Genomic DNA, 1,153,433 nt, shown 5'->3' on the forward strand with positions numbered 1-1,153,433 from the left:
CTCGGGGAGGAAAGGGTTAATCAGATTACACTTCCACAACACTGTTCATCATCAAAAGAAATCAGAACAGTAATTCAAACAGCACAATCCTGGAGGCAGGAACTGATGCAGAGGCCATGAAGGTGAGTTGCTCACTGGTTTGCTCCCCACGCCTTGCTCAGCATGCTTTCTTATAGAACCCAGAACCACCTGACCAGGGATGGCACCACCCATGATGGGCTGGGTTCTACCCATCAATCATGAATTAAGAAAATGGCCTACAGACTTCCCTATAGCCCTGATCATATGGAGGCATTTTCTTCATTGAGGTTCTCCCCTCTCAGATAACTATAGTTTGTGTCAAGTTCAAATAAATCTGGCCAACAGAATATCGAAATTTGAAATAGTAAAATGGACAAAATTTGGGCAAAATAAATTAGGAAAATAAAGACACAAATAAATAATGTAAGATATGTTTATTTGTAACTCAAACATTCAATAAAATTAATTAGACTTTGGTTAGGCATATAGTTATTCAGCTAAAATCATTACTAGCTAATAAATCAAAATAAGGAGGCACAATTGGATAGAAAGAACCAGAAAAATTGTAAAATACTGACTATAATATTTAATTGCATTCTAATATGGAATTAAAATTTCCAACATGTAATGAAATAATTTTTGTCTATGCTTTAAGGGGCATTAACAGTAGCGTTTCAATAAGAAAACGTCCCAAAGCATAACGTAGTTCTGTAGATTCCACAGTCGACTTCCAAACCATAAAGAACCAGCCATCTGCAAAAATTGAAACACATATATTTGAAGATAGTTAAGAAAATATAAGCACTATCAGAATATCAAAATTACATGAGTAAAAATGCACTGTAATTATTTATACAGTTATTCTGTTGCTTTTTTAATAGTGTACTAAGTTAATTCTATTTTTATAATTGCATTCAATTTATCTAAAATTAAAATTATTATAATAATAATTCCTGTTGAGTGAGCTATTAAATATTCAGATCTCATGTGGCTTTGACTCATTTAGGTTTTGGTCATACTTCAAAATCATACCTGTGACTTTATTTAGATAAGGCATAAATTTTACTAAAGTAAGAAATGCCTTTTCCCGTGTTCTGAAGTTCTTGTTTGAAGCTATGTTTTCTCCATCTTTAAGTAGCTTGCGTGGGAAACCCAAAAGAAAGGATTTTGAAGAATTAAAATCTGAGTGGTATATTGTGTTCTCACAAAACTCCATGAAGTTTAGAAAGTCCACGGTGAAGTTTCTTTCAGATACTGAAGAGTACCATGACCTAAAAAACACAATTAAATAGCATGTGTTTAAAAAATAAAATCCTTTCTAAATAAATCTTGAATTCCAAATGTTTTCTTTCCTCCCATGTTCTATTCCTGAGAACTATTACGTAATTTGATGAACAGTACATGAATACAGTTGTTGGGTAAGTCAGAAGAAGACAACTCCCCTGGAGCTGGAGTTGCATGCATGCATGTAACTGGAAATGCTGGGAGCTGAACTCTGATCTTCTGCAAGAGCAGTATGTGCTCTAATCACTGAGCTATCTTCCCAGTTCCTCAAGTTTAGACCCCATGTTTCCTTATTGAATTTTCTGATTCTGGTTGTGAGTACCATGTGATTGCTAGGAATTGAACTCAGGATATCTGAAAAAGTAGTCAGTGCTTTTAACTGCTAAGCCCTTAATCTCTCCAGCCCTTCTGTATTTCTTAAACAATGCAGAGCAACAGTTTCGACAGCATAAAGGAACTGGGTGTGTTATAATCAATCTAGAAATTATGTAAAGCACTCAAAAGAATGCATGTCTAATGTAAATACTACTGATTTTACACAAATTGTTTAAATATCTATTATTTATTTGAAACAGTCTTTTCATGAAGCCCAGCCTGAACTCATGTTCCTCCTGCCTGGGTTTTGTGAATGTTAGTAACAGTTACGTGCCACAAGAGTCAACTGTGTGGATGTGTGTAATTATAGAGTCTAGAACCAATATTCTATGGAATATTGAAATATGGAATGTGGGATAAAAGAAAGTGTGTGTATGTGTATATGTGAGTGTATGTGTGTAATCAGAAATCCAACAACAGAAAATTATTTCATGCTGCATTCATAAGACGTTGCTTATGCTTAGTGAACTACTTTATTTTAAACAGTTCTTTCAGAGAATGTTGTGGACCTTTTTTGGAAAGATATAAATATGTTCAACTGACCTTTCATTTTATTCTTTGCTGGTTTACCAAATGATTAGCAGATTAAATAAATGGAAAATAAACTTCCTAAAACATTCTAGAAAATAGGAGAACTGAATTCTGAGACAAAAATCCTATGTGTTATTGTTTATAGTGCTAGGAAAAAGTGGAGAGAAGGTTGTATAAAAGAAAGCAGTTATCTTACATGTTAGAGAACTTTGGTAATCCAGTATCAATAGCTGCCCGATGGGCCTTCCACATTAGATGGGTTGCTCTATCTTCACTTGTGTTATAAACAGAAACACTGCCAAGAGCTGGCCTCGTGGACTGTAAATACTACAAAATAAACAAGGGGATTTATGAGAATAGAACTCATATAAAACTCAAATCATTTTAATAACTGAGCTCACATATTGGTAAACAGATTACTTTGAAATATTCGTGCAGTTACTTTTAGAGAAATAGATTTTATTATCAAAATAAATTTAAGACTCGAAGGTGTCATTTAATTTTCTTATTTGTTCTATATTCATATTTATGTTAGTTCAGTTGCATAGACAAAATTTGAAAATTACTATATCAATTTTTAAAACTTTATAAATTCAGTCATGCTAAGTTACTGCTAATTATCCATTTAGCAACATTTCAGAAAACCAACCTGAATTCCAGAAAAAAAAAGTATCGTTCTATACATGTAGTTTATCTCCTACACAAATATTAAGCTCAGTATATTTTTCAACTGTAGCTGTAATGGATGTTCTTCTCCATCTTCATATATCCTACTCAGACGAAAAAAGCAGTAATTGCATTGTTTTACCCGATAAAACTCTACGACTGCATCCATAGCTTCTGGGTATGATGCCCTGCATTCCTTTACAGAATAACAGAAGTCAGACTTGTTTTCCCCTCGAGATGCTAGCATTATCTCATGTGGTACATTCAAAAACTTTGATTCTACTGCAGCAAGGAAATTCATAACAATCACAAAGAAGTTAATACCTGCAATGGAGCAGAAGGAAAGTATCTGGAATTACCCACCACCTACTCAAAATAGTGATATAACAAAATAGATAAAACTCTGCCTAAATAGTTTAGCCACTTGCACCACAAACCATTCTGTTGAAACTGTTTACCCTAGGAAACACAAGCTACTAGAAGAGCTCAAGGAACTTTGGTAGAGATAACACACAAATCATGTCTTTCTTTGTGCTAATATTACATAATAATACAACATAATAAGCTATGTTTTTATAATTATTTTATTTCATTGTGAGAGTACTTTTCATGTACACATGTAAGGGCACTGTGTGATTGCCTTGTGCCTATGAAGACTAGAAGGAGGCTCTATATGTCCTGTCATTGGCATTACCAATGGTTATAAGGCACCATGTTGTGCTGGAAATTGAACCTGCAAGAACAACAAAACTATTAATTACTGAGCCATCTCTCCAACCATGTTATGTTGGATTCATTACTATAATTTTATAACATAATTTGGAACCTGGTATTGTACTAATTCTAGCCTGGCTTATTTTAGTTAGCATTGCTTTGTCTATCCAGCGTCATGATTTGAATTGGGATTGCATTGAATCTATGAATTGCTTTTGGTAGGGTGGTCATTTTCACAGTAATAATTCCACCAACCCATGAGCGTGGGAGGTCTTTCCACTTCTCATATCCTCCTCAATTTTTTTCTTCAGAGACTTAAATTTTTCATTGTAGAAGTCATTCACTTCCTTGCTTAGGTTTATCCCTAGACATTTGATTGTTGTTGAGGCTATTGTGAATGAGATATGAATTTTACTTCGAGCTAACTGTAATAGAATTAAAGTAATTTTGTTCATTATAAAACATGACCATTGGTTTGAAATGAGGATTTAGATAACTCACCTTTAGAATTTTACCTTCAATGGGATTTAATTATGAAGGGGCCTCTGATGACCATTGAGTCTCTCAGAATCAGGCTAGTGTCATGCTCTTCTGTCAGGCCCAAAAGTGACTGAGCTAGTTTGAATACAAGTTCATAAGCAACTTTTTTGTCTATTTGTTTCAGCAGAAGAAAGATTTAGCGGAATAATGGGCTAGCAGAAGAAAACTTTAGAAATCAATGTATAATAAAAAAAGGTTTTGGAATAGAAGGATAAAGAAATAAATTGTTCAATTGCTTTCAGCATCTAACTGTGTTGTGGAAATACTAACGCTGTCATCAAAACTGATTTGAAACATGCCTCTGTAGAGTTTTACTGAACCATGTAGTACACTTCCAAGCAGAATAGATAGTAGTTGATAGAAATAGAACCAACAAGATGGAGAATAAGCAGCTCAAATCCTGAGCACTCAAGGAGAAAGAAATTTATCATTTTCAACACTCAAGGCAACAATGGACTGTGTATCTTAATTCAGAATAGGTTACAGTAAGAACTACTTTTATTTTTTTTATTTGATTTGTACCAAAGAAAACTGAAGAGAAACTTGTGCATCTTCTCTAAGGAAATGGTAGTATTCACCTCAGCTAGTCAATCTCACACCATAAAGAAACAAGTATCATGCCCACAGATCAGTAAAGGCACATAGGACAAAGAGAACACTTACCTCCCCAGCCACTCTTGACTGATATATAGCCAGGCGATCCAGCATCGTAAACATATGCTGAGTTACTGGAAGGGTCTGAAAATCTACCTGCAGGGCAAAAAGAGTAGGTAAAAGAGTCCAGCACAAAGGTTCAGGCTTTTAATAGAGACTCATGAGAATGGGCAGAACATTAAAAAAGCAAATGTAGGAAGAAAGGGTCCTTGCTGGTGAAAAGAGGCACATGGCGTTTCATCTGCTTCCAGGGGCTTTGTCAGTTGGAAAGCAGTCTGAGATTCATCTGCAAAAGTCCCTATTGACACCACAAGAATACTCAGAGAATTAACTAACCTGGGCTCATAGGGGCTCACAGAGATGAACCGATAACCAGGGAGTCTGTGTGGGATTGATGTAAGCACTCTGCTTATATGTTACAGTTGTATAATTTGAAGCCTCTTGTGGGACTACTAACAGTGGGAATAAAGGCTGTCTCTGACTCTTTTACTGGCTTTTGGGACCCTATCCCTCTTACTCAGTCACCTTGCCCAGCCTTAATACATGAGGAGTTACTTAGCCATACTGCAACTTGATATGTAATGTTTTGTTGATATTCACGGGAGACCTGTCCTTTCCTAAACTTAAAAAGGGAGGAGGAATGGATTGGGAGTTTGAAACTCTCCGGCTGAGAGAGGAGGGGAAAGGGAAAACTTCTGCCTGGATGAAAAACAAACAAACAAACAAACAAACAAATAAATAAATGTATCTCTTTTTAAAAATCCTTATGCAGAAGCTTACACTTCACACTTACACTAAGAGCCAAGTCATTCTTCCCACAAAGGCTGAGCACTTCATGAAGCAACAGTAATCAACAGTAACGGAATTTCTGCAACAATATGTGACGTTCTAGCATTGTTTCATTCTATGCTTGCTCTGAGTCTATTCACAGTCAATGAAGACAAGTTGGGAAAAAAATATCACGAATGGGGAAGCTACTCAACTTTAGAAAGCTTCAGTGGTAATAAAACTGATTCAAGGATCTTAGAAAAGATGCACTGGATAAAAAAAATAGCTAAAAACACAGGAAAAAAAGAAAATGACTTTTCAGAAACATGGTTTCCAGGTGAAGCCCTGTATCTCTAAATGGTTACCCATTTTTCTTGTTTCAGTATAAAGAGTGGGTGACTCAGCAACTGTCATCTCACTCTCCTTCAAGAACACCGCAGAAAGTATCACATCTTAGATTTTGTTCCTGTTAAAATGAGACAAAATCCAGGCATTTAAGGAAAAGTATATTCTTGTACATTTGTTCTTTGTAAGAAATTTCACTTTGATATTTTAGTGAACTGATGTTTTGTAATATTTTCTGCAATAATCATGATTCTTGAGATAAAAGTATTTGTAGTGCCAATTTCTCCAAGAAGATGGTCAGGCTGGGCCATGGTGTCTGGGGATTGTTGATTTAGAGGGGATATTTCTTCTCCATGCTATGTGCACCTGTAGCTTATGGAACAAGGATTTACAGTAAAGACTGTACTTCCTCTCATACCAGAAAGATATGAAGTGTAAAGACAAGTATGCTATATAATACTACAGAAATCATTAACCCAAAACCATAGTAATTTCTTCACGGGTGGAGAAATGGTTGTAATAGCAGTAACACTTAAACATATTTCAGAACTTAATAATGAAAAAAAAAGTATTGGAAAGCATTAAAATGTACGTACCTGTTTTATATAGCTTTCCATAAGTTAAGGTGAGAGCCCACAGTACGTTGCCTGTATCATTTGCTCCAATATGCACAAAATATTTGTTTGTTTGTGTTATGAGAATCTTATACATCTGTAGTCGATCCACATAATTCCAGATATTAATGATGATTTTGTTATCCTTCACTGGAAATGCTGCTATATCTCCACTAGCTTTATCCCAAAAAGGAGGATAGGTTTTACTTATAGCTCTGAATGACTCTGAATTTGAGGTCAATCCTACTGCAAAAAGACTGGGTAACAAAAAAGCAGGGATTGCAAGAGCAGACCACATCTTCTCTCTGTTCCTTGAGCTAGATTCTTTGAGTGACAGAGAAGCTCATTATATAACAGCAGACACATCACTTAGACACTCTTATCACTTAGAGGATGCCAGATCTCTGAGCAAAGCATCTAGGGAGCCACTGAGTCAAGAAAGAGCATTTGCCAGTGCGGATTTAATAAATGACTAAGGCTTACTGCAGAATGCCCTAGGTAAGTAGTATCATCATGCTATTTACTACAGATAAAGAAGTGGCCCATTATTCCTTATGATGTAAACTATCTGAAGATGGGCAGCTTCTCCAAAGAAACGTCTTAACTATTCGCTTAAAAATAAATATACTCAGTATTTCATAAATGTTATCTCCCAGACGATATTAACCAATAAAAAAGAAAATGAAAATAAAGAAAGCTATTTTGGATTTGACAGAAAGTAAAGATAAAACTATTCTCTATGTCTGTGTTGTTGGCTTGATAATCTACAGGTAAGAAAGGAAGAGAATTGGTGTTTAACTTTGCTTAACTACCAAGGCCAGTTGGACTAAGACTGAACGAGGACGCGATCCAACCAGATTCTCAGAATGTGGCTGGATTCTCTGAATGTGGCTGGCCCGGAGTCTTTCTGAAAAGCCATTGACAATGACACTGGGACTTATTTCCTCTGCATATACTGGATTTTGGGGATCCAGTCTGTCTGGACACTCACCTTCCTGGACCTGGAGGGAGTGGGGGAGGAACTGGAACTTCCCACAGGGCAGGAAACCCTGACTGCTCTTTGGGATGGAGAGGGAGGAGGAGAGGGAGTGGGGGGGAGTGGGAGGGTGTTGGGAAGAGGGGCGGAAATGGAAACTTTTATAATTTAATAAAATTACTTTCAAAAAAAAAATTTGCTTAACCAACTCTTTAAAATTGGTATTTCATGAGAGTTTTAATCATTCTAAGAACTCTCCAAGGGATATACATTAATACTAATATTTTAAATATTATAAGACATAGAAGACAGCAAAAGATATTTAAGTACTATTTCCACAGGCTTATATGTCATGGATATGCCTAAAAGGTAGATATGAAAATGTTATAAGTGAAAGACCATGGTGTATCTGGAGTAATCTTGCACCCATTCTATGTGATAAATGCAAGACTCAATTTTTAAAGTTTTAATTTTATTTCATTACATTGATATATACCTACATGTGTATTTTAAAGTTCTTGTTAAATAAACTATTGTCAAAACATACATACATTCATGTATATAATATTTATATCACAAATAGAATTAACATCCAAACAGTAAAACTGTCCTTCTCTAACATCCCAACAGTAGTTTCTTCATAATAAAATTGTAAACTAAAGCACATATTATGAAATAAATCATTTAATAAAAATCAGCAAAAAACCACAGCAGTGAGACATTTGCCTTTATTTAGTAACTTAAGATTACAAGAATGATTTTCTGTTGTAGGAAGTCACTTATTTGTTTCCAACTGCCCAGACCACAAAATAATCACTCAGAAACCATATTATTTCAACCACTGCTTGGTCAATTGCTTAATTGTATTACTACTTAGCTCTTACATCTAGAATTAACTCATTTCCGTTATTGTATATTTTACCACAAGGTTTGTGACCTACTGGCAAGGTTTCAACTGGCAGCCCACATCTTTCCTCTCTCACAGCTACATGGTGTCTCGTGACTCTGCCTTTTTTCTCCCAGTATTCAGTTTAGTTTTCCCTACCTAGCTCTGTTCTGATCTATCACAGGCAAAGCCAGCTTCTTTATTCATTAACCAAAAAAAAAAAACCCACATATACAGAAGGATTTCCCACACGATTTCCCATTTTATGTTTAAATAAAAAGGAAGGCTTTAACTTTTACATAGTAAAATTACATATAACAAAACAGGAATCAAACAAGAATTACAGTTACAATATTTATATCTACTTCATTTCTTATTTTAACTAAGAAAAAACTATAATTATAACTATTCTTCAAAGACTCCAGAAGGATATAATATTGCCTAGGTAAACAGGAAGTGCAATGTAAGCAACTTCATAAACTCTAGAATTGACAGAGACACCTTGTTGTTTGGACAATCACCGAAAGTTTTTCTGTACTATTGCAGCATCCATCTTCAGCCTGCAGGCCCATGGTATCCGGAATACTTTTCAATGATGCAGAAAATATCAAAGACCGTTCCACCTATATTGGCAGTTTGTCAGTCACTTTCTTCTATGTCCTGCAGAATGTCTGGTTGACTCTTCAAAGAAGCAGGAATTCTGAAGGACTGTCTCACCATCTTTAGGTAACTTCAGAAGTCATTTTTCTGTATATCATGCATGCCCAGTTCATACAGCATACCATCAAGCAGTCTAGAAAAGATCACTTTCTCACCCAAATGGCTAATAAACTCTATAAGGCATCTTTTTGATGCCCATCATTTTGAAGTAGATTGGTGTTTCCAGGGGCATATGTGTCTCATTGTCATAAAATGTCTTAAGTTATTAAAAAATTTCAAATGCCATTTCTGTAGTCTTTGAAATATCTGAAGAATATCGATATCTCCGTATGTCTAGAAAACCCAATTAATGTGACTACAAGCTTGACTATTTTAGATGATTATCTATTAACCTATATTTCTTAATTATACTTTAAATTTTTAAATGAGTTATACAAACACAATACCTTAATCAAGATACACACACATACACACACACACACACACACACACACACACACACACACACACACACATATATATATATATATATATATATATATATATATAATTGACCTTAAATTTGTATCACTAAACCAAGATCTATATCAACGCAAGGTATCCATCTCTGTAGCATATCCCCCTTTAAATGTAAGGAGACATTTATAAACAATCATTTAGGGAATTTGGGTGTAGTTCTATCCAAACTGCTTCTCGCTTTCTTGTTGGGTGAAGTAATTTTGGGGGGGCATTCACAGTGACCTTTTGAGGGGTCCTGGTCTATCAAACCACATTAGTCTGAAAAGTATCCATAGATTCTCATCCTCTGTGGAAACAAAAGAAGAACCTCTTTTCCAAAACAACATATCCTTAGATCCATATTTGGAAGACAAGACAATTTTAATGTATATATATTGGTTACTTAACTCCTTCATAGTAAAAAACATTCAAAGAAAACACAATAATATACATAATCCAGACGCTCCGTGTATATTCTATCTTACATGGCTTGTTTTTCTTACTCTAATTTTTACAAGTTTAATATTTATTTTATTATCTTTACTCCTTTAATCTATGACTTCTGTATTCTTTTATATTGCATTCACTGTTGCTTTACTCTTTTTCTTTTCTCTCCCAAGTATACATATTTCTTTTTTTTAAAACACACTGTGTCTCATATAGAGGTCTTTTATTTCTGAATCTGTCCTAATGTGTATCTGTAATCTTTTTCTGTCCAGTAGTACTTCTTAAAATGCTACGCACGTCTTGAAAAGTTAAGCGTTGGCATGACTCAAACTAATACTTTTTTGACTTTTGGCTCCACCCAGTCTAACATGGTGGAGCTATGCTTACTACCTCTGCAAGCCATACACACCACCCCAGTTCCAAGTATGCAGCAGGTCTATGTTGAGGCATTAAGCACTTTGTAATATGCTTTCTTACAAACCCCATTTAAATGATTCTTGGCTGGACCTCCCGAAAGAGTCAGAGTTGTTTGTGCTGGAGAACTATGATGCCACCGTTTTGAAACCTCGTGGCTTTTCTTTTCCTGCTACTGCTGAATTAGGAAGACCTCTCTTAACAGAGCTGCAACAAGCAGAGCCCATACAAAAAATTTTAAAAAAATGCAACTTAAACTTTGGTTTTTAAGTGTCTAGAATGCTGTTTACTTCAAAAATACAAGCAAAGCTATTCTAGAATGTAATGGAATTTAAAAAGACTTGGAATAAACAAGTATTAATTTTAAAAAACAACAAAATTAAAGAGCTCATATTTCCCACTTGTATAAACTCATTGTAAAACTGGGTATCATTTTCTCTTGCTTGTAATCCATCTGACATTCAACACTTTTGTTCACTGTGTTAAATTTTGGGATAGAATCCATTTTAAATAATTAATCACAACTCTACTGTCAGATATGGAGTAAAAAAATAAGCGACTATGGATATCAGGAAGCAAGCTTGTTTACTCTTGCTTTATAGTCTAGAGTACAGATACAACATCCAAAGTCACTTTTTGCAGTGCCATTTATAGTCCATCTTAAAGGAATGGAGTAATTTTAGGTACATTCAAAGCATTTTTAAGTTTTGTGTGTCTCTTCACTTACTCAGTAATTCATATAGCACAAGGACAATGCTGTGTAAATGGGGTAATAGAGTGGGATTCTAGAGCAAAACAGAGTGGAATTCATTATTATCATTTCTGGAGGTGCAGTTAGTCCCTGGAAAGAAAGAAAGGGAGAGAAAGGGAGGAAAAGAGAGAGAGAGAGAGAGAGAGAGAGAGAGAGAGAGAGAGAGAGAGAGAGAGAGATTGATTTAGGAAAGAAAAGAAAAGGAAAGGAAAGGAAAGGAAAGGAAAGGAAAGGAAAGGAAAGGAAAGGAAAGGAAAGGAAAGGAAAGGAAAGGAAAGGAAAGGAAAGGAAAGGAAAGGAAAGGAAAGGAAAGGAAAGGGGGAAAAAATTAGTTACTTTGCCCGACAAGGAAGAGAACATGAATACTGGGACCAGAAAGTTTTGAAACAGATTATACCCCTCTCTGTTCAAGTATTTGTGTACAATTTTTCCAGAGGAAAAAACACCCACTCATCCTCTCTCTCTCTCTCTCTCTCTCTCTCTCTCTCTCTCTCTCTCTCTCTCTCTCTGTCTCCCTCCCTCCCTCTCCTTCCCTCCCTCCCTCCCTCCCCCCTCCTCCCCCTCCAAAGAAGCTGATCTTAACATCTGTCCATCTCCTATTTAGACACAATTCACAGTCTCGATAATTGTGCACTCCTAACAAAAAGATCCAGATGGAACACCTCACGATAAATAAGAAATTTCTTCCCCCACAGTGTGAACTAGAAAGCAGTTATGGTGATATTCCTATGTAATCTCAGGATGAGAACACTGGATGCTGGAAGACCTCTTGTTCCAGGGAAGCCAAAGAAACACAGATATTGAAACCAGTGCAAACTACAAAGTGACAAGCTGTCACAAACAAAACAAAACCCACAGATACAAAAATAGAGACAAGGAGAGTGTGAGAAAGAAGTGAGAAAGATTGTGGGAAGGAAGGAAGGAGGACGGGAGAGGAGAGATAGAAGAGGGATATAAGTAAGGACAGATACATACAGGCAGAGTTCTACAATACTTTGAACATTAACTAGTATATACTAGTCTGTGATGGGAAATCTTTGCCAACCAATTAACTTTAAGAGATAGGACAAAGTTAGGCTGTGGCTTTCAGAGACCCTGAGCAAAATGGCACATGGCCCAGGTATCCTCTCTGTGTGTGCTTCCCTTGCAGCACAGCTGAGTTTGAGCTTCTCATTCCTGTTTCATGAGTTTTATCCTTACAATAAATAAAAATATAATTGTTTTACCTTTTAACTAGCCTGGTTATTTCCAGAATCAAGCTAACTTCTACAGTTGGTCCCCAACATGGGGGGTGGGTCTCCAGCTGCTCATTTGGGTATAGAATTCCCTCGCAGTGGCTCCGAGTAGCTGCTAGATGCAGTGCTTCATTTCTTCTCATTAAACGCCTCAGAGCCAATCCAAGTCATCAGGCACCTGGACCACTTGCGACTGTGCTGCTGACTTCTGGGTCTATTTTTTCTGTCACTCGCAGAAGCCCAGGTGGGATGCAGGATTCTCTGGTTGCCTCCTTCAGCAAACCCTACTGGTGTGCGCCACCACCCACAATGTGACAACTATACAATTAGTAAGTAAATCATATAGAGTTGGGGCAGAGTTCTGCACTTGCCTTTACAGAAAAATACACATCTGCAAAAACTCAAGAGACCCTGGAGGTTTGGACACTGACAGAAGGAAAAATAACTATCCAGTAAGTATCATCAAGAAAAAGGAATATTATTTATGAGGACAGGTGGTCAAAGCATATATATATATATATATATATATATATATATATATATATGAATATATGATATATAGAGCTGAATTTGGAGTTGGACAATGGCTCTGTACTTCTCTAAGTCCAACCATGTTGTTAAAAGAAGCATTCAGAATTTCTGTCTCATGTCAGGAGTCATCAGGTATAGGACAGAGGGAAGACTTTAGGAAAAATTTTTTTTTTCTCCTTGCCTATTTTGTCTATATCATATTCTTCATTGAATGTATGTCTATATGAATAATGTTTAAGTTTTCCACGATGAACAATGGAGTTTCCTACAGATCCTTTTCCTTCAGTAATCTTTGAAGCTTCCAGGAAGAAGATGGGGCCCCACAGCAACAACTTCACCTGGTTGGGAAGACATTGTGATGCTGATAGTGTTACTACAAGACCAATTTTTGGGTACCAGTTGCTGAAATGGTGCAACTTCTCATAACATTTTGACCAGAACTCCAAATAAGAACTTGGGGAAAGCCCTATCAACTTCTCAGAAATTGTTTGTAGCAATACTAGACAGTAATCTTGAAACTTAACCATCACCTTACTTTTACCGGATCCCATAAAAAGAACGTCACCCCCATGACAGCTGGAAGCAATTCTAGAAGATGACGTCCCCTCTCCCAACAAATTTGTCCTCAGGGTTATGAACACCTTTAGGGGTTGTTGATTATTGCTTGTATAATGTAGAGGGTTGGGGTAAAAACTATATAGGCCTAAAGAAGGGGAAAAATCAAATGGGATAATAGATAATTTAGTATGAACTTATTCACACTATTAATAATAGTGGGTAATAGAGTGAATACTTGTGAGCTATTATTTATGGAAAATTTAAATTGGTATAGTTTTTTGTATAGTGATACAAGTTCAAATTATATTTGTTATTTTTGTTTACAATATTTGTACACCTATGCAAAGTTATTCTGTCAGATTGTACACATGCAGGTTTCTACCTATGTTTAGGGTATTTTGTATATTGTTACAACTTTAGGATATAATTTTGTATTGCATTATATATTACTCTTACCTCTGGTCAAGATACTTATATGTTGTTTACATTTTGAGGTCCTTGTCCTCATTTGCTGCAAATTTGTTTACAGATTATATAATGATCTGACATGAAAATTTGGTCTTTAAGTTATACAGGTGTTAAATATTATAGGTCAATAGTTGTTCGTGTTTGTTATACATATAGTCATGTTAATTAGATTCTTTAGATAACTAGAGATTGTATTCTGCCTAGACAGATAATCTTTAACCATTTCACGGATTTGTAGAACATGGCATTTAAATAATTTAGGGTTCTGTTGACATGAGACATGATTATTCCTGATAGTACCAATCTATTCCTGAAAGAGTTTTGAGCACCAAAGACACTCCACTCAGAGTTTGTTTTCTTCTTGACAAAATTGGCCTTTGGGCAAGCAATTGCCCATGCCTCAACCATTGACAAAGTATATGGTATCTGGAGTGGATAAACGGGACACAAGAAAAAGGACTGCCAAACCTTGCCAAGACAGGATGAGACGGTTCTAAAAAATTTTCTGCCTCTGAAAATGGTCTGTCAGTTACACTAGATATTAGCCAAAGTTGGTTGCTTCAAAATTGCAAATGAGGCTTTGGGTGATTGCTCAGGTAGCCAATTGTCTCCATCATATACTGTTTCATTTGGAAGCTGCTTGGTTATACTTTCTGCCTGCTCAAGTAATATTATCTCCCTTTTCAGCCCTTAGATGGGGTTAAAGATCAGATAGTTGTAGTTACCATTCTCTTATGGTTTAGCCAAGCCTATTTCTGATGCAAGACTTAGACACTTTGGAATAAAATGTCTATTAAAACATTTATCATGTGTTCATTGGTTAATATTGTTTATGTTGGTTGTAATTTTATACTTGATATCTGTTCCTGTTGTATATAGTTTTGTATTTTGTTTAGATTGCTCTTATTTAGACAAAAAAGGGGAGGTGATGAAGAATCTTTGCCAACCAATTATCTTTAAGAGGAGGGACCAAGTTAGGGTGGGGCTTTCGGGGACCCAGAGAAAAACAGCACACAGCCCAGGTGCCCTTTCTCTGTGTGATTCCATCACAGCACAGCTGAGCTTTGACTTCTCATTCCTGTTTCATGAGTTTTCCTTTTATAATAAATAAAAATATAATTGTTTTACTTTTAGCTATCCTGGTTTTTTCCTGAATCAAACTAACTTGTACAAGCCTGAATCTTTTCATGAACATTATTTAATATTTGTAACAGTAGTAAACAATAGGCAAAATTGTCCTTATTGTTGAGCACAAAAAACTTTGAAGTCATGTATCATGTACAAGTTAATTACACCTAACAAGTAGCTAAAACAGATATAAACTTGAAACTTTCTATCTTCCATGCTTACCGTCTATACAGGATAGTCTGAGAAATGCCAAAGAAATACTGTATTATATTGCAGGAGAAGGAGCCACTTGTTTGTCCTGGCCACCCATCCGAAATAACCACACAAACATTGTATTAGCTAAAACACTGCTTGGCCCATTTGCTCTAGCCTCTCATTGGCTAACACTCACATCTTGATTTAAACCATTTCTATTAATCTGTATATCACCATCTGGAAGTGGCTTCCTGGGAAAGATTCAGCATGTCTGATTCTGACGGCTCCATGGTATCTGTCTGATTCTGACGGCTCCATGATGACTCTCTCCTTTTCTTCATCTTTCTTTTTCCCAACACTCAGTTCTGTCTTCCTGGCCTACCTTAGTTCTGCCCTATCAACTACTTTCTTTATTCATTAACCAATGAACGCAACACACAAACAGAAGGAACTCCTACACCATTACCCCTTTTCTGTTCAAACAAAAAGGAAGGCTTTAACTTTAACATAGGAAAATTACATATAACAAAACAGGTATTAAATAAGAATTACAGTTACAATACTTATATCTACTTTATCTTTTATCATAACTAAGGAGAACTATAACTATAACTACAAATTCTTCAACTCCATCAAAGATACCAGAAGGATATAACATTACCTAAGTAAACAGAAAATGCATTGCAAGCAACTTCCAAAATTCCAGACTTGACAGAGACATCTTATGCCCAGACAGTCACCCAAAGCTTTTTGTAGTGTTGGGTCATCCATCTTCAGCCTACAGACCCATAGTGTCCAGCAGATTTTTCCATGAAGCGGGAAATTTCAAAGACAGTTCGGTCACTTTCTTTTGTATCCTGTAGAATGTCTCACAGACTCTTTCATGAAGCAGGAACCTTGAAGGATCATTTCACCTTTAGGCAAGTTTAGCAGTCACTTCTTTGTGGGTCCTGCATGTACAGTGAAGCAGATCAGGCAAGAGAAGTTCTGTGTCTAAATGGCTAACAAACTCCACAAGAAACCTCTTCGATGCTCATCTTCCTCTTGAAGTAGATTGGTGCTGCCAGGAGCAGATGTGTCTCACTGTCATGAAAAGTCCTAAATTTTTAAAACACTTAAATGCCATATTCTGAAGGTCTCTGAAAGATTTGAAGAATACCTAATTAACTGAAATATATCTCCATACATCTAGAAAATCTAACATGACTACAAACTTGACTTGACTATTATAGATGATTATCTATTAACCTATATTTCTTAATTATACATTACATTTTTAGATGAACTACACAATCATAATACCTTAATCAAGAACAGAAATATACATATACCAAAATTGACCTTAAATTTGTATCAATAAAACAAGATCCATACCATTGCCAATCTCTACAGAATATCCTTCTTTAAATGTAAACAAACATTTATAGACAATATTTGGCAATATGGGTGTGGTGTAGTTCTGTCCATACTGCTTCCTGCTGTTTGGGGATGCTGTTAATCAGGTCTTTCATGGTGTGTCCAGTGTGCAAGGTTCATCTCAGTTAGCAGTTGGGCAAAGTAATTTTTTGAGGGTGTTCACGGTGACCTTTCAAGGGGGCATGGTCTATCAAACCATATTTGTCTGGAAGTATTCCACAAGTTCTCATCTTCTGTAAAAACAAAAGAAAAACCTCTTTTCCAAAGTAACGTAGTCTTAGACTCAAGTTTTGGAAACAAGATACCTTTAGAACATATATGCTGGTTTAGCTTAACAACCCATATAATGAAATGTTTCTCTGTACTTAGCTCCTTCACAGTCAAAAATTAAATAAAAAAACCACAATATACATTGTAACATGAAGCCCTGCTTGTTGGGGGTTTCTGTCCTGCCTGGTACCCCCAGCTGTTTGGTCCCAAAGAAAATCACACAGAGATCTCTATAAGTTATAAAGCTGATTGGCACATTAGCTCAAGCTACTTATTAACTCTTGTAGCTTAGATTAACCCATTATTCTGATCTATTTTAGTCATGTGGCTTAGTACCTTTTTCAGTGGGGCAGATCACGTCCTGTTACTTCGGTGATCTGCGCAGGAGTGTGAGGAATCAACTTCTTCCTTCCCAGAATTCTCCTGTTCTCATTGCATCATTTCTACTTCCTGTCTGGTTTTCCTACCCATACTTTCCGCACCAATAAATAATCCAGACTCTCTGTGAATTTTCCATTTTTATGTGTCTTATTTTTCTTTACTCCTTTTTATCTATGACGATCTGTACTCTGTCTCATTAAAGTATTTTTAAAGCATTAACTTTATTTTATTTGATGACTCTCTATACTCTTTTTCTTCTCTCTCCCAAGCCTACATACATTTATCCAACACTGTGACCCATTTAGAGGTTTTTTATGTCTGAATCTGTCCTATTATGAGTCTGTAATTCTTTACTGACCAGGAGCACTTTTTAAAATGCTAAGTGCTTCTTAAAAACTTAAGTTGCACCATTAGTAGGTATAATATGGTACCATCTGTTTGACTTCCCAGTCTAAAACTTAAGCTGCACTATTTTTATGATAAATATAATAGTTCCTGCTTGGTGTTCTGCACAGTTCAGCATGGCTGAGCCACTTGTGCCTCTGAGTTGCTTGTACTTGTGAGCTGCATGCATTTTCTCACTTCTAGGCACAGAACAAGTCCATGTTTCCATCAAGCAAACTGTAGCACTTTACTCACAAATCCTATCCAAATGCTCTGTCGTCCACGACAGACAGAGGTTGCACAAGCAGCATAGTCCAGAAAGTCAGCATTTGAAAACTGCAGGGCTTTTCTTCTGCTGTGGCTGAGTCAGGAAAATGTCCCTCGAAGGAGCTGTGGCATACTGCCAGCAAGCAGCAAAAAGCTATGTTAAACTCTGTTTGTGTGTGTTTGTATGTGTGTGTTTAAAATTAAGCTCTCTCAGGTTTTTAAGTGGATTTAGTCTTCATCGTGTTGGTGCCAATTGTTGTAGAAGTCTCTGCTGGGGTCATTTGTTGACTGAGTTTTTTGTCCTGTCTGGTTCCTGCAGTCATTATGTCCTAAAGAAATCACACAGAGGACTACATTAACTATAAACTGATTGGCCCATTAACTCAGCCTTCTTATTAACTCTTATATCTTATACTAGACCATTATTCGAAATAAAAATAAAAGCTCTTTGCTTTCACAAGGAGACTCGATCTCCTTTTTGGTTTTTGGGCTACTCCACAATCTGGGCATAACACTTAGATGATCATGCATTTTTAGTGTGTATTTGTTTGATTTTCCTTAAAAACTTCACTTTGTATTAGTAAAATACATTGATCAGTGTTTATATAAGTGTGGATTTTATCTGAATACAATTGTAATTGGCATGAAAGTTGGGATTTCTTTTAAGTGGGTTCTTAAATAGTAAGTAACATATAATGAGATGTTGCTTCGCACAATAGTGGAATAAGATTGCAAATATGTGGAAATGCTACCCCTGCCCTCAGTTGCCCTCAGTATTGAAGCAGTGTTTTCACAGAAACATCCCTAGAATCTGTCGTAGAATTCTATCCTCCAATAACCCTGTTCTCTACTCATTTATTCCAGAGAATGATAAAAGCTTCTCTTATTTATTGGGAGAACATAACTTTACTGAGAAAACAGAGCTTACTCCAAACTCAGCAACATATTCTGATTCAATAAAATGCAGCTCTAGTGAAGAAAGACATTAGTGAACTACCAGGCCTGCCTGTTGTCCATAGCCATATCATTTGGATATTCATCCAAATGATGAATGTAGATGTCCTCTTTTCTTTATTTTGATCTCAACTGCCAACAAAGTAAACAAATAAACAAAGATTGTCAAGGTGAGTGTGGAGGTATTTGTGCACTGCATCCATTTCCATTTCTCTGGGGTTATCATTTCCCTCTTGATAATTTTAGTTCCCTTTGATACCCTACAAAACTCCCCAATGGACTAGTCAACTATAAAACAACAAATGAGAGAATATCAAGGAATGTTTTAAAAATACAAGTAAGTAAATAGCCAAGAAAATATACCATCTTTGAAGGTAGTCATTTTTGAAATTTATCATGAGAGGCTTTGTAGGTATCATGATACCCTACAAAACTCCCCAATGGACTAGTCAACTATAAAACAACAAATGAGAGAATATCAAGGAATGCTTTAAAAATACAAGTAAGTAAATAGCCAAGAAAATACACCATCTTTGAAGGTAGTCATTTCTGAAATTTATCATGAGAGGCTTGTCTTTTCTACTTCTATTGTGGTCTTTAAGGAATACACCAAGAGTTTGCTGCTAAAGCATCTGCACTAACACATCGCTGTGTTGGATAACTGCAGGCTTTCAGCACTTTCTTTGTTTTTCAGTTGTAACTGTTGAGTTAGAAATGTGTAAGAGAAGTTTATGAATGTCAGGAAAGTTTTTCCCCACCACCTTTGTGGAGAATTCATCCTATCTAATGTTCTTTATCCAAGCCCCACAGCTCTTCTCATACTTCCCTCAGGTATATTATAAGAAGCTCTGAAAGGTAATTGCTCTCATTCTTGTTCAGTGGAAACACTTTTGGGATTCCACGTGATTATGGCATCAGCAGACCACAACATAAAGAAGAAACCAACAGAAGAAATTGTGAGTTTACCACACCAGTGAAGGGGAGTCGTTGCCCCAATTGACTCCTTTGATTCACATGAAGTCAAGCCAGACAGAGAAAAATCAACATGTACTATGCTTTTGTGAAAAAGCACAGAGAAAATCTTACAAAGCAACACACATGGGTTCCTACAGGCCTTTCCACATATCAAGACCAGATCCTTTAACAGCCCTTCCATTGCAATATTGAGTATTCTCATCAGGAGCCGGTATTACATGATATGACCAAAGTATAGTCATGTAATAGACAGGTAGGAGCTACAGAGATGGCTCAGTGCTTAGGAGGTTCTACAGAGAAAAAAAAAGATCCCAGCATCCATGTTCAGTGTTTACAACTTCCTCTCTATCCAGAGGATCCAATACCCCCTTTTCACTTCTTTGTGCTTAAAAATCCACAAATATACATATAATTCAAATATTTCTTTTAAATCAGGCATGTGTTTTATAAATAGGAAAGTAAATCCATAGCTTGTATATCAACCTCAGTCAATTGTCAAATCCTCCTGACCCACCAAGTTCCAGTATGAATTTCATTACACTCACAGTGTTCTTTGCAGGCAAATGACAAGCGTTGGGTAGAAGAGTTTTAGAACAAAACAGTAAAAAGCAAACCAACAAAAACTCTGGTGTCCCAACAATTCCAATAGGATGGGGTCAGTCTCAAATCTAAATATGCCAATTTAAGAGATGACCAATAATGAATCAGAGAATATTTAGCCAATGTGACCACAATGAAGATGGACAGGTACAGGGACCAGTAACCCCAAGTTCATCTTTGGGCAGAGTAAAGAAGCATACACAAAGTAGTCCTGGTCACCAAAATGTGATCTGATTGACCTTTGACGTAGTTCTAATTCTGAAAAGAGGTCCTGAACATGTTATCACCATTACTGCTCCAGAGTAATAATCTGTTTCTCCTGACTTACTCTATTCCCACAGGCACCTTCTTTGCCTAAAAGTTGCCTAGGGGTTGTATAAGTCTCTTGTTATGGAACGTATTTTCAGTTCTGTCTATAGATACTCAGGAAGGGGTAAAGCCTTGGGAGCCCTTCATCTCTACAAGAGTCATTCCTTGACAGTTAAAGGAGAATGTCTTCCCCTAGATCCCCTGACCACTTAGAGAGCCCTTTGCAAATAAGTAGAATGACTAGGTGGATATTTCAAAGTAGTATCCACTCAGTGTTACACCACAGAAAGCGTAAGAGGTCAGTCTATAAACAGGATAGACTGGATTTGATTCTGACCAAGGAAAAGGTGAATGAAGCAGAGTCTAAGCAATGTCTCACATGCTTATGTAAGCTTTCTTGTCTGAATCTAGGCCTTTGAAATATCTAGGAGATTACTCTTTGTTCCGTAGAGAGTCAGGGTTTTATTTTTTTTATTTTTATTATTATTATTTTTTTTTTGGTGTAGGGGGACCTTTACCTTCTTTACTTGGGTGTGATAGATCGATATTTTGAAACTTGTCAAGTGTTAAAGACATATGTGAGAGGTTAAAAACACTTTGCCCTTTTCTATTAATTGATCTTCTGGGCCCTGTTTTCTCTGAAAGGTGCTAGTGGGTTCTTGGAATGCAATCTTATCCTAGAGAAAAAAGATCACACATACAGACTAGAATTTAATCGAGCTGTTGCACATAACACTTCCTTCTACTTTCATATTCTAAGTATGTGGAAAGTATCCTCATTGTAAAATATTTTTTTTAAAATTCTCCATACATATTTCCATAAGAACTCAATTGCAATCCACTTCTAAGAGGAAAGAAGGGAGATACACAGAATCATCTTCAATGTTAGATTTGTCTCTTAACATACTTTGTCCAAAATCATTTTTAGAGTATGGTTTATTCACACCTCACCAGTAGATTGAAGGCTCCAGGATGCATACAGTTTCCAGTAGACTCCTGAGGCATTTAAGTCCCTGTGTTACTGTGAGAGCCAAAGTTATGTTTTCAGTTTTAATTACTATGCCCAAGAGATCCATGAAACAAAATGTCTCTGATCTTCAAGCCCCTTGTCCAAGGATGGATAGTTCCTGAAATGCAGAAGACTATTGTTTATGGGAGATAACAGGCAACATTTTCACTCCTCTAAACAAGTTTTTTGACTATCTGCACATAATACGCTTAATCACACGGGGGCAGAAAATATGTCAGAATGTACCCTTGTCCCTGATTGGATGTAGGCAGAAGGTATACAAGCAGAAAAAAAACAGCAGGATATATGCTTACTCCTGACTGGACCTCATGGAAAATGAGGTGAATTATGGATTTGCCTTCTTAAGCCCCCATAAAATGTGACTTTGGGACATTTTCTGGGAAACCAGAGATGAACCTGCCCAAAGAGTTCATCTACTTGGCCAGTATTTAATCTACACTTGCCTCAAATTTGACTTTAAATTGTGGTAGTGATCTTATTCTTGGCTACTGGGATTAACATTACCTTGCAGTGAAAAGCAGGGCTCCTGTCTTTTGAATGGAGTTGGACATGCCATACTAGAAAATTATATGTTTTAGCAGAACCCACATCATTACTAAGGGTTTTCTGTCCCAATGGAATGTGTTTCAACCCAACTGGATATGTATCATTAGAACTAGTCAATACTAGAAGTTTGCAAAGTCTTCAGTGTACTGGTAAAGTGCACTTCACAATCTCCAAAGCCAGTAATATTGGATCCCCTGAGCACTTGGTGAGTTTTCTTGTTTTTGAGTTGTTCATGACACGAAGTTGTCACCACCAAATTTTCTCTTTTATTGCTAGATATAATTCTAGTCCTCGGAAGTATGACCTGACAAAATGCTCACCACCCATCATGAAAGCCTTGATGGGTCTCGTTAGTTACAGCAAACACAAGTTTCTCAGAAAGGGCCCCTCAGTGGATGTTTACTTTCTAGTACAAAGAACAATTCTGCACTTCAAAAGCCTAATCTTGGCTACAGAGATGGGTGCTTGTGTAAAGTGCTTGCTGTTCGAGCCTAAAGACTTCATTTTGAACCCCCAACACCCATACGGAAGCCAAGTGTGGATGTACACCTATAGCCCTAGTGCTGGTGGAATCAGCATGCCTGGAAGAAATGAGAATATTCTAAAGAACCGCTTTGTCTTTCATTCTGGCTTTCTAACTGTTGAAACAAGGCACCTCAAGAATCTGTAACACCCCTTTCCCCTTGTGCCAAGAAACTCAGGTTAAGAGAAAAAGAAGGGTCAATCTTGGTGGCATCACCATATACACTGGAAATGATGAGCTTCACGGAGCCTGCACAGTTAGCTGTTTGACACAGCTCCAGCAAAGTTGAGCGAAAGGCTGTGATGTCTGCCATGCTGTCTCTCGTTTTCAGTTTTGGACTCTGTGTGCCAAATTCTTGGGTGGGGGGCTTTTAGTCTTATGATTAATTTTATGTCTTTTGCTGAGGAAATTATGTCTGAGTCTCTTTAATAAAGTCCTAGACATACTGCCACTTCTGCTTGCAGGGAAATTACCTTATCTGGACATATGCCCTGGAGATTGTGATAAGTTCAAAGCCACTATTCTTTATGAGACCATGGTTCCTGGATATTCTTGGTACATCTGCCCTTAAGCAAACTCAGAAACAATACAATCAAAACAGGATAAACTTAGAAGAAGCTGACAGGTTCCAACCGGTTAGGAGAATTGGCAACAAATTAGCATCCTTCTACAATATGCTTAGAGTTTCCTGAAAATGTAGCTTACAAGATAGGGGGTCTTACAGGGTATGTCCCTAGAGGAAAAGAACACAGTACAAGGCTAGATTGGCTAAAATGACCATTTCCTTACATAAAAGTTTTCATAGTTGATGTAAAAATATAAGAAAAGGAGTTAGGTGCCTAAGAAAGTTCTCAGACTCAAGCTGACTTGCAAGTAGCATTTTGACTACAAAGGATTATTAACACGTTGCTCAATTCATAGTGATTCACATGAGCTTGCTCAGATATTTTCTATTTGTCTAGAATTTTGAAACTGTAGACTGAGTTTTCCTGTCCCAGTTTTCCAGTCCACTTCCAAATTACCAGATAGAGTCTTAACATTAAATATAAATGCTCAGCCAATAGCTCAGGCTTATTACTAACTAGCTCTTATATTTCAAATTAACCCATATTCATTATTTATGCTCTGTCATGTGGTGGTAGCACTATTACCATGGCATATTCATCCTGTTCTTTCTGCGTTTGTTTCTCTGGTGACTTCTGACCCTGTCCTTATTCCTCCCATCATTCTCAGTTTGACTCTCCCACCTCTCTGTATTCACCTTTTGAGCAGTCAGCTCCTTTATTAAACCAATGAGATTAATACATATACACAGTGTACAGAGGATTATTCCACAACATTTCCACACTGAATGTCATTGTTCATTTCTCAATGTGTTCATATTGAATAAAATAATGAGTAGCAAAATCTGGCTTGTGAGGAATGCAGAGATACCAGTTATACCCTAACTCTTCTACCATTAGGAGACTGTGATGGGTAGAGATCTTAAATCCTACTGAAAATGTTGATATTTTGTGTTTACAATCAATCTACTTGAAAAGTCTATCACTTTCCATTGTGAAATTCTTTCCATTGTCTGTTGGTTATAATTTGGTGTTGGATCAATTTCCAAAGATTTGCATTTCTTCAGAGCTATTTTAATTTGTGCCATGTGACCACTCTATGGTCAACCTGAGACACGTGCAAGGATTATTTACTCAGTTCTCACAACCATTAGAACACCAATTATAACCAATTCTATGTATTCCTATGCTGAAGTCAGTACAGATGATTTTGAAAAGCTTTGTGAATGCCTTTATGAATTCTTCCATCTTTCAGCATCTGTAATTGGTATCTAACAGTTTGACAACTGGTGACCTATTGGAATCAACAGAATAATTAGAAATATAACTAAATATCATGTGTAAAATTATCTCTCCAGCTAAAATATATAAACAAAAATATAGAAGGAAAAAGAAATCAAACATAGAAAGCATGACTTTTTAAAACCTGAACTGCCCTAAATTTTAGTCTTGTGTGATATCACTACTCTTTGGCAGTTAATATTTACTTTAGGATTTAATAACAGTGTAAACCAAATATTTCTCTAGGGTTTTCTTTTGACTCTGTCTTGTCAAAAACATGATGATGGCGTCTATGGTACCAATGATGATGATGATGGTGATGATGATGTACCTAGTTTAAATGGGTAGCTTTTAATTCTACAACATACAGTAGATGGTAGACATGGCTCACTAGTTGGTTCACATTACACAGAGACAATAAAAAAAAACATGACAGTAAAAACATGGGTTAGTTAGAACTGGGATATGTCACATCATTAATCTTTTCAAGGTTAAGTTAGACCCAGCTTTTTAAAGATTCTACTTCTGGCAGAATAAGTTCTATTTAATTCGTGGCTCTAAGCACGTTTTCAGAAAATTAGTCTGTATAATCACCTTGGTACATGTCTAATTTTCTAAGAGCCAAAACCTATACCAATTGTGACTGAAACAGATGTCATTAATCTTAGTTTTTATATTTGAGGGTTTTATTATATTTTAATTATATTTCCTCCTTCTTTTTCCTCCTTCCAAACACTCTCATATACCTCACCACATTTTTTTTCATTTTCATCAATTATTCATCAATTGTTATTGCAGGCATATATGTATTTGGATATATGGTGTGGACCACATGGCAGCCACTGCTGCTTGACTAATTTCCAGCATTTCAACTTTGTTCAATTCAATTCTCCAGTACCTTTTTACTTTCATTTTCAATGATTCTCACTATTATGCTTTGGGCTTCAATGGAGCATGAGTTTACAGCATCTTTAAACAATATACTTCTTTGGAAAATATCCTCACCACAATGAAATTATATAGTATGAGAACTCTGTTTACTCCACATGAGTTAACACCAAGCTGTTAAAAATTTAAATAAGTAACATATGCTTGTTAAATAAAGTATACTTGATAATCAAGATTTATAAATTCCTAAAGTCTACTCAGGTTCATGGTAATATTTGTCTAGCTTCATCTTTGCTTATTATAAGCTTTAGCTATTTGATAAACCGAGTTATATTTTAAAAACTACAATATTTTATAATGAAGTGTCTGATCCCCCGAGAAAGTCCTTTTCCCCAGGACAAACATTTAGCCAAAAGTGCCCATTCCCTCAGGGGTTTGAAAAAAGTTTCTGATTGCCAAAAAGGTAATTATTAACTTTGGCAAGATGAACTTGTGGCCCTTCAATTAATATAAGACCGGTGCCTATTAACTTGTCAAGATTAATACTAACTTCCTCAATTCCTGCTCATGAACCAGACCCCAGCTCATATGCCCCCTTTCTCTCATTTAGTCCTTTTTGCAATTATACAGTATGAAAGGTGTACTCTTTTTCCAATAAATGGGCCGATATCCCAATTCACCCTCAATATCCTTCTTCCCTTCATCGACTCCCCATCTCCTCTTTAGGACTTGAACTCTGCTGGAGCTGGACTCTCGCATATATACATACAGACATATTCTAAAACATAGCCTGTCAAGTTCATATAATGTTACTTTTATGCATGTTGTCAGGCCTGACCATTTGGTACTGGATTATCAGTTAATATGTTCTTCCCTGAAGCGGGAGTTCACCTCTCCTGGCCATTTGCCTATAGTACTTTGTATTTGGTTGAGGTTTTCATGGTACCAGAAGGTACCATGCAAGTTTTCAAAGGAGGGAGGTAAGCAAAAGTCCCACAGAGCTATTATGTCATGTATATGAATCACATACCACTAATCTTACAAGATAATGACAGTCTCTTGTGTAAGTATTACACTGATGTATCAACAGGCCTATCCATTAAAGTGCAGGGTAAGCCCAGAAACACATTGACATTTCTTCAGCTATGAAATAGGTATCCTTATCAGAATCAGTATTGTGTAAATACCTAAAGAACAATTGAGACATTGAAAATCTAAAAAGCAGGCAGGGATCTTGTAAACAGGTAGAGCAAATGCCTAATGAAAACGTTATCTCCCTAAGTCCACATTTCAGTAGAGACAGAGTATTCTAGAATCTACCTGCCAGGAAACTGTCCAGTAACCCAAGACTGTTCTATTGGATGTTTACAATTGTCTTATATACGGACCAAGTCAATCTTGGTGTGGGGAAACTTAAGCTTTCAACCCTATGTACAATCTTTCTCATGCAAGCACTGCCAGTTGTGTGCTTCTAAGTGTCTGTTGATCAACGTAAAACTTAACAGACTTATAGCTCTGGTATGTCCCTTTCTGAATAAAGTCAATGATGAACACATATTGAAGTTTAAAAAATGGATAATTAGTATTACATTTTCTTTTAGTACCATCTTTCAATATGACACAGACTTCATATATGTTTACTTCTGACTGCTAATCACCTGCCATGCATAAAGAGTCTTTAATATTTAATATTCTTTAATTCTCCATTTCTTCTCTTCCTTTCCTTCCTTCTTTCTTTCCTTCTTTATTTCTCACTTTTTCTTTCTTTATTTGCTTTTTTAGATAGGTTGTCACTGGAACTTGCTATATATAGGCCAGGCTGGCCTTAAACTCATAGTGTTGATTCCTCTGCCCATCTCCTGAGTACTGGATTAAAGGTATGCCCACAATACCCAGGAATATAGCAGATTTTTAAAATTATTTCATGTGAAGACACCTATAGCCATTTTTTCTTTATTCACCAGTTTGAAATAAGAAATTCCCTTGAGGCCACAGAAAACTCTCTGCTTTCCAAGGTATTTATCAATATCACAACACTGGCTTTGTGGGGAACTACTTATAAATGAGTTGTTACAAGGGCAGTAACAATTGAGCATTTGTCAGCTAGATGCGCATATTCTATTCAGTTTTAGACATAGACAAGGAAAATTTGTCTACTTATTGCACAGTTCCTAAATAGCCACTTTTATTTCATCCTGGATGGAACTACACATCGCTCATACAGATACGCATGCTTTTTTTGCTTTAATGAAGAATGGATGAAAAGAAAACGTAGTATTACCTTACTGTAATCAAAGGCTCTTTTCTATATATGAAGAAGATTATGGTTTTCCTTTGTTTCTAGTTCATTTTCAGTTTGATTCATGGTAAAGAAAATAAGAAGAAAGATTTGTTTTAAGAAGTCAATAAAAAATGTCATACTTTACAAAAGTATATAAATGATGAGGGACAAACATACACTTCTCTAGATAGCCCAGGCTGACAAAAAACTTTGCCATGTAACTCAGACTAGCAGACTGTTCTGGAACATCTGATGGTCCTTTTTTCAATCTTCAGGGTAGTAAGAACCACTCACCATGCATGACTGTCTTCTACAGAACAATCTACTCAATAGCTTCTTCTTACCAACACAGGAATATTCTCCAGAGCGGTTCACACCGGTCTCCTTCAGGATATACTATACAGCTCTGGAATCAGTGAGACAATAAATATACGGGACAATGGGACGAAACAGACAAATCAAGAAGCAGAGCCACACAGTAAAGGCACTTGACCTTTGATGGAGCAACAAAGGTGGGGCAGTCTCTTTAACAAATAGCTTTGAAACAAGTAGCATCTACAGACAACAGAAGTAAACCCAGACATAGACCTTCACAAAAATTCAAGTAAATCATTTGGTCGAAGGATAAAACACAAGATGATGGGGAACGAGAGCCATAAATGGGCAGAACACAGGGGACTTTGAATTCCCTGAACCATTCTAGAGGTGATAAAAATGATAATAGCAGTGAATCATTTGGTCGAAGGATAAAACACAAGATGATGGGGAACGAGAGCCATAAATGGGCAGAACACAGGGGACTTTGAATTCCCTGAACCATTCTAGAGGTGATAAAAATGATAATAGCAGTGAATATACTAGAAGGCCCTGAAGATCATTGAAGCTGGCTTGACTGTGGAGTGTAAGCCCCTGGGCCTTTGATCTGCCTTTTGAAAACTGTTAACTTTTGTGTTCACTATCTTCTATTTGAAGTATGTATATCTTATATGAGTGTTGCCTAAAATCTTTGCAAAACTTGGTTTCTGGGGACTTGGAACACCAAGATGCTATGTGATTGAGAATTGCTTTGGCATTTGTCTGCTTGCGGAGTTTCAGATAAGAGGCTTTGGTATGTGGAAATTGACCTGCTAGGTGTAAATTCTATAAAAATAAAAAGTCTTTTGCCAACAGTTTACATGCATTCAGTTTGTCAACAGCTGACTTCCCTGCCAGTGACTGAAAAAAAAAAATCCTAAGAGCGAACCTTTTTCTTCCATGGACCCACATGAAACCTCACACTACACATGGCTCCCACTTCACGGGACTTGAAAGAAAAAGGGACCCAGAAACTCTAGGACTGGAGGTAAAAAAAGTATGCTTTCAGGGTAATAGAATGCCAGGATTTGGTCAGGGTCATGGGGGAATTTAAACTCCTCATCTCAGGATCAACAAAATGTACAGTTGCTAAAATACTTGTTAAAAAACATTGACTGCACAATTATTACAATATTAAAGATAGAAATAGAATGGCTCCTGAGATAAAGAATAAAATGAAGGGAAAGGGCCCTTCTCAGTAGAAAAGATAGAAGGAAAACAAATTTCTCAGTAGAAAAAGGAGAAATGTGTAATCAAGAAAAAAGGATTTTCTGGTAGAGAAGGGGAATATGTTGAATCAAGACCTACAGATTAAAAGGTCCCATACATAAACACTAAAGTGGGGGAGACTTTGTACAAGTAGAAAGAAAGGAAGAACAAATGGCTTTTTCTGATAAAAGAAAGAAATTTAGGTGGACCTCAAAACTCACAACTGCATGCTGTTTCAGCCAAGAGCCCACCACCACAGAACTGTGGTCTATGAATTTTAAAGAAAGACAGGTGAGGTCTCACTGCAGCAGCCTGAGGTAGCACAGCTGCCCCGAGCTTAGAATTTTCTTGTTATTAGTTTGCTTAATTTTGGACTAAATTTGTTTTGTTTTGTTTTCCTTCAAATCAGAAATAACTCAGTATTAAAGTGCCCTTCATGAGAAATGCTTTCTTTCTTTTTTTCTTAATAGAAGGAAGAGCTCATTATCTATGATCCCTTCATGGGAGAACGAAAAAAATAAAAGAAGCTTAACTTCTAGTGGGGAAAAAAAAACAGTCAGGGCATAAAGCCAACACTGTTTGAATTTCCAGAGGCATTAGTCATTCATTGTATGGAGGAGGATGTGTTCTTCTCTTGATTGTCTAACTAACGTTTGGACGACTGTTTAGTTTTCATAGTGGATGAAATAAAAGAGCAAATGTCATGATTTCAGACTGTATTCCAGGGTATGCTCTTGCCTGTTTATTACAATGAGAAATTTAAATTGCTTTCTGGAAACTCTTGGTTACACTCTGTAAAATGTAACATCTGAAACAGAGCAGGATGTTAGCTAATTAAATAATGCTGCGACTGACACAAAAAGCTCATAAAAATAAACTCTTACTGATAAAGAACTTACAAAAATGATTTTTTTTCGCTAAATAAGATGCAGGTAAATTCTTTGTTCTACACTGCTAATAATTGGCAAGTTATTAACATGTTACTTGTAATCTAAAAAAAAATGATACTCTTTTTTAAGATTTCATAAAAATACCCATGGGTATTGACTAAAGTCACCTCTTAAAATACTGTAGAGATTTCTTTATTGTTTTATAAATGGCTTAGGTAAAAGGGACTCTACAGATAGAGGTTGGTTAAAGAAGTGCTCAATTGTTATTACTCCCATATTTTAAAGGCAAACTCTTAATATGTGAGACAAGAGGTTTTATAAATACTGGACAGAAAGTATTTTGACAAAGTGTTGTTAATGATGAGAGGCCAAAGATAAAATTACAAGTAAAGGACACTGAGATTAAAAGTTTTACTAAATACAGAAGCTGATGTATTTATAATCTCTCAAGAATCTTGAAATCCCACCTGGCTTTTATAAGAAGTCTCCAGTCAGTTTGGAGGCATCGGAACATTACCTCAGGTTAAAGAAGGTGTAGAGTGTGTGTGTGTGTGTGTGTGTGTGTGTGTGTGTGTGTGTGTATGTACAGGACCTGAAGGGCAGGTAGAGAAATTAAAGCCTTATGTGGCTGATATAGCAATGAATTCACGGGAAAAAGATTTGTTACAATTGCAACTGAAAATAATATTTCCACAACTTTAAAACCAGCTTGAATAATGCTGCTAAATATGATACATTCCTAGAAAAGGTATTAGGAAATATTATCAAAGAAAATCACAGTCTATATAAGTTGTCCAACAACAGGACAAAAGAGAATTGGCTATACAAATTTGGAGTAAGGATCACTGCCGCTAACCCAAGTGTTCTGCCTTTAAAATGGCTAACTAATTAATAAGGCTGTATGGGTGGAGAAATGGTCCTTAAGTTAAGAAAAATTACAGGCTATTGAAGAACTACTTTTAAAAAACCATTTAGAAGCTTAGCAAGTTGAGGAAACTATTAGTCCTTGGAATTCTCCTGTATTTTTAATTAAAAACTGATTTGAAAGCTTTAAATATGATAATTCAATATAAGGGATCGTTACAGCCTTAAATTTTCACCTTTATTATTACCTAAAGATTGGCCTATTACAGTTAGTGATTTGTGTAAACAGAGGCTGTTCATCATTTCCAGGCAACTCTGACATGAATAATCATACAGAAACTATATTAACTGAAACAGTGTTTGGCCAACAGATCAGGCATATTTATAGCTAGCTCTTATATTTTAAGATTTTATTCTTATTTTTATTCTATTTTTGTCTGCCTACTCTCTCTATATATCTGTTCAGATTTCCTGCCTCACTTTACTCTCCTGAGCCATTGACCACAATAGCCTTATTCATCAATCAATAAAAGCAACACATATACAGAAAAACATCCAATATCATTTTCCCTTTTCTGTCTAATATGAAGGTTAACTTATTAACTTATTTAATATTAACTTAAATATAGTAAAATTATGTATAATAAAATAGGTATCAAGCAAGAATTACAGTTACAATAATTAGTCCCTATTTGTATCTAGAAAAATTTAAGAAAATATACTATCATCTATCTTATCTTTGTGAGTCTAAAGTTTTATACCTATTTTATCTTCTATCATAACTAAAGAAAACTATAAGTAAAACTACCTGTCTTCAACTCTTCAAAGACCCCAGAAAGATATAATATTACCTAAGTAAACAAGATGTGCATTGTAAGCAATTTCTAAAACTTTAGAATTGACAGAGATAACTTTATACCTGGACATTCATCCAAAGTTCTGTAATTTTGGGGCATCCATCTTCAGCCTACAGGCCCATAATATCTCGAAGACTTTCCTGTAAATTTGAAGATCCGATATACCTTTTACTGAGAAAGTTTGTCAGTTGCTTTCTTCTGTGTGCTGCAGAATGTCAGACAGTTTCTTCTGTGAAACAGAAACCCTGAAGGATCATTCTGTCCTTTGGAAATCTCAGGAGTCATTTTTTGTGGGTCTTGCATGTCCAGTTCATACAGTATATCATCAAACAGTTCATACAAGAGCAGTTTCTTGCCCAAACAACTAGACTTGTCACATTGAAGGCAAATTTCATAAGTTTTTTCAAAGCCCATCCACCTCTCTGAAGTAACTGATGCTACCAGAAACAGATATATCTCACTGTTATGAAAAGTCTATAATTTTTTAAACGCCATATTTTATAAGTCTTTGAAGTGTTGAAGGTTGTATATCTAAATGAAATATATCTCTATATGTCTAGAAAACATAAATACCATGACTACAAGTTTGACTACTATAAATTATTATCTATTAATCTGTATTTCTTAATTATACATTACATTTTTAAATGAGATACACAAACATAATACCTTAAATAAGAGTGTGTATACACACACACGCACAGTGTAACAAAATTGACTTTAAGTTTGTATGAATAGAACAAGATTCATACAAATACAAAGTATTCATCTCTATATAATATCCCCCTTTAAATGAAAATAAACATTTATAAACAATCATTTTGGGAATTTGGGCATTGCTTTCTCCAAACTTCTTACTGCTGGTTGTTGGGCAAAGTATTTTTAGGGTTCATGGAGACCTTTCGGAGAGGTTTTATTCCATCAAACCACATTAAACTGGAAAGAATCCACAGGTTCTCATTCTCTGTGGAAACAAAAGCAGAACCTCTTTTCCAAAGTAATATATCCTTAGACTCAAATTTTGAACTCAAAATATATATGTTGGTTTAGCTTAGCAACAATTAAATGTCTCTCTGTAGTTAGCTCATGAACAGTTGAAAATTTAAAGAAAATGCAATAGTATACATAATCCAGACTTTGTGTATTTTCCATCTTTATGTGTTTTATTTTTCTTTACTCCTTTACCATCTCTTTAAAGACTTTGTTATGTTACTTTTTCACATAGTGAAAAATAACACCTATTTCTGGGGGTCATATTCAAAACCATATGCTTCAGTTAAAAATTCAAAAACCATATGCTTCAGTTAAAAAAATCAGTTATATGTAATTTGAACAGTCTTATTAGACTTTACTGAATCTTCTAATATAATTACTAATTCTCTGTTGTGGGATTCCCCTCTGTATGTTGTGAATATATTTTATTACCATTGGTTAATAAAGAAGCTTCTTTGGATGATAGCAGGGCAGAATATAGCAAGGCAGGAACTCCAAGCAGAGATAGATGAGAAAAGAAGGTGGAGTCAGAGAGATTTCATGTAGCTGTTGAAAGAGAAAGACGCCAGAACTGTACTGGTAAACAACAGCCTTGTGGTGATACACAGATTAATAGAAATTGGTTAGTTTAAGATATAAGAGCTAGCTAGAAATACACCTGAGCCATTGACCAAGAAGTGTTGTGACTAATATAGTTTCTGTGATTATTCGGGTCTGGGCAGTCAGGAAGTGAAAAGGCAGTCTCCATTTACAGTTCTCCATATGCTGAACGAGTTGTATTGCATATGAAAACAGCTGAACCTATTGTAATAATTCAAAATTAGCTTTGCTATTCATGCAACTGCAACAGAAAGTCTGGAACAGAAATTATCCACAATATATCATTCATATTTGGTGTCATATTTGATTGCCTGGGCCATTAGTAAAAGGATGTGTAGAAATTGTTAAATTACTGATAGGACACGTGTTGGCAGCTTCAGCATTTCATAAGAAACATACGTTAATAGTAAAGACTTAAAATATTTTTCCATACCTGGCATCAAGTTAAGAAAACTCTAAAAAGCTGTCCTGTTTATACTTTGTGTATTCAAGTTCCTTTAACCACACACAGGAAGTAATCTGGAAAGTACACACACAAAAGAATGAAATTGAGCAAATGGTTGTATTTCACTTAACAGAATTTGAAAAATTAAAATGTATTCATCATACTATTGATACATGTTCTGGAGTTCAATCAATGGGCATCTGCCTTAAGTTATGAAAAAAACTCACTCTATAATTACACATTTATTAGATGCAATGGTGTAATTGGCATACCAATATAAATAAAAGTGATAATGTCCCAGATTATGTTTCTGGTAAAATGGAAGAATTTTTTTGTACATTACAGTACAAAACACTTTGCAGGGATACCATATAATTCTACAGGAAAAACAATTGTTGAAAGATCTACTTGCACTCTAAAAGAGTTGCTTTTTCAAACAGAAGGAGGATATGAGGACCCCCAGGGAGAAATTGCATAATGCTTTTAACTAAATTTTTTAAATACTTTTGAAACCGGAACCACAGTTTCTGAAAGACATTGGATTGTGGAGGAAAAAAATGCTAAGCTGATACAGCCTGTGTATTATAAGGATGTTTTAACATCAGAATGGAAAGCAGGGAGAATGTTAAGATGAGATCAAGGGTATGCTTATGTTTCTGTAGGAGAAGTTATGGACACCATCGAAACTGATAAAAAGTTTGACAGAACCTTTGAATGCTACAACCCTGGTCCTTGCTAAGCTACTTGTGGTAACTTTACAGGTAATGGTAACCAACTACACATATTGGGCCTATGTTCCTAATCCTCCAATTAACATAGGAATAAATTGGGGAGATATGGGTATCTGGGTGGTAATTAATGAATCACCTTGGATACCTGGCTCTTATGACAACGAAGTACTTGCTAAGACTACAGAGTAGGGTAAGGAAATTATAAATTGTACTGTGGAGTACAAGGAATTCTTATTTGTATGGAAAATGGAATTCAATGTATAAATAAACTCTCCAATGGTGGCATAGTTAATACCACCCAGAATTTTCAAAATAAGGTTTATATGCTTCAGGCATCTCATTTTAGAGGACAAGGGATTAATGTTACTAGTTCCATAACTCTATTATTCTGTGAGATGTGGGTTACCAATAAGGAATCTGACTTGGTATATTGATAACAACGTAAGAGTGAGAAATCCTGAGTGATAATTAATATCTCACATGGAGAGATCATCAGTTGGAGCCCAATGGCTTCTAGTTCCCTCCTTTCTCAAGGAAAATATTCTCACTCAGAATTAATCTGGCACAGATACAGTTCTGTAGAAATCAGTTCTACCGTTAATGAACCTATTCAATGGGATGGAATTGGGATGGCAAGTCTGTTTGGTTTGAGTCTCCAGCTCACCCCTGCTTGATCCAGCCATTCCTCTCTCTCCAAACCCCACCTTCTCAGATAAGCCACAAAATGGCAGCTTTTCCTCCGACGCTGTCAATTCCTCAAATCCCCACCCAGCTGGGCACAAACCCAGCATGTTTAGGCTGCGTCATTGCTCTGCACCTACAGGTTATGTAAGTCCTCTCCTCTAGAAGGACCATGTGATTTCTCTCCTGTCCTCATTCTCCACCTCATTCTCTGGGGACTGGAGAACTCACCTGGGAAGCTTTGCCCATATATACCTGATTTTTTTCCTTTTTATTTGGCTTGATCTGGCTTACTTCCTTGCTGGAGAAACCTATTATTGGGGTACAGGAAATTTATAGAAGTCCTCTACTATAATTTGGCAATTTGATTCAGACTAGCAAAAACTAACAAGTGCTTTCCACCCTCTTTAAGCTTGGGAAGGGAGGCTAAGCATTAAAGATAATAAGTAATTTCATCTTTTATACTAAAAGTCATCCTTTACAGCATGTGTATCATTACCTTATTTGCTACTAAAGGGGCCTGTACAGTGGCACCCTAATAATTATAATAAACTTGTGAAGACTGTTATACCTGTGTTAATTCTAATATGTCTTTAACTGTAACCTTTTGAAAGCTTAAACCTTTTTAGAGCAAAGCCAGTACTCTAGATACCCGTGAAGTTGTTGAGGTCATGGCAAGACTCACCTGTGATGATCCTAGTACAGAAACTTGCTAAAAGAATATTAAGAAGAACTTGTCAAATGCTTGGTCTGGTCATCATTATAGTTATGGGAATTCTTGCATTGACTGCTACTGTTAACAACAATTGGACTGGCACTTCATAAATTCAAGCTGCTGAGTTCTTTAGACACTGACATCACCACTCTGTAGAACTTTGGACTCAACAAAATAAAATAGATAGTGAGATAGTTAATGAAACAGTTGATCTGAGACAAGATGTTCTATTGGGAGATCAGTTAGAAATATTGAGGGAAACAGATAAAATTAAAATGTTACATCTTAATATTATACCATTAAGGTTCAACAATAGCAGGTATGACTGGGACATGATTGAGATGCATTTGATGGATCACCCTTATTATTCTCAAATGATTTATGATTTACCAGAAGAAATTAAGAAAACTTTCACAAAAGAGTTAGCTGATGTAAGAGGAATGGATGTTATGGAAAGCCTTGCAGACACATTAGACTTGTTAAACCCTATAAAACACTTTAATAGATTTATTGTTCTGGTGATTGTTATTCTTGTTCTAGCTATAATAAATTTATTGGCTTTAAAATGTAGTTTGGCTTACTTGCATAAGATTGTGAAACAAAATGATAGAGAAAAGGCTTTATTTACAGTAAGGCTGCATGATCTGCAACATAGCTAGGTGTAGCCTAAAAGAAGGGGGAGATCCTACAGAGCCTTCCAGCTGGCTTGATCCTGGAGTGTAAGCACCTGAGCCCTTGATCTGCCTTTCGTGAACTGTTGCCTGTTGTGTTCACTACCTTCTGTTTGAAGTATGTAAATCTTATATGAGTGCTTTCTAAAAGATTCAAAATCTTTGCAAAACTTGGTTTCTGGAGACTTAGATTGCCAAGATACCATGTGACTGAGAATTTCTATGTCATTTGTTTCTTTGGGGAGCTTCAGATAAGAGGTTTTGGTATTGGGAAATTGACCTGCTAAGGTGTAAATTGTGTAACAATGAAAACAAACCTTTTGTCAAGCAACATGCAGTCAGTTTGCCAGAAGTTGGCTCCCTGCCTGTGGCTACAAAAGACAAAATTCATCCTATAGTGAATCTACTACTTCCATGGACCCATGTGAAACCCAACACCTGACACTACAGGTGGGCGATTAGTAGGGCTTTACCTGGTGAGCTATGTGAGAAAGGACCTCAGTAGAAGGACAGTACAGGAGCCCTTTAAAAGGGAAAGTTCTTGTTGCAGACTCGAGCAGCCAAAAGGACTCGGAAAGGAGTATAAAGCAGTAATAATACTATGACACATGCTAATATTCATGCACATACACGTACACATATACACATACATTTGCAGATACACTTGTTTCTTTGTGGGTGGCATTGTTTGGAGAGGTGGTCTAGCCTTGCTGGAGGGAATCCATTTGTGTGTTGGGGGGGGGGCGCGCACACATGCGTGCACGTGCACATACTAAAATATTTCTCCTGAGTAAAAGTGAGCTTTCCAAGACTGCCCCTAGAAACTTAACATGCTTTCAGGAGAATAGTATCACATAACAGATTCCATGAATCTGGCCAAAACGTTGTCCCTGCATCCTTGGTTTTTAACTGTATTTCTGAGAGGTACTATTTTACCATTGTTATGATAGCATCACTTGATAATCCAATTTATTGGATGTTTGTGGTGGTTTGAATGAGCAATGTCTCTCCAAGATTCACTTATTTGATCACTTGATCACTAGTAAGTGGTGTTTTAGGTTTGTAGCCTTGTTGAAGGGAATACATCACTGTAGATTAACTTTCAGAGTCTATAGATTTAACCCACTTCCAGTTCTTCTTCCTCTTCCTGCTTGTGGATGGTAATGAATCTCTCACCTTCATATTTCTGTCATGAATCTTCTGCTTGCTGCCATGTGCCCTCACCAAAGGTGGCCTCTTAACCCTCTGGAAATGTAAGCCAAAATAAATTCCTTCTTTCATAACTCACTTTTGGTCATGGTGTTTCATCATAGCAATAGAAAAGTAACTGCTACAATATTATTGCATAAGGGAAAATAAATGAAAAATTAGACATTTGATGAAATGATCAGCATAATGGATTAAGAATAAAGTTTAACATTCATTTAAAATAAAGATCAATGTCTCTACCATCTCCCAATGTATGTATTCTATTTAAAAAAATTCATGGATTTACTGGAAGGACATGTAAATAACCATCTAATCATATTTCTTAAGAATGATGGAAGATGAAATCAGTTTGAATTTTCACTATCTTTAAGGTTTGAAAATCATAAAGCAGATCTGTGAAAGGCTAGTATAAAAGGCTAATGTCACTCTCACTTTGGTGGTGTCTTGACTCACCCAGGAGAAGTCCACTAGCACATCTGTGATGAATTGTCTAGGTTAGAAGATTTTCAGTGGACAGACCCACCTTAGCTGTGGTGGTACCTGCCCATGGGTTGGGGTTCTGGTCAGGAGATAAAGGAGAAAGTGAACTGAGCACTCGTTCTGTCAATGGTCTACTTTCTGGCTATGGATACACTATAACAAGCTGCCTCAAGTTCCTGCTGCCGTGATTTCTTCTGACATTGATGGTCCCCTGAACTGTGAGCCAAGACAAACCTTTCCCATTATCAGTTTGCTTCCTGTCAGTCATTTCCTTACAGTAATGAGACAAGAAACTAATACACTGGTGCCTTGGAGGATTACAATCATCAGAGATGAAACCTCTATTCATTTTCTGAGGCTTAGAGTTATTTCTTTGTTGATAGCCAGGTCAATCCAAGGCTTTATTAAAGGCCCATATGAAAGCATAAAGGAAGCCTAGTTTTTCATCTTTGCCTAGGGGCAGACTTGACAATGTCTGGTCTGGGGCTAGAGCCAGACTCCCAAAGAAGTTCAGGTTTGAGTTCCAGGTAACTGGATTTTTCCCCCTGAAGACACTGGAGTTACTAGCCCCAAAGCCACTGTGTACTCGGTCTCTGATGCATTTGAGACACCATGTGTTACCCTTGTACAGTACTGTTTGATTAGCTTTCTGTTGACTTCGTCCCAGTGTATGATAATTTTCTTCCAATTTTATCCAATTTCTCCCCTTAAAACTGTAGATATGGTCCCATGTTTATTAATAAAACTGATCAGCATAAGATATAGCTTGTGTAAGGTCTCCTTATCCCAGCCATCTTTTCTCTGTCTTCTCACTTCCTGGTCCTTTCTTTTATGACCCTATCACTGAAGAACATCAGCTGGTTCAGGTCACTTCCTTGTTTATTATTCAACAGAAAAAAGTTAAACATAGAAACGTGCCTGATTAATGGAAGCAGTAATCAAAATGACTTTAATATAATTTGACAGTTTTATAGATATCAAATACAAACAAGAGATGCCTTACATCCTAGTTCTGTGCATTAAGCTGTCCCAACTCCTAGGACATATAGCAAGGAAAACAGAAGCAAATGGAAATTTAAAAATTACTCACTTAGCCCATTGCCAGAATAAGCATTCTCGTCTGAGTCATTTATAATCAAATGATTTGTAATGTTGCAAAAAAATAAAAATTAGCCAAGATATAGAAGAAGGGGAATTATACATTCCTTAAAGTGCATTAAGATATGGAGATTTAAATTATATTTCAGATATTATAACTATATTTTAGGTAAGGACAAAAGGTTTGTGAAGAGTTAAATGTATTTTAAGCATGGATATTACCAATTTTATCTCTTAATATGATCTGCTTTTGCTCAAAGTTGGCATTGTGTTAGATAATTTTGCTTAGAAGGGTTTTTTTCATGATCCGCATACTTACTTTTCATCAAATGTCTTAATAATATAGAGTTTTAAACTACCAAACCATGGCTGAGAACCTGAAAAAATAAGATGGTGCAAATGACAGCCCCATTCACCAATCATAGGGCTATTAAAACTGGATTTCTGTGTACTTTTATCATTTTACCATTTTAAGAAGCCTTAAGGGTCAGTATCTACCTCCACTGCCAGTGTAGGTCTCCAATCGGGTGCAGCTGTAAGCAACCGTCTTCATACTTCTCTCATCCCACCTCTTGATACCACAGTCACATGGGACTTGCTTCTTCACTCTGAGTTAGAGATGTTTTAGTGTAAAACCGGAAGACTCAACCTTGCAGCTGCTGAGATTTACAAACTAGTTGACTAGCTACATCTAGTGGCCATTTCTGTGACCACAGTCTGTCTATATTTTCGTTGTTAAAAAGTTACAATTCAAAGACATTGGCAATTTGGATGAAGTAAAATCAAATTTTTACGAAGTCCAACCAACAAACAAAAGTTTCAGAAAACTAAAACTAAGCATTTGCTTTAATGTTTATGAAATACGAATAAATAGCACATTAACTTATTTGCAACTGTCTGTGATTAATAGGATTGTTTGTTTGGTTGGTTGGTTGGTTTCGTTTTTTGAGACAAGGTTGTTCATCTGTGTAGCTTTGGTGCCTGTTCAAGAACTTGCTCTGTAGACCAGGCTGGCCTTGAACTTAGAGATCTGCCCGCCCCTGCCTTCCAAGTGCTGGGATTAAAGGCTTGTGCCACCACTGCCTGGCGATTAAGATTTTCTTAATATTTGAATAAATCAACCCTTTTGAGGAGGCCTGTAATTTTGCTATATACAGGGAAAAGGAATTAATTTTACCAAATTTAACCTTAGAAGTCAAATGGACATTATAGCGCCCCTGTTATGAGGAACTCTCCACTGCTTTAACTGGCAGGCTGAGTATGAATTCTGGGATTGTTTCGTTTTTGCTGTTGTTTGTATTGAGTTATGGCAACAACAGGTTTCCATCTGTGAATCATCAGACAATGAGAGTTCTTTTGCATGCTGAGAGGATTAATCTTGATGGTCAGTTTTGTTGTGCGGGGAAGAGATTAAGAGATTAGGAAAAAGCACTGTTCCTGGCTGTGTCTACAAGGGTACTTCTGGACGGAATAACGTGCATGTGGGGAGGACCAGGCTGCAAACTGTGACCCATGTAGACAGGTGGAACAGAAAAGTATCCCTGTCCCACCTCTTCGCATTCTTTCTCCTTGCCTCCCTCCCTCCCACCCTGATCTTGGCTGCCATCTTGTGGACTGCTCTTTTTTTCCCCCACAGCACACTCCACACCATAATGATCTGGAATTGAGAGCAAAGTAAATCCTTCCTCTCTTACTGGTTCAGGTCTTACAACAGAGACAAAAGGGCCGACACTTTAAGAAATAATAGCAGCTGAAAATTATTTGTTGGCAAGAAAAAATTGCAATCAGGGTTTTCAAATTTTTCATGGCGAATATAGAAATAAACAAGCAAACGTTGAAAATATTAAAAATACACCACAAACAAATGTTCTATTGCTAACATAATTGCAGTACTCTAAATTGTATCTTATGAACAAATCTCATTGACATTAATAATTAAATTAATAATAATTTTAGTTTTGAAATTGCAATTTAGAAGCAGAGAAGAGAAAGTGGCAGGAATAGAATAACAATCATTCCACATATTTCGAGAGTTGAGCATGGGAAAAGGTGTACCAGCGCTTCATTTCCATCCATGTCTTTCTTCAACCACCTATCAACTCCGTAAGCTCCCGAGGGAGGGAGGCAAGGAGGAAGAATGCGAAGAGGTGGGACAGAGATACTGTTCTGTTCCACCTGTCTCCATGGGTCACAGTTTGCAGCTTGGCCTTATCAATAGATAAAAACCTAAAGGGACCTCACTCCTGCAAAACACAAATGTAGATCTGCATTCAGACCAGTAGGATTAAAATCATATTCTTCACAGATTGCATCAACTCATAGATACCAAACGTATAGTCTGAACAAAAGATAGTGTCAGTATTTTTTTTTAGCATGGTCGTGTTTTGCACACTCTGAAAATTGCAGCATTTCATATTTCAGCATCACATATTCTCACTCAAGATGCTCCAAAGGTCAAAGTTGACTTCCTTCCATCAGCGAACAAAGCCTTTCATTTCACTTCCTAATTCAGTTATTGTGTCAGGCATTCATTGGACTAGAGAACAAAATAGACTGAGTGCTGCCCTTGTGAACCTTATTGCTTACTTGGACAGATAGAAAGACATGATTAAAAAGGTAACTTAACTGTGCTAAATCTGAAAAGGACAAATATGCAGTATTTGAAACTTTTATCTGTGGAACAAAACTCCCACTAATAACATTATTCTTGAGACTGGAGAGATGCCCCCACAGTTAAGAGCCTGGCTGCTCTCTCAGAAGACCCTAGTTGAGCTCCCAGCACCCACATAGTGATGTGAGATGTCCTTCTGTGTATATGTTGCACTTATTGAATAAAGAATAAAGCTGTTTCAGCCTATGACAGGAGAGAATACAGCCAGGCTGGAAGAGTTATAGACAGAGAGTAGGCAGAGTCAAAGATCTACCATGTAACTGTTTGCCTGCGCTGATATATCAACAGGCAAACATTTGCAATTTGTCTTTAGATTTCTTTATTTATATTTTTCATATGTATAGTTGTTTCTTCTGTCATTGTGCCATCTACTGCATCCAAAGAGGGTTCAGGAATCCTGAATTTGGAGTTTAGATGAATATGAACTGCCGTGTGGGTGCCTGGAGCTCAACTTCAAATTTGAACTAGAGTTAGAAAAGTAAAGTTATTCAATTTGTACATTATTTAGAAGTGTATTTGCTTCACAAAATTACATTGCACAGACCTACAGTATGTCTCAGAAGACACACGTTCATGATACCAACAGCCTAAATGCCAGGAGGTCAGTTAAAATATAGTATTTAAGTAGATGGTCAACATTATAAGGAGACGTCATTATGTAATATCTACTACAGTAGTAAGGAAAAGGAGAATGAGGCTGTCTTCTAAATCAAGCAAGAGTCCCAGGGAAAATAAAAACTGAACTCTTCAGCCTGCTCCTACAATTGAGCTGAGATGAAAAACCACAGTGGTTAGGAAGCACAATACATACAAAAACAAGAAAGAAATGAGAAGTAGATGGATTGGGGAGCTTTTTCTGGGGCAATAGCACGTCAAGTGTAACAGTACCTCATGGTGATTGGATCATCTATCATCCCCCAGCAGGAGAGCCTGGTGACGGAGACAAAGCTCTCTAGACTTGGATGTATTTACTAGCCAAGACTGACAGGCTTCACTTCCTGACAGCGTTCCCAAACACGTGGTCAGCGTGTTTTCTGTTCCAGGAAAACTTGCTATGAATACAGGGGCAATATGTTCATTAGTAATCTTTTAAAAAATATAGCACACCTATCATCAAACAGTTCAACTACATGCCTCCGTAATCGAGGTTTCCAAAACATATTGTGCATATTAGTGGGTATCAGGGCCATATTTCCACCATATACCTATTTTAGTCACTGATTAAATTCAACCTCACCCACCCACCCACAGGACTTCTTTTTGTTCATTTGCGAGTGCCACCTGTGCCTGGCTCCTGCAGTACTCAATGTCTGCTACTCACTAATTCACTTTTCAGACTGACTAGGAAGGGGCACTTTTGCACATTTTCTCTATGGTTTAAAAATAAAATTTGAAAAACTGTACACAGTTCTCATGTACACAAACTGCCTACAATGTACCTACAACTGTTTCTGAATCTATTTCATGTTTGTGTGACTGGTAGATCATGGCAGATGCAGGAATTGTTTATAACTTTATATAGTTGGGAGAAGGTTTATCAGGGTTCCCTTTTCTTGGCATAATTTCTGGTTTTAACCTGGAGTAAATCTTTCCAGTAATCTGGTAATAGAAAAGACAACTGAGTTTTAATTGATTTTGTCAAATGATATACAAAATTTTTGTTGTTTCATGTACGCGCCAAAATCACATCAAAGCAATGTTTCTCTACAACTCACTCAATATGGGAGTGCTTAAATGTATGCCACTGTGTGGCTGAAGAAAAGGCGCAGGGGTTAAGAGTTCTTGCCGAGGACCTGAACTTGGCTTCCAGCATCCACATCTGACGGCTCATAACCACCTGTAACTCCAGCTCCACAGTCTCTGAAACCATCTTCCGACCTCTGAAAGCACTTTACATTCACATGTGCACATACATACATACAAACACACACGTACATAATTCAAAAAATAAAATAAATTTATGCCTTTGCAATAGGTGAGACACGGTATTTGAATGTCTGTATAATTTGCTGTCAGTTTATGGGTTTACATAGTATTTTTTCCTTCACTATTTATTTATTTATTCATCCATCCATCCATTTATATATTTATTTATTTATAGAAAGACCCTTCTGTGTAACCTTGCCTGGTCTGGGACTTGCTATGTAGACCAAACTAGTCTCAAACTCACAGAAACATTCCTCTGTCTGCTTCCCGGATACTGGAATTAAAGGTAAACACCACCATACCCAGTTTACTTCACTGTTTATGTTGATCATTTTGTTTTTCTAACTCAGAAGCAGAGAGGAAAAAGGTAACTGGTGTACAGCAGGCAAGACAGGGGATTTTGATCTGTGAATTTAACACTTCAGTGAACAAGTTCTAGAGATTACGCCAATGTACATACAGCACAGGAAGGTGAGCTGATGATAATGCATTGGACACCTGAAAATTGCCATGAGAAAATGGCTCCAAAGTGTGCTTACCTTAGAAATACAGATAATTACATGGTATGAAAACATGTTAGTTAGTCCAATATTGGATATATATCCTAAAATGTATAATTTTTATATCTCAACTATAAGCAAATTAGGGAGAATGAATAATTGAGAAAAAAATCAGATTTGAGGAATTCCTAAGATTTCTCATAAATTCTATTCTTTAATGCTTAAATCCCTAGTCTTACTATCTTTGATAAATTTGGAAACAAATTTTAGCAGTTTTATTTTTTTCTTTACTTTAGCAGTCATTGACTTCTAAATTAACTTAAAATCTACTTGGGATTCTCATTTCTGTGGCTCAGTGTTCTGGAATTAGATTTCTATTGAACTCATACATCCTGCTGTCCCAGAATACTTTCCTATCTAAGGTTCACTTTACAGAAAAAAATTGTTGTGAACATGGGTTATATTATTGTTTTGAGTATGCTTGGTCCTATGCATCACTGGCTTGAACCCATCTCAAATCAAAACTGTTTTCAAGTATATCTATACTGAACAATATAGCCTTTATATTGCCATTATTTACTAAATATGAATGCATGATAACTATTAAATGTTCACATAACATTTATATTATATTTAGTTTTATAGATAATAGATTATTTAAAGTGTAAAAGAGAGTCTGGATAGTTTTGCAAAAAAAAATAATATCATTTTATTTAAAGGATTTGCACATCGTGGATATTGACATTCTCATGGGTTCTCAAGGCAACACCAAAGAAAGTTTGTACATCTTTTATGTACAATAACCTATTCAAGTATATGCAACAATAATAATAACAAGAGAACAAGAGAGATGTAGAAACATAGGTGGTCTTTTTGCTACATTTCATAAAATAAGCTTATTTTTCATGGGCTGTTCTAATTTAAATATATTTTTAAGTTTTATTATTTAAATGTGAGATTCATATGGGAAGACTTTGCACGACCATACTTTTCAACTCTAAACCAGAACTCTCCATGTTTGAGGGGAGGAAGATACAGGAGAGCTCTTCTGAGAGTTTACTGTTCTATAGTCAAGCAGGTGGGTGCTTGAGGCCCCTTCCTACTAACTTACTATGAATAGCTAACATAGAAAAACAACTCCACATGCACATTTTCATGCATTAGAAAAGCTCAAGCCAAGTTTTGGTGCTTTTCAAAATTCACAAAGGCCAAAAGAAAGTGTCAAGGTTATCTCCAACTGTGAATAGATACCATATGCATTAAGTGCCGTGAACTTAGATTGTACAGACTGAAGAGTTTAGTTTTCGTTCTTCAATACTAAAGAAGATAAGATTGTTGACAAACAGCATAGAAAGAATTTATTTTTAACAAAAGTGTTTTGGGCATTTTAAAGAACATGCTGAAGAAAATGTACTCCTTATCTTTCATTAGCATGTGGGATAAATACAAGAAAATATTTATGAGACCACCCGAGTGGAAAACACATCTCAACCAGAGTAGAGAAACAGACTATGCCAGAGAACATTATAATATGATCAAATAAATTGCATACAAAAGAGTCTTGTGCATATTATGCAGATTTGTGGAACATTAACCCTTCTGTTAATCAGGACAAACAGCAATGCTATTCCTGTGTCATTGTTTTCCCCTATTATGATATAATTCATATGCATAAAGCATTATGCACATATAATAAATAAGAAATTTAACACTGTTAATTCACTGTTAGTTCCTAACCTATCTCTTCTTTGGCCTTTACATCAGGTGAATTTAGTATGAGATTTGTGTTCCCCATGTCTTTACTTTATCACATACATGCAGTGATGTGCACCATTCTGAAGATGAAAGTTTAAAGAATGCAAGTCTACTTCCATATAACTATACCAAGGACTAATAATTGGAATTTCCAGATCACCAGGAAGTGTTAGGGTGTCCTCACCATATCTGAACAAGCAAAGAACATCCCCCTTTTAACCTTGAAACAGTGTTGTCTACTTCAAAATTTACATGCATGCAGTCATATATCATGTGTTATCATTCTGTCCGTTTCTACCATTGACACCTAAGGGTTTGAAATACACTCATATATGTATATGTGTGTGTATACATATATACATATACATATGTCAGTGGATTACCCTTCACTGTTGCATCCTAACCATTGTGTAATTTCCTGTTATGAGCCACGGGCTGTTGGCAGTTTGGAGACATTTTAAATAAAGCGTCTACAAACATATTCCTTCATAATTTTCAAGGGCACTGCTTTTAAAAAATATCAGATTTCTGGAGTAGAAATTGGAGTTAAATACAGGTCTACATTTAGCTTTAGTGTATCTATAGCTACAGTGTAGATCTGTATTTAGATGGATCAGTTTAAACTCCCATCAGGAACACAGGAGAAATCCCGTTGCTCCATAATTTCTTCAAAACTTATCCTTATCTTTTCTTTTTTCTTTAAATTTTAATTGTCTGCTGTTTTTGTGATGTTATATCTGTGGTTTTAATCTGTGTTTCCTTTGATTACCTGTGACTCTGAGTGCATTGTTGCTGCCACCTAGGGGTGTAGAATGGGATTTGTTTTCCCCACCAGCTGAAAACTTAAAAAACAATAAAGAGGTGCTTCTGGAAATCTTGGGATGTCCCAGCAGAGCCACCGTTTTCCTCCATACCAGAGAAATTGGAATTACTCTTGGTGTTCTCTGTGTCATTAATGAAAAACATAATAAACAGACTCAAATGGAAGCTCAATTTGAGATTAAACGAAAAGTCCTGTCCATGTTGGCATGTCAACTGGTATAATTATGTTCATCTTGTTCAGGCATGCTGCTGAGAGTCAAGGCTGTGGTTTTCCTTTTGCATACAGAAGACACTATCTGACTGCAGGCTTTATGGTCTTCACACCCTGATGATCTTACTGCTTCTTCTTCTGTGATTTTTCGTGAGTGCCAGGTCTTTTGCACAGCCTCTAGGGGCTTTGACTAGCTGGGAAAGAGAGAAAATGAAGAAAAGACAGATACACACACACACAGACACACACACACACACACACACACAGAGAGAGAGAGAGAGAGAGAGAGAGAGAGAGAGAGAAAGAGAAAGAGAGGGAGAGAGAGAGAGAGAGAGAGAGAGAGAGAGAGAGAGAGGGCTGGTATAAGATGGTCTGATCTTTCTGATGGAAAAACTATAGCACCTAGGAAGTTCAGCTTGTTCATTATACAGAGTTGAACAGAGAGGTGGGGTTGTCATACATAGCTGAACAAAGAGATGAGGTTATACAGATAAACAAGTAGGCAGAGATTATGGTATACAACTGGACCAATGGACCAGGTTTAATAAATCTCCACCAAACAGTTTCTGTAGGTGAGCAGTCTCTCTGTATGAGGCTGTAAGCATCAAAGAAGTGGAGAAAGCTATGGTGGACATTTTCTGCATATATGACCAACATCCACACATGGACCAGAGGAAGGCATTGCCGTTTTCCTCAAATCATGTTCTTTGGAGAGTGCTTTTTCATTCTTTTGTGGGTCTGTGGTTCTGAGTTCCTTGACATGATCATTTCCATGTCAACAAGTACACAAATATTTACATGGGACTTCCTCTGCTCCCCACATCTGAGCCTGATGTGTAGGGGTTGACTGTGGAACAGGATAAGGTTAGGCAGGAGAGCAAACTGAGAATACTAGGAAAAAGAAGGGCTGAGTCTGGAGTCTTCAGCAGATGCAGAGAGAAACAATATGGACATGCTGTACTGAGAAAAGGTACCAAGTCACATGACAAAGCATAGAAAGAAATATGGATTGATTATACGTAAGAGTTAGCTAGCAAAAAGCCTAAGCTATTGGTTGAGCACTTACAATTAATATTAATCCTCTGCATGATTACTTGTGAGTGGCTTGTGGGACAAAAATTTCTATGTAAAGTTGACAAAATTCCACATAGTTCCACTGCTAGATGAAGATCTAGAGGCAGTCAATACTGCAGAAAGATATGGAGTCGGTATCCTTTTGGATGAACTTCCATATAGACTGTTCAATCCCAAGTGATCAGCCATAGGCATTTATGTATAAGCAAAGAAAATGGACTCAGTACGTTTATATACGTGCATGCATACTTATGTATGCTTATATGTTTACATATCTAAAGAGTGAAGGAGTCAGCAGAGTTGGGGATGTAGAAGTGATATCAATGCAGCACTAATATATAAAGTTGTCAAAGAATTCATATTAATATATAACTATTAATCTATGTACATGGGTTCTATTAACTATTATGAATAATTATTTATTATAAAAATAAAAAAGTAAAAGAAAGAATGAACCTCCTGGGTAGGCAAGCTGTCACTCTTGCAGCTGATGGGAGGAGAGAAATGGAGAAGATAATCCAGCATGGAGACCAACTGCGTGACAAAAAAAGGGATCTTTAGAGAAAGAACAAAGAAGCACAAAGCATTGAGGAATTCGCTGCTTACTTAGGCTCTGGACAAAACCAGAGAGCATAGGACAGGAGAGAGGAAAATATCTCCATGAATACAGAAAGACAGAGTCTCCTGGTTGCTGAAAGGGCCTGCAGCGGGTGTGGGAATTCTGGAAAGAAAAAGTACATTATCTGAAGGTAAACCTACTTTTCTCGGTCCCTTAACTAGGTCTTTGACCTGGCAACTGACTTAACTCACAGGAGCGGAGACAATAGCATGCTTCCACCTTGAGGTGGAATCCGTTTTTCACCATTACATTCTCCTACGTTCATTATCATTGTTTGCAGAGAATCATTGGGGAAGTGGCTGCATAAGCTCTTTGTCCTATCTTAAAATTAGGTTGCCTGCAATTAACTATCTACCAGAATTAACTTAATCTGTGAGTTTTTCTTATATATTCTGCATAGAATTCTCTGTACACTCTATCACAAATGCCTAAGGTCCAATGAGGCCTATTTCAATACCCAGTTCCTTTTGAGTTCTCAAGTCTTTGCAGGATTGATTTTCTCTTTTAGAGTACACAAATTAAATTTTTTTTACACTAAAAAGATTTAATTAACTATAAACTGTGTTTTTGCTAATTAAAAAAGTGCTTTTATTCTAATTTTGATGATTATATAATGGAAATCACAGTTCTCACTTGAGATTTCAGCAGCACGCAGACCCCTAGTTTTGTTCTGACCTACATCTTGTGTGCCCAGCTGATAACTCGTTTTATCTTTGTGTCTGTCTTCTCAAATCTCGCCCATATGCCATGGGGATGAACTTTTTACATTCCCTGACTTATGCTTGTGTTTCTGAAAGTTCTCAGGCATTATTCTTTGGAATACTGCTTTGCCTCTTCTTCTATTATCTCTCCAATTTCTCCCACAAACTCCAACTAAATGTATTACAGACTTCCACAGTCTCTTTAATGTCTTCCCATGTTGCTTGTGTGTTACTCAAAGTTCCATCTTTATTGCTTGCTGGACAACCACTTATGTCTCCTACATCATAAACTGTATCTTGCTATGCCTAACCTGAGTTAGTTTGTTTTCAATTATTATAATTATAATACTTTTATGTTTTCTCTGCACTATATCACAGATAGATAAACGAAGGTGAATCCCCTGAAACTAAGTTCATTTACCTCTGAACAAAATAAGAAACATAAAACAATATCATAATCTATGTGCATGGCCACAAATCTATGTTACTTTAGAGACATAAAGAATACAGGGTATGGGATCTTGGGTATCCCTCTAATATACCGTTTATTTATCAGTTCCTTTCCCACAATAATTCAATATAGAGAGGTATCTGGCAACGAAGTAGGTCATATAGCAATCCTAATTATAGCCAATATATCTTTATTAGGTCCGCTTTGCAAATCTTTATTATATACTATGTGAACTTTGATCTGGTAAACAAATAAATTTTAGTACCTAAAGAAGTATGAAAACAATTTTTCCAGCTTTAACTCCAGTGAAACATCAACTTTCCGGCTTTGCCATCACAGAATCCAAACAACCAGCCACCCAGAAATATCACCTCCTAATCCAAGTCCAATCACATCATTATGAGCTTGTGGGGACTATTTTCATTCAAGACACCACATCCTCTAAGAGAAAAATAATTTTTGACAGTCTATAGGTATTGAACTATTAGCTTATCCTGCGATGCTATCTATATACAATACCTTTGACTGGGTAATTTGCTTACCTATATGTTTACTACTATTATTTTTTCCAGTTAAGAGCCTGTGTAAACCAGGAACCTTACATTCTTTATATAACCTAGGATGACCTTGAACTTCTGATTCCCCCCTAACTCTGCTTCCTCAGTACTTGAATTACTGCCAAATACCACACCATTCCCAGTCTATTCAATGAGGGAGCTCTAAGCCCAGTATTTCACACAAGCTAGGCAAGCACTCTACCAACTGAGTTACATCCTCAGTAAATTACAGAAGTTTATTACTATAAATTAAAGTTCTGAAGAAATGTAAATCCGTATGTCAGCTGATTTAGTGTCTGGTAAAGACTCTACTCAAAGGTGGCACCTCATGTATCCTAACATGACAAAATGGGGAGGGTACCCTCCTTATATATTTTTTTTATTAATACTAATTCCATTCAAGTGAACTGAGCTTTCAGGGCTGGTGTTTATTTAAGATGCCACCTTAATATTTGTAGCATTGAATATCAATAGTCTAGCACTGAATCTCAACAGGAATTTTCAGAGAGCACCAACATTCTGAGTATAGTTTAAACACTGATGACTCTTTACACTATGATACACAGTACTTTGTAGATCTACTTGGCTTCTAGAAGTAGCATACCAGACTTACCTGTAGTGTTCTGGATTCTGGAAGAGATAGAAATGGCTGGTGGTGTTGCATGAGATCCAGAAGAAAGCACACTACCAGTGTGTCAGGCATGTGATTTGAGCAGAATTCCATCTCTAGCATGTGATTCTGACAACTCTGTGATACTAACACTCTCTCTGGCAAATAGAGTACATAAAATCTTCAGTAAGTCCTAATAGATAAGTTTCTTTACAGCCCATGGAGCATGGCCATGACATTTTATCACAGAACTATGCATTATTTCAAAGCAGTTGTCATCCACTACTGAGACTGAGTGTACAACAGTACACTGTGTCATATATGACCAGAGAGACTTCATGGCTGTTGTTGCACACACCAATTCATAAAAATCAGGTAAGCCTAGCTGCAGACTACCGTAAGGTCCAAGTGGCATGTGTGAGCTTGGAAGTGAAGGGGTCCAAATGATGCAAGCGAGCCATTATGAATGAGTGATCAAGACCTTTAAGATGTGCCACACTTCCACTCAGCTTATACTTAGGAAGCTAATGAGGAAATTCTCTATAAGCAACTAATAAAATGAATTACACTGTTATATGGATCAGTAAACCTTAAATTCCCTTTCACAGGTGAACCTGAAAGACAATGGCAATGGAAAGTCCTCCCACTAGGAAAAGCTCCAGGCACTATACCTGTATTTCCTTAGCTGTCTAGTTGGCCCTCAGAGGAAAAAATATCTACAGTAAGAATATGAATAAATTTGGGAAAGTTTATTTATCTCTTTCTGTTTCAGAGTCCTTTATAGACAAAACATTATTTGAAATAATTTTAGACATTTTGACTTTTATTCCGAGCAAAGTGGGAAGCTTGTATGGCAGACGGTATAATATTTCCATTCTGCATACAACGGTGGACCAGCTTGATCTGTATCAAGGACAAGAATGGGGAGGATGTTACAAGGTTATCCAAATACACCAAAGGAATTCTTTGGCGTTTGAATTATGACAATAGAAATGAAAACAGTAAATGGTAAAATCCTATAAATACTTTGATGGTAAATTTTTAAAAAATATATTCAACCTACTGGATTTCATTTTTAGTATCCTAAATTATCAAAGTCCCTTTATATCCCAATTCTAACTCTTTCCTCCCACAAATTTATATATTCTATCCTAATTAGCCTCCTCTTGAATAAACTGTAGTGTAATGACCTGAAAGCCACATTAAATGCTGACTTTGAGTTTAAAACAGTTTTAATATTAAAGTTGGGTTATAAGAATCTAGCCAGTCCGTTTTAGAGAAATTACATTTTTCACCTTCATAGTTCCTTCCTTTCTTAGGTTGCTATGAAAAAAAAAAACTCTCTTTTTTAAAGAAAATCATTGTAAGAAAGGATGGATTTATTTGGACATAGGTTCCAGGGTATAGTCCCTCAAGTCAGGGAAGCTGTCGGGTGGAGCACTGGAGACGTTGGAGAGGCTTTTGGTTCCATTGCACCTGCAGTCAGGAGGCAGAAGAAGCTGCAAGCTGGTACTCAGCTAGCTCACTCCTTTATTTGCATCTAAGCTTAGGCAATGTTGCTGCCTTCCTTTATTCAGGGTGGTCATTCTCACCTCCATCAACCTAATCAACATGATCCCTCACAAGCTAACCTGGTCTAAACAATCCTTCACCGGTGTGCCTTAAAGATTCTCTCCTTTCTAGAGCATGTCAAGTTGATTCTAGATCATGTCAAGTTTACAAGTTAACACTAACCTTCCCATGTGCCATCTGTCCTGTGGGGCCAACACTAACCTTCCCAGGTGCCATCTGACCTGGTTAGTCAACACTAACTTTCTCAGGTGCCATCTCTTCTGGATAATCAACACTAACCTTTCCAGATACCATTTGTCCTAGCTAGTGAGCACTAATCTTCCCAGGTACCATCAGTCCTGACTAGTCAAGAGGAGCCTTTCCAGATGCTGTCCGTCCTGGCTAGCAAACACTAACCTTCCTAGGTGCCATCTTTCCTGACTGGTTTTATGTAGACTTGAGACAAACCAGAGTCATCTGAAAGAAAGGAACCTCAACTGAGAGAAAAATGCCTGCATAGGATCCATCTGTAAGGCATTTTCTTAATTACTGATTGATGGGGTGGGGCACAGCCCATTGTGGCTGGTGCCACCCCTGGACTGGTGGTGCTGGGTTCTCTAAGAAAGCAGGGTGAGCAAGCCATGGGGAGCATGCCAGTGAGCAGTCCTTCATGACCACTGCATCAGCTCCTATTTCCAGGTTCCTTCCCTTGGTGTGTTCCTGATGGTAAGTTGTTGAGCGAAATAAACCCTTTTCTTCTAAACTTGCTTTTCGTCATGGTGCTATATCATAGCAATAGTAACTCTAACTGAGACAGCATCCCTCAATCATTCCATATTAGGGAAGGCAACTTTTTAATTAGTAGAATTAGTATACAGCAGTCCTGACATCATCCATGCGTCATGACCATACTGTGAAAACTGGTTGTCATGACTGAGTCCATCACTGCGACCCCACAGTGGGTGGAAATGTAGGCGTAATTCTTCCTGACATCTTTAAAACAGGCAGCCTCCTCAGTGGTGAAAAACTGGTTTCAGTTCTAGTTAAAGAATAATTTTACTTAATTGTTAGAGAAAATAAGTTGTTTCACAGTTAAGCATGACCAGAAACACATTCAGGTAAAAATCAGGAATTTTATTTCCAATTTTTCAAGATCTTGGATAGGTCATAAAGTTTATTACATTTCTGATATCAAGATATAAACAGATCATGCAAAGGGACTTACATTAAGTTAGAAATGGTAGACATGATTTCCCATGGAAAGTCCTTGATGATTCACAACAAAAGGAGAATTCATTTTCTTATTTTAGTCAAAGACATGGACTTACAAAAAGAACAAACTCAATTGTGCTCATACAGCAAAGCACAAATACCCAGTGCTCACCGTTAACTGAAAAATGACAAATTTTATAGATCCCATAGCATCCACATATCATCCACAGTCTAGCTTTTCTTGGCTGTGTGGTTGCGTCATATTCTCTATGGTGTTCAAATACTCAAATACAGAGATGTAAATTTTAAATTTTCCTTCTCAAGTAGGTACAAACTGGAAAAAACAGATAAAAGCGAAACAATCTTCTAAAATTTTAGAAATTATAGACAACTCAGATATTATAACAGTGAAGTCATTAAGCAAACTTCAAAGCATTGGAATCAAAATTTGTTATCACTTAAAGAAAAAAAGATGAGAGAAGGCAAGAAATAGAATATAAACACTATATGAAAGATCTCTAGCTGTGATTATTTATATAATGAAAATTCTCTCATGATTTATTATCTTGAGAGAGTCTTATGTACTAAATCATCAAACAAGTTCTCTCAACTTATAAATTAATTATGAGATCAGAATTAAGTTCTGTGGAAAATCTGACCTATGAACAAAACCTAAGCCTTCTCATTATTCTCTAACTAGAAAAATTCTCAATGTCTCTTTTTGCTGTGAGAGACAAAATAGTATTATTCCTGTGTATTTAATACATGGTAAGAAAACTTATAAAAATGTGTTTGACCTTAATTTTTACAGGCATACAACAACAAGTACTATTCTATTATCTATTCATTAAGACTTATTTTGGCTTCTTTCAGCTACGTTTATATGGCTTGTTACAATTATGTTGTCTTTTTCTTCCTATCAAATATTATGGCTGACTAAATGGTTTGCTACAATTCTAATAAGCATTCATTCAAAGCATTGTGGAATATACAGTGCATAAAATACAAGACGGATTATAAGAACCTGGGTGATGCTTCACTCAGGAGCTCTCTCTTTTAGAAGTAGAAAGAGGAGGTCAGAAGGGGTTCTGTGACTCACAATGGCTTTGACTGTTGAGACTTGACATTTATTTACAGTGTATTTATAAAACAAATTGAAAATGTGAGTTCACAGTTCCCAGGGAACCACGGAAGAAACTTGAGCATTTTAAGTCACTCTCAGATGTAATTAATTTTCCTTGATTCTTAGCAGAAATGATGATAACACTAGAAAAATGGGAAGAAAATTGCCAGAAAAAGACTGAAAATTCAGTGAGAGTTTAGACTTTCAAAATAGGATTTTCCTCAATAATTGAAGTGTTAATTTATCTCAAATTGCTAATTGTTGATAATAAAAGTAAGAGACAAAATGTATGCACATAAATGTCTTAAACATCACAGAAACAGAACACGTGGATTTCAGGAAACAGAATAGACAATTTAAATTTTATATCATGGGTGTATCTTTGAGCCTTATGAGTTAAAACCTTTTAAGTTTGTTTTTGTCTTTGCCCTGGCCTGTCCAGATTCTTCTAGAGGCCACTGGGGGATAGCTGTTTTTCACCTAGAAGGCTAGGCTTCCTTTATCATTGCAACATTTATGTTCACTGTCCAAGTGGCTTCCATCGCATCGTGTTACTTTTGATGTTTTCAGTTTTGAAGAGTTCTATATGTGAAGAAAAAGGTAAGAGGAATCCATCAGGAGGCTGTACTGGCTGCTTGCAAAGGCTGTTTATAGGATTCCTGCACACATATTTCTTTTTGAGAAATAATGGGGTGAGGTCAAAGTAAGAAAAACCAAAAAGTAAAATAAGAGGAAGGCATGTAAATTATTCAGGGACAAAGTAGATATTTATGAGACAGAAAATAATACTGTAGATTTATAATGTGCTTATAGTTGAAAGCCACAGTTTTACATGCATTTCCCCCGTCATAACACATCTGTTTTAGGAGAAAGTAAGGCAGGAAACTGAGGAAATAGTAAAGTTGTAGCCTGCTCAGCTAGCCACAGCTAGAGAGGGACTGAAGCTATGTTTAGTCTATAGTTGGGATTCTAGATGCAGTCTTCGTTGACTGTGATAATCAACCTGTAAGGCAAAACAGAAACATAGTGTCATTCTATGAGTAAAGAGGCACCTGTGAACATTAAAATGAAGCAAATGCTTCGTTCTCAAGCAACAGTCAAACCATCTCAAGCTCCAGTTACCATGTAAATAGACTCATGTTGGCACAGCATCCTACCGAACTCCAAAGAGAAGCAGAGAGCTCTCTGTTCTCAGACAAGATGCTTCATTCTTTCCCACTATGGTGCTGTTATTTTTGAGAGATAGGATGAGTGATGGAGGAGGGTCATCTGTCTATGTGTTACTTTCATTGGTTAATAAAGAAACTGCCTTGGCCCTTTGATAGGACAGAAAATTAGGTAGGTGGAGTAAACAGAACAGAATGTTGGGAGGAAGAAAGCAGTGAGGCAGTCGCCATAACTCTCCTCTCTGAGCCAGATGCAGGTTAGGATCTTTCTCAGTAAGCCACCACCTCATGGTGCTACACAGATTACTAAATATGGGTAAAAGCAAGATGTGAGAATTAGCCAATAAGAGGCTGAAACTAATGGACCAGGTCGTGTTTAAAAGAATACAGTTTCCGTGAAATTATTTCGGGTAAAGCGAGCCAGGAGCCAGGTGGCGGGACGCAGCCTGCCGTTCCTTTAACAGGATGAGTAGCATAAAATAAACAAACAAAACCAAAAAAGAGCAAGTAGGGAGTGCTGCACTAACAAGGTCAAGAGTTCCCCAAATCTGAGATTTCTCTGACTTGTTTGTGCCTGGATCTGCAAACTTATTACTAGTTCTGGATAGACCCTTCCTGAGCTCATTGTCCTATGGTGTCTCTTTTTCCTCCCAGCTTCCTTTTTTCCTATTCCTTCTTTTTTCCTTCCCTTCTCTCTTTCTCTCATACTTCCTGCCCTCCTTTTTCCCCTCTGCTACCCCTTCCCTTCTTCCCATTCTGTCATTACCTAATTTTATGGAATTATTTCTTCATCTTTAAAGATAAGAGGGAGTGAGATATAATAATACCAATTGTACAGGGCTAAAATTAAATGAGTTACTATCAAGAGCCTGAAACTGTCTCATCACTGTTACCAGTTTTTATAATGTGAGAGAAATATAAAGACAAAACCTACAGTTTTCTGACTTTCTAAGGAGGTCACAGTCTGATTGGGAAAGGAGAGGATTTCCAACGAGAAAGTTAAACAGTTTCTCTACACATCATATTCCTTCCCATAATGTGTTAATATCTCCATTCAGTGTTGTCATGGACTGGTGGATACGATGCTAGGTGTCTTCATTCAGAATGTGCCTAGGTCCTATGTTCTCTTGGGTTTTGTTCCCTCCCTTCCTCACCAATTATAGTCCCTAGCAGCAGCCTTTAGATTTTTTGATCTTTCTCAAATCAAAAATAGCTTCATACCACCCAGGGTAAAGCATGCATTAAAATAAAGTTTTCAGCCTGTATGCCCAGATTAATTTCTACTCCCATCACCATCTTTCAGATATTTTCTACAAAAAGGATAACAATTTTTCCCTCACAGTTTTTCTTTTCTTGCTGATGGAAAAAAAGTAAATGTAAATAATTATACTATAGAAAGAATGGAGGATGTAGACTTAGCCCTGAGCCCCGAGAATACAACTAAGGGCTGGCTGCATGTCTTGACAAAACTTTGTATTTTATTTCCTTGTTAGTGAATGAGTTTTGATGATAACTACTGAGACATAAAATTGAAAAATATCAAATGAAATAATGTATCTCAAGTGATTTTTAAAATATATAACACAACAGAAATATCACCTGCTATTATAGTCCTATCCTCACATAAAAGGATTACAGGCCTACGGTGAGAGAAGTCAGTCTGTCATCTCTCTCCTGTCTATAAACTGATTTATAATAGTACATAGTAAAGCAGAAAAATGGGAGGTGAGGATATTAGAATAATTATATCATCTCAAACTGAAACAATGGCTATAAGCCAGATTCATTTTAAAGGAGACTGTCTAGGTCACTTCGGACAGTCTGATCTTGTTCGTTCTTGCTCCTGCTCACCACTCCGGTGACCTCTCCCATGGACAGAGCCAAGTTCATGATGAAGTGAAGTTTGTTCCTGCCATACTCTCACTTGTAAGAGATCTGAAAGTGGACAGGAACCATTTTTTCTGACAATTGCTTAGATTTTAGAATGCAAATTGATATGAAAACTTTTACTTTGAGGCATTTATCATCCATTCTTTTGGAAATACCACAAGTTTAATACAGAGGTGATTGTTTTTACATTGAATTGCAGATGCGCTGAACCAATTATTTAGTTGATGTGATTAACTGAGGAATTTGGAATCACACAGAGAAGTTCCTCGGAGATTAAAACAAATCATTCATCACTTGAACAGATATAAAGGAGTTTTATTTCATTTTCTTTCTAAAAAGTATAAGCTAAGCAAATGCCCTTCACTAGAAGGAATACACATCTCCAAAACTAACCTGCCACTCCAGCTAAAAATAAAAATTAAAAAAATGCATAAAGTCAACTGTTTGAGAAGATAAAAATGAAGGAAAATCTCTATTTTTACCTTTTTTTGTCTACATCAAGCTGCAATACATCTAAAACTGATTTAAATTATTTTATAAAATTGGTATTTTCTAAAACATTATTAAATCAAGACTACAGACATCCCACTTTCCTTGAGAACCAAGATTCCTAATGCTAAGTCTGAGACTGAGCTGCTAAACTGTGAGCCAGCATGCTTTAGGGAGGAGTCCCACGACACCCTCAGTCACTTCTGAGTCCTCTATGGGATAACTCCTGAACATTTTCAACGGGGTTTTCATCCACACCTCAATGATGTGCCAACTGTTTGCTTTCCCTTCTCTGGCACATTTTGAAATTTAGCTATGGGCTAAGATCAAGTACCAAATAACACGTGTGAACAGCTGCTACCTCTCTCTCTCGTTTGTGATGATTAATTCATAGTTTTTCAAAGCTAGAGCTAAGTCTTAGGTTTCTGTTCTTGGAGATTGTTTTTACTTATTTTTTTAAATATAATGTTTGAGAAGTGTCACACATTGTCTATAAAGTACAGAATAGCAATCTGAAGGGCATTTCTTTGTTCAAGAAATATTGAGAGTTCACCTCACACCCAATACTTTCTTAGTGTCTAAAATTAGAACAAGGTGGAAATGTAAAAAAAAAAAATCCCTGTAATCATGGTACCCATATGTGGTGCAGGAGGATAATCATCAAAATTTAAAAGGAAAGCATATGCTACTTTATCTGAAAGAAAGAGGCAGAGTCAGCAAAAAGTTTATCATTTCAGGCAAGATGATTATAGGAGAGACCTCCAAAATTGCTCAAGGCTGGTCTACAGGAGGGTACAGGGAGAGCCATCTTAATTTCAGAACAAAGTGTATGACTGGTATTCCTTTTGGGGCTTTGAGAAATGGGAATCCAATGAAACTTGAACAAAGATGGATAGAAATAGGACATTACTGTGGGATATTCTCAGGATTTCTTGGATTGACTTAGGATTCAGCAGGTTGCACCTGCCTATTGCACTGAAAGTAAGCATCTTGGAAGAAAGGAAAAAAATGATAAGTTAGTTGGCCGACTTAAGAATCCTGGTCATCCATGTTATAGTACATGCCTGCAATTCCAGCCCTCAGTAGACACAGACTGGAAGACTCCGAGTTCAAGGTCAGTCTAGACAATCTAGTAAGACATTATTTAAGAAGAAAAAAGGTTCTGAAACAATGATTGATAATAGCAGATATTTGAATTAACATGATAGCAGTAGAGAATATTTGAGAAAATATCAAAGTCATATCCTATAGACTAAGGGTAAAATGGATAAAATTTGCTGATGCAGTAGGCATGATAGGTGAGAATAAGAAAAATACTCTTCTCTGTTTCTCTTCTGTGTCACTGTTTAAAATGTGGTTCCTAAACATCTCTTCTATCAGAATCACAAGATAAACATGCTTAAGTGAATTATTGGTATAACCAAGAACCAATAACTTTTTTCTAGTGCACAGATTAGAGAACATTTCCTCTGTAGTGCTAGATAGTAAATATCTGTTACAGCCACTCAACTTTGCTCCCATAGCACCAAAGCCGCCATAGACCACATATAGAGGTACCAATGTAGCTATGTCCTAATACAATACTACTTATAGGCATTGAAATTTAAATTTTATATTTTTTTCCATACAAGAAAATACTATTTTGTCTTTCCTTTCTAAGGACTTAGAAGTAAGAACAAACATTCATTAACTTCTGAGCTGTTCAGAAATAGGCATTAGGATATATCACCCACAGGTCATAGTTTCTAATTCTGCTCTCTAGAATAAGCATCCCACATCTATATTTCAATGTTCACATGATTTCTTTGTGCGCAAGAGTATTCTTGTGGTGTAGGAATTTATATGCCAATTTAAAATTTAGAGGCAAAATCACAGGTCATGACATTGAGGTAGAGTTCACTCTTAGGTCTTTCTGGTTGCAAAGTCGCCTCACTTGCCACAACACATCCTGCTACTAAAAGACCTGTTTTGTTAGTAGTTCATGATCTTGTGGAGACACAGACTAAGGAGAAGGTGAGGTGAAAGAAAAAGTAAAAGATCACTTTGTCCAGAAAGCTGTTGTTTCTTCTCTGTGCCGTACATTGTGCTGCTCTTTTAATTACCAGTCTGCTGATGAGAACTCCCATCGGTGAAGACTGACAGTGAAGTTCTCTACAAAGAACAAGCACTGCAGAAAATAAATTAATCTCCAGGGAAGAAGAGGGGCAAGCTTGTCAGTGCTCACCAACTGCTAATGGAAAATGATAATTCAGAATTTGTCAAACGATGCATGACTATAAACTATATAGTTTATATAGAATATGATGAGAAGAGGTCAAAGGCTTAAAGCACAAAAAAGGATGAGGTAGCAAAACCTAGTTATCCTTGTTTGATCAGTACATGTGTGCACATGCTGAAATTCCACACTGTACCTATGATGCTGTATAGAAGACTTCAGTTAGGCAAGTAAAAATGGAATTGTATTTAGCATATAACCCAACAATAATAAAAACCAGATGTTGGTGGTCAGTTTTAAGTTGTCTAACATTTTAAATGATAGGTTTTCTAGTTTGGGGATTAGATACTCTTCCCGAGCTTAGATCACCATTGAACAGCACTGAACCATAGTGTTGGTATTTCCTTAAAATTGAGAAACGAACATATGTTTTATCAGAGGAGGAGTGGATGAGGTGGGGCAGAGGAAAGGTTGGCAGGGAGTGGCCGAGAGGAGAAGAGGAAGGAGAAACTGTGGTCAGGATGTAAATAAATAAATAAATATTAAAAAATATGTTTTGTGATGTTAATATCTGAAGTAAAACCTCCAGACACAGTATAAGAAAGTTGTCAATCAAAGTGTTAAATACAGAATCCCTAATTTATCTAGGTCTTAAAATAATCCTCATAAGGAACTCTTTTGTGCCCTATTTCTCATCATGCGAGTGAAACTTAGTTTAGGTTACACATTTAAGCCAAACCAATGTCCATACAAATACTTCTTTAGATTCTTTCTTGTCCAGTCTTTATTGTCTGGGTTCCACCCTGGCCTTAGAGGAGAACTTTCCCATAGGGTTTAGTTCTTTTCAACTGTTTGCTCAGTCCACCCACCGAAGTGAGAATTCGAGGTAAAGAACAACCCAAATGAATCTTAGTCTATAAATGAAGACTGCTCGTTTGTTCCCAGCCACCCAGACCCAAATCATCACACAGAAACTATATTAATTATGAAACTGCTTGACCTACTAGCTCAAGATTCTTATTAATTAACTCTTACATCTTGAATTAACCCATTTCTATTAATCTGTATATTGGTATGGAGCTGTGGCTTACTGATAAGGATCGGGCATCTGTCTCCTTCAGCATCTACATGCATCTACTTGACTCCTGCCTACTCTCTCTATATATCTCTGTTTGAATTGCCCACCTGACTTTACTCTGCCAAGCCATTGGCCAAAACAGCTTCTTTATTAAACAATAGTCATAAAACATTTTCATAGCATGCAGAGGAGAATCCCACATCATTGTTCTGATAAGGGACTCTTTGGGGCCAACTACCTCAATGTTCTATCAGTAGAGGGTGTTGCATCATAATCGCTCAAAACTGTTGGGCATGAAGCTTGCCTTCAAGGTTGGCAAAGAAAGTGAAACTTGGAGACCAGAAATAGCTTGTGTACACACTGTAGATTTAGGTTTGGGAAGGGCTTAGACTAGAAAGAAAGGCACTTCTGTTTTGTTTTCTGGCTTTGTACTCCTCTCATTGGTTGAGTGATCTAATTTATAAAGGGCAAGTAATGACAGATTTCATCCAACCATTTGGGATAATTCAAGAAACATAGCTGAGGAATCAAAAGGAAAGAAATTACATTAGAGATCGTGAATCAAGAAAGCATAACATTTATTTAATAGGTAACATCTATGCATCCCACGAAAGCATAACATTTATTTAATAGGTAACATCTATGCATCCCACAAAGATTTCAGCTTCCAGAGGGACACAAAAGGAAGAAAGAAGAAATAGGTCCCTGTGCATCCAGGGAATTTACCAGAAGCAATCATAGCAATTAATATGGAATGCAGATAATAACAAGTTCCTCCTCCCAGGAAAATATTAATCTTCTTATCCTGAATGACTTTGCTCTGGGTCCAAAGAAGCCCCCTTATTCGTAGTCACAGCCTGTGGCAGGAACAGCTACATGCAATGATTGACTGATGCAGAGAGTACAGCGGACTGCTCCAACACTGGGCACCTCCAAAGACTCATGCCCATTCGAGAGCTCCCTGAGATACACCCAGAAGTTTTTGTAGTGATTATATCAGGATTCATCTTCTCCCTCTGCCCAAGCCTGTGTCTGTCACTCTGCCTTGAGTGTTTTTCCTGAGAACACTCCCCAATCAACTTGCATTGTGCAAATCAGCTCAGGGATTTGGGTGGGCAAAAAAACCTGCTTAATGCAAACGTTTCCACTTAACACCTGTCAGCTACTTAAAATAGCTCTCGAGCTGATTAAACAGCAAAGCACTGTGCTCTTGTTTAGCCATCACTGCCAAGGAGGAAGAGAACAGCATCAGGGATCCAGTTAACGTCATCATAGTAATGTTTCCTATACTCGGGAACTAGTGATGGAGCTAAGGAACGTTTCTCATCCCCTCCCTTGCCCGTAGCTATAAAAATCCCAAGATGGCCCAATTCTCAAAGGAACAAAACATAAACTAAGCCTCAATGCCCGCAGGAGCCACAATATCAGGACTTCTCAGAGGTCCTGTTGGAAAATAAAGTTTTCTTAGAAATCAACTCATGGGGTCAGTAGTTTCTTGTAGCACTGACATAGTTGGAGTTTACTATGTATTAAATTAACTTTGACCTGCTTTATCTAATAAGTTCTTCAGCATTGCCTATGGGGTAGAATACATATGGACCCAACTTGAAAATTACAAAAAATTTAGCAAATTGTTCATGGCACACTACCAGTAAGTAGAGCAGCAAGTTTTTAAATCCAGAAGTCACTACTAAGACTGCAGAGGTCTGAACTTTACCCTCACACCATATGCACATGGTATTTTCAGAGAGCTGTGCTTCTATTTATAGACAAAACATGCAGAGTTAAAGATGATGTTGCTGAAAGATGATGAGAGAATCACCAAGCTATTAGAGTAAATTAAGGGCCCACAGAAGGTCATCTAGGAGTTCAACAAAGCACTCTCAACAGCATCTTAGAGAAAGGAGCTGGGACTGGCAATCCTGTCCAGAGTCAGTTTCTCTGCATCTGACTATAGTGGATTCCATTGCTATTGCATAGTTCCTGTTTGGCTACTTAGAAAAATCCTTCTAATTGTTTACAATGACTATCTAACTCAATAATATTCTATACTTTATCATCAGATATATATCAGTAAAGGCTCCACTTCCTGTATCTGATGAACAAATCTGCATATCCTGGAGACACAAAATGAGAATATTTCTAAGACTTGATTGGTGAGGCAGAAGGATCGTAAGTTCAAGGTCAGCTAGGCAATGTAGCAATACCCTGTCTCAAAGAAAGAAGAAAAAAAAGTGGGAAAAGTGACTTAGAAGGGATCTCATTTTCTCCTCCTGAACTCAGAAGAGGCTACTGCATATTCAGAGAAAAGCAATCTACACGGGGTGAGTGTGAATCCAATTGGCCAATGCCTTTAAATAAGGGTATGTATACTACATGAAATAAAACAAAATTGGCAAGGTTCCTTTGTCGTCTACTTTCCCTTTTTATTTTTATGTATAGAACTGTCATACCATGATAGTACATACTGAAGATTCCAACTTGGTTGTCTTTGAAGGTGGAAAAGCAAATAGAAATACTCTGTGGACACTTATAGTGGATAATTTTCAAGCTCCTGCATGTTGAAATTGACCCGTAACAGGAAATTTCACTTTAGTCTGTTGTAGGAAGCTAGAAAGTCTCACTAGCCTAGACCTATTATTTTAATCTGAGGTTCCTTTCGTCCTTAAAGCCATCACTTATGAGCACAGTGTAAGACTGGGTGCTTCCCTGGCCTATGAAATACTCTGCATTATTCACTCAGGGAACAGCTGGGGGCAACCGCTGTACAATTCCAGAAACGCACACGCTGGGAAGATTAGATACCCAAGTTCCCTGTGATTGAAACAAAAAACTTTGATCTCAGGAATAGTGTTATCTGGTACTTTGTAGGATCCATAATCTTAAAGAAAAAAATAGTTTTCAATGAATTAATAATGGCTTGAGTCTCAACCCGCTCCACCAATTTTCACTGCAGCGGTTGTATCTTTTATAGTCACACTTGATTAGTGTTTGAAATGTGGAGGAATTGCAATATGCATGGCTTTCAAAGCCCTTTACAGAATTTCATTTTATCACTCGGAGAGAGTCAATGAAAACGTAATAAGGAAAGCTCTATGGGATATTTTTATAGAAGTGTCAGAAGCCAGTAAGCTAACTACTTGAAAGAACTCAGTACAGACAGGGTTGGGAGCAGAAACACTTCAGAGACTTTAGATCCAGTATTTTGTCTTTTATATGTCCTTGGAGGAAAAAAATATCATATGCACTACAGTATCAAATAAGGAGGGGAGGGAGGAACTAACCATATGCTTAAGAATAATTAATTTCAATTTTTCTGTGAACTAAATGTGAAGTTTTGAAGATAAGTGTCATAGGAACTGAGCTGATTTGCTGCATCTAAAATATTGCCAAAAAAGGCGAAAATCCTCATTTCCCTTGCAAAGACATGCCAGAGTCCCACCATATGGAAGTGAGTCTGGTTACTTAGTTGATTGTGATTAGTCCCGCACAACTTCATTTGATCTTCTTTTGCCTTCAGCAGTGATGGAAAATATCACATCACCTTCTCTACAAAGTAAACCACCAAAATTCAAGACTGCATTTGATTAGTAATATAATTTTTAATATTTTTACTAATTCTTTGTGACTTTTATAGTCTCTATTTTGACCACATTCACCCACAACTCGTCCCCTTAATTCTTTCCAGATCATCTCTACCTCCCTACTCACCCCAAATTGTTGGGTTTTTTTTTCCTTTTTTTCCATTTTTAAATTTATTTCCCTAGTAACCCATTGACTCCCATGTGTACTGTGCATTTATTCCTGGGTATGGAGCCATCCAGTGGAGGGTAGGGTGGTTGGTCTGTCAGAAACTATACCCATAAAGAAAACAAATTCTTCCTCCTCCATAAGTTACCTGTCGATGATAACTTGATGAACCTCTTTCACTGCATGCTAAACTGAAGATGAACTTGGTCCTTGTGCAGCTCTTGTACAGGCAGCAACAACCACCGTGAGTTTACAAGCACAGTCACACTGTTGTGTCCAGAAGACACTTGCTCTGATTCTCCCCCAACCTCTGGGTCTCACCATCCTTACACTGTATCTCCATGATGATCCCTGAGCTTCCTGGCACAAGACATTGATATCCCATTTGTGTCTGAGTGTCTACGTTGACTGTGAGTTTCTGTGTTTAGCCATCATCCACGGAATGAAGAAACTTCTCTGTGGTAAGGTCTGAGCATTGGTTGAAAGTCAGTTACCATCAGCTCTTTCAACCCATTTAAACTTTCTTATTCATCTAGTGAAAATATAGAATATTATGATTGGGGCTTGGGAGATGGCTGTCACAAAATTTTCTTCTGCAAGGCTTGAGGACCTGAGTTTAGAGTCCGGGCAGTCTCATAGAGAGGCAGGAACAAAGATGTGCTTGAGTAACTCCACAGTTGGAGGGAGCAGAGACAGGAAGATCCCTGGATAGCCAGCCAGCCTGGATGAATTGATGAGATCCAGGTTCAGAGAGAGACCTTGCCTCATAAAATAAATTGGAGAACTCCATGGACCTTTTAGTGCTTGAGTACTTGAGTGTTGTTCTCATAGAGGGCTCAGGTTCTCTCAGTACCTATAGGGTGAATATACTTCTCTGTACTTCCAATCTCTGGAGACCTGACTCCCTCTTCTAGCCTTCCAGGACTCTGAATGCATGCGATACACAAATAAACATGCAGGCAAAACCCATTTACACAAAATAAAAAGAAATGTCTTAAAAAAGAAAAATAAACAAAAGGTAAAGAGCCCCCCAAAAGATTCCCAACATTTGCCTCTGATTTCTACACACATGCTGTGTATTCCAAACAATATGGAAGCAATAACTTCTGCATTGTCCCCTTGTCAGGTAGGTAATTAACAATAGTGAATGGCTTAACTGACCTGCAATTACCTTGCTGCTTGCTACTCCAGTGGGCCCTGCTTGTTCTTCTGCCTCTCCACATCAACCAGATCATTTCGAAAACCCACTGGTATTCTTGAATCCGGGCCACCTTGAGCTGGGTGAAGTTTCTTGACTCTTTCTGCATGGTGACTCTGAAATGGCAAGCATGTTAATGTAAATTATTAGCCCCAAATAAATGCCTGTTAGAGATATGACAAGGGTAAACATTTATGATATGGCAAATCACTACTCTGTATCTGAAAGAGAAGGCTCTGTATGCCAAATCAAGCTACAAAATCATGTGTTTATTGATATAGTTTAGGAATCTAGGTGTGGGAGTTCTGAGGTAGCCAAGCGACTAGAATAGAAAGGTTGTTTAGCTTGGGGTTTTGTGGGACTTCTAACAGTGGGAGTGGGGACACTCTTACCCAGTTGGTATCTTGACAGTCAAGCGACCCAGTACTCTTTCATTTATTACATAATTACAAACCAAGTCTGCATTAGTTTTATTCTTCTTTAAAATTGATTTTTATTTTAAAATTTTATATGTACAAGTGCTTTGCCTGTATGTCTGTGTCTGTATCACCTGAATGCCTGGTACTCAAGGAGACCAGAAGATGGCATTGGATCCCCTAGAGCTAGAGGTACAGACAGTTGTGAGATTTTACATGGGTACTAGGAATCAAACCCAGGTTCTCTGCAAGAGCAGCAAGTTGTTTTCACCACAGAACCATATCTCCAGCCCCATTTATCTCTATGCTTTATTTAGAAGAAAAATTAATATCTGCTCTAAATTTATATGCATTTTAGTAAGTAGTTTGAAATTTTGACAAAGTCATTTGTCCAATTTAAGGATAATGACTCATCATAATGATTAATTATTAAGGCACACACCGAATGGTCCCCTGTAACTCACATAGGATAAATCATAATGTTTGACATTATACTGATACATTGCATACTTCAAAAGATACATCCCACATCCAAAGCCTAAGGGGGAAATTAAACTTTAGACCTTAGCTTCATAATCAAATCCAGACTAGAAACTTAAGAGTTTGAATGTGATTATAAAATATTAGCAGATTTGTAGTTTAAATTGACCAGCCAAATTTGGCCATTTACACTTGCAAATTTAGCGCCAAGGACAACACATTGAGTTTGTCTCTAAAGTTCCTTCTACATATTATGTATAGGATTTAACACATTAAATCTTGGTTCTATAGAACAAAAAGCTTATGAATCTTGGGAAGTATATAGAAAGAAATGAGAGGCAAGTATGATGACCTGATTCACCCAAGCTAACAAAGAAAAAAACGGTGCAGCTATAACTAATAGCCACCACCACCATAATCTTTATGTCATTCTGTAACTCATTTGTCCTGTCTGTCTGCACAGAATAGTGACCTCACTGAAGGTTACAGATCAGTTGTGTCCTTGTTATCAGTGTCCATTGCATGCAATTTTATCAGGCCCTATTGCTTTAACTTTTCACTTACCCACATGGCTTTCTTTTGAATCAACAGGATATTGACACATCTGGAGGGTGAACAGTCCACACTATTGTTTATTTTCTCAGGCCTGCATTCCCATGAAGTGATAAGAACATGTGTAGCATAGCATGAGGGAAGTTGACTATGAGCTGCCATTCAGTTATGGTACCAATTGTGTAAGCTGAGGTGAGATACATCTATAGGAGTCCAGTTTAGACCAACAGAAACCAGTTCAGGTTGGCTCAACCCCACAGCTTCATGAACCAATTGAATGTGATTTGAACTGTATGCCATGAGCTTTTTCAGGTATTCATGCAACATCATGTGGTGATAAAACATCTATCCCAGACACTGTTGTGTGGCAGTGCAAATATATGACAGCCTCAGACTGTCAAATACAGCGTCTCAAAATGTTTATGTAGAGGATTAAAATAATGCAGTGAGTCATTGATAGACAATTCTCAAGACCCCTTTCTAAAATCAAAGGATGGATGCTTAGCAATACTGCCAGGGACTTCTCAAAGGACCATTTGAGTACTGATAGTAAACGCAACTATTTAGCATCATACGGCTTACATTCAATTCGCTTACAAACTGAAAAATATACACCCATGACATATTATGAAATTTTAAATCTGTTGTCAAGTCAGGATCATCACACAGTTTTTGAAACTATGAAGATATCTGCATAGCCTTTTGATTTGTAATTACATGCTTTTGGAAAATATATTCATGCCAAGATAGATGTTAAATCATAGTTTCTCAGTAGTGAAAAATAAGCTAGATTAATGGAAAAAATAGTTTAATGACTTTCTTCATACCAAATTCAATTGATAACACTAAAACATCGAGAGACCCCTGAGATGACAGTGGATAAAGGCACTTGTTGCCAAGCATGATGACCTGTGTTTGGTCCCTGGGATTCACAAGTTTTTATTTGATGACTTTACATTTGACTCATTCACAAACCACAAAACAACTAAGAAAACTGAACTCTGTAAATTTTCCTCTGATCTCCATTTGTGCACTGTGTGTGTTCCATTCTTGCTCCTTCTCTCATACCCATACGATACAAAAAAATAAAACAAAAACAAAAACCCCACATCTCCAATGCTTTACGCAAATGAATAAATAAAAATAATTGTGAAAATCTAGCAGTTTGTGGAAATTATGAATCCTTTACTATACTCCAAATTCTAAAGAAGAAACTTTAGACATTCTTAGTTTGAGACCTTTGTCATAAAGTCACAGTGGAAAAAAAAATAACTAACTGATCAGGATGGTCTAGTGTTTATAAAAAAAAAATCCCTGCACTTCTTAGAACAAACATTTCTAGAAGTGGATATTTTAGAAACACAATAGCATTTCATAAATTAATAACTTCCTTCTACTAACAGAACTTCCTAAGTAGTCTTGAAGCCCTGTGGGGTTTTCTAAGGCTTTGCTTTACTCATAACAAGGTCCTGACCCCAGTACCCAGCCTCAAACAAAGGAACTGCATGTCCTGTAAGTCACTGACCCAATCCCATCTTCTCATCCCTTTTCACTGAGTTTGGATATCAGGAGTCTGGGTTTACCATATCTTAAATTTCATTTATTTTCTGCTACAATAAAATTCCCACAGTGTTCATTCTCCATTGCCCAACTGCCATCTGTCAACTTTCAGTTCTCTCATTTCCCAGGTCCCCTTTTATGGTTCTCAAATGCTTCTACTATGAATTTCCCTTTCGCTTCACAGATGACAGACTTCACTCCGCTACATATTCAGCTTTCTTTTAGAACACAGTTCCTACCTTCATGTGTTGACTAGAAGTGCCACCGGAGACCCACTTATTCTGTAAATGGTGATAGCTGTCCTCCAGTTATCCTTGGGCTGGTGGTTCACGTCCCCTGAATTCTGGGCACCGCATCCTTACTTCCTACTGTTTTTGTGCTTGCCATTTCCCTATCTACTGAGCCTCTTATTGTTGCTATTGTTTATCTGCTAACCTGTAGTTAACAGGGATCCTGGACTGATGTTGTCTCATTCAGTCTTAATGTGGAGAAAATTCTGAGTGCTAGTCACAGCTAGGGAAACTCCTTGCTCAACATCCCAACTGTATCTCGACATTACAGTCAAACTTTTCTCTACCTCAGGCATTCATTTTATCCATTAAATATGTATTTCAAATTCTGAGCTTTTAAGCATGCCAATTATTGCAGTTATTGAACTATATGACTATATAGTATCCTATATATCTCTAATTCAAAATCCACTGGTCTTCAAGCGAAAATTATGGTCATATTAGGTAAAGTGAGAATCAAGAACTGAGTGTGAACACAGAACCTTGGGCTTGAGAGAACTGCCTGATAACTGACATAAAAAGGGGGTCACTGCTTGGCACTGCCTGGATATCAAACCTTCGAACTGAAGGTAGAGATCGAAAGGAAACTGATAAAATTTGTGCAAAGAGTCGGTGAACTGGCACAGATTTGGAATGTCATGCATCCGGTCTGTGTTACAACTCTTTGTTACACAATCAAAAGAAATAATTTGTTCTGCGGGATTTCCAATGAACTAGTCATAAAAAATCCTGACCAATGATATTAAAGGACCATTGCATTACTTTTGGTGCTATTCTTCTTATGTTTTAAAGCCAAATTCTTAGTTTTAATTGTGTATGTGTCAGCAGGTTGTATATCCATGCGATAACACCAGGGGACAGAAGAGAATACCCCGATTAGACATCTTACTGTGTAAAAGAGCAATCATTTCCAACCTGATTTATTTTTTTAAAAAAAATCAGCTCCTCCACGTTCATAAAGCAGTGCTCTGTGCCAACATCTGAGCTATTTCTCTTCAGACAGTCAGCTTAAGTGGTAACTCTGAGGAAACGTCCAGGGTTATTAAGGGATTTCTTTGTTAACTTTCTTCCTGTGGTTTCTTAGCCTTTGTGCTCCCACCAAGTGTAACCTCCTTCCTGAGAAATCCTAGGTTTGCTAAAGTAACACTAATTCTGGGACTGAACACTATATGCTCCCAGACCACCCACAGGAGACTGAGGCTGGCAGCTCATGTCCCGACTGCCCCGAGTTCTCGAGAAGTGGATGCAGGCCTTGGAGCAAACTTCCTTCATTCTCTGAATGCAAGGGCTTCTTTTTCTTTGCCTTATGTTTTGAATGGTGATAATAATTCAATTATCAATGATATTGCTAATTTTTTTTAAACTTAGTAAGAATATGGAAGTCCTGAAAGTAATTTTTCTTCTTTGTCATGTGCCTTTATTTGTGTGTTCTCTTTGGTCACATGGCTTCAGCACAATAAAAAATTTAGATCAAGTGGATTTAGAAAGCAAGACATTTCTCATTACGCATTGTAAGACTCTAATTTAATTTGATACTTCTAGGGAAAATACTAAACTTCTAGGGAAAATACTAAGCAAGAAAGAACACAGACTGTGAAAATTGATCTAGATCCGACCATCCACACAGTCCTCTCTGCCAGACAGCATTCTAAGGTTTCACACGATTATTCACATATGGTCACAGAACCCATTCTCCGCCCAGAATATACTCCTTTTCATATCGACGGGGAGGGGCACATCCAGCTGCTACTCCTGATTTTAAAAACAAGGCGTCGCTTTGCACCCTTCTGCTTCTTTCCGTTTCATTTAGCTTTCTATTGCTTCCTAAAGTCTGTTTAGGCCCACACACAATAGGCCTTGCTACATTGCCACATCAGAAGCTGAGTTCCAACTTTTCTACAGCCTCAGTTTATAGCTTCCTCATATTTGGACTCTGGGCCACCATCACTCACCCTCCAGTCCCCGGGCTCCAAACTTTGACCACACCAGCTGGGTCCCAACCCACAGCTGATGAGGAACTCTATCAACAGCGGAGGTTGCATAGATCTTGACACCGAGATCTTCTTGGGCCCAGTTCGCTTGACAGACAGTCCAGTCTGTCTGTTTGATTAGACATTTGATAGGGCTCCTATCTCTCCATTCCTTTCTCTTGGATCGAAGAATCAACAGTCAATTTTTAGGAAATGAATATATAAGTATCTATTTACTGTATTGCCCTGATAAGAGATAACAGTCCCCATTACAGCCCTTCAAGAACTACCTCTTCCTCTCAAACTGATTGCCATTATATCAAAGTAAAGCCATCTCTGTTGAAGCCATGATTATAAAACCTTGTCATGTATCATATATTAAACATCTTACTGTGTTCTTTTGGATACAAGCCTTTCAACTTGCTGTTCAGACTGTTTTAAATCCCCACTTTCAAAGACATGCTCCAAGAGTACATTTTCTATATCTGACCAGCTCGATTCATTCCTCCTCGCTCCTCTAAAATTCCATGAAGTGAGCAGAAGACGGTGTAAGTATTAGGGGCACTGCTGAGCCAAAATATTTCTGTCGTAAAATGAGAATAGAATGGATAGCTAATTTATCCAACTGTTATTCTGAGATGAGCAAGACGCCCTACAGTCTTCAAAGATGATATTCCTGTTACACCACATACTAGGAAAACTTGCACAAGAATTGGCTGCTTTCTAGCTGGTGTGGCAAGCACCGGTTCTGCAGATGCCAAGGTTGGCTTACTTCAGATGTTGATGTCATGAACACCGCAATGGATCTTGGTGCACAGGCAAATCTTTCTCGTTCTTCACTATGTAACTCTCCTGCAAATCTTAAAGGAATTGGTTTGCATGGTTATGGTCCACATGTTTCATAGTTTCTGTTTTAATGGAAAAATCACAGCTCTCAGGTTCTGGGAGGGTAATTGGTGGCTAAATGGCAGACAAATCATCTTATTTAGAAATCAAAAAAAAAAACCAGAAAGTACAATGCTGTGAAAATGATGTGGCACTGTTTTGGCTAAATTAGTCTGGGTGCAATTAGTTTTGAATTAGGGGCCATATGAGGAGCATTTAAATAGTGTCCAGCAGAGCCGTCCTTGCTGCACATGTCAGATGGGAGCTGCAGCGGACCATATAATAGGTCTGTAGCAAGCAAAATTATTTTGAAATTGTTTCTTAAAAATTATATTTTCAATCAGTTCAATTTTCTGAGGACCCACGCTTTGCCAGGAAACTTTAAGAAGCAGAGACTATGACAACTTGGTCTAAAACAGTGTCACTTAGTCGACTGAGCTGGGAACGGTTCTGATGAGTCTGACTCAAGCGTTCACACTGTAGAAATGCTAAGTGGCATATCCTTGCACTAAAATGTTGCCAAAACTACAAAGCTTGTGTGTCTGTGAAGAAGTGGCCAACACAGGGTAAGGTCTGTGCAAGCTGCTGTCTGTCACTTCACTCTGACACAGTCCCGACAACATCCTGCCACTTGCTGCTCTTCTGACTGCTTCTTGCCCACAGTGGTTGCTGCTGTCTTCATTGTTTGTTTATGGGACAGGGTCGCACACATCGCGGTCTGGTCTTGAAATAAGTTATGTAGCCACTGATGACTTTGAGCTCCAAATCCTCCTGACTCTATCTTGCAGATAGATTGTAGGACCTGCAACTATGAACTATGTTTGGTTCATGCAGTGCTATCGACCAACTTGGGGTGTCTTGTGGGCTAGACAAGGACTCTACCGACTGAGCAACATCACCCGTCAAATTGATTCTTGATAATATTTACAAATGTTTTAAGGTGAAATTTATTTCTAATGGATGGGAAAACACAAGATGTCTAAATTGACAATAATATGTGATGTTCCATACATGCTATATAGCGTGAGTTGTCGAAAGGATTACTAGGCACCTGTATGAAACACTTCTCCAAACTATAGCTGAATCCCAGGCATAGACTTTCTTTTCCGGGTCACCCCCACACTCTGTTCCTGATAGCATCCTCGGCTCTTGACTCTACCTTTGTGCCTTTCTTCCAATAGAACTTGAAGGGACCCTGCATTCGTATCTTTGTTCAACTCTTTTTCTTGTTTGTTTTTAACCCCTTGTATCTATGGAATGTAGTCTTTATTGCCCTTTAGAACTCCCCATCCTCAAAGTCTCGACCCTCTCACTCTCCTCTGCTCACACACACACACTCCTGCCAACACTGTCCTTCCCCCTCCATCCTGAAACCTTGCCTGCCTTCTCTTGGCCTCACTCCCCGCCCCTTCCAGGCTGCCTTTGAAGCCCTATGCCAACAGCTGGACTGTGGTGATTACAAACAAGGTCCTCAGTTTCTGCTCATCCATTATTTGCCAGTCCCTAAATTTTTCTCTCACCAATCCCCAACCTTTTGGAATTCACTGCTTGTCTCTGATATAAATTAATGCCCCCGCTGACAACTCAGTTATCTCAGGATCTGTTTGATACCAGGCCCGTTCCTCTTATCTGACATGTGATCTCTGCAGTTTAGAAATCCTTGGACTTATGAAACTCCCTAACCACTTAATCAACTGTGACAGGGCTAGGTGAAACCTGATTCTCCATCTCTTATCTTCCCTGTTGCGTGTAGATCTGTCTTCTGGCCAGTCATGGCCTCTTGAACTGTCAGCTGTGATACCAAAAGGAGTTCTGCTCAAAATCGAGCATGATTTTCTTCTGTCATGGGTTTTGGGCTCTCAAGGTTGGTTCCTTCCTCAAGATTTATAAGTGTTCGTGGTTACTAAGGGAGAAAGAGTTCCTGGGAACTCGACCTTCCCCAACAAAATACCGATAGTCAATCCTTGCTAGAGAGGTAGGTCTCTTTGGTTCAGTCATGTAGCAGCCTATAAATTTCCCTTGTTCCTGCAAATAATCCCTCTCTCACCTTCATGTAACTAACTGGGGGTAGACTCATAGATTCATCCAGCCAACATGAGTAGAACTTTGATCTATTTATGTCTGTGGTGCTTTGTCTGGGGTGAGAAAATAGTTTGTTGATGTCTCAGAGAAAAGTTACCCAATTACTGACTTACAATGTGCTCTCTTGCCTTCCTTGAGTTCCACCACCCAGTAGTGTGGCTGTTCCCCTTCCTCCCTCACCCCGACTTCCCAAATCAATTGCTCTTCTTACAGTTTTCATCCGTTGACTCTCCTCTAACACGCTCTGACTTGGTCCTAACTTTAGTAATACCACCCTGCTCTTCCAGCTCCTTCTCCCTCTCTCCCATTCTCCTGGCTCTGCAGAGTGACAATCCGTTTCCTACTTGATGGCTGCACTGACGACACTTTCACCGGTAACATTCCACATCACACAGGCTTTTTGAAGATCCCATGGTTCCTCCTCTTCCTTCAGCTGGACTAAGCTCCTCATCAGTTCTGAAAATTTTTTGCCCTCTGCCTGCACACATGCCATTCCCTTCTGTTTCCAGGATTTTTGTGTGTTAATCTCTTCTATGTGTATTTTGTTGCTGTTGTTTCTTTTTGTTTTCATTTTGTAATAGCTTCTAAATCAATCATCTGTACAGCACTTATTACTTATCTGTTTTGGTCTTGGGGCTTTTGTTTGTTGTTGTTTGCTTTTCAAGACAGAGTTTCTCTGTGTAACAGTCTTGGCTGTCCTGGAACTCACTTTGGAGACCAGGTTGACCTCTAACTCATAGATATCCACCTGTCTCTGCTTCCCCAGTATTAGGATTAAAGGCATGCACCACCATGCTAAACTATCTGATTATATATTCTTTGTAAAAAAACTTTTGAATACAAAGTTTCCATATTTGTACATTAAATTGCATATACATACTTCAGAAACAAATATATAGTATATGTCTTTGTTCTAATGATATACCACAAACATTTTTTAAAACTCAGTTGAGATTTTAAAAGAAAAATAGTTCAAATAAAAGCACTTTAAATGAAAGTTTTATTTAGTGATATATTTAGGAAATATTTGATCGTCATCAACTTCTTGGTTTAAAATTTTATGGTATATAAATTCAACTATTTGATCATAATTCAGATGATTGATAAACTAAGAGAGATAATGACTCTCCCTAATAGACATGAGTCCTCTCAAAAATACATGGATCTAAAGAGAAAAAGTCTCTCATTAGTTGCTTCTGTGTGGGCAGGAAATCTGAACTCAGTTCTTCATGCTTATATAGCAAGCACTTGACTAAGGAACCTCCTCAAGTCTGTTTCCACAGTTTTAAAGTTTGAAATAGTTCAGGCTGTAAAGATTATAGTCTGTTTTCATCAGTGAAGGAACACAAAATCAGAAATATGCCCAAACAATTGATCTTTAAAATGATCTTTGCAAGACAGCTTTTTTATTACAGTAACTTCTTAGTCTTTTTCAATCAAAAGTAACTCAGGTATGTTCATTCATGTTCTCACTACTTTCAGATATTTAGTATAAATCAGATGAACTTGGAAAATATGCCTGAATACTAGTAGATACATCTTTCATTTTAAATAGAATGTTTTGTCATCAAGATAATCAGCAAATCTCTAAAAGATGCAAATGAATACTAATGACATTCCCCTTACTTGGGTGATTCTACTATATTTTATAGCTTAGTTCTTAAATTAATAATATTCAAAACATCATGTAGAAAAATCTTTGGAAATTCCTGGCTACAATGTCTTGCCCTAGTAACTTGTCTATAATGAAGCTGCAAATGTATTCCAAAAGTAAACTCATGTTTAACCATCTTTAGTATAATTTTTAAAATTCCAGACAGTGGTTATATTTATTCAATTTATCCAGAAAGCAATGTTTTCCCTAAAGAAGACATCAGAGACAGAATAATGGCATAATGCTTAAAAATCTTCTTCATGTATTTCATTATTGAACACAATCTAGCCACACAGAAAATACATTTGTCAGTGAATAACCTGGATTTTCATGCAGCTATATAGATAGCCTCCCTTGGTGAGTTACATTTTTATACAAATAATAACTGCCTAAATTTATTTTGAGCTTTCTAAGCACTGAATGCTATTCCAGGCTGTTTACAAGTATTTGTCTAGTGAGAACTTCAGCATTTTGTAAATTTCTTCACAAACATTTCTTAAATAAATGGTCTTAATTTGCCATTACATTGTTTCTTTGTATCATTTTAGCAATTTTTGGAAATTACGAGTGTGCCCAATAATATATAACACTTTAACTCTGCTTTTTAAGGGCAAAGAAGTTGGTATTTTTTCTGAATTTTAAATGGAACAAAGCATTGAACTGACACTGACGGTCTTAATCAATAGAAAATTACAGGCAAGTAAGTTCACATCCCTATTCCTTAGCTTAAAATATATCACTAATTATAACAACCTATTTTTTCTCCAAGGATAACATTAAATAAACAGAATAAAATGTGTTGAAGTTGTCACATAAGAGTGTTTGAAAGCTTCATTTTATTCTTCCTTATAATTTCATTTTGACTGAAATCTTGAAAGCAATAAGTACATGTTTTTTCCCTCTTAATGTAACTGATAGAAAAGTATAAGGAGTGTGGAAAAACTGCTAGTTTTACATGTTTTAAAAAAGATTTATTTTGCTTATAAGCACAATTTATAAATTTATTTACTGTAGTATATAGTACTTTTATTTTTTTTAGTTTTCCTTTTTTTCTTTTTTTTAAAGTTTATTAAAATATAAAAGTTTCCATTTTCGCCCCTCCTCCCAACACCCTCCCACTCCCCCCACTCCCTCTCCTCTTCCCTCTCCATCCCTAAGAGCAGTCCGGGTTTCCTGCCCTGTGGGTAGTTCAAGTTCCTCCCCGCTCCCTCCAGGTCCAGGAAGGTGAGTATATATAGTACTTTTAATGAACTAATAAAAGAAACACAATATAATGACTGAATGCAGATCAAATTCACCCATGGACTTACCACCCCGGGAAGTAGAACATTCCCACCTCAACACAATTGCATTTCAAGCAGTTGAAATCAAGCTAAGCACCATCCTAGCCTAGTTTATTTTCATTACTGTTTAGAGTTCCATACACTTTGAATCACGCAGTATGCTCTACTTTCTGGTTGGGTTCTTTCTTTATAGATATAACATAGGATATTCCTCGAATGAATATAATGAATAGGAACTAAAGGGGTTGGGTTGATTCTAACTTTTAGCTATTATAAAAAAGATACTATATCAATATTTATTATTTCTCTGCTTCTTTTTTGCACATTTTTGTTAGGTGAACATACATGCAGATTTCTGTAAAGATGCATGAAAGTTAAGTTTAATTATCAACTTACGAGTATCAAGATGATACATGTTTATATTTCTGTGAGGGATTTTCCAGAGAAGATTTGGGGAGTACAACCTGTGAATGAAGTTACCATCATCCCAAGTCTGGGGCTCCCAGACAGAAGTAAATTGGCTGAGCTCCAGCAATGTTCTTTCTCTGCCTCGTGATATGAGCAAACATGCCCCACTGCCACACCTTCATCCCCATAACAAACTTTGTCCTCTCAGACCGAGAACCAAAATAAAGTCCCCTCCCTTGGGGTTGCTTTCTGATGGTCATTTCTCACATCAGTGAGCACAGTGACAAATGCAACATGTTTTTCGCTGGGTGCATACTCTAGCTTCATAGACCCTGCAAAAGATTTTCCTGGAAAAATAGATTCAGGAATGTGTGAAATTTCAGTTTCTCCATATTGGGAGTTGTAACTGTCTCTTCAAAAATCCTAGAGATTCTGAAGTGTCAGTGTTACCTCCTCATGGTTTTAATTGGTATTTCCCAGTTCACTTAGAGCCTAAATAGCTTTATGTGGGTTGTGGCAGTTCTTTTTCTGATCACCTAGAACATCACTTAGACATTTTAATTCTGTGACAAACGCTTGAAGAAACAATGTATGGAGGGAAAGGTTTAATTGCTCACAGCTTCTGAAGTTTCAGTCTATTATGGAAGGAGGGGTACAAACCGAAATAGTTAGCATGGTATCCGACAAAATAAAGCAAGAGAGAATTTCTATTTTCACTGGTTTTCTAAATTCCCATTTTTATGCTATCATGGCCCCTAGCCAATGAAATGTCATCACTCCTATTCAAGGGAGGGCATTCTTTCCAATTATTCTGCTCTGGAGACATCTGTGCTCACTTCCTAGACTATTTCAATTCACTAAGGGTGACAGTCCAAACCAAATATCTAAATTTCACACTATGTATACAGTAAGTAGTTGAGCATTTTGTCCACTTTCTCCACCCCTCTGTGTTTTGTTACTGGATATATATACATATGTACTTGCATGTATATGCTATATATTTATAAATAACTTGTTTTCAGAATATATATTTCAGAATTTTTGATACACTTTAGCTATTAATATTATCAAATATTTCTTTCTCATATGAATCTTGTCTTTCACTTCTGAACAGTGTTTTCTACAGGTTGATTTTAACAATGTTTTAAAAAATACTTGTTCATTTTATCTGGGTTAATTTCATTTAAACAAAAAATGTAATCATTACCTTATTATATTCATTGAGTCTATAATAATTCAATGTAATTTCATGAAGTCAAGAGTGGATGGAATTTTATGTTCCGACTTGAGAGATACTGGAAACAAAACCAAGACCTAGTAACCATAACTCTCCTGTGACTTTGAAATAATGATCACGAACTACTAACTTAAAAAAAAAGAAAGAAGGAAGAAAGACATTTTATAAATCCCACTGAAATGTACAACCCTGGCTGTATTCTTTTAAGTAAACAATCTGACTTTCAAGTCTTGGAAATTAACTACAAATAAACAGAAAAACAGGACAAAGGACACTTTGGGAAGATTCTTCTTCATAGGCAAGTCTTTGAATATATGCTATCTCCGTTTATGATATCTGACTTGTGATAACAAGGAAGGAAACTGACAAAATAAGTAAGAAGTTAAGGGAAGAAACTGGGGATGCTTGGCAAACAGAAAAGAGCCCTTAAAATGTCACCAGTTAATTTGAGTTTGTCTGTGCTCACTATGTGACTGCCATTCGGAATCATGTTCACTTGTAGCCACAGGAATACAACCAACAAAATCCAAGCTGTGGGCTTCTCTATAGAAAACATCCTCTTTCCTTCCAGGTACTGAGAAAAAAAGTAGAAGGAAATACATATTCAAAAAGACAAAAAATTAGGTGCCAGTAATATGGCCTAGTTGGTAAAGTCACTCACAATCAACCTCAAAAACCTGCGTTTGATTCCGAGAACTCACACAAGGAAGAGGACCAACTCCTTCAAACTACCCTTTAATCTCCCAGTGTACACAGTAGCGCATGTGATCCAATCCGCCAAAAATAAAAGTTCAAAAATGATAAGACAGAAATATATGCCAGTCAATTGTAATACATGAAGGTCCTTTAGAGCATGACTCAAACTCTAAGAAACATTTTGTGAGGCAGCTAAGCAAATTTTTGTCTTTACCTGACTCATGATGACATTGATAAGGAATTACTGCTAATGTCTCAAGTATGGTATGGAATTGATTGTTTTAAATATCTCTATCACAGAGAGTTACCCATAAAGTAGTTTATGGGTGAAGCTAAATGAAATGATAACTGATTTATTTCTTATACACTCCAGTTGCAGTATACCATAAAGATACAGATGGGATTACATTAGCTTTCGACTGACAGTTGGTGGAGTCAAGAGACAGTACGTGGGGGTTCATCATGATATTCTAATTATTTTGAGGGCATTCTTGTATTTTTCCCATTTTAAGTAAAAAAAAAATTTTAAATATAGTTTTTCCTAAGATATTCAATCAAGACAATAATATACTTATATCTAATATAAGGAAACATCTACTGTATTTCAGAAACTTTTAACTCTTGAGGTGAATGTCAGTGATTGATACAAGGATGGGCTGATAATGCTAGATTTTCTGTGTCCTTAGAGGACTTGACTCAATATATCTCCAGACAGGCAAAAGAAGCCCACAGTGTGGGAGTTTTGCAAAGGGGAGAGCAAAGGTTGTGAAATAGACAGCTGGACTTTTGGTTGGCTTTTTTTTATTATTTTTTTAAGTTTATTAAATTATGAAAGTTTTCATTTCCGCCCCTCCTCCCAACACCCTCCCACTCCCCCCACCCCCTCCTCCTCCCTCTTCATCCCTAAGAGCAGTCAGGGTTTCCTGCCCTGTGGGAAGTCTAAGTTCCTCCCCCCTCCTTCCAGGTCCCTGAAGGTGAGTATCCGAACAGACTGGATCCCAAAAATCCAGTATATGCAGAGGAAACAAGTCCCAGTGTCATTGTCAGTGGCTTTTCAAAAAGGCTCCGGGCCAGCCACATTCAGAAAATCTGGTTGGATCACATGCTCGTTCAGTCCCAGTCCAACTGGCCTTGGTGAACTCTCATTAGATCAGTCCCCTTGTATCAGTGGGTGATCGCATTGGCTTTTTAAGGAAGGGTTTTACTTTCTCTTGCAATTTAAGGAGAGATGCAGTCCACTGCGGCAGGAAGGCATGGCAGTGGGAATGTGAGGTGACTGGTCACCACTATGTCTGTAGTGAAAAAGCAGATAAAGAAAAATACTGGTGCTCGGTTTATTTCCTCCCCCTCACCCGCCACCTTTTTTCTTGAATGGAGGCAAAGAATTACAGCTTCACAGAGTTAACAATTGAAGCATAAAAGCATACAACACATCTTTGTACCATTAAAACAAATGGTTCATAGCATAAACAAATGTAACACTGGAAAAAATGTAAGACTGGAAATTTTCTATTTCAAATCAAGAAGGTATTTACATGCTAAGCTAAGCAGAGGCGGGCAATGGACAATCAATCAAGTATGTACACTTTCTTCAAAACAATTAGCATGTGCAGCATTAGGAAGAAATAAGCCCACGGGACAGCGGGTAGAACGAAACGCTCAGCTGACATTCTCAATGACTTTGTCATACAGGCTTGGATGTGTGCCTGTGTCATTTGAAAGGCATAATAACATAACCAAGGTGCCTATAGTTCCACCAAGTTATCCCCATGCAACATGCTATGGAATTTATTCAAAAGTGTGGATATCTTGAGAGAAGATATCAGATAACAAGAAAAAAAAAACCCTGAAGTTACTATAACAATCAGTGTTTTTGTTTTGTTTAAACTTCAAACTGGGCATTAAGGGAGCAGAGGCTCTCAATGAAAAAGAAAGCTGTGGCCAGCAGGCAACACAACCTCATGGTCATGGTGAGGGTTTCTGTTCAAGACCGATTGTTCATTAGATGAAGTTCTTCAAATACAGGGAGCACAAGAATTCTTTCATATTCTCAACACACTGAGACAATCCCATTCTATCAGTTTCAAAGGTCATGTTTCTAAGGCATGAATTTTGTGCCTTTCTTTTACTCGCTTGTTCAAAACAACCTGGTCAGTTCTTCTCCAGCCGTGTATAACATATTTAGGGCATCAAGCCTTTGAATAAATGGGGCACAGTGTTTTTAGAACCCACGTTTGCAAATCACGGGAGGCTTTGGGAAAAACAAGCCAGTCCCGCGAACCCTGTGATCACGTGGCTCTAGGCCGGAATGACGAAAACAGAGAATTTGTCATGACGACCGAGAGCCTCTGGAAGCCCATTGCCAGGACAGTTCCTCCAAATCACAGGCATCAGTGGGTGAGGACACTTTTCTCTGGCACACTCTGCGTTGTTTACTTTGGGATTCGGAATACTAGTGTTTGTTTATTTAACGAAAGGTCAACGATGCTTCCAAGGAATGCTGGAGAAGTCTTCCTTCTAGCGTCAGTGCTTTCTGAAGACCTTCAGCTATGAACCCCAAAGAAGTCATTAAACTACTATATCCCCCGATAAGGAAATCAGTATTCCAGCTGAGGGGTTTGACAAATGCAGCCCCTCTGTCTGACAAGCTGAACCGATGACTTAGAACAGAAGGTTCTGGATGAACAGTGCATGCAGAGACTGTCTCAGAGCTTTCCTTATTTACATAAATGCAGATCTTCCATCAGTCATCCCGAAACTCCTTCCAGCGAGTGTCATCAACCAAGAAAGATTAACTCAGGAATACAGAGGAAAAGATGAGGTTGACACCACCTCAGGACACACTATCACTTATTCCTCTGAGGGAATAGACCTTGCTCTGAGACATGCTTTATTACCTGAGCAACCTCTTAACCTATATAACAGGACACCCTTTACCTACCACGTCTTTCCTCACCAAGTACCAATTTCAGTATCCAAGAATGCTTTATAAGCTTCAAGTGTCTGATAGCATATTTTGTGAATTCCAGCACACAAATATGTTAATTAATTATGGCTTTTCTTCTATTAATTTTTTTTTGTATCAATTCAGTTTTTTTCTTTGGATCAAATTGAATCCTTGGAAAGACTTACAGGGTTACAGCAACATAGATCAGATGGTGCACAGTAGCCAAGCTCTGCATCCGGAAAATCACTTCAGAGTCCTTAATTAAGGGGTAAATGAAGGAAGAGTTTTTGGATTCACTGCCTTTTATACCTATGTATGAAATTCCCCAACCAGAAAGCTTGCTATTTTTCTATTGGCATGAGTAAATAAATTATAAATAAATAAATATTTAAAGTCATGTATTGAAAGTTAACTTTGTTATATATAATTTGCAAACTAAATTGAAAGATAAATTACTCAAAGATCTAGGTGATTATAAACTAAGCATGCACTGTATTTGAAACTGCAAAAAAATTCAACCTACTCCTGTATTTATTCTGGATATAGGACACTGAATAAGGCCGAGGACAAAAATAATAAGGGGGCTAGCAAGTTATAGATATGCGTTAAAAATACCCCAGGATCATACAAGAATTTTAAGTGCATTAAAAATGCAAGATCCATAGTAAACATTAGTCCAGCGAAGGAGATAAAAGTCAAAAGCTAATAAGTAAAACACAATTATAAAAGACCTAAACAGCATTCACATGTATAAAAGAAACACAAGGGTCTAAACCCTATCATTTGCAGACTTATGTTACATGTTATATAACAAACACCCATGATATTTTTCTTTTTTGCCATTTTATGACTTCTCTATTCTTTATATCCTAAGGTGGTGTGAGTTGAGTACTCTTTTGATATTTTCTTTTTGGTAATAACAGGGCTTATATTAGTGTTTGAAATCTAGGATATGATGGCTAAGGAAAAAATTAAATGATCAAAAGAATAAAAGAAAATATTTAGATCTTCATCAGCATTATTTTATTAATGCTACCAAAAGAAAAGTAGAACAATGTACAATATAAGAAGTACCTTGTTCAATAGTAATTATGTTTGTTAATTAAAATAGTCTTCATTTCTAGGGCATAACTAGAAGCTTCACCATTGCTAACTAGTATTCAAGATTCTGGAAGGTACTTTCCATGTTACTGGAAGAAAAGTCATCATTAATTTCACCAAGTACAAATCCTGTGACATACACAATATATTGGTGCAATAGTGGCACAAATATTATAGGAGTGACCAATCACTTTTTTAAAAGAAGAAAAGTGTATTTAAGGCACACTTCATGAGAACAAACCCATAGCCAACACTGATAAATCAGCCAAGAACTGAAATTAGGTAGGTCATAAACTTAGGGGAAAACTTAATGTTATTATTCTGCAAAGGAGCATAGCAATAAAATGACCTCTAATGACATGTGGTTACACCCATAAAACAGAGCATTATTAACCCTTATCAGAGAAGCCTTTTCTTGCAGTAGACAGTAATTAACCAAGAGATTCACAGATAGAGAGTATGCAGAGAATGAGACACTTAGGAGGTCTTCGTGGGATGTCTTTATCAAATCCTTCCCCTCAAGGTATATTGATCTAGGTACAAGAGTAGACAGGAAGATTGTTGAGAGCCAGAGAAACAGTGTCTTCCTGACACAGAACCCAGGACTGACACATATATGAAGTCACAGAGATTACAGCACACACAGCACCTGCATAGGTTCAAACCAGACAAGGCCCCAACATTGGGAAGGGAAAACAGACATAAAGTCCCATCTACAAACAAGAAGCTATTTCCAGTTAATACTTACTGGGGAAGAGATAATCAGTTTTCTCCAATGAAGTGTAATTGAGTTTATTAACTACACTCCAGAACAAGCCCCAACCCCAGATGACCAATGCAAAATGACCTCCTTATTTGTTCGTTGGTCTTTATTGCTGTCATGTGCATGCTTTTGCATTGTTTTTTTTTGTGGTTTTTTTTTTTAGGTTTTTGTCTTCTGATTTCTGTTCTTCGTTTTCTGATTTGTTGTTTTACTTGTTTTCATGTGGGGTATTTTTGTTTTGTTTTAAGACAAAGAGAACATGAATTTGGATGGGTAGGAAGGTATGGAGGGTCTGTTAGGAATTGGGAGAGGGGATAGGATATGATCAAGATATAGTATATGAAAAATATTAGGTAATGTTTTTAAATAGGGGAAAGTAACAATATTTTCTTACAATGCCTCATAAAAAATCTACATGTTTCTTTGTCTCAAAAGAATAAATAAAACAAAATATTATTCATTTGACCTCTGTGTGGTATTCAAGTCTAAAATTTACAGTTGCCTTAAAAGGTAGGTTATTGCCTTTCTGGTTCTGAATTACCTCACTCAAAATAGTTTTTTTTCTATTCATTTACTTTCAAATTTCAAGATGTCATTTTCTTTCACTAATGAGTAGCACTCCATTGTATAAATGTACCACGTTTTCTTTATCCATTCTTCAGTTGAGGGGCATCTTGGTTGTTTCCAGGTTCTGAATATTACAAATAATACTACTATGAACACAGTTGAGAAAATGTCATGTGGTATGGGTATGCATCCTTTAGTTATATGCCCATGAGTGGTATTGATGGGTCTTGAGGTAGACTGATTACCAATTTTTTGAGAAATCACTATACTGATTTCCAAGATAGCTGTACGAGTATGCACTCCCACCAGCAATGGAGGAGTAGTCTCCTCACTTCAAATCCTCTCCAGCATAAGCTATCATTGGTGGTTTTGTTGTTAGCCATTTTGACCTGTGTAAAATGGTATCTCAGAGTCGTTTTGATATGCATTTCCCCAATGGCTAAGAATGCTGAACAATACCTTAAGTGTCTTTTGGCCATTTGGGATTCTTCGGAGATATTGAGAATTCTCTGTTTATATCTGTACCCCATTTTTAATAAGATTATTTGGTATTTTGGTGTCTAGTTTGTTGAGTCTTTATATATTTTGGAGAACAATCTCTGTCTGATGAGGGGTTGGTGACGAACTTTTTCCTATTCAGTTGCCTTCTGACAAACACAGTATGTATTCACTCATAAGTAGGTTTTAGAAGTAAAGCAAAGGATAACCAGCCTATATTCCACGACCACAGAGAAGCTAGGTAACAAGGAGAACCCTAAGAGAGACATACATGGATCCCCTGGGAAAGGTAAAAAGACATGCTCTTCTGAGGACATGGGGAGCATGGGGTGAGGGGAAAAGAGAAGGTGGAAGAGGAGGTAGAAGGAAGAACGGGAGTGGGGAAGAGAACTTGAGGAAACGAGATGACCGAGATGGGGGAATGACAGAGAGGGAGAGCAAGGAAAGAGATATCTTGATTGATGGAGCCATTAAAAGGCTAGCAAGAAACCTGACAATTGGGAAATTCCCATGAATTCACAAGGATGACCCCTAAGCAATAGTACCTGAACAAGCCTTCCCTTGTCATCAGATTGATGACAACCTTTATTGTCATCATAGAACCTTCATCCAGAAACTGATGGAAGCAGATGCAGAGATACACAGGTAAGCACTTGGCCAAGCTCCCAGAGTTCAGTGAAAGAGAGGGAGGAGCAAAGGGGGTCAAGACTAGAACAGGAATAACCACAGAAATGCCTAACTTCAGCTAGTGAGAACTCACTAACTCCAGACTGACAGTGGGGGGACCTGCATAGGACCAAACTAGACCCTCTGAATGTTGGTGACAGATGTGTGGATGGGACAGTCTGTGGGGGTCACTGACAGTGGAACCAGGACTTATCCTGAGTTCTTGAACTGGCTCGTTGAAGCCCATTCTCTTTGGAGGAATACCTTGCTCTACCTAGATTAGGGGGAGGACCTTTGTCCTGCCTTAAGTGATACATGCCAGACATTGTTGACTTCCCATGGGAAACCTTACCCTTTCTGAAAAATGGATGAGGGTGGGGGGAAATAGGGGAGGCAATGGAAGGAGGGGAGGGAGTGCTTACTGTCATAGGTATGTAAAATGAGAAAGGCTGAACCCCAATTTCTATCTCTGAGTTTTTATTGCTTGTGCTTTATGCATGTATGTGAATGTCACATAAGAAACTATTTGTTTTTATAATTAACCAAATAGCAAGTTCATAATTGAATATCTGTCAAAGTTAGGCTTTAGATAACCAGAGGGATTTGGGTAGTAACTTTATATGACCACCAGATGGCAGTCCTCCCCATTGTATCTAGCTATTTGCAGCTGACTAAGCAATGACATTATATCTGTGGTTGGATTTGAATGTGGGAAATTCGCCAGGAGTCTTTTGCTCTGGGATTGAATGTCTTTGATTTGAAAAGCGACTTTCATGGGCAAAGGTGCTTTTTCTTTTTTTCAGTCATACCCACACCTTCAGTACAAAGACTATTTACATGAACTCCAGACTACACTGGACCCTCCTAGGAGTGCAAGAAGATCCCTCCCTTGACTGTGAGGACTCCAGCAGACTGGTAAGTGCACCAATGAGTGCCTCAGAGTATTGTGCTTCTGAAATCACAGCCAAGTGAGAAATTTTCAAATGCCACCCATACCCCAAGTACTCTTATCTCAGCTCTGGGAATATTTACTTAAAACATTTTCATTTTCTTGGCAAACAGCTATGTAAATACATTTAATTTTACCTTTTTAAAAAGATGCATATGTCCCCGAGACATATGACTAACGTACTGGCTTTGAGGATTTCACTCTCTAACTACATAGGCACAAATATATCACAGACTAATTCAAGAATTAGAAGCTTAACGCTGTGATCACTGACATTTGCATTCGGGAATTACAAGCAATAGAGAATTCATCAACTACCTTCACTGCAAGAGATAACTTGACTGCAATTTCTGACTTAAAAATTTATACCTCTAACAAATTCCTGCTTCTGACATGAATCAGTATTAGTGAAATACTCAGTACAGGGATTCATATAATCTTGAAATGCTGTCTGTATTTTATTTAGGGAACAGAGGAGGATCATTGTGGGGGACACTGGACACAGCAAGGGATGGGGTTTCCAGGAAAGTGATATCCCTGGGGGCGGGGAGAAGGCAATGATTTGGCAGGAGTAGCTTTCTTTCCACCTTGGCTTCTTCCTATTCTCACTAGCAGAGATGAGAGCACAGCTAAAGATGAACCCTACCCTGGTATTGTTCCCTTTCTGTCCCTCACCAGCATGGCAAACAATGCTGTATGCTATACATTTGGAGAATGCAAACTATTTTTAAGATACCTAATATAAAACAAGTGTAGGAATTCGGTATAAATTTAAGTAACAAAAGTACTCATTACCCAGAACTAAATTCATAGTCATCCACAGAGAACTGAACTGTAATCCAATTTCCAAATACTGTAGCATATGTGGATATAATCATGCATAGAAAAAGAACTATTTTATATGGATGGGGACTTTGGGAGCAAATTATTCAGGTAAACAAGGCAACATAGAGAGGCCAGACAATAGCAAGTTTCACCCTACTTCAGGTGCAAGGAGCCATGTTTGTCACATAAAATTATGGTTGTCAATTTCTCAACTCTGTGTAGTACCTCTGTGACTCCTATTCCACTGCACACACAAATTTCAGTCTTCTGCCCAGAACCTTGTGGATTATTTTGCCACCCCATCTAATGCTTTCCTGCTATACTCAGCTGTGGAATCAGTAAATCTCAAGTTTGACAGCTTTCAAGTCCATCCTACTGGGCAGTGGGCTCCCGGCAATGCTTCTGCTGATCCAACTTTCAATTTCTGTGGAGCCCTCAATACATGTGTGATAAATCAATTAATCAAATAAGTAACTCATGGGAGTTTTCTGGCTAGCCAATTTTTGGCAAAATTCCAAAACGTCTAGAAAACACATGCCTGTTCACAGGTTCAGAGTTCTGAATATTCGTACACTGTATTTTTTTTCCCCAAGACAGGGTTTCTCTGTAGCTTTAGGTGCCTGTCCTCGAACTCACTCTGTACATCAGGCTGGCCTTGAACTCACAGCGATATGCTTATCTCTGCCTCCCAAGTGTTGGGATTAAAGGCCTCTGCCACCACTGCACGGCTCACTGTGTTGGTTTCTATAGCTACAACCGAAAACTATCACACAGTTATTGGTCTGAAATATTATCCTCTAAATTCCCAAGGGTGGGAACAGTGGTGGCACTATTCTACTCATAGCCAGTACCTTCCCGCTGATCATTTCACCCTGCTGGTCTGGGTCCTGATTTCCTCCTCTGCTTCTCATCTTCAGGGAATCCACACTAGGGTTCCCTAGCTACCCCATAATAAACCTCTCCCCCTTTAAACTGCATCACATTTTTCTAAAAACAAGGATATTTGAGGAGCACGAAGAGAGTGTCATTTGGGATCTAAGACAATATGAGGCGATGAATTTTATTTACTAAAAAGGAAAGCATTGGGAAATTGAGCGATTTGTGGCAGAGCAACCCTGGCAGGGGCCCTGGTGCTTGGAAGACTGCAGCGGGTGGAAGACAGACAGATATGCCACTTAGGTGTAGAATTTATTTAGTGGGGATTGGAAAGGGTATAGGGGTAAGGGGATTATGGAGGTAAGGGGCGGGGAGAAGGGGGAAGGACGGAGGGAGATGCAAAGGGACACAGAGATAGAAGAGATGGAGAGAAGGCTAGAGATCAGCTTGCCTCAGTAGGAAGGGGGAGTTTGGACATGGGCAGAATTTTTCTCTAAAAGGGACAGGGTACCCAGGTGACAGGAAAGGTCAGCAGAATGATAGCAGAAATAATAAGCAAGAAGAAACAAATGATGAGTGGAAATTTAACAATTAGCTGTCTTCAGGCCAAAGATTGAAAGAAGATGCTTCAGGGAAGAAGCTCAATTGCCTTGCAAACAACAAGAAAGAGTTGCAAGCCATGCAAGAAGATCCAAGTTCTATCGCCAGAACCCACATAAAAAAGCAGGGGACCAGCCAGAAGCTTAAAAAGCATAAAGATAATTGTTGTCCTGTGTCTAATCTCCAGAACCCACATGATAGAAAGAGAACTGATTGACTCTGAAGTATTGCCCTCTGACCTATTCTTGGGTGTCACTGCACACATACAGGCACACACATACATATGGGGGGGGGGAGGGAGGGAAGGAGGGAGGGAGGGAGAGGACTTATTTTTTTTAATTGTTGGTTTGGTGGAATGTACTTGTAATCGCAGGGTTGTAAACACAGAGAGAGGTGAATTTCCAGGACTCACTGGCCAATCAATTAAGACTAATGGGAGAGCTACAGGAGAATGAGAGACCCTGTCTGAGGAGATGGATGGCCTTCCTCACGATGAGACCTGAGGTTATCCCCTAGCTTCCATTCATGTACAGTCACATAGGCATGTACACACTTGCACACACACACACACATGCACACACACACATAAGCATAAAAAAGAAGAAAAGAAACTGAAGAAGGCGGTGACTCTGTAAGACAGAAAGACCCTAGGCACCCTACTCTACTGTGCCCAGCTTATAAACTGTAAGATCCCAATGATCACGTACTCTAAGATTCTATTGTACTAATAGGTAAAATACAGAGTGTCTTCAAATATTGTGCATTTCAGGGCTGCCATTTAGCTTGTATTTATTGCTGCTACACAGCAGGCAAGCAACCATTCTCGGCAACGCATGCTCTGATTGGCCAGCATCCATAGCAAGTTTCTCTCCTTTCAATGTGGACCGTGCCTTGAGACATGAAGGACGGGATTGGAAGAGAGTCACTGGGGAAGGGAGAGGCAGAATCTCCCCAGGGAGGAGAAGCAGGAAATTAGAGTAGTTGCAATAGAAACTTGGTTTTTTGTTGGTTTTAGTTTTGTCCTACTGCTTTGTATATCTTTCCTGGACTCATACGAAAAGTTGACCACAAAAAAACTTTTAAAAATCTCTTTGAACACCTAAGTTAGTAGGTAATGGAAGCTCAAATATGTTCAGAGACCATGAAGCAGAACTCAGACAGAGAAAGGAAAATACTGATATTTGTGACTGATTTGTGACTGACGCCACTGTTACGGCTATTAGTTGGTGATCTCGTATAAATGACAGCTGGTGGCTTGTTGGGAAAATGTTGCAAAAGAAGCCCCTCGTTGATTGGAGCACAACTAAAATCTTATTGAATGTAAAGTTCAAACCATTAATAGGAATTATTCTGAAATGCAGCAAATGTTATCTATTCCAATCCAACTAACTAGCCAATCCCTGGTTCTTAGCCCAATATAAGATCAACTCTTTTTCTCTGAGTTGCTATGGAAGATATAGCAACATAAATAACTCAGCTTTTGCTTCCCTTAAATCCAAGGTAGTGTGTGGTCACCAATGGCTGTGAGAAAGAAGAGGGTTTACTAACTGAAGGACATAGTGTTATCTCTACGAGTTACTAGGACTCCACAGGATAAACGATAAGCTCATTATTAGCTTGTTTTTAAGAGAGGAAAAGAACGAAATTTAGAGGGGGTTCTATGGTGTGCTTTTCTCATATTTCCCAACAAGTACTCTAAAATTCAAAAGCCTTTTAAAAAATTTGCTTTTATAATCACGCCTGAAAATACCTCCTCCCCTCCCTTCCATCCTATAAAAAGATAATTGGATATGTTTGCTTGCCCACCTCCAAAAGTGCTTAAATTTTATAGATACCATCTTTGAGAAAACAATAAAAAAAACCCTACAAATACTGTAGCTTGGTAGAAAATTCACTTCGAAATCTGAAAATACAGAATCCAGCTTTACTGTTTCTCAGCCTGTGGTTTACAGACACAGTTCACACAGCAGAAGCTATCATCGCAAGGGTCAGCTTGCCATTTGCGTGAAAGCTAAATGCGCTGTCTTGTGCATTTTATATTCTTCTTAGGAGTCACGAAAGGTCTAACCTTTATTTAAATGTGGAATATCATTTTTATTTCCTTCGGTATCTCTTTGGATCTTGAAAGTAGCTGATACGACAGCGTTGTTTGATGTTGTTCATCAAATTTCCCTTAAGTATGGAATTAGAATCAAAGCGAAAGGAAGAGCCTGCCAGACAGAGGATGCGCTGGACTACATAACAAGGGAAAGATGCACAACTTGGGTGAAAGACCTCGGAAAATGGTTGAGTTTGATAATGTATTTGCTGGGCAAGCAGGAGAACCTAAACTCAGACACACAGCGTATTCATTAAAGTCGGGCATACTGTATTTGTAATCCTGTTGAGAGGGAGGCAAAGGCAGGTGGATTCCTGATGCCATTGGTCAGGCAGCCGAGTTGAATTAATGAGCTCCACATTCAGTGAGACAGATTATTTGGACAAACAATATAGAAAGCAATCGAGGAAGAGACTGAAATTGACCTCTGACCCCCACGAGCACATGTATGTTCATATATATGTATGCCTACTTGAATATGCATGCACACAGGAACACAAAGATTCATCCCACATGCACACACACTCTCACACACACACTGTGGGATGAAACAAGAAAATAATAAAACTAATGAAAAACAACAGATCCGTAGAGAATTAATTCTTAAAGCTCGAAGCATATGAAAAGCACAATAGAAAAGTATTCAAGTAGGAAGCTAGTAGCCTGGATTGTACAGCCATTGTTGCAGTTACTGAAGTGATCCGTGATGTCATCATGGTCACCCTGCCTCTCAGGTCATCCTTTTCTACATGAACTCATTATTGTAACAAATTTGATCAAAGAAATAATTTCTTGAGATGCTCAATGGGAATAGTAGTCTTGACCAGCTACAAGAACAGGGCACAGTTATGGGACATGCTCAGGCCAAAAGGAAGACAGAGAAATCATTGAAATTCATCAGCATCAGTTGCTCACAAGCAATGAACAAACTGGTATTTCTGAACAATGACAAAGAAAATAATTGGGACAGAAAAAATAAATGAAGTTTGTTCAATGGTATAATCAATCATGTCAAGCACTGGAAAAAATGGAAAATGGACAAAAAGATGTGAGCCACCATGAAAGCACTAGAAAATTTCTCAAGAGATTATCATTTTATCTGAGAAGTCCAATTTTCGTTATATAACTTGGAAAATTTAGGTAGTTTATACTGCATATCTGAAATCTCAACAGAGGAAGCTGAAGCAGGAAGACTGTAAATTCTGGCCTATCCTTGGCCATATTGTATGATGTGTCTCAAAAAATGAAATTATACTCAATTTAAAAATCTGACAAGAATATTCTAAGAAAGAAAAACTAAGAACAAAGTTGCTCATGGATCTAAGCACATAAATAACTAATAAAGTATCAGCCAACAGAATCTGATGCGTAACTGATAGTATCTTTTTTAAAATATAGTAGGGGGCAGGCTTTGTTGGTAAAATTACTTGCTGTACATGTCTGTCAACAAAAATCCAGATCCCTGGAACACACATGAAAAGCTAGACACGGGAGTACAAGTGTCCACAATCCTACTTTATTCCTACAGGGCGGTGAGCAAGGGAGACAGGTTCCACAAGCCCAGAGGCCAGCTAGCCTGACTTCTGCAGCAGCAAGTCCCCCTGTCCCAAAAAGAGAAAAACAATGAACAATACTGGAAGACTGGTTTCTGATATCCACATGCACACAATGGAACACATGGGCCCACAATCACCCATGAGAAAACAAGCAAGCATGCGTGCACGCATGCACACACACAGACACGAAGAAATAAAAGCAGATATTAGAATAGACACTTGAAGATCTGCTTTCATAGGTTCCTCCTTACTCATAGTAGCCAAGATATAACATTGATCCAAGTATGGACTGGTGGATGAATGGGTAAACATGTTATGTTATCTATATGTGGTGAAATAATATCTAACATTAAACCAGAGGACATCCTGATGCACGCTGCAGCATAGATAACCTTAAAGGAATTGTGTCTAGTGAAGTGATGACATAAAAGGCAGAACGGCAGTTACCAGATGATGGGAAAGGTAACCAGGGAGGGCTTGGGCAGGTTAATTAGGGGGAATGTACTAGAGTTACACAAAGGGATGAAGTCCTAGGGTTATTTTCCACAGTGGATCCCTGCAGTTAGAATTTACTTTATATCATTTCAAACTTTCTGTGTGGAAAAACAGCAAAAAAGGTACCTGCTGAGGAGCTGGGTATGCCAATGACCCTGATTTAATAACACTTGGTGTCCTCACGTGGGCCCCGCCACCATAATTTATGAATTGTGAACTTATCATATATGAATTAACTAATACATGCAAATATGTTTTTTCTTAGATTTTTTCAAAACTCAAGAAATGTGTTAATAAAAAGGCAAATGTTTAAAGAAACATATTATTTTTACTAATACTGCTGAGCCTGAGGAAGATGGTTGATGGGTGGAAACCGAGCTGCTCTCCTGGTGAAAGTCATCATGCTAATAAGGGCCCAGTGACAAGTATTAAAAGGCAAGACATGCCATCAGGCAGCTGCCATTTACCGGAATAAACGGTGTTGATACCTTAGCTCCAGTGAAGGTTTTGCGTGGGAGTCCTTTAATTCTGAGTTTCCCAGTTGTCTGCTAATCGTGTGGGCATCAAACACCACAGAGATAAAGTCTGAGCCTGGGGAAATGCCGGTCCGCTCGATGTTTCTCCCACTCAAAGCCAATCGAAATGAAAAAGTCTGCTTGACATTTCGAAACAAACGGAACTGAATGAAAGGAAGTAAGATGCTCATGTTAGAAATATTCTCGGTGTTTAAGAGGAGCAAGAGAATGAGATTTCAGGAGAAGGGGTTGGAGTGAAATGAGTGTTCGGAGATGTCCTATTCATTCTTTCAAAAGAAAGGACAGAATAAAAGGTTCCTTAGATAGGCTCTCTAAAGGAAAACGTACAAGTGTTGCTGGGCTGCTCTGTGGACAGATGCTGAATTCAAAAAAAACTATAGACATCTTTTTGTGCCCCAGGCTGCCTGACATACATGCAAGGATGAAAAAGTTGATGATTAAATCAATGCCTTTCATAATTCCTAGCTTAAATTTCTCAGATGCACAAAGCATCAAAAAAGCAAATCTTTTACCTAGCATCGGTTCTGTTGTGAACAATGTATAAGTTGTAGCTAAGAAGCCTATGGCTTTCAGTGGTATTCGAGTCATTTCTGAACTTTACCTGGAGGTGTTTTCTTGGGTAAAGGAACAATTCACTAGGTTTTGCATTCAATAATATAGTATGTCATCCCCTGAAATTTTATTTGGGTCCAGAACCAAATAAATAGTAAAGACAAATAATTGAGATCTAGAAATAGAACTTTTATTAAATCCTTGAACTTAATCAACATTCCAATATAAGATATCAGGTGAAAAGCCCAGGGTTGCCCACAAAACACACTATGTATTGATTGCCTGGGAAATTGCCTCACAGCAAACCACAGAAGCCCCATGTTTTCTTTGGTTGTCAGAGTCATCTGGTCATTTTCTCAGAAAGTTCAGCAGGGTTGATCCTTGGAAATTTTTTGGAGGAAACAAAATTTTTCTCTTATTGTCTGTTCTGATTCTATTGATTTTCCAATGTCCTCTGATATCCAATTATCTTGGACACTTCAAACTGTGTTTAATCCAATGTATGAGGGGGACAGTTGGACACAGGGATATTAGCAATCACATGTCCATTGCAGTAATAGCTACACTAACCAGATGTAGAACAACCCAAATGCCCATCCATACATAAGAAGACTAAGAAAACAGCAAAATACACACATGCACTCCTCTGTACTCACATGCACAAGTGCATGCGTGCACACAAACACACACACACACACACAAAGAGAGAGAGAGAGAGAAATATTATTCAGTCTTCAGCCTCTAAAAAATGTTATCTTACCATTTATGGCATAAATGAGGAATCTATAATGTACCATGACAAATTTAATGTCTGTCACGAGTAAATGAGAATGATTACTGTATGATTCTACTCATGTGAGACATCAACAACAGGTAAACTTGAGGTTGGAGTGATGGCTCTGCAGCTAAGAGTATTTGCTGTTCTTGCAGAGGATCCAGATTTAATTCCCAGCAACTATAAGCAGCTCCCAACGGGCTGACATTCCTGTTCCAGAAGATCCAAACAGTTTTCTGACCTCCATAGCCACCAGATACACATGTAGTGCACAGAAATATATGCATGCGAAACACTCATAAACACAAAAATTTTAAAAATTAGAATGAGGAGAAAAAAATTAATTGCAAAAAGTTATAAGAAAGTGTTAGCAGCTCTAGGTATGCCGATTGTCTTGACTGTGGTAATTGATATGATTTGCACGTGTCCGAAATTATCAAACTGTGTATGTTAAATACATGTAGTTTTATTACATATAAATTATGTTGTGATGGAGTGTCAACCGGCTATATAAGTCACATCTCAGGGTAAGTCCCATCCTAAGCAGGGAATGGCCAAAACAAAACAAACTCAGTGGCGTTTTTGTCTTATATTGTTTTGTTTGGGCATTAAAAATTCCTACTGGGCCTTTTGCTTTCATATGCTCTGGTTTCTAGAAAACAAAAAAGAAAGGAAATTATACTATACTAATATTATGATTAGTAGGACTCATGTCAAAAGTACTTTTGAGTTTAGAGTTATTTAAATTGAGTCTTCTGCTTAGCCACACACATAGAAAAAGCAAAACTTATCTAAAAACTACTCAAAATCATCTAATTCCAGACAATCTTTTCCTCACCTGGGGACAACAATTTGTTAAAATGCATTCAAGTCTTTAATGTGACTATAACCTTGATTGATAACTCTTTCTATAAAAATATACTTAAGAAACAAATCATAAGTATGAAATAATTTATAAGAAAGATAGTGAATCCATCAAGTGTATTGCTTACCTGTTTGTTTCCTTTGAAGCATGGTCTCTCCATGCTGCCCAGATTAGTCTGAACTAGTTGACTCAAATGTTTCAGCTGTCTAGGTCTATTAAGTAGTTGGAACCACAAGAATGTACTAACATACTTGGCTATATGAAGTAGTTCTGAAACAACTTGAAAAGATAGTCTTTAATGTTTATAGGAATTTGGATGCTATATTTTTATACAAATAAAGCCAAAGGCAATGTTTGTATGGTAATAGAAAATCCATTCTCCTCTGACAAGCTTCAAGGGCTGGTATGCAGTATTAGCATAGTATATTATCATTGCATCCTTAAGATGGATTCAATTTTAAATACTAATTCTACATATTCAACTCCACACTGCCTAGTTCAACAGGTGGGGAGCAGGGAGAGAGGTGAAACTATGAGTCATCACTGTGGATTAATGTTTTTGCACACTGTAAAAATTTGTTATTGTCTTGGTTTAATAAAGTGCCAGTAGCCAGGCAGGAAGTGTAGGTGGGGTGACCAAACAAGGAGAATTCTGGAAAGAGGAAAGGCAGAGACACAGTTGCCAGTCTGCAGAGGAAGCAAGATGAGAATGCTATACTGAGAAGAGGTAAGAAAACTTAAGCCACAAGAGTTAATTTAAGTTATAAGAGCTACTTAGTAATAATCCTGAGCAATAGGACAAAGAGTTTATAATTAATATAAGTCTCTGTGTGTTTATTTGGGACTGAATATCTGTGGAACCAGGTGGGACAGAAACTTCTGTCTACAGGTTGTTGTTTTTATTATTATTTTTATTTTTTGCTGTTTTTTTTCTTAAAAAAAAGCTGGGGCTGGAGAGATGGCTCAGTGGTTAAGAGCACAGGCTGCTCTTCCAGAGGACCTGAGTTCAATTCCCAGCAACCACATGGTGGCTCAAAACCATCTGAAATGAGATCTGGGCTCTCTTCCGGTGCTTGGGCATACATGGAGGGAGAATGTTGTATACATAATAAAAATAAATAAATAAATCTTAAAAAACAAGCTTTTTCTAAAAAAAAATCTTAAGCAAATTCAGTCTAATTTTATTGAGTCATTTATTGCTCTTAATTTTTATTTATAGTTAGTAGATAATAGATAATAATCATTGTGTGCTACATGCATGCAAAATTATAGCTCTTACACAGGGCACTTGCATTTACAGTGATGCAGTTTATAGCATTAAAATAAGACTTTTATACTTGAATTCTGCATTGAGGTAAAGAATTTAACAAATCACATTTATTTAAATAAATACTACACTACCTAGACCTAGACTTAGAGTTAGAGTTGCTCTAACTCTAAATATGGGTAGACTTTTCAAAGATTTGCCAAATTGCTAACATGAAATATCAGAAGCATATCTTCCTGAATTTAGTATGAATAACAATAATGAAATGACTTGTTTCACACTCATTTTTGGTTTTTTGTTTTTCTTTTTTCTTGACTATTCTCCTTTCAATGAATAGCTATGTATTAAATGCGATTGGGCTTGGTCTACATGTGAAAGACAAATCAAAATACTAGTGGTCCAATGAGGAGATATTTTTCTTTTGCACACTATAGTGTATAGGTAGGCTGCCCAGGACTGACGTGAACTACATCATCTTAGCAACACAGCTGGAGCTCTCTTTCTTTTTCTGTTCATAACCTCCGCAGGATACTGGTTCCCCCTTTGGTCAAGATGGCTTCTGTAGTTCCATCCATCCTACGTACTCCAGTGACCAGCCTTCCACGCGAACCTCTCTCAGAAACAAATCTTGGAATCTGCATACAGCATTTCCAACTTTGTTCTCTAACCAACATACATGTAAGAAACACTGGGAAAGATAATGTCTATAATATAAGTCACCTTAAAAATGAGGAATTCTATCTTATTAAGGAGGAAATAAAAACAAAATGAATATACATTTCATTAAATGTATATTTAATGAAATGTTAAATTAATTAATTACATACATTATTAAATACATATTAAATACATTTATATGTATTTATATGTATACATTTATATGCATTAATTAAATACATATAAATGTATTTAATATACATTAAAAATAAACATTCTAACACAGCCATCACCCTTTAATATAGTACAGTGCTGAGCAAAATCTGTGAGGGCCAGCGAGAAGGCACAGCAGACAAAAAGATGTGAGATGTGAGTGTAAGTGTAAACAAGCCTAATGACCTAAGAGCCATCTCCAGAACCTGGCGTGGAAGTAGAGAACTGACTGTTGAGAATTGTCCTTTGACATACAAGTACACACCATGGAACCAGTGCACACTTTATGTACACACAACAGTAATAATAGGTATATTTTAAAGAAAGTTTTGAGAAATTTTGTCTTTACAGTTTGGCTCAGACGAAGTAATATTATTCATTCACACATTTCGAATATAATCTAGAAATGACAATTCTAGTCATGTTCACTAAGCATTATCTAGTCATTTATCAAAATATGCTGAAAGAGCTAACAAGAGTATATTACATATAAATACAGCTTTATGATAAGAAATTATTAGCGATAAGTGATAAATGGTACTAGATTTAGCAGTAAATGGAAAATAATAGAAGATTTGTTATCTACCCAGGACATAAAATATGCATAGAAAATGTTAGTTGTATAAGATATTAACCTAAAAGAATTAGTTATAAATCAAATTGAGCAAGGGTAAGGAAAATAGAGATTTGTCAAAATTAACTATGCTTTGAACTATATAGGCATCTTTATTTCACTTTGTTCTGTTTCTCTTCAGAAATATTTTATACAATATTCATTTCTGCATATAAATTACTCATAGGATAGTTATTTTTTATAATTATATTAGTTCAGTGGGAGGGGTGTGATATGAGTTGGAGAAGAGAGTATGGGGTGGATTTTAGCAAAACATATTGTGTGCATATGAGAAATTCTCAAAGAATAAATAAAATCATTTTTAAGTTATATGGAAAGGACTTGGGTGTGGTTCAGAGGTAAAATGCTTGCTTAGCACGTGCAAGGTCCTGAGCTCAAGCACTAGTATTGCAAAAATAAATATATAAAAACAGAAATTCCCTGAACTGTGTAACACGAGCCCCAAAAGAGGCTGATGCTCATAGACTACACTGAACACAATGTATGTTGTTCCCATTCCGACTAAAGGAAACCAGAGGGACTCAAGATATTTTCATCTTTATATTTTCCATAGAATGCATTTCTATACATTCCTCTCAATCTCTCTTAGATACTCTGTTTATCAGAAATGCCTACTTCACACCCCCTCACAAGCACGCCATGCAAACCCTGCACCAAATGCTAGGTAGCTAAAATGAAGAAAGGTAAAAATAATGAATTTCAAGGGCAAACAAAAGCAATAGTATAAACCAAAGGAACCTTTCAAAGGCCACATTATGAAGACAGCACTCACGGAAAACCAGTTTCTCGGAGCCTGAACTTCTAAGTAAACCTTTAATAACATGACTGTGTAATGTGTTGATGCTTTATTGAGTGAAAACTTGCTATTCAGAAAGTTCACATGCAAAGTTCTTTCATATTGAAACATTTGACTCGAAAGTGAGACCGAAATATGCATGAGCTCAGATTTCAGTGTTCAGGCTCAGTTCCACTTTAGATGTTTTACTCTTACTAAGCTATGTCTCGGGGACTAAACGTCCGTCTGCAAATAAAGAAGTGTGAAACAACCAATGCTATGTTTCATCCAGCTTAGTTAGCACCCTTTGAATCTGACTTTGGTGGAAAATCCATATCCCAGATTATTCCTTTCAGTAAAAATCTCCTCCTAGTAATACTTGATCCTGTCCGGAGGCTGCCATGAGTTCCAAATCTAGGGATTGCCATGAGGAGAAAGGTCTGCTTCATTCAACTGAAGAAACACAGGATTGTCCAGGCTCTGCACTCTACAGAGCTGGCACCTTCTTCGGTGTCGGTAGTTCAGATCTGACAAGACCCAAAAGGCCTATGGCAGTTAAGTCTAACTGGAAGCAAAGAGACTGTGCCAGGATTTACTCAGACGGAAGATGGAAGTGCACTGTGTAGAGCTGACAGAGAAACAAAGTTGCCGCGAAGTCAGCTATGAGGAGCTGTGGATCCACACCAGAGTCTTTTGAAAGAGAGATGTCAACAACAAAGACATTCAGAAAGAATTCCCATCTCATTCTCAGTGTCCCCCATAGGGATGTTGCTGTGTGTGCCCTATGTTTTAGCGGGACATGGCATATTGATAAGGAGGCAAACGTGCAGGCACATGAAAAACATGCTGTGAGCAGATGGGGGATTTCAGAAAACTTGTGAAATAAGGTTAAGGTGCCAATTAAATCACCTTATTGGATGACACCCCGTCAAAGCCTTGCTAGACTATGAGCTTAAAGATTGGAGATAAAATTTAAACTGTAAAATAGGCCTCACCCTCAGACATCCTGCAGAATAGAAAGGTAATTAAAATATCATAGATGATGAGCACTGCTGCTGGTACCTTTGATCACAGTAACAAGTATTACAGAATACACAAATAGATTTGGAGGCTTTATTAGAACATGAAATGACCCCTACGATCTGAATAGTGTGTGCATCAGCAGAAGCTATGCAGGCCAGAAGGCTGTGGGACGGCATATTAGAAGTGCTGAAAGAGAAAATAAACAAACAAAACCAAAAAGAAAAAAGTGACAACTAAGAGTATTTTCCCAGTCAACGCTGGCCTTCAGAAATACAGGGAGAAAAAAAGAGTTTTTCCAGAGAACCAAAAGCTGAAAGAACTAATCATTCCTACACTTACCTTACAGAAGTGAGAGTAGAAATGAAAAAGATCCTAATTAAAAACACTAAAATTTAAATACAGAATGCTCTCTGACTATCAAGAAGGTGAATCAACTGCTTTTCACTATGTTCTAAAAGCTAAGTGACAAATTTTAAAATAACCATAGCTATGATAATTTGTTAATAGGCACTATAAAAAATTGTAAATAGCAACAACAATAACAAGATGTGCTCCTGGGAGGAAACAGAAGTATGGGATTCTTGTATGAGATCCAGGTACTTGCTGTCAGCTTTAAATACTCTGCTATGATTTTGAAATATTTTATGTAAGGTTTGGTAAACCCAAAGAACATGCCTATACTAGGCAGAGGAAAGAATCACAGCATATCACTATGAAAATTATCTAGTCACAAAAGAAAACAGGGAGAAAAGAACAAAGAAATTTTACTTAAATTGCAAAGAAAAATGCTGGTGAATGTTTAGAGATGACAGAAAATATTCTATGCAGACTAACCAAATAAAAGCAGGGATGATGATGCTTATACTTTACAAAATAACTTTAAATTTAAAATTTATCACAGGAGACAAAAAGATTATTACAGAGTTCATCAGATGGTTATAATAGTTATATATATGTTTATATATACACATATACATACACACTGAAGGTCTTAAGCATAAAAAACAAATATTAAGAGAACTTAACAGATAGACAACAATCAATAACAGAAGGAATACTTAGTACTTTGCTACCAACATGGTTTCTCACCCACTCATAGAAACACTTTGGAAATGGTGAACTCAACAAAAATAGAAACCAAGTTGACCTACCAGACACGTATAGTATATCACAAAACATCAGACCACATAATCTTCTCAAACAAACATTCTCCTACATGGATCATATTAGGCCACAAGCCATTTATAAAACATTTGAGAAGTTTGAAGGTGAGAGAAACAGCTCAGGGCTATAGTATCAGCCTAGTATATAGGATTGGGGTTTAATTCCTGGTACTTAAAAATCTCTCAAAGATCAAAACTATGTTGAAAATGTTTCCTAAGCTTCTAATATAAAACTAGACGCAGGAAGAAAAATTGACACTCTTAGACAGTCAATGAAACAAAGATGAAATAAAAAGGCTATCACCACAATCTTGACACCAAATGAAAATGCAGTACATCAAAATTTATGAATTGAAGCAAAATTTGTGTTAAGGTAAAAGTTTATAGCTATACATGTCTGCATTAATAAAGATGACATGGGAGATGCGGCAGTCAATGCCTGTTAGTCCAGCACTTAAAAGCCACAGGCAGAAGGACCCTGACTGGAGGAATATACACAACCAGCTTTAGAATAGTCTGAGCAGCATAAGAAGGCCCCTCTCTCTCTCTCTCTCTCTCTCTCTCTCTCTCTCTCTCTCTCTCTCTCTCTCTCTCTCACACACACACACACACACACACACACAATGACAGAGAAAGGAATAGAGAGATGGCAAGTGTACAGTCTTTACATCTAAAGAAACTAGTGAGATTAACAAAACCCAAAGTTAACAAAGAAAAACACTATCTGTAGAAAGGAGCTGCGGGCAGGCCTGCTTTTTGCCTCACCCGGCTCCTGCACGGCTAGCTTAGCCCCGGAAATAACAACACACAAATTGTATTCATTTAAGCACTGCCTGGCCCATTATCTCTAGAGAGTTAGTTACTGGCTAACTCTCACATCTTGATTAACCCATTTCTAACCATCTGTGTAGCATCACGAGGTCGTGGCTTACCGGGAGAGATTTAGCATGTCTGACCTGGTGGCTGGCTCCATGGCTTTTGCCTCAATTCCCTCTTCCCAGCATTCTGTTCTGTTTACTCCGCCTACCTAACTTTCTGTCCTATCAAGGGGCCAAGGCAGTCTCTTTATTGACCAATGAAAATAACACAATAGACAGATAACCCTCCTCCATCAACTATCAGAATAGAAACAACTGGAATCAAGACTAGAGAAGCAAAGGGACAAGTCAATTAAACTGAAAGTTGTTCTTCAAAGGAAAAAAAATAACAAAATTTACCTTACCTAGATGAGAGAATATAAAGGAAGACAGAAATAAATATAATAAATAAAAAAGACATCACAATGGATAACACAGAAATACAAAGTATGACGACAAAACACCATGAACAATTACCAACGACTAAGAAACCTGAAGGAACTGGTGCAGTATTAGACACATTCAACCTATAGTGACTGAATCATGAGAGAATAGAAAGGCTGAACTGACCTTCAGTGATTAATCCTCATCAATAAGTAAATACTTTTCATTGAAGGAAAATCCAGGAATTTCTCTGGTAAATGCTATGAGTGTTAAGTAAGAATAATGCTGAATTTTCCTTAGGCTCTTCCAAAATATTTGACAGGAAGGCATAATTATAAACTTATTTTACAAAGCCAGGATTATCTGCTACCAAAGCCCAATAAGGATATTCTAGAGCAAAAGAAAACACCCCTGATTTTCTAATGCAGATCCAGTTGTTCTTAACAAAATATTAGCAAAGTGTGTGCAAAGTGTGTTGGTTTGTTAAAGAGCTCACAAACCAAGATCAAGCTGCACTTACAGTGTACCATCTATTAGAAGGCAAAACCTAGAGGTAATAATGATAGGTATTGGGTTCCTAACTACAAAATTCTCCAATTCTTCTCAAATTAAAGGTTTTTATTAAGTCAATGAGGTGACTCAATGAGTAAAAACAGTAACAGTGGAAGCTTGCTGACCTGTATTTTATCCCTGAAACCCACAGTGGAAGGAGAGACCCAACTCCTGGAGAAAGTTATCCTCTCTCCAAACACACACAGTGTCGTAACTGTGTACCCTAACACATACAAAATGATGATATCAGTAATAGGAATAATTTTTAAGTTTTTTTTTAAATAAGAGACTGGTTAGTTTGATTTAGGTCTAAGCACTACTTGGGTTGCTACTGAGACAAAACAGGTCATAGAACAAGAACTGTGATGTTTCCAATATAGCATTTACCATTCCTCAGTTTCATCCACAGTGTTTTCTGAAGTTCCATAGGTTGTTGGTGGGAACCATCTGGGATAGCAGGATACTGTCCTAGCAGGATACCGTCTTCTGGACAGTATGGTATCCTTTAAATCTTGGTGCCCACTTAACTATTACTTTATTTGTGTGTGTGCTACAGAAATGTGTCCCACAAGATAATATTGGGAAACAACAATACCCTCATTCTGTACATTATAATTCAGTAGTAGATAGCTTACAGTAATCTGAGTACACAAAAGGATTCACAGTATGTAACCAAGATAAGTTACCAAATGAGCCCCCAGGAAAAGGAAGGGAAAGAAAGGAAGAGAATGAAGAGAGTCGGTGGTCTCTCAGTTTCATTTCTGTTGTTGGGAGGAAACAACAAAAATGCACCTCATGGGAGAAAGGGTTCACTTGCCTCACAGTTTCGGGTTACAAACTATTACTATGGGAAGACAAGGACAGAGGAGGAATGGCACATGTTTCTTCCTTGCTTGCTTGCTTTCAGCCTTCTCTCTTATGCTATCCAAGACACTGTGCCTGGGGTGTTCTGCTGCTGGAAATGGCCTGAATCAGTTAATAACCAAACACCCACTACTCAGACGTGTCCACTGGCCATCCTGATCTGCATAATGCCTCAGTAAGAGGCTCCTTCTGGGAGATCCTAAATTGTGTCGAGTTGACAATAAAACTAGCCTGTCTGTCCTAGTCACAATCTCACCTAAAAAAATTAGGAACACTAGTACCCAAAGTTTCCATTATTTCGTTCCAACAGATTAGCTTTCTAGAAGTCTGCACAGGAAAATATCAACATGCCAGCAAGCACTCATTTGTATGATTACACAGTACAAGTGAACAAAGTTGCTGTCAGTTAGATACGGTAGCACAGAAACAGTCAGCTAAACTCGAAGATCAATGCCAGAAACATCACGCTGAAATGGTTGACAAACTCCACTATAGCTCTGAATTACACCACAAGGTGATTTCTCATCAACTTTACTTCTGCAGCAGCAGCATGAAAGATGGAAGCTACTGTGTGACCGTCTCCAGCACAATGGCTCCAGGACCAGCTTCCACTTGATTCAAGATGGCTGTCGGCCAGGATCCTCTAATGGCTACATTTGACAAGACGTTAATAAAAAATGAAGAGTCCTGAGTGATCAGTATACAAAACATTTCAGAAAAATTTTCTAGTACTTTTAGAGGAAGTTGTGACTTTTTCCTTTCAAGGCCTCTGTCACTCATCCACATAGTCTCGTACCTTTTGTTAATTAGTTATTTCCTAAAATGACAGTTGCTTTATTCAGCTGGAAGGGGGAGCGAAAATGATAGTACATTGCAGAGCATTTTACTATGCTATTCAAATTCATTTCTGAGGTGAGTTACACAAGAGCATCTCTGTGCTGAGCTTTTATAAGGAAACGGGAACATCACCTTGAACTCAGAAGTGCACTATTCTGCAATCCAATTATTCCCATCCCAATAGAAAAGGTGATCACAATTAATCTTGGATTATTTGAGGGGAAGGGGTAAGCCTATAATATGTCACAATGTTTCAAATCAGACATTTTCCTATTAGAACATTTCTGTCAGTTTGTGATTGTTCTGTGGTAAAAGTAATGAAAACCAGGCACCACCATAAAAAGAGTCATTCTATTTTCAAAGAGAAAAGTGAGGAAATAAAAATATCTGTGCTTCAAGGCAGCAGAACATTTTTCATTCCACAACAAAATTTTCCAGCAAAACTTTCTGTGATATTGTAATAGAAGCATCTATTTTTTGCATAGATTATAAAATGGTTTGAGAAAAAAAAGAATTTCTGGTTTTTTTTTCAAGGAAAAGTACATTAAAGAAAGAACAGAGAGGTGTCATTTAAGAGCACTGAGTGAAGTGAGTCCTCAAATCTGTGTGAAGCAACAAAACCTTGGGATTAAACTATTTTTGATCTGTCATATGAATTATATAGTGCTTTCTAACTTACTGAATTTTTTCATGTAAACTCCAGGGTTAGCACATCAAAAATAAAGATTTTTATTGTTTCTGGTGTTTAATTGAATTAGCTTATGAACATGGCCCTAAACAAAAGCAGTTACTTTTTAACACCCCCAAAAAGAGGTGGGTCCTCCAGACAGGTGTTCCTGAGCATAATAAACTAAATTATTATTAAAATTGATTTCAAAACAAAACCAAGTATTTATCCTAGGTTTGCTGCCATATTTATCATATATGACTTATGAAGGAGAAAAAAAAAAACCTCTACTTGCAAATGTTTGAAAATGTGGTCACTGAAAAAGAAACTTTCATCATTCACCTTTAGTTCATTCCCTCTTCCCACAGATCTGTACCGCTTTATATGTAACTACTGGTCCTAAGGCTTGAAATGAGGCTATTCAAACCAAGAAATGTGTATGTTTATAACATGCCGAGAACTTTTAAAACTCTAAAAAAGTATAAATCATCAGTCACAGGCCATATACTAATACTATAATGTTCTGAGAAGAGACACAGCTACACAAGTCCTATACACCACAAGAAGCTAGTTTGGGCAGATAAGACTGGCGAGTACAGAAGCCGACCAAAGTGTCTAACATCAGCAGCAGGTCGCTCTTCTGATGGAGAAAGCAATTACGCAGGCAACTTTGAGGAACAGAGAAGTTTCAAAGTGAAAATGCTAAACTGGAGAAAGAAACTGAAGGCCCAAAACGGGAGCTCATCCAGGCAGAAAGTCAAAATGGAGGAAGACTTCACTAGTTTAGAAAAAACAGGGAAGTGGGCAGGATAATCCCTGTGATAAGATTGACAATTGAAAACGTTTACAATTGGTAACTTTTACGGAGTGTTCACTGGGTACCTGACATTGCATGTACTCTATATCATTTAATAATTACAAAATTCTTGAAGTAGGTCTCTGCCTAAATCTGGGTGCTTCTGCTCTAACTGTTCTTCACTGCTTTGTGTTTTTGTGAATTTTTTTTCATAATAGCCAATGATGTTATTCAGAAGAGTCAAAGACTGATGAGTGTAGAAGCCGACCAAAGTGTCTAACATCAGCAGCAGGTCGCTCTTCTGATGGATAAAGCAATTATGCAGGCAACTTTGAGGAACAGAGAAGTTTCAAAGTGAAAATGCTAAACTGGAGAAAGAAACTGAAGGCCCAAAACGGGAGCTCATCCAGGCAGAAAGTCAAAATGGAGGAAAACAAATCCCATTTCCATTCCTCGGCAAGCTAACTTTGAAGCTTCTGCAAATACAGCACAACCCACTGTAGCGACAGCTACCTCTTCTGGTCCAGAAGAGAAAATTAAAGGAGGAGGAAAAGAAAGAAATAAGGGGAGAGAGAAAATAGAAAAAAGAAGGTTCTGGCAGCTCAAAACCATCTGTGATTCCTGTTCCAGGAATTCTGACACATTCTCCTTGTCTCTCAGTCACACATGTGGTGCATAAACATACAGGCAGGAAAAAAAAAACCACTCATGCACATAAGGTTTTACATATATATATATATATATATATATATATATATATATATATATATATATATATATGAATGAAAAGGGGTAAAAGAAAGAAAAAATTCAGTAGTCATTTGTGGCAAGTGCTGACTTGACTAAGTCAATAGATGTTTCTCCTCTGGATCTTCAGAAACAACCTGATGCAGGGTCTTAGTATGTTGAAGAAATAGACATCCTCAAGGACGATTGTCAATGGAATGGTGAGTCATGTTCCTTTAGAACAGCCAAAGAGGAAGGTGGCTTCACTTTGGAATCTGCCACGATGATAGAGTACTACTATCCAAGCAAAGAGTGGTATGTGAGTTTACCATAGAGAGGGGCAAATTTGGCTGCTTCTAAAGGATCCAATCTGAAGATGAATTATCTCCAGTACTTTCATTGGAGCCTGACAAGGAGCTGAATCCTGGGAAGAAGATGTGGGAGCAGATCCAGCGCAGTGCATTTGATGATGACGAGTGTGTGGCCACATACAGAGGAGGTCCCTTAAATGTGAAGAGAAAGGGATGTGCAAGGCTCAAGCCATGACAACAGAATTAGATAAGATAGCATCCTCTATTACTGAAAGACATGGGGGAAAATACCTTAGTAACAATAAAAGGAGTGCATTTGTGACTTAAACAGAAAACCAAATATAAGACCAAACCCATTTCCTGTATATGTTCCCATAGCCACTGCCAGCAGTTGACATTTGCCAACATTTGTCTTTCCTTTTCATTTCACTGGAGAATGGAAACTTCCTAGCTTCCCTTTAACTTCGGGCAAGAGTCATTGAAAGGGAGTGATTTGAAGGGATTTATTGAGAAGAGCCTCATGATCAAGGTGGTTAGATGGCCAAGACACACTTCTTTATTGCCTCCCAAGTAATCGTCACTTCAAAGATAGCATGTGTGGGTTACACATCCACAGACACTTGCCCCGCCCACGGCTTATCTGTTTCAAATGCTCCCTGAAACACACACTTGCCCATACCATTTATCCAGGCAGTCCCTATGGGAAAGAACTGAATGCTGGCCTCACCCAAGACAACAGCATTTGTTGGAAATGGTTGTGTCTTTCAATGTCTTAATCTGCTATTGGCTTTTGAGTATGTTATTTTCTTGCATATTCAAGGCTGTTAGAAATCTTTTGTTGAGTCACTTTTATGAAAAATTGGAGTCACCTCCAATCACAGCAGAAGCATATATTTCATTTTGTTCTGATGTCTTCATTTGTAAAGGAAATTGAAAGAAACTTCTTAAACTGTGCATTATGAAGTTTCATGTCAACTCCAAGAATCCTAAAATCCAATACAGTTATAGGGTGCTCTGGTATGCCAATGGGACACTTGCCGAAGCTTTTAAGAACTCTCCAATTCAAGAATACAGTTAAAACTTATACTGTCTTCCTCAAAACTTCAGTAAGGCAAATGAATGAATGTAAGTGGTCTCTCAGGTGCTCAGCATTTTGTAGCCTCAAGACTAAATTCACAAGGAAAATTCTTTTAGAGGTAAAATTTACAACTTTTTTTTATATCTCTTTATTGATCAATGACTTTATCTGTTAGCTGTTTCTCAGGAAACATTTCACAAAGCAACACAGTTTTCATCATGCTATAAATTCTACAAGAAGAAAACAAGATGAATAATAAAGGTTCATATCGCAGTGAATTCTCAAATATGAAAATGGATGTAAACACTGACCTCACTGACCCTCAAGAGATTTGACTACAAGGGTGGCAAGTGATGGCATGCTATTGAACTTGAAGATCCTTTCTAAACAATGAAGAGGATTTTGTAATTCCAGATGAAAGGAACGACTTCTCAAGTTACACAGAGGAAATAGAAAAGCATCATGTACGCTTGAATGCTGGGTTACCAATACAAACCCACTTGCAAAGAAACCTACAAATATTATGAAATAAATTCTCATTGCTACCCAATTCATGACTAAGCTTTATCAAGAGATTAAAAGTAGCCTAGAACCACAGAGATTAAATTTAGCCTCCAAAAGGCAGATCATCAAGCCTGATGACTTTCAACCTGTCACTGAAAGTCAGCTTAAAATTATTTTTCAATGACATCTTGATATGAGAACTCTAACAAATTTTCAGCTCTCTTTCTATAGGCCCAATTAAATTTCATCCTTAGTTCTTCTAATAACCACTTATATGTTTATGATGTCCACAAAAAGTTTCTAGGGGAATTTTACACACTTCATGTACTTTTTCTACTTGTTTTATATACTAACTATCAGTGTTTCATAAATATCAAATGGATGATGAGTTATTGCATAAAATTTATAAATCTTTATTTTAAAACATTCATTTTAAAATGAGTTAAAAAATAGCGTTGTCTTCTACTGCCCATACACAGACCTAAGGTTTTTCTCTGCTCCATTCAACATCTTTTCTATTTTATCTCTAATATTAAGAAAGTTAGTTCCCCTCTTCACGTAGCTAAACGTATAAATATGTTCAACAGGACCAATATAATAACCGGAACTTGCTGATGGTTTATTGGTGTGTTGCATGAGAATGGCTCCTATAGGCTTACCCATCCATGTACTTGGCCTCCAGTTAGAACTGATTGGGAATGGTTAGAAGGTGTGGCTTTTCTTTGTGTCACTGCTGGTGGCCTTTCTGGTTTCAAAAGCCCCCTGTCATTCCCAGTGTGTCTCTTTCTGCCTGCTGCTCAACGATCAAGATTTGAGGTCTTAGCTGTTCCTCCCATCATTCCTTCAGTTCTCCATCTTGGATTCTAAACCTCTGAAGCCATCAGCCCAAACAAATGCCTTCTTTTATAAGTTGTCTTGGACATGGTGCTTTGCCATTGCAATAGGAAAGTAACTGAGATAGTTTAAGAGGGAGTTTCCCCAAATTATAAATATACTTTCCATTCTTTTTAAAACTTTTGCTGGGAAAGCAGCACTTAGAGGCACACAAACGCACATGCTACTTTGATCCTCAGCGTAGATCGGGAATGATGCTTTCACCCACGGATATTATACTGTTCTCATTTAATGAAAGAAGTACAATTTCATTGTGAAACAAATAGTAACTAACATTATTTGTATTCCAGGGTTTTGTCTCCCATATCTTCTAACTTACTTAAATGTCGTGGTGTGTTTCCTGATTCATTAGCGACTCCAAGGCACATTTTCCTACCCCTCGACTCTATCAACCCAGCAAGCTGTTCCCTCTAACTTCAAAGTGTAAATATTTTTGCTTCATCATTGGTTTGGTAGTCTAAAGGGTGGCTTGGCTTACCTGAAAAGAAGCCATATTTTGCAAAGAAAACAACAGAATAGAGACACTAATCAAAGCTTCCTTTTAGATTATGAATTTTCTTTTAAAAAAAAGACTAGGGTAATTTCTTTTATGAAACAATAAAAACAAACTGAGAATGATTCCGTCAAAGAGGATTAATTTTATTTTGAAACTCAAGTTGATTAAAAATGACAGTTACCTGAATTATTTATAATATTTGTATGATTATTCTGATCAGAAATCTAATAACTCTAAAAATATTAGAATGTCTTCAAACAGAAGTTCCAGAGTTACTCACAGTGTTTAAAGTTACCTGATGATGAAGGCTAAAGTTTTATTCCTATGCTTCCTTTTCTTCTGGAAAGTTCTATTCTTTTGGCAGCCTTAACAGGTGGTCATTTCTGAGGAGTCTTTCAATGAGAAATAGAATAAGGCTGTGCTCTGCTTGAAATGGAAATGCTCAGGGCTTGTGACACACCATCAGAAAATAACATGGATTCCAAATCACTTTGCAAATGTCTATAGCCAGGTTGCGTCCTAAATTTTAGCTGACTTTTACCACAACAGGAAAATGAAAACTATAATCATACTTTAGGTGATTTATTTCTTAAGGTGATAGATCAAATGAAGATTTTAATAAGAAACAAACAATATAAACGGTTTATGGATAAAACATTTTTATTTTATTTTGGTTTGGTTTGGTTAATTTTTGTTTTTCTTTGTTTGGCGTTTTGTTTGCTTTTTAATTTTGCTTTGTTTCATTTTGTTTTTGTTTTTTGAGATAGGGTTTCTCTGTGGACAACCCTGGCTGTCCTGGAACTTTCTCTGTATACCAGGATGACCTCAAACTCACAGAGATTGGCTTGTCTTTCCTTCTGATTGCTGGGACTAAAGCACTTTATGCACGACCATAGGGCAAAAAGCATGTAATGTTTAAGAATCTCACAGAATTGGTCAAATGTTTTGAGTTCATGGTCCTTCGCTCTCTTTACATTAAACAGAAAAAAAATGGTTTAAACTGTTGAAATTGTATTCATCTTGAATAAGAGAAAACTGGTGACAGAATGGGGGCCTGTCATCTGCTTGGCTGTGTTGGAAATGCTGTCCAATAATAACCTGCTTGCATTCCCCTACATGCTTGCTAGATAGAAAGATGCAGAGGGGATCCCACATGCTCCTCAGCCTATAGTTTCCCTACTCGGGCATTGCCCTCTATTGCCCATCATGTTTATTGCACAGACTTAAGGATTGTCTCTGCTCCATTAAATAAAGACACTTAGCAGTTAATAACCTTTAAATTCCATAGCTGTCACTAACCTCATATTGGATGTTGAAACTAAATCTAAAGTCAGTAAATACTTTTTTCTTCAATGACTAGAACCTACAGAAAGATAATCAATACCCCTAAAAGACACAGTGCACTATAGAGCCAGACTATACCTTATGAAACTACATGCTTTACCCAGTGTATCTTTGTTGTTGTTTTTAAGATAAACTTCATATATTTGTTTATTCATTTTAGAAACAGAGACCTTGTAACCCAGGTTAGCATTGAACTCATAATCCTTTGTCCGTAGTTTCAACTGTAGGGGCATGCCATCTTAGTGGCTTTACCCATTTATATTTGTAGGTTTTGCTATAGAAATAATAACATTTCATTTAAAACCCTCTAAGAGCACTTGGGAGGCAGAGGCAGGTGGATTTCTGAAACTATGAAAATATTTTTAATTTACAATTTACTTAAGCATCAGTAGAAGCAAGAATGGACTTTTAAAAAGTTACATTATGGATTTTTCCATACTTTTTTCTTTTTCACAATCAAAAAATTCACATATTCATAACCCTTACTTCACTATTTTCTCTCCTCCTTCCCCAGGGCAACTGCAAATAATTCTCTGTGTGTGTGGGTGTGTGTGTGTTTCTGTGTGTGTGCGCGCACGCATGCACGCGCATATCACGTCCTATAGAGATGTATATGATCATATCAAAACATGTAATTTTTGTCTGGGATTTTTAATAAAAGGAAGAACAATGTAAATTTTGCTTCACAACTTACTATTTTCATGTTATAAATTGTCTTGAGGACTATTTTAAAACCTACACACATTTGCATTAGCATTTGAATGCTTCTCAATATAGCCTTCTTTGGCTTACCTAATCTTTCTTCCATCAATATTTACCTGGATTACTTGAATATGTTCAGTATTTAAAGCAATCCAAAACTGATTTTTCCTATGAACATGTAATTGATGGTTTCTCTAAAACAAATAACTATTCAATGGGACTGCCAGGCCCAAAAGCACACATGTAGGGCATTCAAGAATCTGCATCCTCACCCTCTGGAGGTTTAGCCTTTCCTTCATTTTGTCCTGAGTGGATTCAAATTTCTCATTTTAATAACTGCATATGCTTGATTTTTCCTGAGATTAGCATTATTTCCCACAGCTATTGATTATTCACACTTCGGCAAGTTTCCCATCACTTTTGTTTTCCTTCACAATGTACAAGGGAGAAATAGGCTCTTGGGCCCATTTTGCAAAAATAGCCTTCATCTGCTGACTGAGACTCCTTCAGGATACCTGCATCTTCCTGCTTGTTTTTCTGCTTAATGATCAAGTTCTTGAGGCCAGCCTTTAAAATACTGTGGCTGTAGCATTGGGGTTTGTATATAGCCAGAAAACTCAACTGTGTTCTCGTAAAGCCATTCTGAAACTCCTTTTCCTGTTACCGGTGTGCTTGCCAACAGATTCTTAATTCACATTGCTCTTCCTCGAAAATAGCTATTCTATTTCTCAAGTCCAGATCATTAGAATGTTCACACTGTCAGAGAACTCTAAGCCTGTAAGATGTTCTTCTGAATGGCAGAGATCTGATCCCTCCAATTATCTGGCTCGCTAAAAGCATGGGAAAGCTCAGCTCCATCGAGAAGGGATTCTTACTCGTCAGGGAGTCGAAGTTGGTTAGCCCCCTCCTGGCTTCATCGATCAAGATATACTTAGAAAAAAATTAAAGTTAAGTTAAATCGATGTGATAGCACTAGGTAAGTTCCAGAATTCAATGTCAGTTTGTATGTAAAGATATACTAACTCCAAGTAAGTATTTGGAGCTCATAAGTAACTTTTTGCATGACTGGCGCTGTTAAAATATAATTAAGAAACTGAGGATGATTTCAAGATTTTTCAGTAAAAGAATAAGATCTTCGGCCTGGAATATACTTCCTTGGGGACTAAGACAAAGAATGTAGATTTTTATAACAGTTCCACATAAGGAAGCCAATGCGAAGGCACCAAGACCTGCTGGCAAGCTTTTAGAGGCGTGTCTTGGGTTTCTGATCCTCAGACACATTCCTGATATGCCACTAGCTGCCAAGGTCTAACACTTGACTCTTCCCAAAGAAGGATTTACATTTTTTTAGAGTGTGCTGAACCTTTTTATCTCATTTCTGATATTAAAATGGGAACACTGTTAAAAAATATTCATAGATCTTAAAAATAGTTATTGAAGAATTGTCTATCTCTTTATGACTGATAAGTTTCTACAATTCTAAACTTCCGCTTTGAGATGAAATACCCTGTCACGACAACAGGCAGATTACGGGAATCTTCATCACAGGCAGGACATCTGCTATCTTTTCTGCCTGCCAAGATCTATAAATGGCTTAAAATATCACTCTGTAAAAAGCCACCTTATTAAAGAAGCCCAAAAAAACTAAAACATAATTAATAGAGCTCTGACTCTGTGTGGCTCTAATACCAGCTGCCACATCATTATATGCTACAGAAAACATTTAAGGTGAACTAAAGTTTAGAAGAAGACACTCACAATTACCACATTTATTAATTCTCAATCTGTATCATTTTGTGTTCTTATACAGCCAGTGACTAAATGGCTAAGTTAAGCGTCTCCAAGTAACAAATCACCCCAAGATCCAGGCATTTTACACAGTGTTGTTTCATTATTCGCATTACTATGAAGCAACCAGCTCCTGATGATATCACGTGGGTCACTTCACCCATGATGTCTCATTCTCTGACTGACGATGTAGTTAAAATAGGCTCTGCTAGGATGCTCTGACAATTGAGTATCCCAATCATCTCTCCAATCACACAGCCAACTCTTTTTCTTGGCAGATTGGGGTTTCCTTAAAGAACAAAGGAGAAACTCCCCAACCTTGTATGGCTCAGCAAGAGAGCTAGACCAATGATGCTGTCAGCACAGTTCTGTTGATTACTGAAGCAACAAAAGGGGAAGCATGAACCCAACAGAGAGCTGTATTAGTTACTTTCCTCAACGTTTGACAAAATGACAAGAATCAGTCTAAGGAAGGTGTGGTATATTCTGGTTTACATTTCAAGGTGATAAATTCCATCATCTCCGGAAAGCGTCCTGGCAGGAGCAGGAGACTGACTGGTTTTATATGCAGAGTTGGAAAGCCGGGAGTGAGCAGCGGGAAGTGGTCCCAAGCTACAACACCTCAGAGCCATCCCTTGTGAACTCTCTTTCTCCACCGAGGCTCCACAACCAAACCAAATGGCACCAGAAACTAGAAAACAAGTGTTGAAATATATGAGTCAAAAGGGGACATTTCACATCTGAACTACAGGAGTAAACAGGAGAAGGGCTTCAGATCAGGCAGGCCTGGGGCTCAGTTTTGAAGAGTAGCTTCCACAGGCTTTCTCCTTTAGCCAAAGATGATTCCTGTTTCTCACACTTTAAAGATATACTTACAGACCTCCCGAAACCCCCAAAGCCCTTTCTCCATCCAGATCATTCCTTGAGTCCAGGATCTCTTCATATGAATCAAACCCGTGAAAATAAACTGCATTTTCAAACAGTAGATGGGTCTTTCCCATAGAATTTGATTTGGAAATAAATGACTATCTTTTATTTTAATTTAGTTGTGTAATATGGGGGGTGCTACATCTCCTCTGCTAGGAGACCAACAGAGGCCATTGATTCTCTGGAAATGAAGTTGCATGTAGTCATGAGTTGCCTACTACGGCTGCTGGGAAATAAATTTGGGTGCCATATAAGGTCAGTAAGTATCCTAAACTGTCTTTACAGCTCCAAGCAACTGTCTCCTAATACAAAGAATGTATTTGCCTATTGAATCCCATGAATATTTTTGCTGAAAGCATGTTGGCATGCATTAATGGGCTTGTTTCTGTCTTCTGCATTACCTTTTCTTCTCATGTCAGTGCCACACGGTTTTGATTACTGTACCTTTATTGATAATATTATTTACTCTATGTATTGCTTCCTTTTATAAAATTACTTTCACTACTTACGGTTCTTTATTCTGTTATCTACATTTAGTATTAATTTGTCAATTGCTAATTTTATGAATTCAACTGGAATTTTTATCTGAATTATAATGAGTACATGGATTAAGTTGGGAGAGAGATAATCAACAGCCAACAATACTGAATCTTCTAATTCATGATCATATATGTTTTTCTATTAATTCGGCCTTTAAGAGGTTTTTGTTTTGTGTTTTTTTTTACTTCAGCTATTATCTTTATTAATATCTGTTCCTTGCTCTTTTCTCTTATTCTGAATTCTTAAGGTAGAAGACATTGTTGTTATGAGGAATTAAAGCCACCATACTAATTGCACTACAGAATTTCAATGTCATGCTTTGTGTTTTAAAAATTTAAATTATTTTCTGATTGTCTTTGTAATTTCTGTCTCTGATACGTAAATTCTTTAGAAGCTGGCCTTGTGAGCCATGTTATCAGGAATTGTTCTAAATTACTTTGTTATTGATTAACCCCAATGTAATCAAAGAATTTACTATCTATGGTTTATCTGCTCATTGCCTAAATCTGCAAATAGTCTTCAGTGTTCTAGACTTTAGGAGATAAACTCAACTCCGAGCCGTCAGTTCCTCCTGTGCTCATTCTCTCACGCAATTCCCCGACTTTGAACCAGCTTTTACTAGTAGAATAAAGCAGACACGGGAGGCTGCGTTACAGAGAGAATTCATCTTCCTGCAGTCTGCTAATCGGGTAACAGTTTGGTGGAGATGTGTGTGTGTGTGTATGTGGCCGTAGGTTAGAGCCCCAGTCGCCTGCCTTGGTACACAATGACATAGGAGGAAGAGTTTCAGATGTAGAAAACCTTAGCTGGAGCCTTGACTGAGTATCGATAGAGATCCTGAACCAGACTGTCCACTTAAGTGCCTGGATTCCTGGACTCACAGGAACTGTGGAATAATGAACGTGCTTCTTTCCAGAGAGTGTCTATTGGTATAGCTTTTTTGGGGTGTTAAAAATAGATAACTGAAACCTGGGCAGTGGTATCGCACACCTTTTCTTTCAGCACTCGGGAGGCAGAGGCAGGTGGACCTCTGGGAGTTTTGAGGCCAGCCTCGTCCACAGAGGGAGTTCCAGGACAGGTCTCAAAGCTACAGAAACCCTGTCTCAAAAAACAAAAATAAATAAATAAGTAAAAGGAAACAAAAAATAGATAGCTAATGTGGATGTTAGTTATATTTCTCATGAATATTCTAGGACTTACAAAGAAAGCATGCTTTTGTAATGGGATGTTAAATAAAAAAAGGCAACCAATTCAGATTCACTTTTTAAATTTTTCCTATAACCAAACTCTTTTTTCTTTTTTTCTCTGCCTTGACCACTGTTCTTTTTCTTTTGAAAGTAATTTTATTAAATTATAAAAGTTTCCATTTCCGCCCCTCCTCCCAACACCCTCCCACTCCCCCCACTCCCTCTCCTCCTCCCTCTTCATCCCTAAGAGCAGTCAGGGTTTCCTGCCCTGTGGGAAGTTCAAGTTCCTCTCCCCTCCCTCCAGGTCCAGAAAGGTGAGTATCCAAACAGACTGGATCCCCAAAATCCAGTATATGCAGAGGAAACAAGTCCCAGTGTCATTGTCAATGGCTTTTCAGAAAGACTCCGGGCCAGCCACATTCAGAGAATCTGGCCACATTTGTATACAATATTCTATCTGTGTGTATGCCTGCAGGCCAGAAGAGGGCACCAGACCCCATTACAGATGGTTGTGAGCCACCATGTGGTTGCTGGGAATTGAACTCAGACCCTTTGGAAGAGCAGGCAATGCTCTTAATCGCTGAGCCATCTCTCCAGCCCTTGACCACTGTTCTATGGCGATGAAGAGGTACCATTACCAATGCAACTCTTATAAAGGAAAACATTGAATTGGGGGCCTGTTTCATTATCAAGGCCGGAAGCAAGGAGGGGCATGGGAGCAGTCATAGTGCTGGAGCTGGAGCTGAGAGAGCTACATTCTGATCTCCAGAATCAGAGAGAGAGAGAGAGAGAGAGAGAGAGAGAGAGAGAGAGAGAGAGAGAGAGAGAGAGAATGGGACATGGGCCTGGCATGTGTTGTGGAATATTAGTGAAAGATGTGTTACATTTGGTCATGTTGCAAATGTATGTTGCATTTGCTTAACTCTGTAAAGCTCTGCTGCTTTGCTCATTTAAAACACAATTGGTCCAACAAAGAGTTGGAGGATAGGCAGGGCTGGCAGACAGAGAATAAACAGAAGGAGAAATCTGGGAAGTGAAGCATGATTAATAAAAACTCAGGGTCAGAATTTGGGCTTCAACCTGAAGATCCGAAAAGCCAGTCAGTGGCTCTTACCTCGCCCTCAGTCTGAAGTGGTGATCCTGCCTCCAGGAATCTCAGAATGAGTCTGTGTTTTGAGAGCTGTTTCCTCCTGTTTTATAATCCTCTCTAGGGCTGGGATTAAAGGCGTGCACCTCATATGGCAACTAGTGTGGCTACTGGGATTAAAGGTACCTGTCATTATGGCTACTGGGATTAAAGATGTGTGTTACCATAACCTGGTCTGTAAGGCTGACTGGTGGGACTGTTTTACTCTCAGATCTTCAGGCAGTCTTTATTTTTTAAAATACAATTGAAATGCCACTACAGTGAAGAGAATATGGAGGAACAAGAAAGGGAGGAGGCCATCAGGGGCCAGCCACCCAGCTACACAACAAGCCATGGAGTAAGAAGTAAAAAAAGGTATACAGAAATAGAGAAAGGTAAAAACCCAGAGACAAAAGGTAGGTGGGATAACTTAAATTAGAAAAGCTGGTTAGAAACGAGCCAAGCTAAGGCCGGGCATTCATAAGAAAAAATAAGACTCTGTGTGCATTTATTTGGGAGTTGGGTGACAGAACCCCAAAGAGAAAAGAGGAAAACAGGAAAACAAGCAACTACAAGCATTTAAAACCTCAATGCTCATCCTCAAAGCCTACCCTTAGTGCCAGCAAGGCCAATCCCCCTAATCCTTCTACTCCTTCTCTAAGAGTGCTGCTCCCTGGAGACTAAGCACTTAAATATGTGACCCAATGGGGGACATTTTTACTCAAAGCACCACATTCCCTTTCCTTCTATCAATTAGTATTAGTATTACAGACATGTTCCAATTTCCAGCTGTAATTGTGAATTCGTTTCTTTTTCTCTAACAGGTTTTTATTTTATGGGTGTCAAACTATTAGGTACATATACAATAAAACCATAGTATCAGTCAGGCAGTGGTGGCTCATGTCTTTAATCCCAGAACTTGGGAGACAAAGGCAGGTGGATCTCTGTGAGTTTGAGGCCAGCCTGGTTGACAAGAGCTAGTTTCAAGGCAGACCCCAAAGCTATAGAGAAACCCTGTCTCAAAAAAAAAACAACCCCCCCCCAAAAAACCCAAACCAAACCAAACCAAAAGAAGCATGGTAACTTCCTAAAGAACTGACATTTTGTCAGTATAAAATTTCTTTTTCTATGCTCAGCCATATTCGTTGCTGTGATGTGTTTGTGATACACAGTTTCAAAGTTTTTTAAATAATATTTAATAATATTTTATAGTATTTACTGCCTCCCCCAATTCTTTGAATTTGAAACTGTGCATATATATTTTCTATGTATTTTCTGTAGGCAACATATTTGAAACTTTATTTAACAGTCTTATGCTGTAGGTACAGTACTTAACCACCTACATTAAATTGTTTACTGAAATGACAGAGTTTAAATGCACAACATTCTCAAAATGTACCTGTTGTCCCTTATTCTTGGCTTTCATTAATCACTAACACTTTCAAGGTTTGGGTTTTTTTCTAAAACTCGGTTATCTGTGTCTTTTCCTCCTTTTATTTTCAAAATTTGTTTTATAGTTTATAAATGCCTACCTGTGACAAGGCTGATCAAACAATATTGTAGCACTTTTGATCTATGGAATAGTCTTCATAATAACACCTGAGACATTATGAAAAGGAAAACATATTTTCAACTCAAACTTTCAGAACTCAAAATATCAAAAGGAACAAAAGATTGTACATGAAAAATAGGCTAAGAAAGACTAAATTTCTATTCAAATAATTGTGCTTAAAATGAAAAAAAATTTTGGCATTTGGAAGTAATATGCTAATTAGGTCATTCTTTTGAACTATGCCCAAATATTTCAGGGGCTGGGGAGATATTTTTGTTGGTTTAGGATCTAATCTGTGTTCAGAACTTTTGCATCCACGTAAAAAGCCAGGCACAACTGTGAACCTAGCACGGGAGGTAACAAAGACTGCCAGGTGCCTGGAGATTGTTGATCAGTCTAGCCAATCAGTGAGCTCAGGCTCAGTACAAGAACTTATCTCCAAAAATAAGATAGAGAGCGAATGTGGAGGACATACAGTGTCAACAACTGACCTCCACACACATGTGAACACACACACACACACACACACACATATGAATACACAATAACACAAAATAAAAATGTGAGTGCTGGATAAAGAATTGGAAAGCAATCACCCACTCTGTGGCGAGAGAGATGGGGGCAAAGCACCATTGCTGCCTGAGCTCTGCTGCTTTCACTCTATCTGGTGCTTCCATAATCAATGGGGAATTGTTTGTCTGATAAAAGGAGTGGGTATTTGTCATAGTCCAAACATTATCTGGGCTCTCTGAACAGGATGGTTTACCAATGAGTAGATTTTCGCTTCAAGGTGTATAGGGAATGAATGGCTGGAATTTGAGAGTTTTCTCAAAAGGAATGACTGGTTTTCCTACCACAGGATCCACTGGAAACGGTTCATTGGGAAATGAAGATGGCGGCGAGGCTGCTCTCGTCACTGTTGCTGAGGTTGGAATCTCACGCAAAAGGCAAAATACTCCAGGGTGGTTTTCTGGAGTTTTGTCAATCTAAATAAATTTCAAAGCATTCACAAAGCTGGAAGGCCCAATAAACTAATAAAATAAAAAGTATGTATATGTGTGTGTGTGTGTGTGTGTGTGGTGTGAAAGCCCGTAATCAGAATAGAAAATCGAACAAATATGAAAGAAAAGGCCTCTGACCATCTTCTCTACAGCACAAGGTAAATAATACCAGGACTAAATTAGATTTACAAAATGAAAATTACCTTTCATTTTTTTTAAAATTCCTCCTCCTCAATGACAGGTATGTGTATAACCATGCGTATCTTTCTGTTCTTTTACATTTAACCTATGTCATTGTAATGAATATTGATTATCTATAAAGAGCAGACACTTGGGTTTTTATTTTTCTGATGACTTTTGGCATTTAGAAACTGTTTACCCATTTCTGTTTAATGTGATTATAGATGCTTTCCGAGGAATCTAGTCATCAGCTAAACTTTGAATGTTTCTCACTTTTTTAACCTTTTTAAATTTACCAGTTCCTTAGAGCCACCAGAATATTGAAGATATGTATGACAGTAATCCCTTTTGTCATATATAAACCAGATTTTCATTAAAAGGAAGCCACCAGAGCATAATGCTTCATTTTCTTTATGTGTGCAGTTTTGCATCTTATTTTTAGTAAGTGATGTATGACAGTATTTCATCCAGCCAGACTACTTTGAAGTGTTTATTAAAGTCTGGTCCTAAAAGCCATTGAGATGGAAAAAAAATTTTTTTCTTTTAAATAGACGAAGTGAAAGGAAGGGAGAATAAAGAACTAATACCCTTCAGAGGGCGGCCACTATGTCTTTGTCATGACCGAGTCAGTCAACTCTGGAACTGTCTTTGGAGCCTAATAATCAGTACTTCCACATTTTTCTCAGACATTAAATATTTGCCTCCAAAAATCAAGGATACAAGATTAAAATAATAAGGATGTGGGAACAGATAATAGATTCCAATATAAGTTAGGTACTATATCCTTAAGTCCAAAATCTAGAACTGAGGAGCTGTGGTATTCAGACATGGTTCTCCAGCACCTATGTAAATGTGGAAAACTGGAGGCGCTACATCTCAAATCCCCCAGGGGGCATAGCTGTGGCCTAACTTCAGAAGGCATAAAAGCCATGGCTTCATTCTGTACGGATGAAAGGATGTCACAGTGCTACCAGTGAAGGAGTCCTTGCTCTTGCACTCAATTTCCAGCTGCTAAAGATCTTTGATTTTGGTAGTTGCTTAAGTTTTACTGTTGTCCTTACATACATTAGGAAAAAAATTGCCCATGTTTGCAATGTGCTTACTCAGGTAAATGAGATGTAGAATTGACACATACAAATTATGTGCTGTCTGAATTATTATCCATACTAATCAGAATATTGTAATTAGTTCCTTTATTATTGTCAAAATTGTTATCTATTTTATGATTTAGGGGAGGTGAGAATGATTTTTCTGAAATGCCTCTGGTAGCTTACCTTCGACAAACAGAACATTCACCAAAGTTTGTAAAACCAAGTTAATCATATTAAACTATTTACTTTTGAGATCATTTAAAACTATATACTGTGTACTAGACTTGTTGAAACATAAGTTACCTTCAAGAAAAACAATGTATCCAATCTTACTATACTTCGGACTTTCCATGTAAACAACTTTTACAAGTGAGGCTGAATGCATAGCTTTGATCTCAAACTACACTCCGTTTTTCTGCTCATAGCCACTCCAAGCCTGGATGCAGAATAATGGACATGTCTCCAGCATGGCCCTTTGCTGTCACCTAAGAACAATGTGTGCATAAGGTGTGGTCCTTAGACCGAAGGCCAGTCTTACAAATGACCCACAGAAAATGTTGAAATAAACTTGTAGACCTATGATAACAACATATCAACATTTGTTGATAACACCAAAGAATATAGAAAAAAGGAATACCTGCTAAGTTGCTTGCACCCAAATTTCCATTTATGCAGTCAATTTTTAGAAAAAAAATTTACACAGAAGCAGATTTATCAAACTTAGGTGCCACTTCCTATCTACATCTATAGAAAGTACCCTCAGAGTAATGGCAAAATCCTCTCTTCCCTACGAAACAAAGACAGGGATTGTATGAAACAAAATTTCTACAGAAAGCCAAAGCTACAGACACCCTCCATGTGATCAGTCTATCGTCAAAATGATAGTTACTGAGCACTCTCAGTGCTCAGCGAATGCCTCTAAGTGCTTGATCGCTCTTGCTTGCAACTTTATCATCTTTCAGAAAGCCCTGAAAGCCTTTCTCCCAGACTAATTTTTCTCTATGCATTAAATGATAAACTGCACCTTTAAGTGGAGGTTCACTTCAGAGACAGTCCCTGTAACATCATTCCTACCTCTGGTCTCTTGGGGACTTAACAGTTTTGAACTGTTTCTGAAGTGTGCATTACCTCCCAGAATGGAGACATACAGGCAGCTTGTTCAAATCAATATTGGGATAATGAGATTAGCATAGTCTTTTGGATTTCCAGTTGCATGGAGTCAATCATCAATCACTTATTCATTCATCTCGCTTTGCTCATTTACTTAGCAAATAAAATCTAAATCACGGGAGAAAAAAATGCCATACTTTGAAGAATAAAACACCTGCCTTGAAGGACTCAGATGAAAGATAGTATTTCTAATGCCATGCAGTAAGATGCAATAAAAGTCTGAATAGATGTCTATAATTCACCTTTCTCTTTTAAAAAAGTGAGCCTGTCAAACTGAGGCTAAATCAGGTGGAGCTGTATGACTTAGGACCAGTCTTGCAACCTCTCTGGCCTCTAGTTACTCCACTGATGACAGACATTTAGAAGAGGCCCCTTTTTCAAACTTAATGCCCTTAAAGATACCATTCTACTTTACTTCTCAAAAAGCAAAAGTTTCATAAGGAATTGCCATAAAAGAGTATTTCCTGGAGCCTGGAGACGGTTCAGCAGTTAAGAGCACTGACTGCTCATCATGGGTTTGGATTTTAGCATCCACATGACAATTCATAATCATCTGTCTGTAGTTCCAGGCTTAGCATATCTGGCATCCTCTTCTGGCCTCTGATTGGACAAGGCATACAAATGGTTCACACACATACATGCATGCAGAACACCCAAGCACATAAAATTAAGATAAAAATAATACTTCTCTCGTGGTAACATTCTCTATTAGAAATTTGTCTCCCCTGAACCCATTTTCCTTCTTGAACTAGTGATCTTGCTCTCATATAGGGCTCATCCTTCTCAGTACAGATGCTGCCTACAGAGCAGAAAATGTGAAGCTGACTTGTCAAAAAACATGCTGCAAACACTTCCCTACAACACAAACAATACATATGTACCCATATAGCTAGCCACTCACACACATCCACTCGCCTTACATAGAAACATATAGTCACTGGCTCAAAACAATGCACACACACACACACATACACACACACACACACACACACACACACATACTTTCACACACAGGCCCACACAGTCATATACACATACACCATACACACACATACATACACTCTAACACAGTACACACATGCTCATATATGCATATTCTCTCTCTCTCTCTCTCTCTCTCTCTCTCTCTCTCTCACACACACACACACACACACACACACTCACACACACACACATATATATTTATTTGCACATTTACAGTCACTATTCAGAGATTCCTATGTGACCCATAACCAAACCAGGAAATATGAAACTCCGTTCTGTTAGTTTGAAGCAGAAATCTTTGCCTAACTATACAAACATCCCTTACTCTTGCTCCATACTTCTGCTATCTCACTTCATTTTGAGGCAAGACCTCACTCTGAAGCTCTATGATAGCCCTGAACTTGCAGACTTACTACTTAGCCCAAGCTAACACCAAACTCACAATTCTTAGGCTTCAGATTGTGGAGTTCTAGGATTAAGGTAAGCAATCTTGTTCTGGCCAATTTTGCTTTTTCAAATCTGACATAGTTTGGTATGTATCACATAAAAAGATTTTAGAAGTCAAATCACAACAATGTTTCTGCTAACTTTTACAAATGAATGCTGGAGAACTGGTCCCAAGTCTTCCCTTACTTACTCAAATATCAGTGCCTTAAAAGTGTTAACAAAAACAGAACAGACTAAAGCCAAGAATATCTTCAGTTAGGTAAATGTTATATGTATTGTCATTTTTATAGGAAAGAGTGAATGACTATCATCATAACTAATGCATCACTACATATTCTTAACCATTGTTTGTAATTGGATACTAAGTCCATCAGGGAAACCATTAACAGGCTTGAGTTTGTCAAAATTACAGACATTGAAAGAGTTCTATATTCTAATGCCCAAATGCCCTAGGTGAGGGTGGGGTCTCCTGAGAAACAGCTATGTCAATAAAATGCAGACATTCGAAGAGACTATCAACAGCACTGACAGCTGTAAGTATCCCATAAGACACTTCACATTTTTTTTGCCCTAAGATGACCATCTCTAAAGCATACTTCTGTACACAACATTGAAAATGTAACATTAGTTTTCTTTTTGAAGTAACAAAAGGCTGAAGTAGTCTAGAATGTATGTTCTGCAGCCTACGTATTTGAGAAGTAAATAGGATCCCCATCCCTCCGACAGCTTGGCCATCTGTTCTTGCTTCAGGAAGCATCAGGGGATATTCAGTGTAATGGAATGTAAACAACATTATCAACTGCTGGGAAGACTCTGTGGAGCAATCAGAAAACACAGCACACTACTTTAGGAATGCAAACCCAGAATTTGGAAAAATGAAGGATATGATTATTAATATTTAAGCATATTAATAATGTATTTTAGTGTTTATTTTCAATGAGTACATAGAAATATCAAAGTTACACCTATCATGTTTTGGTATATGTACACACTACATATATTTAAATTAGATTACATATCTTTATCTTCAAACATTTGTCATTTCCCCTATGCGAAACTTGTCAAACTCTTCCTTTTAGGTCCCAGTCATGCATAGTTCTTTATTTCAGTGTAGTTATTTTACTGTGCAATAGAGTACCAGAAGTGCTCACTTCTGTGTAGCTGCACCTTTGTTCCTATTGCTAACCTTCCCCCAGACTCTTAAAACAACCATTTCACTGCCAAATCCTAAGAGATGACTTTTTACGTGCTGGGTGCAAGTGAGATCATACAATGCTTGTCAATGTGTGCTTGCTGTATGTTTTTTCCAGCCCCAACCACAGTAGCACAAATAGCAGGATTTAGCTCTTTTAGGACTGGATAATATTCAACTGTGTATCTGTACAACATCTGACTGATGCTTGAGTTGATTACTCATGTTGGCAACCGGGAGGAGTCTGCTGTGGACACTGGAAGACAGGCATCTCTCCAGCAGCATTTCCTCAGCGGAAACACCCAGTACAAGGATTATTGGACCACTCCCTTTTTAACTTTCTGGGGAAGTTCCATACTGCTTTCATTTATAGAAATAGTTTACATCCCACCAACAGTATGTAAAGAAATTAAAGTCCTGCCTACACTTAATATTTCTTAGTCTATTATCCATTGTAATTGCGTTTTGTTGTTGTTGCAGTTATCCAAGTCTATACAGATAGACCTGAATATCTATATCTATACAGATAGACCTAGATAACAGTGTCTTTTGGTATATTTTGTTAATACATGTAGTAAATATTTTGTGTAACACTTGTAAATATTTTCTTCCATTCTATAGGTTGTCTCTCCATTCTGCTGTCTCCTTTGCTATGTAGAAGATTATCAGTTCATTGTTACCCCATTTATCTATTTGATCTTAAGTATTTAAAATGAATTTGCCTAGGTCATGTGACTGGCAGAAGTGGATTATATTCCAAGTGCTATTCTAAGCATTTTTCCTAAATGAACATGCTCAATCCTCACAGCAGCTCTCTCAAGCATATTATTGCCTTTGTTTTCTGAATCAGAAAATTGAGGAAAGGGGAGACTACATTCTTGACCTATAATTAACAATTACCATGACTAAATAAAAAAATTCGATCCTTCATAAAAACAGAAAATTACTAGCAAAATTCATCAAAACCATCTTTTCCAAAACTCTAGGAACAAAATTGTAACACTCTAGCAAGCATTTGCAAAGGGGTAATTATGGATTATTAATATGTGAGTAGGTAGATAATAAATGATACATAATTACCCTAGTTGATAAATTTATTGAATTTATTGAAAAGATAGAAGATAGATAGATAGATAGATAGATAGATAGATAGATAGATAGATAGATAGATAAACAACTTAATTCATGATAGCCAGGACCTGGAACAACCTAGATGCTTCTTAATCTAAGGAATGGATGAAGAAATTATGATACATTTCCACAATGAAACATTACTCAGTGGTTAAAAAACAATAACATCATGAAATTTTCAGACAAATGATGGAATAAGAAAAAAATTATCTTGAGTGAGATAACTCAGATCCAGAAAGACAGGCATTGTGTCTACTCACTCATAAGTGGATATTAGCTGTAAAATAAAGAATAACTATGCTGCAATCCACAGAGCCAGAGAGACTATGTAAGAAGGAGGTTCAAGGAGTCAGGCAGGATTTCCCCTGAGAAGGGAAAATAGAAGTGATCTCCTGGGTAGACTGGGGGCAAGAGGGGAAGGGAACATGAGCAATCACATTGGGGAGATGGAGGAAGAGTGTACTGAAAGAAATGATTGGAAAAGGGAGGGGCATTTCAGGGTTGGGTAAAAACATGGCACAAGGGAATTTCCCAGGAATCTACCCAGCTAAGACTCCTTGCTGATATGGGGCCTGAACAGGCCATCTACTGGGACCAGGCAAGATTCCTGGTGCAAGGAATCGTTGCCAGTAATCTTTCTTCAAGAAGTCAGACAGTGTTATTAAGATGAAAGATGGAGCTTCGGTTCCTAATAATTTTGTTCAGGGGTTGAGGCTAAATGTCTGGTGCCATTTTCTAATATATTGTGTACTTTTCTTTTTCAAAGGTTTATTTTTATCGTGTGTGTGTGTGTGTGTGTGTGTGTGGGTGGGTGGGTGGGTGTGGAGGGTACAGGTCAGCCAGAAGAGGGCAATGGATCCTCTAGAGCTGGAATCGCAGTCCGGTTGTAAGCCACCTACTGGAAACTGAACTCAGATCTTCAAGAAGAGCACCAAGGTCACTAGACCACTGAGCCATCTCTCCAATCCATCCTCAGTAGTTTTCTATTATTGAATAACAGAAGTTAGAGCCCCAATGTAAATTCTAATTTCTATTCCACAAGACAAAAAGGAAAACTGCTTTCTTTCCCACTGTCAACGTTCTCATTTAATCTATGAGTGAAATGCATAGTTAATGCCTTATTCTCCACTACTCAGACCTTTAAAGGTAACAATTTAGTGCTAATTATAAGGAACTAATTATATTGCAGACTGCAGCATTCTACTTGAAAATAAATCCTTAAAAAAATTCATCTTTGAATATTTTTTAGAGATCCAAAAATATAATGATTCCAGTGGAGATCTTCTTTTTTAGTGTGATCATACAATATATTTTTATAATTTATAAATTCTGCTTAGGCAGGGCTATTTTATTTAATCTTTATCCATTCTTGTTCTTCCCCAAAGTAATGAAATATTAGAGGAATAAAATGTATTTACTTTAAAGGAGTCGAAATATTTTCAAATATATGTCAAAAGCAAATGAAAATGGCATTAATGTGCAGATAAAGCTGTAGGAAGAACATCACATTTCCAGTGTTAAAAGTCTAGAAATACCTTCAAATCATGGCAATTCTTGAGTCTTCATGATTGCAGAGCAAATGTTCTTAACCACTGAGCCATTGCTCTGGGCCTGCAATAAATTTTTATTAAGACATAGTCATGGGCAGTGGTGGCACACACCTTTAATCCCAGCACTCAGGAGGCAGAGGCAGTCAGATCTCTGTGAGTTTAAGGTCAGCCTGATCTCAAGAGTGAGTTCCAGGACAGCTAGGACTGTAACACAGGGAAACCCTATCTGGAAAGGGAGGGGATTCTCACTCTATAGGTTGACCTGGAACTTGTAACAATCCTCCTGCCTCAAGAGTCATCTCACTTTTCTGCCCCAAAGCTTTGAAGGCTTCCAATTTCATTTGTGGAGGGAAAAAAAAGAGTCCTCCCCGTGGTCTGTGATAACTGTACACAGCCTGAGGGACCATTGTTCTCTTTTGTTTGGTTATCAGCCTCTACTTATCCCAACCTACCAAGTATGGTTTGTGTGCACGAGAGAAAGATATCTGAGCCATGCTTAGTTTTTGCACCAAAACTGTGAGAATTATGTGTATGATTAAAATATTTTCAGTGTGAGATTTTTCACAGCGTGAAAATTTATTCTCTTGTCCAATAACTAGACAAAGACTAATTAAGCATCCCTTGAGAACAGTTATACACATGTTCAGAACACGGTATCTGCTGTGCAGAATCTCTCAGATCTCTGATAAGACAGGTACACCAGTAATAAGACTATCAAATAAATCCTCAAAAGAAAAAAAAAACATAAATTGCTGAGAAAATTCAATGAAACACTGATCAAGTTCCCTTGGGTCCTTGATTAATTGTCCTCTGTAAAATTCTCCTCGGTGAAGAGAGAACTACCCAGAATTGTCATTGTGGTCAGAGGAAAGAGAGCAGACAGAGAGGCATCTGTATTGGCTCCACCTCCTGCTCAGCACTTACAGCTACAAATTTACTAGGAGATGCTATAAAACACTGTCTTTCCAACAATGTCGCACAGTTTTATTTTTGCATGCAAAAAATATATTCTTGTTTCTATGTTTGTTATTGTTTCTAGGCCCAATATTCTTCACCTAAAAGAAAGAGCTTTATTTCAAGTCATAAAATTTGTAAATTTAACTCATAAAGTTTTCTCTTTGGTGAGGCTATATAATTCCCTTTGTGTGTGTGTGTGTGTGTGTGTGTGTGTGTGTGTGTGTGTGTGTGTGTGTTTCTGTGTGTAAAAATGAGCAATATATATTTTGGAATAAACATGTATGGATTAGTGTGCTGTTTCTTATGATTTTCTCTTTTTAATCATGCAAGGATGAAAGTGATATTGTACTATGAATGGCAGATGCAAGCACAGCATCCCCAAAAGGAGCCCAAGAGAAAAACCATTGAAACTGATGCACACACATCGCCTTTCCAATACGTATCATGGATCTGCAGGCCAGAGGCTGGAAAACTGATGGTGGACCTTGGAAATTTGGATAAGATACTTCAGCTACAAAAGATGACCAGAAAACCTGTGAACTATCTCACGGGTTTATGCCACAGTAGGTCAAAGCAGTGAAGTTTTAAAAAGTTGGAGTGTTTTACCAATATTGTTTAGGAAAGGCACATGTATTTTTTAGAAAGTGCAATATATTTATCAATGTGACCTGATGTCCTAAAAATTCTGGGAAATGTCCATTTGGCGTGTATTTGTTTTTCCTCTATTTTATTTTTAAATTGTTCCCTGAAAAGCCCATGTCACCAATCAAACCGGAATTACTGTTCCCCTCTGCAAGACTACTCCGCTAAAGACTGATTACCTTTTAACTGTGATTCGAGATTTAGTTTTCAGAATAGGAAATAACAGTTTCACAGAGTGGTCTGGCCGAGCTTTAGAGAACAGTTTCACTCAGGCTGACATGTGCTTTTATTAACTATATTTCCTGTAGCTGCACAGACAATGAGAAATCCACTTCAGTGAGCAGAGCCAATTATAATAGAGCAGGTACATTTTTTCCCCTGGCCTGGTCATGATGTCAAATGTGTGATTAGAAAGGCCTTGTGCTTTTAGCTAAATGAGGCTAAATTTCTTTCCATTTGCAAGAACAAGCTATTCCTACCTTTCACTGCACAGCCTCTTGCTGTCTTAATTCTAGTCTCTCTATGGCAAATAGAGTCATAAATATAACACCCTTGAGATGGAGAAAACCATATTGTTATGTTTATTTGCAAGCAAATTTGCTTAGTTTCAGAAAGGAATAGCCAGCACCACCACATGAAATCAATGCATTGTTGCACCATATAATACAGGAGGCAGGAGGGACAGGTTGCCCATGAGGAATGGCTCTTTGTGGAGCTAACACGGGTACCAAACTTTTAGGCAATGAGAGGAAGCTTAAGAAGAAACATCACGGATGAATAATAAGGGGATGTTCATTTCAATGTATGGATGTCTGGTAGAAGTAGAGTCCTGCAGAATTAGGGAAAGGATGCCAGCATTCAATCAGGTTTCTGAGATGTGGAACTGAGACAAGGAATCATGGTGGTGGTTCTAAACAGGAGAACTTCATGTAAAGAGTCTCGCAAGGTAGATAGAGGAAGATGAAAACAGAAGCCCAGCTCCCCACTATATGAAAAATGGTCCCCATTAAATCGTGCATCACTGTATACACTTTGGATACCAAAGACACAGAAATTTATAGTACATTGCCAGAAAAACCACAATCCTCCAACATACAATAAGAAAGTCTAGAGACCCTTCTTGTTTTGTCTCTTTAGGGTTTTTCAGCTACAACAAGGCATCCTGTTGATATTTTAAGATATTCAAATAATTAGTTTTAATATCAGCTCTTTAATATATAGTGTGCAAATACAAAATCCTAAGTGTGTGCAATGTGTAAGCTAGAGGAAAGGGTTCTGGTCGTTCACGGTAACCTTTTAAGTTTATAGGCAAGGATACTGCAATGATCTCAAATCGCACTGCAAATGAGTAACAAGTTTAGGGCAAAACCCATAGTCTCTTAATTTTCCAGAATATTGTTTTAAATCATAGTTACCTAAACTCATATGAAATGTTCAATATTTTCCACAGACTTAAGTTTATTTAAAGCCTAAGAAAAGACAGTTCTGTTAATAAAAGAACTCAGGTGGGAATAAGCTAAATTTTAAAGGTCAGCAGTCAAGTTATGAAATGAAGATTCTTTATTAAAAGTAGGAGTGGAAGTGCAGTCAGGGAGAGGCAGCTTTTGTTTTTGTACTCAAATAGACATGATCTTAACTGCTACTTAGGGCCTTCATCACTGTCCTCCTGCCCCAATGTCCTCTTGCTTGAACATTTCTTCTTCTATCATTGCTCCATACTGCCATGGTCTAATCACAGTCCCAAACTAGAATGAGACCTATAAAAGGGGACTTTGTTCCCAACATTGCTCCATTCAATCCTTCATTTACTTCACATCTCCTCCTCTTAAGTAACTGCAGAAACCCCAATACCAGCCCACACACCACAGTCTTTTCCCACTTCATTTCATTCCACACTCTGTCCTTTCTAAACTCGGAGAATTGACAGAAATTTCTAGAGAGATTCACGTGCCATTAATAAGAAAATTCCACTGGATGGGCTGTCAAACCACTTAACACGATGCAAAACTCAAATCTAAAAGATCAAATTATCCAAATGATTGTTTAATTTCTTTTTAATCAAATTATCACAAGGTATTTGTTTTAAGTCAAAGAGGTCCTTTAAGAAGTCAATAAGCAGAATGAAGTAACTGAGAGTCTACATTGCTACTGAAAAAATAATGTATGTGAAAGAGAAGACTTTAAAAACAAACAATCACACACACACACACACACACACACGCACACACACACACACGTACACATATATAAATGCCACAATAGAATTATACATTGTATAATACAGAGTAGTGAAATTGAATCAAGAAAATGTGGGATGATTCTGAGTCAGAACAAAATGGTTTCTGTTACATTAAAGAAACAATACTCAAGGAGGGTTCAGATTCAGATATTGGCCATCAAAGTGCAGAACATTTATTTCCTGTTCATAACTGTCATCAGACTTAAATACATCTATGTTTAGCTCTAAGTGCACTTTTAATGGTTCCTTTAAAAATATGAGAATAGATTTCATTTCATAGTTTTGGAAGTTAAGATGAGGAAAACCTCATATCTCATATCTACATGGAAATGCGCTAATCTGACTGGAAACTAAACAAGGAAAAAAAACAAAGAGTAAAACATCAAAGGACACGAACAAGGAATACAAACTAAGTTTTCACATAAATATTTTTGAATTACAGAGAGACAAAACCTATTTGAAATGGAGAGCTGACCTTTTGATTAGCAGTTTCTAAAAACCTTGACATACAGGACCATGAACCGGAATAACTGCATGGAGCATACCAACTCATATCTGAATGAATACTCAGATAAATACAAAGTATGTCCTTCAACAGCACAAATACCCATGCTCCTAAGGGGCAGACTTAGCAAACTCATATAGTTTATCCAGAATCAACTTGACTCTTGCTTTTGTACATCACTTCAAGTTACAATTATAACAACCTTAAAAGACCTCTTGAGAGGATTATTAGTAAGCAAATAGTTTTTCTGAAATTGACATTTGTTGGGCTAAGAATATTCCTCAGTGTACAAATTGCAAAGTGCTTGTTTTCCAAGAATGAGGACCTGAGTTTGAAATCAAAGCATGCATGGAGCTATGCAAGCATGTCTGTGCAAGCCTGTAACTCCAGTACTGGGGCTTAGATTTCAGGAGATCCAGCCAGAAGGTCTATCCAAAATGGTAAGCCCTGACAGTGGGAGCATTTCTCTAAAGACAATGAGATAAAGAGGGATGGGGAAGTATGCCTGATATTCTTCATTGGAGTCCTCATACATGCACATAGACATATGTGGCTGCACTAGCACATACCACACACATGCACCACACATCCATCAACATTTACCATTAGCATATATATATATAATTATATATATATAATTTTGGTTCTCTTTAGTACAACAAAAAAAACTCAATTCTTCCTTACACATTCTAGTCTATAGCAAAAAACTAAGAATGGATAATTTCTCAGTAGTAGTATTTCTTTATTCATTAAATTTCCTTTTTGACTCTCAGCATACAGCTTAGATGAAAAGGAGAATACGTACAAAGAGCAATTACTCTCAGGGCATTGTTGTATATTGGTATACATGGAAGGATCGAGCAATGCCCTTTCTTCATGTGAAATGTCTGCACGTTACTTGGCAGTTGTATGTTCGAACTGAAGGTTCCTGACTAAGGTCATTACTTCTAGCTGCCACTCCCAGCTAATCTGCTCCAGAAAAATGAACTAAACACGGTTCCTTCTCCTCACTCAGGTTCATGTCCTCACTCCAGAGAACCTACATCATCACTGTGACATTTCTCGAAGTGACTTTTTTTGTTTGTTTAATTCTTGCCAGGTAGGGGGAAGCTCCAGGCATAGCCTCTTCAGAATATATATATATATATATATATATATATATATGTGTGTGTGTGTGTGTGTGTGTGTGTGTGTGTGTGTGTGTTCCTATTATCCTCAATATCTCATGGCCCAATAGGAAGGCACCAAAGAGATCACATGAAGTCATATCATTTAGCATCAGAGGACCAGAGATGAAGAGTCAGTTTCCTCTATCCACAATGTTCAACATGAAATCATTCAAAATATAGTCAGCAAATTCCTGAAAAATGGTCTTTTCTCCCATTCTGCTAACTTCCCCATCACTCTTTTCCTAGGTCTGAGATGTGAAGAAGACTTTAGTCTTTGCCACTTTAAAGGCATTTGCTCCTGTGCCAAGCTGGGAGGGTGCTTTATAGTGCTGAACCTGACTATAGGTTCTAAGTCCTGCCTAAGTGGACAGTCCAGCAACCCAGCTTTAAACGTGGGGCTACATAAACCTGCATTTAATTTTTAGGCTTTGGGATCATCTGTATGATTATAGAGTCATATATTAGGTTATATACATGTATACACATAATCATGTGTCCATACATCCCTTTATTGCCGGGAAGCCAAATGGAATCATGCATGAATTTGACCCTGAGTCTATAAAGGCATGAATGGTGAAAATATAAAATAGATGGAACAAAATATTAATTGTATAAAGTTGTTGCTAATTTCAACTTGGTTTTTTTATTGCTTAATGAATAAGCCATCCCTTCCTATAACAGTCACACAAGTACATGACAACATATGAAAACATAATGAATCTTTATTGAAGCTATGGTTTTAGTTTAACATGCCAGTGCTGGGATATGGTTGAGTGTGAGAATGCTTACCTAGAATACGTGAGTCCTTGAGTTTGATTCCCAGCACAGACAGAGAAAAGAGAGAGAGGGAAAGGGGAAGGTGCCTGAGAGGAAAGGAGAGGAGAGAGAGAGGTCAGTCTAGGAATGTAGATTAGATTAGAAGAGTATGCCTGCCTAACAGACATGATTCCTTGAGTTTGACTCCCAGTAAGAGAAGCTCATTCTAATAATGTAACTTAGTTTTAGGGTGCTTGCCTAGCATGTAATTAAATGAAATAAGTAATGAGATGAAACACCAGCATGGTCAAAGATAAATAAATAAAATAACCCCTGTAAAATAGGTAAATTGATTTTCACATAAATGCAGTGTAGCAAAGCATAAGAAAGTTCTAAGCATTAGTTAGTAAGTAGTATCAATATATTTTAAATAATCCCATAGTAAATAACAAACAAATTCAACAATGCATAAAACACAGATATACAAATATACATATACACACTCTATGTATATATTGTATATATGCATCCACATATATGCTTGCATGTATATGCAATATGATTCCAAAAAAGTCCACACACATAGGCATGAGTCAATATATGTTTATAAAACAAAACTTTCTTTGAAAAAGTAGCAGTGAAAAGAATTGATGAAATATATTGATGACTTGTATATGGGTAAGTTTTAAAGAAATGTATTTCCAGGCTTCTAAAGCATGGACTTTAGTTGAGAAGATAGAAATATAAAAGAATATTTTGGCACTCTATAGTAAATAAGTAAGCTATGGTAGTAATTTGTGTGATCTGTAGTAGAAACCCTAAATAGGAGCACCAAGCACAGGTCTGGGAGCTGAGAGGTAGGGGAGTGCCAGGAAAATTTTAGAAGTCTAGCTCTAAGCCAGGCTTGCCCATGCATGCTTTTAATCCCAGTTCTCAGGAGACAGTGTCAGGAGAATGGAGAGTTCAAGACCAGCAGAGACTACATAGTAAGATACTTATGTCATAAAATAAAACAAATAATTCTAGCTTTAACACTAAATGATAGCTCCCTTTGAGCAAAAAGATACTTTTTTGAATTTATTAAAACTTCATTTAAAAAAAATTTTGGCACTGGAGAGATTCTCGGGGATCCTCAAGGATGACCCCAGCTAAGACCCTAAGCAATAGAGGAGAGAGAGTGTCGGAACTGGTCTTGCCCTGTAGTCAGACTGATGAATATCTTAAATGTCATCATAGAACCTTCATACAGCGACTGACAGAAGCAGAGGCAGAGACCCACAGCGGAGCACTTGACTGAGCTCCCAAAGTCCAGCTGAAGAGTGGGAGGACTAAGAATATAAGCAAAGAGGTCAAGACCAAGATGGGGACACGCACTGAAACAGTCTACCTGAGCTAATGGGTGCTCACCAACTCCAGGCAGACAGGGAGAGAACCACATAGGTGCAAACTAGACCCTCTGACTGTGGTTGACAGTTGTATAAATGGGGCAGACTGCCGGGCCATCGGTGGTGGCACCAGGGTTTGCTTGTCCTTACTGCTTGTACTGGCTTTTTGGGAACCTATTCTTCTTGGATGAATGACTTGCTCAGCCTGGATATAGTGGGGAGGGCCTTGGACCTTACCCAAAGCAATGTACCTTGCCCTCTCTGAGGAGTGGATGGGGGTGGGGAGGGAGGTGGAGGAAGTGGGAGAAGGGGAGGGAGTGGGAATGAGGATTGGTATGTAAAATAAAAAAAGAGAGTTTATTTTCTTTTTAAAATATAAAATAAATTAAATCAAGAAAGAAGAAATCTAACAAACAAACAGAAATTAACTAGATCCAAAATCTAGACACCTCAGTGGACTTCCATACAGAACAGCCATTCCGAAGCTGTGGTGGTGTTGGAGGTCCTGCTGTCTATGTATTGCTTTTATTGGTTAATGAATAAAGAAATTGGCTTGGCCTATAGCATGTGAGGAAAAGGCTGAGTTAGAGAGATTTCATGTAGCCCTGCCGGAGACAGACACCACAACTTTAGCCAGTAAGCCAAAGCCATGGGGCCCTACACAGATTAATGGAAATGAGTTGAATTAATATAAGAGTTAGTTGATAAGAAACTAGAGCTAATGGGCCAAGTAGTGATTTAATTAATAGAGTTTAGTGTGATTATTTTGGGTCTAAACTAGCTGGGCGACCAGAAACCAACAAATGGCCTTCCTCCTACACTGTGGAGTTTCAACACTGGATTTTACCTTTCCAGTATCAAATATATTTTTATAGACTTAGCCACTACTTCCAAACCAAAAATTCCAGATCAGAATTAAAATTAAACAACAACAACAGCAAAAACACTATATCCTATTTCATGACTCATGTCCGTTTCCTGTACTAAGTTCTAGTATGTGCCCTTCCTTGCTCTCCTCTGTACATATTATATTATACTAACATCTACACTGTTTGTATGTAAGTATATGTCAGCCTATAACACTCAGGTTTCTTGTCTATCAACTGAAGATACTAATAACATGAAGAAACCCTTAAAAAGACAATAATTATTGGAAATTAAATATAGCTACAGCCAATAGTGGGAAATCCTGAACACAGCAGGACTACACAGAAGATAGCCATCTGAAAGTCACACAGGCAGAAGTCTCTCTTAAAATGATAAAGAAGTTAGCAAAATGGATAATTAATTTGAGTATTTCATGAAAAGAAGCAGAAAGAATAGTTACACGTAGAACTCAAAAATGCAAACCAGAAATGATGGGATTCCGTGCTGAGGAAGTGTGAAATCTCAGCAGTGTTCAAGAGACGTAAAGGGAGTGGAATCAACAGGAATAACAGTTGCTAAAAGCAAAGAAGACAGAAAACAAAAGACCATTTCCAGATGCCTGCTTTAGATGAGCCAATGAGCCAATAGATTGTGCTGGTACTCCCAAAGATGAAAATTGATAAAGCAGCTTTAATGTTAAGGAGTGATTTCTTTGTTTGCTTGCTTTTTTTGTTTGCTCGTTTTCTTTGTTTCAGAGAGCACAGCAATTGTTATATTGTGCTCTAGTACCCAATTCCTGTGTCTGGGAACATTCAGAGGATCCTGAGCCCTCTTCTCAGCACTGGGCCAAAATAAAAAGTCCTCAGAATAGCAGACCCATATCTGTGGGTTCTGTGCCAGCACAAAGTATTTTCACATCCTGATGACTTTCTGGATCTTTAAATATCCTGCAGAGGGAGTTGTAAACTCACTGCATATCAGGTAGTATCTGGTACTTCTCTAGCACAGAACTTTCTTTAGCAGATGATTTTTAAACACATTTAATATATTTAAAAATATTTAAATAGGTTGTTTAGATTATTTTATTTCTTATTTACATGCATGAATGTGTGTGTCTGTGTGTGCAGGTATGGGTGTAAATATAAGGGTACCAAGCAGACTTTTAGAACAACAGGATCTAATAGCTGCTATAAAAAAAAAAAGAAGAAAGAAAACAAAAGACCATTTCTAAAAGCCTGCTTTAGATGAGTCAATAAATTATACTTGTATTTCCAAAGATAGGAATATAGATAATACAGTATATAGATATATATATATATATACTGTATGTATGTTTATGTATATATACTTATATAGACATATAGAGAGTGAAAGTGAGAAATAGAGATGTAGTGAGTTTTCAGTGACTACAGATTGACCACCTAATAAATCCATATTAAGCTCAATGATTGTGGACACTACAATCCTTATTGTTGTTATGAAAAGCTGGTGGTTCCAGTAGCCTCATTTTCACACACTGTGTATTGAATATTATAAACTTCTATTATTTTTCAAACAGGGATTTTTGTATGCCATTTAACTTTAAAAATGAAAGCTAATCTAATTGTCTTAAAAGCTAGAAATCTAATGCAAAATCATTTATTCCAATTTTAACTTAATTTTTTTTACTAATATACTGAAAAACAATTTTTTTAATTTCATTTTTTTTCCTATGGGTAACAGGTAATAGTCACTGTTAGTGATCACATGGTAGTCACAAATTTGGAAATATTTTAGTTCCTGGTGCCACAGGTAAAGGGTAGAAAAGAATTGTAACTAAGAATCTTAAAATATCATTTCCTGGTGAGAACTCATTAGTGTTCCTAACTGATCACAGATACCCAACACAGATGGATGTGACGAATGTTTACTACATCTTAGATTCTTATTCTTCACCTATCTTTACTCTACACTTCTGATGAGAGGGTATTCAACTGTTTGGAGTTCAAAAAAAGCCAAAATTTCTCTCAAACATTTTCAAATGTGTGTCCCACTTCAGTCATGCCATAAGACCAATTTTACACATAAATTCTACAGAGAAAATTTGTCTATTTTTCTAGTTTGGTGAGGTATTCGTCATTTGTTGAAATTCTATTGAAATGAGTCCCTATTTTGGACTGTCTTCCTAAATTTTAATAGTTCTTTTATATCCAAAGTACTAAATCCAGACATCAGAGCTCTGACTAGGAGTAACAGCACACCATGACCAAACCAAACATTCAGACTTCGTACTCCTCTCCCACTTGGAGAAGTCAGAAACAGCTTTCAGGGGTTCTGCACACTCTGGAGAACACAGATCTCCCGGTCCAGCTGTGACTCAAGGTTGACCAGTTTTGGACCCAGCACTTCCTTTTTTTCATGCTCAACCCAACTGTTCCATCATTTTCACTGGTTTCTGGGTAATTTACATTCCAATGGGGTACACTCCAAACTCAGGTAACTTGAAAATGCTGACTTACTCATCTGTGTCATGCTGTAAGAACAAGAGATAAGTATCTGATTTTTTTTTATGTGTAAAACTTGTATCTCCTAACTAAGAATTACCATGTTTTCTGAGAGACTCCCCCATGCCCTCCATTTGTCTTATCTCCAGATTCAAATTTGGAGTGTTTTAGGATCTCTGTTTCTATCTTCAATGCCTATGGTCTTTGAAAACTGCTATGACGAAAATCGCCATTTAGAAAGAAAGTAGATTCACAGCTTCTCTGACAGACGTCTCTTTCGATACTCCTAATGCCTACAGCACATCCGGTGAATGAGAAAGAAAACAAAAATCGCAGCATTTGGGATGGAATCCTGTCAATTACAACTGAGTGTCTGTCACGTTCCTCTCCGTGTAGCCCAGGAGCCTGGATTTCTTTAATAAGATTCCGCTGTCGCAGCCAAGATCAGAAGTGACAGGCCAGTAGCAGCAGATGAGCAGGCGTTCTTTCTGCCGTGCGCAGACCCTGGCTCTCCTTCTGCCTTTTGCAGTACCAGCTCTCGCTCTGCAGCAGCCTTCCAACTTTGCTTGTTGCACAGAACTTTGCCATCACTGCCTCCCGCTTGCCTCTTGCCTTAATGTCTCCTGTGGGTGTTCTTGTCCACAGAAGTCTAGAAATTCCAGGAACAAGTGGACACAGGGGCATTAAACGGCCAAACAGAGTTCATGAAATGTAAGATTTCTGGGCCCAGCTACAGTCTCTGAAGATGGGGAATAACTCATCTTTCAACCAAAGGTTTGTTTTTCTCTCTGGTTATAGGCCTTTTCATCAGAACATAGGAGTTCCATTTCTCCTTTGTGGTAGTCAAAAGCTATAGCCATATATATCCATGACAGGCAAAACCCCATCGAGTCTATGTTCTTCAGAGCTATTTGAAACTAGTTCAGACACAAAAAAAAAACCCTACCTGTGAGCAGGAGTTTACCCTACTCACAGTAGAAGTAGAGGCATGGTTTTGGTTTTTCAGCCACTTTATAACACATGTCTGTATAATTAAAACTCCAATTGCATAAAAATTAAAGGTTTTATTTTCCATTATGTCATCAGCATAAAAGAATTGTCCAGATTTCCTGGAACTCCCTAGCTACATTTAGATTTTGTGCATTATTACCCATATACTAATATGTTAACATTGTTACAGCATGATGTGGGATTTTCATCTGCATGCTGTGAATGTGTTTGGTTAATGAATAAGGAATCTGCTTTGGCCTGTTGCAGGGCAGAATAGAGCTAGGCAGAAACACTAAACTGAATGCTGGGAGAAAGAAGGCATAGTCAGTGAGATACCATGTAGCTGCCAGAGGACAAAGATACAAGTTGCCAGCTGGAAACTTGCCGGTAGGCCATGAGTCTTGTAGTAAAATATAAAATGGTAGAAATGGGTTAATTTAAGATGTAAGAGCTAGCTAGAAAGACACCCAAGGTAATGGCCAAGCAGTGATTTAATCAATAAAGTTTCTGTGTAACTATTTTGGGCCAGGGCAGCAGGGAAACCAATGAGCAGCTTCCAACTACAATGGCAAGTGATAAAATTCATGTAAAACTACTTGATGTAGTTCATCTTGATATATAGTATTTCTTCATATACTTCTGCCTGTACTTAAATCATAGTCTTCAAGTTTCTACTGCCGTTTCGTTTGTCCTTATTGAGGTATTGCTAAAACAAGAGAATACTTGGTAATCTTACCATGGCAAAGAATTATTTAGTTAACCTAGTTCTTATAAGATGCCCCCATATATTCTTAGAAACATCTCAGATGAACTCATAGTGTTCCTAACTGACCAAAGATTCCCACCACAGATGGATTTTTACTAATGTTTAATACATCGTAGAATCTTACTTTTAGTCTACCCTGTTGTTTAGCAATGCAAGAAATGATCTAGTATCTTTCCCATTAGGAAAGCAAAAGTAAAGCTATATAATGAAGCATCTAGTACTTTTCTCTGTGCATATAAAGAGGCATTTTAATAAGTTAAATGAATCTTAATATTTAAACTCTGAATAGCCCTCACAAATTGTTCTTCAAATTTAAATCAGTATCCCATGAAAAGCCCCAAGACTTAGAGGGTTGTTCTAAATGGCTTCTACCTAATGTTAAGCATTAAGAATCTTCAAACCAATTATTTCAAAAGTATACATGAGAGAAAAGCATTAATGCAGTTATCTCAGGGAATATAAAAGACATGGAGGAGTGAAACCGGGACAATAAGAAACCATTGGTTTTCAACACTTCTGGGTATATTACACAGAAATTGACAGATCTGTGTTCCATCTACAATCCACTGAGCAAACCCCAGGCTCCATGGTGGGTAAAAATTATTGAAAAGGAGGAGGCCAGTAGGTCTGAATGGTAACACCAGTGATGTTTTTAAGAGACTTCAGAGAAAATAACAGTACTTTGTTTTTACTCACATGACAATTGATGGAACTAACTGAAACAAGAAATTTTGTGTTCTTCTCAATGGTTTGATGAGTCATTCACCAACATCACCCTTGACCCACCATCCCTGTTTTCTACTCTAACCTTTTTTTTTCTTTTTCTGTCATGGGAAGTCTGTCACAACATTACTTCATCAAATGTGCTCACCCTTCAACTCAACCAGTGATATGGGATTCCCCTCTGTATGTTGTGATTACCATTAATGAATAAAGAACTGCTTTGGGCCTATAGGGAAAACTAATCATAATGCTGGGAGAAAGAAGGGCAGAGTTGGAGAGAAGCCATGGAGCCACCACCAGGGACAGACATGCTGCAGCCTTGCTGGGAGGCCACGAGCCTTGTGGTAAAATACAAAATACTAGAAATGGACTAAATTAAAATGTAAGAGTTAGCCAATAAGAAGCTAGAGCTAAAGAGCCAAGCAGTGGTTTAATCAATACAGTTTAGTCTTTCAAATTTAATTGTCCTCCAATTCTTGCTTCTCAAATAAAAATAGTTCCAGAACTTTATAATATCTTGACAATTCTTCACCAACTCCAAACATAATGTGATAGTCACCTCTGTGTGCAATTACAATTACCATTAATGAATAAAGAAACTGCCTTGACCTGTTGATAGGGCAGAACTTAGGTAGGCGGGGAGGACTGGACTGAATGCTGGAAGAAAGAAGGGTGGAGTCAGAGGGACACCATGGATCTGCAGCTGAAGATAGATGTGCTGAAACTTTGCTGGTAGGCCAGGACATCATGGTTGATATACAGATTAATAAAAATGGGTTAAATTAAGATGTAAGAGTTAACCAGTAAGAAGCTAGAACTAATGGACCAAGCGGTGATTTCATTAATACAGTTTCTGTGTGATTATTTTGGTTCTGAGCAGCCAGGATGAACAAGCGGTTCCTTAAAACACAAAATATCATTGTTCAGAGCGAGGCTCAGATCTCAACACCATAAACTCACGTGGGATCTGGACAGAGATCTGTTCTATGGCTTTGCTTTGAATATTGCTTTCTTGGTATTCTTGCAAATACATAAATTTTTGACCTCACTCTTGAAATAAGATGCCAAGAACTTAGGAGCGCTAGACCTACACCCTGACCACCAGTGATACTATCTTTAAAACTAAGTGAGAAATATATGCTAAGTCTGAAAAATCAAAGAGACCATTTACTTTAGCTAATCAAAGTTATTTTGAAACTGTTTTATTCAGTCATTTTTTAAAAAATTAGTTTTCTAGAAAGGAAATTTTTGCTGGTTTTAACTTTTTTTTCCCCTTGGGAGAGAAAATGAATTTAGTAATCCTTAAAGATTCCTTTAGCATACAATTAGAACAGTCTTTGCTATATACAACCACAAGCACATCCACATCTATATATGAGTCTTGATGCCCAGTGCTACCATTGCTCCTAAATATGAGGTGAGAATAGATAGTATCTCTTTTACCGATTGTTTTGTTTCTTGTACTTCTAGCAATCTGTTGGGACAGAACACACTCTGCTTCCATAAACCATAGAGCCTCAGCCACACACACACAGACATGTATGCCCTAGGTGAGGGCAAGCTTAGTTCAAGTAGCCAGCAGGCAGCGGTTAAGAATCAAGATCAAGTAGAAATGATACTGGACGACTGTCTAACATCTCGAGCAGTTGTGGATTTGCCAGTTCCATAGAGATCCCGAGGTGCCTGTAGGCTTATTGATTTTATTTTTTCAGTAGAACTGCTAAAGATTACAATTCTAAGAGGCACTATGTGGGCAGATGCTCACATTCTCACACGTAGTTCTGCCAAGATATCTTTACATCTTTCTGCACACAAAACAAAACGAAGGCATGTGTTAGAGATGCATGTTACTAGTAAACTCCTACCCTCTCCCCCCACCAGAAGATAGGAGTTTATCGTACACTCATTTTCTGGATGAAGTATTAAGAGAATTCTACCTGAGAAAAATGAACCACACTTCCACAATCAAAGGAAATTCCTTCTGAGGTCTCTTATTAAACATGTTCAGTTGTCAACTGGAATGGCAATGTTGTGCAGCCGTGGCCAAATGTTATCACTTCTATTTCTAACTCAATACAGATTTCATGCTACTTCCACTGGTGAAGTCTCCAAGTATAAACTGCTGCAGCAGCTTTCTCCTCTGTAGATGTTCATTCGCCTAGCATGCATCAGAGAGGCTTGTTTCAAATCGGTACAAAAGAAGGAAAGGAAAGGAAGTAAAAGGCAAACTCAGAAGCACCTCGAAACTCATTGTCCTGAGACGAGAAAAATCCGTGATGTCTTACCTTGGGAGACTTGGGCAGATCTATTGTTCTTTCTTCTGCTAAGCTGAGCAAGGTTAACCTCATCTCCTCTGCTGAGGGGTTCTTGGGAGGGCGAGGTGGGGGATGCGAGGGAGAACTTTCGTACCTCCTCATCATGTAATATTGTTCTTCTGTGATCTCTTCTACCAGAGTCCTAACTTGAATTGGTCCTGTGTCCATAGACAAATTACTACTACTAACTAACTGAACAGTCATATTCAGTCGGCCCATAGGAATTTCCCAACATTCTCCGGGGTTGGCAAAGTCACTAACAAGTAGGTAAGAGTCTGTGATATCCTCTTCCAACTGCAGTCCTGGGGTAGCGGCCAAAATGTCATCTTTCATGAAGAGATCTCTCACAGACACCTTTACATTGAAGGGCCAGCGGAACTGTGTACAGAGCTCTGAAATCTGGTACTGCTTCTTATCATGAATCACCTCTACAAAACCTCCTTCCATGTACAGAGGAAGCCAGGCTGCCTCGTAGGACTTACTGAGGATTTTTTCACAGCCCAGAACGTTCACTTTTCTTGTTCCCTCAAAGACAACTTCTGTGGTCTCTGAGTGATGCACTAGAAACTGGTCCCCAACAGACACAGAGGACAGCTCCTTGTGAAGTGTGTGGAAGGCTTTGGTGGCTACCACGTGGAGAGTTTCCTTCTCAGTCTTAGATATCTGCAGGTCATAGGCCGTTGGGAACTCCCGGGGTCTCCTTTTGAACTTGCCTTTGTAGCTGCTAGGAATCAAGAAGTGTCTTTTAGGGAAATTACTTCGAATTTCTGAAGCTAGGATCCTCGAAGCCTGATACTTTTTGTGGATAATAATTGTTTGCCCAGGCTGTAGAATACTCTGCGGCAGCTGGTTCCCTTGAACTACTTCGATTACTTCGGCTACTATAGGGAACTCTTTGCTGGCCATTTCCAAAAGATCTTCAGTAGACAGTAGCTGAAGAAACCAGTTAGCATCAGAAGAGTCAGTAATATCTTTGACTTCAACATCTAAACTGGGGAGAAGCCGGACTATGTCCTTTTGAACTGAAAATGAAAAGGAAAAGACAACTGACATTTTGTTCAAAGTGCTTTCTTTGAAATGGTCTCCTGGAAGCAGGAATACATTTCAATTAGAAGGGGATAAAGGAACTAAAATAATCATGATAGAATTTTGCTTATGTGAGACTTTTCAGCTTTGAAATTTTATGATAAAAATGATACATAAGCCAACATGTTTAGCTTAAGAAATAGACACTATCAAATCCCTCATACCCTATAAACATTACCAAAACCCACTTCCTCCTTACGACTACAAATGGCAATCACTCTCCTGCCTCAAATGCTACTCAGCCTTGCAATTATTGTATTATGACATGTATCATATTTTATGAAGATGTATATAAATAAATAAATCTGAGTCTTTTCATTGTTTGATTTTAAGTCTTAATTTTGAGATCCAGGGATTGTACATAAAATCATTAAAGAAACCAGTTTGGTAATTCAGGTGAAGCTCACGTATAAAGCCCCAAGCACAGCTCTTAACACTAATCTTATCCTACAAGGTTTAACAACACATGACAAAAAAACCAAAACAAAAAAAAGAAAAGAAAAGAAACAAAATGCAATATACTTTAAGTATAGCATAAAAGATTTTTTTAAATGTCAAAATTAACTTTTTTTTTCACCAGTGCTATATTTTACCTAAATAGAACTGGTGTTTTAGGGTGGATCAAAGTCAAAGATTACATGTGGCAAGATGGTGGATACACAACAGCTATATCACTGAGAACAATTGACTCGGGATTCTAAGAACTATTTGAGACTTTGGAATCACTTAAAACATTGGTGCATAGTATTTAATTGTTCTCAATTACATAATACTTAGTTTACCCGAAAATATTGCTATGAATATTCTTGAATTAAACATGACTTCATAACAGCATATATTCTGGCATCATTCTGATACAAGTTTTATAAACATTTTCATAAATTCATATTGTTTTCCCCTATCTTGAGTTACTATAAGTCAGTGTTCTTGTTTGTTTGTGTTCTTAGTCACTTGGTTGTTGCTTTTTTGTCGGGGGGTGGGGGAGTGGGTCATGTGGAACTGGGTACAGTTGTGTACTGTGGAATTTCTTATTGGTGTTTGTTTGTTTGAAAAGGCCTAATTTTGTAGCCAAGGCTAATAACCTGGTACTCACTGTATATTCCAATCATGCCTCCCCAAGTAGAGTAGCAATTTACTTGCCTTTTCCTCCAGAGTACCAATATTATGGGCATGTGACACCACATTAGAGACTTTACCAATGTTCTTGAAAATGAAAAGTGCGAAAGCTTAGAACATATTTTTCTTATACAACATTGCATGTTATTTTTAAATATCATTAATCATTTATTCAGGATTTGAAAATACAACCTATATAATGTATGTCACTTCCCATATATTCTTTTAAATGGAGTTTATGATGACATAGCATAAAACATGTAATTTTATTTAGTAGAAAAATAAAGTCAAATAAGTGGTGACCTCTACAATAAAGTGCTGTAAAATTTATAGGTTCATTTAAAATAAGAAATAACAAAAAGAAGAGCTCTAATAAAAATAAACCCCAATTTCTCGTATTTTTCAGTTTATTTTATAAAGTGTATTCTCAAACTTGATAATATGTGTCATGGGAATTCTTAAATCCAGGCAATTTTAGAAACTAAAATCTTGTTCATTGAATAAAAATAACCAGTTTTCAGAACTTTAGAATAAGCTGTAGATGGTCATCCTAGTCTTTAAACACAGGAAGAAGTATAGATTGGTAGACTAGATGTCATTGGGATTTTGAGGGATCTCTGAATTATCCCATCAGAATCTCAAGGCCATATGCAAACCATGTCCTTACCTACATTGCTTCATAGTGGGTGCAGTGGGCAAGAGTACCTTTCTTATTTTTGGAGAATGCCATGACCTGTGAAGAAATCTCAGGCCAAGCTGAATAACTCCTATATTCAAATTTTCAGTGTCTAATTACTGACCTTCAGTACTTCTTTTTGTTTCTTAATTTTTTTTTTAGTAATTCAAGATTTTCATACATTGTATTGTGATTATGTTCAATTTCCCATCTACTCCCATACTAATCCCCTATATCATACCCACCCAACTTAGGGACCTCATTTATTTTTTGTAAATCCATCAAGTCAAATTTAGGGCTGCCTATATATACTTTGGTTTATAGCCAACTAGTAGAGTATGTTAGAGCTACAGGAAGCCAATATTCTTAAAAATAAAACAAAACAAATTTCTCTTTCCCAGCAGCCATTAATTACCAATAGCTTCTCAGCTGGGAATGAAACTCCATGCTCTTCTTCCCTCTCTGTGTTATGATTTGGGCTGGCTTGACTTTGCACAGGCTTCATACATGCTATCGAAACTGCCATGTGTTCATATGACAGCTGCCCAACTGTGTGCAGAAAGTACTGTTTCCTTGTAGTCATGCACTGCCTGTGGGTCTTACAGTCTTTCTGCACCCTCTTCAGCACCAATTCCTGAGTTTGGGAGAAGGGGTGTGATATAGATGTCCTTATTATGTCTGAGTACTCCACAGTCGCTTGCTCTCTACACTTTGGCCCATTACTGTCTCTGTGTTAGCCTCCATCTACTGCCAAATGAAGTGTCTCTGATGAGGGTTAGGAGATGCCCCAATCTATGAGTATAATAAAAATTCGCTGTGAGTTGGTCCTTGGATTTATAACTCTTCTAAAGTGATGCTAGTCCATATCATTTTGCATAACATGCCAATAGCATTTGACAAAGCAGGTTTGATTTTTTTTTTTCTACTTTGGTCAATTTTCCCCTTTTCTACGTATGATCCCTTTTATTTTCTTTTTGTTTCTTTACTTTCCACACCACCCACTGCCCATGTACACATACCCTTTAAAGTTTCTTGGCTGCTGTTCTCTATCTATGCCCTTCACCTACAATTCTCTGTCTAGCACCTTCACGTTACATGTTCTAGTCAAATAATGCCCCTCAGTTTCACGTATCTATTTAAGACCTTTATTTGCACATATAGTTGGTATCTCAGAATTAACAGTTTTGAAGTAAAGTCTGCCCTTCCTCACAAAGCAAACATTATCCAATGCTTTCTCCATCTTCTTTATCTTTCTTCATTTTACCAAGCCCAGAGATGCCTTCAAATCTCCTTTCTTTCTACTACCTGGGGACCATCACCTCAATCAAGACAATTCTTGTCTGTGCCACATTATTTCTTACCTGGTTTGTTGCAAGTATTCCTAATGAGTCTCCATAATGCCAGATCTCAAAAGAGTAGACAGATATTCTGTTTAGGTCCTAAATCAATTATATCTACCATCTGTTCATAGAACCACAGTATCAAGCAAAGGCAAGTCCTTACCTGGTCCTTGGTACTGCTTTGAGATCCTCTGCTGAGTTGTCTCATTCTAACTCATTGACTTCTCTCTGAGCTCTTGTCAATTCTTTTGTCTTTGCACACTGTGACTCATCTGCCTATAGGTCCTCATGGTGGAGCGCTCTTCAATCTGCTCAAACATTGCCTCCTAAATGTAATCTACTCTAACTCCCCTCTTTTTGAGACAGGGTTTCTCTATGTAACAGCCTTGGCTGTCCTGGAACTACCTCTTGTAGACCAGGATGGCCTCGAACTCACAGATATCTGCCTACCTCTGCCTCCCCAGTTTGGGGATTAAATTTATGTACCACAACCACCTGGCTCCTCAATGTAATCTATCCTAAATATCCTGTTTACAATGATAATCCTTGCCTGCCCTGTGTCCTCAGTTTCTGCAGTTACCATGCCTTCTTTCACTTCCAATCATTTCACAGAACTTACACTTTCATTATGGCCATTTCCTATTATTTATTACCTCAAAGTAGAACATATTCACCAAGATCAGAAGTCTTTCACTGTTTTGCCCGTCAATATATTCCAGTCTAGAATGATGTCTCCGTCACAGGAGATAAAGAACAAAATGAGAGAAAAGCAGATGTCACCCCACTGTCCCTTAAATGAACACTAAAAGTAACGATTAAGTAAAATATACTTTCATTTAAAATTTTATTAGGTAAAATAGTTTTACTGTAATAGCATATTGTACTTCATTTAAGATGAATCCCTTAAAGTTATAATTTCTCTCATTCTATTTCTATTCTATGAAATGAGCATTTGTCAAATTTCTACAAAATAATAGAGACGTAAGAGTCTAAAAATATTGGCAAAGTGAACTCTTCTATGCCCAAAACTTTATTACTCAACAAAAACAAACAAACAAACAAAAAGTACGGAACAAAATCACTTTGTGTATGCCTGTGCACAGGGAAATGGCATAGGCAACATGCTCTAGGTCCTTCAGAGAGGGGAGGTCATAGGGAAGCAGAACACCTGAAACTATAGCATAGATGATGCAGTGTCACAGATCACTGACCCTGGTGACAATGTTAAAGGGGTATTGATTAGCTGTGGGAGTCGAAGAATGTACTGGAGACTAACACTGAAGGGCTGTGCTTTGCAAGGCCCCTTACTCTTTCATGAACCTTCTTTCCAGAAAGCACACCTGATTCTCTAGGTGAAGGCTAGAGAAAGTCCCCTTGTGTATTTTTTAGAATGAAGAAAATTAGTCTGTTACCAGAACCTCTGATCTCCTTAGAAGACTGATCTAGGGACATTTATTTTATCAGAATCTAACCAGCATGTGGTGTTTTATCAAAGCCTAATCAACTGGAAGAAAGGACTTACCCAACCTAAGTCAATTTTATCTTAGTTTCTACTTGGGAAAATGGAAATACCCAACCACCTCTTCTATAACCACATAGGAGAAGGGGAATACCCGCTCCAGCTCAGGATAGACATTCTGTCTCCCCTGTAAGGAGGGGAACCTAGGGGCTGAGAAACACTTATGATTATGAAAACCATGCCCCAGACACACAGGCTCACTGAATAACTGAACCCTAATTATGAGATACTGCAGTACCTCACCTGCAAACATTTTTGACTACTCCTATACAATAACAGGATTCTGAATGGAAGAACGACATCTAAGATCTTAGCTACAAAGGTGTCGCTAGCGAAATGCAAGCAGGGCTGACCAGACATTACAGGAAATTGTGGACTTTGACACAGCTACAAACATGCTTTAAAAAGTTTTAAAAAAAATCACCTTCTTCCTAGCCTTATAAACATAGAAACATCACACTACTCAGTATTTAATTTTGTTTCTTCCACTTGAAACATCTTGTCTGGCTTCCCATGGTGAATAATTAGGAGATAAATTGTAAAAGACAAAAGTAAATTTGATAGAGCAAAACACATGCCAAAACCCAATTCAAGTTTAATGCATACCTGTGATCCCAACCCTTAGAAGATGGAAGCAGGAGAATCAGAAATGATGTAGGATATCCCTCTGTATGCTGTGAATACCACTAGTTAATAAAGAAATTGCTTTGGGCCTATAGCAGAGCTACAGGGGAACAGAGCTAGGTGGGGAAAACTAAGCTGAGTGCTGGGAAAAATGAGGTGGAGTCAGAGGGAAGCCATGTAGCCCTGACAGAAACAGACGCTGGAACTTTAGCCGGTAAGTCACAGCCATAGGACGATTCACAGATTAATAGAAATGAGTTAAATGAATATGTAAGAGTTAGCCAATAAGAAGCTAGAGCTAATGGTCCAAGCAGTGATTTAAATAATATGGTTTCTGTGTGATTATTTCAGTTCTGGGTGGCCGGGACGAACAAGCAGCCCCTTTCAGGAATTCATGGCTATCTTCAGGGCAACTTGAGCTCACAAGACCCTCATTATCAACAAACCAGTAATTCAGGAAACAAACGAAATTCAAGCATGGAAGAGATTTTGGAATATCTGACCAAGTATTTACTGAATGGTCAGTAGGCAAAGAGAGACATTGAAGAAAAAAAAATAAAGATGGGTAATACAAAAGAGAGGTGGGAATTCTAGGGAAAAGGTAATTGGGACAGAAACAAAGAACGACTTGATGAATTACATGAAAGACTAGACACCACCAAGCAATGGATAGAGAAGCTGGAGGATTAGCTAAGACAATGTCCTAAAGGAAAGGCAAAGAGGGTTGAAAGGAATGAAGCAGAGAAGCCAAGAACTGTGGGACAGTTACAAAAGATGTGTCACACATGACATGGGAACCCTAGGAAGAAGAGAAAGTGGGGAACAGAAGAACTGTTAGAATTAGCAGGAGAATGCCTTCCAAAATTCATTTAATGGGAAACACTGAAGGCAATACATACCCAAAATCTCCATCTTGGAATATCCTGTTCAAATAACATGAACACAAGATATTGCGAATTCTTTGTTATAAATTGAAAGCTGCTGTTTTTAGCAGGCAGATCACCAAGATTGAGCAAAACTTGGTATCCTATGTTTTTAACGTGGGGTAGATGTAACTATTAAGTACTGTTACAGCAAAGAATCAGCCCCAGATCTCTCCTGCTCTTTCATTTTTCTCAGAAAACAATATAACATTCTTTTATTTAAATTATCCATAGTAGGAGAAGGAAAAATCACATTTTAAATAAATTTATAAATCACTTTGATTACCTGATTACATTTTGTAAAATATAGTTCTGGGTGTTTACATGTGTGTGCACTTGCGTGTGTGTGTGTGTGTGTATGTGTGTGTGTGTGTGTGTGTGTATGTGTGTGTTATGAGTTCTTTTAACAAGCATTTGTTATTTTACAATAGAAAAAGTGCAATCTTCTCCCTTGATAAAAAGGATATAGAGAGAATGTAAGGTAAGTTAGAAAATGTCACTTGCTGAAGCGCTGTCTTTGACTTCAAAATGATAGACAGATAAGACAGGAGTAACTCAGCATGAGAGGCATTCCTGGAGGTATTTGTTGCAAATTTTCTAGTTTGAAACTAGACTGAAGGAGAAGCAATATGTATTTGACAATTGTAGTTTAGACTTCCCAAATTTTCCTTCTGGGTAAATATGAATTATTCTGGCCGGGTATGTTATCAGGATATCTAAAGGGAGTTGTTATGAAAAACAATTTGATTCCATTTTCTCCAAGAAACCAAGACTTGTTCGTCTCTGTGCACCTAAGTTATTTTACACACACTACTTGTTTTTTCAGGCGAAGGCAAACGTTATTCAGAGGCTTCTACCTTTATGCATGGCCCACCAGAGAGGCCCTGTTATCTCAGTCTGAGTTTTGAGAACCTCACTCAGAAGTGTCTTTCAAGAGAAAACAAACAATTACATTTAATCTTGGTTGGTGTTGGGCAATGCATGTTTCCTTGGATACATAATTTTCACTTGTAGAAAACTGAACATTTGTTTGAATGGTCTTACTGAGAACATGAATGCAGGGGATGCTAAGCGAAGCAAGTTCTCGTAAGTCACAGCCATATTATATTTCTCCTATATTGTTATTTAATAGGAAGGTTGGTTACTTACCCATTGGGAGGTTTAACTTTGTAAGCTTGATTTCTTTGTCAGTTGCCTTTTAAGGCTACATGTTTGCTTTATCATGAAAGCAGTTCTATAAATTTCCTCCCCATATATCAGCCAGTGAATAGTTTTATTACATTCTCAGAATGTATAATACTCTTTATTCCACCTCAGTTATGAGTCTAACTGGTGATTTCTCAGTTCTGAGTTATTTCAGACTCTTAAATTAAAATTTGGTTTCTAGTTCAACCATTTTAACCTAAATTTTCTTGGTACTAATTTTGTGATTTTTTAAAAATTTATTCAAATTTATTCCAAGTGAACAAAGGTTATACTCTGGAATTTTCTAGATAGTCACCTCTAACTTTTCATTTTCATGTTTTATTTACTTAATTTTTAAGGTTTTTAAAATTTATTTTTACTTATTTGTTTGTTTGTTTATTTATATTTGGGTTTTTTGAAACAGGGTCTCACTATGTAACTCTAACTATCCTGGAACTCACTGTGTAGACCAGCGTGGCCTCAGACTCACAGAGATGTGTCTCCCTATGCCTCCCAAAATTTCAGATTAAAAGTGGGCACCCACACGGAAGCTCATAGCAGTCTGTGGCTCCAGTTCCAGGGTACCCAATACCCTCATGCAGGCAGAACACCAATGCACATTTTAAAAAAAACATTGGCCACCACTATGCCCAGTTAATACATGTTCATATTTTTAAACATCAAAGAAATAATATGATAGGATTGTTATAAATTGATAATTCAATAAAATATCCCATTACCCTCATTGAGACATTGAGTCATTTAAAAGTGAAGATATGTGTGCTTCTTATTTTTATTTACAACACCATTTTACCTTTCGTGTTTTGTTCTCTTTTTTTATCAAATCTGAAGAAAATGTGTCATAAAAGTTTTTTGTACTAGATGATATATTTCACTATTTTTTTCCCTTAGTTTGTTTTTTTGTTTTGTTTTGTTTTTAAGGCAGGGTTTCCCTATCAGCCTCATGATGACTATTTTTACATGTATACAGGATTAGGCTAGAATTCCTGCTTCATTAAGCACTAACCTAAGGTTGGCTGTGAAGATGCCAAGTCTCTGCAAATAACACCTGGACTCACTTGAAGGTCTTAGACAAAAGGTTTCCTAGAAATAAGAAATTCTGCCTCAAGTTACAGCATTAACTCACACGTGAGATTCCACCCTGCTGGCGTGCTCTCCAGGATAAGAACTTACTATCAACTCCACATGTGCAAAAGTCAATTATTTTAAATAAATAAATAACACTACATATATTGGCCGACCATATGTATGGATATGTATATATACATGCATATATTTCTCTGAAGAATACTAACAAAAAAATCTTAGTATTTGATAGTCTAAAAACAAATATGTACCTAAAGAAATATTTGCCTTCTCCTGCTTGCCTTTTGATATTTCTGTTAGCGGTAATGAAATAAGTGAAATGAACTCTAACTAGTCTATGCACAGGTGTTTGATATCATGTCATCCCAGAATTTCATGATGCATCAAGGAAAGCACCAATCACCAAAACAATCAGATAGTAAGAATATAAGCAATAGCAACTGCAGTGTCATGAAGCTGGCATTCTTCTTAACCATTAAAATCACAAATACGTCATCATAGTAAATCAAATCCACATATGCTGGGTCAGAAAAAAAGCTGCTGTTACCTAAATGGGATCTACTGTATAGTGTTATTTAAATATTTGTTCATAAACAATATTTTATTGTTTTAATCACTCACTCTTGTACTTGACTTACTGAGTGCTTATGAAGGTTTGCTGTATCAGAAGCTTTAAAATAAATGTAAAAACCATAGAAATTTCTTTATGCACTAAAGTTGTTTTACTAAAATGCTGTGTATTTATATAATACATTCATATTTGCAATACTATCATCCAGTCCTTTCAGAATTTACGGTGGGTCTAGCTAACATTCTGGGCTGACTAATTAAGCAAGTAGAGAGGTTTATGGGTAAAATGTTTCTTTCCAATCCTCTTGTCCCTCAAACTTACAAGAAGGATAAAATAATAAAACAGAGAGAAAGAAAAGCAAACAAAAACCTACTCAAAGAGTCAGAATCAATATGTTTGACACCTGCAAAGTGAAATCAAGGAAGCTAGAAATCTTACGAAAGGCCGTGAAAAGGCTTAGTAGAATGGGACAAGGAATGAGCATGTGCCAGACGACACAGACACAGGGAAAAGTATGCCTTGTTTGTTCCACAGAATTCCCAAAATGTTTAGGAATTTGAGACATACAAGCCCTTTAAATGTGAAAATGAAGCTAGTGGTTAAAAACAAGGAGTTTATTTTAATGCCCGAATATTAAACTCAGGTCTTCACAGTATTCTAGGGACAGTGGAACCCTCTCCCTGCTGCTACATCTCTATCCAGGAAACAGGAAAGAACCTCAGAACCTGGGGTAACAGAAGAACGTTTCAGTTGGGAAACAGTAGTGTTAAGTCTAAAAGCATAGGAACCATGGTGAGCCCTTCGGCTACTCACTACTGAGATTAAATATAACCCCAGGAGACAACAGGCAACGTCTCAGTGAAACTAAGTAAATTCCGGAAGAAAAAAAATCATAGAACTGGTCCAGGCAATGCCCAGCTACAGTGAAAAAGCCTAGAACTCAAACACAAAGACTGTACACAAGTGGTACGTCCGCTAGAACTTTTTAAAAGTGCCTCACATGTAAATAAGGACGCATGGCAAATAGCAGGTGCTTAACGGAACCACTTAATCAGATTGATAAATCACAACTTGAAGCAAGAATAAAACAGACAAAGCAGCAACAAACACCAAGTGAAGGCTATAAAATGCAGGTAATAGCGTTAAAACTATGGGAAAATAAAAAAAAATTCTCTGGAATAAAATACCATGCTGCATTCTTAAAACTAAATTGGGGCAGCATATTTTAAATAGATATATTACATTATTACATAACCCTTAGAAATTAAAATTATGAGATCTGAAATTTAAAATTCATCATTATGGTAGAACTGTAGTTAAGGAAATTGCCATGAAGGTAAACCAAATCAAGGCGGCAAGATAAAGAAGCCTTAGTTTGGGGTTGAGACTTTAATTTGCCATTGGAAGTTAAAGCCAGAACACAAATATTACTGAGAAGATATCAAAAAAAAAGTCTTTTCAGAAAATAAACACATAAACTTCTAGATCTAAAATTATCATCACTATGAAAAAATAGACCACCACAGCCCACAGTGGAGACCACAGGAAGCCACAGTCCCTCAGACCAATCACGGAAGAGGGAGGAGTAGAGACTTCAGAAAACTTGTCCACCTAGAGTTTTACAGTGGCTAAACTGCCAGCCATGTGTGTGGGCATGGGGGATAAAAGGTTTTCACACCTGCAGTTTCTTTACTTTTCTGAGGGTGCATGTGGAGGATGGGCCTTGCCAGGACTCTAAGACAAGGAAGAAAGGGGAATTTCCTTATTTGATTATAGAAACAGCTTTCAACCAACGCAAGGCAGAGGAAGACACTGTCAGGATGGCTGTAATGGAAGCCCCTACTTAATACTCTATGGCAGCAGATTAAGGCTGGAGTGAAAGGATGGGGGAACTCTGGAGCACATACCCTCAGGGGAAAATCACAACACATAGAGACCTACTAAAATCTTCACTCTGGGAAATTCCATTTTCTTTTTTCTTCCTTTCCACAGATATTTTGGAGATCTGGGAAAGGATTGAAAAAAATCCAAGCCGAAACAAGGTCATCATGACAGTAAAGGAATTATACTCATCGTAAACGACTTGGGTCAGTGTCATATTAACAAAAATACTGGTGTTGAGACTTGACACCATGTATTGAGAGCTTGGAAATGGGAAATAAGGATAGAAAAGAGTTATAAGGATCCATGACCATATAAAAAAGTTAGTTATTACTATCTTAAATGGTCCATGACTTGAAAAACACTAATGGTCCTAACATTTGGGAATAGGAAGGAAAATACCAGAAAGCAGGGAAGAAAATACTAAAAATGAGTTACCTCGGAGTACGGGAGTATAGGAAAATTTGAGAACAGTTTAGCCTAAGGTCTTAGCAAACTACAAATGAAAGCGTTTTTCTTCCATTCAGTTATTGTCAAAAATGCAACATCGAGAACTTTCTTTCTGAGTCTCCATGTTACCTCGTGTTTTCAGTCATCTGCTGTGACTCTATATAATTTTTTGAAGACTGGGCCCCCAAGCTTTGGGGAGCATTAAGCTTTCCTGTAAAAGACTTCATTAGAAAGGCATCTTATGAGCTGAAATTTTTTTTAATTAAGAAGGAACTAGCTATTAACCCATGCATCAAAACATAATATTAACAAAGTCAATATTCAAGACCTCTATCTTTTTTTATAAAGAAAACTTAAATGACTCAGTTTTCATTTATAAATACTGAACTGCCTTCCATGTGCCCAATCTCATTAATTTCATATTATTAAAAAAAAACCAGAAAAACTGTGGTGGTTTGAATATAGTTGGCTCCCAATACATTCATAGGAAATAACACTATTAGAAAGTGTGAATTTTTTGGAGTAGGAATGGGCTTGTTGGAAGAAATTTGTCATGTAAGGGTGGACTTTGAGGTCTCATATATGTTCAAGCCAAGCCCAGTGCCCCAGACCTCTTCCTGTTGCTTGTGAATCCTCAGCTAGCATACTGCCGTGCTTCTTGTCATAATGACTGTAGTAAAAGAGGAGCAGGCTGCTTTTCGTCCCACCAGGCTCCCAGCTGCCTGACTAGCTTTACCCGAAATAATTATACAGAAACTGTATTCATTTAAATACTGCCTGGCCCATTAGTTTTAGCCTCTTATTGGCTAACTCTCACATCTTGATTCAACCCCTTTCAAATCATCTATATGTCACCACGAGCTTGTGACTTACTGGGAAAGATTCAGCATGTCTGACCTGGCAGCTTTATGGCAGGTGGCTCTCTGCCTGCCTCCTTCCTCCCAGCATTCAGTTCTGTCTCCCTGCCTATCTAAGCTTTGCCCTATCAAAAGTCCAAGGCAGCTTCTTTATTTAACCAATGAAAGCAACACATAAAAAGAAGACCCTCCTACTAAACCTCTGAACTGTTAGTGATACACCCAATAAAATGTTTTTCTTTCTAAGAGTTACCATGGACAAGGTGTCTCTTCACAGCAACAGAAACCCTAACTAAAACACACATAGGGAAAAGATTTATATGAGACCAAAAGTTACAGGTTTGGGATATTTGCTTATCCTGAGAATGTAGTAACACTTGAACCAATCTCTGAGTGTATCTGATAGCCAGGAAGATAATAGGCCTAGGACTGAATTGTGACCAGAAACCAGGAACATATTTTCCCCTTCAACACAGAGGTTCTCAACCTTCTTAATGCTGTTACCATTTAATACAGTTCTTCATGTTGTGGTGATCCCTAACCATAAAATTATCTTCACTGCTACTTCATATCCACAATTTTGCTGCTATTATGAATCACAATGCAGAATCTGTCTTTTCCGATGGTCTTAAGCAATCCCTGTGAAAGGGTCACTTGACACCCAAGGGGTTAGGACCCAGAGACTGAGAACTGCCTCATTGTTTCTGTTGCTTTTCTTTTCTCTGGGATATATAAATTGCCACATTAGTAACATACTAAAAATCAGCTATAAGAGTAAAATATTTGTAGTCTACTGTTTTAGTTACTTGCCATTTTCTTTTTTTCTTCAGAAAATCAATATTTATAATCCTCTAATGTTCCATAATTTTCCATATACCTCCAAAATTAAGCATTCTATCCCTCCAAGACCAGTTTTTTCTTCCTGTCACTTTGGGGAAATAAAAGCACTCAAGCTCAAGGAGTTTAGACTGATACCCAGGCAGGGCAAAAGCAACTGTGCAATGTCTCTTGAGTTCAAGAAGTATCTGACCTCAATCTAAAAGAAAAATATAATGCAAAAGAAAAGTGCAATGGAGTGAAAGCAATCATTTCCTTGTCATATTTAGGTAAAATACCTATAACACAAACTTTTTTTTTAATGGGATGCTTAGGGCAGGTTCCCATTCTTTGCTTTCATGAAATATTCTATAGTCTGTATACATGCAAGCTAGTCTCACACAGTATGTATCCTGAGCTACCAATACAGTTAAGAAGTAACATTAAAAATTTTTCTACAAAAGTGACCTAGCACAAGGAACATGAAAATTTAATTCTAATAAATAGTAGGAAAAGGCTAGGGCTAAAACATTTCATGAATGTTGTTTAACCAGAAGTTGCTTCTTGGTTAGAAAAAAATTTAATTAAATCTACCTAAACAATTATTTTAACAAACCCTGCTCTTTGGCTGTTCATATTTAATAAATGCATGTCCGTTCACCCAGCAGATGAAATCAAAGGCTGAGAAGAGTTTGATCTGTTGACCAAGTTCCCATCCAATAGTCGTTGAGACCCTGTTTAAGGTACACCTTGCACATACATAAGCCCGTCTATGTTTTCTGCATTTCCCATTGCTGTGTCCATCGGACAGAATTCTACTCCAGCTGAATTTCCCGCTGGAATTACTATGCTCCTGTGTTCTGCCCCTCCCAGCTTAACAATCTTTCTTGACTAGAATAAAACTCAAGTTTATCTCTTTGAATAGATTTCATGACCTTCTGTGGATGGTTACACACACACGCACACACACACACACACACACACACGTGTATTCTTACATTTATTTCTGTTTATGCAGCTGGGCTGAATGTCCACTCACTTATCCACTTTCTGAAATGCCGCCTTTGCAGCGGATCTTTAAAATTAGTTCTTGCATCACTTGACTACCTCCCATCCACCTATGAGCACTTGATTCCTAATCCAAAGTTATTAAATGTTCTAACCTCTCAGTCCATACGTTTGACTTCTGGGTTTGTCCTCACTTGCAAGCAGGTGATAGGTAGAAGATGATAATTTTAGAAAATCCACTAACTTGAAAATAAGAAAATGTTATCTATCGTTTATGAAGAGTAAGAAAAACTCAGTCACTCATCTCAGCTGCTTGCTTTGGGGCAGCTACAGAACGCTACTGTGAGTGCTAAAATTTGCAGTGGTCTCAATATTTTATAGAATCAAATCACACGGACTATTTCTATACCTTTAGTTCAAAATCAATTGATTGAATTTTAATTGAATTTTTTTAGCATGATAGAATTTAACACATAATTCTAAAACCTGCTGGAAGAGTCATATTATTTCATTTTGTGAGTGTGAAAGAGGGCAGAGAAAAATCAATTTGGAGACATTTAAGGAGGCAACTTTGGGCAAAGCTTAGTGGTCTTGAGTTCTTTAGTGATCTTTAGTACTATTTCAGTTCACTTTCGAAACAACTCTATGAGGCCAAACCCAACTCACTCAAGGCTCTCGTTTTGAATGTTATTGAGCCTTGGACCTCACCTACATTAGGCAATTGTCCTCATCTGTATTCTGTGTTCCATTATGTTTTTTTTTTTATTTGAGACAGAGTCTTGCTAATTTGACCAGGATGGTCTTGAACTCTCTGTCATCCAGGCAGGCTTAAACTTGCTATCCTTTTCCCTCAGCCTCCAGAAAAGCTAGGATTATTGGGCATGCTATCAGGTTTTTCTAAAACCAGTTCAGAAGTCTGTAATCTAATAATTGCTCCATTTACATATCATAAGTTTGAAATTTTATTAATATATTAGTATCTTTGGAATGGTAATGCCTTTAGCAGATACTTTTAAAATATAGAAAGCTCAATGAAGATTGTTTATTGGAATATACCAGTGTGAAAATTAATTTACCATATCATCTTCTTTAAGTCAGAGAATCTATGTAAAAAGAAATTGTGACCAGTCAGAAGAGACAGGGATTTTTTAAAAAAGGTTGTCATGGTTTTAAAAACCAAGAAAACTGCTTTTGGATGCTCATTCTAAAAATTAAGACTTAACAACCAATTAAAAAGAACAAACATTTTAGTCTACCTGTAGCTGATAGTTACAGTGTCCTGTGCTTGGATAGCATTATACAGGTTATAATATAACCTGCATACTCACTATTTAATTAGTTCCTTAAGACAGATCTATCTGTGGCTTTCTTAAGTACAGATGCAGAATCTAAGAGACTTAATGAATGACAGGGACAGGATCTCGTTCTTAAGTTTCTAACTCCATTGTGGGGTTCTACACCAACCTCCACCATGTTCCCTCACCCAGAATATCATTCTCGGTGTATACTTACATTTCATCACACCTTGGATTTCATAAACAGGCTTGAGAATCACAGTTCCGTGAAAGTCTTCAGGGAATGGATTGGGTGAGTCCCACTTATTTGAAAAATTTGTAAGTTTCACAGTACGTGTTCTGTTCTTCGGTATCTTCCATTCAACAATTTCTTTTAGGGTATAAATATGTTCATCCTCACACTCATAGAATTCTCCTTCTTGTGACAATGGCAAAGTGAATGAAAGACTCTGATGATTCCTTACCACACTGCAATTCACCAGTTCTTCTCCGTCAATCTCTTCAATTGAGTTGAGCCTTATTGGCTCACCCTGCTTTATGGTAAGATTCTCTACTTTTATATCCTTCAGGTGATAAAAGCAAGGATGTCCTAGTCTACTAGGTCCAATCTGAATGGTTCTTGTGATTTCTTCCACTGTAAGGTACGGAGTTTTATCAGCCATGACCTTAAATAGACCTAAGAACAGAATCATGTGATTAGAGTTATTTCAAGGAAAGTTGTCATAAGAAAATCATGATGACAAAGTCATAAGTCAAGCATAGTATAATGTTGAAATATTAGGTACGTATTTTATGCATATGTGTATGGACATGGTTATACCGGAGGGCATGCACATGTGTGTGGAGGCCAAAGGATCACTTCTGTATCACTGTCCTTTGAGACAAGGTCTCTTTTTGGCCTGGAGCTTACCAAATAGGCTCTCCAGTGAGGACCAGGGTCCATCGTCATTTCCTTAGACCTGGGATTCTAGGCTCCAGGCCCAACTTTCTTACCTAGAATCTCAGGGTAGAACTTGGCCCTCAAGCTTGCTATGCAAACATTTTACTAACTGTGCTATATCCTCAGTCCAGTATGCTTACTTGAATCTTAAACACTTATATGAAAAATGTCAACGTATTCTTCTTAGATTATTAAATAATCTAAACAGGAACTGAAATTAAAACAAGGGAAGTTTCTTGAAATGCCAAATAACCTGTCCTGAGAAATAGGAAACCCGACTCAGATGTATGCTGTCGTAACTACCAGTGTGATTTTAAGAAAGTCATTTAATCTCTCAACATTTTTCTAATTTTTAAAAAAGAGAAGATTTGGTTAGTTTTTCCACGAATATATTCTCCTTTAGACGCACCAAATTAAAAAGTGAAATACATTTCCCAGAGGGAAATAGATTCAGTCAGATTTTGATTGAAAAGCTGTACAGCTGGAACTAGAGGATGAATGTACTAAATGTAACTGAACCATATGCTTTAAAATACATTTCATGTTGTGTATACTTTACCATAATGAAAAATAATTGCATCATTATAATTAATGTAAGAGTTCTTAGCTACTTTTGAAGCACTATGACTCTCCAAAGGGAAATTTGACATGTAGAATGCCCAATTTTTCTTTCCTTGTAAAATTCTCGGAGGAAAACACACATTGATAAATCATAATGTAATGGATCGCAGTATATCAGCACTCCCCAAAAGGCTTCATGGAATTACACCTGCTTAGATTGTTGCTGGGACTGACTTTGTGCGAGTGTACATTGATGAGTTGTGAGTGTTGATATTTGTTCTCAAGGGTGTGCCCACCTGTATGTGATGGTGTGCGTGCATGTGTGCACATGTCTGTGGAAAGACAGGAACTGACAGAGGGTGACATCCTCAATGTCCTGCACTTTATTTATTGATGCAGCTTCTGTCACGTAAAACCGGAACTCACTGATTATTTAGCCTAACTAGCCAGCTTGTCCCACACATCCCTTGAATTTGCCTCGCCAGTACTGGGATGGGAGACGGTCATTTTGCCTGCCCTGACTTTTTACTTGCTTATAGGGATTTAAGGGTTCCCGTAATATGGAAATTCCTGGGAATCTCCTCTGTCTTAGTCACGGCTTTATTCCTGTGAAGGGACAATATGACCACAGTAACTCTTATCAGTAGCATTTAATTGGGCTGGCTTACAGTTCAGAGATTTAGTCCATTGTTGTCATTGTGGACAGCATGGTAGGATACAGAAAGACATGGTACTAAAAAGGTAAAAAATTGAACCTCGTGTTTGTATGGCAAGCATTTTTTCCACTGAGGCACCTGACCATCCCTCAGGACTGATACATCTTAAATGTATCATTCTTCCTTTGTATTACTTCTCTATTTTTAAAAACTAAAATATAATTATATCATTTTTCCTTCCTTTCCTCACTCTATCCCTTTGCATGTATATCCCACACCATTCTTCTGCTCAAAATCATGGCCTGCTTATCTTTAGTTGTTACTAGCATGTGTGCATATGTGTGTGTGCACGCGCACGCATATGTGTGTGTAATTACAAATACAGCCTGCTCAATGCATTTAGTGTTAATAGTATATGATTTCAGAGCTCACCAGTTAGCATTTGATAGCCAGTTAAAGGGCACACCCCTGGGAAGGACTACTTCTCCCTCTTTCAGCATCCCTTAGTTGCCTGTAGTTTCCTGTCTGGGGTGGGGCATTTTCCTCTTCCATGTTAGCCACATCTACTGGTGCTATGCTCCTTCAGGCCTTGTTTAGGCAGCTGCACTGCTGAGATATCACTGGTGAAGGTGCCCTGGGCTTTTGAGGAGAAACTATTTCACAGCAGTTTTCCTGGTCCTCTGGCTGTTACAATCTTTCCACCCCATCTTCTGTGATGTCCCTGAGCCGCAGGTATGGAGATTGTGTTACAGATCAGTTTCTCTAATTTTTCTACTGAATTATCAGTATTTCCATTATCATAACAATTTATAGCTTACTAGTTTCATATTCTGAATTTTTCTTGATATCACTGTCTTGAACTTTTATTGCTTGAGGCATAATTTTCACAGCTGCATGCTAAGGAATTTCTTTCTTTAAGCTATTTTTTTTCTATTCCAGCTACTTTTTTCTGTTTGTGGACGTGTGTGCTTTGTGTTTGTTAGATAGCTTTTACTATATGCTATAGATAATAAAAACAAAATCGCTTGCTTTCTCATATAAAATATATAAAGAATACATTATATACTGGCAGGCTCTAAAAGGATAGCATATTTGTAAGGCTTACATGATATAGCATGGAAGGATAACTTGGTGGTTTACTCAACAAACATGTTCTAATTAAATTTATCTGTGTAACAGATTAATCGAGTTGTGGTTTCTTTTATGTGCATTTATAATTATTTTTCTAATTCTGAGAAATTTTCTTTAAATCTAAATCTGGTTGATCTATCACACAAAGTGAAAAGGATTTTAGGTTATTTTTTGATACAATTTCTTGAAAAGATAGCAGTACCTTTTGTATAGTGAATAGCTACTGGAGTACTGAACGAAAACCCGATTCCAGGGACTTAAAACTTTTCTATATTGAAAAGTGTTCATGTGCCACATGATAAACATGAAGACTACTGAAAAAGAAGCAGTTTCTTTGCAGGAGTTTTTGGTTTTGTTTTTGTTTTGTTTTGTTTTAGGAAGTCTTTTATCAAGTAAAATTCAATACATTGTATTCTTGAATTTGCCATGCTACCTGAATCTGTATGTGAGCATGTGTGAACCCACATGTGTTTAATCTCATTTGCTAGTGTATAAAGAGTTACTAGTGAGACTCCACAATCATTATAAATAAGTAGAATGTGTCAGTCATTCTGTGGAATTCTTTTCAAAGACCTATCTAGAAGCTCATGGAGCAGTTTATTTATGTTATAGGTATATGGATGCCATGAGCCACAGAAGAATTATTTAGAGTCATCTTTCTTAAAGAGTAGAGATCACCTAAGGTAATAGCAGACTTAAAGTATTAAGGATTATCAGGTAAATCACTGTCCTCATTCCATCTTATTGGGTGTCTTATTGCAAGAAGCTATATCTATGAATGTGTATGTTTTTTCCTAGGAGGTGACGTAGAACACAGTTTAATATACCAAATGATAAGATGCAGGGAAACGATCGGATTAACTTAGCTCTTCTTCCACTATTGCAACTCGTCCAACGAGGCCCGCCTAATGAGTAGCCACTGGTGTCATGTCCAATGGCGCAGGTTTGCTTTTGCTGAGTATGACGTCACAATTGCAAATCCAGTTTACAGTGTAAGAAGCTGAACGCAAAATTAAACACCATCAAGACTGATCTGTTGTGAATTTCATCGCCTCTAACCATCTGTTTCCACAAAGAATATAAGAATTTGAAATAGAGAAAAATAAAACTCTTTGCCCCACTCCTAGTTAAGCAGTGATCTTGCTGTTCCTGCCTACCTACTTGTCTAATCATGGAGTTCAAATAGCATGTTTCCTTTATAAGGTATATTTTTCAGATTGTGGGAAACAATCCTGGTCCTCAGCAGTGGGAGCATCTTTTTATAGAAGGCTGGCCACACACTTGTCTACTGCAACCATGGTCCCCGTTGACCTCCATTTCTGTAGGGAACTATTTAGAACAAATTGATCAGCTCTCTCTAACAGTCACTTTGATACCTTACCAATCACAATGTTTAGGGATATGATTCCAATAACTTCACAATTAGAGTTTCCTTCATGGACATGCTTTTTCCTAATAGTGTGTGCTAGTCTTTCTTCCCATTGATTTATTTAGTGTGCCTGTGTGTGTGACACACATGCCGTGAGAAGCATGTGAAAGTCAGAGGCTAGCTTGCAGGGTTGGGTTTTTACCTTTTTATCAGGTGGGTCTCAGGGACTCAGTTTGGTGACAAATGCCTTTCCCTGCTAAGCCATTTTGTTCGCTCCATCATTATTCATATATTAGGAGAAAAATTTCTTTTAGAATGAACACGTCACTTGAAAAAAAATTATAAGGAAAATGAAGCAAATTGAAGTGTTGGAGTTAGTTAATAAGTGAATATATTCTCTAAATCCTTTTATTTTACATTTTGAGGGAGTTATAACTTGCAATTTTTATTATATTTATATGCACATATTTTTATGGGAGAGCCCATCCCATGGCATATGTGGGGAGCTCAGAAGGCAACTTTGAGGAGTCAGTTCTTTCCTTCTATGATATCTGTCCTATCAATCAAAAGTCAGATCTATCAGACTTGCCAGCAATTGCCTTTACCCTCTGAGCAAACTTGTCAGTCCGTAACCAATACTCAGTAATGTTCAAAACACTAAGCAGTGAGACATTTTTAGAAATATACAAGTCTGAATAATTTCTTCATATTGTTTGTCTTGACAATTATCTTTTCAGAAGAGTAAAACAAACATTACTACTGGGAAACATGGAAAAGGCCACAATTTTCAAAGCCGAATCATGGCTCTAAAAATCTCTAATCAGAACTGTGACATCCAAATTCCTCCTCTCTCCAGCAAGCCAATCTGTCTCCCTGTTATACACATGACTCACAAGGACACTCTTCACAAGAACGATGTGCTTATTCTGAGCCAAAGGACGTGTTTGTCTGCAGCTCTTCAAGGTGGCCTTCGCTTTGTACAGACTAGTCAGTCTCCCCCAATCCCAGAAAGAAGGGATCACTTATTGTTAGTTCTCTGTGCATGGTTTATTCCCTTCAGATAATTGTCTGCCTTTTTCCCTTCTCTGTAATTAATTTAAAAGTTACGTTTCTTCAAAATATATCAGAGCATAACTTTGAATCCACTATATAAAATTGTTTAGAAGGTTCCTGAGGTTTTTTTTTTCTCTAGTCTAGCCTTTAAGCATCTTAACCAATTTCAACCAAATCTAGTTCCTCCATCTCTAACATAAATAATTTTGAAATAAAATTTAGCTACTTTTTCTCATCTTCTTCTCATATCAACAATATTAGAGTTTTTAACTTATTAACGGTTCACTGTGGGCAGCAATTTGCATGCATGATACGATTTTATTTTCAAAATAGCAACATAAAATAGTTCACATTAATAAAACATGAACATTTCACAAATAAAGATGTGAACTTTTGAATAAATTTTCCCTTATCACAAACTCATAGAAACATATTAGAGTTGGGGCTTTCAAAAGTACAAAGGCTTAATCACAGCTGTGCACTTCAATTTTACGTCATTATTTCAAATCATCAGCTGCCTAGCTTTTCATAAGATCACACAGGCGACGTCCACATGGGTACTGATCTTCCCTTGGGGCGTAGAAAGGGGTAGAATTTTCAAAATTCGGCAAGAGAAGGAAGGGAAAATCAGTAATCTTTAGGACATTGTCTGGTACTAATCCCTGGTATTGGGTGGTACTCTACCTCTGACGCAGCCTTGCGGAGAGGAGGTACTAGGGACTCCACCAAGCAGGTGAGGAGGCAGCACTGCCCAGTCAAGTTCATGTACATTAGTGTGCTGTAGGTCACTAGACATATTGAAGCATATTTTAAAAATATATGATTATAGATTTCAAATACAGGGATCCTCATGAAACAGGCTAACACTTTTCACGTGCCTTATAAGAAACCATGTACTGAAAGCAGTACTATCACAAACACGTGGGAACAAATCTAAACAGGACAAAGTTAGCCTTTCTTCTCCCACCTAAGTTTTCCCTCAACCATATGATGAGGTATAATAATTAATATTCCAGCCTAATAAAACAGGAAAATAGGATGAACGTTCCTTAATACTTCAAAGTTAATAAATATAAATGTATATTCATTGTTATCATAAAAAACTTTTATCTCTGTGATACAAGTAAAATCTAATATATACAAACAGAAGCAAGCAAACTTTGTCTAAAATCATATATAATATAAATGTCTTTGTATATATGTGTGTGTGTTTGTGTGTGATGCTTGAATTCTTTAAAGGAACGATGCCTGTGAAGGAGCTGGCTGGGAGATAGATTTTTCGGTTGTATATTTCTGTGAATCTTGTCTTAAAGCAGAAGCTTTCTCTAGTAATCTTTAAACATGGTATGATTTGCAATTAAATTCCTAAACATCCTTGTTATTCAGTATTTGTCTATAAGAATTCTCACTTCACATGTTTCTTGTTGCTTTTCTATAATTTGTTGCATTGCCAAGACATTTTCTAATATATCTGTGTATCCCTATGAAAACTTTTGACACCTCAAACCCAGTGTTTCAGTAGAATTTCCATAGACTATTCACACTCCAGAATATCACACTGGGATTTGTTGGAGGGTCTTCAAAATGCTATACATTTATTGAATTTGATAAGGGTTAGGTAGTTTCAACTGGGGATTACCAATTCTGAAAACTGGGGTTCAATTCTAGCCCAGCCCTTTCCGCACTGCATGTGAGAACATAAACCTTTGCAGATACAATGTCTTCTTCTAAAAAGTAGAGGAAATGACATCACCTACCTTATAAAGTCATTATGACATTTAAATTCAAATAAGTAGCATATTTAGACAATACATAAAGAAACTGCTTATTGTCACTCTTGTTTCCCCTCACTCGGGTTCAAAGCCATTGCAGGTTGACTATGAGGTCAGATGGTATAATATCACTACAAGTTCAATGCCAACTAAAACACACTATACATTCTAGACTGACTCCAATAGACAACACAAGCCCTACACTCGGTCCCTAGCACACATAGAGCATATTTTCCCAGTGATGATAATTTCCACAGATTTCACCTGTGTTTGCAAATGGAAATAAGCCTCAGGTAATGTGGGATTCCTCTTTTTATGCTGTGAATGCCATTAGTTAATAAAGAAACTGGCTTGGGCTAATAGGGTAGAACAGAGCTAGACTGGGGGGGGGGAACTAAACTGAATGCTGGGAGAAAGGAGGTGGAGTCAGAGAGAAGCCTTGGAACCCCTCCGAGACAGACATGCCAAAACTTTGCCAGTAAACCACTGCCACGTGGTGATACACAGATTAATGGACATGGGTTAAATTAAGATGTAATTAAGATGGATGAGTTAGCCAATAAGAAGCTAGAGGTAATGGGCCAAGCAGTGATTTAAATAATATAGTTTCTGTGTGATTGTTTTGGGTCTGAGCTGCCGGGCACCTGGGAAACAAGTGGTCTCCTTACAACACTCAGGTGGTGTGTTTAGGTGGCCCACCTTGGGAGAAATATTTCCGGGTTCCATTCAGGAATCCAAACCTATGCTTTGATAAAAGACTGAAAATTTAACCACCATAATTTTATGTTCATAAAGAGCAGTGGTGGAGAGAGAGAAAGGACCATTGTAAGCACATTTAAATGCGCATGTTGTGCTGCTTGTAGTATTTACGAGGTAGGCATTATGCACAGCTCCCAAAGTTACTCTGAACAAAAGAAGCCACAAAATGCCAAGGTGTTTTTTGAAACGCATTTTATTCAGAACTCTGAAAGGTAGTTGAAGCCATCGATGGGGGGGGACTACCCCTCGCTCTGTTTTAATGGTCTTAATTTGCTAATGGAATGTTCGCGGCAAGATTTTGGGAGCCATGTGGAGCTGATTGTGTTGTTCAGTATTGATGTTTCCTGCAAATTAAATGTACCTAAGTAGCCACCTGTTTGTGCTTATGATTATGCAAAGCCCCATATGTTTCCCTCTCGACACATGGGAGGTAAATATTGAAAAAATTATTCTGGTGTGAAGGGTGAAAACAGCAGCAATTCTTTTGTAACTGTCAACATATGCCATCGTATTTCTGGGGATTGTGGTGCTTTGTTTGACATATTTGCTGATTTTTGCCATGTAGTCAGTGTTGTTGTTGTTTTTTTAATCTGTTACCCATAGTTATGCAAAAACAACTAAGATCCGTTTACATTAAATTCAAATTAAGAGAGGTATAATTTTCTGAGATAACTGTAAGTTTTAAATGGATGTTGCAGATTGCAATGTAAATTGTTTGATTTGCAAGATAAAGAAAACAGAATGACTTTCCCTCGCCTAAATTCCCCAGCCTAAAATAGAAACCCTTTTCTTCAAGCGTAGCCCTTCAGTTCCAGACAACAGGAATTTGAGATACCACCTAAATTTGACATATTCAAGGGTGGGCAGCCTGTGCTGCCCATGAGACTTACCTGGAAAGCCACTGTCACCCTCTGACAGTCCTCCTCCAGCCATCTAAAAAGCCATTGAGTCAAAGACTTAGTCAGTCTTCCTGTGGACACATGGCTTCCCAATTGCACTGGGGTTTTTCACGATTCCTTCATCATCCTTCCTCCTGTTCAACCCTCAGCCTATACCTCCCTGCTCCCATTGCCTCCTCTGGGAGGGCTAATCGTTGACAGTCTTCAAGGCCTGTGGGCATCTGCCACTGTTTGGAGGATGCGTCTCCTGTTTTCTTAGCCCACTTGGTCTTTATTAATGCGTAGGCAGTTTATACTGTTTCATATAATGAAAGTACCGTATTGGTGTTTCCTAAAAACTAATTTCAACTTTACGAATAAAGTCAGATTTGAAAAACAAAAGACCAAAAGTCTCAGACTTGCTGCTGTGATGACTTTGCACAAGGAAGGTAAACCAACTACACTTTCTACCTATGGCATATAACTAGTAAGGTTATTGACAATCTAACAGCCCTCTTCAACTCTTCAACTTCCAGATAAAAATTTTACTTATAACGGTGATGGAAAATATCAAAACTATATCATCAAGAACTAATTTCTTAAAAAAAATAAGACAGTTGAGCTGAATTTAATAAATAAAAAAAACTCCCTATGTATTTTTAAAAGGTAATCACAGTAAAAGCAGTCATGGCATACTTGCTTGTGTTGCGTGCCAAGGTACATGATAAACTCTTATGACGTTAATGTTTTACAGCTCAGTGCATGAGGAAACCGACGAGTTGAAGAACATAGCTACAAGTTCACCCAAGCTTTCTTTTCCTTTTTTTTATTGAGCTTTCTTTTTAACTTGTGGAGTGACACTGTGTGTCTTTAGGATTCATCTAAACAGACATATTCACTATTAAAATTACTCATGTTCTCACTAGACTAAAAGAGCCTCTTTAATTTTGACATATACTTATCAATCTTTATGTATATACAAGTAAAAAGGTTTTTTCAAAAACACCGAAACATTGCCATTTGTATAGACTTTCTCTCTTTAGTATCAAACCATAACTAAAACTAATGTTTTAAGAATCTTTAACAAATAAAACTTTTAGTGGCTGAATAACATAATGTAACATTTTTTATGACTACATTTTTTTGCACCTGAGCTTTTAAGTTGATTATGTTATCTTTCCCTAATAGCAATTCTAAAATAATTATTGCTTTAGAATTTACTCTGATGTGTAGAGCATTGGATTAACGTTTAAAACATTAGAAGGCCTTTCCTTCTGTAGACTGCCATTCTAGGAAGGTTGGACCAAGGGACAGACAAGCACAATGCAGTCCTTAACCATAATCTCTGCACATGTAGAAAGTGAGCATTTGCTAGTTGATTAACCGGTAGAACCTGAAGAATATCAAATCTTTTCTGAAGGACTAGGCAATCTATTGCTGAATTTCATTTCATATAGTGTATGATTTAACCTTCAGTTTGATTGGAGAGTGGCCATTTTTTTTGAAACTTCATTCAGTCAGAATGAATGTAGCTAAATCAGAAAAATGTAGCTAAATTACATAGGTTAAAGTTTTCACAATTGCATTAATTTATACTAGTGAGTACAAACTAGATTCTACATGGGTAGAAGCCATTTGAATTACCTCTGTCCATTGCTCACTTCTCAGTTAACTTCCCACTAAATTTGTTTTTTTGCTTATATTTGAGTGTGTGTGTGTGTGTGTGTGTGTGTGTGTATTTGTAAAAATTGAACCTAGAGTCCCACACATGCAAGCCAAGTGTTCTGTACTAATTTACACCCTCAACCCATTTTCTTTATTTATTTATTTACATTTTTGGGAAAGGGTCTAGATAAGATGTTCAATCCAGCCTTAAATTCACTCTAAAGTCCAGGAAGATCTTGACTTTGGTGATTGCCCTGCCTCAAATACCAGTATTATAGCTGAGATTACAGACCTGCCTCATCAAAGTTAGCTTTTATTGACTTTTTGGTTTAAAGTTTAGTTTTAACCAGTCTTAACATTTGCAATTGAAAAGCTGTTTCAAATATAATTAGTATTAGCTACGCGTTCATTTTTTCATTTACTTCTATTATTTTCTATGTATTAGAAGTTGATGATCCAATTTACTATGCTTTTTCTGAATTGCATGTAACTATTAATGGAGAGACATTCTGTTGTAGATTAGAAGGCTCAAGATAATAAACATCTTAATTCTCCACCCCAAAGTAATATTCTGCTTCCATAAAGTATAATATAACTTATAGGTTTATATTAGGTACTAATATTGGTAGAAAAATACTTCCTCAACACTCCATTTTGAATAATATTTAAATATTATTGCTCTTTTATTCTCCAAAATGAACTTCACAGTTATATCCTCAAGGACCAATATTGGCATAATTGCTATTATAAAACATAAGTTACATTTATCATTGAGCTAAACATAAACAAATGGATGTATTTGCAAAATTCAAATTTCTGATTCAAAATATTAAATATATCTAACTATTTTTAATATGTTTTCTCTAAATTTTGTGGTTCTTTGAAAATGTATTTTCTCTTTTTTTATATCTACCTATTTGTGTTGAGTGTATTCATTCCCTAACCACCTCCCTGCCTTTGTTCACCTTCTCCCCCTCTCCATTTCCTATTATCCCCTTAGACATTTGCAGTTCTCTATTTGGGTCACATATACACACGTGATCAAGCCAAATAAATATTCAATACGTAGTGCTAAGATATACTAAACAGTTGTTTTTATTTATAAATATGTTTATGTCTCTGTTACTGTTTTACGCCCTTTTTGTAATTCATCATCTTAGAAAGCTTGCTTAATTAAGAAAATTCTCAACTTTTTCTTTCATTGAATTTTACTTGTATTTCTGTGTGTTATTATTATCTGTAAATAATGGTCATCATCTCAATGTTGGATGTTTTCCAACTCACTAACCCTGGGCATCTTTACTTATCCCCATTTTTAAGGCAATACCAAATAGGATGCAAGACAGGCACCCTGGCGCCCCGGCTGAAGAGCTGTATACAGGGTGTCCATACCCGCCTGCGGTTCTCTGTGAGCTGTGCAGCCTCTGCAGTCCATCTCAAGCCTCACTACTCTTTTCAACTCCAGTTAAATTATAAATTTAATTAGAGGGTGTTTTTTAAAAAATTATTGTATGGGACATGGATGCCAATGATCACAGAATCACATTCTTTAAGCACGTAGGTTTTGTTATATTAAGTCAAGTTCTAATACATATCAAGCCCCATTAAAAAGAAAGGATTCATTAATCTATGAAAAACTATGAAAAACCCTTAAGTTCTTTTAGGGAATGAACAAAGGAAATCTGAAAAGGCTGTGACGTTTAGAAAAAGTAAGACTTCATAGTCAGTAAAGTGTATGGGAGTATAGAAGTATAAATGGTGTACAGAGGACTTTCAAGGCAGTGAAACTATTTCATATGATACTATTATGATGAATATGTATCATTATTCATTTATCAAAACCCATAGACTGTACAACACCAAGAGTAATCAATGACTTCAGAGTAAGGTCCTTCCATCATAAAATTTGTATCACTCTAGTGTAAATGTTGATCTTGATGGACACTGTGCATATTGGTTTGTGGAGTCAAGAAGGAGATGAAAACCTTCTTTCATTGGTTGTGTTCATTGGAACGGGTTGTGTTCCAATGACTCTTGCTAAAAGAAGCAAGATATAAGACAGAATTTGCACTATCTTTATAGCTATATTATCATGGGGGAATGTTATAAACAGCCTCTAAATGCTTGAAATAGCATTGAGTATAAATAAAATAGCAAACTGCACTATATCTTTTCTGTTAAGAGTGAGATACCTGAAGACCAATATTCACAGTTTTAAAGGGCAATTCAGTTGCTCTCATAATGGTCTTTCCATGGTAATGCTGAAAGACAACATCGTTAGCAGAATTACACATACAGGGAAAAAAATGAACACAGAATGATAAAATAGAGCTCAGAAGCAGACGTGAAATGTCAAAGAGCAACGTCAGCTCTGGATTTGCCCATTTTCATACCATTGTACTCAAAACAAAATTCTGGTCCAATGCTAAGAATTAAAAATACACATGGGTGGAAAGCAAAATACTATTTTAACCTAGAACTTTGCAATCTATTTGTCCTTAAAGTGGTATATGTTATTGCTAACCAAAGGCTAGAAACTAAGAAAATTAATCTTATTATGGTTTAAATACACAACACAATTGACCCTAAAATTAAAACAGTAAACTACCACAAAAGCTGACTTTCTTTTGCATGTTAATTTGCATTTTCTCACATAGTTTGTATATAAAACTCCCTTTGACCAGGAAAAAATTTCATATAGTAGTAACAGCTGAGTTTATTTTGCTTAAGTGGGAATGGGAATGATATGGTTTAGAAAATGTGGGAAAATAACCCCTGCTTCTTTGGATCGCAAGCCCCATGAGGAACAGAGTTCTGTACCATGATGCTTTCAACTCCACTTTATCCTGACAGCCCGATGGAAAAAGCAATCCTTCCCTACATCTTGCTTCTTTTAACAAAACTCCCTCGAAAACCAAAAGATCAAGTTACTATTTCTCATTAACATGCATTTTAAGTATTTTTACATTATGTTTTGTCAGATTATTTTAGAGACTCATATTTTTTAGTCAAATGAACAATTCCCTGCGATTATAAAGTGGCAATGTTGGAAGAGATGCTCAGTGGTAGGCTGAAATGCAAGGACTCACTACCTGTCTTAGACTTCCTGCTACCCTGATGAACACCATGGCCCAGAGGAACTTGGGGAAGAAATGGGTTTATTTCAGTTCACAACTCTCAGGTCACATTCTGTCACTCAGGGAGGTCAGGACCGAAAGACAAGCCAGGAACCTGGAAGTGGGAACTGAAGCAGAGGTCCTGGAGGAACACGGCCTTCTTAAGCCTGCTTTATATACCATGGATGGCCCCGTCCACAGTGAGCTGGGCCCTCCCACATCAACCATTAATCAGGAAAACAAACAGTGCTAGCTTACCAGACAATCTTACAGAGGCATTTTTCTCACTTGAGGCTCCCTCCTCTCTGATGACTCAACTTTGCCAGCACCCCTTGAATGTAGATTATTGTTATTCCATTAATTAAATTTATGAGTCTCCAAATGAAACAATGGGAAAATTCATTTTGAAAAATGTTAAGAATTTGGACCTTTTAACACCCAGGCAAAAGGCACATAATTATTTGATAATTTTTTATCATTTTACCATAATCAATTTTATATAGAAGCACTTATATTCAGAGAGCTTTAGTCACAAGTTACTACTAATAGTTTTTTTTTTAACTTTTCACATGCTCAAGAAAAGGATGTGAGATGATTTTGTCTTAAGCTTCTGAATTTGGGAGTATTTTTTTATGCAGCACTGCATAATATATTAATGTGGCTACTAGAATTTTTTAATTATTTGTGTAACTTATTTCTATTGAACAGAGCTAGTGCAGATTTAATAAAAAAACATTTGCTAAGTATATGGCTTTGGGCAGGTTACTCTGCCTCCTATTACCTGGATGTTTCATCTGTCAAAAACGAATTGGTTCTAAAGCTTACATATACACACATATATTAAGAATACCATCTGACACAGCATCATCTCACCTTCATGAGTGAGAAGGCTGGCTTAGTGCATGGAGGAGCAAGGGGTATGCCATCTCTAAGCTCTGATTTTGCATTCCTTGCACACTGCCTGTCTCCTGAAATAAGATTCCTCCACAGTAATACAATTCATAGACTAGGATATAAAAATTCGAGGAGAAAAATTTCTTCAATCTAGTCTTGTAATTTTAGCAGAGGTTTTACAGATGGATCCACAGCTCTCCTTGAGCATATGGTTTAGAGACACAATGTAAAAGGCAAAAGATTTATAAGATTTCAAGGGAAACCAGTGCATAGGAGACACAATGTACAATTGCTATTTGGGAAAAAAAAAAAGCATCATTGTTCATCATAAAGATGTAGGGAAACATTTTCTTCCAGGGTATTTCTCAAGACCAACCAGGAGATGTTTGTGATTCACACTTCATCACACCACAGAAGAGGAATAAATCTTTCTAGAAAGTAATCTAGGAATTTGGATCCTCACTATAAACCAAATATGATGTGATTTACCAATCTATGGGGATAATGCAATCAGCTACCAAGCATTAGGATATATTTCTGTTGTGTTTGGCAGCAACGGCCAAGTTTTTTAGTTCAGCAAAGAGAGCTGTCTTCGGAAAGAACAAACTGTGCTTCTTGGGCAGTTTGTTTATTCTCACAGAGGAATGGAATATTCACTTTTTATCTTCTAATGTATTTGAACATTTGGGAGGTGACAAAATAGAGACAGATGAAAGCATTATATTATAGGTTGTGAAATGGTGTATATTGAAAGTTTGCTTTCCTGTCGACCTTTTAGCAAAAAAGATTTGCAGCTGTTCCCTAATACTGTCCTTCCTAAAGCCCTGCAAATCTTTCCTGCTTGGACACTTGCTGGAACCTTGATGCTTGCTGGAGCATTGACGTTTGCTAGGGCAAACTGCTACACCGTTCTTGGCACAAAGGCCAGTAGCTTTTGTAAGTAGATTATGTTTATTTACAAATGAAACCCTGTAGGATCCATCCCTTGGGTCTCATCAGAAGGTTTCAATTAATATCTGAGAGTATCTGTGTTTAAGTATTTCAACACAGGGTGACAGAAGTCATCAAAATGATGAAGCAGGTCTCAGAAAAGGGATCTTTTTCAGGACTCTAGAAATTAACCATAGAGTTGAAGCAGTCTCAGAAGAATCATGGAGGTGACTGAATCTCAATAAGTAGAACAAATGTGGTGTGTAAGCCTGCTCTGTCCCCATTCTCCCACCATCCCCATCCAAGCTCCACAGCAGTTTGAAAACCAGTAGTCTGAGAAACAACACAGTGGAAGGATATAATTGAAGCTTATTCAGTCCCAAGTCCAGAAAACTCTACTGAATATTTCTAGAAGCTCTCTGGAAAGCTATACCAGAGTCATCTCTATTTTACTAATTTCTAGTTCATTCCAGGACAAAAACCTTATCCTGAAAGCATTTTTCAAATACTTTAGTAGATAGTGCCTGCCATTCTTAGCTGCCTGCAATGGCAGGAAAGAACAAGAATGTAAGAGGAACAGGCTCTTAAAAGTTGGGTATGTGAGATGTCTTAAGGACACCAGGATGCTTCAATAAAACTGCAGAGAATTTGAAAGGCCATATACTCATTATAGTTCTGCACACGTCTAGGATTGAGTGCACACCCAGTATAAACCTTGGAGACCATGGCATCTTAGTCCTGCTTTTCTCTGAGGCTGTTCCTGAGCAGATTGCACCTGAATTGTGAGGACACACCCCAAACAAAGACAGAAATCACTGAACAAAAACTGAAGACTTGTAGGTTTCATTTGAAGAAAAAAAAGACTATCTGTTGTCTACAAAGCAAAGAATTTAGTAGCCACACAAGACAAAAAAATAGGGACTACAGTAAGAAAAATACAGTTAGGAACAAGAGGAAGAGTAGGATTTTGAGTGTTTTAGTTTCAGTTCTTTGAAACAATCAGAGTTTAGGGGTTGGTGGATGTGGAGGGCCGCAACTACATTCTCCATTGCTTCAAGGGACAAAGGTAGAGATTGACCTCTGTGACCTCAAGGTGTGGTGGTACACGCCTTTAGTCCTGATGCCTGGGAGGCAGAGGCAGATTGACCTCTGTGACCTCAAGGTGTGGTAGTACACGCCTTTGGTCCCAATGCCTGGGAGGCAGAGACAGGCAGATCTCTGTGAGTTCAAGGTGTTGTAGCACACGCCTTTAATCCCAGAGCATGTGCTTGGTAACTCTCTACTGCTGCATCCCTGCCTACTTCCGAGGCATCATCTGGGATAATGGGCAGTGGACCAATCCAAGAGTGACACGTCAGAAGCGAGGACTGTTTCCTTTATAAGGGCTGGGTTCCCCTCATTCTGGGTCTCCGCTTTGGAAGCTGATGCTCTCCCTCTCAAGACGCATTAAAGCTTTACTGCAGAAGAATCCTAAGTGCCCCGCGTCGTTCTTGCTGGCGAGAAGGTAGCGCGGGACAGGTGGATGGATGGAATAACACTGGGGTAAAGGCATCTATTGCTGATCCTGGTAACTTGTTAGATTCCTGGATCCATACAGCAGAGGGAGAGAACCAACTCTTGCAAGTTGCCCTCCAAACTCCTCATGGTCACTGTGGCATGTATGTGTCCCCATATGCACTCGCACAAAACAAGTAAAAACTGCATTAAAATATTGAATTTTAACAAAAAGAATGAATCAGACACAAAAAGAGCATGGTCCATATATGGGGATGGGGAATCCATTGAATCCAGTAGTTGCTGTGCCTGAGGAAGTGTAGACAATCAAACTAAAGAAATGATTTGTGATAGTTTAGATTGAAGAAAATTGGGTATATAGATAAATAGACATGAGAATGCCTGCTCCAAAACTAGATAACTGGTCACATTTTAGATAATTATAATTGCACAAACTGAGGGACAAAGTATGAAGAAGACAGAGTGAATATAGCAATAAGATCTATCAGATAAAAATGCTACATAAGTTGATGCTCTTAGATTCTCATAAAAGGTCATCAAGTGGATGAAGAACAGAGTAGAAGTCATGTATGAGGTTTAACATTTCCTAGAACATGAGAAATGGTGTAGGGAGTATCCCTAAGAAGGCTGAGTGATATTAGTCCCAACCCTGAGACATTGTATAGGAAACCCCTTGAGAATCAGGGAATGATGTGGGCACCAACAGCCGGAGCAAGGAAGACTTCTGATATGTTATGCCAGATGGGATCTATTAGAAAGCAAACATTTCCTCTAATTCACCATTCGAACATAGTTTTCTGAATATTTTGTAACTCAACTTCCTTAAGATTACATGGTATCATAATTCACCTCCTGTGTTTCATAAAGACTCTCATGAGAAAAAAAATGCTACATAAAAGATTATATAATCTTCAGGACATGTGCTAAAAATAGCTTAAAAGTCTATTTTTTTTTTTAAAGTTTGGAATCCTAAATGTCTATGAAGCATGTGAGCTCAGAAGTCTAATCTGACATTAAGTACATATCTGTGATTTAGGGAAGAAGTCTGGGCTGAAGTCCAAAATACCCACAAGAAACACTAATTTATCACCTCATAAATGATTGGAATTTTGTTAAAGCGTAACTAACCCGAGGCAAGGATGATAACACTAACCTCTCAACTTTAGAAGAGAGAACTACCCATCTGCACAAATGCAGTCCACTGCAGCCAATTTGTCCCACTAAAGAGGAGGGCAGGCTCTTGTGAAAGTCACAGTTCAGAGGCACAGGCTCAACGCAGGAATGAGACTGACAAACTGCATTTCCTCATCTGTGCCTTGTCATCCCATCACTATAGGAATATTTGCAACAGCAACATGCATGAATATCAAGAAAAAATTATAAAGCATTCACACTCAAAGAGAAATACACACTTTGATGAAACAAAATAACACCAGAGTCGGGCTTACATATTTGAATCACTGCAATAAGAATGCCTTTGACAGGCTGGCTAATAGATTTGGTGTAAGCTAGAAAAATAATCAGACTCTTCTTGAAAAACAAAAAGGAAATAAAGCAATGTCTTTGAAATCCCAGAACATCCAAGAACCATGAACAACAAAAGGTACAAAATGTTCATAATGGGAATATCAGAAAAAAGAACAGATTAGAACGAAAGTTGAAGAAATAATGAGAAATATTTTTTTCCAAATTAATGTTAGACATAACAGCAGATTCTGAAAACTCAGAGAGCACCAAACAAAGCAAAGGACAAAAACTGCACCTTCTCATACTATAGAATAATCACTAAAGGATTTAGGGGGTTGAAATATTTGTGATAGAACAACCTAGGCATTGAATCTACTGAAACCATAAAATGAGAGAGTGGAGTGAAATTCATAGAGTATTTAAAGAAAACATCCTGTAATTAGTGAAAATGGCCTTCAGTTGTGACAGAAAATCAAAAACATGACTGATTAAAATTAAGGAACTGTGCTGTCAGTAGAGAATTGCCTCTCAAAGAAAGAGCTAAAACTTATTCAATGTATGTGTGCACATCTGTGCATGGCTGTGTGCGTGCATGCGTGAGTGCATGTGTACACATGTGGATGAGTAGTTGTGTGGGTGGGAACCCACAGAAGTGGGTCCGCTCCACCTTGACTGAAGGCCAGAGAGCTTAAGCCTACTCTGGCTTTCAAAGTGATTGACAAGAAGTCTGACTTCAGGAGCAGCTACAAAGGTGTCTGGACCTAGGGTGTGGTTATTTGGTATTTAGGGTTTTAAGAGGGTTCCCAGTGGACCTGTTCCACCTTGACTGAAGGTCAGAGAGTTTAAACCTATTTATTGATAAAAGATTTAACTTATGGTGTGACTACTAACAAAGATATCTTGACGAAGGGTGTGATTTCTTGGCTGTTTGGGTATTCAGATGGTAATCACTTTGTTCCTTGTATCTTGATGAAAAAAGTCTTTTGCTTTCTTCCCCTTCCCTTTTTTTTGGATTGGGGTATTTAGAGATCATAAGAAACAAACACAGGTGGATTGAGTATTCACTGAGCTGCCCTCCTGGTACTATCCCATGTCTCTGTATTTCTTTTACATCTCTGTTCATTCTGCCTAACATTTCCACATCTCTTTTCATTCTAACATTTCACATGCATCGAGGCAGAACCCCGATGGGTGTGTTTATATATGTGTGTGTACATAGGCACATCTGCATATGTTTGCATGTGTGTATATGAACATGTATCTATGTGTGCAAAAAAGAAAGAAACAAAGAAACTCTCCTGCAGGAAACAAGAAATTGAAACAAATTATATCCAATAAATGACAAAAATAAATAAAAAATGAGATAAGAAATAATTAATTGGAAAAAACAGAAATTAAAAAAAATAGAAAAAAGAAAGCATCTTCAACAAATGGTGCTGGTGTAACTGGATGTCAACTTGTAGAAGAATGCGTATAGATCCATGTCTATCCCCATTCACAAAACTTATGTTCAAATGGATCAAAGACCTCAACATAAGTCCAGCCACACTGAACCTCATAGAAGAGAAAGCGAGAAGTAGCATTGAATACATAGGCACAGAAGACCACTTCCTAAATATAACACCAGTAGCATAGACACTGAGAGCAACAATTAATAAATGGGACCTTCTGAAACTGAGAAACTTCTGTAAGGCAAAGGACACAATCCCTAAAACAAAATGGCAGCCTACAAAATGGGAAAAGATCACTAATCCCACAGAGGACTGATCTCCAAAATATACAAAGAACTCAAAAAACTAGACATTAAAATTATCAAATAATCCAATTAAAAATGGGATACAGATCTAAACAGATAATTCTCAACAGAAGACACTTAAGAAATTACTCAACATCCTTCACCATCGGGAAATGTAAATTAAAACAACTCTGAGAAACCATCTTACACAAGTCAAAAGGGTTATGATTAAAAACACCAATGATGGCTTATACTGGACAGGATGTGGAGTAAAGAGACCACTCCTCCATTGCTGGTGGGAGTGCAAACTCTTACAGCTACTTTGGAAATCAGTGTGGCAGGATCTCAGAAAACTGAGAATCAATCTATTTCAAGACCCAGAAATATCACTCTTGGTCATATACCCAAAGGATATACACTCATACCACAAGGACATTTCCTCAACTGTGTTTATAGCAGCATTATTCATAACAACCAGAACCTGGAAACAGCCTAGGAGTACCTCAACCAAAGAGTGGATAAAGAAAATGTGTTACATTTGCACAATGGAGTACTTCTCAGCAGTAAAAAATATAATGACAATTTAAAATTTGCTTGCAAATAAATGGAACTAGAAAAAAACATCCTGAGTGAGGTAATCTAGACCCAGATAAACAACATGGTATGCACTTACTCATAATTGGATATTAGATGAAAAGCAAAGAATAACCAGCCTATAGTTCATGATTCCAGAGAAGCTAAGTAACAAGGAGAATCCTGAGACATGGATCCCCCTGGAAAGGGGAAACAGACAAGCTCTTTTGAGAAAATTGGGAGGGAGAGAAGAGAGGGTGAAAGGGGAGATACAGGGAAGAAGGGAGGGAGGATGAGAACATGAGGGAGCAAGCTGGACACTCAAGATGGAGGAAGGATGGAGAGAAAGGAAAGAGATATCTTGATAGAGGGAGCCATTAAGGGGCTGGCGAGAAACAACACTGGGGAAATTCTATACAAGGATGACTCCAGCTTAGACTCTAAGCAAGAGTAGAGAGGATGCCTAAACTGGCCTTCCCCTGTAATCACATTGATGACTCCCTTAATTGCCATCATAGAACCTTCACCCAAAATTAATAGAAACAGATACAGAGATGCACACCAAAGCACTGTGCCATGCGTCCAGAGACTAGTCCAAGAGAGGGAGGAGCAATAGTACGAGCAATGAGGTCAAAACCATGATGGGGACTCTCATAGAAACAACTGACCTGAGCTAGTGAGCTCACTGACTCTGGATTGATAGTGGTGGGACCTGCATAGGATCAAACGAGGTCTACTGAATATGGGGAATTAATAGCTAAAAATAAAAAAAAAACCAAAAGATCAAGAAAATAGAATAACATTTAGCCAGAATACCCAAAACAAAGGGAGAGAGTAGACAAAGATACCTCAAATCAAAACAGAGAGATTCTGTAGCTCCTGTGGCTTGCCAGCCTAACAATGCATCTATGAACAAGCATGTTCTCACCATCTTGCCAACCTATTTGCAATAGTCACCTTTTTGAAAGACACAATCTACAAAAACTCATCAAAAAAGAAACTGGCTCTCTCAACGGACCTACATTTATCAAAGACATTGAATTAATGATTAATGACTTCCAGACCAGAAAATGCCAGGCCCAGATGGGATTCACTGCTAATTTCTTCCAAACAGTTAAGAAAACTATGAGACACCTTATGTTTTTTCCTAAAGATAAGAACATGGGGATACTTTTTGATTCAATATAGGTAAGCATTGCTCTCATGCCTATAGAATAAGAACCTATACATCACTATCTCCCATTACTATAAATGTAAGAATCCTCAAAAATATCATCAAATTAAATCCTACACTGAATTAAAAAAAGGGGGCGATTATACTGCATGATCACTGTGGTTTTCTTATTTACTAATGCAAGAATGTTTTGACATTTGAAATTTAATTAATGTAATTTATCATAGACAGAAGCTAAAGAAGAAGAATCATATGATCACACCAATAGATAGATTAAAAAGCATTTGACAAAACCCCATGTCCATTGAGTGCAAAAACGATAATACAATACAAACCTCAGCACTTTAGACTACAAGGCTACTTGACAACACACTGGAGAGCTTACTAACTAGATGGGGTGGGAAGGCAGCATATCCATGTCCTCTTTAGCCTCCTTTTTAACATTTTGCTGATCACTAATACTAAGAGGCTCAAACAAAAGTGTCTTTGTTCACAGATGACACATTCATACAAAAAATCTTAAAGGGTCAGCAAAATAATCCAAGACAGTGTCTAAGAAAACAACAACCTCCACAAAGAACAATTAGAGCCAGCATAAAAAAGTTTTGTTTGGTTTTTTTAATTACTTGCTTTTATAAGCAATAATTAAGAAGAATTTGAAATTTAAAACTTTCCATAACTATCATCAAAAGGATGGGCTGACAAGATGGTTCAGGGAATAAAGGTGCCTGCCATCAAACATGATGACCTGCATTTGAGCCTCTGGAGCCATGTGGTATAAGGAAAACTGACTCTGTTAAGCTCTCCTCTGGCTCCTACATGCACATCTTGGCATGTGTAATCCCTCTCCCAATAAACAAATATAAATGTAGCAAAAGTTAAATATCTCTAAATGCAATAGTTATGAATATATTAAATTATGTATTAATTCTCTATGAGGAAGACTATAAAATCCTGATAAAAGCAAAACTATATAAACAAAGAGAGCGATATTCTACATCCATGGCTAGAAAGTTTCACTATTGTAAGAAAAAGTCAATTCTTCCCAGTTGCATTTGTTAATTAATTATAAGTACAGTCAAAATCTTGGGAAATTATTTTATGAATATTAACAAAACTTGAAAGAGTTGACATGGAAAAGCAAAGAACCACAGAAGAGGCAACATTCTGAATATTAACAAATTCAGGCGAATGCTCCTACCTGACATTATAAAGACCTATTATAAAGTTTCAACATTATAGAGAAAGTGGTGCTAGCAAAAGAATAAAGATTGGCGAATCTGACACAAGAATAGCATGGGAATTATTTCAGAGAAATAGAGCCAACTAAAGGGAGCAAAGGAAACACAATGAGGCAGATGTATTGTTTGCAACAAACAATTCTAGACTATTGCATGCAGGTGAATAGAGGCACAGAACTTACACCCGTACTCAATATATATTAACCCAATATAAATCAACAGGCCTAAATGTGAAACCCCAAAACACCAGGTAACAGTTTGAGAAACTCTAGATGACATTGGATTTACAGATGAACTTTAGGTACAATCATAAAGCACAATCTAAGAAAGAAATAAACGGTAAGCAAGACTTTATTAAAAATATTTTCACATTGGAACACTGGACTTAACTCCCTAGGTCCAAATGAGAAGCAGAAGGAGGGAGAATGTGAGCAAGGAAGTCAGGACCACGAGGGGCGCGTTCACTCACTGATACAAGGGGACTGATCTAATGAGAGCTCACCAAGGCCAGCTGGACTGGGACTGAACAAGCATGTGATCAAACCGGATTCTCTGAATGTGGCAGACTTGGGGGCTGACTGAGAAGACATTGATAATGGCACTGGGACTTGTTTTGTCTGCATGTTCTGGCTTTTTGGGACTCTAGTCTGTTTGGATGCTCACCTTCCTAGACCTGGAGGGAGGGAGGAGTAACTTGAACTTCCCACAGGGCAGGAAACCCTGACTGCTCTTAGGACTGGAGAGGAAGGAGGAGAGGGAGTGGGGGGAGTGGGAGGGTACTGGGAGGAGGGGCAGAAGTGGAAATTTTTATAAATTAATATTAAGTTTATAAAATAAAAAAAATATTCTCAAAAATGACACTATCAAGAGAATGAGAAGATGAGCCATAAAAGCCATAGATTTAAGAGAAAATATTTGCAAAGGCTAAATGTGACAAAAGGTTATCATCCGTAAGAAAATCTATCACACATTTTGAATGGACAAAAATCAAGAGATTCCTCACCAAAGAAAGTATATTTAAATATACCCATTAGTACTAAAGTTCCATCTGGGAAGTGCAGATTAAAACCAGATTAAGTTCAGATTACATGGATACTATAGGTGTACAAGTACTGAATGATCAAATGCGGACACTAATAGAGTCAATTACTGGTAAGGACATGGAAAAAGAAGGCTCATTCATTGTTCATAGTAGTAAAAAATAACAAAGTCATTTTGCAAAACAGTCTAGTACTCTGTTAAAATAAATATTCTGTTACCACATTTACTATGTAATTCAACAATCATAATGAGGTCTTTCTCTCTTTCTTTTTTTCTTTCTTTTTTGATATGTTTGGTTGGGAGATTGGTTGACTTTGGTATTTTGGAGACTGAGTCTCCTTGAAGAGTTTCCTAGTCAAGTTTGTTATGAACCCAAAGCTGTTCTATAGGAAAAAGCTATTAAAGTTCAACAAAAACTAAAGAGGAAGATTGAAAATGCTTATATACAGAAAGTAAACAGTAATGAAGCAACAGAAGAGTAGAAAACATGAAAAGTAGGAAAAAATAACGGTCATAAATTCTGTATTATCAGTTATGATATTAGCTAAAAGTGGATAAATAATAATTAAAAGGAAGTTTGGTGTGATAGGAGAAAATTATTAAAGCATATGCTATGTGTTACAAAAGACAGACTTTACAAAACCATAGGCATTTTGAGTTTAAAAAAGGTAGATTGACTGTGTAATTAGTTGCAAAAAAGAAAATAAAGACAAAACAAACTGGAATAATTGTTTTAAATCAGACAAAATACAGCAGAGCAAGCTAGTGCACACCTGTAATCCCAGCTCTCAGTAGGTTACAGCAGGAATATTGTGTATTCAGTGCCAAGCTTAGCAGTAGATCAAGATGCTGTTTGAAAAAATCAATAAGTCAAAAAATGTAAAAAATTGAACCAAATTTACTTTTAAAGTGTTTTTATTGAAAAAGAAGGTTATATGAAGTTAAAAGAGATACTCCACTCAAAATCAGTAGCAATTATAAATATAGATGTATATTTCAAGACAGTCAAAGTACATTAAACAAAAATGACAGAATTTTAAGGAACTATATAATTGAATAATAATAATTGGAGTAATTAGCATCATTACATTTTTAATATATATGTTATGTGTGGTTTGATGAGCATATTTTACCCCTCAATCTGTCCTACTGATTCCCCTTTCTTATCCCTATCTTTCCTGTTTTCTTTTTCCTTAAATAACTTTTCTCTATTTTCGTTTAATATATACATACATGATTTCAACAGTAGTTATGTTGCTATGAAGGAACAGCTAAGAAATGAACAGAACATCCCTACAAATGAGCCATTAAATGTCTTTAATGGACTTCTATATAAATAGGACACATATTTTTCTATATAGAGTATATATTTATAAAACAAATCTCAGTATATTTTTAAAATTCATAATTTCAGAAAGTTTGTCCTCTAACAATTGAATAAATTAGAAATCAGCCACAAAAAGAATTTTTAAGAGTTAAGCTAATATGACAGGATATTTTAAAACACCTTTGGAGGGGTATAACATGAGGGGCCAGCTTGTTTGGGTTTTTGTCTGAGCCCAGTTCCCCACAGCTAGTTTGTTGGGGTTTTCTGTCCTGCCTGGCCCCCCAGCTATTTAGTCCCAGAGAAAAATCACACAAAGATCTCTTTAAGTTATAAAGCTGATTGGCCCATTAGGTCTAGCTTCTTACTGACTAACTCTCACATCTTGATTAACCCATTTTTCTGATCTATTTTAGCCATATGGCTCAGTACCTTTCTCAGCGGGGCAGATCACATCCTGCTGCTTCAGTGATCTGGGCAGGAGTGGGAGGAATCAACTTCCTCTTCCCCAGAATTCCTCCTGTTCTCCTTCCATCATTTCCACTTCCTGTCTGGTTTTCCTACCTACACCTCCTGCTTGGCCAATCAGCATTTATTTAAAACATGATTGACAGAATAAAGAATATTCTCCTGCACCAGAGGGGTCTTCCCCTTGTTTAGTATCTTTTAAAATGTGTTTATTCAGTGTTTAAAATTGTCATTAGAGATTTCTTTTACTACATAGATTTGGCTTAGTTGAAAAAATTTTGAAGCTGTGTAAATGCTGTAGAATTAAAAATTTCTAAACAGCAAAGAAAACAATTCAGTGAAGAGAAAACTTAAGAATAGAAGAAAATCTTTGACAGCTACATAGAGGATTAAAATTTAGAATACATAAAGAACGAAATTCCACACAGTATATGGGTCAATGTATCAAACAAAGATAAAGTACCAATGATCAATAAAAATATGATTGAAATGTTCAAAATCCTTAGCCTACCAAAAATATACAAAATAAAACAGTGTTCAGATTTTATCCCATCCTAGTCAGAATGGTTATCATTAAGAAAATAAATAACAATAAACACTAGCATGGAAAAGTTATTTATTGGAAATTAATATGGAAGTTCCTCAATAAGCTAAAAATAGGACTAGCATATGACCCAAATACATTACTTCTAGGTAAACATACAAAGTCACTAAGTCCACATATTACAGAGATGTTGTCACCTGTATATTTATTGCTACACTATCCACAGGAGCCAAGTTATAGAATCATCTTTAGTGTTCGTCAATAAATAAACTGATAAAGAATTTTGCTGTGCATGCACAGTGGAATTATATTTAACCTTAAAGAAGAATTAAATTATATCATTTGCAGGAAAGTAGACACAACTGACAATATCACATGTTTTTTATTGCTCATTAATTTGTGGATCCTAGATTTTCATGCAGATATATAAAATTATATGTATGTAATATATTATATGCAATATATGTATATTATATATATATAATCATGTGTTTATGGAGAAACAAAATTTGGAGAATGGATGGCAAGAATGGGAGAGGTGATAAAAGGAAGAGGGAATGAATGTACTCAAAGTACATGATATAGTTATATGAAATGAAGCCTATCACTATGCATAATGAATGTATGTCAATAAAATTTTGTGTTAAAACATTAAAGAAATTTTAAATTTTAAAATATGATTGTAGTTCAGATGAAATATTTTAATACAGACCATTAAATTGGGATTCATGAAAAATGCCCTTGACTCTGACCTCCCCCCCAGTGAAATGACAAAGAAAGATCTATATATGATCGTAGAGTCTTTTCTGTAAGAAAACATTCCATAACCATCGTAGTCATCATATCCCTCTATTCTAATTCTGACCCTTATAATAACACTCACTTGTAAGCATGTCTTTAAACATTTGCTCAATTAATGATAACTGGCAGCTCAAAGGAAGTTCCAAATAGTGATAACCTAAACTAGATGTCAGTCAAAAGCCAAGTGTTTCCACTGGTCCAATAAGACATTCTTCTACTATCTGAAAATTCTGAACATTTTAACTAAGTCAATGTTTATTCTGTATATCAATGTTCTGATTACTGAAAGTTACAGCAGTAAATGATTTCACTTCTGCTCTTAGCCACCTTTATTATCTATTAGATCATGCTAGTCCAAAAAGCACAAAAATAACTGCAGTTACATATAAATTGCTTTAAGTGCAATAAATGTGGCATAAAATACAGTGATTTTCATTGGGTATGGAAGCATTTGCATCTAATCCCAACATTTTGGAAGCAGGGGCAGGCTCTCTATGTGAGTTTGAGGAATGACTCTTCTACAAAGGAAGTTCTAAGCCAGCCTGAGTTGCATAGATATATGAGACATGAGCAGGCAGTATATAAACAGAAAGAGAGAGAGATTAATTGCTGATTAAGAAATTATATCTAACTTTATTACTTAGAAATACTTCTTTAAAGCACTTTTTCTCAACCTCAGGTACACCTTGGAAGCTGTGAGAACACTTCGTGACCAGACTTCACCCAAATAAATCATTATGTCTCATGCATCATGACTTTCTACTCTCCCTACATGAGCCCACTGCATAGCCCGGTTTTAAAACCATGTTATGAAAGACCAGGAAGCATAGACAAGCTTTTGGTTCAAAGGGACAGAGAATGGCACTTGGAAGAATCTTCTCCTAAATATACCTAATTTATTTTTACTCTCTAAACCTCAATTATCACATTCTCTGAAGTGTATTTTGGACCCCTCTAATGATATTCATGAGAGTCCTGATAATGCTAATGTAAGTTATCGCTACTTTGTAGATTTTGTTATATTCCAAGATGCTACAACAAGCACTTTAATTGTATTTCAATATTACCCTCCTCCAAGATACTAGGAGCTATATAGCAGTATGAGTATTTACTTTACAATTGGTGAAAAAGGAAATAATTTGTCAAGGTAACACAAGTAAAAACTGGTGGAGCTGGAAATACAACTACCAAATCCATGTTCGAAAACAGGACCTACTGATCCTATGTAGCTCAGATTTACATTAATCACACTGTGAAACATATTGTATTGTAATACATTTGTGATTTGCATTCACTACTCATTTTGTTCATCCAGTTGACCCGAGTTGAGTTTGTTCTCAGTGTACTTGGTGCTAGAAATATGAAGTCTGGGTAATAGAAGTGTAGAGCACACATCAGCAAATAAGTTGACTGGTTAAATCCTGTCAGCCACTTCTTTTTCATAAATAAAGCTTTTGATGGCTCTCAACCACAACCACTGGTTGACTGGTTTCCTACCTGTAGTGACCTTCATGCTACAAGATTGCAGTAGAGTAGTTAGAAGAAACAATTTACCCACAAAACCTTAAAAATGTGATGGTCTGACCATTTCTAGAAAGTTTGACTGTCCGTAGTCTAGAGCACAAGACAAATGAATCACTAGTGACTACCCAATGATATGCATGCTGTGTTATTCACACATAGGTATATAAAAAATCAAATATATATAATAGGGTCGGATGTAGGGCAACCAGTTCCTACAAGACACGGTATTGGAAAGCTTGGTCGAGTTACCTATGTAAAAGAGATCAACCAGATCAGTAAGATCATGTGGGCAGTGAGGCAAGGAACTACTGCAACTCTTTAAAAAATAAAATAGATAGGTTTAAGTGATGCTAATTAGTTTTATATGCTTCATGAAAATGTAGTTTTGATTTCTTTTTCATTTTTATCATTTTGTTGGAGAGGGATATTTGGACAGGGCCTTGTTATGTGATCCAGGTTGTCCTTGAAGGCATGATTTTCCTGTTTCAAAGTGCTGGACTCATAGATATGCACCGCCATGCTCAGCTAACAGATTTTATTTTGACGCTCACTAGACCATCTAATGATGCACGTGACAAAATGCCCTCCTAGCGAATCAGAAGTTGTGATATGTTGTTGCACAGTAAGATGACTAAGGTTAAGTATGTACCGTACATTTCGAAAAACTAACAGGTGTTCCTACAATGTTCACTGTAAGGAAAAACTAAATAATTGAGACTATAGCCATCTTTACCTTGATTGAAATATTATGGATGCATTCATGAATGAAAATATTACATTCTTTCATGAATATTATGTTTATGTTGCTATTTATAAGTTAAAATAAACTAGCTTTAAAGATACACAACACTTGTAAATAGGAAGTTATTTGCTAACTCAAGTGACTAGTTCCTGTGCTGAAGAAGAATGAAAAATGTATAGCATGGTTGCCTTTTGTAGTTCTTGAATTGATTGGCTTATAAGAATTCTATCTTCTTCAACCCACACAACTGCGCAGTCTCCCCCAGGCAGCTAGCACCATTGTAGACTTGGAAATTCAACACTCAGTCACCCAGGTAGGACAGTCTGAAATTCAAGGTCAATCTGGATCACATAATGAGAACCTGTCTCAAAACCACAGCAGCAGCAGCAACAACAAAAATGGTATGGAAGGTGCCATTTTTTTCTTTGTTTCCAGTTGTTTTGATTGCATATAATTATTAATACCATGTTGAGTTGTTGAAGTTGACTGTACCTGGAAAATTCATGGGCAGTTCAAAGGGCTTCTGAGACTTGGAATCTCTAGAGTTAGCCTCGCAAATTTCAGCCATTATCTTCTTAATTTTGAGACCTGTGATTTTAATCACTTCCCCTGTTGACAAACAGCATTCATTGCCGAACATTTCATAAATAGACCCTGAAAAGAAAGGAAATAATCTTTAAAAAAAAAGGAAAGGTTAAACAGTAAAGAACAAAATCACTGCCAAGTACCTCATGTACAATGTTTTCACTTAGTTCCTCCCTTAGCCATCTAATAAACTGGAATTAAATCTGACTATCCCAGAATGTACACCATGCACCAGGAAACATATTGGATTTTCACTTTATCCACCGGGCAAAGTATAAACAATCTTGGGGGTTTTTTTTATTATTTTAAATTGAATTTATGGTTTGCTCATCACCTTCAGCTCATTTACCCAAGGTCAAACCACAGTCAGGTCTCCCATTGCCAGGATTTATGGCACATTTTTGCCAGGTCACAGAATTAGGCCCATATGAGTCAACAGCAATTTGTGTCAGTACTGCAAACAGAGCTATAACACAGTCCAAGCAAAGACAGAGATGCTTGTGTACCGAGGCTTCATACTAACAGCTTCCTATTTATTTTTCAGATCTAGTTCTCTTCATCATCATGAGTTTAATTTAAGTCTTCTTGCCCATTTTTATCTGTGGCTTTTTGACAAACTGGAGACAGCACTCAATACCTTTGTGGCAATAGGTGGCAGAACAGCCCAGCTAAACAGAGCAGCTGCACTTTGTCTCGCAGTTTCGGCCTTCTTCTTGACAAACCTTTCATCATAGCTATCATAGTAAGGTTTTCATTCATGCATTGTCTTTCTATGTCTCCAGAGAGAAGGTGAATGGGCTGTGAAACAATTGGACTATGATCATCAGGAAAGATGAGAGGTCATAGTTCAAAACAGTCAGCCCTAGTCAAAAGAGAACAGCTCAAGGCAGAATCTCTGGAAGACAATTGCATCACAAATGAACAGTCGCTTATACGCTTATACCGGTGTAAGGAGCATTACAGGACTGCAAGCATTTAAATACAATAGTGGTTTGTCCCTCCCTCTAGGTGGCTTAAGCTTTTTGATCACACTAAACGTAAGGCTATAAGGGCAAATGCTGGCTTTGTCTGTTTTCTGAATTTTCTGTTTTGAAAAGTCAATTTTCTAGTTCCCTTTTTTTAGTGCCCTCACAGACTCTAGCTATATATGTGTGTGTAAACATACATATATGTAGATAGATAGATAGATAGATAGATAGATAGGTAGATAGATAGATAGATAGATAGATAGATAGATAGATAGATAGATAGACAGATAGGTTATAACCCTCTTATTATGGCATTCATGGTTTTCATAAAAATTTTTAAATCTGACGTTTCACCCAGTTCAAAGCACTCTATGATTATATCAGTGCCTCAACAGGTAGCATGGCATGACACAATCAGAGAAATCTGAAGGATCTTGACTTCCTTAAGGACAATTTACACAGAGACACAGCCACCTCTAGGCAACCTAAGAAAGCAGATGTCCTGACTCTCATTGTTCTTCAAGAGTACCTCTGTGACCAGATTCTACCAGAGGCCAAAGGGCAAGAGAGCAGCTAGCAGCCTGGCAAAGGTGTGCCTCCCGGCAGAGTGGGGATGGAAGTGCCCCGTGTGAGACCTTCCAATCTGCACAGAGCGCATCAGTCCTGAGGACCAGCTTGGCTGGCTGACCTGTTAGCATCTTATCCCAAACCCCATCTGTCTTCTCACACCGTTCTCTTAACTATTTATGCTGTTGTACGTTCATTAGCCTGAGGACATAGAACTACTAGTCCCAAGTTCTTTTTTGAACAAGCGGAGGTATGAAATAAATAATTTAAAAAATCCAAGCAACATTTTCTGTCAGTAAACTCAGAACACTTATATGCCATGATAAATCTCATACTGACATTCTGTATCACTACCATTGTATCATCCTGCATTTAACTTTTCGTGAGTTTGGTTTTTATTATTACTAATTCAAGTTTAAGGTTCATTAGAAAAATAACAATTGAATTATATTTTTTGTATGATTGCAACTCAACCAGGCCCCCTTTACACTCACTGAGTCAGTAGACTAACTGTGTGAGGTCTTGCGACTGGTAGTAGGCATCAGGGATAAAAGGTCTAGTTTGTCCCTCAGAGGCATAGTTCTGCAAAGAGTAGGCAGGAAGCCAGTCCATTGCAAAAGACCCAGGGTGTGGGGAGCTGTATTATAGGAAATGCGGAGTGTTGTGAAGTGGCAGAGGCATCTCCGTTTCCATGGGAAAGAGAAAGCAGGAATGAATCCTGGAGGACACAACAGCCGATGTGGGCCTTAAACGAAGAGTCACTTGGTGCAAAAATGGGCAGAAGCAATAGTATTAGGAAGGTACTGAGATATGAAAAAAAAAACTGATGCATTCTGGAAACTTTAAGTAGTTTCTTGTGTTTAAATTATAAAGTAAGAGAGGTGAGGGGTTGCTTAGGTTTTGTTTTGTTTTAAGAAGGAATATGTGGAGGGGTAAAAATAATGCTGTTTTTTTTATTAGATTTGCAATGCACAAAACAACGGGCTGAAGTAACTTTAAAGGCAGGGAATCTACATCTTCAGTTATCAGGGTGCAAGAAGAAATCCCAGTTTAATAAGAGGCCATTTGTACTCTAGACATTAACTACCCAAACTGTGGTCCACTGTGCCGCCCGGGAGCTTGTTAGAATCTTGGTCAAGTTGCTGAATCAGAACCTGCATTTTTAACAAGCTCCCCAGATGATTAATAAGTACATTAAGGTTCGTAAAGCTCTGGTCTGCTCTGCAAGCACACAGCTGAAGTAACCTATTTTGAGATTGTTGCAAAACAAATCAGAGGAAAACGTGCCATCCGCCCACAGAAAACCTTGGGTGTCCATGAAGTGGGGAACAAGTGAAGGATTTGAGACATGTAAGTGTTAAGGAGTGATTTTTCTTTATCAGGAGAAATAGGACATCATTTAACTGAACACCTTTTAGCTGGAAGTCTTGAACTTAATTTCTGTACAATGAGTGTCTATTCTTCAGTACAATTTATAGCCAACTCACGGGCAGGGAATGCCATCTTTTATAGATTCAAAAGGATCCAAAATTCAAAAGACAAATTTGCGCAAGATTATATATCAGTTTGAAAGGGCGGGAAGCCAGAGAATTCTATGACAATAAAATTATGCATTCTAGCCAACACATTGAAAGTTTCTAGTCTCTTCCTAAACATCTACTTCTCTCCGTAAAAAATAGAAAAGAAATGCATTTTATTAACATTAGGAAAAGAGCATCATGCAAATACTAATAGGAAACTCTTCATTTAACATGTGACCATCATTTTGCTTCTAACCAGGAAAGTCTCTCTCTCTCTCTCTCTCTCTCTCTCTCTCTCTCTCTCTCTCTCTCTCTCTCTGTGTGTGTGTGTGTGTGTGTGTGTGTGTGTGTGTGTGTGTCTTTTTCTCTTGTTGCATAATATTTTGTTTGTGTTCTGACAAACAAAGCTTACCTGGAGATCAGAGGACAGAGCTAGCCACTAGTTAACTATAGAGGACAGAGAGTGATGACACACCCATTTAATCCTAGCACTTGGGAAGAGGAAGCAGGAAGATCTGGAGTTCAAGGCCACCCTGGGCTACAGAAGATTGAACCAGTCTAAAAGAGAAACAGTCTGCTGCTGATGGTGGCTCACACCGTTGATTCTAGCACATGGGACCTCATGCTTTTGATCCCAGCAATTGGGAGGCTCATGCCTTTAATCCCAGTATGAGGGATGTGGAGATAGGAATATAAAACGGTTGGAGACAGGATCTGGCGCCAATTCAATCTGAGGATTCTAGAGACAATTTCAGTCTAGGAATCAAAGAGACAGGCACCCCCATTCAGTTGGAGATTTAATAGAGGTAAGAAGTTTCTGGTAGCTGGCTGTTCTGCTTCTCTGATCTTTCAGCTTTCACCCTAATGTCTGACTCTGGGTTTTAGTTTTAAGACTAAGTAGAAACATGCTTCACTCTCCATCTTTCCCTTTAGAAAAGGTCTTGTATAGTCCAGGCTGGTCTTCAACTAGCGATGCAGGCTAAGAAGTGCATTAACTTCTGATGCATGGGCTTGGGACTGCATCTTATGCTGCTGCACGCCGTTGGCATGGGGTTGGAGATCCACCCCAGGGCTATGTGCACAGGAGGCAAACACATTGCCAGCCGAAGCACATCCTCACTACTTCTGTACTTGAAAGGCTGCTCAGGGGCGCCCAAAATGAAGAAGCTGTGTCAGCGACAGGTAACAAGGGCATATAGCTACTTGTAGAACCCTGAAATAAGCAAGCTTCCCATAGTTAGTTCTTATCAACATAAAGTCTCCTAAAATATACTTGTCCCTGAGTTTTCATATAATGATGAATTTTAAAAATAGGCAACTTCCACGATCTCAGAATAAACACATATGTGTGACTCCTTTTTAAACTTTTGCTGAGATACATGTCTGAAGTATGTTTGCCTATGTACAGACATACATATTCAAGTAGTCTTCCTCCCATTTTAGCCAGGAGACATGTATTTTGAATATGCAAGTCTCAAATCTCTTCAATCTTTGCAGTCTGATTCTCTTCAAGTCAGAGCATATGTATTCAGGATAATGCCAAACATCAGAGTGAACTGGAACAAAGCAGCCTGTTTTCAGTGATCAAACATTGCCCCTGAAGACTGTAATGAAAGAGCCATGTGCCTTTGAAATCACCTCTTCTGTAATACTACTTTTCTCGATAAAAATGACACATTAATATCCTTTTATGAGCTCTTCCCTTGCTTGACAATCCATATAAGCAATGCTATGATCACATAGGAACAGTCGAAACAATTGGTTCAGTAGGCTTTTCCCCCTTCCATTCTAGTCAAAATTAAAAACGTGTGGCAGTCAGGAAAGAGGAAGGTTTTCTTATCTGTGTTCAAACACACCATGTCCCAAACAACGTCGTGCCTTTCATTCCTTTACCTCCTCATTGACCTGTCCAAGCTTAACCAACCCTAAAGATTCAGCTAACGCTCCTCCTCAAAGCCACTTCATATCCAACAAAAGAAATGTTCATTCCCTCCTGCACTCTAATAGCACTTTGTATACACTCCCTCACAGAGCTTTGGGGATTACCATTAAACCTGGATTTGGGGTGATTTTTATTATTGATACTATATACATTTGGGGATTTATTATAACTTCCTAGAAAAAAGAAAATATGTTATCTAAATATACAAACTTTTCCCTCATCACCCTACCGCACAGAGCTACTATGCAATTTTTGTTCATACTAGATCCCATATGAATGTTTTCATTATTAGCCTTTACTGTAAGTGATTCATAGGACAGTAACTGTCTTTCTATGTCAGTGTGACGTACGAAAGTGTTGGTGTGAGGTATATTTTCTCTTTGTATGTTTACTATCAAAGAGTCAAGCACAATTAAGATTATCTGGCTGCTTTCTGGGTACTTTAAAAAATGTAACGGGCAGGAAGTTCTTTGATGTGATTTCTACTTTTATTTTTCCACATTAGGTACAGGGGTTGAAACTATGGACTATGCATGTTGAGTAATGTTGTGAGATATATGTACCCTGTGTGAGATATACTTCTGTGATTGATTTAATCAAAAACTGAATGGTCAATAGAGAAAGTGGGAGATGAATCTAGATGTAGGAGAGACACTAAGAGATGCAGAAGAAGCAGGAGGAGCTGTATGTGACAGTATGTAGATTAATAAAAATGGGCTATTTTAAGTTATAAGAGATAGTTAAAAACAAGTCTAAGCTAAAGACAAGCTTTCATAATTAATGAGTCTCTGTGCTGTTATTTGGGTGTTGACTGGCAGAAAAAGAAAGACTTTTGTAAGATTACAGGGTAATCATTCCAAAGCTAGACAACTTAGTCACCCCTTTTCACTTTTAATTTTAAGACAGGATCTCACAAAATTGATCAGGCTGATCTAAAACTTGCAGGTTCAACCTCTTGAGTATATGGGATTAGAGGCAAACACCACCAGGCTTGATTGCTACTTTTCTTTATGTTTTGTTGTATATGTTTTACAGTGGAGTTCATATAAAGATTTGTGATAGATATGGATGCATTAGAAAGTCTTGCCTGAAAAATATGATTGCTATATATGGCAATGTATAAGAATCATGCCAGTTGCCTATGAGGATTCTGTATTCAAGAATATAATGTATTTTCAGGAAGCAGCAAGTCCATAAATGAAACCTCTAAATATGAAATTGTTATATTACATTTATATCCCAAAACATTGTAGTTGATAGACATTAAAGATACTATTAGAGAGAGCTCTTCAATTTTTCTAGAAAGTTTGCCATACAAATGAAGTTTAGAAGGAGCTGTGACTGGAATCGATATTTGTATGGCCAGCCTTCTAAAAAAGAAGTTCCTCACTCATCCATTGTTAGTGGGAATGCAAACTTGTGCAACCACTTTGGAAACCAGTGTGGCGGTTTCTCGGGAAACTGGGAGTCAACCTACCTCAGGACCCAGCAATTCCACTCTTGGGAATATACGCAAGATATGCCCAATCATACTACAAAAACATTTGTTCAACTATGTTCATAGCAGCACTATTTGTACTAGCCAGAACCTGGAAACAACCTAGGTGCCCCTCAATAGAAGAATGGATAAAGAAGGTGTGGCACATATACACTTTAGAGTTTTACTCAGCGGTAAAAAACAATGACATCTTGAATTTTGCATGCAAATGGATGGAAATAGAAAACACTTTACTGAGTGAGATAACCCAGACTCAAAAATATGAATATGGTATGTACTCACTCATAAGTGGATTCTAACCATAAATAAAGGACATTGAGTATATAATTCATGATCCTAGAGAATGTAAATAAGAAGGTGAACCCAAAGAAAAACATATATTTATTCTCCTGGATATTGGAAGTAGACAAGATCGTCAGGCAAAAGTTGGGAGCACGGAGGTGGGGGTGAGGTGGGAGTAAGGGGAGAGTGGGAGAGAGAAGGGAGAAGGAGAGGATTGGGGAGAGCTTGGGGGAATGGGATGGTTGAAATGGACGAAGGGTGGATATGGGAGCAGGGACGTAGATATCTTAATTAAGGGAGGCATTTTAGTGTTGGCAAGAGACTTGACTCTAGAGGGGTTCCCAGGTGTTGAAAAAGATATCACTAGTTTGTTGCTTGGGCAGCAGAGGAGAGGGTGCCTGAACTGGCCTTATCTCATAGCCACACTGATGAATATCTGGCATATCACCATAGAACCTTGATCTGGTGATGGATGGAGATAAAGACAGAGACCCACATTGGAGCACTGGACTGAGCTCCCAAGGTCCAAATGAAGAGCAGAAGGAGGAAGAACATGAGCAAGGAAATCAGGACCATGAGGGGTGCATCCACCCACTGAGGCAGTAGGACTGTTCTAATGGGAGCTCACCAAGGCCAGCTGGACTGGGACTGAAGGAGCATGTGATCAAACCAGACTCTCTGAATGTGGCTGACAAGGAGGGCTGACTGAGAAACCAAGGACAATGGTTCTGGGATTTGATTCTACTGCATGGACTGGCTTTGTGGGAGCCTAGTGTGTTTGGATGCTCACCTTCCTAGACCTGGATGGAGGGGGGAGGACCTTGGACTTCCCACAGGGCAGGGAACCCTGACTGCTCTTAGGACTGGAGAAGGAGGGGAAGAGGAGTGGGGGAAGTGGGGGGAGTGGGAGGAAAATGGAAGGAGGTGGAAATTTTTAATAAATTTAAAAATATTTTAAAAAAGAAGTTCCTATCCACTCCAAAACCAGACAAATTCTTTCTCAGCATCTGAAAAAATATACCTAAAAGTAAATGAACTTGCTGTCTCAATGCATTGCTGAGATCACTGGGCACATGAATTAGTGAGCCTGTTGCTTACCTAGCAGTAGAACAAGACCCTGACTGTTAATAACAACTAATCTTCCAAGTTCATGCTTTTCTTACCCCAACATATCAATCAAAAGAATAGTAAAAGTAAGGATGACAGCACTTAAAAGAATTAGGGAATGGTTTGTACACCATGAGGAATATAGGAATCTCTAGTTAATTAAAGGTTAAAATTTTATTCAGGAAATGAGGCCTAAAAACAGGAGTGTGCAAGACATTGGAGTGTATGCAGTTGAGCTTTTAAAAATCTGCATTTGAGGCTAGGGGTGCTGGCATAGGCTTTTACTCTCAGCACTCAGGACACACAGGCAGGCATAGTTCTGTGAGTTGAAGGCCAGTCTATTCTATAAAGCAAGTTCAAGGCCAGTCATGGCTACATACTGAAACATTATCTCAAATAAAATAAAATAAATTCTGAAAAAAACAAAGCAATGAAAGACCTTATGGATTGGAAAAGACTGAACTTTCAAAGAAAATATAAAGAAAAGAAAAAAGATTAAAATGTTAGGACCAGGGATTTAAATGAGAGCTGAATTTTCTAGCTACATTGAGTGATACAAATTCAATCAAAAGAGTTTTACTCATTGTACATATGGGGGAGGGATAATTCAGTTTCTTAAATGTCTAAGTCTTAACATAATCTTTAAGACTGTAGTATAGGGTTACATACATGCTCATTATTACTGATGTGGTTTTTGGGTTCTCCGTGTCAATGATTGCCAGAGTAGAAAGATTGAAGGGTGTATATATATGGATGAGCATTTCTCCTATGTAACCACAAATCCTTTTCTATTCAATGATGGTGGCACAGATATGTAGTTCTTCATCACTTGATATTATTGTTGACCAAATATCCCTACATTTTACTCAAATTTCATGCAACAAAAAGACATCACAAATTATAAAGTTTCTTGGAAGTTGATGCATTGTTTTAGTAAGGATTTGGTTTCGAATATAGGTAATGACTATTCAAAGCCTGCCTGTACCTTATTACCTAGATGTTAAGTAGAGCTGTTACAGACCAAAAGTCATAAAGCTGTTCTCTACATCTCGTTTAATGAATATGAATGTACTGGCTATGTTGATTATCCAGGGCCTCAAATGTACTGTAAAATGCACACAAAATACATAAAAGTAAAGCTCTATCATGGTATATATTTCCCAAAGGTTATTAGCATTAATAAAGTACTTAATTAGCTATTATGCTTATGAACCAAGAGTAAAGTTTTTAGAATTTTTATAGGCATTTTGAAGATGAGGTTCCTTGAAATATGTAATAAAAATTAGTATTTTGTGTGTATTTTTCCTCAATTTTTATAATTCATTTTAATTGTAGTTTATCAAAATATAAGTATAGAATGGACTAGAATAACAAAATAAATTGGGCTTTCAGTATAGAGAAGCATCTCATGAATATTCAGTAGAAACATATGACCACATCCAAACATGGCTGCAGAGGTACTCTCAATCAGTTCAAGAGTCAAAAAAAAAAGAAAGCTAATACACAGAGAGTTTATTGGTGTTGTTAACTTGACTCCCTTGATGGTACCAGGAACCTGGACACTCTGATTATACACATTTTGATCAACAGGACAGTAATAGTTCTAACTGCAAATTATTACAGCAAGATTATGATTCCTGCATCATTCTCCTCTGAGTTGTGTTGGAGAGTGCTTGAGCACAATTGACTTGGGATGCAATGAGCTGCTGTATCAATATAGCCATGAGCAGGTTTGTCCAGTATTCTCCATGAGCAAAATGACAAATATCTGTACTATATTCTAATAGTTGGTGTTGTTATAATAATTCAACTATGACACGTTTCCAATGCACTCAGACATGACCTAATAATTATCATCCACATAAAGTTCCTGGTGACCCTCCATCATTTAAAGATTGCTTTCCAAGGATGATTTATCTCCAGAGTGTCTTGCTCTCTGACTTAGCTTGTTTCCTTTAATCCCTCTTGGATATCATTTACTTTTAAAGATTTTAATCCTTGGATCAATTTGCTAGCAAACTCTTTATCAAAAGAAACATAGCAAAAGAATACAGTCACCCATATTCCCTTTATTCTAAGGCAATTGTTTACACAAAGTCACAAAATTGATAATTACCATAGATTTATATTTAAATATATATATATTCTTAATAAATACATAATATGTATTAAAGATAGCTATAATATGAAGTTAAATCTAAGAATATGTTGAATTTTAACATCTCAGTGTGAGCTGGGAACTCAGCTACAATCTCGTGTTACTAATGTACTACCAAGATTGACTCTACAATTGCAGTTCTGCTGATTGACTGTCCAAACTATCTCTGAGCCTGTTCAGTGAAGCAATTCATTGGTTTTAAGTATTTAAACAAGAATTAATTTACAGTGCCTTTTTTTATCCTTTAGTAATTCATGTTGCTGAAACACTCTTCATTGTACTAAGAATAATTTCTATTCCTACAGGATAGACGTAAAAACGTTTCTAGCCCTTGGGATTATGTAGAAAACAATGACTTTAACTTTTCTACATAGAGATTTTGAATTTTGAAAGAAGGTTGTAACCAGTTGTCTGTCCCAAAAAGGAACATTGTCAACCCCATTAGCGGTGGCTCAGAGGTTTGGTTCCTTGTAGATGGCTTATTGTGTAACTATTTGAACTTTATCTTTGATGAATGTGAAAGTTGTCTTGAAGGTTGTACAGTATAATAGTATCCTGCCTAAAGGAAGTTAAAAGGGATACTAAGACTAACCAGCCATTTTAAGGCAGTCTTTGACATTGTCAGCTGGGATGTTTAGTCTTCACTGTCAGCTTGGAAGATATGGAATTGCCCAGGAGTCACACCTTGGTGATTCTTTGAGCGTGTTTCCAGAAATATCTACCTGAGGAAGGAAGACAGTCCCTGAGGTTTCCCATATGATTTGTCGATACGGACAGAAGTAGTTGGGCACACTCATCACTGTTGCCATGCCTCACATATCCCCGCTGAACAGACCCTTCTTCCTTAAAACTACTTCTTCTTAGGTCTTTGGCCACAAAAAAGAGAGAGAGAGAGAGAGAGAGAGAGAGAGAGAGAGAGAGAGAGAGAGAGAGAAATGTGACTAATGCACCAATAAAAAGCAAAAATTACGCCTAAAAATAAGAAAATTAAAATAACTGAAAGCCAAGTAGTAAATTTAGAAAAATACTATCTATAAGTAGCCAAATTCTTCCTTTATATACACTACTCTGTTAAAACTGAAACATGAACATTACTCACTCAGGGAAGATGGCAGAAGTTTCTGTCATTCTTTGGTTGTGAGACCCAAACTTTTTGAATGTTGCAAAATAAGAATCTTGAAAATATCATTTTTATTTAAAGATAAAAGTTTTTTCACAATAGCCTAAATCTTTTTATGTGAATATAAGAATAAAAAATGGATGATTATTACATGACATATTTTAGTCCAAGAGGGATGCAGTGTGTATATAAAGGGATTTCTTTACAATGCTGAAAAGAAAATAGGAAAACAATTTCTCAGTTGCAAAGAGAAAGAAAACCAGATATAATGTGCCAGTTTTTACTTTCAAAGTCCCTTCTTTGTGTCGCATCAGGAAAAAAAAATGCTTTGGATATCAAAGCTTTTGTGCTACACGACGTTTCTTACTATGGGAAGAAAAGCCCAGGTCATGAAGAAGAAAGTCACAGAATTTATGTTTTGCTGGAAGACTGGGAAGAGAGCAAAGGATTCTGGTATTTGAGAGGTTGTGGATCAGTGACTGAAAGTAGGGTATGCTACAACACCAACGCTGAGCTAGCTTTAATGTTTCACTCCTCTCTCATTTAAAGAGTTTAAATTTCCCATGCAACCACTTTATGTGTATACTAGATGTTGTTTTTAGATAAATATTGCTTTATTGATCAAATACTGGTTGTGGAACATTTGGGTTTGATTTTCAAAATGACTGATCATTCATAACAGACTCCTGGAAAGGCAATGATAAGGTGCATCTGTAATGCTACCTTTAGTTGGACATGTGGAGCACTGAAAGCCTTGACAGCTACTGTAGGTTTTAATACTCTTTTCTTTTCAAAATTTGTTTTTCTTTGTTTTGCATTCTGTTTCACTGGTTTTTTTCATTTGTTTTGTTTTAGCACAAAGAAGAGAAGGTTAAAGGTCTAATGTGGCCTCATCACAATCAACATTAAGCCATGTGTGGTGACACACACCTGTCACTCCAGCACTGAGGTGGCAAAGGAAGGAAGATCACAAGGTTTAGACAAACCTTACTGAGATAGACAATAGGAAGTTGTTTTGAGACACAAACAAAGCAATATACATACATATGTGTATATATACCATGTAACTTTATACAGTACAATGTTGATTTTCATTTACCTACTTCCATTTTTATAGTTTCATTTTATGGTTGTTTTGCAGTGATTTAATCTAAAGTAAACTGATTGTCAACATTGCTTAATAATTTATTATAGTTCTGCACAAACTTTTTCTTGTAAGAATTTTCCTCATTGTGCCAAACCTACAACAAATAGAATGTCTATATCATTTGAAGAGTGGCAACTCTTTTTAAACTTGGTGTTCTGATCAATTAGAAATTTAAAATTCATTGTGATAAGACAACATCCCACTACTCTGTCCAGGCTACCCTTGGATTTACAACCTTTTTATCATAGTTTCAAAGGTAGTTCAGATTTAAAACCATGGCCAAAATATCTGGCAGGAAAACATACATCAAAAAACCTAAATCATATATTAGATGTCAGATTTATCTTTCATGAAAGAACTTTCTGTATCCATATTCTACCAAAAATTTTTAAACAGTTTGTAAAGTTTCATACCAAATTGAGTTGGTGGTGGAATATGCAGGAATTGTCAATAAAACTTTTTAAAGTTTCTATCACAGAGTAGCTAATATCTTCTAATTCTCAATATTAAATCAGAATCCATATAAAGAAACAAACAAGAACAAATGATCTACTTTCTTTTTTTAAAAAGCTCACATTGTTGGGAGCTGGAGAGAGAAGGCATGCAAATATACAGGAAAAAACATCAAGGGAGAAAACATAGGGAGACATTAGTATACAGAGGGTGAAGGCAGTTTATGCAGAAGGAAGAGGGGTAAGAAGAGATAACACCAAGGAAGTTTAAAAATTCCATAGGAAAACTAATTATTTAATAAGTTTACTTGAAAGTGTACTAATAATATATGTGTGACAAATTTTTGTATTGTTCTTTAAGACAAGAACATGGGGGACAGAAGAGGTACAGTTATTAAAAGCAATGGCTGCTCTCACAGAAGACACGGGATCAATTTCCAGAACCAACATTTTAGCTTACAAGGATCTTTAATTTCAATTTCAGAGGATCTGACACCTTCTTCTGCCTCTTGTGGGCACCAGGCACACACTTGATCCACAGACATGCATGCAGGCAAAATACCAATACACATAAAAATACAATGAAATAATTTGAAAATAAAATCAAGAAATTTATATGAAGAAAATGAAACATCAACTGTCTCTTTGATCCTATTAAAGAATTCACAGAATTTTATAAGGTATAATACACACACACACACACACACACAGAAACACTTAATGGAGCTACCACACAAGATGACAGTCTAACAAAACTGCAGTGGGAAGCACGATAACACTCCCTTCAAACTGTTGACTGGTCAAGGAAATCTAAAAGAGCTCCAAAAGAACATAGACTTTCACATTGTCCTTAGTTGCCTTCTAGAGCTTGAGTAAGATCCTATTGATTAAGACATCACAAACTTAAGTGCAGGCCTTGGAGGAATTGAACTGGAACTGATCTGGAAACAACTTTGTGAGGACTACATTTCATGGTTTCAGAAAGTAATGTACAAGCTGTCTAAGAAGAGGAGAAATCAATAATCTTACTGGGGTGGTTTGAAGGAGAATGGCTCCCATAAGACCATATATTTGTGTTCTTAGTCATCAGGGCTGGAACTGTTTGCGAAGAATTAGGTGTAGCTGTGTTGGAGGATGTGTGCCTTTGGGAATGGGCATTGAGAGTTTTAAAGGTCAAGACCAGGCCCAGCCTCTCTCTCTCTCTCTCTCTCTCTCTCTCTCTCTCTCTCTTTCTCCCTCTCTCTCTCTCTCTCTCTCTTTCTTCATGGATCAGGATGTAAAGGTCTCAGCTATTTTTTTCAGCACCATGCCTGTTTGTTTCCTTCTATAAGGATCATGGACTAGCCCGCTAAATCTGTAAGCAAGTTCCCAATTAAATGCTTTCCTAATAGTTACCTTGGTCATGGTGTCTCTTCACAGCAATAGAGCAATAACTAAGATGCCTAGATAGCTATAAAGCCTATGAATTACAGCAGCAACTGGCTTGGCAAGATAACCCCTATGGTGTAACAGTGGTACTTTTATTTTGGGGGTAACCAATAGCTGTCTAACTGTACGTAAAATTCACTTAACTGGATGTAATTTATGTTTGGTGCTATAAACATAGCTTACTACCTATTACTGGAAAGGTCAAAGGCTCTAGAAGAGAATCTGCTACTGCTATTTTCCTAAGCCAATATAATTTCTAACTATAATGTAAATATTTATTATATCTACAGTTAAGTGAAAAATCTCAGCCATCATAAAACATGCTTATTTGTGCAGCCGATGATAACTATTACAGAAATCTACACAAGTGCAAAATACATAAAATAAGTGATTGTGGTGTACATAGCCCCCTTTGGTCCATCTACACTGATACCTCTACACTTAAGGCACAGAGGACACTGAGTAAGAGGAAGTAGAAAGTAGAAAGCCAAGAGGAAGCAGAAAGATCAAGACACTTGCTTAGAGTGTCTTCTAGATATGATAGGGAATTTGAACCCATCAAATCTCAACAACAAGGTCACCTAAACAAGACCTGCCTAAAAGCAACTTTTGTAAATATGACATAACTGATGTGGAATATTCCACAAGCCACAAGCCCTAGAGGAAGACCTAGAAAGAATCAGTGACTGCTGAGAGAAGGAGACTCAGTCTTCTACAGGAAAGCTGTCCCTGGTAGGTTGTCCAATTCCAAATAGTCATCCCTAAACATATACATAAGAGCACCATTAAATGGACTCAGTAGGTTGTGTATGTGTGAGTGTGAGCATGTCACTGTGCATAAATTTAAAAAAAATGAGAAAACACTATTACCAGATATAAATACAACTAAAACTTTGGCTACAACTAAAACTTTTTTCCTTTTATCTTTGATATATATGCTATTAGCCAAGAAAAAGTAATTTTCTCTTAAAATTACATATGGATACTCATTTCTTTTAGAGAAATTTTTTAGCTCAATAAACATTGTCATCCTTGAGAAAACTGTGAGTTGATAATTGATATGAATGTAGTGTTTAGTCAAGCAATTTATTTCCACTAAAACCTATGCTTAATTCTTTGGAATAAAAAATGAAAAATGGAAGCACTGATCGTAAAGCCCACTCTAAGAACATCTATTCAACCGATGAAACAAATCAAAAACAAAAGTTCCTTAAGCGAGAACTTCTTGTTTCACATTTATTTTAATTCGTAGATATGAATGCATGTACTAGTGGGTGGAAATATGCCATGGTGGGCATGTGAGAGCAGAGGACAATTTATTGGAGTACATTCTCTTCTTCAATCATGAAGAATCAATCTCAAGCCATCCGTCCCGGTGGAAGGTGTATTTATCTACTATGTCAGTGTTTCTCAACCTGTGGATCACAGAATCACAATCCCTGGGGATGAATGAGCCTTTCTCACGGATAGCATATCAGATATCATGCATATCAAATATTTACATTATGATTTAAGACAGTAGCAAAATTGCTGTTATGAAGTAGCAAAAATAATTAATTTTATGGTTGGGGGTTCACCACAACATGAGGAACTATATTAAAGGGTCACATATTTAAGAGATTTGAGAAGCACTGCACTAAGCCATCTTCCTGGCCCTAAAATAAGAAAATCAATTTTTCTCTATTAGGTACAATCAGTTGGAAGTACCAAAGGTTTATGGGGTATCTTCATAAGACCATCTGTTTCTTATGTACTGTCCAGTCTTTCCTCCATCTCACATGTTCTAATATGACCCAGGGTTTCCATCAGTACATCGATATTTAAGTTATAAGAAGAACCATGGGGAAAATAAAATATTCCTTTCATTTAAGCAGCATGCACAAAACATTTTACACATCAAATACCTTTACGACTCAACAGACAAAGCTCAAAGAAGTAGACACAATTAAGCTTCAAGAAAACAGTAAAATATTACCTTTAGTTGAAAGTGCTGCCGAAAGGGAAATGTATTATTGGAGAGCTAAAGACAGTTGTGCAACCAAAAACCAGAAAGAAATGTATTTAAATATTATATTATGTAAATTAGCCCATGCTGCGCCTATAAAATCTTGCATTGTCAAATGGAAAAACAGATGTGTCTTTTACTTAAAATACTGAAGACAGGAAGTCTGTTGCTATGGGTAAGAAGACAGAATGAGTTTGTAGAATTGATGACTATATCCAGTGAGAAAATAACAGAAAGAGAGAGAGACAGAGACAGACAGAGACAGCAAGGGACTTTTCCGGTTTATTCTTGAGCTTAACTAGGGAAATGCTATAAGTAAGGACATCTTCTAACAAGGTTGTGGTTTGCATAGAAGTGTGTGTTCAGTATGTAGAAGTGTTTAGCTTAAATCCCTAGTGCAGAGGAATGAAGAAAGGGATGAAAGGAGAGAATGAGAAAAAGGAATGATAAATGACCGAATGCCTACTCTAGAGCCAAGTTGAAATCTAGAATCTCCATTTATTGACTTTAGGTAAATTTTTCATCTGCTAATTTTAGTTTGAACCTCAGTTCTCTTAACTTTATGAGAAAATAGTATTGCCTCAGCTAGTTATTTTGAGGGTCAAGTAAGATAACTGTAAATGCATATTTTGCATATGTATTTACCACATCCATGTGTTGGGTGAGTAGTTAAGTGCTCTGATAATGCAGAAAATACATTGCTACCTTTCCTGTAGAAATTGACTAAAATGTAACAAGGCAAGACATAAATCTGTAGGCAGAAGCTGCTTGTTCATTCCTCACATTGGGTGCCAATTTGTAGACAGAAGCTGCTCATTTGTTCCCGGCCACTTAGACCCAAAATAATCACTCAGAAAGTATATTATTTGCAATACTGTTGGCACAATAGCTTAAGTGTATTGCTAGCTAGCTCTTACATCTAGAATTAACCAATTTCCATTATTTTATATTTTACCATGAGGTTCATGGGTTAATGGCAAGGTTCCTGCAGGCAGCTTGTGTTTTTCCCCTCTGGTGGCTACATGGCATCTTGCTGACTTTGCCTACCCCCCTCTATATGTGTGTGTGTGTGTGTGTGTGTGTGTGTGTGTGTGTGTGTGTGTGTGTATTCCAGTCTGGCTATATTCTGTTAAGCCATTGGCTGAGAGCAGCTTCTTTATTTTTTTAATTAACCAATAAAAGCAACAACACATATACAGAAGGCCTTTCCACACCATAAATCTCTATAGCATTCATGAAGAATCTGTACTTGGGGTGGAACGTAAAGAAGAGGGAATAGAGAAGAAAGGTGGGATGGAAGAAGAATCAAAGTAAGAATGCAGAAAAAAAGTTATGTGGAAACCTACTGTTTTATAAACTAAGATATATTACATATTATATATGATACTTCATATATAATATCGCGTATATCATATAGAATATAGGCTATGATATAATTTTCAAAAACTTTGAACAGAGCTACCCTGCAAAGTTGGATAATGCTGTTTGCATAATCTGTAAGTGTATTAAACAAAAATCCCAGTGCTGGGGTGAATTGTTGGTCATTGAGGCTCCAGAGGTTCCCCCAAAGCAATACAAGCTACTGCCATTGCTCTTGATTGCCCTCAAAACTAGACGGCAAGCCCCTATCACTAAAGACACACTTACTTTAGTTGCAGGACATAGAGAACTCGGGCTGGATCTCAACTGGATATTTCTTCCTTTCTTATCTAGCTTTCATAGCGCCAGAAGGTGCTGTGGAAGCTTCTAGGTGAGAAACGCCACCAACAGACAGTCTTACCTAGATATGAATCTTGTGAACTACAGTACCCACATGCCAGACATGAAGCACTGTAATAGTGTCATGACTATTATGGGGATAAACAATCACTTTCTGATTGGCCTTGATGACTTCTTCACAGGAGAAAATTCATGACAGATACTGTAAACCTGTTCAGAAGCCCCTGACTAGGTAGTTCAGGGGCCCTAGGGGGAATTCTAGCACTGCTAAATGCACATGATGCCATATTGACTTCTCAATAATTCTGTTTCCCTCCATAGATTATTGTTGCTCTCAACTTTGGCCAGTCAAGCTTCTTTTTGAATTTGGCAACAGTTAGAACAGAAACTCATAAACGAGTGCTGAGAATTAAGGGCTGTTAAGTTCTCAGACTTAAGTGAGACATCTGGATTAACCCCTTCAAGCGTCAAGGACCATGAAGGAAAGGGATGAAAAGAGGGTAAGAGCTGGAGAACAGGGAAGAATGCTATGTAGTGCTGTCTAAATATGGCATGACCGTTGCACCTGTAAGCTTATAGCAGCCCATGTTTGCCTGCACAAGACAAAAGAGATGGTACAGAGACACACGAGGTCCCACCTGCTCATAAGGAGCTATTGGCTCCAATGACTGCTGAGGCAGCAAGAGACATTTTCGTCAACAGCACACCATCAGTTAGTTGCTCTTGCTTCACTGAATAACTCCCACCCATGCTTAGGAAATCAGTCCCAATTAAACACAGAGAGTCATAAAAAGGAGCAAAAGGATGTAAAAATAGGAGGGGGGTTAGTGAGAAGAAATGGGTCAGGAAGAATGGGAGGGGTATAAGAGAGGGCGGCTGTAGTGAAAATGACCAAATACTTTACATTCATGCATGAAAACTGACAAAGAATAACAAAAAGTTAAAAGAAGCTTTTAAACTAACTCTTTCTCTTTATTGACTTACATCTTTATTTTATGATTAATAAATTAATTGAATATATGCATTTTTCAAATAAAAGAATTATGTTGTTCACTTGCTTCTATATTGCTAAATAAATATAAATTATTAATATCCATCTACATGAAATTTTAACAGTGCAATACATTAATCAAATGATCATGTATATGCATGTTTATAAAGTATAGTTACAATGAAGATGATATTAGGAGAAAGTATCTGAAATTCTAAATTCAGAGAATATTATTATTATGGTTTTTATAAGCCACCCAACAGGATTTTATTAGCATTGAACAATCATTTATTGAGTTCGAGACATATTAATCTTACATTTGCTATGAAATCTTATTAAGAGGCTTCTGCATCCGAGAAGATAGACGTGCATTTCTTTACCCTCATGTACTCCAGATCTAAAGCTGAAAAAGTTGACAATCTAAAATGCCAAATGAGTACAGATGAAATATGCTGAAGTTCACACGGTTGTATAATCTTAGCCCTCAATATGCTGAGTCACCTTGAGTTTAAGTTCACCCCTTGCTATGCATTAACAAAAAGTTGGGGGCTGACCTTGGCTATATAGCAATAACCTGTCTCAATGCAAAACAAAATCCTCATTAAAGCCTGTTAGCTCTAGCTGAAAGATTAAGAAGCAACATGTAGGCAATAGCTACTCTACTGTAGACAAATGTCCCCCCAAAAAAATAAAAATAAAAAGGCTGGGTTCCACTCATTTCAGCAAAAGATAGTAGATACCATAGACTCCTTTTCCTGGAAAACTGTCACAGACACCCTGCACCTGCTCTCACCCCTATCCTTTCCCTGGGTTGTATCAGAAAAAGTATAGCTCAGTGCTGGGGCCTACTTTCTATTGAGGTAGTACTAATTTCCCCAATTCTGCGTGGAAACTACACAAAGATCTTGGGTTCTCAGTATCTCCATAAAGCACTGTCAAGTTCCTTCTCCTCCCACTGGGGTGATGTCTAGTGGAAAAGCAGGAATTTTTTCACTAGCCAGAGTTGTAAAGCTTCTATGTACCAGACAGTGTAAGAACAGAGTTTCCCAGACCCAAGAATCTGTTCTCTTACAGACTCCAAGCTCGTGTCAGGGAAGTGTGAGGGGTTCCTATCTGTTATCTCTCCCTAAGGTGTCCAGGAGGCTTGCTTCCACTGTAATAATGTAGGAGAATTCAAAGAAGGCTTGGAAAAGATACGCCAAGCAAACATTTATCAAAGAAAATGAAAAGTGGTATTTATTAAAGTAAAATTTGCAGCAAAAATATCTAATACAGACAAAGAAAAAAAGAAGATGGTTAAGGAATTAGTTTGCTAAGGGGCTATGGTGGTGTTTGGCACGCGTTTACCAAGTCAGAGAACTGAAAAACTCACTGTGATAATTGAATGAAGGAAACACAAGTCACAACTGCACCTAGAAACTCCAGCACCCTCCCTCAGCAACTGACCAAAGTGCTAGACAGATTATCAGTTGAATCACAGAGGAACTCTGTGACATTGTCAACTACCAAGTCCAGTCTCCACGGAAAGAACGTTCTGCCTAATAGTGGCAAAATACACCTGTATGCAAGTGCTCACAAGGACATTCACAGAGATGAACTGTGCCTTAAAAGAAAGTTTATGAGGGTAGGGGTGGAAAAGAGATGGTTCATCAGTGAATAGTACTGGCTGCTCTTCCAGAGGACCAGGATTCTACTCCCAGACCACACTGTGCCTTACAACCTTATGTGTCTCCAGTTCAAAGGATCTGTTACTCCTTTCTGGTTTCCACAGTCACCAGACATGTAAGGGGTACACAGTCACACAGGTAGACAAAGTACCACACTTATGAAACAAAATAAAATCACAGTTAAGGAAAGCTTGGCAAAGTTAAAAGAACTGGATCACAATAATCTATGACCATAAAGAAACAAACAGAAAATCAAATCAAAATGCTCACAGGAAACTCTCCTGGTACTTAAAAAACAGACACCATGCAGTCAAGTCATGGATTGAAATAAGTGAAAATGAACATATAATCTTTCAAGCTTTGTGTGACACAACTATTTAAGTTCTGAGAGGGAAAGTTTTAGCATTGGTGACTTATTTTAGAAGACAGCAAAAGTTTCAAATTGGTAAGCTCCTACCACCTTAAGAACATAAAAGAAAGATAGGAACAACAGGAAAAGTCACTGAAGTAAATAAAAGATTTAAAATTGCAATGAAGAGAAGAAGGGATACTTTATGAAGGAGTGGAATGAAATGGAGCAATGTTTTATACCTGCCAGATATCATGAAAATAAGAAGAGCATTTTATCCACAATTTTCCTTACACAATTTTATCAATTTGGTAAGGCAAACCAATTCCTCAAACATCCTTACTCATTCAATATACCTACCTCATTCAATATGAAACAGGTGTTTTGGTCACCCCTATTCCTATTCAAACTTCCCCCAAAGGAAATAAAGTGCAGAGCGAAAGGAGAAGACAGCCTGACACAGATCTTTAACCTCCACATATGCATGAACTGACATAAGGGACATACGCCACCCTCCCCCATAGGATTGTCTGATATTCACTGGATATTCAAGATGATCTTCTAACTAAACGTCTACCATTGGAGAGAACTCATCAGGAGTAGATTTGTAAGATAAGCTATGAGGTGTTTTTCCAAGAAAGCTTCTGGAAGACTCATCTGCTTGCAGAGTGACAAGAGACATTAGGAGCAAATGAGATGTAGAGTGACACAGGCATGCACAAGAACCTAAATACAAAAAGCAGAAAACCAAATACAAAGAAAGAAATTTGTAAGTTGAGACTTCAGGCTACTAAGAAAACCACAGGTGCTAGGGTTCATTGAAAAGGAAAGGTTGGGAAAGAGGCAACGAGTTCCATGTCCAATGTATGTCTCATAAAAAATCACCATCATTCAGCAGGGTGGTCCTGTCTCCTTCCTTTCAACTCTGTAGGCAGGCTGTGTGAGAATCAGAAGAGGGTTTTTTCTAGATAAATTTCTGGGCTACCCTCCAATATTATAAAAGTAAAAGTACAGCATAACCTGTAATTTTATGAATGCATTCCTTGACACTTTCATGCATGTAGTATGATACCAATACTGTCTGGCCACACTCATCGCTCTACACTCTTACTCCTTCCCACATCAACCAACCTCCATCCCTTCCTTCACCAATATTTTCAAATTCCCCGACCCTCCAGATGTTGTTCCCAAAGCTCGCATAAATTTATTCACACCCCTAGGGTCTCTCTGGCCTCCAGATAACTATTCCGAAGAGCTGAGGGTCACCCACTGCTCACCAAAAGTTGAATCCCTCCTCCCCCCCATCAACAAGATACAACTGACTACAGACACATAGCATAGTCCCACATTAACCAAGCCTGCTGCCTCAAATTGGGACTTCATTCCCCTCCCTGGGAAACCTTTAGCATTGATTCCCTGCTTTGTCTGGCAGGACCAAAGCCTCTCTTCAGATCTCCCACTGTCATCTGCAGTGTTAATAAATCTGTTACTCTGAAGGAGAATTCATCTCAGTGACTTTCTCTGTTTCCTCTCTTCTCCATCCATATAACCCAAGATGTAGTAGATTGCAAGTTAAGTTCATTTTGTAAACACTGTTCTACATCAAGAAGAAAAAAGAAAAGGGTTATCATAATACTGTATATCAGCCTGTAATAGCATAAAGATTTAAGTATACATCAAAATTGTAAGAATGACATCGAAATAGATGAGAGTAACTAACTCTATGCCTAGATCTTCTTCACTAAGAATAAGAATGAAGCTCCTGAAAGATGTTTAGAAATAAATGTTTATGCTTCTCGTAAGATGTATGTAATTTGCCTAACATATTCTAGCCTAGAAAATGAGATACATAGATTCAACAGTTTTAGCTCTGAGAGAAGGATAAGGAAAATACTGTTTAACATTTGAAGTGCATTAATTAGAAACATAAATGCACGGTAGGGCTGCTTAATGTGAAAAATCTCAAGCACAAGTCCCAAGCTACCAGAAATGTCATCTATTTTTATCTTACGCTAACAAAGGTTTTGTTCTCTAGGATAACGATTGTGGGATGCCTGCTTCATGGGAGGTAATCAATAAGTGGTATTCAAATAAGCTAACTGGCTCCAAATAGAACATGGGCACTCCAGTACCTGCAAAGGACTGCAAAAAGATTGTATAGGGAATCAATATTGGCACTAGTTTAGTTACATTCCTGTGGCCGTGACAAAATACCCTGAGGAGAGCCACTTCAAGAAAAAGGGGTAATCCTGGCTCACCATTCAAAAGTAAAGTCTCCAGTGCCAAGGCAGTCAAGCCGGCAGAAACTTGAAGCAGCTGGCCGCCTTGCATTCAAAATCAGGAAGCAGGCAGCAATGAGTGCACCCTGCTGATCACCTTCCCTTTTCCACTTGTATAGTCCAGGCTCCCAAGTAGAGAAGGGCCCCACCCACAATGGATAGGCCTTCCCATTTCAGTGCAATTCACTGATGCCCAAGCTCCCAGGCCCACCTCCCAGGTAAATTTAGATCTTTTCAAGTTGTCGCACTAACGATGACAGGCCCTGTACTTGACCCTCCATCTCAGTGGCTGAGTCAAGGCAAATTTGTTATCTAACCAGAATAGTACTAAAACCCAGGATAAACACAGCTGCACAGATCATTGAAGAACTGCACGTGAAGGTACTGTCTGAGAGCTTCCAAAGACTAACAGCTGAGATGGCATCATGCTGACCCAGGGGCCAGATGACTGCTTTAATCCTGATTGCAAACATAAAAAAGGATGTTTTGCACATGTGGTCAAATTTGGTCTCAGGCTTTCTTGAATTGTACTAGATCAGTATGTTTGTGGCAAAAGTGACTCAGAACGGCCATTTACTTCCAAGGACTGAAGGTTATCAATATCTCCCAAGAATCTAATAACAGTGGATGGTTAAATCAATTCTTGTCACTTTGCAACAAAAGGCATTTTCTCTGGGAAGTCTGGCATAATGATTTTTCCCTAGTATTTTATAATTTATTTATTTTTGATAGTTTCTCTCGCACACACATGCTGTGGATCTTGAGCACATCTTCCTCCCACAGTCTCCTTCCCCATTTATTTATTATAAAAAAAAATTAAGTCTGCACTAGGTTGCTTTAATAAATAGGGGTGGTGGAATTTCACTGAACGGGAGCCTATGACATATTTCTAACCATATCAAAGCATACATTCTGTCTTGTGTGGTTCTTCACCATTTTGAAAAGGATTCTTAATTCAGATAGTAATTAGAATGAAAGCCAACAGAAAAAATATAATGCTAGAGGCCATTTGTTCTTAGGAATGGAACCCATCAATAGTTTAATTGAATTGTCAGTAGTTTAATAGCTTACCAATGGATGGATTTTTTTTCTTAGTAAGACTAGAATGTCCTAAATAGCAGATGTTAAAATTCCATTCCTCTATTGTTAGTGGAGTAAAACACTCATTTAAACATTAAAAGATAATATTAACTTGCTAAATATTCTATTAAAAGGAAAAACTTTTTCAAAATATTATTTCTGTATAGAGAAAAGACAAATGCTTTGGAGGCATATTCTGAGAAGAGTTCAGGTGGTCAAATTAATAATTGACAGAAGCACTATCAATCTAGGAATTGTCTGACCACTTGAACATACATTATCATAGTGCATCCCTTAAAATAGTTTTACCACTTTTGCCTGTCTCCATCATAGATCTCTCACTATGAAAGCAACTGTGAATATAAAGGACTTTTTTTCATCCTTCTCTCCATTAATAGTAAATGAATGCAATGACAGATGGGTGGTGAGATATCTATCAGCTGCTGAAGGCACTTGCTGTACAAGTCTGGTAAACCTGGGTTTGATCCCTAGAACACACGTTAAGATACAAGGAAAGAACTAACTAATTCCACAAAGTGGTCCTCTGAGTTCCACATGGTCACACACACACACACACACACACACACACACACACACACACACACGATTAAAAAAAGAAAACACAACTTTACATCTTACTGGACTTGGATAAGTGTATCTCTTAAAATCAAAAAATTAGTTTGGGTGATTTAGGATCTTTTCTTGTTCTAAAGTAATGTTCATTTACAATAAAGAAAAGAGACTTTAATAGACAAATGGTTCAGAAGAATAATGTTAAGAAAAAAAGAATGTTTAGACACATGATTCATTTTAAACATCAGAGAGGTCTTGCTTATGATTTCAAAATTAACACAACGACATTTCAAAAGTTCTAGGTGAAAAGCTATTTTAGTATGTCTAAACTTTTCCTGGTGCAACGGTGAGGCTTTAGTTGTTGTTGCTGATATTATGGCACTTGGGTATGTGCTAAGAATCCCGACATCATTCTTGGGCAGGTGTTCATTCCTGACAACTCAAACACCATATCTCTAAAACCAATTCTATGAGCCGCAGAAAATCTCTCTTCATCCCTGACTATTTTATTAAGAAATAGAAATTATAATTACATCGATTAGGAGATAATTGGGCTAAGAAACCTTCTGACCAATTATTTTTTAAAAAAGTTACAAAAATGGTATTGTCAAATTGTGGTGATTATCTTGTGAAAAGATGTAGTAGGTTTTCTTACATAGCTTTGATTAAAATCTCAACTTTTAAATTGAAATGTGAATTAGAACTAAACCAAAATAGATGTTTGAATAAACATGTGAGGTTTTGAACTTCAGGAGTGCAGAGGTTGTATAAAGACATTTTCCAAAACAAGTCTTATAGTTTTCTCAGACTGGCTGGGGGCTGCATTCTCACTTGCACACTGGTTTGCTCATCATTTAGTGGTACCTAACAGAGCCAGTCAGTGCCAACAAATGCACAGCCACTACTCCTGAGACAAAGATTCTGCATTTTCTCTTTAAAAATTTTATGCAGTGGTAAATAATTGGCCAAACACTTGCACCTGCTAAGTTGTGAGCAATTCATAGAGATAGCGAAGTCATGGAGTCCATCACTTTTACAAAGGCAACAACTAATAAAATTAAAATCGTGTTTCTTTTTGTTCTTCACTGTTCCTTTATTGGTAGAAGATGAAGAAAGCACGTACGACCAATCAGTTCCCAAACTCCATTTGGCTGCATTTTATTCCATAGTCAAGGCTGATATTTAACAACATATAAGTGAGAAATTTTCAAGTGTGACTACCCCCACTATAGATGTAAATAACATCTACATTTGGCACAGCTCCATTTAAGTAAACAACATTAAAAGTACTGGCAGTCATTTTCTTTTACAACTTCTGGGGGGAAAAAACTGAAATCACTTCTCCCCAAGCTTCTCTGCTTGTTTGTAATGCACCTGTTTTAGAGCTCTTTCCTAAATTACGAGACCTGTTTAAGATAAACTATAGGAAGAAATGCATTCTACTCAAGCACACACATACACACACACACACACAAACACACACACACACACAGAGGCACAAACTTTGTTTGCTTTTGTTCTTACTTTAGATGTAATATCTAATTATATTAAAGTGTAACTTTGTATTGACCAAAAGTCTAAAGTCTCAAATATTAGCAAATGGAAAACAAAAGCTGTTCCAAAGTTTGCATAGGAAAAAAATCAAACATCACTCAAAGAAAAAAAATATGTTTTTTAAGAAAGTAGCCTGAAGTAGAACTTTGCACACAAATAAATAAACCAGTAGGTCTTGAAACTGCATTGAACATTTAAGGTGTGCAAATTCTATCTCACAGTCATATATTGATCAACTCTATACAAGTGTCACAGGAAAAATTAATATTTATTTCATAATTACTGGTTTTAAGTTTCTCCATTTTTAGGCCCTATGACTAGAGGTTGCTTGGCTCTGAAGCTCAGCTCCACATCTGAGAATTTAACAGAGCACATAAATATGTGAAAAACTGTATTCCAGAATTTAAATAATGGTTCTTAACAAGTCTCTACAAATATAAGCTCATTTAGAAAAATATTAGTTTTCTTTGGCTGATTTTTTTAGTGTGACAGTCCATATGCCATTTAACTCTACATGCTTTCATTTCTCTTGACTCACTGCAAACCAGTATCAGTGTTAAAAATTCATATAAAAAATTCAAAAGTTTTGGGGCATAAATACATACAATCTGTAAAATATAAGTAGATCTAACTAGAATATCACTCTATAATTTTCAGATTTTCTCTGCTTTCACTGCCATGGCCCTGATTCATTCAGTTTAGGTAGAAAAACATTAAGCTCAATTATCCATAAAATAAAATGTATGTGGATACTCAAATAGGCAGGATTTTGTCATCTGAATTCTCATGCAAACATTAAAGCCACAAAAATGTGTATCCATATTTGGAATAACTTGCTAAATATCATCATTTAATATACTTGTTCAACCAGTTTTAGACTGAATTCTTCCTTGTCAAATTTCTCAAACTGTAACAAATGAGTAATAATGTATTAAAAGACAAGGCAAATATGGAGCAATTTCTTATCTGCGATGCATGTTTCTCAGAAATCAAACCTGAATGGGCAGCTGCCATTAGTGTAGGGTTATGAGATATTCTTGAATCGATGGCTTTTTTTCTGTGATGGCAATCATGTTAAGATTTCTCATTTAAACTCCTTTGGATACAGAACAAGAATTAATTTCACTATAAATTTAGCTCTTGAAGAGGCCAATATTAACAGATAATTGACCCTGAAAATGGCTATCATATTATCAATAATAATTATTACCTCACAAATGACTTCCAAGAATTAAATAACAAAAGCATAAGAATAAACTAAATTATTAATATTAATATGTGTGCACATATATGCAATGGGTACTATTGTTGTGTGTAGAAAAGATCATATAAAACATTCATTAATAACTTCATTATATTTATATATGAAGCATTATTTAATATATTTCATTTTATATATACTTACATATTTATGTGGAGAGATGGGTATATAAAACATATACATTGAATATGCTTACATATCTAAATCTACATTCACACCCCAGTTTCCATGCCACAGTAAGCCTTTAATACATTAACGATCACTACTTTTAACACCTTGTAATAAACTACCTGCTAAACCCAAGCGTCTCTCCCTCACACTCTCTCTGTGCCGCCGTTTTATATTACCTCTTTCATCCATAATCTGTTCTACTATTAGCTCCTTGTCTTCCGAAACGGACGGGTGTTTGGTTGTACCTGCTTCATTAGGTTTCGGTTTGGTTTTGCTTTTTGTTTTATAAGGCCCTCTTCTACTCACGTCGCCCATGTTGGTGTCCTAGGCAACTCATAGGATACAAAGCATGGTGCAGTCCCTGAAATAAATGCCTCCCCTCCCCCTGCCGCCCTGCAAATCTGTGACACCAAGCCTGTCAGCTCTGACCCTTGTTGGGTCTCTGATCTACATTTCTGGCTGCCTGAGGGGTTATTTGTGCCACTGTCTTATAAAGGCTTCAAGCCCATTGGACTGCAACAAATACATTAGTGTTGGCCTCCATCCACCACCCACGCTGCTAGTTCAGAAATTCTAACATCTTCCTTGCTGGCTGTCGACCAGGAGTTCAGAAACCGAGACGATTTCAAACGACCACAAAACTCAGTTTCGACGCTCCTCTTTGGTCCTTCTCATCTCTTTCATATCCACCCAGTCTACCACCACCAGAATGGATGTTTGCCTTAAACATTCCAGATATTTATGGATATTTTTCCCTCTAGTTTTCAAGTTAATTCCAACGAACGCGTCTTGATTTGGGGATGAGAAAAGAGAGCTTGCTAGCGGCAGCATGGCTGTGACAAAGGCTGCAGCAACAGGTACCTGTTTCCTCGCCGCTGTTGGACTGCAAGTCTGCGATACGTTTACGACTTTAGATTCTAGAGAGGACACTCTTCCTGGTTTGATTACTGCTACCTTCTCCTGCTAATTTTATGTGATCTTAATGCATGCATGTAAACACGGAGACAGACACTGACAGGCAGAAAACAAGGATGATGTCTGGTGCCTGTTTCTTATGAGGGTACTCCAGTCGCCAATGCCCCACCATTACGACCTCAATGGAGCCTATATAGGAACTCAATATCTTTTGTTTAACTAAAGAGCCATTTAAAACGTGATCACAAATGACCCAGCTATCCAGAATTCCCTGATTGGACCACATTTGGAATTTTATAGTTGGATAGCCTTCTATTAAGCAGTTGTCTCTCATTCTAAAAGTTCCTTTTTGCTTAGTCATCTTCTCTTTAGGCTATGAATTCAGAAATATCATCATCACTTCTCTGTGAACACCCTCTGACTCTCCATCACTCACCAGGGCTCCAAGAGTTGTTTTGTCCTATGCAGCACTTTTCACACTATGTTAAGAAAAAAAAATTAAAAATACATGTCTCTCTTTTTTCAGGTCACAGAGTCCTTTAGGGCAACACCACTTCATGTATTTTTTAGAAGAAACCAAGGAAGAAGTGAAGAGACATAATTTTAAGAAATAATTTCTATGGTTTCAGCATATGTCTTCAAGAACAAGCATTATTATAATAGTTATACTATTCAAAACATGGTACTTAAATTTACTTTTACTTCCAGGAGTAAAAAATACATTTAACAATTGCTGTAAGAAGCACTTTGCACGTTATGTTTATGAACTTAGCCCAAATTATGCTTTAGCTTCTGCAAATGTGTGTGTGGTTTCATCAACATTATCTTTCTTGATCAAGAGTGGAAAGAAATGTTTTCTACTATCTAAACAGTGTGAAGAAAACTCTTCACATTTTTAACTGAGCCTTGCTTTTTTAGGTCAGTATCTCCAGAAATGCTATGCTCTGCTAAAGGACTGCTAGGGTTTTCCACCACTTCCGGCCCCATCGTTCCCTCCTTCTTGCCTCACAGACCCCTCATTTTCTCCAAAATATGCTAATACACACTTCCCCTAAAATATTACTGGATGATAATCAATTATCACTTGGAAAAATGACAGCTTCTGTAAATTCTGTGAGTCTAGAAAATCCTCAAATTTGAGTCTTTAGAATCCTTTTCCTGCCCACATCAAAAAAAGAAAAGGAAGAAAATTCTATGACTTTGGGTTAGTCAACATGATAACAAAAGAATGAGCTGTAAAAGGGGGGAAAGTTTTTTTATAAGTTGGACTTAATTGAAGGCTAAAACCTTTTTCTTCAAGGAATACATTTAGAAAGGAACAGGTGGATCGTAAAGAGATAATATCTACACATTGCACATTTGGAAAACTTTGCAAATCAAATACATAGAATATGTAAAATATTTATATAATTCAACACCAAAGAGAACACAATTAAATAAAGTGTTGGTAAATAATACAAAGAAATGTTTTATTGAAAAAAGAAAAACATGGTGCTAATCAATGTAAGATAAAGTGTCCATAGTTATAATTATTAAGAAATTCAAATTAAAACTACAAGAAGAAGTAATAAAAAGGTAACACTAAGCTTCAATGAAGATGTGGTAAAATTGGTTCTTCGTGCATAGTGAATGGAATATTATCCAAAATATCTCTGAATGTGAAGCAATCTAAGTGTCTGTCTTGGGCCTTAAACAAAGAAAATGTGATGCATTCCATATAATAAAGTACTATTAGGAGCAAAAAGAAACAAAATATTAAGTTTTATGACATGGATGAACCACAAAAGCATGATACTAAGTGAAAGATGCTGGGAGCCATAGAAGAGGTGACACATGACTCATATATGAATTGTTTATGGAAGGCAAATATTCAGACAATAAGCCTAGCAGTGGTTGTTTCAGACTGGAATAGAGAGCGAGGATTGCTGGAAAACCACTCAAGCTAGCTTTGTGATGTGATGAAAATGGTCTTAACTAGGCAATGATGGCACAGTATTATCTATCACCCTGCAAGAAACCACTGACTTGTATACTCAAGAGCAGGTTCTATACGATGTAAATTATACCTCAATAAAGACGCCAGAAAAAATAGAATGGAAAGAGGTCCCTGACGTTAAAAGTCTGGATGCATGAAGGAGATAGGTATTTTGGTAAAACCTCAAGAGCAGGAAATGGAAGACAAAGGATACGGGAAAATTGTATGTTTAGCAATCTTCAAAGACAAGTGGCTTAGCCAAACGGATGTGTGATATAGGAGTTTTACAAGACATGAAGAGAATTCTAGCAAAACTTTAATGAGACTAGCCTTGACAATGTGTGATTCAAATATGCTATTGTGTAATTACTTTTTAATTGATAAAGACTTCACCCCGATCATAATAAATATAACATTGTGTCATTGTTCTGGTGAGAATGATTAGGTTATGTTAAAGGTTGCATTTTCTAAAGAACCTCAAAATAGTAGTGATTTCAGCAATAAGACATGCAGTTTAGTGTACTGCATATTCAGTAGAGGCAGATGAGGACTGGGTCTCTCTTAATTGTAGTTACTTAGCAACTAAAACTTTGGGGGTTCCATTTTAACAGTCTACAAAGTCTACAAGGATAGAATATGTGAAATTATTCATTGATTCTTGAAGTATGCATTCCTAAATGGAAGTAACTAGAGCTCATATAGTCAGCAGTGTAACTAAACCATATGATCCCAAAAGGGTACGAAAAGACAAGTCATCCACACATTCAAAAGTAGAATAAATTAAGACATTTTTCTCCTTTTTATTTCTTCACTGTAAACTATCTTTCAAATAATTGAAGATGATAATGATTACAGAGATTAACCTTTCTATAACTTGTTATAATTAGACAGGGCTTGAACCCCAAATAGTTGATGTGTCTATGGTAAAGATAATTTTGGAATTGTTGTTCTCTAACTACTTATTACAAGATAGACAATCACTATGCAAGATGTCTACAGAGAAGCTTGAGAGTTGGAGATTTCAGATTAGATAAAGAAGGAAACACTCACACTAACCCGAGCATTTCAGTAGGGCGCAATCCATCGCTATCTAAGATAAGTAAAACTAGAATTAGGAAGATTGTTGCACATGTGACCTGATGTCTCTTGCCCTCCAGTATCTTCTGGAGTATCCTCCTGTATCTTCTCTGCTTTTCAGAAAATCTTTCCTGACTGCCTCATCTTACATGGAGCCCTGTTTGCATCAGCCACCTCTGCCCCAAGCTATGTTATCAATGAGTAAAGCCTCCCATGCGTCAACCAACTTTGTCTTCTGCACCTCTCCCCTCAACTGCTTTGCTTCAATCCCATTACTCTCATCCCCGCCCTGTTTGTTAACCACATGAAGCAAGCTCTTCACAAGTCTGTACTTGCTGTCCTCAACAAGAAGCTGGTTTCCCCAGATATTTGCAGTGCTTGCTTTCTGCGTGGATTCAGACCCCTGTTCAAATTGCATTTCATCAGAAATGTCTTACCCCAAGGGGAAAATGCTGGGGCCCTGGATGAGGTTTAAGGGACATGGAAACTTCAACCTACATTCTGAGAATAGAAATGTAAGGACTTGTTCATATGTGGGAAGAATAAAGTTAAGGGGTGAGTCCTGATCACCCTGGTAAAAGCATGCCTCGCCCTTCTGCCGCAATGGCTCTATTAACATGCATTTAAAAGTGTAATTTCTCCAAAGAGAAAGGAGCTTTGCATTTTGTTCCTATATGTAATTCTGGCCTCATGAACAATAATTTCTGATGATGAATTTTTAAAATTTGTGCACTGTATCCCATGCTGATACAAGCATAATATTTGTCTATAAAACATCTTTCAATAAACCTTCTCATTTAGTTACTACTTTTTATTCTTTGCAATTATGTTTTGAAGTTAATTTGTAAAGGTCTGGTATTTGTGCACGTTTTATATGAGAATTGGATTACCTAATTGCCACATAAAATGCCAGTGAGGCTTATATACCTATCACCTGACTCATCTTGGTTCTGCTCATGCATGCCTACGTGTGGCTAACCTAGTTGCTTTTCATTTTGGTTTTCGATACAAGGTATCACTACGCAGCCCAGGAGGGCCTCCCAGTTGAGATCTTCCTACTTCCTGCTTTTGCCTGCTGAGCGTGGACTATGGGAGTGTCACACCCTACTGGCTTCCTGCACAGAGTTTTATGAATCATTCTTGTACCTTTCACTTTTAAAAGATAAATGATGATTTATCATTTCATGACCATTTTGTCAGTAGTGCACACTCATACACACACAATGAAGGAAAATGTAAAAATCTCTTATGTGGCATAAGAACTAGTCTCCAATTTTGCTAATTTTTACATTTTTAAATTTACTTAACTCAATACTGGCAGAAATTAGGAAGCCAGGATATTACATCCTGTCTACTGCATCTGTTGTGGATATAGCTTTTATCTGTAGTTCATCCTCTTCCACATTCTTAATTTGGTTCTTTTTTTTTTGGTATATAGATTTTTTAAGTTTAAAATATTTTAAATGTATTTAGATTTTTTTTTATTTGTACGAATGATCTGCATTCATTTCTGTCTATGGGTCACACACGCCCTTGGTGCCAAGGAAGTGATAAGAGGGAGTTGGCCCCTCCTTTAACTGAACTTACACAGACTGTGTAAGCTATGAGCTGCCAGATGCGTGCTGGGAACCGAACCTGTGTCCTCCGCATGAGCCAGGCAGCAAGTCTCTTCACACTGAGCCTTGTTTATGGCACCCTAGAATTTACTTTCTTGAGTTTTTAGCCTCATATTTTTGAGGATTTTTAGTGAGTTTTTGTTAATGTCTTAAATGTTACTGGGGTGGTTTTTTTTTTTTTTCATTTTTTGGCTTTGTTTTTTTTATCTTTGTCTATGTTCTGTAGGAATCAGTATGATTCAAATTGCCTGGGCTTTTGTTGTTGTGGTGATGGGTTTTTTGTTGTTGTTGTTGTTGTTGTTTTTGTTTTGAAATGGCTAATAAGTTTTCCTTGCCATATATCACTATTTATGTAGTAATAATAGTTTTTATGATTCTCAAGATAACTATGAGTTACTTGTCTATCTAAATGTGTTCACCTTATCTTACCAACCTTCAGGGTGAGGGCAATCCTCCCGTGACAGAGGCCAAGGCAAATGCTGCAGGGTTAAGTCAAGGACATTGCTCACATTGAACTGACCCAGGGAGCTGAGTCCTGCGTTTATAACCTACACTTTTGCCTCACCTTAGTAGGACAGGAGTACATTCCAAATATGAGTAATGGGCCCGTTAGAATGTTCTAGCATGGTTCCTGTTACCGTGGTGGTTTTCAGTTCAAAGAATTTAGTCTAGTACCGCAGAACATGATATCACCTGTCAGCTGCTTCCAATTTCAACTTCTGTGTCTTAAAGTAGGGCATACTTCATACCATAAAGTAAACGAAAAGTCAGACTATTAAAAGGCCACAATACCTTGTTTTCCAATGAAAAAGAATAAAACTAATTTAAAGCAAAAGATAGCTAAATTAAATCTCATATGAATAATCAACAAATAGCCACAGAATTTAAAAGAAAGTAAATAGTAATTAGAATTAAGATAGTGAGCCCAAAAGTGATCGTTCACGCTTGTAATCGCAGCAAGGTAGCCTGGAAACTAAAGGAAGAGGACCCAGTCTAAGGCCTACCTGGCTCTTTCTCAAATAATGAAAAGGAACTGAGCAGAATGATGATGAGATTGGTCTCAGACTGGGCTACAGGGCAGGGTTCTATCTGAAAATGTCACGTGACAAAAGTACCTAGATATACATTTTAATATTAAATAGATTTATCAAGAAGGAAGTAATAATTTTAAATGACGCAGTTCAACACAGAGCATCAGAGAGTCCAAGAAAGCAAATGGAGATTCAGGAGCAGAAAATCATGGTGATCGCCTTTGATCCCAGCACATGGGCAGCAGAAGGAGGCAGATCTATGAGTCTGAGCCAGCCTAGTCTACAAATAGAGTGCCAGGACAGTCAGGACTACAAAGAAAAACCCTGTCTAGAAAAACAAAAAATAAAAAGGAGGAGGAGGAGGAAAAAAAAGAAAATTAGGTCAGAAATCAATGAAAGACACCAAACACCAGAGACTCTTAGTAAAACCAAACTCATTTCTCTCCAAATAACTCTATATTTGGGAGTCCTTACACGTGAGTTCTACCAACTTTGCGAGAAGTTAGAGAAGTTAGAAAATAATTTTTGGAACATTACCTTAGAAAATAGAAAAGAGTAAAATCTACAGAGCTCATTTCAGAAAGATAAGGCTAACACAGAGCTAAAATAGATGTCTACTGGCTAATTTAATTATGGTTAAATGTGGAGAGAGAGAGAGAGAGAAAGAGAGAGAGAGAGAGAGAGAGAGAGAGAGAGAGAGAGAGAGAGAGAGAGAATACAATGAGCCTTGATAGCTCAGTGGACAAAGTGGACAGTCTGATTGTGGCTGTGGTGCTGAGACCAGCCATGGTCTACTGAGATGATGGAGGACATCTTGTTGGTCCTAATTTAGGATTCTAAATAGTGATTTCTATTCCAGGAGAATGCTAGCCACTAAGGAGAGCGTCCCAGACCCAGGTTACCGAAGCTGTTAACAATACCCATGAGGAAGCTATTGACATCAGTCTCAAAGGAGGACTGTTTCTCAGGTCCATCTGCAATGTGCTACCTTCAATGAACAAATGAGACCCTGAGACCCTCTAATAAGGTTCTTCCCTTTCATCTCTTGTCCTATGGAAAGAGTGGGACACCCCAACTGCCCTGACACATGGCCTCACACATATAACAAGCTCTCACCCAAAGCTCTTCAAGCACTTCCCTGATAAATATTTAAAGACAATTTATCATGTGGTTGCTGGGAATTGAACTAAGGACCTTTGAAAGAACAGACAGTGTTCTTAGCCACCAAACCATCTCTCCAGTTTAAAGATAAACAGCATTAACTTTAAAACCAACTTATCATGTAAATACCTATAAAATATGGAAAAGGGGAATTTCTTTAAGTAAAAATTAAATGCCAGTGCTTAGAACTTAATGAAAGGATTTTAGATGATTTTCTTTATGACTAGGATAAGACAAGGATTCCCACTCCCGGGATAGCCCTGCCCTCTACTACAAAGGTAAGAAGAAACACAAAAAATAGCTATGATCAAGAGCAAGTCTTGAGGACTTCTAAGGATATCAGTCTCTACTTAGGTGAGCCAATAAAATAAAAAAAAAGATACACGGCTGGAATTCATACGAGAATTCTTCAATACGCTGACAGTCTTTCATTGTATCTTCTATTTTACTGGGAAAAGAATATGGAAAGTGAAGTAAATTGTTATCGGGTTACTATAGAAACAGACGAACTTGTGTGCTTGTGAGTATGTTCTGGGAACTGTCTTAGGAAAGATGACAATGATACTGGCATTTTCTAAACTCTAATAAACGGTCTAGAAATTGCTTTATATTTTGATCCTTTTAAAGGATTTATTTTAGTATTTTTAATTATACGAATGTGTATAAGACACTGTGGGATATTTACTTGTGAGTGCAGGTGCCCACAGAGGCCAGGGACAGGTCCTCTGGACCTGGAATTTCAGGTGGTTATGAACCACCTGACATGGGTGCTGGGAACCAAACTTCGGTCCTCTAAAGGGCACTATGTTTTCTGAATCAATGAGTCATCTCTTTAGACATTGTTTTCAATAAAAAAAAATTCCTGGATCAGATGACCTTGCTAAAGAACTGAGAACATAATTAAAATTATTAGTTTTTAGAAGTCCCTGCTTAAAATGTCCTTATTGGCATGGTCCTAGCATGAGCAGGGTCTGTATTGACGTCTACGGCCCATGTTGCCACCACAAGCCACAGGATACATAGGGTGTAGGCTGCAACCTCTGGTCATGTGTGTGTCTGGAGGCTGTGCTGCAGCCAGGGCCATGGTGATCTGAGTGATCTGTGCTGTCACCCAGGGCCATAGTGTCATCAATTGGGGCCAGGACTGCTGCCAAGGGCCATGTCTGGTGGCTCTACAACAGCCGGGGTCTGAGTTGATGTACCTGGTGCCTTTTACCACTGAGGGCGGTCCAGATGACCAGGCTCTGATCAGCCACCTGAGACCATGTTAGTGTCGGAGGGCCATGGTGCTACAAGGATCACACGGATCTGGGTGACGTTACTTCCCCAGGTCCGGGCTGTTGCCAAGGGCCATGAGGACTTAGTCCGTGGTACAGTTGTGACTGGGGTCTGTACTGATGTCCATTGTCCATGTTGCCATAAAGATCATCGGAGCCAAGCTTGTTGAAATCCAAAGGCTGAGGTGATCTGGCCTTGCCCTTACTGACCCTGGGATAGCTGGCCCTGCCCATCACCGGAACAAGAGTGTTGGCCCCTGCAACCAAGAAAGATGACTTCACCCCTCACCACAGACTGGCACCTCACATGGGCAGCACTAGAGTTGACACTGTTATAGGGGACACAACCTTAAGAGAGTGAGCATAGCAGAGCTGACCCTGCTCTGCCCTTGCCAACCATGTGACGGCATGTATGAGGAAAAGATGCTCCCCCTCGCTACCCACAGCAAGTTAGAATGTTGGGCCTGGAATTCCCTCACTGGCTGCAGCAAATGGAAGAGCAGAGCTGGTAACCCATCTGGGTACTACACTAGAACTGACCCTGTTGGCAGTGGCACAGATGACCTGACCCTGAGGCCTTGAGAGTCATGAGAGGAGGAGACACGACTCTCCCCACTCCAGTCTGCCATATGGTAGCAATGGGTGAGAGAAAGAGGCCCTCCCTTCTACTCCCACACCCCATCCCACCCTCCTGGCCAGCTACCTGAGACAGGCATGATATCCCCAACCTGGGTCAGGTGAGTGTATGAACTAGCGCTGCCCCTCACTAGCTGCAACAACAGGAGAGTTGGCCCTGCACCCGACCAGGATAGCAGCCTTGAGCTGATCCTGTTTGAGGGCATGAAGGTGAGTCAATCCTAAGGGCCTGAAAGGAGGAGAGCTGACATGCCCCCAACACACACACACTCCCCCTACAGCGAGTGAGAGAGAGAGAGAGAGAGAGAGAGAGAGAGAGAGAGAGAGACAGAGACAGAGACAGAGACAGAGAGACAGAGACAGAAATGACCCTGCACCTTGCCTGGGAAAGACAGTGAAGCTGACTTTGGTGGTGTGAGTGTGGATGAGCCTGACCCAAGGGCCTGATAGCAAGAGAGCTGATCCCACTCCTTGCTTCAGGCTGCATTGGGTGGGCTGGCTGATACAGTGCTGGAGAGCTCACCCTGGTGGAGATAATGGAGAAAATTGGCCAGTGGACCAGACCAGCTACCAGCCAGGCCCGGAACAAGGGCTGTGATTTGGCCCACCCCAGCATCCATTTCACTGGGGCATATGGAGGCAATAAACCTACAGATCCAAAGTTGTAGGATCTCCACAACACAGGACAGTGACAGAACATCCAAGAGGAGCCTAGTGAGGACCCAATATGGAAAGTGTAGCCAGAGACCTCAAACCAATTGCAAACAAAGACGAAAGGACAAAAGATGAGCTATAGCTACCATAGCTACAAGACTATTCTTATTTTTTGCTTGTTTGCTTTTTGTTTTGTTGGTTTGTTTTTGTTTTTGTTTTGTTTTGTTTGCTTCTTTGTTTGGTTTTTGATTTTTGTTTGGTTTTGGGGGGAGTTTGCCAGGTGAAGGGCAAATGAGGGTAATGGGAAGATGGGTAGGATAGGAATGCATGATGTGAAATCCACAAAGAAGCAATAAAAGTTTTTTTAAAAAATTACTGTATTAGAAATTCTACTAAATAGTTACAGAAGAAATGGCATCAAGTTTTCTCCAAATCTTTACAAGAAAAGACTTCTAACTAAAAGTTCAGTTAAGCAGGGCGGTAGTGGCACACGCCTTTAATCCCAGCACTTGGAAGGCAGAGACAGGTAGATCTCTGTGATTTCAAGGCCAGCCTGATCTACTAGAGCTAGTTCCAGGACAGACTTCAAAGCTACAGAGAAACCCTGTCTCGAAAAACCAAACACACAAACGCACACACACACACACACACACACACACACACACACACAAGTTTAGTTACAGAGTAGTTGATTAGTGTGGATGAGGTTGTGGATTCACTTCCCAGAATCACAAGGAAAATGACATGAGAAACTCAGACAAGGGGTCATTTTGCCAGCTGTAGAATACAGGCCCATGACCCCACTGCTCAGGAGCCTAAGGCAGAAGGATCGCATTTGAACTACATAGCAAGACCCTGTCTCAAAACAACAACAACAAAGTTTGATCCTCGATCCAACCTTACATGAATCCTGGTGGCAACTATACAAAGAATAAAAATTTAAAGTCAGTAATGTTCTCTAAAATAAATACAAAGTTGTTTTAATATTAAAAACCAATTCAGCAATATCTAACTAATCTGATTATGCTGCATATGCAAAGCCTTGCTTGATATTAATCAATGTAGAAACTTATGGAATCATTATACAAGCTACAGGGGGAATATTTAATAAAAACACATACTCGGGGATTTTATTTTAAAAACCCATTGCTAACAAGGAGACAATGTTCTGTAACCTAAAGTGCACAGCCTCAATGGTGAGTTACGGGTGTTTTCTGTGACTGTAAATGTGATAGGGTTTTGACTCTCACTGTTAGCCTTGCTTCATTTTCTGCTAGAAACACTAACCAGCATTTCAATGGAAAAATGAAGTACAGTTCTGGGAAGGAGAAATAAGTTCTTACAAAATTTGAAGTGTCTAAAAAAAATCAATAATCTAAAAAGACATATTTTTATTAGAGACATATTTTCTTAAAATTCAGCAAACACAACAAACAAAAATGAAAATGTGGAAGCATTCCCAGTTTGTTTGCTTGTGTTTGACTTGGTGTTTTGGGGATGGGTTCCTATATCTTAGGCTGGCCTGAGGCTATTTGTCTCAGGATGGCCTTCAGTCTTTGGCCTCAGTCTCCCTACTACTGGGATTATGGGTATGTGTAATTGCAGCTGCTTAAAATACCATTCATTAACACAGCAATGTGAAAAAACTACTCAGAAAAAATGTCAAAACAGTGAAGATACAAAAAAATTTTACAAACATTACTTACCAAAAAGAAAGACGTAACTTGAGAGACATATCCAGTTCATAGAGCAGAATTTTATAGATCATAACCTCATTGATTTTCAAGAATGTTAATTCTTGTCTAAATATACACTGCTCATCAGAATTCAGGTAGGACTTTTGTGGAGGTTGACGAGTGAATTCTAAAATGTATATGACCATTCAAAGAGTCCAACTTGAAGAATAAGAACACATTATTCCGCAGCAGTCACTTCCAGTTTGGCTGCACTTTCTAGTCATCTGGGAGACGTCTCGGGACAGTGACACCTTACCTCCTACATAATTAAATCTGCACTTGTAAAGGGACAAGCAGACACTGATAATCTTAAAGACGTGTCAGATGTTTCAAACGTGCAGTCAAGTTTGAGAACCACAGCCCTGCAGCATATTCTTACGCATCATGTAGGATGAGCGTGCAGTAACGCTCCAGATCCGCATGCATTAAGACTGATACACTGTCTTAATATGAGGTTAAAGTAAACAGCCCTGTGACTGTGCCTGGAGAAGCAGAGAAGCCACGAGAGGAAATCTTGGTCTGAAACACAGTGTTTATGACTAGGGAACACGATACAGCATGAACTAAGGGAGCTTTTCGACCAGGTAGGGTGTGGGACCCCTCTAATGCTATCACGTGGAAAGCAGATGGTATCTGTGAGTTCAGTGCCAGCTTGGTGCATACAGAGGATTCCTGTCCAGCCGGAGTTACAAAGTAAGATGCTTTCTCACTTTCTTTCCTTTCACTGTCGCTGTACTAATTAGCCCTCTCTAGATCTTGGCCCTCATGTCATAGCGTATACAAAGCAATTGATTTCAGGCAGACAACAGATACAAAGACTAAATAATTGAACTTCAAGAGACTAACAGAGTATTTTCATAATTTACAACAAATAAAAATTTTTTAGCAACATGTAATAGAATTGTAATGCAAACGGATCACTCTAACAGTAAAATTGAAAACTTCCCCTCATGAATGGGTATTCCTAAGAAAATCAAATGGTAAACTTCATAGACGAGAAGGTATTTACACCAGAAAACTAATTATCATATACATATATATACATATATATATATATGTATATATATCATCAAGTCATTAACACAAATTTATAAACCCTAATATAAATGAGTCAGACCCAGGAACCATTGTCCTAAAGAGAATCTTCAAGCATCACAGAAGTGAGAAGAGGGTTGGGGCTATTGCCTAGTGGTAGTGCACTTGCCTAGCATGCATAAGGCCTTAGTTTTGGTCCCCAGTACTGAAATAAGAAAAGAAAGAGAGAAAGAAGGAAAGGAAGAGAGAGAGAAAAAGAGAGAGAGAGAGAGAGAGAGAGAGAGAGAGAGAGAGAGAGAGAGAAAGAGAGAAAGAAAAAAAAGAAAGAGAAGAAAAATCAGAAAAAGAGAAAAAAAAGAGAAAAGAGAGGAAAGCAAAACATAAATTGTAAAGAATAATATAGATAAACTTTACAATACATGTAAGCCAGGCAAAAGAGTACATACTATAATTTTCCATTTACATGAAGTTTATAAATAAACAAAAGTCATGGAATATTGGTTAATTTGGGGAAGAAAGTAGATAACAATTGAAAAGCATTTAAGATGTGTCTTCTAGAGCACTATTTTTCTATATCTTGAGTGACTGTTACATGAATGTACTTACTGTGGAAATTCATTTTAATTAAGTGATAGCATAGTAGTATAAAGTATAAAGGAGGAAGACAGTAATGGATCAAGTTTCTTTTCTGAAACAACTTACTGCTTCTTTAAGTTAATATATAAAACCAAGATTTCTAAGAAATCTCTTCGTTAGATTTCCTAGAGAAGCAGTTGTTATTTATTAAATGTACTTTAAGTCCCTGAACAGCAAAGTCAGCTTTAGAATATGGAGCCAAAACAAGGGAATCAGATGCACCCTGAACATATATTAACACTCATCTCTCAGCTGTCATTCAAAAAAATCAAATGACTGGGCACAAATAATGAAAACATCAACTCACAGACCAGAAGAGGCATTTATTTCCAGGACAAAGGATGCACGTGTGAGCATATTATCTGATGGTACTGAGAAATCTGACCTAACTTGTAAAAAAAAAAAAAATGTAAAAATGGATCCCTGTACATCTCATAGCAATGCGTCCTGAAAATAAACGAAGGACCAAATATAAAATCTGAAACTGTGAAGATGTTACAAAAAAATTCTTCATAGGTATACAGAAAGACTTCTTCTGTAAAGCCCTAAAAGCATTAACTGTGAGATGAGAAGCAATGGATGGACGTCTTAGAAGTGTAAATTCTGATGTGAAAGGGAGTAGATGTGATGAAAGATGGCCTAATCCCAAATAGCAGTTCACAAACTTGAGTAAACCCTGAGGGCGACTAGTACAAACTCGGGAGTTTGGAGGTATGATGGTGTGCATGTGTCAACCTTTTTTTTAAGGTAAAACTGAATAATTGCTTCCTAATTTGTGATAGGGATACATCTTAATAAACCCACTGGAAACTGAAAACATCCAAACTCCCAAATACATTGCATACATTAACCAACTCATGATCATAGCTCAAACCTATTCCATTCCAATCACGTACAGAACATACATTAGAAGAGCAAAGGAAATCAATTCCTTTGTTGTTGCTGTTTGTTTACTCTTTGAGACAGGGTTTCTCTGTGCAACCCTGGACTGGAACATTTTTGTAGACCAGGCTGACCACAAACTCAAAGATCTGCCTGCCTCTGCCTCCAGAGTGCTGGGATTAAAGACATGTACCACCTAAACCTGCTGCAAAATGCCCATTTTAAAACCAAGTGTTTAATGCCCCATGTAACTGATTGACTACTGTACTTAAAATGAAAAAAGGAAACCAGAATGGCTGTGCATTTCTACTACCCTGCAAAGTCAAAAAATTGGAAATCTAACCATGGGAAGTCAGGGACAGGTTGTGAGTGGGAAAGCCAAGCATTCTTTAATTTCCTAATAGTTTCAGTAGACCCAATTCTTTGTTTTGTTTTAATTCTCCTGTTCTTATAAGCAGAAACAGATATCTACCTAGAAAATTTTTTTCAGTTTTTCAGTGCCTTATATGTAATCAAACTAACTTCAAAATGCTAGAAAACATATTGGGGATTTTACTTATAGCAGTAAGTTATACCAAAATTCACCAGCCTAGTTTTCAATAATTTTCAGTGAACTTTAACTCTTCAACACAGAGTTTTAAAGGAATTTTGTGGTCATTGGGTGCTAATTTGTATATCTTTACATAGAATTTGCCACCATTTAAGGAGCTTAGTGGGGTCACTACAGAAAGAGGAGCATGAATGCAAGGCACGCTTAGAAGTCCTTCTGAACTTGGCAGTACTTATTTGTAAGAACTTTGCTTTGATGTCACATTCAGTTTGGGTGAAGCAAAGCAAATTCAGCTGTTCTTTTCTCCTCTAGAAACAAGTATCGACGACATTTTTTGGTTACACCTAACCAACCCTTGATCATAGCTCAATCTGTTCCATTCTGATCAAGTGAAGAACATGCATTATTACAGGGAACAAAATCCTTTTATGATGTTTGTTTGCTTTTTGAGACAGGGTTTCTCTGTATTGCCCTGGTCATCCTGAAATTTGTTCTCTAGACCAGGATAGCCTTGAAGTCAGACATCTGGCCTGCGTTTGCCTTCCAAGTGCTGGGATTAAAGATGTGCCACCACTGCCTGCTACATCTGACAAATGCCCACTTTATACCGATTTTTGAACGCCATTTTATACTCTCCCTCCCCCCCTTTTTTTTAACGCAATCGTAACTATATTCAAAGAGTAGGCAGAAGTAGCACATCATATGTGTTGACTTGTTGAATTCTTATCAAAAAGGATCACAATTCACATAGTTGGACATCACCATCAACTAGAGCCTCAGTTTCTCCCTCCTTCACCAGCTGCTGGGTCTTCACTATTCAACAGTTTGTTACATTTGTGTATGTGTGCACGTGCATGTGTGCTCACATTTTCTTTGGAAAACTCAAGATTTGTGTTTGTGGGTACAATGAGGTTCGAACCTAATCGCCACGCTAGGCCACATACACAGCCTTTCATGTATTTTTTGTTAAAAATCTCTCCCACAAATTCCCAAGAGACTTTAAAAAAAAAAGAAGAAGAACTTTCCAGCAAATTAAAAAAGTAGACAAATGCTTACCTTCAAAGTAGATGCCTGACTGGATTTCTAAGACCCTGGGAAGGGTCCTTAGATCAAGGGAGTGAACAAATTCTTCCAGCGATACCGCCATGGCTCTGTCTTGGTTGGTAAATAGATCTGATTTTTTACAGAAACTTGTGGCTTCTGGATGTCAATTGTCTGCAGTCGCTTTCTTTGCTCATAATTCCTCCTTCTAACAGGCAGAATGTCAAAGGGGAGCCAAACCAGGGCAGAACAACCCTAGGTGGACTTGTCCGTGGTGGTTGCTCTTCACACTTTCTACCTGGGGCAGAGAGGATGTCACACTGCAGTCAAGCTCAGGAGGAACAACTAGAGCAGGGGACGGTAGAGAACAGGCAGGAGGCAGAGTGGGTAAAGCCCTTTTTCTTCTTGCGGCTTCATTTCCTTCTGACACTGAAGCAGGTGTGGGGGTGGGGTGTGTTTGTCTGAACTGACACCACCCAAAGTAATGAGGTTGGCAAGTTGCCAGTGCCTGTGCATCCACAGTGGTGGTGAGACTGTGAAGAAACAGGCACCTGTGGTGTGTGACCACTGCACATGGCCAGAAGGCAGGAGCAGTGTCTCACCTTAAGGGTGGCATGACATCAGTTCATTACCTCTCTGCATCTGGAGTTTAGCTTGGTGTTTTATTTGCATACTCTTGGTGCTTTTATATTAAACTTGATTACAAAAGAGGCCTGTGTCAGCTGTTTTTAGAAACCTGATCCTCAGAAGAGGGTGGGAAACAATCTTCATCTTTTCACATTAAAATTTTTGCTGAACCTTAAAGGAGGGTGGGGTAGAGTGCTATATGAAAACTGGCTCAGGAATTACTGCAGTAGACAATGGGAACCTTCTGGTCTCCACAGTGTGCAGGAAAGTCTTCAAGGGCAATGCTTAGAAACATGACTCCTGGGCTTCGCACAGCTTCCCACTCGCAAACGTTTTTTCAGAACTCACTTGTTAGTTAAATGTAGATTTAAAAACTAAATAAATAAGCTGCACAAGCCCTAAATTCCACAATTCTGCTCTGATGATCAAAGTTTAAAGTTAAAAATGCCCAAAGCCAAAGAAAACAAGAGAAACCTTGCAAAAACTAATCTTTAACCATCAAAAACAGTCTTTCTGTTTGTTTTCATTTTTGTTTTTTTGAAACAAAATTTTTTTGAAACAATATTGGACTGGGATTGCAAGCATGTGTCATGTCGTGTGCTGGAATTACAGACATGTGCCTTGTGCTGGAATTAAAGACATGAGTCATGTGTTGGCGTTACATGTTTGTGTCTTGTGCTGGGATTACAGGCATGTCTCATGTGCTGGACTTATAACCATGTATCATGTGCTGGGATTACAGGCATGTGTCATATTCTGAGATTGCAGGCATGTGTCATCACATCCATTCTAAAGCAGATTTGTTGTTATTGGATTTCTTTTCCTAATTTAACTTTTATTGTTTCTTTGTGTATTTTTTTGCCTTTGAGTAGATTTGTTTTAATTATTTTTAAATTCATTTTACATACCAACAACAGTTACCCCTCTCTCCCCATCTCCTTCCCCACTAGCTCCAGCCTACCCCCTATCCACTCCTCAGAAAGAATAAGACTTCCCATGGGGAGTCAGCAAAGTCTGGCATTAAGTTAAGGCTGGAACAAGCATCTTCATCCTACATCAAGGCAGAGCAAGGCATCCCATCATAGGGAATAGGTTTGAAAAGCCAGTTCATGCACCAGGGAGAGATCCTGGTCCCACTTCTAGGGTCCCCTCAGACAGACCAAGATACACTCTGTGGTCCATATGCAGAGGGTCTATTTATTTCCCATGAAGGCTATACAGCTGTCAGCCTAGAGTCTGTGAATTCCTATGAGCTCCATCTGGTCAGCTGTCTCCATGGCATGGCATGTTCTTCACACACACACACACACACACACACACACACACACACACACACACAAACACACTCATATAATCTTTTCTCTCTTTCTTCCACAAAATTCAACACCTCTTTATGATAACGGTCTCAGCGGGATCAAAGATGCAAAGAGCATACCTAAACATAGTAAAGATAATTTAGAGCAACTGACAGCCAACATCAAATTAAATGGAGAGAAACTCAATGTGATTCTACTAAAATCAGAAACAAGATAAAGCTTTCCACTTTCTCCATATCTATTCAATGCAGTACCCGAAGTTCTAGCTACAGCAGTAAGACAACAAAAGGAGATCAAGGGGATACAAATTAGAAAGGAAGAAGTCAAACTATCTCTATTTGCAGATGATGTGATAGTATACATTAGTGACCCCAAAGAATTCTACCAGGGAACTCCTACAGCTAATAAACACCTTCAGTAATGTGGCAGGATAAAAGATGAAATAGAAAAATCAGTATCCTTCCTATATACAAATGATTAATAAGCCAAGAAATAAATGAGAGAAACATTACCCTTGACAATAGCCACAAATAATATAAAATATCATGGGGTAACTCTAACCAAACAAGTGAAATGCATATATGACAAGAACTTTAAGATTTTGGAAAAAGAAATTGAAGAAGATATCAGAAAATGGAAAGATCCCTTATGCTCTTGGATAGGTAGGATCAACACAATGAAAATGGAAAATTTTTATTAACACATTTACCAAAATTACCAAATGCAATCTACAGATGATTCTATGAAATCCCCATCAAAATTCTAACGCGATTCTTAGTGGATTTCACAACACGCATCTCAATCACGTTCATTTCCCCATCTCTTCACATCACCCTGTGCCCTTGGAACTCCCCTACAAAATAAAACAAAATAAAATTTAAAAGAAAAAAAAATCTCATCGTGGAAGCTGTAGCATAACATTGTGAGTCACACAGTATACCCTATCATCCATATGTCTTAATTTCAAGTGTTCACTACACCAAGTCAGTGGCCTAGTTCAAGGCCTCCAACCTTGATATTATACCCTCACTGGGACTCCTCTTGAATATCCTTTTATTGCCCTGTGTCGTAGAGATCCTGCAACTTTGGGTCCTCAGGACCAGCCTGTAGATGGAGTCAATTTTAGGATTACCAACTCATATAGCCCTGGTTCTGGGCCTGGGTGGTTGCTGGGTTGGTTAGCCTGCCAGCTCTCCCTCATCTTCAACAGCACGGTGAGATCTCCAACACCATCTGGCTAGCTCACCCCCTGCAGCAAGCAGCAACGGTGAGGTTGGTTCTCCTGATTTCACACCCTCAGGGTTGGCACACCCACACCTATACCACCAGAGCTAGCTCTATTGTGTTGCCCAAACCAGATGAAGGGACCACTTTGCCAAGTGCTGCTCCTTGTGAGAGTCAGGGACAGCTCTCTCACTCTTGTTTCCTCAGGGACAGCTCTTCTACTTGCAGGGGCTTGTCTCCTTCCTCCAGTCACCATATAGAAGATGAGCGGTTAGGTCAGATTTCTCATACTCAAATTCTCATGGTCAGCTCACCTCACTAGCACCCTCTGTCGACTGGATCATCTCTACTGTGCTGCCCAGGTAAGGTGCAGGGCCTGATCTCCCAAGTGCTACAGTCAGTGAGGGCTAGGACCAGTTCCTTCACTATCATGACACAGGGACCCACTTTCTGACCTGGAGCAGGCAGGGAAGGTCAAAGGGAACATCTCTCCCTCCTCCATATCAGCTAATGGTTACTCACAACCTCAGGACCAGCTCTGTCACCTGACACAGGTGGTAAGGGACAAGAGGGGGAATTTCTCCCGCTTGCTCACAACACCATATGGCAAATGAGGGGTAACACCAGATTTCCAAACTCACATTCTCCAAGATGGCTCACCTGTGAAGAGAGTCAGCTTGTTGTGACTTTCTATGCTTTCTTTCCTTTGTATTTAATTCAAACTGTATTTTAGAGGTTGCATATACAATAGGAAGTGAGAGTATCAATGGTTTTGGTAGGCAAATAAAGGAAGATTGGTTTAAGTGAGTAGAGTGGAAATATGCTGGAGTTGTTTATTCTCCTCACAGACTGGGTTCTGGACTTCAGCCTGACCGTGGTATAACATCAAAAAAAAATCTTTATAGTCATGTTTGGCCCTTACAGCAATTTGCCAACCATCATTCCATGCAAAACTAGGGTTAATGGCAAATTGCATCAAATGTTTTCTGCCAGTATCGTCTACATAATCACTTGAAACATTTTGTCCCCTAAATCTCCCAAGCTTGATTAATCCATCTTCTCTTCCCTTCTTGCCTAAGTCTGGGTCTCTCCCTTGACTACAAACACTGTGTATAGCCTAGTGTCATATTTTATATGGCTTTAAAATATGGAAAGGGCTGCCTCTTGAAAATCACACACTTATTAGAGTTGGTGCCGCAATAAATTTTGTTTAGTACGTAATCAGCGCTGCATTTCACTTGATGTCTTTAACTTTCAATGACAGTTTCTGCCCTTCTAGCCAAAGCTAGAACTGTGCCTTTGTTGGTGTTGTTGTTGGCCCAGAATGGAATGTGAGAGGAAACTGAGAAGGTTCGTTATTTTGCATTTCCGTTTGACCAAATGTTATTCAAGCTCACACTGTTAGACAAGACAAGAATTATGGGTTAATTTCAGCTGTGAGAGCTAGTTAATAATAAGCCAGAGTTAACAGGCCAAATACTTTATAATTAATATAAACCTCCGTGTGTTTCTTTCGCATTGAACAGCTGTGGGACTGGGTGGAACAGAAACTGCATCTATGACAACTTTAATGCAGATCTTAAAAGCTAGAAGATAAGAAGAATTTCCACAGAAAAAAAGACACATAAAAAGACAGAGTTGAAAAATATAGTAATTACAATGAAGAATAAACGTTAGGTTTTATACCAGATGAGATCAACAGTAAGAGGACTGTTGGACAGAAAGTAGGGGAGTAGACACTTTTATGTTCTAGAGAGGGCTTTGTTTCTTTTGGGGGGTTGTTACTGTTTTCTTTATTTTTATATATTTTATTATTTAAACTTAAACGTATTTTGATCACATTCTTCCCTTCCCCAAAGTCCTTCAAGATCCTCTCCCCATCACTAACCACCCAACTTTAAGTTCTTTCCCCCCAAACAAACAAAAGCCCAATACAACAACAAACATCCCAAAGCACAACCAGAACTACATCTAAAAAGAAAAAAACAAATCAAACAAACAACAATAGCAAAAGCACCAACTTGCAAACAAATAAAAGCACAGGGGAAAAAAAGCCTGTGGAGTTTATATGTTGATCAGCGTCATCTGTCCTGGAGTAGTTGTTATACCCAGTGTCACTCTATTGGATAAAACTGATCTTTCATCTCCCAGCAGGTATAAGTGACAGTTTAGTTGTTAAACTTTACCCTAGAGGCTAGATTTCATTCATTCATTCATTCATTTTTAAAGAATGTGAAAAGCAAAATTTAATAAGATAAAACAAAAACTATCATATCAAACTTGGACAAGACAAACTAACAGAAGGAAAATAATCCAAGAAAAGGTACAAGCATTAGAAACCCACTAGAGTTTGCACACTCAGGAATCCTATTTTTTAAAAAAACATGAAACTGGAAATCATAATATATAGAGAGAAGGCCTGGTGCAGATTCATGAAAGCCCTGTGCATCCTGTTTTAAACTATGTGAGTTCAAATGAAATGTGCTTGTGTTGACTTAAAAGGTCTTGTTTTCTTAGTGTCCTTCATTCCCTCTCGTTTTTATACTATTTCTGTCTCCTCTTCTGAGGGGTTCACTGAACTCTGAGGGATTTGTTGGAGATATCCCATTTAGGATTGAGTCTACAAGATTTCTCACTCTCTGTAATATCTGACAGTGAGACTTTATTTGTTCCCATATTCTACAGGAGGAAGCTCCTCTGATGATGTCTGAGCAAGGAACTTATCTGTGAGGAGAGCAGAATATCACTGGAAGTCATTTATCACTACATTTTTTTTAAGATCAATTATTTTTACTCAGGTACACGTGTTATCTAGTTGCAGGTACTATCCCAAGCAGTGTTAGTTGTGGGTTTCATCTGGAGTGGACCTTAAGTCAAATTATATATTAGTTGGTTGCTCCTACAAACATTGTGTCACTATTACCCTAGCATATCCTGCAGGCAAGATGTTATTGTAGATAAGGGTTTCTTTCTCTTTTAAAGTAGAAAATACAGAGAATGTAGGAGACTCTCAGTTACAGTGAATAAGTTTTGTATATTAAGTGAGCACTAATAGAAGAAGAAAAAGAATAAGAAAAGAAATTGCATTTTAAGAGATAATGACTGGCAACTATCCTAAGCCCCAAAAGTCAGAAGCCCACAAATTCAGGAATCATCTGGAACATCACAAAGAAAAACAAACCATGGCACATAATATGACATTTTCCAAAACCAAAGTCAAAGTCAAACACTTTAAATGTAATTTTCTGGGTATGCAGGGTGAGCCTGATCACCTTCACAGATCAACAGCAACACTACAGCTTAATTTAACAATGACAAAGCAACATGGCTTCCAAATAGTGAAAGAAAAACTTACCATGGTCAGCGTAAGAGGCATTCGCACACTCACCTGAGTATTAGCAGGACAAGATATCTGACTAGGAACATCCATCATGCTGAGGGTACAGCATGCAGTTACTCCTGCATACTGTTACCTGCAGTGTTCTACACTAAAATCAATTTGGTCTGATTTTCCAACTACATATAATCATATATTGTATTAGTCAGGGTTCACCAGAATAACAAAACTTATAGAATAAATTTCTCTCTGTATATGTATGTATACCCATATACACACCACACATACACACATAAACACACACACACACATACACACATACACACATACACAGGAGATTCACTGGAATGACTTACAGACTAATCTAACAATGGCTGGCAGTAAATGGAAAGTCCAAAAATCCACAAGGTTGAATAGCTCCTCTGATCTTCAGTATATGCTGTTATCCCAAAGAAGTAGGCTTCAATGCCAGTGAAGAAATGGACTTGCTAACAAGAAAAAGAGCAAAAACTTCCTTCTTTTATGTCCTTATTTAGGCTTCCAGAAGAAGGCTTGGCCAGATTAAAAGTGTGTCTTCCTGACTCAAGATCTTGTTCAAAGGCAGATGATTTCCTACCTCAAAGGTCCAGACTAGAAGTGGATCCACCCACTTCAAACCAACCAAAACTAATGTCTAACAGGTGTGGTCTCCATTTCTGGATTGAAGCTCTAGGTGTAGTGAAGTAGACAACCAAGAATAACCATCAAGATATTCACTAATATTCACATGCATCTTTAAAGAAAACTCTTAAATGTTTAGCTGGCCCAAAAGGAGGGGAATGTAACCAGCAGTATTTCAATTTATTCAACAGAACCTGGGAGAGTTCTTCTTGAGTAAAACCATGTGTATGTTCTAGGCTTGCTCCTCAGTACTTGGGATCAATACCTTCCTCCTCAATGTGTCTCAGTAGCTCTTCTGAGGAGCAGAAGAAGCTCAATCCTTGAAGTGATGATTAAACACCTCAGGAGGATGTTTAGTCAGCAAAGTGCTAGCCATGGAAGTGGAAGGGCCTGAGCTCATACTCCAGAGCCAACATAAAAATCAGGCATGGAGGTGGGTATGAGTCATTGGACTTGTAATGCCAGTGATGGAGAGATACAGATGTACAGATCACTGGGACTGGCCAAGCAATAAACCTAGCTAAATTTGTGAGCCTCAGACACCACGGAGAGACCAAGTCTCCAAACTCAACATCTATGGTGCCTGAGAAACAACACCAGAGTTGACTTCTGGCCTCCACACACATGTGCACACTCACAAGCACACACATACTCAGAGCCCCTCCAAAACAAAATGATGACAGAGTTATAGTCAGTGTCAGAACTTTTAATGTTTTCTGTCCAAAACAAAAGAATGAGAAACTTTAAAGCGAGCCAAAAAATCACAGTTGCACATTCCTATGGTAAATTTTCTGCAACTGTTTTCCTATATAATTAGCAGACCTGGATAAATATTTTATTATTAATTATTTCACAATTAGCACACTTGAAAAGCAAGGCTAAAAACTAGTATATAGTACTTAAATATGATGCTGTACTCCTTTGAGTGAAGAATAAACCTAAGATCATGTTTATTAGTGTCTCACATTCTTTATTTTCTGAAACTTCCCTCTCATTGTTTATTTCTAAAGAAGTAAATATCAGACCCACCCACCTTGAAAATAGGAATTCTCTTTGATTTGGGCTTACAAGTGCGATACTCATTGGTTCATGTCTCTGAAAGGTGGCACACAGTGCTAGTGTTAGATAAAAGCATTGAACATCACCAGGGCATCAGACTATTGTCTCCTTCTTGAGCTGTGCTTCTCAGAGATCATGTCATTGTCACAAGCCATGGCAGTCCTCAGTGTAATAAGAAAAACTGCCAGGAAAGACCCAGCACGGGCCCTTATTAATTCAACTTGGATCACACATTCATGTGTCAGCAAAGCCCTAGACCTGAGGAAGAGGAACTTGTTTATTTCCCAGGTCATTTCCTATGTTCTGCTTACACCATGCAATGTGATCTCAGGACTGTAATAGACAGGAATTTGTCATATAGATCCAGCTATCAGAAAGTTCTGCATGTACATGCTCCCAGAAAAAACCAGTAAACTTTTTCCCAAACCAAAGGAATCAATGTCAGGCAGGCAAAATAGTACTTACTGTGAGTGATCCCAATGTCCATGAATGACCCCCTAATTGTAATATCTTCATCATCATGTTCTTCTGTCCCCAACTGTGTATTCAAATAAGGATAAATATGGATTTATTTCATAATCCAGAAAGAAAATTAAATCCTGCTATTAAAAACTGCTCTCCTTTCTCTGTAGCTTCAACAAGCCCTGAGAAAATGAGACGGGCCTTAGAGCAGTTGCATTTTAGTAGACCAATGATTCTCATCCTTCCTAGTGCTGAGACCCTTTAATATACTCATCATGTTGTGATGACATCCAACCATAAAATTATTTTCATTGCTACTTCACAACTGTAATTTTGCTACCATTATGAATCATAATGCAACTTTTGGGTTTTCTGATGATCTTAGTTGACCCCTGTGATAAGGCCATTTGACCCCCCCAAAGGGGTCACTCCCCACATGTTGAGAACTGCTGTAGTAGAGTAGTCATAGAGGCTAAGAATCAGTCTGCCTCACAAAGTTCACTACAGAAATGAGCTGGTGACTTCATGGGAAGACACAAAGAGGAATAACTAACTCAAGAACCTCAAGAGAGAAACCAGTTCTCTGAAGCCAGTCTTTCTTGGACTTTCATAACAGCTAGCAGGTAGAGAGATGAGCCTGCTCTCCTTGTGATAAATCTTTCTCCATTGAGTGAGTCTGCATAGCCCTTGCTGTTAATGGTGGGACAAGGACATGGGTTAAAAGTCAGTGTTAGGAAGAGGGACCAGACAAATGTCCATTATGATAAACATCCTGCCCTTATGTTTCCCTGGTAGGACTCAACTCTTCCATTATAATGACAAAACCATGAGGATTGGTCAAAGTATCAACCCTTTCATTCTGTAAAGGTTGTAAATTCCCCTTTCTGATGGTGGAGGTTCTATGAGTGTTCCAATACTACCCTCACACCTCTTAACAGTATATTTGAAAAGCTTCCCTGGTATGCATCTGTAGAAGGGACAGTCTTGCTTTAACAGCCTGTTGGTCTTTTCACACATTAGGTACATATTATACTGAAAGAAAAATCAAGGGTGATGTATGTTTTTCCTGGGATATCATCTTAGAGCCTTGGGAGACTGAGCCCTTCAAAACCTTATTAAGAATAGTTCCAAACATTTCACTAATATTCTATTAGAAATTAAACCCTAATAAGATGCTAATACTTTAAAAATCAGATCTTTCCATTTCAATTTCAAGCCTAAAAATAAAAACCATGTATAATGAAATATATACAAAATACCTCAAGTTACATTAAGAATAAATTATTTGCCTTGACAAATTTGAATTATGGATTTCAATCGAGTCAGTTTTTTGAGGAGCTAGACCTACTGGCCAAACCTTAAGGTGTACATATAAATCTGCTAATTACTGGCAATTTCTTTCTCTCTCTCTCTCTCTCTCTCTCTCTCTCTCTCTCTCTCTCTCATGATACTGTCAGTGTTAGGACGTAATGTTCCAAGGAACCTACAATATTAGAAACAATCAATTGTTATAGCAAAGATGTTGTCAGTGGCTTCAGATTGATAATGGAAAAAGTGACATTTTTAGATTTAAGATTTTAAATACAGATCAGGAATGGTGGTATTCAGCTGGCATGTGGCACGTAAGAGGCAGAAGCAGGATGATCACAAGTTTGAGGCCAGCTTGGGCTACCTAGGAGGTCCTGTTGCTAAACCAAAGTAAAACAAAATTTTAAAAAAAAACCTTATAAAATGACAACTACACACATAATCTCAATCTCTGCCTCTACCCCCCTGTCTTTCTCTTTCTCCCTGACTGTCTCCCTCCTTCCCATTGGAAGATAAGCAATACACAGGAGAAACCATTATTTGTCTCAAATGGGTCTCTGCCTCATGCACCAGGCACACGACTCAGCATTTGACTGCGCTTAGCTTCAAGATGGAGAAGGTGGATCCTGTAAGAGGGAGACCGAGGGCCAGAACCACTTTTTTTAAAAAAAATCACCCTATTGGGAAAGTACCTTCTGAGTGAAAATCTGAAAGAAAGGGATTAAAAGGGTAGGGGCAGTGCCAACGGTTACAGATCTACTTAATAGAAAAAAGAATGACTTCAGATTTCATTACTTTCCAGTGTATCCCATTTCCTTTTCCTTTTTCCTTTTTGATGTATATGAAATAGCTAGGAATAAATGAAGTAAAAGCCAGTTACAGATGATGATTTCTCAGAAAGATTTGGAATCATAGCTCCAATTACCTTTACGGTGACTATGCTTTTCAATTAAGCTCTGAAAACACCGTGGCAAGCCCTATCCCTGTGCGAGCTCACTGTTTTAGATCTATTAATTTTGTCCCAGGAACTGTGAAGTTAACTTTCACAGTGTGCTGTCAGTCAAAAATATTCTCGAGGCAAATAGTCACAGTAGTGTTATATGAAGGTTTGTTTTCCTGATAGCATGGATTAAAAAAATAATTTAATATGTATCCATTTCTTGCAACATTATTTTCAGCATAAAAATGTCTTCACTGAAGTAAGGTGTCTGGGAGAATCCTTACCACCATGCCTCAAGCAAGGGAACTAGAGGACTTTGCATGTGAAGTAAATTTATATAGAGAGTAGCCATCATTTAAAAATATATTTAAATAGCTATCTTTTAACACTTTTTAGCTTTGTGGGTAATCAGCAAATAGTGTGGCACGCCAGGCTTGCTTCTTGTTTAATACTCAGCATGCCAAGGTGCATGTGCCACAGCTCAAACCCAACACGGAGCTATTACTACAAATTAAAATGTATCCTACGTTGAGATATTATTGCAAATTAAAAGTCCTCCTACACTGAGATATTATTACAGTTTAAAAGCCATCCTTTCCTGAATTTTCATCTTTTTGTGTTTTTCTGAGCTCTTCCTTTTTTAGGTCCCACTTAAGCTCCTTGTCGAGGTTGGTCATTATGTCTCCCCAGGCCATCTGGACTCTCAGTCTGGCTCTGCATTTGATGGTTCTGGCAAATTGAGGAAGACTGGTCTAGCATTTTGTAAAACTCTACCCACAGACCGTCTTCTATTTAGCCTGGGCTTACATTTTTAAGAAGGACGACCTTAGAGGTGAAGTTCTCAGTCTCTCCTTATACCAATGGATCTTGTCATCAATGTGGTTTTTTAAGGTGATGTGAACTTCAGTGATCTCACTGCTTCTGGACAGATGATGTTTGAGTGTGACCTCCAAGATTCCATGTACTTACAGCTTTGTCCCCTGGGTGCCTGTAGGAAAGACATGGAATCTTCATGGTGTGATGCAGCAAAGAAAGCCTTGGCAAGCTGCTCCCAAGAAGAATTTGATGAAACTGACTTGTGGTATCTGTGTGTGTGTGTGTGTGTGTGTGTGTGTGTGTGTGTGTGTGTGTCAGAGAGAGAGAGAAAGAGAAAGAGAATGAGAGATTGCTGTTATGTAAGGAACAAAAGCAGAAAGTCTCTGGCTTCCCATGTTCTCATATTGCTTTTTTTGATGTGCGTGTCCCAACCATTGTGATACTGTGTGTCAGGAAACCCTCACCAAATCTGAGTGTAAGCCAACAACACAGTCTTGGCTTTCTATAACTTATGAGATAATAAAAATCTCTTTTCTTTAGAACTTACTTAGCAGTGTGTGTGAATGTGTGTATGTGCACGTGTGTGTGCATGCGCATGCGTGTGTGTGTGTGTGTGTGTGTGTCTGTGTGTGTGTGTGTGTGTTTGAAGGTGGAAGGGCTACATGTCAAAGCCCAAGTGCAGATGTCAGAAGACAGTCTGGGGTGTCAGTCCCCTTTCTGTTAGCCACTGTGTGGCCTAAGAGCTTCCATGGATTCTCTTGTCCTAACCTCAGATCTCACTAGGGAACACTAAGATTCCAGACTGACTGCTGTGCCTGGCAGATATTTGAGTTTTGTGGAGTCGAACTCAAATCTTCATATTCAAATGAAAATTGTTTTACCCACTGAGTCATTTCCCAAGTCCCTCAAACATTTTTATTTTTAGATTTTTTAATGTATTTTATATTTATAGGTGTTTTGCTTGCATATCTGTGAACCACTTGTATGTCTTATGACCCACTGAGACCAGAAGACAGTGATGAATGCAGAAGGAGGCCGCTTGTTTGTCCCAGCCACCCAGAGCCAAAATAATCACACAGAAACTGTATTTATTAAATCACTGCTTGGCCCATTAGCTCTAGCTTCTTATTGGCTAACTCTTACGTCTTAATTTAACCCATTTCTATTAATTTCTATATGGCCACATGTCAGTAGCTTACCGGCAAAGTTTCAGCATGTCTGACTCTGGTGACTCCATGGCATCTATAGACTCTACCCTTCTTTCTCCCAGCATTCAGTTCTGTTTTTCCTGCCTACCTAATTTCTTACCTATCAACAGGCCAAGGCAGTTTCTTTATTCACTAATGGTAATCACAGTACACAGAGGGGACTCCCACATCAGATGAATTCTCTGGAACTGGAGTTACAGACAGTTGTGAGTCACTGTAAGGGTGCTGGGAACTGAACCCAGGACCCCTAGGAAAGAGATCTTTTAAACGATTTTCTTAACCACTGAACCAGGTTAATACTCCAGGTCCTGCTAATGTGTTTTTTTGTTTTTGTTTTTTGGGTTTTTTTTTAACAGTCAGTAGTAGAAAACACATGTACTCACTGGGCCTGATAGTAATTTGCAGATTTCTCCACAGCCATGCTACACCCTGAGCTCCTAACCATCTCAGCGGAAAGCAGTCATCAGCTGTCACCCACATATTCTCCACTCTTTCCACAGGCGTACCTAAGTAATTTGCAAATTTTCAGCATGGGAGATTTGTGTTATCTCCTCTACTGCTTGTTTATTCAATCATGTATTTACATCAGCATAGATTCACAGATATTTATTTGATATTTTGTGATAGACTCAATATTTGATGGAGGAGGGCCTTCTGTGTATTTGTTACTTTCATTGGTTAATTAAGAAAGAAAACTGCCTGTCCTGATAGGTCAGAACATAGGTAGGCAGGGAAGACAGAACTGAATGCTGGGAAGAAGGCAATGAGGCAGACATCATAGCTCTCCTCCCTGAGATGGACCCCGGTTACACTCGTCCCGGTAAGCCACAGTCAAGTGGCAACGCACATTAATAGAAATGGGTTGAATCAATATGTAAGAGCTAGCCAATAAGAGGTTATAACTAATGGGTCAAGCAGTGTTTAAATGAATACAGTTTCCGTGTAATTATTTCGAGTAAAGCTAGCAGGGTGGAGGGAACGCAGCGCGCCCCTTCTCTACAAATATTACTCCTTATTTTTATAGCTCAGATTGTTTCCTTATATATGCACATATCCATTAAATGCTTACATACATACTCATATGTATCCATATCATAATTTTAATGGAAATCCATTCTGATAACTTCAGTTTTAATACAATACTTCATTTTTATTCTAAATCTCTGATTTTGCTTATTTTATACCTTTCCCCAATTGTGGGACGCCTGAGTCCAACCGACACATCACTCAACTCTTCTTTGTTCAAGTGTATTCCCATGTTTGGAAGGGTTAAGCAAGACATAATCACCTGTGTCATGAAATACTTTAGACACAAGGCAAACCATTTATTAGATTATCTTTTGTCTTTGTCTCCTCAGTTTTCATTCCTCTTCTTAATGAATATGAAATCAGTCTTCTTCCCTCGCCTCCTCCAACAGGGTTAGACACATCTGACATAGGTGTTGATTTTCGTCACACGGCTAACTTCATCCTGAGGTACCATTAGGTCACTGGCTCCCACCTGTGGGTCATAACCCCCAAAGGATTTGCATATGAGATAGTTATATGACTACTCATAATAGTAGCAAAATTATAGTTATGAAGTAGCAATGAAAATAACTTTTTGGTTGAAGGTCATCACAACGTGAGGAACTGTATTAAGGGGTCTCAGCATTCGGAAGGTTGGGAGCCACTGCTTTAGACATCATCCCACTTACAAGTTTTAATCATTTAGCAGTGACATTCTTAACTAATGTTTCTATAATACAGAAGAGATGTATGCATTTTAAACTATAAATTAATCTGGTTATGGTACCAGTAATCACAGAACTTGAAACGTAGAGGCAGGAGGATCAGGAGATTGTCACCATCTTCTCCATTGCAAGCTGGAAACCAACTTGTTCATTAAAAATAAAAATATATTATCCTAATAATAAGCTCAACTTTGAAGAAATTCAAATGCTCATTAACATATGAATGTGTGGTGCACTCAGACTTATGAAGAATATTTTTATCTCATGGGTCTACTTGGAAGAGGAGATGGAAAGATGGTAGGAGCTAGAAGTTGTGACAACTGCATAGAATTGGCATTTTCCAGTCACAACAGGGCTGGGGTATATGTGAACTGGCAGTGACTGAGATGGCATGCACAAGGCACACACAATAGCTCAGCAAGGGAAATCATATTTCTTGGTGGTCTAGCCACAAATAAGTCACCTTTAAATAACTCCCTACTCATATCCATGTAAATAATCCTATTTAAATGCAGAGGGCACACTCACAAAATAAAAATAATATTGAAGTAAGAAGGGGTTTCACTGAGGACAGGAAGGACAGGAAGGGGATTCAATAGGAAGAATATGCATCAGCAATCCTCCACTTGGGAATCAGAGGCAGGAGGATTACTGTAAATTGGATGCAGGCCTGCTTTGCACAGCAGCTTCCAGTACAGACAGGGCTATGGATAGAAACCCTGTCTGTATAAAATGAAGGAAACAAGAAGAATTCCTAATCTTTCACCTCTATGAAGGCTTTCCTAGGCTCAAGCTATCCAGCTCCCTCTATGAAGTCCCATGATCCAAATGCATCTTATGTGAATTTTGCACTCTTTCCCCTCTATGGCTGGGACACACCCTCCTTCTGGAGAAGGATCTGTGTTCGACGGCTTATGCTCCATGTCTCATAACACTATGTAAAGAAATATTTCTTTTAAAAAGGCAACTGAATAGTATCCACATATTTGTTGTGTTTAGTGGAGTCTTCTGAAATGGAGCCAGGCTGAGTTCTGCTTCCACTGTCCATGTTTTCCATTCAAGATGACAGAGTAAATTATGACCAGGAGTGAACACAGGCCAAGACTGGGAAATCTGTCTCATGGAGAGAGTTCTCAGAGGAAATAAGAATGTAAATTCTAGTTTTAAATCCTGAGCAGTATTTAATCTTCATTTGAGGTAAATTTTAACCATAATTAGAAGATTAGTGTTTTTTTCTGTGCTGTAAGGTTTTACACCTTATACCTTCCAGGTCAATCCTATGGTCTACATACCAGCATTGATTGTTAATGGCAATTAAGAACTTTGTTCTTCCACACATTTACTCTGGATTGAGCATTGTTTTCAGATGCCTTCAGTGACAGGCAAGGAGGAATGATGGAGACCAAGACTTAAGCGGCTACCCAAGTATATGTTTGTAAAGAGACTAAGAAAAATTAGATTCATGATGTCACTTTGTAAACTTTGTAAACTTTCTGTGAAATCTCCCTCATGGCAGTATATCACTTCAACTAACCAAGGAAAAAAAGGAACTTCTAAATGCACCCAAAAGGCCCAATCGCACATGCTATGCTCTGCATTTTTAAGATTCTCTGTTTTTCAAAGTAGGGAAGCTACATACACTTTTTGAAGGTAAGTTGTGTTGAAACAAAACAATAAATATAATAAAATTTCAGGTACAGCATTTTATAAGCGTATCTTTAATTTATATGTTAAAGGTGAATCTGAGGAGCTACTGGGTTGTTAATAAACATTTTCAAAATCTTGTTCTTATAGTAGCAATCTCCAATCTCTTGAATGTTTCCTGATTCATTACAGTTGATGTTCTTAGCCCTCCCCTTAGGAAGTTTGCTTTGGAAGAACCACATTCTTCCACATACCCTTTTCCAGGTTTTATTGAGGTATTACATGGGTAATAATACAACTCCCCTTTAAGGATAAACAATTGAGAATGAAGATGACTTTGTGGTACTATTTTATTGTTTGCTTGTGCAGTTGGGCTAAAGATCATATCATTGGTCATGAACTAAAATCTGTGCCTCCAAAGACTAGAATCTCCAAATCTGTATCTCCAAAGTCGAGAAGTTGGTATGGACAGTTGAAAGAGCTGAAGTACCATATTCAATTAATAGAAGGAGGTACAACCTCCACCACACACCTTCAAACCTACCCCTTATGTGGGAGTCCCCTTTGTGAGCTATGATTACCATTAATGAATAAAGAAACTACTTTGGACCTATAAAAAGGCAGAACTTAGGTAGGCAGGAAAAGCTAGGCTGAATGCTGGGAAAAAGAAGGGCAGAGTCAGAAAGAAGCCATGGAACTGGCAGAGACAGATACTGGGAACTTTACCCAGTAAACCGCAGCCACATGACAATAAACAGATGAATAGAAATGGGTTAAATTAATATAAGAGTTAGCCAATAAGAAGCTAGAGCTAATGGGCCAAGCAGTGATTTAATTAATACACTTTTCGTGTGAGATGTTGGGGTTAAGCAGCTGGGAACCAACAAGCAGCCCTCCTTGCAACATACCCTGGGAAACAGGCCTTGGCCCATGATACAGTGCTCTGCTAGAGGTGTGAGAATGGGGGATGAATGAGGCAGCGAGACATAGAGACACATGACACTATACTGCACTTTATGCCAATCTTCCAGAAAGGAAAAAAATACATATAAAAATAAAAGTGCAAACTTTATTTCACTATTTAAAGAGCAAATGTTCCTAATTTATGACTGGAGAGAATATATTTGAGAACAAGGACTTTAAATAATATGGGGCATGGTGGCAGACAGTAGTGGAGACTGGATAGGCAATTACTTTTACTGTAAAGTCACCAAAATTTTTGTCAATAGAAGTAATTTATTACAATTGAATATATATGATACAATTACCCGGTATTCATCACCGAGCCCCACACTGTCTGATGGTCTGATGTTCTTTTCCTCGTAGCAGAAAGATGCTACCTACTGAAAAGAAAAGCATGATTAGTAGATTAATAGTGGTGCCTTCTAATTAAAGTCTCCATTCAGATGGTTGACACAGAGTCCTTCTGCCTGGCTCAAAGAGGGAATCACATGACCAAGGCTCTAACCAAATCCTCTCGCTGGGAAACTAATGACAAATATAGAATGAAAAAGAGAGAAAAACAGATAGATGGTGTGTACTCATTTAGCATCTTTCAATGCTCAGACAAGACACTGTGTTACCTCCTGTTGTGAAGTTACATTCTAAATCCAATGCTTCCACATTTGAGTCAACTCTTCAATGTCCATAGCATAAATTTTATTTTTGCTTAAGTAGAGCCAGTTTCTGTTGCCTGCAGCCAGTGACTTCAAATGATACATTGCCAGGCAATTGCTTCAGATGGCCTTCAGTCACAGCACAAGATAGCAAGCATTAAGCTGATGGAAAGGTTGGAACCTCTAAATTCAAGTCTGTGAATAAGAAGCTAGCTTCATGGCCAAGATGAAAATTAAGAACGTGATTCTATAGGCACTCATGCTGAAATCTAGTCTCCAAAGCCTAGAAAATGGAAATGGATAGAAGTAAGCAAACAAAACGTATAAAAGTTTGCTTTCCAGAGAAAACAAAGCCCGCAGCATGAACTGCAATATAGCTTAGCCTCAGAAATAACCACAAGGTTCATATACTGCAGAACATGTAATCCCCAAGTCTGTGGTCTGTAGGTCCAAGTAAAGAGAAGAGGGCCAATCATCCAGTAATATTGAGAATTGATTCTGCGTGTAGGTGGTTTGGGTGCCAAACTTTGTATCAGTTAAAAATCTTTTGGACACAAATAACGCATGCCAAAACCGAGGATTCTGTTTACAAAACTGACTGACCAGCACAAGAAAAGAAGTGGGCAGTGACATTTCAATGTATGAGCATCACACCTCGTCTTTCACACAAACCCCCAAGTTAACAGTCACAAGTGAGCTCCTATCACAGCTCCTTGGGATGACTGCTGTTTAAGTGCTATATCTATCTGCTCAACCCTATTTCTTATAACTCCCTTTCTCTTGCAATGACCAAAAAAAAAGTGCTTCCGGATCACACAACACATCATTTGATCACTTCCCAGACCATAGTTGAAAGCGGACATGCCTGAAACAGGGTGGAGCAATCATAGATGCTTAGCCAGAAATTTAACATTAGAATTGGTTTGTGCATGGAAATTGGTGCTTGGGTATGGTCTGCGCCTAATCTGGGACCCAGAGGAGAGCACCCTTCAGTACACAGGTGCCTTCGATAGAACTTGAAGAACAAAAATGAAACTGTTTTTTGTATTTTTTTGATGTCTTTATTCTAAAAGCTTGGTGGTAAAACATTTAAATGACTTCTGTGATATAACATAATGGGTTTAAAACAAACATCTCTTTTTTATTTACATTAGTATGATCCAGTTTATAGCTAATGCAACACTGACAACATCAATTCATAGTTAAATTCCCGTTACAAGGTTTATTGTGAATTTTAAGATTCATGGTTAGGCTAACTTTGGAAACCACGTACATTCATCAGTTCTATCACTGCAGAATGTTTGCTACAATTAAGTTAGAAGTAAAAGGGGTCATTGTTCTGGAAGTTTCAGGATAAGACTGGATGGACCCACTGCCATGGTCTTTTGATGGGGGAGACAGACAGCAAGGGTGGGGAAATGCACGGCAGAGAATATTTTCCACTCCATCAGGCAAAAAGCAAGGAAAAAGAGGAAGAGCAAAGGTCCCAAATCTCTTTGGAAGGCATGCAGTAACCTAGCACCCACTTCCAAAGATCTACAACTTCTTCTGACAGCATCTAGAAGATCAAACTTTAACACAGAACTGTATTTAAATGGCTATTACCATGCTGCTTTGGTTGCCTTCCTAGATATGCCTCAGCCCCAGTGTAAACAGTGCTTTGTCTTCAGCTACAAAGGGCAGGTTTCCTGCCAGGATGATAATGTACTAAATTTCTGAACGCTAAGTAACCCCCAATTAAATGCTTTCTTTTGTCAAAGTTGTCATGGTCATGATGTCTCTTCACAGCAATGGAACACTGACTAAAACAGAGACAAAAGCATTCTGATTTCTTTGGGTTCAAGGACAGCCCGGTCTACAGAGTGAGTTCCAGAACAGCTGGACATACATAATGAAACCCTGTCTCAAAATAACAACAACAACAAGCATGCAGTTGGAGATCAGGAAAAAACTAGAGCCACAACTGAAAGCATTCTGAAAGTTTGTCTTCTCTTTGGGCTATCATAGCTTGTCCATGTTCACTGAACTCTTCTATAAAGGACATAAATTGAAATCCAAATCTTTTGACTATGGTTTTGAGTAATTTGCATTTCATTTTACTCTCTGCTTTGAGAGTAACTACAATCAGCTGTGCAAATCTAACTCCTTCTACCAAAAAAAATTTACCAAATGGCAAATTACACTCAATGAATCGATATTAAATGAGGTAGATGAATATTTGCATGAAGTCCATCTGATTACCATTTTCCCACCCTGTCTGCTCCTGCCCGGACACAGTAATAGAATTGGAATAATTAACTTTGAAGTCATATAATCTCAGCTCTGCCCATTACTATGGGCATTCCCAAAGCCATAAATGTATATTTTCTGAATCTCAGGTTTCTCATCTTTTGAGGAAAGCCGTAGGTGAGGCATGTATCTCTCCCTGGTATAGCTACGAGAGCTCTTGAGGAGATAAGGTGCCCAAATGACATTCACAGAATTCTTATACCAGGAAAATCACATGGGGAGTTTGAGTCATGAAATTGTAACTTCCACATCATTTCCAAACAGTTCCATCATCCTATCTCCAGCTCTAAAAACAACACCGAGTTCTTAAAGATATTCAAAGTAGGATACTAATCTCACAAAAACAACCATTCAATGTTTTTGTAGAGAAACAGGTGACAAGAACAGATGAGCTGACATTCATCAATGCCCTAACCCAAGTATCAAAAATCTAGTTTCCCCAATAGAATGGCTAGTATGGTTTATTTAAATGCCAAAAGCACCTACTGAGTTAACCTTTGGCATTTACCAAAACGAACCCCCACCAAAAACAAATCTCTCTCTCCCTGGCAGGCTGAATAAGAGACAAGCATGAATTAAACATTTACTGAGACCCTTTATTAAAGTCACAGGTAACAGGAAGTGTTTTGGGATTTAGTTGGCATATTTTAAGTGTACATGAGATGAGGGGAGACACACAGGGGATGCAGCTGTTTTTTTCTTTCCTTCTTTCTTACCCTTTGCCCCCTCTGTTACTTTAACACTGCAATTCATTTTTAAAGAGGCATCAATGGATGGCATAGCAAATTTTAAAATAAATGTTTACACCCGGATAAGCACTATTAAAAGGAAGGATACTGAATTCATTTAAACGCATTTGCAAAAGATTGATTTCCCCAAGGGAGTATACATACTCTATGTCTTTAATTATTCTTGAAGCTTTGCCTATCAGCTGACAATTTCTTACAGAAGGGAAGACAAACAGACTGGCTCTCCTGACAGCAAAGAGTAATAATAACCCTAGACTAAAACCTGGAGTGCCACTCATAGTATCTGTTCTAATGTCAGAGTTACCCGTCATCAGGAATGTAATAGAAGCTCATGTTAGGGAACACAGTTGCTCAGAATATATTAAACCAGTTGGTGAATTCGATGTCAATCTTCTCCAGTTTGTAAAGAGTGGAGATTCATTCTAAAGTAGCTGATATGATGGGTTCTACAGAACTAGAACGAAAAAGAGCCCTATTTTTTTCCCCTGCTGGTCCCTACATCACCTGTAGCTTTATTAGAATAAGTTCTCTATCCAGAAATGAGACTGTTTTCTGTGCATTGGGATGATTGATCTTTGTGCTAAGACAGTTTGCTGTCTTCTGTTTTAGCCTGTGTTTGCACATGTGACTGTGGAGCTGTGATGAGTCCCATCTATGTTTTCCGTGCATAAAGATGGCCTTGCTTCACCATGTTATGGCCGCTGACAACAGGGTTTCTCCCCAACCCCTGATTCTGGTATCAAACGCTTTTCAAACCTATACCACTGGTAGGTTACCAGCCCCATACCTGCCTTCCTTCTTAGCACAGTTCCTCTTTGGGGACAGTGGTTTCTTTAACACTTATCATGGTTCAGGTCTTCTAGCACCTGGTTTTGCACAAAGCATAACTGCCTCTGTTTGAGAGACACAGTGGTTACATAGTTTGGTTTCATGAAGCTGGAGAATACATTTAAAATACCAGATTGTGTTTTAGACATATTTGCCACTGTAGTAATTATCTTCAGCTTTTATTCCTTGGTGGCACAAATGCTCTCTTCCCAGAGGACCTAGCTATGTCTTTCCAATAGAGCTGTTCTCTTATCTTTATATGCCAAAGGCACGGGCTTTCTGAGCTAATTAAAAATATGCAAAATCAAATTGGCCATTATGCCTTTTCCTTTCTCCTTCAAGAGGTAAAGGAAAATGACCTTCACCTTGAATCTCTGTGGGATTATGATGTATTTGGAACCCTTCAAATGTAGCAGATATCAGGTTTGGCCAATTGTGAAGTTCAGTGATACAGGTGTTTCTTAAACGCTTACCTTTGATCCCTGAACAGCAAGTTGAGATGCCCATTTCTGATGCCATCATGTGGTGAGGAAGCCTATAGTAACCTACAAAGAAAGAGCAATGGAAAAGTGCTAAGACCATATCAAAGGAGCAGCATACAGTTCTTGGCTCCTCTCACTGTCTGATTGTGACTATATAAGATCCTGAGCCAAAAATACACAGTCACACCCCTCCTAAATCCAGCACATACACACACACACACACACACACACACACACAGACACAGAGCGAGAGAGAGAGAGAGAGAGAGAGAGAGAGAGAGAGAGAGAGAGAGAGAGACTAGAAAAGAGAGTAAACATAAACTTGAATCCACACATATTTATTATCAAAAAATAGATTCAGGAGCTCCAGCAATTCAATCAGTTAGCGTGCAGTACTTATATGAAACAACAGATTCCTCAAACTGGTTATAACACCACAAACTGGAATCTGGCAGTAATACCCAAACCAGAGTACACTAGTTTGCTAATGAGGGAAAACTGGAGGAATATATAGCCATCAATAAGGAAAGCATCAAAAGGCTGGAAGAAAAGTTCAGCAGAATATTAAGGCACCCCAAGGGGCTTCAATGAAAGGAAACCATTCCTAGAAGGCTAAGAAACAGAGACTCCTCCATGGGGTATCAGAGGGGTTAAGCCTGAAGGTAAACTGAAGGCATGTGGAAAGTGTCAAATGTAACTAATGAACACCATCTACCAAAGGAGATCACCAGGAAATGTGGACCACTTGACTTCTTCCACTTGCCCACAATAAAATGAGGAAAAAGAGAAAAACTAAGACGAAACAAGAACAGTGTTGGCTACTTTATGCCAACTTGACACAAGCTGGAGTCATCTCAGAGGAGGAAACCACAAATTGAGAACCTGTCTCCCCAAGATCCAGCTAGAGTCAAGCTATTGGGCATTTCCCTAATTTGTGATTCAACTATTATGTGTGGTGCCGTCTTGGACTGGTGGTTCTGGGTTCTATAAGAAAGCAGGCTAAGCAAGCCATGGGAAGCAAGCCAGTAAGCAGCACTCCTCAATGGTCTCTGCATCAGCTCCTGCCTAAGGTTCCTGTTGAATTTGAGTCTTTACCTTGGCTTGTCTCAGTGGATTACCATTTAGGATATGTAAACCAAACAACCCAAACACATTGTTTTGCTTGTGATGTTTTACTACAACAGTCATTCTAACTAAGACAAACAACAGCAAAAAGTCAGGTTTTGAATGGAATTTAAATAGCTGTAAAAACACAGGTTTCTAAAAAGTCTTTCAGGTAGGGAAAGCTCCATAGAAAGGTCCTGACCAATGAGAAAACTCCAAATGTGACTAAGGGATTATCAGAGAAAAATGTCAAGAACACTTTCAGACTAAAGAGTTGGGGTGTAAAGACAGGAAAGTCTGTGAGTATGTCTTCCCGCCCCCCAGACACTGGCTGAAGGCTCTTACCTACTGAAAAGCAAGAATTTTCCCCTCAATTATCATTTGCTGTGGTTTGCTACATGTAGAACATTTCTTTTGGATAAATATATGTGTAATGGATTATTAAAAATGCTGCAGATCCCCCGTGGTGGCACGCAGCAGAAACGTTACAGGTCTCCAAGTAGTGTTAGCAGGCCATGTGACAACAGGCAGCAGGCCCCGAGAACAGCCAGTCCCAGGCAGGGATGGCTACAGGTCCTCGAGCTGTGGCTGGTTCAGGGCAGGGAGACACATGGTGGCCAGCAAGAGACAGAGACATAGATAGGCATGGATAGGCCATGCAGAATGAGGTTGGATATTTATTAAGTGGATTATGGAAAGGAAGGGGGAGAAGGAGAAGAGCAGAGGGAGAGAGAGAGAGAGAGAGAGAAAGAGAGAGAGAGAGAGAGAGAGAGAGAGAGAGAGAGAGAGGGAGAGAGAGGGAGGAAGGGAGAGAGAGAGATGGGAGAGACAGAGGGGGAGGGGGAGAAGTGTGGAGAGGCAGAAGCTGCCTCTTTGAGAGGGAGACGGAAAAGAGGAGGAACTCAGACTGGAATCTGAAGATCAGCCTGTCTCAGCAGACAAGGGAGGGAGTAGGTGTGGCTTGTCTCTTAAAGAGACAGAACAGATCATTAAAATATGCAAATGAACATTTTGTATTGAAACATCTATGAACCAGGCTTAGACCTGAATGTGAATATCTTGGATATGGACTCTCTCTGTGAATCTGAAAGGAGCAGGTGAATTTTTGTTTGAAGTTCCTGAATCCTTGAGCTCTCACTTTAGTTTATTGAATGTAATCCTGTCAGGAGCCTAGAGGGAACCACCCTGTCATCTTATGTGGATTCTTTATCCTTCTGAAGACAGCAATTCACAAATAACTAAAATGGTACATAAAGTTTTTGCAAGGACGACGAATGGGGACCCTTTCTTTGAGAAACCCACACCCATGCTCTGGAGTCTTATGTTCTTCAATAGCATCTTCTCTCTCTTAATCCCATGCGTAAAAACCTATATTAAAATCTATCTGGGGTAAGTTAGTTGGCTCAACATGTTGGCTGTGGACCTGAGTTTAATCTTGGGACCTATGTGGCAGAAGAAGAAGAGGATTGTGCAAGTTGTTCTCTGGCCTCCACAGGAGTGCCTGCGAGGACCTGACTCTGCAAACTCCATTTTTAAAGAAGGGGTTTTGTCTTAAGCCATCTCAGTGGGCCATCTCAGCTCCAGGAATGTGCGGTGATAGGAACGTGTGAACAGATACCCTGAAAATAGCCAACTAAGGAGCAAGGGAGCAGGGCCATAAAATTTAACAAGGTCCAGATGCTCCTAGGAGGCATTCTATTCTTGAAGATACCTTGTCAGTTATTAATGACCCTTTGTTAGGGTTTTCATCTCCAGAAACTGACCAATGGTTTCAGAAACTACCTTTCCCTATACCTTCCTTACCCAAACCAAAAGGACAGGACATGAACTTTCCTGATTATGATGTTTCCCTTTTCAAAGTTTACCCTTTCTCTGGGCTCAAGGCTGCACTTCCCTCACCCACTGGCTGGTGCGGTGGAGGTGTGGTCCTAACTCAATTTTAAATATTAAAAACTCTGTTGTGCTCTACATCACAATCCAGTTACACTGAGTTTCTCTTGGGAGATAATTAACTTGGGCATAACATTCCTAGATACACACACACACACACACACACACATACACACACACACATACACACACACACATACACACACACACATACACACACACATACACACACACATACACACATACACACACACACACAAACACACACACACACACATACACACACACACACACACACACACTCATCCCACTCTCCACTCCATGCATACACTCACACAAATCTTAATTGTGCTTTACGATGGCTTTGCGGGCTTTTCTAAGTCTTAATGAAGGGGTTCCTAAAAGTGTGAGGGAACTCCTTAGTCAGCTGTAGGTGACAACATGAACGCCTATTGTTATTCCTGTTACCAAATTTTTATCTTCCCTGCTATGATAAGGTCATCTGTAACCCAGGTTGGCCTCGAACTTGCTAAGTAGCTGAAGATAACCTTGAATTTCTGAGCCTCTTGCTTTCAGTCCCTGAGGGCTGAGTATTAAGATTACAAGCTTGAACAATCACAACCAGTTTAAGGATTTACCTTCAAGGCATGCCTCAAGGGATCAGATCAATTAAACAGAGGTCCACTCTACCTAAAGCCATAGTCTAAGCAATATCACTGGTACGCGCTGGGCAGAAAATGGTTTATCTTGAGAAGACTTGTGGGCCTAATGTTGTCTTAAAGGGTTGATTAGAAGTTAATGAACAGAAAGACTAGGAAACTTTTTTTTAAGTACTAAAAAAAATTTCAAAATTAAAAGAAACTCTTGAACTTGTAAATGCAGAAACTCACCAACCGCAGACACAAATGACTTTTCCTGAAAATGACGACTCAAAGCGTAGAATGAAAGGCTCAGGTGGAGGCACTAAGGCACGGAGGACAATCCTCAGGAAGCAGGAATATAAGCTAATCAACGCCCTGTACCTTACTGAATCCAAAAGTGCTCCAGAGCATGTATGCTTCCCTGTCGTCCAGAGTCAACGAGATCTCATGGTGCAGTGGCAGAAGCAGGAGAATCAACCCAGGAAAGATGTAAGAAAACCCCACATAGAAACCTCGTACTTTATAAGCTAAAGTTAAGAATAATTTTTCTAATAATACAAGAAAGTCGAAGCAAGGAGATAGATCAGGCAGTACATGAGCCACACAGACATTCCCAGCACCAGGATAACGAAGAGTCTAGAAATAAGAATGAAAATATAGGAATAGAACTATCAACACCAAAGATTAGAATATAGAAGTTTAGGATATAGGAAAAAGACACATAAAGCTGTAAATCTAAGCAAACTACCAATAGCTTTATCAGCACATCAAGGATCAACCATTCACAGTGAGCTATTTTCTCAGCCTAAGAAGCTTCCATCAGTTTAGGTCATTTCATTTTACAACTAGCTGGTCATTTACAAGGCTGGAGCTTCTCTCTGCAAACTGAGAGCAGTTTCCTGGCCATCCTTGATCAACAACAGATATGAGCAGAGTTAACCTTTAGGAGACAGACATTCATGACCTCTGAGTTAGGCATTGCCCCTGCTATGGGAAACTGGCAGCATTGAAGAGAGAGCACAGGGTTTCAGTAAACAGTGCCTGAAAGCACCAAGGAACTGTAAAATGAAGATTGTAAAGTAAGGCAATCTGTATCTGAGTTTTACCTCCGATTGTAAAAATTCCTTTATTCAGACCTAATGTTTGGTACTTCTTACTATAAAAAGAGGACCTTGAAGGCCTGTTTTTTTGCCACAGTGTCAGAAACCAGAACCCTGCCTGTGGTATCAGCTAGCTGATAAGCTTCTGTGCCCCATGGTGTTTTTCTTTTCATTTTTTTTTATTTTTAACTTTGCTTCTGGTTTAGACTTTGGTGGTCTGTCCCCATCTTTGCACAACACCCCTGGACCCAACAGATAAACTCTGAGGGAGCATAGCAACCTCCATCCAATCCCAGTAACACTCAATAGACAGAGACCAAGGATCCCTAGAGTAAGTGGCTGTGTAGACTAGTGGATGCACTTCTGGGGTTGAGCTGAGAGACCCTGCCTCAGTGAATAAGGTAGAAAGTGATCAAAAAGATCTCAAACATCAGCTTGGGCCTCCAAATGCCTAATCACAAATAAGCATGTTCACCTGCCCACACTGCACACACACACACACACACACACACACACACACACACACAGAGAGAGAGAGAGAGAGAGAGAGAGAGAGAGAGAGAGAGAGAGAGAGAATACATACTCATGTAACAAAAAAAGAAAAAAAGAACTTATAAAGAAAAGAAAGGATTTCTGACTGCATTACAGAGTTGTTATACCAACTACATCCTTGAGTTACTATGCCTTACAAATTGCTGTGTTGTTAAATTCCTCTTAATCTATTTTTCTCATTCTTCCTGCCAGAGTGCAGCTGTGATAAATGAGAGTAGAAGGCCTCAAGGGGTAAGGATGGCAGATCCTAACAATTGTAAAGGGGGCAAATTTACTGAGAATTTGAAAGAATCATTTAGTTTGCACAATTGAAGAAGAGCTCAAATTTATTGTTTCACTGTGGAAAAAATATTTTAAGAACACAAATATTAGAGTCTGGAGAAACTCGGTGATAGTAGTGAGGTTTTTAGGAAATAAAAGGGTAAGAACAAAGCTGACTAAGAAACTGGGAAGAAATCTTTAAGATTTGGTATGGGAGGAGGTAAAGCGACACAAAAATTCACGTCGTAATAGTCAAGGCTACCTGTCCTGCCCAAGGCCTTCACAGACTCATTTCTGTTGGTTATATTTGATACTTTTTCTGTCTGCAGGACAAAGAACTGAGAAATCCATGTGACCCTTACTTCTTGGTTACAAGGGGTTACAACCATTTTTTTTTTTAATATTAGATTGTTCTCTGCATACTACTTTGCGTTTCTTGGGGAGAAACGTCTTCCATAGATTCAGATATCTGAACACTTGGTGCCCAGCTGGTGCCCACTGTTTGGGAAGGTTTAAGAAGTGTGGTGTTGGTAGAGGAAGTATGTCACTAGGGGTGGATTTGAAAGATAAAAGCTTTCTGCGACGTTCAGTTTGCTGTCTCTGCTGTGTACTTGAGTCTGAAGATGTAAAGACCCAGTTTCTAGCTCCTACTATCACGCATGACTTGCTGCCTTGCTTCCCAGCCAGGATGGACTCATCCTTCCAGACTCACAAGCCCAATAAATTCTGTCTTCTACAAGTTGTGTTGGTCATAATGTTTCATTACAGTAACAGAGAAATAATTAACACTGGCCCTTCCTGTTAATCAAGTTAATTCAACCAAGCTCAAAGAGGCTTACTATCTTCACATAATGAATCAAAGAGGGAAAAAACAAACCAAAAAACAATTAAAGAAAAATCGTGATGACCACTTATATGAGGGAAAGCAAAACAGACCCTCAACGAGGCCAGAAACAGAAAAGCAGAACAGAAGTGCCAAGCAAATCCTGAGGTGACACCCGTACTAGGGCTATGGCAAAGCAATGGGGAGACCAGGATTTTGCTACTGAGCACTCATGGAGGAACACTGTGCTGGACCACATACAGAAACTTTGGTTCCAAAGGGATAAGAGTTCATCATGTTGGAGAAGCATGGCAGCAAGCAACAGGAATAATCAGAGTAGGAAGTTTAAAGTTTCAATCTTGAGCACAGTAACATCTGTTTGAAGCCCTATCTCTTCCTCTTGAAGTCTGAAGGGTCCGCCCACATCATTCTCCCAGGGATTTCATGGAGAGATAATTGTGCTCAAAATTGTGAATACTCTAGAAGTGAGAGGGATTCTAGAGAGAAACCTGGCACTTTGTTTCCTCTTTAGAAATCCCCATGCCTCATTTTATAAATTAAAAACTTGGCACGATACATTTAATTGCAATTTCTTCCTCGGCCTATGCAAAGTTCAATCTGAAACAATTTCAGAACATTTCATTTTAATGACTGAAATGTGTATTCAATTCCTATAAAAATCCAGAGCTCCATTCCAAATGCAGTTGACATTCTCCAGCACATCATTTCAATTTCTCTGAGTAATTTCCTGCCGTCTGTGAGACAGTGATAGTCTACTGCCTCAAGGCATTTTGCATATTTTGTGGATTTTAACATTTCAAGTCCTGGTGGGTTTTACTCTCTCATTATGCCCTTGTTCGTATCCCACATTTCCCTTCATTTCTCTCTAGGAAACAATGGAAAACTTTAAACAATTTGCATGCTTTTAAAAAGCATTTTCTGTGAGACAGGAATAAGTGAGGATTTGAGACAAAAGTAAAGAAGAAGATGTCAGGAACGGAAAAAGTATTCTAGTTATGGCAGGTGAAGGACAATGTCATAGAATGGCTCCACTGACATGTGGAGTCCTGAAAATAGGTGGAGGCTAAGGACCAGACCATGTTCACATAAAACTAAATACACTGAAATCTCTCAGGTAAGAGGATAGGAAAGAAATCACTCTCTAAATCCATTAGCTTTCCAAATATAAACTCTGTGGAAAGGAGAAGAATATTTCGGTGAAAAAAGAGAGAAAAGAATAATCTTACCCAAAGTCAAAGCTAGGAGTCATTGTCTATAGTAACTTACATAAGGGAAGAATTTCCATTCAGCAGTGTAAAAAGGAAGGGTTCCTCATATTTATTTTTATAACTGGAAAATAAATATTATTCTTATATAGTATTACATTTAACATCAAATATCTAAACTATGAATGCATACCAAGATATTGAAATTTCTTAATAGTGAAATTACCAATAGATACTTTTATTTTTAGTTTTTAATCTTTGATTTCTTCTTATATCTGTATATTTAAGTCTCCATATTTTTATGTACCCATCTTTCTAGCAAATAATTATGAGAAAATAAGAATCATAACTGTTGATACATAAACACACTTCACACTAAGAGCTGAGGGTCTGTCCCCAGTTCTTGTGGATACAGGTGTGTTTGGAAATCTCTCTGAACTATTACAAAAATCTAAAATATTATCTGGTTCTTTGAACAAGGACTTGAAAAAGTAAGAGTTTCTATTTTCTTTAAATGATTGTTCTTAGAGATGGAAGCCAGCACAGTACAGGAAATTTAAGGACTCTGAGTTTAAGACATATGAAACCCAAAGTAGGCAGTTGCAAAGGCCACAGGGAGAAGGAGACCAGCAAGTCTTGGTGACAGACCAATAGGTAAAGATGAATCCTGATGATTCTCAGTCATGGGTTATCTATCTTTAACACATAAATTACTGTTGTATTAGTTTTCATGAGTCTGATTAAATATGACACCAAGGAATTCGACTTTAAGGAGAAAGTTTTCTTTTGGCTTGTAGTTTTCCACGTTTCAGGACACAATTGATTTGTCTCATTGCTCTTTGGCTTGTGCAAAGGCAGAAATATCAGAGCAAATGGTGAAATGAAATGGTGAAAGAAATCTGTTCACGTACCTAATGGTATCCAGAAAGAAGAGAACAAGGTGGTGGGAGAGGAAGTGCTGGAGATCAGATATAGTCTTCAATGGTACACACCCCCCAGTCCATCCAAGAAGCCCATTTCCTAAGAGTCAATCCTGCTATTTTAGGCAGAAACTGCTCATTCATTCCTGGCTGCCCAGACCCAAAATAAACACACAGAAACTGTATTAATTAAAACACTGCTTAGGCTATTAGTTTATGCATATTCCTGGCTATTATATCTTAAATTAACCCATTTCTATTAATCTGTGTATTGCCACCTGGTTGTGACCTACAATTAAGGTTCCATCCAGTGTCCAGTGTTTGTCTCCTGCAGTGGCTACATGGTATATCCCTGACTCCACCTACTCTCTCCCAGCATTCAATTTAGTTTTCCCTGCCTAGCTCTATTATGTTTTCCCATAGGCCCAAGTAGCTTCTTTATTCATTAACCAATAAAAGCAAAACATATACAGAAGGACTTCCCACTTCATCTCCCCTTTTTGTCTAAATAAAAATGTAGGTTTTAGTTTTAACATAGTAAAATTACATATAAAAAACAAATATTAAGCAAAAATTATGGTTACAATACTTATATCTACTATACTTTTTATCATAACTATGGAAAACTATAACTATCTATTCCTCAACTCCATCAAACATTCCAGAAGGATACAATATCACCTAAGTTAATAGGAAGCTCATTGCAAGCAACTTCTAAAACTCTAGAATTGTCCCAGTGCCAGGTGTCACCCTGGTGCCAACCATCACGGGTTAGAATCCTGCCTGCGCTATCGATAGTCATGCTACATCGATAATAATTGTGCTGAATCGATGGTAAATATGATAAGTCTGCAGATTAATAATCGGAAAAAAAAGTTTTAAAACTCTAGAATTGGCAGAGACACCTTGTTGCCTGGTCACCCAAAGTTTTTCTGTAAATTGGGGTACCCATCTTTAGCCTACAGGTCCATATATATGGCAGACTTTTTCATGAAGCAAGAAATTTCAAACACCTATATATTGGCATCTTGTCAGTCACTTTTGTCTGTGTCCTACAGAATCACTTGCAGACTCTTTCATGAAGCAAGAATCCTAAAGGACTGTCTCACCTTCAAGCAAGTTTAGCAGCCATTTTTCTGTGGGTCCTGCATGTCCAGTTCATATAGCATGACATCAAGCAGTCTAAGCAAAAAGCATTTTCTTGTCCAAATGGCTAGCAAACTTCATAACACGCTTCTTTGATGCCCATCTTCCTCTTGAAGTAATTGGTGCTGTCAGAAGCAAATGTGTCTCATTGTCATGAAAAGTCCTTTTTCTTAGAACATTTAAATTCCAAATTTTGTTAGTCTTTGAAAGGTTTGAAGAATACCTATCCATTTGAAATCTATCTTTGTACATCTAGAAAACCTAGCTAACATGACTATAAGCTTGACTATTTTAGATGGTTATCTATTAACCTATATTTCTTAATTATACATTACATTTTAAATGAGCTGTAAAAACACAATGCCTTAATCAAGAGCAGAAATACACATATAACAAAATTAACCTTAAATTTGTGTCAATAGACCAAGGATTCATACCAATGCAAAGTATTCATCTCTATCCCTTTTAAATGTAAACAAGTATTAATAAACAATATTTGAGAAATTGGATGTTATTCTCTCCAAACTGCTTCCTATTTTTTGTTGGGCAAAGTAATTTTGGACTTCACAGAGACCTTTCAAGGGGTATAGGTCCATCAAACCACATTAGCCTTGAAGGAATCCACATGTTCTTATCTTCTGTGGAAATAAAAGCAAAACCTCTTCTCTAATGTAACATATCTTTTTACTTAAATTTTGAAGTGAAGTCATTTTCAAAATGTCTATGTTGGATTAACCCAGAAGAATTTATCATCAAATGTCTTTTAGCAACTGCTGCTCCTTTCTCAGCCATCAAACAATTCAAAGATAATACAACAACATACAGTATCCAGATTTTCTGTACTTTCCATCATTACATGAGTTTATTTTAAACTCTCTTTTATTATTATTTTTAATTTTTGGTTTTTGAGTCATAGTTTTTCTGTCTATCTTTGGTTATCCTTGAACTCACAGAGATCCACCTGCCTTTGCCTCCCAAGGACTTTAAATTAAAGATGTGTGCCACCTGATAGGGGAATTCCTTTTGTATATCTGTTGCTTTTATTGGTTAATGAATAAAGAAGCTGCTTGGTCCTACATCAGGGGAGAATAAAGCTAGGCAGAAAAAAAAAACAACTAAATTAAATGTCAGGGGAGAGTAGGCAGATTCAGGGAGACACCATGTAGCTGCCACAGAAAACAGATGCTGGATGCCAGACAAAACCTTAATGGTAAGCCATGACCAGGTGGCAATACACAGATTAATAGAATTAGATTAATTTAAGATATAAGAGTTAGTCAGGAATATGCCTAAGTATAAGCAGCATTTTAATTAATACAGTTTCTGTATGGTTATTTCAGGTCTGTGAAACCAGAAATGAATGAGCAGTGTCTACTAACAAATGACTCCAACAAGGGCAATGACATATACATAAAATCTGAGAGAGCTTGGAAAGTAATTCTAGACAGAAAAGACAGAGTTAGACATGACTTGGTAGCAGCATTTTCTTGGGTGGGCTCTGTTTGCTAGAGGCAAGAATGTCTCATTTAAGAGAGACTTCCTGACTCATCTTTAGCTGCAAAAATCTTGCAGCTTTTTTAAGAGGCCACACCACAAAACATTTAAATGGTGTCTATGAATAGCCAATGGCATGCTTCTTGGTGGTGGCAGGGACCTTGAAACTCCATAGAGTTGTGGCTATCAAAATGCCTCCTGCTAGTAGCTCCTCCATGAAGCTAGACTCTCAGAAAGCTAAGGAATGGGGTGGATCTAGCCATCAAAGTCACAGTTTTAATCCTAGCCACATCACCTAGCAGATTAAAGACTCATGTGTCAGAAAAAGAGAGACATACAGTAAAGATAGATTCAGATCTTAAAAAATCCTTTAAATGATTTACAGTATGTTTCAAAATATAAGTAAGTTTAGGAGAAAAAAAGAATAAACTCCGTAAAAGAGTAGTTGGGTATGGTAGCATACACCTTTAATCCCAGCACTTAGGAGGCAGAAGCAGGTGAATCTCTGTGAGTTCAAGAAAAAACAAAAATACACAGAGAAACTCTGACTCAAAAAAAATCAAAAATTAAAAATAAAAATATAAGAGAGTTTAAAATAAAGTCATGTAAAAACAGAAAATACACAGCGAATCTGGATACTGTTGCTATTGTGTTGTCTTTGGATTATTTGATTGCTGAGGAAGGAGCAGAAGCTGCTAAAGGACATTTGATTATAAATGTTGCTGGATTACTCCAACACAGATATTTTGAAAATGCCTTCACTTCAAAATTTAAATTACTTTGGAGAAGAGGTTTTGCTTTTGTTTCTACAGAAAATAAAAGACTGTGGGTTTTTTCTGGGTTAAGAAAAATCAGATTTGATCAAGGAAGACCACCTGAAAAATCTCTGAAAGGAGTGGAAAGCCCAGATGATCCAACATTAAAGAGGACCTCTGAGTTTTACATCCAGAACAACCTCAAGACTGCTGGATGAGATGATCAAGTCTCACAGAATATTCCAGTCAGGATTTGACAATAATCCTAAATTTTCCTTAGGTCCCCATAAGATTATTAATACCCCCAATCAGTAGGAAGTACTCTAAAAATCTATGCCCACATTACCAAAAAATGGATTATGAATGTTTGTCTTTGTTTAGAGTGTTGGCTACACATTGTTATGGAAATGGTGAGGAAGAAAAGCTAAACAAAGGAGATTAGATTCAGAGTTCTTGTTTTGAAAAGAAAAAAAGGGGAGAAGTACTGTAGGACAATGGTCTTGAGCCCTGTAAAGATTTGTCACTCATATTGGTTTAATAAAATGTTGATTGGCAAGTATCCAGGCAGGAAGTATGGGTGGGGCAACCAGACTAGGAGAATTCTGGGAAGAGTAAAGGCTCAGTCAGGAGTCGTCACCCAGACACAGAAAATGCAAGCCATGTGGCTAACACAGAAGAATTATGGGTTAATTTAAGATGTAAAAGTTAGTTAATAAGAAGCCTGAGATAATAGGCCAGTCAGTTTATAATTATGTGTTTCTTTGGGACTGAATAGCTGTGGGACCAGGCAGGGCAGAAACCTTTGTCAACATGCTGTGAATTCATCAGTAGAGTTAGAGTTCAATCAATGGCAGAGTCTACCAGTAGAGTTAGAGCTCTATCAGTGGCAGAGTCTACCAGTGGAGATAGAGCCCTATCAATGAAAGAGTCATCTACCAGTGGAGTTAGGACCCGATTAGTGGTAGAGTCTACCAGTGGAGTTAGAGCCATTGTGACCCAATCTCTGCTCAAATGTCTGTCACTGGGCAGGCAAGCTTTTGTTAACACATGAGATTTGAGTGGACATTTTGAGACTCATACAGTACAGTGACCCTAACAAAGAACACATCACCAAATGTGCCAGAACTCTCTCTCTCTCTCTCTCTCTCTCTCTCTCTCTCTCTCTCTTTCTCTCTCTCTCTCTCTCAGTTTAGGGTAGATTGTTATATAATAATAGCCAGAATAACTAGACAAATTCATGAAAGATACATACAAAGTAAAAATAAGACATCCCAGAAACCAAAAGCAGAAAAGATCTGATTTGTCATTTGTTTGTTTTTGAGACAGTGTCTCACTACATTGTCTAAGCCTTCTAAGGAACTGGAGCAACAAGAACTCTCCATCACCTGAAGTTTAGAAAAGATCTTTAACCATTGTTATGAGAAATACTAAAAACCTCAACTAAATCTAGGGAATGTAGACAGACAAGCCATCATTTCAGTCAGATTTTATTACACATCTGGTTGATTCTAAATTTCATCCTGCCTATTATGTCACTGGTTCTTAACAAATAATAAAATTTAATTTAAACTCAAATTAACAGTTTATTATACTTTGTTCATTTTGGTAAGTAGAAATTTTTAAAAATTACATAATCTTTATCTGAAAGTCACATTTAACTTGGTATCTTGCTTTTTTCTGCAGACTTATAATATCATTTCAGCTATAATACTTAAAAGTTTCTATGTGGAATGTGTGTGTAGGGGTGTATGCATGTTTGTGCATGTGCATGTGATCCTGCAAACTGACCCCCAGAGCTTCAGACACTTTAGGCAAGGCAAGTACTCTACCTCTGAATTATACCCTCAGGCCTATTTAATTTTAAACTCACAAACTGAGTACCACAACTTTAGATACTTCTTATTTCTTTTGTTAGCCAAACAGTACTAGACAGAGGGATTCTCTTCTTATAAGACATTTTCCACCCCTCGACTTATACATCAAAGTGTTCCTTGAGAAAAAACACCTGTCTCATTCATGTTTGTGTCTTCCAACAATATGCAAGAAGCCTCTTACCACACACACACACCCAAAACAATGCCTATGGGAATAAAGCAGGATTCAAGTGCTCTTAGGGACTCTCTAGATGGGGAGACTGTGTAGTGAGGGAATGTTTAGCAAATGGTGTGAGAGTTGCAGCTGTGAAGATGCAAGAAGCCCACATAGCTTTCCAGTAAGGGAAAAGTTTGCAGCACTTGGTCTATAATCCGAAGAACTTCAAATCCACTCGACCAACCTTTAACTAAATACATTGACCATTCTCTCTCACATTGAAGCCCTAAACAGACACAACACACTGACAACAGCATGTGTGGAACAGGAAAAAATAGAGAGCAAAATTCAATTCAAAGTTACTTTACAAGAGAAAAAAAATCACCACCACTAGCACACTGGGGCCATGTACATAAAATACCATCTTCCAAATGCCATTCAGAAAGATTAAAAACTGAGGACATTTTTGAGGAAGCAAAAAAGAAGTTCTGGGTAGTCATGTGGAAGAGTGACTTCAGAAATACAATTGTCACAAGAGATAGGGAGAACAATTGGTATCCAGGGAAGAGGAAGGAATTATTAGCATAAAAGATGGAAATGTTAGAAGGATGGCTAACATTAGGGAGCTGAAACAGCAGCCATTCTTAGGGGATGTGGGCTGATGCCTCTGTGAACGTGACCACTGATTTCATTGTAGGTAGTTTCCTCTTCTATAATGCACACAGTTTTTTTTTTTACCGTCTTTGTACTTTCATTCTTCTCCCATGGTGACTTTACAAGCGGTACCTTTTGCTTGTCATATGAGTCATATGATGTAACATGAGGGGACCTGCTTGTTTGTGTTTCTGTCCTGCCCAGTTTCCTACAGCTGTTTAGTCCCAGAGAAAAATCACACACAGATCTCTGTAAGTTATAAAGCTGATTGACCCATTAGATCAGGCTTCTTATTGGCTAGCTCTCACATCTTGATTAACCCATTTTTCTGATCTATGTTAGCCATGTGGTTCAGTACCTTTTTCAGTGGGGCAGCTCACATCCTGCTGCTTCTGTGATCTGGGCAGGAGTACAAAGAATCAGCTTCCTCCTCCCCAGAATTCTCCTGCTCTCCTTGCATCTCCTTGCATTTCCACTTCCTGTCTGGTTTTCCTGCCTATACCTCCTGCCTGGCCAATCAGCGTTTTATTTAAAACATGATTGACAGAATACAGACAATTCTCCTGCACCACTTCCCCCTCTTTAAAAAAAAAAAAAAAAAAAAAAAAAAAAACAAAGGAAAATATTTATAGTCAATTTTTTGGGAATGTGGGCTTAGTATTCCAGGCTACTTCCAGCAGTTGGGGGCGCTGATAATCTTATGGGAACCTAAAGAAAATTTAGAGTTATAATCAAGTCCTGACTGAAGTATCCTGTGAGTCTTGATCATCTCAGGCAGCAACAGGCCCCTCATGTTACAATATGAATCACTGCTTAGCTGCTTAGTTTACTTGTTTTTAATAAAGGACACTGTATTAGGCAATGATGGGGCTTTATCATAGAACAAGAAGCTGTCATCTTGAAAACCCAAAACAGTTTGGAGTTTGTAGTTCCTTGACTTTATACTCAGGAAATGAGAAAATGTCCTTCTTTGATGAGACATGTGCCCCAGGCAGCAGGAGCGAATTCTCAGTCTTTCTAGCTTTCCTGTGACAGCAACTTGGACCAAATTCTCTAGCAGAGTATTAGAGCATCCAGAAAACTGGTGATAAGATAGGTTTAGATCACTCTCTATATCTGAGTGGGTACCAGGCTTAGTACCAGTTCTGAGACTGAGAAGTGAGCGAGACAAACTACTCCAGCCTGTGCTAACTATGAAAGAATTCCCAGACCTGTAGATGGGACAAAGGACACTGGACCTTTGCACTCCTTCAAAACTCTAAGTGTGGTCACCTTATGTCATGACACAGACACCGGAAATCCAAGTATCGGGTACTTATTCTGCAAGGAACAGAGAAACTCTTGGATGAAGGGTAGAGAGATGGCATTTCTGGGATAAGAGAGAAGAGCAAGCCAGATGTGGCTTCTGCCTGTAATCCCAAATATGGCAGCTGAAAATGGAGGTTAAAGAGTTCAGGAGCAGCTCCAACCAAGTACACAGAAAATTCAAGGTTATTCTGGGTTACAGGAGATTCTCATCCAAAATCTTAGTAGGCAAGGGGGCAATATATTCTCTTAATATGCTTATCTGCTACAGGCCGCAGGTGCAATTCTGGTTATATTTCCCATTCCGGTAAAGGGGAGGAGGGCATGCCTCTCGCATCCCCTTTCTCATGTCATATCCATGTTTTTCTTAAATTCTAGAACCTAAAGTTACAATGTTTTTGCTTCTTTATTTATGATATGTAGTGTGTTTTAATTATTCAGGAACTCCTACATGTTATTAGTGTTAGAATTTTGATAACAGAATAACAGTAGGCAACGTTTCAGGTAAAAACAGATATTCAAAGACAAACAGCATTTCTTTACCATTTGAGTAGCTCTTGTTTATTTTAACTTTAAAAAATTCATTAAAAAGAAATAAAACCTCCACACCTCAAACTAACCCTTTGTCTGCTTTCCCCCTCCTTCTGCCCAGTGGGTCATCTTGCTGAGTCATTATTTCTGTGACTGTTGTAATCTAAAGTGATAGAGTCCCTTACTTTGTGATTTGCTTTGTGTCTACTGTGATCCTGTAAACCAACAGCTTCCTAGTTAAAACACAGTTACTGCTGTTCCTTTTCTTTACAACCTTCAGTTCTCAATGCAAACACTGTTATCACAATTTATAAGAAGATGACAACGGACGCTGCTCTTTCAACACTTCCAGGAAAATATTTAGTGGTGCATTTGGGGATACAGTGATGTCAACACATTTGTCTGTCTTTCAGCTGAATCAAATGGCAACTCAGAATATTGTACTTACTGAAGCGTGTAAGTGCTGCCTTCAACGCTCCTCAACATGGGCTAGACCAAATGCTACAAGTGTGAATTCACAATGCCACTTTATGCAGAACAATTTAACTATTGATTTTCCCACAGAGGGGATACAATCACTGAAGATTATTTTATCAACAAGTTTTCAAACTCAAGCAGTTAAATTACTAAAAAACCTCTTTTTCCTTTCTTGAGATAGAAGCTCATGTATCCCAGGTTGGCCTTTAAGGTAGGAATCGTTTAACAGCATAAAGATGACTTTGAACTCTGATCCTTCTGCTTCTCCTCCTCAAGTGCTAGGAATGCAGGTGTATGTCACCGTATTAGGTTGAGCATCTCTCTGCCAGTGAGGCACGTGCAAGCTTTCCCAGGAAGCGATGACTAAGAACTCAGTAGGTAAGATGGCTCGGTATACTTTGTCTATGATAACGTAGTTCAGAATGAAGTAAATATCCTCAATTACATAAATACACACACAACTGCAAAATAAGTTGTTTTCAGAGGCTTTAGAACACCACTGAGTTTAAGAACCCAAGACACAGAAAATCATAATAAACTATCAAGTAATATTATACTGTCTCATGAAAGTATTCCTTCCAAACACTGTCAGGGGGTTATGGGTTTTTTGGGGGTGGTGTTTTTCTATTATTATTGATTTTATTGACCTGTATGTTTTTATCTGTTCCCCTCCCTTCCTATCCCCTCCCCTCTAACCCTCTCCCATGGTACCCATGGTCCCAATTTACTCAGGAGATCTTGTCTTTTTCTACTTTCCATGTAGATTAGATCCATGTATGTCTCTCTTAGGGTCATCATTGTTGTCTAGGTTTTCTGGGATTGTGAATTGTAGAGTGTTTTCTTTGCTTCATGTCTAAAACCCACATATGAGTGAGTACATATGATATTTGTCTTTCTGGTTCTGGGTTACCTCACTCATTGTTTTCAAGATCCATCCATTTGCCTGAAAGTTTCAAGATGTCATTCTTTTTTTCTGCTGTGTAGTACTCCATTGTGCAAATGTACCATAGTCTAGAGCCCTAGCCCCATTTGTCTTGGTTAGTTTTTAAGTGTTTCCCCATTCCTCCTTTCTCTTAACTGTGTAGACCTTTTGTGGTGATATGAATAAGAATGACCCCAAAGGCTCATATATTTGAATGCTGAGTCATTAGGAAGTGGTACTACTTGACAGGGATCAGGAGGTATGGCTTGTTAGGGTAGGTATGACCTTGTTGGAGGAAGTGGATCATTGGAGTTGGCTTTGAAGTTTCAAACGCTCAAGCCAGGTCCAATGTCTCTTCTGCTGCCTGGGAATCTGAATGTCTAGCTCTCAGCTACCTCTCCAGCAGCTTGTCTGCCTGCACACTGCCATGCTCCCCCACCATGATGATAATGAGCTAAAACTGAAATTCTAAGTCAGCCCCAATGAAATGTTTTCCATTATAAGAGTTCTGAGGAGTGGATAGGGGGTGGGATGGAGGGAAGCGGAGGTGGAAGAAGGGCAGGGAGCAAGAACTGGAGCTGGTATGTAAAATGAAAAAAAAATTAATTAAAGAGAAAAAGAGTTGCCGTGGTCATAGTGTCTCTTCACAGCAAAAAATAAAATAAAATAAAATAAAGTATTCCTAAGAATACTTAAGTGTTAATTTAAGTGCTGAAACTATTTTGAGTAAAATCCCTAAGCGAGACTACTCTCTGGAAGAGCCCTAAATATGCCACATGATCCTGAGCTAAAGATTATCTCTCTGCTCCTGAAAACAGTGTTAGCGGAGGTGTCCAGAGCTGTTTCTCTGTATACATCACAATTTCAGGATTTTTTTTGTTGTCGTTGTTGTTGTTTCTTTATTTGGTTTTTCCCAGAAAAACTCAAGCCAACTGGAGGTCAAGGCTACTTCCTGCTAATCTGCTTCGGGTCCTGCCAACATTTAATAAAGACTCCATTTTGACTTACTTAGGCCTCAAGGTTCGGGAGGGGATTCTTTTCTGGCACCCCATAACAAAAGGAGGAAAAGGAGCAATTTCTTTTTTGCATTAGACAAATTTTCAAGCACAAGAGAGCAAGAAGAAAGAGATGCATCTAACGAATATTTTCAAACATCAAGGCCTTAGAGAAAAGCAACTTGAGCGTAAGACCAAACAACACTCAAAACTAGCAGATGGTTTAAATAACATCAGTTGCCTAAATTGAAGAGACCTGACAATGTCAAAGCACGGGTGAGCATGTCACTCTTACCACACAGCTCAGGAGGATCTGGAGGGATGCTGTCCCAGTACACATCTTCTCAGCACTCAGTGTCTCTGGCAGAAAAGATAAACATTCCACTCTATAATCATCTTTAGCGGTTATGTTCCTTCCGAGGGATACATCAACTTCTGAAAAGATGTGCACTTTAGGGCACCGCAGCCTGCTGTTTACATCATGTTTTAAGATTTTTGTAGTTCTAGTAATTAAATTCAAAGCCTTGCTCATGGTTAAATTCTTCACCACTAAACAGTATCCTGACCCTAAAAGCACTATTCCAACAGAGAAAAATGGTATGCAATCCAGATGTTCATCTCAGCATTGGAATTCATCACACACATACTCAATGTGAAAAACTGTAAATGCAGTAAGGAGGATGGATGAACTCTTCTACCTGTAATAGCACAGCTTAAACCAACAATGTGAAGCTGACTGAAAGAAGCCAGACACCAAGTATACTTCCTATTTGACTTTAATTGTTACAAGGTTCAAAACCAGGCAAAAGCAATCTTTGCTGTTAGAATTAAGAAAATCACTCTGTTACAGAGTAATGGAGCAGATGAGGTTATCAGGAAGGTTCTAGGATGTTTTCATTCCTGATCACATAATTGGCCATACAATTCATTCCTCTTTGTGAATATTTATCAAGACAAAAACAATGTTTTGCTAGTAGATATTATATGCCAGATACGTTTTTAGAAGTAAATTGCTTTTTAGAACCAAGTCTTATTCTCTGTACTTGTGAGGGTTTATTTTGATACAAACTGGGAATTTTATTATCGATGTATATTACATTTTAATATTATTTATTTATTTAATTATTAGAAATTTTCACTTACTCCCATTTCCCTCCTGCTTCCCCCACCCCCCTCCCCCTCCCTCTCCAGTCCTAAGAGAAGTCAGGGTGCCCTGCCCTGTGGGAAGTCCAAGGCCCTCCCCCCTCCATCCAGGTTCAGGAAGGTGTGCATCCAAACAGACTAGGCTCCCAAAAAGCCACTACATGCAGTAGAATCAAAACCCAGTGCCATTATCATTGGCTTCTCAGTCAGCCCTAATTGTCAGTCATATTCATAGTGTCCCATTTGATCACATGCTCATTCAGCCCCAGTCCAGCTGGCCTTGGTGAGCTCCCATTAGATCAGTCCCACTATCTCCGTGGGTGTACGCATCCCTCGCGGTCCTGACTTCCTTGCTCATGTTCTCCCTCCTTCTCTCTTCATCTGAACCTTGGGAGCTCAGTCCACTGCTCCAACGTGGATCTCTGTCTCTATGACCATCCATCGCCGAATGAAGGTTCTATGGTGGTATGCAAGATATTCATCAGTGTGGCTATGGGATAAGACCAGTTCAGGCACCCTCTCCTTTGCTGCCCAAGGACCTAGGAGAAGATCTTCACCAACCCTGCATCAGATAAAGGTCTGATCTCCAAAATATATAAAGAACTCAAGAAACTAGACATTAAAGCTCTAATTAACCCAATTAACAAACAGGGTACTGAACTGAGCAGAGAAGTTCTTCTCAACAGTAGAAGTTCAAATAGCCAAAAGACACTTAAGGTCATGTTCAACTTCTTTAGCAATCAGGGAAATGCAAATCAAAACAACTTTGATACCATCTTACACCTGTCAGAATGTCTAAATTCAAAAACACCAATGATAGCCTATGCTGGAGAGGATGTGGAGTAAGGGGAACACTCATCCATTGCTGGTGGGAATGCAAACTTGTGCAACCACTTTGGAAATCAGTGTGGCAGTTTCTCAGGAAACTGGGAGTCAACCTACCTCAGGATCCAGCAATTCCACTCTTGGGAATATACCCAAGAGATGCCCAATTATACTACAAAAACATTTGTTCAACTATGTTAACAGCAGCACTATTTGTAATAGTCAGAACCTGGAAACAACCTAGGTGCCCCTCAATAGAAGAATGGTTAGAGAAGGTGTGGCACATATACACTTTAGAGTTCTACTCAGTGGTAAAAAACAATGACATCTTGAATTTTGCATACAAATGGATGGAAATAGAAAGCACTTTACTGAGTGAGATAACCCAGACCCAAAAAGAGGAATATGGTATGTACTCACTCATAAGTGGATTCTAGTCATAAACAAAGGGCATTGAGCCTGTAATTCATGATCCCAGAGAAGCTAAATAAGAAGGTGAACCCAAAGAAAAACATATAGTTATCCTCCTGGATAATGGAAGTAGACAAGATTGCCAGGCAAAAGTTGGAAGCACAGGGGTGGGGGGATGGGGGAAAGGGGAGATGGGGAGAGAGAAGGAAGAAGGAGAGGATTGGGGAGAGCTTGGGGGAAATGGGATGGTTGAGATGGAGGAAGGGTGGATATGGGAGCAGGGAAGAAGATATCTTAATTAAGGGAGCCATTTTAGGGTTGGCAAGAGACTTAGCTCTAGAGGGGTTCCCAGGTGTCCAAGAAGATGTCCCCAGCTAGGTCCTTGTACTCATGAGTTTTAACTCTAGGAACCCTACCTGGCTTTCTTATTGAACAGTAAAGAAATATGCTATTTCTTCCCAGGGACCCAGTAACAAACTGAGGTGATAGGTTGCTTTCAGGACTGTGGGTGTTCCTCCCACTGCAGGCTGTACCTGAAAAGTCCTACTCACTAGGAATAGTCCTGTGGATGGAGCCTCTATCAATGGAGTTTTCCTGTTCTGGCAACTGTTTCCCAAATAAGCGCACTGAGGTTTAATATTTATTATAAATGCATGGCCAATAGTTCAAGCTTATTACTAGTTAACTCTTACATTTAAATTAACCCATATTTCTTATCTATGCTCTGCCAAATAACTTGGTACCTTTTCTTAGTACAGCATGCCCATCTTGCTTCTCTCTGTCTCTGCTGATGACTCCTCTGACCCTGCCCTTCTCCATCCCAGAGTCCTTAGTTTGGTTGTCCTGCCTATTCTTCCTGCATGGCTACCAGCCAGTCAGTTAATTAATAACTAGTGAGTGTAATAGATGTTCGCAACATAGAGAAGGATTATTCCACAGCAAATCTCCACTAGTCTAGCTCTTCCCCATAGACTCCATGCAGGTAAAGCAGTTGAGCACAACAGAGATCCTCAAGGTAAGGAACAGAGATCCTCAAGAGGGAATCCCTTGACTCTCTGAACTCCTCTGTGCATAGGGTCATAAACCAGCAGGAAACCCAACTAGGATGCTCTTCTGTAAGGGGTATGGTTGAATTCCCCAAGATGGCAGGTATTAGTCTGGTAGGTCAGCCACTCACAACATTTGGTTCTGAGAGAAGGATGACAATATATAACCATTGGAAATTCACAGAGATCCTCTTCATGGAAATGATCTGCTCCTCATTGGTACTGAGGAGTGAAGATGGGAATGATCTCCTTCTGATTCCTCCAGTGCTTCTCTAAACAAAGATTCAGAGACTGGAGAATATGGAGAAAGCTAAGGTACATGTAAAGACCAAAACCTAGCAGCAGACACTGGGTGCCATCAGCAGATTAGAGACCACTTCTTTTCCAGTTTTACCACCCTATAACTGCAAAACCTTACAGTGAGAAGAACTGCAGCAGGTTAACTCTGTATAAGAAGGTGTTCTTGGCGATAACAGTGACAAAGAACTGCTGGGAGAAGGAAGTCAGTTCTCTCCAATAGAACGAAACTGAGTATATTAACCACTCCAGGGCAGATCTCATGTTTAAGAGTAGTTCACCAACAAAGAATGGACTCCACAGTTTAAAAAACAAAATGGAAGCCAATGAAAGAACACTGGTGAAAACAGCAAACATCGTCAATAAATAAACATATACCACTCAACTCCTCACTGATTAAAAAAGGCATCTCATGCTATATGTATATTACCACACTTTCTATTAGATTTTATCTTCCTTTAAAGAACAGAAAAAGCCTCACAGAGTACATTAAAAAGAAAGAAAAAAGGCCTCCAGAATAGGATAATATACAATTTCTCATATGGCATATTGACAATTCCTATTCACCTACTCTTTAAAAGATGATTTCCTACTTTGGCTATAAGACTCAGTCACCTGCTTGAATTAAAATAGTATCAAGCTTTCAGAGGTGGTAAAACTGAATTTAATTAACACGTTTTCTGTTAACATGCAGAATTTCTTGCGTCTCTGCTCAAATGTCAGCTCATCAGTAGTCCTTCTATCACTTGACTGAGAAACACTTGCCGGAGTCCTGGTTTGCTCTCCCTGCTGTCCCTTCTCCATAGCACATATCTCTGCCTGATAATTACATTTTCGTTTTCTACTTGTCTCCCTCATTAAAATGTAAGCTTTGTGGATTGACCTCTCCCAAGTGTTTATAACAGTTAAGTAATTCACAAATGTATATTGAATAAATGAATACATGTACATACATCAGCATTCATCTGTAGTTAAACACATGTAGCATGCTGTATAATGGGAAACACTTATGAAGAGCCATGTTAAACATCTAGGAAGCGTGCACATATTCCTCTATTTATGCAGTCACACATGTAGGTACCAAAAAGAACAGAGAGACTGAATAAACCGTCCAGTGTCCTCAGGAGATAAACTGATCCTTTCGAATTCTTTGAAATATTGGCTGAATTACCTAAACTGTAAATGAAGGGCATCTGCCTGCCTAAAAAAGAACCAATGTTAGAAGGCTTTAGAAGGAGAGTCAGGCAACCACAACATTATCAGATCATCATCTATGGTCAAAATTCGTTGAGAAGATGAGAAATTAGGAAGGGGTTTTTCAGAAGTGGTTATTTCAGGTGGTTCCCGGTGATCGATGATGAGATCTGCATCTTTCTCCACCTGCATGCTCCTTCTTTTGGCATGGAGGGTTTTGAGAACCAAGGGGAGAATCTAGATACTTTCATCCTTCTCCCATGCTTGCTAACTTCATAAACTCATGGACTCTAGCTCTCTACACTACTCTAAAGTGCCCTGAGAGAGTGCTAAGTGCCTTAACTGGTGTTCTCTGGTGTTTGAGATCCACACATGAACATGGAACCAGGTATCAGTCTCTCTCTCAGCTGGGTTATTCTGGAGTTAAATTGAGAACCAAGTAGCCTCAGATAGCAGGGACTGTAAACAAGGAGCCTTGCATACAACTGCTACTTTCTAGAAGTTTGCTAGAGCATGGCCAGCATTCTTCCAGTTTGAAGTGCCATATTAATAAGACGTTGTTTTTACTGGCATGGATTGAAATAATATTGTGGTCTGCATTGGAACTTTAAAACTTACTAATTATATCTTCTAATTGAAGGCCATCATAAATCTATGAAATTTGTCAGTCGTAAATATCATTAAGGGTTGAAGAAGGCAAGATCAAATAAAATAAGCTAAAGCAAAAGTAGAAAATAATTAACTTTTCTTCCCACCCCTGCCAAGATCAGATTATTATATCAGATAATAATAATAATAATATCAATGTTAATAAGACCAGGATTAATGTACAAAAAAATTCTAAACTAAAATGGAATATATAATAACATATAATAATTCTCTTGAGTTCTAGTTCTACTTTTATATTTTAAAATCTGAATTTGAGCATCAATTTTCTTACTTGATACCTATATACTAGATTGGTTGTATCAGGTCCACCATAAGTTAGTCCTGTTGATGGTGAAGACTCAATTTCAGGTCACCATTTTACATTTGTTCCACTGGACTCCATCTTCTAAGAGAAAATCTTGTTTATATTATCAGTTAGGTATCAAAATTTCCTATTTGATAAAACAAGAGCCACTATCATTGCTTGGCGCATGCTAGACACTTTTTAACTGATCCCACACAACCCATGAATGAACATGCAGTATTATTTCCATTCCACAGAAGTGAAAATTGAGGAGGCTCAGAGAAAACATTAAGAAGATTGCTTGATGCCCATAGAGTAGGTAGAAGACAGATTTAATCTATACCTCTTCTACTACTTATGCAAAGGAGTTATTTCAAGTGGCAAAACAGAACTCATAAAAATTTCTCAAAGGTATCAATATATTATATGAGAGTCACTCTCCTGCGTTTCCTTAAAAATCCAGAACTCTTAATGCCAGTGGTGTCAGTTTTGAATATTTTTCTCAGTCCAAAGATGATTATCGCATTATTATAAAATTCTCAGTGCATGTCTCCTCTGGTTCTTCAAACCCACTATGGTGTTCAGGGACTTCTTTAAAGTCAAATTTAGCTGGAGGGGAAATATTAATCATTAAAGGTGGACTGGCCCCAAAGGCCCAGTGTTTCTGCTCTTTTATCTTTGCCGTTCTTGTAATACAAATATTAACAAGATTGTCTATTTCTGCATATTTTTCTTTTCTTAAAACCTAATGTCCATTTGTTTTACATGTTCAGCATCATTTTAGTGGCCTCCAACTGAAATGAACACGAAATATTCAGGACAATTGCACCAATTCCCCAGCTGCTCAGCGTGTGGCTTGCCAGTGACTTCTGGGTCAGTTTCTCTCTAGGAACTTCTTTTGGCTGGTAGACATCACCTCAGGTCAAGATTCAGACACTACTTTGAGGGTTGTTTGAGCTTAACTGGTATTCATGGCTATGATAGAAATATCTTTATTCTCTTGCTGGCATTTAATTCTGAAGGACTACCTCGATTCCAGTAACTTCCATTAGATAAAGTGGGGTTCCTGTTGCAACTCAACACAGTCTGAATTTGTCTTTTCCTCTATTTTATATACTTAATCTCTGACTTATATCATTCTACAGTAAAAGGATTCACCCAAAAAAACTGCCTGCTCGTGCCATTCTCAGAGTTTGCCTTCTAAAGAATTGGAGAACTCTAGGTTGCTATTCACTAAGAACTGTGATTCTGAGTTTAGTCCCACTGCTGCCCATGTGACATTAAGACACCATCACTCTGAGCAGAAGACAGACATATACTTGCAGTGTTGTTACCATTGGTGACCTGGAATGTTGTATGTTGGTCATTCTGTGATGGAGGAGGGTTATCTGTCTATTGTGTTATTTTCATTGGTCAATAAAGAAACTGCCTTGGCCCTTTGATAGGACAGAAAATTAGGCAGGCGGAGTAAACAGAACAGAATGCTGGGAAGAGGGCTGTGAGGCAGACGCCATGAAACCAGCCACCAGGTCAGACATGCTGAATCTTTCCCGGTAAGCCACACCTCGTGGTGTTATACAGATTATTAGAAATGGGTTAATATCAAGATATGAGAGTTAGTCAGTAACTAACTCTCTAGAGATAATGGGCCAGGCAGTGCTTAAATGAATGCAATTTGTGTGTTGTTATTTCTGGGACTAAGCTAGCCGGGTAAGGCGAAAAGCAGACCTGCCCTGCAGTTCCTTACTACAATTCTGATGCCCTAGCAGTTATATTGTCTTTGAATTTTAAGAGATTTGGGGTTACAAATACTTATAAGAATGACAGGGTCAAATAATTATTAATGTGATAAATGTCATATTAGAAAAGGATGATGATTAGTCATCAAGGTAAGGTAAAGTGACAAAGACAGAGTCCCCTGGAAACCACATGGACAGTCTCATTCTTCAATTAATGAGTTTAAAAGGGCTGAGAGTCAGACCCAGGATGTAATTACAAGGGGACCTTGTAAAGAGCAGGCTGCATCCTCAAACCTATGAGGTCTGGTCTGTCCAAATCATAGCACTGAATTGAGAAAGACTAGAACTTCTAGCTTCATAGACCCTGATACAACAATAGATCATCTACCTGAACTACAGCCCAATATTTTCTCCTGGATGCTACAAAAGTATCTAGGACGGCTTCTCAGTACAGCCAGCCAGGGCTTACTAAAAGAAAAAAGTAAGGAAGTATCTTGCAATAGCTATGGCACAGCCTGAAAATCATTTCCTTGAGAAGATTAATCATCTTATTCCATTTATTTATTTATTTATTTATTTATTTATTTATTTATTTATTCACTTGTCTTTTGAGATATGTATTGCTATATAACCCAATTTGGGCTGGGTTAAGCTTAGACTCCTCCTGCCTCAGTCTATTCAGTACTAGGATAATAGGTGCATTCCACCATACCCAGCTTAGTCCATCGCCATTCAATTGAGCCTCACTCAAAGTCTCAGGAAGCAGAGCCACTGGCAGAAGTTGATCACCCGCTGGTGGCCAGGGAGAGACAGCGAGACAGCCTGCACTAACAGGTTCTTTCTTCAGTTTGATTCCATACCAGTCCTCTGGCTATTGAAGGGTGCTGTTCATAGTTGGGGGGAATATTTCCTCTGTTATTTGACCCTGAGGAAGTTTCCTCAAAGAAATGAGCAGCAGTTTGTTCTGCTGACCTTCTAGGTGCAAATCAACTAGGTATTTATCACTTCTGTCAAACCAACAATGAAAATTAGCCATGACAGGTAATATTAATAGTCTCCCAGGCTGCAGCTCACAGTGAATCCTTGTAGCCCATGGGCACACCTTGGAGTCAGCTGTCTGGTCTGCAAAGGTCTGAATCAAATCTTCACATTAGTTTATTGACTTGTGAGGTAAAAAACTATTTCTTTCAAAATAAGAGCTTCTTTTTATTTTTAGCATTTGTGTTTGAGTATGAGTATACACTACATGTGGGGGAGGGTGACTGTGAGACCAGAACGGGATATCAAATTTCTTGAGTTGGACTTAATCTGTGGTTACGAGCCACCAAAAATGGATGCTGGGAGCCATGCTTTGGAGGAGCAGGAAGCGTTCTAAATTACTAAGTCATCTATCTCTCTGGCTTTCAAGAATGATTTCAGTAGGGAAAAAAGCAAGGAAGGTTCTCTGATATTCCCTCACTGAAGAATAAAACAAAAATAATGTTTCCCAACTGTATGCATGTACTAGAAAGCATCAATTTGTGTGTTTTAAATGGTCAAATTGTCTGATTGATCGATTACTGCTCTAAAAGATTCTGTAAAAGCTGTAAAAGCTATTTGGCTAGGCAGTGGTGGCACATGCCTTTAATCCCAGGTCTTGGGAGGCAGAGGTAAGGGATCTCTGTGAGTTCAAGGCCAGCCTGGCTCACAGAGCAAGCTCCAGGACAGCCAAGGCTACACAGAGAAACCCTGTCTTAAAAAACTAACAAACAAAAAAAGTAGCAGCTTTGGAAAATGGCATACACATTTCACCCTTAGCACTCAGAAGATCCATGTATGCTGGTTCCTCTGAGGACCAGCAGGAGAAGATTTTGTTGAAACCAGGACAGAAATGCCTTGCCTCTTCTCCTTCACTGGGACAGCTCTGGGGGACCACAGAACTATGCTCTCACAAGCACACTGTACCTAAGTTCTTCATTCCCGCCAAGGCTCCTTTCTTTACCTGCCAGGTAAGTGTTTCTAGGGACCACTCCCAAGTAACCCACCTGCATGCTGAACCCCCGGCCTTACCCCATGTACTAATTCTATTGGTGTACTGCTAATTTTTGCTTACCTGGCCACTACAACTATCTATGGATTTATTTAACAGATGGCGCTCATCTTTCAAAGACATTAAGAGCCCTTTTAAATTTAAGCAAATTCCTTCTTGTACCTGGAAGCACTGATGTCATTTCATTCAGCCTCCTTCTCCTTGCCCTGTTCACAGTGTAAGATTATCAGACCTGGCTAACTGTAGATGACACAGCCTAAGACATCTGGCCTGTACTCCCTCCTGTTCACACGTTCCATTACCTATACAGCAATGACTTCAAAAGACTCTTGTAACAGCTCCTGTTAATATGAAACAACTCAAAGCTTTGACTTTACCAAAGCCACGGGTTTCCTGTGTCTTCAAGCCTCAGTCTCGCTTCATGAACCGCAGAACCCCACCATTAATAAAAGACAAGACTTTCTCAGCCTTAATTCAAGTCCAATATTTCAATTGAAGTTTTACCACAGAAAACGTCTCTGGTAAGTACCTTTGGGGCTGCCCAGAGAAATGCTTTTCAGCACCAAAATAAAGTCTAATCCCTTGCCATGCCAGATCCCTGGCACTCTGTCTTCAAATCGCCACTATGCCCCGGGGGAACCTACGGATTTGACGTCACTGAAATATCTTGTCCTTTCTAGTCCCGCCTTTTTCTCTCATTTGTCCACTCTTTAGCCAAGCCCTATCTTTATGGTACCCGTGAAACAGTTTTCAGGGCCTAAAGAAAACAAACGCCATGACTTCTGAGAGAAAAATCATAACCGCTCCCCAGCCTAGAAGGACTTAGAGTGTCCCATCCCTTTGTTTCACACTTGTCCTAAGTTCCCTCACCTCCACCACTTTCCTCTCTATAGCAGGAGCATCTCTCCTACATGCTTGTGTGCTTCTGCAGCACAAGAGCTTAGATGGAGTGGTTTACCAAGAGTAGATGCCCACACTTCTTAAGGATGGAAACCTCAAGGTCAAGGTGTTCGCATCTGGTAAGGACCTTCTTGAAGCGTCATCACGTGATCGAAGACAAGGCTGAAAGAACAAGCAGAGGGTGGAGGCCTTGGCCCTTCACAGTCCAAAGACTTCTCACAAGTTCTACCTCCAAACATTGCCAAGATGGCCATCAGGTCTCAGCCTGGACGCGGGCTGGTCAATCATTCAGAACAAGCAGTATCAGTGTTCCGCTAGAGCGACTTGCACACAGTACTGCCTTCTTACAACACCTTCTCTCCCCTCAAAACCCCAGACGTCCGCCCGAAGACTCCAGGTCCTTGCTATATCTTTCCAATCTAAGATCACCCCCAAGGAAACATCTTCTTTCTCTGCCAAATAGGTAATAATTCTTTTATGATATGCCTTTTCTCAGCACAGTTCTTATCACTGTATTTGAGTGCTAGATATTGATTTCTTGTTTTAATTGAATTATTGCTTTTCCCTATCAATCCAGTCATACTTCATGCTAAGATCTAAAGCTATATCATCATGAAGGTCAGTATGGAGTTTCCTCAAAAGAAAAAAAAAACAACTAAAAATAGACCAACCACACAGATGCTTGTTCGTCCATGTTCATTACTGCATTATTCACAGTAGCTAAGAAAAAAGACTAGTTTAGATGTCAACCAAGAGATGAATGGATAAACAAAATGTGATACATACCACACAATACAATTGTATTCAACTGTAATGAAAAAATTAAATATGACTTTTTTAAGAAAAGAGATGTAATTGATATAAAAAAACACTATGTAGGGAAATAGCTGTCTGGAAACTCAATACCTTGTTTCTAGTCATAAAATGTATTAAAAAGGAAAACAAAAGCATGAAGCATGGTGGTTAATGTTGATTGTCTACTAAATAGAATACTAGAATACATTGTCACCTAGGAGACAAACTTCAGCAAACCTGTGTGAGGGAGTTTCCAGATTAGGTTAACCAAAGTGGGCTGACCCACCTTAAAGGTGGATAACATTACTCTGTGGGGTGGTGTCCAGGACTAAATAAGAAGGAAAAAAGGAGAAATCTGAGAAGCAGCATTCCTCTCCCTTACCTCTTTCTCTCTCTGTGTCTCTCTTCTTTGCTTCTCCTCCTCCTCCTTCTTCCTAACTACAGAAGTAATGTTACCAGCTGCCTGATACTCCTTCCATGACTTCACCACCAATACGGACTGTATCCTGAAACTTGGAACCTTCCTCCTGAGCTTTGGGCAAGTACTTTTTGTCATTAACAGTGAGCATAGTTGCTATAGAGAAAGATCTCCACTCTACAGATGCTTGGGAAGATGGGTTCAGTATAGGAATGCAGGACTTACACAAACCATTGGGAAGGTAGAAGAGAGAAGCCTGGGAGAAAACAGCTATCAGAATTTAAAAATATAAACAGCAGGAGTCATATCCCATCACTGATCATTTGGAAAAGATTACCTACCCACTGCTTACCAAACTTCTACCCTTAGCCCCCCAAACCCTGTGAGGTTTGCTTCTATCATGTAAGGGCATACGAGTTTTCTGATTTTCATCTTTTCACTATCCTGTAAGCACTTCTCTTTAATAGGATCTAATACACTTGTAAAAATGCTGACCTTCACCAGGTGGTGATGGCACACACCTTTAATCCCAGCACTCAGGAGGCAGCGGCAGAAGGACCTCTATGAGTTCAAGGCCAGGTCTGTGAGTTTGAGGCCAGCTTGGTCTACAAGTACTAGTTCCAGATCTGGTTCCAAAGCAACACAGAGAAACCCTGTCTTGGAAAAAAAAAGAATTCTGGGCTTCTAAATCAGGTTTAATAAATGCTTTCTATAAACAGCCAGCTATTTTAAGTTTTGCTATGCAAAGCTGCCACAGAGGCTAACATTTGAATCTCAGATAATGTTTACATGTTACATATTCTTAGTTTTTTTCTTTTTTTCTAGAAGCCACTTAAAAATGTGAAATCCACCCTCGGCTGGGGAGCAATATGGAACAGGTGGCAGTCTGCTCGTGGCTCACAAGCAGTTGTTTGCCAACCCTTGTCCTCAGTGCTGCGAAACAAGGAGAGTGAAAGAGACACCGGCGTGCCAAGCAACTATTGGCTCTCTATGTAACAAAACCACAGACATTTCTGCATCTTAGCAATGTGAGTTCGGGGAGAGGCAATGAGGAGCAGGTGCAGAAGCAAGAGGGAGCTGAGCCGTTCTGCCAGAAATGTGATTTCTTCAGTCGCCTGGGCACGGTCTTCCAGAGGCTGCTTGTGTTTAACACTGGAGCACGCATCTAAGTTTGTAATGCCTAGGGTCAGATAATGCTCAGTTTCGTTGATTGTTTCATATCCATCATCCCTTGGATGTTCCAGGCTATCATCAGCAGCCCTTGTTCTACAAATGCCAAGTAGCTAACTAGAGCTCCCTTACCGGTGGGAGCAAGCAGTTGGCAGAAGGTAAATTAGACCTCCAGAGGACCTATAGTGTGATGTCTCCGTGGTTGGCAACAGAGTTTATATCCTTTTGTTAAAACACTTCAAGTACTCTACTGTCTCCTAGAACACAGATATAAGTGGTGCAGGAGATCAGCTGCAGAGAAACTTGGGTCTTCTGCAGAAACCTCTCTTGTTACAGATATTTCTTAGTATGGTAGCTTTAAAATTACACGGTAGATGGACCATCGTGCTGGTTAGTTTTTTTTGTTAACTTGACCGAAGCTGGAGTCTTCTGGGAAGATGGAATCCATTAGACTGACCTTTTAGACAAGTAAACAGAAGATATTCTTGATTAAAGGCTGATGTACAAGTCTAACCCACAGTGGGTGGACCCACCCTTTAGCCAGGTGCCCTTGGGTTATAGAGAAGAAAGCAGACTGAGGGAGCCAGGGGAACAAGTCAATAAGTGGTGCTCCTCCACAATCTCTGCCTCAGTTTCTGCCTCCAGTTTCCTATCCTGCTGGATTCCCTGATTTGGCTTCTTTTCATGACAACATGTAAGCGATAAGATGAAATAAACTCTTTTCTTCCAAAGTTACTTTTGGTCTTAGTGTTTATCACAACAGTGAAAAGCCACGTAGGACAACACCTAGACAGATTTGTTTCTTCTCAATCGCAGCGAGATAAACCAAGTGCTGGACTCTTCTGCTGTTGCCTTCCCAAAGACGAGCAACCTTTTATTACTTAGAAGCTATAGGCTGACCCTTTATGATCCATATCACAGTCTCTCCCATGGATTTTTCTCAGTCTTGCGATCACAATCTGGGGCGTCTCCCAATTAGCTTCTTTCTGATGCCGTTATAGAGTGGGGATATTCCAACACGAATATTGTGCTGGGCAATAAGATGCTCAGATTGCCAGGGAGGAGGACCTGTCTGCATTATGAGTGTGTAAATTGATACTTTGTTCCCTAATAAAACAGATAATCCTTTGAAGGAAAAAGAATGCCTACTGCAACAATGGGCTTAGTGACATAGTTCTCATTCTGGTATAGACTTCCTGAGTCTCCAGGGACAAATGTGAAGATTAGAGCAGACACTGGTTCCCAGGCAACACTTTGAGGACCATTGCTCTAGTCTAGACCCTGACATGACAGAGATCAGACATCACTTGGATAAAAGACAGCAAGGCTGTACTGCTGAAACTCTGGGTTAAAGGTGAGGCCTTGTAGGTTATAGTTACTGATGAAAACTAAAAGGAAAGCATTTGCTAGGTCAGTGGGTCACATGCCAGAGGCTGACACGTTTTAAAAAAGAGACCAGCCATTGCTTGTCTGATATTCCCGGAGTCTTCTTGCCCCTGGCAAAAGTGTTGTGCGTTCATCAAACAGATGAGTGACCCAATGCCCTAATGGAACTTGATGGGTGTGCTTAAGAGCTACTTAGGGCTATTCACAGTGGCTCCAGCAAGGTTAGCAAGCAGAGCAGCAAGTTTAAGAAAAACACCTAGAAACAGCAAAAAAAGAAGAAAAAAAAACTGGAACTCTGTGTCATCCCTGAACCTGAGGCATCAAAGGATAATGCAGTGTTATTGGAATATGGGAAGCTAGAAATATAGAAAATTACCCACCATTAGGTCAGTGATAGAGAAATTATGGTTGTCATAAAAACTTTAGATTGTAGAAGAACCTTCTCCTCCAGCAAGTCGATCTCCTAATGGTAAGTCACTTGGCTTAATCTGACTGTGATTCAGAGAGGAAGGTAATTCTAGTGTTGCTGTAATCTGAGTCCATCTTCTAAGGACACACACAGCAGTTTGAAAATGGCAGAAATCAGAGCCTAAAACACAGACAGAACATGGTATGCATTTTTGGAAGGCAAAAACGTATTCATTCATCCAAAACTGACAGAATAACTGTAGCCAGTGTCCTACAGAAATTTAAAAGATGTAAATATCCTATGTAAATAGATCTCAGGCACATCAGAGAAAACCAGTAAGAAGCAACACACTTATAGAATAACATCTATACTACATTTAATGATCAGTAAAATGTATTTTATGAGGACACAAATACCCAAGAAAAAGGTATCTTAGTAATAATCACTGGGTATACCGTTCTGTGTGTATCATTGTTATGAACGAAATGTGTCTGAAAATATGTTCAGGTCACTTTCATATATGAATAATTTGAGAGAGTGTATGTGATTTTTATCCACACCATGTGTCACACAGTGACAGTATATTCTAAGTCCCAATTGGCAGACTTTGACCTTATTTGAAAATAGGGTCATCCTTATTAAATGAGGTTAAAATGAGGTCATACTATAAAGTGATTATAGTATGTTGATTCATTATGACATGCATCATAAGAAGCAGAAGTTGAGGAAGCCCTGATGGATGTACAGGCCAGGAATGGAGTGGGCCTGCTCTAAGCAGGGGGCAGCCAGAAGCCAGGAACAGGCAAGAAAGGATTCTCTCTTAAAGTTTTCTGAGGGAGCAGGGGCCTCCAAACACCTGCTTCCGACTTTCAGCCTGCAGAACGGAGACATGTGTTTCTGATTTTTGAGATCCTACCTCTCTTTAACACTTTGTGAGGGCAGTTCTAGGGATCTATCAAAATCTAAAAGCTCTAACAAGGTGAATGACACGTTCCAAAGTGGTCAGACCCCAATAGGTTCTGTGGGGGAGAGCTTGTTATTTAATCTTGGGTATCTTTTCTTACCCCAGCTGTAGTGGTTCAGGCCTCAGCTATGCAGATGTGGTGTACAGATGATGTTTTTACTCTTTGGGGTCCCACCCTCCAGCTCCTGAATAAATACATGTAGACTTATTCTTACTTATGAATGTCTGGTCTTAGCTTGGCTTGTTTTTAGCCAGCTTTTCTAACTCAAATTATTCTGTTTCTCTTCTACGGTTTGTCTCTGGTCTTTGCTGTAGGAATTCCTACTCCCAGTATCCTTTAAGCTACCTGCCCACTTGGGCATGGCCCCTTATACTATTTAAGCCCATGTAAAATGCATTCGCACTCTTTTCCAGCTGCGGGATTCCGTTGCTGTTCCCCATTCCAGCAGAGGATTGTAATCTGTGAGTCTACCCCTAAATAAATAACCCTAGTGTGGGATTTCTTTTAAGCATCCTTCTTCAGGTCTTCAGGTCTTTTTAACTTTCTTTATTCGACATACCTTTCTTTTCTTCTTACTCCATGTTGGCTGGATGACTGACTGCCGGGGTCCTCCTCTCCTTTTAATCTCACCCCTCGCTCTTTTTTTCTGTTATTTGTTCTCTATTCCTGCCAACCCCTCCTATTTCTCTCTCCTGCCTAGTTATCGTATATTCAGCTTTCTATTAGACCAATCAGGTATTTCAGACAGCCAAAGTAACTCAGCTTTAGAGAGCTAAACAGATGCAACATAAAAGAATGCAATACATATTTGCATCATTAACTATTCCACAGCATAAATGAATGTAGCACATTTTAAACTAATATTCCATTGGTGGAACTTGATCCCAGACACGGATTACCTGAAGCTGAAGCTGTGTATCAAGCCTCGGTACTTCGGCTTGAAAACAGTCAGCTGGTGTTCGCTTCGGCAGCACATATACTAGAATTGGAACATTCCAGAGAAGATCAGCATGGCCCCTGCACAGATAACATGCAAATTTGTGAAGCATTCATTCTATATTTTTTTGACAGTTGTTTGACTGGGGCAGACTGCGGGGCCACTAGCAGTGGGACCAGGATTTCTCCCTACTGCGTGCACTGGCTTTTGGAGCCCATTCTCTTTGGAAGGATACCTTGCTCAGCCCAGGAGGGAGGGCCTTCGTCCTTTCTCAAAGCAATGTGCTAGACTTAGTTGACTCCCTATGGGAAGCTTTGCCCTCTCTGAGGAGAGGATTGGGGGCTGGGGGGGTGGTGAGGGAAGGGGAGGAGGAGAGGGAGTGGGAGCTGGAATTGGTATATAAAATGAGAAAAGACAGTTTTCTAAAAATTAAATAAAATTTGGGAGGGAGGAGGGTGAGTGAGGGAGTGGGAGAGAAATGGGAGGAGGGGAGGAAGTGTAAATTTTTGAATGGAAAAAATAAAAAAATAAAAATAAATAAATACAAAAGAAAGAAAATAACCAGCTGCTATGGCTACTTGAAAAAAAAAAGTGTCTTGATTTCTTTTGTATGCGAGTTCTCATCCTAGTTTTTATAGTAGGCTCTGTGTTTCTAAAATACGTTTATATGCTGTATCATTTATGAGTTTGGACTGGATGGAGGAATATTTTGTTTATATTCAATCAGTGATATTGAACTGGATGTATGCCATAGTCTCTTTAAACCCAGATTTATTTTTTGTTTCTCATGGTCCTGAGTCAAATTACTTACTAAGGAGCTCATTGAATTCATGAATACTATAAACAGAGTGCCAAAGTACTTAGGGGAATGAGCTACCCAGTGTGCTTCAAGTAGGATCCTGGGAAAGTCCCAGGAGCAGATGCTTTTGGGTTTCATTTATTTATACACTTCCTTTTAGTAGAGACACTATTTGATATAGAGGGGAAAATACAGGGAGAGAAAAATGCTTGGATAATAGACCTAACTTAAATTGTGTCTGGAAACATTTGTTGAAATCTACCACGTTCAATTAAGAGAAATGCATGGAACATGATGATGTGGTAGTTCCTTCTGTATATGTGTTGCTTTTATTGGTTAGTGAATAAAGAATCTGCTTGGGGCTATGACAGGGCAGAATAGAGTTAGGCAGGAAAACTAGATAAATGCTGGGAGAAACAATGCAGAGTGAGATGCCACCAGAGGAGAAAGAAGTGAGCTGTCAGCCTGAACCTTGTCAGTAGGCCACAAACCTCGTGGTAAAATATAAAATAATGGAATGGGTTAATTTAAGATGTACGAACTAGCCAATAAGAAGATGGAGCTAATAGGCCAAGCAGTGATTTAATTAATCCAGTTTCTGTGTTGTTATTTCAAATCTGGGTGGCAGGAAATGAACGCGCGGCCTCTGCCAACAGAACATGATTATGCAGAATGAGGTAACAGAGAATAGAGCCCAATGATGTATCAAACATTTTAACTCTGCTTGTAAAGGCCTGTAGACTCTTGATGAACTCAGTATGCTTCAGTCTTACTAGACATTTTCTACCCATGTATCCATCAAGCATCCTCCCATTTTTAGTTTATGGGTTGAAAGGATTCTCATTCTTGTTCTCCTCAACAGCCAGGCCATTTCCAAGACTGTCATATCACCAAAGTCATTTTGCAAAACATATTCACTGTCTAACATTTATTGTGTATATTTAGTATATATGGTTTGCTGATCTTTCTGCCTTCCCTGTCTGGTTTCATTCCCTTGGACATATCTTGGCCAAGCATAAGATTTTGATATACAATCTGCTCTTTAATTTCTTGCCTCTCGTCACTACTCTGAGCACCATAAGAAAGAATATGCTGTAGAAGTTCTCTTTTCCCACTCGGAAAAGAGACTATGGCCACAGAGGTAGATGATTAATATAGTTTCCTTTCTACTAAATAGAGTTGACTGAATTATTTCTCTCAGTGGAGAGCTTAAAGATTTTTGTAATTGCTGACTGGATATAGTTAGATCATCTAGTAGGTTGTATTGGGAGCATGTTAGAAATATGTACCTGAACATATATGCACATATTCATATGGCATCCTGAATTTCTTAGTCTTCTAGATCTAAGTGTTTCCCTCATTTGGCTGCTCTGCTGATTCCTGGCCCTGTTTGACTATAATTAAAGCGTGGAGTGAGAACAAGGCAGACTTCTTTGATATCACAGCCAATAACACAATCAGACCACTCTGCTTTTCATCACTGTACTTTAGCATTATTAATCTTAGAATCTTATTTCTCAGAGGTCACAATAATGGTTTATTGAGCTGGAAGTTGAGTCTGCCATCTGGTCTTCTAGCCTTCTTAGGGCAAGGGAACGTCGAGCTATGTTGGCTTTTATATTTGATAGATGATTAATCCTAATTATCAAGTATAAATAGGACTTCTGGAGCCAGAAATAACTATGTTTAGAACACAAAGGTTTTCTAAGAAAAAAAGTATGGCAATTTAGAACCTGTGAATATAGTCATATTAGAAAAGGAGGTCTTTCTCTCTCTCTTTTGATTAAATTAAGAGGTCTTGAAGTCAGATCATTTTGGAATACAGAGATGGTCCCTAAGTTAATGGGAAGTATCCTTACAAGAAAGGGAAAAAACACAGAAAATACCATGTGAAACAGGATGCAGAGATTAAAGTGACACATTTGAAGTCAAAGAATGAGAAGCATAAGAACCCACCATCAAAAGCTTGGAGGGCAACCACGGGAGACCCCTCCTGAACAGCTGCAGAACAAAGTCAGCCCATTGTTACCTTGGCTTTGGACTTCCGGCCGCTGGAGCTGTGATAGCATGAATTTCTTTCACATGGAAACAGCTTGTCTTTGGTTGTTACAGCAGTCTCGGGAAGTGTGAGCACTCTGTCAGTGTTTCTTCCTGCCGCTTGTCTAGTAGTGGCAATTCAATGAGCATTCAAACCACACACCCAAGTATTATCTAGGTTTCAGATCCGTTAAAGCACCTGTATTACCTACCCTACCCTGCAATACTGGCTGATGGGCAACAGAGCATGGAATGTGTATCTTGTGTTCAATGAAGAGGAAGCCAAGAAGACCGTTTACAGAAATAAGGATTATAGAAGCTATGAGTGTTTTATTTCCAGTTTGTAATGTACAGTTTATGGGGGTTTTTTTAGTGTGTGTATGTGTGTGTGTGTGTGTGTGTGTGTGTGTGTGCGTACATGTACATGTGTGTGTGTGTACGCATGCGCGCATTTGTGGTGCGTACATGGTTTCTATGGGTCTCTGTCTATGATAGTAGAATGTCATGGTAGAGTTCATTCATGGCTGTTAGGTGCATGTGGTGGCTGCTCATTTACACTACAGCTGCTGGTAAGCACTGAGCAAACTGGGATGAGAAGTGGGTATAGGCTTCTGAAGTCCACCAAGGGATCCGCTTCCACCAGCCAGGTCCTACCTCCTGAAGATTCCACAGCCTTCAAAACAGCAACATGAACTATAGGTGGAGCATTCAAAATATCAATGAGCCCCAGGAGGACATTTCCTGTTCAGAACACAGCACGCAGGTCTTCTGTATCTTTCTCAGGATTTGGTGTATAATGTGGCCGCTAGTTTTATGTAGCTATATTAATTTGTATTTTCCTAAATGAGTAAAAATATTGAACTTTTTCTGTGGTTTTCTTCTGTTTCTTCTTTAGTAAAGTTTCTTCTAGTGTCATGGGTTTATATTCTACTTGCATATTTTTCTTGTCTGCATTTGGAGAGTTCTTCATAAACATCAAATAGTCATGTTTTTGTCAGATGCATAATTAGTGGGTATTTTCTTCTTTCCTAAAACCAAAGCTCTTTGTTTCAGTGAGCTCCAGTTTTTCATTTACTTTTTAGGGATTAATATTGGAGGGCCAACTAAGAGCCCTGCGTAGTTCTAAGCCAAAAAACTGTTTTGAGTTTATTTTTCTAAAATGTATCTCACACTCTCCTGACTGCTATATTTATATAGTAATCCTTAGCACTGAATGCGTTCCTCCAACTGGTCAAGGCTACTTTAGCTCTCCTAATCCTCTGGGTTTCTATACACATTTTATGATCAGTTTGACCATGCCAACAAGCTTCTTCTTGTGATTTTTATAGGAATTGCATTAAATTACATTAGCTCAATTTGGAAGGAACTTAGAGTTTGACTATGCAAATTCTTCCAACTCATGAACATACATCTTTCCACTTATTTACATGCACATCAGGATTTTATAATTGTAGCATATGTGTCCTAAATATGTCTCTATATGTGCATGGATTTAATTTTCTTTAAAGTAATTGAAAAACATAACAGCACTTTTCATATTTGTGATGCTGCTAGTAGAAATACAATTAATACTCTGTGGTGATCTCATATACTCTTTGAACTTATTTGACTACTTTTTTACTTTTTTAGAATTCAACCCATTAATTAATTAATTAATTTGGTGTATACTTTGGGATTTTTTTACACAACCACATCACCTATAAATAGTAATGTTTCACTTTATTTTTCTCATCTATATATCTCTCCTCCCTTCCTTATTTTCCTCCCTCCCTCCCTCTTTTTCTTTTTTCTTTCTTTCTTTCTTTTTTTTCTTTCTTTTTCTCTATCTCTCTCTACACACACACATGCACATACATATATAATATATAGATCGTAGTTATACATAAAGAATATACACACAAACAGTATATACATATATATACATGCATATATTGTCTGTGTACACATACACAGACAAAGGGAGGGGGGGAGCACATGTCTATGTGTTTTCCACAGCAATTATGAGGATACCAGAGGATGACTTTTGGGAGTTGGTTTTCTCCTACCACTGTGTGGGATTTGGGGATCAAATTTAAACTCAGGTCACCAGGATTAGCAACACATGTCTTTATATATAGAGCCATTTGTCAGGTATCCATCTTATATTTTCAAAAAAATTTTTACACTGAACCCAGAGCTCACCAATTTGACTAGTTTGGTTGATCAGTAAGACCCAAGGAAAGTACTGTCCCTATCTCCCCAGTATGCCTGCCTTTTTATGTGTCTCCTAGAGATCCAATCTCAGATCCTCATGTTTAGCAGCCAACATTTTATCAGCTGAGCCAACACTCCAAACCCAACATTTATTCTTTCACTATGTATCACACACACACACACACACACACACACACACACACACACACACACACACACATACACATATTCAGGAACTACAAATAAGAGAGAACTTGTAATGACTGCCTTTATGAGTTTGGTTTATTTATTTTATTGATGAAGGTATGTCACATCCAGTTTCCAGAAAATACCAAGATGCCATGCTCTAAATAGCACACTTTTTTTTCCCCCATTCACTTGGTCATTGACACCTAGGCCGATACAATAACTCAACTATTCTGAATGTTGTTGAAACCAACCAACCAACCAACCAAACAAACAAACAAACAAAACAAAAAACCAGATGTCCAGGCATTTTTGTGGTGTTGACTTAGAGTTCTTCAGGTGTATTCTCAAAGGCTCTAACTAAGCTATAAGGGAGTTTTATATTTAGGGTTTATTTTGTTGTTGTTTTAACAGCTCATGGTTCAGAAATTGATCACTTTTTCTATAACCTTTTTTAGTAGACTCTCATTTTTCTGTTGGCTGTCATATTTCTAGTGATGCTCTTTTTGATCATCATGCTGGTAATTTATGAATTCCTTTTTGTTTGTCTTGTTAGATGTTTATCATTTATTTTAGATATATTTGAATAGTTCAATCCATTGATCTTTCCTCTATTTTTATTTCTTTTGATTTCCACTTATTATTTCCTCCTACTTGCTTTCTCGCTTTGCTTTTTTCTTTTCCCTTCTCTTAATAAATTATTTAAATGATTTATTGAGACTTTACTTCATGTCAAATAGGTATCTAGTTACCTACCAGCTCTGCTTTGTCACATAACATGTTAAAATATGTTGTACTCTTTATTTTCTTTCATAATTTACTTGAAATATTTTATTTGTTTAACGAATTACATAGTACAATGTAGTTAATTTGCATATCTTTGAAAACTTTTATATTGTCTTTCTTTTATTGAATTTTGGTTTGAGAGAGTTTTCTGGCCAGATTAAATACTCCAGACATTTATTTCAATTACTATTAAATTTGTTGTGCTTTATTTCATGACTTAAGAGATAATCTTGGCAACTGCATAATGAGAGCTCGAATAAAGTATATTCTGTTGATTCTTCATTTGAACCATTGATCAAATGTGTTACTAGGCTTTTTTACACCTTAGTTAGTTTTCTGTTTAGTAGTTCTGTGTGTTGAAGAGGGGAGACATACCGTTTCCAACCACAGCAGTGAATTTGTTTGCTCCTTTCAGTTTCATCAGGATTGACTTAATGAATGTTTAGGCTCCATACCTTAATGTACGCACAGTTAGACTCACTCTAGAATGTTTATGGCTTGATCTCCTTATTATAACAACATAATCTTCTATGGCTGTGTATTCTATCTACTCAGAAGTATACTGATAAGGTACTACTACAGCCATTGTAGCATATATCATGGTATACATTTTTGAGTCTTTCCTAATTTCAACCCATTCAATTCATTAATGAAGGAATAGATTTCTGATATATAAACTGGGTCATGAATTTATAAAATTTATCACTGACAATTGAGATGGTCTAAAAATATTACTGATATGTTAGCACGTAAATCTGTCATTCCTATTCTTGTGGGATTCCATCTTGACTACTGTGCTCTTGTGCATTGTTTGGTACATTGTTCCCAGTTATTCCTCTGGATATCCACTTCGGTATTTGACTTATGACAGTCTAATACCACTAATACTTTTGGTTGTTTTCTACTTTAAACCACAATCTTCCTCTCAAATCATCAAATATGATTAATAAAACCAAGATATCAGAATGCTCTATACACCCATAATTAAGTTTTCCCACTGCTCCCCTTTACTCTCTACTGCTTAGCCCTCCTATCTCATCATCCCTTCTCTATTGGGAGAAACACCTTTGGTCAAGATAAGGTGATGACTTGGGGCAGCAAAGGAGACAGAGCCTCTACTTTCTATCATATAACTCTTTCGGCACAGATATATGGGTTCTCTAGATTTTAATTTCTTAACCTTACTAACAAGGCCATTGGATTTGGTATTCTTCGGTGTCTCTAACATTTTATCATTACACTGAGAAAATGAATCATTTGATTTCTTATGTGAAAAGAGACCTCTTTCCCCACCTGCCCCAACGACATTTGATCCTGGGCAATAAAGAGTTTGACATTGGAAAATAAGTAATTAACAAATACTTTATCATGCCAAGAATGAAGCATGAAGGTGAAAAGAAATCAATTTCAGTCTGCTGACGGTGCTTCAGGCAATTAGATTTATGGAAGGAGAAGGCAGGGTCCCATTGTGGGCAACCAAGAGCCCATACTGTTTGCACCTGCCACGGATGTCCGCACACACAGTCACAATCTGGGATGCGGGTGATCCACAGATGCTGTTCTGCACTCGTGACTGAAGCAGCTCAGGCCAAGCCATGGCTCAGAGACGCATGCTCCTTCTGAGTTTGCACTGTTATTTCCAGAAGAATTACGTTCTCCTCCTCATTTTGAGAAGCTGACTGCGAGAAATGTGAGCTATGTCATGAAATCTGCTTTTTCTGATCTCACCCTGGCATGAGAGAAGAGACACATTTATCTTTTTCCTTTCTTATTCTCATTGGGTCTTTTGGAGTAGGATCTTCCTCTGTAGCCTGGATTGATCTAGAACTCACCATGTAGTCCAGACTGACCTCAGAATTTCAGCCATTGTTCTTCCACAGCCTCCTGAGCAATGGCATTGTAGGTGTGAGCCACCATGCCCAGCTCCTACCCACTGCCACCTAACTTTTTCTATCTTTAAGAGTTAAGTTTTATTTATATATGGTTTGTCTTTCTGGATAAAATTAAATAGAGAAAAACAACTAATTTTGTTACTAGCTGAAAAAATACAGAAAACGTATTCAAGCTTGATAGCCAAAATCTCAAATATACTATTGTTATTTTGTAAAACCACCTTATCTTACATATCCGAAATCTATCTGGCTGCTACAGAGTTCTCATATTAATTTACAAGGGTGGGTCCATGTTTAGTAGCAGCATAGTTCTGATTTTTCTAATGAAATGGGGCCTAATGAAAAAGATTTTTACTGGCGCTTCCTCTTTTGTTGTGGTGATGAGTGGATCTAAAATCAGCCAGAGTAGTTTTTAAAACAGAAGAAACGCTACACTCAACTAGCAGTGAAAACAAAAACAAACAAACAAATAAAAAGTCACTTTCTAAGAGAGTGCCTATATGGTTTTTTGTAGGGAGGTCCTTTTGCTGTTTTAAATTAATGTTTAGTGTGCATGTGTGGGTTTATGTGAGACCATAGATCAATGCCAAGTGACTTCTTCAATAGCATTTGTGCTTATTCTTTAAGATTGGGTCTTTCTACTGAACTTGAAGCTCATAGCTACTTCTATGCTGGTAGACTAGCAGGACCCAGAGATCCCATTGTCTATACCATCATCCCCGACTTTCACATGATGCCTGGAATTGAACACAGGTCCTTAAGCTTGAATGTTTTACTATTTAAGGGTATATTGAATACAGAGAAGGTGTCATCGAGATGTCTTCATACGAGTACATCATGTCTTTTGACTATATTCCCTCTCAGATACTTCCTCTTCTAATGTTTGTCTCCAAGTTTCAAATAGATACAGGCATAAAAAAATAAGACCAGTGGATAAAGGTCCAGTTATAGCCTTTTTCGGACAATGCTGTGGGACAATGGTTTGTCACTTGTACTGGTTTAATAAAATGCTGATTGTCCAGTAGCCAGGCAGAAAGTTTAGGTGGGATGACCAGAACAACAGAATTCTGGGAAGAGAAAAGGTTCGGTCTACAGTTGTCACCCAGATACAGAGGAAGCAAAATGAGAATGTGTTACTGATAAAAGGTACCAAGCCATGTGGCTAACACAGACAAAAATTATAGGTTAATGTAATATGTAAGAATTAGTTAATAAGAAAGTCTGAGCTAATAGGCCAACCAGTTTATAATTAATGTAGGCCTGTGTGTGTTTCTTTGGGACTGAACAGTTGGCTATGAGATTGGGTGGGAATGAAACCTCCATCAACAAATGGTACCAACCTGGACAACTATATCTACATAAAATCTGAGAGAACTTGGGAAGTAATTCTAGACAGAAAAGAACAGAGTTAAGCACAGCTTCTTGATACCAACATCTTCTCATGTGGGTTCTGCTTGCTAGAGGCAAGTGTATCTCATTTAAAAGAGGCTTCCTGACTCCATTTTAGCTGCAAAAACCTTGCCGCTGTTTTTAAGAGGCCAGGCCAGCAAATACTTAAATGGTGTTTATGAATAACTGACAGCATACTTTTTGGTGGTGGTAGGATCCTCGAAACTACATAGAGTTGTGTTAATAAACATAACTCTTGCCAGTAGAGTCATGAAGCTAGACTCTCAAAAGGAATGGGGTGAATCCAGCTGTCAAAGCCATGGCTTTAATCCTAGCCATATTGCTTAGCAAATTAAAGACTCATATGGTCGGAAAAAAGAGAGTTATACAGCAAAGATAGATTCAGATGAAAAGAAAACCTTCTAAACAGTTTAGAGTATGTTTAAAAATATATGTAGACTTGTAAGAGAAAAGAAAAAGGATAAAATCCTTATAAAAGAGAGAGAGAGGGAGAAGTTGGGTATGATGGCATACACCTTTACTCCCAGCACCTAGGAGGCAGAGGCAGGCAGATCTCTGTGAGTTCAAGGACAACCTGGTCTATAGAGTGAGTTCCAGGACAGCCAATGATACACAGAGAAACCCTGACTCAAAATATCAAAAATTAAAACTAAAAATAAATGAGATAGAGTTTAAAATAAAGCCATGTAAAAATGGAAAATATACAGAATCTGGATACTGTATGTTATTGTGTTGTCTTTGGATTGTTTGATGGTTGAGGAAGGAAGAACAGTTGCTAAAAGACAGTTGATTATAAATGCTGCTGGATTAATCCAACATATGTATTTTTAAAATGTCCTGATTTCAAATTTTAAGTCAAAACATATGTTGCTTTGTAGAAGAGGTTTTGCTTTTGTTTCCACAGGAAACGAGAAGCTGTGAATTCATTCTGGGTTAAGAAAAAAATTAGATTTGACCGAGGAAAACCCCTGGAAAAATCTCCCATAGGAGCAGATGGCCCAGATGATCTAACATTTCAGAGGACCTCTGTTGGGATTTCGTCTGAGTTCTATATCCAGAACAGCCTCAGAACTGCTTTCTGAGATGATCAAGCCTCACAGAATATTCCAGTCAAGATTTGTCCATAATCCTAAATTTTTTTAGGTTGCCATAAAAACCTAATTATCAGGGTGATTATCAGCACCCCCAGTCAGCAGGAAGTAGCCCAGGAATCTACACCCACATCCCCCAAAAATGGATTATGGATGTTTGTCTTTGTTTAGAATGTTGGTTACAAGTTGTTATAGATAATAGTCAGGAAAAAAAGCTAAGCAAAGGAGATTAGATTCAGAGTTCTTGTTTCGAAAATGGGGGGGAGTACTGTGGGACAATGGTCTCGTACACTGTAAAGGTTTTGTCACTTGTACTGGTTTAATAAAATGCTGTTTGGCCAATAGCCACACAGGAATTATAGGCAGGATGACCAGAACAGGAGAATTCTGGGAAGAGGAAAGGCTGTCTACAGTCATCATCCAGACACAGAGAAAGAAAGACGAGAATGCCTCACTGATAAAAGGTTTCAAACCATGTGGCCAACACAAACAAGAATTTTGGGTTAATATAAGATGTAAGAGTTAGTTAATAAGAAAGCCTGAGCTAATAGGCCAGCCAGTTTATAATTAATGTAGGCCTCTGTGTGTTTCTTTGGGACTGAATGGCTGTAGGACCTGGTGGGACAGAAGCCTCTGTCAGTAGGACAACTAAACTCCTATTTCTTCCCAATTATGTATAAATGACAAAATGGCAAAACACATTATTCTATAATGGGGGTCACTAACCAAGAGCCTGGAGCTCTCACGCAACAGATGCCGGCTTCAGAGACTGTTCTGTAGTTGGAGTAGCTTTTTATTATGCTTTCAAAACCCAAATTACTTGTTAACATTAACAATTCTCAGAATATGAAATTTTAATTTTTTTTTTTACGTTGTCTTGAACAATGAAGCATGAATGAGTCAGAATGGGTCTGTGTTCCCATTCACGACATGCTGGGTGACATCTGTTGTATCCTTTGGTTGTGGACATAATTCTGAGTCCAGGAGAGGCTTGCTGACTTCCGAACACTGCTTCCTTCTGCCTTCTATGTCAAGTGGCCATGCCAATAGCTGTCACTCACACAACTGTGCTATTGGCAGCAGAGCTGGGAAGGTCAAAGCAGCTAGCATCCATTTCTCAAGACAGAGTAGAAAACTTAGAATATTTTAAGAGATGAAAATTATGGAGGAAAACAAAAGATAAAGGCACCCACTGCAATATGACCCCATTGATCATTTAAAAAGACAAAAAACAAAACAACAAAAACAAAACAAAAGATGGCCCCAGACTCTCACCTGCAGCATCAGAGAGTCTAACCATGAGTGTACCCCTCTTTTCAACAAGAGGAAGGGCATAGCCTTCATACTTTTTTTAATTTACCAGGTGGACAGTGTGTCTCCATGATTCCCCAAGCAAGCTTCATCCATGGCACTTCCCTGCCTGTAGTCTAATTTCTGTTTAAGAAAACAAGTTAGAAGTGACTGGATTTGAATTTCTTATTCCCACATATGGATATACTAAATACACATCTCTAAGTATTCTTTCTTCTTCAAAGCTTTTTGATCCAAATTCTATATACTCAGGGCAGAGTCAAGACTAACAAAACCCAAGCTATTAATCTGGTATGTCATCAGTACCATTTTGTATTATTTTCTGGGGAATTGTATATTATTTTGTGTAACTGACAAGTGTACTCTGAGAGATATTAGCTATCATAAAACGTGTCCCTGCTTCTCTCCCTAGACAGATTTTAACATTAAAGAAAGAGCTTTGAGATATACTATAGAGATCTTTAGTGGTTTAGAAGTGCATCCATTACTTACTTTTAGGATTTGAAACAACAGTGTCTCCCTGGTGTTTGCTCCCTTTCAGGTTAGCATTTCAAATCACTTTGGATGGAAGTGCTGAAATGTTATGTATCTATCAAATTCTTATTGATCTTTGGGCAGTTTATATTCTAGAAGTAAGTCAAAGCTTATGGTAGATCCCAAGAAAGAGCTTTTCCTTTTGATTTCAGAGATAATATTCTAAAACACAGCAGACTGTTTGATTAGGCTAGTGCCGTGGAAATATTCAGACGTCACTCATTCCTCTAGCTTCCTTAAACTATAGGGAGAGATTGTTGAGCAAGGGACAATTAATAATCACAAGCTGTCTTTTCACTTGGTTTAGCAGAGCACTAGATAAATCAAAGAGAGAGTCTTTATGAAATCAGTGTTTACTAAAACACCATGAATCTAGAAAGGTTGTTAAGTTTCTGCTGCCGGTAATATTTTCTGGGTAAATACTGATAACAACACTTGGGTATGTGGCAGACTACGGATTTACGACTATTTGTTAAGAAAGAATGCCCGTGGAAGCTCATTGAGATGAAACACAAACAAGGAATGGTTAATCACCAAAGACTGTCCTCCTGAGTAACCAGACCATGTCTTCCTTCCACTTGAGCTATAGGTGTATTCTCCTGCACTTTATCATCCCTGGTTGTTGGGTAAGTGGAGCATATTTGATAAGGAATAGTTATCGATGTCTACATTTCAAAGCCTGGGCCTAGATTCAGATAGGGTCTCAGTAACATAAATATTCGATGAGCAACATTGCCGAGAGGCAAACTTATGCTCCCCATGTCTGGGGAAGGGGTCCCCTTGTTTACACATTCACACCAGAGATCACATGGCTGTGCCGCTTTTTCTCTGAGGTCCTTTCCTTTGTTCAGAGACTAAAAACACTAGAAAAGGTTTGCATAGGTAGCTCAGACTAGAATACTAGCACATTTCAAAAGACTTGGTTAAAACTCATATGTTCCCAACAGCTTCTGTGTCTGTGGATCATAGATTTCCAGCATCTCCCCAGCAATGATATACAGGACAAAGATCTGAAGAGTCAGCATTATGATTGATATTTCAGGAGAAACAGCCACAGGGAAATGAAAGGGTTAGCTGCTAAAAGCGTGTGCATGACAAAATGACTGATGGAAGCAACTTAAAGAAAGGATAGATTAATGTTAGCTCCTAAGGTTTTACTTTTTGGTTGCTGAGTGCTCTTGTCTCTACATGTGGATGGGCAGAACATCACAGGGAGTGTGCTACAGGGCAAAGAAGCCTATCTCCTGGCAGCCAGAGAGCAAGCAGAGCAGAGTGAGAACGAAGTGCCAGGAATGATACACCCTTCTGGGCATGCTCTCTGCCGTACACATCCTCCAATGAGGAACCAATTCTTAGTGTTTGTTTTCACACACAGTCCTTCCCTCCCTTTCTCCTTTTCTGTAGCGAGTCAATATAATAGATCATATTCAAATGCCCTTTGTTCTTGACATAGTTTTTCAGAGTACCTGGAGCTTACCTGGTGTAGGAGGTCCTTTTTTTATGTGTTGCTTTCATTGGTTGAATAAAGAACTGTCTTGGCCTTTTGTTTTTTTTTTTTTCTTTCTCAGCAAATTTTATTAAACTATAAAAGTCTCCATTTCCACCCCCCCTCCCAACACCCTCCCACTCCCCCCACTCCCCCTCCCCCTCCCTCTTCGTCCCCCAGGGCAGTCAGGGCCCCCTGCCCTGTGGGAAGCTCCAGCTCCCTCCCCCTCCCTCCAGGTCCAGGAAGGTGAGTGTCCAAACAGACTGGATCCCCAAAATCCATTACATGTAGAGGAAACAGGTCCCAGTGTCATAGTCAATGGCCCTCCAGAAAGACTTCGGGTCAGCCACAGTCAGAGAATCCGGCCAAATTCGGAGAGTCTGGTTAGATCACGTCCTCTTTCAGTCCCAGTCCAACTGGCCCTGGCGTGTCTTGGCCTTTTGATAGGGCAGAAACAGGCAGGCGGGAAAGACAGAACTGGATGCTGGGAGAAAGAGGGCAGGCAGAGAGCCACCCACCATAAAGCTGCCAGGTCAGACATGCTGAATCTTTCCCCGTAAGCCACAACCTCATGGTTCTACACAGATTATTAGAAATGGATTGAATCAAGATGTAAGAATTAGCCAAGAAGAGGCTAGATATAATGGGCCAGGCAGTGTTTAAATGAATACAATTTGTGTGTTGTTATTTTGTGGTATAAGTTAGCCAGGCGGTGGGACACAGCCCACTGCTCCTCCATACTACACTTTGCAATTCAGACAGAATGGCTGGCCAGTAAGCTCCAAGAATCCAAACTTGGGTCTTTATGCTCACATGACAGGTACTTTAATGGCTGAGTCCTCTTCCCAGATCTCCAACTACTAGTTTATAACACTTCTCAATAATGTTATCAAATTATGAATCTATTTTTGGAATGCTGGATAAATAAGGCTAGAGTGCTCAGGATGCATGTATGTCCTCAAAGCGCATCAGTAGGCAACCAAATTTATAACACACAAGCACACTGGAGACATTTCAAATTCAAAATATAAGATGCTTATAGTCCAGAGCTTTGCCAGAACATCTTTCCAGAAGGACACGATTGGGCAAAGACATAAACACACATGGGTCTGCTAAGGGAGGTTTTTAAGGATAGGAAGTGTAAGTTTATGAATATGGATATTCAGAAAAACATAGTTAGGCCTTTAATACTGATGTTTTCTTAGATAGTTGACAGAAAGCAACTAATACAAACTGTGACAATATAAATAAAGAGAATCAAAGAAAAAGATGTAAAAAAGACACTTAAACCCCTAGCTATTTCCCCCCTTATTGACCTGGACCATGCAATGTGCAGTGTAGGAAACAAAACTATGACAAACTACACGTTGGATGTGAAACATGCTTTCAGAATAATTTTTGTGGCAAGCTCATATTGAATCATAGACAGCCTATTTGTTTGGGAATCAAGCCATGAAAATTTAGAAGAGAAAATGATGTGCAATCAATAAATGTCATAATTATAAAAACTTTATTTCACTCTTACTTTAATTAAATCTTGATAAGCACCACGTCATGGACTGGTAATCTAGAAAGGACACCGGACTGCTTCAGTTAATAAGAAACTGCAGCCCGATGATGTGACGTTACAGCTACATGGAGCCTGGGAACGAGACCACACTTAGAAAACTTCACTGGGGAATCTCATAAAAGCAGGCAACAGGAATTGGGCATCGATCCGTTCACACTTTTGATGGTAGAAATCCAAAGCTTGCACTTGGAAACATCAAAAAGAACACTGTGTTACCTTGACAGTTCACAGTTTGCTAAAACTTGCCCCTGAATGCATCATAGTGCTATCCTGTGTTCCTTAACAGTGCTAGGCCACAGGCTGAGAAGTCCAACTCCTTTAAAGCACTTGAAGGTGTTTTTCAACAGTGGGCAAGCTACCCACGGTGTCCTCTGCTGTGTGCATTTCTCCTATGCAACCATCAAGCCATCATTTACCTAATGAAACTGGGAAAAACTACAGTTTCAGCAAAACATTTTAATTTGGTCCTCTATTCAAAGACAATTGCCAAGATGTTTTACATAAATTTAATTCACAAGCATGTACACAAGGGAACCACTACAAAGAACATTGCTTCCTGGTTTAGGAATAAAAAGTTTATCCTCTACTTACACTAAACATACAAAAAATAATCTACAAAAATTGTTTACCATTGATTTTTAGCTAAAGAAAAAGCTTTCTTCTGAAGCAAAAATGATTGTGTGGTGGTGGTATTTTAGCCATCAAAAATGTAATGTAAGTAACCAATAAATATAATGTGCTTCTTCCATATAGACATATTTACACTTGAGTCTTTGGCTTATGGTATTTTCTAAAAAGAACTTTAAATGATCCAGCCATCATTGCACATTGAAAGAAAATAAACCGGTTATATATATATACTTATATATAATTTATACATTTATATAGAGCTCTGCTACACTTTGAACATAGAAAAATGAAGCTGATTATGAATTTGCACAGCTTTTGTTTTCTTCCCCACTTCAAGATTCCACAGCATTTATTTGTTTTAAGGGAGGGAAATGCTGCTTTAAAAGTGCATGCAATGTGTGGTGGCTGCTCTACTGAAAGCAGAAGCCAACAGGCTGCGTGTTTCCCGGACAGACCAGGTCATCCCTCATCGGATTCCGCCTCTTCGTAAAGATGATCTGAGTGGCACAAAATGTGGATGCTCTCGTACAGTCATAGAAACGGACCAAGTCCTTTTTATTAAGATACACAACTTCATAAGAAAAATACGTTTGCCTCTCCAATGTAAAAGCCTCCCACCCCCCACATTAAAATCTCTCTGTGCAGGTGTAACAGGTCCAACAGCTGCTGGCTCAGCAGGCGAATGGGTCTCTGCTGGGGTGCTCTGCAAACAGCGTCTCCTCACTACGAGGACTCCAGGTACTCCAAAGCCACGTCATAGCAGAAACGATACTGTTCCTGCAACATGTTAGCACAGAAGGGATGAACAGAGTTAGCAAGAGGCTAATAGTGAATAATGGCATCTGTGTGAATTCTTGACATCCAATTGAGATTATTTAAGAGTCGCAAATTACTTATTCTGTACATAACAGGAACATCTGGGCATACATATTTTATACTCGAGGCTAATGATCCCTACTTAAGAAAAAGGGGCAACAACAACAAAAAGGTATTTTAGTTTTTGTCTTTGATTTTCTATCATTTAATATAATACTCGGAATTTTTGTGTGATTAAAATAGCTGTGCCTCACCATCAGAATGTTTCGCAGCTTACAAAAATGTAAAGAACCAGGGCAGGAGCTGCCATTAGGAGCAATTGTTAAACAACACCTTGGTTTACCTCAGTTGTTGTCAGTACATGATGAAATAACAATGAACCAGAGTGAATAAAATGACCGTAGAGCACAAGATGATTTTATGTTATACAGCTTTAGGCCACACAATTCCAAGTCTTTTTATATTACACAAAGATGTACCACATGAATTATTTGCTAGATTACTTCAATATTTTCTTGTTTTATGCTGCTGCTGGGGTGTGCCAATGCTTTCCTCCACATCCCAAATCATCTCTTTAGATGAGAGAGAGAGAGAGAGAGAGAGAGAGAGAGAGAGAGAGAGAACAACCCACTTTAAACAACCTTTTGTAATTTCATGTTTTACATTTTTCCACGGCTGATATTCTGTCAGAGTATCACTTAAACAAATTTTCAAAAAACTTCAGGAATTTTCAAAAACCTTTCAGCTTATTTATGCCTAAAAATTGATTGCTGCTACCTCTCCCTTAATAGTACAACTTGCTTGTTAACCTACCATTTGAGTTAAAACTAGACTTTGAGTCTGGCCACATACTTAATCCATTACCGGGAACTTACAAAAGTCTCGGGACTATGATGTAAATGACTTACACCATGGAAACCACTGAAAATTTCCCACCTCAGTTCAAGAGGGCAAAATTGAGGCTGAACTGGAGAATCTAAAAGGAATCCTGTTTCTAAAGAGACTATCCAGAGTCTCTAGAATAAGCATGGTATTTCTTTTACTGTAACTACCGAAGTAAATACACTTTACATTAGCTCCTCGTGGGGGATGTGTGGTGCCCGAAGAACTTCAATAAGAGCCTGTAACCAGCCAGAGCCTCTCAATTTTGTTTAATTCGAAATTCCCTTACCAAACTCAGCCTAAACCCTTAACAAACTTTTCGAATCATGCTTTACTGAGCAGAGTGGTCTGTCAATTCTGTCAGGATTTGTGGGGCATGAAGATGAAGGAAAACAGCAACTCACTGGAAGGTTTGATAACAAATGTTCAACTACAGACTTACAGGTTAAAGAAAGGACGATATATTAAAGATAAATTTGGAGATAAAAGTTACTTCTGTAGGCAACAGCAATCCTCGTGGGCTTTGAAATACTTCAGGCAGCGTGTATTTCACAGGTTACACACCTGCGAAACTAGAGCCATGGCTACTTCCTGACCATTTTGTATGTAAATCCTCTCTCAAATCCATACTCTTTGTCTCTCTCAATCGTCAGCACCCCAGAGAGGTGCAACCCGATCTTGTCCTAGGTGGACTCCCCAATAAGGACCTGAGACAGGAAGAAGTAAGCTGCCTTTTGTCAAAGTGAAACAGCATAAACCAGGGTCCTTAGATGTTTGTCTCAGGAAGCAATGCACCTCCTGTGTGAACAGCCCAGAGCAGGAAGTGGTGAACACACACTGGCGAGCTGACTGAATCGCTTCTTTCTCTTCTCCTTTGTGCTATCTGATCATCTTGATAAAGTAGGGGCAAGCGGCAGTGATGCTCTGGGGTTTCTGGTTTACTGCGCTGTGGGGGCCACAGCTGCTCTTCACCTGATCCCACTGTACCAGCATGTAACCCCCAAGGAAGATAGGCGACAGAGGCGACAACTGTCCCTCCTACTTGGTACTCAGCTCCACTCGGGTGAATCCTTCTTCGCATATCCCATCAGTCCCTACGTTCCAAGCTTTATGAACTCAGGAGAACTCACGTCACACTGCGGGGACTGAACTTCAAAGTTGCTCAATTAAGCTGAAAATTGTGAGCAAGGACAACCTGACAATGGACAGTTCTATTAGACAGTGAAGGATTGCCGATACCGACTGCAATAGACTTCAGCTGTTCTCTCAAAACACTTGAGTGTCAGGTCTGCGGGTATAGGCTAACTGTAGAATATCTTGCCTAGCATGTTTGAGGTCCTGGTGCCATACCTAGCAATGCACACACGCACGCATGCACACACACATGCGCCCATGCACCAAAACAAGTCAGATAAAATGTAGAGTGAATGAATAAATGGAAAAAAAACAGGTGTCTAAACTGCTGAGGTGACCCATGAGCATAAATACTAGTTCACTCAATCTGCTTTAACAAGAGAAACGGGACTATACGTTAGCAGGATTTATGCTTATAGAGCTACTATAAGAGTTTGCTGCACCACCAATTTATTGTCTATAAGGAGAAAAAGCCCTACACATTTCTCAAATTAAATCAGAGTGTCTCCTTCATTCAACAGTTCACGTGATAAGCAATGTGTTGATATGAGTGGAGGCAGATTCGCTACAGTCTACCTATCAGGCACAAATCCCAGCAAGGCTCATTTCCCGTGTGTCTGTGAAGTCAAACCAGTACATAGGTCCATGACTAAGTTGTCACTGAGGCCCTCCTGGGACCATGTGACTCACCGGGGCTTCCACCATGTTTGGCTTGCTGTTCCTCAGGGTCTTTACTGCATGGAAAACATCCACCACGTTTTGCCGCTTCACCATCTCAACAACAATGCCTATGGCACAGAACATGCCGCTGCGGCCACCGCCATTCCTGAAAGCACAGATATGGTGTGAGCACCTTCGGGGGACTCGCACGTCACATCATCACATTCGTCTGGGAAAGGAAATTCGTCTTTAATACTTTTTCCATGTCTTTGGCCTCTGATTTAGGTTTGTGCATGCACATGTGAAGGGCAGAGAGGAATGGACTAGAAGATAAAGTTAGCTCAGGTGCTTAGAAGTGGACACATATAACAAGCATAAATTCTACAATGTAGATATGTTGTGATCCTAATGTATTTGCAACCTTATGAATCAAAGAGGTTGCTCGCGTAGGGGTTTGAAAGAGAAATCATATAACAACTGCCTAACTTTCATTATTTTATTCGTGCATGTTTATTTGTGGACCACATGCATGCTGTGCCCATGGAGGGCAGAAGAGGGCATCGGGTGTCCGGGAACTAGAGTCAGAGAGGGTAGCGAGCCACCAAGTGAGTACTGGGAATCGAACCCGGGTCCTCTGGAAAAGTAGCCAATGATCTTAACTACTGAGCCATCTCTCTAACTCCAAGTATATCATATTTAATAGTTAGAAGACAAAACAAAACAAAAAACCCTAAAACTAGTAGTAAATTATTCATTCATGAGACCAGATTTCTATTTTGGAAGAGGACCTATGGTAGGCCTGACAGGATTTGAACAGTGCCTTTTTAACGTAAGAGAAACAAACGTGAATGAGGAATGAACTCATGAACTCCAAGGTCCCTGGCATGGCCAGGACATGCTGCTCTCCTCTACTCACAAGCAGTGGATGATCGTCCGGCCTTCCCCTTCCTCACATTCCTCCTGCCATTTCTCCACCTGCAGTATCAGTTTCAAAAACGAGCGTTTGGAGCCAGGCACTTCCCGATGAGAAGCCCAGCCGAGGTACTGAAATTGCTGCACCATCAGGTAACCTTCCTGGGGCTGGAGAGAAAGCAAGGATTTTCATGGGAATCAGGATAAGAATACTGAGGGAAATACCTACTGGACGGAGTCTAGTTGACAACAGTTCAGGTGCTTTGACAGAAACATTCTGCACTGTAAGTGTGAGAACAAACAACTTGTCCTTTTGACCTGCCCGTGATGGTTTATACTGACTGTCAACTAACTCATAGGATCCGGAATTACCTCAGAGACAAATATTTGGGCATGCCTGTGGAGAATTATCTACACTCAGATAATTGAAATGGGAAGAGCCCCCCTAACTTTGGGCAGTAGCATTCCACAGGCTGGGGTCCTGGTCGGCCTCAAAAGGAAGAAAGCAAGCTGAACAAAAGACAGCCGTCTCTGCCAGCTTCCAGACTGTGGATGTGATGTGACCACCTGCACTAGAGTCTTGCTGACATCATCCTTGCCGTGACGGACTGTATCTCTCAAACTGTCAGCTGAAGTAAATGTATCTCACCCAATTTGCTTCTTGTTAGAGATTTTGTCACAGGAAAAAAAGGAAAATAACTAAGATGATGCATCTTCCTCACCTACAAAACCTTGAATAAGACACTCAAGTCCTGCTCTCCAACTTCCTAAAGCCTTGAAAATCCGCTGTCCCTTTATTGCCTCAACCCACACAAGTTGTGGTAACTCTGTCCTGGTGATGACGCTTACTGCCTTCTATCTCCCTGCCATCCACTCTTAGTACAGACATTATGATTATGCTGACGTTTAAAAAATTATCTTGTCACTCTTAAAACCAATGACTCCCTAATGTTCTTAGCAATCTGCAGTGACCTAAAACTCCTTTCATGATCTGGTTCACCTGGCCTCCCAACCTCCTTTCCCTCCTTTGGAGACACTCTGCCTTCCGTTAGCTCCTTTGCCACTTTACTTCTTGCCTTGGAGCCTTTGAAGAGGATGTCCCTGTTCGTTTTGAAAACGTCTTGCTATAGTGCTCTTCTCACTATCAAGTAGAAAAGCTAACTTGACCCAGGTTTGCCTGGGGACTTTCCTGAGAGGGCACAGAACCAAAGTATCCCGGGGAAAAGTTCTCTGCCTCTGGCTATCCCACCGACAAATAATACCTACTAACTCTTCAAAGTTTTTCTTAAATCCCCTTTTCTTCAGAAGTTCTCTGGTCACTTAGCTATGCCTGATGGTCCAGGTAAACAATTTCTATTCCGTGCTTCTCCTCTGACACATGTACATCATGTCAGTAAATAGACACTTGCACAATGAGTAGCGTGATGCCAGCCTTCTCTGGTAACGTGTAGATTCCTTGAAGACAAGGAATGCTCTCCTTCACCTTAAGCTAGGTATTGAGAGAACTTTGCATGGTACTTTCAAAACAGCAGTGCTGCTGGGATAAATAGAAACCCAAGACCCTGAGTAGAAAATACAGAGAAGAGTCCATAGTACACTGAGTGCCCTTTTCAAAGGGTATCCTATCGTGAACTTCACATGGAAGGGCTCATGCACCCCTTGGTAGGGCAAAGACCGTATCTACCCTCATTCCCCATTTGCATACTAAACTCACAATGAAGTGAGTGATACAAAATAATTATACTGAGAATAAAAACATCAGGTGTAAATAAGCACCAGAATATAACATATGCACAGAAATAACCAAACCAATATATTTCCTGAAAAAAATTCCACAGATTTCAAATCATTCTAGAAAACTCTCTATAGAAAGACCGCGGCTCACAGATGAGTGTTGCTTCTGCACTTGAACAGCTACTGTTGCTTAGTTAAAATATGACAAGACAGAAATCGAAGCAGATGTGCAGACATAATGAGATTCCATTTAAACTGAAGTCTAAGATATGCACGAATATTATGACATGGTTGAATTCATTCCTCTTTTTTCTCCACTGCAATGAGTGATAGAATTGGTTATGAGTTTATCCCCTGTTCCTAGTTATATTCACATAGGCTAATTAACAAGACACACATATAGTCATTTTGATATAAGAAATATGACAGCCCTGATCACGCACTTAAAATCATTGTCTTAAGCAGACCTGATGACTTTGAAACAGGACAGTCTCTTCTCCTTAACGTACTATGTCATGGAGGTTACTATTTTCAAATTCGGCTTACTATCTTGTTGAAAGCTAAATGGTTTTACTAGTGTATTGTTGGTTGGTTTTTAGGAAAAGGCCTTCAGAGTTGCTATTGTATAAACCATGTCAGGGAAAGAAAAAACCCCTCTGGGACACAACTGCCAATCAGCTGCTGGCAAAAGGCACAGCAGAGGCAACCCTGATTCCTCCTTTGGAGCTGGGCAGAATCAGATGCTGCAATGTTCAGAGCATCAGACGTCAAAACAAGTAGGCGGGCGAAGATTTAGCAATAGATGTGGCTGACTTCTCCCTCAGGGTCGGGTTTCCCATTACACACTGGTCCTGAAATAGTAACACGCAAGTCTCCTGTGATGTCTGCCCTGTTTCATGCTGCCCCTCTCTGTGGTTACCATGATTATCCTTCCTTTTCACCGGTATGCTCCTTTTTTTCTAGGCTGAAGGTCAATATTAATAATTAGGAAATATATCATCCTCTACCTAAGTCCACAGGTGCTCTGGGGCCAGGCCCAGACTGTAAAAGCTGATTGAGAGACTGCATCTGACTCTGTTACTGTACTCACTGACTGGAGAACCTAAGCTTTCAGCATTATAGATTTCCTGCATCTCGAATACCTTTTGTCCTGGAACTAAGACATAAGGCGATCAGTGACTCTGGCCTGGACCATGTGGGTGCTTATTAATTCTTCTCTCCCTATTGTCTGGATAGAATTAGGTCCCATCAGGATCACAACCTCCTTGGTCTGAAGCAGGTCAGTTAGAATGACCCGAGAAAGACTTACCCTGGTTAGGTTGCATATCCTAAAAATCCGATTGATCACATCACAGTCCATTGAACAAGACATACACTCCACTTGGATGGGGCCATATCGCAGCATCCCTTCTTCTGGCCAGTACTGAGGGCAGCCCTACATGATTAACATTTGGAAAAGAAAGAGAAGAGGTCTGGTTTTGTTTTAAAGTTCTACAAACTAGAAAATGGAATTTGTTACTATTCCGTTAGGATGCATCCAGAACCACAAAATTAACCCACGGCCACCAACCTGGGACAAGTCCACTTCATTTAGCATCACGATGGAGGTACAGCCATAATCGTACACTAGTCTCCAGAAATCCTTGACAGTGTTCGGCAGTGGGTACTGTGTGACAATGAAAGCCGCTGGCTGCCTGTAGCTCTGTGGAGAGGCAGGAGAGTTGAGAAATGTAAGAGCTTACAATGTAAAGGGGGCTGGACATGATCATATTTTCATTGTACATATTTATGAAATTCTTTATGAAGAAATAAAAATAAATAAATGCACAATGAGTTATGCAAACATATTCAATGTACTCCATCGCAGGATCAGGTAGGTGGCAGTTGCTTTCAAGAGAGAGGAAGCCACAGTGCCTCCTAAGCCATGGTACCACTGGGTTGTAATGGAACCAGGAATGAGTAAATGACATAGACTTTGATGTCGCTACTGTATTTGAGTCCCAGCTTTATTTCACTGAGGAATATTAATACAGGACAAACACACAGGAGGACAGAAACCCCAAGCAGGCCCTCAAGTTACAAATGGCTGCTCAGCATGTGGACAACTGCATCCACATAAAGCCTGAAAGAGCTTGGGAAGTAATTCTAGATAGAAAAGAATAGAATAAAGCATGGCTTCTTGGTAGCAGCAATTTCTCAGGTCTGCTCTGTTTGCTAGAGGCAAGCAAGTGCTCTCATTTAAGAGAGGTTTCCTGACTCAGCTTTAGCTGTAAAACCTTGCAGCTCTTTAAGAGGTCCTGCCACGAAACACTTAAATGGTATTGTTAAAAAGCTAACCACATGCCTTTTGGTTTTCAGCCATAGCAGGAAAAAAAGCTGTGCTGTTTTAAAATGCTGACTTTCTGGACCATCCTGCCAGAGCAAACTCTGACTCTTTCAGGCAGGCGGTCCGACTGCAGAGCATTTGAATGTTGTTTGTGGACACACTGTTGCAGCTTGCTTGCCGGCAAGACCTTGAAATGCCATAGAGTTGTGGCAATAAACATGGCTCCAGCTGGTACCTCTGCCAGGAGGCTGGAATCTCAGAAAGCTAAGAAATGGGCTGGATCTAGCTGTCAAAGCCATGGCTTTAATTCTCTCCATATTATTTAGCAAATTAAAGACTCATGTGGTCAGAAAAAGAGAGAAAGACACAGTAAAGAGAGATTCAAAGACAAAGAAAACCTCTAAATGGTTTACAATCTGTTAAAAAATATATGCGGGCTTGGGAGAGAAAAGAAAAAGGTTAAAGCCCTTAAAATTAAAAAAGAAAGAAAGAGAGTAGTTGGGTGTGGTACCACACACCTTTAATCCCAAAGCTTGGGAGGGGGAAGTGGTGTGGGACAATTGTCTAAATTCAGGGAGGGGAAAGACTCCTATAGTTTCCTTGCTATTGTTTCATCAGCAAAATGAAAAAGAAATAAAAGTGATAAATTGTCTTAAGGATGCTGAATCTTGTCTGCTTTCTTGCTTCTTCCCAAGATAACAAAGTAAGATCACTAGTGACACAATTTCAAATCCCCTTTCCTGTTGTTCTGTTTCTGGGCAAGTGGCCCACAGAGGATGTGTGAGAGCAGCGGCAGGGGGTCAAAATAAGTGTTCTCCTGATGATGATTTATTTTCTTAACATGATATTGCTGATGTCTTCCTTAGTCATTTCTAAATAGTTTACTAAATAAAATTAGTTACCTTTAAATGATTAAAACACTGAGCATCATAGATAAATATTTCCAAATGAAAACCCCACACTTTGGTAAGATATGGCATTCTGTGATTTTAAAATGTATTCCCACTACTCAAAAAGGTATGGTATGAGTCTTGCTTCTCAAAATAATTAAGGTAAAAAATATAACTCATATTTTTCTATAGGATAATACAACTATCAAACTTCAAATCGACACTACACCTATAAAAATTAGATTTGCTAAGAATCTCTGGAGGTGCAACCTCAAATCCTTTTCTAAACAATTTGTATTTCACTGACAGTTTCTAATTTTCCATTCTAGTCTATCTTATAATTCCAAGAAATGAAAAGTAGCCAGTGTTCAGTTGCATTACAGAGATTCTCGGGGCATTTTTTTACTAACAAAGAGTCAGTCTCTTACATCCATAAGAGCAGCATTGATGTAGTTACTGCTCTCCCCATCAATTGTAATTAAAAAAGGCAGACATCTGTCAGGTGGGAGCATGTCCATGAAACGGTTCTTGTCATGGTTCCTTGGCAGGCAGGCGATGCTGCAGTCTTCAGCTTGGAGTCGAGGGGTAACAGAATTCAGAGTCTGAGAAAAGAGAACCCAGGTTAAAAGACAGGGACCCACTGAATAGCATAGCGCAGACCCACCAAGTATTTGGGAAGCCAGGTGGAAGGTGAAGGGTTTGTGGAAGGCAATGGCAGTTGTGCCTCTGTGACCGCGGCTAATGGACTTTTTAGTTAAGTGAATGGAGCCTGTGAAGGGAGGCAGTCACGGGACACATTTTATTCACATGCCTCTTCTCAAAAGGAAAGAACAGCTAAACTACACATCTCTCCATGAAACGCACTCCCCAGACAAAGAAAATACAAGGGCCATCCACGGAGGTAATGATGGGCTTCAAATGGAAAGCGGCCATTTGCAATCACATTTTGTCATGCTAGAACACTACACCGAGAATCTAGGGAGCAGTTTCTCAGGCCACGTGTGAACTCATTTTCTTCCACATTGAAGGTTGTATAAAAGCAGTGAACACACTGGAGCTAAGACAATGTTTAGTGCAAATCTCAGCTATTATTATTAATATGCTGATCTCACATTGAGCATGCCATTAAAGGCCAAAATAGTAAGGCTGTATGGAGGAAAGGAAAAACTTATAAATACAAAAATCATAACCAGATTTGACTGTTATAATATCTTTTTCTCATACCCTTTTCAGAATATGAATTCATCTGCCCTTCAGGACATAGCAGATATCAGTGCAAATGAATTCATAATGTACATAATGAAAGACAAAAATCTCATATTATAGTTGCAGAAGGGTCAAAGGTTATATATTTGACCTGAAAGACCTTTTCTAAAAGAGTTATTAGTGCCCAGGACAAACTGGAAAAGTTTTAATAGAAACCTTAGAAACAGTCAATACCTGAAATTCATCTTTGAGATGGGAGGAGTTAGTTTGAGAGTCTATTCTAATCATATCAAAATATGCAGCTTTAAATTCACAGACAGGGATGGCAGTCTCTCCACATAAGCAAGCTTCTAAAATGGCATCATGAATAAAAATGTACTGCTCCTATCAAAAGAAAAAAAGAGACAATTTCATACTAGTTTAGCAATGTTTAGTTTAGAGGAGATAGAGAATATACCAAAAAGGCACTATTATTGAAGATAACGGTTCCTCTATGATTTAATGAGTCAATATTGATTATATACTAAGAAATAAGTAAATTTCATTTGGTAAAAAGGAAAATAAAGACAGATTAAGGGCGAGACGATCTACCTCTGTCTGAACCATATTGATGCGGCGCGATCTTAAGGCTTTGACACAGTTGTAGATGTCAACCACACCCTCTCTTTCAGCCATGTCCAGCATGATGTCAATCACAATGTAGCATCCTGTGCGCCCAGCACCAGCGCTGAGAAAACGAGAGAAGTATGAGAAGCATGTTTCTCTGCGTAAGCTTCAGTCTCTAGTCTACCTTGAGCTACATGAAGTCGAACTGACTTATCAGAATGCAAACACATAACTTTATATGTCACACAAAAACATACTAATGCATAGACAACTATGTGGAGTGTCTGATTTGGCATGGTGTACTTAGGTCAGAACGAGAGTTGCAAATTATTTCCACACTGAACAGAAAGACTACGTATTGTTCAAGCTGCACACCTCTATCACACGACCTTCACTTCATGCGAATTTAAATGTGACAATTTTATATTATTTTTATAATTTCACACTCGTGGGACTGAAACAGTATTGGCATCAAGCTACGAAATTTAGCTCCACATTGAGTTTCCTTCATGCTCCTGTCGTCAGTCATCCAGCAGTTGCGGGATCTAGTTATCCTAGCTGGACTCATGTAAACAAACACCAAGGCCACTGATCCTAGAACCTTCCGATGGGAAAGGAAATGAGAGGAGCCACAGTTCACAGGAAATGCCAAGGGAGATGGTTGGAGGAGAGAGGGATACAACCAGAGAGGAGAAAGTCCCCAAAGAGAAAGAATATTTAATACTATCTGAAGGGAAGCTGAAATTGTTCTGTGAATTAGAGTGTGATCTCTCTCTGGTCAGGGTGCTAGCCAGCATTTAAAAATGTATTCTCCATACTTACTTCAGTATTTTCACTGTATAAATGTCTTGCTTGTATGTATGTTTACCATGTGCATGCCTGGTGCCTCTGGACACGAGAAGAGGGCATGGGACTTCCAGGACTGGAGTTACAGTTAGTTGTGAGCGGCCACATGGGCTCTGAGAATTGAAACCGAGGCCTCTGCAAGAGCAGCCAGTGCTCCTAACTACTGGGCCAACACCAACCTGATAGCCACTCTGCTGTTTCATTTCTAAAGCAGAATCACATGCTTTCAAAAAGAAGCATAATATGAAGATTTCCCTCTTTGGAACAATTACAGGCAATAAAATAGAGAACACAACCGAGGGGTGGGGAGGGGTAGGGGAGGGGGTGAAGGATTCTCTATCCAGCCAGTCTTCATTTCTCTACATACAAAGATGACATCATGAAATGGAAAATGTCATCTCTGGTTCTGGGACCCGGAAAATCCAGAGCCCTTTCGAAGCAAGCAATTCATGAAAACACAAACCCTCCTGATGAATCAAGAAGTCACTGAATTCCAAACCTATTTATTTCACTTTCTAAACGCTCATCTGTGCTCCTGGCATGATTTCTTTGTTAGCCAAGTGTGGTCATCTCGCTTACACTTGCTATTCTTTTATGTTTAACCAAAGACAGTCGGGTATCACGATTTCTCCCAATCCTGCTTCTCAATCACTGTTCCCAGTGTCTGTGACGGGGAAATAATTGAAGAGTCCATCAGATTTCTGGAAGATTGAAGGGATGGATTTCCCCCTTTAGATATGTCCCGAGTCTGATCCTGATGGGATGCAGCATCCCTTACCTTTGTTTATTTTCTTTCTTTCTTTTTTAAAAGGTCATTGCAATTCTGAATTGTTTGGATTTTACAAAAGGAAAAACAAAGACGCTGAAGTTCAATGTGGGAAGTAGCTGGGAAGGAAGGAGAACGATCTGAGAACGGTGTGCGGCCTTCAGAGCTGCTTTTTAGGATCTGTCCTTGTTCTTCTGGCCCTGTTTCAAAATGAGCCATGCAGTTTGCTTTCGTGCCTTAAATTGCTTCTTTTTTCTTGTCCCTCAAAGAAGTTTTTAATCAGAAGGAATCTGGATTCAATATTCATGTTCTTGGCATCTATTTGCTGAATCGCAGCAATGTGCTTTTTTAGGTCCTCTGATGGATAGTGATTTGTTTGTTTGTTTTTAAAGTTACACACCTGTTTCATAGCCCCAACTCTTGCAAGTTAGGCCATTTAGTAATCTCAAATTCAGCTTTAAAAGCTGTGATTCTACTGGGAATTAAGTGGACTGGAAAAAAAGATCTCTATTCTAATATCGTTCTTTACAGTACGGGATTTTCCAAAGTGATAAAACTGGCCAACACAGGGGTTCCCACTAAGAGACCCTTTCCACACTTGGACCTGAGAGCAACACCGTACCAGGATGATTGTGTGGCTCTGGAAGTTCCTAGCTTATGTCCTACACAAGGTCAGTTTTTAGTTCTGCTTCCCGTTGTCTGTAGGATAGGCAAACGCGAGCCTGGAAAGCGACATCTAGCTGTCAGGCTGAGCAGCCCTGTCTGGACAGTCATTTGAAGCTGGGGGTATCACTCACCTGCAGTGTACGACAATGGGCCCAGCACTAGGCGGGTTGGACAGCTTGACTCTCCTGATAAAGGAGAGAAGCCCCGTGGCGTGGTATGGAACCCCATGGTCAGGCCAGCCAGTGAAGTGGAACTGTTTGACTTCTCGGATTTCGTTATAGCCTCTCTGTGCAAAGATAGAAAACAGAGCCTTAGAAAGGATCCAGAGAAAGTCATCAAATTCACTCAATTTGAGGGACCATGAAAACAACATTTATTTTACTTATTTTTTTTAAAGGGTACTGGTCTAACATGGCTTGGGGACTTAACCTTTATCACCACAGAACTGCCAGGAAAGGAACTTAGTTTTGTTCGCTTCCCGGGGTAAATTTTTATTTGCCTTGACAGCTTGCTTCTTACTGGGAATGATACCACATGAAATTATTGGGGGGACAAGGAAGAAATGGAAAAGTCCCCCTGATCTGGGACACTGAGTTTTCAAGTGGAGATTTCAATACCTTGCTTATCCATGTTGAAAATGGTTTTGAAGCATGGTATGTAGGATTTTCCAGGACAGTGCCACACTAGATTGGTTTGTGAAAATACACACGCAGCTAAACTGTTCTCTGGGTAAATGATCGTTTCTCAGCTCTGTGAAATAATTTGGCCCACCAAGCATTATCTCTAGTAACAACACAATAAAAGAAGTGAAGCGTCCGCTGCTCTTTCTCTCCCCTTCCAGGTTAATCGAAGGAAACCTCATAAAGGTTTCTACAAAACCCTCTCCCGTTTCATAAGAGAAACCGGAGGTTTGAGGAAGCATCGGCACTGTAAATAAAATACTGAAAAATTCATTTTTAGGATCTGTCTTCCTACAAAAGAAAAAAATCTATATCAATCTAACTTTAGTGTGCGCTACCAGTGAAGATATTAATCTTACTTGTTCAATCAGGAAAAGCAAAAACATATGAACTAAATAAATCAATTTGAGAATGGCAGTTTATCTTCATAGCCTGTCTTACAGAAATCAGAGTTATCAAAACCTCAGGAGCTAGGAATCATGCCTTATAATTCTTTCCAATATTAATTCCTAGCACACTACGCTACACAAAGAAGGGATCCACAAATAACCTCAACAGTCCCATGACAAAAGTCATCCTGAAATCACAAATATGGGAAAATCACCTTCTTTTTTTGCTACTTTTCACATCCTCTATATTAAACTACTTCGCCAGACTGGTTCCATGGGCTGCACTCTCTTTCTTCTCCCTCCGGTGACATGCCAAAGTCTGAATTCTAAAAAATAATTTTTTCCTATCTGGTAGTGAACATCTCACCAGGAACCTTTCATTTAGAAATCTCTGTGTAGCTGGGGATGTAGCTCAGTGGAAGAGCATTTGCTTGATGTGCACAAGGCATGGGTTTAATCCCTAGTACTGCCAAATACATAATACATACAAACATACATACATACATACATACATACATACTACATACATGAAATTTCTGACTAATGACCAAACTGTGTTCTACTTCCAAAACCACTGCTTTATATTATCCATAACAGAAAGAAAAAAGTTCAGACTCTAGTGGCATTCTGTTTAGAATGTAGATAAACCTGTGTGGTGACTAAGATCTCACACATCCCACAGTCTGGGGCACTTGTTGCCTCTCATTTTATGACATCTGATATTAACCAAATATATTTTGTTAATTTTAATTAGCTTCTCTGGCTAAAAGAACGGACAAGCACATTCTTTCAAAGGATAAAGGACAAAAATCTCAATTGCAAAACCACAGCTCCATTTCAATGGTAAATTTAACAATTCTTTTTCCCTTTCCCCTCCCATCTGTTCACCCTTATTTTTGAGCCAGTTTTTGAGAAATAAAATTTGCTGGACAATCGGTGTGTCTGGACCAAAATGCATGTCTGTATGTCAAAGTTTATGCATGACTTTAAGAGTAACTTTTCTGACGGTAAATGTGATTCTAGTTTACCTATTCTTCTTGCTTTCCGGTAAGGTGCACTTTACACAATGTTTGAAATTTTTCATTGCGCTTCATTTAGAATTAGTGATTTAGGTATTTTATTGATCATTTTAAGCAAGGGCTTTAAATGTATTTTTCCTAGTTGGCATTCCTCTTTAATATATAACTTGTCTTTATGCTATTATTATTTTTCTGAGTTTCTAATTTTGTAATATTTTGTGTGTATGATGATTTGACTTTTTTTTACTATTCCATGTTTTCAGCTATCTAGAATTTTCCAAAAATACAAATGAGGATGACGTCCCCTCTCCTAGCAAAGTTTGCCCTCAGGCTTAGGGACATCATTTAGGGGTTGATTATAATTGGTATACAGTTGAGGGATGGGGAGGAATTTTATAGGCTCAGGGATCTTTCTTGGAAAAAATAAAGAGGGATAATTGAATGATGGGATAATAGATTGGTACTTGTGAGTTATTGTTTTTAGACAATTATATTGGTATCGATTCTTATATATTGATACAAAGTTAAATTATATTGAATATTGTATGCATGTACGCTTCTACCTCTGTTTAAAGCATTATTTATGTATTGATATATATTTACCACATTGCAGTGTACATTGCTACCTCTGGTCAAGATACTTACACATTTGAAGGTCTTTGTCCTCATTTATTGCACAGTTGTTTATTGTCTTTGTCTTTAAGTTAGATAGGTATTGAGAAGTATATAGATCAATAGTCATCTGTGTTTGTCATATTTATAATTAGACTAATCAGGTTCTTTAGATACATAGAGATTATATTCAGTATAGATAGATAATCTTCAACCTCTTCAAAGAGCTGTAAAAAAATGGCTTTTAATCTAACTCAGAGTTCCGTGGTAGGGAGACACAATCGCTCCTGGCAACACCGATCTATTCCCGAGACAATGTTGAGCACCAAAGACACTCCACCTGGAGCCTTTCTTCTTGGCAGAACTGGCCTTTGGGTAAAGAAATGCACATACCTCAATCACTGACAGAGATACAGAGTATCTGTAAGTGGATAAAACAGGACTGTCATATCCTGCCAAGACAGGATAAGATAGTTTTAAAAGTTTCTTGCCTTTAAAAATGGTATGTCAGTTACGTTAGGCCTTAGCCAAAGTTGGTTGCTTCAACACTGCAAGTGAGACTTTGGGTGATTGCCCAGGTAGCCAGTTGTCTCTGTCATTTGTTGCACATTTTGGAAGTTTCTCGATTGTACTTCCTGTTCACTCAAGTAATATTGTTTCCCTTCTCAGATATTTGATGGAGTTGAAGAGTAGGTAATTGTAGCTACCTTCCTCATGATTTAGCCAAGCTTAATTTCAATGCAATATTTAGACTCCTTGAAATAGAATGCTTAGTAAAACTTTTGTTATGCGTTTCTTGCTTAATATTGTTTATTGCTTGTAATTTTATATTTGGTATCTATTCCTTCTGTATATAGTTGTATTGGGTTTGGCTCAATCTTGTTTAGACAAAAGGGGGAGATGAAGGGGAAACTATCAACCAATCACATTTAATTAGGGTGTGGCAACCTGAGACCCAAGTAGAAATACTGGGAGATCCAGGTGCGCCACTCTCTCTGCGCGGTGCTCGCTGGACTGATAGGATTTCGGACCTCCCACTCTTGTAGCATGAGTTTCCCCTGTTCAACTATCAAAATACAACTGTTGTTCTTGAGCTTGTCTGGTTATTTATCATGCCGACCTAATTCACCAGCAAAGCATTACATATAAATACATTCCTAAGTATAGACTTAAGATAGGTAAATGATTTAAAAACCTAGATGTTTAAGAAATTCTACAGACAAACTGTTATACTGATTTGTAGAGACCCAAAGTATTTGAACTCTGATCACTAATGAATGCAGTATCTAAGTGATCACACACAATCAATGAGGATTATTATTCTTTGTAAAATTTCTTGCTCATTTGAAAGTACAAAACAGTATATCCATATTCATTGAGCATTCTCCATAGGCAGTTTTGTAGCTGCCTGTCTTCGGAGATTCCAGTGTCTCATTTGCATTAACACTACAAATTGATCTTACTGATATCCGTAGACTTGCATGCCCCTTTGTTTACATGTTTGTGTGTTCTACTATCTGTTAAGCACTTCTGCAGTGTCCATGGCTCTCGGCCTATGCCTGGCTTTTCAAAGCGCTCTCCGTCTCTCACTTCTTTAGTACGTCACTTTAAATGCAGCCGGTCACAACACGAGTAAAATTTATGAGTAAAGGAAAAGGAGAGAGAACTGACAGGGGTAGGAGGTAGGAATAATTAGAATGCATTTTAGACTGTGACAATATCAAGGAAAACTTCAATTAATGAAAATAAAACTAAACATTGATGAGGTATTCTCACCTTCAAAGCCCTCCAATGGCCACCTAACTCACACGCTAAAATCACATGGGTGCCGACTAGACCTGGACATCTGGCTGCGTGATTCTTGTCTTGAATACTTCCTTTACCATTAATTACCTATCTCTGACATCTTCTGCATGAGTCACTTCCCAGAACAGGAAAAAACTAAGGCTTAGGGCTAAGGCGTGACTCAGTTCTTGCAGGAATACCTTCCCCTGACATAATCTCGGACCCTCCGTTCCATCAGGCCCCATGCCATTTTAAATGTTTTCTTCCCCATAACCCCTTTATATTTGTCAAGTGTTTTCTCTTCTACCTCAGTAATATTTCTTATTTCAATTCCCAAAGGCTACTTTATCACAGAGCTCTGCAGCTATATAACATAATCTCTTGTTTACAGTTTTTGTCTGTCCCCCTTCAGGTGAGGACTCACGAGTTGGGATTTTAATATATGTCCCAAGGCTCAGCTCTCAAAATAGAATTTGTAGCTTGCTGAGTTTAGTGGCATATGCCTTTAATCTTAGCACTTGAAAGGCAGAGGCAGGCAAATCTCTGTGAGTTTGAGGCCAGCCTGGTCTACGTAGTGAGTTCCAGGATATGCAGAGCTATGTAACGAGACACTGCCACGAGGAAAGCTAAAACATCAGCAGCAACAACGATAAAACCCCAAACAACAACACCCCCTCCAAACAAAACAAAGCAAAATGAATTTGTAAACTAATGGATGGATGGGTGGATGGACTTCTTAGTAATTAAAACAAAAACTTGGTAGTGTTTTTTTTTTAAAAAAACTGCAGTAGTCACATTTTCAATATAAGCTTTTTAACGCTTACCCTCTCCAAGGTGAATGTCCTAACGACGTATTCAGCAAGGGGTTCCATTTCTACACAGGTCACTTTGAAGTCACCATAAACCTCGGTATCATCAGGCCAATATTTATAGCATTTCACCTAACGATAAGAAGAATGCATAGGTATAGATTTATCTGAACACATACCCAGTAGCCAAGATGACTTCATTCCACTGATGCATTTAGGTCACAATTCGAACACAGCTGAGAACACGTCACACAATAAACAGACTGTGCGCTTTCAAAGACTTTTAAGTCTAATAGCTAAGCTATATTTCAGTACAAAATTCAAGCTTGCATTACTTCCTCCAGGCATTCCTTCATAAGTGGTCTAGTCCCAAGTAACCAGCCCTACTCATAGGCATATATGAGCAATGCTGTATGGACAAAGTAGGCTGTATAAACATGTAAAGAAGAGACTGTGAATTTGGGAGCAGGATGTAAGGAAGGAGTTGGAGAAGGCTGGGGAGTGGTCATAAATAAAGTTTCCAAAAATTATCTTTAAAATTTTAAATGTTATTTTATTACCCAGTGAGACACCAAATATTTTTCATTCATTGAAAATTCACTTAGGAGCATTCAATTGAAATGTTCTGAGTATGAAATATTCTTTTTCATTACTTAAATTTATTCATTTACTTTTACATCCAAACCTGTTTCCTCTCTCTTCTTCCCTCTCATTCCTTTATCCCCCCTCCCCTCGGTCCCTCTTCCCCCAATCCATTCCTCTGCTGCTTCTGTATAGTAAAGGGCAGGCCTTCCATGGGTGTCAACAAAGCATGGAATATCAAGTGGAGGAAGGGCTAAACTTCTTGCCTTGTAGTATGTCTGTGCAAGGCAACCCAATATGAGAAATAGGTTACCAAAAGCCAGCCAAAGCATTAGGGACAGGGTTCCCACAGCTAGGGTTCCCACAAACAGACCAAGCTATACAACTGTCCATGTATAGAGTGCCTAGGTCTGATCTATGTACGATTCTTGGCTGTTGGTCTAGACTCTGTAAGCTTCTTATGAGCCCAGGTTGCTGCTTCTGTGGGTTCCCGGGTGATGTCCTTCAAGCGTGACCAAATGCTTGGCTGTGTGTGGGTCTCCACACCTGTTTCCATAGTTACTGGACAAAGGTTATCTGATGGCAACTGGAGTTGCCACCAACCTGTCCTTCAGACTGGTGTGGACTGTCATGTGACGTATTCTTAAACTACTGGATAGTATTCTCTAAGTGAGTTGATTATTGCTTTCCAAGAATACCCATAAAAGTATCAAAAAGAAAAAATTAACATAGTTTTCTCTTACCCGGCCAACCTCCACTAAATTAGTCACCATGACAATACAGGCAGACTGTTCTTGCCACACCATCCTCCAGAAGTCATAGACGGTCTCATGAACTGGGCCTATGAACACAGTTTTTCCGTATTGTGTTATCAAAAACATAGTTAATAAAAAGTTTAGATAACGCAAAAGGTATGTGAGAAGAGCTAAAAGAGATAAGACTCTAATTCAGAGTAGAACCAGAACCACTTAATTTCCATTCCTACCAGAACATACACTACACAAAACATGGTAGGCATGTCCACTCTTCTCTTCAGGTTTCTTCTACACTTAGCAATCCATAAGACGGAACCACTACTTTCTAACGTGTTATTTCTGTCCCTTTCTTTGGCACTCCACTGTACATGTGCATGTATGTGGATACAGAACTCTCTGGACGCTTGGCAGAGGAGCAGCTGATATTGCTAAATTAAATAATCGTCCATCATTTATGAAGAGTGCATGAGTGAAATTAGATGCCATATCCTTACCTCCTATTATTACGATTGCTATTATTCTACATGGTGATCTACCTTCAAAGGCATGTGCTGCTCTGTCATTCACTCAGAACCACAAAACTGGTGTCGGGGTCAGCACAATAGTGCATATCTCTAACTGGGAAGAATACTTATTCAATTAAACCCAATGACACAAAAACAAAGGGGAAAATCTGGACAAAATGACCTCAGCTAAAAGAGCAAATGCCAGGAAATAAATTTAAGTCCCTGGTAGCATTGGCCTGGCAGGCACAAGGCCCTGGGCTATGCATTCATCACTGAAGGAAGAGATGAGCAAAGCAAAGCTAAACACAACAAAACCCCAGTAAATGAGTAAACATGTCTTTGGTCATGCTCGGTCTTCTTTGGAAGACATGTTGAGGAGATTACAGACTTGTATACTTGTTTCGATACTTTTCGTTTCCTAGAGCACCATGAGACGATCGACCTACTTCATTTTTATGTTCCATAAGGAACACACTTTACTACAGTCCCTTGGGTCTATGTTTTATTCAGTCTTGATTTGTCAAAAATTGCCAGATGACATCATAATTATTGGTCTGTGTCTTACTGCTTTGCAGACTGACAGAATTGACTGCAAGATGCCAGTCACCCAAGGCAGAGAGAACAACACACTCCCTATTTATCAAAAGTAAGTAGTTCCTCTTCCCAGTACTACTGACTAGTGTGTTGAGACATCTGACCACCAAAGATCAGATCACAGAAATAATCAGAGGATTTTAATTTAGAAAAGAATCAAAATCAAGTTTTTCTAAGTTATGAACAAGTATTTATACTACACAATTTAGGAAGAGCCAAAATTTTTCAAAAGATCAAATTACAAAATAAAATTCCCTACTGGATAATAATAAAGATGAATATAATATTCAATATAAATAATTATAAATACAGTATTTAACAGACAAAGTTTTACCTTGAGTGGCAATGTAGTGGCTTGGTCTCTGGTAGCCCTAAAGTAGGAAAGCAAATTGGTTATCATTTTAAATAGCTGCCAAAAATAAATAAATGAAGGCATAAAAAAGGGGAAGACAACCACTTGTCAAAATTAGATTACAATAAAAAGACCAAACTGAGTAGCGAACACAGAGTTCACTTCTCAAACCTACGTTATATAAAAGGAAACAGAAAACAAGGCTTAATTATATTAAAGGCTCTGATTAGAATTTAAATCATATAGTTGAATTTTGTTTGTCACAGAATAACCTCAGAGATGGAGTTCAGTTTCACTGAAATGTTTATGCCTTCATATAAATTTTAAATCACTCATTCTTGGTAAGATTCTGCTCAAAAACATTAATTCTTATTGTATCATCCAAAAGTACAACACACCGCATTACAAATGGACAAGGACATATTAGAACCAGAAAAAAAAAAAGAAAGAAAGAAAAGAAACAGATCATTCCAATGTTAGAGCTGGACAATGCATGTGTGCTCAAGTCAAAGTCCTGCCGAAATTAATTTTTATTCGCTCTGTAACATGTTCAGGAATCTGTAGGCACTATTTTGTGTGTGCTGATAATGATATTTACACACACATATATAGGGAAAAACAATTTAAAACTGCACTTTTCCTTGAACAAAAATTTTAGTGCTTCCTTTTCGGTGTACACATGCTGTGCATAAACATTTAATATACTGCTTCCATGGATTCTTCCTGATAAAGAATGATTTGTTTGTTAGGTGCTCTCAGTGGGTCAACTTGCCAGAGATGTGTTGAAAAATACTGATGGCATGATAGGGTTAAATTGTAAATTTGCTTGCTTTCACCTAAGGCTATAGGAAGAATCTGTTAAGATGTGTCCATATTTGGTATGGTCAGCTCTGAACATACACAATGAAATGTGAAAGGCAGGCTCTGATCTAAGAAGGAACACAGTGTGCACCAGACTGTTGAAAATACTGAAAATTAAAATTATTATTATTAATATTTTCAGACAGGTTCTCACTAACCCTGGCTGGCCTGGAACTCACTATATAGCAGGCTGGCCTCTAACTCACAGAAATCCACCTACCTCAGACTACTAGGTACTAGGATTAAAGGTGAGCATCGTCACGCCCAGTTGACTTTGATTTCTGAGTAAGTCAATACTGCATCATGATTCATAGAAACATGTTTCAAAGTTTCATAAGCATTTCGTGCTCTGTTTTTAAATGAGATCTACCAAATGCAGATGTATTTTGTGTATAACAAACAAACAAGAAAGGGAAATTATAAGATCGCACTGTGTTTAGCCAAAATATACTGGGATCTTAACAGAGTTGTATTACAAATCTCATTTAGAATAAAGTCCTACCCAATGAACCATAAAATAGTACTATGGCAAGGATCTCATGTATCTCCATCATGGCAGAAGACCCAGGCTGAACTAAATAGCTAAGAACAATGACAAAGTTGTAAGAGAAATGTTGATGTCTTTTAATCTAGAGAACATGTTTGACAAAACTTAAAAACGTTATGAAAATAAAATTATGATGAAAAAATTAACCAATACACTTATAGACTATTCTTAATACATGAAATTGATTGGCTATAATTGCTGAAATATCTGTAAAACATGAAGTTCGTAAGGGTGGCAAATAATCCTATTTGTAGAATTTAGACGAGGTGGGGTTTACATGACATCTTTATATGAACACTGATAGTATGTACATGCTGCAGTACTATATTATACACTGACTTAAAATAAGCATGCTATGATTCAATTCATTCAGAGCTTGGGTTTTTAATTATTAATAGCTGAAATCCAGCAAGTGCTAAATGCATGTTAGTCACTGCAATAGAGGCGCTATCTGCATTACTTTGTTACGTTTCCACAGCAAACTGATAAGCCTCAAACTATCAGGATCTCAATATGCAGATGAGGAAACTGAAGCAAATCATATCCCCAAGACCTCCATGATTTTATTATTCATGTTTATTTTATTGTATTTATGTGAGTGTTTGCCTGAATGAATGTACATACACCATGAAAGTCTTGGTATTCAACAAGGCCCAAAGAGGGTATAAGATAATCCTGAACTGGAGCCACCGATCGTTGTGAACTCCACGTGGGTGCTGGGAACCATGGCTGGGTCATCTGCAATAAGAGCAAATGTTTTTAAATGCTGATGGCCCCATCTCTCTAGACCCTCTAGTGTAATTTTAAACCAGGTAATAGAGTCAAAAAGCCAGATCTTACATATAATACAATGTATTTCTTCTTGGCACTAAGTTTTATTTTATTTGATAATTACTGTCACTTACCTAAAAAATTTCCCTGTCTATATGTATAACCAAATTTAACAGTGCAATATGTAATGAAAGCAGACTTTAGTGGTATGATTCGATATATATATGTGTGATACATATGTTTCAAATATAATATAGAAATCATATTTGCCCTAAGAATTTTTACTTTACAAACCAATATCACACACCACAAAATAGTCTTCCTACTATTTTATTTATTTATAATTTTGCGATAGGGTCTTATTTAGCCCAAACTGGCCTTGAATTCACTATGTCTTTTAGGATGCCTTTGCACTTCTAATCCTTCTGCCTCCATCTCCCAAGTGCTGGGATTACAGGCATGAGCCACCGAGCCTGGTTAATGCAGTATTTGGGACTGAACTCAGGGCTTCCTGCGTGCTCAGCAAGCATTTTACCAACTGAGTCACATCCCTGGCCCCATTCTTATCTTTTAGTATCAAAAATCAATATAAAAGGTGAAATTTCAAAACCACTAATACACATCATACTATCCAGCTTCTCACATATGCTTGGGAAAGGTAAGAATAAAAGCCAGAGACAGAAATCATCAACAAATAAAATTCAAATGCATAATAAATTGTCGAAGCCAGAAATAGCCCTGTTTTGCTACACAAGAAAGGGGAAGGAGGTCGAATAGCTCTTTACACAACGTAAAATAATTACAAAAAAAAAAAAAAGAAACACAAATATACTGTATGAGACTAATTAGGTGATGCATGCAGAAACAACTAGACTAAGCATTAGTAGTAACTGTGATTAAGGGTATTTATAGTAAATATTTATCATAGGGTGCTGTTATGTACATATAGTGGTACTTACATCCCTGTACAGCCAAATCTACAGCCCAAACCAAAGTCAGGTGTGAAAGAAAGCACAACAGCGTCAGTAAGTACTAGGATGTAGAACAAGGAAAAGTGTACAGTTTGTTCTTTACTTTACAGCTAGCATTAAAGTCACAGGTAATAACAGGCATCAAGCTCCCAGACGGGAGCTGATATAGTGGGCGCCCTAGGGAAACACCCTGGAAGGACACTTACATCGATGTAGTTGGCATTAATGTAATCTGAAGAGGGGTCGTCCTCCACGGGTTGCAGAATGACTCTGGAGTGATCATCTGAAAGGTTTAAATAATCAAATGCAAGCTGTTCAAATTCCTCTGGTTTGAGACAATGTCAGTGGTAAAGACTTAAGGACAAATTTGGTCTGTATAATCCACACTTGCAATACTCTGCATTATTGTCAAATCAGTCCTTTGGGAGAAAAGCCAGAACTATATGGGGCTCACTACTTACACCAGTTACAACTATGAACAGACATTCAATGGCTTGCCTTTCAGATTAGGAAGCTTGTAGGCAGCATAGTATGGTCTGGATGGCTCTTCATTTGAGATTTGGACTTGACTACAGGACTTGCGTGGCTTCTAATTTTGTTTCTCAGGAATGCTTTTTAGCTGGAGGAATTCCTTTCCCTCTGGATTTTACGGCAGAATGAGCCACATAACTAGACTGTGAATTCTGAATCTATTTCTCCTTTATTCCTTGAAAGACAGGCTACGTCTGAATGTATTTTACATAGTTTAAAATGATTTCAAACCAGAGTAGACTGGCTTAAGGAAAACAGCAGATAATTAAAAGTCAGACCATCTGCTCTCCTCAGTACTCCCAAGGTTGCCCCTAGTGATGACTTGGCTTTTTGCATGTCCTCCTCATGAAGACATCATCTGAAAGGAAATTCTGAGCGATTAATGACTCGCGGTTACTGGGGGTCAAGACAGAAGGGCACGTGGAAGAAATACCTTCAGGAACCTCGACTAGGCCCAACATGAGTGTTACATCAGTCCAAAAGTGAAAAAGAAGTTTGGCATTTCCCCAATATCAATATTCTTAGACATTTGATAACAATCCCCATGGATTTATAAAAAAAAACTTAAAACAACAAATTTCTCAAAGGGTGAGATTGAATTTGGTGAGGGTGATGGCAATTTCAGAGTCAGCTAAGATTACTTTTAATATCCTATAGACCAGTTAACAGACCAGTGTGCACCACTTGGGTTCCCTAACCTCAAAACCATAAAGCTGTGAGTCACTGTACATTTTACACATGCAGTGTTTACATGTACCAGGAATTCTTAGGGAACTTACATGCAATAATGTTTCCATATCGGTTTTTTGCTCGGTTTTGATCTTTTTTAGCTACATCCCAAGATGCTGACTGACCTTCAAAGAAGCTCTGAAAAAAAAAAAAGTTAGCAAGCAGACCTAATTTAATTCTGTTTCTCACAACAGGTTTATCTGCCCTACAAACTGAAATAGTGAAAGCCACATTTGTGGTGTTGGGGGCAGGGCTGCCTGCAGTAGTAAATACATTTCCTGCTCAGCCCTCAGGCCTGTTTTGTGGGATGTTAGGTTGGGTGAAACTCATCTGAAAGATTGGCAGTAACTTTAGAGAAACATAGAACCTTGAAAAATCTTTCCATTTTAAGATAGCTATAATTTTGTGAGTTACAAGTAGAAGGGGCATCAGTCTTTTTCAAAAAATTCTAAATAATAGTATACCCAAATTTGCAAATCTGCTTTTAACGATGGCTATCTTTCAAAGGTGTGTTCATCAGCACTTATAATGGAGGGAAAAAAAAAATCACTCGTATATGATCTGTCATCTTTCTCTCTTTGAAGGTCATGAAGACTGGGTCTTTCATTAGGGTACAGACTTATAAAGATTCTTGTTCTGTTCTCCAAGCATCTACAGACAGATGGGTTCTTTGGTGGCTTCATTATGCAGAAATTTAAAATATGGGTAAAGATCTTTTTTTTTGTAGAAAAACTTGAACTTTGCTCAACACAGGAAGTAGGGTCTTCAAAGAGCCTGCTTTGAAGCAGAGTACACAGGAATGTACATGAAATGAACGAACAGAACCAGCTCCGGCAGAATATTCTAATTCTTTGCTCTTATTTTGGGTGTTTCAGCACATATCTAAAGGCAGCATTCAAAATTTCAAGATAATTTTTCTCACCTCAAATAAAGTGTACAGGTGGTCCACATACAGAATGTAAAACTTAAAAGTCTTCCCTTGAAGTTGAATGTATTTTGGTTGCTCTTTGAAATAAAGTATGCTTGGCACCTTCTGCTTTAACCATGTGTGTGTGTCTGTGCAATTCTATACTTTGTGCAGAAGTATAACTCAGCTTCAGTGTCCACAATGAAATTTTGAAGCAAGCCTTTTACCTTTTTGCTGTTTATTGGGATGTTTGATTTAAGTCACTTTTTTTTTTTGTTAGATAAAGCCTGGTATTTTGGTCTGAGTGGGAAAGAGAAATACGCTGGGAGAAGAAATGTCCCACATCTGATTTTGTTGTTTAGATACTGTTTATTTGCTTTGTGACACTCAGCTTTTCTTCCCTGCCATCCTCAGCCAACAGTTCGCAAAATTAAGGGGACCGTGGCAAGCAGCATATTTAACTTTAAAGAGTATGTAAGCAAGGACACAGAAAAACACTCGGAATTTAAGCCAACCAGTGATAACAAACCTAATATTACAAGAGGTCTCTGGGAATCTTGTGCTTAACTTTTGAAAGGAAGAAATGTAGGGAGATCGAGCAAAGGGTTCATGATAACACACTGAAACATTACTGAATCCGTTCTCAAGAATCTTACAATGAATGTAGCTCCAAATACATTCCAAGGGAACATTCTTTTCTTTCATTTCACCCCCTTCTCAACACATATATTTGATGGCATACTCAATGCTGGATTAGTGAGGTTGTAGTGTGCCCCACTCTTGGAATGTTAAAGGGAAGAAAAATGCTACATGTCATTGAGCATCAGTTAAAAAATCAGATTCAATACAGTATTGAAGTTTTCACCTCATATTCCTCTTTGAATCCATAGCTGTCTGATGTCTTCATGAGGTTGATGTGCTGCAGTAAATCGGCCACTCTGATGGCTGGGTGCAGCTGTCCTGTCTGGTAAGGGGACTCTGTCCCTTCACAGAGGTAGCGAGGAACATCCAGAAGGCGACTAGACTCGGCAGTGGCACTGTGGTTCTCATCTGGCAGATTTCATATTCCAGAACATTAAGAAAGAGATAAAGTTATCTTGTTTAATAGACATCTGTGCAAAAGAGATTTAAAGACCTTAAGATCCTTCCGGTAGTAGAAGGAAGGAAAAGAAAAGCCAGCCGTGGGGGTGGAGGTGGGGCCTTGGGCAGCATCGCTCATAAAGACAAAGCCATCACCTTTCATTTCGACTCAAGGGTTAAGGTCAGAGTATATATGTCTTTCAGTAATACAGAGGATGCTGGGAGAAGCAGAGAGACACTGGATTCACTTTTAAAAAGTATAGGCAGGACATTTAGCTGAGTCAACTCTGTTTTTAGCATTTGAAGTTACAGCGGCATAGGCTGGGACCAGAGGACAGAGCTGCCAACTGGAAAAACGTTTTCACCATTGACTGTGTTGGATGAACTCTTCCACACTCAAATTCCAACCTCCCTGAGAGACTCCATTTAGACAACCCATCCCCGCAGGGCCTCTCATCTTGCCTCCTTTTCCCTCCTTTTTTCTACCAGCTGGGGTTCTCAATCAGCACAACCCCAACACACCAGCACAAAACCCCATTCCCACCCTTCTGCCCACTAGGAGGTTTTCCTCCTTGGATTCCTGTCACTACCAGTATTGTTTTGATTGCCAGTACACTTTGACTCCTCTCTCAGCCATGTGAGAGAAACCAGGAGTACTGGAGATAAATACAGGCACCTCCCTTCTATTCCCAGCCCCTCCATGATGCAATATCAGGCGATTTCTTAGTTTCCGAGACTTCCAGATTCCTTGCATGCTACTTTCTTGCCCTGTATTTTAATCATTTATTTACTTATCTGGCATTTTTGGAGATAGACTCATGTACTAGAAATTCAGCAAATATTCAATGAATTAATAAATTCAACAGAAGCCTCCACCACCCACATTTAAGTGTAGACCACATCCCCATGGTTTTAGTTCAAAACAGAAAGAGACTTTTAATGCTCTTTCTGCCATGAAGATGAAGAAAGAACCAAGAACATTTTGCCTATAAAGAATAAACAGCATTTTAATGACCAAAGAACTAAGCATTACAATGAGAAACATGCTTATATTAATCACATTTAAACTTACCACTTTAAAAAAAAACAAACGTTGAAGGGGTGTTACTTTGAAAAGCATAATACGGTCACACTCATTAACAGAAAGGAAAGTACACTTTTAGGGGAACTTGCATTTGAAATGATAATGCATACTGCAGAGAATGATATTTAGTGAACAGTGAAACATATTTCAAGGGCTGGTACATCTGCCTGCCCTATCGCCAACTCTACAAATAGGATATGGCAAAAAATGAATTGTTGTCCCCATGACAAACACTTTTTCTTCCTGGAGAAGGAAAAACAAAAAAGAACCCTACAATCAGATTTGTATGCCTCTATAATTTAGCTTGATTGCATTTATCTTTACTCTCTCTTATTAAACTGATTTTTTTGGCATTCATGTCTAAAGATAGCACACACTAAAGAAAAAAAAAACAATAAAGAAAATAACATCAACAGAAAAAGGAAGCCCTTGGAGCCTGTTATGACCTAAGCACTCAAGAGAACTGCTGCCTTTTATTCAGGTTTTACCCACTACTCTACTTACAAACATTTGCTAGCAAACATGATTGGCTTCAGTTCCCCCTGCCTTCTGTGAGACTGCAGTCAACTGGTCTACCGTCACTAAAATATCACAATCAATAGACTGGCATAAGGAATATAAACATCGCCCAGTAAGATTAAATTCAGAAGCAACTGGTTAAGGCTCTGTCACAGGGTATACAATCAATTAGGGGAGGTCAAAGTAAGAATGTGGCGGGGTGGAGGGTGCGGAATACAAGCACCTAGACAGTGGGAAGGTAGACAGGAAACCCTAGACAGAGCTCATTTCGAACCTGCTGGAACAGCAGAAGTTTGACAATTTTAAGAGGCTCAGAAACAAACTTTACTCACATTGCACATCTTACAAATGACTGTATCCTAGCATGAAATAGTATTGCCTCTGTGTGGCATTAGGCTTGAATACAATAGTACAAAAGGCAGCAAGGTCTCAAGAATAATCACATATGAATTATTAATTTCAATATATTTCTACCTCATTAAACTACGTAATAACATGAGTCCTAGCAAGGGTGCCTGCGCTTATCATTATCCTTATTATACACTGAAGAATAATAACTTCAACTATGGCTTGATTGAAAGGTTTCTAGAGTTCTTTGTAATATACTTACCCGTTATAGGGACTTAAGCCCAATGAAGCAGTAAGACACAAAAGACAAAAATATGAATCAATATGAAAATTTTCTGAGCTTTTCAAAGTCATCAAGTAGATATCAATATGAAACAATGTTTGAAATTATTTCAAAAAATTGCTGTATAAAATGAACGGATGAAAACAACCATAAACACCACAATCCTAAGAACAATGAAAAATGGAAGAGATTAATCTGATGTCTAATGGAACTAATGAGAATTACCTTTCAAAGAAAGCTAATCATTTTTAAACCAAATATGCCCAATTTCAAAATGAAATAAAATGTGTACAAATAGGTCAGATGACACTACTGGGCTAGCTCTACCTTTCCCTAAGCATGACCAACCCTTTCCATTTGGAATATTTTAAGAACAGCTTAGTCTTTGTAGTTTGTAAAGCTCACACGCATTATCTCGTTTGCTCTCTACAATTCTGAGCGGGGAAAGCATGACAGGAGTGGTTACCCCGTCTAGAGGGAGAGGAGAAAACCTGTGAAGTCATTTTCTAAGTTCATATTGTAATTCTATATAGACCTCGCAATTTAGAATGAATTCTCTATGCCATTAGAAAAGTACAATGATGAACTTTAACATTTAGGCAAGCCATCTTTTCAGATTTACTATTTTCATTTAAGTGAACTCTACTTATCAACGCTAGGTACTGATAATATCTACAATCTTCAAGAGAAGACAGCATATGTAGGGGCAGGTGATAATGTGATACAATGTGATACCTTCCCTATGAGCACCCGTTAGAGCTCCTCCCTACGGAATCATGTCACCTGTTAACGAAAATGCCTTAGTTCACCTCTGTCTCACTGTTGTTGTGCACAGCACAGGGAAAGTGCAATTAGAATACAGATTCTATTGGAGCCTTTACTATTCATAGAAGCTCTAAAATTATAATTCAATATGATTATTTTAGTTCACGAAGTACATTTTACTTAACTGATCAGTTGCAAAATTGCAAAAATATTTTGTAGTAGACTTTTAAATTGAATAACTATGTAAGCAAAGAGATGCATAAGCTAATTTCCATATTCACAATAATTATTAAATATGAATGATAAATATAATGTGGGATAATGTTAAATATATGAGTATTGATAATCTGCTACTTTTAGGTAAGCAGAACCACTAGGGTGTTACTGATAGAGAACCTATGAACATACGATGCATGCTGAACAAATGATTGTTGGAGAATTTGTCAAGAAATAGGAAGCAATTTGAAATTAAACTTGTTTTGCTTTGAAATATATAGGCTTAAAAATTAATGCCATTTTACACTGAGAGGCCAGAATCATCACAGGTGACACCTATTTCCTTAGATGTGACCCAGGTAAACAGGGATTTCTTTTAACTTCTTGAAACACAATACTACTTATCATGGAGTGTATTGTCTATGCCAAACCCCTGCATCAAGATTCTAGCAACTTCCTCACTTTAGCAAACTATTAAAAGAACAAAGTCAAAGCAAATGAACAGAGTCGCCCTTTTCACCTCTGACTGCATCTTTAATTGCTCTAAAGTTGAAGGACTTAGACAATCCCTTTGCTAAAACTGCCTTTCCCGCATCAGCTAGTTGCTCAGTCCCTCCTGGCCCCTGGGAGTGGAGGTGTTTGGGTTTATTCCCATTAGTTATCCATTAGGGGCAATTGCACTTCTGCTCCAAATCCAACACAGCGTAAAGCTGGTGTGTTGTTCTAAACAGTGTGCCTACAATTCAGATCCACAAGACCCAAATGTGTTGAACAAAGTTGGCTGTCTCTGTCAGAACTCTGGGGATCTATCTGAAACACCAAGGGACTTCCGAAAGGCAAGGGGTTACTATGTGGACAAGACACAACCCATGCAAGGAGTTGTAATGCATGCAAAAGAGGAAAATAAAATACAGACTGGTGATAAAGGTTCTGGGCCTCACCTAACACAGCAGTCGGCACAAGTGGATCATTGGGCACTGTGGGAAAACAGAGCTCGTGAAGCAATGCTTGGCTCTAAACTCTACTTTTCATGCGATGTTTATACGTTTATAATAATCTTTACAATTGATTTATATTTTCTTAAAAGTATTGTGACACAAATTGCTTTGATTTCTGTATTTTGCAAGGGTAACATTCCTTTTTTTTACCAGGGTTATTGTAAATTGTCAAGAGAGTTGTATCTATAATTATAGTCCAGGTCTCTCTTCAATTTAAAAAGCCAGATTATTCACCTTGACATTATAAAAATGATAAAATTAGGAGAAATGGAAACATGCATTTTAGATCTATCAAGTGTAAGTAAGGTATTTACAGAAACAAAGATCTTATATTCATTCTAATCATTTTTCTCAGTTAATTGTGGGGAATAGATTTAATCATTTTTCTAAGTTCATAACTGGATATTTATAGATACACACTCAGAATTGTCGCTTTATACTCAGGTACTGACATGGGTAGCCTACAGAAGACTCTGTGGAACAAAAATACAGTCAGAACTACAACCAAGTAAATATTGAATCAAGTACTTGGAGAGATGATATACTCATATTTTAAGCAAACTTTCTTTTAAAAGCCACAGAATCTTATGTCCTTCTCTGTTGTTAAATCTTAATAGCGAAACAAAAAGAAGACAGGCCACAAAGGCCCTATCATGTCTAAAACTGAATTCCAAAATGACTGACAACATAGTACTTCGAACTTCCACTCAGTGTGAATAGACACAAGAAAAATGACAGCTTGTATTCAAGGTCAACAATTACTGAAAAATTTTACCAGCTAAAGGTTTTAAAAAAATTCCCTTTATGAAATGACATAAAAACATAGTCTAAAATATTGCGCAACCTTATCATTTCTTAAGTTTATGATTTGCATATAAATATGAAATTTATTATTTACTTCTTGTTTCTTTATACCCATGTTTACCAAATTAGGGTGCTACCAAAATATGAATGTTAATGACAAACTTGATTTGTCCATCTCAATCATCAATTTTACCTGAAGATTTGAAGAAATGACTTAGGCATGTTAACTTAAACAAAGCTAATTTAAAAACATAAAGCTTGGAAAGAGAATAATTTTTATGTGAAATTCAAATTATGCAATTATCCAAATCCCCCATGCTTAAATAAGACTTAGATGAAAACATTTCCAAAGCACTTTCTTCAATAGGTCAACATTAGTAATACTGAAAGAATCTATGCTTGGGGGAATGGAAAGATGAGCGTGGATGTGATCTCATTAATCTTTGTGAGCCAGGTAGCACAAGTATACTTTTAGTTTCCATACTCGATACTTAGAAACGTAAAAGACTAATCTTTCAAGTAGTTACTCTATTTCTTGTTTGGATGGTATGTGTGAATGTAGGCATGTTGCCATGTGTGAGGACACACTTGTGTGGCTCCAAAGAAGTTGATCTTATGTGGTTTCTTCAGTCTTCCAGGTAAAACCTAGTCTCAGGTTTACTGAGATAGGGTCTCAGGAAACCTGAAGCTCACCAATTCCAGCTATTCCAGTTAGTCAGCTTTCCCAGGGGACATCTACGCCTCCCAAGTGGTAGGATTACAGGTGGATGCCACACCTGCCTGGCTTCTATATGGGTTCTGGGAATCTGAACTCCAGTTTTCATGCCTGTCTCGTAAATACTTTCTCCAGCGACTTAGCTCCCCATCTATGTGATTTGTTTTTTAGTATTGGAATGGCCCAGGACAAATATTAGATTACCTTAATGGAATAATTACTTATGTCGCTAATTCCTAGAAAGCATTACTGTGTTTCTTCTTATCTCTAATAAGCATTTATCTTCTATAAAGGAAAAGACAAAAGTATAAATTGACGAACACTAATTTTATGTGGAAAACACCATTTTTTAGCTTAATTCAATGACACATGCTGCCTTAGTATCTTATTTTGGAATGTTTCTTATACTTTCATAACAAAAACACTAGTTTAAAGTTAAACTAAATCCTGTACCAAACTGAACAAAGGTCTTTTGTAAATTCCATCTTACTCTTCTCAGCTGGTTTGTCTTCTGGCTGCTTCTTTCATTATTCAAAAGATATTGTGGAAAATTAAATGCACTTAATAAGCCTCCAAATCATTAAGCAGAACTGTAATGAACAACTTACATCTTGGGCTGAAGTTATGCTGGTCCATGAAGGTGAGGGAGAGGGGGTCCTCCGCGTGCAGGGTGCTCTGATCCGCATAACTTCGGTCCATAGCATTCACCATGTGAGTCATCTCCTGCCGCGTGTTCCCCATCGCGTCTTTGCGCTTTTTAGCAAGCTTGCTGCCAAAGCAAATACAAAAGGGAGCCCTGAGTGTGGTGGGCCTTGAGGGACAGCTGACACAAGCAATAAAGAAGCTCAAGCGAGCCAGAGTACAAGGCTACAGACATGTATTGGAAAACCTACGAACTGTTCATAATCTCAGGAGTCAAGGCAACACACAAACCATTACATCGGCTGGTTGATGTAGCACACTTAGTATTTGTTAGATCCTTAAAATTCAAGATGCCAAACAATCATTTCTTCTATTTGGGTCTGGGATCAGAGAGAAAAAAATGGAGTAAAATGAGGGTATGGGAAGGTCGATATAATCATACTACATTGTTTATATGTATGAAATTGTCAAAAAATAAAAAAATAAATAATTTTCATGAAAACGTGTCTTCAAGAGTATAAACAAATGCTTCTAAAGTACAGTTAATTCACAGATGACTTAAGGAAAAACTTTAAAAATTCAAGTTCCTCCTGAGTGACAACTGCCTTTGATCAAATGTTTAAAGGTCTTGCCAACAACATGACCTACCTTTGCTTTAGCAGGGCCAGCCAACAGAAACAAGGAAAAGGCCCATTCTCCTCTCTGCTGCTCCCAAGTAAAAACACAAACACACAGAGCATGGACACACTGAGCAGCGTCTTTACAGCACCCATCACAACTAATCCAAAATCTTTGAAAATCAGCCCTGGCCATATATGATCGAAAAACTCATAAAAAGATCAAACTGAATCATGTGCTGTGTAAGACAGGTACTAGGGAAAATTTGAAAACTGTTATGCAAAGTTGGAATATCGATTATTGTTATCTTGGAGAGTTAACAAGGTCAAACCCTACAATGTATTTTAGACTTCTCATGCATACTATCCACTACAGAAATGTCTGGTGACTACCGCAGGAGAAGGATTTAGGGTTGTGAAAGTCAGCGATAACATTGCAAACTGCACAAATAGTAAGTCTTTGATCTTCCACATCGAGAACGTATCTTTTTGTTTCTCTGTTATCCATGAGACACGCACCCAAAATCTACTAAATGCATATAAAATATTTAACTCATATTCACCAGGAAATGTATGCCCAGAGGCGCTGTAAAGCACTGTCCACTTTAAACTCCCATCACTCACTTTATGGTGGCAATTAACGCTGCCTGGGAAATACTCCCTGGTTGTTAGGAATGCCATTTCGGAGGTCGATGGCAAGGCATTCTCCTCTGGTCCCCCACTACTGTCTATATTAAACATATCACTAGTACTACAAAGGTTCATTGCATAGACGGAGTTTATGTCCATAGGCTGAGAGTTGCTCCAGTCTATTTTTCTCTGAGATTTGCAGTCGTTGACCACAAGGGTACACAGCCAACACACAGAACACAAAAACCAGATCTCACTCACAACTGAATAAAGCAGGTATAAACATGACTTTCTGAGGGCACCCCTCAAGCATTTAAAAGGAACAGTAGGTATTAGTAATATTAAAAACAAGGACAAAGGATTATTATCTACCGCGACCAGAACGATTCCTACACCATCACCACCATCACAGTCATCACCACTGTCGCTTATTGACAGCATTTGCTGCCCACACTGAAAGTGCTACCAACTCTCCCTCCTTGGCCAGAGGTAAAGCCTGAAGAATTATAAAGATCTAGACAGAGCGTCCAGATCTAGGTGAGAGGTGAGACACTGTGCGGGAGGTGATAACTGGGGAAATGGGGAACAGCTTAGGGGTGGCAGTTGACCCAAGACTCGTAACACTTGACCCAAATGTTGAAATGGCTTGAAGTTGTAAAAATATAAGCAGTGTTTTAAAATGGGTATCTTAGTTTTCTTAATCATTTTCAGGAGTTTTTATTTTATTAAAGCTCTCTCTCTCTCTCTCTCTTTCTCTCCCCGTGTGAGTGTTTGTGTGTGTGTTTGTGTGTGTATGTGTGTGTGTGTGTGAGTGAGTGTGTACACACCTACATGAGCACAGTTCCCTGCAGAGGAACATCTCATGCCTCAAAAGTTTGAGTTAGAGACACAGTTGTAAACTGCCTGACAATGCTGTTGCGAACTAAACTCAGGTCCTCTGCAAGAGCAGTGTCTGCTCTCAACAGCTGAGTCATCTCTCTGCTCCCTGGTTTTATTTTTCCAAACTTGAACAGCTTATTCATTTGATATTAGAAACAATGATTGTCATTTCAAAGTTAAATGGACAGAAGAAAAATACAATGGCTAGTACAACTAAATAATTTACTTATTTAATTGTGTTTGTTTACTTATTTATGGGGGGGCATTTGAGACAGGGTTCCTCTGTGTACCCCTGACTGTCCTGGAACTCTCCTGTAGATGAGGCTATCCTTAAATTCACAGAGATCCACCTCCCTCTGCCTCCTTAGTGCTGGGATTAAAGGCTTGTACCACCGCTGCTCTGCAATGATTTTATTTTATTTTTTTTTAAAAAGTGTCTTACTCTAATTAAATACAACTAGGCTGTATGGAGCTGACAGACTTATGAATTCCAAACTTCCTGCTAGTTAGCCATCATTTTTGTTAGCAATATTTTTGTCCTTAGGCCTACAACATCATTAAGTCTCTAAAATCTGGCTAGTTTCTATTCACTGCGACTCCAAATAAACTTCCTTGGAAAGGCTTGATATGGCTGCTCCAAGTGCCATCTGATTCAGGTGATTTTTATAGTAACGTGCTCATCTCTTGAGATGACACTAGTCACGCGTCACCAGATCATTTTTCAGTCATTTTCCCAACTGTGTGCTCAATAAAGAAAGATCACCTGTACATTCTGGGCATCAAAAGAGTGATAGAACACTTAAGACACAAAGCAGGCTCTCAATAAATACTTGTGGAAGAGATAAATTGGGCCTGTTATATACTTGGCACTTTCCATTGGTTAACTCAATTAATTCTCGGATCAATCCACTGAAAACTGTTTAAGGATTCTCATCATATAGATGAGTTCATTGAGGCTTAGGGGAGTAAAATAACTTGCCCAAGGTTGCTTATCTAATAAGCAATGAAGAATGACCTCATTCCATAGCTTAAGCTACTACACAATACCCAGCTGTTCATACTATGTTTACTGCCACACTAGGCAGCCTACTGCAGTGGTTAAACACCAGTTGCTAAGCATTAGAATAAAATATGAATCTAGTGCAAATACGCTGTCATTTTACATTTTGAAACAGCAGGGAACAAATGCTTGACAAATAAGTTCTAGCCAGGGGTGGTGTTGCCCATCTCCAATCCCAGTAAGTAGAAGTAGATAGTGGAGCCAGGGACTTTCAAAGTTTTCCTGAACTGGGATTCATGGCAAGACCTTGTCTCAAAAACCAACAAGTGAAACTTTCAATTTTCCTTCAAATCTTTGTGCTTTGGCCAAGGTTAAAGTGTTGATTCATTTCTTTAAAAATGTGAGAGATCAATTTGAAGAAAAATAGGACAATCTGAAATTTGGATTCCATGTAACGTTAAAATTTAAAGATGGGTATGCAGAAAACGGCAAATGGAAATGATGACTCCAAACTTTCCAGGATTTACGAATGAATCATTTATCTGTCTTTCATGAATGGGTAAAATTAAAAAGTATTTTTCCAGAAACAGAAAGGGAAAGTGTTCTCGCAAGGGTGTTCCAGATTCATACAAAGTCAGAGAGTGAGCAAACTGCGCTAGTCTATAACCTTTATGAATAACTGAAGAGTCGGGCACAATCAGACAGTCCCGTGCGCCTCCACCCTCACAACAACCCTGAGAGCAGGCTTTCATGTAGGGCATTCTGAATTGCCAGGAGCAAACATCAGTGCTAAATGCTTCCATGTATGTAAAAAAAAAAAAGTTATTGTGACATAATGACATTAAAATTAACTCAAACATCGTAGGAGGATTCTCTTTAATTTTCTATTCTACTTTATTCCTCCCCTTTATAAAAGAAATCAGATTGAGATTAGTAACCCTAGGTGTGCTTAAGTAACCTTTAAAAGTATACATCCCTAGGACATTAAGGTGCCAGTAACTCTAAGTGTCAATCACAGCGAAGTATAAACTGCTACACTGTCTGGAAGAGAGATGGTAACTGTGCACCAAAAAATGAAAACCCATTCTAATTTCACAGATACATTGACAGATAGTGGTAGGTTTATTTACATTCTTGTAACTAAATACATATTGATTCTAGTATGTCTCATACTTTGTCTGCCCCAGAGCCATGAGCACATGCAACGTGCACTGGAGGGCGGTTAAAACAATTCATTTTGCTAGTTTGAGTTTGACAGATGTGCAAATGACTTTCATTGTCAAAACAGCCAACAGCATAAACTTCTGCAGGTGGATGTATGGGTGGGCCGTAAAGGGGGAATGTACTCCATCATTGTATGAGATTGTATGGTTAATTACCATCGGCTTCATCAAACATGATTTAACAAGCATATTATGATTCATCACAGTAAGCTAAGAGCACTGTTATTTTACACCTGCTTGTTTTAGCAGACTGTGGGAAGCCAAATGCTTGTAATATTCAAAATGTTGGCAGAGTTGTATTGAAGTGATTGACTCGTAAAATTTTGCTGTAAAGCTAGCGAAAACCTTACCTACTGATATCGACACTGCAGGCTGTGTGCCTCAAACAATCTGAATTCTTGAGCCTTGGACAGTGCTGTATCCTTTGAACTGAATGGCTAACTATCTTGGATTCTAAAAACACGAACTGAAAATGGCTTAGGAAGTTGACTAGCCAATATTCTCCCTGCTGATATAAAGAAGACTTACCGTACCTTAGTCTTGGGTGAGTTGGAGATTGCAAAAAACTGTCAAAATGTGATATCTCTGTTCCTCAGTAGGTTGACAGGTTTTGTTTTGGCTTAGTTTTATACAGTCTTTATTTAAATTGCAATAAACAAACTCCTTTTTCCTACCCTACAAAAGATGTACTTATGTCTCTGCCTTCACTACATTATGATTTTATCAGTTTATTTGGCAAGACCATTATAAATGGTTTTAATGGGCAGCAAGGATATCTTGTTATGATCTTTTTGAATACCTGGTGAGGTAAAAAGCGATGTTATCAAATGCAGGCCTGATATGGCTCACACCCTTCAAGGACAGTCTGGATGCTGCACAAATATCTCACTAGGCTCATTTTCTCAAATGTAATACATTATGATATAGCTTGGGATTAGGAAGCTAAAACCACATTTGTCACGAGATGCATAAAGTATCATATTGCTAAGAGAGCTCAAACTTGACATAAGTAAAGAAATGATGCTCTTAGCTGCAGACTAAAGCTTCTTATGAAAAACTGTAATTAAAAATTAAAAGTAGCTGAACACACAGAAACACAATATCCCTTTTAAAAAAGAGAATCACAATAGATAACAGGCTATAGTTTTAGGGTCCAGAAGGTTACAGATTTTGAAACACCACCAAACACACACTGTTTCTGTGGGTTTTTTGAAAGGGATATTGCAATTGGACACATGTAAAGTTGTAATGACCCATTTTCTACTTACAGGTAGTAGGAGTAAGAATAGTAGCTCCTCCTGGCAAGCAGATCACAGACAGTGGGAAAAGAGAAGCAATGGTGAATGAGAAGCGTGACTCCGTCACATCCAATAGAGCAGAAAAATGTGCGTTAAAAAGAAAACGAAACAAAATGAAATTTGTGGGGTTTTTTTTTTTTTGCTTTGCCATTTTAATTTGCCCATGCGTTGTTAGCATTCTTATGCCATGCAGTTAAACAGACAGATATGCAGCAAAAAATAAAATTTTTAATACAGGATTAGGAAAAAAAAGTAACATGCTGACATTTCCTATATTGCCAAAGGACTGAAAAATTAAATGGCGTGTGTGTTTTTCAACATGCAGTTAAAGCATAATGTCATCCATTGCCATCAAAATGTCATGACTGATGGATCAGCTATGTGTAGGATGTGTATACTAAACATAGGAGTTTATTTTAAATACAAAACATAAAGATATGATATTAATATATACAAAGTACTACATTTTTACACACCGGGTATATCTTAATGGTACACAGTATATACATGTTGTGTGAATACAGGTACCATATGCTACATATACATGAAGGTATTCCTACAGTAGATGCATGTGAACATGATATACACACACATTTACTGTATTGAAACATGATTTCAAGTGGATGTTTGGAAGTTTTAATGTGTTCATGCTGTGCATTTAAATTATACACAATCAATGAAAAATGGCATATAACTGGAAATAATTCAACAGCAATTAAACTGAAAGAAGAATGACATTGCGTTCTGAAAGTTGCAATATTCCTTTCACAGCCTAAGAACTTACTTTCTATATAATCTCAGCCATAAAGTTTTAGTTGGTTGAATTCTAAGCTATTCTTTTGCAACCCAAATCACATGGAACTATTTTCAGCGAAGCAAATAATCCTACATTTATTATTCACACTGAGGGATAGTCTAAAGAAACTTTACAATTTCACATGAAAACGCAGATGGTAAGAGGGTTCCCATTTCCACTGTTTTTACTGTAACTTTCTATACTCAAAAGGAACTACAGAGTATCACAAAATTTTAAGCTAAACTCTGTCTTATCCAGGACTGCTTCATGCTTTTGGGCAACGATAATAACCTACCCTGGCTTAAAAAACACAGGATGCATGTGTGTGACGTACACAATCCATGATTTGAAGCCCTTATGAATGTGCTGAGGTAAGCAATGAGTTCAAGTAATTTAGGCATGATATAACCAGAAGGCAGCAAACACAATCTCATCTGTCTGTAAGAGTATGGTCTTCGCCGGTCACATTAATGTTACCAAGGCAGGTAAAAGTTCAGAAGACTTTCTATCCAGTAAAACAGTTATGGAAACTTAAATATGAAAGATTTTAGTGGAGGCCTAGTTATGCGATCATTGGAAACGTAAACCAGAAGAATCAGCAAAGATGTGCTATGTTAGCGCACTGTTAGAACATATCCCCCAAGCCCCATGCTTGCTTTAGTGACTGCAAGCTTAACAACTTGAAGGACCTTAGTTTTCATTAGTCATTCTTAGTACAAATCCAGCAAAAGGAGGCTACTCAAAAACAAACAAGTTTTCAGATCAACAACAAATGCAAGTAGATTGAATTCCATTCTGAGGAGGGCACAGTCAGAAGCCATTCTCGAGCATCCAATCGGATGTGACAATCCTTTTAATGAAGAAGCAGCGTTAAGTGGGTTCTCTAAGCTATTTGGCTTTTTTGCTCTCCGAGTACAGATTTAATTTAAACAGAGATATAAGGTTTGAAGGTTCTATTCCATGATTTTTATGGAGGTTCACTGGTAAACTAGTGTTTCTCAAAGACTTAAGTCTTCTTGCCTCGCCTAAGATGGGTTTTCCAGTCACAGAGGTAGACAACAGCCGAGAAAAAGCACCGTTTGGAGGAAGCACATATGTAGCTAATTGAACACAGAACGCTGTAGTGCATACCTAATATTTCTAATGCAGATGTGTCTTCTCCAACATACATGTCTCCGGGGACAAGTGTAAAGAGGCAATATATTAAAATCGATGCTCATGGAATTGTTATTAACATATGAGTCTTAGCCACAATGCTAATGTCTTATTTCAAGTAGAAAGCAATAATAATTGGACACTATGAGAACTCATGTAATATAAGCAACATCATTTATTATACAATCGGTACAATTCATAGAGCAAAACCACTTCTATAAGCTGCTGGAATGCACTCTGCATGTAATTTTTCTTTCAAAAGTCCTTCTAAATTGTAGAATTATCCAAAATGTTTGCTTGGAAGGAATGAGATGTCATCCTAGTTTCAAAGAAGACGACATACAGATTCTGAAAACTTACACAAATGGTCAAATAGCTCCAAGCATTAAAAACTGTGCTGCATTTCGAAAATGCATTTGAGCAAGAGTGTACTCTCATCTCTAGAATACAAATTTAAGTTCCAGGAAGTTATATCTTTACAAAAACCCAGGAGGTGGCGACATTTACTGACATAGTATAATAGATAAGGCTCAATTCACGCATTTACTCTTCTTTTTAAAAATTTTAGTCAGTGAATATTTAATATGTAATGTCATTTAAAAAAGTTTCTATTATCTCCATGCCTCATATTTAACGCATATTTATGAAAATATAGATTAAGAATAAAAATAATTCTGACTTTGGTCCAAGCACCATAATTGTATAACCATCAATTGTATTACGCTTAATAATAACAACACCTAAAATAAGATGAATTTCTCATGTATTTCTGAAAATTCAAATAATTTACAGTTTTATATAAAATACATGTTAACAAAACAAACTTATATCCCAGAACAAACTGCAAATAACTAAATAAGATTTTACTCAAAAATCCCAAGTAAGAAGGGACCGAGGGGCAGACAATCTTGTTAGAACTTGTCAAAGAGTTTGAGGGAAAAACGTGAAAATCAGTGGCAAACACATGAGTGTACGGTTCAGGACACTATTGGATCTTACCTCTTTTTCACAATTACTATGACAACCAGGAGGAGGAGGATGAACACCAGGATCCCAGCACTGATGCCCGCAATTTTCACCACTCTGTCTGTCTGCTTCGCAGGGTCCGGGATCACCTCTGGCTCTTCTGTTGCTGCTGCTAAACAAAGCAGAGAAACAGGTGACTAGAAGCCTCCACCATGCACAGGAGACTGCCCCCAGGCAGAAATGGCCAAAGCAGGACAGGCTGGAGCAGCAATAACCTGGACACAGAAATCTAGAAATGGGCTCCTCTAAAGCACGAAAGACTTAGGGTCATGATAGGGGAAAAGTCTTCACTCCAGTTTTATTTTGCTGCTCTGTTTTAACATAAGAAATAAGAAGAAAACCACAGAAATTAATTTGAAAAGGGATGGTGGGCTACTTTTCTTCAAATGCCTTCAAAATTCAGGACAAGAGTTTCAGAACTAGTACACTGGGAAGAGATGGGATATAGATGACCATTCATCAGTTTATTTCCTAAAATAACCTCCTGATTGGCTCTGGTGGCTCATGTTGTTGCCTATAATTCCAAGACTCAGGAGCCTGAAGAGGAAGCATTGAGAGTTTCAGGCTAGTAGGAATTTGCTTATAATCCATTATAAAAGTTGAAATAAATAGTTTAGCATAAGGAAAGAAAAAATAAGGAATGTACCCAGGAATATTTCACATCCTCTCACTAGATAATAAACGTGGGAAATGACTTGAAGAAGATTATAGGCCCTTCCTTTTTTTTTCTCTCAAAAATCGTGCTCAGCCCTCATGAAGGTACACAATTAAAATAGAAAACTTTAATCAATACATAAGCCCTGGAAAGCTTTGGAAGACATTTTCCTTTTACCTCATTTACCTTGAAACTGGCAAAGAAACTACTATTATCTGTACTTTACAGATACAAAACCCCCGAGGCTTAGAGAATTAAGGCTAGCTTATGAATTGCTGAAGGGCAGAAACAGAATCTAATACATCTTCTACCTTCTAAAACAGCATTTCTCAGTTTTCATGTTTGGGGGCCCCCACTGTTGAGATTATATACGACAAAAGCTGGGCAGTGCTATGGATGAAGCATATTGGAAATCGGGTTTGAATCTCCAATCACAGTGCCTGGGACTTAGAGTTCAGAGACCCCAGCTGAATAAATATGCTACCAACAAGGCCTGTAATCTGAGTCGGTTTATCTCCAGGACAACATGTCTATTCTCTTGAGAAGGTTATCCATCTATTCCTGTTTCAATTCTTCCGTTTTCAGTTCCTTCAGTTGATTTCTTTCTCTCCAACACCCGGGAGTCTACGATCTCAACGTCTGCTTGAGTTTTTTTTCCCCCACTGCCAAGTTGCTGCCATGAGATTAGCATAATTTTTCAAAGTAAAATCAAAAATTAGGAAGCAAACATCTTCGACTAATATTTTCATAGATGTTTTACTTGATATCTATGCAGAAGATACACTTTTGAAAAGGTGCAAGTTTGTAAAATAGTCCACTGAACCATCTTTGTTTCAGTCGCACGGGTTAACTATCCCAATAGTTTAGAAACTGGAACCTGTTCTTCTCAAGAGGAGACTGCAAGTCCACAGCTTGCTTTTTGTATGAAGTGTAATGAGCTCGCTGGGCAAGGCCATTCCCATCCTTGCAGCGGGAGAGAACTCCCAGCCTTAATTAGGAGTAGGGGGTCACTCAGTGCATACTACATGGCCAACTATCTCACTGTCTACAACGCATTCAAACCTGCCCTAACTCTGCTGGCATTCCTTTCCTTGTGTGGCTTAATGAATGCATACACAAATCCACACGCGCTGCAATCATAAATACCTAAAACAGGTGGAGTGTCTTCCTAAATTGCACGCAAAAATCTAAAAGCAAAATGTTTATTGCTTGCAATTATCAAACATTTGGTTTACAGAGATACGCTTTCACACAGGAATAAAATAAAGTGATTTAGAAATCTCCTAAGAGAAACTCAACTGTGGGATAATTTCTACAGTTCACTCACTAAAGTCTCCTCTGATCATGTTCTTTGCTACACTTGACTCTCACAGGACAGAGATGACAATCAGTTGGTACTCTGACATACCTAACCTGTGGAGTTAACTGCTAGTGTTTGACAATCAGTTCTTAGTTCTTGTTTGATGCATGCTTTCTCTCTCTCTCTCTCTCTCTCTCTCTCTCTCTCTCTCTCTCTCTCTCTCTCTGTGTGTGTGTATTTATGTGTTCACATTCATGTGTTTACATGGGAACATGGGTGTCTTCCTCAAGCGATAGAATTTTTGAAATCGAATTTCTTGCTGGACTGTTAGGAAAGGGATCCACTGAAGATTACAGCTTCTTCAGTGCTAGGATTCCGGGTGACACAACTTTTTACATGGGTGTTACAGATTTGAACTTAGCTTCTCAATCAGCTCCTCATGCCTGTGTAGCTTGCACTTTACCAACGGGTTATCTTCCCAACCCCAGCACTTTTTGTCTGCCCTTGATTAACATGGCATAGTTCCATTACATAGACACCATTCTGAAAACACTCTTGAGATTCTCTCATATTGTGAAAATGCTTTGCAAATATTGTTAGGAATTATGTGTAGACTTTAGTAGTTTGGATAATGATGACTTGAGGATCAGACTGAAGTCCTCTTGCTTTTACAGAATGTTACCAATTGTATCATCTCTCAGCCAAGGTCCATCTCTTTAATATGTTTTAATTCGATTGTCACATGTAGGTAGCATGCTATATTTTATAGGAAACTTCAGAACATAAAAATGCACACAGGGACAGATAAAATGGGCATCGTGAATATAGGTTCAGAAATAATTTACCACCTGAAGAAGCTGAAATACTATCTATGCTGTATCATTAAATAACTCCCATAAAAAATGGTAGGCAAGAAATTCAAATTCAGAGGCTAAAATTTTTTTTTTAAAGAAAGTTTTACTAAAAAGAGTATTTCTGTTAAACTGATCTAAATATATTCCTGGGAGTGGAATGTCAAATCTAAAATTTAATGTTTGAACAAAGAGACTGTTAATCTTGCAAGTGTGTTCCTTGTACAAGGTGTTAGGATAATTCATGAATTGTGTAAATCCACGTGCAATTTAAAGTGATAATCTGTGGCTTTCTTGGAGATGGACCTTATTTATAGTTACCTGGGCAGGTATGCTCTGTGGGTCATGATTACAATCCATGTGCAGATTATTGACCAATTGTCAATATAATTACCAAACTTGAATGAGAGTCTCTGTGTATGTGTGAAGTGATAACTCTTTTCCCTGAACTAGAAACTTTCCTTAGAGGATTCACCAGTTATTATTACTGATACCACCCATAACTGTGCTTTTTAAAAGAAAACGTGCAATTTTATTAATCTGTATGCTTGTCTTTGGGGGACAGCACCATCCTACAAAACTCGGGTTGGTCTCGAACTCATTATGCAGCAGAGAGTAACATGCAATCCTCCTGCCTCATCCCACATGGGTGGCTTCCTCTGTACGCTTCAGTCACATTTATTTTTTTAGGTTTTGCTCAGTAGAACCAAAGAGTATAAAACAAAATTTTCCATTTTTAGATGATTCGTTAATAGAAATACACAATAACTTTTAAGTGAGCTTTCGTTTCCTAGTTTCTTCAAAGACACAGGAAACCTATTACAGTGGCTGCACCTCTGGGCCTCATATAATAAATGCATGCACAAAGGCAATGGAGAGCGTCATTTTCAGAAAGTCAAAAAATTGGTTCGTATTTTATTTGTCAGAGAGCATCCAAAGAACCCCTAGGTTTTCAGAAGTCTAGAGTGGTGTAATTCTTTGCACAATGGGGAGGGAAAAAGCCAGAATCTTATTTTTATTTATTTTTTTTAAATATTTATTTGTTTCGTATACAATATTCTGTCTACACATATGCCTGCAGGCCAGAAAAGGGCACCAGACCTCATTACAGATAGTTGTGAGTCACCATGTGGTTGCTGGGAATTGAACTCAGGACCTTTGGAAGCAATGCTCTTAACCACTGAGCCATCTCCCCAGCCCCAGAATCTTATTTTTAATAAGCACATTTATGAAATACGGTTTTGAGGGAAGGGAAATAGTTAAGGAACCTTTTTATATACCATACTCTTGCTCCCATGAATAAAATAATTTTGTTCCAACTCTAGACCAAAAAAGTAAAGTCACATAAATTTCCACAGAAGTCAAAACTATTCTAATTTCTATGATCAAACAGAATCATTTCCCCTCCATGATGGATATTACAGACGACATCTCGAAGCATAGTCTTCTAGGGAATCTTCCAGTGTTTTAAGACATCGCACTCAAATTCTACACATCCTCCTGAAGCATTATGGATGTTTTTCCTTTTTCGGCTGTAAATTTAGAAAACCATTCAAACGTATATCAGTCATTTCTTAAAATCCCCAAACAAGGGCTACAACCCCCACTGCAAGCAAGGCAGCAGCATCAGCAGCACTGACTAACTAGTGACTGGAATTCCAGAGGCACATGTCTCTCTATCTGAATTCCAGAAGCCACTGACTTTCCGGACCACTAACTATTGGCAACACAGTCCTTTTATGGGAAGTCCTCTGCAGCGTTCCTGATAGTCTCATGACGTCATCTTTTCAAGGCACTGTTTATCCAGAACTTTTTTTTTTTTTGTAAATGTCCCCTGCTTTGTTCATCCATGCAGAGTAGGTGTCATTTTTAGTTTCTCAAGGGCCTCGGCTTCTTGTTGTGGTTGTTCACACTTTCTGACTTAGTGATGTCATGGTCCCATCACTTTGGTTACCATCCATTCCGATCATCTCAAAGCCATGCATTTCTGACCAACATCTCCTTGATCTCCTGACCCTGCAATGGCTTGATTATTGACTTCTCTCATATGTATGATTCCCCTTCAACACACTGTGTCTAGATTTGAGCCTGTACGTTCTCCTTACAGCCCCCATCCACTTCCGCCCCCTTGTAGTACATGGCTCTGCCACTGGCTTCTTGAAGCTGAAAACCTGGGCAGCATCCTTTTGTCCTTCTCCTTCTCTTTATCTCTGTATAAGCGTATACTTTATTATCCGCACCTGGATGATTTTGAATGTGCAGATATTAATAATTATGAAAAGATAAAATGGAAACAGGTATGTCTGGGTAGACATAGAAACAAAGCCTCTGTTCTGTGCAAGAATTATAAAGTACTAGTCCTTCGTAAGTATCCACTTCCTACCCTTTCTCTGCCCCTCTGCTACATCATTAGCCCAGACCAGCATCTTCTCCCATGTACAGGACAACGGTTTACTTTTCCTCTGCATCCTGCCTGTCCTTCAGCAAAGCACACGTTGCATTTCCCATATTAGGATGGTCCAATCACTCCACCGATTACAGCCTTCTCATGGTTTCCCATTCATAACACAAAGATTATTAAGGCAAGAACCACTTATACTTTGTTGTATTTTTTTTTTTTTTGTCTAGCAGGGCTTGGGAAGGAGCCACAACACAAAAATATTAAGCGAATAAAAGAAAGAATGGCACTATGCATGCATAAAACAAACTGAATGGGCATACAAAAATCAGATAGTTCCCTTAAAACATAAGGATTTGCTGTGTTTTACTGCTCGAGATCTAGTTTGAGGTAAAGCCAGACATAAAAGGATACCAGTTAGTCTTTCCTTAACAGGGCTGTTTCCATCTTCTGTCCCAAACCAAGTTCAAGTACATCCCAAGGTGAGACTGCATGGAATCTGGTATTGATAAGACCAATTCATTCCACTATTTGGAAAGGCATGCTACCAGTTAGCTTTAGACCTGAAGAAGTTACCCAGGGTTTGGTCTATGGAGCTAAGATCTCAGCAGAAGAGAATTAAGCACATGCCTGTCATGCATTATATAGGTTTGAGAACTATAGTAGTTAAAAACATGAAATGCTATAATGGAAATGATTTTCTGGCTTTGGGAAATAATGTAAAACCTAGAAAGCGACCCCTGCAACTATGTAAAGAATGACGCAGGAAGAACTGGCTTTGCGGCACACCAAGTCAGTATAAGGCTTGCATACATACAACTAGACATTTATGAGAGACACAAGGAGCCTTGGACTACTTTGCTAACATTGTGTTAAAACACGATGACCAAGGCAATCTACTGTAGAAGGCCGCAACCACACTCTCCACCATAGATGGCGCTGCACCGCCAGGTGAGCTAGAAAGCTCACACGTGTTGGTATTTTTCCACTACTCCCAAGGTTTCACCTGGGACTGGGAGCAGTTGACCAATCCAGGAATGACACGTCCAGAGCAGGGGCTGTTTCCTTTATAAGGGATGGGTTCCATCTTATCTGGGTCCCCGGCCATGTTGGCTTATGCTCTAGCTCCCAAGAGGATTAAAGCCATTCCTGCAGAAGGATCCTAGTGTTCCGCGTGGTTCTTGCTGGCGAGACGGTAGCGTGGGACAACTGGTGCCGAAACCCTCGGGACGCCGAGGAATCCTGACCACCGCACCGACGGGGATCTCTTGGATTCACCTTGGATTCAGGAAGGATTCAGAACTGCGGGTCTGCATAATCAGAGAGGTAATGTCTGTTCCTGGATTTTTCGGTTTTGAGCTTGACTTGTCTCCGCATTGGGAAGGTTTCATACAGGCCTTGATGCTTATCTTAGCAATTCTCTTATTTTCCGTCAGAAATTGCTTAAAAGATGAATCTTGCCAAGCGGTTGTTGCAAGGGCGGAGGAAATTCAGGACAGAATATCAGAAACTGAATACAGTGGGAGGTTAGACGCGCGCGTGAGAAAAAAAATTAAGGAAAAAGGACCCTCCAGGAATTCTAAGGAAGTAAAAATGGGGGAGAACATTGGCCCACAAGGCCAAAAGCTTTCTGGTAATGCAGGTTTGGCTGCAGCCATCATGCAGTCACAAAAACACCCTTTTAAAGGGCCAGACAGAAGAGTTTGCTTTAAATGCGGGAAGCCAGGACACTTAAAAAGGGACTATAGGTCATCAGAAAAGGAGAGAGCGCCCCCTATGCTTTGCTCACGCTGTGGTAAAGGTTATCATAGGGCAGAGCTCTGCCGCTCCGTTAGGGACGCCCATGGTAAAATCCTCCCACCATTAGGAAACCCACAGATTGATGATCCAAAAAACGGGATGGCGGGCCCTCGATCCCAGGGCCCCCAAAAATATGGGAACAAGTTCGTCAGGGCAACGACCGAGGGACCCTCGGAGGCAGAACAAGAGTGGACTTGTGTGCCTCCACCAACTTCTTATTAATGCCTCAAATGGGGGTACAGCCCGTCCCTGTGCAGCTGCCTGAGCCCCTACCCCCTGGAAGCGTGGGCCTGCTTTTAGGACGTGGCTCGCTTACCCTACAGGGATTAATCATCTACCCAGGTCTTGTTGATAGTCAGCACACTGCTGAGATACAAGCCCTATGCTCTTGCCCTAGTGGAGTTTTTTCCATCAGTAAAGGAGACAGGATAGCTCAGTTACTGTTTCTCCCGGCAGACATCCACCAGAGGCCGGAGAATAGATTAATGGGGTCAACAGGACAGGATTCAGCCTACTTGGTTGTTAGCCTTCAAGATTGACCCAAACTGCCCCTTTGGGTCAATGGTAAATGCTTCGAAGGCATTTTGGACACCGGCGCGGACAAAAGTATTATCTCATCGCGCTGGTGGCCACAGTCCTGGCCAGTTACTGAGTCGTCTCATGCCCTACAGGGCTTGGGCTACAGTGCAAACCCCACCATTAGCTCCACCAGATTAACCTGGGAAACAGATGAAGGGCAGTCAGGATATTTTACACCATATGTCCTCCCCCTGCCGGTCAACTTATGGGGAAGAGACATGATGCAGGGCATGGGATTGACCCTATCTAATGCATATTCATCTCAGGCCCAAGATATAATGATCAGAATGGGTCATAGGCCAGGAAGGGGCTTGGGTCGCTCCCAGCAAGGAATACGGGAGCCAATAAATCTTAAACCTTATATCAACAAACAGGGCCTGGGTTTTTCCTAGGCGCCACTGGGACAGCACGGCCTATACCATGAAAAACAGAGACCCTCAATCAGTTATCTACCACAGTGGCTACAGCCCTGGATCAGCAGGCTACCATAGATACATCTATTAGAGGTGGAATAATGGTTCTTAATTAAAGAATTGACCTAATGCAAGAACAGGTGGATAGCTTATGACAGCTTGCCCAATTGGGCTGTGAATGGAAAACTCCAGCCTTATGTGTGACCAATGTACCATATGAGAACTTTATAAAAATGGCTAACTTGTCCCGAGAATTGTCTTTGTATCTTACAGGAGAATTTTGATGATTTGCTGTCCTCCTTGAGACGGTCCATCATGACAATCAACTCCACGCGAGTGGACATAAGCTTGGCCGAAGGATTCCAGTCCTGAATTATGTCCTTCATCCCCTACTTCAAAGAATGGGTGGGGGTGGAAATGTTTTGGAACAGTCCTATGTTATGGATTAGTGTTTCTCCTCTGGATGGTCTGCTGACTCAAATCCCAAAGTCGTAGGGACAAAGTGGTTATTGCACAAGCTCTGGCTGCCCTGGAACAGGGGGCCTCTACTGATGTGTGGTTATCTATGTTAAAGCAGTAAGGTTTAAGCCAACCAGCTCCTGCACCCCTAGGACTGTGGTCCATTGCACAGGGTGGAGTGCTTGGCTTAGCTAGCCCTGAAGGTTGTCGAGCTTAAGAGCATCGCACAGAGAATGACCCTCTCTGAGAGATAAGTCGCTCTGCTTAAGGGTTTCCTGCCGTATATTCCCTTTCCCAGAAAATTGGCAGAGGGCAGGCCGGATAGGTTCCAGGTGTCATGAGCCTAGGGACAGATTCCGAGTAAGCCCATTTTAATGTTTTCATTTTGGGAAGTGCGACCTCTATCTTTACCTTCCTAGGGAGTTGCCTTTCTGCAAAGAAGTAAAATTAGGGGGAGATGTAGAAGGCCGCAACCACACTCTCCACCATAGATGGCGCTGCACCGCCAGGTGAGCTAGAAAGCTCACACGTGTTGGTATTTTTCCACTACTCCCAAGGTTTCACCTGGGACTGGGAGCAGTTGACCAATCCAGGAATGACACGTCCAGAGCAGGGGCTGTTTCCTTTATAAGGGATGGGTTCCATCTTATCTGGGTCCCCGGCCATGTTGGCTTATGCTCTAGCTCCCAAGAGGATTAAAGCCATTCCTGCAGAAGGATCCTAGTGTTCCGCGTGGTTCTTGCTGGCGAGACGGTAGCGTGGGACAACCTACAGAAAATGTCTACTTGGGCTTACAGCACTCAAAAGGGGAGAGTTCACGATGGCAGAGTGGAGGTAGCAGGGGGCAGATACTGAGGCTGGAGCAGAAGCTGAGGGCTCACGTCATCTTGAACCATAGTACGAAGTGGAGACAGTGAACTACAAATGATCAGCTCTAGAAACCCCCAAAGCTCACTCCCAGTGACTGAATTCCTCTAGCAAGGCTACATCTCCTGAACCTACCAAAACCAGGTAGGTCGTCAAATACTAGCACGAGGGATATTTACCATTCAAACCACTACAGACCCTAATGTATATTTACCTGCTGCCATCGTCCTAAGGATACAATTTACCACTGATCCAAGATAGTGGCATAGCAACCAGATAGAGCTGACACCTTCCGAAAGAATAACTATATGATGTGCCTTTTAGGGATGTCAAGTTGCTTAATGCTGTGAGGTGATTTTATAAATGGAAACATATAATAGAAGTGTGAGCAGACAGGATGGCAATGACAAGAGGTTAGCCTTTGAATCCATCATGTAAGAATGAAAACCTGCAAATAAACCAACTGACATCAGTTAAAAAAATAGTTTTAAAAAAATTAGCAGTCTGTCATATAAATAGATAATGATGGGTTTTGTAAAGTACATGTTATTACTTAAATAGTCCACCACTGCAGACTTCTAAGCCTTAGGGGCATCTTGAAGTATTTATTATTTAACTCAATGATCCTTTGATGTCATCTTGCTTTATCACCTCGCATGAACCTATGATGAAATTTATTCCCTCTTAGATTGCTGATTATTAGAAAAGGTCACTCAGAGGTTTTGATTGTTGAAGCAAGGAAACAGTCAGATCTCATACATTGATTTTGTTGTAAGAGTTGAGAAATATTTTTGTTGTTTAACAAAGAAACTTTCTTGAAAATTTATAATGTTGAGAATGTAAGAAAAGAAGATCATGAAGATCTAAAATTATAAAACAAAAGTATGCCTTCCTATTACAAATATTTCAGGCTAATTTCACACAGTTTAAGGTATCTTCTTCAAGTCTGAGATTTTCAGATTTGTTTTTGTTTAGCAATGATAGCACATAAATGCTACCAAAATTCTAAATAAATAATAGATACATTTTTTTCATGAACACATTAGTGTCACATTTCAGGAGTATACTTAACAATAAAAAAAGCAGAAAGCGGTATTCCACTTTATTTTCTTTTGAGAACAGATATTTGATTGCACATATGAATTTTTCATTAAGCTTCCCATTTCCCGATATGCAGGAAGTGGGCAAGATAGAACCATGGTGTGCTGTCTTACTACTTAAACACAGTTGGGTCTAGTCACAACATTTTCTTGAAAATCTGCCTTGACCTCTCTCTTCCAACTCCTGCTGCATTCAAAACTCAATTATCTTGTTTTTTTTATAAAATTTTTAAAATAGGCCCTATGACTTCCCGCATCAGCTTTCTCCAATTTTGCCTGTTTTCTGCTACCAGGGTGAGTTTTCTAAAACGTGAATTTAATGAAATAGCCACTCCAACCACTTCAAACATACAAGACTTTCCCAAACTCAGCTGCAGTCAACCCTTAGATCCTCAGCCACTGACAAATACATTATGTTACCATATACCGTAATTGTCTAGAACCAGTGGCCCATCATCAAATAATCTAGTCACACCTCACTTTACTTCCGGGGTTAGCAGTCTGTGACTCAGGGATTATACCCATTACTGTGATGGAAACAAACACAGAAAACACTCGGCTTTGCACGGATGTAACTTGTGACTCATTGTTCCGTCCACCAGCATTGTATGCAATCTCCACGCAAATGATGTCGTAGCTCAGCACCATCAGGCCTTTCATGTGTTTTAAACATGCTGTTGAAATATGCTCTCTAATATTCACTTGACAAAAAATGGCCTAGAGATATTTGAATATTTAAACCTGTTTCTTCTATGAACAGCCATGTGAACACCTGTTACCTATTTTTTTGTGACTTAATAATACACACACACATACACACACAGTGAGAGAGAAGATTCAGTTATGTACCACTGACTGACTGTGAATTCCCTAGGCAGATCAGGCTGGCCTTGAACTAACAGAGATACACCTCTCTGTCTCTGGAGTGCTAGACTAAAGCAATGCACTACCACACCCAGCCTTCATCTATTTTTAAGAATTTGTTCTTACCTTTTTGGCTTTATGTAGATACTAACTTGCTGTCTTTTACTTGTGTTGCGAATCCCTTCCTCTGTTGAGCAGCACAAGAGGAAAACATATCTTTGTATTTTAACCTCTAAATTCACCAATTAAACCTCTATAACTAAAGATCAATAAAAGTATAAACATTAGTGTGTGTGTGTGTGTGTGTTCTCGCGTGCATGCCTGCCTGTGCGTGAGCATGCGCAGATGCTTCTGAAGCCTGTGTACAGACCAGAAGAGGAAGAGCTGGGCGGTTACCTTGATCCCTTTCTGCCTGTCACCTTATTCCCTTGTGACAGTGAATCTCAGTGACCCTGGAGAGGTCTTTCTTTTGGCTACACTGGCTAGCCTGGAAGCCCAAGCAATTCTTTCTCGGTAGCCTACTCCCAGTACTGGGGTCACGCGCATACACAGACATTTTCAGCATTTTATGTGGATGTTTGGTAGCTGAACTCGGGTCCTCACACTTGCACACTGAGCATTCGTACCCAGGGAGCCTCCTTTCTAACACTGCAGTATGTTTTATATGATATGGGAGGCTTCGTAAGGAAATGAGGACTCACAGCCATAGACAGCTCTGAGTGCTTTCTGAGTGGATCCCATGAAGTATGCACCATCAAACAGAAAACAACACTACCAGCAAAGGAGGACACAGAATGAGAGTTGGTAAACAAGGGGGTCTAGCAAGGCCTTTGTTCACAAATTCCTTTCCTCTAATTACAAGGCAAGGCACCCCAAGTTCAGGGCTCATGCTATTTCTGGTAAAATGAAGGAAATCCTTCCTGAGACTTGCAGACTCCTTCTGAGGGAAGGTAAGGAGAAAGCCAAAGAGACCTGTTCAGCTCCGTCATTTCTTCACACAGAACAGCACCCTCTCTAATTCAAAGCTCCACTGCAACTTCAAGTAGTTGAACACTGCCACATTTTGGAGTAAAGTGCCCTGAACTCCATGGCTTTTCATCTTACTTTATTCATGGTATAAAAGTGAATTATTGTTTTAATATTAATGAAGTAAAATACATTAGTCTATGTTTTATGAGTGGTGCTTAGCATTCAGTAACTTTTCCAAGGCTGAATTTATTAATTTTTTTTCATTTTTCCCCTAAAAATTGTAAAAGCTGTGCATGCCATATCTAATCCCGGATTTATGCTGGTCTGCTTCCCCAGCAGCATGGACAAGAGGAGGCATCTCAGCCCCACCACCGTCCATGCTATTAAGCACATAATTTCCGCACAATACTTTGGGATGGACGTAAAGGTCTTTGAAGCTGCGTCTGTTCATATCAAAACACGAAATTGCAGGAGTCACTGTTTAGATTTATCTACTTTTTAAGTCCATCTTATGCTAGCATGACATAGTTTGAGTCAGATGGACTGAACACGCTGTGGTATGGGTAACATGTTCTTATTATGGTTCTTTTCTTGAGCATATGTTCACTTTTCTCCATAGATCTCACTCTGAGCATCTTCTTTAGAGATAAACCATCTCTCTTTTACTTTCCTTCTAGGACTGTCATTATGATTCGTTCCCCCTTCCCCCTCCTAAAGAAGGCTCATGTGTTGAAAGCTTGGAGGCCAGCTGGCCACCGTGGGATGAAGCATGAAGGATTTGACCTAACTAATGACTTCCCACACCATTATTGGGAAGCAGGGCCTGGTTGATGGAAACAGGTCCCTGGAAAGGTCTGCCTCATCCCCGGACTCCTTTTGCATCATGTTCTCTGCATCTACCTACCATGAGGTGATCCACTTGGCCCACTACATGTCCTGACCTCATACCCCAAAGCAACAGAGCTAAGTGACCATAGGTTGGAACCTCTCAAGTTCTGAGCCCAAATAAGTCTTCCTCTATGTTGTTTTCTCAGTGTAAGGCTGATGAGCACACCTCAATTCAGTTACTTTTAAACTTGGACAAGTATGGTTTTCTAGCCTACAAATTCTATTCAGATCATGGTATACAGTTCTTTGTTTGGTAAATGATGACAACATCTTGTTAATCTTTATTCGTACATAGTCTGGAAAAGTGTTTTGTATGCAGCAATTTTATATTTTGACTCCACAGTCAATACCTGCAGTCCTGGGAGGACTTAGGGGGTGTTTCTACTAACTCCCACTGTGACATACTTTCAAGAATGCTTGGTGACCTTTGATTGTGAGTTAATTGCTTTATGTTAGTCTGCAGGACTCCCGCAGGCCTGAATTGATCATGCTTTCATCTTAAACAGAATTTGCACCTCCTTGTACCAGCAGCCAGAAGGTACCTATGGATTTAGGCTATCTCGGCCAGCTTTGTATAGAAATCTCTTGCTATGCAACTCCCATTGCTAGCCCAGTGATCAAAGCTTCAAGATTTCCCCTACAATGAACACTAAATTATCATTTGGCTTCACTCTCCTCAACTCTCCCCTCCACTCCTTTCCTTTTCCATTCTCCTATCTCCTTTCCTCTTGTAGATGCTGTGAGCTCAGCAATGTGCAAAAAATTGTTTTCTCCCCACAGTGGGCCTGTTCTACAGAGATGCCCTGAGCACATAATCTGCTGAGCTTCCAAAACAGTAACTGACATCATGGATTCTATTTGGTTTTGCAGTGCTGGGGTTTAAACCCAGGGCATTTTGCATGATTGGCAAGTGTTCCACTACTGAACCAGGACCCTTGGCCTCAGATCACGGATCTCAATCCAGTTCTTTCTTTTATCAAAGATTTACTCTCTTAACTTAAAACATCAGTCCATTATTTTCCCATGACCCGCAAACAAGATTTTGCTGACAGTATTTTTTTTTCAGCAAAGGTGTAACAAACAGATTAAGAGCTAAAACTGGTTAATAAAAATTCAATCATAATTTTAACATTTAAGATTTCATGATGACCAACAAACTGAAAAGTGTTGAGGTGCATTAACTAAAAGAGTATATATCACCTATCACCTATCGTATACTATAAATTTCTAGATTTTTAAAAGAAATCCATTAATGATAAGGTTAAAAACTAGTTTATAACTCTAACATATTTTAAGGAAAAAAAACACTTTTCACAGTCCCACTATTACTCGATATATAATCTATATCATTCAATTAATTATATATGCTATTCTACTATATATCATGTATTAATGTATTTATAATAATTATACAGTATATAGTTAAAAACAAAAGGTATTCTTCTTGACCCCATACTTGCGCCTTTTACTTGGGAAGAAGTATGATCAACCTAGCATTTCTAGCAGCGCCTTAAAGACACAAACAAATGAGGTAGGAGGAGGGCAATATATTATTGATGTCAACCTGAATCACTAACTCATAGAAAGAACGAGGAGGAGATAGAAATATAAATGAACCGGGAGTTAGTTGTATCAACTCCTCTTAGGAGATAAAGTAAGCTAAAATGGGAGAACTGATCCTGAGAGAGAGCAAGAAAGGATCACAAGAAGTAAACTGAAGGCAAGGACAACATACTCCCCCTTGCACTTAAATCCACAAATAAGGCATCTGTAGCATTGCTTTATTTTCACCAACTCTCCTCCTTACATGCCCAATATATTCCTAGTCCTTGCAAAATTATTACTGGGTAAGATGGATGCTATCTTTGCAGCTGCTGTCGCTGAGGGATTCTGAGAAGTTGTGCACAAGGAAACCAGTACCCCTTGGTACAGAGAGAGCATATGTGTGTGTGCCCCTAACATGGGGTGTCTTACTCAATCACTATACAAGTCATTTTTGTGAGACATGGTCTCACACTGAATTTTGAGCTCACTCTTTTGCCTTGGGGGCCTGGCTAGCAAGCCCCAGGGATCCTATTGTCTCTACACCCTGGACACGGTGAATTGAATAAGAATGGTCCCCACAGACTCATATCTATTTACCAGGGAGTGGGACTGTTTGAAAGGATTAGAAAAAGGAAGTGTGTCCTTGTTGGGAGAGTCGTAGCCTTGTTAGAGGAAGTGCATCTCTAGGGATGGGTTTTTAGAATTTAAAAACCCACACCAGGTCTCCCCCCCCCCCCTTCCTACTGCTATTGAATCTGGATGTAAATCTCTCAGCTGCTTCTGTAGTGTCAGGGAAGCTACCATTCCCCCCACTGTGATGATAATGGACTAACCTCTCAAATACAAACAAGCCCCTATTAAATGGTTTCCTTTATAAGAGTTGCCTTGGTCATGGTGTCTCTTCGCAGCAGTAGATCAGTGACTTAAGATGCTGGAGATAGAATGATAGGTTCTCATTGCTGGGCTCACCTTTTCACATATGAGCTAGGCATCCAAACTCAGGTCTTACTGGCTGTGTAGTAAGCACTTTACTTACTAAGCCACCTCTCTCCCCAGGACTGGCACTAAGGAATTCTACATTTGGAGAGCCACTCAGTGACCATGTCAGAGGTGGACAAGAGGGAAGACATTTCAGAAGATGGTCTGGGGGTAGATGGTGGAGCCTCATCTAAGCTTGGATGCAATGTATCACTAGCACCACGGCTTGGTTGAATCTGTGCAGTTGGCCTTAAAGGGAGTACAGAGTATTGGAGCCACTTATTGACAAAAACAAAAACAAAAACAAAAACAAAAAAAATCCTCATTTCAAGTAATAAAAGATAGAAAGGGGGCAAGGAAAATATCAGTAATAGTGATTAGCCCTCTACACACAACTAGACTGTTGAGACATCTCAGTTGCAATGGTCTATTCAGAGTAAAGTGGGTTTGGCTAAATATTACTGGGAAGTAAGAGAAAAGAGTTCAAATAAAATGCTGGCCCTTGCATCCTATTCACACACAGTGTTTATAGCAAAGAAAGCTACCAACGACTAACTATAACCTTCAAGTGAAATGTTTGTAAATGATCAACGTGGGTAGCTGCAGACATCAGGGAAAAACAACCCTGATAATGTCAGTGGTATTTTTTCTTCCCCCTTCCACAAACGGCAGGATCAGAAAAGTCTCTTCCTCAGGGAAAACTCTGGAATATTAAAATGTAGGCACTGCATGTAATTAAAAGGCAAATGCACTTGACATTTTTGTTGGCACAAACTCAGAATGCCAGATCTGGGCCAGTCATCCAAACATGCCATTCAAAGCCCAAGCAGCAAAATTAAAACAACAACAACAAAAAAAGGATTTAATTTGAATATTAGAAAAACAAACAGAAGTCAAGCAAATTCTTTAACAATTTTCATATGATAAGGCTGAAATATGATCTAAAATACTAAACAGGACCTACCTTTTGACCTATTTCCACTGTTCTTTCTTGTAAACTCAAGGATTAAAAGTTCTTGCTATTTTGGCTGCTTTTAGTTATGAATTTTATTTTCCTTCTGAGCAGGTCATTTTCCACCAAGGCTTAGATAATTCATTAATCTGGCATATCTCAGGAGAACACACAACAGGGTTTAAATCACATTAATAGAGGTTGCACTGCAATTTTCTAAGGTGTTTATTTACTAAATTAGAGACTGCCCTGATATGGGATGGAGGGACCAGGAATTTTGGGGTTGGTTTTTTTTTTTAAATGATTTTATTTGAGTCACAGCTGTTCCAAGATAATTTAGTATAAGGTTTAAATTATTAATAAATGCTTTAGAATTTGAGATTGATTTTTAATCCTAAAATGTCATTTGGCCTCAAGTGAATGAGTAAATCAGAGCCACATTTTTTTTTAATCTCCTTCCCTCCCATGGTGTGTGTGTGTGTGTGTGTGTGTGTGTGTGTGTGAGTTTAGATAGACTAAACTCAGGTCACCAATTTTAGTAGGAAATGCTTTACCTGGCTGAGACTGGTCCCAGAATCACATCTTGAAATGGTTCTGATAGTCTAAAATTATCCAATCACCAACTTTCAATTGTCAAAATATTACTTATATCCAATGAATAGATTATGTTGGTCCACTTACAGATAATAAACCCAGTTTTACTTAATAGTCCCAATAGGACTCTTTTCATATAAGAAAGGCACCATGAAGTCTTCCCCAGAATTTTCTCATCTTGGTCTTCTGAATTTCTTGGCTCTTGTTGGTGCTACACCACACAGACACCCCCCCCCCCACATGCCCCCCCCCACACACCCCAAATACATAACACATATATATCATATATCATAGCATGATGGTGGTAGAGGGTTTGCACTTTCTTGCTGCTTGACACCACTGAGAAATCAAAAGCAGATTCTAGGACTTCACAGCCTCTGGGCAGATGCTCTACTCTGAGATACTTATTTCCTGGACCTAGAGTGGGGTGGCTTTTATTTGTCTTATCTTTTCCTTAAGCAAGACCTTGCTGTTGCCCTGTGTCGCCTGGACATCATGTAGAGCAGGCTAGTCTGGATCTCAGACAGCTACTTGTCTCTTCCACTTGAGTCCTGGGATTAAATAAGACAGAGTTTTAAAAGGAGCAAACAAAAAATTCTGAAGCCTCTCCTCACTGATATTTAAACTTGGGTATTTATATAACTTCTCTGAATCTTAGTTTTTTCTATATTCTACATTGAAGGAAGCTTCAAAGAAGCTGGTATGTTTTCCACGTCTGTCTTCTTTGAGGGGACAGACCAGCATTTTCACTCTCCAGCAAAAAACAAACAAACAAACAAAAAACAGATTACAGAATTACACACTTTCTAAATTCCACACTTTTACATTACTGTTTGGTCTAATTTGCCACCTGTTGGAACATATAGTTTTATAGCATATATGCAAATCGCTGTTAACCTTTTGCCTACAATTCCACAAGCTTTAGCAGTTGGTAGAAACAAGTGGCCAACAGCAGGATCATTAGCTTTCTAGTACTCTGAGCCATACATTTTTCTTCTTCAAGGCTACATTAGGCTTTCTATGTTCCCATTGTAGTAGTTTAACTTTTGGGGGTCTTAGTAATGGTGTCACCCAAACTTGTTCAGACTTGCCAGAGACTTTCAACAATTGACTTCCTTGTCCTTTGACCTTTTGTTTATTTGTTTTTTCAGTGCCCAGCTCCTGAGATAACTGCTCACAGGCTTCTTCCACTTACTGTTTGGCTACCTTAAAGATACTGGGTTGGGGAATATTATTTTCAGGTGTGTGACTTTTGTTTATGTTGCATTTGTTTAACTCTGGGAAACTGTGTTACTGTGAGTGTCTAAAACATCGAACAGTTCTAATAAAGAGATGAAAGGCCAATAGCAAGGCAGGAGCAAGGCAAGGCAGGACTGGCGGGCGAGAGGATAAATAGAAGGAGAAATATGATAGAAGGGAGAATGAGGAGCAAGAGAACACAGAGAGGAGGACATCAGGGCCCAGTCACCCAGTCACCCTGCCAGCCACGGAGTAAGAAGGAAATTAGAATATACAAAATTAAGCAAGATAAAAGCCCAGAGGCAAAGGGTAGTCAGGATAATTTAATATAGGAAAAACTGGCAAGAAATAAGCCAAGCTAAGGTCAGGCATTCATAACTAAGAATAAGCCTCTGTGTGGGACTTTTCTGGGAGCTGGGTGGCAGGCCTCTCAAAAGGCCAAAACTACTACTCACACAATAGTAGTAGGTATCATGCTCCAAATGAGTCCTTAGGTATAGAGGAAGGAAAATGTTCATGTATTCTGAAGGAATCCCCAAGGCATGACTCTCCAGAAAGACTGGGGGTTCTCTGAAGTTGGGCTCAACAGGGTACATGCCAGCTCCTCTTTACCCACTGGCTACAGTGTGATTTTTGCTCCTTTCTGATTAATATGCATTCCATAGTCCTCCTACCCCTAATATATTTTTTTGTATATTTTGGAAGACTAGACAGCGCAGCTTTTCTATGGAAAACCTCTTGTAGTAGTTATATTTATGTTGCTGTGATAAGGCACCATGCTCAAGGCAACTTACAGAAAAAAAGTTTATTTGAGCTTATGGTTCCAGATGATTGGAGTCTGTTATGGTGGGGAGGCATTTTATCAAACAGTAGGCATAGCAGCTGTAATAGAAGCTGACCAAGGGAAGGGGGAGGAGAGGGGAAGGGGAAAAACAGAGAGTGTGTGTGTTTGTGTGTGTGTGTGTGTGTGTGTGTGTGTGTGTGTGTGAGAGAGAGAGAGAGAGAGAGAGAGAGAGAGAGAGAGAGAGAGAGAGAATACTAAAATGGCAGGAAACTTTGAAACCACAAGACTGCTTTAGATATCCTTCAGCAGGGCCAAACCTCAAGACCTCCCCAAATAGTGCTGCCAACTGAGGACCAACCAAGTGCTGAAATATATGATCTTATGGGGGACTTTTTTATTCAAGTCACTACATCTTTTCTACATTTTACATATCCTCAGTAGAATTGGATTTAGATTCTTCCTAACCTTAGCTATGAATTGATACTTCTAAACCAATACCCTAACAAAGGAAAGAGAGAGAGAGAGAGAGAGAGAGAGAGAGAGAGAGAGAAAGAAAGAAAACGCAAATACTCAATCTCATTCCCAGAGCATTTTCTTCTGCTTCTGAACAACTTTTCTGATGTCCAGCGAATTGAGAAGTGGGTCTGAAGAGGAAAGGGCAAGGAGGAGTTAAAACAGAGACTACCATCTGAAAGTTAGAGCAGAATATGAAAAACAGATCCATACTTATTCCAAAATGGTGAAGACTAAGGAGTTCTAAGTGTCTCGATTTGAAGCTGCAGTGGAGAATTAATGAAGTCATAGCCTTTACTTTTCTTTTCCTTACTACTTTCTTTTGCAAGAATAACAATTCCTTCAGTTCTGCAAGAACAAAATGTTCCGTCCTTCAGTTCTTCGTCCTTCGTTTCCTCTCGCAAAGGCACACGCTGCTTCACGTTTCTCGCTGTAACACAGGAGCCATGGCATGTTTGCATAAGCTACTCTCCTGTTTGCTGAAAATGTCTGTAAGTTTACTTCCCACTTGTGAATGTCATGCTACAGTCATGGTGAAGTGAACTCACCACATTCTAACCACTGTGCTTGCCAGAAAGAGGCTCAGAGTCAAAGGACCCCTGAGAGCAAAATGAATAATGAATAATGAGGCATCTCTTGCAAATGGGCAGATTTCAGAAGAAGGAAGGGAACACAAGGTTCCTTTGCACAATGATGGACATGCCTAGAAGCTGTAGGCCTCATTTATTAACTGGTGAGACCTGCAATCATGCTGACAGGTGAATCATCCTATTTGGGTTTAGATTGTGTTAGATGCATAGGAAAATTATTCTTACTTTTGGAAACTATCTGTAATGGTTAGATTTTTGTTAACTTGGCACAAGGAGTCAATTGAGAAAAGATAACTCAATTTAAAAAGGGGGGGGCAAAAGACTGACCCGTAGATAAGTCTGTGAAATATTTTCTTGATTTATTTAATGATTGGTATGGGAATGCTTGGATCACTAGAGTGGGGCCATCCTGAGCATCTGAGCTTGGGTGGTAAAAGAAAGCAAACTGATCATCCATGAGAAGTGAGCTAGTGTGCAGTGTTCCCCCATGGCCTCTGATTCTGTTCCTGCCCTGATTTCCCTCAGTGATGAAATGTAATTGACATGTTAGATGGTCATTCCTTTTATCACACCAATATAAAGTAATCCAGGACAGGATCCTTAGATCACAAAGAATTTAGTAAAGAGGGCTAACCACTACGTCCCCTAGCTGGGAGAGAAACTCTCTTGGAGTTTGAGCTCCCCTAGCCTTACATGATACGTACAACTGCAATCTGTCTTCACACCATCCTCACACTTGACTGAAGACGTGGAGTAAGGAGACATCTGACCAATGTGGGAGGGCTTCACTTCACAACGTGTAAAAGAGATGGAAGGTTGGTACCTTTTTGAGGAAATGCCTGCAGGGAAGGATCAAGTCTCCAAAGAGTCCCAGAGGAGTCATGAGAAGGTAAGGCTAGCAACAGGAGAAGGAATTGTCCTTAACAGAACTTCAAAGAAGTCTAAATATAGAAAAAGGCTTCTCATAGTGGTGAAAATCATAGGCTACATTAACTCGCTCAAAATACCCACACTTAACATTTCTTCACTGTTATATATACAGTTTTCTGTCTGGGTAGAATAAGACCTTGGACAGCTGTATTTACAGTTTGAATTTTTGGTCTGATGGAAGAAAAGGGACTTGGCTAGGAAATGAGAACCAATATCACTTTTTGTGAATCTAGAAAATCTCTTGCTTCTTAAAATGATTATTATAAACCATACTATTCAACAGCAGTCTTTAAAAATAAATAAAATATTCTTAAAATGAGGATACAAAGGGGTGACTTGGAAATGGGGATAGATGTGGGCAGAGTTGAAGGGAGGAGCATGAGTACATTCAAAACACGTACAGAACTCCCAAAGAACTAATAAAAATAAAGAAATGTACAATTGTGAAAGCTGGGCTTTCTTTTTCATCCCTTGACCACTGGGGTACAGGACTCAAACCTGACTAGACACTAGATAGAGTTGTCACTTAGAAAAAGTGATTTGAAAACTATTTCACAGGAAGGGTTTTGTAGCCTGAATTTTTTTTTCCATTTGCTTTCTGCTCGAAACTCTACTAAATTATTCTATTACAGTGTTAATGTGCAAACTGCACTGTTATGTACAGGATAAATTATGGCTTTTAAAAATTAAAATAGCATGGTTTCCTTATTGCAAGTTTGTCATTACCAAAAAATGTCTAAGCTCAATACATTATTTGAGCAGCGTACATGTATAGTATCTTAGGTTGACTGGGGTTTAAATTCACCAAAAGTGAATTTTCAGAGAACTCTGGGCAGCACCCCACTGAAATGACACAGGTTTTTGTTTGTTTGTTTGCTTTGATGTTCTGTACAGCTGAATAAAGAGAGCCCCTTTTGGACAGGACCATATTAAAGGTCCAGTTAAGAGAGAAAGGAACGTATGGAACCATTGTTTGAGATCAGTGGGCCCTGGTCTTCTGAGAATTTCTGTGCCCTAAACATAAATATGGAAACCAGCCCTGCTCTTCAGGGACCTCATTCTGTCTGACATGTCTGAATGACCTCATTCTGTCTGGATGTCCCCACCAAGGTCACAATGATGTACTATGACTTTGAGTAGAAACTCCATCTGATGTATTTGGAGATGGGAGTGATTTGGGGTCATGAGGATGGGAAGAGGCCATGTGGATGTGACCCTATAAATACATGTGTGGCTTTATAGGAGGAAGAGAGAGTAACTAAGAGGGATGTTTCATTGTATTATTGTATGCACTATCTTGGAGTACCCACTAGCAAGAAGCCCTCTGCAGAATCAACTATGGCATTTTAGTTCAAAGAGATGAATAAATGAAGACCAACCACTGTAAGATATTTGACCTGTGATATTCAGTTAAATCAACAGAAAAGAGACTAAGATTATTCCTGTTTTTAATGAAAGAAAGTCTTGTTACATGTACACTGACTTCTGACTTTGAATTTATACATTTCTGAAATTAAATAATCAAAATGAAATTTCTCTGCAAGCTAAGTACACAGTCTCTGTCGCTCTAACTTTCTCTGCTGCTCCTCGGTCTGAATGGATGTTTCTTCCCTTCTGATCCTCCATTTCAGATTCTCTTCAACACAGAACATACTCTCATTGCATCTCATTTTTAGTTATAGATTTCCATTAAAATTCCACTAAGATATATTCTTTTAAAAATATGATAAAAGCAAAGAAACATATCACTTTTTTTTAAAAAAAAACAAAATTTATTTATTGTGCATACAGTATTCTTCCTAATGCATACCTGCAAGCCAGAAGAGGGCACCAGATCTCTCATTACAGATGGTTATGAGCCACCATGTGGTTGCTGGGAATTGAACTCAGGACCTCTAGACAAGCAGGCAGTGCTCTTAACCACTGAGCCATCTCTCCAGCCCCTCACTTCTCTTTTAATGTGTTTTTAACAAAGATGATTTCATCTCTTACTATTTTTAAGTAAAGAACATTTCTAGGGCAACCAGAAAAGTTGTCACAGATTTTAGTCTCTATTTGTGGTCCATCCCCCCCCTTAAACAGACTTGTAGTTCAAAGCCCTAAAACATTCCCAGTCATAGCAGTAACTTACCCTTCAGGTATGTAACCTGAATAAAAACACTAAACATAATTCCTTGCGTGAGCCCAGCAACCATCTGGACACATTGGACCTTGCCGCTTCACTGCGTATTTACTATACTACTACAAGCACATGACCCCAAGTACTGGCATTGTAAGAGATGATGTTTGCAGTATTAGAATGTTGCTATGGTCTCAGCAAATCACACTCCCAGGGAATCTCTTGTTTACCAGGAATGTTTTCAAGAAGACGAAAAGGATTGATGGCTGCTGGTACCATGTTTACATGAACAATAAATGTAAATTTAGCATCAAGTATGAAAATTAATGAGAATATTTTTCCTGATGTGCAGGACCAGAACTAAATTTTACATAATCTCTGATAACATGCTGAATTTCTCAGTAGACTGAAGCACTCATGGCAAAACTTTGCATGCATTAAGAGTGGCCAGAGAAAGGTGGCGGCGGGGAGGTGGTTACTGGTGAGCTGAAGTTTTTGCATTTCCAGCTATGGTCACGTCAGTCTATTTTATTTTACACTGTAATACATGTATATCATCAATGCAATACAGTAAATTATGCCGGCTGTTCTAGTTAGTGATGCTATTGCTGGGATGACATACTATGATCAAATGAAACCTGGGATGTAAAGTATTTATTTGTTTACATAGCCGGAGTCAAAGTCTACTGAGGGATGCCAAGGCAGGAACTCAAACTAGGCAAACACCTGGAGGTAGGAGCTGATGCAGAGGCCATGAAGCTCCTTACTAACCTGTGTCTCATTTTTTACTCAGCCTGCATTCTTAGAGCAACTACCAGTCCAGGTGTGGCCCCACCCACAGTAGGTTGGGTCCTCCCACATGGACCACTAATTAAGAAAACACTCTATAGACTTGTGTACAGCTGGATCTTATGGAGACATTTTCTTAATTGAGAATCCCTCCTCACTGATGATTCTACCTTGTGTCAAGTTGACATAACACTAGCCAGCACTTCAGTCAACAGCATTTTCCATTCTTTTAAAATGAAAGTATCACAAAGTCTTCCTAGATCCCAAACAAATGGTGAAATATACTTTTGCATTCAGCATGTATGAACTTGGCTCACGACACAGATTTGCATAAGACATTCTCTCCCACAGAGACCAGGTTTTGTTTTCCTTCATTAGTCTGTATGCATTCATATTCCAACGTCTCTGAGAAAGATTGTTTTCTCCAACCTTTGTTATATCAAAGTCATTTAAGATGAACCTCAAAGGATGCAACACATAAATCTTTGGCTAAATTTTTTTACCTTATGGAAAAAGAATAAGTAAACACATTTAAATAAGGATGAAAATCAATGTTTTTTAGATGAGAAAAGTCTGATTTTTATTCCATCTGTATAAGATGCTGACTAAACACTGCGAGGAAAGGTCATAAAGTAATTTTGTGTGTGCATCTAGGTTTCCTGCAGCCACTGTTTGGTATTTCAAGTCTGGTAGCTAAAATAATATACCCTGATTGCAGTCTGGGAATGAGAAATCCAAAGGCAGCACAAAGGGGTCAAACCAGATGTCAGTCCCTCCCAAGACTTTAGGGGAGCATGCTTTCCTAGCCTCTTCCTGCTGCCTATGGCTGTGGGCACCCCTTGACATGGAGCCGCATCACTTGGATCTCTGCCACTGTGGTCACGGTCACACTGATATGAGAAACAAGTGACCCTTGAAATTGGTTCCCTGCCCTCCATACATGCACACCACAGCACAGCATGCATATGTGTACACGGACAATCCCCCAGGCACTGGAGAGATAGCTCAGTGCTGAAAGGCACTGAAGGCCCTTTCAGAGGCTCCAGGATCAATTCCCAGCCCCCACACAGCAGTTCATACTTGTCTGTAACTCTAGTTTCAGGGAACTTGATGCCCTCTCACACACAGGCTGGCAAAACACCAGTGCACATAAAAATAAAATAAATTATAATCCCCCAGTCACATATAAAATAAATGAATGTAATAAAATATTTAAAAATATTTTAAAACATGACTTGGAGAGTAATTGATGACTACAGTTGATGTCAACCTCAGGATACACACAGGAGGCAAGCACACATGAACATACATGGATGTGTGCATATACATACCCCTTCTAAAACTACCAACTGCCCTATCTGCCAGACCTAGGCAGGCATATTTTTATAACATTGTGCTTAACTGGTTTTTTTTAATTATTGCTTGCAGAATCTGTTTTCAATCTTCACTCATTTAAATTTTTGCCGTATAATTTGTCAGGCTTTTCCTCTTGGATCTACCCTTCACTTTTCACCCACTGGTTAATTTGTCAAGTGATCTCCCTTCATATCACATAAAATAAGTCTGGTCATGATAGCTGTTTTTCAATAGCCAAAATGATCGCACTTGTATTAAGGGTGGAAATCTCAACAGATATAAACTGATACACTTTGAAAATGTATCCAAAAGGAAAAAACAAACAAACACATGACTTTATGATCTAGGACAAATGATTCTACCTACTTTCAAGACCCGGGTCTCTCATTTTCAAAATGAGAAGAGCCGTTCCTACTCTGTTTTGAAGATCAGTGACTGTATAGTGAAGTACCTAGACATTCTTGGCACTTAGTTGGAACTCACTCAACACAGTTATCACTACTATGAAAGGGAAGTAAGAAATTACTAGGATGTAACACATCTTTGCAGTGTTATAAAATTTGAATGAAGCATAATTGTGCATGTTCTTATTTACTGGCTCATTCACAAGAGTCTTTTTGCTGCTGTTTCTTTGCGTATGCAGCAGCAGTTGAGGAGGGCACTCCTCAGCACCTGCCTCCCCACTGTGCAGAGCAGAGCACAGCATCACTGACACTGTCCGTGACCCAGAACTCTAACCAGTGCCCCATTTCATTCACCCGTTTAATAAATATTTTCTTCATCTGCTGTGTCACCCGTTGGGGCAGGCTTCAACAAATAATTTCAGTGTAACATAGCAAAAAGGACAATGACTCCTTTTCTTAATCCCTCATATCAGATTGCCCAGGGGAGTTTTCGTGACAGCTCTCACCATCAACCGCCTCTTTACTGCTAACAGATAGTTTTCCTGGCAGAAAGGGCAACATTTACAGAGGTAAGTTGATCACGATGTGTTTATCCATCCCATCCTGGACTATATATGTATTAAGTCATTAATTCTACTACCATATTTCCCACTGGGCATCTTTCTAGACAGTCAATCAACAGGTAGGTACTGGCTGGACATTCATTACTATTCACTGAAGTCAGTCATATAGTGTGGTGATCACATGACATGAATAACACCTCTCCCACATTCAGAGTTCAGGGTCTTCAGAAAACTAGACAGATGCCTAAGAAAGTGACCTTTTAAATTCTTGTCCACAGCCTCTTCGATTGACTTCATTTAGAAGTCATTAATGTCATCTTCTGTTAATATATTATTTCAATTAACTTTCACAAGCAACCCTGGGCTTGCTGGATCTCCTTTCACAGGAAAGGCTGTGAACCCAGAGGCTGGTACCCCACACTTGTTCTCCACACAGCAGGGGCTCCCTTACCGTCAGTTCTGAACACCACATCACTTTACTCCCAATCCAAACACAGCTCTCATGTGTGCTTAATTTACAAAGACTTAAATATGATCTATTATTGTCCTGCTTAAAGTCATGCATGGAAAGTACGAAAATGGGGAATGTAGGTAATAGTAACCACATGACTTATAACTGTCTTTAACCCTTAAAAAGAAAACCTGCAGTAAAATAAAACATGCAACAATGTGGGGAAACAGCAGGAAAAAAATCTCATCTCTTATTACAAATAACTACAAATCATGATCGCTGTAAGTATGAAAAGTGTTTTAAACATTTAAAGAAGAACACAGAGGAGTGAATGGTAAAAGATTTTGGAGCACTTGATTTTGTTTTGTGGAAAGGAAGTGCGGAGACAGGGTTTTGCTAAGCAACCTCAGCGGCTCTGGTGATTTCCATGTAGCTGAGTCTGGCCTCCAATTTGTGGCCATCCTCCTGCCTCACCCTCCCTCATGCTGGGACTGCAAGCACTCACTACCTCATCCAGCTTGAAGAATACTTTAAAAGTTTACAAAATTATTAAAACAACTTTTACAGTAGAGAGGATGAATCCCTAAAACACGCTGGTGATTGCCCCTGCTCTCAAGGAAGTCAATCTTCAGTCACAATGTCCTCCTTTGACAGCTTACTATAAGCACATATTCTAACCAAAATTGTTAACAATTTCTCTGGATCTCTTTCCTGAACCTTTCATGTTCATGTACTCTTGCACCTGTTCCCTACATGAATAGGTTCCTCATGTTTTCTATGTAGAAATAGAAGTCTCTAGACCTTACTATCCTCTCTCTCTCTCTCTCTCTCTCTCTCTCTCTCTCTCTCTCTCTCTCCAGAGACACAGACAGAGAAATTTTAGTGGTTTCTGCCTAATAGAATATTAAACACATTCCATCTTGATTTTACAGTCATCATAGTCCTCGATCCTACCATGTTCCTGATACTTTAGTGACCTGAAATTCAAATCAAGAGCAGGCTAGAACAGTGATGAACTGCTGTAACTTCAATTATTCACCTTCTACTGTGAGCACTTGGAAAATTTAAGGTAAGATGTCTTAATTTGAACACTTTTCAAAAAACTTTTGATTTCCGTATTTCTTGGGCTAGGGAGTAACTATGATTGGTAAAATGTGTCAGAATTCTGTTCTCGGATTCACTGTCTGAAATCAGACTCCTTTGAAGCAGAGCCTGGGGCATGGACTGAGGTACGCAGGATTCGTAATGGGCGTGTGCTTGGTTGAAAAAGAGAGAGAGAAGCAAGATAGATAGGGTAAGCAGTTGAGGAAAGATGCGGTCTAGGCTGGAGTCTGGATTCCACTTGATCTCATAGCGAGTGCTGAAACAGCTGTATCTTGAAGTACGAGGATCAATCTTTGCCTCATCCCTTTACAGTAGGGGGCTGCTAAGGCTGGAAAACAGGAACACTGATCAAGTCCCTAGGCTTAGATAGACAGATCTCTCTGCTGGCAGTCTCAGTCTTGAACACTTAGAGAAAAAGGGAACGTTATAAGCTGTGTTAAAGGAATCTGGCCAGAAGATCAAAGGGAACTAGAGTCACACAAGAGTTCAACCTTCAGTTGACAGTATAATTGGCACTTCAGGATTAATATAGACCAGGAAAGAAAACTCTCTCTTTCTCTCTCTCTCTCTCTCTCTCTCTCTCTCTCTCTCTCTCTCTCTCTCTCTTTCTCTCTCTCTCTCTCTCTCTCTGAAAAACAAAAATCATTGAATATGTAATTTAGGTTTCTAGCTCAGCCAGAAATGGCTTAGGTCACCATCTGGTGAATCAGGGACATGGGTGTGTCTTAGATCCCCCCACCTCTTCCAGTTAATCTTCAGACCTTTGCTCCCTTGGAATATGTTATCTTATCAAAGCCTTCTGTGTGACTCAAACTGGTAAGAGGAGGGCACCTTGACTTTCACAGCATGAGTGTGGTCCATCAGAGAGCAGTAGGGTTTGTCTTGGAGAAGCAAGTTCACATCAGGTTTGTCTTCTACTATCCTAAGTCAGAAATCAAGTTCAAGAAGAACTTCATGCTCCCTATACTATAAAATGTCTTCTCAAAAAGATGCCATGCCAGTCTCACATCAAGCCTTTGACGTGGGAGTTATCTGGGCCTCTGAACATTGTGTCATGAACCACAGAACTTGTTTTGAACTCTCTACAAATATTTCTTAGACGGATTAGGTTCAAAGATGAGTGAAATGACAAGAGAAATGACAAATTTGAAGAAAATGCTACATTACAAAAAAACTGCTGCAAGATCACCATACAGGGAAGCTTAGTAGGAAAAAAGAAATTGAGACAGAGTCGTATTACTGAAACCAGGGCAACCTTGAATTTTTGATCAGCCTGCCTCGGCCTCCCAACTGCTGGGACTGTAGGCGTGCAACATTGTAGGCATAGAATAGTTGATATGAAAAATGGAAATAAACCTGCATGTAGGAGCTCAATATTTAAAATGATGGAGAGGACATGGTAATTGAAGCGGAAATAAGGGAATTCCAGTTTGGAATATGACTACTTATCTCATTCATCTGTATTTATAGTTTATGTAACCTAAACATGAACAAATCACTTGGCCAAGGCCACACAATGTGTTGGAAGATTCCAGATCATTGAATTCCATCCTGGTACATAACATAAATTTTTCCTAGGTGCAGTTAAAAGAAATAATGGTTACATCTGGTTTGGAAAATGAGAAAAGTACAAATATTACCCAGGTGCCTTGTAAATATTGTAGGATCAAAACTGCGGATCCACAGGAAGAGGGGATGTGAAGTTAAAAGGACCTACATCCACAGAAGGGGGTGAAGTGTGGGTAAGAATGGACGGAATAATGACCTCCTGGTGGCGCTCTTGGGTAGGAAGCAAATGATGAGCCATGAAAATGCAAATTCCACACTTCTGCATTAATTATGCCCGACTCCCAATAAACTATCCACCCTTAAATGTTTTTCTAAATCACAGTGTTTGATCTTGTCCTTAGTTTTGCCCTCCTTTCAATTTGTGGATCTTGAACTTAACAAAGACATTTACCTCCATATTACCATCCCAATAGGAAGAATAACGGTAATGTCCAAAGTCTGTCTGATGCAGCCTCCTTGAACTCAGTGTCTTTTTTCATTTTTATTTATTTTTTAATGTGCCCTCCCCAAGTGTTCTCCAAGTGTGAAAAGCTACCAAGTAGCCAGTGTGGTACGGTTCCACAGATAGGGTGAAAGTAGATCCACAGCAAGGCTTCCTGTGGAAGGCAGATGTTATTTGAACATTTCAAAGTCTCTGATGTTCTGTGCCTACTCTCATCTCAAGGCCTGTTCCCAATTTCCAGCTCCTAGACAGTGCAGATCCCAAAGGCTACATAGAGCTTCTTGCTATGACTTGACTCCTAATTCCTGTTCCTTCACTTATCCTTCTCTTCTGTTGGGTTTGGCTCTACCCCAGCCTCCGTGTTTGTGTTTTTCTGCGCTGTTTTTCAGCCTTTTGTGGTTTTCCTTCTCCTGGTTTCTGGTTCTGTTTGAAAGATGAGGCTGTTTCCCACAAATATAGCCACTTATGAAATTCAGATCAGCAGACGTGCTTGGCTTCAGGTTTGTAAGGGTCATCACACCAAGAGGCTCATCAGTCATACTTCCTGAGGATTGAGGGACGGTCTCAGAGATGTTCCACTGCATATATGCATTGTTACTCATAACGACACAATGACCTTTCCATTATAAGATACAGAAATGTTAAGGAAATACCAAATACAGCTCATTCAACTATGGGGAAAACCTCAAACCTTTCCCTTTCTACAAAGGATGAGATGATTTAGCAATTCCTACTTCTTAGTTGAAAGGACTCCAAGGTTTGGTAGGTTCTACATTTTTAATATTTTAGTTCATTCCCACGAAGAAAGGAATCAGAAACATTGGTCACAGATATGCATCTAGTGTCTAGGGGAACACCAGCCATACGAAGGCCAAAACGTCTTAGCATATTTATTGGAACTTTAGAGGATAAATATTTTTCGGAACTCAACTGGGACACACAGGTCCACCCCGAAACCAATTTATGCTATGCAAGCTTCTGGGGTAGAACGAAGTTATGTGAAGATAATATAAAGATGGTGGGAAGTGGAGGAGGTGAGAGATAAAGGACCAGCCAGGAAAGGGGACTTATTTTACATGTTTCTACCTCTTTTCTGGTAGCCCATACTGCTCAGGAGGCAAAGTAGGGAAATTTTACTGATTTGGGAAGGAGAATGAGGATGCACTTAGGCTTGGGCACCTACCCTCTCAGTTGGAGAGTGGCTGCAGATACCAACACCTGACTATACTGTTTCATAAAATCAGGGAAGATAGTGGCAAGCGTTTGCTGTAGGAAAACAGTCTTTTATCCTGTCACGTGTATTATTTTTTAATAAAATGATGATTAGCCATTAGCCAGACAGGAAGTATAGGCATGGCAACCAGGCAAGAAGTAGAGACAGGGCAATGAGAACAGGAGAATTCTGGGAAAGGAAAGCTCAGTCTGTAACCCTCATCCAGACAGAGAAGAAGCAAGATGTGACTGCCTTGCTGGAAAAGGCATTAAGCCACATGGCTAACTCAGACAAGACTTATGGGTTAATGACAGAAACCTCTGTCAACAGAGTGGCACTTGGTCAACAAATGGTGCCCAATGTGTGGACAACTGCATCCACATAAAACCTGAAAGAACTTGGGAAGTAATTCTAGACACAAAATAACAGTGTTAAGCATGGCTTCTTGATAGCAGCACTTTCTTGGGTTTTGTTCTGCTTGCTAGAGGCAAGCGCATCTCATTTAAGAGAGGCTTCCTGACTCAGCTTTAGCTGCAAAACCTTGTAGCTCTTTTAAGAGGTCCTGCCATAAAACACTTAAATGGTGTTGATGAAAAGCTGACCGCATACTTTCTGGTGGTGGCGGCAGGGGCCTTGAAACACCATAGAGTTGTGGCAATAAACATGGCTCCAGCCAGTACCTCTACCATGAGGCTGGAATCTCAAGAAAGCTAAGGAATGGGCTGGATCCAGCCATCAAAGCCACAGCTTTAATCCTAGCCATATTGCTTAGCAAATGAAAGACTCGTGTGGTCAGAAAAAGAGAGATATACAATAAAGATAGATTCAAAGACAAAGAAAATCTCTAAATGGTTTACAGTGTGTTTAAAAATATATTGAGCCTTGGGAGAGGGAAAAAAAAGATTAAAATCCTTAAAAGAAAAAAGAAAAACGAGAGTAGTTGGGTGTGGTGACATACACCTTTAATCCCAACACTTGGGAGGTAGAGGCAGGCAAATCTCTATGAGTTCAAGGAGTAGCCAAAGATACATAGAGAAACCTAGTCTCAAAAATCCAAAAATTAAAAATAAAAATAAAAGAAATAGAGTTTAAAATAAAGTCACTTAAAGATGGAAAACACACAGAGAATCTGGATACTGTATATTATTATGTTCTCTTTCAATTATTTGAATGTTGAGTAAGGAGAAAAAGCTGCTAAAAGATAATTGAATATAAATGCTGCTGATTAATCCATTATATATATATATATATATATATATATATATATATTGAAAATGCTTTGACTTTAAAATTTAAGTCAAAAGATATGTTACTTCAGAGAAGAGGTTTTGCTTTTGTTTCCACAGGAAATGAGAGACTGTGGATTCAATCTGTGTTAAGAAAAATCAGGTTTGACCAAGGAAGACCCCTTGAAAAATCTCCGATAGGAGAAATGGCCCAGATGTCTGAGTTCTACATCCAGAACAGTTCAAAGACTGCTGCCTGAGATATTCAAGCCTCACAGGATACTACAGTCAGGGTTGATCATAATTCTAAATTTTCGTTAGGTCCCCATAAAATTACCAGCACCCCCAATCAGCAGGAAATAGCCTAGAAAACTATGCACACATTCCACAAAAATGAACTATAGGTATTTTCCTTTGTTTAGAATGTTGGTTACAAGTTGTTATGGATAATGGTCAGAAGAAAAGCTAAACAAAGGATATTAGATTTGGAGCTCTTGTTTAAAAAAAGGGGGGGGAATAATGAAGGACAGTAGTCTTTTATCCTGTCACTTGTATTATGTTTAACAAAATGCTGATTGGTCAGTAGCCAGGCAGGAAGTAGAGGTGGGACAATGAGAACGCCGGATGAGGGAAGCACACCCAGCCACAGAGGAAAAAAGATGTGATTGCCTCGCTGAAAATGGTACCAAGCCACGTGGCTAACAGACAAGAATTATGGGCTAATATAAGTTATAAGAGTTAATAAGAAGTCTGAGATAGTAGGCCAATAAGTTTATAATTAATTTAGACCTCTGTGTGTTTTTTAGGACTCAACAACTGTGGGAATGGGGCAGGACAGAGACCTCAGACAACAGAAGATGTCAGGGTTCAAATGTGAGCAGCTGACTGACTCAAATACCTCTTTTGAAATACTTCATGCTTCTCTTCAAAGTTCTCAGGGCCAAACCCAGCTTCACAGCTGTCCCATTTCAAGATCCCTGATGAAACCAGAGTGTGTCTGCCACGACTGCAATGCAGCCAACTGTCCTGCTTGGCTTACACATCAATTCAGACATTACATGAAATGATGGGTGCATAGTTACTGAAAGAGGAAGAACAAGGAGCATTTGAAGGTCACTAGTCACAGGTCAGGCAGAGTTGACACAGCCCTGTGTCTGACCCAGATCCTGTGAGCACCATGGAGGATGTGAGATCTTTTGATGACACCCTTCTTCACAGAAAGGGAAACAGTCCCTTCATGAAGAACTCCCTCCATGAACACAGACTAGATTGCTAGTAAAAACTGTGCCTTGCCAACACCCATCTCAATTATCTTCAAAATTAAATTATAGAGGCTAGTCCATTTAAAAAATCCAGAGAAATAGCTATACACATAATTATTTAACTGTACAAACAAATTCACTTCATTAGAGGGGAAGGGATCTAGGCAACCCCATCAGTACCCTTCCGTGTCTTCAGAAGTAGCCCTGCAGGACAGAAGAGCAGGGCTATGCATTCAAACTGATAAATAAGTTTTGATCAGCAGAATTTCAGTTAGGAAAGTGTTTAGTAAAGTTTTCCTTGGATAAAAAAAAATCAGTAAAATCTTCATTGATGAAATATATTTACACATTTTAACAAAAAATCCAATTAGGAAAAAATATTAAGTAGTCAGATTACTGTAAATACCCTGGGCTTAGGGACTGCAATAAAATAAAAATAACAGTTCAAGTTTTATGAAACTGATAGTCCCCTTAATACAACTAAGCAGCTATCAGAAGGTAAAAAACAAAACTGCCGACGTGGTATAATGTTTAAACGGTGCTTTCTGCTTCACTTTTAATTTCAATAAAACGGGGTAGGTGATCCTAAATTATGGGTGCAGGGATGTACGACTGAAACATGAATTGGATCGTGTGAAGTGGATGAACTTAATAAATGCTCATGGACCAGCTGAGTTACATGTTTAAATCGCAGTGAAACATGAAAGGCGCAGGTTTCCACAGTAACAGCAGGTGTCTGGCCGTGGTGTCAAGAAAGAAAAAGTGCACAAGCAGGATGAAGGGAAACAAGCGCAAACATTTTGAAACTCTTTGTGGCAGTCACAGAAAACTTAGGATGTCCTCTTCCCCTGCTTAAAACACGGCCTACCACGCGAGTGCTATTAACAAGCCTCTTAGCTAAAAATTACTGATTCCCTCTGTGTGCTCTGCCAACGTAACCTGAGCACAAGATGACAATATGGGAGTGATGCACTGTCAGGAAAGTCAAAATTTCACTTTCTGGTTCATCACTGAAGTTGCATTCATTAAAAAACGAAACAAAAACAAACATACAAACAATCACGTTCAAGTCAAAGGGAACAAGACTGAGGGCAAAATCTTCAGAAAGACAGACGTCAAAAAAGAGCAAGGGTGTGGACATTAACCCTCTACAGCAAGGTCCTCAGGTGGATATTGTGTCTTGTTCTTGTCATTATAATCGAGGCTCTATATCAGTGAGTCTCAACCTGTGGGCATCAAAGGATCTTTTCACAGGGGTCGCATAAGACCACTGGGAAACACAGATATTTGCATTACAATTCATCACAGTAGGAAAATTACAGTTATGAAGTAGATCGAAAATAATTTCATTGTTGGGGGTCACCACCACATGAGGAAGTGTATTAAAGGGTCACAGCATTAGGAAAGTTGAGAACTATGCTGTTCAGCTCAGGGCAGTTCAGTGAAATAGGAAGAGATACACTGAGACAATCAGGGCAGTCCGCATTAGTTTTTTTCTGTGAGTCCAAGAGAAAGGCCCACATTGACGACTCCTCCCACTTGCTAATGTGCCTATGTTCAATTACTGCATTACATACCTACTGACCTAGTCTTTTAGCTCTGTTCAAACATTTATTTATTTAGTTTGTGAGTATGTATGTACCATGGAATGTCTTAACCTGCTGAGCCATCTAACTAGCCTGCCGGCTCTTTTTTTTTTTTTTTTTTTTTTTTTTTTTACATTAAAGTTTGAAAAGCCTGTGTAGCTTTAAAAATAATGGATGCTAGTACATGGAACACACTTCAGTGTATGAGAGTAAAAATGGGCTCAGGAGTCAGGACAGAGTTGTCATACTTGCTGTCTGGTTGAGTGGGTGATGGCTGTTCTGTTGGAATGTCTCAAGATAAGAAGGAAAAGAAGTACTGGCAATAATACATATTATTATACTACTATATATGTCTATGCATGAGTACATATGCGTGGCGTATGTGTGGTGGCCACAGGATAAGAGATTGTGTCTGTCCTCAGACCCCGTCCATCTTGTCCATCTTTTCTTTCTGAGAAAGGCAGGGGCTGCTCACTGGCCTGATCCGGGGAACAGCAGGGCTTTTCCTGTTTCTGCCTCCCCAGTATTGGGATTACAAGAGCCTGCCACCACATCTAACTCTTTTAAAACATTGAATCCGAGGACCAAACTCCTATGGTAAGTACTAACTGACGTATTTGTTTCCCCAGCCTCTCAAGGAGGACTTTGGAAAGATACTTAGTCTTATGGATGGCCAAACTATCAGCAGAATAGTGGAGAGAGGATAGCAATTTTATAGATCCCCAAACAGCCAAATACTGGTTCAATGATTAGCCACGTACTAAGGAGGAGACAAATTTCCCCCACTGAACGTGGCAAGAGGAAGAATATGAGATGGTACCACGATGTGAGGGCCTGGAGGTGACAACAGACATCTTGCTGGTGTTTAAGGTTCCCGAGCATAGCTATACTTCCTGACATTGCAAATGCATAACCAAAGACATTTCTGAACTAAATACAAAACCAAGCGAGTAAAAGGCAAAAACAGACAGATCAAAAATTACAAAGGATGCCAGGAAAGGGAACGCTAGACTTCAAACGCAGACAGCACAATTTGCCAGTGTTTTTTCTAGCTTATTATCATATTTGTGCTGGGAGGTGCATCTTGTTTCCTGGGTGGGTGCTCCATACTCCTCCCCTTTATTTTGGATCAGTCCTGTTTTTCTTCCTGCTCCCTAAATAGGCCTGCTCACTTGATCTCCAGATTTAGATCTCGATGACTGGTAGGTTCTCTTTGGGAGAAGATAAAGAGACAGAAACACTAAGTCATTTAAGTCACTTCTTATTACAATGGAACTAACTGGCATCTCACGGGGCATCTTGAAACCAGTATCTCTTATTCTTCTCTCATTCTACTTGCTGCAGAAGTATTCATTAGGGCACCCTTTATGAAGAACAGCTGTTCGCAGGAACGGAAAAAACCAAAAGTGACACAAATGTGGGACGAGTCAAGTATCTGGCACTTACTCAACACTGAGTCTCCTACAACATTTATCTCTCATGGTTTTAGAATGCCAATATGAAAACAATGTTGTTGTTGTTGTTTTCTTTTAAATCAGTCTTGAGATCATTATTTATTTAAAACTAATACATTCAGGAAATAAGCCTAGCATGATAAAGACATTACTGCAAACTTATTTCATGAAGTCTGGATTAGATAAACAATAACAGAAAGCCATCTGCCAAAATTAAGTCAGCATTGTTGACTGGAAATAAATATGTTACCTATGAGAATAGATTACAGGGAACATGTTCCTGATTATTTTCTAGTCTTTACCTGCTCTGAAACAACAAGAAAACAAACAAATAACACTGATTCGAACAATAAAAATCCTCTGTCATTTTTCTCTGCAATACATCTCCTATAATTATTCAATATTTCACAGTGAAATATGACACTGCTTCTTAAGTTTTTTGAAACAATCATTTAGGGAAAAACTACATTTGGGGTTTGTGAAAATTTAACATTGATTTTCAAAACCATATCAACAAGCAGGAACTATAGATTAGATGTTTCCCTGAAAAATGAGCCCTAGAACATCATTAGACTGAAAAGATTCCTATCAAAACATCTGGTAAACAGCAGTCAGAGAGTGACAGGCGTATTTTCCTGACTTTTGTTTTCAACCTGCTATACATCTTCGAAGAGATACATGTATTTATTTTTCAGGAAATTTAAGATACTAATGTACATCATGCATTTCTTTATGACTGTTTTGACAACCATCTTGTAGTCACTCTTCAAAGAATTATGTGTGAATTTTTTGAATAGTGACTTCAAGCCAGACTTTTTAAAAAGCAGTTATCTTCACAGCAAATTTAAAAATATTCTCCACAGTTGCTTCTGCCAACTGGCTTAAATGATGTATCCCAAATCATTTGTGTGGCTATGTAAGTTTTCCTCACTTTTTTTTTTTTGACACATTTTAGTTTTATTTAAAAACAAAGTAGAGTTTTTGCACCTTCTGGGGACATGGCCCCACTCAAGGAAAATGTCTGAAGAATTCTGATATCAGAGACTAACAAGGAATGATAAATTTATTTTACAAACTTAGACAATTTAGAACCTATTGTGGCTTAGGAAATGACAGGGCCATTATACACTTAAAGGAATACTGTAGCAAACTGAAACAGCTCTAGGATTCCCTAAGGAACATCCATCAATAAAAAGCTTTGCACGTTTACTGAATTTTTTTTCATCATCCACTTGAAACAAAATGCACCACATAAATTGAATAGTTAACTGTGTTCTTATCTTTGTTCTTTATGGGACGTTTTATATTGGCAATGAGTAATACTATTATCTAAGTCATTTAACAATAAAACATCACAAAATGGGAACAATATCTGTGTGTCAGACAGTGCCAACTAGTAATGAGAAGAGTATAGAGAAATAACCATTAAATATATGACATGGAATATAAATTTGTGCAATTCTTATTTAGAGGATTTGGGCTATATCTTAAAGTAGACATATATGATGATTAGATAGTACTGATTCTAGGAACTCCTCCTACTGTAGAGTTCAACCAATGAATTTTTTCTATAACTACTAGAAACCGAAACAACATAAATTGCCACCACCAAGACAGAAAGAAATTTACATAGACTCAAAGGGTCACCTATAGTTTTGAATATGAAGTATACCCAAGATACAGTTTAAGTTAAAAGCCGCAAGCTTTAGATCATTGTTTGAGTATGAAAGAAAACATAAAACATCTTTATATCTAAAGATTGATACAGAAATATCGATAACTCTGTGGGTTTCTGGAGGCAAGGGTACTTGTGGTACAAGCCTAATGACCTGAGTTAGATCCTTGGAATGCAAGAAAAGGTAGCAGAAAAAAACTGAGTACACAAAATTGTTCTTTGATCTGGACACACGTGACTTATCATGTGTGTCTGCACACACATATATGGCGGCCAGACATGATAAGCAAAGTCTGGACAGGTCATTCAAAGAAAGTTCTTTACTTTCAACCATTATCACCTGCCAGAGCAGAACTGGGTCCTCAATAAATTTAGGGCCGAGTCTCAGTAGTTTACCCTGAAGCAATACCTGGTAGCAGGTATTACCAGACCACTGCCCAGGAGCAGACCATTCAAAGGAAATGCCAAACATTCCAACCGCTGAAGGTAGGATCACCTGCCAGTGCACCTCACCAGGACACCTCTAGACAAATGTCAGCCAATCAGGGGTCCTGAACCTTAGAGACCCTCTCACCCTCACTTTTACTACTATAAAAACCCAATTAGGGAGGGAAATGGGAGGAGGGGAGGAGGAGATAAATTTTTAATAATAATAATAATAATAATAATAATAATAATAAAACCTGAAAAAAAACAATTCTAATTGAACTCAGGGCTCTCGGATTATTCAAATACATTGGATATATGGAGAGACCGAGTTTGCAAACGTGATTAAAATGAAGGCTCTTTGCTTTTACATATGGGAATCAGTTTCCTTGTTGGCCTTGAGGGGACTTCACAGATTTGGGCATACCAACAAACATGGACATCAAGCACACACCATAATAACAACATTAATAATGAAAACTAGCCAGATCTTGAAAGATATCCACACAATAGTCAAATATATAAAAAATGCAAAGTATTAAAAAAGCAAACTTGTAAAAATTTCTGTCTATAACACAACAGTAAATTGGTGACTTGTTTTACAAAGTCAAAACCCAAACAATCTGTATTTATTTTAAATAAGAATACATGTGGCTCATAGAGTTGATGAACCAACTCTATGTTATAAGAATTTCATGAAATGCTACTTCATGAATGGACCGTGCTTAAAAAAATTGGAAAAGAAAAAGAATGGGCTGCACTGAGTTGGGGAGTCACTGACAGAATGATCTTATTTCATGGCTTGTTAGAGACACAGCCTCTGTCTCCCACCATGTATGCAGAAGTCATACTGTCCTTTCAAGGACACATTTCCTGGGCCTCGGTATGATGACGTGAAAATGGTGTTAAAGGAATCGCACACCAGGAAAGTAGTGTCTGCCCATAGTGTTATAAGAATGTCACCCAGAGAAAGTCCAAAGTAATGAGACATTGTCTCATCCTGCAGGCTTCATATGCTTTACATATGTTAGCTTTCTCCTAAGCTTCTTGTTTGCTACAGACCCTTCTACAGAGACAGGTTAACACAAAATTACAGTTATTTCAAACCATCTCTCCTAGCGACTGAACTTGCCCAAAGAGTAATAATTGCATAAGGTAAAGTGGGTTCTTCTATGGGATTCAAAATGAAGGGGACAGTTTTCAGTGTGAATGAGGCAAAGCCTGTCCCAGGTGGGTTTTCTTGGGGTAAACAGCGGCAAATTGGAAATGCACAAGACTTGGGTGGCTTCCTCAAACAAAGGCAGGCTGGAAGGTTAAGGACACAGATGCACAGTCAGGTGTTGTAAACAGCAGCAGCAGCCAGCACCTTGAGCACTGCCTTGGAGCCAACCACAGGGAAGGCACCTGCATATGCAAACTTATCCAGAGACCGTGCATTTAAAAGGACAACTGGGAGTTTTCCCACCGGGTCAGTGGTATTCATTCTGCAAACTTCTGCCACTCCCAGGGCTGCACAAAAGCTAAAAGGATCATTGTATCATGCACATGTCTGCGTTTCTGTAGACACCGGGAATATGGACAATGGCTTTTCACAGACTTATGTGAAACGCTGGAAACCATGACCTCTTTCCCAGTGGACTCAGCAAGAGCTGTGAAATATAGAAAAGTACATGTAAAAAGTAGGAACAAGATCCTAAAATGGAGCTCGGCCAATTCAAGTGTGAGACAACAAACCAACAACTATTCAGATATTGAGAAAATATTTTCTCTGTCCTTAAAATGGAAGCACACTAAATATTACACGTGTTCCAGTATGTGTCATCTTTTTCTATATTATGCTCTGAAACTAAAAAGAATTTTTTGATAAATTACAATTTTGCCATGAGTTTTGCAAGTGTAAAAGTGGTCACATCATTTATGTAAAATAAAAAAAGAGCATACCAAAGTCATTTTCTGTTCGGAAATAATTTTAAACATATAAGACAAACTCAAAATACATCATTTATTATCTTTTCATCCAATCAATCACTCATCATGGTCACTGCTCATTCAAGAAAGATTCAATTAACTGTCTACTCTAATGCCATTTATTAAATCAGAGATAATCTTCAAAGTAATCCGCATTTCATTAAAATCTGAATAGAATCCATAATTTCAGACACCAAACTGATAGAGGATAAAGAATATTTTGTTTGTCTATAATAGAGCAATGATCATAAACCAGTGTTCTATAATACTCTGCAAATGTGTCTTGATGAGACCAAATGGGATTTTAATTTCTTTCCCTACAATAGGATAAATATAGAAAGGTCGGCAAAGAGAGCATTGCTATAATATCGCAGTGTGAAGTATATAATCCCTCTAAGGCAGGGATTCACTCTAAAGACCCATTTTTAATTGCTGGGAACAAAACACAAGCTTTTCTGTGACTTAGCATCTACCTTTTCAAACAAAGGATTGAATCTAGGCATCTATTCTAACACTGTATTGATAACAGAGTCAGGAATTCAGGAGTTATGCTTCAGTGAGAGATGCTTCAGTGGTTAAGGGCACTTGCTACTCTTGTAGACGACCCAGGTTGGGTTCCCAGTACACATGCAGATTCTCCCCAACAGCTGGGACTGTAGTTTCAGTGGATCCGATGCCTTTTCCTGGCCTCACTGAGCACCAAACACGTATGTGGTGTACATATATACATGTAGGCAAATGCTCATATACATAAAATGAAATTTAAGTCCTTAAGGGTTGGAAACATGGCTCAGAGGTTAAGCTTATATAAGCACTCACACCAAATAGCCAGTAAGTCTAACTTTAAAGCATGTGACACTTTGTTCTGGACCCTGCAAGGACTTGCACTCACATCCAAATACACACACACACACATACACACACACACACACACACACTTAAAATATATTTAAAAATAATTTATATTATGTATATGTTTCTATGTTGTACTAACATTATGTATATGTTTCAATGCTTCATATATATGTATTAACAGATATACATACACACTTAGTATATGAGTGTGACTATGTGTCTGTGCATGTGTGTATCTGTTTCTTGGAAAGAGTATGTCTTCGGTATTTTTTGGAAACCTCTTTACCTCATAATCAAGTTAATGTTTCATAGATTTTACTTCCTAGGCTACAGCATGACACAATTCAGTTGGATTTCTGATCTGAAATGATTCACTTCCCTCCACTTTCCAGTGACAAGTTCTTCATCTTTCTCTGAGCCTTGCTGGAGAGACCTCTCTACTAACAGCTTTGGGAGTGCAATCCAGACTTTTGCCTCTCTGCTCTTCACAATTCTGGAAAGCTTTGCTCACTGCTCAATCCCAAAGTCACTTCCACGTCCACCGGTATTTTACAGTTGGATTCTATTTCTAGGTGTCAAAAACCTTTCCTTGATGGGTTTAGTGGCACACACCTTTAAGCCCAGCACTTAGGAGGCAGAGGCAGGCAGAACTCTGTGAGTTTAAGGCAAGCTCAGTCTCCATGGTGAGTTCCAGGACAGCCAGAGCTACATAGTGAGACCTGTCTTGAAAATAAACAAAGAACCAAAGAATAAACAAGCTAAACACATTCCTTATTAATTAGTCAGTTTGTTACCATGACGATGACTGATTTGTGGGCCAAAGGAGCATAAACATTATCTTATTTCTGAAACGGTGAATTCATAAACAAGTTCTGTAAAGCTACTATCCAGATATCGGTGTGGTTTGACTCTCTGAGATGCAAGGGGGATTTCCTGGCTTTCTTGAGCCCCCACAGGCGACCTGAATTCCTACACCCAAGCTTCTTTCTGCTTCAGAGCCCATCATCTTTCCAGCTTTTGTTTCTGTCAGCAGGTTCCTTCGATGACTTTGACTCTCTACTTATCAAGAATTTACAACATTGAGCATACCCGAAGAATCAAACATAATTTTGCTATCATAACATCCACAATGGTCAATGCCCACTTTACTACAAAAGATCACATACATATGGAATTAGAATATCAATCATGAGAAACTTAATCTACATTAATCAATATGAGTTAATGTTAAATGTTACAGTTTTGATTGACACCTTCAAAACGGATCAAGGGAGGGGAAACTTTTGTCATCTTTGCCCTGTCATAAGTACCTATGCCAGTTGTAAAGTTATTCCTGTCCTATTAGTCACTCAAGGCAACTTTTCTAGAATTGAATTTAGACTCCTGCTGCTGGTATTATTTGAATGAAGTGCTCCATGTTAAAAATCTCTCCAGCGAACAAATGGCACCCTTAGTTTCATGGCGATACTAGTCTCCAGATTGCTCTTTAATTACTAGAGAGCTGTGTGCGTTAGAATGGGCCACTGTGATTGTACTGGCCTGGTTGACATGACGGTGGACACTGAAGGAAAATAGTATTTGAGCTAATAATTGTGGCATGTCCTGCATAATAAATGTGTTTTGTGGAAAAGGTACAGGGAATTGATATTGGATCCCAAAAGACCTGATTTACCAACGGAAACCAAATTATCAGTGAACACTGGACTCACTAGAGTAAGAAGGCATTGACTTATGTCAGAATTTCTGAAAAGTTAGCATAAAAGCATTTTGTAAAAGAGAGGAAAAAGTGGACTATACCTATTTTATTGTTTCTACATTAAAGCTTACTTCTTACAAGATTATTTTTATTTTTTATTGTAAATCCCATCAGCACAAACAGATTTCCAGGGGCCAACTTGAATTCAGAGGGCAAGTGAGCCAAAAGCAATTTATGATCACTCTCTACTCAAATATTATTTCTTTTTGCTCATTAACAAATATTGAGTCTCAACTAATGCTGTCACTGTAGCAGCTTCCTTCACAATTTTAAGGTGCATTTAGTATATATTATTGTAAAACTTAAATGAAGATATTCATTAGTGTTTGGAAAATAGCACATTTGTACATAAAATCATTATTGTCAATTTTAGAAATAGTTTATTATAACAATAAATCATGGACAGGAGGACATGCTCATCAGGTAAAAAGCATTTGTTGTGCAAACTCACAACCTGAGTTCAGTTCCAAGAAAGCCAGATGTATTGGCTCACAACAGTGAATGGCAACCGGCAACTGTGCTATGGCAAGAAGGGAAGCAGAGACAGAAGGATTGGCCCAAACCTTCTATATGCTTATAGCATCATAAACAAAAGAGACCTTGCCTCAAAAAAGGTAGCAGAGTTGTTCTCTGATCTCCACACATGTGCTGTGGTGCATGTGAGCTTGCACACACACACACACACACACACACACACACACACACACACACACACACACACGACACATACTAGAAATCCCTACATTTTTTGCAAAATAATCCAGGTATATCTTTGGATTATATATACTTCATAAATAACTTCTGAAATCTGAAAACTCCACGATTGTATTTTATCATGAAGAATGATTCTTTTTCTCCATGAAACACCCCACCCCCTGGTACCCATTCTTTCTGTGATGTTTAGGGTTACCTGTCATTTTGATGGGATCTAGATTTACCAAGGAGATAAACCTCTGGGTACACCTGTGTGGGACTGGAATTAAAGTTAGTTTCTGACAGTATCTGTGAGGTGTTGTTTTGGGTTAATTAATGTGGGAAACCTGATTTTAACTGTGGGCAAGGCCACTCATGGGATCCTATTTATATAAGATGGAGAATATTAGCTGAGCCCAAGAGTTCACTGTGCTCTGCTTCTGGACTGTGGAAGCAATATGTGGAAGCTGCTTCCAGAATTTGCTGGTTGACTTCTCTACTATGATGACAATAGTACCCTTGAACTGTGAGCTGAGAGAAGCCCTTTCTCCCGGACGCTGTTTTTGTCAAGGTGTTGCTATCACAGCATCAGGAACAAGAAACTAAGATCCATTCTTCCTTCATTTCTTCCATCCTTCCTTCTTTATGTCCTTCCTACGCCAGTCCCTTATACATGCTGAGTAAACACTCAACCACCAAGCTATGTTTAAGTCTTCAAGTCCTAGATTTTCAATTTCCATATTTTCCAAACAGTAGGAAAATACTTCATGAATATCAAAGACAATTGCTCTACAATATTATACAACCAAATTAAATAGGAAATTCATTCACTTAATTGCACCAGTCAAAATTCTGCCTACCTTAATTTTTCTATTTTCATATACCAAATTTAATCTAATCAAGAAGTCCTATTAGCTTTATTTCTTGTTTCCACTGCCATTGATTTAGTCCTGCTACCAACATGCCTAGCATTTAAAGATCGCAATAGCATTCCTAACATGTACCCTCTTAACAGAAGCTGACATTGTCATCCATTCTCTGGATCATCCAGAGTAATCCTTAAAAGCAAGAAGAAAATCCTAATTCCCCACTTAAATTCCACAGTGGCTTTCCTTTATATCTAGATCAACACACACACTCAGCATGGCTTACTAGCCACCATAAGCTCCATTATTCCCTGGATATTCATTTGGTCCTAGGCCCTTGTTTGCTGTCCCTTCTCTTTGGTAAGCTTTTCAGGCAATTTATACAACAGGCTCTCTATACTTTTCTCATTTACGTCTTAGCTCAAATATCACTTGAGAGCATTTATTTGAAATCCTATAAGAATTAGCTTCATTTAGAGAAGTCACTTGAAATCACATCAGACAATTCTGTTTTCTTCATTGAATGTGTAATGAATTTAAAATGAGATTATTTCACTTGTAGGTATATGCTGTCTGTTGTGATTTGAATGAGAACTATCCTCTACAGCCTCATGTATCTGAATAATTGTTGGTGAATTATTTAGGGCAGTTATGGACCTTTTTGATGTGGAGCCTTGCTGGAGGAAGTAGTCTCTGGGGTGGGCATTAAGGGTTTTTGGCCTTGCCCCACATCCTCTCTGCTTCTTCTGTTGAGATGTGATCTCTGAGCACCTTGCTTCTATGCCTTGTGTCCCATTACAGACACCCTGCACGTATACGACAAAATAAAAACCAAAACCCACAAACACTCATCCTTAAGTGGACTGAGCTATGATATTTTATCTCAGCAGCAGAAATATAACTCATACAGTCTCCCCACCAAAATAAGAGTTCCTTTAAGGAACACATGCCAATTCTGTGGCTTAGAATGATTCTGACACCTAAATGGTATTTGACTCATCTGCTTATGTTTTATGATTTCATTGAATAAATGAATGAACTTATAGGGAGAATTCCTCAAGGAACTTGTTAGCTACAACTTTGCTGTTGGATCTTTTGACAGTTAAGTGGCTAAACGTTCAGCTGATCTATAAAGCTGGCAATCAGAACTCATTACTTTCCTGACATTTTCCCTGTGAGAGAATTCCTCTTTTTCAAGTCTTTAATATGTTAGGTGGATATCTACAGCCCTGCACACAATGCACATACTTACACAAAATGCTTTTTAATTAAAAGAATTACATTAAAGCATTAATTTTTTAAACCAGAAAAGTTTAGATTGGAAGAACTCCTAAAAATACATAGAATTTCTGTTTCTGATTTTTGCCTGTCTCTTTTATAATTAAAAGAAAGTGAACACTTGACATTGTTTTTAATAGTCACCAACTGAAAAGTCTAGCTAGAACATACCTGATACATCTTCAGAGCAGTGAAAAGAATAATCCTAACGAGCATCAGAAAATTTTGTAAGATAAACAGTAAAATGGAATAACTTACTTCATTCTGTCACTCAGGTATTTTAAAAAGATGGGCAGATTTATATTACACATCATGTGTAGATTTCAATATAAGCAGAGTGTCACCTTCCACCCATGTAAACCATACACACCATCCAGACAGGTCACTGTGGTGGGATTTTCTTAATAATAACTCCTGTGACCACTTAGCCTTTGAATCCATTGTGGAAATAGTGCATGTTGTCTACTCTAGTTTTTCAGCAACAAATGGTATTTTAGATTTGCAAATGGGCTTTAAAATCTATTTGCTATTAACTTTTAGGAATATTTCTCTCCATTTTAAAAGTAAAAAGTTGACAACGCTATGAACTTTGACAGAGCGAATGAAAACATTGGTGCCTAACAGGTTGTTCGTGTAAACCAGGACTATGCTCAGAACTTTATTAAAATTACGTGTTCCTGACTTGATGTCATTTAGAGATACCATCATTTTTCCCCAGGGAATAGTCTAAACTCTAAAATTAAATGGACTTTTCTCTAGCTTTCTTTCTCTGAATTAAGGAGAAAGAAAATCACCAATCAGATTAATTTTTGAAAATAGGAGCACAGACAATGCACAGGAAGAGATACTTGGGAAGAGCATGAGCTCCAGCAAGGACACAGCTCAGGCATGCAGCAAAGGTGACAACCGATCTCTCTGGGTACCAGCTTCCCGATGGGTAGATAGTTTCTTTATAGCTGATCTACCCCAAAGACAAAAGACAGCCAGGCTCCAGCCCAGAGTATTTTCTTTCTCATTTCTAGAAATGCATTTATTTTTATGGGTGTGGGTGCTTTGCCTGCATGTGTGTGCATTTAACACATGTGTTCAGTGCTCTAAGAAGCCAGAAGAGGGCATTGGATCCCACAAGACTGCAGGTACAGGTAACAGTGAGCTGCCATGTGGGTGATGGAGACTGAAGCTCTTTATCACTGAGTCATGTCTCCAGCAGACATTTTCAGTGGCTGAAGGAAACTATGACAGGTTTCCCCATTTCCACCTGCAAAATGATCTCACAGGAAGAGGTAAGAAACAGTGCTTAGGACCTTAGCAGCTGAAGCCCACTGAATGGCTGACTTCGGCCTTAGCTCTGCTGCTAAGGCGTCCTTTGCAGCTATATTTTGTAAGGGATGAAGCACGGGAAGCTAAAGGTAAAGAGTCTAATTCTATAATATGGAAAAATATAAACAACTCAATATCCTACATATGACTTAAAGATTAAAATAAAATTCAACTGAAATGAGTGTCATGTTAATTGGTTCAATGTGAATTAAAATATGTCTAGAATTGTACTTTTAACAATAAACTGCTACCCAGTAAAACACTCCTTCCCTCCAAATTTTATTCACAGTATAAACTATAAACATTATGGCATAAGATTCATAGTTACTAATCTGGGAGTGTGAGAAAAGCACATCAATTGGTTACCTAATACCATACGGTCAGCCCTAAAAACATACACACAAATAATGTTATGCAGACAGAGCAGCTTGTATTTAGGAATAGACATGTATGTACTTATACACACTTATACATGCAATAACAATTCATGAACAAAGAGGCCATGAATTTGAATGAGAGCAGGGAGAGGAATGTGGAAAGTTTTGTGGGGAGAAAAGGGAAGGGAGAAATGCTATAGCTATATTATATTCCTAAAAACAAAACAATAACAAAAACCCAAAACAACAACAAAAACCGCTAAGATTCTTAGGTGCTAACACGCATGGCTGTGTGTGTATATACTGAATTGGGATGCTGTAAATCACATTTCAAAAGAAAGAGCAAGCCAGTATCAACTAAAACCCATACCTTCCATTAGATACCTAAGCCTGATTCTCTTAGGCACACAGGCTACAAGAAGTGCCCATCTCATTGTACGAGAAAACGCATGAAAAGTTCCAGTTCCACCTGCGACGGTCCCTGCTCTCTTGCTGGAATCTCTCATCTCCTTAAGAAGCCCAGTTTACTTTCATCAGTCAATGGTATGGAGCACTGGGTACCTACTGAGCTTGCTGCAATTCAGGCAGTCCCGTTCCCAGGTGTTCCTATGAACTGAAGTTACAGACTGCATAGACAGATAACTGCACTCACTTATGCTCCTCTCTTTCTTGCCCTCCTCCTTTCTCTCCCTGTCTTTTTTGTCACTTTGCCCTCTGTGCTAAACAACAGAGGTTTGACAACCTATTGCAAAGGAACAAATTTCATCATCTTTAGTTAATAAAGATGACAAAGTTAAAGTTGGCAAAAGGTAAAGTCAAATTCACCCTTTCAAGTATACATCCTCAGAGCACTCTAGGAATAAAATATAATAATAAAAGAGAAAGGAAGAAAAAAAAGGAAGAAACATTAGTTTTACTTGTGTAGTGTAAATACGGCTTAAACTTTCCATAACGAGCAAAGAGTATGATAGGTCTTTCCATCCTGATATTTGGTCTTCAGATAGATCTGGGCTAGGTGAGACCTTCATTTCCTCTTGCTCCCCTTAGCTCTATGCTGATCTTAACTATGAGTTAAGGGAGCTGTAAGCAGCTCTGGGAACTTTCCCTTTGCTTTTCTTTTCTTATGTGCTCTTCAATTTCTCTGGTTTCAGCTGTGTTCAGTATATATCACATCTGCCTAGGGATAATTCATCAACAAAGACCTGTTTCTACATATCATGTCTCTACAAATCACAAATTATGCATTATTATTTAGTTTAGTGCAATTTTATGTTGATTTATTTTCTTACGTTTGAAACAGGTTCTTGAACAGCTCTATTTAATCTATTCAGGTAAGATAAAAAAAGATGACGCTGTACAGGTACTGAGTATGAATAACAGTGTAAGCATATATGGACGATGAGGAAACATAATTGCTCTATGATTCTGCAGAGAGTAACTACTAATAAATGGTGGTATAATCAGGTGTTTTGTTCTAAAGGCAAAAGCCTCAATAGATATTGTTTCTTAGACAATTCTAAAGAGGATTTTTAAGAAATTCTTCTTCGGGTGTTTTCAAAAGCTTGAGCAGGCTTTGAGGAGATAAAGACCATCTCTTGCATGGATTCTCTTTAACAGGGGTCATGAAATCACCACCCAGGACTCGCCTTTATTATACCCCCTCTCTCCAATTAGAATTGAATTCCAACTAGATTCATTTCAGTCACATTTCATGTGTTAATTTTTAATTTCATTGATTATAGACAGATATAACATTTGAGATTCTCTTCAATTTCTTCAAACATTAAAAGAAAAAAATGAACTATTTCTTGGGACAACTGATGAAATAGTTTCAGTGTTATTCACACCTAGTAAATAAATACTTCTCTTTATACACAGGTATATAAAGATAAGTGGAGTTCTCACCCCTCGTTAATGAAACTTCTTTTTGCAACAGAAGGGGATTATTACAAAAACCAACAAACAAAAACAAAACAACAACAAAAACAATTGAAATGCAGAGAACAAGAGAAGGTAGGGTGCCCATTCCTAACTCATAAATCTACAACATAAACCTTGTACCTAAGGCTCAGGGATCACTGTGCAAGGGGAGTGGGGACATTGTGAGAGTCAGAGGAACACAAAGTTTACTATGAGATTATTCCTCCTAGAGATTTCACAAAAGCTACAGTCATGAAGTTGCACAAACATGAGTGCCTGTACAAGACCTGAACAATGACACCAAAGGGTGTGCTAATATGGAGAGTGGGAGCTTGCACGATCTCATCCCTACACAAAGAACCAGAGAATGGTCAGAGTGGGAGAAAAGACTTTCCTTGGAGAAGAGTCTCCCAATGGGTTGCCAATCCAATACTAAAATCCCTGAGATCAAACACATAGAGATGACATTCTGTGGACTGAGTAGGTTGTATTTATGCACTAGGAATGTGTGTGCTTATGTGTGTGTGCACATGTGTGTGTCTGTGCGTGTGTGTGTGTGTGTGTGTGTGTGTGATGTGTGTGTAACAATAATCAACAGCAAAGAACAAGATGTGAATTTCAGAGTTGAATGGATGGATCTGAAGAGAAGAAAGAGAAAGGGGGAAATGATGTAGTTATCATTTTAAAAATAAAATATTGAAAAATTGTTTTTTTTCTACAGTTTTCAGGGCAGATGTATTGTCTATCTATCTATCTATTTTTTCTGTTTTTATTAGATATATTATATATTCATAAATTGTTGTTCTGCTTGCTCCTGTTAATTTTTAATTTGTTTTTGTTTTGAGAATCTCACTAAGTAGCCTGTGTTTGATACAAACCAAATAGGCCAAGTTGGCCTTGAAGTTATGGTGATCTTCCTGCCTGTGCTTGCCAAGTGTTGTGATTAGAGCTACACACCACCATACCAACCTAAGCTATTGAATATTTTAAAATATTAGTTCTATATAATATAAACTCTTTTTTTTCTTTTTAGTATTTAAGAAAGGGTTCTCTGTGTAGCTGTGGTTGTCCTGGAACTTCCTTTAAAGACCAGAGTGGCCTCTAACTCAGAGCTCTGCCTGCCTCTGCCTCCCCAGTGCTGAGATTAACGGTGTGTGCCACTGCCACCACACAGCTTCTGAATTATCCAAACTTATTGCTTCTTTTTCTGCATTAGATTATCAGTTCTTTCTGAATTACTGTCTTTCTAGTTTCTCACGAATTCTTTACTGCAGTATTATGATTTCGGTTGAATTTTTTAATTATAAAAGAGGAGTTTTATTGAAAGCAAGTCAAAATATCAACTACGTCATAGAGAATTATATCCCTAAATTTGTAGTTATAGAAACCCATAGCTTCATATGGAATAATAATAGTGTCCTTCCATTTATGTTAAGATGCTGACACTACGCACATTACATGCTAATTCAACATTCTAAGAGAGGTTATCAACAATTTGAATCAAGTTCAAGCAAGTTATCTAAAGTGAGGAAGTTGATTACATCCATTATTAAAAACCATAATCCACCAATCTGCAGTTTTAAAACGGCCTCTAATTATTTGAGGTCAATTTGGAAAAGTTTCCAATCAACTAGTCTAAGCTGCTAGCCCTTTCCTATTCTGACATTTAATTAGTGTTTAAATACGTTTATGGCATAAGAATGAACCGCTCAGAAGCGCCTTTCTCCTCTCCAAACCCCAGCAATTTAGGTGAAAAACAAATGGCAGCGAAGGAGTATCTAAGTGTGTGTCTGTCCATAGCTTTGAGCGATGGCTTGGCAAGCCGGAGCCATGATGCCATCCTCTCTCTCCAGACTCTATCATGAATGTGATTTATCTCTTTTAAGGAAGTGCTGGCGACAGGTCAAGGTCATCTCGTGAAACAAGTGAACTCCAAAGAGTGAAAATGCTGGAGTTATTTCTAAGCGGTCATGGCAAGAATATGCAGCTAGAACTAAATGTTGACTAATAGGCACTCACTCTGACAGTCACTCAACTGTCTACCTATGTCTGATCAGGAAGCAGACCACAGGGATAGATGTACAGATTCCATTAAGGCAGCTGAAAAAATGAACGCTACACAAGCAAAGTGTTCACTCTAATATTATAGCTGATATAGAGCCGGGAGAGTGTGAACAAGATCCTCTGAAGTTCAGTGTCTTTCATGTTTCATGAGCAATACATAGCGGGTGGGGGTGGAAAATCTACTTATGAAAAAGCCTGTACACTCATATTCATGTGACTGAAGGAAAAGGAAACATTAGAAGAAGAATATTTCTGGGATGTAGTGCTTATTGGGGAAACTGACACAGAACTTGAGGAATAGTTTAAATAATAAGAAATGAAAACTCAGCAAAAACCCTTGTTAACTTTATGCTTCAATTTTGTAATTAATATTCGAGCTTAATTAATTTGTAATTAGTATTAGTTGCAGTTATGATTTTAATACGCCCAACTGAAGTCCAAGAGGTTCACATCAGTAAAACACGGTACATTCTTGTGCTGCTAAGTAGCACTCATTTGTGTGATGTTTAATGGAATTTTTAATCATTCATCATAATGGCTACCTACAGAGAATCAGAGGAGTAAGAGATTTCCTTTAGAGTTTCTGCTTGGCTACATTAAATCATTTAATTCTTGTTAGAACACTAGACTAGTACCCTCACACTGGAGATCAACAGAGTTACAGCCATAAGTCGCAGTGACCAAGTTGAACAGTTTCAGTTAAACAGGCTTCCTAGTTATGTACACAGTTAGCCATTTGAATGAAGAAATCATACATTGTCACTTATCCCAGTGGGACGCTCAGTCAAATAAAATGCATATTAAACTTAATACACACCAATTTACAAATGCTATTTCTAAGTAACTACAGACTCACACAGAATCTCATCCTTGGAATTTTTTGTAAAATGTAAGGGGACCTATAAATTCACATTGCAAGAAACAAAGAAACCGTCCCAGTTGCACACGCCACTCACCACATACAAGTACTCTGATACTTTTCCGAATTGCAGGCAGTGCTGCAACCATTTTGATTAAATATTAAAAGCAAAAACGTGTACCTCAAATTTAAATTCAATTACCAATTCAACAAATATTTGTTGTACATAATAAGACTTTCATCTTGTACTCGTTCTTGGAATATAGTGATATATGAGACTACTGAATCACAGAATTAAACTTGACTAAGCAATTAAGTTACAATAACTACATATGAATACATATTGTCTAACAAAATTAAATATAAAAGGCCCGTGGAAAGGAGAATGTCTTACAGCAGAGACATCCGGACTTCTAGAGAATCATGCTCTTTTTAGCAAAACTGACTTATATATGAAGGACATTAGGAAAGCTGGACCCCACTTTCTTAGTACTTCTAGCTGAGGGGATAGAGGTGAAGATGAAGGCAGGGTTTTAGTAATGGAGAACACAGGGATGCCATAGGGATGCCACACAGGATCCAACAGATTCCAATTTTTCTGGTCAGCCCAGTCATTTCTGGCTTGGCTGTCCTCTATTGACACTATCTGAAAAATGACATGTTTTTGCTTCCCTGAGCATCAGGGGCAGCCTTCTGTGAAAGCTAGCAAGATTTTATACACACACACACACACACACACACACACACAGTCCTGCCATAGATTCACCTATGGACTCAGCATTGCTTCTACCATGCTGATACAGTTCTCATTACTTTGTTACCTTAAAAAAAAATCAAGGAACTACTCATGAGCCCATATATGTATGTATGTATGTATGTATGTGTGTATATATACACAAGCACACACACTCACACAACAGCAAAGCCCACAAATCTCAAATATGTAGTAACAGTGAGGCCCACATATCTCAACATAGAATTTAATTAATCTTTTACAAAAGTGTACTCTTGCTCAACAAGCTAGTCTTTTACTAGTAGGCTTCTTTCTATCCCTTCACAAGCACCATGGTTCTATCATTTTGACTAGTAATTAAGTCTTCAAGATCCTGTGTCTGAAATTTTTTTTTTTGCCATTCTGAATGATTTTAGACAAAAAGACAACTATATTTCCATGGTGTTAGTTTAGCTGCACTCAGTCAATAAGGCAATGTTACTTTACTAAAGTGTGCTTTTTCATAGGTAGAAAAATGTCAAAATTCAGAGCAAGAAATGGATTAGATCTTGTTAGAAATATTAAATCACAAAAATTTACTCCTAATAAATTTCTATCTCCAATTTAAGTCTACTTTAGTATTTATGGTTTTTCCCCCTCATAACTGCATATGATGATTGATGTGGTTCAAAGGCAAGGTAAAACATGTTCATTTAGGGACTAGGCATGGCAATTTTCTAGATTTACAATAGTAACAGAAAACACAGAGGCTCTTCCATGAGCCTCTGGGGAAGTCCATTAGTGAGGACAATGCCGTACTTTATAATTGACACGAGAAGACAGTGGCTACCATGTGTAATATGTAAAATGTGCCAGGGCTCATTCAAGCACGCTTTGTGCATAAGAGCTCCTTTAACTGTGGCAGCTGTGTTCCAAGAACCTTGGTAGATGACTAAAGCCACAAATAATATCAAATTCTGCCGCTACTACTTCTTCCACATGTGCAAACTTATGTTAAAGCTTACTATCCATATGAGATTACCAATTATGAATAGTGAATAGAACATTTGAACTTTGAAGCCACTAATCAATCAGGTAGGGTTTCAAAACACACACACAACAATACAGCAACAGGTGGTTACTGAGTTACTTGACAGGTGGGTAGTATATTCACCACAAATGCTGCGGACAAAGGGGCGCTCGGGTCCTGGGACAAGTAGAGTAAGAGAGTGAAAACTTGCATTATGCTACTGCCAGTGGCATGCAAAATTTAACATTTATGAATTTTTTATTTCTGGAATTTTTCATTTAATATTTTCCGGCTATGGTTTGCTACAGATATCTTAAATCATGGAAGAAAAAAAAATCCTAGGTGAGGAAGAAGTAGTCTTTATGTTCCCCAAATCCTCAAAATAATAAGGGCGAAGCACTTGGCTACTCTCCTTTGGCGAATGGAGCTTTTGTAATTTGCCTTGAAGCTAGCAGACAAGGTCAAGATCTAAGCTCAGATAGTCTAAGACCAGAGTCCTTCTCACACTGATTATGCCACTCTGTCAACCAGAGGTCCTGAGTGCCTCGGGATGCATGAGAACAGGGGAATGACCACAAACGGAAGGAAGCCTTCTCAGCACCCTCTGTGCTGCTACCAAATGTCACATGCTAAGATCGAATTCCACGATCTATAACCCTCCCTGGAGCATAAATATCAGATAATATTTGCTATCCTGCTTTTATTGGTATCCAAAAGGGGATAAAGTGACCCCAAAACAATTCACGAAAGCAGTGAATGAGAAGGAAATTCTGGCTGGCAATCGCTTCAGCTCTTTTGTCCTTTTATTGTTTTCCTATCTAAAGAACTTTCTGCCTGGATGGTGGGGGCACACGTCTTTAATCCCAGCACTCAGGAGGCAGAGACAGGGGCATCTCTGTGACTTCAAGGCCAGCTTGGTCAACAGAATGAGTTTCAGGACAGTTAGTGCTGTTACTCTAAGAAACCCTGTCTCAGAAAGACAAACAAACAAACAAAAAACAAAAACAAAAAAAACCCTTTTTTTTAGCAGCCTGCTATGATTACCTTTTACATTCTAGCATCTGCTTTAAATCTAGAAAAGCAGAGGTAACAACAGACTGCCAAATGTCTTTTGCGGCTAACTTCCAGAAATTTCAACTTGAACTCCTGATTTTCAAGCCAATTCTTAAAATAAAAACAAACAAACAAACAAATAAACCAAAAACAACCCAAGAAACAAAAAACCCGCTAGCACACTGCTTCTGCATATATTTTTCTTTTTTTTCCCCACTAGCATTGTTTACTTATTTTTTATTATCATGAGGAATCTTAGTATCTGAATGGAAATCAGTAGGTTTTTTTCTCCCATCTGTGAAGTTTCTTTATTAGTCCCATGAGTCAAGGGGAAACTCTTTATTGCTTGCACAAATCAAGAGAAAAACAAATGCTAATTGAGCAGATTGATAGAGGGAGAAAAAGATGAAAGGCAAGATGCCAACATAAACAGAATATGGCTATTCATTGTTACCCCCAGTGAATCAGCTACGCTCACAAATGTGCATCAAATACTAACTATGGCAACAGAGCTCCCAGCGGAACAAACCTCTGTGGAGGCTCAGGCAGGCGTGCAGACAGCTATTCCTTCTCCGCTAGAACAGACAAAGCGGTAGCCTCTCCCTTGTTGGACCATTCCATTTTTAAAGGACAATATAAAGAGAGGTATAGGAGCCTGCTCCAAATACTCTTTTAAAGATGACAATACATTCTTTCTTATCACAGCAGCTAAGTCATGGCAGCCAGGGTCAGCAGGCAGTGTTTTGCTTCTAGCCTTCACAGAAAGAATTTCCCAATGTTAGTTGAATCAAAAAGAAAAATTAAAATGTCTTCCTTGGAGTGATGAAATCGTGGAGCTGTTCTTCCCCCTCCGGTGCTCCTGCGGTGTTAAACTGGCTTTGTTCCTTTTAAATCAGAACCAAATGCAAATGAAGTGCTCACCTGAGTGTGTAGACTCATCAGAGCCGAACCTGTTTGATCTGTCTAGCACACAGAGTGATGGAGGTTTCCAAGTAAAGTGACTTGTACTTTGAGCTGCTATGGCTGATTTTTTTCCAAATAGGCTGATGGGCGGCATAAGGCCTCTCAGGCCCTAAATCCAAAGCTAAGCTGTTCTAAGGTTTCTAAGACCATCTTAACATCCTAACAAGGTTCCTTTAGTTAAGCACTAGTGATGGGATGAAGGGCTCCCATTCATCTTCAAGACACCCAAGTGTTCAGAGAACTTAGGGTTTAACTGGGTCCCAGTACAAATACCTTGTAATAGAGACACCACACTGTATTGGCCTGAAGCCGGGAACAAAACCCTTTCATGTTGGAAAGGAGTAGAGAATGGAGCTAAAAACAAAAACAAAATAAAAAAAGCAAACTCTTACCTTTTGTAGCAATTCGTACACACTGGGTTTTAGTTTCCTGGTTGAGTGAAATCAAAAGAAAATCATCAATATATAGATAATGTTTTCTGATCTGTAAATTATTATTATAATTCTTATCACAACACATCAAGGGTTAACAATAAGATTATGACTAAAGAACTATAATAACAAGGGAATTTCTTTCTCAATATATAGTTTTAGATAGTATTTTAAAAATTTGAAGGAGGTTTCTAGTAATTGCTAGAGATGTCTGTATCTGTTTCACTTTGTCATAAAGCAAACTGGTATGGCAGAGACAAGTTGGATGGCCTGCTATTTGCATTTTTGTTGCTTCTTGAGCTATCAGAAAGAGATACGGATCTGCAAAGCTAAAATAAATCAGAACCATATACAAATCTAATTTTCATCTGACAGCTCCAGACTTGGAACAAACCTGAAGATGATATACTCTCACTTGGATCTCGGCATGACTAAACAGCTAAACGATAGTTGTTAAGAAAGATTATTAAGACATCACATAGTAGTTTAGATGTAATTTATATGCGCTTCCTTTCCTGGAAATTTAGCTGTCAGCAACTAAATTTTTTTTCCTACCTCTCATTACCAAGGTAGATAGAGAAAATAGAAATGTAAGGGGAAGCAGCAAGAATGGTTAGTGCTGTGGGTACAAAGAGACACAAGGCCCTGCAGGCTGTCTTGGGCTCTGCTCCCTTCTCAGACACCGACTTCAGTCATGGTTGATCTCTGCTTGCCTTAGCTTTCTTTCTTCCTTTTCTTCCTTTCCCCTACTACTCCCTTTCCTCCCTGACAAGGTCTTGTTACATTGTCCTCCTCCATGAGTTCTCCCATGTGTTCCAAACCCTACAGAACAAAGGTTCTATAGTGGTGAGTTTCTCTGGTCACTGCCACCTGGGCTAGCTGTTGCTTAGGTGACACTGGACAACATAGTTTAGGAAGAGATCTGGGTATATTATAGCTGGACAGGGCTCAGCACACCATCCCTTCCTTCTGCCTCAGGGTATGAACAGACTGTTGTCCCCGGAATCCTAATAAATTGCTTTTGTGCAATCCTGGATCTACCTAATGTTGTTCTCTCTGTTCTGTTCTTTTACTTGTGTTAGCCAGGGTTCACATACTAGAAACATGAGTTTTTATGAAAGAGAGGTTATCTTTAAGAGGTATTTATAACTCTATCTTCAATGGCTTTATACTTTGATAAATAATAAACCAAATTTATATAATTCCTTCTCAAGCATTTACTTTGGAAGTCTAAAATATAGAACTAGAAGAAGAAATGTGTTCTTCTGTTTCTTCACTGTGGCTGACCTTAAGAATTGGCTGCAGGAGACTTTCATGAGCCAATGTAGACCCCAAGGGATTTTGATCTCCTAAAAGCAGTCATTGTTGAGTCTCTGTAGGCGTCACCAGCCTCTGCTGGTGCAAGGCTCATCAATGTCAAAACTCTTTGAAAATGATATGATTGCCAATACTCACAACCCATGGCTCTCAACCTTCCCAATGCTGCGACCCTTTACTACAGATTCTTATGTTGTTGTGATCCCCAACCATAAAATTATTTTTATTGCCACTTTATAGCTGTAATTTTGCTACTGCTATGAGTTATAATGTAAATATCTGTGGTTTCTGACGGTCTCCGGTGTCTCCTGTGAAAGGGTCATTTGATTGCCAAAGGGATCGTGACCCACAGGTTGAAAACCACTGTAAAATTTGATCAAATAGTAGTGTAGCTAAAGAATGTCAGAGAAAATCCCTTGTAAGTACACACGTTCATAGGTACTCCTGACACTCAACAGAGGGATTAACAAGAGTTGACTTGGAAACTATCACTTCTTTGAAGATGAAAACTCAAACCTGGAACTGCCTCCTGCCTGTGTGCTATTTGTGTTTGGGGGCAGGTTATCAACTTTTATCATGTCTCTGTTTTGAATAACCTAATTAGACAAGTAGTTTTTGCAAATGTGTGTGGTATGTGTATGTACCAAGGGTTCGTTAATCTTGAATGTCATTTTGATGGGATTTATCACCATGGAAACAAACCTTTGGGCATGTCTGTGAGGTATTATCTATAAATTAATTGAAGCAGAAAGACCTACCCTAAATATAGATCGCATTATTTGATGGACTGAGGGTCTCACGTTAGAGGGAGAGGTTGGGAAGAACACCAGGATATTTTGGTTCCTGCTCCCTGAATAAGGACCCATGAGACTAGTCGCTTCCTACTCTTTCCACCATGCCTTGCACTCCATGGACTTAACTTTCACTGTGAACTGAAATAAATCCTTTATCTCTTCCAATGCTTCTTGCCAGGCATTTTTTGCCAGAGCCAGTAAAATAACTAATACAACTTGGTGTGGACGCTAAAGAATCAAGTTATATAGGGGAAAAATGAGCAGGGAAAAACATCCTCAACTCTGCACGGAGACTACCTATTTAAAGTATCTCTGGCATTTTTCTTTGTCCTGTACTGTACAATGGTCACACTGGTAGGCAGAAAAGTACAGCTTGCGTGTAAAATCAATATTCGTATTGTCATGGCCCCTGTAGAGATACAAATTGGTTGTCTCCCAATTAAACTCTCCTATGAGCTAATATGACTCATACAACTGCTTGTCACATACTTCCTGTCCTCTCCCAGATGCCACCAATTATACAAAACCAAACCACTTCTCATGCAGCTACAAGTCCATCAAAATGCCAGTGTTCATCTGGATATGAAATTGTTAACAGTTTCTCTTCTCAACATGCTTTTTCTATCCTGCCCGCCTTTGTCCAAACTAGAAATAAATAAATAAATAAAAACAACATTAAGTCGCTGGGAAGAAAAGTCTTTCAAAGGTAACCAGCATGAGAGCAAAAGGCTAGGTTGTTTCTCTCTACATGCCCTGCTGTGCTTTCCGCTTCAATATTCATTTGGGATCAGCAGCGGTGCTCCACGACAACTGTGTCCAAAATAGGAAAAGGAGGGGCAGTCGGGGCCAGGGCCAGCCAACTTCTGTAATGGCTCAGCACCCAGCCTTCGCAGGCAGTCTTCTGTTTAGGGTCTGTCAGCTGGACCGCGGGCGTCCCATTACTTTGTAATCAGAGGATTGTTACTTGTTATTTACTATTTGGCTTGTACCCCCTGAAAAGCTTATAAAGGTTTATTAGTCCGCTGCAGAACACGTATTCTGTTTATCCTGAAGTAAATTTAATCTTTTGAAGCGGCCACTCCTGAGCAAGTGAGGCAGAACAATGGCGGGAATTTACTGGGGGTGGAGTCCCGGTGGCAGCACACCCACCTTTTCAAATCACTTCCCTCACAGTTGCACTGTGGGCATTCCTGAAGACGGAGCAAGTTGCAGTTGTTACTAGGAAACGGAGATCCTGTGAAATGCTGCTGGCTTACAGCCTGGGGCCTTCAGTCAACGTGCACGTTGCTGGCAACGGGAGAGACACTATACACCGATTTTTCCCTCTATCTATCTATCTATCTATCTATCTATCTATCTATCTATCTATCTATCTATCTTTCTTTCTTTCTTTCTTTCTTTCTATCTATCTATCTATCTATCTATCTATCTATCTATCTATCTATCTTTCTTTCTATCTATCTATCTATCTATCTATCTATCTATCTATCTATCTAGTCTCTCTCTCTCTCTCTCTCTCTCTCTCTCTCTCTCTCTCTTCAATTTTCCTTGGCAAACGCTACTGAGTGTTCATAAAATATAGCCATAGCTTTACAAACGATCGAGGGAAAAATCAAACGTCAATGGCATCTCACCTTCTCCACGCTGCTCATGGCTTGGAAATAGATGTTGTATCCTTTGCGAGGAGCCAGCGGAGGGTTCCAAAAGCCTTTATAGGTCCGGTTGTCACCCACGGTGAAGGGGGCAGGCTCAGGAAGATTCCCAGGGGGGAGTTCTGCAGCAAAGTAATAGTTTGCACCCCCACTCAGGGCGTTCTGGTATGTGACGGGTACCTGGTAGCACTCCATGGCCCCTGCTTCTCGCTTGGTCCGATGCGGATGCAGCTGCTCGACGACAATTTGGTAAGCACTTTGGGGAAGGGAAAGAAATGCTTGCGATTAGAAAACCATCAAGACATTGAGATTTGGGGGAAGGAACAAGGGGTTCAGCATGGGCACGCTGTCTCAGTGTATGTAACCAACACGCATCCCGTTTGCCATAAAACAGTTTCTCATGGGCTCAGATGCCCACAGTGCTGAGCTTACCATAAAGTCTTAATCACCATAAAGCGGTTCACATTTGCAGGAACTGAAAACGAAGGCCTGCTAATGAGGACGCTGGCGTTAACTATAGTCATGTCCTATTTTTCAGTGGAAAAGTTAACATTTTCCTGAGAGATTACATCAGGGAAGGCCCAGCTCCAAGGCCCACCAGAATGACGGCCTCCGGGAGGCAGTGGAAGCTGTTGGAGGCAGTTGTCACAGGCTCGGGGACTCAAAGCACTGACAGGCTTCTCCACCTCCTGACCTGGCCTCCATCTCCACTGCCTTACAGCTATGCAGATCCAAAGTACAAGTGACATGCGACAAGGCGGGCACAGATGGACAGAAATCTGTCCCCACAACAGAAATAGACTGCCTCCTTCTTCTGGGCTTGTTAATAATGAAATGTTACAAATTGGAGAGACAGATGGCATGTGGCCTATTAAAACTCCAATCTGAACCACAAACCCTTTTCTTTAAACACCTTAGAACTTTTCTACAACCACTGTTATTTTAGAGGGGTAATAAAAGAAAGAAGACCCTGAAAATTTAAAATAACGATCTCTGGATCACTAATAACTATGCACTGTCAACTTCTCGAACTCATATGTCAATAATATCCTTCCTTAGTGGAAAATGGCTCATGGGAAAAATTAGGTTAAGACTATCTATGAAGCTTGCCATTATTATTAATACGTTACATGTACTTTTAATGGCAGATAATTAATACAGTTACAAATTTCTGAAAACTGAAGGAAAATGAATTGTGGTGGTTTGTTTAAATTCAGTAGGAATAAGCTATGTGTGGGGCTCCATGCAAAATCTTGAGACCCTTAGGTAAATGTGCTCCATCTCGGTCTCCCAGAGGGGGAAGACAGCCAACAGATCTGTAGTAGGGAAGAAGACTGTTTGTTATGAGTCTCCCAGAGAGACTAAGAGAGAAAAACAAAGTTTGTTTCTAGGAAAATGAAAAAGTTCAGATCTAGAGCAAAATTCCAATTTAAATATAAGCTGTTATACTTAGAAGCGAAAGACCCCAGAGCCTCAAAGAAAGGATTACATTTAATTTAAAACTACAGTTTTATTTTCCTCCTAAATATTGAAGTTCTCACCCGCTGGTTTTTTTTTAATCAAAATATTGCTAAAATTTTAAAAAGCTTGTTATTTATTTCTTGCTCATTTGAGAGGGGACAAAGATCATATTAATGGCAGAGATTTGACCAAGTAACCAAGGCAGAAGTCGCTGTGATTTCTGATTGCTGACACTGCACCATCCTCTACAACTCAGCCAAGTTGGGTCACCAAGCTTGGAGGAATGTTACTGACAGGAAGGGTGCTCTCTGTCTCATCTAGAAAATGACATTTGTCAATTTTAAATTTAGGAAACAGCAAGCAGAGCCCCAGAGACACAAAGAAGAATAGAGCAAAGTTGATAAGTGCTTGCTAGGTGGACCTAGTCCTTATTTTATTTTGATTTTATTATTCATATTTATGTTACATGCTTCTATACTATGTATAAATCCACACACATATGCACAAATTAATAGATATATCATACTCTCCAGACAAATCTAACTTTATGCTCTTACCCTAATGAACAATAATGACAGTTAGCTATCTTGGTTAATAGCCTAAGCTAACCTTTGAAAACAAAATTCTTAATTATGCCATACACCTAAAAAAAAATCTAGTATACATCAAATCTCAACTCATTCCATTAAGTTGACATATTTAACATTTCATTTTCATGTTTTTCCATTTCAGTTAAATATAGGAAATATGCAAGACAGCCTGTAGCTCTCCAGATTTATTTGGAGCAAAGCAAACTGTTACCGGGGGAGAGAAGGAAAGACAGAAAGGTACAGTCTGCACTTTAGAAACCTTGAGTGTGGGTCCATCTGAGATTAAAATCAACAGCTTGGAACAAGCTTTAAGATTTGACATATCCCATTTAAAGAGAAAGTTTAGAATAGGACTGATTCTATAAGACATAGAAAATCAGAAAAATTCCCACTTATGCGTAGGAATGTTTTATTAGTATGGACTTTAATCTTTAGTATATCTTTTATGTAATAATACATATTATCCAAGAAATGAAGCACATCTTTATTGCTACTACAGAGAGACTGGAGAAAGAGATCTGAGCTCCTAGTGAAGTCTATGTGTGTCTCACTTGCTTCCTTCTTGTCCCAGCAAATGTCTGGGACCCCTCTCCACAGTTCTTACGTGCTGTGGTATTTGGAGATGGGCATCTATGGAAAGCAACGTGGGTTAGATGAGTGAGTGGTCTCAGCAAGTATTGATTTTGCCATCTCAGACTTCCCTGTGAGCTATGAAGAATACATGAATGTTCTTTGAGTCACCAAGGATTTGTCATGACAGCCTAAGGCTGATTATATAAATATTTCTTCCTTTAGAAAGCTTGCCTCCAAGAATATTGCCTTGGTTCCTATCTGTGCAATGACTGGAATAAGGTGAGAAGTTAGGGGAGACAACGTGACCTTACTCCACCCCCTTTCACTCCGCTCTCTGCCCTGCCAAGTGCAGCACCTACCCTGTCTTGGACTCGGCTCGATGGCTGAGTAGTTCTCAAACTACTCAGCAGTGATTATTCCATGGGCCGATACAGGAGCCACTTAATTTTATATTGAAATGGAATATTTTCAAATGGAATCATGGGCATTTAACTAGGCATGGGTAGTATGAACAAATCACTTTTGATTTTTCTGGTGATGTCTTTACTTAGAATCTATCCAAAACATTCTTTTTTTCCCCCATACAACGACGACCTCTTATGCTTCAGAAGTTCTCAACACTATTTGAATAATGAAGGTATCCTTAGTTAGCTTTCTTCCTAGGAATTTGAATCTGTCCATTCTTTCACTGACTTTATTCAACAATGAAGCCTTGGGCACTGATACTGAGGTGAAAAATTACCCCTCACTGTCAACTTTCTATTTGCTTTTCTGTTGTTGACATTACCAAAATTCTTTCTGTTATTTAAATGCTTTGTAACACCCAGAAGTATGATACACACACACACACCCCACACACAATGCTATCATCTTTAAAATCTCTCTACTTACAAACCGTGACTTTCCTTGGTTGATGGCTACAAGAAAGCAACTCACAAGTACACCTCTCGTCACCTTAACTCAGCTCCACACTTCTTTTTCTTCCTAACATTTAAACCAAGTTCAAGGTGATTTCCTTTTTTCTCTTCTATGACATCACTGGAAATACCTTTCTGGTATCCAAAATCTTGGTTCACGATACTGTATTTTTGTTTCTTTGTTTCTTCTGCCAGCACATTAGAAAACTCAGGTGTCTTTCCAGGAAATTATACTGGTCAAAGTCTTTCAGGGCGTGCTTTACTGTCATTATGGAGTACAGCCTTCAGTCAGTCCCCACCTCCACCCGGAGGCTAAACCCTTGTGTGTCTTTCTCTCCCTTTCTCTGGGTACAGGGAGAAGGCCTGTATATTATCTGTGCTGACCTGACTGCAACTGCAGTGAATTCATAAAAAATGTTCGCATGCAGCAAAATGTGCATCGAAACAACCAAATATCGCTACAGTGAGAACTACCCTAGGGGTTCAGATCGAACCCAAACAACCGCTGAGAAAGGCAGAAATCCCTTCACTGGCCAGTCTGAGAAGATGTGCCTCAGACACATGTCCCACTTCGAAAAAAAAAAAAATCTACTTTGAGGCTTTCTTACTTCTTACATGTTAATTCAAATTAATCAAAGGGCAGATAAATCAAACTAGGACTGGACTGACGGGTGACCGGAAATGGTCCTATGCTTTCATTTCTTAAAGTTTTAACTCTAGCTAAGTTTAAAATACTAGTGGAGCTTAGGACTCTAGCAATTAAATTTTAATTAAATTAAATCCATAAATTAAATAGTAATTAAATTAAATCCATAATATTTAATATGGTTGTTCATTGGCTAATCTTTCCTATTCATTTTTATTCAAAGTATGATATTTTTCTCTCTGCATAAAGACTATCAGCTACCGAATCACCAGAGTCAAAATCCTGGCATTAACTTAACGAAGTCCTCACTTCCTGTGATCTTTCCTCGTCTTTTAGCATGCGATTTCTTTCCATTCTCTTCCTTTATTTTACAAGTCGGACTCTATACTTTATCCTGGGATTAGTATTATATCGAATCCTTGTCCTTCATCTTCTCTCTTGATCTCACTATTTTTGGATATGTATTATTCATTTGAAGCAAGGACGTAAATACTGTCAAGCATCTTCTCAAGAATGTTCACAGAGTTAAGATACTTCTGTCAGGAATAATTCTCTGACTGTTTCCCTCCCCAATGTAGTCTTCTAGATTCAAGGCATACATACTTTGAGGTGTAGGGAATATATGGAGGCATCATAATTACACTAATTCTCTTTAAACATAGTCAGTAATTTACCAATCCCATTCATGATGCCATAGTCTCATTGGTCAGAACCCTCAGGACATGCCTCAGAAATTCTGGAACTGAAACAGGAAGACCACTGTTTTAATAAAATGTACTGCCTTCATGGTGAACATTGTACATGATGAACACAGTGTGATTACACTGTCATAAATACTGCATCTGACATGCCTCTTCCTTACTAGATTATGAGTTCATGAAAGACAGCAGCTATCGTATTTTTAAGTTTAGTATCTCTACTTAATCATTTATGAAATATCTGTTATATGCTGTGGAATATTTTTAAGTGGTGTGGTCTCCCTACTCTCCAGAGGCTGAACCTTTAGGAATATATATATATATATCGCACACCACATACACAAACTCACTATTTGTAAAGAAGAAATAAGTTTTCTGGAGAAAGACAGAAAGATAAAGAAGGGGCTGGAGAGACAGAGCAGTGGTTAAGAACACTGGATGTTCTCACTGAGGACCTGAGTTTGATTCCCGGTACCCACATGGCAGCTCACAAAAGTCTATAACTCCAGTTCCCAGGAATTATTTACCTGGTTGAGTTGGATGCTGATCTTTATGTTTAAAAAACAACACAGAGAAATTTTGTCCATCAATGCTTCAGTTTTAACACATGTTTAGTTAGAAGTCAGGTCAGTTCACCATGATGATGATCAAGACAACCAAGAAGTATTTGCTATCTTTAACATGTGGGGTGCAGTACACTGTCCACCAGTGGATGTCAATGGCCACACTAACGCTGCCTGTGCACATGCGGTGAGGGACCAGACCATCAGCATACACGGTTGGCGTGGATCACCTCTATATTGTGATCTGTGTTTCTGTTACATTCTCGCTTAAATCATTAGACAATTTCTTCTTAATCTAAGAAAAATTCTGGTTCTCACTGTAGTTCATGACTACATCTTAATTTCTTCACTAAACACATGTAGTGCTTAGACCCCAAATTTGATGATCCCCCCTCCCCATGCTAGGATGGGTTCTTGACTACCTAAAATACAGAGTTTGTATTCGGAAAATTCTGTAAAAAAATTTGCATCCATTTGTAATACCTTACCAGAAACTCAGCATCAACACAAAGAAAACCCATATATTTATAATATTCTGCTACCTAGAAAAAAATTAAGAGAAATTATGTGCTTAAAAAAACCTATCTTACGAGCCATGAACACTTCAAGTCATGGCAATGACTGTCAAATGTCAAAAAGTCATTTGGAGTTCTAGGCAAGGCAGGCATCAAGTTTACATCTTTCATATGATTATAAAAGTTAAAAAAATATGTTGAAGAATCACACTTGCCAGGACAGAATTACACACATTGTTCATTAACAGCCCCGGGGAAGCTTGGTACACGACGAGAAACCGGAGAGACAGCTCATGCTGAGCGCCTCATTTAGGTTGTTTGTAAACTGAAGAGTGTGTTATTTCTTTCCTGAGAACCAAGATCTCTCAGAAATAATAGTCACTGAAAATATCGATAAGGTAGGTAAAATATACAAAGTAACTATGGTTTTTGAAAAATACATATTTTTGATTTATGATAACAAACTGAAATTATTAGCGTTCCTTCAATAACCTTGAAAACCAGAATTGGCGTTGTTGATAAATGACTCTGCACTGTGTCACTTTAGGGTGTGGCTCCACCTCCCTTCCTTCTAAGCTTCACACAGCCTAGTGTGAGTGGTGCTTTCATTTCCACTGCTACCGTGTTGCTATGGTCCACAAACACTTTGCCCTAGGAGCATCCCAGCCTCAGCCTGAATTGGCTTCAGCCTGATCTCTGTTTCTACCAGAGTGTGCCTTCCACCCAAGAGGATAGCTCAAGGCAAAAGCTGCTATAGTCCTGTGGCCACCTTTCGTATTCAAGCTGCCAGTAAACAGTCTCACTCCCTGGCCTCTGTTATGGCTCCAGCTTCAGCTGCTGTCAATTTGCCTACATCCAACTTCAATGACCTCAACTACTTGATGTTCTAGGTCGAACATCCCATGTCCTATCATTTGCTTGCAATCTCTTGAAACACCCACCATCCCTTCCTTCTCCAAGTAAACCTCATTTCTTCCAGTCCTCAAAATTTCAGGTCTAACCCCAACTTTGTCTATGTGGTCATTGTCTTACCAGTGAGGCAGTCACACTCCAAACAGTCACACATGGAGGACTATTCCATGTATTCAGATAAACTCCTGGTATGAATGAATTGCTATGGAATCTCTAAATTTATGGGAACCATTGCTAAGTTTAGTTTTTTCATAAGACTATACTAAAGTAAATATATAAACTCCGAATACCGAGGACTTCTTGGTTACTATAACATGGCATTGGAGTGGGACATTTGGGAGACCAGGAAAAAGAATGTCCATCTGTACTAGAGTTGGGACAAATGGACAGTAAAATGCAAAGCAACAGAGGCTAACTGTATTACAACAAAGGGAAGATGATTCATTCAGGGTTGGGAGCAGAGGACAGGTGGATGCTTTCAGGTTTAGCTAGAGGTTAAGAAAGCTGGCATTCTTGGGAAGACGCGGAGCAGAATGGCAGCAAAATTTACATCAGTAACAAAATTTCAGGAACTAAGCCCGAAGAAACTGGGCAGAAAGGAAAGTAGTTTAAAGCAAAGCTGAAAGGCATGATGGAATCCAAGAAAAAGATTTGTAGAACCAGACCGTACTCTCAGGGCTAGGAAAATTATGCCAACAATTGAGACCGTCACTTTAAAGTAATTAGGACACTGAACTAGACCACCTCATGATCAGGCCCCATTGTCTGCGTGGATGCTGGAGGGAGGACGTGGTGAGGACACTGGATGTATAGACACCAGTGTCTGTGTGGATGGTTGGAGGGAGGAACGTGGTTAAGACACTGGACAAGACAACCCTATGGTCAGGCCCCATTATCTGCTTGGATGGCTGGACAGAGGAACATGGTCAGAGGGAAAGAAGATGCCACCCAACTTAAGGATCCCAAAAGCAAGGGAATCAAAGTTCAAACTCATCAAAGGTCAAAGTGCTGCCCTAACAGCACAAGTTTATCCCCCTGCCTATTGGCTCCACCTGCAGGTGCACTGTGCAAATGCAGCTAAACAAAGATGGCCTTGACTGGATTAACTCCTTAGAAATTATATACTGGTTTTCCCTTTTAGCAACACTCATCAGCTTTATCAAATGCTCATGTTAACTTATTTCTTACTCTAATAGTCTAGTAGATATTCACTTTTGTGTTTGGACATGTGAGATGTGTGTGTGTGTGTGTATGTGTGGCATATGCGCAAGTATGCAACCATATACACATATGCAGGTGAAGGTCAGAAGAATTTGTTGAGCTTCATCGTCTTTTACTCTTCACCTTACTTTTTGGGATAAGGTTCCTCACTGATCCTACTGCTTGTCATTTCAGCGATGCTGGCTGACCAATGAGCTCCTGGGATGGGCCTTTCTGTACACTTCAATGCTGGAATTATAGCAAATGTGCCCATATATGACTTTCACAGGGATCATTGGCCAATTCTTCAAACTCATGTCCTCTTGCCTGTGTAGCGGTCGGTCGTACCTACTGAGCCAACTCTCTGGCCCCTCAACTTGTTTTCTGGGCATTATCCAACTATACTATATAATTTGGAGTTCCTAGTCACTGGGCTCAAATCCTAGAAAGGTCAAATGTGTTGCCAAGAAATATAATGAAGTACATTTCCATGCCAGGGAAAGAGAAATGACGATTAAGAATTATTTTTGTATAATTATGATTTCAGATGAATCCGTAGTAGTTAGAAATTATGGACACATAAAGGCAAAAGAAGAAAATTTAATCAAACATGTAGAAAACACACAGAATTCCTGAACATTGTCTATGAGCACAGGATCTATAGAGTGAAACAAGCCTTGATATCCTAAGAAACCTGGGTAGAGGTACTGTTATGTGTTTCGGTATGGTCGGTGAATTTAGATTTATAATTGCAAGAAGGGTGATACGTACAAAGTCTGCAGAAAAATTTTGACAAAGTTAGCAAAGAGTTAATTATATAAGCACAGTGTTACTATGATGATATAATAATAATAATAATAATAATAATAATAATAATAATAATAATAATAATAATGTGAAGAAAAGCTCAATTCTCCTAAAATTTTTTAAAGATTTAAATTTTTTTTGGAATTTTATTTTATTTACTTAGTTTTATTTGTTTGAAAGTATGCCTCTGTATTACATGCTTTTTTTCTGTGGATGCCAGATAAGACATCTGATTCCCTAAGACTAGAGTTAAAGACATTTGTGAGTCAATATATGGGTGCTGGGGATTGAACCAGTTTCCTCTGGAGGAGAAGTCAGTTGTCTTAACTACCAGGCCTTCTCTCCAGATCCTAACAAACTCTAAAAGCCAAATCCATGTACCTGGAGCCCACTTAAACATCAGGAACAGGATGGCCACCTATGCAGCAAATTTTGTCACGGGTAGGGAGATGTCAATGACCACAATTACTTGCCAATAGAGAAGGCATGCCCACATCCAAGTGAGCATGACATTGCTTCTTCTTCTTCGCATCTGCAACCACCATGGCTCACAATCATGGACACACAAACACCATTGGACACTGACTTGGAATTCTCGAGCAGCTGCTCTCGCCGAAGCATGCATGTTACAGCCACCTTAGCCACCTCTCTTGCTCCACAATGTGGCAATGAGTCTGCTCAGTCTCGGGTAGACAGGAAGTACAAGCTTTCTTTGTGACTCATGCTCTTCTATCAATTATTTTTTAATTACGAAAAAGTATTTGTACAACTTTGATAAAAGAAAAAGACATCAGTTTCATTGGGTCAAGTGTGTCTGTCTTACATCCAGAAAGATGAATCTGCCTTTAAAGGAATTCACAAAGAGCATGACATAAGTCGGTTCTGCTGTCTATTGGGTCTTGATGTTGTATCTATCTGATTTTCTTATCAATACCAATAACAAAATGCCCACATATCTGTCTGTTTCAAATAGAAGTTTGATGAGGTCTTGAAGATTCATCTAATTACATTTCTTCAACATTTAAAAGGCTGAGGTAATTTGACCTAATTCCTAAAAATGACATGGATCAGATTTTTTTTAAATATTAGCAGTAATATGAGAGGTAATATGAAAGATTTTCATATTAAAAAGATAAAGGAACTAGCAGGCTGAACTTTAATATTTATCATGGAATTTCCGATAATTTAAGAAGTGAAAGGCCACGGAGGCTTCATTTGCGTTTATTTCCTCAGAGCTTCCTACTGATTCAGTCACTCACATGAAATTATCCATTACAGACACACGGAGGTGGACAGGCGCGCCTTCCTCATCCCCTTTGACAAACATTTTCAAGGCCTTTCCAGCACAGACACCAACACAGGAAGTGAAGTGAAGTGGGGATAAAGGAAAATGAAGAGAAAGAGTAATAGCTTCACACAGCCCAGAAAAGCCTTAAGAATTCCCGCTTTTAGCCATATTATAATCTTCCTTCAAATAAAGAAGGAATAAACAAAAACAAAAGAAGAAAAATCAAAGCATCCCTGACATTCACTATGAAATGAACGGCTTTTCAATGAGTTAGGCAACGGCAGGAGACAGTTCTCCCACTGGCTGCCTTTCCTCTTAACTATGCCCCCTCTTACCTGATAGGGGCACCTTTGGCTTGAGCTGGTCTCAGTAATACTGTGATTGTGGTGGCAGTTTCATTCAGAGAGGCATCAACTCCTTCATAGTCAGGTAAAGTCGGAGCTGAAAAAAGATCAACGAGGTGAAAAGAAAGTTCAATTGATTCGTGGCGATATATGATAGGCTGCTATGAATAAATGATCCTACCTTCAGGGAAAATCAATTTAATTCCTAATTAACTGCAGTGATCCTTATTTTATGGCATGACACTGAACCTTAACTGGGGGCAGAAGAAGCTAGGAAGGCGAGGGTGCCGGATTTTTAAAAGCTGTCTGGAGACTTAAACTCATCATATTCCGAACACTTTGTGTAGACCCATGGGTTTCAGCTTCCCAAGCTCTTTAAGCTGGCAAGCAAGACGTGGGAGAGTGGACAAGGAGAGTCAGCACTGGCTGGACAGTCACACATGAGACTTGGACTGCGCATGGCAGAAGGGAGGTAATGGGCTGCCTACTGGCCAGGCAAAAGAAAGGTCCAGTATTCTTTTCTGGACTAGTTCCATGTGAGCACACAGGAAACATGCTAGTCAGCTGTGGTGCATTGGAAAGGAGATTCTACTTTTCAATTACTAAGACCTAGTTCATTAACTGGCAAATAGTTAAAAACATAAATTTTCAACATGGAGGAGAGTGTTTGTGTTCTATGAGTTTTCCAACCTTGAGATGAATGAAATTTCAACTGCCTTTTACTATATAGATGAATATATACGGGAATGACCCATTGAAACATGTAGATTATTATTTAACCTTGACAAGTCAGGTAATACTTAACAAAAAAAGTAAACAAAACAAAAAATCTTTATCAAAAAACTTGCTGAATTCAAAGCATATGCAAAGTTTTATGAGCTGTGATAGAGTCACGAAGACAAAACACAGTCACTGACACAGAATCAAGATTAAGAATTAACCTTTTATGAAGCCAAGTAGTATAAACCAAAAATATACACACAGTAAACTTTCACATAATCGAAAGATGCAAACTTCTAAGCTCACAAAACCGTGGCACACTTTCATACAAATTCTAATTATTCTGTTATTTTGTTTGCATAGGTGTTTTGCCTGGATGTTTGTTTGTGCACCTGGTGCCTGTGAACATCAGAGGATGGCATCAGATTCCAGAAATTGGAGTTAGACGGTTATAGGATGCCCTGTGGGTGCTGGGAATCAAAACCACATCCATGGGAAGAGCAGCCAGTGCTGTCCACTGCAGAACCATCACCCCGATCCCCGAAACTAATGCTTTCAATGCTGGGAAATACAATGGCTAGATGAAAGGGGTAGAGAGGCATACACTATCTCAAAATGTATACAGCATCACATTGATCAGACGCTCCCCAAGCACAGCCACAGAAACGAGGCTTTTAAAGTGACAAGAAAAGGCCCCCTGCTTTCTAGCTGCAATAGGAAAACTGAAATCAAACAATTCAGAGGGAAAAAGAAAGCAAGAAGGGTGTTTCTGTCTACAATGAGAAATCTTCTGTTCGACATCATGTTGAACAGGGTATCTAAGACTTCAAAATGTATATGCGTATGCGTGTCTGTGCATTTATATATAAGAAAAGCATAGTTGCTCAGTGTCCTATTTTAAAAGATTATGTAGATTTTACATAAATTTCTATTGAAAATTTCAGTTGTCACTAATGCTAGAAGGGAAAAAGTTTGTCGTGACATTTACCAAGTCTTATTTTTCTAACAAAGTACTTTAATAAATATTTTAAATCAATGAATGCCATTAGGTTATAAAATGACAGTTTAATATACTATCATTTCTTAATATAAAGGATGATGTTAAAACATCAATTTTACCGGAATACTAATATAAGTCAAATCAGATGCAAATGAATACATTGGAATTACTCTTATTCATGATTTAAATTTTTAAATGTTATATTTTATTTAATACATTTCCAAATAAAACAATTTATATACATATATCTTACTCTTGGTGTAAATTTTTGGTTCAGGACAATGTTAAAAGTATATAATGTGGGTCTCTGCACCTGCTTCCATCAGTTACTGGATGAAGGTTCTAAGATGACAATTAGAGTAGTCACAAGTCTGATTACAGGAGAAGGCCAGCTCAGGCTCCCTCTCCACTATTGCTAGGAGTCTTCTGAGTTCTTAGAGCCCAGTCGAAAAGAGAGGGGAGGGATTATGTGGGCAAGGGTGTGTGTGTTAAGACCATGAATGGGAAACTCACAGAAACAGCTGACCCAAGCTAGTGGGAGCCCACAGACTCTGGACTGACAGGTGGGGAGCCTGCATGGGATCAGACTAGGCCCTCTGAATGTGGGTGACAATTCTGTGACTTGGTCTTTGGTGGGGTCCCTGGCAGTGGGACCGGGATGTATCCTTGGTGGATGACCTGGGTTTTTAGAACCCCTTCCCTATGGTAGAATACCATGCTCAGCCTTGCTACAGGGAGGAGTGGCTTGGTCCTGCCACAACTTGATATACAGAGGGGAGGGGAGGGAGGAGGAACTATGGTTGGTATGTCAAACGAATAAAGAAAATTTAAAAAAAAACGTGCAATGTGAATTGAGAGTGGCTGCTGTTATATATCAAATAGAATTAAAAAGGATTCACTAAATTAAAATGTGCTTAATACACTATGTGGTTTACCTTCAAAAGACCATTTTCAAATTTAACTCTATAGTTACACATAGCTCATAGATATTTTTGTAGTGTTAAACATGATGAACTATTTTATGAACTAGAGTAGACTTAGGGAGCATCATGATGCTAACATCAGCTGGAACCTAATCAGGGTGAATGGGCAATTTGACTAAAGGAGAATTAATACTCGCAAACGATCTAGTCAAATGCAAATTATAAAAGTAAATGTAATAAAAAGTGAAATTTAGTTATATTTACTTATCAATTCAAGAGTTTCTTGCATGTTCTAATTCTGAAAATTAGAGGCATTTATGTGAGGTGTTTTGTGAGCAGGAAAGGAAGGTCAGCATTTGTTAAAATTAGCATAATATTAGGGAAAAGGGGGCAGACAAGGTGGGAGGTGTTCCAATACGAGAGTGAAAGACCACAAGAACTTTTTAGACACCATCCATTTATAGCACACAACTGATACCATACTTAGTACCTCATTGAAAGCATAAGAAAGGTCCATAGTCATTTACAGTGAACTTGGAAAGGCTTGAAGTAAAGAAATGATGTAACCTTTTAAGACTACTATCATGTTTGTGACTGCCTGAAAAGTGTTTGGATTAGAACGTATCACCAGGAATGATTCATTCTCAAATGGTTGAAGAAACTGCCCTTGACCTCTTGTAATGACGTAATGACTCAGTAGGCTACACGATAACACAGCACATATCTCAGTGTCTAGAATATGTTATTGCAAACCAAGAGTATGGACTGCTCAGCTTCTATGTTACTCATTTGCTTACCTGAGATATTTGTAGTCACATTGATGGCTGTGGCAGGCCCAAAGCCTTTGACAGTGCTGGCTCTTATGAAAAACTGGTAGGTGGTCCCAGGGTGGAGATGCATAAATACATGGTGTGTACTATTCCATAAATTTGATACAGTCTGTGGAGGTCCAGCCACTGGAACTGCGGGGTCAAATGATCTTATGCTGCTATAGCTCACCTAGTGTAGAAAATATAGTTCCCATTACATATCAACTGAAGGCCATAATAAATAATAAGCAAGCCCTTTCTAAACAATATAGCGCGCAAGAGCCTCAAGTGATCATTACTTTCCTCTTCTTTTTCTTTTATTTTGGTATGGTTATTTCTGGCATCTCTCATCCGTCCGTCCGTCCATCCATCCATCCACTCTACATATCTATGTCTGTCTGTCTGTCTGTCTGTCTGTCTGTCTGTCTATCTATCTATCTATCTATCTATCTATCTATCTATCTATCATCTATCATCTATCTCTATCTATTTTTATATTGGCATTGTTATTTCTGGCATTTCTCATCCACCTATCTATCATCTGTCTATCTGTCTATTGTTTGTCATTTATTGCTCTATTTAAACTATCTCACTATTTCTCTATCACCGACAACCTACCTAATGATATAAGTAGCTGTATACTTAATTTGTCAAATATTTATATTTTTAAAAAGTCTATTAATAAACTGATATACTTAAATATGCATACTACATATAAAATTTCTTGTTGCCCACTTTAATGCATGTGAAAACAGAAAGTTGTCATCAAAAGTATGTTATTCTTCTCTTTTTTGTCTAAGGAACACAGAAAATTCTAGAAACATTAGCAGCACAGGCTTGTGATCTGAACTACTTGGGAGAGGAACACAAGCTCAAGGTCAGCCTGAGTTACAGAGAGATTTCATGGCCATTTTGTATTAACTTAGTAAAACTGTGCCTCAAAACAAATTAAAGGACACTAGCGTGCAAACATGCTAAAATAGTCAAAAACATTCATTCTTATTCCTATAATTTATTCTTAGGCATAAGATATAGAAATGCTTATTCTATAATCAGCACAGACTAACTACATAGCCGAAAACTTCACAACTGTGTAATTAAGAATATCCATTTGAAAGCGATGGGGGAAAGGAAGAAAATTGTCTTTCAATAAAAACATATTTAGAAATTCATTTATTCTCCATACCTTCTTATTTGAAAATATAGTGATTTAAATTCAAAGGTACAATGAAATTCTGAAATGGGTTTTTAATCTGTTTTGCTTTGGGGGGCTATTAATTACTTACTTTGAAAAACAGGCCATTCAATGGCCTCTCCTAAAGCACAGTGTGATACTGGTTTCTTAATTTTAGAAAAAGGGACTTAGCAATTTTACATGTAATTATTCATTACAAACATTAATTGGGTTTGACAAGGACATAGTCCAGTTACACACAACTATAGACACAAAACTAGCATATATTCCAAGAATTTGAAAATCTTTGCTATTGTACAGTGATTAATTTTAAAATCAAATACTTTGTGAACTAGAACAAAGAGAGCTGATGATGTGTTACTATTCTCTTCTCCATCCTTTCTTCCCTATTATTTCCACCCAGCCGTCTCCTTGGCCTCTTGGTATCTACACCTTCTCCTCATACCTCATACTGAGTGATGATTCCGTTTGGTTCCAGTGGCTCTTTCCAGTTCAAGAAGATCTTGTTTTCAAAGGAAGTTCCTTGGAGGGATTTGACTGGCACAGGCCCGGGAACTACAAATAACACACATTGGAAATAAGAACCCTTACAATCAAGGTAAACACAATTTAAAGTAGATGTCATGGAGCAAAAATATATCTTTAAAAATAACATGAGCACATGAACGGTATTCAGACTTGACCCTGATAATGGACACCAATCGTCAGCCTGTAAGTTTCTAAAGCAGGAAATGTAGCAGTGTAAAGTTATTGTTATTCAAATGAATATTCAATCACCTTGGAGAGTGGCATAGTGATGTAGTCTGCTGTTCTCTCTTGTATACCCCTAATAACATGAAGTTCTTATTTGTAATTTGCTCTGAGAACAGAGATGCACTTCCCTAAAAGATTTCTAGAAGATTATGATAATCCCCTAAAGAGGCTCCATCAACGAAGTTCATAAAATAATGAATTATAATCATAATTAACGCTCCTTAGACTCAAAAGCCAAATCATACAGCACTGACTTGAAATGCCCATTAAAAATCATCCTGACTTTTGTAGCGATACTTATTAAATTTTCTATAATTAAAAAGATAGCAAATGATTATTACATTTTTAAAAGTTGTTAGAGATGAATACACTAAAATGTACCTCCTTCATGCTTTTACTTTTTCTCAGCTAAGGAAGAGCTTATTAAGATCAAGCTGGTTTAGGATTCAAGGACCTCTTGATTTGCTTTCTTCATTTGGCAGAGCCTGGCAAATGCAAGCCAGCGCTCTCCCACTGAGCCATCTCAATACCTCACTGTACTCTTTCTCTCTGACGACAGGCATGGGCCTCCATGCTCCGTCTTATGCCACATCTGTGTTGGGTCCTTAATTCAGAACTCCGTGTATGTTAGGCAAGAATTACAACCCCTGAGTAACAGTGCTCCAGTCCTTATTTGCGAAGGCCTCATAAGTTTCAAAATTCTGTCATTAATCAGCCATGTATTAGTTACTATTGACAAGCTACAAGATATTTCTGTTACTGTGTATTTCTCTTTTTGTAGATCTTACTTTAAAACCTGGCTGTTTATTCACACAACCCAGATTCTTCTAATCGTGCTTAACAATACATATTACCTCACACTCTTGACTTAAAAACTTCTTTTTTTAAAATACCAACTCGGTATTGGGCAACTACGGTTTTTAATTAATATTTTCCCCGAATCAAACGTTTCAGTGAACTTCACACATGACATTATCTAGAAATGCCGTTTCAAAGTACAGAGCAATTTCATGAGGATTGAAATAAATTAAAAACCACTGGATCAAAGGAAATGTATTTCTTCATGGCTAGCAGCAGCAAGAAATTCTGAATGATATGCCACCAGATGAAGATTTATTTCATTCTACAAGGAGACTATGAATGATGCTATGACCTCTGAGGCAGGCAACATGAGGTGACTCATAAAAGAAAGTAATCCAGAAGAATAAAAGAAAAAGAAATCCATACTAAAAGTAGCATGGTAGCCCTTAACTTTGGACATGTTCATGGCCCTGTCGGTTAACCATCCCTTACCCATCCATGTCCCATGCTGTCAGCACAGGCTACTGTGCTCAGCAGGGCAGAGAGCCTAACAAGGATTCTTTGCAGTTTCTGGCAACGCCAAGGCCCCCAGAGACATAGGTTCATTGTGCAAGAGGATATCTGTGTATGTGTTGATTCTGTTTAGGACTGCAATCAAGGAAAATATATTTCTTCACACGTTTGTCAGGGAAAGTGGCAGCTATAGGTAGGAAGAGTCAAAACACCAAATAGTGAGGACGTGTTATAAAAAGTCCTGTGTCTATCTACCATAATTTGTTCTATAAATACTATGAAATAGAATGAATATATTTTAAATTATTCTTATTTAGGGATGGTTCAAAATAGTTGTGTAATTCTGCACTGAAAGATGGGCAGAAGTGGTAAATTGTTTCCCTGCAACATTGATATGATCTCCTTCTTCTCACACATATTCTACATTGTCATAAATCTGCCTGAAGTATTTACAAGTTCCATTTTTCAAGACTGGAAATGTGGGAGAAGAATCATGCCCAAGATAGGCCACAGAAGTGATCATGACTTGGATTAATAAGTACTCCAATAACAACCACATAAAGGAAATGTGGATGAGCTATGGGCACAGACCAACTTCGTTCATGTATGTTCTGCACCTGAGCAGAGATGATGCCTCTATACACAAAGACAATGTCTCAGTTCAGTGATGATTTGCCTAAATGCAGCATGAAGTGCTTAAAGTCATTTCATGCCCAGCTTCAGACTGTGGGGATTCACGTCACATTTCCACACCGACGACTTTTAGTGGAGACAGAATGCTGACTCCCATTCCTGTGCTTGTGATTTATTGGAGAGCCGTTCCAGCTAATTTTGTTTGGAGCATGAGAAAGTCCTTCAAATATAACTTCAAAAATGGAAAAGAAAAATGAAAGAGGTGTGGAGAAAGATTATATTAAATAAGCATTATAGCCTCTAAAACATAATAAATGTACATTTAAAAATGACTTTGTAGCTTTAAAAAATGTCCCCAAACCAGGGTTTTCTGCTGAGTTAACTTCATAATATTGATTTCCATGAATGCTGGAATAAAAAATGAAAATGGAATCTTATAGAAAAAAATTCTGCCCATGCATTAAAAAGCACATGTAATAAATTAAGCATAAATTCTACCCTAAGGTTCTAGTTGGAAATGGTTCTAGCTTTGGGAGTTTGATTTATGGACGTCCCCAGAATTCTTTTCACACAATTATATCTTTTTATTAGGTGGTTGATAATTTATTCTTTTTCTATGCATATAGGGCAGCAGTAATTTAGTAAGACTGACTTAACCAGATCATCACGATCCATTGATCTTTGCAACAATAAGCATGATTTAGTTTTTCTTCCTCACCTCAGAATATCGAAATACATCAAGTATTCTGTATAGAAACTCAAGCTCATATGAGCAGCCCTGAAGAATGACTTACAAATAGTCCATGGAAGTTTCTTCATCAGTCGTTAAGAACAACTTATAGAAGAGAAAACCAACGAAGAAAGGAAATAACCTACCATATGGGATACAACCGCAGGGGTTACTCTGTAGTCATATTATGTAACAATAATGTGCAACTTCATATAACTGAAGCTTATACAAAAAAGCATTCAACACAGAAACTAAAATAAAAGTAGACTCGAAAATGGTACTGAAAATAAATGTAGAAAAAAATTTATTCTACACAACATGAACCTTGCCGTTATGAGTTTGATTGGTTTAGGTCAAAATTCCACAGTAATTTCATTCCCTGAGTATTAACATAGCCATTTACGTAACCAAATATTGTTTAAAAACATATTGCAATTAAAAAGGAACATTATAAAAGCCTGACTGTCTTTTTTGTTTGTGGGAAAGAAAAGCAAGATAAACTACATCAAAGGATAACACCATAGGAAATTGCATTGTTGGAGGATGACTAGATAAAAACCAACAAAAATATCAAACTCATGTAGCTGGATCTAAACGTTATCAATCCAGACATCCTGGCCTTAAATGCTGACAGCAATCCAGATAAATGTGACTATAGTCTTATTATTAAAAGCATGTGTTATAAAATGCCTAGCATGACACAGACACTAAAACCTTCACCACTCTTCAGAAGATGTACAATTCCTCAGGATATTTGTGTAGCTAGTTTTGGACTTTCATTGATAATGGTGATGCCCGAATCCATTACCGTTACCTCTTCTCTTCTGCACAGGTAAGCGTTGCATTATGGGAGGGTGGGGCTAACACTGGAGATGGGGGTGAGAGCTTTATAATCATGTTTGAGCTGATGTATTCTTTAAATAATGTTGCCAGATTGGTTTCAATGTAATGAACTAATGTAGTAACTGCAAGAGGACCCTTTGGTTAACTCAAACACAATAACAGACTCCTCTTAAGTCTCAGGGTTTTGACTCTCGAATTTTCGTAATACGAGGAGGACCCCAGAGATCATGGTGTGCAGTCCAAACTGGGTAAGGTTCTCACTTCTCTAGGACAGCAAGGCAACAGATCAACCAGAGTCATTTTCAAATTTCACAGGAGAAGAGCTGAAATGAGCATTTCTAGAAATTATAGCACACTTACTTACTTTATGGCCATCTCATTCCTATTTGTTAGGTACCATAAGATACACAGTAGCCATGTGAATACATGAAGGGAGGTGTGTAAGAGGGAAGTCTGATTGTAAACTACACCCTTTACTCTGAAACTCAAATAAAAATACGGGCCTCTTATCAAGCTGTTGAAGAAAATATTAAGAAGGAATAGGAGCACAGAGACCTCATGACTTGGTTCCTTTACTTGAGCATATAACTAGAGAGACAGAAGAATTTACTGATTATGGAAACGATTGGTAAACCCCAAGTTCTGCTAAGACTGGCCTGAGATCATTACATTTTCTACCAACATACATTCATTTATAAAAGATCATCAACAAAATAAAGTGTCACCCTAAAATATACAGTTGTTAGTAAAGTAATAGCTTTGGGATTTTTGTATATTATTTTTATTCAACAAAGAACAGTATTCATATTCCTATTAATGATGTGCCATACTATTAGAGAAAAGGCATCCATATTATAGTGTTAATACAAATATGCATTCTTATTACTTAATTTTTATATGTATCATTTCTTAGATTGTAATAAAAGATTATAAAAGATTATGGCCTGTTATTTCCTTATGAGGATCTTTATTTGGACTAAAAAATGTCCTGTGTGATGGAAGAGGGTTATCTGTCTATTGTGTTATTTTCATTGGTCAATAAAGAGACTGCCTTGGCCCTTTTATAGGACAGAAAATTAGGTAGGCGGAGTAAACAGAACAGAATGCTGGAAAGAGGGCTGTGAGGCAGACGCCATGAAACCAGCCACCAGGTCAGACATGCTGAATCTTTTCCAGTAAGCCACCATCTCGTGGTGCTACACAGATTATTAGAAATGGGTTAATCAAGATGTGAGAGTTAGCCAGTAACTAACTCTCTAGAGATAATGGGCCAGGCAATGTTTAAATGAATACAATTTGTGTGTTGTTATTTCTGGGGCTAAGCTAGCTGTGCAGGAATGGGGTGGGATGAAAAGCAGGCCTGCCCGCAGCTCCTCACTACACCTGTGTCTTCTGTGTTTTAATTCAATCAATCAAATGGAGTATTTTGTCTTCAAATATTGGGAAAACAATAGCATCTTGCATGATTTATAAAATGCACACACAATTTGTAAGAAAGTGAATTTTATCAATTTTTCACATTTGGTAAGAAAGTCTTTATTTAGGCTTTAAGCACCATTGCCACTTCTACTATCATTATTTAAAAGGTCATCCTGGGTGCATGCAATTTAGTATCTGTATTACTTTCTGAAACCACAAAGTCTGCTATAGGTAATCCAGCTGAGACAACCTGGTAGATTTTTGAATTCAGTACTGGACAATGTGTGTGTGTGTGGGGGGGGTGTAAATTTAAAGAAAGGACAGTATTCTCTGCCCTCTTTGTGAAGACACCAAAAGGAGCATACCATCTTCATCAGTCTGAATGATCGTCTCCTCACTCTCCTTCCTGCCCTCTGGATTGGTTAGGATCATCTTGAGGCTGACATTTGTATAAGGTGGCAGGTGGTTCACAACGTGCTGAGGGGCTTTGGGGTCCATGTCCAAGCAGTCTGCCCTGCTTTCATTGTGGCCACGGAAGTAGTGGTAGCAGATCGTGACATTGAAAGTATGGCAGCGTGTGATGTTGTAACCCAAGGACTCCCAGTCCACAGCGATGCGCCGTGCCTGGATTTCAGCAATCTTCAAAGTCTTCGGGGTCCGCATAGGCTCTGCAAAATAAACACAGACAGCTGTCAATTCTATTATAAATTCCTTCTGGAGAGGGAAATACTGAGCACAACACAGCATATTCAAGTCCAGCGCATGTCAAGAGAATCTTTGGCTTTTAGTGTTTTGTCAAGAGAATCTTTGGGTTTTAATGTTTTGCCTATTCATAGTTTCATGCTGGTAAGTTCTGACTGATTCAACAGAAAAAAAAAAAAGAAAAAAAAACCTTAAAAGTGAAATGATAACAATCACTAGTACTGATGAACTTAGCAGAGAAAACCAGCAGAAAATATAGAAACAATGTCTGACAGTTGTCGCTGTCCCGTTCCTGTCCGCTTCCTTTGCCACGACTGACCAAGCAGATTAGCTCATATATCAGAAGGGACAAGAGTCAGTGTGCTCTGCTCAGCGATTTGTCATGTCACTAAGCCATGGTGTGTACTAATTAGTCTAATTGGAACACTAAACTACCATTTACCAAAATGACACAGATATTAATTAACACTAATTATTCCAGTAATGATGTTGTTCATCAAAGCAAATAAAACTTTAGAAAAATTACAAGAACACATGTGGATATTAACACCAACCACCTTCTCTCCTTCTTGATCTCTTTGTAACTTATTTTCTAGAAAATACTCAGGCCTAACCACCCATGCACTGTCATACAAACCGAACTAGAAGCTGAGTTGTCATTCAGCTGAAAAACCCTGGCAGGATTGAACACTCAGAAGACCGGAGTCCATCCATCACTGACTCCCAGTGGATAGTATCCATTCCTCATGCAAGACTGACTTTAATCGTCTAACTTAATCAAAATAATTACTCTATGAAAGCCAGGGCCATGGCGAACCCCATACAGCACAGAAACCAGAACACAGCAAAATGTTAAGACATTGATTAGACACAACTAAAGAAGCTGAGGCCAAGTTCAAGGTCTTGCTGGTTTCTTCCTTAACTCACTTACGATGGTCAATACTATTGCTAACTGGAAATCAGCAGGGATAAAAGGAAAACAAATGTAAAAAGCCCATTCGTGTGTTCTTATACATTTTTATATTTGAGATTAGAATCCCAGTCCTATAAAAATAATGAGGATGCAACCCAGATGGCAAGCCCAAATTGGGAATCCAGTTCAATGGCTGTAGTGTGGAATGGGAAACAATCCCAAGTCGGGAGTATTTTAAAATTTCAAAACTAAAAATTCCCCATGTACACATGCAAATTAAACTCTGGTAGAAACTAATGCTTAGGCTTCAAATGTGAGCAGGCAATCTTCCGACTTCAGTCTGCCTGCTGGATCCGATTTGTTTTGTGTACTGTCTTAAATCCATAGAGAGCCCGAGAGGAAGAAGTGGCTTTTTAATCATACGTGCCGTGCCATTGTATATCTAACCCTATGCTAATACTCCCCCACTGGGCGAACCATACCAAGAATGGGTCATTCTTTCATTTTGGATCAATGTTTGTCTCTGGTGTCCAGCGGCTGACCAAATAATAACAGCTAGATTAACTAAACCATCTCAAGAGAATCCGTAATTTTACTACTGCTGGATAACAAGACTTTTTTTTAGTGGCCAGAGTCAACTTAAACCATACGCTGTTACAAAGTATTCATTTGTATCCAGAAGGAGGAAGTAAGAAACTATCTAGAATATATGAATGAGCGATTCCTAGGCATCAATGGTAGAAAACACCACTGATGAAATTGCCTGGTTAGGAAGGCTACTTTCTTACACTGATTCCCTCTTTTGGAATCTAAGCATTTCTCTGTCTCTGAGCCACCAGCCTCTTTCACCATTTTTTCCCCATTTTGTTTCACTGTTCACCTTGTAGCTATTTCACAGTCTAATACCATTTCACACACCATGAAAGAAACCAGTGCCTATGTGCACCCTATGTTCCCGCATAAGCTCAGAGTTAGCAGAAGATGTAATAATTACTGGGCTAGTTAATTGTTGTCAAACCTAGAGACACCTGGGAGGAAGGCATCTTAATTGAAGAACTGCCTTCATTAGACTGGCCTGAGGGCAAGGATATGAGGCATTTCCTTGATGTTTATTGATGTGGGAGGGAACAGGGCACCAGGGCTGTGCCACCCCTGGGCAGGTGGTCCTGGGCTCTGTAAGAAAGCAAGCAGAACAAGCTGTGTGGCATAAGCAGGTAAATACTTTACCCCCATAGCCTCTGCTTTGGGTCTTGCTTTCAGATTTCTGCTTGAGCTCCTGCCATGGCTTCCCTTGATAATGGAGCCTAATTGCAAGAAGTAATAAACCCTTTTCTCTTTAAGTTGTTCTGGTCAGTTTTATTTCCTTACTTATTTGTTTGTTTAACTCATTCATTCCTTTACATTACAGCAAAAGAAACCAAACTTGGACAATTAGTTACTAGATAAAAGTGCACTGGTGAACCTGGATAATTTAGCTTGTGTGCACTTGAATGCTGCTTATTTGATTGGCATTAATCGTGAATAACACATGAAACTCAATACAACTCAGAAAAAAAATACACTGTTCATACTATGCATGTTTGTCACCACCAAAATTTCAGTGCCAATACGTAGTTAACAAAATAATTTTTGGCATAATTTTCTAAGATAAGCGAGTCTCTCAACAAAGTCAGCATGTTACTTGCAATTCTGCTTCCGTAGATTGAATTATGTGATCAATTACCCTATTCTTGTTAAGTTGAGATTTAAACATAATTCTACATCCTTTTGTTTTGCTGCAGACGGGTTTGGAACCCAGTTCCTTCTCATGCTCATATAAAAGAAATGTAGGCAAAACAAGAATTGAAAAATGTGATACAGAACCATAGGCAGAAAGACAATAATGCAGAGGCCTTAGAGCAGCAAACAGTCACATAAAAATGCCTACCAGTTACTCATCTATTATGAAACAAAAATGGACTCTTATAAAGGTATGCAAAATGATAGAGACAGCAGCAAAATGAATAAAACATAATAGTGTTAGGCCTAAGGAGCTTACCTCTTATTTATTAAAGATGATAAAACAAGAAAAAGATTATATTTTGATATAAGGGAGACATGAACGGAACATAACAGTATCTCTGAACTCATGAGGGAGTGATAACTTTTCCCTGTCAAATAGAGGAGACATGTGCACTGGATCTCAGCAGACAGAGCCTAGATCTACAGACATATTTTGGATAAATAATACAATAGCAAAAGAAGTAAGATGAAAAGAAATGTGGAACGTAATTGAGAAAAAGAAAACTACAAATTCCCATTTGGTAACTTTACAAATACCCAGCTGGATAAAAATTGTAGGAAAAATTGGTTGGACAAAAAGCAAACAAACTTTGATGGTGTCATGGAGGCTGAGTTGAACTTGAAGTAAGGGTTTCTGGGCAGAAAGTTAACACAGCTGCTTTAGAAAGAGACAAACTGGAGGCTATGTCATAGGTAGACATTGGGGTAGAGAAATTCAAATTCTGCAGCATGTAAGGAGATAATACGGGCTGAACAAGAAGGGGGACATGAGAGATGGACAGACTAGATACCACATTGGAGGAAACAGCTGAAACACTGGGTGACCATTGGGATTCAACATATAAAAATTGGTAATACATAACTGTTGTGTTCAGACAGAATGACATAGAAAATCATGGTGCTCTAAAAAGAAGCAAAAAAAAAATCAAGATACCATATACTAAGAGGTGAAATATATAGTGACTCAATACCATTTACATATTGCTTTCTGTTAGCCATTAAGTGCACTAGAAACGAGGAATGTGAAGATTGATTTAACCATATCCTAATTTAAGAAGCAAGGTAAACAAGAAATAATTGAACTAAGTAAAGCATATATGCAATCATTGGAGCACTTTATGTTTTAACTAACTGGGAAGCATGCTGAAGAAGAGATCTGATAAGAGGCATTGGTCTACCTTAATAAAGGGAAGGATACGCACATTCTTTCAGACGCAGAAGGACAAGGAAGAACGGTAACAGCAAGAGAGGGAGTAGAAGAGGCTAAGAGGGTGAATGGGAAATGGAGGGAGACTGTGAGGGAAAGAGAGAAACAGAACTGAGGTAGAACACTAGTGTGTTACAGAGCATGAGAGGGGCCATAGACCTGAAAAAGGAGAGAGTGTTAACAAGACATAACTACAAATTCATTCCAAAAGAACCTGAAAGAGTCCATCACAGTCTAACATCGATTTTAATCCCACCATTTTCTAAACAAATATATTCTTAGAGTGAGCTGCTTTTCTAGAGACCCACTAGCTAAAGGACCAGCAGAAGTCAAACAGAAACCAGGTCTTCAGACAGCCATGGCATCCTATTCCTCCCAGGGTCAGCTAGCCAGGAGTTACCCCAGTCTATAAACACTGGCCATGTTCTGTGGGCCCTCCAGGATTATTTAAAAAATACTGTGTTCCGAGCCCATCTTCTTATAGATTAAGGAAGCATCAACACCAGGCAGCCAGATCTTTTGTTTGTAAAGATACTAATACTTATGTAATGGGTTTTTTGTTGTTGTTGTTGTCCTTAGAACCCTAGTCCTAAAAAATTAAGCATGGTTTACTGATATTGTTCAGAATGGAGAAGTTTTGTCTTTGTTGTTGTGGTGGTGATTTTGTGATTTTTAATTGACCCCTAAATTAGTGAAACAAATTGCTCTGAATCATATTTTATTATTTTGCCTCCTCAATGATAGGATTTGTGTGTGTGTGTGTGTGTGTGTGTGTGTGTGTGTGTGTGTGCATATTTTAAACTGAAATGGACAAACCAAATGCCCCAAACATGAACACCAAAATGCTAAAAGCTCAGATTCATTCTCACATGTGGGGAAAAAAAAATCCCGGACAGTGTTATTCTTCTTCATAAAATGTTAGGTGATTAGATCATTGAAGAGAAGAGATTCAGGAAAGTGTATACACACACACACACACACACACACACATATACACAACACATTCATATCTACAGCATCAACTGCAGGAGAGTCTGGAGAAAGGCTGGAAACTGCTTTTGTTTCTAAGGTCAGATGAGATGTTGTATTTTCCTCTATTAACTCCGTCTTTGGGTCTGTCGATTGCAAAATTTGTTTCTCCTATTTTAAGATTTGAAAATATATTTTTGTAACAAGCATAATCTTGTCACACATCTCTAAAATTATTGTACCCTTTTTGATGGAAGAAAATAACAGCTACATATCTCCCTACCCCATCCCTGCGTGTTTGTGTCTTAAAAGAAAATAACTGATTGTTTAATAAAAAGTAAGAATTCAGCTTAGGGACATGAACTTATATACTTAGTAGAATCAGCCAACACGGTAGTTGACTCTCCTTCCATCCTTTTTGATGTTAAGCATTAAAACCAAAGCCCCCAGCATGCCTAGAAAGAAATCTATCCCCCAGCTACACCCTTAAATCCACCAATACAGCTTAGTCATTCATTAAACAGTTACTATGCACAACAGAAAAAAACAGTGCTTTTATCTGAGTTTGGAAATTATCAAGTTAGGAACTCCTCCACATTAAGATGATAAAAAACAAACAAAAATAAAAGCAAACAAAGTAAATTCACATGGTCAACATTATTGGACTATTCAACTTATTTCTTGAAACACTGTTGACTGAACACATTCCTTCAACTTCTCTTCTAGGCTGTCAACTAAGAGGTGAGGCTGGGCAGATACTGTGTCTTTCAGACTGGCAGAGGACCTGAGAGTTCCTGCACTCTGCTGTCATAAACAGTGCTGAAAGAAGAGGAAGAAAAAGAACAGGAAAGAGATGCCAAGTCCAGTCCTTTTCACAGCCTGAGGAACTTCAAGACCTCTTAATAGAGATAACGCATAGTAACAGATAGGCACAAACCTCTATCCTACTTTCCTTTCCCATGGATTCAAGGAGAATTATTTCCTACTACGTTTTTCCATTTACTTATGTAGTGCATGTCTGTACATATACAGGTACCAAAGTGCATACAGAGAGAGAGAAAAAATATTATGGGAATCCATCCCCTTCCACCACAAAGAACTAGCTGCCAGACTTCTTAACAAGGTTTGGTGCTAGCTAAGCCATCCTCCTATTCGTAATTCCCCTTCTTCTTTTTTTTCTTAATGTAGTGAGAAATGTCAGAATTAGAAATTTTCTTCTAGCTGACTAAACGTTGATCAGTATTTATTGTCCATTTATTTTTTAACAATTTCAGTAATAATAGGTAATATTACATCTAGCTAAACTACAAGGAAATGTCAAAAATGGTATCCAAACCTACAGGCAGTATTAGATAATTAGCATGTAGGTAAGGAAGTCATGTTTCATTGAATTCATTTCAATTCTAAACAGATCAAAGCTGGGATTTACACCTCCAAGAGCGATATGTCGTATTTGATAGGAGAAAAGGAGGAACTACGTTGATCCTTCTAGAAAGGTTAGTACAAGGAAAGGTCACATGGACAGAGGGGACCTGTTGACTTTCAGTTACCTCCTTATATCAAGAAAAAGCTCTACACATCAACAAATGAAAGAGAAGTATTTTCCTTCCTTTTTTTTGGGGGGGTGACGACTTGCTAAACAATGTGACACAGGACAGGTCAATATTTATATCTTTTTGTAGCACCAATCCCTGGTTATTCTGAAAGAGTTATGACAACAAAAGCTTTAGCAGCCGTAAGAGAACAGAGGCCAGGGATCCTATATCTCTAGAATCAGTTTTTAATGATAAAACTTATTAGCCAGCTGTCAGTCAGAGGAAATCCCAAAGCTCACGAGGAAAAAAAAAAAAAAAAAGGAAGATCTTGTCAATGCTGTACACAGACTGAGGACACTGAAGCATGACGGGAGCTACTTGCTCCTGGCTGTCTTCTCATCAGAAGCTTTAGAAGCTTGCTGCAAAACACACTTTCCATTCGTTCGTTGAAACAAATACAAGGAAAGTGAATTTTCTGCCTGGCAGAGAAGGCATCTGCCAGTGTGAGCTAAAATAGGATGGAAAGAAAATGTTGGAACATGAGTTAATTAAAAAATTAATAAAAAAAATGATGCTGCACCTTGGGAAAGGGGACTGTGAGATCCTAAGATGGTATTTCCTATTCTTACCTTAAAGTGCTTGGGTTCTCGCTCTTAACCTCATGGTAAGAACCGAGTGTGATCACGGCTTTACATTTCATGTCTTTTCAATGTGACAGCATCATTAGCCATGCCCAAACAATTTCATCTCTGCTCCCACGGGTCAAATTGCGTTAATGGCAAGTTGAGGGGATGACTTGATTAGCGCTGTAACATGAGGGAGCCTCAGGACCAGGAATAATCACATAGCAACTGTCAGTTCTTTTGGTTTTCTGGCTGAGTGGTTGAAGTGACATGCTTAGACTCAAGGGAAGCACAGTGACAGAGGGCGTCTGGCTCACTCAGCTATCCTGCAGAGTTCCCGTAATATTTACCAGGTGCCATCGTCCCATTACAAGACAAGCCATTCCCATGACCCCCTAGATCCTTCCTGACACTCACGAGATGCTACACACATTAGGACACGCTCTGTAATAACACTAAACAAACAGTTGATTTTAAAAAAAGAATAAAATTAACAAAATAGCATGAACTAAAAAGAAAAAGACAATGGTTCTCTTTTCCAATGGATGCATCTTCCCAACAGACCCAGTTTTCACAATGTGGCTAACTGAGAATTCAGGAACCCCTTGTTAAGTTTCCTTTACCTATGTGTTGTTACAGTGTGTTAGGTCATGCAACTTAACTCAAGGGACACGCTTTGATTCATCTTACATTGTATATCACACATGTTACTTAATGAAAATTTAAAGATACCCCTATAGGTAATTGTCTATATTTGGAGAAAAAAAAAGGGGGAATTGAATTTACAGAAGAAAAGGACATTCTTTGCTCGTGTAGAAACAAGCTTCATTTTTTTTTCATAAAAAATTTTAGCATTAGGACAAGTCAAAATCATAAGAGTGTGGTAAGTTCTGTTACCCTTAAAATGCAAATTGTAAAGTGCAGTTTCATAGCACATGGTATCAGCACAGTGACATCACTGCAGATGAACGACAAATAGCAAGATCTAAGAGGGGGTTTTCAACGTCTTGTTGTCCCTTACCAGAAATAAGCTACCTTCTTCATAGGATGGCCTGAAAAGTGACATGAATACTTGGTACACTTTCCACAGACACTGGCCCACAACATTTGCTGGCAAGCTGTAAAATTTATGAACGAAAGAGCAGATACTTTCACTTAGAGAGGTAAGGAAAATAAGGCCTCGAACACTCATTTCCCCCTCTAAGATCTATAAGATAACTCTAATTCATCCTTGTTAGATTCCCAGTTCTCTCGTCACCTAACAGTCTCTCACAAAGCAGACAGTGCTCTATTTCCCCATCCTCTGGGATCAGCCCTGTCTCCTATGACTTGCTTCAGTTACTAGGGTGAGGAAACAAGAGAATATGTTGGCTTTTTGCCAGTATCTCATTAAACCCAATACTCTCCTGTTTGTTCATACACCTTCTAGAACAATGGTTCTCAATCTGTGGGTCATGACCCCATGAGGTTTCAAATGACCCTTGCACAGGGGCCACCTAAGACCATCAGAAAATACAGATACTTACATTACGATCCCTAGCAGTAGCAAATTAACAGTAACGAAGAAGTAAGGAAAGTAATTTTATGGCTGGGGGTCATCACAACATGAGGAACTGTATTAAAGAGTTGTAGCATTAGGAAGCTTGAGAACCTCTGCTCTAGACTATGAGATGGCTGACCTGAACCACAAGGGCTATACCAGCATCAGACACTCATCAGCAGGCTTCTGCATCAACCAAGAACATCAGTATCTAAAGTACATACCTGATCTATGCTTCTATGCCTCGATAGTGACACAATATTTATAGCTATTCACTATACTTAGTAAATCAATTTGAATATATATATATATATATATATATATATATATATATATCACACACACACACATGCTACAAGCACAGTCCAATAATTTAAAAGTTTGATTTCATTACTAATGGGGTGCTCTGAACAACTACATGCTTATTTAATCGTCTGCTTTTAGCAATAAGAAATGTCTATTAGCCGCGTGGTAGTGGCGCATGCCTTTACTCCCAGCACTTGGGAGGCAGAAGAGGCGGATCTTTTTGAGTTAGAGGCCAGCCTGGTCTACAACAAAAGCTAGTTCCAGGACTGGCTCCAAAAGTGACACAGAGAAACCCTGCCTCGAAAAAATAAAATAAAATAAAAAAGAAATGTCTATTAAATGACTGATGTGTCACACACTATCATAGTTTGGTATGTGCTTTAAAACGCATCTTTCTGGAGAAGCAAACAGTTGGTCAGAATCAATTCCTGGGCTAAGAGATAGCCCTTTAAAAAGGTAGAACCACCTTTAGGAAAGAGGGTCACCCTAAGACATACTGAAGAGATAGACAGAATAATTATTCCTTCACTAAGATAACGGACATTCCCTTCCCAGATTTCTGCCCCAGGTCAGTAGCTTACCCCATCCCAGTCATGAGTACTCCTAATTCTTTGAATTAGAAATGTTCTAAGCATGTCTTCCTCCAGACTCTAGGCTACACTCTTTATGTAAACCTCTCCCTCCCACCATGTGGCTATGTGTCTCCATGTGGCTGACACCTTTCCTGCCTTAACTCAAATCACATGGTCTTTCTTCCCCACCCCCCCCCCTTTTCTTTTCCATTCCTCTCTATCACACAGATGGTGGACGGACACATTGCTTGCTCTGGAGTTTTTCTTATTAAACTCTAATAAACTTCCCTGGCTTAAAAACAAAACAAACACCAGTAAAACCACATGACGTACAAATAGATTCGTTTTATCTTTCATTCCTGAGGCTCTGTGGAGGCAGGTTAATTTCTTCACTGTTCCCAGAAAGACTAATAATGTTGAAATAATAACACTTCTGAGTTTAGTACCACTTTGACACTGTGGCTTCCCAGTGGCCTTCGCCACCACTGTAGCTGGCACTTGGAAAAATATTTTAACTTTGTACGTCAGCGAGTTCATGATGTCTCTAAAAGCCTGTCTGCAGTATAGTTCAATATCTTTATGTTGAATGATTGGGTATGCATATTCTTACCCAAACTCTAACGGTAAGTTTTAACTATAGGACCCCATCAGTCAATTATAATGGGTGGTATATCACTTGATGCAGTGTTCCACGGGCACAAACTGACATGGAACTCTTTCTCTGCATCTCCAAAAATTTACCATAAATACTACATCATCTAACAGTTCAAGTATATATCATTAAAATAACAGTGAGTTCAATGTTACAATGAAACTTCTTCCATTCCTTCTAGATACTGATTACAGAGACTGAATTGCATCAGACACATATCTGGAGAAAATAGACTTCTGAAGTATAATAGAAAAACGGTAGAGTGGGCAAGTGTCAAAAGTGATCACAGCCATTGATCCGCTTTAACACACACCTTGATTCCATAAACACAAATGCCTGGCTATGTGCTTGCATCAGCGGGGCTAAAGGAAAGATAAGGGCTGTGCAGCAAGTGATGCTTAGTGCTTTTCCTTTGCCGAAGCCACCATTTATTTTGTGCTTTCATGCATGATTAACAGCTTGTGGATCCTTCACATGTAATCAATAGTTGTGAGGTTTTATATTAGGTTTGGAGATTAGACAGCCTTGATTATAAATTTTATCGATTTGCCCAGCTTAGCTGCAGAAATCCCTGGACATTTTCAAAGATTAAATTAAAAGGAGATATATGGCCTGCACATACTAGAAGTGTTTGCTTGTTTATAAGATCTGACCTCTTTATACTCATTCCTCTAGATGAATAAAACTTATCTACTTCACTAAAACATGAATCAGTGTGTCAACAAGCATCAAGCTGAGATAGTAAACACAGAGAAAATGTGACAAAAAGAATTACAAAATTGCTCACAAATCTGCCTGAGACTGTAATTAATACAGGCAACCTGCAAGCATTAATTGCTTCAGCTCATTTGTAAATTAGGAAATTGACAGAGAGAAGAATAATGAACTCTTTAACTTCTACCTGGCAGTTCTGCTCCCATGTTAAAACTGAAGATTCATGAGCTCCTTTGAAATAATGGAAAGATAACATTGCTTTGATGCCTAGAGAAGTAAATATGGCTATCTTAAAGACAATAAATAATGTGTTGATTATAAAATCCATAATTAAAGTTGTTCTGTGATACTGTCACCTTTAAAACCAATGTATCAAGGCTTTATAGTCTATGTCCAGTATTTCAAATTCTAAGGCTATGCATAACAAATGTTAATAAATATCAGGTCAGGTTAATATTTTTAAACTAACTCCAAAAGATTAATTTTCACCCATTTCATGTTGCATTGTGAAATCTGTAATTACCATATCAGGTTTTTTCCTTTGAGAAATAAATATCATTCAACAATTAATCTGATCATATTCTGGATCTATATATGCTCTAATATGATGAGGAATATACCAGAAATACTAAAGTATTTATCTTGATAGGAATCCTGAAAGTATTCATCTTTGTTCTGAAAAATATCCTGCAGTAGGTTTTACTAAATGTACCTCCTTGAGTTTGTTTGTGTGGCAAATTATATGCTCCCTGTGATGGCCTTGACAAAAGAGGAAATCTGCTTAAGATATATAAGTAAAAGAGCAATCATGTATCACCGACTATTTTATGGAAGATATTTGGTACAGATATTTTCGTTTATATCTACTAATGGCTCTAAATGTTTCCAGAGGAAAACACACACACACACACACACACACACACACACACACACACACACACACACAAAATAACCAACATACTCTCTCTGTTCCTGCATGCAACATCCTGACAAAACAGCAGTTTAAATCTTATGAGGAAATTCCTGGTTTCTATATTCACAGAAGAATGGCGAACATGAAAAAAATTGTGGAAAAGCATAAACACACTGGGATATTATTTTATGTTTTTCTATACACATGCTACTTTTGGAATTGTGGTCTTTCCTCTTCTCAATCTGCATTACCCCTTCAATCTATCACTTGAATTCTGGCTCCAAATTTCCACAGTCTGTAGGGTTCCATGTGGATGCTGACATAGAACATCGCTATCTTTCACTGAGTGCCCGTTCTAACTTTCCAGCTTCTCTCAAAGGCATGAGTCCCTGGACTAGAGCCTTGTACATGTCATTGGCTGCCCCGCTTGCCACATTGCCCCTCATCTGTTGACAAGTCTACTTAATACATCAGCTCCTTTTCCTCCTGTGAAATTTCTTCACACCTGAACTATTAAGAATGTTTGTTCCTGCCAATATTTCCAGAATATTCTTTAGGCATATATTTCAAAATGCAGTTTTTATGCATGACTTATCCATTCAAAAATTTCTGGAGGTTTCCCAAGTTAAACAAATAAATAGAAAGTCCTTCCATTTACTAGAAACCAAAGCTATCTTAATACAGTGTTTAACTATCTTATTTAACTATTTAAAATCTTGCCACATTTTTGACAATCTTTCATTGCATACAAAGTCTAAGCAAAGGTCTACTTTTAGTATCATTATTCATTCCATTCCATGTCATTAAAGCACATTTTCCTTTGTAGATCTCCTTACCTAAGACTTTCAATGCCAACTGAAACTATTCCAGACTATACAATTAATAATGCTCAGATTGTTCTCAGTCTCTCCATCTAATGTGTAGGGCCTTTCATTCATTCTATGCATCTGTCTGTTCAAGTGGCCAATGTCATCACATAAACTATTATCTTATATGCACATATGCTGAGTTCATATAAACTTGGACATAATTAAATAGTTCTTAATGAAATATTGAAATAATGAATAATCATTTTCTAATGTATATTTTTGAAGCAGAATAAACTGTAAAATCAGTTCCTATTGACATTTAAATACCAAAACAATTATCTCCATAAGATATTCACAAATAAATATAAATGGGTCAGTCAAAGAGGACAAGTTGTCTAGACTAGTTGCTTAAGATTCAAATGTGGTTGATGAAGACATGGTTTCTCTTGTCTTTCAACTCACACTGTGATGCAAACACAGACCCCTACACAGGGTCTAAAGAATTCATGAATAGAAAAAACAGGTCAATGAAATATAAAAAGTTATGTTGGGACATTTAACATGTTTCTCCATGGGGTAACAATGAGGATGCTATCTAAAGAATGGCTAGACACTTTCTTTGTGGTGGTAGCTTTTTATGGAAGATATGACAGGATTACAGTCAATTCACACCCCATAGTAGTTTCAGAAGGTGTTATCTGTTTAGACTGTTTGTATTTCTCTGCTGCTGTGTCCCTTCATCCCATGTATACTTGGGGAAGTTGAGCATTTCTGAATATTAGTCTTCAGTGGAACTGTTCCCTCCGCTCTAGATTTATAACCCACTGCATGTCAAGCATCTCAGATTAGATGTTCTGTTGAGCCTTTTCCACTAAAACACCCAATCAGAACAAATGTCATCATCTCAGGAAAACAACTCCAATTTCTAATTCTAGTTGTTCAGGTCAGAAACGTTGAACACATCCAAAGCTTTCTCTTATCTGACATGACCCATCCATTGCAGCAGTTTTCCTCCTCTGTGTGTTTAAAATCTGACCACTGGCTTTTTCTTTGGCCATAGTCATCGTCACCTGGACGCAGTGAGGGAAATAGTCATCTACCTAAGTCTGGGGAAAAAGAGAGCCTTGGTGATCACCATGCACAGTAACCTTGCTCCTCACCATCTGACCTTGGTTGATACTATGTGGCCACAGCAGCTACCTCTCTTGCCTCTTCTCCACCTAGAAAGCATCCTGCCATTCACTTGCCTCACTCCCTCAGGGCTATATTCAAATGAATCCTTGATGAGACTTCCTGGACCACCTTTCCTAAAATCCATTTACTTTTACACTTTTCTCTTGTGGATTTTTCACCATCTAAATCACGTAGATTTTACTTATTTATGGTCATCATTTTTATTTTCCTGCACCAATCTGGCTTTAGACTGGGAAACACTTGGTTGAATGAATGCATGAATGAATATAAGCAGCCAGCAAGTCCTGTAACATGAGTTCCCTATGCTGCTGGTTGAGTATTTCTCATTAATAAAACAAAAACCACCAAAAGAAATATGTATATGAATTTAGTTATGGGATGATAAAACCTGAGCAGCCCATCTTCTTAGAGTAGCTTTAACAGCGAGTGTTGAAAGCACAATGAGGATTCCAAGGTGAGTACAAAGATGGCAAGTTCCTGGGCGACACAGAATGACAGGCCAGGCCAGGTTTATCATGGCTTCCTTGGAAATGAGGGTGAAAAACCCCAAAGAGGAAGAAATGAACACTTAAGATGGGTACTTGAAAAGCATTTAAACCCTTTCTCATGAAGTTAGACTAAGTTAATGGTACTTGTTATGAACAGCCTTTTTCGCTTTTGTTTTTTTGACCTTTCAAATATTTTCCATTTCATTTTCAATGAGAGAATAAGATTCTCCAGGGCAGGAAACCAGTGAATCTATTAACTTGAAGTAATTTTCCCTTTAAAGGAGATATCATGAAACCCAAGGGATATTTACATAAAAATTATCAAAGTAAACTTTTTCAAGATATAAAGAAAACAGCCTGGAAGTCAGTGAACCAGTAAGTTCAGAACACGGGAAGATTCACAATCTTAGATTTCTTCATAACCCAGTTCAAAAATGAGATATTCTACAGAAACCAAGTTTAATTTATAAACAATTGGTTTTTAGGTCACATTGTAGAACAGATGGTGCCATTAAATACACATTAAATTTCCTTCTCATTGGCACAGAGACATAAAAGTTAGTTCTCTAATTGGAGCCTAAAACATTACTGTTTACCAAGAGTTTCCTGTCAATCACGCTCTCCGACTCCTGTGGTCATGGTATCTCTCGGTGGATGCTGCTTGTAAGTGTTCTCAGCCTGCTTATTACAGGGACACAGTACAAGTATTCTGGCTTTTATGTGTTTGTATATGTTACATACATCCTAAAAGAATAAATGTAGTGATGCTGGAGGCATAAGTTTTTCACTTCCCCTCAAATCTTTCCACCCCAAACACAGTGACTTAGGGGCTAGGCAGTGGAACCAGACTTCATATAACTTAAATGACGGCTACTTCATATTCATATCCAAAAATGCCAAAGCCATGATGTAGGCATCAAACGAGTTTGTAGCTCAGGAAATAACAGTAAGAGAAGGCAACTTGCTACTCATAAAGCGCTTAGAAGGTGTTCTTGTTGGTTTTGTGGTGGTGTATATTTCTGATGAGAGGCAACGCCTCCTCTCAGCTTGGATGCCTCGAAGGACTTGGAAAGAGTTGTGGTCTTGCTCTGTTCTTGTCCTCAACTCCAGGATGCAACATCTGAAGCAATTTATTCACCTTCTCCTCAACACAGAGACAACAAAATAAAAAATTTCTGGATTTCAAGATGATTTTTCTCTCAGAAGACACAAATTTCTGGATTATCTTCACTATCCTAAGTCTTTAAAAAAAAAATCTACGGGACATAGGATGCTAGTAGAAACTCCTGAGTGGAAATAAAAGCAGTGCTAAGAGTCTAACAGTCACCCAACACGTCGAAAACTTTACAAAAGAATAGGTAATTTCCGTAATCACAAAGCTTTTCTATAATGCTAAATCCCCTGGGCGAACTCACTCATCTTCATACATGAATACAAACTGTTTTTCCACCACTGAAACTTTCAATATGTCATTAAATGTTAATGATGACTATTTCAAGAATTCATGTTCTGAATATAAAGCTATAGGGAGAATTGTTTAAAAGTTTTTGCTGTTTATTTGTCTTTTAAGAGTGGGGACTCAAGGACATTTCCAGCACCCAATGTCAAGATCAAACCATAGCTACTTGTATTGCATTATTCTGATATTTTTTTTTATGCTTTGGGGGGAATGTTGCAGAATGCTCTCTGCAAATATGAAAAGGAAACCAAACATACAAAAATATGAACACACAGTAGAGTAATAGGACTTCTTTAAAACTGGATTTAAAGAAATATCTATTTAGAATGCTAGGCATGGTGACCCACAAAACTCTATCCCCTAGTCCTTGGAATACTGGGAAAGGAAGATAACTCAAGAGTTCATATCCAGCCTGGGCTGCACAGAGAGGCCTTGTTTCAGACTCCAAACCCGTAAAAATTCATCTACATTTAATTTTCTGATGACATAAATTGTTCTGAAGATTTGTATGAAAAGAAGTCTAAAATATGTCCAGACAGTCAGTAATGTGTTTAGATAAATAATCCAACTTTAATTTAACAATTAAGGTTATTAATGGGTTAGCAGCAAAATGTAGCTAATTGAAGAGCCTTAAGTAAATCATAAAATAAAGTGCTTAGGAATTGGGTTACAGCAGTTTGTTTTCAAGTTTTCTTTTCTATGCCTTAAAACTAGATTTCCAGCAGGGCAGTGGTGGCACACGCCTTTAATCCCAGCACTCAGGAGGCAGAGGCATGCCAATCTCTGTGAATTTGAGGCCAGCCTGGTCTACAAGAGCTAGTTCCAGGATAGGTTCCAAAGCTATAGAGAAACCTTGTCTCACAAATTAAAAAAAATAAATTTCATGATGATTTTCTAAAGGAAAAAAGGTAATTGATTACTATAAGTCATCAAAGAATGAAGAAATATAGATTTTTAAAACATTCTGATTTTTTTTTGTAAGGCAGAAACTTAATAATTCCTCTGGGTGTACCTTGCAAAGTTACATAGAAATAAATAGTATTTGCTCAATGTCTTCAACTGTAATTCATATTGAATTAAAAATGTGATTATAGCAGGGCATGAGAGTGCATGCCTTTAGTCGGGTGATCTCTGTGTGTTCAAGGCCAACATGGTCTACAGGCTGAGACAGTGAGGCCAGGGTGACACAGTGAGGCTCTCCCTTCTATTGTAAATAAAAGAATGACCAATTATTCTATTAAAAATTGAGACAAAATCATTAACAGTACATCAGTTTGTTTTAATTTATAAGCATGCTATTCCATCATATTTCTATTTAAAATGTAATAAAATACCTGTGTAAAATCATAGTAATCTGCAATAATTTGAAGGCACGAAGACATTTCAGCATGCAGTGGAAACCTTGATTCCTTCCTTGTAGCCCCATGTCTTTGGGCGGGACTCACACTGGGAAACATAATTGCACTGTCACCTCCCACTGATTCAGACAGCAGTCCCCTGCATGGTTTCCTGCCAGGCAATGGGCTCCAAGGGGCCATGATTTCCTCTTTTACACATTCACTTCCCTTTCATTTGTCAACAGTTTCCATCCATGCAATTTTCTTTTAATTTCACAAGAGTCTGAAAGTGATCTCGCCACTGCTTTATTATGTCACCAGTGCATGATGCCAAGAGAGAACCAAAGCCCTAATTAGCAAAATATCTCCCCTTCTTACACACACACACACACACACACACACACACACACACACAGGAAATTATTTCCCAACTGTGCTTAAGTGTCAATATCACTTGATACACAAGTAGAAGAGTCATCTACCATCTGACAGTCATTCTACCTTTGGGATTGGTGCTTCTTCCTTGTAAGGTGAATTAGTGATTTCAGTGGTCCAAACTATCTAAAGGGAGGAGTCATTAGAGGCATCTAGGTCACATAGTGCTTCTGCAAAGGGGCTTGAAATGTACTCCTTCATCTGAAGCTGACACTGACTCTAAAATCTAAGTACTTTCCCCTTTAGACTTCATGCAGGAGAACAGCTCTGAGAGGAGAGTATTTCATGGGCAGTTACACAAGAATTCAATTCTGATTTTAATGCACACGATAAAACTCCTGTGACACCCCCCCCAATTCATACCTCCCAAACACCAGGATCAGTCCACAGATATTTAGCTCTTATCACACAGGAAGAGATGAAAAGCTATGAGCACAGTAAGTGAAGATGGAGGTGACTACTCTGGCAAGAGGAACATTTTCTTTACAGTGCTGTGAATCTTCCGAATACCGGCGCTTCAATGTAATCGCATCAATTTTCTAAGTAAATATCCCATTTGCACCCATCCCTTCCCATATGTCTTGGAAGATAAATTATAGTCTTCAATGGGCCCCACCGTCCTTACTAAATGTGTGGCTCACATCTTACTGGCCCACAGCATTTTGACGATGTATGTTATTTGCCGACATCAAATGTACTTTTTAAAATATTACTGCTTTGTTTTTACAGTGTGTCAATTAAAAGTGTGTTTACTAATGATGTATGTTTCAGCCTACAAACAGTGATGAGCAGAGGCAGGCCCTTGACATAATGAACATAACTTTAATACTAGGTGTATTATCATAAAGTGTTAAAATGTAATGTCTTTCATCCACGGGAAGTAGTAATAAAAGAAGAAAGAAAAAAAAGCTCAATTTAAGTATTAAACTTGGATTTTCCCTTGTTGGTGATCTCTAGCTCTCAGTGCACAGTACAAATAAAGTGTTTCCAAATATTGACTTAAGTCCAGGGAGACCTTTTCATTCCTAAAACAAGCTCAATGACCAGCGGAGCAAACCAAACAAGGCTCACAGAAAAATCAGGGGAAAAGGTTTTCATCATGAAAGGGAACCTTTTAGTTACCAAAACAAGAAAGGACAAAATTCAGACACTTCAACTTGATTCTCTTAGGATCAAAAATGCATGCGTATTACCTGAGTGTTTTTGCAAGGCCACTGAGAAAAATTAATAATAACTAGTGTACACTTAAAAATTATTGGAAAAACGTCCACACCAATGAACACTGCTCACATCACATGCCACCAGATTGGAGGACTCAGCCAGTGTGGAGAAGCAGGGCTTCTCTCTTCGAAGCAGTTATAGACATTCCATTAAACAGCTGAACCAGTGTTTGGGCACTCTGTCCTTGATGGGTGCATGGAATAGATGGGAGGGCAAAAGGCTCCCTAACTTTTTAAGTCAAGAACCAGGACCACCCACACAGGCTAGATGCAGGACTACCCACAGATTAGATGCAGGACCACCCATATAGGTTAGATGCAGGGCCACCCACACAGGTTACATACAGTACCACCCACACAGGTTAGATGCAGGGCCACCCACACAGGTTAGATGCAGGACCACCCACACAGGTTAGATTCAGGACCACCCATACAGTTTAGATGCAGGGCCACCCACGCAGGTTAGATGCAGGGCCACCCACACAGGTTACATACAGTACCACCCGCACAAGTTAGATGCAGGGCCACCCACACAGGTTACATACGGTACCACCCACACAGGTTAGAAGCAGAGTCACCTACACACGTTAGATGCAGGGCCACCCACACAGGTTAGATGCAGGGCCACCCACACAGGTTAGATGCAGGGCCACCCACACAGGTTAGATGCAGGACTACCCCTACAGGTTAGATGCAGTACCACCCACACAGGTTAGATGCAGGACTACCCCTACAGGTTAGATGCAGTACCACCCGCACAGGTTAGATGCAGGACCACCCACACAGGTTAGATGCAGGGCCACCCACACAGGTTAGATGTCAGCACAGCAATGAGTGCTAAAGGGAAAGTAGACACTTTGAAAAATAACTAAATAAAACGCAAATGTCAATACAGACATTTTATTCATCTCAGAACAGCCAGGAGTTAAGCATAATACATACCATTTGTTCTGGAGTCAATGCTGAATGAAATAATAAAAACTGTGAATAAAATCATCATACTGAGAAAAAAAGTGGGTAATGAGCAGAAGACTCCTATCGGATGGTTCATGAGGGTTTTCAAAGAAGGGTCAAGCCAACACATTTGACCACACCTTTAAAGAGTGACTTCAAGTATCACACCCAAATTACACTCTTTGGGCTGTGACTAATATGTTTGTCTTATAACACAGTCTAAATCCATCATATCTTAACCACAAAACCACAGCATTTTACTTTGAGGACTAGAAAGATTTCTTAAATGATTATTGTAGAAAGGAAATAATAACTGCTAGGCTAACACAATGACTTTCTGTACTTTTAGCCAAAATTAGATAGATCTAAAAACATATCTAATGTTTCAATAAAACATGAAAAAAATAGAGTATCTCTGAGTGCAACAAAACACAGGCAAGGTCCTTAGATGAAAATAATTAATCTTTTAGCCTCTGAGGAAGATATATTGCCAATCTTGGCCGCTCACAAAAACAGCTTTCCAGTAAAATATTTCATTTCTGGGTCCACATTAGATCTAAATGCTCACAAGTGCCAGCCACCAAATACTTGCTAGAGATCATTTTCATCGGCCTATAATTCTGGGTTACTACTTGGTAAGTCAGAGAGATAAAAGCAAGACACTAGACTAGAAGTGTTCCCTATCTCCAAGCAGTCACCCTAAGCGCACACAAAAACTATTCTGCCATCACATCCCGAATGGTAAGCAAGATGAAAAGCATTTGTAGTTGTATTTCCTTAAAAAACAAAAGAGTAAAAACAAAAAACTTCAAACCCTTTATCTGTTCCAAGTGTATTTTTGTGTGTATGTGTGGGCATGTGTGGCGGTCACTGGACAGTCTATGGAAATTCGCTTTTTCCATCCGTCTATTTAGGTACCCAAGATTGAATTCAGGTCATCAGGCTGAGTGCATGCCACAGGACTTGATGAAATGTCTCTCTAGTCCCGGAACTGAGTTTTCTAAGTACTATTAAATTGTGCCTTCGACAATCTTTAGGTATTAAAACTGGGATGAACGTTAACCTGCGCCATTCAGGAAAATTCCCTAGGAAAGCACACAAATTCATCAGCAACCTGGGCTCCCTTTACCTCTGCACTGTCTTCTTTTCAAACCTGCTCCCACCCTCTTGTTTTTGGAATACTTGACTGTTTCCTTCCTTTCTCTCTCTCATACGCACCAACACACATACTTACAGCATCCCACCCCAACCCCTGTAGCCACAGGCAGTTTCTTTTCCCCACAATTCTTCCCCTGCTGTTTCCTCTAATACCATGAAAAGTGCTGACAGACCCAGCCCTCTGACTAACTCTCCCTATCAACCTCTAAGACCACAAAGATCAAGGGCTCTCTGCTCCCAAAACTCTACATTCAAACTGCTGCCTCTGAGATGTGTTCTGATATGATATCAGATATCTTGTATTTTTAAATTACGCGTTTATATGCCTGTTCCTTTTTGTGGACTATGAGTGCCTCTAACTTCATTTCCATTTTTATATCCCCAGAATCCGGGATGATAGCTAACACATAGGATGTGCAGCCATAAATGACCTACAACTGAATGAATGCTCAATTTCACCTGTGAAGACAGAGGGGGGGAAGGTGTTGGTAAAAGTTTTACAGCATTAATAAATTTATTCTTCTAATGTTGGCTCTGTTCACACTATCTCTGCACATGAATGGTGAAGTAAATCTTGATGAATCAGACAGCTGGCTGGGAGGGATGTTTGCTGAGCACATAAGTTACATTTAGAAACTGAACTGTGGCTTACTCCCTACATTCTATATCATTCTTAATGTACGTTCTGAAAGGTCTGTGTGGACGGTATTCCATGGTATGCATGTGGAGGTCAGAGGATGACCTCAGGCATTGGTTCTTGCCTTCAATCTTGATAGATTTCTTGTTGTCCAGCACTGCCTATACCTAGCTAGCTGGCTTGTGAGCTTGCAGGGATTCTTCTGCTTTCACCTCTCTTTTCATTACAATTACAGCTGCATATTACCGCACCCAAATTTACATGACATCCGATCTTCATGTTTGTACATTAAGCACTTTACCCATTAAGCCATCTGTCCAGTCCTTAATATATGCTTTATTTTATGGAAATAAACTCCTGGTTTTCTGTACTTTATATTGGATTGGTAGCAGAAAGTTTTATTAAAAAGAATGAAGAAAATATGCAAAATAATAGCGTCCAATATCAGTATATAGGGTATAGCTTCTTAAACTGTTTATTGCTTTCTTGGTAGAACCCATGTTAAAAATGTTAAGAGATTAAAGAACTGGTACTTTTTCCACTAATGTAAGTTCTTTGCACTTGATTTTATCATGGAGAGTATAAACCAGAGCAAATGATAATAATATTTTTTCTGGTTTAGCAAGGGAAAACATCATTCATGAAATCCACAGCACAGCAGAAACATGTGATATTATTACCACCACCACCACAACAAGAAAAGAAGCACGTTACAGGTTCAGAAGACTGGAAGAGTTCTCGACAGGTAATCCAGAATGGCAATTGCTCTGCCAGGGCAAGATCATTGTCAAAACACAGCAGACAAGTGCTTCAGAGTGCTTATATAGTATCTCCAGGGGAAGAGGAGCCATAATCTCCCTGAATAATTTACTAAGCCTTTACTAACATAGGGGCTAAATATAGTTTAGCACATAGAGTTCAGAGGCCATGTTCTTTTGCTTTCTCTTCTTCAGTGAATTAGAATAAAATAAGTCCCTGAATGTGGTTTGATTTCTTGAAGGCAATTCAAACTCTTTTTCAGCACTGAATTTATCTTCCCCTGACTCCCTTTACAATATGCAATTCCACAGTCACTTCCACACTCTGTAAAATCAGAGCATGTGCTGAATGTACTATGTCCTCTCCACAACACTTAGATGAAGCCAGGCTCCGACTTGGCCCCTACACTCCCTGAAACCTTCCTCAGATTTCCAGTTCTCATGGAGAGGAATGAAATCACATCTTTACCTATTTCCTATATCCTACATCGTTGCTGGTCAATTATAAAGGAAAATACTCTTATTTGGTATAATAGTTACACAAAATGGACAAAACGTAACTCGACATAGAAATACATATATGGGTTCACAAACAGAAGGGGAAATGAAAAGGATTGTACCAAATTCTTAAAAGACGTTGAGTGCACACTCTCAATTATAGAGTGATAACAACATTATCAAATCGCAACAGAAACCTCATGTATGTGAAATTACCTCCAAAGAAAGAACAGTTGTTAACTCCCTACACACACACACACACCTATATGCACATATCTGCATCCACGCACACTAGCCTTAATATTCCAATGCATTATTCGCATATCCCAACAGTGCTTTACATAGTTTGATTCAATGCTAAAAAGGGCAGCCAAAAAGGAATGATTACGACAGACGACAAGGGAACTTTGAGAAACAGGCTTGAAGAAAGTCTTCATCGAAGAATGAGCTCACATTGCACCCTGGAAGATAAACAGAAGGCACTGATTTCTCAGAGGTGGCAGAGAAGTGTTTCACACAGACTTCCTAGTGGAAAGTCCCCAGGCAGGGCAGGCAGCACAGGCCAAGGGGCCACGAAGGCGATGACAGGAGTGAATGGACAGGAGACGTGGCGTCCATATGAAGTGCTGCTGGGTACATATCACAACTTTGACGCTTTTACCATCACCTTTCGCTGCTTGTGTCTTAATTGTTAAAGATAAAATTCCCAGGACTGACAATCCGAAAATACAATTCCCATCATTCACTCCTCTGCTCCTTATCATGTCCAAGCTAATGACCAGGGCTGAGGATTCGCTTAGCTGGTAGAATGCTCACTCCTGCCTAAATCAGGTGTGGTAGGGCTCTCCTGAAATCCTGTCACTGGGAAGGAGAACCTCAATGCCATCCTTGGCTACAGAGTGTGTTTAAAGCCAGCATGGGCTCTAAGAGACCTTGTTTCTGCCATCTCTCCCCAAATTATGAAACAATATCAAATACTCTAGTATGTGCTTTAAATATAAAGCATTCTGGCAAGTTCAGGCTATTGCCCTGTACCTCATTATACATCCCAAAATCCAGCTAAGTACCAGGCAATCTGAAGAGTTTATTGACCCTGACTCAACAGTTACTTTTGGTGTCTAACTCAGATCCGCGTACCCTCTAGGGCTCAGTGTCCTATTTACATAGGACATTCAGAACAAAGGGCTCCGTTCCTGGAGCAGTGTCCCCAGGCAACACAATTCCCACAGTCACACAGGCAGTCAGGAGTGACCACCTTACCTCCACCTACCTACGGGTCTCCCTGGCACAATTTATACACACGTAGGTAGCAGTGAGCAGAATGCTGCTGAAATATAGGAATAGGCAGATGCCACAAGGGAAATTTATTAAGGAAGATCGACTATAAAAAGGAAATTAGCAAATAATCACTTACTTTTAATAATAACCATTTAAGATGAATTAAAACAGTAAAGACAAAATCTCATACTCAAGTAGGAAATTTTTAGACACACTCCCTTTTCAGTCATTTAACTAGCAATGCTTATACACATTTTGAAACACGCTGGAAGTTGAGTTGATACTGAGTAAAGTACAAAATGGATTCTGAAATATGATATGCATAAAATATATTTTATTACTAGTGTTGAACCTAGAATTGCAAGTCAAAAGTTAACACCCACATGCTTTTATATTGAATAAATCACACTTTAAGATATATTAGATAGGAAATATGGGAATTTGCTATGCAGTACAATGCAATGCATATCTTTTAAACATATTTGGTGTGTGTGTATGTGTGTCGATTTGTGTGTATGTGTGTGTGTGTATTTAGAGGCCTAGAGGCCAGAGGTCAAACTTGGAAGATTCCTCAGAGGTCTCAGGGACCATAAGGTTTGTTTTTCACACAGAGACTGTCATTGGGCTGAAGCTTATCAGGTATAGCATTAGAATTACACCCGGATGGCACACCATGCTGAGTTTTCGATGCCCTTTGTGCACTGTGAGGGCTGAACTCAGGACCTCATGCTAGGGTGGCAAGGGCTACCCATCCTAGTTTTACTGCACACTACTCTTATATGTAAACGCATGTTGTAACCTTAGCAGTTTTAAAGTTGCAAAAGCTAGACAGAATAACAACATACATTGCCAAGAACAACCCTCTCCACTAGGCCCTGACGCTTCACTCCTGGTACCTCAGCATTCCTCCCTGACCTAATCCCGAAGGACAAACAAGTGGTTCCACGTTTGACACTTTTATATATAGTTTACTGTTTATCACAAGACTTCCTACTCCTTTTGTCACTGTTAAGTTTGTTTGTGGTGTTTCTAACTGGACCTTAATTACTAAAAGGCCTAATCTCTCCTCTATTTATAGTTTCAGTTATGGATCAGATTAGGTTAAAGTTAGAAGAGGCAAAAATCATTTAAATTAAGATAGAGTTCTAAACCTTTTAGATGACGTAAGTTGTTGGATCCTTCTCTTAATGATGTTCTAATTAGTTGGTGTGATCTATACCTAATCTCTAAAAATACTCTACTAAATATTTAAAACAGCATTTAGATTTCCTTTTAGACTAGGTAATATTCCTGCTGAAAAGAAAAAGATGCTAATATGTTCACAGTTTTATTTCTGCAAGAAATGACCAAGAATTTTCTAAAGTAATCTTTCTAAGATACCATGCTTAACAACCAAAGGAAAATGCCCAAGATGGGCTGGTAAGTCATGCTCAACCACAGAAGAAGAAATCCAAAGCATGGATAAAAACGTATCTAGCTATTCTTTCTAAGTCTTTACTAGCCATCCATACTTTTGAATGGAAGTGCAGGATAAGAGCAAGGTCACTGGAGGTGAACAGTTAAACACCAATCAGACCTGTGATTAGCTGCATGAACACAGTTAGTGTCATAAAGCTTTCTGAGTTGTTGCAATACGGTTGTTGCAGTAAGGCAGCCCGCTTGCTGTTTGCCAGCTACCTGACTAGCTCAGCCGGTAGAGCACGAAACTCTTAATCTCAGGCTTTTAAGTAGATTTGGTCAGCCCCACATTGGACAAAATTTTGTATTTTGAGGTTTCTATCCCGCCTTGTCCTGAAGTATTTATTAGTCCCAAATAAATACACAGAGGTCTACATTAATTATAACACTGATTGGCCAGTACCCAGGCAGGAAGTATAGGCAGAATGACCAGGCAGGAAGTAGAGGTGGGGGCAATAAGAAGTCTGGGAAGAGGTAAGTTTCAGTCTGCAGTCACCCAGACAGAGAGAAAGCCAGACACACAAGAGCCAAGATGTAGCTGCCTTGTCAAATAAAATACCAAGCCACGTGGCTAAAAAAGACAAGAATAATGGGCTAATATAAGTTATAAGAGTGAAAAAGAAGCCTGAGTTACTAGGCCAATCACTTTATAATTAATGTAGAACTCTGTGTATTTATTTGCAACTAATTGGCTTCAGGATTGGGTGGGACAGAAACCTCAAAAAACACTGAGGCACAGGTCACGTGACAAAAAGATAATGGTAGAGATATGAGTTGAAATATAAACATAAAAAATTGAAGTTTAATTTTAAATTCTAAAATTCTGAAATGGATTTGAAGCATTTATGAAAATAGTAAAGCCTTCTGATGAACAGTCCTATTTCATTCTAGACTATAGATGGGTGATAGCATTCATCGTGGCTTACAGATCTCCAGAAAGAAATATTTCTGTCAAGTAGAGCCGGAGAAGCCTTTCTCTATATTAAGGTTAGTACATATCGAAAATAACCATAGCAATTGAATAAAACAAGCAGATTAGGCAATCCCACTGCAAGGAAACTGACATCTGTTCCTGTATAGATTTTTAAGCTGGAGAATAGTCTCAAATTACTAAGGATAGTAGCACTAGCTGTAATAACAGAGGTTTTATAAGCACTAACATTTTAAAATCTGTTATATTAAAATTCTGTAGCTTTCTAAATTTTCACCTCCCTAAGATAATTTACTTTATAATTTTCTCATGCAGCCTCTTATCTAATTTCAGGAAATAAGCAACTGCACTATTAAGTCATCATTTACTTTTATAACACAACTATGTAATTTTGATAGGGTAAATATGCAAACTCCGCAAAAGACCAATGGCCAACTCATCACCTGGAGACTTTGGATTGCAACATACTCACAAGCAGAACCAACAATGTCAATATCAGTCATAGTGTTGGATGTGATTCAAGTAATTCCACTCATTCTTGATCTAGATGTAATATTTTAAAAAACTTATGGAGCGATTACACCTGTTGGTGACACATCTATGACCATGGACTTGCATGCACGTGGCTGCTCTTTATTGCTTAAATACGCTGGCACTAGCCTCAGCTACTCCAGGTAACAGGCAAGAGAAGTAAAGAAACAGAGTGTTCTTCTCTAACATACATAACATGTTTTATGCATGACTCTGTGCATCTCTGTACTTTTTTTCTCTACTATGGAGACCTCTGAAAAATCGGAGAGAGATTTCAGAAAAGCAATAAAAATGACAAATTTGTCTTAAATGAACATAAAGCTTTACAAGTTTCTGGGTGCACATGTTAATCAAGTACTTGGAAGGCAGGGTCAAAAGAACTCCTATTTGGAGGCCAACCTGAGCTACTCAGCAAGTTCCAGGCCAGTCTGACTTACATGGAAAGTCCTTGTTTCCAAACAAAGAAAGAACAAAACAAACAAAAGAGCCTAAATAAAATTAAAACAAACAAAATAAAATTACAAAACAACAAAAATAAAATTATCTCTAGCAATTTTCTTTGAATCATTAATATGAAAGGACATGATAGTCCAAAGTTTGGAATTAACTGTTTTGAAATCGAACTTTTCCACGGCTAAAAATGTGAGCTTTGTTTTAGCTGCTTTGTTATGTTTTTCACTATGGTAACTATAATGATTCTTCGGAATGATTAGCAAATTAAAGCTCCTAGCGCTCAAACTGTCCAGAGGCATCCCTACAACTCAGCTCTTACTGTAAGTCCAATAGTACTCCCAAGGTCTCAGTGTGGCAGACCAAATTTTGCTCCTTCAAGAATTTATTATAAATCAATGAAATGGGGAAGCAAGTGCTCACTAACAATCAAACAGTTCTTAATTAAAGTTATCTGTACCCTTTCATTTTATGCAATTTTGTTCTCATAATACAATTTCGACTTTATTTTATTTCTCAAGGATGATTACAGCTGCTTCTTTTACAAGGAAGATCTAGGGTTTTTATTTCTGTGCAAAGGTATTCTTAAGCAGAAGATTAAAAATCATACACCTGAAAACATTCTTCACATTCCTCTCTTACTATCAAGAACTACGTGAATCTATAATAGTGTGTTTAAAAGATATAGCATAGAATTACATCATTTGTTTTGTTTTGTTCACAAAGCAATTCATATCCTAGAAACTGATGTATTTTCAACCTAAAGCAAGTTTGAATGCTCACCTTCCTAGACCTGGAGGGAGGAGGGAGAGGAACTTGAATTTCCCACAGGGCAGGAAACCCTGAGGGCTCTTAGGGCTGGAGAGGGAGGAGGAGAGGGAGTGGGGGGAGTGGGAGGGTATTTGGAGGAGGGGCGGAAGTGGAAAACTTTTATAAATTAATAATAAAAAAAAGAAAGGTAGTTATGGCTGCAGATGCTCTGCAGTTAAGGTCTACAATTGAGTTGCGGCTCTTTGGAGTGGAAATGTACATGTGTTGTTAATAAAGGACATTTGAAAAAAAAAGAAAATACACGGACATCGATCTTTTGTCAAATTTAGATTATTCATTTTGGAGACAGCAACCCTCCAGAAACAAACAAACAAACAAACCAAAAGGGTTAAAGACATAGCTCATCCCCATGACAAGCATCACATCTTGAAAATCATTCAATGATTATGCGTGCATGTGTGTGTTTCACTCAGAATCAAATTCAGGGCCCAAGTTATATAAAACAAACACCCTATACTGAGCTGCATTCCCAAATACATTTAATAGAAATGGATGGTTAGACTCAAAAACTAGAAATGAGAAGAGTAAATATTTGGACCAATGACCACACTTTAAAAATGTGACAATATGTGTTCTTATGTATGTTTGTGGGGAATTTATTTATTGATTATTCACAGTGACCAAGACTGAAGCTTTTTTTTTGTAAACAAACATGAAAAGTTGTCAGGATGACTGGAGACATCTGAGAGAACAGAAAAAAATCAGTTCAGCTTTATACAGTTTATTTCAACACACCGAAATGCACACAATTCTTACCATAGGAAATATAATCTTAACGGAAATTTATAACACATTTAAGTAAAGAGACATGTACATTACTAAAAATATATTTTTCACTCCAGGTGAAAAAAATAATATGGCAAAATCAACATTTAACCTTTTATTATCCTGTCTTTGTGTATCAGTGCCTTTGAAACTTGTGTGCACCCAAGTACGTTTTGAAATAAGAAACTAATCAATACAATTTTTTTTTAGTCCTCAGTTTTAAGGGGGAAAAATGCGTGGTCTCTTTCTTATATAGGACTAACAGGAAAAAGTCAGTTTTAGAAAGTGAGGAGAGGACACTGGGGAAGGTGGCAGAAGGCCTAGAGTCCTAGCTCAAAAGCCTGAGGCCATCCTCAACAACACAATTAGGCTCCCATCTCCAAGAAGAAGAAAAGGGGGAGGAGAAGGAGAGGAGACAGGAGAAAGGATAAGTGGAGGGAAAGAATATCGGTTTGTACAGATCAATAAAAAACATTTAGAATGAAAATCTCTTTCTAGAATAAAGTACCCCCAAGCAGTCACACTTGTGCAGAAACATTAGGAAATGGCCGCTGAAGTACAACCTTGTTAAACAACAAGCACTCCAGAGTGCCGCTTAATAAAGACAGCAAAGGGCAGTCACAGAGGTATGTGTACACATATGTATATATACATACATCATGTCCTCAGATGCAGTGCAGAGGAAGGCTCCAATAAGATTTGGAGGGTTGGACATTTAAAGCAGAGATGGGGGTGGGTGGTGGGTAGTGTGTGTGTGTGTGTGTGTGTGTGTCTGTGTGTGTGTTTGTAGGGATTTCCCCATTTTAATGGAAATATTCCCAGTAGGGGGTAAACTTTCTCAGCTGAAAGATTCTACCTAATTCAAATGTTAAGGAAAGCAAGCAACTATCTTCATAAGGAAATGAACTGTTTGAACGACCTAATTTGTGTGTGTCTTTAAATATTAGGCTATCTAGATTTTCAAATAATTTTTGTCAAAATAAGAGATTTAAAAATAGTAAAAAATTTTTAGAATCATATTCTATTACAATCTTCTTAAGGCTCCGAAGAACAAACATATCCACACAGAAAACATTATTTTATAAAAGGTGGCCCAAAAGTACTGCTTTACATATGAAACTCGGGCAATTAAAAAAAAATTCAAAGGAATAAGTCATAACAGCTGCTACCTTTTCCATAAATGATTGCCTGTTTGGACTTTGTACCTTGCAAATGCTGAGTGAATTTTAAATGGCTTTTAATGTGCAGCGTTTACCCACCCAAGCAATCAACGTGAAGACTGCATCACACCTGCTCTCCCATTAAAGTTTCACTTTTTGTGAGCTTAGCCTGAGACTCCAAGAACTGAATTTAGCTTTCTGGTTGATGTCTTAAAAAAAAAAAAATGAGCCAATGGAGTGTTTGCTAATTTGTGACCATCCATCAGTTAACTGTGCCTCTCTAGTGCTCAGAGATGTCTCATTCTAGGATCCAAGGGCAGTTAACACCTGTAAGGTAATTATATCTACCAAATGCTGTTGGCCAGAGCTATGAATATGTAATTGTTCCTGCCATCTGTTAATTGTTCTATTTGAATCACTTACTTCATCACAACCATCTCTCTCGCAGCTCCCTATTTATAATGGCTTCTGGCAATGGTTCATTTCTTCACAGCAGAGTTTACCAGTCTTCCCATTATTAAGAATTAATTTTTCAGCCTTTGGGGGAGACAAAAATGAAATGGCTACAAGCGCACACTGGGGCCTGTGGGGTGGAGGCACTGCAAGGTTACACCTATGGGAGCGGAACCTGAACAAGCAAGTCCAGAGGGATGGGAGTAGTAAAGAAGGAGGAGTGGGAAGAAGTTAGATAATGGTGGTGGGATTTGACCAGAATTCCTGAAATTACAGGAACGTGAGTGCTCTACGTCAGGACGTCCTCTTAGCTGCAAGACTGGTAAGTTTTCACACAGAGAAGCTGATAATATCTTTCATGTACACATCCTCTCCCATGCCTGTCCACCGAGAATGTCGGAGAAGCAGTTTGGTAATTATTGTAAAAACGGTTAACACAGGATGGGGATTCAGCAGCTCCCTGACTTCAGGCACACTTCTTTGGTCTTGGGGCTGTGGTTTCAGCTACAAATAAAGGAAAATCAAAACACAAAAACTAAAAGAAGGCATGAACAGAACACTCCTGTCAGTGAGTGGCACACTATGGCATGTGAAGAACCGCTTCCTATTGTCAGATGTAGCTTGTGTTCCCGTGTGCACTACAACTAATGTGTTTTCTTTCGCATACCCATGGGAGTACTTCAATATCTTATAGCTGTGACCCATTAGAAATGATTTAAATAGTTGTTTCCCCCACCCCCGAAAAGGTAACAGTGTCTTCAGCTTGGGCTTCACTGGAATTATGTTCTTTTCAGAGGCAAGGAAAGGCTAGCAGGAAACTATCACACAGGTTTGGATGTGTCGTGGGTGAAAGGATGCCTGTCACTTGGAATCCAGAAAGCAGAAAGCAGAAAGCAGAGTAACATGAGAAGCAGGCACAGTGAAGACAGAGGCAGATGTCGGAGCAGTGCATTTGAAAGTTCAGGAAAAATATTAAGGAAAGTCGTCAAAATCAGAAAGGAAAGGGTGGCTCAGACCCAGCAGCACTTTGCAGCTGAACACAACCCCAGAGACACTCATCTCAGACTGCTGGCCCTCAGGATGCTGTGAGAATAGACGGAGCCATTTGAATACAATTCAGACTGGATATGTCTACACCGGCCTTCCTCAAGACAACCCAATAGGTTCACTCCAAAACAATGCCCAAGCAATAACATTAAAAAATAAGAAATGCATAAATAAGAAAGTCATAAACTTCTACAGGAAATTTGCAGACTGTCCCACATTTATATAAAATCCAGTTTCCTATTATGATTGCTGTTAAAATTAAAGGATGTCTTGATACATTACCAAATGCCTTAACCTGACTTATTCTGAGTTTACCCAATGTCATTTTCCTTTGCCTCATGTCCCCTTCATTTTCCTTTCTTCTGGGATATAAACTTTGTTGAAATGTGGTTTCTTGATAGTTTGGGGAATTCTCCTAAGGCATTTTGTAGAATATCCCTGTAACAAGTTTTACCAGTTGTTTTCCCAGTAATTAGGCTTCACATATAGATGACATGTGAGAAAGCAGGAAGGTGCATTTCTACTTTCCCGCATATTAAGTGAACATGTTACCAGTGTGATGCTCACCTTCATTGCGTGGCTCAAATGTTTGTGTGATCCACTCATTTGAGTCCCCAATAGAAACCCATGTAACCCTTTCCTTTTCCTTTCATGGCATCTGTTCTTCTGAGTCACACCCATTCAAGTTCAATATGAGTCCTTACATAAAGTTGTGCCCATGATGTAACCACGAAAAGCCACGTTTACACGTTCGGAGGATGAGCATGTGTTTGTTTCTTTATTAGAGGGTTCCCACTCAACCTACTATTGTTGCTTCATTGCCTTCAAAGACCTCCAGCGCCTCTCCTGTATCTCTTGCCCTGGAACATAGGTTAACCACTGACCTCCGTTGACTGGAATTGTTAATTCTATATGTCAACACGGAAGGTGTTCTTAGTTGATAGTATGGAATCAACTGGTGAAGCTGGTGTAATACAGTGCCCTAGTCCTTTTCAGCGTTGTTATAGCTCAGCCAAACAGTTTGATAACTAAAAAGACCTAACAAAACTGGGGTCTAGAAGACAAGAAATTCCCAGCACACTGCCTCCAGACTTCATCTACAGGACCGGCTCCTCATACATCAGCTGAGCACTGGCTCCTCGGGGGTCGAGGAATTGTGAATTCTTGTCACTTCTCTGGGGTTCTCAAACTGTCAGCCTTCTCTGGCCTGAGCTACATATTTACGACTCACCAGACACCTAGCAAGCTAATTTTTTTTTCAGCAAATCGCCTCTAGATACAGACACAATCTACTGATTCTCAGCCTGCCCCTAGTGGAATGAGAACCTAACACATTGTCATTATAGTTTCATTTTTTAAAAAAAAAGTCTTTTTTTCCCTCTTAGAATTATATCTGTAACTTCATGTTATGTTCCTCACACTGAATATTCTTGTCTCTCTGGTTTTTATGCCTTCAATTACTGTCTTCGCACCGCACTCATGTAAAGTGGCCACCACTCTCAAAAATGCCTTAGCTGCAATCTTGCATTTTAAGATTTCAGTGATCTGCAGCCAACTGAGATGTGAAAGCACTAAATGGAGTGTTCCTGGAAGAAACAATTAATGACTTTAAATTACACAACCTTTTGAGTAACATGACAAACCCTCCGAGCTATCTAGATATTCCTGGGATATAAATCATCCCTGCGTCCAGAATTTCCATGGTGTCTTTAATTCCATCAGCTAGCCATATAGCAGTCACTGTGACTGTGTTCTAGTAACACATCAATAATGTCTTCCAGATCCCAGACTAGCCATGTTGGATTTTTATTACAGTATGTAGCTACAACTGTTGTGCTTTATTGTCAGTGTTGTTCATCATATCATTATCAGTCTATAAAATAATGAAGAACAAATGCCCAGAAAGGGTTTGCTACTATCTGTGTGTGATGCAGGAGTCTTCTAGAGATTGGACCACAGGTCTCCTGTGGATAAGGGGGAGATTACAGTTGTCAGAGTTTATTTCTTCACCAACTGGAGGTTATCATGATTTCTTGTAGTCTGGAGGGACTACATATACAGCACCTGTAAAATACGCTTTATTCCTCACTGGCTGGAAGAGAATGCAATTGCCAGACAATGTGGCATAATTGCCACATTGCAAAACAAAGCCAAACATTTGGGCTAAATTCATATGAGTTTCTTTAGCATTCTCTAATGGACTGCACTGATAAGTCCATTCTGTCTCTCATATTATATCATTTAACTCATTAAGATTTTAGACATTCTTTAAATTCAAGGATAGAAGCCTGCCAGCTTGTTCTCTTCCTTCAGTACTATGTCAGGTATTCTAGAACCTCTATTACAAAAATTTTAGAACCAATTTATTGATATCAACTTAAGAATTTTGATTAATTTAAAAAATGAAGCCATGGCAGATTCTAGTAATAAAGACTATCATTTCCATTTACACTGATAAATATCTATTTTTTATTAATACTGTATAACTGCTATATATAGAACTGTGCTAGATTTATATTTAAGAACCCACATTACTAAAATACCTTATTTAAAAGGCATTTATTTTTAAATTAAACCTACCCACAACTGTCATAAGAAAAGGAAAATAACATTCAAAAAAACTGACCAATTTGTATATGACACTATGAGATGTACTGCTATTTTTAGGAGATTTTTGGTAGAATCATCGTGGCAATTATAGCATGTATAAATAAAAATGATTTCCTTTGAATTCTTTTAAATTATTTCTTTTCTTTTCTGATTATTTATCATAAATCATGGAGTATCTGTATAATCCCACAATATTGGATACCAGACATCTACAGCCAAAGCATTGGCAGGGTTGGCTCCCCTCTATGACGGCAACACGGAAACTATCCCTTGCCTATCTCCTATATTCTGAGGGTTGCTGAACATCCCTAAGGCCCCATCATTTGAATTAACATGGCTTCAAATTTTATCTCTTATTTGGTTATTAATTTTGTATTTTTCTTTTCTTGATAAAGACATTATTGGATTCACGATCTACCCTAATCTGGTAAAATGTCAACTTCTTTATACCTTAGTTATATATGCCAAACAGATCCCATTTTCAAGTAAGAATCAGCATCATGAACACCAAGGGTTATGGCATAAGTGTATATACTGAACACACTACACGTACTACAGTGGAGTTCTCATAAAAATACCCACCATGACATGCAACTAGAATGAACTTAGTACTTGGTTAGGTTGCTGAGAATCAAGATTATAAAGTGAAGCCTATTGTGAGCTCACTAAGGCAGCAGTGGGAGTAAGCACAGTCTCTCACACCTCCTGGATGCTAAGTCCAATGACTTTCAGTGTGAGATAACTCAGTGTAGTACTTTGTATCACCAGAAGTCTTTCAATGACAGTGATTCTGAGAATGTTATCAGAAACCAGTGCTCATCATTAAGAATGAGGCACGCTACCGGTGGACTACTAAAGGTAAAATGGTTGTTCTTGTTTTCCTAAGAGCTTGAAGAGCATTGGTAAGTTGTTTATTTGAGAACCAACCCAACCACAAATCTACAGACGGAACAGAAGCAGGTCGTAAATTACCGAAATGGATGCAAATAGGACAATACAAAGGAGCACTGTCATAAAGAGCTGGGTCCTCGAAAAGATTCAAAACCCTTAGCCAAGGGGCTGGAGAGATGGCTCAGTGGTTAAGAGCATTGCCTGCTCTTCCAAAGGTCCTGAGTTCAATTCCCAGCAACCACATGGTGGTTCACAACTATCTGTAATTAGGTCTGGTGGCCTCTTCTGGCTTTCAGGCATACACACAGACAGAATTATGCATACATAAAAAATAAATAAATAAATATTAAAAAAGTCTATGTTTAAAAAAAACCTTTAGCCAAATTCACTAAGAGAAACACATCACCTAATTAATAGTTTATATTAATAAAGCTAACGAAATGGGAGACATTAGAGGGCATACTAACTAAAGTTACAGGATCATTAGAATATAATTTGAAAACTTATAGTCCAGTAAATGAGAAAACAGAAAAATAAAAGAAATGAATGATTAGTTTTCTGATTTTAGCTCTCAAGAGACACAAGGAAAATGTCTCTGATGCAATGTATGCTAATTTCTCTACTGGAACAATGCACTGGATGATACATATGTCACTACTTTAAAATGGTACCGTTTAGGTTTCTGGTTCATTCCACGCACATCTGTACCAGCCAGTTAGCACCGGAGAGCAGCAGTAAAACTTTTCAGTGTCTCAGCAAGAAAACCCACATTTTCTAATTATCGCACTCTCAGCTTAATAAGAGATTATCCTTGAATGGCAAATAAACTATTAATTATGTTTTTTCAATTATGTATTATCTATCTGAATGAGGATTTTACTGACACTGCCAAAACTAAACAAAATGAAGAAATCAAATGGACACTAAAGATTATTTAAGATGTCAATTGTCATCGGAAGCTAATAACAAACACTTTTGTTTTTATCAGAGTATTCTGTTTAAACTCATTACTTTAAAAATGTTGATAAACTTCAATGAACTATAAATTAATGTAAGTATTCACCATGTTTCTTCGAAGAACTCACTTTTCTATTGAAAAGAGATCTTTTTCTCACATAATGGATCCTGATTAGAGTTCCTCTTCCCTCTACTCCTCCCAGTTTCCTCACACCTCCCCTCCCATCTGGATCCATACCCATTCTGTCTCTCGCTGGAAAGCAAACAGGCTTCTATGCAATAATAAGAAAATATAACGCAATAAGATAAAACAAAATTGGACAAAAGAAACAGAAGGAAAAGAGTCCAATATGAGGAATAATAATTGGAGACCCACTCCTTCACACACCCAGGAATCTTATAAAAAAGACTCTCATTTAAAGTCTGACTGCCAGAGTAAAGGACTCCCTAACATACTACATAGATACAGACTGAAATCAACAGCCCGTGTAGTGAGGCAATCAATGTGGTCACTGGTCACCATTCCATCTACTTTAGCCACTCTCCCTCCGGCTGCTGGGTTAGGCACTGTACTGCAGCCTGGAAGGTTCTCCCCTTTTCTATGCATCTATCCACAAAAAGAGCTTTGACCACTATGTACGGCTCAGCTAACATTGTTCTTCACAGTGGAAACATGTGGAGTCACAGAGCCCCGATTAAGACTCCAAAAGTCCTTGGGATCAACACCACAAAGTCACTCCTCAGAGACCTCTGTACATCTGCACGGCACTGTCCCACATTAGACGATGTGTGCAGTCCTTGTACACGAGAGACACTGTGCCACAAGTGTGGGTGTCGTTCACCTGTTGGAAACAGTGAGGATGTCTTCTAGAGGGAAACACGAACGATGTTGGGATGGTTTCCACTAAGACACCAGAAGAAGAGGGTAAGATTGACACAAATTGTCAAGGTGCAGCAGAAATTTTCTAAACAATTTCTCAGTTGAACGTCCCATTATACTCACCACTTTCCCAGAACTAGCCCATTACTACTTTTTTTTAATATTGAAGTGATTTGACAGGAAAACTTAAAGACCAAGTTAATTTGCATATTCACAGGCTATCACTTATCAAAATGAATTTTGGTAAAGATAGAAGTGACTTGTTGTTAACAGGAGGAACTCAAATAACCTGGAGTATACTCCCATAGTGCTTCCTATTGAAGATGTCACCGTGCGCTTTCTGCAAAATGGTTAAAAGGGGCCAACTGCAGTCCAATCATTGCAGCATAGTATTCTATCAGAGTTAAAACCGTCTTTAGTCAGTCTTCACTTGTTCTGAAATATCACATGCTTGAATGGCCTAGATTCCCCCCTTCATTTTAGTGGGCTTGTGCTGTTATTCTGCTATTATCCTTCTAAATCCTTCCATTTATACCTCTAAAGAGTGTTTCCTCAGGTGACATCTTGCCACTTCTCATGTTTTGCCAGCTCACCACAGCTAGCTGCTCAAGACATGTCATATGTAGGGTAATTTTCCATGCTAACTTGGCTCATTCAGAAACTAATACCTTGTTTCTCTGCATCTACTGATCATAAGAAACACAGTTCATTTTGTAAAAATTTCATTATGGACTAGTTTTGATTGTCAGGAATTAAGAACTCACACAAAGCAAGCTGAAGCTGTGTGCCCCTCTCTTTTTGTGAGTGACATTCATATAAAAAGCACTTTCCAATGTACATGAAACAGAAAAATTATTCATGCAAAGCTCACCAGATTGTGCTGGGAAGAACATGAAATGCCAACACTTTCCTGTGATGGAGGAGTGAAGGCAAATGCGAGGTGATTTATGATTCCCAAGAAAACCAATATGTATATCTAAGTGTATAAACATTATGGTTTCTATAATACATTTACAAGTTGAACATCATTACCTCCAGAACAATATCAAACTAATAGTATTTAGGAGAAGAATTAAGGTGATGCATTTTATTAGGCACATTCTGACTCCCGCTCTGCCCAGACTGTATTGTCACTTCACAGCCTGAGGTGTCATTATGTCAGCTGAGAACATTAATCTTGCCTAGACCTCAGATTGTGTAGGGGGGGCATCATCCAAGGAGAGCAATGAAGCATTCCACTCTATCTCTTATGTTTAAAAGCTTTCCGGGTGTCATCAGATAATGTCACATTCAGACAGCCATCTTACCAGTTCTGAATATACAGTTCTGCTGAAACTGTATGACAGGAAGGTGAAAGAATGTGGTGAGATTTCTATATGCTAGGTTTCCTCTAAGGCATCGTGTGTGTTCCAATGACAACAGTGCAGAAACGAATTCCTAAGGTTAAAAGTTTAAGTTTCTCCATCGAAATGTGGTTTATTCCACTTCGTTCTTGTTGTAATGTTTGCCTCATATTTTAAAGACCAAAAGCCTCACCTACTTTGCATATCAAATCCATTTCAGAGCAAACAGTACACTTTATTGAAGGCTGTATTCTCAGAAATAAATCTTATACAGTATAGACACACCTGCCTTTTTAAAATAAAGAATACAAGCCACAATTTTTACTGTCATGACAGACGTGAAAGTCAACATAGATTTGCATGTCCTGTTGAAAGCACACCCCACCAACCACTACACACCCCAAATCCAGCAAACTGTTCATGTTCATGCCATGGTTCCTCTGAGCGGTCTGACCACCTCTTTGCCTTGTGTCTCTAAAAGCCATTAATTCTCTATCTATACGTTAATCCATTGGAGTCTGATCAAAGCAGGAAAAAGACCATAGACTGTTTTTTTTTTAAATTATTACATTAAATGAATCAAACCAGTCTAGTGCCACAAGAAAATTATTTATCAGTTGTATTACAGACGGATACTACCTGATTGGGCAGTATACTACTTTCCCACAAATGGGGTATGGTATTGATATAGAAATAAAAAGATTTCAGACAAGCCATATTTGGTGGATAGAGAACATATTCAAATAACTGAATAATTACAACTTATATAAGGGAATCCGAAATGAAATCTGTGGCCTAGAGATCAGCTCTTGCTCACAGACCCACATGAGACCTGTTGCATGAGTGAACCATGATTGTCTTAGGTCATAATTTCCCTCCATTTTCAGTCTCATGGGATTCTAAATGCCTATTTCCCCCTTTCCTCTCTTTCATTTTAAATGGAGAGAACCCAGGGAAAGGTGGTCCACAGTAAAGAAAAACCAGTTTCCTAGGAAGCAATAAAAAAGCACCACTGAAATCATGTGTCAGGTATCACACAGGACAGAGCTCTGAGCACTCAATTCATAAACAGGCTTTCCTGTTTCGTCACTGCGAGACGAAGGAGCAAATGCACTACAGCCATTTTCCAAATCTACTTCTCTGGTAGGAAAAAGATGGACAATAGGGTGAGATCTGAGCAAAGGATGTCCTAATAAAAATAAGAATAATCCTGAAGAGCAGCTACATCATTTGTGACACCTTCAATCAAGAACTCTCTAGTCTGCTCTCTGTGGGATGACAGATAACCAATTAATTATTATTCAACAGTAAAATTAGTTCAGTGCTGCTCCTAGGCAGGGGGCATCTTAGAACATAACAGAAATTCATTTCTCACTGAGGTCTGGCTGAAATTCTTCCAATGTCCCTCAGCTAGAAGTAAAAATCTGATAGGGTAAAATGTCTTCTTTAAATCAAGTAGGGGCAATGGATTTTGTTGTTGCTATTTTTCTTTGTTTGCTTTAAGCACTGAACTGGTCTTTAAAGTGTTGACCGCCCTGTTTATAAGGAACCCTATCTCTTCAAGCATTCGTTTCTTCACTATATTTACTTAACGCCAAGTAAAAGGCAGCAGACTTTGTGACGGCCTGAAACAGGAGGTGAAGCTGGAGCTCTCACCCACCAGTGGGGCTGCTCATAAGCCTCTCTCTCGTTGTGGAAGGAAAATGTTGTTCTATTCAGCAATTTGTGTATGAACAATTTAAGTGAATTAATTCCACTGATGCACAAAGAATTTGTGCTGAGCGCTCAAATCAAATTTTCAGACAAATAATTACAAACTACTGTAGAGCTAAAAACTCTACTGTAATCAAAGTAGTAAAAAAGTACACTAAAGACAGATCAGAGAGTGAGTCAAGAGTTGAAGCACTTACGGGCTCTGATCTCATAAAACAAGGACTGTGCCATGGGTCCCAGGGACTCCCTTTGATTCCAATGTGTCTCATCATTATACCGAGCTACCCTGCAGTTACTTTTGCAATCACACCAATAAGCCACAACCAGATGAACAAAATATAGTGGCATTTGTTAAATTTACCATATACTTCATTTTATTGAAATCCCTAATCCAAAATTCTGTCTAAACCAAACCTCAGCAAAAATAGTTATTATTGTGTAAAATCTGGGTCTTCTTTATGCACACGTACCTCATAAAAGACCAAACTGGAGCAGACCTGAGTGGCCATCTCCCATGAATCTCTGTGTAGCCTTGAAAGCATACTCACACTAAAAAAATGGGCTTGATTTTCCCAACAGTAATATTTGAAGGCCTGTTGTCAGCATCTTCCATTGCAGTAAAGGAGAACATTTCTATAGATCCTCAAAATATTTGAAGCCTAAGATTTGTACTCACATCACACTACTACATAATAAAATAGAGATATAAAATAATAAAGTTCATTAGGTATGTAAGTCCTAATGAGGAGGTATGGTAGCGCACACATGTAATCCTACCACGAAGAGAGGCTGAGACAGGAAGAGTCAAAGATTAAGGTCAGTCTGAAACACACAGCAACACCATGTCTCCAATGCCAAACCGAAGAACAACAAAAGAAAAGAAAAAATGAAAATTTTTTGGTATTAAGAGTTAGGAATAAAGTGGGAGGTTCAGTGGTCGAGGTTTGGCCTCATGTGAAGAAGGGCATTTGTTCAGTTTGCAGCACAGGAATAAAAAATAAGCAGTGAGAAAATTAATCTTTAGAAAATGAAGAGCAGGGGTTGGAGAGATTTGTCAGCAGAAGCGAGCATTCTTTTCATGTCCTGCATCAACATGGTGGTGGCTCACATTTCTTAGCTTCAGTTCCAAGAAATCTGACACCCTCTTCTGGCTTCCTTGGACATACCAGGCACACATGTGGTACACAGATATACACGAAGGCAAAACACACACAGCCATAAAACGCATACATTGAAAAGCAGCTACAGAGGAACAGCTGAAAACTGTATGGAACCAAGGGCGTTTGTGTGGGTGGAAAGTACTACCACCTACTTAAAACTCGTCATTGGAAGGAAAATGGTTTGCACAAACATTTTTTTGTGTACATCTGTTTGGCACATTTTCCTGTCTTTTCGGTGCTGTGACCAGGTACCTGAGAAGAAACAATCTAGGGAGGTTTATTTGGTTCATCCAGGATCTGGGAATCTGGCCCACGATGATGAGGAAGGCATGGGACAGAGATGCTGCGGGCTCACTCTTGGTGGAACAGGAAACAGAGAAGAGAGGGAATGGAGTCAACCAAATTCGGGAGAAATCTTTGCCCTGAGTTAATCCCCTTGGAGACACTCACATAGATCCTAAGGGCGCTTCACCTATGTCCAAGGTACGTCCTACTCAGGATGGCAGGCAAAGTTAGCCTCCTCAGTTTCTCTTACTGAGCAGTAATCTCATCTTGCAAGGGTCAAAAAGACCGGTGTGATTTGCAAAATGCCACCTGAAAGCAGTGCATGAATGATTTTTTCTGGCTTTGAAATTCACACTGGTTTAATGTTTAAAGCAAGCATAAGAAACACTAAATGTCTTCCTGTTTCTGGTGTGGCACACAAGGGTTAAAAGCTGAGCCTGAAAAGACCCTTGGTGTTGTTCATGGGCAGGGAAAAAACTTTTCACAGTATGCAGAAAATTTAGATTTCATTTTTTTTTTATAACTTCAAATCCTTCTGGAGTGATTACATTAGACTCAAGTTTATGTGTTCATGACTGATGAGCAACGTTATCACCAAGCTATCATTTTTAGCCTCTTCTGCAGAATAAGAAAGACAAGATTTATATTCTGAGGAAATGTATTCTACCAGATAAAACTGAAAGTGGGTATCTCGGCGTGCCATTAAGTAGAAAAGCTAAAAACAAGCAAAAACTATACTTTTATAATAACTAAGAAAAATTTTAAAAATTTGAAAGCTAAAACACTGAAGACTTCACATATTTAGGGAATGCTTCATCATCTCTTTTCTACAACAGTCTAAATTTAAAAACTTTACTCTTTTGTAGATATATATTAGTAGCAAAACATAAAATTCCAAATACTTTGGGTAAACATGAGTTCTTTTTGGCTCTGAATGGCTCTCATCTAATACAACTACAATGTCAAATATGAGTATTCCCTAGAGATCACTAATGGAAGAAGGGTAAATCATGAATTATTTATAGGGCTAGAGCTATTCCTATTTACATGTTCAGATGTACCCACATTCTTAGGGTGGAAGGCTTCCTTGGGGGCAGCCTTAATCCATTTTTGAACCTGTATTATAAAGTTCCAACAGTGACTTTGGAACAAAATTTCTCTAAATTTAGAGACAAAAATTTCTCTAAAGAGCATTGAAACTACAATTTCCAGTACTTTAGACTTCAGTGTGAATGGTGTTGACTTTATTGGCTGAATATCAGCAGCTTCCCATAACACACATGCCGGTTAGTTTCATATTTCGACTTGGGCAGGCTCTGAGACGCTGGGCCAGCAGAATATAGACGCTATGCAAATTCTTTCTGAGATGGGAGGAACATTTAAGGAGTAGAGGCAGTAAAATGGGCAATAGCCTAGGTCTGTGGGGCTGTGGGAGGAAAGGAGCGCACAAGGAGGGGAGAGGAAAAGATGTCATGCGCGGGAAGGAATATGAATTAGATTAAGGACCTTAATACAGGAGAAAGTTTTATCTGGAGATGACCTTAGATGATAAGACTTTGACAACAACCACTTCAAGAACTCCAAAAGTGCTAGTGTGTCCAGCAGATTTGAGACTTACCTGTCCCCACGATTACGGGAGATAATTTCTCTTTGTGTGTTGGCAGTTTAGTTATCTCTGTATATGTTGTCACACACATATTTTCTCTGTAAAAACTTTAAACACTATCATTTTTTTCAGTTGTCTTGGATGTAGCAGGGTCTACCCAGGATAAATTTGGAGTCATTAAAATGTCACTTGAGATCTCTTATCCACTCCAGGTTCTCACAGTTGTCCTCCGACCTTTTGACGGGTTAGAGAGCTTGGTGCTGTAAATGACAGAACCAGGGCTATAGTTCTCTTGACCAGAAAACTGCTAAAACTGATTCAATGTTTTATCTCTTCTGTAGACTCCCTCCAGTATGAAGAGTTGTATGTTTAAGAAACACATTGTTCCTCCTAAAATAACAGCAAAAATCCTGTGGACCTTTTGCTCGTTGTCACACACATGTAAACCATGACCTTTCCTACTGGTCACTGTCAATGCTACAGGTTTTTCTAGAAACTAAACCTGATGTTGTCATGATATCTTGTTCCTCTCCATCCTTGTGTACTTCCAAGGGCTGTACAGTGACTGTTTTGTTCATTTCCTTTAATGAAGAATATCTTCTTGGCTAGTTGCTATGATCTGACTGTGTCTCCCATACTCACATGTGTTGATGTTGTTAAAAGAACATAAGGTTATAAAGAATCGCCCTTCCCCTTTGATACTAACAAAATTATGAAGAGATAAAGGGAAGTAGATCTGCCTTTTTGTCCATTTATCCCAATGTCGTAACATTGTCCCTACATCAAACATAGGACTTATCACTACTCGAGACTCAACAAGGCACCATTTTGCAAGCAGTGGCTTGGCCCTTCCTAAGCCTTGAATGTCCTATCTTCAGAGTTGTGAGGATACACATTTCTGCTCCTTATGAATTAACTAATTTCAGGTATTTTGTTACAAGAGCAAAGTCCAAGTCACTAGCTTCGCACTAGGATCATGTCCCTGCTTCTGTGCTACTGATTCCAAAAGCTGCGGATAAAAGATGCTCACATGAAGCCTGTGTGCTCTGTGTTTTCTGTGAGGATTATAACCATTCTTAGAGTTGGTCTTCATCATATAGTCCTCAAACAGATGAATGCCTGCTATCACAGGATCCCCCAGATGTTTCAATGTATACAGGGCTGTGGGCTACATTCTCCACAGTCATTGTTTTCTATAGCTAAGTCTTAAATCTCAGGATTTCAGAATATGAATACCTTTGGAAATTAGGACAAACACAGTTGAAAGGGTCATAAGGATGAGCTCTAGCCTAAGAATTGAAGGGAATTTAGACACATAGACACCATAGATGTCATGGATGCATGTTATCGAGCAAGAGTTCGGCATGGATATACGCGTGCAGGGAAGCACAATCAGAAGGTAGACATCTTCCAGACAATAAGACAGGGGTCAGAAACCAAACATTTAAGCTACCCTGATCTTGAACTTTTCTCTCTCCACACGGAGACACTAAAGCCTGCTCTTTAGGCCACACATTATTTTTTAATGGGACCTCAATTACACTAATATGCATGGCATCAGAAAACGAAGGAGTAGTAGACCGTCTGAGAAAGGTGTTAGAAATACGTCTCAAGGAGCATTTCTGGGAGATACAGTATATTTTCTGAACACACATCCCGTCCAAACCTGTTAGAACTGGGAGTCAAATACGAAGGGAACATAACAAGGAATCTGGGGGCTTTTATTGTGGAAACACAGAGGTGACATGAAAGTGCATTTTCTTCTGAGCTTGCTGATCTTCATCAACACACTGCGGATGCGTTCTCATTTGATTTACAATTTCCCCCACGTTGTTTCTTTCTGCTTACATATTTTGAGACAGGACTGGTAGACCTACGCTACATGTGGGGTGCCGGCCAAGAAAGATGACACATACTTGCTTTTGGTCTCATTCCATTAATTATCATGAAGGGAACGCGTCCTTTGGTCAGGAGTATAGAGATTGTCCATGGACAATCTCAATTCCTATGTAAATTGAAAAATACACACTAGTGGAATGTCAGTGCTTTAAGGAGACCCTTCCTGTCCCACTGTCCAATGAGCTCACATCTTTTTCCTGAAGAGCATGCAAAATGCCAGTAGCTGCTACATGAACCACTACCTACCTATACTCCCTGCCCCCTTTGTAGATCTATGTTCTACAGGTGGCAAGCACTTTTATTTATTAGGCCATTTTACTGGCCCTTGAGTGGGTTTCAAAATGTGTACTTACCAAAGGGCTTACTTTTTTTTTTTTAAAGAGAGCAATCTGTGAAAACTGTGTAGCTTTCTACCATGAAGAAGCAGTCTTTTAAGGCATATTTGATTTGCGTTTCTACTATTTTCTTATTGCAAGATTAGATCTACTTATAAAACTGTGAGACGGGTAAGACATCAGTTTGCATTTTAAAACCCAGATCCCTCAAGAGAGACAAAAAGGCAGATAAGTAAGCGATAGGGTAAGAGATGGAGGATATGGCATAAGGTAATAATGGCACAACCCAGGTGAGAGGAGAGAAAGAGAGGGAAGAGTATAAAGAGTACTTCAAGTGTGTACTTTTGAAATCCTAAGTAAATATATACAAATATCAATATGAACTTCTTCTATATCCTAGCAATAGGCTACCCGCCTAGCTAGGTTTCTCCATGGTTTAAACTATTGTATAGTTTGTGTTCCATATTCAGTTTACCAGAAAATTGAAAGAGGGTGGATCTCAAATCTTGTTTTAATTAGACTACTAATCAAATACCACTTAAAAATAATCTCATACGTTCTCACTCTACCATGCCCAAACATTATAAAAACTTTTCTACAAAAGAAAAGTTTCACCATCAAAAAGAGCCAAGTAATTATAGCAAATAGCACCAATTGTAAAAATTACATACACTAATGCAATACACAGTCTACCTGAAGTGTCCCAAGTAGTGAAAGAATATAATCAATCTCTGAGGAATCATTCTGAAAAAATATTGTGTATCAGTGAAGAAAAATAAATGAGAATCATGTTTCAAATTTGTTGTTTTCCAGGCCAGGGTATTTCCACTCCATCTAGAAAATAAGCATTTGCCTTATATTTATAAAGATGAAATGTTTGAATATATACCACTATAAAAATAAAGTCACTTTTATTAAGACAAGACAGGTATGTGGTATTATGACATTAATTATCTTCACAGGAACTAATATATATCAAGTCTCCGAGTAAAACTAAAACTAGCCTTTGTGCCTCACTTAGGTGTTAAAAAGTAGAAAGGACACATTGAGCATAAATGGTCACTATCAATATCAGTGATGAGCAAGGATAATTTTACCGTCCTTGAGAGCAGAGAAGGTTTTCTGCTGGCCAAAATGAATATAAAATCACTACATAAATTAGGTCATGGTTCTCACTCTTGCCTCTTTTGGTTCTTTCCCTCAGAGAAGAATAGGCACACAAAGAGTATTGATGAGTAACGAGCAACCAAGATGGAGAAGCCTCATGAGCTCTCTTATATTGTAAGTATTTCCGAACTTTATATCTTATTCCAGAAGATTCATACTCTTGGACTTATTCGACTATATTCTTTATTGGTGTTTTTACTATATTCATTTACATTTTTTGCTTCTCAAAAACACTGGTCTGAATTGTCTCATCTTTCTTCCTTCAGTGAAATTTAATCACCTTTGGTCTTCTTTATTTTCATTTGACACGCTAAATAATTTTACTTTTATATGTAAAGCATGGTTTTTTTAACCAATCACCTGGAACGCCAGGGGACCAGAGAGTTTATCCCTGAAGCAGAAGCAATACTTCTTTCAGAGCCTCTGTTTGGTTCTGAGAGTGGAAGACTAATGGGAGATAACGTGGGGGGCTGTGCTCGCGAAATGTGATGGACACATTGAATAATCACTTGAGTGTTTTTTCCACACAGAAAACGCATCAGACAAATCACGTGGGAAATAAAAAAGAAGCGATACAACTTCTGTCTCCCTCAGAGACTTCAACCAAATGGGGGTTGGAGGGGGTTGACCTGGCTAATTAAGCAACACATGCGGCGGCTGGCTGTCTACTGTCACATTTCAGTAGAGGGACAAACAGTGTGAGCAACAGCAGCTCAGAGTAAGCAGCATGAGGTCAGGAAGGAGAGGGCTGGGTCTAGTGGGAGACTATGCTTTCCTGAGATAACAATGGGAGGCAGAAACAGCCCACGAACAACCATCTGATGAAGAACTTTAAACACCGGATGAAAATTTGGACTTGCTGCAAGCAAAAAAACACCTTGGCAAATTTTAAATACAGGACAGAATGATGTCAAAAACAATGTGAGTCAAATGCCTACCTGAAACTGTTTAGATTTCTTTCCTAGAAAAATCTCAGAAAGGTAGGAATGGTGTGCTATGGGATGTTTGCACACTGTGTGACAATACGTTTCTGTGATTGGTTTAATAAAGACGCAGAATGAGTTGGACACACAGAATGGAGAGAAGTAAAGGCCACATGGTAGAACACAGATGAATAAAAATATGGGTTAATTTAAGTTACGAGAGCTAGTGGGGACAAGTTTAAGAGAAGGACAAACTTCTGTAACTAATAAGCTTCCGTGTTATTACTTGTGAGCTGGCTCATGGGACAGAGAAAGACCTGCTATAATGCTGCCTAGTGCTTAATGTCAACTTGACACAGCTAGAATTATCTGATAGGAAAGAACCTCAAATGATGAAACGCTTCCATAAAAGATAGGGCTGTAGGCAAGACTGAAGGGCACTGTATTGTGTAAGAATTGATGTGGGAGGGCCCATCTCATGGTAAGTGAGGACCGTACTGGGATGGGGTCTTGGGTTCTACTACAAGAGTAGACTGAGCAAGCCATGATGATCGAGCCCATAAATAACACTCACCCATGCCCTCTGAGTCATTTGCTGCCTCCATGTTCCTACCCTGCTTGAATTCCTGTCCTGACTTCCCTCAGTGATGAAACACATGCAAAATAAAATAAGCCCAGAAACCATAAGTTGTGGAGGGCCGCAACCACATTCTCCATTGCTTCAAGGGACAAAGGCAGAGATTGACCTCTGTGACCTCAAGGTGTGGTAGTATACGCCTTTGGTCCCAATGCCTGGGAGGCAGAGACAGGCAGATCTCTGTGAGTTCAAGGTGTTGTAGCACAGGCCTTTAATCCCAGCGCATGTGCTTGGTAACTCTCTACTGCTGCGTCCCTGCCTACTTCCGAGGCATCATCTGGGATAATGGGCAGCGGACCAATCCAAGAGTGACACGTCAGAAGCGAGGACTGTTTCCTTTATAAGGGCTGGATTCCCCTCATTCTGGGTCTCCGCAATGTAAGCTTATGCTCTCCCTCTCAAGACGCATAAAAGCTTTGCTGCAGAAGGATCCTAAGTGTCCCGCGTCGTTCTTGCTGGCAAGGCCGAGCGCGGGGCAATAAGTAAGAGAAGGGGCGAACCTAGTAAAGAGTTCAGTAGGCCATCGGTGGAGTCCTGCGGACAAAAAAGTGTTAGAGGGATCTCATCTGCTGAAAAGAGAAAATCAGGAGGGGCTATAACTAACTGGTAGAGTGGTTGCCTGGAACACATGAAGTCCTGGGTCCCCTCTCCAGGACTCACATAAACCAGATGTGCTGAGGCATGTTTGTAACTCCAGGACTGGGGAGGAAGAAATCAGACGTTCAGACATTTGAGGTTATGACTGACTGTGCAGAAAGTTCAAACATATTCTCAGATATGTGAGACTTGGTCTCAGAAAATTACAACTACACGAGAAGATAAAAATTTGCTCACCCACAGAGTTACTACCATAATGAGGGGAATTTTCATGAAACTGAAGTTTAATTGGAATCCCAAGTTTTGCTAAAAACCTGCAATGGAGATCAGAGTTAGGAATCCTGAAACATGTAACTTTGAAGTTAATCTTTTGAATGTCAGGGTTTTTTATTTTTTACCTTGTAAATTCAAAAGCATGAATGCATCTTCCAACCTCTCCTACCATTTTTTATTCTAATGAGTATACCATACATAAATCCTGGTGTCCTTACATTGACACGTTTCTGATGACCATTCTGGACCTGACAGTCAAAATCCAATTTTAAGCAAAAGGCAGGCTACCGAATAAAGTGGGGGGGGGGCCTCTGTCTCCCACCTCACTTTATAGAACAACTGTTCTGTAAAAAAAATGGTACATTGGTTTCCCTGAGATTTCTCCAGGATTTTTTTTTAAAGTCTAGATACACTAACAATGATTTGTTAAAAATCAAATTAAAAGCTGATCTGGGCAGCTCAGATTTGCAATCACAGCACTCAAAAGGCCGAGACAGGGTGACTGTCACGAGATGGATGACAGCCTGAGCTACACAGTTAGCTCCAAGCAGCCTGAGCTATAAAGTGAGATAAAAGATTAAAAGATAAAGAAAGGTGGAAAGACAGGAAGACAGAAAGAAAAAAGAAAGAAAAAGGAAGGAAGGAAGGAAGGAAGGAAGGAAGGAAGGAAGGAAGAAAGAAAGGAAGAAAGAAGGAAAGAAAGAAAGAAAGAAAGAAAGAGGAAGAAACTAAGAAAGGAAGGAAGAAAACAAGGAAGGACAGAAGGATAGAAGGATGGAAGGAAGGAAGGAAGGAAGGAAGGAAGGAAGGAAGGAAGGAAGGAAGGAAGGAAATATTTAAAGAAAATGAAATTGAGAGCTCAGAAACTACCAAGAATGACTTAGCACTACAATGTCATTCCTATTCTTTTTCAGCAACAAAGGAAGCCAATGGCCTAATTCATGATCAAAATTCTACTAATCCCACTGTTGTTTGCAAATTCATTAATTCTCCCTGGCTCCATTACATTGCCATACAGAATTCAGGAAAAATACCAAGTTACACTGAAGATGACAGCACATTTTTCAAATTACTTTGAAGAAGAAACCTGTATATAAGACATTATAGATAAAAAATAAAAGCAAATGTAAGTTTTATCAGAAGAGGTACAATTTCTATAGGAAGTCTTTGAAATTGGTAGAACAAGAAAAATATTCATGCAAATGTTTTTACTTATAAACATAAATTTAAAAACAAGTATGTCAATGTAAGACTTTCTATTTCTCAAGACCACATTGTAAAAGTCAAGAGATTGTTCAAGCAGTTCTATTTTACAATCCTAGTGCTGATACTCATTACTGTGGAGATTTTATGAAAGCTTGATTTGCACCAGGAACTTGATCTCAACATACTGACCACTGAGTCATGCTCTTTACAGCAGTTTTTGGTTTTGGTTTTGTTTTAAACAAAGTGCTTCTTTCTTCACGACAGAATAAATCCGAGGAGCATTTTAAAATGCATTGAGCAGGTCAAGATAAAGGAGAAAGATAAATATAGCTATCCTCTCAGGTTGCATTTCTTCATTACATCTTACCCTAGAAACTATTCAAAACTCATATAAATGCTAAATTTTCATGAGAAAGTATTACATCAATAAAAATGTTTCAATATTTTTAAATGGGCAAATTAGTTATTCGAAGACAAAATAAGAAGGATATGGGTTAACCAGACAACACGCTATTTATTTCTAACCTATGAACTTGGAAGAACTATTTTGATGATGCCCAGCCCCTCCTGCTCAGTTTTTCTCTGGTATGTCAGCGTACTAACACTTTTACATAGGAAGATAATGTGGGAGTCCCCTCTCTGTATGCTATGAACATGTTTTATTACCATAAAGAAGATACTTTGGCCTATGGCAGGACAGAATAGAGTTAGGCAGGAAAGCTAAACAAAATATGGGGAGAAAAAAGGCGGAGTCAGGTAGATGCCATGTGGCTGCTACAGGACAAAGACACTGGAACCTTACAGGTAGGCCGCAATGTCACGGTGACACATAGATTAATAGAAATGGTTAAGATGTAAGAGCTAGCTAAAAATATGCCTGAACTATCAGCCAAATAGTGTTGTAATTAATATAGTTTCTGTGTGAGTATTCAGGTCTGGTCATCGGGAAAACAAATGCACAGTCTCTATTTATATAAAGGTGCCCGATTCCGCAGTAGGTGGAACTTGCTATCTTGATCAGGGAGAAAATTCCAATTTCTTCTTTTACAGATTAAAACATATTCAGTTATGTTTCTATGCGTGTATCTTGAGGAAGGGATGGTATGTGGACATAAAGAGCAAGTGCTGACAGGAACCAGAAAAAGGAGGTTGATTCCCTGGAGTAGGAATTATAAGAAATACCTTAATGTGCTTGCTGGCAACTGAACTTTGGTTTGTCGCAAAAGTAGCATGTGCTCTGAACTGTTGAGTTATCTCTCCAGCCCCTCAATCTAACTTCTTAATGAAATTAACTACAAAAATTGAAATATATCATTTTATACTGATCAATGCTTTTATAAAAAGTTATCAAAATTAGTGTGGTGCACATGAAATTTTCAAAAACTATCTACTACAGTGTTATACTGATTTAAACTTCCTTATGGCTCAGGGAAACACAGTTGCTCAAAAAACACATTTTCAGTATATATTATTGACAAATATCATCACACTTCTGCAAACAAAATAATATGTTTTATATGCTATGACAAAGAGATATCTGTTATAAACTTCCATGGAACAAATATTTACATCTTCCACTACTTCTTAAAGAGCTACAAACTGCCACGGGAGAAATATTTACATCTTCCCCTACTTTCGAAAGAAGACAGTCAAGTACACTAAGAGGTAATACATGTGTGAGGAGAATTTAGAGCAATTTAATCATTCGCATATGCCACAGGAAAATAAATCAAAATATAAACAGCCAGATGTGGCGGTTCACACCTGTAATCTCAGACCCTGTGGGCAAAGACAACTTAATTCAAAGTAAGCCTGAACTACAGAGCAAGATTCTTCCCCTACTGACCTCCATCAAAAAACAAAAACAAAAACAAACAACCAAGAATAAAGATTTCTGTGACCAAGGTCTGAGGGACTTTTGCCGAACAGCTCTTCCAATACCACAAGAATCATCGAACAATGCAGTTCTATGGGCAGAGTTCAGCTACACCTTTCTTTGCGACTTTTTACCTTCTCCACTATGTGCCAAATCAACTGCTGTCAAATGGCTCCTGACGGACTAATTCCACTCTGGTTACAAAAGCGTTTTATACTTATTAATTTTTTAAATGATATTATGCCATCCCATTTTGGCCTTAGTCTCAGGAAACTCAATTTTTTATGTGTAGAAATGAGTTTAATGATCTGTTTATCACTCCTTACACACAGAAGGCAAAATATAAACAATGAAATAGTTGTTTGTAAGGAAGTTCATTCTGAAATGATAAATCAAGATAAGCCTTTCTTAACTGCAAATACCATTTTTCCCCTTGGTACCCAAAAAGTCATATCTCTCCTAAAGACACACAAAAAAGACTACATAGTAGCATTCATGTGCGTGTTATCAGTGCATGCATTTGGACCAATATGCCTATTAATATATGAATGCATAAGTGCATACACATATGTGCATGCATATTTATAAAACCCACATAGTATAATGCATCCCTTGGAAGTGATGATCCTGAACTTGAGTTCTGTTTCCTCGTTATCATTCTGAACCAGGAAGCAGGAGTCATTCAGAACATGAGCTCAACAAGCAACACAAATATATTCACTTTTACTTCCAAATTCAGGCAGAGAAGCCTGCAAAGGCGCTGATAAGCTGTTTGGTAGAGCATAAGGCATACCACAGGCCTTAAGATCTTGCCCAGGTGGGTTACGTTTAATGAACTAAAAGGGATAAATACCATGTAAGGTGAAGAAATACATCACACCTCTGACACAGGCAAGGTGAACATCAGAAGCACACAAAAAATTATGAATATAACATAACAGCACAAATACCTCAAAAAGGGCATATATAGTTGCTATCATGGATATGACTTACAAATGTAGCTATACTGGTGACAGATGAAAAAAAATAGGAAACATTTGAGGTGTCTATTATTTGTATATATTTCTTATTCAAGAAAATTAGAACAAGCAAATACGAAAACATCATTCTGATTTTTCAATGAATGTTCTTATCTTTACTTGGTGTTTCATCACCTAGGTCTTTGGGTAAAATAGCAGGGTTCAGACACAAAGCAAAGGACTTAGTATTCTTGTGGTGTATTCAGCATACCACGGCTGACGCAAAAGCCAACTGTAACCTCACACATGGTTGGTAAGGACATGTCAAATTACTTTAACATAGGTCTCACAGAGTCTTATGGCTTCAAATTTAAAGTATTGTTTTACTTTTCAGATACTTTTGCAGTTAGAAACATTGAAAAAAATTCGACAACTCATTACATTTCATTATTTTATATAGATGTTTTAGCTGCATGTGTGTTCTGTCCCTTCTTGCCTGGTACCCAGAGAGGCTAGAAAACTGTGTCAGGTTTCCTGCAATGTATGTACAGAATGTCGTATGCAGCCACATTGGTGCTGTGAATCAAACCCAGGTCCTCTGAAAGAATACAGCCTATTAACCACTGAGCCATCTCTCCAACTCCGGCATTATTTTTTCCAAATATGAATGATGCCATAGTGTAGTACATTATCTCCTTTCATTCTGATAGCTAAAAATTCTCAACAATAAATCCCCTGCCCTCTCATCCCAGACAAAGGGAAGCATACAAGAGTCAAAAATCCTGACACTAAGCTCCACGCTAGCAGACAATTCCTTCTGTATCCTCCTTCTTTCAAACAATCTCAGTCTTCACCATGTTTTCACCTTCAAATTAGTTTCCCTTACAGTGGCTACACAGAAACAACTAAAACAAATTCAAGGAAAGCATCAGAGGGCCGGGGTATGGCTCAGTGATGCTTGCCACAACATCTACAATACCCCAGGTTGGCTGTTCATCACCACCAACAAAATGGAAGGGGGGGAGAGAAGAAAAGAGAGAAAAGGAGGAGGAGAAAAGAGAGAGAGGAGGAGGAGTAAGGAGGGATTGGAGGGATGGAGAAAACTTAACCAAACAACATTTTCAATTAACAGATGTAAGTAAACTGTTTACACATGTCTTATTAGGACCCTAATCTCTTCTTCCTGACGATGACTGGCCAATCTAAATTCTCCTGCTGTAACACTACTGTTTATAATATAATGAGGCTGAGTGCTTTACAACTATGCAAAATGATATGACCTCTTTGTAACCTGCTGAATTACCAGTAATTACAAGTCAAAAATGCCAGTGTGACCTGAGCTCTCACTGCCCTCCTGTTTCTCACCGCCTGCCTTCAGGTGTGCGGGCTCTATTAGTCTCATTTCTGGGATCTTTGATTTTCCTGACGATTGCACTGGCCACTGTGCACAGCGCTCTCAAGTCTCCGTCCACTCAGCTAAATCCCAAACACATCAGTGGAACTCCATTTATAACCTCAACTCGCTTTTCCCTCTTGATATTTGGGTTAGGCACCCTCATCACCCTGGTACATTCTGTTTTCTGGTGTGATGGAAATGAAGGATGTTAAAAAAAATACTGAAAGCCACACCAAAACCAAAAGGCAATGGGATGAGGCTCTCCATGCAAAGTTTTGACTAAAGACCAGAGATAAGGCCTCACCACAGTCAACTGTACGATGACCACGGCCCATGGCCTCCCCACGGAGCATCACATCTCTCTCCTTACACCCTATCTGTCCCAGTCACACTTGCTCAGCTTAATTCTTTAGAATCAGAGAACATGACTCTCTGTTCTCCTGCAGTAGGTTGAACCCGGGTCTTCTCTCTCATAACCCACACCACAACTCCCTCTTCCTCTAACCCAGGAGTTCATAGTAACTGCAGTATAGATCCAGCCCTAGCTTCCGCCATCTTGAGTGAACGTGGTTTTGTAAAAATACAATGAAAATAAATGATTAAATAATAAAATAAGAGAGTAAACATATGTAACACTTATCTCACTGAAAGCACACAAGCACTTCATCCAATTACTACCCTCTCCATCAAGGTTTGGTCTTCTGCTGTACATCAGCAGTAAATGACCAGTCCAGAGACACAAGTGTGTAGCCAGCCGTAACACAAACAATTGCCCAGGTCAGACCCAGCTCTGGCCACCTGCTGAACAATTGGTTCCTGAAGTGTGCCAAAGTGGCGCCTTCCTTACCTTTTTCACTTCAGTCCCAGTTCCTGACCTCAACCGGTGCCACAGTCTCCCCAGATACCTCTCTTCATCAGCCTGCGTCTTGTCGCCAGTGATGCGTTTCTTCACAGCACTGACAATCTCCTTGGCATTCTTACCTAGTCACTGTTCACGCTTTCTCTCTCCACCTAATCTCAGCTCTTGGAAGACAATGGCTTTATTTCTATGCTACAGGGCGCCCAATGTTTAAATTAAAATATTACTTCACATTACTTAAGGGTATTGGATGGATACATAAACTGCACACAAAAAAGCTAACTGCAGCTAGCTAGCATGCAATTATCAGGCAGTTTGGTGGGAGGATGGGAATGCAAAAGGCTCCTCGGATGCATTTCATAAACACCGACACAGATTCCACCATGATAACAAAAGTGTGACGCTTTTCGGCCATGCACTCAAAGACTAAGGGTCTAACATCTGCCTTTCAGGAAGGCAGTATTGTGAAGGTAGGAATAATATTTTTTTATGATCTATTTATTTTTATTTTATGAACATGAAGTCTTGCTTTAAAAATGCATGTTCACTATATTCATGCTGGTATGTGCAGAGGTCAAAAGAGGGCATTGCATCTCCTGGAGTTGGTGGCTAAGAATGTCAATGTGGGTGCTGGGAATTGAACCCAGGTCCTTTGCCAGTGCAGTGAAGTGCTCTTAGCGATTAAGCCATCTCGCCAGCTTCAGGCGCTAAATTTTTGCTGCTAATTGTGCTCTTTAAAAGAAAGTTAACTTCCTAACAGTTAGACAATAACATGGATTTCCATTTTGGGGGAGCAATTAGGGTGAAATAAAAACTAACATGCTTTGATATGAGGAAACTCATAACACAAAGAAAGAATGAGCCATGAATGTGTGTTGCCTTTCAAGAAAGCAGTGGATTTATACCATTATTGTTTTTATTTATTTATTAAGAGGGTAGAACTTACTTTAAGTGTTTTTAGTACACAACGGGAAAACAACAAAATTAAAGGAGCACAAGAAAGTGTCTAGGAGATGGGCAGAGGCGTGACAGGGCTGATGCTCCCACGGTGTGTACTTATCTCCAACCCATTACCTCATGTTCATTACTAACGCACGGCTTTGAGTGCAAAAGTGATGCTCAGTGAAGCAGTTCCATGTTAAAAAAAAATCAATCAGGTTCCTTTTTTTTATACAAGACTTTCAATAAATCTACTCTAATCCAAAATGAGTTTACTTGTAACTTTGGAATCTCTCCTGGAACTAGCTCTTGTAGATCAGGCTGGCCTTGAACTCACAGAGATCTGCCTGCCTCTGTCTCACGAGTGCTGGGATTAAAGGCATGAGCTACCACCACCAGGTTCCAAAATAAATTTATTCTTTATTTATTACATTAACCAAAATATTTAAAGGAAATTCAGATTTTGGAGTAAACAATTTGAAGAAACAATAATATTTTTTACTCCTGATGTTAAAGGAATAAAACCCTTATATTTAAAGACTAAAAAGGAATTGGGAATATTGGTGCATGTCTTTTATTCAGGCAATTGGATGTAGAGGCAGACAGATCTCTGTGAGCTCAATGACAGCCTGATCTACATTGTGAGTTCCAGGACAGCAAGGGCTACATGGAGAAAGCCTGTCTCAAATAAGAACAATAACAACAAGCATTAAAAATGACAAGACAAAAACTGACTTTTTTTTCCAAAACACCATATTCAATTTCTGAAGCTCTTACTGACTATCTGTGGGCCCTAGATCCTTATGTTGGAAACAACATAGACCCCATTATCTTACAAAATAGTCATCTTGGACATACATGGTGAAAGTTCTTGTCTTAAGAAACACACCAAGTTTACTCTTTTAGTTCAAACCCATTGAGTGCTCTCTCTCTATATATATACATATATAATGCATATATTTTTATATATTTTATTACTGTTTTTATATATTTATTAAATATATATGCATATATGTTATATGCATATATAAAATATGCTCTGTCTATCTATCTATCCATCCATCCATCCATCTGTTTTAAGCTTCATGTGTGAGATTCCTGCCTAAGAGATTAATGCAGTGGCCTTCTGGGAAATGTTTGCTTCCTCCCTCTGTAGAGTAAGATCTCCTTCTCCATCTTCAGGACACAAAGAAACTGCTAGGTTGTATTGCTGGGATGGCAGCTGTTGGGAGGGTCCCTGCCTAGCCTGTGAACATAAGGCCCTTTCCAGTAGATCTGTGGAAAGGCTCACTCCCTTTTGGTACTGCGTGCTGGGGACTTCTGATGGAACCAGCACAGAAGTGTCATGCCAAGCATGAGCAAACTTCCTTGGGATGACAGAAATACACTAGAACTTGATTATGCAGTGACCTGTGAAATTCGTAAATTCAAAGAAAAAAGGGGAAATTTTATGCCATATAAATTGTAAGTTACTAATTTTAAGATGAAAATCCTAACACACTGCTTTATATCTTCCATTGTTTTCTGGAATTATAGTTTACTTGGTAGCTCTAGAGATGTTTTGATGCATTTCCCAATTTGGTACATGTATTATTATATTTTTTTGAGGTTTCTTCTGTATATATGATAAAAGATGCCATGGCACGGAGAAAAAAATTAAAACTTTCATATCAGAATTGTTCAGTGTATAATATTCAACAATTTCATATCTCATTTGAAAAATCTACAAGCACCATAAAATTGCCTCAATTAAGAACATGTTTTAATGCAAATGAATGGCCTGGAAAAATGGGCACTTGAGAACCAAACTGAGAAAATTTCTCTTGTTCCAATCTAATTAGCTGTTTCTTCTACAGTTTGTTATCTTCCCAAGTATTGTCTTTGTACAGAAAGAACACCGCGTCTGTTATAAATAGCATCCCTACGTAGTAAATAATGCTACTAAATAACTGTAACTGCTTATATTCATATATAAGGATATGCAACTTAGAATATAGATAGATATAAGAAACACCTTGAGGAAAAACAACAATTAGAAACATTTTAACATTCTAATAATGCAGCATTCTGTTTAAGAGCAAGAGATTTAATAACTTTTCCTATGGTCTTTTCTTCTGAAATTGTAAGAAACCAAGGGCCGTTTATGGTTTTGGACAAATTAGCCCTCATCACTCTTCTTCCAGGGCAGCCCTTCAGTTGTCCATCACTGAGGCACACTTCCCAGTGGATCTCCCATGGAAAAAACTGTTTTCAAGAATCTGAGTCCTTAGTATCTCAACACATCAGAATCGACAGAAACCCCAAGACGTATGACTGTAATGTTCTTGAGAGGTAACAAGTGCACTTGGTAACCCAACCATTTCCAACTTTTTTTTCAAAGTTTATTAAATTATGAAAGTTTCCATTTCCAACTTTTATACTGAGCAAAACAGTATAGAGGAAAAGAGTGTAATCTTAACAGTTTCCAACTTTCATACCCAGAAGTTGCCCATCAGTAGTAGAATGGTTCAGAGGGACAGAGTCTGATGCAGAATCTTCCAGGTATTTTTTTTTTAATTTTCTCTGATGCATATGTGGGTGGAGACTTCAGTTCAAGAATAAGTAATATGAAAACAACGTAAAGAAACCTGACAACTGCGAAGGTCTTCAGAATAAGAAAAATATTTAATGAGAGCTAAAGATGTAGCTCATTAGAAATACATGTGTGAAGCATGCAGCCTCCCAAAGAATGGCAGGAGGAAAAAGGAAAGAAAATCTCTTCAGTTCAAAATCATGCCGACTCTCTCCTCTTCCATGCTTCAAAAGACTTTCTTGCCTGCTCAGTTTCCTCCACTTCACACCTCAGAAAAATGTACAGGCTTAAAGACAGTGTGTAGAGGTTAAAATGCCAGTTTAGGTATAACCTTGAATGTTATGGAGAGAAGGAAGCAGAAGTGCATTGGGATCTGAATGGGATATACTACTTGAACAAGTAAAACACTCAGAGTAGAATGGGATCTTAGGAAGCAGAGGTACAAGCACATTAGGTTGTACCGCTGCTGATGAAGTAAACAGTCTATGCCCTATTTTACGAGGGACATTGATGACTTATTTTGAATGGTCAGCTTCTGAGGGACTATCCACTGAGGAGGAAGAAGCAGAATGTGGCTTCATTATCAGGATGGCAGTAGAGGGTAGCTGTTCATTATTAGGATGGCAGAAATACATTTTAGTAAAAGTTGAACTTTATCTAAAATAAAAGGGTTACTTTGTGAGCTTGGATACACCAGGCTACTGAAATTTACAAATAGTCATGGAAAAATAGTTTAGCATATGCTAAGAAAAAGACTATGCAGTCTGTTATGAAACAATAGAAGACAATAGTAATAAGAACACAATGGTCTTTCCCCAAAGAATTTCTACTATACCCATCTTCTGGTAGGTATCAATAATTGTGTGGAAATAAGGAGAGAAGATACTCGTTCAGCTGGAGGAGGACACAAATGATCCTCTCGAATCCTTTTCGATTCAAATGCCTCCTGCTGACCATTAACGTCTTATTATGCCTTTCCTGAAGAGACTTGATAAGCCTTAACAGGTTACATACACATATTAGCATTTCTTCAATGTACCAATCAGAGCAGAAACTAAGAATTGGCTGATTGTGCAAAAAGAATACATTAGGCTTTCACTTCTTCCTTCTGCAAATTTTTCATATCATTTTGGAGTTATCAAAAAAATCTGTTAAAAAGTTCTATGTCAAGATAGATTGATTTACTTAGCACGAGCAATCACTTGTTGTAGGAAATTTATTTGCATGCCCATTAAAGCTGGGGGAATGAGACCAGTTTACTCCATTATGTAATGTCTAACTAACAAACAAAAAGAACAAAGTCAGAATTTGGAAAAATGACAGAATTTAATTACCCGTTTCCAAGATTTCAAAAAAATTCATTGACCATAGCTTCCATGAACGATTGATGCATTTTAATCAAAGGCAACTGTGAACTTAATCAGCTTGCTTTGATACAGTGGTGTAGACTGACACTGAATATCAAACAAATTCCCTATAGCACAGCAGAGCCAATAAATTTAAAAGAATAACATTGAAAATAACTTGTAAGCAGAATGATTTACTAAAGGTGAAACGCACTGTAATGATGTTTTCGATGTGACTTACTTAATATTTTAATGTTCTAACAGTTTTCCTTTATTGTTCTAATGCAGTGTCACAAACACACACACACACACACACACACACGCACACACACACACGCAGGAGACAGCGTGGCTACAGTTTCAATCTCCCTAAAGTATTTCTTCATTTATTTTAAATGAGATTAGGCACATACATCATCGGGCAGCTGAAAAATTAAAACAGATAAGGTTATCTGTAAAACAGTTCATTGAAAAAGTGTAGAACTTGGCAGTACCCCAGGACGGAAGCTGTCTGATATGTGCACGCTGAGTTTCAAAGGTGAGAGCTGGAGCCCATTTGAATTGCCATGTGCATTCCTTCGCTCTAACCTCTCAGGAGAAATCAGCACTAGAATCCTATCTGTATAAATGGTAGGAGAAGTCCTCACCCATAGAAGTCTTTTAAATTGAGATCACGTTTGCAACTCATAGATGCGTACTATGGGGAATTGAAGGTTGATAACACACTGCCATTTCCTAGGGATTACGGAAATCTTCAATAACCCCGAGTAGCGACACAGACAGAATGCCGAGGCCTGGGTGAAAAACATGTCATCTTGGGACACATATTATGATCAATTTGAGGTTTGAATATGGCTACAATTCAGTGAATCTGACTTTTTTTTTTTTTGCAGCCAATGCAATAGTAATCGAACCAACCAACCAATCGATCAATCAATTAATCCTATAGGAGTAGTGTTACAATGAATAAAAGATTGATAATTACTTCACAGGGCTTGGTTACGCTTCTTTAAGCATGAATGTGACACAAAATCATCTCAGATTTTACTCCTTTTGGCTTACATGCATACTTGAAATGAAAGGGGGTGACTAACTCTTCCACTGTTTGTACAGCAGAACCCAGGACAGACAGTGACATGGGTCCTTTGGCCAGCTTCCTTGGGCTCTGAAAGTTCCAAGCTCAGCATTCACATTACTCCTTAAGAAATATGCTACCCTTCCCTCTCCTGTCTGTTCAGTTCATCTTTCCAGAGGCGACTGCAATGCTCCCCTTTGGTCTAGCCCTACCCTTCAAACTTCAATACTGACTGCAGTTCGTTCTTTGACAGCATGCCTGTTATGGCACTATAAAAAATTCTGTTTATCTTTTCTGCTCTAGATATCATATTTCCAGGGAAGGGTCACAAGTGTATAAATTTGCAAATGTGGGCTGAGTCCGGCGTAAAGCTTTAATAAGACTGATTAAATCAAGGTTAAATCTTGGCCAGGTCTACAATTAAGTCTTCTGAGTTTATTCCTCGTTCCTGGAAACTAAGAACATCAAACACACAGATCTGTTTTTGAGGAGCAAGTTAGAAAAATAATCAAATGACTAGTGTGATATTTTGCGAGAAATTATGTTTTTGAATGTCACTTATTGTTATGATTGGCGTTAGTTACTCAACGATGAAGTACCATGGGACAAGTGAATTGGAAGGAAAAGAAACAAAGGAATGCAGGGAACCAAAGTGATTGCATTTGGAACAGTGCAATGCTTGTTATTTAAACAGGATTTTAAGTTATGACAACTCAAGTAGTTTACATGTAATTAGTGTACAAGATTTGATCTTAGGATTGCGTGCGATGATTGTATATTTGAAGCTCTTACCACTCAAGCAGCTTACATGTGATTGATAGACAGGTTTTCTTTTAGGATTGTGTGTGACAATTGTAAAGGCAATTAATCAAGGAAGGAGTTAGCGAATGAGAAGCACTGTTCTACTAAGATCACAACTTTAAACATGCTTGTAATATGTCATTTTGATATCCCAGGTATAAAAAGAACATAAGTGGTAAGAGAAAAACTGCTACAGGTAAGTACAAAGCAAATGAAGTGCCCATACAACTTACACATATGAGTGAGGATGTGGAGTAAGGGGAACACTCTTCCATTGCTGGTGGGAATGCAAACTTGTGCAACCACTTTGGAAATCAGTGTGTTGGTTTCTCAGGAAATTGGGAGTCAACCTACCTCAGGATCCAGCAATATCACTCTTGGGAATATACCCAAGAGACGCCTTATCATACTACAAAAGCATTTGTTCAACTGAGTTCATAGCAGCATTATTTGTAATAGCCAGAACCTGGAAACAACCTAGATGCCCCTCAATGGAAGAATGGATAGCGAAAGTGTGGAATATATAGGCATTAGAGTACTACTCAGCGGTAAAAAACAATGACATCTTGAATTTTGCATGCAAATGGATGGAAATAGAAAATACTATCTTGAGTTAGATAACCCAGACCCAAAAAGATGAATATGGTATTAACTCACTCATTTGTGGACTCTAGCCATAAACCAAGGACATTAAGCCTATAATTCACAAGCCTAGAGAAGCCAAATAACAAGGTGAACCCAAAGAAAAACATAAATAGATCCTCCTGGAAATTGGAAGCAAATAAGATTGCTGGGCAAAAATTGGGAGCATGGGGGTGGGGACAGGGGTGGGGATGAAGTTGGGGAAAGGGGAGAGGGGGAGAGGGAAAGGAGAAGGGAAAACCTAGGGAGAGCTTGGGGAGTGGGAGGGTAGAGATGGAAGGGCAGATATAGGAGCAGGGAAGATATCTACATTAAGGGAGTCATTTTAGGGTTGGCAAGAGACTTTTCTCTAGGTGGGATCCAAGGTGTCCACAGGGATTTCCCCAGCTAGGTTCTTGGGCAGCAGAGGAGAGGGTGCCTGAACTGTCTTTGCCCCACTATCACAATGATGATTATGTCAAATATTACCATAGAATCTTCGTCCAGCGACGGATGGAGATAGAGACAGAGACCCTCATCAGAGCAACAGACTGAGCTCCCAGGGTCCAGTTGAAGGGCAGAAGGAGGGAGAAGATGAGCAAGGAAGTCTGGACGGTGAGGGGTTGGTCCACCAACTGAGGCAGTATGCCTGTTCTAATGGGAGCGCACCAAATCCAGCTGGACTGGGACTGAACAAGCGTGTGGTCAAACCGGACTCTCTGATTGTGGCTGATAATGGAGGCTGACTGAGAAGCCATTGATAAAGGCACTGGGACTTGTTTTTACAGCATGTTCTGGCTTTTTGGGATCCTAGTCTATATGGATGCACAGCTTCCTAGGCCTGGATGTAGGGGGGAGGGCCTTGGACTTCTCACAGGGCAGGGTTCCCTGCCCTCTGTTAAGAAGGGAGGGGGAGGGAAGAGGGTGAGTGGGAAAGTGGGAGGGGATTCGGAAGAGGGGAGGAAGTGTAAATTTTTGAATGAAAAAAAATTGAAAAGAAGAAAATTTTTGATTAGGAGTGCTGATGTAGCTCAGTTGGCTGAGAAATTCCCTGGCATCCACAAAGTCCAGATTCTATCCTAACCACCAACTCCCAGACTGGACTTGAGACCTGCACGAGAAGAAGGAAATCACACCTGCTATGGGCACCTAGCTGTCTGCCCAGGGCTCATGGATTCATGGATCTTGGATAAGAATCTACAGCTGCCATTTTAGTAGATCAGAATAATCGTAACTCTGTTCTAAGTTTTTGTTCTTGTACCCACAGATAAGAGTAGTCCATAGCCCACATCTTAAAAAGCTGTTTGTGTTTTTTAAAGCAACAAATGAAGACTCTTACAGAAAACTGGAAGCAATCAATCAAAATGCATAGTTGTAGAGCTCAGTATATATGCCAAATGGATACATTTACAATAAAAGTTCTGCAGTTACGGTTCCAGCGTCATTGAAGAATAGTGAGTGCAAAGATTGTAAGAGTCAGGGGATCATGAAATTTGCTTTGAGATTGTGTCTTCTAGAAAACTCGGAAGCTACACCCATAAAGTCAAACCATCAAGACTGCCTACATGTGACAGACTTTGGAGCGCGCAGCAGTAAATGAGATGTCTTTATCAAACCCTTCCCCCAAGGGCCAGTGATCTATATAGGAGAGAAGGGAGAAAGACTGTGAGAGCTAGGGGTGGTGGATGATGCCAAGGCAACAGTGTTTTCTAGACATTCCAAGTCTGATGCATATAGGAACTCCCAGCATCTGTACAAAACCTGCACAGGTTCAAACCCCAGCACTGAGAAGAGGAAGTGGCCAGAGTCACATCCTTAACAGATAGCTCGTTGCAGTTGATACCTTTAAAAGAAAGAAAGAAAACAAGGAAGAAGGAAGGAAGGAAGGAAGGAAGGAAGGAAGGAAGGAAGGAAGGAAGGAAAAAGGAAGGAAGGAAGGAAGGAAGGAAGGAAGGAAGGAAGGAAGGAAGGAAGGAAGGAAGAAAGAAAGAAAGAAAAAACACAAACTCAGGTTTAGAAATATGACTCAGCAATTAAGAGTTAAGAATGCTCTTGCAAAGGACCCAAGTTTATTTCCCAGTACTCACATGGTGGGTCACAACTGTCTATAACTACAATTCCAGGAGACTCACACCCTTTTGGAGTGTACCTTTAGGTTTTTTGTTTGTTTTTTAGTTTGGATATTTTGTCTTATTTTTTGTTTGTTTTAATTTTTTCTTTGAGAAACAGAGAAAGAGGATAAAGTTGAGTGAGTACAGATGTGAGAAAGATCAAACAAACAAAAAAGCAGTATTGGAGAAATGTGACATCTAACTGGTGACAAAAATCAACTATGATGAAGGAGTAAAAAGAAATCAGGTAAGAGCCAATGAGTTAAAGCAGTGTCTAAAAATGTAAGGGATGGCTGAGAGCTGGGAGATCCAAAGGAAGGGAGGTGACAGAAATAACAGGGACCCACCTCAGCCTCGGGGACAGCCTGCATCAGGAGAAAGCTCAACATGTTTGAAGAACTCATCCCTTAACCCAACCAAACTCTGATAAAATCAGAGTTCAGTTTGTCCTGTGACTTCCACTTCCTAGCTACAAGGGAGAAAAGGATCCAAAAGAAGAGGCAGTTTTTGCCTTCATGGACAATATAATAGGTATGAAAAGAAATCAGCTGATGAACAAGATATCACATAAATAACTGCTCTGTATTATGTGTGAAATAAAAAAAACAGATGAGAGAATCAGAGCTGCTGTACATTAAAATGGAACAATGAGAGGACGGAGAGAGCAGCTGACACACAACTTTGTCGGTGTTATAGCACCGTAAGTTACCAACACTGAGACACTGTTGAGAAAGCTATGAACATAAAGGAGAAGAGTCATGAGTAAATCTGTTTAATTATTCTTGTCATTCATTTGCATGTGGATTTTCATGTGAGCAAAAACATGCTTGCTACAGGAGAAAGAAAATGTTTTCTAGAGTTTGATTTAAATGACCACCAGAAGGAATGGCAAATTGAAAGTACCGCTGTTCAGGGAAGCTCTACAACTTAAAAAGAAAAACAACCAACCAAATTAGAAAGAGTTTAAGATAGACACAATACAACATTGTTCTGATAATAATATTGTTTGAGATATTATGAAAGACCTAATAAAGTGCTATGATTGATGAAAATTTATTCATTCTATTTTCCCAAATGAAAATATCCTTTTTCTCTAAAACACTAAAATACACAAAGACTTTGGATGTCTAGCAGGAAGGTACATGCCAGGCTTTGGATGTCTAACATGAGTGTACATTTCAGGCTTTGGAAGTCTAGTATGAGGCTCTATGTCAGGTTTCCATTCATCTAAACGTGTTTATTCTTCGTGGTCCAAAGGAAAAAGGCGAAATTGCAATGTTAGTGTCAGCAATGATACAGGAAGCCTACACATTTGGAAATGTGCATTCTTCAGCTAAGAATTAATTTATGATTAGAAAAGTTCATGGAAGTTTTAAAAGAACTTCACAACCATAAAACAGCTGTCAGAGTTATATAAAAAATAATATTGCATTAAAATGATGCCAAGTTTAACTCGGTGATCTCATTTACATGTCATATCTCACAGAAAAATTTGTGAAAAATAGATATTATTAAATGAGATATTGAGTACTGACAGAAAGGAGAATTCAATTCAATAGACAAATGTGAGAAATACAGATCTCTATTGAAGTTTATTGCATACAAGTATCTACAGAAAAATATTAGAAAAGAGAGAAAACAAAGTCATAATTATTTAATTTCATTTTTAAATCTGTACCCACAAATTGATTAAGTTCCTGAGGTCTGACCTCAGAACTACAGATGTTCCAAGCAACTGTATACTGTTATGCTCTACAGAGCTCAATTTTGTTATTATTAATGCCTATGGTTAACATTTAAAGATACCTGAAACAAAATGTCACATAGCTGGCTTCAACAACAGTAAGGAGAGTTTAATAACCATACTCTGTTTTAGAGGAAACGTCTTCCTTTCAAAGAGTCAGTTCAGTCCCTGGTAATGAAAAAAAATCCATGCGTAATCTTTGCAAAGACAAATTAACCTAGTTAATAAAGAAGTTTAAAAACTTCAAAAGGGCATAAATTAATTACACTACCTCACGTCCCATTTTCCAACCATAATGTAACATGGGCAATTAAAATTAATCAAGAATGTTAAAAAAAAACCAGTGGCTCATGTAAGGAATTACTTCATCAGAGGAAATAAATATATTAAGAAATTAGTGATGATTTTAAAAATAATGAAAATGACAACCGAGTCTCAGCTGTTGGGGATATACTGATTTGCTAGTTGGGTAATAATACAAGTAGAAAATATAATTAGATGCACAATTATGTTTCATTGTTATGATTCTTCTACAAATGCTAAACGTATAGGCAAATAGAAGAATGTGATGAATCCTCATGCATGTAACTGATAATTAACGGCTTTGCCCGAATCAGGATCAAAAAGAAGCGCACATATCTTTGGCAGATAATAAGTTGGCAAACTATCAATTGGTAGACTCTCGCTCTTTGTCTCCCTCTTCCTCTTCCTCTGCACTTGACTGATTACTGAGCCCAGATTATTTCTACAGGTTCCTACATCCCATAGCTTTCTGCTTGTATATGTTTTGTGTTACTTGCCCCAAACTTCCTATCAGTTAAACAGACAGCAAAGTCTGACTAAATTGAGGTATGGGTATTTTTGGGAAAGAGTGTTGTATGGATACTGTGATGCTAAGTGTCATCTAAGACCATCAATAATCTATGACTTTACTTTCATGGCTAGGAAAACATCTGTCCTATCCCTTTTTCTTTCTCACTAGCTGGAATAATTCTTCATGAAGAGTGTCTCTTTTTACTCATTAGTCACAATGAGGTACATTTCATGGACGAGGTGGAGTAGTGTGGGGCAGTCTGCTCCCACTCCTCAGATTTGGGATCTGCAAATTCCTCAGCACGAAAAGTTGTGACAGTAATTTTGGAAACTGTGACTTTTGAACTGATATTTGTTTTCACTTTTTGCAAACTGTGGTTGTGCCCTTGTATTTTTGCATTTTACTTTCCAATCTTATTTTCTTGCAAAGTTTTGGTTAGTTGCAGTTACCTGGCTACTTCATGATAAATGCAGTGATTTACTTGTTTTCTGGCATGACTAGACATGTAAGGATCTTTTATATTCTCTGGCCCAGATTTGATATCAACCCTTTTCCACAAAGCAGCAGAAAGCTGATAACAATATGTACTGAAAAATGAAGGATCAATAGTATGACATTACATACTTAAGGAGCATTCTCAAAGCTGATGCTATTAGAAAAAGAATTTTTTTTTTCAGCTGATTCGTCTCTTTATTCCAACATGAGATCATGGATACTTCATAAAACTAACTGAAAATAAAGCAATTGCTCTGATTTATTTTTCCACAACTAAATGTTCTTGTGTGTGTGTGTGTGTGTGTGAGTGTATGTGTTTGTGTGTGTATGCGTGTTGTGTGTATGTATGGGTGTCATACTGTGTGTGGGTACAGGAAGACGTCAGAAGAAAACAGAATCCCTGAGCAGTGGTTCTCAACCTTCCGGATGATGAGACCTTTGAGTACAGTTCCTCATGCTGTGTGACCCCAAGCATGAAACTATTTTAGTTTGCACTCCATAACTATAATTTTGCTCCTGTTATGAATCATAATATAAATATCTGTGTTTTCCAATGGTCTCAGGTGAGCCTTGTGAAAGGGGTCATGACCACATGTTTGAGAGTCCCTGTCCTGGAGCTAGGGTGACATGAAGTGAGTGGCAGGTCCAGGGTGACAGGAGTCACACTCAAGTCCTCTGGAAGCACAAGTGTGCTTAATCTCTAGCCATCTCCACACTTCCCAAGCCTGCATGTTTTTTTTAAAAAAAAGTTACGGTTTTGTTCTCCTTGTTTGCTGTCAGTACTTGCACTTGGTTAATTAAATATTTCTGCTTATTCATTAGCCCTAAAGTTACAAACTTTAGTGTGAGTCGGTAGTTTATAACAACTAAATATGAAAAACATGAAACACTTGATGAAAATAGAAGAGAAAATATAATTAGTAGCAATAATGGGATGTTATTCTCTGATGACTTAGTGTGTGAGTAGATAGATCAAATTAGTGTGTCAGTAAAGAAATAGTTAAAAAGCATCAGAGTTTCCCAAATAAACCACAGGCACTATAAATAACATCACCTCCCCAGCGGCAGGTGATCTGACATTTGTTGGAATTATTAGGCACGTGATTATTCAAAACATTCGTCAAACAACACTGACTTTTACATTTCTTTTAAAGGCATTAAATACAGCTGGGTGATGGTGGCGCACACCTTTAATCACAGCACTCGGGAGGCAGAGGCAGGTGGATCTCTGTGAGTTCGAGGCCAGTCTGGTCTACAAGAGCTAGTTCCAGGACTAGACCCCAAAGCTACAGAGAAACCTTGTCTCGAAAAACTAAAAATAAATTTTAAAAAATTAAAAAGACATGAAACACAATCTCAAAATATCATTTAACCTGATGATGACAATATTGTAAATGAATGGCTTCTCTGTGGAGTTCAAACTGATGGGGTTGCATTTACCCTGGGACAGGAACAAAACATAATACAGGTAGGTCAAGGTTACTGCACTAAGTTTAAAGGCATTAGGCACATTATCCTCGTCCAATGATATAAAATAAATGGCAGGGAGTTATCTTATGCAAGTAGGCAGAGGCTTCCTGGATTTAACTACATGCATAGGAAGCAGCAATGCTCTCAAACACAGCGTCTCAGAAATTGCAAACACACTGCATGGTAGACACTTTAGCTTTCAATAGTCCCACGAATCTGTTTCAGACACATGTGTGTGGCTTTATATTTTTTCCTTGAACCTGATGCCCATTTAATTTTCCTATTGTTAGTAACATGCATGCACGTGTATTTGTTGTTTTTAATATATCTTCATTCTTTTAAAAATTCTATTAATATGTATGTATGTTGAGTCTGCATGAATGCTTGTGGACCTCCTCAAGAATGCTTGGTGTCCACTGAAGCCAGAAGATGGTGCTGAAGCACCTGGGACCAGAGTTACGGACAGCTAACTGCAATGTGAGTGTTGGGAATTGAACCTAGGACTTCTGGAAGAGCAGTCAGTGCTTTTACAAGCTGCACCTCTCCAGGCCCACAGTGAATCTTTTTAAAATGTCCTTTAAAAATGTTGACATATATGCATTACTCATAGGTAATAATTTCTGAAATTCCTCTTAGCTCCCAGAATTAATATATATGAAAATGACTTGAAAGTTGAGAGTGCTGTCCTTGACTTACTGTCGGGCTCTCCCTTTGGTGTCTGAGTGCATGAGATCTGGCACAAGTGGTTGAGATGTTTTCAGGGCAAAAGAATATACTGAATTGCTTTTTGTATTCAGAAAGGTTTGGAAACACAGAACAGAAAAAAAGACATCTTTCACGGAATAAATGAGTAAGACTTGTTATAGGAGTAAGTAAGTGGTTTTTAAATATGAACAGTCTTGAATACTTAGAAAAAGATAATTTTTAAAAAGATGTGAGGGCATACACACACACACACACTCCAAAGTTCCACTCATGATGTTTAGGAGTGAATGAAGCAGATTAAAGACCACAATGTGAACTTTCCCAAAAGTATACACATCAAAGCTCTCAGTAGCTTCCACCATGTGGTGGGCTTTGCCTCTCATGAGATTCTACAAGACAAGTTTGTGACCAACTTTTGAAGTTTTGCAGAATATGACAAAATGGGATATATTCAGTTACTGCAGTTTCTTTGGCACTTGCTATAAAATGATTTTATACTTAAGGTACAAAATAACAGTTGTGGAAAGCCCGCTATTTGAATTCTTTATAAAGCATCATAATCTGAAATGGTTTTGAAAGGAATTACAGAATAAAAGCCAAGTTTTTTGTAACTTTTGAAAGTACTAACTTGTAACGTGCAGGTTCTAGAAGGACAGGAAAACCAACATAAAGAGAGGGGCATTATCTTGAAAAGGCCACTGGTGCCAATAAAGTCTATATTTTTCCTGACAATCTCCTTTTTAAAAGTGCCGCAAAGACATGAAGATAAATGTGAGATATCAATCATTTCCATGGCAATAGATTGTGATGTCAAAACAGAGAGGAACATGAATTTATAGAAAGAATGGGTTGGCTGCAGAGAAACAAAATTTGGCATAAGGTCTTAAAAACAGACAAAAGACCCAATTATACCTATTTATATTGAGATTATTTTCATAGCAAAAGTTGTATATTGTTACACAAGTATCAGACTTCAATTATAAGCTAGCAGTTATAAAATTTTTCAAAATTATTCTTATATCAGGACAATGAAGAACTTAGATAACTTAAATCACGGTTATTACTGTAATTTTTTAATAGTCATCACACCCTAGGAAAATAATAACTAAAAATATACGTTTGTATATTCCTCCCTTGGAGACAATTCCACTCCAGAGTACTTTCTCATTTTTCTTTAATAAATCTATGTTTCTTTCATTCAAACAATAGAAAGAAAAATCCTAAGCTTAGGCAATGAAAAGTTAAATATAGATATACTCTATGTGGTCTCAAAGGAGAAATCGCTCCCAGGGTGAATAACAATTCCCAGAGGAGGCAATGATGCATTGCTTTTTGCTTATGCACAGTAAAATGCATAGTCGAATAGCGATTACAAAATCTCACTATGAGAGACTGGGAAGGAAGAATCATTCTGAACAGTCCAGAAGGGCCAATGATGACAAGGAGATGGAGGAACACAAGTTACATCCTCAGTAACTGGAGACAACAGGTGGGATAAAGTGGTAAACGCAAGAGCCCCAGGAAGTTAGTCTCAGAAGGAAAAGTTCTGGTACTCATAGAGTAAGGAGGTACTTCAGACTGAGATCACTGGGGTTGAAAATATCAATAGAAGACAGAAAATCCTAGATGAGCCTTTGACACTGTCAAGTTTTCTTAAGTTGCCTTCTGAGATTTACAAACATAATTAATTCATCTACCTGATACAGTAATACTTAATCCAAAGGTTAATGAATTGGAATAATAGATAATTCATGTTATAAATAAATATGATATAATTTGTTAATATGTTTATATTGATTGACTGAAATATTAAACCTAAATTTATTCTTTAAGTCTTATCCAATGCATATACAAAACAGATTTCAATGAAGAAGATGATAAAAATATAGATTTCCATAGATCACAGAGTGATCAAATTAAAATATGAGCCACAGAATAAAACTTCAGTGCCTCTATTTATGAAATTTAGGTGCACACATGGCCATCTGTTTAGGATGATGAAAATATTTATGAGTCTTAAGAAGAAGGGCTAATCCAGATGTTTGTAAATCCTCTTTCACCTCTATTAGTCTAAAACCTCCAATCGTTTGTGCTAATCAAACACGCCACTTCAAAATAGCATATGTTCGATGTCATGCCAAGGGTAAGACATGTAAAAAACACGGTGGCTGACATTTCCAAGCAATTCGCTTGGCCTGTGAAACATAGCACAAAAGGTAGGGAGCACTGACAATTAAGAGGACATCCCCTTGTTGAATACAAATCAGAAAGCAACAACATTTTATTAACGTTATTTCAGAAAGGTCTCATTCTTCTGGCCCTATGAGAGTTGAGCCGGTGCATTCCACAGCTCATTGTGATTTATCTTCATCAGCCATAGGCCAAAATTACCAGACTCCCATTCTTTTGCTTTTCACTTTCAAGAAAAAAAGAGGGAAATTATGTCAGTCCTACCACAGGAGATGGCTAAAAGTGCCTGAGGAAGCGAAAGTCATCTCCTATTCCCTGACAATCACTGCCTGAAAGTCGTTCGCATTAACAACCATTCAAACTTGTTTAGTGCATGCCAATTGCTTCCATTTCCCCCTTGCCAGTTACAAAAGCGCCAATTCGAATTTAACCCTTCTAAAAATTAAGAAAATGAAATAATGTAAGACTCTCTTAAATTAGGCCAAGGCCGCTTGAGGATCCTGAGAGCACATAATATTTCTTAATAGAGCGAGTTTAATATAATAGTGTGTAAATTTTAAGAAAGAACATTCTTGATGAGGGATTAAATATATTCTCCAAAATAGAAAATATCAAAACAAATTTATACACTTATTCTATCTATAGCAAAAGAAGAGAAGAAAAAACTAAATTGTCCCTAATTACAACTAGGGCCATGTCATATTTATGATGATGAGGAAGTAACCAAATTATATTTCAAACTGCATAATATAATCCAATATTCTTTCACTAAGAACTATTAAACTCATATAACAGACCATTAACTTCCAGACAATTTAGAGCTTACATCAGGTTAACATCGGTGCCACAAAAAGGAAATTGGGATGACATTTAAAGAACAGCAAGCGCCAATACACCACTATGAAACCTGAAGAGGGCCCTGGTTCTGATGTACACCTATTATATTGAATTAGGAGACATTCACATTTTACAAGGTGGTTTACTATTTGCTTTTCATTCTTTAAGATCTAAATTTTAATAGTGTGATCAAAATATATGGTGTTTATAATACAAGTGCACAAAAATAGAATCTTACATTTTCCCATGCAATTTTTCTTAAATTTACTTGATAGTCTAAGAGTTTGTATGTAAAAGGAAAACAAAGTAGGGAGGAGACACTGGCTGGAATTTTCTAGGATTTACTTGGCCAAAAAAAGAAAAAGAAAAGAAAAGAAAAACCCAGAGTGTTGTTATAATTCATACATTACCTAAGACTGCCTTATCACACACAGGAAAACAGCCTGAGGCAAAAGCAATAGACTCAAATATGTTTAGAAAGAATTCACTGTCAAACCTTTAGAAGGAACATTCCAAGTCAAGAATGAGCCGATACCATTTTATATGTTTGACTAACATAAAAAGAAAAGACTTGCCTAGCTAAAACACTCTATCTGGGAGAAATCTATTAATGACGGAAACTGAGCAATCAAACCATGTTTAGAAAAGTACAAATACAGACAAACATGCATAGGTGAAACTCAGAGGTGGTAAGCAGTTACTAAGTAGCAACACATAACACTGGCAAGAGCTTTGCTTTCCAGAGAGGAGAGGAGGGGTGGGGTGGGGAGGGGGAGGGGCAGGGAGGAGAGGAGAGTAGAAAGAGAGAGAGGAAAGGAGGGGAGGGGAAGGGAGGGGAGGGAAGAGGACAGGGAAGTGGAGGGGAGGGGAGAAGAGGATAGAGGAGAGGAGAGGAGGGGAGGGGAGGGGAAGAGAGGGGAGGGGAGGGGGGAGGAGAGGGGAGGGGAGGGGAGGGGAGGGGAGGGGAGGGGAGAGGAGGAGAGGGGAGGGGAGGAGAAAAGTACTTTCTACATTGTTTTATAGAGGAAATCACTGGTGTTACTGACAAAGTTATAGCTTGTGGGCAATTTATAATGAAAGAAGATTCTGGTACAAAGATGCAAATTTGTGGAAACAGGAATTTTCATATTTCAGTTCTCTAATTGCCAAAATAAAATTCATGGACTTCAAGAAAAGAACTCATTAGAAGAGAACTTGTAGTTCCTCCGTTAGCATCCCATGACATACAAGTCCCCTTTACTCATCTTCCTCAGGAGGGCTTTCCATGGCTGCCTCTAACTAGGGTAGGTTCCTTGCTGTAGTAGATACCACAGGCACTGCTATCAACATGCTCTACCCGATATACACAGATACTCGTATGTGAACAACGTTATTTGCAAGGAAACATAAATGATGAACTCAGAGACAGCGATTAGAGTTCAAAGGTGCTGCTCTGCACAAGAAATATAAACCTGAAAGAAGCGAAAGTCTCGACTTTTCATGAATCCTAATTCCACATTTATTCCCAGATGTGTTATTCACAACAGCGATTGTCACCCACTAGTTATACTGGCATGTGTAGAGCTTTCGATTTTATACGAGCCATTTAAAATGAAATTACTATTAAATTGGCTGTCCAGTTCAATCATGATCTATTCTGGTTAAATTGCAATTCTCCACTACCTACAACTACAGTAAAGAATTAAACAATATGCATTTGCCATTAGTCAATTGATCAGTGCCATTAATCCTGGGCCAGTACCATCACCTTTAAAGCTCTGGGGAGTCGAGATCTAAGTTTAAGTTAATTTCTACTTTTCAGTCGTTAGCTGTAATGAACTCATGGCTGACAAGCCTAGAACGGCCATTGCTTTAAAAATGTAATTAAATAAAAGAACGGTGGAGATGAGAGAGGACAAGAGAACTTAAGAGCCTGTTGAGAAGGAGAAGAGACTGGAAATATGGACAGTAGAAAAACATATATGGAAGTGTGTGTAATATAAATAATAAAGTGACCAAAGAAAGACACGGAAACATCCAAATGGTTTCCGCACTTTCAGAGGAATTCCAGACACTCAAGTTCCTCGAGTGAATCACAATGAGCATCTGAAAGAGCAAAATTAGATACTAAGGGAGCAGATGGACATAGCTGGACAGATGCACAGAAAGGCACAGCACTAACAAATGCCATGTCTGAGTCCTGAATACTCGGTAAACAGGCAAACCTGAATAAAGAAAAACCAATCACCACTCAATTTTCAGCTTTAAGATCAGACTAACAGGCTGACGTCATGTTTTGTAAATTAAAGGTATTATATTTAAAACTCCAAGTCTAGTAGATTAGACTTACTAATAAGTAAAAACTTTGGAGATGGGCTTGAAAATGTGTACTAAAAAAATCAAAATGGTTATAGCATATGAAACTACCATTATAGTTTGATTTATATGTCATGGGTATGTTTTCTTAAAGGTATAGTCAAGTATGTTCACAACTGCGTTGCTTATATTTTTAAAAACTGTGAAAATAATTACAATAACAAATAGTGGATGGATAGCTAAGTGGTTGAGTCACAGAAATCAGATAATTATAGACATACAACTCAAGGTTTTCATATTCATGAATACAGAAATCTAAAGTAAGAGAAAAAGTATTATATGTATTTCTAAAGTTTATACTTAGTATTTACCAAAATTTTCCATGGTTGATCAATTTCTCATTTAACTCTTAATTAGAAGAGTGTCCCTGCTTGATGCTCATAAGGACAGTCACTCAGATGCCGCCAAATACAACTTCCCTGCACAAATTATGAACTGTTCTTAGGAGAGGTGCCTTTTGAAAATCAATTTTCTTATGGCTTTGAGACCAAGAACTAGTAGTGACAGGGATGTTCCCAAGGACGGCAGGAGAATGTCCAGGATGGAACTACTGTGTGCAGTCCCCTCTTTGTTCTTGAATAAAACCTAAACACTGAGCTACGGTTCTTTTCTTACCCTCAGACTCAAGAGAAGTCTACGTTTATTCAGGTTTACTTCCTGATGAAAACAATGGCATCCTTTAAGGCTTTTGGAGTCCTGTTTGCCAGTAGCAGCCTGTGTTATCTCAACAAAGACAGGACTCAGGTACGGTTTGGGGGAAAATATGGCGCCTTGTTGGGTCCTTGTAATGATTAAATACATAGCCTTGTGTCAACGACTGAGCAGTTTGCAATTTGGGAGACTGTGAGTATCAGATATGGTGAACATAATAATACACACTGTAATCATGATTGTGAAGATTTTGCTGTTATTTGCAATTAATTCAGGATCTATTGTTTCCTGCAAACATGCCTGAGGTTCAGAAAAGCTCTATTGTTTCCTTCTATTATCCAATTCACTTTCCTTAACTTTAATGTCAAACTTTATACAAGATTGCTTGCCAATTCCATAACCTGTTACAATTGTAAGGTATGGTAATCGTAAATTAATATTTTAAACTAGTAAGAGTAGAAAAATGTATGCCTTTCAGTGTAAGTGAAACAAAGACTACTTCAATAACATATTCTGAAAACTTTACACTGCTATTATGAATTTTGTAAGCACAGAGTCACTGTGTTCTGAAAATTTCCAGAAATCATTAGCAATAAAGTACACACACTTTAGATAAAATATCCAGTTCCTACCATCCACAATCAGCACTTCAAAAGACTCAAGCAGCTTTGCTAGAAATCAGCCCAGTGTCATACGTGTTTTGTTATACTGAAGTATAAGGGAAGCATGCACCCCCATTACCTGAACTGTTACAACTTGTATGATGACCCAGAATGTATTTAGGGAGATGAAAATAATACTTAAAGTAAATATTACAATGACATGTTGTTTGATAGAAATAGCTCTAAAAATGAAATTAATTTTCAATTTCTAAGTTATAATAAATTGCTAGATCACATGTTAACATATCCAATTATTTTCATATTTGCCAGGAAGCCTTATATACCTTATTTTTAAATTTAATAAAAACATAGAAAATTACTTTTTGAATGTCTTCCGACTGTCCTTTTTAAACAGATTTTCCTGACATTGAGTTTTTATTAATGTCTCTTAAATACGTCCAAATTATCAGCCTCCTTCAATTAAGATTAAATTGTGTTTTGTTGCTACCTCAAAATGATCACTGAGCTGTATAACCTAAGTAGATGTTGTTGGATTAAAGGAAACATTTACAATACTACCTATAAATCTACACATCACTGCAGAGGGCACGTAGGAGTATAAAACTTAAAGTAATCAAATCAATTTGCAGCATGCAGAATACTCACATCTTCCAAGAACTGATGTATCAGACATGAGAAACAATGAATAATTGGTCTTTTCAGAAATCGAGGTCATATGTGAGCTGGTATGTGTACAGATACACATTAACTTCCTTCTATGTGACATGGCTCAGTATAATAATTTCACATATTTGTAATAAACAAGGAATGTGGAGCAATCTGAACCCAGTAACTGAAGAAAGAGTGGGGTAAGTAGAAGAAAGAAAAACAAAAGGTAAAAAGTTAAATATGTCAAATAAAATTCTCTTTTTGATTAATTCGGTTAATCCAGAGCCATTTCAGGCAGCAAGTCACAAACTGCTTAGACATGGGTGAAGTACCTGTGACAAAAATTTGCCAAGCCAGAAGTGAGGCAGTATTTGTCAAAAAGATTAAACTGCATTTTCACATTAATTCAAAAATATGACAGTGCACGATTATTGCCACAAGTTTTTTGGGGGCTAAGGCAAGCACCTCAGCAGTGGACAGTGATGGAAAATGTCTAAGTTGCTTTCTTTCCTTTCATGGCAGGTGCTTGTAATGTGCCTTGTTAGTCTGCCAAACTATTTCTCTCTCCCAAATACTTAAATGCCACCTGTCCAAGCCGAGAACACATTTTTAAATGACGACATATGCAAAATTACTTGCTGAAAAGAACAATATAACAAATGCCTTACTGGTCTCAGGAAAATTAAAATGTGTGCATAGGAACAGGTATCTTTCTCATTCTTCTGCAGGCAGGTACATATTATTTCTCTTACTCAGACACTGGGGGTTCTACACTGCTGGGCTACAACTGCATCCTTTTGGATATGAAAAGGAGAGTATTTCCAATTGCGAACAAATTTCATCGGCACAATTCTTGATCTTAGAATTGAGATAAGGGTAGCACTGTCCCAGTTTAACTACAGTGTCTCTAGTTCACCTATACATTCTTCTGTCAAATATGTCTTCTAGGGCTTGGTAGAGTTCCAGATCTGTTTCTCTCATAACCAGTCTCTCCAAAGCAATGGCATGAATACATGGTTTTACATGCACATTAATGCACTGACCAAACAACTTGAGGGGATTTGCCAGAGTACAGCATCTGAGCCTTCCCACAGCACAGCACTGGCAAAGGCTTGGTTTCCAGAGTGGTACTCAGGTGAGGTAGGGGAAGCTTTAAGTGGGGGTGGCAGGCTGTGATTACTCAAATCTGATAGCCTAGAAAATAAAAACTTTTGTCTTAGAATGCCTGGCAATTTCGCCGGTTATATACCAGACCACAACGTAAGTGGACACAAGGTAAGTGACTTATGCATGCTTCAAAGGGGATTGTGGGAAATCCCACCCCTTCATCTTTCCTTCTTCCTTTCTTCCTTCACTTCCCTACCTCTTTTTTGACCACAAGAGAGCAGGTCAATTCAGCAACACACTACTGCAAGGATGGGCTACTGCAAACCCCTAATATCATGACCAACCAATCACAGACTTAATCCTCTAAGACCATAAAGCAAAGCAACCCTTCCCTATTACACTGAAAATACCAGGAATCTGATAAAGAAACAGAAAGTTGGCTGGCCTATTATTTGGCGGAATCCTTTCCAGAACTGTACCCGACTGAATTATGATTTGACTGACCATAGCTTCAAAGGGGGCTTATTGGCAATTTCCAAAATAATAAAAACACTGTCAATGAAAAGAAATCATCTTAAATCGTGGCAGCAAAACGCCTTACCCTGTATGTTTCACATTACAGCCAAAGCCTGTTTTGGGAATGAGTCACTGGCATGTACCCCATCTTTTCTTCCCAATAACCGGCAACTGTGGAGTTATTTCCTTAAGAGATCCATTCTGGAGATCTTAGAACTAAATAACGCAGTTTTGCTGACCTACTTTCCTCAGTTTATAAGAACATTCCAGTGGAGTCAGAGAGATATAAACATCCGTACTTTCTCCTGAGTCTAGATATATACTTATTTGCCCTGCTCTGGTCAAAAATCCCCAGGAAGTCTAAATATTTACTTTTGTTCTACAGAGGCTTCTGATTTGAGGCTTTGCAGAATTAGACTGTATAGACCATAATCAAAGTGCTCATAGTTGGAATGGGGGAGGAGGATTACTACCACGGAAGCATCAGGCACTCACTACCACACTATCTGTTGTATCTAGTAGCCCACAAAGTAAGAAGGAACATGGGTAGGTGGCTGCTATTCACCATTCATATGTTCTTGGGGTGTCCCAAGGAGATGACGAATACTGCAACTTTAGCAAACAGAAATCAATAGCCTTAACCCGAGTGAGAGAGCCCTGCTGTAAAGAAGAGAGAAACAGGAACTGAACAGTAGCTACTTGCAAGACAGCCTAGCATTGGCTGTGGAAGCCGACGAAAGCGGAAGTCCACACTGTCAATGCTAGCCATAGAGTTACCATGATGCTCTGTCTGTCCATTAGTGAGAACACGTATGATGCACCAAGGCAGGCCACAGTTCACCAAACGGGGGGCTCTGTGTAAGGATACACTGAGCAAGTTTCATTCTTAAACACAACCCAATCTATTACACATTTTACTGCTTTCTATGTGAGTCATTAACCGTTTCCATATCTAAACCCATATGATTAGATTCTGTTCAAAAGTCGAGCTAAGAGACAATTTGGTGTCTAATTCAAGGAAGTCAGAGTGCACTGTGACATCAGAAAAGGAATGAAATGGTGAAACACTCAAATCTGTACGCACTACTCTCGGCCTTGTTTGTTAAACCGCGGATCCATGAATATAATTGCCTTCCCACTATCTCATTTCTCAAAAAAGCAGATATTTTCTTTATGAGACTGCCCCAAACTTTCACCCCTTAAGTGAAAGCCTGTCACTACACCTTAATTTCCCAAGCTGTAATTCACTTCCAATGTGTCACCAAATTCTACTGATTACACATCTCTTCCAGCCTTGCCTGCTCATTGGAATGCTTATCTCCACGGCTTCAGCCCAAGTGCTGATCAATTTTTGCTGAGACTGAAGAAGCAGTCTTCCAATCTCTCAGAAATCTCTCACTCCTTTCTGTAGACCACAACTAGAGAATTACCTCTGGAAAACAAGCCATAGCAAATATTCTAAGAAAACATTCAAAACCATTGATTCTTTTAAGAAAACTGTCCTTTGCATTAATAGTCAATGTATTCATAGAAGGATGCAAAGATATATGCAGGGTATCCGTCTCAGAGCACAACACAAACTGTAATGACTGTTGATGACATGGTTTTTTGTTTGTTTGTTTTTAGATTCTCTGCATACTTAGACTCTTCATAATGTAAGGAGGGATGTCTTCAATGAAATAGCTTATCTGATAATAAGGCTTACTTGTTTCTTGTGTGTTTAAAACAGCATTAAAGATTGAATATTCCTAATAGGGGGCAGAAAACATGTAACACTTTTAAATATTCTTTCTGTCCTTCCATAGAGGTGATGAAGGGAAGCTGCACTAACCACTGCTTCATTCTTTGGCACTGCTGCTACTACAGCTCTCATTTGCCAAGACCAAGAGTGAAGCATTACATAGTATTTCCAACAGAAAGGTAGACCACACACTGATAGCTTTAGGAACATATACGGTCAATCGCTATAGGCAAAGATACAAGACGAATTTGGTGCATATACCTCTGAGTAAAATCATTAACACACTAACTAAGACATTCATCTACTTCATTTAAAAAAGTCATTTCATAACCAGAGACACAATTCCTGGAAAATGCAGAACCAATGCTGGAGTGTAGCACATGGCTCACTGATTAATTAGCTCCCAAACATGAGAGGGGTAATTTCAATTATTCGCCCTTATTGTACAAAACAAAGATGAGACATTAGAGAGACTGGGTGAGTTATTCATTGGGAGGCACATGGGCCACATTCAAATATAGAGTTTACCAATGACCAAGCCTTAAATTACAAACAGGAACTCTCTCAATCTGCTGCTTTCATAAAACTCTAGCTGTCTTTCAGAGACACAGCATGCACGGCCAGAGAGCTCATCTATGTAAACTTTATCACAACCATTTTCTAAACGATGGGAACTGTATTTAGAAATTGAGTAACTCAGCACAGACCAGCACGTATGGAGCCCTGACCTTCAGCCAAGAGCTTAATGCTCTGCCTAGCACATCGTAAGCCCAGATCCAGGTTACAGATTATGATTCTTCAGACTGCCCCGAAAGAACATTCAGCTTAGAATAGCAGTCTGATTCGGTAGTGTCTGCCATACCCACAGGAGACACAAAGAAAGCGTAATGTGAACAACCCTCTTCCTTTATAACCTAGTGGCTTTGTGATATTGATCAAGTCAATGGACTAATGAGCCCAATTGTCCAGAGTAGTGATTCATGGGGAAGCTGCAGATGAAGAATTACAAAATACTTCCTCTCAACCATGGCATGGGGGAATGCATCTGTTTGTTCATAACGGCATCATTAGAATATTTGGGGGAAGATAAATAAGTGAACACTGTGTGTCAAAACCACATTTAAGACATGGAAAGATAATCACAAGATTTTTATTCTAGAATTCACAGTGGCTAGTTAGACCAACCTGCCAGTGATAGAAGAAAGGCTAAATAAATCTCAGCACATGTATGTAATAGAATATTAGATAGTGGTGAGACTGTCCAGCAGAAACAGGGGCGGGGGAAGATGACAGCTAAAATAGGCAGAACATAATATTACGTGTACTTTATTCAATTAAAGAAACTCCGACAGGCATAGCCATAGGAAAATGAAGCCAGACAATATTGTCACAACATTCATATAAATATGATGGCACTAAGAAGGGTTTTAAAATGTTCTTTGTAGGCTGGCAATTTTGCTAAGTGTGTAAACACATGTATTAGTTGCAAGCATGATGACCTGACATCCCAACATCCATGGATGTTGGAAAGACCAGTGTATGAAATTATCCTCTGGCCTATGCATGCACACAAGGAACAGAGAAACACACAACCAGGTTAAACATAGTAGAACTTTAAGCCAATTTATAAAAACTTAAAAATTATTTTTAAATGCTCCTGACAAATGTTCCTGTTCACATGAACAAGTGTGCTCACGTGCATGCATGTTGAGACCAGAATTTACTCTAGAGTGTTGTTTTTCAAATATTCAAACAAATAGACATATATTTTAAGACAGGGAGTCTCCCTCACCTGGAGCTCATCAAGCAGGCAAGGCTTGCCCTCTAGTGAGCTTCCTTCCCATCCCAGCACTAGTATTACAATCATGTGTCACCATGTCTGCTTTAAAAAAATAAATAAACATGGGTTCCACAAATTGAACTCAAGTGTTCCGAGTACATTACCAATAATATTGTTTTGTATGCACATTTGATAAAAATAATTTTGGTACGTGAATTTTCATATAGTCTAAGAAGCATGAGATTTTCAGTAAGGAAGCTCCAAAGATATAGAGTTGGAGCATCAGTGTTATATCTTGTATAGCTCATCTGAATAGGGATGATGGATTGGAAGTGAGGCACGTGCGTAATTTTCATAGATATCTATACTGCAGAATTTGCCAGAAGTGAGAGAAAGGAAAGAGGAGCAGGAGAATGACTCTGCAACAAAGAGTTACTGTGTAATCTCCGTCAGCATCGCCTTTCAAATGCTTCCTAATCACCCCCACAAAAATTACCCATAAAAGGAAATATGCTAGCCTTAGAAAAGAATACACCCTTGCTACACATACCTTACTTGGTAATAAAATATAGGCTTACCTATAATAGTATAAATTATTAGGAAAACATATGCTGAATGTAGAGAATATATCTATAAATGACTTAGTAAATAAATTATGGTAAGCAACAGATGAAATATTTTTCTGATTTCTTATTATATTATTTAAAAAGAAAATATGTAGCAATCCATAAAGATAACATGACTGACCAGAAAATAGAAGTTATCATTTAAAACGACCCTCACTGAGAAGATTCATCTGAGACAATTAAAATGGACATCACCCGGTGATTTCTAGGCCACGTCATACGTAGTGACAGATGAATTTGCACAGATCCTGCCTGAGGTTACATGAAAAGCATCAGTTCCTACCCTTAAGAGTTCATTTTCTACTGGGATCACAGAATATAATATAACTTTTAAGACTCTAAAATAAAATTCACTTATTATCTCTTTCTCTTGAGTAAGCTTTCCCCTCTCCTCTGGTACCATGAATGTAAAATGAAATTTAAAAAAGATTTTTAAAAAATCATTAAATAAATAAAACATATTTTTTTTGAAAAAAACAACGAAGAAAGAATCACTATGTACAATGATACCATAAGTCAGAAGCAGACAGTAAAGATGAGAGAGTGACTTCTTCTTTAGTAGGGGAGTGGGCAGACAGGGTTTCTTTGTGTAGCCCTGGCTGTTCTAGAACTCGCTCTGTAGAACAGGCTCTCTTTGAACTCACAGAGATCTACCTACTTCTATCTGTTTCCCAAGTGCTGGGATTAAAGGCGTGCACTACCACTGCCCAGTGGGAAAGTTACTTCAGTGGATGGTCTCATGTTTAGATCTATATTGAGTTAAGCAAAATGATGGAATGATTTTTATCATGAAGAAACTGTGCAGAGTGACTGAAGCTCCTCAAAGTACTAATTGGATAAATACAGTTAATGGGTTCCAAAAATACCAAATAGCGTTACCTCAGCACCACCCATGCAAATGCAATGAATGAGTGAATATGTTCGAGAATGAATAATTATAAATGATTTTATGTTTTTTGCCTCAGTATGATTCGTTTTTTATTCTAAATCAAAGAACACATGTTATAATTAAATAAGGAATTGAACACAGAATGATAATTGAAGGCAGAAGTAACTTATAATCAAGGAAAAAATTGAACTATTGTCATGATTCACTGAGGTTGGAGGCTAACTGGCTGCCCCTCTTGAACTTGTTCCCATAATTAACTCATTTTTTTCCTCAAGTTAGTTCTACATTCTCTTTAATTGTACTTAGGTTATTTTGTTCATCAGACAAGGATGTAGAATTATTGTTTAAGACATTACTAATGTATCATTTTTGGGTTTAAAATATGGTTGTCTCCTTGCTTTATAAAATTCTATTTGCTGCCCAGTGGTGATGGTACAAGCCTTTAAACCCAGCATTTGGGAGGCAGAGGTGGGTGGATCTCTGGGAGTTTGAGGTCAGCTTGGTTTACAAGAACCAGATCCAGGACAGGCTTCAAAATTTACAGAGAAACCCTGTCTCAAAAAACAAAACAAATCAAAACAAAACAAAAATTCTATTTGCTATCAATAACAAATAAAAGTTCTAGGCTTTGAGAGGAAGTCTGACATAGCATAAGATTGATGATTATTTCCACCTGTCAGCTTGAGTGTACTATGCGAAACTCAATAGAAAAGCAAATGAAGCCAATAAAAAGTACTTAATGATACCATTAACAAACTCAACATGTGGTAAAGCACTAAAGATAAATATGCACAGTGTCACTTTCATGAGTTTCCAAATGCTTTTCATCAACAATGCAAGCCGGCTGAGAAATTACAATGCTGAGGACAACCGAACCCTAGTTAGTGAAGGTAATTACATTTTTACTGAGGCTGTTACCTTTACGGAATTGTGAAGAGAACTGAGATGTGTGGACCACTGCACATCCTGTTCCTAAGCCCATTACCCTACAACTAAGAAAGTTCTGTATGTGTTCCTCTGTCATGACTCTGGGGCCAAGGGACCCAAGTCCAGTCGCCCATTGGCAGAACCATCCTGTCAGCTTCCTGGCACCCGTGCCTAAAGTACAGAATATACTTCCAGAAATTATGAGTTCTACGGACAGTTGCAAAATTGGCAGCATTCTGATGACTGAAATTATGGAGTAGATTATTATCTTTGATGAAAATATCTTTTAGTATTTTCTTCATTATTATAGATTGGCTCAGGACAGTAGAAGGATCAACTGAATGACCTTCATGGTCACATGGACAGGGGTTATTATATGCATTATATTACAAGTAAGGACTTGGGAATAAATAGGCTTGGGGTCGTTGCAAAGCAACTACGAGACCATCTCTGTTTAGAAAGTTAATAGTGCTTGAAGAAAATTTATTTACTGATGAGAAGTTGCCCCATATTTCTGATTTTTTTTTTAAATCCCCCTTTCTTGTTGGGGAATAACCTTCAGTGACTCACAAGTGTTAGACGTGCCTGCATCTCTGAGCAACATACCAAACAACAGTTTGCATTTGTTTGTTTGTTTGTTTAGGGTGTGCTTATAATATTAGAGTCTTGGAAGTAAAACTCTATCATATTGTCGTATCATGCGATCAAATGCATGAAATGAATGTATCCTCAAACAAACCTAGAAGATCAAAGAACCAGGAGTGGAGCAGCCGCCAGTCATTTCCTTCCTCTCTAGTTCTTTAGTCCAAAAAGAGCTGAGATCTTTTCTATACCCCACCTTATCCCTTCCTGTCTCTACCTCCCAAGTGCTGGGATTAAAAGCACTGGCCACCACTGCCTGGTTTCTAAGGATTTCTACTGCTAGTAATCTGCCTGCTGATCTCCACGCAAGCTTTATTTGTCAGAACACAAAATATCACACAACAAAGGTTTTGCTACAAGCAGTTTGTACCAAAGGTTTCATAAGCATATTAATGAAACTGGGAAACCCACAGACTTGAAAACAAAAGGTATTTCGACCAAACATAAATAAATAAGTAAGTAATAAGAGCACTTACAGAGCTCTTGTAAAATATCTCTTTGAGAATTACCAGGAATGACAGGATTTATAGATTGACTATTAATTATTTGATATAATATAAGATTACAGGATATGCCTTTTCTGTAACACACACACACACACACACACACACACACACACACCCTACAATCTTCTCCGTAGCAGTATTAATAAAAGCACGCATGCATAAGCAATTATAGATGCATGTTCATGTTTTGCCTGCTATTGGATCTTCCTTGGATCACACTCCTCAGGAATGGAATGATCTTTGTAAAAATCAAAGCTGATAATTTCAGTCTGCTCGATCCAAAACACATGTTAGAGCTGACCACAGCTTAGCAGCAGCCACAATTCAACCACAACCCTAGGGCTGGTCAACACCCCCCTGAATCCATCATCTATATTCAGAGCCACAGATGACCAACAGTGTTCACACCCGAGTGAAGCATGCACTTCCCTCTGCTTGGAATGTTCCTAGCATGTCCTTGCTCTTCACTCTGTTTACAAGTCAGGATTGACATCCAAGACATGACCTGTGTCACGCTGAAGCGTGGACACTTACATTAGGTCTGTAAACAAAGAAGCCAGCTATGAACACGTCTTGGGAACAAGTGCTTTTCAAATAGAATAAAGACTAGACAACCTGAACAACAAAGTGAAATCATTATTCACTCAAAAGAAAGAAACGGAATGGGGCATAACTTTGTGACTGCTAAGGAAATCGGTGAACTGTTTTTCATTACTTTTATATTTCCTCTCACATATGCATGCAGCATTCATCTCTGTGTATTATGAACGTTCACCTAAGTATAAGTGCACATATACGTGTAGGTATGGATGCACATGAGTGGTAAACGTGTATGCGAAAGCCATAGGTTGACATCTGGAGTGTCTCCTGCCTGCTTTGACCTTATTCATTGAGGTCAGAGTCTCTCATCTGAACCAAGAGTTTATTGATAAAGTAGGTTTACAGAGGGATCTAGTCTTGCATGTCTTCAGCTTTCCTGTGACTAGAATAACAGGTAAGCCATAATGCCCAACCAGCACATATGTGAAACCTTTCCCCACAGTTGCTGCTTATACAGTAAACGCCATAACCACTGAGCATCTCCCAAGCCCCATACCAGGTTTACTAGAGATTTTATCTTTTGCTTTTTTTACTTTCATTAAAAAAATAGGCATCTGTATGTGTCTCTGTATGTGAAGTATACACATGGTCATGCCTGTGGAGGCTAGGAAGGCATCAGATACCCAGTAGTTGGAGTTACAGAGGTTGCAAGCTGACTAATAGGGTTGCTAAGAACCAAATGCAGATTCATGTGTCCTCAACGGCTGAGCGCTTAGTCCAGCACCAGCTTTAGTTTCCTTGACCTCAATAACAGAATCATTGTTTTTATTAAATTCATACTCAAAAATGATTTTAATAACACATAAGTCATATGCAAGTTGAAATACTTTTTTGAAAAATGAAAAAAAAACACATTAACACAAGCCTTCAATTTAAACTGAAGAAATAGCCATGCTAACACTATTAGAACAAACCAATTTTTACAATCCAATTTTATTTTGTTCCAAGCTCTAAGCTGAGTGTTAGCGGTAACTAGTCTTTGAGACAGATAAGTATCTTGGACCAGAGTAAAAATCAATATTCCTATGCTGATGAAGCTATAGCTAAAGGGTGGAAATTCAATCCCACAAACTGCGAAATCTGGAAAACGCCCATCTATGATTTCTTTTCTTCTCCTCTGGATTCAGGGCAGAAGAAGTACATGCTCAGTAAATGTTCCTTTTAAAGGAGGACCTTCTCCCTCCCACGGTTTCATAGATCTACATGTCTGCTAAAAACCGCCGAGAGCATTAAACTTTAATAGAAGAGGACAGAGTAGTAACCCCAAATGTGTAAATACATTACGTTGTGGACACTCTAAACGACTGACCTTGCCTATGAAGGAGATGTTGCCAAAAGTCAGTTATCATTAATCAGTTCCACGATGGCTTCTCTGGACGCAGAAGCTAATTTAAAGAAACAGTTTTAATGTGCAATTGAGCAGGCGTGCAATGCAGACAGTTCCTGGGGATGGCATATTTTATTTCCATTTGATAAGAAGGAGAAACTGTATTTTTGTTCTGCCTATAAACCAGATGGTATGCCCAGAGGAAACAGACAGAAGGGGGAACAAAAAGCAAGTATACATTCTCAGATTGTTCAATAGAATCTTTGAGTTACTTCCCACTTAAGGCAACTTCACATTTGGGGCACTTTTTAAAATTTATAAAAACCCTGAAGAAACATTATGTGAACAGTGACATGCGTCGGCTTGTAGACTAACGGTGAAATAATCACTTGCCCCGGGTTTGTGGAGAAGCATGAAACGAAGCGTAGGTGGCTTCAGTCACTACAATGCATAATTACCACCTCTCCCAACTTGAGACCTTGAAGCAGGTAATTGCATCTACCAAATGATTTTAATGTGCCTCAGAAGGTAAACAAAAATGTTTTACCAACTAGGCAGGACATTTTCAGAAAACGGTGAACTAATCCACTTTGGGATGGTAGGGGTTATAAAACATGGCATGTATATTTGAGTGTTCAACATCAATCTCTGTTGCTTTCAATACGGGTAAAGCTGAGAGCACTAAGCAGTGCAGTTTCGGGGAATAAGTTAGTCATGCATGTGACCCAGGTTTTATCGGCTACAATTTTTGTTCATTCATCTTCTATTCGTCTATTCATTCATCTAGGATTGGTGAGATTACATCATGTGACACATAACTTTATGTCTAAAGTCGTACTAATCAGTATTTAGCCATAAGTCTTATACTATGTAAGCTTGTAAACAATGTGCACAGTGAAAGCCTTTCATGGTTGGGCAATTATTCTCTGTCAGATGTCTTCCAAAGGACTTTCACCGCTACTAGACACAAATTATCAAAAGTTTAAAAGTGGACTAAAGTGAAATTTGAAAATAAATTGTGTATGGTAATTAATTCACTCTTTGGCTGGCATTATTCTTGGTATAATATAACAAGACACAGTAAGACTGTCTTAATGGCAAAAAATGATATTATCCCTTTAAAATTACAATGATTTCACATATATAAATCAAAAAATACACACATATATACATAGAGAGACAAACAGAAATGTAAAGCAAAAGAAACAGAGGGAGACAGACAGACAGACAGAGAGAACATATGAAAAAAACCTTTAAGGTTTTTTTAATGATTTACCAGACTTAGCACACAGTGTATAAAAAATATCTGAAAATAAATAACAATCATTCAATATACTGTCTTTCCTGATTAAAGAGGATGTTTTGTAGATCTAGAACTCAACTCTGTGTAAATACTATTACTCATGGCAAGTACAGTTTGACAGCATTTGATGGGAATTTTCATCTTGAAGTCTCAAAGGGATCATTTCTGTGAATTACAAAGCATTTTTAAGCTTCTGAAATTTCTGCTAAAAAAAAAAATCAGCTAGTAGCACGGTTTGTGTGGGTTGTATTGCAGTTTACTGCTTTGTGGTCTCTGCTTGAGGCCAAAGGTGAGTCCATAATGACTTAGGGAGCTGCAGTTTGGAGAAAAGGAAATGAATCTTGAAAAGAGGTGGGAGAAGGGGTGAAGAGATGGAGGAGGAATCACTTTATGATTTTTCAAAATTATGTTCTGATTTAGCTATTCAGGGAATGATTAAAATAACTACATGAGCTTTCCCTATTTTCCAAATGTCAGGTGTTAATACTGACCTTAAGTTGACCTTGGTCGGTAACCACGTCTTCTCTAATACACACTTGAAAAAAATCTAGTCTATAGCTCATTTCCCCTAAAAATCTAGATCAGAGTAACTTTGGAAAGATACTAATTGCAACAAACATTGGCAATGGTTTATTATGGGTTCAAGATGGTCTGAAATTCCTATATTTTAAAGAAAAAGACAACTGATTGGGCCTGATATCATTCAAATTCATCATGAATACACAAATTAAATGTTTCTCAAATAAGGAACCAGATTAAAGGGCCCATATACTTCCTAAATGTCAAGACATTTCTAAGTCGTCAATAGCTATGACTGGGAGATATTCGTATGCTGCTGCCTCCCTCAAACGAGGCTATGCTTGTAGTGATTTCCAGTCATAGTTTCCTTTTGTTGGTTCAATACACTCTGAACACACGCATCAATACGGAACAAATCAATGTTCATTAACACGACGTTTTCACCCACTTAATACAGCATGATGGCCCTCAGAACATTCGCCTGTAATCTTCGCAACTCACTCACCAATAATGAGTGTCAAGCAATTTTGAGGTTAAACGGTTTCATAAAAATTCGTTGTGCAGCTGCTAATTCCTAATGGCCTGTTCTGATGAAATAAAATTAAGAAAGCACAAGAGATACGTGAAAGGAAGTGCAGACAAAGTCAAGAGGAAGACTACTGGAATAGCATACTGCTATCAACTATTAGAATTTTATTAGAATTTATGAAGATTAATTGTTCAAAGACTAATTTCTATAAAAAACATGCATCGTTGCTATGTTTAGCAAAATAAACTCTCAGCTGTCATTGGTGTTAGCATGAGATAATAATTTCAGAGTAGAGAGTAAGTTTGTCAAGTTCCTCACGTTTTTCCCTTTGCAGTGACTTCTCTGACTAGCTGAGGCTGTGAGGTCAGCCTGCCTTCCCTGCAGAAAGTTGCTATAAGAACAGTTTCTCACAAAACCTGGAAGAAGAGGTCACAGATCTATACAGAGTATCTACAAACTAACTTTGAAGCTGAGCCACGGGCCAACATGAACTAGAGGAAACCTTCTCTGAAGCTTGCAACTGCCAGATGTAAGGAGATGTCGACCAACACATTAGTGGACTCTACTTTCTCACTGCCACTGCAGTGACTCAACAGTTTAATGCCCCGAAGTTTAAAACATTCAACACAGGTGTTAGTCATTTCTATAAACTTCATTGCAACAAAAATATTTATCGACTACTGTGTGCCAAACCAGAATTCTTGGTGAATAGCCCAATAAAATTGTAAATAATAAGCAGATGTTCAAGAAGATATTTTATAAGTATTTAATAGTCTCATAGCTTCCCATGGTGTTGATTTCCATTTTCAAAAATTGCCTATTTAAGTATTCCATACGTGTGTATGTGAGCGTGTGTATGTGAGTGTGTGCATGCATATTTTCACCTAATGCTCCACTGATACAAAAATGTCCCCTTAAACTGAAAATTGTCATTTTGACAATTATTAAAGTAAAAATGTGCTCAAATAATAGATGGTCAAGTGTTTTATCTTTGCATAGCTAAGAATATTTCTCCAGTAGTATAGCATAGACCATATTATGTTGCAGTTTTCTTATGTTTTATGAGGGCATTGTTTTCAGCACTCATTTTCAGGCAGAATTAGAGCAGTACTGTAGTAACAGTTCATTTGTGTTTTAATATAGAAAGCTTGCCTGAAGATCAGAGAGTGAAACAGCTCCCACTGGTCAGTCTTATAGACCAGGCAGTGGTAACACACACTTTTAATCCTAGTAGCCATACTAGTTTGCCATAAAAACCAGGCGGTGCATGACTTTAATCCCAGCCCCAGAGAGGATTTAAAGTGGAAGGAGACAGCTCTCAGATTCAGTCTCATTCTGAGATCACTGGAGGCAGGACAGTCATTTCGGACTGAGGCTGAGGTAAGAGTCAGTGACTGGCTGTTTTGCTTTTTCTGGTCTTCAGGTTGAACCCCAATTTCTCTCTCTGAGTTTTAATTAATCCTGCTTCACAGTACCAGAGAGGAAACTTCCTGCATTCTCTAGGAGGTGTCAAGCTACTGGGCTAATCATCAACAGGATCTCCCACACTCAGCAGTTATGTCACTGAGGTACCCTGTACAATTATTTTTCATTTGTTTCTATTTTTATCATGTGTGCACATCGAGGCCAGAGGTTGACATGGGGCACCTTTCTCTATTATTTCTACTGAGTTCTTTGAGGCAGGCTCTCACACCTCTCTCTCCGGTAAGAACTCACAGACTGCCTCCAGTCAGTGAGGCCTGGGGATTGATTGGCCTGTCTTTGAATCCCAGAGGAGGAGTTACAGTTGCACATAAACACACCCAGCATTCCTGTGGGGGCTGGGATCTGAACTGTTTTCATGTTTGTTGGTCCAGGCACCGTAGCAAATGATCTCTCTCTCTAGTCCTAGAGTCAATTTTCTTATCTCTATTATGTGACCTCTACACTGAAGATAAAAATCAATGAGGTAGATCATTTCTATATGGTTAGAAGGTTTACAGTATTAACTTGATGGGAAAATGCTCTAGAGCTACCTGAGATATTCTGCACAGAAAACAAAGTTCATCAAAGTTACTGTGCAAGAAAACACTCTGACAATAGTATCAAATAGTAGGATAGTTTCAAAGAAGCACTCGATCTGCTCCTAAATCAGGCATATTATTACATAAAGAAGGTGGAGAATGAACAAATTCAATAAAATTCTTAGAAGGGTAGACCCTGGGGTCAGGGATCTCAACAATAAGAATTCACATTACACATAGGTGGAATTGTCAAATAAAAAAATTCAATAAAAATTATATGTCTAAATCAAACACCAAATAATCAAAACTTTTAATCCCATATGTGTGCTAATTATGCTTGTGAGACTCCTTTACCTGGGATCACGCCTTACCTGCACACTTGGTTCTGGTTATGAGCGGTGGTCCTGGGAGTCCAGTGCCTCCTTCACCAGGTCTGGTGAGCAAAACACGGATCTCATATTCTGTGTCTGGATCTAAATGCCATAACTTGTAGGTTGGAGCATTGACTGCATGGGTTTCTGTCCAAGATCCTGATGTCATTCGATACTCCACTTCTTTCAGGATAATAGGGCCATCACCAATGATGGAGTTCGCGTTTAGTTGGATCAGCAAGTAAGTAGGCCCAACGCCAAGCAGCTGGGGAGGAGCAATGGGTCTCGGTGGTTCTGGGAAAGACAGGTATGTGCACACTCTAGTTAGACAAGAATTTAAACTCCAGAACAGAGATATATTAACAGTAACATATATATTGTAAGTAAAGAAGTTCCATATAATATCCATATGTAACCAAAGGCTTAATAAACAATTTGGAAACACATGATAAATGTTAAATAGCTAGCCAAATCAGGGTTGGTGGAGCAGGCTTGCGATCCCAACACAGAGGGTGCAGAGGTTGAGGGAGTATTGCAAACAGGAGGTCAGCATGGTGACCAGACTGGGGTAAGTGGTAGGACATGTCCCCCCAAAAAAATGAAGGAAAAGAAGGAAAGGAAGGATGGAACAAACGGAAATAAAATAAAATATAAACTAGACAGCAATGATGTAGCAAGTATATTTTAAAGAGCTATTGGTTTTATGAAGGCCTTTAGCCAATTGAGCAAAAGACGCGCATTTCCAGGAGAGAAAGTGGCAAATGCATAGCAGTAAACAGGGATATAAAGCAAGCACTGGAGAGGAGCAGGTCTCCTCAGATGCGGAGGAGGTGAGCTCTGATATTATCTTCTCTTTCTTTATTTTTGCTTCTGCTCTTGCTTTGTTTCTTGCAACTTCAAAGTTCCCACAGATGAGCTAACGACGAGGCACAGCAAGCTTGAAGGAAAGCTGGTGCCATACTCCCACCGCACAGAGTAGGAGATTGAAATTTACACCGAGAAGAAATCCCCAATCACTATATATCACTGGCCCACGTGGCAGCAGGAGATAGGTAATATGTCACTTATTAAGCTCAAATGTCAAAGGGACATTGCAATTTAATTTTGGGAGGCTTAAGATATTTTGCTTGACAGAAACTTTGGAAAATATTATTTCAACATCTGAACTTATGGAATGATGAATAATGCATTAGAGCAGGTTTTTCCCCAATGGCAATGTTGGTGAAAGACTGGGCTGTCTCTGGAGGACTCTACAGAGCTTGCTCTGTCTGCCCAGCCTTCCCACTGGAATACAGAGCATAGGGGCCTCTTTAGTAGACTGTCACCAAGTGGTGTTTCCTTTCAACTTCTGGACCATTCTCGCACTTCTCATGGAGTTGAAAGGTTTTAAAAGAAAGTATTAATCTTAATAAGGCGATAATCGTCCCAAAATTGATTGAAAAATGCATGCTTAAAAGTCATAGGAAATCAGAAACAGGAAAGCTACTAGCATCAGTAGTAGCTACTAGCTACAGTGCTCTGAGCTGGAGTGGGCTCGAAAACAAGCAAGTCAAAACTACACGGAGAGTAACTTTTGAACTATTAATGGCAATACAAAATGGGAGGGATGAATTCCACAGAAAGAACCTCAAGACCGTAGGCAAGTTTAAATGGATCAAGAATTTTCAGATAGGGTTCACCATTTGGGTTTTATTTATGGTTTTTAAAAGGTTACTAACATAAAAAATCCTCTGAATCACAAATATCCACAAAGCTGGGTCAAGACTATCTGGCCTGGATCTACAGATGGACTAAAATTAGTTTTGAGAACGCAACTTCAAAGTTTAAGAGACTAAAAACATACAACATATTTACTTACTACTGATGACTAATTTCTGTATATTGGGTATTTGCGTAATATGAGGGGACTTTGTTATTTTTAAATGGGGGTTGTATATAAAAAAAACAGTTTACAGAAGTAAAGAATAGTAGACAAAAAAATGAGCATTTCCCTATTGGAAATAACAATGAACATAAGTAGTCTCTTCCTATAATGGTCCGTCCATTAAGAAAATAGCTTTCAGACTGGCTGTCAAAAAGTAATGTAAGTTGTGATTTACCAGCCTCATATGTAAAGTGAGAACAACCCTAACTACTGTGTGTTATATGTGCCATAGGCATCCAGCACTATTTCTACAGGAAGACGTTCCTAATGTCTGCTCTGTAAACTCTACCCATGCATATCTTTTCTAATGGATTGGAAAAAAAATTGTAATGGCTGAAGTTTTTTCCAAGGTGAACGATGGCCTGTTTCACAAATGAATTCAGTGAAATTCACCTCAAAAGGAAACACTGGAACCATACCAACATTTTAGAGTTTTCATTTCTCAGATAAAATAAGATAGAGGCTAATTTTATTTTATCTGAAGAAACTGCACTAATTAGCCTGACAACTTCCAACTCAGAGCTTACAAAACTGTTATTAGATGGGAAGACAGATAGGCAATGCATTCTCTACATGCTAAGCTGAAATGGAACCAAGAGATGAACATCCCAGGAAATGCCGTTATCTCTCAAGCATTCTAATTACCAATAAGCTGGACTGCTTCATATATATATATATATATATATATATATATATATATACACACATAATGAAGACATATATATGTCATATATATATATGTCATATATGTGTCTGTTTTCACTCCAGACGGCTCATCTACTGACTAATTTTTGTTACAGTAGGAAACCATGTTAAAGTCACAGCTCAGAGAGACTCCCCCACCAAGCAACAATGTCTCACTCATTTCAAGACTCACCAATGACATGGAGGTCTGATACTTAATTCAATGAATGAAGAGAAAAAAAAACGGTAAATGATTGAAAAATTGCATACCTTACTACCTTACTTAAACTCCCACTGTACGGATACTCGAAACCTCACCTATTGTGTGTGCATCAAATGCTAGATCTCACACATCCAAAGCTTGCCCACGTCCACCAGAGAAAACAAACAACGGAAGAGGAAAGGAGATAGAAAGAAAAGGAAGAGGTGAGGGACGTGGGCAAAGTCAGCATAAACCAGCGTTAGGAACAAGCACAGGCTTTCTGCCATTTCTGTTAGAAACAATAACATATTAAGTGAAATCTGGAGCCAGGAGGCCAACTTTTGAAAACAAAAGCCTTCGCGTTAATGACAATGGTGCGGGAGAATTGTCTGTATTCTGTCAATCATATTTTAAATAAAACGCTTATTGGCCAGGCAGGAAGTATAGGCAGGAAAGCCAGATAGGAAGTAGAGGTGGAGCAAAGAGACTGGGAGTATTCTAGGAAGCAGGAAGCTCCCTCCACCATTCCTGCCCAGACCACCGAAGAGGCAACATGTGAGCTGACAGTTGAAAAAGGTACCAAGCCATATGGCTAACATAGATCAGAATAATGGGTTAATATAAGCTATAAGAGTTAACAAGAAGCCTGAGCTAATGGGTCAATCAGTTTATAATCTTATGGAGCCTTGTGTGTGATTTTTTTGGGGGTTTGACGACTTGTTGGGGTATCGGGCAAGAACAGATACCCCAACAAGCCGGCCCTCATGCTACATGACAAGGTGAACGTGAGTGTATTATTTAACTTTGCACAGAGCCTTTTCACACGTAGACTAACTATCATGGGAGAATCTAAGAAACTAAATTTTGAAAATGCACCAAAAGACTCTGTGTGATGCTGTTTGTGTTATTTTTGGTTTTTGTTTATTTGCTTTCATGACCTCCCACCAAAATAAACAACTTAGAGTTAGGAATTAATATTGAATCTAGTGGTGTATGTAGGTGAAGTAATGAGTTTGATGTGTTGTGTGCCCTGGCCTGAAGAATGGCAACAGCACACTAACCAGGTTGATTTTACTTGCTATGGTCCAATATGCAAAACGAGAGCAGTCAATAATCAAAGACCAGCTCAAAGCGGGAACTGTCACAATATGCAAAACAGCTGAGAAGCACACACATTGGTTAACGGCATGATTATAAGTGAAACTCACATTAAGGAGACTAATATCCCACTACATAGTAAATTTTTGATGTTGGTGGTAAAAAGAAACCTTATATTAGCATATGTATTTTGTTTTTGGACCCCAGAGAACCAGGAGATTTATTTATAAAATCTCTATTCATTTCAATAAATTATGCATGAATTTTAATCAGTTAGCAAATGAACAAGTAATTGTTTTGCAGCAATGCTAATATTCTTCATAACTTAATATGCTCCTAGACCCAGAGGTGTGGTGCAAATAAATCCCAAATGTACACTAGGTATCAAGTGAAGCATGCAATGCTCAAAATACAAGATAAACTTTGCCAACGTTCCCAATTAACTTTCCATTAATGACTTACATTCATTATTCTGGAGCCAAACTATGATGAGAAAATCTCAATTATATATTCAGCCCGCTTTACTTGTTTAGTATTTGAAATAATGTTTAAATGTCTTGAAATCAAGAAAGCCATTATGAAAGGATATTCTCCCTCAATTATTTCTATTATAATCGTTTTTTTTCAGACGTGTCAGTTATCAAAATCCAGTCAATCAATAAAACTGCAAAACTCAGAAGCAGAAGCCAGAAAGTTGGAAAATGTCAGTAACATAGAAAGTGTCAAGACTAAAGGCACTTCCATGTCCAGCTTTTGAAAAAGGTAAAGTAAAAGTCTGTCTCAGTCCTATCTGCCTCCCCATTGTTTTATTGCTTTCTCAGGGGGATAGCTTCAGAAGGAGCCCTAGGTTAGCACTCCTACCATAGCAGCTGTTTGGGCGTCACATTACTGTCCTCCGACCGCTGTGACAAACCACCACAAGCTCAATGTATTTAATAAAACTCATCCTCTAAGAGTCTTTGAAACCAAAAAACTAAAATTAGTAAGAGTGGACAGGAGAGAACTATGGTATCAGGAAGGTTCCTGCCTCACAGAGAGTCTAGATAAAACTTGATACTTGCTTTTCCCGTCTTCTGGGAGCTGCTGGAGGCACAGCCCTTCCAGCACATTCCTGAGTGGCTGCTGTGCTATGACGTCCTTTTCACTTATTTCTGCTCTACACAAAGTCAAATCTCCCTGTTGCCCACTAGTGTAGACAGTAGGGTTTTCATGAGAAACCATGTGAAAGACACCAGATTATGTGACCATTTCAAATTCTCTGACATGACCACATATAGAAAAAACTGTGTTACCACTGGCAGGCCCCATGTGTAGAGAACACAGTAAATCTGGAAGGCATTTCTCAGTTGACTGCAGACATGGAAAGTGGTTTCCTCCCTCCTGGGAGACTGTTCCTGTCTCCTTCTTCCAAGTGGCCAAGAAGGCTGCAGACTGGCACTATTGTACATGAGAAAATTTTACAGCTATGCTGAAAGAAGTGGAAATATAGGAAGTTCCACTTCTATGTAGATATAAGCTTATCTACACTTATATGTAGATATAAGCTACATCTGTATATTTTACCTATTTAATTGTTTTCAAAGAAAACAAAATTAGAGCAGATGCTTTTGTTTTATTTTGTTTTTCAAGACAGGGATTCTTTGTATATTCTTGGCTGTCATGGAACTAGCTCTGTAGACCAGGCTGGCCTCAAACACACAGAGATCTGCCTGCCTCTGTCTCCCAAGTGCTGAGATTAAAGGCATGCACCACCACCAACAGACACAAGCAGATAGTTGCTAAAGGACTACAGGTACTACTACCCTTTGCCATATGTAAACTCTCATGGGACTCAACCTAAGAATATTACATGGAGACAGACTATTTTTTTAATTTCCTAACATTTGATGAAAAGAAATGTTCAGTTCAAAGTCAGTTTGATTTTTTCGATTTATTATTTCTTTCTGGAATGTGAATCCACTTCTAGTTTTTGCTAAATCATAGATTCACATGTCATGTTTGCTCTGTAGTCTACTGGATGTTTAATCAAGGGGGATGCACATCAGAGAAACTCACAGGAGGAAGAAAAATGTTACTGCACCACACTTATTAGCTCAGTTGTGACCTCCCTATGGTAGACTTAAATCATTTGTACTTGTAGCTCAGTGAGCTAGCAACCCAATGGCACTTAAGTATCTTAAAGTCAAATCACAACTTTGAAACACATGCCTTACGCATCCTTAGAAACAGAAGCCATGTCATTCACAACTAGAATCGTGTCTTTTGTACATTAACTATCAGGTATATGACAATAGAATAACTTACATTGGATGTATAGAGTATGCTGTAAGTTGATGCTCATTTAGCAAGGCTTTCAGGTTTCTGTTTTATGAGCTTAACCTGGGCATACTTACAAAACACATAATGCTGCCTCATGTTATCTCATAATACTATTCATCCACTACTTTTTGACACTTGACTTCCCAGGGCTAACATATTCTTTAGGCAGTCACAAAATTTCTCAATTTCCATTTCTGTCCACTGCCTTGCAATATTTACTAATATGAACGAGGTTGCCAACAATGTTCATATATTTCCTTTCACAAAACTTAACTCATCATATTTAACATATGGAAATTCTTAATCTTAAGTTTTAAACACGCTTTATTTGAAAACCCTGTTTACACTTTAGCAGTCTAACTGGTGTATACACACTCAAATTATATCACTCAACTAACTCATAGGAATGACTCACATGGACAACGAAGGACCAGAAAGACAAAGAACTTAAGCAGACCAAATCTGAAGGCTCTATGCCATCAACCACACATCACTCAAAGAGACCTATTGCAACTGCTGTCTTCCCATGAAAAGTAGACAGCTATTCTGAGCTATGGGTAGAGTATGGTTTCCCAGGCACTCAAATTTTGCCCATTAATAACTTCTGCAGGCCATGAAGCACAAAGGCACGGTGTCGAGCAATAAGCAATGACATAGCTGCTTGTGGTGACCTGAATTCCATCACTTACTTCCCCACTTAGACAAAGAGCAGTGGCTACAACTTTAGTAGTACAAGGTTAACCATTTACTCAACAGGCTAGGTTAGTGCCAAGGAGACAGAGAGAAATGAGCATTCATGGACCCAGCTTCCACAATCCCAGACAAGTGTACAGGCAATGATTTCTGAAAAACAATCTTCCAACACACATAAAAAAGGAAAAATGTCTTGGAAAATACAAGCGAATTCCATTCACATCTAGAACTCTATTATAAGGGAGTTTGGAATCTTTTTCAGAACAGTACTTGAACATGAACCACAGTCAATTAACAGTATTGCATTATGGGTGAAGTAGGAGAAACCTTACTATTCTGGCTAGGTTTCTGCCAACTTGACAACAGCTGGAATCCTCTTAAAGGAGGAAGCCTCCGTTGTGAAAATGCTTCCACAAGACCCAGCTGTAGAGCATCTTCTTAAATAGTGATTGATGGGGGAGGCTCCAGTCCATTGTGGGGGGTACCCTCCCTAGACTGGAGGATCTGGGTTCTAAGAGAAAGTAGGCTGAGCAAGGCACAAGGAGCAAGCAAGCAAGCAGCATTCTTCTGTGGCCTCTGGACCAGTTCCTGGCTCCTGAGCTGCTTGAGTTCTTGTCCTGACTTCCTCCAGTGAAGAACAGAGACAGGGAAATGAGACAAATGAATCCTTCCCTCCTCAGCTTAGTTCTGATCATGGTGTTTCATTGCTTCAATAATAAACCTGAATAAGAGTTACTTTTCAGGTACTAGAGATATATTTCAGCATGTTTACCTAGGGTGCATGAAGTACTGGATTAATTCCCAGTGTCACATAAATCCAGGCATGGTGGCGTGTGCATCTAATTACAAAACATGGGACATGGAGGCAAGAAGACCAAGGGTTCAAAGTTAACCTTAGCTAAATGCTGAGGTGCGAAAACTTTCTCATGCATACACATTCTAAATGTCACATAGATGAAAATGGAGAGGAAGAGATATAGATAGAAGTTACTAGCTTTCCTTTTGAAATGGAACTATTATTCACCTAAGCAGAAAAACTAATTGGCATCATCGGGAAAAGGAAATTTTCCAGCATCCAACATCAGGGACTGGGTTCGGTGAAACCCACATGGGTTAGTTTTTCTTTTCTTTTCTGTAATGCAATTAAGAATTGTACTTGGTCTACAAAATTTCTCTTCCTTGTTTTTATTCGCAGCATTCCCGCAAAACTATGAATACCATAGTTACCGTGACCGGATAGTTAGCCAAGATCCGAAGATGATATTTCTAAACTATGTGTATGGGCTTTGCATGTTCCATGAAGAATTCCTAGACTTCAGTCTAGGAATGAAGACGTGGGGATTTCTGTTTTATTAAGCTTGTTTTCTGAGGCTGAAATGAAGTCCTCAGAGAGTAAGATTTACTACTTCCTACTTTGAACTAACCATATAGCTGGCCAATTGTTCTGACATTGATACACAGCACCCACAAAATGTTACTATTTAATTAAAGGAGTTAGTTGACCGGAACAAAAGAACACTTTCTAAGCAATTGCTCAGTGACCAAGAGGCAATCCATGATTTATCCAGCTTGTAAAAAAAAAAAAAAAAAGCCACAATAACAGACCTAACCATAATATTCCTTTTTATCTTCAGGTCAAAGATGACCAATTAAAATGTTTTCTTTTTTAAATCTTTCTCTTAGAAAAATTTTCTGTGATGTAATTCTTAATGTGAATTATACTATGAATCAGAATAGGTGTAACATAATTATACTAAATTATTGATATAATATAATAAATGTTATGTCATAAATTATAATATAATGTTATATCATACGTAGTGGCATTTCATTCTATTTTAATAAATAAAGCTTTCCTGGAGATCAGAGAGTAAAACAACCCAACTGGTCAGCATTACAGGCCACGCAGTGGTAACACACACTTTTCATCCCAGTTGTCACTCTAGATTGCCACAGAAACCAGGCAGTGTATGTCTTTAATCCGAGTGATGCATGCCTTCATCCCAGAACTAGAAAGGATTATAAAATGGAAGGAAACAGCACTCAGGCTCAGGCTCTTTCTGAGGTTTCCTGGAGGAAAGGATCACCATTTTCAGACTGAGGATGAGGTCAAAGCAAGTGGCTGGATGTTTTTCTTTTCTGGTCTTCATGCTGAACCGCAATATCTGGCCCTGAGTTTTTATTAATAGTGCATACATAATGTATCATATATTATGTTATACTGTAGTATAATGAGGTGATATCTCACATATATATCATATACATACAATATCTCACGCATACCTACATATATACATATGTAGTTAAGCTTAGAAGGAAATTCTTAGGCTAAATTTCCATTCTTCATATTAAGGAGTGTCTCTTCATCTCAATTCAGTGTGATGTGTGTTCACACTCTGAAGGATCAGGTTTTTCCTCCCCAGGCTGCTGCTCTCTCGGGCAGCCTCAAGTGCTCAAATACAAAGAATCACTTTGGTGATGAAACTACCCATTTTGCATACTGGATTTTATATCCTATGTACTACCATGGTGTTTCAGTCACTGCGATTTGAAAACATTGTGGCAATCACTTTAATACCTCGTTGAAATAAAAAGGCTCAGAGCAGTGTGGTCTTTTAGAGCTGTCAGCAAAAACTGAGGCAAAATTCACATCTATGGTATAGGTAAGAATGAGGGAACTGTTGGCATATAAAGTTTATTACACTGTGGTATGAACATGAATTTGTATCTCATTTTGTCAATACACTACCCTTTTTTCTGTTTACCATCTATGCAAGGAATTGACTCAGAATTTGCAATTATTATAATAACTTAATAGTTTTACTAAGCATTTCTCAATGTTATAATTGACATGGAAATCAATGACGTGACACGTTATAATAAAATCATAGGGGATCCCGAATGTGTCACGTGGTAATTGATGCAGAAGCCGTCTCTTATTGTAGTTTAATTCCTCAAGTTAGCTTTGTCAGAGCTCAAACTGCTCCCAGCATTTCAAGGAAAGAGCATCCAGGTAGTTCCAGGAATAACAATCAACTTGGTAGTAAAAGTAGAAAAGCCATCAAGTCTACACTGAGTTCCCTGTAAGCCTAGAGACATAAACAGGTCAGCAGATCACAATCTCATCAGTCACCTTTATGAGGGAGAAGAAGAAAATCTATGGAGGGAGGATAGAGGGGAACTGGAACAATTGCAATAAATGTCAATTTATTGCAGTAGCATGTTCAATACACCTAGGGCACACAGTACAGGCTTTCAGGCCTTTCTTCACTGGGACAAAAGATATGGAGTCCAAGAACGTTGTTTATATTCATTTCATATTGATATATATTAAAAGACAACGAATAGCTGGATCTACTAAATTTGTTTTAATTTTTACAATGTTATGATCTTTCTACTGTGTTATAAACAACTATTTATACCTATATATATATATATGTGATGTATATGTGTAAATTCTAGAAAAATATTATTGGTGGATATTCTGAATATTTTACATGTAAAAAATTTATTACGATATCCCATGAGCTATAACCTCAAGTTTGTGGGGTTTTAATGAATTCCACATCAAGTGTAACCAAGTACATGGTTTGTCAACTTGTTCCTGGGTCTAAACACTCTATATGGTGTTAAATCACTGTAATAAAATGTGTTAAGTATATGTTCATGATAAATGCATCATTTGTGCTCATTCCAAACTGATTAAAAATGATACATGAGGTATTCATGCTAACGGATTCTTACACAGATGGCTTCCACTCTCCCCCACCCCAACTATAGTGATTGAGATTACCAATGGAATCAGGAGACACTGCGAACAATGGTGACCCTGAGTTTCAGAAAGGCATGCAAAATTCCAAGATTTACTTGCCCCAGGTCACTAAGACATGTGACCATTAGACTGATACTTTTACATCACTTACATGGGTACAACATAGGTTCTTCATGAAGGAAGAGGCAACAGTTATTTCCTTCTAATGCAACAAATGGCGGCCTTTGGTTTTTTTATGAAAATAATCCTAATGACATAGTAAAGCCAACTAAACAAGAACATTACATAAGAGAGACATGGGCACTGTCTCCGTAAGAGAACAGACGTTATAGAAATATTAGTAACTCTAAGGCAGTTAAAAAAAAGCATTTTCATTTCAAAAAGCATAAATCAATTTGTTAGAAAAATTATACGGTGGAATAAACTAGATTGTTGGTTTATAGAGTCCAACATAATTTTGGAAAAACTTTCATCACATATAAATTCATCACAAATAATGAACAAAGGCAACTGTCAAACATTTTCTCCAGTTGAGAATTCATAATGACAATAATAGTCATAGTAAAACATAAATTATGCATTCCATTGTTTTTTTTTTTCTTTAAGGGTTCTGGATTACCATCCGGAAACAGTGTTTCCAGTGAGAAGAGAATACATCCACTATGGTCATTAATTCAAGGTAAGCTGTTCCTAATGACAGCTATTTAGGTGTTTGGAATAACGATCAGAGACGAGATGACAGATTCCTATGCACTAGTGCTAAGAATTTATCAGCAGGGAAGAAGCGTTTAACAGGACGAGCAATGTGAGCGAGGCTATAGGACGTTTAAGAGACAGAGGGCATCTACTGGAAAGTTCTTCAGTCAAGGAGGACACTGTTCCTATAAGGGACTAAGTTACAGATCCAGGAACTCTTGAGTTTTTTCACGTGTAAGACCAGAAATGTGTACATAAGTGTGTTTGTTTGCATGTGTTCTCTTCTCTCTCTCTCTCTCTCTCTCTCTCTCTCTCTCTCTCTCTCTCTCTCTCTCTCTCACACACACACACACACACACACACAACTATGTCATCTCCTCAGAGGATTCATGCAGTTTCCTCGCAAAATTTGGAGCATGTTGCTTTGACTTTCAATTTCCCAAATTATAAGCTAAACTAGCTTCTTTTCTTTACAGGGATTTAGCCTAGAGTGGGTCATTATAGCAATGGAGAACTGATTACCACCATCCTCCAATTCCATGAATACCTTTTTTGAAGGCCAAAAATCTGTTTCCAATGGCCAGGATGAAATTAACAGTAAAATCAGTAGACAGAATTGTATAACTCAGTGGAATCAGGAGGTAAGCAGGAATAATTATGCAGTGCTGGATAAAGTAATATTTTTGATGATATACTAAAGGTGTTTAATCATGTGAAAAGCTACCAGATCAATAACATTTTACACTAACGTGACAAGCCAGTCGGCCAAAGACCTTTCATTTTCAGTTCCTTCATATACCCCCAACGTTCTCATCATAACAGGATACCAATATTTAAAGTACTGAAATAACACAAACAATGGGAAGTACTCTGATCAGTAAAAGGAAAGAACGCCTAGATTTTGTGGTTTTTTTTTAAAGCTTTCGAGAATTCACACTTAAAGCTGAAGGGTGTACTATTCCTTCACACCGGACATTCCAAAAAAAAACAAAAAACAAAAAAAAACCTCAAGTCTACTTTGACAGATACCATGGATTTAAAAATACGGGCTTGAAGTGGCTCCTAATCCTGAAAAGTCATATTTTCTTTTAACCCCTAAGCTCCATATCACGCCAAAAATTTATCTCCACCAACTGAAAATTTTCAAAAGGAAAAGTTTTATAACAAGAAACAGTATGTTAATATTTTCATGGCCACTGAAGAAATATACACAGAACCTTCATCGATCGATAGGCAAAGAACTGAGAAAGGAAGCCTGCTGTTGACACAGTTGAAGAGGAGACTAGATTGTGTGTTTTCTTGCAATCTTTCTTTTTGCATTTTCATCCAATGGCACTCAGCATTTTCCATACTATAAGTGAAGGACACCATTTCTGAATCCAAAATTTCAGGCTTTTCAATTTTTGCAACATACGTCACCATGTCTGTGTTTTGAGATTGAGTGATGACGTTAACATTGGACATGTTAGGGCAGCTAGCTCACAAATCAGAAATTGAAGAACACATGTAGCATTACCAGAAAGCCTGACAGTTTGCTCAAAGGTATTAATTGGAACTTTACTTCCCTCTCTCAAAAGTAATTTTTGTTTTTCAAATGTAAATGAAAATCACATTAAAAGGATAAAACTCTTCACTTTATTTTCCTCTGAATAAAAGTACATGTCATAAAGATATCAATACCCACAGTTGTCCCAGTTAGGAGATGTTCAAATCATAAGAAAAATGTACTAGGGTGTGTGGAGTATGCTAGACTTTCTGTTTATTCCATTATTAAAAACACCACAGAAAAAATGAAACAGAGGCATTCAATAGAATCATCACTGGGGAGTGATAGCACCCCACACATTCTCATTTAGTACTGCAATTAGGAAGCTGGGGTTGCTCCAACTCTTGAAGTTTTAGTGACCTCAATCCTGCCTCAAGTAGAGCCTAGGCAAGAGATGGAAAGAGACTTCTGAGGCATCTCCCAAAAGGCCAGGCATCCCACCCTCTGACTGCTGGAGCCTAGATTACTTCTTGGGGCTTAAGACTAAGTATGTTATATTTACAATTAACTGGAAAACCTATCAGAGCCCAAGTGCCAGGAATGTGCACACAGAGGTTGCCAGATGTTTCTGATCTGCAGGAGTCTAAATCACTTTAAGCTGTTCATTCTAAGATGTCGCAGAACAGGGCCAAAGTGTCAATGGCACAGAAAAAGCATCCCCTGGGGACTTCCAAATTCTGCAACACAGAATGAGTAGATTATACCAGTGATGTTTGTGACATTTAAATGCACACCATTGGGTAGAGTGTAACAACAAGTCTGCCAAAGGGTAATACACTATGATACTGGGAGACTAATAATTTTTTATTTAAAAAAAAGGTAATAACAAACGAGAGTCTGAGATTTTTATTTCAAATGACCACATTTTGTTGAGCAAAGCCAACAAGGGAAGGGAGTTTTTGTATTTTAGAGACAGAGTTTCTCTTTGTAACATCCTTGGCTGGAGCTGGCTCTGTAGACCAGACTGACCTTGAACTCAGAGATCCACCTGCCTCTGCCTCCCGAGATTAAAGCTGTGCACCACCACTGTCCAATATAAGGAGCTTTTCGGCATTAATATTAAATTAAGTTTAAAAAAATAGAAATAAGTTGGAGAGATACTCTTATCTAGTAAGTAATATAACTTCAGCAAGAGGCTGAGTTGTTGTTCTCTGCCACCAGAGATGTTCTAAAATAAAAGAATTCCATCAGGAGAAGTAACCCTCGGTTCATAATTTCCTTAAATTGATTTCGAGCTACTTTCTGCCTAGACTATAGCAGAGACCACACAGCTTCCTGGAATCTAGGCTAACTGCACACAAGTGTACAAGAGTATATATGAGTGTGCACAGGTACAGGAGGACGTGTTTGTGTTTCTGTTAGTTCACCAGGATCTGGTTACTACAATCACTAAAATGCCTGCCACTTGATTTAGAGAAGATAAGACCAAGTGCCTGTTCCTTTATGGAGAATAAGGAAGGCAAAAGTGGTAGATCTGAATCCTGACACTACTTGGTAGGGCAATACAAGATTACGAACAATACCTTGATAGAGTTTAATAAAGCAGTATGATAAAAGCCAGAGCAATTGAATTGTGGGGGAGGGTAATAAAAAGGTTCAGTCACCATTCACATTTATTAAATCTTCCTATCAGAAGTGATCTTAATACCTCCCGATGAGTTTAAAGAAATCTACTAAGTTTTTACGTATCCATGATGAAACTAAAGCAATGGCTGTGCTAAGGCCTGAGACACAGCCTGGGCCTGGACCCTTAGGCACATGAACCAAGTCTGTTTATCAGATTCAGGTTCCTTAAGAATCAAGAATATTAATGTTTTGTTACTGGACTAGATAAAAAGTGCACATAAAACATCTCTCACCCCATATAGCACATTGTAAATAAATTTTGGTAAGTTTTTTTGATGGGACCTTACACTCAACATGTCTGTTTTATTAAATTTACTAGAGAGAAGAACACATGCCATTATCTCCTATTATATCACTTAGCTACTGGAATAAAACAATGAGTTATAATTATACTACTAAAGAGAAAAAGAAGATATTCTAAAAAATCAAGAGGAGAGAGAGAGGGAGGGAGGAAAGAAGGGAGGGAAGGGAGAGGAGAAAAGAGAAGAGGAGAGGAGAGGAGAAAAGAGGAGGGGAGGGCAGGGAAGGGAAGGAGAGGGAAGAGGAGAGGCGAGGAAGGGAGGGGAGGGGAGAAGAGAGGAGGGGAGGGGAGGGGAGGGGAGGGGAGGGGAGGGGAGGGGAGGGGAGGGGAGGGGAGGGGAGGGGAGGGGAGAAGAGAAGAGAAGAGAAGAGAAGAGAAGAGAAGAGAAGAGAAGAGAAGAGAAGAGAAGAGAAGAGAAGAGAAGAGAAGAGAAGATCCTGGGGACATGCCTCACTGACTGGCAGGGCACTTCAAAAGAAAATTTCAGTGCTTCACTAATTCAATTCCAAACAGATCCCCTTAGATGAGAATAAATGAGGAAGAAAACAGATTATTAAAAATGCTTTGAACATTATTGAAGAAAAGCCAGGGAAGGAGGATCACAGAAGAAAGAGAGGAACAGAAAATATAGCACACTGCAATGCTGAAGATGAATTGATCCACAACTACAGAGGCAGCTACTACTGGCTATTTGTTTTATCTGTTCAGTTGGGAACAACCACAATGTTAATAATAAATGTTAATATATGTTATCACTTCTTAAACTCTCATCAGTGAGTAAATAACTGGTGAGCTTTGAGTGAGACTCCAGAAGCGTGTGTTTGCCCATGTGTGCATGTGTGCCTCTGGATACCAGAAATCAGCACTGCTGGCTTCCCTGTGACCACTACCTGAATTTTTGACACAGCATTTTTCCACTGAACCTGGAGTTTGAGCTACGGTGACAGGACAGGACGCCCTGAGGATTCTTTTGTCTGTTTCCCCAGGACAGGGATTCCCGGCTGACACTGCCCGCCTTGCTCAGGTTTTACATGGGAATGCAGACCAGGTCCTCTTGCTTGGACAGAGAGCCTTTTCCACACTGGGTCACTTGCTCAGATCCAAAACCGTTTTGATGTTCAAGACAAAGCATGGTTTGCTATTTAAGGGAAATAAAAGAAGGGGTGAAATGGGATAAAAAGCAGGGTAGGGTTGAAAATCAGTTCTATTAAAGTGGATACATTGAAGTTTCTGGTTTTTTGGTTTTTTTTTTCTAAGAGCCACAGTAAACACAAGGCCAGCAATAGTGCACGCTTCGATCGCTCAGTGGAAAGGGATGTGCTGAAAATGATAAAGGGATTCATCAAAACAGTTTTAATGTATCCCTCTCTGACCCAAACCATCTGATTAAGGTGCTGCTAACAGGAAAACACGCTATTTTAACTCTTAAAGTAGGAGCTTCAGCATTAGTTGTTTGTACTCATTGGAATTAACAAGATACTTTTAAAATACAAAGATTTTTTTTTTTATTATTTTGTAAATCTATGACCTAGTCGACAAGCACTGTAAGACCAGTTCCATAGAACACTGGAGGCTCAAAAGGATGAAAGGTCACTGATAGACGGCCCAGTGCATTTTTATGAGATAAATTCAATTATAATCGCTGCAACTATTCCAGCCACAACTTAGACATAGAATCCAATTATCCATTTCATTTTCATTTATACCTCATGGACTAGATCATTTATCATGTTTCATGATAATGATCAGAAGACACAAGGAAAGTGATTTCTGGAGGTAACAAATTACCTCCCACATTAGCATAGCTTACAAGTTCCTGTCAACATCCACTATGCAGAAATATGAGGTAATTAAATTTACAATGTGCAGGAGTGTTTGATATGCTACTGGCTTCCTTCACAGCTGCCAAAAAGCCGGGTTGCTAAACGCAGCCAACCTGTTTGGTTGCAAATCAGGAATCATTAGGACCCAGAACTCCAACAGGTAACAGTCTGCTGGGCTCAAGTTGCTGAGATGTATCTTTCATCATTTGGTATTATTACTTCTTGCCACCAAACCATCTATCATGACTGCGTAGACAGGTTGGAATGATAGTCCTGGACCCTCACGTTACTGCTCCTTGAACTCTGTCTCATCCATCTTCTCCGTCATTCCTGCTTCACAGCGACGTGTCCTCTTATGGCTGCAAAACCAAGTGCGAACCAGTAATGCCTTTAACCTCGAGTGCCTCTCTAATGGTAATTGATTTCTCTTTATCCAGCAGCCACTGCTGAGCACAGACGACGCAGGGCTGCTGATGCTGAAAGACGATTTTTAAAAGGACTGATGCACAGAATTCCAACAGTTCTAAGGAGATGCACTTTCCTCCGTTAGGCTTCAGCATACCTCAGCTTTTCTATGTGAATATTTATCCACCACATCTGAAAACAAATGCACAAATGCCCAAAATGTTTTCTCTCTCTCTTCCTCTCTCTCTCACGCTCTCTCTTTCTCCGTGTAAGACATGCACTGTTCAGACCAGAAAACTATTTATCACTGCTTCAAATATGCTTGGAAAGCACCGAAAATTTTAAATAACTTAATATTTTGACACCACAAACCATGTTTATCAGCAAGAGAATCAAACAAAAACAAATGTAAAGTGATATTCATCAACACAGGGATAAACTGTCATATAAACCAAACCCTCTTCCTATTCTTCCTTTCTCCCTTCACAGATGGCAAGAACCTTCAAAAATGATACCAGTGAAATAGTGGATGGTGTACAATAAACTGTCCTGGGCGAAAGTTCTTAATTCAGCTCCATCTGAATGTTGTTATAAAAGTTCAATAAATCAAAATGATCAAAATGCTCCCAATGGCAGGTGGGGATTCGGTTTCCAATTCAAATTCTCTTTAATATATGGCTTCCCTGACACCTCGCATTTCTGTCGTCCATATTGAATTCCAAACACTCTGCTTTTCATCACTCCTGAGCATCAGGCAGCCTGGTCATGGTAACTGCTTTCCAGCAATCCTGCACAAAACCCCGAAATGTCAAGCCGAGGGGGAGTTTTAACACAGGAAAATTATGACAGGTGGAAACTCTTTATCTGCCCATAAGTAAATATTTCCAAACCACCTGCTGAACTGAATGACATTCTTCGAGGATATGAAAATGCTTTGGGCCAAAAGTCCTAGAAGGAAAATCTCACTACACATCCAGACTTTAAAAACAAAACAAAACAAAAAAAAACCTGCTAGAAGAGAAGACAACATATTGTTATCAGCTACAATCAAATCCTGAAGAGCAGACAAAGGTGAACTCTCTACAGAATGTACCTCATTTCTGTGCAATAAAAAGTTTTATTTTTTTAAAAATCAGTGAAAAGATTTTACTTAACATTTCTCCCCCTGTTTTTCTTTGACAAGGAATCTCTACGTAACTCTGGCTAGCATGAGACTCACTATATAGACCAGGCTGGTTTTAAACTTTTGATGCTCATCCAATCTTTCTACCAAGTGCTAGGATTACAGGCATAAGTCAAACAGACAGCCTTTAATTCAGCCAGAAGTTTATTTGGAAGGCTGAGGAACACAAACTTAAACATTACTTGCCTGTGTTTGAATATGCAAATGTTGGTGATAAAGATATTCTAAGCATCCTTTTATTTACAAAATTCCATTTAACTAAATATATGTGCACTTACCATGAGATCTCACAACGTAAAATTTTCTAAAAACAGAAGTTAAAACAAAGAATTTCATTCAGCATGCACTGTGAATTCACTTTGTATGATTCTCATTCAATAACCTGTAGTCAGTCTGAGCATGACACACAAACCCCAATACTCTGAGCCTGATGCGTTCCTTGCACCCGAATTTAGAAGTTTACAATGAAAACCGTCATCTACTTGCTGAGATAAGCCCTTGTACAAGTCTTCTGAATTAATGTCCACAACACCAGATCTCAACTGGAATCTCGGGCTCTAAGTTTGAATCTCTTTTGACACTACACCATGTGACCAATATACCTGCCATAAGTAGGCAGCAGTGCCCATTCTCACCATGCCACTCCTTCCACCATGACCTTTCACCACTTCAAGCTTTGGGGACTGTCAGCCTGCTGAACTCAGTCCCTGAAGTCCATCATGCTAAAAACTATAGAATATCCTAGTCTCCCTTATGACAGATACAAACACACAACACCCCATTTTGGCCTCCTAGAATAGCAAATATATGTGAAGATTTTGGTTTTTACATTCTACCTCCGGAAGGCTTATAGCACAACTTTGGGTACACCTTTAGTTTCTTCCCTGGAAAATACTTTATGACAGCTCATGCTTCATGTTCATCCACAAGAATATGTGTGTTCCATGGCTTTTCTTCTTGGCACATCTAGTTATTTTAGCTGTTAAACCTATCAGTGTTCAGAAGGATCCTCAATGGGTTGCCCTGCCTCTAAAGGCTCAATCAGTGACATTCTTTTGTTCCTGAGGGAGGGAAAAATCATACAGAAGAAGTAAAGAGACAGTAGAAAATGCTGTGTGAGAATGAATGAGGTCTGGGCACCCAGAGCCGACTTAATAAAATACAGATTATGTGGAAATCATCACATAATACATACTATTTCTTTGGTGTTGTGGTTTCAAGAATTCAAAGAATATAGGACTGTTCTAAACTAATGTACCAAGAATCGTCATCAAATAATGATTTTTTTCATAACTAAACAACTTTAGAGGGAAAATTATGTAATTAATTAATCCTATTTCATATGGAAAAATCATGACTGTTTGGGTGCCAGGCACATGAACAAATGATTACAAATCTGAATGAAATAAGACCATGAAAGAAGAGCTGTATTTGGGGGGGACGGAAAGAGGAGAAAGAACTAAGGATGGACGGACTGGGGAAAGGACTCGATCAACAGCAGATTTGTGAGAGAGCCTAGTATGCCCCTGTTGATTAAAGACTATGGGGACAGGAAAGGAATTTCCAGCTGTATTCAAGAGGGAAAGCATTTGGTGTTTTTGCATGGCAAACAAAGGACTGTGGCCAGGATTTCTTTTTTAACTTAATATGAAGAGAAGTCACTTTAAGACATGGCAGGTCACGTAAGATACACTGTGTGTATCTGAAGATGACAGAAATAGCCAGGGAACAAGTGGGGTAATTAGATAGAAACTGTGGGTACAGATCCTTCCTAACAAACACAGAGGTAATCATTGTGCCCCCTACTTTATTTTAATATAATCACGAATTCTGTGTTCTTCTATTTAAATATGGTTCCAAACCATGCAACACGGTAAGAAAACAACAAGATGTTTGCTCTTCTAGGTTAAGGCTCAGAAAGTAAAACTTAGTGTGCATTAAGTGTTCTTGCAAATTATGCCCCAAAGTTAAGAAAAAAAATCCTCTCCCTATACTGCTCAAGAGAAGAGAACACATTTACAAGCCATGCTTTTTCTAAAAGAGAATTCCCAGAGTGAAGATATTGCTGCAAAGAAAGAGGGTACTACAGATCTAAGTGTGGTGGCCATTGTCACCTTTGTCCTTCTATTTACCCTTACAAGAAGCCCCAGTCTCAAATTTGAGTACTTCATCCTGAAAGGGTAAATCTGTTTCTTTTTCTAAAACTTCCTAACTCTGATGTAAACAAAAGCCCTGCTGAGATCTAACAGAAATGTAAATGTTTATCTATGTTAGCGACTGCAGCCTGGCTTTCAATTGTTGCTCAACTGAACATTTCCTAGAAAAGACAAAAATCCACTTACACTAACTCAGAAAGAAAGTGGGTTTCTATGGTATTATGATAACCAAACAGGTTAGAATAGACATATTAACCATAATATCCAAGTGCATGTTTAGTTGGTTCTCATGGTTAGGTTTGTAAGAGTTCTGAATGTGTTTCTGCTTTCTGGGTCTTTAGTCTTAATAAAAGGTCACGTACTACGAAGCCGAATGAATGCACATTACCCAGCTTTCAAGAGGACACAAGCATTTCACTGACAAATGATTCCTACTAAAAACTCCAAACAAAAGCCCACCCATGGTTGAAGGACTGAGAGGCAGAGTGAGTGTTGTTGACTCTGGTGAAGACAAAGGATTGGAGAAAGTAGAAGAGACCCAAGAAGAACAAGCAATGAAATACAGCAATAGTGTAATAAGCTCAATCACCACGTTAACCCACTAAGTCTCCCAACACTGTGTATTATCTCTCTGCCATTACTGGCTGATTTCCATTGTTCAGTTACAGGACTTCTGCCCAATTAACACCCTACAGGACTCACATAGAGTAACATAGCTGACTACATTAGTGCTTAACAAGAGACCTTAATACAATGTCTGCTTTGGTTGGGCTTTTCAGTTTTGTTTTGTTGGGTTTTGCTTTGTTAGGGATTTTTTTTCTCTCTCTCACATTTATAAATTTTACCAAAATCTAAGTCAAAATTCCATGCCAAGATAGTAACTCTGTATTTTCCTATTGAATTACATTATAGATGCTGCCAGGCAGAGGCGACTGTTTGTTTTGGTCTTTTCTCTTGCAGACTTGATAAGGGCTGACAGTCGATTTCCCAATGACTTGGCAAAGGAAGGCAGAGAGATTGAAACCTTAGCACAGACCGACTTCGCTGTTTTCTTTTGGGGTTGAGATCAGGGTAAGGAAAATAGAGAAGAGGAAGAAGGCTATAAAGAACAAAGACACTGTTAGCTCAAGGAGAAGAAGTCCCCTGGTAGACATCAGTCCCAATTACATTCATCACCAACTCCAAGAGCGGGGAGCTAAAAGGCTCCAGAGGAAAGACCTACAGCCTATGCTTGGAAATCAAATTCCCTCAAGATGTACACAAATAATTATTTAGCATGTCAGTGGTGCGCTTCCTCTCTGATTCTTTGTAAGTTCTTAAAAAGAATAGTCACAAACCAAGCTCCCTAAAGATTCAGTTCAAAGAGCACTGGCTTGCAGCTCCCAGTTAGACATTGTCTAGTGCTTCATACCAGTCAATCACCCTAAGAAAAACTTGCAGGTGCCCTCTGGGAGAGGATTCATGAGGCATGTTAATTTTTGAAATGAACTTAGAGAAAGTAAATAAAATGACAACGGTGACACTAGGTCAAAACATGTGTTTTGCATGCTACGATTTTAGAGAGTAGCTATCAGGAGACTAGGCAATAGAGTTTGGAACAGTGGTATACATAAGCAGGCAAAGCACTACAGGCTAGTGTATACGTTCTAGAGAAGAGTATATTCTCTAGAAAATCCAATTACTTTTCAATGAATGAAGATCCTATTACACTTTTTAATATTTTTCAATTTAGAGAAGCATCCCTCCAACTGATTATAAGAGCAACTCAAATCTGTGACTGCCTTCTGGTTTCCTAGCGGTGCAGTACCTGAAATAAGAATGATCTCTGGCTCATTTGGAATTTAGATGTGTGCCAGCCATCTCGAATGGTGAAACTCCTGAATCAGAAGTAGGTACCCGGAATGAGAGGAGACTCTAAATGCGTCCTTTATCATCTTCAAGGGTACAGTAGCAGAGCAAAAAACTAAGCTACGAAACTTTCCAATCTCCTATAAACTTAGAACAATTGGTACCTGCTGACTGTATGGCTTTTCCTCTCTTTCTAAGAGCATTAGAGAGAAGGAAAATTAACAGGTAGTTTATCAGTGTACTCTATAACTTTCGTCATCATTCAGATTTCATAAAATGTAGGCATTTAGATTACAACCTCCAAAAAATTGGAAAAAAAAAGATCTTCTCACAATATAAGTAAAAAAGGGGGATCTTAAAGTCATCATTAAGAAAAAAGATCTTTGTATGAATTCACAAGTTTGACAGCTATACTATGAAAACTGGTTAAAAAAATCAATATCCTGTGGCATTAAGCAGGCTGCTGACGGTCTGGAGCTAGAAATTCCATGGCCTTTAAACCACCAGCTAGCAGGAGTATTAGTAAAGTATGTCATTCTTTCCACTGCCTGGATGCCATTGCTGTTAATAGAAAAATGAAATATTTAGAAGTGATTTTTTTTAACTAGTATGCACAGAGAGATGATAGAGACAGAAAAAGAATATTGGACAAAAACAAGACTCGTTTTTCAGGTAAAAAGTGAATGTTTTGAGCCAAATGTAAAAGCAGCGCCTCGAGTTCACCTGAGAAGGCAAACAACAGCTCATGCACCATAGGAAGGAAATGCTTGGTCCATTTCTCTCCACCCACAGGACGGAGGGGGCAAGATACTCCTCATCCCTCCTCTAGCCTCACCCAGCCTGGTTGCTTTCACTTCCAGCAAACCATTGTGTTGGTAGTTTTGAGAACACTGCTGAGCTTACGTAATGATAATGCTAGTTATTAAAGTAAATAAGTTGCACTTAAACCTACAAATAACTGCAATAAAAAACGGTCTTAACGTTCACATCCAAATTCTGTACTAATGTTGACATCTTCTCTCCACAAGTGATAAATGGCAGTAGAACAGTAAGTCCACTATCACTGCACAGCCTGGAGGAGCTCGCGTGAAAGACCCGTCTCTAACACTGCCATAGTCTATACTCTGTATGCTCTCGGGGATCCACCATACTCTGCCTTCTGCGGAAATGTCGCCTTGGTTACTGCCTCTCTAAACAAAATGAATAACCACTCTGAATACACTGTACTCCAGAACCCTGTGTGCACACACAAGTTCATTCCTGATTCATTTAACAGTCTAGTTGGCTTCCAACATTCAGCTGTGCTTCACGTCCCCACAGGAATTCCCTTTCTTAAAATTTTTTAAGTTTATTATTTTATTTTAGATGCATTATTGTTTTGTCTGCATGTATGACTGTTTGTGTGATCGGTGCACAGAGGTCAAGCGAGGGCAACAGATCCCCTAGGAGTGCAGTCATAAATGATTTTGAGCTATCATGTAGAAGCTGGGAAATGAACCTGGTTTCTCTGCAAGAGCAACAAGTGTTGTTAGCCACCGTACCATCTTTCCAGTCCCCTAAAAAAAAAAGATAATTTTGCATTAACTTTTAAAAATTAGCATATAAAGGGACATGTTTTGCTGTGGCCTTTTCATTTTAATGCACCCTTTGTTGCTATTATGCCTCTCCCTCACTGCTCCTATGTTCATGACCAGTGGATGGGATCAGAGAGCATTTAATTATGCTGGTATCCAAATCACTGACATCACAGTAACAAATTGCAAAGAGCCCAGGCCCTTTGGAACTGCATCAACCAGCCCAGTATCCTTCCTCCACACCAGCTAGACAAAGGTGTCAATGAATGTGTCACGTGTCTTACCTTGAGGCTCAATATCAGCCACACAATTTCAAACACCAACGATAAGTAAGTTGAATACAAATATTTAATGAATTTGGGTACAAGATACTAAGAATTACCCTATTCATAACTAGAGTGGACTTATTCACTAAGATTAGAGAAATGTATTAACTGAACAGGTGTCATTTGTAGAATACTTTGCAATGGCTAAAAATAGATTGAAATTTTAAAGTTCAAAACAGTAACAACTATAAAACCAAACCAAAAAAAACCCTGTAATTTAAAGTTTTTAAAAGCTGGCCAGGCACTGGTCATGCCTGCCTTTAATCCCAACATTTGGAAGGCAGAGGCAGGCTGTTATCTGTGTGCCAAGGCCAGCTTGGCCTATAAAGTGGGTTTCAGAATAACCAGGCCTAAATAGTGAGACTCTGTCTCAATTAAAACAAAGAAACTTAAGATCTAAATGTATCAGGTATGATGGTGGATGTCTGTTACGTTCTCACCTGGGATTTGGGGGCTGGAGAACCAGGAAGGAGTTGAAAAACAGCCTAAGATGCAAGGGACCTTTCCCCAAAATTATATAAAACTAAAAAATATTGAATGTAGACTAGGATAATAAGAAGTTTAAAATGCAAAATGTGAAAGAAAATATTCTCTAAGTGTTTAGTGGATCGTTTTTTGGACAGATGAAAATTGACATGAGATTTAGATAGAAAAGAAAAGAATCCCAAGTATGAAACGGTGAAGGACAAAAGCAACCACCACACAGAGTCATCATGAAGGCTAGCGTTCACCGTGAGGCTAGCAAACACTACTTCTGAACACTTTATCCAGACATCACTCCCTAAACTCATAGCATCACTGAGCAAAACACATCTCTTCTTCGTCTCGGATGTGCAAAAGGTTCTTTGTCAGTAAAGATCGGCTTGCACAAGCTGCAGAAGTTATTATTACTCAAAACCGTCTGGAAGCAAAGGTAAAGTTATGGCAAAGTAAATTCTGTTCGCCAACCCATTCTGCTATTCCCGTGGCTCTGGGAGCACATAGATCAATACTCCTCGGCATGAGGATTTTGCACTGAAATTTTCACTTGTAGCAAACAAGAAAAAAAAAGCCTTAAGCATGTCCTGTCACTTCCAGTTTGAGAGAAAATGCACTAATAAACTCTTACCCATGGGCCATGTTTGACAACAGGCACCACTATGCCAACTCTCATTAAAGACTATTCATATCACTGCCCCAAAAATTTCCTTTAAAATTACCATCTTTTGTGTCCATATAGCAGGACATCAGTTGTAAATGTGCCACTGAGTGATCGGTCCTGTCACCACGGCCAATCTTCCCCATTGTTTCAGTACCAGGACAGCTGAATCCCCAGGAGCCTGGGTTTGGTCAGCAATCAGACAGCTGACCCCCAGGGATATGGTTTGAGTCCTCGGTATCTATTTTGTGGTTATCTGGACAAATAAGGAAATGTATTCCTCCATATCGATTCTCAGATAATAAGACATGCAAAGTATCACCTGCACATATTTGATGCAGATCCTAAAATATGTTGAAAATAAGTGAAACTGACAAAAGAATCAAAAGGGTATTTATAATGTTAGCAAAAGTGCAGCCAATACATCCAAAGAGCTACGACACTTTAACACATGCATAACAAAAAACCTAAATGGAACCTAAAAAACCTAAAAGTAAAATGGATGACAAGTAGAGTCGTTTTTATGAAAGCAAAAATATTAAATGTGTGAAATGTAAGAATTATTTTTTAAATGCTATTTTTAAAACAATGTATTTGCCACCAACTAAGGAAAACTAGGCCTCAATAAAATGATAGAAATTTAATTATAAATCAAGCAACAAGTAACAGGGGCATAACTCAGTTCTTGCCGGATTGAGATTTATGTTCTGGCTTTCATATCTAGCACTGCCAAGAAATAAATAAATGAAAGAAAAAGAGAATTACAAACACTGAAGCTCTAAGCACAAGTGTTTTTAATAAATAAGCAAAAAATTCCATTAATCGGTATAGCCTATCTGTAAATGGAAAGGATATAGATAAAACTATCACCTGTCTTACATCAGCATCCCATACATCCAGTGTGGGACACCTCCTTAAGAACTGTATGTTCTCTGTGAGTTCAAGGCCACCCTGGTCTACAGAATGAGTTCCAGGACAGCCAAGGTTACCCAGAGAAACCCTGTCTTGAAAAAAAAAAAAAAGAAAAGAAAAGAAAACAAAGAAGTGTATATGTAACTCTGTGTGTTTGTTCATACATTATATATACATATACACATACATATACATATATATTCACATGTTTTACTACGTGTTGTAGTAGTTAGATTGTACAAAAGCGGTCTAAGCGCCCTAAGCAGGTATTACTTCTTTTAGGGTTGTATTCTTGTGCAGGACTTGGGAGATGCAGTGAGCATGGTGCTTTTAGCCTGTGAAATAGCTAAAGAATGATCAAGTATATCTTGTGTCTTCAGAATTAGACTCATACAAAAGAGACAGCAAAGGCTCCCAACACCGGTGAATTAGACTCACATGAAAGGGGGTGAAATGTGACTGACACTAAGGAGTAAGCACTGCTCAGTATGAAGGTATAGGATGTCATCTTTCTGAGACAGGCTGTAAAAGAGTGTGATGTTGTCTTACTCTCTAGTAAGAGGGTCTATCATTCTGTGAACTTGTGCAGGTGATATGAGACAATGCAGCTATAAGGAAGGTTGCATTGAAGCCAAGAGCATATTCATCCTGCAAAGATCAACATTTGTTTTGTTTATCATGAGCTACAGGATCTCAGCAAGGTATATAAGAGATGAAGAGGATTAGTAAATACTGTAAATGCTAGAGTAAGCTGACTTGGTAAAGAAGAAACTCATCACTAAGAAACAAGAAACAGGGTATGCAGTCTGGCTCTGTCAAGTATTATACTGTTATGATTCTGGGAGTAATATCAACTAACCTGAACTTTAATTTCCTGTCCTCTATAGTTATTAAAGAATAATGTATGAGAATCAAGTACATCACCAAACAATGTTCCTAACAATTATTCATCATCAAGATTATAAAATAGATTAATGAGATATGAATATATCTCATTTTTCTTTTTAGCTCCTGGGCTATGGCATGTGCTATGCTTTCTGCCTGTTGCAGTTTCTCCTTGTTGTTTTCTCTTTGAAGATTTATTTATATTTATATTCACATGTGTGAGGGTGGTTGCAAATGAGTGTGGTTGCCAAAGGAGGTCAGAGGACAGTGGTTGGATCCCCTGGAGTTCTAATTATAGGCAGTTGTGAGGCACCTGATGTGGGTGCTGGGAACTGAACTTGGGTCCTCTGAAAGAGCAATGTGCTCTCTTAGCCACAACGTGATCTCTCTATGCCCATGCATGTATGTTTTACCCAACGTCTTCTCCTAGCTACATAACTCTAGAAAGGTACTTTCATCCTATATTTCTCTGACTCAGGGAAGACTCATTCACAAATGGCTCCCCTATGGCTCTGCACAGTTTCGAGTTCAGTTCCCCCTAGGTTGGTCAGATGTCTCCATGTTGAGGTTTACACAACCTCACATGGTTTTCATTTGTGTCAAGATTGCCTGATATTTGATTCAACAAAGCTCCTTGGCTTCTAAATCTTCATGAAACTAATCCTCTTTCCCTGACTGTATTTCATTTGTCAGCTCCTCAAAGAAACTGTGAAACCACTTTCACGAAAAGAGCAATCTTCACAGAAACAAATGCCACAATTACATGGTGCCCATGAGTACATAAGATTCCTACAGCGCCCACTGTCAAGGGTCATGGTCCCAGGATCTCTGTGTTCTCCCTACACTGTGTACCTCTGGCCTAAATCACTCTCTGAGATAAATGACAAATCATAATTTTAATAAAGGTAATATAGATCTTGACATTGTCTATACTTTCTCTGAATTCACAACAGAGATGCCTAATATGTCAAGCTCTCCCTTCCTCTAATAACTTTAGCATCTAAGATTAGAAAAAACTCATTCTGACTTCGTAAGATTTGAAAAAAGACCAGAAATAATGAAACATTTAATATAGAGATTGGTTCCTGATAATGTCTACTGTTCTACCTGTAATATCTCCTGGGACCTTGTTGTTACAACACTTCTTGGGATAAAGCCCTGTAGCTGTACCTTCAGAATGTCTAAAACAAGAGGGAAAATCTCTGACGTTGGGATGAAAATTATTAGGTGATACGGAAGAAAATACAGTATATGTTTCATCACATTAAACGTGGCAGAATCAAATTTCATTTGATGAGACAATGGTTGCACAAGTAACTGATCAATTTTAAAACTAGGCTCCACTTTAACTGACATTATCAGAATTTTGCTAATGATACGGAATAGTGACTTGCAATGAAGAATACAGTGGTTTACAAACCAATCACTTTGTCTACAGACTTTCTCAGTTCAAATAAAGGCATGCAATTTCATAAAGCAGGAAGTGTTACCTCTCACAATAAGCTGAGCAAAATTGGAGACCCCAGAACCTCGTTCTGACTGAGTTACGCAGCGGTACAAATCCTGGTCGGTTTTTGTCACTTCTTGCAATCGGAAAGAGGCAGCAAATCTTCTGTGATTGATGTTCTTTGTCTGAGCCACGGGTATGTCTTCTCCATTGCGTCTCTGCAAACAGAAACCAATCTTTAGAAACAGGCTATTCCCCATGCCATCAATCTAAAGTATCTCAGCAAAGCAATATCTATGATAAATAATTCTGGCTACTAAACTATTCGGAAGATGGCTGCCATAGACCCATAGACTTTCACCTTTGTCATGTAGTAGGGGAAAAGAGATATCAGAATCTTAAAAGGATGTATAGTTGGTTCTATGTTCTCAGTTTTCCATAAAGTTACTATGGCAAAATAGACACATTAACAAAAGAGCTGATGGAAAATGAGTCATGGCCTCTTTATGGATAAAGAAGATTTTTTTCTTTGTGGTACTACCAAGACATCCTGCACACACAATGTTACAGTCATCCCCAGGGAGATGAAGACCATGCCATATACATTCTTATTCCAAATATATAGCATGGACTTGCCACACAATGACAACAATATTCTTATTAATGATTGAGAGTCAACCTTAAATCTGTGCTCATGGCAAACTACTATCGCTTCAGGATTAATGACACCCAATTTATACTTTTTAAAGAAGTAATCAAAGAAACCCTAAATGTTAAAAGCATACCTGTCAAGTTTGAAAATGAAAAAGTAGGGAATATATTTATGGTATCACAGTATCTCATACAAAACCAATGAGCATAAACTATAAAGGAAATGATGGTAACTTTCAACTATAATAAAATTTATAACTTCTATATGTTGAAAGACACCATAAATAAAGTGGCGGAGGACATAGACTGTGATGAGATATTTGTCAAAAAATGTAACAACAAAGAGATAAACAGCTAAGATATGTAAAGATCTTCTATAGTTCAATAAGAAAATTGATAAACAACCCAGTAGAAAACTAGACAGGCTACAAAAAGATTAAAGGCACATGTCTGAGAACAATGAAAGGAGCCATCAGTCCAAATTTTAAAATTGTCTATGTCAAATACAGATACAAGTCAAAGGAAAGCTCTAACTATAAGAAGCAGTTGATTAGGAGCTCAAGCTCATGTCTCATTGGTGAATTTCTAAGTATCCACGGGATTAAAATTACTTGGAATATTGTGCCAAAGAACTACACGTAGGTAAAACAGCATGGAACTGCTCATCACCTTCTTCTCTAGGAATTATTTCTAAAAATGACTGATTACTCTTTAAGAAAATGGAAGATGGAGCTACGGTTGAAGCTTAGTTAGTAGAGTATTGGCCTAGCATTAGCAAGGCCCAGGTTTGATTCCAGTATCACATAACCTAGGCATGGAGGTACACAGTTTATCTCTGCACCTGATGCTTAGAGGCAGAGGCTCAGAAGTTCAAGGTTATCCTAAGTTACAAAACAGAAAGAAATAAACAAGGAAATGGAATAAGCAAGCAGTGGGCAATGTTCAAACCCCAGCATTTCCACTTCTAGACTCCTATTTTTGGATCATGTGCATAGGTGTGAGTAAGAAAATATATTTGAATGTTGACTTTGGCATTATTTGGGAACAATCAAATTACAGGGAGATCCGAACTCTCAGAGTTTTTCTCCATCCACAGAGGCAAAGTCACAGTTAAGGAAGTAAACTGGGAGCAGAACGGAGCTGGTACACAGCACAAGTGCTGGTGCTTCAGTCTCTCATGGTGCTCCTGGCATGTCTTCACTTCTCAGAGTGAAACAGTCTGTGGTCAGCAGTTTTCCCATTATCACTGTGATACTGTGACCTCAGGAATTTATTTTGAAAATTAACAATTACTTAACATTCACTGGTTCCCACATCCCTCTGGCTGGTAATATATGTGTATGCCTACATAGACTGGAGGGAGGGAGGAAGGGAAGGAGGAAAGGAGAAAGGAAGGAGAGAGAGAGGGAAGGAGAGAGAGAAAATGGGGGGAAGGAGGCAAAGAAGGAGCCTTGACAAATGGAATGCATAAACACACAAAATACAAAATATTTACTCCTATTAAATTAGAGCGTGAGTACATGAATGACCATTTTGAAAGGTTTGGGGAACTTCTGTATATTACAAAAGATTTATTATATTGCTTTAATTTTCTTTCTCTTTTTTTCCTTGGGGACGGGGTCAAAACCAGGGTCTGATAATTTTATAAGTCTTTAACCTCACTGTTTCTTGAATCAAACTTCTCAAAACATGAATATTATGGAATACAATTATCTGAACATAAGAATATATGTACATTTAAGTCTCACTTATGTCTTTATATTTTCATTCATGATTTTGTTAATTCTTTCTTGATCCACTGATTTTAAGACTTGTTTATCAAGAAAACCTTCTCAGGAAACTTACATTATGTGAAAGAAATCTGAAAGAAATCACCAAATAGCAGGGGAGAAAAAGCCCCAACTAGACCCCTTTTGCCACCAAACAAAACCTTCAGTGCATCAGTCATATTCAATTGAGATGTTGACCAAAGAGGCCTCACAGAAAACATGAAGGACTCAGGCTATTACTTGCTCTCCAGAAACTGAAATTGAGAGCCTATGGCTAAAGACAACACCTTCCTATTTCATTAAACACAGGAAAGTGAAGCTGATACCTAACTAGACTAGTGTTCTAGTCCGATCACTAACTGCTGACTACTATTCATGGTACTGGAAGATGCTCTGAACAGTACGTGAGGATAAAGTTAAACACCAACCCAACTATAAACCCTTCCACCTACAATGGTGATGTATCTAGCCCAACAGACCGCTGCAATAGTGGCACAAAAGTTGTGGAACTAACCAACAACCATCTGATTGGATAAAAGGCCGGCACCATGAGATAGAATCCATGCCTGATGGTGCCTAGGTGGTCAAGAACCTAAGAGTAGATAGGTCATGGACCTAGGGGCAAAACCAAATATCATTCTGCTAAAGTAACACAGTAGTAAAATGATTCATGATGTCATTCTGCTATACCTGTAGACCAATGCCTTTCTCAGCCAGTATTAGGGAAGCTTCCTTCTGCAGGAGATGAGAAGTAACACAACGACTCACCACTGGACAATGTGCAGAGAGTAAAAGATCTTGGAACACTAAATGGGATATCTCCACCAAATCTCTAGTCTCAGGACTCGAGGAGCAATTGTGGAAGAGGAGGTAGAAAGATTATAAGAGTCAATGGGAATGGAAACACCAATGAAACAGTGCCTTCCAGCCACAGCAGTACCGAACGTCATATGAATTCACAGAGACTGTGGGAGCATGCAGAGAGCCCATACAGGTCTAATTCACTGTTGAGAAAGGAAGTAGATAGGAGCCTGCATCCCTAACCCAGACACGATCACCAATTTACAGTCCATGCAAAGAAATTAGTGTCTCACTAAAGGAGTCTCACTGGATATAGAAACCACACATAAGGGAGCCCCGTGCCCAGCAGAAGTCAACACAGTGGTATTTTCGGAGGTGTTTTTCCTCTTAATAATTTGTTGGTTATTTATTTTGGGGGTATTTTTGTTTTCTTTTGTTTTGTTTTTTAAACCTTACTTGTCTTTTCCTTCTCTATAGTTTTGTGTGTGTATTTCTCGGGAAGTGTATGTCTTTTTCATGCTTTTTCCTTTTTATTTGGGGTTTCTCTATGTTCTGTTATATTCTGGTTGGCTGGTTGGTTTGTTAATGGTATATATGTTTTCTAAAGAAAGAAAGAAAAAGAAAGCATGAAATTATAAGGGTGAGAAGGTGGAAATTATCTATGAGGGGATGAGGAAGAGGAAACAGTGATCAGAATATACTGTATAAATGAATATTTTCAATTTAAAAAAAAAGAAAGGAAGAAAAACCAGCTAATATTCAAAAGCCCTGAAATATAAACCCTGAAAGTCATCCTAAATTCTTTCTCATCCACAAACCATATAGACAAAAACAATCATTACACATGCAAATCTTAGGTTCATTTCCTTTTCAATTAGCAGGCCATCTCCACGCAATCTTTCTAATTAGAAGACAGACACATCAGAGCGTCCCTCTCCCAGGAGCCCAGCCTCTTGCAGTCCTCTCATTATCCTCTGGCAAGGCTCTCAGTGTTCTCTGCCTTTATTTCTGCCACTTACCCTTATTGTTTCTGCAAAACAATTCCTATCTTGTGTCCTGCCTCCCAGATCCTCCTGCACAAGAGCACACCCCTCCATCCAGGACTCTACACTACCTTTCCGAATAGTCTGCTGGTCAAAGGCATTCCAAGCACCTGGAATGTTCTCCCTAAGTACTTAATGCATACAAAACCAGCACCTAGTACCGTGATATTTTCCCCATGAATCACAATTACTTGTGTGTGGCAGTTTGAAAGAAAATGGCCCCAAAAAGGAGCGGTACTATTTGGAGTAGTGGATTTGTTGGAGAAGTGTGTCACCATGGGGGTGGGCTTTGTGGTTTCTTTTGTTCAATCTTCCCTCAGTGTGACTGTCAGGTGACTTCCTGCTGCCTGTAAACAGCAGCCCTCTCAGCTCCAGCACCACATCTGCCTGCACATGGCCATGCTTCCCCTCATGATGACAATGAACTGAACCTCTGAAACTGTAAGCGAGCCACCCAAATTGAATGTTTTCCTTCTAAGTGTTGCCCTGGCCATGGTGCCTCTTCACAGCAATAAAAACCCCAACTAAGACATTCCGCAATTCTTTCCCCCCACATCCACATCCACATTAATCTCTGCTCATTTACTTTATTATCTGAACACGGTTTGCTTCCGATCTCTTGGCCTCGGTTCCTCACCTCAACGCTATTCTACAGACTTCTCAATTCTGATCCCTGTGGACAGTGTCATAGATGCTGATACAGAAGTATTCACAATAAAATATTTTTAGAATGTATTTACCGACTTTGATAATTTGAACTTTTGATAATGTAATATATTCTATAAATGTGATTTTTATCATTGTGCACTCAAATAGTCCTGAAGATAGACACAATTTAAATGAGAATGACCCCCACAGTCTCATATGTTTGAATGCTTAGTCATCAGGAAAGGGAGCGGCACTTCTTGACAGTGGTACTACATGCTATGATCATGGTGTCTCTTCACAGCAATAGAACACTGCCTAAGGCAGCAGAGCTTCATGGTTTAGAGCCATCAACCTTTCACTACTAACAAACATTTTTTCACTGCACAGATATCACAATGCAGAAGATGGGGATAGCCTACAGCCATCAAGAAGGAATATCATGAAGCAGCTATGTCTTATTTCTAATTTTGCTTCGATTAAAGGACATTGATGTGTAGCTATAAATGTATATGTATTTAAATGACTCATAAAATAAGTAATTAATTAGTATAACAGACTATCTTTTCAAATAATGCAATTAGAAACACTAGTTGATCATAGATTTAGTTTGTTCTCAATAAACAAGAAATAAGCACCAAATAACTGGTACTACAGTAGCTACCTCTTTGGTTCTATTATCTCTCTTTCCCATAAACAGACTAGGATAATAGTTTCCAATTACATGATAAAAATCAGGATCCACAAACATCAGAAAGGAGACAGATAATCTATAAGTAGTAGTACTAAATCTCAACTGGGGTGATGACCCCAAAGCTTCTGTTTCTCGGTTTCATTAGAGGTCTGGTTCTATGATTCTCTGTTGGCTGCTTAGCGTTGATCATTACATTGTTCTAAGAAAACATAAGCCACTGAACTAGCTTTTCTTTCTTCACTCAATTCCTGCAACTTGCGACATTTAAAAGAATCAACTGAGAAGATATATGTAACAAAAAGGCCTGAAGAGGATACCTGAGGCTTTTCTGAACAAGGAGAAGTCCCACACTTGAACAGCAATATCGGCTACACCTTATACTGCAGACTGACTGTCCCAGTGACTTTCCCTGATAAGACAAATGCCTGATTTCTCAAAACATAGTAAGTTTAGTACCAGAAGTTTTCTGGGAACAGACTTCTACATTTGGGCTTCCGGAAAGGGTCTGGATTTTCTGGAATGTGTTCTTTATTTAATTGGATAAAACACATTGACTCTCTCTGTAGCTATAAAGAAGAAAATGGCAATCCACAACATGGAACAACAATAAAACTATGCTACCACTGCTGGATATGGTGTTCGCCAAATATTATACTAAAAAGGGTGAACACACATGATTTACAGTTATGAAGTCATGCAAATTGTAATAAGGGTGAAACTGAATATGTCAAGAATCCCAGTGGAAATGGGGCAGGGGTGTTCTCAAAATAGTGTTTTCAGAACAGTTCTTCTACAGTCCTGAATCTTGAACATGAAAACAAACAAACAAAAACTTGTAAAGAACAACAACAGATCCAAATACAAGAAGAAGTGACAATAAAGTCCCCAAACCCCAGAGAAAAAATGACCATGTATTTTAGTGACTCAGGGAGATTCAGATACAAGAGGAAATAATGGTAAAGTCCCGAAACCCCACAGAACAAATGGCCATGTATTTCAGTGACTGAGAGAGAAAGAAGAAGGAAGTGCATGGATTTTTGAAAGGTTTTCTGAACACTCATTCATTCCAAATTTCAAGAAGCCCTAGTTCACATAAATGTGAACACCTGAGGGGCAGTGAGATAGATCAGCAGAATTGTCATCAAGAAAGTGACTTAAGTCCAATTTCTGACCCACAAGATAGTAGAAGAGAATGAATTCCAAAAGTTGTCCTCTGAATTACACATGCTAGGACACATACAACTTTTTCCTTTACTTCTCATTCTTTCTTCCTTCCTTCCTTCCGTCCGTCCGTCCGTCCGTCCTTCCTTCCTTCCTTTCTTTCTTCCTTCCTTCCTTCCTCCTTTCTTTCTTTTTAATGGGAGCAAAGGTGATGCCTCAGTTGTTCTTCCAGGGAAACCAGGTTTGATTCCCGATTCCCAGTATCCACATGATAGTGCACAACCATCTATAATTCCAGCTCCAGAGAATGTCACACAGCTTTGGTGAGCATCAGACATATATTTGGTGTATAATCATACACACAGGCAAAGCACCCATACCCATAAAAATAAACACATTAATGAAATATTTTAATCAACAAAAGTTTTACATAAAAAATTTTAAAGTATGAAAATGAGACCAGAGAAAACCTGGTGTTCCCCTAGACATTGTAGTGATTACAGACAATGATAATGGATCATATATTTCAAGATACATAGAATAACCTTGCACCTCTAAGTTGTGGTGGGGAATGCCTATAATCCTAGCATTCAAAAAGCAGAAGCATAAATAATACGCATTTAAGGCCAGCACGACGTGGATATGGAATTTCAGACCAATCCAGGATATAAAAGACACTTTAAAAAAATAAGAAGGAAGGTACTTAAAAAACAAAACCAACAATCACACAGTCCCTGTGCTGGCTAGATTTACGTCACGTTGGCACAAACTTGTGACATTTGAGAGAAGAGAACCTCAAGTTCTCAAGTGAGGGGAACCTGAGACAATGCCTACACAAGAATGGGCTGGGGGCAAGCTTGTGCAGCAGTTTAAATTAGTGATGGATGGGGAGGGCCTATCCATTGTGGGTGGCGCCACCCCAGGTAGGCGGTCCTGGGTTCTTTAGGAAAGCGAGGTTGAGCCATGAGGAACCATAAGCCAATAAGAAACACTCCTGCATGGCCTCTGCCTCAGCTCCTGCATCCAGGATCCTGCCCCGAGAAGAAGAGTGAGATGGAAGCATGAGCAAAACGAATTCTTTCCTCCCCAAGTTGCTCTGGATAAGGGTGTTTCGTCACAGCAATAGCAATACTAACAAAAGCAGTCCCAAGTAAATGAATAATTATAATTGATTGATATACTTTATATGCACAATAGTAACTACATAAAATATGCTACACACAAAAAAGGGAATTATAATTATTATTAAAACCTATTTATTTATTATTTATTCATTTATTATCACAATAATAAAGAGGGCAATCCCACTAAAATTCTACACTGAGATGAGCCTGGAGGAGAGTATGATTAGTGAAACAAGCTAGCCATAAGAAGACAAACACTGATTCCACGTTCACAAAACATCCAGAGCATACGTTATTCATAGACAAGCCAAGGGCCAAGGAAACATTACCTTAGAATGGCGTGACATTGTCTCATTTTAAAACTGATCAAAATCTAGGGATACATTTAAGAGCAATGTGAATGTAATTAACACTACTGAACAACACACCTAAAACTAGGTGGCAAAATTTGTGATGTTGGTTCTTCTTTTCCACATGAAAAATATTCATTTCAAAATGGAAGAAGAAAATGAGTTTAAAGACATGCAAAATTAGTGCAAATACAAGACATATAGACTAACATTATATATTAAGAACTGTTACAGTTGGAATTAAGACTAAAATATGGTCAAGTATGAAAATATAATCTATCCAATATCTCTATAGTTACAATGTAGTTATGGAAAAAGTAATTATCAGGGGCTAGAGAGGTGGCTGGATGGTTAAGAGCACTGGTTGCTATTTCAGAGGACTGAGGTTCAACTCCCAGCACCCACATGGCAGCTCATAGCTGTCTATAAATCCATTTCCAGAGGATCCTCCACTCTCACACAGACAGACATACAGGTGAAACACCAATGCACATAAAATATAAATAAATATTTTTTAAAAAGTAATTAAGCAATATACCCTTAAAACAAACAAGTAATTGATAAGTGTTGTAATACTCCGATGTTACTGAAAACCAAGAATACACAGATTGCTGAACCCCACAGAAAAGGGGGAGGAAGGATTGTAGGAGCCAGAGGGGTCAAGGACACCACAAGAACACAGCCCAGAGAATCAGGTAAGCAGGGCTCATAGGGGCTCACAGAGACTGAAGAAACAAACCTGGACCCTGTATGGGTCTGAGATAGGTCCTCTGCATACAACTTATGGTTTTGTAGCCTGGCGTTTATGTGGGATTCCCAACAGTGAGAGTGGGGGGCCGTCTCCAATTCTTTTGATTGTGCATGGGCCTTTTCCTCATACTGTGTTGCCTCATCCAGCCTTGCTATGAGAGTTTTTGCTTAGTCTTATTGTAACTCACTAGGTCACGTTTAGTGGATATCCATGAGAAATCTTCTCTGTTTTATTTTTGAAGGGGAATAGGAGAGGAACATATCTTTTGGTATGGGAGAGGGGAGGTGAAGGTAGGGGCTGGGAGGAATGGTGGGAAAACTACAGTCAGGGTGTAATGCATGAAACAGGAATAAAAGAAAAATAAAAGATGCCAGGAATGGTTTTACACATCTGTAGCACAACCACTGAGGAGATTGAAGCAATCGAATCGGGAGTTCAAGACTATTTTCTTTTGTTTAAACACACAAAAGTCATTTTTAAGAACAGTTTCAGGCTCACAGAGAGTAGCATTCGCGCGCATCCTCACATACAGCCTCCACACAGTCAGCACACCAGCGGAGAGGTACATTGTCACCAGTGAAGTCCCCACTCCAAACACCACTATCACTGACTTCATCATACTTCATCCCGTGTTTCCTTCTGAGGCCGAATTATTCTCTGTGTTTGTACAGACTCAGATCTGGCAGCTCAGTTGCCACGTACACATAGTTAAGAAGACAGAGAGAGGTGTTGTACGATACTTGTACATCATGTGAAAATACATCGTTGTGATGATTGGTTTAATAAAACACAGGATGGCCAATAGTTAGGCAAGAGAGAATAGGTGGGAATATGGGGGAGACGGGAACTCGGGGTGTGGATCAGGCTTGCGAGAGATGCCAGTGGGACACATAGGAAGTCAGACATAAATTACGTAGGTGAGGTAATGAGCCACGTGGCATAACAAAGATTCATAGAAACAGGTTAAGTTATAAGACATAGTTGGCAAGGAGCCTAAAGGCCAAGCTTTCACAATTAATAAGTCTCCATGTCCTTATTTGGACGCTGGTGCTCCAAAGAAAGTCTGACAAGAAAGTTTGACCACAGACAGAGAGGCTGTGGCTCCTTGATGCTGTTAATAAAGAAGTGGCCCAATATGGATAAGATGTGGGCTCAAGAAGACAATCCACTCTCTGGTGATGAAGTCTACACCACTGTCTCCTCCATTTCACTTCAGCAGTATGCGCTTGGAAAACGTGAACTCTCTGGTTTTCCTTTGAAACCTCCTGGGGACATACGAGCCCAACAACGATGACATGACCATGGTCTTAACCGTCTTCTGGAGAGTCAGTCCATGGACAACTGACATTTGGGTCTGATCCAGCAGGTATTCAATGACACTGTCCCACCAGTTCATCTTATCATCCACCAGCTTGATGCTGTCATGCTCTGGGGACTGAAGCTTGCCCTAGCCTATCATGGTCACTCCGCTTGGGGGCTTAGCAAGGATTAACAACACAGGATTTCTGCATGATGAAAAATCTCCTGTCTTCTCTACCATGCCACTTCTCTCTTCCCCAGGGTGAAATGTAGTCTCTCGCGATTGGCAGACACAGAATGATTCGGGGGCTTCCAGTACTGGATCCTTCCACTGTCATCATTGCTCTGTCACGAGGATCCCCAGCCGACTGGCACATAAGATGACTGAGTGGGTCCTGGAGCACAGTGGTCCCTCCTCTGTGACAGGAGTGCATGCACCAGGGCACGAATGCTCTACTACGGCCACATGCCCAAGAAATGGTGCCCGAGTGTCAGCGCTGAGAGAGCTCAAGGTCATTCAGATGAACTGTGTAGTGTAGCAATCGAGTTTGAGGCTACGCTGAGCTACACTGAAACCTGGACATTGTCTCAAAATAAACAAAACACACATGCAAAATCCAAGAACCATGAGTGATGAATGACATGCGATAGAGAAAACATTGAGTAAAAAAATATCTTTAGATTTGAACTTGAAAAATCAATATTAACTTTGGAGACATTTTTATTGCAATTGTGTGTGTGTGTGTGCGCATGTCCTTGTGCGTGTCTCTGTCTATGTTTCTTATGGAAAGGGTCTAGCAGAGGAAATACCTCAACATGTAGATTACTACACTGATAATCAATTTACCAATTACAAAAGGGAGGCATGGGTAAAGAAAGTGAACTCCTTACTGGCAATAAAAAAAACATGGGGCTAACACACAGTCCTACAGGCCATGATAGCTGCTGCTTAATATTTCTGAGACTCTCCCTCTCTCTCCTCTCTCTCTCTCTCTCTCTCTCTCTCTCTCTCTCTCTCTCTCTCTCTCTCTCTCACACACACACACACACACACACACACACAGAGTTTTGGCTTTGGCTTTTTGAGACAGCATTTAACTGTGCAGCCCAAGTTGTCCTAGAACTCACTCTGTAGACCAGTTTGGCCTTGAACTCACAGAGATTTACCTGCCTCTGCCTGCCTCCCAAGCTCTGGGATTAAAGGCATGGGATGCCCCATCACTGACCACCTAAGCATGGCATACTTTTAACTGCAAGAGCATGTAACAATATTGGAAAAAAAACAGAATCACTCATCTTTGGGGATGACAAAGCACACATTTGCTATATTGAGAACAAATAAATGAACAAAGATTGCTGGAGCATCTGTGGGCAGTTCCAGATCTCATCAAATTGAAACTGGGATTAATCATCACACAGTGTGTGACAGGCATGAATTAGAAAACACGTTACATGAAAGCAGAGAAACATGGAAATGTGTAGGGGCAGCAAAGGAACAGCGAACAAGATAGAGAATGAGCAAAAATAAATTATGTATAAAAATAATATCATGAAATATATTATTTTGCATGCTTGTTTTAATAATAAGCAAAACACAGAATAAACAGAAAAGAAGTAAAATCCAAAAGGAAGTAAAAAAATTCACCATTTTCAACTCAGAGAATTAAGTGCATTAAGGAACAGCATTGCTAAGATAATGAGAATATGAGACCATTTGAACCTTTTGCTGTCATAACAGGTACCGCTTACACTGTGATCAAAGGACCAAATTTGACCCTAGACCTGGCTGTAAATTCCTAGAAAATATAGAGGAAATGGAAGCATGTTGACCTGAAGTTAGGGAAAGAAAGTGAGAAGACAAACCTACGGATGAAAGGGCTTGTTTGTTTTAAATCAGTCAGAGTACATGACAGTGAGCAGCGACATAATTCAATGTCATTTCAGTGTGTAGCTCAGATGTAGTTCAGTAACAGAAGTCTGCTCTGGACTGTACAATGACGCATGCACACATGAGCACCTCTCTCTCTCTCTCTCTCTCTCTCTCTCTCTCTCTCTCTCTCTCTCTCTCATATACACACATGCATTTTCACATACAGTCATACACACATAGTCAGAATAAGGAGTAGGTGGGTGACTGGGTGACTGTTTATAGAGACAAAAAAAAAAAATCAAGGATATAAATTAATTATCCCTGGATAGAATAAACGGGAAATTCTCCAGGGGTTGCTGGCAATGTTTTATTCTTGACCTGTGTGGTTTCTGGTCGTCGTCCCCCACCTCATGCCGCTGCCGCCAAATTAACTGGGGTTTGAGGAGGATGCTCGGTAGACAAAGTGCTTGCTGCACAAGCATGAAGAGATAATTTAAAGCCCCCCCCCCAAAAAAAATGTCTGTGAAAAAAAGCTGGGCATGGGGGCACGCACTTAGAACCCCAGCACTAGAGAGGGGACAGTCACCCTAGACTACTCAGTGAGTTCCACGGAGAAGACTAGGGCTCAAAATCCAAGATAGATGATTTCTGAGTCATGAGGGGTTAGATTATCCTCTGCACCCCCAGGATAAATCTACATCCAACACAAAAAGGGACTCGTGTGTAAGCCCCTCCCCCATACACAATCAGAGCCATGATATTTTTTTATTTAGACTGGCTTTCACTATGCATATTTTATTGTATTACAAAATAATCTCATAAATATTGGATCTACTCATTGATCTGCTATTTGGAGAGAGAATCAACAGAGATAAATTATGTATGCAAATGTCCCAATGAAATATGTTACTTTGAATGCTAATTTTAGAAATAAGTAATTTCTAAAAATAATTAAAAAATAGGAAATTTAAAATGAGGTAGGAGAAGATGACAATTTCCCAAGGGAAGAAAGAAAGATTTTTGCCACAGTCAGATGTGATATGTATCACAGTGATTCATTAAGGAAGGTGTGATGTGTCTTGCAGGAGAACACTCTGAAAGTTCTCTCTATACCCACTGCATGGGTGCTACTCTCAGGTACAGGACAACAACTGTTATTTGCAGACTTTGATAAGAAGAACTCTTGGAGGAGGTAAGGATTTGAAGCCTGTGCCATTATCTTTCACTTACAATACTTTATGTAGTTTTCCGATGTTTTACCTAGGTTATATGAACTATTTTAAACACATCCGTTGTGTCTGTAAAGAACTCTCCATAAAGAAAGCATAAACTGCAAAATGAGAAGAATAATACTCCTAAAATTGGCCCATGATGAAACTTTCCCGTGTTCACAACGCAGCAAGGCACACATACATCCAAGATGTTAAAATGTCAAAGGTAAATTTCCTGATCCATGGTTAGTGACTTTATCTCAAGATCTGCACGCAAGGTGCTTTATACAAAGACTTCCCAGGAAGGCAGAATACAATGTGTGAGCTGCAACAATTAAACAGCACAAGAAAAAAAAATACTGGGCTTTTTAAGGTGATGGCTATAAGCTGCTAGTAAGTACTAAGCCCCTGGGGTGGAAGAGGATTCACTGAAAATACAGGAGATTCCTAGAGAATTGTTTAATGAGAGAGTAAACAGAGCCAATTAGAATTAAATAGGAGGCTAGATTCCATCTATCAGTTTGCTTCAAGGTAGGCAACAGGAAGCTAGGGCAGTGTGAAAGGCAAGGTCTAATCTACTCTCGTTTCTTTTCTGAGACCACAGCCTCAAAAGCAAAGGCACCGAGAGTTTTCAAAGAAAAAAGAAATGTTTCTCACAGACAAAACCAGGACCACAAGCTTCAACCTGTCTGAGCGAGTTTCACTACGGTGAAAGCCAACATCCATTAGGACGTCTCCCCTTTCACTCTTATTTAGGATCCTTTATAGGCAGTTACGAAAAAGAGCAAGAGGAATCGGTGGTTCCAGAGGCAAGTTGGTTTAAGTCAGAAAATGAGAAACAGGCTAACTATAAAAGTCGAACCTTGAGGTTTGGAGAATTATACCGCACAGCACTCCCATTTCCTCAGGATCTTTTAACTGCTACCTACTCGATCCAAAACCATTCGTCTTCTTTAATCCGTGCCTCCCGCAGATTTTCCGATTGGCCTGCACTGCCCAGTCTGAGTCCTTTATTGCCTGATGTCACTACTGCCAACGGCAGCCGTCGCTGCTGCCAATTCTGTCCACGTTCATGCTCCAGCCTTTCCATTCATTCTATTTATCGTCCCTCCTCCCAGTGGCCCCTCGATAAGGTCTTTCTTATACTACTGCCCTGCTTCACACAACTAAACGTTCACTTCCTGCCTTCTAACCCTGCAGAAATGGCCACCACCCACCGATCTTCACTTCCCTGGGTCTGTATGTGCTGACTTCCTGGTCTTGTCAAAGCTTCTGTATCGGTCAAGCATCTGTATTTGCTGTGTGCTCGCCTCTCTGACATGATCGCTGAGGCTGTATGTCTCTTTTCTCCTGAAATCGTCTCTTGAGGCTAAAAGGCCCTAGTTAAAAATGCAGCCTTAAATGTAGATGCTTTCCAGGAGTGTGAGCAGCCTGGACTGTACTTGGACCGTTCGCCAGCTATGCCTTCAATACATCCTCCAGCAGCGTGTTCGGTCTCAGCAGTCCCACAGTTACAGGGCTCAGACTTCAAATCAGCTTATATGACCAAACACATAGCTTAAAACTTAAGACCAGATTATTGCACTTCAGGGACATATAAATATAAAATTGCATACCGCTTGCGTTAACCTTTAGAAGCTGAAATTCTATGAACCTCATTTCATCTTCCACAAACCTCCTGAAGCATGTGAGCTGTCCTTTTAACCATACTGACATCAGTTTTTCAAATTTACTTCCTGTCTTGATAACTATATACTATCTTTGTTATTCTAGTATTTCAGACCTGCTGAAGACTCTCACAAAGCCAATTATTTGCAAATATCAAAAGTTTGAAAGTCCTCACATCTGGAGAGTTTACAAAATATTACATTTTTTCTCCATCTTTTCAGCTTTGGATGGCATCGACGCAACCTGAACATGAATTAACACGTCTACCCGGGTTAGTTTTGAAAACCACCCTTCATTACTTTTCGATAGATTTTCTAATAAAAACTATCCTATCAAGATATAAGTTTCTTCAGGAAACTTTTCTTCTCTCGTGCAAAAAAAAAAAAAAAAAAAAAAAATCCAGGCATTTTCTCTAAAGGAATAGAACCTATCATGAACAGTAAAATCCCTAGAAATGGGGTATGCTTAGAATTCCAGCTTCTCCCATAGGCAGTGGAGACAAGCCTCGATGTGGGAGCTTTGGAGATGACTGGAGGCAAAGTGACATGGGAAGCAGGACCAGGAGATATTTGGCCAGGGGAAGATTTTGCACTTTTAACCCCCGCATTGTCTGAAAGTCGTGGTCCACATCTTCATGCACAAACAGACAACCTTGGGCAGTCGCGGGACACAGTCGTGGCAATGGAGCAAGCAGAATTTCACGTAATCGGAAGTTTCAGATCCACCACGTTGATGGACTCACAGCTGGAATCAGCTGGGACCGGAGGAGGTCAGCCTCTCTCCAGTTGTTTTTCAGAGCAATTTGCATCTCATTTTCCTAATTTCACTCTCCAATTACTACTCTCAAGCCATTGCCTAAATTATCTGTTGCTCCATAAGGAATGACATTTCCTTTGGCTGAGAAACTCACTGCCTCACACTACATTAGCAGCAATGTGCCTCACCAAGGGCAGAGTGGTGGCCGACTCTCTCGTTTTGGCAGGCCCGCTGAAGAGGCACCAGGCCAGTGCTAGGGGCGATTACTGACAGATTGGCCCAATTGTCACGGCTCTGCCTGCAGTCTGCATCCAACTACCGGTAGCACACTATACAGCCTCATTGCAGCTCACCGAAACAAATGGTGCCACCAAACCTAGCCGCACATTTTGCTAGATTCAATAAATCCAATGTTGAATCTCCCTGCCCGGTCCAATGATGCATGGCCGCCAAGCTCTGTGATGATGGATGGAGTCATTAGCATCTTAGGTTTTACACAGAACCTGAAGCCAAAGCATATGGTCGGACAGATGTTCCAGCAAGGGGCTCTATTTGAGCTGCCATGTAGCTGTCCGCTTACACTGGACCTTCGTGGACGAATACTCATGTATTCATCACAGCAGGACCCATTTCAGCCCTCCATCCCTAGATTATAAGACATCCTCAGAACCCCAAAAGCAGCCTCCCTTTATATTTTAGTGAGACTCATGATCACAAATTACCTTGGAACTGAAACAAATCGTTTTAGGTGGACAGGATTTACAAAGGTTCCTTATAGTGCAACCTGTCGGTCATTTGCTTATAAATTCACTCTTGAACTATTTGGAGAAAAGTGACAGGTATGTATGCCAGGCTGGCCTCAAACTTCCCTAGATGGACTTTAACCTTTGAATCCATTTGCCTTCACTTACTGAGTAACTGAGATTGCAGGTGTAGGCCACCATGCTTGGCTGATGTAGCGCTGGGGACTGCACCCGGTTGCTTCGTGCATTCTAGGCAACCAGACTACCAACCGACTTACATAAACCCCAGTCCTATTCACTTGTGATCAGGTGCATTATCGCTATTCATATAAAAAAGATAGCATTAAAAGGGAACATGAACAATATTAACTTATAAAAGATGTAACCTCATATTAGCTTCCTGTATGAACATTATCGTCCTGTCTCAGGAATATAGGCAGATATTTTTAAATTATTATTATATTTAAAAAATTATTTAAGCATATATGTAAAATTCTACTGGTGTTCTTAATTCTTGTAACCTGAGTTACAAGAGTTTTTACCATAAGCCTTAACATGTGGACTACCAACTTTCTAGAATTAGAGTTCCTTAGAAATAAAATAAAAGCTAAAAAAATTAATAAAAAACATATTTACAAGCAAAAAATAAAATTGTTAATTTGGCAAAACTGTTCAGCATTGAAGCCTACAGCACATATGACTTCACTGGGCTTCACGAAAGGAGAAGAAGGTGCAATGCCCGGGACTAAATAAAGGCTTTATCCTATCTCTTTTACTATATCGAAAACTGTGTTTTATACCATATGACAGTATACATAACACAAGTTTTAAAAACTATCTCCCAGAAAGCCTCAGAATTTCACTACAGGGCTAGCCAATAGACTGCCAAACAATTTCAGAAAGTGTTTCAGCACGCTGCACTATGAACAGTGAGATTACTCACTGGGGACAAGGAGGTCACGTGGAGCTGCACATTTGGTAAGAGTACTCTATATAGCTAGAGAAGACCATCTTCAAACACCAAAAGATAAGTCCATGGACTCATGCTCCCCTAAGCTCCTACAGCCACCATGATAGAAACAGAGAGATGTCCTGGGTTTGCTTAGAGTCTCTCAATGCTTGCTCTCCCGTTCACCTCTCAACTTACCTAACAGGCATGCCACTAGAGGCAATAAAAATTTTAGAAGTAAGTATCACAATGCAGAAACTACAAGTAGAGGGAAACTGTAGGCCTCAGATGTTCTTGTGTTCTGGAAACCTGGAAAGGACACTTTCAATGAGGAATCACACTAGGCACACTCCAGGGAGGAATGTGGCATGTCGCTTTTCTGTTAAAATGGAATATTGGAGGCTGCTGTACCTTAGGGTACTTTAGTCCATAATGAGACCTTTGCTGACTGAATTACCACAAGGTGACGTGAACTGTGTGGAGGACCTGGGAGGCTGGCCGCCACTTATTAGTCCACCCAACTCCATGGTGCGGCACACCACCACCTACCTCCAGAAGAGAATGTGGTAACCTTTCCAGGTACATTCATTCTTGGTACTCTGGGCGGACATTTTCAGCACTTGTTCATACAATGAAAATTAATTGAAGAGACCATTTTTTTTCATATAAATCTAACAGCATAAAATTTTTACATTATTCCATCACAAAAAGGTTATCAAAGGCCACATTTCAGATCATCACAAATAATAGAGAGACCAAATTTAATGTTTTAGAGCTGCAAAGGATTTTAGTCTCCACCAAACATCTCCTCTTATAGATAAGGAAAAAAAGGCCAAGCCAGGCCACTGAAATCTAAGCTCATTACAATGAACGAGGTTAGAAGGGGTAGAAATGAGGTGAGAGTTCATCCCTGGTCTTCTGAAGCATAGTATTATTCTATGCTTAGTATTATTCTCTACCCTAAATAAAAATAACCTAACATCTGTTCATATGACTAAGTATGTATGGCTTCACCGTGGAATCACAAATCTTCCTGTTGACTTTGTTTTTTAGTACTTTGGGCAAAAGATTGTTTTTGAAGTACTAAGCAATATTTGATAAGCTCATGTATACATAAGGACCTGTCAGTCTTGAGTGGTTAATTGTTACATATAACCAATTCAATAATGTTTTATTTAAGAGAAGCTGGAATCATGGCTCAGTGGTTAAGTATATTTTTTGTTCTTCCAGAGGATCTGGGTTCAATTTCCAGCACCCACAGAACAGCTAACAACTAACTGTAACTCCAGTACCAGGAAATGTGGTGTTCACTTCTGGCCTCTTTGGGAACCGCATATGCATGTAGTTCACAGAAATACACAAAGTCAAAACAAGCCTTGCTGGTGGTACATACCCTTAATACCAGCACTTGTGAAGCAGAGGAAGGCAAATTTCTGTGAGTTTGAGCTAGCCTGGTCTACATAGCGAATTATAGGCCAGGCAAGACTGTATAATGAGACCATGTCTAAGAAAATTACAAAAGTGAAACACCCATACAATAACTATTCAATTAAAAAAATGTTTTCTATAAAAGCATTACTAGACTATTGTAAAGTATATATTTTAGTGTCTTTTGAGTGTAAAAAACAATTTGAGAGAACATTAAGTAAAGTTGTGTGGCATTATTGAAAAAAAAGTAGAATTGCTTTTCGGTCAGTAAGGTGAATTGCACATTGCTGGAGACCCATGCAATGTCAATGTCAAAGTTGGAAATAAGGACACAAAATCACCTTCCATGGTCAATGCAGACTCTAAAGAGGGGACGAGCAAATAGAACAGAGCAAAACTTCCAATGAGCTTTTTCTACTATTACTGTTTAAAAAATGGCAGAAGGAAAATTTCAAGAAACCATAAAAAAAAGAGCCAATCCACAGATAGGAAGCAACAAAAAATGTGCGGTATTTTGAGTGCAGCCCACTCAGACCAGCATGGTCCAGAAAGGCTTTGTTGCCGCAAGGCAGCTGGTGTCTGTGGATACAAAACCCTTTTTATTTCAATGTCACATTAAATCCTGGAGCATAAAACCAGTGGCGGACTGCAGAGCCATTTCTGGTTCCCCAAGAACAGACTATTGGTCTTGCAGCTTACATCAAATATCAACCAATGTTCCCATTGTAATGGAAAATAAAAAAGATGCAGTATGATTAGAATATACATCTGAAATCCTTTTCTAAACTACTTACTTGGCAGACAGAAAGATCTAAAAAAACGGCCTTTACATTTAGTCCATATGACAGATTGTACTTTATACAATATGCTCCCTGGGATAAAGTATTCTAGTTCCCAATATCTGTGGATAGGAAGAATCGGTATCATGAGAAAAAAGAAGGAAGCCATTACTTCCCTTCTTAAATTTGGGCTAAAAAGAAGGCATTATAATAACTGCAAATCAAATAAATTACCAAAGTGGTGATGCGTGGGTTGATGTAACATGATGTACATCTGTAGTAACATCTAATTGGACTGATACAGGAATCTGGTGATGTCTGAACACCTAGCATAATCCTAGACATTATACTATATCTGCTTTTAATGATGATGCACTATAACCATCATCCCTAAATAGCTGAAAGCTAGTAAGTAGCCTTCACACTAATTTCACTTTTCTGAAGATAATAGCAAACTAAATCTCCACATCTGTGTTCACAAAAGTCGTTTAACTTATAATGTTTTGTCTTTAAGAAAACTGATGGCATTGACAGGAACTGAAAATTCTACACAAGTCAAATCCCTTTCCTTTCTATGATATATATATAGAAGCATACAATCAACAGATCAAAAGTCAGGAAAGGCCTTGTCTCATAGGCCTTAGAAGCTGTGTGTGGATTGCTTGAAACAACAGAGAGGTGGCTATGGCAGCATTATGTCTCAAGTAACAGCCCTGAAGTGGGAAACGCAGGGACATGCCTGGGGCTCACCAGTCAGTCAATTTAGCCTAATGAGAAAAGCCCAGGTTCAGTGGGAGACCTTTTCTCCACATAATGCAGAAAGTAATTAAAGAAGATATCCAATGTCTTCCTCTGGCTTCCAAACACATATACACATGTACTTATTCATCTACACACACCTAACTGGACACACACATACACAAAGCGTTGCCTTTGTCACACACCTCCCCGCAGGCCCCCTCCTAGCACCTAAGAGTGAAGGCAAGACTGTTAGTACTTTCGTTGAATGCAAAACGATTTCATGCTCTTCAGCTCTTTCTGATTCTTTTGAAACATCATGGCATGTGCATTTCACCAACATGCATGTCAATCACAGTCAATCCAATAAGCATATATTAAGGGCTTAACATGTACAAGACAGATATCCAAATGTCAGATCTCCAATCAACTTTTATACAGAAACTTCTGAGAGAGAGAGAGAAAGAAAGAGAGAGAGAGAGAAAGAGAAAGAGAGAGAAAACACTTCCATTGTTACCCTTGCAAGTGCCCTCTTGAAATACTTAACAATAAGTTTAAAATAAGTTTCTTAAACTAAGAGTGTCTCGCAGTCCCTATGTGACCTCTGTCTTCTTAGTTTGCTTTTCAAAAATATTTATTATAAAAATTTAGTTTTACTTCTTTTTCCATGTATTGGAAAGTCTAAGAATCAATAGCTGTGAATAGACATCAATACCAATATCAATTAATTACATACTCTCACGTGTTTTGTTAGATTATTTAAAAGTGAAGTGTGTGTTATGACTCCCCAGAAAGCCAAGTAAATCTAATTTATACAAACAGCTTTCCCACATGCATGGGGAGCAGAGAGCAGAGAGGAGAAAGGAGAGGGAGACTGTGTATGACAACCACAAACAACACAATGACGGTTTTTTACCCAAGTAAAGCCTTCAGCTCAGCAGCTAATGGTGTCTTACCTGCAGCCACAACTTGTTATGCACAGCGTCTCTCCCGGTCGCAATGCACTGAAATGTAGCATTCTGCCCTGCGTTGACCTCCACATCACCCAGACGGAGGAAATGAGGAGATTTATCTGTGAAGAGGGAGAAAATACATTTCGTTCAACAAGAAAAAAAAAATCATGCAACTTTTTCACAACACAACGCTATTCTTATTATGCCCACATATGTCTAGCATTAATATTCAGAGGAAACTTCACATTCCTGTCCTCTAGAATACACCATTTCCTCTCTTACTCTCCTTTCTAAATGCCGCTCATACATATCAGCTCGTTTTTTGTAGAGACCAAAACTCAAGGCTTACTGCTAATAGTTGCTCTAGCATGGGTAGTGATAGTAAAAGTTATGTTCAAGGAAGTCAAAGAGATTAAACAGGTAGCTATCAATCTATGAGAACCAGAATGGAGGCACATCAAGACCCTAACATTCTGATAGCTACATGGTCTTGTAACTATTTCCCCACAATTTAACCAACTGGATAACTATTCCTCCAGTTTTTCAAACTTTAAGAGTTGTATATCAGAGAAGGGAACATTCTTGTTTATTAAAAACAGAATATCTCCTTCCTGCTTGCTTATAGCCATTGGAAAGTTACCGAAAAGAAGCATCAGACCAACAAAAGGGGATCTGTATCATGGAGCATTCTCATGAGTGACTTGACTGTCAAATCCACTCACTATGAAGTTCCTTTAAATCTGAAGCTCAATCTATTTTTACCATCGAAGGAAAAAGTGCACAGCCAAAGCTAAGCCTCGGTGAAGTTACACAATAATATTACAGGTCTTGAAGAACCACACCACACTGCCAATGCCACTGCTGTGCCCAACTCATAATCATCAATTTCTTTACTCTCAAAAACCTTTATTTGGCATCTGACATTTAAGATGCAGACATGAAAAACATACAAATATACAATTCAGTTAAACTGTGGAGTAAGTGAGTTTAGTAAGCCCCACTTGAACCGGAAGAGGAATCACACTGTTACTTTTACATATAACCCACAGGATAAATGATTTCATCTTTGGAACCTCTTTCTCTGGGACTTCAGTTGGAGCTCAAGGGGAGAAAAAACTCACAACTGAGCAAGAACAACTTAAACCAAAACGAACTCCAGCCAGCAGTACCACAACACTGACCAGTAATGCAAATCCACAGGTCCCTGTCTCGGCATGGCTATCAGAAGATAAGAGCCAACGTCTGTGTTCTTCGCTGTTAACGTGACACAATCACTAAGCGGGGGAACAAGCCTTGTCCCTGACATATTGACCTTATAAATTATGCTTGCAGTGCATTAGCGATGCCTTGCCATGGAGGACTATGGAGCACTGGACATGTCATATTTTGTTACTGGGAAATCGTATCAAGCAGAAATCTGAACTGCAGTCTGTAACTTCTTCCAGGCCCTCCTCAAGGCTTGTAATAACTGTTCTGGGGAATGTGATTAAAGCGCAAATTTAAGTATGAAGTCTGAAAACCTGTCAGCACTTATCCAGAGTTCCATAAAACTGTATCCGCAAACCGAGATTTGCTTTAACATTTAATTCTGATTAACTCATATATTTAGGATAATAATCAAAAATAGACTTAAGTTTGGAAGAAGGTGAGTGGATTCATTATTTTTACTTCCCGCAGTATAAAATTAACAGATCAGATGTCATAGACAGCTTTTTATTTCCTCCGTTATTGAACTCAGATTTGTTACTTGCTTCTGTTTTCCTAGAAAATGGCAAGACACCCTCTATGTATAGAATGTCCTTGTGTAATTGTGTTTGTTCTTACATTTGGTTGTCACTAATTAAAAACAAATAAAAGAACCATGCCATACATGTAGTTACATGCTGGGAGAAAACTTGATTTGAAAACACTAGTAAACACTTTAGTGTTTTCTCCAGGAAGCGTAAGAGTAACAATAAAATGGACAACAATGACCAGTCAATAAACAATCAACAGTCCCCGCCAGTCCAAGGCGTGTGTTGAAAGAACACAGAAAAATACAACTCTTAATCAAAACCTACCACAAGGATAGCTCAGGACTTGGATGTCATCAATGGCAATATAACCGCTTCTCCCTCCTGAGACTTCAGCCTCAAATATTACCTGTCAGGAAGAAATGGAAAACATTTACAACAGTCACTTTTAAAGAATGTCCACGGTAGAAGATAGCCATAACGCCCTAACAGGAAATTTGATTTTTCTTCACTAGGAACTTTTAACGGGTATCTCTTATACACTTTGATTTCTTTCTTTTCTTTCTACCTTTTTCGGGGAAGGAGGGTTGAGACAGGATTTGTCTGTGTAGGCTTGGCTGTCCTAGAATTAGCTCTGTCGATTAGGCTGGTCTCTAACTCAGAAAATACCTCCTGTCTCTGCCTATTGCTGGGATTAAAGAAGTGCACCACCATGATTCAGTTGGTATTTTTGATTTCTTAAACCTTCTGCATATAACCAAAGTCAAGTTTAGATAGTAGCCAAACGACTGAGTTCACACAGTTCCAATACGCTTAAGGGGGTACTAAGGTATGTTGCAAGATTTCATGATAATTTAATAGTTATGTCAGGAAGTTAGCTTGCCACCAGTCCCAAATGATCAATTCTCAAAAAAAAAAGATCAAATATAGTGCCATATCATAGAGTTTTACTGATAAAATTTTATTGATTTATTTTATCTATGCATATATGTATGTGTCTACGTATATATGAAATGAAACTACATGAAGTATTATCTTTTAAATTAATGTGTTGTGATAGAACTCATGTTTACAGTAACAATGTAACATAAAATGAGGATAATCAAAAAAAAAATGGCTAATAGGTGAGAAATAATCCAGAAGGTGCAGACAGGCAGTTTTCTAGCAGCCATGAGAGAACTTAAATGAGAATCTAAAGGGAAAAAAATAATAGTTACATTGAAACAGACAAGGCAAAAGTTGTTGATTTGATAGGTGTGGAGAAATACAGATGGCACCGGAGATTTTTAGCACAGGCTACCAGCTGAAGGATGTGAATAGGAACCTAATCAGAAAAGCTATAAAGATCAATATGCAAACTTGAAGAACAAGATCACTACCAAGTACAATTTACTACTGCAAACCTGATTTCCCTGGGGCACCTACAAGGAGGACTGCGGAGACATAACTGGACATCACTGAGGAAGACTGCGTGAGTCCAACAGGAAGGAACAGAACTGGAAGGAAGTGAGCTGCCAACTGAAGAGTTAAATGGATGGCAAGATGGCAGGGTGAGGGGGGGGTGGGAGGGTTGTTGGAAGGGGAGAGGGTTAGAGAGAAGGGAGTAGGGGAGGAATGGAGAAAGCTCGGTTGACCGGGATGGGGGGAAGGGAGGAAGGAAGAATGTGGGATCAGGGAAGAATATATTTCAACTAAGGGAGTCATATTAGAGTTTACAGGAAATTTGATTATATATGGGATCCCAGGTCCAAGGAGAGATCCCAGATTGTTCTCTGGACAGAGGAGGGGGGGCCTGAACCGGCCTTGGCCCGTGACCATACTGATGAATATTTTGCTTATCACCATAGGTCCCTCATCTGGCGTTGGATGACGATACAGATGGAGGCCCGCGTTGGAGCCCCGAACTGAGCCCCCCAAGATCCAAACGAGGAGCAAAAGGAGGAAGAAAATGACGAAGGACTGCGAGGGATACTATCACCCACTGATACAAGGGGTCGGATCTAATGAGAGTTTACCAAGGCCAGATGGACCGTGACTGAACGAGCATGTGATCCAACCAGATTCTCTGAATGTGGCCGGATTTTCTGAATGTGGCTGGCCTGCAGTCTTTCCGAGAAGCCATTGACAATGACACTGGGACTGGTTTCCTCTGCATATACTGGATTTTTGGGATCAAGTCTGTTTGGATGCTCACCTTCCTGGACCTGGAGTGAGGGGGGAGGAACTTGGACTTCCCACAGGGCAGGAGACCCTGACTTCCCTTGGGGACAAAGAGGGAGGAGGAGAGGGAGGGGGGAGTGGGAGGGCGTTGGGAGGAGGGGCGTAAATGGAAACTTTTTATAATTTAATAAAATTACTAAAAAAAAAAAAAAAGATGGCAGGGTGAGATAAGGGAAGAGAAGCAAACACTGGAATGGAAGCCAAGATTGTCAAGGGAGCTAGCAGATGTAAATTCACTAAGGTAGGAGCAAGTCCTGACCAGGAAGAAAGAGAAGCGCTCAGTGGGTTCAGCCCGGTCACCCATAGCACAGTACCGAGTATTATGTCAAGGAGTTATAGTATCAAAACAGGGCAGGTTTCTGTGCATCTAATACACACAAACTTAAAAGCAAAGATACTTTTCAATACCATCTGCTGCTCTCCAGCTATGTTTCTCCTCTGTAGTGGAGATAGCTGTGAATCCCGGAATCTGGCTGTAGTTCTAGTAATGTAAACATTGTGGACCTCTGATGGGAGCTAGCGAAGACCAGAGAGCTTGAAAAGGTTGTGTAAAAGCTAAATGACAACTTGCAAATTTGGGACGTTGGATTTTGAAATATGACTGTAAGAAATCATTTCTAATATACAAGAAAGTCCAGTGAAAATAAAATTTAGAAGCATCTGTTGGTATAAGCCATTGGTAGTACTCTGGTAACCTTGGGCAGATCATTCTTAATGTACAGGAGGAAGGGAAGTGTCTCTGATGAGATCTGGGATGTCATTCATCAAATACTAACTTTAGAAAAAGGAGTGTCATAAACTACTATGCATGTGCATGCTTGCTTCGGCTTGACAGGAAGGAAGGTAGGCAAATAGGTAGATAGACAGGTATGTAGGTAGGTATATACGTATGTACATACATACACAGGTAGATAGATACATAGATAGTTTGGATGGGAGGATAGACAGACAGACAGACAGACAAAAAAATAGAATGCACAAGAGCTAAAGCTAATATTTCTGGAATCCAGAAATATTGGAGAGGAGACAGAAAGATTGTAAGAGACATAGGATCAGGGAGTTTGATGTGAGACTGTTTCCCCCGGAAATGTCGGAAGTTACACCCCTACAGACAGTGTATGTATGAGCGGAACATGCACAACAGCAATGGACATGCCAGGGTGGTGGGAGGAAAGACCATGAGGCCTCAACTCGACAGAAAGTACTACAGGCAACGAAGGAATGCCGAGGGCAGGAGAAAAAGTCTTCTCTGGGGAAGAGCACATAAGCGAGTGGTACGATACCAAAGAGTCATGCCGTAAATACATTACAGGGAACACTATACAGACTGACTAGATTATATTTAGGAATGTATGGATATACATATGCATGTATCGACAGGAAAACAGTGAAAAAGACGCCAGGAATTTGAAAGAGAGCAGAGAACAAAGTTGGAGAAAAGTAAGCAAAATCTGAAAGTACGGGCACAACGAGAGGTTTTAGAAAAAGAAAGAGGAAAAGTAAATGGTGTGATTATATTACTATCTCAAGTAAACTATCAAAAAACTATTCCTGCAATCACATAGGGTAGTTGTATAATTTTCCACAACTTTATTTTGAAAAAGAGTTAAAAACAGAGCTGGATGAAGCAAGATGCACCAGGACACCCAGCCTTCAGGGGACTTCAGTTACAGTTATCAAATAACGTCCTGATGGGAGTAGGCAACAGGTCCGGAGGATGTCACTTAAACTGAATGTAGGCTTTAGTTTCAGTCGAAAGTCTAAATTTTTAAAAACACTTCAACTGTTTTTAAAAGAATCAGTGTCATTTGAACTCCCTCACCAAAGAGATATTAACGGGCAGAATGGAAGCCTTTGGCATTAACCCCTTCCCATTCTTTCACCACCTTCCTACATCTGCCAGAAGTCAATAAAAATGGGGGCAAACAGGTGAGAACATGTGGTTCCTCTTTATTTCAGCCACTCCCATTACAGTCTCCGGATCACTCTTTTCTATTCCCACTTTGTCCTTTGCGTCTACAGATTTTATTGGAACAGGTGAAATTAAAAAGAAAACGGTGGCTTAGAAGAGAAAAAAAATGCTTTAGGAGAGAAAGATGACTGATTTATGAATGCAAAAGTGGGGAGGAAGGTAGAAGGTAACCTCACAGGGGCCGGATGCTTTCTTCAACACGAAGTAGGAATGAAATCACCACACAGTGTATTTAGTATCAGTTTTATCACCACCACTTGCTAAAGACCTGAATAAAAGTTTGGTGCAAACCAGAAAAGAGAATGGAAACCCTGACGTAACGTTTAACTTAGGCGCTGATGGGAAAGAACTCTTTCTTCAGGATGAAAAGGCTACACCAGACCCCACCTCTCCTAGTTCTCAACTCCTCAGGAAATCACAGAAATCAGAGACTCCCAGGCCCAGAAGATGCACACTGTAAGTATATAATACAGCATTTAGGATCCAGTTTTCATAGCAGCGTATGGAAAATGCTACTGGTGTGACTATCACTGCAACCTCTACATGTGACAGCTGTGAAAACAGACCCTGGGAGAACGAGTTCCATGTGCGTGAATGTTACATGTTTCAAGGAAAGGAAGTATCCAAGGAAAAGGTCATCATATTTTCTAAACACGTTTTAATAAATAAAGCACAGGCCGCTGAGCAGCTGGGAGCTGTGGCTATTTCAGTTTGTTCTGGTCGGAACAGACTCAAGGATTCTAACTTCTTGACATATCCGAGTGCTACTTCAGAGTTCTGCAACTTCCCTCGCTCCCCATAAATGTGAGTTTAAACAACATTACTACACCCTTGAGGAAAACTTATTTGTTCATTTAAATTGAGGTTTATTCAGGACAATAAATTTAGGCCCGGATTCAAAAGGAGGCGAACTGATTGGCTCTTCATTAAAGCGGGGGGAAAGGGTAAGTTTTCTTTCTACTGACCTCATTTTCCCTGCTAAATGCTGTCTCTGCCTCATTAACAGAAGCTTGGAGAGATTTCTGAGCTCGGATGCCTTTACTGCGAACGTCGGACTCAGCGCTATCACTTTGCGGAGCCGTCACCTTGTGGGGCTCTTCTGTCCAGTCAGGGGAAACGAATCCCAGCAGTTTAATTACGCAGCTTGCTGAGGCCAATCTTCAGGTCAGAGCTGATGCTGAGTGTCAAGTGCTTGACCTGGGCTTCCCGGAAGGGGAGAGCTGAAGAAGGCATGCCAGCTGTCAATTTTAACTTGTCCATGGAGGCGCCCTGGGGACAGGGTGCAAGGGTTCTGCCTTTGGGACTGTTTCTACGCCACTCCATTACCTGAGATGCGGAAGGTGATGGTTCTCATCAAATTTCTGCGAATCCAGCAACATTCCCGGATTATTAACTAAACAAATGAAGTTGAATTAAAGTGGAAGAGCAAAAAGTGGTATTTCCTACAGAACAAGGAGAGTTTTATCCTCTGGCAAATGGAACTGATGCAGAGGAGGAAACATCTCTCGTCATGAGCGCTGAACCTGGTGTCACCGAGCTTGGCTCTAGTTGTGGGTCAGTTGTCCTGTGTCACTCATGAAATTACTTGACTATGGGACTATGTAGCTTCACCTGGATGCCTCTGATCTTGCTTACAAAATAGGATCCCTGTGAGAGCGAATGGTCTAGGTAAAATGATGAATTGATGCGTGAAATGCCATGTGAGACACTATTGATACTAGACAGATGAGAAAGCCATTCGCGCTTAATTTTCTTTCACTACATCCCAGTGGTAAATGCCCAAATTCCCAAGTTAGCTATGTACTGAGTTCATATTCCTTAATTATCACTTCAAATCGTATATAAGCTTATATAAATTAACTTGCATAGCTTTAGCTCACATAAAATTTAAACTTCAGTTTTCTTCCTTAAAAGTGGAACTATTGACATCTACCTCAGAGCTTTGGGAAGGATTAACTCAGATAAAGAATATGAAACAGCACAGTCGCTTGCCCACAGAGACTCCAGGATGAAAAATGCCATCGCAGCCATCATGGGAGAAAAGCACCCGTTAAAGACAAATGCTTGGAAATCAAATTTTCTCCTATTCCTGTCTCCTCTTCAAAACACAATGTACACATTTCCAAAGAATATAAAATCGTCTGGTATTTCATTCCTATAAACTTTCTTAAATCTGTGGCTTTGTGATTTTGACTTTTAAACAGTAAACTGTGCTAATATAAAAGAAATTCATAGTAATTAGACATCTGCCTTCATTTATAAAAGGGGCAGGGTTCCATCATGCCAAGATGTCACCTGTAAAGCACACGAAAGTCACCGAGACTGCAGCTCCAACCACAGGCGTTTTCAGCAGAGTACATATTTCCTGGTCCTCTCACCACAAGTGAGATCTTAAAAGGCATATTTATCTTGTACCATCTTATTTTGTTAACAATTTAAATAATTATCATATTGATCATATTCCTGCCTTCTCTTCCTCAGGTGAACTTCAATACATGAATGCTTGTACTTTGCTTGTTTTCTTTTTGAGAAATATATAGTCTTAGCGAGTAGCCGAGACTCACCTCAAAGTAGCTATGTGGGCCAGAATGGCCTCGAACTTAGAGTCATTCTGCTTCAGCTTCCCAGGACTGGTATTACTCATGTGAACGTGAATATTATCACCCCTCAAGGCCTCGTGCAAAAATGCCTTCCCCTTCCCGCTGCACTTTCTGCCTTGGTGGGACTGAGGAGAGAGTGTGGGAAGGTTGGGGATTGGGAAGAGCTGCAAACATGTAGAGATGTAAAAGGAAACTCTGGCTTAGGGGAAAGGAGAGCTCAATGTCGGAAAGAGAGAGAGCTGTCAGAATCAATACTGTTCAAGCACTGAGTAAAGGCAAATTGAATGCACTCTGCTGTCTGCACCACTGAGGCCAGAGGGCAGAAACTAAGGACCTAACTGTGTAGATGGTAGTACTGACCCCATGCTGAGTCATGGCCAGAAAAACAGAAGAGAGTTCTTAACCTTCTAATGCAGTGGTTCTCAGCCTATGGATCACGACCCCTTTGCTAGTCAAATGACCATCTGTAGATCAGATATTTACATTATGATTCAGAACAGTTTCAAAATCACTGTTATGTAGAAACAATGAAAATAATTTTATGACTGGGGAGTCACCACAAGATGGGGGACTGTAATAAAGAGTCACAGCACTGGGAAGGCAAGAAACACTATTTACAGGAAGTCTGAGTGAATAGACAACAATTAAATGAAGGGTCTAAGAACATATGGGATAAAATAAAAATTTTGTTTCATTTCAAGATGAGAAATACTTAAATGCGGTTATATTTTAATGGAGATGATCCAACTCGATAGGAAATATTTGAGGACACCACAGTGAGGATGGATAATGGCATAACACTGGATGAGATCTACACTTTAGTTTGATTAATTTAATTTTAACTTTAGGATTTATGGATCAAGAAGAATCTATAATATGATCTTAATTTCCTCAGTTCTTAAAAAAAGGAAGGATGGCTTAAGTTTAGAATGCATGAAATGATGGAGAAAAGAGGAGAATGAGAAAAAAGCTAAAAAAAAAAAAGAATACCGCATTCAGGATTTCTAATGAGATTATAGTGCCAACTAAAACTGATGGTTCTAAATAACTCTTGATCAAAATATATCGTGTGGTATAATTGCTAGCATCACTTGTGTGGGTTTAGTACCCCCTAAAAGTGGGTACAATAAAAAAACAAATAATTTATTTAAAACATTGGATACATATGGAAATCACAATAAAATCAAACTTTAATGTAAGTTGATGAGTTGACAAAGGTCAGGTAGCTCGAAGGCTGAAGCTGCCTAAGAGGAAGCTGGGATATGTAAGTATGATGGCTACAATAGAAGCAGCAGCCCTGTAGTTAGAAGAGGAAGGTGTACGTGGGAAGTCAGGACCAAGGTAAGATGGTCATAAAATTCATTTAGCCAAAGCTAGTCCATTCTCAGCAAGCCCTAGCCATTCTCCTGTCTCCACCCCACACACAACACGGGAGTTATAGGTATATGTGTGGCCAAGCAGGGTGTAAGGGTGCTGGAGATTGAAACTCAGCCCCTAACCTGTTCAACAAGTACTGTTACCCCCAAAAGCCACCTCCCCAAACCATGTAATAGTAAAGTTTGTCAGAATACAAGGTCACTGGGGCAGGGATGGGTCACTGGGGAAAGGATGGGTCATGCTCTGCACATCATGGCAGAACCACAAGGACCCTGTTGACAGAGATGGAAACAGCTTCAATATGCGAGAGAAAGAAACTACTTAATATTAGTGAATTCTAGTTAACTGTTTTGCCTCCCAGGAAAAAATAGGATTGGGTGCTCAGCTCAGTTTACCTAGCATAAAATTTTGTTGACATAAGAAACTGATGCTCCCTTAAGAAAGCTAGAGATAATTTTACCACACTAAGTTAGAAATCATGAAAACATAATCACTTCCCTTGAATAGTTAAATAACACTGTAAGGCATCAATTTCTGCTGATAGGTCCCAAAAGATCTTCTACAGAGTATCTTAAGTAAAAACTAGAAATTCTATAACCTAATTTATTTCATGTATATTTTCTTAAAAAAAAAGAAAGGCATGAAGGAAAGAAGGAAGGAGGGAGGGAATGAGGAAGGGAGGAAGGAAGGGAGGGAGGGAGGGAGGAAGGAAGGAAGGAAAGTAGAGAGGAAGAACTGTTAGACTGGGCCATGGTGGTACATTCCTTTCATCTCAGCATTCAGGAGGTAGAAACAGGTGGATCTTTGTCAGTTTGAAGTCTGCCTGGTTACAAAGCAAGTTCCAGGACAGACAGGGCTACACACAGAGAAACCCTGTCTGGAAAAAACAAAAATAAATATATGTGTGTGTTACGTTATATATAATATATGATGTGAAAAAAATCTATTTCCAATAATAGAAAAGAAATTGTGTTAGGCTTGGTGCAAGAACCTTTGCCCACAGAGCAATCTCACCTGCCCTAAAATGTGGATGTTGTGTTTCCCTAGTATGTAAAGATGAACAAACATAAAAAGACAGACAACACCAATTGTCTAAATGACAATTATCAGCCTCCATCACCCACTGTAGGTGCTGCAGATCCAGGATCAATTTTGTGTTGTCTTCTATCAACTAAAGATTAGCAGAAAGTAACTTGGATGCGGGGGAGGGGAGAAAGCTAAGGCATGGGGGGGGTTGCCTGCTGGCTCTTGCGATGTAGGTGGGTTTTCTGTGTATGTGTTATTCTCATTGGTTAATAAAGAGACTGCCTTGGCCCTTTGATAGGACAGAAAATTAGGTAGGCGGAGTAAACAGAACAGAATGCTGGGAAGAGGGCAATGAGGCAGACGCCATTGAGCCAGCCACCAGGTCAGACATGCTGAATCTTTCCCAGTAAGCCACCACCTCGTGGTGCTACACAGATTATTAGAAATGGGTTAATCAAGATGTGAGAGTTAGCCAGTAACTAACTCTCTAGAGATAATGTGCCATGTAGTGTTCAAATGAATACAATTTGTGTGTTGTTATTTCTGGGAATAAGCTAGCCATACAGGTGCCGGGCAGGACGAAAAGCAGGCCTGCCCGCAGTTCCTCACTACACTCTTGTAACAGTTTTCTTCTAAGAATCCAACCAGTAAAAACAGCTCTGTGTAGGCATCCATCTATCATATGTTGATCTATGCATCCACCTAGCTAATGTAACATAATAATGATTTGAATTTATTGTAGAATGCAAAAGCTATGCACAGAATCATCTAATTTTGTTTAATAAACAACCCAACACTTATTAAAACAATAAAACTCAAAGCACTCTGCCGAGTCCAGGAAACAATAAATATGAAGCCTGCTGGAGATGGAAGGCCTAATAGAATCTACCTCCAAAGTAGACTGTATAAAGGAAATGCTCAGAGACGAGTATATCCAAAGACTTCACATGATAATAAACATGCAAGCCCAATGCATTTTTGGGCTTTAGATTAGCCAGAGAATTGGCTATCGCTGATAGTGTCAACAAAGGGTTAAGAAAATCTAAGTGAAAGCTTCAAGAGTAATCATTTTTAGAGAGTATGTTCACATGTTTCACGTCCACGACAGTACTTACTAATTATTAATTTAACTCTGTGTTCCCAAAATCTTGCACTTTTAATAACTTGCTGATGGATTCTTAAATCTCAATAGATATCAGCTCAAGTTAATATAGATCAAAAGCACATGATTTCTGAATCACAATGTGATAACTGTGTTCTTGATGAGTTTTTTACCTCTGACAACAAACCTGAGACTTAAGTTAAAAAATGAATAATTTTCATAAAAATTCAAGTCTTTGGGTTCTGTGCATAGTCAGTCTCCTTACTGTAAACACATCTTTGAGGAAACAGCATCTACTGCTTTCTGCCAAGGGTTTTATATCAGACCCTGAATATAACAAAGATAATTGTGTATATCTATCAGGTTTATAAAGACACACACACACACACACACACACACACACACACACACACACGCACATGCTAGAGAAACAGAGACAAATGCCCAGCAACTTGAAATACCAGAGCCTGAACTCTGATGAACTGACTTCCATTCAAATGTTAGTGCTTACTTCATGAGACCATTGGGAGGGCTGAAAGAAATCATATACATTATAACATATCAGCCATTTTCTTTCAATTCCTGACCTGAAGACCGATTCATCAGAAGTACATGAAGGAGGCACTAAGATGCAGACCACCTCTCCCTACATCACAGACATCATCCCTACAGAACCACATCTCAATCACTGCATCTTCTCCCAGGATCCCTTTCTCACTTCAAGTCAAGGCATAAGGATGGTGATGCTGCCTGGTTAGAGACCACTGAACAAAGTACTAGGGCTCCCATCTCTTCCGAGGCTTTTATAGCTGCACAGGCAAACAGACAGGCAGAGGGAACCAATGTATTCCAAATGACTTCAAAAGACGCACTCAGAAAACAACTAAAAATCCAGCCTTTAATCTCAGCACTTTCGGAGCACAGGAAGGATAATTTCCATGAGTTCCAGGCCAGCATTGTCTACACAGCGATTTCCACACCAGCATTGTCTACATAGTGAGTTTCAGGCCTGCCTTGTCTACACAGTGAGTTCCAGGCCAGCCAGGATGATATACTAAGCACCTCTCTCTAAATCAAAACAATTGACAACAATAAAAAGAAAGCAGGGGCCACTAGGACAAAACAAGATACATTCAGAAGTAAACAGGAAATGAGATGCACCATCCAAAGTGTATCCTAATTTATGTTACATTGGAGTATAGCAACAAGGAGAAAACAAAAACTAGCAGGGGAGAATTAAACCAAAGTATACTGGGCCCTCCAAAATTTGCTGAAATAATTCAACAGTGGAACACACCACACAAACCCACCCAAAAAGAGATTTTATTCTATGAATCTGCCCTTGGATACATAAACAAGCAATAAACAAGCAACTTTCACCATAAAAGGTTTTGTATAAAAATAAAAGTAGGAAGTAATGGGTAGGAGAAAATTCATCAGCAAAATGTCATTTCTGTATCTTTACTATCATGGGCTCTCCATTGGGGCTATATTTTATAGGTGCTTGTCTGAGCCGAAAATAAAAGATGACTAGTTAAGGTTCCTATTTCTACCTCCGTGACATTGAATTACAGGACTATTTCCCCTCACTCCCAGAGACGCGCCATTTGTCTTCCTACAATCCACAAGCAGAACCTTTTAAATTTTAGCACCAACAGTCCAATCTTACACACAGCCGAAGTCCATCACTGCACTTACACATCTATATCTACAAAAAATGTGCTCCTGCTTCCACAGGGAGCCTGCTGCCTGCCGAACGTAAGTGGTTCCCCTGGGATCACACGCAAGGTCCAACCTGAGCTAATAGTAAATATGAAGTTTGCACATGGAAGTCATAGCATTATGTACATATGGAGGAAAAGTAAGCTTTAGGTAAACTAGGTAATTTTCACTATAACTGAACAGGTAACATGAAACTAAATTTATCCCACTACATTACAGATCCAAGCGTATTAACAGTTATCTGTTTTACCACAAACAGGTAAGAGCATGGTGTGGTGGTGCACATCGACACTGGGAAGAAAAAAGCAAGAGAATTACCACAAGCCTCAGGCTTGCCAGGTCTTTGTATTGAGACTCTGTCTGAACAAAAAAATGCATACACACACACACACACACATATGTAAAAAGAATATCATACTATAAAAGATGATAATGGCTTAATAAATAATATATATAGTATCGTCAGTCTTACTTAATTAGAATTATGTTACGGTTCTGGTAGGGACACACTTACAAAGTACACAGAATAATCAAATTATTTACTCTTAGTTGAATGTAGGAATAGGAAGATTATGAGTTCTTTCTATTCCATTCTGAAAGTCAAACTGACAAGGAAAGTGGTATTTTTAACTACAAGGATTAAATTAATGGTGAAACAATGCCACACCAGTTAGGTTTCAAAGGGGTATTTATTTTGGGGGGTAAAACTTACATAACACAAATGGTCAGGAAAGGAACCTAGTCACTGGAGCAGGAGCCGGAACCAAGAGAGCAAGCCGAGGCTTGCCGCTCTTTTTTAAAGAGAAATATACCATGCCCCAGTGGGCTGGTATTTCAGTGGCTATTGGCTGAGGGAGCAGAAGGCACTTCCACAGCACCATGGGCTCGTACTTCAGTGACTATTGGCTGAAGGAGCTGAAGGTACTCCCACAGCATCTCCACCTTTTGTTTAAGTAAGAAAGTTCTAAGCCTACTACGAAATTATATACAGTAAGTACAAACCTACAAAATTATATACAATAAGTACAAATATCCTATTCTAACTAGCTTAAGTCTTGTATAATAAATAACTTGGCCAAGTCATGAGAGGAAAGTAGCTACATTTATCTAGTTTTCAACCCCATAGAAGATCCAAGAAGGGAAATCCTGAGAAAGTAGGAAGTGCAATCAAAGAACTTCCAAAACATGCAACAAATCACAGAGACAACTGGCTACCTGGGCAATCACCAAAGTCACGTTTGCAGCATTGAAGCAACTAACTTTGACTAAGGCCTAGAATAACTGACAGCTTATTTTTAATTGACAAGAGATTTTTCAAAACCATCTTACCTTCTCTTGGCAAGATTTGACAGTTCTGCATATCCATTTCCGGATTTTAACATGTAACTCATAATGTTGGAGTTAAAAGTTAAGAAAAGCACCACTCGAAGTTCAAACGCATAAGCAGCAGCAGACAATCCATTTTATAGCCATGTGTTACAGAGGAAACTAATGGGAAACTTTGGGGGATTTTATCCTAAGAAACCATGAAGTTTAAGCCCCAAGGTCCATGTGCAGATCTCACTGACTTATCAAAGATATCATGTAGGATGAATACAATAAGCCCTCAATAAGTTCATTTACTCCTTTGCAAAATATTGAAATAAATATTTTATATACTCATGTGTCATAAATGAGCCAATATAGAATTAAGAGCTTAAGAATCGGAGGCTAGAGAGATGGTTCAGCAGTTAAGAACACTGGCTGCTCTTCCAGAGGACCTGGGTATAATTTTCAGCACCCACATGGAAGCTCACAACTGTCTGTAACTCTAGTTCCAGAGAATCTGACACTCTCATACAGAGTAAAACACATGCGTACATTAGTTAATTAATCAGACAAGACTTTAAGAATTTTAGAAGCTGGGTATGCTGGCACACAACTTTTATCCCAGCACTAGGAGCCCAAAGCAGGCAGATTTCTTTGCGTTCAAGGCCAGCCTCGTCTACATTGCAAGTTTCAACACAATCAGGGCTGTATAACAAGGCCCTGTCTTAAAAAACAAAAGAGAATCTTGGTAAAATAATGAAGGCAAATAACCTGCTATTAATATTAAATTAACTTCTTCCCTTTATGCTGACTCTTAATCTTCTAAATAAATGCATTTTAAAGTAAAAGAAAATGTTGCTGTTTACAGTCTTCAGAGGCACAAAGTTAAGTCAATCAAAACAGGAAGGGAATAGCACACAAAGCCAGCACTCTTTCTCAAGAAAACAATTAGCCTATATGGCAACCAATAACCCTGAGTTACATATGGCAGAAATATTTAAAGAATTATAATATTGGAAGAAAAACATGTCTTAGCTCTGTTGGTACAACTACAAAGACCTAAAAAACTATTAAAATGAGACTGATTCATGGACCAATTTTGACAGCCATGTAAAACAAAGGGAGTGGAGCAAAATGGAATTTTAAACTGACAGAGATAATGAACCTGGTAGGTGGAATATGGGAGGAGAGAAAGCCTTAATTTGATTGGTAGGATTTAAACAGCAGTGAGGGAAAGTGAGAGACACCATAATGAGTAAGTGCCTATTATAATGACTCGTATAAAGAACAGAAACATACCTAACTGCTTTCTGGGACCTCAGAGAGACAGACTGCATTTAAAAGGATTCTACTGTGTGGAAATCAAATGCTTTTCCCGGGGCCTTCAGGAGATATTTAATGTACTACACTATTACACTGATACTGCATACAGACAAGTAGCAATAAATCATATAGATGCTGAAGGCAGAAAATCACTGCAGAAAAACAGGTCAAATACTCTCAAGGTGTTGTTCTGATCTTCAGGTAACAGGACACCTGGGGGTGGCTTAGGAATGCTGCAAGTGATGCCCAGTGGTGGGAAGTGATGCCCAGTGGTGGGAAGTGATGCCCAGTGTTGGGAAGTGATGCCCAGTGGTGGGTAGGCTTGTCATTTCTCCATCAATGACCACACAGGCAATACAGAACTCATCTAGATGGCCCGGGCAGTCAGATGAAGAAAAACTGGGGCAGTCTTAGTTCTATAGCTGGAAGAATAAGTCCTAAGACGTGCTCAGTATACTTCAGTAGTGTTTTCTTAGCGTGAAATAAATCTGTATGACAGCTTATGTTGGAGAGGATGAGGAGTAAGGGGAACACTCCTCCACTGCTGGTGGGAGTGCAAACGTGTACAGTCACTTTGGAAATCAGCATAGCAGTTTCTCAGAAAAGTGGGATTCAACCTTATCTCAAAATTCAGCAATACCACTTTTGGGTATATACCCAAAGGATGTTCAATCATACATCAGGGACACCTGCTCAACTATGTTCATAGCAGCATTATTGGCAATAGCCAGAAACAAGGTGCTGCTCAACCAAAGAATGGATAAAGAAAATGTGGTACATTTACCCAATGGAGTCTCACTCAGCAGTAAAAAACAATGACATCATAAAATTTGCAGGCAAGTGGATGGGACTAGAAAAAAAAGTCATCCTGAGTGAGGTAACCAAGACCCAGAAAAATAAACACTGTATATAATCACTCATAAGTGGATAGTAGATGTAAAGCAAAGGATAACTAGGCTATAACCCACAGCCCCAGAGAAGCTAGATAGCAAAAAGGGACACACATGAGTTGCCCTAAGAAAAGGAAATAGGTAAGATCTCCTGGGTAAACTGGGGAGAGGTGAGGGCAAGGGGGATGAGAACATGAGGGAACAGGATGGACTGGTTGAGGGAGCGACTGAGAAGGAGAGCGATGCAAGAAATATCTTGATAGAAGCAGTTATGTGATTATGGAGAAACCTGGTACTAGGGAAACACCCAAGCATCCACAAGGAAGACCCCAGCTAAGATTCCTAGCAATTTTGAGAGGGTGTCTGAACTGGCCTGCTCCTGTAATCAGATTGGTGATTACCCTAATTGTCATCATAGAACCTTTATCCAGTAACTGATGGAAACAGATGCAGAGATTCACAGTCAAGCACTGGGCAGAGCCCCTTGAGCTTAGTTGAAGAGAGGGAAGAGGAATTTTATGATGGGGGAGTTGGGAGGGGGACAGAGTCAGGGTCATGACGAGGAAACCCACAGAGACAACTGACCCAAGCTAATAGGAGCTCATGGACTCTGAACTGACAGTTGGGGAGTATGTATGGGACCGAACAAGGTCCTTTGCATGTGGGTGACAGTTATGTGGCCTGGTCCCCTTGTGGTGCCCCTGGCAGTTGGACCAAGATTTATTCCTGGTGCATGAACAGGCTTTTTAGAGCCCATTCCCTATGGGTGGATGCCTTGCCCAGCCTTGATGCAGCAAGGGGGCTTGGTCCTGCCTCAACTTGATATACCAGGCTTTGTTGACTCCCAATGGGAGTTCTTTCCCTCTCTGAGGAGTGGATGGGGGAGGGGGTGAAGGGGAGGTAGGTAGGAGGAGTGGGAGGATGAGAGGGAATGGGAACTGTGGTTGGTATGTAAAATGAATAAAAAAAATTTAAAAAAACAAAAGAGAAAAATAAATCTGTAGTAGATGGCTTTAAGGGTTCTTCATCAGAAACCCAGTTAAAACGAAACTACGAGCCTGTATAGAATATGCACAATATAATATAGCCTCATTAACTCATCCAAAGATTTACAGCTTCTAAAATTTTAATAACTAGCATTTCAAGAGATACGTCACATTTGATTCCTGGCCCCAAGAAAGTCACAATGTGCCAGAAGAGGCATGCACATTCAGATCTAAAAAGCTAAAATAAATGAGGACAGAGAGATAAGATAGGCTTCAAAGGCGGGAAAAAAAAATGTGTCCACCTAGGATGAAGCAAAAAGATTCAGAGAAACTCCCCCTTGAAGTGGTTCTCTACCAAAGAAACTCCTGAGTATAGCAGGCTGCAGGCACTAGGAATGCAAAGGACCAACATCAGAACCACGACTTCTGGTAGGTTCCCATCTATGAGAAATGTGAGCAACGACATGCAACCTGGGAGAGAGCAGGCTAACTATTTCCCACTTGGAAAGCAATGGTGGCAAATGATTCCAGAGAAGAATTTTAAAACACGAAGCAGAAAAAAGAGGGCATTACCTATCAAAGGGGGACCATTTGCGAAAGACCAACAACAGGAAAAGTCATAAGCAATTAGCACAAATGGTATCGTTAACGGAGGACCGTGGATCAGAGGGCGAGACCTTATCTTGCAGAGACTTTCAGGCCACTTGCAGGCAGGAGTCGGAGTCTGCCCTTTCTTCTGACAGTACAGTAATGCCTTTGATGGGTTTACAAATGAGATGATGCGATTGATTTGCAGCTGAAAAAGGTCACTGTGGTAGCAACCAGGAGGCTGAAGGGCTGAAATAACATCAGCAAAACCTAGCATCTAACAACACATTAACCATGCTTGGGTTTTGAGCAGTCTGTAAGGAAACAAATACTGCTCTTTTATTATGGACCTTAAACAGACGTTTGAATCCTACTACTGCGTTAGCTATGTTCGTATTGTAGATAATACATGTATGACTACATATCAAACTAAACGTTGCATTTATCTTTTTATTTTGGGGGGGGGTGGTCTCTAAGTGAGGTCTATGTAACTCTGGCAGTCCTGGAACTCTCTATGTAGAACAGGCTGGCCTCAAACTCAGAGGGATCCACCTGCCTCTGCCTCCTAAAGGCACGCCCCACTATGACTAGCAACTATACTTTTCTTTCAAACCCCAAATTGGAAAGAAAGGGAAATTCTTAAGAAAAATACCTAAAAATTCTACAGAGGATTTATTTAAATTTAAATTGTGATTTAAATAATAATATAAATGTCCATATAAGATAAACAGAGTGAAGTAGGGGTAATAAAATACCAGCTTTTCACTCCCTTCATTTTAACACAAATAAATCTAGTTCTGATAGACAGAGCAGTGGTAATTTCATCTGTAAAAGTCTCCATACTGCAGGTCATCAGAAAAAAAAAAAAAAACAACATAGTTAAGTGGACTACTGTCACTCAAAGTTCCAACCCTAAGCACCGGGAGATTGTCTGACCCATGAACAGATTTACATTTCGCTGGTCATGAGCTCAAACATGATCTTGTTACAAAGAATTATTATCAGAATATTTTTTACTTAGAATTTACTTAGAAACCAATTAGGACTAAGAGTTATTTAAACAGAATAATCTGCAGACACGCATTCAGGTAAGAAAATAGTGAAAACTATGATCACTTCCTTTATACTAAACAGTTCAATTTTATTTTTTAAATAACATTTTTTATTTTTATTTATCTATTTATTTATTTTATGAGACAGGATTTCTCTGTGCAGCTTTGGTGCCTGTTGTGGAACTAGCTCTTGTAGATCATGTTGGCCTCAAATTCACAGGGATCCATCTGCCTCTGCCGCCAATATGATGGAATTAAAAGTGTACACCACAGCACCTGGCTTTAAATAGCATTTTTTAAAGCACCGTGGTGTTTCTGTTTTCTTCTGTAAGATAAAAATGGGTTCTATAAAATCTCTTGAAATGTTTATATTAAATCTCGATAGGTAAGACCAAGTAAAACAAGGTAATAATTACAACCTCTATTTGAATATACTAAAAAGGTCAAAATATCTCAATGAAAGCTCAAGATTAATCATGCATAGACTAATTAGCTAATAGCAGTTCTTGGATTCTTCTGAAAATACTCATACTCATACAAGAGATAACTGACAATAAATACCCAAGGCATCTGTAAAAAATGAAAAGATAAATATGAAGCTAAAACATGAGTTTGTCTACTGGTATGTTGGCATCTAAGATGTACAAGAGACTAGCAATGTGAGAAAAAATGATGCTTCATGGAAAACATTCTTTTGTAGAGAATAAATCACAGAAAATGAATGGCATGGAGAAGAAGCTATAGAATATAGAGAGACTTTGAGTAGCCGGAGTGATAATGCAAGTCTCTAAGAAGACAACACAGTCACAGACAGACGGGCAGGATATCATTCCATGCAGATGAGCAACAACCTTCGGAAAGGATGATCGCATAGCACTGTAAATTCCAAAGTCAGCACGAGGAAGGTCAACAAGGACCACCAGACAACACGGTGTGGAATCAGATCACAGCCAGGCGTCTGCATTTGATGATGCCTCTGTGAAAACGCTGGAGGATTTGGGGGACCATCCAAGTCCTAAAAACTAACACTTGTTCCAAGACCTTTCTGCTGCCAGAATAGCCTATGGAGGAGGACAAGAAGGTAAACTGGGAAGGTCACAGTTTAAGCCATGTTTGAGGTAAAAGACAGTGGAAGCTTGGACGGCCACGTGGCTTCCTAGCAGGTTCTCATTTGATGGAGCAAATGAAGTGATAACAGCTGAATAGAAATTTGGGGTAAATGGACATGACAACTCAGAGTTCCAGGCTCCAACCTATGGGCTGAGTTCCCAAGATGAGACTCCGTGTACAACCGCAATTACACTGCCAAGAACACCAACCAACATAGCATGACACATGGTAGTGTAAGGCCTAAGGTCTAAGAGTCTGTCAGAGATGGACAGCTTGCAGACAACCTGGATTGCAGAGATGGACAGCTTGCAGACAACCTGGATTGAGAAGAAATCTCTTCAAACAGTCTGAAGAAACTGAAACAGTGTGTGTTTGTCTATTGAGTCCACACAGGTATAGACTAAGAGAGACACTCATGACTGAGACCATCTCTGGGAAGAAAGTCTATAGGTTCCTATCAGTTAGGGTGTATTTCTTGCAATGGTTTCATTTTTTGAGATAAACTTGCAATGGTTGAAGGTCAAGGATTGTATTCATAAAAGTTTGAATTGTATTTCTGTTCATCAAAATAAGTTAGGTCCTTCCAGATAAACCCCTGAGAATGGAGACAAGGAAAGAAAAATTGGAAGTATATTTTAGAAGGATGACTAAGTGTGTTTTCAATTTTTATTCATTTAGTGAAAAATCATAATGCTCAGGAAAAGATTATAAACTTGGTAGTGACATTACTTTATAGTAGTGAAAGATAAAGCTGACAACAGAGTTAAGAAAAGGGGGACTCGTTCATAGAGGACCATTCATCCTCTGTGTCACATGTAGGCAAAAGCAACAGATAATATGGATGTCATTTCACTTAAGAAGGTCTTAGCAACACAGAAACTTACAACAATCAGGGCAGAAAACTGGTGTGAGAAAGACTCAGAGACATCTGAATCCTACACTTTCTTTTCTTAGTGCTTGTAATTAGAATTTTTAAAAATACGGATGAATATATTGTTGATCTAATTTAGAACATTTTGGTAGACCTATAGAGTATATAAATACCCTCTGTGCTTATAGTTGATAACAAAGCTTTCTCAAAAAGCATTTCTCCATGGCCTGGGAGGTAAGTTGGTGGATAAAATTCTGTCAAAGCATAGGGACCTATGTAGGACGCCCTCAACCCCACATATCATTGACATAGCAACATGAGCCTGTAGATCTAGCACACCTTTGGAGAGATGGGAGCCAGAGAGTAGAATTTCTGAAATCCATGAACAAGACTAGCCTGGCATACATAGAGGTAAACAACAAAGAGACCACGTTTAAACAGGGTGTAAGGTGAGGGTGATCAGCTTGTCCTCCACAGTCACAACCATACTTATACAAAGACATGTTCACACACGTACATACACAGAGATTTAAAAAAAAATAGTGTGGGGACTGGAGAGATGGCTCAGCAGTTAAGAGCATTAGTTGCTCTTCCAAAGGACGGAAATTCAATTCCCAGTACTCACACGGAAGCTCACAACAATCTGTAATTCCAGTTCCAGAAGATCTGAAACCCTCATACAAACATACGTGCAGGCAAAAGCCCCAGTGTACACTAACAAAATAAATATATCCTTTTTTAAAGTTTAATTTTCACCTTACTTTTTAATAGCTTAGATATTGTTCTCAATGTCACAGTGCAGGCATCCACGAGGAGAGTGATGCAGTGTGAATTATGATCTACAGATGCTTGCTCTGCAGAGGAACCATGTGGACCTGTTTTACAGCAGATTTAAAGCAGAAGCAGAGATCATGTGAAGACCACTACAGTCATTCACAGGAGGAGGAGGAGGAAGAGGAGGAGGGAGAAGAGGAGGAGGAGAAGAAGGAGGGTTGATGGAGAAATAGCCTTATCTAGAAAACACCTGGTACAGCAGTAGCGTACAGTGGATCCTCTATGTCTGCAAGTGAGAAAGGCAAGGAAGGAAGATTAGCCAATGGGAAGGCAGGTCTCATGACACTGTCTTCTGAACTGAAACATGACTGGTACCAACGCATACTACCTGAAGCACTGACAGACGTCAGTGGGTAGACTAGATTATGCTAAAGGCATTTAAGAAAGCATTTAGTATTTAATTATAAAACCCTCTAAAAACCTGAAAATGTATTTTGAACAAAATTAGCAAACTGGTTTATTTTCCCCGGACTTTTCCATTTTTCTTTCTAGTCATAAGCTGACGCCACCACTCGGTATTTCATCCTGACCACGGCTAACCACAATCTTGGGTTCTCTCTCTCGACCCATCACTACTCCAAGCCTCTAATATTTAATTTAGTTTTGATTTAACAAGTAATCACATGCCACAATTGGCTATCTCATAGAAGAAGAATCTTCAGAACCAATTTCACCAGGCTTGTGGACTGGCATTTATAAGTACATTAATGATAGCGAAATCAATAGAAAAAAAGAAGCAACTGGTTTGTCATTGAAATTTACCACATAATATAATATAAATTCCACAAGAGTCAAGAATCTGAGTTCTACTTTTAAGGACGGTCTCAAGTTAGGCCTTTACGTGGACTAATTATTTCATGGCAGCAGCAAGCAAGGGTGACTTGACTAAGTCGGGGATCCAATACTAGGAGTTACTCAGCCTGAGACAAGTTTGTCCACACGTGCAAATGACTGAGGCAATCAAGCGTGCTCTGTGTGAATCAGGCAATGCTATGTGACTTGCTATTACTGTCAAAAATTGCTTTCCAGGTTTGGAAGACATCCCAATTTTATGGATGACAAATTAGACAGCATGAAAGTTACACTACAACTTGGAATTGTTGATGCCCCAATTTTATGTCCAGTTCCAACCTGCTCTCTCCCTAGATTCAGTGTGGGAAGCTCGACTAAATTATGGAATCCAAGTATGCTCCTACTGGTGAAAATAAAAACTAACTTACTTCGAAACAGGCATTTCTCTTTGGAAAAATCAGTTTTAGGTTCCTAATTTAAAATAGACCACAATCATCAATATTTGCGTCTTGCAATCCTACATTTCTGAGCCTCTGTGAGCTCTTCTGAAGAGCATTTGATGATCCACATAACAAAAGAACATTCACAAATAAAGAATTAAGCTCCTTATTGGGACAAATTACCTTTAACAAATTAGATCCACTTTCCAGAGGAAAGCATAGGAGTGGTAGCTAAGAAACCTTCACTAGCAGCAACTGAACTCTAGAATGCTTTGGAAAATCAGTGTAGGACAGATGCTATGCAAAGTCTGCCTTTTCCTGTGATTTACATTTTAGTGTGATGCATTTAAATAAAGTATATACTTTAGTAAATGAACCCTTAAACACAAAATATCTATGGCTTTTTAAAAATCAAAGGTGAGCTTTGGTTTTAAGTTGTGGCTTCTTCTCAAGAATTTGGTTTTAAGTTGTGGCTTCTTCTCAAATCCAGAAGGGGGTAAGCATCCTTAGTGTTTTTACATTCGAAAGAGTTCATGAACAACTGGGCCACTCTTCCATCTTCACCTGATTGGCAGTGGCAGGCCAGTCCCAGCTACAGCCTGCCACCTCCAGAGGATGCCCAAAGAAAGGGACCATCACTGAGCACAACACACACAACATAGGAGTAAGCGGGCTATCAGCCCCACCCTGCTCTGAGCCAGATAAGATAAGATGCTAAAATGCTGTAGTAGCTCCTTCATCTCCTTCAGCCAACAACCATTAAGATACTAGCCCACTTCTCTCATCAAGGTGAGGTCCTCTGTCAGAGGGCCAGGAGGTGACTCACAGGTAAAGGTACTTGCTTGCCAAACCTGATGACTCCAGTTAAATCCCCAGGGTTCACATGATAGAAGGGGAGAATCAAATTCCCTAAGTTGTCCTCTGATCTCCCAAAACATCACACACAGGCAGGCATGCAAGCAGGCACACGCACACACACACAGAGAGAGAGAGAGAGAGAGAGAGAGAGAGAGAGAGAGAGAGAGAGAGAGGAATGCAGAAACACACAAAAAAAGGAAGAAAGGGTGAGGGAGAGAAGGATGGAGGGAGGGAGGGAGCGAGGGAGCCTCAACAGAGAGGAAGGTCAAGGCAAGATTGTGGCTTTGGCTCACAGCTGATGTCAGTCTGGTTATGGTCAAAGACTATATGCCTGTTTACAGTCCACATTCCAAGTAAGAAAAGACAAGGGAAACAGTTGAGGGCTCTGTCTCAATACCTAAGCTCCAAGTCTAGGTGATGGGGGAGGGGATGCAAAATATGAAGATGGGGAGGGGGGCTGAAGGTGCAACTCCATTGGCAGAGTTCTTTCCTTGAATGCCGAGAGCTCTAAACTGGATCACCAGCACCTTATAAACCATTTCAAGTTAACCCAAGGATGCTTAGCAAATTTGAGGCTATGCTACATAAAACCCCATCTCGCTGCCTCAAGCTACCCTCTCCCCCACAAAAATACGGCCGGCTCAAACTGAATAGATCTAAAATACCCAAAACCCATCAAATATGGTCATCATGTGAATGAAAGTATGGGAAGAGTGAACTGAAAGGCATAACTGAAAAAGAAAAGTGATTGCTATTGACAGGCAACCAGATTACTCCTTTCTTAGGCTGAAATGTCTATGCAGAGAAAGAAAATACACACCAAGGTCATAGCTTAGAAAGGGTGCTACGTGTGCCACAGCTAACAAGAGAATTTTAAATAAAGGCAAGCATGCCGTTTCCTTTTTCTTAGAAAAACTAAGCTGATAAAATACAAATGGGTATGAGTGAGTGTGTGTGTGTGTGTGTGTGTGTGTGTGTGTGTGTGTGTTCCTGTTCCTATTATTTCCATGTGGGCACTTTTCCAGCATAGATTTAAACCAAATGCAAAGAGCCAGAAAGTGCTCTAAATGAACAAGGCCCCATCATTAACAGTGACACTGCAGCCACTTTAGAGAGGCCTTTGGAGTTTACAAAGTATTTTAATGTACATTAGTTCATTTGACTCTCAAGAAAAGACACCCTGGGTAGGTAGAACAGTTATTAATAGTCTGATTCCTACAGATACTAAAAATGAGCAACCAACACTGAGATTTGACATGTTCACCTGGAAGCCAGAGTGTGAGCATTCGGGAAGTCTCTCACAGCCTAGTGTTCCGCATACTCTGCTCTATACAACCTTCACGGTGAGGAATGATCTGACTACAACAAACGCTGGGCCTAACATGCATACATCTGCTAGGTAGAGCCAGAGTCTCTCACAGCACAGATTCAGCTTTCAATGTTGGGGAAAGTTAACTACCAAGACGAGCATCTTCTGTCTTTGTCATGCACTTAATAACACATTAATAGTGACGTCCATTTACCACACACACACACACACATACACACACACTCAAAAAAAAAATTGCAACTGCTTTAAAACATTAATTCAGTTGGTCTTCGGAGCAACTCATTGCAGGCAAGCCATCTTTATTCACTGGAGAGACAGTTGCTTGTATGTCCAAGAAAACATAGCCAGCAAGAGGTAGCACCAGGATTTAAACTCATTAAAAGTTTGGCACCAGGCTTGCTGAACAGCACTACCTGTACAAGAGTTCACCCATGGGATCACCCTTCACTTCTACACCCTCAAGCGCAAAGGCAGACATGCACGTACATGACCACCCCCTGATATGCTTCAAGACTCACTGGCTCCTTCCAGGGTATTTGAAACCCATAAAAACATGTAAAAAAAATAGCATGTACTGTGCTGTAAGTATTTATCTGCTCGGAACTTAGGCACTGAAATTCAGGCCTCCAAAGGGTTAGTGTCAGAAGGTGAGGTCACTGGGAGGTAATGAGGTGGCCTGAATGAGATTCCTGCCTTTGCAGGAGAGACTCCAGAGAGGCCGCACTCCTATCCTGTGAGGACAGGGTGAGAAGGTTCTTCCAAGAACCAGGAAATAGTTCTCTCAGGCACCAGTCTGTGGGTACCTTGTTCATGTACTTCTCACTTTCCAGGGCTGTGAGAAATAAGTTGCTATTTTTATTTTTTTAGCAGCTACACCATTTAGGGTATTTTGTGAGAGCAGCCTGAAGCACTAAGACAGCCGGACACCTTTCTTACCACAAAGGATCACAGCAGGATGTAGGAAGAAAAAGCAAGTGTCAAATAAGGCCAGAGGTGCAAGGAACAAATGCCTGTAGCTGGGGAAAGGTGGAGAAGGGCGTTATGCGGACTGTAGAGAACACTAGAATAGTGTGCACACAGCTCACTGCACAGAAGACACCACCAGGCATCCCGCTGAATCTATGCCCCAGTGTTAAAACAGTTAACATTTACTCAGATAAACTGGCTGTGCTGGCACAGATGTTAATCCTGCCTGTGCTGCTGACACCAGTGCATCTGCTGGACAATCATGTCTCAGGCTATGGGACTCTCCTCTAATAAACAAAAACTCAGGCACATTATCTAAAATCTTTCCTAGAATTATGATTCTGCATCATCCACACAGAAAGCAACACAACTGAAGGAACAAGGTAGAAGCTACAGATATGAGGACAGAAAAAGAAAGAAATGAGAAGAATTCACAAAAGGCTTGCACTGTTAGAAACACCTGAACGCCAGCTTATCTTTGAACTCAGAAACTTTTATAGACCTCCTGAAAACAGTGTTTCTAATTAAGTCTAACAGACAGAACTTCCATGGGAGAGAGGGGATAGGTAAACCATAAAATGCAAAGAAATACATGGGAGAATAATTTTTAGGGAAAAGCTGCTGAAAAATACAGGTGATAAATGCATTTCACTTTTTTTTTAAAAGAAATAATGTCAAATCACTGTTGGCTAGCTTTCATCACCACCAGACTGTGTTTTGTTGGCTGCTAAGGAAGAAAAAGAAAAAAGATCAATAGTCTTGCCCAACTATGAACGCTGTGAGCTACAATAATAACCTGTGGGGCAGGGTATGCCCATGGGTGCAATAGTGGCTGCAATGTTATATGGGCAACCAAACACTTTCTGCTTGAATTTAAGATTTATTTCACAGGAGAAAACGTAGACCTTGTACAGTTAATCTGCCCCCATAGGCCCTAGAGCTCAAACCACTACTATTATTTTGGTAATTGGACATAAGTTTAGTTATCATCAAAATTTGTATCCCTACATCCACAGATCTCGCAGCTCATCGGAGAAGCTTCTTTATGAAGAGAATAAGTATCTGTGGAGGGCTTAAGCACTACTAGGACTGTGTATCCCACCCTGCAAGGCTCATGGACTATTTCAGAAAAGGAGGAGGAAAGATTTTAAGAATCAGAGCTTGAGGAGAATGGGAAGCAAACGATGTCTCCTGACATGGCAGGACCACCGTGCTTTTGAATGAACTCACAGCAGCTGTTGCTGCCTAGGCATGATCAAGTCGACAGCTTTCCAGGATGGGAAAGCCAGAAGGTATATGACCCCACCCCTGGAGCTATTGACAGTTGTTGGTTTCTGGGGGAAGGCAAGTCAGTTTTCTTGAAGAATATGGCTCTTGCTAAGTAGACCATATTCCAATGGAGGTTCCATACCCAAAAATACATGGGCAGCATACACTGGACTTAGTGGGTTATTTCTAAAAATGAAAAGAGAAACAAAGTTGGGAAGGAATGGAGATGGATCTGGGAGGAATAGGAAGAAATCAGGGGTGAATACAATGAAAAATTACATGCACATAAAAAATTCTCAAAGAATCAATAAAAATAGTATGTGCAAAAGTGGTACCATAATGAAACATTTTATCTTTAATGTTATGTTATCGATTTTATAATATCATTGTTAATTAAGTGCTACTTTTCATATTTAAATTTCACAAATAAGCTCAAACATAAATATATTCACAGTCATGTGCTTTGGAAGGTAGGAAATCAACATCAGTGAGGAGCAGCTAAGGCTGCGGGATCCATGCTGTGTCATCTACCTGCAGTGGCGGGTACTTCTACTTTTTGAAAAGACAAACCAAACTCATTTTTTTTTTTCAAACAGTAAGCCAAGAAAAAAAAAATCACCAGGAATGTCAATAAAATATGGATGGTTTTATGTTCCCTTCTCCATTTTTAATTTATTACCTCACCCAGACTAGTTGGTGATGTATAATTTGAAATCAATGTATTCCTGGATGAGTATGGGGCGGAAAGAAAATCTCCCTTATTTTTGTTCCTCATGACGATAACCCGGATGAGAATAAAAGTCCAGGGTGGCTTGTGCTTGGGTATACCGCAAGTGTGCAAATCAGTGTGCCAGTTATGTAATCAATAAACATAATAACCTAAAATGATTTTAAACACCTAACTAAAAGAGGCATCTTTAAGGTTGGCTGTAAGTGAAAACTGGGTTTCCAGCTGTTTTTATACATCACTTGGTGCAGGAGAGGTGGGACGTCCCATCCCCCCATATCTGACTCTAGCAACTTCACTCATGCCCCTCATATGCCTTTTGAACCCTAAACTGTGTCACTTAAAGGACGTGCAATCATGAGATCAGTTTGAGTAGGCTCAACAAATCCCTAATTTCCTACTGACAGGGTCATGACTTGAGGGAGGGGTCATATGTACCAATCCCAGCAAAGACCTCCAGATGGCTGACGAGAAACAGTCCCCCTGACATAGGTCGAAAAGCTGGAGTCAGTCACATTATCCCCCAACTGAGAAGCAATGCCTGGGTTCTTTCCATAAAGCTATCAGCAGCTACCTTGACCCAGCCCCCTGACCCACCACACATACTCCAACCAGACATCAGAACATGACATCCAAGGGAAGAAAGAAGCATCAACGTGTTACTGTTCATTATGCATTTATCTGCCAGACAGTGCCTCAAGCACTTCTGTACAAATCTGAGACTAAACAAAATGAGTAAGCATTGCACAGAATGGAACCCAGCTGGGATTTCATTATGTCTGGACTTGGTTCTTAAGCCTATGCTATTTTAAAATCATGTAACTCTGTATCTAACAGTTGTTTATTATCATTATTATTAATAATAATAACAATAATAATGATGTACAAAATAGCTTCCTCAGAAACATTAATAAAGTAAACTGCATCTTCTAAAAGGAACAGTACAAACATACTCTTGAAAAAATGGGTGTAGAGGTTCACACACATCTATAATTTCAACACTCAGGAGGTTGAGGCAAGATTATGAGTTCAACACAAGAAAGAATCTCATAGAGAGAACTTGGCCCCCAAACCACACACACACACACACACACACACACACACACACGCACACGCACACGCACATGCACACATATACACACACACCATTGTCATGTCACAAATGGAAGATTTCTTAAACAAGAATCCTGGCAAATCATCTCAGGAATGACGTGAGGAAGGGGATGGAAAAACTTTCTCTATTATTTCAACTACAGGTGTTAATGAGTTATTATTTCTATAAGGAAATTCACAGTTCACCTAAAATATCTACTGAACCATCATAGAACTACCTGCATTATATCTGAGAACAAAAGTTCTATTAGTCTTCTCTCAGTCTGGTAGAATAGGACAGGGAAATTGAATGGTACTGGCAGGGTAGGCTAGAATGGAAACACTCAGTTTTTTATGAAATTATCATTATGTCAAAGACATAGATACATTGGCTTGTACCTTTCCCATCTCTATGTCCTCGGGGTATGTGATTATCTTATAATCATTCCTGTTCCCCACAGAAACACATTTTGCTTCATGACACACTTTTTAAAACTGAAAAACGTATCACCAGAGGTGTTTGTTAAATTGATGATGATGGTTTAAATTAAAGCACATTTGCCACGAAATTCCAAGGGTCATACATTATTGAGCAGGCAAAGGCGTCTTTTCTACATGAGAAGAAATATAAAATGCAAAAGAAAGCGAACGAGCCAGTAATGAAAGTTTACGTAAAAGAAGTCAAAACTCTTACAATTGCTTATGACGGCAACCTTTCTGAGAACGGTGTCTCCAGGCAGAAAGCATCAGAGACCAGCAAGAAGATTATATTTACCACGTGCATACCAATAGAAAGTCATTATTCGGCAATAATCACTAAGCCCCAATGAACAGTAAAATTATTTTTAACAATTCATTTATTTTACAATCTCTATAACATAATGGCTTCTAGTTAAATTACTGTACAATATCCTGTTCCTGAATTCTGAAACAGCCCTGTATCTGAAGCACCGAGTGCTCTTTAAATACAGCTATCAAAAACAAAACATTTTCAGTACAGAAGAGACTCATTCACTATATTATTCTCTGCCAGCTATGTGTTCTTGGGAGATGAAATCTGTATCCACAAGCCTACCAACTAAAGCAGAGAGCTACACAGAGCCCAGTGAGGGCTTCTGTCCAAGCTTATGGTCCCACCTTGGTAGGAAATTGAGACCTGTCTGCTTAACTCCTCTGAAGAAGCGCCCATTAGTTTTCTCCTTTACTTCCTCAAAACAATGTGAATGTATGACTGAAGAGGATATGAGACTGCTCGTTTCTTATGTGATTTCTCTCCAGCTACTTTCTGTAGTTTCACTCTCACTATTAAGAAACCATCCAGATGAAGAAGCAGGCAGGAAGTCATCACTGTGAAGACATGAACGGAAAGACAGTTCACACCAATCAGTAGCATCCTTGTCCAGTAAAACCAAATGGGAAGACTACAACTTGGTAATAAGAATCTCATATCTCACATAGTAAGGGCTAATTACTTCTAACAAACCCACAAGGCAGGAATTTTATTCTCTTCAATAACATAAAGGGAGTTGAGGAAAATGTTCTCTAAAACTTAGTTCTGGAATCCCAGTTTATTAATCTTATAAGAAAAATTATTATCTAACTGCCCTGGAAAAGTATAAAAAATCCCCCCAGTAAGTTTATTAATCTCTTCATTTATAAAAGTTGAACAACTCTAACTAGGCACTAACTACCACTAGCAAATATTGCAGTATAAATGAAAACTAAATGTTCACAATTACATGTATTAAAAAGAAGTGTGCAATATTTAAGGGATAAAAGTAACAATGTTTTGTACAGATAAATATCTATGCAACAAAAAACACTGCTGAGCATAAATCAGGGTAAGGAATATCAAGAAAGGTTCAAGGAGTAGCTCTTAATTTCAGTACCAAATTTTGTGCCTGGTACCATGTAAAACAATATGAGAAAAGGGGATTAAAGTATAGTATAGGGATCCTGTTCTCACTGAAGAAAGATCTCACCAATATCACCCACTTACAAAGTGTCAGGCAGTTCTATGGGACAAAGCCATGCAGTGCTAAAATAACAGAAACGGAGTCAAGAAGCTAGAAGTTAAGACACAGAAAGACGGCTCCAGGAGGACATGAGAATGGCCGCAGGGGCAGCTATGTAAACGTGCAAACACACAGAGGGCAGACCGAGTGTCAGGGTAATCCACAGAGCCTTGGAGCCAGCTTCAACCCACAGGAAGGTAAAAGAGGGTCAAGATCACAGAGGCTCGGATATCTCCAAATGGAACTGATTAACCCTGAAGTCAGTGCTTAACAGATATTAAAAGCAAAAATTAGTAAATTGCTCTAATTAGGATTGCAGCCAGGGAGGCCAGTTGCCTAGGAGAAAACCGTGGATGAATTCAGGTGATGGTGGGGATGCAGAAACATGAAACAAATTACAAAGTACCATCATTCATTAACTGATTTTACAATGCTAATGTAAGGGAAGGTTGTACGGGGATAACACTTGAGTCATCTCTAGCTGCGAAGTGTCTAGGCCAAAAGATTCAGAAAATGACTCTACCGTCGGCAAGGGGACCATTCCGAAATAAAACAGCCAAATATAATTAGGTTCAAGCGGGTTATTGACGTGCATTTCTTGTGCTAACCACGAAAGCCCCAAGCTGAACTTGACAAATGAAAAGAATGTCCTGTTAGATTTCAGGTAGGGATTTTTACGTCTTCCAAAGTTACTGATGTGATACACAGAAGATAATACATTCTCCAAAAGCAACTCCCCTCCTGTTATATTGTGAAGGTTCTCCATGCAGTGAAACTAAAGTCAATTTAGCATTTTCTTGTGGCTGCGAGAAAGTCTTTAAACCAATTAAATTAACTTTTCCTTCTGCTGATTGTACCTGCTAGTCGATTATCCTGAGCCCCTAACAGACAGTCCTTTCTTGGGGGCCACGATGGTTTCCTAGAAACTACATTCTGAAACAAGCAACTGTTAAAGGAATTAGGCCTCCCACTGGAATGATGCTAGACCTCAGATGAAAGCCTCTAGCCGTATATGACAACAACGTTAACGAGGTATTACTAAAACAGGACAAAAATGTCCATATAGAATCACGCACACATAGAATCATTTTAAGTCATAAAATAGGTCACATCACCTAGGATTTTTATACTATAGAAATCTTTGAAATTATGTGAATGGAAGAGCTGTTTTATCAGGTCAAAAAAGTGAGGTCTCCAGCGTGATTCGACTCCAAAGGTATCAATATATAGAAATGGACTTGAAGTTCTACTGATGGAAACGTCAAGGACCTTCAGATGTGGACATAGTTTGTCCTTCATCAGTCTTATAAAGCACATATAGCGATTATTAATTCACACTGCTCATATAAAGGGAGCAATTACTACACAATAAACAAATGCCAAATGAAACCTACAATTCTACTTTATCCGTTGCTGACATTATCCGCGTATTCCTACACCCTTGTACAGTTAGGGTACTGGAAATATTAGGGGGCATCATTTATACAAGCACTTCCAGTGAGATTATTGATGCAGAATCTGTGGTCTTCAGCATATATTTCTGGAGATACTTTCGATAAAACACATTTGCTCAAGAAGCTGTTAATACATTCCCTAGCCCCAAAAGGCTTTTAAGCAAATCATCTCTGGAATCTTTGTAAATGTAGCCAGCATAGATTTTTGTCACAGGGAAATCTCCGTACTTGTCAAGCATCAAGAGACCAAGACTGTGACTCCCGCTTTGTTTGTTCAGCTGCAAATGGGATGGATAAAAGCGAAGGGCTGGGCTGGAGAGTCAGGATCTTTTTATCTACAAGTGCTATGATTCCGACTTCAGTTGTCAACTTTTGGCAAGGAAGATTTGCTTTATTCTGGCCATGCACAGCAGCCTTGAAGGAGTAAAAGGGACAGACAAAAGACTTCAGGAGCTCTCGAGTCTATGGAGGGAGGGGACTGAAACAGCAGAGTTCTGCCTTGATAACAGGGGGAAAACACAGAAACTCAAAAACCTCCTCTGTAGTCCATCCAAGGCCAGGGAGATGGCTGGCAGAGGACCAGGTACTGAAGGAGCCATGGTGATTTGCCAAGTCCAAAGCAAAAGAAACATGGTGCCCAGTTGCTGGAGTCAGAGCAGTGATTACCAGGTTAAGCGCTTTCCACTGGCAGGATGGAGAGAGCCCTGTCCAGGTGTCCCTGCTGCAGACATGTTCCTCCCAGGTTCTTAAACAAATCAAGAGCGAAGCACCACGGGAAGGCTGCAAGCGGATGATTTCTCTCACCACCACCCTGTTATCAGCATTAGAAGAGCTGGGGCTGGAAAATGGCTGATAAAACCAATGTACTGATCTCCCCTGCTAGGCTTTGATCTGGTTTTCTGGCAGAAGCAGTTATTAACTACTCAAGAGAAAAAAAAAAAGAAAAAGAAACAGGTCTAATCGGGTGCAAATCCCTCTGGGCACTGCAAGACTGAAGTCAGTAGGGCCCCTCCTCTATCAAAGTTTACAGCAATTCAGGAAATGCTGGCATGATGCACTCTCAACATTGAAAGACTCATTGCTAAGACTTGACGACAACTGTAGGCCCTTGGCCCTTCCAACACTATGGATTAAAACTCATTGGCTGACACTTTGATTGCCTTGCACTTTTGACTGTTTTGTTTTTCCCATTACTTGCAAAAGTTAGAAGAAACAAGCTTAAAATGAATATGAAAATCAAAGGTTGATGGATTGGAGAGATGACTTGATAATCTTCCAGAGCACACAATGCTCTTAGCACATCAAACAGACCTACAGATCTAACAGCAGCTTCTGATCTCTAGGGGTACCTGTATATATGTGATTGCACACAGAAATGAGTGTGTGGACATGTATGTGTGTGCATACACACACAATGGTAAAACAAAAGGGTTATGGAGTTTACCAAGGAAACAAAAATATTATATTTACAGCAAACGTCAATACAGCAATAATTTCACTTCTTTAAGACAACACAAATATCATCAGGCCGTGGTGGTGCATGCCTTTAATCCCAGAACTTGGGAGGTAGAGGTAGGTGGATCTCTGTGAGTTTGAGGCCATCCAAAACTATACACAGAGACCCTGTCTCAAAAAAAATTATTACTGAGATGTGGGGGGGGGGGAGAAAGAAAGGAAGAAAGAAAGAAAGGAAGAAGGAAAGAAGGAAGGAAGGAAGGAAGGAAGGAAGGAAGGAAGGAAGGAAGGAAGGAAGGAAGGAAGGAAGAAAATCAGTGTGCCAATGAAGTTTTTGCACCTTAGTTGCAATCTATTCACCCATATTTATTTTAAATTGATCATTTAAAAAATTAAAACCACAGACAATTGATTCCTAAGTTTCGAGAGCAGTAGCACTTGATCTTTGTGAAGTCCCGGAACCCATACTACAAAATCCAAACTCCTATCTAAATGGAGTGTGTAAAATTGAGTTTACAAGCCTTTGAAGCACAAAATGAGACAACTTAGTGATCTACATAGCCCAGACGAGGCGCCTTCGCTGCCTAAATTGCAGCACCCTCTAGCTTCGGCCACTTTAAGGTCGAACTCCACCCAAAAGCATGTCTAAATGCCATGGCCAACAGTCCTATTTCAGATAGGGAAAGTCTAGCATCGTCTCACTTGAGCATACTCATGGGCTTTCCAGATTCAAACAGAACCTGAGAGGAGGAGGGATGCAAAAATTAGCAACGTGTTGTTTTTATGTTACTATTCAGTTAAAATGTGTTTTGTGGAAATTATTAGAGTATGAGGGAAATAGCAGAAAGTAATAGGTTAAAAATATCCAGAGACTAAGGTCATATTATATAAAATTTACTCTTATAAAATAACTAAAATTTTACCTTTACAATATAGTTATAATAGAAAAATGGCTGCTGGCATAGCGAGTATAAATCAAGACTCCCTTTCATATAAACATGATTCTTACAAATTACAGCACAAAAATACTGTTTGGCTGATATTTTTAGTTTTCAGGAGGAACTTCATTCTGACACTACAGAACAAAGGCCTGATATCATCTGTCAAAAGTTTATTCTTGATAAACAAATTCCATTTTCCAACTCTTTAAGATTCTTTCGCTCTCAAAAATGTCAGAAAAATGACATCTATAAATTTAGTGTTTTACTAAGTATAGTCTGGGCCTAAAAATATAAGAGTGTTTATAAAACTCAATATGAAAGCTCTGTGTACTTGCTACTTTGGTTTCATTTTGTTCAGTGAGCTGGTGGCAGTATTTGAACCCAGGCTTCCACAGAACTTTCTGGAGAGCCCAGACCATTTCCTTGAGTTCCTCCTGTTACAACTGCAGGCATGCATCATGACACTCAGCTGGAAACCGTTTGCGTGAGCACTTTAAAGTTCACTGCCCACTTAAAATAAACTGTTTCCTGGTATTTACGACGCTGCTGAATAAATTTAAAGAATGCCACAGTCCCACAGACAGATGGCCTGCAGAAACAATCACTGGTATTCCAGGCAGATTAAAAACGTTGGGCGGTTCCACTGATTGTCACATAAGTAGTCATGAAAATATATTTATTCTGTCTAAACAGGTGGTTCAAAAAAAAGAAAGAAAGAAAGAAAACAAGCCCCCTGTAAGTTAAGAGAAGTGCCACTCTAAGAAATGTGTAGGAAGATGGACTTTGCTTGACTGAAACGCATGTCTTTCTGTGTTATTTTAGATTATCAAGGGGGGGGGGGGGCTTAGAAAACAGTATTCAGGTTTAAACCACAAACAAAAAACAGTATAAACCAACAGAGTTGATTACCACTGGCAAATTCCTTCAGCTAAAATTACTCAATAGAAATCCACCTTCTAACACTCTAATTCAATACACTCTGAGCCCTGTGTGTTCCTGTCGCCACACACTAAAGTATGTTACACTAACCATGCACATTACCGTGTTTTATCAATAACGTCCATCACAAAAAAAAAAAAACAAAAAAAAAACAACTGGTCCACTTTAACCATTCCTGCACACTGACCAGGAAAATAGTCCACTTCCTGGAGGGGATGATCCGAAGTTTCACTGGCCACGCTCACGGTCACTGACTTTCCAGGAACTGACAACTGAACCACATGCTCTGGCTTTGCATCCCAAGCAGATTTGTGATATGAACTGTAACATCCATGTTCACTCTTTCAATGTGGAGCAGAAGGTTCAGACTCTGAAATAAACAACCTGTTCATCTTTGTGTGTGTCTGTGTGTTGTTTGATGTGTTTATTTAAGACAGATGACAAATTGCGAATTGTTGCACGCAAAGAGTAAAAGAACAAAAGCCTGCAGCGGATTCTCACTCGGAGCCTGTTGGACTGTAGAAGGACAAAGCCAAGGTCTGTGAGAAAAGCAGTACAATTTTGTTTTTAAAATAGTTTCAATTGAGAGGCCAAATATTAAAAACAACAAGAACAACAAAGTCCAGCAAATTGGAAGTTAAAGGCTTAGAAATAAAGATTAGAATGCTCAACTCCTCAAGACACTGTACAGGGATAAGGATGGTCCCAAATAAAGATTAGAATGCTTAACTCTACACGACATTATACAAGGAATAAGAGTGGCCTTAAAGACAGGAGGGTTAATATGCATTTGAGGGTTCTGAAACTGCAGTAGATACTACCAGAAGAGACATGGCAAATACAAAGACACATGGACGCTCTGCCAAGGGTTGGTGATCTAACTCCTAACATGTCAGAAATGAAGTGCAGAGCATCACTAGGGGGAACTAGATTGGAACTAGGACTCCAATCATTTGAGCTCACACAATGAAAAGGCAGGGCAAAATACATCCTAAGGTCTATTCAATACTTAATTTTTATGAAAATAAACAATTTGTACTCGATGAGACAGGAATAATTCTTAAGATTTCAAAGTGATAAATCTTACTCCACGTGATATATAGTATTAGTGATATAACCATGTGTCTTTGTTCTAGTTTGTTTTGTTTTTGTGGGGGCTGGAAGAAACTAGTACCTCAATCAAGGCTTTAAAATGGGGGTAATATGCATACAAACTATACCTCGTGTAGCATTTATTTCAGTGAGAAGATACACTCAGGCATATATATAAGACAATATTAAACATTTAATCACTAACTGCTAATTACTATTTAGGGCACACTAATGTGTGATAGTATGCATTAGTTTATGGATATCAATATAGTAAATCAACCAATAAACAGAAACAACCCTCTATTTGATAACATAAAGTTTTAAGTTACCTTTAAATAATATAAACATAAATTAATATCTGCTACATCAACCTACTACATTTTTTACATAAAATATCAAAAACATTGTCTTTGTTCTCAAAACAGAAGTTGCAAAGAATCGAATTCCTGTTTTTGAAGTAATGCTTGCTTATGTAGAGGTGTTCCTTCTTTGTTTGTAATTCCATCCCAGAAAAGACGAACAATGGCTTCAAAGACAGATAAACCCTTTAAAAAACTCGCACATGTTTACAATAAACATTTTAAAACTTCATATTAGATACCCATACACTGGTGCAAAACTTCGTAGCAATAATGCAACACACAGCTCACAGTGTGATCTGATTTGGTGAGGACATACCATCAGGACACTAGCTGCCCTGGTCCTTCTGCCTGTCCCAAAGGGGGAAAAAATGTCTTCTTTGGAAAGACGTTTTGGATAATATCGGGGAAGTAAGCTTGGCCGGCTTTCAAACAACCCAGTCCAAACATGCCTTCCCTTTAGACACCTATAACTTCAAGATGGCGACTTGAAAAGCATCCAATCTGGCATTTCAATTCAGACCTGAATGTTTTAACAAATCAAAACTTTCAGCAAACTGTGTATATTTTTTTCAACTTTTTTTTTTTTTTTTTTTTTTTTTTTAGCTGAGTGTCTTAGTACAAAAGGTGATTGCCCATTTGCAGAGTGCACAAGTGCAGGCCTGGAGGTTTCTCTCTACATCTTCGCTGTGCAAAGCCAGTCAAGGTCCTCAGCTTAAATGGTGCATCACACACAACCAGGCACTGAAGCAGCACCCGGAACAGGTCTCTCGAAAACATCTGCTTTCTACTCAAGCTCACAGAGCAAAGAATTCAATAAAATGTATGCTGACATTTAACCTGGAGATAAGCATTATAAAAGCATCTCTGAAGTATAAATCAAAGTAACTGGTTGGATGGATCTTTTAAATTAAGAGTCATAATATCGTTACCAGAGAAAATAACACAGCTGTGAAAACAGTTGTCAATTTATATCACGTTTTGATTTTGTTGACAAACTATGAAAGTGTCAAACAAAAAAAAAAGCCAAAAAAAAAAAAAAAAAGATTATCTTGTGTCCTCTCTTAGGGATCCGGCATCTAAGAGCACTGCCAAAACACTGGGAATCAACTTAGAGGAGAGAGGTCAGAACACAAACATACGTCATCCTAATGAAATATGTGACCTGATCTCTCAAAACAATATTTTTGCTGACCCTGACTCTAGAAATAGTTATAATAGAGACGGATTCAGAAAGAGGATCGATAAAGGAGCTAGGAGCACATGAGGAGCTTGGGCAGTCGAGCTCAAAACTGACTCCTGACCAGGGAAGTAAAGGTTGGGGAAAGGACACACATCCATTTCTGTGTGGTTAGAATAACATTCTCGCAAGATTTATGGATTGAACTCAGTCAATGGCTTAGACTAAAATTAATTCCAGTCTCCTAGTCCAAGCACGAATAAGACCCTAAAATAGGAAAAAAACATGTGAAAGAACCCAGCTTTTCTCTGGAACGTGGAAGAGTATCTTGAAGGAAAGGCAGAACAATACAGTGTACTATGTAATCATCCTAAAAACAATAAAAATGAGCAATAGGTAAAAAATTAGAGACAAAAAAAACCTCTTGTGTTTTTTAAAAAGTGTAAAGGGTTTTAACAAAACACCCTAGAACCTGTATTTCCAAGTCAAGTCATGGTGACATTATACTAGTCCTTTACATGAATAGTTTCCAAGTTTGCTTCCTAAAGCAAAGCCAGCAGTGTCAGAACAACCTGGAAAGAAAACACTGTGTGAAAGTCAGATAATGACATCATTTCAGCCCATTCTTAATACTTAACAATAATAATAATAATAAAACATTTGCTTAAGACATTGTTAATCTACCAAAAAGTGACTGCAACCTGCTGGGGGCCTGGTTTCTAGACTTTGTCTATCCATCAACATTATCCACTTTTGGTACAGAATGGAGCTAGCAAACGCTTATCAAAAAACAAACAAACAAACAAAAAACCTATAAAGACTGTAAAGACTGTCTACGTGCACCGGTTGCAAAAATTAGGATAAAAATCCTTAGAATGAGATAATGAGATATATCTAACAAAGTAAGTCTCAGTTCCTACACAATCCTCCTGGCTTCTCTGCTCAGTGCTTTTGTTATACTTGAACAAATTCAGATGTCAAAAAACTGGATAATTCTCATCGGGGATAAGATGGTCAAGGAAGGGGTTTCAAGCAAAGGGTCCAGGATGGGAGGAGAAATGGGACGGGTTTGATATGGTCTTCCCTTCACAAAGGCCCATGTGTTTGGCTTTCCCACTCAGTCATTAATCATCCCAAGCTCTTACTTAGGCTAGAAGTAGCTCACACTGTGACCATTGCACGGAGGATTAAACAGAGCTGAAAATGAGGCCAATCCCTGGGGAAAGCACACATTTCTACTAAGGGCAAGTTAAAAATGAAGAAGGAGGAGAAGAAAGAAAATGGGCACTTGGAAAAACTGTCCAGTGCTGAAACCTGCTCTACTCTTGAAATGTGGTTCAGGTTGATTCTAATTAATGACAAAATAATTAATATATATCAGACCAAAGATCAAGAAAAAATAGAAAGTTATTGATTCACAGTGGTTGAGAAAATGAAAAAGCAACAGGTACTTCAGTATTAAACACTTTTAATTAAAGACCCAAAGAAAATGGATTCATTCCCTTCAATGACTGATTTTTCTCAGGGGACTACAGAATGATCTTCAGGTAAATCTGTGCAAGCATCAGGCACACACAGATAGGGATCAGTGCAGTCAGAGTCTCTCTCTCTCTCTCTCTCTCTCTCTCTCTCTCTCTCTCTCTCTCTCTCTCTCTCTCTCCTCTCCCTCCTCTCACTCTATCTCTGAAACTGCAGAAAATATTCTGACAAAGTGTCCCCTGAAACAGAATTTCAGAGTTAAACGCAAGGAAAAGACAGAACTGTGTTCTCCAGGAGGCCACTGAAACCATTTGTTTTGATTTTGCCAAGAATGATTGTGACGTTTCTGCTACACAGCTCCCCCACTCCAACCAGCAACTTTTAGTGTTTTTAGTGCTCTGAGAGGAGGAGCACCCACATGGATCATGGCTCACACTTCTGTAATTAACAGCCATCACATTCCATCCAGCCATATCCTACCATCCCAGGAACTGAATATCTGTAAGAAATAGTTAGCAGTAGGCTAGAAAAGGCCATCATGCAGGGAGGGTTTTAAAATTAGCTTTGACTAGGAGGGAGAGAAGAAGGGTGGGAAAAGGGGGTGGGAGAGAGAATGGAGAAAAAGAGGGAGAAAAGAGAGAGCAGAGATAATAGACGTGTTATGGTCCCTGCATGCGTGGGCATAAATGTGGCTTACACAAATATATACACCCCATAAGTATACATTTTAAAAAAGAAATAATCCATTAAATTTAAGAACTCAAATAGATATTTTAGTTGTGCCAGTTACATGAGCATGTTTTTCAGTTTTTGAAAATTATAATTACAATAATGTCAAAATAAGGTAAAAAAATCTTATGACAATAAAACATTTTAAAATTTTAAATATTTTATTTAAACTCTCTCTATATATACATATATACGTGTGCATATATATAATGCATGTATATATTCAGAAAACCCTGGGAGACATACTGTGTTGATACTTAAAATCTAGATAATTTTCTGATACTTCGTGTATCATACGCTTAAATAATTCCTTCAATATATGTCATTAATTAAGTAAATTGAACTTCCAAGTGGAGGTCTGGGAGACACTAATCCCACATTTTGACCCTTCACAAGGATCATAGGAAGCAAAAGAAACCTGACACTGTGACACAGGGCCACATTAGGGCACAAAGCACCAATTACTTCTCTACATAAATATACAAAGACAGTTTGACACTGAGCTGGCACCACAGACAGGAGACATGTGCTGAACCCTGCTGAACTGGTCAAGGGTCAGAGGGCAGATTGGTAGAGCAGAAAACAGAATGAGCTTAGAACAGGCAGCCAAGACATGAATATCTCTAAACAAATCAAAGCAGGGGGTGTTGACTGAGCTCTGGGGTCCAATGGGAAACAGAATAATCTTGTCTTTCAGTTTTTAAATGTCCACATTTTAAGTATGTTTTACATAGAAAACAGAATCCACGTTTTTACAGTCACACATGAAACAGGCGAATGTTAAAGGGAGTTGAAGACCAAACTCAAAGCCCCTGAGGATGAGAGAAAGGTAACCTTATTTTCCCAATTCCACTTGGAGCACGCAAGCTTTGTTGTAACTTCGCCAGTGTTCCCCTATGTTTTTACTGCCGTGGTTCATAGGCAGCTAAAATGAAGATGCACCTCAGTCATAAGATTCAATCCATCCTCCAGGACCCCTGGACCACAGATGAAAAATCCCCAGCTCCACTCATTTAGACACACTTAGCATCCCTCTCCAATGAGACCCTGAATCAGGGACTTGTAGAGCATTGGCCATCTACTGATCCACGAGTACAATTTTCTTACAACTCCCAGGTTTCACTAAGATACCAGGGGTCATAGCTGACACTAACTTGCTTATCTCTGTGTGCTTTTGACTAAGGATCAAAGAGTTGAGAGTTTTTCCAAATTGTACAATAGAAAGAAGTCAAAGGGAAGGTGGAGAGAACCAAATAACTGCCTTAAGTGAAGAAAAGACAAGAACAACATCTTTGAGGGTAGGCAAGTGTATCAGCTGCCGTTGTTTGTTTATTAATTACTCTTTTGTCTCTTTAGGGGCCCAGGACCCAGGTCCCAAATAATCACACAGGGGGGCTAATTTCTTATAAATACCCGGCAGTAGCTTGGCTTGTTTCTAGCCAGTTTTTTTTATTTATTTTTAATCAACTGGTCTATCTTTTGCCTCTGAACTTTTCTCATTCTCTGCTTCTGTATCCCTTTCTTTCCTTCTTTCTCCATGGCTTGCTATGTAGCTGACCCATAATGTCTTCCTCTGCTTGTTCTCCCTCCCAGATTTCTCCTCCTATTTATCCTCTCTGCCTGTCAGGTCCGCCTATCCTTTCTCTTGTCTCACTATTGACTCTTCAGCTCTTTGTTAAACAATGCAGTGTTTTACACAGACAAAGAATCACAGCTTCACAGAGTTAAACAAATGCAATATAAAAGAATGTAACACATCTTTGCACCATTAAAACAATTGTCCCACAGCATAAACAAATGTAACACGACTTAAAAAACATTCTACAGGAATCAGCCAGTAAAGTGCTTCAATACAAGTGTAAGGACTTGTATTGGATACCCAACATCCACATAAAGGCTGATGTTTCATCCAAAATGGCCATGCATAGTCATTATGGGTTTAGTTTTGAGTTTGAAGTTACTGTATATTTTAGCTGACCAACTTTTCCAGACTCTGAACATTCAGTCATGTACCCAGTATGGGGCTGTAACCCAGGGTTAAGAGCTGAGATCCAGAAGAACCACAACAAACTCTATACAAAGCATACAACATCAGACCATGGGTTTATTATACCGCAACTTGTGAGATTAAGAAAGGAGAGAAAATAATACAGTGATTAGAATTAAAATTAAAATTAATTTGCATTCCCTATTATCAAGCTATCATCAAAAACTACTAATAATATTACTTCAGTGATTTATGTACATGTGTATGAGTTCCTAAAGACCACAGAAGCTACCCGCAATCTACAAGAAATGCTATGCAGAATCTTAGTTTGCCGTTCATCGAAGTCCCAGTTCTGTAGCTTACTGTGTCCTGTCACTCCCTAAAGGCAAGACAGTGGAAAGAAGCTATTCACCGGAGGGTTAGTGCACAGATCTGGAGCAATCCTTTAAACATTAAAGCAGATAAAGCTTGCTTTACAATTGCAATTTTATGCCGTAAACATGTTCATATATTTTGCCCAGGGAATCAGCTTACATCCATCTTTACAAATTTATGTACTTGGTGAATAAACATTTTAGCATAATCATAATCCCCCATCACAATAGAGAAACTACTCAGTCTAGTGCCTGTGTGTGGTATGCCCTATCCAGCTGTCTACCTCACGGGGATCCTGTAAAGATTAATTAGCAGATACCTGTAGGAAGAACTGTGAATGCTTTTACAAAAAAGGGGGGAGGATGTGAAGATGCCACGGGTTTATTATACCGCAACTTGTGAGATTAAGAAGGGAGAGGAAATAATACAGCGATTAGAATTAAAAGAATAGCAGGTGGGGATCCGTGAATGCAGCAGCTTCTGAAAGATTAGACAAAGTAGGGAGATTATGACTAGATCAGGTCCTACAGATCAGATTTTACACATACAAGCAAGGCTGACACTACACCTCTGCAAGGACAACAGCAAGCCTCACTGGCACTCGGGGTTAAAGTCACACAGGCTTCCCCTAGGCAAGCAGCCTGACCCTTCCTGGAGGGAGATTTCTGCTAGGACCAAGCTTGCCTTTGCCTTGCTTGCCCCTCTTCTCACACCATAGCTACCCTGGCATCCAGAATGCTCACGTCCTTCACGCACCATTTCCCCCCAGGGGTGCCCATCAATTTATAAACTGACAAGGTGACACATGGACATGCAGGACAAAGCCTGAACTAAGCCTGAGCCAGTGAACAAGCGGGAGTGAGGCACTGACTGGGGAGCACAAGCTGTATAGGAGAGCTAAGGAAACAGACAGCAGACAATAGTTTCACAATTAAGGGGCCGTACAGAAGCTAGCTCATTCCTCTTGTGTCTCAAAAACAGCAGGGTTTTTATTTTAGAGCGGAGTCTTACAATGCATGTCCCTTTGTGTAGACATAATTAGTTAACAAGTGCAAATTCTAAGCATCAGTTGGCAGATGGAATAATCTTCAGTGTTCTAATCCAGAAAGGCTCTTCATTAACCATCATTTTCAGATACAGGAACACAGACTAATTACATAAATGGAACATGCACACATGTCTACACACACACACACACACACACACACACACACACACACACCACAAGTTAAGATCAATGATACTTAAGAAAATAGGTAACTAGTTTTAAACAATTAAACTACAGTGGTCTATTAACAAGTCCACCTGCTTCCATATAGCTCTATGTGGCTAATAAATAATAATAATAATAATAATAATAATAAATTCTATTTCCCTGTAGACTCAGTATTCTACACCTACTCTTTCCCTCACTCCTTCCCCAGTCTTGAACTTACTCCCCTCGCACTTAAAGCTCTTCACAGTTTTACTTCATTTGGTGTTTTATATTCTCAACATTTATTTCAAAACAAATTCTAATTTCTACTTAGACTTCAGTAAATCAAATATGACCGTTTTTTATTCTTTGAGCACATTTTAAAGAGGGCATCTGGTGCTTACAAGGTCTCTTCCAATGTCAAAAGAGAAAATCCAAAGAATACAAAGCTCTCTTCATCCTCACCCCTGATGTAGGAGAGTCTTCTATCGATCTGTTACTTTCATTGGTTAATAAAGAAACTGCCTTGGCCCTTTGATAGGACAGAAATTAGGTAGGCGGAGTAAACAGAACAGAATGCTGGGAGGAAGAAGGCAGTGAGGCAGTCGCCATGACTCTCCTTTCTGAGACACACGCAGGTTAGGATCTTTCCTGGTAAGCCACCACCTCGTGGTACCACACAGATTACTAAATATGGGTTAAAGCAATATATGAGAGTTAGCCAATAAGAGGCTGGAGGTAATGGGCCAGGCAGTGATTAAAAGAATACAGTTTCCATGTAATTATTTCGGGGTAAAGCTAGCCAGGCGGGCTTCCCGCCGCTCGCCATTCCTTTCACACACCCCTACACTCAGCATATCCTCACCCCTACACTTAGGAGTCAGCCTTGCCAACAAATCTTAGACCAGTCACACAAATTGACTTGAACATAGATACTGACCCATCTTTGTTTTAAGAAACACAACAACCTTCTATCTTTAGTCTTTATTGTTACCTTGCTTCAAATGTCCCCTCCTTTAAAGGTGTTGAATGAAAGAATAAACGTTTCTCATTGTGAGCCGTATTTCTAAAGGTCAGAACACATTTCACCAGAGTTTAGAAGGACAAAACACAGTGATCTACTTTACAAAAATCTACATGACATCAAAGGAAGATGTGTTTAGGATTGGCACACAAACCTTAGTGGGAACCAAAAGCTCTCTAATTGGACCCACCCAAAAAGTGGGAGAATCATGCCTGACAGTGGAGATCTTGCTAACTACTCAGTGTTAGTGAAATCATTGTTATCAGAGAAGAATTTATAACCACTCATTTACTAAACCAGGAAATCCACTAATAATCTATAAACAATTCTCCTTACCCAACAGATAGGTGTAGTCTTCATTTCTCAACATGGAAACCTCTTTTTGTAACAGAGACAATCACTGAAAACCATAACCAATTAAAATGCAGTTGTGGATCCCAACCCCGGTAGATACCCCCTACCAAACATTCCCACACCTAAGGCTCAGGGAACTATGCAAAAGACAGGTCAAAAAGTTTGTAAGAGTCAAATAATCAGGGACTTTGCTATGAGATGGTGTCTCCTAGTAACAGCAGAAGCTACATTAGGAAAATCTCAACACCACCACCACCCACACCTGAGCTGAACAATGATGATACGAATGAACTTGCAAATGAACACAGAAAAGCCTACAAGGCCAGAACCATACACCAAGAACCATAAGCAACTGAGGAAGGGTGAAAATGAGAGAAATTACCTTCCCTGGAGATGAGAACACAATCTGGTTTTCCAAATGATCAGTCATGAAAACATGAATGCAAATACCATTATATGAACTGAAAAGGTTATATTTAGGAATATATATGCATTTACATGTATATGTATATATAAATATATATGCATTCCATAACAATCAATGACAAAAGGAAGCCAAAGATTTGAAGAAGAGTGGGGAAGGTATATGGGAGGGTTTGAAGGGAGACAGGGAAGAGGGAAATGTAATAAAATTATAATCTTAAAAGTAAAATATAAAAATATATCATTTAAAATTTAAAAACAAAGAAATAAAAGACATGTTTAAAAAACATTTTGTAATGTCTATGAATCTTTGTGATGATTATTACTCAAATTACAGACAAAGCAGGTCAGAAGCATCATCTTCCCTTTGGGACCAAGGAACTTGGACTGACTGTATATCTGTAAAGTCATACAAAATAAGTACCTAGTCAAGCATTACTGGAAAAGATGTACATTGTGTTGTGTTACATATATATTAAACTTTTATATATAATACACACACACTCTTTTAATCTTAAATTGTTTCTGTATTAAGTGATTGCCAGCAATAAAGAAGACTACAGAAAAGGTCATTAAATATTTTAAATCCAATGATGTATGTGAGGTGTCATACTTCATATTCATTAAGGTTTGATGGCTGAAGGAAGGAATGGCCTTACTCTTTGAGTTTACACACCGGGACTCTCTATACATACACAGACTATGAGGGACACTCCTTGTGTCTCCTAATCAAATTTGCACAAGTGCAACTAAAATTTGACTTTAGCACTTCTGCAATAATGAAGCAGAAGAAAGCTTTGCTGGAATTGCACTGGTCATGTGTGAGAATCAAGCGGCCAATCTCAGAAGGCAAAGTTAGGAAAACAGTGCTCACTCTTTAGCACCGCTGGCCACGCACTGCCACCACGGTAGCCTCTTCCAATTATTGCTCTATGTAGCACCTATTCTGGGGAGCTGGACATTTTTTGTTCAGGAGAACAACAGCCACAGTTACCCCTGCACAAAGCTGGAAAGTAACTCTCTTCTTTCAAATTTTCGTCAGCCTTCACCCTGCATTACATCATTCATCTGGACTCTGGTCACCTGGGACCATTGCTCACCCTGGCCTCTATTCTTCAGCCTCTCAGACTTCAGTAAAGCACATTATTTTGAATTTCATCAATATAAACCAAGAAAACCAGACAACAGAGCACTTGACTATTTTCCGCAGAGTCAAAATTGTGGACCATCACTACTTTTTATCTTCTCTCCCTCTTTCTTGGTAAATAACTTGGCCACAGTTTTCCCACGGTCAACTCCACAGCTCTGCCTACCTGCCTGACTCTCCTGCCCTCATCTTCATCTTCATCTGTGGTTTTAACATTTCATTTTAATCTATTTTTTGTCTACTTTTTAAATAAAGTGTTTGCATAGTCTATCCTTTTTCCTTCTTAAATGGTCTTAAGTTTCTATCACTGAATTTCCATGAATGTTTGGCCTGCATGCATCATGTGCGCCACAGGACAGCCTGTTAGATGCCCTTCAACTTTGGTAACTGATGATTATGAGAAAGCCTGTGGGAGCTGGGAAGCAAACCCAAGACCTTTGAAAGAACAATGCTCTTGACCACTAAGCCATCTCTCCAGTTCCCGAGTCTCTCATTTGTTCAATGTTTAATTTCATCATAATTACTGTGGAGTTATTTTCCAACCAGTCTCATTTCAATCAAATTTCTACGACCTACCTGCTCCCTGTGTTTTCTTATCTCCTAGTCACCCGTCATCCCACTGATACATTGCTTCTTTACCCAATGCTGGGGAACCTTAGAGCCAAGACAGGCGGCATAACTAATACATACAAAGATGATTCTTAGGCTCTGACCCCTCCCATCATAGGGCTTCACTATTTTGGTTTCCACATAGCTACCTTCTATTTTATTGTGTATTCATTGATTTCCGGAGGTAGTTCTGAATGGTAAGGCATTCATTTTTAAAGGAGAAGTCTAGATAATCTGTATGCACTCAGAAGATATTATAATATGATCTACTTGGAAATCCCTGTTCAAGTTGCATTTCTAGAAGCAGAGTCTGTTTCAGAATCCAGAAGCATCCAGCTTCATTAACTTAAAAATACACTCCAGCTAGTACTCTAATCAGCATTCACATTATACCAAATACAATTCATTACGTGTGTCTCTCTTAAAGGAAATGAGTCACAAATCAAATTTATAAAAATCTGAGTCCAGTCTGATTACAGAACTATTAAAAGAGAGCGCATGCTTTGTATAGTTTCAATGGTCCCAAACTCAAATTATGGGAACAGCGCATCTGATTTTCTATTATTATTCAATCAATGCAATGATATTAAACATCTTTTCAAACTCGTGTTTTTTAAGAGGTCAATTAATCCATACTTTTTAAATAACGCAACTGAAGGCATTAATGAGACACACTTGAGCTCTTGTCCCTCCTTTATAGTCTCAGCCTTCTACCACATAGACAAGCTCGGAAAATGTGAACCTATGTCACATTAACATATTTCATGTGGACAAAGGAAGTTCCAGAAACTTACACAAGGACTCTTTATCAAAGCAATCTCAGGTTAAACACGACAGAAATCGTTAGATGGGAAATGCCGCTATAATTCAAGGGCAATTTCAAGGATGTGCCCAACATTATTAATCTCACGTTTTGTTTTTCATGCGTTATATGGCAATGAAGTATCTTTATGCTGCATAAATGTCGCATTGCAAAATAATGGCACTATGTTTAGTAACCGCAAGACAGTATTATTAAAAGGCGCTTGATTTGTGAAGCAGAGGCAAACTCAGATGGAACCATTCCATTTTACAATTTTCACAATTGAAGAACAGCCTGCTCGACTGATTGGTAAAAGATGGAACAACCAGCAAACCCCATGTGAGTCTTAATCAGCCACTCTTTCTCATTTAGGCAGACACCCTGGTAACTAGTTGCTGTTACAGCACATTCTTCTTCAAAACGGCACTTCTTTTCGGGGCAGATATATATATATATATATATATATATATATATATATATATATATATATATATATATATATATATATTCCAGGGGGGGATATTTTGCATTTCCATGAAAATTTGTCATTTTCAGCCACTATTCTACTCTTTGCAGTGTCTGGGAAGCTCTCAGTTAAAGACTCAGAGACATGTTTAACTACACAGGGGAAGGGAGGTCTGTCCCCCTTTTCTTCACAGATGTTTCTAGAGCAGTCCTTCGAAGTGTGGCTCCTGACAGGTCACATCAACAGTCACTGGAAACATGTTGGAAACAGGAACTTCTGAGTCCTTTTCTATCATGTACAGTAAGACACTGGGAATGGACCTGAAGTCTACATTTAGCAAGATTTCCAGGTATTCTTATGACCGGTTTAAGCTTGGAAGGTAATGATGTAGAAATCTAGGGAACAGGAGAAATTAGATTGCCAAACATAGAACTGCGGGGTGCTTTAAGGAACACTTTTCATAAGGAATTTGATTTTTAAACTCTCACAATCTCTAGCATATAGAATCCTTGCATATATGTTTGTTAGTGTACAAATAATATGTTGAAATGGCTAATCACTGGAGAAAATATAGATTGATTTTAAAAACATGTGTTAGAGTAAGCAAGAAATTGAGGGTGCAATAAGAAAAGCAGTGTGGAAAACAAGAAATCATGGCAGGCACCACTAACTGAAATCTTATAGTTTACCTTACCAGGCATGCAACCAGGCATTTCAAGAATTTTCCCTTTTGGTGGAATTTCTCAAAAATATTTACTACAACTAAGGAGTCAAATAAACGTTCAGTGTAACAGGCAGAATAATGGCTCCAAAGGAAATGGCAACATATTAATCTGAGGCCTTGGGAAGGATGCTGCATGAGGGAAATTTAGACCACTAATAGGCTGAATTTAAAAAGAAGACTTCAAATCCCTGAATTGTCCACATTGTAGGGTGGCACAATGTCACAGCAAATGTCTTTTTATTCTGAAAGACTGGAAATAGTGACGCCATGTCCCTGTAATTCCAGCACTGGGAAGACAGAGGCAAGAAGATCAAGAGTTCAAGGCCAGCCTCAGCTTCATTGATGTGGGAATCTCCTCTGTATGCTGTGAATACATTTTATGGCTACTGGTTAATAAAGAAGTTGCTTTGGCCTATAGCAGGGCAGAATAGAGTTAGTTGGGGAAAACTAAAGTGAATTCTGGGAGAAAGAAGGCAGAGTCAGGAAGACGCCATGTAGCTGCTGAAGGAGATGGACACTGAAAACTTACCGGTAGGCCACAGCCATATGGTGATACATTAATTAATAAAAATGGGTTAAATAAACAAAGGACATTAAGTCTAGAGAAGACAAATAACAGTTGAACCCAAAGAAAAACATATATAGATCCTCTTGGAAATTGGAAGCAAACAAGATTGCTGGGCAAAAGTTGGGAGCATGGGGGTGGGGGTAGGGGTGGGAGTGGGCTTGCAGGAAGGGGAGAGGGAGAGAGAAGGGAGAAGGGAAAGACTGGAGAGAGCTTCGGCAAGTGGGATGGTGGAGATGGGGGAAGGCAGATATAGGAGCAGGGAAGAAGATATCTACATTAAGGGAGTCACTTTAGGGTTGGCAAGAGACTTGGCTCTAGAGGGGATCCCAGGTGTCCATGGGGATGCCCCCAGCTAGGTCCTTGGGCAGCAGAGTAGAGGGTGCCTGAACTGTCCTTGCCCCACTAACACACTGATGATTATCTCGAATATCACCATAGAATCTTTGTCTGGCGACGGATGGAGATATAGACAAAGTCCTTCAGTAGAATAACAGACTGAGCTCCTAAGGTCCAGTTGAAGAGCAAAAGGAGGGAGAAGATGAGCAAGGAAGTCTGGACCGCGACAGGTTGGTCCACCCACTGAGACAGTGTGCCTGTTCTAATGGGAGCTCACCAAATCCAGCTGGACCGGGACTGAATATGCATTCGACCAAACCGAACTCTCTGAATGTGGCTGAAATGGGGGGCAGATTGAGAAGCCATTGATAAAGAACCTTCATCTTGCGATGGACGGAGATAGAGTCGGAGACCCACATTGGAGCACTGGACTGAGCTCCCAAGACCCAGATGAAGAGCAGAAGGAGGGAGAAGATGACCAAGGAAGTCAGGACCGCAAGAGGTGCGCCCACCCACGAAGATGGTGGGACTGATCTAATGGGAGCTCACCAAGGCCAGCTGGAATCGGATTGAATGAGCATGTGATCAAATCGGACTCTCTGAATGTGGCTGACAATGAAGGTGGACTGAGAAGCCAATGATAATGACACCGGATTTTGAATCTACTGCATGTACTGACTTTTTGGGAACCTAGTCTGTTTGGATGCATACCTTCCTAGACCTGGATGGGGGGGGGCGGGGGTTTGGACTTTGCATAGGGCAGGGCACCCTGATTTCTCTTAGGACTGGAGAGGGAGGGGGAGTAGGAGGAAAATGGGAGGATGAGAACAAGTGGAAATTTTTAATAAATAAATAAATTAACTAAAAAATGATTAAGAATCTATTAATTTAAGATGTAAGAGTTATTTAATAAGATGCCTGAGCTAACAGACCAAGCAGTATTGTAATTAATATACCTTCTGTGTGATTATTCAGGTCTGGGCTGCCAGGAACAAACAAGCAATCTCCATCTATACATCACACTGAAAACTAGACCGACTGGGCTACAGAAGACTGTGTCACAATAAAAGTAGGAGGAGAGAGAGAAATCAGTGGTGTAGAACTACAGAAAAGTTTAGGAACACATCTACCTCCTGCTACTTATATTGGCATAGACACTAAAGGAAGGGAAGTAAGCAATAGTCAATTCTTGCTGTAAATGTGAGAAAACACACTCATTCTTAGTATTTCCAAAAGAAACACACTCGTGCCAACACCTTGACTTTGAACTACTGACCTGTACATGGATCAGGACAGTTAGCTATTACAATTGCAGAAAGAAATTAATACAGTACAGAACACAGCCAAAGTCACAATATTACTAAGGGACCCAGTCATAATTAGAACTCAGATGCATAAGACCTTCTCCTGACACGGGGTCATGTTGTTTTGCCGGCTACTATTCGTGGTCATCTGGCGTCCTACAGATCTTAGAGCACTTTGATCCTTGTCAGGGCACTCTGGTCACAGCTCACAATCTCTCCTTGGAATAACACGCCTTTGTCCATGTGGGACCCAAACACAGCAGTGCTTGCCCAAAGGCAAACTTGCACAGGTATGTTTCCTTGATTAACATGGTACTTCAAAGCTACCATCTGTTTTCCTGGCTCTTCCAGCTCTCTATTTCCTCACAGTTGGCCTAGATCACATGTAAACGTACTAACAATAAGAAGCTGAAAAGCCTTTGCTTTTAGCCACTTTTTTTTAATATTTATTTATTTATCATGTATACAATATTCTGTCTATGTGCAGGCCTGAAGAGGGCACCAGACCTCATTACAGATGGTTGTGAGCCACCATGTGGTTGCTGGGAATTGAACTCAGAACCTCTGGAAGAGCAGGCAATGCTCTTAACCACTGAGCCATCTCTCCAGCCCCAGCCACTTTTATTACAATTACATGGTGAAGTTTTTGTCAGAATATCAGCTCCCTGACTATATATGGTTGGGCAAAAAAAGTCACTGGCTTTGAAAGTTCATTATGAAGTGAAAGAGAAAACAAACATATATCCTGCTGTTAGAGAGACGAGAGATAAGTAGAGAATTCTTTAGAGACGATATTGCGGGCCGCCAATAGGAAGCTGAAGAAAAGGAAAAGCTTATTTGAATTTACCAAGTTCACTAGTCAACTATTCAAAATGAAAACTAATAGATCTCAGAGACTTGGCAAAAATAGTTAACGAATACAAGGAAAACCTATTTTAGTCACAGAAAAACCAAGAATATACCAGCAACACAGGTAAGTCAGTTCTACAAATGATGTTGCTTAGTTTATGATGGTAATCTAGACATTTCTCAGGGAATTTATGCTGCGTATTGTAAACATAAGCCACCAAGTTTAGTGAAAAATGCACAAACACACCTTTAAGAAAAGCATGTGGAAAACGCTAGCCTAGGCAAAACATTAGACTATTCTAATTTTTAAATTTTTAGGTTTATTTATTTTCTGTGTATAAGTGTTCAGCATGCATGTATTTCTGTGTATCATATGCATGCTTAGTGCCCATGGAGATCAGCTGAGGCCATCCGGGCCCCTGGAACTGGAATTACAGATGTGAGTAACCAAGGAAGTGCGGCTCCGGCAACACTAACAAATAAGCGTGTGAACAACAACAAAGGTGGTTCTTCTTTTGAAAACATTTCTATTTCAAAGATTATTAATATTTTACCTCCAGGATCCAAACGCAAAGAAACATAATTTCCCAAAATCTTTCACAACTGTGGGAATTTATAGCTGCTATTTTCTCTATCTGATCCCGAAATTCTTCCTCCTTTCAAAACTCAAAATGTACCGCCCATTAAGGGTGCATTTGCATTATGCATTTTCCTCCACTGTGTTTCTTCCAACAAAGACATATTCACTTTGACTCTGAATTGTAATGTAAATATTTACAGACGTCCCTGCATATATACAAGATAGAAAAATAGGGCAATGTAAAAAGCTGTGCTTAATTTATAACGCTACCTCAAATTTCAAACTTTAAAAATAACCTCCAACATCCTTTATTTAGGAAAATAAAAAATGCCCTCCTGGGAAAGAATAGCCATGTACAATAAAATAGTTAATATTTCAGACCAACAAATATACTAGCCTTGTATCTCTAATTTAAAAAAAAATACTTCAGTTTCCTCTGTATGAAATGATAAAACTTTAACTAATTATGTAAAAATTAAAGAAGTTAACGCAAGTAAAAACTTTGTACAGAATAAGAACCTGGTTTTAATCTGCTTCATGTGGCTATAACAAAATAACAGAAGTAGGGTTTTCTATATGGCGTACATTTATTTCGCTCAATTCTGGTGGAACAGAAGTTCAAGATCACAGGAATGGATGGTTTGGGCTTGGACAAGTGTTGTATTCTGCTTCTTAGATGGCACTGTGGCTCCAGTCACGAAAATGGTGACTAGTGTCCTTCTGTAGTGGACATGAAAAGGAAACTTGGTTTCTTTTTATAAGAAATGGAGGGTGGGTAAAATATCACCTTGCCAAGACCTTGAGTTTTAGACAAGAAACATTCCAACCCTAACAATAAGGATTTTGTGTTACAGATCATTGGTAAACTGTCATTGTGACCTTATTATACTAAAAACACTACTTAATGTATTTTACAACTTTAAAATATTAAATTTAATTGTAGTATCAATATACTGGAAAAAGAGAGAGCAGTAACTACTTTGCTGTGGCAGCCAAGCGTTTGCGTCACTTTCTTCCTAACCTCACCCTGGTTTGCACACTCTTCGTCCTAACTGCCTATTGCTGGTTACCTGGAAGTCTTTCCTCCAGACAGCTTTGCCTCCACTTTTCTAGGTGCAGTCATTAAAGAAGTCCCTTTTCACGCACATGTCTCAATGGAGTGTATTCAGAAAGAAAAATGCTACCTGGGGAATTCTCTTCTTTTACTGCATGAATTAGCAAACTGGTCTACCAAGGAATCTTCCTGTCTTCCAGATTATAGCTTCTTGCTTCTCTGTAATTGGTGAAATGATAAAAAATGGCCACCGGCATTTTGCATATTTAAATTTATTAAATTAGTTTATCACATTCAATTGAAGGGCAAAGATAAAGTTTATTACATTTTTCTTTCCATTTAGATATAGTATATTTGAAATAACATGAAATATAGAATAAAAAATTATTTAAGAGTTAGCAACTTACTAATAGTATTGTTGCATCTTCCCCAAGATATATATCCTGTCTAGCCACAGGTTCCTGGCCACTTTAGTAGTACCATGTACGAATCCCATCTCATGAAATGGGCCTTAGAGCCAATCAGAAACCAGTTGGTTATTCTTATAATATGCATGCCACTATTGCACCAATGCCCATGTACATATCTTGTCTGGGCAGTTGTGGCTTTCAGTGTTCACAGCTGGGTGAAATTGATGCTTACTTTTCTCTTCCTGTAGGGTGCATGGCACTTTCCAGCACCCTCAGAGAGATGAAGCCTCTAAGCTGATTTCTCCATGTATTCTGGCTCAAGTACACACTGACCAGATATAAAGCAGATATTTGTTCATCTACTGTGAAGACTTAAAACAGACATAGTTCCTACAATATGTCAATAACATACATTATAAATATTTTAGACTAAACTCAACTATATTTTATTAAATAATACAGATGTAGAAAAATCATTCTATAAACATATGTAAATATAAGTAAATATATAAGTAGTGGACTGACCTATTGAAAAGACATAGTAAATCTGGAAGGACATAGTCCTCATCATACAAAGTCCATATTTTTGTGAGTTAGAATACAACTTTGTGGTAGCAATACAAAGAGAATATATATTTGTGTATGTGCACAATTATAGTATGGAACAAAAAACACATTATATCCCACATAAAGACGAATATAGTTGCGCTGGTGACTTCATCATTCTGTGTGAAAATCCTTCCATTAGTGATGCCCTTTTCCTTTTACAATTTAACCAGATGGTCAGTGCTGGTGCATACTTCAGATGCACACAATGAAGACAAAAAAAAAAAAAAAACTCTTGTGTGGTCTTGCAAATTTTTGAGCAATTTCTCTTCAAATGCAAAGCATTTTAGAAAATAGCATGACAGCACCAGGTTTCATTCACTGTTCAGAAGTAAGAAACTTAACTTGTAAAACCAGATGGAACTGAAAACGGTGCGGATCTTAACAACGAATCACTCTTTGCGTAGAACAGCGGAAAGTGCACGCAAGGCACCTAAGACCCAGAATAAACAAATAGCAAGGAAAGATGTGACATCTGAAGAAAGCTGGGTTGGGAAGACAGAAGACTGTTTTTATTCTAAAGTACCTTGAGGCATATGTGGAAAACATAACACATAATTAGAATAAATTTCTGAGCTCCAATATCCTGATACTATTAAGTTTCATTTCAAAAAAAAAAAAACCCAACAACCCTTTTACCTCCTCCCCCTTCTCCAAAATTTATAAGGGACAAACAATAAGGGAAGAAATAAAAGCTAAGAGAAACCTAAGATCTTCCAGTTGGCCCAGCTCAGTAGGCTAGGCTGTTCTCAGACTCACAGAGACCCGCTTGCCTCTGCCTCCTGAGTGCTAAGATCGAAGGCTTGCACCACCACCACCCAGCAGAATGAATAGCTTTTTAATGTATATGAGTGGTTTGCCTTCGTGTATGTCTGTGCACATTGTATGTAGTATTCTGAAGAGGAGAATAGAAAATAGGATACCAGGAAATTTGAGCTACAGATGGTTGTGATCCACCATGTGAGAACTGAACCCAGGTCCTCTGCAATGACAGTCAGTGCTCTGAGCATCTGAGCCATCTCCAAAGCCGAGAGTGGTGCAGGATTTGAAAGTGCTAGAAAACAATCCACCTATAGCAGGCATGAACATGAATGTAGACTTTTTTATTCTAGCTTAGATACAGACTCATAAATCATTGTAATAACGTCGTATCTTAAAGGAAGAGTAAGGTAATAGAAACTCAAAGCAGTAAAATCTGCCAGTCTACTTGTCAAAGACAAGGATGGTCATCTAATGTGTGCTCTAGTAAAACGCATATGCAACTCAAAGCAAACATGTCTGCAGTGTTTATCTCAGATTGACATTTACCAAACTCAGCGGGGGATTTCTCTATAAGCCAAAATTGCATTATAATTTATGTGAATTGGTATTACTTAAGATGAAGATATTACAAGACTGCAATCATAGATCATTTGTGCTTAATATTTTTTTTCTGGACTTCTTAAGCACTGTCACGTACTCTGGAAAGAGTTATAAATTTACCTGTATCCTAATGTAGTACTTCTCTTGCCTTAGAGCAATGAAAGTAATGAAGAAAAGGTACTGTGCTGGTTATATACTCAGCACCTGGCATTTGAACATTATATATACATATATATAACTTCTAGTTTAACATCTAAAGCAGATGACGTAGATAAAAACACTGTCATGTTTCTATGTGTAGAATTGCATTCAATGGTCTTTTTAAAGACAATTACCTTCAGATCATGAGGATGCTTACTCTGTTTTATTTTTAATTTATGTATCCTTCATTTGTTTGTCCAGGAGATATCTCCCAAGAATATCTCACTGCAGGCACTGTCTGCGAACCAAGAATGTGCCACTGAATAAAAGAAGAAAGTATTACGTACACGCAGGAGTGGGGCTTGCAGGGGACAGACAAGCAGTTAGTACTCTAAGACTCATTAGTAATAACAACAGCTCTGGAAAAGAAACTATAGTGAGGCCTAAGGGTGACTATATTCTTTGAAAGCTGGAAGACAGGTTATTAATGTAAACAGAATGGTCTGTGAAAGATTCACTGTGGAAGATTCTGGAGAAAGATGATGAGGCATAAGGGTATGTTCTAGAAAGTCTTGTCAGGTGAGGTACGAGCCTAGCAAAGGTCCTAATGTTTGGGGCCATGTTCTCCTGGCACTGGAAGGAGCCATTGCAGTTGTTGGGGAGTGTTCTGGGAGAGGGGAAAAGGAGAGGTCCAAGCTTTAGACAATTTCCCTGCCCAGAAAGACTGTCTACCAAGGATGCATGAAGAAACCCTTGGGCAGAGGACAGGCGGCAGACTGATTTCAGCGATGGTTTTTATTTCTTCAAGCATATGGATAAGCACATCAGATGAGCTCCCTTCCACCTCCCTCCTCCCTCCTTCCCTCCCTCCCCTCCCTCCCCTCTATCTCTTTCCCTGTCTGATTTGTGGCACCAGCAGTTGCACCGAGGACATGTTAAGCAAGCTCTCTACCTTAAATTCCCTTTCCAGTAGACACAGTGTACACAACTGACCACTTATGGTATCACTGGTTGACTTTATAGGATTTTGAAGGTTAAGGATACCGGTTCTATATACAAACTGTTTTCAGAATTTTGAATTCTAGAGAATTGTCATCAAACTCAAATTGTCATTTTCATTTGTAGGTAGAGGCTTCCGTGCCTATGGTTGTGAGGCTGCATTTGCTAGTGACAGGATTATTATTTGCAACTCCAGATTGAAGAGTTGACAAGAAACAGGACCTAGAAGGCTGCAGCCTTGACCCTATTTGAATCAGTACTTTGCTACTGTGTTCTAGTCTAGATCCAAACCGCATCTGAGTGGCATTGCTGGGTCTCTGAAACATTCAGATGAGCAGATCTCAGTCCATCATTGTCATTTCTACAGACTTGATTTTAATTATTACATTATAAATACTATTTTCCTCTAGAGAACTTGGATAAAATCATGTTTTATACTTATTTTAAGAGATAATATGCCATCCTTGCCCTGAAGTTTTTCCCTATTATACAGAAGTTTGGTAAATCACCTCTAGCCAGCCAAACCCAGCCTGAGGCCTGTTCTCATCTATACAGTGATACAAACAGTGATGTCTCCTACATATTTAGATGGATGGGCTTTAACAAGAAGAAATGAATAATATTTCGAAACACCGAAAATATATAAAGTAGACTCTGAGTGTTCACAAATAAGGTTTGATTGGCACATAGCCATTCTCACTCCTTAAGTTACTGTATAAATTACATCTCCCTAAATTCTTTTCCACATGAGCTTCCCCCTTGTTTTATAAGAACCCAGATACAGGAAGATAAAAAATAGGTTTATAAATCAAGTTTACCCATTATAAATAATAAATTTATATCGATATAACTATTTGGTAGGCAAAACATTTAAGCATGTTAAAGATGAGAGCAGATTTGAATACTAATAAGATGCATGTGTTTGATTATTTTTACTTAAAAAATTAAACTGCTGCTTAGTACTTGATGTTATAAGACACAGAGCCGCTCCTACAGTTTGCAGGGCTGACTGCTACATAGATTTTGTAATATTATTGCTGAAACGTAATGCTGCTCCTCATAAATACTGAGTACAACACGGCAGAAAAACACTAACAAGCCATTTAAGAAACTGTCAAGATTCTGCCTTCTTACCCTTGAGCTAACTTGCCAAATAAATTTTGCCACCTTTCTGTTCTGTCTCCAAACGATTTTTGACCAAACCTGCCTTTGCTCAGCTTATATTCCTACGGATCTCTTCTTTTAGCATAGAGGTTCTCAATCTTCCTAATGCCGCAACACTGTAATACAGTTCCCGTTGATGTGGTGACCCCCAAACATAAAATGCTTTCATTGTTACTTCGTAACTGCACTTTTGTTACTGTGATGAATAGTAATGTAAATATCTGATATGCAGGATATCTGATATGTGACCCCCAAAGAAGTCACTACAGGTTGAGAACTGCTATCTACAGTAAGAGTCTCTTAAATCAGTAAGTCCACCCAAGTACTGAGATTGGCTCTCGCTCCTCACAAGATCTCCCGAAGCTGGCCTCCCTTTTCTGCCTGCGATGTCTACCCCTGAACTCCCCTAGACATTCTCCTGAGACTCAAGCATTACCTTCAGAACATTAGGTTTCTATTGATCTATAAAAGACGGCCTCACTGTAGGACTATGGGTATGAAGATGTTCCTACATTGATGAGTAGGACTGAGAACAAACACTTTCAGTAGGTTAGTCCCATTGCGTGTGTCATCAGTGCTTTGTCCTCGTACTGCCTGGGTTGCCTTTGTATTGAAATCGGTTGAAGTAAGGATTGATGTAGGACCATATTAACACGCAACACTCTGTTATAAACCATGCGTTCTCCAAATAGATATCAAATATCCTTCTTGAAGTGAGCATGGCATGCATTGATGCATGTGCAGGAGTGCTTGCCCATGTGTGCATATCTGGCGGCCAGCGCTCAAGACTGGGTGTCTTCTTTTAGAGCTCTCTACCTCATTTATTGCGACAGCATCTCGGTGAACTGAAAGCTCGCTGTTTTGAATAGAAAGGATGGTCAGGAGGAGTCCCAGATACGCCTGAACTCTGAGGTTACAGATTCATGCGTACCGGGAGACAAAACTCAGGTCATCACACTTGCTGAACAAGCACTTTACCCATGGCGACAGCAGCTCTGGATCTAACTCCTCCCAACATGAGCAGCTGAGAAGAGTATCTGCAACAGCCAATGATCTGAAGCTAAAAAACCTGAGTCGAGCCTGCAGCGTTGCAATTCTCTTCGTCATTTTACCGCACTGAAGCAAATTGTTCAAGCTATGCTTTTTCAGAGACGATAAGATGCTCTTTGAAATATTTGTACTCTTCTTGCCTAGAACTTAAAGAGCATGAGATTTCTATTATGATTCTAGTTCCAAAGGCGGATTCTCTCCATTACGACACTCATTTAATAATTACTTGAAGTCTAGAGACGAGGTGAACAGCAGAGTTTACCTTAAGAGGACAAAGGCTTCAGTGTGGTTGAGGGGAAGGGAGACAGCCCTGGAAGACTCGATCACAGAACGCGACGTGCAGGTCTGAGCATGAAAACTGCCCGGCGGTGTGTTGATATTTTGTCTGTGGTGTACTCAACAGAAATGAGAGTACAGCCCTAGGTACTTTTCCATCCCTCACTGACAATCTACTGGGCATGGCGGGGCTCTTTCTATACGGGCTGGCAGCCAAAGCACAGCAGAACGCTGAACGGGAGAACACAGCTTAGCATCGTCATTCCTGAAGCAGGATGCATCACACACAGGCGAGGCAGGAGTCTATCAATGATACTTTTCAACTTACTCATCTCACCATGCTTTACAAGCCACATGGGACAAGCAATTTCAGTGGAAGGTTAGCAATGAAAACTTTTTTGGTTCAAAGTGGAGAAGGAAAAAAAGTTATTGATTGTAAAATACACAAAACAGCTGTGTTTTCTAACAGTCAGTTGAACAGAGGACAATCCCTGGCTTATTCAGTCACTGTCTGTGTGCGATACCCACAGGCCCCGTGGTCAATGGGTCTCTGACATCAGAGGTTAGAGAGAAAAGTCAGGAAAGCCCTCCCAGTTAAAAGATGTAACCCTACAAACAGCAAAACTAAAAGGCCACTTCACCCTTATAAAGAAACGCAATAAAGGACTTGTTTGTATCAGGGGTTGAAAAGAATGCTTTTTTTTCTTTTCTTGACACCTAACAGAGGCTTTTGGTGAAAGTCTCAAAGGGGACATAAATGTAAGTTTGAACACATGGTAAATGAGTTTTTGTTGTCTGTTTCTGTTGTTTTTTTTTTTAATTTTGAGGAACTCTTTTTTTGAAACTATCATTTGAGTAATCATAGCCACTTCAAGGCAGACTAGCCAATATTCAAATTAAAGCTGACTAGCAGAGAAGTTTGATTTTTAATCCTTTTGTAAAAAAAAGTTTTAAATTGTCTTAAAAAATAAAACCAAACTTTTCTACTTTGTATGAATTGCTAACCAACACTGGATTTACCAGATCCAGCAGAACTGATGAACAGGAACAGTGATTTGTCTGAAATCATGAAGTTCTGAGTTGAATCCATCAGAAAACCAGGTCTGTGCCTATATGGATAAATGAATCACTGGGCAGACAGCCTAGCGTAAAAGGCAAAATTATGGTTCTAGGAGAGATGCTGTCTCAGGGGAAAGGGAGAAACCAATAAAAGAAAAGTTATTTGATATCCTCACCTGGCCTCAACATGCATGTGCACAGGCAGGGACACATATGTTAATGCACCACTCACATGTACAAAACACACAGAACACGGCACAGAGATGTCTACCACAAATAAACAAAAATTAAATAGTATTAGATTTATCTTCAAATTCATCAGCATAGAAGATTTTAAAAGACTCTCTTTCCCTCCCCCAACAAAAGCTGGAAAAATACCCAGCATGGACAGTTAGCATTGACATTTCTATTACTTTATTTATAGAAAATGAAAGCATGGAAGAGAAAAAGAAAAATGTCTTGGCTCTGGAGAGCTATAGCTCGGTAGTGAAGAGCACTTGTTCTTGCAGGAGACCCAGGTTCCTTTCCCAGCACCCATGTGGTGGCTCACAGCCATCCGAAACTTCAGTTCCCGGGCATCCCATACCCTCTTCTGAGTTCTGTGGATACCAGGTACACACATGGTACAGAGATACACAGGCAGCCAAATATTCACATAAATAAATAAAACAATGATTCTGGTTCAAAAAGAGTAAAAAGCAAATATAGGAAAGAACAAACTAGTCACTAAAAGTAGAAATAAGCAATTTATGATTAGCATAAAAATTATAATTCAGGCAGATAGAGACCTCCATGAAGATTGAGAATCAGACCTTTCATATCAGAAAAATATAAGATCTGTCCATTGTCATGAATAAAATAAACATCTTTCATTTATCACACAATAAAGTTCAGTAACTTTTCAACACTTCTTTCCCACATTAAAACTAAGGACTCACAGGCGGACTGCAAATCTAATTTCGTAATATGAAATTAGCATCTTTCTACTAATCAATCCACCAATATCTATTACATAGCATATTAATAGTCGTGGCTACAGGTGACAAATAAATGCAACAATTTGTTCCCACATTCAATGAAAGCACCCAGGGAAGTAGGGTAAATGTCAACAGAAGGACAAGAGGTTCTGAGGTAGACAAGCCAGAAACGTGGTTGAACAGAACGCCGTGTTCAGTGGAATTAGGAAACAAAAGAAAATAAGAATCAGAAGACAACTCACTTTCTAACAGAGATAACATTTTGGGAAACAGGGCTATGTTTTAATATTCTAACTAGAGAGACATAGGGCCTAGACACATTAGCATAAAATGTGTTCAAAAGCTACAGTGATCATTAAAAAAGCAAACCTTACTTTAGAAAGCTTAACGCTAACGTGGAGTCAGTATCACATGAACTGGGTATAAAAAAAAGATAAAAAACTACTCAGAAGCCTACAGGGGCCTGAGGTGAAGAACACACGGCGTAGCTCAGGGCAGGGTGGGAATAAAAGTCCATTTCAAATGAAATTTTACAATTCAAGAAATCAGTGAGATAGAAGGGGAGGAGGGGCTGAGATAAATATGAGAGTGTGAGGTTTTTTGAGACAGAATATTGCCAGCGACTATAACAACATGATGTCATTCACTCGTGCAGAGGAAAAGAATATTCCGGTCTCAAAAGATAAGAGAAGCACCTACACATGGATGTGTGCAGAAGAGCAGATACACTGAACGATAGTGCATAATTGGGGGGAGGGGTGGATGAAACCTTTCCACGACTGTAAAGAGACAGGTGGGCATGAGTACTTACTTACACTGCAGACCTGAAGAGAAGAGCCAAGGCTGTAGGAGAAAATTAATTGAGTTCATTTAATAAGTAATACTCTAACTTGGGGCATTTAAAGCTGATGGGTTGCTATACCCTAGGAAATGTCCAATGTCCAAGCAGTATGAAAACAGGTCAATAGGTTATAAATCACAGCTGTGTTATACAAGAGCATGGTGCATGTGTGCGTGTGCTTGTGTGCGTGCGTGCGTGTGCGTGCGTGTGCGTGTGTGTGTGTGTGTGTGTGTGTGTGTGTGTGTGTGTTCTGCAAGTGTCTGAACACCACATGCATGCAGTGCACTTACGGGCCAAAAGAGGGCACCAGATACTTTAGGATTAGAATTACAGACACCCGCCATGTGAGTTGACTGGGTCCACTGCAAGACCACTAGGCCATCTCTATGGCCTGAAGTTTATTTTAAAGAGAACCTTTCTCATTCCTCCACTAACTCAACACCTGCTAGGTGTTCCTAAAAATCTAATGAGAGAGGCATTACCTCTCCCACATCCTAGTGACCCCAGACACAAGTCTGGGAAAGAGCCTTTCCAAGGAGGGGTCTGGCTACCTTTGGGTCCAGGTCGTATAAATGATCCTCCCAAATCAAACCCGAGGTAAAGGAGGGTTTGGTAATGCTGGGAATTAAGAGACCAAATCAAGGCCCTGAAGTCCAACTCTGTAAGGAACCAGGCATAGTAAAATATGGTGTCAGCTGCTAAGTAGAAGAAGGGAGATCCCTCCTTCAGCATGGGTTACATCAAAGGTTGTAATACCTTCTCGGTGGCCCAAACGAGGAGAGAACTTGCCATCACCGTCAGCAATTAAAGAACTTTTGTGTGGCTGGGTAGCTTTTTAAAGCCCAAATGTCACTCCATTTAGTATTTTCCAGACATTCCCCCAACCCCACATTAAATAACAATATATTAGTATTTTTTAAATGTCTCCTTTTCAAATTCCATCAATATTCATGCTATACAAAACTTACCATTTTCAAAATGAGATCAGTTCCCCACTTTTAAGCATCCTGGCACCAGAGCCCACTGGAATTAAGTTAGTCCAGCGATGGCTGAGGAACAGCAGTCAGCACCGCCTTCACTACCTTCTGCTTGCTATTCTTCCCAAAAAAGAAGCTTGACCAAGGCAGATTGAAAACACACACTCATTTGAAATTGCTGTCCCTTACAGCTCAGGGCCATGGCTAAGTAACTCAAATGGCTCCAAACTGAGCCACAAATGGCATTGAGAAAAGCAGGTGGGACTTTTACCACATCATAAAGGCTGGGCGCCGATGATTCACAGAGGCTAGTGCCCCTGCAAAAAGGAACGCTCCACATGAACAAGGCGCTTCCCGCTGCCAATCAACAGGGCACTCCTGGTTTTAGAGCGAGTGAATGCCACTTGCTAACTGGGATGCATTAAATCCAGCAGGTCCATTTGTGAACAGAACCCACTTCATTTCCCGGGCTGGCTGGGGAAGCAGCATGCCCTTTTATGACACAGGGGAACTTGCTTGGCATATGCGACACCGAATTGTCCGTCTTGGAGCCACTGGTACATAAAGCAAATAAAAGATTAGAAGCTGCCCAGGTGTGGGAGATTAAGGACTTAACGGACAGATGGAAGAGAAGAGCATCATCTGGGCAGCCTTCATCTTTTGTAATAAGGGACGGTTCCCTGGCGATGCCAGCAGAAAGAATAAGCTGAAACGAACCAAATTTAGCACTTCCAGGGACAAAGGAAGACTCCTTAAATAGACCAATTGGGGATACAAAAAGTTTGTCTGATAGAGGCCAATTATCTTCCTAACAAATCAATCATTACCCAGTTGAAGATAAGAAAATATGCCTGGACCCAACCTACACACACACACACACACACCACAAAACTAGTCCAGCATCCAAAAATATTGACTAACGTGACTTCAAGGTTCTAGTTCAAACAGTGGGGTGAGAGTCACAGCGGGGTAAGGGTGACATGCACCTTTAGACTCTGAGGGAGATAGACAGCTTAGGTCCTCCAGGGTTTGCGAGAGGAATCCCAGGAGATTAACGCACCTACAGGCACAGTTAACGATGACTGACCCAAAGTCAAGGAGATAGAAAGTCCAGGCAGAGAAGCCAGGTATTATCTTGCTTTATTTACCTCGTGGGCCTAAGTGAGGAGTCAGTGCTTTCTAGAAAAGCAGTTCCTAAGTACACGTTTTAATAGCAGTGTGGGCACGAACAGTGCCTGCCGAGGCCGGGCAGACCCGCTTTGATCTGCTGAACTCGATCTTTACGAGGACTTCTAAAGACTATCATTGTCATCCTGGTGTCCTGATGATAAGCCACAAGTCAGACTCAACACCAAAGTGTCTCCAGACCTGGATTTGGAAACTTGCTACCAACAGCCCCAGGTTTAATCAACATGAACCGCCACTCCTCATTTCAAACGCCCTCCCCCTGAGCCACATCACTGGTGGTCACTCTGACTTCTCTCCATACTTTTTGCTTGCTTGTTTTCTCCAAAGTCCAGGCTAATAGGAAGAAGGCTATTGCATCCTGATGCATGGTTAAGGCAATGCAAGAAAACTCAGTTCCTCGGAGTTCATGGCTCATTCGTCTACACAATTCTTTGGTGAAATATCCAGAAAACCATTTCTTACTTCACGGGTGGTATTAAAAACTAACAATTAAAAATAATTTTCCGGAGAAATTATAAGGGTATAAACTAGCTGGATCTTGACTCTTGTTCCAACATGAAAATATAAACAGAAGGTTAAATCTTCAAACACCAAGACTTGAAAACCATTATCATTAAGTGTTTTACATCAGTAGAGGGATTAGAATTTCACAGGGGAGAGAAAGGGAGTGGTTTTGCTTAGTGGCAGCTAGCACTACGGCTTAAAGTGCGTCACCATCGTCTCTAAGTCCTCATTCCTTAAATAAAACCCACATTTTTTCCAACAAATTCCTAACACTGTTGAAGACTAAAATCAATTGGTAGGGACAAGGGGAGATGGCTTGATGGGTAAAGCGCTTGCTGTCCAAACATTAAACCTAATTTTGGATTCCTAATAATCATGTAAAAGCTAGGCAGGTTGGGAGGGGGGAGATCCCAAGAGTTCACAGGATGGTGGTACGGGCTAGCCTGTAAGTCCTGGGTTCTGTGACTCAAAAAAGTAAAGTGGAGAATGATAGTAAAAGAGATCCAATTCCAAATACTCATGCACACATACACACAAACACACACGCGTGCACGTGCACACACACAGGCATGCTGGCATGCACACACATATGAAGCATTCTAAAAGCCAAGTCACCATATACTAAAAGTTGTCTTTATAATATACTACGACTCTTTCCTTGAAGTTTCATTGAATTGATAAAACTTGGGCCAAGAGTTGGAGAAGAGAGAGAGAGAAAGAAAGAAAGAAAGAAAGAAAGAAAGAAAGAAAGAAAGAAAGAAAGAAAGAAGCAAGTGAATTTTGGAAGGTGCTGTGCAGAATTCTTGGAGAGATGTGCATCGTTGGTCACATCCAGCTATGAACTTTACTAACCTACAATACCAACTGCCATGCAAGATGGGCCCAAGTTGCAGTCGTGGCCTGAATCTTTTGGAACTAGTGAGTTGCTTGATTGGATTTGAGTCTCAATCTACAAATGGGAAATCCTGTCTGGTACAATAAACCCAGAGAAAAACTCATGGCTGAGGAGGTCTTGGGTCCTTAGGGTAACTTCTGTAATGGCACAGTGCCAAGGTGCCTTCTTAAAGATTTATGTGTATGCCCAATTGCTACTCTGAGCCTGCATCAGAAAAGCGTCTCTTTGCGAGGAACAACGGTGAATGCAGAGATTCACAGCTACTCAAGGGTCTGAGAGTGAGTGATGAACGGGTACTAAACAAGGCATTTGTAGCCCTCCCTTTAAGACTCTGGGAACACTGTAGACACGGCAGTGGAAATTACATGAGAGGCGGAAGACTCTGGAGAGTGGCTGCTAAGTGTTATCTCCCAAGCATGGCAAAACCATTGCACTCTGCCTTGTGGCAGCTGCAGCTGCCTGCACAAGACTGGATCTATCAAGGGTCGATCAGAGATCTATAGATGAGGGGACTGACAGGGTCTTACCTCTCCTTGCTGAACTAGTTAGTGGCCTCTGGAGAAGGGGCCGTCATTGTCTTCAGCTATGTACCTACTGCTGAGCTCACCAGGATCCAATCGATACTTCCATAGCCAAAGTCACACAAACTGTCCTAGTGAAACTCTATGGGTCATAAAATGAAACAAAAGACATGTGTGTTGGAAAGGGATGGGAGTGTGGAGGGATTGAGAGGAAGATAAGAGAGAACGGGATGAACGTGATCAAAATGTATTATATGCATGGATGGAATTGTCAAAGAACAAATTAACAAAAATTATTTAAAATTTTAAGGCATGTCAGAAGGTAAGCATAACAGGTATAACGCAACCCAAAACTCACACCCAATTTGTCCCAAGAACAATAAAAGCAGCTTGAACAGAGCAGGGAATATCTGTAAAAAAAATAATGAAAAGTAAAAAATGAAAGCAATAAACTTGGAAGGAAGAGACAGGCAGATTTCTGTGAGTTCAAGGTCTCGGTTACACAGTGAGTTCCAGGACAGCCAAAGCAAACAGAAATACAATAATATGAATAAAAATGAAAGTAACAAACTGGACCTGGGAGAGTAAAATTTTAGTTTAAAGGAAGTTCAGTGCAGATCTGAGAAGCTCCACACCAGTAAGTTAGCAACCAGGAAAAGTAGCTGATAGATAATTGAGTTTAAGGTGACTGGAAATGGTCGCCATTACTGAGATGGCCCATGGTGAAAGCTGTGAGTGTCCGGATGAACTTGAAGGCTAAGGATTAAAGCGAATGTAGAACATCCAGAGATTCCATCAAGCAGAATGAGCCCCTCCACAAAAACTCCAGAGGCATAGCCTCTCGGCTTGCAAAACTCTATGTAACTGGAACCTGCTCATCAGATTCTGGAAAGCAAAACCTGTGAGCACTATGCTTGTTTCTGCCTGCCCACAGTTCGTGGACATTGGGCTATGCCAAGCTGGGGGCTTTTAGGAACTGATGCAATCCCCTCATCTTGCTTACCTCTTTTTGATTACCAGATTCTAGTGAAGATAACCTCCTCCAATCCTTACTTCCATACACTTCCTATCACATTTTCTTAGGTTAATTATCAGTCGCACACCACAGCATTCGGACCTCTTTCTCGTTTTTTAATTTCTACGTACTTGAGCCCCACCTCCATTCAACCATAGTAGGCTGTGGAGGGCCGCAACCACATTCTCCATCGCTTCTAGGGACAAAGGTAGAGATTGACCTCTGTGACCTCAAGGTGTGGTGGTACACGCCTTTAGTCCTGATGCCTGGGAGGCAGAGGCAGACTGACCTCTGTGACCTCAAGGTGTGGTGGTACACGCCTTCGGTCCCAATGCCTGGGAGGCAGAGACAGGCAGATCTCTGTGAGTTCAAGGTGTTGTAGCACACGCCTTTAATCCCAGCGCCTGTGCTTGGTAACTCTCTACTGCTGCGTCCCTGCCTACTTCCGAGGCATCACCTGGGATAATGGGCAGCGGACCAATTCAAGAGTGACACGTCAGAAGCGAGGACTGTTTCCTTTATAAGGGCTGGGTTCCCCTCATTATGGGTCTCCGTTTTGGAAGCTGATGCTCTCCCTCTCAAGACGCATTAAAGCTTTACTGCAGAAGAATCCTAAGTGCCCCCGCGTCGTTCTTGCTGGCGAGAAGGTAGCGCGGGGCAGTAGGCAATTCAAAAAAAGGGGGTACTGAAACTTATTTGGACATATAAAGAACAGGGCCCGTGAAAGAAGGACACTCACTATATATGGTGTAAAATTAAGCAATTAGTTGAGTAAATGGTAGATGAAGAAATCATAACAGCTTTTCAGAAAGAGAGAGTTAGTTGGCCCTACAGTCACTGTCAAGCTATGTTATAGCCCTGTTACCTTCACTTCCCTCAAGTGGTAGAAGAAAAACGCTAAAACTTTTCAATGCTACCTTATTTATCTACTTAGCTATATACTACGCCTCAAACCCCATGAAGCATGTGTATAGGCTAGCTAGTCCGGGCATGGTGGTGGTGCATGCCTTTAATAGCAGGACTCAGGAAGCAGAGTCAGCTAGATCTCCATGAGTTTAATGACAGCCAGAGATACAGAGTGAGTCCTTGCTGAGAGCCGGGGGTGGGGGGAGGAAGGAAGGAAGGAAGGAAGGAAGGAAGGAAGGAAGGAAGGAAGGAAGGAAGGAAGGAAGGAAGGAAGGAAGGAAGGAAGGAAGGAAAGAATTAGGTATTTTTCCATATTGTAGAATCTAATACGAAAAGATCCCAAAGAATAGTGGTCATTTTTCTTAAAGAGGAGTTGGTTAGCTTGCTGAAAGCTGAGTTAACTGGTTAACAGGCAACGTGTTCGTTGATTAATTGGTTGGTTGGTTGGTTGGTTGGTTGGTTGGTTGGTTGGTTGGCTGGTGAGATAGCTGGTTATTTGGTAGTTCGTTGGCAATTAACTGTTTAGTAGGTAGTTGGCTGGTGATGTAACTTCCTAGTTACATAACCAGCTCAAAAGTTAGCTGGTTAGTTGGCAGCTGGTTGGTGTGAGTTAGCTGGTAGTTTGGTTTGTTGGTTGGTGTGTTTGCGGCTCACATAGCTGCTGTCTGTCTGCTTATTTGTGAGGGTTAGTGGGTGAATTAGCTAGCTAGCTAGCTGGTAGTTTGTTTGTTTGGTGTTTAGTCAGTTGGTGAGTTATCTTGTTAACTGGTATTTTGGTTGGCTGACTGGTCAGTTCTGCTATAGTCTCCCTATGTAACATGGGCTGCTTTTTTTAACTAATAACCCTCTTTCTTTTAACCTCTACAACATTAGATTTAAACAGTATTGGGCCTGCCTTATAATGACAATAAGAATGTCTTCTGAAAATGAAAACAACCAAGCATATCTGTAAATTGTCCACTAAGTTATATGAGTAGATATTTATATCTATAATCTTTAAAATTTGGGTTCATAGTCTAATATTTTTGGTTAGGCATTTGTGACATATTTTTATCTGAAAAAATAGATACAAGCTTCTATATGTCTATTTTTCTTCCTACGATCTTTAATGAATATGTAAAATTAATTATATCTTTTCAGCTTTCTAGTGTAGTCTATGGAATGAAACAGAAATATACACTCCACAAAAGTTTAGCTTTAGACAAAAGCATAACAACATTTACTTTTGCCTTTCCTTTGCAAAACCAGAATTTTTTTTCATATACTAGATGCAGATGAAAACAAGAAAAATTGGTCTTTGAGAATAACAACACGCAAAGCAGACTTCAATTTCTTTGTGCTGGAAATCGAAAAGCACAGACTCATTCTAGTTAACTATCGAGTGTTAGCACAGGCAACAGCTGGAAGGGGAATTAATTTGAAGCTGATGCACACTTTTTTCATCTATAATATAGAACTGGATTAATAAAGACAGAGCAGTGTCAGAAACATCAGTAAGCTGACGAGAAGGAAATGACTCTCATGTTTTTGTATCTGCCCACATTATCTTATATTGCTGTGCAAAGACTGACTCAAATCAATGAAGGCTAAATAATTAATAAAGACATAAACAAAACAAAACACAATGAGTTGTCTAGGATCCAGCTAACCAGACTCAAAGCGAAAACATCTGAGAAAGCAGGGATGAAGACACTCTCTGGCGCTCTAAGAAGCACCTCTTTCCCCCGTGAGGCAACCCCAAGAGGCAAGGAAAGAGTCATATATTAAACAACGCCTGGTTCTCCTGAATGGTCATCATTTCTCCGTCAGTTACTTAGGAACTGAATTAATCTCGTGGCGAGAAACCTCAAAACAATCAGTGTCTCCCTGTTGTAGCCCAGGGTGTCACGACAACTCCTGAAGCTCCGAAGAGAATCAGGTATGGCTGAGCAGAGGGGTCATGCTGCATGCATACAATTATCTCACGGTTAAATGCGGAGCTCCTATTCATTTGTCTGTGTTTGTTTACACGAGCACACATTCATCAGCGAATCAATACAGAGTCTAACATCAAAGAAGAGGAGACATTCTGTAATAAAAGCAAATTGCCTGGGGAAGCAGGGAGAAGTCACACTCTGAAGTTTTGGAAAAACAATGACTATAATAACATGGGAGGCTTTCCAACCCCATTTGGAGTACTTCAAATGCAACAAAGGGGGCAATGGATGTGAAAAGACAACCGGCCAACATCTACTTTGATAATAATCTAGCATACCGATAAGCAAATGGTTGTCCCTATAGAAATGAGACACAGTGACCATGTGGAGCCATTACAGTTGCCATTACTAAGAGAGAGAAGCCTATGCAAGTGGTTAAATTTAGTAGTTACTGGGAGGGGCAAAGTCCAAACTTTTAGGAGCCACACTAAATAGTTAAAGAGGACAAAGAGGAATAATTCTGTCCCTCAGAAACCTGGTCCACCTAGGAAGGTAAGATACATTTACTTTCCGTTTTTATAATGGTAAAATAACGATGGTGTGCTCACATGAGCAGGTCCAGGACAGCACTCCACACATGGGATGTGTCATCCTCTCCCCTTCTTTTCCTTCTGTCTGCTTAATCTGTCGGAATATTGTCATGCAGACAACTGACTTTGCTAAACGTTATATGTTAATCTTCTCAAAATGAGGACACTGGGAGAGCGACTTGCTCTCCAATCATAGGTATACAAGCATACCATCAGTTCTGATATGCCTTCCTGTGCTAGCCATAAACCATAAATAGGAACAACTAGAGAAAAATGACATGGTACATTAGGAAGCAGAATACTCAGCTACATGCAGTTAAACAATAGTTATTGCTATTATAGTACATCATTATTGTTACTTTGCCTGGGAATAGGACCGAAGGCCCTTCAATACTTTCTGCTGCCTTGTTATGTTGGTCTAACATTTTTTTTCCTCGGACGAAGACACTAGTAACAACCTTCCTCCCTCCACCCCCTCCCATACTAGGAAATCGCCTGATACAACTTAATAACGTCTTCTAACTCACTGCTCAGAGCATTATCATAACCCACCCTTACCTACAAAATGAATGAGAAATACAAATAAAATGAGAATAATGAGAAGCTATTATGGAATGAGCTGATAATGACTATCAAATAGACGAAGACAATATCTAAATACATCTCAGTATTCACAATAATGAGACAGAGTCACGATGTTTGGAGAGAGAGAGAGAGAGAGAGAGAGAGAGAGAGAGAGAGAGAGAGAGAGAGAAAGAGGATATATCTAACATGGGACCTTCGTGGACAGATAAGGAAATCAGGAGTTCTGAGAGGTTCCGCAGAGGTTTAACACCCCTGAACCTCTGAAGAGCACTTACACAGGTCGCCCTGTCTCCAGAATCGTCCTTTAAAGATCATTTACTCAGGTACATTCTCACTTGACTTAAGTCACAGTCCTTTTAGATACCAAACCAGCCGGATCTCAGGTATTTGGAGTGGAGCAACCTCTCCACTGCCAAAATATCGGCATAGCACATGTAAACACAACTCTAAAAGGCAGGCAAAGCCAGAGTCTCAAACGTCTGTTCTTACATCCTTCCCAAACAAACAGAAAGACAAGGTGAAGGAACTGCATTGTACAGGGTCTCTGTTTGTTTCTCCTGGAATGAGGGGGAAAGTGCCTGCTAGGTTGGTGCATTTCAATTCCTGGCCAGAGCCCTGTAGTGATCATCACGCACCATTTTGGAGATTAATGATGTGCACCCAGTTAATGGAAAGCAACAGATTAGGTCTCCACTAACAGTTTTGCAAGTTATGTACATCATCTGTCTGCCTCATTTAGTAACAATCTCACTGGTCAATAGGAAAATAATGGGTTTAATACCATTCATGCACAGAAGACAGGTCGGATTTCGGGAGTAAAGAATATTACTCTCTTAGAGATGTGCAGATCCTTACTTATAATGTAATGTAACCAGAGATTATATTTCCAAAGGTCTTTATGTGAGGTTTGTTTGTTTGTTATTTAGTTAGCAACGACCTTAAGAATCTGCAGCACTGCCTTGGATCCTAGAATATACCACAGCAACTTTCTTCCATGACACATAAGATAAATCTCATGTGACCATTTCTACCTGTGTCCTAGCCTGAAGACAATTATTGTCCTGAAGACAGATGCATACCAGTCCCTTACACAGTACTATGCTACTGTGACAACTGTCAAAAATAAAATTTACACCTGCTTCTTCTTCTAAACAATGGGGAGTGTGTACTCAAGGCATTCTTTTGCTTATCATGGCTAGAAAGCAAACACAATCTGTCATGGCATTCGTAGCCATGATGGACCAGCCGTGGAGAGGAAGGATGGGCAGAACAGAGTTCTATATAAGCTCCGCTTAAAATAAGATTAAAGATGAAATACCAAACAACACAATCCAATGGGTCACTTCGATGATATAATTTGTCCACAACCATAATTATTCCCTGCAAGTTAAATTTCCTTTTTTTTTAAATTGAGGCATTTGGGGGTCTCAGCTGAATCATTTGATGATTTAGGCAATCGTATGTTACTAGTACATTTCTCTAGAGAAAAGTTTTTCTTTTTTACTTTTTTTCTAAAAATATCTTTATTTTTTCAATATGAAACAACGTTCTGAAATCTTAAGCGATTGTGTAAAAAGGCTTGGATATTTTCTATGGTTTCCTTCCTTCTTTCCTTCCTTCCTTCCTTCCTTCTTTCCTTCCTTCCTTCCTTCCTTCCTCCTTAGATTCAAACTATAGCCCAGGCTGACCTTGAATTTCAAAGATAATCCTCACAGATCAGGTTCCTGAATACTAGAATAAGATGAAGGAGTTATGAAGCTCAACTTGAATAGGCTTGGCCTGAGAGAATAACATGTTTAAGACAAGAGTTGGATACTAGCAAGTGCCTCTGCATCACAATGAGGCGGTCTCTTTCCTACAGAAGAACCAAATCTGTCATCCAAATTTCTCCAAGAGAAATCTCACAACTGACCTTTGATAACCGGTACTTAACAGCAAATGGTGTCTCCTGAAACAGAGACTATGAAAAGCTAAGTCACCTATCAAAATATTGGATGGATACAACTAGTTATCTACATGACCAAAATGATTAAAAGACCAATCAAATACTTTCTTGAGAATTGGGCACATAACTAAAAACTCCTGTTATTTTCTCTTATTGCTTGATTTTTAGACGATATGGAAGAATGATGGAGGAAAAATCATTCCTTAAAAAATTACAATGAGACTTTGCCCATTGTTATGCATATTCAGTTATTTTTTTTTCCCTGTGGTGACATCTCCAAAAATATCTCACAAGAAGACTGAAACTCACACTGGTTACTTTTGTATAGCTGGCTTAACTCTACCCACAGGGAACCAGGTGTGGTAGCACACACCTTCAATCCAAGCACTTGGAAGGCATAGGCAGGGGGATCTCTGTGAGTTTGAGGCCAGCCTGATCTACAGAGTGAATTGCAGGACAGCAGAACTACACAGAGAAATCCTGTCTTGAGAAACCAAAAAAAGACAAAAATTCTATTACTATCCACGAGTCAAGTGTGTCTTTAAAAAAAAAAGAAAACAAAGGCTTTAATATAAATTCTTAGTAACAGAAGGAAATATGCCATAAATATGTTGTCAGTCATGTTTAACCAAAGGAGGACAAAACAGCACTCTGATTCCTTGAGGAACGACTTACATGGGGTAACAAATAGCAAATGGCTACACAGCTTGACTCGGGAGCTCACATCCGTACACTTCTGTTAGATGTACTTGCTGTCTGGGGATTCAGTGTGTGCTAGGAAGGCTGGATCCCCTGGCATTTTCCTTTGACTGCATCAGACTGCCTTCCTCCTACTGCTACACTGAGCTCCGTGACGGATACCCATGAAATCGATCTACTGACAACAGGAATCAACTCACTCAAGTCACAGACAAGTCTACTGGTTCACAAACACTGCTCTAACAGTAGCTTGACACACATGCATATGCAAGCACGCATTTGTGCACACACGTACACACCCCACCCACTTATATATGCAATCTGTAGGATGCTGTAGATACTTTTTTAAAAAAGAAAATAAAACAAAAAACAAACAACAACAACAACAAAAACCCACATCTTTCCTATCAGAGTAAAGAGGAACATTTTTCTGTTCAGGAATAATGGAAGCTCCGAGTGCCTAAGGAAATGTGTTGAATTTTCACCAGACACATAACCTGAAAACGAGAACCTTAATTTTCACCAGACCCAGGCAGTGGTAAAACTAGAAAAAAATCAATACAAGAGAAAGGATGCACTTTTTTTTTTTTTTTTGTAGTTAATGAGTAACAACCATAAGTAAAGGATTCACTTTTGAAATACGTGAGTGAAACGTTGATTGATGTATAGGCTACTGGCTGTTGTGGAATATGCTCGTGCATAAGTGACCTTTCATTAGCTCTATAACAAACCAAAAAGAGGTGAGGCTTCTAAAAGGGTTAGATGTCAAGTCTAACACAAGCTCTGCATTCTTACAAAAGATCATCCATTTCTAGGCTCTAAGCCTTACAGCCCATGTGACTGAAGGCGTCTTCAAGCTGGCAAACGAACTTCAATGTTAAACCGTATAAACCCAGTCACAGAACCCTAAAGTGGGAATGGACAGCATTCACTGTGTCTTTTCCTGATAATCAGAGGAAGCATTCTAAGAAAAATCATCCAGAGATTTGTATCGACAGCCTGTCCTTCTTGTTTGTTTGTTTGAAATATTGCATTTGGTTAAGAAAAATAGTAATCCTGTCGCCACCTCAAGACAACACATTTTACACAATTCTATCTTCTGTTTATCTCCCACATGTTATTTTCAAGAAATCAGGAAGCCAATCCAGACAGAATATTGCAGTCCAATGGAAAAACAAAAAACTATTGCTTCCTGCACAGAGACATAGAAATGTGCATTAGAATGAGTAGTAAGGAGCCCTTCGTCAAGCAGACAAGGAATTATGGGCTGAAAGGCTGCTTTTCTATGCGTGAAAATACTATCTCTAGTTAGGAGGTTCTGTGCCAATGTATCCAAACTCCTCCTCAAGAATGAGGTGCTAGGAAACAAGAGGGAGGAGCCCTACTATTGCAGGACTGGTATTTATATCTGTATTTCCCATATACAGGGAGACCAGTTACAAGAAAGCACACAGCAGAAAATCTCACAGGATTACCTGGTATTCGTTGGGCCAAAAGGTGCTCACTGCCAGCTCAGCCCGAAGCCAGTCTCGACCAGTGAATCCAGTCACATTCCAAATTGGATTAGCAAGTGGTCCTTTATTTACCCGAACCAGGATGTTCAAAGTGCCAGGGTTCAACCCTTTTTGGCTGTATAACAGGTAACTGAAGTCAATGCAGTGAGTGTCATTCTCCTTCATAGTGGGCAGCTGAAGTCGGGCTTTTTCTCCAGGATCATGATTTGAGGAGTCCACAACCATATAGGAACCTGGAACAAAATTACAAATAACAGTGCTAAGAAAATAGGTAAGCCAAATGCTACCCTATAAAAGATAATAATATTGTGAGAATCCATTCCTTACTAACATTGCACAAACTAGACACACAAATTGATTCATCTCTACAACTTGGAATCAACTCTGATTTACAAATAGAAAACTAAGGCATCGATACGGACTCGAGGTCACATGGTAGACCAGGCAGAGCCTGACTCTAGTTCAAATCTCCCTCTATAACTTCTGCTGTACTACCAAACTTCAAGCTGTTGAAAAACAAGCCAAATTTATTGATCTAATATGCATAGAAAGTAATTTCTTCTTCTTCTTTCTCTCTGAACAAGAATATTAATGAAAGGAAGTATAAGCTATAGGAAGTGGATGAACTTTGTACTTCAAATACCAATAATTTTGTTTATTCAAGTCATATGCCTTTTGCCAGTTACTAACTACTGAGAACATAAAATCATAGAGTAAGAATACTCTGCCAAGTGAGTATAAGGGTTAATGCTCAACTTTTCTTTCTTTCTACACTTTTTTTACAAATGCCTGCATGCATAGGTGTGTGTGTGTGTGTGTGTGTATGTATGTATGTGTGTAGGCACATGTGGCACTTGTATGTCAGGGCACACAGTTGAAGTCAGAAAGTACTTGAGGGAGTCAGTGTTCTCCTTCCAGCATATGAAATTGAGGAAACAAACTCAAGTTTCAAACCCACTGAGCGATCTTGCCAACCCTAATGACCGACGTTTCTAAGCTGATTCTGATATATAGTTGATGCAACGCAATATTTTTCACTAAACTGCCAGTCCATTAGGACGACTACTGACTCTAGTCTGCACTGAACACTGGGCTCTAAAGCTGAGCCAAAGCAAGCATGAACTCACTTTGAGTAAGTAACTAATCGTTCATTTTGATCGTGGCGATGCAAATGACGGAGTCCTACCTTCAGAGCACTGACACTGACCTTCTGACACTTACAAGGGTCACACAGTCACTAATTACAACAGCTGGATGCGGACACTGGGCACCTAAATTAATGCAAGCCGCTCTCCAAAAGGACAGCCCGTGTTCTCATGAAAAGAACAAATTTTAATAAATACATAAATCCCCAAAATATGTAAAGATATCATTCTGTCACACTTGAAATTAGAACCAAATTTTACCATAAATCAATTTCTCCCAGGATATAATTTTAACTGCAATCTAGTAGGTGTCGTGTTACAGAGTTGACTTTTACAAGGGTTCTTACACTACACGTGACCCTCTCTTTCAGAAATGGAGGATTAATCTTCTGTAGTCTGTTCTGACACTTAATAACTTGTACTAATGGCATACTAAAAGCTCAATGACTACTGGTCTACCTACCTCAATTAATCTACAAATTGGAGTTCAAACCATTCCAGAAAGCAAGGCTTCAACTAGAGGAGAAATCCCGTTTCCAATCTGGACAGTTCCCACTAGAGCGGACCTTTGTGATCCCAAGCTTTTATGATGATTTTACCTAACCCTTCAGTCTAGTCCAGCAGAGCACACACATACTATATTAATAGTAATTCCTGTTATTGTTTACTTGTGGTTCCCAGTCTTCAGCTTCTCTCATAAGCTGGAATTACGCTTTAACTTGATTCTCATGGATAGCACATTAGTAAAAATAAATCATCTGTGTATTTTGAGAAAACATTTACCAAAAAGGGAAAAAAAAAGAAAAAAAAACAGGATATCCTGGATCCTAACCTAATTTACAGAAAAGGAATGCTTTTATTCATGATTCATGGCTATTCTCACATACTTAACACCAATAGCTAGTTCATCAAAATGTCTTTCCAAATGACCAATTTGCATCATGACTACTTTCTGGTCTTAACCATGACCAGACCTGAGATCCTATAACAGGTTTTCCAGCAATGTTGGCATCTTTCTGTGACCGGCTTCTCCACTGAATATATAAAATGTATAACATTTTATAAGGAAATTATGCATTTATTTTTACAAATTTAGCTCCTGACTAGCAGTTTTAAAGTGTGCAGCGAAAAGACTTATTAAACTTCCTAATAGTAATTTTCTTTTATCATAAAATAAAGTTTGGAGTAAAATATGCTTTGTATCATATTTTAAATCTGCATTATATTTACCATTAAGGCCAGTTAGCAATTTTCAGCCATTTGCATTTTAAGCTACAACCATTTTCTTATTAAAGAAATGGAATGAACAAAATCTAGTCATCATTATTTCTTACCAATCCGATCATTAGGGAGATGAAAGGCATGAAATAAAAGCGTACCCTAACTATTTCAGTATTTTAGTACCACTCAACACAGGTTAAATAATAAAGAAAATTAGTGTTGATAACTCACTTCTATGGAATGATCGGGGGGGAAAGTAGTCTTATTTACACAGAGCCCTGCCTGGCTCCCTGAGCTGGGATCTGGGCATTCCTAATGTACTTACTGAGCAGTTCTGCAAAGGAATAAGCAATAGGGACAAATGAGAGCCCTGTCTACCCACTTGATACCGTGTCAATTTAAACTGCTGGCTCCAGTGTAGCTACAGCTGGGACAGAGACCTCCACTTAAATGTAGCCAATACTGAGTTCTTATCAGCTTCTAAAGATTACTTCGGCAATCTCTGAGAACAACTGGCCCTCTGTACATAAAGTTTATAGATTTTACACATGCGCGTAGCCCATTCTTGATGCGAAAAATCATGGCTCATTTCGTGTTATTCTGGTTCCTTCAGATTTCAAGTAAATGTTCAGTGGTGTTTGATAGAGGCTTAGCTATCTGAAGGTTTAGTGATGGCAAGTCACACAGACGTGGTATATTTCGTTAAAGGTAACTTCTGTGATATGGGGTTAATATTCTTCATGGTCACTTCAGTGAAGGGTTCTCCAATGCTTCACTCAAAGAATAATGCTTAAATTTATGTGTTTGCATAATCTTTTAGTGCAACTTTCTGGAGGACAATTTTCCAGTAAGAAACAAAAGCTTGAAAGAGACATAAGCACTCTGAGATAGCAACGCAAAATTGATAAAGTGCAACAGAAAATGTTGCGTGTGAATTACAAAGACACAAATGAAAAGATAACTCATCTCATTATATTGATTAAGATGGAGAAAATAAAAAGAATATAAATATTCAATAATATATAACTAATAAAGGTATGGATAATGAGTTTGATGAACAGTGAAGTAGCCATTAAAATATCATCTAAACATTTCATGGTAGACATTCATAATATAGTAGGTGAAAATATGGAGGTTATAAAATATTACATCCATATGGTTAGCTTTCCATCACTGTGTCAAAATACCTAGAAAACCAACTAAAGAAAGATAAGATTTATTTTGGCTGATGGTTTCAAAGGTTTCATTCCAGGGTCGCTAGGTGTCAGAACTTATGGTTCTATTGACATGATACATGAATAAGGTAACACTCTCAGCAAGCCCCTACTTCAAGCAGCCCCTACCTCCTAATAAGCTATTTAACAGCAAGAATATCAATGAACCAATCTGCTGCATATGTCAAAGTTCTCATAATTCAAGCACATCCCAAGAACCTCACTCTTCAATAATGCTGCAATGGGAACAAAGCTTTGATAGCTTTGGTATAATTTTTATATTGAAGCAATAGGAACACATTTATAAATATCTTCTTGCACATGCATTTAATTATACACATGAAAATTGAGACTGGAAAAATAAAGGACTTAGAGACAAATGCTGAGTGCATTATCAGGAGGCAGAAACTGCCTTGACATTTTTGCTTCTGTACATGTTATGAATCTCTTAAAAGAGTGCATAAATACCATTATCTGTAATTGAAGAATAATAAATATTTGATGCAAGGTATTGGCCTTTTAAAAAGTCATCATTGCCAAATGGGGAAAAAAGTCTTTTATTGAAAAACACCATCGTCTAATACATGCATGCAAAGTGTCATGGACATATTATAGCAATAACCTTCTATCTTTAGGTTACACTCCTAGGGTTAACACTACTTTATATTATCATATTGATAGGAAAGACACAAATCCCCTTGCACTTCTCAAAATTCCCCTGTGCATACATGCAACATTATATAATTTTTAGACTTTGGCATGCTAACATAGTATTTCACTAAGCTGGTTATTCAAAATACTTAAGATGTCTTACAAATTAAGAGATAAAGTTAGAAGCCACGGCTTTCTCTACCCTTGATTCAAAATGCTTAGATCACTTTAACTCTTGCTCCCTTGACAAATCACCTTCCCCGATCTGACAGGCCTACCAAGATTTTCCTTCACACAAAACAATAGTTTCTTCCCCAGAACAGGTTCCTAGTTTGAATTTTTGATTCGGGTGCTTCATCATATGCTGTCTTTACCCCAATTTTAGATAAGTGTTGTGGAAAGTCTTTGTAAGGGCCATCCTCTTCAATGAACAACCCCGAGGACCAGCGAGAACAGGAAGTACAGGTGCTTACTGCCAAGCCTTATGAACTGAGAACACATATGGAAGAGAAGACTGGCTGCTCCAAGCTGTGCTGATTGACATGTGCGCATTTGCATATGCACACCCGCACACATATGCACACAGACACACAAATGTATTTCAGGAAAGAAAAGAGAGTCGTGTTCTCTTACATGACTGATGTAGGCATTGATCCTAAGAGTGAAGCCTGTGGTAAGTTTAACACAAAAGTAGAGACACGTGAAACATGAGAAGGTGAGATCTCTTAAAAAGATGTAAACAGAAGCTTAAGAGAACCTAGTGCCCCTGAAGACATCGGTGTGGAAGAGGGTGGGGATGGGGTGGCTCTCTGACAGCTCTTCTTTAAGAATGTTTGGCTGGCTGCTGGAGATATTTCCTAAACTGTTTAGGCTGGAGTGGAGGCACAGCTGCAAGAAAAGCAAGGAACAGTCTTTGTGCAAGAGATTGTGGGATACAGGGCCTACGAAATGTCACAGTGAAGTGGTCACCAGCCAGGAGGGACAACATAGGCGGTGACCAGGCCATAGTTTTGGCACAAAGCTCACCGAGTGACTGCATGACTTTTATTCACAACGGCTCTTCGCTATCCACAAGAGAAAAAGAACAGAAGCCTTTACAATTAGGAAAGGGGTGCTTTCCTAACACCAGAAAACTTGTTGTGTCCTTTCCTGATGAAGGCGCCATGCTAACTATGAAACACAAATGTATCATAGGAGAAATAAAAAGCATGAATTTAGAATCCTGAAGCAATACACTAATGATGAGTACAAATCCAACAAATGTGTGTGTGTGTGTGTGTGTGTGTGTGTGTGTGTGTGTGTGTGTGTGTACAAGCTACACATTTAAATGTTTTAAAGGGATATTTATGATTGATAATTTTGATGACTGATTGGCTGAGGAGGTAGCCATGAGAGTCCGCCAACACATGCCTGGTACTGTAAAAACAACAAAAACAAACCTGTAATTGGAATTGATTTAGGGAGTTTTGAGAAAGAATAATTTGATGAACTAGAAAAAGGTTTGGAGGTGTAAACCTAAGAGTTTTGTTAGAGTCACCCTTAACATAGCTATCTTAAAAAGCCCTGCATTATTTAGAATATTTTAGCTTCAGAATGCCTATACACTATAAATATACTGATGTCATTGGGTCAGCAAGATGGCTCAGTGGGTATAGGGAGCTTACCACACAACTGACTTGGGTTCAATTCTCAGAATAATAAAGGGGAAAGGGAAAAACAAACTCAACCAGGTTTTCATCTGGCCTGCACTCACACATCAAACACATACACACATGCACAATTTAATTAACCAATTATCAACATACAAACAGTACACCAAGTCTTAAGTTCTGTCAATGCTAACCATACAGGAAATGAAGACTGAGAACTGAAGTGTTGGCTCTGCTTGGCTTTGATGGTGCTGAAAGTTACACCCCTGGCCTTGGAATAAACAGGTAGGCACTCTTCTTCTGAGTTAAGTCTTCAAACAAACCAACCAGCCAACAAAATAAATAAAATAAAACTCGTAAAATAATTACTAAATTATTTAACAACCATACCCCATAGTTTTTACAAAAAGTAACCCTATCTTACTAAAGAGAACAGGCATTGTTTTTACTTTTTTCAAATGCTAATGTTTAACATAATAAAAGCCAGATCCTTATTTTTACATCTTCACTCAATATATGCCTATATATATGAAAAAATGAGAGAAATGAAAAAGTGGGTTAGTGATCCTGGAAAAATTCATTTGACCTCATAAGTTTCCTGTAAGGGTCTGTGCGTCTTACAGAGGGATTCCCCAGCCATAGACAGAGAACCGGTTTCTTTAAATACATGTACAGTTCTTTCTTTTTCCTGGTGAGAACACCTTTGCTGGCATATTGAGTCTACACATGTTCATTCAGTCAATGTGGTCCAGAAAGATAACTAAAACCTAGAGCTTTTAACCAGAGAGGAGGGTGTCTGGAGATTAAAAAAAAAAAAAAATCCAACAAGCTAAATGTTACTGTCGTTCTGTACTTGTATGAACAAAGGGTGTTTTAACTTCCTCCAGAGGGACAGAAAAGAGCAAAAGATGGACGGACACACACACATTCACATCTATCTCTCTTATACTCCATCTCTTTATATCCAATGAGAAAAGAAAGATTACTGAGAGTAGGTTCATGGGATTTTTTTCCTTCTTTTTACACCTATTAAAAGTTTAGACCAGACAAGCCGGAGTATAGCTTTTGCCTGATTTGGAATGTCTATAAAGGAAGTCAGTTGTGAGGTAAGCTCCTTTATACACTGAGCCACCTTACCAGCAAGATTCCAACCAGTGTCTGTCTCGGGCAACTCCATGGCTTATCTCTGACTCTGCCCTTGACTCTCCATCCTTCTTTCTCCCAGCATTCACTTTCGCTTTCCCCGCCTACCTCTTTCGGCTCTGCTCTGCTCTGCTATGAAACACTAATTTTCCACTTGCCCCTGACTTCATCATAAACTTCACCAGCAATTCTTATGGCCTTCTTTGAGCACGTTCCTCAACCCTTCTGACTTAGCTGTGCACTCACCACCTTCACCAGGCTCTGATCCTGAGGACAACCACCAAGTAGAGTGGTAAGATAATGGGCATCATAATTTTCCTGCTAGCAGCTCTACAATGGTTTTGACAGGCACACAGACTTTTTTATTTTTTTTCCAAACTTACAATTAACTTTTCCTTCTCCTCACATTACAGTAAGAATGAAATCCGACCTCTTTCATCACTGGCTTTAACATGGTCCACACCTGTTCTCTCTAGTTCTTTGTCCCCTTAACTTTAAGGGTCTCCAGATACAACGGGCTTCCTTCTGGTCTGAAGAAAAACCCTAGCATGGTGTAGGCCTCACTCTTTCCAAGATGGATTTTCTTTGGCTTAGAATTTAGTCTTTTGACTGGTTTGTTTCTTCTTCACTAAGTTTTGGGTAAAATATCACCCGTTGGATGCAGCCTTCCTAAGTCTGATGAGACACTGGTCTCTTCTAAGTGTCCTGCTAACATTCCAGGTCGTGCTAAATCCCTCACTTCCAATGTCTCTTGCTGAACCTAACTGATTTGCTTATCTGATTGCAAAGCTCTAGGAAAGGTTGGGACAAAACAAAAAACACATCCTAAACTTGATCACAGTGTTTTCCCATCTTGGAAGTCTATTTCCCATATAACTTATCTGGTACATGCTAAAACTCAAGACTGGGCCTACAATTGTTCTATAATTTAATCTCTCTACCATATCTTTTGAAAGAAAAGGAAAAAGAAAAAAGTAAAAAGTCAAGTACTTGGACCATGAAATTTTCTTGCTCATCTGCATGGCATAGAAGACCAAAGTTCCATGATTACTGAAGTGGTTCCAGTCATAGGTCACGGGCTGACTAACTTAATTGGATAATCACATCATCCACTTTCCTCTCTCACGAGGACTTCAGTTTTCTGTGCTTCATGCAATCCAGTCAGCTTTTCATCCTGCACAAAGCCTGTCTCTGCCTTAATGCCCTTGTCTTAGAAGCGTCTCGCCTTGAGGCTGGTAGGGAAACTGAGGATGCAGGCTCGTGCTAGTGTGCTGAGAGAATAAGAATGTCCTCAGAAATGTTTGCTTTGCACATATTCATTCCCTTCTGTATCACACAGTATGAAGAAGCAACCAGAAATGTGTGAAAAGAACATTTTCAAAGGTTAGAAACTGAGATGACAGTGTTAAACAGTGAACACTTGTAAACTTCAAACCCCTGCCACTTATCACCGCCTTTCTCAGTCCTTCCCCTCACAGTCCTGTCCTCTGGTCCCCTCTAGCAACCCTCCATCTCATCTCTTTCTGCTTTTCTTGGTCCTTCCCTCCACCATCCTGTCCTCTGATTCCCGCCTACTAGGGCTCCCTGCCAGCTTTCTTCTCTGTACTGCTCCTTTTCCTTCCCATCTTCGCTTCCCTGAAATCTTGTATGAAATTAGGATACCCCCCCCCCTTACCCTGTTCTCAGAAAAACACACACACCAATGGTGAAGGTTTCACTGAAATTTAGAAAGGCCTGTTCTAAGATTTCTCCCGTCTCCACGACCCTGCCTCTCTCCGTCGGCCCTCCAACTGGCACCGCTTTCATATGACGGTACTGAGATGTTTGGAGAGGCCGCTGCTAACATGAAAAGCAACTTGAGAGGGAATAATTACAGTGCATTACCAAAAATGCAGGGGAGCCTTTGTCCCGCAGACAGCTCTGCGATCCCTTCTTGCCTTTTCACTGAAACCGGAAGAGAAGGAGGATCACGTATCCCGTGGTCTCTGGCAACTGACTGTCTAAAGATCATACTAGCAACTCCAATCTCAAACTGCCACACAGCTCATCATAGATCATAATGGAAGTCCAGAGCTGAGGACCAGGAAATGAGAGTCTGCTGTTTCCCTACTTTCTATGGAGAAATGCTCTCTCCAAAGTCAACTAAGTAGACACTGTATGTCCAAAGGCATCCCAACTCTATTCAATGTTCTAGAACACAAACTAGGCCTTGATTCGTAGTCAACACTAACAACCATTGTCATCTACGCAGTTGTACTGTTGTAATGATGACAGCTGCTCCTGAGGACGTCAGCGCCAGGTAATTATCAATCAGAACAACTCAGCTTAAACAGTTTCCTACCTGCGTTTTCAGATGTAAGAATAATGAGGTTACACAAGCCGTGTTAACCAAGCAGACAAAGAAGTTTCTTCCTTCTTAACAAAAGGAAGAAAAGTTACTAATTATGTTGGAACACAATACATAAAGAGTCAGGGAGTAACAGCATTTGTTCCCACAACTGTCCTAGCGAAAACGAATTCTTCATTCTGAAGATGTTAAGAATTCAAGTTCTGTGACTCGGGAGCTAGCAGCGCATACAGCACGTGCTGTGCATGTTTGAGGGCAGGAATGCAGATCTCCAGAGCCATAGAAAAGCCAGGTGTGGCATGTCATCCCAACCAAGCAGAGCAGAGATTGTAGATTCACAGATCAGAGTGGATAGCTAGACTGTCCGAGCCACATCAGAGAGCTCTGGGTTCAAAGGAGAGACCCTACCCTAAGGGATATGGTGAAGAGCAATGGAGGACAGCGTCTGATATCACCTTCTGGTCTCCAAATGTGTACAAGGGCCAACACATGTACCACACAGCTGCAAACACACATACTAAATATATGCACTGGCACCCAACCAACACACAGGGGGACGGGAATTCAACAATAACTTAGGCTCTGATAGATCATACAGCCAAATAAACAGGCCGAACCATCCCCAGTCAACCACTCATCATGTCTCATATTCCTTAAGAAAAAGGAATAAAAGGGCTATATCATAGTGAAGGTTACAGAAATGAGAACCTTAAACTGAAACTTTTTTAACTTTTGTACTTGCAAAGTTTGTCTAAACAAGATTGGGTTCTCTCGCTTAAGTCGACAGTCCCATTCTAGAAGGCTAACACAGGCTAAAGGGAAAGAGAGAATAAACGAGAGGAAATGAAAGGTTAAGTACAGAGAACTAAACGGAATGCACACTGGAGAAGATGAAGCAAAAACATCCTTACATTCTAGCATGGGAGCTCTTTGAAGACAAAGGGGGCAGCATCAGGCTGTGCTACCCTCTCTCTACAGTGGCTCCATGTGCCATGTGATCAGAGGGAAGAGAACTAAGGCCCCAATAAACCCAAAAGCAAAAGAGACCAGTATCATGACCTCAAATGCTAGTCACATGGATGAAGAGGCTTTGAGATCGATGTACATATTTCCCCTCTAAGGAGAGGTAAAGAGATGGCCCAGTCAGTAGCAAAAGGGCTTACTTTGCAAGTATGAGTCTGACTTCAGACTCAGGGCACTCACACAAAAGACAGGTGTGGTTGTGCATCTCTCTAACTTTAGTGCTGTGGGTGGGGGGTAGGGGTGCATACATAGATAGTCTTGAAGCCAAGCCAAATTTGTGGGCTCCAGGTCCATCGAGAGACCCTATCTTAATAAAATAGTGAATGAGGAAGACACCCAAAATTCACTTCTGGCCTCCACATCCATACATTCACACACACACACACACACACACACACACACACACACACACAGGGCAGGGCCTGACATCCCCCACAGTCCTGTAAGTATCAATTAACTCTAGGCAACATTGGTAGAGTTAGTGGCTCCCACGGCCTCACAGAGGAGCCATAAGGAAGCCACCATTGTCCTCGGGGACAAGTGGCACTGCCAGTGCTCTCAACCCCTATTACCTTGTAAATCTTAACAGAGGGGGAGGGGACCTCACACAAGAAAACGTGCTCAATGATGAAGAGCTGGGCTGGCTAAGCCAATGGCGAGCCAGCTCATATTCCTGCTCCTGTTGGTAGACAGTTCATTCCCCTTCCTCTCTTCCACCAAGTGGCGAAAGGATGCGCCTCAAAACAAGCATTGAACATAACCAGAAGTGCAGCCCCTTAGTAACCCCTCCCCGTTCCTTTTTAAACAGCTCTCCCCTCCCCCTCACGCTCTGCTCCCATGCAACTGGGCTTTGGTTTCACACAGGCTGACTTAGGGCTGGATGGGTGAGCACAAACATTGAGAAACTGTGGACTTTCGGTTCCCACACGGACTTTTTTAAACCTAACCTCTGGGGTATACTGAAGAAACCAAAATAGAAAAGAGCTGCAGCCAAAACAAGGAATGGTTGGATCTGTGGCCAGTAATCAAACGCAGGTGTCCCCTAGCTGTCCCCATGACAGCGGCCTTTCTCTGATAGAAGGGAGGAGGGGACTGGCAGTGGTTCCCAAAATTTGTTTTTCACATCTTTCGGACCACTGTTACTGCAGATCTCCAGGAGCCATTACTATGCATGAGCTAAATGAAAACGTCTCGAGCACAAAGAATGGGATCACATTTCTCTCCAGACCAGTGACACGGAGTTGTCTTTCATATTTTCTTCTAAATAGCTTTACCATTCAGTATCTCCCTAAAACCTGTGTGAGCAAAAAAAAAAAAAAACTTTTTTTTAAGCCGGTGGTGGTGGTGGTACACGCCTTTAATACCAGCACTTAGGAAGCAGAGGCAGGTGGATCTCCAAGTTTGAGACCAGCGTGGTCAATGGAGTGGGTTCCATGACAGACAGAGCTAAAGAGGGAAACCCTGTATAAAGGGGGGGGGGACTTAAAATATGACTGAGAATTTTCAGACAGGCAATGGCTGAGCTCTACAGGCCCCACAGTCAGACAGTGGTCATTCACACAGTACTGACATGGACTACCCATGTCACTACCTAGAAAGCAACCATGGGATTCTGTAAAACTGAGGGGAGTCACTGAAAGCCTGTCACATGGGTAAAAACTAGAAAATCCATCTGGTAATTTAAACTCATAAACCTTGTCCATACAAACCTCCCAGGGTTTACTTGTCACTAGAAAGAACTCACAGGTCACGGTGGTCATGATTTATGATCCATCTCTCTTGCATTTGCCACTCCTGATTTTGGCATGGACCCCTTGTATGGTGTTTCCTCTTCTTAAGAAAAAAGGAGTGCCAACCTTGTGTTCTCCAAGAATTCTCATGTGATTACATTAATTTGTACATAGTAAAATAGTAGACATTCTCTATCATTTATTGAGATAAGGTATAGCTTTCCAAACACAATGGTGGGATTCTTAAAGGTGAATGCCTCCCATTACATCCTTCTGCACAGTGACCTACATGGAGGATACTTCCTCAATGGAAATGAAGATGCTGGTTTATGTTAGTTAAAAAGAACAGCTCAAAATACTAAAAATCAAAACGAAAAACTTCATGTATAAGTCATTCAAATTTGCATGAGCATGGTACTTAATATATCAAGAATGAAACACAGACGAGCAAATGGAGCCAGTGAGATGCCTCGGATGGTAAAGGCTCCTGTTGTCAAGCCTGGAGACCTGAGTTCAAGGTGGGGATCCAAACGGTGGAAAGAGAGAACATACTTCTGTAGGTTGTCCTCTGTCCTCCACATGCACACTATAGCACAGAGGTGTGTGCGCGCGCACACACACACACACACACACACACACACACACAGAGAGAGAGAGAGAGAGAGAGAGAGAGAGAGAGAGAGAGAAATAATTTTAGAAAATTTAAACACATAGGATTAAAAGCACTTGTTGCTCTTATAGAGGGCCTGGGTTGAGTTCTGAGCACCTACGTGAGGACTGCAGGTATCCATAACTCCAACTCCAGATCAGATTCCCTCTTCTGACCTCCATAGGCATTGGGCAAGCACATGGTACATATACAAATAAGCTGGCAAGTCACGCATGCACATAAAATAAGAGAAATCAATTTTAAAATAGTAGTTTAAAAACCACACATGCAAAAGATGTGAGGTTTATATTTAAGCAACCTGTGCACAACTGAATCCAATTCCAACACTTCAACAATTTTCTTTAGCATCACATTACACTGTCTATCAAAGACAAGAAATTTAAATTACAGAGTAATATAATTTAAATATTTTTAAATTGCATGGAAAAAATCTAGTGAGAATGAAGTTTCAGCATGATTGCAAATGGCACTGTGGTACTTTTTCTTCAGGAAGCATCTTACACAAGCAAGATGTGGCTCACCAGTAATCAAATGATACACGAACACGGCAAAATCAGCCTGGAGTAACTTACAGGGCAGGGTGGCCTGGGAGGAGAACCGTATCAAAAGGAAAGATGCTCTCATCAAGCGTCTGATGAGCACTCTCAGAAAGTGAAGCTTAAATTATGAACCAAAAAGAATAAATGAGAGCTCTCAGCTAACTTCAGAGGAGAGGACATCCCAGGCATAGGCAGCCACTTCGTGCAGCTGACCCGGAGCAATCCCAAGGACACGTGGAAACAGGGAGGTGTGTGCAAAGGAGGATGCGCACAGACTATACAGTCCTCAGAGGCAAAGACAAAAAGTCTCATCTTCACTTCAAGTGTCAAATGGAAATACAGAAAGCGCTAAACTGCGTGGGATGGTGGAGGCAGAGAGTCACATTTTAGCCAGTTGCTCTGGCTTCCATGCAGCTAAGACGCATGTTGTGAGCAAATGAGACAGGTCGACAGTTAAAGCCTCTGAGGGAGAGAACCACGGTGTTTAGTGAGGGCAGCAGATGACACACAAGGAGGCACGGGCAGCAGAGACCTGCACAGGAGGAGCAAACAGCAAGGAGATATTCAGTGATCTATGGATATCCAAAATGGACAGCTTTATTCCTTGTTCCTATAGCCAGGCGGATGCTAGTCTCCCACTCTGAGCCATGTGCAGAGAGCGAAGATGGAGTCTGGGAGAAAGGTCAGGGCACATTCTGTGTAAATAGATTTCATCCTCTCGAGCTCGGCAAAGAGGAGACATCTCCAATTAAAGGAAATTAGGAAGCCTAGAGAGGAACCAAAATTTATCCTAGGAACCCTCCAGTGGAGAGTCACTACTGCCTAAGGCAATGTCACTTCCACTGTTCAGGTTAGGCCCAACAGAATGTTACACTGTATGTCTGAGCTCTCACCCTACAGAATAAATCTTCACCATGCCTCCTCCCATGAATCAGTGGCGTCCAGGTCAAAATTCTTATGAGTAGGTATGAATGGTGGGGACCTGGCCACCTAGTAGAGTCTTACCGTAGGGTAGTAGAAAAGCTAGGGGAGAGAGGGTTTACTTCCATTTGCATCTACTAGTTGGCTTCTGTCAATTCAACACAAACCAGGCAGAGTAGGAAGAGGTACTTGAGAAAAAGCCTCTATAGGATTGACCTGTGGCAAGTATGGAGGGATCCCACGGTGGACGGTACCACCCCTAGGCAGGTGGTCCTGGGTGGTATAAAAAAGTAGACTGAGCAAGCAATGTGGAGAAAGCCAGGAAGCAGTATTCCTCCAGGGCTTCTGCTTCTGTTCTTGCCTCATGTTCTTGTTGTGACTTCCCTCAGTGATGGTCTATTGCCTGGAACTGAAAGCTGAAACCAACCCTTTCCTCTTAAAGAAGTCATTGGTCATGGTCTTTATCACACAGCAATAGAAACCTAACCAAGATTCTGGGTAACAAGAATTCATATGGCAAGAAATGCATCCAATAAAAGAAATGCCAACAGTAAGAACAAATACTGTCTATATGCAAAGTAGCATGAATTCTGTTGAGACATCTCTGAGAAGATGGGGGTTGGCTATATGAATCTGTTTCTCAAAGGAAATATCATGGCAATAATACTTCTGTCATCCACACATGCAAGCAAACACACACACACACACACACACACACACACACACACACATTCTGTTATGTTATTATGGGTTGGTTTTATTAATTAGTTGGTTGGGTTTATCTTTGAAAACATTTTTGGCTGGGGAGACGGACTCAGGAACTTTAGTATTTACTGTACAATCATGAAGACTCCAATTTGCGAAAACTGGTCATGGGGACAGAAAGCTCTGAAACAAGAACTGGGAGCAGAGTGGGAGGGATGAAGACAGTCAGATCCTGATGGCATGCTGGTCAGCCAATCAGGTCAAAACAATGAGTTCACTAAGAGACCAGGTCTCAAACAATAAAGAGGAACATGAAGACAACAAGACCTGACATGATTCTCTGCCCTCCACAGGTAGACACATGCCAACACAGGCCAACACGCTTGAACATGGACATATATATTTATCACACACATCCACACACTCATACACACACACACACACACACACAAGTGATAGTCATACACACACGCACAAGTGATAGTATAAGCAAAAATAATTTTAATTTTAAAAGAACATATTATAAATAAAATACGTAGACAAATTTACTTTCTACCAAACTAATATAATTCATAGAGCATGAGTTATGGTAAACTAATTAGAAACTATATTTTTGACCCCACAAGAAGAGAGTGTGGGAATGATATTCATTCTTAGCCTGTAGTTTAAAGAAATAGATTTCCTTTAAGAGACTTAGAATCTTTTGTCCTTTCTTATCAAAATGTAACCCTAAAACTATTAACAACTTGGTTGGCTTCCGAGACACCACAGCAGACTCTGTCTAGAGATAGAAAAAAGACATTTAATCTTGAACTCACACGCACACATAACTAGTTTGGGGATCTCAAGCATATTCACCTTCTAACCGCAGTAAAAGACATCCTGAACACAAGAAGTCATTTTCCGATTTATCTTCTCCAATACAAAACCAAAATTCCCGGTTGAGCATGTTGTACATTTATCCTGATCAGCATTCAATTGGAAGACAATGTGTTCTGGGCATGAAAGAATTTACAAGACGCGACAACAGGCATATGTATCTAGGGAGGCAAAATTGGAACTAATTGTGATTGAAACACAATCGTGATTATTCTCCTCACAGTAATTTTTTCCTAAAATTGCTATCCAGAAGACAGAAAAGCACAGATTTACTCTTCTATACCTAAAAATGGGCGTAAGTACATAAATGAGAAAGTAACAAACAAGTTCACTGTGATCAATTGCTTTCCTGCCAGGCTGGAGCCTAAACACATCCTTAGGTTTAAAAAAAAGGTTTCATGGGGGAAAACAACCCATACCATGGAACATCAGCCTTTCCTTTCACAAGCAAAAATGGCACCAGCAATACTTGGCGCAATGGAAAGACCGGGGTCACCCATCTTTCTGATTGGACAAGGGGGAATATTTGAACTAAAATCCAAAGGTCAAATTTGCCAGCATTATTTCCTTCCAAAGCAAAACCAGAAAAGGAAGATGGTGGAGATGTTCATAGTGCCACGGAAGGTAGTGGGCAGAGGTTTGTGGTAGCAAAGGAAGGTTGTGGGGTGAGGTACATGGTGTCAATGCAGGTGGTGAAGGAGAGGTACATGTTATCAATGACCAGAGAGCAAAAGAAGACCATGAAATTTAATTGGGTGAAAAAAGACTTGTTCAGATGATCTTCAGCAAGGACCTCTGCCTTCAGTGGCCAGAATTTCCTCTTAAACAAGTTGTTCTGTCTAAGTAAAACTACCCCTCAGTTCTTCATTACACTGTACATGTATCTAACAGTTCAGCAGTCTGCACTGTGAGAGACAAGCCTTCAGGCTCATCACACAAGCATTACAAGCAGACGGGGCTTCCCGACTCGCTTTGTGGTGGCCGTTTCTCTCAGGCTGCGTCACACAACAGCGATTTCTTTAAAAAGTGCCCTCTTTCTAGCAGACCCAGGAAATGTGAAAACAGTATTGCTTTTACCTTTAAAACCTCACAATGTACAAGCGACCATGCTCTGTTAATTCCCTGTGGGCACGAAGCAGTTTAAGAAGAAAGTCCTGATTCAGTGTTTTCCGACCTCAGGAAAACACCAGTCTTCACAAAGAAAACTTTCTTACAGACCTCAGCAATTGACTTGCACTCTGCACAGGCCGATACCTAAGACAATGCGCATCATTTTGGTCTACGTTCTACGCGATCTTCCCTAGACCCCTCATTTCTTCTCAAAGCTGTGACAGAATAATACTTTACTTAACACTGACACAAATTTAACACAGTTAAGTCTGCTAACTAGATTATGTTAAATATTCAAAAACTATTTCCTTTAGAATTTGGTATTACCAGTAATTCAAGGTTATCCAGAATATTAAGACTACAAAAAGTAATTAAGGTAGAATCTGGCATAGTCAGAATAATAATCCCTGAGGTTAGCACTGTGGGAGTAACTGCTCTTCTAAAGATTCTTAGAATAAAGAAGGTTACAAAGGAATTCGGTTGCCGAATGTTTTGTCTGAAAATATCTCATAAAATATGAAAAGGTTTTCTGAATTTTAAAAAAAATTATTTTATTTGTGTGTGTGAGTGTGTGTGTGTGTGTGTGTGTGTGTGTGTGTGTGTGTGTGTGTTGAGCGTATATAGGTACAGTATATGTATGCAGGTGTACGGGGAAACCAGAAGAGGGAATTTAATGCCCTGGAACTGTAGCTGTAGGTCTTTTTGAGCCCCTACCCCAAAATGTGAATGCAGAGACGTAAGCCCGAATCCTTTGGGAGAGAAGACAGATCTCTTCACTGCTGAGCCACTTCTTCAGTCCCAACCCTAAACTTTCAATGGCTTTGACAAAGCACACAAAGGTGAAATTGTTATTTGCCTCAAGTACAGTTGAAATAAACAGAACGTATTTTAGGGTCAGAACATCTGAAGTCTAAACAGTAGAATGGGAATGAGTTACGATCATGCTAACCTTGCCAACTGCCAAGATGAACGTGTCTGGTGGCACCCTGTGTCCATCAATACTGTTTCCTATCTAAGATGCCTCCCATCATCACAGAGTCTCTAGAACTATGCCCACTTGGGTCACAGCAGGATGCTTGAGCTAAATTCACTAGCAACTGCAGATCTATGCTAAACAGAAGATCTAAAATACAAGGTGAAAACCTCAACATATAAGCCCTGAATCAACAAAATACTCAGTGATTAGTCCCTTACCCACTCCTGCCACTCTAATCAACTACCCTGCATTTCTAAAACATGTATTTTAGATATTGTTCAATTATTGCCATGCCCCTGAGGATAAAAGAATGGTAGGAAAGAGTTTATTAATAAATCTAAGTAATACAATCTAAGTAATATAATAGTAATATATATCTATGTATAAAACAAGAAAACAAAGGGAAACCATCACTTGGAGAACAGAAAAGAAAAAGCAATAGGAAAAAAGAAATAGTATAGGAAAATGGGCAAAAGAATGGGTCTCTAAAGGTAAGCAAAGAGATACCGTGTTTACAATCAGGGAATTCCATATATATGTGTGTATGCACGAGCATGCAGAAGCTACAGGGTAATCTCAGGAATTCCAAGGAGCCATTTGCCATGTTTTATGAGACAGGGTCTCGTAAGGGTCCTGAGCTCCCCTCATTAGAGGAGGCTAGCTGGTGAGTAAGCCCCAGGGATTCTCCTGTCTCCACCTCTCCAGAGCAGAGGCTACAAACATGGGCAACAATGTTCAGCAATGTTCAAAGGGTTCTGGGGCTCCAGCCCGTCTTCATGCTTGCACAGCAAACCCTTCACAGACAGAGTTGTATCCCTAGCCTGAAGACGGGCAATGATTTAACACTTTCTCGGACTGAACATTTCGAAATGATGTCGGAGAGACTTCAGGTTTGTAAGGACAAGTGGAACGAAAAGCGGAATTGTGTTTCTGCTGCACAGAGAAAAGCTTTAACGCGAAGTTTCCCTGGAGGAAACACTGATCAACTGTAGCCATTCCCACCCAGAGGCTACTGTTTAATGATTCTGCGTGTGTTATCACCTCCTCAACAGAGCATTTCACTGATGGAAATAGTCTACACTACTTCAAATACAGCATCTAGCATTACACCAAGGGGTCAGGAATCAATAAGCGTAGCTAATTGAATCATTGACATTTGAGAAAATCCCAACATCTGAGGCACAAATAGACTATGTCGTGAAGCTCAGTTTCAGGGGAAGCAAGAATATTTTCCAATTCTATTCTCCAACACCAAGTGTACATACACAGCCCCTCAGTCCATCACTCAGGAAGGGGAGAGAAAGCTCCCTGCTAATCTCCATGCAAGGGGTATAAGACAGGCATTTATACCTCTTCCCACTGGTACAGCTTGCTACCGCAACGGTGTTTAAAATAATCTTTCCCATAATGCCAGCTGTCCAGAGATAATAAACTAAATAAGCTTGACTTCCATTAGAATTATATATTTCTAGTCCTCAAAATAGAAACATTCAATTTTCTTTAACTACAAAGGAAAGTGGTATTTTTTTTAAATACTCACTGTGTCTGATTTTTAAAGTTAAATTTTAAGAATATACAATTCAGGCAGTGAATGATTATTTATGTTGCCAACGAAAGGAATCTTTGGACACCTTATTGTGCACCCACTGCTTGGAGCTGTCTTGCTACAATGATCAGAAGTAGGGAGGGAAGCATTACTCAACATCATCACTTCACACTGTGTTTCTTAAACATGTGCCATGGGGCATCTACAGTCTCACGGGGTACCCTGGCTTTCAGTTAGGGACTCAGGAAATCATTTGACTTTGCTACAAGAATAGATAGACAGTCAGACAGACATACAGACAGACAGATGATAGACTTAAACAACCAAAAACAATGAATTTAAAGGAAGAAAATATTTGAAATATTCAAGGTCGCTGGTATAGACAGAAAGTAGAGAACAGGGAAGCAGTCTTTCGTCTTGGTCTGACTAGAACTTGCCAATTTCCAGACACACCTTACATTAAATAAACCCTCACAAATGTCCTGAATATGGTCTTATTAATGAATGTGAAGCACAAAATATTTTATAAGGTCTGCGAAATCGAACTGCCTTCCTTTGTCAGTGGCCTGACAAGCCAATAAAGATTCTATTTCTCTCAGTAAAATGTTACATCTTAGGAGAAAATAAAGCACTTATAAAACATTCCATTGTTCTCTGCAATATAAATGGGAGGAGAACCAACCAGTTTAATTGTGGCATCATCTCTGTCAAGAAAATGGTCCTGAAACAATTGTCTCCCCATTATAAAACAGACGTGCATCATCATGTCAGTCAAGGGTGATGAAGTCTTGCCAGAGAGTCTGGTAGGAGAGCACTCAGCTCATGGGGAGACACAGTGAATGTTCCACCTAATACTCAAATATAAAAAATAAACATAGTGTAACAATACGAATGCTGCTCCCTGTAAAGTCAGGAGAGGTATAAGAAATGTTAATGTACATGCATTCACAACTCCTGAGGGTAGAGAGAAAGCGCTCGATTCCCAGCATCCCTATAGTAACTAACGACTGCCTGTAACTCCAGTTCAAGGAAATCAATCCAGTGCCTTCTCTTAGTTTGGGAGGGTACAGACAAACACACAGGCAAAACAACATATACATAAAATAAATAAAACTTTCTTTCGTGGGTCCTCCCTGGGCTAGCAAGATAACTTCAGCTAAAGAAGCCTGCCTCCAAAGCTGAAACCTTGAGCTAGAGTCAAGGGACCTACTCCATAAAAGAAGAGAACTAACTCCCCACAAGTTGTCCTCTGACCGCTACACACGTGTTCCGGCTCCTGCATGCACATATGTACCACACACAATAAACATTTGCAGTATTCTATGTATATAATTATATCTTTATAAAATGTAAATTTAAAAAAAAATATTTGAGTTTATCCTAAAGGAATGCAACAGACCTTCACATAACAAAAAGACTAAATGAAGTCCGAAGACACCACTAATCTGTTGTTTCTGCACTAGAAACTGATGGGCGATGTTCTTTTAAGATGTGTGATTTTTGTTTCTGGTGCATTTGTTTAGCCCTGTGAAGCTGATAGGCAGGGCTGGCAGGCAGAGAGTATAAATAGAAGGAAAAACAAGGAATGAAGGGAGGAGCAAGGAGAGAATAAGGAGAGGAGGACTCCAGGGGCCCACACCACCCAGCCATACAGCCAGCTATGGCATAAGACTAAAAGTAAGATATGCAGAAGGAAAGGAAAAGTCCCAGAGGCAAAAGGGAGTTTGGGGGGGGGGGAAGCTGGCAAGAAACAAGCCAAGCTAAGGCCAGGCATTCATAAAGAAGAACAAGATTCTGTGTGTGATTTATTTGGGAGCTGGGTGGTAGCCCCCCAAAAGCCAAAAAAGTAAAACATCACACTCCGAGAAACTATAATAATATTAGAATTACTAAGTTTTAATCAGTAACTCCAAAACGACTCTTTTTCGCTAACAAGTGCGATAGGGCTTAGAGAAAAATGGAGATTACCAAGAAATCACACAGAATTGGGACACAGAAATCACACAGCTAGCAGCTGAGGACTCAGGCCAGGCTATGACAGTTCTGAACTAGAGAGTCAACTGCACCTTCTATATTGTCAAGATGAAACCATGAAAACCTTGCTAAGTCTCGCAATGGAAAGAACTTACGCAATTCGCTGCAGGCTTGGTACTAAACACATGGGAAATTTCTACCATTAAAGCTGGAGAAAACGTGATACTGAAAGGGGGAAGAATTTGTTGAATGTCTTTTCTTGGGTGTTGGTACGTACGTGCGTGTGTGTGTGTATGTGTATGTATGTGTGTACACATCTGTCTATGTATGATATATGTGTGTGTGTTGTATGTACACATATGAGAGAAGCTAAAGGTGCCCATGAAAGCATGGTGGCCAACGAGGACCTCAGCTGTCCTGCTCTACTCTGCTCCATCTTATCTAGGAACAGGGTTTCTCACTGAATTTGTATCTAAGCAGGGAGCCGGCAGGCTCCAGTGATCCTCTCTGTTTCCTGCAGCGCTAGAGTTACAGGTGCGATGACTACACAAGGCTTTATACTGCTGGGATTTGAACTCAGACCTTGACACCTACACGTAGAGCGTTCTTATTCATTGAGCTGTTTCTCCAACCCCTGAGATTTGTTTGTTTCTTTGTTTATAAATTTTAAGAAGTAGGGATATCAACTCTATTTCAGAAATTTTAAGCATAATGTTTAATGGACAATAGTGACCTTGTATGTTTGTTATATAAGTGAAGGAAGGGGCAGGAATTAGACACAGAGAAGCGAACTCATCCACAGATCTTTCCAAATATTGTTCTTTTTCATCACAGAAAAAGATTTAATGAAATAATGTTTTAATTTTTAGCCATCACCAAGTCTGTTAGTAAATTACAAAGATTTATGAACCACGCTGAGCTCCCTATAACATATTTATAACACTGTAATCTCTACATTAATTAAAATTTTAGAGTGAAATAAAGAATAGAAGTCTTCCAGAAGTTCAATGACGTGAGTCAGTTGATTTCACTGACAATCGGGAAATTCTGCTTTGTCACAACTATATGACCATGGGAATTATATGATGCCAATTAACCAAAGAAAATGCCTAAAACAGGGAGGGACTAAGAAACAGCTCTCAAGTATAGACTTACTGTAGCTTCGGCAAAATATACGGTTTTACAACAACAATATATTGAAAGGTCTCTAAATCATTATTAGTGTTATGGAAACATAAAACTGTATTATTTCGAAAAAGGTACTTGTGCAAATTATTTTCCACTGAATTCACAAAGCATATAAAAAAAGAAGGTGGTGGTTACTACCAAACATTACTAAACCAATCCCAATACATAAAACTCAGCCAAACACACATCTATTTTAGGCAAACCTGCATGATGACTTCAGATCAGGATTGGTTTAGTAGCCTCAAGCATCTACTCCTTAAAAATAAATGTTTCTTACATATATGAAAAGAATTTTATCTTATATGAACATGACAAAATTCAGGGCAAAATCTCCTAATATGATCAGCATTAATAAATGCATATATTTATTCATATTGAGTATCACAGACAACAATTTATAAAACAAGTACCCTTTGTAATTTAAATCATTGGATGTTACTAACAAATGTTAAGAAACACACAACTGCGTTTTCTTCCCATTTCTATTATAGGAGAGGGTTTACTTAACATATAATCTGGACAGTCACTGAAGAGAACTACTTTTGGGTTGGCTAAGAAGTATTTTTAGGCAGGCTTTTGATCAGCCACGCACAGAAACTTGGAAACTCTGCAACGGTTCTGGTTAACTTCGAAATTGGAAGCGAAGCAAGTCAAACTTCCTGGTGAACCCAGATAAGGGAAACAATCACTAATTTGGCTACTGATAAATGGCGCTCTGTGGGGACCACACATAGAAATACCCTCACCCTTACTGAGACTGAAAGCCAGTTGAGATGCAGGAGTCTAAGAAAACTCCCAAGTGCTACAGGCTTCTCAAACAGGCATTTTCATACTGCCCACTATGAGAAAGCTCTTAGGCATGGAGAAAACAACGGAGGGAAGGGGAACACGCGAGAGAGGCTTGAATAAGGTACGGAGACAATCCTCATAAAACACGAACAATTCAGGTGTAAAGTTCAGAGAAATGAGTTCACAGTGCGGCAAAAGCAAGAGGAAGTGATAAACCGAACATGGCGTTCCTATTCCCCACACCACTTCGGCTCATTCCTTTCATCAAAGGGGAGTCAAAAGAAAGACCTGAAGTGAATCTGCCCGTAAATATCCCTTAGTAGCAGCTGTAGATAATAAGGAAATGCCATTGTAGATGAACTAGAGGACAAATCAACAAAGAAACTAAAATGCACTCTAGCTTTTTGTTCTTGTGACACTGGTCTTCTTATCTTCTTTTCATTGTCTATAATATAAACAAACGGAGAAGTGAAATGTGGGATGAGAAGCCCACTATTGCAGAGGTTTTCAACATATGGGTCATGACCTCTTTGGGGGAACAACCGTTTCACAGGGGTTGCTTAAGACCATCAGAAAGCACTGACATTTACATTATGATTCATAACCAATAGCAAAATTACAGTTATGAGCTATCAATGAAAATAATTTTACAGTTGGGTGTCACCACGGCATGAGAAGTTGTACTAAAGGGCCTCAGTATTAGGAAGGCTGAGAACCACTGCCCTGCTACAATTGTATGAAGGGTTCTGGTGATTTTCCTACTTGAGTTACAACACAACCACCTGGTTTCTGAACCTGATTCTTTTGCAGGTAGAGAAAGATTATGCCATTGTCTTGATACCTTTTCACACACACTTTCACACACACACACACACACACACACACACACACACACACCTGCAAATGTCATCCTTTGGATTTTATGTAAAATACATGAAAGGCTATCATGGCAAAGCATGATGGTCATGCTAATGAAAAGAATACATTTGCATTCGCTCTCTCTTTGCTTTTTATTTTTTCTCTTGTCTAATGAGAAGAGAAAAGGTTATGCAGCTGAATAGACGTATATTCCACACTGGGATCTGGGCAGAATTTCCAGAAGTCTAAACTCAGTAAGAAGCAAGGACGTCTCCAATCGGAGGGCTTTCCACATAGAAATGGGACACTAAGGCTCTCTCAGGAAAATAAGGAGACATGAGAATTTACACAGCAATAAAAAACAGGTCTCCATCGTGGCCATGTTTAAAGGACAACCATGTTTGGAGGAAGGTTTGTATCAAGGCTATGTAGATGGACCAACTCATGCATCTTCTTTATTGGAATTACAAAAAGAAAGAAGGAAAACTCTAAATAACAGGATCAGAGCTAGAAATAGCAGGTCAGCTACAAGAGTGAGATGATCAGACACACTACAAGGTTACCAGTTACAACTGGACAAGCTCAAAGAGAAGCCCAAAGGTACCAGCAAGGCTAAGATATAAAACAACTCAGGCTTCAAACGTTTAGTCTTTCCTAAGATGCACACCAAAAGTCATGTGGGCTAAAACAAGAAAGTAGAAAACAAAAATAAAGTTGAATCTGCCCAAAATAAAGAGCAAGGCAATTATACCAATAGTATCAATATTTTCCTAAAATAAATAAATAAATAAATAAATAAAAAGGGGAGGGTGATAAAGTGTGTATGTGGGGGGGGGTGGTCCTTAGCACACAGAGATCTTTGGGGTGCAGCTAACATAAGCCAGTAGGTAGACACTAGGCTATCAAACTGATCTAGTGGGTAGGCACTAGCCTGTCAAATCTATCCAGTGGGGAAGACACTAGGTTTTCAGACTGATCCAGTGGGGTAGACACTAGACTATCAACGTGATACATAAGAGATGCATCTGCCCACAGATGTGCCTTTCCTGCTCTCCACTGATCCTTATGAACTTTAATAAGAGAAAACAACATAAAATTAGGATTTCTACTTTCTCTAAAATGAATAGAGAGGAACCAAACAGAGGGAAAAGATTTACGCCTGGCAAGAACTATTGGACTGAAGAAATCAATATTTAAATGTAAATTTCTAGTTTACCAAACCAGTCATTACCGACTATTGACTAGTAGCCTTTGAACTGCTGAATGACGCTAACTTCTTTGGAGCCAGAAAACACACCACCACGTTTATTTCCGTGTTGGGTTCTCTCACACTTTACCCTGGAAGAGGAAAGTAGAAAATAGCAACAGAAATGATGATGTCAACTCTGCCATTTCAATGCTTAGCCCCTGCAATAAACTCAGATGGCATCTGATTAGGGGGTACTACACAGCAGGTCCTAAAGAGAAGGCAGCAAGCATGAGGCTGAAACTGATCATTCAGTCTGGCAGTTCCAATGTCTACCACCTTCCACTCCACGAAGCTCAAGGTTCTGGGATGTGAGAAAGTTGTTGGACCTAATTCAGCACTTGAGGTAATAAAAAGGAGTGTCACTATGTCAAAACAGGCGATGCTGTGATGTCGGGGTATATATTTACACTCAATAAAATGCATACATAAGATAATACATACAAAATTTACTAAGGCAAAATGGTCGTCAACCTGCATGATACGTGTGTGTGCCAGGTGGCAGAAAAGGAATTTGAATGGAACGAGCCCAGGCAGATGGACTAGGGTGAACAGTCATCAGTGTGATTCCACACAGACGTGCAGAAGTGTTGCGTGACAGATAACTGGAAAAGACACAAGAGTTTTTTCAAACTTCAAAAGTGCCGAAGAAAATATCTCCGCAGAGAGATCATCAGCTTCTCACATAATTTTCACATGTCAAATTGACTTAATGAAAGTTTCGGGAAGTTCATTTCTCTCCCTTAGTTCTTACTAAAAATGTACCAGAGTTTAAAACTTCCCATCTTTAAATTAGAATTTACCAACCTGAATTCCCAAAACACCAAGGGCAAGGACTTTCAAGCATTTTACTCTCAGACAAAAAATCTATATTAAAAAAAAAATGAAATTGGGCAATGAAATTTACACAGATCAAATAAAGGTTTTTGAAAGGTTATGAGGGAAATGGGAAGGGACTTCCTTGAAACATACACCCTGACCACAAAGAATGCTGGGGTAATAGGTGTGAAATGGGGTGTCAGGGTCTGGCTGGATGTGAATATGGGAATCAGCTGGGTCTCTGGAGCATCCACGACAATTTTAGGCAACCTAGTTCAACTTGAAGCAGTTTAACATTTTAGAACTAAGCCTGCACCTACGAACTTATATTATTAAGAAATCATCTCCACCACCACCACCAAAAGGAATCTGAACCACTGCCACTGACTTGAGCGCACATTGTTTCTATAAAGGAGTGTGCTGTGTCCCTCGCGATGCCCACAATTCACTCCATTCTGCAAGAACCACTGTGAATTCCAGACCTCACGGGTCTCTGCCCCCCAGGCCCAGTAAATAAAGCCTGCCTCTGAGCATGGCTGTGATGTCTCCACACCACTTACTTTCCCTCCGTCTACAGCAACTCTTGACTGTCTTAGCTGCTACAGGATCTAGCCAGACTGTTCATTTTCTCTAAAAATGCTGAGTTCTCTTACATTTCCAGGATTATTTTAGGTGCAATTCGCTCTGCAAAGAAGACTGTCTTCTCCTCTTCTTCTCCCTAGCTAACTGAGATACACACACACACACACACACACACACACACACACACACACACACACACACACCCGACTGGAGCAGCGAATTCTCATAGGTTAAAATCAATGCTTTCGTGGTATCCCAAAAAAAGTACATGTGATGGTTCGGATGACTATGAAATTTTACTTTGTTCTGTAGTAGTAGAGCAACATAAAAGTGTCTATGCCAGTTAAAATCTTTATAATGAACCAAATAAACTTTTATAGTGACTGAGACATAAAATTAAGGATCATTTAATATTCTTTGGATTTTTCTCATCCAAATACAAAAATGTCTAAGTGAACGAAAGCATAAACGGAGGACTGAAGACATGGGTTGGTAGTGTGCAACGAGTACCAATCTGGATGAGCTTGTCAAGTTTGGTTCCCAGCACCTACATCTGTAGTCCACAACCTCATGCAACTCCAGCTCCGGGGCATTCTTCTTCTGGCCTTCCTGGGCACTGACCACACATATGTATACCACATACACACACACACACACACACACACACACACACACACACAATGAGTCTTTAAAACCTAAAAACATATACAATGGAAAAAACCAAATTGTAAACGATTTCTCATTACACTGAGATACAGAAAGTTGTTGAGTGAATGTATCAATAAGAAGTTCAAAAGTGAATGTTTAAAAGTCAAATCTTTTAGAAAATAAGCAAAAGAAGGTTGTTTCACTGGAGTCATTTTACAGTTCACAAATGTATAAAAAAAGACATTTGATGTTTTTATCCATTACAGAAAGGCAAGCTAAAACAACAGTGAAATCATTAACAAATACCAGAATGGCTAAAATTTTAAAAATAGTATCAATACCCAATGCTGCTAATGAGGAGGAGAAAATGAATGAGTCATTCGGTGATGAAGATAGCTTAAAATAGAACTGTCAATTTGGGTAAAAGCTGGACAGTATTTTATAAAACTATATAACATGTAATTACCATTTTTCGTGAACCAATGGGTTTTACTGGTGTCATTTACAGAAATACGGATGAGGGGTTACCTACAGGAACAGAAATGACTCAAAGACAGCTACATCAGATACCCATAATATCCAGAAAGGAAAAATAAAAATATCTCTCAGTGAGAAAACAATTAAAGAAACGTGTGTGTGTGTGTGTGTGTGCAAAATTAAATAACCCTGCAACGAAAAGGAATAAACTATTAATACAAGTAATATCCCAATAGAATTAGGCACATTGCACCACTAAAGCCAAAATGAATAAAATATACACAGAAGCTTTACAACTTCCTATGGTGTTACACCCCCAAATAAAAGTATGGTTCGCCAAGTGTGACCGAGCACATCTGTAGTCCTAGAATATGGGAGGCAGAGGCAGATGGACTCTATGGGTCTGAGGTCAGTCTGCTTCCCACAGTGAATACCAGACCTGCCAAGACTACTTTGTGAGACTTTGCCTCCAAATACAAAAATCAGGAAGGTAGCAAGCATTGTTAATTGAAAATAATGTTGAGTAGAAAGTGCATTTACTACATTGAACCTGCTGAACTTACCCAACACTCAGAGATAATACAGACGGCACAGCAGAAGACTGGCTGTTTAGTCCTGTCATCACCTACCCACAAATTATCTCTTCCTATAAAATGTTATATGGGATTGTGCCTGGGAGACAAGGAGGCCGTCTAACTACACAGTTGCTCGGCTTGAACTGAGGAGCAGGTGAGCAGCGGCTCTGGCCAGGGGAATGTGTAAGTGGTGACTTGCTGGCCTGGGTGGGGACCTGCTGGCCTGTGAGCCTGACATACACCTGATATCGTGCAATGAATGACCTGTAAGCTCAGACCTAGAAATAAGGGTTGACTTTTCATGCATTTACCCAGTTAATAAACCATAGGATCTGGAATTTGCACCAAGCTGTTGCAGAAATGTAAGACTCCAGTTGCAGCCACAACTGGGTTCACATGGAGGGTCCCACAGCACGGCTGCTTTCAGGCTCCACTTAGGTCTTGGAATGATAGTGTCCCCTGCAATATCAGGAAGAGTGTGGAGCAGGAGAAACTGAATTTTTTTGTATTGTCTTCTATATCCTCAAACACATTTGTGCACATGCACATGTGTTGATGGATCACAGATAAAAAAAAATCCAGCAACTCGAGAGTGAAGAGGTGAGTGAAACTTTTAACTATTTTAATCAAATTTCCTAATATTTCTACACAGGCGTTTTCCTGCTAGAAATATATAATTGAAGAGTACAAGTGAGAGCCAGGCAGTGGTGACACACATCTTTAATTCTAGCAATCAAGAGACAGAGGCAGACAAATCTTTGTGAGTTCAAGGTCAACCTGCTATACAAAGCAACTTCCAATACAGCCATGACTACACACAGAGAAACCCTATCTCGAAAAAACAAATTAAAAAAAAAGAGTATAACTTAATAATATATTTTGTCCTTAGTCTCTATCAACCCAACTTTATCCAAAATTATTAAAATCAGTGATGAGAATGTAGTTCCATGGTAAAAGTACAGTGCCTACTATGCAAACATGAGGGCCTGAGTTCAGATTCCCAGTACCTACACAACATGCCAGCATGCACCAGAAAACACAGCACTAGAGATGTAGAGACAGAATCCCTAGAACTCACTGGCCAGCCATTTTGGAGAAATCAGCGAACTCCAGACTCAGGAAGAGCCAGTCTCAACAAACTAAGGTATAAAGAGATAGAGGACAATGTTCCTCCTACAAATTTGATCTTTATCACACCCACAGTCAAAGGCACAAGTTCAATCCTCTGGATGTGTGTGAACACACACACACACACAAACGCACACACACACACACATATTAATGCACTCAAACTTAATCAGTTACAGAACTCTTAACTTAGGGACATTTAAGTTAATAAAAAATCAGTCTACACACAATGGATTTAGATAGGCTAACCATGGAAATGTGTAAGACTAGAAGATACTTATCCTGAAGCTAAGCCTTTTCCTCTATAGTACAGGATCTCAATTGCTTCTGCTGGGGTTGGGGAGGGGCCTCTCTAACTCAGAAACCCCACTTTTCTCCCACCTCTTTGGTTTGCCCTGCTAGACTGCTTACAATCTCCCCTATCTTAACAACAAGAGCAAGGATGACCACTGGCTGCCACTTGGGTCCAGCTGGGTTTTCACCATTCCTCCACCTCGGCTTAGCGGAGCCCTGCAGGTGCTCTGTGAACTCAGTCCACTGTCTCCACACTCTCAGACTTCTCCAAACAAAAACAGTTCCAGCTAATGATTCAGTAGGCATTTCATTTCTCAACCTACTCTGCCAATCTAAACCAATCCTCTGACTACATCAATTCTCAAGCCAAACATATGCCAGAAACATGAGCGCTTAAGAGACTAAGGTAGGAGAGTTACTATTGAGTTTGAAGTCAAACTGGGCAACACGGCAGGTAACAGGCCAACCAGAGTGACCAAGCAAGACCTTGAAGAGAGAACAGGAGAGAGGAATGCAAAGAAGTAGGAAAAGATGGAGAAAGAGAAGAAAGTGAGGAAAGGAAGTAAAGAGGGCAGGAAGAATAGGAGAAGAAAAGGAAGGTGAGGGTGAAGGTGAGCATTCTCCATGAAGAACTTCAGACACATGTCAGTGTTGCTTTGTTTTGTTTTGTTTCTGCTGCCAATAATTTGGTGACCCTCTCTTGCAGGGGCTATTTGTTTGTTCCTGACTGTTCAGCCCCAAAATAATCACTCAAAAACCATATTATTTGCAATACTGTTTGATCAATAGCGTAAGCATATTTTTGGCTAACTCTTGCATCTTAATTTAACCCATTTCTAGTCATCTGTGTATCGTCACATGGCAGTGGGATACTGGCAAAGTTGCAGCGTGTCTGTCTCTGGTGGAGGTTCCATGGCTTCTCTCTGACTCCGCCTCCTTTCTCCCAGCATTCAAGATAGTTTTCCCCACCTAGTCCTACTCTGCCCTATCAACAGGCCAAGACAGTTTCTTTATTCGCCAATGGTATTCACAGCATACATAGGGAAATCCCACATCAACTTTCTTCAGGGTTTTTTTTTTTTTTTAATGAATGCATCCTTGGGCCAATTACTCAATTAAAGTTTCCCATGAATCTCTTTTTTGCCGCATTTTTCCTGCAATCTTACATGGGCAATCTTAAACACCATTGTTTCCACTGCTAAATAAATTTTTATCTGTACTTTCAATCACTCTCCAAACTCTTAAGATATAGGAGGTGTTGGGAATAACTTTTATCCATACTGTGTCAGTCAGATAACCAGAACTGGCATTGAAATGGTAAGCTGTGACTCCTGACTCCAATACCATTCCTCTAGTTCTGCTTAGAGGGCAAGGTCAAGCTTCGAAGAAGCAGAACTGTGTGTTCCAAAGTTTCAAAGGAATGAAGGCCTTTGTGTCAGACTGAAGCTTAGATAACAAGAAGGCTTAACATAAGCAGGAGAGAATATCTAGATATGATTTTAAAAGATGGTGGAACTGGAAGTGTGCGAAGACGAGGTGTGGAGAACAGAGACCATCCTAACCAAAGAATCAAAGATGCTTTTCATTGTTTTTCTTCTCTTTGTGCTGTCTTGCCAATTACTTAATGAACAAAGTTAGCTGCTACCACACTGCTAAACCCGAGCCTCCAGCATACCCGTTTTGTAGGCGTAACTTAGGAACTATTTAATCAGCTAGGGATCAGGGTTCACATTTTAATAATCTCATGATCTCACGGTATTAAGCAGCAGGGAAAAAAGCAATGTAAGAGATCATGAACCTCCGATTATTAACGACTGCGAACAAGTTGTATAACACAACCTCGGATGCTGTCACTTCCCTTAGAGGGCAACAAAATCAGGGGTTGCAGAGAGGCATGGCTAGGGGACCTACAGGTCAGGACGGGGAGGGGGGGCATCTGGGCTCCCAGATAGAGAACTCCAGAGTGTTCGCATTCTGCATATCTGGCCACGCACAGTACAGTTTCCAGACTCTGTTCTATTTATAGACTAGCTACTTCTCTGTAGCCAGAAGAAGACATCAACACCACCCAAATAATTATAAATATTCATACACTCAAGAGTAACTGTCTTTACTTCACAAGATGAAAAGTAAATTGTTGCTATTTCCGTGCCTTACTACAAATCTTGTTGGTGATCATATTGCGCTGGTAATTAAGCATTGTTTCTTTATAGATCTGTCTAGTTTGACAGTAAACATTACTTTTATCAAAGCACCCATTTCTAGAAGCTTAGCACACCACAGTCATACCTTTAATAAAAACAGATGAAATGGTGCTTTGTGAGTCTTTATTATTTGAACCATTTCCTCTTCCCATCCCACAACACAAGGAGAATTTCCATAATGATAAAACTGATAGCTCACATAGGAGAGCCTTGCTCAAAGAGCCTGGACTACTCACGACCTACGACCTTCTTTCAAAGTTAAACTTCCATTTTTTAATCACCATAACACTAGAAATGCACGAAAATACATCAAAACCAACAGAGATCAGAGAGAAGCTGAGGGAAAATTTCAAGAAACTGAGCTAACATACAGATTAAATTCCACTTGATCCATAGGAATCATACTTTGCTCTAATGGTCCTGGTGCCCCGGGCATTGGAAGAATTTGACAACACTCACTGTCTGCGTATGGCAATCAGGTTGTGTGCAGTGGCCTTGAATCCAACAGAAAGATGAAGGGAGAGCCTCCAGCAAAGCTTGGGGGGTATTTTTCAAACACGGAGAAGTTTGGGAAGATTAAACTTCTAAGGCTAAACTAAGAAGTTTAGTCTTCCCAAACTTCTCCACGGACAGAGCAATAACTCAGTGAGGCCGTGCTGGCGTCAGTGGATTACCTCGAATTGAGATGTCTTTCTGAGGCTGCTGCTTCTCAGCAAATAATTATCCTGATAAATCATGCACACAGAACTCCTGTTCAGCGGAGTGACAAAAATATCCAGTACGTGATCCCAGCACATGGGTAGGCAGAAAAATAATATGAAATGAAAAGCTGGTTTCGATTTTCGAGAGTCTGCAGTCAGCAGTTGGATGGAAGCGATAGATCTCAGTGAAGAAGGAGTTTCGGAAATTACAAGAGATTTCGGATTGGAAGGCAGGAAAATTAAAATATGAAGATGGACAGACACAGATATGCCCACAAGTTTTTACTTTTGTGATGCTCACACTTAGAATCTCTGCCCTGTGAGCTAGTTAAAGCAGATGCGCATTGTCCTTGCTTTGATAACATACAGATCACTCCAGAGTATTAGCCATCAAATGTGACTCCCAGGATTTCACACTGGAGGGTTAACGACAGTAGTGGCTCCATGGTTATCTAGTAAGGGAGCTCCCAGGTTCCACGTCTACACAGTCTGATTTTGTGAACCATGTGCCATCTAAAACTAAGCACTGTCAACATCTCTGCTGTACAGGGTTTGGGGGTCACAGGTTGAAAATAAACACATGGCTCCCTGTCCCTATACTCACCCACTTGCTGCTATCCCTGAGAAGCCTTAAAGGTGGGCAAACTCAAGAAAGGGTTATGACAGCTGGTCTATGTAACTGGAAAAATTATTACCCTGAGTGGGGGGGGGGGGGCTTCAGAGTGAGCCTGGGCCTTAGCCCAGGTGTCAGACTGTGAGAAAGGATCTTGTCGTACTGCCCAGGCTGACCATAATCTCACTGTGTAGCCCAGGCTAGCTTTGAAGTAAGCCTCCCCAGTGCTGGTAGCATTACAAGCAGCTGCCCACCACACCTGACTCTGCAGAGAGATTTGCCGTGTAAGAAGCAACAGTTTTCTACACTAGTGATCCACTTCTAGCGTGCTCGCCCATCACGTTTTTCTCATTTGGTGCCTCATGCAAAACCACATTCGACTATGTTTTCGATGATGAAATACTTAAATGTCATGCACTTCAATCATTAGAAAACGTTGTTCTAAATGTGCAATGGTACATATACGCTACGAAACTACCTAATATTTGCATTTTACTTGAATTAAAAGAGCAGAAATTAATCTATATGCAATGACAGAGTGCTTGAGTTTTCCCTGAGGAATAAGCTTTTCTACATTTAATATTGGTCCAAAAGAGACAGTGGCTTTTCCTTCATGTTTGCACTGCAGCTAAGTGTGTAGCACATGTCTAAGAGGATGTTTGTTCGCCATATGCCATGGATCACAGCAGCATTGCAGGGCATGGTACATGGGGAACGCACTGTGCTCTATCTCTAGTCTAGAATTAAAGAAAGGCTCTTCCCTGACACAGGTACCATTCACTGTAACAGGTCAATTCATGTTTTCCCTCATGATGCAGAGTTGGAGAATTCTTCTTCATCAACACATACTTATCTTCAAAGGAAAATATCTGACTTCTCTTTAACTAGAATCACGTTTTAAGGCCTTTGTTCTTCTGGGTTATATTCTATCAAATTCTTGCAAAGGAAAAATAAAAGGATTTACTACAACCATGATCTTTTCAGAAGGACAATACTTTAGAAAACATTTTGTAAAACACACATAATTTTAACATGAATCTAAAAAATATGTAAGGAATACAAACTCCTCTTATTTTCCAGGGAATGCTCAATCTTACAATCAGAAAAACAATAATAATTTGATTGCCAATTAGCTCTAAGGTCAGAGTATTAAATCCTAGCACACACTATGTTCTGTACTCTGCATTTAATCTTTGCGGTTCAGGAAAGTGTTCTTCTTAGCCTCAGCGCCATACAGCTCAGTAAGCAGAGCAGACAGGCTTTCAGCACCCCATTCAGCGTGGTCGCCTTGGAATTTCATCAATCAGAGCCACAAAGTAATCACAGAACATTGAGCTGTGATGACAGCTGCCATTACATGATGCCAAGGTCAATCAGTAATTGTCCCTGACACACACACACACACACCAGAAACACAAGCCTTGTATGGATGGCAACAGCTAATGTTGTAATCCACCCGTAAGCTTTTCTGTGTCTCCTTCTCCCTTTAGGGAACATTCTAGACTAATTTTAAAACGGATCCTAAGAAAAGTTTACCATACCCTCCCTGTGGCTCCCTTCATAGATTTATAAAGTAAATTCTTAATTCTTCCACAATTCAAGTCATCCAAGAATTTAGAGACATGGAAATGTGTAACTCTTTGCTAAACCATAATAGAAATCATGCCTTTTACATATTTTAAGACACATTAAGAACTTATGAATTTCTAATTTTACTGAAAGGCAATTTAAATCTTGGATAAAATTTTTAAAGGTTTATATGAAACAGAATAACATTAGTAACTGAAGGCAAACCCTACACTTAATATCAACACAGGAAAGAGGTAAGCCTAATATTAGTATGAATACATATCCTTTTCAACAATGAAAACATTTAACTTAATTGAGGCAATAAATTTAAATAAAAGTGTCAATCAAATTTCAATCAAATGAAAGTGTCAAATTTCCTATGCTATTATGAAATAGAATTTATTGTATACTCAACTCTTCAGAAACAAGGTTTCAAAAATAAAAACATAAAATCTGGACTTCCCCAAGACAAGTACAAAGGGAATTTATGCAAACATACTAAGCATCCTAGTTTCTTTCTGACCTTATGATAAAATACCCTCATGACAGCAATTTTGGAGAGACAGGGCATATTCTAGCTTACAATAAGAAATTACAATCTATCATAACAGGGCAGTCACAGAAGCAGAAACTTGAGAACTGATCACATCACATTGATAATTAGGAAAAAATAGCACAGGAAACTATCTAGGTCTCTGTATTACTTCACAGCCCAACTCATAAAATAGAACCACCCACACATAGGGTAGGTCTTCTGACCTCAACTAAACAAAGAAACTCCCTCAAAGGCATGCCCCAGGGCCAGTCTAAACTAATTCCGCATTGAGACTCCCTTCTCAGTTGATTATAGATTGCAGCACACTGACAACAAACACTGACTATCACAGTAATGTAGGGCAACTCTGTTAGAATTCCTGCCCTGCTCCAAACTTTGGAAGGAAGCAAGAGTGGGGAAACTTTTCTGTCACACACCTTGACAAACCAAGCATTCCATCTATTGCCTACACCTCCGTCTAAACAATGGTGTCTTTTATCTGGTCCTATGTAGGAGGAGCAAATTACCTACATATAATCCTACTTCTGTTTCAGATACTTGCACCCCATTCATTCATCAGTGTTTGTTTGGTTTTTTAACATATAAGGACATAACTAGAAATATAATCGATTTGTTAGTAGAATCCAAAGGTTGACTATACTATCATAAACATATCCTACATCTGGGTTAAGTTACCATTAACATTCGCAAAGGAAAGCAGTAACATTAAGTTTTATCATTAAGTTAATAGCAATATTTATTTCTTCTCCCACACTAAACAAATTTCCTGTAAGTATCAACACTTGGATTTCCTGTCAAAGCCTAGAAACAATTATTTATTATTGCATTTGTTCATTGTGCATCTGTAAATACAGCCTGAATATCCACATAGATTATGGATTGTCTTAGCTTCTTTTCTGCCTATTAGCTTTGACACTACAGTGGCCAAGGCTTAGAAATATTTTGATATTCTGAATCTTTTTATTTTATTATCCTTTGATATATTTAAATCTGCACTTTAGAAACAGGAATTGGTGGATTGCAGTGCTCAAATCAGTAAGGTCAGCTTTTCTCAATCAGGAAGTGATTTGAGCTTAAAGTTCCATGTCTGTATTGTCACTGGTAAACTAAAAAACAATTCAGTGCCTTACACGTAAATACTTTAGCTCTACTTAGTAAACAACAAAGCACTTCTAATAATCATATTCTAATAATCTTATGCGAGTTTCTTGATCAAGGTCTTTGAAGTAGTCTATGGAATCTAGCAAAGTGGTCAAAGTAGACACCAATAGCTGGGTGAAGTGGTGTATGCTTTTTAAAAAATATTTATTTATTATGTATACAATATTCTGTCTGTGTGTATGCCTGCAGGCCAGAAGAGGGCACCAGACCCCATTACAGATGGTTGTGAGCCACCATGTGGTTCCTGGGAATTGAACTTAGAACCTTTGGAAGAACAGGCAATGCTATTAACCTCTGAGCCATCTCTCCAGCCCCAGTGGTGTACACTTTAATCCCTAGATAGGAGGCAGAGGCAGAGGCAGGCAGAACAATGAGTTAAAAGGCAACCTGGTCGACTTGGTGATCACTTGCAAGGACCCCCACAGACTTGAGCCTGTTCCCCCTTGAATGAAGGTCAGAGAGTTTGAGCTTATTTCTGCTCTTTCAAAGTTGTTGACAACAGGTGTGGCTACAAACATGAGGTCCTGACCTAGGGTGTGGTTAATTAGTATTTTGAGTATAGAGGTGGATCTGCTCCATCTTGCTATTTCTGATCCTTCAAGGAGATTAGCAGGAAGTTTCAGGGAGTAGCTGCCTGTAGGATACTTGGTCTATTCCTAATATCAGGCTAATGAAGTCTGTTGCCTCTCCACTCCTCTTTTAGAGTGCACTATGTAAACACGTGGAAAATAAACACGAGCGGATTGGAGTATTCACTAAATTTCCCTTCTGATGCTGTTCCCTGTTTCTGCCTTTTATTTCTCTCCTATCTCTGTTCCTTTTGCATAATAATTCTAATCCTTGCGCTCCTGCCCTGGAACTTAAAAACTCATTGAGGCTGGACCAGAACAGACATCAGCCCAAAGTGTGGTTTATCCCAAGTACTGAATGCCAAGCTAGCTAAGATTATAGAATAAGACCTTACATTAAAAAAGAAAAAGAAAGAACGAAAAGAAAAAAGATACAATCAAGAGCAAAAACTTTAAGTATGTTTATCTTTTACATAACAACATTCTATACACATTTGTAGTCATCGATAATCAAAGACATGTAGTCATTTAGTCACGTCTGAACTAGGGAGATGGCTCAGGCTGTAAAGGAGCTTGTTGCCATGCCTGCTGGCCTGAGATGGATCCCAGGAAATCTAAGAGGTGGGAGGAGAGAACAAACTCCTGCGACTTGTTTTCTGACCTACAGTCACCGGCACACACACCTAAATAAACAAGTGAATGGCGAAACCACTTCTGGGATGCAAGTATAAGTACCTAAAATGACATCGGTAGCTGGATTTTGTTCGACTAGTATAGAGGTAAACATTTGAGAAAATATTTAACTAAAACTATATTCAATGGCAAAATGCAAAAAGACACTTTCAAATGATCAATCAGCATTCAGAAGATTACAAGCCGGATTCCAGAGTCTTTAATAACTCATTAAGAGTGGAACTGAGATTTCCTTTAGCTAGCAATCAGGCACCTTTACAGGCCACAAGTACCTCAGGGTCACCTAACCTCCCTCCCAAGCCAGAGTTGTGCCTGGCGTCAGCTGCTGCTATTATTCTGGACGACACTTGACTTGGTTGTATAACATACTGTCACGATCAGGCATGTATGTCTGCCATCAGAGCTGGCACTTCTGGTGAGGACTGAGTGCGTTCCAAGTCAATGGTCTTACAAAACACTTTAAGTTGAATCAAAACCAAAGAACACCTGATAAGACTCATTTACTACCTAACCAAGTTGATACTCAAAGGCTAGACTATTCTTAACTACTCTTGGGAAGAACTTACTCACATGTCTCGAGCCACCCTGAGTACTGTTGCACTAGGCATTGGATATTTTTGCAAATACTAACGGCTATGCGAAATAGTTTTCAGGATGAAAGACAGACAAGCCATTCCGTAATATGCACCCGACGAACAAGCCCTTCATCAGACACTTCTTCCCTAGTGGGGTAAGATCATTGTTTAAACGAAGCACGAAAGTAAGTGGACCCCAATGCTTCTCAGAGTTCACTTCACTCTGACATAAACAGTGTAGCTGTCCAAGAATTTTCCAGTTAATGCTACTGATTTAATTAAGACTCTTAAACTCCACATAAAAGACATAATTTATGTATCATAACTCTTAAAGTATAGTAAAGTTAACTCATACACTTCTCTATATTAGAAATTATCCTTCTTAATATAACCACATATATCTCTGTTCACTAAGCAACTATACCAAGAAGTGGGTTAAGAGCATGGCATATCCCTAACAAGCAAAAACATCCAATAGCTGAATATATTAAAAGTCTAAAGTTTAAGGTGACATACAATGAAAGAGTTAGGAATTGGAAATATATCAGTTCCTTCTGAGTCTTACAATTCTATGTCCCTGAGACTGCAATTTTAAAGAAATCATCACACACAGTGAGGGCAGTTGTGGAAGCGCCTTCAAAGCAGACAAAAAACAGTGTGAGCTCAAGAACCCAATGGGAGGAGGCAGAGATGTGGAGGCAGGTATTTGCTGCTAGACTTAGTGAGCACGCACGACACACAGCAGACTTAGACTGGCCATTTCCTGGGTCTCACTTCCTTGCCCCACTGCTCACAGTCTTTACTCGTGTAGACAGACATGGTCCAGGACTCGAAGGTACCGCACAGAACAGGCACTCACTCGTCTGCTCCCATGCTCAGCAGCACCTACCCTGAATGGACCTGGATCTCTATGTCGTACCACCCTTAAGCAGGAAACTACAAAGAGACAGAGTGTTTTTTTCGCTTTTCTAACCCCTATGCCTGGTACTCAGCAGAGTCTCAGGGAATACCTGTGGGTAAGGAAAAAATGCAAATAAAATTCTGTTGACCTTCACCCTAGTTTGCAATGGTGGTCACTAGGTGATGCCAAACTATATATCTATATCTGTATCTCTAATGCCTAATTTGGGCCTTATTAATATCAGATCCCTACATCATATCATGTTTCTTAGCTCAAAGTAAGATGGAAATGGAAACTCTTCACTGCCATTTAAAAAAACAGTGTAATCGTAAACGTGAGCCTTGTGAGCCGTTGATATAAAAGCGGCTTTTCACTCTAATGAGTTGTGATGTTGCTTTGACTTTCTAAGGCATTTAAAAAATAAACTCCAGGATTCGGTTTTGGGGATCTGACCCCAATGTGCAGCCACAGCCTTTCCAGCATCTAGCCATAACTACTGCGAACCGAGGAAGTGTCTCTTCCAGCCAAAAGCTGCTGAGCTTACTTTGTAAGTCACTCAGTTTAAAGATGGAAATTATGGGGTAAAATGATACTGCAATTCAGTCAGAGAAGACAGACGGCTGATGGGGTTGGGCAGGGACAGCAAACAGCAGCGGCTGAAAGGAAAGGGAAGCGAGGTGAAACAGGGCTGAGGGAATAAACTGAACAAGACATCGGGATGAGAAGAAATGGCCAAGGCTAGAACAAAACGAAAAACAGTTAATGCAAGAGGCAGACAATTTCTGGAGAGGGAAGGAGGCCTGAACAACTTACTATTGTTTCTTCAAACTTCTGTTAACATTTATTTACTGTGTGCGCGTGCGCTCCAGAGGGCACATGGAGGCCAAAATACAGCCACCCGTGAACTGTTTCTCTCCTTCCACCTTCGGTGTCTAGAGATCAAACTCAGGCCTTAGGATTGGCAGGAAGTGCCTTTAGCTCCCTGAGCCATCCATCTCCCTGGCACTGTTGGTCTGGTTTTGAAAAGAAGGGAAATGTTCAAATAGAGGCAAACGTGTGGCCAGGTGTTGGCAGGAACGAAAATCCAGCTTTCCACACCTCTTCCTCTGACTGCTTGGAGCTCACTTTGAGTAATCCTATTTCTCTCCCAGGGAAACTTCATTATCCTTTGCAAGTGAGTTCCAAGTTACTTTTAACACAAAATAAGCACCGCTGCCCTGAGACCTCGACCAACGACAATGCAGGGCCTCCGAATCAGAAGGTCTAGTCTTGGTTCTTAGGCGGGGAGGAATCCCAGAAAGACCGGCAGGCCTGATTATAACTTTTAAAGCTCTGTGCTCATCACCACGTCACCAGAGCCTCTTCTCTGGGACTAGGTCTCCCCCTCTGTAAAGTGAAGAAAGTGGACTATTTCCGGCAGCGTTCTCTGGTTTCCAAGTACTGTAAGATTATAGACTACAATAATGGTCTTTAAAATTCAAGTACCAGAAAATCGTTCCGTTATTCTGAGAACATAAGAATAAAACGACTCACTTCTTCTTCCAAAGGAAGAAAAATCACCAAAGAACCAAAGTGCACAGCTCATGTAATTCCCTTCCACTTAAACAGCCCTGGCTTTGCACAGTCTCCCACCTCATACTCCAAGCTTTCTGCCTTCAAGATGGAGAAGGCATTTTCCCCAGGGAAAAGGTTTTCTAAAAGAACATTTAGATAATGATTTCCCACCTCACTGTCCCATCACCCCCTTACACACAGTTACTGAATCATTTTCTAGTGGTACATGCGGGGAGGGGGCAGTTTGGGAAGGTGCCATGATTTCAGAAGGTAGGTTTTTTCCCCCAAAAGTACAATTTAGCATCTAAGAGCTCTGAAAAGGGAATGAAAATCTCCACATGTAAAAAAGAATCAAAGACTGGGCATTCTAGGTAAAATCGCAGAGAAACATGCTGCGCGAACACCCTAGCAGACTTTCAAATGCAGCCCAGGTTGGAAAATCCAAGCCTCTCCATGCAGAAGACAAAATGCTCCAAGTCAGAGCTAACTGTTCCGCTGGTCATCATCCTAAAAAGCCTGCTGGGCCAGGCAGGGCTGCTTGAAAGACGAGGCTGTATATTCCACAGTCAAAGGTGCAACTTTAGCAGATTAAATTTTAGTCAACCTATAGAAACTCAACATACTCTTACTAAAAAAGCTGGCTATACGATGAAGTTTTAGTCAAATGTTTTAAAAGAAGTTTAAATGAGAAAAAGTTCCTCAGATGCTCTCTCACGAATTAGGGGGAAAAAATATTTTGGTGACTGCCTCAAAGACCAAGTGCTGGTATAGTGACAAGTGCCCCATGAAATCTAGTCAAGAACAGAACACTTCCCCCCAGAGGAAACAGATGAGAAGATGCACAAGCTTCTCTCCTCGGAGGCCAAGATGAGCACACAGTGGCACACAGTAGAGCAAACCACTCCGCTGTAAAAGCCTTCCGATCCTGTATTAGACTCCACACAGACATTTGTTGAGGATCTCATGAGATACACTGAAACACAGCCACTGATGGACAGGCTCTGTTAATGAGCACGAAAAGAAAGCTGCATTTGGGGGGCATACACTATTTGGTCCCCTCCACGGAACACTCCCTGAATAAATATGCTTCGGAATAAACATTTAGAAATTCGGTTCGATGATAACAGCTTGCGCTGGCAATGGAGTGCTGCCTTCCCACCCACAGCGTTTAATGTCCTAAATAAACATCCTCATCCACCAGGGCATCCCTGTTATTGATGTAGCTGCAGAGAGAGCGATCCATCCCTCGTCCAAATGAGGAAACAATTCCGGAAGGTTAAATTAGTGGCTCGCAGCTCCAGAAGTAATAGGAAAACGGGGAGCACAACTAAGGGTTCCCTAAGCTACTGCTCCAGATTTCCTTTTTCACTTCCTAAATAAGATATTTTTCCTTTATAAGTCTTTGGGGGACTTAAGCAGTCTTTTTATTGCAACAGTACTCATGAAGCAGTGCGTTCTTAACATGAAGACAATTACTCATATCAAGTCCACAGTTTTCTAGTTAGGAAGGTCGGTATGTTATCAAGGAAGATTTTCTATGCAACAAAACTTTTCAGTCTTTACATTCAAATATAGCGCAGAAGCAGTCCAATATGTTCTACGATGTCCCAGTCACTAATCACCATTTTGAAATTAGTTGTATGATACGGGAGAATTGTCTGTATTCTGTCAATCATTTTAATAAAACGCTGATTGGCCAGGCAGGCAGTATAGGCGGGAAAGCCAGACAGGAAGTAGGGGTGGAGCAAAGAGACTGGGAGTATTCTGGAAGCAGAGCTCCCTCAGCACTCCTGCGCAGACCACCGAAGAGGCAGCATGTAACTTGCCCAGCTGAGAAAGGTACGGAGCCATTATGGCTAACATAGATGAGAATAATGGGTTAATATAAGTTATAAGAGTTAACAAGAAGCCTGACCTAATGGGCCAATCAGTTTATAACCTTATGGAGTCTTGTGTGTGATTTTCTTTGGGCTTGCCAGTTGTGGGGTACTGGGCAGGACAAAAACCCCAACAAGCCGGCCATCATGCAAGCTGGCCCTCATGCTACAGTTGTAGTTAATTATGATCACTGAGAAGTCAACTCACCTCCTCATTCAAAAGTATTTCTAGTTTATGACTTTAAAAGATAAAAAGATTACCTCCATGACTTATTACAAAACTTCATCACCAACTGGAGTCTGACTCCTTTGGAAGTTATTCTAAATGCCGGATGCCAACCCACAGCGCCAACGCGAACTACAAATCGTGTTTTCCCTGTCTGCCCTTTGTCTGCGTCTTCAATAACTTTGACATGTCTTGTGGCTATTGTTTCAGTATAATTGAATTCTTGGAAGATTTCATTTGCCTCAAAACATTTCACGAGAACAATATGAGCAACTCAATTATCATCAGACAACTCGGGAAACCAAAACTGAATAAACAGAAACACTGGGATTTGTTCATGAGCTGTAGAGAACTGGCTTTCCCACAATGTCCCACCCCCGCCGCCCACCAACTGAACCTCAGAAACACTAGTTTTGCTTTTAATTCTTTCCCCTTATAATTCTTACCTTGTCTAATCATTTCTTTGATTACCTGCACTTAATCACTTTAGACACTATTGTACTATAATGTAGAGTTGGTAAAAATAAAAGGCTACTTCAATGCCAACCACATAAGAAGGACTTGCACTGCAAAATATCTTAAGCCAATCAAGAGCTTGTTGTCATACATTAATATTATATGTTCTAATAAACTAGAGGCTTGTTGTGTTTAGAACAGGCTCTCTGGTAGCCCATGCAGACCCTGAATTCCCTACAGCTGCTATGGGTAGTTTTAAACTTCTGATACTCCTTCCTCTGCTACCAATTGTTGGCACTACAGGCATGCACAGCCACACTGGCTTCCCATAGATAGGGAGGTAGGTTGGTAGGTAGCTAGGTAGATGAATGGATGATAGGGATGAGAAACAGAGAGAAAAAGAGAGAGGGAGAGGAAGAGAGAGAGAGAGAGAGAGAGAGAGAGATCTTGGTAGAATCTCTTTAGATTCCGACAACAGTTAAAACTTTATTCTTATACTCGACAATGCGAACTGATTAAACTTTTAAATGTAAATATTTTGAAATTCACAGACTGTTTGCTGGGCCTTCTTTGATAAAACATCAGGTTTGATCACCAAGGTTTGGAAGATGAAATAAGACCCTGAGAACTCTCTAACACTCACTTACCTATAGAACCACCATCATTTTCCTCCTTGCAAAGCAGGCGAATCTGCTAATAAACCAAGGCTTTGTTCTCTTCTCCCCCAATTCCTGAGAATAAGAATTCTGGTACACACAACTGGCCTTGCTGTCGTTGGTTTTACCTATTACTTTAGGTCCCACCTAGTTCGCACATCCTTATCATGGATAACTTTTTGGGCCCTGAATGCCAAGTCTTTTTATTTTATAGTCAATTTTGACTATAAAACTTTTAAGTTGCTAAATATGGTTTGCTGTGAACAGTTTTGCAAGTCGTTTCCTGTAGCTTGACAAATGGACTTCAGAGGCAAGACAAACGGATACTGGGGAACAGAGGTGAAAATCAATTGCAAGTGAAACGATCAAGAGAGAATCCTCAGAAAAGAAAGGATTTTGTTGACCCATTGGATCTGGTGCCTAAAACCATGTTTACCTACAAGATCATCCAAGAGCGGAAGAGGTGGTGCATCAGTTCAGCCCAGCACCCAACGCTTCCGAGAAAACCAGAGAAAACCCGAGGTCGACACCTCTGATTGATGTGTTACATACTTCATCCATTTCTCTTTGACAATAAATGTCAAAGAGCTGGAAAATGGGCCAGATATTGAAGAGCAGCATACTATCTGTAGGATTTTAGGGAACTGTAACAGAAAATAATTAGAACAAATAGAAAGTGCCCATATATCAGATGATTACGAATGACTATTCTACAGATAAAAACTAAACTTCAGTCTGACTCTTAGGAAGACATCGAACTTCTAGGATCATCACATAGACGTCCGGGAAGTCAGTGCCCAGAACTTTTCCCCACTCTTCATGCTAAATTTGCAACAAAATAATTTAAAAATGCAAAGAGCCGGCAGAATAGAGAAGAGTTCAGCTGTCAGAGCCTGAGTGTGACTGGAACACCACGTGGATGCATTAAATACTGGAAGGGCTGGAAACAAATGTCGCAAGACAGAAATGTGTCCAGACAGTGAGACGATCCCACTGTGACGCAGCACCCATGGCCCCTAGCCGTTCCTACCAATAGCTTTGTGAAACTGTGGCCAATCAGTTAGATTTATTCCTAGAATTTTCTTGTTGTTTTATCAATATTGTTTTATCTATTTAAATATAATTGCAAGGCTTAGGTCTTGAACTCAGTTCCTCGCAGAGCTCCATTAGTGCACATTTTGAGGTGCGGAATGTATCCGTCCAGCCCTCCTGCAGTCAGTAAAATCTACAGACAAACACAAGGTAGCTTACTGTAACACAAAGTGCTGTAAGCAGTTTGCCTAAAATATATCCATGAGCACATATACTCAACATAGGCAGTCTTTGCTTCCAGGACTTTGATGTTTGTCATTAGCAATTCTTAAGAATCACCCAAGGGGCTTTAAGTTACTAATGCTCTAACTCCAATTCAAAGCAAATGCACAAAAGTTTCTGGGGCTGTAACCGTGGTCTATTATTCTTGAGAATCCCAGGTATTCTATGGTGCTGCCCATTTGTGAACCTATGTTCTATCACTGCCTTATGACAATGCACAAAAGTTGCTTGAACTATCTTTCGCTCTACACACAGTATCTGTGGTGATTCGAATAGGAATGGTCTCCATAGGCTCATATAGAAATGCTCGGTCATCGGGGAGTAGCAGTATTTAAAAGTATTAGAAGGTTTATGAAGTGTGGTCATGTTGGAGGAAGTTGTGTCAGTGGGGAATGGACTTTGAGGCTTCAAAGACCAGTCTCTCTCTTAACCTAGGAATCAGAATGCAGCTCTTAGCTACTTCTCCATCACCATGTTTGCCTACTGACACACTCCCTACCACAATAATAGACAAACCTTTGAAACTGTAAGCAAATCCTCAATTAAGTGCTTTCTTTAATAAGTGTTGCTTTGATCATGGTTTTTCTTCAGACCAACAAAACAGTGATTAAGATGGTATCCTAGTTTTACATATCTTAGCCAGAGGTGGAACTTCAGAGCAGAAAAAAGAGGGGGCGGGGGAGATGCTTAACTAATTTGTTTCCATGTGCAGTGGTTTAAAACAGAACTTCTCTAATACTTGCTGTTTTCTTAATGCCAACTGCATGTTTTACTTAAACCACTGGGATTATTGCTTTTTAATGGATGATTGTTTTTAACTTTTATTATTTGCTTGGTACATATAAAATAAAATAAACAAATACCTGCCAAATTAACAAGAAAGTCGTAAAGAAACACAATCATAACCGCCTAAATTATCTGTATTATAGTCTTTTGATTTGTTATTTAAAAACTTAAAGAAGGGTAAATGGGAAATGAAAGAGACTAATTTTATTGAAGCCAAAGGAACGGGGGAACAACAGAAGATAGGAACCAATACCAAAGTTACTTGGCCTAGAAAATGTACTTGGCTCCAAAATAAATGGGGGAGGCACTTCATTAACACAGGAGGTGCTAACTAATTCACACAGAAGGTCCTGATAACATGGAAGGGGAAAGCAAATAAGAAGACAAACAGCATGTAATACGCACTCAGTTGGGAGGCTTTACTCAACTTCAACACTGTTACAAGGATGGGAAGAAGGCTGGATTTCAAACTCTTCCTTCCCTAGTGGTGAGAAGGAACACTTCCTTCTGTCTTGTGCAGACTAGGGACTTTGCGTCTGATGTAACCTACAAATGGGATTAGCGAAAGTACAGCACAGAGGCTCCACAACTACTCCGCCATTCGCGAAAAGAAAACATGAACCACGCATATTACAGCAAAGCCGCATGGAATTAGAATGAAATAGTTGATTTCATCTACATATAATTAAAACGATCACATTTATGTAGACAAGAGGACACACAATAAAGTAATTTAAATGAAATATAACTTGGGGTCCTGACTGTGAACAAGACTGGGTAGTTCCCACTGAACCAATCTCGCCAAAATTCATTATTAGAAACTATAAAGATTCCGGATATTTGTTACAATATAAAATTATGACATGAAAAATAACATATGGCATATATAATATTAAATGAGTAAGCATACTTATACACTATATAAATCTATGGTCACACAGACTTAAATATGGATAATTTCTACATGGGTAGGAAAATATAACATCTAGATACTAATGGTAAACACTTGGTTGTAAGACTTGGGTATGATTTTCATGGGCGGTTATCATTCATTTCCATGAGTATATTAACCATAAGAAAATGTGCATTAAGGTTTTTCTACTGAAAATACAAAATCAAGAAATACTGCAAAAAATATATTCCAGTCAAAATACACCATCACACCACAAAACAATTACTGTATATGTATATACTGAACATTGGATGTTTTCTAGTCATGAAGTAGTAGCCAGAACCCCCAAATCAGATTCTGGGTTCTGAAGTAGGGCCGGCAAAATGTCTCAGCGGGTACTAGCACATTATGCCTGGCCTAATGACCTGGGTTTAACTCTTGGGATCCACATGGTGGGAGAAGAGAATGACTCTCAGAGGTTATCCTCTGATATCATGCATGTGCATGCACACACTAAATAAATAAATAAGTAAATAAATAAATAAATAAATAGGTGCGGTGTGACGTAATGTATAATGCTAAAAGGTAAGAAACAGTCGAGTTGTCAAAGAATCTTTCCCCATTTTGTGTTTCCAGAAATACAAAATCCTTTACAGAATACAACCATTCACATGTTTTGAAAACGCAGATTTGCTATGCATTTTCCCCCTAACACTGGTCAGTCAGCATGATGGTAAAAGCCTCCTTCTTCTAGGGTGCTCACTTCAGGGGACAACAAACCACCTAGGCGCTTACTTGGATGCTCATGCTCACTGTGGAACATTCTGCCTTTTAATAATGTTTGGGTAGTTGTTTGTTTTACCCTGGACGTCACTCAGAACAAACAACAATGAGTTACAAGAAACGGCCAGCACAGTGAAACTGAAAGCCATTTCTCATGTTTTCCCAAGGAGACCAGGTAAGGAGACAGGGGAGCGAGGAGGGAAAGGAATTCCCAAGCCCACTCTACAAATGGGGCTTTGATCACAGTGGTGCAGAACAGAAAGTTACTTAATGTCAGAAAGGAAAACCTACAAACATGATTCTTGAAAGGGGTAGGGTTCGCAAAATAATCTTTTGAAAAATCAAAGAGTGAATTCTTTAAGCTCTGGATGTGGCGAGGGGTCTCAGAAGTGGGGGACTGAGAATAGCTACAGGGGAGATGATGCAGAAAGACATCATCTTTGATGAACTGAGTAAACGACAATAGACAAATACAGGAGCAAAATAGAAAGAAAACATCCAGTGTTCTCATGAGGCGATCCAGTGGCTCAGACTCAGATACCGCCTCATTTCCAGGCATCATTAGGAGTCTCAGTGCAAGGTGCTTGTATGTGGCCGAAATCACATGGACAGGATAATATCTAAATGGGACATAAAATAATTCCTAATGGTCCACTGAAAAAGTATAATGGACAAGTACATTATTCTGTGCTAAAGGAAGTGAGAGGAATTCAAATCAATTTCTTCCAGATTAATGAGATCACTAACTAGCCATGTCACCTTGGGGCCAATGGGGAAAGGGTGAATAAGATTTATCACAAAACAACTGCATGCTAGACACTGACAGACGTTGCACAAATAGCCGAGCTTTATTGGTGCAACAAAATTAGAGAACAAATATGAATCGTTTTATTTCTAATTTACTTATGGCAAAATGGAAGTTCAGAAAGGTTAAATGTCTTAATAAAAGCCCAAGCAACAGAATCTGAACTCAAAAGAGAGTTAATCTAATTCCTCTTTCAGCTTACTTATATACTATTATTTTAATAAAATACAGATTGCCAATGATCTGAACTATCTCTTAGATATGGTAGGTTTATTAAGTTAAGGTTTTTTTCACTACTCTAACTCTCAAGTGACTTTTATGATGCATGTGAGATGGGGGATTTTAACCACTGTAATGGGCAGTGAGCGCAGAGGGGAGTATGTCATTACGATGTGCTGTCTTTCCAGACACACATAATCTGTGTTCTACAAACAGACAGTGAAGGCTCCAGAGCCGCCATTGTTCCTCTATGCAGTCCACTCCGAGGATATATTAGTTCTTGTACGTGTTCAGTTCCTGCACGAAGAAAAGAAGCTAAAACGTCCCAAGCATCTTTGGACCACTATTATTGTTCTGGTAAGAAATCATCCAGGCTGATGACTGAGAGTAACAAAAAGGCTGTGCTATCATTACTAAAGAGAAATGTGACCCTCAGCAGTGGATAGTGGACACATGATAGCAACAGGGAGCCTGGTTTTCAATTTTAAAATGGAGTAATAGATTAAAAAGTCGATGGTACACAGCTAACCACAGCGAACTGTACACAGAAGATGAGATGTCAGGTAACAGGCGGGAAATGCATAAACACAAACAATGGGGTAATAGCATCATCATTTTCCTCTACAGTTAAATTAAAACCCGGATGGAAAATACACAACTTCTTCCTTTGTCACTCAATATTTTAAGGTATTGAAAAGAATTCCAATTCCGAGGTAACTAGTACATGCTATTGTGGGAGGAAAGGCTGATAAAAGCTCATTCACATTTCAGTGATTTTGAGGTTCATTCAATTGTTATTTGTTACATAAGCAAATACTTGCACGTTTTTGTTTTGATTTGTTTTTCTTTTCAAACCTTGGCTGTCCTTGGCCTCCCTCTGCAGACCAAACTGGCCTGAGTCACCACCATTCAGTTTAAAACAAATACAAGTCAATAATGATACTGTATCATTTTACTTTTCATTGTGTTTTGTTTTTGTTTTGTTCTCTGTGTAGCCCTGGGCTATCCTAAAACTTGCTCTGTAGCCCAGGCTGGCATCTGTCTGCCTCCTGAGGGCTGAGACTAAAGGCATGTGCTACCAGATCCAGCTTCAAACACAGTTAACAAGAAACTGACTGTCACTCTGTGGTAGGAAACGTGCTACCAAATTCAGTGCTCATTCTCCAGCAAAGAAGAAGGGGAGGGACAGGGAAAAGAAGAAATAATATCCAAATACCATCCCTACTTTGAAATACTAAGAGTGACTGTGAAGAGGGCATGCACATTCCGTAACACCCAGCAATGTTGTTCGGACAAAGCAACCGGCTAATTCCCTGCAGCCACGCTCCAGTCTTCCTAACATGGTACGACTCAAAAGTCAGTAAGATCTAAAAATAATCAAGACCACTTTTCTTCGACCATGATCATGTTTTCATAGAAAGCGATCTTGAAATAAAACAGCAATGTTTATTGAAGGAAAATAGTTTAAGCATTGGACTGTGAATGAGAATGACTGAAAAGAAGCTGATCTGCAAAGACCGAAGGATTGATTAGAACGGCAGTGATGTGGCGAGCTTAGAATGCTGCAGATCCAAAACCTAATTAGACTTTATCTCGCACTGGTTTACAGTGCTGAGTAGCCATCTCTGCCCACCTCTGTGTCGGGAACTAACATCCTATGGCTAACAGATAAAAAACGGTGTGGAATCTGTTAACTGACCAGGCCAGTGGCTTCCTCCAAGCCCAAAGCTAAGGCTGTCTGCCTATCATCAGGAACATCTGAGGCCTGTAGGAGAGAGGCCCCAGTCTACTGGAACTTTTCTCTCTGATGTTTCTATCAAGATACTTTGCAAAGTCTGGATACACAACTCCTTTTGTTCTGTGAAAACTCTACAAAACTGTTTCCATATTGAAACACGACTTGTGAGGAGACCTAAATGTGTATTCCCCCTGGAGCTGTGGTCACTTACAGGATAAGACCATGCACCGACCTCTTTACCACGAATGTTTCTGTTAGAAATAGAACCTATTCTAAATTATTTTTCACTTAGAAGTTTGGGGATGAGAGGGCAATGCAGTAGTAAACAACACAAATGAGGTAGAAAAATAATAGTGTTCTAAGCATCATAGAAAACTCGCTACTGTTAATATATCCACCGAGAACATCCGGCTTTCAGGAACAAATGAAAGTAGAATTCTTGTAAACTAAATAAGATGTGAGGGCAAGGAAAACAGAGCATCATTGTCATTCAAGAAAGTCTTGGCTTTACAATATGAAAAAAAAAATAGACAAAGATGAAAGTCGCCCAGTATAAGAAATTTCTTTAAAAAAGAAAGTTTTCAGAAAGAATTTATTTGCTTTGAAATATACTACCTGCAAAGGGTAGTTTCAGAGAAAAGCAATGGGTTTCCTTCAAAAGCTTTTATCCAAGTTAGATGAACTTAGATAGTCCTTCCCTCTGTTTCACCTGAGGCTCCCTCCCCATGCCTCATCCTCTCCCTGGTTCTTGGGCATATAGGCCACTGTGTTAGTCAACATGCTAAAGCCCTGTGGTGACTCTCCAACCTTCTTTCAAGAGGAAACACAAAATTCAGTGAGATAAAAATCTTAAGAGGTTGGAATGTTGAAGGTCCAGAGCCTAATTATATAGATTGGGCTTTGCTTAAACTGTCATCGGGATTTCTTTTTCATTTTTTTTTAAATAGTGCTGTTTAATTTTCTGGTTGTATATTTTTAAAAGCCATAATACAATTAAGATTTTTAAGTTCTCTTTTCAGATCTGCCCCTAAAATCACCGGCAAGCAGTTACGGCGGCACATAGGACTTGTTCCCATGGTGGGCACATAGGAACGACACTGGGTATCCAGGAAGAGGTATGCAAGCCTGAGTAGATGACAGCCAACCTTACAGTCTTAACACGAGGATTACACAACACTGAAACAACAAACACAAGAGCCCAGGCTTTTGTCTCCTTTTCTCCTCTGTTCTTCCAACCTTTACTTGTCTGTACAAGTAGCCCGTTTTCTCCATAGGTTGCCCATCATGAAAAATTGTTTTCTTGGCATCGTATATGTTATGTCATGGGCATTTCTCAAAGTACTATGGTCAGTCACCAAGACTCCATTTCTGAAGAAAACCAGAATGCTAAAAAGTGACATTTGTCCTTAGCATCACCATGCAACACTCCTGTAAGCGCTATGCAGGCTCAAGAGCTTCACATTAGACACATTCGATATGCACATTAAATTTGCTCAGGAAATTTTTATTAGTGCAGAAATAAGTTTCTCGCCAGTTATGGTGGCACACACCTCTAATCCCAGCACTTGGGAAGGAAAGGTAGTCAGATTTCAGAGTTCAAGGCTAACTTAGTCTACGTAGTGAGTTCCAGGCCAGTCAAGGCTACATAGTAAGACCCTGCCTCAAAAACAAAAGCAAAATAAATTTAAAAAAAAATATGACTAACATAATCCAAATACAGAAAGCTTTTGGATATCTCTTGATACCTGAAAACTCTGCATGTAGTCTCATCTTTGGGGAAACAGAAATAAAATGAAGACGGAATAGCTAAGCCTCTGCCCTGGTATTTTTGCTCTTCACCCTGATGGTAATTAATTGTAGTAATTAATCAACTCATGGTTTCTGCATTCCACCACATTTGCTTGAAGCTTCTCTCTACACGGGAGGTGCCACATATTGAGTCCTCTACCACGGGTCTGTACTAACTAGGGTGTCTTCAATAGCAAGCCTCATTCCAACAGGCAGCTGAAGTCATTTACTTATCAGTCAGACTTTCCCAGTACAGAGCCCAGAAAGTCAGCCTCAAAGAACAGACTTCCGTCTCCAAACACAATAACTAACGATGACTTAAATATAACTTTGGGAACTGACAACTGACAAACAAAACATGGGTAGAATATCTTTTGGGGACATTGCCAGGGAAAGTGGTGTGCCGTGTGCACATGCATGCATCTGTGTATATGAAACACACACACAAACACACACACAAAGGATTCATTTCCAGGCCTTGTATACAGTAGATACTGTTTTTCTTTGAAGGGTTTCTGAAAATGTTTTTCATTCTTCTCATTAATCTTCAATAAAACACTGACTTTTTAAAGTAACCCTTCAAAAATAAAAATATGTAATTCTTACTCAGATTTTGTTTTTCAAAAACTTTCAATGACAAGGTATTTAACAGAATAAGCACTCTAAGAGTCTGCTTTCTCCTTAGCACAAATATAACAAGACAGTCAATTGTGCAGCTGAAGTGTTTGTGTTTTATGGAGCACTATATTCTGACCAAAACAGGAATGATAAGCCTGCCAAAGGGACGAAGACAGTATTCATGCATGGAATACCCATAAAGTCCTTACAGCAAGCAGGAATAGTGCCTAGTCTAATTCATGGAATCCTAGTTCAATTGACACCAAGAAAGGCCGATTCCAGCCAAGTGATATGACTTGATTTCAGGAGATAGAACACATTTACACTTAGAAATTACGTGGGTGGAGTCCTTGAAATAGGCATGAAGTTTTCAATCTGTTCTCTTAAGCATCTTCATAAAAAAAATTGTAGGGATTTCTTTTTTTAAGGTTTGAAATGAGGTGTTGAAATTGTAACTCCAGATTCATCCTACCACACGTGATAGCTGCCTACTTCTTCTGTACTCAACATTGGCCCTACTGCAGTTCCAATAACATCTGCCTGGCTACGTGCATTAGGGTAAAGGGATATTGTAATTCAGCCTGGGCTCCATACAGACAGGAGAGGGGTCCAGACGGAAAGTCAACAACGAGGAGTTCATCCTCCTCTCAGCACTGACTGACATACACTCAAACATGAGATATAAATTGGATCAATTAGACTAGATGGTAAATCTTTAGATGGACAAGAGACTGATATAGCAAGAATAAAAATCATACTCAAAATAGGCTTTTTCAGTATCAACTTGCCATGCCCAAGACAAGGAATATTATCCACGTAGCACAGTACTTTTCACAAAAATACAAGGACCTAATTTCAATCTCCCAAGAAAATAAGTAAAAAAAAAAAAAAGATAAATAAATAAAACTAAAAGTCATTAGTGGAGTTCATGCTGAAGAATGGAGAAGGAAGAAAGGATGCCTGGAGCCTGCTGACACCAGCTGGTCTTGCCAAATTGGTAAGCTTTAGGTACAGAAAAACACTTTCTCAAAAACTAAAATGATAAGGCTGGAGAGATAGCTCCACAGTTAAAAGCACTTGATATTCTTGCAGAGAACGCAGGTTCACTTCCCACACAACATCGCAAAAATAAAATACAAAAAACCTGAGATCCTCTTTGGTCTCCATGAGCACCAGGCATGGCATGCATGCAGTGAACAAGAATGCATGCAGCAGAAAAAAAACCTTACACATAAGATAAATGTAAATAAACCTTTGAAGAAAACTAAAAGAGTAAGGTTTGAAGAAAAACAGCCCTGACCTCTGGTTTCCACAGACATGTACATGCATGCACTCGTGCACACGGGCATGCACACATACAGACATTGTAGGCAAAGACACATACACACAAAGTTGCCAAATCTGTTTCATACTTAATAAATAAGCAAGTATTAATGCTGTGGGATAATGCTCTTGTACCCTGTAAAAATTTGTCACTTGTATTTGGTTTAATAAAATGCTGATTGGCAAATAGTCAGGCAGGAAATATGGGTGGGGCAACTAGACAAGAATTCTGGAAAGAGGACTCAGTCTGAAGTGGCCACCCAGACACAGAGGAAGCGAGATGAAATGCCTCTCTGATAAAAGCTACCAAGCTATGTGGCAAACATAGACAAGAATTATGGGTTAATTTAAGTTGCAAAGGCTAGTTAATAAGTCTGTGCCAAAAGACAAAACAGTTTACAATTAATATAAGCCTCTGTGTGATTTTGTTGGAACTGAATGTTGCTGGACTGGCAGGGCAGGACAGTAACTTCTGTTTACAAACTGTTTACAAACTCGGTGGGGAGTCAAGAAACCCATGAGTAACTAATGAATTCTCTGAAACTGTCTTATTAAACATGCTTCTCACAGCCTTCAAAAAGCCATCAGCGTTTTCTTAGTCTATGTTACTAAGTGAAGAGTTAACGATCTTATAGCCCACTCTAAGCTGCCATGGGCTTTAAAGACACAAAACGTGAAGATTTTTTTGAGAAATGTTTCTCAGTCAGTAATTTCCTCTTTAGGGAAGAGGTAAGAACCCTTAAAAATAATACAATCATTGTCTCCAAGGAAATTAGATTTGAAGGCCAACAGTCTTTCATGATAGCAGAGCATTTGGATATAATTTAGCATATGAACATATAGTGCACCATGCTATGGTGAAAGTATTAATTTCACATGGAGTTTTACAGAAATCACTATTTGAACTATTTAATCTATTGTTCCACTGACACCTCTGTATTTCCAGGTAGTCCTTCTTGAGTTCAGAAGCTAATAAGCTCTCATGCTCAGATAGGCACCAGTATCACGAGACAAGTTTATTTTTAGAAAGGTAACATATAAGGTCGTAAGCATAGCTTGAGTCACCCTCATCCCAAGAAAAGTAATTTTGTTTCACTGGACTACATATTGATTTTAAGGTACATGTTAAAGATGACTGCATGGACTCTGAAATTGACTCTGTATTCTTATCTGTAATTCATGAAGGAAGTTGGACACTCTCTAGTAGTGACACCAATATAATTCTCTCTCTCTCTCTCTCTCTCTCTCTATCTATCTATCTATCTATCTATCTATCTCTATCTCTCTTTTAATACTGAACTGCTTTCCCCTGTGAGATATATTGAAGCATATCTAACTTAGATATATCATGTACCTAAAATAGCAGGAAGAAAGCCCTGTCTCAGCATGCCATTTCTGTTCTCTATAATTTAGACATTCTTCATGCTGCATTTATGTCCATAAAGGTAATAATCCTTGCATTAAAAAGTAGCCATTCCTTAGTGGTTTATCCTTCAAGTGCTCCGTAACACCCTTTCACTTTCTCACTTTACCCTGCCTCCAACTTTTTGTGTTTTTAATAAGCAACTCAAATGTGGTAAACTATCTTGTCTGCTGTGCTCAAGGCGAAAACACCAACAGACATAATGATGACAAGGTTTGGATGGGCACACTGAAATAAGCCCGTAATTCTTGTCCTAAAATACACCACTGTAAACAGAGCCTTAAAATGATTTCCAAACCCTGACTTTACTCAGATGTCTTCAGTGAGTCCTTGGTTTTGTTTTGTTTTTTTTTTTTCTAGCACACATGCTCTAATGACACGGCAGATAATGTGTGTTTTTAAGGTTGCTCGGACCGACAGATGCAAAGTGTTCATCAGATAACTAAAAATAGCATAGAGGTGAATGCATGAAAGGGCAAAGCCTCACCCCAAAAAATGAACATCTTGGGAAGAAACTCTGAAGCTCAGTAGTCATTCTAGCTACAGTGAATCCTAGAAGATATTTCCCTAGGAAAGTAAGAGATAGTAAAGCAAACGGTGTATGGTTTTCACTCCTACAACAGTAGAAAGTCAATGTAGATTAAGTAAAATAAGTAACACTGTACAGCAGACTTAAATATCTATGCTGGAGTCAAGGAAATGTGTCAGTCTGACTGGAACAACATAAGAGCAAGGTGGTACTGTGACAAATTACTGATCTGTCCTGATTATCTGTAAGCAAGTGACTCCCTCTGCTCCTCTCAACATCACACGTTTTAGAGGGCTCTGAGGAGGATGAAAAAATTGTATATGAAGCTGGGGCAATGATGGCTCAATGGATAGAGCAGCTTTCATGCAAGCATTGGGATTGGAGTTTGGATCTCCAGACTCACATAAAGACGAATGCCATAGGTCTCTAAACCCAGGCCTTCCCTGGCCAGAAGGAGATGGAGAGATTCAAATTCTAGAAGTTCAGGGTTCAGCTAGACTGACAAACATAGCAAACCAACAGAGAGTCTGTTTCCAACAAGGCACTGACATCCGCGATGGTCCTTGGATTCTTTCACCTTTACACGCATGCCATTACACAGCTGTACATACACACACCCACACTTAGACACACGGGGAGGAGGTAGGGAGGGAGAGAGGGAGGAAAAGAGAGATTTCAAAAAAACAAAAAAAAACTCAGGAATCTATCAGTTGAGAGCTAACTTTCATCGCTCAGGTGCATATATGAAAGAGTCTGGGTTAGCAAAAACAGTTTCCAACTTTTCCTTAAGGCTTTACTTAGTCTTAAAGCCTCTAAGTGTTCCTCATAATGACCACATTGATGCAGCTGGAGTGGTGACAGACTAGGATCATTAAGTACAGAGCTTAAGTTCCCCATAAATTCTGTCATGTGTATTTAACTGTAGACATCAAAGTGTCCACTTTCTCCACAACACACCAGCCGAAGAAAGTACCAAACCCGGGACTCATGAGCATGTTCCTCTTGAATATGCAAGCAGAAGGAAGCTCAGCAAATAAGTTTCTGAAGTACGTAAGCTCTATTTCAACAACCTGGCTAATAAAACATGCTTAAAACTAAGAAAACAAAGACTCATTTTTAAATGCAACAAGTTAATGCAAAGGCTCGTTTCTTAGCATTGCTAATGTCTGTACCTCGCCTGCATAATTTCATCTGTTTTCTAAATTGTGAGGCCGTAAACTATTGAATCACACCTCGCTAAGTGTTACAAGAGAGAAATGGTTTCCTCCTTCAGTCTTCTGGTTAATCAGAAACAGAACCTTTATTTTTTAGAGCATACAGGATGTGCAGTTTAAGTTAAAAACTCCATGCAGTGATTTATATTAGAAGCAAGTTGAAGGTAGAATCTAATGTAGTCATAATTTGAAACACTGTCAAATGGATACTCTAGAGACTCTAAAGGAAAATGTAATTAATCATTTCAGAGAAACATGTTCAAAGGAAAAAGCCGTTACAATTTCAGTGAAAGAAAGTGAAATGTATCGATATGTCAACCACGTCCCTCACTCTCCGGTCTACACCAGAATCGATAGTCAAATGGACAAATACATTTGTTTCCTGTGGTCATAAGCACAAAAGAAACCTTGACAGTCAAGATCACAGACATAAAGGTGTCTAAGATCAAAGAACAATTTCTAGTTCTGTGCATCGTTCACACGCTCTGGGGTTTCTCTTCTGGAAGTAAGAGGTTTCCGTGTGGAACACCTGCTATTAGCCTAGCAAACAAGGAAAAGAAAGTGATGATTCTCCCTCTATACAAACTAATGAATAGTATTTAAACATATTCCACATAGATGATATCACTTATAAGTACAAAAGTTTACTGAATAATTACAGTCTTTTGATCACACTAGAATTAGTCATGACAACGTTTAAGAAACAAAAACTGTCACTCGGTTGCTTTCTTTAAGAAGAGGGAAAAGCTTTCTGAAATAATGAACAAAATCTTTATTTACTTGAGTGGTGTGTTTGCGTGGTGCACGGTGGGGGGGGAGTATGGGGAGGGGCGAGGGTGGGTGCAGCTGAGCAAAGGTCACAGAGAGACACTCGGGGTCTGCTCCTGGCACTCTCAATGTCATAGACAGGGTTTCCCACTGAACCTAAAGCTCACTGTATCTGCTGGGTTAGTAGGACAGGAACCTTCCCGGATTGGCCTGTCTCCATCACCAATTCTGGGCTTACAGTCACATAAAGCCATGCCCAACTTTTTATGGAGGTACCAGGGACCTGGGTCCTCATGTTTCCACAACAAGCATTTTGACCTAGTAAGAGACTGTTGAATTATGAGGACCGAAGGAAAGTTCCAAGACAACCAGGAAGCTCCTCACCCTTTAGACGATGACACACACACACAGTAAACAAACGGCCAAGACTTTGATGAATAAAAGTGGTGACTATCTGAGGTCTCCTGAGGTATCTCTTTTGCTAACCTACAACATTATGATTATTATTCCAGCTTCTCAACAGCATTCTTGTGAAAACGGGTCTTCCTTACTTGTTACTCTGCACTAACTCGTAAGATACAGACAGAAAACAACTTCCCACCGGGAGCTCAGTAATTTCCGAACAGAGAGCAGACCAAGTGCCACCCGGATCGATAACTACCCAGGGTATCCAGCATCCGGCTGTCTCCTTCAAGCCTCTCCCAATGCAAGCACTACCACACGGACATCTAACTTGTCAAACAGCTGGCCTATTTTTGAAATTTAAGGAGGTAAAATACAGTATCTCCTCTTGGGCCCGAGTTCATTTTCTGATGATGCTTGTGAAATTCATCAAAATTGCTATGCACAGCACGAGTCAATACCCTCACATTGTGCTGTGATTTCATCACGCGAACACACTCCCACGCTTTGGTATATTGTACTACTGACAAGAATTCAGGCTGTCTTCATCTTGGAATGATTAAGAACATCGGTACTATATACAGCCGTACATTCCTTGAATGAACACATGTACTCAGTTCTTCTGGGCTCATATCCAAGAATGGATTAGCTGGCCATTAGGCTGTACAAAGTGGCTATGCAGATTTACCATCCACAGTAGCCTAAGAGGCTTTCCCTTACTCTGTATTCTTGTCAGCTACACCTGGTGTCACAGGGGTGCCACGGCTTCTCATTACGGCTATACTTAGCTTTTCACTGACGAGTAGCTTTTCCGATTTTCATATGACTTTTGGCTACAGGGCACATTTATGGAGCGTTCATTCTTCTGCCCGCTATTTTCAAACATCTAATGGTCCTTTTTGTCATTATTATTGTCATCTAACAAGCTAAGAACTGCTCTGGAACATGGCAAGCAGTCACTAGAAGTAGCATATTTCTCATGAGAAGTTAATTCTTTATTTTCTTTATTTTTTACCTTGTTATTTCAAACTATTGATTCACCATTTTTTTTTTACCCTCTAAAGGCCAATAAAACAAGTCAATAACTAACAATGTCCAAGCACCTCAGAAGGTTCAATACCATGTCTGTTTCACACAGACAGACTTCCTCAGACACAGGGCACAGATGGTTGCCTTGGCTGTGTCTTTTGTTTCTGTTATGTTCATTTTCAGAAATGAAGTCTTAAGCAAGCCTACATATCTGTGTGCAAAAAGACATGATGGGCCATTTAAATTTTTTTAAATAGATTCATTCATTTTATTTTATGTATATGAACGTTTTACACACATATATGTGTGTATGTCCCCTGCACATATATGTGTGTATGTCTCCCTCCTGTTGCTCATGGAGGTCAGAAGAGGAGATCAGATTGCCTAGAACTAGAGTGATAGACAATTGCAAACTGCCTGTCAGTGCTAGGGATCAAATCCCTGCCCTCTAAAAGAACAAGTGCTTTTAACAGTTGAGCCAACTCGCCAAAACAGGTCGTTAAAATTTAGTAAGTTTGGGGCTGGAGAGATGGCTCAGAGGTTAAGAGCATTGCCTGCTCTTCCAAAGGTCCTGAGTTCAATTCCCAGCAACCACATGGTGGCTCACAACCATCTGTAATGAGGTCTGGTGCCCTCTTCTGGCCTGCAGGCATACACACAGACAGAATATTGTATACATAATAAATAAATATTTTAAAAAAAATTTAGTAAGTCTAATTATGTCCACTTTGCCAATATATGGACAGATTAATGCTTAGTTGGCCTTTTAAAAGAATATCACCAGGAAAATGGGGGGGGCACCACATTGTAAAAAGAACCAAGTAGGACTAGGTAGATCCTACAGTCAGGAATGTGCCTGCCATTCAAGTGTGAGACCTTACTTCTATCTCTCTCACCAAAGGTTAAGAAACCATGCTGAACAAGGATGAGGCTCTTAAAATTTCTAAGACAAAAGAGAGAGAGTGAGACAGAATGATCCAGGTTGGTCAGCCAGATAAGCCAGCTCTGCAAGCTCTGGGCCAATTGGAGACATTGTCTCCAAACCAAGGTGGAGCGCTTCTGAGGAAAAGCACCTAAGATGGTCCTCTTGCCCCTACAAGCACAAATACTCATGGGCATGTGAACCCACACGTACACTCGCATGCATAGAAAAGAAATAAAAAAGCAACACACAACACAAGCCCTTCTCTCACTTCTCCTCAGACTTCAAGTGGTTACGTTCTGAAGAGAAAAGTATCCGTGACCTTTTTCCCTCCTTTGCATGATTAATTATTTAATGTGCTATTAATTGGAGGATATGGCTGAATTTCAAACACTTTCATTTTCAGTGCATATCATCCTTTACTGTAACCAGCGATTAAGTAATTGTGTGAAAGGGGAGCCAACAAGGTCATCTGAACATTCTCTTCAGCACTCATTACCCACCATCAATAGCAGTTAGTAACGGCAGCATCTCCATAAATCAACGTCTTTCTGATTATTCTCTAATGATAAACAGTCAAAATGTGTGCATTCCGGCCCACCTTTTTAATATACATGAAACATTAAGTCTAAATATACCACTGAGAAAACTCACGTGAAGACGTACAGTGGCTTCTTTAATCAAAATGAGCCAGAATAATAATTCATGTGCCTTTGAAAGAAGAATGCAAACCAACGCACAGCACCGGATGCAGGGAGTCTGCCAAAGTGTCGGGGTCAAGCTTAAGAAGCCAAGGTTGTCCATGAAAGACTGCCCATCAGTGTATTCCTCCACAAAGAAGATTATGCCTTAGTCTGACCACAAAATAACCATTTGCTTACTCAGCCAGGGAAAGCTACAGGTCAAAAAAAAAAAAAGACCTAATCGTGCCCAGCACAGAATAGAACTATACAAAATATTTCCAGAGAAATAAATACTCACTGCACTTATTTACAATTCTCATTTAGAGATCCATGCTCTGGATCTTATTTGATTTGCTTTGACTATCATATTCTGCTGATAATCATCAATGGTTTTTCCTTTGTCTATATGAATCATATAAACTAGCAAGATTTTTTTAATCAGTAATCAGAATTGATATTTTGCATTTACAATGGTGATGTCTAAAATTCATTGTCAATTATGGAGGACATTCTGAATTGGTAGGAAAAAATCAATTTAAGCTATCTTTATATAATTATAATAAAATACTAAAATTATACTCCAAAAGAAATTATTAGTAGAAAATCAATGTATCAGTTAAATGATTCATAGCATAATGCAAGAATTGATCTTTTATACATACATATACTATATATAATTATTTGCTTCTTTCTAAAGATCATTTATTCACTTAGGTGCTATGTTTCAAATTCTATGCTTCTTTCTGATTTTATAATTAATCAAATTACTGTTAAATACGCAACTTAAAATTAATACGTAGAACTGAAAGAAATACTAGTCCTATAATTTATTAAGTGGCAGATACATATTGATATGATACATCTTGATGTGCTTTTCACAAATCACAGAAAAATTATGACCAGTCCTAAACAATCAGGAAATATACTCCCACAAAAATCAGATATCAATCCTTAAAAGTTCTAGGTGAGTAAGGAACAGGCCTCTGCCCTGTTGGTACAAAATCTACTCAGAAAACATCTGCACTTGGTAGCTTTGTCTCCAGGGGTCTCTCTACAGAACTAGCGACATACTCATATTTTGGGGGTGAAGGAGACAATTTCTTTTCTGATCGTAGGCTATTGCATGCTTGCCCACAGTCTACCTGGACCACAGTGAAATATAATCGAAGATATTCCAAATGATTAAACTTCATTATATCTTTCCTATAAATTTTGTTTGTTCTGTGATTTTTTTTCCAGTTTTAGTGATTTTGACTTCTTATTAAGGGGGGAAAAACAATGTCTACAAAGTTACAGATGTTTTTCCAAAATGAAAAGAAAGATGTAATAAGAATTCTTGAGAAATAGAGGAGATGTTATAGAACATTGTCAAGGAAGAGGTAAAGAGTATTTTAAGATTTTTAGATGTTACCAAAAGAATGAATAATAATAAATTAGATTTGAAGTACCAATAATAATAAATTAGATATAAAGTAAGAAAATATTGTTTAGTCTAAAACTATTCCCTGGACACTAAGTTAGGAGAATGTAGCTCACCTTGAGGCATTTCGGGGGGCAGGTAATGGGGTTCCTGCGCACTGACATGGACCCATTCAAAGTCATCATATAAATCCTGGTGGTAGTCACAGGCTCCTGGCCCATCATCAAAAGTACAGCCACCTAGAAAAAGAAGGGAGGAACATTATTACATTCTATTACATTCTACACACATTTTCTTCAGGTGAGGAAAGCACTGAAAAAGCAAATGCTAAGGGTGAAACATGTAATTACCATGACACGCATGATCTTAATCGTTAGGGATATTCTGTTGGCCACAACTCTTATTAAAAATTCAATACCAATAGAAACCTTAGTATATTCTACTGGACTGAGCCCCAAAAGGAGAGCTTAAACTTTGAAGCTTTCATATATATATAATATATATGAAAATATAATCACATATATATAATATGTGATTTTAGAAATAATTATATATTAATATATACCTTTTAAAATAATATATACCTGTTAAAAATAATATATATGTATAAACACATACATGCATACATTCATACACACACACACATATATTAACATGGGCCTGGTAATACACACCTTTAATCCCAGCACTCAGAAGGCAGAGGAGGCAAGTCTCCATGAGTTTGAGGCCAGCCTGGTCTACAGAGCGTGTTCCAGGACAGGCTCCAAAGCGACATAGAGAAACCCTGTCAAGAAAAGAAAAGAAAGAAAAGAAAAGAAAAGAAAAGAAAAGAAAAGAAAAGAAAAGAAAAGAAAAGAAAAGAAAAGAAAAGAAAGAAAAGAAAAGAAAAGACACACATACACACACACACAAAAGTTATATGTAATGAGTCTTTACTTCAATTTATAAAACTACAATCTAAATAGTTTTGACAGTTTTATTGCAGGGAGTTTGAAAACTTTCTTTGCAGCACAAGGTCAAAACAGTGAAGTTTGCATTTAAACCTTAACAATCCTGGATTTAGAAGATGTCTATGCTGTCTATTACAGGAAATCAAACATACAAGTTTACCGAGGTCTAAATAGTGCTGGAGGCCTGAGGTAGGCTATTCTGTACATTATTTATATTATTTTCAATCACAGTTTACAATTTTAAAGTAGGGGAAGTTGAAAGACAGTATGGATCAATTTAGTCTGTTCTCACATTCAGGCTTCCACTTTGCTTACTGGCCTGATTCATACAGAGTGAGTAGCCTTTCCCCTTTTACATGGGTCATCTTTTGGCCTCCCTGGCTTTACTTTCAGATGTGACTATATAGCAGGGGGAAAATGATTACATTTGCTTCTTGGCTCATCTACAAAGGGTACACAGGTCAACGTATAGGGTTTACTCAAATCGGGAAAATAAGTAGCCGGTATGCCTAATCTTGAAAGAAAATGGATTACGACTAATGAAAATCTAGCAGTGGTTTTAATGAGAAAAACCAATAACCTGCCTCCTTTCAAGTGGCTTATTTGCTTAGTTTCCATGGAGATCTCTGTGGAGAAACTTGGGGAATTCTAAGGCAGGCAGTAACAGCTAACAGGTGGTAAACCTCAGACCATTAAATTCGCCTCATTCTCCTAATCAAAAGTTTGTCACTTTGGCTGTGACCGAAAGACACGTCTCCAGCAATGACAAAGCGAAACTGCATCAACAACAAAACAGTAAAGGACAGAGAACTCCACAACCCCAAAACCTTTCTCAAAACCAGAGTACACTGGGTTCCTCGCATCTTTGCTCTGACTACAGTAATCCTCCACTATAACCCACAGCCCAACAGCTGGAACACCTAACATAGCCTTTTGAACATGCTAAAAGTGACCTTTGTTACACAGGCATTCATGAAAGATGACGTACTTTTCATTGAAAATTAACTTCACTTAGAATTAATTTAATTCATTTAAAACTTAATGAAAAAAGAAGTTGCTAGGAAATGCATTTTTACATTCCAAGGGGAAAAGTTTTTCTCACAAATAGAATTCACTATTACAGCCCCAAAAGACTTACTGCTTTACAATGTAGGCCTGAGAAGACCCCACTGCCCGTTATGTGCGTCTGGGCTCCCACTGTACATAAATTTAAACTATCTGTGGAAATCACATTGACTCATTTGGAAGACGAATGGCTGTAATTGCTGCCCCTCATAGACATGGTTAATTTTAGACTTCAGTGTTCAGATTAACAGGGGAAACAGCTCCACAGAAAAAGTGGGTCAACATTACTTATCACCGCTGTACCAGAAATGTATCATAGGGATCTTGAAATCATTAACTGATCAGCTTGACTTGAATGATAAGAAGACTCCTTGAAGATAATCTTCAAATTCTATTTTACAATAAGTTCTAATCCGAGAGGAACCACAGACCTATTTATTACATGGAAAGCATATTTATAAACCTGTGCTAGCACATTTTCACATTCGGTTTTGTAATGTGAGTTTCTGTCTCAAGATTAAGGACCAGTGAAGTGAAGACAAAGTGAAGAGGACAAGAAATAGAATTCAATAATAATAACTCTAGGCCAATGAATGAAACAGAATGATACATGTGGTAACAAGATCATCAGAATTCTAAAGAAACCAAAGGAATTGACTATGCTCGCTGAATCAGGTTGACTAAGTTACACCTAAGGAAGGAAGAATGCACTAGGTTAAAAAAAAAATGTGAGTAGCTCTCTCAAGAAGTGATGAGGGGCCGGGCGGTGGTGGCGCACGCCTTTAATCCCAGCACTCGGGAGGCAGAGCCAGGTGGATCCCTGTGAGTTCGAGGCCAGCCTGGTCTACAAGAGCTAGTTCCAGGACAGGCACCAAAAACTACAGAGAAACCCTGTCTCGAAAATAAAAAAATAAAAAAAAAAAAAGAAGTGATGAGGGATTCCTTCTGTATGCTGTGAATACCATTGGTTAATAAAGAAAATGGCTTGGCCTGATAGGGTAGAACTTAGGTAGGTGGAGAAAACTAAAATGAATGCTGGGAGAAAGGAAGCAGAGTCAGAGAGAAGCCATGTAGCCCCTCCAGAGACAAACGCTGGAACCTTGCAGTAGGCCACAAATCTCATGGTAAAATATAAAATACCGGAAATGGGTTAAAAACAGATGTAAGAGCTAGCTAGCAATACACTTAAGTGAATGGCCAAGAAGTGATTTAAACAATATAGTTTCTGTGTGATTATTTTGGGTCTGAGCTGCCGAACAGCCTGAACAACCAAGCGACTTCCCTACAACAAAGAAGTTCAACCCTACCTCTTGGGAATATACTCCCCTTTTCCTATGCTCCTCCATTCCCTTCTACCCTAAATATTTTTTAAACGTTTGTCTTAAAAAGGCTTGTTTTCTGAGCAATGGTGGCACATGCCTTTAATCCCAGCACTTGGAAGGCAGAGGCAGGGGGAATCTGAGAGATTCTGCTTTGTAGTGATCGGTGCGCATGCACCGATCGATTTATGACTGTCCTTTGCTTTACGACCATAAAAAGCTCTACACCAGAGCATGACTATAAAAAACTTCTACACCGGAACATGACATTCATGGCAACTTGAACTCATGGTTCCTGAGCCATAGTATGTGTCTCCAAATTAATTCACTCCTTTTGGAACAAGAACCATATTTTGTGTACACAGTTCTAATTCATAAACAAAAATACACCTAATAAGTCTTAAGTTTTGATCAGCTGCTGGAAGGAACAGCAAGCGGCAAACCTGAACTGGTAACGAAAGACAACATTCTGCTGTTGAAGAACTATCAAAGAGGTGGCACCTTCCTTCAGTTTCCAGTTATTCTGTCAGCTCCTAGTGATAAGGCAACAGCGGAAGCTGCAAGTCACCCCCAAGCAGAGAGGACGACGGTGCTTAACCCCAGAGGAGAAACACTCCTGAAGAACATCTCAGATGCTGATTCCTCTCCTCTGATCACTCAGGTAAGGGGTAGCTTCATCACAAGTGTCTGTTCACCTCGCTGTGAGCCACATAAGGAACTCTGTACCCAGGTTAGCATAACTGCTCTTCAGTAGAACGAGGACAACTTGTTATTATACCACTGAAGTGACACCCTGTCCCCAACAAGCTATGATTGCTGATAGTCCCTCTGGCAGGCATGGAGACTCATGGGTTCCGCTTGGAATGACTCTCGAGCATTTATTAAAGATCACGGCGTGTGCATGAGAGAACAGGGAATGGAGACGCTTGAAATGTGCGAGAAAAATGAGTTAGACTCAAACTGTTGTGAGGCTTAGAATGTGAGGGTGCTTGCTGCCAAGCCTGATGGCCTGACTTTAATTCAGCAAGTTTTATGAGAGGACAAAATCAACTCCCCAAATTTTTGTACACACATATCTCCATGTACACACAGACACACACACACACAAACACACGTACACACATGCAGGCACAAAAATAAATAAATAAATGTAAAAGAATCACTTTTCAGAACTCAAATTCTAACTTAAGTCAGAATTCTTTGTGCAAATTTTTTGTCTTTGTTTTCTTATATGGTTTTGACTCTGTTGTTGCTGCTGGTGTGTGTTTGTCTGACTGGTTAGTTTTGCTGGTGTTTTGAAATAAGGTCTCCTGTAGCCCAGGCTGACCTTGAACTCTGAATCCTCTCGCCTTCTTGTCCTCGATTCAGGGATTACAGACCCAAGTTAGCACACCCAGTGTCCCTGACCTGAAGGCTATAACCTTAGGAATAACGCTTGCTAAGCAAGTACCAGACTAAGCTACATCCTCAGCCATGAAGCCTAGCTTTTCAAAAATACTCAGGATCTGGTGACCTTAAACAAGTCTGAGGCAGGGGAAAAAATATATAAAGTCATTACCGACGGCCTAGACAGCTTGTTCCACATAATCTGTGAAAAGTGGGCTTTGAAAAGCCAATGTAGCAGAATCTTCCCCGTTCTGCCTTCCAGGGCACTGACCAATTTGTCATATCTTTACTGAGTATAAATGCAGGAAACAAACAGAATTGCCTCTCGTGGTTCTGACTGTTTCCAAAGCACAAGCTCCATTTAGCTATGGACATGGAAAACTTTCTCATTAGCTTAAAGAATGTGGGGAAACTATATTCCTTTAAAAGAGCGCATGGAAAATCATAGACTATGTTGGAAAATATGGCATCTTTAGTACAATTGTAAGATGATTCTCAAGAAAGTCAACCTTCGCCGGTTGTGAATTAAGCAATAACATAAACTTAGTTGGTATACCACTCCAAATGATGTTTCTTCATACTGGGACAAAAGAAAAACTGATACATAATAGAAATTTAAACCACAGACAGTATTAAATTAAACAAGATTTGAATAGTTCCTATTATTGTGTTAATTAGAAATTCCAATAAAAAGGTCTAGAGAAATGGTTCAGTGATTAAGAGCATTCACTGCTATGGCAAAGAATCCACCAAGGTCAGGGCACCCCTAGATGCCTACAACTCCAACTCCTGTGGGGTGCAATGTCTAAGGTTTCCACAGGCAGCTATGCTTATATGAATATACTCACACAGAGACACACAATTGAAATAACAAAAAACTAAATCTGGCTGGGCAGTGGTAGCACATGCCTTTAATCCCAGCACTCGGGAAGCAGAGGCAGGCGGATCTCTGTGAGTTTGAGGCCAGCCTGGTCTACAAGAGTTAGTTCCAGGACAGGCTCCTAAGTCACAAAGAAACCCTATTTCAAAAAACAAAACAAAAAAATTAAATCTGAAGAAAACACAACATAAAATCACAAGTATGAAATCAAAATGCCCAAAGAAGCCAGTATACCCCACCAAAATAATTCTAAAGAAGAAAAAAAACTTGCTACTCTAGACTGATGTTCAGGTTGATAGGAGCTAATCTTCATTCCCAGAAAAACATCTTATTGGGAAAAAAATAGAGAAATGGCTTTCAGATAATGTTCCTCTGAAAAATGCTGGAATGTCTTCATAGATTTTTGTTTCCTGTTAACTGCACACATCTGGGAATATTGGAAGTACAAAATGAGAATTGATGAACACAATCAATGCCCAGGTAGTGTGTGACTTTGTCAGCCCTAAAGATAGCAACACTTTTTCTTCATTTGATGTCTGAGAATTAAAACACGCACACTACACATATATACACTCACACAATTCAAATGCACATAAATAATTAGTGCCATTAAAATAAGATGAATGAATCATAAGTCATTCTAATTTAGTGCCACTGAAGACCTTAGTGGGGGGAAAACTTAGAAATTATGAATGAGAATTTTAAAGAAGATAATGAATCCAGACTTGGAGGAAAACCCTTCAGGCTGCTTGCAATTAATTAGTGTGCGAAAATATTATCTGAGTCTACCTACTTGCTAAGGAAAATGAACCCCTAACATGTTTTCTTTGAATTCAAAGCTATCATCTATGAATAAGGAGGAGTAATTCTTATTGATGAGAAAAGAACTCATTTCAAACACACTCATTGATTATCAAATTCTTTCTCCCTGGAGTTCCAGCTGTAACTGAAAGTACATGTTTAATATATATAATCCAATATTATGGAGATGGCAAGGCTTCTTATTTAAATTGTCTAGGATCCAAAGCAAATTTTATACTTTGACTGCATAACCATACTTCAATAAGACCGAATTAACCAGAATGGAGCAAGAAGCTCAATTACACACCCCTCCTTCTCTTCAATGAAGTAATATTCAAATAACATGCACCTCAATTAATTATACTTAAGCAATTTTAAGGACCTGACATACACTTTGGTGATTTAAGAGAGTATGCATCTAGACACAGCATGGAGTACATGCATAGCTTTGCTATTTTAATTTTCTGAGTTTCAATTCCCTCCCAAGTAATATCAACTCAATAATAACTATCATGAAATGGTGTGAGGATTAGTCAAAATTCTCACTAATAAAGCTACTTGCACTTCATAATTTTCTATAAAGTATACCCTGTCTATAACCCTGGACCATTTTTCAGTTTATACAGGGGCTATGCAGTTTTGACCCCACACAGATAATTAACAGCTAAATCCTAAATGAGAAGAAACATCTTTCAAATTAATTAGCCAGAAAGACAACGGGGAGGTTTCTATACAATCAGGTTTTCCCTGAACACGTATCATATATGTTTTCAAACAGGAATTGCACCCTTAAATCAGGAGTGACCAAAATCTATCTATGCAAAACCAGTTAGGAAACACTCCAGGTTCCATTTAATTTCTATTGCAATTACACAATTTCTTTTAACTGCAGCAAGAAAGCAGCCCAACAGAGAAAAGGGACTAACAAATGACATGGCTGCACTGGATAGCACGTGTCCTAAAGTAGATGGAAGTCTGGATATGGCCCATAGGCCGTTCACCAGCCCATGGCTTAGACTACTCTCATCTGCAATATTCTTAAAACTACTGCTAGAACTTAGCCTGGTTAAAAGCTTATTTTCTACATAAATCAAGATGGGAAACAGCAGGAAACTCAACTAGAGATGGAATGTGAAACCAATCCATCTGTCCTAAGTCAAACACTTAGAGTGCTAAGAGAAAGAGAAATATGAGTCTCATCACCCTAAATGTTTAGCCCCTTAGTACTACAGAAGAAATTGTACGGCATGACCTTGCATAGTCATGTGGACATGCACAAAATGGATAGATGGGTAGCCTACATCTATATGTGACTTCTTGTAACCTCACAATGAAGCTAACAGAGGATTCCATAGTGTTAGAAATCACTGTGGAGATGAAGAGTCTTATTAAAATGTAGTAGTGTAAGCCACTAATCACAGCATTTGAGGGATAGAGGCAGGAGGATTCAGGAGTCAACACCAGTCTTTGAGATGCATTGAGTTTGAGGTCAGCCTAGACTATATAAGATTCGCCCTCCAAATAACAAAAGGGAAGAATACATTCATAAAATATACCTCATAATAAAAAAATAATAATCACTCATGGTAACAGACCAAGATGTACCAAAGAGGAGCTAGAACAGTTTAAAGCACAGACCACTTGTACCCTGGTTCAGTTCTCAGCACCCACATGGTGTCTCACAACTTCCTGTATCCCCAGTCTTAGGAAAACTGAAGTCTTCTTCTGACTTCCTTGGACATCAGACATGCACATAGTATACACACATATATACATACAGCCAATCATCCATACACATAAAATAAAAACAAATAAATATTTAAGCAAAAGTAAGAAAGAGAGAAAGAGACAGAGAAAGAGGGGGGGGAGGGAGGGAAGGAGGGAGGGAGGGGAGGAAGGAAGGAGGGAGGAAGGAAGGAGGGAAGGAAAAACACCGAGGAAAGGCTGTGAATCCAGGGGGAAGGAAGGAAGGGAGGGAGGGAGGGAGGGAGGGAGGGAGGGAGGGAGGGAGGGAGGGAGGAAGGAAGGAGGGAAGGAAAAACACCGAGGAAAGGCTGTGAATCCAGGCACTACAAGCTGACCATACCAGAAAGCACCCAGTCCCACTCCATCCTTGACATTGGCCAGGAAGTGCCAGATATTCTCTAGAGGAAAAAAACTGAACTCGCAAATGTAAAAGTCACAAAAAGTCCTTTTTGATGCCATAAAAAGGAAAGCATCCATTGCTATGGGACAATGGTCTTGTACTCTGCAAAGATTTGTCACTTATATTGGATTAATAAAATGCTGATTGGCCAGTAGCCAGGCAGGAAGTATGAGTGGAGTGACCAGGTAGGAAGTATAGGTAGGGTGACCAGAACAGGAAAATTCTAGGAAGAGGCAAGGCTCAGTCTGCAGTCGTCACCCTGATGCAGAGGAAACAGGATGAGAATGCCTCATTGATAATGGTACCAAGCCATATGGCTAACACAGACAAGAATTATGGGTTAATGTAAGATGTAAGAGTTAATTAATAAGAAAACCTGAGCTAATAAGCCAACCAGTTTATAATTAATGTAGACCTCTGTGTGCTTCTTTGGGACAGAATGGCTGCGTGACTGGGCGGGAGAGAAAGCTCTGTCAACAATCCTTATTGGATATGATGATTAATACTACCAACATGAAAAACACAGAACCACCTAGAAGACAAACCTTTGAGAAAGTCTGTGAAGGACTTTCTATGCTAACTGAGGTAGGAAGACCCACCCTAAAAGTGGGCCACATCATGCTGTGAAATGGGATCAGAGCTTGAATAAAATAGAACACACAAAAAAGAGGTATTTGCCTCTCTGTTTTCTGTCAACAAATACAATATGACCAACTACCCCACACCCACACTGCAACACCCCATTTCCATGATGGAACGTCATCCCCTACCATGAAGCTAAAACGAACACTTCTCTTCTTAGGTTGCCTCTTATCTGGTACTGTGGTCACAGCAATCAGGAGAGTAACTAATACATCACATAGTTATAAAAGTCTGCCTGGTTAAGTAATTTCAACAAATAGTTGTATTTAAACAAGGTTAGTTAAGGTAAAAATTTTGTAAGGTAACTTTGCCTTGTCAGCTTGCAAGCTTCATGTTTCACCTCTCCCATAAGGTACACAAACAAGCAATGTTGGGTTTCAATAATTTTTTTAAATTTTTATTAAGATATAATTAGATAGATTCCCCTTCCCTTTCCTATCTCCAGGCCCTCCCATGCCCTCTCCTACCAACCCCTGCCACACCTCCCACTCTCAAACTGTTAGTCTCTTGTTCTTTACTATTCTTACATATAGGCAAAAACCACAAATACATAAAATGTAACCTGCTGAGTTGGCGGCATATAGCTTCAGGGCTAACCACATGGTATTAGATAGCCCTATTAGTGCATTCATCCTCAGGAGGGTCTAATTCTCCCTCTCAGCAATCACTAGTTTGTAGTTCTTTATCTAGAAGTAGAATCTCACAGACTTTGGGATCCTTAAAAACTAAAATAAAAACATTTTTGTAAATAACAGCAATTTTGTTCAGATGATATTTCCTTCTGCTGTCACGTTAACTGTGATGAGAAATGTTTTTTCTTTTTTTGCTAAGAACTCAAGTAAAAAAGCACACCCGAATTTCTTTTCCTATCTTTTAACTATCCCAGCAAAAACCCCAACCTTGGCACTTAGCGCTAGATACGCAATTTTAAGGAAACCACTGAACAACGTAATTGAGAATAAATGTAGTGAAAAATAAAATTCCCAACTGAAGCCGTGTTTACATTATGGCAAAACTGGAAGTCACCCAAGCTCAGATCTAAGCCTTTCTTTGTTCTGTTTGTCACGGTGAGTCACTGGTGGGCTTCACTTCACCCTCACATGGCATGGTCTGGCTCATTTCTGCAGTTGCTCCCAACCCCACTCAAGCATAGGTGATGGATCATTTTTCACGATGAAGCGAATACCGTGATAGGCTGAAGCCATGGGAAACAAAATTCCATGACCGAGACCTTCCAGCAGAAAGTTAAGGGCCTGTTTAGAATTTCAGATTTTAGATCAGACTGGAGAACTCATCTAAAATATGCCCCATCACATTTTTAAGGTTAACAATTCCCTTAAGACTTAAAATAAACCTTAGAAAATAACAATAAGATTTGAACGTAGTTTAGGCGATTAACATGCATCTCAAAAGAAAGTAAAGCACTGTTCTATGTTTTCATGAATATGGAACCCTTTTACTGTCAAATATCGTAATTTGATTAATGAACAAGTTATAAGTCAAAAATTTGAGTTTTCCACAGTTCTTTAAATGAATTCTTTTATGTTTTTGTGTCTGTATATATGTGAGTGCTGATACATACATACATCTCCAAACATATACATGTATAGAGATACACACATACATATATAGACAAACACACACGAAAACACACAAGTCTATGCACACCTGTGTGGGAGGTATTCATACCCAGCATATGTGGAGGCACAAGAGGATGTCCCCAGTCCTGATCTCACTCCTGACCTTATTCCTTTGAAGCAGTGTCTCAGCTGAACCTGTACTAGACTGACTACCAGCATGCCCTAGGAAACCAACCCCACCACAATGCTGGGGTTCCAGCAGAATGCAGTGCCACACCCACATTCTTATATGGGTGCTAGAGATCTGAACATGGGTCCTCAGGGTGGAGCAATAAGTGTTCTTAGCAAAGACACCATCTTAAAACATATTCTTTATAGTAAAGAGTTATGGCTTGCTGTGCCATTTTCTGAAGTTATAACAAGAAAATTGCATATCATAATCAGTTCAGCCAATACATCAGCTGATGTTAGATTCATTAGTTCACTCTCCACACCACTAAAGTCAGTCTGGCTTTCTACCAGGCCCAGAGCAAACAAGAGACTCACATAAGAAGTCTGGGTCACAATAACTTCCTCCTTAGTACTCTTTCAGAAATGAGTTAATATTTTGTCATGGGTATATGGTTATGGTTAATATTTTGTGAGACTGAAACATAAGATAAAAATTTTTCAAGTTGCAAAACACGGCTACAGAGAGACACTTACATGTCATTGGAAGCGAGAGGCCATTTCAACTTAACAGAATAAGGAAGATTTGTGTTAAATTAATCTTCACCAATATTCTGGTCTGCCTGGGTCTTCCTTTTTCTGGTTTCCATACCCCTGAAAAGGCAATTCTCCTTGAGTTTCCCATCTCGACTTTCACCAAGTACTTAGGAATTCTATAATCATTATTTGAAAGCTCTCCATATACCTGGTAACATTAGAAACTGAGTACACTGCAGACTGAAGTTAGGATGTGGGTTGGGAAAACATGGGCTGACATTCCCACGATTGTTCGAAGTACATGGGAAACTCACAATGTAAAATAAGTGATAATCTGGCAAAGGAGGAAAGAAAGTATGAGTTTACAGTTATACCCTTCCTTTTGAGGCTTTTATGAGTGATGATAAGCTCCATGAAGATCAGAGACAGAAGTCACCACTGACAGCTCCCTAGTAGACTTCCTAAGACATTCAAACTAACCACTTGACTCTGCCTTGACATAAAGACATGCAATTATGTTTTTTAAGTGATCTTAAATTATGTCTCAACAAACTTAAGAAAAAAATCTAATATTTACTACACATATAAGGAAATCTACAATATATATCATTTCACATGATAGGAAGACAGGGGGAAGGAACCTGTTGGTACGGAAAAGTTTTCTGTGAAATGAAGAATGAGTAATAGAAAGATGTTAACTGTCTTGTGTGGTAGTCCCTAGCAGATCCTCCAAGGACAGGAGCAAGAGAATCTTCACTGACTTGAAATATCATCTCACCTAATTGATGACTGGCTGATACAATATAATCCATTTAATCAATTTTCTCTCCAACAATTGTTCTAAAGCATTCCAACAAGTTAGAAAATTGATCAAATTGAGAAGTTTCCTGACAACAAGCAAACACCTTTCTTCTGGATGGGTTGTTGTTGTTGTTGTTTAATTTCCAATATAAGGGGAGAAGCTAGGAAATAAGATTTGAATAATAGATGAAAGGCAGAGACAGTGTGGAGGTGGCATTTGAAGTCTGGCATCCCTGTGCAGCGTGATGGCTTTCATGTCTCACTTCTCACCCAAAGCAAGAGCTCACTTCAGAATTTCAAATAATAAAGCAAATAAGAGTATATATTATTTCAGCGTGCTACTTTCAAGAACATCCTGGTGTGTAATTATGTTTATAAAACTACCTTAATTTATGTCTCAACAAATTTTAAAAATAAACTGATCTTTACTATCCATATGAGGAAAACAAAATAAGGGGTATGTACATGTCGTTTGCAAAAGGGCTGATCCGAGATTGAGATAACAGCAAAAATAACTAGCACTTTGTGTTTTGGATCCCTCAAATCCAACCATTTTCCCCCCATAAATATACCCTACATAAATATCCCCATGTATTCTGTCCTAAATTCTACCAATTAAGGTTGGAGCTACCAACTCCCTAAATTAAAATACAAATTTCAATGACACCCAAAGACAACAGGACTACCTTCAAACTTGAAGGGCAATGACAGCAAACTTGCTTGTGAAGATGTCCTCAAACTCTGGGCTCATTAAAAAATGAGTTATTATAAAAAAGGATAAGTCATGGGATGGGGGAAAGAAATGCACTCGGCACCAGCAATTGGTGAAGACAATACAGATGTTCGAAACCACACAGGAAGCCATGATTGCATGACCAACCGATGAGAGAATTAAAGCCAAATAAGAGTTATAGTAAGAGATCTTCAGGCACGCAGAAACAAAAGACAAGTAGCACAGGAACCAACAGCAGAAAAGCATCCAATCGTATCCAGAAGCTATTTAGGCTATTGAAAATAAACAGAGAAAAAATTGTTTATGAGAGGTAATATTTTATGTGAGTGGCAAACTGCTAGGCGGAAGTACAACAGCACCATCATATCAGCCAGAACCCAATGTATCTAAACAAAAACGGTTTGAAATATACCTTCCAGACATTCTGATACCTAACAGCATTACACATCTACTCTGTGGCTGTCTTTTGTCACTGGAGGTCTTATCTAAAGGTAGAACCAGAATGGAGACGGGATGAGAGTAAAATGGAGGAGTTATGTACTGACAGCATTTCTGTTGCTGATTCATCCGCACCAATACGCATACATCTGCACAAAATGTTTGGGTCACAACTGTGGCTATCTGGATCACTTCCTCCTAGCATTCACTAGGTACCTGATATTAGTAGACTATATGCTCCCAGAAGTAGAATTTCAATTAAAATAAGACACACTCTACTAGAAGATTCATATGTGCAACATATTGGGGGCTTCAGCAAATACCACTGAGTGTCAAATCCCATCCCAACCCTTCCTCTTATGTCCCTCTCAAGGCTCTGATTAATTTTATTCTTTAGTCTGGGTACTACGCTGGGTTGTTCATCCTGATAGAAATGATACACAAAAGAATATAGCATGAAAATCATATCAAACAAGAAATTAGCTGATATTCCAAGAAATGTGTTTCATTTTAGCTAAATGTATTCACTATTAATCAGAAGAAGGCTTGCTGGACTACAGAAAACCAGTGACAGAGACCCAGAGGCAACAGAACGGAAGAGACTTTGTGTGGAGGAGAAATAGTAGAGCTAAGGATGAAGAGTTTTCAGGGTCCAGAATGGGCGGAGACTCCTGAGACAGGTCCGAGATAGAAAAGGTAGTGGAGTTCTGAGTCATTCACTCGAAATACCAAAGTACTAATGGTCTGCTCATGGTAACCACAAATTGCATGAAGTTGTGTAACTTAAAGAACTTCCTGCAGGTGCACGGAAGGCAAGTAAGATGCCCTGTAATTCTCTTTTGTTTGTTTTTTGTTTTGACTACACAGGGTCTCTCTGTATATTCCTGGCTGTCTTAGGACTCACTACGTAGACCAGGCTGGCCTTGAACTCTATCTGCCTGCCTCTGACTCCTGGCAAACTGAGATTCAAATTCAATAGGTTTTACCACCAAACCATGATAGACCACCATATCTAAAAAGAAATATATAAGATTCGTAACCCACTTGTTGCTGTAGTCAAATCCACAAGCAACTGTACCCCAACAATAAGTATCAACCATTGATGGTAGTTTGCCAATCACCTTCTCCCTCTTCAGTAACCCAAAAGGACTGGCTGTTTCCTATTAAGATTTGTTTTGCAGGTACCATCTTAAGAATCAGATGAAAGGATGTGTTTTTGCTGGAGATGTTGATCATAACAGGATTATGTTTCAAACAAACACTGAAAGTCATTAAAAGTTGAGAATCTGTCAAGCGGTCATAAACCCCAGTATGGAAGCTTTGACAAAATTCAGCCCTATTTTAGAGGCTCTAGGAAAGACTACTGAATCTGGCTCAGGTTTGTTCCTTCTACTTGCAAAGGTGAGGTAAGAATTGTGTGAATCAATACGTAAAACTTTACAGTCCTATAAAACACAGGTGCAGAAGTCACAGGGGAAGGGAATAGCAGGCTGAGTAATTGGAGGTAGGCAAACTAACTTCCACTGGGCTGAGTCCAGGACTTCAATGGCAAAACTTCCTTTCCAGGCAAAGACTTAGAATGGCAACCACAACACCACCTCCAAAGTCAGGCAGATAAGAGTTACAAGGGCCTGACAAGGAACCAGGGACTCAGGCACAGCACGCATTGTCCAAGTTTCAATGCTACCTGCAGGAGTCAAATTTCAATGAGTCATGTTTTATGATTTAGCCATAAAATGGACTCAAATCCCATCATTTGCAGGAACATGGATGTAATGGAAAGACAGTACACGAAATGAAATGAGCCAGGAAGATAAAAAACAAATTCTGCAGGTTTTCGTTCACATGCCAAAGCTGATTTTGGGAAAATAGCATGTAGAGAACTGACCATTTGTGATCAGAAGAGAGGGGATGGAAGGAAGTCAGATAACATGGACCCAAACTCCGAGAGATGGGAGCAGCAGTGTGCTCTACCAGAATTCACAGCAATTTATTAGGTATTTTATTTTCAAAAAGAAAAGAAAATCAAGAGATTTACAAGATTCTCAATGAGTGTGTGCGTGTGCACATGCGCACACATGCACACACACACACACCCCACACAAAGTATTTAAGGAAAAGGAAATTCTGGTTGCCTTAATCTGATTATTATAGGTTATATTCAGATTATCATACTGTACTGCATAAATATGTATAAAATACTTAAAGACACAAAATGCATTCCCTTTGCTTCCGTAGAAAAAGACAGACTTTTATTTAGATGATATATTTGTTTAGTGAATAAGCATTTTGCTTCAATTTTCTGAAAATAAAATTCCTCTAATACTGGTAAGGAAAAGCACAATGTGGAGAGATGGGATGGGGTGGGAGAGAAGGGAAGGAATCTGAGTAAAGTACAAAGACACACACACACACACACACACACACGTGTATCACATATACATGACATCATAATAAGACCCATTACTTTGCACAATAAACAAAAAAAAGAAAAAACTGTAAAACACAAACAATCCATAATTATTCTTCTTGAGACAGGACATTCTTAATGTTTGATTCCCTGATTGAGAACACTTTAACTCAGCTCTCTGGTACACTCCCCTCTCCACCTATTGGCAGCTTCAAGCAAATATAAGCACCACGAATTACAATATGTGCCACTTGGAAAGTCATTTATAATTACAATCTTTAAGTGCATTAGAATTCACAAACAAAGCACAGAAAGTCTCTGTGGATCTCAAAGGAGATTAATGAAAATATTTGGTCAGAATACAAATGAAGTGTAAAGCCAACAGCTATTTTTAAAAGACCCAAAATATTTCACACATATAGGAAGCACTAAATGAGCAAGAGGGGTCTTTTCATTTCAAAGCACACATCCAGTCCCACCAGGCAGAGAGATTAAGTGCTAATATTTAGTCTAGAATTTCCTTTGAGCCTTGTCCATATCATATATCCTTGCTGTTTGCAGCTGATATTTAGGAAATCCACCATTTCTTTAGAAATACGCATTTGCCAAGCATTTCGTTAATGACCTAAATAAATACAATAATTCCACAGCCGATGTTATTGGAACTTCTAAGTACAAATTCATAATCACTAAATAAGGCTATTTTCTCCTTTCTGTGCATAATTACTCGAATCCATAAGAATTCCTAAGCAGTATGAGCGATGGCAGAACATAACATGTGCTATTTATTAGGGCACTTCCTATTAGCAGCAGTTAGTGGATTGCAAATTAGCTCCTCCATTCTTCTTTCATGCTCATTTCCATTAGGGCCTTGGACGTTTATTTACTTCTCTGCAAAGAAAGTGGTGGGCATTGCAGGAGAGCCACCTGCTTCTTCCAGAGGACATTCTTGAGATACCCTAAGAGCAGCGATGAAGGGGTAGAAGGTTCCAGAAAAGGTCACTTCTGCAGCCCAGATGCAAACAGTACCAGCACAACAGCAGGCAAAGGATGATACACAGCCAGTGACTACACAGTGGCTGTTGCGTTTTGGATGTTGTTGTAAGAGTTTATATGAAGTAACAAATTATTTTTTCATATTAAAAAGCATGGTTGAGGTTCGGGAGATCGCTCAATCAGTAACCTGCTGTGCTGTGCAAGCATGAGGACCCAAGTTCAAATCCCAGGACTCACATCAAAGCAGCAAAGTCCATGTTTGTGATTGCAGCACGAAGCAAGAGAGACAAGAGCATTTGTGGGTTTGTTCCAGGCCGGTGAGAGACCCTGCTTCAAAAAACAAGGTGGCTGAGCAAGGACACGAGAGGACCTCTCTGGTCATGACAAACAGATGCATACTTGAACACACATGCACACAGGGTGTATTGTCTAATATATTCCTATTTTACTCATTAAAAAACTATGAAGAAAACAATTCAACTTGCTGAAGGTCATTTTGATAGTAAGGCATCATGCCAGGGTCCAACTGCAAGCAAAGGCGACATTTCCAAACTCTTCTCAAAAGGCTCAAAATAAGCACCTGAAGCAGAAGATGAAACTGGAGGGGAAAGCCAACTGCAGGAGCAAGCCAGAACTGTAGACTTAACAGCAGACACCACCAGCCTTCCAGCAAGTGCGGGGAAGGTCTCTGAAGAAAGATATATTTTTGCACAAAGTAGGCTAATTTCCAGAGTTTCTTTTGGAAAGGTGAATTGCATGCTCCAAACACTTCCCCTGGGTGGAGAATGGCTTCTTTTTGGCCTGGGAACCTCCCTGACTTCTCAAGCACATGTGTTGGAAGTAAGTTGCTGGCACTAGTTACCCTATATGCCCTCCTCCTTGTTTAGTCTTTGGCAAGGTGGAGGGAGGCCAGTACTGGTCTTAGCAGCTGAGATTCAGCTGTCTGCTCTTCATGTGTGCACTAGGAATTCAGGCAGTCCTTGGGAGAGGTCATTTCCAAGCAAGGAATTTTCAGAAGAGCAAGCATATATGTGTCTCTTTCACTTAGCATCTCTTTGTGTAATAAATATTTTTAACCCAGTTTATTTGAACATCTACAACCACGCATTTGCTCCTCAGTAAAAGGCAATTATTGACTAGAAGCGGCAGTTTAAGATGCAACTGTATTTAAAACACCAGCATATTGCTGAAGCAGGACAAGACAACAACACTTGGGAATGACTTCTGACAGAGTTCGAAGCGAACATACAAAGATAAACAAAACATCAACAGCGTCTATCTGTCTGCAGAGTGGCTGAGAGGGACAACACAAAAAAAAAATATCTGCACATCCCCTTTCTCTACAAAGGCCACTCCAATAAAACTCAGCGCTCATATCAGTTCACCGACTTAAAAGAACTGAACATATGAAGAGCTGCAAAGGTTCTCAAGATTCCCTGGGCATAATCCTCCACCCTACATAGGAATGTCCTCTACAGTCCAGGGACAGGTGGCCTCTGTGCATCTGCTTCAGTGTTTCCTACCATCTTCAACTTAAAAAAGGGCAGGGTCTCTGTGATATCTGTGGTGTTTCTCCAGAGTGGCTTGGGAATCAATCACCCCACTCCTCCTATGGAATGTCAATGCAATTTGAGAAATCAGATCTCCCCCAACTCCTCCCTCCTTCGTGCCTGACTCCCAGCGCATTCAAAAGCAGAACAGGCTTTATTTAGCACAATGTGTGCACTCGGTTCTAACCAAAACCACAACCTAGGTTAGGAAGGTCACTTTGAATAAAAAAAAAAAAATGCCCATTTCTCTTACCTTGACCTAGTGATCCTGATTTTAAAGGAAATGATTAATAAAGGTTAATAAGTCACTAAAAGAAAAACAGAAACGACAAAGGTTGGGCTTCTGCTGTGTCATGAGCCATAACTGAGGAAACATGGAAGTAGGAACCATTCAGCTTATTGAAAAAGACAAAAGAGAAAAAATTCTTCCTGAAGCTTCCCAGCCCCTATATTATATTATGTTACAGGCTCACGGAAATCTCCACATTTTCTCCACATCTTAGAATTCAGTTTCAGAAGTAGGCTTGTCGTGTGGATTTTGCATGAGACAGAAACTATCCACATGTTCTCCACCTCTTCTAATTCAGTTTCAGAACTAGACACAAAGTGTAGATTTTTGCATGAGCCAGCTCTCTGTCTCTAGGTACCTCCTCATATCCGGGACTTTCTAAGGTCAATTGACTTTTCAGACTCACAGTGAATGATTGACGGGAGACGGCACTCCAGGGCCTCGTTTCCCGTAGTGTTTATTGTTCGACTTACCTCTACCATCCAATTTAATTTTCATAACTTTTTACTTGTATGCACAAATGGAATTTCCTTAGTGCAAAAAAAATTTTAAAGATAAAAGATATCATATGTCATTCATCTAATATTTTCTAAAGATGAATGGAAATCAGAGAGAAGAGGAATTGCTTTACCACTTAATATTAAAACCCTCATTGACTAAAGCAGATTAGTTCTTTTGCTGCCCTGTCCAGTGTGCTAAAGTAATAACACCATTTCTAAGCTTTTACTGGATGCTGAAATGAGAAAGCAAACACTTCAAAGAAAGATTAAATTTGTTAAAAGAAAGACAATATCCTAAGTGGTTTTGTCAAATCCCATATCACTGGCCTGGCAGTGCAGGGGGTTCTTTCATTTAATATTTACATTCAGTTGTTTAAAAAAAAAAAGTTGATTCTTGATACTACCTAATTTACTATCCAGAAATAAATTTCCATCTTTTGGGCATCATATGAAATGTTCGAAATTCTTTGAATATAATAAGGTAAATATTAACTTCACTTAAAACAAGAATACTGAATATCTCCTCAACTTACTGCTCAGAACATTAAAATCCAAGATGGTAGATCACATAGGTGGCTGAGTTGTCTATCTGATTACAAAGAATATCCAGGGTGCTGATACCAGCTTGAGGGGGATATGACTGGGACTATTTGTATGCATATAACTCAGGCATATGATCTAGGAAAGTTTCATCCAATCAAGGAAATGTGAAAATGGTAGTTGCTTGTTCTGTTGTTGTTTAGATGTTATGTGTGCATATTTTCTGCTTGTTTTTATTTTGGTTTTGTTGGTTTGGTTTTGGTGACATGTGTGTGTATTTCCTTGTTTTCTTTAAACAGGGACACTTTTCTCATTTATGTTTTCTGCTCACAGGACTCAAAGTTACCCAGTCTGAGAGAAAACAGAGATAGACAGCACTAGCTATTCTGAGTGTCACCTTCCAAGCCTCCTTAGTGACAACCTGACTTCTGCAGGGACAAATTAAATTTGTGAAATTAAAAGCAACAAGAGATTTTGCTCTAATTCTATCGATTCTTACTCTGTGGAAAATCCAGAGCAGGCTTCCTCTAAAAACATGGCTTGTACTCCATGGCTAGGGTCACAAGACGATTGTCCCAATTAAAGAAAGTTTTCACTTTCCATGTGGAGCTGTTAGTTTTTATTTTAATAAACACAAAAGAACTGTGCTCTTCTTGTGGAAAGTGCCACAAGAAATGCACAGCATGGAAGAACACCCAGAGCAGAGCGCATGGCTCCACCTCAAAGTCCTGGGTGGAGGTGACTCTTGATGATATCTAATCATCAAGTCCCCTCTTCTGGGGGCAGACTAATGTGGTGGTTCTCAACATAGAGGTGGTGACCCCCTCACCCCGTTTGGGCCAAAGGAGCTTTTGTTAGGGGTCACCTGAGACCTTCAGAAAACATTGATATTTACATACGATTCATAACAGAACCAAATTACAGTTATAAAGTAGCAATAAAAATAACTTTTGCAATTGAGGGTCACCACCACATTAGGAGCTGCATTAGAGGATCATGACATTGAGAACCAGGTGGTGGAGGAGCCTCTTGGAAAACAAAAGGAAAGAAGTCAACTCTGAGCCTGCAGTAACCTCCGGTTCCTTAACCCCCAGGGCCCTGTAAAAGAAAGACATGCCCTGTTCATTCACACAGTCACAGTAACCTACACAAACCAGCACATGCTTGGACCTTGTGACAAGCCTTTATGTCTAAGTAATCATTCAAATATGTGGTGAACATTTAATTCGTACAGATATGATATTTTAAAGGTAGGTTGTATTAAATTTGTAAGTGTTGGAATTAGATATTTGGGACTGGTAATATTTTTGCAAGTTACATTCAAATTTACTGCACTGAGTTGAGAGCAAGTATTTCAGCTTAATAAAATACTTAAACTCTACTACAGTATTCATTATGGCCTGACATCAACAAGGCTAGAAAAATATGGGCAAAAAATTACAGTATGAGAAATATATATATATATTTATATGCATACCATGTGCACAGTTAGCAACAGGATATGTGACTGATAGGTATTATACTTAAGTAAGTATTCAAAAAGATTTCACTGAAAATGCAATACCGTAAAGAAAGATTGCAGACCACCAGACACTGAAGTCAAGATGACTAAAATTTGAGGACAGTATTAAATTAGAAAGGGATCAGGTGTTAACACAAAAACCAAAGGGAAAAAAAATGCAGCTGAGTACAACCAACTCTCATGCATGCTAGGCTGAGTATCTGTGGGACAATGGTCTTGTACCCTGGAAAGATTTGTCACTTTTATTGGCTTAATAAAATGCTGTTTGCCTAGGCAGGAAGTAAAGGCGGGAGAACCAGAATAGGAGAATTCTGGGGAAAGAAAGGCTTAGTCTGCAATTGTCACCTACATACAGAGGAAACAATATAAGAATGACTCACTGATAAAAGGTACCGAGCCATGTGACTAACACAGACAAGAATTATGGGTTAATTTAAGATGCAAGAGTTAGCTAATAATAAGCCTGAGCTATTAGGCCAACCAGTTTATAATTAAAGTAGACCTCTGTGTGTTTCTTTGGGACTGAATGGCAGCAGAACAAAGCAGGACCAGCAGTGCTGTAATTAATAAAGTTTCTGTGTGATTATTCAGGTGGGAGTGGCCAGGTAATCGATGAGCAATTTCTGCCTACAAGTTTTTCTGGACATAAAGGTTAGGGACAGTAGTTAGAGTTGTATTTCTAAGACTCACCTGAGTGAGGTAAAGTTTAGTTTTCAGGGGACTACAAACAAGAATAAAGGTAACATCTAATTAACATTTGCAATAGTCTGGGAAAATCTGGTGTTGAAGGGTTGAACAAATCATGGTTTAAAACAAAATCTACTTTACAACAGCATAGATATCTCATAAAACACAGCAAAACTATTGAAGTGAAAGTAAATACTTTTCATCTAAAGGAGCTTACATATTCATTATATATTCAATATGGTATCCTTCAGAATTAGTAAAAGAATAGACTGTATGAATAGACAAAACCTTGCATGAACAAGCACACACTCCTGTATACAGATTAAAACACTAGCACAGAATTCTTTAACAATTTTGCTTTTTGGACTAATGGCATAATGAGCTTCTTTATAATTTTCTAATTCCTTCCATGAAGTCTCTTACCCTCAATTAAAGATGCCATGCCTTCTGAAGGAAGAACTTTTTTAAAAGTTAAATGAAAATGTTCACATCGTTTAGTAGATATTGACTAAGATGTACTTATAACAGATATGTATTTATATACACATAATATAAAACAACAAATGCATGCATATATATGTAAAATTTTCAGTCTTACACTATAGATATAAGCATGCTGAAGTATAAAACAAAGTTGAATTTATTTAAGATTCACATTCACCACTTTTACAAAGTACTCCATTTTTCTTCTTAGGAGAATGATCATACTACCAAGTGTGCAGGATCAAAGATACCTGCTATATACATATGAGGTTAAATAGTATGGAAGTTAAAAATGCAAGGATAAAATGAACCATTATAAAGGTCATACACAGGTGGATGAGAAAGTCAAATATAATTTTAAAAAACTCCTTCTGGATTATGCAGTTCTTGAAACATCCTTATTCAAGGAGATCCTATTAATATCAACAGCTCCAAAGAGAAGTTTGTGCAGTGTTTACACATAGAAAAAATGTCAGGGTTAGTAATGAAATTCAAAATACAATAATGTTCTAATGGAAAGCAAGGGAGTCATTTAATAATATTAGCAGGTGAACATCATTTCAGTATAAGAGAACTAATTTGCTGATATATCACCGGAGTTTATTTCTGAGCCAATCACTATTACAAACTATGTGACTACATGAACAAACACTTAACAATTAGACAATAAATTTAGCCTTCCATCTTAATTTGCTTAATTACAAGGAAACGTCTCTGATCATAATAGTAACTGGTGGTTCCATCGCCCTTCTTTGCATTTCCCACCCCTAATAATACCACAGCGAAATTCAAAGAGGGACCTCTGTTTCCTGAAGAACCATCAACAGGATTCCTCAGTGAATCTCGTCAACATGATGTCATTGTTTAGGCCTAAAGTGCTCCCTTACAGATATGCAAGTTTTAACATTTAGTCCCCATTAGGTAGCAGTAGTTTCAGACACTGTGAAGACTTTAGAAAGTGGACCCATGCAAGAGGATGTAAATCTCTGGGGTGTGTCCCCTCTGTTTCCTGATCCAATCAAGCTCCTCCACATCCACCCAATCCACCCCCACCAGCCAGCACACCTTCCTTGCAATGATGGACTTCATCCTTGAACCATGAGCCAAAAACAAACAAACAAACAAACAAAAACCCTCCTTTAAGTGGCTGCTTGTCAGGGAGAGAAAAGCAATGAATACAACTGTGTTAGAAAAGAGCAAAGGGACGTATTCACTTCCAACCTCCAGTAAAAGTCTTAGCGCTCCTTGTTCATATGCTCTCTCACACCTCACTGCCGACAGAAAATGCCACATTCTTCCTCCTCATACCCAGAGATGGAAGGAAACACAGAAAGGCAAAAAGTCATGGCACAAGGAGATTTGCCTGGTTTTCAATTAAGACTATTTTTTTTTCTTAAGACAGGATTTCTCTGTGTGCCCCTGGCTGTTCTGGAGTTCTCTCTGTAGACTGGGTTGACCTCAAACTCACAGAGATCTGCCTGCCCTTGCTTCCTGAGTGTTGGGATTAAAGGATTGTGCCACCATCATCCAGCCTCAACTAAGAAGTCTGAAAAGAAAAGATGAATGCCAACATTCTTTAATATGCTATATCTTAACAAAGAATAAAGTATATCTTTACCGAGTCTAGCAAGCATGACTTTTGTTTATTATGAAGTTATGGATGTGAAAAACCTACTTGGTGCTATTTTTTAACATGATAGTTAATTACAATGCCCTCTACCCAAAATTTCAAATACTTTAAATAAAAACTTTTATTTGAAAACATGCAGTTTGAACAAGAGACCACAGTCCTCATTAAAAACTTGTTTGTGTCGTATTCCATGTAAGACAAGTCATGTCTACTATGGCCATGACCTCAACCATCCCTTCAATTCCAAAATACCTGTAAAACCAAGCAGTGAGATGGAACTGATTTGAACAAATCACTTCTCTACAAAGTTCTGAGGTACGAACAGGGTGTGTTTAATGGAGTAACTAGTGAAATGACCTTCTCCCTTCCAACATTCTCTTTACCCATGCCTGACTTTTCAGCCTATTCCAAAGCAATTCTGCACTATAGTCTCCCACCTCCGTTTGCAAAGCATTTTATCATTACTATCAAACCACAGCACAACTCCAACATACTCTGTCAATCCCTTAAGAGCTCTTTCCTCATCCTCTGCTGAAAATCATGGAGAAAATATGAAAGTAATGAAGGAATATGCAAATGTCGACCAGTAAGCATCCAGTGGTCCAAGATGACCTGGAAGCCGGAGCACCAGGGCTGTTGGCTTCACAATCCTATTACAGGCTGTTCAAAGAACTCTGAGGAAAATAACTGAGTAGGGGCCATTATCTGAAACATTGGGACTTGGTCTAAAGAGTGAATCTATTAGACTAAATTAAGACCAAGTGGAGTATGAAGAATAAAAGCAGGAATTGTGCTTTCAAATGATGGAAGAAGGAGACACAGCATGGTGGTCCCGGTATGGAACCCCTACACCTACAGCCAGGGGTTCCGAGGGGAACAAGTGTTTTGAGGAAATTTAAGCCTACAACCCTTTCTCACATTGAATTTCTAACGTCTACAAAAATGATGAGAAGAGTATCTGTTGTCCTTCATCTAAAAGCAAAAGACAATAATGAGCACTCAAACTGAACATCCACATTGCCCACTATCAACCCTCTGTGTGGAAACTAAAGATGTTGGGGTAGTTAGGTATGGAATCTTTCACTCAGTGTGCAGTGCAAAAGCTTAGTTAGCATAGCGCAGTGAATAATCACACGTTTGTCTTCTCTTTGCAAACCATACACCTTTCACTGCTGTATCACCTGATTAACCCCCAAACCCTCCATTAGGCAAGTGAAACGTGCACACGTTCTGCTACTGTCAGAGAGCCTGGCGTTCCCAGGGAGCAGCAAAGCAAAGAGAAAAATAGCAGAGCAGGTCTGAGGCACGTACAATCGAAAGTCAGCCTGACAGAACAGCAGAAAGTACTTCCCCATCTACTGTTTTCAGTCAAGAAGAACACGAGGAAAGGACAGCACAAGGACTAGCCCATCAAACACGTGGCCAACAGAAATGCAGGACAGTCAAACCCTGGAACATTTACAGCGCAGAATGTCACAGAGGCATAGTGCCTCCTGTGGCTTGCTTCTTAACTAGGAAAAAAAAACAGCAAATAATGACATAAACAAGATGGCTATCCTATGCATCCTTATCTTTGGGCAAATTAGTCCAAACTGGCACATCTGTGAGAAAATTTTGATGCCTAGGCAAACCTGATGGCTTTGCCTGCCTTGTGGGAAGTTACATTTTAATTACTTTTCCTATTCAGTTAGTACTAAATTGTCTACTTCATAAAGAATCCATTGATTCTTAAAAAAAAAAAATCCACATCAAATTTGATAGGAGTGTCGTTTTAAAATAAATAATGATTGACTAGACTTTTAGTATGCTAACAGGTAAAGAAAACTATCAAAAACATAATGTCTCAAAAAGTATAAAAATAAATAAAGTTTGAGGGGAGATAAAAATCTCATGATGTAGAAGAAAACTTACAAGATATAAAGTACAGGTTAAGAAGCTCAGAAAAAAAAAAACTCCAAAAGGTGGTTGGGGGGGGGATAGAGTTGACATATCACACACACACACACACACACACACACACACACACACACACACACACACACAGGGGGGGGCAATGTTATCAAGTAATATTTCAGTTCTGGAGTAAGCTTGAGAAGCCAAAATTCTGTTCTTAAAATCCTTCGGGTTTGACAAAGGTATGGCTTTTGTTAAAATTTTGGGCAGGACTAAGAACATCTTATTCTTATAAACTAGTAGCGTGTGATCCATGACGCTCGGCCTACTGCACTAAGAAAACACACTGTTAAGTAGCATCTGATGGCTCGCCCACAGGAGCCCAGGGAGCTCCACTCAGAATCCCCAGCCTACCACACTTTTGTTGAGACATAAATTTACGTGTGCTAGTGAAAAGGTGGTGAACTAACTTTTCTTTTCCAAAATGGTAGCCAGTTACTAAAGCTGTGGAGGTAATGTATTTCTTATATGCACGCACTTGAGCACGATCCTGTGGAAATTCGTCTTTGTTTCCCTGTAACCATTCTAAAAGGAAGCATCGAGGGCTGGAGAAATAGCTCAGTAGTTGAACACACTTGATGCTCTTGCAGAAGACTCAGGTTTCAATTCCAAGCATCCACACGGCAGATCACAAACATCCATAACTCCAGTTCCAGAGGATACAACGCCCTCTTCTAACACCCTCCAGTACCACGCATGCACACAGGCAAAACACTCATAAACATAAAGTAAAATACATTTACATTTGGTTTATTTTTAAAGGGGGGGGACATTCGCCTTTTCCCAACTAATAAAAAATGAAGCAAATGAAGTAACATGAGGCGGGAGGGGGGCAGGTGTGTGTGTGTGTGTGTGTGTGTGTGTGTGTGTGTGCGCACGCGCACACACTAGCTGCAACTGTCCCACAGGGCAGACACACCCTCCTACTCCCCACAGTTTCTTACTAATTTGTTACTTAGTCTTTGGACTCTATCAGACTTCCACGTGTCATTTTAATATGTTCTCTTTCTACCTTCAAGCAGGTGGGTTTTTGCTTGTAATCAGAAGACCCTTAAATAAGATGTTAGTCCTGTGAGCTGTATCATGGGAGAATGCTTGTTTGCCCAAAGCATTTAAATATTTTTCTAACATTTCACTGATGTTTCTTCTTTTAAAGAAATACAACTACAGTATTTCTTCTGTCTAGAAGCTCTAAAATGGAAAGGAAGAGGATATGACAATATGCATAGCATCCTAGTTTGGAGGTAATGGTACCCAGTGTTGGGAGTAAAACATTCACCATTGGTCCGCTCTGCTCCCTAATCTACATGATTCAAAACCAAGGCAACATACAGTCATCTCAGAACAACTCTGGCTCTCTCTCCCAGTAAACCCTCTTCCCGAAAGCCAGATTGGCTCGAGTCTTCTCTGAATATGCAAATTCAAATAAATCTAACTTGCTGGAAGAAGAGAAAACAACCAACTTTTCTGACTGAAAGTGGAAAGAATTTCTGACTTTCCTTCTGATATTATGTATGTAGAACTGGAACATTGTATCACAGTAGAAAAGCTACTTGTGGACTCCTCTCCTTACCAGGACTATTACCAAGCTAAAATAAGACAGCTCGACATTTCATAAAGTGATCAACCTTATAGCAAACATAACAGTCAAGTTTCTAGAATTTTTTTTTGAGAATACACTGTGTGGGGAGCATTGGTTCAAGACAGTCACATCCCTGCAGGTAGACAGCCAGATTACACATCAAAGTTCCGACGTGAAAGACCCTGTACGGTTCTTCTCCTTCAACCCTTTCTGCGGAGAACCACCACACTCAGCTTATTCCTGGGACCTCATGACATCATCTCAGGCATTAATCCATCCCAGCGCACAGTGGCTGTGATCAGCCCTGGTATACTGCAGAGCAGGTCGTGGCTCACATACGACAGAAAACTTAATACAGAATGGAGTCTTCATTCTGTTTCAGAGGGTCAGAAACTTTGTTTCAAGTTTACCTTTATAAAACATTTTCCAGCGGACAGCTCAAAATCTGATTTATAGTATCTTTTGTGTTTTTTATACCGAAGCTTTGTTTTTCATCGTTTTCTCTTTCTCTCATGCATTACATACTGACTGCAGCTTTCCCTCCCTCCGCTCCTCCTGTCCCTCCCCCCACACACACCATCCCCCTCCCCCACATCCACCAGTCCTCCATTTTCCTTCAAAAGAAAGAAAAAAGAACAAGACTCAGATCTCCCAGAGATAATCTTTTGTATTTTACTAAAAAAGATTTCATAATTAAACAAGCTTGCATAACTATCAGTATGTACACTTTTATACAAGGAGATTTCTCAGAATCCTGAAGTATCTAATACTTAGAAAATACTTGCATCTTCTGGGAGCAAACACAATATGAATTATTTCCAAAACTAGTCTCACTACAAAAGAAAAAAGTTTCTCCACATGTATTATCTCTTGGGACTAATAGTCTTAGGGAAATAAACTATAACTTCGTCCTTAGTCCTGGTACATTCTAGTCTCTTTTCCAAGGACATGGCAGTACCTCTGACCAGGCCTCCAATGTGTGACAGTATTTAGCAAATCTACTTTGGTTCAAGGCCAAATTCACACGCAAGTTCCTGTTAAGCTAGGTGTTTTTGTGGGCCTCCTCACAGTGAGAGTGGGGAGACCCCTTTACTCCTACTGGGTTGCCAGTACTTAGCCTTGATGTGCGAGCTTGTGCCTGGTCTTACTTTATTTTGTTTTGCTGTGTGTTGTTGCTGATGTCACTAGGAGGTCTGTACTTTCCTGTGGGGAACAGAGAGGTAGGGAGTGGATCTTGGGGAGAGAGGAGAAGGGGAAAGAACGGGGAGGAGTGATAGAAGAATTTAAAAAAAAAAAAAAAGAGCTGTTGAGGTCCCTAACTAAGAGTCTGAGTTACATCTCCAAAGAGCACTGGCTTTGCTTTCCTCCTGGTATCTTTGTTCTTAGCTCTATTAAAATGATTTTTTGAGCATTTCACTCAATCTCGACAATCCCTTTGAAAAAAGCATCTGGGCCTTATCCATCTCTTTATTCTTCTTGGCATCCAACAGCGGAGTTTAATGATTTCTTAAGTGAAAAATTCAAATGAAGCCTAATCCTTCTAAGATCTTCTAACTCCCAATGACCCTCATCTCACATCCAGCTTCTTCAAATGTTTCTTTTCTTTCCTTTTTTGCTCAGAGAACGATGAACTATAAGTGCTAATATCCTTGGTGCTCATCACATCTTCAAAGTTATCCTGGAAGAAAAATCTAACCCTGCCAGACAGGGTTGTAGTTCAAAGTTCTCCTGCGTATATGTCGCTTCATCTTGTCATCCCAGGATCCAAGTTCGCCTGCGTATATGTCGCTTCATCTTGTCATCCCAGGATCCAAGGCTGAGAGGAAGAAGTGGGAAGAAAAGGAAGGCATTCACTCCTACAGAGGATCACTTCACATAGTAGAGTCGCCTTCTCCCCTTACCTGGAATTAAATGCCTAATGTTCTTACTGTAAGATGTAAAGGATCCTGTTTTCTTTTCTAACAAACTGAAATACAAGCAAGATGCCATAGCTTTGACCAGAGCATTCATTAATTCCAACCTCTCTACAAGGGAGCCCTCTACCTGATAGACATTGAAACTGATGAGGCACAAGTTCGTCTTTCAAAACATGAAAGACCAAAAACTTGCAAGATTACAATCTTCCTTGACTGCAGTGTGCTTGCATACATTGTAACCAGCAGTCCTATTGAGTAGGCATGGGTTAAGGCCATTGGCTAGCACTGAATGATATTATTAGTAGCAAGAGGAACTAAAACTACAGTTCAGCGGCAGAGCCCATGCTCATAAATCAGACCCGGGGTGCGATCACCAGCACTACCAAAAACAAAATAATAATCACCATAGCAATAATCCCAACACATATGGCAACTCATCCTGTCGTCCTGAGTGCTTTCTGTGCATTCGTACGATTAAGCTTCACAAAGAAGCATAACATCTAGGGAACTGAATTAATCCAAAGTCACACAGCTAGTAATGATGGGATTTCTACCCAGGCACTGTGGCATCAGAGCCACCATGTTCTTCTGATGACAGGAAATGCTACACAATGACAGTCATGCCTAGAGAACGCTCCTCCCAGTAACCACACTGGTGGCCATTACCCAGAATCCGAAGACATGTCAAGGTATTAGAGAGCAGTATTGTCTGTGCGCCATCCTGGGGAGATGAGTACGTCCTCAAGGGGGAAGACAACGAAAATGTGAACAAGGTTATCACATTTTTATGACTTAATTAATACATTTATAAATTCATTAAATAGACTTTATGAGTCTCTTAATTAATTTTTGCTCTTCAAAGTAAAGTGAAGCCTTTATCATCTCCTCGATGACTATGACAGCAGAATCAGGGCCTTCTGAGTTCATCCTTCCTCCCAGCCCTTCCCACAGTCGGCACAAACAGCAACCGGCAGCTGGCAAGATAATGTAATGCAAAGTCGTTGGCACTGCCCTTCCCATAGAGACTGAAAAAGGAAAGCATAGAGGAATCCACAGACACTGTGGGCTGACAAATCTTCCTAAGGACTCAGTGGGCTCGTTTCCTCAGAGAAGACAAACCCGCTCTTCAACTGAAGTATTAGCCACTCAAAGCGCACAACAAGATTAGCCCATCACTAAGCATTGTCTCCTGGAACCAGGGAAAACAATTACAGCAATCTCAAGATGCTCATCTTTAGTACTACTCAAATTGTAAGCCTACCATTATTTTAAGTATGCTACGATCTCGTTTGCTCGGTAATTGTCTATTAAGTACAAGCACTGTTCTAAGCATATTCCGATAAACACAGCCAGTGAAATATCTGTCGAGTCTACAGCGTACAAACAACAGCAGGAATACCTGAAAAGGTAACAGAGAATGTCTGAGGGACATCTCACTACAGAGAAACAGAATGATTGAAAGAGAAACGTTAGTGAAGAGATATGTGGTTACGTCATTCCAGACAACCTAACCACACAAATTGCAAGTATAGGAGTTGAAGTTGGAAGCAGTCTTTAAGCAACTATGAATAAAATGCCTATTATTTGAGATGGTTTGCACTGCATGCTTAACATTACTTATTAGACCTCACAATGCCATTTGACTTCCAGATTAATAAGAAGCTAACTGACTCACCCACTGACTCACCCACTGAGATGAATTTGGTTCAATTGTCTAACTATAATTTCTACTGGCTGATTGAATCATATTCTTTAAGCAAACTCGACCCCTAAATTCAAACATTACTAACAGGAAACTGTGACCCAACAGCATGAGGCATTTCTTCATCCATAAAATAGGAGCTAGGGAAAGGTGGCCCCAAGGTATCTTCTAACTAGGAATTCCCAGAGTTTGGTGATCATGAAATCTACCATTGGAATCACCTTTCCAAGATGGGCCACTTGGATGTCCTGACCACTATACAGAAACCTTGTCCTGACTCCCTGATAACAAGGCTGACATGTCAAATAGGAGCCCACTGGATAAAAAATGTGGCCAAGTATACACAATGCACTTAAGATAGTCACCCATATCAAAAATGTGTGGGTTTCCTCACAGAAATCAAAATTCACACTCCTTATTCCTGTCCTAATAACTAAAACAGCAACAAAAAACTTAGAAAATAGAGAAGAAGCCATAATTTTTTTTTGTTTTGCTTTTCGAGACAGGGTTTCTTTGTTTAGCTTTGGCTGTACTGAAACTAACTCTTATAGAACAGACTGGCCTCACGCTAACAGAGATCCATCTGCCTCTGCCTTCTTGGTGCTGGGATCAAAGGTGTGTGCCACCACCGCAAGGCATGAAGCCCTAAACTTATAATATAGGGCCATATATTATTTTTTTAATTTTTTTTCAAAGTTTATTAAATTATAAAAGTTTCCATTTCCGCCCCTACTCCCAACACCCTCCCATTCCCCCCACTCCCTCTCCTCCTCCCTCTCCATCCCTAAAAGCAGTCAGGGTTTCCTGCCCTGTGGGAAGTTCAAGTTCCTCCCCCCTCCCTCCAGGTCCAGGAAGGTGAGTATCCAAACAGACTGGATCCCAAAAATCCAGTATATGCAGAGGAAACAAGTCCCAGTGTCATTGTCAATGGCTTTTCAGAAAGACTCCGGGCCAGCCACATTCAGAGAATCTGGTTGGATCATGTGCTTGTTCAGTCCCAGTCCAACTGGCCTTGGTGAACTCTCATTAGATCAGTCCCCTTGTATCAGTGGGTGATCGCACCCCTCGTGGTCCTGATTTCCTTTTTCATGTTCTTCCTCCTTCTGCTCCTCATTTGGACCTTGGGGGGCTCAGTCCGGTGCTCCAATGTGGGTCTCCGTCTGTATTACCATTCCATCGTCGGATAAAGGTTCCCTCTGGTCTTGCCTTCTTTGCTCACATTCTCTTTCCTTCTGCTTCTCGTTTGGACCTAAGGAGTTAAGTCCAGTGTTCCGATGTGGGTCTCTGTCTCTATCTCCATCCATCGCCAGAAGAAGGTTCTGGCACTCTTGTCTATTTCCAATCTCCAGGAGGATAACTACATGATTTTCTTCAGGTTCACCTTCTTATTTAGCTTCAGTCACTATGTCTGCCTGCATGCCACTATGCTTTTTGCCATGATGACAATGGACTAAACCTCTGAATTATAAGCCAAGTCTAATTAAATGTTTTCTTTTATAAAAGTCGCCAAGGTCACGACGTCTCTTCAGAGCAAGAGAAACCCTAAAACAACGTCAGAAAAGATAATGATACTCACAACCTCAAAAGTTCATAAAATACACATGTATACTCCCCAACAATTAACTCTGCTGGCTGGAGAATAAACCAAATAGACAAAGAAAAAACTAAAAGGTAACTTTTCTCTTTGAGCTTGGAACATAAACCAAAGTGTGTCATTACAAAAAGACAAGAAAGGTTACATCAGGGAAAGGGGAAACATTAGTTCAGTAAATACTGACACAGAAACCAAGCATGTACCAGACTGTGAACTGGCACCATGCACACCTAAGCTGAGAACTAGAGATGTGAGTGTCTGGTGGCCCCAAGAAAGAAGGGGCACACACTCTTTTCTCCCTCCTCAAGAACTATCCAATTTACAAATTAAGTAAACATCAATTGAGCATGTGACATACAAAGTAATTATTATGCAGAAGTGAAGACTGCATTATGTCCGGGCTGTTTTCTTGAGTTCTTGATCACGTTCATATGAATTTGGAGACTTTAAAGTACAAAGCAGTTCTTGGATTGCTAAAAGATTTGAAAGAGAATACAAAAATATCTCTGTGAACAGTCAGAAAAATATCTGATGAATACGACATCTGACTCCAATCTTTCCAGCTCAACAAGTGGTCACCTCTGAGGGGTTAAAAATGACATCACCTTTCCAACATATGCCTCAGGATTTCTCATACATTGCAAGTGCTGTCAATCAATTGAGATGTAATGTTATTTGAGGTAGAGCAAATCTCATGAGGAATTAGAAAGACTCAAGATATGTTTATGTAATGCCATCTATTTTAGCATCCCATTAAATCTAACTGTTGTTTCTTGCTTTCTTAATGAAGGGGCACGCTCCTACAACTTCACTTAATGTGAACAGAACACATGATGGTTCACCACAAGACAAACTTCCAGTCACAGCTGCCAAACCATAAAGCTGTTGCAAAATGTATAACCAAGACAAAAACAAAAATGATTAATTGTTTGGCCTAAGGTGGTGGCAGAGCTACCACTGAAAACTAACAATGCATCTAAAAATGTTCTTTCAAAAAATACAGGAAGAGGTATTCTACATTTTCCCACTGTTAATACAGTAAGGGTGGGAAGGAAGCAAGGAAGGGCGAAAGAAAAAGGCAGAAAAGTAAAACTAATTGAAACATGACACCTTAAATCTCAGAAACAGCTGGATAAACTGCAGTAAAGCCCCACAGTTCATCATCTTCATAGCTGGCAGCCCAGAGGACTTTGGTAGCAGATGCTCAAACACGAAAAATTTTAAACACATCTCTGAATTCACAAAATAGGTAGATTGTGATAATTTATGATTATATGAACCCCTAGATGTCTTTTAAATAGAATTTAATTTCGTTTAACTTAAACACTGGTATAAAGCAAATCTATACATTATTACTCTGTCACACTTGAAAATACACTGATGTGACTGAGAGCACTCTGTAGGACCAATGGCTGCGTACAGGCGACTTGCTGTCCACTTGCAGCTATGTCCCCGTGGGACACAACGACTTTACATGCTTACTATAAAGTTCTACAGCTGCCCAGACCCATTACAAGCCATTGAGGTGATCAATTCTGCTCTGTCTACGCCCCAGTTTGGATCTCAAGATGAAACTATGGAAAGTGAGCCACTAACACATAGTACTGAACATGTCAAAAACTCCGACTGTCTGTCTGATAAGGGGCATGAGGTCTGTGAGTGTGCACTCGCGTGGCTTCTGCTACACAGGCACGTTGTTTTCACAAGTCCATGCATGCACACCCACAAACTCCCACCCAATTCAATCTACGAATTTTAACTTTATATTTTTATTATCAGCTCTTATTGGATTTTTAACACAGTTCACCTTTTCTTTTCTTTAATCCTGATACATTCTTTTCATGATTTGTAGCCACACTTTACTTTGTCTGTTTGAATATTGCTTTAAAGATTTCTAACTTTTATTCTTTAGTTACCCTTTTCCATCGCGTTTTCTGTTCTTAAAGAAATGTATAATTTTGAGATCATTTTGAAAAGATACCAAAAATTAGTTTAGGTGAGCAGAGAGATCACAGAAGCGTACCCTACTGGACATATGAAGACAGCAAGGTGGTTCTATTTTAAACATTTTGATATGAAATTTAGCCCACATTTCAAACTGGAGACCCCTTAGGCTAACACTTGGACCTAATGATCACCTAGCCTGAAAACCAACAAACTCTCTGGATCCCTTAACAGGGCAGACCTGTAACTAAAGAGCTAAAATTATCATTCTGGGTAAGTGACTAACTGACCAAAAAATGGCCCAGGGAAAGTGAAGCAAAAACAGTACCATGCTCCTGGAAAATCCATGTGCTCACTGGGAAGGAGAATGGGTGTGCTAAACTAAAGTTCATGGAGTCTGAGCACAATTCTATGCTTGTGACTTTTTCTCCTGAGCCATCCAGCCACGGCTAGACAATCCGGGTAAATGGAACTTCCTTTAAATAAGGTTTTTTACTTGGTTTCCAAACAACTGATAATAGTGTGTATCTAAATACCTCTGAATCTCGCTTCAGCTTTTTTCATTGTTTGAATGAAGACATCAGAGAACACACAGACTTAACGCTAGACAGATTTGAGCAAAATGCTGGGCACCCTGACTTCTCCCCCCACTGACTGGCCACAGGACTCAGAACTAGAACTGTCTGCAGAGCTCAGGAGCTCACCTGGTGTTCACAGAACTCAATGAATGAAACGGACATGCTTTAGAAGCACCTAAGTTGGAGTTACAGTACTAAGTCAGTAACCTCAATCACACTGTGCTCATTCCAACAGAAACTTGAAGAGACAAAGATTTCACCATCAGAAAGTAATTTAAGGCCTCCTGTGGAAGCCTCTTCACTCGTCTATGTTAATGACAAAGATCAAGAAAATAACTGCTTCTGTTGTAGTTTACCAGACTTTGACAACCTGGAATGTTCAAAAGCTTGCCCTGCAAGCTGTACCCTTACAGTGCCGACTGCTGTGTGTCACACATATATGCAATTAAACTAGTGGTTGCTACTGTTTCGAGATGAAGTAGCTTGGCTGGAGGAACAGCACTCCCCTATTAGTAACAGTATGGATTTGTTTTCTAATTGATATTTTCTTTAAGTGAACAACCTTTACTGCGATGTAAAGTTAATCTCAACGAACTCAGTAGCTTAGATCTAAGATTTTACAACCGTGTCCAGAAAAAAAAAAAAAAAAAAAGCTGGGCAGAGACCAGTCTTAACCCATCTGTGATGTGGGGGAGGGACAACTTTCTCCCTATTGGAGATTTTAGAGCAGATCCTTGTCTGTTAACCGAAAAGAGAAACGGGATAGGCACCCTTACAGGGTAATCTTAGGGAAGAAGTCACAAGTTGATGAACAAGAGAAAAGAGAGCAAGCACCTAGAGCTCAACCTCTAGGTTTATAATAGGGCCCCGGCGAGAAGCTAAATAGTCCCTGTGGAAGCAAGCTGTGTGTTCTCTGGTTATAAGAAATTTTCTAATAAAAAGTAAGCTCTCAAGTAAACACACAGTAGGAGTGAACAGTTTGAGGCAACTAACTGTCTAAGCCTCCACCAACAACTGGGTGCATACAATAAAGAGGCTGGGGGGGGGCAATCTCTCTCTCTCTCTCTCTCTCTCTCTCTCTCTCTCTCTGTCTCTCACTCACACACACACACACACACACACACACACACACATACACACTCTGCATATCAAGATTGTGCCTCTTAGTTTTGGGGAGGTCACAAATAAAATGGCAAATGATATTTTTAAAAAAAACACACCCTCTTCGACTATCAAAAAAAACTATTTGCATACTATTCTTTGGCTCTTTCCGGAATTTTTTTAAAATATGATTTTAAACAATGGTATATTTTCAGAATAACTCCCACAGTAGTGTTAGGCCTTGAATTCAAATTTTAATACCATTATGTTTAGGTATATTTTAAAATTTCTATATGGAAACTGCAGGAAGAGCAAACAGCGAGGTATGTGACACTAACAGCTGAAACCGCACGATGCTCCAACTGAAGGCGTCTGTTCTATAGCTCCAACCTGCGGAAGCTGAGGACAAACTGGGATTTTTGTGTGGAAGAGAACTATTAGAGGTTTCTAAACATAACTTTTAGCATTTTCACTTACTTTAGAAATAGAATAAAAAGCTACTTTCCTGAAACCAAAAATGTTCTGCAAGCTTTGAGTATACGCTGACACTAATTTCATCAAACGAGATTATTTCTAGGACTTCATGAAAAGGCACACGGGCAGCCGAATAATGAAAGCAGAGGACAGGACTGAGTTTTCTACATGTAAGGATCCACTGAGAACTTCACCTGCATTCTCTCATTATTTTATTTTAGCCTCCCACTTTGTAGGAGGCAGAGGCAGAGGCAGAAGACAACTTTTCCAAGTCTATAACAGGAGGAGGATGGACTCAGTGTCTGTCGTTCCGGGATTGGAATGGTTCTACTCTTGAGTTATCTAAAATGGTTACCCTGACCCAAATAAGAAGCATGCAGAATGCTGGTTACAATACTCTGGAAAGAATGAAGACATGGAGTGGGGGTGGGGGCACACATGGCTCTTCCATGCAAGTTTCAGACATGCAAGATGGATAAGATCTGGGCATCTGGCTTGACATCATTACGGGTAGTTAGCAATTTCTTACTACATGCTTTAAAAAAATATTGATTTACTGTAGTAAGTCTTGTTACACAGTAAATAAAAACAAAAATATATTTCAGAACCTCCAGGCAGTGTTAGCCAGCACTTAAGACATAATCATGGCAGTGTAAGATAGAAAGAGAAAATAGTAAAATTCGAGGTGGTCTTGTCAGATGCTGTGATATGGAAGGAACTGCAAGCCGAGAAAGGTGGTGGCCCCTGGGGAGGAAGAGAATCAGTATCCATGGCTACAGTGCAGCAAATGGGTTCCAACAGCAATTAAATGGACATTAAAATGCACAGCCCACTATGCTGACCAGAAGGTGGGACTATTCTTAGGCAGCCATGGTTCCAACAGATTGTATTGTTCAGGGTGGCTCTCAAAATCAAACTCCTACATCACAGTCTTGGAAGGACAGTCTTGTGTGAATGACAGCTATACTCCCATGCTGCCATTCCTAGGACTTTCCATCCCTGCTCACTAGGGAAACTTTAACAGGTCACTTTTGAAGGGATGCCAATCCCTGGCTTCCCAGCCACTTCCTTCTCGACTCCTATGCACGCAGTAACACTCAAAAACGGTAGTAATTCTTTAACTCCAAGTTTCTTCTTTGAAATGAAATTGCCAGCAGGGATTTCTCTAAAAAGAATGTGCTTTATCACTGCCAGGGCACACAGAAGTTTGAATTAAGGAAACAGCTGGCTGCTTGCCACAGGCGGGGAATGGAGAAGAGGGAGCCAGGCGGCATTCATCTCTCGACTTCTGTCCAACTAACTACTTCTAGCTCTCTTCACCTGCCTTCATCTCACCTCCTTTGATTTAGGGATCAAATCAAAGGGCCGTTATCCACCTCATTTGCAGTGTGGAATCACCTTACAAAGGCATCTGAAGCGCGAGCTTGGGTGCCCCAGGTGCCAGTTAGACTGTGAAAAGCCAAAGACAAAGGAGTTCAGGTTTCAGGGCTGAAACTTGAACGTGTTGCCAAACACAAGGACCACCACACAAGCGCTGTCCAATCAGTTACCTCTCAATCAATCTCCAAATGATGATTAGCATATTCAGAGATCCCAGGGTGCAAAGCACACAACATGTAACTCTAACTTCACAGACTGTGGAAGACTGTTTTTGCTTGGCCACTAAACCTGGATTTATGAGAAAAACAACCTCGGTATTATTAATAAGATGTACTCATTAAGTAGCGATGAATCAGTATTCCAACTAGAACTCCAAACCCAGTATTTTTCCATTACACAATGCTTCATTTCTAATACCAGACACATACTTTAATGTGCTTACAAAATACTTTGCAGGAATCAAGGGACTGCTCTTTAAAAATAAGGAGAAATATCTTAAAATGTTAACAAACGATCAAACTTTTCCCAGGGAATAATGTATTTAAACAAGAAACTATGGTCAAAACGTTACTCATTTCCCCCTTCCCCTTCTACTTAACAATGGAAATGGGGCATGTTTATGAATAGAAAAAGCAGGAGATACCTGTATGTTTACAAGTCTAATGTAACATAGGCAGGAACTTTGTCTAGTTCACCACTGGATCTTCAGAACCAAGTGCTGAGTCTGGATGGCAGTAAACATCTGCCTATTTTAAATAAATGGATGGGTGGGTGGGTGGGTGGAAGGAATACAGAGCTATTCATATAGATGTGATCTGAAATAGCCCCCCTCCATATGTGTAGTCAAATCAATCATAGGAGAATTACGGATCACATGGCAACTAAAGCTCACAAAATGACAAGGTCCAGGACCTGCAAACTGGTTGCATGCCTTCCCTAATTAATCTCAACAGTTTGAGAACCAGTTCACCAAAAATTGAAATGCAGTTTAAAAACAGCTCTAGACTTCCAAATATTATCAGGGAACTCAAAGTATGGAAAATATTTGGTCTGGAAGATGCCTCATTCACATGTAGATTTTGCCAAGTATGTCTTTAAATTCTCATTTTTGATCCTGATTTAAAATCCTACTCACACAAAACCCAGCAAAGTGAATTCGGGGTACACTGGTCTATTTATTGCTTTGTTTAAGGTCAGTTTATCGGAGATTGAATTTCAAAGTCATTCTGAGATTCCTGGAGGCAGGATCGCCATTTTGGACTGTGGTTGAGGTAAGAGCCAGTGGCTGCCTAGTTTTGCTTTCCGGCTCTTCAGGTTGAACCCCAATTTCTGTCTCTGAGTTTTCATTAACCATGCATCAAATACACGCAGCCATGTTGGTGGGTGGGAGTGTGTGCTTGTGTGGACATGCCAAAACTAGAGGCTGTTAGGTGTCCTCCTCCATGGGACTAAACTTACCTGTTCCTTTGGGAATCTCCAACTGCCTTTTTCTAGAGTAGACTGAGAGCGAGCAAGCCTCAGTGGTGTTTTAGTCTCCTCCAAGCTCAGAGTTGGGATTACAATGAACACTGGATGCACAGCCTGTTATGTGGGTAAGAGTACTCAAACTCCACACCTCACGATTGCACAGCAAGTGCCACTGAGACACCTCCCAACTCTACTTACCTCTTTCTACCAATCAAAATTCCATCTACATTTTGCATGGGATGTTAAGATACCAGAGTAATTTACCATACCACCATATAATATTTAAGTTTAATACTTGTTTTTATAATTAATATTGAGATAAGATCTCCTAAAGCCCAGACTTGGCACCAATTCACTACGCAGACTAAGAATGACCATCAACTCTGACCCTTCAGCATCTACTTCCCAAGTGCTAGAATTAGTGGTATTTGTTACGACTTGGCTGAAGTCAAATCTTGGAGATACATGCTTTCAAAATTGCAAATAAAATTCAAGGCAATGTAGTAGTAATCTCCCCTTTTATAAATATATGCTGCTATCAATCTTAGGTGTCCTTCCTAAATTTCTTTATGTATACATGCATATAAACAAAGAAATACATTTTTATCTCCTGTTTAAAAGGTGGTAGCTCACTTTGTAATCTACCAGAGACCTGTTCCCAAGATCTTGAATAAAATACATCATATAGACCTTTCTATATGAGAACTATATAGACTATATATGTGGATGCATTGTGACTGATTTAACTAGTTCTATACTGATAAAAATATTTAGTTGATTTTGAATCATTTGCTATTAAAAATAACACTGCAATGAACATTTTTATGTAAATATTCTTGGGGGAGGGGGTGTTAGTAGATATAGCCGTCTATATTTGAAGAATGTTGCCAAAGTGCCGTCCGTACTCAGCAGGCACTGGCCCTCACGCAAACTACAACATGTTAGACTGTTTCCTATACCTTTGCCAACAAAGTATTCCAAAATTTCTGGATAACTGCCAAGTCAATCAGAAAGGAGAAAATGGCATCTCTCTGCAATTTCATTGTGCACTTTTTTTTATTATGAGAAAAAAAATAAGCACTTTTCATCTGTTTGAAAATTTATATTTCCTTTTCTGTAAACAGTGTATTCAAATCTTGACAAAAGAATGAATTTGGGGGCACCCAATTAAACCTGTCAAAAAACATTTGAGTTTTGTTTTTTTGTTTTGTTTTGTTTTTAAAGAGACTTAATCACCCAAATTAGACTTAAAGTAGTGCTGTCTCAGACAACAGGAAAAAGCAAAATGAAAACTTTAAGCAATGTGGGAAGAACATAGCACTAAATGAAAATAAACAAAAAAGAGGCGGGTCAGCCTGGCCTAGGTGTCCTGAAATGTTCTTTTATTAATGAGAAACAACAAAACATTAGACAATGGAGCCAACTGACAAAAAGCATTTATTTCTGAATCAGAGGGAGCAGAACTCAAGCTCAGAGTTTCTCAATCAAATGCCAATCTTCCATCACTTACCTGAAACCGTATATTCTTGTCTCCTCCGGATGACCTAAAGAAAAGGTTAATCTACACAAGACAGAAAATCCTGCGGCTGTTTGTTCCATGAAAATGTATTATGTGGACAGTTTAAGAAGGGTCGGAGGTGGGGAGGGACCGACAAATTCACTTACTGTCTCCTAAGAAGTAATCACTAAATAAAAAATTTAAGTATATATCCACATGGGGTGGCGGGTGGCGCATATGAAAGCTAAGCATCTAGCTTGATGCACTATTTACAAAAAGAAGGGGGAGGGAAGCATGAGCCCTGTGGTTCTGAAGACACTGATGACCATCAGAAGACAGAAGCTTGGAAAGCTGTCGCAAAGAAAACACAGCCCTCGGCAAGACCGAGACTATTACTGTGTCGCACATCTAAACCTTCAGAGACCTAGTACAGACACAAGCCTGTACCCACCAAGGAATGGCCAAAGTCAGATCTCAGATACACAATCCATGTTTGGGTAATGTCAGGCCAGACTGGTGAGGACAAAATCCAAAGGGTAGAAACATCCTCAGAATGCCTTAGAACACATTCGACATGGGTGCAGTAGATATGCACAAGATGGTCTGGAAACTAAAAATAAGTTAGGTAAGTGGACATTTCCGGCAAATATGACTAGGTCAAATCCTTCATTCTTCTGGGCGCTGTTTATCTCCTTTTTATACTATATTGCCTTTGTAGCCCCTGCTTATTCATCTCTATCTACAGTCTCTCCTTTCCTTCGATATTAGCAGGGATGAATTCAACTAGGGATACAATGGCTCAGTACCCCTCTTGCTTCCTCTGATTCACAAAGTCGCCTGAGTAAATGGCATTCCAAGTACACATAACTGAGCATGTGTGCTGAGGATGCCCCATATGGGTTATCAAAAAACAACCCTGATCTTAACACCTGTTTTCAAACCTATAACCACTGGCCAACTTAAGGCCCTCCTATGCAGCAAAGCAGCCACCATAGGGTCCAAAGCACAGCTGATGGCTCCTATCTTAGGATCCATTCTCCTCCCTTCAACCATCTAATTGACTTCCTCGTTTCTCCCAAGTAGTCATGAGAGAATAACAGTGTGCTGTCAGTTCACATCTGACACAAACAAACAAAAATTATGAACAAAACTTAAAAATTGTTCGGGCAGTCTAGTGTCTCGTGAGCAGATTTGGGTGTGTGTAAGGATTAAGAGCAAGGTTTAATTTGTTCACCGATTGACTTGTATCTTCCGGACTACAATATAGTCTATAGAATATATTAATATGGCGTCAATTAAATAATAAATGGCAATTTCAATGACTGAGAATCAAAACCAAGTTGTGCTGTAAGAGGAACTCAAATTCTGATAACCTTGGTAAGAGTTACTAAATGTGACTGTTCCTTAGAATGCCATCATATATGCGGTCTTTTGCTGTAGTCTCTAAAATAAAAAAATCACTGGGGCTAGAGAGATGGCACAGTGGCTAAGAGCACTGGCTGCTCTTCCAGAGGACCCGGTTCAATTCCCAGCACCCACATGGCAGCTCACAACTGTTCGTAACTCTAGTTCCAGGGAATCTGACACCCTCACCCAGACATGCGTGCTGGCAAAACACCAATGCACATAAAAGAAAAATATATATTAACAAATAAAAATTAAACAAAAAGGATGGAGAAGAAAGTTGTAAAAAACAATAAAAATAAAAATCTCTAGGTCTTCTAATTTGATTTCTGTTGCTGTAATGAACAACATGACCAAAACCACCCTGGATAGGAAAGAGTTTGTTTGCGAAGTTTGAGGCAGGAACCATAAGGAAATGCCACTGACTGGCTAATTTCTAGGCTCACATTCACATACCCTATGTAACTCAAACCCACCTATCCAGGGCTAGTATAACCCAACATTGGGCTGGTCTCATCAATAAGCAATTAAAATGCCCCACAAACATATCCACAAGCCAATCTAATGGAGACAATTCCTCAACTGAGGTTCTCCTAATCAGACGTGTCAGGTTGGCAACCTATAATAACTTCACACTAAGTTGTTAACAACATCATAACATAATAAGACAAAATAAACTTCACAAACAAAACAAAATATCCCAAATAAAACAACCAATCTCTTGGAAACGGTGCCCACAATGACCTAAATGTGTGGCTTGCAGAAGCTTCACAGACTGTAATGTTAGTTCTCTTTGTTCTTGGTCTTGAAATGATAGGTCCTTAAGAGGGCCTCGCGGGACAACCCTATCAGGAAAAATGAATGTAGTTCTCTGGAATCAGATTAGTTCCTGGAACAGTGTTATCAGAAGGCAGGAATAAAGCCCAAGAAGTGTGACTTGTTCTGTACCAGCTACTTCCCCTTCCACTTCAAATTAAGTTGGGCGATGGCACACTCATAATGCCCGCCATATTATGCTACTTGAAGTTTCCATAAATCAGGATTATTGGTCAAGAAAACCTCTTTTGATACCCCCAGGCATTTTGTTACTGTCACAGAAAAGAACTAAGACAATGGCAGAGAAACACATTCGGGTCATTGTAAAAGAAGATGATCGCCTTGTGATTCTGAAGGCATTTCATGGTCACCACCTTTAAATAAGATGAGTCTAAATCATTAACCATCATAAAAGTATGTGTTGTCCCATCTACCCAGGACCCAGAGAAGGGAGGCATAGAGATACCTGAGAGGGGAGTTACGGAAGAGAACAAGGGTAGAAAGAAATGAGTGGATTGGAAAAGAGTGCACACAGGAGAGGGATTAAAGGAAGGGGGCACAAAAGAAAAAAAACAAGAAAATTAAGATTAACATGCTTGCAATCCAAAGATAAAAGCTCTCTGAGGAAAGGATTTAAGATAGTAAGTAGAGCAAGGGACAATGCAAGGCTTGAAGTAAAGAACATGCAACAAAAGGGAGCAATGAAAATAATCTAGTTTCTGTATCCCGCTGAGTCGTGACTGTCAGAGAAGGATGTAGGGAAATGTGATGTGGGAGGGCTTTCTGTACGCTGCGAATTAAGTCCTGCTTTTATTGGTTGACGAATAAAGCTTTTTCAGCCAATGATACAGCAGAGTAAAGCTAAGTCAAAAATCAAAACAGAGAGAGACACACACAAACACACACATACACACACACACACACACAGAGAGAGAGAGAGAGAGAGAGAGAGAGAGAGAGAGAGAGAGAGAGAGAAGGCAGAGTCTAGGAGACGCCTTGTAGTTGCCAAGGGAGAGAGAGGTGCAAATATTACTGGCACATCATGAGTCTCATGGTAAAATATAAACTATTAGAAATGGGTTAATTTAGGGTTAGAATTAGCCAGTAAGAGGCCCAAGCCATTGATCAAACAATTGTAACTAATATTAAGCCTCAGAGTGGTTATTTCATGAGTGGCTTCAAGAACTGCTAGCAGGACCCAGTGAATCGAGAGAAACGGGTCCAATGGAACAGGGTGAGATGGAGAAAAGTCTTCTGTCTACAAAGTGAACACTGCAGAGCACTGGTTGTCAACCTATGTGTCGTGACCCCATAGGAGTGGACTGGCCCTTTCACAGGGGTGACCATCTATAACCATGGGAAAACATAGATACTTACATTACAATTCATAACAGTAGCAAAATTACAGTTATGAAGTAGCAACAAAAATAATGTTATGGTTGGGGGTCACCACAACATGAGGAACTGTATTAAAGGGTCAAGGCAATAGGAAGGCCTCTTTATGGTTGGAAAACAAGGCAGGAAAACGGCCCCGGGGTTTCAGTGAGATGCTCTCACCAAACTTTCAATCCCTCCACTAAGCCCTGTTCTCAACGGACACCAAATTTGCCCACCTGCATAGGCCAATTTTGGACAAATAAATATACTAAGCCCTCTCACCAAGTCAATGGGAATCCATCGCCTGCCCTAGCCCTATGGTGGAGTTCCTCAGTTCCTTCTACATCCCAGATGGCAACAGAGGCCTGCCTTCCTCAACACCTAGATCTGTTTTTTCCAAAACCTGATGGTCTCTCTTGACAATTTCACAGCAGTAGGCTACTTGGTTATAGAAATCTCCCCCCATTCAACCATATTAATCAGAGTACAGCTCTACACTGAGGCCTCTTATTTAAATTGTCCCTGCAGTGAAGCTCTGGTTTTCCTTCAACGAGCTTAGAAGATGACTAGAGATATGAATTAATTAGTAAAAAAGGGGCTGGGTGGTGGTGAGTTATGTATTTAATCCCAGTGCTCCGGGGGCAGAGGCAGGCAGGTCTCTGTGAGTTCGAGGCCAGCCTGGTCTACAGAGCAAGTTCCAGGATGGCCAAGGCAAGGCAGTAAAACCCTGTCTGGTATAAACAGACAAAGAAAAAGTAACAACTGGGTTTATCCATAGTATCACTACAGAGTTCCACACAGCATCATGGAAAGAGATTTGCATCAAAAGGCTGCCTTAGGAAGCACCAAGAACCCAAAACTAAGCAAAATAGAGAGACAAAGACCTTCCAGTTTGAGCAAGGTTCAAATTTCCTGCAGTATGCAGTGGGGGGTGAAGTACGCAGAGGGGGTGGAAAACAAAAGAAACAACTTTTTAAAGGGCTTATTTCCATGTGAGTATCTATTGTTCTATCAAAAAATAACAGATGTTCCTCAAAACCCATATGCTATACATATACACAAGGAGGGTAACTCACACACTGCTGCTCGGAACAACAGATGCAGTTATTGAGTGGGACAACACGACCTTGAGACCTAGCTCTTTGCTTACTTTTTTTAAATGTCATTGGACTGCAAGATTAACTAATAGATATACACTATGTATTTATATATAATATAAAACGTTTTTATAATTGCATACACTATGGGTGGTATATGCATTTATGTATGCAAACACATAAAATGCATACATAATTTCTAGTATATACTGATGCCCAAAAATAACAGTTTCTTCTTGTTATAGAAAGCCTGGGAATAAAAACTATCTGAATGCAAGCAAATTAAATGCATGTACAATTTTTCTTCCCGATATCACCTCAACTTTTAGATACATAATAATGACAATGGGTATGTAGCAACCAAGTTTTGACATTTTTAATAGGGCTCTGAGGTTTTTGTTTTTAGGTACAAGTACAGTTATTTCTCTTATCATCATGAAATTACCATCCAAGTAAAATCATCTACATTACCAATACCACTTTTTAATTGTAAAGAAGTCTTTCAAATGGTGACTTGTTTCATTAGATCAGCAATGTACACTTGCTTCTCCCTGGGCTTCTGCAACTGAGCGATAATTAGCATGATCCAGCTGCCAGGCGCCTCCGCAAGTACACAGGTTCCATCTTGCCCAGGTTAAGACTGGGCCAGGTTTCTTCCCTGAGTATCCTACACTGGCCTCCACCAAAAGGCATAGCAACCCTTTCCTAAAGAGCCCAGAGTTCTCCCCAGAACAGGCAAGACTTCACAACCGGCAACTCCTCACTCCTTTGTGAGGTGTCAGGCTGGATAAGGGATTTCCAGCAAAACAGGAGGAAGAGTAAAGCCTTTCAGGAAAACTCCCTCAATTAGCAATCACCTTCATTTAGCTGCAGCACCTCGGCCATGCCAGCTGCAGGGGAAATTAATTAAATTTAATAGAAGCCACAGGGGAAGTAATTAAATTTAATAGAAGTCATGGATCCCAAATGAAGATAAACTGTATTTGTAATCGGACCGACTGTGTCGCTTACTCACTCCCAGGTCTGGAAAAGCATGAGCCAAGAATGGAACACTTTCCACAGCAGCATCAAACTGCCTGGGACCTCTCCCTCTCCCTTCAAAAGAGAAAACGATACAGTCCATTACAGAAAGCATCCTTCACTTATTTTAATTCCTTTTTTTTTTTCAAACTAGAGAGTCCGCAGGAGTGTTCCGTGTCAACTGGTGTAAGCAAGCAGACCCAAACAGCACAGAAGCCGAAGCACAGACAAGAGGTAATGAAAGGTTGGCATGTTTGCTTTGCGAAGGAAAACTAGCAGCCCATTCATCTAAATGTAGTTATGTTTCAATTTAACTAAATTACAAGGTTGGAAATTAGCAATGCTTCAAGCGCCCTGGGCTCCTGCTCCCACCAGAACACTTCATCTTTAATACCTACTCCGGCTCGCAAATAAAGCTGAGGAAAACAGTACAGAAAACACTCCGAAACAGCGTCTGAACAGAGGCTCTTGCTACTAACTGCAGGATTGTGGAGATTCTTACCCTTTAGAATATCTAGAGGTGACAGGGGATAAGCCTAAGTAATACTTGTCCTCTTTTTTGTTTGCTTCATTTTATGAGACAGAGTCTCACTATGTAACCCTGGATGGCCTCAAACTTGCTGTGTAGACCAGGCTAGCTCTAAACTCACCAGATCTGCCTGCCTCTGTTTCCCTTAAAGGAGTACACCACCATGCTCACCCTCACTTGTCTGGAGAGTGGTGTGTGTGTGTACATATTTACACACATAATTACAAATATAAACAAACTGTATTGTACAACATGCCTATTTAAAGCATGCCTGTTTACATAATCGCCTATTTGTCAATATAAAATGTAACCTTATTAGGCACAAGAAGTATTTCAGTTCAAGTGCTTTTTGCCCATAGTGACAAGTTAAAAAGTATTTGCTGTGGGAGCACATTCTGCTCCGTCAGCCAATAGCCTTTTAGAGACCAGCCCACTTTTTGTTTAAATTTATCTCACCCCAAAAGAAAATGATAGCACCCCTCTCCTGAAATCATTACTATCAAGAAAGACTGCCCCAGCTCAGAGGACGCATGGAGGTCTTCTGGACTGGTGGTGCAGAGCCCTGCAGGAAAGCCAGGGTTTCTAACTGACCTGAGACATAGGGGGAAGATATTATCTTAAACTTACTGGGGGTCTGAGGGTGCTAAACACTGTAGTGTTTATTAAGTTGCTGTAAGAGGAAGTAATAGCTAAGACGCACTGAGTACCTGCTGTATGACCGGCACCACGCTAAGCACTTTGCACAGACTATCTCATTAAACGTTCACAAACACCCAAGGAGTCAGCTACTATCTTTAGCTCTAATTTACAACATTAAGAAAGTCAGGTTGGGAAATCTTACATAACTGATCCAAGGACCCAAGAGCTAATTAGTAGAGGATGTGAACCAGGATTAACATATTATGCATGCTTAAAGCAGTCAAAGAAAAAAAAAGAAAAAAAAAACTTGGCTGTTCTCCAGCACTCACACTCATCATCAGACTCCTCCAAGATAGAAAACATCTACAGCATGAAAGGAAGAGGCACGTTTCAATCCGACCTATTAGTTCCACACAAATAAAAGCACATTTGGATCAGACCTATTAGTTCCACACAAATGAAAGCAAGGATCCCATGATTTAGACAAACATCTTACTTTATACTGCATCAAGCCCAAAAGTAATGTTGCGACATCCAGCCTTGTAACATGAGGGCCGGCTTGTTGGGGTTTCTGTCCCACCCGGTACCCCACAACCGGCAACTCCCAACGAAAATCACACACAGGACTCCATAAGATTATAAAGCTGATTGGCTCATTAGGTCAGGCTACTTATTAGTTCTTATGACACATATTACCCCATTATCCTTATCTACGTTAGCCATATGGCTTGGTATCTTTTTCAGCCGGGCAAGTTACATGTTGCTTCTCTGGTGGTCTGTGCAGGAGAAGCAGAGGGAGCTTCCTGTTTTCCCAGAATACTCCCAGTCTCTTTGCTCCACCCCTACTTCCTGTCTGACTTTCCCACCTATACTGCCTGCCTGGTCAATCAGCGTTTTATTAAAATATGATTGACAGAATACAGATAATTTTCCTGCACCACAGCCTGAAGGGTCGCCAGTCACTGAAATGACCATTGTGCGTTTCACGTTCAGGAACCTAGCACCTTCACGGCCGCATCCCAGGGATGCCATGCAATCACTGTTACTGAAACTCCATCCGTTTTTCTAGATTTCAGGGTGAGCTATTACTTTTTACAATCTTGACTCTGACGTTCTGGAATGTGATCAATGATTGCTGTGTGTAATTACGAAGGCATCTTGAGTACATATAATTCCAGTGAGCCACCTGATCTACAGAGTCTTCGCTGGCCTTTGTGAGTATGTGCATGGACACACTCACACACATACACACACACACACACACACACACACACACACACACTCAGAGAGAGAGAGAGAGAGAGAGAGAAAGAGAGAGAGAGAGAGAAACAGGGCTGATGCCTTGCCAAGGCCTCTGTACATATCCCTATCATAGATTTCAAGACTTTTCCCACTGCTTATGTTCTCTTCTGTTAAACTAGAAAGATCTTCTCTTGTTCATAAGCTCAACCCTCGGCACACCAGAGCACGGCCCATGTCAGTCACTACATGGCATGAGTATTGAAAATAAGTTAAGTCATGCACACAGCTCTTTCTGACGCTCACTTATTGCCCTCGGGATTCAAAGATTCTGCGTTGGCGTTTGAGATGGGGCAAGAAATTATGATTACAATTTATAAGTCAAAGTTGAATCACTAATAAAGTGCAGAAAAAACATTAGACAAGACTAGCATTTAAAGGGAGTCTCCTAATAAAATGCTTGGCGTTGTCTGAGTAGTGGTGATCACATCATGTTAGGTCTCTGCCCCTCATGAAGTCGGCTTTATAAAATGTTGAAATGTCGGTCCTTGGTGATTTTAGCATTAACGGATACACACATGCATACAAAAGGCACTTCACAAGATCTCGTTCTACAATAGTACTTTGAAAATCGGGATCTTTTACTGCCACCCCCGAAATACTTTATTTGTCTCTAGCAACTTATAAAAATTAATAATGCTTAAACAAAGATAATTCATGCCTATGTTCCATGTATTACTTTATAAGAATTTCTGTCTAGTCATCCTTGGTGACATCCATCTACAGAACTAGTCTCAACGCGCCGCAGGTCTTGAACAAAGTTTGCACACTTGTCAATTGCAAGCACCCTTCTCCCAAGGGTCAGCCGTATGTGTTAGAATTGCTTCTTCCACCCACCCCCAGAAGAAAGAAAGCCTGGATAAAAATGGGGAGGGGGGTATAAATACCAAATAAAAATAACTAGCTTGGTTCCTGTTGAGTGCATTTTTAATTAACAACAAACCAAAGGATGGGATATTTTATACTTGGATATAGAGTATGTCCCTTGGAAACTCAGTGACTGCAGAGTCAAGTCCACTCACACATAAATTACTTTTGCCCATATGTTTAATGTATGGAACTCAACCCTGGCCTTGTAAAACTCAGACCAAGAACTCTATAAGCAGAAGTAATGGTTGCTGCTCTCACAGGGAGAAGCACATCACCTTCTCCAGCCGTCTTTTCTGTGAGGAAGTATGTGAAGTATGTCACCGCTCAACCGGGTGAGGACGCATGCATCCTACTAATGAAGAGCGTGATCACTCTTAAGAAATGTACTGTGAAGTGTTATTGTACTTAATTTATTTGAAAATTAAAAACAAATTATCCTCTTCTCTGTAATAGCAGTTTAATTTTTCCAAGCTGTTAATGAGCCAATTAACAAAACCATTTATTTGAATGCAAGGATGAAATTTGACTTTTAGAAATATATAGTGCAATTTTTTTTCTGTGTTCATGACAACTAGCTCTCTAAACAAAATAGATGCAGTGTGCCACCTAAGAACCATTCTGGAAGTTCTGTGAAGTCACAGCTACCTTAGAACAATATTCCAACCCCGTCTTTCTTCCCCATTGCTGGTGCCGTGTTAGTGGATCCAACTGCCGACACCAGGCATGTGAATCAAAATGGACACCCAGTTAAACAGGCCACCATTTTTGCTTTTCACTGACCTGCAATCACAGCCAATAAAATGCAAGTGTCATTTCAGAATGTCTTTGACAAGCCTATAAAACTCAGTTTTGTAAAATCACAAGCCGTGACTGTGGTATCTGAATAGTCTGTGTCATGACGGGGACTCTGTATGAAGAATTCCTTCTGCGGTAGCAGATAAGGAGCATTAGCTATTAGTATGCTGCTGTGAGAAAGCACTATGGCCAAGGCAATTACTAAAAGGAAGAGTTTATTTAGGCTTACAGTTACAGGGGGAGAGTCCATAACGGCAGTAGGCAGGCAGAACAAGAAGCTGAGTTACGAGGTCTTCAACTGCAGACTCCAAGAGGAAAATGTGAACTGGAAGTGGAGCAAGGAGATCAATTTACAAGGCCCACCCCCACTGAGGTTCCTCCTCCAGCAAGACTTCACCTCTGAAAGGCTCCAGAACCTTCCCTAACATATCCACCACAAAGAGACCAGAGTGTCCAAATACTTGCACTACGTGTGATTTCTCAGTCACATCACCACAGATGGGTGGTGATCTCCAAGAAAAAAACTGGTAAAGGTAAGTAACCACTGTTTTGGTGAAACACAGTGTTCTCTGAGCAAATGAACGAAGACAGACTGTGTTCCAAAGTGGCCCTGACCAGAATTTTCTGGATGATGGAATGACTGCACCTGTCATAGGATGGAAAATAACCAACACTTGTTGCTGGTGATTAAAATTGGGCTTCAAACAAAAAATAGTTCTCTTGAAACCTTCTGGCCATTGTTCATTGATTAATGGCTTTCTAAGTCTTCAAATTTCTATAAACGTACCTACCTGGTTGCTAATGAACTGTGTACACATGCAGAGGTACAAAGAGAGGACAAACCAAGATTTTTCAGCTGGCCAATAGATAATGGTACAAATGGCACGCCTATACAAGATCCACCCAAAGTGGGAAAAACACCAGCACATTAATAAAACAGAGTTCACGGATGTGTTCACTGATGAAATTTTATACTTCTTCTTCAAACTCTTAGATTAGAGCCTAGAGCTCTGGGATGGGATCAAAGAGAGACATCTACAATGTTTTTTAGTCAGTTGATTGAAGTCATCCTGATTGCATGTGTCTGTGGGAATGCATATCTATATATATTACCTTCAGCCAAAAATACATATAAAAAAAGAAAAAACTGGACTTTAAGAAACTAGGTAGTGGAGATTTGAATGTTCTATTATTTTTAAGGAACCATTTCCAGTGACGTTGGTTTACAACAGGAAAGCAGACTTTTTTCAAACATGTTTTTTATCCGTCAGCACATGCCTGTGGTAGAGAACTTGACTGTCATGCTCCGGGGCTTGACCCACGTATCACAAGCAAAGAACCACCATTGACTACTGCTTATTTATCGTAAATATTTAATAAGTTTTCCATTTTGGTTTTAATTTTTTATGCAGTAAAGATTAATAGATATAACCCACAGATATAAAAGGCATCCGGAGTTCCTAAGAATTTTTAGATCAGGGCTGGAGAGGTGGCTCAGCAGTTAAGATCACTGGCTGCTCTTCCAAAGGACCTGGGTTCAATACCCAGCACCCACATAGCAGCTCATAACTGTCTGTAACTCCAAGATCTGACACCCTCACATAGACATACATGCAAGCAAAACACCAATGCAATACAATAAAAGTAAATAATTTTTTAAAAAAATAATTTTAAGATCAAAAAAATGAATACTCAGTTTATAGTACCAGAGAGCCTCTGAAGTAGATTAAAACATATTTATCTCCATCAAATCATGATTTTAAAAAAAACTTTTACCATATTTCCCTGAAAAAAATTGAATATGTCTCCGTTGTTGTTGTTGAAATAAGGTGTTATTACGTAGCCCAGGCTGACTCTAGATTCCCCTGCCTCAGGTTCCCAAGTGCTGGGATTATTTAGGTATAAGACATAATTTTAGGCTTTGCTGCATACTTCAAGGACCAAATGCAAACCCTGTGGTGACATCTGATAAAGACAGCAGAAAATGTCCTCAATGGACTGCGTGAGGAAAGAGCACGCGGCTCTAAGCCTACTGTAAAAGTGCAAAGAGCAATGGGTACCGGTATCAGGACACACAAGACACTGAGGTGCAAAAGTGCACAGAGCAACTGGGTATGGTATCAGGACACACAAGATGCTGAGGTGGGAAAGTGCTCAGTGCCAACCCTGACAACTGGAGTTTGATCTCTGAAAGCCATATGGATGAAAGAAAAAAATGACTTCTGCAATTTGTCCCCTGACCTACACACAGACACACAGACACACAGACACACACACACACACACACAGAGACACGCAGACACACACACACACACAGACACACACACACAGACACACACACACACACGTACGCAAGCACGCATGCATACACACATCAACACACAGTAAATTAATCTGAATTTTATGGATAAAAAATGTTATAAATAAAATACCCATCCTGTTAAGGAAACATGGCCACCCATCCCAGCACTGTCTTCCTTTCACTTCACGATACATATGCAACAAGAGCGGAATGGTGAGCACAGAAAGTTGGAAACCAATTTAGATCACACAATTAGGACTTGTTTCAAACTATTTAAAAGGTATTTCCTATTGCGTATGTTTTTGGTTTGATTTTAGTTGTGTATTTGTGTGTGTGTGTATGCATGTGTGCACACACACGTTGTGTGTTTTGTTTTGAGACAGTGTCTCCCTATGTATTCCTGGATGACATGGAACTCACAGAAATCCTCCTGCCTCTTCCTCCCAAGTGTTGAAATTAAAAATGTGATACGTGCCACCACACCAAACCTATAAGCTGTTGGATTTTTTTCTCCTGATTTTTTGAGACAGGGTTTCTCTGTGTAATAGTGCTAGCTGTTCTAGAACTAGCTCTGTAGACTAGGCTGGCCTCAAACTCAGAGATCCACCTACCTCTGCCTCCCTGGTGTGGGAGAAATGTCTGTATTCTGTCAATCATATTTTAATAAAACGCTGATTGGCCAGGCAGGCAGTATAGGCAGGAAAGCCAGACAGGAAGTAGGGGTGGAGCAAAGAGACTGGGAGTTTTCTGGGAAGCAGGACGCTCCCTCCGCCATTCCTGCTCAGACCATCGAAGAGGCAACATGTGAGCTGGCAGCTGAAAAAGGTACCAAGCCATATGGCTAACATAGATGAGAATAATGGGTTAATATAAACTATAAGAGTTAACAAGAAACCTGAGCTAATGGACCAATCAGCTTTATAACTTATAGAGATCTCTGTGTGATTGATTTTCTCTGGGACTTACCAGCTGTGGGTTACCGGGCGGGAACAGATACCCCAACAAGCCGGCCCCTCATGTTACACCTCCCAAGTGCTGGGATTAAAGAAGTGCGCCACCGCCACCCAGTTGGATCCTTTTTCTGAATTACTTTGTTGCTCACTGCTATCTTCATTACCAAAGAATGAATGTATTATCTTTATAAATTTCAAAATTGAAAAACCTCATAAGTTAAAAATGTGTACCTTTAAAATCAAAGCTCAAATCATTGGAGAGAGAAAAAAATCATTGGAAAGAAAAATCCAAGTTTACTTTTCTTAACTTCAAATTCTATGATAATACTGAGGCAAAACCACAGAAGAATCAGAGGTGTACAGCAGGCTCCCTTACTGAGTACCCATTTCCGAATAATGAGCAACACCTACAGAAAAATTCTGCACTGACCATGATTAGTGACTAAACAATGCATTCCTTCCCTGTCTATCACTAGGGAGTGACAGAAGCAAGAAGAGCAGAAGACAGAGATGTGACCAAATTTTGACACTCAGCGCTAATTGGGCCATCATCACTAACATTTCATGCTCTTCAATGCCACGTGGAATCCCCGGCTTCAGCTGGAGAACAGTCTTAAATCGGGTCCTAAAGAAGACTACTGCTTAAATTCTTGCTAATTCCTATCAACGCTCCCTCTGCTTATTCAGCATGGCATGCAAAGGCCACTGTGTCACAGTGAGCATTCTATTTCCCTGAACCTGTATCCTCAGATGGAAAAACAGCCTAGGATAACTAGCCAGCAGACGGGATGATCAAATAGTATCACAAATGTAAATAAACAGAGCTCTGTCCAACACAGCCATGGGAAACGTTAGTCATAATGATCTACGCGAAAGCCCACATACAGCTACTCAACAGAAATGTACAAATGTCCATTTTCTTGTGGCAGAATCTGAGGATTAGGTTGGCCATTCCAGGGACTGGAGAGCTGGTTGGAGGGTTAAAAGCATTATTATTCTTACAGTTCCACTCCCAGCACCCACATCAGGATGGATGCGATTAATTACCTGTAACTTCAGTTTCAGGGCATTTGGTGTTCTCATCTGTCTTCCACGGGCTCTCTCTCTCTCTCTCTCTCTCTCTCTCTCTCTCTCTCTCTCACACACACACACACACACACACATACACACACACACACGTCTTGATCATCCCATTCCTTTACCTCAGAATAGAAATAGGAAAAATCTACACAAGGAGGAATTAGACAAGTGCAATGTACCCACAATGTTCCCACAACGGAGCTCCTCTGGGGAAAGTAGAGAATTGTGTACAAGTTCTCAGTGTCCCCTCACTGCTGGCCTCAGCCTCAGCCTTGACCAGCGCCACAAACTTAAGTAAATCTAGTCTTTCTATGTCACATGAGGAATTACAGTCTCTACTCTGTGAGGGGTCATGAGGGTCAAATGAGCTAACGGCTGTGAGGGCTGGAAAAAGAACAAACCCTAGATCAATATTAGTTTTCGCATTATTTGCAGGTGGCCCTGGGAGTATTTCTTCTAGGGTTCATTTACTTTAGCTGGTAGATGAACAAACACAAGCAAGCAACTCCCTAAACACTGCTACCGAAATTACTTTGAATGAAATTTATACGCCCGTGATAAAGTTTTGAAAAAGACTCTATCGCATGGTTAATCTGTCTTATGCATTTGCTTTTATAATAAACAATAAAAATCTCAGGCTTGGAGGTGCGTCCAAGCTCTGGGTTTATGCTCCTCTATTTTGTCTGCATTTAAGAATCACCTGGAAAGATTCTGAAAAAACAAAATACGGGCTAGGGCAGCAACTTAGCATGCTAGAACTGAGTAACAAAGTGACTGCCCCCTCGGCCTTTCTAAGGAATACTTCAAAGTAATCAAATAGCCCTGACAGAAAGGGCAGCCTTCCGTCACTTAAAATAATTTTAGATAATAAACGGATAAGATATAATAAGAACATTCCCTTTTTTGTCACTCTTAATGGCGCAGTGATCACCAACAAATAGCGGTCATGGACTGGAAGGCTGGTGAGTCTCATCATAAAACAAAGCAATCAGGTTTACCACCGTGGGTCAATCGTATGACAGTTACAGGTGAGACAGTCAATGTTGCCCTGCCGTGATGGTGCAAGGAGGCTTCTCAAAGGGGAGGGAGACTGGAAAAGGATGAGGGGTACAGAAAGAAAAGGAGAGAAAAATGGGAACAGAAAGGAGGGGAAACAGGTAAGGAAAAAAGAAGGCAAAGCTGGGAGAGAGAGAAAAAGCTGTAAGGAGAGACAATGGGTATGGTAGCTTGAATGAGAACAGCTTCCCTGGGACTCTTGTATTTATTTTTTTTTCCGTTAGACTTGTTTATTCAAGTATCCGAAAACACTCTTTCCACTTCCTCCCCTCCTCCCAATACCCTCCCGCTCCCCCCACTCCCTCTCCTCCTTCCTCACCATTCCCAAGAGCAGTCAGGGTTTCCTGCCCTGTGGGAAATCCAAGTTCCTTCCCCCTCCCTCCAGGTCCAGGAAGGTGAGCATCCAAACAGGCCAGGATCCCAAAAAGCCAGTCCATGCAGACGAAGCAAGACCCAGTGTCATTGTCAATGGCTTCTCAGTCTTCATTTGGACATTGGGGGCTCAGTCAGCCCCCCATGTCAACCACATTCAGAGAGTCCGGTTTGATCACATGCTCGTTCAGTCCCAGTCCAGCTGGCCTTGGTGAGCTCTCATTCGATCAGTCCCCTTGTATCAGTGGGTGAACGCACCCTTCGCGGTCCTGACTTCCAGTGCTCCAATGTGGGTCTCCGTCTCTATCTCCATCCATCGTCAGATGAAGGCCCCCTCTGATTTTGCTTTCCTTGCTCACGATCTCCCTCCCTCTGCTTCTCATTTGGGCCTAGGGAGTTAAGTCCAGTGTTCCAATATGTGTCTCTGAGGACTCTTGTATTTAAACACTTGATCTCCAGTTAGTGGTTCTGTCTAGAGAGGTTATGGCATCTTCAAAACACAAAACCTTGCTGGAGAAAGACTGTTCCTGGTGGATCGGCCTCTAGGGTTAATAAACTCAATCTACTACCCATTCTCTCTTGCTACTTCCTATTTATGGGTGTGGTCAAGCCAGCTGCCTGGTCCTGCCACCAGGTTACCTTTCCCAGTCATGATGAACTCAATCCCTCTGTAACCATAAACCAAAGCAAGCTTCCTTTAAGTGGCTTTCTGTCATCACGTTGTATCACAGCAGCAGAAAAGCTAATACAATGACCGGGGGGGGGGGGGGGAGGAAGGATGGGAAAGGAGCAAAGTGACGAGTGTGTGAGGTCTCTGAGACACACTCAGAGAGGTCAGAATGCAAGCTGTTTGGAGATGCTCAAACTGCTGATTTTCGATGATTCTAAACAGCCCTGAAACCTTGTGAGTTTTCTCATTCAGCACATAGGCACACAATTCCCTTACAATGATATTTTTTCCTGTTTGCTCGAAGCAGCCAATGCCTGTTCATTTATTTAAACCCTCAGAATTCTTAATAATAAAGTCAAGCTCAGAAAACGACACAGGGAACTACTGAATTTTAAAACACTCCTAATCAATTAGCGTGATTATTTCAAGATTGATTATTGATAAACATTCTTAATGACAATATTTTCATTAAAATAGAATCAATACTTTATCTCTTTTCACTCTGAAATGCTTCAATTCAATTATCATAAATTAGACTTATAGTGCCAACTTAATGAAATATGTTCAAGAAGCACCCAAAAGTTTAACACACATGGTCAGACATCTTGGTCCCTTAGTGTAACTCTCCATTCACATGCTAAGGCAGAAACACTAGTTCAGTGCCAGGTTAAACTACATACAGGTTTGAGGCCAGCCTGTGCTACACAGCAAAAATAATGCTTAAAACAAATAAATAACATACATAAAATCTTCCATTAACACAATTTCTATTTTGTAAATATAAATCTGAATGAAAGAAGGAAGGAAAGAGAGGGGAGGAAGGAAAAGTAGGGTACTCTCACTCATGCCATAGAAGCATTTTATATGTTTATGGTCCCACAAAAAGCATACCTTGAAAGCTAATCTCATATAATATTTAGTTGTGAACACCTTTGGGGGGTGATTAAATCATGAAAGCAGCGTCTTAATGAAGGGGTTATCGTCCTGATACAGGGAAGTCAGTAAAAGTCACTCAGTCTTCAATTATGTGAAGACACAACCAGATGTTGCCTATGACCTACACCAGGTCCTTATAGACAGCGAGTCTGCTGCCTCCTTAACGTTGGACCTCATACTCTCCACACCTCTGAGTAAAAAGACTTGCCCTGGTCCTAAACCACAGAGTCTATGGTAGCCTGTTACAGTAGTATCACCAGACACTGTTATAACCAAACATTGGAGACATCTCAAAAAGCAGAAACTTCTACAGTGATTGTTCAATAATTCAAAAGATGGGGGCGTTCGAGGCAGGATGATGGCAACCCCACTTTTGTTTCTTGAAGGAAATGGACTTAATTATTCACCTTTCACGCAAAATTGCCTAGTCTGAAATACAAGGGGTTCTGCAGAGATTAAACAGAGCACTATACATGAAAATCGTTTGCAGTGAGCTGATCTCCGGGTAGAAAACATTAAACTATTTAAAAATGAATTCATAGCATAAACAGGAAGGAGAGGGTGCTGATATAAGACAAACTATTCGAAGTGAGTAACTCGGAGACTTAATTTTTCTAGTTTCTAATTGATAGGTTAATTATATGCATCAGAAAAATAATAAAACTTAATTTCTATAAGATTGTTCTGTGATTCAGACTTTCAATTAAGGCAGACAGGTGTTGCCTACAACTCATCTAAATTAGCAAGTTTTTATTGCCGTGCTATTATGCTGCACAGGAGAAAAAAAATTAAGCGAATCCAAAACTGGTATATTTGCTCAAATGAAATCTCATTATAGATTCCTATCATTAAGTACACTCACTTCCTTCCTAGCCTCACGCCAATTCTCTGCTTCTCTGACCTTGAACACAGGGATGGCACGGTAGGGCACCACTAGTCCCAACCGGAGAGATACTCTCTGCCTTTGCAGAAGTGCTCACCTTCCAATATTGAAGACCCCAAAAATTAACTCCACAGCCGCACAGCCTACTTTTAAATCCCTACGGTCTGGGAAGAGATGTGTAGCTTTTTATTACGTCGATTTTCTCATGAAGACAAAATGGGTTGGCCGACTTCCAGGAAGAAGCAAGGCCTGCCAGGTGGTTGACTCTTCGCTGGTCCTCTCTCTTTCTTGGCTTTATCCTTTCTCAAACAGGTGCCTATTCCTTAGCCTTTGTAGAGAGAGACTGATTTCTTCACCATGGTTATTGCTCGTGTTGTAAAATCTGCACCGTTAGGATAAAGATTGATGGAGAGATGTCTGAAAATCCAAGTGTCTGCACAGACCGTAATACAGATCCCACACAGAATGCTGAGAGTGCGAACTGGGAGACTAATTTTCTTGCTTTTTTTTTTTTTTATGACTTGTACTCTTGACAGCATGAGGTGTTTGAGGGCAGCGCATGTGGGAGGGTTAAGGAGTTAACACGAATAGTACTGTGGCTAAACAGATGGTGTAATTAGCCCACAATGGGGAAGAACAACGTTTTCATGTTTGGATAAAAAGGGCTCGCTGTGGGTGGTGGAGTAAGAGGCTGCAAGGAGAGTACCTCATGAAAACCAGGCGGATGACAGCATTAGACCTCATGATTTGGGAATCCGTGTGCATTCATGCAAACGTCGACACAGCTATCAACTCACCAAACATATTTTAATCTAAGTAAACTAATTCCTGTGAACGCTCTTAATGGATACTAAAATGGCGCAATTTAGCACAGTCTGGGAGACATGGTCACTGACCGCGGGGATCCAGGAAATAACTGAATCTTTATGGTTAGGTGTGTCATTGTCTGGGGTAGATTTGGGAGAAGGAAGCAAGTACAGGATTTGGCAAACATTTTTGGAGCAAAATGTATTACAAGTCATTAATTGTATAGTAGCCCAGCTAACACCAGTGTTCCTCACAGGAAACTGGACAGCAGCCAAAAGGCTGTTTTCCTCTTCCACTCATCCCACATGGTCATCTAGCTTTCTGTGAGGCACAAAGTTTGTTTGGTTAAATATAATTTACTCTCAACTTGGTTATATATTTTTCTGCAGTCCCCAAAGTGATACACTCAGCAAAAGGAATAAAGAAACACGGTGAGTCTTCCTGTATAATCTGAAAGCATTTTCCTCCAGGACATTATCTCGCTCAAATCGCTGGTATTCTGCGGTGTTTAGATAGATCTTACTCATGTTTTTATGATAATGTAAATTTAGAACCGTACCTCACACTTTAGCTAATTATTAGAGAGATATTTGCAAAGATTTTTCCCCTTGTCAGCCCATCTGCTCCTGTGGTACAGTCATAATGCAGAAGCATTGACATCTCAATTATTTCCATGGCAACAAATTGATGTCAGGATCCCATATTTGACTTCACCGCAGGACCAAATAGGATTTGGATTACAAGGGTGGGCTGGGATTTGTTACTAAAACAGAAGTCTTTAAGCAAGGAAAATATAAATGTCTTTGGGAAACAATGTTTGGTTTTAGTTTGTTTTTGTTTATTTTAAAAAAAAACTTAAGCTTACTTTTAAAGGGAGAAATACACAAAAAAATGTAAAAATATAATCTTTCCTTGTATATAGACATAGAGAAAACGAAGGACACTCGTTCTGCCTGTGACAGATGCAGGTCAAACTTTAACTTGATGTTTGCTTAAACGGCTGCCTGATAAGGCAAACGCTCCATTAGTTGCCAAAAGTTCAAAATACTGAAAATTGAGAACCAGGGTACTTTGGCTAAGTATTGTATTTATAAATGCATGGGATCCCAGAACTTAATGATATAGTCTCTGTGTCTGTGGTCTGGGTTATCATATTTGATCCTGCATCCCTCACGGACTCCATAATGCCAGGGCTTTTGTTGACTTGCATTTTTACTCACATGGGAGACTATTTATTATTCAGTTACCTCATATATAAGACTGCTCTTACTTCATGGCAAAAGCTCAAGGGAGACAATTAGATTTGATGTCTGACAAACAATTTTGAATCCAGAAATATTTCTGTCTTTGTTTTTGGTTTTTTTTCCTCCGTGTTCCCTGGTATGTAACATCATACGGTTGGTCTCAAATGCAAGCTTCTGTGGGCTCTGCCTCCTTGGATTGATTGTGAAGATGGCGGTTATGTCTGCTTTGATATGTGCACGTATGCATGTGTATATGTATGTATGAATGTATGACTATGTGTGTATGTATGTATAATGTGCTCACTATGACATTTAAATCATGTGACAGTTCTGGGAGGCAGTAACCATGTTCTACCACATATAATGGATTGAAAGCAAAAGCTGGAGATTTCACCCCAAAAGAAGCGGTGGTCCTAGAATCCCGATCAGATTCTGGAGTCAGGGTGCTTGCCCTGAGCTCATACACATTGACAGATCACCCTAAAAGTAGGTTGTTCTGCTACTGAATCGATTTCTGCAGTGTGTTCAATCTTGGAAGGTGAACACACTTCCAGAGGCTGTGAGTACATCGCTGTACTCTCCAAGAGGAAATAGTGGTTTTCTACTACAGCATCCCTGGGAAGATTACATTTTAAAACACTCTGATCTGGGCTTATTTTCCTCCTCTAACAATACTAATGTATAAATGACCAAGAAAGATGGTGGACAATCGAACTGATGAGTTGGTATATGTACAAATTCTGAAATGAGAACCACAACCAAGGAAACACATCCCCTACTCCAATTAATTTTGGATTTTTTTGAGGGGGGGGGGGTTGGGTTTTGTTTTTTTTGTTTGTTTGTTTGTTTTGTTTTGTTTTGAGAGAGGGCGTCTCTGAGGTGTAACTGCCCTGACTATCCAGAAACTTACTCTGTAGACCTGGCTGGCCTTGAACTCACAGAGAGCCATTTGTCTCTGCCAAGCATTGGGGTTAGAGCTGCGCACCACCACCACCTGGCGATACACGCCTTTTTCCTCTGTAGACAGTATTCTGTGTGTATGTACATGGTAAGAGAACAGAAAATGTGCTTCACACTGCAGGGGTTCTTATTCTCAACTAGTTAAATGTGGCTCCCATTTTGGGGAGTCAATATTCAGACCGCTATCTGTTTTTGAGACCATATTTAGAATTTCTTAGTATAGATTTATCTGCCATATGTTGAATGTGTAAGCATTCTAACCTCTTGTAGACACCAGTCAATACATGGTTTACGTACATACATGCAGGGGAAATACACTCATAAAGTAAAAATAATATCTTCTTAAAACCTTAACAATTATTAAAGACCAAATATTTTATATTTGCATGTAATTATGCTAAAATTGTAAGCACAAAAAAAGTCATTCTCACAGCTGCAAAACGGGAGTAATTAGGGTATGTGTGCTACAGCCTAAAACTCCAGAAAGACAATGGCAAGTGTTGGCATCTTTGGCAATATTCTCCCGTGGAAAAAAAAGGATGTGAATCTTAGTCTCCCTGTTCTTTCAAAGTTGTAATAGCCAGTGAATGAAGACGTCTCCTAAGAGTTAAGCTATTGTTAATTAATGCAGCTGATTGTTTTTAAAAGTTGGGGCAAAGTACCAAAGCTGATCAAAGTGTATCAAAAGAAGAAAAGGGAGGAAAACCCTAACAATCCATGTTCCTTGCCCTATCATCTCATCAGGTCCATCCATAACATAAGAAGGAAGAAAACCATAACCATCAATGCTCCCCTGTCATGTCTCATCAGGTCCACCTGGGTGCATCTGCTGACTTTGAGATGTCAGCTTTGAAGCACTGCTACCCTAAGAGCCACAGCCACAAATGGTATCACTGGGGCAAGTGCAAAGGCTCAAAGCCTGACCCTGCCTTACCTAGATGGTGCTTTGGTTAGGTAGACACTGTCTTTAACAGGCCCATGTTTTACAGGTGGTCCCCAGCTGGAAGCATCATTTTTACGAGGCAATAGAACCTTTAGGAGGTGGGACCTAGCTGGAGTATATAGTAATTAAGACCCTTGAAGTTAGCAGCCCGTCCTCTGGCTCCACTTTCTGCCCCGTGTGAGCAGTTAACTGGGGATACAGAATCCACCACAAGCTGAGCTCCTCCATCGACCTCACCTGCCACCAGGGGTTGAAATCCCTGAAGTACGAGTCCAAATAAATCTCCCCTCCCTTGTTTCTGGCAAGATACTACCACAATGAGGCGAAACTAAGACTGCAAAGCTGGAGACGTGATCAGAAATCTACTTGCTGTCTTCAATCACTAAAGCTTGCTGAGTTGCCTTTTGTTGGCACCAGACCCAGGGCCCTGTGTGCATTAGATAGTGGTTCTACCAATGACAGAGTATCACCAGCTAATGGATTTCCACATCAAATAAACCTAAGATGGCTAACCTTGACTGTCTAGCTAATTAAATGGAGAACCAGCTAGGAGACTAGTGGAGCATACGTCTGGGCATATCTGGCAGGACATCTACAGAGACAACTAGATTGTGGAGGCTCTGATCTAAAATACGGTTTCATCCTGTGATGAAGTCATAATACGATGGCATTAGTGAGAAGTAAAAGGTAGATAGCGAGGGCAACTGGAAGGAAGAATGTCAGTACGTCAATAGGAGGAGCATGTCCTTCGGGAAAGTAGCTGGGCCCTTTATTCTTGCTTCTCCACTGTACTTTCTGTCTATCATGGGATGACCAGTCTTCTCCTTCGCATGTTTTCAGCACCATGGTGATCTGCCTCATTTCAGACTGACATCACAGAGACAGAGAGTAGAACTGACATCGCCAAAGCCAGGAGCTGACATAAATCCTTCCATCCAAGCTCTTTATGTCGGGCATTTTGTCACAGCAAAAAGAAAAGTAATGCAAAAATCAGTAAGGGACAGGAGGTGGTGGTGGCACACGCCTTTAGTCCCAGCACTCGGGAGGCAAAGGCAGGCGGATCTCTGTGAGTTCAAGGCCAGCCTGGTCTAGAAGGGGAATTCCAGGAGCCAGGACTATTACACAGAGAAACACAGTTTCAAAAAAATAAAAGATACCACCTATCTATCAGCCAACCAATACAGTCCTTTAATTTTTAATGCATTTCTTTTTTATACACTTCTCAGAATATTATATTGAAAAAACAATTGTTCATAATTATTTTTAAATGACACACTGATTATAGACCATGAAAATGACTTTTTTCCATACAAAAGAAGTGTTCGTTAAAAATAATAACAGATGTACACTTGGGTGTCTCTTTTCCATCAAATTATTAGGGTCATTCAAGAGGTTTTAGGATTCCATACAATTTGACAAGAGTCTCAACTGCCCTGTGATGAAGATGAAGGAGGGGAACTTATTAACGTGATTCCCAACTGAAAACACTGTACTTTGGAAAGGAACATTCACTGTCAAGTGTTCGTTTCTTGCTGTCTCTACGAACAGCCAAGATCACAGTTTACACAGATGCACGGTTGTGCACATGCACACTTAGTCTGAAGGTTAGAAGAGTAAGCCACCTTGAAAGAGTGGGCAGATACAAGTACTGAACATGCAGATGGTGAATTTAGACATAATACATCTTGCAGCTCTCCTTTAAAGAAAATGTCAAAAACCACAGCTTGAAAGAAACTGTTAAAGACCACTCACACCCACCATGTTTTCACGTCTGACAATGGACCAATTTAGTCAAAACGTTTCTCCTCAGCACACATACTGCTGCATTGTCCAGAGTTGGTAGGGGAAAAATGAATATTTATACACCAGTACCATAAATAGATATGTGTATCCACCCTATGAAATGATTTCTGCCTTTTGTTATTTTGTATATGTGAATTCCAGATGTCTTAATGAGAAATCACAATTCCTCAGATGTTGGAGTATCACGGTGATATATAGAAGCTAGTAAAAGCTATGAAAAGGCACTAAAACCACACTTAAATATATTTGTCTAACAAGTCCCCTCAGGCAGAAACTGCAATGAAGTAGTTGTTCCGTACAGACAACCAATTTTTATAAAACCGATTCCAACTGCCAACGACAGTTCGGAAACACAGAAGAGTGTGCCTCTCTCGTCCCTTGTCAGGAAAACTTCTCGTAGCAGATGGCAGTGAACACAGAAACCCCTCAGCTGGTGAAGACGGAGAGCAAGGGACTGGAAAGCTCAGTTCTCAGCCGGCTATCACTCCGCATCCCTCGAGCCGCAGGGAATTTGAGGACAAGGGGTTAAAAAGGCTGCCAGAGCCAGAGGAGGTTGGGGGCTTCAGCTGGAAAGAGGAGGAGTGTGTACTCTGCTGTGCCCAGCTTCTTCAATTTCAACTACCTCGGAGCTTGAATCAATACATACTTGCTTGATAAACTGAATAACATTCCATGTAACATTATTTTTAAATATAAATTTAGGAAAGTTTCAGTGTTCTAAAGCTAGGTCACCATGACAATATTTTCTGAGAGGTAATAACACAACAATCAGGAATGTGTCCGTGTCCTAAGAGGAAGCAGGAAAAAAATGTGTGTGTGTGTGTGTGTGTGTGTGTGTGTGTGTGTGTGTGTATGAAAAAAATGTAAGGTTCCACTCCTCGGGCAAAACATAATTAATTCCATGTCTGTAGTAACCCTATATGTTCTAGTGCTGCATTTTAGAAAGAAAGAAAAGAAACCAAAACACAAATATTAAGTTTAGTGGTATCTTGAGCTGAGCATAGTGTACACATGTTTAAAGGCACACATCTTTAATCCCAGCATTCAGAAGACAGAAGTAGGCAAATGCCTGAGTTCACCCTCATAGTCTGATCTATATAGTGAATTCCAGAACACCCAGGGCTACACAGAGAAACCCTCTGGTGGGAGGGGGTGCACAATGACATGTTTAACTGTGTCTTGTATAGTAAAATATACCCAAAATATTGTCAGGTAATATGTTAACAATATAATAAAAAAGGGAGTTGTCATTCATCCCTTCCATCCTATCTCCTGTGAGACTTCTGTTTAGTGCAGGTCTAACCTCGGAAGTAGTCACATTTTAATAACCCTAAAAAAGGCTCTTGGGATGAGCGCTAACATTTAGACAGTACCAATCTAGATAGAATGGAGCAATTGGAAAAAGACATCGTAAAAACATGAGAATATTTGAAAAGGAAGAGGAATGAGAAACGTGGCAGTAGAAAGAGAAAAAAGAATCAAACGCTGTTGGGGAGAAAGGACAGGCAAATTTTAATTTCCACATTAAATATGTTTGTCTCCCTTGTCTTAGCAATTAAAATACAACCCGCCTAAATAACTAAGGGACATTCTATGTCAAGGGAGGTCTAAAAAAGGATGAAAGCACACTGTTCTCCATAACTGTCCCTAAGAATAAGGGAGGCAAAGGCAGGCAGTGCATCACCTGTAGGCAAAGTGATGCAGCCAGGGCTTAGAAGCAGTAAGAGTCATTCAGGACTGCAAGAGTTCAGCGCCTGTTCTTCCAAACCTCTCACCTTAATTGCTCCCTCACACACCCACATGTGTTAACCTGTGTTCTGATCGCCCGGCAGCCTCCACCGGGTCACGCCAAAGGTTAATAATCAGCTTTGAGCTTGGATCCCTGCTGACGTACGTTGACTGTCTCTAACGAACATCCATTTCTTCGGTGTACTAAGGGCTCAGTTTATCCACAGATCACATCTTAATGCTTCATGCAGTCATAGCTCCACACACACTCCCTAGAGGTCTTGTTCATGCAGCCCCACACGGCAGAGGTCTTTCCATTACTATACGTCACTCTTGCTGCGTTACTCATACTATGCCAATGCACGACCATGGAATACGATCTCTCCAACACTTTACACCACTGATATCCTATCATTAAGAGGATTTCTAGCGGCAACTTTACACTTTCCGTACTGCACCCTTTTACAGAGCAACAACATTAAGGCGGCTATTAATCTTAAAAACAATTAAACAGAACTATTTGCATTCGGACTTTACTTCGCATACAAAACAATTTGGCTTTCTCTATGAAAATGGAATTTTACTTTTAAACAAATAAGCCTACCTATAAATTTGATGACAAACCCAGAGATAAACTAAACAATGTCTGGGAATCAAAACCCATATTCATTATTGGGTAATATATGGCAACAATTGGGTAATATATTGGCAACAATGGGTCAGATTACAATAAACACATAAGCTTCATACGTCCTCACATAAATAAACAGTTGCCTCAAGTGGGAAATCACTTTAAAAGTTCAACTTGAAAGCCTCAGGGACAGTCTAACTTCCAGATAGGGGAAAATAATGTGAGATCATAAACTTGATAAATGTTTGCATAGAAGGCTAAACAAAATCCTTAAAATCTGTAGGACTTGGAAGAAAGAAAAAGTGCATTAATATCTCAAAACATCCATCTGTGTTATCTGCAGTAGTGGGATTAAAGGAAGAAAACTTTAATTTGAGTCAAGCCACCAAAGCACATCTCTGACATCTGCTATACTAATGATATGGTCCTAAATCAACAGTAATACATTAGTAATTTTTAAAATTATTATTACATATATCACAAGAAACCCTTTGGAAGCTTTTAGTTTTTGTTGATAAAAACAGAAACAAGAAACACTCTAACAGATGTTATACACATCTGGCCTACTCAGTGGCTCCAGCTCAAGCAACACCTGTGCAATCAGGCTTCCAACCTGTGATGGCACTCTATTTTTTTTAATTTAGGTGAAAGTAATATGGCAGACAGGAAGAATGGAAGAAAGCAAGTAAGGGTAGGAAAGGAAGGAAGAAAGGAAGGAAGGGAGGGAGGGAGGGAGGGAGGAAGGAAGGAAGGAAGGAAGGAAGGAAGGAAGGAAGGAAGGAAGGAAGGAGAGGAAAATGACTATCCTCTATTTCCCACGGAGAAAATCAAGGCCCTGTGAGACTAGGTGCCTGACTCAGTAGTGAGTTCTGACCACTGCTACTTAGACTAACAGGGGAAAGGTACTAAATGGTTTTTAAGGAAAGTGCTGTCAGTGTCTGTGGCCACATCTGTTTTCAGGATGCCTGCTGCCCAGACTTTGCCAATGCATCATTTGCAAATAAGAGTACTCTATGAAGATGGCAATCACGCTGGACATACAATATCTTATCTATTAACTTATGGATCGGAAAATGCACAGCAAAGAAAGGACCTGAGACTTAACTAAGACAACAGAATGAAAGGAGTGGTTAAGATAAAAACACCAATAAACACTTTAACAGGAAAGTATGGCAACTGCAGTTTCTGTGAATAATGCATTGGGGTCTCCTAGCAGCCCCATGGTAACAGTGGCCCCTGAATGTGCGTCAGGCATAGAAATGTCAAAACAACCAGAAAGAGTCCTAATAATCCATACCTAATAGTAGGAACGGCCAGGCATTTCAAAATACATCATTTTAATTGTGGATGAACAGTCTATGATTCTCAAGGAAGAAGAATGTAGTTCATTCCGAAAAAACAAATCAAGTATATAAATTAATATGGATGAACAGAAAAGGCCTGGGATGCTTAAAGCAACACACACAGTATTTTCTTTAAGAACAGGCACTTAACATACACAAAACTTATGTATAATTTAAGAAAATAACATTCAAATGCAAAGTACCGTACGATAATAGCACTAAGATTTAAGAATCAGCTAATGCTAAACGCTAACTACAAACACAAGAGACTTTTGCTATTGTGTTTTAGGCAAGAGACATAAAAAAAACACCTGCTCTTATCAGGACAATAAGGGACAGGGCAATTAACAATGACAGAAACTACTTTGCGATTATCACTCAATTTGATTTAGAGAATGAAGGATTAATATTACAATGCAATTAAATAAGCACTGGCTGTAGTGAATATAGATGAGAATTCTATACAACAGCAAGTGACCACGTCCCGTAGGTTAAGAATCCACTCTCAGAAGTACACCGGCACAAGAACATGTGAATGCTTGATGCACTATTAATAAAAACTCAGGGTCAGAAATTGGGGTTCAATCTGAAGGTTTAAAAAGCAAAACAGCCAGCCACTGGCTCTTACCTTGACCTCAATCTGAAATGGCAATCCTGCCTCCTGAAATCTCAGAATGATACTCTGTCTGAGAGCTGTCTTCCTCCCACCCTTGTCTTATATTCCTATCTAGGGCTAAGAGTAAAGGTGTACACCACTGGGATTAAAGGCATGCACCACCCGATTTTTATGACAATTTGTGTGGCTACTGGGATTAAAGGTGCATATCTCAGGACGACTGAGATAAAGATCTGTAAGACTGATCAGGGGGACTGTTTTACTCTCAGATCTTCAGCCAGGCTTTATTTATTAAAACACAATTGAAATGTCACTGCAAAGGCTAATGCCACGGGAGTCTCGTCCCCACTAAGGTCACCGACAATTCTATATCAGCCGTTAAATTGCATATTTTCAGCCCTCATTACTTATGTTGTTTCCATTAAGTTAAACCCAGTCATCACTCCCGACTTTTCATATTCTGTACCAATACAGACTGGCGTCTTCCACTTACTCTGGCCACTAGATTTCCTGGCAGAATCAATCATAGTCTTCTTGTTAGCAATTAAATGTCAGGATCTTTCAATAGCATTAACACCACGAATTAAAGGCTAATGCGATTGTTTAATTAAAGTTCTCAAATTCAGATATGTCCTTTGTCCCTTAGTCTTATGCATCCAGACACCTGATCGATCTCTTATTTATCTGCCCTAAAGGCTTAGACGTATCCCCATCTATGCTTTAAATCAATACTCCTAGTTTCAATCTGTACTTCCAAGGTCATCCGCAAATGCAATCCATCACCAAATCTTGAGTTTTATTTCCTTTAAACACTTAGGGAATCCAATTCCTCTGTCTGTCTTCTCCCCTCAACTGGGCTGTTGAGGAGGCCTCCTCTTCCCTTTCCATTGCATTCCCAAGATGGTCTTTGGAGTCAGAAATCAGTTCTCACCGCTGTCACTTTGGTGCAAGCCTTTAATGACTACTATCATGGCAAAGCATTGGCTTCACTTTCCTCTCCATCTCCGTGCCAATCATTTCATCCAGTTCTCCAGCCTGTAAGTCCTAGCCCCTTCCAGACACAAAGGTTGTACACTCCGTTCCTACACAGTAGGACAGGGTGTCCTCGTCACCTCTTCCCTCACCCTCCTTCTTCTCAGAAATGTTCCTGCATCCTCACATCCCAGCTCAACCTCCAGTAAAGTTTCCATATGCATGAAGCCTTATGTGCTTGTCTTTCAGGGAACACACTGTCCTGGTGTTGTGGAGCTAATTAATATGTACCATCTCCTTGGACTTAAAAGCCCCATGAAGTCATTGCCAAAGTCAACTACACTGAGTTGTACCTGACACCCAGCATTTAGCATAATGCCCAGCAATTAGTGGACACGCAAGTTCTCATATGAGCTGAGGATAAGCTGAGGAGTCTTCGTTGATGATGGAGAGGACAAGTTTCTTTTCTAAAACTAAGGATTGTGTCATCATGATAAGCCAACCAACTCGGGGATCGAAACATCTAGAAATATTAGCAGGCTTGTATGTTTACATTGCTCCATAAAAGCGCATACCACATAATTACTCAGATAAAATTTCAGTACTACAGCGTGGCATAAATCTACAGCTTTTAGCTAATTATCGATATACGTTCAATGGGTATTCATTTTATTTATATTTTATTGGAGCATGGAGGATGCGGCATATGTACTTGGTAGTGTAGGTGTGGGAGGGTACACATGTCTATGTCTATGCATGGCAGAGATACATTTGGGGTCTTTCCCCAACTGGTCTTCACCTGTGTTTTTGGAGACAGGAGCTCACACTCTAAATGCACTCTCGTCTCTCTCAATCCCTCCTCCTCCACACACACCCTGCTGTGCAGATAGGAATATCAGAGGATAGTTTGCAAGGGAGTTCTGACAGTGGGCACTCTTAGCTATAGAACCATCTCACAAGCACAAAACAAAGTCTCCCAGTGAGCCTCTTGCACATAAACTTGTGTAGGCTGGCTAAGCAACGAGCTGATGGGATCTTTCATTCTTCTGCCCCATCCCTAGACCTGCAATGCAGATTCACAGGCACACATCACCAGGTCCTGGTTTATTAACTGGGTTCTGGGGAATCAGAACTCGGGTCCTCATGCAAGCACAGCAGGCAATTTGCTGATTAAGCCATCAGGTATTTGCTGAGGACCTGCCCACTTTAAATGTCTGTCAAATAGTAACTGGCTATTTCTAATAGCTTGTTTTTCTTATTCTTCCTCTTCCTTTTCCTCTTTTCTTCTTCTTCCTCTTCCTCTTTGTGTCCTCCTCCTCTTCTTCTTTTCTGTTTCTCAAGACAAGGTTTTTTCTGTGTAGCCCTGGCTGTCTTGGAACTCACTCAATAAACAAGGCTGGGTTTGAACTCACAGATCCACCCCACCTGCCTTTGCCTCCCAAATGGACCAGCACCACTGGACAATGTTTATCTTGTCATCTAATTTGCTTGGAATGAATCTCCTTTTTCTCTGTGTTTCTCTTTGTTTTACGGTTCAATCTGGTTCCTTTCATTACAACCGTATGAGCAGAGAGTTGTTTTGAGAGAGATGCTACAAAGACTACTAGCCATCCCATGATTGCAGAACGTCCAGCGCCCTTTGTTGGACACTCACCTTCAGACAGGTACACCTGCCCAGGTTCCTCCTCTCAATTTTCTTTCCTCTAACACTTGGCATTTTAATTTCTCTGTTCCTTTGACAACTTGCAAAATGTGCTCAAGCCCATGAAATACAATGTACACATTAAACACCTTCTCACCCCAAAATGGCTCAATAGATCTGATTTCAACATAAGATATTTTGCAAGGAAATTTCATAATTCGAATATGTTTATAGCATGGTATTTATCAAATACCAAGAAAATGTACTTTTCATATTTATAGAAAAAGAAAGTGAAAATGTTCCCATACAGATATATAAAATCAGACCAGTATCAATTAGACATGATTACTATACATAAGTACTTTCCTTAGTTTATTGTTTCATAATTTATTTGATTTTATTTTATGAGCATTAATTGGTGGTTGCCTGCATGTGTATGTCTATCTTTGTGAGGGTGTCAAAGCCCCTGGAACTGGAGTTACAGACGACTGCCTTGTAGGAGCTGGGAAATGAAACTGGGTCTTCTGGAAGAGTAACCAATATCTTCACTGCTCCAACACCAACTTCATTTTATTTTTTCGAACTGGAAAGACTGCATTGAGTCACTTGCCAAGAAACAGAAAGCTACCTAGTGTACAGAGTCGTAGAAGTGGGTCAGAGGAGCATGCCCCTGATTCATTCAACTTCTCATGGACCATTACTATCTCCCAGAGGACTTAACATTTCAACCTGGATGTTCACTACAAACCCTGAACATCTCTTACAATACTGCATTACTTCAGTGAATGAACAGTCTAGGGGAGCTTAAAGGAGATGTTCACACACAGGCATGTGAGCACAAGGCCCAAGAGTGAGAAAACAGTCAAAGTGAATATCTGTACTAACAAAGGAATCAGCGTTTACTGCTTCCGGTCCAATTTTAATTTTACCGTGAGTATTCAGATTACAAAAGATCTATAGAAATATGTTCACTGATTCTGCAAGCTCTGTGTAATTTCTGGTATCACAAACACCTTAGTTTACATGTGAAATTAATGTTGCCAGTCAGATTTCTTTGATCAAGAAGATTAGCTTCAGTCATGCAAACCAAACCCCGTAAAATCAAACATGTCTCAAAACGTGAAAGAGGGAAAAAGGAAAACAGAAATTGTGAGAGACAATGGTGTGGGAAGGACTTATCTTCATTTTGCTGCCTGTAAAGATGAAAGGCCATGTGCCAAGGAAGGCTTATGACCTCTAGAGCAGTGGTTCTCAGACTTCCTAATGCTGCAAGACTTTAACACAGTCCTCATGTTGCGCTGACCCCCAATCATAAAATTATTTTTCTTGCTACTTCATAACTGTTATTTTTGCGACTTTGAAAAGTCACAAAATAAATCATAATGTAAATATCCGTATTTTCTTGGGGTCTTTAGTGACCTTTGTGAAAGGGAGACCCACAGGTTGAAAACTGTTGCTCTCAAGAGTCCAAACAGTAAGTGGACAACTGTTCCACGGAGCCTGCAAAAGACCTACAGACAGCTCAGAGAAATCCATCTACTCTGGCCTCCAGAAATAAGATTAAAGATGCCGGTCACCACTATGAGCAAGCTTGCTTTGCTTCAATTCATAATATAATACTTCACAATAAACAAAACAAAACTACATTTAACCTTCCTATTCCTAAGTATAGCAAACTATCTTTTCTTAAATAACTTATAAGGTTATTTTGGTTTTTTGCTTTGTTTTGTTTTTATAAAATAGGCAATGTATGAGATCCACTAAAATAGTCAAGTTACGTTTCCTTGAGTATCAGCTGTCTATTTTAAGGAAACGTACAGCAGAAGTCTTGCAGGCACACTGTCCCCCATCCCTGCCAGCCACAATCAACCCTGCTCTTTGACATGACTGTGGATGGTGGCAGCACCTCCTTCCAGTTACTTGCAGACAAAGTTCCAAAGGCAGCAGACACTTGCATGCTCTGAGCACCAGAGAGAACGGATCTGGGTATAGTAGCCCCTGCTTTTACAGACTACTCTGGTAGTCTTGTGACCGACCGCATAAGGCTGTAAGAAGCCATAATGGCACCACCAGCAAGACTATTTATGTTGATGAGTGCTTCATTCTCCGGCATGCAGATCCTAGCAACTTTTCTATGTTCAAGGCTGCAGCAAATGTAAATGTTCCTATTTCCACCTGCACTGCCAAAGTTGAGTGGATGGAAAGACAGGATGAGTGGATGGGTGGACAAGCAGATGGACAGATGAGTTTGTCGGAGTGAGTTCTCAAGTTCTTAACGTCTTTAGGTTTTGAAGTGAAGTAATAAGTTGGTGTGGGGTTCGACTTTTCCTGTGACGTCATTCTGTTAACCTCTAAGAAGATATTTTAAGAAAAAATGACATGTTAAATAAAGCTGATGTAAATTGACAAAATGATTCATAATAGCCTGCCGGCCTTTACTTGAGGCCTCAGAGAACTGCCTTACTATGGCTCTTCTCTCATCCAGAAAGTTCAAGTTCAAATAAGAGAACTGTGCAGCCAGTACTGGAGGTAGGCTTCTTTAATATCTCAGAAGAAGCACTCCAAAGCAAGAAAATCAATATAAAATTTTATTTTTAAATTCCTAACATGCGACTCTTTACTAGATCAATAAGGCATTATCTAGAATAAGGAACAATACATCTCTATTTTTTTTAAACCGTTTCAAAGTCCTGATGATGCCCTTTTTTAAAAAAAGCCTATTTATTCATTTGCACTTATTTTAACGAGAGTGAATTATTATCTCTTAATAATGGGAATGGGTTACCACCAAAAAAAAAAAGAAGAAAGAACAGTTCTAAATAGACACTGCATCAAGAGCTAGATTAAGCTCCTATAAAAGCTTACAACATTCTCAAAATCTATGATAATGCCTTTAATAAATACTGAAAGATAGCCTTTAAAAGTTAGTTTTATGGAACGATGTTCTCTTAGCTTTAAATAAACTTAATATTTGTAGGAGTGACTGTCAAGGTCAACACTAGAAATAGTCAGAGAACTGGTGCGGACAGGCACCGTGTTCCCAGTCTCTATCGTAAACACAACAACGATCTTTTGCAGGGAGCTAACTTTTCTGTTAGGAGTGTTATAAGGTATTTCTGTGCTTGCAATGAAAATCAACAACATGGGACATTTGAAATCTTAAAGCATCTTGACCCACAAACCAAGTAGAAAATGAATAGAAAAGGTAAAATGAGTGGGCAAGGTGATTCTGGAAGGTAAGCAGAAAGGGTGGGGACACACCTGTTGAAGCCAAGCTGGCTGAAACAGCTCACCAGGGTGCAAATGGGGTTGCTGAGAAAACTGGATTACAACATCAAGTAGAAGTGAAAAGGGAAAACAAATGCAAACTAAGGGAGGCAGACAGAGCATTTGATAAATGTTCATAAAGCAGGTTCACAAGAAGAACAAGGCAGTCTGGGCAGTGGTGGCGCACGCCTTTGATCTCAGCACTCAGGAGGCGGAGGCAGAGAAACGCCGACCTCTGTTCAAGGCCACCCTGGCTACAGAGTGAGTTCCAGGACAGCCAGGGCTACAGAGAGAAACCTTGTTTCAGCAATGATAATGAAGATGATGATGATGATGATGATGATGATGATGATGATGATGATGATAAAAGCAGGATGAACAGTAAGAGCACAGTGGTTTGGCTGTGGAACAGACAGGTTAAAGGCATCACTCGTAAGCACATTTTTTCCGATGTTTAACCAAAGCCTGAATCCAGGAGGTACATCATGCATTTGAGGGTCACAATAGACACTCGCACACTGCAGCCTTAAGTGGAGCTTCATAGGATTCTCACACAGTCACACTGCTTCTTGGCACAGATTTTGACTGAGTCAATACATAATAAGAATATATCAGCAGTGAGTCCAAAGAGCAGGTTATGAGAGGAAGATAAAAGGAAGGCAGGGAACAGGAAAAAGAAAAGAAAATGCAATCACAGACAAAAACGAAAGCAGGAGAGAGGACCGAGGACAGCAAGAACAGGCAAAAGCAAAAGCCCTCTCAAACTGCTTCTCCCAAGAGCCAATAAATATAAAAGAAATTTGGCAATGCGTCTGAGCCTCCCTCCTAACTCTGCTCTGTTCCTTTCTGGGGTTTATCTCTCTTCATGAATTCCGCCTTTCATGGGCACAGCCCCCCAAAGCCTGGTTCTGCAGCCTCTGTTTATTCACTCTGTTCAGCCTATCGCAGATGGCACAAGGCAGTCAGGCACAGAGTGGGCGTGAGAGCATTGGCTTGCTAGATATGGCTTTTTTTTTAAGTTTGGGGAACTCCCTTAATTTGTTTATTTGAAAACAATTTAACTTATATTTAAAAAATAAATCCTACAAGAATAAGACCAAAGGACTGCTTTATGACCTTTCCCAAAATTTGCCAGTTTTCCATATCAGATCATATATTTCAACATCTACTCCACATTTTTATATTTTTGTAAACAATTTGACAATGATATGACGTGTCTTTTGCCTTCCAACAATTCAATAATTTCTATTTCTAGACGATAATGATATTCTCTCTTAAAAAAAACCAATACTGTTATTAAAAAAGAAAAATTGAACATTAATGTACCTGATTGTGCAACCCAGGATCTGACAAACTATGGGCAATCCGGCTTGCCACTCGACTTAAAGTGAAATTTTACTGGTACACAGCTATACTTCTTTGCTATCCATAACAACAATGCAAACTACAGCAGAGGACTTTAATGTCGAGATAAAAGTGCAATGTGTAAAACCTTAAAATAATATTTGTTCCCATACAGGGGAAAAAAAACATCAGAGGCTTCAGCCTCATATAATTCATAGTTTATATTCAATTGACACAATCATGTCCTTGTGAAGAGCATCTTCTACTGTAGGACTGGATCCAGATTCAAACAGCATCAGTGGCAACTCACACAGCTGACTCCTAGTCTATGTCTTTCTTTTCTTTTTTCTTATTTAAACTACAATTACATGGTTTCCCCCTTCTCTCTCCTCCCTTCAACCTCTCCCATATCCCTCCTCCTCATTCCCTATCCTATCATGGCCTCTTTTTCTTTCATTGTTTTTGTTACACACACACACACACACACACATATACACACACATACATAAATATATGAGTACAAACTACTGAGTGTATTTAGTGTCACATATATATATATGTCACATATATATATGTCACACATATATATATGCTCTTAGGACTGACCATTCTATACTGGATAACAAATATGGGGTGTGGGATCATTCTAGGGAAGAGTAATTTTCCTGCTCTTAGCATTCTTTAGTAGCCTGTAGCTCTTTGTCCAGAGGAGCCCTACCCCCAAGATTTCCCTTCCATGCATCTATCTATGTCTTTCTTACACTTGACATTTTAAAAACTAGAGGTGGTGTATGATTTAGACTACCCCTCTCCCAGGGTTTATCTGCAGCTTCTTGATAAATGAGAGTCAAGTCATGAATTCCTTGCCATAAGGCTACAGAACCTAATCTGAAGGCCTTCACACTTGGGGTCATTCTCCAGCCTTGACTAACACCTAAGATGCACGTGGGGTCTTGTCTGTTCCACTGTAGGGATTTTGCCCACTTTCTCTATTTAAATGCTGGTAATTACTGTAATGCGAATATAAGATCATGCAAATATTATGCTGTTCATCAAACATCTCCAACATCCAATTCTACACCCAGCAGTACTTTTCCAAGTCAGTCTTTACTATTGTGATACTAAGTGGTGATTTTCCAGACTCCTTGTCAGTACCACAGAATCCAACATGGCATCATCTACAGTCGGACTTTCTAAGTTCATAACCATCAGATGAATCATCCACTGCTAGCTGTCATTCAAAAATTTCTCTGAAAACTTTGAAAAATCTATATGTTAAAGTTCTTAAGGTTTTTCTGACCTTACACTATCTCAACAAGTGTTCTCAAGACTTTAGGATAAAGAACCTTGCTCATCAGCATTCATAGCCCAGCTGGTGAAACTACCATGGTCAAAAAAAAAAAAAACAAAACAAAACACCAAGTACACCTTCATACAGCCCTATGGTTTTCATTCTAGAGGGAACATTATTGTCTGAAGTGCAAAGAAGAAAACAGGAATTCAAGATAAAATAACATAAAAACAAACGTAATACTTTTAAAATGTTCTAACTTTGGAGTTTGCCTACACACCATTCCTGTCCATTTAACCTCACAAGGATATAGATCATCAATCAATAATAACTGGCCTAGATCTGAGGTTATAATGAAAAGTAATTTAGTTCTATTTAAAGTAATTGCCAGGTTTTTATAGGTATCATATACCATATTAAATTATATAGTTTGGTCTCTTAAGTCAAAGAGGAAACAGTATGCTTTAAAAAAAAAAAACTTAAAGTCAAGTTTTGGGAGGAGCCAAATGTTTCAAGGAGGCATGTTTGTCATCAAGAGTAAGAAATTCTTAAAGAGGCATTAGAAATAGACATGCCTTAAGTCATTCAAAAAAACTGTAAAAGACAGCATTTTTCAATGGAAAAAAAACTGCTATTTGCAACCCATTTGCCCTTTGAAGGAGAGCAGTGACCCAAAAAATATATAGAAGAACTTAAAATGGAATATGGATTCAATGTCAAAAACCAAGAATAGCAAATGAGGCTGTGGTACACATCTGTATTTGTATATTCTTTTGCTCAAATCAAACTTTAACACCAAAAGCTTTCAATGGCTTTATCTATCAACATTTCTAAGGTTTTTTTTTTTTTTTGAACTTCTGCAAGATGAAATTCACAAGTTCTTCAAGCAGAAGACAAATGGGAAACAACATCTCAGCAAGGGTGAGAAGCATTATACTTTTCTCTGAGGCAAATGTATGCCCCCAACTGTCAACTGCCCAAGGTCAAGGAAAGCCCTTGTGAGACCTGGTAAGATGAGGCAATCATGTATAAATGCTGCAAATGCATCTAAAAATATTGGATGTCTCAACCAAAGCCCCTACTCAATGAAACAAACAGCTCAAGACACATTAATGCTTACACAGGTCACAAGCCAGTGCCTTTAAGCATTAATTTCTCACTATGAAATTTAAAGCAATCATCTTTACAGCAGCTGGAATTGCATGCCACAGTTACATAATGATCTAAAATGGGTCCAAGTCCCTCTGTTCACTTTGAATTTCACAGACTGTCCATATGGAGAGCTAAGAAATGGTGCAGTGTTTGCTCTCGGAGTCTCACATTTGGACCAAGCATTTCTTCTTTTTGTTTTAGAAGGTGGCAGTTTCACTTCTTCACTTGGTTGTTGAGGTGAATAAGAAAGAGAACATATTTAAAGGAATATTAGCATATTTGTAAAAATACAAAAAACAAAACACTTTAAAGACAAGAAGCTATACTCCAGAGACACTCTAATCATTGAAAAGCAGATTCACAAGATGAGAATTTCGTTGGACAAAAATATTTTAAGACAATGAAAGACGGACGGAATGGAGTAAAAGGCTTATTTGGGGCAGGCGATGGTGTCGCACGCCTTTAGTCTCAGCATCGGGAGGCAGAGGCAAGCAGATATCTGTGAGTTCGAAGCAAGCCTGGTCTACAGAGCAAGTTCCAAGGCAGCTGGTGCCACACAAAGAAACCTTACCTTGGAAAACAAAAGCTTATTTGTCCAACCAAGACAGACTAAAGGCGGGCCCACATGACCCAGGGATGACACTCACGTTCCCAACAGCAGCAGCAGAATACACAGTCAGTACAAGGAGGAGAATTTTCAAAGTCAGTGTAAGATTGTAGTATAAGGAAGCAGCAAAGAATCAGAGGCCTGGGGAGCTTAGAACAGCAGGAATGGTAAGCATGCTTGAGAGTCAATGGCACAGCCACATTTAAACAGACTATTAAGGTACTCCAAAGTGTCCCCATGGGGTAAAGTCTTAAACATATCTGAGGCATACAGAAAAGACTGGGCGGGAATATATATTTGAGAGGCATCATTTCATAGATGAAAACAGTATTTTTAATTCTCGAGCAGAAACAGATGGCACTTGCTAATAAAAGAGAGGGCTTGCAGCGATGTTCCAACAGAATGTTCAGGGTAGAGTTTCCGTGTACAGTATTGAATTAGGATATGAATACCTTCCACCAATAGTCCACCTAGTCTGTTAAACCAACAGTAGCTTGGAGGAGCTAAGATTTTTTTTAACATATAGAGAATGCTAGTTGGCTAAGACAAATTTTCTATTATACTTTAGACATTGTTTCATTCTGTGTAATTCTCACAGAAGACATTAATGGTACAGTTCTAATTCAGTACCTGGGAGCTAAACACACACACACACACACACACACACACACACACACACATCATTGGGCTTGCCAGTATCTCCTCCCTTCATGCCATGAACTACCCAGGTAATATTAGAACAATATAATCATAATATCATTTAAAACACCTAGGGAAACACACACACACCGTGCTAACTGGGAATGGTGACCGATGTTTCAAAAAATTGATTTTGATCACTGTTGTGGAATATACATATTTAGGAAACCCTCACATTGATTGAATGTATATAATTTAATTTGGCAGTTAGTTATCGATAAAAATAACGAAAACCATCTCAGTATCTTGGTCACAAATATATTGACAATATCCTAGGCATCAGAACCTAGGTCAGTGAGTGCAAACACATATAAGCTGTGTTACCTATCAGGTAAGCAAGAAAGCATGATAGGAATACACATAAATAATAACTGAAGAACCGTAATATCATTGCGGTGTTGCCGGATTAGTCCGGTACGTACATGAAACATGCATATTTTGTTTTACTTCACTTTTAATTGGTTTGGTGTCGTTTTGCGGGCTGGCTGCTGCCTGTTTTGTGATCCTTGATTTCCAGGAGGCAGGGGTGAGAAGACGTGGACGCTTACACTATTGCCATTTCTCAGTTTGGTATAATCTTCAAACTAATTTAGTCTCACCAATGATTACGTAAACATATTTCACTTCGGTTTAATTCAGCAAATTGTGCTCACAGTTTTCAGATATCACACTTATTTAAGTTCTAGGCTTATATTTAATTACTAAAAAGTTCGGGAGGTAGAGGCAAGTGGATCTCTGTGAGTTTGAGGCCAGCCTGGTCTACAAGAGCTAGTTCTGGGACAGGCACCAAAGCTGCAGAGAAACCTTGTCTCAAACTACCCCCACCCCCCAAAAAAATTACTAAAGAGCTTAGAATGTGTGATATTGAGGTCTAGTGGTTGGGAAAGTTCAATAAGTATGTGTTCCTTCCAAATTGATTTTGTTAATCAAGACAAGGAGGTAAGGAATCAAAAATGATGAGTTTATGAGAAAGTCATGTGAAAACCTACAATTTTGTCAGCTCAATATGAGTTAACAAAATAAGACTCAGGAACAAGGTGTTTTGTTTGGCTTGATAACGTTTCTCTGGAAACCATGAGTTACATGAATGTTACTGGCTGGACAATGGTGACGCACACCTTTAATCCCAGCACTCAGGAAGCAGAGGCAGGTGGATCTCTGTGAGTTCGAGGCCAGCCTAGTCTACATAGCTAGTTCCAGGACTGACTCCATAGCTACTGAGATACCCTGTCTTGAAACACCAAAAAATAAAAGAGAGGGAGGGAGGGAAGGAGGGAAGGAGAGAAGGAGGGAGGGAGGGAGGGAGGGAGGGAGAGAGAGAGAGAGAGAGAGAGAGAGAGAGAGAGAATGAATGAATGAATGAATCTCACTGACAATTATGGGATATTTCTCTATGAGCAGTTGATCGGAAAGGCTCCCAAGGCCCCATACAGGTTATCACCATTCCTCTTAGTTGCACACCAGAAGATAAGCTCCAACTACTGACACCATGTATGGCAGTAGCAAGATGCAGAGAAATCAAGCCAGAACTGAACTGAAAGCGTCTTCTCTACAGGCCAGACTGTATAAAGTGGGAAGATGCTATGCAGCCTTCCAAGGGAGAAAAGGCACCAACCAGGAAGCTTACCTAGACGTCAACACTACAAACAACAGTACCAACCTGCTAGGAAAATGTGCCCAGTGTTGCTATAGTGACACAGCTATTATGGGGATGACCAACACCATTTTAATAAAACGTGAGGGCCCCACTGCAGAAGGGAATTCAGATTCGTTACTAAAAATCCACGGCTGGGAAGGCCACTGACCATAGAGGGAATCTATTACGATTGTAAAGCTAAAGAGCCAACTACTCTGAGAGCATTTTTGTTTCTAGTTACAGACAACTGCTACACTCAGCCTCAATCTGAGAAATTATGCTACGCAATGACTGGCAAGGAATGCAGAAACATTGGGTTGCTCCAAGTGTTGAGAATATGGGAGAGTTGAGTTTTCAAGCCTAAACAGGACATTTATATCAATCCCTCCAGGATTATCAGGGAAGAGGGGCTAGAAAGAATGGGAGATCTTGAAGATAGGGAGAAATGCCATCTTTTGGCCATAATACAACTGGGACAACTGTGAACTCACATCTGCGGTTGCTTACACTACACCTACACAGAATGATAAATTGCCAGTCATGAATGGGGAAGTGCATTATGGAGCGTTACCTTTCCCTAATGAACTACTGACAACTGATGCATTCAGGGAAAAGAGGGTCACTATCTTCAAATGTGGACCCATTGGGGAGCCCACTGGACTTCACTGAATAATGACCCATGGTCACACATGCAGCCCTAGTAAATCCAGTGACTACAAACCAAAACAAAGACACAAATCTGAGAAAGAGAGTTTGAAAGGGGACAGATGGCGTAGGAGATAGATAAGAGTGCGTGAGGAGAGAGAGTAACCAAAATTGCGTGCGTGCGTGCATGCGTGCGTGCGTGTGAGACAGAGAGAGAGACTGACACTGTTAAAAAACAAGCTTAATAATTGAAAAATAATAATCCTCATATTTTAAAAAATTAACACATTGTTACCACCAATACATAAACTAAGGATAGTTGCATAGATTTTACCAAGGACTTAATAAAGATATAATCAAATGTTAAAATATGATTTTCAAATTTTATTAAGTCAAGGCAGCCAAAAAGAGTCAAGAGCCAAAATATTTACTCAAGTAAGTTTGAAACTACTTTGAGTAAAACTTACAAGAAGTTAACAAACGTGCAGTAAATAAAGTAAGAAACTTGATTTCCAGAACTGAGTAAGTTGGATTTAAGAACATCTACACAGTTGAACTTAGGAATTAGCAGATACATTGTAGCTAAAGAGAAAGAGAAAATAGGGGTATAGGCCTACATGCCAGCTACTCAGGAAGCTGTGACGGGGGAACTTTAAATTCAAGTCCTGCCTAGACTACAGAATGAGTTCAAAGTCAATCCGGACAACAATGATGGACGTGGCAAGGTATCCCCAAATAGTGGCACTTAAGTCTGGGGAACAACCAACAGATGTCTAATTGGATTTAAGGACCACACAATAGGAGGAAATTGAGCCTCGTAGAGTAAATACAGCCAAGTTACCCATGGCTGGTTAGATCATAAACTCTAGAGAAAAACCTTCTACTGCCACTTTCCGAAAACGAGTACAGTTTCCAACAGCACTCTAAGTACTTATCCTTATACCCACCGATAGCTTCAACTGGTAAAAACTGAGAAAGCAACTGATTAAGGAGTTCCCAACTCCAGTCGATACGTCTGTCTTTGTCACAAACCCTATTCCTCAAGCTCAGTGAACAACAAAGAGGAGGCAGAGAGACTGCAAGAGCCGGAAGACCAAGAAGATGGCTATGAGATAGTATCCTCTACATATGTGAAAGAACCTGAATCCATGACCTCTCAACAATATGGTCACTTAAACAAGACCTGTACAACAGTAACGCTAGACGATAAGTCAACCAAGTTGGGTAAAATTAACAAGGCCTCACCCTTAGATGAGAAAAGCTACAGGCAATTAATGCCAGTCTTCTCCAGGAATAAGCCCATTGATGGATTATTCAAATCCAAGAGATTAACCCTAAACAAATACATGCATGAGCAACACTAAGTGGACTCAAAGAGCTGCATTTATAAACGTGTGTCTGTCTGCCTGTCTCCATTTCTGCAACAACAATTAAGAAGAAATCATGAATTTGGAAGCGGGAAGGCAGAGGAAGAGTTGGCGGAAGAGACAAGACAGGATTGTAACTGATGTAAATAAAACACTCTTATAAGTAATTTTTAAGATGTTCTTAATTTTAATTAAAAGAAAAAATTTAAGGAATGGGATATAGTTCAAAACAGAACACCTGCCTATATGGCAGAGGTTTTCAGTTGAAATCCTCAGCGCGTGCACGTGCACGTGCGGGCACGGGCACACGCACACACACACACACACACACACACACTCACTCACACACAAAAGGGGGTGGTGGGAATACTTCCAAGTACGTTCAACAGTTGGCACAAAGTTGTACTATAGTTTTCTGTACCCTAGAAGTAAAAGTCTACACACGGAGCTTGGAAGAACAACCACTATTTATCACTAATATTATTTAAAAGCAGTAAAGAAAACATGAGCCTTATCTACTGCTTTCGAAAATATTAACAATAAGAAGTTGCCTAACAGTCAGCTGATCTTTGTGATGTGTATTTTGACAGAAAAATATTCAGTTATACAATCTAGCTACAAATTTCCTTCCATTAAGTTATTCTCAATGAATACAGTTTACACTAAAAAATGAACATAGTTTATACTAAAAGCCACCTTCTTTTTCATGTCTGAGAGAAGGGCACTGTTCAACCTGAGACACTTGAGAGCAAATTAGCTGCCCATCTTATCATCATTCTTTCAATACCGTCACCATATGTAGGGGCCAAGGGGAGGAACTGTATCCTGCTGGCAATTTAATCAGTATCTCACCCATTTAGGACTGATTAAAAAGCAGACACAGCATTCCTACCTAATTGGAAGTGAATGAATTCATGAGACCTTGAGAGACACTATTTTGATACCTAGATTCGGCCCAAAGTAAGTAGAACAAAGATTAAAGACTGCTAACCACCACCATGACTTTACTTATGGTCCCCAGCTTCCTCCCTCTACCCACATCTCTCCTCCCTGTACTACTACTGCACACACAAAGACCTTCAGTGGATCCCATCAAGAACTACTCCAATGACGGTCTGGTCCTTTCCCTCAATACATGGGTGCTGGGTACCCTCTGACTCCCAGCTGCTTCCAACCAGCTAATCCTGACAAAGGCAAACAGGACAGTGCTACAAAGCAAAGGTGTGGATTCCAGTCATGTTGAGGTTTAGAAGGGTGACACTCTAGGAGCATGGATCTCCACGTATGGGCTGTTTGTTGTGAGAACGGGGAATGGCAAACATGCCTTGCTGGCCACTTAGCAGGCCGATTTCATGGCTGCTTTTCTCTTCAGCTTAGCCAAGGAATGCCACAGCCTAGCCTGAAAAAATAGACACTTGTCATTTTGAAATCCTCAGGCAAATTAAGAAAGCCCTTTCCTGCAAGCCAAGGCACTTCTCGGATTTAAATTGCTAGGGTGTAAATACCAGTAGCAACTCCCTATAGTGTCTTTTCCCTAACAGGTGAGCTTAGCATTCCTATCAGCCTGCCCTAAGCCACCTGTGTTCTTCCTCCTCCTGCCCCTTCAGCAGGGTTCCTATTCATCCCTGGAGAGTGCAAAGAAAGGCAGACATTCTTGGTGAGTCAGAGGGGTGGATTTATGGAGGGAGTGGAGGGTGTTAAAACCTCAGCAAACATTGAGTAGACTAGTGTGTGCCTGCTATTGTTCTGACTTCAAAAGGGGGACTGGGAGAGAGGATCTCAGCGTCTAGCAAGTACTCTAAGATCTCAAGACTTCTTCTGGTCTTGCATTCACGTGTATATGCATTCAATGACCCAGGTTAGTGCAAGGGCTTTACTTCCTCCGTGTCAACAAAACATACACAAAGCTATTACAACTACTTAGATGTCTCAGGGAGGAAAATAAATAAACAAATAAATAAGTAGGTAGGTAGATAGGTAGGTAGGTAGGTTGGTTGGTTGGTTGGTTGGTTGGTATATAGATAGATGATAGATAAATGGTTCTTTCTGAAACGATTGTGATGTTGCGACTTAAGAAGTTTAAAAAAAAAAGTGGCGATCTTAGCCCTTCTCCTGACTGGGAGGGAATCTGGCCTCACAGCTCTTTTCTACAAAGTAAACAACGATAACGTTCCTACCTTTGCTCCGTTCCAATCCACATACAAATTCCATCCTGTTCAGAGCCCACAGTGAGGATTACAGCAGAGGAGGGCCTTGGAAAAATGGGCTGGAAGGGAAAGGGTTTGCTCTCTGTTCCCGTGCCTCTTCTGGGCAGCAGGTTCAGGAGGATAGGATAACTTTAATGAAGAACGGTTAGAAAGAACAGTCCATTGTTGAAGGAAGGCAAGCTTAAAAGAGTCCCTTAATTATCAGCACATGGTACACCGCTTTGGCTATTACTTGCCGTTCTTTCCTACCGGGATGGCCACATTCTGTCTTTTGATTACAGCAAGGACTTAACTCTTAGTCTCCATTTCCTCTATAGGACTTTTTCTTTCCACTTCAACATTCTGAAGCTGCTTCAAAGCCTCTTACATCTCACCAAACAGAGCAGCTTGTCTGCCTCTCCCAAGTCTCTGCCCTGCCCCAATGTCTTTGTCTGAATCTTTGATTTGGCGTTGTTGAGTCTAAATGATGAGAGGATTTGGTCCACTCTCACAGCAACACCAAACCTTAGGTTAATTCTGTCTCTCTTTCCATCCCTTTCTCGATGATCTCATTCCCTTCTTGCTCTGAAGTCTTCCTACCTTGTAGCTGGCGGAGCCCTCAGCAAGCCTCACCTGCCTCCTTCTCTTGTTCTTATAATTCCTGCATGGCATCTCAGATGTCAACCAAAGCTGAGTTTATGGAAACCTAAGCTCAGTCTCCCTTCCCCGGGGAAGAAGGAGAAGGAGGAAGAGGAAGAAAAGGAGGAGGAAGAGGAAAGAAAGCAGCAACAGCAGCAGCGTTTGCAAATTTCTCGCTGCTGACCTTCGAATCCTCCATGCTGATAAATTTTGCCATTCGTCATTTGCAGTACTCAAGCTGAATACGAACTGCTGCTTCTACCTCTGCTTCATCTCGCTGTGTGTCCTCATCCACGCTACTTTGGTCTGCTCAGACTGATGCTATCAGAGCCAAGTTCGCACAATATGGAAGGCACCATAGAGAAGTGTACCAACCTCTCCAAGGGGCAAAGGAACTTCTCCCAAGTTTCCACACATGGTTGGCAGTGCAGCCAGGGGACAAGGGACGGGGCAAAAGACACCTAGGTCTACTGTTCTGCCTACAGTCGCACCTGGGGCACCTTAGAATATACTACAGAGGTTCATCTCTGCCTGCATTTTCTCGTCCTGCATACCGCACTAGAATGCGTTTGTTGCTTGTGTCTAGCCACTTTAGCTTAGTTTAGTTTACTGTTTGGTGCACTGAAACAGAAGCAATAAAATCTACACCGTGATGACATGTGTTGTGAAATGAAGAGAAAGGAGTAAGGCCGAAAGGACTAGGGGAAAGACCAGCTTAGCTGGAGGTGGTGAAAGAATGTAACGTGTTGGCTCCCAGATGGAATCCCATCACTCTGAGGAATGAGGGTTGCCCGGAGTTCACGGCAACCTGGACTGAAGAGTGAGACCCTGACACAAGGAAAAGACCAAAGAAACAAAATGACCGTGCTTTGGTCTGTACTCTATTCCTCCTCATCGTGTAGCACGACCCCTTGTTTGGTCTCCTTTTTAAATTGTCCACTATGCTCACTCTAATGCACATGTCCCGTTACAAGCTAGGATCTGCAAGAGGAAACAACTGCCAGCGTTTATCTTTGGGTTTAAAATAGAATGTAAGTAAAAGGACACAAGTCATTAAAGAGACTAGAAAGCTACCTCCCCCCCCCCTTGTCTCAACTCATCATACCTTCTTTTCGTTTTCTGTGTTGGATAAGTAAATCAAAACCTAATTGTTAGTGAAGGTGTAAAAGCTTAAGAAAAGCTCCAGAATGGAGCTTCAGAATGGCCACGCTAATTACACAGAATTTTGGACAGGGCAAGTAAGACTGGTTGTGTAATATTTTTATTTGTGAGTTAACAGGAGTAAAGTAAACTAAAATGTAAAAAAATAAAAATAAAAATAAAACCCAGACCCACTTAAATAAAATGTGTGCATCTAAAGACAAGTAGAAGCACAGGATAGGAGGTAGGTTCAATAGAGATAATGTGCTCCACTAGTAATGTAAATATTCATAGAGTCTGCACTGTTGCAACATGGTAATAAACAAACGAGAGTGCCTCTTCAAAACCACCCATGGACCCCACAAGTAGTCAGTCAGTGTCTGTGTCCTGGCTATCTCAGGGCACACATGAACAGAGAGGCGCAAGGAAACAGAATTCCTCTTCTACCATTGCCACCAACAAGACACCAATTGTTCTAGGCTGGATGGCTTATTCTGGGAATTCTCCTAACAAGAGGGATCAGATAGCATCTGTCTCTTACGAGAGAAGGCATCCGGCCAATGAGCAGTCGTCATTATCCCAGACAACAACAAGTGAAGTCAGAGCAAGGAGGAACCAGGTGGTATCCTGCTCATAGAGCGCTTGACACATCAACACCCCACAGCACTCCCTTTCCTTTGCTGAGCCAAGGAAGGGTAACTTCCTTAGATACAGGACTCACGATACAAACAACATTCTGCTAATGTGACTGTCTATTAAGTATCCAAGTGTGGGCTCGTAATACCTTATGCTGCCACCAGCCCAACTATGAGCAAGGAACACTGCACTACATCAGAAAACTACATGCAGATTTTTCCCAGCAAACTTTTTATCCTCTGACTCATTTACATATTGCCTCTACTAGTGTTTTAAAAGGAAAAAAAAAAGAATACAGCTTTCATGAAAATATTCAAAAACCTAATTCTGACTTCACTTCCTGGAAGGCAGGGTTTTGCTTTCTTTCTTTTTTTTTTTTCCACTCATTTTCACATGAGGTTTCTCAACAGAAAAAAAAGCAGTGTGTTTCTCATTTTTTAAAAAAGTAATACAGAAATCATCAAGTTTAATTATTCACTCAGCACCTTTTCCCTAGGATTCTGAATCTGCAGTTTGACTATAATAATAATGAGACTGGCTCCTTTAAAACCCGAGTAACTTTATGAAGATAAGCAAAGGAACAAAAAAAAGTAACAAATAATTCATGCACTGACTAGTCCCGGGTGTCTCAGTTATTATTACCCATGAGGCTCTGCAGTCACTGTCATCTTGCAAAAGATCATGGCTAACTTTGTCAGGAAGAGCTCGTCCGTCCCAGATATGATCTGTGTACCCTATCATTAGGCAGTCCTTGCACACACAGCTAGTTTAAACCTGTACTATAATTAAACTGAAAGTCAGATGAAAAGGAACAAGCTAGTAGAACACAACATGTCCACAGGCCAATTCCCTCGGTCAGCCATTGTCCTCTGGTGCGTATAGATTTTATCATTTTATACAAATAATGGAACGAGATTTGGTAATGACATCCTGGGCAGGATGTCCTAATAATTTCCAGGGTCAGTCATTTCCTTTGCAGTCTATTTTCTCCTCTTTGTGGTCCCGCTGCACATCCTTTGATGCCTCAGAAACATGTCCCCACGACCAAGCAAAGTGTCCTTCACCGTAATAGATGATCCATCCTGGAAGCACACCGACTGGAACAGCTGTCATGTTCGTCGAGCAAAACGAAGAGAGGGGAGGATGTTTCTATCATTTGGTGTTGACGGGCTTACTCCTCACCTTTCACCTAAATTATGTACGGCCACAAGCAGGTCTAAAGAACAGGCATATTTTAGCCAACTTCAATTTTCTCACTAATCGTTGGGCTGCCTTTGCACTAACTGTTCCTCAGAACCCGGTCAGAGTTAGAACACGTTCTGTAAGTTAGTGCAAAAACTGTTTGGAATCCTGGCTAAGTTTTCACATGAGTTTGTTAGGGCAGGGCTTGAGGCAGGGGAACGGTGAAACAGGGTCTCACTAAACAGTCGTGGCTGGTCTTACATTTGCAGTAATCTTCCTACCTGGACTTCCTGAGGCTGGGATCATGGGTGATGAGTTCCACTCCCAAATAAAGTCAATTATGAACTTTAATCCATCCTACATGTGAGCCGTTTAAGTCAACTATGTAATATCAACCTCAGAACACTAGTCTGAGTGCCTGTGACTCTACCTTTCATGCTGTTGGGTCCCTTATCAAGTGTAATACACATGGATGTAATGCCTAGGGTCAGAAACAAATCAAGGAAGAAATTACTCCCTGACTAATCCACCATAAAGTAAATTTTTAAAACACAAGTCAATTCCAATTTTTAAAACACAAGTCAATTCCAATTCCAAAACCAATTGCCATGGTTTGTTCAAGTCAATTCAAAGTTTTAAACTCAATAGTTCTCTTCCTTTTAGAAAATACAAGTCAAACCTATAACTAAAAGTACTGTCATTTAAATTTGCCTCAAAATACATACAAATCTCATAAAAGTGAATTTTCCTCTTTAATCGGAGACAATCGCAACAGGATGTTCACAGGACCAGAAACATTAGATAGGGGTCTCTGAACCTACAGTGAAAAGAATAGTCTACATATAATGAGTGGAAATTACATCAAATTTTGATGCAATCCACAAATAAATTTACGCTATATAATTACAGTTCAGCTACATGATTATAAAAATTAGCAGAAATACCTAGTACTCTATAAAAATATTAACCTATGGCTTTTGTTACAATCAAGTGATAATCACATTTTTAAAAATTACCTAAGTAATGACATCGTGAGTTTAGACCAATTGTTTCTAACATCACACAGCACACATTCCTCATCAGAGTCTAAGGAAGTAAGCTGCTATCAAGCTATCAAGTCTTATGCAAGTCTACATTATCAATTTCCAATCTACAATTGGAAAAAAATATAGGAGAAACTTTCCCAACATCCAAAACTTTATAAAGTAATAAATGTTCTTATTGAAATGCTTTAGGGAACACACAATCCATTGGATATGCATGTATGGCCCAATATGATAGTGGACATGTATCAACCCAGAACACAGAATGCTGGGGCAGAAGAATCTGGAATTTAGGTCCAGCCAGGGCTACATAACAAGTCCCACTCTAAAATAAAGAAAGAATGATAAAGGAAAGATATACACACACGAAGCTAATACTTACTTATCTAGTAATCACTATTATTACAAAGGCAAGGTCCCAGGCCTGAAGAAGAAACATAGAAAACTCATGCACCTTGTAACATGAAACAAAACAAAGGGAAAGAAACAAAGAAAACCTGAAGAGCCTTTGGGCCGCAGTCACTGTGTCTGTGAGGGATGCTGAAGAGCAAAAGACGTTGTGGATGAGCTATGGTATGGCACAATTCTTAGAAGGGTAAGACTGGAGATAATGTCCACCACCAAAAGGGGGTAGAGAAGGATATGCACAGCAAACAGTGACGAGAAGAAAGAGTGAGTCTCCTGCGGGAAGCACATCACGAAAGAAAAGATTAGCAGTAGAGGACACACAGTAATGCAAAAATACCTTTGAAATGGAGACTAAGAAGTTTTCCAATGTTCAGCCCCAGAGAGTAACCTAGTACTTTTACAACTGTTTTCTAAGTATCTGTGGTGAGGCCCATGGACTAGTGTCATACCCAGCCTTGGTCAGAAAAGCTGCTTCTTGTCATGGGCACCAGTTAATGGAAAACACACATATCTGGTCCACTGAGTATAAGTGCTGTTGAGTGCCAAACTCTGGAGTGGGACATCTACATCATCTCCAAAAATTTGGCTCTAGGAACTTTGAAGAATCAAGGAGTTCAAGAATGTAAATGCCTGGGGCTAGAGAGATGGCTCAGAGCTTAAGAGCATTGCCTGCTCTTCCAAAGGTCCTGAGTTCAATTCCCAGCAACCACATGGTGGCTCACAACCATCTCTAATGAGGTCTGGTGCCCTCTTCTGGCCTTCAGGCATACATGCAGACTGAATATTGTATACATAATAAATAAATATTTTATAAAAAAAAAAGAATGTAAATGCCTGAAGGGTGGGAAAGAGCACTGTGAAATGCTGTCTTGTGGATTGGCATGGTGGTTGCACTCCCGAACTGTGGCTACCAGCACGAGATTGGCCCTATCAGTGTTCTAGCAGGGATGGAGGAAAGTTCACCAGGCATATGTCTCCTGGAGGAGCTATTGGAAGGCATTGGTTGCTGAGGCATGGGAGTCACTTTTCTTCAGCAGGGGTCGCCACTGGTAAATCGCCCATACTTAGTAACTAACCACATGCCATGTTCATGTAGGCAACCCTCATTAAACACAGTGGATCGCTTTAAAAGAAAAAAAAGATACAAAAGTAAGATGAGACTTGTGGAGAATAATAACAGTGTAAAGAGACTAGAAAGAGGGTGTTAGTGGTTAATGGTGATGAAGGTGAGTATAGTCAAATAGACTACTTATAAAAATAAAAAAAAAAACATTGTTTCACCCCAAAAGCATCAACATACCATTTCATCTTGATAACAAACACAGAAGACATATTGCTGTCCTCACTTTGACCAAAAAGAACGTAGACAATTTAGTAACAGAGGCCAGTCCCAAAAGGCGCAAGTTTGGATTGAGATCAGACTGCATGAGCTCCAAAAATCCACTCTACAACTTGGTTAGTACACAGTGCATAGTAGCTCTCTTATCAATGAACTCAAAGCTGCTGCAAATGCAGAAAGTTCTTTATTGTTTGTACTTGTTTTGATAATGAAAAGGAAATAAAGGGACACTTAAATATTTAAAGTGTCTCGAGGGTGAATATCTGACGTCATTTCTTCTATCACATGGATACTTTGTGAGAAGTAGAAAGGAAAGCCTTGGAAAAGAAGTCACCGTGGTCACATGAAAAATTGTGAAGAAACAAAATTCTATCCGTGCTGTGACTGTAACTATTAAAAGTAATTTACCTTTATGGAAAAAAAGAACATAAACAGAAAAAAGATCCTTGATTGAGGTCACCATCCCTTCCTTGACTTTTAAGTGACGAGAACTGAACTCTAGGCCAAAAGAGGGATGAAATGTTTAAGAAGGAAAGCAGGGGGAAAGTCAAGCCTTGTGACAGACAGAACCAGGAATCTGAGCATGGCAGAGCAGTCTCATTTCCCATAGCAACCACGAGCCTCTGGCTTTCTTCACATGCAGGAAAGATGGCCACTGTGGGCTCTTGCCTTCTATATCTTACAAGCCATACCACTGTAAGTGCATGATCCTGGTCCTCTTGGTCACAGCTTAAGAGCACTTGGGTCAGTTGCAGATTTCCCTGCTGTGGTTTGGTTACCCACCCTGTAGATGAGGGAAGGCGGGACACTGTAACTGAATGTCCTTCAAGGCTGTACACAATGAGGGCTGTTCTCCGAAGGCAACAACTGGGCACTGCTGTCTGTCACAATGCGGGATAAATACCAGGCATTCACAAGCCGCAGTTGCCTCTGTTGCCGTCCAGCAGAATGTGCCATTGATAACAGAAACAAAAGTGGAGAATCATACTCTAAACAGAGGCTCCACCTCACCGTTCATGTTGAATATACTGGATAATTACAGCTAAAAACCACTCATTCAGATGTTCTGAGCAAATCCTCCGTATTTATAGTAACTTTTGCCAATAGGTACTTGTATTTGGCACTTGGAGAAGTGGGTGTTGAATGTGAAGTGGCTCAAAACAAAAATCATTATACCTAGTGTAATGGAATTGAAGCTTTTCTATAAATTTAAGTGACATTTAATTTTTTAAAAAATCTGAAAGCAAATTCTGGGGGGAAAATTCAGCTATGATTTTTAAATCCAATATTTATTCTCCTTCAGCTTTCACTGACAAATAAAATGGTTTAAAATTAGAACAAGTTTACTTACATAGGAAACTTTACATAGGGACACAAAGTCCTTGATAGGGAAAAGTAAGGGGGAGGAGGGAGAAACCTATATTGCAAGGTTAAAGAATCTTTTACCCATAATTCACATTCCTCTACTTCTACATTATACAAACATGCAAAAGAACACACTTTTTAAAGCACTTAGTAACAGCTCATGGATGCTCTTTTCACAACCTATGAGCCTGGAGTTTTGAAAATATTCCCTCAACCACCAACCACGTCAACGTCATAAAACATAAACGAGTTGTAGACGCACTTTCCTTTGGGCGGCCAGCTCACAAACAACAACACGAAGACTTGTTATTCATTGTAAAAGCTCAGCCTACAGCTTAGGGTTGTTCCACTAGCTCTTATAACTTAAATTAAACCATTTATGTTCACAGACTCATCATATTTTACCGAAAGCAGTGAGTTTCATTGTATTTCCAGGCTCATATGGGATGCTCTGTGCTTCTGCCACCGGTTGTAAACTGAGATACTCTATGCATTCATCCACTGATGGGTACCTAGGCTGAAGGGATAGCTCAGCTATCACAAATTGTGTCATAATAAACAGGACTGCATATGCAACATCTCTGGAGTATGTAGCTCATTTTATTCTTTTACTTTATATACTCGGAAGTAATCCAGCAAAGTCACATGGCACTTCTATTTTAATTTTTTTAGTAACCTCCACACATCAGTATTTGTTGGTTTTTGTTTTGTTGACAGTAGCTAACCTGACTGGGTTTAGAGAGAATCCCAGTGTATACTTGATTTGCATTTCCCTGATGGCTAATGATGTCACACACTTTTGCATGTATTTATCGGCCAGAAATAGTTTCTACTAAAAGTATACACAGAAATACTAAAGTGGTTCCACAACAGGGGGAAAACGCCTTACGCCGCTGCAAAGCCAGGGTTCATTTTTAAGAGTTGCAGCTTAAGAGTAAAAGCCAAAGCAAGCATTCGCTGGTGTCTTCTGCTCCCAGAAAGAGTCCTGCCTACACAACAGGGAATGTGCTGTTATCTAGCCTGGTAGTGGCTCTCATTTAACAGGATAAATATTCTACTTCCACAATGGTCCAAACGATTAAAGTAATGGGAAGTTAAAAATATTTATCATGCAACTCTTGGCTATTCAGTGTCAAATATCAGCATCAAAAAAAAAATGTAGTTTTATTCTTTTCACCCTTGTTCTAGTCTCTGCCCAGTTAAACATTACAAAATGGAGAGAAGACAGCCCAGAAAATTATCTTCAGCTATGGTGCTATGGCACCATGAAGTGGGGCATCAAAAGTGGCGGTTCCGTGAGCAAAAATGCTCGTTCTAAGAGCCTGGTGCCCTAGTTCAGGTCCTGGCACAGGAAAGAGAAGAACCAACTGCAGAAAGTTGTTCTCTGACCTCTTTGAGTGTCCTGTGGCACAGTTCCCCCTGGCAAACAAACCAGACACCCTACGTATCACACCACAAACACCATACATATCACACTACACATTACACCCTCCACACACACACACGCACGCACACACACGCACACATGACAAGTAAATAAATAACAAGAGGAGTCTCAAAAAAGGAGATCACAAACTTGTAACAAATTTTATTTTCTTACCCAAACAACAGACATATCAGGTTTGTAGGAAGTGTTTGAATAAGCTCAGAAAGAAGCCCAATTATTTTCCCAAGCAATCTCAATGTAGACATTGACATAGAACATCTCTCCCTGCATTTCCAGGGACTGTCCTACCCTCACTGGTCACTGTATTACACTTCTATAATTATGTCATTTCTTTAGGTTTCCTGAAGCATAAGTTTCAAAAATATTGTCCGATTTTTGAAACCATTTTAAACCTCACATATAAAGTATATTTGTAAATAGTCAAAAAACTTTCAAATTCATGGTTAGAATAATCTTAATTATTCACACGTTTACTTTGCTTCAAATACTAATAAAATTTTCATTGCTTTCATGTCTTTCTTCCCAACTTTATATAAAACTAATTTCTCCAGAAGACGGCAGTTGGAGTGCACAACATAGCAGCCTTTTGCCGGAATGAGGCCACTGCTGGAGGAAAACAGGAAGGCGGGTTTGCTATTAGTTGAAAAGTTAATCCATGACAAGAAAAAATTCAGCAGTGTTTGCTGACCCTGCTCATTCGGAACCATGAAATTGCTTGAGCCAGAGCAAATTGCCAAGCATGACACAAGGAGAGGATTCTGCAGACAGATCCCTTCTGCAGGATACACGTCAGAGGGAACAACCTCGGAGTTCACCAAAAGCAAAGGAGGGAGGTGCCAGGAGCACTATGAACACAGCAGCCAGGCCCCACTATCAGGCAGCTCCATTTTCAGGGGCAGCCAAATAGAAGGATAGCAAGCAACCTCCCTTCTGCTCTCCCACTGCCTAGTCTGATTCCTGATTCTGCCATCCCTCAACTGGGGAACCAGATTTTCAATTTCTCTATCTAGGTTTAACTCCATAGCAGGGGCTCATTGGGAGGATTAACATTTTTAATTTTCTTGAAGTTCTAGAGCCTGGAAATCCAAGACCAGGGTGCCACAAGGGGGCTGGTTTCTCCTGAAGCCTCACCTTAGTTTTCTGACAGATATCTCTTTTCCTCACCTGCATTTTTAACCTCCCTATGCGCTCCCATTCCTGGATGTTCTCTCTCTCTCTCCCTCTCCCTCTCCCTCTCCTCTCTCTCTCTCCCTCTCTCTCTCTCTCTCTCCTCTCTCTCTCTCTCTCTGCCTCTCTTTCTCTCTCTCCTCCTCTGCTTCTCTCCCCCCTCCCTCTCTCTCTCAGACAGGGTATCTCTGTGTAACAGTCCTAACTGTCCTAGAACAAGCTCTGTAGAGCAGACTGTCCTAGAACTCACAGAGGTCTGCTTGCCTCTACCTCCCGAGTGCTGGCCTGGGATTAAAGGCATGTGCCACCACCACTTGGCTCTGCGTTCTCTTCTTAATGAGGCCATAGTTACAATAATACATCAGAGTCCATCCTTAAGTCCTCATTTAGGTGACAGTGATGTCTCTAGAAACAGACATACTGAGGATTGGGCCCTCAGTGGATGAACCCATGGGCACAACTGGTCTATAAAAGTGAATAACACCTCTATGATTATGATGATGATAAAATGTGTTTTATGCACACATAGATTATGACGATGATGAAATGTGGTCTTATATATACGCAAACTGCCTGCCACATGGACAGTCCCGTTTAAAGGCTAACCATTAGGCTGAACACCATGAAATCTCACACATCTAATAAGCATCTCCAAATCATTGCATCCAGGCTGGAAAGTGGCATAGTCTTTCTTAAAGGTTTCTTGCACTAGAATAGCGGTATCTCAGGAGAAAATGGAGGAGACATCTTGCCGATAGTGTTTATCTCAACTCAGTACCTGGTGGCTAATATACAAATATTAATGGTACCCAACCAGAAGCAAGTCAATAGATAGGCTTGATTTTTCTCACATTCCCAGTGCTACACAAAAGCTTTTTTGTGTCTCAAGATTATGTGCAGATAAAGAATGCGGAAAGAATGTTTATGAGGAAGCAGACAAAGGCAGCCCAGCTCCCCTGTGTCCACGCTTGGCAGCCGGTGTGCAGTTGACGCCACACCAATAATTTCCCAATTATTTTACCTGCAGTCAGTCCCAAGCAGAAAATCACGGTGAGAACATGAGATTAATTGAAACAGTCTCTAGTATTCATAAGAACACCAAAATCTATCAACCAAAATAAATATCAGGCCTACGTTAATCTATAACCTTTTCCCCGTTTTTTTTTTTCCCCAAGCACCCTTTGTAATCCTGGCAGAGATTCTGTGCCACAAGCATGGCAGATGGAGAATGGGATGGCGAATACCAACAAAGACAAGGGAAGAAAAACATCTCACATGCAGAAAACTAAAGCCAAGACCACTCAGTACTATCAACTGAAGAGTCAAAGGCACTTGAAGCAAGGCAGCACCCCCAAAACCGATTCACTACTTGCCCCTTTTCCAAAGAGGAGTTGAACATAATTTCCTAATTGTTGTCTTCTGATCCTATCAATACCTCAACTTAAAAATCTTCAATGCCGTCAGGTGACCTCTAAGGTAAAGTCACCATTCCTGAGACAAGGACCTATAAGCTTCATAACCTACGCCCGGCAAAGTGCCACTCCCATGGGTAGGTACCACCTTCAAAGATAGGAACAAGTACTGCTGATTTCGTTCTAAGCCCTTCACAGGCTGCTCCGCCTGCCTAGGAAATCTTCCCTGGTAGCTGGACTAGTCCCTACGTAGTTTTAGCTCTCCATGTAGGAAATACTCAGTAAGCAAATTCTATCAATCTCTTTCCACATGAGTCCTTTGTCTCTTAGGTGTGTTACCACAGTACCCAAAACCTAGCACCATTGTTCAATTTATCATGTTATTACAAATACTTAAGCATCTTAGTGGTCAGGGCAAGATAGAATTTCTCTGTGTAGCCTTAGCTGTCCTGGAACTTGTTCTGTAAACCAGGCTAGCCTCCTGTTCAAGAGATCTGCCTGCCTCTGCCTCCAGTGTGCTGGGATTAAAAGTGTGCGTTCCAATGTCCAGTCTTAAATGTCATGTTACTAGGAACTGCCAACAGTATCTTACAAGCCAGCATTACAGTGTGACAGAAAAGGTCCCCCTAAAGGTCCACATGTGGGAGATTTGCCCCTCAGCTGCCAGTTCTACTGAGAGACAATTGGATCATGAGAGTCCAGACTTATCAGTTACTCCATTCATGAGTTCATGAACCTTTAGGTCCTGGGGCCTCACTGACTGAAGAAGCAGATCGTTGAAATGTCCCTTTGGAGGGCAGACCTTGTCCCAGGACTCCTCTTGACAGTCTCTCTGTGCTTCCTGGGTGGCACGAGTGAGCAGCTTTCTCCCACCATCCAATTCTGCCACGTTATACCTTGACATAAGGCCTCAAAGCAGGAATGGGTCAACTCTAAAACCTCAAGCAAAGATGTCTGCCCACCTCTGCCTCCCAAGCACTGGAATAAAGGCCTGCGCCACAACAGCTGACTGCCTTTGTTACTTTTAACGTTAAATTAATAAAAAGTAGCTACTAGGCCCTGACAGTTGACAGACTTGCTTCAGTTTATATGACTAAACTCTGCACTGAAGTTCACATTAACCACATTTAAGAATATGAATGAATTAAACTGGACTTTATATTTTAAAAGCTTTTTAAAAACTGGAGCCTTGTAAGTTCCGACAAAGAGTTCCCTTTAAAAGGCCTCCTCTAAAATTAATATACCACACTTGAGATAAGACTCAGGAAGCCTTCTCCGACCTGTCAGAATTACAGGGCCTACAAAAGGATCAACTTTGAAAGTCCTGCCAGGCAGCGGCAGGACCCAGCAGGAGCACAGAAGTTAAAAAACACTTTTGTTTCCCAGGGGCGAAAGGTTAGAGCCAAACACAATGGTACAACAGAAACAACAAAATGAGAAAAAAATGTTTACAGGATTTATCTGGACTCTTTGGGAAAGAAAATAAAATATTACAAGCCTCCAATCGAAGTGGCACCATACGGCCTCGCAATCCAAAAGCGTTTTAAAACTTGCCCGTGACTTTTTTTTCCCCTTTCCGGAAAAAGCCTGAAACTTGATTTAGGTGTGTGAAAGGGAATTAAAGTGTGCCTCGCCACAGTTTGCAATCCACGTTAAAACACCATGTCCTCCGACTGCGTGGAGGGAAGTAACCAGTGAGCTCCTGCTCTTCCAACTTGCCCTAAACAGCCAAACGGTAAACATGCTTGTCATTCAAAAATTAAAATAAAATCAAATCTCCAGTTCTCAATCATCTAGAGTCACCCCATTTCTGAGGCGAGGATCCTTTAAGAAAACAGGACATTTTTCTTCCTTCTGCTCTTGGCATTCTATTGCACATCAGTTCACGGTGTGTGGGGTGCTGTGTGTAAGCAAACAAGTCTCTGTCATTTAGAGACATTAGCAGGGAAGAGCTTCGAAGCCATACAGTGGATCACTCCAGCTAAATTCTAAGGACAGAGAAGGCTTACAGAAACATAACTAGGTAGGAATGAAGCAGTTTGGACGGAAAGTAGATAAATGTAATGAGAGTGTTCTTAACACGTGCACATATATTTATAAACATACTTTCAACTGCAAAAGAAATGGAAGTTCTCTTGGAAGACAAAAATAATTCAACCACCTAAATAAGATGATGTAAAAGAAAGCGGGAAAATTAAACGTGCAACCTTGTTTTTTAACATCCTCTCGGAGTCACCTAATCTTTAAGGAAATTCAAGTTCGTGATGAAATGAAAAAGTACACAGTCTCTCTAGAGCGTGGCTCTCTCAGTGAATGGGCTCAGTGTGTATTTACAGACTAGGGAACACTGTCCTCTGCAACCTCAGGAGCAGTTGCCTAGGGAAGGTCTACTCCCTGTTTCCAGCAGAGTAACTGTAGGAAAACTTCAATTTCCAAAATCTTGAGATGGAGAAGTTGGTTAGATAGTGGAGAGGGTAGAGGCGAACCCAATTCAACAACAGGGAACAGCAAACATTTACTGCAGAAAACGGCGTCACAGACTTCACCTGAGGTTTCGCACAAATTTTCTGTCCCTAAGGTTTGTGTCAAAACGCTATGTGAGTTGGGTTTGGTGGCCTGTGTTCTTAACTCCACAGTTCCAGAGTCAGAGGAGGTGTCTGTGAGTTCAAGGCCAGCCTGGTCTACATAGTGAGTTCCAGAACAGCCAAGGCTACAATAGAGACCCTATACTAAAAAAATAAAAGTCATGTCTATAGTTATATCATGTAGTACATATTCCATGGATGACAATTTGTATTATAAGGTATTAAGGCAAATGAGCTACTTCATTATAACTTAGAACACTTGGACTTAAGAACTCTAGGTGTCTTTCCTTGTTTGTCCTAGAAAGTCCATAGAGATATTGATATTGATATTACGTAACTTTTTGCAGTTCTACCAAGAGCAGCAGAGGCAGTCTTTCAAGTTACCACCATCCCAGAAAGTGTCCTGTTTCCTAAACAAATGTATGAGCCAACTCACACCAACTCTAGACTTATAAAAAACATTAAGAGTCGCACAGACAATAATGAACCAGGGGTGTGATCTCATGAAACGCTTTCCAATATGGCTTTTGGAACTACTGTATGCTGGTTTTGTAATGCAGTTTTTTATAAACACAGAAGACTAAAAGTATCCTTGATAAAATCTTATCAAAGCTTATCGAGGATGCCTGGCATCACAGCCACCAACGAAGGCTCAGTGAGCCCGGGTAGCTCTGTAATCAGTAAAACATTGCACAGAGTGTAAGAAACTGTTTCTCCACGGGACAGCGCCATGTTGAGCATCCTAAACCAGGCACACTACAAAGCCTAAGCCGCAGCATCAGGACCAGGACCTCTCTTTCTTTCTCCTGCCCTCTGTTTCTCATCCATCCTCTCCTAAACAAACCACAGCAACCAAACTTCTCCCTTCCTCAAATCAGCCTGATGGATCGAAACTCTTTGTCTCCAAAGCATCAAGCCACAAGGCCTAGAAATAACTCTTTGGATTCTCCCACCAGCCTGGGTAGCAGCTGACCATAAACTCTCTGGTCTAACTTGTCTATTAAGGCAGAATAGAAAATAGGAAAAAATTACAAGCACCTGGGAAAAGAACCCCTCACCTACAGTCTGTCTTAAGTATGTGCTGGGTGAGTTTCAGCACTATAGTGGCTGCTTCCGGCTCCTTCCCCTTTCCAATGGAAAACATCCATTTTCTAGGAATATCCCCAGAAGCTATGTTCACAGTACTCAATCCAGGACTGCAGAGTCCCAGTGTCTTCTGTGTTTGCCTTAACAGATCCTAATCCTACCCAAGGCATCGCCATTCAATAAAAAAGAGAGAAAAAAAAAAGTCTCAGCAATTTTTTTTTCGAGACAGGGTTTCTCTGTAAGCAGTCTTTTGAGAGATACCCAGAGAGCTACCTAAAGAGTATATGTGGCTAAAGCTAAGACACTTCATTAGGATCCTCCCTTGAGAAGGCCATGCCCACCCTTGGGTATTTCTGATTCTTCTCCTTTGTCCATAAAACCAACTTGTAAAATATCTCTAGTAAATCCAAACTCCACCTCATATTAGCTATGACTAAAATGCTTTTCCGGTCCAAAGTCCTAACACCTGGGTTTGCCAAGTATTGAGCCCAGAATGATTCAGGAAACTTCTCAGACTGCTGAGTGTGGCAGTGTGGAGCCATCCCAGCCACCATGACAATATCACAAAACCCTTCTTCCAGAATGGGTCCTACCCTATCCCTGGGGAAAGGATGGCCACGCAGAGGTACCAGAAGAATCTTGGGACTGGGGAGATGGCTCTGTGGTAACAGAGCTTGCTGCACAAACATGAAGAAACAGGCTTGAAGCCCAGCACACACCTCAAAAGCCCTGCATGGAAACAGACCTGTAATCCCAGAGCTGTGGGAAGCAGACCTACAGATCAGTGGGACTCGTTGGCGGCCAGCCCAGCTTCAGCTTCAGTCAGCGTTCCGATCTCAAAGGAGTAAGTCAAAGAAGGCTAGCACAGGACACCTGCAAGCCTCCTCTTGTCTTGAGGCATGCAGATAAAGACACACACACACACACAGATGGACGGACGGACAGACAGCATGCACACATGCATGCAAGCACATGGGTAGAGGGCATAATGGAGAGAGGGTCAAGCGCATGGAGAGAGGGTCAGACAGACACATACAGGAAGATTCTAAACTAAGAGCTACTGCTTTAGTTCATTTCCATCCAGCAATCCTTGCTGTCCAGTCACGCTTCTACACAACTCTCCGTTTCTCACCAAACCTAAGCATAAAACGGTCAGTTTTCTTGGGGTTCCAGGTCTTCATTTTAAAGACTCTGTGTCACATAAAAATTTGATTAAATAAAGTCGTAAGGGTGGAAGCTGTGTCCTTCATGAAGAATGAGGAAAGACAGAAAGATTTCCACTCCTACAGGGACAAACACAAGGTTAGTTATAAACTGAGAGAGATAACGCCTCAAAAGCAATAACAAGGCAGCTCTGTGCCACAGCCCTCCCACATACACAATAGTATATGGTTAATCATTGATGACCCTGTCGCACCTTCATTGTCAAAGTTAGAGATGACTGGATTCTACTCCACAGACAGTTAAAGCTTAACTTCAAAGGTTTTTGCTTTGTTTTGTTTTTGATGTGCATACAAGCCATAGCAGAACGCTAATTTTATTGATCATGGCAGTGTTTAGGGAATAAATAACATGAACACACACCATCATTTTTTAAGTATATTTAACTTAATTATGCCTGGCTAAGTCCAGTGGAAAAAAGAGGAATTTTACCTGAATTTAACTGGAAATAAAAATCATACTAAATACTTGACATCCATGTCTTAGTTTGACATGAACAAAGACAAAATTCACATTTCAATCAGCCATCAAAATGAGTCAGACACTTTAAAATCGTGGCCTTCCTGTTTTGACTGGTTGTTCTTATGTCCCTCTTATTTATCCAATCATGTTTATGTTTTTCCTCTTAATACTAATAAATCCGTACAGTGCGAACACTGTTCTCTTCATTGAGATCGAGTTTAGTGGCCTATCATCAACCTCCAAGGTTAGAGAGTCTGTTTTCTTTCCCGGCTGCCACAGCAGGCCGCTAACACAGATACAGCAAAGTCTCCTCATAGGAAAAATAAGTGGGGTGACTGGGAATCAAACCAAAAACCCGAATCACAGAAAACTATAAATGAAGATGGCTTTTATATGTTAAAGCATTTTTTTCCACACAGTACACTTTATAAAACATGTTGATTATTAGCGTATAGCTTCCTCAGAATGCTTCTCGTGTACAGGCATGAATGGTCTATGATCAATATACTGTATCTATCTGTAGTTTAAAAAAAAAAAGTAGAAGAGTTCATGACTGTGGGAACTAAATAAATCCACTGAAGCTGGAAATCACCCTATATGTTAAACTCGCTCCTCTCATAAACATGTTAAAAGGACAAATTCATGCTTTCAGCCCAAGCATTCTGGCTTCCAAACTATGATCAGTGTGTAGTTTCAAACAGGTGGGCCTTCCAAAGCCCTAGAGGACCACAGGGCCTTCGGGCTCCATTCCTTGAGCATGGGACTCTGCATAGAAAGAGATCTATCTATAAAGAGAAACTTCAGGACTTGGAAGCATACTGGCTTTTACGGCCCACTTACACTAACCAGCTCCCTTCGACCCACCACCGAAGAAACACTTACTCAGTTCAATAAACAACAGTTGGCCAGGAGCCCTTCCCTGCCCCGCTGGAATCCCAGCACCCTCCTTCTCTATTAGCAAGAGCAGGCTGAGCGGCTGCCGGGGAAACGGGGATCGGCGCTGCTCTGTCATCCCAATGTTGAGAAATGGCTCCGTCTGATAATGTCCAGAGCTCTCGGCCTTCAAGATGCATTCTGAGTTATGAAGTGACGCCATACTGGCGCTCCAAATGCAAATAGACTTGCCATATCCTTGAGTTAGGACACAGAATAAATACAAAAAAAAATGCATTTATCCTATCAAAATGTTTAGCTAGATGCCTGGGTAGAAAGAAGTAGGCAGTAAGTTGTTTTCTTTTAATATTTGAAATATTTTATTATTGTAAAAAGTGATGATAGGTTTCTGAGCCTGCGCAGGGCAAACAGAAGATAGACCACAGACAGACAGACAGACCTTGCTTCCTAGTAGTCTTATGCCTGGTTTTTGCTCCTTTGTTATTTTTTTCCTTACGTCTTTCTTAGACCTCTTTTTAGGAGTCAGAACTGTTTAGATGTCCCATTGTGCATCACTTGAATTCTTAAGGTAATTTTTTTCCCAATGAAGTTTCATTTTATTTATGCTGTTTTGTTTTAGAATTAAGATACAGGTTTATTTGAAGGCAAATGTGAATAATGAGCTCTTACAGCTATATCCAGAGTATCTCTGCCTGCTGGTATTTTGTCAAATGGAGCCCCAAAATAGAAAAGGTAAACATAAATAAAAACCACAGCTTCCTTATTCCCTATATCCTGCCACAGACAAGAAATAAGAGACAACATAAGGCTTTCTACTGGAGTTATCCCCACTACCGAAAGCATTGATTTGTAAATTTGTAGACCTGGAAGTATTTGAAGACACTTAAACCTCTTTCCTTGGTTAGAACTGGTAATCAATGAGTATTTGAAGAGCCAAGAAGCAGTCTTTGCAATGAGAATACCTTACATTTCTATAAGCCTTCTAAGGCTGAAAATGCAGATTCCGTATCAGCCACGTGATTTGAGTTTAGGCATTCTATTCATAGATACACAAAAATGAGGCATTATTATTGCATTGACTTGATCTTAGGGTCTTCAAATAATAATTGACGGTCTGGTCTTATTCGAGAAAGCCATAATAACTATTAGTTAAAGTCTTCCCAAACCCAAGAATTGGGTGCCAAATTGAGCAAAAGCTCTGTGCTTTTTATGGCTCACTGATAAACCATAAGGAAGTGGTTCAGACAACCTTGGACAACCATGGCTCCTCCCACCAATAACCTCCTGGGATTATAGTTAGCATGGGGGGGGGGGAGTGCCTCGGCTTAGCCACAGTTAACTCTTCATTCCACGCTGTTGTCCAGTACACAAACACGCAAGAGAAAATTCCACTCAATTCAAGTTTCATGAAGCAATACTTACTCCCACCCACCCCTCCACAAGGGGCTATTTTTAGCCCTTTACAAGTTAGGTTATATTTTAGATACTCTTTTCCAGTGATTTCCTTACAGAATTGAGTGCAGCACTGACAAAAAGAGTAGTTTACACACAATTTGAACTTCCTGAACTGGGAGTCATAAAGTACTGGACTAGAGCTAGGCTCCAAAAAAAAAAAAAAAAAATCTGTTATTTTTAAAAAAATTAGTTTACGCTAATAGACCCAAAGCATTAAAAAAGGATGTAACGCTTGCTCTGAGAATGACAGCCTAAACAGAAAATAGCAACCCAGTAATACATATTCCAGCAGCCTGAATGCCTGGCTCATATACTGAGGTGACATCCGGATGCCAAGCCTGACACTGTGCTAAACAGTGAGAACTAAATTACAGGTGTTTATCAGGCCCTACTGGCTAAACCAAATGTTGAGATGCAGATTCACACAGATTAGAAGCTGCCTGTCAAAAATCATCTGATCTAAAATGGGTCACTCTGGTTAATGTTATTATGAGATTGAGAAGGAGAGGGTTGTGGGCCTGGGAGTAGCTTGTGAGCCTGCCCAATAACAATCGATTGAGCAAGTACACCTGCAATTATGCTAATTCGGCCACCATTATTCTAGATACCAATCAATTGTTATAGTGTTAAGTATAAAGATGAAAGATGGAGAACACGGTTGATTGATGTCAGGCTATACAGCAGAAATTAATTTTTAACAATTCATCCCTGGGAGTTTATATTAACAAAGGTCTCTTTCTTACAGTCACAGTAAGCGCGAAGATCAAAGTTCCCAGGCAAGTGAGTGCCTCGCTTATATTAAAGTTGGATAATATCTGTTTCCTCTCCCACTTTGCTTTGCCAAAGGCTAAGAAGTACAAAGAAGAGTTAAAAATTAGAAAATATTTGCTATGAAATCAAGTTTAAAGTTGTAAACTTTAGAGCTGGGATGCAGCACAGTTGGTATGCTGCTTGCCTAGCAAGGCAGAAGGCCCCGAGCTTGATCCCCTGGATCACATAAACCAGCATACTCCAGAGACAGGGACGGGACCCTCAGGAACCACATCGATTTGTACAAGATAGACTGTTCCCAGATTCTGGAAATTATACATAAAGGAGGAAAAGTAAAGACTTAAAAAAAAAATACTAGTGAGAAAAGATAAATAAAAGCTAGAGACATCACACATGGAAAAGCTCAGTCTGCCAAAGGGGAAAAAAAAACCAAAAACAAAAAGCAAAATCAATCACTTGAAAAGCACTTAGTTAATAGTCAGGTGTTCTTCAGCTTAATGTTGCAATTTTACTTCAAAAAGCCCACTGTAAATGTAAAATATCCTAAGGAAAAAAAATGTATGTGACACACCTAACGCAGAGAATCTCGGCATAGCAACTCACGCACTGTGGTGATGGCCCTCAAATTCCAAGGGTTCGGTGGGGCTGCAGCTTAGAGGCATCCATTATTGTGGATATAGGCACCACGTACCCTAGCTCAGTAAAAGATCAATAGCCAAAGTTTGGCTTCTACCCAATTTGGATTCAGTTCACACCATTATAAAATCCCCCCTCCCCCCTAAAAAAGAACCATCAATCAATCAAAAATGGTTTGTACTGCTCCAGTAACTTTATCACAGGCATCATACCTTCCCAAAGGAAGAAAATAATATATACACATGTAGAAGGAATATCAGAAAGTTTTGTTGTTGTTTCAAGCTAGGGTCTTACTATGTAGCCCTGGCTGTCCTGGAACTCACTGTGTCGACCAGGCTAGCCTCGACATTCTTCACAGGCATTTACCTGCCTCTGCCTCCCGAGTGCTGGGATTAAAGGTGTGAGCCACTACACCTGACTTAAGAAGTATTATCTAATGCACACTAAAGTACAAAGTGTTAGGCAGAGCCCAACACATGAGAAGCATGTGTTTCCAATTACTGTGGTATTAAATCTATAGGATATCCTGGAAGGACATGGAAAATATTCTCATCTTGCAGAAAGGATCATAAGAATGTGTGTTACAAAAACATTTTAGGGCTATATCAATAGAGGTTCATAAATTTTAAGACTCAAATAATCACCTAACTTTAGCTAATGACAGAATTTTGAAAAGACTGATTCAGTTAAGAAAAAAAAAAAAAAAAACTAGGTAAGGTGGAGAACACCTGTAAAATCCCAGTACTCAGGGGTCTGAGGCAAGAGGGTATGGAAAGGTTTCTGTGCCCCAGTATTAAGCCTCTCTGCCGACCCGCCGATGCAGCCAATCAAACTGAGCAGAATTAAGAATTAATAAATCCAGGTTTAATCTTTGCAAAGCATTCCTCAGTGGCCCAGGGGAAGAAAAGAAACCCACAAAAGAAAATCACGTGGCAGGCTGGGGTGGGGCCGCTCTTAAATAACCTGTAGGTCTGGTCCTGGGTATCCCCAAGGGAGGAGCCACCAGGGTCTAGGAGGGCAGCTCCAGCAGCTTGGTGTGCTGAGGGCGGGGTCTAGAATGACACCCACCCTGCTGGAGATTTCAAACAGATGTGAGTTCTAAAACAGTGTGTGCTACATAAGGAGATGGAAGAAAGGGAAGGGGAAGAAAAAGTCTATGGAAAATCATAACAGGAAATGATCAAAGTAAAGCTCAAACAGAGCCTTGAGGTAAGAAAGTTGGGCTGGAGAGACGGTTCAGTACTTACAAGTTTTGGCTGCTCTTGCCGAGACCCAAAGTTTGATTGCCAGCACCCACAGTGGCCAGAACCACCATCTGTAACTCCAGTTCCAGATGCAATGCTGCTTCTGGCCTCTGGCAGAACTAGACACACAGGCGGTGCGCACACATCTGTGCAGGCAAAACAGCTATATCCATCATATATGCATCATATTAAATTTGGAAACCTATGCTTTTAAGTTGCATTTTAAAATACAGACTTCGTAGATGTTAACACTTTCATAGTATGTCCTTTAAAGATCAAGTTATATAACAATGTGCAGCAAAATTAGATATAAGTCCATTTAGTCATTATTACATGTTCATTATTACAAAAATTTCAGAATAACAGGATACCTTCATGGGCCACAAAAAAATGTTTAGTATAATAATTTTAAGAGTATGACTTCTGAGGGTTTTTTGCACTACTGTATTTATTTACTCTCTCTCTCTTTCTCTCTCTCTCTCTCTCTCTCTCTCTCTCTCTCTCTCTGTGTGTGTGTGTGTGTGTGTGTGTGTGTGTGTGTGTGTGTGTGTGTGCGTGTATGCATGTATGTATTGCAGTCAATTCTCACCTTCCACCACTAATCAGGGTGGGCCCCCAGCACCTTTACAACTGAGCCATCTCTGCCTAGAGTGTAGGCAGAGGCCATTTGTTCATTCCCAGCTGCCCAGACCACAAAATAATCGTTCAGAAACTATATTAATTCAATCACTGCTTTGCCCATCACTTCAGTATATCACTAGCGAGCTCTTATATCTTTGGTTAACCCATTTATATTAATCTGTGTATCACCACATGGCTGTGGCTTACCGGCAAGGTTCCATCGCATCTGTCTCTGGCAGGGGGCTACATGGCTTCTCCCAACTCTACCTTCTTTCTCCCAGCATTCAGTTTAGTTACCTACCCCCTGCCACCGCCTAGCTCTACTCTGCCCTATCACAAGCCAAAGCAGTTTTTTCATTCATTAACCAACGAAAGCAAGATATAATACCAAAGGACTTCCTACACCACTAGAGCAGTGGTTCTCAAGCTTCCTGAGGCTGTGACTCTTTAATACAGCTCCTCATGTTGTGTTGTATCCCAACCATAAAACTATCTTTGTTGCTACTTTATAACTAGAACTTTGCTGCTGTTGTGAATTGTAATGTTAACATCTGATATGCAGGATATCTGATGTGTGACCCTGGAAAAGGGCCTCTCAAATCCCAAAGGGGTCATGACCCACAGGTCGAGAACCACTGCAACGGGGTTTGCTTTCTTAGACTACCTGTTGCTGTGCAACATTCTGTTTTTTAAAATGGTGTTTAGTGCAAAATATTCACTTAATTCCAAAGACATGTTTTAGAGCTTGCCCTTTTATGTGGTGGTAGCTAGTTTTGAATCACTAGCCCTTAAGGAAGGAGAGCTTAAAACATCATACACTATGTGTCACCATAGACAATCACATCATTCTCTGTGAAAAGAGTCAAACAGAAAACCATAAAACTAAAGTTGAAAGTAGATGCTCCTCACGGCTTGGACCAACAAGACTGGACTCTCCACTCTGAACTTATCTCTAGATGCTTCAATAGTCTACAATAATCACAGAGATTTGGCTCATTTCTATTTTCATCTTTTTCCCTCTACGCTGCACACAATGCCTGGCATGCAAGGGCCAGCATGTATTTAATATTTGATTTCAACCAGGCTGACATGACAGGAATGAGACGAGTTCAGCCTTCTACATTTTGCTGAGGGAAGAGGCCCCTCATTCTGTAGCCTCTCCTAATAGAGTTCACAATCATCATAACCATGCACAAATCAATGATTCCTGCCCCAACAAAGTGTTCAAAACAAAGAACTGCTAATATATCACTTGTTTTTTGTTTGTTTATTTTGCTTTTGTTTTTTGAGACAGGGTTTTTCTGTAGCTTTGGAGCCTGTTCTGGAACTAGCTCTTGTAGACCAGGCTGGTCTCAAACTCACAGAGATCCTCCTGCCTCTGCCTCCCAAGTGCTGGGATTAAAGGCATGAACCACCACTGCCCGGTTCTGTGTCATTTGTTTTAACGAGCTAAAGAGAATATTCAGGTTGGCATGCGGTTGTAAACTCAAGTCTATTGTCACAATGTGTAGGAAAGATATAACCTTTGTGTCATTGCTCCATTGAAAAAGGAAACATAAAATGCTTGGTGTGGTTATGATTCTTAATCACAGATGAGTTGACAAGATTTCCCACCTCAAAGGAAACCTAACTTTCAAGGTTTTAGATACTGGCTTATCAGCCACCTCCACATTTTCTTAACTTCACTGAAAATCACCTGGGACACTTTACAAAATCTCCTGCCATTCTAGAGAGTGATAGCAACTGGGGACATCTGTGGCATAGTTGTGAATGAGGGTTAGGGTGGACAGAACAGTTGCAATTAGCCTCCAAACTGTGAAGAACCTGCTGAGGGCGGTTACCGCAATCAGAAGAAAGGAAAGGGGCCAAATGCAATGGAATGCTCTCCGGCTCCGACTTCCCACCGTCTGGAGTAGCCCATAGTCCTCAAGGCTTCAACTGCCTCTGTGTTCCTCATGAGACTAGGGAGGAAAGGACACTCCCCATTTTGAAACACCCAACACCAAACAACCTAATCTTATCTCTCACCTTTCTTGGTGGTGGATTTCCAGAGAATCTGAACCAGGGAGGTTCACGTTCTTGTAGTCAGTCTCCCATCTCTGGCACTTTCGAATTCAGCATCCTTCTGGAAGCACTGAGTCTGAGACAGAGAGGACTTTGCTTTCTAAAGAGTCACCAAGTTGTGACTTTGGAGCCATTTTACTATTTTTTAAAAGCTCAAAATTAGGTGTGCCACAAACAAGAGTTTGGGTTGGCTATTGTTGTTGCTGTTTTGCTAGAGTTTTCTTAATGATTATTTTTATTTCGTCTATGAAACTGACAAAATGGAATGCCAGGAAGTCAACAAGTAAAGAAACTTGGAAGAACTTTAAAGGCAAAAATAGACAAACCAACTTTTAGCTGGAAGGGCTTATGAATCCACATCTGTAATTACTAGGCCCAACCAGGCAAGGCACAAAGTAGTCCCGATATGGTCAGCTAAATCCCGTAAGTGCATGAGTTCAGTCGGATTCAAGGCTGTGGTGCAAAGGGCTTCTCCTGCAGAGAGGTTAAGAAGTCTTTTAGGGAGGGAAAGAACAGGCTTTTAGAAGCACCACACAGGCAAAGTGAAGCAGGTTGCAATTGGAAACGATACTGAGAAAACGTAAGACTGAGCGCCAGAAACCTGAACCTGAGCAGAGCTCAAATCCATGGAGATGGTCTCAGAGGACTCCCTCTGCACAGGCGCTAACAATAGTCAGGGATTTATCAGCCCCTGCCACCCTGGACTGGCACTGAGAACGGCTTCACACAGCAGGCAGTGGCCTAAAAAACTTTGGGAGTTTGAACGCGTTTGCAACCACCTCATTATTTTGTGTACTAAGCAAGCTTAAATCTCCGCACAACCTTCCAAACTAAAATCCTAGCTGTAAGAACCCACGGGCAAATGCATATTCTAAATATCAGCAGTATGCATTTAGTTAGCACGGAGGCTGAGTGCAAACGGAGGAAACAGCCACACACCTTGTGCATTCTGGAAGTTGACGAAAGCTCAGCTGGGCCTGTCTCTCATCTTTTACACTGATTTCTCGGCCTGCCTGCTGTTCGTCCACCAGACACACGTCTCACTGGGACAGAGAGTGATTGAGGCAGCAGAGAATGTCCTCGCCTATTCCCACGTACAGCTTATTCCCAGCACCAAGTTAACGCGTTGTAACTCAGTTTAGGTCTCCAGGGGTTAAGTCATATATTGTTTGTCTCAAACTTCCCACAGCATCCGGCCTGCTCAAGAAATTGTGAATGCATCTTCCAAGACCATAGGAAGTGCCCTAAAATGAATGCTTCTCATGGACCCCTCCTCACGCCCGCACCATGACTTTCGCTGTTGTTTTGGATTTTGACTTTTAAATGTTGGTTTATTTTCCTGATCATTCACCAAAAGACTCATCCACACAAACAAACAAACAAACAAACAAAAAACTGAAGTCAGAGGGTTTTGAAAGAGAACAGCAAGGGATTAGTTACCCAGCAAACTTGGGTTGACTTAGTCCAGTAGTGATGAGGACAATTAAAGTGAAGAGAGTCTATTAATGGACCACATACTCTTCTAAGTACTTAAACTCCGTGTTCCAGGTCCTCTTTTAAGGACTTAAGCACAGCGTTCCTCAAAACACATATCTGGAGCAGATACCTTCAGTGCCCTGCTGTGCAAATGAGAAAACTCAAGGCAAGTGATGGAAGGAGAGATCAAGAGAATGTCATAGCCCATCTTTGACAATGCATGGTCCAGCCCAGTGCCGTGCGCCTTTGCATTACCAAATACACAGAACGGACAACAGCATGTGGCTGTGTTTTAACTAAATATGAAATGGGCACAAAGTATTAGTGACTCGGTTTGCTTCTGTTTTTAATGCTTATGTCTATGTAATCTGGAAGTTAGAGCTTTGTTTAGAAAACATTTACCCATTTCTAAAATTGCTTTTCTCCTAAATTCACAGATTGCAGACTGCATCGGTCTCACTGAAGAAAGAAATTCCAGGATCTCCGTTTTTCATTGAAAACGATGGATGAGTTTAAATATGACTATCAATGCCCTGTCATAATGGACGACCAAAGTACCAGAGGGAGTGTGTTCTGTTTCTGGGATACAGTGCTAGCTGGGGAGTTAGGGGTTGGATGTCCTCAGCCTACCTTCATTCCTGGCTACCAGGAATGGGAGAAATAGCAGAGAAAGCCTCCAGGCACCCTGGAGTCCAGGTAACAAAAGTCGTAGGTCACAACAGACGTAGATCCAGCCAACAACCAGGAACTCTGCCTATAGGATATAAATGTGTGATTCTGTACTATACAGTGGAGGCCTATGTTGAAGACCCTTCCTGTTGAAGACTCTTCCCGCTCCTGCCGCAGGCAGGAGAGCCAGCACCTGTCAGAATCGAGGAAAACAGCAATATTCTCTCCTCCTGGGACTCTGTTTACACTTCAGGTTACTCAACTTTGGGGAAATTCCACTCATTGGAATTTTGCTATCATGATGGTAATTTTTGCACACTTCTCCTTCTGCAGCATTTTTCTTTTCATGGTGGGGGAGGGAGGTAGTCTCAAGGACAGGAGACTCTAATACACTAGAATTATACTAGGCAAGTTCTGAAGCGGATCAGCAAACTGTAAGAGACAGCCTTATCTCTAAGACTTGCCAAATCATGAAGGTGTGGTCAGTTACAAAATAGCCTCTGGCTGCACTGTGAAGTATTAGGTGAGAAGCTCCACAGGAAGAGGCCTCCTCTAGGTCAAATACCTGCTCCTCAAGCTCCAGGACAAGGCCTTGCTTCCCAGCATCCTCAGTACTTGCCCTGGCAATGACACATAGCAAATGCTAAAGATATGAGGAATAGAATTTAAAAAGCAAATGCTAAAGATATGAGGAATAGAATTTAAAAAGGTATCATCACAATCATGGCCAGAAGCTAAAAAGCAGAAAAGCCAGCTTGGATGGAAAAGGCTGGGTTTTGATTTTGTAGTTGCTTTTGTTAGTTTGTTTGAGTGATTTTTTTTTTAATTTTTGTTTTTGTTTTGTTTTTGAGACAGGATTTCATGTACCCCAGACTGGCCTCCAGCTTGCTATGTGTTGGATGACCGGAAACTCCTGATCCTGGTATTGCCACACACACACACACACACACACACACACACACCCCAGCGCTGGAACTACACCAGCGAATCACCACACCCTGTTTTATGAGGTGCTAAGGATGCGCTCTGTGTGTGCTAGGCAGGTGCTCTACTAAATGAGCCACAGCCTCAGCCCCAGAAAGAGGATTTCCTATCTCTTCACAACTGTAAAAAGAAAAAACTATACATATCGCACGCTAAGCATGGTCCCAGTCCTTACAACATATGCTTATCCGTGTTCAATAGGAAGGACTACCTTAAACGGTGTTTATGGTACAGCTAGAAAACATGCTAACGGTATTAGGTAGCATTTTTGTGTATCTGCAGAAATCAAATGTGGGGGGCTATACTGGATGATACACGACAGCAGAATCACCCCTTGTTCCCAGGGACCACAAAAACTCTGATTTATCTCAGCACTTTCCCAGCATTTGCATAGGCACTGTATAACTCAGACATGAATATATATGAAGTATCTATTCTTCCACACACACTTCCTATGCCTTCAACAATAATTTATTTATCACCAAAGTTTACATCCCTCACAGAATTTGCATTTTATGTGAGTTTACAATTATAGAAGAATTCTCACATACATTACTCATTTTATCTTTAAAGGTGTCTGACCGAGTAGCAAGAGAAGACATTAAAATCATTCCTCATTGGAATATGCCCACAGTACTGTTAGGAAATGAAGGATTAAAGAGGAAAGAGTTGAGAGCAAAGCTCAGACAGTTATGGTTTCCCTCCTGCTGCAAGTCCAGTGCTCTGGACCCAATCTCCAAAGCCTTTTGTTTCCGTGACTCAGGTCTCTGCCAGTCCTTTTTCAAATATATTTGTTCCTAAGTATGTAAATATGAACTTAGGTAAAAAGGTAAATATGAACCATCTGCTACCATCCAGCCAGATAATGACAAACTTCATCAAGTCGGACTCAATTCACACAACTGACGCTGACATAAACAGAGAAAGTAAGAATACACAAGAGAAAACATGATCACTGAAGGAGTTCCCCATACCGACAAACAAAGGTATATTAAAATAAGCTCTGGTGGCCGGGAGAGACAGCGTGAAATCAATAAGTCTCTAGTTCGATTGTTCTCTTTACTTCTTTATGCTGAGTCAGATGCCCAGACCAAGGCATCCATTACAGATGATGGAAGTATCTTTGCCTAAGCTGGAAAGTCATGGTCCTTAGTCATCCCAGAGCGTAAAAGACTAGTACCAACATTTATTTAAGCAGGGCTGAGTGTGATAGTTAAGTTTCAATTGTTGAATTGACACAACTCAGAATCAAATAGAATCTCAATAAAGGATGGCTCAGCAGTTAAGCACATTGGCTGCTCTTCCAGATGCTCCAAGATCAATTCCTAACACCCACATGACAACTTATAACTGTCCAGTTCCAAGGGACCTCTGCGGGCACTTCGTGCATATGGTACACAGACACACATGCAGGCAAAACACCCCTTCCCCCCAAAATAAAAACAAATGTCAAAAAAGTCTTTAAGAATCTCAATGAGGGATTGCCTAGATGAGGCTGGCCTGCAGGCATGTCTGTGGGATTATCTTGATTATAATAACTTAGAAAGGAAGACCTGACCACTGTAGGTGGCACCATTCCCTAGGCAAGAAATGTTGGAGTGCATGATAGTGAAGGAAGGGAGTTGAGCGGTTAGCATTTATGTATTAATTCATATCTCATGACTATGACTATAATGTGACTCTCTAACCTGGGTTCTTGACACCTTGACCTCCCCAGCAATGGGGAACTGCAATCTAGAATTGTGAGCTGCTTTTGTCAGGATGTTTTACCACAACCAGAAATAAAAATAAGATACTGGGTAACTCTTCCACTAGAACAGTGGTTCTCCATGTTCCAAATACTGCGACTCTTTAATACAGTGCCCCAGGTTGTGGTGACCCGCAACCATAAAATTATTTCATGGCTACCTCCTAACTGCAATTTTGCTACTTTTATGAATTGTAATGTGGATGTTTGATATGCAACCCTCAAAGGGGTCACGACCCAGAGGTTAAGAACCGCTGTACTAGAATAAGAGTAACTGCGCAGGCGGCTGCTACTTCTCTTCATTTTATTCATTACCCGATACTTCAAATGTGTAGCATCTCTTCCTAATTTCCGTGTTCTACAGTTATGCATCATGGGTAGCAGAAATACTCAGAGTAAAATCATGCACTTGCACCTGCACTTCACAGTTTTCAATATTAAAGTCCAGAGAGTAAGAGAGGAGTAGATTGATCTCACTGTACCAATTGTATTCATTTACCAAAGCTTAAACCACACTTCCGTACTCTTGTTGGCTCTGTTATACCTATGCACATAGGCATAAATAGGTCCTACCAGCACACCTGAAAAGCAAGCAGCTACCTGACCGTCTCCTTCATTCACACACAGTATTGACACTTTGGATCACTAGATACTTATAATCAAAACCCAGCGGTTTTATATTTTGAAAACACTAATTTTAAAGTTCTAGATACAAAAAAAATGGTCATAAATGTTTTTTATTTATAAAAATTATCAATAAGCAGAATGATATGTGTGTTATAACAAAGTACTAAATCAGTTTGGGTTCTGTCCATTTTGTAAGCCAAGCTCTTAAATATCCCTGCCTACGTAGACCAGGCTGGCCCAGGTCTCACAGACCCACCCACCTCTGCTGGAATTAAAAGCATGAACCACCACATCCAGCTTCAAAGACTGACTGAAAGCTTACGTTCTTCCCGGACAGACCACTCTGAGCAAGTTGTATCAGATGTACAAGTCAGTAGCTTCATGCTGGATTCATTCAGTACAGAGAGGGTAAAATAAGGAAACTAATCCTGCTTTTAAAGTATGACTCAAGGGGAAAGAAAAGAGTAAGTCTGCCCTGAGTGCAAACACCTGCTCTGTAATGAACAGAAACCTGGGAGGATGCAAACTCCTTCCTCGCATGGTCCTCCACTCTACCCTTAGCAGCTAAGCCTCAACTTCCCAACCCTCACCCCACCCAGCGCCCCTGATGTGGCTTCTAACCCCAATGTCTCCCCCGTTATTCCCAACCCCTCACTATTTCCTTGCTTCCTACCAGAAAGATTATAGACACACACACACACACACACACACACACACACACACACACACTCACACACGATCCTTCATTGCTTCCTTCAATTGTTCAAATCTAATTTCATTCCATTGCAAGTGACACTATAGCTGTCTCTCCAGTTTGTTGCATTTTCTGCTAATCTGAAACGAAAATGTGTAATCACTCCATGTGTGTGCATTCACTCAATAACAAATCCTGTCTCAACCAGTCCCTCGGAGGATCTCTGGAGACAGTGACTGCTTTCTTTCTCTGAGTCTGTGTGTAGAATGGAAATAAAAGGATACTGCGGAGATTTTAAAATATGTAACACACTGATCCTAGATTTTACTAGGTCATAGGCCCTCCGCAAATGGCAGTTCCTACTGTTTTTGTAATTGCTTTGGGAAAATTTTCTTTTTCCAACGTATAAGAGAATAAATGCACTTAAGTATAGCTAAAAAGGAAAAAAAAAGTAGACCTAATAAACTTGGGATAAAATTAGAAAAAAAAAAGAAATGATTGATGAGAACATTTAAATTCTAAAGTTCTTGAAGGTGTGTGAAAAACTCTGAGGCTTTCCATGCCTACCTGTTATTTGTCTCTAATTAGATCTTCCTCTTAAACCCCAGAGTATTAAGTCGATACAGAATGTCTCAATCTGCAAGTTATTAATCCCAACAGCTGTTTCTGTTTCTGATTCTCACAGTTCAGACAATGTAGGCTAAGTTGATTCTTATTTACAATATCAAAAGCACAGAGAATCTTGCTATCTACCATCCCCAAACTCCAGCTTTTACGATCACGGTATTATCAACGAGCAGGGGTTAACATCAATTTATACTTCTTGCCTTTCATTACTCACCGCTATAACCACGTATTTTTCCAGTATTTTTCCAAATCACTGGTAAACAGCAAAAACAAACATAGCAGTTGTGATTTCATCAGAGACCTCACTGTTGATACTGCTAGCAAAAGTAGACACATTTAGAACACTAAACAGATAGCAAAGACCACTTACAACTCTTTAATAAAGAGGCAATTAGGTCTTTGGGGAAATTCATTTTCTAAAAGAATGCTAAAGCAAGCTCTAAAATGCACGGAAAACTGTGTTTTGACACGAATAATGTACACTGTCTGTTACATCATAATTTTTCCTCTTGAGAAAGCTGACAATCTCTGTTCTTAAATATGAACAGAAAAAATTGGAAAAACAATCCCTGTGAAATTTAATGTATTCTACCTACTAACTCCCATGCATTAAGTTTGACTGACCTACAAACATGCTCCCTATTACAGAGATCTTGGAAGAAGTAGAATTATAAAGCGAGAGACAATACTAATGACCTTTACCAACATTAAATCAAGCAAAGGTAGTTTATGCATAGTATTTTTGGTTCCTTAGACAGCATCTGCACCTATAATAGTATTTTAAGTAGCATCAATAACTAAAACTTTAGCTGTAGTCTTCTTGTGAAAAAAGTTCTTCTCAAGCCTGAGTGCTCATTAAAAATAAAAAAAGAAAATTTATATAATCTTAATTATTTTGATGTGTCAGGGATGCTAAATTATTATCAGGAAATATAAATAGTAATTATAAATCTGGGGCTTGACAGGAGGCTCTGTGAGTTAGAGCAATCGTTTTTACCAAGGACCTGGGTTCGAGATTCCTAGCACCCAACAACAGCTCACATCCATACCTAACTCCAATTCCGGAAGATCTGATGTTCTGTGACTTCCATAGGCACCAACCTAGCACACGCACACAGACATACATGCAAACAAAACACTCATATACATAAGATAAAAATATTAAATCTTTTTCAAAATCTATAAAAATAATTATAAACCCAGAGATATCTATTTCATGTCATAATCACGACTCTTACAATCCTACAATGAAGGGCATGTGACAATCCTTTTTCAAGCTCAGCTTTGTTCTAATACAATGTTTCAAAAAACTAAAATGGTCAAGCAAATCACCTGATTAAAATATAGATTCCAATCCAATAGGTGTAGGGCTGGGTCTGACCATAGACCACCACAAGGTCCCAAGACAAGCTAATGCTGATGCTCCACAGACCAGACAAATGTTAGGATACCCTGGACTAGAGGAACACAAGGACCAGAGAGCAATCAACCATGACGTCATGGCCAGAGAGAGGCCTCTTTCCCGCTCTTGCCCTTGCTACCAAATGACACCAAGGAACTGTGACCAGGTTCTCACTTCTCCCACTCAGGCAGCTGCTAGACCAGCACACTGCCCACCTATAATTAGGAGAATTCTATGGCCAGTCCAGCAGCTGCCTAGGACAAGGTCTAGAGTTCCAGCCTGGACAGCTAAGACAGGAGCAGGAGGCACTGGGAAAGGTGAATACACAGAGGCCAATCTGGAAATTTTACTACATACTTACTAAGTACATAATCTATAATAGAACAGGAAACTGAACTAGAACAAATAGTTCACTTAGTATAAATTCAGTTTCTCCTCTACAAAATAGAAAAGAAATACTAACAGACTTTCAGTAGTCTTTCAAAGAATGTAAGTGTAGGCACTTTCAGTTCCATCACCTCTTTTCCTTAGTGTCTTCCTAGTATGCGTCTTTGGCACTGAAGTTCACACTATCATTAAGAGAGACATACTGAAAGCTTTCAGCTCTCCCAACTAAACAACTGAAAACTCTAATTCCCTAGAACACTCCCCTTTGGCTCCCCTACCCCACAATGCCTGTAGAAGACTCAGCCAGCACCGCCCAGCTCATCACTTTCTCATTCACTGGGCTCTACAGTCACATAAGTGGAAGCATGAATTATTTCACTTAAGACCACTTACTTTGCACCTAAAATAACTGTAAATGAAAAATAAGCCTTTAATATGTTTTTCTTGGATTATCAATAGATAGTAGAATGCCAAAAAAAAAAAAAAATACTTTACACCAGGGTTAAGTGGAGAAATGGCAGTGTTCCACAGCAGGATCAATACAGTCCCTGCATTCCCACCCCAGTGTTTTTCCAGAACCTCAACAACCTGAAACAGAAAACACAGTTGAGTTTTTATATGAGGGAAACTGTGCTTCCACAGTTCCATTAACCCAAATCAAAAAGAAAAAGAAAAAAAAGAAAGGAAAGAAGGAAGGAGGGAAGGAAGAAAGGGAGGAAGGGAGGAAGAAAAGAAAAAAGAAATCTGAAAAGAATTCAAGATGAATAGAGACATACATCTCATAACTGACTGCATAAAATGTGTCTCATGACCGGGCATTGGTGGCACACACTTTTAATTCCTGCTCTTGGGAGGCAGAAGCAGGCGGATCTCCATGAGCTAGAGGCCACTCTAGTCTAAAAAGTGAGTTCCAGGACAGACAGAGCTGTTACACAGAGAAACTCTGTCTTGGGAAATTAATTTATTAATATGTCTTATGAGCCGCTCTGATTCTTTAGGAAATTTCCATCAATCGTGTGTGTCACATCTGTACTCAGTGGGGTCTGAAGTTGGCCAAGTTTCTGCCTTGGGCTTCATGCTGTAAGCATCCAAATGTGGCAACTTCCAAAAAGTTTTCCAAGGCACAGTTGTATATAAATTATCCACTTATCTAGAGCGCTAGGCAACCTGGTATTCAAATTTTCCACCCCCTCTTACAAAAGGGACTATGAAGCCTCTCACTGAGAAATGGATAACCACAAGAAGCAAACATTCTATGACATTGAAAAAATATTTCATGGATATGCAGGCTTGTTTTTGAAATAAAGAGCAGTCTGATAGATGTATTATTCATCAGCTTTGTAATCAAATACCATTTTAAGATATAAGGTGACTTGATATGTTTTGTACAATTTCTCAGTAACTATGATCAACAGCATGAATTCTGCTGAAAAAAACAAGTCATGTTCAAAAGCAATTACAACCTTTTTAGGCAGAGAAACCCCATTTGATAGAGGAACACAGACCAGACACAGATGATCAAAGGGGAATGTCTGAGAGGAATACACAGAGGGAAATGTTTGCACTCTCAGAATAAGAAATGAATCTGTTTGGACAAAGGCAAAGAGGCCAATTCTAATAAATGACTGAGAAAAAAAGACGTTTTCCGTCTTCTGAAAATTAGGTAAATGACGTCACGCATGTATGTGCACGTGCATACGAACACACACACACATGTACGCACACACGCACACATGTGCCCCCGTATTTTGTCTGTAAATTCTTTTGATAGTTCCTGCTCTCAGCCTTCAACAATCCTTTGTCCTTTCCTCCATGAAAAATAAGTTGAAGAAATGGGAACAGTGCAGATCCCCACTCAGTATAACTCCCTCTGTCTAAATACACTCTTGGGGAGAACATTCGTGGTAGACAACACACTTTCTCCATATGAAATTATGTCATGCAAATTTAAGGCTACACACATAGGCACTAACACATCAATACTGGACAGAGGAGAGGGTCTGGTATGTGAGAGCACTGTTTCAGTTTTGGGTAGTGGACCAGTCATATGGCTAGCATTTAAGAACATACACAGTACCTAAAAATACTTAGCAAAAGTGACAAGCTTCTGGTTTGGTGACTATGGATGTGGAGCTAAGTTGTTATCAGGGAGGTGTGGGCAGAGTGTGAAAGAGGGACACAGTAGCAGAGGGGTTGATTTATTGATTTATTTTCCAGATTCACATTCATGAATACAAAGAGAAGAGCTGTCAGCAACACACATGCCAATGACCAAACAGCAGCCAAACCTGCCTCTTCCCGTCTGGGCAGGCAGACACAAAATGACATCTCACAAGCTAGGAAACTCAGATAGAAGGGAACCATTGAGACAGAAAAACAATCCTGAAATTATCCATATCATTATTAGGGTATAGAATTTGGAATTTTATTGTATTTAGACTATAAAGAATACCAGTCCATCAAAATTAGAGAACTAAATGGCAAGCCTTAAACACGAGCTGGCTCCAAAGTATCTGCCCAGGAGATAATCAGAGTAAGAGAAATTTAATTGTGTACTAGAGGCAGCAAGAAGCCAGACGCAAGGCAAGTGGTTCTGTTTAGATTATTGTAAGGTCCTAAGGAATGACCAGGGTGATGTGCCAGGACCTGATCCAAGGCAGGATCTTGAGCAGCAAGCGTTCCGAGGCTCACTTCATAGCAGACACAATAGTCCCTCTCTAGGTCATTGGTAAGACTGCACCCAAAGTTACATGTAATTCTCCACACTGAGGAAACACTGAACCAGTTCAACAAATCACCTTAAAATCACAACACTGTCCAAGTATTTTCCCTGCAGTTAGGGTACTAGGAATATTAGTCGCAATGCTTTTGTCAATTTGTGAAAGGTTTGCCTAGCTAAGCTGAAAAAATGGTCAAAGATAATTTCTGATACTGCCGTCTCAGTATCAAACTCGTGCTCTGAACCAGTCTTAAGACAGAAATGGAGACTAGTGGAATAACTCTCTCTCTCTCTCTCTCTCTCTCTCTCACACACACACACACACACACACACACACACACACACACACACGCACACACACCTTGCTGAACAGCCTATAGTTACCGAGAGTTCTAAGAGTTTAAGAGCCATAAAAGCTGAAAGTCTGGCACTCGGGCTACCTTAATTTATGATGATTACACCCCAGATAGCTGCACCATGCTTTACAGTTGACAGTGCTGGTTCACATAAACGACTTCACTTGATCCTCATAAAAACTATGTGGAAAGGTCAGGACGCGTATTATTATCCCCATTTTATAGATGAGAAAGCTGAGTTTCCAAGCAAGACAGGTTTTGTCAGTCGTGAGTTCTACAGAAAGCTTGCTTGCACGGTGAGACCAACGAGAACAGCAATGCAGCCCAGGAAACAGACTGTCGTAACACTCTTGGCTCCCGTACTTCAGTTTTCCTGGATAGAATGCTGATGCTAGTGCTGTTTTCAGAGGCTACAGTGAAGAGTGAAATTCATAAAGCCCTGGCTTTAAAGATGTTTGCCATGCAGCAGGTTTACACTTGAAATGCAAACAGAAAAAAAAAAGCCAACTGTGATAGGAAAGTGTTAATGTGTGATTGAGACACAAAGAGATTCAATGTGTAAATGAGATTTCAAATTCCCAACTACAGTATCCTCCCAGATTTGTTTTTGAAGCGGACAACATGTACAGCCACACAATAATATTGAAAAGTGACGACCTGACCTCAGTAATCAAGATTCCTCATACATATTTAAGAGAATGGACTACTTTAAAACTTTGAAAATATGTCTCTTTAGGTCTTTAATGCATGTTTATTTAAATTTCTCCAGAAGTTCATCATTTAAAATAGAATATCAGAAGACAAAAAAAGCAAGAAATAAAAAAACACTTTCAATCTTTTCAATCTCTAATTCATCTTCAACTCCAATCAATATTTTTTACAAATATGCCAAAGATTAATGATGTTACAATACCAAATGCTTTATGACAACTAGGGGAAAAAAAAAAGAAATGCCTACAAAACCAACTTTAAATCTCTGGAGACAGACAGATAAGTCCACAACCTGACTTTAAACTTGAGAGATAAAAGACCTTTGGTTGTGGGCATACATGCATATCCTGAATAGCAAGAAGATGTTAGCAGTTCTGTGAAAACTGGCTGCATTTGTAATAAACTCTCAGAAGCACATCTGCACCCTGTGATGAGGCAGGCTCAGTACCCGTTGATGAAAAAGATAAATAACACTTTAAAAGAGAAAAGTTTCTCCAATGTTGAGCATCTATCCATCGGCTGTTAAGACAGCACTAGTCGCCAGTCCTGAATACATGCGCTTAATCATGCAACTGGTAAAGTTCAATTAGCAAACTACATGGCTTCTCAAGCTATGCTCCTCGTGCAGTGACAAGCACTGCGTAGAAATCAATACTCCCTCCAACTTGCTGCATATAATGAGTTACATCAAGCATGGTTCCAATACTAACAGCGTTGTATGGCAGAGACTCAGGCAGCAATACTGAACCCGGAGAGAATTAAATTAAGTCGTCGGAGCTCACTGCATAGAACTGGTGCCCTCTGCACATCACCTAGATATATGGTTTCTCCTTTGCCTGCAACCATTTCACAGCCTCTGCCTAAGAGGAGGATACACTCAGGCACCAAAATCTGAGATCTAACTCCTTGGATACAGTTGAAAATGGGGGAGGGGTGAAGAAAAGCTAATGAAGGATTTACTCCGGAAAACAACATGGTGAGTTTATTTCCAGGAAATCGGCCAGTCTCAACAATGAAACTGTCACATACAAAGTAAGTTCGGTCTACGTATCCTGTCGGTTCAGCCAGAAGCGCGGCAATCTCGTTTCCCGTCACCCTTCGGCTCCTCTGCGTTTCCATCTATCCTAGGAACCTAGGCAGCAGATGCGCCCGCCAAACGCGCGGGGTTGGGTCGGTTGGCCAGAAAAGTTGCCAAGACCAGCGGGAGGCAGAAGATCAACCTGGGAGCTCGCTCCCCAGCGTCCACCAGGTGAAACTTCAGAGCCGGCCGAGGACACACAAAAGAAACCTGTCTCCAGGAAGGATATCAAAACTGGATGGGAACAGAGACAACCAGTCCGAGAGACCGGGAGTCGGGGGTCTTCTGTGAGCTCCAAAAGGGGATAATCGTGGAACTCTGCTTCGCGTCTCCCTACCCGGGTTGCCCTGGTGGACTAAGAACATTCCCAACCCGGGTCATCCAGGCGGACTCGGGAGATGTGGCGCCAGCTTTGTGCTGGCTACAATACATAAGCAGGGTAAGCCTTCCGGGAATGGGCGCCCAGACCTCGCTGCCCAGGACAGCTCTGATTCTATCCTAAGAGTCACATTTCCAAACGTCGTACGGGCTTCGCCAACATACACATGCAACATGCTCCACGCTGCGCCCTGTAATCAACCCAGGAGCAACTCTCAACCCTCAGCGGAGGAGGAAGAAGCCTCCGAGAGTCACAGGGAAGTAGTTGGACAATAGTCAGAGGAGGTTATTCCCGGGACAAAAAGCACCTGGCAGAGCGCGCCGGTGTCAGTCCCTACGCGTCCCCACAATTCTGACAAAAGCTTCCCGGGTAATTTTTGAACAATCTGGCGGCAGAGAGCCACCAGCCCACTCGGCGAGCCAAAGAATTGTGGTCCCGGGAGCCCTAAGTACTTTTTCTTTCTCTCTTCCCTAACTAAGGCTGTGAGGACTGCTTTCCCGACGTCCAAGATATCTACGGTTCACCCAAGAAAAGCAAGGTCGCCACAGACTCCATCCAGCACACCCGGGGCTGTCTGCGTGCCGGGCCAGCCTCCGAAACAATGGGTCGCGAACGTAAAAGTTACCTGCGCGGGGTGGCGCCCACCTCCTGACCTCGTCCCGCCTGACACAAACTCCCAGGACAGACCTGGCTTCAACCTGCACCCCCAACCCCGAGAAAACGCCTCCCGAATCCCCAGTCCCGGCAATCAGCTAGTTCCTCCTCCCTCTGAGTTCAAGGTTGAGGACGGCCATAGACCCCAGATGCCCCCCACCCCCGACCACTCACCTGCTGAAAACTGGCCTTGGACCGATCCCAGGAGAGGCCACGGGGACAGGAACCAGAGTGCCACAAAAGCAGGCAGCGCCGCCGCCGCCACATCCATGGCGAGTTTGGGAGAAGTTTCAAGCAGCTTTGCAAAGAGCCTCCGGGGGGTTCGCGGCGAAATCCACCAGCCAGCCGCCCGCCCGACCTCGTGGGGGGCTCGCGGGGACGCCGCGGCCACCCGCCAGCACTTTCGTCCTTGCACAACGTCGGCAAACTACCTCGCGGGCGAAAGCGTCGCCCGCCAGCCGCGGCCACTGCTCTCCATGCTCGGTAGAGGCAGCTCAGGGTAGTCCAGAGTTACTTTGCTCGGGGAGGGACGGGGGCGGAGCCTGGGGTGACGTCGCCCCGCGGGCTCCGGCCGCTTCGGTGGAATGCGGGCTCCGGCGCGCGCCACCGCCGCCGTCGCCTCCTGCGGGGGAGACGCGCGCCAGCCCGGCCGCGCGCCCCGCGCAGCCTTTGTTCGCCACCTGGGCTCGGTGGCCGCACGGCTCCTGGGCTACGAGCCGGAAAGAGGGAAGCGGCGCAGCTCACTGCCGGATCTTCTAGATACGACTCTTGTGAGGCAGGAGTGTGGGTGGACAGTGGGAGAACCACGGAGGAGGCGCCCGAGAAGAGGCTTCCTGGGGTTCTGTCCCCAAGGTGGCGGTCCCACCGGAGCGGTTGGTGATAGGAAGAAAGGGGAGCAACCTTTAAAACGCCGAGCTGCACTGAAATTTCACTGTTCCTTATTGCTGTGGTAAGGAATAAGATTCCCTACCCCCACTGAAAACTTACTCTCCGTTTGTTCTCATAATAAATAAAACTTGGACTAAAATAAAATGTTGGGTAAGTTTCCAGTGTGAACAGCTGGCGTTCCTCATTTCTGGTTTGTCATTTACAGAATATCTGAATTTACTTGCCGAGTCACTGACTTTGCTTGGTGCTGGAGAAGCTCCTGGCCCCTCTGCCTTTGCATAGCCTGGTGTAGTAGAGCGTGGTTTGCGTTTTGTTTTTTATTGTCTTGTACCTATTTAAGAAATGAGTACTTAATAAAAGGACTTTGCCCCGGCAGCGAACTCAGCATGGTTGCTCTGAAGGAACCCTATGCTACGCTAACATCTTTAAAGTCTGTCCATTTGCTGCCTTGGGAGCTTGACGTGGTTTCACCAAATGCCACCGTGCCTTGCTTCTGAAGCAACACTGTATAGCTATTTACTTTATTTATGCCTGCAAAATATGACATAAGCAAGTGTGATCACAATTGAGTAAGCATAACTTTTACTGCGAATTTTGATGCTGCATATACGCAAGTTCTAACAATAGTCTTGATTGACACCTGTCAGCCACTCAGACATCTTTAGCCCTTTAAAATCAAAACCAAGTGAGATTCAATTTAACATAACATTCTCGCCATTTACAAAGCCACATAATTCTGTAACACATATATGCTGGCATGACTAGGTTTTGAACAGGAAATATAAATGCAAGTAGCTGTATGCCATCTCTGTATATATCCAGATACATACATATCTATGTACATATATTACACATACATATAGATCAAGAAGGAGAAAGTGTGTTTCTTTTTTATTTGCTGAGGAGAGAAACTTCATTAAACTCCAGTCTTGATTGCTCATTAGCACCTGTAACCAGCCTAACATTTATCAATTCAGTTCAACAGAGTGCAGGCTTTCTCCCTCAGGGTACAACGTGGATGTACCTTTGCTCATTAACCTATAACCTGAAGCACAGTGTACCCTGGGGCCCTATTTCTTACACTGAGGAGTTTTTCTAGATCACAGGTAACCAAAACCTATTTTCCTTTCTGAAGATTTAGCAGGACTTTCTAAAACATTAGCAGTAATTTGCCACTGTAAAGGCAAAGCAAACTCCTCTGTCCATATGAACTCACCTGTTTTATTCTTGCAAGAATGATGAGAGATGCTCATGATTTGGCAAATTGTTTGCAAACAAAACCCTATAGACAGTGGACAGTACCACACTTCTTATCATTGCCATTCCCTGGAACAAGAGATAAAGAATTCAATTTATTTTCTCTATGATGGAGGAGTAACAACAGTACAGATAATGCTTTGGGAGTGCTCAAGACGGACCAGGCCCCTTAGAGGGGCAGTATCTCAGGGAGGAATCCAGACTATGCTAGGTTTCGGTGAGGTAACAGTAAAACTAGGGATGGAGCTATTTACTGCCCCACACACACACACACACCCCCAAAAAAAAAAAATAGGGGAAGAGGAAAAAGAAGAGAAAGAAGGAAATTCTTACAAGGAATCAACAGAGATGGTTTTGGTCTCAATAAGACCAAAAGAAAGGCAGTAACATTTTGAGCAAGCAAAGTGGTCCGTTTATCCTTTTAGGGCTCACAGCTAAAGTGAACCAGTGGGGTTCACCATCAGTTTAGTAGTTGGCTGTTTTTGAAATCTCCACTCTCCTCCTCTGGCATTTTTCATTTGAAAAAAAAATCACTGAAATGTTCATATTCTTTTATCTACAACTCAAAATATGAAAAATGTTTTAGGTACTCAGGTATTTACATAAAAGAAAAGTGAGAATAATCAAATGTCCATATATAGACCAAGTCATGATCGTATGACTTAGTAGGACATCTCTTATAATACACGAAGCTGAATTTTATGGGAAAAGCAAATTGTAGGGAAGAATGTTTATGAGCAAACATTGGCACACAGTAGTTGAAGACAATATATGATTTCCATAAAGAGAAAAAGAGGACGAGGGGGAGTGGGTACAGAGACTGTTCAGTGGTAAAGAACCCATACTGCTCCTCCAGAGAGCCAAAGTTTGTTTCCCACTTACCGTGTCAGAGGGCTCCCAGCCACCTCTAACTACAGTTCCAGGGAACTTGACATCCTCTTCTGAACTCCAGGGGTACCCACACTGACAGTGCCACAGAGACACCCACAGACTTGCACGCGCGCATGTGTGCATAAATGTACAGAATCACAAATAAAATCTCCTTTGTCTTATTTTATGTTTATCTTATTTCTTCAGGGCGGGGTGGGAGAACCTGGAGAGGGCTACTAATGAAGCCTGCAAGGCATTATCATGGATGTGTTCAGTGGCACTAAATGACACTCAAAGTGAGTTAATACAGTGATGTTTGTGTTCTATGCAATGTATTACCATAAAGCAATGAGATGACAAAAGTCTACAGGCAAAAAGCAAAAACAAAAACAAAGACTGAGGACTGGAGAGATGGTTCAGCAGTTAAGAGCTGAGTACTCTTCTAGAGGACCCAGGTTCTATTCCCAGCACCTACATAGCAGTTCTCAACTGTTTGTAATCCAGCTCCAGTTAATCTGACACCCTCACACAGACATACATGCAGGCAAAACACCAATGCACATAAAATAAAAATAAATAAACCATTAGAAAAAAACAAAGACTAACTAAAATGATCAATAGAACAACAATAAAATATGAGCTCGGGAAGTAACCCAGTGGCAGGCCAGTCTTGTGGCATGTTCAAGGTCCAGGTACCAACCTCAGGACCATAGGGGGAAAATAGTATTAATTCAATTAATTTAGCCTACTTAATTTTTATAGTTGTACTCCCCCCACCCGGGCCATTCTTTGCCACATGACTGGCTATAGTAGATAGAAAGGTAGCTTGCTTGATTGGGGTAGGGTGGGGTGGGGCTGCTGCTTTTTACTTGCTTCTGGAACTCAATTGTAGCAAGCCTGCTACTAGGATTACAGGTGTCGGTTACCATTTGAACCATAAAATATCTCTTGTTCTTGTGGCTGTGCCACCTATTAGCACCAATCATGAACTTAAACCTGTAGGGTCAAAAGAGCCAAGGAGAAAACCCCCTGACCCTGATTTGACCCAACCAAGACCAAGACCAAGGGAACATACCTTTACCCTACAAGACCTGTAATGCTTCCAATAGAATCCCAGTTTGCCAAATTTTCGTAAGTGTAATTGGAAAATAAGCACTGGAGATCGGAATGTTTGGAGAACTCAGGAGTGAGCAAAACTAAACAGGTTTCTCCACTGTATGAGGTTTGGCATGACTGCCAGTATGGACCTGGGTGCTGCACATCTCTTTGATAAGGGATGGAACAGAGACTCCTCCAAGTTTGAGACCCTGGACCTACAGCAGCATAAGGTGCTAACCATCTTTGCGACAAAATAGCTTAAGTAATCAACTTTTTCTTTTTTCTTTTCTTTTCTTTTCTTTTGTTTTTTTTTTTTTTTGAGATAATTTTCCTGTGTAGTCCTGGCTGTCTTGGGACTCTCAAATTCAGAGATCTGCCTGCCTCTGCCTCCTGAGTGACGGGATTAGAAGTGAGTTAGAAGTGAGGGCCACCATACCATGCAAGCAAACAATGTAAAGAAAGTTTTTTAAGGTTAATTTTGGCTCAAGGCTTTAGCCTTCAATCATTTGGGCCTGTGGAGCGGCAGGAGAATGGTGAGGGATCATGAGGTAAAGTATGGCGCTCGCTTCCTTGTAGCCAGGAAGCCATGGGTAAGAAGCGCCCAAGGAACTGACCATTCCTGAGGACCTGATTTCCTCCCATGAAGCCTTCCTACCTCTGAAATTTTCTACCACCTCCCAGTGGCACCATCAACTGGATACCAAGCCTTCTGTAGTCTTTGGGGACCATTCAAGAACTAGTCCATGGTATTTCTCAAGACCAGAATTGTGGTTTGAATCTGATACTTTCCCCAACCACAGTATATTCTGAATGGGTTCAGATTGTAGGGCGTTATTTTGGAGGCTAAAGAGCCTTTCGGAGGTGGGTGGCTAAGTCACTTGGGGTTTGGCCTTTGTAAATGATTGATGGACATCTTTGGTTCCTGCTTCCTCTCTCTAATTCCTGTAAATTATTGCATAAGTAATCTCCACCACATACTTTAGACTATGCATTTTCCCACTATGAGGGACACAAAAACCTCTGAAACCAAGAGCAAACATAAATCATTCTTCTTTGGTGTTGCTCTGTCCAACGATGTCTCACAGGGACCCAAAAATAGCCGAGACAGCCAGGGTTACAAAGAACAAAATTTGGAAAGCAATGCCTTGAATATATAAGATCTCTATAGCCCAGAGTATGTGAATCTCCATAGCCCAGCAATCCTCCTGCTACCCAAGTGCTGGGACAACAGCCACATCTGATCAATAAATTGTACTTTTTCAGAAAATCAAATGCAATACATCATTTTGTAGCAGTGTTGATTTATGTTAAGTATAAACATGTGAGCCTATATTAGTTGTTTACTAAAGTTATTTTCGTCCTCTTGCTCACTGAGCAAATCTATACCCAGCAGACAGAATGTTTTATCTCTTCAGTGAACAGATCATGAGGATACAGACAGCAGGCATCTATAGTCAACCAGGTAAATTTTCAGCTAGTTTTAGGAACTAGGTAGTTATGGTTTTTTTTTCATTCACAAAACATATTCCATGTGCACTCATTCATCTCAGTCCAAGCATGTGAAGTGGGCAAGGCAGGTAGCAGTAATTCCACCTACCTAGTTAGAAATAGCCTCCATTTAGAATATAGAACTTGCCGAAGGTTCTATAGTGAGTAATAGGACTGGGACTGGGACTAGGTTCTTCTGACTCTGCATCTCAATCATCACCCCAGCTCCTCTGTCCTAAAAATTGTATCCCCAATGCCAATTTATCAAGCGGAGTCCTCTTGGGCTGGTAGGTGAAAATGAGCTTCTACCCCCACCCCCCGCTCCCCATTACCACCCCCTTTGCAACGTGAAAAGCTAAAATCACTGTACGTTTTCCTCACAGTAAAGTTGTTGCAAGGGTTTGTGTGTTGTTGATGAGCCTTTAACCTCACCCAGCACCGGGGATGGATCTTTGAGATTGAAGCCAGCCTAGTCTACAGCATGAGTTCCAAGGTTACACAGAGAAACCCTGTCTCGAAAAAATCAAAAAGAAAACTAAAAAAGAAAGATAGTTTATGTGCTGTCCACAGAGACCCAGGGAAAGAAGGAGATAGGGAATTTCTGAACTAGAAAGTGCTAGATGAAGCAGGAATTTCCTGAGGGGAAAAAAGTGTTTGCTACCCGCAGAGAGCTTTGGACTGGACAGGAAAGTACCTTTTCTCTCCAGTATGGCCATGGCCAGGCCTGTTACAGCTTCAATCCCAACACCAGAGTGTCTGGGAAACAAAGTCCTAGCGATGGCAAGTTGCTTACATCCCTGGGGAAACTCTCGTCTGTCTATAGGCAGTTTGGGATCAAGTTGAAGAAGCACACTGCATTCCAACCCAGAGTTATTCTGTGAGTCCCTTGAACACTTTAAAATATCCATAACTGGGGATTATCTCAGAAACACTAGTCAAGAAAATGCATGCTCCAAAGGTTTTATCAAGGGAAAGAAAAAGAAATGCAAGCAGCTTGAGAGCTCGGAGTTGCCAATTTGGAAGAGCAATTTGCCTACAGCTGGATATAATTAACAAGCCTGGGTCAAAAAGGAAGCCAATCATAAAAGTGTGAATTGGATTGAGGTGGAGGAATGGGACAAGGACAGTAATTCCAGAGCTGGCATGGTCTCACTGGAGACAGCCTCTTCTCTTTCAAAAACCAGTCCAGCCATGTTATGAAAGATTGATCTGGGGGTGGTGGGGGTGGCCTTGCAAAATCCTAGTCCGTATTTGCTGAATTATCTTTTCAGAATATTAAAAAAACATGCCTTGTTCTCTTCTCTTATCCTATTGAGTACTTTCCATGCCCTGCCACTGAAAACGTACTTTCTTTTTCTAGATTAACTGGAGGGGGAAAAGAGATGGTTAAGGTGACCCAAGTTCAGTTCTCAGCACCTGCATCAGTATCTTCCAGGTGGCTGTAACTCCAGCTCCTCTCTGGCCTCTGCAAGCACCCACACTCCATTCACATACCTATACACAGACACACACGCACAACCACACACACACATAAGAATAAATTATTCAAAGGAGGCTTAAGGCACACCAGCTATTAGCATGGACTTAGACACGGTTTGAATTCCATTGGTTTGAAAACATGTGTTGCCCTGAGATGTTCTTTGTTATTTTAGAAGAACTAGAAGGGAGAGGATTCAAACTAATTAAAGGTGTCATGCATTCAGTGCAATATTTTGTGGGTTCAGGAGCCCCTATGCAAAGTTGCAGGCCGATGAGAATTAACAGAGCTGAGAAGTTCTCTAATGATTTCTCTCCTTTCTGCCTTCCACTTCCTTCTGAAGGGGGCTAGGGGTTGACTTCACATATGGAACCCTGCGGATCTTACCGTCTTTCTTCTCTGCCTATTCTGGTCCTGAGACAGAACGAAATGGAAGTCTGAACACAAACTGTGATGCTTGCAGAGCTTGGGAGGATTTTCTGAGCCTCCAAATGTTCCCCACACAAAATCCCTCCCTTCACACGGCTGATGCTGCCACCGCCTTCGTCACGGGGGAGTCTGACAGGAAAATGAACCATTGGAGCCTACACACAAACAGAGGGGCTCATTTCCATGCAGAAGTCCTCTTTAGCCAAGGCAAAGAATTCATTTTGTCATTTGCAAGCATTTATTAAAGGCACAGCACAGTGCTCGTTACCCTATGGGAAATACCGGAGAATTAGTGGTTTACATTTGAGATTAACAGACAAAAAAAAAAAAATGGATAAGAGACAACAAGCTGCTTGAGGGAAGAGCAAGATAAATGAGCAACGGATAAATAGTATTTGTGGTGCGTGCACGCGCGCAGGCACACGCATACACACGCATATTCCACAGATACGTGTGAGTACGCGTGTTCTCAAACGGTGAAGAAATGAAAGAAATACTAAGTCACATGGGTGGAGGGAAAACATGTGAAAAGTGATGAATGTTTACCAAGTCCTTGAAGTAGGTGCTACTTGTGACAAGCAGGAATATATCATAATAAAATAAAAATACCATATAATATCATATATAATATATATGCCTTCGGGTAAATTACCTTTTTGGAACAGAATTTCTTGCTTGAACAGGCTTCCTGGTAAGCTACTGACTTTGACAACTGACCAGAGTGTGTCTCTTATTGTGGTATGTCTATCTTGGGGATGAATGCTCCTGTTACTGAGAAATTTAGAAATTACTTGAAAAGCTTTATTGAGAGAATCATAAATATATAGTATGTTTCTTATTACCATTAAATAACACGCATTGAGAACATCACCACTGGCTAGAATGGAGTAAACCCATGAAAGAGTCCTAAGAAATATCCACAGCCTGGGTGCTTAGTGCACACATTTAATCCCAGTTCTTGGCAGGCAGAGGCAGGTGGAGCACTGTGAGTTTGAGGCCAGCCTGGTCTACATGCTAAGTTCCAGGACAGTCAGAGCGATGTAGAGTTACCCTGTCTTAAAAAAAAGAGTGATAAATACCCTCGGGAGTACAATAGATTACCAAAAAGCCATATGCAGTTTTTTTGGCACCCTAATGGAATCATTAACTTGGAAACTTGACAATTAAAATTCATGGTCCACTAATCTCAACAGCGAGTCAGAGGCAGAACTCAGATCTTGAGTTGGTCAAACCCTAGCATTGTTATTTCTGCTTCTCCATGATGCCTGCTGGTTAGTGAACTACTTTGTATAAACTTTACAGAAGAGTTGAGGAGGCTCCTTAAGTAGGAAGGTAAACTACTCAAAATAGCTTCAGGCAGTCCCTGAAACTGACCAGATTCACAGGGGCCTTCCCCAGCAAGGTAAACAATGAAGAAAGCCGAGCTTCAAAGATGAATCCAGCTGCCTGGGAAAGACTCCAACCAACTGAGGCAACTGAAAAAAACACTTGCCAACCTAGTAAGTTGCCTGCAGGGTATGCAATGTACTCCAGGTTCCCAGCTTTGTGAGCTGTCACCCATGATGGGGTAGACTTCAGTGAATCAACTCTCTTTGAGTCATTTCTGCTCCTATAAGTAACCCCTACCCATATTCCTGTAAGGAAACCCAACAAAACTCATTGGTTCACCAAAATGGACTTTGTTGGTATCTGTACTTGAGTCTGCTGTGGGCTCCCTATCTAAGGTAAGTAAACATGTGTATTGCACCTCCCCTGGAAAAGTTTTGTCATACAGCAGCTTTATATAAGATAAAGATAAAAATAAGCCAGTCCCACCACCCCCCAAAAATAGTATTCATGACCTGATGATATTGAAAGTTTACGTGGCAAAGGAACTCTGTAGATGCCATTGAGGTCTTTACCATGTGTTTAGTTATGGTTTCTATTGCTGCAACAAAACACCGTGACCAAAATGCAAGTTAAGAAGGAAAGTGTCTACTTGGCTTACACTTCTGCATTGCTGTCCATCACTGAAGGAAGTCAGGACCGGAAATGAAACAGGTCAGGATCCTGGAGGCTGATGCAGAAGCAGTAGAGGGGTGCTGCTTTCTGGCTTGCTTCCCCCAGCTTGTTCAGTTCAGACCACTTTCTTATAGAACCCAGGACCATCAGCCCAGGGATAGCACCATCCACCATAGGCTGTGTGCCCTCCCGCACTGGTCACTAATAGAGAAAGTGCTTTACAGCTGAATCTCATGAGGCATTTCCTCAGCTGAGGTTCCCTCCTCTCTGATGATTCTAGCTTGTGTCAAGTGTATACACACACACACACATACACACACACACACACACACACACACACACACACGAACATGCAAGCACATATATAAACTATTTTAGGGAAACTTTTTTAATGAACTGGGCTAAGGCTCTATGACTTTGAATAAAACAAAATGCTCCAGGGTTTCTAAATCAAAGGAACGATCTGAGGTTGCTGTGACTTGAAAGGACTATTTTAGAGGGTTCCGATATTCATAGAAACAGTTAAACGGGTTTATTATTATTGCTATTATTATTATTATTATTTTAAGTAATTAGAAGAAATTGATGTCTACTTAAGGTAGAATCTTAAAGCCTTCCAGACAGGACCTCTACCTGGCTATGGACCAGCCCAGACCAGAGCCCAGCCACCCTCGTGTGGAAAGTTGCCTTGCTTCTCTGAACTAGAAGCTCCTGGGTGAGAAATTCACTTTAAAAGGAGAAACTGTATAATTTCAAATGACATTAATTTGTATAAAATAACTTTCTCTGCTGAAACGACGGTATTTGCACTTGCTACGTACATGATATTTTTAGAATGAAGAGTATCACTGGGGTATTGTACGGCTCTAACAGCAGAAGTCTTATTTTACTGTGTTGAGTACTGAATTGACTTGCCAAAATTTTATAAAGTGGTGAAGGCATTACCTTCCTTGGACTCGTACTTTGTGATTTAGCATGCTGTACTGTGAGCTATATTAGTTGGGGAAAAAAAGAAAAAGAAAAACAAACAACAAAGCATTACCCAAGTGTTACAGCACCATTAAGTAGAAAAAAATAAAACACTACACGTTTGTCTTGGAAAACAGAGAAGAAGGACTTGCAAGATGGCTCAGTGAGTAAAAACACTTGTTGACAACCCTGAAGACCTGAGTTCCGTTCCCAGAAGTCAAATAATGGAGAAAGAGGACAGACTCTAAATTAAGAGTTAGACAAGAAATGCTCAGAAGAGTGACATTCCCAAGTGGTGGTGGGGAGGGCCAGTATGCTTCCCAAAAGAGAGCAGGGGAAGAAAGGCGTACCCAAGTGTAGCTACCGGTTCATCAAAGGAGAGTAAGCATTAAGAGGCTCAACATGAACAGCATATGCAATTTTGGCAGCTCTGAAGCTACTTCTGAAAGGTTGGTAAGAAACATTTTTCCCCACCCTCCTCTTCTGATGAATGAGATAAGTGGGAAGGCTCTGTTGAGGCCTTGGCTGGAATTCTAATCTGATAAGGGAGAATCAGAAGCCACTTCATTGCTCAAGGCCCCACTACATACATATCCTTTCCCTGTAAACTGGGTCTCCAGAGAGACCAGTTTAAACTCTTTAAACCCTGTAAACTGGGTCTCCCGAAAGAGATTCCTAGAAAATTGCAGGTTTCTGCAGGGAAAGGGGGAAAAGCCTTAAGCAGTTGGTAATTGTTGGAATTCTTGTTCCTCTCTTGGTGAAAGGATCTGACTTTATTCTAAGGCAGGACCTCCTGGTTCTCTTCTGAGGTCACCCAGATGTGCCCAGCCTTTCCTCCTTGCCTCTAAGCCCTTTTCAGGTTTCTGACCCACGGAGGTGGAAGAGGATAAACTTGTTATTTTTAAGCCACTCTGTTTGTAGCGATTTATAACAATAGCGTTAGAAAACTCATGCAAGTGGACCACCTCATTTGAGCTTCTAAGTCGTAAACAAACTTCACTCCCATAAGTTAAGCATTTTATTTAAGCGGTGAAGCTAAATCAAAAATCTGCACTCTCCAAGTCTGTGGTCTGTGTACATGTAGACCAAATACTATTGTTAATTGCAATCTTCGACTCATAATAATATACTTGGGCTAGGGATATGATCCACTGCTAGATCAGCTGCCTAGCGTGCGTCAGACCCTGATGTCAAACCTCAGCACAGGAACAAATTTTAAAAAAAAATTAATTGAATTACTACATGAAGGTACTCTGTGATAGCAAATTTGTACAACTGAATACAGTTGCAATTTTCTTTGTATTCACAGTTGATACAGTTTCTAAGGTTGAAGTTCAACTCTTTTGCTATACAGGCCAACAATTATATACTGATCTTGTACAGCCGTGTGTCGCTTAACTTTATGTTACTTGATAAAAGCTAGAGTCGTTTAGGAAGAGGGACTCTCAATGAAGAAAATCCCTCCATCCGGGAGGGAGCGGTGCACACCTTTCATCAGCCCTGCTCCAAAACCAACCAAACAAACAAAAAGAAATCAAAGAAAAATCCTCTGTAAGATTGGCCCATAGCCAAATGTGTTCAGCATTTTCTTCATTAATGATTGATGTGGGAGGGCTCAACCCACTGTGGGTAGTGCCAACTCTAGGTAGGTAGGTGGTCCTGTGTTGTATAAAAAGTCAGGTTGGACAAGACACGAGGAACAAACTAGTAAGCAGAGATCCTCCAGGACTTCTTCAGTTTCTGCCTTGCATTCCTGCCTTGGCTTCCCTCAGTGATGACCTATGACCTCTAAGTCAAAAAAAAAAAAAAAAAAAAACCCTTTCTTCTCCAAGTTGCTTTTGGTGATAGCCTTTATCACAGCAGCAGAAACTCTAAGACAGTTGTATTGTTTATTCAGAGAAACACATAAAGTAGGCGTTAACCTTGGTCCGGTTGGCTGGAAGACTAATCAGCATGTCTGTTTGGTCTATTTCCTGCCACAGCTGTTCTTCCGTTGCCCCCTGTGGATTGTAAACCACTGAGAGTTGAGAGCAGAGCTTCACAGCATTCCACAAGGTCACTGTCTTTCAACCCGCTACCTTATACCAAAGTCATTAAAAGTTTGTTGGACATTGGTACGGAAGGTCGTTTCTTTAGGAATCAAGTTTTCACCTTGCATCACGTGGTAAATTCATCTCAATTACTCAGGAGGCTGAGGCTGTAGGCTCACAGGTTCCAGTCCTGCCTTGGAGATAGAGTGAGTTCAAGAACAATTCAGGCAATTTAGCTGCCTCTCTCTAAATTATTTAAAAGACAGATCTTAGTTGGGTGTAGTAAACCCAGTACTTGGGAAGCAGAAGCAGGTGGATCTTTGTGAACTGAAGATCAGCCTGGTCTACATAGTGAGTTCCAGGACAGCCAGACCTACAGAGTGAGACCCTGTCTTGAAAAGCAGTAACAACAACAAAAAGACGGAGACTGAGGCTTGCGGCATGTGTAGCTTAGAGGTAAAGTGTTTGGCCAACATGTGTGAGGCCCATGGCTTAAATCCCAACACTTAATAATAATAGAAAAGCGGGTGCCATCTCAGTACTAGGAAGATTAAAGCTAGATAATTAGTGAGTCAAGGAATTTCAAACCAGCTTGACCTATATAGGTAGCTCCTGTACGAAAAATGGTAGTGCTTATTATAACTGCAAAACAAGGTTAGAACAGTGGAATTCATCCAACCACTGAGAGGTTTAAAATAACACGCTGGGCTGATGGAGCAGAAGCTCAGTTGGTGACGTGCTAGCTGTGCAAGCGTGCCAGCATGAGTTCAGATCCGCAGCACCCGTACAGAAGCTACAGGCAATAGTGGATCATGTCTATAGTCCTAGTGTTTGCGTCATAGACACAGGTCACTTTTTGACCAGTCAGTCTGGCCATTTGGTTAGCTCCAGGTTCAGAGTAAAACACATACAGATAAATATTCACACATGTGCCTGTACTCACCTACTACAGATTTCTCTCTCTCTCTCTCCCTCTCTCTTGCACACACACACACACACACACACACACACAGAGAGAGAGAGTCATGTATGCACATACATGAACAACCCTGATATTGTATGTCTACCTTTTCTTTCTTTACTCTATGTGCTGCTTGTTTTATAGCTCAACATTGTTAATTCTTTGTATGTTCTTCATGTGTTTGAGGAGATACTTTCCTTGGGCATGGCACAGAGCAATGAGCATCACTTATGTACACCGAGAGACACTGAAGGTTTATCGTCATAACTCCAAGGCATCCTAGATAAAGTAAAAAAAGAACACAAAGACATTGCATGACCTTTCATCTCAGCTTTGGGGCTTTCCCCTTCCTCCTAGCTGCCAGAAGCCAAAGCTACATCTACACGCCTTCCCTTCAATAGGGAAATACTTTAGTAAACAAATCGTGATTGGGCAGGGAACCCTAGGACCCAGACTCTACTTGAGGGCATCTGACTAAGACCTCTCTGCTGCCAGCTTGTCCCAGCTTGTCTCATGCAGTTTGATTTCTTAGATACAGTCTCTGTGGGCCTCACAGGATCCAGCTACTGTTTGCGACGATGCTTATAAAACAGGGAGACAGCAGACAAAAATTATTGCTTAGTTTTCACATTTTAGTTGAGGGAGATGGACAATAAAAACAGAAGTAGAGCATATAGATGGTCCAAGAGGAATAACTGTCACTATAACATTGTAATAAATGAAAATTGTCAGGAAGAACGATGTCCTTTATTGGACTCCACTTCCCCAAACCAAGACTAGCTTCATGTTTGCTCAAAGTAAAATTGGGCTCAGTATAAGAAAAGAATGTATGGTGAATAGATTATGCCTTTTCTTTTTAACTGTGGATATTTATATTTTGTGAATAATTGTATAACCATCTGGGTTTCCTTTTTTACTTTGGCTGCTAGGAAACTCAAGTCTAATTTTGCATTCACAATAATTGGTTCAACTTATAAGTCTGTATTGTTTTAGATTACATTTCCACTGATCTTATTTACAATTTTATCTTGAAGTTCCTCTTGCTTTATTTGAATTTTGGTATACTTATTTCAAGAGCTACCTCCTTGGTCAGTTAGCACAGCTATCCCAGTAAGACAGATACATGATTTTTGTACATTCACAGAACAAACCAAATGATTCTATCTTTTTGTTTCTTAAATAATTATGAAGAAAGATGGAAAGTTAAGCTGGGGATGTAGCTCATGTGACAAGGTGTTTTTATGAAACCCTGGGTTCAAGTTACAGCACCATATAAACTGGGTTGTGCTAACACAAGCCCGTAATCCCAGCCCTGAGGAGGTGGAGGCAGGAAGACCAGAACTTCAAGGATATCCTCATCTACAGAGTAAATCAAGAGCAGCCTGGGCTAACTGAATTTTAAAGTTGTGTCGTGAGACGTCAAGGTTTCAAAGTGGATCTCACAAGCAGGGGTCTTTAGCTGACTCTTAGATTTGGCTGGCTCACCACTTACTGTGGTAAAATGCACATTTTACCTTTTTTTTTTAACTGTGGTAAATTTTTACTGTGGTAAAAATTCTCTATTGTGGGCTCTTTAATTAAAATGCAATCTGAAGTTATTCATCATTAAGTCACAGAATCATTCTCCCTTTTAAGTTTTTATCTACTCCACCGATATCCTGAGAGTTATCACGGAATTTTTCTAAGGGAAAGAAATTAAGGTGATTGACAGGGTCCTATAAATACTCACCAAAATTGTGGAGAAGAAGAAAACTGGGTATAGAATCTACAAATCATAATGAACGCACATGTTTATGAGGACAAGGGAGGGCATTTGAAATGCCTCTAAATGATTGCAACCTACCTCTTTATTAAGAAGCAATTATGTGGCTCTGATTCAAAGATGTGATTTCTCAAAGAAAAATGACACCTGAGTTAAGTGAAAAGACCCAGCACAGAGCTCTTTGTCCAGTAGCTGCACAGTAGCTGATCAGCTTACCAAAGAGCCCACAGGAATAGATTAATGACTCGGCAATGGGGTAAAGTCAAAGGTGTCTCTAACTACTCCAATATGAACTGAAGCGCTGCTCTTTCCAGGACTCTGCAACAACCACAGAAAATGCAAGTGAATCTGAGTCAGGTTGTGCATCTTGCTTAGCATCCTCATTGCCCTTAGGTCTCTTAACGGTAATGCCCCCTTTCTCCATTCAGTTCATCATCCAGTTACAGCCTTTCCTCTGTGCCATGCTTCCCAGTGCCTACTCAATATGGTACAATTCTTCCCTGCATCTTCTCTCCTTCTTTCCTTGCATCTTCTCTCCTTCCGTCCTGTATCTAATGCTCTGTGTGGAGGCACTGAGGGACTGTGAGCAAGTGATTTCCTCTCTGCAAGAGCATGCTACCCCGTAAAGGTGAGAGAAGGGGACAAGGAGAATGGCGTGCGACAAGGATTAAATGCCAAAAATCTGCAGGCATGAGTATGGCACACACACCCTGCTGTGAAAACACAGATGCAGAAGCAATTAATTTCTGTCATTTGCTAGCGAGGGTAGGTGACAAATATCTTCACTCTGCTATTCTTCCATCTGTTTCTCTCACTTCTAATGGGGACAATTTGGGATCTTGGTTGTCAGGATTTGCTACTGAAATGTGGGAGTGAAATTCATTCTGATGTCAACATGGTAGATACTGTATTTAACTTAAAATAATGAAGGAGCCCTTTAGCGACTGATTTTCAGTTGAGAATAACTGTCTGAGGTGGCTGCTACCACTTGTGGATGTGGGGCTCCCAACACCAGTGGACTGCCGACATGTATTTCCCACTTTTCCATCTCTTCTGCTTTCCAGTCTCTTCCAAGAATTCCTCAGTATTCTGCAGCTACTTCTCCAGCAATGCCTGGACTGGGTTGTCCTAGCTAATACAGACCAGTGTATGTATCAAGCTAGCCTTTACCTATGTGTTATGAATTTAATAACACTCTTCTAAAATGCCATGTTTCTATGGACCTTATATCTCTGTGACAAGAGACGGTCTCTAAGTCATTTACCTCTCAGTTAAAATTGTTTCTTTATATCATTATTTTCTAAGCACACACAGTGGTGGGTAAGATAATTCATGCATTCAACCTCCATCTACCCAGAGAACTATTATATGTTAAGTTGCTTCAAAAAAAAAAAAAAGAGTAAGAGGTGGCTGACTCATATGCCAGTGGGGCACACAACTGCAAGAAATCCAATTGCAGTTCTAGTGAGTGACAGTTTTGTCGAAAAATCTTCACACTGCTTGGGGCATTGGGGGAAACCTTCAGAGAAGACCAGAAACTTGTAATAAACCTTTAAGCCTAAGTTGAAGTTGGCCAGGGTGAGAGAAGGAGGGAAACATATAAAATGAATACAACGATATAAGGAAAATATGGCTGAAGACTGAGGAAAAGACTTCAAGAATCCCAGAAAGGCAACCTACATTTCTGGGAGAGAGGTCAAGTGGACCGTTATTGGGGAGAATGTGTCAGAAGAGAGAAAGGGTCATGTAAGGACTCTAAGACTTTCTGAAAACTACCTGAATTTTTGTCATTGACTTTGTTTTGAGTACTGAGGATTGAGCCTAAGCCCTCATACACACCAGACAAGTGCCCACACTTGAACAACGGCCCCCTCCCCCACCTTGCTGAAAGCACATCAGAAGAGACAAGAGAAAGAACTCTGGTTCTGATTGCAGGACATAGAAGTAACTGGAAAAATGAATAATGGAGTTGACATTGTAAGGAACCTCAGCATTCCTCTTCCTTATGTTTAAGATTTGTTAATTTTTATTTTAAACTTATAAGCGCTTTATGTGTGTGTATAACTATTCACCATCTGTGTGCCTGGTGCCTGCAGAGTTCAGAAGAGGGCAACAGATCCCCTGGAACTGGAGTTACAGGTGGTTGTAATCCACCAAATTCGTGCTGGGAATTGAACCAGGTCCTCTGCCAGGAAGGCAAGTGCTCTCTAGCCATGGCTCAAGATGGCTCTGAGCATCTCTCTAGCAATTCTTTTTATCAATTCTTTGTCAGACAGAACAAAATTTTGACACATATTGTTGACTTACTGCTCCCTACACATACACCTTAGGATCCAAATTTTTATTTTTCCTGGAAAAGTCTAAGGAAGGTTATCCTTAAGATTCCTTTGAGTTCTAAAGCCTATAATTATTTTATATTAAAAAAACTGTGCTTTTTTTCTAGCACTTCCTAAATAGACATGGTCTCCTACTATTAGGAGCACAAAAGCATCATCAGACATTGAGATTAAAAAATTGAATGTTGCCGGGCAATGGTACTGCATGCCTTTGACTTCAGCACTTGGGAGGAAGAGGCTGACATATTTCTGTGGGTTCAAGGTCACCCTGGTCTACAGAGCAAGTTGTAGGACTGCCAAAGCTGAGAAACCCTGTCTCAAAAAAAAACCTGAATGTTTTGTTATTTTAATAAAACTGTTATTTTTTATTATGAAAGATAACTGTTTTACGCATTACAATGGTAATCCATGCTTTCTACAGTAAAATTAAAAGGAAAAAATTATAAAACAATACTTAGACACTTGTATTTCGTATATAATCTTACCAAGAAGAATACTGTTTTGAATAAGGTTATTTTAAAGTAGAATTATAAAAGGCATACTTGTTTGTTTCTTCTACAGCCAAGAGATTTTCACAAATAATTATTAAGAATTTTCATGAATTGAGGCAAATTCCATCCTCCCTCTCACATTAGGAAAGGGCTAATAGAATTAAAAGACAATATAAATTATCTTCTCTGTGACTTCGGAGCAGTGCTTCTTCTAGACTAGTTCAAGGAGTATACTCAAACATTCATAAAAACACTTAACTATTCTTTTCTCACTGCTGTGACAAAATGCAAAGGTTTCTTTCAACTCATGGTTGAAGGTTCGCTGGTTACATCGTATCCACAATAGCCACAACAGGGGAAGAAAGAGAGTTGAATGTTTCTAGTCATGAGGCTGGCTTCTATTTATTCAGGCCAGGACGGCAGTCCACTATATTGGTGCCCACATCCAGAGTCTTCCCCATCAGTTAAACCTCTCCAGAAACAGCTTCACAGCTAGGAGGTATATCTCCTAGGTGATTCTAAAAACACTCAACTTGGTGACAAAGACAAACCATTCATGGGATGGACAAGATGCTGTGGGGTGTTGTTCTTGTACCCTGTAAAAATTTGTCACTTGTATTGGTTTAATAAAATGCTGCTTGGCCAGTAGCCAGGAAGAAAATATAGGTGGGGCGAGCAGACTAGGAGAATTCTGGGAAGATTAAAGGTTCAATCTGCAGCCACCAACCAGATGAAGTGGAAGGAAGATGAGAATATCTCACTTAGTAAGGCACATGACTTATGATAGGAATTATGAGTTAATTTAGGTTGTTAAGAGCTAGTTAATAATAAGCCAGAGTTAATAGGCCAATCAGTTTATAACTAATATAAGCTTCTGTATGTTCTGTTGGGAATAAACTACTGTGGGGCCAGGCAGCTCAGAAACTTCCATCTACAACAAGATACTTTGTTTCTGTTAACTGTAATCATATAATAATGCACCAGATGAACTTATTTGTATCCTAGTCAAATAAGATTTCAGAGGCTTGAAGATATCAGTGGAGTTTATTACAACAATTTTTTGCGGTGAAGATCTGAGCCCCCAAAATACTCTTACCATTGTACCAGCATTCAGCAAAGTGTTTTCTAGAAATATTAACATCCAGGAGAAAATGGTTTCATTTTCGATCACATTTAAGAAGTACTACATTGCAGCAAATAAACATGTTTAAGTCAATTAAAAGCTTAGTTTCTTAATCTAATGTATTAAAGAAAAGGGCTTTTTAAAGGTAGTCCTGTGTCAGGGGCTGGAGAGAAGTTAAGCACACTTATTACTCTTGCAGAAGACCCCTTGGTTCTTAGTATCTGTGTGGATCCTCCCAACCTCCTTTCACTCCAGTTTCTGGGGATAAACACCCTCTTCAGGCCTCCATGGACATTGTACACACATTGTGCACATAGATACATGGAGGCAAAACATTCATATATATAAAATATAAATAAATCTTTTTTAAAGCTAGTGTTGTTTGAGAAACATGTATTGACTTATCTGGGTGACATTTTCTTCTTAAAGAATGAAGTTGTTGAGGCTGGAGAGATGGCTCAGTGGTTAAGAGCATTGCCTGCTCTTCCAAAGGTCCTGAGTTCAATTCCCAGCAACCACATGGTGACTCACAATCATCTGAAATGAGATCTGATGCCCTCTTCTGGCCTGCAGGCAGACACACAGACCGAATATTGTATACATAATAAATAAATAAATAAATAAATACTTAAAAAAATGAAGTTGATTAGGGGAATATTTAGAAATTCCTCTTTTATTGCCAAGAATTCAGTGGTAATGGGAAATTCAGACATGTTAAATCCTGTGACTTATTCACATATTTTCCTATGTCTTGACTATGGTGGAATAGTCAATATGCAAAAGGAATGCATATTATTTGGGAACCAAAATAAGGTCACTCCCTATGTCTAACATTAAGTTTCCTAATGGGATTCAGAGGCAGAAGTAAATTTGTAAAGCAATTTCACTGTGTAATATTTTTAACTAAGTGCATTTCCATTTTTTCTTCTTTTTCTTTCTTTCTTATTTTTTTTTTTAGACAGAGTTTCTCTGTGTAGCTTTGGTCCCTACTCTGGCGCTCACTCTGTAGACCAGGCTCAACTCATACTCAGAAAGATTTCTCTACACCCCAAGTGCTAAGATTAAAGGCATGTGCCACCACCACTCGGCAAATTTCTGCCTCTTAATAATCTTAATTCACAGCTAATATTTATAATGAATAAAGAACCTGAAGGTTTGAGCGTTCAACCTGCCCTACTGTGCAATGTAATGAGTGTGCCTTTGGCTTTTCTTTAAGAGATACTCCTCATACCAATATTTAGCAGGTTGGTTTCAAGAAAATTACTATGAGGATATTGCATAGCAGGGGCTAGAGCAGGATTCTATGTGCATACACATTTTTAAAACTTATTTTCTTATTATTTTGTATGTAACAGTGCTTTGACTGCACATATGTCTGTGTGCATCATGTGTGCATGTTGCCTCTAGCATGAATTTTAATTGGTATTAATAATAAAAACCCAAAGTCAGATATAGGGCTTAATTCTGAAAATCAGAAAAATAGAGCAGCCAGCCACTAGAGAATTCATACATCTACCAATGCTCAGACTGAAGGGGCAATTCTGTCTCTACAAATCCTCAGACTATTTCCAGATGCATTTCAGCTCTTGTCTCCTACCACCTTATATTCCTCTCTCTGCCCACCTTATATTCCGCCTCCACCTCCTTAGTGCTGAGATTAAAGGCATGGGACTCTCATGTACTGGGATTAAAGGTGTGAGCCAACACAAACTGGCTCTGTTGCTCTTAGAGACTGGATTAATCTAGAGTAGCCCAAGGTGGCCTTGAACTCACAGAGATCCATCTGCCTCTGATTCCCAAGTGCTGGGATTAAAGGTATGTGTCACCACTACCTAGCTTCTTTGACTAGCTAGTGGCTTAGCTCTGCACTTAGATCTTCAGGCAAACTTTATTTATTAGATTACAAACAAAATATCACTACAGTTGCCCACATGTTTAACAAGATAAACTGTCAAATATGTTTGTTATAGTGGCTCTCAACTGGAGAATTTGCCCCCTAGGAAACATGCTTAGATGTCACAACTGGGATTGAGATTGGGAATCCTTCTGGTATCCCTGAGCCAAAAATGGGATGCTGGCAAGCATCTTAACATCTTGGAATTAACAAAGTGTCTCCAACCTCAGTACAGATTTATCTAGCCCCAAATGTCTGTAGTATACAGGCAGAAGAACCAACAGTTAGTAGAGGGCATTGCTGAGTGTTGATCTGGCTTCCTGGTATAACCTGTGTTGACTTGCCCAGTGTCCTATTGGAGTTGTACGGACTAGCGATTACACCAGACACAGGCAGATAGTAAAGGGAAAAAGTTTGAAAGAAGGCAGAAGCTGGTCTCAAATATTGTTCCCAAACACCGAACCCGTACAATAAGGGGAACTGAGGAAAAGACAATTACTTAAAAACAAAAATTAATTTTCTGTCGGAAATATAGTATTATTTCGCACAATTGCAAATGCATCGTGACTTTTTTCTTTTGTTGATCAAAATTATGAAAATAGGAATTGACAAAAATTGTGTAATTTTGGGGTACAAATATAGTGGTTCTACAAGAGTCCTGTGTTTTGCTTGACATGGTGGTACTTTATTCCAGTACTCAGAAGGCAGAGACAGAGGCAAGTGGATCTCTGTGAATTCACAGCCAGTCTGGTCTCTGTAGTGAGTTCCAGGACAGTCTGCTCTACACAGTGAGTTCCGGGCCAACCTGGGCTATATAGAGAGTTCTATCTCAAAAAAAAAAAAAATCAAAAACAAAAACAAAAAAAAAAAAACAAGCAACAACAAAAGCCTTGTGTTTTATGGCTTCCAACATATAGGAAAGTCACCAATAATGTGTTTAGAGTTTCTTAGCTCTAATTAATTTAAAATGCATCTTGACTTATTAGTCTGAAAGTATAGACCAAGTTTCTTTTCCATACTAACTATGGAAAATATTACAGAATTTTTTTGCATAAATAAATGGTCCAGATAAATAAAGTGGCGTTCCCACCGAAAAAAAAAAAAATGGTCCAATGTGTAACAAAAAAGGCTGAAAAAACAGTACAAACTGTGCTAGATGCTTGAGTTATTCATTAAATTTTTACTTGAAATTTATGATGTTTGTCAACCTTGAAAAATATACAACAAGGGCAGGAGAGCTGGCTCAGTAGTTGAGAGCCCCCTTCAAGGGCCTGAATTCGATTCCCAACACCCACGTTAGGAGCCTCATGACTGTCTGTGCCTCCTGCTCCTGGGAATCTTATACCCACTTCCGCCCTCTACCAGGGCCGGCATGGACGTCTGCATCTACTTACAGACACACGTATTTTATTTTTATTTTGAGACGGGACCTCATGATGTAGTCTTGGTTGGCCAGAAACTTCACTATCGCATACCCACAGAGATCTGTCTGCTTCAGCCTTCTATGTTCCGGAATTAAAGGCATGTGTCATCATGCCAAGGCTATAATGTTTTCATCTTTAAAACATTCAGTTCAGAAGAGGGATCAAGACTTGGTGCGAGGAGGGAGGACTCATTAAGAGGGACTATAAAATAGGGGAAAGGGATAAGTGTAGCCAGAATGCGTCGTCTATATGTACAAAACTGTGATAAAATGAATTTAATATATATGCAGCGTGCCTTTTACTAGTTTTGTTTGTTTGCTTGCTTTTCGAGACAGAGTTTCTCTGTGAATCTCTGGCTGTCCTGGAACTCACTTTGTAGGCCAGGCTGACCTCAAGCTCACAGAGATCCGCCTGCCTCTGCCTCCCTGAGTGCTGGGATTAAAGGTGTGTGCCACCACAGTCTGGCTGCCTTTTACTATTTTAAGTATTGATTTTTGAATGCATAAATTTATTTTTTATAGAAGGATTCCAATGTTGTATGAATTTTAAGCTTCACAAAAGTTCAATAGCATCTAAGATTTGAATTTTACTTGGCAACAAAATTTTGAATTGTTATTTTTTTTAATTTTCTGAAAGAAAATATTTGCTTCCTGCTCTTGGCTCCTTTCTGAAAGCAGCAGGATGGAGAAGTCTCTATTTCCCCCACTTTCCTGTCTTTCTCGAGCTATAGTGTCCTCTATTTTTTTCCCTCACTTAATGGAAAATGAAGATGTAAGGGAAAAAAAAATCCATTACTTCTGCGACACTTGGTGCCCTAAAGTCACAAACATAATTTATGGATTCTAGCCATGCTTGCATTCCTTGCCATGCCAATAAAGTTTATTGAAATCGAGGCTGGAATTGAAAAGCTTAAACCAAAGAACTAGTCAAGAGGTTGGGAAAAAATATGTATTTGAAAGTGACACCCTAACAAGAATATTGTTTTACCTGCAGCCAGGGTGTCATGTAAATTACCAGGAAGTATTCTGTTTTATTTTGAAAGTCAAACTAACCACATTAGCCATGAGGAAGAATTTCACTTTTAGTTAATATTCATACTTAATGTTGTTTCACATTGAAATGAGGTTCAAGGAAAAGGAACACTTTTGCTTTATACTTCAGACGTCTAGGGCATTAAGATTTAGAGAGAACATGACAAAAAAATCTAAAGCTAAAATTACTAGTCGGTGAAAATCAGGAGAATGTAAGTAAAAATGAATTTTAAAGTGATATGAGTACATTGAAATGACTGAAACATAAAACCCCACAGAGAAATATTTGTGGACGTCGGCGGGAAATCTGCATTAGAGGACATTATTTCCTGCAGAGAGGATCTTACTGAAATTATAAAGAACTCCTCTGGCAAAAAGGAAAGAACAACCCACAGCTTTATAGCAGCAGCCAGGGCCACAGCACACATCTCAAAATAAACCACAGACATATTACAGGGACGACTCCTGGGAATCGAATGTCTCCAAACATCTGGGCACAACTTGGAGTTGCAGGGACATTCTGGCCAAAGAGAAGGGCAGAGAGCTTGTGAAAGTGTACCATTGCAGAGATGCAGCTTCTTAAGCATTTCTCACTTTGTTCTCTCTCGGAATGCCCCAGACTAACCACGAGATACCAAAAGGACAGGTTTGAAGAACCCTCAACTGCAGACGGCAGAAGAGTTAAACAGTTGGTAAGGTGGAAGTGGGGACACCACAGCCAGTGAAGCCAGCTCTTCTGAGCTCTTCCTGCCATGGGTTAAATTGTTCTCCATGCAGCTTTGATGCAATGTGCCAGGCTTGTTGTCACAAATGCCTAGGATGTGTCTGTGTGATTTGAACTTGGCATTGTCCAGTTTATGAATTGCAGCCATTAAAAACAATAATAAAAAAAGGAAGAATATCATGGACAAGCTGACATAGAAAGAAAATTCATACATGACCGTGACCTGGATACATTTCTTGATCTTATCAGTGATAGATATAATGATCAAGTCAGATCAATGAAGAATAACTGTTGCATGTGAAGCTACTACACAATCGTCCTAAAAGTTACTGGCACAGTGGCTTGATAGTTGCTTTGGTGGTTTGAATAAGAGTAGCCCCCATAGGCGCAGATATTTGAATGGTTCGTCAGCAGGGAGTGACCCTTCTTGAGAGGGATTAAGAGGTGAGGATTTACATCAGTATGGTTATGGGCCACGGCCGATTCAGGCACCCTCTCCTCTGTCCAGAGAACAATCTGGGGGATCTCTCCTTGGACCTGGGATCCCATATATAATCAAGTCTCCTGTAAACACTAAAATGACTGCCTTAGTTGAAATATATTCTTCCCTGATCCCATATTCATCCTTCCTTCCTCCCCCCCAATCCCAGGCCACCGAGCTTTCCCCATTCCTCCCCTACTCCCTTCTCTCTAACCCTCTCCCCTTCCATCAACCCTCCCCCCCCCCATGCACCCGAGGTTACCTGGGACTCTTGTCTATTTCCTACCTCCTGGCGGATAGCTAAATAATCTTCATCAGGTTCATCTTCTTATTTAGCTTCTCTAGGATCACGAATAATAGGCTCAAAGACCTTTAATTATGGTTAGAATCCACTTATGAGTGAATACATACCGTGTTCCTCTTTTTGGGTCTGGCTTACCTCACTCAGTAAAGCGTTTTCTATTTCCATCCATTTGCATGCAAAATTCAAGATATCATTGTTTTTTACCGCTGAGTAAAACTCTAATGTGTATATGTTCCACACCTTTTTTAACCATTCTTCTATTGAGGGGCACCTAGGCTGTTTCCAGGTTCTGGCTATTACAAATAGTGCTGCTATGAACATAGTAGAACAAATGCTTTTGTAGTATGTTAGGGAATCTCTGGGGTATATTCCCAAGAGTGGAATTGCTGGGTCCTGAGGGAGGTTGACTCCCAGTTTCCTGAGAAACCGCCACACTGATTTCCACAGTGGCTGCACGAGTTTGCATTCCCACCAACAATGAATGAGTGTTCTTCTCACTCCACATCCTCTCCAGCATAGGCTATCATTGGTGTTTTTGACTTTAGCTATTCTGACAGGTGTAAGATGGTATCTCAAAGTGGTTTTGATTTGCATTTCCCTGATCGCTAAGGAGGTTGAGCATGACCTTAAGTGTCTTCTGGCCATTCGAAGTTCATCTGTTGTGAATTCTCTGTTCAGTTCAGTACCCCATTTTTTAATTGGGTTAATTAGAGTTTTAGTGTCTAGTTTCTTGAGTTCTTTGTATATTTTGGAGATCAGACCTTTGTCTGATGAGGGGTTTGTGAAGATCTTCTCCCAGTCAGAAGGCAGCCTTTTTGTCCTACTGACAGTGTCCTTTGCTTTACAGAAGCTTCTCAGTTTCGGTAGATCCCATTTTTTCATTGTTTCTCTTATTGTCTGTGCTACTGGGGTCCTACTTAGGAAGAGGCCTCCTGTGCCTATATCTTGTAGACTACTTCTCACTTTCTCTTCTATCAGGTTCAAAGTGGACGGATTAATGTTGATGTCTTTAATCCATTTGGACTTGATTTTTGTGCATGGTGATAGATATGGATCTACTTTCAATTTTTTTACAGGTTGACATCCAGTTATGCCAGCACCGGATTTTGGGGATCCAGTCTGTTTGGATACTCACCTTCCTGGACCTGGAGGGAGGGGGGAGGAACTTGAACTTCCCACAGGGCAGGAAACCCTGACTGCCCTAAGGGACGAAGAGGGAGGAGGAGAGGGAGTGGGGGGAGTGGGAGGGTGTTGGGAAGAGGGGTGGAAATGGAAGCTTTTATAATTTAATAAAATTTACTTTCCAAAAAAAAAAAAAAAAAGAGGTGAGGATTTGCTGGAGTAAATGTGGCCTTGTTGGAAAAAAGTGTGTCACTAGGCATGGACTTTGAGGTTTCTTTTCTTTTTTTTTTAATTGATTTTTATTGAGCTCTACATTTTTCTCTGCTCCCCTCCCTGCCTCTCCCTTCTCCCCTTCAACCCTACCCTGAGGTCCCCATGCTCCCAATTTACTTAGAAGATCTTGTCTTTTTCTACTTCCCGTATAGACTATATCTATGTAAGTCTCTTTTAGTGTCCTCATTGTTGTCTAAATTCTCTGGGATTGTGATTTGTAGGCTGGTTTTCTTTGCTTATGTTTAAAATCCACCTATGTGTGAGTACATGTGATAATTGTCTTTCTGTATCTGGGTTACCTCACTCAAAATAATGTTTTATAGCTCCATCAATTTTCCTGCAAAATTCAAGATATTGTTATTTTTTCTGATGTGTGGTAAGTACTCCATTGTGTAAAGTACCACATTTTCCTTATCCATTCTTCTTACTTTCTCAGCTTCTTTATCATTGGTATATAGGAAGGCTACTAAGTTTTTTGAGTTGATTTTGTATCCTGCCACATTACTGAAGGTATTTATCAGCTGTAGGAGTTTCCTAGTAGAGGTTTTGGGGGTCACTTATGTATACTATCATATCATTTACAAACAGCAAAAGTTTGACTTCTTCCTTTCCAATTTGAATCCCCTTGATCTCCTTTTGCTGTCTTACTGCTCTAGCAAGAACGTCAAGAACTATGTTGAACAGACATGGAGAGAGAAACAGATCTAATTATTTCACCATATACATGAAGAAGCAGACCACATTATTATCCATAATTCATGAATTGTTTTCTCCAAAGCTAGAGGTACTAATATATACTACTATATATTTATTCTCTTTTGTTCTGAGTTTCCCTTCAAGTCACTTAATTAATTAACTATTTTTTGTGATACTTATTTATTTGCAGGGTAGAGGGTCCTTCCAGCCCAGTCTGCCCTCAAACTTGCTGCATCTGAGGGTAGCCTTGAATTACTGGTCCTCCTATCCTGATTCCCAATTCCTGGGATTATAGACTTCTATTAGCATGTTGGTCAAATCATTAATTTTACTAGTTATTATTTAATTATAATTTTTAATCTGAAATAAGCAAAACATAAACATTGGCTTTATAACTACTCCAAAGCTGTGCTCTATAATTCAGAAACTACATGGCCATTCTGAAACAACAAAATTAAGACACAATAATTGGATTTTCTACCACCATATTTCATATTATTAAGTCTCTGAAAGTCAAAGGAATGTGTTAAAGTGTGTGTATGTAATTGTTTCACGGTGAATATTCTCTAGAAGAGCCATCAAGCCACACTGTTTGGTTTTTTGTTTTTGTTTTTGAATGAACTGAAATTACAGATCACTAAAGCCTCATCAGTAATCTGAAATGCAATATGACTTGAATGTCAAGAGGTTTCCTAAAATTTACCAGTGGCAACCCTGTAGAGGCTCAACATGGAGGTGTCTATGATCTATGGGAAGAGGGACCCTCAATTTAGAAATTGCCTTTGTAAAATCTGCCTGTGGGAATGTCTGTAGTGTGTTTTTTGATTAATGACTGGCATGAGAGGGCCCAGCTCTGGAGCAGCGGCAATCCTGGCAGATGGTGGTCCAGGATGGTATAAGAAACCAGGTTGAACAAGACACAGGGAACAAGCTAGTAAGTTGCATATCTCCATGGCCTCTTTTCCAGCTCTTGTACCCAGGTTCTGTTTGAGTTCCTGCTCAGAGAAGGATTGTGATGCAGAACTATAAGTAAAAATAAACTCTTTCCTCCCCAAGTCTTTTTGAGTCATGGTGTTTATCACAGCAATGGAAACTTTTTTAAAAAGCAAAATAGAGGTTATTTCAGTTAGAGAGGAAAGGAAGACGTTCGCTGTTTGTGAGAAGTATACACCGAAAAATAAACAGAAAGTCAATCTTTGTCATAGCAGGAAAGAGAATGCCAAATTGGAGATGAATTTCCTTCAGTGTGGGGTTTCGTCTTACTAGCGCATCTCAGACAGCAGACGCCGATGCTGTGCACTAACTTCTCCGAGTCCTAGACTCTGTGTGGTAATCAACTGTTCTCAAAGTTTTTGATGGATGGCACTTACTGCTCTGCCACCCTGCTCCGTGAGTCATGTAATTGTTTACTGTCCTGGTCCATTTAACTCCCATTTGGGACCATATCTCATACATATCCTGAGTATTTGTATTTCTTTTCTTCGATCATAAAACAAAATATTTCATATTCTCTGCAAGAGATTTCAGAAGTTCAAGTTACTGATACTGGAGAGTCAAAACTCCGGCTTCTGGTCGGTGGCTTCCTCCTCCCCCATTTCTCTCCTTCACCCCAACATCTCTTCTCTTCCCCACTCCCTTCCTCTCTCTCTCTCCTTTCCTTCCTGTCTTCTCTCTCCCTTCCTGTTGTCTTTCTTCTTCCTTTTTTCATTCGTTTCAATCCTTCCCTCAATTCCTTATCATCTACCTTCCTTCCTTCAAGCAATGTTACACTTAATGAACTTTTCTAGATGGGAGCCTTTCTCTTAAAATGTACAAGTTCCAGACTTTTGGCTACGATCAAATATAAAGTACCATGCCGCCTTACTCTCTGAGTCAGCTAGGTTTCCATACCTACCTCTCTGACTAAAGCAGTTGTACGGGCTTTCTCTTTCCCGTAAGGATGCTTTACTGTGAAAACACCAGGTCCAGTGATAAGATCATATTAGGAAAACAAGTATATTAATGATGCTGGTTATGAATTTAATAAGATATTTGCAAGCAAACTAACTAGGTAAAAACCTCCAAGTCAAGTCAGAAGGATGAAGGTATCTCTCACTAGACTATACAACTTTAAAGAGCAGAACTTGATAAATTAAAATATGTAGAGATATTAATATATAAGGTACATATTATATACACAACAGGAGTTTCCTTTGTTTTTAAATGGCTTCATGCATTCAGTAGAGTTATGTTGTGGTCCATTCATGCTACTAGGAAATTCTACTTTGTGATGGGAAGACTACATTGTGTGGATAAGACAACTTCTGAAAAAGATTTATTTACACTCCTGTTCGTGTTTGTCTGCATGAACTGTGTGTACCATACATATGTGGATGACTGAGAACACCAAATGCCCTGGAGCTGGAGTTCTCGGCAGTTGGGAGCCAACCAGAATGGGTGAATGGCTGAACTGGGGTGAGCCGTGTCTCAGGCCCAAAGACATTCTTCACACATGAATTTAATCATGAATTAGCCTAACTATATTCCCATTTTCTGGATCATGAATAAAGCTACTGGGAATATTTTTCTAAAGATATGCTTTCATTTTTCTCAAGCCAGTGCCTAGGAGTCTGGTAAACGAACCATATCGTGGGCACACGTTGACTTTTCAAGGGCTTGACACTCTGATTTTCAGAGTAGTTACTGGAATTCTGTCAGAAATGCAAGAGTCCAGTGTCTACATCAACACGTGGTGAGGTCAGTCTTTTACTTCGAAAAATCCAAGGTACAGAGGCATCTAATTATGATTTAATTGTAGTTATTTAATTAGTAATGATCTTTAGAGTCTTTATGGAATATTAATTGTTATATGTTTTCTTTTGGTAGTTATTCAGTTTCTCTTAAGTAGACTATTTTTTTAGAGCCATTTTATATTGACAGGGAAACGAAGATAAAAGGCCACAGGGCTGGAAGACGCAGTGGCAAAAGTTCTATTTCCATTATACCATAGCAGTCACGCTCATCATCAACTTCCTCTACCACCGGGACTGTAGCTTTAGCCACCGGATCAAGTTCACGTTTGACACGCGGCCTCACAGTAGAGTGCCTCTTCTCCTGATTTTTTTTCCCCTAAAGAAATTGTATTTAGGGCGTTGTTCTTGATTCCCATCATAATTTAAAGAGAAACTTACCCAATGTCTGGAGCCCTTGATGTCTTGAGGATAAAGGAAAAGGCTGATGACAAATTCTTTGCCCCTGGAACCCAGTTAGGTGACATTAACCTTGACTTCCAGATGGCAGCAGTACATGTAGAACTGGAAAAAGATGGCAAATCTGAAGAGGACCTTGGAGAAGCTGTTGCTTGCAGCTCAGGCTATTTCTGCCATTGAGAACCTTGCTGAAATCAACGTCATCACCTCCAGGAGGAACACTGGCCTGTGAGCTGTGCCGAAGCTTGCTGCTGCCACTGGAGCCACTCCAATCGCTGGCTGCTCCACACCAGGGACCTTAGCTATCCAGATTCAAACTGCCTTCTGGGAGCCACGGCTTCTAGTGGTCACTGATCCCAGAGCTGATCCCAGAGCTGACCCCTCACAGAGGCGTCTGGTGTCAACCTGCCCACCATTGCTCTGTGGAACATATAGACTCTCTCTCCTCTCTGCTGCATGGACATTACCATCCTGAGCAACAAGGGCGCTCACTCAGTGCATCTGATGCGGTGGATGCCGGCCCCGGAAGTACTCTGCATTCGTGGCTCTATCTCCCGTGATAGTCCATGGGAGGTTATGCCTGATCTTTATTTTTATGAGGGCTCAGAGGACATTGACAAGGAAAGGCAGGATGCTGAGGAGAAGGTGACTAAGGAGGAATTTTAGGGTGAACGGACCGCATCATTTCCTGAGGTCTCTCTTGTTCACCTAGAAGTGGTAGACTGGTCTGAGGGTGTGCAGGTGCCCTCTGTATCCATTCAGCAGTTCCCTGCTGAAGACTGGAGTACCCAGCCAGTCACAGAGTACTGGTCAGAAGCTCCCGCAGGCAGCTCAGGCCACTGAGTGGGTTGGAACCACCAGTGAGTGGTCCTGAACTCATCTTCAGATGCCTTTGCATAGAGGAAAAAAAAAAGGTGGAAGGAAAATAAAGCTCCTAAAGGCTGGGGGAGAAAAGAAATTTGATGTGAAATTCCATTCTGTATGCTGTTTGTGTTGATTATTACAGCGTGTGTGTGTGTGTGTGTATGGGTGGGGGGGAGAACAAACAGGCTTGCCAGAACATTCTACCTTTAGGTGGTTGTGGGGATCACCCCCAGGCCCAGTCATTAGTCTGCACAGCAGCCACTTTCCCTTGCTAAGACACACAACTGGTCCTTGTATCTTTCTTCAGCGTCATCCTTGCAAAGAAGTCTCTTTCTGTTTAATTTTGTTGTTGTTGTTGTTGTTTGTTTGTCTGTTTGTTTTGAGACCGGGTTTCTCCATGTAACAGTCATGGCTGTCCTGGAACTTACTTTGGAGACCAGTCCGGCCTCTAACTCAATGAGATCCACCTGCCTCGGCCTCCCAAATGCTGCAATTAAAAGTGTGCACCACCACTGGCCAGCTAATTTTTTAACTGCATATTCATTATTTAATGTATGTGTGTGCAGAGAGGGTGGAATTGTGTGGGAGCACAGGGCAGAGGACAACTTGCAACCCTTACTTCTCTCCCTGCACGTGGATCCTGGGGACAGAACTCAGTCGTTGGTGGCAAGCCCTTTGGCCTGTCCAGCAACCTCACGGCTCTCAAGGTAATTTTTTTGAGAGAAAATATTTGTATATATAATCTGTAATTCTACACAGAAGGGTTTTTACTTCTTTTGCCTTGTGGCTTGTTTACCATTTGTTTGATATTAATAGAGGTGGGTTCATGAAACTGTATTTTCATGAATAAATATTTCTATAAGTAATCCAATAATTCATTGCTGTCATCGCCTAAGTCATTACTTTTTCAACTATTGGAAGCTCTTTTAGCTGATTCATATATAGCTTTGACAAACCACCTTTCAGAGGGTTACATTTTGCTTCAATAGGTTTTCTGGCGAAAAAAAAAAGTCACTGATTTTTCATTTTGTACATTTTAATAAGAATTTGTTTTTTATGCACAAATTTTTAAACACACATATATACACACTTTCTTTTACAATTTTGGGACTCAAACCCAGGACCCTGTACATGTTAGATAAGTCAACTTTTCACCAAATTACACTCTATACATATTCTTGATCTGACCCTTTCTCAAAAAAGGGTTGCCATGCATTTTCTGGCATCATGTGGCTTGTATTTTCATTTTCTCAATGTCTTTTGGGACTTTTGATTTACTGACCTCTTGGTATGGGACCATGGTCTGTATTCTGTCAATTATATTTTAAATAAATGCTGATTGACTAGTAACCAGGCAGGAAGTATAGGCAGGACAATCAGACAGGAAGTAGAGGCAGGTCAAGGAGAACAGGTGAATTCTGGGAAGAGTACACATTCCTGGCCCAGACACAGAAGAAACAAGATATGACTGCCCTGCCGGATAAGGTACCAAGGCACGTAGCTAACAGAGATAAGAATAATGGGCTAATATAAGTTATAAGAGCTAATAAGAAGCCTAAGCTAATGGAGCTATCAGTTTATAGTTAATATAGACCTTGTATGATTTCTTTGGGACTTAATGATTGTGGGAACTAGGCAGGACAGAAACTCAGACAAGCTCTTGAGAAGAATTCTTTTATTTTCAGTCTGGGAACTAATTCAATCTAATTCACTACTAATTCTAAGAAATCTCTGCCTAATGGCATCAGAAATTTCTACCACATCTCTTCCAGAATGTTGTAGGTTGACATGTTACAGGGTGAAAATGCATTTTGATTAGGTTGATGAGGTATGAATTGAAGTTCAGTGATGTCAGCATGTGGACTCCCAATTACTGTAGCCTAATTTGATGGTGAGAATGTCTTTCATTAGGAATTTCCTTAGACCTTTGCCAACACACCCTTGACTCGGCATTCTTTCTTGAGATGCTTTTCTGTCTTTATGATCACACTGGTTAATTTCTGTGCCCTTACATGGTCTGGAAATTAGGCTATATAATCCCTCTAGTTTTGTTTTTCTTTCTATAGTCTGTTTGGTTAGAACTCATTGTGAAGACACACTGCTTTTTGTATTTGTTTTGTTGGCACTCAAAAATTGAAACAAAACAAAACAAAAACTGAAGTTTTGGAAAGTCCTTTGCAATGACAGAAAATCCACTTAAGGGCCAAAGTACATCAAAGAGTGTATTGAAATTATAAAATCACAGAAAAATTTCTCATGCCATTATTAATCAAGGGATGAGTGAAGAATCTTTTTGCCTCTTGAAAAGATGACTAGTTTGGGGGGCGTAGATATGCGGTCTATGCATGGGTGTGATTATCTATACAGGCAGGCATGGAGACCAAAGGTCAAGGTTAAGTATCTTTCTCTTTCACTCTCTACCTTATGTTGTAGGATGGGTTCTCTCACTGAACCTGGGGCTAATTGATTGGTTAGATTGTTTGTCAGTGAGACCCCATGATCCTCCTGGCATGACCTTGAAGCTCTGGAAAAGCATTCACAGACTGTCACACCTAGTTTTTTTTTACATGGGTCCTGGTGATCCAAACTTAGATCTTCAGACCTCCACAGCCAGCATTTAATCCACTGAGCCATTTCCCAAGGCCCATGATAGCTGGTTTGTAATCTACAAACGTCAAAAGCTAAAGAGGGATTGGAACAACAGGTATTACCGTTCAGTCTGCCCAGGGTAAACTGTCAGTTTTGGCCTGTTGGAGTCCTACCTTGCTGTTTCCTGGAGTCATTATGGATACGGACAGTAGAAGAATAGGTGTTTAGTGGGGTGGGGCTTTTAACTGCTCAACACGGTCTTTCATTTAAGCAAGTTCTTGCTTTAAACCAGTGTTTTGGCATTCTAGCCTGGCTCTCTGTCTTCTGCTAGAGGGGGAGAAGCAATCTGTAGGGTCGTGGGTTCCAAGACACATTTCTGCACTGGAAGCCCGCCCAAGCTCCTGAAGGGTGACTCAGCTAGCTACCTCTTAATAGTCTCCTTTGCCGGTCCTCAATTTCATCTGGCTCTACCAATTAGATTACCACGCCTCCATCTGCTTTTCGTCTTCCAAAATTTTGTTCGCATCCCTCACCTGCTGCTGTCTTCTCTCAAATTCTCTTTGTCCTTGCAGGTTTATTCTTTTATTAGCAAGGTTTTCATCACTTTCTTTTCTAAGGGGAGTGGAAATCAACAGCGGAGTTCAATCTGCCCTGCTGAAAATGAAACCCATTTCCCCAAATTACTGCAAGAAATATGATGTCATTTTAAAATTTAAAAAGTTCCTTTAAAATGAATGCTGGATTTGACAGGTGAGGCCTGCTTCATTTCTTTATTGCTGTGGTTTTTAATTAAGCATGAATCAAACACAGCAAACGTTGACAGCTTTATAATGTCCATTTGTCGTATGTTCAACCAAGCCTACCAGGGATGCTGTTATTACAGTTCCCTCTCTGGCTTTACATGGAGGTTTGACTCTGAGCCTGCTGCACGCAGGATGGCACACTGAAGAGCTGTCAACAGGAGGTGGGGGGAATCTGCAGGCCCACATTCTGGGAACGTGTGTCTAGTTTGTATTTTTTTTTTAAGTCCACCTAATAGGGAGTTTAGGAAAGAAACAATTTACTAATATTAGAAAAATGGAAAAAGGCACATAACCAGTAAGAGCCCTAGGAAAAAGTAATCTATACTGGAGCTGAGGAGATGGCTCTGTTGATAAAGCAATTGCTGTCCAAGTGTGGGGACCAGAGTTGGGATCTCCAGGATTCAAGTTAAAAAAAAAAAAAAAAAAAGGTGGGCAAGCAAGACAGCTTGTAATCCCAGTTCTTGCGAGGCAGAGACTGGGTATCCCCAGAGCTAGTGGACTAGTTAGATGAACTGGAAGTACTGGATTCAGTGAGAGACACTGCCACCATAAAGTAGAGAATTATTGTGGTATATCGTGGAAGGCACACCTATGTGCTTTGCACCACTACATGCACACAGATACCCTCCACATGTTTGTAACCACACATATGCAATCATATATGCATGCATGCTTGTATAACACACACCAAACACACAAACACGTGCGCGCGCGTGCACACACACACACACACACACACAATCAAACCAAACAAGCAAAGCACTCTGCAGCCTCTGTAGGATGTTACTGATTTATTATTGTTGGTCAGCTTTCACAGAGAAAATTGAAGAAAGAAACTAAGTTGAATTGGTGTCATTGGATATATAAGTACCGACCATATACGAATTTCTCAGTTGATACTTTAACACTGTACTTTCAGCAAAGCCTTTATCTCTTCTGCTTTATAACACTTTCATTTCCATTAAGAGAGGAAAAGCACAAATAACAGAACGAAAGTCTGCAATCTATGTTATGTCAGCGAATCCTTGATGTCTATTAAAAACCCCACCTAAACTTGCAATTCTCTTGACAGAGCACGTGGGATGGCCTTTCTCCAGCTGCTGCTTTCACTGATGAGATGCCAAATGTCTTTACAGATACATCTGCAAAAATAAAAAAATAAAATAAGGAGAAGGAGTGGATGATGGGAATTCAATTATAGGCGCTCTGTTCTTAAAAGAAGTGGCTCAGCAAAGGTGAGTGAGTTTGCACATACAAGATCACCACACAAGGATGATTTTAAATGATGTCCATGAGAAAGAAAAGGGTTTTATCTGATTTTTAAATATTGGTTTATGCTTAATAAATGATGTATGAAATGTCCATCAACTGCAACGTTAAACTGGAGTGCTTCATCCTGCCATGATATTATTCATTTAAAAATCCTAGAGGTTTCAAACTTTATACATTCTTCTTTATTTATGTGAAATCTAATTTGCTTTTCACAATATTGTGAGCTATACTCTGTAGACCTGTTATATAGCAATGGATATAGTGACATTTGATATATAAATATTACTTATTTTCACACACACCCTGATTTTGCTATAACAGTGTGGTAAAAGATCAGCTAGTGCATTGTAACTTTAGACTCTGCAGACTCAACAGGAAGCTTCACGAATTTTTTTGTTTCCAATCAAAAGATTTCAAATAATTTCTGTGTCTCCTTCATCTCACACTATGTACCTTTCGGAGACCTTGCTTTTATACGTAAGGCGCACTGATTTTGACGAGGACTTAACGTTCGCAAGTGTATTGTGGGTCGCAGTGATCTTTAAAGTAATCTTTATTTTATTTTGTGTGTGTTGTTGAGTGTTTGTATGTGCACTAAGCATACAGGAGCCCACAGAGGTCAGAGGAGGGGTGAGGAATTGGAGTGACATGGGATTATAAGCTGCCATGGGTTCTGGGAACTCACCCCATGTCCTTTGCAAGAACAAACAAGTTCTCTTTGCTGCTGAGCCATCTCTCCAGCCCTGGCCCCAGCAATGCTTGCTGAGCATCACTAAATCATGCAACCTCCTCCCTTAATACTTGGAATTCTAGAAGTATTTGGGCACAGTCAGGGCCCAGCTCGTGGAAATCCTCAAAGGGAGCAACAAAAAGGTATGACTCTCTCTGCCTCTCCAGCCTCTCTCTCTTTCTCTCTCTCTCTCTTTCTCTCTCCCCCTTCTCTCCCCATTCCCCTCCCTCCAACCAATCTTGTCTCTCTTTCCCATATATATATATGTATATATATTGCATATATATGTATATATATTTATGTATATATATTTCCCATATATATGCATATATATACATGGCAATAAATTTAGTTCACGACTGGTTGAGGTTGGATATTTTGCCCGTCACTCTCTGAGTTAGATTACACATCTGTTCTTTAAAGCATCAGAATGTTACCAAAGGTGTAGGAAAATTAAACTGCCTTTGAGGTGGGATGACACACTTTCAGTGTTCTCCAAGATAGGTGTAAATTGAAACGGAATGAAACAAGCAAGAGCGAATAGAGTAAGAATTAAAAACACGGTGCCTTTGTTCCCTCATTTCCTTTACGGCGGAGTATAATCAATACTTTACAACAGGGTTAATACACTGTCTTCAAACATGGTATTATTCTTTCAAGAGCACACAATAACTTTATTAGTTATGCCGTCTGCAGGCTTCCTGAAGTGACAGCATTGTGTGGGTGTGTCAATCACCCACAAATTCCTGATACCCTCTGTTGAAGTGTTTTCTTTGTACACAACCTTAGCAGTGAGAGCCATACAGCTGCAGGTAATTTTAATGGTGGAAGTTCTAATTTTAATTAGTATAATTAGCTGAAACAAAACAAACCGAAAAGAAAAAATAAAACCTTCTTTCTGCTTACTGGTTATTGAATATTCAAATCTTACATCTGTTCTCTATTCAAGTGGAAACTGAGTTGCTGAATTTTGTTTCAAAGCAGTCCTGGTTTAAATCCATATCAGGACACTAACTCAGCTTTCTTCTGGATATTTGGTAGGTTGAATGTTCCGTTTCCAGTGAAGTTCACATATGAGTTATTGTGTTTCTAAAAATACATTAAAAGTAAAAATAAAATTACTGTGTGAGTAACATTTCTAAGTTTCTTCATTACTAGAGTTTGTATATTTTGATATGTACTTTACAAATGAAAACAGAGAACCCTTTGTTATAGTTCTCTTACTAATGACCGCTCTAACCAAATTACTACCAATAAGAACGTTCTACAGGATACAAAGAAATGAAATATTCTGAGGTAAACATCTTCAGGGTAACATCATGTTAGGCATGTGATTTCAAATGGAGAAAAAATTAAAAACAACCCATTGTGGGTTGTTTGTTTGATCTCATAAAAAAGCAAAACAAAACAAAAAGGCAGGATGGACCAGGTGGTAGTGGCACTGGGAGGCAGAGGCAAGCAGATCTTTGTTCGAGGTCAGTCTGGTCTACCGAACTAGTTCCAGGACAGGCTCCAAAGCTACAGAGAAACCCTGTCTCGAAAAAAACAAACAACGACAACAACAAAAAAGCCAGGAGGGTTCACGTTAGAGCGATCCGTGATACAAGGATGGTGTGAACGTTGGTTTTAAGGTCAACTTGGCACAACTTAGAAGAACCACCAGAATGTTACACCTTAACTGAGGCGTTGTGGTTGATGCCTTAGTTGATGCGGGAAGCCCGACCCCTGATTGGGGGTGGGGGGAGGGCATCACCTTCGTGTAGCTGTTCAGATAATGCAGGGGGCTGCAAAAGGGAGATCGTTCGCTGGTTACTCACTTGGCCTTCCCTCTCGCCACAGCATTAACTTACCCTGGTGTTGCCGCTGCTGATCCCCTTACTGATCTCAGAACCTGCGTCTTCTGTCTCTCTACTGAACTGAGAATCCATAGCTCTCCAGGAACTCTCCAGGCCCGCAATGCAAGATTGGGATTGCTGAGGTTCTCAACTTCGTAGGCTTGAACAAGAACGAGGTTTTCAACTTTAAGGCGTGAGACAGCTGCTGTTACTAATTTGGCTGTATAGCATAAGAGATTGTAATAAATTCACAGAGATGTTAGAAATAGGGTTGGGTCACAAAAAAACAGATCATCACTCACAGTGAAGCGTCTGAAGAAAACGGAAGTTTACTCTTGATCAAGAGGGTGCGCTGGGAAGAGCGAATAGGCACACAGAAATTGCACTCGGTTCGTATTCCAAATCAGGGGATGACAATGTCTTTCCCCATAGGCTGGAAGCAGATCTCACAGTCTGACTCAGTGGGCTGGTCTGAAAGGAATTAGAGAGCAGGAAATGAAGGAGAAAGGAGAAAGGGGTCGCTGCTCCGCGGGAAGAGGGCCAGTGCTCCAGGCCGTCAAATTCCTGAAATACAGCTGGGGCCTTTGTGTAAACAAAGGTTTTACTGGGTGGGGAAAATGTTAAAATATTTGCATAAAAGTCTTGTAAAGTGGAGGAGATCAAATGATTTGAATTCCTCGTCCTAAACACAAGTTTTATAGTATTTGAGGTAATAGATTGATTTTATACTTCTTGCAAATATATATTCAATCTACCAGTTCTGGACCTCCAGAAGACACTAAGAGAAAATGGCTACTCAGACACACAGCTATGTAGACAGACATAAAGAAGAAGGCAGGGGTAGGAGGTGGTCCCTTTGCCACAAGCTGTGGAGTCCTAAGGATTGCTACTTATCACCAAAATATAGGAAGATGCCAAGAAAACCCTTTGCATACAGCCTACAGAGAAAGCGTAGTCCCCTCAAAGTGTGATGTTGCTTTGTAGCAGTCTGAAACTGTGACAAACTCCTCCTCTGTTGTCTGGAGCCTGGATGTGCTGTCGGGATTATTTACAGTTGCAGCCTTAGGAAATTGGCACAGTGTCTCTGGCTATGTGGCATTCCTCTGAGTCAAGAAGTGTTTGTTAAAGGTTACATTCCTAAAGTGCTGTTGGAGCACAGGCTTGGGCTGGCTGCAGGGATGTTAGGGTAAGCGTGGAAGACATGTCCACTGCCTTTAGTGGATCATAGAGGACACTTCTCCAACATCCAATTGCTGAAGCCAGCAGATAATGCCACAGTATTTATTGTTATATAATAGTACAAAATGAAACTCTGAACAAGGAAAATAAATGTATTATCACCTTCTCAATGGCTTAACTTTAAATTTCTCCCACACTCCCCCGGGATTGGAGGAGGCTCTTGATGAGGACCTGGACTCAGTTCCAGCACCTTTTTTTTTTTTTCCCTTTTTAAGATTTATTTATTTATTATGTAGCCAGTGTTCTGCTTGCATGTGTCCTTGCAGGCCAGAAAGTGGCACCAGATCTCTTTACAGGTGGTTGTAAGCCACTGTGGTTGCTGGGGATCAAACTAATGACTTCTGGAAGCGCAATCAGTGCTCCCCACCACTGAGCCGTCTCTCCAGCCCCCAGAACCTTCTTGATAGCTCGTAAGTGCCTAAAACCCAGGTTCCAGGGGATTTTCTGATCTTCAAGGGTATAAACGAAAGGACATGGTGGAGGAGAAAGTTTATTGTAGGTAAAAGGAGACATAGTCCGAGACAGGGACATCTGGGAGAGTCCAGAGTGAACATGGCCCTGGGCTATGTGAAGAGAGGGGGAAGGGGAAAAGGAAAAGGGTGTGAGAAACTGCTGACAAAGAGGGGCCAAGAGACTGGCCCAAACAGTAGACCAAAAAGACCAGGTAGCCAAAATGGCTGGATTATATCCAGAAAAGCAGTTAGGGACGAGCAGTTTAGCTCCTGGCCTGGAGAAGTTTAGGGCAGGAATCCCCTGTGACAGCTGTCACAGGTAGAGACTGAGGGATACAGGGAGAACCTGGAGGTCAGTGACGGCTTTGATATGCTAAATAGGCACCTCAGCTATTTGTTCAGGTTCTTGAGACCTAACAGAGGGTTCTGTGCATGCATGTGGTGCAGGCAAAACACACACATAACATTAAATAAAACAAATTTGTGAGCAAGACCAAAGTGGAGAATTGTCAACTAACTATAAGACAGACCACAGAGTAGAAATTTCAAACTTCTACTCAATAAGTTAACTTATCACAATTTGGCCTTTTTGCCTGGCCCTTCCTTTTTTTTTTTTTTTTTTTCCCTCCCACTTTGGCCTTGGCTCATTATAATCCAGTGTCAGCTTGCAGTATCACTTGGATACACTAGAATCCTTTCATACCAAGAAAGCAAAGCTTCTGAGATCTAGACTTGTACTAGTCTGAGGGAATGGAGAAAGAAAACTGAACAAAGCTGACAGGCTGGGCACAAAAATAATTAGAGGACGGCACATTACATCAAGAAGAGAAAATAAACAATGCTCAGGAAGCAGGAGTCAGAAGAACGCAGAAAACGGCCTAGAAAAATACAAGTTGACACAGTATTAGACCCCTCCAATCTGAATAGTACTTGAAAGTAATATTTTAAAATAATAGAGGAATAGATTCTTAACTAAATCTTTGTGTAATAATTTAATGAAAACTGTTAGATAATTATGTTTTTTTGCAGTTTGTTTTTAATCAGACATGAAATTGAGAGGTTGAGAGTAGTTTTGCCCAAGGTATAAGTGAGAATAGATGTTTAGAGATCACATACTATTATTAAATTAGCACCAAACTTGTTTTCTAATCTCAGGACTGTAGGCTTGCTGTATAGTATGTCTTTTCGATAATACTGGTAGTCTCGTGACGTTTAATTAATTTGTGTTTATGAAATAATCATTTAACAACATGTCATATGAAACACTGCAGATGACAGTCAGAATATCCTGTGTGTGCGCGCATGTGTGTATACATATGTATGCTTGTGATAATATCCACAAATAACCAATATAATACCATCCCTCCCCCGCCCCCAGAAAACCTTAGCTGCTGAAATGTTCAATTACTCTTGATGGGAATAAACTCAGCTACTGGTATGAAGAGACACAAAGCACAAAGCATCAGAGAGCAGAAGGGAGTAGAGGGGCATTTCACAATTTCTCAAACTCTGTTGTCAGCAGGTTATTAAAAACATCACTGCCATTATTATTGGAAGACGACACCATGTTCCTGTTTGCTTTTCTATTCTCTAAGCTGTATCCTCCTTTGTTCAAATTATCTCCCATTTTCTATATTTTTTCTATTACCTTAGTCCTTGAAATCATTAAATTTTAATATTTTAGTCATTTCTTCCCTCTTCTCTTGTCTTTGGAGGACTATCCATTTTGTCAACATTTATCCTGCTATTGATAATTTCATGGAGTTCATGGCAAGTCTCCATTTATAATAAATACATGAGGGATGAATTAAAATCTCCTGAAATTCCCTTATATTATGGGGATATAAAATATACATTTGGGAGGGCATGGCAGAATACATGTAGACATTAAAAATTGAAGAACTACATCACTTCCCTCCTGTTGAATGGGCCTTAGCCCAGCGGGTTATGACCAACATGCGAGTGTCACTTCTTGCCCCCTTTCAAATGCCTTCCTATGCTTGTCATTGTGATATTTCATGGGTATTGTGGCTGGGTAGGATCATTTAATTACTTCCCTCCCTTGACAGCTTGCATAGTATTTTCTGGTACCACAGAGACCAATGTAGAGATATTTCATTTGTATTTTAATAAATAAAGCTTGCCTGAAGATCAGAGAGTAAAACAGTCACACTGGTCAACCCTTACAGACAAGGCAGTGGTGGCACACACCTTTAATCCCAGTAGCTGCACTTGTTTGCCATAGAAACTGGGTGGTAGTGGTGGAACACCTTTAATCCCAATCTTAGAGGGGGATATAAACCAGGTTGAGACAGGAACTAATTCTCTTCCATTCTAAGGATTTCTTAGAGGTAAGAGCTCTCTAGCGGCTTGACTGCTCTTCTTTTCTGGTCATCAGATTGAATTCCAATGTCTGTCTTTGAGTTTTTATTATTTGTGCTACATTTGGCACCCAATGTGGAACTCAAACCTACAACTTTGAGATTAAGAGTCCCACATTTGGTGCCCAATGTTTGGAGTATGAATTCACAAAAAAGTCATTTGCCTGAGGCTTTTTAGCCCCCGGCACAGGCTAGAGATGCACAAGGGGCTCTCTCCAGAACTGTACGTGGGGCTCCAACCCCACCTGGACAGGCTTTCTTTTCTTTTTTTCCCCAGATCTTGGGGAAAAAGTTTGGAATTTTCATGTTGTAACCTCTCTGAAATAGTCTCAAACTGCCACCCAAACTCCAGAAGCACCTGGGATCCAAACTACTCAATTGGTAGAGCATGAGACTCTCAATCTCAGGATTCTGGGTTAGACCCTCACGTTAAGTGCCATTATGTAAACTAAGACTGTGCATGGCATGATCATTTCTTGCTTTCTGTGTCTCTACTCTCCTTCTTGCCCACCCTCTCTTTTTTCCATAAGTCCCACCTAACCTCTACCTACCTAGCTATTGGCCATTTAGTCCTTTATTAAACCAATCAGAAGGCACCTTGGCAAAGACATATCTTTACAGTGTACGGAAAGATTATTCCATAACATTAACCAGCAAGCCTGCTCTTTCCTGCCAACTCTTTGCCATGTTCTTGACTAAACATTGGTAATACTATGCTTTTGCTAAGATACCTCCCTTAGGGAGCTGATCCCTAGTGCAATGGCTAATCTTGGTTGTCAACTTGACACACCTGAGAATTAGGAACATCAGTTGGGGAAATGTCTCCATCAGGTTGGCCTATGAATATGTCTGTGGGAAAATTTTCTGGATTGCTAATTGATAGAGGAGGTGACTCTATCAGTGTGGGGCAGTGCCTCCTCTGGGCAGCTGGCTCTAGGTTGCATAAGAAGGCTACCAGAGCAGAAGCAAGCAGCAAGAAGTAAACAGCATTCCTCCATGATTTCTGCTTCAAAGTCCTGTCCTGCGGGAGTTCCTGCCCTGACTTCTTTTGAGGATGGAATGTAACCTGTAAGATTAAGTAATCCCTTCTTTCCCAAGTTGCTTTTGGTCATGATCACAGCAACTAAAACCAAACTGTAACACCCAGCTGTATTTGGTACTGTTTGACTGAACCTTATGTTTCCAGTTTTTAAAAGCCTTTGACATTTTTCACTGACGTTTAGGACAAGCATCAAATTTTTCAGGGATTGCAAGACAACTCACATTTTGGCACAATGTCTTATATCACAAGGGATGGAACAGGAGCCAGGAATGAGTGATGTCTCAGTATGCAATGCACTCATATATAACACACTGTCCAAAATCTTGCATGACTTTTAAATGCCCCATAAATGCCCTAAGAAGAAAATTTCGTCTGAACCTAAAACCTCTGCTTTTTTATAATATGCAAAGTTTCACTGAATTTAACTTTAGAATGATTTTAGTTTGCACCAATTTTAATGATAGTTTAAACCAAGAAACTTCAGGACCTCAGTTGTTGAAAACAGGGAAATGAAGACATGGCAAAACCCTAGGGCATTCCCACTGAGTTATCTTCTCACAGTATATTAAAGTATTATGTGCAAGCAATTGTGTGTCTGTGTGTGTGTGTGTTTGTGTGTGTGTCTGTGTGAGTGCATGCATGTCTGTCTGTATTTATGAAAGTAGTTCCCGCTGGGATAGGATATAACAAGGAGTGTTCAGAAGGCGAAGGACACAGGACACATCTCTAACATGTTCTTTCCCAACTGGCCTCCATTATCGTGGCATAAACAGTGCCACTTCCTGATCCCCACAACTCCCAAGCCCCACTCAGAACCTTCAGGACAGTATCCTCAGGAGTCAATGCCAGGCAGTAAATCAATTCTTTCCTTCTGGGGATATAAGAGAAACAGGTGGGGTCAATCTGACAATAGGGAGTTGAGTCATCACCCCTCATTATCCAAATGACTGGGACCGTGGAACGCAACCACGCTGCACAGTGGAAATACCTACATATTGCAAGATATGATAATACGGGGTCCCTCCCTCCTAACAGCTTCTGATTTAGTTTAGAGTATTGCTTGGAGATTTTGAACTGATTCTCCTGACAACCTAGACTGTCTAAGGAGCTTCTTCTAATGATGGTTATTATGTCCAGGGTTATTAAAGGTAGAAAATTCGGTTTATCTTGAAGTTTGGGAGTGTGTGTGGGGGAGTGGGTGGGGGAGTAAGAGGTGTGCCCCCCCTGCCCGGTGTGTAGATTTCTTTGTCAATCTTGCTGGACTGACACAGTGGCATTTACTCATTGCCTAATGGGAAGTCCACTATACCTGGAGAATTAGATCCCAATCCACATACCCTGGAATCACCTGTCCACTTTAGAAGAACAAAAAACTATGAACAAAGTAAGCAAGAAACCTCACTGGTACCTGTTGGTTAAAAGTGTTACCTCGGCCCCAAACGTCCTTATACCCAAAGAGTCTGGAAAGTTTGGGTTAAGGCTTCACCCCAGCTCCTAGCATCCCTATATCCAAAGGGTCTGGAATGTTTAGGTGGAAAGTTTCATCCCAGGCCCCTCCCCTGGGAGTTGCCTTAGTTCAGACTCCATCTCCAATGTTTGGGTGGAAAGTTCCATTCCGAGTTGCCTCAGTCCAGACTCCACCTCTGAGAAAGTCTGCCAAATGATGACCCCTCCCCAGAGATGCTTGGGACCACTTCCACAGGGTATTTAAACTGCCCCCCCCCCCCAGAGAACAAATGTGTGGTTTCTCTGGTCTTCTTTGTCTCCATCTCTGGGGGGCTGGAAGGCCACCCGGGAGTGTTAATATCCATTAAACCTGGGCCTTTTCTAATTCGGTTTGATTTGGTCTGGTTTGGATTATTGCGTTTATTGGAACATAAAGTCTTTTCAGTACCTGACTCTCACTTGAGCACATGCCCCTTTAATCAATACGTGGTGGGACTTGCTTTACGATTTTAAGAACTTGCACTGACAGTTCTAATGTGAGGCAGCAGAGTGGGGGATCCGACTGTAGGGCAGAAGATATCTCAGAATAGTACAATATCACAGCTGAGGAGCAAACTTCACTAACTGTTCCCACAGATCATCAATGCCAAAGGAAAAATAACCTGACAAACAGGACCTGAATGAAAGGCTGATATTTGAAAGTACACACACACACGAACACACACACACACACACACAAAACAAAGAAAAGGAGGAAGATAGTCAAATTTACACTGCATGCATGTTACTAGACCATAATAATAATAAGGAATCTAAAGCCAAACTGACAACAGCTTCTACAAAAGCAACTATTAGGTGCAAGAAGATAATGAAAGCATATTGTATAAGACGTAAAAGAAGTCAGGCAGTGATGGCCCATGCCTTTAATCCCAACACTCAAAAGGCAGAGGAAGGAAGGTCTCTATGTGTTCAAGGCCAGCCTGGTCTACAGAGTGAATTACAGGACGTCCAGAGCTACACAGAGAACCCCTGTCTCAAAAAACAAAGAAAACAAACAAACAAAAACCCAAACCAAACACCCAAACAAATCAACCACGGTGGGCAGCAATTGAGAAAGACACTGATGGTCCACCTATGGCTTCTATGTACAGACAGCACGTGCGTGAGCACATACACAGGCAGAGGACAGAAAATTAAAAGTATACCAGCTATTTCCAGGAAAATGAGAAAGTATACATGCAATTGAAGCTTCCGTAGGACACAAAGCAGAAAGGAAAAAAACCCAATACTTGAAGAAATAATGACAAAAGTGAAGAGACACCGTGGCTCCTGCAGGCCCTGCCCTTCTCCCCCATTCCCTCTGCCATGCTAAAAACTGTTGAATTACATTACTAAAGCTAGCCACCAAAGTTTGTTCCTTAGTTGGCCACTTCCTCCTCCTGAGGTTGACTACTGAAGTCCAGCTATCAGAAGCCCCCTTTGGCTCACCTAATTAACATGCCCAATTAGGATTAAATGCCTCATCCTAACACGGGGTTTCCCCCTCTACCTTTATAAACCGCCATTAGCCTATGAACCACGTTTGTCTCCTCTCTATTCAAAGACAGTCCTTTGTCCCTCTGGAACAAATATCTTTGCCCCCTTTCCCTTTTCTAAAGAAAAAAAATTATTTATTTATTATGTATACAGTATTCTAACTGTGTGTATGCCTTCAGGCCAGAAAAGGGCACCAGATCTCATTACAGATGGTTGTAAGCCACCATGTGGTTGCTGGGAATTGAACTCCGGACCTTTGAAAGAACAGACAGTGGTCTTAACCTCTGAGCCATCTCTCCAGTCACCCCTTTCCCTTTTCCCCTCCCCCTTTTCCCTCATCCCCCCCCCCCCCTCTCTCTCTCTCTCTCTCTCTCTCTCTCTCTCTCTCTCTCGTTTACCGCAGCGCTAGTCCATTCTAACACAGATCTCCCCTTATTCTCTTCTTAACAGACACCTGCAAGGTCATTTGCTGCTGTTTTTCTGCAGAAAAGCAACCACTTTACTTTTCTTCCCTGCTTAGTAAAGGATCTCTCTGTGAACACAGGTGTGTGGGTGTGGTTTCTGGGGGTCTGGAAGGGAACCCCTGCTGTGCTGGAGTCTCCTTTCACAAAGCAGCTTCAAAAATAATAAATTCACAGGTTAAATGGAAGGAAGAAAAAGGTAAAAAGCTGGGAGTGGCAAACACCTGTAATCCCAGCACGCGGGCCAGAGGCTCGGGAATTCAAAGATCACACCTGCCCTACAGTGGTCCTGATGAGACTTTGTTTCAAAAAATAAAAGTCAAAAGAGCCCCCAAACAATTCTGAGCTATGCAATACAAACAATAAAAATATTGTGTGATTTCCTATTGGAAGCGTAAACAGACTGCCTCCTAATTGTTTACAATTAGTTCCGCTCTCAGCACTGGTGAGAGACCCTTTTGGAGCAGGCGATGGTTCTGACCTTTAGAACTGTGTGTTACAGGAGGGGCAAATAGGTGAAACTCAGAGTTCTAGAGGCAGGAAATTATTTGTCAAAACAGCCAAAATAAAGCTGTTAAAAGACACCATGGAAGAAAGAATAGAACAGAAATGAAAGCAATGCAGATTCATACGTAAGAACTTTTGGGCACGGTCGTAGAGGTCCTTAGCGAAGGTGATGGCAGGAAGATCAGGAGATCAAGGCCAGCCTCAGCTACGTAGAAAATTCAGGGCCAGTCAACCTTGTTTCATAAAAATAAATTAGGATCTTTCTTATGATGTAAATACCTCTAAAAGAGGATTGGCGTTTTCAAAGTTATGCAGTGTGTTTGGGGAAGGATCTGACATATAAAAACGAAATCTATAACTGCAAAAGATGGGAAAGGAAAAATGGAAAGATATGGGTGTTAGGGTACCATGTGGCTTGGCACAGTGCTATTAGGAGACAGGTCGTGAGAGGAGCAAAGGCACAGCCAGAAGGTAACAGACAGGTGTTGAAAGTCAAAAAATAGCACAGTGCAGGAAGGTGTGTTTGGACCCAGCAGAGGATAGTGAAAGGACCATGGGAGCATAGTCAGTTGCACACTGGTAATGGTTTTCAAAACAGTCATTCGTCAGATGCAGTGATCAAAAATTAATTGTTTGATGTGGGATTCCCCTGGGTATGCTGTGAATATGTTTTATTGCAATTTGGTTAATAAAGAAACTGCTTTTGCCCAATGGCTTAACAGAGTAAAGGCAGGTGGAAAATCTGAACAGAGATGGACAGAGACAGAGAGAGAGAGAGAGAGAAAGAGAGAGAGAGAGAGAGTAGGTGGAATAGAGGAGATCATGGTGAAGGACAAAGATGTGAGCTGCCAGCCACCAGAACCTTACTGGTAGGCCACAGCCTCGTGGAGATACACAGAATAATAGAAATGGGTTAATTTAAGATGGAAGAGTTAGGTCATAAGAAGCCTAAGCTATTGGCCAAGCAGTGTTGTAATTAATATAGTTTCTGTGTGATTATGTCAGGTTTGGGCGGCAGTCTCATACTATTGTTGGGGACTGTGGATTCCCTGATGTAGGAGAGTCTTTTATCTATCTGTTCCTTTCATTGGTTAACTAATAAAGAAAACTGCCTGGCCTGATAGGTCAGAACATAGGTAGGCGGGGAAGACAGAACTGAATTCTGGGAAGAAGGCAATGAGGCAGTCGCCATGACTCTCTTCTCTTAGACAGACGCAGGTTAGGACCTTTCCCAGTAAGTCACCATCTTGTGGTGCTACACAGATTATTAGAAATGGGTTAGATCAATATGTAAGAGTTAGCCAATAAGAGGCTACAGATAATGGGCCAGGCGGTGTTTAAATGAATACAGTTTCCATGGAATTATTTTGGGTAAAGTTAGACGGGTGTGAGGTGGGAAGTGGCCCGTCATTCCTTCTACAATACCCAGACCCTGAATTTCCTGTGACCCCGCTGCCTGCCAGAGTAAACAACTTGTTTTCTTATGCTTGCAGCTGCTCTGAGCAAACAACTTGTTTTGGAGCTGTTCTGAGCAAGAGACCCCCAGGAGTTCCTGATGGCAGGGGAATGGTTTCTGGTGGGCTTGCAGCTGAGAGTTAGGGCATGGCCATTAGTAGACCCTATATAAGCTGCCCTGGAACACAGTAAAGGAGGCAGACATTCTGGGCATTACCCATGTCTGTGTGTGTTTCAAGCTCTAGTCCCTTGCCTGACTTGCGGACTGCACCATAATGCATCAGGCATAGCATTACATACTACAATTATTGATTACAATTTGTGTGGGATGTGTGTGTGTGTGTGTGTGTGTGTGTGTGTGTGTGTGTGTGTGTAGATGAGAGGAAGACATTAGTTTATCAGGCTGCCAGTCAGCAAGCTCCAGTAATATTCCTCTCTCAACTCCTCTTCTACTTACCTCTGAATGCTAGGGTTATAGACTTTCAACCTAACTGTTAAGGGTCTGAACTTAGGTTTTCATGCTAACACAGGAAGCACTTTTACCCACTGAGCCAACTCTCCATCCCAGATTTTAAGTTCTAATGTTAAAAATCTAACATTTCCCTGGGAAGATTCTCAGGTTTCCAGAAAGACCATGCATTACAATGTCTTTCTGTGCCAAAATATAAGGAATTCTTTTGACTTTGACTATCTGTTGGAGGTTCAGCCTAGTTTCTTAGGGTCCCAGGCTACATCCTTTCCTCCCCATGGAAACTGTCACTTGTTATCCTTGCTCACTCGTCATCTTATAAGTAAGGCTGCCTGATTGCTAGCTATATTAATTTTATCTAGCCAGGTAGCGAATTATCACAACCTTCCTGCTTGATACAACAAACAGTCATTCTCTTATGGCCCCTTAGGTTAAGTGTCTGATGTGGGTGTCTCTGGCTAAAACTATGACATCAACAAGAGCCTTCCCTCCTGGATACACAGAGGATGTGGAGGCCTCTTTGTCTTTCCCAGCTTCTAGAGGTTTCCAGAACTTCTTATTTTGTGGCCTCCTACTCCATCTGTCTGCATCACATTCTTATGTCACTGGTATGGCTTCTGCCTCCACATCTGCTTCTCCTCGGATCCCTCTTTAACTTTTAATTACCCCATGATTACATGAAGCCCACCCAGACATTTCAGGATAACAACCCTATTTTAAGGTTAGCTGTCTCAATTCGATCTATGCAGCCCCAGCTTTTCTCTACTCTGTGTCATAATGTATTCACAGATTCTGGGGACAAGAATGTGGACATTTATCACTTTGTGGGGAGGGTGGAGGCATCTTTCCACTTACTAAATTTTTCTAACATCAGCCTTTGTTATTGGTAACACATACCTCAACCCTTTTATCTCCCCATGGCCATATAAAAATGAGTTCACATTAACACCCCCTGTCGTTAATCAGATTACATTAATTTCATGTAGTCTAAGCACCTGGCAATTCCATGTATCTTCCAGTGTGGTTAGGCATTCTCTTTTATCTGCTGAAAAAAAAATACAAATTTATATCTTATTATAACCATATAACTTCACAGTTGGAACACTCTATTGCCCTCCCTACCCCTTTCTCTCCTCCTTTCCTTCTTCCTCTCTACCTCATTTTGTTTCTTTTTCCTCTTTCCTGAAATTGCATTGGTGCTGTGGAGAAGTCTCTGTTCATTGTGAAGACATGTTTCTGTCACTGTTAATAAGAACTTGATGGCTAGGCAGAATTTTCAGGGTAGAGAGAATGCTGGGAAGAAGAAGGGTGGAGTCAGAGGAAACACCATGAAACCCAGAGAAAGCAGAATGGGAAGTGTACATGAGGTAAACAGTCCTTGAGGCAGTCCAAAGATCAGGAGAAATTGGTTAATTTAAACTGTAAGGGTTAGCTAAATACAGCCCTAAACTATTGACAAAGAATTTATAATTAATATTAAGTTTCTATGTAGTTACTTGGGAACGGATTGGTGGGACAGAAAAGTCTGGCTACATATTGGTATGAATTTGACTTTCGTATTTGAAAGCAGTTACTGATCAGCAGGAGTGTTGAGTTTGCTAATATCAAACAACAAACGGCACCAACGTGGACAACTGCATCCACTTAAAGTCTGAGAGAGCTTGGGAAATAATTCTAGACAAAAGAAAAAATAGAGTAAAGCACAGCTTTTTGGTAGCAGCACTTTCTCAGGTGGGCTCTGCTAGCTAGAGACAAGCGCTCTCATTTAAGAGAGCCTTCCTGACTCAGCTTTAGCTGTAAAACCTTGCAGCTCTTTTAAGAGATCCTGCCACGAAACACTTAAATGATGTTGATGAAAAGCTGATGGCATGCTTTTGGGTTTTTAGCTGTAGCAAGAAAAAAGCCACGCTGTTTTAAGATGCCAGCTTTCTGGGTCATCCTGCCAGCACAAACTCTGATTCCTTCAAACAGGCGGTCCGACTACAGAGAAAGCATTTGACTGTGGTTTGTGAGCATACTGCTTCAGCTTGTTTGGTGGCAGGGACCTTGAAATGTCATAGAGTTGTGGCAATAAACATGGCTTCTGCTGGTACAAGGCTGGAATCTCAGAAAGCTAAAGAATGGGCTGGATCCAGCCATCAAAGCCACGGCTTTAATCCTACCCATATTGCTTAGCAAATTAAAGACTCATGTGGTCAGAAAAAGAGAAAGATATACAGTAAAGATAGAATCAAAGACAAAAAAAAAACCCTCTAAATAGTTTACAGTGTGTTTAAAAATATATGTAGGCTTGGGAGAAAAAAAAGGAAAAAAGAGAGAGTAGGTGAGTGTGGTGGCACATGCCTTTAATCCCAAAACTTGGGAGGCAGAGGTAGGTGAACCTCTGCAAGTTCAAGGTGTGGTGCCACATGCCTTTAATCCCAACACTTGGGAGACAGAGGAAGACAGACCTCTGTGAATTCAAGGAGTAGCACACACCTTTAATCCCAGCACTCAGGAGGCAGAGGCAGTTGGATCTCTGTGAGTTTAAGGACAGCCTGGTCTATAGAGTAAATTCCAGGATAGATAAACATACACAGAGAAACTCTGTCTCAAAAAGCCAAAAATTAAAAAATAAAAGAAATAGAGGTTAACATAAAGTCACGTAAAGATGAAAAATACACAGAGTCTGGATACTGTATATTATTATGTTCTCTTTGAATTGTTTGAATACTGAGGAAGGAGCAACAGCTGCTAAAAGTTATTTATTTATAAATGCTGCTGAATTAATCTGAGATAGGTATTTTGAAAATACCTTGACTTTAAAACTGAAGTCAAAAGGTATGTTACTTTGGAGAAGAGGATTTTCTTTTGTTTAACAGAAAATCAGAGGCTATGAATTCATTCTGAGTTAAGGAAAATTAGGTTTGATCAAGGAAGACCACCTGAGAAATCTCTGGTAGGAACAGATGGCCCAAATGTCTGAGTTCTACAACCAGAATAGATTCAAGACTGCTGCCTGAGATGATCAATACTCACAGAATACTCCAGTCAGGACTTGATCATAATTCTAAATTTTCTTTAGGTGCCCATAAGATTATTAGCATCCCCAAACAGCAGGAAGTAGCCTGGAAAACTATGCCCACATTCCTGAAAAATGGACTATGGATATTTTCCTTTGTTTGAAATGTTGGTTAAAAGTTGTTATGGATAATGGTTAGGAGAAAAGCTAAATAAAGGATATTAGATTCAGAGTTCTTGTTTCTTTTTTTTTTTTAATAAAAAGGGGGTGGGGAAGTGCTGTCAAACAATGGTTTGTACCCTGTCAATTTTATTTTAATAAAATACTGATTAGCCAGTATCCAGGGAGGAAGTAGAGGCAGGGTGACAAGAACAGGAGAGTTCTGGGAAGAAGAAAGCTTGGTCCATGGTTGTGACTCAGCCACAGAGGAAGCAAGATTTGACTGCCCCACCAAAATAGGTACCGGGCCATGTGGCTAACATAGACAAAAATAATGGACTAATATAAGTTATAAGAGTTAATAAAAAGCCTGAGCTAATGGGTCAATCAGTTTAGAACTAAGGTAGTCCTCTGTGTGATTTCTTTGAGACTTAATGACTGCGGGAACCAGGCAGGACAGAAACCTCCAATTACAGACTGCTGTGTCAGAAGCAGGAAGCTGACTGCTTGCACCATCTGAAGAAACTTCTTCAAGGCTAACTGAGTGTTCTGTCCAAAAATGCCTGCTTAACTCCACCCATTTCCATCCATTCCCATCTGCAACTACCTGGGAAGTAATGGCAGGTGCCGCCAAGTGCTATACAGCGGCTGCCAATGGAAATAATGATCTTGTATGTCGTTTCATTATTTCGGTTTTCAGTACTAAGACACTCTGTTGCAGGTCTGTGGGCAGAGAAGAAAATGAAGCTTATCAAATAAAAATATAGTTATTCCACAGAGAAATAATACAAACAAAGCAAATACTTCAAATGCAAAGTCAAAATTTTGCACATAAAAGTTTTAAAAATCTGTCTCAATTTTGTCTTTCCTACTGAATGATAATTTGGACACATTTAGAAATAAATGATTAATTTCTGTTTATATGATTATTAGAGGAATGCTTACCAACAGCCTCTATAAGTTTATGGTGACTATTTATGTATAAATACAGGCTTTTTTTTCTTTTTTGACACATGGTTGACTTATGTAGCCTTGGCTGTCATAGAACTCACTCTGTAGACTAGGCTGGCCTTGAACTTGCAGAGATCCACCTGCCTTTTCCTTCTGAGTGGTATAACTATGCCTTAAACTGGAAACTTTCAGGGATGTTTTTATTCTCTGTATTATTTTTTTTAAGTGGAATAACAAGACAACACAAACACCTGTCAGATTTCTTTTAAACTTCTGCCTTAAAGCCACTCAATAGTAGGCTTTCTGTTTCTCTCCCAGCTGGTTTCTTCTCTTTTCTTCTTTAGACATGCGTTGGTGGTGGTGTGGGAGGTACTGGCATTAGGAAAATGCTGGCTACTGTAGTTGAATCCTCCTTCTTACAACAGTTCACAGCAGTTCCTATGGACAGAAAGGAGGCACCACAGCATTCTGAAAGGCTTAAATAAAGGTAACCCGTGGAAGTTTTAGCTCTTAAATGTTCCACAAAAGAGGAATCCAAATGATACTTTAGAGGCCTATGTGCACTTTCTAATTAAATTGTGTCTCTGATTACAAGAAACTGCCATTCAAAAATTCTCATGCGGGAGTCTCTGTTTAATCCCTGAGGGGCTTGATCACCCATCTCCTCCCCTCCCCCCCTTTCTGATGTTGATAAAACAAAAGCCCTCACCCAGCACTGTTTACTTAATGCCCATACCGTTGGTATGCTCCTAGAGTTATTAGGATTGCATAAATACAGGAAATGGACTATAAAGTTATTTACAGAGGGAGACAAGCCTCCCAAATAATTGAGAGGCAAAAGAACAATGGTCTGCCTAGAACTAGCTTGCAGTATTCACTGACTCTTTCATAAAATAATTCAGTACCTCATGTATGTGAAGTAGTGAGTTAGACAATGAAATGCTGCAATCAGTAAGACAGGGCTCTGCCCCGCTGGGGATTCCTTTGAGACAAAAAGCAGGGTTAGATTACATAGCTACATTTCTAAATGTTGGTGAAGAACAGCACAAGGAGTTCAAAGAAGAAGGGTGGCTATCCTAAGTGAAAGCTCATGGATAGCCTGAGCTGAGACCACAGAAGCTAAATTCCTAGCCAGAGTGTGACAGGAGAGCTTGATAGGACAATGGACACATTGCAGGCATGCATGCAAACCCCTGGGAATGTGCCCTACACAGTGTAGGCCGGACTACAGAAGTCACAGGAACAAAACATTTGTGCAATGTTTTCGGCAGCATCTAAGCATGTCAGGTTTTGGTTGTTGTTTGGAGAGGGTGTCTTACTGGGTAACTCTGGCAGACTGGTCTCTAACTCACAGAGATCTTCCTGTCTCTGCTGCCTGAGTTTTGGACTTAAAGGTCTGTGCCCCGCACACTCTCAAAGTAGATTCTCGGTGCATTTTCATCTGCTTGGAGGAGTTCACTGTTTCTCCCAGGACTATAGGAGAAGCTCCTGTGTGAACTAGATTATACAGTATGATGTAACTCTTTCCTCCCCGAAAGCCAAGAGGGCATGGGATTCCTCCATTGTAACTGCTTTTTTTTTTTTTCTCTCTCTCTCTTTTCCTACCACTCGGGCTGTTCTATTTTCGATGTCTTTTTTCCTACTCTACAGATAGTCCCTGATAGTTTTTCCCCCTCTGGAATAGTAGTAGGAAAATAACACACAGCACAGCTAACACATCACCACTGGCCTATATTGAAGGTGTTATCATACATTTTCATTTCAAAAGTTTATTTTGGTAAATTAATATCTTTCCAGGTCTCCTAAAATATACCAATGACACACGTCCTCTCGGGAGATGTTGGTGGTGGGAAACCATCCCAGTTCCCCCAGGGGCAATGCCTGGGGAGGAACTCTCAGTGCTTCTCTTTAGAAGGAAGATTGTGGCTGTACCAGTAAAACCTACTTTGGCAGAGTACAGCAGTTTGGTTTTATGCTTTTGTTTTCCTATAAATCACCGCTGGTCTAAGTTCTGTCTAGAAGCAGCAGGTCATGAGGGCATGTGGTGCTCTCTAGCACCACAAGAAAGGCAAGGAGCACTTCTGTTTGTAGCTCTGCAAGTTTCCTGTTCCGCATACAAGGCAAAGAAAGCCTTTAGCTAAATATTCAGGTAGTTCAGGCAAAAAGCTAACAAGAGAGCGGATGTGCATGTTGAGGTATCCATTACAGGGTTCTGGATTAGCTGCCCTTTTACACAGAGCTTCTCCTAGCTGTGTCTTGTACTGGGGGAATAGACTCTAAGCAACCCTGTGGGCTGTGCTAGAATATATGTGAGCAGTGTTAGAATATATGTGGTTAGAGCCATAGAGATGCCCCACCAGGTAAGGGTGCTTACTATTAAACCAGATGAAGCGATTGTAATCCGCAGGACCTACATGGTAGAAGAAGAGAACTGACTTCTACAAGTTTTACCTTCACACTCAGGCTCTCTCTCTTTCTCTGTCTCTCTGTTTCTCTCTCTCTCTCTCTCTCTCTCTCTCTCACACACACACACACACACACACACACACACACACAGACGGCAAGGGAGAAATCATGATTTGGGTTAAGAGTAATTTACTTGTAAAAGTCACCTCAGTGTAAGTAACAAAGGCAATACTTGAATATTGAATATCCGCAGAATCTGAAACTCCCTCAAAACTCTAAAACTTAGATCACATTTTAATAGACTTGGTGTAATGGTGCACACTTGGAAACCTAGCACTTGTTAAGCAAGAGGTATCAAGATTTTGAGTTTAGGTCCAGCTTGGGCTACATAGTTGTAGAAGGAGCAGTGGGCCACTTCCCGCAGCCCGGCTCCCAGCCGCCTGGCTAGCTAGCTTATACCCCGAAATAATTACATGGAAACTGTATTCTTTTAAACACTGCCTGGCCCATTAGTTTCAGCCTCTTATTGGCTAATTCTCACATCTTGATTAACCCATTTCGATTAATGAGTGTAGCACCATGAGGTGGTGGCTTACCGGGAAGGATCTTAACCTGTGTCCATCTTGGAGAGGAGAGCTATAGTGTCTGCCTCACTTCCCTTCTTCCCAGCATTCTGTTTGGTCTACTCTGCCTACCTAATTTTCTGTCCTATCAAAGGGCCAAGACAGTTTCTTTATTAACCAATGAAAGCAACACAGACAGATGACCCTCCTACATCACATAATGAGGTATTACCTCAAGAAAACAAAACAAGCTGGTGCTGACCATTAATCCCAGCACTTGGGAAGCAGAGGAAGGTGGGTCTCTGAGTTTGATGTCACCCTGGTCTACAGAGCGAGTTCCAGGACAGTCATAGCTACACATAGAAACCTTTTCTCTAAAACCACAAACAAACAGGCAAAAAAGTCAGTGTAGTACAAGAGGGTCCGTCTTTACTTTCTTGCTTAGGGGTATGGAATTACTGTTCAAGATCATATGGATACTAATGGTGGAACAGAAGCCATCCAACAGCCATGAAAGCAACTGACGCCAGGGCAGGAGAGATGATGGCTCAGAGGTAAGCCAGATGACCCGAGTTTAATTCTCAAGACTTGGATGGTAAGACTAAAGAACAACTTGCCTCAAACTGCCCTATGACATCCCTTTGTGCCCAGTGGCCTGTCCATGGCTGTGTGAATGCACACCCACAGTCACAAAACAAATTAATATAAAGCATAAAAAATTTTAATGTATCACGTCTATATGTTAAGTATGGCATTTTAATGCCTCTCTTTTTATGGGCAAATGGAATTCTAAGAATTTACTATAAATAAATACATATAAATGAATTTCCCATGAGGGCAATTTTTCTTACAACATATGTTCTGAATAATCCCCCAGTATGTGCAATTTGAACACCGAGGCAACGGTGATAGAAACAAATTCACAAAAATCACAAAACCATTACGCAACACATTTGGCTTTTCAGAATATTCTATAATTTTCTTAAGTGAACCCAGGCTAGGCTTTTAGAAAAGTACATTGCAGGTGGTAAAATAAGGTTAAAACAACCAAAAAAACAAAACAAAACAAAGTCCTAGCCACCTATTTATTAGCATACGCCTTGTAAGTATAGAGATAGGAATGCATATTATTTTTGATGGATGGCAATTCATGCACTGAAGGTTTTACTGTGTGAAAGACAGCAGGAACAGTATATGCAAAGACTGGGAAGGGACCTTTTCCTTTTTAGACTCAGTGGTTTGAGATTATTACTGTTTGGCAAGCAGAAGTAAATTGGTCTGCAATTTCAACAGCTTTGCAGAAATATTCCAAGAGAGAGTTTTGGTGAATGAGTCTCAACACACCATGTGGCTCTCCTGTGGCTTCATTGTCTGATGACTTATTCGCAACTCACAAACTCAGCTCTGAGGGGTCATGTCCTGTAAATAGTTTATAAAAAAAGGTAAAAGCTTTAAAGAGACAGAGTACAGACAGTCATAGATTAAAAGGAGAAAAGAAAAATAAGCCATGTAAAGATGGAATATACAAAGAGAGTCTGAATTATGTATATTAATGTGTTTTCTTTGAATTTTTTGACCATGAAGGAGCTAAGTAACCAACATATACACTTTAAAGGTATCTTGACTTCAGATTTTGAGTCTAAATATATGTAGCTTTGAAAAGAGGTTCTTCTTTTGTTTCCACAGAAAAGGGGAAATGGTGTGGGAGGTTCTTCTGGCAATATGTTGCTTTTATTGGTTAATGAATAAAGAAACTGGCTTGGCCTGATAGGGCAGAACTTAGGTAGGAGTCAGGAGGGAAGCCATGTATCCCCGCTGGAGACAGAATCCAGAACTTTAGCCAGTAAGCCACAGCCATGTGGTGATACACAGATTAATAGAAGTGAATTAAATTAATATGTAAGAGTTTGCCAATAAGAAGCTAAATCTAATGAGCCAAAAAGTGATTTATTCATTAACCAATAAAAGCAACACATAGACAGAAGGACCTCCCACACCAGGATTGCAGTATGAATTTGAGTTATGAAAGGGGATTGAAAGGGGATATAATGCTAACCTTTTCTGTCACTGAATTTTAGTTTTTGATGATGATATAGGTCTGGTTAATTTTGGTGTGTGCCCTTTTTTATTTGCAAGTTTTTTCATTATTGAAGTTTATAAAAAGATTTTTAAAACAAGAATTCTAGAGGAAGATTCTTAGTACCTATTTTACATGTGATTCACATTCTTTTGTGCAAACATTGTGAAAACAGTCTCTTCTTTGTATTATACTGTGACACGATGTCATAAAACAATTTCTCAAATAGTATATTATTTTCCTTTTTTCTGTTTTTCTTTTTTCTATTTTTTTGTTGCTTTTGTTTCTTTGAGAAAGAATTTCTATGTGTCACCCTGATGGTCCTGGAACTCATTCTGCAGGCCAGGCGGGTCTCAAACTCAGAGATCCACCTGCCTCTGCCTCTGTCGGACTGGGATTAAATGTGTGTTCACTATCTCCTTCTAGTCTACTAATTAGTGCACATGTTGCTGCATCTAAAACCTGACAATCATAGTTTAAGGAGGGATAGAGTCCATCATGGTGGGGTAGGCGTGTTGGCAGGAGTGTTGAGGTAGTCAGTCACATTGTATCTACAACCAGGAAGCAGGTAGAAGACAGGAAGTAAGGTCATGATATAAAACCTTGAGGTCTATACCCTAGTACACACTTCCTCCAGCAAGCCCCCACCACCTAAAGATTCCACAACTTCCAGGACAAACATGGTCACCAGCTGAAGACAATGTACCCCAAATTATGACCCTACAAGGGGCATTTCAGATTCAAATCCTAGCAGTTAGTGGACCCTGAGCCTATATCAGCAACACCAGCAATCAATATCTTTTGTAAACACGTATTTACAAACTGGGGCAGAGTTGGGACCAATCTGAGTTTTAACAAAGCCTTCGGTCAGTTTTTATCATTCTAAAGTTTGATTATCACTGGTTTATGAACATGTCCACTGTCACTATATTTTCATTTAATCAATTAATATTGAGATTATGTTTGGTCAGACAACTGAACCCAAGATAAATGATTTTCTTGTCTTATTTTGTCCATAGAAATTGCATTTTGAATTGGCCAACATTATACAGTTAGTCTGTTGGAATGATTTGTCTTTTAAAGTGTGAATTTGCTCCTATGTAATTGATATACTGAGAATGAGATTATTATAAGGGAACTTTGCATTTAGGGAACAGTATTTCACTGTCTAAACAAGGTAGGTGAATGCATGAAAACTTCATACCTTTGAACTTGGCTTTGTAAGAATACACAAAGCTTATACTCACCCATCACAAGGTTAGTCAAGGACTCTCACATATCCACACTAAGTGATGCAACTCCTTGTGGATTTCACAGTATCTTCCACCATTTCATACCTGCTCACAAATCTATGCTCCTCTCATAAACAAACTTCAGGTCTTCTGTAATCCAAAATGTTGCGTAATTATGTATTTGGATCCCTTAACAAATATACAATATGGCTAGCACCTTGTTAGGTATTTCTTTTTTAAAACATTATTTTGACGAATTGGGGGTATTACATTCCAATACTCTGTTCTTTCGCACAGTCTGGACAATTTTAGGAAATCTTGTGTTGCACTGAAGCAAAGTACAATGAGCAAAACTTAGCAGCAGCTATAATCCTTATTTTAGGACGTTTTCCTTTACAATCACAGTTTTCTTATTAGTAACATTGGAATGAACTTGAAGTGTTTGCCACTAGGGTAGACAGGCTTTAAAATATCTATCAGAGGCAAGATGTCAGGGGTTTGGAGGATCAGGGGTTCAAGGTCATCCTTGGTACGATCATTAATTTTATTGTAAACTTGTTGCAACCTGAGGAAATAGTCTCAATGAGGGTTATGGACACTGGTTGGCCCATGGGTGTGTCTGTGGGAAGCTGTCTTAATTCAGCAAAGTGATGTGTAAAACCCAGTCCATCAGGCAGGGTGTCCTGGACTGTGAGAAGAGTAGAGAAACAGAGCTGAGCACATGTAAGCAACATGCACGCATTTGTTTCACTCTGTTCTGGCCTGGGAGTGTGATGTGATCCAACTGTTTTAGGATGCTGCCTCGACCTCCCTGCTCGGATGGACTACAGCCTGGAATTGAGAAAATAAACTATTTCTTCCTAAGGTGCCTTTTGCTAGTGTATTTTGTCAGAGAAACAAATGCCATTAGAACACTTGACTACAGTAATTCTAGATCAGACTGGCCTGTTTGAGATTCTGATTCAGTCTGCCTGTCTTTCTTAGTCTCTGTCTCTGTCTCTCTCTCTCTGTCTCTCTCTCTGTCTCTCTCTCTATCTCTCTCTCTCTGTGTTTATATCAGTTTTCATATCGACACATTTTATTCAAATTTATATTCCTCACATTAGATAATAAACTATACGAGTCTCAATTCAAAAGCACTGGAAGTAAACAATAGCGTTTCCTTTGCTTTTCCAGGTTTCGTTGGTCCGCTCTCACAGCGGACAGCTTCTGATGGGGAAGCTGCTGCAACTCCAGAGAAGCAGCGTTTTAAGATGCATTTGAACAGGGAGGCAGGATTATTATTACACAGAGCTGAAAGGGAGGCGGGGTTATTACACACAGATTATCAAGAATGCAGATTTAGCTAATCTTGATAGGGGGATCAGTCTACATGGGCATAAACCTCCTGGAGGAGAAAGCTACAGTGGACCTCCTCTGTATACACCGTCAACGTTTGTCCTTGGACCCAAGAAAGGCTTTGTTAACACTCTGAACTGCTCTTCCCATGGTGCTGAGGCATTGGTCGTTGTCATGCCTGTGCCCAAGTTAACAGCACACATTTATTCAAGACTTAGCTCCCTACAATATGGTCCTTTATTTATTTAATCTTTTTTGTTCTACTATTTTTCATCAACTATCAATAATAGCTGTCTGTCCAAGTCTGTCAGTGGTAACCATCCTTATTATAAAGAGGAGGAAAAGTTACTTGGTGGTTAGCTACGCATATGTGTCCTTGACATGTTTGACATAGAGGGGAGCAGTTTTTCTAGGTGGTGCATAGGGCTTGAAGGCCAGCTCTGTCCCTACCACTGCCAACAGAAAGACTTAAACAAGTCTTACCTTTTTTTTTTTTCTGCTTGAGAATCCCAGCAAGCTGAAGAAGGTACCCTGTGAGCACGTGCTGGTGGCTATGATGATGCATCCCCTGGAGGCAGGGTTCTTACCGGGAGAGGAATGACTCACCTTATGGTTGATCCTGTATCTATTAACCCCACAGTCTGTGAATTTGGCTTCCTGTTTACAAGGGGGTGTTTAGACTTCCTCATTCTGGACCCATTTCCTGCCTCAGACATTCTGAAACCCAATAGATTGTCTTTTCTCTTTATTTATCTGTGTCTTATTGAGTTTTTTGTGTCTAGATTATCTTCAGGAATGAAACGAAGTTGTCTGACGGGCTATAGCGGCTTCTGAGAAGAAATCAATGGATACTGGATTTGTTCTTGCTAATGACGTTTTAGAGGCTGTACCGATTTTCTAATATGAAATGCGGGGAAGGGCGAGGAGCACAGTGAAAGAAGCGTCAAGCGGAAACAGAAGAAGTGGATTAAATTTTGAACTACGATTTCTTTCAGCTTTAAAGAGACACATCTATATCAGCATCATTTCCTGTTGACCTACAGTGAACATGATGTTCAGTGGCATTTTCTTTTTCATCCCCAGAAAACACCCTAAGGAATTATGTTTTATATCTTCCTTCATGTTTTTGAGGTAATGTTTCTGAGTTTTTGAAAACAGTGCAAGATCATGAAGCAAGACCTTATAAGCCGAGAACTCCGCTGTGCCAATCACCTTTCCAGCTGCAGTGTGTGTCAGTACGCAAGTTCAGATTTCTATGCAGGATGACTTTTCCAACAGCAAGGCGTATGAAAAGAGCATAGGTAAATATTTTTTCGTGGTTAAAGACAGCAATTAGAGCAGCGGACAGTGGAGTGGTCCTAGTACTTGAGAGGGAGAGGCAGGAGACCGTAAATTCCATGTTAGCCTGGACTGCACAATGAGTTCAAAGTTCACTGTAAAGTGAGACTTATCTCAAACGAAAGAAAGAAAGAATAAAATAAAATGAAATTAAAAGAAAAAAAAGCAATCTTATTTGTTCAAATGTTTTGCATCCACTCATTTATTTCGCAATAGCCTCCCTGAACCCATTATTTCACGACGCAGTGGTGGGAAGCCATGATTCTCTGGTAATGAAGGCGCAGTGGGAAAAAAACAGTGCCTCGTGGCCCTGTAAAGCATTTAGCAATTAAAGGGGACTTGTCTAGAACCCATTTATCCTGAACAAAAACATGGTGAGAGTCTGAAGTTTTATCTCTGTAATTATTCATTGCTTATTATTTTGTTGGTGGTGCAGCCTCTCCGCTTCCGCGTCAGTGCTATCTGTCTTAGATTATGATCTGTCTTGACCCGAAATGTCTTCTAAATTGCTCTGTGCAATTAAATGCTTTGTGATCGTGATAAAAAGCATCGTTAGGACGGTGAGGCTGGAGATCTACGCACAAAGCTACGCCCCATGCAAAGAAGCTACTGTCACTGAGCAATAGTTGACTGTGTTCTGGGAAAGGGAAGGAGTCACAGTTGTTTGCTTTGAAGCAAGCCCCTATGCATGGCTCTCGGGATCTGAACTCTAGTCTAGTTGCGCACACGCGGGTATATGGGTATAACCCCCACCTTACTCCTCACCCAATGCCAAATGAATTGGACTATATGGTAATGTCAGTTAATTTATTTGCTAGTCGAGCAGCTTTTTGTTGTATGAACTTTTTCGTAGACTCATTCAGGACTCTTAGTAAATTGTAGACAATAACAGATTTTATACTTTGTAGCAATGAAGAAGTCCTAAATAACCCTCTCAACTAGCTTTCATGAACATTTGCTTAGTGTCTGAGACACAGGGGGTAACAGTGTTCCATAGTCAACAAAACACTCTTTTCCAAAATAAAACAGCTTTTGCTAATATATTCAAAATAATAAGCAAACGCACACACACACCTGTATGTGTGTGTGTATGTGTGTGTGTGCATGTGTGTCTTGATGAAGTTGATGGTCCTGATTTACTTTTCAGAAATAATGCATTTTGGATCTTTTCTCTTAAACTGTTTACAAAAACATCTGAAGAAATATGAATAGAATTAAAATTCTATTCTGCCTACTATATTCTCAGTCTTGTATTTTCCAGTTAATACCAAAGCTTTTTTATTTTATTTTATTTTTGCTTTTCAAGACAGGGTTTCTCTTTGCAACAGCCCTTGCTGTCCTGGAATTAGTTCTGTAGACCAGGCTGGCCTTGAATTCGCAGAGCTCCACCTGCCTCTGCCTCCCAAGTGCTGGGAATTAAAGGTGGGAACCACTATGATCCAAAGCATTAAAAAAAAAAACAAAACAAACTAGAAACAAGTGTATTAATATATGGAAACTTCTGACATTGTGAGTAGTGACTAAATGTCGAAGGAATGAACATCTGGAATGACAAATAAACTTTCAAATCATCTATACACCGAGAAGCTTTAAAAAATTTTTCAAGTACATGCCCTAAATTTAAGTTATTTTTTTATAATGTACAAAACCTTTAAGTCTGCAACAGGAAGTCAAAAAAGAAACCTTGACGTTTGAAAATAAAAGGTTATATTTCAGAGAGCGCAAAAGAAAATATTCCATCAAAGGCCATTGCTATAAACACAAACAGCAGGGAAAACCAAGAATGCTAAAGACAAGGAGACTATCCTGACCCCGCAGTGGGACTCAGTGCCCATGAGCACATCTCATTATGGAAGTCTTTCTAGTCTGGTACCTTGCAAACTCAAGGTTTGACCTTGGGCAGGTCATTTCAGCTCTGAAGACCTACTTTCTCTCATGTCAAAGAAAGAGGTATGTCTTCAAAAAAAAAAAAAAACCTTTAAAGTCCTTGTTTGTAAATACAAGAAAATTATTATCCAGATAAATGATATGATTTTAAATATTCTACAAATGCTTATATAAAAAAAAGTCTTGATTGCACATTATCTGCTGGGCTGCTGGGCTGAAGAATCTCAGAGGCATTAGTGTCCTAGCTCTCTGATAACCAGTGACTACTGAGGAGGGGTACAATGTCTCAAAGTTTGCAAAGTCTCCCCAAATACTGATGAAGAAAAAAGCACGTCAGTACCTGTAGTGGGCACCCACTATGCATAGTTTATAATAAAAGGTGATATGCATCATTATCTACACAAATGTGTTAAATGTAATGACCTCTGGAGCTCAGCTAATTATATCGAACTCATTAGCGTATGCATGTTTATCTGGAGTAAAAAACGTTTCAAAGATCAGTGCCCCTGAGTTAGACTGCAAAGGTCAAAGCTCTTAAATTCATCCAGTGCACATCATGCAAGGAACCGGTGGTGACTCTTGTTAGATCTGGTCTATTTAAGAAAGGGAGATTGATGTCACAAGGCAGAGACTTTCCTACAACAGTTCATTTAGCAAATGTTAGACTAGCAGGCCATTAACTGAACACAAAAACATTGCAAATACATATTCTTCTTGTTTGTTTTCATGTTGTCTGCCGCCCTGACAATGGAGGGGAAATGACTGTACACGTCAGAGTTGGCAGTCTTCTTTTTTCCAAGCTTGAAATAATTGGCAGTGTGGATGTGCAAGGCAGACACAAGAAGTAATTCTGGGTTTGATGCCTTTTTGTTTTGTTTTGCTTTATGTTTTTATTTTGGTGCATTCCCCCTACCCCATTATTAGATATTACCTTAGTGCTAAAAAAGAAAAAGAAAAAGAAAAACAAATACTGGTTAGGAATACAAAGAGAAAATGAAAAAAAATAGCTCATTACTTCTCTCCTGCATGTGATTGGGCTTATGTGACTGGTGCATTTGACTTTGTAGTCATTTCTCTGCTTTCTCTGTAAACATCGATACTGGCAATGGAAAGCACAGCCGTCTACCATGAGGATGGGCACCAATTATTTATATGTGTGTGGTTTGTCTGCTTTCAATCTATTGATCTTCAGGTAAAGACTGAAACTGAAGCAGATTTAATGTAAGGATAACTGTTCTATAGTTATATCTATTGCAATTAATATCTATGAGAGCCAGCAGAAAAAGATAAACTGCCATTCTTCTCTCCCACCACTTGCTCATGAGAATGTGGGATAGAGAAGAATTATTTTCTATCAAACTGAAACAGACAGTTGGACTAAAGTGAATTCAAAATCCTTAGGCATCTCCTTCCAAGTTTCCTTCAGTGAAAATTGATAAGAATAAAAATTATATATAAAAAAATTGCAGGACCATTGCACCTAGCGGAGTTATCTGAATGGTTCCCCAGGTCAAGTAATCTGTCAACTATTTCCCTCTAGATTGTAGGATTAGTATATAAGGCCAGATGCTTATCCTGTATATCATTGGGCAGTTATTTTTAGACTCAGACTGAGCATATGATTTGACACTCTGAGAGGAGATTTTCGAAGATTTTACTTCCAAAAATCTGGTGGCATATTATAGTAAAGTAGAATTCCTTTACAAAATACAGCTGGGAAAACTCTAAAATGTAGTTTGAATACATTTAAAACGAGTCTCCAAGGCTTTCTTCACTAAATAAAAAGATTGCAAATTAAGAGCACTCAAAAATTGTAGCTGGCATTCAGAAACTCATTAGCTTCATTCTTCTCCAAAACTCACCACAGCAATTAGTCTATACTTTAATTGGTTAAAATTGTTCCTCATTAAGCCGCTAATGTTTTTTTAAAAGACATTTTCCCTCTATCCCTGTTTTGGTCTTAAATTTTTGAGAAATGAAAATTCTTACCCTTGACTAGTTCTTGACATGATTGAGTCCATTCGTTGCTTTTCATCTGTCCGTATGATGATCTTTCCTTTGAACTTTCTCCCTCTGGTTCCTTCTACATAGTCAAAGATCCAAGAATCTCACACCGACACATTGCTCACTAGTCTATATTTTCAATGACAGTTAATAGAAAAGTGTACAAAATACCCAATTAATTGTCAGAAAATTCAAGTAGAAACTTTTGTCAATTTTACTTTAGCTCTGCAATGTAGTCTTAACATTTTTATGCCAAGTTAATATTCACAGTTTAAGATATTACTTCCTATTAAAATATAATAGCTGCCATCTTAAAATCATCCACTATTGCTTAATATAAAGTTTTATGTTCTTTCCTTCCATCATGCATTCAATAGCCATGTTTAATTCAGTATCTTCCTTTGCAGATACTGTCGTAGACATATGGATTAAGAAGGGGAAAGATATGTGTTTTATGATCTGAAAACACTTATGAAAAGCAGATAAACTCATACTTTTAACAGTTAATAGAACAAAGACACTATAATAGATAGGAACTTTATAGAAACAGAGAGGTTTTGCCATCTGAAAGGCAAGTGATGAAGCAGATGTCAGGTAAAAGTGCATGCATAGCTTGAGCTAAGTGTTCAAAGGTGTGCTTTACCAGGTGGTTAGTGGACAAAGGTGCCTTCCCTAGAAGACCCAAGGCATAAGACAGGAAAATACACTAAGATACTAAGTGATGTGGGATTAAAAAAGAGTATAGACAGTTATAATATAAAAGAGTACGGTTATGGATTAAAGGGATGAAGATAATAAAGTAAATACTAAACCTGTAAAAAGAAGTAATAGAGTAAAAAAAGCCATATAAAGATGGAATATATACAGAGTCTGGATTATGTATATTATTGTGTTTTCTTTGAAATTTTTGACTGTGAATGAGCTAAATACAGAGAGACATTTCATTGTACAAGCTGCTAAGCTAAACCAATATATATATTTTAAAGGTATCTTGACTTCAAAATTTGGGTCTAAGAATATGTTGCTTTGGAAAATAGGTTCTGCTTTTGCTTCCACAGAGGATATAAAGTTGTGGATTCCTTACTGGCTAATATGGTTTGATCAAACAAGGTCCCCTGAAGCAATGGCCAACATGGTACAACATCCATGACAGCTTCAGAACACTGACTGAGGTGGACCTACTACTACCACACAGGATATCCCATAAAAGGCCTGATTAACAGCACCCTTAATCAGTAAAAAGTCGTTTAGAGAACAATGCCCAGATTCCCTAAATGATTGTTTATAAATGTTTTCATTTAAAGGGGGATATGATAAAGAGATGAATACTTTGCATTGGTATGGATCTTGGTTTATTGATACAAATTTAAGGTCAATTTTTGCTATATATATATATATATATTTCTGCTCTTTAGGTATTGTGTTTGTGTAGTTCATTTAAAAAGTAATGCATCACTAAGAAATACAGATTAATAGTCATCTATAATGTAGTCATGTTAGTTAGGTTTTCTCAATGTACAGAGATATATTTAAGCTGGATAGGTATTCTTCAAATTTTTCAAAGACATACAGAATATGATATTTAAAATGTTTTAAGAACTTAGACTTTTCTTGACAGTGAGACATGTCTGTTTCTGCAGCACCAATTACTTCAGAGATGATGATGGGCATTGAAGAACCTCATTATGGAATTTGCCTTCAATGTGACAGGGCTAGTCATTTGAGCAAGAAACTGCTCTTGTCTGGACTGCTTGATGGTATGCTATATAAACTGGGCATGCAGAATCCACAGAAAAATGACTGTTGAACTTTCCTAAAGAAATTGAGGCAATCCTTTCCTGCTTCATGAAAGAGTCTGTCAGACATTCTGTAGGACACAGAGGAAAATGACTGACAAATTGCCAATATAGGCAGAACAGCTTTAAAATTTCCTGCTTCGTGGGATATTCTGTTGGATACTATGGGCCTGTAGGCTAAAGATGGATGCCCCAATGTTACAAAAGAATTTTGGGTGACTGTCCAGGCAGCAAGAAGTCTCTGTCAATCCTAGAGATTCGGAACTTGCTTACAATATGCTTCTGTTTTCTTAGGTAATATTATACCCTTCTGGAGTCATTAATGGAATTTAAAAAAGATAGTTAGAATTATAAAAAATAAATTAGATAAAAAACTTTAAACTCACAAATATAGGATAAATGATAGAGTATTTTCCTTAATTTGACAGATGTAAATGAACCAAATATTGTAATTCTTGCTTGATACTGTATTATTGTATGTAATCTTGCTATATTAAAGTTAGAACCTTCCTTTTTATTTAGACAGAAAAGGATTACCCTCTGTATGCTGTGAATATGTTTTGTTACCATTGTTTAATAAAGAATTTGTTTTGGGCCTATGGCAGCACATAGTAGAGAAAATCGGGAATACCAAGTAGAGATAGAGGAGAAAAGAAGGCGGAATCAGGGAGGTGCCATGTAACTGCCAAAGGAGGCAGATGCTTTGGGACCTTACTGGTAAACTACAAGCCTTGTGGTAAGACATTAAATAATAGGAAAGGGTTAATTTGAAATGTAAGAGTGAGTTAATAAGAAGCCTAAGCTAATAGGCCGCCAAGCAGTATTGTAATTAGTATAGTTTCTGTGTCATTATTTCATGTAGTTGTGACTGGAAAACAAATGAGCAGCGTCCATCAACAATTGAGAGAAAGAAATCATTCAACCTGGCTAAAGTAGATGAGAAGGCTCACGGCTGAGGAAGGGACCAATGGGTGGATGGCATTATGACAACAATAACCATGAATTCTGGACAAGAATTAGCAATGTTAAGCAGGAAAAAAGAAGCATAAAATACAGTTTCTTCTTTTAGAGAAAACATACTAGATATTTGAAGAAACAGAAATAAAATATTTCCAAATCAAGATTTAGCTTCTCAAGAACAAAATTTGCACCAAGGTGGATTAGAAACAGAAACACAGAATAAAAGTGCAATTGCTTCTGAATTGACAAGATGTGTGAACCCTAGAATTTTGAAACATGAGAATCTAAACCAAGATCCTAAACTCCATTCTTTTCACCAACGGGTAGGTAGCATGGAAGAAATTTAAATTATATTCAGCCAATTTCCTTAAAAGTTGTTTAAAGAAAGCAAAAAAATAAAGTATGCGATTAACAAATATATTGTAATAAATATGGGCTGGAGAGATGGCTCAGTGATAACGAACATCTGCCGCTTTTGTAGAGGATCTGTTTTGCTCCCAGGACCCACACAGTGGCTTACAACCCTAGTTCCAAGGGGTCCAGTGCTATCCTCTGGCATCCTCAGGCACTGCATACACATGGTACACATGTGTACATTCAGAGAAAAACATTCATACATATCAAATAGACAACATTTACCTTAAAACTAACAAATAGAACAAGAATATTAAAAGGACAGTGGGTTAGAAGGCTTATTTTTCAAAGAACTTTTATTTATTTGATGAGCTATAAAGATAATTTTGATGAAATTATGGCAATTCATATTGTCCTTCTTTCAACAGGCACTGAAACAATGTAAAAAGATACATACTTACAAAGACAACTGTGAAGTTCAAACCTTGAAGTAGTAAAGTGGAAATGCAAACAAAAAAGGAAAAAGGAGAAAAATGTGGATGATTCTAGTGTAAAACAAATAGCAAATACTATAATCAGATCAAGAATACCTACCTTTTAATACGTGGAAGTAATCTATTTATACCAAATATAATTATCCACCAAACTGACTTTATCCTATCAAAAGATTTATTTTAGCCTGAATTAAAGTAAAAGGCCCACTTATATCCTGCCTATATAGAAAAGTCATGTGTGTGTGTGTGTGTGTGTGTGTGTGTGTGTATCCATGTCCACATCTCTCTGTGGGTGTGTATATAAATATGGAGACCAGAGGTAAATGTTCGGTGTCTTAGTTTTATTTTGAGTCAGTTTCTTTCATTGATGTTAGAGTTCAACTAGACTGATAGAATGTTCTTAGCAACTGCAGAATATGCAGTTTTTAAGTGCACATAGGATATTAGAGATGTACTGTGCACTAAAGCATGCCTAAACAAGTTTCAGCAAATTGTAGAGTTGCTGAGTATATACCCTGACCAAAATATGCATAAGTTAAAAATAAGCATAATGTATAGAACAGTCTGAACTATTAGGCAACTAAAAATTGACTCTATATAACACGTCGGTCAAAGGTTAGCTCATAAAGAATATTTTAGTTATAAACTATTTAAATTTATAGTTTTCATTGAATGATACCTGAACAATCTTCTTGACTAACTAGAGAGGATAAAAGGTATAAAATAATTATCATAGATTCTGAAAAACCAAGAAACAAACAAAAAACTCAATAAAAGTCAGAAAGTTATGAAAATGCTAAAAAATGACTGCTTATTTTATATCAGATATTTTTTAAATAGCAGGTTTCCTACTTTTTTTTTATTGTTGAGCTAAAGCACTCTGACATAAAAACTGGTGTAGGAGGTCTTTCTGTTTATGTGTTGCTTTCATTGGTTAACGAATAAAGAAACTGCCTTGGCATTTTGATAGGGCAGAACTTCGGTAGGCGGGGGGGGGGGGGGGAACAGAACTGAATGCTGGGAGGAAGAAGGCAAAGTCGGAAAGAAGCCATGAATCTTCTGCCTGAGACAGATGCCGGTTTGAATTTTACCCAGTAAGTCACTGCCATGTGATGATACACAGATTAATAGAAATGGGTTAAGCTAATATGTAAGAGTTAGCCAATAAGAAGTTAGAGCTAATGGACCAAGCAGTGTTTTAATGAATACAATTTCTGTGTGGTTATTTTGGGGCTAAGCTATCTGTGTGGATGGGGCGAACAAGCGGGCCCTCTCCCTACAACAAAAAACCACTGAGAAGTGGAAAGGGTCTATTCCAGTTTACAGGTTAGAGTACATCTTTAACAGAAGCCAGGTCGGGAACTTGAAGCAGAAACCATGGAGATCACTATTTGCTGGCTTTCTTGGGCACATAAACTGGATTTTCTTTTAGACAGAACAGTACCACCTCCCAAGAGAATGGTGCTGCCCACAGTGGACTGGACCCTCCTATTTCAATTTACAATCAAGATAATGTCCCAAAGATTAATCTAAGTTAGGCAATTCTTCGGTTACACTTTCCTCTCAGATGACTCTGTGCTCCTATTAAAGATGACTAGGACAGTAGGCAAGGAAAGATTTCCTGGAAAAAGAATAAATAGAGAAAATTGCATATTAAAACTCATTTATTTTTATTCATGTGTATGTGTTATAGCAGTGTGAGTGTGAAGAGGCCTGCAGAGGCCAGAAGTCATCAAATTTCCTGAGCTTCAGTGACAGGAAATTGTGATCTGCCTGACATGAGTGCTGGGAGCCAAACTCTGGTACTCAGCAAAAACAGGATGTGCTCTTAATCCATGAGTCATCTGTCCAGTCCCTGCCAGGAGATTTAACTCTAAGAAATCACACATTGTTCCTCAAGTTGAAGAAAAATGGCATTAGGTAGTGATATGGAAGGAAATAGAAAAAAATCTTACAGTGGTAAATTATATTCATTACATAAAAATTTGCCACTTCACCATTTTAGTGTACATTTGAGGTATTTAGATACACTTCTGATGTCTAACCATTTATCACTACTATCTGTTTCTAGAAGTTCTTCATTTTTCCCCAAATGCTTCTTTTATTATTTCATCTTTGCTTACTTTTTGCTTGATTAAAAATATTACATTACCCAAAGAAAAATTAGTGACAATATATACAGCAATAAGAGCACAAGATAGAGAGAGATGTACATTTATAATAGTAATATTCTTATATAGAAAAGGTATGATGACATTGAATAATGCTATATTCTTTATGGAATACATTATTTAAGCAATTTAATAAGAGCATATTGTAATTAGATAAAGATGCATATTATGAACTATAGATTAAAATATTAGAGATATATATTGTTAAGATTCCAATAGTGGAGTTGAGATGGGGTACTAAAATTTATCTGTGATAGCTATTTTTGGTTATCAACTACTTAACTATATCTGGAATGAGCTATAATCCAGAAATGGAGGGCACACTAGTGCTCCTGACCTTGAGACAAGAAGACAACATGACTTCGATTCAAATCTTGAGACTGGATGACACATTTGTTTAATCTAGACCTTAAGGCTGGAAAGCACACCTTTAATCTGGAACACATTTTCTTTTCTTTCTTTTTTTAAAGATATCTATCTATCTATCTATCTATCTATCTATCTATCTATCTATCTATTTATTATGTATGCAATATTCTGTCTGTGTGTGTGCCTGCATGCCAGAAGAGGGCACCAGACCCCATTACAGATGGTTGTGAGCCACCATGTTGTTGCTGGGAATTGAACTCAGAACCTTTGGAAGAGCAGGCAATGCTCTTAACCTCTGAGCCATCTCTCCAGTCCCTGGACCACACTTTCTGCTGGAAGCCTATATAAAGACAATGAAAGAAGGAAGGGTTTGTTGTCCTGCTTGCCCTTGCCTAGTCAGCACATCCATTCCTTCTTCCGGATCCCAACAGATCAGCTGAGAAACCCATTCTCGTGGAATTGAGCAGCTACTAGATCTTTGGACCTACCATTCATGACTAGCCATTGTTGAACTTCAGCCTGTAAGTTGTGCCAAAAAATTTATGTATATACAGATTTTGGTACCAGAAGTTGGGTCTTGCTGTGACAGACCTGACCTTGTTTTTGGATTATGGAAAGACTTTGGAATTTTGGGGTAGAAGAGTCGTTGAATGTTAAGAGTTCTGTGGGAACTTGGAAGATAAGAATGTTAAAAGCAGTGCAGAAGATGGAGCTCTGCCTTGTGAAATTTCAGAGGAAAGTTCAGAGATGCTATCGGGGTCATTTGTTATTTGGAATTAAGATCCCGTGGCTGTGGTTCACTGGGGCTGAAGAATCAGCTGTGATGAACAAGATATCAGAACTACTGAAGCAAAATTTTGCTCTGCTGAGATGTTTCATGCTGGTTGGCTGGAGCTAAGAAATTAGCGGTGATTAAGAAGGAACCAGCATCATGGAGGTGAAATCTTTCAGGAAGTGTTTTCTGAGAGCACAGAGAAGCTGTTTTCCAGAGGTGACCAGGGTTGTACCTCATGCTGGCAGCAAGACTTGGTAAGGTGTAAGAGTCACCCAGGCGGTGCTGGTTTTGAAGGCCTGAAGGGGTCGTAGAGCACAGCTGAGTCTTGGTGCTATGAGAGGCCAGGAAAGGTCATTGGTGCGTGTGCGGATTCAGTGATATTTGAAGGCCCAGGGCTGATGGGGTCAGCTGTACTGGCTGGTTTTGTGTCAACTTGACAAAGCCGGAGTCATCAGAGAGGAGGGTGCCTCTTTCAGTTGAGGAAATACCTCCATGAGACCCAGCTACACAGCATTTTCTCAACTAGTGACCAATGGGGGAGGGCATAGCCCTTGGTGGGTAATGCCATCCCTGGGCTGGTGATCCTGGGTTCTAGAGTAAAGTGGGCTGAGCAAGTTAAGGGAAGCAAGACAGTAAACAGCACTTCTCCATCGATTCTGCATCTGCTCCTGTCTCCAGGATCCTGCCCTGTTTGAGTTCCTGTCCTGACTTCCTTCAGTGATGAGCATCAATGCTGAAGTGTAAACCTAATAAACCCTTTTCTCTCCAACTTGCTTTTTTTTGTGTCATAGTGTTTTGTTGCAGCAATAAAAACCCTCACTAAGATAGTAGTTATCCAATTCAGAAAAAAAAAGAGCTGGAAAGATGGCTCAGCAGTTAAGGATGGGTACTATTTTTGAAGAGGACCTGCATTTGTTTCCCAGAGCCCACATAGTGGTTCATGATTAGTCACCTGTAACTCCCTCTCCAGGGAGATCCAATGCCTCTGACTTTGTGGGACCTGCACTCATGAACACACACACACACATACACACACAGACATACACACACACACACACACACACACACACACGGGGGGGGAGGAGGGGATAAAATAAACCTTGACAGAAAACAAAAATTCAGAAATAAAAAGGAACAAAGAAGAAACATATTAAGTAGAAAATACAAGCTACGGTATTGACTTCAATGCCACCATATCAATAATTGCATTAGCTTAGATGATCTAAGGAGTCCAGTCAAATAGCAATCATTATCATACTGCATTAAATACAGTGTGCTCAATCCCATGTTGTCACACAAGATGCTTTTTTAGTGCAATGATCTTGAAAAATTTAAAAGAATAGTCGAAGAAGCACCACACATTGAAAACCATTGCAACACACTGAGGAAGTTATTCTGTGTCTTTCCTGCCCCTCTCACCAAGAAGTGCATATCCTGACATTAATGAAATCTAGCCAAGCAGAACCATCAGAAGGAAAGCTAAAAAAAAAAATGACCACCATCTACAGAACAGTCAAGGTTGTTAAAGTCAAGAAGGAGATGAAGAATGCTTCCAGACTGAAGACCACCTGTCATAGTGGTTATGGCCAGGACCCTTTAAATAAAATTATTGTAGGAACAGTTGGACAACTCTTAGGATTCTACGTAGTCTAGAATACGTAAATGAGTCCTGTGCCAGCACCCGTGCCAGTGCTGGCTTCCTGATCTAGATGACTGCATCCTATTGTGCAGAGCAGACAGGAACAATTCCTGTTATCTAGCAGGGAAACTCTGAAGTGTGGATGTCGAGGCTTCAGTTTGAGAGCCTTTCAAATGCCTTAGGAAGAAGTTCTGCTTTCCTGGACATTTTCTAGATGTTTACTGTTTGGTTTTGTAGGGCTGGCAAGGTTGTTCAATAGGTAAAAACACTCACTACACAGGCTTGATGACTGTGGGTCGTCCGTGGAACCCACATAAAAGAAACAAAAACAAACAAAGACAGTTGCTAGCCAGGCAGCACTTCCAAAGCAGAACAGGAGGTGGAAAAAGAAGTGGGAGGCAAGAACTGACTCCTCAAAGCTTTCCTTTGACTTCAGTGCCGTTGTATGTATGTGCCAACACACACACACACACACACACACACACACACACACACACATCATAAATTTACACACACACACCATAATATGCAAATAAAAATTCTTAAATTTGTTTTTATAAATTTAACAACAGTGAACAAATCTGAGTGACATCGAAATTCTTTTTTTATCATAATTTTTTATTGAATTTTTTTGACATTTAACATCATTTCCCAGTCTCTCTGTATCTGCCCTTCACCTTTGTAGTGTTCTCCTTTCAAAAGAAAACTAAAAAAGAAATAATAAACATAAGATTAAAAATGCAAAAATACAAATAAGAATATTAATTAAAAAACAAACAAAAGCAAACAAAAAACTTTCTTGGCTACTCTCTTTTTCCTATCTCTCTCACACTCTTCATTTGCCTTAATGTCGTTGGGGGCTGCTGTGTATCATGCAGTATACACTTTTTCCCAGACAGCTTTTCTTGCAAATGTTCATTGTATAATACGTTGTTGGTCAGGTTCAAGGCCTCTAGCCTCTGGTACACTGTTGCTGAAGGTTGCTTAATCATCCCCGACTGCCCTGTCTCGAAATAACCACATAGAAATCTGTATTAATTACAATACCGTTTGGCCTATAACTTAAGCACATTTCTGGCTAACTGATAGAGCATGAGACTCTTAATCTCAGGGTCATGGATTCGTGCCCCTCATTGGGCACCAGTCTGTTGTCACAGGTTTCTGTCCTGTCAGGTCCCAAAATAAATACACAGAAACTGTATTATTTGCAATGCTGTTTGACCAATAGCTTAAGTGTATTTCTAGCTAGCTCTTATATCTTAAATTAACCATTTCTGTTAATCTGTGTATTGCCAAGTGGCTGTGGCTTACTGGCAAGGGTCTGGTGTATCTATCTCCTGCAGGTAGATGCATGGCTTCTCCTTGACTTCACCCACTTGCCCCTCCTCTATCTGCTTGCAATTTCTGCCTTGTCTTATTCTGCTAAGCCACTGACCAAAACAGCTTTATTATTAACCAATGGTATACAGAGGGGACTCCCATATCACCACTCTCACGGACTCTCCTCTATGATATCCTGTTGCTGTCCTGAGTCATGGAGATCCTGTGCCTATGGTTCCTCAGGACTGGTCGCTTCATGAACTCTAACAGGTCATAGATGGGGTAGATATTGGGCAGGGCAAACTGAAAGCCCTGGATGTATGTCTAGTTGGTAGCTGAGTTGATTTGCAGGCACATGGATGGTACCTAGAATAAAACATCCTAAGTGGGGTAAGTCAGACCTAGAAAGATAAATATGGTATGCATTCACTTATATGTTGATATTAGCTGATAACTAAATGATAAACTACTATCTGTAGACCCAGAGATATTAGTTACAGAGAAAGGAACTAGGGAACACATGGATCTTCCTGGAGGGAAATAGATTTTAAGGATGGTCTGGGGGTAGGTGGGAACTGGAACTGGAAGATCAGGTGGGGAGGGGAAGAAAATGCAGGAAGAGACAACTATAAATGAGGAGTATTGGAGAAGTGGTGTGGAAACCTAGTGCAGTGGAAACTTCCTAAAATATATGAAGGTGACCATAATGAAGTCTCCAAATAATGGTGGAAACAGAGTCCCAACTGACCATTTCTTGTCACCAAATGAAGCTTCCAGTTCTGACACTGGGTTACATCCAATTGAGCTGTTGGTCAAAGGGGTCTCTTGGAAAGCCCCAAACCACTTGGGCTATTGACAAAGCAATTGGTTGCTCTCTACAAACTGATAGCAAGACCCCATCACTGAAGACAACCCCCAAACAGCTCACTGAACATGGAGAAGTTGAGTTGGTGCCTACCTAGAACCTTCACCCCTTTGTTCTAGTGCCTGGTACAGAACGGTATTCTGGAGTCTACTTAAATGTATATACCAACTGTGGTGGAAAGAAAGTGGCCCCCAAAGGGAGTGGCACTATTAGGCAGTACGTACAGCCTTGTTGGAGGAAGTATGCCCCTGTGGAGGTGGGCTTTGCGGTCTCATATATGTTTAAGCCATGCCCAGGGAGACAGAACATTTCACGTTGCCTTTGGATCAAGATGTAGCATTCTCCAGTACTATGTCTGCCTGCCATACTCCCAGCTGTCATGTTCCCCACCATATGCCCAGGTGCCATGCTCCCCACCATGATGATAATGGACTAACATTCTGAGTTGCCATCTCAATTCAATGTTTTCTTTTATAAGAGTTACCATGGTCATAGTGTCTCTTCACAGCATTAGGAACACTAACTAAGACACCCAGCCTCAGAACGTTTGATCTACAATGTTGTACTGCCTGCAAAATATGCTAGGGCAGCATGGCACAAAGCTTGTGAGAGTAACTAACTAATGTCTGAGGGAACCCTTACCTGACACTGCTTGGGTGACCAAGAACCAGAGACTAGATATCCCAGAAACCTAGAGTGAAACCAAATTCTACTGGTCTGAAAAAAAAAAAAACAGGTAGTGATAAAATGACTCCTAATGACATTCTGCTATACTCATAGATCATAGAATTCACTCAACTACCATCAGAGAGGCTTCCTCTTTAGAAAATGAGAACAAATATAGCAACCTACAGCTTGACATTCCACACACACACACCCCACACACACAGAGAGACAGAGACACATGGAGAGACAGAGAGAGCTTGGAACACTCAACTCAAAATGGGATCTTCCCATCAAGTCCCTCTCCTCAGAGCTCAGGGAACCCTATGGAAGAGGAAGTGGAAAGAGTGTAAGAGACAGAGGAGACGGAGGACACCAGGAGAACAAATCCCTCTGAATCAACTAAGCAAGGCTGATATGAACTCACAGAGACTGAAGCAGCAAGCTCAGGGTCTACACTGGTCTGCACCACATCCTCTGCACATATGTTAGAGTTCTCAGTTTAGTGTTTTTATGGGAGTGTCTTGAGTGTATGAATGAGTGGGTCTCTGATTCTTGTGCCTTCTCTTGAGATCTTCTTCTGTTGGTTTTCTTTGTCCAACTCCAATGTGATGTTTTTTGTTTCATTTTATTATATTTTATTTGTTAAAATGACAGTTAAAAAAAGTTAAAAGCAATTTTCTGCTCTATGGCAATCTCAAGGCTACTCTGGGCTGCTTGAAATCTTGTCTCAAAAGCAAAGCAAAGCAAAAGAAAACAATTATAAAACTCGGGGGGAAAATCTTCCCCTATACATCCCTAAAGAGAATTAAGGGCATAATGATGTTCAGTTAGTCTGAATGTTCAAAGAAAGACTTCAAGGTCAACACAATTGGGGTGGGCACTGGTATGTCTAGACATTCCTATTCTGAGGTTTATGTCTCTCCAGAGAACTACATACAATAGTTATGTCTTTAGAAATTGCAGTTGAAACTTATGAAATATGAGTAAGTAAATAAGCAGATAAACGTAAGTATTTTAAAAGATTTTTTTAAAATTTATTTTAAAATTTTAAAAGATTGGCTTGAAGAAAGAGAAAATGTTACTAGATGGGTCATTTTTAGTCATTGGAGAGAGAGAGAGAGAGAGAGAGAGAGAGAGACTTGGTTTTTCATCATCCAAAGACGCACACTATGAACAATAACAGAACATAGGATGACAAGGATTGTTCAGCTTGATGAAGAGACTGAGCAAAGCAACACCTTCAAATGGAGGGAACCCCCCAAGCAGAGCAGGGCGGAGCCGCCTTGTTGGAGATGCTACATCTAGTACTAGGATCTGCCGGACACTTGCAGGGGTTTCCAGGATCTTGTGTTCTGGAACAAGGAACTGGGCAGAGGTGTGTGGAGAGTGGCGGAAGGGAACAGTTTGTAAAAAGAGCACTTCCAAAGAGGGAGTGTCTAGACTGGAATTTTTATAGGTCATTTACATAGCATACAGCATTTCTGCCTCTTGCTTTGGTGAGGAAGGGTTTCCAGTCTGGTGTCTTTTATATGCTAATCTGGACCTCCCTCTCCTCCTTTCTGGTTGTCCTGCTGGGGAGGGAAGCAGGCATTTTCAGTAGCATCAGGACCCTTTGTATTTCCTCAGATCCACTCAGCAGCCTGCGAAAAGACCCTCAGTCTAAGATTGAGAATCTGTCCAGTGAATTCCAACAAGTAATGACAGGAGAAAAGGAAGTAAGAGCAGACAAGTTTGACCGGAGTAAGAGGGACAGGGCAAACAACTGGGCGTGAGACCTCGTGAGGACAGAGTTTAAGGAACAGGAAACTGGGGTGACGTAGCTTGTGGCATAAGAAAGGCGATGCAATTCAGATTTGGGACTGACCGAAATTTGTATTGCTGGGAAACAAGGCCAATTAGCATCAAAAATGAAGAAAAGACAAAGGGGGAGGCTTAGTTGACTTTCACAACTCCTTCTTCACTCTGCAATCATAGGATCTCAATTCTTAGATGAATCAAACTTTGACAATGTCAGTGCTAAACTACCTGCCCTGAGGCTGGTCTTGGCCAGGTTTCTCCCGTGGTGCCTATTTAACCCAGGAGTCCCTTCTAAGACGGTTGTTTTTATTTGTGTGTATGATTTCCTTTGCACGACTGTGATGGTTCGCTGTGCACTCAGCCCCAGATGCCTACAGCTTTATTTTTAGGTTTCCGTATTCAGAAGGAGCAGTCCCTGTTCAGCGACCTTCCCCGTCATTCTAAGATTTCCATTGAGCTCGACCCTGTAGCTTTCTTCAAATTCAAGTCACTGGGGGAACCTTTAGAAAAGCTGAAAAACCAAGACTACATTTTGTAGAAAGACGGAAGAAAGGCACTAGAGAAGGAGTCCAAATCAAGCAGATACCATAAACACAAATGCACGCGCACGCGCGCACATACACACAAAAACACTTAGACACATATATACATAGACAGATACACATACAGACAGACAGACGCACAGACACTCAGAGACAGCACAGGCGCACACACATGGACACACAGACAGACACACAGGCACTCACATAAATACACACATAGAGACACATCCACAGAGACGCACACACTTAGACACACACACAGGCACACATAGAGATACACACACAAAGATACATACAGAGACATATACACAGATATGCATACACATAAGTATACACAGACAGACAGACGAACAGACATATACACAGAGACACACAGACAAACAAACAGAGAGACACAAATCCATCTCACTTGAAGATAGTGACAGAAGCCAAGAGATGAAGGACAAACCCAGTAATTCAGTCAAAAGTGCCAAGGCCAAGGGTGCTAACTAGAAATTTGCACATAGAGAAGGCGATACTTTCCCTATAATTTCCCCAAATACCTCCGAGGTTTCTTACTATACAAGTTATAAATATTTCCTTTTACTAAAATAAAAAACATGTATTTATCTACCTTTTGCTCACATAGTTGTGTATAAGCATCTGAGAGTGTATCTTGAAACACATTAGATACGGATTTTCAAAGGGGTAAGGCTGTTACGTGAATGAACCTTAGGTTAAACCTACTGTCTAAAAAGAAGGGCTAGTATAGCTGAATGGATTCATGCCTGGAATTGCAAAGATGCTTACTTAAGCATCGTCAAGCTTTATATAGAGTATTAACTGCTCTTTTCCCAATATTTAGTAACCCTATGATGTGAAAGATAAACTAATGAATAAGCTACACTGTAATTGTAGTCAAATAAAAGGTGCATCTGAGGCCACGTCTTGCGTGCCTTTCCACAGGGACTTCGGAAACAATACGTTGTGTCTGTGATGCCAGGATACGCCACCTTTAATCTTTGAGGAGAATGAAATCAGTGGTGGTCAAGAGAGGGTGTGGGAAGCAAGACACACAGCGACTTGGAAAGTGTAGAAGAAAAATTCTAGAAAGCTTCAAAGTTTGTGGTTCACACATGAGTCTTTTGGTTGTTGTTGTTGTAAAACAAAGTCATTTTTCTTCCTGAAAATGAGCGTTACCTTCAATATTTTAGCCACTTGAGTTCTACTCCAATGAACCACCGTCAGTGATGTGTAAAACCCAGGAGTCCGACACCTGGTTGCTAGCTGTGGGTCGCAAGCCCAGGCCCTGCATTACATAGGAGGGAGTGCAGAAGGCTGGGCAGGCGCAGTCCTGCTGTGGCTCCGGCATGTCTTGCCTTGTCCTTTCTCTGCATTTCCTTGTCCGTCTGGACAGTTTCTGAGGACTTGCATTGTTGGCAACCTTTTCTGCTTTCCCCCTTCCTCCTTACAGAAACTGCCAGGCCTTTAAAACTCCCTGCCCCCTTCCCTGCTCTCTCTCTCAGGATCTTGTGCCTGCCAGCCGAGTGCTCTCACCCTGTGCTATGCTCTCAGTCATTGTGGTGGAGTTGTTTTAAGATGGTCAGGCAGATTGCTAGTTTGTTCCATTAAAAGGCTATTTATTACCTGGTGCTTGTCTGTGCTGTCCTGTGGACTGATCCACTGCCTCGTGCATGCCAGGCTGACGCTCCACCACCATTTTGGTTCATCTATTTACCACCTTCCCTGAGAGTAAAGTAAGTAGCTTGTTCCAAGACTTAGCTTGATCCCAGACGTACGTTCCTCTGTACGTCCTGCCATAATTAAAAGTTGAATGAAAGAAGCCGGCTAGTTCATACTTGAAAGTCATAAAAAAACTTCGAAGTGAGAAAAAAAATCTGGCATCCTCAGCCCCCTGTGAGTGTTTCCCTGAAGGTTTGAGTCTCACCCTTTACACAGACACAACAGTGGCATTCGGTGACCTTTTCTTCTTCTTTTGAGGATTGTACAAAGATTCCAGGCCAAGCTCTGCCTTCAGACTCAATGAGTCATTAGTTCCTTCTGTGAACTGGTATTAACTTTGCCTCCTATGCAAACACCTGCAAGCCTTTTGAAGATAAACCGCCTTCACTGTAGAAGTGCCGGCTTTGGGAAGACTTGGCTGAGTTCCAGGCCCAGTGAAGCTGTGTCATAGCTATAGTCAAGCGAGCAACACTGGGGCTTAGAGAGCTACTCTCCAAACTGAAGGGCCAGAAGGAAAGCCTTTGTCCCACCTTCTCCCGTCCTCCTGTTTCTCCCTCATTTTTGTCTTAGGAAGTAAGCTAAAGAAATCAGAATTTCTCTTCTCGGTGGTGGACTGCTACCACTTTTGCCTACAGCCTGTCGCAAACTCTGAAAATAACAACTCTGATGTCCACTGTTTTCTTGGCTAAGAATTGACCAGAAGAACTTTTTGGACCTGCCTCATTGTACTGGCTACCTTTTTTTTTTTTTTTTTATTGCCAACTTCATACAACCTAGAGTCATCCGGAAAGAGGGATCTTCAAGGGACGAGATCCCTGGATCACACTGGCCAGTGACCATGTCTGGAAGAGACTTTCTTGATTGACAACTGATGTGGGAAGGTCAAACATATGTGGATGTCATCATCCCCAGACAGGTGCGCCTGGACTATAGACGAAGGGTACCTGAGAAGCAAGGCAGGGAAGCAGCCAGTAGGCAGGCCTTCTCCGTGGTTTTTGCTTCAGTTCTCGCCAGAGTTCTTTCCTGACTCCCCACATTTAATGGTCTCTATGGCCTGGAGGTATATGGTGAAATAAATCCTTTCCTCCCCAAATCACTTTTGATGGTAGTCCTTATCACAGCAGCAGAGAAGCCAACTAGAACAGGCATCTTATTAAAAGTCACAAGACTATCCATTCCAGAACGGGAATACCTCCCCATACCTGGAAGGAAGGAGGTTTGTAGAAAAGAGCCAAGAAGAAGCTGAACAGCCAGGCCTTACTGGGTATTCACTTTGTACATTACTGTAAGATCATATCATTTTTATTGAGTTGGATTTCCATACAGATGTTCATGCTTCATCAAGCCTACCCATGAAATTGATCAAATAAATTTGTTAGAGCTCTATTCAACTTCCAGTAGAAGCATTTGAGTTTCCTTAAACAACAACAGTAATACCACCCTCACCTCCAGTGTCATTATAAAACTTAGTGCATAGAAAGTCCTCTCCATATATTAAACACTGTGATTGACTGATTGTTTATAAAAGTCATTCATCAATCGCTAAAGTTTAGACTGATGTTTAAAGGGATGTTCTTAGCATAGCCTAAGCTTTCTACAGTTTGCCACGTTTTCGGTGCTCACTCTTATCATAGCAGACCTTACCAGTATTCACCCTGCCCACCATTGACTGCTCTGGTCTCTGAAATGTGCATGGTTACACATTAAGCTTACTGGAAACCCCGTCCCTCCCAAAGACTATCTAATTGGCAAGTTCTGTCTAGTTGGCATTTCCTGAGTAGTCAATGCCTACTTCATGTTCCAGGACACACCTACCAGAGGTATGTCTGTCTAAGTTGTTAGGAATGTTAGGAATTACTTAGAAAAGTTCCCTCCTGAAAAATGTCTCAGTGTGCCTTGATTAGCCCTTCCTACCTCCTACCAAAGGTCATTAGTAAAGACGGTCAGTGGGTAGGACATTTCTGCTGTCCTGTCTCTGCCACATTTTGACTTGACTCGAGGATTCTTTCCTTGCTCTACCAGAACATGCTGCAGGTGATGGGAGGTGGTTTTCAGCGTGTCTCCCCTGCACACTCCCGCTCTTAGGGGAACAGAAGATGGATGTGCTCCTTGGGAATTGTCATCTCCCCAGTTCCCAGCTAGGGACTGTCACAGACTGAGGAGCTTGTCATCTGGACTCAGACCGTGGGTTCACTTTGCAATTCCACTCCTTACTATCTGGGTCCTAGAGATTCAATTACAGCTACTTCAGTTTATTTGTCTGAAAACCAGGTGCTTTAATAACAGTATTTGCTTCTTTGAGGAGATTAAGTAAGTTAACCTGGACCAGCATCAAGGATGGTACTCTGTGTGGAGCACAGAGCTATTAAGGTAGGTGTTCAATATATATTTGGTGGGTTGAGAAATGTCGTAGTTCTTTCAGCCATCAGCATTCACCAGGTATCATTTAATCAGTGTGAATAGTCCAGCTGTTTTGAAAGTCTCTTTAATTTTGTTTTAAAAACACTTTTCCACAGGCCTGTCAAGTTTTATTGTATTTGTGTCAAATCCACTTGTCTGACCATTTAAAAGAGTAAAATAGTGTTACCATTACAATTTGACTATAGGTTTCTAAGCATTACATAAAATGCTTAATTGCCTCTTGTAAGGCTTTATTTCTTAGAATATGTGTACTCAGTCAGTAGACATGTAATAACATGATCTATGGCATGTAAACTGGAGCACCGGATCAGTCTTTGCATGTATAGTTTGGTTTGTGCGTATGTTTATCTGGATATTTCTACATGTATGTGTGTTAGTGGTGAACTGGCAATGACACAAATGAATAAGATGAAGTTTTTGTTCCACGAAATCTTGGAAATTCAATATCGAAGATGGCCATGCTAACAGCTAGCTAAATAACCAGGTTCAGTCTCTCATGAGCTTGTCTGCACCCTGTTCTAGGAGGGTGTAATAGTCTTTCTTTGCCTCCATAATTTTTCCAAGGCTGGCATCTGAGTCAGATCTTAGACTCTTCAGGTCATTCTATCGGCTTGTACAATGCTCCCCATCTCTGCACACTAAAATAAAACGTTGCTGTCAGTACATTGTGAAAAGAATGCATTTCCCCAGAAAGGACCAAAGTGGTTCCACAGAGATATAAACAAGGGTAATGTGCAAAAGTCCCTTAAAAGGGTATTTTGAGAGTATTTAAACAACTAACTAACTAACTAACTTAGTAATGAAAAGCAAACTGACAGAGTAGAGTTTAGGCCTCAGTATTGTCCACTCTCTGGCATCCTGGTTTGTCTTTGCTCATGCTCTCTTTCTGGGTCACTTTCCTTCAAGTCCACCCAGTCCTAAGCAAGAGTGGTTCTAGATCAGACTCCAGTATTTTCTGCCAACAGTAGATAGAAGCAATGAATTTCATCTCCCTAATCTTCAGTATTTTCTTCTTCAAAAATTTGACTGGATTCCTTCCTGTTTTATCCCGAATATCAGGGTTGGTTAGTTGTCCTATTCTCAGATACTTCTCTTCATTATGATTATCAGCATTAATGTCCCATCATTAATCCTTGTGGGCATAGAGGGAGACTTGCCACTGAACGAACAGAAAAGATCACCATAGAAACATCTGTCTTTGTCACTGATTGTACCGCAAACCCTAGAACTGATGAACCACATCCTGTCTCCCAGTTGCACAGGATGAAGCTACCAACTTGGTATCTCTTATACGACCAAATAAATAAACAAAGCTCTCAAATCTATGCCAAGAAAACATTCCTCAGACACAGAGTAATGATACTGTTTGCAATGTGTTTAAGTGGGTGATGCTATGCAATTATCTGCCAAGAACTGTTATAATGGTGCCCAGCAAACGTTTCCTCTTTCTCTCTCTGGTTTGTGTGGTGGTGCCTATGGAAATATGGAAAATGTCCATGTAAACGCAAACACCTGCACATTCACATTTAAGACCCTTCTTTGGAGGTGTTGGTATAATCTATCAACTTGAGTCTATGAAAAGAGGGATAGTTGAACATTCTCTGTTATGGGCAGTGGTGGCACATGCCTTTAATCCCAGTATTCAGGAGGCAGAGGTAGACAAATCTCTGTGAGTTTGAGTTCAGCCTGGTCTACAAAGTGAGTTCCAGGACAGCTGAGGCTGCACAGAGAAGTCCTGTCTTGAAAATACAAAAAAAAAAAAAAAAGAAGGAAAAGAAAAGAAAATAGAAAAAGAAAAAAAACAATCATAAAGTCTATATTAGATTTTTTTGATTCTTTAATTAAAAGAAATCAGTTGATCTACGTAGAAAAATTATGCTTGTGGGTTCCAGATTTATTGTCTAGCCTTATTACAGATTTATTGTCTAACTTTATTACAAGAAACCAGGGTAGCAGTATTTCCTAGATTGGATACCCAAAGAGGCACAATTTTCCATTGTCCATCCTGCGTCTCCCTCCTTTGAATAACTGTAAACACCTGCAGCTTTCCTACCCTGGTATTATTTTTCCCTCTAACCTCAATAAAATTGTCTTCAAGCTTCCTTAAAATTCTGTTTCTAAATTCTTTTGCTAATGAGATTAATAACCCCAATGGGATCTTTGACTTCTCAAATGACACCATCTTTTTGTTGCTTGATTGAGTCCAAGACAGGAATTTTGAAAAATTGATCATTGTATTTATTACAAAACATTTCTGATATTCAAAAGTAGATATTAACATAATAAAATTGCCACCTGACTTTAACAAATCAAGAAAAAAGTCAATGTGAATTAGTCTAACAAACCACAGAGTTTTTTTTTATTGTTCTTGAAATCTAACTAAATGCTCTGGGCTTTACAAGCAAATGATGAATGTCTTCAGGAAAATCAAATCAAAACCACAAAATACCAAAGCTCGCATCATTGCTAATTCTGTCACATGTCTGGAATGCACATCAGATAAGTTAATGCACTTATCTAGAGTACTTCTCATCATGTTGTCTACATGTACAAATCTTATGAAAGACCCCTGCTTCAAGGCGCAAACCAATGCATTTAAAAACTGGCCTCTTCCTTCCAAGGACCCTATTCTCATTTTGTTGATGAAGAAGAGGGGCTGCGGAAAAGCAGGCAGTTTAGGAACTGTTCTAGTATCCTCTCTCATCCGCTCCAGTCCCCATGGAAAAATGGATCTGAGAGCACTTGAGCCCTCCAACAACACTTAGAAGGTCTAGTGGCTGGTGAACCACACCTTGAAGCTGAGGAAGCAACTGAACCAGTAGTTACAGACAATCTAAACATACTTCAGAGGGAAAGGCAACTAAAACCTCTCCAAAAAAATTGCCGAATGTGTTTTGGGATAGCAATGCTATTATCAGCGGAAAGTTGACTTAGCAAATTGTGTCCTGAGAGACCACACACAAGAACAAAGACAATTGGAGCTTTCAGGGAAGTTACAGATCAGTGGAAGTGTGTGTGTAAAATGTGAGCTGGCACAATACTACCTTCAGGTTGGAGTGTTGGACTCATTCTGGTGGAATTGTATAGGTGAACTACTGGGGGTTATTTTGAGCATAGAGTCCTAATTGGCTTTGTGTGGTTATTGCCCCAGAAATTTAAGAAACGTGTTTGTTCGTTTATTTTTTTTTAAATGATCTAGAGAAAGGGCATTAAAAGACATTGAGAAATTAGAAAAGAAGAAAATGAAAAATAAATTAGTCATGCAAGCTTTGAAATGGTGAGAGCTCAAAACAGGGTTAGGAAGAAAAGTAAACTATTTCAGAAGTTGTTATTAAAGATTCATGCTTTAATTACCACAAACATCTTTTTAAGTTCTAGGTTTATCTTAGTGAATGACAAACCATACACATTCCAGTAATAAGTTAAACCAAACCCAGGCTACAGTTTTGGGAGAAACTCTAACCCTTGAGATGTGACTGTTGGGGAATGTACATGACGCTCCTACTTCAAGTCTCCCCCCAGTCCTGGTGCTCGCTTTATCATGGGAGAAGGAAAAAGTTACCTCAATCTGAGTATGTATGATATTAATTATGCCATATCATTGAAATCCTTCCCTCTCGCTTTCTGTAATCTGTCAGGAATGGGGGTATATTAATGTCTGCTCTTTGCCAGTTAAGAAAGACCCTGACCTAGCACAGCAGGAGGCCAGCCACTTCCTGGTTATCACAACAGCCAGTGAAAGTGAAACATTTTCCAGTGTGAGGGCGATGCCTCAAGAGGTTCACTGTGCACAGTGTCTAAGTCATAATAACAAAGGTGATATGGATATGTTGTCCACTCCCAAGTTTGAACATGAAGGAGGTCTTATTTTATTTAAAAATACCTTAAGAAAATTCTGCTTAATTCTTTGATGCAAAACACAATTAAAAGAAATTTATAATAATATATCAATAAATAAAACATCAGTAATGATACACACTTTATCATGTCAATTAGGAAAGGTAGACAACAGAATGCATTTGGACCCCTAAGGTCATAGAAGTGACCAGTATTATTTCTACTCCATTCAATCAACTTTGGAAATATTATGGCCCATTTAAAATTTTTCTCTATTTTCAATTGATTTAATTAACTAAGTAATATAAAGATCTGTATTTATTTTTTAAAATTATGTGTATGCATGTCTGTCTATGCGGTATATACTTGTTAGTGAAGTTGTCCACAGAGGCCAGAAGAAGATATTGAGCCCTCTGGAACTTGAATCATAGGAAGATGTGAGTTATTCAATACGAGTGTTAGGGATTGAATTTGGATAGTTTGGAAGTACAATAAACATCCTAAACTACCATATCTCTAGCCCCTTAAATTTAAGGATGGCCTTGAGCACTTTATTGAGCCAAGGATGACTTCAAACTGTTCTTTCTGCCTTCACCTCTTCAGGGCTGGGACATCAAGTATGTGCTACCATACTTGGTTTATTTGGTGGCTTTTTGTGTACTAAAGCAAATACTCTACCATCTGAGCTAGATTTCAAGCCCATGGACTCTATTTTTTTAATGAGAAAACTGACTTGGTAAGGAAAACCAATGGTAATCAATAAGAAATGAAGACTGAAATGGGTGTGGGTTGAGCATGCCTTTAATCCCAATAGACAGGAGGCAGAAGTAAGTGGATCTTTGAGGCCAGCTTGGTCTACAAAGTGAATTCCAGGACAACCAAGGCAATACAGAGAAGTCCTGTCTCAAAAACCAAACCAAAACAAAACAGCAAAAAAAAAAAAGGATAGAAATGAAGATTGAAATAATCATTAAGGGCGTGAACTTGGAATGGAGTTCTCATAATCGATAGAGCACTGCAATTTTATTAAACAAATTTGCTACATTTCTTAGAAAATAGAACTCTGTTTGTCAATGCAGACATTTCTCTCTTCTATTTCTTTATTGTTTTTGTAAGGAGTTACTGCCAGGAGGAAAAAGAAATAGTTTAATAATGTGCTAGGATATCCTGCCAAAATATTCTTCAAAAAGCTTTACCCAATTTATCCTGCTGCTAAAAGTATGGAAGCGTGTAATCTGACCTCCTATCACTGGAGTAGGCTGCTGAGAGGTTTCACATTTTATTTCAGTCAGGGACAGACTATGTCATCCAAAACAGCAAGTATCCCCCAAACTTTAGTAATGAAAAGCAACTTGGGTTTATGTCTTGTTCAGAGCCCCTTACCTTTTGCAGGTAGGTGCGTACTGCGTTCTGTAATTGCCCTGCTCGGATTCCTACCCAGGAGCATTCTAGAGGACTTGACATCAACATTTGCTCTTTCATATTTTCATCCCTGAGTAAAACTATCACTTATATTTACAGTCCCCTTAGTCATAACATGATGTGGGAGGTCCTTCTGTCTATGTGTTGATTTATTGGTTAAAGAATAAAGAAACTGTTTTGGCCTATAGCAAGGTAGAACTTACTTAGGTGGGAAAGCTAGGCTGAATACTGGAAGAAAGAGGGCAGAGTCAGAAAGAAGCCATGTAGGCCCACAGGAAACAGATGCTGGAACTTTAGCCAGTAAGCCACAACCACGTGCAATACACAGATTAATAGAGATGGGTTAAAGTAATATGTAAGAGTTAGCCAGTAAGAAGCTAGAGCTAATGGGCCAAGTAGTGATTTAATTAATACAGTTTCTGTGTATTTATTTTGGAAGTCTGGGCAGCTGGGAAACAAACAAGCAGCTTCTCTACAACAATAAAAAATTATGTGGTTTCACTGAATCTTAAATTGAGGAAGGAGTGTAACTGTAACATATATCAAACAAAAGAGAGGAGAGAGAAAGAGAGAGAGAGAGAGAGAGAGAGAGAGAGAGAGAGAGAGAGAGAGAGAGAGAGAGACAGGGGGAGAGAAAAAGAGGGAGAGAGGGTGAGAGGGAGAGAGGGAGAGAGGGAGGAAGGATTTTTGCGACCAGTTATGTGTGCCTTACTTTTTTTAATATATAGATCTCTTTCTTATAAGAGAAGTCAAGCAATGGTCTTTTGTGAATTGTTCGTTGGGGTTACTTTTGTCTTGCATATTAAGCCAGATATGATAGTGGAAAAGTTGAGCAATTTAAATTGTTTTCTCATCATGAAGAAGCAAGGATTTTCTACTATCTCTGTCCTACACTTTTCCTTTCCCACCCACATAGTTTTACATAGCAAACAATTTGGAGGTTAGTGGGTGATCACCTGATGTGAAACTCATTTCAAGAAATATATCCTATAATGCTTTCAGTAGACAAGGACCATTGGCAATAATTGGTGACCTATGATTGTGCTGTACAGACTCATTGTACAGTAATAAAAAATGTCAGGCTACAAGAAACACACTGCCAGGCGACTAGTTTTCCAAGAGGCACCTCTTAGCTGGGAGAGAATTCTGGTTTGAGTTAGTTGAGAAAGCAAACATGTATCGCCTCAAGTGAAAATTGCATGATTTTCTTGCATGCAGCTTGGCCAAGGAGCTGGGGTCAAATAGTATCATCTGAAATCTCTTTCCCTTTTCACCTGTCTTGCTTGTTTTGTTCTGTGTTCATTTTAATCCTCAAAGGGTTTTTCTCAGCGTGGCTGTAGGGAGAAGGTTTGCAGTTGTGTAGGCAGGCTTCAAATTACATCATTCTTAGAACTCTGAACTCCAAGAAATAGGACCTGACCTTCTTTGCCCACAGTGATTAAAAAAAAACAATTCTCAAGTAAAAATTGTGCATATTCTGATATACAATGTGATATTTATTTATACCTAATATAGTAATTAAGCAAGGTAATTAATTATGTTAGACACTCATTTTTATGATAAAATCTTTTAAATTTTCTCTTAGTAAGCTTGAAATATTATATATTGCATTATTAAGTAGGAGTGCCTGTTGCTCAGTAGATCTTAAATTTTTTTATTTTTTTTAAGTTGAAAGTTTGACCAATATGTTCTTATTCTCACTGTACACACCCAAAACTCTAAGTACCATTTTACTCTGTACAAAATAACAAATTAGTGTCCATCCCTGCCCTGTGGCTGTGGTCACATTCCTATCCTGTAGTGAGATAGGCAAAGTCCTACCTTTGCTTACCTAACCACTAACTCTGACAATAGTCCTCCAAAGGGAAAGGGTCAGAGATGTTAGGCACACAACTGCATGAATCCTCATAAACACAGAGTAACCTACCCACCTGTGTCTAAACATCATGTTTTCTACAGAGCAGTTCCGGAAGGGGATGAATTATTGATGGTAGAGCTCTTATTAAAGTTACTCAAGACATTTCAACATCCACAGCCCAGCATAGGTTAGATGGATGCTGAACACAGTTTACAAGGTTCTGCAGTTAGTCATATCTTAATTGGATCCTATCTGCATCATTTTATTGCTTAGATTACTTCATAGTCTGTCTGGTGCTGTTTCTTCCTCTACAAGTTGGAAATAATGATGGTACTTTTTAGATTGTGTGGATTCTTTATGTTAATTTATGTAAACGTCTTATCATACTGCTTAATTACAGTAATAGAAAGAGTAGACACTGCCTATTATTGTTCTACAACAACTACGATGGATGGCAATCCACACCGAAATGGCCCCATTGCCTGTAAGTTATTCAGAGATCTGAATTTAGCTCTTCTATTATCTTTGAACCTTATCATAGACATGCAAATGAGCGCAATGGCATGAAAGATTTCAAGTACGTCCAAAGCAGATTGCAGAGGGAGGAGGAACCGGATTTTCCAGCGTCCATATGTCTCTGTGTTGACTATGTTGAACTCGAGGTGACTGTATGATGACAGAATGGAGATGTCTGGTTTGAAATTCTATTCTGTACATAAGGACATACTCAGGAATGGAGAAAATCCTGGAAAAGTCATTTGAAAATGTCAGAGATTTCAAAATGCTCACACTGGAGAACAGTTTGTGTACGCTTTCTTCCTCTGCAGATTTTACCATCAAATGGACAACTTTGCTATCCCTAAACACTTTTTAAAAAGAAATCACTTTCTTTAATTAATGAAGTGATCCAGAGCTGTGTTTTACATGTTCACATGGCAAATGTCAAAAGAATTGAGAACCCACTGACTCCTTAGACCTGAGCTGGTTCTTCATTTTTTGGGGCTTCCTTTTCTCCATTCTGTAAGCTTTGGTACACTGACTCCAATCAAGGATAGTGGAGGCTCTACCTGGAGAAACAGAGGAAGTTCCATGTGGAAGCACAAGGGAAGGGCCAGTGATGGAAGGGACAGTGAGAAAGGAATCCTGAAGGAAACCATGGGGAAAGAGTCAGTAAGAAGAGCAGAAGATATTCTCACCGAGGTCAGCACAGTAGATGGGGTTAATGGGAGGGAAACGCTCAAACTGTCACCTTCTTAAAGAAATGTTCTAGGCTGAGTGAACACTGTCTATTTTTTCTCCAATGAGAAGGTCACCAGTGACAATATCCTTGTGGTGGGCAGAGGTGGGGAAGTCTCTACTCTGTTGCTGAAACATTAAACTGTCCAATGTGGTAACTGAATAAGGACTGATGGGAAGGGTCTTTGCTTCTTGATTTTTTTCTCAAACTGCAGAATAAAAACAAGCTCTTTTGACTCAATGGGAGGAGGTCTAATTAGGAATTCCTGCAAGGCAGTGAATAACTGATGGACTTTATTAACAGTGATACTGACCCAGCAAAATGTTACATCTTTCCAGGAGAATTTTAAGACTTGCTAGTTTAGAGTTGAATATTATATAGATTATTGGAGCTTAGAAAAATTTAAATCGAGCTTAGTAATTGATCCTTCCTCTTTTTTAAACAGATTTCTAGTTGTATCTTGTTCTCCAAATCATTCAGTGTTGGGGGAACTCTGGAAATTATATTCTATTTTTCTTTATTACCTGTTGACTCCTCTTATTTTCCCAGACACAAAGTTCCATTGATTCTTCCCCTTGAGTATGTTTTGAATCTTTGAAGATTTTTACTTCTTAGATATTTTTATTAATTCTTTGAGAATATTCTGCAATGCATTTTGCTCATGTTCACCCACAACCCATGCCCCTGACTCTTCCAAGATTGACTGTATCTCCTCCCCCATCTCAATTTCATGTTTGCATCTATGTTTTTGTTTTTAACTTTAACCCATCAATTCCAGTTTCGGATAGTCATAAGCTCTTCTGTGTGGAGCTATCTAGTGGAGCATGGTCTACTTACCAAGAGTCATACCCTTCAAGAAAACTGGTTCTCCTTCCCTCAGAAGGTATCTGTCTATTGCTCTTTAGTCATGGTTTGGGATCACCCAACCCTTCCCGCTCTGTTGATTCACTTGCTCTTGTGCAAGTAACCACAGCTGCTCTGAGTTCATAGGTCCTCTCCTGTCCAGAAGACACTGTTTACTTCAAAGCTCCCCGACATCTGGCTCTTACAGTCTTTCTGTTCCTTCTTCCAAGATGGTCCAATGCCGTTTGAAGTAGGAATGATGTAGATGTTCCACTTATGGCTGAGTACCCCTGAGCCATTTATTTTCTCCACTTTGGTCAGTTATGAGTTTCTGTTAACTACTATCTACAGCACAAAGAAACCTCTCTGACAAGGTCTGAACTCTGCACCAAACTGTGGGATGGGAGATATAAATTTAGCAAACAATTGGTTAGTATGTCTATTTAACAAGCTAATAGTAGGTGGTTTACCTCCCAAACAGTACCAGCCATGTGTTTCCTTTGAAATGGGCCTTAAGTTCAGTTAGAAACAGATTGGTAACTCCATATTGTCTCACTATTGCGCCCATGGGCATAGCTTGCCAGGTCTGCCCTTACTGTGTAGCTTTCAGGGTTCACACCTGGGTTAGACTGTTGATGATGACCCACCAGCAGCCTAAATAGCACTTCCAACACGGTGAAAGCTAGTCAGCAGTGGGGAAACTTTCATGGCCATACCAGATTAACTCTTCCATGTCCTGTAACCAGAGTGTGTGGTATGTGTAGCAATGGAGCCTTATCATCAAATCCTGTTGGGTAACTCAGAACAACAGCTTCTGCCTGTATTGCTTCGCAAGGCTCCTGAACACCTCTAACTAATGACTTCAGGGGAAGCATCCCACACCTTCACATCTGGCTGTGGGCTTTTGTTGTTGTTTTTGTTGTTGTTGTTGTTGGCAACCTGTGGATGATGGGATGAACATAATCCCGTGGAGGAAACTCTAATCAAACTCTTTTATATGTATATACATATGTGAGAAACTGATAAAATAATAGGTTTCCATGATGTGGGCTTTTTCAAACACAAACATTCTTAGACTTGGTTATCCCTCCTCCATTTCTCTTCTACCCTTCTGTCTGACCCCTCACTTAAACCTTCCTCCCCTTTATTCCCTTTCCCCCTGCATATCATGTGGAATGGTTTTTCTTAATCAAGGTAATATAATTTTTTCCTACAGATCTCTACCAAATGAGGAACAATTTAAAATGTCATTTCAAGTCCTAAAGATGTATCGAAATGAGTATTATTAAGAATCAGTTATTCAGCTCATATCTAAGTACTGTTGTGTCATGTTCTAGCTACAGTGAGCAGCCACGCTTCCTTGCACACCACAGACTACTTCCCAGTCTCTCATGTGTTTCCTGTATTTAGATGAGCTATTGCTTCACCGAATGCTCTTTGCCATGGACCTTCCACCTGGAAAATAGGGCACTTATAGTCGGGGGGGAATTAACACTACTGTGGAATTTCCTATCAGGCCTTTCCACTGTGCAGTGTGTACTGCAGAGAACGAAATTCCTTTTTCCTCCTGACACACAACCAAAAAGATTTCTTCACCCAAGTTGTTTGGCACGGCCATAGTCAGTTTCTTCTTATTGTGGCCCTCTATAGTTTTCAAATGGTCAGTTTACAGAACCCTCCACAGGAACTCTCAGGAGCCGCTTGTTGAAGATGGGAGAGCCATTGCAAAAATGCACCCCATTATCTCCCATCTATTGCTTGGAAGAGCAATATGCCATTCAGGGACTGGACCGCTGCAAAGATGAGGAATAAGCAATGTTAAACTTCTAACATTTTATAATGTAGCATTATAAAAATTGCTGTAATCTTATTGTATGGCTCTCATTGCAGCTTGTATGCATCTTTAAGTTATACTATTGGACAGTAATGGTCATGGGTATTCTATCCCTCCACAAAGCTGTGGAAGCAGTTTGTCCTAGTGCTAGTTTTCAAAGATGTTGTTTTACACACTCTTATTTATTTATTTATTCATATCTATCTATCTATCTATCTATCTACTTACATAGCTATCTATTTATGTGTGCATTTGCCTGCACATAGGTACACCATATACATGCCAGAGGAGGTCAGAAAAGGTCATTCTACCTTCAGGAACTGGAGTCATGATGTTCCTAAACCATCATATGAATGCTGGGACTAGAACCCAGGTCCTTTGCAAGAACTACCAGTGTCTTAACTGCTGAGTCACCTCTCCAGGCCCCAGCAGCTTTTCACATTTACTGCTCTTTTCTCAAGTTAATTTTGTCTCAGAACTAAGAATTTTTTAAAATGTGGTTTGATACACACAACACAAAAGTTTCCATGGTAACCCTTTTGTATTTGTGTTTCTATATATGTGTTTGTACCTATGTACCAGTTAGTTTTTGGAATCAACCATGAAAGAGTTAATCTCAACTGAGATAATGCCACCACCATATTTGTGTGTGGGCAAGTCTCTGGGCACGTTTTGATTATTGATTGATATGGGGGTACCCAGCCCACTGTGAGTAGTACCACCATGGGTTAGGTGGTCCCGGGTTATCTGAGAAAGTAAGCTGAGCTGTGTGTTTCTCCAGGCCTCTGCTTTAGGTCCTGCCTATAGGTTGTAGGTTCCTGAGTGACTATAAGCTGTAGGGTGAAAAAGCCCATTCCTCCCCAAGCGGGTTTTGGCCTCTAGGACAGCATATCTTTCTGGATGTGCAGAGATGTACTTTGTGCAGTTGAATGTAGGCTCGAAGACTTTGAAAATCTTCCTTATGTTTTAAGACAGGATCTCTCAATGAAACTGAAATTTCCTGACTTGAAAAGAGAAGCCGTTCCAAAGATCCTACTGTCTCTGGCAATGCTTCACTGTTTAGATTATAAGGAGTACTGCTCTGCCCACCTTTACATGGTGCTGGAGATTCTACATCTTCATGTTCTTGTGGCGAGCACTTTATTGACTGGACTGAGACTCCCTGACAACCATTTTTAAGTATACAGTACAGTAGCATTGGAACCAATAAATAAAGTCTTGATGCTGTGCCAACATTATCAGTGCTTACCTATACAAGTCTTCTCACCTTGTAAATTGAATACATAATCCACACTAATGGATATATCTTACACACTAATGGATACATGGAGCCCACTAATGGATACATGAGACACGCTAAGCAACACTTCTCCATTGCTTGCTCTCCAAGTGCTCAGACACTACCATTTGTTTGCTGAGTTTATACTTTTTAAACATTTAAAATACATCAGCTCACTGCTATCTACCTCCAGAATTCCTGAGAGTGATCCCTTGTATACACTTAGTCACCTATTTTTTCCTACCCTAGACAGATTAGCCGGGGCTGCTGTTGTCTGGCTGAGAAGGTAGCCCCTTGTTCTTCTTACATTGCCCTCCCCTAAGAACTTTCTTGTTGCTATTTTTCAGAGGGAGAGAATTCAGGAAAAAAAAAAGTATACTCTTCATGATGACAAGTGACTGGATTGTATTTTGGCACAAGGTGTTCTCATTTTTAGGAAATATACGAGGTGCAAAAAGTCATATATCTACCTGGTAACCAGACGCCCAAGAAATCACTCTTCTCGGAGCAAAGAGTGATCAACATTGGGCCAGGTTTCAAATGTAGCTGTGGTCCTGAAGTTTATAATTTATTATTTGTACTTCCATCAGTGCCAAGTGCTATGGTGGTTTGCACAAATGAACACCCACAGCAGCCGTATTTTAGTAAGATTGAATAATAACCATCTGTAATGGGAAAGGTAATTCTACTGTGGCAAGCTTCCTGGGAAAATCAAGTGGACTGACTGTTACAAAATTTGGGTTCATTGTTAAAAATTACAAGTTTATCCAATAATAAATACAGCTGTCATTTGGCCTTTACATGTGAAGCTTTGAATCGCAGGTAGAAAGAGATAGTTTCTTAGAAATCTGTTCGTTAATTCTCTCTCTTTCCCCCTAAACGATCAAACCCTGGTTTGGAAGGTAGAAGAGAGTGTGAAGGGAGGGAAAGGATAATTGTCGTTCAAGTCAAGACTTAGAATTCTTTTAGCTTTTTTTCTAAGCGTTTCTTTTGTTCCAGGGCAAACAAGGGACTTTTCAAGCTAATTTAATTATAATAAGTGATTCTTGAAATCCTAGAGAGCAGAAAATGACCTTGTTATTCAGGATTATTCTAGTAAGTAATTAGAAAAAGTATATCTTGGAAGTACTGGTTACTAAAATCCAATACGAGGGTATAAGAATATTATTGTTATAGAGAAGCTTTTAAAAGATATTTTACCTTTAGACTAAAAATCTCATTAATCTGAATTGGCAATTATTTAGACTTTGTAAACAAACAGTGCAGTCTGACATTTCATTTATTTGTTTTGAAAATTACTGGTAAAATGTTCTGTTAGGAAACCTTTAAAAATCCATTTACAGTGTTTAGAGGAGTTGAAAATAAGGCACAGGTCCTGGTTGTAGAATTAGCTAGCTACAGAGTCACAGGTATTTACCAGCATGAATATGCCGATGCAAAAACCACAGCTCCCATCTTAAAGGGAACAAGAGGTGGTTTATTCCAAAGCCATTTTGATTGTCCATGGCCTGGGAGCAGAGATTCTTGGTTACTCCAAATTGCATGTTCTAATGTGGAAGTGGTTTTGTGAAATTTTGTACTTTCACAAAACAAGAAAAGGTATGAATCAAGGCAAGTTTAAAATACACTGGCGGGTACATCAGAGAGCTCAGTAAGCAAGACGGGGGAAGCTTTTCTATAGGCCCAAGATGCTATCTGAAACCATTCTCAGCTTTTACGTTGGTAAAAGATAATGGTCCACAAAAGTTGACAGATTTAACGAAGTTTTCAGTGTATTAGTCACACGATATTAGTTCGGACACAGAGGTAGGTGGGCAAGGAGTCGTTGTTCTGAAGGGCTAGAACTAACCCTCGGAAAGTACTTAGTGTCAGTGCCTGCAACAGACCAATCTCTCCACAGTACGGCAGCTCCAGTCCATCAGTCAGTCTCTGCCGGCACTGTTTCTGTCCAGGGGTACTCATTCCCAAGTGTAATGACATCTGAATCATCAATGCCATGAGATGGGTCTGTAGTGCCCTTCAAAAAGTCACATGCTTAAGACTTCCTCCTCAGTGTAGGTCTGTTTGTAGGAGGCGGAGCCTTTATTGTCTGGATTCTCGAATCAGGCCTTCAACTCATTGTGGGTATGTCCTATAAGGGATTAGGGGACTCCAGTCTCTTCTTTCTTTCTATGCGTCTGCCTACGAGTGTGACTCTGCTCTGCCACTCTCCCCAGTGTGCTGCTTCGTCACAGACTCGAAAGGCATCTGGCTAAGTAAGCACGGAAACCTCAAAAACCATGAGGCACAACAAACCTTTGCTGAGTTTAAGTTTACTGTCTCAGGCATTTGTGGTAAGATTATGATAACAGCAAGCCCACTAACAGACAATCAAAATCTGAGTTCATATTTGTAGAAACCAAAGACATGACTGCTCCAGTGTTGGTTTAGGGGAAGGTTTTCCTTGTCGACGTGAACATGAGGGAAAGTGTCGCCAGAGGCATCTGGAAGAGTCCAGAGCAGGAAGAGAAAGGAGATTGAAGCAGGGCCAGCAGACTGAATCAGACCATGAGAGGAGAGGGAGGGGCTGAGAGCTAGAGAGGAAGGCAAAGAGAGTCTGGGCAAAGGAGATCAAGAGAGAGAGGGAAAGGGAGAGGAGGAGGGGGAAGAGGAGGGGGAGAAGGAGGGAGAGGGGAAGACAGAAGAGAGAGTGTATAGATGAAATAGTAAGGTTATAACAAAATAAAGAGCTGGGGGAGGGAAGCCCATGATCTGGAGAGGTTAGGGTAGGGGGTGGAGTGAGAAGAGCTGAGAAGAGGAACCCGTCATTGGGATACTGAGGAAACCTGGACGTCAGCATGCTCTTTGGTAGGTAAGAGGCAGCACAGTTAGCCCTTTGTCCCAAGTTTCTTTTGGACCTGACAGTATTTGCAGTAGATACTTAGAGTAGATGCAGCTATATTTCTTCTAAACAATCTCAAACTTTTGGTTCTTTATCTATATTTGCCAGACATCCACACTGAAGTTTCACTTGAATTTTTCTGTTGGGAACTTTCTTGTTAAGGTGAAGGGGTTCAGTATCAGAGATTCTGGGCAGACGGTGACCTACATAGAGTGCTCGGCACTTCACAACTAACTCCATCCTGACTGTCTGCCTTTCCCAAGGCAAACAGCTTCTGGCTGAGTAGAAAGGAGGTATTTGTTTCTGTCACTTTACTGAGCTAAGGGCCTTTGAGCCATAGAGCCTCAGGCTAGGTCATTGGTTAGTTTCTCTTTCCAGTGCTGTGATAAAATACCTTGACAAAAGCAACTTTGGAGAGAAAAGGCTTTTTGTGGTTGTCATTGGGTTTTTTCTTTTTCCTTTCTTTTTCTTTTGACTTACTTATAATTTGAACTTACAATAGTTCATAATATGAGAGGCAGTCACAACAGTAGGAACTCAAGGGAACTGGGCATATTGCTTCTGTAGTTAGGAATAGAGAGCAATTAATGCAGGTATTCTGGTGCTCTGCTCATTCTATCAACCCTGCTGCCTAGAGAATGGTACCACCTGGAGTGGGCATATCTTTCTTCCTCAGTTAATGTAATCAAGACAGGCTCAGAGGTCCGTAGCCCAAGTCATTCTAGGTTTTGTCACACTGAAAATTAAAGCTAACCACCATAATGATTAATCAATGTGGCCCTTAGACAAGAAAACTAGCAGGTATATAGACTTCCCTTTCATTGTTTTCCCAAGGTGGGGGGGGGGGAATCAACATTTTAAAATCAAGGAAAAATGGAGCATGTTTAGGCTTGTTGTACATATCCAGGCATATATGAGAATTGTAGGTGTTTTAGTAAAGATATTTATACTATTTATGGGTAAAGGAAAAACTTCTTGGCCTTGAATGGAAACTGACTAATATTTGTTGATAGCGAAGAATAATTAACATAAAAATTCATGTACCTAAAAGTTTCTTGCTCGAATGTTTAAAGAGACCATCTTATAAGCACTCTCTTTAAAAAAGAGTGAAAATTACAAAGGAACAAGAGTCTGTCAATGGAGTTCTCAACCATAAAAAGCAAATATAGAAAGACATGGGATCATCTGGCATTCTTTTTTTTTTTTTTTTTTTGGTTTTTCGAGACAGGGTTTCTCTGTAGCTTTGGTGCCTGTCCTGGAGCTAGCTCTTGTAGACCAGGCTGGCCTCGAACTCACAAAGATCTGCCCGCCTCTGCCTCCTGAGTGCTGGGATTAAAGGCGTGCGCCACCACCACCCGGCATCATCTGGCATTCTTAAATATTCTGCAAAATATGTGTATTGGAAGAGACAAAACACACCCATTATCATGTAAAAGAAATATTATATGTTTACTAATCAGGAGTCTCTAGAGGAAGAAAAATGATAGCATGAATCCATATTGCAAAGGGCATTTAATAGATTTGCTTACATGATGTGAGATGGTGTTGGAGGAGGAGGTCGCTGCTCAGCCCCAAAATAACCACACAGAAACTCTATTAATTAAATCACTGCTTGGCTCATTAGCTTTTGCTTCTTATTGGGCCAGCTCTTACATATTAATTTAACCCATTTCTATTAATCTGTGTATTGTCACATGGCTGTGACTTACCTGCTAAATTTCCTGCATCTGTCTCTGGCGGAGCTACATGACTTCTCTCTGACTCTGCCCTTCTTCCTCCTAGTATTCTCTTTAGTTTCCCCTGCCTATAGCTCTGCTCTAGGCCCAAAGCAGTTTCTTTATTCATTAATGGTAATCACAGCAAACAAAGGGAAATCCCACATCAGGTTGGGTATTTCAAAAATAGCCTGCTGCACACTGGAGAAGTGGTCAGTCTAGTAGTTGCTTACTCCATAACATTGGGTGCCCTATCAACCCCAATATGGTGCCAAAGGCCTTGAGTATTCCTGGAGAGTCATACTGGAAGGATGAAGAAATGGAGTTCTAATGTCAGTGATGGGTGGGGGCAGGGGGAGGAACCAGGAGTGGCATAGCAGAGTAGATGAACTTACAAGCAGAGAGCAAAGGCAGGCAGGTAGGCCTCCTTTCCCCCAGATCTTTTTATATCAGTGTTGCTGCAAGAAGGTGTTGTCTACTCTGGGACATGGACTCAGCTCCTTAGTCATTTTAGGGAATAGCCTCATAGATCTCTCTGAAGCATGTCTCTGAGTGAGTTCTAGAACAAATGAAATTGGCAACCAAGATTAACTATCACAATGCTACTTTTAAAGGCATTATCATCTAGACATTATCAAATCAAAGTAAAATAAAAATAACATTAAGATAGAAGATAAGGGCACATAATCGCATAACCCCATCTGACTATTTTCTCCACTCATATATTAGTGCTAAGTATGAGTCCTGAAGTTGAAGGGCTGTGCTGGGAATGAATTTAAGCCTACAAATAAAAGTACTAAATATTGTGTAGAAAAACCCAAGAGGCTGGACTGGATCGGAGAGAAGTAAATGTATTCAGATAGTTTTGTTTGGGGCACAGGGAAGAATGGAAACTAAACACAAGTAAGTGGTGTTATTCATATGTCCCTATGTGTGTGTGCAGTTGAGAGTATGGATGGGAAAGCAAGAATAGGTGTAAAATTACACTATCTTAGCTAGGATTATCATAAGATTTTTATTTAATTTTCTTTTTTAGTCTTGGTCTTTTATAACCCAAACTGGCCTCAAATTTGCTAAGTAATCAGGGATAATCTTGAACTTCTGATTCTCCTGCCTCCATTTCCAGGGATTATAGGCCTGTACAGCCACTGAGTTTATGGGGTGCTGGGTATAAAATGAAGAAGCAGGCTGTGTTCCTGCTCGGATCCCAGCTAGCTTACCCCTGAAATAATTACACGGAAACTGTATTCTTTTAAACACTACTTGGCCCATTAGTTTCAGCCTCTTATTGGCTAACTCTTACATATTTATTAACCCATTTCTAATGATCTGTGTAGCAGCACCACGAGGTGGTGGCTTACCAGGAGGACTCTAACCTGCGGCTGTCTCGGAGAGGAGAGTCATGGCGACTGCCTCACTTCCCTTCTTCCCAGCATTCTGTTCTGTCTACTCCACCCACCTATGTTCTGACCTATCAGGCCAAGCAGTTTCTTTATTAATTAGCCAATGAAAGCAACAGAAATATATAAGACTCTCCTACATCATTTCCCCCTTTTCTGTTTAAACAAAAAGAAAGGCTTTAACTTTAACATAGTAAAATTACATATAACAAAACAGGTATCAAGCAAGAATTACAGTTACAATATTTATATCTATTTTATCTTTTATCATAACTAAAGAAAACTATAACTATGACTAACCATTCTTCAACTCCATCAAAGACTCCAGAAGGATATAATATTACCTAAGCAAATAACAAATAAGCAACTTCCAAACTCTAGAAATGACAAAGACATCTCGCTACTTGGACAGTCACCCAAAGTTCCTCTGTACCACTGGGATATCCATCTTCAGCCTTCAGGCCCATAGTATCCAGCAGACTTTTCCATGAAGCAGGAAAATTCAAAGACAGTTCAGTCACTTTTTGCTGTGTCCTGCAGAATGTCTCGTAGACTCTCATAAATCAGGAACCCTGAAAGACCATCTCACCTTTAGGCAAGTTCAGCAGTTCTCTCTCTGTGGGTTCTCTGTGTCCAGTCTATGCATCAGTCCAGGCAAGAGCAGTTTCTTGCCCAAATGGCTATCAAACTCCATAAGGAGCCTCTTCGATGCCCATCTTCCTCCTGAAGTAGATTGGTGCTGCCAGGAGCAGATGTGTCTCATTGTCATGAAAAGCCCTAAGTTATTAAAACATTAAATGCCATATTCTGTAGCCTTTGAAAGATATGAAGAATGCCTGTCTAACTGAAATATATCTCTATATATCTAGAAAATGTAACTAACATGACTACAAGCTTGACTATTATTGATGATTATCCATGAACAACCTATATTTCCTAATTATACATTACATTTTTAATTGAACTACACAATCACAATACCTTTACCAAGATCAGAAATACATATACATATAACAAAATTGAACTTAAAATCCATACCAATGTAAATCATTCATATCTATGTCATATCCCACTTTAAATGTAAAAGAACATTTATAAATAATATTTGGGAATATGGGCGTAGTTATTTCTCTCCAAACTTCTTCCTGCTGAATAGGGGCACTGTTAATCAGGTCTTTCATGATAACCTGTGTGCTAGGTTCATCTCAGTTGGCAGTTGAATGATGTAATTTCTTGAGGGTGTTCATAGCAACCTTTCAGGAGGACGTGGTCTTCATACCATATTGGGATAGAAACAATCCACAGGGTCTCATCCTCTGTGAAAACAAAAGAAGACCCTCTACAAAGCATCATATCCTTAGACCCAAATTTGGAAGTCATTATACCCTTATGAAATCCATTCTGGTTCTGCTTTGCAGCCCATATAATGAAATGTCTCTCTGTACTTAGCTCTTTCACAATCAAAAATTTTAAAGAAAACACAATGTACATAATCCAGACTCTCTGTGAATTTTCCATTTTTACGTAGCTTGTTTTCCTTTATTTCTTTTAATCTATAACTATCTGTAATCTGTCTCTTTAAAGACTTTACGCTTTTTTTTAAGGCATTAACTGTATTCTCTATATTCCTTTTCTTCTCTCTCCCAAGCCTACGTACACTCATCCAATACTGTGACCCTTTCAGAGGTCTTTTATGTCTGAATCTGTCCTGTTGTGAATCTGTAATTTTTTACTATCTAGGAGCACTTTTGTTTTGCAGTTTTAAACCACTAAGCACTTAACAATCTAAGCTGTGACATTCCTAGGTCAAAAACAGGTACTGCCTGCTTGCCCCGCCCAGCCCAACATGGCAGAGCCACTCTTGCCTCTGAGCCTTGCACGTTGCACTGCTAGCATGGCGGAGGCGCTTGTGCCTCTGAGCCGCAGCACGCAATGACCCCCTTTTTAGGCACACAGCAAGTCTAGTTGCCATCAAACAAATCATAGCACTTTACTCCAAATGTTCATTCAAAAGCTCTGTCTCCCGCAGGAGCCAGACAGATCGTGATGGCAGCACAGCACAGAAACTGGTATTTCAAAACCGCCACTTTCTAGTAGACCTGATCCCACTGCTTACTCAGGCAGGAAGAACCGAGCCACGAACATGGTCTCAGCTACTTTGTTCCTGACCCCGAGTGGGCACACAAACGTCCGGGCCCAGAAATGTTCCATAGCCGGCAGGGCCCAGGAAGCCGTGTTTTAAAATGGCGCAGATTTTTTTCTGCTGAAACAGGAAATCTCTCTACAGCACGTCTTAGCAAACAGCAAAAAGCTGTGTTAAACTCTCTTTCCCTTATTTTTAAGCTCTCTCAGGTTTTTAAGTGGATTTAATTACCACGTTGGGCACCACTCTGTAAAAGGAAGAAGCAGGCTGGGTTCTCGCCCGGATCCCGGCTAGCTTACCCCTGAAATAATTACACGGAAACTGTATTCTTTTAAACACTGCTTGGCCCATTAGTTTCAGCCTCTTATTGACTAATTCTCACATCTTGATTAACCCATTTCTAATGATCTGTGTAGCACCACGAGGTGGTGGCTTACCAGGAGGACTCTAACCTGCGGCTGTCTCGGAGAGGAGAGTCATGGTGACTGCCTCACTTCCCTTCTTCCCAGCATTCTGTTGTCTACTCCACCCACCTATGTTCTGACCTATCAGGCCAAGCAGTTTCTTTATTAATTAGCCAATGAAAGCAACAGAAATACATAAGACTCTCCTACATCAGCTGGGGATTGAACACAGAGATTCCTGCATGCTAAGAAAGCATTCTGAGCTACATCTCCATTCCCCAAATGAGTTTTAAATACCAGAGCAATGACAAAGTGTCCAGTAAAGACTTTCATTAGTATGTCCATTAAAATAGGCAAGATATAAAACAAGCTAATTAATATGACTAAAATAATAAAATAATAATGACCTAACCAGAAATAAAGTAAAAAGAAAAGATAAGGTAAAAATCTAGTCACGACTACAGCTCTGCATACATGTTTTACATGTTTGTAAGACAACTGCCCTCTGCAACAGGATGCAATACACAAGGATAGTTTAAAATGAAAACAGCATTGTAAGTACAACATTGAAAATCATGCCTGTGACATTTTAAAAAGAGTAGTACCTTATAAAAATGGTAGAACAGGTTAATGAGTGTTAAATGATTCAAAACACACACACACATGCACACGCACACTCACACCCACACAGAAAGCAAGAGAAACAGAATATCTTAACTTCCCAAAGTCTTCAGTTCCTTTACAAAATGCATTGAAAAGACTTCAGCTGGTAAGCTGTTACGAAGAAACCAAACACGGGTCCGCAGAGTTTGCTGGGATGTGGCTCGTGGGGTGAAGTACTTCCTGTGCTGAGGTGTGAACCTGAGATTAAACCCTCAGAAGCTATATAAAACCTGATCCGATAGCATGTCTCTGTAACCACAGTGATCTGATGGTGAGATGGGAGGCAGCGAGACAGACTTTTCAGTTCACAGAACAGCTAGCCTGGGCTACAGCACTAGAAACAAGAAATGGAAGGTGGAAGGCAAAGAACTCAACAAAGGTTGTGTTGTCTGATTTCTTATGTGCACTGTGTCTGCGCACACACATACACACACAAATATACACACACAGAGAAGAAAAACTTTGGAATCTTTTAAAATACGTCTTCATTATTAATTGATAGCAATTACATATATGTTTATAGGGCATTGTATATTTTAATACATGCATAAATTTCTTATTGATCAGTCGGTTCTAAAGTTGTTTCACAGTTTTATTTCAGTGTGCTTGGAGAACACACATACTTTGATTTGCACCTATTTTTAATTTGTTGAATCTTTGTAGTCTATCAGATGGTCTATCTTGGACAATACTTCACATGGTTGATGTGGGATTTTCCTCTGTATGCTTGAATACCATTGATAAATAAAGGAACTGCTTTGGGCCTATAGCAGAGCTATAGGGGAACAGAGATAGGCAGGGAAAACTAAGTTGAATGCTGGGAGAAAGAAGGGCAGAGTCAGAGAGAAGTCATATAGCCCTGCTGGAGTAGGATGGAACTTTAGCCGGTAAGCCACAGACACATGGGGATACACAGATTAATAGAAATGGGTTAAATTAATATGTAAGAGTTAGCCAATAAGAAGTTAGAGCTAATGGGTCATAAATTAATACTGTTTCTATGTGATTATTTTGGTTCTGGGCAGCTGGGATGAACAAGCAGCCCCCTGCAATATATGGTAATGGCAGAAAATGTGTGTTTCATGGCTATTGGAGGAAATGTTCTAGAAATATCTATTGTGTCCAGTTTTTCTCTGCCATTGTTTAAGTATGATGTTTATTTGTGGACTTCAGGGTGGAGTACAGATGGCTTATCTGTTAGTGAATGTAGGGTATCCCAGTCCCTACTGATCATTATATGCCACCCACCTCTCCTCTCAGATCTAGTATCTCCAGGTTTAAACAAATCGTTGCAGTGTACTGGGGTGCATATACTTACAAATATTACTTTTTTTCTCGTTGAAATGAGACCTTTATCATTACACAGTGATGTTCTTTACTATTCTACTTTTCTAATTTAAAGCATATTTCAGTTGACTGGTATGAAGCTAGTTATTTTTGTTCACTTTTGTTTTTTTATTTGTGTGGTAAAACTTTCTTAATATTTTCACTTTTATTAAATCTTTTTTATTATGTGATGTTCTTATGAATAAATGTATTGCTAAGTGTTATTTTTTCTATGCACTCCATCAATTCATTTGGAAAATTTACAGTCAATGTTATCATCATTGATAAATAAAGATCCGTGTGTTAGTTAGGGTTTCTATGCTGTGAAGAGACACCATGACCACTTAACTTTTATAAAGGAAAACATTTAATAGGGAATGACTTACAGTTTAGAAGTTTAGTTCATTTTCATCATGGTGGAAGGCATGAGGCAAGCAGGTAGACATGATGTTGTAGAGGTAGCTGAGAGTTCTACATCTGGATGTTAGGCAGCAGGAAGAAAGCGTGACACTTGGCCTGGCTTGAGCATTTTAAACTTCAAAACTCAACCCCCGTGGCATAATTCCTCCAATAAGGCCACATCTACTCCAAGGTCACATCTTCTAGTAGTGCCATTATCTATGAGGCTATGGGGTCTGTTTTCACTCAAACCATCATGACCCATGTCTTCCCTTCAGTTAATTTTTTTCCTTGTTTGTTGTATACACCCTTTATTCCTTTCTTCTTTTCTCATTCATGTTTGGTGTTGTCTTTATCACTACTCTCTGTAGTGGTAAATTTTGCTTTTATTTTCTTCCTATTTTATTTTGTTCAGTGAATTTTCTGCCACATATGTTCACTATGGTAATTACTATCATTTCAATGCTAGTATAATGCTTTCAGACATTTTTTTCTAGATCTGGTCAAATCATTACATCATCCCTGGTTTCACTTTTTGTGGTTTCCCTTGTGTGTAGATCCAAAAATATTACATGGTGTCTCAGTTAGGTTTACTATTGCTCTCAAGAAACACCATGACTAAAAGCAAAATGGAAAGGAAAAGGTTTATCTTGCTTACAGTTACATATAACAGCTCATCATAAAAAATATAGAGGGCAGGAACTCAAGCAAGGCAGGAACCTGGAAGCAGGAGATGATGCAGAGGCCCTTCTGGAGATGGGACAGGATGCTGATTACTGGCTTATTCTTGATGGCTTACTCAGCCTGCTTTCTTGAAGAACCCAGGACTACCAGCCCAGGGATAGTACAATGGGCTGGGCACTCTCTCCATCAGTCGCTAATTAAGAAAATGCCCTAAGGCTTGCCCACAGCAGTATCTTATGAAGGTATTTTCTCAGTGGAGACTTTCTCCTCTCAGACGACTCTAGCATAACACTAACCAACACACATGAGAAATTCCAGAAATAAACAATTGATGTATTTTAAAATGCATATCATTCTCAGAATGAAGAAATCTCTCCCCAACTCTGTTCTTTTTAGGACCTAAATCATCTCTTAGTCTAGCACCCAACCGTTTATATGCTACTTCCTGCAGCCACTTAGTGACAATGACAGTTATGAAGTCACACCACAGGGTGATATTTGACCTGTATGTAAGTAATTATTATGTTACTTAATAATAGCCTCAAAGTTCAGGGGCAGTGGTAGGCAATTTTAGTCTAGCAGAGTCACATGCCACAGCAGACTGTTCTAGTCTACAATGGACCACACATATGAAGATGCTTTCATGAAATTCTAATGAAGTGAAAAGTTTTCCACTGCTGATACTATATTCATTGTGACATCACGACACAGGGGATTATTCATACATTTTTGATGATGCTGGGATAAGCAAACATATCAACTTTCCTTCATTTGATAATGATAGTAATTGAGTATGGTGTGGTTTATGCATTTGCTATGTGGTGCTTTTATCATTATTTTAGAGACTCCTCCTTCTAACATATAAAAGAGGTCACTACAGACAGTATGCCCTGCTTTTCTGTGAGCAGTCTCACATACCTATGTTTACTGTGTCCTGGGACAGCATCATTTACCTTTGCTAATGTCTTCATGGCCTCAGAACACAAGGTACGCCCTATACACTATAAACCCTAAGTATGTAAAAGAACATACCATCTACTTTCTTGGTTTGTCTACGTGTACCCTATTGTGTTTGTGTAATGAAAATTGTCTAATGACACATTTTCCAGAACATACCTCTGCAGTAAACAATCTATCATAATATATTATAATCACTCTACTTTATTAGTTATTATTGCTAACATCTCATTGTACTTAGTCTATAAATAAAACTTTATATATATATACATATCACACATACATGTATATGCCTGCATAGAAAAGGGTGTTATTGTTGGTATTCAAGGCTCTTGACACCTACAGTGTCTTGATGGATCATCCCTGAAAGCAGGGCAGGGCAGGTTCTTCTATTAATCTGACATAGCTGCATGCACTCTGTGTTTTTCTAAACTTTTGGCCAGTTCTTCTTGAAAGTTGATCATTCACTAACAGATACAATTTTTTTATGTTCATTTTTTTAAATGGATAGTTTATGATAGAGTAAATTCATGTTTTAAAACAAGTCTAGTATATGATAAAGAAAACAAGAGAAGAAATTATATATATAATCATATATATATATATGCTTCCATTACACTTATTATAGTATAGATAATATATGGAAGTAAACACACAAGAAAGCCAATGTGACAATATCAGAGAAGCTGAATTTTAAAGATAATTATGTAATCAGGATACAGAAAAATATTATACAATAATAAATTACTACTTATGAGTAAATATGCTATGTAATGTAGTATGAAGCCAATAGGGCAGGAATTGGTGGAATACTGTGGAATGGTGAGCATGGTGAAAGGATGAAAAAAAGATTGTTGAACAGAGTGGCTAGGCCTCTAATTCAAACACAGAAGGCTGGGTCTGAAGGGCTATGAGTTTCAGGTCAACTGAACTATAAAATGAGACCCTGCCTCAAAAACAAGCAAGCTAGCAAGCAAATAAACATGCTAACCAAAACAAAAGAAATATAGACCATATTATTAAAAAAGATAGCAGACTAGAAAAGAAAATAGCCGAAAAGGTCAATACATAATCACAATTATGTATTTTATGGAACTTAGTAGTTGGTTACTTGTGCCTCTTGAAAGGAAAAGATTGGTACTTACCAATTAAATATGAATTAATCAGAATGCAGTACAACTCCTGTAACATACAGCTTTATTCAATGAAAACATCAGGTTACAAAACAGGTTTAGTTATAAGGTACATTGGGGTTACAAGGGAATACATCCTAAACCACATTCTTCTTCAAGTCAGATAAGGCAAGATGGAGACCTAATCCTGTCTGGGAACAGTAATGATGGTTTCTGGCTTGTACATTTCAAAGGGAACCAGCTGGATTCCATTCAAGCGAGGATGTCACTACTTTAGTTTGCTTTCTCTATTCACTATTGGAATGAATTGTCTGAACGATCATAGCCTGTAGCCACCTACGTACATACAGAAAGTGAATAATTTTGTGCCCTGCCAATGTTTTTCTAGACTTAAGAAAGGACTCTGGTGCCTAGGTATCAACATGGGAGATTCTGAGTCCACAGTAAAGAAGCAATGATTTGGTTTCAGAGACAGAAATAATGACAGTGAGACTAGGTAGTCTATTGCTCTGTAAGAATTAGAAAGGTATTCCAAATCTGTCTAAATTTTTTTCTTATATAATTGAGACTGTATAGCTCTCTTGGCAAGAGTTATAGAGGACTATATTCTTTAATTCTCACCCATGAGCTAACTAACTAGGACAGAAAAAGAGTAATAAATCATTCGTTAAAGGTACCATGAGATGTTTGTTCTCAAATAGATGTATATGAAGTCTAAACAGACTAACATAGGATGGTTGAAACTTTAACCCTGGTCAACTGTGACTGTATAGTGGGGTCATTTAGTCCTATGTTATGCATGTGTCCCTTAAAATTCTTACCTCAAAAATTCAATTCTCAGTGCCACAGGACTCAGTGGTAGAATCTGAAGGCATGTTTAGTTCATAAGGGCTTTCTCCTCATTTATTAAATAATTCTGTTCTTGGAGGGAGAGGGCTTGTCACAGAAGCAGGTTCCTTATCCTAAGTGTATATTTTTATAATTCAGGGTTACTGTTCTGATGTTCTCTTAAATGCTTTTTTGCCTATTAGCCTTCATCTCTGGGGTGAGGCAGTAAGAAGGGTTCTTCAAGATGTGGTCCTTAGTCTGAGGATTCTCAGCCTTCATGATGGAGGGCCCACTACAGTTATCCTCTTTATAAACTACTCAGCTGTAACATTATATAATAGCAGCACAAACTAGACCAAGAAATTTCAAGAAAATACAATACTCTTTCCCATATATAGGGATTTTAAATGTTACTCATGGATTTCTGTTAAATAACCAAAGGGGAAAACCTCAGACATAGAAGGAAAGAGCACCCAAAATAACTTATGTACAAGTATAAAGACCCTATGAAAGGGGCAATATTTGTTCATTTTTGGTTCATTCATACATTCATTTTAGATATTCAACTTAATTATTGTTTTCATCTTAATTCAATTTTTATTCAACAATTGCTTTGTTATTAAACTAGAGGCAGAAATTCTCTATCCAGATTTCAAAACCTTCTCATTTGCCTAAAATGTACATTAGTTTTCATACATTGCTTCTTATTATAAAAAAGACAGCTTCTTTTATTGACTCTGGATTGGAGAAAGAAAGAGAGATATAGAGGAAGAGGAGGAGGCAGAGAAGGAGGAGGAGGAGGAGGAGAGACAGAGAGAGAGAGAGAGAGAGAGAGAGAGAGAGAGAGAGAGAGAGAGAGAATTATCTATGCTATCCCTTCTCACTCCCTCCCCACATTTCTTTCTTGATTGGCTTTAGGATGCAGATCAAGAAAGGGCATTCTACCCCATTTGGCAAGAGCCTCACTCTGAGTGTTTCTCCTAGTCAGCTGTTGGAAACTCAATCCCCAAAGGCACATGTTTTTCATGTGTAGCGGTGGGACACTGAGAAATAGGATTAGGTGAGATCTTGAGGGAAAGAGAATTGACCTAGGATGCTTGCTCTCCTTTGCCTCGTGATACCTTCTGCCATGTTACCATTGCAAAAAAACGGCTCTTACCAGAATTTGCTCCCATACTCTTTTGGCGCTCCATCCTTCTGAATTCAGCTCAACAAATGCCAGTTCTTTAAAAATCATCAGTCAGTGATGTTCACTTAGAGCACCAGGAAACAGATTAGGGGAGTATTAGCATTTCACAGTTGGGCTCTACGAAGGAGGTTTTAACTCTGTTTTATAAATGAAGATACTGAGACTGGAAAAGATTAAGCAACTTTAGCACAAAGAGACAATTAGTGGCTGAACTTCCACAAAGTACTTGCTTAAAACCTTTTGATTGCAGCTTAACCCTGATGTGAGGAAATTATGTCATACTTTGAAACTGTGCTTATGCAAGCATTAGGAGACACATTCTAGGAACTCAGCTTCTTCCTTTTTTTAAACGCTTATTTGCATTTATTTTACGCTGAGTCTAGTCATATGCCATACATTTCTCTTGTCTTCCGTTTATTCTGAAATATCTTTTTCTTCTGTGCATCCTTCTCTTCTGGCTTAGGAGTGGTTTTTTCCTTTGCATGGATGCTTATCTCAACAGCAAGGGAGCTCATGCATGAGTCAATTCACCCTGCTTTCTGTAAGTTCAGTGGTGTGTCTTGGGTGTTTAGTTCATCTGGACATATCATGACTAGAGAATCTACACGTAACTCTAAAGTTCAGGATTACTCTGCACATGCAGAAAACATTTGACACCCCTCGGGACCACCAAACCTGTGTTTAGTCCCACTGTTTGGTTTTGGTATAAGTAAAGACAATAAAGCCACCAAAGGCCACACATTACTGATTCTTCTTCTTCTTCTTCTTCTTCTTCTTCTTCTTCTTCTTCTTCTTCTTCTTCTTCTTCTTCTTCTTCTTCTTCTTCTTCTTCTTCTTCCTCTTCTTCCTCTTCTTCCTCCTCCTCCTCCTCTTCTTCTTCTTCTTCTTCTTCTTCTTCTTCTTCTTCTTCCTCTTCCTCCTTTTCCTCTTCCTCTTTCTCCTCCTCCTCCTCCTCTTCTTCTTCTTCCTCCTCCTCCTTCCTCTTCCTCTTTCTCTTCTTCTTTTAATTTTACCTCATTGTTTTTAAGAATTTCATACATGCACACTGCATGTACACCACTTCTGCCCTTTCTTCTTGCTGCTGTATTGCTTCTTTAAAGGGATATCTTTAACAATCATCAGAACTTGGTGGCTTTTTTTTTGTATGTGTGTGCTTATGACCTTCATGACCTTGGCAATTTCATTGATGTTCTTTTTTTTAAATATTTATTTATTATGCATACAATAGTCTGTCTGTGTGTATACCCGCAGGCCAGAAGAGGGCACCAGACCCCATTATGAGATGGTTGTGAGCCACCATGTGGTTGCTGGGAATTGAACTCAGGACCTTTGGAAGAACAGGCAATGCTCTTAACCTCTGAGCCATCTCTCCAGCCCCCTCATTGATGTTCTTAAAGTGAACATGAAGATTTGAGTTTCACTATTTCTTATTAATTAATTAATTTTATGTGTATAGGTGTTTTACCTTCATGCATATGTATGTGTATCAGCTCCTGTGGTGTAATGGTTAACACTCTGGACTCTGAATCCAGCGATCTGAGTTCGTACCTTGATAGAACTTGTTCCTTGAGGAAGAGAGCTGGTTATTTGTCTTCATCAACTCAGACCATGAAACCCAATATAAACTGGCTGTTCATGCTTGCTTCAGCATTGCCAGAGTGTGTTTCACTTCACTTGTCATACGTATGTGCACTTCAAGCATGCCTGTTGCCATGGATCCCCTGGCTGGAGTTACAGCCAGTTGTGAGCTGCCATGTGGGTGCTGGTGATTGAACCTAGGTCTTCTAGAAGAGCCGTCCATGATTCCTACCACTGAAGCATTTCTCCAACCTCAAGGTTTGAGTTTCTTTTTTGCATGATTTTGTGGAGTTTTCTTGGTCAAGTGAGTACCAAATCATTTTCACAGGTCATTTCAAGCCCCTTACAGGAAGAGTCTTTTTGTAACTTAAAAAAATTAAATTTTTAAATTTTTACTTCATCCGTGTATGTGAATTAAGGTAAAAAATGATGAGTAATTTATCATTAGAAAAAGAACCTGTTTCTGCTCTATTATGTGCAGTTATGTTGAGTATATTAACTTCAGAATCTTGTGTTAAAAAGATGTATGAGTTAGGCTCAGCATCCAGGAAATTTCTTTCTTCTGCCTTGTGTTTGCTAAATTTTGAGAATTCATACCTCCATAATTATGGGGTTACTCACAACAAGGTTTGTTGTGTTTTTGAATCTCTGGTAGAGTGTTGCTGAAACACACCCTCAATGCTGCTTAAATTGAAACACTCCATGTCTACTGCCCAGTTTTCTGATAACACCTGTTTCGTCCTTTCTCTGGACAATATAATTTCTACCTACAGAAAGTGCCAAGTGATTCTAATCCCTAGTATTGCCTCTTTAAAACCTCATTTTCTTTCATTCTCTCTCTCCCTCTCTCTCTGTCTCTCTGTCTCTGTCTCTGTCTCTGTCTCTGTCTCTCTCTCTCTCTCCTTTGAGACAGGGTTTCTTTGGGTTAGAGCAATGGTTGTCCTGGAACTCGCTTTGTAGACCATGCTGGCCTTGAACTCTCAAAGATCCACCTGCCTCTGCCTCCAAGTGCTGGGACTGAAGGTGTTAACCACCACTACTAGGCTAAACTTCATTTTCTTTAGAGTAACACTCAGCAGAACCTTGCATACTGCAATCACTTTTTTAAAGCTCTTAATTATCTTCCAAATTTGCATATTCCCTGCTGACATAAATTTGGGAAGGTTAGAAAGTGGGTCTGTCTTTTCAACTAACACCTCTCCCCTACCTAGCATTTCCCTTGGCTACCTCACACATCTAGTATTTGTTGACTACAGTGTGTGACTCTTCCATGTGATTTGTTTGCAGATAGACTTTATACGTGTCAAGCTTCACTGACTTTAATGAAATGCTAGTGTAATTTATAACTGCAAATGGCTGTACTTCCTACTTTATTGTTCTGTCATCTTTGCTACTAATAGCATCTATGTAATCATTGGTATGTGTGTGCTATGTGCATGCATGGTTATATGTATATGATGTGTATATGTGTGTGATATGTTTGTGCATGTTATGAGTGTAAATATGTATGCAAGAGTGAGTGTGCATGATGTGCATATGTGTATGATGTGTGTGTCTGTGTGTGTGTATGTGTGAAGAGAGAGAGAGAGAGAGAGAGAGAGAGAGAGAGAGAGAGAGAGAGAGAGAGGAATGCATGCTCCATGGTGCACGGTGCACACATGGAGGTCAGAGAACAACCTTCAGGAGCTGGAGTTGATTATTGCTTCCCACCTTGGTGAGAGACAAGAACTCCCTTGTTTCAGCCATGTCCCTGTGTGTTCCAGGGTAGCTGGCCTGTGATCCTTCAGGCAGATTTCCTATTTCTGTCTCCCATTTCACAGTAGGAATGCTGGGGTTGAAGATGGAGTGTACTGCATCTGAATTTTTATTTGGGTTCCTGGAATCTGAATGAAGATCTGAATGCAGGCTTCAGGACCCCCAGGTTTGTGTGGAAGATTTTTACCCACTGAACCATTTTATTACATCTTAAACACACACACACACACACACACACACACACACACACACACACACACACTACATTACTACATTTCAGGGCCCCTGAGAGTCAGTTGACTCAAGGATTTCAAAATGTTTTTTCACATTACTGGTTTCAGGTCTACTTTCAAATGATTGGTTTCTTCTTTTGTGTTTTTAGACAGTCTCAATATGTAGCTCAGGCTGCCCCTGATTTAGCTGTGTAGCCCAGGAAGGCCTTGGCCTAGCAACCCTACTATGGATTGCTCAGATTCTCTGTGTGTCTCAAAATGCTTGTCAAATGACTAGTATTGAAATCCCTTTCCATACCAAGTACATAAGCTACTACCTCAAACTAATTTTCCTTCTGAAGCCCACTGTGGAGGGGAGTTGGTAAGTCCAACCTTCAGGAAGTTGGGGCAGGAATATCAAGACCTTGAGGCTAGTCTTGGTTACAGGAGAATCTTGTCTCAAAACCAACAACAGCAAAGAAAACAAGTTTGTTTGTTGATGTTTTTTTTTTTTTTTTGTAAAAGAGAAAGATCGTGAATAGTTTTTTTTTTAACTTATGTTAATACTGGAATTGTTATGTAATTGGAGAACTCAAAATGTCAGAAACTAGTATCAAACCCACCCTGTGTATATCTAATAATATAAACACAATATAATAATAAATGTATAGCATTTAGTAACAAAATTATACAACTACTGTACTCCATTTATGATATTACTTTATATGTGATTTATCACATCCTAAATGATACAATTTTACCACACAAGTGTATATACTCTTCTTCTTGACATTTGGCAATTATCCATTATTATGCATCATTTGTTGTCTTTCTAAAACACAATAAGCAATGGAAAGCAGTCGAGACTGTGATGGGTTTTGCCCAAGGTCATGTATGCTCTGACATAGCTGGCCACAGACCTGTCCTTGGTGCCTCCCCTTCACCCTCTCCTACTCTGATTTTAGAATTCTGGTAGAAGGGAAGAGAAGAAATAAAGAAAACGACCCACTGCCTTCCACGCGCCACACTTTATCTTGTGAGAATTTATGGGGCTCAGCCCCTGAGAACAGTGCCTGCGTGGCGATTCTCGCCGCATCTCTGTGGCTGTATATCTTCCCATTTTCTTAGTTGCCATGCTGTAAATCAGTTTTGCAAATAGCCACTCACACAGGAAAGTAACTGTGGAGTGGACAGTGTAGAGCTTGCTAAGCCTGTATGTGGCTTAGCAAGCTGTGTCAACTAAGTGGATCACGTTTTTTATAACCACCCCACCACAACTCGCATTAACACAGCCTCACCATTCTTTGGCAAATAAAAAACAGTATTGCAATAAAACTTTGCTAGGTAGGATGTACAGAGATGCTTAACTATTTTAGGGTATCTTGTCGGGTAGAAAACCGTCACCAAGACTTGGTGGGGGTAACCAAATGATGTGGTCCAGGTAGGCTACTGTTGACCTTGGCAGAAAGACGTGATAGAAGACGTGGATTTGGAGCCTTTCTGCTGCAAAAGTTGTCAGCTTTACCCAAGCAAGCATGAAGTCGGGTGGCATGTTCAGGCTAAGGTCGTGCAGAAAGCATCCGCTGTGTGTGCGTGTATGTTCTTTATAAAACTAGAGCTAGCTAACTGTGTCTGTGGCTCAGATAGCCTCTGACTGGTGGGACCCAGCATGAGTCACTGAGGGAGCAGGGAATAGAAAGAGGCACCAGGGTTCCAGTTAAGAGCTGACCTAGCCTCTTGCCAGGGTCTGAGAAGCTGCAGTGTGTCTAGACCAAGGACCCAGAGAGACGCAAGGCAGATTCAGCTGGCACAATGCCAAACACAGCAGCCAAGCACGGCAGAGGCAGGCATTGCTGGGATCTCTGAATGTGTGGCCTTGTGAGCAGATATTCTTTCTGGCTCCGTGCTGCTTCTATTCTTTACCTTCTTGCTCCCCGCACCCTTGGGATGGTATTTGTTGCTTTAAAAGCTTCAAAAAGTTTGGGAAAACCCTGGCGCTTGGAGATAATATCTTACTCATAGTTACCTACGGGGGAAAAAAAAATCTGTGTTCAAAATTAAAACCTATTACTTGCTTTTGTCCTAACTGGCAAAGTCGCTCCCGGTGCCTGGATTTGTGCTAGCAAAGGGGATGCTTCAGTCTGAGGATGCCATTGCTCTTGGAACAGTACAATCCTGAGCTCAGAAGATCCGTAAATTCTGTAGCTCTCCTTACTTTGCCCTTGGCTCTGTCAGCTCTTCCTTAAAAATTACATCGCGGGGCAGAGTAGTGAGGTGGCTTCCCCTGACTATATCCACCCCCTCTCTAAGCTGCTTGTGGGTTGACAGTTTATGTAACACTAACCCTGAATACGTGGAGCTGACAGTTGTCAAATTAATATTTATCCAGAATTTGCTTCATATGCAAAACCAGTCAGCCTCACATTTTCAGCAGTGGACACTGGTTTAAATGCTTCAAGTACAGTGCTGTTGGGGCTGAATCTTACTGTGGCGTGGAAGTGTGGTAGCGTGGAGTGAGGGCTGGGCCACTTTTCGAGCATGGTAATTATCTCCCTCCAGACAACTTTATTACTATCTCTTGGGAAAACCAAGCGATTTTAAAAACAATTCTTTCATGTCTTTCCTATCTAGCTCTGGTCACAAGTTCTCATCGAAGGGATCTTAAGTAAATGTTTATTTCTCCTCATCTTTGTTCCTATTCCACTGTAGTTTTGCCATTTGGATTAGATCTAAACAGCCCCCCTTTAAGGTCATTCAATGACGCAAATATCTCTTTTTTTCATATTTATAATATTGACAACAAGCTTCTGGTCTTATCACTCTGTGATCATTGATCACATTGAAAATATAGTCATTCAACTGACCAGGGGTCAAAGTGTCTCACAGAGATTGAATTGACGGCCAGGTAGCCTCTCTGGGTCTGACCTAGGTTCTCTGTATGTATGTTCTGGTTGTGCAGCTTGGTGTTCTTGTGAGATTCCTAATAGTGGGAGGATGGGTCTGTCTCTGGCTGTTTTGCCTGCTTTGGGGACCCTTTTTCTCCTACTGGGCTGCCTCGTACAGCCTTAGTATGAGGGTGTGTACCTAGTCTTACTGTAACTTGAGTTGATACCTCTGGGATGCCTGCCCTTTTCTGAAGGGAACTGGAGGCGGAGTGGATCTGAGCGAGAGGGGAGGTGGTCGGGATTGGATGGGAGAAAAGAATATAAGGGAAACCACAGGTGGGATGTAATAAATGAGAGAAGAAATAAAAAATATATTCATAGTTAAAATGTATATAAATATTTAAAACATTCAGATACATCTGAGCAATGCCTGCGAATAAGACATGAATATGTGAATAATATTCTCATGACAGTTCTCAGTGTGCTTTAATGGTCAGACCCATCATATACAGAGCCTCGAAGTGCTTGGGAAACAAATTCTTGTCTTGGGGATAACTGCAGAGAAGTAGAAATAAAAGGAACTAGGAGAGAAAATGTAATGAGATAAGGAAGGATGTCTTTTCTCAGTTCTCTATCATATGTCTGCACCGCCCTATATATTTTTCCCTTATGGAAAATGTAGAATTATATATGCTTGAATCATTCAATAATCTCTCTCTGCTTTAAAAAAAACCTATACAATTTATTAAGGCAAAGGCATTGTTTACTGTTCTCTTCTTGAATCTTCTATTACCCTGTGCAGGAGACACCATGCTTGCATAAAATGTGCACGGGATCCAGCTTTTGAAAGAACAAAGTAAGGAATTTTGTGCAAATAAATGGAAGAAAAATCAAATGAATAACTAATGAATCTAATAGATGTCAAGACAAAAAAGTCCCAGCATCCCATAGAGATTTAGAAGACTTGGCATGGAAACATAGACTGAGGATTCTCTGCTCTATGTCCTGAGAGGCAGCCTATTCGATACCAGTGGTCCTGACATTCCAGATGTTACCCAGTGATGGGAAGCGCTGCAAGACTAGAAGGTGACTCTTTGCTTTGATTGTCTTGGTGACAGGGAGCTACCTCTCTCTGAGTTTGGATTACAGGCTGTATGTACTGTAACTGTGAAACAGGCCAGGAGAGAGTCCAACAAAGGCTGTTTTCATTTCTCAAAGTCCCAATGTAATTCTTTAATGGAAGAGATGTTGGCAGACCATCTAACATTCTAAACATATTTTCACGATGGTTGTAAATGTAACATTATCATAATTTCTCAATGTCTGTGGCATTTTTTAGTCTCAGTACAAATAAGCCCAAACACACCTGGGTAGCTAGCTGATTGTATAATAACTAATACACTTAAAAAATACAGCAAGAGGCCCTCTTATCTGGAGATAGCATGTTTAACGTTCTTAATAGTTTTTTCTAGAACAATTTGTAATTTAATTTATTCACACTTGTTTACGTTGACTAATTTCTTTATATACTATCTCCAAGAAGCAATTTGTCTTCTTTCCTTATTGGTTTATAAGTTTGAATTTTAAGACCAATTAAAGAAAAAAATCATCAGGTGAATTCAGCTGAATTAATTAACTACCTGATTTTACAGACTAAAAAGACATGGAATTTTATGTCTTCTTTAATGAAGTTCGTTGTTATACTTTAGACCTACACAGGTTAGGAGTCCATAGCTATCTTCTGAATATGACAGAAGTGTTCCCTGATGGACTGTAAGGTCCTTTGAGAAAACCAGATGTAAAAATACCAAAACAGACATTTACTGAGAAATTTGTTTTACTCCTAATTTAATGAAACAATGAAAAACATTCAAAAGTATTTGGAAAATATTTGTGAAAATAGTAGACTAGGTACCGGGTATGTAGAGATGAAAAATATGATTGTTTTTATTCTCAAGATGCTTATAGATAGAGAAGGTAGATACAGACAGCCAGGACTTCATTACTGTGTAAAAAGAAATCCAGGCATTCCCAACTCATATGAAGAGCCATCAAAAAGGCTCGTGGGTACGAGTGTCTGCTACTAGGCCTGCAGACCTGGGGTGTGACCTACATGATTGCAGAGAGAACTGACTTCTACTAATTTTCCTTACACTTCCAAATATACCCCTTGGCTTGCTTGTACGCTTAGATATGCACACAGAGAGTAAATAAAAACATATTAAATGAAAATTAAAAGTATCAAAGAATTTGCACTTATTCTTTGAGAATATTGTGCATCGTGCAATGAATTTAATCACATTAATGCATCTCTGTAACTACCTCTTTCAGGTCCACCCCTAACTCTCCTACCCAATCCAAACTTCACTTCAATACCTCACTCCAAGCAGTCTGTCCTTTTTTTAAAATAGTACACTGAGTTCAATTTGTGCTGCCCATATATGCATGACCATAGGGCAAACCACTGAAGCATGGTAGATGTACAAGAAAAAACATCCTTAAGGAAAACTGACTCTCACCACCCTAGTACCAACTATCAATAACTCCTCAGTCAGTCAGAGGGACTCATAAGCCTTTCCATGCTTCATGGAAGGCAGATTGGTTTGATCTTTATAGGTCCACTTTACAGATAAACTCAACTGCTGTGAGTTCAAGAGTACACTGGTCCTGTTGTGTCTATAAAATGTTATGGCCTGGTTCTCCTTGACATCTGGACCTTCTTGGCCTTCTTCAGTGATGTTCTCTGAGGCTTATGGGGAGGCTCTGTGATATGGAGGGCTGGTTTATGTATACTAATTCTACAGACACATATTCACTGCACTTTGGTCATTGTGAGCTTCTGAGTTAATTGCTGTCCATTGTAAAAGAAGCTTCTATGATGAGGACTGACAGCTGTGTTAATCTAAAGTAAAAGAGAAATCTTTACAGGGAAGTATGATTCTGTGTACTCTTCGCAAACTAATAGCAGTCTGTTCATTTCTGGTGCTTATGAGCTCCCCAGTCACGGGTTATCGGTTAGATTTATAGTGTCAAATATGCATTTATTTTTTTGTGGAATGGGCCTTAGATCCAAACAGACAGATGATGGTTACGCCAACCACATTCATGCCATCACTGCACCCATGGGTTTATCTTACCAGACCGGCATTTCTTGTAGCTTGCAGGGTTCATAGCCGGAAATGACTGTTGATTACTCTCCCAAGTCCCCACTTACAGACTACTTAGCTCTTTCCTGTGCTGTGAAATCTGTCCAGTAGTGAGGAAACTTCCATGTTAGTATTGGTTTAGTTTCTCCATTGTCTGTGGTCAAAGTGTCTTAGTTAGTTTGTGCCTTCAGCAGTAAAGGCTTGTCATCAAATTCTGTTGGACAACCAAGAACAATGGGAACAGCCTATATTGTTTTGTAAGTCTTTGAGATACCCCTGACCAGCTACTCAAGGGGCGGTGTCCCACATCTGGCATAGGGATTTTTATTTTGCAACTTATAGCTTCTGTGATAGGCAGGGTGGTTTAGACGGTGCAGAATGGGAAGGTAGGACAGAAGAGGAGGTGAGGAGGGGGAGAAAAAAAACATTCAGGATACTTAAAAAATCTCTATAAAAATTTGTTTCCTAAGATTTATATATGAGTGCTTGGATATAACTAATTTTTTAAAAAATACAAATAATGAAGAGGCACACTAGTCAGCCTAAAAATTTACTTTGTTGTCAAAACAAGTGTCTAAGGCAATTATTCTTGAGAAGTGTTTTGAAGAAAAAGACGTCATCAAAAGCAAATGTGCGTAACTGTGCGCATGTGCAGTAGACATCAATGAGGGGTATAGTTTTGGGCAGGTTGCGTATGGCCAGGCGTGTAAAGCATCAAAACAGTGCTTCTTCCTGCTTAGTTCTGTAGAGCGTTTATGTTTAGCAATCACCATTGATATCTTGGAGGAACAAATAGATGTCATATCATGAAACACATTAAAAGCACATTCAACAAGTGGTCCTTTATTTCAAAAATGATGTGGAACCTTAGAAAAACTTTTGCATTGAATTGCTTCCTAATCTTCTCCCTCTCCATTCACTTTTCTTCCCTCCCTCCCTCCCTCCCTCCCTTCCTCCCTCCCTCTCTCCTTCCCTTCCTCCCTTCCTTCCTTCTTTCCTTTCTTCCTCCTTTCTCTGCTTTCTTTCAGCACTTATTCTCTCTCAATACACATAAAAAGAATCTGGATTAAAAAGAAATCCCTTGGAGTTTAAAACAATTAAAATAAAGAGATGAAAGCCTTGAGTAGGATTGCCCCAGTTATACTACAGTGACCATTCACTTAAGGTTGGCTTAATTAATTAAGTCTCCCTTCCTGCATCCTACTCTTCTCCAACACTTAAAGGAGAGATTACAATATTATTCCTTTGCAGTCACTCAGCTGAAATTTAAGGTCATGGTAGACTTTAAAGAGAGAAATCTGAGAATGGACTTGGGAGATCTGTTAGGAGTTTAGTGCATACCGCAGGTAGGAGTGATTAATGCCTGAACTGGAGAGGTAGTGGCAGGGACTGAAGAAATGGCATTGCTGTACGAAATACTGAAGAGTTTGGATCAATAGAACTTGGTGATTGATTGAATGGGGCATGGGAAAGACGGGGCAGTTACTCTCTATTAAGTGGAATTAGATGAGTTCAAATGAGGAAACCTTGGGAAAGCCTTCTATTTACAAGTGGAGGAGAAAGAGGAATTGTAAAAGACCCTGGAACCAGAAGCAATGGAAGCAGGAGCGAAGGCACTATAGAATCTTAGAGGAAAACCCAGGGAATCACATTGAGGTACAAGAAAGAGTCCAAAAAGATCAGATGTCAAGTGTGATGAAGACTCATACTTGTCATTTAATTTGATTACAACAACATCATAGGTGGCTGCATTCAGATAGCATTTTTTTTTGTTCAGTCACAAAGATTTTGTTTGTTTTTGTTTGTATTTTAATTCTAATAGCTTCCATTTTCTGCCTCCCAAACCACCTATATAGCCCTCCTTATACTCCTTCAAATTCATTAACTCTTTTCCAATTGTAATTGCATGTGTATATGTATTTGTAAATACATATGCATATATGTACACATATAGACACACACACACATATATATATATATACATGTATATATGTATATACAGATATTACTAAATATAACCTACAGAGTCCATATAGTGCTTCTTGTATGTATGTTTTCAGGGCCAACTGCTTGATACTTGACAACAAATTGGTTTGCTCTTCCCTCAGGAAGACCTCCTCTTCTACTCATAGTTTTCCTCAGTTGCTCATAGTTGTTTGTGTAGGGTTGAGGTCCCATGGGCTTTTCCCCACCCAGTTTGACATGTCCATTGGTGTCCTAATTTGGCACAACTTGAGGTTGTGTTGGTGAGACTTTCCTGGTAGAGCTTCTGATGATAGAAAACCACATCCAGTCAATACGCGGAGCTGTCGAGCCCAGTCCTAATGATAAGTCTACACGATTTCTTTCTGAGACCCAAAGCCCATACTAACCCAAGTCTAATAAAAAAAGTTTTCCTTCACTTATTTTTCTTAATGTTGTCAGAGCCTTTGGCACTGAAAGTGACATAAAAAAGAGGAGAAAGAAAGATAGCACCCTACTCCTCCTGTCCCAGTTCCTGTCATTTCAATCAGCTGCTGATTTAGTGAACTCATATATTCACAATGGCATAATTGGCCCCAAATCTACTTCGATCTTTTCAGATGTTACTTGTATTCTACTTATTAAATTTTATGCCACACAGACTTACAATGCTATTTTCTAGATTGGCATTACTAGCTCTGGGTCCATAATGTATGGATTATAGGTGCACTTTAACACTAACTTCGGAGGAATGTAGAAGATAACTTAACTTTAAAACCATAATATCAGCTCTTCCATACCTTAGCATCTTTTATGAAGAAGGGTTCTGGACTCTCTCTCTCTTTCTCTCTCTCTCACATACACTCTTGTGTGCACACGTGCACACACATACATCAACAGAGTCCCACAGGAAAGATTTTCTTCTCGATCAATTTTCCATTTTAACTTCTTAAAAATTAATTTTTTTGCATATGTTCATGAACACATATACATACACATACACACATATACAAGAGAGAGACAGAGACAGACAGAGATAGATAGATAGATTAGATAGATAGAAAGAATAAAAGAAAGAAAGAAAGATAGGTAGGTAGATAGATAGATAGGTAGATAGATAAAGTGATTCAGTGGAAGATGAAGGACAACCTATGAGAGATACTTCATTTCTTTCTAGCTTGGACAGCCCAGGAATCAAACTCAGGTTTTAGCTTTTAAATATAGGATATAAAGTAAAAAAGTTTACATAAACAATGGAAGTGCAGTTTGAATCTGCTGACAACAGAGACAGGAAAGAGGAGAGGAATATGACTTCCCTTTAATACCTAACAATACAGTCCTAAACAATAAGTCATCAACTTCAAAGTAAAGTAACCACGGGATGCTCAAAATAGCCACAGGCAATATTGACAGAGCTCAGAGCCAGGATGCCAAGGCTAAGAGAGAGGTCGGGTAAAAAGTGGCCACGGAAGTTATATTTTGGGCTTAGGAAAAGATGAGATGGTTCTCAGGACTTCCAACTTCCTGTCACAGGCAGGAGTTATATCCTCTAGATAAACAACATCTGAAGACAGCGGTGACTAGGAGTTTTATAGAGGCAAAATTTCTCATTTTACTCTTGTGCATTACAAAATTTCTCCATTAAAAAAAATCACTTCTTTCATTAGTAAATGAAGTTTTAGGAGGACTTTCTAAATCAACTGTTGTTGAGTAAGTAGATGTGCTCTTATTTCTTTTATCTGTTTTCAACCAAAGGATAGAGACAAGGCTGCGACATGAAGCTCCCATTTCTTTAACAAACTAAGGAGAGCTGGTTGGAATTATTAAAGCCCCCAGAACCTGAGCGGAGCAGTGACGCATGCTAATCTCCTTTGAGGGAGACAGGAGAGCTCCAGCCTCCTTAGAATTAGAGAGATAGTTTGGATGCACAAAACTTGCCAGAAGGCCCCTGAAACTGTGTGTGGCAGCCATAACTTACTCCTAACTGACTTACATTTTTCTTAGTTGTTAAACCTTTTAGAGTTTTTCTTAAATATTTCAATAATCAAATATTGTGACCCTGACTTAATTCACTTTTTAAATCATTGCCTCTGTCCATACGCGCACATAAGCATATAGAACTGAGGGATTTACATCAGGATATGACTCAAGAAAACAGGAGCTTAAAGCCTGCTATGGGAAGGTTTAAAGTATCCCAAGTTGTGTATATGTTGTAATCTTCTTTGTGTTCAAAATATTTGCATTTATTATTTTTAATATTGTTTAATTTCTTCAGATTATTATGATGTCATTTCCTTCTTCTCTTTCCTCCCTTTAAACCCTCCCAGTACCACCATCCCTTGCTCTCTTTCAAATTTACAGCCTGTTTTCTTTTTATTGTTTTACACACACACACACACACACACACACACACGCACGCACGCACACATTTCCAAATACATTAATACAATCTGTTTAGGCTATATAATGTTACTGCATGTATGTGTTCAGGGCTATTTGGTGTTGGATAACCAATTGGTGTGCTCTTTCATGGGGAAGACTATTTCTCCTGCTCTCAGCCATTGTTAGCTGCCCATAGTTCTTGGTGTAGTGTTGCGGCTTCATTAGATTCCCCTCATCCACATTAGCACATTTATTGGTATCATCTATGATTGTATTTTAAATTTCTATTTTATTTTGCATGTGTATGTGTGCATATGCCACTGTTGGCCTGTGGAAGTCAGAGGACAGGTTTGTGAAGTTGGCTCCTTCTTTCTACCTCTGTGTGGGGTACAGAAATAGAATTAGACTCACTAGACTTGCATGCAAGTGTCTTTATCTACTGAACGGTGTTGCTTGTTTATCAGTGTTAATGTTAAAAAGAATTTCACTAGGTGTTGTTGGTTGTTTTTATTCTCTGCTTTTTGGCTTTTGGGGGAGAATCACCACACAGCTCCCAAATAAATAATACACCTGAAGATTTATTATTTCTTATGAATGCCCAGTCTTAGCTTGGCTTGTTTCTTGCCAGCTTTCTTAGCTTAAATTATCCTATCTTTTGCCTCTGGCCTTTTAACTTTCCCTATTTCTGTATGCCTTTTCTTTCCTTCTTTCTTCATGGCTTGCTGTGTAACTGGGTGCCTGACCCTTACGTCCTCCTCCTTAACCTACTCCCCTACCTTTCTTCCCAGATTTCTCCTCATATTTATTCTCTCTTCCTGCCAACCCTGTCTATCCTTTCTCCTGCCTTGCTATTGGCTGATCAGCTCTACACTAGATCAATGAGGTGTTTTAGACAGGCACAGTAACACAGCTTCACAGAATTGAACAAATGCAACATAAAAGTATGTGACACATATTTACATCATTAAAGAATTGTTCCACAGCATCAGTAAATGTAATGCATCTTAAATTAATATTCTACAACATTAGGTGCTTGGAGAATGAGTCAGACTTCCTTCAAAGATGATCAACACATGATAGACTTAGGGAATGGTAATTGTTCTATTTTTTTTCTTTTACTTGGAGAAATATCCTAGGGACACCCAATTTATCTATACAACTAATTTTCAGTTTTAACTGTATGGTAGTCTTGTATAGCTGTTTCTTCCCAACAGCTATTGGGAAGATATTACTTCCTAGAGGAAGAAAGAAAGTTCATTAAGACAGAAGGGGTGAAAGAAACTTAGAAGGCTAAGGAAGGAAGAATCAGGAAGCCCCAAAATTCACAAGACACCCTAGGCCCCTCCTCAAGGTGTATCCACAATAATGATTGTTAAGCAGAGGAGCTACATCAGTAGAGCTGCCTGTAGGTCATGAAGGGCACTCCCGGGATGAATCATCTCTCATACGGAAATGGGCTTTTCCTGAGTCACTGCTTGTGCCAACCATGGCGCTAACTAACCCCTGGTTCATACTCTTATCAATAAGGTGAATAAGCCGGCTGTTTCATTAGGCTAGGCTTGGTACACTTGTTCCTTTGGTCTGTTGCCAGTACCCTACCTGAGGTGAACAGATGTCGTTCCCATCTCCACGGGAAAAGCTGCGTGACAGCCGGTCGCTGCGAACAAATCAAACAGTGTGAGAAAGCGTTTCAAAATGGCTCTTTGAAATTAAACCCTGCTGCTAGGGGTGGGAGGAAGTTCCTTGGCCTGGGCTGTCAAACCGTGGTCACGACGTTCTGACATCTGACTCTAATATCCATTACTGTTCAAAGTATCTACTAACTGTTCTTATCTATAACACACCGACAGCTCTGGCAGACTAAAACATTGCCTAGTTTTTGGGTTTTCTGAAATGTCGCATCATTGATGGAACTTCTTCCTGGTCTATATACTGAATGCAATCTTTCCCTCTGCTGGCCCACAAAAGTTTCTCATTTTTCACTTTGTGAGATTTAAGATGTGTTTTGTCTGCTCATTGGCCACACAGCTTGTTTCTTCTTTCAAGGCACAGTTTCTTCATCAGGTCTAATATTTTCCATTGTTTTAGATCATGTCAAATTGATGACAAATAGATAAGTGATCAGACAATTGATTCTTAGGTAATTCTTTAAATCATGGAGAGAAAAATCATAAACACACACCACACACACACACACACACACACACAGAGAGAGAGAGAGAGAGAGAGAGAGAGAGAGAGAGAGAGAGAGAGAGAGATCACTTTGCCAAAAGTCTTCATCAGCAACTTATTGATGGAAATGAAATTGGGGACATAAAATTGGAGTACTATGTCCAGTAAATGTCCAGGTGGGGACATTTCTTCACATGCATTTCATTTTTGGCACATTGATTTATTTGACACACTTTCTTTTGCAAATATTTATTGTTACTTATATGTATGTGTGTTTGTGTGAATGTGTGGGTACTTGGGGGAGTTAGTTCCTGGGAGCTGGAGTTACAGGAAGCTGTGAACCTTCTGATTGGTGTGGGTACTGGGAACTGAGCATGGATCTCTGGTGAGACTAGTATATGCTCTTAGATACTGAACCAGTCCCGCTCTTTTCTTTTTCAGAGATTACTTTTTTGTTTGCTTATTGTGTGGTATGGGGTAAGCATGCACTTGTCATGTGCAGGTGTAGGGGGCAGAGGACAACCTGTATAATTATTGCTTTCCTTGAACTCAACTCCTATTTGAAAAAATTATTATTTCTTTTATATCACAGCTGCAGTTTCCCCCTCCTCCTCTCTTCCCAGACCCTCCCCTTACCCCGCTCCGTCCCTGCATCCTAATTCACCCCTTTTCTGGTTATGTTAAAGAAAGGGTATGCCTCCCATGGATATCAACAAAACATGGCTTATCACCTTGCAGTGAGACTAAGCACTTCCCCATGTATTCAGGCTGGGTAAGCCTACCCTGTATGAGAATAGGGTCCTAAAAGCCAGCAAAAGGGTCAGAGACAGTTCCTGCTTCCACTCTTATGAGTCCCACAAGAAGACCAAACTACACAACTGTGACAAATGTGCAGTGCTTAGGTCAGTCCCATGCAGGCTCCCTGGTTGTTGGTTCAGTCTCTGTGAGCCCCTGTGAGCCCAGGTTAGTTGATTCTGTTAGTTTTCTTGTGGTGTCATTGATGCCTTTGGCTTCGACAATTCTTTCTTCTCTTCTGCAGATTTCTGAGCACCACCTAATGTTTGGTGTTTGTTTCTGCATCTGTTTCATCTGTTTCTGGGTGAAGCCTCTCTGACAACAATTGGACTAAGCATCAATCTGTGAGTATAAGGGAATATCATCAGGTATCATTACATTGACATTTTTTTTCTTCAGTCATGTTTGGTTCTATCCTAGGCCTCTGGATCATCCAATTTATGGGTCTTGGTGTTCCAGCCAGTGACAGGGGTGGTCTTACTCTTCTAGCATTGGAGACTAGGCTAGGCTAGTCATTGGTTGGTCACTTCCTCAATCTCTGGGCCACCTTTACCCCCCAACATCTTCCTTTGTACTCAGCTCTTTAGGCTTGGCAGCAAGCACCTTTCCTTGCTGATCAACCTCACTGAGGATATTTTCTTTTGAGTCACATGTTTTTTATTACTGGGATCCACAATGACGATTCCCAGAGCAGAAAGTGGTTAGAAGTGCACTTATGGAAGTGAAATGCATACAGCTCCAAAACCGTCTATCTCTGTACTAATAATCATGTAGTTCGTTTTGACATTTGGCTTTTGTTCTTTTTGTATCACTGACTAGTGTTGCTTTGCCTTTCAGACTCCATCTTAGAATGTGGATTTGGATGTTCAGATGGTTACTGGCTCATTCAGGATGATTACAACCCCAGAACTCTTTTATGAGGCACCTTTTAGGTGCTTTTATTGGATTAAAGGGAGGTTGAGCCAAGCATTGGCACCGAAGACGTACTTTGCTGCTTGTTAGTCTCTCTGAGATTCCTGTGACTTTGATTCTCATTCTAGTTTTTCTGACTTTTTTTTCTCAGCAAAGTGGTCCTTAGTCTTGATAGAGAATCTTCAGCTTCCTCATCCAAGTCTCCATTGATTAAGTGAAGTCAAGAATGTAAAAAAAAAACCCGAATCTTTTTATTCTTTGCTACTAATTCATTCTAACTTTTAATATCCACAAGTGAAACTTCAGATTCAAGTTAATTATTTAATGAACCACAATCATAAACACATAAATTTATTTCAGAAGAATTTCAAGGTCAAAGGAGATACAATTTCAGAAATTAGTGTAGTAACATTAATTTTTTGATCCTAACAGTGCTTGAAGAGCTGGGGAGACTTTGGGTGTTAAATGAGGTCCATATCACAGTTCTAAAATTATCAAGAGTCAAACAATTTTAAAATATATAACTGGTCCATATCACAGCCCTAAAACTATCAAGAGTCAAACAATTTCAAAATGCATTACTAAGTGTTGTTTGAGGCTGCTTGTTAGTTCCTGGCTGCTTAGTCCCAAAATAACCACACAGAAACTGTATCAGTCAAATCACTGCTTGGCCCACTAGCTCTAGCTTCTTATTGGCTAACTCTTACATATTAATTTAACCCATCTCTATTAATCTGTGTATTGCCATGAGTCTATGGCTTGCTGAGTAAAGTTCTGGTGTCTGTCTCTGGTGGGGTTACATGTCTTCTCTCTAACTGTCTTCATTTTCCCAGCATTCAGTTTAGTTTTCCCCACCTAGCTCTGTTATGCCCAGTTATGCTATAGTATATGCTCAAAGTAGTTTCTTTATTCATTAATCAATAAAAGCAACACATAGACAGAAGGACCTCCCACACTAACTAGGTGAGAAATTTGTACACTACAAAATTTTGTTAAATATGTTTGATAAAAATGATATGTTTATCAGGGGGTGGTAATACTGGCCTAAAATCCTAGCATTTGAGAGCCTGAGGCAGTAGGATAGTGAGCTCAAGGTCAAGCTAGGACAAGAAGACTCTTCTAACAAATAGCAAGTAAAAAACAATACTTCCCTACATATAATGATGCATTTATTGTACTAATTTATTTTAAATTTGAAAGAATTTTGAAAGTTTTATTTTTATGTATTCTTATTTCACTAATTTTTAGAATTAACTGAATACTTTAAGTTTCACTTCTCTGATATAGTCCAAAATTTTGTTTTCCACTAAGAGTATTATAAAATAATCTCATAATTTTAACATTAGATTGATTTAATTTACCATAGTTAATAGTTCCTGGTGATAGCACAGAAAAGCTTTTCCTACCTCTGTGTTTATTTATCCAGATAACCAGTACCTAAGTACTTGTTGGTTGTCTATGGAATATCTGTTTATTTTAAATAAAAATTTTAAGTTCTCATAAATTATCTTTATAAGACTATGGGAGGTAAGCAGAGAGAAAGAGAGTCATAGAGAGTCAGTCTACCTCATATTTAATACTTATGAGATGACATTGTGTTTGATCCTTTAGCTTCACAATAATACTTTTTTTCTGTTTTTCATTTTCATGTAGCTAAATAAATGAAACACCAAGAAATTAGCAATTAAGCTTCCAATCATCCAACTTTTTGAAAGCTAATTGACTAAACCAATTGTATATTCATATGTTACAAAGCAAAATAAACCAATGAAACACTAGTGAGTATGTTATTAGGTTACTATTTGATGGCATAAACACCTATTTATTATGGGCAAGTTAAAAAATAGAGTCGGAGACCCATAGCCAGACATTTTGCAGAGAGGAAGATTAGAACATACTCTGTCTAAATGGGATCTCTCCATTAAACCCTTCTTCTTGGAGCTCAGGGAATTCCATGGAAGAGGAATCAGAAAAAGTATAAGAGTCAGAGGAAATGGAGGACACCAGGAGAACAAAACAAATCAACAGAACAAAGATATTATGAACTCACAGCAAACACAGGGTCTACAACTGGTCTGCAACTGATCGTTTATATAAATATTACAACTTTTAATTTAGTATTTTATGTCACTCCTGACTGTGTGACTAAATGAATCTCTGATTCTTGTGCCTACTCTTGGGGCTCTTTTTCTTCTGTTGCTCTGCCTTGTCCAAATTTGATGTGGTGGTTTCTTGTTTTATCTTAATATAATTTATTTTGCTGTGTTTGGTATGTGTTGCTTTTATTGGTTAAAGAATAGAAAAATTGCTTTGGCCTGTGATAGGGCAGAGTAGAGCTAGATGGGAAAACTAACCTGAATATTGGGAGAAAGAAGGCAGAGTCATGAGAAGCCATGTAGCTCCTCTGGAGACAGACTCCTGTTGGAACTTTACCCAGTAAGCCACAGCCTCATGACAATACACAGATTAATGGCTATGGGTTAGTTTAGGATATAAGAATTAGCCAGAAATATGCTTAAGCTATTGGCCAAACAGTATTGCAAATAATATAGTTTATGGGTCTGGGTAGCTGGGAACGAACAAGTGGCCTCTGCCTATATAAGTCTGTTTTTTTCTAATGAGAGACAAAGCGAGAGTCGGGAGGGGATCTTGGAAGGAACTGGGAGGAATAAAAACGTGAATATATATGCATATATATAATCATATATATATATATCAAGGTAAAGGCATAAAACACATATAATCAAAAAAATCATGTTGAAAACAGAAATTTGTTGAAGTTGTTTTTGTATTTATTTCAGGGTAGCACATTTTAGTGACTTTGATATTTTTTTATTTACTACTCGTAAATAAAAAAATAGTTTGACAATGAATGTACCTAAGAGTTATTTAAAATACATGTATTATTTCTAAAGTTAGATATAATAATGTCACACAGTTGATATAAAAGGACATAGCTTCGCTGTATGAAGTCATATTCTTTTTACCATTATTTATTTTTTAAGTCTAAGAAAACTTCAAACGTTCTTGTTGATGTGCTGCTGAAGGAGGAAAAGGGACAGAAACCAGAAATTCTGAATTTACTCTTGGCTTTACTTCATGTGCAGTTTACATTTCATGATTGTTTACCTTTGATTTAATCATTGTTCGTGCACATGTGGAAGTACCTCCCAAAGGGACCATCAAGATATTCCTGAGTTCTACTGGCTGTTATCAGAAAGTCATAAAGGTATTTCTAACGACCTGCAGAGGGGCAAGCTGTTGAGCTCTGGGGAAGTCTGAGTATAGATTCTTTGGGAAAGCTGTGCGGGCACAATTACTGGGAGGTTAATATGCAGCACAAGGGAATTTGGTTCTTTCTGCTTAAATGACAAATTTAATCAAGATCCGGTTCAGAAAATCCCAAACAAAATCAATGGAACACAAAGAAGAATATGGAAGAATAAAGCAGAAACCCTTCTAAATAACAGGCCATGGAAAGCAATTGGGACTGCAGATCATAACTTCAACAACTGTCCCTCCTCCCTTCTTTCCTCCCCTTCCCTCCCTCCCTCTTCCCTCCCTCCCTCTTCCCTCCCTCCCTCTTCCCTCCCTCACTCCTTTCTCCCCTCCCTCCCTCCCCCTTCCCTCCCTCACTTCCTCTCTTCCCTCTCCTTCCCTTCATCACTCCCTCCTTCCTTCCTTCTCTTTTTCCTTCCCCTTCCCTCCTTTTCTTCCTCCATGTTCTCTGTTTTTATCTTCTGTCCATATTCATTTTCCTTTTTTCATCCCCCTATTTCCTTACCTTTCTTTCTCCATTTCTACCCTCTTATTAAAGCAGCCTCTGTCAAAAGCTCTGCTTGAAGCACCTAGACCGTGTACCTTAAGATCATAGGTTAATATTTGCCTTTACTTAATACATACACCTCAAATACTCACCTGTGGTCTTTTCAGTAGTCACAGTCTCAGCCATGAATGGAATAGCTCATGCTGTAGTAAATTATGTGCTTTGGATCCAGAACCCCACCCATGACCTTCAAACTGAAATGAATGTTCTAATCAATGTAATCTGTGCTGCTAATGATACACAGAGTTGGCTTGTAATGGTGGTGTTGACACTTGGATATTGGCCACATGTAGACCTAGGGATAAAATAAGAGAAATTTGTGAAGGAACTTCAAATTCAAGGAACAATTTCTCTTGCAGGATAAAGAAATCTTCATTATTACAAACAACGTTAGAGTGGAATCTCACAGAATTACACAAAACACACTCAACTACAATTGCAATAGTATAAAATATGATATTAAACCCAGACTTGGAAAGAATACAAGCTTGGGCTAAAAATATGTTTTATTTTAAATTGAGCTTTATGATAGAATATGGAATATAATATTGTCTTTTAATGAGCAATTTCTTCCCAATTTTAATTCTGACCAAAAATCGGCCTTTTTTTGATTGCGTGGCATACATCTGTAAAAGACCATTATAAATCATCCTTATATGAGGTAACTGCAACAGAAATTTATGTACTAAATCAAATGTCTTTCAAAATGTGGGAGGGAAAAGCAAGTGCCCACAGGCACAAGGTGCTGAGTGCTTTCGAAAAGAGAAATTCACCCTCAAAACGATAAAGTGGGGAGTTCCTCCTTAGAGAATACCAAACCATCAGATTAATTTCGTTTTGATGTGTGGGCCATGTGTTTATTTCTGGGCATCAGTCTTTCTTTCTCTCTCTCACATTTGAGAAAATGTCATCTGTTCCTAATTGGTCAGGTTTAGAGATGAATTGTTCCTCCTGGAACACTCAGTCCAGAGAACTTGGTATACAGCTACCAGTTTACCTAAAGCCTGCATAGAACTGGGAAGCAGATTGTTGGCCATGGGAAACGGTCAGAATTTTAGACCTATCTCCAAAGATAATCAGAAATTATCTAGATAAATGATATGGACGAGTTGGCATTTAAAGGAATGTGGCAATAAGAATTTCAACTGGCATAATCCTTTAAATTAGGAAATGGCTATGACTTTTAACATCACCCGAGTATTTGATATGTCTCAAACTGTACTGTTACTTAAATATAATTTAATAATAACTGTTTACTCTGTACTGGGATTCTTTTTGAAGTGCTGATTTTCCTGACATGTCCCTGTATTTGTGGACTTGTGGTAACATTTAATCACCCTTATAAAGAATTGCGCAATAACATATTTGCTTTTTCATTTCTGCAATACAAATTTTGAAATAAATGTCCAAACAACTGGACACTACATATGGTGGCTCATTGCTGTCTGAATCTCCAGTTACAAAGAATTCCACACTTTTTTCTGGCCTCAATGGGTACTAGGGATATATACATATGGTGCGGGAGAATTGTCTGTATTCCGTCAGTCATGTTTTAAATAAATGCTGATTGACCAGGCAGGAGGTGTAGGCGGAAAAACCAGACAGGAAGTGGAAATGATGCAAGGAGAGCAGGAGAATTCTGGGGAGGAGGAAGTTGATTCCTCCCACTCCTGCCCAGATCACCGAAGCAGCAGGATGTGAGCTGCCCCATTGAAAAAGGTACTGAGCCACATGGCTAACATAGATCAGAAAAATGGGTTAATCAAGATGTGAGGTAGCCAATAAGAAGCCCGACCTAATGGGCCAATCAGCTTTATAACTTACAGAGATTTCAGTGTGATTTTTCTCTGGGACTAAACAGCTTGGGGGCAGGGCCGGGCAGAAACCCCAACAAGCAGACCCAGCCCCTTCATGTTACACACATAAGCAAAATATATACAATCAGTAGATAATAGAAATAGATAATTTTTTAAAAATAATAATAGAAGCAACAATAGCATAAATAAAGCTTGCCAGTTGGGAGTCTTTCCCACTGCTATGGGACAATGGTCTTTTTTTTCTGTCATTTGTATTACTGTTAATAAAATGCTGATTGACCTATAGCCAGGCAGGAAGTATAGTTAGTGTGACCAGGCAGGAAGCAGAGGTGGGGTAATGAGAACAGGAGAATTCCTGGAAGAGGAAAGATTCACTTTGAGTCAACACGGAGGAAGCCAGACATAGAGCAAGCAAGATGAGAATGCCTCACTGATGAAAGGTACCAAGCCACGTGGCTGACATAGACAAGAATAATGGGTTAATATAAGATGTAAAAATTAGTTAATAAGAAGCCTGAGCCAACTAGTTTATAATTAATGTAGTAGACCTCTGTATTTCTTTGGGAAGAATGGCTACAGGACTTGGCGGGACAGAAACCTCTGCCAACAGCCTACCAGAAACTTCCTCTTAGAAGCTCTCCTTAGCTAGAGAGATTTCTTTCTATACTTAAAACCCTTATTTATCTCCTTTTTAGGAGCCCAGTACCCCCCATAGTCAGTTCCTGAGTGTGAAGAGATGCTTAGTTTGAGGCTAAGTTACTCTGTTATGTCAGGAGTTGCTCACTGATACTCTGCTGACGTCATGAGTTACTGAAGGTACTCTCTGATGACTTTCTGTGATGATTTCTTGTGATGACTTCTTGTGATGTCTTCCTGTGATGACTTCCTGTGATGACTTCCTGGCTTCAGGAATGACCCAATATGTTCTCTGAAGATGTCCTGTGACACACTGAGTGTTCCAAGAAGTACTTATGTGCGGGTTAAGAGATCTAGCAAATATTAGCTATTGGAGGCTTGACTACAGCTCATATGTAGACACATTTGCTGTCTATATGAAGGACTTTATGGCCAATACAGACCATAAGAATGTTTTCTTACCTAGGGCAGTGTAAACTTCCTGGAATAAATGAAGATAATTCTAATGAGGACTCCTAGTAATGGGGGATGGGGAGTTTCAACTGGACTCCATCATCTCCAGGAGAGGCTTCCAGTGGCAGAACTGGATTGATTTCAACCTGAGTTGTTGGCCAAAGGGGTCCCAAGGAAATTACTCAACCACTTTGGGTGCTGCTAAGATGATGTGGGAGTCCCCTTTGTATGCTGTGAATATGTTTTATTACCATTGGTTAATAAAGATGCTTCTTTCAGTCAATAGCTTAACAGAGTAAAGCCACGTGGAAAATCTGACTAGAGATGTAGGAAGAGAGAGAGCAGGCAGAGTCAAAGAGATGCCATCTAGCTGCCAAAAGAGTAACATGCCAGCACTGGTAAGCCTAGTGGTAATACACAGATTAAAAGAAATGTGTTAAGATATAGGAGTTAGCTAGAAATATGCATAATCTATTGGCCAAGCAGTGTTGTAATAATAACACAGTATAGTTTCTGTGTTATTATTTGGGTCTGGGTGGCCGGGAAACAAACAAACAGCCTCTGCCTACACTAAGACAAAAGATGCAAATTGACAGTGGAACCATTGCCGAGGACAACACAACTGTAATTCTCCGAAGCATGCTGTTTAGGTAAACTAAGGTTTGAAAAGAAGGTGGGCTGTTGTAGTTGGTATTGGGAAATTAGGGTAACCTCGACTGTTTTGATGTGATAATATTAAGTTATTATAACATGAGCATAGCTGGGCTTTCTTTCTCAAAGTTCTAGTCTCTTGTCAATGTATATCAGACCAACCAAATGAGATAAAGCTTAGAGGAATACTTATTTTATTTTCATTTATGAGTATGCGTGTGTATGCATACCACGTGTGTGTGGGTGCCCACAGGTCAGAAGAGGGTATAAGATCTCTCATAGATTGAGTTACAGTTGTGAATAGCCAGGTAGGGGTGTCAGGACCAGAGTTCAAGTTGTCTGGAAGAGCATAAAGTGCCTTTATGTGATGAGCTATTTTCTAGCCTCAAGATAAAGATTTTTGGTTGCAATATTTCATGGAAACTGCAGTTGGATCTCCATGGTATTCGCCTAAATTTGGAATTGTCTTTTAAAATCATAGGGTTGGATAAATAGGATTCATTTTATAGTTAATGAGCATGTAAATGATTATAAAGTTGCTTGCCTTGTCTTGCCTTAAATTTCATATTAAAACTTGAATAGCAATTCCTTTAAAAATGTGGCATATGTTACTAGTTTGAAAAAAATGTATTACATATATATATGTGAATATATATATGTGTGTGTATATATATATATATCTCATGTTGTTTCAAAGTCCAAAAGAGACCATCTCCCAAGCAGTCTTTTTTCAGAATTCCCTGTGGTGCCAGCAACAGTGAATTTACATCTGACAGACAAGTGGGAAACTTTTTCCCATGACACAAAGGCAACATTATAGTCTGGCTGTCGAGCCACAGCTCCACTGATGCCCTGAGATGTGGGGCAGATGAGGATCATCCAGGGAATCCAGCTGCAGCGACAGTCTCAGAGAGTCCTCCCACAGTTGGTTGAAATCCCACACGCTTATCACAAAAGTAAGAGAAAGTTGATAGTGACTTGGCAGCAGTGGCCAACCTTATTCTTGCTAGAACAAGAAAGAGATTGACATACCCTTCGCATGATCAAAAGGGAAATGCAAAAGTTTTCTTTTCAGCTGAGCTTGGTCAGATAGTGTGTGGGGCCGCACCAAATCATTTCTAAGAGTCTATAAAATAAAGTTGAGAAAGGAAAGAAAAGATAGAGAAGAATGGGGTATTTATTTACTGAAAGGACCAATGAAAATGATCCTCCCTGAAAGAGAAGAAAAGGAGGCTACGCTGCCAGGTATTTTAATGTATGCACCGAGGACTATTTCTAGAAAATGTTTGGTGGATAGTTTCCACAGTAGACACCAAAGGTAACAAAAACCTGTCATGTCAATTATCATGAGGTAATGAGCTAAAATGATAATTAAATTTTTGTTCACAAATGTAATACAGGTTCATATTAAAACAAAATCAATAAAATGCAACGGTGTCTTTTCCATGAATGTCCACTTCATGGAATCAGTCACAGTTAACAGGCTGGCATACAAAAGTCACAGAAGAGGTGATGAATTTGTAGATGCTCTTTACTTTGTTCCCTTATTTAATAGCAGAAGATGATGAGAAGCAAGGCTACCCGAGCCGCTGGTCTGCACAGCTAGTTAGACAAAGGTCTTGCTGTGCTCTGAGACTACCTATAGACACGGATGTCTCTATTAACCCAGGAAATTCATCAGATAGCCTGAACCCCCTCCTATGTTTACCAAGACAGAGAATGGAAAGAATCTTTCAAAAGAGAATGGCCTAACACAAGCAAAGGAGGTGCTTTATGATTGAATGCTCAGTCTCAGATGGAAGAACCCCCCCCCCCTATTCTTACTTCTGATCTTGAGGTAAAAACTCAATAGCGATATCTAACAATATCCAGTGATTTCTTTGTTGAACAGAGGTGTACATTTTCAGCTCTTTCTCTGGAAAATCAAACTGCAGGTTATGGGATATTTGGCCGATTGCTATATATATTTGTTCTATCTTTTCAGCACACCCACCCATGCAAGGCTATTTTATATTAAATGATACCAAGATACTGTTAACTTTCTCTGAGATATCCATATATTCCTTGAATATTGGTACCTGTCTCTTTTAAAGATAAAAACACTCTTCTTTGTAGTTTATAATAACTGTATTTAGCACGTACCTTCTCTTGGAAGACTATTTCAGTACTATGAAAATCTTAGAAAAGTTACTCATACATTTCGCATTGTCTAAACCCATCCTAGTACTGTTTCTTTCTTAACCATGTCTTCAGGTCCCCTTTTGAATTTATACCTTCTTAGCTTTTTCAATTGGTGTATAAGCTGAGTATAGCAATTTTCCCCATAGATTGTTTTTTTACCCCCACAGTGCTGAATGTAGTCATCACTATACCTGGGAGTGTGTGGATGAATGGTCTGTGCACACATGTGTTTGTATATGCATTTATGCACAGAACAATACAAAGTTCACACATGTTTAAATAAAAAAGTTGGTTGGACTTAGATTTGGAATCAAATGTCCCCTCTTGCTAGCTATATGATCTTGGACCATTCACTTACCTTTAAACCTTAGCTCCTTATTTATGAAATAATAATAAAAATGACTATTTTAAAGCCTTGTCTTAAGTATTAAATAAGATGATTAAATGGATACTTAAGATGACAGAATGCCTGGTATATCATAGGTTTCAATAAATGGCAGTTAGTATTATTGTCATTGTTTTTATACAGGCTCTCATGCATTGTTGGCTGACTTGTAACCTAAGATGTATCAGAGATTGACCTTGAACTTCTGATCCTCCTACCGCTGCCTACCAAGTGCTAGGATTGTAAGTGTATGCAGTTTATGTTGTGCAGCAAATCACACCTAGGACTTTGTGCATGCTAGCTAGCCAAGCATATAATCATTGTCTTTTCAAAGGAGCAAATGTTGTTACATAAGATATACCCCATCTCCGTGTGTGTGTTCTGACTTCTTTCCTTCAGAAAACACTTTCTTAATACAACTTGTATTATACTTGTAAATTCAACTAGCCCATTTCTTTTCTCAAAGATATTGCTTCTCCTTGACTCCATCTTTCACAGCTAGAGTGATTCTGCCCTGACCGATCTCTGGCTTTTCTGCTTGTTGATGTGTTGTCTCATGCAAGATTGTGACCTGTTATGGAACCGTTTGAGGTATTCTGTCCTCTGGAAATCTACCTTAGAATCAACTTTTACCGCAGTTTTTTTGTCACTAGTTACATTTTTATAAGTTGACCAGTATTCACAGTTGAGCATAGATTAGATTATCGTGCTACTGGAGTGCTTGCAGTTCCAAACATTTTACTGGACACTTTCTCTTGTCACTTGATCCTAAGAAGGACATGTCAACAGTGAAACTTATCTGGAAGCTGGGTATGATGTAGTTGATAGATTTAGGTGTCATGTTATACAGCAGACAGTAGTGTTGCTTGATAGAACAGAACATTGTTTGACTCTTTGCCAAAAGACACACTGAGTTCACTATAGCTGTCTAGCTCTTTGTGTATCAGAATGTCACTTGCTAGCATGCTAAAAATGTAGCAAGAGGCCAGGGTTATTTTTAGTTTGAAAAGCTTCATTTGCTTCTTATAGGCTAAATAGATCTTTAATGAAAAGCTGCTTTAATTTAGCCTTGTTTTTAACACATGCAAAGGGAATAAATAATCAGTGATTTGAATGATGGGTTCCCTGGAACAATGAAATATTTAAATGCTCTTCTTAGGAGCATTAATCGACCAGAGCATTTCTTTTTGGCACTCATGAGAATTTCCCATTAAGTGGGAGTCTTCTTTTAGAGTCACATATGAAATCATAAACACAGAGAGTTTTCGTTTTAAACTTTCAATACTTAGAAATGAGCCTTTCTTCAGGTTGCCCATAGAAATATTTTCCTTAATGGTTGCATGAATAAGATTTGCCTATAAATGAGCATTAATTTTATGATTGGCTTTGAGACAAAAAGCTAAATTATAGTTACTTGCATGAAGTGTTTCTTAACTAGGGAAATCAGAATTTGTTTTCTTTTCCCACTAACCCAGTCATCACCTAATATCTGAGAGTAAATGCCAGTTTTTCGGTATTCTATGATGATGGGTAATTTATAAAATATTCCAATTCTGCTAGAAAGATATAGAATCTGGTAGATTAAATGTAGTAAACTAAGATCATCAATAGTGAATTTTCATAGTTTTTTGTGAATTCCATGAAAAGGTGATTGTGGAGGGTTATTTTTGACAAGATAGCAAAGGCCATGAAGAACGTCATTCATTTCCCTAGAGCTGTGGGTTCATGGTCAAGTGATGGAGTACTTTTCCGTCAAGAAAATGTGTAACTAGAGAAAAATAGCATTTTATATTAGTTTGTTGAGGTAAGATAAGATTTCTTTTATTGTCCACAGACATAGGACTTAAGGAAGACAACATAGAACAGGAGTCCCAACCTAAGATTCCAACAGAATGATGTTTATAGCTTTTGTATTTTCAATCACTTTTTGACATTTTCCAATGTAGGGAGTTTTTCCATGTTGGTAGATTTCAATCAAGAAATCAGCAGCCACTCTGTTTATTCCAATAGGCAAGGTTTTGCTACTAAAATTAGTATAATTATAGCTGGGGCTGGGATTGACCATCAGAAATCCCTACCTGCACTTGCTAGTAACTAGGTGACCTAGAAAGGGGTCTTTTAGATTTTTAAATTATATCTATGTAAACTTAAATGATGCGTATGTGCATTGTATGTATTTGGTGTGGTGCATGTGATCTGTATGTGCATATGTATGATGTGTATGCATATGTTCATGAACATGTAAATGCTTGGAAAGGCCAGAGGAGTGCGCTAGATCCTCTGGAGCTGGAGTTCCAGGCAGTTTGAACCACTGGATGTAGGTGCTGAAAACCAAGAGCAATAGGACATGCTTGGAACCACTGAACTATCTCTCCAGTCCCTAGAAGGGAGTCTTAAAAGGTCATCTGGAAGCTTTTATAGTTCACAAGGATCTCTAAGATGTAGTTGTCAGTCATCCCATGTGAACCACCATGGCCACTGGTTTGGAACTTCTCATGCCTGCCTGTGCGTTGGTTTAGTAGCTTCCAGGAAAAACAAAATACCCATTCTCTTTTGATACCTTCCTTGTTTTCATGCTAGTTTTTCATATTCAGTGTAATCTATAGCCATCTACATAAGGAATTCTGGATAAAGGAATTTCAGATGTCCTTCTTTTGAAGCAGACAAAAAGATAAAAGGTGGATAGTACTAATGCCAGTCTGAGTCAACCTGGCGTTATCCAAACTTGACTAATTCTGGCTCCACGTGCATTCCTCCACTCACATTTCAAAGCTGGGTGATGTGGTAGAAGTGTGTCTGTCCAACCACATTCAGTTTATCAGCTCTGTGCAGAGGTTAATGTGAATTTCTGTGAGTCACTCTGTTTCTGGGTGGTGTTTATTCTGTTTTCCAACTGAGTTGCAATTCTTCTTTGATACCCACAGCATACATACCGAACCAGAAGTATAGGGCTCATCTCGACTAACACATTTGATAATAGATAAAAGATAAGGAATGGCAAAATATGACTAATGTATTCAGATATGTATTTCATAAACAAGCAAAAGAAATGAACATAACATTCATTGGCTTTATTTCTGCCAAGAAGATGCCATAATTAGTATCTTTAGTTTCTTCCCCTTACTATCAATTCCTCTCTTCAGTAATCACCTTGTCTGGTCTTGATTTTTTTCTGGTGAGGTAATGTAAAATTTAATTTTTAATGGACCGAGGAATAAAAGCCTTGTTTTTATTGGATTGACTATTCCTTTATTAGCCTCTGACACTGAACACACAACTACTGAGGCAATTAAAAACATTCCTTGAATCCTACGTTTTTTTTAGATTTGGAGCAAAGAGTTTTTCTGTTGTTGTTCTTTTGATAATCATCATTATCCCTGCAATTAGTACAGAAAATCCTTCTTTTCCTGGTGGCTTGATGGTATAAAGGACTCTCAACTTTACATGGTGTAGTTTACGCAACAAGTTCCATTTAGTTTTTAGCAACAAAATATTCAAACCTACAGAGCTAAACATTGGAGAGAAGAACCTAAATTCTTGTGATTGGTTCTGTTTGGTTAACGGAGGCAGGTACCACCCCATTCCCCTCTCCATCTTTTGATTCATGCATCTTTTGAAGCACTCTGCGGGTAGGAGAAGATCGTTTCAGACTGGTTGCTGATTCAGAAGACATATAAAATCTTACAGGACAGTCCTCTCCAAATGAGATGTTGTTACTCTATTATGTTAGCCAACACTGGGATGCTGGCTTTCATAGGGTACCACATAGCTGTCATAGGCAAGCCAACTTGAGCTGATGTGGTACACGATAAGACCAATAAATTACATGGGCGTGGGCCTTTCTCTCATTCCTGGATGGTATACATATTCTTTGGCTGCAAATGAAGTTGAGTGGCTATTATTAGAGAAAAGCAAAACATTCCTTTAGCTCACACTTAGTGGTTAATATGAAAGCAGAGTATCCGGGAAAGCCCATTTATTCTCATGTTTATTCTGGTGAAGCATGTTTTCCTGCTTCTATGATGGCAACGCTTAACTGGGTTCCCAGATTCCTTGGGATCAGTATACTAGGTAGTAAGCAATCGTGGTAACAAGAATAGACTCACTAAAGACAAAGCTGTGTGCTTTAGCAAAATGTGCAGTATCTGTACCTGATGTCTTGACTGTTTTGTTCATGAGCCTATTGGTCTAGCTAGAGAGGCTGGAGAGAGCGGGTGCTTAGCATCTACGCAAGCGTTGTCTCGGCTTCAGTATTGCGAGAGTGCCCTGTAAGTGAAACCTGCTTGTGAGCAGTAACCTGAAGCACGATTTTCAGCTCTTACCCACGCTAATTTGCTCATTACTTTCCCCGACCAATCCCTTATGTTGGTTCTTTGAAAATCCCAAGATATGCTGTATCCATTGTTTATTTTCTTTCCCCACTGAAAAAAACAAATGGAAGTAACAGTTTGGGCTTCAAGAAAGAGTTCTTTCTCTGTTCCTCTTAAAGGCCATTATATTTGGAAACTGAAGCGTCACAGGTTAGTGCAAGATTGTTGGATGTATCTGTAGACCAGGATTGACTTGTGTTGCCGGAGTCACTTGGTCACAAACGCCTCCCAAATCTAAGGTGTGGTGTGTCATGTAATTGTCAGTACAAACTTCTGGTGTGTGAAGTCTGAATTTTGTGTCAGTTCAAATTGTGCTCTAAGTCTCATTTTCTACTTTGGTCACTAATCAGGGCCGCTAATTTCAAACTTATGAGAGATTTCTGAATTCTCCCCTTTAAAATATTTTACCAGCATTAATTCAGTTTTATTTGCAGTTGGGATGCAAACCATCTCCTCAAAAGTTTGCGTGTTGAAGGCCTGGTCCATATTTGGAGGCAGTATTGAGAGGTGACTGGGTCATAAGGATTCTAAGCTTGTCAGTGGACTAACGTATAGATGAATCCAGTACTGCTGAAACTCTTAGGATGTGGGCCCTCATCAGAGCAATTGGATCATCTAAGATGTGCTGTGGGAAGGCAGGTCTCTGGTCCCTTTACCTTGTACAGTCTCTGCTTTTTAAGGCCACTGCGATGAGAAGTCCTGTGTTCCAGATTGGCTATCTGTGATGTTCAGCTTCATCAGAGGCCCCTCTAAAATGGAGCCTTGGAACTGAAATCCTGACAACCAGGAATCTCAAGTGAATGTTTCCTGATTCAGCTGGATTTCTCAGTTGTTTTGTCAGAGCAATGAAAAGTGATCAACATACCAATCTAGTTTGATTCTGGAGACCATCTACACATGTATGAAATTTTATGGGTATTAAATTTATATCCAGAACTGTATCTATTATCACATAATTTAATATGTTTTGACAAATAAATACTTTATGCATGACCTTCACTAGAGACATTTTCTAGAACAATCCAATGTGTGGACATGCTACAACTCATTGTCCTGACATAATAGTGGGCATTCTTTAGATACAACTTCCCCTAAGAAAATTTTAGAACCAGACGGTTTCAAACACTAAGTGTATATTTCATTTTACAAGGAAGTCTAAAACAGTTTTCCAAATGACGGTCAACTTCTGAGGCCCATCAACAGTGTACAAGACCCTGTCACCTCACAGTGTTGACACTCTTTCGCCTTCTCAGACATATAAAATGTTCCTACTTTTTACTAGGTATTTAGGGACATTAACTTTAGTTTCATATTGGCTGCTGTAGTGTTTTAATGTTTTGTATGGTTACTGAATATGAAATGCATATCTTTGTATTTTGGTTTATCTTTGTCAACTATATGTAAGATGAATGTTAACTCCCAGTACACAACTGACCTTACTGTTGTTGTTCTGTAAAGCACAGTTCTTTCAAACAGTCATTGAATTCTTGATGAAAGATGATGATCTGTTTTTTTCCTTTTTGGCTCATAATTGTGATGTACTTTCTATATAAAAACAGTAAACAAAACAAAGAGTGTATCAAAGCTGCACTTTCTCCAATGATTTATTTTAGAAATTCCATATCTTTAACTTAAAAACTTAGGTTACAACTTTAAAGGATTTTAAAAATATTCCTTTATTTAATGTGCGTGAGTGTTTGCCTTCCTGTATGTGGCTGCACACCATGCCTGTGAGGGTCACAAGAGGGCACTGGATTCTCGTGGATTTGGAGTTATAGATAGTTGTGAGAAACCATATGTGAACCAGGAACTGAACCTGTGACCTCTGAGAGAGCAGCCCTTGGTATTAATTGAACCGTCTCTCCAGCACCAAGGCTGTGATTTTTCCTTCATGATAGCTGCTGTGTTGGACTTGAGGAACGTTTTGAGGTTTTTGCACTCTTGTCTATCTCTAGTTTACTTTAGGTCATTTTATGTCATGGATCTCTCTATTTCAAATCTTTCATTGCATTTGTCCAGCTTTGTATTAACTGGTGTATTTGTCTTTGTTTACACATTCTATCATCTTTGTGGTTTGGAAGCCAGTTTTGATGTATGTTTCTGCTCATTATGAGTCTTATTTTCCTGTCTCTACAGCAGATTTTGTGAAATTCATCTTGTTAGATTGGATGTTTTCATATTACTATAAATGTTTTTGAGATTCATTCTGGGACATAGTGAAGTTAACCTCAAAACAGATTGGTTGCACTGGGTCTTGCATTTAATCTTTGTTATGTAGGATCCTGACAGCTAATTTTTTCACACTATGTGTGTACATGCATATTCTGTCCAAAGTCTTGCTTTCTATTCTGACTGTTGAGAAGAGCTGTATCTGGACCTGAGAGATTTCTATGACACTTCCTTCCTTCTTCCAGTGCTTCTGGGCTGCTTTTGTTGTAGTTAGTTGGCTCTTTGACAATTTCACTTATGTGTCCAGTACATTTCTTGTTACTTCCAACACATTCTTGTTAATCTCCCTTCCTTCTCCATCAGTCTCCTGTCTTCCCTATCTGTGCCTTTCCTAGATTCATGACTTTTTGTTTTGTTGTATGGACCGTTTAATTTAACCAAGGCCATCTGTGTGACCATTGCACGGACACTGACATGAGACACTGTTCATTTTCATTCCCAGAGTTTCTTCACAGAGATTCAATCACCAGAATTTAGCTAAAGTCTGGAAGAAGAAGGAATTCGTGAAGACTTCTGAACATATTTCTGTGTACAACTCTCTTTTCTTACCCTGGCAGGGAAAATAATGCTTTCTCTCAAAGACACTTCAACAGTTTACCAGGCAATATGTTGTATCGGACAGGGTGACATCATCAGGAAAATGACCTACAGCTGATGATACATGTCAGTCTCAGGGTACAAATATCTCTTGCCAGCAAGAAAGTTCTGGCCAGTTGACTTAACTCTTCTCCCCTGGATACTGCTAGACACTCCCTATGGATCTTCCCTCTTGGGACCCTTGACCCTCTTTGCATACTGATTTGTGTTTCCTTTACAGACCTCTCCTTTAGCCACAACTGCACAGCATTCTTATTCTAGTTACAGTATAGTCTCTGCTAACTAGTCATGGGAATGGAAATTTCCAGAGCTCTCTTTTCATAAATACTGGTTACCAAATGAGTTTATACTAGAATAATTCTTATTATTGAATGGTTGAGTAAGTATATCTTGATTTTTCAAAAGTATTTTAACTTTCATAGATGAATTTCATTGTAAAAGCTATGACTTCAGTTGTTGTGATTTAAGAACTCCTGGACATCTTGTTAGTATTTTCTGTCTTATTTTTATGAGTTCTATAATTTCAATTTTTAATATTATTTATCTCCTAGTATTGTCTTACTTGATCTTGACTCTTTTATTTTGGTTATATTTGAGTATAAAATTTACATTTTCACATGGTAAAAACTATTAATCTTTACATTCATTGTTCTTTGTCCAGTTCAGTTCATATGCATGCATGAATTAATCTTATCCATTGAAAAATATATTACTATATATATATATATTTTTGCTGGATTTGTAAAATATTTTATATTTACAGATGTGTTGGAGTGTTGTCTTATCTCTTATATTTTCCCTTTAATATGAAGTTTATACTTGATCTCAGTAGGGAAAGGCAGAGTAAGTGAGATGGTGGCTAAGTAAAACTGTCTGATAACGTGTAACTCACTAAAGTGAACAGTTACACTGGCTGTTTTTATAAGAGCCAAGAAAGCCAGGTGAAATACAAGAGCTCTTGCTTTTTTTAATATAGCGAAATGGAAACACTATTATAGAAGCAGAAAGGGAAGACAGATGTTACGTCTCTCCATCTCTAAACATCCCAACACACTGAGAGATGCCTCCTTATTGTGGGAGAGAGGGTAAATTAAATTCGGGTTTTGTATTTTGAGCTACAGTCAGGCCCAACCAATGAAACTAAGTTCTTGGCAAAGCCCCACTGATCCGACTGCCAGGCATGGTTGAGTTGGTGGAACTGCCCCAGGAAGATGCTAATTACAACCCCTGTCTCTCTCTAGCCTGTGCTGCAGAGCTGAGAGCTGGACTCCACCCACTGATAAGAGCTAGCAAAAGACTTTGTCCTAAAGTTCAGTCCCAAGGTTTTCATAGTAACACCAACATTTGATAGAAACTGAAGGGGTCCTGCACACAAACAACCTCTAGGTCAGATTCAGCATTAAGCATTAACATGTCTGCCTTTCAGACTGACTCAAGTGTAAGCCAGATTAATTTCTAGTCTTGAAATGAGCCTTGCTTACCACTGTCCCCTTACTGGGACTGTGGGTTGTCCAGGATTGTCCAAGAGACTTAAGCATAGTCTTCCCTTATATGAACCTAGGTGGTCAAGGGACTGACTTACCAATACTCCCCCTCTACTTCAGGCATCATAGTGTCCTGTGAGAATCCATGCGCTAGATATAAGATAGGAACATAAGCAAGGGATTAGTAAGGATTTTAGCTATAGGCTGGTAGAGCCTAACACTTGGGAGATCTTTATGGCTCGCAGCTCTAGGTTTGCCATAGGAGGAACCTCTGGGATAGTTCCTGTGCTGGAGAATGATATAAAGTCACATCAATTGGGGTTTTACTCTAGGAATGCATATGACTGGCTGCAGTGGTCGTGAGCTTCAAGAAAAAGGCAACCCACAGCAATGGAAGTCTTTGTCTGATTGCAGCGATATGCATGTAGGTACAGGGTGTGATGAAGTGTGGTGGTATTATAGCCGTAGAGATGACTTAAGAACTGGTTGTCTGTTTGGGGCAACTTTGTCCTTGGCTGTGCCGAATCCTGCAGAACCTAACCACAGGCCCGTAGCTAGGAACAAACAAAGTGTCTCTTCCCAATCAAGGTGTTCCTTAGTACACAGGATGTTTCCTAGGGCTTTTCCTGTTTTCTCCTGACAAATGCATTGGCAGGATATAAACTTAGGCTTGGATTGCCCTCTAATGCCAAAAGAGCGACAACAGCAGCTGATTTCCAGTCCGTCTGGAGCTCTGCAGAAATGGTGGAATCAAGAGTAGACTTAGAGAAAATGAGCAGCCTGTTTAGGGTTTCTCGAAAGATGTATCGAGATCTTGACATACTTCAGTGTGTATCCATGGCTACAGAGGTAAAGATAACAGGGGATTCATTCATAAAAAAGGAAATAGCTCCTGGTATTTGGGGCTGATGAGAAGACTCCGAAGGTGAGGATGCCTATCACCAAGACCTGCTTTATTCCCAGGATCCACATGGCAGAAGGAGTGTAACGATTCCCAGATGTTCCCCCTCTGATCTCAACATATGTGCTGTGTGCAGATGCACACATGTGTACAAGTGTGTATGTGCATACACACAATAAACAAATGTTGAAACTTTTATTAAAAACTTAGAAAAAAGCCAGGTAGCTGTGGATGATACATATCTTTAATCTCAGCCCTAGGGAGGCAAAGACAGGAGAATCTCTGTGAGTTCAAGGTCTACTTGGTCTACAAGCTGAGTTCTAGGACAATGAGAGCTGTTACACAGAGAAACCTTACCTTGAAAAGCCAAACAGCAGCAGCAACAACAAGAAAAATACAAAACCAAAACAACAACAACAAAAACTTCCAAAAGCCCTAGATAGGATTTTGAATGTTTTCTGCAGGAAGAACTAATAGAGAGTCAGAAAAGAGTCAGGGGGATATGTTCAACGTAATTTATATACTATTATTGTAAGCATGCATCAGAATATTATACACTGCTCCCTTAGCATGGGAAAATACGCTAAAATAAATTAATAAAATTTTATAAAAGGAGAAGGGAGAAGGTTTGAAGGTGTTGGAATAGTTTAGTGTAAAATTAAAAGCTAAACAAGTAGTCCTTTCCTTTCTGACTAATCCCCCATGACTGAGTTCATTGACAGCATTCCCTGTGGCATTAACTGCATGCATATGTATTTCCTTGCTTCTGTCATGAGAGGGAAGGAGAGCTAGTGAGGGTTAAGATGGAGTGATTGACAAGGTCTCAGGCAGAAGGAATGACCTTTGAGAAAGAGAAGGAAGCATTTGCATGTATATTTAAGGTGTCAGGCTTGTTCCAGGAGGTAGGCAGATTTCTGTTTTTTTTCTTTTTAAAATCACTTTATAATTACTTGTAACAAAAGAAGCAGAAATATAAAAGTGTGTGGATTTAAGTTTCTGAATTTTCTTCTATGCCTTCAACACTAATTCTCATTTTGAGATATGTGTTAGTCTTGTGACTTAAATATATGCACTGCCTGGTGCTGTAGACGGGTGCAGTGATCACAAAGGATGCTAAGAATTCTCCTGTTCTAAGGGAGAAGGCTTTACTGGTCAGGCAAATGGCGGTGGTTGCATTCATTTCCCCACACCATCTCAGTGAACTGATTCTTCTTTCTACTGCCTGACTCATAGCTTCAAGGCCTCAGGCACAGAGGAGAAAAACAGACGTAGGGGACCAACTGGTTTTGAGCACAAGCTATGTACTGGTCCAACAGGAGGGACACGGTCATTTCTGGCTGCTGTTTTATCTTTAGTACTTTGTTTTCTCCTTTTTTTATTTCTGTATATTTCAGAAAAGAAGAGAGTGTTTTATTATTTGCTTATTGATTGATGATTGGTTGATTGATTGGTTGGTTTTATGAGGCAGAACTTCTCTGTGTAGCCTGGCTGTCCTGGAACTCCCTCTGTAGACCGTGCTGACCTCAACTGACTCTGCTTCCTGAGTGCTGAGATTAAAGGTGTGTGACGCCATGCCTAGCTATTTTCAGTAGAATACATTTCTTTTTTTATTTGACAGCTTCATGTGTGTAAACAATGCTTCTTGATTGTACACAACCTAATGCCTCTCTTCTGTTCCCCAAGCACCCAGCACACATATGCCCCTTTGTGTTCTCTCCCCTACCTTTTAAAAAACAAACCACTGAGACCAGTTAGTGTTGCCTGTAGGAAGGCTGACTGATCTTGCTGACTTGAGTGAGTACCATACTTACCCTGCTCTTACATCTTCCCATCCAGTCTCTCTTCCAGGATGCTCTCCTAGCCTTGGGCAGGGCAGGGCAGAGTGGGGGAGACTATCAAAGTTAGGAGCCTGGGAACTTGGAGCCATTTTATGGGCTTCAGGGAATAAGGGAAAACTCAAAACTGTGAGTATAATTGTGACTGGGTGTCTTTAACAAATGAGGCTAAGGGGGGGAAAGTGTTCATAGCGTTTACTGGTTGTAAGAAAATGACAGTTAAGATAAAATTGTTAGGTAGTTCTGATCAAAATCCTGGCCCCAAAGGAAAACTGCAGCCCATATGGATCCCATTGAAATTGAAAGTAGACTGAAAAGCTAATGTGCTTAGATGTGAACTGGTCCACACTGGTCCTTACCACTTCGAAAAAAAAATAAACATTTCCTCTAACAGATAAGACATTTTTTGTGGCTTTACTATCACTCTTACTAATAATTAAAACAAACTTTATCATTAAAACCTGAAAATCTGGTTAAAAATCACACACCATCATATATTTCTACATTTACATACTTTGGAAATTGGATTTGATTGCTTGTCATGGGAATATTTATCCATAAAAAATGATGAATAACATCATAACAGTTTCATTCAGTGAATAATGTATAGAGTTCATTCTATGATCACTTCTTATTGAGCTAGTCACTTGTTTTCTTATTACACATCACTTAAAATGTTAGCAACAGCAGATTAAATGATACTGTGTAGCTCCTCAATTTGTAATAGGCTAAAGAACAGCCCTCCCCCGCCCCCAAATGCTAGTTTCCATCCCTAGTTGTTTGGACAAACTGTATTGGTAGAATTTCATGGGGGAGGCCAGGCGGCATTAAGGCTGCCAATCAATTGGCTTTTGAGCAAGGAAAAGATCCTGCAACCGGCATGGGTGTAATGTAATTGCTGTTCCTGTAAAGGTGGAAGACGACAGCATGAGGACCGCAGTCAATGACTCAGCGTGACTTCCTGGTCATGCAGATGTTAATGACCTGTTGAGAATCTTTCTCTGTCCCATAGTCCAGCTTCCAAATCACAACATGGAGACTTATTCTTAATTAGGAAAGCTCAGTCGGTAGCTCTGATAGCTTAGGCTTGTTTCTGACTAGTTTTTAAAACTTTAACCCATTTCTACCAATTTACTCTCTGCCTCGTGCTTTATTTCCTCATTTCTACAGTGCCCATCCTGCTTGCTCTGCATCCCTTGGCATCTCTACCTTCTTCCTTCCAGCATCCTCTGGGCCTGCAAATCCTGCCTAGCTATTGGCCATTCAACTTCTTATTAAACCAATCATATTGACAAAGATGACTTCGCACCAGTGATTATGTATGGATAACCTGAACAAGGCAAGAAGGCAAAGTCTTCCCAAACCCTCAGTGCAGGAATTCAGTCCTCTGGTTACCTAACTTCTAGACCAGTGGGGCCTACTCTGAACTTAAGATTTTTGGAATTATGGTAATAATTTTGTGTTCTTTGAAGCCACTGCATGGGCGCTAATTTATTATGATAGCGTTATTACTAGGGATATTTTCTATACACATATCAAGAGGAACATTAGATTAGTTGCATAAACACTGTGGGCTAAGTAATACAAAGTACTAAATACTCTGTATATTTATGGTACCACAGATGGAGCAGATATAGAAATCTGTCTGTCTGTCTCAAAGTCTGACTCTAGATTCCCTGATACTAACCACTGTCTACACCATGTTTCATCAATAATTGAATGAATGATTAAAGTAGATAACAGCAAGCTAGTGCACATAGGAAATACTCAGCAAATGTTTATAAACAATCATTATTAACAATTGATTTTTTTTATAGTTCTGGAGAGTGAACCTAGGGGTTCATATGTACTAGGCAGATGTTACTCTCCCACTGAGCTCTGGTCATGCCTTTTGTTTAGTTTTTATTCTAAGACAGCATCTCACTAAGTGGCCTCAACAGATTTTTCTTTAGTAAGTCTCCTGCTTCTGTCTTTTTAGTGTAACATGAGGGCTGGCTTGTTGGGGTATCTGTTCCCTCCTGGTACCCCACAGCTGCAAATTCCAAAGAAAATCACAGACGGACTCCATAAGATTATAAACTGATTGACTCATTAGGTCAGGCTACTTATTAGCTCTTATAACTTATGTTACCCCATTATCCTTATCTACGTTAGCACATGGCTCAGTACCTTTTCCAGTGAGGCAGCTTACATCTTTCCCCTCCGGTGGTCTGGGCAGAACTGCGGAGCGAGCTTCCTGCTTTCCAGAATACTCCTAGTTTCTTTGCTCCACCTCTACTTCCTGTCTGGCTTTCCCACCTATACTGCCTGCCTGGCCAATCAGCGTTTTATTAAAATATGATTGACAGAATACAGACAATTCTCCCGCACCATTTTAGTATCTTGGATTATAACCCATACGACCTGACAAGGCTGCATTTTCTATCGGAACTCATTTCATAGATTTCTACAGAACAACATTTTGGTCAATGGGAGTACTGAAGAGGCCAGGCTATTCTGTCTTCCGGGTTACAGGTGTGTCAGGTCCAGACAAACTTGGAGCGAGTGGAGCTCTTTGTGTTTTAACTGCTCATTACACTCGTGATTTGAGATCTGCCCGGACCTTTCAGACCTCATTTCTTAAAACTCTGAGAATGAAAAGATATAGGAATCTTCTGGTATGCCGGGGTCAATCATCCCAATCAGGGTACCTCTCCCAGGGTTTTCACAACAGGCATGTTTTGTTTAAATGTGAAGTGGAGGCATATTAAACCCAAAATCAATTTATAGCTTGCTTAAAGGTAAGCATCATAAAAACACTCGATCCATTTTTCTTTAACTTTCCTAACTTGTTTTCAGCCATTTGATCAAAATGTTTTCTCTTTTGCTCTGTAAGAATGTTATGTTATAGGTAGTGCCTGAGTCTCCCTGTGGTATTTGTTCTCCATTAACTTCCCATTGATTTTCATTTATGTGTACACAGTACTGTAGGAACATAAACCAGGAGCACCAGGCTTGAAGTTCTGAACGAAAGCTGTTTTATCTTCTTGACAAACTACTGCAGTGTGAATATTAGTTGTGCCCTCTTTCAGAAGATGTATTCGAAGGGAGTTATGACAAGTAGGGTCAAGTCTGAGTGATGATCTACGTAAATTAGAGTGGGAAGGTGTTTGACACCTTGGGATGAAGGATGTTCAAATACGAAGGACAAGTTAGAGTGGATAGAGATGAGGTTGTGAAAATATAACTCTACAGAAGGTAAAACAAAATGTAAATCTTAAAAATAAAGGTATCCAAAGATGGGAAAAGCCAGGGGGGAAGGGTGACGAAGGAATTCACAGCAAACTGATACAACACCCAAAGAGGGCATCATGTTTGAAACAAGTGAAAATTTACATGCTATTTTAACTTACTTTGATTAGCACTGCCTCTCACATTTAAAGACATTCAGATTTTTATTGTTTTGTTTTAGACTGTCAAACACACCAGATGCCTGTTGAAACCAGATAGACTTGGAAATACACTAGGCAAAAATGATGAATTTCACTAGACTCATTTAGATCGCCTGTAAGAATGGCCTCTGGACATGTCTATTGGGGTTGTTTTGGTTATGTTAATCGAGGTGGGATGATCCAACACACTATGGGTGTCACTATTCCCTAGGCAGGGATCATGGGCTGTACAGAGGTGGAGAAAGCCAGTTGAGGATTACCATACAGGCATTCATTCAGGTAATGTGACCAGCTGCTTTAGGCTATGCTATTCTGACTTTCCCAATATGATGGGACTTTGAGCTAAAATAAACTTTTTCTCTCATGAGTTCCTTTCGCCAGAGTATTTTTTTCATAGCAAGAGAAAAGGATGCAAAGACATTAGGAGAGGTGACAGCTAGCAGAAATAGAATTATTTAAAAGGTGACTCATGATAACAGGGTTGACTAAGAGACTATAGGGTTGTGGGGACAGAGCTCAATGGTAGAATGACTGTTTCACATTTAAAACTTTCAAAGCCTGGAACAAAAAGTAAAAAAAAAATATAGTAAGATGTTTTTATGTTATAGTCTCATTTTTGGACAGTTTGTAACAGTAAGATTTCTTTGTGTTGCAGTCTCGTTTTGGACAGTTTCTGACTGCATAATTGCACGGAGCTAATGCTGAAGCTGAGGACTCTGTTTTGTTTTCTGCATCAAATCTAATAGCATGTAATTTTTTTGGAACTCAATATTGTATTCTACATTCATGCAGTATTTTTGGAAGCAGAACAAAGTCAGAGATGTAAGAAAGCCTTGTCACAATGCTGAAAGACTTGTAAAAAAGCACCAAAATGTGCGAAGCAGCTTTAGACAATGTTCATTTTCATGATGCTGCCTTTGAAGCATCCTTCTCAATGCAACAAGGGATGCTTTCTCAGCAGAACAAAGGTGTGCTCTGGGATGATAGGTAAGAGGCTGACAATTCTTAGCTTTAGGCCTCTTTTCCTTATGCACCCAGGAATGTCATGGATTTAATGTTTGTTTGAAATACTTTTGGTGGTATTTACCATATCTTGTTTGAAGGGTTTCAGAATCTTAAGCAATATTTAGTTATTAAGTATCCCCCACCCCCTTTTAAAGGTAGGGTTTTACTTTGCAGCCCTTCTTTGCCATAACTCACTCTATAGATGAAGCTGGCCTGGAACTCAGAGAGAGACCCCCACCTTTTTCTTCGAAGTGCTATGATTAAAGGCTCATTCCACCACACCTGTCTTAAATTCTTTATATTGATTTTATTTCATGTATTTCTATCAAAAAGTTCTTTCAAATGCAAGAAGTCAGACTTTGATTTTTTTTTCTTCCTTTGGTTGAATTGGGCTGAGTTGGACTGACAGGATCCTGAATTGCGATTGAAAAATGTTTTTTTTTTTTTCAAACTGAAGTCTTTTTGGGGCTGTTGACTAATTTCAAAATCTTCAAACTTTCTCCATCCCAACCATAAGCTACAATAAAATGAAGGATTCCATATACGAATTCTTTGAATAGGAAATGTATCCTTATACAGTGAGTTCATTTCCCCGTTCTCACCTTTGCAGGAAGACATTCCATCCCATTATTAATTAGCAGACTAACTGAAATAAAATCACTGGCAAAAAGTTTCTATTCCCACTGATGGCAAGTATTTTGTTGCTGTTGTTGTTTTGATTCTGGGTCTAACTGTACAGGAAAAACATTCTGTCTCTTTCTTCTGAGTGCTGGGATTTCAGGCAGATACCACCACCACGGGCTACAAGCGAAACTTTGACAATACAGTAAATTCTACAAAAATTTAACCTTTTCCATCTGTCTTCACCTGGCCACTCTGAGTAAGATTTCTAAGACTCACACAGTGTAAAAGCTGGAATGCTGTTCCTCAGCAGTGTTACAGGCCAGGCAGAGTGAATTCCGCATGCATCAGTGAGATGCTGTCCCACATGAAGCTGTGCAGTCAGTTAGCATCTTACTGATAACACATTTACTAGCAGTGACTGATTGTTTCTGGATAATGTACTGAGCGGCAATGGGAAGAAAATATAATCAAGTTTTCTGAGTCTGGCAATTTTCATTTAATCAAGACTTCAGGACCTGCAAGATGGCTTAGTGGGTGGGGTGCTTGCTGCCAAGTCTGATGGCCTGAGTTCAATCCTCAGGACTCACATGATGGAAAGAAAATGTAAACCCCCTCAAGTTGTGCTCGGACCTCCACATACGCCATGATGTCTCTCTCTCTCTCTCTCTCTCTCTCTCTCTCACACACACACACATACACACACACACACACACACACACACACACACAGTCAATGTAATGAAAAAATTAAAAGAACTCTACATATTTGTGTGTTTCACCATAAAGAAAAAACATCCTCGAAAATTATAGAGTCCATATTTTTATGGAAGAAATCTGACCCATCCAAGATAACACAGAAACCCTTATTTGGAGAAAGCAAAATCATATTCATTACTTTTCCCTTCATTATGGAAGAATAGTTGATAAGAACACTGAAGAGAAGCAGGGCTTATCCTAGCTCACAATTGGAAGGGGGACAGTTCATAGTGTGAAAGGCTTTGTGGAAAGTGGATCTATGGTGAGGAGTGCATGCCTGTGTCAAGGCCCTTTCCCACTAACCCGTTTTCTTCATCTAGGCTCCACTTCCTAAGAGCTACGGCACCTCCTGAAACACCACCACCATCTGAGGCCCCACGTTTAAACACATGAGCCAAGATGCAAACATCTCACACTCACAGTACAGCAGAAGTCTGGCAGGACACTGATTTGGGAGTCAGCACATCACTTAGTGCTTCTGTTCTTGGTACAGCCTCTCTTGAATCCATTAGTTCCGGTCCTGAATCACAGGAAAGTCAGGGTATTTCCCGTCACTCAACTCTGACCTAGTAGATGAAGGATTAGATTTCTCAAGATTGCATGAGACGAGATTACTTTGATTATTTAAAACTCTGGAAAACATAGAATGGCCATATCTAAACCAGTATTTCCTTCTCATCTGAGACCACAGGCATCACTTGAATGTCTACCAAATTTCTTTCTGAAATTTTCTTATTTTCTCATTTAGGTTTACTAGTTTTATCCTATACCTCCCTTCATTCTCCCTGATTGTTTGTTTTGTGCTACTAATAGTCATGCTTTGGACAGTCCTTTCTATTTTTTCCCTTTCAAATGACACTAATTTTCAATATTCCAACTCGATTTTTCTACAGTTAAGTGCTACAGTCCATTCTTTGGCTGTAATCTAGAATGGAACTAAAGACACAGTCTTTTAGTTGACTGGACAAGAGAATTAGTGATGGAATATGATTTTCGTGTGTGTATGTGTGTGTGTAGGTGCATGTTCACGTGTGTGAGTGTGCATGTGGAGGCTAGAAGTCAGCCTTGGGTGATGCTCATCAAAATTGCTGTCACTTAGTTTAATGAAAGAGAGTCTTTCACTGGAACTGGAGATCGTGAATTGGCATTGACTGGTTGGCCAAGAACTTCCAGGGATCTTTCTGCCTCTCCTTCCCCAGTATGGGAATTACTTGAGCATGTAAGAATATCACATCTGGCTTTTTAAATGATGTCTGGGGACTGAACTCTGGTTCCCATGATTGCATGGAAAGCACATTAAGAACTAAGCTATCTCTCTAGCCCAAACTAGGGACCAGGATGTTTAACAGGATCTGAGAAGACTATTACGCACAATACATCTGCATAATACAAATGTATCGACTGCTAGAATTGAGTAAGTCTCATTTTCTTAAATAAGACAGAGATGAACACTTGAGTATTTCTCTAAAATCATTCTTGTTTCACTCACAACCTTCCTCATCTCTGTCAGGCCAAAGTTTTCACTCATTGAGCCGATTAGTAAGAAGACTATCAAAATTTGACAATTTGTAATTATTCTCCTTTAGGTCCCTTTCATTGTTTTGTTAAAACAAGCTTTTCATAAGCTTATGGCTTTTCTCGGGTTGGGTTTTTTTTTAAAACTTATATTTAAAATTCTAGATACAGCATCTTGCTACAATTCCCATATGTCCTATGCAGCATTGAATATAAACTCTGTATATAGACCATGCAATTTTATCTTTATTTTGTAAACAAATGACTAAGATATTATTGTGTTCCAAGCACTCGACTCCTTTGTTCCTTCACTCATTTCTCAATTATTTTAAGACATTGAATGTTTCTTTAACACATGCTACTATGTAGTGGACACCATGCTGTAAGTTTATATCACATAGAACAAATTATACCTCATGTCTACTTTCATGTATTTACAGGACAGTTGGGAAATCAAGTTGGAATTCAAGGCAACTGATAAGACATTAACTTTCTCATACTATAATAATGATACAGAAGCATATTGGATTTTACAGTGCAAAATTAATAATAGTGTAATTTTAGTAAAACCTATAAAGCAACCCATACAAATGAAGTTGGGACTAAAGTATTACATAGTAACAAGATGACCAGTGACAGTTTCATCATCTTTTCCAGTGAAAAGAGAAAAATAATAAGTTACCAGTGTGGTTTTGAAATGACTTACAAGGAAACCCCAAATCCAGTAGCAAGCTAAGTCCCAGGACAGAACATCAGTTGAGATTAAAGTCAAGCTTCATTTATAGCTTCAAAAAAGAAATGTGACAATCTGCCCTGGTTTGGCAGGAAGAATAAACATAAAAATCCTAACCCTCAGGAGAAAAAAAAGAAAATCTAGATCTTGATTAAAGAAAGTCCCGAGAAGAGAACGGCAAATGTTAGGAAATCACAGGCAAGCCTAAAGCTTAGGATGTTTGGATCCCCGAAGAAATAAAGACACCATCACACAAATTTTATAGGGCATTTTATTTTCACAATCATTCATACTGTAAGTTATTTTCCCCCCAAAGAGAATCTACCATATAACAACTAGTAAAATAGCAAAACAACAGGTAAAATTGGATAAAAGACTCCATCTTCTAGCAGTCTAAGAGTTTACCCTGTAATTTGTCTTTTATATTTTCACTTAGCTCGTCCCCGGCTGTCTCCTATAACAATTGGGTTGTAGATTATCCCATCACGGAGCAGTTTGACTGTCTGAATCACAGGCCAGGAACGCTCAGAAAGAGTAGCCTTCCCTGTCTTCTGCCCTTAGTCTTAATGCTTCTAGTCTTAGCATTCAGACTAGCCTAAAAGAGTCACTCTTCCGCTCTTTAAAGTCTTTTGTGAAGGAGAGGCCACCATCTTCCTTTTCATGGCTCAACGGAAAGCATCTAATTGCTCGGCTATTTTTAGATGAATTATCAACGTCTATGCTCTCCCCAAGTCTCTTAGCAAAGTACTTCCATGCAGTGCCAACAGCCCCTATTATTACCGTGTCAGTGTAGGACTTTATCTATAGACCCCTGGGAGGAGAAGAATGAGTTTATTCTTTTGAAAGGATATATAGATTTTGTTGTTGTTGAATTTGTCTAGTATCCACTCATCCCTCATCCCTATATTTTCTTCTCCAGTCCACATTGAACTGACTTTGACTTTCTATAAAGTTTGGAAGAATCAGTGAGGGAATGATAAAGAGGTCATACAATTAAAGTTGAACTTGGGATTTGGGGTATGTGGCAAAGGAGTTTTGGAGGAGTTGTTTGTGAATGCTCACTGGCTCAGAACTCATTGTGTAGCTGACACTACCCAACTCACAACTATTACATTTGTGTTCTTTCTATTCTGCTCAGGAAGTTAGGTTGTATTTTAAAATCCTTATTTGAATATGTTTACAACTGCATATCTACTATTTCTGACTCGCTATCAGCAATGATTTTCTTCATAATTGTACACATCATTCTTTACCTTGTGCCTCCTTAAGCAACTTAGCTGATCACTACACCATGACTTGGGTTTGAAATGATAATCAACAAGCCAATCTAGATCAACAATAGTATTCAATTCCAGTGTGCACAAAACATTATTTAGAGAGGGGGAAAAACCAAATACATCCCACTTTGCAAAGGCAGTCTTACAGTTGGATTTTGAGAAAGAAAGGCTTCTTTCTACTGCGCTCGCTAAAGGCTGATGGCTTATTCTAGAACTCTCGGGAGCTACTTTGCCTCTCTCTGGGAAAGAGGAATATGGTAGTTTGAATGGAATTGACTACCTTAAGCTCATAGACAGTGGCACTATTAGGAAGTGTGGCTGCATTGGATTACGTATGGCCCTGTTGGAGGAAGTGTGTCACTGTGTGGGACAGACTTTGAGGATTTTTATGCTCAAGACACGCCCAGTTAAATGCTTTCCTTTATAAAAGATGCTGTGGTCATGATGCCTCTTCACAGATGTCTTCCTGACAAAGACAAGGAAGAATGGAAGTCAGAAGGTCAAAAGCAGACCCAAGACAAGGAAACAGACCAAGTTCTTATGAAAATAGTTGGAATTACACACAATCTATTATCTTGAATTTTAAACTTGTAGATTATTCAATATCTTCTTAACTTCCCCCACAAACCTTAATTTCTTGCACTTTTCTATTCTAATAAAAATAGTGCTAAGTAATTAAATTTTTGCTTTGCTGCCATATACATAGTAGAATTTGAGATCATATACATTTCAAATGCAAAGGATGATTCTGTGCAGGATTCCCTTTTTGACTTAATTTACCAATGGTAACACTTAAAGTAGATGGAAGATGTCATTCAGCCAATAAACTACACAGGTCAGAGGTCATGGGTTGTCTCTTTTATGCTGACAGTTAAGTAATGAATATTCCTTTATTATAAAACAAGTTGGGTTGATTTAAAAATGTAACTTATCTGTGGTGGACACCACTAGAAAAAAAGTTAATATGTTTTAAAGAGAGTTCACTTCTAATACCCTTTGGTAGAGGCTAGTAAGAACAGGGAAGGGCACTTTTCTTCTGAAACGGCCTGAATGAGATCTTGATGCAGAAATGGGGCTTTTGTACCTTCTATCCCTATCTAGCAAGACAAGTGTTACAGAAGTTCATAGATGCTGTCACTTTTCTTCCTACCCTTTGAAGAGGTAGATAAAAGAAGGTAACAGTCTCCAGAGAGAAGGTGTGTTGTACAGTACATGAAGCTGAATTCTTTCCCTTGGGGAAGGTGGATTATAAGACCCTGGATTATTGTGATACTGTCCTAGCGGCTCCATGAGAAACAAATTTTTACACTAGACCTTAAATGTCTCAGATAATACTGCTATTTGTAGCAGTAGGAGAGGAACAAAAGTCTTATTTTATTAATTTTCAAGCTGTTACATCATTTCTTTTCAGTTTTTAGTAGGAAAGATATTCTCATACTCGCGGATGAAATGGCAACTAAGGGAACTTCTAAGTCATCTGGTGCTTGGAGAAAGTTGGGCTTCATATTGGCAGTAGATATTGTTTTATTATTTGCATAAAAAATTCAAAAGCATTGTTCATAGAAAGTTTTATAAAGTATTTGTCTACCTACCTCCACACTAAGGACAACCAATAGGCTGACTTCCTACTCTAAATTAATCATTGGGGGATTTTTGCAAAGTAGAATGCCTTACTGAGATAGGAGGGGCTTCTATTCATTTCTATATATGTGAAACTGCAAGATTCTATACATTACTTTAAATGTTAAACTATATGATGTCTTTTAACAACTTTGGCTTTCCTATAGTTTATACAAACATCTACTCATGCCTACTCCACATTTTGGGCATTACATTTTTTATATTAAAATTTAAGCTTATGGTTGGTGCTATAAATGGCTTTGCTGTAAAGAGCTTGTTCCATCATGGAGGATGGATTCCTTGGGGAAGGGGGCATCCTCATGATAATGTGGGTAGCTGTGACAGCCAAAGGGATAGGGATAAAAGAAAAAGAGCCCTATTGTATTTTTCCCTCATCTCTGTCTGTTCCATAACAGCCACTGGTGTACTCTTTATGAGAAAAGGAAAGAGGGATAAGAAATGCATTTAGACGATTTCATTTTAACCCCCCCCGTTCCTTTTTTTATATACTTTAACCTGACTTAATCTTTTGTGTTCTTTCTTTAAGTACAGGTCTCTTCTGGTGTGTTCTATTTTCTTTCTGAAGAAGCAAAATTTCACACAAGCAGACAGGTGGAAGGATGGTTCAGGAGCACACTGGTCAGTGTGTGCCCTGGGTGGAACATTGTGGTGGGATAGATTGGAAAAGGGGCTTACTTTGGAAGAATAGTGGTCATTCTTGTATATTGCTGGCTATTCTGGGCTTCCAAGCATGACATTCTGCATCCAGTTAAATAATCTTATAATCATTTACTGCAGAGAATACTGAATGATTGATTCATAGAACCCAGTAAAAATATAGAGGTACTCGACCTACATGAGTTTTACTCATTATGCTGGGATATTAGGAGAAATTTGACTGCTAGAAGGTCTAAGTCTTGAGAGCCAGCAGTGTAAAAGTACTTAGCAGCATTAAGAAAGTCAGAACGAGAATGTGCCTTAAAAGATATTTTGTTCTTTATATTAAATCACAATCCCAGTAATGCTGTTAGGGAAAATCTATGCATTTAGCAATTTCCAGAGCTACCATTTAAATTGGACTTAAAGAGAAATTTGCGGCCAGAGAGATGGCTACATGGTTAAGATCCCATGTTGCTATTACAGAGGACCTGGGTTCAGTCCCAGCACCCACATGGCAGCTCACAGCCATCTTTAGCTCCAGTTTGAGAAGATCTGATGTCCTCTTCTGACCTCTGGAGGTACCAGGCATACATAAGATGCACACATACATACGTGCAAATAAAATACTCATACACACAAACTAAAAGAAAGCCTTAAAATTATAAAATAAAGTATCCTGCATAAAACTTAAAATATTTGTACATTGTAGCAGCATGCTGATCTGCACACAGTCACTTAAAGAACACATGTAGCATGTTATAGTAGCATCTTATAACCCTTCATGGCCCACATTTTATCTTCTTGCAGCAAACAATTTTTGAAAACTGTTGTGGTGATTTTAAGATTATCAGGGAAGATCTCTACCCAAACAAGCTTTCTGTCTTCCGATAAATAAAAATTTTGAGTTTGTGTGTTGACTCAGTGCAATCCAGAACAGGTTAGTCCAACAGGGCTGTGTGTGTCCATGAAGGCAAGTGTTTGCACAAAGAATGTGCAATAAAATATTCATGTTAAAACTGAGCACAGTATGGATAATCATCCATGAAAACAGAAACAAACGCAGTCATTAACAGTGGAAAAAACAGAGGAAAGTAACAAAGTGCTGTAAGTACAATACAAATGATCATTATCTTAATCTTGTTGATATCAAGAAGGTATGCAGTTTCCTGTAGATGTGACCAGAAATTCCTTTGGTAGATAGAGTTAAGTTTCAAGTTTTTAGGCATATGGAAACCAGAAATAATTGTACAGCTCTAAAGATAAAATATTCCCCAAACTGTATATGTTTAAATTTGTGTGAAGTTCCCTAGAGGCAGTGGCATGAGTTAGCCAAACAAATGAAAAAGAAATGGCAAGATCTTTGCACATGTAAATAAATTTGGTGGTTCAGCAAACTGTGAACTATTACCAATCTATCCTTTCTAAAGCCTAATAGCATCCTTTCTCTGATGTTTAAATGCTTTATGTTAAACCAGTGAATTCAAGTCAATAGCAAATGCTAGATTAATGAAACCCCAATGCAAGGTGTTTGGGATGTGACTAAGTTGCAAGAATGCTCTACGAACGTGCATGAAACTCAGGGCATGAAGAAAGATCAAAAGTTCAAAGTCAACTTCATCTGCATAGTGATTTCCAGGGTAGACAGAACTATGTTGTCTCAAAAAGAAAAGAAAAGAACAAAAATCCCCAAACAAACAAGAACATAGAAAACAAAAAAGAAACAAACAAAAACCCCTCCAAATACCATCTTTATATGTACTTGTGTGTGTGCATACATATACAAGTGTACATGCTACACATGTGTGTGTGTGTATATATAAATATACACACTAATATAAATATATCTGAGATATGTGTGGTTGAAAAAAATTACTTCTACAGGAAATAGAACTATTAGGTGTGTCCTTGTTGGAGGAAGTGTGTCACTGTGGGTCTCCTATGCTCAAAGTGACACCCAGTGTCACAGTTCATTTTCTGTAGCCCATGGAGAGATGTAGAACTCTTAGTTCATTCTCTAGCACCATGTCCCTCAGCACCATGTCTGCCTGCATGCTGCCCTGTCCCACTACCGTGATAAAGGACTAAACCTCTGAAACTGTATGCCACCCGAGCTATGTTGCATGGTCATGGTGCCTCCTCACAGCATCAGAAATCCAAAGACAATATTGATATACATGAACGTACTTCATATATATGTGTATGTACATATATACAGGCTATTCAGGCAAATATAACTTAGTCTTAAGGATTCTGGCTCACAAGATTTTGAAAATGTTCTAAAATACTAGTTAATTAAATTTTGAATGTAAATCCAAATTTTATACATTTTTTCTTTAAGTAAGATCTCTTAAAATGCAACCCATTTAGTTTTTGTTTTAATTATTTTACCTTTAGTAATCCACGCTAACAAGATTTACAACTTGCTCGTACTCACATACATTGCTGATGTGAGCATATTACAAACCAGATGCAGCCAATAGATTTTGATCTCTGGTCCAGCCACTATGCTGTCAGTCTTGGGCATTATTGTCCAGGAAAGCCAGTTCTTTTCTGTCTGTAAGATTTGGTTATCTCCTAGATACAATCTTTATAAACAGTGTTGGGGTCTGGAGACTCCAGTAGGTAGATGGTGTATGGGCAGGGAGTCACCTATCTTAGCCAAGCATATAACACAGATCCAAGGATAACATCAAGCGGGCTTCAATGTCAACTTGACTTTTTTCTTACAATCTTCTTACAAGGCACGCAATTAAGCACAAGAGAGGTGAGGAATATACAACTCAAGGGTGTTTCCAGGGCCCAAGAAGATGGCTGGGTGGATAAAGCATTTGTTGTACAAACATGGGAACCACGGCATGGACTCGTACAAGTCATGTAAAGCAGGGCATGGTAACAGCCATCTGTAATCCTAGTGATTTTATGCTAGGAAGGGAAACTGAGGCAGTCTTTAAAAACTAGAGTGGCATAAGTAGTTTAAACCAACAAGAGACCTTGTCTCAAGCAAGGTTGAAAGCAAAGACTCATTACCCAAAACTGTCCTCTGACCTCTACACACCTGCTATGGCAAATCAACCCATATTCACACATGCAAACACATAAGTACACACACACACACACACACACACACACACATGCAGACACACACACACACACACACACACACATAAAGGTTAAAAAATAGATAAAATGATTTCAACCTACTATCTTTAGTAGGCAAATAAAAATGTTTGGTAATCATTCCATTTGGCATCTTGAGATTATTTAATGGCTTCTTTCCCAGATGGATATTAGCATATTGGTAGGGCTCGGCCTGCTAAATGGTCAATTTTTTTTTTCTTAAAAAGCAACAGCTATTGGGCTGGCTTCAACTGCTTTCTTAAAATGGCAGATTAGTTTTATGTGTGGTGTTTTTAATACAGCTTCACGGCAAAGCAGATTTGTGTAATTTGGCCACCTGCTACAAACATCAATTTTAATCAATCGCATATATCTTTGCCAATATAGTTTATCAGGGGTAAATGTTTGAAGATTTTTTGAAATAAATTTAATGATAAAATTAAGCAGCCATCTGGAATCACAACACAGGGTTCTTCAAAATGGTTTGCATGTCATAAATCTGAAATGCTCTCTCTACAGAGGACACATGCACAGAGTGTACATACATTTCCTCCTTTTACAATATTGTTTGCAAGGACATTTTATCATGAATAATTCAGAAAATTTACCTACCAAATAAAGTCTGTATGCAACCAAGGATGAAAATATGTTTGGGCTCCACTGGTCTAGACCAGTATTTGGAGAAAATGTATTCAGTGGCTCTATCCAGAGCTCATAGAGATTAGGATCCTGTCCCTGTAGCTTTCCAGGGAGCGTGTAATTATTGCAAAAAGATGAAATTTGATTTCAGACATTGATTCTGAGTGATACTGTGCTAATGATGCGGCCTTAATTCAAAGACCATTTATGGTAAAACACCATATTTATCCTGCATATGTGAGTTAGATACTCCTCCATCCGAGTAATAATTTCCCAAGCTGCTTAGGGAAGACATTTGCAAAGTATTTGCACAAAGATTGAATTACAATCTGGATCCATGGAAGTAAATATCCTTAATATCTGCATTAGTAGTAATTTCTGCCTCTAACCCCTCAATCTACTTAGCTCCCTACATGGCTTATTTGGATCTTTCCTCAGGCTTATTTTGGATTCATTGATTTATTCATTGCTCATGGAAGGGAATGTAGGTTTTTGTTTTTAAATCTCTCTTATTTTATTTTCCTTTTATAGTTTTTTTATGGTTTGTTTAGAAGGCCACCTATGGAATTTCTCCTTGAAATTACAGTAGCAGTAGAACAAGAAGGATAATTTAGTAATTTTCTAGCTTAGCCTTGCCTTTTATTCCAACCTATAGGGTTAAAAGGACTAGCTACAACATTGAAAATCTAAAAATGAAGAAAAATACATTAAAATTATTAGCATTGCCAACTTGATACTCCTTCTTTCCACTTGCAAAATAATTAATTTTAAAACCATTAAGCATGACATATTGTATTTTTAATCCCTGCAGCTATATTGAAAATATACATAATACATAACCCATATAGACTTTTCTCTCAACTTGTAAATAAATAATATTTCAACTAGAACTGATCCTGGTCATTGTTTATTTCATTTAAAATTAAAATATTTAGGGATAGCGAGATGTTTTAGTGACCTGCTGCCAAGTCTAACAACCTGAACTTAATTCCTGGGACTCATATGGTAGAAAAAGAGAATCAACTATCTCACACAGTTTTCTTACTTCAGCAAATGTGACGATACAGGCACATACTCACCCCCCCACACACACATGAAAAGTAAATTAAGTGTGATAAAATAAAAATAATTTATATATTTAAAATGTATCCTTAGGCTATCATGTCATATAGAGATATGGAACTCTTTGACACATTCATTCGTTCAACAACACCCATATGATGAATTGGATTCCCATCTAAACAAGATCTAACATCAAAATGTTATAAGGTAATGAGCTGAATCTAAATGGCAAGTTATCACAGAGATACTTGTTATAGTTTGAGTGAGAAATGTCCTCTGTAGGCTTATGGACTTGAATACTAGGTCCACAGTTGGCAGATTTGTTTGGGAAGGTTATGGAAGCTTTGGTAATGTGGTCTTACTGCAGAAAGTATATCACTGGGCAAGCAGGCTTTGAGGGTTTACAGCCTCTCTCTATTGACTCTCTCCACTCCATGTTTACTGTTGAAGATGTGATCTCTCAGTTGCATGCTCTGGTCCCTTGTAGCAATGCCTTGCCCGCCATTAAAGACTCTTCTAGAACTGTAAGCCACAGTAAAGTCTTACTTCTGAAAATAATTTTTGGTCATGGTGTTTTAACATAGCAACAGAAGGGTAACTAATGCAATACCACAGTACCTGGAAACAATGTTTGACATGTAACTTGTTGCAAGGTATAATAATTACAAATTAATGTGTGCTTGGAAAATAAAGTAACACAATTGTCCTGGTTTCTTCTGGGTTTCAGCCTGGAGCCTGTGCCCATAGCCCCGGGTTTGTCTGGGTTTCAATATTCTGGACAGCCCTGCACTAAAGGGGACTATCTCTCACTCTGTTCCCCGACTCACAAGCCAGTCTTCACTAAAAACAGCCTCCAAGTTCCACACAGAGATGCACTTGACCAGTTTTCTAGCTTTCCCTCAAACAATCAAGTTGAGAAACAAGATTAACTGCCACTTGGGCCTTGAGGGACATACCAATGAAAAAAGCAAGAAAGCAGAAGGAAAGAAAGTACACAGAGTGATCTCACATCATGTGCTGAAGGCTTGTGGCACAGTTGAGAGGTGATGGGTGAGGACATTCTTGATCTTGTTGATGCATTACTCTATTAGTGAGTTCACAACTAAGTGGGCTAATAGGAGGTGAGCTTACTAGAATAAGTAGGTCACTCTGGGTTTAGTTTTGAAGGGGAGAGCTTATTCCCAGCTCCTTTACTTAGTCTCATTGCTTCCTGACTGCCTGGAGGTTGAGTATCCTCCTCTGCGAGGCTCTTGCTAATCGACCACAGGACCACTGCGACAGAGCAAGCAAGCCGTAAGTGAAGATTGGTGACCAAAATGAATGTTTCCTTCTTTAAGTTGATTTGCTCAGTTGTTATCATGCTGACAGAAAGTAACCAATACAATATACATGAGATGAAAGATTTGATTCAAACCAACCTCAGATGGTCACCCAGGGAGACAAACTTCTATCCACTTAAAACATAGACTCTAAAAGTCACTTGATGTGTTAAAAAGAACAAGAACAAAGTTGCAGCCAGTCAGTTGTACTAACAACTGCTCTGTTGACAAGAACAGCCTTGGATGTGGACTGGTGTTATTCATTTAAGTTAATAACAAGGGAGGGCTTGTGATGAGGTTACTCATTATCTTTGTGGCATCTGGGAGTCTGCAGAAGTCACCTGAACTAGGTTACACTGACTCAGTGACTGAGGTCTAATGCCTCATGCTTCTCCAGGCTGAGAGAACTTGTAGTAGATAATCTCCTCTCTCTCTCTCTTTCTCTCTCTCTCTCTCTCTCTCTCTCTCTCTCTCTCTCTCTCTCTGTCTCTCTCTCTCTCCCCCCCTTTCTCTTCTTTCCTTCTCCCTTTCTCTCTCTAGTCCTTCTCCACCCCATCTTGTCTTTCAAATGCTTGCCCAGATGCATCCTGCAGAGATTGGAAATAAGGACTACCCCAAAACAAAGACCCAAATGAAAGAACTCGCTGAACCATGAAAGATCTCCAACATTCAAGACCACGTGGCAGAGAAGTGGTCAGGACCTTAGAACTCACCCAAATATAGCTTGACAAGTGCATTGTAGCCATGACAAACTGTGATAGGGCCATAGAGATTAAGCTGGCACTGGAAACAGAGACTCACATGAACTGATGGACTTTCAGTTTGAGTTGATTATAAAGTAGTACTGTAGAGTTCCAAATGCACACAGGCTAATGCAAGAGCCAACTATACAGAAATAGTACAGGTCTAAGGTCTTTTTTTTCAGTAGAAGATAAAACTATAAACTTTAAAAGAAAGTTTTCAAAGCCCTTTTTTTTGCATATTTCACCTACAGTACCAGTGTTGCTTCTGGATTATAATTAATTAGGTAATGCTTAAAATACTATATGCATGTATGTTTTGAAATGTTTAGTTTTTAAGAAAATATCCTTTCTTGTTGTCTGAGTTTTCTATCCTGCCCAATTTCCACAGTTGTTAAGTCCCAATCACACAGATGTCTACATTAGTTATAAACTGATTGGCCCATTAGCTTAGGCTTCTTATTAATTCTTATATCTTATGTTAGCCCATTATTCTTATCTGTGTTGGCCACATGGCTCGGTACCTTATTCAGTGGGGCAGTCACATCTTGCTTCTTCTGTGGCTGGGTCAGGACTGCAGAATAGGACTTCCTTTTTCTCAGAATTCTCCTGTTCTCACTGACCAGCCTCTACTTCCTGTCTGGCTGTCCCGCCTATACTTCCTGCCTGTCTACTGGCCAATCAGAATTTATTTAAAATATAATTGACATAATACAGACCATTGTCTCACAGCACTTTCTGTTGGTTTTAATACATCTTTACATTTTTTCAAAGTTTGTGGTGCTTTTCATCTGTATTCTTATTTGCTCATGCAGTTGGAATAATCTGATGAGTTTGATGAGCCACCTCCATCATATGCACCAAACTGTTTTAAAAAATAAATGTAAAGAACTGAGATTGGTGACACAATCTTGTGATCCAGCCCTAGATGGGGCAGGGTGGGGGAGCTCTGAGAGTTCGAACTATTTTGGGTTATATAGGGACTTTAAGGCCATACTGGAATACATAAGGAGGCCTTGTCTTTGAGAAGTAGGAAAGTGTGGAATAGGACTGAGTTAGCTGCAGTTCCTGAGTATGGAATTCTCTTTAAAAAATCTATCAAAAATAAAGATCAAGTGAGTAATAACTAAATGTCCCCTCAACTATCATTACATCTAAAAGAAAAAAAGACTTGCTTCCTTCATCTTATTCGTCCTTAATAGAAAGCAAGATGGAAGCTACCAGAACACACGATTGATTGGTGATGGGATAATAATATATTGGTATTCGTGAGATATTGTTTTTAAAAAATTGTATTGGTGTTGATTCTTGTACATTGATATATTGAATATTGTATGTGAGTATGCTTCTACCTCTATTTATTGTATGAGAGTTTGCTTCTACCTCTATTTATTGTATGTGAGTATGCTTCTATCTCTATTTGTATTGATATATATATACATTTACATTTCTAGCTCTGATTAAGATATTTATATATTGTCTATGTAATGATATACATTGTTTACATTTGGAGGTCATTGTCTTCATTCATTGCACAGTTGTTTATTCTCTTAGTCTTCAAGTTAGATAGATTTCGAGAATTATAAATCAATAGTCATATATGTTTGTCATACTTATTTTTAGGTTAATCAGGTTCTTTAGATACATAGAGATTACATTTAGTATAGATAGTATAATCTTCAACATCTTCGAAGAGCTGTGAAAAATGACCTGTAATTTAACCTAGAATTTCGTGCTAATGAGACACAATCACTCCTGGCATCACCGCTCTACTCCTGAGAGAATGTTGAGCACCAAAGACACTCCACTTGGAGCTTGTCTTCTTCCTGGCAGAACTGGCCTTTGGGCAAAGAAAAAGTCCATACCTCGACCACTGACGGAATTACAAAATATCCATAGTTGGATAAAAACAGGATTGTCTTATCTTGCCAAGGCAGGGTAAGAGAGTTCTAAAAGGTTGCCTTTAAAAATGACATGTCAGTTAGGTTAGGCCTTAGCCAAAGTTGGATGACTCAACATTGCAAATGAGACTTTGGGTGATTGCCCAGGTAATCAGTTGTCTCTTTCATTAGTTGCACATTTCGAAAGTTTCTCGCTTGTACTTCCTGGCTGCTTGAGAAAACTTATTTCCCTTCTCAGATCTTTGATAGAGTTAAAGATTAGATAGTTGTAGTTACCCTCTACATTATTTAGACTCCTTGAAATAGAATGTTTAGTAAAACTTTTATTATATGTTTCTTGCTTAGTATTGTTTGTTGTTTGTAATTTTATATTTATTATGCTTAATATTGTTTGTTGTTTGTAATTTTATATTTATTATTTGTTTCTATTGTATATATAGTTGTATTTGGTTTTGTTCTGTCTTATTTTAGACAAAAGGGGGAGATGATAGGGAAGTTCAGCCAATCACATTCTGTTCGTGGGGCATGTTGCCCTAAGGCAAAAATTTACCTATAATCCTGGCGGGTGCACTTCCCTGCCCTCTCTTGGCCCCTGCACTCTCAGATCGTTGGGACTCTGGTGTAAGTTTTCTTTTATTCTGTTTATTAAAGATATATCTTTTATATTAAGCTAGTCTGGTTAAATTTTAATGGCCGATCGACCACGCCCCTTCAGATTACAAAGAAATGGTATTACAACACACACACACACACACACACACACACACACACACACACACAATGCAATGTGTACTGTATGGGTAAGTTGTCATGTGCTACTCAAGCTTCCTGAGAAGTGAATAGGATCCCCCAACTCAGCTACTATTTCAAACCCAAGTATGTTTGTCTCAAAATATCCTCTGATGTTCCTTGTTTAATGATTGGCAGGTCACCTAACTTTGAGATGGGGAGGACAAATGGCAAACAGAAAAGGTCATTAAAAGCATTTGTCCTTAAGAACAGGAAGAAATGAACTACTTCCCTTAGAAGTTACTATAGTTTAACCCCAGCTATGGAAATGCCTGTGGTGGGAAGGGGAAGCTGAAAGCTCATTCCACAGCCAGAACACGACTGTTCTTCTCTGGCTAGGTTTTTCAATCACAAGTTGTGGCCCAGCAATTTCAAGACCTCCCTGGTTGGTTTCTGCCGTAGGTTATATGCCTTCATTTGAGGATGTTGCGTGTGCTTTCTCAGTTATGTTACTCCAGTCACCTCTTTCCGACGTTGCACGTGCCTGGTTGGACACTGTTTTGTTATTGAGCTGCTGTGTTGGTCTATCTGCTACTTGCTATTTGATCTGTTACTTTTGCTTGATACACACCTGATGAAGTCTCTCATTTACCGTAAAAGTACAGCAATGCAGATCATTCGGAATACCCATAGAAGAGGAAACATACAATATTTATTGGAAAGTAGGTGCTTTTGTATGAAGGTTGTTATTACTGCTGTATCTAGTGCTTTTATTTTGTACCATTGATGTGAAATCAGTGCCTAATCCATACTGTAATGCATTATAAAATGTGATATTCTTGTTCGAGGGATTATTGGTCCATGTCAAGAGATTTGACGGATTTGACTTGATTTGACAGGCTGGGTCAATCAAAACAATCAAACAAGCCTTTATACTCCATCCAGTCTAATTACACTGTCAAAGCTTAGATGTTCTATGACGATAAAGCATATTAATTGTTTGTTGCAAGGAGCTTACGGTTCTTAGTTGCCCTTCTAGCATGTAAAATGTTATTCACTTTCGTGAATATGCAAGGAGAAAGTTGGATTAAATTTTAAGCAAAGCAATTTATTTCCTTACTTAATGGAGGACTAGTACTAATGATTCTTGTAACAATTGTCATAAAGATGATTCATATTTTCTATGTGGCTTTATAAATGCACCATCTACCATAAGATAGAAGATTCTGGTTTAATTGCTAACATTTATCTTTTTGGGTCTCATTTTGCCCCTGGAGTAACATTTCTAGAAATGATAAAAAAAAATAAATCACTGCTTAAAAGATTGGGCTTTAAAAGTGGAGCTCAAGGTTGTTATTTAAAATTTTTTATGGATGGAAAACTTACATTAGCCTAGCGTGTATATTATTTTATGTTAAACCACAGAGATAATGAAAGGTTAATTGTCATGTTGTCTTTACAACATCAAAATTGGATTACATCATAATTACCAGTTGCTGTTTTAAATCTGTAGAAATTTGCTTTAAATTTTATCCTTTGAATCAATAAATTGAACCAATAACTTACTTATTTTTGGTCTTTGCCCTGATTCCTCCACCCTTCATTAACTTCTTCTACTTCTTATTGAGAGAATGAGTGCAAAATGGAATAACCTTTGTGGCAATTGTGTGGTCATAAAAACAATGCAAAAATTTCCTAGACTAAATTATTGTTGAAATTTGCCTTGAGCAAAATTTGAAGATGGACAAAGCAGCACTTGGAGGGAAGACATTGAGTTGGCAGTGACGTTGGGGCAAAACTGACCCATAGGGACCAATCCCAAGAGCTGAGTTAGCTAGCAACAACACCATAGCGCTTGTCACCAGAAGAGGGGAATGACCTTTAGACAGGGACTCAAGAAGGAAATACTAAACACATTGCTATTTTGCATGACCTCTAGCCCTCATAGGAAAGCGTGCCTGGTACAGAAGCAAGGCGTGGGTCATGTGGAGCATGGAGGCACAGTTCTGCCTTTAGCAGTCAGAAATGATCAATTCCCTAAAAGAGAAACTAAGTCACTTTTTGTGGCATCAATAGTGGACACTGGTTGGACCACAACGGCTTGAGCAGACAGTGTGGGTGGCCTAGTTTTGTTTGGTTGTTGCTGTTGTTATTCTTTCTTTTCCCTTTGGGAGGGAGAATAGGGTTACCATGGAATCAAAATGGAGTATAAATTCAGAGGACACAGACGTCAGGAACACTCAATTGTGATGTCTGATTGCCTGAATTCGCATCTTAGTTCCACTTCTCATGAGTTATGGGTCTTGGGAAAATTATTTTTGTGCCTTAGTGCTATGATGTTCAACTTGGAGGAAATCATTGGGCACACCTCATAGGATTATGCTTAGTCAATGGTAATGTTATTACATATATTTTAGAAAGCACGTTACATAAATGAATAGTTCATGATATAACCAATACATATTACTACTGTAGGAATAAAAGGGTAAATGCCTGGTGGATAGTGTTTGAATGAAATCCATGGGCTGAAGTTTGTAGTTGAAGGCATGGGTCTATACTTTTTTAAAAAATCTGGTTATACAAGACTAAATAATGCCTGAGCTCTCCAAATTAGCCTGAATTTTATAAGATCTTGGTTGTATAAGTGATTAAAAGAATTTAAGAGTATTGAATTTCTATCTAAACAGACAAAGATGTTAAAATCCTAAGCAGTAAAATCAGACCAAAAATATCTCTCCAGGAGTCTTGAGAACACACATTCAGGGCTAGAAACCTTGGGACTTCTGAAAAAAAAAAAAGTCCACACAGACACACAAACTCTGAACAAACAGAACCAATAGAACAACTGAAATGGAGATTGGCACCGGCCCCAGAGCCAGCTGTCTGGGTGGGACACATTAACGGTTTGTAATTTCAGGGGGTAACAACTAAGGATCTAGAATTGGAAAGTCTCATTTGATCTTTGCGTCTACGATACATCCATCTATTTGGAGAGTCTAAAAATATAGAAGACCTCTGAAGATATTTGAGAATGCTGCAGATTAAGAAATGGTTACTGTCCTTCTGAGAAGTTGCTTCCTACTCTGTTATCCTAAGTGGAGAGTTCTATTGATGACAAAAATGCAAATTTCTTCCAAAGTCATGGTGTTCAGTCTATGGAGACAACACGGATTGTTTTGTTCAGTATATTTTCTAATGATTTGCCCAAATTGATTTTGTATTCCGGAACTGCACATTGCTCTTGGGGTTTTCTCCCTATATTTCCTCCCAGTGGATTATTTAATACTTTTAACAAAATGGTGACTGGTTCTTTGTATATTCTAAGTGTGTTTATTTCTGCTGGAGACTCTGAATGAAGCAAGTACATTCTTGCACAAGACCCCTAACATGGTTACCTGTTTCTCTGAAATTGGCTTTATCTTCAAGTCTAAGAATTCTCTACAAATTGAATGCTGGGTATTAAAAAGCTGCAATATTTCTTATTTATAATCGTAGAGATGAAATTGTAGAAACAAGTTGAAATAGAGATGGGATTTTGCTTCCTTCTGGAGAGGCATATTTTGTAAAATAAAATAAATCCATTTAGGAATTTAAGGACATCTTTTTCTCCATGAAAATATGGACTTACTTCACTCCTTTGAGGAATTTCTCCCTCCTTACTTTTAGTATCTGTTGTCTTCTTTCTTCAATGTTGTACCTTTTTTAACAAAATAATTATGATTTTTTAAGTCTTTACCAATTTCTTCCTTTATTGAAAATAGATTTTTTAATGCAATATATTCTGGTTATGGTTTTCTTTTCCCCTGCTCTGTTTTCCCACCTCCCCTCGCATCTGGTTCTATATCCTTTCAGTCTTTCATTAGAAAACAGGCATCTAAAAAAAATAAAATGCAATACAAAAAGATAAATAAAAGACCAAGAAAATTGGAATATGACAAAACAACTCAACAAGAAAAAGATCCAAAAAAGCACGTGAAATACATATAAATGCAGAGACACACGTTTGTGTATACAGGTATCCCATAAAACTCCCAAACAGGAAGCCATAACATACATACATACACACACACACACACACACACACACACACACACAGTGCCCCAACTTAGCATTATGAGACAAAGAATTTCTGAAGATTGCCATTGAGTTTGTTTTCTGTTAGCCACCTATTGCTGGGCATGGGGCCTACCCAAGTGGTTTGTTACCCCAGTGAGACTCCCAAAGAGAAAACTATCAATGGGAGATAGCTTCTGAGTTTGGGATGAGGACATCTGTCCCCTTCTCTCAGCTCTAGGACACCATCTGGTGCAGACCCATGCACACCCGTGCCCCAGTCTGTGAGTTCATATGTGAGTCAGCAGTGTGTGCTTAGAGGGCCTTGCTTACTTGGTGTCTTCCATTGTCTCAGGTTCTTCGTCACTTTGGCCCTCCTCTTCTCCACAGTTCCCTGAGCCCTGAGGCGAGGGATTTCATTGCCACATCTTATTTAGGGCTGGGTGTCCCCAGCTGTTGCTCTGTATACTGTCTGGCTGTGTGTGAGTCTCTGTATTTATTTACAACTGCTTCAGAAGAAAGCTTCTCTGCTGATGACTGAGCAAGACACTGATCTATGAGTCTAACAGAATGTCATTAGGAGTCATTTAATTGCTATGTCCTTTGGCAGAGCAGTAGTATTTAGTTTTCCTTTAAGTTCCTGGTCTACCAAGTTTCAGATTCTTGGCCACCCAAGCAGCACTAGGTATTAGTTTCATCTCATGCAGTGGGCCTTATCTCAAACCAGATACCACTACAAGTTTTATGCCGGTATTGAACCAGTGTATCGTAGAGGTAGTTCATTTTTGTAGCTAGGATTGGTAGCTGGATTGGTGTTTACCTTTCTTTTTCAGTAGCATGCAGAGTACCATGAATACTAGCCCAAAGGGTGACATAGGAACCAGCTTGACTTTTCCATGTTCAGTGGGTTGCTGTCTTCAGCAATAGGGATTTAACATCAGTTTGTACAGAGCCTTGACAACAGCTGGGGTTGTTTGGGGTTCCCATGGGGTCCTTTTGGCTAAGAACTTTGTTAGGTGTAAGCCATTCCCAGAACTGGAAGACCAGTTGGAGTTCTGTCTTCCCTGTTATCTGACATTTTTTTTTAGATCTTCATATATGCTTACATTATAGGATGTTTCTACAATACTAGATTTCCATACTGCCCTTTATTATTTTTATTGTCCTTCCCCATAATCTCTCCCTTGAGCTTTCTGATTTTACCCTCCCTGTTTTTGTTTGTTTGCTTTTATTTTTTGTTTTTGTTTTTTGAGACAGGGCTTCTCTGTAGCTTTGGTGCCTGTCTTGGAACTAGCTCGTACAGACCAGGCAGGCCTTGAACTCATAAAGATTCATAAAGATTCGTCTGCCTTTGCCTCCCAAGTCCTGGGATTAAAGGTGTGTACCACCACTGCCTTGTTTACCCTCCCTATATGATCCACCTAAATCCAACCTTATTTCATTATGCTTCCTAAAGATATCCCCTTCACCCTTCTAGTACCCTTTTCTTTGCCTAATCTCTGTCGTTATATGGATTGTGGTTTGCTTAATAATGACTTAACGGCTCTGGTCCACACATATAACAAATGCAAACCACATTAGTTTTTCTGGGTTTAGGTTCACCTCCAGGATTTCTTCTGGTTACATCTATTTATCTGCAAATCCTATGAGGTTATTTCTTTTTAAGGGCTTGGTAATATTACATTATGTCAATGTACAACATTTTCTTTATCCATTCACCTCCTGGCAGACATTTATATTGTTTTCAATTTCTGTCTATTATGAACAGAGAAGCAATGGACATGGTTGAGGAATTGTCTCTGTGGTAGAATAAAGCATCCTTGGAGTAGATAGCCAAGAGTGGTACAGCTAGATTTTGAGGTAGATCATTTTCCACCTTCATGAAGAACTGTCACACAAATTTCCATAGTGACTTTAAGCTTGCTCTCCCATCAGTAACGGATGTGTGTTCCCTTGCTCTACATATTTGCCAGTATCAACTGTCTTTTGTTTTATAGGTCTTGGACGTCCTATTGGTTGTAAGATGAAATCTCAAAGCAGTTTTGAATTGCATTTTCCTGATGACTAAGGATATTGAACATTCCTTCAAGTGTTTCTCAGCCACTTGAGTTTCTTGCTTTGAGAACTCTGTTTAAATCTGTACCTTATCTCTAGTTGGGCTATTTGTTTTCTCAATGTCCAATTTTATTTTCAGTTCTTTATATATTCTGGATACTAGTCCTCTACCAGATGCATAGTTGGTAAAATCTTTTCCCATTCTGTAGACTGCTGCTTTGTTCAAATGATGGTATCTTTTGTCTTAGAAAAGCTTTGCAGTTTCATGATATTCTCTTTATTGAATTTTGATCTTACTGTTGTGCTATCGGTGTTCTGTTAGAAAACATTTCCTGAGCCTATGAGTTCAAGATTTCTCCCCACTTAATCTTATATCAGATTCAGCATAACTAACCTTATGTGTGAGTATGAGTGTGTGAGTGCAGGGGCCAATGCAGGACAGAGGTGTCAGAGAACTTGGACCTGGAGTTATTATAGGAGGTTGTGATGCACCTGATGTGGGTACTGGGAAGTGAATGTGAGTCTTCAGGAAGGCCAGGATGTGCTATTCACTGCTGCACCGTCTCTCTGCTCCCTTATTTATTTTATATAGCACATGCAAAATCTCTGCAGGATTTAACAGGAGGAATAAAATCATAAATGATGGTGGGGGAAAAATGAAGTCTTTTCTAACTGTCAAGTGGCAGAGGCCATAACTTCCCTATCCACTTCAAGAAACAAGTAATCGCGTGCCTGTCCGAGGAGCTAGGCAAACTTCTAGAGGCCTGAAAGACATGAGTGAGAAAGCAAAGTTATAGCTCCTGAGGTTTGTATCCTAAAGGATGGTCCAGACCTCACAGTGAGCCTGGCAGTTACAGTGACTTGGCAGCATAGAGGATGAGTTTGACAATATTGACAATAATTTCTGAATAATTTCATTCTTCATTAATTACAATGATCTACAATGGTCTGATAGAAGCAAAAAAGAAACAGAATAGAAAGAGTGCAATAAAGAAAGGGGAATAAAAAGCCTGAAATGTTTCAGAGAGCAGCATTCAATTGACTTCAGAGTAAATTTGTAAAGCTAAGATCTGCTTTTTCAATAGTTTTTGTTTCTTTTTATTTACGAATGATAATTGTACATGTTTTAAAATTTGAAATTGTCTTTTCATTTAAAAATAGCGTATTCATTCAGTTCATTTAAAACTTTATTTCGTCTTTGAGAATTTTATATAAGGGATTGTATTTACATCATTTTCACCCTTCCCTTTCCACCTTCAACTTCTCTTGTGCCCCTTCTCAAATTATTGACTTTTCTTCTTTAGTTATTATTTCATAACATATGTTTATATGCATACACACATATGTATACAAAGATTTACATACCTCCTTCTGATTCCATTCAGTATTGCTCATATGTATATGTGTTTAGGGCTGACCATTTGGGATTGGTTGACCTGTTAGTGCTTTTGTCCCTGGAGAAGACTGATTCTTCTCTCTCAGCCACCATCATTTACCTGTAACTTTTCAATTAGAAGTGGGGCCTTGTGAAATTTCCTCCATTAAAGGCTGAATGTCAACTGGTGGTGTCATTATGCAAATCTTGTTTAGGTGACCACATTTTTGATGTTATGGGCGCAGCTTCCCTGTCATCTATAGAGACATTATTTCAGAGCAGATGTCCTGGTTCTCTGACTCTTACCACCACTATGTCCCCTCTTCTGGGATGTGCCTTAAGCCTTAAGTGTTGGGTTGTACTGTAGCACCCCACAATCTTTGTTCTCTTCATTTTGACCAGGTGTGGATGTCTTCAGTAGTCTTTATTTCATGCAGAAAGAGGCATTTCCGAAGAGGGGTGAGAGCTATGCTTGCCTGCAGGTGTAAGGATGAGGATTTAGAATGCAGTTAGAAATAACTCCGGAAGCAGAGAGAATTGAATGCTGGCATTCAACTTTCTTCATACTTTCTATTCAATACAGAACCCTCCCCTGTGGGCTGGTGCCCCACCCCCAGGATTATGTCTTCCCTCCCTAGATAAACCCTTCTGCAATCCTCAAAGATACACCTAGGGTTCATTCTAAATCCTAGTTGGAAATAGGGATTGGCCTATTGTGACGCCTATTAAGACTTAGAATTTTAGAAATTTCTTATTCTTTTTAGACTTTTTTCCCCCCACTTTTTTTTTAACCTCTCTTAAGTTTTAAAGACAAAATTGCAGGAGTTTTTTTTTTAAAACAGGTTTTAAATACTGATTTCTTAAATTTTGTCATAGGAGTATTTGAGACCGGTTCTGCTATATAGCCCAGGAAGTCTTCAAACTCAGTATGTAGCTAGAGCTCTGAATCCTACCTCAGATTTCCTAGTGCTGGAATTGCAGGAATTGTACTTCAGTGCCTGAATTTCTTACTATATTCTTATATTACAAACAGCTCCCAGTCCACAATATGGTCACAAGTATCTTGTTTGCTTGTTTTTTTTTTTTTTTGGTTTTTATTTTTAAAGGTTTTACAAGCATTTAATAAAACCTCATACTTACTTCATTATTCTTAATAAAATCTTCCTGACCACCAAAAGAAATGACTCTGATCTAGGAAGCTGGCAGAAGCAAGTTCTCCTCTAGGATCCATGCTCTCCTCAGCCATAGGCAGTTTGTTAGGTTCACAGCACCAGGCTTGAATTCTTTCCTATTGATCAGGCCTTACATCCAATGAGAAAGTTGTTATTCCCAAGACGTTAGTGCAGCTATTGCACCATTGGAGATATCTTTGCAGAATGGTTCACTTTTGTGGTTCATTATCATTAGAGCTGGTCAAGACTATTGATTGCTTTCCTTCCTTGGCATCTTGCATAGCAGCTTTGGATATTATGAGAGCTAGTCCTTATGGAGGCTTCAAGGTTGCTATGAGTTTGATTCCCCAAACTCCCATGTTCAAAGTTTGTGATGTCTACAATAATAGGGTTTGACCTTCAAGTTTTACAAGGTGATTAAGGGCAATGGCAGTGGCCATATTGGCTTGGGAGTCTCTTAGACTTCCCTAGCAACAACTCAAAGAGGTTTTCTATGCTAGGTACTTAATAGATGTCTATTACTCCTGGGGGAAGCATTATCAACTCAAGTGGAATAATATCATCTGAAAAAAATAGAAAATTAAATATGCCATATTGGTACTTTTAAGAAAGCATAAAATAATATCTTCCTATTTTTTCAAATAACTTTAGTGTTATTTATCCCTTTTCTCTCCCTTACCTTTTTTTGCCCTTCCTTCTCCCCAGTTAAAGTCTCCCCTCCATTCAGTACATAGCCTGAAGAAACTGTCAACTGTGCTTTTAATGTGAGATTTAACCAAAGAATGCATTTTTCTCTGGAGTGTTTGTGTCAAGGAAACTGACAAGACACAGAAAGGACTGAAATTCACACACGACAGTAGTCTTCTAATAATTTGAGTAATTTTCCCCCGCTTAGTGTGTATTTATATTCCACTTAACAATTTAATTAGCACATATATATCAAAGCCTTTCTCTATTAAAACAACTGTAAACAAGCAATTAAATAGTTTTTAAAAACCAGAGACAAAGTCTTCCTTTAAGAATTTTGTGATTTAAATAAGGGATTTTTTTTTCTTTTTAAGCTAGGGCTAGGCACGATGACACAGCTGGCGTGTGCACTTTCTATGTAAGTCTGTTGACTTTTGTTCAAGTCCTGGAAGTCAGGTAAAAGTGGAAAGAAAGAGCCAACTTTACAGAACTGCCCTATGATTTCCATATATTTGCAGACTCCCCCTATCAAAAACATGGGCACACTAACAATGATGCTGGTAGTAATAATACCAATAATAATAAATGGAATAGTAACAATAATAAATATTTTAAAAACCCATCCAAAGCTGTAATTTTAACATTGATAAAAGGATTTAGCTAGGAGGTGTCTAAATTTGCTTGGGATGTCTGGCAAGACGACAAGGGAAAGGCTGTCAGGAGAAACTTAGAAAGTAGAACCCAGAGGCCAGGACATTTCCAGCAGCACTGATACAAGCCAGTGTACAGCACCACGACCACTTGAATGCTAAGCAAACTGGAGATAAAATGGGAAGGTGCCAGTGGAGATGCCAAAAGACATGAGCCAGTACTGCAGCAAAAGCGGCTCTTGAGGTGCATTGGATATTAGCCTGCAGTTGATTGTGCTGTAGCGGAGTCCTTGGAGCTCTGAAATGTTAGAAGAAGGCTGTCACTATATTCACCAAACGTAGAACATCAGGAGTAATGTGAATCTTTGAGCAATTGTGAAACAGGATGCCACAGTCTCACTTGAAATGTTGGTCATCTTCAGAGGATGAAGCTAGATTCTCTGAGGTAAAGGAATAAACAAACATGGGAGGTTTAATAAACTTCTAAAAGCCAGTCTTCACCTAGTCGAAAGCATAGAGGAGAGTTCCAGAAGGAATAACACAAGTTGTTTGCTTTGTCTAATAAACATTTATTAACTGCCCACAACATATCACTGTATAAAGTATGATTCTCACTCATGAGGAGTCTATAAAGCACCACAGATACAGCAATCTTTGAGTCTGAAGAACTAAAGCAATATAATCATGGGTGTCTTGTGGCTACTTCTTTCCCCCAGGTGCTTGGAGTGAATAATACTGCTGATCTCAAAGAGTGGGAAAGTTAATGGACAATTGCATTTCTTAACGGGCTTGTAAGTGCTCCTTTTGTGAACTGAATGCTTGTCTATTTGTAAGACACGTCAGAACAAAGTCTGGAGGGAGCTCTTTAAGCTGCAGGTACAAAGTTGGGGTTATAAAAATAAGCAAAATGTCAGGATTTTTAGAAGATTGTAATGAAAAGAGGAAGGGTGTGGATGAGCAGACAAAGGGATTGCCGTAGTGGTGGCCACAGGCTGGGCTCTCGGTGGCCTGTGAGCATGCATCTCTCCGTGCTTTGCCCAGGGTGGATGAGCTTCAGAAGAACTTGGCTTCTTCCCCAATTCCAGGGGAGAGGCCTGACTTGTCCCAGCCAATTATGGCAATACCATAGTCCTGCCAAGTGATTCATTATGGCATGGGCATGCGGCAGAATCTAGCAAGTGAGATATGACAGATATCATTTGGCTTACTTCTGGGACAGTTTTAGCTACTGTTATTTAGAGATACAAGGAAATGAATTTGCCCTCTTTTCCTCCTGGCTTGGGCTGTGGTTGTGCAATGGTGGAACATACGAAACTGCTTCAGCCATCTTGCCGGCATGAAGGACAAACTTGAGGTCTCCTATCTCCATTCTGATAATGATAAATGGAAGGAATGGAAGAATATGTTACACAAGGTTTAACAGACTGGTGAGTCGACCAGCTAACCATTTTGTCCTGACTATAGCTCCAAACTTCTGTATAACTCAGAGAAATGTCTTTACAGAAGCCAGGGTTGTTTTGATGGCTTTTTCAGTTCCTGAGCCCAAAAGCTCTATAAGAGAGGAGACTGTTTCCTTTGCCCTTTTAGATTCCGTACCGAGCATCCTGCACATCAAACTGATGGAAGACAGATTAGTATATGGGAAGGCTTAGGTTTCATTTTTTTTTAAAAAACACTCTTTTCTTTTTAAAACCACATTATTTGTTGATATTAAAAAAGATAAAACATAGTGTTCGTAACTTGCTGAGTCTATAAGTGAGCACATGACCAATGAGGTCACCACTGTTGGAATAAGTATTTAGAGGCTGCATTTACTGAAAAACACTGCGTGATGGTTAGTATTAATTGTCAACTTAGTAGACTCTACTGTCACTGTGGGTGGTGCCCCCACTTATGGTTCTGGACTGTATAATAAAGCAAGATGAGCAAGCCATAGGTAGTCGAGGGGGACAAGCCACTAAGCAGCATCCATCATGGTTTCTGCTTTAATTCCGGTCTCCAGGCTCCTGGCTTGAGTTTCAACCCCAATTTCCTTTAATAATGGACTATGCTTTGGAAATATAAAATGAAATAAGCCCTTTTTTTCCGTAGTTGCCTTTGGTTATCCTGTTTTATCATGGCAGTAGGAATCCTGTCTCACATCATGTGGGCAGGGACATTCCCTAGACAGAGGTCCTGAATTGTCTTAAGAAGAGAAAGGAGTTAAAGGCTGGTATGTATGCATTTGCTTTCTCCTTGCTTCTTCAGTGCAGATGAGATGTGGTCAGGTCCCTCAAACCCTCCCTCATGCTACGATTTTTCCACCACGATGAACTGTATCCTGAACTGTGACCCAGCATATACCCCTTAAATTGCTTGGTTAGAGATTTTATTACAGCAACAAAGTAAGACATGCTGACTCCTCCTCACTGGTACCCACAAGGAAATTTTAATCAGGAAAGAAGCCTGGCATCCCTCCATCCAACTTGCATCTGTTATTTTTATCTTAAAAATTAGGTCACTTCTTAAACTGTATGTAGGCATGTTCATCATACAGGGAGTGTCCATACAATACTGGTGACACCTAATCTATCTCACCTCCCTTCAAGGACCAAGGCAGACAGATGAAAGCAATCGAGGCACCTTACTGTTGACTTTAAAGGATCTTATTCTACATAAAAGCACTTCAGAATCTGCAGTTACTATCCAAAATCTGTCACCTCATTTAATTCTAGCAAGAGGAGAGCCTCACAGACAGATCACCCATAGACAGGATCACTCCCAAGCAGGAACATTCATCTTACGAAATTGGTGTGTCCCCATAAACATTAGAGATGTCTTTGAACTACCTTGTAGAATCAGAGCTAGTGCTTCGTCAGATCCTAGCTTCACCAAGACGACTTAATTATGCTTATTTCTTGCCCCCATCCCAGTTCCTTCTCTATGTTAACCTGAATTTCAATCTGTGCTCTGCAGGAGAACTTGGGCTTAGTGAACTCCTTCTTCCCTGCATGGTTACATTGGCTAAACCTCGAGTCTCAGCTCTTTACAACCTCTCATTAACTTAACTGACATGCTGGGGCTTCGGGAATTTGGGGGATCTTCACCTAAAACCCTTGAAACACTATAATTTGTCATAAACCTGGATCATTGAAATCACAATTGTCATATCGCTAATTATTTCTCTGTTTTGAAATGTCAATATTTGATTTATGTATTTGGATGCTTTAATGCTGATGAAATATGTAGGTGTACTTACATATTCCTTTGGAATTAACTAATTTACAAATTCTTAATGATCTTTATTGAATCGTATGGTAATTTTTGAGTTATCTGTTTAGTTCGCTAGAAGTAGGGTCACTCATGCCCTTTTATTGGTTTCCATGGTCTATTTTTCTTATCCCTTTACCTTCATGTTCTAGTGCTCTTAAAAACTCACTTCTGGTGGTGTTTAAATGGCTCCATCCTGTTAATTTTTAAAACCCACTTAGCCTCTATGAAACTTTTAGTTTCATGCTTATAGTAACTTTTTTAAGAATATAGACTTAAATTTTTTATTTTAGTTGTTCTCTTTATGTTTTACAGGTCTTTGTTTTGTTCTTATATCTCTGAATTATTGTCTTTATTTGTATATTTGTAGTAATGTATTTGAATTTTTTAAAATATATTGTACTAGTTAGCTTATGTGGACTCAACACAAACTAGAGCCATTTTGGAAGAGGGACCCACAACTGAGACAATGCCTCCTACATAGCTGCCTGTAGGCAAGGCTATGGCACATTTTTTAAATAGATGATAGATATAGAAGTGCACAAATTACCGAGGATGGGTGATGCCAGCCTTGATCTGACGGTCCTTGTGTGCTATAAAAAAATAGGCTGAACAAACCAGTAAGCAGCATGCCTCCATAGCTTCTGATCGACTCCTGCTTCCAGGTTCCTGCCCTGACTGATTGAGCTCCTGCCATGACTTCTTCTCATTTCATGAGAGGTGGTATGGAACTGTAAGCTGAAACAAATCCCTTCCTTTCCAAGGAACTCTAACTAAGACACATATGTACTGTAAATTTTTCCTCTGGGGTAGTGATGAGGTATCCATAAAATGTCATATGGTCCTAATAGACTATTTTAGCTACTGGAAGCTTCAAATTTTATACATGAATTAGATTTATTTTCCTAACTTTAGTTTATGGATTCCTTCATTTACTTCATTTTCTCTCTTATTCTTTAACCAGTTTTGTTTATAATTGTGTTTTTTAATTTTTATTTAGTTTTCTTTGTGTGTCTATGTCTGTGTTTGGCATGTACATGTGCATTCATGGAATCTAGGGGAAGGTATCTGACTCCTGGAGTTGCAGTGATTGGCAGTTGCCAGCCACCTTCAGGCTCCCGGGCACTAGGACCTGAACACTTAACTCTTAACTGTTGAGTCATTTCTCCAGATCCTTATTTTGCTATCCCCGTCTTAAATTCTATGCTTAATCATGACTTATAACCCTCCTGTGCAGAAACACTAAATTTGCATGCAATCTTCCACAGGAAAAAGGTGTTTTTATGAGAATCACCAGATCAGTCGCCTTGTGCCTTTTATGAGAGGCACAAGGACATAGCAGAGCAGGCCGGACAGGTAGAGTTTGTTTTCCTCCTCATTGTTCTCCCAAGTCCACTTAACAAAGCACTGGAAGTGAGTCCCCTGGGCCACAAGTTTTCCTGGGGAAGAAAGGGTTTGCAGGAATGGGGGTTAAAACTCTCCATCCCATGCCACTTTTGATATAAAACCCAGAGGTACTTAGACTCATGGGCATAGCATTTTGACAAAGGGACAATACATTGTAAAGAGGCAATTAGACAGTGAAAAGGGGGGTGTTCAGCTACTAGGAGTAGTAACTTATAGGAATGTACAAAATATACAATAGACAAGGATCGTGTGGTCTGATTCGTTACCCAAATAAGAACCGGGTCCTTCTCTTGGTACAGGAGGTAGGGACACCTTGGCAAAGGAGATTCATGTTCTTTCAGAAAGGAAAGCATATGTCCTTGAGATAAGGTGCAAACGGGAGGGCCAGAGAATTCTTCCTGCTGCTTCCAATTCACTTCAGCTCAAAATAACCCTTACGTCAAAGCAGACTATTTCAGAGTGGCATATTTCGATCTCCCTCAGCGTCCTGCTGCATATAGCATCACCTCATTTTTTTTGTTCTCAGAGCCCAGGCTTGAACCTTTTACTCTGGATTCTGGCTATATTTTATGTTCTCTAGGAACCAGAGAAAACTGGAGTGGGGGCTTAGTTTTTAGACTAGACATATTAAGAGATCACAACTTTCATGTCTAAGGTAAAAGCAAGTCTTAAGCATCATTGAAACAAAGCTGGAGGTGAAGGCTGGAAGTGTAGCTCGGTCGTAGGTAAGTGAAAAAAAAAAAAGAAAGAAAAAGGACATGGCTGCTCCTCGGTATGGTGGAGGAGAAGGTTTATCACAGATACGTGAGAGAGCATAGCCAGAGGTAGGGACATCTAGGAGTCATGATCAGGCTGAGCTAGGCCATGTGGGGAGAGGGAGAAGGGAAGGGAGCAGGAAGGTAAGGGAATCAGGTGCAGTAGCCGGCAGGCCAAAGGTCCAAAATAGAAGGGTAACCAAAATATCTGGATTATATAGGGAAAAGTCTCTGCAGGAAGGGCAGTCCAGACCCTTGACTGGAGGCTTTGATATGTGAGATAGGCACCTTGGGTTTGAGAATTGACAGTCAGATGCATGTTTATCATGTGTGAGGGAGAAGGGTTGATTCTTAGTATGAATAATAATAATAATAATAATAATAATAATAATAATAATAATAATAAAAATAAAATAATAATAATGTCATCAGATCAAGGTAGTAAATGTAGTGGTCTTTCATTTGTATTTTAATAAATAAAACTTCCCTGAGGATCAGAAAAGTAAAACAGCCACACTGGCCAGCCTTCCAGACCAGACAGCAATAACTCACACCTTTAATCCCAGTAACCTCACTAGCTTGCCATAGAGATCAAGTGGTAGTGGTGCACGTCTTTAATCCCAGAACTAGAGAGGATTATAAAACAGGAGGAGACAGTTCACAGGCTCAGCCTCATTCTGAGATTTCTAGAGGCAGGATTGCCATTTTTGGATTGATGTCAAGGTAAGGGCCAGAATCTGGCTGCTTTGCTTTTCCGGCCTTCAGGCTGAACCCCAATTTTTGTCTCTGAGTTTTTATTAATTGTGCTTCAAGTTAATGAGCTGAGAAATTTTTTTAAAAAAGCATATGTTGGGGTTGAGGATGCAGTTCAGGTAGTAGAACGCTTGATAACCCAGCACCACCTGCAACCGTGTGGTGGTACACTCCAGTAATCCTAGCACTAATGTGGTGAGGGCTGGAGGATCACAAGTTTAAAGTCATTCTTGCCTATGAAGTGAGTTTTATACCAGTAGGTTTTGAACCAAGATGCGACCATTCCAATTATGGCAATTTTCTTATTTTTATGACTTCTGAGAGTAAAAGCACAAGGATCTAAAGCAAGTGATCAGAAACTCGCAGTGAATTGGGCAGATAGCTATTTTTTCCAGATAGTTATAAAAATAAACATGGTTCTGTCTGGAATTTAATGGGGTGGCTGACACCCAGCTTTTTTTTAAAAAAATAGACAGATGAGGGGGATGCAGGTTAGCCTTCATAACTTAAGACTGGGAGTAAGAATAGGAATCTTATGACCAATGGAACATCTCTTTTTACATCACTATTGATATTGTTCATTTGCGTAGGGGTTTGAGTGACATTTAAGAACATCTTGGCCACATGAAATTGAATTTCAGTGAAACTAGGCTGTTACTTTGTGGCGTATCTGACTTACCACCTTTTCTCTTCAAAGCTATGGCTTTAACTAGTGCGTTTGAAGGCGAAGAAGAGGCCAGCAGCCTCTTTCCCAGCAGCGATTCCTTTACGGACTTGAGTTTCATGTCACATGAAGCTGACCTTTGTGGTACCTCTGAGCAATGGCTGTTTTTGATTCTTTTATTGGGAGGACTTCATTCCTGATTGAGAAACAGACAGTGAAAATGTCACTTCTTCCTTTGAGGTGTGAGGAATCACTTGGAAAGGCTCAGTCTTGCGAGGTGCATGAGGGATAAACTTCTGTAGAACATTAGGTCAGAACTTTCACTACTGACATTTCTCACTTTCAAGTGTAGGCCTTGATGACACAAACACAGGGAACCGTCTCACAGTGTCCACCTGTTTTAGTGACCCCAGCACCCAGTGAGCGCAGCTACAGGCTGTGAGGGTTGAAACCGACAGTCCACTTGGTGGGCTTTAGAATCATAATGGAAACAGATCTTTGGGCATTTCTACAGGGTTGAGGTGGAAAGACCCACCCTAAATCTAGGCAGTACCAGTCCATGGGCAGGGCTCCCAGGCTGATTAACAAGGAGGAAGCATTTTGAAGACCATCCTTCATTGTCATCTGATTCTTGACTGTGGATGTGACCGATAGTAGCCTCAAGTCACCACTGTCATGATTTGCTCTTCACTATGGTTGCTGCTCTTGAACTGTGAGCTAGAGAACAAACTTTCTGACTTCAGTTGCTTTTGTTACTTTGTTGCCCCAATGAGGGAAGGAACTAACATACAGGTAATGCCACTTGTCACCAAGCCAAGTCTTGTTTCTTCTAAGCTGAGCTTAAAACCATAGCAGAGGTCACTACAGCACAAAGGTCCTTAGTGGCCAGTGAAGGGCAAACACTTGGTTTTTGCTCTCTCAAGTCATTCCCCATTCCCTACTTACAAGTGTAAGAACCATATTTTCTTAGGGGGGGAGGCGGTCAGATAAATTAATAAGTGGATGGAATGTATACAATCTTTTCGAGAAGGGACCACTGTATATTCAAGAATTCTCTTTCTCCCTACGCTTGATCATGGTTAGCGATTTACAGGGATGTTCGTGGAAATTGCCTGGTTCCAATGGGCAGGAACTTACTGCAGAGGTGGTTTTTAAGAGGACAGTGAAGCTAAAGGCAACCAGTCATCAAGAAAGATGCCTGAGTGGCATATCTGCTGTTTCTCAAAGAAACTCACAATTCTGGGGTAAACCAAAAACTCCTAGGGCACATAGTGATCATGCAAGTGTGCTTAGATCAGTGGTAAGGAGAGAGGAGTACTAGAGAATGGAAAAGAAATTAAGAAAAAAAAGAAGAGAGGGGGAAGAGAGAAGGAGAGGGAAGGAGATCAATGAGAGAGAGAGAGAGTCAGGAAGATAGAGAGAGTGAACTACTTGTGAGGACAGGGATACCAGGAAGATTAACCTGTTGACAATAGCAGAGTTGAAATGGCCAGCAAGAGTGTTCACTCTTTCCTTGCTCCATGGCCCTGGCTTAAGAAGGTTCTCTTTTTAAGGGTAGTGGAGACTTTACATGAACTGGAAGGTGAGATGATGATTTTGTATAGGTTATGAGTCATGATTACATGAGAATTGGTTCAGAGAAAGAATCAGATATTCTGAAATTAATGAAGGGTTTATTGTATGGATTATCTCGACCCATTCTTTTCTCTAGCTTTATAGAAAAAGAAATATTTCTTTTCTAAATATTTATTAAGTACTGCCCTAGGGTGTGGGCATGTACTAATTTTGATGGTCTTGCGTTTTTGCATTTGTTGCTGTTGAGTATGCCTGAGCCTTCTGCCTTCTAGGCAGGTGTGCTGCTGCTGACCTGTGTGCCCAAGCTCTGGTATTAGGCTCTTGACGGTCATGTATTGTTAAGAATCTAGAGGTAACTCAATGTGATGAGCTGTCCACGATATAAGAGGCACAATTAACTACAGACTGGACATTGAGTCATAGCTATAGTCCAAGTACAAGGAACAAAGATGAGATAACCATTTGACAGAATAAGACTCCCACTCTTCCTGCAAGAGATGCTCACTGAGTGTCTCCAAGGCATCAGAGCCTGTGCTTTGTATAAGAGTTATGATGGTGCACAAATAAATTTTTTTGAACTTATTCTTGGATGCTAACATTAATTTAAAACCCTCACTAATGTTTACTTATAAGCCACATTCAATATTGTGACTGAAGTCGATACCTTTGTCAGGTCAGAACGGAAACCTTCAGTGGCCTGTTCCTTAATGAACTAGGAACCATGTGAAATATTCTGTATAAACTTTGGTTTAGCTGTGTGATCTTCTGGTGATTCATTTTCTTCATCTTCTAAGCAAAAAAAAAAGGTATATTTATCTTATCTATAGAGAAAATGAATACAAATGAGGAAGCCTGGGAAAATGAAAAGTGTTATACAAATGGAAGTTGAACAGTGTAACAGGATAACAGTCAAAAGTACTGAAGCAAGGAATACCTTTGTAGAGAAGGCTATTTGTTATCCGAATTAATTATGGTAAATCCAGAAAATGTAATTTGCTTTTGTAAGTATTTCATAAAAGTATTTTTTTTTTGCAGAGGTTGTCGTTGACTTTTGAGAATAGTCAAAAGAATGCTAGATGATGAAAATATGTTTCAGTTATTTAAAGAAACTTGGAGGGGAGGCTGGGACACTCGGGGCTGCAGGTAGGAAAAGCAGTTTAGTTCCACTAGTAGAGGCATGTGCTGGTGCCAGGGCTCCTTTTATGCTCTGATGTATTTCATCAAGAAATAATCCCTCTGCCTCAGTCTCTCTCTCAATTTCACCTGCTCTTAGCCTGGAATGTTCCCTTTTTTCCCCTAGGGGAAATGGTTGTTTGTTATTTGGTATTATATAAGTTGCACAAGAGAAAGATCTCATGCTGACCTCTGCCTGGAGGCCTTGAAGAATTAGCCCATACTTAAACAGATAGCTTCTTCTTCCGTTTTAGATAGGGCATGCTGTATTTTTGTCTATCTCTTTCACAAGTATTTTTCCAATTTATATTGATCCCACATTATTTTTATTATTTTTATTTATGTGTTTGTGTGTGGGTCTGTGAAGATATACTTGTATGCAGGTACTGCATGAATCAGAAGAGGGCCCTGGATCTCCTGAGGCTGGAGCTACAGGTGGTTGTGAACTGCTGCCGGGTACTGGGAACCAATTTGTGTGCTCTGCAAGAGCCATGTGTGCTCTTAACCACCGAGACATCCATCCCACGTGCTCCTAGGCAACGTTTCAAAGACAACGTTCTATAGGTCTGATGTTTTCTTCAGCCTACTAGCATAGCATGCTAAAACCAAACTTGATATGACATGTATTTAACACTTTCTGTATAGTCATCAGAGGTACCTGATAGCAATTATCAATAAAAGAGATAGCTTATAGCTATCACTCTCAAGTCATTCAAAGCTATACACTATTTTAGGAACTAGGATAACCCTTAAGCTCCCTATCTTCTTTAATGTCAGATATGTCTTGAGGAACATACATCATATAATTGTTAAGTACTTTCAGTAGAATTTCACACTATGATATTTATTTCATGCCTTTATATCTTTTCAGGCATGCAAAAAAATCATTGTATTATAAGCACAACTTTATTTTTGATATACTTATGTTAAAAGCACATGTAAGCAAATTTCCAAAATGTATTTTTAATTTTTGGATTATAATATAATTAAATCATTTACTCCTTTGATTTCTTCTCTTCAAACCTTCCTGTATACGTTTCCATGATCTCTTTAAAAATCATGTCCTCCTTTTCATTGATTGTCATATATACATGGATACAAATACACATTCATATTCCTAAATACATAAATACAACCTGTTCAGTCGGCATAAAATTACTTATGTACATGTTTTCAATGCTGACCATTTGGTACTGGATGACCAAATGTCATGCTCTTTCATGAGGTTGATGGTTTCTTCTCATCTCAGCACTCCTTAGTTGTCTGCAGTTCTTTGGTTAGGGTTGAGGTCTCCTGGCATTGTCCTCATCCACTTTAGCACATCTACTCTTGTTACAACTCTTATTTAGGTCGTCATGTTGGTGAGACTTTGTGAGTGTAGCTTATGATATCACTAGGAGACTCTATCTCATAGAAAACTCTCTTATCTTCTGGCTTTTTACAATCGTTCCCCCCTCTCTTCCACAGCAATTCCCGAGCCTTAAGTGTGGGAGTTGTTCCCTTAAGAATAGGCTCCACAACTCTGCATTTTTATTGGTTTGGTTTTCTGTAATGATCTCCATGTGTTGCAAAGAGAAATTTCCTTGATAAGGGAAGACTACACTGAGATGTGGGTAGGAAGACAAATTTTTAGAATGTAGTTAGGGGTTATGTTTGTTTTTAAAAAGTGGCAGCTGTAGGTTCTCTTCCCAGACTCATAACTTTACTAACCTTAGGTAGTTTTCTGTTTCCAGGATCAGACATGATTCCTGCTTGTTTAGCAGGTCTTGAGAGTCCAATTAGAGGGCTGTTGGCTATTGCCAAGGTATATGTAGCACTGATACACCCTTAGGGCTATTGTGCAATGCTAATTATTGATGTGGTTCATAGGCATCATCTTTGGAAGCTTGAATGGTGCCTTTTGGTACCATGAGAGTCAGTCTTCAGGGAGGATGCTGAACAGCAACTTTTAACAAATTCACTGGATATAAAGAGATTTGGTATTGACAGCTATTAATCTATTAATCACTAAGGAAGATTTGACTGAATCAGTTCGTCCCCTGATGGTTCCCTTTCTTCTTAATTGCTCATCTGTGTCTTTCATCAAGCTGTACTTTTGAACAAATTCAAGATAACTTTTAAGGGAAGAGCTTTAATGAAAAGTATAAAAATCATGAATGTTTAAACAATGTTGATTATACATTCAACTCAACTCTGTTGATATCCTAATCATTGCCTTCATGTACATTATCAGTGTTAATATTGAAAGCTCATTCTTCACAAAGCAGCATGACATGTGTCTGCAGTCTAAACAGAGACAAGAAAGTGACTCCTATAGCAAGGGGACTGCAGCTACTGTTGAAAATTCATTGTCCAATTGTGCTCAGTCTGAAATGGTCCAGCTTCTGAAAACTGTTGAGCACCAACCTGATGATACAAGTGAAAACCCTTATACCAAAAAACTCCATTTTATGCACATAGTTAATAAAAACATTGCACATAGTTGTTGTCACGCTGTATGAATGAACTGTGTGCTAGTTAGCTTTGTGTCATAATAACAAACACCATTGACAGCCAAGATAAAATATAAAAGGTTTACTGTGGTGTACAGCTTTAGGAATTTCAGTTTTGTGCCCCCCCCCATTTCATTCTATGGTGGCATGTCATTGCATAGGCAAGTGGCTTTGTAAAATCATTCACCCCATGACCAGGTGAACCAAAAAGAGCAAAAAAGAGAAAGACATTGTGGTTCAATTATTAATTTTTGTTAACTAATTAGTTAATTGTGTCTATGTCATGTGTGCATGTGCAGGTCAGAGGACAACTTATGGGAGTCAGTTCTCCCCTTCCATCACATGGATTCTGAGGATGGAGCTTAGTCATGCTTGGCAGCAAGTACTTGTACCCCTGAGCTATCTCACTGGGTACTCCACCGTTTTCTTCAATAGCATGCCTCTGCAACCCAAGGATCTCTCCTCAGGTGTTAAAGTGCCGACTTTCCAATAATGCCATGCTTGGTGGTAAGCCTGCAGCACACAGATCTTGGAGAGTATTTTGTACGCAAACTGCAGTAAGGTATGTATGCATCTTGAATGATTTTCACGTTTTCACTTTAGTCTTATTTCTATGATATTCCATAATGAATATGCCAGTAGGCCAAAACCAGGAAAAATTTAAACTCTGATCTACATGTCAAGCATTTCCAATGAAGTACACAAGTGCAGACAACATACAATAGAAGATAGATGGTTTGATGGTTGTTTAAGTTGAGCTATATGTTTGGAGCTTACTTGAAGAGTTCCTATAATTACTTCTTTTGTGATTCTTCTCCTCTGTGACACAAATATGTATGTAAATATGTACATATATGCAATTCTCTACTGTTCATGCTTTAAATATCAGATTTATTTTATTTGGTTCATGTAAAGAAAGCACAATTCAAAACATGATTAATCTTCTAAAAGGTAGTCTGCTAAGAAATATAGGTAATTTGTTAGAGAATGTGGTAAATTTGTAAAGTCTGTGTGTTTGTATCAAGAGTAATAGATACTATTAGGAAAGACTATGGCATTCCCATGGGCTTATTACGATGTCCAACACATGTTTTGGTGGGGATTTTCCTGATTGTTTCACATCTATGCAATGGTTTACCCACTTAGGCTCTGCTAATTACATATGTACTCTCCCGGAGTCTATCTTATATTTAGAAGAAAGTGTGAATTATCAAATGGGTCTTTAGAGAATACACCCCTGTGTCAATAATCTGGTGGCCTGAGATTAATTATGTGATTTTATGTCAGTAGCAATGGTGGGTGGGGAATAAAGTCTTCACATATTCTATATCCCAAAGTCAAAACCATCAAGGAAACGGGTCTAGTTGGTTCAAAACTTTGTCTCTATTGCCCTGTATAATGTCCAAGCAGAGATGAAAATAGGTATGTGAAAAGGAGGAGTAGGAAATGGATGATAAATATGCCTTGCAAGACACTGACACTGACAGAGTGGTTACTGGGTAATAAAGGCCACCCTCCAAAGGAAGAGCACAGCAAGCGATTTAAAAGTGCATTTAAAGAATAGTATTTAAAATGAATGACAGGGCCGGAGAGATGGCTCAGTGATTCAGAACATGTACTGTTCTTGCAGAGGTCAGTTAGTTAGATTATGCTTAGTTCTAAGTCCCATATCAGGTAGTGAATAACCTCTTGAAACTTCAGCAGTCGAGTCTGCACACACCCGTGCAATATCCACCCACCCACCATGCATACATACACATAACTAAAAATTATAAAAATATTAAAAACGAAGAATAAAACTGTAACTCTACTGAGTATGTCCATTTGCCCTTCTTCCTTCTGAAAAAGATCGTGATCAATGCTTGACCAAAGGACAGTTTTGATCCATAGTGGGTATATGACTGGTTCCTTTCAAATTATGTATAAATGTGATTGTCACATGGGATTTCTGCCAAATATTTAAGAGCATATGCGTTCTTTTCCCCTTTCTGAGCTGATCTGGACTATAAGAAAAGTGCCCAGGGCTTGTGACTAAGGGAAGCAGAAGTGTAGAATGTTTCACTGCCTTCCTCCACAACTCTTGCCTGGGAGAGCAACTGAGACCGCTTTCTGTTTAAGACGCTATTCATCTCTGCCTTGTGTCACTCACCTGATCCAGTTCTTATACTTAAGTGCTATACGTAAGTGGCAGCATTGTGTGCAAACAATAGCCCAGAATCACTGGACATAGCTCTGATGCTTTGCAGCTGTGATTTGTACCTGATCAACATCAGAACTTCATGATAGCAATGATATCATCAATCAACAAAAGCACTAGATTCTGAGTCTTTGACATTTCCACGTCACTCAAAATTATCCTCTGTTAGGAAGGAAAAAGAGAAACAGAATTAAAATGGCCTGGAGTTCCTTTTTATCTTTGTTTCTATGAGAAATTCTCTCACTTTGGGGCTAGGGGTGTAACTCTCTATACATAGATACAGTGCTTGCCCAACATTCATGAAGCCCTGTGTTTAAGCTCCAGCATCACACAATGCAAAGTGACTTGGTGGTCCTGCCTCTAATTTCTGCACTGGGGAGTTGGATGGAGGAGAATCAGGAGTTCAAGGTCACCCTTGACTATGTAGGCAGTTCTAGACTGGCCTAAGCTAAATGAGACTTTGTCATAACAAATAAAGAAAACAGAGAAAAGGTAAAACTAAGAAGAAAAAATATTTCTTACTTCAACAACACTCTCTGAAAATCACCATTCACATGACACAGAAAACTCATGTATTTTTTTGGTTCTTATATGCCGTGTACAGTACGGCTTCTTTAGAAGGTAAAATTAAAAGAGTATACTATCTTATATATTTTTTTATTTTTTTCCCTCCCGCTCCCCCCATTCCCCCCTCCCTCTCCTCCTCCCTCACCATTCCCAAGAGCAGTCAGGGTTTCCTGCCTTGTGGGAAATCCAAGTTCCTTCCCCTCCCCCCCCAGGTCCAGGAAGGTGAGCATCCAAACAGGCCAGGATCCCAAAAAGCCAGTCCATGCAGACGAAACAAGACCCAGTGCCATTGTCAAAGGCTTCTCAGTCTTCATTTGGACCTTGGGGGCTCAGTCAGCCCCCATGTCAACCACATTCAGAGAGTCCGGTTTGATCACATGCTCGTTCAGTCCCAGTCCAGCTGGCCTTGGTGAGCTCTCATTCGATCAGTCCCCTTGTATCAGTGGGTGAACACACCCTTCGCGGTCCTGACTTCCAGTGCTCCAATGTGGGTCTCCGTCTGTTTCTCCATCCATCGTCAAATGAAGGGCCCCTCTGATTTTGCTTTCCTTGCTCACGATCTCCCTCCCTCTGCTTCTCATTTGGACCTAGGGAGTAAAGACCAGTGTTTCAATATGTGTCTCTGCCTTTATCTCCATCCATCGCCATATGAAGGTTCTGTGGTGACATGCAAAATATTCATCAGTATGGTTTATGGGCCAAGGCCAGTTCAGGCACCCTCTCCTCTGCTGCCCAGAGTACAATCTGGGGACCTCTCCTTGGGCCTGGGAACCCCTCCAGAATCACGTCTCTTGCAAACCCTAAAATGGCTCCCTTAGTTGAGATACAAACTTCCCTGCTCCCATAACCATCCTTCCTCCATCCCCCCTCCCATTCCCCCAAGCCATCCCCAATCCTCCAACTCTCCCCTCTCCCTAACCATCTCCCCTTACTTCCACCCCCCACCTCCCCTGCACCCAAGTTTGCCTGGCAATCTTGCCTACTTCTAATATCCAGGAGGATAACTATATGATTTTCTTCAGGTTCACCTTCTTATTTAGCTTCTCTAGGATCACAAATTATAGACTCAAAGACCTTTAACTATGGCTAGAATCCACTTATGAGTGAGTACATACCATATTCCTCTTTTTGGGTCTGGGTTACCTCACTCAGTAAAGCGTTTTCTATTTTCATCCATTTGCATGCAAAATTCAAGATGTCATTGTTTTTTACCGCTGAGTAAAACTCTAATGTGTATATGTTCCACACCTTCTTTAAACATTCTTCTATTGAGGTGCACCTAGGTTGTTTCCAGGTTCTGGCTATTACAAATAGTGCTGCTATGAACATAGTTGAACAAATGCTTTTGTGGTATAATAGGGCATCTCTTGGGTATATTCCCAAGAGTGGAATTGCTGGGTCCTGAGGGAGGTTGACTCCCAGTTTCCTGAGAAACCGCCACACTGATTTCCACAGTGGCTGCACAAGTTTGCATTCCCACCAACAATGGATGAGTGTTCCCCTCACCCCACATCCTCTCCAGCACAGGCTATCATTGGTGTTTTTGAGTTTAGCTATTCTGACAGGTATAAGATGGTATCTCAAAGTGGTTTTGATTTGCATTTCCCTGATCGCTAAGGAGGTTGAGCATGTCCTTAAGAGTTTTCTGGCCATTCGAAGTTCATCTGTTGTGAATTCTCTGTTCAGTTCAGTACCCCATTTTTTATTGGGTTAATTCGAGTTTTAGTGTCTAGTTTCTTGAGTTCTTTTTATATTTTGGAGATCAGACCTTTGTCTGATGAGGGGTTGGTGAAAATCTTTTCCCAGTCAGAAGGTAGCCTTTTTGTCTTACTGACAGTGTCCTTTGTTTTACAGAAGCTTCTCAGTTTCAGTAGGTCCCATTTATTCATTGTTTCTCTTATTGTCTGTGCTACTGGGGTTCTACTTAGGAAGTGGCCTCCTGTGCCTATATCTTGTAGACTACTTCCCACTTTCTCTTCTATCAGGTTCAAAGTGGGCAGATTAATGTTGATGTCTTTAATCCATTTGGACTTGAGTTTTGTGCATGGTGATAGATATGGATCTACTTTCATTCTTCTACAGGTTGACATCCAGTTATGCCAGCACCATTTGTTAAAGATGCTTTCCTTCTTCCATCGTATACCTTTAGCTCCCTTGTCGAAGATTAGGTGTTCATAGGTTTGTGGGTTAATATCTGGGTCTTCTATTCGATTCCATAGGTCGACTTCTCTGTTCTTATGCCAATACCAAGCTGTTTTCAATACTGTAGCTCTGTAATAGAGTTTGAAATGAGGGATGGTAATGCCTCCAGAAGTTCCTTTATTGTATAAGATTGTTTTGGCTATCCTGGGTTTTTTGTTTTGCCATATAAACTTGATTATTGTTCTCTCAAGGTCTGTGAAGAAGTTTTAAGGGATTTTGATGGGGATTGCATTGAATCTATAGATTGCTTTTGGTAGAATTGCCATTTTTACTATGTTGATTCTCCCAATCCAAGAGCAGGGGAGGTCTTTCCATTTTCTGGTATCCTCCTCAATTTCTTTCTTCAAAGACTTAAAGTTCTTCTCAAATAGGTCTTTCACTTCCTTGGTTAGAGTAACCCCAAGATATTTTATGCTATTTGTGGCTATCGTGAAAGGTGATGTTTCACTGATTTCTCTCTCTGCTTCTTTATCCTTTGTGTATAGGAGGGCAACCGATTTTTTGGAGTTGATCTTGTATCCTGCCACATTACTAAAGGTGTTTATCAGCTGTAGGAGTTCTTTGGTAGAGTTTTTGGGGTCGCTTATGTACACTATCATATCGTCAGCAAATAACGAAAGTTTAACTTCATCCTTTCCAATTCGAATCCCCTTGATCTCCTTATGTTGTCTTATTGCTATTGCTAGAACTTCAAGCACTATATTGAAGAGGTATGGAGAGTGTGGACAGCCTTGTCGTGTTCCTGATTTTAGTGGAAAGGCTTTAAGTTTCTCTCCATTCAATTTGATGTTAGCTGTTGGCTTGCTGTATATTGCTTTTATTATATTTAAGTATGATCCTTGTATCCCCAGTCTCTCCAACACCTTTATCATAAAGGGATGTTGAATTTTGTCAAATGCTTTTTCAGCATCTAATGAAATGATCATATGGTGTTTTTCTTTCAGTTTATTTATATGATGGATTACATTGATAGAGTTGCGTATGTTGGACTAGCCCTGCATCTCTGGGATGAAGCCTACTTGATCATAATGGATAATTTTTCTAATGTGTTCTTGGATTCGGTTTGCCAGTATTTTATTAGCATTTTTGCATCGATGTTCATGAGTGAGATTGGCCTGTAATTCTCTTTCTTGGTTGTGTCTTTGTGTGGTTTTGGTATTAGGGTAACTGTAGCTTCATAAAAGGAGTTTGGCAGTGACTCTTCTGTTTCTATATTGTGGAATACATTAAGGAGTATAGGTATTAGCTCTTCCTGGAAGTTCTGGTAGAATTCTGCATTGAAACCATCTGGTCCTGGGCTTTTTTTGGTAGGGAGATTTTTGATAACAGCTTCTAATTCTTCACGACTAACAGGTCTATTTAGATTGTTCACCTGTTCTTGGTTCAACTTTGGTATATGGTACTTATCTAAAAAAAATGTCCATTTCTTTTACATTTTCCAACTTTGTGGCATATAAACTTTCGTAGTAAGATCTAATGATTCTCTGAATTTCCTCTGTGTCTGTGGTTATGTCCCCCTTTTCATTTCTGATCTTATTAATTTGCATGTTCTCTCTCTGCCGTTTGATTAGTTTGGATAGGGGTTTGTCGATCTTGTTGATTTTCTCCAAGAACCAGCTTTTTGTTTCATTGATTCTTTGGATTGTTTTCTGTGTTTCTATTTTGTTGATTTCAGCCCTCAGTTTGACTATTTCCAGTCTTCTAGACCTCCTGGGTGAATCAGCTTCTTTTTTTTCTAGAGCTTTCAAGTGTGCTGTTAAGTCTCCAATGTGTGCTTTCTCTGTTTTCTTTAGGTGGGCACTTAGTGCTATGAACTTTCCTCTTAGCACTGCTTTCATTGTGTCCCATAGGTTTGAGTATGTTGTGTCTTTATTTTCATTAAATTAAAGGAAAACTTTAATTTCTTTCTTTATTTCTTCCTTGACCCAGGGATGATTTAATAGTTGACAGTTCAACTTCCATGAGTTTGTTGGCTTCCCGGGGGTAGCATTATTGTTGAATTCTAACTTTAATCCATGGTGATCTGACAAGACACAGGTGGTTACTAATATTTTTTAGTATCTGTGGAAGTTTGCTTTGTTACCAAGTATGTGGTCAATTTTTGAGAAGGTTCCATGGGCTGCAGAGAAGAAGGTATATTCTTTCCTATTTGGGTGGAATGTTCTATAGATATCTGTTAAGTCCATTTCATTCAATACCTCCAATAAATATCTTATTTCTCTGTTTGGTTTCTGTCTGATTGATCTGTCCATTGGTGAGAGAGGTATGCTGAAGTCTCCTACTATTAGTGTGTGTGGTTTGATGACTGCCTTGAATTCTAGAAGTGTTTTTTTTACATAAGTGCGTGCCTTTTTATTAGGGGCATAGATATTCAGAATTGAGACTTCCTCCTGATGAATTGTTCCTCTTATGAGTATGAAATGTCCATCTCTATCTCTTCTGATAGATTTTAGTTTGAAGTCAATTTTGTTAGATATTAGAATGGCCACACCTGCTTGTTTCTTAGGTCCGTCTGCTTTGAAAACCTTTTCCCAGCCCTTTACTCTGAGTAGGTGTCTGTCTTTGTGGTTGAGGTGTGTTTCTTGTAAACAGCAGAATGTTGGCTCCTGTTTTCATATCCAGTCTCTAAGTCTGTGCCTTTTTATAGGTGAATTGAGTCCATTGATATTAAGTGATATTAATGACCAGTGGTTGTTGACTCCGGTTATTTTTTATTTATTTATTTATTTATTTTTGGGTAGTGGAGTGTATGTTTTTCCCTTCTTTGAGTTCTGCTTGTGAAAGAGTGTCTGAGTTATTGAAGGCGGTGTTGGGAATGTTGGATTCCTTGGGTTGTGATTTGCCTTCTAATACTTTCTGTAAGGCTGGATTTGTAGCTACGTATTGTTTAAATTTGTTTTTATCCTGGAATTTTTTGTTTTCTCTCTTGATAGTGAACGATAGCTTGGCTGGCTATAGTAGTCTGGGTTTGCATCCATGGTCTCTTAGTTTCTGCAGTACCTCTATCCAGGACCTTCTGGCTTTCATGGTTTCCATAGAGAAGTCTGGTGTAAGTCTGATAGGTTTACCTTTATAAGTTACTTGATCTTTTTCCTTTGCAGCTCTTAATATTATCTCTTTAATCTGAATGTTTTGTGTTTTGATTATTATATGGCAAGGGGATTTATTTTTTGATCAAGTCTATTCGGTGTTCTGTATGCTTCTTGAACCTTCATAGGGATATCATTCTTTAGGTTGGGGAAGTTTTCTTCTACAATTTTGTTGAATATATTTTCTGGACTTTTGATCTGCAATTCTTTTCCTTCTTCTATCCCTATTATTCTTAGATTTGGTTTTTTTATTGTGTCCCACAGTTCCTGAATGTTTTGTGATGAGAATTTGTTGGATTTGCTGTTTTCTTTGGTCAGAGTGTTTAATTTCTGTATGGTGTCCTCAGAGTCTGAGATTCTTTCTTCTATCTCTTGTATTCTGTTGGTTATGCTTGTTTCTGAAGTCTCTGTTTGTTTACCTAGATTTTCTATAGCCAGCCGGCCCTCGGCTTGTGATTTCTTCATTGACTCCATTTCAGTTTTCAGATCTTGAACTGTTTCCATTACCTGTTTGATTGTTTTTTCTTGGTTTCCCAAAATTTCATTTAGGGATTTACTAATTTCTTCAAACTTTTTGGTATATTTCTCTTCCATTTCTTTACTCATTTCCTCAATCTTTTTGTTATACTTATCTTCCATTTCTTTATGGCAGATTTTCACCTCCTGTTTAAGTTCCTCTATTATTTTCATAAAGATCCGCTTAGAGTCGATTTCTTCTATTTCTTCTGGAGAAGGGTGTTCAATTCTTCTAGTTTTGTGATCCCTGGATTCTGGAGATGTCATGTTGCCTTTCAGGTTGTTGGAGGAATTCTTGCATTGGCGCCTGCCCATCTCCTCCTCTCTGGATGAAACTCCTCAGCACTCTCTGGGTAGAACTCCTCAGCACTACAGCAGGGATAGCCGGTATTTCCAGGACCCAGGAGACAAAAGGGCGGCAGCAGTGGGAGCAGGGAGGGGTCCTGTGGAACACCGAAGATTCTGCCACAGAAGCTGACGGGGGAGGGGCTGTGCTCTCTTCTGGGACAGTGCGCCCAGGCAAGCACCCACTCACTTCTCTGGATAGAACTTCTCAGCACTGCAGCAGGGATAGCTGGTATTTCCAGGACCCAGGAGACAAAAGGGCGGCAGCCAAGAGTATACTATCATAAAACTTTAATTGATTTTTAGGAGGGCTATAAAATTCATATGAATAATAAGAAACACCATCTTCTAAACAATAAATTGTATTGAAAATGACAGCTTCCTATAGAATACAACTTTGAGAAGTGATAAAGGACTGTACATGTAATATGTAGTTCTTAGGATTTAATAAGCCATTAAATGTACTTGAGGAAACACGTGAAAAATTAATTTGAATTGTCACTGTCACTTTGGCTGAAAAATAGGTAACAATGATGGAATTTCGAGCTGTCTGATGGTGATAATTACAGAACAAGATTAACTGCAATGCCTGACTGTTGTCAGGGCTTCTCAGAGGGAGCCAGTGTGTCTTTTCTCCCTTTCTCTGTTTTTCCTTCTTCATTTTCCTTTTCTTCTCCATCTTTCCTTTCTCTCTCCCTCTTTCTTTTCTCAGTATATTTTATTAGTTTTATGAAAAGACAAAGCAATGTGCCTTGCTATAGGTCCAAAGAAGTTTTTTTTTATTAATCAATGGTAATCACAGCATACAGAGGAAAATTCCACATTAATTCTGGTGTGTGCGTGTATGAGCATATGCATGTGTGCACACACTCGCATGCACTTGCATATGTGTGTGTATATTTGTATATATTTCTGTGGCTGTCCAAAAATGTGCTTTCATACACGTGGAAGCCTGGGTTGACATCAGGCCACTGCCTCCATTGCTGACCAACTAGATTTTTGAGATATGTTCTCTTACTGAGCCTAGAACTTACTGATTGGTTAGACTGGTTAACCAGCAAGTTTACATGGTCCTCCCAGCCCTGAGATTCCACATACAACCCACCATGCCTGTTTTTTCATAGATAATCGAACTCAAACTTAGATCTTCACATTTGCAAAGAAAGCCCTCTTCCAAACTGATTTATCCTTCCATTCCAGTCCAGTTATCTCTATTCTTAAAAACTTCCAGATGGTACATACCTTTCTATAGAACACCAACAATTCCCCATTCTTATTTTCTGCCTCCTTTTTCTTTTCTATTTTTCAGAATAAACTTTTTTTCATGCCCCATGTTTTTCACTGTAGTAGTTTCATTAAGATAAAAACATTTAAAATGCTTTGTAATATAAATGGGACACTAGATAGAAACTAGAAAAACATTTGGTTCACAGAACTACATAACTATTGTTTGTGATAATCAATTAAGAAAAGCTTAATGCCATGCACTTTTATTCTTGAATTTATAATAATTTGTATATGAATAAACATTCTGTCTTCATGAAATTGGTGAATGGTAAACTACACATGAAAAGTCTTAAGGAACACCACACACAGTAAGTGGAAAGTAAATGAAAGTTTTCTATCTTTTCTCTTTTATTTATTTTTAAAAGGGAGATATTATTCTAGCTCAGGCTTTTGATTATATGGTTCAGATTGGCTCTAAACTCGTGCTGATTCTCCTACCTTAGCTTCTAAGTGCAGACAGCTACCATGTTGGGCTTTTGTTTTTATTTTTTTGGTGTTTGTATACTGCTGTAGACAAAACCAAAATCCCATACATACTAGACAAGCACTCTACCACTGGGATTCAGGCAGTTATAGCCCTGTACTTCTTTTCCTGTGTACATCTTTCCTTTAATTTGTTACATTTCCTCTTCATCATACCAGAATATTATGCTTGCAATTTGCTAAAAACTGTAATACCCCGACATAGTTCTTCCTTTTACTATACCTCTTAAATCAATCTCTTAACAGATTTCCGAACATTGGAGTCTCAGATCATCTCTGAATGAAAACAAAGGGAGAATAAATGTGTGTGAACCTGAGTCTTCTTGTGTTGCCATTTTCAGTGTCAGCTCAGGGAGGATGCTAGTGTTTGGTTGCTGTCTAACACCCCAGGAATGTTTTCTTGTTCCACTGCCAATTCCACTTACTACCCATTCTGACTAATGTGCTGGTGACAACAAACGCATAGATGTTTGAAAGCATAGGAATACGAATTTTACAAACAGGGCTTTTCTGGGTGGCATTTGGAAGTGTCTACTGGGAATGCTCACAGTCCATTTCCACCCGATGCCTTGACCTCAGTGGAGGCATTCCAAAGGAATCCCACTAGGGAAGACATCACAGCATGGAAAATGTTCTCTGTTTCCATAGCAACCCCGGGCTGCCTATCACATCACTTCCTCTCCACCTTCACACTGACAGCCTAACTCTGAGCTTCTTCCTTTAAGCGCCCGCTGGCAGCTTCCTGCTTTGCGAGGGTCTACAGAAGATGACTTTGTTTTCTTACAGAGCGACACTGTTGTCAAGTGGCCTACTGTCTGTAGGAGAAGCATATACTAGTTAACAGAAGGCAAGCTCTAAATACATTTGCATTGCTGGGTGTGGAGTGACAAGCTGTCCCTTAAGTGACCATCAAGGAAAGGAGGTTTAGACTAGTTTGTATTTCTAAGGGGACCCAGGTTCAACCTGTACTGCTGCAAGTATCCTTTCCAGTATGCATATAAGAAAATATATAAGAAAATACATAAGAAAAATAGGCACATCAGACAAGTACACCCTTTGTGGAAGCAAGAGGACAGGAGACCCTGTTTTCTCAAATATGTGACTACAGCCTACTATTCTGTTTCACTAGAAACAGAAAAACAACAAACACAAAATTGACAGAAAATGTAAAACTTCCTTGAATTCACTTCTGAATACATTGCAGAAGCTGACAGAACATGGTCAACTTCTTGTTCTTTGGTTCCCAAGGGAAGTGTTGGGTTTGTTAATCTTAGGACATCATCAACTATATTTTGAGCTTCACTTTTTTTAGAACCAGAATTTTAAAAGATTACAATATTTTTTCATGCCCCAAATGTGCGTGCACTTACTAATAACGATGCTGAGGGGATGGAAATGTAATTCTGAAAAGTGCTCACCGCTTCTTAAAGTTTTATAGTTCGGGAACCAGAAGACTGAAGATTGAAGTTTGATTTAATATTTGGTGGAAATAGAAGTTTATTATTTATTGCTCTGATATTAGAAATTATTTGAGGTTTCTGTTACAAACTTTGCAAAAAACATATTTCACAAAAATGGCTCTTAAACCAGGTTATACAATGAATAAAAGGGATGCTGAAAAGTCGTCAGATATTTACACTGCAGCTGACCTAAATAATCTTCATCTATTATGTTCATTTTCCCATCAATAAATGTAGTAATGAAAATACTTAATTATTTATTGCACAGGAGTCTTGCAATAATTAATTAATACTTGAGAGCATTTTAAAGATGAAACAATTTAATAAGCCTCATTATTGAAGGTAAAATTTTATGGTAAATATCCACTAACAAAACCCTCTATCTGGGCTCTTCACATGCTTCATTTTGATGTTAACTCGAAACTTAAAAACTGACACTTATGCAAAGAATATGAAATATTGCCATAAAATCTGATACTGTCAGTTTTGAAGCATCTCTCAGAACCAACACGTATTGTTTTTGGCTTAGGGACATAAGAAGTCGTCCATGCTAAAGGATCTGTATTTGAAGCCTTTTACTTGCTGCAGAGAAAGTGTCACTAGACAGTGGCAGTTCTGAATATGAAGATACGCATTCCTTCTTCATTCATTCTAACAAATACTGAGCAAATGCCATAGCCTATGAGAAAAGTGCCATTAATGACATTAAGGAGCACTAACTACGTCTATGAGCACAGTGACACCATCATGCTTATAGAACTTACATTAGTAACTAAAGAGGTCATGAATTGAGGCCTAATGTAACAACTAAAGAGGTTTCCAGACAGTGTTAAAAATCACAGGGTCTGGACAATTGCCTGGTTGAGGACCACTGGTATAGGATATTGCTTGAAGAAGAACGCGAATAAAGTAATCCCACACTAACTCTGAACTGGGGATATTAAGGGATTCTTTATTCAAGGGGGGACTCACAGATCACATTCCTCTGCAGGAACAGGTAACAAGAACCAAATCCAGCATCCAGGATTTGGATGAGAGGAGAGGGAGAGTGGGGATGTGTATGCAAGCACGCATGTTTTTGGTACCCGAGGCTATACCCAACCTTGTCCAGCCTCTCAAAGGTCATTGACTGAAGGAGGTTCCCCAGTACAACCCTTTTAGCTTAAATAAGAGAATTCCAAACCCAATACAAAAACTATATACAATAAAAACAGATGTCAATTAAAAAATTAGAATTAAAGCCAGCATAAATAATATTAAGCAAGAAACATATGCTAAATGTTTCAGTAATTATTTTATTCTAAGGAGTCTCAGTCCTGTATTAGAAATGGCTTGGCTAAATCATAAGAGGAAAGCAACTACAACTATCTAGCCTTTAATCCCAAGACCTGAGAAGGGAGATAATATTACTTGAGTAGGCAGGAAGTATAATCAAGCAGCTTCCAAAATGTGCAGTAAATGACAGAGACAACTGACTACCTGGGCAATCACCCAAATGAAGCAACCAACTTTGAACCAACCAACTTTGGCTAAGGCCTAGAGTATCTGACCGACCATTCTCAGAGTAAGGAAAATTTTCAAAACCATTGTACTCTGTCTTGGCAAGGTCTGGCATTTTTTTTTCTTGTATCTAGTCTGAACACCATGCATTTTATCAGTGGTCAAGACATGGATAGTTCCCTGCCCAAAGGCCAGTTTTGTCAAGAAGAAAGCAAGCTCCAAGTGGAGTGTCTTTGGTACTCAACATTCTTTCAGGAATAGATCAGAGCTGCCAGGAGCAATTGTGTCTTATGTCAACAAAACCCTAAATTATTTAAATGTGATATTTTACAGTTCTTTAAAGTGGTTAAAGATTACTTATCTATGTGGAATACAATCTCTATGTATCTAAAGAACCTGATTAGTCTGACTATAAGTGTGACAAATATGGATGACTATTGACCTATATTTTTTAATACCTATATAGCTTAAAGACTAAGATTTTATATTAGAATATTAAACGACATTTAAACAACTGTGCAACGAATGAGGACAATGACTTCAAAATGTAAACAGGGTATAAGTATCGTGATCAGAGTTAGGAGTGTTTAGTGCAGTATGATAAATGTATCCTAAAATTGTATCAATATACAAAATGTCTTAAGTAGAGGTTTGCATGCATACAATATGACAAAATAACTTTGTGTATATATACAAATATTGTAAACAGAAATAGAAGTATATTTAATATAACAACTATAATTTGAATTTGTATCAATACACAATACATATCAGTTAATAGGGACACAGAGATGAAACATTATTATAATGTTTGTGAATCAAATACATTAGTTATTGTGTCCCTTGGTGCACCACTGATTAATCTTCATAAAATACTAATTTTATTGATTCTTCAAATATCCAATATTTTATTAAATGAAGATAAATTTTGAAAATAGTACATATTGTATTTTTCTTCATTCTATGGGATTAAAATAACTCTGATAAGTATTTGTATATATACAGATAATAATCACCCCCTCTTCAGGTTTTATTTCAACCAGAGTGCATTTGGTAACATTTTTCTTTTCTTTTATTAACCACTATTTGTAACTCCAGGTATGTTGGATAATTCTACCACTGGACTTTCTGAACCACTCTTCAACATTCTACATGCTCTGAAATGATGACTTGAAGAATTTCATACCTGAGGCCTCTATTTTTGGTTCCTGGCTGTATTTCCCCCCATGGGACATTTGAAGGGTCTGAAAGGATGAAGAGAAAAAGCTTTGAGATATTGACTTCTCAATGCTGTCTTTCAAATAATCAGGCCACCATTTGGTTGTGTCTCTCAGCCACTACTCTTTTCAGTTGGCCTTTCTCACAGAGTCACCCTTTCTAGATGTTCATTCATTCAGTCATTTATTTATTCATTTGTTCCTTCACACACTTGTAGTCTTGTGATGTTCTCTGTTGTCCTTAGTTATGTTTCCTATTGTGATAAAATACCAGGACAAAAGCAAATAAATGGAAAAAATGTGACATTGGCTGACAGTTCAAGGGTACAGTCTATGGTGACGAGCACTTGTCTAGGCAGCAGAAGGAGATGGCTGCCCACATCACTGGCCACATCACATCCATAGTCAAAAAGCAGAGCGTCTTAGGGTTTTTACTGCTGTGAAGAGACACCATGACCATGGTAACACTTAGAAGGAAAACATTTAATTGAGGTGGCTCACTTATAGTTTCAAAATTCAGTCCATTATCATCATGGCAGGGAGCATGGTAGTGCGCAAGAAGATGTGGTGCAGGGGAAGCTGAGAGTTTTAAATCTTGCAAACAACAGGAAATGCATGCAAGTCACACTACGGGAAACTTGAGGAAAAGTCCACCCCCACAGTGACACACTTCCTCCAAGAAGGCCATCCCTTCTAATAGAGCCACTCCACTTGGGAGCAATTTTCTTTCAAACTACCACATAGAGCAAAGACTTCCTGTGCTCATTTTACTTTCTTCTTTCTACACAGTCCAGGGTTCTATCTATCTCAGCAAATGGTCCCCCCCCCCAGTGGCTGGGTCTTCCCACATTGTTTAACTGAGTCCAGATAATTTTCCACAGGCATGCTCTGGGCCCCATCTCCCAGATCATTCTAGAATGCATCAAGTTGACAGTTTATATTAACCATCCCAACCAGGTTGTCCTTGAACTTCTGGGCTCAAGTAATTCTCCTGCCTCTGTCTCCCGAGTAAGGACTACATGTGCATGCCATATGCCCATCTTTCTCTGGTCCTTGTAACTGTTGACCCCTTCAGAGTGAGTGCTGATAGTGCCTTTATTCTTAAGAGCCTTATGCTGTGCTACTGCCTACATATTAGTAAAAATCCTTGGTTAATTTTAAATTAACTCCAGGATCCTTGTATTAGCATGAGGCCTGTGAAACATTTGTGCAGTAGCAGCTTTGAAAATCAGTTTCTGTGGCAAACTTTCTATATCTTTTCAGGACACATGAGAATGTACTGAATACCTTTCAGCTTTATATAGGGGCATTTGTTTTTAAATATGGTTCATTATATTACTTTTTTTCCTCAATGCATTACAAAATACACAACAAGATGCTGTAGAAGAAATGAAGGATTTGTTTTGGCTTACAGGTTGAGAGAATGTGCATTATCATGGTAGGGAAGATGGGAGTGAGGTTGTCTGGCCAACTACATTTGCTTTCAGGGAACAGAGACTCAATAGGAAGTAGGACTGACCTCTAAAGCCCCAAGGCTTGTCTCTAGTGCCCTGTTTGCTAAACCTTTCCAAATAGCAGAGTCACCACCAGTGGTTTGGGGGACATTTCTCATTAAAACCACTACACATTTTAGATGGCCCACATTTCTACAGAGATGGTCTGACAATGTATAGATTTCAACTTGGGCTATATTTGATTTCGGAGCAAATTTAAGAACATTGGAAAAGTGAAGTGCTCAAAAACAAGCTGCATTTTGTTTTGACAGATGGATTACAAAGGAGGGAGGAGGCAGTGAGGCAAGAAAACCCACTAAGATCAACATTCAATACTGAATAATTAATACACTATGCCTCATACTTTCCAGGCAGAAATAAACCAAGTCAGTACTTTAAAGTCAAGAGAATAACTTGAAGAAAGAATATATTCAAGAGAATAACTTGAAGAAAGAGAAGCAAAATTGGAAGGTGAATTACACTAGAGTAATTGACAGTGGTGGAGAGTGCACCGGTCAGTACACCGTCGAGTAAAGCTGAGTAACAGGAGGTGGAGAGAATATCCAAAACATGGTTCACTGTCTGCCCCTCTCATACCTTTATAGTTTCCAATTGCATCTTTTTCTGAATTGCAAAGTTAAAATTTATACAGGGTGTACACTAGCATGGAGTGGTGTGACAGAAACTCTTTAGGTAAACTGAGACTCAGTTAATAGGGAAGGTATCAACTCCCAGTATCAACTAACTAGAGAAAAGGTCATCTGAGGAAGTACTGGCTGAAATCAGACCCTAAACAGAATGAAACAAGAACCACATTGGTTTTCAATCTCTGTATATAATACAGAGAGAGGCAAGTCAGCAACCAAAACTGACTTTTGGAGAGGGGCGGGAAACTCATCGCTGGTTTAGGGTACCACTTAAATTTGACATTTGATCTCTTTGTGCTCCAAAGTCCTGTGTGTCCAAATTATTTACATGAATAATGTGTTTGAGCTATTAAGTTCTGCATGTATTAACACCTTTTATTGACAGAGTTGGTTAGATTTATTTAGCCCTCTCTTTCTCTCTCTCTCTTTTTCCTTCTTCCTATTTTGAGACCAGAGTTTTCTATGTAGCCCAGGTAAATTTTGAACTCCTGTCTCAGCATGCTGAATGCTTGGATTATAGGCATGTACCATCTTGATTTAGTGGTCTGTATTTGGATATGGTATATTTGTCCATTCATATTTCAGCTGATAGACATTAGGGCTTGTCCTATTTTTGCTTATTAACAAACTATAAACAAGTATTTATCTGCAGTGCTTATTTGTGCATTAGTATTTGTGTAAATTACTCAAGAGTTACTCAGTATGAACATGTATGGCAATGACACATGGAATGTGCACCACATGCATTTCTTATGTCCAGTGACGTCAGAAGAGGGTGTTAGACACCCTGGAACTGGAGTTCTAGGTGGTGATAGGATGCCTGGTGTAGGCACTAGGAACTGAAGTAGGTCTTGTGCAAGAGCACCAAGTACTTTTAATCCCTGAGCCATCTCTCTAGTTATATCACAACCTCTAAAAATGGTCTTATTAGTCTTGATTCTGCCCCTGGAGTGGAAAGCATATGCTAATACTGCCACAGGAAATTTTTCTCCTTTTCACCCACAAAATTAGCTAAATAAAAATGTATCCAAGCAAGACAAATCATTGCTAAAATTGAGTATACTCATTTAGTTTTGTTAATTATTTGCTACCATGGCACATATCATTTTATATATCATGATTCTTTTAAAGACCTGGACTGGCTGAGGTTGGGACTGGTCATTACATCCACTGCTTAAATGGGAATATTTTCCCATAGATATTAAATTAGTATCTAGGGTCGTCTTTAAGAATGACATATATTTAGGTATATGTATAGTGTTTTTAAAAAGATATATGTACATATATATATATACATGTAGACATGTGCATATCTTTGTATTGTCATTATATAGGTGTTTCAGATATTTATATCATAGATATTATGGAACACATATATTATTGTGTTATTGTAAGAGGCTATTTTTCCTTGATTCTGTTAAAGTTTCTTGCAAGTTTGTGACTGATAGGCTTTGCAACAGTTTCAACACACACTATCTGCAGGAAATCTTTCTCTTCCTTCTTGACTCTATCTTCCCGTTGGGAAATGTTGGTTGGACTGAGGGTGAGTGATGAGCATGGAACAACCACACCCTTTCTGCCTTCTTGAATGTTATAAGTTACTTGTAAGTTCTATGTTTCCAGCACACCAAGTGAGACCAGAACTGCTGCCAGCTGGCTGTGTGAGGTGGCCTGTTACCGAACTCTCAAGCTTTTCTGCAGTGAAGGTGTCTTAAAGTCTAGAAGATGAGAGTGTTTCAGGAAGTCCATCGGTCAGGTATGTCCTCTAATTTAGTGCTGTTAGCAACAATGCTAATATTCTGATATTTTTGATACCTGCTTCTGGTTCCAACTTAAAGGGAGAGAGAGAGAGAGAGAGAGAGAGAGAGAGAGAGAGAGAGAGAGAAGGTTTAATTTAATGCCTCTTTATCTCCTCCCACATTCAGTGATGCAGAAAGTTTATATATTTTTAGCATGCACAGTTGTAGCCAATGGGGACCCAGAACAGTTCTGTTTATTTGCATTTTAATTCGACTGCAGAATTTCTTGGTTTTAGGCCCTTTGGTCCAAGGCTAATTTAAATCACTTTCAAAAGACTAGTATTCCTTTCTTTTCATGCTTTATAAGCCCAAATAATAAAAGATGCCAACCATTCATTTTAAAGTCCATTTTCCCTAGGTGTGATTTTTCTTTTTTTTCCTTTTTAGCTTCATGAAGGGTTAAGGGAAAGAGTGCTGAAGGCTGGTGATGCAGTGATTATAGATGTTGGTTTTAAATCCTAACTCTTGTAAATTAGCTGTGTGAACATGTTAAAAAAAAATCACCCGGTCTCTGCGAAGCTCTGTTTGCTCGAGTGTAAAATGAGAGTAACCATACAGTGAAACCGTTTCCTGTGAGCTTGGTATGTCTTTCACTGCCATCAAGCGCAGGTGCTACCCAAGGCAGCTTGGCAATGAGAGAGCAGAATCTTACGTCCAATAGCTAAGACTGTGGTAAAGCACGGAGACTGTTAGCAGTCCCTAGTCAAAGGAACTAGGAGGTTCAGGAGCTGCTCACCTGAGATTCCACAACACTCCCTCCTGTCCCACCTATCCAGGGCTTGGAGTGCACGAGTGTGTAGGAGATGGATAATTTATTAGGGGTTGTACTCTTCCGTGGGTCAGGTTTCCCTCAGTCACCCATGCTGGGGGTGGACTGTTACTTCCATGCAGCTGCTTTGATTTGCCTGTTCTTTTCTGTGAACTTGTTGGCTCGCTGAGCTTGATTAGGATGGAATCTGTTCTTTGCTCTACTGATGCTGTATCGGGGTACAAAGGTATTTTTTACATTACCCTGGTATATTAATTAGGGTTCTCTTATGAACAGAATTAATAGAATTAAGATAGATAGATAGATAGATTAATTAGGATTCTCTTATGAACAGAATTGATAGAATTAAGATAGATAGATGATATATACACAATACAGACATATATGCAATATATATATTATATACACACATAGATAAGAAAGGATTTATTAGACTGACTTACAGGCTGGAGTCCAGTTGTGGAACAGTGGCTGTCTATCAATAGAAAGTCCAAGAATCCAGTAGCTGTTCAGTTCACCAAGTTGCATGTCTCTGTGGGTCTTCAGTATATGTTGAAATCCTAAAGAAATAGGCTTTGATGCAGGTGAAGGAATGAATTTGACAGCAAGTGCAAGGGCCAGCAGGACAAGAGAGCAAGCTTTCTTCTTTGATGTCCTTTACATAGGGTTCCAGAAAATGTGGCCCAGATTTAAGGGGAATCTTGTCATCTCTAAAGTTTTGGTTTGGTCTTCCCACTTCAAATGATTAAGAAAAATGCCTCCCAGGTGTACCCAGCCACTTGGGTTTTAGTTACTTACAGATATAGTTGAGTTGTCAGGTGAGAACATCTAACACACCAGGGAAAACCACACAACAGTGTACTTTATAGATTGAAGGGGATATAGCTTTCATGGTGGATGCCATATCTTCCATATAAACCTAAAACAATGTAGGTCTTCCAGGCTTACCTGCTAGAAAAATAAGCTAAGAATTAGGTGGAAATGCTGAGAATTGATTTGTGCCAGTATTTCCATTAATACCACTCCATTGGTGGAAGCTGTAAAGAAAGTTAAGGAGACCCCTTTCCTGAAATAAGAGCCATGAGGACCAGGGTCTGTTGGAAGAGCATCGCTTATTGGTTCTTGGTCACCCAGCTAGCTTAGACCCAACATAATCACATAGAAACTGTATTAATTAAATCACTGTTTGGCCCATTAACTCTAGCTTTTTTATTGACTAACATTTACATAGTAATTTAACCCATCTCTATTAATCTGTGTATTGCCACATGACAGTGGCTTACTGGGTAATGTTCCCAGCATCTGTCTCAGGCAGAGGATCAATGGCACCTCTCTGACTCTACCCTTTCTCCCAGCATACAAACTAGCTTTTCCTGCCTAGATCTGTTCTGCCCTTGCCATAGGCTCAAAGCAGTTCTTTATTCATTAACCAATAAAAGCAACACATAGACAGATGGACCTCCCACACCAAGGGTCTATATCCTGGAATCAGGTATGAGAACCACAATCCACAAATAATTTTTTTTTTTAAAAAATCAAGTGTCAAGAACAGAATTCTTAGGGGGAGAAACAACCAGAAAATGGTAGTTGTATAAGATGAATATCTCTGAATAAAAGGAAAGAGAAAATATAGAAAGGAAATAAACTAAAGAAATGCAGCAGTGATTACAATGATTGATGTGCTTATCAATGGGCTAATCAGACATCCTCTGTGATGTTCTGAATTGGAGCATATATTGTGCATGACCATTATTTACACAGTAGATGTTTCTCTATTTAGTGACAATCACAGGAAAACAACTGGATACACTCTCTTGAACCTACTGATCTCTGTCTTCTCAGACTTTCTAGGGAAAGATTCATCTACGAAGAGATGAGGTACTTTATCCCAGGTGCTAGACTGACAAAAAGAGGTAGATATAAATTGTTTCAGACCTGTGGTTTATGTTCTTCCCTTCCCCCTTTTTTTTTGACACTAGACAAGTTTTTAGAGAAGGAGTTTCAAATGGTAAGCAATACCTCCAACACATACTAAGATCAGGCTTCTGCCTGTCAAGGATACAAGGATTTTTGGCTTTCAGTTATATTTGTTTGTATGTTCAGTTGGTCCCAATAAATTTCATTACAAATGTTTCAAGTTTTTATGCCTGACATACCATTTAGTTTAATAAAAAGAACAAAGAACGCTGATTTCAAAGATGCAAATAAGCTGTTTATTTAACAAATTGCTTTAGTTCACAGTAAACTAAAGTTCCAGGAAGATTTCTTTACTTATATACAACAGTGTATTTTTCATTAGATATTTCTTAGAATCACAAGCTTGATTCTGGAGTATTACAAGGATGCCCTATACATCTCTCAGTTTGTTACGCAGAAGAGGAGACTGATGTAATATTGAAAGTTTAAACATGTTGTTTTAGAACTTAGATTTTTATTTTTACTCTCGTAGCAGGATACCTTTGAGATATGTGTGAAAAACACCGAGTAGATGGCAATATAGAATGTTCTGTCATGAATGAAAATTTGATGAAAATATAATTGCCACAAAGATTTTTGTTGAACATGTAAAACCAATGATTTTTTTTCTTAGCATCGCAAATGGCATCCCCAGCCCCCACGCACACCAGATTTTCTTGGAGACACATGCAGAATAAAATGTAATAAATACTGCACTTGTGTGTTTCCATAGCAGAGTGTTCTCCCCAGAAGGAGTAATGATACCCTTTCGTTGACATCATCCCAGTGACAATATACTTTTGTTTCTGTCATCCGAGTAATGATAACCCTTCAGCCACATCACTGCATAGCGCTTCTTTTATTGTACATAATGCAGAAAAATAAAAAGGCTACATTATTTCTTAAGGAATAAGGCTGTTATTTAAACAGTCTCACAGACATCAGAAACTACAGTTCCTTGCTTATGTGCACTAAAATTTCTATAGATACTTGCATTCTCATTCAAAGTTAATTTTCATATTCTTTCAATTGTCACATTGTACTTAACTATGGGTCTCTAGTATTTCTTATCTCAGAAATATGACTTAAGCCAGTTACAATTACTAATACTACTAAGATTAAGTTCTGAATTTTTTTTCTCTTCAGATAGTTCTCAGGCTAGGTTTCAAAGATTAATTTGTATTAAAATGTACAAGATAAATTGCTTGCAACTAAGGAAACAAGTTTATAGAAGTTGGAGTTGAGCAAATTTAATTTAATTTAATACAGGGCTGACACTAGTCATGGTGACAGGTTAACCATTTTCTCTCAAATGCTTTAATAATGTAAAGAAACCATAGATGCAAAGGGGTCATTGTTATACACTTATAGAAATCCTTTATAAATTCCTATCTTGATACATACAGTGGTGAAGAAATTGTGACATTGAGCTCTCTAAATGGGTTCTCTCCATGTTAAAAACTGTTCTTTTAATTTTAGCTTATAAAATTTGAATAAGCTCATCATAAATTATCATACGATTTGTGGTGGATAGATGATGGATATAGATAGTCAATCTTGCTAGATTTAGTTTAAAAGAGTGTGCCATATTTTGAATTCAAAATAAAGAACTATTTGTTTGAAGTATTCAGGTGGTTTTGTTGTACTTATGTGAATCTCAGGTAGCAGGCCTAGAGGAATTTTATAGCAAGTGATTTCAGTATTTGATAATGTTTTAAGTGCTTACTAAGTGTGTCTATGTGGTCTTATTCCATGCCCAAGTGCTGTGGGACAATGATTTTGTACCTTGTAAAGATTTGTCAGTTGTATTGCTTTAATAAAACACTAATTGGTCAGTAGCCAGGCAGGAAGTATAGGCGGGGCAACCAGACAGGAAGCATGGGTGGGGTAACAAGGACAGGACAATTTTGGGAAGAGGAAAGGCTCAGTCGTCAGCCATCACCCAGATGCAGAGGAAGAAAGATGAGAATGCATTGCTGATAAAAGGTACCAAGCCACGTGGCTGACACAGAGAAGAATTATGGGTTAACATAGGATATAAGAGTTAATAAGAATCCTGAGCTAATAGACCAACCAGTTGATTATTAATGTAGACGTCTGTGTGTTGCTTTGGTACTTAATGGCTGTGGGACCAGGAGGGACAGAAACATCAGCCAACCCCCAAGGAAGAGTTTTAGGCTGGTTTGAATACAAGCTTACAAATGGAGGTCAGCATGCCACTACCATTACTAGATATCTGTTACTAAGTTACAACCTTCCCTGTTAGGTATTGGATTGTGTTGGAAAAAGTAAAGTTGAACTTGAGGTAACATTTTCTTTTCAGTATATGTATTTATTGAGCAGAACAAGAAAACTTCAAGATGGAGTTTTAGTTATTCTCAAGTAATGTTTAGGTTTACTGGTGGAGACAGAATTCATGATTCAGAGTTCATTGATAGTCAAAGTGTTACAATGACTGTGCTCCTAGTTGGAATGACTTAGCATGTTTGTTTCCCTTCTGTCAGCATTAAATCTAAATGTACTCTAAATTAAAAGTATTCTACTTTTATTCTTTACTACCAACCTTACTGAGATATAAATTCCAAACCATCTGATTCATCCATTCAAAGTATACAGTTTGTCATTTTAATAAATCCAGTTATGGAACTATTGCCACAATCAATTTTAGAATGTTTTCACTCCTCAGAACAAATTCTATGCTCACTAGCAGCCACTCTTCATAGTCCTTCAACCATAGCCACCAACCTCCTGGCCTTTTTGGGATACTTTCCTTGGAATCAGACAGAGTGGGCTTCTTGTATCTCACTTCTTTCAGTGAACATAATGGTTTCATGGCTCAAGTGAGTGGCATCATGCACCTGGATAGTATGATTTTTTTATTGGCAAATGATACCCAGTTGTCTGCGAGGTAGAAGCAGGAAGATCAGAATTTCAAGGCCAACCTCAGGTATATAGGAAAGTTCAGGTACACTGAAATGCACAAGACTCGCTCTCTCTCTCTCTCTCTCTCTCTCAAAAAAAATGCATTGCATGGATATAAGATTTCATTGAGCTGCTTCTTAGCTAAGAGAGTTTGAATTATTTCTTATCATTGTAAATATTAATGACACTACCGAAAACACTCATTTACATGTTTCTGGGTTGATAAATGTTTTCACACCTCCTGGAGATATACATTTTAATGTTACCTAGAATACAATTAACAAAATAATGGGGTAATTTACTGGACATTGCTGGGAGGTAAGTAGACTTCCTACTTGTGCCATTAGCAGAGCCCTTCTTCTGGAAAGATGGTATGAATGAGCATATTAACTTCATGGACATATATTTAATTTTTTAATTTTATTAGAATATATCAAACGGGATCAGTGTGCTATATTAACACCTTTATACAATATGCACGGAACAAACAAACCTCCATTTTTCCATTCTTTCTTTTCCAACCACATGCAATTGCTAGTCTAAAACCAGATCAACTTAAAAAAAAATCAACATGTGATAGTATCACGTGCTATTTGAATTCCTTATTTCTCTCAGCTAATTATCTCCCAGTTTCACCCATTTTGCTACAACTTGCCAGATATCTTTATTCTTTCTTGCTTAATTGTGGAGATATTTTGCTTGTACTCTAACAAGTAAAGCTTATCTGGAAATCAGAGTGTGGAGCTAACCTCTAGTTAATTATAGAGATCAGGCAGTGGTGGCATGCACATTTAATCCCAGCATCTGGGAGGAGGGAACAGGAAAAGGTATGACTGGGTGGAGAGAGGAAGTGCTAAGGCAGGGCGAAGAAGGAACTTTGTCCCTTTTTGACTGACAAGTTGGTGAGGTAAGAGGTGGCTGTGGCTTGTTTTTTTGTCTCTCTGATCTTTCAGCATTTACCCCGATATCTGATTCTGGGTTTTTATTATTAAGACTAATTAGAATTCACACTACACTGAATAATATTTTCTTATGTACACAAACTACATTTTTCTTTTTCCAGTAATTAATCTGTGGACACACAGTATAGGTATTGAGCAGTGCGAAACATAGGTATCTCTTTCATGCATCGATTTCATTTTTTTTGGATATATCAAAAATGGGATGAGTGGATCATAGGATAAACTTCATTTAATTTTTTAAAGGAACTACTGTGCAGTTTGTTATAACATTTATACTCGTGTGTTTACCAACAGTATATGAGTTATTTTTTAAAAATTTAAAATTTACTACTACTGTGGATGTGTGTGTGTGTGTGTGTGTGTGTGTGCATGTGTATGTTCAGGTACACACATGTGTGCAGATGTGTTTGCATGTGTGGGTGCACATTTGTGTGGAAGGTGTCGTCTGCAATCACTCTCCACACTGTCTTTTAGACAAGGTCTCTCACTGAATTTTGAGCTCATGAACCAATAAACCCCAGGAATCCTCCTGAATCCATTTCCTGATGCTGGGACGGCAGCTTTCTGCCATTGTGCCTTGATTTATATGTAGGTATTTGGGTTCTGAACTCAAATTTTTGTGCTTTATGACTATAAAATAATACCTTACTTATTGGGCCCTCTCTCTAGCTCTTCCTCATGTATTTTTTCGAAGAGTATATTGCCATAAAAATAAAAATGAAATGAACTAAAATCTTGAAAACACTTGAATTCATCAAAAATTTGGATATATTGTAAGTTTGGCTACAAATGAAAATCAACATATGAAGTATTTTCCAAGGCCCTGGAGGGATGACTCAGACAAAGAAAGCACATGTTGCTATTTCAGAGGACCCAGGTTTGAATTCCAACACCTAAACTACTGTTCACAACTATCTAAAACTCAAGTTCCATAGACCCAAGCTTGAATGTGGAGCATGCATGTTGGCAAAACTCTCACACATAAAATATAATGAATAAATCTTTAAAACTTAAAGCTTTATTCACATTTTAAAATCTCCTAGAAGAGGGCTGGAGTGAGACCTCAGTGGCTAAGATTGCTTGCTATTCTTGCCAAGGTCCTTGTTTGATTGTCAACACCCACAGGGCAGCTCACAACTGTAAATCTAATTTCAGGGCATCATCCTCTTCTGGACTCTGGAAATATTCAGATAGACAAAATAAAATAATTTTTTGCAAAGAACTCTTGGAAACTATCTTAGTTTGGTTTTCTCTGCTATGAAGAGACACGATGACTGCAGCAACTCTCATGAAGGAAAACATTTGATCGGGGCTCACTTATAGTTCAGAGGTCTAGTCTATTATTGACATGGTGGGAAGCATGGACGTGCACAGGCAGACATGGTGCTGAGAGTTCTACATCTGGATTGGCAGGCTGCAGGAAGCGAGTGAAACTGGGCCTGGATTGAACTTCTGAACCACCAAAACCCACCCCCACTTTCTCCAACAAGGTTATACCTCCTAATAGTACCACTTCCTATATACTTTTGGGGGCCATTTTCATTCAAACCAGTACATTCAAAGAAAGACAAATAATCTGGTAATAAAAACATTTTTAGGGAGATAAAATTCAACACAAATGAAATCTGAACTGTCAGTCCATTCCTAGAAACATTGTTGAGTGCATGCTGTGATTCAAAACATGGGCACACAAACTTTGGAGTCTTGTTTGAGTGACAGTTCAGTTTATCAGCTGTCAGCATCAGCGCCCCTGCTTCTCATCTTGTTTTTGTTTTATCACAAAGAACAAATTGGAATTCTGCCAATTAGCCAAATCCCATGGCAGGATAGTAAGAGTTAATAGGCATTAACATGAATGTAAAAAAAAAGTACATGTTAGATATGAAGGAAGAACATTCTATACACAGAAATAAAAAATAAAAGAAAACGAAAGAGCAAAATATACAGAAATCAAAACTCAAAGTAGAAGATAAGATTTTTTTCTTTACAAATATGCTTTCCTTTAGCGTCAGTGCTTGTTGTTTCATTTATTTTTTGCCAGGTGACAAGGTCTATGAGATTCATGCTGGCCTTGAACTCTTGAACCCAGGCTCTTGAATATGGGGAGTACAGGCTTGGGGACTGCTTGGCTTTGGATAGCTTCTGTCAGTGGGTGATTTCATCTTGTGATGAGCTAAGCACAGTGTCTTTGCCATTGTTTAGTGCTGTTCCGTGAAGTCACCAACAGTTAGTCTTGAAAACACATGTGCGTGGGGAAATGTAAAACACCATGAAACACTGAGGAAGGCTTGCTATTTAAACTTTAATGCTGCTATGATTAAAAACATACATCAAAGCTCGAGGACCAACTTCAGAATCATGGAGAGGGCTTGCTAATATAAAAATAAGCTTTTCTCATGTATGACACAGATTTAATTCATTATTATTTTTTAAAATAAAAAATGGTAGGCAGTGATTCATTTATTTTGGTGGAAAACCACATGTGGTACAGGGTTAACAGCCATGTAAAAGTGTCGTAGCATTTAAGAAGGCCTGGGGGAGTCTAAAGCCTTGACTTTTACATCATTTGCTAATAAGGTAGTTATCTGCAAGCTATTAAATTAGAATATTTGAATTTGCTGAGATTAAAAAGAAATATTGGACTCACAGTTAATATTTTGTGTGGAGAGGTTCTATTACATTCTGCAGTTTTAAAAAAGCCAAATGGAACAGCCTATTTCTTGCTTTAGGAAATTTTGCTCTGCTGTACATGAAATAAATAAATACAAAAATTGAACTAGGCTAATGCTTTAAGCTTATATTTTTGACATTGCTTCAAGCTTCAGAACTACGCTTGCTTTAAACATTTTGGGGGTTAATTTTTTTTTTTTTTGCTCCAAAAATTTACTGTTTTCTACTGTGGGGCACTTGCATTTGAAGGATAATTAATTCCAACAAAAGCAAGGTTTCCCTGTTGGCATTAATGGAAAGATTTGTAGGTGAAAGCAAATGTGAGACTCCTAGTGAATTATGCAGGAATATACAAATATTTTTAAAAAATAAACCTGAGAAAAGGTCATGAACAGAAATCTTTGTACATGGTGTAAATCTTTTAGATTACACATAGTTTAGTGTTGTCTGTAAATGCACGTGAGTTTACATACATATGGGGGTCAGAGGACAACCTCTGGGAATTGAATTTTCTTTCCACTGTTTGGGTTGGCTTCCACAACTTGGGCTGTTCTGTGTGGCAGCAAATGGCTTTATCCACCTCACCCATCTCACCTCACCAGTCCTTGATCATTTACTGTTGTTGGAAATTCAAGGTCTGATTCTTTATTTGTTACTGTCAAAGCCTTTTTTTTTTTTTTAAGTGTACCCAGACTAGGAAGTAAAAGCTCTCCACGAGGGCAGACAAGTCTCTTGGCAATCTGTTCACAGCACTTTTCTTTGGTTTTCTTCATTTGCTTGGCCAAAGGTCTAGCATATACTGCAGCCTCCTCCTTGTTTTTCTTAGTACGTTGTTTCTCCAGACGTCATCTTTTTTAGAGAGATTGAAATCTTTTCAGATTCTGATGGCTCTTTTGGGCTCCACCTGACAAAGCCTGGTAGTATCTGCCAATCCTGAGGTAGTGCTCTCTCTCTCTCTCTCTCTCTCTCTCTCTCTCTCTCTCTCTCTCTCTTTCTCTGCTCTCTCTCTCTCTCTCTCTCTCTCTCTCTCTCTCTCTCTCTCTCTCTCTCTTTCTTTCTCTCTCTCCAGCAAATGAGTTGAGAACACTCAAATTGACATCCCCATTGCTTATGCCAATAGACTTGTACTTCTTCTCTATTTCCCTTGGTCTTTAACAAAGATGCCTTTATTTAACAGTAGGTGCATCCTGGTGCAGGTCAGGATGTCTTGCTTCATGAAAAAAACTGGGCATTTTAGTTCCTATCACTGATTGGAACCACATCAGTTGTCTACTCTCCACACAGAGAATCACAACTAATATACTGGCCGTGAGCTTTTTATAGAATGCATAAAGCTTGCGTTCATCATCTGCTCAATGTGATTTCGACAGGCAGTGACTGGTAGGAGATATTCAGCTTCATCTTGACACAGTCAACTGGCCAGGAGGCACCATGACAAAGAACAGGATTAACTTTTAATACCTGGTTTTCCTTTTACTTCTCCATTCTCTTCTTTCTTGTCCCTTTGCTTTTTTTAAAAAAAATATTTTTTTCCTACCAAAGCTATTTTTATGCAGAGACAAGACATGGTCCACTCTAAGGAGACTTTAAGAATTTTAAGACCTGTCTATTCACTACTGCATATCAAGACAATGTGATGTGCATGTAATGTTTATATTTATATGAAATTCAAGGGAAGTTTTTGTTCTAAGAACACCATAACTATAAATTTAAATCCATTGCTTTTTCTTTTTTTCTAGTATGTTATATAACTTGTCATAGTTCAGGAAATAAATTGGGGTAAGTAACAAAGAATCCCCGCAATCACATTCTTCCCATAAAATTTAATGCCTACATTGACTTAAGTTAACAGAAATATAATCACAAGTGTATCCTCCTTACATAGTTTTCTCAAGTTTTTAGTAAAAGAGCTAAATGTGAAAAATATCAAAACCAATTTCTTTTACTGAGAAGTTACTTGACAATCTGCTTCACTTGGGACAGGCATAGTCAACTTAAGAATGGGACTTAAAATTTCATTGATATGAGAACTATGAGATTTTAGAAATGTTTTCCCATTGTAAAAAATTAATAGAATGAAACTTGGCCCAGGAATGAGGCCCCCGCCCACTCCAACTGCCTTGTGAATATCATAATGAAGCTGAAATATAGAAATCAAGAAGTTAATTTCAATGTGTTGTTTCCAGGCATGAGAAAAAAAAATCCAAGAAACTCAAGTTTGCCCTACTATCTGGTCAGTTTCATATGGGTCTGTGCAATGTCAAAGAGGAGAGCAAATATTTGTTGAGACCTGGCTGGACACAGCACCATGTTTGTATTCACTGAGCCTCTTCCAGACTCCTTCCTTCCATTTTTACTGTCTCTTACTGGCTCATTATTGAATCTCAGGAGAAGCAACCTCCAATGTCTGAATTCTTTCTTCTTATCTGCCTGATTCTGTGGTCCTTTCCTTTTCAAGCTTCATCCTTATTTCTCATCAAATGATTATTAGGTGTGTTTGAAAAAAAAGGGGGGCACCTAGGTTGTTTCCAGGTTCTGGCTATTACAAATAGTACTGCTATGAACATAGTTGAACAAATGCTTTTGTAGTATGATAGGGCCTCTCTTGGGTATATTCCCAAGAGTGGAATTGCTGGGTCCTGAGGGAGGTTGACTCCCAGTTTCCTGAGAAACCGCCACACTGATTTCCACAGTGGCTGCACAAGTTTGCATTCCCACCAACAATGGATGAGTGTTCCCCTCACTCCACATCCTCTCCAGCATAAGCTATCATTGGTGTTTTTGAGTTTAGCTATTCTGACAGGTGTAAGATGGTATCTCAAAGTGGTTTTGATTTGCATTTCCCTGATCGCTAAGGAGGTTGAGCATGACCTTAAGTGCCTTTTGGCCATTCGAAGTTCATCTGTTGTGAATTCTCTGTTCAGTTCAGTACCCCATTTTTTAATTGGGTTAATTAGAGTTTTAGTGTCTAGTTTCTTGAGTTCTTTGTATATTTTGGAGATCAGACCTTTGTCGGATGAGGGGTTGGTGAAGATCTTCTCCCAGTCAGAAGGTAACCTTTTTGTCTTACTGACAGTGTCCCTCCTGGATATTGGAAGTAGACAAGATTGCCAGGCAAACTTGGGTGCACGGGGGGTGGGGGGGTGGAAGTAAGGGGAGATGCTTAGAGAGAAGAGAGAGGGGGAGGATTGGGGATGGCTTGGGGGAATGGGATGGGGGGGAGGGAGGAAGGATGGATATGGGAGCAGGGAAGTATATATCTCAACTAATTTTAGGGTTTGCAAGAGCCATTGCAAAGAGCCATTTTAGGGTTTGAAAGAGACTTGATTCTGGAGGGGTTCCCAGGCCCAAGGAGAGGTTCCCAGATTGTTCCCTGGGCAGCAGAGGAGAGGGTGCCTGAATTGGCCTTGGCCCATAACCATACTGATGAATATTTTGCATATCACCATAGAACCTTCATCTGGCGATGGATGGAGATAGAGACAGAGATCCATATTGGAACACTGGACTTAACTCCCTAGGTCCAAATGAGAAGCAGATGGAGGGAGAACGTGAGCAAGGAAGGCAGGATCAGAGGGAACCTTCATCCGACGATGGATGGAGAAAGAGACGGAGACCCACATTGGAGCACTGGACTGAGCCCCCAAGGTCCAAATGACTAGCAGAAGGAGGGAGAACATGAAAAAGGAAATCAAGACTGCGAGGGGTGCTTTCACCCTCTGATACAAGGGGACTGATCTAATGAGAGCTCACCAAGGCCAGCTGGACTGGGACTGAAAGAGCATGTGGCTGACATGGGGGCTGACTGAGAAGTCATTGAAGATGGCACTGGGTCTTGTTTTGTCTGCAAGTACTGGCTTTTTGGGATCCTAGTCTGTTTGGATGCTCACCTTCCTAGACCTGGAGAGAGGGGGGAGGAAAAAAAAAGGAAAAGAAAAAAAAGGGGGGTGCTTTTCCTGTTTCTTTCACTGTAAAGCCGAAGTTTCTCTTTTTCAAGTTAGGAGAGTTAACCCTACTGGAAAGCCAGCCCATCTTTTTGAACCTGACCTGGATTTTCCTGATTCTTATCCCTAAGATAACATTTTTTTATAAATACTCTTTCCCAGACTTTCATGTATCTTTGTTCTTGTCCCTCTTCATAGATTTTCTCTTCCTTCATTCTCTTTACTGATAAGTATTGCCAATGTCATTTCTCTTTTCTGTTCATCTACTTTTAAATACATTTAATTGCTTCCCTATCAAGATTACCTTCTTGGGAACAATATTCTTTCAGTTCTAATAGATATTTATTCACTCAATCTACTAGTTTTCTTTCTCCCTAAAATTGCTTTTCCCTTGGCCTCTGGATCAACAGAATGTTATATTGTTGCTTAATACTATTTTTTTTCTCTTATATACTCAAATTTTTCAAATATCCTTTTCCACTATGCTGTTATTTTCTTTGCTAAACACTGGCCCAATAGCTCTTATGGTGGTCAGAATTGTAACTCTCATTTCCTTTGAAAAAAAGAATCACAAAAATAACTGTTTCCAAATTTCTGTGCCTGAACATCTATATTTATTCATCAGCATGAATCCATAAGGCACAGAATTATTTCTGGAATCTCCAGGTCATAGATCCAGTTTCCAAGGATCTAGCTGTTCTCTCAAGTAAGCTAGATATTTGAATACTCAGGAATTCAGTATAATGTAGTCACAGATCAAGGATTACATTTATGAACATTGCTCTCTCCCATCCATTTTCCTATCTCATTTTCTATTGGAATTAATAATTTTGTTACGTATGTTCATTCCAAAATTTAAAATCAAGTTTAATTCTATAATGTAGAGGGAGCCTAAGGTATTTATGTGTCTCACCATCTCTTTGTGGGACTCGATATTACCTGTCAATTCATTCATTAAAAAATAAATTACACAGCTAAATGTGATTCCACATGTCTGTAATTCCTGGATGAAAGGGTTTGAGGCAGGAGGGCAAAGAGTTCAAGAATAGCCTAGTCAAGAAAGCAAGACCATTTCTTAAAACAAACATTCAAATAAATAGTGTAGATATTTAAACTTTAATGCTTTCAATCAATGAACATGGGATATCTTTTCACTTATTTGTGTTTCGTTCAGTACAGGGTTTTTCATATCTGATTAAATTCAGTAATAATCACTTTCCTTTCTGTAGCTATTATACATTGAATTGTTCACGTGCTTTATTTTTGCATAATGTATTGATAGAGAAAAATGTAGTTTTATTTTTATGTTCTAATTCTGTAGTGTCAAATTTAATCTATTAATTTACTAGTTTCAGTAGTTTTTTGGTGGAATCTGTAAAATTTTAGAAAAATCATCTGTCATCAGCTAAAAGGACACATTCCTCTTGAAGCTCGCTTTTCTTAAGTAGGAAACAATCTACATCAAGATCCAGCAATATCACTTTTGGGAATATACCCAAAGCACACTCAATCCTACCAAAAGGACATGTGCTCAACTATGTTCATAGCAGCATTGTTTGTCATAGCCTAAACCTAGAAACAACATAAATGCCCCTTGACTGAAGAATGGATAAGGAAAACGTGGTACATTTACACAATGGAGTACTGCACAGAAAAAAAAAATTGACACCTTGAAATTTGCAGGCAATTGGGTGGATCTAGAAAGCATCATTTTTGAGTGAGGTAATTCAAACCCAGAAAGATAATTATCACATGTACTCACTCATAAGTGGCTTTGAGACATAGAGAAAAAAAGACAGCCTAATTCACAATCCCAGAAAACCTAGACAACAATGAGGACCCTAAAAGAAATGACATACATGGATCTAATCTATGTGGAAAGTAGAAAATGACAGGATGTCCTGAGTAAATTGGTAGCATGGAGATCATGGGATAGGATAGAATGGGAAGGGAGAGGAAGAGAGGGGAGCAAAGAAAAAAGCATGGCTCAATAGAAACAATATAAAAATAGCTTTTCTTGCCTTGTTTCAGAACTTCTCTGAATCCCTGGTTTCATCATTTTTGGGAACATCTTTGCATTTGTTTTGGTGGTAGATTTTTGGCCTCCCAATAAATGACAGGCTCTTTGGTCTGATAGTCCAGTAGTCTGATACTTTTGCTGCCACCTACAGGTTGGATGGCTTGTTGCAAAGTTGCATTTCCGAAGCTTGTTACTGGCAAATGTTGCTCACTCAACAACATTTTACTAGTGGGATTTTAAAAGATTTTTAAAGAGGTAGAAATGCATATAGCAGACAATAGCAAAAGCTCAGAGACTTCCTCGTCTATAAAAGCAGGATACTGTAACTCTAGCAGAGCATACAGCTTCAAGATGGAAGATCTTGTTAGAATAGGTACTAAGACCAACAATTAGTAAATAGCACTTCATGAAACTAGGAACCTTCTGTATGACACAGGGCACCACCATTTGAAAATAGCAGCAGCCTACAGAATGGAAAACCTGACTCCACATCTGATAGAAGACAGATATTCAAAATATATAAAGAATTGAACACCTTTTCATCCAAAATAAAAACAACCCAATAAAGATACAAGGTACAGAATTAACAAGAGAATTCTTGAAAGAGAAAGTTCAATGGATGAGAAGCATTTAAAGAAATGTTCATCACCCTTAGTCATCAGGAAAATATAAATCAGAACTACTTTGAGATTTCATCTTTCACCCATTGAAATGACCAAGATCAATTAAACAAATGACAGCTAATGCCAGTGAAGATATGGAGTAAGAGGAACACTCAGACATTGCTGGTGGGGATGAAAACTTATAAAGCCACTATATGTTGTTCAAGGCTGCTTGTTCATTTTCTGGCTTCTCAGACTCCCTAAATAACCACACAGAAACTATATTATTTGCAAAACTGTTTGGCCAATAGCTTAAGTGCATTGCTAGCTAGCTTTTGCATCTAAAATTAACCCATTTCCATTATTTTATATTTTATCACAAGGCTTGTGACCTATTGGCAAGATTCCAGCTGGCAGCTCATGTCTTTCTATCTGGCAACTACATGGTGTCTTTCTTTGACTCCGCCTTCTTTTTCCTAACATTCAGTTTATTTTTCCCCACCTAGCTCCACTCTGCCCTGCATAGGCCCAAGACAGTCCTTTATTAACAATGGTATTCACAGCATACAGAGAGGAATCTCACATCACCTCCACTTTTCTGTTTAAATAAAAAGGACGGTTTTAACTTTAACATAGCAAAATTGCATAAAACAGTTATCAAGCAAGAATTACAGTTACAATATTTATATCTACTTTATCTTTTATCATAACTAACAAAAACTTTAACTGTAACTCTCTGTTCTTCAACTCTATCAAAGACTCCAGAAGGATATAATATTACCTAAGTAAAGAGTTAGTGCATTGAAGTCAACATCCAAAACTCTAGAAATGATAGAGACATCTCTCTACCTGAACAGTCACCCAAAGTTCTTCTGTAATGTTGGAACATTCAATCTTCAGCCTACTGGCCTATAGTATCTGCCAGACTTTTCCATGAAGCAGGAAATTTCAAAGAAAGTTCTACCTATATTGGAAGATTGTCAATCACTTTCTTCTGTATCTTGAAGAACGTTTGGCAGTCTCTTCCCTCATAAGCCAGAAGACAAATGAGTAAAGGGTCTAAGGTGCCATAATTCCCAAATATTCTATGAACCTTCTTTATGGTTGCATGACCCAAACTTTCCAATACCTCCTAATCTTGTCACCCGGAGAGCCAGGCATTTACTACACAGACCAGTGAAGCACGTACAACCCTCAAGCCATAGATAATATGAATCTTACATTTCTCATACACAGGAAATTTATAAATTATAACTTACCACTCAGAAAACTTCTCATATTCATTACCATGTCCTGTAATACAAAGCCAAAGCCACAGCCTGTTATTCAGAAGAGAACCATTTTGTAAACAATCATTTAATATTTTCTACACGGTCCTTTGTCTTTAGGCTTTAACTCTATCAATCTTTTCATTGGACTGATATAGACTAATCATGATTATTATTGTTATTTATGTGTATGGGTGTCTTACCTTCATGTTTGGCTATGTACTACATATGTGCTTGGTGCCAGAAGAGGCCAGAAGATGGTATCTGATCCTCTGGAACTAGAGTTACAGACAGCTGTGAGCTGTCACATGGGTGCTCTTCCCCTTAACTACCGAGCCCTTATAATCTTCCTTAAACACTCATGTGTCTGTAACTCTCCATTCACTTAAAAACTTCCATTGGTTTTCTTTTCCCTTTGTTCATTAAAAACTACAGTCCTTGGTTAAAAGGAAAAAAATATATTGGAGACAAATATGAGTGACCATGGCCCAGAAATACAGATACTATCTGCGTCAAATACTATGTTCTCAAAGATAACAATAGCTCCTTGATATTTTACAGTAACAGGACAATGAAAGTCATAAATTTGTACTCTCATATACATTGGTGGCACATCATGTAGGGAGATTGTTGCAAACAGAAACTTCTATAATAGATATCATATGCTATCTGTTAACATTCTTAGTTATTCAGTTGGTGGCATCCAGAAGTCTGTTTATATATTTCACAAGATTCATCTATTAGTCACTTGATGTTTGGTCTCAAACAGAGATGGACAATAAAAGATCATTGCTGTGGGACAATGGTCTGTACTCTGTCACTTGTATTTTAAATAAACATTGATTGGCCAGTAGCCAGGCAGGAAGTATGGGCAGGGTGACCAGGCAGGAAGTAGAGACAGGGCAAAGAGAATTCTGGGAAGAGGAAAGTTTCAGTCTGCAGTTGTGATTCAGACACAGAGCAAGCAAGATGTAACTGCCTCGCTGAATAAAGTACCGAGCCACGTGGCTTACATAAACAGGAATAATGGGATGATATAAGTTATAAGAACTAATAAGAAGCCTGAGCTAATGGACCAATCAGTTTTATAATTAATGTAAACCTCAGTCCTTTGGGACTGAATGACTGCAGGACCAGAAGGGACAGAAACCTCAGTCAACAGGTCATTTAAGTGCACTAGAGAAAACTGAAGAAAATTTGTTACTAGGTTTTGGACCTCTAACATTCTAACTTCCCCAAATCATTTAAATTCCAACTGGTGACTCAGCCTGTAGCTTTATTCTGGGGACTTGAGTACACATAGCACAACAAAGCGAAATATCTCCCTTGAAAGTTAAAATTGCACACATGCTTTTGCTCTTCCCATGTGTTAATATTTTCCATTGTTCCTTAACAAGCTTCTTCTGCTCTCCTGAGACAGGTATATTTTTTCTTATAGTAAACAATGCCTCAAAGATGAAAAACTATAAAAAATATTCACGAACATGTTCCTTATTTTTTCTACTCCTAACTGGTTTTAAACAAACAAATCTCCCATTACTCCACATAAATTTATCTAAAGTCCATAACCAATTACATGTCCTCATTTCTTAACATCATCCCATAGTCTTAAAATAGATAATTTTTCTATGATGGATCAGTTGCTGTATTCAGGTAGCATGGGGCAGAGTTCCCAGAGTCCAGTCTAAGAGAGGGAGGAGCGATAGTATGAGCAAAGGGGTTAAGGCCATGATGGTGATACCCACAGAAACACCTGACCTGAGCTAGGGGGAGCTCACAGACTCTTGACTGACAGCAGTAGAGCCTGCATAGGACTAAATTAGGCCCTCTGAATGTGTGACAGTTGTGTGACTGGTTCAGCCAGTGGGGCCACTGTCAATGGGACTAGGATTTATCCCTAGTGCTTGAACTGCCTTTTTGGAGCCCATTCTCTTTAGAGGGATACCATACTCACTCTGAATACAGGGGGGAGGGGCTTGGTCCTGTCTGGAAGTGATGTGCCAGAGTTTGTTGACTCCCCATGGGAGGGCTTGCCCTCTCTGAGGAGTTGATGGGGGTGGGTCGGTGAAAGGCAGGGAGAGCTAGAGGAAGGGAGGGAAAGGGAACTGAGATTGGCATGCAAAATGAGAAAAGATTATTTTAAAAAATAAATTAAAAAATAGATGATTAAGACACACAGAAAAAGCTTTAGCAAGTACTTGGGAAAAAGTCAAGGCTCTGACTCCCCATCAGATAACAGAGGGGTCAAAACCTTCACTACACATTTCTTGCTACCAAGTGATACCTCCAATGCCAAGAATGGGTTACATCTTATTGAATTGTTGCCCAAAGATGCCCCATGGAAACCCCCACACAATATAGGTTATTGGTTGCTCTCCACAGACTGATGATAGGGTCCTACTATTGAAGACAATACCTACGTATCTCGTTGAATACAGAGAACTTGAGTTGTGCCTAACTAGAGGCTTCACCTCTACTGACTAGTTTTCATGATACTGGAAGGTACTCTGCATACTACCAGAAGAGAAAGGTAGAAGCTAACCCAGCTACAAATTCTTTGCTCTACAATGGTGACCTGCTTGCACAACATGCTGACCACAATCATGAGAGTAATCATATACTGTCAGATTATATTTAAAACATATCCCATGAGATGGAACCCATGATTGACACTGGTTGGGTGGCCAAGAACTTAAGAGTGAATAGTCCATGGACCTAGGGGAAAACCAAATCCTATTGTTTTGCTAAATGGTTGCAGAAATAAAATGACTCCTAATGACATTCTTCTATAGTTATAGATCAGTGATTCACTCAGCCATCACGAGCAAAGCGTCCTCATGCAACAGATGGAAGTTAACACAGTGATCCACACCTGGACAGTGTGCAGGGAGATTAAGACTCTGGAATACTCAGTCCTAAATGGGATATCTCCATCAAACTCCTTTCCTCAGGGCTCAGAGAACCCTATGGAAGAGGAGACAAATTAGTTTCAGAACCAAAGGAATTACATCTTTCAAATACAATGGGAGTGATACATATGTAAACTCACAGAGACTGTGGTGGAATACACAAGGCCTGCATGGGTCCAAGCTGGATAGACTGCCAGCAAGAAGAGGAGAACCGGACAGGAACTCCCATCCTAAACAAGAAACTATTAATATACAGCCACTCTCAAACAAAAATTAGTTTGCTCCTGGTGTGGGAGAATTGTCTGTATTCTGTCAATCATGTTTTAAATAAATGTTGATTGGCCAGGCAGGAAGTATAGGTGGGAAAACCAGACAGGAAGTAGAGATGATGCAATGAGAACAAGAGAATTCTGGGAAGGAGGAAGCTGATTCTTAGCACTCTTGCCCAGATCACCAAAGCAGCAGGATGTGATCTGCCCCACTGAAAAAGGTACTAAGCCACATGGCTAGCATAGATAAGAATAATGGGTTAATATAAGCTACAAGAGCTAATAAGTAGCCTGACCTAATAGGTCAATCAGCTTTATAACTTATAGAGATCTCTGTGTGATTTTCTATGGGACATGCTGGCTATGGGGTACCGGGCAGGACAGAAACCCCAGCAGCCAGACCCTCATGTTACATGCTCCAATAGAATACCACTGGATATACAAACCACACTTAAGGGCAGACTCCATGTACAAGTGTAGATGGCCAATACAAAATGAACTTATAAGATTTTTGTAGATTTTTCTTTTAACATTACTCATCTTTTGCTTATATATTATAGTTTCTGATTTTGCATTTTAATGGCGAGTGTGTGTCTGTTTCTCATGTTTTGTTTTTGCTTTCCCTGTTTTCTAAAGAAGAGAGAAATTTTGCAGTTGAAGCAACAGGGATGTAGGGAAGATCTGAGAGGAGAGGAGGAAAGGAAACTGTGTTTGGAATATACTGTATGAAAAAATTATTTTCCAAAAAAAGAAAAACCTGACTCTGAGCAGAGGAACCTTTCAGAGATATTCTCTACAAAGACACATGGTATGTATCCTCTTCTATCATTTTCCTCTTCTTCCTTCTAAACTCACATTAATGGAAGAAGGGGAGAGATGGAGCTGTCCCTAAGGCGGTCATACTAGAGCAGGGACCTGAGTGGAATGATTGAAAAGGCCAGATAAGGATCTTGGGAAAACATTCCAGGCAAAGTAAATGGTAAGTACAATCTACTTTGCACAAGTCCTGAAGTCCTTTCTACTTCAGAGAAATAAGAGTGGTACTGTGTAAGTATGTGTTTGTGGGGTGAATGTGGGGAGCTCACAGCAAAGGAGAAAAGGCAGGTTTCAGGATTCAATCAGGAACAGAGGTTTAAGATACAATAAAGGCTTTATAAGTTTTCCTAACTTGATGAAAATGCACTGCCTGGCTTAGAACACAGTGGGACCTGTGTTTGAACATGATCATGTGTGTGATCTGTTGAGATGAGAGGCTTGGCAAAGGCTAAATCTTTCCACTGGAAGTTGTAGAAACACTTTCCTACAATGACTTTGACAACCCATCATAGATTACGAAGAATTAGTGACATTAAGGTTACTATATAAACACTAAAGTGAGAGGCAAGATGATGGAGAGATTGAGGCCAGCCTTGGCTACATAGTGAGTTCCAGGTCAGTCTGTGATATCTGATAAGACCTTATCTCAAAGAAATGGAAAAGGTTATTATGTACCCAAACCTAGAGGATACAAGCAGAGTGGTACTGAGACAATATACAACATTGAGTGGTTCTGTTTAAGGTGTTGAAATAAAATTGAATGCCAATTGAAGTAGAAGTTTTAACAAAGTAAGGCCAACTCACTAGGTGAAAATGAAGTCAACTGTAAACAAATTAAATATAAATAAAGTAATTAAAATTGGCAAGTTTTATTAAGAAAAAAACACATTAATATATTTTATAGAAAAATTATGTAGGATGACTCAGCTCATAATCCTATGGTTTGGGAGGACTAACTACCAAATGTACAGAATAATACTTGGGGTTCTGTGTATAACACATGGCCCTATTCTACTGACCATGATTCTTTGACCACGATCTAGGAAGCTCAACCAAGCTAGATTCATTATGCTTTTTGTTCCTCATGAAATTTGAGAATTAAAGATGTCAAGACAGACAATGATTAATAAAAATCATATTGACGTGGCTTTTATCAGAGGTTTAATAAAGGGTTGTTTATTTAGGGGAGACTTACAGATCACTGTACTAGATCACAGTCCTCTGCACAAATGAGGAACAGGAACAGAGTCTAGCATCCAGAAGTAGGAGCCGAAAGAAAGAGTGTGATCACAAGCTTTACAGCTGCATTTATAGTTTGAGACCACACCCAAGTGGGCTGGTATCTTAAAGTCTATTGGCTAAAGGAGTAGAAGGAGCTCCCACAGCAGAAGCCAAGCAAGGAAGGATTCTCTTTGCTTTACACTTTGAGGTTGCAGTTTGTTATGACTGAAAGGCATGGTGGTAGGAGCAGAAAACAACTGACCATACTATGTCCATAGTCGAGCAAACAGCAGCCAATATAGTCGAGCAAAGAGCAGCCAATACTTGTTTGAAACTCAGTTTCTCCTCTTTATTTAGTCTAGGACCCTGGCACAAAAAATGGCGCCGCCCACATTTAGAGTGAGTCTTTCCCCCTACCTAACTTAAACTAGAAAGCCCATCATAGGCCTGCTCCGAGGCTGCTCTCCTTTGAGTCTACACTGTCAAGTTGTCAGTCAAGATAGACTATCACAATTGCTGTTATTGGGGCTAATAGATTATGTAAGGGAATTGATTCCTATACTCCTCACCATCCATAAATACTCTCTCCTAAAATGGCCTGCTTAAAAGGAAAATAGTAAAAAATTATGCTTCCTTTACCTGTATTCTCACATAACCTTTGTCTCCTTTACAAATGGAGATACATGGGCTGGGAAAAAGGTATGTATCAGTGTTCAAGCAGTAATTACTCTTGCAAAGGACCTGAGTACATTTCCCAGCACCCACTTCTCGTGGCCTGTAACACCAGCTGCAGTGACCTAACACTTATGGCCTCAGTGGACACATATGCACATGCACACAGCCTGCCTTCATAATCAAAAATAAAGTAAATGATAGAAATGAAGACATGACTCTCCTCAAGTCTTCTGGAATATTACAATAGGATATTGTACCACTGTGTAACCATCAGGGTACCAGACAAAAGACAGTTGGAAATATTGATGCTGGTATGGAGGAAGCAAATGCCTAGTGACTAGATAACAAATCCTCTTGCAGGTTGGGGGATTTACTGTTCATTGAATTAAATAAAACTTAGAGAATCTAATAGAATTTCCACTGATTAATCATTAAAAATAATATTTGAAGGAATACTGCTAAGTAATTTTTGTAATATACCTAATAATGAGTTCAAGGAATTGAAAAACATTACTATGTCTAAGCTTCCTCAGGGAGCCACTTATTAATTTATATGAACACACGTTCTCAGCACTTATATCTATGAAAATGAAAATAGGGATGAGATGGCTTGTGAACACTGTCTCAATAATAATAATACCCATCAATGCATATATGAATTAATAATGAAGACTTATTGAGAGATCAGAAAAGCTTTATTACCTTCCTATTTCATTAAGAAATACACTGTCAATTAAAGTTTATGTTTTCAAGACTGAAAATTGCCTATGTTGTATTTTCTTTGTGACTATAATCCTGAGGCCTGAACCCAGGGCAGTGCACATACTAGACAAGCATGGTTCCACTCAGCTACTTCTCCAGCCCAAATTAGTTAATTTATTCATTAAATCAAGAGAGTACAACTAAACAATTACACTAATGATTTAATTCTGGGAAAAAACTTAGCAGTAGAATAAGAGCAAAAAGGACTTAAATATTAAATTTATTTGTATAGATTTTTTTTACAGAAATACATTAAGAGATAAAAAATGATGACAACATGTATTCTAAAAATATTTTAATATTTTGTGTAAGGTTTCATGAAGGCAAGGGAATGATGAACAAGAAATATTTTTTATTTCTGAAGGAAATTTTATTTTAAATAGAATATAGTTCCAAATCTCCACGGTGTTCATACTGAAGAAGATATATTTTAAAGTGATTTGACAGTTTTATTTTCAAAGTATTTATAATAAACAGAAAAGTAAACTTTTTTGCAATGATTTAAATTTATAATGAAAAATTTTAGTTTTCATGAATTCTTATGGAGATATTTTTAAAAAAAACTTTTAAGACATCAGTTCTAGAGAGCAGACAGAGTTGTACTGGCAGAGGCCTTAAAGGACCTTTGGGAGGGGCTCCTTCTCCTAAAGTGAGTTCAATCTGCAACTGAGAGAAGCAGAAAGATGACCAGATATGTGCAATAAATAGGCCTGGAACACAGGCTTTCTGCTTGGTCAATGAGGCTGTTTTCTCTTGGTATAGAACTAGATAATGGCTGTATTGATTTTCTATCTCAATTTCTTCATCTGAACAATAGGAAAAATGGGGTACCTACTTGGAAAATTTGTTGGAAGAGCTACATTAATGTAGTCTGTGACAGAAATGCCAAAAATATTGTACTAAAGTATAATGGAATATTATTTAACATTTGAAGACTAGGTAAAATACCAAGAAACTAATAATTCCTGAATTCACTCATATAAAGAAGAAAACTTGAACAAAGCCACAATTAAAGAAGAAACTAGTGCCTGAGACAGATCCAAGATTGGTTGACGTTGAGTCTGAGTGATGCTTTACAGTTGGGGCTCACTGAGTTTAATGGAGCATTTCATCATCACCTTAGGAGGGATTTAGCTTAGGAGTTACAGTGTCAGTCATTTCTGAACACACAAAACTTTCACTCAGCCAGTGGTCTCCAGGTTTCTGTCAGAATTGCATTCCTGTGAAGAATGCAATTCACAGATAGCCAGAACGTGAGTTTAGAAATGAGGATTAGTACAGATGTGTAACGGGGAGTTTTAGGCAAGTGTGAAAGAGTTCATGAACAGCAAGAAAAAGTTCCTGGAAGTGGGGTGCCTCAAGATGCTGTGCTGTGACTCAAGGGAGAAACATGAGTGAGCCATGGGAAGGCAGTCAGTCCAGTCTACCCACCCATGAAGCATGAAGCATCCAAGGATCTCTTCTTGGGTTTACTCATGTCCTCACAGGTAGCTTACAGGCAGAAATGTTCATTTAGGGTAGGGAAGATAAGGAGAAAGTAGGCCAGGAATGGGAACTCCCTTCTGGCATCTAGCCTCTGGCTGGGGCAGACCAAGGACACTTCCAGCTCTGGGCCAAAGACAAGAATTAGAACTCTTTCCTGTCAGAGTCCCTGCCCTTAAAACTACCTAGCCAGACTCTATTTCCTATTCTTGCCACAAGTCCTTCTGAACCTTTTTATGATTAAAGATCTACTTCTAAAAAGGGGGAAATGTGGAAGCTTTACTGCATCCTTTGTCCCCTCCCTTCCAATCTACCCCTCTCCCGCCTTTCTCCTTCATCCTTCCCTCCATTCCTATCTTTGTTTCTTCCATCTGTCCTTAGAGTAGAGATCAAACCTAGATCCGTTTGCATGCTAGGAATGATCTACAGCAATGATCTAGTGCCTTAGCCTAAATATGATTCAAAACACAAAATTCACCTCAGGAATACAAACACTTGCTTTTTAAATACTAGGGAAAATATTGCTACAGTGATATGTGAAATATTAAAAACCCAAATTCTACCATATTATGGACATACAGAGATTTGATAGCAAAAGAAAGGGATTCATGGGGGTTCTTAGGTAGAAAAACTTAGCATGTAGTGCTAGTAATGGTCCTGAAATGAATCTAATGATTATTTCTCAAGTAAAAATGATGGGACTGTAGAAATGATTTGGTGTTTAAGAGGACTCATTACTCTTGCAAGAGACCTAGGTTCCATTCCCAACACACATATGGTGGCTCTTAACCATCTTTAACTTCAGTTTTAGGGGAATCTGATGCCTTTATTTGACTTCTACAGGAACGTGTGCATGCATGTGGTGCACATGTGTATATACTGGCTGTAATGATCTGTCAAGCCCTCCTTGTCTTAGACAAGTCCCTCCCACTCCCTCTCTCATCAACCTCCAAGGCAGGTAGATCTTTCTTCTCTCTCTCTCTCTCAAAGGCAGCTTTTGTCTCTCCCTTCTTTCCACCTCTCCCCTTCCTCCATCTCTGTTTCTCTCTCTCTCTTTCTTTCTTTCTCTGCTCTCCCCCTTTCTTTCATAAACCATTAAATAAATATCCAACTTCACGCTGCATGACATGCCTATTCATGTCTCTGTCTCTTAGCCACCACGTGGCTCCTTGCCTGGGACTTGCGGCCCCGCAGTGGTCTGCAGGCCATTTGGGGGCTCCCTGCCTGGGGCCTGACTGCTTTCATGGCCTGTTGTGGTCTCGGGACCTGCTGCCTGCCGACTGCCGCTGCTCAATGATCTGTGGTGTGGTCTCATGGCCCGCTGCCCACTGCTGCCACTCGGGGACTTGCAACATTTTACTTAAATCATAACACTGGCAAAATATTTATATAATAAAATAAATAAATCTAAAAAATTTCAAATAAATGGTAACAGACTACTGACTTTCAATTTTATCAGAAATGAATTAGTTAATATATGCAAATATAGCTAGGCTGTACCATTCTTGATGAAGGAGCTGATAAATATACTATTGGGAGAGGCTATCATGGTACCTCATTGTATATCTAGAGCAGTGGTTCTCAATTAGCATTCCTAATGCTGCAACTCTTTAATACAGTTCCTCATGTCATGGTGACCCTCAACCATAAAATTATTTTGTTGCTACTTCATAACTATATTTTTGCTACTGTTATGAACTGTAATGTAAATATTTGATAAACAAGATATCTGATTTGCCACCCCCAAGGGGTTGTGACCCACAGTTTGAGAACCCCTGATCTAGATTAATTAATGACATATCCTTTGATATCACACTGAACTATTTTTTATTGAAAATAATTTTTCCATATAATCAAGCTTCTTCCCTCATCTCCTCCCAGATCTTCCAGATACTCAGCCAACTTTACACTTTCTTTCTCTTAAAAAAACCAATAGGCAAAACCAAATAAGTATAGATCAAAGTAAAAAAAACCTAACAAACAAACACATATACAGGCACACAACACACACACACACACACACACACACACACACACACACACACACACACCAAACTCATAAGAACACCAAGTCAAAAATCATAGTATACAAGCAGAAGACCAGTAAGGTTACAAAACAACAACAACAGCAAAAACTCAAACAAAGCACTTTGAAACAAACAAACAAAAGTCTCCAAAAATACATTCAAGTTCATTTTATGTTGGCCATCTACTGCTGGAAATGGAGCCTGCCTTCAAGTGCGATTTGCATACCCACTAAGACTCTCTTGGAGAAATTACTATTTCCTTTGTAAGCAGTTGTCATGGAAATAGCTTCTTGGTTGGGATGGGAGCTGGTGTCTACTTCCCAATCTCATGACTGGGAGTGCATCTGGTTTGAGCCAGTGCATGCTACTACAGCCTCTGTAAGTTCTTGTGTCACAAAGAACTATTTGGTAATGGGAATACCAACAAAGGAAGAGAGTTGACAGATTGTTTAATTAATTTTATTTTGCTAAAACTCATACATAATTACTATCTCTCTATATCTACATATGTATATATGAAAATATATGCAAAGAGATAAAGATGTCCAGAAGTGCACACACACTATGAGATAGAGGTCAGATTTGTCTATGTGGTGACTCCCTGCGACAAAACAAAAACAATCTCTAAATACCTTTCAATTTCTAACAATACATTACAAATGCTAGTTTATCATGCTAATTTACTAACAAGTATACACATTTGTACAAAATGGAAGTCAAGTCTTGGGAAAAATGAAATTGGCAGGTGCTACTGGAAACAAATGTGTCTGTTAACCTAGAATTAGAGGGGAGATGAAGGAGCAAAAGTCCTGCTTAGAAAGGATTTCCTTGTAAAGTGTTCTGTTCTTCATTCTCAGTGGTTCATTATTCATCCTCTTAGGCTGGATTTGCTCTCACTTCAGCTAAATCACACTGTCTGTTCTGTAGTGAGTGACCTTAGACATGTATGACCTCACATATATATGACTCTGCACACACACGACCTTGCATATACATGACCTTGCACATATATGACATTGCACAGATAAGGCCCTACACACACAAGATCTTGCACATATTGACTTTGCACCTACATGCCTTACAATACACGATGGTGATCATATAAGACTTTGCACATATATAACCTTGCTTGACTCTCATTCTTTTTTACTTGACTCACCGTAGATGGCTTAGGAACTTTGGTCACTGAGACATTTCAGTTCCTCCTAAAACTTATGACATCTTCTGATATATATCTACATTTGCATTATGTAGAAGAAAATGAAAAGAAGATACAGATTTGAGTTGTATGAAATGTTCCCTTGTTTCAAAGATGTAGTTGATAAGAACCAGAATCTCAAAACTTTTGATGTTGAACTTTTATTCTTGCGGTTCCCGTCTCTCTTAATGTTTTGCCTTGCAGTGTGGTCCTGCCTCCTGCTCTGAACCTGTCTGAGACACCGTACCCTCATATTTTACCCAATTTTTCTTCGTGGCTACCCATCATTTCCCTACCCAGACTGTGGTTCTCTCCACCATGACATGCTCTCAATATATTTCTTTCCTGAGTCTCCCAATAATCTACCTAGTATCTATCAATCTATCTTTCTACCTATTACACCTGGGTCTCACCTGTATTGTCTGAAGCCTTTATCATATCTTGTATTTATCATATCCCATAGATATGATAGAGAAATCTTCACTGGTATGTGTGTTGTTATGCTTCATAAACACATTATGTGTGGAGGTCAAAGGTCATCTTGGTGCTGTTCCTTAGGTACTGTCTACCTTGTTCTGTTGAGAAATGGTCTTTTGCTAGATTAGAACCCCGGAATTTCCAGAAACTTAGTTTCCATAATGGGACACTAGCCTTCCAAAAAGAACTGTGAGTAAAGTCGTTCTTATCCAAATTACCTGTAGCACTGACTGGTCAGCAAGCCTCAAGGATTCACTACTCTTACCTTCCACCGCCCCGCCACCAAGTGCTGGGCTTACAGGTGTGTATTACTAATCCTCCCATTTCCAGTGAGAATGCTGGGGCTCAAACTCAGTCTTCATGTTTGTAAAACATGCGCTTTCCCATGTGCTCTCCCACCTCTGCCTTACACATACACTATTGACACATTTATGTGTAATTTCTTCTAAGAGATTCTAAAACATGGAGAGTTTGATCTGCAGTGCTTCCACAAATTGATCCTAAATAGAAGAACCAAGTATCTATAAACCCAAAAAGATTTGAGAAATTAGCTTAAAGCATATAGAATTCTAAATGTTTATCTTTAATATTCTACATACTAAGTGTCTTTGAATCTCATGGGGTTACATGGAGAATTCTGAGCAAGCTTGGGTAATAGAACAAGACCCTAACTCACAAACAAAAAAGAAAAGTAAAAAGAAAGAAAGAAAGAAAGAAAGAAAAAGGACTTTTAAGTAGAAAATAAAACAAAGCATTTTATTTAACCTACTATTTGAGAAGATTGATTTCCCCAGATGGGTTCTTTATCAACTGTCACCTGCAGGTTTTCTTACACACCATCTCACCAAAGCATAGCATTTTGCAGTTAACGCTCTGGTCTTCGTATCTGAGATGGTGTGAGCATGAGCTCGCATGGGCTGTTATTTTGTGGTGTTTGCTGAGTAGAGATCGCCCACCCTGTGTTTCTTGGAGGCCTGCTATGCTAACTAGCAGAAGCCATAAGGGAGGAAAGCATAATAATGTATGCAAAAGCCGCTCCTCAGGCTTGCCATGCACTCTGGACGTTGAATTCCAAAGAGGCCGTCTCAGTGTCTTATGAAATTGGTCACTGGAGGGAACTGATGTAGCTTTTAAAAGAAACAGAAGTTCCAGGAGGGTGCTAATGCTTTGCTAGAATAAGCATCAGTAGGCAGGTAAATCAGTCATACAAAATGAAATTATGTATGCTCCTATAAAAGATTACCTTCTTGCTAAATAAACGAAATTTTTTTTGTGATGGACATATTGCGAGTAATTGAAAGTTCTTGATTTCATGGGGTGTAAGTGACAGCAGGAACTCACGGCAACCTGTTAGAGCAAATTCTTATAAATAGACTAAAAATGCAGGCTTGGAAGGATATTTGCTTTCTCCTAAGTGCTGTAAGCCAGGGATATAAAAGATTTAAATAAAAATCTCAGTGCTAAATTATCTTACAGAGAAAAGTCTTGTTTCTTGTTAATGTATATAATTCTTTCCATGTACTATTATAAATAATTTAGCATGTGTGATCTAAATAATTTACAGTTGCTAGTTTGCACACAGATGTGAACTAGGCACTGTTTATGAAACATGAAAGGGTCTACTTGGCTTGGTGAGGGATTGGCTGCATCTTCAGGATGAAGGGGCAAAACCAAAAAAGCAAATATACTCTGAGTCAAATACAGGGGGCTGGTAAATATGGAAGAAGGCTCTCAATGGCTATTAGAATTTGTTTGCTGGTACACCCTTCATTTAAAGAGCAGAAGATGCGAAGGTCTCACCCAGATATAGTTTCGTGTTATGGAAACATCAGAGGAAAGCGAGTGACTCTGGATCTTAAAATCAGAATGTGTTGTGCACCTGCTGCACGAGTCGGCATTGATGACAGCAGGTCAGCCGTCTGCTGAGTTCTACCTGCCTTGGTAGCGGGTAACTTGGTCACCATGTCTAGTTTCCTTCTCATTCTCAATGATCCATCACTCTGTATGCTAGTGTGCCACATTTGCTTGGGTAAAAGGCAGTGGCAGAACTGTTCCCAGCACAAACTTGGCCTAAACAACTCATATATAGATCACCTAAAAACGTATTGACTTCAATTGTGGCAAGAATGCCACAATTTTTTCAATGCTATATATGTTTACCTTCAGAAAATACCCCTTTAAGTATAAGATTTTTCCCGGTCCCAATAGGTCTTTTCTTTTTTCTTTTTTTCCTTCGGCAGTGTCTCCTCTTGTTGAGTGATAATGGGCTCAAATGGTACAGTAAGTCTCCTTGACCTCTCCTTTCATTCTATTTTGTCACAAGTGACTGGTATTGAAGCTGAAGGGCTTCTTTTTTCTGTAGGGATGGTAACCTTGAGCTCTCAGAGGTGAAGGCTGCAATGCAAAACCTGTACAGCAGTAACCGACTCCCTCGGGATGTTCCTGTGCACATGTAAGGCTCCTGCGTAATTTCAATGTGAGTTATCTTCAGTTCAAGGTGGAGTTAATAGTCAAGCTTTACTTTTCCCTTAGCCAGCTTTCCGCTTGCCCACCCAAGCAAAGCCTGGGCATTTTCCTCTCGCATTATTCTTTTTTTGATTTGTTTACTAGGTGACACCGAAAAGGCATTTCATGGGAGAAGTGTTGCCAGTTGGAAAACTCTCCGAAAATACTTTAATTATTTCTTAATTGATAGTAACTTTTGCATCTAAAGGCAACTGAAGTCAATAAAACTGGGATTCCAACTAGTTTTAGAACACCTGCCCCTGGTATTTGGCATGACATTCTGGGAGTTGCGCATGAATTTGATTTCTGAAGACCAACACTAGGGGTCGCCCTTCCTTACTCTAAGGTTTTAGTCATTGTCCCTGTCCAATTGACGGTCCATCCATCTCAGAAGAAAGTAAGCACTTTCGTGAAGGAGAGCAAAAGACTTTGGCTCTAAGAAAGTGAATTTTACACTTTTGTTCCTGTCTTACCGTGAAGATCAAATTTGTAACTGAATTTTATGACTATGACAATGCTATTGAGCTTTCTGGCCAAAATTGCTTTGAGAATAAAAATTAACTCTGAATCAGAGGTCTTAAGACAGTAAACATTACAGTTTTATATAGATTTCAAATAAATTTAAAAAGGAGGTTTTTACTTTTTTTTTTACAAACAAATACATATACAATTAGAACAGTACAAATTTTTCACAAATTAAATAGGTAAGTAATGGCTATGCATAATAGAACTATGGGTTTAAACATGTTATCTAAGAATGAAATTAAAGATAAAAATACCTTTTTGGGTATGTTGATGAATGCCTTTAACCCCAGGATTCTAGAAGGGGATCTCTTTGTGTTCAATGGCATCCAAGTCTAGGTAGTGAATTTTGGGCTAGGCAGAATACAGTAAGACCTATTTCAAAAAAACATTGTACTGATTCATATAATGCTTATTTATATTTTGGTGGTGGTAGTGGTGGTGGTGGTGGTGGTGGTGGTGGTGTGTGTGTGTGTGTGTGATTTGAAGGAATATTTCCATCCATAAAACTACAAAGAATATGTGAAACATTAACTGATATTCTTTTTTTCTATTTTTCCTTCACAGTTGAATTTTACAGATGTCTTAATAGTTTTGTTAAAAAGCTTGTAAATCTACATTCCCAGTTCTTCTCACTTAGAATATTTTAAACATAATATGACCATAAATACATAAATTCTGTTTTAAGTTTCTAAAGACTTTTTGAAATTTCTTTTAAAACTAAGATCCTAAAGCTGAGGGTGTAGTTCAGTTGGTAGAACACTTGTTTAGTGTGCGGGAATCCCACAGCTAGATTCCCAGCACCACACAAAACTAAATGTGATGATGTACCTGTAACCCCAGCAACAAAGAGATATAGACAGGAGGATCAGAAGTTTGAGGTCAACTTTAGTTGCTTATAGAGTTCAAGGCCAGCCTAGATTACACGAAACCTTATCTCAACAAACAAACAAAACCCAAACTATATGATACTGCGCATCAGAAACCTTAAAAACTCCACCAGAAACCTCCTAGAAGTAGTGAACACTTTTAGCAAAGTATCAGGATTCAAAACATTCAAAAACAAGAAGATATTTTATTTATAATGAGCACACTGAGAAATAAATCACGAAAACAATTACACTCACCATGGCTTAAAAACACATAGGAATAAACCTAGCCAAGTATGTGAAAAACCTATAAAATGAACACAATAAAAGAAAAAGGTTAGCAATGGCACTAAAGATGGGGTGATCACTTATGACCACTGGCTGTCAGAATTAAGATCATAAAATGGCTATGTTGCCAAAAATTACCTACAAGCTCAATGCAAACCCTTTCAAAGATCCAAAGATATTCTTTACAGGAGAAAAAAAATCCAAAAATTAATATATAGAAAAAAACGTTGATAGTCATAGCGATCTTGAAAAAAAGAACAATGTTGGTTGTATAACTATCCCTGACCTCAAGTTATAGTGCAGAGCCATAGTAACAAGAATACAGAATGGTTCAGTCACGCAAACAGGAACATACGTCAGCAGAATGGAGTAGATGACCCAGAAATAAACCCACGCCGCTGCAGCACACGGTTTTTGACAAAGATGCCAAAAACTCGCGTTCGAGAAAAGACATCTCATCGAAAAATGGCACTGGGGAAGTTGAATATTCAAATGTAGAAGAATGAAACTAAATCCCCACTCATCTTGTATGGGAATCAACTCACAATGGAAAGACACCTTAGTGTAAGAGGCGAAACTCTAAACCTGTTAGAGGAAAAACCAGGAAAAGAGATTCAAGATATAGGCATAGGCCAGGACTCTGAAAAGACTCCAGTCACCCAGAAAATAAGTCATGTGCTGAAAAAAGGGATTCCATGAAGTAAAAATAAAAGTTTCTGCACAGCCAAAGAAACAGTCATGTGGAAAGACAGCTGTGCGGGGGGGGGGGATCTTTTCTAGTCACACAATTGACAAGTGACTAATATCAAGAATATATATAGAATTCAAGATACTGAATTCCAAAATGATAGCCAAACGCTGGATTCAATAAGTATGCCAATTAAACAAACAAGGAATTCTCAAAACATGAGTGAATATTGTTATGGTTTCTTTCATACAGCACTGTGGTTGGCACTTCCGGGTTCCAGGGTCACGCATGTGCTGACAAGTACTCAGGCAAATTACATAGCCACCTACGGTCCTCAGGCTGTACGTGACCTACGTGCGGTGTGGTCATGTCATATATGCATGACGCAGCTATGAAAGCCCTTGTGTGCATGTGTGAGCTCCACCTACGTATGACACAGCTAAGTAAGCCCCTGTTTGCGCATGCTGCAGCATTTAAAAGCAGGACATGACTGCTTCACACTCTGTCCCTGCACCAACTTCCTCAGGCCCACTTGCACGTATCTTTCTTAGTAAACTCCTAAAGTGGGTTCCGTTGTGTCTTTGGTAATCTGTTCTTGCCGCATCAGGTAATTACAAATATATCACAGAGTTAATTGTATATACATAGGTATAGAGATTTGAGACAGCATCTCACCATGTAGACCTGGCTTTCTTGGAATTTACTATGTATGTATGTAGTATTTCCAAATACTACTATGTATGTAGTATTTCCAAAGCATGAAAATACTATGCTTTGAACTTATAGCAATCTACTTATTTTGCAGTCTGTAACTTTCTTGTTCTCTCTTGATTATAGTTCCAGTTTCATACACATAATATATAAGCTCACGGAGACTGAGAGTATGTGTCGTTCTTTGTGGCATCCCCAACAACTGTAATCATGTTAGACACGTGAGAAACAGCAAAGGCAGATTGTCAATAAATGTGTTCTCAAATTTCAGGAACTCTGCCATGTTTTGCCATCTGCCATTGAGATACTGCTCAATACTTTTAAGGTAGGAAAAGGGGCTGAGTTCATGGAGAAGATAGGTTAGGCAAGGGTGATCAGTTACAGGTGACTGAGAGACAGAGATAACCCAAGGTGAATTATGCAGAGTGAAGGGAAAAAGAGAAAGAAAAAGAAGAAAGTAGAATGGAAGAGAAGGGAAGGGAAGAGTTGGGGTGGAAAGGAATGGAATGAAACTTACCCTTCTGACAAAGGTGGCTGTTTTTTGGTTTTGTTTTGTGTTTTCTTTGGTCAATTCTCAAATCACAACCTAGCCATTGTTCTGAAGAATTTGAAATAATACTTTTCCAAGATGACTGTGTTATAGAGGTTCCATTTTCAGAGTTGACAGAAATTATGTCTGAGGGCTGAGGAATCAGCGTTCTGTAATCCAGATACCTTTTGAGTGAGATATCTGACTATTGACATCCACAGCTGCTGCTTTTGTTAATGTTGTATCAGTTCAGCTATAAAGTATCTGCCAGATTCCCATGTTGGTCAACCCTATTTTTACACATTCAATAGTTTTGGAGTTTCGGAACTCAGTAGGTTAAGAGGCCCTAAAGAGAGTCACGAGCTTGCCTTTGCGTAGTCTTTACCTTCCTCCTTTAGCCCATCCCTTCTCTCCTATCAAAGTCTGTGTATCTATCTGGTGAGATAATGGAATAAAAAAGTCTTTCCTGGATTAATGTGTGAATACATTGGCTTTACACTTGGATTGGATGTCTCAAGCTTCCTTTAACTCACAGGTACTTTTGAAGGATCCTTCATGCCCATCACTCCACTACACTGAGATTTTAACCTGCTTTGTCTTGAGAGGGAAAGTTTTTACTCCACTTTCATATTAAGGAATATACTACTTTCTAAATGATTTTTAAACAAAATTTTGCTTGGTCTAGAGAAGAAAATAAAAACAGCTCTCACCCTCTTTTCTCTTGGAATGGAAGAAATGCAACATACTTAAAGACCCTGCCCTAACTTCCTTTATCCTTCATATTCAGGGTGGGTGAGTGCTCAGGATACTCATACCATCTCTCATCATTCTCAATGTAGCTTCCACATTGAGTGTCTTACACCTGAAAGTATTCCTGAAACTTTCTTCCTTCCACTCATCGCTTAATCCCAGTCTCAAACTAAAGCAGGCATTACCTGAAAACCACATACCAGTCTGGCCAGAGAAGCAGGAAGGCTGTTGTGGAATTCCCCTCTGTATGCTATGAATATATTTTTCCATCATTGTTTAGTAAAGAAGATGCTTAGGCATATAGCCGGGCAGAATATAGTCAGGCTGGAAGATATATATATATATATATATATATATATATATATATATATATATATATATAAAGTAGGTTGAGTCAGAGAGATACCATGCAGCTGCCGAAGGAGACAGATGTCATATCCTTACCAGTAAGCCACAGCCTCATGCCGATACATAGATTAATAGAAATGGGCTAATTTAAAATGTAAGAGTTAGTTAATAAGGAGTCTGAGCTAATAGGCCAAGCAGTGTTGCAATTAATATAGTTTCTGTTTGATTATTTGAGTCTGGGCGACTGGGAATGAATGAGAAGTCTCTGCCTACAAAATGGCACCCCTATGTTTTGAATGAACCCACATGGTCAGCTACATACTTTGGGTCCCGGTGCTTGTATGCCTACTTGGGATTAGGAGGAAAGTAGCTGAGAGCGTGCTTGCTGTTCAGCATTCCTGCCTAAGCAAACAGCTAGATTGGGTTTGCAAGGCATGCACAGTCAGGAAAGCATGGCAGATTCTTGCCATCACACACAGAGACATTTCCAGGGCACACAACATGCTGCATGGCAGATTTAGCTTTTACTCAGACAAAAAGGGTTAATGTGATGCATCGTGCTTCCCAGAGTTAATGGGAAGCACAGCTCCCACCCAGCAGTCCCAGAGCTGGCGGTAAATGTACCTCTACCATACTGAAAGGCCAAGCAAGGTGGAGCCAGCATCCAGGGCTGCCACAACCACAACACTTATCGTTTTAAAATGCTCCTTGTCAGAAAAGGATTTCAGATACAAAATAGAACAGATTCAGGCATAAAAAAACTCTAAAGAAGAAAAAGTGTGTCTAAAAATATACACAGGCTTGAGAGAGAGAAGGAAAAGAGTATAGACAGCTCTAAGAAGAAGTAAAGTCTTTAAAGAGTCAGAAAAATAATTTAAAAGAGCACAGACAGTAATAGAATAAAGAAGTCAAGAAAATTAAGCCATGTAAAGATGAAAAATACACTGAGAGTCTGCATTATGCATACTATTGTACCTTCTTTTAATTTTTTTGACTGCAGAGAGACATTTGATTCTGGGGGTTGCTAAGTTAAACCAACATAAAGGTATCTCGACTTCAAAATTTTGATCTAAGGATGTTACTTTGGAATAAAGTTCTGCTTTTATTTCCACAGAAGATGAGAAATTGTGGCTTCCTTCCAGGCTAATGTGGTTTGGTGGAACAAGAACACTTCTCCCAAAAGATCTCCATGAACCCTAAAAATACTTCACCCAACAAACAGCGGTAAGCAGTTTTGACAAAAAACCACACAAATTACCAAAATAATTTTTGTTTATAAATGTTTGTTTTCATTTAAAAGGGGATATGATATAGAGATGATTATTTTCCATTGATATGGATTTTGGTTTGTTGATACAAATTTAAGGTTGATTTTGTTAAACTATGTATATGTATATTTCTACTCTTGTTTAAGATATTATGTTTATACAACTCATTTGAAAATATAATGTATAATTAAAAATTACAGAATAATAAATAGTCATCTATAATAGTCAAACTTGTAGTCATGTTAGTTAGGTTTTTTGTATATCTATGTATATAAAGATATATTTCATTTAAATATATAATTTTCAGTACTTCAAAGACCCATGGAATATGGCCTTTAAATATTTTAAGAATTCAGACTTTTCAAAACAGTGAGACATGTCTGCTTCTGGCAGCACCAATTTCTTCAAGAGGATGATGGGAATTAAAGAATCTCCTTATGGAGTTTGCCAGTCAAACGGGCAAGAAACTGCTCTTGCCTCTACTGCTTTGATGGTATGCTGTGTGATCTGGATATGCAGGACACACAGAAAAATGACTGATGAACTTGCTGGTTTCTGCTTCACGAAAGAATCTGTCAGGTCTTCTTTAAGACACAGAAGAAGGTGACTGACAAACTGCAGATATAGGCAAAAGAGTCTTTCAAATTTCCTGCTGAATACTATGGATCTATAGGTTGAATATGGATGCTCCAACATTGCAGAAGAACTCTGGTTGATTGTTCAGGCATCAAGATGTCTCTGTTAATTCTAGAGTTTTGGAAGTTGCTTGAATATTCTTTCTGTTTACTTAGGTAATATTACATCCTGCTGGGGTCTTTGAAGAGTTGAAGACAGATAGTTATAGTTTTTCTTAGTTATGATAAAAGATAAATTTAATATGAGTTTTTAGACTCACAAAGATAAAATAGATATTATATTTTCTTTAATTTTGTCAGATACGAATAGACTAAATATTGTAACTATAATTCTTGCTTTAACTTGTTTTATTATATGCAATTTTACTATGTTAAAGTTAAAACCTTCCTTTTTATTTAGACAGAAAAGCAGAGATGATGTTGGATTCCCCTCTGTATGCTATGAATATGTTTTGTTACCATTGGTTAGTAAGGAAGCTGCTTTGGCCTATAGCAGGAAAGAATATAGTCAGACTAGAGGAGATATATAGAAAGAGTAGGCAGAGTCGGAGAGATGCCATGTATTTGTCAAAGGAGACAGACACTGGATCCTTACCAGTAAGTCTCAACCTCGTGCTGATACACAGATTAATAGAAATGAGTTAATATAAGATATAAGAGTTAGTTAATAAAAATCCTGAGCTAATAGGCCGAGCAGTCTTGCAATTAATATAGTTTCTGTGTGATTATTTGGGTCTGGGCAGCTGGGAACAAAAGAGCAGTCTCTGTCTATAGCAGGTTAACTCCAGCTTTATAACAAAACACTTCCTTCAGCTTTCCCCCTTTCTCCTCCCATACCTCCAATGGATCATGCAGACCTTCTTAACCAACTTTACTTCCCTCCTCAACCTATTATCCCAGTCCTCAACTCCAGCAAGCATTATCTGGGAACCACGAAAGCCAGGCCCACAAGAGAAGCTCGGAAGCCTGTTAAACAGAGAGGCAAGCTTCAAATCTTTACTCTCCCTCCTCTACTCCACATCCAGTTCCCCAATCTCATCCTCAGCTCTGAATCACACATTCTGCTTTGACCTCTCGTCATTCTCTGTCCCCATTTCCAGGGGACTAAATAGGTCCTGGTGGAATAACCTGTTTTTCTCTCCCCCGTGGACCCACTTGTAACATACTCAGCCCACCCTCATTCCTAGAGTGCTAGCTATCAATACCTAGGAACACATTTTATCCAGAGCCCCCAGTACCCACCCATACTTAGCAGGACCCAAGAAGAATTATTCTCTGTTGGAGAGCACACAGCCACCACACTCTTCTAAGAACCAGAAAAGGAACAAAGCACCCACTCAGCAAAGACAAGACCAGATGCCAGCACCTACAATCATCCTAAACCCAGATGCCTAAGCCTCAGTGTAAAAATGCAATCTACTACAGCCAAGACAATGTCTCCGCTGGAGCCCAGCAACTTTGCCACAGTAGGCCCTGAGAATTGCAACTTAGAATAAACATAAGACAATGATTTTAAAAATAGTCTTAATGAATATAACAGAGGACCTTAAAGAAGAAATGAATAAATCTCTTAAAGAAATCTATAAAATCACAAACTGTGTAAGGAAATGAATAAAATACTCAGGACCTGAAAGTAGAAAGAGAATCAATAAAGGAAACTGAAACTAAGAGAAATATGGAAATGAAAAACTTAGGAAATTGAAAAAGAGCCTCAGAGGCAAGCCTCATCAATTTAATATAAGAGATGGGAACAGTCTCAGGTACTGAAGACATGATAGCTCAATGACCACCGTTGTCAAAGAAAATTTTATATATATCTATATCTATCTACCTATATATAGATATAGATATTTCTATATATATAGAAATCTGGGACACTATGCAAAAATCAAATCTAAGAATAATAGGAATAGAGGAAGGAGAAGAAGTGAAATCCAGGTCAAAAGCACAGAGACTATTTTCAACAAAAATCATAGAAGAAAATTTCCCCAATTTAAAGAAGGAGATGTCTATCAAGGTACAAGAAACCAATAGAACACCAAATAGACTGGAGAAAAAAAGAAAGTCTCTTTAGCACACAATAAACAAAGCACTAAATATACTGGACAAAGAAAGAATATTCAAATCTACAAGGGAAAAAGAGCAAGTTACATATAAAGGCAGATCTATTAGAATAACTCCTGACTTCTCAATAGAGACTCTAAAACCCAGAAGATGGTCAGATGTTCTACAGGCTTCAAGAGACAACAGATGCCAGCCCAGATGACCATACCCAGAAAAATTCAGTCACAATAGATGGATAAAATAAGACACTCCATGATAAAAACCAAACTTAATTAGTATCTATCTAACAGTACTACAGAAGGTACTAGAAAAGAAATTTCCAACATAAGGAAAGTAACCACATCCAAGGAAACACAAGGAATAAAAAATTCCAACAACAAATAAAAAGAAGGGAAACACATACTCACATACTCACACTCTCTCTCTCTCTCTCTCTCTCTCTCACACACACACACACACACACACACACACACGCGCACACACACTACAAAAAACAACAGGAGAACAAAATGAACACTGCTATTGATATCTGTCAACATCAATGGTCTCAGTTCCTCAGAGAAAAAGATAGAGGCTAACAAAATGGATGCTAAAACAGGATCCATCCTTTTGCTACATCCAAGAAATACTCCTTAACATAAATGATAGTCATTACCTCAGGGTAAAAGAATTGTAAAAAGATATTTCAAGCAACTGGATCTAAGATAAACAAATTAATGTTGCCATTTTAATATCTGACAAAATAAACTCCAAACCAAAACTAAACAGAAGAGATTGGAAAGGATACTACACACTCATTATCTTAGGATTACAGCTGCTGTGCTGAAATACCATAACCAAAGCAATTTGGGGAAGAAAGGATTTATTAGGTTTCTGTTTACATATCATAGTTCATCACCAAAGAAAAAATCCCCCAAGATGGCATATCAATTTTTAGTATCTATCCACCAAACACAAGGGAACCCAAGTACATAAAAGAAACATTGCTACAGCTTAAATAATATATTGAACTTCACCATTGATAGTGGGACTTCAATATTCTACTCTTGTCAACAGATTGGTCATCTAGACAAAAACTAAACAGAATAATGTTGGTGCTAACTGACAGTATAAACCAAATGAATCTTGCAGATATTTATAGAACATTTTACACAAACAGAAAAGAAAATACCTTCTCAGTACCTCACGGATCTCCAAAATTGACCACATACTCAGACACAAAGCAAGTCTGATCAGGCACAAGAAAATTGAAATAACGTGCTGCATCCTAACTGGCCACCATGGATTAAAGCTGGATATAGATAATGAAAACAGCAGAGAGCTTACAAACTCATGAAAACTGAACAACTCACCAATGAATAAAATGGGTCAAGACAGAAAATAAGAGAGAAACCAAAGACTTTTGAGAATTGAATGTAAATGAACACATAATGGTGTGGGAAGTCTTTCGGTATATGTGTTGCTTTTATTGGTTAATGAATATTGCTGCTTTTGGCCAATGGCTTAACAGAGTAAAACCAGGTGGGAAATTCAAACAGAGATGGAAAGAGAGAGAGAGAGAGAGAGAGAGAGAGAGAGAGAGAGAGAGAGAGAGAAGGTAGAGTCAGAGAGAAGCCACATAGCTGCTGCAGGAGACAGATGCCTCCATCAGAGCCTGCTGAAACTTTGTCCGTAGGCCACGACCTCATGGTGATACACAGATTAATGAAGATGGATTAGTTTAAGATATAAGAGCTAGCTAGAAAGACACTTAAGCTATTGACCAAGCAATATTTTAAATAATATAGTTTCTGTGTGTTTATTTCTGGTTTGGGCAGCCAGGGATGAATGAACAACCTCTGCCTGCAACACAACATACCCAAATTTATGAGACACAATGAAGGTGGTTCTAAAAGGCAAGTTCAGAGCACTAAGTGTCTCATAAAATATTTGGAGAGATCTCATACAGTAACTTAAAAGCACACCTGAAAACTCTAGAACAAAAAGAAGAACCAAAAGGAGTAGAAGGCAAGAGAATGATCAAATTCAGGGGGAAATCAATTAAATAAAAACAAAACCAAACAGCAACAACAAAACAAAGAATCATTGAAACACAGTTGGTTCTTTCAGAAAGTTAGTAAGATTGACAAACTCTCAGACAAATAATAAAAAGGTAGGAAGAGAAGACTCATATTTGAAAAAGAATTACAAATAAAATAGGGTACATAAAAGAGAAACAGAGGATAGCAAAATACTCATAAGGACACACTTTAAAAACTCATATTCCACCATATTGGAAAATCTAAAAAAATGAATAATTTACTTGATACATACCACTTACCAAAGTTAAATTAAGATCACATAAACAATTTAAACAGACCAACAATGCCTAGTGGAGTAGAAATAATAATTAAAAGTCTACCAACCAAAAATATCTTAAGGCCAGAATCCTAGCAGACTTTCAAAAAAGAGTTAATGCCAATACTCCCCAATTATTTCACAAAATTGAAACAAAACAAACATTGCCCAATTTGTTCACAAGGTCAAAGTTACCCTGATAGTCAAACCACATAAGAAAATCCACCATGATTGAGTAGGCTTTATCCCAGCGATGCAGGGATGGTTAAACATACATGAATTGAAAAATGTAATTCATGATTTAGAAAAACTGAAAGACATAAAACCCACGATCCTCTTATTAGATGCAGAAAAGGCCTTTGACAAACTCTAACACCTCTTCATGATTAAAAATCTTGGCAAGACTAAGTATAAAAAAGATATACTTCAACATAATAAAAAGTAGTTTGTAGCAAGCTCATATTCAATGTCAACTTAAATGGAGAGAAACTGAAAGCAATTGCATGAAAATCAGAAATGAAACAAGGCTGTCCACTCTTTTCATGCATTTTCAATATAGTGCTTAAAGTCTTAGCTAGAGCAATAACATGCTGAAGGAGATCAATGGGATACATATTAGAAAGGAAGAATTCAAAGTATGTATAATTGCAAATGATGTGATAGTAGACATAAGTAATACATAAACTGGAAACTACAGAACAGAACAGCAGGCGAAGAATAAAGAAACTGATGCAGAAAAGTTTGTAGTGGAGAGTTTAATTTGCCCTCAGATCTAAGTCCTGCACTTGTTCTGAATTTTCTTCTGAGCCCTGAAGGGGGTACTAAAGTTGACACTGAGCGGTCCCCAATATTCAATGCTCACGAATCAGTAGAATTAATATACTAAATATAGCCATCTTACCAAAGGCAACCTACAAATTGTCTACAATCCCTATCAAAATGCAGCCAGGCACTGGTGACACATGCCTTTAATCCCAGTACTTGGGAGGCAGAGGCAGGCGGATCTCTGTAAGTTCTAGGCCAGTCTGGTCTACAAAAGCTAGTTCCAGGACGGGAACCAAAAGCAACAGAGAAACCCTGTCTTGAAAATCCAAAAAAAGAAAAAAAAAAGAAAAATTTCCAATGCAATTCATCATGGATATTGAAAGAACAATTCTCAGCTTCATATGGAAACACACACACACACACACACACACACACACACACACACACACACACACAATTTTCTAAAACAACCCAGGATAATAAATGAACAACTGAAAGTATCTATCACCTTCTTGGATCTCAGGTTGTAGTATAGAGCTATAGCACTAAAGTACAGTATGACATTGGTAGAAAAAACAGACATATTTATCAATGGAATCAAAACAAAGACCCTACCATAAATAAACACACTTCTGGACACCTGATGCTTTAATAGTTTTCTTTTTGAGCTATACATTTTCCTCTGCATCCCTCTCTTCCTCCCTTCTCTCCTTCTACCCTCTCCTTTAACCCCCATGATCCCAATTTACTCTTCCTATGTAGATGCATGAATGTCTCTCTTAGGATCTTCTCTGTTGTCTAGGTTCTCTGCGGTTGTGGACTGCAAACTGCTTTTCTTTGCTTTATGTATAAACACCACTAATGAGTGAGTACTTATTATATTTGTCTTCCTGGGACTGGGTTACCTCACTCAATATATTTTTTCTAGATTCATCCATTTGTCTGCAAATTTCAAGATGTCATTATTTTTTACCACTGAGTAGTATTCCATAGAGAAGCCAGAAATACATACTGGAAAAAAGACGGTGTCTTTAACAAATGGTGCTAGTCAACTTGGATGGCTGCATGTAGAAGAATTCAAATAGATCTATACTTAACACCCTGCACAAAACTCAACTCCAAAGGGGTCAAAGACTTCAACATAAGGTTAGATAAACTCAATTTGACTGAAGAAAAAAATGGAGAATAGTCTCAAACTCATTAGCGCAAGAGAAGAGTTTCTCAACAGAGCATCATTAACACAGACACTAGGATGAAAAACTAATAAATTAGACCTCATCTCATTGAAAAACTTTTCTACTATCACTTGGACAAAGCAGTAACCTACAAAATCAAAAAAGATTTTTTCTATTAAACATTTGATAGAAGGCTGATATTCAAAATATATAAGGATTTTGAAAACTAGATAAAAAACAAAACAAAACAAAGATAACCCAATTTAAAATGGGTACAAATCTAAACAAAGAATTCTCAAAAGAAGGAACTCAAATGACTGAGAAACATTTAAAGATGTGCTCAACATCTTTAGTCATTACTCAAAACAAAACTCTTTTGAGATTTCATCTACACCTGTAAGAATGGCCAAGATCAATAAAATAAACGAAAGCTCATACTGGCAAAGGTATGGACTATTCACCTTTGCTTGTGGAATGTTTGGAAGTTCCTCAAGAAGATAAGGATTGATTTGCCTTAAGATCCTGCGATACCACTTTTTAATACATACCCAAAGGATGCTTGATGCTTTTACAAAAACAGTTACTCAAATGTATTAATTGCTGCTCTATTCATAATAGCCAGAAATTGGGAACAACCAAAATTGTCTGTCAATAAATTAATAGATGAAGAAAATGTGGTACATTTCCATAATAAAATATTATTCAGCTGTTAAAAATTCATGACTTTCATAGGAAAATTAATGGAATTAGAAAAAAATACTGAGTGAGGTAATCCAAACTCAGAAAAAAAGACAAATATGGTATGTATTATCTCATTTGTGGATATTATCTTTTAAATCAATAACAACCAACTGCCTTCATTAGGGTCTTTAACTTCTGTGAAGAGACACCATGACCACAACAACACTTACTAAAAAAACCATTTATTTGGGGTGGCTTGCTTACAGCTTCAGAGATTCAGTCCATTATGAACCATGGAGGCGAGCATGGTAGCATGCAGGCAGATGTGGTGCTGGAGCTGACTGACTGTCACACTGAGGGAAACTTGAGAAAAAGAGACTTCAAAGCCCACCACCATAGTGACACACTTCCTCCGATGACACCACATCTCCTAACAGTGTCACTCCCTTTAGGGACCATTTTCGTTCAAACCACCATACCAACCTACAATCTGTAGACCCACAGAGGTTAGGTATGGAGTAAGGGACTCAGGATTACAGATAGGTCTTGTGAGGAAAGGGAAATAGAATACATAGGTATGGATGGATGGATATGTGGGGAAGGGATTGTGATGGGAGGGTAAAGGGTAGAGGTAGAGGAAAGAGGGAGATAAGGGAAGAACAGAGGAAGAGACAACAAATTTAAGGGCCGTTTGAGAGGTAATATGGAGACTTAATACCATAGACATTTCCTATAACATATACACATATGAAAGTGATTTAAATGAAATTGCCAAATAACAGGCAATAAACTGGAAATTTCTTGTCACTGATTAAAGCTTCTGGTACCACAACTTGATTACATTTAATTTTGTTGTTGCCAAAAGGTCCCATGGGAATCCTCAAACAACCTAGGCTGTTGCCAGTACTGTGGGTTGCTCTCCATAATCTTGAGAGCAAGACCTCAAGGCTGAAGACAACACCTCCATAAGTCATTGAACATGGAGAAGTTGAGCTGAAGCCTATATATAGCTTTCATCACTATGTTCTAGTGTCTTTTATACAAGAAGGTACTCTGAACGGTCCCAAAGGAGAAACATAAATACCAAGCCAGTCACAAACCCTTTGATATACAATGGTGTCTTTTCTGAAATATATACTAGTAAAATGGTGTCAGAAAGCATGTGAGAGTAACCAATTCAATATCATTTGCTTTAAGGCCCAATTCAGGAGTAGAAACCCATACTTGATACTGTTTTAGTGACCAAGATCCTGAGACTAGATAGCTTAGAAACCTAGGCTAAAACTAAATATTACTGTCCTAAAATAAAGGTAATAAAATCACTTCTGATTGCATTGTGCTGTACTCATAAATCAGTGCCCTGCTCAGCCATCATCAGGGAGTCTTCCTCAACCACAGATGGGAACAAATACGATCCTAAACATTATACAGAGAATGAGAGACCTTGAAATACTCATCACTAACCAGGATACCTCTATCAAATTTTCTTCAAAGTCAGAGGGGTGGAAGACACCAAGGGGAAAAAAAAGATCTTCTAAACAAACTAGAACCTATGCATCTATGAGCTTACAAAGACTGAAGCAACATTCACAGGAGCTTGATGCATCTCTACTAGATAGGGTCTTAGAATTGAAAAGAGAAGTGGACACAGGCCCCCATCCCTAATCGAGAAGCTATCTCCATTGATAACCACTTAAAAATGAAAATTTAGTTTCCTATAATGGAGTCTCAACAGGGAAACAAACTACTGTTAAGGGGAGGCTTCATTCCCAGAAGTAGATGACCAACAGGGAACTAACTCAATGGCATCTTTGGAAGTTTCTTGTCTCACAATGTTGCATCAGGGTCTCTCCTTTTTTAAAAACTTTTAAATTTTACCTTGGTCCTTACTTTATATTATAATATATATGTATATTCTCTCTGTTTATCCTACAGGTCCTTTGTGTATATATTACTGCTTTTAGTTTTGTGTTTTGGGGAATTCTTGAGTGTACCAATGAGTGGGTCTCTGCATCTACATATGTCTCTTGTCTTTTCCTTGGACTCTTTTCCTTTTTTTTTTTGAATCTTATAACATTTTTTGCTATTTTTCCAATGTTTGTTTTATAATGAGAAACAGAAAGGGTGAGAACCCTGATGGCAGAGGAGGTGGGGAGGACCTGGAGGAGTAGAGGGAGTAGAGACCATAATCAGGATACTTTATGTGAAAGAAAAAAAGCTATTTTCAATAAAAGAAAAAAGTAAACACAATACAGAAAGGTCATTCAGTCTAAATATATGAAAGTATTCTTGCATTTTGGCTAAAAGATAATTAATTAAGTTAAAACCTGTACCAGTTTACTGATGACCAAACTTCATGTAGTTAAAACAATTTTCTTTAAAAATTATTTTCTTATTACTTTTATTGTGTGTGTATGTACGCGCACACGTATCATGGAGAGTATGAGGAAATCAGAAGACAACTTGTGAGAATCAGTTCTCACTTTCTATCATGCTCGTCCCAGGATGAAACTCAGATCATCAGGCTTGGTGGCAAGCCCCTTTACTGACTTGGTCGTCTCATGGCCCAGGATACTTTCCTGTTTCCTGATGCGATATTCAGTAACCATTTTTTCTTTTAAAATGCTAGAAAATCATGTAACATTAAACTTGTTCTCTCTCTGTTTCTGTCTTTGTCTATCTGTCTCTGTCTCTCTCTGTCTCCGTCCTCTATAGTCTTGCTTTGCAGCCCAGTCCAGCTTTGAACTTGCAGTCATCCTCTTGTTCCTGCCTCCAGAGTCCTGGGAGTGTAGTGACACTGTTAGACTCTATGTCTTTGACTGGGTTGTGTGCATTGATGTGACTCCGTGGATGTTTTCCTCTTTTGTGATGAGACATACCTCAAGCACTTGGAATCCTCTCTACTTTTTTATTATTGCATTGTCTTAAAACTGAACATTGCTTATGTATTTCACCTATACTTTCTACTAAAAACTGTAACACTGAACTTGAGAGCTGGCTCAGCTGGTAAGAGTGCATACTGTTGCTGCAGAGGACCCTTGTTCAGTTCCCAGGACCCACCTCCAGTGGCAGACAACCACTTGCAACTACAGTTTCAGGAGCTATGATACCCATGTACCTGCAAGTACATAGTTCACATAAACTCAGGTGCACACACACATACACACACACAGAGGCACACACACCAATAAAAGCAATAAAAACATTTAAATTCTGCTTGCCTCGGGTCCTATTGTTCCACATGCTCAGTTTTTACTCAGTCCTCTGGGTTTTCTTATTTTGCTTACAATTTATTAGCAACTGAAAAATGATAAATATAACCTGCTCTGTTTGTTAAGAGTAAGCAGAAATTATATCAAGTGGCTAACTGCAATTGCTCAGCCGTATCCTTCCTGAAAGTTTAACCTAACCCTATCTCATAAACAACCAATCCAGGAATGGTGTTCTACAGATCTGCCTTGCTCTGAGACACTATAAATTACTTCACTCACAAAATATTTATAACGTGGAAGAAGTTAAAGGCAAATTGGATAAGCCATGTTTTCTGTAAAACTGAAATATCATTTCAAATGATGATATGAAAAGATAAAATTCCAGTAGTGAACTGAGAGCTTCCCATGAAAAGATGAAAGGACAGGCAAATCCTTGTTTTTGACATTTTATTTTTTTTTTTTATAAATGTGTGTCTTACTTATTTATACATATTTGTGTCTGGGTTTGTGTGTGTGTGTGTGTTTGTGTGTGTGTGTGTGTATAATAAAAGAGTGCCAGTTTCCTCAGAGCTGGTGTTACAGGTGACTCCCAGCTTGTTACATGGTAGGTAGAATCCAAACTCTGGTCTTCATGACTAAACAAATAACAAACTCTTCTGACTGCCGAGATATGTCTTCAGCCCCGTATGTCTTTTTTTTTTAAGGCTTCCCTTATGATCTTTGAAGAGTTATCCCCACTGCAAGGCCGTGTGGCCAGTTACATGTGACTCAGACCAGACCAGTTACATTTTTACCTCTTTTGAACACAAAGGAGCTGTTGCGTCATATTGCCCAAGTATGAGAAGACAACGTGGAAGTCTCTGTGCTCTTGGGCTAGGAGCTGAGTGTGAGGAGCTGAGGTATGAGACACTGGTTTTCTCTGTTCTAAGACTGCTGATTTACAACAGCAGGCATCCTCATCAACTTAGACCATGAAACTCAATATAGACAGGTTCAACAGAGCACCATATACAAGTTGCCCATCGCATGCCTCAGCAAAAGCAAGCAAGCAAGCAAGCAAGCAAACAAACAACAGAAAAGGTTGAGAGAGCTACTTGATAATTTGTTCTTTCAGCTCATCTCCCCATGGCAGAAACTCTCTGCAGTATAGGAGTGTAACATTGTGGTTGCTATTTCATAGGGTGCTCACAAGGTGGTAGATCCAACCCCAGAGTGAGGAAGAGAAAGAGTGGGAGAGACAGAAAATTTTGAGAGAATCTGAGACACTTATTCTTAAGTATTTGGAAACTAGAACCTAGGGATTTTGAAAATAAATCTCTTTAGCTTCCTTAGAAGTTTTCTCTTTTATGAAACTCTCATTTTTCTTCCTGTGAGAGGCAAAGGCAAAAGGATCAGAAGTTCACAGTGACCCTGGGCCATTAGCAAGGCACTGTCTCAAAAACTAAAGTGAGTACTACTCAAGTAATAGAATGCTCTTATTATTTAGAAATTTCTTTTAAAAATAAGAAAAATATAAGCAACTAAATAAAATGAGAAAAATTATAAAGTGAAGGAAATAAAAGTGACCAAAAGCAACATCGGAAAGAAATAGACCTTAGTTCATGCTTGTCATCAATATCAAGATAGTAAGGCTTATTAATCATTTATATATAAGTAAAATGGTAAAAACAAAATCTACATATTTTTAAATTCTTAAGTAGAAAAGGTCTTCCTTTTGAAAAAAAACAAAACAAAACAAAATCCTAGGAGCAAAAAGGGAAAATTCAAAAGTGATAGTAAGCAAATTTAAATAAAATGATACAAAATGAAAAAAATAAGATGAGATGAATATGTGTGCATTTGCATATTAGTAATATGTTTTAACAACAAAGCCACATAAGACAAATAAGGACTAGAAGTGTTGTAAGCAGTTAAGAGTAAACAAGTTGCTTACAAAAGACTTGGATTTGAGTCCCAGCTCTCTCATAATTGCTCTTAATTATCTAAAACCAGGGGGATCTGACACCTCTGGCCCCCTTGGGCACTGCATGCATATGGGGCACAGACATATATGCATACGCATAAAATTAATAAATCTAAAATAAAAAACCTCCAAGGAGTTTTATAAAGTACATATACTAGATTATCAAAGTATCCTATTTCTGGGTATGTATCCAAATCACCTTACCAAAGACATAATCCAAATGCCATGTCTATTCCAGGCACTATTTAGAATACCTACAATATATAATCAGCCTTTGTGTCTGTGAACAGAAGAATAGAAAGTGTGTGTGTGTGTGTGTGTGTGTGTGTGCGTGCATACATATGTGTGTGTAAAGCATGATATCTATCCTTAGGGAAAAGCTTAAGAGCAACTTGTGTGCTCTTAACGGCTTGCCATATCTTATGGAGAATGAACTGTCATTTGCACTAAAATGTTTGCAACTGGATGACATTGTGTCAAGTAAGCTGGGCACAGAATGATAGGTTCAGCATGTTTGCAATCGTATGCTGAATTTAAAAAACATCAGTCTAAATGTACAGTAGTAATTACCAGAGATTGGAGATGCTAAGTGTGAGTGAAGAGAGGCAAAATTTAGTCCATGTATGCATGTTTTGGACCCAATCAACATGAAAAATTAAGACATATCAGTAAGAAAGAGAATAAAATTAAAAAAAATAAAATCTGTAAGCAATAATAAAAATGAAAAAAGGAGGTTAAAGCAAATCTCCATAAGAGGATACAAAGGAAAATGAGGTACCAATATCCAGTGGTCATCGTCTAAAGATGTAGTACTCTTGCATGACAAGTGTGAAACAAAACACAATTTTCCAATATATTGTTGAAAGAAAACCGATATGAATTTTTTTGGAATTGGGGTGAGATATTACTATGAATTTACTTAAGAATACAAACTGAGGGCCTATTATATGCCAAGTAGTGTCCCAGGCAATGGAAGAATGTAATACTCATGGTAGATAGTAGTCTCTGACCTAAAACACTCCATTCTAAAAAAATTTAATATACCAACCTCTTCATACAATAATGTACCATTAGAAATTTGCCTTGCATGAAGGCTTATTAAAGTGCATCAAGGTTTTCCTAAAATGGTATTTGTCATATCATAGTTAATCATGGGAAAATTTAAAACTAGAAAGAAGATCATCACTCTATGACTGGTCGAAAAAGTTACATGTGCTGTCAAGACATTGTTGCAGCTCTTGAAAACAATAAGGTGCAATATTCACATTTATATTTATGTGTAAGACATTTTATGTGGACAGCATGCACCACACAATTATTTCCTCTGATGATAATTTTATAACTGACTTTTATTTCTCTGTTCAGTTTTAAATGGTTTTAGGCTACGCTTCAAATGGCATGTGCTATCTATTTAATAAAAAAGTGTTTGAGAAGTATAAAATGTACATACTATATTAGCAATTAAAGAAATCTGAATTGAATTATCATTGCTGTTTTTAAAATTGATGTGAAAACCTACAAAGGAAAGAAGAAAAATGGCACAGTGTGGACAAGGGTTTGGGGACACAGGAACTGACACAGGAACTTTCTTCTGACATCACTCTCTTTAGATGTCATGCTTTGGCAGGATCAGCATTGACTGTCAGGCAGCTGGAGGCTTTGGGCAATGAATTTCCCTAAAGGTCTTCATTCTCTGTGTCAGAAGTTTTTAAAATTTCATGGACGTGGCAATATAGATACAGCTAGCAGTTTAGTCTTAGGAGTAAATTTTCAGCATTGCCTGGAAATAGCTCCATCCCAAGCCCTGTCTTTGTTATCCTCCAGAGGCTGGGGTTATCGATGGAACAAACTGTGTTGCCATAGGATCAAGCTGATGACAGATCAAGGTTTTGAGAAGGGAAGGCCTTTCTTATAGAGTGGTAGAGGAAAAGAGACCCTCTAGTTCTTAGGGTTGTAGTAGAAGATGGGGGCAGGTTCTGTGTAGGAAGCTAGAGGGAAGAACAAAAGCACTGCAGGACCAGCAAGCAGTTCAGTAGGAACCACAGAGTTGCTTCCTCTTTCTATTCATACAGCCCAGAACTCACAAGATGAATCGTTAAGAAAAAGAGACTGGAAATCAGTAACTTCCTACAAATCCTTGTGATCAAGTTGCATTCTCATTTTCATTCCTCAGCAAGGCAGTTAAGGACATCATATTAGGGCCTGAAAGCATATTTGCTCACCTCATAATTCTGCAAGAAGCTCATTTTAAGCAAAACACAGATTGATGATAGATTTATTCAAATGAATTGCTATTACAGATAGTAGACAAAATATGAAGTCTAATAACAAAAGATGCTGTAATAGATTCATGATATTACCATGTGACTGGATACTGGGGTGACTTAAGAATGCCCTTGAAGAATATTTTCTGTCAAATAAAAATGTTAAAACATTTTAAAAGAAAGAAAATAAATAAAATGAGGCTTCAAATCATAGAATAGAGACATGTTTAAAAAGAATTCTAAAAGACACTCATATATTAACTTGCCTAGATATATGTATTCACCACATGCTAAGAATGGCTCTCTTTGCCTGTGGGTCCATGTAGGAATTTTAAATGAGTGACTGTTGCTTCCATCTGTTCACTTTTGAAATTTTCCTTAATAAATAAAATATGTTCAATATCGGCAAATATTTAATTGAGCATGCTATCTCCATTTGGATTTTGCTATATTTAAGTTTTTTATTTTGTAACTGTTCTTATGATTGTTTATTACTTGTCAGTCACTAATTGTATGTCTAGCAATATAGTTAATTTGCTACAGTGTTTGCCTAGTATATATGGATGCCTGGATTTGATCTCTAGTACCTGGCATGGTGACACACCCTTAAAATTATAGCACTTGTTAGAGGATATAGAGAAGAAATTCAATGTCATCTTCAGCTACATAGCAAGTTCTAGAATGAACTGTAATACACAAGGGCAACTCTAGAAACAAACAGTAACAAAACCAAAGATTTGTTAATTTTAAATATCCAAAGATATGCCATTATTTATCTTTAAGATTTTAAATTCATATAAAAGTCCCCTAATCCACAAAATAAGGTGGAAAAATGTGTCCTGTAATAATTTATCCATAGTAAACCTAATGGTATCACAAAGCTTCTTGTAAAACCTATTTAATTTTTTTTTATAAAAGTTAAGAATAGTATGTGAGATGTTCCCGCTTGTATAAAACAGAACCAGAATCATTATCTGTCCCATGGCCTCTTTTTGAGACCTAAATGAAACTGATTTATGTAAAGAACCTCACAAAATACCTAGGTTTATATGTGGTTGTAACATGAGGGCTGGCTTGTTGGGGTTTCTGTCCCGCCCGGTACCCCACAACCAGCAACTCCCAAGGAAAATCAATCACACAGAGATCTCTATAAGTTATAAAGCTGATTGGCCCATTAGGCCAGGCTACTTATTAGTTCTTATAACTTATGCTACCCCATTATCCTTATCTACGTTAGCCACACGGCTCAATACCTTTCTCAGCTGCACAGCTTACATTTTTCCTCTCCAGTGGTCTGGGCAGAACTGGAAGCTTCCTGCTTCCCAGAATACTCCCAGTCTCTTTGCTCCACCCCTACTTCCTGTCTGGCTCTCCCGCCTATACTGCCTGCCTGGCCAATCAGTGTTTTATTAAAATATGATTGACAGAATACAGACAATTCTCCCACATCATGTGGTGTGGGAGATCCTTCTGTCTATGTGTTGCTTTTATTGGGTAATGAATAAAAAAACCTGCTTTGGCCTATAGCAAGGTAGAACTTAGCTAGATGGGAAAAACTAAACTGAATGCTGGGAGAAAGAAGGCAGAGTCAAAGAGAAGTCATATAGTCCCCACTGGAGACAGTTGCTGGAACTTTACCAAGTAAGCCACAGCCTCATGGCAATACACAGATTAATGGAGATGAGTTAATTTAAGATATGAGTTAGCCAGAAACATGCTTAAGCTATTTGTCAAATGGTATTGTAAATATGGTTTCTGTGTGATTATTTTGGGGATGAGCAGTCAGGAACAAACTAGCAGCCTCCTACAACATATATATCTTAGCTATTCTAATCTCCACCAAAGAACAGCTGCAACAAAGCCTGTTACATCATCATTTACTCCTCTGTCCCTAAGCTTTAGCTCTGGCCATAAACAGAGAACCTCTATCAATCAGGTAGATAATGATGAGAAACATGGTCACCATTCAAGAAATTTTATTTATCATTTTACTCATAAAAATATCAGATCTGTAATAAGCAGATAAATCAATTATGTTGCCAAATATCCATCTGGATACAACACAGCTAAATTATTCTGGTATCTTCATTTGTCTTTATGTTAGTCAATACTTGAAGCAAAGTGCCAACATTTTGGCAGGCAATTCTATGATCTGTTGACTTTTGTTATTTTATAAGCTTGGTTTTTGACATAATAATCTTTATTCAAACACATCTATTAAGTGCATAAAATTAAAAGCAATTCAGAATTACTAACATTCTACTCAGATTCACACTGAGGGGGATATTGGTAAACTGGTAAATTAAGATGAACAAGTACAAAAGCACAAATAATGGCTTTCTATTTGCACAAAAGTTTCTTGTATCCATCCCCAAGTTCAAACAGCTCACAGCAAGGGTGGGTTTTGCCAGTCAGCCACTTTACAGTGTTTTACAATATTTCAACAGTGCAGTATTTCTAAACCAGCATCATGGCAAGACCCACCACTTCCTCTATGACATCATACTACAAATAAGTGAATACAACATATAAAGAATCTGAGATAGCCTTATTTGTTTCTCTTCCATGATGTGTAAATTAACTTGAAAGTTGATTTTTTAAAAATAACTTTAAATTTTGTTCCCATGAAAGATTGTTTGTGCAAGGCAGATACATTATTATTGCAAGATCATTTAAAATGCAAAAGTCCCTTCTTAAATAATTGTTAACCTATTACAATATGATTAGACATCTTGTAATTTCAATGGAACAAATTCCTAATTCTGAAATCTTTGCTGTGGAAGCTAGAATGACAGACTTTTATAGTGTGTTACTTATGCATTGACAATATAGACATATGTGATCACTTGTTCATTATTTAAAAAAAAATGAGCTGTGGGGCAACAGTCCTGTACCCTGTAAAGATTTGTCACTTGTCTTGGTTTAATAAAACACTGATTGACCACTAGCCAGGCAGAGAGTATAGGTGGGCAACCAGGCAGGAAGTATAGGCGGGATGACCAGATTAGGATAATTATGGGAAGAGGAAAGGCTCAGTCAGCAGTCATCATCCAGACACAGAGGAAGCAAGATGAGAGGGCCTCACTGATGAAAGGTACCAAGCCACGTGGCTGACATAGACAAGAATTATGGTGTAATTTAAGATGTAAGAGTTAGTTAATAAGAAGCCTGAGCTAATAGGCCAACCAGTTTATACTTAACATAGACCTCTGTATGTTTCTTTGGAACTGAATGACTGTGAGACTGGGTGGGATAGAAACCTTTGTCAACAAAGTAGGAAACTCAATTTAAACTTAATTCAACCAAGAATTGAAAACATTATTTTTCATGATTTCCAGTTAAAAACTCCTAAAAATCAAGAAAGGCAAACCAATCTACTCTTAGTGTATGGGTCCTGAGGTCACTGGAGTGTCAAACAAGACGAGTTTCTCTTCAGAATCAACACATCCCAGCTTGCTTTCTGATTGGCCAGACCTGTTAATAGGACAGTTACCATTAAAAATGTCAGTTGGTCTAATTTATTGCAGATTTCGATTCATAAAATTAAAATCAAATATGTATTGGGAATTTAAAAAGACTATTAGAAATGCTGTCAACTGTATTATGTAGGTTTGTTACTATTTCCAAACTGTGATCTTCAGGGTTGGTGGTGACACTAGGTAATTTTGATATCAGTTTCTGCCTGGAAAAATATAACTTTAAACATGTTCTCAAAAGTATCATATATCAGGTTCCTAAAATATTCCTTTCTCCCACATAGAAATAAGAACTTTAATAGACAATTTTACTGTGATATACAACAGAGACTATTCATTCCTTCCAAGTGCTGGAATTACAGGCAGGTGCCACCATCTCAGCCTAGGCTCAATATCTTTGACTTTATTAGGTATGTATATTAAGTTAATGAGTTTATCTAACCTGACAGATTGCACGTTTGACAGAATGCAGTATTCAAACAGGTGGAAGAAAAGTGTAATGAAGAAAGTCACTCTCTAACCTCACAGAATAAAAGATATTAGTAAAAGCAAAAAGAAATAATAAAACAAAAACAAAGGCCCAAATAAGTAAATACCAAGTTGTTACATAGATTCAAGTACACTGGCAATCGTAATCTGCATAAATGAGTTAAATTCTCAACTGTACAAATTCAAACTAATAGGTGAATTTATAAAGAGAAACGACTGACCTAAAATAAAAAATCTAATTCAGAAATTAGAAAAACAAAAAGGAGAATAAAATTAAAGAAATATAAAAAACGGCATAAGAAAAACTGCAAATAAATCCAAACACAGATGTAATCATCTTAAATGTTTGAAGTAAACAAGTAGTTTTCATGAAAGTTACCACTTTAGAGAAAAATGCTTTGGCTTTATACTTTCTTACAACATTATAAAGACATTAAAGTAGAAGGACATATAAACCATAGGCCATAAAAATATCAAATCAAAAACAGCTCATTATTAACTGACAATGTAAAGTAAAAAGAAAACTGTTTTAGTTAGGGTTTTATTGCTGTGAAGAGACCCCAAGGCTGTGGCAACTCTTATCAAGGAAACATTTATTTGGGGCTGACTTACAATTTCAGAGGTTAAGTCCTTTATCATCATGGTGTTGATTGACCCATAGGGAGTGGCACTGCTAGGAAGTGTGGCCTTGTTGGAGTAGGTGTGGCCTTGTTCGAGGAAATGTGTCACTGTGAAGGCAGGCCTTGAGGCCTCATATGTGCTCAAGCTTGGCCTACTGTGGCAGTGGTCTTCTGCGGACTGAGGATCAAGATGTAAAACACTCAGTTCCTTCTCTAATACCATGTGAACACACAAGTCTATGGGGGCCATTCCTACTTTAGTACATTCCTACTTTAGTAAATTTGCTAAAAAAGTGATGAAAATGATGAGTTGAACAAATCAGTGTAAACTTCAAAAATGCATCTGTTTAGGAATTGACGGTCCAAGGGAATAAAATTAATAGTCAAGATGCCTAATGTAGATATGTTTCATCAGAAACAGAGGTAAAGAGCTTTGAAAGGATCCTTAAGGACCCAACATAGGCAAATTCAATCGTATCATTAGCTGCTGAGCCATGCCAACTTTTGTAACCTAAGTTTCCTGAAATGGATATCCTGGCTGCCTAATTTATATTTATATCTGCATTAAAATTATTTGCATACCTGCTGTAGGGTTTTATTTATTTTTAATTAATTAATGTTTTTATTTTTTTATATTTCTCTGCTCCCCTCTCTTCCTCTCTCCTCTGCTTCTATCCTCCCCCATGGTCCTCAGGCTTGCAATTTACTCAGGAGATCTTGCCTTTTTCTGCTTTCCATGTATATTAGATCGATGTATGTCTCTCTTAGGATCCTCATTATTTTCTAGGTTTTCTGGTATTGTGAATTGCAGGCTGGTTTTCTTTGCTTTATATTTAAAAGTCACTATGAGTGAGTACATATAATATTTGTGTTTCTGGGTCTGAGTAACCTCTCTCAGTATGATGTTTTCTAGATCCATCCATTTGTTTGCAAATCTCAAGATGTCATTTTTTTTTTTTTTTGCTGTGTAGTACTCCATTGTGTAAATGTACCACGTTTTCCTTATCCATTATTCAGCCAAAGGGCATTTAGGTTGTTTCCAGGTTCTGACTATGGCAAACAATGCTGTTATAAACAGAGCTGAGCACATGTCCTTGTTGTATGATTGAGCATCCTTTGGGTATACACCCAAAAGTGGTGCTGCTGGGTCTTGAGGAAGGTTGTTTCCTAATTTTCAGATAAATCATCATACTGATATCCAAAGTGGCTGTACCAGTTTGCACTCCCACCAGCAATGCAGAAGTGTTCCCCTTTCCCCACATCCTCTCCAGCATAACTAGTCATCAGTGCTTTTGATCTTGGCCATTATTACAGGTTTAAGATGGAATCTCAGAGTTGTTTTGATTTGCATTTCTCTGATGGCTAAGGATGTTGAGCATTTCTTTAAGTGTCTTTCATCCCTTTTAGATTCCTCTGTTGAGAGTTATCCCTGTTCATCTCTGTACCCCATTTTTTAGTGGATTATTTGTTCTTTTGATGACCATTTTCCTGAGTTCTTTGTATATTTTGGAGACCAGCCCTTTGTCTGATGTTGGGTTGGTGAAGATTTTTCCCATTCTGTAGGCTGTCATTTTGTCTTATTGACTGTGTCTTTTGCTTTACAGAAGATTCTCAGTTTTAAGAGGTCCCATTTATTAATTGTTTCTCTCAGTGTTTGTGCTAATGGGATTATATTTAGGAAGTGGTCTCCTGTGCCAATACATTCAAGTGTATTTCCCATTTTCTTTTCCATGAGGTTCAGTGTGGTTGTCTTTATGTTGAGGTCTGTGATCCACTTGGAATTGAGTTTTGTGCATGGTGATAGATATGAGTCTATTTTCATTCTTTTACATGTTGATAGTTATGCCAGGACCATTTGTTGAATATGCTTTCTTTTTTTTCATTTTATATTTTTGCTTCTTTGTCAAAAATCAGGTGTTTGTAACTGTGTGGATTGATTTCTGGGTCTTAGATTCAGTTCCATTCATCCTCCTGTCTGTTTTTAGGCCAGCACCAAGATGTTTTCAGTACTGTAGCTCTGGAGAATTGTGATGTCTCCAGAAGTTCCTTTACTGTACAGGATTGTTTTGGCTATCCTGGGTTTTTTTGTTTTTCCATGTGAAGTTGAGTACTGTTCTTTCGAGGTCTGTGAAGAATTTTGCTGGCATTTTGATAGGCATTGCATTGAATCTGTAGATTGCTTTTGGTAAGATTGCCATTTTTAGTATGTTAATTCTTCCTACCTAAGAACAAAGGAGATTTTTGCATTTTGGGGGGTCCTCTTCAATTTCTTCCTTCAAAGATTTAAAGTTCTTGTTGTCTGTGTCTTTCACTTCTTTGGTTAGAGTTACTCTGAGATATTTTATGCTATTTATACCTATTGTGAGGGATGATGTTTCTCTGATTTTTTTCTCAGCCCATTTATCAACTGTTAAATGAGGGCTAATAATTTTTTTTTTAGTTAATCTTGTATCCTGCTATATTACTGAAAGTGGTTATGAGTTGTACAAGTTCATTGGTAGGATTTTTGGGGTCACATATCAAGCTGTCTTATCATCAGCAAATAATGAGAGTTTGATGTTTTTCTGATTTGTATCTCCTTGATCTCCTTTTGCTGTCTTATTGCTCTAGCTAGAACCTCAGGAACTATACTGAATATATATAAAGAGAGTAGACAACCTTGTCTTGTTCCTGATTTCATTTGGATTGCTGTGAATTTCTCTCCATTTAGTTTGATGTTGGCTATTGGCTTTCTGTATATTGCCTTTGTTATGTTTAGGTATGTTCCTTGTATCCCTATTCTCTCCAAGATCTTTATCATGAAGGGATGTTGTATTTTGTTGAAGACTTTTTCAGCATCTAATGAGTTGATCATGTGGTTTTTATCTTTAAGTTTGTTTATATGGTGAATTACACTGACAGTTTTTTCTATGTTGCACTATCCTCGTATCTCTGGGATGAGGCTCATTTGATCATGGTAGATGATTTTTCTGACGTGTTCTTGGATTCAATTTGCCAGTATTTTATTGAGTATTTTTGCATCAATATTAATGAGTGAGATTGGTCTGAAATTCTCTTTCTTAGTAAAGGCTTTCTGTGGTTTGGGTATTAAGGTAAATGTAGCCTCATATAAAGAATTTGACGATGTTTCTTCTGTTTCAGTTGTGTGGGACAATTTGAGGAGTATTGGTATTAGTTCTTCTTTGAAAATCTTGTTTAATTCTGAGCTGAAACCATCTGATCCTGGGCACTTTTGATGACTATTTCTGTTTGTTTTTTTTTAAAAGCAGTTATAGGTCTCTTTAATCTGCTTATTTGGTCTTGATTTAATTTTGGTAAGTGATATTTATCCAGAAAGTTGTCCATTTCCTTTATGTTTTCCAATTTTGTTGGAGTATAGGTTTTCGAAATATGGCCTAGTGATTCTCTGGATTTCCTCAGTGTCTGTTGTTATGTCCCTCTTTTCATATCTGATTTTGTTAATTTGGATATTCTCTCTCTGTTTTCGGTTAGTTTGGATAAAGGTTTATCTATTCTACTGATTTTCTTGAGGAACCAACTTTTGTCTCATTGATTCTTTGTATTGTTTTCTTTATTTCTATTTTGTTGATTTCAGCTCTCAATTTGATTATTTCCTGATGTCTAGTTTTCCTGGGTGAATTTGCTTCTTTTTGTTCTAGAGTTTTCAAATGTCCTGTTAACTCAGTGGTGTGCAATTTTTCCAGCTTCTTTATGTAGATATTTAGTGCTATGAACTTTCCTCTTATCACTGCTTTCATTGTGTCTCATAAATTTGGGTATGTTTTTTTTTTGTCATTTTCATTGAATTTTAAGAAGTCTTTAATTTATGATTTTATTTTTTCCATGATCCATTGATGATTCAGGTGAGCATTGTTTAATTTCCATGTGTTTGTGGGCTTTCTGGAATTAGTGCTGCTATTGAATTCTAATTTTAAGCCATGGTGATCTGATAAGATACATGGGTTATTCTATTTTATTTTTATCTGTTGATGCTTGTTTTGTTACCTAGTATGTGGCTAATTTTTGAGAAGATTCCATGAAGTAATGAGAAGAAGATACATTCTTTTATGTTTGGATGGAATGTTCTATGGGTGTCTTTTAAGTCCATTAGAGTCATAACATCTGTTAATTCCCTTATTTCTCTGTTAATATTCCATTTTACAGACCTGTCCATTGGTGAGAGTGGGATATGAAGTCTCCCACTATTAATGTGTGGGGTTTAATGTGTGAATTAAGCTTTAGAAGTGTTTCTTTTATATATGAGGGTGCTCTTGTATTTGTGGCATAGATGTTCAGTATTGAGATTTTCTCTTGATGGATTTTTCCTGTGACAAATATGAAGTGTCCTTCTTTGTCTCTTTTGATCGATTTTAGTTTAAAAATATGGAACTCTTTTTGAATTTACGTGTCACCCTCACTCAGAAGCCATTCTTATCTTTTCTGTATCATTCCAATTTTAGTGTATGTGCTGCTGTTCTTACACTGTTTCCTGTCTCTTGATTAAATAATTATTTTTCCTACATGGATTTTTACAAAAGAGAATTTCGTTTTGTAGGGTATTGCTATGATTTTGTCTGGAATTACATGTAAGTTATACATAACATTTTGTTATAACTGGATATTATTTTCCATTTGGTTTCATAATGAAAGATTAAAGATGTATAGTAATTTTACATACACATACACACAGATAATTTTTTTTTTTTTTAGAGACTGGGTTTCACCAAGTTGACAGGCTGACCAGAAACACATAATTCTGCCTCTTGAATGCTGAGATTCCAGTTATACAGAACTATTATTTATTTCAAGGTCTATTCTTATTATTAAACAATGCAATTGTAGATTTTCTGAAAATATGGCTAGTTTATCATTTCAGTACATAGTTATAGAATCATTGGCTGTTTTGCTTTCTGGAAATGGTTGAAACTGTGCCCACAAGACATGCTGGCCTGTTGTAATTGAATTCACTGTCATTCTTTATCACATTTCTATAAACTTTTATAAGATACCATTTTCAGGCTATCATAATTTCATCCAGTTCTAGTTATCAAAATTCCTTTGCCTTAGTTTCTATTATACTTATTTGTTTCTGATAGAAATTTGCTAAAAAGTTTTACTATATTGTTATGGGGTAGCTTTTTTGTGCACTGTGAAGATGTGTCTTTGAAAAGGTACCTTTTGATTGGTTTAATAAAAGGCTGACTGGCCAATAGCTAAGCAGCAGGAGGTGAGGCAGGAAAGTCAAACTGAGAGAACACTGGGAAGAAGGGTGGAGGTAGAGGCAGCCATGAGGAGATGTGGAGAGAAGCAAGATGAACATGCCATACTGAAAAAAGTTACTGCCAAGTGGCAGAACTTAGATAAGAAATATGGCTTAATTTAAGTTGCGAGAGCTAGTTAGTAATAAGCCTAAGCTACCTACCGAGAATTTATAATTAATATTAAGTCCCTGTGTGGTTATTTGGGAGCTGGCTGGTGGGACAGAACTGTTCAGTGGTCCTGACAATACACTCTGTCTACACCGTACAAATAGATTTCAAACTTCTTAAAATTCAAGCAAATCTTACATTTTGTATTTCAACCCGGAGTTGTTAAGTTGATACACATTCAGTTTTTAAAAATTACTTGCAAGACCACATCTTAGGAAATTACATGGCAACTTTTGTTATTCAATTTTGTTTTTAAATGAGATTTTATTTTTCCTAACAAGCAAGCCAATATTGTTTCAACCTCTTCCATTACTATGACATATCTTTTAAACACCTTTGTCTTTAAACTTTATGCAAGTTTTTGTTCAAGTTACAATACTTATACTACTTGAATGTACCTGCCAAATTCATTTACTCCACACTAAGAATTTGGTAGGTGAATATTCTCTTCAGTTTGCTTTTCAATTAGCATAAATAGTAAATTCAATTTTTATTCAAATCTGTACTTCTTAATTTTTATGTTTCCTACTAAGCAATAGTAAATATTTTAGCATAATTCCCCAATGAGTAATTTGTGATGTTTCTCATTTAGTTATTTTATCCAGTAAGTTGATAACTCCACTTTTATGATACACAAAGTTATTTGAAAAGTACATTTAATTTACTTCATGAGGGTATTTTAGCATATTCAATGATTTTTTTTCCTCCCGTTTTCCTATCTGCTGATCAGTTTTGTGGGTTTAGCTAGACTAGACAACAGCAGAGAGATGATGCAATGCTTTTTCAGGGTATGTCTGAGAAGGTGTCTCTTCCCAGATCAGCTCTGGCATCAGTGGGGGTAAATAAGGAAGATGTGCCATCACCAGTGTGGGTAGGGGCATCATTCAGCTTGTATGTTGCCCACATGTGTAGGTACACAATGCAGAGTGAGGGGTAATCTTGCCTCTCTGGAGCCTGCACAACAACCTCCTCAGGACTCTGTGGGAACTCACACATCTCCTCCTCAAGCACCTCTGGTGTGATAAAGGCACTTGTTACCAGGCCTGACAACCTGAGTTAGTTCATTCATCGGCTCCCACATGATGGAGAGAACCAACATGTCATAGGTCACAGATATATGTGCATGTACACACACACACACACACACACACACACATACACACACACACAATTAAAATGTAATGTAAAACATTTTAAGAGAGTGGCTTATAGATAAATGATCTCAGGCATAACTCTGAAAATACTACCTTTTATGCACTTACTGCTGAATAGCAGTTTAATTAAGTATGAATTCTTTGTTGATAATTTTCTTGTTCCTTCCATCTGTGCTTAGGCATAATTATTGAAATACACTGATGTAAACGGGAAGCCTATTTCCTGCTTGATTGTGATTTCTAAGGAGTTTATCTTGGTAGTTCTGACAGATTCCACGAGTGTCATTTTATCTCAGAAGTGCTGAGATAAGCATTCTGAACCTATGTGTGGAACTTATTAATGAATCCCTGCATCCTCTTGACTTCTGTAGCTCCATTAGTTTTTTACCTCTCCAATTGTCCTAACCCTCCAAGCTACCCTACTGGAACTTCTTCGCTGATTTATATTAAGTTTTTGAAATGTATTCTCAGTGAGTCCCTTCTTTCTCCTTCCTTTTAGTTATCTTGTAATTGTTTCCATTTTTATCTCTTATGTATACTACATTTTATTTAAATGCTGTTCTTTTTACAGTTTGTGGATAACGCTGGGGAAGGACCCTTTTGTATGTTGTGAACATATGCTTGTCTCATTGGTTGATAATAAAAGCTGATTTGCAGGCAGAATAAGGCTGGGTAAGAAAGTCAAATGGAGATACAGGGGGAGGGCTGAATCAGGCAACACTATGCAGCTGCCTAAGGAAAGAGATGTCAGAGAACCAGTAAGCCATGAGCTGTGTGGTGATGTATAGATTAATAAGAATGGATTAATTTAAGTGTAAGGGCTAGTTAGTAATAACCCTGAAATATAGGTCAAATATTCTGTAATTAATGTAAACTATTGTGTGATTATTTAAAATCATGCAGTTGGGACAAAAGAAAATCTCTGCCTTCATTTACAGGATACTTAAACAGTCTTTTCTATTCTTTGTTTATTAAAGCTAGCCATGTTTCATTTTATCTTGACAGTTCTTAACACATCCTACTTTAAAACTCTAGCTCTGGCTGGCCGGTGGTGGTGCACGCCTTTAATTCCAGCACTCAGGAGGTAGAGACAGGTGGATCTCTGTGAGTTCGATGCCAGCCTAGTCTAGAGCTAGTTCCAGGACAGGCTCCAAAGCTACAAAGAAAGTCTGTTTTGAAAAAACCAAAAGAAAAAAAGAAAGAAAGAAAGAAAAAAGGAAAAAAAACCCACAAAAAATCCTCTAGCTCTGACTTTTTAAAGAAAGCTCAAATTAATTATAATGGTCTCAAATTTATTCTTGGTTATATTTTAGCGTTCTTTTACTTTTCTTTCTTTTCATTTTCTTTCTTTCTTTTTTCTTTTTTCCCCTGGCTTTTAAAGACAGGTTTTTTATGTAGTCCTGGCTGTCCTGGAACTTACTCTGAACATCAGGCTGGCCTCGAACTCACAGGGATCTGCCTGCCTCTGTATCCCAAGTGCTGGAATTAAAGGTGCGCATCACTACTATTCTGGTAGTATTCTATTTCTTTATGCGTTTATAATTTTCACCTCTTTTTTATCTTCTTTTTCTGACTTTAGCCTTCCCCTACTACTTATCAGTATTACATTTGTGTGTGTGTGTGGTCATGTATGTGCTGATGCAGCTGTGTGGGCACATGTGTGTATGTGATAGACAGATCAGCCAGTCACAGCATTGAAGTATCATCCAATCATAGACTCCCAGCAGATCACAACATACTCATGTAGGGCAAATGTTAACTATGTCAACTGTATCCAATTACATGTTTTTATTTTATTTTTTTAATGTGCCTTCCTTTGGCTATATACATAATCAACACATGTGGTGGAATAAAGCATTTAGAACTGAATCATTTTTATAAATGATTTTTATGAATGATACATAGCTTTAGAATTTTTTTCCAAATTTATCACTGACTATTTTCTTTGCATTTTGTGTGCACTGAGAGACTAGCTCCTTGGGAAAGACCTGGGGTGCTTGCTCTTAGTTCCAGAATTTGGGAGGTGAAAGCACTTGGGTTAGAGTTCAGGGTCAATTTCAGCTACCTGGCAAGTATGAGGCCAGCCTGGACTACAGAAAGTTTCTCAAAAAGCAAAAATAAACAAGAACTATTATTTTATGAAAAGTGTCATAGATCCAGCAACAGCATTTAAGTTTTCTCAAGTCGACTCCCAAGGAGCTTTTTTGGGTCTTTCTTGCATTTCTTTCCAAACAATGCAAGCTGCTAAAATAAAATGGCTTCATTTCCAGTGTCACCCATCGCATGCACAACGTTAACTTTTCCTTCCAAACGGATATTGCCCGGTGGTCATTTTACACTGTAAAATTGGGGTTGACATTTACAACAGCAAAGGGTACGGTACATCCGGGGGACATGAAGGTAGAACCGTCAGAATTTAAAAAGCAGTGTGGCAGATCATACAGTTGGAAGAAGAGTTTATAGGGATCAAATGTCATGTGTTCTATGCAGTATTTTTCTCTCCTTGTCTGTCTTGCTTAGTGTGAAAATAATTCTTTAGCGTATAAAATACCAAGTCATTTTAAATGCCTTCTGGATACAAATCTAACATATAATCCTGCAATTTGCAAGACTCTCTTATTTACTGTCTGCTTCTATCTTAAAAACAACTTATTATTATTGTGTGTGCCATAGGACTTGTGGCGAGGTTAGCAGGCAACTATATGGAGTGGTTCTTTCCTCTTCCACTTTTCCATGAGTTCCGGAAACTCTCCTTGGAAAGCTTGCGAGACCATCGCTTTTCCCAGGCATTGTCTGGCTAGTTTCCTGTTTTTCTTGTTTGTTGTTGTTTTTATTTAGCAGGGGAAGTCACATTGATTCTAGTTATAAAGAGAAGACTAAAGATTTGAGCTGCTCTACAGAGCAATTTAATCTCAATAATCAACTAGCTAAATAGATATCATTCAGAGGCAAAGACACCATGGTGCACATTTGAGAGCATTTAAGTGAACTCATTTCTAATCTCTCCCCCGTTGACAATAGGCAAATATTGATACTGGGTGCTACAATGCACAAGGCAAAAGAGAACGATTTTCATGGCTATTGAAAAAAGCCACTGGAGTCGCTTTGCCAGTTGTTGGTTCCTTTTATCTCTCTGAATTGGCTTTGTGTTTCAGGCTTTGTCTCTTATTTAGAGGCAATTTATACAGAAAAAAAGAGGCTTTCATTTGCATATTCTGTTGCATTCAAAGCATGTTTCCTTGGAAACTTTGGTTGTCTGAGACAGATGTTTACATAAACAATGTTTTCATCAAAGCTAATGCTTCCACAAAAGGGGGATATTAATAGTTTGTCTTGAATAAACACCAAGTTAGCACGAAAACACTCTACCCCAACATCTACTGGAACTGGCAGATTTAGAGACCTTTATTAAGAATATAAAATCATTTAAAAAGCCTTTTATAATAATACAAGGTTGCATGTGCTATACAACATGAAATAATACTCCTTGTACTTGGATCAGGCATAGGTCCATCCAAGCAATAGGAAGACAGAGACAGGTAGATCTCTGTGAGTTGCAGTCAGCTAGGGCTACCCAGTAAGACCCATGTTTTCAACAAAACAAAATAAAACAAGACAAATACTTTCTACTAATTGGCAACTAGCTGTTAATTAAAATGACTACTTGAGGTGAGCGAACAGTGTTGGTGACATGGGTTAGCTAGTGGTGTTTGCCTAGCATGCAATCTCCAGGTTCAATCCCCAGCACCTCCTAAACAGGATGTGATGTATACACTTGTAATCCAAGTACTTGGGAGGTCAAGCAGGAGAATCAGCACTTCAAGACAATCCTTAGGTATTGAAAAGTTTGAGGACAACCTGGGATACAAGAAATCTTGTTCCAACCAAACTAAATAAATCAATTTTAAAATAAAACTGAGCTTTAGGGACGGAAGAATAAAGACGTTTGCTAAAGCCGACAGGGCAGATGTTGCCCACAGAGGATCACTAAGATTAGAACTACAGTCGGTTCCTGTACTGGGGCAAAAGTCTGGAGTCAGGTCTGACCTTAAATAAGGAGCAGTAAGGGTTTATAGTCAAGAAGCGTTGAGCTCTGTGGTGCGGTAAGATACGGAAAGATTTGGATTCAATGACAGCTTCTCGGTAAGCTCAGGGGGCTTTCCCAGAAGCTCAGAGTCACAGAGAACTCTGCTGAGTCAAAGACCTCTGTGTTCTTATCTTAGGGATTCAAGGAATGAAACCAGGGACAATGCGACAGGGATTTCAGGAAGGAAGTTTATTCTAGAATTAGACGGGAGCTTACCAGAAAAAAAAGGCGGAGTTTTGTTAGAGGATGGCATCCCAGGAAATGGCACCAAACTGCTAGTCTAGGGCTCTTTAGAGGTCTGCAGGTAGAAACTGAGGTGCGGTGTGGGCAGGGAGATGAATGACTCTGTCCAGTAGTCTGAAGCAGGGTGTATCCAGATGCCTCCTCTCACCTCAGGTCAAGTCTTCACGGACAGATTTCAGGAACGGGTGCAAAGGTAGGCAGGAGAGAAAAAGAAAAAAATCAACCCTCTCCCATTTCTGGTATCCCTGTGTTCTGTCAGAACAAAAGACATTTTGCCAAAAGCGTTTCCTCCAGCATCTCTCACCTTCAGTAAGGACAGAGTTACCCAGAGGACTAGAGATATTTCCAGCTTCAAGGCACAGAAAATCTATTTATGACCACAGTTCCTTACCCCAGATCTGCCTGACCAGTTCCTACCTCCCATTCTTGTTTAAGTGGAAAATTACTGAGAGGAAACAAATGGACAGTAATAAAAAACTTGGTGGATGATGGCAAAGGGTGGGGGAGGCAAATGCACAAAGAAAATCAGATGCCAGTGACGGGGGATTTTTGCTCAAGCCAATTTGTGGTTCTCTTGGACAAATCAAACTCTACAAGGAGAAGAAGAGAATCACAAGACTGGGTTCAGTCAGGTGAAGGACTCAGTGGCACCAGTCCAGAGCTCTGGCTAAAGGAGAAAATCTTCGTCAATGCACACATCAACATTTCACGTTAAGTTAAAACCAATGATTTCGCACTCATTTGCACGATCTTTGAAGGTGATCCAAGACCATTACTTTGATGTCTGCTGAGAAAAGCATCACATTTTCTTCGTTATATAAACACATCCATGATGTACTTTTTGATTTCCAGTTTTACTTTCTTTAAATTTAGTAGTGGAGTCCATGTTCTTGGGGAAAAAATAAGACTGAGTGGAACTTCCTCCTAGATTTTATTTCCAAAACCCTTGTCAATATTTAAGTTCCCTTGCTTGTCACACAACAGTGAGTATATGTTAGGCATTAACATTTATGAACGTCTTCAAAGCATTTAACTTAGTTTACACAGCAAATCCACCGTCAATCACCTTCCATCAATTTGCATACCACTTAATTTAATTACATAATTGTAGTCAGAAGTACAGCTAGCATAAACAGTTCAGGAAATTCAGCTCAATTTTAGTGGGCACACATTTCTACTGCTAGGAGTATATCTATGCAAGAAAGAACCAGAGCAATCTACTGAGTACTTACACGTATCATTTAAAACATGTCTGAGACCAAGCAGGCTCCGATTCAAGGGTTTCATTGCCGTAAAATGTTTTTTTAAAAATGTTATTTTTAAGTCTTTACAGATACTAGACAGAAAAAGAAAAGATCATGCCTTGGAAGAAATTTCCCCCAACCACCAGCAGTGGGGTCCAAGGAGGTGTAGCCAGAATGAAGTAAAAATACTTAAGATAAAACTTAAGAGAAATGAAAAATTGCTAGCTATAATCACTCTATCCACATCTTCCATTCAGACTTCCTATTTTGAAAGAGAAAGCAATCTGATCTCTTGAGATTTTACTCCTTTGGTGCAAGGCAGAGTTCTTTGTGAAAGTTCATTTCTTGGATTGGTGGAAACTGAAATTCCTTTGGGTATTTTATTTGGGGGTGAATGCTGCATCCTGCATGGCTCTAGTGATTGACCAAAGCGGGGCATCAAATTAATGCAGAGAGAACAGACACATGGGTACAGAGGAAGTTGGGGTGGACTGGGCTCTCTGACGGAGACACTCAGTGTACGTATTATATACAGTTGAACAGAAAGGCCAGTTTGCGTGCACTTGAACAAGGAGGTAGAGTTATTACATACACGAAAACAAGGAGGCAGATTTATTATCTACAGCTGGAAAAGGGGAACTGTTTAGCTAATCTCATCAGAAGCAGTCTATAGAGGAGGAATCTTCTGGCAGAAAATAATCTAGGTGTGAAAGTTACGGTGGATTGTTGCTGCATACATTGGCAGCATTTCCACTCAGACTAGAGGAAGATTTTGCCATCCCTTTGAGTCTCACTTGAGGGGAAGGTTTACCACTCATGGCTCTGAGGCTTTGGTCCTTGACGGAGACAACCAAGGGAGCAAGGACTTCATTCACTCCTTACTGGTGAGCTTCAAGTTACACTTTTGAGCTTGAACAGCTGTTTTGGAGGGCTTCAGACTTGGATCAAGATTACCTAGTTATATGTCCTCTTACAAGACAGGCCTGTTAGTTTCTATTTTTTGAATAGTTTCAGTACACTTACAGTATTTTAACTTGAACAACTCCCCTTCTGAATTAAATGTCTGCACAGTGTTTTTTTTCAAGTTTTATTTATATATGTATGTATTAATTTATTTTTATGTGCACCTGTGTTTTGACTTCATCATGTACTGCATGTATGCTTGGTACCAGCATATTGAAGTTACTGATGGTTGTGAGCAACCATGTGATTGCTGGGAACTGAACCTAGGTCCTCAGCAAGAACAGAATATGCTCTAAACTATTAGGCCATCTGTCCCTTATATTTTAAAGATTTATTTTTTTTTAAAATTTTATGTGTATGAGTCCATGGTTGAAAATGTGTGTTATGTGGGTGAAGATGTGACCTTTTGCAGTGGAGATTACAGGTATTAGATGAGTGTGTTCCTTCACTTTTTCTATCGACTATGACTATCCAAATATCCACCAAAATCCAACCTGAGATAGTGCTTCTTTAGTGCATTGTCCCAAAATGATAGATAATGCAGACATTAAACAGGAATTCATTCTAGCTGAAGGTCTTCTCCAAAATGGCTCCCTGAGCAGAAGAATTGTGGATAGTATTCAGGATGTAGTGGACACCAGCTAGTATTTTTTATAGTAGGAGCAACGAAGGTAACTTAATCTGCTGTGTTGTAGATCTTAGAGAGTTACAGGGTCTTTCTCAGCCAAGATGTGTTTGATTCAGAATACAAGTATGAGATCAAAAAGTCACCAAAATCCAACCTGAGATAGTGCTTCTTTAGTGCATTGTCCCAAGATGATAGTTAAAAACATGGATGTACATAAGAATAAGCAAAGCAAAGGCAGATTAAACAAAGGAAAATTAAGGAAAAGTGAGAAACTCAGAAAGATTGAGGAATTCAGGAAGAGTGAGAGAAATTTCAGAGAATGTGATGCTCCCAAAAGAGGGGAAAAGCCAGCTGCCTAGTTTCTTTTTTTAGGGACATTTCATAGAAGAAGCTGGACAAACACGAGGGTCATTTCTCTCAAGATTTGTGGATTTTCTCTGCATATTGTGGGCTAAACCAATGAGAACAGAGGAGGATCATACCCTGAACTAATGAGAGCAGAAGGGGATTATACTCTGAGCCAATGAGAGTAGAATAGGATTATATTCAGAGCCAATGAAGGCAGAAGAGGATTATTGGTGTGGCAGGTCCTTCTGTCTATGCGTTTCTTTTATTGGTTAATGAATAAAGAAACTGCTTTAGACCTATAGCAGGGCAGAACTTAGGTAGGCAGGGAAGATGGACCTGAATGCTGTGAGGAAGAAGAACAAAATCAGGAGACACCATGGAGCCATCGCGGGAGATAGACATGCTGAAACTTTGCTGGATAGGCCATGACCTCGTGATGATGCACAGATTACTAGAAATGTGTTAAATTAAGATGTAAGAGTTAGCCAATAAGAAGTTAGAGCTAATGGGCCAATCCATGTTTTAATTAATATAGTTTGTGTGTGATTATTTTGGGTCAAAGCTAGCTGCACGACTGGGAACCAACAAGCGGCCCTCATTGCAACAAATTATATCCTAACCAATGAGAGCAGAGGAGGATCATACCCTGAGCCAATGAGACCAGAGGAAGATCATACCCTGAGCCAATAAGAATAGAATAGGATCATACTCTGAACCAATGAGAGCAGAGTAGGATTATATCTTTAGCCAATGAGAGTCAAAGAGCAATATACACTCTACACAGATCCTTCTGGTTGAGTGAGAGAGACCATCACATTTTGCTCCTGCATTGTTTGCAGTTAGAAAGGTGATCAGGTGTTGAAGCCCTGCCCTACCATTGTCCATCTCTTTCTTCTGCTTTGTTAACTGCTCTTAACAGTTAACAAGCTCTGTCAAGTTGTTCTTGCCAGTTGTTGACCTTGTAAGTGTCGCCGGGACTTTGACTGTGTCTTGTGTCTTGTTAGCGACTAATTAAACTCTGCTTTCTTTGTTTTCACATTTATGTGGTCATAGCTGCAGCTTTATTATGGGCCTTTTTTCCTTTACTCCGACGGAGCTCTCATTCCTGCCTCAGTATTGGTTATTTGATTAGTTCTTTCTTATTTATGAATGGTGGTGTGATTTAGGGAGAAAGCTTTAAAAGTCAGCAAACTTAATCAGTGTTTTTCTTCTAGTTTTTATAATGCAGTGTTTCTTCTCCACAAAACATAAATGCAGCTATGCTTACAGTAAGTTGATATATTAGTAATTTATTATTTTTGTCTAAAAAAGCAATAATTTAGTAATAAGGTATATATTCGTTCCATTTTTTTGTTGATACTAAAAACCAACCTTCCAAAACTTAAATTTTCTTTCAATGACAAGGTTAATAAATCTAGCTAATGTTTTAAAAGAATATTATGTCATAGCACTACAAAAATAGTCATAAAGAAACATAGAGAAAGCTCCTTTATTTGGCTTATTTTACTTTATAAAGTAGACTGTGGCTCTATTCAAATAAACCCAAATGTAAATGTGACCAATGCAGTAAAACATTCATTACAACATCCCATTATGCCAGAAAATAAAATACTATTTTATTTTCCAATTTTGCATTTTCCTATTTCTTCACAAAACACAAGACAAAACAAAACAATGAAAACCTTTGCTTTGGTTGTGGTCTTTGTAACTTAACTATTGTAAATTCAAATTGAAGAATTTTAGATGAAGTGGAAACATCTGTGTATGTGTTAAATAAGTGATGGAATGAGCTTGGACTCTAATAGAAAGATACCACATCCTTTGTGATGTCTATTAAAAATAGAAATTCAGTTGAAGCCGTCCTTTTTTCCCCCTCTCTGTGCCTTTAGATTTGACCTTCTCCATAATCCTTATGTCTGAGAAGAAGCCAGCTTCCAATTTCAGTCAACTAGGGGAGACAGGTCAGAGTCTACTGCAAACTCCATGCCAGAGGAGGACTTCTTTCCTCAGTCTCAAAATCCTCTGGAGCTGAGCGTCATTCCTCAAGTCAAGAACTTTCACTGTGAGTCCCTAAATCTCCCACAAAGAAAGACAGATGACCAGAAGAGAGGCATTGCTCCCTAACCCAAACCCCATCTCTCAGAAAAGGAATGAAGAAACGTAAGAGCTCAGGTGGAAAACTTCGATGCTGTGTTTGGGAAACTAAAAAAGAATGTCCAAATCAATACACTTATTACTTTGTTTACTTCGATACAAGAAAACAGCGACGTGAGAGCTGATGAGCCACGGGCCGTACTTTGTTTCTTGGTTTTCCTTCTAATCTTTTGTTTACTTTCTTCTCCTAAAAGTCTAGCCTTTAATCTTGTATTTCTCCCTTTCTTTCTCCCAGCCCCTTTCCCAGTCTTCTAAAATACCCCCCTTTCATGTGATATTATGGATAACGCTTCTCTTTGAATACTTATATGAGCTGAATACAGACATGTTATGCATTCATTTCAAAACAAGGGAATAACACCCGATCCTGGAGGATGAGATCCCCTTTGACGTTTTGAATAGAAGGAAAAATCACTTGGGAGAGAACCTTCAACCCAACTTGGGATTTAATCAACGCAAATCCCATTTGTCTTTCCTGTTAATGCCTTCCGTATTTGTTGGACCCTTTATAGATGGAGATATGAAACAAACTTCAAACTTAAGATAAATAACCTAAAAAAATCTTGCAGTTTTTATCCTGTTGTTTTCCAGAAAATTGATTTGTTACTTTTTTCATGGGAAGGCTACTTTATCAGCATGTATTATGAATGGCTGTTACAAAGGTGACTTGAACTTTCCTCTTATATGGCATCTTCAGTAAAAGTCATACTTTGTCAGAGAAGAGGTAAGACATGGAGAAAAGTCCTTAACTTTTTCTCAGCAGAAAATATAGGAAGACAAATGTATAAGAAAAAGCAGACAAAATCGAGCTCCTGAGATTTACACAGATGCCTGTCATGAAGTCTCTGAGCTGAGCAGGGTCCTCACGTGTCATGGTTTGTGTGGGCTGTGCAACAAATAAGGTGGCTACAAACAATAGAATTGGGTTACATTTCTTGAGGCTCTAGAATTCAATAGTAAGGCGCTGCTAGCCCTAGTGCTTGGTGAAGCCATCTTCTTGTTCTATAAATAATGATGTATGTCTCACCTGCTGGGAAAAGAACACTGAACACGTTTACTGTTCTGTCCATCAGTCCCAACTGTGAGGGCTCACACCCATGACTCAGCCATCTTCCGAAAGTTCCACCCATGAATGCCATCATATTAAGGATCAAATTTCAATCTACAAATTTTAGGACATGTATACATTCAGACCACAGTAAAGGTATTCACAATTACCTTGGATGGTTAGTCTTGCTCTCTGGAAAAGAGGCGAGGAGACCCCTGTAAATTTGTACTAAATGAGGGAAGGTGCAGGACCTTTCTCCATCTCTTCCCAGATGCCTTTACCTTAAACTAGTCACCTCTCAGAAGTGATAGACTTTGCTATGGCACACCCTGTTGCTGGCCTCCACTGTCTGGATAGCTTAGGCCTAGCGTCATAGATGTAAGACAGCAAGGGGACTGGAAGGAAACGTGGAAGCAAAGGAGAGGTGTGATCCCAGACTGTTAAGATCCTCATCCATGCTGCTCTGCACAGAAGGAAAAAATTGTGTGTCCAAAACAAGTAGAATGGACTTTGGGTCTTACATGACAGGGTTTTGAAGAGATTTTCCAAAGAAGGCTCCTTAAAATCTGTATAATTAAATTTTGGACAAAATCATTTTCTGCTTCTTGGTATAAGACAAAAATCATTTTTGAATCATGTCTCTTGAGATGGATTCTCCAATTTCTTTGTAACAACTCTGAATATTATTTGTGACTCTTCCTCAATGTTACATTTTGTTTTAAATTTTTTTCAGGCCTATACTCATATAAAAATAATTTCATAGTGAGATGACAGAACTTGATTGTGCAGATAATATGTGGGTTAGTTTTAGGGTGAACTTGACTTTCTTGTGTTATATGGCTCATAAATATGTCTATTAATCCTATAAATACTATAGCATTTACTGAGTTTTATTTTTGTTTTCAGAGTAAAATCTATACTTAAGATGCAAAACCATGTGATTTATAGGAGGTAAGTTCACATGCACATCACTTCTAAACTAGCAATCACCAAACTGATAATGGATTGATGCCTCCTCTTTCATTAGGAAGTCCTTTGAAACAGGGGACTGATAAATTCTGAAATAGTTTCTGAAGTATTTTACACCATTCCCCCATTTCTTTAAGTGAAAATTCTTTTAAACAATTGGAAAACATAGCAAGTACCACAACCCATTTAACACTGTTGTCAAAATTGCTCAGCTCCACATGTAAGTGTTCTTTAGCGCTCCGCTCTCAGAGGTGACAGGTTATCTATTACTTTGTTTTTCATTCTTTCACCTCAGTCTCCATTTGAGTGGCTTATTTTCTGTCGACAAATGAAAAGTTAAACCATCAGTTTTTGTCTTTCTGATGACACGGAGTGATGATTTTAAAACAGCCTAGAAGAAATGATGTCATAGTAAGAAGAAGCAGGTGTGGTGGTGACAAAAGTGAGCCTGGCTACACCATCTTGGTAAAACCTATGTATCTGCCCAGATAGCCATCCGAGTGTGGGAAGACATTTCCTACTGACAGATGAAAAATATGTATTGCAAGTTTTATCATTCTTTATTACTGAACAACTTGCTTCTTCTGACAAAACCCATATTTTCTTTATAAAATTTAGGTGAATGACACTTGATGGTCCAGATGGCAACAAGTGATGTTAGCAGTTGGGAGGAAAAGAATCTCCTAGCAAACATCGCCAGCTTTGTTCGGTTCCAGCGCTTAGGGCATTCTTCATGCTTCATGTCAATTGATTTCAGTTACTCTCACACAGAAGCCTCATTTTCTATCAGGCTTGTTCAGCTGAACATCAAACTTCTGTACCTATCTGTATCCATATTAGTGAATCTCAAACTGAACTCTCAGGCTATAGAGCTCCAAAATAAAGGTCCTTTCAAGATTAATTAATAGTGACCATTCTTTATACTCAGGACTACAATTTGAGTTTGAGTCTTGGCCTGTCTTTTGCTCTTTTGTCCCATATCTGGGCAAGAGTGTATATGCCATCTAACCCCTTCTGTCTGAATTACCTGTTACAGACTGGAACATGGCTGGAGGGATCTCCATGCTTCTGCCACCTCCTGTATCATTCTTTTTTGAAAAATACTTTAAATATTAGCACAATAGACTTCATCATGATATCTTCGTACATGGATATAATAGATTTTCATCATATTTACCCACACTGTTACCCTCTCTCTTTCTCTCCAAACCACTTTCTATTGTCAACTCACTCCATTTCCACTCTCATAACTCATGTCTTTCTTCTTCCTTTCTTTTCTTTCTTTCTCTGAGCTCACGAGTTTCACTACGGTTCTTTACAAGAGTATAGCTGAAAAATTTGTTTACAGAGACATGAGCATCTTCCCAGTGGCTACACCACTGAAGAAAATGTTTCTCTCTTCCCCATTAATGAATGACTGTGCACAAGCTCTCAGGGAGGGGCAGGACCTCAAGAGTCCTTTCACCTTCTATGAATGGTTGTTGACTGCCGTTATTGTGCTGATCTTGGGCAGGTAATCACAGTTGCTGTGAACTTGATTGCAGCAACTATACCACACCCTGAAGTCAGGATTTTACACTATACCACCTACCCCAGCTTTTGAATTCTTTCTATCAATTCTTCTTTAATATTCTCTGGTGAATTTTTTTTGAAGGAGTGATATTGCTGTCTCATTTGTGGTCATGTGTTACTTCTTATTACTCTATTCACATTTAAACATTCAAGCAAAGTACTTGAAATACCATTTATTTTCATGTCATTTCTGTGCCCAAACCCCACCACTATTTTAATTAAAAAAATAGGCCCATTTTAATTAAAAAACCCAGCAACATAGTTCTCAAACTGATCAATAAATACATACATGACCTAGTCTACTGTTAAATCTCTTATACAGGAACATTCTTCAATATCTAGCACTAGGACACCTTCTGGTAAATTCATCCTTGATGTAATTTGGAAACATTGAGGCCAGTCAACCTAATCTATATACTGTGTTTACTTTATCCCCCAGTAGATTATGAGAGCTACCCTTCTCAACTCTGTATATTAGCCATATAGATGAAAAAAGTAACAACAAAAAGATTCATCTGGAGAAAGTTAATATTAAATGGAGTTAATACATTTTATACACAATTTACTCTTTGTATTTAAAATTAATAGGCATGTCAAGAAATAGAGTCCTAGGGCCAGAAATAAAGAGGAGGAAAAAGATACAATTAAAGCAGACTTATAATCAAGTTATTAACTGATGGAAACATTATCATAATTAATTGAATCAAACATATGATTTGAAGAAATGGAGATAATGGAAAAAAATCAAGGTTAAAGAATGTTCTCATAGGGGTAGACGTGCAAACTAATTGCATTGATGACTGAAAACGAAGATCATATAAATGGTTAGAAGGAGCAGGAGACAAAAAGTCAACAGAAAAGATCCATCCTGGATCACCAAAAGAGAAGGAATATAACTGATATGTGGAATGTATTATTATGATCTGACATTCCAGAATGAGGCAGAAAATGTACCAGAGACAACATTCGCTCCTACTGCTTCTACCTCTTCAGCACACCCCCACTCGTGTATACCACCACAGTCAACCAGAGGCAGTATTTGAATAAATGCTAAGGAAGAACTTAATAAATGGATGAAAGATTCAGCAGCACAATTTAGACAAAGAGTCTACGAGAAAAAATATAAAGGAATCACACCTAGGAATGGCATATAGAAAATGAAAAAACAGATAAGAAACTTTAAAAGAGGCAAAGCTAAAAGACACTTCATCTTCAAAGCCTGACAGCTAATTACTCAGTAGAAATGGCAGAAATCAGAAGCCAGTGGAAAGACATTTTTAACACGTCAGAAAAAGAAAGTACCTAGATTCTATAATCAATTCTATAACCATAGGAAAACACAAATAAAACAACTAATGGCATTCTCAAACAAAAGGGGAGAAGTTACTGCTAGCAAACCTGATAGAAATACTTAGGGAATGCCTCTGATAGAAATAAAGTAAACTGAAACAGAGACATGGAAATTGAGATGGTAAGGACAGCCATGCTGGTAAATCCAAATAGAGACTGTTCATAAAAATAGTAATTACAGTGATTAATAGCAGTACTGAGGCTATGTAAGGCATAAAATTCATAGAAGCATGAATGTGGAAGGATATAATGCCCAGTTGAAGCTGTGCCCGTGTTGACATTGTCTACCATCTTTCCTCGAGTGTATGACTCTAGCTTCAGTGCATAGACATTGACAGTGTTCGCTTCTAACTTTCATTGATTGAATTTTACTACCAGTACTTAATGATGACATTTGACGAAATATTTAAACATTGCTTAACACGATCATCCACTTTTTCCGTTTCTGCTATTAAGTTACCTCATTGGTACTGCCTGGCTACTAATCCAACACCACATAGGCAAAATACTTCTGTTTTTTTTTTTTCTTTTTGTGAGATAGACTTTCTCTGACCTCCAATTCATTATTTAGTTGAAGAAGATCTAGACCTCCGGAGCCTCTCATTTGCATTAGGTGGCTGATAAGGGAAGGGCGTGACTAAGGCAGAGCTGGTGTTTCAGATGGGGTGCTTTGCATTTCTCCAGCCCACATTATTTCACCATCTTTGATTAAGCGAGGAGAACATGTAGTTATAGATGTTGATGAACAATTGGGTCTCTATAGGGGCTGGTAAATTATATAGAGAAACCATGACATTGTGTTAAACAGTTAGCTATTCTGACACATGGGACTCTTGAATGAAATATAATCCTACTTATAAAGTTTGTAATAATATATATATATATATATATCATCATACTTACCTTGGAATATTATGACTATTAAATAGATTTGTTGCATTCTCTAGAGGACAGGAATAAAAATGCCATGTATTTGTAAACTTTCTATGAAAACTTTTAGCTAATTCATTCATCGAGAGTATAAGTACTACAAAACAAACATAACTTGAAAAACAGTCATCTAATTGCCCAATGACATGGTATATAAGTTGAAAAAAAATGGGCACTTTACTTGAAAGAGATACTTTGCATTTTAACCCATCTCCAGTGACTTTAACTTCATTATTTGAGCACACTCTAACGTAGTCATTTTACTTGAGTAGGTTTCATAAATAAAGATAGAAGAGAACTGTTTGCAATCTGCTCTGCATGCCATTCTCATCCTGTTGTGGACCAGATACTTTTACTTTCTTGTGGTTGAATTGTCTAGAAGCCTTTCAGCTTTGCTTCCAAGAGCAATGAAGTACTACAGTCAAACAAACTTCCAATATTTACACCAGATTTTCAAACCTCCGTTCTCTTAAATATGGAATTATGTGAATTGTTTTTAGTGTGCACACTGGAGAACACTGAAATCTTTAATTCTCCACAACCACTTATCTCTTTACTTTGTCAGTGGAAGAAACATATGATCCTTACAGTAAATGCATGAATGCACTTATGCGTGTTCACACACATCTGCTACCCAGAATCTAATGAAATGATGTTTGGAAACTTCCTGGCACACTGTGTTGAACTTATGCTTTCTAGTATTTTCTGAACTCATTCAGACTTAATGAAAACCTTGTACTAGCTACATAATTTGCAATATATTTATTAAATTAGTATAGAAAACTTATCTCTTAAAACATAGAGCACCATCTCTTGGCTTGAATTGCTTGCTCAAGAGGCACCTTCCAGTAAGACACAATAAAGATACCTTTAGAAGTTTTAAGAATATTAAATGTTAATTAGGTACGGTCAAATATACATTAAACTTTTACTGCAGTTCATTTTGTTTTTAATTTATTATTGAATACAGTAGTTACATTCTTAAATTTGTTTTTTAGAGGATTTCTTCACACTCTTCTTGTTCTTGTTCTTCTTGTTGTTGTTGTTGTTGTTGTTGTTGTTGTTGTTGTTCTTCTTCTTCTTCTTCTTCTTCTTCTTCTTCTTCTTCTTCTTCTTCTTCTTCTTCTTCTTCTTCTTCTTCTTCTTCTTCTTCTTCTTCTTCTTCTTCTTCTTCTTCTTCTTCTTATTATATATACACTTTAGTGCCAGATGTCGTTATAGATGGTTGTGAACCACTGTGTGGGTGCTGGGAATTGAACTCAGGACCTCTGGAAGAGCAGTCAGTGCTCTTAACCCCTGATCCACCTCTCCAGCCCCACATTCTTAAATTTGTAGCAAATGAAGTATTTCCAACTTTGTAATTACTACTAAAACTGCTAAAAACTTGTTGATTTCTTCCCCCTCCTCCTTGATAGCATGGGAGAAATGTAGTACCTTCATAGTAAGAGCCTTAGAAAATCACAGAATGACCTTGCAAACCTGGCAGTCAGCAGAAGCATGCTAGTTGGTCACAGAGAACAGTTTTTATCATTCCAATACAGTGGTTCTTAACCTTGCTAAGGCTATGAACCTTTAATACAGCTCCTCATGTTGTGCCGACCCCCAACAATAAAATTGTTTTTGATGCTACTTCATAACTGCAATTTTGGTACCTTTATGAATTTTAATATAAATATTTGATATGAAGGATATCTGATATGCAACCCCTGTGAAAAGGTCATTTAGCCCCCAATGGGGTCACAACACACAGGTTGAGAACCACTGCTCTAATACATGCCCCTTCCTCCGTCTTCTCATTGACTGAACAATTAAGGCAGCATCTTATATGTCTTCCAGATATTATTTTTCTTTCTGCCACTTATGCTCCTCCCAGTGATTTCTTTCATCTGCAGCTGGACCCAAGATGACCCAGATACTTTCATTTTGAAACTGAATGCTCTTATTTTTATTTATTACATAGATATTTTCATAGTGGAGATTTTTAAACACATAAAACAAATGAAGGTCTATGTATTAGTTACTGTGATAAGATGTCATGAACAAAAGGGACTAATCGAGGAAGGAGTTTATTTTGGTCTATGGTTTCAGAGGCACGGCTGCAAGTGGTAGTCATGGCAACAGGAGCAAGAAACTGTGTGGAACGGCGGAGAGGCGAGGCTGCAAACTCTAGCCAGAATCAAGGAAAATTTGGTCTTTGTAAGGACTGTAAATTGCTAGAGGAAAGCAATTGCACTGTAGTTTACAAAAAACTCTATACATCACTTAAGCAGTCATTTTTTATTGGTCCTGAGATCTAATCTGGGGATTTGTAAATACACATGGAAGTCATTCTGCCACTGCTCCACACTCCTAGCCCTCAACTGAAACTTTTAAAGCCTTCAAAAGTGCCAGGAGGAGGAGTAGGACGAGAAGGAGGAGGAGGAGAAGGAGGAGGAGGAGGAGGAGGAGGAGGAGGAGGAGGAAGAGGAGGACGACGACGACGACGACGACGACGACGACGACGACGACGACGACGACTCAACATAGAATCTACACCACATGGGGAGTGAGATGATTGCTTGCTGCATGTACTCTTGGGATTCTTCTCTTATGAATATAGAGTTTTGGCTTTCTTGGTGTCTCAAAGTGTTTCTACTTCCAGTTTCTTTGGCATGACACATTTTACCTTTAACTTCACAATTATTTTGTGTTCTTTGAACCTAACATGAATGAGATTTTAAAGACTTTCTTTTCATAATTCTTCCTAACATAGACTAATACTGGCGATTTTATATTGCCTGGTGTACTATTACCTTGTCAAAGTCACTTATTCAGTCTAGCTGCTTATGTGATATGTTTAACTTTTCTGTATGGATAGATATTTGTATAATTGAATGTGATTCATGGCCTCTGTGTCATTCTGTGTTCTATGTTATTTTAGATATATGACTATATTTTTTATCATAACCTAAGTGTATTTATAAAATAATGTAATCTATAAAGAAATACAGTTTAAATGTTGTTTTCATATTTTTTAAAAACTATGTTTTCCTTGCAGTACCTCCCATAGTTTCCAATAAAATTCTGTGTGTAGTATTGAGGCGGGCATCTTTCTCCCTTTAGTCTGTCTTTGTTTTATATATTGAGTGAGGAATTTTGTATTTTTCTTCAGCAGTTATAGTTTATCAGAGATGTTCTTCATCAGGTTGAAGATTTTCAGTTTCTAACTGTTACAAATTACTCTTAAGGAATGATATTAAATATTATTTATTTTTTTTTGCTCATGTGATCTTGACCTTCTCACTTTCTATAGTTATGGGAAATAAATTTCCGTTGTTTGCAAAGCTACATCTCTGTGATGCTATGGTAGCATTAATGAACTAAAATTTCTGTTTTATTTTACTTATTTACTAGGGTCTCGTGTAATGCAGACTTGCCTCAAATGTACAGTTTAGCCATTGATTTCATGATGATTCTGCTTCTGCTATTCAAATGTGGTAACAAGGTATACCACCATGCCTGAGTTATTTCTATTTTAAATATTGAATGATTTCAACACTGAAGTAATCTGAACACGAAATTTTCCTTCTGTGGAGAATATCAATAAAATTCATTATCTTAAACAAACAGGAAGTAATTAAACTTTTATTATGCTATTTTGGTAAAATTAGTTTTAAAATTAGTTTTGGTTTTCATTTAAGGTATTGAACTCAATGGCATAAAATTATTCACAGTTTTTAAGGCCTGTAAGATCTATAAAATGCCATTTCTTTGTAATTCCTCATATTTGGTAATCACTAATTTCTTCCTTTCATCAGTTAGTTTCACTGGAGATGAAGAATGTTGTTTTTAAATCTCTGGTCAATAACCTAGTGAGCTCCAGGTTCAGCGAGAGACTCTGTTTCAAAGGATAAAGTAGAAAATGATAGAAGATACCAGATGTTCTCCTCTAGCTTCCACATGGGCATATGTAGCTGCTTACATATATGTACACACATGGATACAGCTAACCAGCACGCATGAAAAAGTAAACACACAAATTAAAAAGATTTTTTCTGAATTTAGATTTATTTCTCTCTTCTGCAATTTAAAAGCAATGCTTTCCCAGTATTATCAATACTGATCCTTATTTTAGTTGTTGCATACTTAAATTGTTTCTGTTTTGGCAGCTTTTGAAAGTGTCTGCACAGATTCATTCAAAGGTTTGTTCTTTTTTACTGTCTTCATTTAAAATTACATTCCCAGTTAATTAATACTTGGCTGCATCATGTTAATTTTGACATACTGCGTTTCAGTTATTATTTGGCTTGAAACAGTGTTCTTATTCCTCTGCAACTTTCTTTACTGCAAATTATTTATAAATGTTTTTGTTATTGATTAAAATATAATTCAATAGAAGGTCAAAGTGAAAATGCTGTTATAATGCTTGTAATTTACTAAGACTTGTTTTGTGGTATTGCTCATGATATATCACAGTCAATCTTGCAAGTCTACTTTCTGAGTAAATACATGGCATTTATAAGGTGGGGTGTTCATAAATGTGCATATTATCCAGTGTGCTAATGTCTCATTTGGTTTTGATGAAAATTTGTCTAATTATTGCTAACTAGGCAATGTTAAAATCTGTAATTATGTTTTTTGAGTAGTCTATTTTCATGTGTGTTTATATACGTCTATATACAGACATGTAGATACATGCGAGTTGTGGGTTAGTTGCAGGTATGCATGTGTGTGTGTGTGCATTTGGAGATCAGAAGTTAACTTAAGGTGACCTTCTGACCCATTCACTTTGTTTTTGAAACAGAATCTCATAGACCTCGAGTTTGCCAAATAAGCTAGTGTGTTTTGCCAATAAGCTTCAGGAATCGGCCTCTCTCTGCCTCCCTGGGGTTATAAGTATAGGTAACCATATTTATCCTTTTCTATTAGTGTGATCTGGGGATTGAACTCAAGTCCTCATTCTTGTAAGGCAAATACTTTATATATTAAGCCACCATTCCAGGTCTTTATTTATTGTTTAAATTCCATAAGTTATTGCTTCCAATACTTTTCGTTCTGTTGTTAGATGTGAATAAACTGATTTATTGTTATGAAGTCTGTTGTGGAATATTATTTTATGTTGTGTTACTTTCATTTACATAGTAGAACATTTGTTTAATGATGCAAAGATCTGATGCAGTGTTTTATATTGCATTTGTTTAACTTTGAAAGAGTGTTACTTTTCCTGCCTAAAATACCTGATTGGTCTAATAAAGAGCGGAATGGCCAATAGCGAGGCAGGAGAGGGAAGGGGGGCCTAAAGGAGAATAAATAGGAGGAGAAATCCAGGCTCAAGAGGAGTGAAGAGCGAGAAGAAGTGAGGAGGATGCCAGAGGCCAGCCATCTAGCCACACAGCCAGCCACAAAATAAGAAGTAAAGAAAGATAACTGGAATAAAGAAAGGTAAAAAGTCTAAGGCAAAATGTAGTTAAAGAGAAATGGGATAACTTAAGTTAGAAAAGCTGGCTAGAAACAAGCCAAGCTAAGGCTAAGCATTCATAAATAAGAATAAGTCTCCATGTATTTCCTTGGAAACTGGGTGGTGGACTCCAAAGTGTTAAAAAACAAAATAAAACAACTACAGAAGTTCCTCTTTGATTTGGTAGTCTTGTCTTGAACTATGTAGTAGCTCATATTAGGATAGTTGTATATTGTTTCTTTTCCTTTTTACAGGGTAGGTCTTACTAGTCTGGAACCAAGGTTGCTCTGCAAGTCATTAATTTTCTGGCGGCATTTGGTAGCTCCTTTAAGAGAGTTCTTACTGATTCAGCAATAGCAGCTGCAGGTTTTCAAAATAGGAGCTTCCTGGCCATGGGCCATGCTGTTAGCTCAACCTCTGGCTCTTTTGGCAGCACCAAGCAACTTGAAGTGGATGATGGGCACTGAAGAAACAAGAAACTGCTCTTTCATGGACTGCTTAACTATACATGCAGGACGCGCAGAAAACAGACTGCTGAACTTGCCTAAAGGTAAGATAATCCTCTGGGGTTCCTGCTACATGAAAGAGTCTGCCAGATGTTCTGGAAGACACATAAGAAAATGACTGAAAACCTGCCAATATAGGTGGAACTGTCTTTGAAATGTCCTGCTTCATGGAAAAGTCTGCTGGATACTATTGGCCAGTAGGCTGAAGATGGATGCCCTGATGTTACAGAAAAACTTTGGGTGACTGTCCAGGCAACAATATGTCTCTGTCAATTCTAGAGTTTTGGAAGATGGTTACAAAGTACTTACTGTTTACTTAGGTAATATTATATCCTTCTGGAGTCTTTGATGGTGTTGAAGAATTTATAGTTGTAGTTATAGTTTTCCTTGGTTATGATAAAAGATAAAGTAGATATAAATATTGTTACTATAATTCTTGCTTGATACTTGTTTTGTTATATGTAATTTTGCTATGTTAAAGTTAAAGCCTTCCTTTCTATTTAAACAGAAAAGGGGAAGTGATGTGGGAGTCCCTTCTGTGTGCTGTGATTACCATTAACAAATAAAAGAACTGCTTTGGACCTATAGCAAGGCAAAACTTAGGTAGGCAGGGAAAGCTAAACTGAATGCTGAGAGAAAGGAGTCCATGAGAGATGCTATGGCTCCACAGCTGGAGATAGATGTGCTGAAACTTTGCTGGTAGGCCATGACCTTGTGGTGATGTATAAATTACTAGAAATGGGTTAAAATAAGATGTAAGAGTTAGCCAATAAGAAGTTAGAGCTAATGGGCCAAACAGTGTTTTAATTAATATAGTTTCTGTTCTAATTAATATATTTTGGTTCTAAGCTAGCCGAGACAAACAAGCAACCCTCCCTCCTATAATGGAATAGTCCACACTGGTCTTGAATCCACAGCAACAATCCTGTCCCTAGCCTTAATTGCAAACCAAGACCTAACATGCATAAACCAACACAACAGACATGAACCAACATGTTTGATTTTCTATATCATTATTATAACTATTATTTACATGATATAATTATTTCTAAGCATTTATTATCAAAATACTGACTCACTCTATCTATCTCTCTATCTATCTCTCTATCTATCTCTCTATCTATCTATCTATCTATCTATCTATCTATCTATCTATCTATCTATCTATCTATCTATCTATCCAACCATTCATTTATATGCATTTTAAAAAAGTAGATAACTAGGTAGCCTATGCCAGAGGCGACAGATGTGAGTCCATTCTACCTTGACTAAAGTCTGAAAGCTAAAGCTTACTTTTGCTCTCTCAAAGTTGTTGACAACAGGTGTGGCTACAAACAAGAGATCCCGACCGACCTAGGGTTTGATTAATTAATTATTTGAGTGTAGAGTTTGATCCATTCCACCTTGACTAAAGGTCAGAACTCAAGTCTATTCCTGATCCTTCAAAGGAGATTGGCAAGATGTTCCCGGGAGTGACTGACTGCAGGATACTTGTTCTAAGGGTGTGGTCATTATTGCTGTATCAATAGAGCGGCTGACTGAGAATGCTGTTCATTCTTTATATCATGTTAATGAAGTCTGCTGCTTCCCCCTTTGTTGGTGGAGACTGTTTGTTCCCAGCTGTCCAGAACCAAAATAACCACACAGAAACTATATTATTTAAAACACTGCTCAGCCTATTAGCTTATACATGTTTCTAGCTAGCTATTATATTTTAAATTAATACAATTTCTTTGTTATTATTTTGGTTGTTAGGCTAGCCAGGCGGTGGGACGCAGCATGCTCACCTCATACTACAGATTGGTACCTCAACGTGGTTGACTAACTCCACGTAAAACCTGAGAGAGCTTGAAAAGGAATTCTGGACACACAGAAAAAAACGGAATTTAGCACAGCTTTATGCTATTTGCTGGGGCGTGCCCAGAGCGATTTCCTGACTCAGCAGTAGCAGCAGAAAAAAAGTCATGCCATTTTAAAACGAGGCTTCCAGGGCCTGCCGCTGGTGCAATCTCTGGCTATGGACCATTTGTGGGCTTGGATATTTGTGTGCCCACTCGGGGTTGAGAGTAAGGTATCTGAGATCATGTCTGTGACTCAGCACTCCCTGATCAGGTTTATTAGGCATGCACAAGCAGGAGAGCATGACAGATTTCTGCCACCATACAGAGAGATGTTTCCAGGCTGCACAATGCTCTGCATGGCAGATTTGGCTGTAACTCAGATAAAGAGAGTTTATGCACTGCACGCTCATTCTCAGAATAAAAGTGCTGAGTGCAGTTTCTACCTGGCAGCCTCAGAGTGAGCAGAAATGTTACGTCCACCATTTTGAAATTGGAAAGAGGCAGAGCCAACATCCAGAGTAACTGCAATCAACTGCTTACCATTTTAAAAGCTCTTCAAGACAGTAGAGAATTACAGACAATGCAATAGGACAGTTTCAGACATAAAAGACCTCTAATTGGGTCACAATGTTGAATAAATGTACGGAGGCTTGAAAGATAAAAGATAAAGAGTATAGAGACTCATAAAATAAAGTTAATGCTTTAAAAAACTGGTAAAGTCTTTAAAGAGACAGAGTAAAGTAATAGAGTAAAAAAAGTAAGCCACGTAAAAATGGAAAATTCACAGAGAGTCTGGATTCTATGTATTATTGTGTTTTCTTTGAATGTTTTGACTGTGAAGGAGCTAAATGCAAAGAGTCTGCATTGCTAAGCTAATCCACCATGTATATTATAAAGGTATCTTGACCTCAGAAGTTGGGTCTAAGGATATGATGCTTTGGAAAAGAAGTTCTTCTTTTGTTTTTACAGAGGATGAGACCCTGTGGATTGCTTCTAGACCAATATGGTATGATAGACCATGCCCTCCTGAAAGGCTGCTGTTAACACCCTCAAAAATTACTTTGCTCAACTGTTGACTGAGAGGAACCTAGCACATGGGATATACCATGAAGGACCTGATTAACAGCACCCCCATACAGCAGAAAGAAGTTTGGAGAGAAATAACTACATCCATATTCCCAAATATTGTTTATAAATGTTTGTTTACATTTAAATGGGGATATGATATAGATATAAATAATTTGCATTAGTATGAATATTGCTTTATTGATATAAATTTAAGGTCAATTTTGTTATATGTATATGTATTTCTGATCTTGATTGAAGTATTGTGACTGTGTAGATCATTTTAAAATGTAATGTATAATTAGGAAATATAGGTTGTTAATGGATAATCATCTATAATAGTCAAGCTTGTAGTCATGTTAGCAAGATTTTCTAGATATAAAGAGACATATTTCAGTTAGATAGGCATTCATCATATCTTTCAAAGAATATGGCATTTAAAATGTTTTAATAACTTAGGGCTTTTCATGACAATGAGACACGTCTGCTCCTGGCAGCACCAAGCTACTTCCTGAGGAAGACAGGCATCAAAAAGGCTCCTTATGGAGCTGGTTAGACATTTGGGCCAGAAACTACTTTTGCCTGGTCTGTTGCATAAACTAGACACAAAAAACCCTCAGAAAGAGAACTTCTGAACTTACCTAAAGGAGAGATGAGCCTTCAGGGTTCCTGCTTCATGAAAGAGTCTGTGGGACATTCTACAGGACACAAAAGAAAATGACTAAACTTTCTTTAAAATTTCCTGCTTCATGGAAATGTCTGCTGAATACTATGGGCCTGTAGGCCGAAGATGGATGCCCGAACAGTAAAAAAGAAGTTTTAGTGACTGTTCAGGCAATGAGATGTATCTGTTATTTCTAGAGTTTTGGAAGTTGCTTACAATGCACTTCCTGTTTACATAGGTAACATTATATCCTTCTGGAGTCTTTGATGGAGTTGAAGAGTTGTTAGTTATAGTTTTCCCTAGTTATGATAAAAGATAAAAGAGATATAAATATTGTAACTGTAATTCTTGCTTGATAACTGTTTTGTTATATGTAGTTTTACTATGTTAAAATGAAAGCCTTTCTTTTTTGTTTAAACAGAAAAAGGGGAAATGGTGTAGGAGGTCCTTCTGTATTTGTATTGCTTTCACTGGTTGAATAAATAAACTGCCTTGGCCTTTTGATGGGGCAGACTTAGATAGGTGGAGATGGCAGAACAGAATTCTGGGAAGGAGAGCAGAGTCAGGCAGACGCCATGCTTCTCCTGTCCAAGACGGACTCTGGTTAGACTCATGCCAGTAAGCCACAGTCAAGTGGTGAAAAATATTAATGGAAATGGGTTAAACTAATATGTGAGAGTTAGCCAATAAGAAGCTCAAGAAAATGGGCCAGGCAGTAATTTAATTAATACAATTTTCTGTGTGATTATTTCAGGGCTAAACTAGCTGGGTGGGATGGAACAAAGGGGTCTTGTGCTCCCACTATACTGCTCAGCCTAGTAGCTTATACATATTTCTAGCTAGCTGTTATATTTTAAGCTAACCCATTTATATAAATCGGTGTATCACCATGTGGTTGTGACCTACCAAAAAGTTTCGGTCCAGAGTCTGTCTACTGCATCTGTCTCCTGCAGCAGCTTCAGGGCAGCTCCTTGACTTCCTTTCTTTCTCCCATCATTCAGTTTAGTTTTCTAGCTAGCTCTACTCTGCCCTATCACACACCAGAGAAGCTTCTTTCTTCATTAACCAATAAAAGCAGCACATTTATAGAAGGACTTTCTACATCATTTCCCCTTTTCTCTTTAAATAAAAAGGAAAATTTTAACTTTAACACAGTAAAATTACATCTTAAAAACAGGTTCTTTTATAATATCTAAGTAAAACTATAATTATAACTTCTTCAACTCCATCAAAAATCCTAGAAGTATATAATATTACCTAAGTTAACAGGAAGTATGTAAGCAACTTCCAAAACTTTAGAATTGACAGAGACATCTTGCTGCATGGTAAGTCACCCAAAATTCATCTCCAACACTCAGGTATCCATCTTCAGCCTACAGGCCCATAGTATCTGGCAGACTTTTCCAGAAGAAGGAAATTTCAAAGAGAGTTCTGCCTATATTGGCAGTTTGTCAGTAACTTTGTTCTGTGTCCTGCAGAATGTCTGGCAGACTCTTTAAGGAAGAAGGAACCCTGAAGGACTGTATCACCTTTAGGCAAGTTCAACAGTTATTTTTTTCTGTGTGTCCTGCATGTCTAGTTCATACATCATACCATCAATCAGTCCATGAAAGAGCAGTTTCTTGCCCAAATGGCTAGTAAACTCAATAAGGAGCCTCTTTGATACCCATCATCCTCTTGAAGTAGATTAGTGCTGCCAGGAGAAGATGTGTCTCATTGTCATGAAAAGTCTTAAGTTCTTAAAGTATTTTAAATGCCATATTCTGCAGGTCTCTGAAAAGTTTGAAGATTATCTATCTAACTGAAATATATCTCTATATATCTAGAAAAACCTAACTAATATGACTACAAACTTGACTATAATAGATGATTATCTATTAATCTATATTTCTTAATTGTACATTACATTTTTAAATGAGCTGCACAAACGCAATACCTTAATCAAGAGTGAAAATATACATATAACAAAATTGACCTTAAATTTGTGTCAATAGATCAAGTTCCATACCAACGCAAAGTATTCATATCTATAGCATATCCCCCTTTAAATCTAAACAAACATTTATAAACAATCATTTAGAGAATTTAGACATTGTTGTCTAGATTATTTTCTGCTGATTGAGGGTGCTGTTAATCAGGTCTTTCATGGGGTGTCCTGTCTGATAGGTCCATCTCATTTAGCAGTCCTGAAGCTGTCATGGATGTAGACCATCTGAGCCATTGCTTCAGGGGCTCTTGTTTGATCAAACTACATTAGTCTGGAAGGATAATCCACAGGTTCTTATCCTCTGTGGAAGCAAAAGTAAAACCTCCTTTATAAAAAAACATATCCTTACACACAAATTCTGAAGTCAAGATACCTTTAAAATATATATGTTTGTTTAGCTTAGCAGGCTGTATGATGAAATGTCTCTCTGTACTTAGCTCGTTCACAGTCAAAAAATTCAAAGAAAACACAATAATATGCATAATAGAGACTCTCTGTATATTTTCATCTTTACATGGTTTATTTTTCTTTACTCCTTTAATCTATGACTGTCTGTGCTCTGTCTCTTTAAAGACTACCTTTTTTATAGCTGTCTATGCTCTTTTTCCTCTCTATGTCAAGCCTGTGTACATTTATCCAACACCATGACCCATTTAGAGGTCTTTTTTACTTTTTCATCTGAATCTGTCCTTATTGTTTATCTGTAATTATTTTTTCACAAGGGGTGCTTTTTTGAACAACAAAAACAAAAACAAAAACAAAAAAGGCTATGTGTGTGTGCCTATGACTATCTTGATCCTGACTGTTTGCTCTGTCTGATGCAACATGGCAGAGGCATGTTCACTGCCACTGAGACTGCAGAGGGGGGAGGTCATTCTCACCACCTAAACTCTGGGAAGCACCATGCACCATATAAACCTTTGTCATCTGAGTAAAAGCTAAATCTGCCATATAGATTCTGTGGTCTGGAAATATCTCTGTGTATGGTTATGGGAATCTGCCATGCTCTCCTGCCTGTGCACTCCTAGAAGACCCCATCACCCTGCCTACCCAGTCAGGTAATGCTAGGCCATGGGTATGATCTCACCTACTTCCTCCTAACCCAAGTGGGCACAAAAGCATTCAGACATGAAGTGGATGGAGATCATCAGCCCCAAACATTTCAAATCATGTTGGCATGCCAGTCTGTTAGTGGAGACTGCTGGTTAATTCCTGTCTGCCTAGAACCAAAATAACCACACAGAAACTGTATTATTTAAAACACTGCTCAGCCTACTAACTTATGCATATTTCTAGCTAGCTCTTATATCTTAAATTTACTCATTTCTATTAATCTGTGTATTTCCATGTGGTTGTGGCTTACTGGTAAGGTTCCATCTGGAATCTGTCTCCTGTGTCTATTTCCTATAGTGGCTCCATGGCATCTCCTTGACTCCCCTTTTCTCTCGCAGCATTCAGTTTAGTTTTTCCACCTAGATCTACTCTGCCCTATTACAGGCCAAAGCAGCTTCTTTATTCATTAACCAATAAAAGCAACATATATACAGACGGACATCCCACTTCATTAATTGTGACAGTAGGCTGATGGAGTGGACTGTGCAATCACCCCAGGCCATGGTGACATCCAGGCCCAGGTTGTTGCCAAGGGCTATATCTGGGTCTGTGGCCCTACCGTATTCAGGGGCTGTGTTGGTGTCCTTGGCTCCTGTTACCACCAAAGGCCTGGCAGATGCTTGGGATCTGAATCACCATCTGATACCATGTTGGTGTTCAAAATCCATGCTGCCATCAGGATCATGCCAATCTGAATGTCCTGTGCTGCTACATAACATTATGGTGACATCTGGGGCAGAGCTGCTTCTGAGGCCCTGTCTGAGTCAGTGGTCCTGCTGCAGCTGGGGCTTGTGTTGATGCTGGGTGACTCTTACCATTGGAAGCCATGCAAACTACACATGTTGAACTCTAAGGGATTTATTTGCACAGCCCTTCCATGACTATGGGAGATCTAATCCTGCCCCTCACTGGCTGCTGCAGCAGAAGAATTGGTTGTGCCCCTTACAAAAGAACTGGATCTGCCCCTCAACTGAGGGAGGCAGTCCCAGCAGAGGCCAGGTCTGACCAACTGGTCTACCAATAAGGGTTTTGCTTAGGCACTACCCAATATCTACCCCATCTATGATCTGCTAGAACTTGTAAAGGGACTGGTCCTGCAGAGCCATACCTGCAGGATCTCCATGATTTGGGGCAACAGTAGGATATCTGAGAGGAGTTTTGGTGAGGGTCCAGTACTGATGGTGTATTGGAGGCCTTGAACCTGACCAACAACACATTACACAATGAACATTTGTAAGTAAAGCAGTTTGAGCAAAAGGGTATTCTGCATGATATGTTGCAGTAACTAAGGGGAATGAAGAGGTAATGGATATGTGGAAAAGATAGAAAAGAAAAGTTTTTTTTAAAAATTTTTTTGTTATCATTGTTTTTTTTAACATTTTTTTTTCTTTTTTAAGTTTTCTTTTGCAGGGGAAAAGGCACTGCTGTAATAGTAAAGGGTAGATATGGAGGGACTGGAAATGAATGATATTGGGGTATATTTGGGTGAAATTTCCAAAGAATAAATACCCCAAAATATGGTGAAATATAAGAAAATATGAATCAGATCAAACAAACATCTTTTTTGATTAAAAAAGCAAATAATTAGATTAAAAATCATATCCTCTTTTTAAATTGGAGTGATTAAATGGCATACATTTCATGTAGTTATTATCAAATTTGGATTTTAGATTAACCTTTTGTTCCATCTTCCCCTCCCTTTGCTCTGTGTTCATGCCATTCTTTCCATTCATCTCTCTTATTGGTTTTTAATTATTCTTGGTTTTCATTTTAATTTTATTGCTTTCTATGAAGAAAGTGATATGCACCTTTTAATCTTCAGTCTATACTATCAGTATTTTATTATTGCACTATGTGACAGATTATTTCCAACTTCTTTCCATCCATTATAGTAAGGAGGGGGCTGTTTGTTGGTTCATGGTTGCTTAGTCCCGAAATAATCACACAGAAACTATATTATTTAAAACACTGTTTGGCCCATTAGTTATAGCTTCTTACTGGCTAACTCTTACATATTAATTTAACCTATTTTTATTCATCTGTGTATTGCCATGTGACTATGGCTTACCATCTAAAGGTTTGGTGCCCATCTCTGACTGGGCTATATGGGTATTCTCTGACTCTGCCTCCTTTCTCCTAACATTTAGTTTAGTCTTCCCCACCTACATAAGTTCTGCCCTATCAGCAGGTCCAAAGAAGCTTCTTTATTTATCAATGGTATTTAAGCATACAGAGGAAAATCCCACATCAATCCATGTGCCATAGCTTTACACAACTGACTTCTACACAAGTAGCAAATAGCAATCCATCATTATTTGTGTTCTAAACAATCTATTGCCTATAAAAACAATTGAAAAAAAGTGTTTTAGCTTTCTCAATGTCTATCATTTCTGTTGATCTTTATTCTTCAAGAAATACACTAATTCTGTGTGGTATAAATTTATTTACATGCGGACAATGTATTATCCACAATATCCTATAATTCTTAAGATGTTTAAAATGATTTATCATTATTTTATGTACACAATTTTTTGCCTGTATCTATACACGTGCAATGTCCATGGAGGGCAGAAGTGGACATTAGATTTACTAGCACTACAAGTGGTTGTCAGCTACCATGTGGGTGCTGCCTACTGAACAGGGACCCTCTACAAGATCAATAATTCTCTTAATCACTGACCCATACCTCCAGTTCCTTTCTTAGATTTTTACACAAATTTTTATTCATTTGATTTCAATGGTTGAAGTACATCTTTGCTGGCTATAGGAATTTATCTGGAAGAGTTCTCCCCAGAACAAAACTACACTACTTCATTGTCTTCTGGAGTTTTGATGAGAAGTCAGTCAGTCTTCTCACCAATGTCTCTTTAAAATTTATGGTTTGAGAATTTCATATATGTTGACTATAGTTTTGATCAAAACCATTCTCATGTCCTCCTCTCCACTTATTTTCACTTCTTCTACTTAACTTCATCAATATTCTTTTAATCACTTGAGCCATGGACAATTTTTCTCATTGCTTTAATTTTTCAGATGTTTTAATATGTTATTATTATTCTATACTGTTTGTGAATTTTTGTGCTTTACTTTTATCTGGCATATTTAATCAAAACTGATATATATTATGTCACTAACTCAGTAAACTTTTGTACTTTCTCCTTCTCTGGAAACTCAGGCGCAGCTACAAGCACACAAGTCAATGCTTTATTGGTGGTTGTTGTTTCTCCAACTTTCACTTTAATTTCTGTTTTTTTTTTTTTGGTTCTGAAGAACTGTTTATGTTCCTTCATTTTCATAACATTTCTCTTCTATGACTAATATACTTTTAAATCCATGTAATGTAGTTTATAAATACTTCTATTTGAGATATTTATATTTGCTTTATAGATTATCATTTATTTATTCTTTCCCCCTCCTTTTGTTAAAAATAAACTTTTTTCACACCAATATACCCTGATTATATTTTCTCCTCCCTATATTCCTCCCAGTTCCTTCCCATCTCTTCAGCCAGCTGGATCCACCCTCTTCCTGTCTCTCATTAAAAAA

The 1,153,433-nt window shown here is 39.0% G+C and overlaps 3 protein-coding genes, 3 long non-coding RNA genes, 2 other non-coding genes and 1 pseudogene across 24 annotated transcripts; 4 read left to right on the forward strand and 5 right to left on the reverse strand.

Moving 5' to 3' along the window:
• Positions 1 to 645: 645 nt before the first annotated feature.
• Positions 646 to 6,810, reverse strand: LOC125394601 (protein LEG1 homolog). Its single transcript, XM_048425517.3, has 6 exons — positions 6,495 to 6,810; positions 4,795 to 4,881; positions 3,020 to 3,201; positions 2,408 to 2,538; positions 1,054 to 1,292; positions 646 to 774 (listed from the first exon to the last, which is right to left on the reverse strand). The coding sequence occupies exons 1-6, from the start codon at positions 6,808 to 6,810 to the stop codon at positions 665 to 667; spliced, it is 1,065 nt and encodes a 354-aa protein (XP_048281474.3). The 3' UTR covers positions 646 to 664.
• A 47,475-nt stretch (positions 6,811 to 54,285) lies between these two features.
• On the reverse strand, positions 54,286 to 237,242 carry Themis (thymocyte selection associated). 2 transcript variants are annotated; one of them, XM_087911259.1, is made up of 6 exons: positions 236,870 to 237,242; positions 192,702 to 192,863; positions 162,554 to 163,012; positions 145,853 to 146,904; positions 67,267 to 67,409; positions 54,286 to 56,510 (listed from the first exon to the last, which is right to left on the reverse strand). In XM_087911259.1, exons 1-5 carry the CDS (start codon positions 236,958 to 236,960, stop codon positions 67,278 to 67,280), a joined length of 1,896 nt encoding a protein of 631 aa, XP_087767385.1. In that variant the 5' UTR covers positions 236,961 to 237,242; the 3' UTR covers positions 54,286 to 56,510; positions 67,267 to 67,277. The 2 variants fall into 2 exon arrangements, with proteins under 2 accessions (XP_087767385.1, XP_087767384.1); XM_087911258.1 differs by having other exon boundaries at positions 67,257 to 67,409.
• Positions 237,243 to 294,613: 57,371 nt separating this feature from the next.
• On the forward strand, positions 294,614 to 294,718 carry LOC125394658 (U6 spliceosomal RNA). The gene has a single exon (XR_007230286.3). It is a non-coding gene; the product is annotated as a U6 spliceosomal RNA (small nuclear RNA).
• A 15,613-nt stretch (positions 294,719 to 310,331) lies between these two features.
• Ptprk (protein tyrosine phosphatase receptor type K) lies at positions 310,332 to 845,120 on the reverse strand. 15 transcript variants are annotated; one of them, XM_087911294.1, is made up of 35 exons: positions 844,792 to 845,117; positions 719,184 to 719,306; positions 656,015 to 656,286; positions 580,346 to 580,427; positions 578,289 to 578,404; positions 556,946 to 557,120; positions 528,345 to 528,638; positions 435,476 to 435,778; positions 429,864 to 429,973; positions 428,212 to 428,413; positions 424,763 to 424,868; positions 414,240 to 414,513; positions 410,456 to 410,492; positions 353,416 to 353,554; positions 352,393 to 352,434; positions 350,436 to 350,465; positions 344,785 to 344,945; positions 342,601 to 342,636; positions 340,658 to 340,669; positions 338,230 to 338,414; positions 336,508 to 336,595; positions 335,404 to 335,480; positions 335,186 to 335,203; positions 332,030 to 332,066; positions 330,584 to 330,681; positions 329,274 to 329,390; positions 324,096 to 324,250; positions 321,672 to 321,807; positions 321,315 to 321,464; positions 320,303 to 320,476; positions 318,229 to 318,360; positions 317,968 to 318,093; positions 314,929 to 315,092; positions 314,043 to 314,178; positions 310,332 to 311,297 (listed from the first exon to the last, which is right to left on the reverse strand). In XM_087911294.1, exons 1-35 carry the CDS (start codon positions 844,886 to 844,888, stop codon positions 311,244 to 311,246), a joined length of 4,458 nt encoding a protein of 1,485 aa, XP_087767420.1. In that variant the 5' UTR covers positions 844,889 to 845,117; the 3' UTR covers positions 310,332 to 311,243. The 15 variants fall into 15 exon arrangements, with proteins under 15 accessions (XP_087767420.1, XP_048280965.3, XP_087767387.1 ...); XM_048425008.3 differs by lacking the exon at positions 352,393 to 352,434; XM_087911261.1 differs by lacking the exons at positions 340,658 to 340,669; positions 342,601 to 342,636 and having other exon boundaries at positions 353,416 to 353,551.
• A 29,799-nt stretch (positions 845,121 to 874,919) lies between these two features.
• Positions 874,920 to 875,808, forward strand: LOC125394514 (small ribosomal subunit protein uS2B pseudogene; annotated as a pseudogene).
• Positions 875,809 to 879,966: 4,158 nt separating this feature from the next.
• On the reverse strand, positions 879,967 to 883,660 carry LOC146895855 (uncharacterized). Of its 2 annotated transcripts, XR_014997188.2 has the most exons (3): positions 883,330 to 883,660; positions 883,043 to 883,187; positions 879,967 to 880,332 (listed from the first exon to the last, which is right to left on the reverse strand). It is a non-coding gene; the product is annotated as an uncharacterized LOC146895855 (long non-coding RNA). The 2 variants fall into 2 exon arrangements; XR_014997172.2 differs by lacking the exon at positions 883,330 to 883,660 and having other exon boundaries at positions 883,043 to 883,323.
• A 148,675-nt stretch (positions 883,661 to 1,032,335) lies between these two features.
• Positions 1,032,336 to 1,072,328, forward strand: LOC146895854 (uncharacterized). Its single transcript, XR_015736417.1, has 4 exons — positions 1,032,336 to 1,032,558; positions 1,039,545 to 1,039,807; positions 1,057,872 to 1,058,004; positions 1,070,778 to 1,072,328. It is a non-coding gene; the product is annotated as an uncharacterized LOC146895854 (long non-coding RNA).
• Positions 1,072,329 to 1,119,532: 47,204 nt separating this feature from the next.
• On the reverse strand, positions 1,119,533 to 1,119,638 carry LOC125394659 (U6 spliceosomal RNA). Its single transcript, XR_007230287.1, has one exon. It is a non-coding gene; the product is annotated as a U6 spliceosomal RNA (small nuclear RNA).
• An 11,510-nt stretch (positions 1,119,639 to 1,131,148) lies between these two features.
• Positions 1,131,149 to 1,134,302, forward strand: LOC148123546 (uncharacterized). The gene is made up of 3 exons (XR_015736423.1): positions 1,131,149 to 1,131,313; positions 1,133,360 to 1,133,404; positions 1,134,041 to 1,134,302. It is a non-coding gene; the product is annotated as an uncharacterized LOC148123546 (long non-coding RNA).
• Positions 1,134,303 to 1,153,433: the final 19,131 nt, after the last annotated feature.

Source organism: Myodes glareolus, chromosome 1, assembly GCF_982192425.1.
Source record: "Myodes glareolus chromosome 1, mMyoGla1.1, whole genome shotgun sequence".
In the NCBI taxonomy this organism is placed as follows: Eukaryota; Metazoa; Chordata; class Mammalia; order Rodentia; family Cricetidae; genus Myodes; species Myodes glareolus.

Bases quoted from the DNA above. Each gene is read 5' to 3' on its own strand.
- LOC125394601 (XM_048425517.3), bottom strand. From the start codon at position 6,810: ATGTGGTCTGCTCTTGCAATCCCTGCTTTTTTGTTACCCAGTCTTTTT. The intron at 2,539-3,019 runs GTAAAACAATGC...TTTATTTTGTAG, and splicing joins CAGTCGTAGAGTTTTATCGG to TATTTACAGTCCACGAGGCC. The intron at 1,293-2,407 runs GTAAGATAACTG...TGTGTTTTTTAG, and splicing joins TTACCAAAGTTCTCTAACAT to GTCATGGTACTCTTCAGTAT.
- Themis (XM_087911259.1), bottom strand. From the start codon at position 236,960: ATGGCGGTATCGCTGGAAGAATTTGTTCACTCCCTTGATCTAAGGACC. The intron at 163,013-192,701 runs GTACAGTCAACT...TTCTGTTCTTAG, and splicing joins ACTGCCCATGAATTTTCCAG to GTCTATTTAAGGTCATGGCT. The intron at 67,410-145,852 runs GTAAGACATCAC...TTGCCATTTCAG, and splicing joins ATCTGCCCAAGTCTCCCAAG to AGTCACCATGCAGAAAGAGT.
- Ptprk (XM_087911294.1), bottom strand. From the start codon at position 844,888: ATGGATGTGGCGGCGGCGGCGCTGCCTGCTTTTGTGGCACTCTGGTTC. The intron at 719,307-844,791 runs GTGAGTGGTCGG...TTCTTTTTCTAG, and splicing joins CCAAGGCCAGTTTTCAGCAG to GTGGCTGTACTTTTGATGAT. The intron at 342,637-344,784 runs GTAAGTTGTTCA...GTTTTCCCACAG, and splicing joins GCATAACTTCAGCCCAAGAT to TGCCCAATGATCCACTTGTG.